This window comes from Macaca mulatta, chromosome 5 (assembly GCF_049350105.2).
Source record: "Macaca mulatta isolate MMU2019108-1 chromosome 5, T2T-MMU8v2.0, whole genome shotgun sequence".
Classification (NCBI taxonomy): domain Eukaryota; kingdom Metazoa; phylum Chordata; class Mammalia; order Primates; family Cercopithecidae; genus Macaca; species Macaca mulatta.
The window spans coordinates 176,597,431-177,584,505 of NC_133410.1; the positions used below are offsets into that span (position 1 = coordinate 176,597,431).

Below are 987,075 nucleotides of genomic sequence, written 5' to 3' on the forward strand. Positions count from 1 at the left end.
TTATTCAATTATAAATTAAAAGCAAACAAAAACTACTCTATTCATGAGACAACATTTAAAAAATAAAAAGACAAGCCACAAACTGAAAGCAAATATTTATAAATCAAAGCTGATAAAAGGTTATTTGTCCAGAATTTATAAAGATCTCTTGCAAATCAATACTAAATATACCAACTTCATTGAAAATGGAGAAAATATTTGAACACTTTGCATAAGAACATGTAAGGATGGCCATTTAACATATAAAAAGATTACATTATTAGTAATAAGAAAATTGCAAAATACAAGCACACAACAATTTAATGGCTAACACTTAAAAGGGTGAAAATGTCAAGTATTAGCCCCAAATCAACTTTATTAGTAGCAATCAAATGATTATCAACATGTAAATGTATAAATAGCATGTGGTATAACTACTTTATCAAGGTTATTTATGAAAATAACAAAGATTAATGGGAAGAGCCCATGGCTTCCAGTTTGAATAAAGATGGAAATCATTACAAGCAACTTTCTTTAAGTTATAAATATAATGTATAAATATATGATAAGGTGATCCCCTAGAAGATATTCAGGCATAAATTACCTCATAATAAATGACTGTGCAGGAAATAGAATGGAAATAAGAATTAAGAGAAAGAGAGAAATGATGCAAAATATTCCACTGTTAAATAAGAACTTATTTTACATATTTAGATGAATTAAGTGGACATTGAATTGCTATGGTATTGAGATCACATTGGATGCTTTGAGAAGAGTGAAAAATAACTGTGACTATTTAAACTTGAATGAAAGTATTTTATATGACATTTGTAAAAAAGTAGAAGAGGTACATAGATTTACAAATTCTTTGGGGAATATTGAGACAAAACAACTTGAAGATCATTGTCTAATTGGAAAAAAAAAATGTTCTCTGTCTAGCCTTCTTCTTATGATTGCTGTGTTAGGCAATTTGCAGTACTTGAAAAAGGCAATGGCAATGTCAACCATATATAAAAATATATAAACATACTAAACAACTTTTGTTAATTATATTTTTTCATCATGTATAACATAAAAATTTCAAATCATTAATTAATGTATGTAAGCAACACAGGCAGAGATTTTTGCCTATCTTGTTTCGTGAAGTATCCCAAATACCTATTGCAGTGTCAGAAACCTTTTAGTTGCTTAATAAATATTTGCTAATAAATTTAATGAATGATTATGTGACTCCAAGAAGGATTAAATGTTTATTTAATATGGCACATTAGACAGTAATTCAAATTTTACTAGATGCTGACACAAGCAACATGGAAGAATAAGAGGATTCTAACTATCCCTCCTCCCATAGACGCACCAAATTAACACCTACACATGGAACAATTCTCTCCAAGAGAATGACAGAATTTAGTTGAAAGACTCCTAAACACTGGATAATTGAGAAAATATACACATTAAAATGGGTAGGAAAGGCAGATGTAAACTACGAAGCCCACCTTGAGCACTGTGCCTTATGATCAGGAAGAAATCCCCAATTCCTAGCTGCATCTAGAGGGGTGAAGAATTTGTACCACGCATATAGCACCCAACTTTTATAATCTCTACCAGACAGCTTGTCTATTAAAATAATTACCTTGCTTGAGGAGCAGCAGGAAAAGGGTATTAGAGGATTTCCTTCAAGCAAAAAGAACAAAGAGAAGTTTTAATCCACACAACTACTCCCAGTATCTGTAGTCCTTAGGATCAATCCAGCTTTCAACTTCTAGAAAGAGTTCGGATACACAGATTTCCAGAAGCTCCCTGTGATCCTGGCCTCTAACAAGCCTTTAGTTGGGAGCCTACATTGCAAATAAAAAATAAGACTCCTCAGCCCCAAATAAGAGAGGCAGCAATTTCTGTGCCTTCGCCCTTACCTTTCTCTAGTGATAAATTCCTGAAATCTTTCATTGGAAGGAGGATGGGTACCTTGCTGTGCTGAACTGGAAGCTCAATGGATACCTAATGAATGAATCCAAGGAGATCCACATCAACACATCGTAATCAGACTGTCAAATGTTATGGACAAAGAGAGGATACTGAAAGGACAAGGGGAAAGCAAATCATTACATATGAGGGAGACTTAATAAGACTATCAATGGATTTTTCAGCAGAAACCTTGGAGGCCAGAGGGGACTGAGATAATATATTCAAAAAGCTAGAAGAAAAACAACTGTGAGCCAAGAATATTATACCTAGCAATTCTATTTTCCAAAAGTGAAAAAGAGATAAAATCTTTCTTAAAAAAAAACAGAAGTTGAGGGACTTTATCACTGCTAGCTCTGCCTTATAAGAAATGCTAAAAGGATTCCTTCAAGATAACGGAAACGGTCACTAAATAGCAATAGGAAAATATATAAAAATAAAAAAAAAACTCACTAGTAAAAGTATACACTGAAAGAAGTAAAACACACTTATACATGAAAGGAAGAAACAAAATTGTATCTGTATGCTGATGACATCATCTTATACATAGAAAATCCTATCAACTCCACTGAATAACTGTTATAACTGATTTTAAAAATTCAGTAAAGGTGCAGGTTACAAAGTCATTACACAACATCAGTGGTGTTTCTATATGCTAACAAGAAACTATCCATAAAACAGACTAAGAAAACATCTTATTTAAAACTGTATCATGAAAAAATAAAATACTTAGGAGTAAATTTAACCAAGCCAGTAAAATATCTGTGCATTAAAAACTGTGAAACATTGATGAAAGACTGAAGACAACACAAATAACTGAAAATATATTTTATATTCATGGGCTGAAGAATTAATGCTGCCTAAGTAGCCCATACCACTTTAGGCAATCTAGGTTCAGATTTCACTCTCCCACTTCAAGAGTGAGATTTTAGGCAACATTCTTGCTGCAGAGCAACTCCATTTCCTCTCTACTAGCTATCTATGCTGTGGATAAAATATGGGCAATAACAGTATCAAGCTCATAGAGTTGTAAGAATTAATTTATACAAGTATATTGACTTGAAACAATGTTTAGAATAGGGGGAAAAAAGCTTTATTATTGATAACATTTATGACTGTACAGATTGTAGATAATCAAATGATATTTAAGTATAAGTAAATAAGTTACAGCCAAACATTTTTAAATTTTCATCAGGGAAATTTTCATAAACACATAAAACAGAATTACATTAGCTAACTAACTACCATCTTTCCCAATAGTTTTCAAGATTTTGCCACACTGGTATCAAAAGGTGTCTCATGACCCTCTTTTGCATGGAATATTATAAACCAAATACTAGATATCATAATTTCCATTGAGGACATGTTTTTAAAAGCTAAATCACAAAATAATGAGTAACAAAATTATATACTAAGAAACTATTATCTGGGAGAAAATTAGGGAATATTATCAAATCTCTTTTCTCTGAATTATTTAATAATCTTAGGGAAAGGATTTTGTTCTCAAATATTTTGACAATTTTTGTTCATATTCACATATTTAGACTATAATAAAAGCTGTAAGAACTGTAACTTACTAATCATAAAAATAATTGTAGTTGAAAACTCTTCTATTGTTTCTAATTAAAAAATAATTGTAGTTGAAAACTCTTCTTTTGTTTCTAATTCTGAATCCTATAGTTTTAACAAGTATATCTATTATTTTATAATTGCTATATGCTGTCTAAATGTACACAGCAAAAATACAAGACCCTGATTCATACACAGACACATACACATACATAGTAGGACTTACTAGATTTTAATGATTTTGAGCCAAGCTGCATGGTTCCATATATGTCTCATAGTACCAGGTATATTGGTAAGCTAATCAGATTATATTATAAATTGAATGCTGAAGAATATATATATATATAGCTGCTCATTTTATATATATATATATTTGTGTTTGTGTGTGTGTCTGTGTGTGTATTACATTAAGACATCCTGTTTCATGGCTTTTATTCACATTTTAACATCAGAATTATTGGGTAGTTCTAGAGCTATGGATGATGATCAATTGACACTTGTCTTGTAGTATTTTGTTCTTTCAATAAAGGATTATTTGCTCCTAATTCTTGTTCAAAGTATTTTAAAATTTTTATAAATGAATACTACATTGTTCAATAAATAGCAAGTAGCAGTAAAATAATATAATACAGATTCATTTTGTTATTTTTGGAATGATATATGAATGTATCTAGATAGTTTCCAAAACTGCATTGAACTTTACAGGTTTTTCTAAAATGTGTTCCCTTAAAATGCAATCGTTAAATATTAAAATTCCATATATATATAATATAGGAAAATTAAGTGCAAAAAATGATGGTGAATATATTTCTCCAAAGACTTTTATTGGTGGATAATGAATTCTTTTCTAAATATATTTAAAATAATTTTTTATTTTGTATATTTTTGGTATAGACAGGGTTTCGCCATGTTGGCCATGCTGATCTCAAATTCCTGACTTCAAGTGATCTGCCCGCCTTAGCCTCCCAAAGTGTTGGGATTATAGGCATGAGTCACCGTGCCCAGCCCCTAAATACATTATTTTTTAAATATAAGAGCAGATAAACAGTAGTTGAAATTTTTTTTTAAATTGTGTGGATACACGTAGAACCTAGCAATTTAAAATAGGAAACTAAGGCTGGAGCACCTGAAAGAGTTTGCATGTTAACAACAATTAAGCAGAAAATAAATCATTAACTTTGTGGGTAATCAACTAAGCTTTCCATAAGTCATCAGCTTTTTCAAAAGATTACATTTCTTTCATTAGTTGGCTACTTTATGTGTCTTAAATCAACATACAACCGGGGATTAGGTTAATGGTTCTATTTATTTTGTGCAATAATTCTGCCTACTCACCTATGACTGATAACTAAGTATAAATACAGTATCTCAAGTCATGCTGTATCCAGATTTGCTTTTACATTTTCTTACCTGAGTCTGAGGTGAACAGTGAACATATTTACATTTGATTTAACAGTGAACCTCAGTTCTTTCTGGCTTCACAGTGAAACAAGTTTATGCAATTGATCAAATATTTTCATCCCTGAAGTTAACGATTATCATCAAAATGTTTTGTGGAGACTATGTGAGTATAATGCTCATTTCTGCAAAGCTTTTCAGTCTTTTGAAAATTGATTTATAAAATTTCATTTGTGTTTTTGATGTTTTTAACAGAAAATATTGTTTTAATTTGTTTTTATTAAATTTTAATTAGTGGGTCTTCAATATAACTATTAAATAGAGTTAGTATTATGAAATCTTAAATCCATGCTAATTTTGAAACAATGTATTATCTCACAGAGGCAAGTTAGTTGTCCCTGCTTTCATATGTAATTTGATTGAAAATTCTAACTGAAGTTATAAGATTTTTTATCTCTATATTTGTTTCTGTCTATAAAAAATTAAAATAATTTTGACTATTAATTTTATTCTAAATCCATGCTTTCTTTAGAAGATAGCTTATTTTTGAATAATTTTCTGTTGAATAGAAGCAATGTATAACAAGATTTAGTCTTTTTTTCCTTTTTTTGGCCTTGTCTGAATCATTTTAGAGCAACTGCTCTAATAGTCATTAACTTTTTAAAAAGCCAACATAAACATTAAGTTGTCTGAATATGCTTTATATGAAAAGGTCTCCATTTCACATGGTTTTGAAAATTATATACAAATGTGAATCTATGCCTTGTGGTCTTAGAAATTATATACAAGTATATGTGTGTAATGATGATTCTTTACAAATCTATATTATAAAAAATTTCAGGAAGCTGAGGCAAGAGAATGGCGTGAACCCGGGAGGCGGAGCTTGCAGTGAGCCGAGATCACGCCACTGCACTCCAGCCTGGTTCACAGGGCAAGACTCCATCTCAAAGAACAAAAACAAAAAAACTTTCTGGGAACTTTTATGCAAAAAAAAATTATAATTTAAACTTTGGTACACAAAACATATTGTTTACTCACACAAAATAATCAATGCAGGAAAACTTTACTTTTATATTGTGTTTCTTCGGATGAATACTGAATTAGGACCTAAATGCGGCTATTTTCCATCGCTGTTAGTTTAACAATCTTAATTTCATCTTAAGATTTCAAGATCTCATTTTGCAGTTGAAAGTTACCATTTTTGTTTTATTAATTGTGAGGTAGTTATATTTCACTATAGAGAAAAAAAGGTATCAAGTAATTAGGCCAGCATGGTAAATGATTAAATTGGCAAATGCCTATTGTTTTCGCTTTCTGTTCATTTGAGTATAATTATTTGGGAGTAGCTACTATTATATTATATGCATTGTGTGGTCTAATGTTACCATTTATATGCCAATTTTTCAGAAGAAACATTTATAGAATATTCAAATTATATTTCTGAGATTATTAAACATTACCATGGTAACAAGATTTTTTTAAATGCAATTATTTGCTATGCTTCTGAAGCAAATAAACAAAACTGAAGATTAAAGATTTGGACTTGAGCATACCTAAGAATCCATTTTAAGTACTTTTGATTAGCCATTTTAGAGATGAATGTTATGTTTTATGTATAATCTCAGCAAGTGTGGATGGTAAAATGGTTTTACATAGTCAATATCAGTATAGTTTAAAGTAATTTTCTATCTTAAGGTATATGACCCCAGTGGTCAGAATTTAGTGTTAAAAAGGCCAATATTTGAGGCCAAGCTTATCTCTTCAGTCTGATGTTCTCAAGAAAGAGACAGGCTCTTATGTTGACAAGTAATTTCTTATTTTATAAAGTGGGTAGTAATTGACTGAGTTGTTTGTTGAAGATACGTCCCTAGATCCTCCTTATTTGGCAGTCCTCATGCAGTCTATATGACATCTGAACCTATACACTTGATATAAAAGGGTTACCATTTTTGAGAGCCACAGAGATAGGAAGTTTATTACTCTCAGTTACAAAGTATAGAAAATTTAAATATACATCCAGCAAGAGATAAGAATCATGGAAAAATGGTTACATTTCTGTAGGAGATAAACATACATAATAGGTTAAAATTACTTTCTATATTTATGGAGTTAGGTGGGCCTCAGTGATTAAGGTAGTTTAAGTGTGCTTGTTACATGAAGAAGGAAATTTATCTTTGGTGCAATAGTGTATTTTACTTATGTGCTTGACTGTGAGACCATCTTTCAAAAGCAAGATTTAATTAAGAGATTATTGCAAGCCTGAGTTTTGGTATATTCGTCAGATATAAATCACATTGCAGGAAGATATTATTATAATATTATAACAGCTCTCTTAGAATGGAGGAAATTGTACTATACAATGTACTTGCCCAAGTCAGGATCTAAACCCAGGTACCTCTACGTCCCCAGAGCTCAAATTCTTTTTATTAATAATAATGTCTCTTTAGAATACACCTGCCTCTTTAGAATAAAATTTTCTTATAAAAATTGTTCACTGATTTTGTCCTGTTTTGTCATCAACTGATCCCCCTTTTTCATACAGTAACATTTTATTTAATATAGATTCATTTCTTAGATGATACCCTTCCTTTTGACCTTTAATGGGATTAGAGTTAACTTTAATCCTATTCCCTTTTCTACCCTTTTGACACCTTTTCCTATTTCTATCATATTTATTGATTGACAGAAAATGTTAATCATAGCAGTATGAAAAGTAAGATACATGTTGATATCATATATCTTACCTAAAATAGCACTATGTATTATACAAACATATAGAAATTATTAAAATAATTTACTGAATGTCGATAAACATCATCCATACCTTGTTTAATTTAATCTTCACAGCAAATTGTCCTATAAGAATACCATTTAATATGCAAAAGTTTGAAGTTCTTTTGGAGGTACTGGATATTCTACCCAAATGTTTTACACATATTATTTTTTTGTTTGCAAACTTCTAGGGCAGTATTATCATTATCATCCCCGTTTTCCAGATGAAAATACTGGGGTTCAGAGACATTAAATACTTTTCCCAGGAGTTAAAAGCCAGGAGGTGACAGATACATAGGATCCTGTGTAACTCCAAAATCATTTCTACCACAACGAGAGAGAGAAACAAAATGCCTAGGTATGATCATTCTTTGTGACCCCAATTAAACGAGAAAAACTTAGCAGCAGTATCTTTACAAAGATGCTTTGACTCATGAGTTTGCCTCAGAATATCTCAAGAGCACCAAAGTCAGGTAACGGCATGTTAGGCAGTGTCTACTATGGGCAATGAGACTTACAGCATTTTAGCCTAACTAGATAAAATAAATGCATTGGTTTTTAGCAGTGGATTACATGTAGTGAAGGAAAACCACTCCATAAACGAGAAACAAATTCAGGGCATATTACCTAGGAGTGATTGCAGACTGAGAAGACATCTCATGGGAGGAGAAGCTGTTGATAAGGCAAGATTATTTTCAAAACTGTCTTTTCCTATAGAAAGTAATTCCCAGGACAAAAACTTCCATCCAAGAAATCTGACTTTGATTGTTTATCTGCAATATGACTTACTGAGCAAATATTATTAAAAGGTTATTCATACTTTAGATTGCTTTTCACCATCACAAGACTACATTGTCTGAACTTTACACACTTTGATTCAACAAAAGTTATGAATCATGCTCTTATGGCTTCAACTTTTACTGAAGCTTCTGTAGAACTAATAAGAATTGGATTGGAAAAACTAAATGTAATTTTTTCCTTGAAGTGGCATGCACGCATGTTGTTAATTTTTTAAAATATACCATTATAACGACCGTAGATTGCTTTTAATCTAGGGGCTGGGCAAACCTGACTATAGCATAGTGGCTAAACATACACCGAAATCTAGCCTTTCTGCATAGGATCTATGTGACCGGGCACAATTTGCTGAATCTTTCTGCATCTCAATTTTTTTTAACCTGTTAAGTGAGTGTGATAATAGCATCTATCTTATAAGGGTCTCTTGAGAATTGTTTGGCAGATAAAGCACCAAGAAGACTATCTGCAGCATAGAAGTATCCCAAAAAGATGAGCTATTATTCACAGTTTTATTTAGCACCAGTGCCAAAGCTTGAATCCAACTGTGTCTAATTCAAAAGCCCTGGCCTTCAGCAGCCCAAATGCACTGCTTCCAGAAGGGAGGTTAAGTTTGTATCCATTACTAATACAAATGCATATATATATGTGTGTGTGTATATATATAACACATACATAAGCATATATGTGTGTGTATGTATACAACGGTCCCAAATTTTATAAAGAAATTTGAGAAACATCAAAAGTTTCACAAAGGGAAATATATTTTCTCTTGTACTCAGCATAATGTTTATTTGTAAGTAGATTGTATCATGCAAAAAAATTTCATAAACCCACTTACTTCAATTTCTACTAACTTCTCTTCTTTATTATGGTAAAACTCCTCAAACATGTATTACACCCATTATATACATTTCCTCTCCTTCAATTCTCTCCGTATCCACTCATCGGGTTTCTTTCTCAAATGCCCTGCCTGAACCGCTCTTATTAAGGTAAACAATGACCTTCATATGGTTAAATCCCATGCCTAATGCTTTCCTCTCATATTTCTAGATATATGGGTGTTATTAGACACAATTGCCTTTGCCAGAAATATTCCAGAGCTAAATTCTTGAAACTCCTCCTTTCTCCTTATAGCCTCTCCTTTGGTCATAACATCCAATATAATGGTGTTAATTACATTCTATATATAGACTCTTTTCTGAATTTATGTCTCAACCCAGAACCTATGCCTGAACTCCAGATTTCTGTAACCAAGTGTCTACTCAGTGAGTAGAAGAAACTCATCCTTTTATTAGTACAGAGAAAGGAAAGTTAAAAAAAAATTAAGCCTTGCTATTATCCTTGGCTCAGGTTCTCTCATACCTTACATTATCATTGCGTGCCAACTTCCGCAGTGGCTTCCTACCTGGTGCCCCTGGTCCCGCCTCCAGGTACTGGGCAGACAGTAAAAAATATGATTGTCATAAACCCTGCCCTCTTGAAACATGTATTCCATTGATGTACAGGATTCATAATCACTCTGAAATTAGACAAAGTAATGGAATAGGAGGTAAAAGTCATCAAAGAGGAGATTTTGAGAAAGCCATCTCAGTTTGCAAGTTCTTAATTTATCATAATAGCTAGAAAAATAAGAAGACTTCAATTTGTAGAATCACTTGCATTTTTCCAAGTGAGAAGTTAGAACACCTCTCTAGATATGATGGTTTCTCTTGAATGGGCTAGTTTTTGAGATCATTATAAAATTATCTGTTATTTTGACATTATACCTATACCATTAACATTAATACATTGTGCCCATTTAAATAAGTATTACTTTAAATCTAAGGCACTTTTGAAATTAAAAAAAAATGGTTAACTATATGTTCATTTTTTTTATTGTTCCTAATTAATCAACTCATTTAACAAACAGTAAAGGAAGCAAGTCATTAGATTATCACAAGTGACAAGCATTAAGAACATACTTCTTTCCTTAACCCTTAAGGTGAAGTCTTCAGAAATTATGTTTGAGCGATATGAATCATAGTGAGTTTAATGAGTCATGTATTTCTGCAATTAGGTGGGGAGGAAAAAGCAGAAAGAAAGGGGCCATTAAAGGTCATTATTTGCCAACTTCTCATTTTTCAATACAGCTTCACACACCAACATCCGACCCTTATCTACCTTAGAGTTCTTCTATTAGTAGAAATTATTTGTAATCAGAAGTAGCTCAGCCTGATCCATCAAAAAGGAAGGAATTGCAATATTTTTTAAAAAGAGATTTCAGAATTTATGCTGTCAATCTCCCAGCATCAGCTTCTTCTAAATAGTCTCCAGCTATTCATAAGACTTTACTCATAGCTTTTGGACATTTGTAATGTAACTCATAGCATTTGTAATCAAAGGCAGAGTAAAACTTTCTTCCTGGGGCCTATTTTTCTTTGCCAGCATCACAGTCTTACAACACACAGTTATGAATATATTCTTCCTCAGTTACACTTTTATTAATGTCCTGTAGACATTCTGGGTAATCATGCTAGAAGGAGCCAGAAAAAAAAAGACTATTACAAGTATCATGTACAAAATATAAAAGTAAATCTACACAAGATAATGTGTTTTATATACTCCTATTATAGATACAGTGGGAATCAACTTCACTCACAGCAACTTTGGATTGACTTTTCATCTTCATTTGGTGGCAATTTGTAATAATAAAGCCACAGAATGTCTTCATGTATTTTATCATTCTATCTCTTAATCGAAACATTTCTGCTATTTTATTTTTAAATAAGCCAGAATGGAAGGCATTGTAGTCATGCTTTTTCAGTTATGTAAAAAGAAAGCACTTTAATCCCAGCAAATATAGCATTCTTAGTACTCTGAATTAGCAATTGTTTTAAAATATGTAAATCATATCGTATTTCGTTGGTGGGTTATTCTTTTGTTGTTGCCATTAGTAGAGTAGTAAACTTCTTGAATTATTTTTCAACCCTTTGGAGATACTGAATATATGTACATATTCTTCTAGGCATTCATTTAGTTGCCAGTCTGAAAATATTGTTTGAAAAGGTAAGTAAGAAAACGGTCAAAGGTGCTGAAAGAGAGAGGCGTTAGTGCCTGGGGACACATGCACCTTCTGTGTACCTTTCCTCACCTGTGGGCCGACTGCTGTGTGTTTAATCAAGAGTGCGACTCACATATAGAAAAGTAAATATTCACAGCGAATACAGTAGTCCCTTCACAGCAGAAAAGGGTTAGATTCATGAACCCCCAGTGAAAGGTAATTACTGGTTTTGAAATAAGACTTTTTCATGTAACAATGGTTACAACTGAACCCAATACAGCTTAACGACCAGAAGAAACTCTTCGAGATCTCACTCCCTTCTGGTTCTTATTTTGTTTCATTCCAGATATTGTGAATACTAGAATGACTGTGGGTGGCTATGCTTGGTTTTCTTTCAAGATATTAAATGACTTCTAATTTGATGACTTAGTGGATTTGGTCTTTTTTTAAATATATGATCCATATGTGGAGTAACCTGAATGCGTCAGAGAAATGTCTTTTATAAAATGTTATTTTAGTCATTTGGCAGAGGGAAATCAGTATCAAATAATACCTCCTCTCAGAATCACGGGATTACATATAACATATAACAAGTGGGTTAGTCCCTTCCAAACATTAGGCTTCCTTCTCTCTCCTACAACATGCAAGTGTTCAGCTTATAATCTAGGTTCATTGCCTTTTTGTTCTTTCTCAACGCTTTTTGCATATTGAGAAAGTTTTCAAATAAAAATTCATGCAATCTAGAATCAGTCATAGAAATTATTAAGATAGGTGCACTAAACTCTGAAAACTAGTCAATGGTGTATTGTAATTAAAGGCATCAGATTAACTTTTCTTACATTTAGTCATGTTTTTAATCTAGATTTTTTAAATCTCTGATTTAGAGACATGTAGACAGGTTGAATTTTACAAAAATACTTAGCTTTGTTGGCAATGTAGCTTATTCATCTGTCATCTGATTTTGAATTACAAGAACATTCTTTCCTTAGACTGGGATATAAAACAGATTCATTATGAAATTGTACTTCCCTGTAAGGCTTTCTGTCACCTCACTATGACAATGTGTGAGGCAGGACATTTCCATATGGTAAGATGATCATCACCCTTCTTTCTATTCACAAACGTGTTGCCTCCTTAAGCCTCTCATATGGGTTCCTTCATCTTTAGCTCTAAGTGCTCTGCTTCTCTCCCTTGTATTGGGTGCTCTTCAAAGTGAAGATAAAAACAACTGGGATCTGTTTCCTGCTACAACTCATTATTATTCTCATATTTGAACGTCCATCTTAATTCTACAGTTGTAATTCTTGTGAAATTATTTTGTCAAACTATACAGTTTGAAGCCAAATTCAAACCAATGTGGTAATTTCTGATTTAAAAGTTTGCCATATTTGGTTTTATGAGACTAGATGTGCACCTAAAAATACTATGTTTAAACTTTTTGTTTTGGGAACATTTTAGATTTACAAAAATGCAAAAATAATTCACAATTTGAATTACCCTTCCCCAAGCTTTCCCTAATGTTTACATTTTATATAACCATATTGAAGTTATCAAAACAGGATATTAACATAAGCACAGTGCAACTAACTAAACCACAGATATTGTTTAGATTATACCAGTTTTTCTGCTAATCAAAAGATTTTGGTTTCCTGTTTGATATGGTTTGGATCTGTGTCCACACCCAAATCTCATGTAGAATTGTAATTCCTGGTATTGAAGGTGGGGCCTGTTGGGAGGTGACTGGACAGTGGGGGCTGTTTCCCATGAATGGTTTAGCACTATTCCCTTAGTGCTGTTCTCATGACAGTGAGTGCTTCAAAGATCTGGTTATTTAAAAGTGTGTAGCACCGGCCGGGCGCGGTGACTCACGCCTGTAATCCCAGCACTTGTGGAGGCCGACTCGGGCGGATCACGAGGTCAGGAGATCGAGACCACGGTGAAACCCCATCTCTACTAAAAATACAAAAAATTAGCCGGGTGTGGTGGCGGGCGCCTGTAGTCCCAGCTACTTGGGAGGCTGAGGCAGGAGAATGGCGTGAACCCGGGAGGCAGAGCAGTGGCCGAAATCGCGCTACTGCACTCCAGCCTGGGAGACAGCCAGACTCCGTCCAAAAAAAAAAAAACAGTGTGTAGCACCTCCCACCTCGCTCTCTCATTTTCCTGCTCTGGCTGTGTGACGTGCTGGCTGCACCTTTGCCTTCCTCCATGACTGTAAGTTTCCTGAGGCCTCCCCAGAAGCTGAGCCCATGCCAGCATCATGCTTCCTGTTCCTGTGGAACTGTGGGCCAGTTAGACCTCTTTTCTTTATAAATAACCCAGCCTCAGATATTTCTTCATAGCAATATGAGAATGAACTAATACACTGCTCCCAGGAGCTAATGGCCATTGGGAACACTTTTAGGCTTAATCTTACTTTTGGCATTTCTTTCTTTTCTCTTTTTTTGGGGGGCAGAGGAGGCGGGGGGTAAGCTTTTCCTTACTTACAGCTACAAGATGCATTCATCTAAACTTGTATTTTTTCCTACTCCAGCCCTGGAATTAACCACTTCTCCAAAAAGCTCTGATTCCTTTCATTGAAGACCGATATTTAAAACCAAGATCTGGATACTAGTTATACTCATTGCTACTGGGGTATCACTGTTTACATGCCCTCTTTAGAGTACAGAGCAAAAAATATGTGTGTATACTAACCCATTTATCTGCACACATCTATATTTACTTTTGTACATGTGTATACATATATGTTTGCATGTATGCATGTCTCCATCTGCCTTCCTACTCATCTATTTCTCTGTCTCTATGTATACATCTATCTACCATCTATCTTCATACTAATACCTCCAATCTAATCAACAACACTGTTCTAACCTTCACCATTATTTGTTACTTCTTTTTCAGACAGTAAAAACTATAAGACTATCAATATCTGAAACATGTTTGCTTATTTGTTTAACCCTACCACACATGTAGTTTAAAACTTGCTAAGCCATTATTCTGTGAGAAACAACTTTACCAAGAAGAGTACATTGTTTGAATTATTCTTATTTTTAGCTTTACAGTTCAGTCAAAACACTATTTTCTAAAGTTACTTAAGGCACATCCCCTCTCTCCACTGAGCTTATTGTGGTTATGAGATTCATTTGTTATATAAATAGATAAATTTGCTACAAACTGCGTTTTCTGTTGGGTTTCCCATACATCTTTGCTGATTTTGTTAAACTTATATTTAACAAAATGTGCTTTTTGTGGTATACAATTTTATGATTTAAGTCACGTATCCAATGCCACATTTCCTTAGAGAAGACTTCCATTATCCAAAAATCCTTCCACACTGCCTGCCTGTAGTCAGCTACCGACCCCAAACTCTAAACTTTGGCAAATATTGCACTGTTTGCCGCTGCTATAGTTTCACCTTCTCCAGAATGTCATACGAACAGAATCATAAACTATTTAAACTTTTAGACATGGCTTCCTCCACTTACTAGAACACATTTAACCCTTATTCATATTGTGTTAATCAATAGTTCTGCCATTTTATTGCTGAGTTGCTGTCTGTTGTATGGACATACCACAGTTTGTTTATTCACAGTTTGAATGGATAAACTGTGAATGGATAAACTGTGGGTTGTTTCAGGTTTTAGTGATTATAAACAAAGCTGCTATAAACATTCAAGTTAAAGTTTTTGAGTGAAGTTATGTTTCCATTTATTTTGGGTAAACACTTAGTAGCGAGATTGCTAGGTCATATGGTAACACTATGTTTAGCTTTAGAAAAAACTGGCAAACTGTTTTCCCAGAGTGGCTATACAATTTTGCATTCTCACCAGCAATATATTACAGTAGAATATCATTGTGGTTTTACTTTGCATTTCTTTATGGGTAATGATATTGATCATATCTTCATGTACTCATTTACTATACCTTCATTGTGAATGTGTTTGTTTAAAATACTTCCCTATTTTTATTCCATTTTCTTTGTTTATTTATATTGTCCTATACATATTCTGGAATAAAAGTTTTATGAAAATGTAACTTACACACATTTCCTTTCATTCTATGGATTGTCTTTTCAGTCCTTTGACAGTGCTTTTCACCAAGCAAAAGTTTTCAGTTTTGACAAAGTCTAATTTATTTTTTCATTATGGATCATATTTTTGTTGTCATTTCTAAAAATTCTTTCACTAACCCAAGTCATGTAGATTTTTTCCTATATTTTTCTTCTAGAAGTTTTATAGACTTACATTTCTACTTAGGTCTATGACAAATTTTGAGTCAATTTTTGTATAAGGCATGAAGTATAGGTCAAGCTTAATTTTGTATATGAATCTCCAATTTTTATAGTACTATTTCTTGGGAACACTATTTTTTCTCTATCAAATTGTTTTCACTACTTTGTTAAAAGCTACTTGTCTGCATTTAAGTGGGTCTAGATTCTTTATTCTGTTCAATCGAGCTATACTTCAAGATTGTTACCTAAGAGCACAGTTGCATTAGTAATGGACTTAATAATAATTCTTAAAATCAATTAGCATTACTCCTACAATCTTGGAGTTTCTTTTCAAATTTGTTTCAGCTATTCTAGGTATTTTGCATTTCCACAAAAAATTGTGAATAAAATTGTCAACATCAACACAAAATTCTGCTAGGATTTCGACTGGGATTTTGTTGAAAATGTAGGCCAATTTAAGGAGAACTGATATCTTAATAATATTAAGTTTTTTACCCATGAAAATGATACATATCTTTATTTGTATAAGTCTTCTTTAATAACTGTCAGGAGTATTCTGTTTCTTCTATTCCAATATGTATACTACTTATTTCCTTTAATTTTCTTTTTTTTTTTTTTTTTAAATTTTTTTTTTTTTTTTGAGACGGAGTCTCGCTCTGTCACCCAGGCTGGAGTGCAGTGGCCGGATCTCAGCTCACTGCAAGCTCCGCCTCCCGGGTTCACGCCATTCTCCTGCCTCAGCCTCCCGAGTAGCTGGGACTACAGGCGCCTGCCACCTCGCCCAGCTAAGTTTTTGTATTTTTAGTAGAGACGGGGTTTCACTGTGTTAGCCAGGATGGTCTCGATCTCCTGACCTCGTGATCCGCCCGTCTCGGCCTCCCAAAGTGCTGGGATTACAGGCTTGAGCCACCTCGCCTGGCCATTTCTTTTAATTTTCTTATTGCATTGCCTAAGATTTTTCAGTATGGTATTGAAAATGAAAAATAACATTCTTGCTTTCTTCCTAATCTGGAGCAGACTGGGGCAGTGGAAAGGGAGGTGAAGCATTCAATATTTCACCTTTAAGTAAATTTTAGATGTAGGGATTTTGTAGGTGTCTTTTACCAAATTAATGAAGTTGCTTTGTCTTTTAAGTTTGCTGAGTTTTTAACATGCATACATGCTATACTTGTCAAGTGCTTTTTCTGCATCATGTTTTGATGACCATATAAGTTTTATTTTTTAAATTGTTAATAAGGTGAACTAAACTGATTGATTTTTGAATGTTATGCCAGTTTTGCATTATTGGGATAAACACAACTAAGTTGTACGACATCCTCCTTTTTACATATTACTGCAATGAATTTTCTTGTATTATGTTGGGCATATTTGCATTTATGTTCATAAGGGTTACTATCCTACAGTTTTCTTTTCTTGTAATGTTGATTTGGTTTTGGTATTAGTATAATCTAGAGTCACAAAATGAGTCAGAAAGTGTTCTACTCTATTTTCTAGAATAAATTTGGTAGAATTGGTATTATTTCTTCCTTAAATGGTTGGCAGAAATATCCAGTAAAACCATGTAGGCTGGAGGTTTCCTTGCCGAAAGGTTTCTAAATACAAATTCAATTTTCTCAATAGATATGAGGCAATTTAAGTTAACTGCTTTTCTTGAATGAGTTTGGGTAATTTTAGTCTGCCAAGAAATTTAAATTGAATATATATGGACATTGAATCATTCATAGCATTCCTTTTGATAGGAATGTCCTCACCAATTTTTATGTTTATAGTTTGTATCTTAGTTTTTCTTTGTAAATTGGCTACAGTTCTATCAATTTTGCTGTTGTTCAAATAATAAGCTTACTTCATTTTATTTCCTTATTTTTCTGTTTTTAATTTTATTGATTTTACTCTTGTCTTTACTACCTCCTACCTCCTGCTTGCATTGCATGTAAATTTCTATTATTTCTCTAATTTCTTATGGTGAAAACTTAAATTTTTGATTTGAAAATTTTACTTTGTTCTAATATATATATTTAATGTTATAAATTTTCCTTTAGGCACTGAAACAAATGAGTATTAAAAGTGGCAGACTTGTGTGATAAATGTAGATGACTGAATTTGTTTCTTCTCTTGTTTGTTTGTTTGTTTTTGTTTTTTGAGGCGGAGTCTCGCTCTGCCGCCCAAGCTGGAGTGCAGTGGCCGGATCTCAGCTCACTACAAGCTCCACCTCCCGGGTTGACGCCATTCTCCTGCCTCGGCCTCCCAAATAGCTAGGAATACAGGCGCCCGCCACGTCGCCCGGCTAGTTTTTTTGTATTTTTTTTAGTGGAGACGGGGTTTCACCGTGTTAGCCAGGATGGTCTCGATCTCCTAACCTCGTGATCCGCCCGTCTTGGCCTCCCAAAGTGCTGGGATTACAGGCTTGAGCCACCGTGCCCGGCCTTCTTCTCTTGTTTTGATCAGCAAAGGTCCATGCAGTCTTGAAAGCTTTTGGGATCTGTAGATTTGGGCACTTTTTTTTTTAACTTTTAAGTTAAGGAGTACATGTGCAGGTTTATTATACAGGTAAATTCATGTCATGGGAGTTCGTGGCACAGATTACTTTGTGACTCAGGTATTAAGCCTATTACCCCTGCGTTATTTTTCCTGACTCCATTCTCTCACCCACCTCCCTCCAGTAGGCCCCAGTTTCTGTTGTTCCCTTCTATGTGTCTGTGTGTTCTCATTATTTAGCTCCCACTTATAAATGACAACATGTAATATTTGTTTTTCCCTTCCTGTGGTAGTTTACTAAGGATAATGGCCTCCAGCTCCATCCATGTTTCTGCGAAGCACACAATCTCATTCTTGTTTATGGCTGTGTAGTATTCCATGTTGTATATGGGCCACATTTTCTTTATCCAGTCTATCATTGATAAGCATTTAGGTTGATTCCATGTCTTTGCTATTGTGAATAGTGCTATAGTGAACATACACATGCATTTGTCTTTATGATAGAATGGTTTATATTCCTTTGGATATATACCCAGTAGTGGGATTGCTGGGTCAAATAATAGTTCTGTTTTCGGCTCCTTCAGGAATCACCACATTGTTTTCCACAATGGTTGAACTAATTTACACTCCCACCAACGGTATATAAGCATTCCTTTTTCTCTAGAAGCTCACCAGCATTTGTTAGTTTTTGACTTATTAGTAGCCATTCCGTCTAGTCTGAGCTGATACCTTATTGTGGTTTTGATTTGCATTTGTCTAATAATCAGCGATGAGCTTTTTTTTCATATGCTTCTTAGCCACATGTATGTCTTCTTTTGAAAAGTATCTGTTCATGTCCTTTGCCCACTTTTTGGAGTGTTTCACACACACTCCAAACATGGAGTTGTTTGCTTTTTCTTTGTAGATTTAAGTTGCTTATGAATGCTGGATGTTAGACCTTTGTCAGCTGCATAGTTTGCAAAAGTTTCTCCCATTCTGCAGGTTGTTTACTATGTTGACAGCTTCTTTTGTTGTAATTTATTGGATCCCATTTGTCAATTTTTGCCTTTGTTGCAATTGTTTTTGGTATCTTTGTCATGAAATCTTTGTCCATTCCTATTACTTGGGTACTTTTTAATGCAAACAATTTTAGGTCAACAATAAGTACAAACAAGTTTGGGTCAATGATATTTTAAAATCATTTGTTATGAATTTTTATAGTATAATGTATGAGAAATGGATAAAATATAGATTGTGGACCTGTAAAAATCTTAAAGTTTTAATTTTACAACTCAGTTAAGCTAGGCATGTCTAATTTTATATCAGTGTGATTCTTGAAAACAATATAGTGTTCCATGGAACTCTTGGAAGAACAACCAAAACCCGTGTGATATTACAGGCAGGTGCTAATTATAAGAAGAAGAAAGAAGAGAAACAGAATGAATGATAATTACTATTACTTGAAATACATATCTCATTAATCTTCATAGTAACTGAAACTTACAAAACATCTACAACTTTTATTTTACAAGGTGTGAAGTAGGGGAGTTAAAGTAATTTACTACTTTGTCCAGCAAGGAACAAAGATCATTTAAAATCAAGTCTGCTTTACTGACTTACTTTAGTGAGATATCTATGTCTGTTATCACAAGAAAAATGAAGGGGAGGTTCTAACATTTTCTGGCAATGCTTTATTTTTTACAATGCCCAGAGAAGGTAAAATTATCAGATGTTTGGATACATGACACATTATTTTTGCTCCAGTTTGTCACTTACTTGATAGATGTATGCTTCTTTTTATGCCCTTCGCTTCCCAATCAGAAAAAAAAAAAGTTAAATCATATAAGATAAAATACATTACATATAAAAGTTCCTGCTATTTTTAGATGTGTTTCCTATGAGATGCCTCAAAGATGGAGGCATTTAAATTAGTGGCAAAAAGTATGGAAAGCCTCATGGAGTTCTTAGGAATACTATCCCCCACGTTGCAGGTTAGTTTAGAGCCTCTTCAAAAGACCAAAATACTGTAAAATTATCACATTAGGATTCCTTTTATATGGATTCCATTGGCAGTAATATAAGCAGACCAATCAAAAAGAGAAAATATGAATTTACTTGATTACAAAACTTAAATAGTTCTTTGGGGATAAAATAGATTTAGACCAAGAATGTCAATAAAAAGGGGCAACAGAATGAAGGAAACAAAGAGCTTCAGTGGAGAATAGGAGCAATTTAAGTGTTTAGAGATTTTTTAGTGAATATCTCTCTGACATTGTTAATTTCACTTTCCAATTATTTAAAGTGATGAGAAATTATTGTATTTATCCTTTACCCAAAATATATTTTTGAACAACACTAAAATGTTTTTTCAGACAGTTTAATTAATTAAACTCAGGATAATTACTGGAGGCAAAAACCATGGCCTTTATTTCATTCTTAAATTGTTCATTTAAACTCAGTAGGACTAGTTTTCCATAGGTCCTATATTAGTAAGTTTAGGCTACTATAACAAAATACCATAGACTGGGTGGCTGAAATAACAGAAATTTATTTATCACAGCTCTGGAGGCTGGAAAGTCCAAGATCAAGGTGTCAGCAAATTCGGTGTCTGTGGAGGGCCCTCTTCCTGGCTTACAGATGGCCACCTTCTTGCTGTGTCTTCACATAGGAGACAGAGACTCAGCTCTTTCTCATAAAGATACTAATCTCATCATAGGGTCCCCATTCTCATGACCTCATTTACATCTAATTATTTCCCAAAGGCCTCATCTCCAAACACCATTATATTGGGGGTTAGAGCTTGAACATATGAATTTTGGGGGATATGAACATCCAGTCCATTTAAGTACCATTACTTTTCTGTTACTCTTAGATAATTAAATGTTCGTAAGTCACCTGCACTCACAAAAATTTATAGAAATTTAAAATGTCTAATTTTGTGTCAAGGTAAAAATTCTTCCCCTTTTTAGACCATATAGGGTTACTTCCTGAAATTGCCATGGCATTTGTAAACTGTGATGGCACTGGTGGGAGTGTCTTTTAGCATGTTAATGTATTATAACTAGAGTATAATGAGCAGTGAGGACGACCAGAGGTCACTCTCATTGCCATCTTAATGTTGGTGGGTTTTAGACGGCTTCTTTACCGCAACCCGTTGTATCAGCAAGGTCTTTATGACCTGTATCTTGTGCTGACCTCCTATCTCATCCTGTGACTTAGAATGCCTGTCTGGGAATGCAGCCCAGTAGGTCTCAGCCTTATTTTACCCAGCCCCTACTCAAGATGGAGTTGCTCTTTTTGAAACACCTCTGACATCTAGTATCATTTAGCTGGTATTATAATCATTTCGCACTGATACACTATGGCCTTCAAAGATGTTTCTTTGGGTCCATTGTAGGTTTTTAGGATATTTCTCATGGCAAACAATCTTCTCTTGCCATCTTCTTATCAATCTGCTCCCTCTTAGAGTTCCTGTCGTTCCTTCTAAAGGAAAATTTGGAGCCAGATCCCTTTAAAATGGCTTATGGCCAACTCCTCCCACTTTGTAGCACTTATGTAATCTGTGGCAAAGTCTCACATCTTTTGTCTCAATAAACTCTGGGAGTGCAACGAATTATTGGAATTCAGACATCCGTGGTGAAGCCACCCTCTCATTTAAAATAGCTACGTAGCCATGCACTCTGAGCTTTAGACATTTCTCAATGTGTACCTACTGTGTTCCCCAAACACGTTACACATTTCAAGTTCTCTGGGTGGTCTCCTTGATGCTGACATCACCACCCTTCATCTCATTCCCCATGGCAGGACAAGGCGGTCTCAGAGAACACTATCACCTCTACCCAAGTAAATCCCCTTTCTAACCTCATCTAGGTTGGTAAGTGGCTATGAATAACAACACTGATTTTTAGAATGTTCTTTGCAAATCTGTTCTAGGGAATCTATTCACTTTGGAATGTGAATGCTCTTGGCAGCTATTATTTTGCCATCAGGTTACAGCCTCAGCAAAAACTGAATTACAAAGGGACCAATTTTAAAATCTTGTTAAGGTGGTACATGAACATTTTGACTGTTTCCCACATTTTTTCTACTATGCACCCATCAAATGAGAATTTCTACCAGCCCTCACTTTCCAGAAAGGAGATCAATATATGTTTGGTGCAGAGCAACCCATAACTGATTTCTGCTCAACATACCGTATTTGTTCAGCAAAAATTTTCATTTTGATATAAAACACAGTATGAATTTTAATGGATTTTAGTCTCCTAGGCATATGTGCTCAAGGTTTTTTTTTTTTTTTTTAATTATCAAAATTCTCTTACTTCTATCTTTGTAGCTATTACATTTCTTAAATGAAGGAAAATGATACCAAATACTCCAAATGCAATTTATATCAGAAAATTGATTTGGACTTAAGTACATGTTAGGAAAATGTTAGGTACATTACCAATAATTAAAAGTATAAAATAAATCACCAAGTTAGTATTATTTTTTAAAATAAAATGATAAAATTTCATTCCCCCTTTAGGCAAGTGACTTTAGCATTTCCTGAATCTGTCATTGAGTGGTTTGGCAAAGAGCTGACAGATGAATTTGAAGATCTTTTTAAAAAATAACTGCAGACTCCTTACCATATAATTTCATGATAATCAATATTTGCTGAATCATCTTTTTCTTACCTACACAAAATCATAACAAAAATATACATTTAATGTCTTTATAAAACTAGGTACTCCTGAGAAATTAAAAAATTATCTTTAAATATATTTTAAAAGCATTTTAGCTATATTCAGCTAAGTTATCTAAGTTATCTCACTCAGTTTATACTCCTTACTATAACGCATCAATAAACTCCATGTTAGGCCGGGCGCGGTGGCTCACGCTTGTAATCCCAGCACTTTGGGAGGCCAAGGCGGACGGATCACGAGGTCAGGAGATGGAGACCACCCTGGCTAACACGGTGAAACCCTGTCTCTACTAAAAATACAAAAAATTGGCCTGATGTGGTGGCGGCGCCTGTAGTCCCAGCTACTCGGGAGGCTGAGGCAGGAGAATGATGTGAACCCGGCAGGCGGAGCTTGCAGTGAGCCGAGGCCACTGCACTCCAGCCTGGGCAACAGAGTAAGAATCCGTCTCAAAAAAATAAAAAATAAAAATAAATAAATAAAAAACAAACTCCATGTTAGAAGTAGAAACTGTTAACCAACTGATAGAAAACCAATCAAGATAAAATGCACTCCTTTTGTCTCCTTTATTCCCTGGTTTAGTTATAGCTAGATGTATAGTTAATGTTTATAAAGAAAACTTCTAGTAACGAAATGCCTTCCACCCATATTAATGAGGCCACAACATTTTTATTTAGTGTTAATTCTCTTTTTTTTTTTTTTTTTGAGATTTGTACATCTTATTTCACTGAATAGAATAGAAATGCTGTGTAGGACATTTATTTAAAATAGTTTAACGTAAAAATTACCTTAAACAAACCGACTCTTATTTCTAACTCTGTAATATATATTATTTGTCTATCAAGGTTAATTTCAAAATTCTAAAACTTTTGTTTCCATTGAAATTCTTTCATATAGAAGTCTACAAGTTCTTCACTATATAGTTAAACAACTCATTTATGGATTGCCCAGCCAGGTTTTATTTAGCTGCAAACTGGCTTTACTTTAAAATCACATACTCTTGCTTAAAAAAGTATTAAGGAAAGGAAAAAAACAACAACAACATAAAACCAACCACAGCCAAGCATTATTATAAAGGTAAAAATCTGCTGCGAGTAGAATTTCATGATACTTTCGAGAATAGTCTATCAGTGTCCAAAAAGGAGGAAAGTAAAAGGTAATCTAAAGGACCATTCTTTTTCTCATTAACATCTCAAGAACATACAGTTCTCTAGATAACAATATCACTGGTCTCTGCTACTGAAAGCCAAATAACTTTTAATCTCCAGGAATCTGTTGCTGTTTGTGAAATAGATGATTGTGCTTTGTGAGTGCTGATTACTAACCTATCTAAAAACATCAAATGAGATTAAAGTTGCTGAAATTTTAGAATCACCATTCATCTAAGGTTTGTAATACCATTTTGTAGAAATTGTTCTAATACTTCAACAGAATTCAGTCCTTCACACATTAAATGTCAGCATAATCTCTGTTTTAAGTGTGAGGTTCAGGAGTGCATACGTTCCTTGAGGATGAGCAAACACTTCGAACCCATGTTAAATTTGCTTTATGTTTAACCCTTCAAAATTACTATGTTTTATCCTTTCTAGATTAATTTATGTGTACTAGGCCTTTTAACCACTTTATGCAACATTAAAAACATAAAATAAGCCTTAATTTTTCAAAATGTGAGAATAATAACCAAAAAGAGTAGAAAAGCATAAAATTAACAGGTAAGATACACTATAAAAGCGCTAGTTTAAATCCGCAACACTTTAGAGAGGACACAATGCTCAAGGCACCTATTCTAGGCTGCCAATTAGTAAGCCACTGGCTTTGTATAAATATTGTCACTTTTTCATATATAATATAGAAATAGGAACACTTACCTTGCTTAATACACTCTTGTTAACATCAAATAAGATAAAGAATATGGAGGTGCTGTTTAAACTGCACAGTAGCTATACACATAGTATAATGCCTCCTTCACTTCTAGAATGTCGTGATTTGCAAAATATACTTATCACTGTTTTATTTGGGGCACAGGTATGTTCACTGAATTTAAACATTATTTCAGTTCTTTTTAAATAATATAGTACTGATGAATAAAAAGCATGTAATGACATCTTATTATTAAACTATTTATAGGGAGAACTGAATAGTATTTTCAGATCTGCTCCATGACATTTATCTTCAAGATAAGCACAATAGACTTCAAGAAATATCCTATTAGTGGTATATTATGAAAAGAAAAGCCAGGCTGGGTGCAGTGGCTCATGCCTGTAATCCTAACACTTTGGGAGGCTGAGGCAGGTGGATCACTTGAGGCCAGCAGTTCAAGACCAGCCTGGCCAACATGGAGAAACCCCATCTCTACTAAGAAAAAACACGAAAATTAGCCAGCCACAGTGGCATGCACTTGTAGTCCCCGTTACTCAGGAGGCTGAGGCAGGAAAATTCCTTAAACCTGGGAGGCAGAGGCTGCAGTGAGCTAAGATTGTACCACTGCATTCCAGAGTCTATGCAACAGAGCAAGACTCTGTCTGGAAAAAAAAAAAAAAAAAAAGGCAACAAAAGAAAAGTCAGATTACAAAAAAAAAAATGTAAATGTGACTTCATTGTTTCATTTAGAAAAAATACCTTATCACTATATGTAAAGATGTGAAAAGCACAAGAAGAGCACTTAGTGGACTATTTTCTCTTTTGACAGCTATTAAAATATTTAACAATAATTTGTAGACAATGAGATCATAAATGACTTTTCTTAAACTTTTTATGTCAGAGGTTTTTTAATTTGCCAAATTTAATACATTAAGTATATATTAATTTTCTAATGACTAAAAAATATTCCCATCTGTATTTCTCCTTCATGTGGAAGACTAGTCTAGCGATCAAGAGCATAGCCTTTGGAATCAGACAGATTGGGGTTTCAGTGTAGGCTCCATACTTTACTAGCCATATGACCTAGCAACAGAAATGAATCTGCCTGCCGACACGGTGGCTCATGCCTGTAATCCCAGCATTTTGCGAAGCCAGGGTGGGCAGATCATTTGAGGTCAGGAGTTTGAGATCAGCCTGACCAACATGGTGAAATTCCATCTCTACTAAAAATCCAAAAAAAAAAAAAAAATAGCCAGGTGTGGTGCTACATGCCGGTAGTCCCAGCGAGTCAGGAGTCTGAAGCAAGAGAATCGCTTTAATTTGGGAGGCGAAGGTTGCAGTGAGCCAAGATCATGCCACTGTAGTCCAGCCTGGGCGACAGAGGGAGACTCCATCGAAAAAAAGAAAGAAATCAGTCTCTCTAAATCTATTTCTTCAACTTTAGTAATAGGACCAATCCCATTTGCTTGTATATTTGATGGCTTAATGCCTGAGAGTGAAATATGCTGTCTTAGTTCATTGTCTGCTGCTATAACACAATATTTAAAACTGTGTAATTTATAAAGAGTAGGAATTTATTTTCTCACAGTTCTGGAGGCTGGAAAGCTCAGGATCAACCCGCTCTCACTTGGTCTGGTGAGAGCCCAGTCTCTGCTTTCATCTCACTTGATCTGGGGAGAGCCCAGTCTCTGCTTTCATCTCCCTTGGTCTGGGGAGAGCCCAGTCTCTGCTTTCATCTCCCTTGGTCTGGGGAGAGCCCAGTCTCTGCTTTCATCTCCCTTGGTCTGGGGAGAGCCCAGTCTCTGCTTTCATCTCCCTTGGTCTGGGGAGAGCCCAGTCTCTGCTTTCATCTCCCTTGGTCTGGTGAGAGCCCAGTCTCTGCTTTCATCTCCCTTGGTCTGGTGAGAGCCCAGTCTCTGCTTTCAACTCCCTTGGTCTGGTGAGAGCCCAGTCTCTGCTTTCATCTCCCTTGGTCTGGTGAGAGCCCAGTCTCTGCTTCCACAATGGTGCCTTGAACGTGTGTCCTCTCTAAAGGAAAAATGCTGTGTTCTCAAGTAACAGAAGGTGGAGGAACTCGTTTTATCAAGCCCTTGTATGAAAGTACATAATCCCATTCATGAGGACAGAGCCGTTATGGCCTCATCACCTCCCAGAGGCTCCATCTTCTGATTCCATCAACTTGGTAATTAGGTTTTATTGTAGATATTGGAAAAGACACCACATTCAAACCATAGCGCAGGGTAATATAAATTATTTAGCACTATTCTTGATATATATTGAAAACTCAGTGTGTTGACTATGACTTTTGAACACTTACTTACTATGAATACTATTATTCGTGATATTGAACTACTTTTCTTCCCTTTACTTTTTTACATTTATTCGACTTTCATTTCAGTTTGAAACCTTTCCCTCTGGATTCTGGGAATGCTGATCAAATGCCTTCTCATATTTAATTTTGCAGAAGAGAATGCTAATGGCAGTTTGGTTATTTCTTTTGTAAATAACCTAAATAGGTCTAAATATTATGTTTCAAATGTTAATCTTGTTTTTTTTTTCATTAACATTCTCCAACATGAGGTAATCTCTTTTAATTTAAGGATGTGATTCTTTCATTACTTAAATTTATGTTTTATTTATTCTTGTTTTTTCTTTCATTGCTCTGCTATCTTCCGGGTGTGTGTGTGTGTGTGTGTGTGTGTGTGTGTGTATATATATATTTTTTTTATAGACAGTCTCACTCTGTCACCCAGGCTGGAGTGCAGTGGTGTGGTCTTGGCTCACTGCCACCTCCGCCTCCCAGGTTCAAGTGATTCTCCTGCCTCAGCCTCCCAAGTAGCTGGGATTATAGGCACCTGCCAGCACACCTGGCTAATTTTTTGTATTTTTAGTAGAGATGGGATTTCACCATGTTGGTCAGGCTGATCTTGAACTCCTGACCTCGTGATCTGCATGAGCCACTGTGCCCGGCCTAAAAATCTTTTGATGGGAATCGAGAGGGCTCGATGAGGATTGGGCAAATTTGTGGCATAAGAGTTTAGGATTGGTGGACATATAAGATACTTGGCTTTCAAAGTAAATGTATTAGTTCCCTGTTGCTACTATAACAAATCAGCACAAACTTAATGGCTTGAAATAACAGATTTATTCACTTACAGTTCTAGAGGTCATAAATTTTGAAATCAATTTCACTGAGCTAAAGTTAAGGTAGCAGCAGAGATGATTCCTTCTGGAGACTCTAGGGAAGAAACAGCGTCCTTGACTTTTCTAGCTTCTAAAGGTCACCTACATTCCTTGGGCTGTGTTTCCTTCCTTCATCTTCAAATCTGGTAACACAGCATCTTGCTTTCATTATCATGCTGCCTTCTTCTATAGTCAAATCTTCCTCTGCCTCCCTCTTATGACAAGACATTTGGAAAGGTATTTATGGCCCACCCAGATAATCCAGGATAATCTCAAGAATCTTAATTAAACACATCTGCAAATTCCCTTTTTCCATACAAGGCAACATTGATAGGGTTCAGGGATTGGAGATAGGATATCTTGAGCCTTGAATAGTAACTAGCCATATGATACTCTCTCTTTTAAGTTTAGTAGTCTTCTATTGAAGTAATTTTCAATGACATCTTCCTAGAAAATTGTTTTTTAAAATAGTAAAAGCATGTTAGTTGAAGATACTCTTAGATCTTAATTGTAAGAGGATGGGTGAGTGAAATCAGTTCCCCTCTATCTCTTTTTTAACTCCAGACATCTACCTACTTAATTGTAATGACTGTATGGCAACTGATTTATCATAAATTTGGTCATGTAGCAAATTTCTTGGCAATTGGCTGTGATAGCACACCAGGAATTATCCAAACGATTGCAGATGTCCATGACTCATAAGGCTGATTTTCATTTAGCGCACCCTCTCATATACAGGTAGAGTGAAGCAATCAATTGTCATAGAATCACAGAATTTTTAATTTTCAATTGAGTTCTGAGTTTTTCTAAAGCAGTCACCATACAATGGGACCATGTTTATGCTACGTGGTTTATAGGTACCTGGATTTAACAGCTTGCACTGAGCTTTGCAATTCAACTGTATCTGTTTCGAAAAGTTTAGAACTATATTAATATGATCTTTGGTTAATAGATTTTTGAAATATTGTTATACACTGCAAACAATTGATTAGTTATAAGCCCAGCCAAAGTGTTAGGCCTTGAACTGTGAGAAATAGAAAGTACTGCACAAAGCATAATTCCTAATTATGGGGGCATAAAATGAGCTTTGTCCCTCAAACAAATTATTTCAATGATTTGAAAGTACTGCAATAAGGTGTACACACACCAAACTAAGTGGTACAAAAATGAGGGAAAGAATTTAAGATTTTTGGCCATAATACTTTGGCATAAAATTTGAAAAAATAATATTACTAAGCCTGTTTTAATATCACTGACTGTACTAGTGCTAATGAACTATCCATCAGTTCATTAAATTTTAGATTGATTAGATAATATATTCATATTTTCTTTACAATCATAACACGGCTAGAAGCTGAAGTAAGCTTTAAGATTTAAATCAGGTTCTCCGAATTTCTATTCCAGTGACTGTCTCCCTAAAGATTTTTTCCTGAGGCTAGAAGAACACAGGAAATAAAGATTAACAATTATCTTACTCATTTGAAGCTCTATGTTTTCATGTTATTTGACTAATTAGTTTAAGGACCATCCAGCAAACACATGCATACTGCTCTTTTTTTTTTTTTTTTTTTTTTTTAGCAATGATTTAAACTTTTAATTTCATGGATCTAAGTGCAGGGTTTGTTACATTGGTAAACTTGTGTCATGAAAGTTTGTTGTACCTAATAGTTATTTTTCCTGATCATCTCCCTCCTCCCAAAATCCACCCTCTGAAAAGATCCAGTGTGTGCTGTTCCCCCTCTATGTGCCCATGTGTTCTTATCATTTAGCTTCCACTTATAAGTGAGAACATCTGATATTTGGTTTTCTGTTCCTGTGTTAATTTGCTAAGGATAATGGCCTCAGGCTCCAACCATGTGCCTGCAGAGGACATGGTCTCGTTTGTTTTTATGGCTGCATAGTATTCCATGGTATACATGTACCACATTTCCTTTTTTTTTTTTTTTTTTTTTTTTTTTTGAGACAGGGTCTTACTTTGTAGCCTAGGCTGGAGTGCAATGATACAATCTCAGCTCACCACAACCTCCACCTCCAGGGCTCAAGCAATCCTCCCATCTCAGCCTCCCAAGTAACTGGGACCACAAGCATATACTACCATGCCCAGCTAATTTTGTATAGAGATAGTGTTTTGCCATGTTGCCTGCTTAGGCTGGTCTGGAACTCCTGGGCTCAAGCAATCTACCCGCCTCAGATTCCCAAAGTGCTGGGATTTCAGACATGAGTCACCACGCCCAGCCTCTGTACCTCATTTTATTTATCCAGTCTATCACTGGTGGGCATTTAGGCTGATTTCCTCTTGATGCTGAATAACCCTATCATGGGGAAAACCCTGATAGCTTCACTCCCCCAAAATACCACCAACTAAAATGTATTCCAACTAACCTCTGTTGAAAGTTCATGACCACAGATGGGTTTACACAGTGGTTGTGCAAATAACTTAAAATCAAATATTAGACATTCTGTTCGTAAAAAATTTCAGCAAGGCAGACAGTGGGAATTTCTTTTTGAGTGTCTTACCGTCTTTCCATCCCTCCCTACAATACACACACAGACACACACACACACGCACACACACACACACACACACTCCCCTCTTTCTTCTTTCTTTTTGAACTGACATAAAAATAAGAGCTCATCCTTTTAGAATTTTGTGTTTACTTGTAGGGTCCTTTGAAAATGGAAATGTTTTTATTCACATAAGTGAAAAAAAAGTCTTAATAGCATATGTTATTTTATTTTACACAAATTACAGCTATAATGGGAAGGGCACTAACCGCGAAGTTAAATTTGGATTTGAATGTTGGCTTCATGAGTCAATACCTGTGTGGCTTTAAACAACTTACTCAGCCTCATAGTCTTCTCGTGTGTGAAATAAGATTAATATTATCAGTCTCACAAGACTGCTGAGGTGATTACCAAGGAAATGCAGGTGTAGATGCCTAGAGCATAGCCTGCTTATATGAATAATGAATTTTTAAAACCACCAGGTAAACAGAAGATGTCACTGTGGTACCTGGATTTTTTTATACTTTATGAACATTTTCTGAGCTCACATTACATGTAAGGCACTGCCCTAGATGCTTTGAAAAGCAAAAAAAGAAAGGTACCTGCCCTCCAGAAGTTTTAAATTTAGAGACAAAGACAAATGCAAAAAAAAAAAAAAAAAAAAAAGGAAGGCCATGTGTAATAGAGATGCAAAGAGAATAATAATAATACTTGGTAAAATCTGTAAAGACTTCACATGATATAGTTTGAGTGTGAGCTAGGTCTCAAATTTTGGGTGGAATATAATCCATATAGATAAAACATGTGCAGAAAAAAAATAATTTGACTTTTGAACCTAAGAAATCACTATTAAACAGTCTATTGACAAGCACGAGTAAAACCCAAAGACTGAGCCTACAGATGTGACCAGCTTGGAGATTTTAGACAAAATCACTATATTCCATTTGTCTTCTTCTGAATCTATGCATCTTTGTGTAAATTATATGTGCAGTATTCCTTTGAGCCAATTTTGTTTTGCATGAGCCAGTAATGGGCCGGTGACCATTTACTTCAAGAATAACAGAAGTATGGTGTTTATTATGGCATCCTCTATAGCCAGAATAACAAAATAAAATAAATAAATAAAAGAATGAGCATCTCCAGGTATCTCCCCACCCCCCAAAATATAACTAGAACTTTCAGTAAGCTACTGAATCAGAGAGGCAAAAAGGCACCATTTTAACTTTTCATATTTTATTTATTATTATGGAAGAAATCCAATTAATATGCAATGTGTTTTAATAACTAAGAAACACATCCAATTATGGAATAAAGGTGGTATTATAAACTGGTGTCATTTTTCATATAGGATGACTACCAACCAGAGCTCAGTAAGGCAAACTTTTTTCCAGAAGTGGGGATGTGTTTGAGCCAAATCCACTCATTTTTTAAATCCATGTTCTTTGTGACCTAACAATGAAGTTTGATTCATCAAAGTCACTAAGTGATGAAATACTATGAAATTTACTAGCAATTATTTCTCCATTTAATTTTATAAATTTCCTCCAGTTTCACTAATATCATCAGCAAATTTTACACACAGAGACACACACACACACACTGTGGTGTTATTAACAGCTTTACTACTCTGTATCTCATTAGTCTTAGCCTTGGCTAATTGTAAACATCAAATCCATCATAAAATAGTAAGTACTCAGCCAGGCACGTGTGGTCCCAGCTACTCAGGAGGCTGAGGTGGGAAGATCACTTGAGCCTGGTTGGTTGAGGATGCAGTGAGCCATGATTGCACCACTGCACTCCAGCCTGGGCAACAGAACAAAATCCTGTCTCAAAAATACTAATAAGAAGAAGTATTCAAATATCTCTGAAAGCAATTCTGAAATACTTATCCCAAAGTGATATTTGAACAATTGGAAAAAGTGTGTGTTCTCCAAAATAATTCCCTTTAAAAATACAACTAAGATTAAATACATAAATATATGCTGTAATTTGTCTAATCTTTGGCAGGAACACATCACATCACTTAATTGTTTCTTATAACACTCTTTGTATTACCAGCTGCATATACCAACTCTTTGTGAATAGGTACTGAATCTCCCATGTAGAGCTCTGCCATTGTACGGTGAGTCCTCACCTAATGTCGTGGATAGGTTCTTGGAATCTGCACCTTTAAGGAAAACAATGTATAACAAAATCAATTTTACCCACAGGCTAATTGATACACGCAACAGTTACGTTCCTACATCTCTCATCACAAAAACATCACCGAAGTTCTAAACAGACCAAAGACTTCCAATATCAAAATTGAAATAAATGTGAGCTATACATACATTGAAGAAAGATTAGTAAAAACAAGATAAGTGTTTACCAACTTATTCCAGTTCAGGATTATGGGTGGCCCCAGAGCCTATCCCAGCAGCTCAGGCACAAGGCGGCAACTGACTTGGCCGGGATGCCTGTCCACCACAGCGTGCATTCAGACAATACTCACTCATTCACTCACTCACTCACTCACTTACTGACACTGGGACCATGGGGACAAGCGGATGAACCTAATGTGCACATCAGTGGAATGTGGGAGAATACAGGGGCACTCGGAGAAAACCCACACAGACATAAAGAAAACATGCAAACTCCACACTGTCACTGCCGGGGATTCTTTTTTCCCCCTCATCAATTTATAACCAAATAATGTGGATCAAAATGACATTACTAGAGGACCTGCTGTGTGAAAGGATTGAGGACTGTTGTAAAACTCTAAAGAAACAAGGGGGGAAACAATGGGCTCTTGGCCTAATTAGCGTGGGATAGCAAAGAACTGAGCTTTCAAAAGATTAGATATACACATAAGCATTTCCTCTTTCAGCTGAAATGAGTATGGTGAATATTGTGTGATGATCAGTGTCCCAGCAGTTCCAGCCATGTCCCAGCCATGGATTTTCTATTTCAGGGAGGAAGCTATTGTCACTCTGCAGGTTCTCACTCACTTTGATTTATGCTGTGCTCTCAGCTCCTGAAAAGTTCTTCAGAACAACCTGAGAAGTGACTGTAATCTGATTGCTCTCTCAGAGCAGTAGGGATTCTACAATGGCACTAGTAGTGTTCTGTCTTCTGTAATGAGCTCTAGTAACGAATGGGGAGTTGGTACCCAAACTATAGAGAACCTGACTGGTATTTTGCTCAAAAAGGGTGTACTCTCCTTAGAAAATATAATCTGTACTCTAGAGGATTTCTCCTTCAGAGACATTTCATGATGGGGAAGCAGACTTTTAGAGATTTGCTTTTAAAAAATGTATGTGTATATATATTTTTTTAACCAAGAAGAAAACAATTCTGCAAATGTTGCTGAAATGTGTAAAAACACCTTCATGGTATATCCTATGTTTTACTTGGAGAAAGAAAGAATATCAAGAAGCAAAAATTATTAATCATGTTTTTCTGCATTTTTGTATTAATTTATAACTAATTCTAAAGTGTCTGGCTAACAGAGAACAATATTTGTGCAAATAATCAAAGATGATAAAAACTAGCTGAAAATATTTCATATCTGTGCTTGTTTTTATATTTACTCATTAACTACATGATTTTTATTTAGTGTCCCTTGATACATACTTTTCTCCCACAATGTGTAAGATTCTATCTCATAAGTCTTGTTCTCTTCTTAGTTCTAAGCATTTACTACTATTTCGATTTGTGATGAGGAAATAAGGCTGGAAATAATATGACATAGTGAAAAAGGAACTAATAGTGTCAGCCCATAAAACTATCTCAGGAAATGAGGTGGAACCTCATAGAGATAACCTCGTTAAGAGGAGTCAGAAAAATGTACATTACACATCCACATAATTGGAAATAGGCCATGATAGCAAACTAGGAATTACCAAAATGATTGCAGATGTCCTTGACTCATAAGGCTGATTTGCATTTAGCACACCTTCTCATATACAGGTGGAGCGAAGCAAGCAATTGTCATAGAATCACAGAATTGTTGATTTTCAATTGAGTTCTGAGTTCTTCCAAAGCAGCCACCATACAATGGGACCATGTTTATGCTACATGATTTATAGGTACCTGGATTTAATAGCTTAGACTGAGCTTTGCAGTTCAGCTGTGTATGTTTCAAAAAGTTTAGAACCATATTAATATGTATCTCTTTGGTTAATATATGAGATATTTTGAAATATTGTTATACACGGCAAACAATTGATTAGTTACAAGCCCAGCCAAAGTGCGAGGCCTTGAACTTTGAGAAATAGAAAGTACTGCACAAAGCATGATTTCTAATTATGGGGCGCATGAAATTTGGTTGCGTCCCCCAAACAAATTATTTCCGTGATAAGATAGCACTGGAAAATAAGTATATACACACCAGATGAACTGGTACAAGAAATTAGGAGAGGATTTTAAGTTTTTTGGCTCAGCACCAGATAAATTCGGATTCAAGCCTCTTCTTTGCCACTCGGTAGCTGTATTGCCACAGTAAGTTCCTTACCTTTGCTGTGTCTCACTTTTTTCATTTACAAAATGGGGAATAATATAGCTGTAATAGCATAGGGTAGCTTTAAGGATGAAATACAATACCGAGAAATAGAGCTTTGCAATACTTAACACTCTGTAAATGGCAGCTATTATAGCAACTCATGAGAGATTATTTATAAGTTTGGTGACCAGAAAACACTAATGGAGACGGGGTTTTACTGGAACATTGAAATATATTATGAACTTCATAAATGTGAAACTCATTGGAAAAAAGTCAAAATAGGAAGCCTCGAACCTAGAAATATTACCAGATGTGAAAACTTGTTAAATAATTTTTATTTAAAGCTGGTTTCCTAGAAATATAAAATTTCCAAGCAATGTCTTTCCACCTGTTGCAATCTAATCAAGCGTCAAATTTTCACCTCAAGTAAAACATCACTCATAAGCACATCTTGGGGGAAAAATACTTGTTGGCAAAATTCATTTAAGAAAATATTAACACTTCAGGAACAAAAAAGCCTGGGTAAATAACTGGTTATAAGACTTAACTTTATTAATATATTTCTAGAAATTTATTGGAATATTGTTGGACAATTGTGGTCATTTTGATAATGGTACAGAATGTACACGTAATAAATTTTGATGACATCATAATGTTAATAAACTACCTAAAATATTAACAAGGAGAAGAGGGAAATTAGGAAGCAATGTGAAAGTATCAATATCCTCATCTTTTACATAATGTTTGTATTTGAATCCATCTAAAATTGAAAAATTGTTTATAAAATATAATGACTTAATGTTTTTATCTCTTCTCTTAACCTGAAAGTGACACTTTAAAATGTCAGTACTAATAGTGCTTATGGTGGATTTGTTACAAATCAGTACATTTTTTCAATATCACTTCATTAGATTTTTTTTCATTTAATCTAAGTAGTATTTATCCCAAATTGCGTTTAGTAAAAGGTATTTCTTGCTTTATATCCAGATCTAGGACACAGCTACTTTGGCCCATAAGGAAAATATCATTTAGCTGTCTGCCTAAGTTTTTGGCACTTCATTCAGTGTATTTCTGTTTCTTTAATATAAAAGTTTTTAAAAAGCCATTTTATCTTTTAAAAATGTTTACTCTCCTAATCATGTTTTCATTTGATGCTTATAATTTTTAATTCTGAGTAGTAATACTGAGGGTTTTTTAAAATTGTTTTTAGTTTTCTTCATTGTTTACATTCTTTGAGTAAACACATGTCTTTTACACACACCAAAAAAAACCACACACACACACATTCTAACAAGACATTAACTGTTTTCTATTTTTCACTTGAAGATTAGTCATTTTTCTTCAAATTCCATGGAATTTTGTTAGGCTTTTGTGATACTATGTATCATCTTCCTTGAATCCATTGTGTATATGCATTTAATTTACAACAGGAAAACTATATTACACATGTTAGCCATTTAACCTTCTTCAAAAAGTAACATGACATTTAGTTATTTGAATCTAGGAAAGTTAAATTCTATAAAATTACAATAAGTGTGGGCTACAATTTTAATCAAAATGCACATAACTTTCAACGTGAATAGTTTAATTCTCTTTTAATAATATCAGTTAATCTCAAAAATTTGATTAAAAGCATTATCAAATAATTAAATGCTTAGAGTTAAAAATTGAGAGTAGTCTGTTCTTATTCAACAAAGATTCAAGTTTCATTGTTTTAGAATATTAAAAATCATGTTTTCATATGTTATAGTATACACTAAAAATATTTATTTCCCATATACCCTCAATTTTTTTTCATTGAACATGTTCTTTTCACAGGGAAACATTCCCTTTAGTATTTCAGCTTTTTTGTTTGTTTTGTTTTTGTTTTTCTGAGAAGGAGTCTTGCTCTGTCTCCCAGGCTGGAGTGCAGTGGTGCAATCTCCACTCACTGCAACCTCCACCTCCCGGGTTCAAGCAGTTCTCTGCCTCAGCCTCCCGAGTAGCTGGGACTACAGGCGCCCACCACCACGCCCTGCTACTTTTGGTATTTTTCGTAGAGATGGGGTTTCACCGTCTTGGCCGGGCATGTCTTGAGCTCCTGACCTTGGATCCACCCACCTGACCTCCCAAAGTGCTGGGATTACCGGCATGAGCCACCGTGCCAGGCCAGTTTTTCAGCGTTTTAATCCTCCATTTTGACCTTCTGTGAATGAGACTCATTCTCTCAAATCCATATCCATTGAAGTCTCTTCAGATCCGTGGTGTTTTGATATTGTTTCTAAACCTCCTAATCTCATTAGAAATATAAGGGTAATAAGAGGATGGAGAGGAAGTTTCTGACTGAGATCAGGTGATCAAAAAATAGTTACCTCTTACTGGATTGTCTAGAAAGTAATTTACCTTGAAATTTGCACATACATTTTAAGCCCAATATAATACTATGTACTATAGAACTAAATTCCACTTGTGTGAATTACAACTACTGAGGCAATCCCTAGAACTGAGGTCAATATATCATATTGTATTAGGCCATTCTTACATTGCTTTAAAGAAATACCTGAGACTGAGTAATTTATAAGGAAAAGAGGTTGTGAGGACAGCATCAAGCCATGAGGGATCTGCCTTTGTGACCCCAACGCCTCCCATTAGGCCCCACCTCCAACACTGGAGACACATTTCAACAGGAGATTTGGAGGGGACACATATTCAAATCATATCACATACTTAGCTTCATTTCAACTTAATTTTGTGAAGGAATTTGTGTAATCAAAATTCTTCCAGTCTATTGAAAACTTTGAAAAGGCGAAATCAGAAATTATTTCAAATCAAATACAGTACTATTAATAAAATTACACTGCACAAAATCTATGGTCTTGAGAGCTTACGGTCTAGAAGAAGCAGGAAACCATGTAGGTTTTTATGGGGTTCTACACATAAGATTGCTCAAATACCCTGAGTATGCAATGTGGAGTCCAAAGCCTTCCCAGATTTCTTCGGACTCCTAGCATCTTATGCTGCCTTGATTCTTTCCCTGTGTGAGCTCTATAGCTGTGCATTGTTGAAGAAACCAGAGCTGAGTAGCAGTTAAAATGGTAAAAAAAAAAAAAAAAAAAAAAAAAAAAAAAAAAGGCTTTATTTAGGAACTATTGCAATAGGGGAAAAGAGACTTCAGTAATTGAATAGAACTGAGCTCAATTCCAAATATATCATGGATAAGTGGGGATTTATATTCAAGGGAGGCAGTCTGGAATGAAAAATTACTGAGATTATGCATCAAAAGTAGAAGGTTGATTCTGGTTTAACATACCTAACAGGAATCTTGCTGAAGGCAGGCCAGAGTGACCAGCCATCACTTGGGGGATGAGGAATTTGATCAGACATTGAGGTTCATCAGATATCACAGTTGGGACATTTTCTTTAAACCGACTTAGCAAGATTCTCATTACAATTGAGTGACGCCAAGACTAACAGAGACCCCCAAGTGTAGATGTCTAGTTGGGAACAGGATTCAAAGGTGCCCAACTAAAGTTTGACTAACTAAAGTTTAAACCGAAGAGAGACTTTGTCAGCATGTTATTTTTTTTTTCACCCAGATGAACCCAAATAACTCATTCTTTTCCCCAACTTCTATTTAAAAAAATCACTTATAACAACCTTTTAACAAATGTTAATGAAAAGTTGTTACTAATAAGGGGAGGTCACAGAGAGGAATTTTGCCTCATTTTCCATTCTTGTTCCTTGTTAGGTATCTTCCCAAATTATTTCCTGAAGATCCAAATTCTTCTTCATTTACTTGCAAGAACAGTTCTATTTCCATATTTGCACAGCCACTCACATTCAGGTTTACTCTCAAGAAAACTGAGGAAGCCTTGCTAATAGGACCGTTATTCTCAGAAAGCCAGTAGAATTAGAAATGGAAAATTTCTGCTGAAGTGCAATTGACGCTCTAGTAGCGCGTGCTACAGTTCCATGCCCAGGATAAAAGAGAGGGCACCAGGATGGGAATGGACAGTTCTACTACAGGCATCATGAATGGCTCCATGTACAAGATGACTCTGGATCCAAAGCTTGAAAGATAACATCTTGTATAGATGTTCGCCATGATAATAAGGTGAAATCAAGAGATGGGAGTTGGGGAGGAAATATTCACACGGATGGAACACAATGAACAATGACACAGAAGTTCCTTTTAGCTGGAGTGTGTGACTGTGAGTCACGGTGTGGGAACAGAGGGGCTCAGGAGAGAGAAAATAAAATATGAAACTATCCAGGGAGTAAAGAATCAGGTCATGAAGAATGTTGTATACTCTGTTAAAATATTTGAAGTGAATCCCATGAGTCATCTATTCTGAGTCACAGGAATATGTTATGGCATATGCATTGAAAATGTTTAACTCTGAAGAACCAAAGTTTGACTTTTTCTATCCTATGTAATTCCTACATTATATGATACTGTCACTCAGTTGGATGGCAATATACTTTCTCGAGTGGGCAAGAATGGAATGTACTTAAAGCTATAGCATACTGGGACATGTTCATAAGCCTAGATGCTCCCAAGGATGTTTCTTTCTTCTGAAAACCATGTATCACGTGGGCCAGAGTACAAAACAAATATTGAGAAGCATTGTTTTGGGCATTAAAGATTTTAAGCATGGAAAGGCAAATAATATTTGATCCTTTTAGAAGGATCATTTTGGTAGACAAATAGAATCTACTTGGCAGCTTATCAGATATAAAAAGAAAGAAATAAAAATGAAAGAAAAATTGGCAAAGGTCTGTATTAAGTAGTAGTAACAGAAATTAAAAGAAGGCAAATTACATGAAAAGTATTGTAAGGCTAGGAATGAGGGAATGGGACTGAAGGGCTCATTAGCTGTGGAAGGGTAAGGAAGAGAAACAATGTGTTCAGTAATCCACCCTTTAGTGTTGGCTGTGTTTAAAGCCATTGAAACCACTTTGGAAGAACTCCTGGGAGACATGAGGCAGAGGGTGATAAATGGCTGAAGACCTTTAGGAGAGTTTAGAGCATTTAGTTCTGTCCAAAGTAAAATCCCAAGGAGCAATGCTCCAAAGCTAAGTCGATGCCATGTTCAGGGTAAATGCCCCATGAAAGGAAATCCTAAGATTCCTGTACAATTTCCTCTTAGGACTCTTAAAGTCTTTAATTAACTAGAGATCTAGTATCAACTGCACTAAAATTAAGCTACTTCAAACACACAGAATTATCCATTGAAACCCACACTCTAGCATGTGTCTTGTTAGTCAAACTGTCACTTTGCCTAGCTGACATTTCAAACTCAAAAAGTCTTGAGGCACTCAGATTGTCAAGGTGCATGTGACTCAAAAGCCACATGAGAAAAAGTATTCAAATGTGGAAAGCCTAGGGATGTTGGAGCTGGAGGGATGTGGTTTTATGAATCCTGGCCACCTAATTGGCTATAAGTGAAATATGATCCATATGTTGATGTACCTATTGATATGAGATAGTAAAAATATTTTTATCAACTTCATGTGCAAAACAAGTGTTTTTTTTTTTCCAGTCTGTACTGAGTCTCAGGAATTAATAAATTTGAAATTTTTCTGTCATTTAATATATTCATGGAGGTGGAAAGATAGTTTCTAGAACCAAATTTTAAACATACAAATTACTCATACTCTTCTGTATAGTAAGTTTATGTGGCTGTTTATTCTGTCTTCTAAAAGGAGCACATTCTTTATTCCTTTTTCAAAACCCAAATTCATATGTAACTAGAAGCAAATATTATATTTTGATTACCTTGTGGTAAAACTTAAATAGAGATGACAGGGATTACAATTTATTTTGCCTTAGACAAGTTATATATACTATTTCTAAATCTGGCCATTTTCAAAGAAATGAAAAAATCTTAATGCATACGGATACACATTATTTCTCACTGTCACATTGAAAAATGTACATTTTTTCAAAATTTCCAATTTACTCTAAGGCCAGAATTAAAAAAAAAAAAATCATGCATATAAAAAGGGCATTGTTTGAAAGGTATAAATTCTGGAAAACTCCTAAAACAGTCTCTGACTGTTCAAGGTAACTTTTCATAGTAAACTGCCATTATTAGGTTAAGTTAAAAATGTGTCTCAAAAAAAATTAGTAGGTTAAATTACAGTTAGTTAACCAAGAAATCTGTATTTATTGAAAACATGCTATTTGCCTCAGTTCAGGTTTACATTATAGCTCAACTGGAATTCTAAATTAGCCACTCTTGCAACTTGTATTGCTTCTTTTTGTTTCATTCTTTGCATTGTTATAAAGTGTTACCACTGGAACTCAAATCAAATTGTATCACTCTTTTACTTAGTAACCTTGTGGCTGCCACCTCCAACTATCTTTTGCAACTCATATACAATCAGCTGTGGAAAGGCTGCAGTCTGACTTCCCAGATCACTTATTCATTCATACATGTGGTTGGGGGAAATTTACACCCTCTCATCTAGGACCAGCTCTTTCCCCCACATCTTCTTCTCCAGGGTAATTCTTATGAGTCTGTCTGATATGTGTATTTCTGTTTTGTTTTCCTGATGCAAAACATTAAACACGATAAGTATAATGATTGAAAGAATCTGCATAATTCACAGAATAAGAATTCCACTAATTTGTACTTCTAAGAATGGAAATATAGACATATCACAATCATCATGTTTTTTGGTCTACTTCAAATAGACAACTTCATATTTACTAATATCAGTGAGGTAGAATCCAAACTGAATTCAATTCTTAGTTTTGAGTTCTTAGTCCTTCAAATTCCTTTTACAAATACTTTGGTATCAGTATATGTATATTCATTTAGCTCGAAATTATGGTCTAGTCCTGTTCTCCTTAGTTAATTAACTTAATTAATAGGAATGTCTGAGTTCATCTCAGGGCCTGGAAGACTCATTTGCTGTGGGAAGGCATAAATTCCCCAATGTGTCTGGGCATACTGACAATAAACAGGGAGAGCTGCCCTTCTTAATAAATTTTGATTGACAGCTGTATTGTGCTGAGTGTGATTGTATGGTGGCTAGTCCTGGCAGGTTCATTCTAAAATAATGCACCATGTGGATCACAAGCCTGCTTTAAATGTTCTACCATTTTATGATTGTCAAGAGAGAGAATTTAAATAGAATGTCTGTCAAGTTTTTATGTTTACAAGTTTTTATGTTTACCTTTGCAGTCATGAGCTTTGGCTAGATAATCTCTGCCTTATCTATATCACCTGGATTTCTATGAAGCTCATAATCCAAATTCAATTATTTTTATTTTTTTCTAATATAATTTTAAGGTCCCTTATATAGAAAAACGCTGTGGTAGCAAGTACCATTTCTAATTCATATGAATGAAATTAATCCCACCAATACAGTACTCTTTTTCAGTTTCTATAAAATAAGCTCCATTCCTTAAAAAAAACTTACTATTAGTCAAGAAGATATATATTATTAATTTGATTCTTATATTTTTTTACAATTGGTTTTGGTATCATGGTCTCTTATTTGAATGATAGATGCCAACGGATAGTAGTAGAGACCAACGGATAAAATGAACTCAACCAAATTTTCTCTCTGCAGTTAACACACAAGTAAGGCATTTGTTTAACAGGCCTTGTGTGTATGTCTTGTAGTAATGTAAACATACAGAATATACTTTCATTTTCGTTTGTCTGGAAAACAATGTTGAATTTTTTTTTTTTTTTTTTTTTGCCTCCTGAGTAGCTGGGATTACAGGCGCCACCACTCCCAGTTAATTTGTTGTATTTTTAGTAGAGACTGGGTTTCATCATGTTGGCCAGGTTGGTCTTGAACTCCTGACCTCAGGTGATCGCCTGCCTCTGCCTCCCAAAGTGCAGGGATTACAGGTGTGAGTCATCGCGCCCAGCCACAATGTTGAAACATTAATGTGAATCATTACAATCACTTTCTCATTGATTTTCCCACCAGGTGCAAGGAACCATCTTCCCAGCTCCCAATTTCAATCCCATAATGGATGCCCAAATGCTAGGAGGAGCACTCCAAGGATTTTGTAAGTCTGATTATTTCTACCATCTTTTATTGTAATTATTTTTTGCTTCACCTTGTTTTAAAACTCTACTGTGGGTATAAAATAGCTAATGTCTTGCAAAATACAGATACAGATTAGACAAAAACTGAGCAAAGAAGTAGAATGAGAAGAAAAATAATATATAAAAGACAATAATGATGAACAAATTTGCGTTTAGAAATTGCTACTCTAATCTTAAAATGTTTGCCTTAAATCCCTAAGTGCCTCATCACTAACTACTAAATGAAATCTCAACTGAAACACCTTAATCTAGGATAGAGCATTCTTTTTAACCTTTGCTTTAGTTTTCTAGCTTGCTTCATTTGCTATTTGCTATTTCCACTTCCAGTCAGATCAGACTTTTTGCTATTCCCCCAAATGACTCTGCTTTTCACATCTCTGTAAATTGGCCCAATCACTTCACCTGGAACGCCATTTTCTTCTCTTGCCTACTTTTCATCTAAATTCTCTTTCTTCAAGAATCTGTTCAGCTAAGCCTTCCTCTTTGAATCCTTCTCTGGGCACTGCAAGCTCAACCAGCTATGCCAGCCCCCAGGCGCCTTGCTTCCTACCTCTCACTCCCCTAATCTCATTTGCACTGTGCTTGTGTTTGTCTCACCTGCTGACTGGACTGTGAACTCCCAGAGCTTGGAGTTTGACATAGAGGTGATTAGTAACGAATGAGACTAGAGTTTAGAAAAAAGAATACAGAGAGAGAAGAAGGGAGGAAAATTTTGGGATTCTCTTACATATATATAAAATATATATATATATAAATAAATATAAAATATTTAAGATATCATATGGAGGTATTAAACTTTCATATAGTTTCCTAGAATAAAACCTGTTTTAAGAAGACTCCTGATGAGCACAAAGATAAACATAGACAACATAAAAGAAATCTTTGCATAAGCATGCAAAACCTTTCCTAAGAAAGCAAGCTCTTAACTTTAAAGACAAGGTCGCCTTTACAGGAGCTTGACTGTGTGTGTGTGTGTGTATGCATGAATGTACATCTGTGTGTTTTATTCACTAGCAGCATCCCACAGGAAAACAATAGAGGACTTAAAATATGCTTGCTAAAGCTGACTTTAGGAGTTTGCAATGCTTTCATGCCTTTTAAAATATCAATCATCACTAGAAAAATAAAAAGACAAGTTAACACAAAGTTATGAATTACCTTTTTATTGAGGAGTGCAATTTTTGCTTTAAAACTATGGATCACACAATCTGTTCACCAAAAAGTTGGTTTGTGTGTTCTGTTTTGTTTGTTTTTTTTTTGCTCCAGTTTCAATGTTCCTGTCATTGCAATTTTAGGGTCAGAATAACAATTCCTTTTGACCATCATAATTTGCTGCTTGTCAGTGTGTTAGTCTGAAGTACATTAAGAGGTTTTGGCTTTTATTGCACGGTGTCCACTGTAGCATGCCAGAGCATGAACACAGCTCAGATTGCTTTAAAGGTCTATCCATCCCCATGACTCTGGCGAAGTGTTATTGAAAAAGACAATTACTAATGTTTTTCTAAGTTACTGTGTTTTATTTAGAAAAATCTGAAAGCAAAAATGTATTCTGAAACAAATGAAAATGAGTAGCTTTGATATAAATTGCTTTAAGTTGTATAAAAATTTACTCGTCATCTACAAAAAGAAACACTTCTTAGTTAACATTCCCTAATAGTGCAGTCTACTTTCCAATTTCTTACCATTTGAAGATACTTTCCAGCTCATGAATTCTTACAACTTTTATTATTTTGTATCTATTAACATGTGTAATTGCTAGGTCAGCCCTGTGAGATCCTGGACAACCGAAATCATTTTTAACCTACATTCCTAAATCTTGACGAAGGAGAACACAAGTCAAAATTAATCTTTTTTGAAACTCTCAGTGCTATTCAGAGTGGACATTCTCAGCTTGTTCCTGATCTTTCTGATCATTAAGTACAATGCTAGCTATAGGAGTTTTGAAAATATTCATTATGAAGTTAAGGAAGTTCCCCTCTATTCTTAGTTTGCTAACACTTCTTATCTTGAATAGGTATTGGATTTTGTCAAGTGAGTTTTCTTCATCCGTTGATATAATCACATGATTTTTCTCCTTTTTCCTGTTGATGCAATGGATGACATTAACTGATTTTTAAACGGTGAACCTGCCTTGCATATCTGGAATAAATCCACTTAATCATGAATTATAATGCTTTGTATGCATTCTTATATTTGATTTTCAAACTTTTTGAGGATTTTTGCATCTATCTATGCTCATGAGAAATGTTGGTCAGTAATTTTCTTTTCTTGTTGTGCCTTTCTCTGATTTTGGTATTAAGATAATGCTGACCTAGTAGAATGAGTTATGAAACATTCTCTATGCATCTAATTTCTGAAAGAGATTGTAGAAAATTGATATTTCTTTCTTAAAAGTTTGGTAGAATTCATAAGTGAAGCCATATGGACCTCGTGCTTTCTATTTTGTGGGTTATAAATTACTGACTTAAGTTTTTGATAGATATGGGCCCATTCAGATTGTCTATGAGTTTGGATAGCTTGTGTCTTTGAAGAAATTGATCCATTTCATCTAGACTATCAAATTTGTGGCCTTAGAGTTGTTAATAATATTTTATTATGATTTTAATGTCCATTGAGATTGGTAGTAACGCTTCCTGTTTCACTTCTGATATTAGTAAGGTTTTTTTTTTCTCTCTGTCTCTCTCTCTCTCTCCTCTCTTGCGTTCTCTCTCTTTCCTTATCCTAGCTAAAGGCCTATAAATTTTATTGATGTTTTCCCCCAAAAAACCAGCTTTTGGTGCCATTGATGTTTTCTCTCAATTTTCCAATTTCAAATTCATTGATTATTTCTGTAATCTTTCTTTTCTTCTGTTTACATTAGGTTTAATTTGCTCCTCTTTTCCCAGTTTCCTAAGATGCAAGCTTAGATTCCTGATTTCAGATTTCTTTTTGTTTCTCTAAATGCAATGTTATACATTTTTCTCTAAGCATTGCTTTTGCTGTATCTCATAAATTTTGAGTCATATTTTTACTTTCAATTTGTTTGAAATTTTTAAAAATTCTCTTGTTACTTCTTCTTTGTCCCACGTGTATTCAGAAGTGTGCTGTTTCATCTATGTGTATTTGGGGATTTTTCCAGCCGTCTTTCTGTTACTGATTTCTAGTTTAATTTTATTGTGGCCTCAGAGCATATTTTGTATGTTTTTTATTATTTTAAATTGTTAAGATGTATTTTGTGGTCCAGAATGTGGTCTATTTTGGTTAATACTCCATGTAACTAGAGAAGAATGTGTATTCTGCTTTTGTGGTAATAAGCGTTCTATAGATGTTAATTAGTAATTGACAAATTACTCTAGAAGTGTTAAATTGCTCAGGTATAACAGTGGATTCTTCTATTTCTCTTTGCAATTCTATTATTTTTTTTCCTCATCTCTTTTGGCATTCTGTTGTTTGACACATACATATTAAAGTTTGTTATATCTTCTTAGAAAACTGACCCTTTTATCATTTTGTAATAACCCTTTTATTCCTGATAATTTTCTTTGCTTTGAAGTATTCTTTGTCTAAAATTAATATAGCTACTCCAACTTTCTTTTGATTGCATTAGCATGTTATATAATTCTTCATTCTTTATTCTTAATCTCTCTGTGTCTTTAGTGTTGATTTCTTGTAGATCACTTAGTGCTATCAAGAAATAGTTTCCCTCACCTCAGTTAAAATGAGTTTTATCCTAAAGACAGGCAGCAACAAATGTTGGCACGAATGCGGAGAAAAGAGTACCCTTGTACGTTGTTGCTGGGAATGTACATTAGTACCACCACTATGTGGAACAGTTTAAAGGTTCCTCAAAAAGAATTAAAAAGTGAGTTATACCATGTGATCCAGAAAATCCACTGCTAGGTATGTACCTAAAAGAAAGGAAATCAGTATGTCAAAGACATATCTGCATTCCTGTGCTTGTTCCAGCACTATTTACAATAGCTCAGACTTGGAAGCAACCTGTGCATCAACAGATAAATGGATAAAGAAAATGTAGTACGAATACTCAACAGAGTACAATTCAACCACAAAAAAGAATGAGATCCTGTCGTTTGCAACAACATAGATGCAAGTGGAGATCATATGTTAAGTGAAATAAGCGAGGCACAGGAAGATAAACATTGCATGTTCTCATTTATGAGATCTAAAATTCAAAACAATTGAACACATGGACATAGAAAGGTAGAAGGATGATTACCAGAGGCTGTGAAGGGTAGTGGAGGGCTGTTGGGGACTTGGGGATGGTTCAGGGGTGCAAAACATAGTTGGAAAGAATGAACAAAACATACTATTTGATAGCACAACAGGGTGACTATAGTCAATAATAACTATGTATTTTAAAATATCTAAAACTGTGTCATTGGATTGTTTGCAACTCAATGGATAAATGCTTAAGGGGATGGATAACCCATTTTTCATGATGTGTTTATTTCATATTGCATGCCTGTATCAAAACATCTTGTGTACTCCATAAATATATATACCTATTATGTAACCACAAAAATTAAAAATTAAGGAATAATTTTAAATTTTAGTAATAATTATTTTCTTGCCTAGGAGACCACTTTTACCTATTTGACCATACAGTCAATTCTCATTATTCACAAATGCTATATTTACAAATTTATCTACTCACTAAAATTGTTTTATAATCCCCAAATCAATATTCACAGATATTTCATGGTCATTTGCAGACAAGTGCAGAGAGGTGAAAAATTTTAGTCACTAGAATGCACATTCTCAGTTGAAATCAAACAAGGTGACCTCTGCCATCTTCTTTCAGCTTTCATGCTGTAAATAAATCCTTTATGCAGTCTATGTAGTGACACAATTTTGCATTTGTATGCTTTGCTTGGTGATTGTGCTGTTTAAAATGGCCCTAAGCATAGTGTTAAAGTACTGCCTACTGTATTCCTATGCACAAAAAGAAGTATTCAAGAAAAAATGTGTGTTACATAAACTAAGTTCAAGAATTAGCTATAGTACTGTTGGCCATGAGTTTAATGTTAATGAATTAATAAAATAGTACATCCATAAAAAAGAATAGAAAATGTATTGATATATGCATGGTGCTGTTTGGAAAATGCTGAAGTAACATCTATTCTACATTATGAAGTATGGAAAAGATGAAAAAATAGCTGAATTTGTGGGTTTGTGAGATGCTAACTGATAACAAAATTAATAATTTTTAAAAATTATCAAAGCGGTCAGCTTTCTTTTGAAAGTAGTGTCGGGTGGCAGGTTAGAAAAAGTCTGTAGATCAGAAGGCTATAGAAGAGCTTTAAAAATATCTCTTAAATGTTCATACAGGAGAAGGATATGTGGAAGGGTAGTTTTCAATGCTAACAAGACGCTTGTTTCATAAGGACGTTTGCAAACAAACATAATGCAAACGACATTTCAGTTGACAAAAGTATTGTAACCATAGGGTTGCAGAAACCTAACCCTGCATTTTCCCTGGGAACAATAGTTCAGTATTTACTAATTCAGTGTTCATGACAAATTTGTAGAATATATATACCACACACAACAAGAGTCAATGTACAAAATAAAATTTGATAAAATTGTGATAATTCATTATGCCCAAATTTTCCATTAAAAATCAGCAAAAGATGAATTATTTAGAAATCCCTGACCTAAAGCAGTAGAAGAAAGAGAAAAACATACAATGATTACAAAGAAGAAATCAAAACTTTGATTATATGAAGAAGAAATTATGTATCTAGAAATTCAAGATTAATAAAAAGTTACTTTAATATTATAAGAGAGTTCAATAAATTTTCGGGATACAAAGTTAACACAAAAATCAGTATCACTTCTTCAATTAAGCAATTATGTGTTAGGAAATAAAACAAAAATAACATAAATGAGAATATCAATAGAAGTGCAAATATAAATAACTTTAGCAAGATAAAACTTCTTGTCATTAGCAAAAAGCTCCACAAATCTTTACTAAGTCATGTAGAAAAGAAATAACCTTAAATAATAAGTTGGCAGAAATATCATGTAAGTGACAGAAAGACAACACTTACAAAATTTATTCCTAAATTTACAGTTATTTTAATTTAAAAATTATAATACAATTATTGAGATTCATATAAAATATCTCTGGAAGAATAAATAAACAAGAATTGCCATGAAAACTTAAAAAGAGAGAAATTCAGAGGGCTAGATTGTGGATAATCTCAACAGAACAAGAACAAAAAACAAGACTATAATAATTTCATAAATGTGATAATAGTAAGAATAAGACATAGAAAGTAATTTTAAAATCTTCTATTTATTATTAAATATATGTCCACTTTAGAATGTCCATCATGCCATTAACAGATTCCTCTACAGCTATTTTTTTTTTTTTTTTTTTTGCCTTTTAGTTCAGAGTCTTAACCAGGCTTGAGGCAGACATCACCTTTCTCTATGCCTTTTCAGTGGAGGCTGCCTTTTCTCTCAGTAGCCATTAATTTCTATCTTTGAAGCCAGTTCTAGGCCTTCCTCCCTCCCTGTTACAGCTTTCACACCATTTGTCTGTGCATAAAATACCCTGAGGCTCCCCCTGCTTTTCAGTGGTACAATCATCTTTGTGAATTCTTAACACTTGTTCTCATTCACTGGATATTTCAGCACCTTATTCATAGCCTTCCTGTGATCCTAAGCCCATCCAGGATGGACTTAATTTCAAAAAAGATGATTTGGTTAACATTCTAGCTTTTCAATTCATTTTTCTCCCCATCTCCATTATATATCTCCCCTTGTCAAAGAAAAATTATACCCGATGGAATTAAACAGCAAGGAAGTTTCTGCAGTAGGGATCAAGACCATTGCAAGAAGGGAGAGAGAGTGAACTCAAATCCTATGAAACAAAGGCAAGAGAGTTTTTAAGCAGTATGGTGAGACAGTAGGAAAGAACTGAAGGATGTTGGGGAGGGAGGGCATTGGTTCATGTGATTAGACTATCTGTGGTTGCTAATTGGCACTTAACAAAGTCAGGTTCCTGTCCTCACACAGACACTGGGAAATAGGAAACACAGTTTCTATCTTCCCAGTGATTACATTTAAAAAGGATGGCTCCCATATTCCTGAGAAAGACAATTTTGGGTTGTCAAACTGCAAGAGGCTGGGAGGAGATTTACGTCTCTTAAGACGCAGAGAAAGAATTTAAAATTGCATGTTTTCTAAAATAAATGCTCTAATAAAAGGGAGGTTAGGAACCTGTAGTTGGGAAGAAACCTGTCTAAATTTTAGTCAAGCTGAGGGAAAGGTAAATGTCATATTGCTGACTCTACTATGACTACAATTACACCTAAATTTATCCAAACTAGTTGTGCACTAAACCGGTCTATTAGCTTGGTGTGTTGGTACATGAGGAAGTGAAGGATACACAGACCAGAAACAGTCTATATTAGGGAGGAGATAGACAGGGTGGCCGGTGTTCCATGAAAAGCATGACAGGTTCACTCTATCCCTCAGAGGCACACAGATGCCTTGTACTTTCATGATTTCCTTCTCCATTATCCTCTCTCCTTAATATATGTTCATTATAAGCCATATCTCTCTATTCAACAAGAAAGATGCAATATTAGTCAATTCTCAGACTACAATAGAGAACTACCTGAGACTGCGTAAATTATAAAGAAAAGACATTTAATTGGTTCATGGCTTTGCAGACCATACAGGAAGTATGGCTGGGGAGACCTCAGGAAACTTACAATCATGGCAGAAGGCAAAGGGGAAGCAGGCATATCCTACGTGGCCTTCCTACAAGGAGGAAGAGAGGAAAGGGGAGGTGTGACATACACTTTTAAACAACCAGATCTCATGAGAACTCACTCACTATCACAAGACCAGCAAGAGGGAAATCTGCCCCTGTGATCCATTCACCCCCCCACCAGACCCCTCCTCCAACCCTGGGGATTATAATCCTGCGTGAGATTTGCAAAGAGACACGAATCCAAACCATATCATTCTGCTCCTGTCCCCCCACAAACCTCACATTCTTCTCACATTGCAAAATATAATTACCCATTTTCAACAGTCTCCTAAGCCTTAACTCATTTCAGCATTAACTCAAAAGTCCACAGTCCAAAGTCTCATCTGAGACAAGGCAAGTCCTTTCTGCCTATGAGCCTGTAAAATCAAAAACAAGTTAGTTACTTCCAATGTACAATTGGGGTACAGGTATTGGCTAAATACTCTCTTTCCAAAGGGAAAAAATCAGCCAAAACAGAGTAACTAAAGGCCCCGTGCAAGCCTGAAACTTAGCAGGGCAGTCATTGAATCTTAAAGTTTCAAAATAATATCCTTTGACTCCATGTCTCATATCCAAGCCACACTGATGCAAAAAGTGGACCAAGGCCTTGGGAAGCTCTGCCCCCATGACTCTGCAGAGCTCAGCTCCCACGGCTACTCTCAGGGGCTGGTGTTGAGTCCCTGTGCTTTTCCAGGTGCATGGTGCAAGATGTCAGTGCATCTACCATTCTAGGGTCTGAAGGATGGCAGCCCTCACCTCACAGCTCCACTAGGCAGTGCCCCAGTGTGGGGGCTCCAACCCCACATTTTCCCTCGACACTACCTTAGTAGAGGTTCCCCATGAAGGCTCTGCTTCTGCAACAGACTTCTGCTTGGACATCCATGTGTTTCCATACATCCTTTGAAATCTAGGCAAAGGCTCCAAAACCTCAGCTCTTGCTGTCCGTGCACCCATAGACTTAACACCACATGGAAGCCTTGGCAGTTTCCAGCTTGCACCCTCTGGAGCAGCAGCCTGGGATGTATCTTGGGTCCTTTTAACCAAGGCTGGAGCTGGAGCAGCTGGGATGCAGAGAGCAGTGTCCCAAAGTTATGCAGGGCAGCCAGGTGGGGACATAAATCCAGATATCAGATGTTGCTCCCATTTAAACACTAATCAGCTTAAAGGTCAAGGAAGCCATTTTTGGTGGAATAAGAGCTAATTGAAGAGACACTATATTTTCTTCAGTCCCCTGTGCTTTTGACTGGAGGTTTCCTTTCAAAATTTTTTTATAGATTTACGGTGTATGAGTGCAGATTTGTTGCATGCATACATTATATACTGGTGGAGTCTGTGCTTTTAGTGTACCCATCACCTGAATACTGAACAACATACCCAACTGGTAATTTTTTAACCCTTGCCCATCTTCCACCCTCTCACTGTTTGGAGTCTCTAATATCTTTTATCCTACTCAATATGTCCATGTGTAGCCTTTGTTTAGCTCCCACCCATCAGTGAGAACATATGGTAATTAACAGTTTCTGAGTTATTTCACTTAGGATAATGGCCTCTGATTCCATCTATGTTGCTGCAAAAGGCAAGATTTCATTCTTTTCTATAGCTGAGTAGTATTCCATGGTATGTATATGCCACATTTTCTTTATCCAATCATCTGTTGATAGATACTTAGGTTGATTACATATCTTGGCTATTATAAATGCTAATGCAATAAACATATAAATGCAAATATCTTTGTATATAATGATTACTTTCCCTTTGAGTATGTACACACAGTAGTGAAATTTCTGAGTCAAATGGTAGTTCTATTTTTAGTTCTTTGAGAAATCTCCATACTGTTTCCCATAAAGATCATACTAATTTACATTTCCAACAGTCTTTCAGCATGCCTTTTTTTGCACATCCTCTCTAACATCTATTGTTTTGCCTTATTTTATTTTATTTATTTATTTATTTATTTTTGAGACAGAGTCTCGCTCTGTCACCCAGGCTGGAGTGCAGGAGTGTAATCTCGGCTCACTACAACCTCCACCTCCCAGGTTCAAGCAATTCTCTTGCCTCAGCCTCCTGACGGGCTGGGACTAAAGGTGTCTGCCACCACGCCCGGATAATTTTTTGTATTTTTAGTAGAGACGGGGTTTCACCATGTTAACCAGGATGGTCTCGATCTCCTGACCTCATGATCCACCCTCCTCAGCCTCCCAAAGTGCTGGGATTACAGGCATGAGCCATCGTGCCCGGACATTAACTTTTTAATAATAGTCATTCTGACTGATGTAAGATGGTATCTCATTGTGGTTTTAACTTGCATTTATCTGCTGATTCATGATGTTGAGCACTTTTTATATGTTTGCTGGCTTCTTGTATGTCTTCTTTTGGAAACAAAAAAGTCTGTTCATATCCTTTGCCCACTTTTTAATGGAGTTATTTGTTTTCTCTTGTTCTTATAGCAGTACCATGCTTGTTTTGATTACCGTAGCCTTGTAGTATAGTGTGAAATCAGGTAATGTGATGACTTTGGCTTTGTTCTCTTTGTGTAAGATTGTGTTGGCTATTAAGGCTCTTTTTTTTTTTTTTTTTTTTTTGAGACGGAGTCTCGCTCTGTCGCCCAGGCTGGAGTGCAGTGGCGTGATCTCGGCTCACTGCAAGCTCCGCTTCCCGGGTTCACGCCATTCTCCTGCCTCAGCCTCCTGAGTAGCTGGGACTACAGGTGCCCTTCATCACGTCCAGCTAATTTTTTGTATTTTTAGTAGAGATGGGGTTTCACTGTTTTAGCCAGGATGGTCTCGATCTCCTGACCTCGTGATCTGCCCGTCTCGGCCTCCCAAAGTGCTGGGATTACAGGCTTGAGCCACCGTGTCCGGCCTCAGGCTCTTTTTTGACTCCACATGAACTTTAGAATTGTTTGTCATAATTCTATGAAAAATGACATGATAAGCTGATAGTGATTGCACTGAACCTGTAAATTGCTTTGGACAGTATAATAATTTTAGTGATATTTATTCTTCCAATTCATGAGCAGGAAATAATTTTCCATTTGTTTGTGCTATCTATGATTTCTTTCAACAGTGTTTTGTAGTTACCCTTATAGAGCTCTTTCACTTCCTTGGTTAAATGTATTCCTAGATATTTTATTTATTTTTGGTAGCTATTATAAATGGAACTGAGTTCTTGATTTGGTTCTCAGCTTGATCGTTGTTGGTGTATAGAAATGCTGCTGATTTTCATATGTTGATTTTGTATCCTGAAACTTTACTGAAGTCATTTATCAAATCTGGGAGTCTTTTGGAGGAGTCTTTAGTTTTCTATAAGATGGTGAGATCATATCATCAGCAAACTGAGATAGTTTGGCTTCCTCTTTTCCAATTTGGGTGTTTTTTATTTTTTTCTCTTGCCTGATTGCTCCAGCTAGGACTCCCAGTACTATGTTGAATAGGAGTGGATAAGGAAATATCCTTGTCTTGTTTCTGTTCTCAGGCGGAAAGTTTTCCCTGTTCAGTATGATGTTGGTTGTGAGTTTGTCATATATGGCTTTTATTATTTTGAGGAATGTTCCTTCAATGCCTAGTTTGTAATAATAGCACTAAACTAGGAGATAGGAAGGATCCAGGCTTCATCAAGCATCATTACATGATTTCCAATTTTAGTTAAAATTGTTCCCTGCTGTAAAATACCATCAGGGATAATGTTTGCACACTGGTTATGATCGTTAGATAATGGATTCTTCCCAACTACAAAGTAGCAACTTTACTAATCTTCAAATATTATTCTTTTCCAGACTGTGACAAAGACATGCTGATCAACATTCTGACTCAGCGCTGCAATGCACAAAGGCTGATGATTGCAGAGGCATACCAGAGCATGTACGGCCGGGTAAGGTCACTTTATCTTGACCTATTTCTAGGGCAATCGCCTGAGAACTAACCACACTTGTGGATAATAGGTATTATTTTTTTTCAATCTCACAGATTGCTGATATCTCAGACATCATCATATGTCAGAAACAGTTCATATTCCTCTAGCACGTTTCGAGGAATAAAATCTATATTATGAAACAAATATACGTGTGAGATATGTTCACAATCACACTGATCAGTGACCACAAGTTCTTTCCCCAAAATCATTCAGTGTCCCCAAATGAAAAGTTTTGATAACCTGACATTGCCAGTGGGTCCAATTGTGCTGGAAATGCGCCTGTGTAGAGCTTTAGGGCAGGCATATAAAATACTAATGATCACCAGGTCAAAATATAACAGCTTTTCCTACAGTTCCTGCAAGTCCTCACCTAACTCTCAACCAAAGTGAATTCTCTACTAGCTTTTCCTTTCACCAGCATGCAGCTATGGAGACCATTAAAAAAGAATGGCAGTTTAACAATAGTTTAAGGCAATAAAACTATCCATAGTGTTTTAAAGTAATCACACTCTAATTTCAAAGCAAGTACCATTAAAGATTCCTTGCTTTTGTTGTGCATTTAAAGCACAAATTCAGAACAAAAGCTCTTCAGGCCAAAAGTGCCTGAAACAACAATTCCTTCTTCAGCTGAGCTTCATCCATGAAACACTCGCCTAAAAATTTCTCTATAGAGTTAGTCCATGTAAATTTACTCTACCTCTAAACCCCAGTCTTTGCACAACTATAATAGATGAAATAAAAGATATCCCTCAGCTTTAGGTTGACTTAATAATCCAAAAGCTACTACCAGTAGTGACCTTAGTTGAATTAAGCCAAAGTAGAAGACCAGTTATACCTTCTTTTTCACATAAACTGTTACCTCAGCCTATGTTCCACTGACACCAGTACTAGCTTTCTTCTGAAAGAGAATATAAAAACTATAAAAGTTGTATCATTGGTAATCTAACATTGTTTTAATATGCATAGTGCTGTAAGAAATGTCTTTTTTTTTTTTTTTTTTTTTTTTTTTTGAGATGGAGTTTCACTCCTGTTGCCCAAGCTGTAGTGCAATGGCATGATCTCGACTCACTGCAACCTCCACCTCCTGGGTTCAAGCGATGCTCCTGCCTCAGCCTCCTGAGTATCTGGGATTACAGGCATGGATCACCACGCCCAGCTAATGTTTTGTATTTTTAGTAGAAATGGGGTTTCACCATTTAGCCAGGCTGGTCTCGAACTCCTGACCTCAGGTGATCTGCCCATCTCGGGTTCCCAAAGTGTTGGGATTACAGGCGTGAGCCACCATGCCCAGACAAGAAATGTCATTTTTAAATAACTTTTCTTTTAACCCAAAGTTTACATACCTTTTTGCTTTTTACATATCAGGTTAAATTTAGCCTGAAAACATTACTTTATCAAGCTCTACAAAACTATGCTAAAGCAGATTAAAATAATTTTAAAATGAAGTACTTACACTCAAGGAATTTAAAATCTACTAAAGAATTTATACTCTAGTGAAGAACTTTTCACTGTACATATAAAGTCTCAGAGTTTGTTAAACCCTCAGTTTTGCTGAATAATTCATACCTCCTGGAAAACCTTGGCTGATACACTAAATTGCACTGCCTGGAAAACTGGAAGTCACGTTTGCCTTTTTGCCTCTGAAATACCCTTGTCATTTGCAGTCAATTAGCAAGTTCTGTAAATTATTTCTCTTCACACATTTCTCTCTTTAAACTCACTTACACAGTCTTGATTTAGATCTTCATCATTTTGTGCCCAGGCTAATGCTGAAACTCCTAAATGGTCCTGTCTACCCCTAGTCCCTTCCCACTCCAGTCTATCCCCAAACTGTGGCCAGAATGACTCAAAATCTAAATTTTCACACATCACTTTGTCACTTTAATCCTTGAATGTTTATCTTGTTTCTCCCTACAAATATCCGTGTTTCCATGCGTTACTCAAAAGTATGGGGAATCCTCAGTCCTTAGTCATCCTGGGAGTAAGATAATGGCCAAGTGACAATTCAAAGACAGCAGAAATCTTTACTTGAAGGGAAAGAGGGAGCAGAGAGTTTATTCAAAGGGACGGGACACTCTGAAAGATGAGGCAGAGCAGGCTGCTGAAAGAGAATGGGCCAGCAGAGTCCTGGGTTGGGTTTTTACAACGTTGGATTTTTCTTCATGTTTCCTGCTCTGTCTCCGCTCTGCCTCAAGTCTCTGCCTTTTTTCTTCATCTAGTTTTTCTCCTTCTGCCATAAGCCCTTGCCTTTTACCTGCCTAGTTTCCACCCCAGGTCGGTGCGCATGCGTGGGCCAGGTGTTGGCTACGAATTCTATCTAATGGCTGCGTTGCTCATTACCGCCACCCCAGGAAGGTCTTACAGCAGTCAAATTTGTACTTGTGCCTGTATATCTCTTAAGAATTTCTTCTTTGCCCTTTTTCTTTCTTTCTGCTCTCAGTTGACTAATTGTCCACCCATTCCAACATTAGAGACGCTATTAATATGTAAATGGTGGGTGGTCCCTTGGACCTGAGACTTCCCAAGCTTTTCCTTTCTCAAAGGCTCCCAACCTGCTCATGTCTAGCCATCTGCCTACACGTATTCCTACACATGGAATAAACCTAATGCCTTCCCAGGGCTCACAAAGCCTTCCTTGCTTTGTTCCTGCTCTCCATCTTCACCCCTCTCCCCTTCCCTAACACAGCGTTCACCAGCAGCCAGATGGAACTGCTCTACTTGTAGTCCTTCAAATTCACCATGGCTGCCCCTCACCTCCAGTCACGTTGTTTTATCTATCTACAATAACCTGATTTCAATACCACATGCTGGACACCTATCATCCTTCCAGGTACTGGACACAAGACCTCACAGCCCCCCACCAGATGAAGTGGAACAGACTTGGGCTGCTAATACATCCTTTTTCAAACTTCCTCACAGTAACTAATGACAACTCTGTGAGTTTGTTTGTATCTGTTTCACTTTACCACAGTCTAAAGCCTTGAAAGCTGGGATGGTTCTTGTTCATCCTAGAGCTTACCACAAATGTCTGTCTAGCATACCAAGATTGCTTAATTAATGTTTATTGAATGACATTGTAAAGGTGCATCTAACTGCAGTTCCTCCGATAAGACACAGGCAGGCTTTGACTGCTCCTGGAAACCTTCGCCGTCTGTCAGGCTCACCCTCTGCTCTGTGTTTCCTGCTTGGTTCCAAGAGGTCTTTGTGCATAATGCCAGTGGGTTGTGCTGGTTCACTTTTACATCTTGCCAAGAACACTGTCATCTCCTGGAAAAGCAGGGATTGTAATATTTGCTGCTCTCCCTCCAGAGCCCGGCCTAGGTCTGGCATAGAAAAGGCATTTCGTTTACAGAATCAGTGCATCTAAGGCATTATGTTCTGCCTATTTACTTTTTTTTTAAAGAAAAGGAAAAACATCCTTTCATTATCCACTCTGTAGTTAAAATGAATCTACGCCAATTGCCTAGATTTCTCTTTTCCCTCACTCCTTGCCCTGGCTGCCACCAGGTTAATGTCCCTGACCATCAGTAAGGTCTTCCTGACATCTACCACTGCTCACATTTAGGACTTCTTCTTCCAGCTGGTCCAGGTATATCTCCTGCTACTTTTCCCTTTCTGTGGTGAGAATGTATACATTAGCCCCTATGTTAAACAATGATATTTTAAATTTTCATTAACAAGAATAATCAAGAGTTGACAGAATCATTTTCTTAGCTGCTGAGTGAAGTACAATTCTCAGCAGGCTCCATAAACACTTCTTACTTGACAGTTTACATTGGTGCAGAGTGGCTGAATTTCATCAGCTTTGCCTCACCTATTGCAGAAATTAATCCCTAGACTCAATTGAAAATCCACTTGGAATTCTACTGTTTGACATATTTATCAAAGTAATTCATGAGGTCACTTCTGATCTTTCCCACCAAAGCAAGCGCTAGTTAAAAACAATGCAGTGACACCAAGGCAACAATGAAATGCCCTTGTGAATGGGAAGAAGAACAAACAGACAATGATTCTTGAAGGAGTTCAAATTCAGCATTGATGCAATTCATTTTCTCATTTTTCATCTAAAACAGGGACTATCCGGTCTAAAATATGCTGGTTTCTGTCATTCATTTAACCCACTTTGTTGGTTAAGCAATTTAGTGCCCGGGCTGACTTGCCCAAAAGTAAAACTTGAACCAAGGTTATCTGACTATTAAATTGTTCCTTCCACAAGTTCTCAGTAATGCCCACTGTTCTCAATGGAGCAAACACTCAGGCTTACAAGGACAGACATCTATACTGCGAATTCCCTCACATCCTTCAAGGTTTTGCTTAAGTGTCAACTACTCAAGAGGGCCTAATCTAAAGTTGTCACTCACTCCAAGCCCTATGCTAGAGCTCCAGGTACCCCTCACCTGACCCACAGGAGGAAGTTCAGGGCAAGCCTATCATGTAACAGTCTTAGCCAGTAAGTTAAGGCAATCCCGAATGTCCTCTAAGGCCAAAATGGTGTGTGTAATTAGGTATTCTCTCTCCAGGTGCCAAGATTGTTGTTCTTTTTTTTTTTTTTTTTCCTTTTCTTTCTTTGAGACAAAGTCTCGCTCTGTCACCCAGGCTGGAGTGCGCTGGCGCGATCTCAGCTCACTGCAACCTCCGCCTCCTGGGTTCAAGCAATTCTCCTGCATCAGCCTCCCCAAGTAGCTGGGATTACAGGAGCGTGCCACCACACCCAGCTAATTTTTTGTATTTTTAGTAGAGATGGGGATTTGCCATGTTGGCCAGGCTGGTCTCGCACTCCTGACCTCAGGTGATCCACCCGCCTTGGCCTCCCAAAGTGCTGGGATTACAGGCATGAGCCACTGTGTCCAGTTGTTGTTCTTACTCTACCACTAGAAAATTGACCTGTTCCATTCCAGTAGGTGTAACTTCAGTTTTTTTCTATCATTTCCAACTTATACCTAGAACCTTAATATGGAATGGTCAGGTACAAGAGGGACAAAGCCATTTGTATACAGCTTCCAGAAAGCTATTATGTCCCACACATAGTGTACCCAAAACAATGATCCTTATTCTTATGATCTGGGGTGATGAGATTCCAGAGAGAATCCAAGTGACTGATCCAGAATTGAGTTTGAATTCCTATGTCCACTTTTGATTAGGCTGCCACCCAGAGAATAGGCCAACCAGGACACCCTGAGGTTGGTATTGTAACTGCCCAATGGTTTCTCCTTGCCCACTGACAAGACAGAGCTGATTTATCAAGACAGGGGAATATAAATAGAGAGAGTTTAATTCACACAGAGACAGCTGTACAGGAGACGGGAGTTCTATTATTACTCAAACCAGTCTCTCCAAAAACTGGGGGATTGGGGTTTTTAAGGATAATTTAGTGGGTAGGGGTCAGAAAGTGTGGAGTCCTGATTGGCTGGTTCAGAAATGAAATCATAGGGAGTCAAAGCTGTCCTCCACTGAGTCAGGTGCTGGGTGGGGGCCACAAGACTAGATGAGCCAGCTTATCAACCTGGGTGTTGACAGCTAATCCACTGAGTACAGGGTCTGCAAAATATCTCAAGCACTCAGCCTAGGTTTTATAATACTGATGTGGTATTGCTTCCCAGCCCTTTGGCTAAGATCAAGTGTATAATACTGATGTTTTCCTGAGGAACAATTTAGGGAGGTTCAGAATGTCACAGCCTCCAGCTGCAAGACTCCTAAACCATAATTTCTCATCTTGTAGCTAATTTGTTAGTCTTGCAAAGGCAGCCTAGGAGGTTTGTTTTAGAAAAGAGCTGTTACTGTCTTTGTTTCAAAGTTAAACTATAACCTAACTTCCTCCCAAAGTTAGTTTGACCTATGACCAGGAATAAACAAGTACAGCTTGGCCGTTAGAAGCAAGATGGAGTCAGGCCAGCTCTCTTTCCCTGTAATTGCCTCAGTTGTAAGTTTTGCAAAGGCAGTTTCAGTATTAAGAGAAAGAAAGAAGCATCATGCTTAGAAAAGGTCAGAGTGAAATCCCAAATTTTAAAAATAGGCTTATATGACCCTCTTCCTCCATCATGGTCGTTTTCCAAGAAACTGAAAGGAGGTTAATATTTTCCAGGAACTATTGAATTCCAGAACCAAACTTCCCTGCTAAGCTAAGTAGGCCAGACGAAGGTCAAGAAGATAGAGTCAGAAGTCTTACTGAGCTGGTCAATTTGCAGCAATACCAGAAGCCTAGGGGTGGTGGAGAGCATCAAATACATTGACTCTTAGTCTATTGTTGAGTGGCTTTTATTTTTCTTTGAGACAGAGTCCTGCTCTGTCACCCACGCTGGAGTGCAGTGGCATGATCTTGGCTCACTGCAACCTCTACCTCCCAGGTTCAAGCAGCCTCCTGTGTAGCTGGGATTACAGATGCATGCCACCACGCCTGCCTAATTTTTTGTATTTTTAGTAGGGATGAGGTTTCACCATGTTGGCCAGGCTGGTCTTGAACTCCTGACCTCAGATGATCCACCCGCCTCGGCTTCCCAAAGTGCTGGGATTGCAGGCATGAGCCGTGCCCAGCCTTGAGTGGCATTTTTAATAAAACTGCATGATGGTCAGACTTCAAGTAATCTAGAAAGCCAAAAACATGGCACAGATTATTTTCATGGGCCACAGTGATGGGCGGAAGTCAGCTGATTGAACTGAAACAGCAATATTGTAACTTGACAAAGTGTTATCATTTCTGAGGACCTGCAGGAGCCTATGAGGTGCTCAAAGTCTGAAGCAATCCATCTGCCAGAACTGCAGGGGCGGTATCCTATGAATTGTGATTTCCTTTGCCAGGAAAAATGCAAGTCAACCTTTGACGAAAGTGACAAGATTGGCAAGTGGTGGTAACCTTGGCATCAGAAACATAGAATGCTTTACCACATGCCCAGTCTGATGATTAATCCAGGTAGCAATTGTGGATCTGAGCAATGCAGGCTGGATCAGCACCTGGATTCCAGTTGGTCTCATCAGAGAATCAGCCCTTACTGTGGACAGCTGCAAGAAGGACACAAAAGTTATCAGCACCTGCAATTTTTCCCCACAGACTACAGAAGGAAACTCCTGTTTAATATGCAGTTTGTGTTTTTCCAAGAGTTAACCCAAAGAAAAGCTAACAGCCCAAGAGTGAATAAAAAGATTGAGTTTATCAAGGGGAACGCTGTTCAGAGCTATGATAGCCTTGATTTCTGCCCATGGGGCAATAGTCATTCATTTTTGGTTCTGCACAGGTGTTTCTGAGTTGAGCAGCCACAGCAGCCCAGTGGACACTATCTGGTTTCAGCTCATCTGAATCGCCAGTGAACCAGGCCATGGCATTTAGGGCAACAGATTGAGGTCCCCATTGAATCAGCAGCTTGCTGATTTCCCCAACAGTTTCCCCCAAAGGAATAGCTACCATTTTTTTTTTTCATGTAAATGCAAGACACTGCAGGGTCCAGGTCTACTGGATTCTTCGATGTACCACTTCTATTTGACAGGTGAGACTGGCTGGTTTCCTTCCACCTTGCCACTCATTGAGTCCCAGTTGACCTACTCCAATATGGGAATGTCAGGCATCAGGGTCACAAGGCCTGCATGGATCAGGCATTCAGTTTCTCTAAAAGTCCAGTAGAGGCCAGTAGCTGCTTTTCAAAAGGGATATACCCAGAATTGTATCAGGAAGGCAACAAGTTTAAAACAGCGAGAGGCATCTTTGAGAGACTGCTCTCCCTTGCCAGAGGCTCCAATCAGCAAACGATCTATCATAGAAACTTGTACCTGAAAGTGATCATCAGGCTTATGGGGCTTCATAGGTAGTAGCACTTCTTACATCTGCTGTTTTCCCATGGAAAGCATGCCCTCCAGTATTTAGGAGCATTCACAGAAGAAACAAATAAACATGAATACCAAGTACCTTCAACAGTGGAAGTTATACTAGTCTAAAAGTCTCCATTCATAAGGTTTTTTGAGTTTCCTTCTCCATTTCAAACCTTGCTCAAACCCATCCTTTGAATTTGGGTGTACTTTCACCGTGGGTGTACTTTCACCGATGATGGGCCCAGGTAGAATGGTGACATGGACACCCGCATCCAACAAATTCACATATCCTTCAGTCCTCCAGCTCCACAAAGGCAAACGTGCATGGCCCTAATCCACAATGGGAACAGGAAGATCTCTGTCCCACCTTCACTCACTTTTTTCCTGAAAGCAGTAGAAGTTGGGGTAGAGGGAAGGAAAAGATCAGGGGACGTGAGGGAGACAGTGGCTCTGCATCAGTCAGCATGGCACGTTGATTTCCTGTACAGTGGCTGTGCACACCTCAATCAAATGAATTTCCAATGGTTTTGGCCTGCACAACATTCTCCATCGGGGGCAACTTCATCATTACTGACCCTATGTGTTTCAGCTTTGTGGGCCCTTGAGTCAGAGGTCAGAACCACAGTTATTTGTGTCACAGTCAAGGGGTTTGAGCCCTTTGACTGACTTGGGTTTGACCCGTATGTGACTTTTTTTTTTTTTTTTTTTTTTTTTTGAGAGGAGTCTTGCTGTATTACCTGGAGTGCAGTGGCACAATCTCAGCTCACCGCAACCTCTGTCTCCTGGGTTCAAGCAATTCTCTGCCTCAACCTCCTGAGTAGCTGGGATTACAGGTGCCCACCACCACATCCAGCTAATTTTTTGTATTTTTAGTAGAGACAGGGTTTCACCATCTTGGCCAGGCTGGTCTTGAACTCCTGACCTTGTGATCCACCTGCTTTGGTCTCCCAAAGTGCTGGGATTACAGGCATGAGCCACTGTGCCTGGCCATAACAATTTTTTTTTAATGAGTCAGTCTTTGAAATGGACTCTATCTTACTTGCTAACCTATGTTCACAATAACATCTCTTATCTCAAGTTTTTTCCTGTAATTGACATAAAAGCTGGGGAAATTTTCTAGGTGCATATAATTTTTGCCCAGTATTTTTATTCCACCTTGTTTTATACTCCCCCAAATTAGTCATTATTATGCCATTGTATAAGTTAGTGTTTCTTTAGTTTTATTTGTGATTGTTTATTTGTATAGTTTTCTTCTAATGCCCAATTCTATGTTTCTGATTTCAATGTGATTTTTTTCAAAAGGACATTCATTAACAGTTCCTTTTTTTCTGGAAATAACAAATGAATGTTAAATTATTTCAGTCTTTTCCTGAGAATATTTTTATTATTTTCTCATTGTTAAATATTAGTTTAGATAGCTATAGAATTCTGGGATCAATTCTAGTTATTTTTCCCCAAATCTTTGCAAATAAAACTTCAGTGTTTTTTTGTTTGTTTGTTTGTTTTTCTGGCCCTTATCGATACTTCTGAGAAAACTCTTCTGACATTGAGAGGTATTATTTTGTTTGTTTTGGTCCTTTTTTCTATAGATTCTCTGTTATTCTCTGGATGCTTTTAAGATAGATTTCTTTATTTTTGGTATTCTGTAGTTTCACTGTGGTAGTCAACAGGCTTGTATATTTTTTGTCTAAATAACTGAGGATTTACATATTCTGGAAGACTGGAAATAATGTTTCTCCAACATTATTCACATTCTCTCCTACTGTAAATCCTATTAGACCAAAGTCTGTCCTTCTAATTCACTCTTTGAAGTCTGCTAACTTTATGTTACCATATAAATACCATATATTTCTTATCTGCATATGTGGAATATTTTTGTCATTTTAAAATGTATTTTCCCAATGTACTGATTCATTTTTAGTTTTTTATTAGCTACTCTTTTTAGTTTTTAATTTCTAGAATTTTATTTGCTTTCTTTAAAAAGTCTGTTAACTTTTTTCATAGTATTCCCTTAGATTGTTATTAATGATCTCAAATTCATGGGGTTTCAATTCTGATTGTTACAGAGTCCACTATATCATCTGGGAGATGGGTCTGGTTTTTTGTTTCTTTAGGGAGAATCTTTTTCTGTTCTGGAGTGTCCGAGAATTTCTAAAGATTGGTTTTGCATTTGCTTCTTCTGTTCCACGAGAACCACCAGTTTAAGATCAGCTTTCATGATGATTTTTCTAAATGGAGGTCTCAGTTCATATGAGTTAAATAAATTCGAGCTTCAAGCCCAAGGAAAGCACAGATCTATTGTTTCATATTATCAGGGAAAATGTTCTCCTACTCAAAGCCCAGGCAATGAGTGGTAAGCATGAGCTTTCTGCCAATCTTTCAATGCTGAATGATATTTTCTTCTAGTTCACTCTGCTCCTGAGGATACAACCCTTTGGGGATAGCAACCTCATATGGGAGGTTTCACATTTAATTCCCTGTGTTGCGTTGCCCAGTAAATGTTCTTTTCTCTTCATAGAGTGCTGTAAATTAGGCATTAAAGCTCAAACCAAATAGTTCTCAAAACCAACCTCTACTTTCCCCAGTCACCTGCAGGATCATCTCCAAGGTCAGCTCACTTGCTTATCTTCTGGTTTTCATTTTTTCCCTGATTTTTACATCAAGCTGTTTCTCTTTCTTCTGAAATCATGTATACTGTTAAAAGTATTTTTGTTACTTTTTATCAGGTATTTGAAAGGGGAGAGTTTTAGCTTTAATATACTATATGTGTCTAGAAGACCAAAGTATTATCATTATTATCAGACCAAAAAAAAAACAACCCAAATTTCATTGAAAATTAAATCATAATGTAAACTGCAAAAATATCTGTAAAATGAAGTTATTCGAAAGAATATTCTCTTACCACTGCAAAGTGACGAAGCAACTTGCACAAACATTTTTATAATACTGTCAATTGAAGAATAACAAGGTTCATGAATTTGGAAAGGGAAGCTTTATTTTTTACGAAAGGTTGTAGCCTGCAGGGTGGCCATTCTGACAGGCTGGAAAGCATGGTCTCCTGCCCAAAACTGGAAACAGACACTTTCATAGCCAGAAATAAGACAGGAATGTATGCGGAACAGGGTGGTTGAATATACATATTCAATGAGTTCTAGGAGTCATGAATATTTATGAACGGAGAAACATGCACATGCGCAGTTAAGCTTCACACCTCTGCACAGGACCCGTGTTCAAAACATGGTGGTGTTAGCATGTTGCAAGGGTGGACTGTTCAGCCCTCTGACACTGAAGGTGTCAGAAAACCCTCACTGCACATCCTCCGTAGACTGGCCAGAACCACTCAGTGGTCGGTGGTATCTAGCCAGGAAAAGAACGCTGGCTGGTTGTTTTGTCTAAATCACAAAAAGGAGAGGCAGTGTAAGAGGGTTGGTTGATATCAGGGGTGGAGTCAGTCTTTCCAAAGGGCTAGTTTCTGGTTAACTCTTAGGAAAGAAAAGGCAGTGAGCTAGAGAGGGGGTATCATAAGGTGTATTCTACCTTCCATCCCATCTTCGCTAGGAACTCAGTTTTCAAGATTGCTCTGGGGCCCCCTTGGCCAGGAAGTTGAGGGACTTAGGATTTCATTTTAATTTTTCAATATAATATAAAATTATGCAAGTATTTACATAGTGACCACTGGGGGAGGGAGATAGAATTAAGACAAATTGTAAATTTCACTTTATACAGCATGCATCATTGATATTTAAACAGCAAATAACATTTTAAATAATCATAGAAAAAGCCATATAAGTGAAAAGCATATGAAACTATTCCCCTGAGCATATTCAGACAAGAAAAATGCTAGTCTTACTTCTATTTCTTGCCCCTGTTTATCCATAATAAAATAAAGGTAAGATGAATAAGAAATAAGAAAATGCCATTTTATTTTTAATTTAAATGGAGTGGTTAGAGTAGCTGCAGCAGGGATAGTCTGCAGTTTCATTGGCAACACAACAGCTCAATTTGCAAAGCAAGTACTCATTAGCTTAATGTAAGGCCAAGCTGTGATTCCAGCAGAGTCTGCTCTAGGGCAAGTCTTCCGAAAACAGGAAAGCAGAGGCAGGCAGGCTGGGGAAAGTCACGCTCCAAAGGTTGCATTTGAAAAGCAGTGTATGTATATAAGTCCAAGTGAGAATGTAACACTCTAATTAGAGAACCTATTTGAAGGCTCCACTCTGAACTTGCAATGTTTAGTTATTTAAACATATTATTCAATATTTATCTTCCCAACTGAAAGTAACACTTTCTTCCAGTGTCCTGATAATAGCCTGCTATTCCCATTACTATAGCACTTACCAAATTTTGTATTGTAATTTAATTGTAATCCTTGTATTTCTCTCCACTGAAGAAAACTGCTTGATGATAAGGACCTTCACTTATTTATGTCCAAATTGCCAAGAATGACTCCAAACAAATAATTGTTGAACCACAAGTAGTCCTCATTCACTCATTCATTTTGTACCTATATTGTAAGTGATTACCATGTCGCAGGCACAGTTCTATGGGCTGGGGAAATAGCCGTGAAGAAAACAGACCAACAGCTCTGCATGGTGGAGCTTACATTCCGCCTGCTCTACCTGGGTGGGAGAGATCTTGCAGAGAAGGCAATAAATGCTTTGGAAAAAAGCAGAAGCCAAGTGAGAAATACAGGAAGTGTTGGGAGATGGGGTATAATTTGAAATAGGATAAACAGGGCAGGCTTCACTAAGAAAGCAGAGGGGGTGGGCCCTGTGAATGGGAAGAACATTAAGGCACAGTGAAGGGCAAAAGCAAAGGCCCTGACTCCAGCAGGTCTGCTGTTCCAGGTTCAAGCAGCCCACTGTGGCCAGAGCAGAGAAATCAGGAGCAAGGAGACTTGTAGGTGATGAAGTCACAGAAGTTACCAAGAAGAGATCATGTATCTTGCTGACCATGTAAGGACTTTGTCATTTACATGGGAATAAAACACTCTGAGTGTTCATTTTCTTCTAAGATCAACTGTATAAAACCATGGTATAGTTCACTTTGGAGTGTGGAGTGAGAGAAAACATTTTGAGCAGAGGAGTAACTAATCTGATTTTTATTTTCCCAGGGTCACACTTTCAGGGGTGTTGACGGAGACTGCAGGGTACAAGGACAGAAGAGAAACTCACTTGGAGGCTATTTTATATATATAATAAATAAGTAAATTTTATATATATATAGCCACCCAGCAATTCTATTTATATAAAATATATTTTATGTAAATCAACTATAACTCATAGGGCTTATTTAATATTTTATATATACTTTTTGAGACAAGGTCTCACAGTCAGTCACCAGGCTAGAGTGCCATGGCACATTCGCAGCTCACTGCAGCCTCACCCTCGAGGGCTCAGGCCATCCTCCCACGTAGCTAGGACTAGAGGTGCATGCCACCACACTCAGCAAGTTTTTGGCATTTTTTGTGGAGACGGGGCTTCTCCATGCTGTCCAGTCTGGTCTTGAACTCCTGGGCTCCAGCAATCCGCCGGCCTCAGCCTCCCAAAACACAGGCACACACCCCTGTGCCCACCCAGAGGCTATTATCTTAACAAAGGAGAGTGATAATGGTGAGCTGGGTAAGGATTGTAACAGTAAAAGCAGTAACAATTCATCAGTTTCTAGATAGATTTGTAAGTTGGAGACAATAGAATCCATGGACAATCAGACATAGCAGGGGTATCTAGGGAGAAAAATACAGTTACAGGTTCTCAGTTTCTGTTTCTGGTTGGGCCAGTAAAGGCCCTTCCCCATTCCTCTTTTCTGCTTATCACTAGAGAGAGAAACTAAAAAGCATGGCTTCAAGCTGCGAAAAGCTAAAGAAAAAAAAAATCCACAATAACAACAAAATAAGATAGGTTGGACAAGCTTGGGATATAGAAAAAGTTGTAAGAAATACAGGAAACTGTGAGGTGAAGAGAGACAGACAAAGATGGGGGACGGGAGAGAGGTAAACAACCTAGTGTTGGCATTGACACTAATTAACCATGTTTTATTTGCAACAAGTTACTTGAGGTTTTGTGGGGTTGGAAAGACATATATTGATGCCTATAATATGCCATAAAATATTTTCAGAATTTTACCTGAATTAAATCTTTTAACATTTTATATCAACCCTGTGAGGCAGATGCTGTGATTATTTTCACTTTGCAGACTGGGAAACAGACACAAACAAGTTAAGGAACATATTTGGAATCTCACAGCTGGTATTTTGCACTGTGAGGATTCAAGCCTAAACATCCTACCTCCAGAACCTGTACATTCTAACATTAGATGATATCTGATATTATTTTCCTAAAATTATATATATATATTTTTTTTACAAAATTAGTTCACTGTAAGTATAGCTATGTACACACACACACACAGACACACACAGACACACACACACACACACACACACACGCACGCGCGCCTGAGATAAAAACAAAGATACAGGCGCCATCTAGTGGCACTAATCTCAGTCTACAGTTCAGTATTACTATAAAAATATAATATGTAAAGGGAAGAAATATGTTGTGATACATGTGTGGGGTGGGAGTAGTGATCAAAGAAATGTGACTAAAGGTTAAATAACAAACTTTTGCAATGTTTGCATCATCTTCAGCTTGAACATTGCCTTTTTTATCCTTTACCAAGTTTTTCTTTATCCACATTCATCCATTATTCTTTCATTTGCTTATACATTCATTTATGTATTATTTATACACTGTACTCTACATATTTTGTGCACTCAGTACTTTGCGAGAGCTAGATGCTGAATTTTGAAGAATTTGTGAGAAAGTCCATGCCCTGATAGACTTTTGGGGGAAATATGCACATATATTTATCATATAATGTGGTCTTCGAAATATAATAAATGCAAAGATAAAGCAGTGGTGACGAAGAAATAATCAACTTCACTTAGGGATAGAAGAAGGTTCACGGAAGAGATGATCATTTTAATGTTTCTACCTTTCTATCAACTGTCAAGTGCCACTATCCTGTAGAGATAAAAGTATATTGAATTGATCCACTTGCATTCAAACCTTCAACGCACTGCCACCAGATTTATTAAAGAATGCCTAAAACATGCCACAGGTACCACCTATTTGCTGTGTTCATCACTTTGGTGGCATGTAATTAGTGGCTTCCTATGGTGCTAGCTATGTCACCGTTGTGTGCCTGATTTTCTTGTCTACATAGTGGAATGAATACAGTTCCTAACTCACAGAGTTCTTGTAATAAATTATTACGGTTATTCTAATATTCAGAATACTGTCTGGCAAATATTAAGTCTTCAGTAAATGCTGGTTGTTATGATAATCATCACACTCTTCTGCCTGGCCTACTCAACTTTCCATTATTGGGGCCTCAGGATATACCCTTTGCACTACAAGGACATCCAAAGTCTCTTTGGAAATATTCGGATTTCAAATCAACCCAACATGTATTGGAAGCTAGCTGTATACTTCACATGCACGTTTTACTCTCCCCAGAACAGTACCTTCTCTGTAGCGAAACATTATTTATTGTTGGTACCTCCTATGCCTTTGCCTGACCAAATCCCACTTCATCGTTCAAGGCTTACCTCACAACTAGGCTTTCCATGAACCTTCATTTTATGAATAATATCTCTCATTTATACATTCATACAATTCTGTAAGTTGCCTTGCCCTTAAGGGTCTCTCTCAAGTTGGCCCTTAGCTTATATAGAGTAGGTGACCACCTTGCTTTTAAGTACGTATTTCTCGTTTTTATCCATCCTGGTGATGTTTAGCTGGAGTAAAGGGAAAAACACCTGGCCTCCAAACAGGAGACTCTATTAATTTTGAATAATTTTTACAAACTCTTCCTCTTGCCTAGGATTCTCATGTCATCTCTATCCCCAGTCCTATTAAAGAATCATTCCCCTAGGGCACCAATATTAATGATGAAGTTCATATTTTTTCTAAGGTACACTAGCATGGAAAAAATGCTAAAACTACTAAATTACCTGATAAATAACTTGAAACCAGTGATCAAGTGGTATGGCATATACATTTGAAAGAAGTGAATAAACTGAAGATTAAAAAAACACATTATAAATACCAAAATAACATTTTAAAATTAAAAATTCAGAATATTGAATACAATTTCTATAAAATAAAATTCATTTATGTTGATGCAGTTTGAACACAGCACAATCAAGGTATAGAGCATTTCTTTCTTTCTTTTTTTTTTTTCTTTGAGACGGTGTCTTTCTCTGTCACCCAGGCTAGAGTGCAGTGGTGCAATCTTGGCTCACTGCAACCTCTGCTGCCTGAGTTCAAGCGATTCTCCTGCCTCAGCCTCCCAAGTAGCTGGGATTACAGGCACCTGCCACCACGCCAGGCTAATTTTTGTATTTGTAGTAGAGACGGGCTTTCAGCATCTTGGCCAGGCTGGTCATGAACTCCTGACCTCATGATCCACCTATCTCAGCCTCCCAAAGTGCTGATATTACAGGCATGAGCAACTGTGCCTGGCCAGTATAGAGCATTTCTAATACCTCCAGACTTTGTGCCTGTTCCTTTGCAGCCCATCTCCTGACATCCTCCTGCTGAAAGAAACCATTGATCTGCTTTCTACTTGTCTTTACAGATGAAATTTTGCTATTTCTAGAATTTAATATAAATATAGTCATGTCATATGTGCTCTTTTGTGTCTAGGTTCATTTTCTCAGAATAATGTTTTTAAGATTCACTTGTGAAGCTATGTGTGTACTTTTATTGCTGAGTATTTTTCTATCCAATATATATACCAATATTTGTTTATTCATTCACCTGTTGATGGACATTCCTTTTCAATTTAGGGTTATTATGAATAAATGTGCTATAAATATTCATGTTCTTTGGGTTTATCAATGTTTGTTTTTGTTGGTTAATACTGAGGAGTGGATTTGATGGATTGTTTTTAAATATATGTTTAAACTCATGAGAAACTACAAAAGAGTTTGCTAAGGTGGTTGCAATATATTACATTCTCATCAGTGATGACAGTTCCAAATGATCCACATCCTTACCAACACCTGGTAATATCAGTCTTTTAACTGTAGCCACTCTAGAGAATATGTGGTGGTATCTCATGATGGTTTTAATTTCCATTAGTCTAATGACTAATGTTTTAAGCATGAAAACATTTAAACATTCCACAGGCTTATTCCCAATTTGTATGTTTTATTTGGTGAAGTTCTAGTTGAAAGGTCTTGTCCATGTTTTCATCAGAATGTCTTATTGGGTTTTAAGAGTTTCTTATATCTTCTGGGCACAAGTGTTTTGTCAAATATGTGAAGTGACAGCTGTGGTTCGCTTTTACTTTCTTAAAAGTTTCTTTCAAAAATTTAAGGTTTTTATTTCAAAGAAGTTAAATTCATCATTGTTTCATATATTGTTTATTCTTTTATGTATCACGTAAGATTTTTTTGTCTACACCAAGTTGCAAAGATTTGTTCCTATACTTTCTTCTAGAAGATTTAGAGTTTTGGCTTTTCTTTTTAAGTATATAGCTCTAGTACAAATTCAAATAGAATATATCAGTAAGAGCAGACATCCTTGCCTTGTTCTCCATCTTACAGGATAAGCATTTAGTTTTTCACTGGTGTCCTCTCCCCTGTAGAAATTTTGTAAATGCCCTTTATCAGTTTGAGAAAGATTCCTTCTTTCTTTGCTAAGAATTTTTTTTATGATTGTGTGCTAAACATTCTCAAACTCTTTTGCTACATTATTTGGTTTAGATATGTGTCCTCTCCAAATCTCATGTTGAAATGTGACCTCCACTGCTGGAGGTGGGCCCCAAGGGGGGGTCATGGGAGCGGATTCCTCATGAAGAACTCTTTCCATCAGTAATGAATTCTCCTTAAAGAGCCTGGCAGCTCCTCCCTCCAGCTCTTGCTCCCCCTTTGCCTTCTGCCATGATTGTAAGCTTCTTGAGGCCTCACCAGAAGCAGATACTGTTGCCCTGCTTCTTGTACAGCTTGCAAAACCATGAGACAATTTTTTTTTTTTTTTGAGACGGGGTCTCGCTCTGTCCCCCAGGCTGAAGTGCAGTGGCCGGATCTCAGCTCACTGCAAACTCCCCCTCCCAGGTTCATGCCATTCTCCTGCCTCAGCCTCCCGAGTAGCTGGGACTATAGGCGCCCGCCACCTCGCCCGGCTAGTTTTTTTTATTTTTTAGTAGAGACGGGGTTTCACCGTGTTAGCCAGGATGGTCTCAATCTCCTGACCTCATGATCCGCCCGTCTCAGCCTCCCAAAGTGCTGGGATTACAGGCTTGAGCCACTACACCTGGCCTACCATGAGACAATTAAACCTCTTTGTAAATTACCCAGCCACAGGTTTTTCTTTATGGCAACACAAAGTGGACTAACACACTACTTCTATTGATATCATCATGTACCTTTTCTCCTTATACTGCTAAAATGGAAATTTACATTGATTAATATTCAAATGCAAACCAATCTTGCATTCCTGGAATAAACCCTACTTGCTCATTACGTGTCATTATTTTTATGTAGTACTAGATGTGCTTTATAAATATTTGAATACATATGTTTGTGTCTAGGTTTATAAGGGATATCAGTCTGCAACTTTCTTATGAAGTTTTTATTTTAATTTTTGTATTATGGCAATGCTGGCCAGATAAAGTAAATTGAGAAATCTATCATCCACTAATTTCTTCAAGATTTTGTGTAGGATTTACTTTTCTCCTTCCATAAGGGCTTGATAGATTACATCAGTGGTTCCACCTGGGTCTAGGGATAGGCGGGAGCATTAGCTACAAATTCAATTTATTTAATTAACATTGGGCAATCTAAATTTTCTTTTTATGCTTCAGCTATTTTGGTAATTTGTATTTGTCATGGAATTTGTCTATTTCAACTAAATTTTAAAATACAGTGGCATAAATTTGTTTATAATATTTTCATTTTAACCTTTAGTGTCTGTAGTATACATACACACAACTCTTACACTTTCAATATTGGTACTTTGTATTTTCTCTCTTCTTATAATGCTTTCATCTACTAAAAAAGAAAATCCACAGTATATGAAAGGTGTTGTTGGATTATGCCAAATAAAACGAAAATTAGGACTATTTTGTTGTTATTTCAATGTGGAATCTTTTACTTGAATTCTAGTATTGAACCACCTCAGAACTGAAGTATTGCATGATTTTAATAAAACTGAATATGCTTTACACACTTTAGTGAGAGATTATTTTAAACATCATTCAGATATCTTGGTAACCCTACAGAAAATGAATTGAGCATATATATATATTTTTTCCCTCAAATGTTATTTTAATTCAGGGATACATGTGCAGGATGTGCAGGTTTATTTCATAGGTAAACATATGCCACGATGGTTTGTTGCACCTGTCAACCTATAACCTAGATATTAAGCCCAGCATCCATTAGCTATTCTTCCTGATGCTCTCCTTCCCACCTTACCCCTGCTCCTGACAGGCCCCAGTGTGTGTTGTTCCCATCCATGTGTCCATGTGTTCTCATCATTCAGCTCCTACTTGTAAGTGAGAACACGCAGTGTTTGGTTTTCTGTTCCTGTGTTACTTTGCAGAGGATACTGGCTTCCAACGATCCATGTCCCTGCAAAGGACATAATCTCATGCCTTTTTAATGGCTGCATAGTATTCCATGGCATATATTTACCACATTTTCTTTATCCAGTGTATGATTGATGGGCATTTAGTCTGATTATACATTTTTGCTATTGTGAATAGTGCTGTAATGAACATATGCATGCGTGTATCTTTATAATATTAATATAATGGTTTTTATTCCTTTGGGCATATACCCAGTAATGGGATTGCTGGGTCAAATAGTATTTCTGCCTCTAGGTCTTTGAGGAATTGCCACACTGTCTTCCACAATGGTTGAACTGATGTACATGCCCAAAAAGAGTTTGAAAGTGTTCCATTTTCTCCACAACCTCACCAACATCTGTTGTTTCTTGACTTTTTAGTAATCACCATTCTGACTGGGGTGGGATATCTCACTGTGGTTTTGATTTGTTTTTCTCTAATAATCAGTGATGTTGAGCTTCTTTCCATGTATTTGTTGGCTGCATGTCTGTCTTCTTTTGAGAAGTGTCTGTTTATGTCTTTTGCCCACTTTTTAATGGGGTTGTTTGTTTCTTGTAAATTTGCTTAAGTTCTTTGCAGACTCACTCTGGTTATTAGACCTTTGTCAGATGGATAGATTACAAAAACTTCCCCCATTCTGTAGGCTGTCTGTTCACTCTGATGATAGTTTCTTTTGCTGTGCAGAAGCTCTTTAGTTTAATTATATTCCGTTTGTCAATTTTTTGCTTTTGTTGCAATTGATTTTGGAGTTTTCATCATGAAATATTTGCCTGTGCCTATGTCCTCAATGGTATTGCCTAGATTTTCTTCTAGGTTTTTTATAGTTTTGGGTTTTACATTTCAGTCTTTAATTCATCCTGAGTTAATTTTTGTATGCAGCATAAGGAAGGTGTCCAGTTTCAGTTTTCTGCATATAGCTAGACAGTTCTCCCAGCACCATTTATTAAATAGAGAATATTTTCCCCATTGCTTATTTTTGTCAGGTTTGTCAAAGATCAGATGGTTGTAGGTGTGTGGTCTTATTTCTAAGTTTTCTCTTCCATTTGTCTGTGTGTCTGTTCTTATACCAATATCATGCTGTTTTGATTACTGTAGCCTTGTATTATAGTTTGAAGTTGGGTAGTGTGATGCCTCCAGCTTTGTTCTTTTTGCTTAGGATTGACTTGGCTATTCAGGCTCTTTTTTTGGTCCCATATGAATTTTAAAATACTTGTTTTTTCTAATTCTGTGAAGAATGTTAATGGGAGTTTAATGGGGATAGCATTGAATCTATAAATTACTTTGAACAGTATGGCCATTTTCATGATATTGATTCTTCCTGTCCATGAACATGGAATGTTCTTCCATGTGTTTGTGTCATCTCTGATTTCTTTGAGCAGTGGTTTGTAGCTCTCCTTGAAAAGATCCTCCAATTCCTTTGTTAGCTGTATTCTGAGGTATTTTATTCCTTTTGTAGCAATTCTGAATTGGAGTTCATTCATGATTTGGCTCTTGGCTTGCCTGTTGTTGGTGTATAGGAAGAGCATATGTATTTTTAAATTCTGCTTTACATTTTTGAAATAAAATGCAAAATATTTTTGTCAGTTTTCATAGCACAAGCATTTAGCATGCATGTATTTCTCTTTAAGTGTTTGACTTTCAATATTTAAAATTATATTGCTTGTTATTTGAAGAAAGTTCTCAGACTACTTAATGAATTTACATAAGCTGTTTGGCAATAGTATAACCAGGGACTTCTGCTAAAAGAGACTATTGCAATGATAAAATAAAGTGCATATTTTCTTTAAGGACTAATGTTTCAGTAATTCCACAAGAAAACTAAAGACCCCAATTAAATGTTTTTAAGTTTAACTTTTACATATTTTCATAATGAGATCAAAAGAGGAGCTGGAGTTTGGGGTTGGAAAAAGAAAATCATTCTATGTTCAAATGACTGCAATGTGCATAAGCTATGTCATGCAGGGGTGAAATTAAATCAATAATTTTCAAGTTCGTCATCTCATGTAATGCATACATATACATGAGAATCAGACTTGTTATTCTGCTATTATTAAATGACATGGAAAAGAAAATATTTAAAAACTTTCTGCCATTATCTCATTTCTCTTGCAAATTTGGTGACATACAATAAAAATATGTACTTTTTCCTCCACAGGACCTGATTGGGGATTTGAAGGAGCAACTTTCAGATCACTTCAAAGATGTGATGGTTGGCCTCATGTACCCACCACCACTGTATGATGCTCATGAGCTCTGGCATGCCATGAAGGTAGTGATCTGATCCAAAAATATACCTGTAGCAAGTACAGGCCAGTATTTCAATTGTGATGCTCCTACATACTTATATGATCAAGGAGAGGGGAGGGAATATCTAAGCAACGATGTAACAATGGAAATGTTGTGGTCAAGGGAAGTGGCCTTGTTAGGAAGCTGGAGCCTCCCAGGCTCAGTGGCTGGGATCAACCTGTTCTTTTGTTGTACAGAGTCACAAACTTACTGAACCAGCCCCAAGGCTGACCTCCAACAAGGAAAAGGGAACAAGCCTCCAGGGCTATTCAGATTGGTCCCTGAGTATGTATTCCTATATTGAGGAGAATGTATTAAAAATGATGTGACTCTTGTTACATTATTTGTAAAAGTTTGATTAAGTCAAAAGAAGATATTGAATCAGGGACAATATATAGATGACATCTTTATATTTTCTTCATATGACCTGAAGCTCATTCTTTATAGAAACAGTTTTTTTTTTTTTTTCTCAAATGTATAAAAATTTTAATTCGGAAGAATTAGAATCAGTGTTTCTTAAAGGAAAGCCATTTCCATGAAATAAGTTGACTGTGGATTTTTTACAGATTTTGTTGGCTAGGGACAGGGAACAAAGAGGGCCTTGGCTTTACTTCTTTCCAAATGCAGATATTAAACACCTGCAGAACTGTTGAAATCATTCCAGTGTGATGCTTGCCAATGACCAGATTACCACAATCTGTGAACAATGTGTGACAGAAAAGAGGCAACAGGAAAAAATTAAAGGACATGGATTTTGGCCATCATATTTACTGATCCAAATAGGCATTGTACAAAAAGTATATGAATTTTAACTAATCGCTTTTAACAAACGTTGCATGTCAATTCCTACCTCTTGCAAAATTACATATCTAAAAATTATTTTAAAAATAAAGTTATATGTTGCTGTTTGATTAAACAAGTGTATCTTATCAATATTTCATAGAATGCTAAGGATTTCTGAGGCTTTCCTAAAAAAGGTGTGTTGTCTTTAGATCACTTTCACAGACCAATATGTGCATATGTCTGCAAGAGACCACAGAAAGCGTCCTTCGAAATATTTACGCAAATTGTACAAAATTCCACATCTAGAGAGGCAGCCACAGGTCCTTAAAATATTCTTGGCAAATTAGAAAACCTGTATGCTAATGTCAGCCTGCTAAAGAATTAATATTGCAGCAGCAAATGGAATATCAAATATCATTTCAACAGCAAATGGAAATGCTCAGTGCCATGAGCATTGCTTGACCATGTCTTCCTCTGCATTGTTTAGAAATGCTCATACTGTTGTATTCTAAATGAAGAAACAGAGTTTCCTTCAGATAATATTAATTCTTCAGGATGAAATAGGTAGTAAATGGCAAAGTTGGAACTAAGATTGTGCCTACCTTCATCCCAAACAACTTCCTTTCCCCTGCCACCTCTCAAAACACTGGAAATGCTGTATCCCTTTCATGTACAAAAGGTGCGCTATTACTCCCAGTAAGAATATCCTTACATTTATCTCTTTTTTTCCTTTCTCTAGGGAGTAGGCACTGATGAGAACTGCCTCATTGAAATACTAGCTTCAAGAACCAATGGAGAACTTTTCCAGATGCGAGAAGCCTACTGCTTGCGTAAGGAAATATACATATGTGAATGTATTTTACACATATATGAACTTTATAACACGTTGAATATTCCAGTTTCTGTATTTTGAAGAATTATCTAAGACATTCTTACATTTAACATAGGATTCACTGAGGACCAATTAACTCATGAGGTAAAATTGATTATTAGTGCACTAAAAATGAAACAGTTCCCTAGACAATCAAGCTAAGCAAATTTTCCAGGAAAATCATTACAAATCTCTATAAGGTGAATGTTTTCATTAAGACAGGAAAGTGCCCCACACTTGAATTCAGGGCGTATTTCATCTCTTACCCAGGAAAGACCCAGCATATAGAAAAAATAAAGTACAATAATGGCTCAGTGAATTCTACAAATACATCTGCTTCGCTTTACATAAATTTCACGTTCCTGTAATCTACCGCAAAAGCAGATTTTTATACGTTTCAAAAGTAGAAAGGGTAACTCTTTTCACTTTCAAAAAGGTATAATGCCTTAAGTTCCATTGCATTATGTACTCTGTGACACTGTGTGTCAAAAAAATGTTGCGGACAGTCATCTCTATTGCATTCAAACAAAAACAAGACTTTTCTGAAGGGAATGAAGTCAGAACTTTCATTAAAATGTTAAAACGAGATGAAGCACTTAGAAAATGTGTTGGGCTGGGCAGCAGTCTATGGAAATAGAATGCATAACACTGTATTTTGAGAATCAGAGAATGTGAAATGACTCTCGATCCTGTTTTTCAATTTTGGAATAAAGATTTTTAAAAAACAGTCCTATGCTTATGTTACCATTAGGTGACAGAATTCTTTGGCAGACAGTTTATTAACAAAGAAATGTCAACAGGTGGACTACATTTCCTGGACTTTGTACTCACAACTGGGAAATAACATTAACTTATTCAAAACACATTGATATATAGTTCCATAATAAATCATACCTTTAATGTGTTTCCTTATGCAGAATACAGCAATAACCTCCAAGAGGACATTTATTCAGAGACCTCGGGACACTTCAGAGATACTCTCATGAACTTGGTCCAGGTATAGCATTCCAAAATTTACACCACTTTGCACTCTCTAAGAAAATAGGTATATGTCATTGCAAAAAGAAAAGAACAGAAAACTCCAGTATATTACAGTTCAACAGTAAATTCTGTGTAGTAACATTTACTGAAGCCATGTTCAAAGTACTCAACTAGAAATTTAAGTTGTTAAAGACAAGTATGGATAATGCATCAGCTCTATTTTCAAAAAATTAAAAATATATTCTAAAGACATTATAAATATACATGTATGTATAACATATGTATAATTAATTATATTTTCTGAGAAAATTAAAAGATTAAAAATATTACAGTTAAAATTAATAATTCTAATTAGAAATAATGTCTTTCTTTTTTTTTTTTTTTGAGATAGTCTCGCTCTGTCGCCCAGGCTGGAGTACAGTGGCATGATCTCAGCTTGCTGCAACCTCCCCCTCCTGAGTTCAAGTGATTCTCCTGCCTCAGCCTCCCACGTAGCTGGGAGTCCAGGCACGTGCCACCACACCCAGATAATTTTTGTAGTTTTAGTAGAGATGGGGTTTTGCCATGTTGGCAAGGCTGGTCTCGAACTCCTGACTTCAGGTGATCTGCCTGCCTTAGCCTCCCAAGGTGCTACGATTACAGGTGTGAGCCACCATGCCCAGCCTTAGAAATAATTTCATTATTAAAACTGCTACATGAGTTTAGGGCACACTAACATTTCTGAGCTCCTACAATGTGCCTAGTACTGTGTGAGGAGATAAACAATTTTCTCATTTAATAATAAAACACTATAAATATTCTCATAAGTACTTCAGAAAAGAATAATCAAAATGTATAAAGTTCTAGCTCTATGATTGTCTAAAGAGCTAATAAGTAGAAATCCAGAATTTGGTTGAATGGTAGAGACTCTGAAAGCCAGCATATGATCTTCAATGCAGCCTATAAAAATTCTATGGTATTATACATTACCAAAAAGAAACATTAAGTTAAAAATAGATTTTATCATTTATGTTTCTGTACTGACTAAATGATATATATTTCCATTTAATGACTATTTCTTGAAAATATTCCACATATTAGCATTGTAATACAAACAATATTTTTAAAGATATAATTATCTCCTGTTTTATACATATTCTCCAATATACCTGCTATCCTATTTAACAAAGGCACTCAGGAATGCAAAGAGAGAGAATCAGTGTTCAGCTCTTAATTTCTAAAAGAGAAACTCGAAGGCCACAGTTGAGGAAAATGTCTTAAAAGCTGGAATTTTTGTTTGGTTTTGCATTTTGTATGCGTGTGTGTGTGTGTGCATGTGTGTGTGTTTGAAATGAAACAAGAGTTTCTAAACCCCCAAACCTTTCCTTTACACATCAAAGGCATAGTAGTTAGCAAAGAATTAGTAGACACCAAAGAATTTCACTAAAACCAAGAAGTCGATAGAATTTCGTACATGGGAACATGAAATTAGAAAAGAATACATGAAAGCCTTTTTAGTGGGAACAAAGCTGGAAGAGTAGGACCGAGGAGAGAGAAAGGTCTATAATCCAGGTGGAGGCAACTAGAGTGAGAATCCTGCCTAAAGCCCTCAGGAACCCAGAGCCCCACACTCTTAGGCGAGGAGTTACAATCACCAGATGAAAATACAAGATAGATCATTGTCTATTCTTTCTCCCTTTTCTCTGAACTACTCCAGTGTCAACTGTCTCCATGAATTCTCGGATTTGTTTTTAATCTAAACTTTTCTGTGGCTACTGTTGATAAACTCTGAGAAGTCCTTCCCTGTCCTTTATCCTGCTTGTCTTTATCTGAAGAGGTGCTTTGGAGAACAGACAGTCCTCAGTCCCTGAATTTTTATGGTCTGACTTATCTACTTCATGGTACCTTTCTACTTTATGATGGTGCAAAACTACTGCAATTTTCACATAATAGTTGATATTCCATAAATTATGTGAGATATGTAACACACTTTATTGTAAAATAGGCTTTATGTTAGATGATTTTGCCCAACTGTAGGCTGTTGCAAGTGTTCTGAGCGCATTTAAGGTAGGCTAGGCTAAGCTATGATGTTCAATAGGTTAGGTGTATTAAATGCATTTTTGACTTGGGATATTTTAATTTACAATGGATTTATCAGGATGTAACCCCATCATAAGTCTAGAAGCCTCTCTATATCCTTGAAGGTTGTACCACTTTCATAGCAGCTCAACTTTGGCAAATTTAGAGTCCTCATAGCATAAGTTATCAATGTTTCTTTAATCTGGGTTTGTAATGTCTTTGAAAATGAGGCTCTCTTAAAAACTTAGAAGAGTTGTGATCTACTTGCTTTTGGTTAGGTCCATTTACCACTTAACCGCATGCAAAGTTCTTTCCTAGATATATTTCTACAGTATGACTTTGCATCCCTGCTCCCTCATTTATGCCTTTTTTATTTTCACAACTCAAAAACATTTCCTTGAAGGATCTCTCAGAAAGTAAAACTGGCCGGGTATTACTAGAGGGCTGAGTCATAAAAGACCCTTACTTTTCAAAACCTCTTCAAGTCTCAGCTTACATTGCTTGGAATCAGTAAGTGGTTTCTCTTTCTAACTCTTCAAGGCACCAAATTTCTAAACTTTTTCTCTTCTCCCTTGTGTGTCTGCTTGCAAACTAGCCAGTTACTTACTGAGCTCATCTCTTTCTTGTAATAGATGACTAAAAGCATAAAGTAAATGCCATTTCTCAAGCTCACAGGAAGACCAGAACAGGTGCTACCAATCAGAGTGCATTTCCCTTCCAAGAAGTGATCCAGAGACTTGGTCTCTTTCCACCGTTACTACTGGCTTTTAAGTTTATCATGTCTGTCTTCAACCCAGGGAAGCAGAAAGAGAATAGAGGTTTCTTCATGGAAGTGTTTATGAGCCTTGTTGCAATGCATACCCATTTCTGCTCAAGTATCATTGGCTAAACCCTCATTCAAGTAGGCCTACTTAATATCAAGGGTAGTGAAGTTATTTGTCTTCAAGGAAGTTGAAATGAGTTTTACAATCTGTAATTAGTGTATTTCTACTTCTTTTTTTTTTTTTGAGACGGAATTTTGCTCTTGTCACCCAGGCTGGAGTGCAATGGTGAGATCTCGGCTCACTGCAACCTCTGCCTCCCAGGTTCAAGTGATTCTCCTACCTCAGCCTCCCGAGTAGCTGGGACTACAGACACGCGCCACCAAGCCCAGCTAATTTTTTTATTTTTAGTAGAGATGCGATTTCACCATGTTGGCCAGGATGGTCTCAGTCTCTTGACCTCTTGATCCTCCCACCTCGGCCTCCCAAAGTGCTAGGATTACAGGCGTGAGCCACCACGCCTTGCCAATCAGTGTATTTCAGAGCTGTGAAAGAGAATTGAACATTGCAACCAAGAAATACAAATGGGTAACAGAAGATGGTAAAGACATATTTGTCAATAAATAGAAAACTTTTGATGATGACTATATTAGGCCCAAATAGAATTTCTAAAAGGGAAGCATATATAAACAAAGGGAAAAAAAACACAAAATGCACTGCATTCCTTCTTAAATATACTTTAAAAAGGAAAATGTCTTTGTATTTGTATCCATGCTTTATGTTTTTGAACATGTCTTTACTGTGCCACCATTTCCAATAATCTTGTTCCTACTTTTAATCTCACTTTTAGAGTGATGTTTATTATATTATCAAAAAGGAAATAAAAATATATAAAGAGCAAAAATATGCAATTTTAATCTGAATACATCAGATTAAAACATTTTATTATATAAAATGTATAGAAATATGTTACATATATATCATATTTCTATATAATTAATCCTACCATTAATAATTCATTTCTAGGAGACAAATAAAAGGCCAAAGATGAGGCTATATTTTAATTTTTTATTCCTTCTGTTTTGTTTTTGCCATTAAGTATGTTTTAAAATATGAAGCTAAACATTTATCGATATAACATAGTTTTTCTTCTGCTAGAGTTTGCATGCGTCTGTCCCCCAAACTTCATGTTGAAATGTGAGCCCCAGTGCTGAAGGTGAGGTCCAGCTAGGAGTGTTTGGGTCATGAGGATGGAGCCCTCATGAAGAGCGTGATGCTGATTCTCATTGTAATGAGCAAGTTCTCACCCTATCAGTTCCCAGGAGAGCTGGTTGTTAATGAGAGCCTGGCATTTTCCTCCTCTTGCTCTTGCTTTCTATCCTCACCACGTGATCTCCGCACATGCCAGCTCCCCTTCACCTTCCATTACGAGTGGAAACAGCCTGAAACCCTCAGCATTAGCAGATGCTGCAGCCACGCTTCTTGTACAGCCTGCAGAGCTGTGACCCAAATAAACTCATTTTCTTTATAAATTGCTCAGCCTCAGAAATTCCTTTCTAGCAACACAAATGGACTAAGACAGAAAATTGTTCCAACAGAGAACAAAAGCAAATTTCAAAAATGCTAGTATGGAATGAAGTTAACAATTCCCCATCAGACCTGTCAAAGAATTTATTCTCCAAAGCCTTCTTCCACTCTATGAGAACTGCTCTCCTCTAAGCCTTTTATACACATTTCTATTATAGTCTTACCATGTGATATTGAATCTGTTTGCATATCCATCTTTCCCATTAGACTGAGTTCTCTATGCATAAAATCTAGCTTTATTCCAATTTGTAACTTATAACTAAGCTCTGCACATGATACATGGTAAGCAATTCATATTTTTTGGAAATAAATGGCAAGAAGGATAAATAGTTGAGAAAATCTGAGTGAATAAAACTCAATGCTGGATAAAGTAAAAGAAGAAGACTTCATATATGCTGTGTCTTTAACAGGATTCTGAAAAATTAGCATCACTTGCAAACATGAGAGGAGGAAGCAAGGGTGGTTCAGGGTAAGTAGACAGGTGCTGCTGGAGAATCTGCTGGCTCAAAGGGCTTTTGTTGAATAGGGCAAGTTTTTCTGATTAGAGAGCTGGTAGAGATGCTAGACAGAAGAGTTCCTGTAACCAGGAAAGAGCCATGGGGAAATTTTTGAGCAGAATGTGAGATGATCAGGAAGTTTTTTAAATTGCACATAATTTACCACTCATTTGTGGTGAGTACGTCACTTGTGACTTAAGAGAACTTGATTTGTTCAAGATAAAAACCAGTTTTCCTTCTTAGCATTTCTTTAATTTCTATAATCCCATTCCTCTTTTTGAGTTTGTATTGATCAAATCAATCAGACATACCCTGATTGGTATGTATATATGTACATATCTGTATATTTATGTACTAATAATGCAGTATATATGTACATTTACTAATAATACTATATATGCACATATATATGTACTATTATATGTGCATATATAGTATTATTAGTACAGTATATTATATTATTACTATATGCTGAAGAATACAAGAAACTATGAGAAAATTCACCAGAAGGAAAGGAACATATATTTAGGCAGGAAAAGGCTATTAAGAAGAATTTTATTTTATTGCTTAGAATCTCTTAATAGTCACATTTTAGCAATGAGTGCTGCTACATTGAATTCTTGGTGTCTTAGCTCCTGTCACAGAATGAACAGAAACAAAGAAACATTCAAGTAAGGAAGCATTCAAGTCAGGAAACAAGTGCAGAAAATTCCCCAATCAATCAGGAAAATAAACCCATACCATAGGCTGATTTCCCACAAAATTGCCAATTTTTAAATGTTTAAAGAGATTCCTAATTTCTATTCTACAAATATGTAAAAAAGATAACTTTATATTTCTGAAGTTAGTGTTATATCATTTCATGCCAAAAAGCTAAAGTTAATAATTGTTTCTACCCTGTCTAGAACTAGTCTGAATACAGAAAATAGTTAAAGAAAATGGTTCTTAATGATAACTTGTTCCTCTAAAATATCAGTGACAGTGTGCAAGTTTAAATTAATACTTATTTTCCCTTTTTTTCTTATTATTTATTTTGCTATTTTCCTCATTTGGAGTGGATTAACATGTTGAAACCCAGGGGATATAATTTCCTTTAATGTGTGCTTATTGTAATTAAAAATGTTTTAATATAATTTAAAACTTTGTAACATGTAAATTATATCTGAAATATAATTTCAATTAAATATTCAATTAAAGAATGAATATATATATATATATATATATATATATATATATATATATATATATATGCCAGTCTGGAATACAAACTTATAATTTAAACTAATAATGCCATTCATTGCTAAGCAATACAAATTCTAATCCTTTTTTATCCTTTGTGTGTGCATGTGTGTGTCTGTGTGTGTGCATACATGTATGCACTCAAGCCATTGTCAATTTTGCATTAGGAATAAAGCAATCTTCCACAAAAAAACTGCTGAGGAAGCTAAGTATTACCTTTCCCACATTGAAGAAAGACTGGTCATTTGGGCTGATCGGAGTCTTTCAAATCGTTCAGTTTCTATTCCCTCCCTCCCATAGGTGTTGATCCCAAGAACATTCCATCATTAACAGGCTGTATGCTGATCTCTATTTAAAAGGCAGCTTCCCAGGAAACCCAACTAGCAATGTCCCCTCTGTGTAGAGATGAGGAGACTTAAGCTTAGAGAGGGTAAGTGGTGTGCCTGACATTATTACAGGTCTACTTAATGAAAGGGCTGACAGAAATTAGTTGGAAAATGTGGCACATTACCAAGTAAACTCATTGACCCTTCAATTAAAAATTTCAATTTTATATCACATTTTAATTAATATCAAGAATTTGCTTTGTTGTGTTTGGTTTTGGTTTGGCTTAGTTTGATTTGGATTTCTGTGGTTTGTCTGCAAAGTTCATAAAACTCCCATGTCACCACCCTCAGTAAATCATCCTATTCTAAGATTTTCATCTGCAGGTTTATCCATGTCAGTGGAGAAAAGATAATTTGGTTTTTCATAGTACAAACTGAAGCTTCTGGTAAAATGTAGGTATAAGCTCATTTTAATTTGTAACAGAAGTTGAAGTCATTTGTAGAAAAATACATTTGCAATAATAATTACTATTTTAAAATAATCTCACTTGACAAGATGCCAATTGAATATTTTCTAACTTTTGCATTTTATAAGATTAATTTTAATTAAAAATTTTTTTCAAAATGTAATTTTACAATAATGTTGCTACAATAATATAAATTAAAGCAACAGTTTCCACTCAGAGATTCTTGGCACAGGTATTACCCCTAACAGAGTGAAGCCAACAGTTCCATTATAAACCATTATAAATCCTAACATCAAACAAGTTTTTATTTTTTTAATATCTACCTACAAATGTATTTCAATTCATTTAAGAAAAATGTGGCCGGGCACGCTGGCTCATGTCTGTAATCATGGCACTTTGGGAGGCCGAGGAGGGCGGATCACAAAGTCAGGAGTTCAAGACCAGCCTAGCCAATATGGTGAAACTCCATTTCTACTAAAAATACAAAACTTAGCTGGGCCTGGTGGTATGCGCCTGTATTCCCAGCTACTCGAGAGGCTGAGGCAGAAGAATTGCTTGAACCCAGGAGGTGGAGGTTGCAGTGAACCGAAATCAGGCCACTGTACTCCAGCCTGGGTGACAGAGCAAGACTCTGTCAAAAAAAAAAAAAAGTAAGCTGTTTAGTAGGAAGAAAATTATTTTCCTAAGGACTTCATTTAATTCCATTAGGACTACATCACAGCCAGATCCTGCTCTGTTCCCTCCCTCCCATAGGTGTTGATCCCAAGAACATTCCATCATTAACAGGCTATATGTTGATGTCTGTCTCAAAGTCAGCTTCCCAAGAAACCCAACTGGCAATATCCCCTCTGCTTAGAGATGAGAAGACTTAAGGTTAGAGAGGTTAAGTGGTGTGCCTGACATTACAGGTCTACTTAATGAAAGGGCTGACATGAAGTCAGGCCTAGATGCACTATACCTATGCTGTTGAATTGTATTGCTCCTACCTCCAACCCCATTTGGTTCCACTCCAATTCTACTTCTATTTGGTAAAATGTCAACGATCAAAACTCAAACCCTCTTAGCATTCTGCACCTCCTTAAAGGTTGAGCTGTTGAGCTATAAACCACCTAAAATAACTGACATCTAAGGATTAGGATCACAGTGTATTTTTATAAAGCAAGCATTCTTGTATTTCAGGGGAAAACACAAGTTCCGAAAATGAAACATGAGGGAAAATAAATCACAAGGGAAAAAATAATCAATGAATGGTGATTTTTTGGATATAATAGTGCAATCAATCAATTTTATTCTCAATTGTAGTTATTTTTTCCCTAAAATTAAACAATATGCTTTATTAATGATAGGGTGTGTACATGAGTATTTGTATATATAATAATATTTGAATAGATATACATATATTTTAAATATTTTATCACTGGTTTTTACCTAATTTGGATTCTGAATGTATAGGATGAACTATTACTTTTTTAAATACAACATCAACTTGAATTTTTAATTTGATTTTCCTATTTATATATTTCATTAAAATTTTCAAAAAACATAGCACTTGTAAATTTCTATGAATTACATGTATGAATAGCTCAGATTTCTATTGCTTCCACACACAACTTTATTTCCTAGATTTATCTTAATAGAAAAAGCTAATCCTGTATACTACAGACAGGACAGAATCACCATTTTATTGCTTGTGTTTTAAGCTTAGAGTTTTAGGCTTTTGGTTCCTAATAGGCATAAAGCTCTTCTCCAAACCATGATTCAGGACCCAAGACTCTTTTCAGTTTGTGGTTCCACCAAAAGTGTTACTTCTTAACTTTGATTTCCAGAATTGGAACATTAAATATATGTATGAGTATTTAACCTTGGAACAACTTTTAAGTATAGTAATATTTTCCTTTCAACATAGAATACCAAAAAGTGTGGGTGAATCAAGACTTACATTTCATAAGAAACCAAGGAAAATTAATAAAATTAATTAACTTTATTACTTTAACATTAATATATACTTATAAAGTTTCACAGTACATTTTCCTTAAAATGTAAAATACACAAAAATACAATAATACATATTTCATACAGATTATTTAACTCATAATAGAAAACAGAGGTAACAAACTATTAAAAAACTTAATATAATCTCCTTTAACAATAGTCTCTTTGAAAATCAGAAGTTCCATGATAATTTATACTGTTACTAAAATGTATGACTTCTCTTAGATTGTTAAATAGTTCAAAGATTTTCTATTGGCTTCTCATTTCTACATTAATGGCTCCTCAGTTTGAAACCACTGACTTAGGATTTCGATCAGTAAATTCAGAACATTGGGAAAGATGTAAAGTGAATAATGGGATCGTAAAAGTCCATCACTTCTCTTCATCATAGTCTGTGGTATACACCATTTTAGAGGGAATCCGTCTAGATATTTTACAAAAAGAAATGGATTTTCTTCCTGAAGGGAGGTGAAATTTGGAGCTGGTGAGTTCCTAGTGGATAACTGTGGGACACAGTGTAATCAAATCTCTCCCATCAGTTTTGTATCTTTGGATGTATCACTTAACCTTTTATGAGATTCAGGTTTTTACTCTGTAAATTAAAGGATATGAGCTCGTCCTTCTTTCAATTCCTTTCCAATACAAATATTCTCTAATTCTTTGGTTGTTATAATCAAGTCCTCTACCTCCCTATGCACCTTCACTTTTAGAATCAAAGGAAAGCTGACCCACGGTTTTCATATTTTTAATGTCACTAAAATTCAGACACACCCAGTTTTTTGAATTAATAGAGACTGGAGTAATTGGAGCATAGGAGCCTTAGGATTTTATGAAATGGCTAGTGTTAAAAATCATTGTCATATTTTCCAGAAGAGAAGATCTTTTACTTTATCTATAAAGTGTTTCCTGACAGGATGATTTCTAATAAGGAAACAACTGAACTGGAACACATTCTTCTTGAAAACTAATGCCAATTATTAAACTGGCTCACAATGCTTCCTGCATGCTTTTATTACACAGATTTATGAAAGATCTAAATATCTGTCAAATAATGAAAAATTAGTCACTTAGACATTAATTAATCAATATGTGCAAATCACACTGGAAATGATAAATGTTTTCAGGAAGAGAGAGAATGGAAACTACCCAATTGGATACTTACTCCTTACCTTGGCTTTCAGGATTCTCCTTTGACAGTTTGTTGAACTCGTACAATGAGGCCTTCTGGGAGTGTTATTGCCGACAGCTTTCAATAATCATCTGTAATCAATTTATCGCCTCCAAATATTTTCACTCACATCTTATTTATTTTAATTTCTTCCCTTCCCATGTTTATCATGCCCTTAAACTAAATTCTGTACTCATTGATGCCATTTTCTGGTATTTACATCAATTAAACATACCACGTGGCCATCTCAGGCCCTTTACATGACAAAGCCAGCTTGACTCTGCCTTTGTCAAAGCCAAATCACAATCTGACTTATTCACATTGTTTAAATCCACCAGTGTGCTTAAAGTGCTCTTGGCAATTAGCTGCATAGGAAAATAAACAGATAAGCACCATTTCAGGTTAAATATCCAAAACAATTATCTTTCCACACAATATTTCAGATATGTAAAGTTGCAGAAAATTCTTAAATATTTCTCACAAACTTTGCAAGGGCGGAGCTTACTTAGCTATAAAGGCTGAAGGTCACTAAGAAAATATCAATAATCCAGAAAATCTTCCCACATCCACTGATGTATCTTTGAAGTCTGCTATCTAAAGTTATTTCTTTACTTTTCCAACTAACATTTCTTGAGTGCCTACCATGTGCCAATCATGATTTTAGATAATTGGGAATGATTGGTGAACAGAAGAGACAAAGATCCCAGCCCTTAAGATGTTTACATTCTAGCAAGAGAATATGGACAATTAAACATAAATTTAATAAATAGGTGCATTATATAAAATATTAGAAGGTTGATGAAAGATATGGCAGAACAGAGTAACAGGGAGACATATTGTAGGGCTGAGCATAATGGGTAGGTTGCCATTTGTTTTTCTTTTTTTTGAGGCAGAGTTTTGCTCTTGTCACCCAGGCTGGAGTGCAATGGCACAATCTCGGCTCACTGCAACCTCCACCTCCTGGGTTCAAGCAATTCTCCTGCCTCAGCCTTCCAAGTAGCTGGGATTACAGGTGCCTGCCACCAGGCCTGGCTAATTTTTGTATTTTTAGTAGAGATGGGGCTTCACCATGTTGGCCAGGCTGGTCTTGAACTCCTGACCTGATGATGTCCACCCACTTCAGCCTCCCAAAGTGTTGGGATTACAGGCATGAGCCGTTGTGCCCCTCCTGCCATATTATATAGGTTGGTCAGTGTAGGCCTCATTGAGAAGATGAGATTTGAGCAAAAATATGGATAAAAGAATGAGTTAACAAATAAATCAATGTGATAGGACGTTCCAAGTAAAGAGTATAGCTAGAGAAAAATGTAAGGTTAGAAAAAGCTAATGGGTAGCAAGAAGGCCAGTTGGTGGCCTCTGAGCAAGCAAAGGAAACCTACTATAATAGTAAGTGAATTCAGAGAAGTAGCACGTGGTAAGATTATGTCAAATCCTGAAGCCATTTGAAGGACTTTGGCTTTTCCTTTGAGTGAAATGGATATGAGGTAAGTCATTGCTGGGTCTTTAGTGAAGGAATGTGGTCTTATACTTTAAAATATTCACAATAGCTGCTATGCTGAGAAAAGACTACAGGGAGACAAAGGTAGAAACAGAAGCCTGTAAGGAGGCTGCTTCAGCAGTAAAGCTACCCGTAATATTAACGTGGACCCATACGAGAGCATTGGCAGTGGTGGTAAGTTCCCAGTTTCTGGATGTATTTTAAATAGCAGCAGGAGACAGATAAATCTTTAGGCAGATAGGGGCGGTGAAACCCAACCTTCACACCAAACACAGTTTAAAGCCGAAAACCCATCTACAAGTCTCAGAAAAATCCACAGACCGGATTGAAAACCACTCTTCCCATGTGAGGTGCTTTCCTCTGGTTGATCCCCACCCTTCACCTATTTTACACATTCCTACCCTTCCCTAATTGGTTTTTGATCCTGTTGTGCCCATCTTTGAGTGGTGCATCTTTTTAGCCTTTTTTACATACTAACAAACCAATCAGCACATATGCCCCCGTTCTGAGCCTATAAAAACCCTGGACTCAGCCAGACCAGGGGACTGTCCGCTTTTGGGTGGTGGGGGGGGGAACTACCTGACTTTGGGTAAGGGGGCTGCCCAGCTTGGGTCTCCTTTTCTGCTGAGAGCTGTTTCTTCACTCAACAAGACTCTTCGCCTTGTTCACCACTGGCTGTCAGTGTAACCTCATTCTCCTTGGATGTGGGGCAAGAACTTGGGACCTGCCAAACAGCGAGTGGGAATAGAGCTGCAGCCCTGTAGCACTGCCTTCCCACTCACCAAGCAAGGCAAGAAGGAGCTGCTTGGCTGCACATGCCCCCTTAAGTCAGGCTGCGGATGGTGGAACTAAAATAGCTCACACCCGCCATTTACCAGGCATCTGTAAGTTTTCAGGCACCACCACGTCCACTTCATCTGGACACTGGAGTCACTTGTGACGTGCCTGGTCCAGCCACAAGCCCCACATGGAGCCTGCACCTGTGCCAGCGATTGAAGCAGCCAGCTGCACCCCATGCTTGCTCACTCACACACCCCCTCACTCTGTGGGCTGAGTGTGCAGTCACAGCGGCCATGGGATCCAGGCCAGGTTGCATATCAAACACAGCCCAATAGGCTGAATGGGCAGGGTACCTCCTGCCACAAGCCCAGGGCGAGCAAGGCCCAGGCAGGAGCATTGCCAGCCACGGAGGCCTCCAACTGGCAAAATGCACAGAAAAAAATGCTGTGTCATTTTGAAGGCAGTGTCTATATTATTTCCTGAGGAATTGGATGTGGGCTATGAAAAGGCCGAAGAAAAGGGAATCAAATGTGACTCTCAGTTTCTTAGTCTGAGCAACAGAAAGGATGAAGTGCAGTGTGGAAGACGGACTGTAGAAAGAGTTTGAGGTGGAGGGAGTCAAGGCATTGGATTTTCAACATGCTAAACCTGATATGTATATTAGAAAATCAAGTGGAGATGCTGACTTCGCAATTGGAATGTACATACCTGAAGTTCAGATGACAGATCTTTGCTAGAGATGTAAATAAATAAATGGGTAAGATAAATGGGTATCATTACAATATAGATGAAATTTAAAGCCACCTGAGTAGACAACATTATCAAGAGAAGAAATGTAAATACAGACAAAAAGATGATCAAAGACTGACTACCTGGACCTTCCAAAAGTAAGAGATTGAAAAGAAGAGAAACCAGTTCACAAGACTGAGGAGTAACCAGTAAAATAAAATAGATTGCAGGATCCTGGAAGCCAAGTGATGAAAGTATAGCAAGAAGAAGAGAGTGGCAATTATACCAAACCCTACTGATAGATTAAATAAGATGAAGACTAAGAATGACCACAAATGTATGTTATTAAATAAATGGCATAAAGTCACAGAAGATATAGCACATTGTTTTCAATTGTTTGTTACTTGGTATAAATTAAAATCATAGAGAATTTGAAAGGGAGCCAGAGCATATTGTGTAAAAATAGTAAGTTATTTAGGCTAAGGGAAGAGTATGAAAACCAGACCTCAGAGTCAGAAATGCCACTGAAATTTAATAAACATTCTTCTCTAACAATCAGACCTTGGGCAATTCACTTAATATCTCTAATTTTTGTCTCCAAAATATGAGGTGGAACTTTTAAGGTACCTGTACCTCAACATTTCCATGATTTGAAAATAACACCCAGAGTCCTACCACTCAATAACATTATTCACTCCTTTAATTTAATACACAGATTTCAAATTAAGAATTGCATATGTGCAGCCTTAGTCTCTTGGTATTTTAAGCAAAGGAAATTGAAGAAGAAATGTGACTGACAAACTCATGCCTATTTCCCATCAGTTGTTTACCTTTAGGGCACATACAACTTTAGAGTTATGATTAAACATTAAATGTTCCAGGGCTACACATTTACTCACAAATGGTAGCTTTCTTATTTCTTTGTGAATAAATTGCACTTTCTCATATGCCTCTAGCTTTTTGTTATCAAGAAAAAAAGCCCTAATATTTAAAGTGGCAAATTTAATCTCTGTAATACTTCGAATAGTGAATGTGGGTGCATGTTCAATCTCATTCCTACTTTTATTGGGTTAAGTATCTGACTCTCAGATTTTGGCCATCCTCCTCCTTTCTCTCTAAGAAGGTAATTGGTAGAGAGGTGTGTGTGTGGTTAATGAAATATCTTGGGAACAGGAAGGTCACTGTGTCCTTAGATCAAGATATTGCCCACATTTTTGCCAGTCTTGACTATGGAATAGCAATTCTTGGCAATGCTGGACAAGAACATATGAGGTGTCAATGACAAGCATATGAGCATTTATCAGTGTTAGCTGCCAAGATAAGCCACTGATTTAATTTATGATCTTTTCTCTGTCTCACTTTGGTCAGAGCCAAACTGACCAGTTTGGTCAGAGTAACCTTTCAGGATGATTTAGCCTCACCTTTACTCTCACGGGAGCTGGAGACTCCCCCAAAGGTCTAGCTGTGTCTCCCACACAGTTCAAGTCAATGTGGTCTATCCTATAGCCCTTGACTGCTGAAACACTGTCCCTGCCATGGTCATAAACTCAATCTGGCAAGCTTCCCCACAGGTTCTCAGCTAGATTGCAAGTTCCTCCACATGTAAGAAATTTGGGATCCCATTCATACTACTTAGGGATTGAGGTTTATTCAAGGAAGTTGTGTTCAAGACCTCCCTGTGCCCAATCTTGCTGTCTCACTGGGTTCACTGCACTGTGGCTGTTTCTAGTGTCCTAAAAGATGATAGAGCTAGGCACAGTGGCTTATGCCTGTCACCCCAACATTTTGAGAGGCTGACACAGAAGAAGCGCTTGAGGCCAGGAGTTCAAGACCAGCCCACCTTGTCAATATGGTGAGATCCCCTTTCTGAGAAAAAAATTAGCCAATCATGGTGGTACATGCCTGTGGTCCAAGCTACCCGGGAGGCTGAGGCAGGAGGATTGCTTGAGTCCAGGAGGTTGAGATTACAGTGAACTATGATCATGCCACTGCATTCTAACCTGTGCAATGCAGCAAGGCCCTGTCTCAAAAAAAAAAAAAAAAAAAAAAAAAAAAAAAAAAATTGGTAGAAGCAGAAACTACTGTACTTTCAGTGTTCTCTTAACATAATTGGAGCGAAGAGAAAGCCTCCCCTCTATATCTGGACCCAAAAGAAACAGTTCATTAGACTGATAACATGTCTCCCTACCTCCTTCTCCCCACTGGCCCTCATATCCCTCATGAATCAATGTTCCCTGCATTGGTTAGTGCCCCTTCCCTCCTGTTTGAAATGATCAACTGGACCATGTCTGTTCTCTAAATGATAATGGAGTGAGAGTTAAACAGATGTACAAAATATTCTAACTGCACAAAGTCTGAATTTCATTACTATTTTGTTGTTGTACAAGTCCTATTGTGCAAGTCAGAGATGGACTTTCTCTGCATTTTTGCTCTAACAATGTTAACACTCATTTCTAACAGCCACTGCCATGGTCAGGCAGTGGATACTCAGTTTGATAAGGGAGAAGATACTGCACAGAGACTTGGAAAACTGAAAAATGCCTCAATGTCTTTCAAACATTACTAGTGCTGCAAAGAAAAAGTAAAATAAAATAATGCACATTTTAAGACAACACCTTATATACTATCTTCTAAAGTATTCAGGAAATCAGGAAATGAATGCTTACTCCAGATAATAATAGAAGTTCCTTAGGAACAATCAGAATAGTTAGTAGTTCAAGGATTTTGGTCCCACTAATCCTATATGAGTTGCTGACTAAGAACATTTACATGGAAAACCTGTGCTTACTTTACAGGGGACCAGAGAGGAAGGATATGCAGACCCTGCTATGGCTGCTCAGGATGCAATGGTAACTAGAGCCAGTTCTCAGACTGATTGCAAAGAACCTTGGTTAAAATGGGCTGGAGTGGTTCTGATGCTACTTCTCTGCTGGCTAATGTTCCAGGTCCTATGGGAAGCCTGTCAGCAGAAGACGGGGGAGCACAAAACCATGCTGCAAATGATCCTGTGCAACAAGAGCTACCAGCAGCTGTGGCTGGGTAATTATGAACTGGGGTTCTTTCCAGCTACTCGGCCTATTATATAACAAAAAGAAGGTGGTTTACTAGAAACAAAAATGATATATTACAAGGAAATGGAGGAAAGTCAGTTACCTCAAAGGTACTTACTTTGAATTTTGTTTATAAGATGTGCCTTATTTAATGACGTTACTAAGGGATAAGTATTTCCTTAATATTTGTTCCAATAACTTTCAAATACTGAGCATTTTAAAAATTATCTCTGTATTTGATGGAGTACTTATTCAAATATATTAGCTATTTCTTACTAGGTATATTATATGTTGTCTTGCAAAAATGTATAGTAAATATAGTTTAACCAGTCAATACTGCATCAAGGTCATTATTATTGATGTCATGATTTCTGCAATATTGATAGAACCTTATTGGTTTTAGAGAGTGCACTCATGTTAGTTTGCCCTTTGTTTATTCCCTAAACTACAATATCTTTCTTTTTCTTTTATTAAAAACAAATTTTGTTTTTTCTATATAAAATACACAAATGGCTGAAAATTTTCAACAGATGGCCTACCCTACCCCAATCCCACATCTGGACTTTACAAGTCAATAAGAGACATTACCTGTCTTAATGATAATCATATAATAATAATGAAAAGGCATCTTCTTGCTTCTAATTTTGAGTAAGAATGGATGAGAACTAAAGTTGCCTGGGATAGTCATATAACTAAGTTCTTGAAATAAGGAATCTTAATTTATCACAATTCTAAATTAGTAAACTCTAGTCTATAACCATAAAGTTGATTTCATCTTTCTCAGAATGTTCTTTATAGATACTTTGACTGCTATTTTAATCATCACGGAGAGGACTTTTACACTTAATTCTCATATTTAAGCTCTAGTAGGAAGTTTGTTGTTGACATAAGCCTATATGTCCTAAATAACTGGTCCATAAATAATGGCTTGCTGTGTGCTTCCTCTCAATTTAAATCAGCAGTGAGTTAGTGGGTCTCACTGGAGGTGGCATTTGTTCCCCAGGAGAAGAGAATAATAACAGGTCTTTGAAGTTCAAGATTTATGATGACTCTACTAAGAGTATCTATATTTGTTTCAATGGTATTTATAATAAACAGAATTGGTAGCAGTAGTACTTTTAATTATTTTATGGAAAATATGGATTTTTAGTATGTGTAACAATCTAATTAATATTTATATTATACATTTATAATATTTTCAAAATCTCCTTTGAATTACATCAATTTGTTGAAGTTTTTCAGGAATTTCAAAATATTTCTGGGCAAGACATGGTAGATGCCATTAATGAATGTTATGATGGATACTTTCAGGAGCTGTTGGTTGCAATTGGTAAGTAATAAATTATTTGAAGTACAGCAGACATTTTATTTCTTAATAAATGCTGAGCGGCTCTGAATGAACTAAAGACACATGAGTAAGCTCTTGATCGAGTCATTTTTTTCCCTTGAATTTTATTATTTAAAAGGATGTAAACTCCATAGTGGAAGAGTACATCAGTTACTAATAAAATGCACTAAACTGGCAACCTGATGACTTTAATGAACTGATACCCCCCCAACAGCTAGTTCAACTTTCATACCAGAAAAACACATCATTCTCAGGTATTTTCTCTTCGGAATTGGCTTCTCACACTGTTCAATCCATTTTATCTTTACTGACTTCCATTCCCTTGCTCAAGAGCAGATAAATACTTAACAGTGTGCTTCTCTTCTCTTTAGGAGGTAAAGGATTTTTTAGTGACCATTACTAACAAATTTTGGTTTAGGAGTAAATCCTACCATAAAAGAGATTTACTAAGTAGTGATTTTCCTCAGGCTATTGTGATAGTGGCACACCTCTTGCTCCTTCCTAAGAAATAATATCCCTCCATAGAGGACAAAACAGGGCTACTTATCCAGAAAAACTGCAATAGAACTACCTGTGCAATAGAACTACCTTTGTCTTGTACTGTGCTGTGAGCTGACAGCACACATTTCAGGGACGACCAAAGGGGGTCATTGTGAAATATCTCCATCGAAGGCACAGTCAAGTAATCACCTAGATACTAGTTGAATAAATGAATATTGTGATTTTCCATCCTTGAATGGCAGAAGCATACATGAGTGTGACAGTTGAGAGATAAAGGAACTTTTGCAGCTTATCCAGTAAAGAAGTCTCAAGCTAGGGTTCCATGAAAACAGTTTGATGAAGCCCCTAAAATAGTATGCAAGAAATGACTATTAATAACTGTGTATTTTTTTCTGAGGATGTCACATTTATTCCAGAAAATTCTCTACAAAATTTAATAACCACATACCACATCAAAATCCTTCACTTTATAAACAATGCCTAAGGAAATTAACTGACTGCCTCAAAGCCGATCAGCTGATTAGCAACCAAGTTATGACTAAAACTCATAATATCCGAATCTCAAGATAGCTTTCTTTCCACTATAGACCCCTGCCACAAAGCAGTGGGCATAAGAGAGGAAGTGGTGGACATTATAAATGGCAGAAAACATTTCAACTGATTTATTCACTCAGTAGACATTTATTGAGCACCTACTGTTCTAGACACTGACTTAGGCACGACAGATAGAACAATGAAACAACAGAAACAGCAAAAGTCACTGCCTTCAAGGAGGTTATAAAGACTATGACTCAAGAGTGATTATGATGTTTCATGTATTAAAAATGAAAGAAAAGATGAGGGTATAATCTCACAACCTAAAATCATTACTTAAACTACTAGGGAAACACTGTTATGATGATTTCATTCTGGCTAGAGATTATAGCCTCTCATACATTACCCATTCATGTATTAATTTGTTAGCCTATTCAAATAAACATTACTGAAAGTTTATGATCATCAGCTGACTTCCAGCAAGGATAACTGTTGACCATTCTCTAGGCTGTTCTAATGCCTTAGCAGTTTTTATTAGATGACTTCTAAAACTGTTCTACACCAGTTGTGGTCCATACAGTTTCTCCTTCAGAGACTTCAGGTCTACTCACAAATCTGTAAGTTACTAAAAATAGTATTCAAATAGATGAACAAATTACATGGGAGCTATATCATATTGAATCCTACAATGATGATAATAATAATCTATAATAGTGGTAATAACCTAGGTTTCTTTGAAGCTCTTTTGATTTAATTTTCAGATAAAGATGATAAAGTTTTCTTCATTAGGCTACATGAAGGAACTAATAAGAGTTCCAACAGATAGAAATAGATCAAGTGAAAATCTGCATGACTCATTATAATGTTGTTGCTTTATATTTTTTTCCTGTGGCTTATAGTGTTACCATTATTGTAAGTGTTGACATTATAATACAATGTAAGAATTGTAACAGGAAAAGTGCTATTGTTTCTCAAATTCTGACGAAAATGTATGTTTTCACTCTCAATGTTTCTTCTCTCTGATTTCTCCTAGTTCTCTGTGTTCGAGACAAACCAGCCTATTTTGCTTATAGATTATATAGTGCAATTCATGTAAGTAAGACTCATATATTTTTAAAATTTCTCCAGAAATTGTGTCTGTTTGTCAAAGGATAAATTTACTTCCATCATTTAAATGTTCATTACCATTTTTGAACTTGTATGTACAAAGAAAATACACCCAAGTGAAAAACAAAATGGTTTAGACACCAAAAATAAGACACATCCAATAAAAATAATGCTCTGCCTTCTGTATCAAATTTAGGGAACCATATTTGGGGTATATATCCCCGTGTACTTTAGAGGTTATTTAACATCTGCAGAAACTGGTAAATTCAAATGTCTTTGTATATTTCCAAAGATCCCCACATCGGACTTATGCAAGTACAAAACATATGGCAGTAAGCAGAAAATGTCAAAATATTACAAACTCTCAGCAAGAAATTGCCACGTTCCTGAAGTTTCAATACACGAAATTATATCAATGGATATTTTTAAACATTGTGTTATTTTCAAAAAGTATTTAAAGTGACAACTAGAAAACCATAAAGTCTAAATCTATTTTTGTAATTAAATGGGAATGTATTTCATACTTCAGTGCGTTATTCAGTCACACATACTTTGGGGCGTTTTTTTTTTTGTTTTTTTTTTTTTGTTTTTTGAGATGGAGTCTGGCTCTGTCTCTCAGGCTGGAGTGCAGTGGCCGGATCTCAGCTCACTGCAAGCTCCGCCTCCCGGGTTCACGCCATTCTCCTGCCTCAGCCTCCCGAGTAGCTGGGACTACAGGCGCCCGCCGCCTCGCCCGGCTAGTTTTTTGGGTTTTTTTTAGTAGAGGTGGGGTTTCACCGTGTTAGCCAGGATAGTCTCGATCTCCTGACCTGGTGATATGCCCGCCTCGGCCTCCCAGAGTGCTGGGACCACAGGCGTGAGCCACCGCGCCTGGCCTGGAGCATTCGTTTTTTAAAAAACACTGAAGTGCATCACATAATGCACAACTTATCCATATATACATGACACATAGTTAGAAAAAGAAAGTCTCGGCGGGGCACGGCGGCTCACGCCTGTAATCCCAGCACTTTGGGAGACCGAGGCGGGTGGATCACGAGGTCAGGAGATGGAGACCATCCTGGCTAACACGGTGAAACCCCGTCTCTACTAAAAATACAAAAAATTAGCCGGGCAGTCGTTGCAAGTGCCTGTAGTCCCAGCTACTCAGGAGGTGGAAGCAGAAGAAAGGCGTGAACCCGGGAGGCGGAGCTTGCAGTGAGCCGAGAGAGAGCCACTGCACTCCAGCCTGGGCCTTAGAGGGAGACTGTGTCTGGAAAAAAAAAAGAGAGAGAAAAAGAAAAAGAAAGAAGCCTCATACAGATGATTATACACATGTCATAGCCTTGAAAACTCAAAGAAAATGATTAAAAATAAATCCAATAGTACAGTAATTTTAATAACCAGTTTTATCCTCAAAGTAAATTTAACAGATATACTTCTTAAAAGTAGCCAGCATGCTGGGAAAATATGTTAATAGTCAGAAATATGTTATTATATATTTTCTGCAATGTATTTCTCATTTATGCAGAGGAAGAACCTGGGTAACCCCAGAACACAAAAGGAAAATCAATGCTCACCGTCTTGCTTCTCTTTTATTCTATTTTCTGGGAGAAACAGTTGATTCGGTTAAACATTTATTTGAAATAGTGTATTGGGAAATGCTATAGGATGATTTCAATCGTTTCTTTCTCAAATAACCAACCACTACAACAACAGTATGAAGCTTCTCTTGTGAATGACTATGGGAAAATAATCACAATTACCTTGATTCCAATTTTGCACAAATTCAAGGCTACTTATTCTAATAATACATGAAAACTGTATTTTTGCTGTGTATGTGTTATAAGGCAAAAGGAAGATATGTGTATTCACAAGTGGTTTGTAGGAACAGAGAAGGATTGTATATTCAAGCAATGTAATTTTTGATACATGAAGACCTCAAATGTCAAATATTTGTTAAAAAGCTGCTTTAATCACTCCTGAACCAAAGCTATATTCTGCGTTCTTCTCCAGTGCACTCTAAAGTGAACGAGCTACATTTTAAATTTGAATACTTGGTTAGATCATTCATTTTAACCACCTCAAATTAGGAAAAGTTTATTAGTAATATACATCCAAAACATTTAGGCTTCAAAACTTAGATTCTGTTTTCTGGCCACTAGATGTCAGGATTACTCTGTTTGGAAAGACAATTTGGAACTGATTTGTGGGGGTGTAGTATTTGGGGGGCTAGCATACAGACGTTGATTTTGTATTTTTCTGCATTTGAATTTAAATCAGCAAATATTTGAAGCACTTAGAATTCTAATTTTTATAATTTCTCAATAATGACCAGAAAAGAAAATTAAAATGTTATTGCTCTCTTACACAAATCAATGTCCATCTGACAGAGCTCAGAACGTCTTCCCCTCCAAGGAAGAATTCTTACCGAGAAGGACCACAGGATCAGATTTGTAGTTTATAATGCAGTGTGAGCGGGACAGTGTGAAGGTTGACAAGACTAAAAAGGGGGAGCAACTATTGCAGAATTAGGGTGAAATGATAAGGGTCAGAATCAAGGTGGTGGCACTGGAATAGAGAGCACAAGGCATTCAGAAAATAGGAGAGAATAATTCAATGTCAGCATGCAGTAAGGGAGAGCGAGAAGCGACAGAAATGACTCAGGATCTGAGCCACTCAGGATCTGAGCCACAGCCGGTGATGCCAGTGTTGGAAGAACTCAGGAAGAAGAGAAAATGACTACGGAAAAGGGGTGTATCCATTTGGGACAGACTGACTTTTAAGAGGCTGTCTTCTCACTTCCCCCACTTTTCTGTATCTTTAGGACTTCGGTTTCCATAATAAAACTGTAATCAGGATTATCATTGCCAGAAGTGAAATAGACCTGCTGACCATAAGGAAACGATACAAAGAGCGATATGGAAAATCCCTATTTCATGATATCAGAGTAAGTCTCCGACACATGATTTATTTGGACCCACATTTCCTCCTTTTTGAAACTGAGATAAAAGCTCTCATTCAAATAACTTCATGGCAGAGTCTAAAAAGGTAACTGTTCAGACGGGGATAACCTACTTTTTTCCTCTACACAGTCTTTAGAACATCAACAGGTGCTAACTTAGAAAACCCTTTACCTCGGCTGGGCGCGGTGGCTCACGTCTGTAATCCTAGCACTTTGGGAGGCCGAGGCGGATGGATCACGAGGTCAGGAGATCGAGACCATCCTGGCTAACACAGTGAAACCCCGTCTCTACTAAAAATACAAAAAAATTAGCCAGGCGTAGTGGCGGGCGCCTGTAGTCCCAGCTACTTGGGAGGCTGAGGCAGGAGAATCGCGTGAACCCGGGAGGCGGAGGTTTCAGTGAGCCGAGATCGCGCCATTGCACTCCAGCCTGGGCGACAGAGTGAGACTGCGTCTCGAAAAAAAAAAAAGAAAAAAAGAAAACCCTTTACCTCAGCGACAGAACTTATTCCTCTTTGATGTGTTTTACCCAGAAGCATTGATGCAGTCATGTAAAATACTAATTCTCTATAACTGTGCTTAAAGAGCTAAATTCTGAAATGTGATCAGGCTCAGGAAAAATATACATTGCAAAAGGCTGCATTACTTGTGAAGAGGTTTCTTAAGTCAGTTCAGCTCTCCTCTCATATTGTCATAGAAGGCAGGGCAGTCAGTCAAATATCATAAACTGCTAATTCGGAGGGACTTAATGTTCCTAGCTCTGTACAACTCTACATATCCTTATCCCTTTAGCCCTTGAAGGGCAAAGGAGCAATGATTCAGTACTGAACAAGCCAGTGTTTTCATTCTGAAACTTTTGAACTTCACACTGCATTTTGATAAAACTTAACAAAGAACTCTTAGAATATATAGGACCATTTACCTAACTGAGAGTCTAGTGGGAAATAAAAATGCTTGGCACCTTGTTCAAAAAAGTTTAAAGAATTTCGAGATGGTAAAAGCAGAGCATTAAACCAAGCCGAGCACAGGGACATGAGAATAGAGCTTAACTTATATTTTGCCCAGAGCTAAGAGCTGTTACCTTGTTCACATTGTTTTCTACTGGAATTTGTAATTGCAAGAAGCAGTGCGTTAGTTTATTGAAAGAGTAATCTAGAAGCAACCTAAAGCCCAAGAGATCACATAACACAGAAGACCGTAGGCCTCTGGAGAGCTGAAATGGTTTCTAAGAGGAAGAGTTGATGGAGCAGCTAAGAGAAATCTTATTCCTTCTTCTTTGATAAAACTCTCCTACAGCTACCTTCAAAACTCTAAACTCTTTTAGTGATGAGAAATGCATGGCACAATTCACTTTCTAAATGAATAAATTAGTTCTTAGGCACTTATTATAATTAATCACAGCCGCCTCAAAGTCTGCTAATATGAAAATGTAATTAATGCAACTTTACTATGTGCATTTAAAGTACTGAATTATCATTACATGACTTTGTGCCAAAGCACCTTAATATGAAAGTTGATACTTAACAAAGAAACATTTTATAATAATATTTATTTATTACTACCATTGATTTTGGAAAATATAGAAATTATAGAAGACCATTATAAGAAAATTAAAATTGCCCTAATTTTCTACAGATAATCATTAATAAATTTTTATGCTGCTTTGGCCTGCAGGTTTGTGTCTCCCCAAAATGTATCTGCTAAAATTCTAACCCCAAAGTGATGATATTAGGAGGTGGGGCCTTTGTGAGGTGATTAGGTCATGAAGGTGGAGCCCATGAATGGGATTAATGTCCTTATAAAATAGGCCGAAGAGATCACCTTTGTCCCTTCTGCCATGTGAGCTTAGAATGAGAAGAAGGCTGTCTGTGAGAGACAGGCACTCAGCAGGCACCACATCTGCTTGGTCTTGGTCTTGCCAGCCTCTAGAGCTGTTAGAAATAAATTCCTATTGTTTATAAGTCACCCAGTTTATGGTACTTTTGTCACAGCTGCCAGAACACACTGAGACAGGTACTTTCAGTCATTTTCTAAAACTATATAAATAATAATATGTTTTGCTATGTAAAAGAGTATTTTTACTGAATCATGGTATTCTACTGTATAAGCTATAAAGTACACAAACTACCTCACATTATTATACATTGCTTCTCAGTTTTTCACTATTATACGTAATATTATGGTGTATATATTTTTAGCACAAAACTTTGTGCTTATTGATGATTGATAGTAACTTTTTAAATATATATTTCTTGAGGTAGAATTATTACTACATTAATAATTATAAACATTTTTAAATCTTTTGAGACATATTCATTTGTTCTCCACATTCTACATTCATTTATAACAATCATAATAATAATATTAGGGCACATCTTCCTAAAGTTGAGGAGAATATTTTATTCTAAGGCAAGTTATTGTTCTTATAAATACCCATTCAGGTTCAACCAACTTTATACAAACCACATACTACTGACTCTAACCAGATCATCATTCTTTAACAACTTTCAGTGGGAATAGTACTTAGGATGTGTTAAATCTTTATATGAGAAAAGTAAATAAATTTAGAAAGGCTAATGGTCCATGGCTCTTTCATAGTGCAGTTCAGAGGAATTATGCTTCCTTTTTAGAACTATTATGACATTGTATTTCAAATATATTTTTTCTTTTCAGAATTTTGCTTCAGGGCATTATGAGAAAGCACTGCTTGCCATCTGTGCTGGTGATGCTGAGGACTACTAAAATGAAGAGGACTTGGAGGATTGTGCACTCCCCTTTCTAGATACTTCCAAATAGAGATTTTCTCATAAATTTGTACCATTCATGGCACTATAACAAAACTATACAATCATATTTTCTCTTCTATCTTTGAAATTATTCTAAGCCAAAGAAAACTATGAATGAAAGTATATGATACTGAATTTGCCTAATATCCTGAATTTGCCTACTATCTAATCAGCAATTAAATAAATTGTGCATGATGGCATAATAGAAAAATTGCATTGGAATAGATTTTATTTAAATGAGAACCATCAACAACCTACAACAAGAGAGTCTGCTCAAGGCTGTCTTTATCATTATTTGAAAGACCAAGGAAAATGTAGCGTGACCATCGTTGTTTGGGGAATTTTTGAGACTCCTATACAATTATGATAAAGCTAGGGTGATCATCTAAAGCAGGCTTTAAAAATAAGTAAAGATGTAAACCAGCAAAATGCAACTGGGCATGGTGGTTCATGCCTATAATCCCAGCACTTTGGGAGGCCAAGGCCAGCAGATCTCTAGGTCATGAGTTCCAGACCAGCCTGACCAACATGGTGAAACCCCGTCTCTACTAAAAATACAAAAATTAGCCAGGCATAGTGGCAGGTGCCTGTAATCCAAGTTACTTAGGAGGCTGAGGCAGGAGAATCCCTTGAACTCAGGAGGCAGAGGTTGTGGTGAGCTGAGATCACGCCACTGCACTCCAGCCTGGGCAACAGAGCAAGACTCTGTCTCAAAAAAAAAAAAAAAAAAAAAAAAAGTATGTGTATATATATATATATATATATATATATATAAACCAGCAAAATGCAGTCAGATATATGCTTGCCTGGATTAGATGTATAAGAGATTTGGGTGTAAAAATAGTGTGTGTGTGCGCGCACGTGTGTGTGTGCACGCACATGTGTGTGTGTTTGGCTTCCAGCTATTTTTTTTTTTGAGGCAGTACTTAACCAACTAGTTGCCCAAGCTATGTGAGAAAAGCCATTTCTCTCTGTTTCTGTCTTTTCCTTTTAACAGCAGCCTCCACGACTTTTGGAAGTTATGATATGCTTTGTGCCATCAGTAGAGCATGGTCTCTTCTGTCTCTCAAGGTTCAGAAAGTTAGGAATGACGAAGGAAAAATACTCACTGAGGTCAGATTTGGGGAATAACCTAAACTGATGCCACAGTCTAGTCAGGACTGAAACCAGAGGCAGGGTGGGTGAGTGTAACCTGGAACCAAAAGGAAGAAAAGTATGATCCTGAAAACACATGCAAGTGTAAAATTTGCTGGTAAAGCAAACACACAAATGAGGAAGAGAAAGGAGTCACATGGTACCACCACCGAAAAACACCAAACCACAAGAATAAACAGAGGAAAAAAAAGAAAGAATGTACAAAACAACCAGTAAACAACTAACACTATGACAAGAACAAACTTCATATATCAGTAATAACCTTGGATATAAACAGATTAAATTCTCCACTGAAAAGATATACACTGGCTGAAAGGATAAAAACCGATCCGACTATATGCTGCCTACAAGAAATGCACTTCACCTATAAAGACACATAAAGACTGAAAATAAAGCTTTGGAAAAGGTATTTCAAGCAAACAGAAACCCAAAGCAAGCAGGAGTAGTTATATTTATATACATAAAATATACTTTATTTCAAAAAGTAAAAAAAAAAAACCTACATAGGTCATTTCATAAAAATAAAGGAAGCAATCCAGTGAAAGGAAATAACATTCTAAATATATATGTACTCAACATTAGAGCACCCAGATTCACAGAGTAAATACTAGCAGATCTAAACAGAGAGATGAACTCCAATACAATAATATTGCAAGAATTCAACATCCCACCCTTAGCATTAGGCAGATCATTGAGAAATAAAATTAACAAAGAAACTAAATCCTATTTACCATAGCTACCAAAAAAAAAAATGCCTGTGAATAAATTTAATGAAGGAAGTGAAAGATTTCTACTAGGAAAACTACGAAACGCTGATGAAAACTTAAAGAGGACAAATGGAAAGATACTATGTGCTCATGGATCAGAAGAATTAATATCATTAAAATGATTATATAATGCAAAGCAATATACAGATTCAATTCAGTCCCTATCAAAACACCAATGTCAGTCTTTACAAAAATAGAAAAAAAAATTAGCCTGACACTTGTATTAATCAAAATGAGCCAGAAAAGCTAAAGTGATCCTGAGAAAAACCAAAGGCAGAGACATCACCATACCTGACTTCCCAACATATTACAAGGCTGTAGTAACCAAAACAACATTGTATTAATGTAAAAATAGACATATAGACCAAAGAAACAGAATAGAAGCTCAAGAAATAAATCTATATATTTACAGTCAATTGATCTTCAACAAAGCCATGAGGAACATACACTGGGGAAAAGACACCGTCTTCAATAAATGGCACATTAAAAAAACAACTGGCTAGCCATATGCAGAAGAATGAGACTAGACCTCTATGTCTATGTACAAAAATCAACTCAAGATGGACTAATGACTTAAATGTGATACCTGAAACTATAAAACTAGTAGAAGAATACATAGGGAAAACTCTTCAGGACATTGGTCCATGCAACGATTTTATGGCTAAAACCTCAAAATCACAAGCAACAAAACCCAAAATAGACAAAAGGGACTATATTAAACTAAAAAGCTTCTGCACAGCAAAAGAAACATTCAATAAGTGAAGAGACAACCACTTGAATAGAAGAAACTGTTTGCAAACTACTCATTCAAAAGGGGGCTAAGATCCAGAATATATAAGGAATTCAAACAACTGAACAGTAAAAACCCAATAGTCCCATTAAAAATTTGGCTAAAACATAAATAGACATTTCTCCAAGGAAGAAATACAAGTGGCCAAGACGTATATGACAAAATGCTCAAGATCACTAATTATCAGGGAAATGCAAGTCAAAACCACAATGAGATATCACCTCATCTCAGTTACAATGGCTTTTATTTAAAAATCACAAAATAACAGATGCTGGTGAGAATGCAGAGAAAAGGGAACTATTAAACACTGTCAGTGAAACGTAAATTATGCAGCCACTATTAAAAGCAGTGTGGAGATTTTGCAATAAACTAAAAATAGTACTACTGTGTCCAGAATTGGTGGGTTCTTGGTCTCGTTGACTTCAAGAATGAAGCCGCAGACACTCGCAGTGAGTGTTACAGTTCTTAAAGATGGTGTTTCCAGAGTTTGTTCCTTCAGATGTTCAGATGTGTCTGGAGTTTCTTCCTTCCCGTGGGTTTTGTGGTCTCACTGACTTCAGGAGTGAAGCTGCAGCTCTTCACGGTGAGTGTTACAGCTCTCAAAGGTAGTGCGTCTGGAGGTGTTCGTTCCTTCTGGTAGGTTCGTGGTCTCGCTGGCCTCAGGAGTGAAGCTGCAGACCGTCGTGGGGAGTGTTACAGTTCATAAAGGTGGCGCATCTGGAGTTGTTTGTTCCTCCCATCTGGAGTTGCTCATCCCTCCCAGTGGGTTTGTGGTCTCACTGGCTTCAGAAGTGAAGCTGCAGACCTTCCCGGTGAGTGTTACAACTCATAAAGGTGGACCCAAAGAGTAAGCAGCAGCAAGATTTATTGCAAAGAGCGAAAGAACAAAGCTTCCACAGCATGGAGGGGGCCCAAGTGGGTTGCTGCTGCTGGCTCAGGTGGCCTGCTTTTATTCCCTTATTTGGCCCCACCCACATCCTGCTGATTGGTCCATACAGTTAATTGGTCCATTTTACACACAGCTGATTGGTCCATTTTACAGAGAGCTGATTGGTCCATTTTGACAGAGTGCTGATTGGTCTGTTTACAAACCTTTAGCTAGACAGAGTGCTGATTGGTGCGTTTACAATCCTTTAGCTAGACACAAAAGTTCTCCAAGTCCCCACCAGATTAGCTAGACACAGAGCACTGATTGGTGCGTTTACAAACCTTTATTTAGACACAGAGTGCTGATTGGTGCATTTACAAACCTTTAGCTAGACACAGAGTGCTGATTGGTGTGTTTACAGTCCTTCAGCTAGACAGAAAAGTTCTCCAAGTCCCAGCCAGCACCTCTCACTGGCACTCACTGTGGGACTTTGTGGCACCTAGCCCAGGCACTCCAGCAGCCCAGAGGGAGCTTGTCCCCTGATCAAGCCCAGCAGGCACTGGCTGGCCACGCAGAGTGCAGGGCTTGCCGAGCCCATCCTCACCTGGAACCCATGCCAGCCCACGAGTGCTGTGGGCCCACACCTCTCTCTTCACACTTCCCCGCGAGCGAAGGGAGCCAGCTCTGGCCTCAGCCAGCCCAGAGAGGCGCCCTCATAGCGCAGCAGCAGGCTGAAGGACTCCTCTGCGGCCTGAGCAGATGCCGAGGCCGGGGAGGTGCCGAGAGCGAGCGAGCGCTGCTAGCACGTTGTCCCTTCTCATTTCTACATGATCCAGAAATCCCACTGAGAGGTGAAGCCAGATGGATTTCTTGGGTCGAGTGGGGACTTGGAGAACTTTTCTTACAAGAGGATTCTAAAACTCACCAATTGGCTGGGTGTGGTGGCTCACACCTGTAATCCCAGCACTTTGGCAGGCTGAGGTGGGCGGATCACAGGGTCAGGAGATTGAGACCATCCTGGCTAACACAGTGAAACCCTCCTCTACTAAAAATACAAAATTTAGCCAGTGGTGGGCAACTGTAGTCCCAGCTACTTGGGAAGCTGAGGCAGGACGAACCTGGGAGGTGGAGCTACCAGTGAGCTGAGATCACACCACTGCACTCCAGCCTGGGCGACAGAGTGAGACTTCATCTCAAAAAAAAAAAAAAAAAAATGCACCAATCAGCACTCTGTGGCCAGGATTGTAAAATGCACCAGTCAGTACTCTGCAGCTAGCAAGAGGTTTGTAAAATGCACCAATCAGTGCTCTGTGAAATACAACAATCAGCACTCTGTAAAATGCACCAATCGGTGCTCTGTAAAATGGACCAATCAGCACCCTGTAAAATGGACCAATCAGCAGGATTCTAAAAGTAACCAATCATGGGGAGGATTGAGAAAAGGGCATTCTGATAGGACAGAAACAGGATATGGGAGGGGAAAAATAAGGGAATAAAAGCTGGCCACCCCAGCCAGTAGCAGCAACCTGCTCAGGTCCCCTTCCATGTTGTGGAAGCTTTATTCTTTTGCTCTTCACAATAAATCTTGCTGCTGCTCACTCGTTGGGTATGTGCCATCTTTAAGAGCTGTAACACTTACTGTGAAGGTCTGCGGCTCCATTCTTGAAGTGAGCGAGACCAAGAACCCACCAGAAGGAACCAACTCTGGACACACCACTACTGAATATTTATCCAAAGGAAAATAAATCGGTACATCAGAGGGATGCCTGCATTCATAGTTATTGTATCACTGTTCACAACAGCAAAGATATGGAATCAACTTAGTGTCTATCAATAGATGACTCGATTAAGAAAATGTGGCATAAACACACAATAGAATACTACTTGGCCATAGAAAAAGAATGAAATCACATCATTTGCAGCAACATGAATGGAACTGGAGGTTACTATACTAAGTGAAATAAGTCAGACACAGAAAGACAAATACCACATCTTCTCATTCATATGTGGGAGTTAAGAAACTTGATCTCATTAACATGGAAAATAAAATGCTAGATACCAGAGAGTGGGAAAGGTGGGTAGGTACGAGGCTGTATAAAGAGATGTTGGTTAATGGGTATTAACACGCAATGAGATGGAAAAAAATAAGTCCTAATGTTTGGTAGCAGACTACGATGACTAAGTAAGAATATTGTGATAAAACTTGAAATGATACCAAAACATAGAAATGATAAATACGCAAGATGACAGATACCCCAAGTACCCTGATGTTGAAACCAACCTAATAGTCCCATATACTGTTCTTTTTGATAAACATAGAAATTGATCCTTCTGGTCTTAAAGCTTGAAGCTTATATTTGTTTTATCTGAGTTCCTTCCTTTGGACAGGATTTTCAGGCCTCTCAGAAAAGTATCAAAGGACTGAAACTCACCAGATCACAGCACCAGTTGTCAGACCTCTCATTCATGATGATGGCTTCCTTGCCCCTCCTTAGTTCCCATTTTCTTATGCATGGTTACATTTCTTCCCTGCTATATAAACCTATAGTTAGTCAGTAGGGAGATGAATTTGAGACTGAGCTCCCATCTCCTTGGCTGCAGTGCCAAATTAAAGCCTTCTTCCTTGGCAGTACTCATCATCTCAGTGATTGGCTTTCTATGCAGTGAACAGTAGGGCCTAGACAAAACCCTTGGTTTTTCAGTAACAATGGGACCATTACATATTCTATCCCTGTAACAAACACTCACATGTACTCCATAAATATATAAAATATTACATATCAAGGAAAGAAAAATAATGGATAACTAGGTAACATGAACAAATTAATTTGTATCACTATGGTAATAATTTTACTATCTATATATATCTTAAAACATTATGTTGTATACCTTACATATATATGTTCAAATTTATTTTCAAAAGTGGAAGATATATTTCAAAAACATTAGAAAATGAGAAGGGATCAAAATGATAAAACATAAAAATCAATGGAAATAAAAGGAAGTGGCAATTGAGAAAATGAGGAACAATAATAGTATAAGACTAAAAATCCATATTGGTAATTACTTTAAATGTAAATGGTTCAAATGCTCCAATCCAAAGGTAGACACTGGCAGAATAGATTTAAAAAATAAACATAATCCAATATATATGGTCTGAAAAGACTCCTTTTAAATCCCAAAGCACAAAGAGGCTGGAAGTAAAATGATGTGAAAAGACATTCTATGCAAACAGCAAATAAAAGAGATTTTGGTTGGCTATACTAATATCAGACAACATAGATTTTCAGTCAGAAACTGTTGTAGATTCTGTGGTGACCTGGCAGTGTTGCCACACAGGCATTTTAGTCGCAGGCGAGAACTGGAGTGCATGGCCTGGAGCTGGGTAGGGGCCTCCACAGCCAGAACTGTGGAAAGCATCTCAGCAGTAGGTGCTGGAATTGTATGCTACCCTGTTGCAATCCTGGGGAATGAGGAGTACTTCTAAAGCTGCAGTTTCTCCTGGACAGTGAGATTTGCAGCCAGGGCAAGTTTAGTAATCTGGAATCAGTCTGCATGTGCCATTTCTTGGTGCCCCAGCCTGCTATCCTGAGATCATGATGCAATGGGGTCCACACCACTCTACTCACAGGCAGAATTTCAGACTCTTGGAGCATCTATTTGATTGGACGAGCAGCCTAAGCTACCCTATCCTTCATAGACATAGATTGTGGTGCAGTCAGGCCCTCTCCACTCCATGCCCAGACAGATGTCCATGCATGCAGGGTACCCATTCACCTGCTTCAGCAGCCTGAGCTGCCCCACCCTTCCTGGGCATAAATTGTGGTCTAGCATGGCTCTCTGCTCCATGTCTAGGCAAAGCTCCAGGTATTCAGAGAATCTGCTTGCCTGATTCAGCAGCCCGAGTTGCCTCATCCCTGCTGTGCAGAGATCTTGATAGAGTGGGGGACTTCTTGCTTCATGCCCAAGCAGATTTCCAGGCACTCAGAGCACCATGCTTACCTGGATCAACATCCTGACTTGTCTAGTCCTTCCTCTACAGATATCCTGGTGCATGGAGGCCCTCTTTGCTTCATACCCAGGCAAATCTCCAGACATTCAGAGTACCCACTCATCTGGGTCAGTAGCCTGAACCACCCCACTGTTCCTGGACATAGATTATGATGCAGTGAGCACCTCCCTACTCTGTCCCCAGGAAGATCTCCAGGAATTCAGAGTACCAATTCACCTGTATTACCATCCCAAGCTGCCCCACCCTTCCTGTACAGACAACCTGGTGCAGGGGAGGTCCTCTCTGCTCCACATCCAGGTAGATCTCCAGGTACCCAGAGCACCTTCTTTCCTCAAATAGGAGTTTAAGCCACCCTCCATCCCCAGGCAGAAAACTTGGAGCCAAGGAGATTTCCCAGCTCCATGCCTAGGCACACCTCTGGGCACCTGGTGGCTACCCACCGGATTCTCTCTTGGCATTGGCCCTGTGCCTGACATTGGGGATAGGTAGGTGAGCCTGCCTAGTCTGTCCCCATCTATTGTAGCCCCTGTCCCCTGCCTCCAGGGCTGAGCAGGGAACTCAAATAAATGTGCATTCCATGAATCAGCCCTTTGCCTGAGGCAAGACAGCCTCTGCCAGAAAATAAGGATCAAGTATATACAAAGCTGTGTTGGCTACAGCTGGCTCTTTTCTATAAACACCATATACTATCTTGTAGGCAGAAATGCATAGCCTAATATAAAACCTGCTGAAGGAAGTAAATAGGGCTGTAGAAGAAAACCCAAAAGACCCTATTCAGCATTCTCTACAGTCACACCCCCTAGGGAGATAGGGAAGAGAAAAGGAAAGAAAAAAAGCGAATAATATTATAGGAAAAGAAATGAAACACAAAAAATCCTACCCACACAAGATAATTACAAATATTGGAAGTGCCAGCATCTCCAGATGAAAAGAACCCAGTGCAAGAATTCTGGCATCATGAAAATCTGATTGTAGTAACACCACCAAAGAATTGCACTAGCCCTCTAGCAATGGTCACTAGACAAAAGGGAAACTAAGAAATGACAAGTCAAGAACTGAAAGCATGGATTGCAAAGAAGCTTAATGAGATCCAAGACAAGGGTAAAAATCAAAACAAAACAAATTCTATAGCAACCCAATAAATATAGGAAAACATTAACATATTTTTAAAAAAATCAATCAGAGCTCCTGGAATTGAAACCTCATTTATGGAATTTCAAAATACAATTGAAAGCGTTAAAGCTTTATTAATAGAATAGAATAGAATAAAAGAAAGAGGTAATATCAGAGCTTGAAGATTGGTTGTTCAGACTAAGTCAAAAAAAATAAGGTAAAATAATTTTTAAAAATGAACAAAGTCTTTGAGACTTTGGGATCCCACGCATATTTAAACCAACCAAACCTATACATTTTGGCATTTCTGAAAGAGAAGGAGAAAAAGTAAACAGCATGAACAACATATTTGAAGGAATAATTCAAACAAATTTCCCCGCTGGGCATGGTAACTCACACCTGTAATCCCAGCACTTTCAGAGGCCAAGGCGGGTGGATCACAAGGTCAGGAGATCGAGACCATCCTGGCTAACATGATGAAACCCTGTCTTTACTAAAAATACACAAAATTAGCCAGGCGTGGTGGTGGGCACCTGTAGTCCCAGCTACTCAGGAGGCTGAGGCAGGAGAATGGCACGAACCCAGGAGGCGGAGCTTGCAGTGAGCAGAGATCACACCACTGCACTCCAGCATGGGCAACAGAGTGAGACTCCGTCTCAAAAACAAAAAAAAAAAAAGAAAGAAAAAAAATTTCCCTAATCTTGCTAGATAGGTAGACATCCAAATACAAGAAACAGAAAGAACACCTGTGGGATACTATACAAAATGAAAATCACTAAGGTATAGTCACCAGACCATCCAAGGTCAACAGTAAAGAAAATATCTTAAAGACAGCTATAGAGAAAGGACAGGTCACTTACAAAAAGAACCACATCAGGCTAACAGCAGACTTCTCAACAGAAACTTACAATCCATGAGAGACCACAGGACTATTTTCACCATTCTTAAAAACAACAAATTACAATCAAAGATTTTATATCCTGCCAAATTAAACTCCATAAATGAAGAAGAAATATTTTCCAGACAAGTAAGAACCAAGGGAATGTGTGATCACTAGACCAGGCTTTGAAGAGATCCTTAGGAGAGTTCTAAACATGGAAACAAAAGAATGATACATCCTACCACAAAAACACACTTAAGTATACAGTGAACACATAAAGCAACCACATAACAGAAACTTACAAAACAACCAATTAACAACTTCATAATAGAATCAAAACCTCACATATCAATATTAACTTTGAATGTAAGTGGTCTAAATGTCTCACTTAAAAGGCACACAGTGGCAAGTTGGATTAAAAACAAGATCCATTTGTCTGCTGTTATAAGAGACCCATTTCATGTGTAATGACACCAGTAAGCTCAAAGTAAAAAGTTGGAGAAACATTCTCCATGCAAAAGGAAAGCAAAAAAGAGCAGAGTTGCTAGTCTTCTATCAGATAAAACAGATTTTAAACCAACAATAGTAAAAAATGACAAAGAAGGCACTATAATGATAAAGGGCTTAAATCAACAAGAAGACTTAGCTATCTTAAATATGTATGCACCCAACATTAAAGCAGCCAGTTTAATAAAACAAATATGAATACTTCCAGACCTACAAAAAGACTTAAACATTTACATGATAATAGTGCAGGACTTCAACACCCCACTGACAGCATTAGAAAGATAATCAAGGCTGAAAATTAACAAAATATTAGGGACTTAAAGTCAGCATTTGACAAATTTGACCTAATAGACATCTACAGAAGACTACACTTATCAACCATAGAACACACATTCTTCTCATCTGCACATGGAACATATTCCAAGATCAACGACATGCTTGGCCATTAAGCAAGTGTTGATAAATTTAAAAAAAAAATTTAAATATCAACCATACTTTCAGTCTAGAGTGACATAAAAATAGAAATAAATAACAAGAAGGTATCTTAAAACACACCATTACATGAACATTAAACAACTTGCTCCTGAATGACTTTGGGATAAACAATGAAATTAAGGCAGAAATCAAAAAATTCTTTGAAATAAATGAAAACAAAGACTCAACATACAAAAATATTTGGGATGCAGTGAAAGCAACATTAAGAGGAAAGCTTATAGCACTGGATATATACTTCAAACAGAAACATCTCAAATAAACAATCTAACATCACACCCAGAGGAACTAGAAAAACAAGAACTACACCAAAGCTAGCCAAAGAAAAGAAATAAATCAGAGCAGAACTGAAAAAAAGTGAGACCCAAAAATCCATATGAAGAATCAGTGAAATCAAAAGTAGGTTATTTGAAAGGATAAACAAGGTTAACAGACCACTAGCTAGATTAACAAGGAATAAAAGAGAAGATCCGAATAAGAACAATCAGAAATGACAAAGGTGACTTTACAACCAATTCCACAGAAATAAAAAAGATAGTTGGAGACTATTATGAACATATCTATGCACAAACTAAGAAACCTAAAGGAAATGGATAAATTCCTGGAAACACACAATCTCCCAAGATTGAATCAGGGAGAAACTAAAACCCTAAACAGACCAATATAAAGTTCCAAAATTGAATCCGTAATAAAAAACCTACCAACCAAAAAATTATTTTTTGGAATAATTTTAGTAGAATTGGTAACAGTGTAACAGCTCTTTATATTTCTGATCAAATTCAACTGTGAAGCCATATGGGTGTGGGTTACTCCTTAAATCACTCTATGAAGCCAGCATCACCCTGACCTTGAAATGACACACTCATTTTTCTCACTATTTCATCTATATGCAGGCACCAAACCATCCTCTATGAGTGGTCTGTGGTTTTCCCTTTCACAGTCCAACGGCTGGCAGTAGTCACAAGATGTGTGGAGTGAGTCCTCAGATGTGTTCTGAGAAGCTCTAGAAAGGCAGGCAGAGCTACACTTATTCCTGGAACTGAATCGGTGGCAGCACCCTCTCTGTACCAGCTGTCACACTGCTTTAGGTTTTGTTTCCTCACAGAGCTTTGTGTTTTGTCACAGCTTTAGAAAACAAAAGAAGAGTACGTAGCTTATCACAGACTCCCATTTTTTAAAGTCAAAGCCCCTAGAAAAGTATGTCTGGAACACTGAAGGCAAAGGTTGAGAGTATATGCACACACACCTGCAGTCTGGCATGTGCCCCAGCTACCAACTACTTCAAGGACATAGCCCAGCCACTCCCTTAGACTCCCAGTCACGTTTCTTTCTCTTGTCGCTTCTCCTTCTCCTGATTCTCCTTCTTCCTCTTCATCTCCTTTTTTTTTCTATTATCCTCCTCTTTTTTCAAATTTGATTTTTAAATGTGATAAAAATCAGAGCAAGGTAGAGAAAATCCTGGTGTGATTTAATTAGTCTTGAGAGTCACTAAAAATTATTCTCCATCAGCTCAAAAGTCTTGATGAATGTACAAATCAACTCTTTGTACTAAAAAACTATCTGCTGAATGGAATGTGATGTCCAGTAAAAACTAAAAAAATAAAAGCATGGTAGAGAGCTTCTGTGCATGGACAGTGCTATGTAAAGAATTAGCACTCATTAAAATGCTCAAGGTTTTAATGAGATGCAAGAAATAGTACTTCATTGTGATAAGACCATCTTCATATTTCTTCACTTCTTAAGTATCAAAAATTAGTAAGGTTAGAGAAAATTTGAATAATGCAATTAGGAAACTTTCTCTGATTGCTAGTACATGCAGTAATTTGAGAATATACAGTCTTCTCACACATATAAGAAACGTTTATGAAAACAACCATGTATTAAGTCACAAAACCACTCTACAAAATTTAAAGAATAAGTGTCTTAGGAACTATGTTCTCTGATGACACAATCAATAATGAAAGATAAATAAGAAAATCAAAATAAAATGCCTTATGTCTGGCAGTTAATAAGACTAGTTCTAAATAACTAAAGAGGCAAAAAATAATTTGTCAAAATACTTAAAATGAAATAACTTTAAAATGTTTATTAAAATGTGTGGAATGCATCCAAAATTATGATTAGAAAAATTTCTATCTTAAATACTTTTATTAAAAAGAAGTTAGAATGAAAACTAGTAAGCTAAGCATCCAACCTAGCTAAGGGAATTAAAAGAAACAAGAAAAAAAGTTAAAGGAAGACTATTTTCTAAGAAAGTAAATTAAGAATATAATTAACATTAAAAATTTATTGACACATAAAAAAGAAAAATGATTGATAAGGCCCAAACTAAATACAACTATGACTATGCCTTACTTAGCAACAGAATTCGTTTAAGAAATGTGTCATCCTTGTGTAAACATCATAGAGTGTACTTACACAAACCTAGTCTACTACATACCTAGACTATATGGTATAGCCTAACCTCCTAGGCTACCAACACGCACAGGATGTTACTGTACTCAATACTGTAGGCAATTGTAACACAAAGCTATTTATGTATTTAAACATATCTAAACATACTAATGGTACACCTGTATAGGGCACTTACTGTGAATGGGGCTTGCAGCACTGGATGTTGCTGTGAGTAAGTTCATGAGTGAGTGGTGAGTGAATATGAAGGTCTAGGTCATTACTGTACATCCCTGTAAACTTTAAGAACACTGTACATTTGGGCTACACTAAATTTATAAACAAATTTTTATTCCTTCATTATTAAATTAACGTGAGTTTACTGTAACTTTTTTACTTTATAAACTTAAGTTTTTTTAATTTGACACTTTTGTAATAACACTTAAAACACACACCCATGTTGTACAGCTGTACAGAAACATTTTCTTTCTTTATATCATTATTCTATCAGCTTTTTTCTATTTTTTTTTTTTTTAGTTTTTAAACTTTTTTATTAAAAACTAAGACACAAACACATACATCAGCCTAGGCCTGCACAGGGTCAGGATCATTAATATCACTATCTTTCTCCTTCATATCTTGTCCCACTGGAAGGTTTTCAGGGGTAATAACACAAATGGAGCTGTCACCTCCTGTGATAACAATGCCTTCTTCTGGAATAGTTCCTGATGAACCTGCCTGAGGCTGTTTTACAGTTAACTTATTTTTTGATGAGTAGAAGGAGTACACTCTAAAGTAATCATAAAAAAGCAGCGCATACTAAACATTAGGCAATAGGAATCTTTCAGTTCCATTATAATCTTACGGGACCACCTTCATATGTGTGGTCCATTGTTGACTATAATGTCATTATGTAGTACATGACTATATTTCAAAATAATAATAGTTCAACAACATGAACTTGGACATGCATAGTGGTAGAAATAAAAAAGAAAGTAAGTGGGAGATCCAATGTAAAAAGTATGTCAATAGGACATGGATACAGATTGCATCCAGAGGTGGAAAATTAATTCAAGGATGACAAATTCATTATGACAATAAGAAACAAAACTTTTGCAAACAACCTTATGCTTTTATTTATTTCATCTATTGTAACATACATGAACATCTCAGAAAGAAGGGAACAACCCATGCCTAATAGTACCATTCTCTGGGAACACTAGTGGCAGTTTATTTATTGAATTCATATTTTACAGTGAAGAAAGAATTATTACACAGTAAAGAACTAAGAATCCACCAACACACACACACACACACAAACGCACACACACACACATACACACACACCCTTTCCAATGTCCCCTGGCAACACTCCCTCATGTCTAGGTCCCTGGCAATACTCCCTCATGTCTAGGTTTTTTCTAGGCTTTAAATCCTTTATTTCACTCCTGTTTACTTTCAGTTGATTCTATTTGTGTGTTTGTCTATATCACACCTTGCTGCAAAAGAGATTTGTTTACACATTGATATGGCTTGGCCGTGTGTTACCACCTGAATCTCATGTTGAATTGAATCTCAATATTGGGGGAGGGGTCTGGTTGTAGGTGATTGGATCATGTGGGCAGATTTCTCCCTGCTGTGCTCGTGATAGTGAGTTCTCATAAGATCTGGTTGTTGAAAGGCATGTGGCACTTCCCCCTTCACTCTCTCTCCTGCTGCCATGAGCAGATGTGCTTGCTTCCTCTTCACCCTTCTGTCATGATTGTAAGTTTCATGAGGGCTCCCAAGCCATGCTTCCTGTACAGATTGCAGAACTGTAAGTCAATTAAACCTCTTTTATTCATAAATTATCCAGTCTCATGTACTTCTTTATAGCAGTGTGAGAACTGACTAATACAGAAAATTGGTACCAAAGAAGTGGAGCATTGCTATAAAGATATCTGAAAATATGGAAGTGACTTTGGAACTGGATAATGGGCAAAGGTGAGAACAGTTTAGAACACTCAGATGAAAAGAGGAAGATGTGGGGAAGTTTGGAATGTCTTAGAGATAATATTGAATGGTTGTGACCAAAATGCTGATAGTGATATAGACAATGAAGTCCAGCCTAAGGTGGTCTCAGATGGAGATAAGAAACTTACTGGGAACTGGAATAAAGGTCTCTCTTGCTATACTTCAGCAAAGAGACTGGGGGCATTGCTCCCCTGCTCTAGGGATTTGTGGAATTTTAAGCTTGAGAGAGATGATTTAGGATATCTGGCAGAAAAAATTCTAAGCAGCAAAGCATTCAAGAAGTGGCCTGGCTGCTTTTAAAAGCCTAGGCTAATTTGCATACACAAAGAAACGGCCTGACACTAGAGAACATATATTTAAAAGGGAAGCAGAGCATAAAAGTTTGGAAAGTTTGCAGACCAACCATATGGTAGAAAAGAGAAAAAAAAAATTTCTAGGGAGGAATTCAAGGTTGCAGAAATTTGCTTATGTTAAGAAGAACCTAATGTTTATAGCCAAGACAATGGGGAAAATGCCTCCAGGGCATTTCAGAGACCTTCATGGCAGCCCCTCTCATCACAGGCCTGAAGGCCTAGGAGGAAAAAATGGGTTCATGGGCCAGGCCCAGGGCCCCACTGTTCTGTCCAGCCTTGGGACATGGCACCCTGCATCCCAGCCACTCCAGGTCCAACAGTGGCTAAAAAGGGCCAAGGTATAGCTCAAGCCATTGCTTCTGAGGGTGAAAGCCCCAAGCTTTGGTGCCTTCCAAGGCTTGAGCTTGCAGGTGCACAAAATCAAGAGTTGAGCTTTGGGAGCCTCTGCCTATTTTTCAGAGTATGTATGGAGACGCCTGCATGTCTAGGCAGAAGTCTGCTGCAGAGGTGGAGCCCTCATGGAGAACCTCTACTACAGTAGTGCAGAGTGGTTGGAGCCCCACAGAGCGTCTTCACTGGGGCACCGCCCAATGGTGCTGTGAAAAAATGGCTACCATCTTCCAGATCCCAGAATGATAGATCTAGCAACAACTTGTACCTTGTGCCTGGAAAAGCTGCAAGCACTCAACACCACACTATAAAAGCAGCTGTGGGGACTGTACCCTGAACGGCCACAGAGGCAGAGCTGTACAAGGACTTGGGAGTTCATCCCTTGCATCAATGTGTCCTGAATGTGAGACATGGCATCAAAGGAGACTATCTTAGAGCTTTAATGACTGCCCTGTTAAATTTCAAACTTGCATGGGCCCCATAGCCCCACTGTTTTGGCCGACTTCTCTCTTTTGGAATGGAAGCATTTACCCAATGCCTGTACCCACACTGTATCTTGAAAGTAACTAACTTGTTTTTGATTACAGGCTCATAGATGGAAGGGACTTGTTTGTCTCAGATGAGACTTTGGACTTGGACTTTTGAGTTAATGGTGGAATGACTTAAGACTTTGTGGGACTATTGGGAAGGCATGATTATGTTTTGAAATGTGAGAAGGACATGAGATTTGGAAGATAACAGGGGCAGAATAATATGGTTTGGCTCTATTTCCCCGCCTAAATCTCATGTCAAATTGTAATTCTCAATGTTAGGAGAGGGACCTGGTGACAGATGATTGGATCATGGGGCAGATTTCCCCCTTTCTGTTCTCATAATAATGAGTTCTTACAAGACCTGATTGTTTAAATGTGTGTAGCACTTCCCTTTTTGCCCTCTCTCTCTGTCCTACCTCCATGTGAAGATGTGCTTGCTCCCCTTCACCCTTCCACTATAATATCTTTTCTGAGGCCTCCCCAGTCATGCTTCCTGTACAGTCTGAGTAAATTTGAATCAATTAAATCTCTTTTTTTCATAAATTACCCAGTCTCTGGTAGTTTTTTATAGCAGTATTAGAACAGACAAGTACTCACATATTGCGTTATATATGCAAAAAATAGAATATAAATTTAAAATCAATAAATAAAATAAAGTAATGGGTAAACAAGGAAAGGAAACTACTTGGAGCCCAGATTGAGATGTATACTTTTGTATTTCACCCTGCAACTTATCCCCAAACTATAAATATAAGTAATGATGGTATTTTAGGAAGTTAATAATATATAATAATCTTTTTATTCTTACATGGTTTGAGTCAATTGGAAAATGACACAGGTGATAGATGAATGGAAATACAAATGTCAGCCTTCTGACACATTCCCAACAGTTTTAATATAATTATCTGACACTTATCCTATTTTGTCAGGGACTCTAATAGGACATAATTATGTCATGTATTTATGTGCAAAAACTGCAATTACTTTGGCACCAACTAATATTTCAGCCTCAGTGTTATTGAACTGCAGACGCAACCTGCATAAAATCAGCCAGGGTTGGGGTATGACTCTTTCTCAGAGAATTAAACATCTATGTAGAGTTGTATCAAGAAAGCCAGGCACTGTAATAAAAGGGTCTACATTTTCTGGTTTCTAGGCTATTGTTCAGCTGCATCAGCTATGATAAAGGCTTATCAACTTCAGAGTCACAAAGACGTGCAGTGCAAGCATTAATCCATTTATTACTGGGAAATTAGATTTCGTTTCAGATTGGTACACCCAAGTAAATAATGAGCTAATATCAAATGCATTGGTAAGACACATATTTTTTCATATTCACTCAACATAGTAGAGACTTCAACTGCTTGTGATACAAAGATAATAAAGTGGGTCTTTATTGCACAGGAAGATATAAACAGGATCACGAAGGGATATTGAGAGGAGGAGGGACTAGCTCTGAGTATATTCTCCGGTTATGGAAGCCTTGCTCACTTATATAAGATTTCTTGCAGTAGCAAAAATTCCTATAAAGATCAGCATTTCAAGTTGAAGAGGTAAAGCTTCCCTTGATCCAGTTACTGATTCATGCAAAAACTGTAGTATCAAACATTCCCCAACATGTTCAGACCTTCCTTTCTTTTGATAAAAATCTCATTAACAAAAACTTCCATTTCTGGGCAAGATGGAGCAAACTCATTTCTTCCAGGTCTTTTTTCCTACAACTCAAAAAAGGTCTTCTTTCTTACAACTCAAAAATCCTCGACACAATACAAAAATAAGAATAGGAAGACTGAAACGTGAGAAGAAGAAAGTGAACTACCTGGTAACCTCAAGTCAAGGAACAACATGGCAATATGTTTCCTGGGTTTTCTTATTGACTCCCACATATCCTGGCCATGGTGCTACAGAAGTTCATGACCTAGAACTGCCAACTGGCACAGATAAAAATAGTCCAAGAAAAGCCTATTTTCCCCCAGCCGAAGGACCTGAAAAAAGAGTGGTCTAATGTAGAAAGCCTTTTTGGCAATATCCATTGCTATGCTTTGAATATGTTGCCCCCAAAACTTAATTGGAAACTTAATCTCCAATGAAACAGTGTTGAGAGGTAAGGCCTAAAGGAAGGTGTTTAGGTCACAATGGCTCCACCCTCATGAATGGATTAATGCTAATTATAAAAGGGCTTGAAGCTTCAAGTTCAGTCTCTTACTCTCTCATGTGCTCTCTCTCTCTCCCCCACATGATGCCTTCTGCCATTTTATGATGCAGCAAGTCGTTCTTCACCATTCTGTGTTCCCTTGATCTTGGACATCTCAACTTCCAGAATCATGAGACAAATAAACTTACATTGTTTATAAATCACCCAATCTGTGGCATTCTGTTACAGCAGCACAAAAATGAACTAAAACATCCATCCTACTCCTTCTAAACCCCAACAGATAAAAATACAGCAACTCTCCTCCACTGCAGTTTCAGCAGAGAAGAATGAGAAGCTAATCCATTGCCCTGTGCCCCTGCCCCACAGAAGCAGACAGTGGCACTCTGGTTCCCTTGCCTGCTGGTGTTGGCAGGGCTGAGCAGGGAGCTATTATTCCATCCCCTGCCTAAAAGAAGCAGGTGTTGTTCAGATTCCCTCACCAGGATAATGTCAGCAGGGTCCAGCCTCTACCCTTACCTGGCAGCAATGAGAATTGATAAAGAACTAAGAAGTCTGGCTAATCACCACTATGTTTTCCCTCTCCTGGTGGCATTAGGGCCATCTGAGTCTCTCCCTGACTTGCCATCAGTGAGAATGAATGAGGTAGTGTAAAGTGGGGCTCATTGGTACTCTCCTTTTACCTCCCTCCCTGACAATTCTCCATGTGTCCCTGAAGTGACCCAGTTCTCCCTTTCTGGCTTGTAGATGTCCTCAAGAATAACTGTGGAATGTGCTGTGAATGCAACATTCTGAGATAAGGGGAAATTGGCTGGAATCATCCAGGCTCCGTTTTAGTCTTCCCCAGAATAGGCTGTCCATTAAAATTCTTTATCCCAGTGACTCCTCTTGCTATGGGGTATAAAACCCAAACCAGGCTGCTTTCTAAAGTCCCTCAGCCGTGGTGCAAGTAAGGCCCCCACAGTTGAGACTTCATCCTCCTTGCCAGCTTTCCTGAGCCTTGGGGCACTAGTTTGCAATGAATGAGAGGCTTCTGTTGTACCTTGCTGCCTATCTGTGAGTAATAAATCTGCCTCGTGTAGTTTGCAGTGCATGAGTGTATTCTTTCTCATCAGACTAAGACAAGTTGGAAAACCAGTGCTCAGTGAACCTGCTTCACAGTGTGTACTGGGGTTGGGATGGTCAGCAGAGGAATGCTGAGCTTCCACTCACAATCAACATCAATGAGGAAGAATGAGGTGGAGCAAAGCAGGACTAATCAGCTTTTCCTCCATACATACTCCTGGTGGGAGCAGGGCCAAGCAGGCTGTTGAGCTTCCATCCCCACCCTGAAACAATAAAGCCATGTGAACCACGCCTCTGTTTTCATTCTCCCAGGTTGTTAGCAAAGCCCAGTAGTGAGTTAAGTATACGCCCCCACTAAAAGGCAACAAGGCAGGGGAATTCACTGTCTCACTTTACACCGGAAATGTTTCAGAGGAAGTATGGGAGAAGCTAAACTTCAACAACACCACTATCTGTATGGAGGTAGTGTAAGCCTACGCTCCGTTTGTCATAGTGATATCAGCAAGACCCAGCAGGAAACTAATACCTGCCTGGCTCTCAAGCTGGTGAGGCTACACCTCACCAAGGAGATGACCTGTTCAAAAAGCATATTAAATATGTTTCAGTGTTTCATAATATCCAAAATGCTCAAGATACAATAAAAATTACTCATTATACCAATAATTAGGATAATCAAAACTTGAGTAAGAAAAGACAATCAACTGATGCCAATACTAAGATCAATCTGATGTTAGGATTATTTGAAAAGAACTTTAAAAGCATCTATCATTATACTGTTTCAGCAAGCAAACGCATATTCTCTGGAAACAAATGGAAACCTGGAAAAATCTGTGAAAAGAAATAGAAGTTATGAAGAAGAACCAAGTGGAAATTATTGAATGGAAAAATATAATACAATAGCAAAATCATTCTTCAAAAATTTTTGCAAGGCTTTAATAGTAGAGGGAAGATTACATAGAATAGAATCAGTAAACCTCAAGATAGGTCAATAAAATTTACCCATCTGAATAACAGGGAGAAAGTAGACTGAAAAAAGAAATTGTTTACAGAGTTTTAGGAACATGCAGGACAAAACCAAAGAGCTAACATATCATTGGAGGCAAAGAAAGATAGGGAAAAAAGGACGGGTCTGAAAGAGTATTCAAAGAATAAATGGCTGAAAAGTCCCAAATTTAACAAAAGACAGACAACTTCAGATTGAAGATGCTAAGTGAACCCCCAGTAAGACTTGAAAGAAAGCGATGCCAAGAAACATCTGAAACTTCTGAAATCTGTCAGAAAAAAAATCTTTAAAGTCAACAGAGAAAAGTAACACATAACTAATGAAGAATTGCCAATTCAAATGACAGTGAGTTTCTCATCTGAAGCCTTAAAGGCCAGAGGAAGTGGAAAAACATTTTTCAAGGACTGAATTTTTTAAAAGAACTTCAATCATAAAAGTTTTACATACAGTGAAAATATTCTTTAGGAATAAAGAGGAAGTGAAAACACTGTCCCATGAAGAAAAAATAAAGAAAATTTATCACCAGCAAACCTATTCTTAATGAATGGGTAAAGGAAGTTCTCTCAACAGAAAGAAAATGAATACAAAAGAAAGCGCAGGACTTCAGAAAGGAAAGAAGAAAACCAGAAGGGAAAAGAAACAGGGCTAAATATAATATTCTTCTCATGAGCTTTTTAAATCATATTTGAGAGTTGAAGCACATTATCTAATGTGGTGCTCAATGTATTTGGAGGAAATATTTAAGGAAATTATATTTTAAATGTGTGGAGGGTAAACAAACCTAAATAAAAATAAGGTGATAAAAACTTTAATACCAGTATACGGTGATAAGTTATATGTGTATTGCTATGGTTTCCACTTGTCCCCCAAATTTCATGTTTTGGAAACTTAGTCCCAGATTCATATGTTGATGATATTTGGAGATGGGGCCTTTGGGAGATAACTAGGACCAGGTAAGATCATCTGAGTGAGATCCCTATGGTAGAACTGATGACTATAAGAAGATAAAAAGATAATTTGAGAGGCTGAGGAGGGTGGATCACTTGAGGTCAGCGGTTTGAGACCAGCCTCGCCAACATGGTGAAACCCCATCTCTACTAAAAATACAAACATTAGCTGGATGTGGTGTCACACACCTGTAATCCCAGCTACTCAGGAGGCTGAGGCACAAGAATTGCTTGAATCTGGAGGCGGAGGCTGCAGTAAACAGATCACACCACTGCACTCCAGCCTCCAGATAAAAGAGACCTAAGCCAACATACTCATGCCCTGTCACTGTATGATGCTCTCTGCCACATTGTAAAGCAGCAAGAAGGCCCTCACTAGATGCCAACACCATGGCCTTGGACTTCTCAGCCTCCAAAACCAGAAGCCAAATAAACTTCTGTTCTTTACAGACTATCCATTCTGTAATATTCTGTTATAGCAACAGAAAACAAAGACATGTACACTGCAACACCTAGAGAAACCACTAAGAATATGACATATAGCGATATACTCAAAAACAATATAAGTAAGTCAAGAAGTATGCCTAAAAACGTTCAGGTAATTCACAGGAATACAAGAAAGGAGAAATAGGAGAATAAAAACAGAAGAAACATGAATATTTATGGCATAACCTAAAACTAGAAACAAGTTAAATGTCCTTCAGCGGGTTGAAAGGTGAACAAACTACGGTACCTCCACACCACAGAATATTATTCATTAATAAAGAGGAAGTAAACTATTGATATAAACAGTGGTTTGGATGGTCTTAAGGAAATTATGCTAAGTGAGAAAAGCGTATCTCAAAAGGTTACATATTGTACGATTTGATTCCATTTATATAGGTTTTTGTTGTTGTTGCTGTTTTGTTTTGTTTTGAGACAAAGTCTTGCTCTGTCACCCAGGCTGGAGTGCAGTGGCATGATCTTGGCTCACTGCAACCTCCACCTCCTGGGTTCAAGCGATTCTCCCACCTCAGCCTCCCGAGTAGCTGGGATTACAGGCATGAGCCACTATGCCTGGCTAATTTATTGTATTTTTGGTACAGATGGAGTTTCACCATGTTTGCCAGGCTGATCTCGAACTGCTGACCTCACGTGATCTGCCCACCTTGGCCTCTCCAAGTGCTGGGATTACAGGCATGGACTACCACGCCTGGCCTCCATTTATATAGGTCTTGAAATAACAAAATTATAGAAATAGGGTGCAGCTAGATGATAAAAGAGATATCACCACCGATCCCACAGAAACACAAACTACCATCAGAGAATACTATAAACACCTCTATGCAAATAAACTAGAAAATATAGAAGAAACTGATAAATCCCTGGACACATACACCCTCCCAAGACTAAATCAGGAAGAAGTAGAATCCCTGAATAGACTAATAGCAAGTTGTGAAATTGAGGCAGTAATTAATAGCCTACCAACCCAAAAAAGAAAACACTTTAGTTTCTAAGTGTCTTGGTGTCCAGGATTCTTGTAGTGCTTATTTTAAGTAATGAAAATGAGATTCGCCCAGAAAAGGTAGAGATCTATAATATGCTACATGAAATGATGGGTGAGTCCCAAAAATCAGAATATTCTTCTATCTCCAGACAAAATAAAAAATAGGTTTTATTCTAAGCCAATGTAATCTATTTATAAATAACAGCATACAAAAGATCCTCTTTCAGTAAGACATCTGGGTGGCAGGAGACAGCAGACTTTTTGCTCTGAGGAAAAAAATTTTATGTTTTAGTTTAGGATCTAAAATGATTCTAGAATTGTGACCTGAGACTAAGGGTAAAGGTGGAAGATTATTATATATAAATTACAATATATATGATGAATAGATTGTGCCAGAGGATTGACAGATACATATATTTAACACAATGAGACCAATGGTAAACAGATCAAACCCACTTTATTTCTTTGTGGTTTTCCAGTCACTTATATACAATTACAATAAAGTAAATCATTCTCTATATTTTTGTTAAATCATCACAAAATGTATGTTTAAAAAGTAGTTTAAGTTTACTAGAAAGTACTATCTCAACAGCTGTATAGCTAACTTATGTAATCATATTTATGCTAATTGAAGAGAATATATTTCACCTTCAGGATATTGTATTCATTTTTTCTAGCCTTAATAAACATTTTATAAATATTGACACTGGGGATAAAAATACTGATAATATTATATTTACTTTGGCTTCGCAGAGTAAAAATTGTTATTCAGTCACATACAACATTCTTGCATTTTCTTAGTCAATCCTCAAACTACCTGAGACGTAACAATTATTACTCAGTTATAAAAAGAAACCAAGATTCACGTATACTAAATAATTTGTGAGTATTCATGATAGAACATGGCAGGTTTGATTGCAACTCTGTTTGATTCCAAAGTGCTTGATCTTTCCACTTTATCATAATGCATTTCTGGCAAGAAGCATGAGAATCAAAAATGTGACATGAAAAACTACTATGGAATTATTTTTAAGTGGTTTGCATAGACTTTGTTTTTAGACTTTGTTTAGCTTTTCCGAAAAAGTTGTACTCAGTTGTTCAAAGGCTAAGACAACGTTGTCGTCTTCATTTTCACATAGCTCACGCAGGGAAACACTGGAAATGGGGGGAAAAATATAGGATCCATTTTACTGAGATTGAATATTATAAGAAAGGCTTTCCTTGGGTAAGCAGAAGTAAATCCCATCAGATGATGAAATTATGTTAGCAAAATATAAGGAATAATGATAAGAAACATATGTCTCCTAAAAAAACTTGTAAAAAAATTTAAGAAAAGATAACAAAACAACCCCCATGCAATTCTTCTCCTTGACTAATAGGCAAGAGAGAACCAAGAGAGTCTGAAAAGCCATCAAATTCCACATAACTCGATCCCTTCTCCCTTCAACAGTGCAACGCAAATTCCTTTTCTTTCCTCCATGTATCTCTTGTGAAGTCATTTGGTTTTGTTTATGCTAGTGTGTCCAGTGTATACTGAAACCCACAGGCAGCTACATCTACGAAGAGGAAAATATTCCTTTCTTTACCTAGATGTGTAAAAAAGATAATGGCCCTCCAAAGATGTCCATATTATATATTCCCCAGAAACCGATGAATAGGTCAGGTTAGATGGCAAAGGGGAACGAATTATGGCTGCAGAGAGAAGTAAAGTTGCTAATCAGCTGACCTTGAGATAGGAAAATAATCCTGGATTATCTGGGCTGGTTCAGTGTAATCTCAAAGGTCCCTGTAAGTGGAAGAGTGAGGCAGGAGAGAGTCAGAATGATGCAGTGTGAGAGTCTACGAACCATTGCTGGCTTTGGAGATGAAAGGGAGCCACAAGCCAAGGAATGCTGGCAGCCTCTAAAAGTTGGAAAAGGCAATAAAAGTAGATTGTCCCTTAAGAGCCTTTACAAAGAAATGCAGCCCTACTGACAACTGGATTGAGCCCAAGAAGATACGTTTTGGACTTCTGTCAGTTTAAGCCACTAGATTCGTGGTGATTTGTTGCAGCAGCATTAAGAAACTAATGTACAGATAACAAAAAAGGAGAGAAGAAATCCAAGAATGAACAGTATAGCTGGGCTGATCAAGGGCTGAAAACTATCATGATCTGACATCTTATCAGCCTTTTATTATTTGCACCTTCCTGTTTCCACTAGAGTTCCAGTTATTTTCTAGTGTTATCACTGACCTACTACAAAAATTGATCCGTTCTGTCTCTACAACACCAGATTTCCTTCTGAGTTACAGACTTATCATTTGACTACTATCATTTCCTCCTGACTGATATCTCCCAGATATAATGTGATGTGTATAAATTCTAGCTCACTATTTTTCATTCTCATCCCCATGTGTCATGCTTATCCTTGTTTCCTATGCATCCTTAACAAAAATAGGAACTTTGGTCATCTTTACCAACTGCATAAAAATTTTTTACTAATTTCTTGAATTTTACCTCATAAATATTTTTCTAATCACTCTTCTGCATCATATTTCAATTCGCTTAATTCAGACCTTCACTCATTTCCACCTGAATGACTGTTATAGCCTTTGCACCTACACATTTCTGCCATATATATAATCTGCATGCTCATGCCCCTTTCATGCTTATGCACTGTCTACACATTGCTCAAAAGACGAAGCCCAAACTTCTTAATGTTAATATAAAGACCTTTCCTGATGTAGATCCAAATTCCATGTAAAGTCTCTTACAACAACCCAGCATCTTCCCCCATCTCTGTCAAATGCCCATATTCTCCATGTCGGCGTAGTGAGCTTGGAGTCTATCCCTGACCCTTCAGGCCCTTTCTCATGTCTGTACTTTGAAAATATTATTTCTTCTTCCTCATAATTTAAGGCTTAGTCAAAAAATTACTTCATTTGAGACTCTTTCTTTGAATGCAAGTAGAGTTATTCATTCCCTTATCTGCCATCATAGCTCTGACCATGTTTGTAAGGTCTATAAGTCAACCTCTTTCACTACACATGTAAGAATTTTTTTAAAGCATATATATCAATTTAATGATCCTTTGGCCAGGTGCAGTGGTTCTTGCCTGTAATCCTTGCACTTTGGAAGGCCAAGGTGGGTGGATTGCCTGAGCTCAGGAATTTTGAGACCAGCCTAGGCAGCATGGTGAAACCCCATTTGTACTAAAAAAAAAAAAAAAAAATTAGCCAGGCATGGTGGTGTATACTTGTAGTCCCAGCTACTTAGGAGGCTGAGGCAGGAGAATTGCTTGAACCTGGGAGGTGAGGTTGCAGTGAGCTAAGATCGCACCACTCCACTCCAGCCTGGGTGACAGAGTGAGACTCTGTCTCCAAAAAAAAAAAAAAAAAATTATGATCCTTTATAGCCCAAATGCTTAGGAAGTGTCTCATACCAATAATGCTTTAATACTTCTTAGATGAATGCACGAATGAGTGATTTCTTTGCTCGGGCTTTTGAGACAGCTTCCAAGTCTGTGGAGTTTCTAGGGCTGCTCTGGAGATTATAACTTGAGTAACTATGAGCCACTCAAGGAATACCCTATTAGAGATATTCCAAGTGGACAAAGCAGTTTCCTTCTGCTCCCAAAAGTTTTACTGTCTGTATAAAAAGTCCAAGCAGGCCTGATTCTGCTCAGATCCAAGATATAAAAAGAGACTTGATTAGCAAGAACCTAATAATGGAGAGATTTATGGCAAATTAAACATATAAAAAGTGATAGGACAAAGCCACACCCATAAAGTATTGAGTTGCATGTAGATTGAAGACTTTAGAAAGATGGACAGTTAGGCTGGGCGTGGTGGCTCATGCCTGTATTCCCAGCACTTTGGGAGGGCAAGGTGGGCAGATCACCTGAGGTCAGGAGTTCCAGACCACCCTGACCAACATGGAGAAACCCCATCTCTACTAAAAATACAATATTATCCAGGTCTGGTGACACATGCCTGTAATCCCAGCCACTTGGGAGATTGAGGCAGAAGAATCGCTTGAACCCAGGAGGCAGAGGTTGCGGTGAGCCGAGACCATGCCATGGCACTCCAGCCTGGGCAACAAGAGTGAAACTCCGTCTCAAAAAAAAGAAAAGAAAAAGAAAGATGGACATTCAACTAAGCAACATTAGATGGTCAATGAAACCTAACAATGGGGTACCCACATAAAGTTTGGTGTTGCTTGGGACCCCACTAGGTTTTGTTAAAGATGAAAATAGGAGGCCAATATGAAAAGTCAGAATCAGATGGAGCCTGCAGAAAACATCGGAGAAAACATGAAATTCAAAGTATGTAAGTGAATATAAACCAGAAACCAGATAGAACCCTAAGGAGCCCTCTGAAATATCATGTCCTTGACACACATTGCTTGTGGCAATTGAGAATACAAGGATCTAGGAGTCAATGAAGCTTTCAAATATTGCTGCCTGTCAGTGCATGATGCCTGGGGCTGAGACTCTAGTCTGGATGAAACTTCATCTCAACTAGACATTGGAATTAATTCTGTTATAGAAATAACACAACAGGAATACCCTGTATATGTATATGGCATTTGACAGAGATAAGGAGACATTCTGCAGAGCCTTTGGGGAGTTGAAATGCATAGCACAGAAGAAGTTTAATGGCACCTTCATGTACCTGGCTTATAGTAAGAGCTCAACATTTTTCAAATTATAAATAATTAAAAAATCTAAAATCAATATTTAAATATATAACACACCTGATAGATTTAATGGTGAGTGCAAAATCCTTCAACAAATAATAAGCATCTCCTTCATTCATCCTAAACAAAACAACATTTTGAAAATTAATAACACAAAACATTAAAGAACATCCTATCTTGTATTTAAATGCTGAATTTATCAGTAACAGGTACTTTTGTCTGTCAAGATCTCTTTCCAAGAATTATTTCTGCCACAGACCCTAGATATTGATTTAATCTATGGCAATGGTGATTATGAATTCAAGAGTTGAAATTTCACAATCATAGATAAGCAATAAAAATAGGAGGCTGGCCATCTCAGGAGATAACCAAAATAGGAAAATAAAGCTCAGGAGGGTAAATTGGAACTAGAGACTCAAAAGGGAAGAAACAGATGTATCAGTTACTAATGTCACAGCTGCTTTATTCACAATGAGTCACTTTTTTTCAAAACAGTGCTCAACATCTTTGAAGAGTGTCAGATATTTTAATACCTTCATTCTATAAGGATTGCTCCAACATTTTATGTAAAACACAAAATTGGTTTCCTGCTTTGGTGTGACCGAATGCCCCTCCCCACATCTATGTGCTCAGGCCCAAGTCAATTTCTTCATCCTAGGTAAATCCAAGAGTGTTTACCCCTGGTTACTATTTTTGAAAATGTTTTTCCTGCCACAGAGCTAAAACAATTGTCATGCACTCAGTCCTATATCTACTCTTCTCAAATATTGGAGAGCATGCCATTATTTTTCAGTTTTAAAATATCTAATAATCAATAAACAGGAGAGTAATAAATAAAAATATATCTATGAGCATATGCAAATATTTATATTGTTAGAGTACAACATTATGTCATGTGAACTGGCCTAAGTGCCAAGATTTTGCTGGAAAACCACAAACAAAAATAATACCAAATTTGTTATTCTTTCCTGCCATTAGTCTCTAAAAATAAAATCTAGTATGCTTAGTATGATTTAACCTATACTTGAAACCGTAGTGAGGATTCTTCCTTAAAATTCATTAAATTAATTCATTAGAGACAGAGATGGGGGTACAGAGAAACATAGACAGAGAGGACATACCTATTATCCTGGACTAATCCTAGCAAGGAACCATGTTTGTAGAAATCCAGTGCATAGGCATTAAGCGGCATTTTCCTTCCTCGGTTATCAAATTTCTGTGACAACAGCACTGGAGCCTGAGAGCGATTTACACCGATTGTGCCTAGAGTAACCTGAGAAAATACGATTTTTCTTAATGTATTATTTATGTATAAAGAAAGTTGATAATTTCTTATGTGGTGCTTTGAGTTACATCCTTTAGTCGCCATTTTTAAAGCCCATTCTTCGCTGTGAAGGAAGAGGATGTTACCCACACACTGTGGTAGCACCATCCTAAGCAAGCCTGGAGAGTGGCTCAGCTCCATCCCATGAGGATTACTGTATCCACAAAATACCGATGACACTTTCAACCATCCATCCACTGGAATATAGAAACACTAGGAAAGAAAACCTAACACCATTTCATTCTACTTACTGGTGAAAGGAATTTACTTGTAAACAGGGTATCAATGAGTAGAGGATTATACATCACAAGAAGAGAATTCAACTGAACAACTCAAACAATCTTTGGAACCCAATTACCTGAATAAAAAGAAGGAGGAAGAAGAAGAACAAAAAGAAGGAGAACAAAAAGAAGGAAAGTAAAAAGAAGAAGGCGAATAGTTTTCCCATGTCTGCTCATTTTTTGAAAACTACTATACAGAATCAATAGAACTCTAGCATACCATTAGTATGAGTGTAAATTGGCACAGCTACTTTTTTTTTTTGGAAGTTACAATTCATACATAATTCATACATAATATCTATGAATAATAAGAGTTGACTCCATGTACTTATGCAGATCAGTGATGCAAATTATAAAGTGCAACAGTATCTAAACAAGACTCTATTATTAAAACTTAATAATTTGCAGGTAACCATTCAAGTGACAGATATCAACTGCCTTCACCCCTGCTAAGACTTGTTTGGCACAGCTATTTTTTAAATGAGTTGGTAGTAGCTTGAGAAGTTTAATATTTGAATATTCTTGTTCCTATATGACTCAGAAAATTATTTTAACCCAGAAAATCAATACCTAAGAGAAACTATTGCACATACACATGAGACATCCATAGCAACACTGTGTGTAATAGCAAAGATGAGAAACAAACACAACTATTCAAAACAGGAGAACAGATTAACGGGCTGTTTGATATTCATGCTATAAAATATTATCAAATAGTAAAAATAAAAGACAGTTTGATGTTACAACAGGGATGAACCTTAAGGCATAGCACTGAATGTAAGTAAAAGCGACTTTCAGGTGACTGCAGTAACTGTTCCTTCACTTTTCACAAAATTCAAAAGCAAATAAATATAAAAAAGGATTTCATAATATGTAGTTTTTAAAAAGGAAAGTGAAAAACACCAAGTTTAGAAGGGTTGATGGCCTGGGAGAAGAGGGGAGACAAGAAAATGAAACATGGGAGGAGTACACCGATCCTTAGTACATGGTGTCCATGCTTTAGAACTTATCTATATGCTATAAAATAATGCTTTAGAACTTATCTATATGCTATAAAAGATACATTTGCATGTATACTTAGCATTATATTAAAATGTAAAATTAATTTTGTTAATTAAAATAAACAATAAAAGCAAAACAAGTTTAAGAGGTTATAACTTACTCTAGTAAAGTACATTTGTATGAAGTGAGTTGGGTAAGGTAAATGTGAGGGAATATGGAAAGAAAATGTGAGTTCAAGAGAAAAAGAACTGCAAATTTATAAATCCTTATAAAAAGATTTCCTGACTTGTTCTTAACTTACTGCCTATGGGTATGAAAACACTTTCTTGTTGGTATTCCATTTTATACAATTAAAAGAATGATGCATTGGTTTTAACACACCAACATTTATTTGAAACTAAAAACTGTATCTTCAGAAAGTATTTAAATTTAGGATAAAAATGTATGTGTTAATTTAAAATGCACAAGATGTATATAGTCTTCAAAATTATTTTAAGTGATACATGACTATGATTTTGGAATAAAATCCAATACATGTACCTATTGGAGTTGAGACACCAATGTCAATCCATAATATCAAATGTAATAAAATATGTTTTCTCAAAGTTTGTATTAAAATAATTAAATGTCACCAAGTGTCAACATTCATATGAATTAGCCAGGATCTTCCAAATGTGTCTAGTTCTTTGCATTCCATTTTAGGCATCAATGATGCAGACTATAAGTAGTATTTACAGCACTTACAGCAGTACTGAGAAAGCCTGAAGATAGTTTTACGTGGTTCTTCCACAGCAAACCTGTGTCCATATTAGTAGAGTCTTCAAAGATGGAAGAATAGTAGTGGTGTTTAGAAACTCTCTGAGCAGGGTCCTCAGGCCAACTCTGAGAAACTGAAATCATATTGACTTCAAGAGCACCAATTCCTGAATATATCTGTTGATACATCCAGATTTTTTTTTTCCTTTTTAATCTGGGAAATTTGAAGTTCTTTCTAAGCTGCCTAGCAATATAAATCCATTCTTTCTTAAACACCTTTTATTAATACACCTCACTCTTCACTTACATGGTTTGGAGTTTCTAGTCGAAGCAAATCATCATCAAAGTTCCCAGACAGACAAACAAATGGTGAAATTGCTACTCTTCCTTCCTTGCAGCTCATCAAATGAGATACGAGTTGAGAGTCTTCACATTCTTTACCTGTGAATTCTGACAATAATACTTAGGGATAGATTAGTGTTTTGAACTCAGGCACGTTGTCAAACCTCAGATACTTTCTCTAGACCATGTTACAAGGGTAGCCATTCAGCTTCATGTAATGAAGACTGAAATGTTTTGTAAGTTAGATCACATAAGGTGAGCAGCACAGCTTGGCACAGAATACATCCAGTGAAAGTTGGCTACTAATGTTAGTATCACTATTATAAAAATGTGTATTATATTTTAGTTGCCTTAATAAGAAATGAAAGACTAAATTTAAATTGTATACTCTTATAGGACAATTATTGTTATTACCTTTGTACTTTTTCTTTCTTTTATTTTTTATTTATTTATTTTTTTGATGGAGTCTCACTCTGTCACCCAGGCTGGAGTGCAGTGTTGCGATCTCGGCTCACTGCAAGCTCCACCTCCCGGGTTCAGGCCATTCTCTTGCCTCAGCCTCCCGAGTAGCTGGGACTACAGGCACCCGCCACCTCACCCGGCTAATTTTTTTGCATTTTAGTAACATTTCATGATGTTAGTTAGGATGGTCTCGATCTCCTGACCTCGTGATCCTCCTACCTCAGCCTCCCAAACCTTTTTACTTTTTCTTACTGAACTCAGACTTGCCTTCAGAATCTTTCCTGAAACCATGCACCACAATTAGTAAGTCTGGAAGTAGTGCATGAGAATAAATATATTTTCCATTGATATTCTTATAAAACCCAGATCAGACATTCAAACTGGTCTAATTCGTAATTGAGGCATAATATTCACAGACTCCAATCTCACCCCACCTGTGACGGTCACCTTTTTGTGTCTATTTTCCCTTAGAAGGCTTCCATCTATTAGCTCATGAAAAAAAGAGCAAATGCTAAAAGTGTTAATCATGTACAAAACATTATTTTAAGATCTTCATATATGTTAATTTAATCATTTAAAACTCATCAAAACTAGGTAGATAATGCTATTCCCTTTCTCATATATCTATTCAGAAAACTAAGGCATGAGTATGGAGTCTCTCGCTCAAGAAATCACAGCTAATAAGTAGCAGAGCCAGAGTTTGGACCCAGGAAATATGCTTAGAATCTGCGTTTATGAACACTAAGCGTATTTCCTCTCAAGACAGTGACAGAATTAGTCCCTAGTTTCTCTTCATCTCATAGATGCCCTTACTCTGTTTTCCAGGCTTGACCCTGAAGCAGCATTTAACAAGATGGTTATAAATGGCCCTACTTAGTTTCAGTCTCTTTTCCCCTTTTAATGTCTAATAAGCACAATTTTTTTCTTTAGAAAGGAAAAGGAATCTCCTCACTTGAGGGCAGAATAACCTTTCTGGGGTTCTACTCTTCTTCCAGAATAAACTATTCTTAGGCAAGATTATTTATTCTTCAAATTGTTCCACAGTGGAGGTAAAACATACTTACTGATTTTTGACAATGGGAGTTGATATTCCTGATTCATATCAGCCAGTTTGGAAACAATTCGTAGGAAAGCGGTAAAGTCCTCCATAATTTTCATGTTATACTCATCTAAAGCATCACTGAAATCCTCAGGGAGCTCATCAAGGAACACCTAGAAGCCGAATAATTTTCAGAGAGATCTATTTACCTTCCTTCAAAACTGAATCGTTGGAAGAAGAAAGGTAAAGAACATTGCAATATAATTCTATAGTTATCTACTAATATTTATGCAATAATGTCAGTTTTATTTTTTCACTGGTGAAGTTCAGGTAACTTCATCTTTTGTTTCTATTTGCAATTATGAAAACAAATACCTTACTCATTACCCTTAAAAATGTATTTTGACATACTGAATCAAAACCACTTTTAAATAGAAGCATGCCCTCAAATAACATTAGACTTTTGAAAATTTCAAAGACTCTAGTGACACATTTGAATAGCAAGCAATGAGACAAAGTACATTTGCATGTCTAGAGTAAATCTCATTTTGTTTTGAGGGTTTTTTAAACCTCACTGGATTCATTTTGCTAATATTTAGTTAATTATTTTTTCACTTATATCCATGAAAGCGAAGTATCTGTAATTTTCCTTTTTATTATGTCCTAGTTAGGTTTTGGTATTAAAGTTAACTTTTGCCCTTAGAAAGAGTAAATATTCCCTCTTTTTGTATTATCCAGAAGAGTGTAGTGGACTGAATGTTTTATATTTTCTCAAACTTTATATGTTACAATTTGAACACTTAATGTGATGGGATTAGGATGCAGAGCCTTTGGAGATGATTAGGTCATGAGGGTGGAGTCTTCATAACTGGAATTAGTGCCCATAAAAAAAGACCCCAGAGAGCCCCCCTTGCCCCTTCCACCATGTGAGAACACAGCATAAAGACAACCATCATTATGATGGTGGGCAGCCCCCACCAGACACCTTGATTTAGAACTTCCTTTTAATTATTAATTTTTTATTTTTGTGGGTACATAGTAGGTGTGTATATGCATGGATTACATGAGATATTTTGATGCAGGCATGTAATGCATAATAATCACATCAGGGTAAATGGGGTATCCATCACCTCAAGCATTTATCCTTTGTGTTAAAAACAATACAATTATATTCTTTTAGTTATTCAGCCATAAACAAGAATGAGATCCTGTCATTTTCAACAACATGACAAAAATTGGAGGTCATTATGTTAAGTGAAATCAGCCAGGCACAAAAAGACACACTTCACATATTCTCACTACTTTGTAGGAACTAAAAGTTAAAACAATTGAACTTATGCAGATAGAGTAGAAGGATGGTTATCAGAGGCTGGGAAGGGTAGCTGGGGGACGGAGAAGCGAATGTTTAATGGGTACCAAAAAAATAGCCAGAAAGACTGATCTCTTCTCAGTCTCCGAAAGGGTGACAAGTAAATTTCTTTTGTTTATTAACCAACCAATCATTGCTACATTACAGCAGTCCAAACAGACTAAAATAAAATTTGTAAAACGTTGGTGTTATTCTTTTTACAATAAAAATCATGCATATTTAAAGTATACAAACTTGTGTTTTAATATACATATATAATGATGTTATCCTTACAAAGTTTGGAAGAATTCACCAGTGAAGCCATCTGAGCCTTGGGCTTTGTTGGTGGGAATGTTTTTTTAAAACAATAGATTAAATTTCTTTACTAGGTATCAGTACCAGATTAGTTATATCTTCCTTACTCAGTTTTGGAAAGTTGTATTTCCTAGGAATATGCCCATTTTACCTAAATAGTCAAATATATTGCTATAAAGTCATTCATAAAATCTTCCTTTGCTCTTTTCAACATCTAAAACAGAGCCTGTAGTACTGTCCCATTTTCTTTTCTGATATTTGTGCTTTTACTCCCTTAATGAGTTTTGCTAGACAATCAATTTTACTATCCTTTACAAAGAACCAACTTAGAGGCTTTGTTGATGTCCTGTTCATACAATTGTTGTTAATTTACTTCATATCTGTTCTTGTTTTATTATTTCTTTCCTTCTACTTACTATAGGTTAGATTTTCTTGTTCATTTTGTTATTTTCTTAAGCTAAAGTTTAAATCATTGATTTTTCAACCTGTATTTTTTTCTAATTTATGATTTTAAGGCTGCAAATTCCCCTCTAAGCACTGAATAAATTCCAGCTTATAAGCATTGTTATGTTTTCTTTATTTTTAATTAATGTAAAATATTTTTAAATTTCCATTATATGTCTTTTTTTTTATCCTTGGTGTGTATTTATAAATTAATTTTTTAACTTTTCACACAATTGAGATATTTCCGATTCTTCTGGTTAGTGTTTACCTAACATGTATTTTTAATCACCTTACTTTCAAGCTTTCTCAGTTTTTATACCTAAAGTGTGATTTGTATAAACAGCATATATAGTCTGATGTCACTTAATGGCAGCGATATATTCTAAGAAATGTGGCATTAGGTGATATTGTCATTGTGCAAACATCACAAAGTGTACTTAAACAAATCTAGATCACATTACCTAGGCTTTATGGTATAGCTTATTGGTCCTAGGCTACAAACCTGTACAGCATGTTACTGAATTGAACACTATAGGCAACTGTAACACAATGGTAAGTATTTTGTGTATCCAAATATATGTGAATGAAGGAAAGGTACAGTAAAAACACAAAATTATATTTATGCGACCACCACGTATGCACTCTGTCATGGATCAAAACGTCATTATGTGACAGATGACTATAGTTCTCCGTATTTTAAGATGTAGCCTGAAAATCTTTGTATTTTACTTAGTGTATTTAGTATTTTTACATTTAATATAACTATTGATATAGCTATTTTCTACCTTGCCATTTGTTTTCTGTCTGAATTTGAACTACTCGTGATATATTTTTTCTCTTCCCTTCTTGTTTTTACCAGTTTTTCCTTTTGTTAACATGTATGTGCACACTATTTTACTAGTCTTTTAGCTGTTACCCCAGAAATGATAAGATATAGCTATAATTTTATGTTTCTTAATACTTCCAAAATTGTAAAACATTTAAGTGTATTAACCTTCTGAACTCTTATATTATAATTTTCATAAATTTCAGTTCTACATATTATTTCAAATTTTATTATATGTTACAATTATTTTTTGACACAATGTGTATTCCCTTATATGTAATCACACATAACCTTTTCTATTGTGATTCATTCCTTCCTGCAGTTTCATGTTTCCAAATTTTTTATTTTTTCTATTTACCTAAAGTATGTATTTCTTTAACTGCAGACCTGATAGCAGTGAATAACCTCAGATTTCATGTCTGAAAACACCCTAATTTTATCTTTATTTTGACGAATATTTCCTGTAAGTGTAGAATTCAGGGATAGGAGTTATTTTTTTAAGCACACACAAAATATTGTTCCATTGTCTGGAGAGAAAAAAAAATGGCAGACAAGAGGCAGAACTAACTTGCAGCTCCCTCTCAGACAGACAGAGCAGCATGTGGAGACTCACACCATGAACTTTTGCTCCAAGAACTGCCACAGGAACACACCAGGAAAGCCAAGAGAATCCACAGACCGCTTGAAAGAAGTAGCTTGCCACTTCAGGCAAGCTGAAAAACTGTGAATGTCCAAAGTGTGAAAGGGGGAACATCCACCCCTTAACATGCATCGTCACTGGGGAAACTGAAGGTCCAGATCATGGGAGAAGGATCTGGAATTGAGATAAATTTAGAGAGCCAAGTGAAATATAGGAAGAGGAAGAGGTGGGATGAGTACTAGGTGCACTTTTGGTCTCCAGAAAAGTCATTTCTGACTTTGTCTCACAGGGGTCCTTGGGGAGGGCTTTGAGTGGAACTGGGGAAAGACCACATGGAGAAGGAAACTTCCAGCTTAACTTTGTAACAATTTCAATGGAACACAAATTTTCCTGGACAGAACTTGGGGCTGGGGGGTAAACAGGAAGTGCAGATACAAGCACAGAGGCTGCAGCAAGTGGGGAGGTGTGAAACCCAAGTGCTCTGCTTGCTTTCTCAGAGGGGAGGCTTGTAGCCTGGGGCAAGTTTTCAGCCCTGCTCACAGATTGCCTGGAAATAAATTCAGTGCTGTTTAGGGGTAGGGGACAGCACTACAAGAACTGCTGAAAAGAGCTCTAAATCTTGAAACAAATCCCTGAAAGACACCAAAATAGAATATCCTTAAAGCATCAATCTCACAAGACCTATAAAATAATAGTGCAATGGAAAAAGAAAAAACAAGGTATTCGGGCAACAACTAGCACAATAAATAGAACAGTACCTCACATCTCAAAACTAAAATTGAATGTAAATGATCTAAATGCTCCACTTAAAAGATTTGGAATAGCAGAATGGATAAGAATTCACCAACCAAGTATCTGCTGTCTTCAAGAGACTCACCAAACACATAAGGACTCACATAAATTTAAGGTAAAGGGGTGGAGAAACATATTCCATGGAAATGGACACCAAAAGCAAGCAGGAATAGCTATTTTTATATCAGATAAAACAAATTTAAAGCAAAAATAGTTTAAAAAGACAGAGGGACACTATATAATGATAAAAGGACTACTCCAACAAGACAATTTCACAATCCTAAATATATATACACCTAATACTGGAGCTCTCAAATTTATTAAAAAATTACTAATATACTTAAGAAATGAGAAAGATAGCAACACAATAATAGTGGGGGACTTCAATACCCCATGACAGCAGTAGACAGGTCATAAAGACAGAAAGTCAACAAATAATGGACTCAAACTATACCCTAGGACAAATGGACTTAACAGATATTTACAGAACATTCTACCCAACAACTGAAAAATATACATTCTATTCATCAGTATATGGAACATTTTTCAAGACAGACAATACGATAGGCAACAAAACAAGCCTCAGTAAGTTTACAAAATTATATCAAGTACTTTCTCAGATCACAGTGGAATAAAATTGGAAATCTACTCCAAAAGAAATCCTCAAAACCATGGAAATACATGGAAATTAAATAACCTGCTCTTGAATGATTATTGGGTCAACAATGAAATCAAGATAGAAATTTTAAAAGTCTTCGAACTTAACAATATTAGTGACACAACTGATTAAAACCTCTGGGACATGGCAAAAGTGGTGCTACGAGGAAACTTCATAGCATTAAATGCCTACATCAAAAAGTCTGAAAGAGCAAAAATGGACAATCTAAGGTCACAACTCAAGGAACTAGAGAAACAAGAACAAACCAAACCCAAACCCAGCAGAAGGAAAAAAATGGCAAAGATCAGAGCAGAACTCAATGAAATTGAGACAAACAAACAACAAACAATACAAAAGATAAATGAAACCAAAAGTTGGTTCTTTGAAAAAATAAACAACATTGATAAATAGACCATCAGTGAGATTAACCAAGAAAAGAAGAGAGATCCAAATAAGTTTCATCCAAAGAAATGAAACAGAAGATATTACAACTAATACCACAGAAATAAAAAAAAAAAAATTATTTGAGGCTGCTATGAACACCTTTACACACAAACTGGAAAACTTAAAGGAGATGGATAAATTCCTGGAAATATACAAATCTCCTAGATTAAACCAAAAAGAAATAGAAACTCTGAACGGACCAATAACAAGCAGTGAGATTGAAATGGTATTTTTTTTTTAATGTCAACAAAAAAAGTCCAAGACCACATGGATTCACAACTGAATTCTATCAGGCATTCAAAGAAGATTTGGTACCAAGTCTACTGACACTATTTCAAAAGATAGAGAAAGATGGAATCCTCCTTAAATCATTCTATGAAGCCAATATCACCTTACTATCAAAACCAGGAAACGACATAACAACAACAACAAAAAAGAAAACTACAGACCAATATCTCTGATGAACATAGATGCAAAAACCCTCAACAAAATACTAGCTAACAGAATCCAATGGCATATCAGAAAGATAATCTACCATGATCAAGTGGGTTTCATATCAGGGATGCAGTGATGGTTTATCATATGCAAGTCAATAAATATAATATACCACATAACAGATTTAAAAACAAAAATCACATGATCATCTAAATAGATGCAGAAAAAGCATTTGACAAAATCCAGCATCCTTTATGATTAAAACCCTCAGCAAAATTGGCATAGAAGGATCATACCTTAAGGTAATAAAAGCCATCTATGACAATCCCACAGTCAACATTATACTTTACAAGGAAAATTGAAAGCATTCCCCCCTGAGAACTGGAATAAGAAAAGGATGCCCATTTTCACCACTCTTATTCAACATAGTACTAGAAGTCCTAACCAGAGCAATCTGACAAAAGAAATAAATAAAGGACATCCAAATCAGTAAAGAGGAAGTCAAACTGTCACTGTTTCCCAATGATATGACTGAATACCAACAAAAGTCTACAGACTCATTTAAAAAGTTCATAGAACTGATAAACGAATTCAGTAAAGTTTCAGGATACAAAATTAATGTACACAAATCAGTAGCTCTGCCATACACCAACAGCAACCAAGCTGAGAATCAAATCAAGAACTCAGCCCCTTTTACAACAGCTGCAAAAAATAAAATAAAATACTTAGAAATACACTTAACCAGGAGGTGAAAGACCTCTACAAGGAAAACTACAACACGCTGCTGAAAGAAATAATAGATATCATAAGCAAATTGAAACACATATTATGCTCATGCATGGGTAGAATCAATACTGTGAAAATGACGATACTGCCAAAAGCAATCTACAAATTCAATACAATTCCCATAAAAACGGCACCATCATTCTTCACAAACTAGAAAAAACAATCCTAAAATTCACATGGAACCCACGAAAAGCTCACACAGCCAAAGCAAAACTAAGCAAAAAGAACAATTCTGGAGGCATCATATTACCTGACTTCAAACTAGACTATACGGTTATAGTCATCAAAACCACAAGGTCCTGGCATAAAAACAGACACATACACCAATGGAACAGAATAAAGAACAGAAATAAAGGCAAATACTTACAGCCAACTGATCTTCGACAAAGCAAATGAAAACATAAAATGGGGAAAGGACACCCTATTCAACAAACGGTGCTGGAATAATTGGCAAGCCACATGTAGCAGAATGAAACTGAATCCTTATCTCTCACCTTATACAAAAACCAATTCAAGATGGATCAAAGACTTAAATCTAAGACCTGAAAGCATAAAATTCTGGAAGACAACATTGGAAAAACCCTTCTAGACATTGGCTTAGACAAAGGTTTCACGACCAAAAACCCAAAAGAAAATGCAACAAAAACAAAGATAAATAGATGGCACTTAATTAAACTAAAAAGCTTCTGCACAGCAAAAGAAATCATCAGCAGAATAAACAGCCCACAGAGTGGGAGAAAATCTTCACAAACGATGCATCCAACAAAGGACTAAATATTCAGAATCCACAGGGAACTCAAACAAATCAGCAACAAAAAAAAACAAACAATCCCTTCAAAAAGCGAGCTAAGGACATGAATAGACAATTCTCAAAAGAAAATATACAAATGGCCAACAAACATAAAAAAGTGGTCAACATTACTAATTACCAGGGAAATGCAAAAAACCACAATGCGATGCCACCTTACTCCTGTAAGGATGGCCATAATCAAAAAATCAAAAATAATAGATGTTAGCGTGGATGTAGTGAAAAGGGAACACTTTTACACTGCTGGTGGAAATGTAAACTAGTACAACCACCAGGGAAAACAGTATGGAGATTCCTTAACAAACTAAAAGTATATCTACCATTTGATCCAGCAATCCCACTACTGGGTACCTACCCAGAGGAAAATAAGTCTTTATACAAAAAAGATACTTGCACATGCATGTTTACAGCAGCACAATTTGCAATTGCGAAAATATGGAACCAGCCTAAATGCCCATCAATCGATGAGTGTATAAAGAAAATGTGGTACATATGTATATCATGGTATACTACTCAGCCATAAATAGAAATGAAATAATAGCATTCACAGAAACCTGGATGGAGTTGGAGACCATAATTCTAAGTGAAATAACTCAGGAATTGAAAACCAAATCTCATATTTTCTCACTCATAAGTGAAAGCTAAGCTATGAGGACACAAAGTCATAAAAATGGTACAACGGACTTTGGAGACTCATAGGAAAAGGTGTGAGGGGTGAGGAATAAAAGACTACACATTGGGTGCAGTGTACACTGCTTGGGTGCACCAAAATCTCAGAAATCACTACTAAAGAACTTATACATGTAACCAAACACCACCTGTTTCTCCAAAACCTACTGAAATTTTAAAAAATACCAAAAAATTCGTATGTGATCATCTGGAAAAGTATTTTTGATCTAAGAATAAAAATGCAATAGCATGTCTAATATAATTCTAGTTATGTAACACCAAGAGTTTATATATGTGTATATCTGATGAATGTATGTATTTGCATGTAAAATATCTGAATCAACAACAAAATATTGTTCCATTGTCCACTAGCTTCTATTATTTTGATTAAAAAGAGATTTATCATTCTCATTTTTGCCTCTTAGAAGGAAATGTGTCACGTCACTTCATTTCTGTCCTAGGAGATTTATAATTTGCTCTTTGTGCTTCTCAGCAGCTTTTCTACATTTATACTCCCTGAAGTTGACTAGTGTTTTAAAACTATGGTGTGCTATCTTTAATCAGCTTTGGAAAATTCCCAGCTATTATCTTTTTGAATACTCTTCGGCCATTTTTCTCCATCTTTTTTTTTTCTGGGACTCCCATTATACACGTATTAAACTTTTTCCATGTGATTCATGTTTCTTATGCTGTCTGATTTGTTAAAATTTTTACCTCTGTGCTATTTGGATGCTTTATATCATGCTGTCAACTTACTGATCATGACTTCTGAAATGCACATTCTGATAGTCAGATACCGTATTTTCAGTTCTAAAATGTCCATTTCATTTTATACATTGTAATTATCTAGTAAAAAATCCATCCTTTCATTAATCGTGTCTCTCCTCCTATTTTCTTGAACATATTAATCACACTTAAAATCCTTATATGTTAATGCTATTGTCTGGATCATTTACGGATCTACAATTATCGACCTCTTTTATTCCTGTTTATTGGTCATATGTTCATGCTTACTGACCTTTTTAGGTTTTGTTTTGGTTTTGGTTTAGCACCAGAAATTGTTTTCAAAGGACTTTACAGGCTTTAGATGTTATCTTTCACCAGGGTGAATGCCCCCATTTTCAAGTTTGGCCAAGAGAGTGAAAGTATGATCACCTCAATTCAAGTACAGACAGTACAGACTGCAGTGGGTATTGTTTTACAGTTTTAGTAAGCCTCATTTATGCTTTGTCTCTCTTTCTAGGTCATGGATTTCTTAAGATTTTGAGAATAAGGATAGTTGGTCTTAGTCTTCTCAAATCTAAAACACTACTAAAGATCCACCTTTTTTCCTGTAGCACTTCCTAACCTGCTGTTTAATTTTCCAGTCCTAGATGGCTTCAAAAATGTCTTGAGGGCGATACAAGCCTACCCATGAAGGCAGACCCAGATCCTTTTCTCTACTGAGTTTTTATTTAATGTCTGGGACTTTAGAAATTATTATCTAATTTTTGGTTTTTTTTGGAGATGGGGTCTCCCTCTGTTTCCCAGGCTGGTCTCAAACTCCTGGGCTCACGCAACCCTCCCACCTCTGCCTCCCAAAGTGCTGGGATTACAGGCTTGAGTCACCATGTTTGGCCTATTTTTTAAAGCTTTTTGGTGTAGCACCCTAACATTTCACGCAGATCTGAATGTTATGCAGTAAAGTTTATTTTTATCATGATCTTTTTTTTCAAAATAGAGATAGTGAATTTTCTACATTAAATATAAATTTATTTAAAGAGAACAATTAAATAATTGTTTCAAAAATGTACAGGTGGTGAAAAGTGTAAAGATGATAGGTCAATGACTAAAATTGTGTTCACTGCTCTAGAGGGCATTCTGTGAGAGCACAGATTTTTAATCCAGCATTGTGCGATTAGAAAATATATACTAATTCTTTTTGTTTGTTCCATAGCAACTTTTCACTAAGGTTATCTAGTATAAACCAGCATATCCCATTTTATTCTAGGGAAGTATAATAGTAATAGTATTTGATGTTGACTTGATGCTAGAGAATCATAACCAAAGAAAATGTTGCATGTTACAAATAAAATTGAAAAAGTGTTTCTCTGTTTTTGATCTCTGTGAGTCAAGTAACGATTTCTTAGATGACTATTCTAATATTTTCTCAGGGAAGACATTATAATTCACAACATGTATGTCCCTTCCATAGTTCTACCTTAAGGTAAAAGCATCCTAAAAGAACAGTATATTCGGTGATATAGCTAGTTGTTTCACTTAAATGTATAATTAGCATATCTTTTCTTTAGTCACCTGATGTTATAATTTGATCCAATCAAATGAAAAACATGAATAAAATGTTGATCCTGTTTTCTTCACAAAGACTTTAACTTTCTGGTAGATTTACAGAGGGAGACATCAATTACAGATTAAATATCACATTGATTACAAAAAGAACAAATTATTCTATAAAACAAATGAATTATCCTTTGAATTAAAATTCTACAGCCACTAAGTCATTTTAGGTAAGATCTATTTAGTGATTTTACATTATTAAATTTTATCAGAATCACACAGTTTACCTTTGATTGATAAAACTCGAAGTGTGTATCTTGGAACTTTGGTGGAAAATATCTTCTTCCAAAGAGATGTGCCAATACTAACATTAGCTTTTCCATAACGTCTTGAGAAAAATGTTTTGAGCCTATACAAAACAAAGTGTCTTCTTGTAAATACGAAAGGGTATAATCCTATTTTTTCATGTTTAAATGGAATGTCATATTACATTTAATTTCATGGAAACTAAAAATCTATGACAAATATAGCAATTGAAGAATTACCATATATCTGCTAATGGTTTTTATCTGTGCCTTCTTTTTCATCCTTGCTACCTATACCCTAATTTAGAGCCTAATCATCCCACACAAATTGCCTTATTTCCTTACCTAGATTTCCTCACTTTAGTCTATCTTCATGATTTTAAGAACACCATACAGATTTAGTGTTTAAATGTAAAAATCAAAGGATTTTAATAAAAAATGTATTAAATAAAATGTATTTAAAAATTTACTCAATATGGATAAAATTGTGGTATTTTTAGGGGAAAATATGATTCTAAATTACACTATTAATATAATGTCAGCTATTTAGGTATACTATACAATAATATTCAAAGAAAATATGATTGGAAGAAAATATTCACAAATATTAATAGTGATTATCTGTGGATAGTGTAACTATGAGTAATTTTTTCTTTTTAACTTAATGCTTTCCTATATCCTTTTCCTATGATGAATATATATTATATTTAATTAGAAGAAAATATTTTCTAAAAATTGTATATTATTTAATATGTTATTAATCCTGGCAGCAAGGAATCACTGAAGTTAATACTTTCGAGGTGTTGACATTGTAAATACATGCCATAAAATATGGCTGACTATCATTTAATATATATTAGTAGGTATTTACTTTATCAACTGAAGAGCTATAAATTATATACATGTTAATTTTATTTTCTTTACTAAAAATATTCCTGAAGTGTTGGTTGTCTACAAATCTGTTGCTATTTTTGGACTCTCTCTCTCTACATATATATATAAAATCTCAAGCTTACCTTTACTGGTTGGCTGACAGAGATCATGGAAAAGGCCATTTACAAGAAAACTGACAAAAACAAGATTAGAAGGTTCATGGTAATGCAAATGTGATACAAGTCCAGCAAACCCCATTGGATTACCTTCTTGATCTAAATAGCCCTAAAGAACAAAAAACAATTTATTAGTTTGACTCAAGTTACCACATAATAAGTAACTTATTAAGTATCAGTTTAAAATAGTATTTAATGCCAATATAAGAAATATTTATAACTATTACTGGGCCCAACTTTTATAATTATACCATTTATAAGTAATGTCAATCATTGGATAGAACCTTCTAAAAGCTACAATTAGTTCAGCATGGTAAGAAATCTAGATAGTAGTAATGCTATTCCCCCTGCCCCAAAAAAAGTGCAGTAATGCATACCTCTTTCACCAAGAACTGCAAAGAAAACAAGAAGTAAAGTTTTAACATGTCCATGACTCTGGGTTGCTTGAAGGACAGCAATGAATGCTTTAGCACTGATAGCACCTTTAAAGAAAAGAGTACTTTTAGACACACAATGTTAAGTGTTACAAAATACATTTGAAAATGATAATAAATGATAGATCAATATCTATTATACCACACAGACATTAGAAATGCATCAGATAAAATTTGATTTCATACTATTTTATAGTGTTACATGGCAACTTCTTTTTTTAACAAAATAGAGCACATAAACTGAATTGTCAGAAATGAAACATATTGCCAAAGAGTCTGATTATGAAAGCCATTTCAGTTCAGGAGCTGATAGCTTTTAAATTGTTCTAGAAGTAAAAAGATATATTATCCCATGTTCTGCAGTATTATTACAAAAAATCATGTAACTAGGTTGATTTCAACCAATGTTATAAAAATATTGCTTGCTCTCCAGCATAAAACTGCATTAAAGTACATATATCTTTCAACTTCCCACTAAAATGTCCATGAAATTCCAAAAAAAAAAGAAATCCCAGTATCGCCAAAATGGAAACTTAGCTGTCTTTAGGCCTGAGGGCTTATAGAACCTAGAAAGAATCTCTACTTACTATAAGGCTAATGGTCTAGGAGGAGGGAGGGAAGGAAAAAAGGAAAAAAGAAAAAAAGGAAGGAGGGAAGGAAGGAAGGAAGGAAGGAAGGAAGGAAGGAAGGAAGGAAGGAAGGAAGGAAGGAAGGAAAGGAAGGAAGGAAGGAAGGAAGGAAAGGAAGGAAGGAAGGAAGGAAGGAAGGAAGGAAGGAAGGAAGGAAGGCAGGCAGGCAGGCAGGCAGAGAGGGAAAGAAGGAGAGAAGGGAAGAGGAAGGGAAGAGAGAGAAAAGGAAGAAGAGAGAAAGGGAGAAAGAGTGGAAGGGTGGAAGAAGGGAGTGCACTTTCCATCTCCTTACTGTGGGATGATACTTTCTGAGGGCACCATATATGGCATATTTGCAACCTCTTCTCTCTCATATGCCACTTTTAGTCAGAGATGGAAAGAGTCAGAAAACAGCATAGTAAGGGATCAGGGTTTCATGGTGGTTCACTATAACCACAGAAGTACAGACCTCATATTAAAGTCATACTAAGATGATAAGAATCCTGATGGCATTGCATACTATAGTTTATTGTGACTAATGTCGTCCAGATAATCAATGTGTAATAAGACTAGCAGAAGTAGAACATGACCTTTCAATTCAGAAAACTACATAGATGAAGATCTGCTAAACACTGATATTTGGGCCAAAAACTATTCATCCAGCTCATATCTGAAAGAGTATTTGATTAGTATGTAGGTGGATAGAGTGAATCCAGAAGAAATTTCATACATCCTATTGCTTGGCAAACCATCAGATTTGGATAGATGTATCCAAAGTGATAAAATAGAAAAACCCACAATAGACCAATTCGTCTTAAGAAAAATTTATCATCTTCTTAAAATTATGGTCATGCTATAAATATTTATTGAATGTCCACATTAGAAAATCAGACAAACAAACATTATTGTCCTTGGAGTGCTTATATTCTAGTGGGAAATATAGATAAAATATATAAAAACATGATAGAGATAGGAAGATAGAAAGACAGATGATAGGTAGATAGATGATTGATAGATGTAGATAGATGGATAGAAAGATAAATGATAGAATGACACATGATAGATAGAAAGTTAGATAGCAGATAGAAGATGGATGATAGATAGATAGATAGATAGATAGATAGATAGATAGATAGATAGATAGATAGATAGATAGATAGATAGATAGAGATAGGTAGGTAGAGGTAGGTAGATGGATAGAAATATAGATGATAAACATAAAGACAGATCAATGTAGATAGATACATAGATAATTTGATACTATATAGGAACTGATGAGAAGTCTATTTAACTGAATAAGGAACACTGCCAATGCAGCAGACAGGGGAAACATTTACAGTTTAGAAGGCATGGTGAGGGTAGGCTTCACTATGTAATGTTACAGTAAAGAATTTAATGTAGTAAGAGAGTGAGGCCATGTATATGTCTCAGGGAAGATCTTAGAAGGAGAAGAAACAGTAAGAGCCATGGTCCTCAGACCGGAATGTGTCTGAGGTGCTCATGAGGCGGGTAGCTGGCCATGTGGGAGAGAAGAAGAAGTGACCTCTGCAAGCTGGTAAGAGATCATATACTATAGGACCTCATAGACTGTGACAAGGACATCTTTTCCTCTAAAGAAAAGATCTGACATATGAAAATTGTTTTCTATATGCAGCAAAAAAAAAAAGTTGTCTTGAAAAATTATTTGTATGCCCTCTCTCACCACTCTTATTGAACATAGTATTGAAAGTTCTGGCCAGGGCAATCAGGCAAGAGAAAGAAATAAACGATATTCAAAGAGGAAGGCAGGAACTCAAATTGTCTTTGTTTGCAGATGACATGATCCTATATCTAGAAAACCCCATCATCTCAACCCAAAAGCTTCTTAAGCTGATAAGCAACTTCAGCAAAATCTCAGCATACAAAATCAATGTGCAAAAATCACAAGCATTTTACTATAAATCAACAACAAACAAGCAGAGAGCCAAATCACAAATGAACTCCCCTTCACAATTGCTACAAACAGAATATAATACCTAGGAATACAGCTAACAAGGGAAGTGAAGGACCTTTTCAAGAACTACAATCCACTTCTCAAGGATATCAGAGAGGACACAAACAAATGAAAAAACATTTCATGCTCATGGATAGAAAGAATCAATATTGTGAAAATGGCCATACTGCCCAGAGTAATTTACAGATTCCATGCTATTCCCATTAAACTACCAGTGACATTCTACACAGAATTAGAAAGAAAACTATTTTAAAATTCATAGTGGAACCAAAAAAGAGCCCATACAGCCAAGACAATCCTAAGCAAAAAGAACAAAGCTGGAGGAATCATGCTACCCAACTTCTATCTTTAATACAAGGCTACAGTAACCAAAACAGCATGGTACTGGTACCAAAACAGACACATAGACCATTGGAACAGAATAGAGAACTCAGAAACAAGACCACACATCTACAACTATCTGATCTTTGGCAAAAACAAGCAATGCGGAAAGGTTTCCTATTTAATAAACGATGATGGAAGACCTGGCTAGCCATATGCAGAAAATTGAACTGGACCCTGTCCTTACACTTTATACAAAAATTAACTCAAGATGGATTAAAGACTTAAAGGTAAACCCCAAAACTATAAAAATTCTAGAAGACAACCTAACTAATACTATTCAGGACACAGGCATGGGCAAATATTTCATGATTGATGTGGTTTGGCTGTGTACCCACCCAAATCTCATCTTGAATTATAACTCCCACAATTCCCACATGTCATGGAAGGAACTCAGTGGGAGGTAATTGAATCATGGGGGCAAATCTTGCCCATGCAGTTCTCATAACAGTGAATAAGTCTCATGAAATCTGATGGTTTTAAAAAGAGGAATTCCCCTACAAAAACTTGCTCTCCCTTTGCCTGCTGCCATCCATTGTAAGACGTGACTTGCTCCTCCTTGCATTCTGACATTTTTATGCGACCTCCTCAGCCATGCGGAACTGTAAGTCCATTAAAACTTTTTTTTTTTTTTTTTTTTTTTTTGCAAATTTCCCACTCTTGAGTATGTCTTTATCAGCAGCATGAAAACAGACTAACATAGTAAATTGGTACCAATAGAGTGGGGCGCTACTGAAAAGATACCTGAAAATGTGAAAGTGACTTTGGAACTGGGTAACAGGCAGAAATTGAAACAATTTGGAGGCCTTAAAAGAAGACAAAAAATGTGGGAACGTTTGGAACTCCCTACAAACTTCTTGAATGGCTTTGAACAAAATGCTGACAATCATATGGACAATGAAATCCAGGCTGAGGTGATCTCAGATGGAGATGAGGAACTTGCTGGGAACTGGAGCAAAGGTGACTTTTGTTATGTTTTAGAAAAAAGACAGGCAGCATTTTGCCTCTGCCTGAGAGATTTATGGAACTTTGAACTTGAGAGAGATGATTTAGGGTATCTTGCAGAAGAAATTTCTAAGCAGCAAGGCATTCAAGAGGTGACATGGGTGCTGTTAAAGGCATTTGGTTTTATAAGGGAAGCAGAACATAAAAGTTCAGAAAATTTGCACCCTGACAATGCAATAGAAATGAAAATCCCATTTTCTGAGGAGAAATTCAAGCCAGCTGCAGAAATTTGCACAGGTAATGGGTAGCCAAACATTAATCACCAAGATAATGGGATGTCTCCAGGGCATGTCAGAGACCTTTGTGGCAGTCCCTTTCATCACAGGCCCAGAGATTTAGGGGAAAAAATGGTTTCCTGGGCCAGGCCCAGGGTTCCTCTGCTGTGTACAGTCTAGGAACCTGGTGCCTTGCATCCCAGCTGCTCCAGCTATGACTAAAAGGGGCTAAGGTATAGCTCAGGGTATTGCTTCAGAGAGCGGAAGCCCCAAGCCTTGGCAGCTTACATATGGTGTTGAGCATGAGAGTGCACAGAAGTCAAGAACTGAGGTATGGGAATCTCTGCCTTGACTTCAGAGGATGTATGGAAATGCCTGGATGTCCAGGCAGAAGTTTGCTGCAGGGATGGGGCCCTCGTGGAGAACCTCTGCTGGGGCAGTGCAAAGGGAAAACATGCGGTTAGAGAACCCACAGAGTCCCTACTGGGGCACCACCTATTGGAGCTGTGACCCCCACCCTCCAGACCCCAGAATGACAGATCCACTGACAGCTTGTGCCATGAGCCGAGAAAAGCCACATTCAATGCCAGTCCATGAAGGCAGCCAGGAGGGGCACTATACCATGCAAAGCCATAGGAGTGAAGCTGTCCAAGGCCATGGGAGCCCACCTCTTGCATCAGTGTGACCTGGATGTGAGACATGGAGTCAAAGGATATCATTTTCGAGCTTTAAGATTTGACTTTCCCATTGGATTTTGGACTTGCTTGGGGCCTGTGGTGCCTTTGATTTGGTCAATTTCTCCCATTTGGAATGGCTGTATGTACCCAGTGCCTGTACCCTTGCTGTATCTAGGAAGTAACTAACTTGCTTTTGATTTTACTGGCTCATAGGTAAAAGGCACTTGCCTTGTCTCAGATGAGACTTTGGACTGTGGAGTTTTTAGTTAATGCTGAAATGAGTTAAGACTCTGGGAGGCTGTTGGAAAGGCATGATTGGTTTTGAAATGTGAGGATATGAGATTTGGGAGAGACCAGGGGTGGATTTGGCTGTGTCCTCACCCAAATCCCATCTTACATTGTAACTCCCACAATTCCCATGTGTCATGACAGGAAACTGGTGAGAGGTAATTAAAACATGGGGGTGGGTCTTTCCCATGCTGTTCTCGTGATAGTGAATAACTATCATGAGATCTGATGCTTTTAAAAAGAGGAGTTCCCTTGCACAAGCTCTCTCTCTCTTTGCCTGCTGCCATCCATTATAAAACATGACTTGCTCCTCCTTGACTTCTGAAATGATTGTGAGGCCTCCCCAACCATGTGGAACTGTAACTCCATTAAACCTCTTTCTTTTGTAAATTGCCCAGTCTTGGGTATGTCTTTATCAGCAGCATGAACATGGAATAATATAATGATGAAAATGCCCAAAGCAATTCCAACAAAAGCAAAAATTGATAAACGGGATCTAATTACACTAAAGAGCTTCTGCACAGCAAAAGAAACAATCATCAGAGAAAACAGCCTACAGAATGGGAGAAAATTATCCATTCAACAAAGGTCTAATATCCAGAGTCTACAAAGAACTGAAACAAATTTATAAGAAAAAAACAAACAACCCCATTAGATAGTGGGCAAAGGACATGAATGGACACTTCTCAAAAAAAGACATACATGCAGCCAACATATGAAAAAAAACTCAACATCACCACTCATTGGAGAAACGCAAATCAAAACCACAATGAGATACCATCTCACACTAATCAGAATGGCAATTATTAAAAAGTCAAGAAACAATAGATGCTGGTGAGGTTGCAGAGAAATGGGAATGCTTTTACACCGTTGCTGGGAGTGTAAATCAGTTCAATTGCACTGTGGAAGACAGTGTGGAGATTCCTCAAAGAACTAGAGGTAGAAATACCATTTGACCCAGCAATTCCATTACTGGGTATATGCCCAAAGGAATATAAATCATTCCATTATAAAGATATATGCACACATATGTTCACTGGAACACTATTCACAATAGCAAAGACATGGAATCACCCCAAATGCCCATCAACAATAGACTGGATAAAGAAACTGGTACATATACACCACAGACTACTACACAGCCATAAAAAGGAATGAGATCATGTACTTTGTTGGGACATGGATGTAGCTGGAAGCCATCATCCTCAGAAAACAAATGCAGAAACAGAAAACCAAACACCACATGTTCTCACTTGTAAGTGGGAGGTGAACTATGAGAACACATGGACCCAGGGAGGGGAACAACACATACCAGAGCCTGTTGGGGCAGGGAGAGGGAGAGCATCAGGAAAAACAGCTAATGCATGCTAGGCTTAACACTTTGGTGATGGGTTGGTAGGTGCAGCAAACCACCATGGCACATGTTTACATAACAAACCTGCACATTCTGCACATGTGACTCAGAACTTAAAATACAATAAAATAAGACAATGGAAAAAAAGGAGAAATTATTTGTCATCCTTAATGGATGCCAAATGATGTGACCTCTTTGAGACAAGGCACTACAGTCTATGGTATAGAGACAATATAAATTGACATTGAAAAATACATGATTATGATATATAAGAGTGATGGATGGAGGAGTAAAGAATTTCAGGGGCCAGGTGCAGTGACTCACACCTGTAATCCCAGTACTTTGGGAGGCTAAGGTGGGTGGATCACAAGGTCAGGAGATCAAGACCATCCCAGCCAACATGGTGAAACCCCATCTCTACTAATATACGAAAAATTAGCTAGGTGTGGTGGTGCACACCTGTAGTCCAAGCTACTCAGGAAGCTGAGGCAAGGGAATTGCTTGAACCCAGGAGGGAGAGGTTGCAGTGAGCTGAGATCGCGCCACTGCACTCCAGCCTGGTGACAGAGCAAGACTTTATCTCAAAAAAAAAAAAAAAGAATTTCAGAAAAACAAAAGTCCAGCAGTAGCAGAATTAAAACCCACATTTGCACTTCAGGCCATCAGTGATATGGAAGATAAGTTTCATGTTTTCTCATAAAGAAAAAAACAGGAATGAAGAACAGAAAAGTGGGTTTCAATTTAAAAATTATAGCTTTTCCTGAAAAAAACCACTGAACAATTAACAGAAGCAAATAACAAAGATACAATTCAAGGATCTCTTCCTCATTTGAAAAATACCTGAGCATTGTATAACAATATGAACATACTTAACACTACTGAACTGTACATTTAAAATGGTTAAAGATGGCAAATTTTATGTGCATTTCACCACAATAAATAAAAACCAGAGCACAAAGATTGAAAGTTCTCATATAATAACTAAAACATCAATTTTTAGAGGATCCATAAATCCAGAAAATCCTAGGAAATAAAACATTTGAAATAGAATAAAGCAAAAGATTCATATAATTGCATATACAGAAAAAAAATATCAAGTTAACTGCAAGAGAACAGAAACTGCCATGGTTCCTCTATGTAAAACATTAAATGCCAGAAGGCAATGGAAACAATCTTAGTTTGATTTGATGAATGAAGACAATAATATTCTATCAATATTATGCCCACTTTTAAGAGTCCCATATGTGAGAAGTTTACACATAGGTCTTCTCAAACATGCAAGGCAAAGAAAATGAACCACACTGATAACCATTTAAAAAAAATAAGAAACCTTATTAGAAGATGCACTCCTCTTTAGAGACAGGTAAAAATGAAGAACTCAAGAATGGGGAAATTTTGGTCTTAAAAATGATGTATGACTGTTCTGTAAGATCAGCCAACTCATCAAAAGAATTCTAGAAGAATCCTAACTTCAGAAAACAGTATCTGATTTACCTGGGCATGCTAATCACTACACAAAAACAGAAAGAACAGGCATCACTAACAATGCCGGATAAAGACGAGAATCAAATTATGTAATCATGAATTTTAAATCCGTCATTGAGAGACTGGCTACAAAATTTTTATCTGGGCAACATACATCAGGAAATGTTTACAACCATATTTTGAAGTTCGGTTACATACAATGTTACCAGTGTTTAAAAATCAAATACACACCCATGCTTAGAAAACTGAAAAAAAAAATGATAATGTGAATGTCTTTGGGAGTGAAACGGGGCACTTTTTTCTTATTTCAACATTCTACATTTCCCAAGTATTCCTAAGTTTGAGTTACTTTTTTATGAAACACTTAAACTTTTTTGTTACAAAATCATAAAAATAAATCTTTCTTTTCTTTCTAAATTGTAGAAAGGAATCTATTAATTGCCTAGAGCTTTTTAAATTCATAGCCAGCACTTAACTACTATAGGACACTGGATTTCACACCTGAAAATAGTAATCCTGAGTGATTTTCAGTGCTCATCAAGCCACAAATTCCATGTGTGATGGTAGAAACAAACCAAACTGTTATTCTCCCTAGCTACCCCCAATTCTATACTATTCAAGACATTGCAAAACATTAAAGGACTAATGAAACTCAAGGGTGATTGCTACAGACTTCTAAAAGAACAGCAGAGGTGACTAGAGCCAGGCCAGTGATGAAGACTGAACTCAGGCAGGGTCCAGCACGGTACCTTTGCCTTGGCATCCTCTGGATCATCTCCCTTGGAAGCCAGCAGCATGAGTCGCAGGACCAGGGTTATGCTGAGAGGGAACTGTCCTCTCAGCTCAGGAACATTGGATTTTATGAGTTTTCCTATTTTGGGGAATGGAATATCAAAGAAATATACATCTCCCATCAGGTCTTGACCTCTTCTTCCAGCACGGCCAGACATCTGAAAAGAGAACAGAATTACAATGTATAACTTCCCTAAATGCTTCTACTGCCATAGTGTAAGAATGAGCCCTTTACTCTGGTTTGGAGTTTGGAAATTGTGCGTATGTCTAACAGTTAAGGAACGGACACTAACATGCAACTACATAGTGCTCAGGAAATTTGCCATGACTGAGATAGATCTAGAAACTGAGACATTTGTCATCATTATGTAAATATTTCAAGCCATTAATTGCAGTAGGCATTTGTATAATATATCCCAAATAAATAATGATCTATTGAAGAAACAAAGAACACCAGCAAAACAGTGATGTCAAAATCACTTACAGCTGAACTCTAATGTACCCATTTTCTCTCCCTGCCCATCTTCCCCATCTCTCATCCCTTTTCTGCCCTCTCTGACGCACAAGTGTGTTGAGTTACAAATCACAAAATAAAATATGTGCACAACCAGAATAAATGCATGAGTGAAATAAAATTCAGAAATGCTGCTTGTGAAAAAGAAAGTTATGAATAAAATCTTTACAGAGGTTACATTAACTCTTACTGATTAAGTGCTTAGACTGTGCTAAGGCACTGGGAATATCTGTGCCCATACTGAAACAACCACAAAGTGGAAGATCCAGAATTCAGACCCTGACATTTCCATTCCCAAGTCCATCATCCCAAATATCAAACACCCTAGCTCCAGAGCCCAAAGTAGAAGATTCCCAAAAATGCATTAGAAAAATTCATTCAGAGTACAGCAGTAGCAATAGAACTAAAAAAGAGGGGTTGGTAACATGCTGGAAATTATATAAGGATGTTATATTGGGTAGGAACAAGGGCTATAAGGAGAACAAAAAGTGTTTAGAGATAAAGGGGGTAAGCACGTTGATAAAAACCTGAATGGGGGTGACATATCTAAATTTGAATCTGCTAGCAGAAATAGTTATCAAATGTTTCTGAGCAGGGAAATCATATGAAGATAAACCATATTACTGCAGGATGTGGTAGAATAAAGAGCATGGAGAATCAGGGAAATTGTACTAATAATACAAGGCTAAGAACGTATGAAGAAAGATGGTGGATACAGAAATTGCAAGGCAAAAATCAAATACTGCTATAGGAAAGTAATGAAGTGGGCTTGGTAATAGATTGAGTGTCAGGAGTAAAGCTGAGGGAAGCATTAAAGATAATTCTAGAGTGCAAAATCTTGTGCACAGCAAATGATTGAGTAAAACTTTATCAAGCACCTTTGATGTCTATTTTCCATGAAAATCACTTATTTACTTCTTGCAAATGCTGTGGGAGAGTAATTATTACCCATATTTTGGAGACAGAAAACGAGAATCGGGCAGTTTAGATATCTCATCCAAGGTCACACATCTGGTTAATCACACAATCCCAAATGCAGGTGCTTTCAACTATACCACAACTAAAACTGAAAGCCAGGCAAGGATGAATGCCCAGTTAGGCTACTGTGAATTGTGGTATGTTTATAAACTAAAGGTTCACTTTTTTTACTATGCTATGGCCATATTTCAGCAATACAATAAGCAAGTTTATGCATTTTGAAATACCTGTCTATAATTCAAGGCATCCAGATAGACTGAGTTTTGAGCAAAAACCACAGATTTACAAGGCATGTTGATACCTAAAGCAAGTGTTCCAGTAGCTGTCACCACCTTGAAACAGAATAAAACAATTACTTCATAAAATAGCATTTTAATAGAATGCAAGTATTTCCTGTCATAAAGTTGCTGAAAAACTCTTTGAGCTTCAATGAAGCCACAATGGGCTATCTCTGTCTCACGTGATTTATCTTCATAGCATTAATGACTACCTCAATAACATTACTTGTTTGTTCACTTGTCTTATACCAGACTCCAAGCAAGATTCATTATTGTATCCGCAGCACCCATAAGAGTACCTGGCAACTGATAGGTGTTCAGTATTTTTTTTTTTTTTTTTTTTTTTTTTTTTGAGACAGAGTTTCACTTTTGTCGCCCAAGCTGGAGTGCGATGGCACGATCTCGGCTCACTGCGACCTCCACCTCCCAGGTTCAGGCGATTCTCCCGCCTCAACCTCCCAAGTAGCTGGGATTACAGGCACCCATCACTATGTTCGGCTAATTTTTGTATTTTTAGTAGAGATCGGGTTTCACCATGTTGGCTAGTTTGGTCTTGAACTCCCGACTTCAGTTGATCCACCCACCTTGGCCTCCCAAAGTGCTGGGATTACAGGCATGAGCCACTACACCTGGCCAGGTAAATATTTTTAAATGAATAACTAGACAGAAAACTTTTTATGATAGGGAAATAATACTTTTACGAATCCACTTCTGGACAATTACCTATTTTGTCTACTAAAATTTGTTGAGATTATGCCTATGGAAATAACACACCTCAGTAATTTTAAAAAGTTGTCTTTTCCCCTCGAATTGTCATAACTGATCAGAAAAGGAGCAGGACAAACTTAAAAGTTTACTTAGATAATACTCTTTGCATATAATGCTGGGTATTTCTAATCATCTTCTCTTTCTTTTTATATTGATAGTCATACATGCTGTGGTTAGTATTAATGTTAGAGTGATCTTCTTTAATTATTCTGTAACTGAAATCTATATATCTGGGAAATGCAACATATCATTTATTACCTGTTGTTCTCAAGTTTTTTTTGATAACAAAAATGTAGAAAATAATAATACATTTAGAAAATAACTAAAATAAATACCTTTTTAAAAAATGTTCTCTAGAGCAAAGCTGTCACTATTTTCATAGTACTTTCGTGGAGTGATCTCATTAACCTATTAGTAATTGAGCAACTACTATTTAACAGGTACTATTTAAACTATTTGATATGCTGATCAAAATAGGTGTGTCTCTCTTCTATCAATTGATAATCATGTAGAAAATATTGTATGTGGTGATTAGCCTTTAAAATAAATACATAATTTGTTATTAGTTAAGAGAAAAGCGTAGCAAAGTTGTTAATGCTACATCTTAGGTTGTTTTTCAGGTAATAGGATTGTTAACTATGATGTCAGATTTTCCTCAACATTTAGTTTAAAAGATGCTACCTAGAGTAGCAGAAACAATCTCAATCTCTTTGTCTTTCTCTCTCTCTCTTTTGTGAATGTCATATATGTCATACAAAATTTAATATGAATAATTTTTAAAATTCAGTCTATTTTTGAATATTACTAAAGATCCAAATTTACAAGCAAACTATATAAAGCTCCTTTGTGAATTTATCCAGAAAATCCCTGTGCATTGTCACAGGACACACTGCACAAAACATAACAAGGGCCCAGTCTGAAAGTTATTTTAGTCTTCCTTTTGTCCATTATCACTGATAGGAGAGAGAACATAGATATACTTTACGGTAGAAATATTTGCCAAAGTATTTGTCTAAGAAATATTTTTATTCTCATGAAAAAGAAATAAACTAGGCCTGGTGGAGTGACTCACACCTATAATCCCAGCACTTTGGGAGGCTGAGGCGGGAGGATCACCTGAGGTCGGGAGTTTGAGACCAGCCTGACTAACATGGAGAAACTCCATCTCTACTAAAAATACAAAATTAGCCGGGCATGGTGGTACATGCCTGTAATCCCAGCTACTCAGGAGGTTCAAAAACAAACAAACAAAAAGAGATAAACTGAGTAGTGCATTTCAATCCCCTCTTCAATTAAATAAGACAGAGGATATGCAGTCTTATCATGACTTTTTTTTTTTTTTTTAAAGACAAAGTCTTGTTCTTGTCCCCCAGGCTGGAGTGTGATGGCATGATCTCGGCTCACTGCAACCTCTGCCTCCCAGGTTCAAGCGACTCTCCTTCCTCAACCTCCTGAGCAGCTGGGATTACAGGCACCTGCCACCACGCCCGGCTAATTTTTGTATTTTTAGTAGAGGCAGGTTTCACCATGTTGGCCAGGCTGGTCTTGAACTTCTGACCTCAGGTGATCTGCCCGCCTTGGCCTCCCAAAGTGCTAGGATTATAGGTATGACCCATTGTGCCCGGCCAACTTATTTGTTTAAAAGACAATTACATGAGAAAAAAAGAAAAATGGTGGTTGTATTCTTCACTTTTCCTGAACCTTCAGCTTGAAACAGTCACAATTTCAATTTTTAGAATAAAGAACATTTACCTACCCTAAGAAATCCTTTCCTAAAGAGGATTTCAACTAATTGTTTTTCTTTGAAACTCATAGCACTGTGATGATATCCAATACCCCTTTCTGCCAAGGCTTTCAATTCTTCACCTTTTCTTTCAAATTTTACTCGACCAAATACCTTCTGCAAAGTCTAAAAGAAGCAAGACATTTAGGGATTATGATTTAATTTTAATTATAATTAAAAATGTCTAAATGAAAATAACATGCATACTATGTAATAATTTGGCTAAATGAGGCAACTATTTGAAATTGACTCTACATGAATACAAAGAACATTTTATGGCAGCAACAGTAACTACAAGAAAAATCTTCCCACTTCTTTGGACAGACTATCTTAAACTGTCTTACTCCACTTCTGGGGCAGAAAATTTTGACAAAGTAGCAGATGAAACACCCAGCAGCGGTGAGTGCATGACTGCTCTTGCCTGAGGGTTATCAGTTGGCTATTGGAGCCTTAGGAGTTTTCCCCAACAGAGAGACTTCTCCAAGAAGGCAGAGTAGGTTCCTTACCCTATGTGGTCCGGGAATGCCTACTTCCCATTGAAACTGAGCACAAATGGCCTTAAAAATACCCAGGTCTTAAAGAAGAAATACAGTTGTGTCCAGAGATAGATGGACAAAGATAAACACCGCTTATCTTTGTGGGACAAAGAGGGACAAAAAAAAAGCTTCCAAAAGCAAAAGGCTGGTTAGTGGTTACTTCAATTATGTATTCACTCATACAACAGAATATCAAGGATTCATTAAAATGATGATCTAAATACATGGTTATAAAAAATAAGACACCATGAAGCTTACAAAAGAAGGGGCACAATAGAATGAATATGTGTGTGTGTATATGTATATGTATATACACACACACAAAATGTATGTAAGTTTGTATGTGTATAGTCACAGGAAAATGAGATAAAAGGTTGGTCTGGAAGGGCAGTGAGTACTTATGAGTGATGACATTGCTTTTATTATTACTAATTTGTACCTTCAAATTTGTTTACCATAAGCATGAGTAATTTGCATTTTAAAAGGTTTCTGCATACCAGTTTTAGATATTCCAATGCCTCTTTGGTGTTTTGGCTATAATGTAAAAAGCCCCTGATTTTGAGAAATTCTGTGAATATTATTTAAAGTGTATTGGACCACATGCACCCAAATTTTCAAATGAAGCATATGAAATTGAAGTCTAGAATTCAGCCTGTGGAAACAATGTAATAGAAAGAAATAATGAAATGGCAGACATTTTCAGAGGTGAACTGTTAACAAGCAAGAAATAATCTACAAATCCTAAGTCTCCTCCACAGGTATCTTCATCTCAGTGTGTGCTACTAGGGAATTTGACCTAGGAGACTCCTCCACAAACCCTGGCTTAGACTATAATGTCCTTTTTTGGATATGCACTGCAAAGCCTTCAAGACTGATATGTAGCTAAAGGAGATTTCTCCTTTGGTAGGGATTGTATTAATTATGTATTATATTATGCATATATCTTATCAAACATTGTCTACAACTAAGAAGCTATGGCTGACAAATGAAATAGTCTGGAGAACGGTAACGTTGTAAGTGCTGACCTCGGAGTCCACTGCTTTTTGATCAGCATATGTGCAGTCCTGTGGGATTTCTAGGTTCTTCTCTAGACACTTCAGCAGATTATCATGTTCAGCCTCATGTATTAGGCTTTGATCCACATTTCTGTTTTTTTTCTGGCTCTTTTCATCTCTGTTCATAAAAATAAAATTTTAATTAATGAAATTGTAAATAATGAAGTAATTAATTGATTTGGCCACCAGAGGATGCCCAAGACTTCCCAAATCAGTCTTCTCACCCAGACTTCCACTGATGTGCATCTTTATTTTTCTTATTTTATTTTATTTTCGAGATAGAGTCTTTCTCTGTCACCCAGGCTGGAGTGTAATGGCGTGATGTTGGCTCACGGCAACCTCCACTTCTTGGGTTCAAGCAATTCTCCTGCCTCAGCCTCCTAAGTAGCTTGGATTACAGGTGTCCACCACTGCACCTGGCTAATTTTTGTATCTTCAGTAGAGACGGGGTTTCACCATGTTGGCCAGGCTGGTCTTGAACTCCTGACCTTGTGGTCCGCCTGCCTCGGCCTCCCAAAAAGTGCTGGGATTACAGGTGTGAGCCACTGTGCCCGGCCTGCTGTGCATCTTTAATAACTCAGTCTTCCTCTAATTTCCTTCCTCTTCAGCCTCTGGATGTTATGATCCACCATGAGAAAACTCTATCACATATTGATATTTTCTGGGATGTTCCCTTTCCTTCTGGCTGTAGTCTTGCCATACCCGGTTCTCCTGAGATAACTCGGTTTCTCCTTGCTAAAGTGATGATCATTTTTTCTTCCTTGGCCTTCATGACCCTAGGCTCGGAGGTAAGGCAGGCGTTCTCCTTGCTCCACATTGCCAATTCTAGTCATTCTCCTTCCCTCCTTGTAGTGGATGCTACAGCTGCTCTGAGTTTGGTTGCTAAGGCTCTCAGCTGCACCATTCCCTGGAGAATTGCTCTAAACTGACAGGGGCCTCTTGGAGATGCCTGGGTGTGACAACCTCTCCTGGGGATGGGAAATAGCCCACACCCAAAGTCTGACTGATACGAAGTATAAAAATCAGCCCTCTTGACTCAAGGTGGGGCAATTCTCTGGTGCCCCAGCATTCCCAGTAGGGTTAGAATCAGGCTATCTTCTAGCAGAAGCCACATTCTTGCTTTTCTTCACCTTCCCTTTCTTGCTTCGTTCATTTTCTTATAGGTCCCTCATGAGCACACACCTTCAATAAATCCCTTCCACAGACATCCTCATCTCAGCGTATGCTACTAGGGAATCTGACCTAGGAGACCCTCCATAAACCCTGGCTTAGTCTATTGTATCATCATACTGTGTTGTCCATCCATCACCCCTCAATGTAACGTGCACCCAAATCAATTACCACTTCTTTGATTTTTAAAATTTTTCTCTTAACTGTGCATGGAAGAAAATTGTAAATATGAGAAGATGTGCTCACTTGTATTTCATCGTTATGTGTTAACTAACGTTACCCTTAACTCAGGGGAGAATGCCTTGACTATAGAAGGGCCTGGCCCTAAAATTTGCAGAGCATGTGGCAAAGCTCCACATATTATTGCCTCACTTTAAGTTTTTAGTCAAAGTAATAAACTGTTAAATGAAATAAATTCTATCCACCTATCTTGACAAATATAGCTCCATAATAACCTGGAATTCAAGGGTGAGAATGAGCTCTGGATGGGCACGTCTCCTTAGCTCCACTGGCCCCTTGCTTCATGGGAATGGATGCAGATGGAAGAGGCCAGAGTGGGACTATCTAAAGGCCCCCTTACCCCCAGTATGGTGATGAATAACACATTAAATCACACTTTATTTTTATAACTTGAATTGTTGGTCACTAATCTAACCTGAAATGTGGCTCCTGGTGCCCTCAGGAAAGGTTGTTGAGGATCAGTTGCTAAGAAGGCTTACACCTCCTATGCTACCCCTGGGTTTTCACCTCCCACACTTCTAAGGAAACAGAAAAATAGGTAGAGGAAATATAAGCAAAAGGTTCAGCAGCAAATTCTAGTTTGCTCTGAAATCTGGAAAACCTAAATCAGAGATGCTCTAAAAGTTGTTTCAACTTGGAGAGAAATATCTTTCATTCATTCAAATATATTCATGGAATAATATTACCTGCCAGGTAATGTGCTAAGCAATGAAGACATAAAAAGAAAAATACATGGTTCCTGTTGTAAAGGAACTTAAAATTTAGGAAAAAGAAATACATACAAACAACAATATATTACAATAATTGATCTACTAGCTATTGAAAGTGTAGAAGAACATAGGAGAGAGGGTAGAAAGTCTAACTGCAGGAATCAGGGAAAGATTTGGAGATGAGACACCAAAAATTATGAGTACAAGCTTTGGGAGCAACCAGGAAGCAGGACACTCAAGGCAAATGGGTCAGTTCATGGAAAGGAAGAGGTAGAAAAGTAAGTCATGTGAGGAGAATCATAAATATTGAGTATTGATAGAGCAGAGTGGGAGGAAGTGAGACTGATAGAGTTAAGGCAAATACCAAAACATTTCGGCATAATGGTCAAGAAGTTCAGACTTCATCAGCTAAGCAAGGGTGAAGGAAGAACATTGAGCATGGGATAATTTAATCAATTCAAATGTGTGCAAGATCGTTTGTTGACTAGATTGGAGAGTGGTGAACCTCAAGGCTCTGAAGTCCAAAAAAAAAAAAAAAAAAAAAGACCTCTGTGATCATCCAGGCAAGATATGAGGAGCTTCTAAGCCAGGAAGTTACTTAAGATGGAGAGGATCATAGAGAGGGGATAAACATTTTGGCCCTAGAGTTGACAGAATTAGACATTGAGAGCAAGGAAGAGAAGTCACATTAGCTAAGTCCTTCCAAGCATGAAATCAGCATTTCCATCCATTCTCAAGTTCTTTTATGATCACTCATAAAACTGTGATGGTATATTAGTGAGACTTCTTTGTCATGACCAAAGACCAACTGTGGAGTCTATATTTAAACCTTCTGAGGACTAAGTGACAGCCAGAGTTCATATATGTGTCAAAGATGTGCTTATTGTGTAGGATGATTACGTCAGGTTATAAAATCTACCTAGGCTGACAGGCTGTGGTTCCACCTCTCCCAAGTCCTAAATGAGACTGATCGATGCAATTAAGGAATGAATGTACAATTATGGTCACTCATCTTTACCCCATTCTCTCACCCAAATGTACTCAATTTAGAAATAAGTCCAAGCAACAACTAGAACTTATTTATAGAACATATTCAATTTATGTTTCCTACTGGGATTTGGGGAGTATTTTAACCCTCTACTTGTCAAATTTTTAGTTAACTACTTACAAGATCTTTTGTTTCTCTATGGATTTTTTAACTTTTCGAAGTTTGTTAGCCATGACATGGGCTTCTTTATCAGCTTTGGGAGGCCTTTTTGTCTCCTGCTTTTTCTTTAGGGACGTGCTCACACTTTTGGCTGCGTCTTCTACAGCTCCTAACTTGAATCTGGAAATAAAAAGAATGTGCGCCTTGAAAATAACATCATAAATACAATCCAAAATCATATTTCCATCTACTGCTATCATCCCCTGTTGGGTTTTTAATACCCACCTTTATAAATGTCATCCAGAATGTGCACATCAGGTGTTCCGAATCAGCCAACTCCTTATTAACCACCTATAGTAAATAGTGTTGCCGGCCCTCCCCTTCTCTCTCCCCCGACCCCAGTCCCCTCACCCACTCCGCCACACAGACATTACCCTGGGACAAAGCAATGAGAACTCGTGGAAATTTTTCCTCTAATAGCAGTCAAATATTCCATAAGCAAGGAACAGAGAACAATGGTTTTTCTCCATTTATCTCCATTTATATACAGAAGACAGATAGCTATCCCCATCACCACCCTTCTCTAAAAATGAGAAAAAAAAGATTAATCAAAAAAAAGTATTCTTTTGGTAGAAGGTGAGAACCTACAATTCTTTCCAAAAGAAAAAACCCTAGCTGTTGCTGGACTTTGCAATGCAGAAATGTCTCTAAGCTCTGGGCTTTATAGTTCTTTAAATGTAAGTACCTAGGAATATAGTGATCCATACTTCCTGGCACCCTGGGGTTTAACCCAGCAACCTGGTCTAGGTTGTACTCAGTAGGCCTTCTCAGATCTGAGCAATTAGCTACAAATTGGTAAAGACATTTATAGACAAATGGCTACAGATCAAATTCTCCTGATACATGAAGAGCAAAATGTTTCTAGAGGAAGTAAAGGCAAACATTTCCTATGTTTATTTCACATGCATTTCCCAGTGTCAGGAAGCTAGGGCTTTTTACAGGAGCACTGAAAAGCCCAGGGAGGTCTTATTTCCCCACTGTTTCTTGGTGGCAAAATGCTGTGGCTGCAAGTAGCCAATAGCTATTGTCACTATACTAACCATAGCTTATAGCTTATTATAGCAAGTCATAGGTCTGGTTTATATAATAAAGCTTTTTAAATCTATGCTGTGAAGCAAAGGGCCTTTCTAAAGTTTTTATAGAGCTAACATCAAAAGGAAATGTGTTTAGCTAGTGAACAGTAAATAAACTGGCACACTGGTGAAGTAAGAATTTTAAAAGTGACAGTCTATGCCACATGACAAGAAATTTCATATAGTAGACAATAAAATAATAATAGCAGTAAACATTTAAGTTACACACAGTTGACCGGGCATGGTGGCTCACGCCTGTAATCTCAGCACTTTGGGAGGCTAAGGCAGGCGGATCACCTGAAGTCAAGGGTTCAAGACCAGCCTGGACAACACGGTGACACAGAATACAAAAATTAGTCGGGCGTGGTGGCACATGCCTGTAATCCCAGCTCGGGAGGCTGAGGCAGGAGAATTGGTTGAACCTGGGAGGTGGAGGTTGCAGTGAGCTGAGATTGCGCCACTGAACTCCACCCCTGGGTGACAGTGAAACTCCATCCCCCTTAAAAAAAAAAAATTGTATACAGTTGTCGGGCATTATTCTCAGTGACTTCAGTATATTAACTCATTTAGTACTCACAACAATCATATGAAGAAGGCACTATTAATATCTCTATTAATATCCTTATTTCCAGATGAAAAAATTGAGACACAAAAAGATTAAGTGGCCTGCCCAAGAACCCACAGCTTATATGTGGCAGAGTCTGGCCTGCAGGCCTCTGTTCTCAAACCCTGTTTTTAACTGACATATGTTGCTTCTCTTTTTACATTAACGGGCCTAGGAATTACCGGGGCCTAGGAATATATTACTTTTTAAAATAGTGTCACTTTCATCATAGTACTTCATTTAAAAAAAAAAAAAACTCTTGGAAATAAAGTTCAAAGACCACTTGGAAATAACGTTGCCTCTTAAATCTCTCGGATAACCTACATATTATGTCAATCAAAACAAAACCAAAGAAAAAATATCTCCAAATATGTTGACTATATTTAGAATTAGAAATGAGAATTATAACCCAAGATACACAGCTATGGCAAGCCATACATGTGCCTGAAGGGACAAAGATAAAAGGAAGCTTGTATTGGCAAAAGGCAAAGTTTACATAAGCTGCTTAGAAACGTAGTTCATTGGTGTTGGAGACGCAAAACCAGAGCTGGCATCAATTTATCGGTGGAGATGCCATTACTGGGTGGTGTTCTTTCAAGGGCATCTTATCTGAATTGCTGTAGCCCTAAAGAAAGAACTGCCTGTGGGATTATTTTAGAAAGTCCTTGAGACAGCTTATCTCAGCCACACAAGCATGAACACCCCGCCTTCATGCTCTCTCAGCTCTAGTCTGTTTGGATCTGACAAAAAGGGATCATCCTGGTATCTGCAACTTTTACAAGAATGAATGCGGCCTAGAGATTAGACCTTATTCAATAACATTTTTGTAGCACTGTGCTAAATGCTTTCATAACTTAGGTTTATTTAATTCTCACCCCAATCCAATGCATCATTATTGTGATCATCTCATTTTGCAAATAAGGAAATTAAGGCTTAAAGTCATTAAGTAGCTGTCCAGAAATAACACAGTTCATGGGGGCAGAGGTGGGATCCAAGTTTGGGCCTGGCCTTGAAGTGTGCGCCCTTAAGCACACACTGCCATTGCCATCAAACACTGAATATGCTCCATGTATTTTTTTTTTAAGAGATCAGACTGCAGAAGGCTTAAGGGTCCATTACTATTTGAAAAGCTCCTAGAGGTAAAACTTGAGCCCAGACAAATCCTCAGATCTCTTGATGATCTGGGGCTACTTAGCACTAAATCAAATTGTGTAAGACCAAGGATGTTCACAGTTTATTCTGTAGAGAATTCAAGAGTCATGTAAACATGTCAAGCTTCAATTCTTCAAGTAGAATTAAACTTTTGATGTTTTGTGAAATATTTTAGTTTTAAAATATTTTAAGTATGTGAAGGATTTTGGAACATGCTACTCCCAAAATATACCACTCTGGCATATTAACTATTTTGAGTTGAAAGCACTAGAAAAAACAGCAGGGTCAAGAAGATCACTCTGATCTTCTTTCTTTTTCTTAAAAGTAGCAGATTAAATGCCCATAAAAAACGTTTTTATACCAGAAGGAGAGTAACACTCCTATCTTCAAAGATGAGAATTTGAAGCCAAGGGACATCTATACTAGCAAACCTTATTAAACTAACTCTTACCTTCCTAGTCACATCTGTGCCCAAGTTACCCTAGCCTACGTCCCTTTACTTTGTCACATTTTTCACAATTTACCACTCTTTGTCCAATTCACTATGTAAGTGTCCAACTCTAACTGCATCTTTGAGTCTTCATCTCCTTATGAAGCCTTCTGCACCATATAAAACATACTACATACATGTGCATGCTTTTCTATTGATTTGTCTTATATCAGTTTAATTCTCAAGCCCAGGTAAAAAAGCCTAAGGTGGTAGAAGTAAAATTTTGCCTCCCCTATATTTGTATGAAGGTATGAAAAATAAACAGCTATTTTTCAGTTTCTGTTTTGTAGTGAGGCTTTCAGAAATATCCCAGAGGTACAGAATTACTTTTGTTTCTAATTACGACCTATAGCCACACTTGAAAGTGAGACAGGTGAGCTTTGTAAATCTTTGGCAGTGCAGAAATGTATTTTCCTTATCCCAACAACAAAGATAAAAGGAGTAATATTATTGCAATCCCCCAAATTTCCAAACACAATCTTTCATTCACCCATCATTGTAATTTCAGAAATATATCATCAATGATTCATTCCTATATGTCTGTTTACATGTGAGCAAGTTTCATTAAACTTTTCCACCTAACCAAGACTCTGGATTTATTTACTTCAGCTTCCATGGCTTAAGTGTAGTTTGAAATTATCCAAAGTAAACAGAGTATTGTGTTCTAGTCCCAAACTATTTTATCAAAGTTAATCCAAGATCTAGTATGTTATCCATTTAATAAATTGTACTTTGATATCCAATGAAATTGCACTATTTTGTTCAATTTTAAGCTATTTTATACTATAATATATAAAATTTAGAAAGATATCAGCATATCTGGATCACAGTTCTCATTACTATAAATTAAATATAATAAAATACACTGTCAATAAGTAGTATATTATGAAGATACTTTAGTTTTATGTGGGATACTTGTGTGCATATACATTCAATTTGTTTTGCAAAGACCCTAGGTATGCATTAAAAATTAACAAGGCTAAATAAAAAATAATAGTTTACAGTAGAAAGAAAACAAACATAGAGTAGCAAACTATATAAAGATGGTCATTCATAATAGCACAAACACAAATATAAGAATTGAACTAGAAAGTTGTATTTTTAAACAAAACATATGCATTCAAATAACTAATGGGCCCCAGAAACAGTAATGAACACTGCACTACAATAGGAAAGTTTGTATAACTCCCCTCACCTTAAAACAGCTGTCCCCAACCTTTTTGGCACCAGGGACTGGTTTCATGGAAAACAACTTGGCGGTGGGTGGCAGTGGGAAAGTGGTACACAGGGACTGGGTGGGGGGGATGGTTTCGGGATGAAATTGCTCCACCTCAGATCACCAGACATTCGTTAGATTCTCATAAGGACCGTGCAGCCTAGATCCCTCAGATGTGCAGTTCACAATAGGGTTGATCTGACCGGAAGTGGAGCTCAGGCAGCAGTGCTCGCTGGCCCACCACTCACCTCCTGCTCTGTGGCCCAGCTCCTAAGAGACCATGGGCTGGGCCAGTGACCGTCTGTGGCCCGGAAGTTGGGGACCCCTGCCTTGAAGGAATGAGTCTAATACAATTACAAGCAAAACCAAATTAAATTAAATAACTTACAAAAAAAATAATGCAGGTAACTTCTCCATTTTCCTTAGTTTTTCAACTAGAAGCGGAAACTTCGTGATCATGTTTTCTGGACTCAAATCTGCTTCAGGACTAAGATTCTGAAGTACCATTCTGGCCTGTAGCAGTGAACACAAAACAATTTTAAGTTCTGCATGAGAAAGAAATTACTACTTTTTGCTAAAATATTTTCTTAGTTGTCTAATATATGTTTTTGGGTTTTTTTTAAATAGTCCTATGAAAGTACATTATAAAACTAGGCAAAGAACCATCAAAGAAACATACAAATCAATACACTAGAGAACAAAAAATTGGCAGTGATATACACACACACACACACATGCAATTTGACCTGCAATTTTTAAGGCGATACAAATCAGGAATAGAAGTTTTCAGCAAATGATGCTGGTTTTACTATGACAGGAGGGCAAGTGTGAATCACTTTCTACATTATGTCAAAAAATCACATCCAAATATATTTTCAAGGTTTGTAAATGACAAAATAGCTAGAAGAAAATGTAACTCAATTATATTATGTTTTTGAATGGGAGTAGACTAAGGTATTACAGAAAAAAAAATCCAATGAGAAAAGTCTAATATATGTCATTCCTCAATCTGCGCCAATAAATCAAATTTCAAAATATGAATACCATCAACTTATTAAAACAAATATCTGTAACTTATATAATTCCAGGAAAAGTTTCAATACCCAAATACTTCCTACAACTTGAAATAATAATAAGAAAAGAACAGTAAACTCCAAGTCAAAAAAGAAAGAGGAGTAAAACATTCTTCTCAGAAACTATTCCTGTGAGTTCAGTCTCTCTACTGTTAAAGTATCAACAATATCATCTCTTTGGATAGAGAACCTTCTGTTCTTATCTGCTATGCCATTTAGAAAAAACCAGTAGCCTCTGGCACATGGTTCAGAAGACATTGAGGATAAGACAAAGACCAGTTTACTTTCTCTTTTTATTCTATCTCAGAATCACTAGACTTCGTGTTCAACTTAAAATTTTAAAATAAAAATTGAGGATTAAAAAAAATCAGAAAATGGTATTAACTGAATGATATAACTCAAGAAAACAATATAAATATAGTTTGGCCAAAAAGTGTATGAAAATTACCTCCTCTATGTTGCCATTTTTAATCCAACTTGTTAATTCTGACTTTAGACTCTCTTCATATTTTCTAGCATCCATCTTTTTAATGACTAATTTATTGTTAAAATGAATGAAGTTTTCTGGGCACAGTTCCTTGAAAACAAATATTACAAAATTGGGTACAATCATGCAAGAAAATCCAAAAGTATTTCTCAATTATATACCTCTTTAACAGCCTTACAAGTTTCTTGAGCATAGAGATGGTTAAACTTTTTATCTCCACATAGCTTCTAATGCATAACATTACTAGGATGGATGAGCTCTTCAGAAGAGAGGATACAAAGCAAAACAAAGTTAAAGATGAAAACAAATGGCAGTTGGGACTTAGAAGGGAAGAAAGTGTAATAAAAAGAAATATGAATCTAAAGAAATATGAATCTAAGATGTAAAAAGATTGAAATATGATAGTGTTTGAGAAGTTGAAAAGATTAAAAAAAAGAAATATTCTCAGGAATTAAAATAAAATACAAGTTAAAACCCATTAAAAAACAAACAGATAATATTAGAAATATGAGAAGAAGCACTTTTATTTTAGGAAGAGTCAACTAATAATTTTAAAAGATTAGATGCAAGTGATTAGAAAGGGTGAGAGTTTGTCAATGTTATCATCCTCTATAATAGGATTAATTACATCAGTATTATTTACCTGGGCCCGGGGCCAACTTTTCCAAATTTGAAACATGGCATCATATAGCTGGATGCTTTCTCGAGGTGAAAGGGTAAGATCAGGAGGGAATCCATACCTTTCAATCTGTTTAAAATAAAATTAAAATTCTTACTCTTTATTTTATTTTATGTCTTATCCTTTGCCTCTCAGTCACTATCATAACCCAAAGACACTGACAGGCAAAAAACTAAAATGTTCAAATGCTGATAGGTGCTAAACGCTAACAAAACACTATCTACACAGGTCACTGAATCACTAAAGCGGGAAAAAAGCCAAAAGCCCACTAAAAATGTTTAATATTACTTCCTAAGACCTTTTCATTGTGCTAATTGAAATGACTTCATAATTGAAATCAGAGCAATGGGAAGCTGAAAGGTTTGTGGACTCACTTTAGACAATACATAACCTCTACCTTACAGCTAACACCAAAATTGATGTAGTTAAGAATGTGATTCTTTACTTTAAGTGTACCAAGCCAGGCTAAAACAGGAAAATCTTATTTGCTTATGTTTCAAGATAAGAACTGGGTCAACTTCAAGATAAAGGCTCTCAAACCACCTTCGAGACTCCAAGAAACTTCTCCCAAAGGTCACTGACAAGTCTGCTCTAAGTCTTCTTAATAATGTATGCCATTCATTTCTTCCACAAATGCTTTTAAGTGGAAATAAAAAATTCCTGTTCTCAAAAAGTTTCACTGTAGTATTTTCTACTGGTTTCAATCACTAGTGCTACAAATCATTTGCATGTAAAAACATATTCTCTGAGATGTTAATAGGAATGTAGTATAGACTGAATGTTTGTCTTCCCCCTAAACTAACACACTGAAACCAAATCCCCAATGTGATGGTATCTGGAGGCAAATCCTTTGGGAGATGATTAGGTCATGAAGGAAGAACCCTCATGAATGGGATTAATGCTGTTATAAAAGAGACCACAGAGATCTCCCCTGTACCTTCTGCCATGTGAGGGCACAGTAAGAAGACAGCTATATGTGAACCAGAAAGCAGGCCCTCACAAGACACCAAATCTCCCAGTGCCTAGAGGACTTCCCAGCCTCCAGAATTCTGAAAAATAAATCTTTGTTTCTAAAGCCTCCCAATTTGTGATATTTTTGTTATAGAAGCCTGATGAATGGGCTAAGACAGTATTCTTCAAAAAAGAAAAAGGAGGGAGAAATGATATGTATTGTATCAAACAGGATTCTTTGGGATTTCTCACTGGAAATGTTAAATCTCAAAGAAGTAAATATAGCATGCAAATTTATCCAAAATAATTTGACAATAGGGCACTTGTTTTCGTAAATAGCTATTAATAGGTTTTAAAATTCAGGTTTCAAATTTCAGGGCTAAAAAAGCCACTCCAAACACAACACAGTTGAAACAAACTGGAGATGACGTTTGGTAGAATGGAAAGTACAGGAGAGTTTGAATCAGAAGATCTGGTTCTAATTGCACCTGTAAATGCTAGTTCCTCATCCATAATATAGGAATGAAAATACAATATTTTTACTTCCACCCTAAAGACTGCAGTGAGAGCAAACAAAATCAACATATGTTCTTCAAACCTTTAAAACTATAGAACATAAAACAATTCCTGGAATCATCATTTAACATCTCAGTTGAAGCACTGAAAGATAGCTAAATGCTAAGGACTATATTATGTCAACATACTAAATAGAACAAAACACCTATTATTTTGTAATGTTGGCATCTTGCGCTCTTGTTAGGTATTACTTGAAAGTGGTTACTTACTCTACCTAACTAAAATAAAAATATACAATAAATCGAAGATTTATTATAATGTTAAAATATAAATCTTCTGTTTTTGGTTGCTAGAATGCTTATGAGTTCTTAAGTCTCTTAGCCTTTTAGAGAGGTCTGAGTTTCCTCATTTCTAAAATGAAGGATAATTCTGCCTGTGACATAGATTTTTTTATGAGAATTATATTAGATAACATATGTAACAGGCCTAGTAAAGTGCCTGGCATATGATTAATGACATAACCATAAATATGATTGATTAATTATCCCTTATAGTTCTTAATGTTTTAAATCAGTTTAACAGTCCTATGCCTAAATACTGGGGATTCAATTCAGTTGTTCTCCACTACATAGTGACTAATGATCCTGCAAAAGTTGAGTGAGTCTAGGCAGAAAATGAAGAGAAATAAAAGGTCATAGATTTGTACCATTCTTTATTTATAAACACAACAGTATTATAGCATGATGCTATTTTTGTAAACCACATTGTCCCTAATGTCATAGGTGAGGGTAGGCATTGATCTATGCTGAGCAGAAAGAGATAGATAGCAGTTCTTTCAAGGACTTTCTGGGGCTGATAGCACTCCAGGAGTCAGCAGCTGTTCCTGTGTGGCATGAAAATTGGGCCAAAGGCCAAAGACACTGTTCTTAGCCAGAAACAAGCCATGTATGGATTGAAGGCGATCCCTCACCATGGTTGGATTCAGACCAGCTCACTCATGCTGCCCTACTCCTGAAATCATTTTTATACTACAACTATAGAGGAAAGGACCCAGGTGGATGGCCCTTCTTATGTTGCCACAGTTTATTATGTTTTTTCTTGCCACTCCATTTTTTCCATATTAATCTGAAATGGACTACACAAGACCAGGAATTATTTACTCAGTTGAAAGGCCTCCTTGGTTTTTATCACTGCTACTTTAGGATATGTCCTATATAAACACATGCTATACACACAGCTGTCAAAATAGACTTACTAATACTTAAGTCTTTATGTTCATCCTGCATTCCTGCCACAAAAGTCTAGACATCTAAAGAAGACTCATACAACAGCTTGACCTTTGCAGAAGTCATCTGGGGTCACAGCACACTGTAGCAGTTCTATTGCTTTCCAGTTAATAGCTACTGAAAATAGACGAAAGGCACTTGGACCAAAATGACAATTTCAGCAAGTACTCCAAACCACTACACATATTGCTGCTTAAAGATAACCTGCCTTGAACCATCCTACACAGAATAATTTTTAAATACTATACTGTTTTTAAAATGCCAGGTAATGATGAAAATGTCAGATAACTCCTGGATATCTTAAGGGAGGAGAGGGGAGGGGAGGGGAGGGGAGGGGAGGGGAGGGGAGGGGAGGGGAGGGAAGGGGAGGGAAGGGAAGGGAAGGGAAGGGAAGGGAAGGGAAGGGAAGGGAGAAAGAAAAAAACATAGAATAAGGTGTCTTTTTTTTTATATGTGGGTTATCATCCATATTCTAGGTTTGGGGTATGAGTTAAGTCACAAGAATATTGTCCATATTTTAGGTTCATTTAGAATTTGGATTGGGCCATTGTGACACAAGAGATAAGCTTCCATAACAAAATTCTATTAGAAAATTACTATCAGCCAGCCAGCTTTTAGAAGCCAACTTGTTGGAGATTGCATCATGACCCCACCATTTACTTAATGAAAGAACACTGAATTAGTTCAGTTCTCTATGCCTCACTTTCCTCATTGTAAAGTGGGACTAGTATTAAGACATCTATCATAAGATTGTTGTCATGGTTAAGAGAGTTTAAAAACGCAGAATTTTTAGAACACGAAGTAAGTGTTCAATTTAGGTTGGCTGTTCTTATTTAACATACATGTAGTACCTTTTATATACATAGCAGTTTGTTAGGAAACAAAGGACATAAAATTTGCCTTCAAAGAGTTATTCTAGTAAGTAAAGACTATATGCATGTAAACGACTTAAGCAGTAAGCTCATCATGACTGGTGTCGTATTAGAAACACAGACAAGGTATTATGAAGAGAAGAAAGATTACATCTAGCTAAGAAAGTTAGAGAAGAATTCGGAAAAGGTTTCACATTAGAAGAATTATGGAAGATGAACAGGATCCGAACAACTGGTAGTTGGCATCTGGGTTGAAATATTCCAAGAGCAATACATAGCATAAGGGCTGCCAGGTAAGATATCCCTAGTGGATGAATGGAAAGGACGTTGGGGCCAGGTCATGGATGACCTCAGTTGTTAAGCTAAGGAGGTATGCATTTAGCTTTTTCCAAAAGAAAGCCAAAAGAGACTTGGAAAGATCAAAATTATCTTTAAAGAAAGTTGAGAGTTATGTTTAATTATATTCGTGTCAAATTATGTTGACTTTTGTGCTCTAAAAATTTTACATATTTTACCTTCTTTAATCATCACAACAATCTTATGATGGATGTCCTATTATGTTTAACATGACAGAATTTGGAATATATTTAAGGTTTTAGAAGGAAGACAAAACTATTGACTAATCATCACTTTGAAAGCCAAAGGAAGTTTAAATGGGCCATTTACGGGAGTAGGATGAGACAGGAAGAGAACTATGCAAGAAAAATTAAGAAATCTTTCCTCACTCACACCCCGGTGTCCCAGCTGAAATCCTCCTAAGACCTCCACCTTAGTGGCTCACCACCAAAAAAGCATGTCGTGATTGCTACGTTAGCAAGAATGTCTTTTATCTGATTTTTCTATGTACTAGGGATTGTCCACATATAATTGTATGGCTGCACTGTGAGAAGAATTAGTGTCAGAGGGGTAGACAGACAGACATGGGTGCTGAGAAGAAGAAAAATTGGCAAAGAAAACATCTGAGAATAAATAAAAATAGCTAAAAATTCAGGTTAAATTTGTAGTGGTTTTTAATCTTTGTGTATTCAGGCATTGTTGAAGAACCAATGAGAATTAGAAAGAATACTCTTGTTATTTTTTAAATTAAGGTTAAAGTATCAGTTTCTATAATTCTGTAATTCTATAATTCTGATAAATATCAGTTAGGCAGCATTTATTTATAATACATACAAGTATTTTATATTACTCAGAACAAATATGGCTAAAATACTACTTACATGATCTGTGGTTAGTGCAGCACATGGGTGAAAATGATCAAAATGGATGTCATCATGTTTTATTGAACATACATGCTTCTCTAGATCATTGTACCTCTCTCCATAGAGCACTAAAAATGAAGAACAAGAATTTCCACATCAATGGAAATGTAATCACTGAAATAAATTTAAAGTAAAAGGCATCAAAATCAAGATGATGGTAGATTTTTAAAAAATAAAGTAAAAGGCAAACTTTACAGAAATATATCAAACATACCAAGTCTAACTTTATACGACTGTTTTACTTGCAGGTAGTCTTTGGGAAAGCCAGCATGATGACCCACATGTCTTTTAGAAGCAGTATTATTTTCAATTATTTTGTCTTCTTGTTTCCAGTACCATTTTACCGATTGTAGCCACCTTAAAAAATAAATGTACATATTATTTAGGCAGAACATGGAACTATTTCCTGTGAAATTAAGTAGTTTAAGACAAGACAGTTTCATGTTCCTTATAAATTATACTTAGGGGAATAGACTCAGAAGCCAGACTACTTGAAATTAAATCCCAACCTTCTTACTAATAGCTGTGTCTCCTGGTTGAATAACTTCATCTTTCTGTACCTAGTTTTCCATATTTTAAAATGGAAATACGGTAGTAATATTGGAATTGTGACTATTTAATAGTAGTAATGGAAGTAAGCATAAATCATAAGGGTTGCTGGGCACTTAAAATAAATTACTACACGTAAAGCACTTAGAACACTACTGGGCACATAGGAGGTATTATAGGATTGTTATCAGTAAATAAGTAAATATTGTAAAGTAAAAAAAAATTACTAGTAGTAGGTAAAAATCAAGCTCAATGACAAGATAAAATGGGGCTTTCAACTAATAAGAATTTGCTATCTTTCTAAATATCTCAACGAAGTGGGAAAATGGACCACAGGCCCCATGGCTGAGTGTGTTATTGTATCATTTTATTTTTTATTTCTTGGTGGAGGACAAAAAAAGAAACAAAAATGCATCTTTTCTGATGCGTCATTTTCAGGATGGGGGAAATTCCCTCTCAATTGCAGGTCTGGGTGGGGGAGTCCGTGACTTTTCTGTACAGAGGGTGCTTTTCCTCGCCAATGGCCAGGAGGTGTAGAGAGATGCAGTTTCTTGAAGATCCAGAAATAAACTATTAAATTCACTAGAAAATTATGCAACTCCTCAGAACCCATTGAGAAATTATGAAATTCAAACATTCAAAATAGACAAACACTCTATCCAAACTGGAACTTAATGCCTACTCGGTGAGATGTTCAGGATTACTTATGGTAGCTGAAAGAGCCAAAAAGGGACATCGGATCATGACGAGGAGATGTTCCCAGATTTCTGCTCCAATTTCTCCACCAAGACAATGAACCTATTAAAGAAAAAACAAAAATCTCAACTGAAAAGTTGATTTAAAAATAGCAAATGGAAGTAAGACATGGAATCTTGAAATTGTCATGCATGCCTTCCCATCACCTTTAAGTGACCATGCCAAATTTAAAGAAATATTAAAAATCCCCACAACCAATTCACCAACAATTCTGCTTTACTTTACTTTCAAAAATTTCTTTCAACTCAATGCATTTATCTTCATGTCTACCGCCAACTCAGCTACTCTCACATCTCAGCAGCACTACCATAATATCCACTTGACTCCTATACTAGCCTCCCTATCTGCCCTTAAATTCTTCACATCACAGCCAAAATAAAAATGTTGGCCAGGGACAGTGGCTCATGCCTGCAATCCCAGCACTTTGAGAGGCCAAGGCGGGCGGATCACGAGGTCAGGAGATCGAGACCATGCTGGCTAACATGTTGAAACCCCATCTCTACTAAAAATACAAAAAAATTAGCCGAGCATGGTGGGGGGTGCCTGTAGTCCCAGCTACTCGGGAGGCTGAGGCAGGAGAATGGCGTGAACCCAGGAGGTGGAACTTGCAGTGAGCTGAGATGGCGCCACTGCACTCCTGCCTGGGCAACAGAGTGAGACTCTGTCTCAAAAAAAAAAAAAAAGTTTAAAAAGATAAACTATATCAAGTCATGTCACTAAATAAATTGCTTTAATATCTTCCCTTTGCATGTGAAATAAAATATAAACTCCTTAATGGCATGTATAATGTCTGGCATCATTTGGCCACCGCTGCCTCTCTGGCTTTATTTCAATCCATTGTCTCCACCTTTACTATGGTCCAGAAAGAATGACCTTTTCTTTGTTCCTTGAACTCACCCTTCCTAGCCAAGAGCTTTCACGTATATTATTCCCTCTGCTTAAATTACTCTTACCCTCTCTTATTCACATGGTAGAGTTCAGCTCAATGCCACTCCATAAAACAGACTTTTCTGACCACCTATTCCAAAGTTGCCTCCTCCCGACACCCTACCATGACTGCAGTCATGGCAGCCTGCTCCCTTCCTTCACAGTTTGTACCAACGTGAGCTGGCATCATCATTTGTGAGCTCACTTGTTTATTTCCTCTTTCTTGATTAAACTGCTGTCAGCTCCAGTGTCTAATAGATAAGGCATTAAGTAAACTGTAACCTTAGACCTGAATATTCTATTCCTAGCCACTGACACAAAGCCTAACACTGAGCAGGCACTCCTTAAATATCTGCTGAGTAAATGAATGGATGAGCAAATCAAACTAGATCCAGAAAAGAGTCTCAATTGTGATCTTCATTTAACAGATTAAAGTATGACACTTGGCAAGCAACTGGAAAAGACTTACTCTCAAAGTCAAATTATCTATCTATTAGAATATGCATAACCACTGCCCATTTGGGCTTGTCCTGGTGAGATAAAATACCACTCCATCAAATATTGACCTTATGCTTTGCCCTAGATAGCACTTTTCCCTGATTCTGCCAGTAGACATTAGCCTTTAAAACCTTTTGGTTTTATCCCTTACACAAAATTCTAAAAACTGAAATAGCCAAAGTCATATCATCATATCACTTCAGAGTTTTGAGATGAGATTTTAATTCAAAGTTCTAGATTGCATAGACAAAGTTGTTGGATTTTTGAAAACAATAATATTCAAGACCTTCATGATGCAATATGAGGTCAACCAAAAATAAATATAATAAATCAGTATCAAATCCAAAGCACAGCCTATTTGGTAGCTCCAAGTTTATAGCAAGGAAAAGGTAAGTTACAGAGATTTGTTAAACTTTTTCCCTTTGAATGTAAAATTCCACAGAGCCAAAGAATATATCTTCCTATCATGTTTTAAATCTCTTTTAATAAATATTCCCCCTTTTCTTTCTTTCTTTTTTTTTTTTTTTTTTTTTTTTGAGATGGAGTTTCACTCTGGTACCCAGGCTGGAGTGTAGTGGCACGATCTCGGCTCACTGCAACCTCTGTCTCCTGGTTCAAGTGATTCTCCTGCCTCAGCCTCCTGAGTAGCTGAGATTATAGGCACCTGACACCACTCCCAGCTAATTTTTGTATTTTTAGTAGAGATGGGGTTTCACCATGTTGGCCAGGCTGGCTTCAAATTCCTGACCTCAGGCAATCCGCCCGCCTCGGCTTCCCACAGTGCTGGGATTACAGGTGTGAGCCATCTGACCAATAAACATTCCTAATAATGCTGCAATATAACTTTGCGAAGTATCTTCCATTTGCCCCAATAAATCGCTATAAATCTACATTGTTTTTTATCCTGCTGCCTCTTCCTAGGGAAGCTGACCTACAGGTACTTTGTCAAAAGGACTCTTATGATTTCTGGTTCCACTGGGTTTGGCCTATGGAGGGCCTTGGCCACAGATCAGAAGAAGTGCGGAGACTGAGACTGAGGTCATTTTTCCATTGGCTCCTTTCCTGCAAAGCTACCTTGAATCAGCTATGTTCCTCACAACATGGTCAACTCAATTGGAATCTCGTTTTGAGTTTCCATAAATGCTTCCATGCCTTGCTCCTTTAAGCCTAGGGGTAAACTACTAGCTCTAGATTACTGCACTAACCCTTATGGATTCCCTCACATGCATACACCTTTGAAAAATACCCTTCTTGAATTATTGTATTTCAAGAGTGCCATTTAATTTTCTGTTGGGATCATGACTGATAAAACTTATGTAACTGACATCATTGTTAGAGCCAAAAATTATTTACTTTAGAGGTCAAAGATTGGATTGAAATCTCTGTCCAGGGGAACTTGTACCAGAATGGTTGAACTCTATTTTCCCTGAAACAGTTGTCAGTGAAAGATTCCACTCCCATACAGAACTCTGTAGGGTGCATCATTTTACCCTATTGAGTCACAACATGAAAAGGGAGCCAAAACACTGTAATTCCCAGGAAAAATCACTCAGAAAAAAAAAAAAAAAAAAAAAAAAAAAAAGGGAGACCTTCTCAATCTGAACTCCATCCAAGGGGATAGATGTCCTGAAACACCAAATATCTTCATTGCTATGCAAATGTGCACTAGGAAATTAAGCAAAGAAAGAACACCAAACCTACCTCATCAAATATAACATATCTGATCTTTTTCACCCAGTTTTGGCGATGAGGAGCAAGCAGCAGAATTTCAAAGCAGGCAGGCACTGTAATAAGTACCTACAAAGAATAATATTGGGTGAAGTAACATTTTGAGCACTTACCATGTGTAGACATAGTTACAAGAATATGTAAGATAGACTTACGAGTCCTGAATGTACCTGCTGATAATTGGCATATAACATTGCTTCTGAGAATTCAGGGTTTCATCAAAACTGTGCCATATTCATTGGAACCATATTAAACTGAAATTTTGGTAGGTCAAAAATGGTAGAAAAGCAGATTTGAAGTTTACATCCTTGTTTATGAGCATTCAGAGTTTAAAAATAGAAACTATTCATTGTCATAAGTTTGATTCTTTAAAACCTGACACTGACATAGAGTTTGGATTGTTTATTAAGAATCAGCTAGTGTGAAAAGAGCAGGAAAGCAGGAATGAGCAGAGGAGGAAGCCTAACTGCAAGGCAGGCCTGATGGAGCCTCTGCCAACCTAGCTTGGAGTTCTGGAGTAAGGACTGCTGTCAGAGTTGTTTCACATCGAGCCACAGCAGCCTACTGTTTGTACTTCTACTTAGCCCAGTTGCAGGGTATAGACTGTGGAGGCAGAACTGGGGGAGCGGAGCTGATAGCTGGCATCTATCTTAACCACATTCCCCACATCAAGTCCTCCTTTGAAAGGCAATCTGGGTAGAACATCTCCATGTCTACCATGCAATCTTCTACAATCATGTGTTCATTCTTATTTAGTCTTAATTGTTGATCTGTGAGTTCGGAGGGGAGAAAACTGTCTATGATTTAGCACCAGGTATACGATGCATAATATATTTTCTAAATCATGAGTATCCTTAATAGATACTTATGAAGAAAAACTAATTGATTTAAAATTGAGATTTGTTAGTTTTCTGTAACATAGCATTTTCAGATCATTCTGAATCCCTTTACGAACCAAGACGATGCAATAAAATATAAATGAAATTAGAAATCCAAAGGTCAGTGTCCTTAGAGAAAGACGAGTTCTAGTTCTCACTCTTTGAAATGTAACAATATTACATTTTCTCTAAAAGTATTTTGTCTTTCATAAATTCAAGGAAATTATTTTCACAAGCCTTGTGAACATGTTGAATTTCTAGTCAAAGAGGCATACAAGTACAGTTATATAATTCGATAACACACTTATTAATTAAAATACCATACCTGACAGTTTAAGGCGTCATGACGATACTCCCTGGTGAAAACACCACAGAGAGCTTCACCACTTGGCAGATTTTTCGTAAAACGATTCTGAACAGTTGCTGCCACTTGATTAACAAGGGCCTGATTGACAAAGAAAAAGATCCATTAGTCACATAACAGAGAGAGGTGAAATATCAGAGGACAACAAGAACTGTCTAAAAGTGTGTCCTGCTTTCAGTGCAGAAAGCTTACTAACCCCTTTCATCAACCCACCACTCTAAACACACTAACATATTCTTTTTGAGATAGTTGACTCAGCATACGAACCTCATTGATAAACCTCAACCTAAAGTAAAATGGGATTTAAAAAGTATTCATCAGAAGGAAAAACAGAAAATGTTGCCCATGCATCAGAAAAAAATTGTGTCTCCTATATTTGGTGACTTTCCCCTGATGTCTAAAGTTTGAATATGTATATGTTATTTTATGTATATGTTTGCGTGTATGTATATATGTATGTGTATATGTATATGTATGTTATTTTAGCTTCAGACACTGGAACTAGAAAATGCAGGTTAAAAATAAAGTGAACTAGATCTGCCATGTGACCATGTTCATTATTTTTAAAGAGTAGGTTCAGGAATGAAAGAGAATATTACAGTCACTTGAGCACTACCTTTGTGGGAGCAACGTACACGACCACCCCATCATCGCTCTCCTTCAGTACTTTCTCCATGCAGTAGTAGGAGGCATAGGTTTTGCCTGAGGATGTTGGGGCAACAATCACTGCAGACTCATTCTTATCCACAACATCAAGGAGCTCTCGCTGCAGGGTGCAGAGTACCATTCGTGTCAAGAAAGTGAACCATATGTTACCAAAACAAAGACAGTATATTAATAGACTTCCAGTACGATTTTCTGAACCTCAAAGGATCTATAGGTACATCTGAAGGTCTCATGCCATTCTCTCAGAAGAGATCATTTTTATGCTTTTGAACATCTGTAAGGTGGGTTTCATGTGTGAAAAATGGAGAGGATGTCAAATAAAATATCTTATTATTGAGAAAACATCTGTAATTATTTGATATTCAGTAAGTGCGGTTGAGAAACTAAGTTCTAAGAAAGAGAAAATATGTATATTACTGATGGTGAAAAAAGTAGCTGAGGAGAAGAAACATCAAATATTCTTAATTTTGCTACTGATCTTCTACTTTCTACATAGAAGAATGCCAGGATGAGAGAGCTCCACCCCTTCAGCCGAAGAATGTTGACTAGCCGAAAAGAATGATGATAAGTCTATGTAATAGGTAGAAGGTGGGAAAACAACTCAAAACCCCAACCAGTCCACTCCTGGTCACACCTCAGAGTGAAATGGGCATCAGAAGAGTTACAATGTGAATGAAATTAATGGAGAGCATTACTGTCTCTTGTCCTGCACTGAAGTAAGGAACTGGTCTTCCTATTCATGAAAAGGTGGCATGCATTTTTTAACCTACCTCACCATCATAAGAAAGATTCTGAAGAGGGCAGTCTATTAGACTGAAGCTATAAAATTGCATTTCTGTAGGTAAACCTGTTCAATTTATCAGCAAGTCTGTATGGTTCGATGCATGTAGAAATGCATCCTTTTCCTCTAAATTTTATATCCATCAATATTAATTTTATATACATTTTTAGAATAGCTACTATGGTGACAGATGCAATGTGAAAATATCTAAACAATTGTCCCTACTATTTAAACTATCCAGATTTCTCTATGCACATTTATATATTTACATATGAAATCCTATTGACACAGGGAAAACCTGGAGGCTGCTCCATGATGATACAGCTGGATGACACTGAGATAACATCAGAGCTAAACATATGAATCCATTAATGTACGTCCAAGGAAATGGTCTATATAATAAAAGAAAGTCTCACTTTCTTTAAATGGGGAAAAAATGTCCACGTTTGACATCTTAAATAACAAGGTATGTTTAAATGACATCAACAAGTTCATACCAAATATAATAAGTAGAGGCACAATAATGAGAAACCTCTGAGATCACATATAATAAAATAAATACAGTAATTTTTGTTTCATTTGCAGTATTACCTGCCATGTGTCGGGAATAAAATCCTGGACCCTGGGATCTGGGTCTTTTCTCTCATCTCGTATCAAATAATGGCCCATGTATTGCAGTTGGAACCGAGCTGGCCCGATGCCAACTGAATATTTATTCCTTTTCTTCGCTTTTACATCATTTTCTGCATCCTGCATTATTTTAAAAGTCCATTTTGAAAATGACATTGAATTAGAATATCATTTAAATAAGTAAAACATTTATTACTGAGCACTTTCTATGTGAAAAGCAATTAAAGCATTTTACCACCTTTTAAATTTAAATTTTTAAAATCATTGTCTTAACTAGAAAAAATTAGTAGGCATCAAGATTTTCAAATATATATCATGACGTTTGTAGCTACAACCTGATATATTTAAAGACAATTGAATAATCATACTACAGTTTTGAGATGTTTTGCTAGAATTAAGTATACGGTTAGTTTTAAGGATCTGCAGAGATTATCTGGCATTTAATGTTTGTCCAGGTAAGCATTTGTACAAATTTTCTAATTATGCATTACTTCAAGATTGGGCAGTTAGATTACTACTAATAATAGTATTTTCAGTAAAAAAAAAAAAAAAAAAGAAAAGAAAAAAGAAATCTAGAAGAGATGACTATATTTGCAAAACACTTGATGTATAACTAGTAATTACCCTGTTGAAATTGAGCTATTCCGATAATATTACCTGAGTTGGATGTAAAGAATTTGCCAACTCATCAAATCCTAAATACTTAAGGCATCTGGCTATGAGTTGCCGATCATCTTCTTTTAAAAGTTCTGAGTATTTTTCCATCAAAGAGTGGATCCTTTTCATCATTTGAACAGCTATACTTAAATCTTTCGTGGTTTTACCTTGGTAAAGAATAAACAACAAAATTGTTATAAAGACCATCAAAAATAATTCATTTGATTATCCAAGATTAATCATCTAGATGGCCTCAGTATCTTACTTGGCATTACTGGAGGTTTTGGAGTAGAAAGGACCAAATAAAGTAAAATTGAAGTTCAACTATCCACACTTCATCATCTCCGTGGATTACTGAGACATAGCCACATCAGTGTTGGGAAAAAATATATAGTTCATAATAGAAATAAGATCAAAGAAGCTCAAGTTTGTAAAAGTTTAGGAAGAATAACAAATATTTTCTCCATCTTTTATTTTCATATTTGCTCTACTATGTTCAAAGAAAAATATCTTTATGACTTGAAATATCTGGTTAAAACCTTGGCAACATTTATTGAGTCCTATAGTTGACCACAGATAAGCATTTGGTATAATCATTGGAGGCCTTCAATTCAATCCACCTCTTCCAACTGTCACATTCTAGATGTTGCTAATCTCTCTCCAATGCTTTACATTCATACATATCCTTTTTGTTCCTCTGCTCTGCTAATTATTTCATACTTATTATGTCAGGATTTCTTCTAATCAATCATCTATATTTCACCTATTTAACAACATTAACTAACACCTACTGAATACAGTAAGAGGCTACAAAGGAAATGTAATACAGTTCATACTGATTGTTATGCACTGTTATTCTAAGTGAGCAGTTCACTTAGAAAAACAATGCATAACACTTGATCATTCCCAATTAAGCAGCAGAAACAATAGGTGTGGGGGGGTCAGGGTGTTGGAGAGAACATGGAGGTCAGGTGTTAAATGGATCAAAGTGTGGAGATGCTCAAAACTGACAGATCAACTAGGTTTGCTCAGAAGAACTGTCAGTTTGGAGGTATTATGGAACAAGATCATTTCCCTTGCTGTGAATTTACACATCTTGATGTGATCCCATTTCACCTGTATCTTCCTCTTTCTGCCTCTTCTTTTCTTTTTTACTACCTGTTATGGAAATTGTAAAGTAGAGCACATGGTATCCACAGCAGCTTTGGAAGAACTCAGTGTGCCAGGGAAGCATGAATACGGCATTACTCACAAAGGAAATGTTTACTCATTGGTCTCAAAGGTGAATGACAGATTCTTCCTGGGTGCCTCATTGTTTTTGTTGGTTCCCTTAACCATGTCCCCAACTTTATAAGTTGTTCTTTTTGTACCTGTCTTTGAAGGTGCTTATGAATGTGCTATATATTTGCCCTTTGGACCCTCTCTGAGATTTCATTGCTCGTTGATAAAATACAAAATTTTCCTTTTATTGGCGGTGTCAGGGATCTTAGCTAAACCGTGGTTCAAAATTATTAAATGAAAAATTCCAGAAATACATAATTCATATGTTTTAAAATTGCACACCATTTTGAGTTGTGTGATGAAATCTTGCACCATCTCACTTCGTCCTGCTCAGGACATGAATCCTTCCTTTGTCCCCCATGGTCACACTGTAGATACCATGTTCCCATTAGTTACTTAGTAGCCACCTTGATGATCAGATTGACTGCACTGATGCCTCAGTGTTGGTGTTCAGTAACCCTTCTTTATTAAAATGGCCCCAAACTGAAAAATAAGTGATGTTGGCAATTCAGATATGCCAAAAAAGAAGCCATAAAGTGCTTTCTTTAGGTGAAAACATGAAAGTTCTTGACTTAATAAGTAAAGAAAAATTCACATGCTGAGGTTGCTAAGATCTACACTCAGAAACAATCTTTTATCTATTAAGTTGTAAAGAAGAAAAAAGAAATCTGTGCTATTTTTTCTGTTCCACCTCAAACAGCAAAAGTTTTGGCCACAGTGTTTGATAAGTGCTTAGTTAAGATAGAAGGTGGAAGGCATAAATAGAAAATATTTTCCAGGTGATGGAAACATGTTGCACCTGAAAGCATTGAATCTGTATGAAGACTTCAGCAAGGCATCCTCCAAAATGAGTGACAATGACCCATTTTCTTCAAATATAGGATGGTTAAACAAATTTGGGAATAGGTTTGGACTGAAAAGTATAAAAAACACTGAAGAGGGCCAGGCGCAGTAGCTCATGCTTGTAATCCCAGCAATTTGAAAAGCCAAGGTGGGTGGATCATGAGGTCAAGAGATCGATGATCCTGGCCAACATGGTGAAATCCCATCTCTAGTAAAAATACAAAAATGAGTTGGGCATGCTGGCGTGTGCATGTAGTTCCAGCTACTCGGGAGGCTGAGGCAGCAGAATCGCTTGAACCCAGGAGGCGGAGGTTGCAGTGAGCCAAGATCACACCACTGCACTCCAGTCTGGTCCCGACAGAGCGAGGCTCCATCTCAAAAACAAAACAAAACAAAACAAAAAACTACTGACTGAAGAGGCTCCATCTGCCAATGAAGAAGCTGCTGCCACATTTCTGGCAGAGTTGAAGAAGTTGGTTAGAAAGAAAGGATACCATCCAAAGCAAGGTTTTAATTGTGATGAAACCAGGCTCTTCTGCAAGAAGATGCCCAATAGAACCTACATTCTTAAAAGTCCAAAGGAGGCACCAAGACATAAAACATGGAAGGATAGATTAACACTGGTACGAGGTGGCAACGCTGCAGTGCATATAATAAAGACAGGCGTAGCATGCAGAATGAAGAGGCCATACACCTCAAAAACAAAAGCAAATATTATCTGCTTGTGTTCTGGCAACATAATCAGAAAGTGTGAATGACAGTCAACATTTTTATGGAATGGTTCTACCAATGCTTCTTCCCAGAAGTGAAAAAATACTTGAAAGAGGAAAGCTTGGAATACTAGACAATGCACCTAGCCATCCCAAATCTGTTTTTGTTGAAAATGAAAATATTGAGATTGTATTTTTACCTCCAAATACAAACTCACTGCTTCAGTGCCTTGACTACGGCATCATTCAGTTTGTCAAAGCCACATACACCTGCCTGGTGTTTGATTACATTCAATCAGCAATTGATGCAGACCCCAATCTGGACATGACAAGGTGCTAGAAATTATTCACTGTTGCTGATGCTATAACACTCTCCAAAGATGCAATGGATTAATTAAACCAAAACACTAGAAATGCCTGCTGGAAGAATGTATGGAGTGAAGTACTGAGTGATTTTCAAGACTTCTTGGGGATCAATGGAGAAGTTAGGAAAATAATTCATGCAGCAAGACTAATTGATAGAGAGAGATTTGCCAACGTGTTTGATAAAGAAGTGAAACAACATATTGAAGTTCATTAGGAAATGTTAACAAATGAGGAAATGGAAGAACTTATTGAGTCATCTAGGGAGGAAGATGAAGAAGAACCTGAAGCAGAACCTGAATTTGCTGAAGTGTTTCAAATTACATAGATATTAAAAGAAAAAATATGGAATACAATTCTCAGATAGAATACAGCATTAAAGTCACCCATAAAATCACAAAAGAATTGCAACCTTCACAGAAACACTTTGATAAGTTAAAGAGTGACAACAGTGGCCAGGCACGATGGCTCATGCCTGTAATCCCAGCACTTTGGGAGGCCGTGGTGGGCGGATCGCAAAGTCCGGAGTTCAAGACCAGCCTGGCCAATATGGTGAAACCTCGTCTCTACTAAAAATACAAAAATTAGCTGGGCATGGTGGCATGCACCTGTAGTCCCAGCTACTTGAAAGGTTGAGGCAGAAGAATTGCTTGAACCCGGGAGGCGGAGGTTGCAGTGAGCCGAGATGGTGCCACTGTACTCCAGCCTGGGTGACAGAGTGAGACTCCACCCCCCCTCCAAAGAAAAAAAAAAATGACAACAGTTACTGCTAATGTTATTCTTCTAAAAGACTTCAGCAAAACTCTTTCAACCATGGAGGACCCCAATCATCAATATCATCTGCTCCTAACATCAGTCATTCACTCCCTCATGGCTTAACGACAGAAGGATCGCCTGAAGCAGACGATCCTCCTTCTGTTGTATCATCAGAAGGTCAACAATAGTGTTCATCATTCACCTCACTTCACCTCATCATGTAGCCATTTTACCATCTCACATTCTCACAAGGAGAAAAGGGGTGAGCATAGTACAATAAGGTATTTTGAGGACGAGAGACCATATTTACATAACTTTTATTATAGTATATTGTTGTAATTATTCTATCCTATTAGTTATTGTTGTTAATCTCTTACTGTACCTAATTTAGAAATTAAAGTTTATCATACATATGTATGCACAGGAAAAAACAGTATACATGGCATTTGGTACTATCCACAGTTTCAGGCAACCATTGTGGGTCTTAGAACATATTAAAGGTAATAATACATAAAATAAGATAGTGCATGTAAGTCTTCTAATGCAAATTTCCGGTTAATAAATGGAAACTATCATTATTACATTTGTATTAATTCTCCAACTCACCGAAATAAGAAAACAGAATCACATACCTTCTTCACTTCGGCAATGTTCTTTCCAGGCTTTCAAGCAAGCAGTTAATCCCACCATTTCAACCCGAAGTTTCACAGAGCTACTTTTACAGGATTTCAAAAAGTCTTCCAGGTTCTTTATTCCAGAGTATAAATTCTCTTTCATTTGCTCTTCAATAGAAAATGACAAAGCATTCCACTTTTGCTCTTCCTTTTGTTCTTCCTTGGCAAATAACCTTTTCTTATTCTCTCTAGTAATTATTTCAGCCTTGGTCTCCTGCCCCAAAGGAAAAAAAAAGCATCTCTTAAAATAAGTAAGAGGTCATGAGTGAGACAATAGTAAGGGTGTATTGATGACTTTGATCATCATCCCATTTTGAGTAGATGTGAAAAACTTCTTTTTTTTCTTTTGGAAATTAAGCCTGTGTTAATTTATAACTTATGACAATTTAATTTACAGAGTATAAAGGCTCTCTGTAGATAATTTTCTAGATTTGTGAGTGATGTGGTTTATAAATAAAAGAGTAAATGCTGCTGGGCATGGTGGCTGACACCTGTAATCCCAGCACTTTGGGAGGCTGACGCTGGCGGATCACCTGAAACCAAGTGTTTCAGACCAGCCTGGCCAACATAGTGAAACCTCTTATCTACTAAAAATACAAAAATTAGCTGGGCATGGTGGCACACTCCTGTAGTTCCAGTTACTTGGGAGGCTGAGGCATGAGAATCCCTTGAACCCGGGAGACAGAGGTAGCTGTGAGCGAATCCCTTGAACCCGGGAGGCAGAGGTAGCTGTGAGCGAATCCCTTGAACCCGGGAGGCAGAGGTAGCTGTGAGCGAATCCCTTGAACCCGGGAGGCAGAGGTAGCTGTGAGCCGAGACTGGGCCACTGCACTCCAGTCTGGGCAATGGCGCAGGACTCTGTCTCAGGAAAAAAAAAAAAAAAAAAAAAAAGAAGAAGAAGAAGAAGAAGAGTTAATGTCACAAAATCAGAGACAAGAGGCCACCTCTCTTTTGATGTCTCCATGCTATGATATCTACTGCTCCCTCTGGAATTGCCTGCCCTCTTCCATTCTTCCCACATCATCTCCCTATTCTCTACTTGTTTAATATATTTCCTCCCTGAAGCTTTCCCTGACTCTCCCAAGTCTAAGTCATGTATTCTTCCTCTGCTCAGACATCTATTGAAGCACTCATTAGCACAAACTGTAGTTGTAATTTCATTTGCCATTCCTCCTCTCTTGATTGAGATCCTGAGACAGGAATGTGCCTTTGTTGTCTGTATGTCTCAAGCACAAAGCATTTAATCCATAATGTTTGAGGAGTGAATAAGGAAAGAGGAAGAAGAGGAGTGGATAAGAGGAACAACACAAATACAACTGATTTTCTCTTCCTCAATAAGTGCTTCCAATTAACTTAAACATAGTATGGGCCCACTTTTACCATGCTTTTACCAACCTGACTCATTAATCTACAAAGACAAATTAGAGAATTGTTGTATTAGCAAGAGGATTCCAACACATCTTCCACTCTGTTAGTCATGAAATTAATCTGTAAATGCCTGCCTATAATGAAGTCAATTTTAGTTGTCATCACTCTCTAAATTAGAAACAAACCCTTCTAATCAATAATATTTGAGCTTTCCCAGTGTTTATCTTCCTAATTTGCTGTGTTGGGCCAATTTAGCATGGTTCTATCTCAATAGTACAAGGGTTACCTTTGACCCTTTGCCATGCAGATTTTTCTATTTTCATACATTGTATTATGTGACAAGAATTTCTGCAAATTTACCATTTCATAACATCTCTCAAAACAACAACAACAAACATAACTGAAAAGCAGTAGCTTTTTGTCACCCATAAATAAAAAAGTAAATGTTCAATTAAATAGTCTCATTGACAATACAATTGGCTACAAAAATGAAAAGGAGGAGAGAAACAATGATCACATAGTTGGGCTCAGAGAGGCTTCTATTTGGCTCTTAAAACAAAAGATGGGACAGCCCAACTGCTTAAACTTTTGAAGCAGTTGAAAAATAGAGCCTTCATAGAACGTCTGAGAACCTTTTAGAGTAATTTGTGATTATTTTTTGATGTTATCTTGAGTAGAAAATACAAGAGCTTTTTTGATAAGTCCTTGAACTGATGAACTATCTGTCTCTTGGAGTTCTGAAATGTCCACTGAAGGCTTGACAAAGAGATGCACATTTTCCTGATCTTGCCAAAATGTTCACAAAAGTAATTATTCAGAAGTGAGAATAAAAATATTTTCTGAGGTCTTTATATGTTTCATTCCCGATAACTTCACCATGTTTATTTCAATTTGTTAAGATAGATGTGTGACAAATATCTTTATTTGTGATTGGTTTTGTTAAGTTGGTACTTTCTCTAATATATTAAAACCTTTCATCTCGAGAGAAACTTTTTGTGAAAATAAATGCCATTACCAAATCCCCAACTTTGAGGCCCACAGAAAGATACTAAAGCCTGACGACTTTTCCATTTGTTTAAGATGGAAACCTTTATGACCTGTCTCTAAAGTCAAATAATCAGAAAATTCTGTTTTAATATAAAAATATCTGTACTTAGACATTAATGTTGCAGGATTATGATAATTTTAGATCATAAACTATTAGTATTATTATTCCAGAAATAGATTGGAACTTTTCTTATTTACTCCTTGTATTCCATTCCACAGTTATGTCTCCTGGGAAAAGAGTAGAAAACGACATCCCAAGAAAGAAAAAGGTAAGGTTGCAGGAGTCCAGCCCACACAGAAAGAGGAAATGGAGAGTTCTAACCTTCCACTCACAAAATGTGGTGGACTGATCAATCATTTAAATACTTTGGAAAAGTGTAAACACTCTTTATAATTTAGAAAAAAGTAGACAAACATTTCATATCTATTTTTACTACCTATATGAAAAAGATTTTCACTGTCATTAACTAATGAACAACTATATTTTTAATGTTAGTTTAAAATTTCTAAACTCAAAACTTTAGTCACTTAATTATTCTTCAAATAGATACATACGTTATGTATAGAATACCATTACAACTTTTTTATGCAGGTTAGGCTTTTTCAGCAAGAGGTAAAAGAATAAGTAATCATATATAAAAATACATGCATATATATATAAATAAAGAAAAAGCATTATATAAAAAGAAACCACCAAAGGGATAACAAATATCAACTTGAGAAAAGAAAAAGAAATTTTTTTTAATTTGATACAAGGTATAGAACTTACGTGTGCCTTTTTGCTCTTGGGCCCACTAAAATCCTTCTTTGACTTAATAGTTTGAGTCACGATGATTTTCGAAGAGACTGTTTCTAATGAATTCCCATAAAACCGCTGGAAAACATGATACTTTTGCACAGATCTAAGAACACGAGGGTCTCTAGATTTTTCTGAAAAAGAAAAGACTTCAAATGTAACTTTATTATAGTTTTTCAATAGCATTCTCATCAATCCTTCATATTATCCCACATCCATTAGTTAAATTAGTGGAAAAGTAATTTAATCTTATTATCTTTCTTAAAGAGAGAATGTAAAATCAAGTTATCTATGGATAATAATTCTTTCTCTTATTCAAAGGGTGGAAGTGACAAAACACACTTTTATGGTCTACCTCCTAAATCAAGTATCAGGGTGCAACAAAAAAAATGACAGATTCCAGGCATTACGTATGTCCTCTGCTCTGTGAATTAGTTTAAGAAGAAGGTAGAGACAGAGGCAAGAAGACAACTATCTAAGATATTCTGGCTTCTTGCATCACTGGATAGAAAAAATCCTTACTCCAGACCATAGCCACAGAGCCAGAGCCCAGAGCATGGCAGCTGAAATGGTAAAATCTCATAACGTAAGAAGTCCCAGTAATCAAGGTATGCCTTACTCTCTTACCTCCATAATACTCACAGAAATGAAATAACTAAGCTAATTTTTCTATGTCTGTAAATATATACATCAAACCAAACCACTCTGAAGCATGTTAATGGTTCATCTAAAGTATCCCCCCAAGATCTTGGTCATTTTTTACATACCCAGGCTAATAAGTACTTCATACGAGCATACTTGATATGCCTACTCCTAGGTTATTCTCAGAGTAAGTTTTGTCAACTCTAAGGGGGCTGGGGGTAAGCATAGGGATACAGAAAGTTGAGATGAAGACAAGATCCTAAATTCAGTCTCTGTTGATCCACTGTTAGCGGTTTCATGGGCCTCCTTTTGTAGTTTCAACCACCCTGAGCATGAAGGCAGATAGAATATTCTGGTGCTTATTACATGCAGCCAATCAGGTGGTATGAAACAGTTAAAATTGCTTGAAATACTATGGTCTCAATATATTTGACTCCAAGGAATACATACATTGCTTAAACTACAAACCATCTTTCCTTAAAACAACTTCCAGCACTTCCTCCTAAAACACATACATATCTACATGCATATGACTGTCAATGAAGAAAAAGAGAATTTTTCATTACCATTTTTCCCAATGCACATCTGAATATCTTGTAGACTATTTTTATTCAAAAAAATTTAATTTGTGTCTCATGATATAATTTTCCACTATAAAACAAAAGGCAGAGAGTAAAGTAGATTTAAATTTATTTCACTAGAGTCACAGAGCTCACCATCAAACTGACACTTGGACCTGTCATAATCATCACTCAGGGGTTTATGAGAATGCCAGTGCACAAGTTCATCAAATTCCTTTTGTTTAACCAGTGAAGTAACAATAGGATCATCACTGCGAGACAAAAAAAAAAAAAAAAAACCATATTTTAAATTGCACACTTCTAAATATAACATAGCACAGATTTTATTTTATAATATTTTTGAAAATCATAGCTCCCCTTCTTCTTTCTGCAATATGATGTGGGTGGTAGAATCCAAAGAGAAGTTTATTAGAGGTTTAATAAATCAAAATCTACTCCATGTCTCTGACAGTCTCATCAATATCAATTAATATGCATTCATTAATTCATTAATTTAAAATATGCAGCTATAGTGACTTATTCTAAGATTAAAAACTATACAGATTTTTACATAGTAATGGCCAAAAGGCATTGAAAATTTTGATTTTAAATTCATTATGTATTACAAACACATACTACTAATGTACTCTAATCATCTGCATTTCAAATAATCCTTGTTGAGTAACTCATGTATTCCATACAAGTATTTATTGAGGCACAGTTTTGGTCTTATACCTCTTTAGAAAAGGCAAATCTTTCAAAATATCTCCAGCAAATTTATCAACCACAAAAGATGACATTGGAATAAAACCCAAATTGGGCACCATTTCATTGGCGCTGTCTGTAAACAAACAAAAAAAAAAATTGAGACAAGGTCAACTGTAAAACTTTCAGACAGGAATATTACATATTATTTTCTAAAACTCACATTAAAAACATTTTACATTAATCTTATTTACATGTATCAAGTTCAGCCCTTCTCATAAAGTTTTTTCCCACAGTAAAACACTTTGGAACACAGTAGAGTGTAAAGAATTAGACAACATTTTGGCATATATGTGGATACGCATGGGGGATGGGTAGGTGAATGGATGCATGGATGGGTGGATGGATGGTTGCATGGATGGGTAAGCAGATGATAGATGGATAAATCAAATAGGCAGGTAGATGGAAAGAAGGAAGGAAGGGAGGGAGGGAGGAAGGAAGGAAGGAAAGGAAGGATGGATGGATGGATGGAAGGAAGGAAGGAAGGAAGGAAGGAAGGAAGGGAGGGAGGGAGGGAGGGAGGGAGGGAGGGAAGGGAAGGGCAAAGAATGAAAGAAAGAAAGAGAAAGAAAGGAGGGAGGTAGGGAGGGAAGGAGGAAGGAGGAAAGATGGAAGGAAGGAAGGAGCGAAGGAGAAAGAAAGAAAGAAAGAAAGAAAGAAAGAAAGAAAGAAAGAAAGAAAGAAAGAAAGAAAGAAAGAAAGAAAGAAAGAAAGAAAGAAAGAAAGAGAGAGAGAGAGAAAGAAAGAAAAAGAAAGAAAGAAAGAAGAAAGAAAGAAAGAAAGAAAGAAAGAAAGAAAGAAAGAAAGAAAGAAAGAAAGAAAGAAAGAAAGAAAGAAAGAAAGAAAGAGAAAGAAAGAAAGAAAGGCAGGCAAGCAGGGAGGGAGGGAAGGAGGGAGGGAGGGAGGAAGGAAGGAAGATTAAGAAAAATACCTATGCCTTTTATTTTCAAATGTGAATTCCTTTTATTATTCCTTATTATAAGACAAAGAGTTTGACGATGGAAGCCTCAGAGATTATATATCTATATACATATACATACACATATATATAGACTTTCATGAAATGAAATAAAAAAGAAGTAGGGAAAATACAGATGGTAATGAAATTATTTGATATGACTACAGTATTCTTTTGGGTCCTCTTTGATTTTATACACACACACACACGAGACAGACAGATAGACAGATAGATATTACATATCATGTATATGATGATAATAGACAAATGAATGACTTTGTATTCTATTGAATGTCTGGTTCATGATTCCAGGTAAACCACCATTGCTCTGCCCGGGATCCTCCTGGTGCTCCCTGTTCCTGTGTTTGTTCGGATCCTTTCTTATTTAAGCCCCTGCAACTTGCTGCTTAAAAGAGGCGGAGAGCCCATGTGGCCTTCCCTAAATTTTTCAGCCCCTAGGATGTTTTGAGCTTAGCTATAATGATATAAAAAGATGTTTGGTGTCTCTTATTCAGCATCTCAAGTGCTTTACACAAAGAGATTTTTCTGTTGAGCTATAACTGCCATATTGCTAGAAACGGAAGTCACATATATTTGGCTGTGTTTTTTAATTGAAACAATATTAATTATAAGCAAAATGTAAATCTTCATAATTATAGTCATAGCATACCACTCCAAGGATATAAGAATAAAGGTAATTTATTTTTATTATTAAAATTAAAGTGCCAGAAAATTATTTATACTTGCAGCATTGAATTAGTGGTATTTCCTAAACATTTTCAGAGGAATAATGTTTTCATTTCAGATTAATTGAGAAATTTATTACCTTTGATTGGTGATGGTTTCTTTTCAAGAAAACGAAATTTTGTTGTTCTCAGAGGAAATGGCTGTCCAACCTCAAAGTCTCTGACCAACTTTGATACGGTATTCCAGAGATATTCATAATCTTTCATAATGGTATCTCCCAAATTCAAATGTAGGCCTACATAACAATTAAAAACACTAAATAGTAGAAGCCATCCACACCCACACAAAGAATCATTAGTCACATTTTGAGTAAATTCATGGAATTCTGAAATACTTTCCACATAGTGAAATTTTTGGTGACTTCCACACTGGACATAAATGAAAATGGTCACTAGTGTTGACTACGAGATACAGATCGTAAAGTTTATCTTGTTTTTCGTTTTAATAACTAAGTATTAACTTCGTAAGTATATTATCTCACAAAATGCATCATGAACATTTAACTTCTCTTTAAAGTAATAAAAATGTTATGCCACACATAACTTTACAACCAACAAAACAGAATAAAAACTTTAATTTTTGAGAGATGAGAAAATTGGTAAAGGATTGTTAAGTTTATATGCAGTTAATTCATTACAATGATTACAACATGAAGGAACCACATCACAGTGGTCAAAGCTTCAATAATGTTCAATCAGTTAGAGTTCTGTCCAAATATGTTTTTGTTTTGTATCGTTTGGTTTTACTATTAGGAAACATCAGAAACCTTACCCTAAGAAAAGATTTTAAGGAAAGAAAAACAAATTGCACATAAAAACATATAAATTAGCCTTATCTTTTAGAAAAAAATTAAATTTCCTAAATATCTCAATAGTAGTGAAATAATTAAACTAATTAAATTTTATGAAGAAATATTATGCACACATTTAAATGAAAAGTTCAACTTTTGAAATTAACTGAAAATGCTGGACACACAAACATATATTTTCTCCTGAAATACTTTCAATGTAATATTAAGTGAAAAACATATTTTAAAATACAGCATTCCCTCTGACTGCAACTAAAATATTACATACATATGTGAACAAAGATGAAAATAATTGCTATGTTATATGTTGGAAGTACAGAAAAATTATTTTGTAGTTTTAAATTCCTTATAAAGTTTATCTGTGGATGGAAGTATAATGATTATAATATACTGAGATGGTACCTTTTACATTTTCATTTTCATAGTAAAAAGCAATATTCTTCAACAAAAGCTCATCACTTAAGTCAGAAAGGTGAATTAAATTCAGATTCCAAAATTCAAAAGTATGTATATTTCTTAAGATGAAATATTCACACCATTTTTTCTGAAAATTGAAAAGAAAACTAAATTATTGGCAATACTCATATTAGCAATAAACTATAGGGTTCATATGCTTTTGAACTGAAAGGCAGTGGGCAGGGTCATTCCAATTCTTGTTAATGTAAGCCCATTCAGGCTGGGTAATGGTGAATGCTTTACACCTTAAGGAATTAAAGCATAAAATAAAATAAAAACTGATCCAAAAATGCATTTTGTATAGTTATTTATCCTGAATCAAGGAAATCTGCATTTGACTCTTAAAATAGTATTTTTCTCACACTGTTACCCACAGATAGAATCCCAAAGCTACAGAAATACTTCTGCTTTGAAATGTGCTTCTGTTCTTTATTTAGATTTTAATATGTTCAGTTTTAACTTTTAGGTCAAAAGAGCATTTTTAAAAAATGTGTTTGAGTGTTCAGGGAACTAGAAGATGCTGAATCCTTCAAACTTTTAAGATTCCCATCCACCTACCTGGTTGGTCTCCATGCTTCAAGATTCAGAGTAAACCTCATGGAATGATCCCTTCTACAATTTGCTTAGTTGCTTTCTCAACAGGCCTCAAAAAATGTCAAAAATTTCTTTTATTGTGAAAAGATTAGAGGCTACATGAAATTACACTTCACGCTACAGAGTGTTACCAAAAATCAGGCATGGAGTATGGGAAAGGCAGGAAGGATGGCTGACTATGGGCTGATCAGCTGTTACTCCATAGGGCAAATATTTGGAAGGTGGACAGAGTGAAGTCAGATCTCAACTTGATCATTCATTAGCTGTGCTCATGGACCACATAGCTGAGTCCAAGTTTTTCCTTTGCAAAATGAGGACATAAGAGGATCATTGTTATGTGTAATTAAAAACTAATGTTTTCTGTTAGCTAAAAGTATAACCTAGACCTTAGTCTCTTAATTATGATCAACAGTGAGCTCCGTTTCATTAAAACCAACGTATTTTCAGTCCTCAACCTATTGCAGTCTTCTATAGCAGCTGATACTGTTAACCACATCCACCTTTTGAACTGCCCAGTTCCTTCGACCTTCAGGAAAACCCATTCTCCTTGATTTTATTCCCATTTATCTAAGTAGTTCCTTCTCGGTGTATTTTGCCAGTGTCTCAACCCATAATTAAGTGTTTAATATTGGAATATTTGAGCTCCCTGTCCTCAGCTCTCTTACCATATCTCTCTTCCAAAATAATTTCATGTCTTAGCAGAGCCTCAATTAACATCCATAGAGTAATGATTCCTAAACTTTATCTCCAGCCCATTCCACCCTTCTAAGTCCAAACCATTATTTCAAATTGTTTACTAGATATCTCCATGTGGACATTTCTTTGGCACTTTAAACTTGATATTTCCAAAAAAGAAACTCACGATCCTTCCCCACCAACATGCCCTTCATACAACGGCAGCATCCCCACAAATGCGAAGCCAGGGGTCTAGGAATTATTTGACTCCTTCCTTTCTCTCATTTCCCACACTCAAACACTAAACTTGTCATTCTTCACCTTAAATAACTTTTAAAATTGCCCACTGCTATTCATCCCTACTTACCTCTTGCTGGTCCCTAATACCATCTACACTTACATGACTGAGGTAATAGCCACCTAATTTCCCCAAATCCCCCGTTTTGCCTCTCCAATGCACTCTCTGCATTGCAAGCCAGGGAAAGTTTTTGCAAATTCAAATGCCACTCATCTATTTGAAATCATCCAGTGGATCCTCATTGTGCTTCTATCAAGTCACATCTCCATTCTCTTAACAGGGCCTACAGAATCCTATGTGACTTGTCTCTTACCTGCCTCTTCAGCTTCATCACTTTCCCATATTTTTCCTACCCCTGCTATGACAGATGTATCTCAGTTCCTCGGTTATGCCATCCTCAGGATAATTACACATGCTGCTTCGTGCCCTAGAATCCAGTTTCATCTTCTCTCCATGCTGCTAACACCTTCTCTTCCTCCAGGACTTGGGATTGGGTCACTTCATTTCCCTTCATTTCTTTCTTTTTTTTTTTTTTTGAGATGGAGTCTCACTCTGTCTCCCAGGCTGGAGTGCAGTGGCGCAATCTCGGATCACTGCAACCTCTGCCTCCCAGGTTCACGCCATTCTCCTACCTCAGTCTCCTGAGTAGCTGGGACTACAGGTGCCCGCCACCATGCCTGTCTAATTTTTTTGTATTTTTTTAGTAGAGATGGGGTTTCACCATGTTAGCCAGGATGGTCTCAATCTCCTGACCTTGTGATCCACCCACCTCAGCCTCCCAAAGTGTTGGGATTACAGGCGTGAGCCACTGTGCCCCACCTCTCTTTCTTTCTTAAGAAGAACCATTGTTTTCAGACTACGTTGGATCTCGTTATTATCAGATTATAAAGCATTCTACGGTTCTGTCCTTATAATTACTTTTAAAATTTAGTATCTGTCTTCTCTGGAAAATGTAGCTGTATGAAGGGGTTGGAGTGGGAAGGGTAAATATGTTTTTATTTTTCTCACTCTATTCCAGCAATTAGCACAATGCACTAAATGTTTGTGGACTGGCTTCCTACTTAATTGGTCATAAAATGCTTTTGTTGAACATTTTCAGTATACGTATCATGATCCTTAAAAAAAGTTCATGCCAATTGTTCCTTTAATCCCATTTCTAGCTCTCAAGCCAAAATCAATAACCCCAAATTAAAGAAAAAGGCTTATATACAAAGAGAATAACAGCATCTATAATATAACCATCAAAGTCTTCTAAATATTCCATAATAGAGAAATGGGTAAGTAAACCATGGTACTAAAAGATAACTAGTAGCCATTAAAAAATGATCCTAATATTGTGAAAGAAAATAGAAAAACATGAAGGAAAAAATATATAGGTATATATAGAGAGCTCCAATATAAGAAACAATAAAACATCAGAAAAATATATGCATTTAAAATAAAAAGAATAAACCAAAATGTTAACAGTTATCCACATTGATTAAAGTGGTGGTCCTCCAGGGAAGTTTTTCTTCTGTTTTTGCTTCTAGTTTCCTAAAGTCTCCAAATTGTCTCTAAATATTCTCTATAACAGTTGAAAGTAATAAACCACTACATTGATTTCTTCAGTTCCTCTTAAACCACCATGATCACCAACCATCAACTATGGTTGATAACACAAAAATCTGATCTTGGCAGAGATTTAACTAAGGAAAAACAGAGAGGCTTTTTCCTTAGGTTAGATCTATATTATGCTATTTGTTAGTTCTCCTAAACATAGATGCTGAAATTGGAAAGTGATTGATGTAGCCCATTAAATTTTCATAGCCCGCAGGGGGCTAACAGTAGTGCCAAAAAAGGGAATTTTGAAAGTTACTGCAGTTTTTATCTACCAAACATTCAAAACACAAAAATAGTAAACTAATAAAGAATCCATTTACCATTTGTAATAAAGGCTTCATGTCCTTAGCCCAATGGGAAGTGACGACTCTAGCACAAGCTCTTTGAGAAAGAGGCAGATGGAGTAGAAAAACCACAGTGAGACAGTGCAGTTTACACAAATCTTCCATCTCCTGCAGGGTTAAGAAGTTACTGTTCACCTGAATAAAATAAAGAAGGTAAGCCGGAGAACAGCAGGATGTGACACTGGATAATAAGCATGTAGGACCACAGAAGCTGGCAGCCACCTTTGCTGTGCAGAAATCATGAATTATTCCTTTTTTTTTTTTTTTTTTTTTTTTTTTGCGACAGAGTTTTGCTTTTTCACCCAGGCTGGAGTGAAGTGGCACAATCTCAGCTCACGGCAACCTCCGACCCCAGGTTCAAGTGATTCTCCTGCCTCAGCCTCCCGAGTAGCTGGGATTATAGGTACCTGCCACCATGCCCAGCTAATTTTTGTATTTTTAGTAGAGGTGGGGTTTCACCATGGCCAGGCTGGTCTCGAACTCCTGACCTCAGGTAACCCACCCACCTCGGCCTCCCAAAGTGCTAGGATCACTGGTGTGAGCCACTGTGCCCAGCTGAATCATTACATTTTTCATTCTACATTTTTTAACTTTCCTTTTCTTTATAACATAAACTCTACTGCATTTATACAGATGTGAGGTAAGTGGAACGGGAAGCTGCCGGCTGAATAGCACTTAAAATAAAACATTTTTCAGGATTTTTAGTTAAGCCGAACTCTACGTGAGCTGATCAAGCAACTAATGAAGTTGTATTTTCACAGGCCTCTACCTTGATGGAGTCACACATTAAATGCTCTATTCCATCCAAGGCATCATATTTTAAATGCAATATTGAAAACGACCAGGGCAAGGACACCAGGATGGTAATATATCTGAAAAATCTGCCCTGCGAGAACACAGGTAAAGAAGTGGACACATCTGACATCATGGGACAAGAACGTCATAGCTATCTTCAAACATTTGCAGAGCTGTCAACAAAACAAGTGTAAGATTTCATCAGGGCACCTCCAGAAGGCCAAATAGAGTCTAATCATTAGAAATTCCAGAGAGGCAGATTTGACTTAGTATCATCTTTGTGAGTGTGATTTAAAATACTATGTCTAGTTATGAAAAAATGTTTCACTAAAAATATATTCAGTCTGATAATTGGAAAAACAATTATAAGGATGCTAAGTAAAAGATATGAGCCCTGAACATTTCTGAAATGTTCAGAAACTTCATTTCTCTTTAATATAAATCTTTAGCCAAGAATCCCACAGTAGGTAGATTGTATACAGAATAGTATGTACACACATGCGTCTGTGTGTGTGTGTGTGTGTGTGTGTATGTGTAAACATGCACGTCCATAAGCACATATACGTAGAGACAACTGTATATTGGGGGAAAGAATCCAGACTGGCCAACAGATTCTGAATGGACCCTACTGACCATAAAGAAGGTTAAAAACTTTAGTATCTCTCCAGCTAGCATGATGCCAAGACGCTACAGTAGGAATGTTCTTTTAAAAGACAGTTTGGGGCCGGGTGCGGTAACTCACGCCTGTAATCCCAGCACTTTGGGAGGTCGAGGCGGGCGGATCACGAGGTCAGGAGATCGAGACCATCCTGGCTAACACGGTGAAACCCCGTCTCTACTAAAAATACAAAAAAATTAGCTGGGCGTGGTGGTGGGCGCCTGTAAGTTCCAGCTACTCGGGAGGCTGAGGCAGGAGAATGGCGTGAACCCGGGAGGCGGAGCTTGCAGTGAGCCGAGATCGAGCCACTGCACTCCAGCCTAGGCGACAGAGCGAGACTCAGTCTCAAAAAAAAAAAAAAAAGCAGTTTGGTATTGTGGAACCTGCACAAGATGGACCTGAGCTCAATCCACACTGCTATTTAGTACCTTTGGTTTGAAAAACGTTACCTGGACTATTTGAACTTCAGTGTTCTCGTAGGTGGAATGGGAGTACTAATGCCTTTCTCTCAATGCTGTTGTGAGGATTAATGGCACAATGCATACAAAAAGCCCCAAACACAGTAGCATATTAGGCCTCCGCCAAGTGCTAATACCCTGTCTTGTTTCGTTTTCTTTTGGATGATTTAGACTAAATATATACTAAGTGAAACATCCACATAGTAAAACATTAAATCATTAATGGCACAGTAAGTGTTTCCTGATAGACACAAGTTTCAGTTTTATTTTTTGAAGTTTATATAAATAAGAGAAAAACATGAAGTACCAAATAGAGGAAATGAAAGATACAAATCAACAAAATTTCAAAAGTGGAGAGAAACAGTATTTCTCAGTAAAGTTATAACAACCACACCTGTTGGATCTCAGTTTCCTGACCAGAGGAGGGCTCTCTGTTTCCTAAAAAGCGATGGTACATTCTCAAGGATAATGAGCATGAGGTAACACAAAAGACACGCCGAATGTCAGATCCTTCTGGCCAGACTTGTGTAAGCATAGATACAGTCTCGTGTGCCTGTCAAAGAAAAAAAACTTGTAACGTGTCATGCTATTTAGAAAAATATTTTTGTTCGTAAGTGATCTTACTAGTGGGTACTACTTGGCTTAATACATGCGTGACAAAATAATCTGTACAGCAAACCCCCATGACCCAAGTTTATCTCCATAAAAATCCTATACAGGTACCCCTGAACTTAAAGTTAAAAAAAAGAAATGATAAAATTGTTCTGAGATGAAAGGAAATCTGTGTACATAGAATAAAAGAGCTCACTGTATAACGAGAGAAACAATGAAATTAGATCCTCATACCATATACAAAAAGCATCTCAAAATGGATTAAAGACTTAAATATAAGACTTGAAAGCGTAAAACTACTAGAAGAAAACATACGAGGAAAGCTCCACAACATCGACCTGGGCAATGATATTTTGGATACGGCCACAAAAGCACAGGCAACAAAAGCAAAAATAGCCAAATGGGATAGTATCAAAGTAAACATCTTCTGCACAACAAATGAAACAGAGGCAGCCCACAGATTTTGCAAACCATACATTTATTTATTTATTTATTTAGAGACGGGGTCTCACTCTATCACCTAGACTGGAGTGTAGTGGCCCGATCTCAGCTCACTGCAATCTCTGCCTCCCAGGCTCAAGCGATTCTCCTGCCTCAGCCTCCCAAGTAGCTAGGATTACAGGCACGTGCCACTACCGCCCAGCTAATGTTTGTATTTTCAGTATAGATGGGGTTTCACCATGTCAGCCCGGCTGATCTCAAACTCCTCATCTCAAATGATCCATCCACCTAGGCCTCCCAAAGTGCTGGGATTACAGGTATGAGCCACTGCACCCAGGCAAACCATACATTTAATGAGGAGTTAAGATCTAAAGTATAGAAACAACTCAAACTCAATAGTAAGAAAACAAATGATCCAATTTAAAAATAGATAAAGGACCTGGACAGACATTACTAAAAACACACAAACAAACAAAAAACCAAATGGCCAATAGGTACATGAAAGATATGCTCAGTGCTACTAATTATTCCAATCATTAGGCAAGTGCAAATTAAAACTACAATGAGATATCACCTCACATCTGTCAGAAGGGCTTTAGTCAAAAAGATGAGAGATAACAAGTGTCAGAGAGGAAGCAGAGAAAAAAGAACTCTAATACATTGCTGGTAGGAATGTAAATCAGTATAGCCATTATGGAAAACGGTATGAAACTTCCTCAAAAAACTAAAATTAGAACTACCATACAACCCAGTAATCCCATGTCTGGGTATGTATCCAAAGGAACTGAAATTAGTATGGTTAAAGCAAACTAAATATGGCTTGAGAAGGACTTCGTACTTCATATTTGAATCCTTGTGGATAAATTGCAACGTAACTTAATAGGTAGACAAGATAGAGAACCCAGTTTACGAGTATGTTCCTGTAACAATCACTGTCTTGGCCGATCCAAGCAGCCATACTTCAACCACTCATACAGTGCTGAGCATTCAAATTGTGTTCAAATAAGGCAAAAGCAGAGTTGTAACCAATCCAGCTGTTCTGTACCTCACTTTCAATTCCTGTATGTCACTTTATATTTTTTGTCTATAAGTTTGTTCTGACCACGAGGCACCCTGGAGTCTCTCTGAATCTGCTGTGATTCTGGGGGCTGCCTGATATGTGAATCGTTCATTGCTCAATTAAACTCCTTTAAATTTAATTCAGCTGAAGTTTTTCTTGTAACAGTATGTTGAAGGGATATCTGCACTCCCATGTTCATTGACACATTGTTCACAAAATCAAGACATGGATTAACCTAAGTGTTTATCAACAGATGAACGGACAGTGAAAACGAAGTATATATACACAATGGAATACTATCGAACATTTAAAATGGGGAGAAATCCTGTCATTTTCAACAACATGAATGAAACAACATGAATTATGCTAGATGAAATAAGCCAAGACAAAGAGCCAAATACCAAATGATCTCACTTACATGTAGAATCTAACAAAGTTGAACTCATAGAGATAGAGAAGAGAAACTCTTCTCTTCAGGGGGTGAGGGGAGAAATGGAGACTTGCTGATCCAAGGGTACAAACTTTCAGATAAAAAAGAGGAATGGGATTTGAGATCTATTATACAGCAGGATGACTACAACCAATAATAATGTCATATATCTCAAAATAAGTGCATAAATTTCAAATGTCTTACAATGAAAAATGATAGGTAAGCAAGGTGATGGATATGTTAATTAGCTCCATGTAATCATGTCATATTGTATACATATATCAAAACAAAACATTGTACTTCATAAATATATAGTTACGATATGTCAATCAAAAAAATTTTTTTTAATTTAAAATTTTTAAAAAGAATGGAGACTATTTGAAAGATAGGAACTACCTAAGGGGACAATTTTCTGAAAGCAGCTTTGGGAAAGAAAAGGAAGCTTTAAAAAAAGGAAGAAGTATCCTTCGGCAACTAAGTGGCGAAAGGGTAAAAGAAGACAAAGAAGAATTTGAGGGCTCTGCAAGTCAGAAGAAAAGCAGATAATCTGAAGATTCAAAACCACTCGCCCACTACCAAAACAAATAAATGAACAAACTAACAAAAACCCCACTAACATGCCTGGACTCTGACAAGCTAGCAGAAAAAGATAACATTAAATTAAATTATATTAAATTAAATTAATTGGATTGGATTAAATTGAAGTATCTTATAACAAACCTCAATATCATTAAAACAAAAGGAAAGTACATAGAGAGTTATTGCAAAAAATAATAGCAGGGAAAAAATTCACACAAATTGTGTGAAAAAATCTCATCATTACCTCTGAAAGTAATAATAAAAACAGCAACCATAAAGCAAAAGAAATATCTAAGTCTACATTCTAAATATGGATATACTCAAACAAGCATGAGATCATACAAAAAATGATTTTTTTTTTTTTTTTTTTTTTTGAGACGGAGTCACACTCTGTTGCCAGGCTGCAGTGCATTGGCGTAATCTGGGCCCACTGGAACCTCCACCTCCTGGGTTCAGCAATCTCAGCTCACTGCAACCTCCACCTCCCAGTTTCAAGCGATTCTCCTGCCTCAGCCTCCTGAGTAGCTGGGACTACAGCTGTGCACCACCATGCCCAGCTAATTCTTGTATTTTTAGTAGAGACGGGGTTTCACCATGTTGACGAGAATGGTCTCGATCTCTTGACCTTGTGATCCACCTGCCTCAGCCTCCCAAAGTGCTGGGATTACAGGCATGAGCCACTGCGCCCAGCCAAAAAATGATCTTTGTTCAGCAACTGATAAACAAAAGCAGAGTTAGAAAGAAAGAAAGAAAGAAAGAAAGAAAGAAAGAAAGAAAGAAAGAAAGAAAGAAAGAAAGAAAGAGAAAGAAAGAGAGAGAGAGAGAGAGAGGAAGGAAGGAAGGAAGGAAGGAAGGAAGGAAGGAAGGAAGGAAGGAAGGCAGGCAGGCAGGCAGGCAGGCAGGCAGGCAGGCAGACAGACAATAAATAATTAATTCAGCAAAATAATCTTAGAAAAATGCAAAGCTATCCAGAAATAAAGAATAAGTTACAAGATGCCCAAAGGAGAATAATCTCAATAAAATTTAATGAAGAAAGGTAGGAAAACAACCAAATGACATAAAATAAAAACCAAAAAAGGTCAGAAAAATAATAGGGGAAATGAAAGACAGAAAAATATTTTTATCATTACACATCTTTTCAACAACAAAACTGGGCCAGGCACGGTGGCTATAATCCCAGCACTCTGGGAAGCTGGAGCCAGGAGCCCGAGACCAGCCTGGGCAACACGACAAAAACTCACTTTTAACAAAAATTAGACAGGTGTGGTGCCGCAGGCCTGTAGTTCCAGCTATTCGGGAGGCTGAGGTGGAAGAATCGCTTGAATCAGGGAGGTTGCTAAGATCACATCACTGCACTTTAGCTTGGGCAACAGAGCAAGACTCTGTCTCAATGAAAAATAATAAATAATAAAATGATAGTAATAATGATAATTTAATAATAAAATTAATATTTTAAAAATAATAATCCAAGAAAACCCACTATACACAATAAATGAGTGCTAGAGGATACTGAGAAAAGCTAAAACCTCAGAAACCACATAGTGAAAGGTAAAATAAGGAAACAGAGAATTGAGATTATTCTTTTTATAAAAATGGTACAGCCCAAAGGTAATTACCATAACGAAACATGTAAAACAGACCAAAGTTTAAAATTGTTTAAATGAAATAACAAAGAATACACATCTCATAATTAAAGAAACTTAACAAACACACTGGAATATAAATGCCTATAACATATTATAGAATCAAGACCAAACGTATCAGTCATATCAGTAAATGTAAGACTTACCTATAAAAGAAAAAAATAATTTCAACTTGGACCGCATTCCATATATAAGACACACAACTAAAACAAAGTGATTCAGAAAGACTAAAAATAAAGGAATGGACATAATTCTACCAGGTAAATGGAAACAAAAAGAGAGCAGAGGTTAGTATCTTTATATTGGGCTAAGTAGAATTCAAACTCAAAAGCATTACATGTGAAAAAGAAAAGCAGTCTTATTCTAAAAGCCATAATCTATAATGAAAAGATATCCCTTATGAAAAATTATCCAACATATAGCATGGCAACCAACTTTGTGAAATAAAAATGACAAAAGATAAACTCTATAGAGAAACTCACCTATAATAACAAATTTTAATACACAAGAGAGACAGTTGGACAAAAAAAAAATAAGGGATAAAAGACTTAAACCACCATAATGAACAGAGTGAACCTTATAAATCAAACTACATTGTGGTGATAGGGAATCTTCATTTGTCTTAAATGTCCCCAGCACATCCATAAAAATTAATTATATGTTAACATCTTCCTAATACAATAAAGGCAGTGGGAAAAACAAGAAATTTTAAAAATTATGAATGTAGCCGGGTGCGGTGGCTCATGCCTGTAATCCCAGCACTTTGGGAGGCCAAGGTGGGCACATCACGAGGTCAAGAGATCGAGACCATCCTGGCCAACTTGGTGAAATCCTGTCTCTACTAAAAATACAAAAATTAGCTGGGCGTGGTGATACGAGCCTGTAGTCCCAGCTACTCGGGAGGCTGAGGCAGGAGAATCACTTGAACCTAGGAGGCGGAGGCTGCAGTGAACCGAGATTGTGCCACTGCACTCTGTCCTGGTGACAGAGCGAGACTGCTTCAAAAAAAAAAGAAAAAAAAAGAAAGAAAAAAAAATCACAAACATGCTTTAATCTGGAACTTAAAAACATTTCTATTCAGTCAAACTTGGGTGAAAGGAAATACAAACTGAAATTACAGAATTTTTTTTTTAATGATAAAAACAATTTACAGCATAATCTATGGTATATATTTAAAGCAGTGATTCAGAGGAAAGTTTATTTCACTAAATATGTTTAACAATAAAAATAAACGAATTTTTAAAATGAGTAAGTTCCCAGCCCCCCAAAAAATCTAAAAAGAAACAGCAACATAAAAACCAAAAAAAGTAAAAGATGAAAGCAAGCACATAATAAACTAAAAAATCAATAGATCTCATTAATAAATCAAAATTCTTGATTTTAAATAACTTAAAAACAGACAAACCACTAGCTAACTTGATCAGAAAAAAAACAAGAGAACTCACAAATACACAAAATAAAAATTAATAGGGAAAGTAATTATTGAAACAGAAGATAAATCACAAAAGCCTACTTCACAAAGTTCAATGCAAATACACTTGAAAACTTAAGTGAAATCGATAATTTTCACAGAAGAATAAATTACTAAATGTGACCCCATTAGAGTTAACAAGCCCAAAGAAGTCAATTGCCATGGAAGAAATACAGGAAATTAATAAACTACCTCACAAAAAAGCACCAGGACCATATAGCTTCACAGATTATTTCTATCAGATCTTCAAAGACTAGATAATCCCAATGATCTATACACTATTTCACAATATTGAAAAAGAAGAGAAGACATTCTAATCTTTTTTAGGAAGAACATATCACACTGACATCTAACCAGATAAAGGCAATTCAAAGAAACAAAATTACAGAAATATCATTCATGCATACTGATGCAAAAATTCTAAACAAAATATTAGTAAACAGAATCCAACACCATATTAAGAAGCAATACATCATTACTAAGTTGGATTTATTCCAGTAATACAGAGAGGCTTCAATACTGGGAAAATCATTAATACCCTATACAATACTAATAAAACTGAGGAGGAAGAATCATACAATTATATCCATACTTTTAATAAACATTCATGCATTTATGATAAAAACACTCTAGAAAATAGAAGCTATGGCTGGGCGCGGTGGCTCACGCACTTTGGGAGGCTGAGGTGGGCAGATCACGAGGTCATTAGTTCAAGACCAGCCTGGCCAACAAGGTGAAACCCCATCTCTACTAAAAATACAAAAACAGGCCAGGCATGGTGGCGGGCACCTGTAGTCCCAGCTATGTGGGCGGCTGAGGCAGGAGAATTGCTTGAACCTGGGAGGTGGATGTTGCAATGAGCTGAGATCACGCCACTGCACTCTAGCCTGGGGGACAAAGCGAGACTCCATCTCAAAAAAACAAAAATATATATATATATATGCTACGATCTATGTGTTTAACACCAGAATATGTGTGTGTGTGTGTGTGTGTGTGTGTGTGTGTGTGTGGTGGTGGTGGTGGTAATGTTTCCTATACCTTTCACATACCTTTCAAAATGAACATAATTAAAAACAACCAGGAAATAGGTGGGAGGGACCCAAGATGAAATACAAACACTAACCAATGAATGTAACTGTATTAAATAAGAAAGGATAACATAACCACACCAAAGGAGGTAGATGAAAAAGTCACTAACCTGAATAACTTCGGAAACAGTGTATTAACATATTCTATGGCTACAGTTAAAAGAGAACTACACATAAACATTATAATATCATTGACTTTTTCTCACAGGGTATGGTTAGCAGTTACAAAATTACTATACAGAGGGAAATAATAGACATGGGGGCTCCAAAAAGGGGTGGGTCAGAGGGGAGTGACGGCTGAAGAGTTACCTGCTGAGTACAACACTGGGTGATGGGTACACTAGAAAACCACACTTCAACATTATGCAAGATATTCATGTAACAAACCTGCACATGTATTCCCTGAATCTATAAAAATCAAAATCAATAAAATAAAATAACTCATGTGTGTATTAGAACTGAACAAATAAGTGAATATATTGTAGATAATGAAAGCTGGATTTCTCCTGACTGAAGAAAGAAATTAAAAATAAAGAAAGAGGAGGGGTAAAATAAACCATTATGGATTTGAATCCTAGTTCCATTTGCTGAAAAGTCCTAGTAGCAATGACACTCCAGTAGCAATTCACCAACAAAGTTTTCAGATCTGAACTTCTAAATGCCTTCTTCCTTGGCAAAGTAGTTAATTTCAGGGGTGGGGCAGGGAAAATACAAGATGAGACCCAACCATCTTGTGATTTCAGAAAGTTAGAAAGTACAGAAAGATGAAAGCTTGTAAAAGAACACAGGCGCCAACCTAAAGGTGCTTCTAATGTTCAAACCTGGAACATGTTGAGCTCCAAAACAATTACAATGTTGGATTCTAACCTGTAATATAAAATAAATATATTTATCCATACTGACATAAACAAATAAATGGCAGCACTAGGACAGCTGTCCCTTACAATGGAATTCCAAGGAAAGAGTGAAATAAAAAATCACCATTTGGCAAAATCATCAATAATCATTGTTGCAGACAAGATCTGCTATGGACATTAAAGTGAATCAACTAAAGTTTGAGAAGAAACAGGGTCTGCATAGTCACAAAGCATGTCCTTAAAGATTTATTAACTACAAAGGGAAGATAGTAACCTCACAGAAGAGAAAACTGTCAGGCACCAACTTAACCAATGCTCAGACATATTCTTAGGATGCACTGAAGACCCAAGATTAATTCAGTGACATTCTAGCCAAAGATGTATAACCTCATTCCAATCAGGAGAAAACATCAAAGAAGTCCAAACTGAAGGACATTCAGAAAATAACTGATTGGTAGTCTTCAAAACCTTCAAGGTCATGAAAGACAAGAAAATACTGAGAAACTATTACAGACTGGAGGACACTCAAAAGTGTGACTGACAACTGAATGGATGTGGTATCCTGGACTGATCCTGAAATAGCAAAAGGATGCCAGTGGAAAAGTCAGTGGAATTGGAATAAGTTCTAAAATTTAGTTAACAGGATTAACACAATGTTAATTTCATGGTTTTCATAAATGTCCCATATTTAAGATGTTAACATTAGGAGAAGCTGGATGAGAAGTATATGAGAACTCTGCACGATTTTTGCAACCTTTCTATAACTAAAAACTTAGTTCAAATACAAAACTTTTTAAAACGTTTTGTTACCTCTTCCATAATATTATTCCATTTTAAACTTCCAAAAAGAGGTGCTAATGCTGAAAGCTTAAATCTTTTCAACTGGTTAAGCAGGGTTACGTAAGCATCTTTAAAGTTCCGTTTATTCTGTAAAATAAAGAAAAATCGGAAAAAATGTTATAAATAAAATAAGTAGTTATTTTTCAACTATAGAAAATTACATATTTTAGATATAATTATGTTACAATATATTTCTAAGGAAAAAATATGCCAATGTAATTGTAAGTTTAAACCCCATTGAACATCACTATTGTGTCTTTGAAAGTTAATTTTTGCCTAGGAATATAGTATATTTTGTTTTTTAACAGCTTCATAAAAGTATAATTAACATAACAAAAAATACATTCATTTTGTTACAATTCAATAGCTGTTAGTAAATTTATCAACTTTGGAACCAATATCACAATCTAATTTTAGAACACTTCCAGCACCCTCCAAAACACCATCATCCCCATTTAATGCCATATATTTTAACAAATTTCAAACATACACATGAATAAAAGACAGTATAACCCCCTTTCAGGTACCTATCACCCAGCAGCAGCCATTTTCAATATACATTGTATTTTTAATCATATTTCAAATAATCCTCAAATTGACTAATAACATAACTTCTTTAAAGTGAATATTCAACAAATTAGAAATGGATTACTTTAACAAAAATTAAATTCTTCATTAAAAAAATTATTCGGCCAGGCGCAGTGGCTCATGCCTGTGATCCCAGCACTTTGGGAGGCCGAGGCGGACGGATCACGAGGTCAGGAGATTGAGACCACCCTGGCTAACACAGTGAAATCCCATCTCTACTAAAAATGTGAAATATTAGCTGGGTGTGGTGGCGGGGGCCTGTAGTCCCAGCTACTCAGGAGGCTGAGGCAGGAGAATGGCGTGAACCCGGAAGACGGAGCTTGCAGTGAGCTGAGATCGCACCACTGCACTCCAGCCTGAGTGACAGAGAGAGACTCTGTCTCAAAAAAAAAAAAAAAAAAAAAAAATTATTCTTAAGGAAAGATTAGACAGGATATGTGTAGGTACTCTTAAAACTCAGATTTAGAAATTGCTCTAACAGAGTAAAATGAGATAATTAATAACAGTACTTCCTCCCAATATAAAAATGAATCCCAGGGCTATTCCTGCTCAGAGTAGGCAACCAGAGTTGAAAATAGTTTAATAATAGTCATGAGCCACATAACAACGCTTCCTTCAGCCATAGACCACTTATATGTCGGTGATCCCATAAGATTATAATGGAGCTGAAAAATTTCTACTGCCTAGTGATGTCATAGCCATCATAACGCCACAGCGCAATGCACTACTCAAGTGTTCATGAAGCTGGTGTAAACACACTTAGTGTGCTGACAGGCATATAAAAGTACAGCATAGGCTGGGTGCGGTGGCTCACGTCTGTAATCCCAGCACTTTGGAAGGCCAAGGCGGGCGGATCATGAGGTCAGGAATTCGAGATCAGCCTGGCCAACATAGTGAAACCTCATCTCTACTAAAAATACAAAAATTGGCCCAGCATGGTGGTGCGTGCCTGTAGTCTCAGCTACTTGGGAGGCTGAGGCAGGAGAATTGCTTGAACTCAGGAGGTAGAGGTTGTGGTGAGCCAAGATCGTGCCACAGCACTCCAGCCTCCGCGACAGAGCAAGGCTCTGTCTCCAAAAAAAAATAACAAAAAAAGTACAGCATATACAATTATATACAGTATATAATACTTGATAATAACAAAAATGACTGCTACTGATTTATGATTTACTGTACTATACTAATTTTTTTATTATTATTTTAGAGTATACTCTTTTCACTTATATTTCAAAAACAGCTGCCAAACAGCCTCAGGAGGCCCTTAAGGAGGTATTCCAGAAGAAGGCATGTTATCATAGAAGATGACAGCTCCATGTGTGCTATGCCCCTGAAGACTTTCCAGCGGGACAAGATCTGGAGGTAGAAGACAGTTGCTGTTGATGATCCTGACCCTGTGGAGGCCTAGGCTAATGTGTGTGTTTGCATCTTTTTTTCTTCTAAGAAAAAAGCTTAAAAAGTAAAAAGTATATATTTTAATAGAAAAAAAGCTGATAGAATAATGATATAAAGAAAGAAAGTCCAGGCACAGTGGTTCACACTTGTAATCTCAGCATATTGGGAGGCTGACGTAGACGAATTGGTTGAGCCCCAGAGCTTCAGACCAGCCTGGGCAACATGGCAAAACCTTGTCTCTACAAAAAATACAAAAATTAGCTAGGCATGGTGGTGTGCACCTGTAATCCTAGCTACTCTCTAGGCTGAGGCAGCAGGATCACTTGAGCCTGAGACGTGGAAGCTGCAGTGAGCTGTGATCACATCACTGCACTCCAGCCTGTGTGACAGAGTAGACTCTGTCTCAAGAAAAATAAAGAAGGAAAATATTTTTGTACAGTTGTATAATGTGTGTGTACAGCTGTCAAAAAATTTTTAAAAATTAAAATTCACAAAATAAAAAATTACAGTAAGCTAATGTTAATGTATTAAATTAAAAAGTATTTTTAAAATAAATTTAATGTAGCCAAAGTGAATACTGTATATATTAATAAAATCCACAGTGGTGTACAGTAATGTCCTAAGCCTACCCATTCACTCACCACTCACTCACTGACTCACCCAGGGCAACTTCTGGTCCTGCAAGTTCCATTCATAGTAAGTACCCTATACAAGTGTATCATGTTTAATCTTTTATACCATTTTTGAATGTACCTTTTCTATGTTTAGATATGCTTAGATACACAAATAATTATCATTGTGTTACAATTACCTAGAGTACTCAATACAGTAACATGCTATACAAGTTTAGCCTAGGAAGAGTAGGCTATATCAGATAACCTAAGGTGTCATAGGCTATACCATCGAGGTTTGTGTCTGTACACTAATGATGTTTACACAACAGTGAAATCATCTAATGATGCATTTCTTGGAATGTATCCATGTGATGCATGACTGTACTAACTAAAGCAATACAAACTATCTTATTTTATGGCAACCATGTGAATGTTTCCAAATACATGAGGCGTATGACACAATTCTCAAACAGTGACAAATGTTAATTGTCTGAAAAATGATTTTGATGAATTAAAGAATGGCCTTCGTATTCACAATTCATCAGTAGTGAAAAATAAGCAGAAACTAGATGTATTTATAACTTTATAAATAAATTTAGTAATTTATAAATAACTATTATTTAATGTACTAATTTTATTAATGTACTGTTACTGTATTATTTTTATAATTTATTATGTAAATAAATTATAATTTCTATTATATATTATTATAGCTATTATTTATTATTTTATATATAAATATAGTAACTTATAAATACATCTGTATGCATATTTACTTCCAAAATTTCAATATAGTAATTGTCAAATATACTAATGTATCAAAATAATAACATCATGGAATTCGAACTCTAAGAACTTTGAAAATTCTATTGATTACTTAAGAAGAAATAAGCTTGTTTCAGTTATTTTCCTTCTTTATTGACCATCTCCATTGTTTTCTTATTAAAGGCTACCATATTAATAGCATTTGTCAATATGTCTCAGCAACAGGGGCATAATTTTGGCCTAATTCCATGCATTTCTGGCCTTCATTACCTTGAGGTCAATATATTATGCGGTGGTTAAGGACATAGGGGCTTGAGTCAGATTGTGTCTTTTCAAATCCATGTTCTACTATTCATTTGGTGTGTTTGGTGAGCAGATTACTTATTCTAGTATCTATTTCATCATCTGTAAAACACAGACAATACTCACACCTACCTTATAAGATTGGTTTTAAGGTTAAATAAAAATTATTCATGAGAAATATCAAGCACAATTTTATAACAATAAGTGTTTGATAAATGACTGTATTTGTATTATTATTATTTACTTAATATTATTAATTGTTATACCTATCTGTTAAACCTCTGATAATTTTCTAGAGGAGGAGGAGAAAAAACTGAGTCAAGTAACTTAGAACATTTTGAAAATTTCTAGAAGAAATTGTCTTTTGGATATGAATTACCTTCTGGAAAAAAATCTGGTGTCTGTACATGCTTGGAAGAAGGTACGCATAAAGGCGAAGAACATCAGATTCTTGCCCCGAGGAAAGTACAACATTGACCTTCCTTGCCCAAGAATGAATGATTAAAAAGTTGAAAAGGTGTGTTTGTAGATCGTTCAGGCCTTCATCTGCAACTATCAGGAAATATGGGTAACTCTCCTCCAAGAAACTTCCCCACTCTTCTGATAAGCATCTCGAAAATGTTGTTCGAACATCAATGGTGGTATTCTTCTGAAGATGAAGAATTAAAGCAGTTCTCAAAGAAAGAAGTTCAGGGAAGTTGAAATAGGCATACTCGGCATCCTGTGGAGGAGGAGGTGAAGTACATTTTATTTCAAAATTATCATTTAATCATTTAGTTGGCTAATACATCATTAAAGGCATGGAAGGAATAAAATCCAACAGTTTTGTTCCGTCTGATGGTCGGGGAATAGACCCTTAAACTCTGACTACCATCTTACAGATATTTACCGAAAAAAATCGCAGCTTGGATTTAAATGCATGTATCTCCCTTAAGCAGGCACTTAATACTCGGAGTTTATCACGCTTACCCTTCCCGCTTTCTAATTCTTTTCCTCTCTAATTTCATTTAGAAAGAAAAAGAATAGAAAGCAAGTGGTAGATATAAATCATCTGTATCAGGAAGCTGAGGTGAACCACTGTGTTCTAGAGGATTGCTCCAGGTTACTGCAACCCTCCTTAAGCAATAGAGATTGTCTTGGCATAACAAAATTAGGGCAGCCAACTAGATTGTAAACATTAGATTGGAAAACTAGCTCTTTATTCAAAACATGGCTGGCGAGCATTCAGCCATGTTCAGAAATGTAACAATTGAGACTGCAAAATGACTGAAAAGACCCATACCAAAGCTCTTTACCTTTAGATATAGGATTAGGAAGGGTGGTAGTGGTTATACATATCTTTATTTGAAATTGTTAAAAACTATATTAATTATATTCATAATAAAAGAGCAAACCAAAAATAGTGTTATTTTGGAAATACCTAGAACAAACCATAATAAAACATTGATTATTATTGTTAGAGACTGGGTCTCACTCTGTCACCCAGGCTGGAGTGCAGTGGTGTGATCATGGCTCACTGCAGTGTCGAACTTCTGGGCTCAAGTAGTCCTCCCACCTCAGCCTCCCAAAGTGCTGGGATTACAGGCATGCACCACTGTGCCTAGCCAACAAAGCATTATTAATGACTGTCCCTAGACTCATATATTTTCCTCTGGGCTCCTATAAATTGCCTGCTGAGTTTTGAAAACAGAAGTTGTTCTCAGAGCAGGAGAACTAGAATCCAGAGTTCAACTGGGCCGCTATTGAGGAGCTTTCTCATCCTCTCTCGTGATCCCGTGTGTCCTTAAAATAAAGTTCTCTTCATTCAAATAAAATGTAATCTCAAATGTGGTTACTTCTGAATGCTGAGATTGTGGGTCATGTTTTCTCTTCTTTTCTTTCAATTTTCCGAACTTCTATAGATATAATTTACTTTGCAATAAGAAAAAATATATAAAATAATTTAGGAAATTTTAGTTTTAATTCTCATATTATAAAAAAGAACTCAACTGTCATGTTACCTCAAAGAAAACTATGGTGAATTGTCCTCCTTTGCTAATAAGATCCACAAGATAGCGTTCAACCAGATAGAAGAAATGGAGGTTCTGCCCAGGCTTAAATGATATTTCACAGATACATGTGATAAGTAATGAATCCCCATCAATCAAAAAAAATTCAGATTCAACAAAATCATTGAATAAACTGGAATATCTAAAATGAAAAACAGTTAAAACAAAAATCACAGACACATTAAATCATGTTCCAAAAAGGCAGCGTTTTTATTAGCTCATTATCATTATCATCAACAGCTAAATTTGCTGAATTGTCTCATGGCAGTGTCTACACTAAGGCTTTTCAAATATATCTACATTCACAACTATCCTTCACAGGAAGAAGGCAGGATTATCCACATCTTAGGCTCAAGATGAGCAAATTATCCAAAGCCATATGGCACAGCCTGATTGGATCATGAATCTAGTACTTGTACCCTGCATATAAACCTAAATTATATATATTTTCTGCTTAATCCAACTCAGCCCCTTACAAGTGGATTCACTGATGGCTATTGACAAATGAAGCAAGAGGAAACTGTTTCCATTCACTGTCATACAGCTCTGAAAGTGCTGTGTTGAACAATCATATATACATATATATAGTAGTGTATATAGTTCTATATACTGTTATATATAATACTCTATACTATATATAGATATATAATACATAGATACACACTGATATAAATACTGATATATATATATACACTGATACATGTATACTACATATTCAATAAATATATTAGAAAAATTTGTGAAAATTGGTTACTATTTGAAAAAACTCTCAGACAAACCATGTAGCCTACAAATACAAAAAAAAATTTAAGTTAGCTATGTCACGAATGCATAAAGCATATGTAGTCTATTTTAGCATTTACTGACATAAAATATACACAGATCTATTGTAAAAGTTAAAAATTATCTAAATTTATGCACACACTTATAGACTATACATGGCACCTGTCAGAGCTGAGAGAAATGTAAATAAATGTTAAGCTGCACTATTAAATCATAACTGCATAAAATTAACTCTAGTATATACTGTACTACTGTAATAACTTTGTAGCCACTTCTTGTTGTATTGTGGTGAGTCAGCAGTTTTTCTTCAGTAAACTTCTCTCCAAACATAGTAAAAAGTGATCTCTCAAAGTTCTTGTGTATTTTTCATCATGTTTATTGCAATATCATAAACCCTAAATAAAACCATGGAACCCATATGAAGTGCCACTAGTGATGCCAGAAGTGTTCCCAAAAAGCAGAGCAAGTTATGACATTACAAGAAAAAGCTGAATTGCCTGATGTGTGTCACAGATTGATGCTTGCAGTTATAGTTGACCACCACTTCCAGATAAATAAACCTAATGTAAGGACCATTGTAAAAAAAATTTTTTAAGAAATTAGTGAAGGCATTGTTGCAGCAGTCATAAAAATCTTGCATTTTTTTGTGAAAGACCTTTTTATCTCACATCGAAAATAGAGCTTTTATGTGGGTGTGGGATTGTCTAAAAAGGCATATTTATAGACTCTAATATGATTCAAGAAAAAGCAAAGTAACTATACAACAAAGCAAAAGGAAGACGAAATATCTAAAGCTGGAAAATCTAATACCAGCACAGTATGGTTTGATAATTTTAGAAAGAAGTTTGGCTTGAAAAATGTCAAGATAACAAGAGAAGCAGCTTTAGCCAACTAAGAGACAGAAGGAAATCACTGAGGAGAAAGGATATTTGCTTGAATAGGTTTTTTTAATGCAAATGAAATTATTCTGGAAAAAAAAAACACCAAAGTCACAAAGAATATTTATTAGTACAAAAGAAAAGCGAGCACCAGGATTAAGGGCAGGAAGGAATAAGCTAACTCTACTGTATTGTGCAAAGGCAGTTGGTTTTATCTTCAGGCCTGTCTTTATCTGTAAAGTTGCCAACTCCTGAGACTTGAAGGGAAAAGATAAACACCAGCTGCCAGTCTTTCAGTTGTACAACAAAAAGTCCTGGACAACGGGACACATTTTCCAAATTAGTTAAATTGATACTTTGTCCCTGAAATCAGGAAGTACCTTGCCAGCAAGGGACTGCTATTCAAAGTTCTTTTGATATTGGACAATGTCCTTGGCCACCTAGAACTCCATGAGTTCAACACCAAAGATGTTGAAGTGTTCTACTCACCCCCAAACAAAATGTCTTTAATTCAGCCTTCAGATCAGAGTGTCATAAGAACCTTCAAGGCTCATTACACACAGTAATCTATGGAAAGAATTGTCAATGCTATGAAAGAGAAGCCTGACAGACAGAATGTTGTGAAAGTCTGGGGGGATGGCACCGTTGAAGATGTCACTATTGTTATGATCCACTCCCACTTAATAAATACATTTTTGCTTCCTTATGATTTTCTTAACTTTCTATACTAAGACCAGAGAAATAAGAGGGCAGGCAGAGCCTTTGAAGGCATGTTTTAGAATTTTTCTCTTCATCCTAGAATCAAATATTAGCCATTGATGAATTTTAAGCAGGTGGCATTTTGATGGGCTTTGCATTTTGAAAAGACTAGTCCAGCTACAAGATAGACAATAGATAGGGTGGGGGCAAACTTCTTGGTAGAGCAGAGAGAAAGCTATTACAGTTAAGTTTTGGAGGAGTAAAAAGTCAAACACAATCCTTTTGCAGTTCATAAATGTGATGATTGGGTTTTCATGTGTATGTGTTGGATGTGCCCTACTCAACCCTTGTTATAAAGTTATCTCATAACCTGTCTGGCATGAATTTAGAAAAAAAATATATAAAAATAAATTAATTAACAATAATTTTTTAGAAGTTAAACATGGATCCTCAACTGCTATAGTTGTTCAGCGCCCTTAACCCCTACATTGGTCAATGGTCAACTATCTATACATCAGTATAAGGCCAAATAGACATACAGGGAACATGACATATGATTTCCCATCTTTATTACTGTAATAATACTCACTCAGCTTTTGGCATTTCATTCAAAATTAACCGGGACATTTGCTGTGAAAATGTTGTAAGAATATTTCTTTCTAAATTTAAAAAAAAAGAGAGAGTAAGAGAATGGGTTATTTTTCAATTGGTCCTTTTTACAGGCACTATCATTTAGTTATTGTTCAAGAAAGTAAAACAGTAATGTGGTTATTTTAATTCCATTAGATCTATGTAGTTTACAGAGTAACATTGTTTTATAATCTATAAATATTTTAAGTGGAAAATTACCCATTCTTGCTGCTGCCTGTGCCTCCAACCTGAACTGGCAAGTATTAAAGTTAGCAAATATCCTTTACTTTGGTACCTCTAAGTGGCAGTTCTTAATGAAAATGGCAGTCCTGCAAAAAAGAAAAGATAATGAGTCTTTATTCAACAAATATGTATTGAATAACTACTAGATGTAAAGCAAAATATTAGACACAAGGGATACAAGAATGAACAAATCAACATTGCTGACAGCTCTCACAGAGCTTAAAGATAATTATTAATCAGATAATCATAGAAACAATGGAACACTGCAAAAAGGACAAAGTCAAGAGGTCAGAGGAAGTTTCCCTAAAGAAATAATGCATGAGCTGAGTTCTAAGAAATAAACAATAATTAATTAGGCAAAAAGAGAGAAAAAGTAGCATTTCTGGAGACGAAATATCAGAATACCATGTGTAAAAGCTCAGGGGCATGACGGGTTGTGGGTGACACTGATTCCAGAAAGAAGTCAGTAGGGCTGGAGTGGAGAATATCCAGGAAAAGACTAGAGAGGACTAGAGAAATAGGAGGGCATGCAGAGCCTTTGAAGTCATGTTATAGAATTTTCTTTTTATCCTAGAATCAAAAATTAGCCATTGATGGATTTTAAGCAGGTGGTATTGTGATTGGCTTTGCATTTTGAAAAGATTAGTCCAGCTACAATATAGAAAATAAATAGGATGGGAGTAAGCTTCTTAGTAGAGCAGAGAGAAAGTTACTGTGCAGGAGACTAATGATGATAATTTGATATAATATAGTTTGATGGTAGCTGAGATAATGAAGCTGGAGAGATGTGGATCTACTTGAAGGACATTTAGGAGATGAGTTTGACATAATTTGGAATTGGATTGGACATGGATGGAGAAGAGAGGAAAGGGGATTGTCAAGGATGACAAAAGATTCTAGCTCAAGTAACAGGATGGATGACTAGGCCATTCACTGGGCTGGGAATTTTAGAACAAGGCTACATGTCAGGAAAAGATTATGGCTGCATTTGTGAACCACCTGAATTTGACTTGCTTTCAAGATTTCCCATAAGCCATGGTATGTAAGCAGTAAAATACACAAGTCTAGAGGACAAATACAAAGTCTGGACTAGATTTGCAGAGGTAAGTAATCTGAGTATTAATGGTAAATGAGGCCATTGGTGTAGATGAGCTTGCTTGGTCAGGGAGAGACAGCACCATGGGAGAAGAGTACTAACAATCCACATTCGAAGATACTAATACTTAATATATCAAGAGAGGAGGAAGAATCTGCAAAGATAATAGAGAAGAAAATACTAAAGAGGTAGATGAAAATGCACTTGAGCATTTTGTCATGGAAACTAAATACTGAGACATTTGCCATTCAATATGTTAGGGCTGTGAAACAGATAGGTAGATACATACGTGATTTATGGATAGATAGTAGATAGATAGATAGTTTGATATAGATAGATATAGATAGATGATAGATACATAGAGATAGATGATAGATAGATATAGATAGATGATACATAGATATATAGAGATAGATGATAGATACATAGATACATAGAGATAGATGACAGATACATAGATACATAGATAGAGATAGATGATAGATAGATATAGATAGATAGATATAGATAGATGATAGATACATAGATACATAGAGATAGATGATAGATAGATAGATAGATACATACATACATACATACATACATACATAGATACATGATAGATAGAGATGATAGAGAGAGAGAGATTCCTATTCCACGGTATTAAGGAACATATAATGGTGATGCACATGCTGATATTAAATATTACAATAACAATGCAAAGAAGTATATGACTGTAATGACAAATAAGTTTAAAGAAAAATGTGAAAATTAATTCAAGATGGATTAGAGACTTAAATGTTAGACCTAATACCATAAAAATCCTAGAGGAAAACCTAGGTAGTACCATTCAGGACATAGTCATGGGCAAAGACTTCATGTCTAAAACACCAAAAGCAACGGCAGCAAAAGCCAAAATTGACAAATGGGATCTCATTAAACTAAAGAGCTTCTGCACAGCAAAAGACACTACCATCAGAGTGAACAGGCAACCTACAGAATGGGAGAAAATTTTTGCAATCTACTCATCTGACAAAGGGCTAATACCCAGAACCTACAAAGAACTCAAACAAATTTACAAGAAAAAAACAAACAACCCCATCAAAAAGTGGGCAAAGGATATGAACAGACATTTCGCAAAAGAAGACATTCATACAGCCAACAGATACATGAAAAAATGCTCATCATCACTGGCCATCAGAGAAATGCAAATCAAAACCACAATGAGATACCATCTCACACCAGTCAGAATGGCAATCATTAAAAAGTCAGGAAACAACAGGTGCTGGAGAGGATGTGGAGAAATAGGAACACTTTTACACTGTTGGTGGGATTGTAAACTAGTTCAACCATTATGGAAAACAGTATGGCGATTCCTCAAGGATCTAGAACTAGATGTACCATATGACCCAGCCATCCCATTACTGGGTATATACCCAAAGGATTATAAATTATGCTGCTATAAAGACACATGCACACGTATGTTTATTGCAGCACTATTCACAATAGCAAAGACTTGGAATCAACCCAAATGTCCATCAGTGACAGATTGGATTAAGAAAATGTGGCACATATACACCATGGAATACTATGCAGCCATAAAAAAGGATGAGTTTGAGTCCTTTGTAGGGACTTGGATGCAGCTGGAATCCATCATTCTTAGCAAACTATCACAAGAACAGAAAACCAAACACCGCATGTTCTCACTCATAGGTGGGAACTGAACAATGAGATCACTTGGACTCAGGAAGGGGAACATCACACACCGGGGCCTATCATGGGGAGGGGGGAGGGGGGAGGGATTGCATTGGGAGTTATACCTGATGTAAATGACGAGTTGATGGGTGCAGCACAGCAACATGGCACAAGTATACATATGTAACAAACCTGCACGTTATGCACATGTACCCTACAACTTAAAGTATAATAATAATAAATAAATTTAAAAAAAAAAAAGAAAAATGGAATTACTATGTGCTGGGATGTTTAGGGACACTTAATGGAGACACGAGCATAAGTATGGTCTCTCGCTCACTCAGCTGCTGTCTTATTTCAGAGATTATAGAGTATCTACACTTTACCAAACATTGTACTTGCTGAAACATATGCAAATATGCATGAAGCATGATTCTCTCCTTGTACAACCTGGGATAGGTTTAAAGACAACTAAGTCACACTTACATCTAATTTGCTGTGTTCTAGCAGAAATGGCACAGGAAGCCATTAGAGGATTGAGAGTTCCTAAATCAGAATGAAGGGATCAGGGTCCTGTGTTGTGAAGTTTCGAGAGCAGGTTGAAAAGATGATGAAGACTTATGAAAGAATGTTGGGGAAAATGAGAGATACAGAGATTTACTTTTCAGGTAGCAAAATCAGCATCAGTTTAATGCATAAAGTTGTGAAACTACAGGACAAGTTTGAGATCCTATGGGTTGTTCTACATGGCACAGGGCAGGGTGGCTCATTGGAGCTGATATTGGAGAGGGAGGTAAGAACCAGACACTGGTCTTGTGCCCAGGTAAGGAGATTAGGTATCTTCATAAAAACTCTCTGTCACCCATTTCATGCAATCCTCAACCTCACTAATTGTGCGTTGGCCATACTATCTTTCTTCAACTCTCCAAATTGTACCAAGCTCAAATGGAAAAAAATGGGTCAGTGAGAATTGAACAGGCAAGAGAGAATTAACCCCAAGTATATTACAGAAAACTTCAGAAAGTATAGCGTCAGATTTTACAAGATGAAATAAGTTAATTTACAGGTTGCCAGATGGTCACGATGCTCCTAGAGTCTCAGGAATTTTTTTATGCCACTCCTAGGACAAAATCAATATCTAACCATTTCGTTTATTAAGTAGTTGAATATAAACAAATTAATAACTGTTTATGTCCTGACAACTTAGAAATTGTTTTAAGAAATAATATACATAGATTAAAAGGAATAATACAGTTTTTATAATGAAATATAACTATGACTGAGATGTGGGTGCCTGTTAAACCCTGTAAAACTTTTCAACAATAACTATGGGGACAAAATAAAACTGCCTTAGTGGGCAATCCCTCCTTAATTTGACAATCAAGGGATTCTATAGCCTGCCTATGGGAAGTCTGAGATCCTACAGGCTGCTCTACATGACATAGGACAGGGTGTGTAAAGCCTAATAGGCTTTCCTCTTACATGCCCTATACTAAAGTAGGCTTACACACCCTAGGCGTTCCTCTTATATACCCTCTAGCTCCCTAATAACTCTGCCCCAACACATGCACGCCCTAACACTTAAACAGAATTCACAGTCATTATCCCCACTTCTCTGTTACTTAAGGGAGAGACATGCCACCTGTAGTAACTGATTATTGAATACTCATACACACACACACACACATACACACACACACACATACACACACACATTAGTACCAATAGACATTTGAGACACAAAAAAAGCAAAAATAAGAAACCAGATGAATAAGCATGATGCAGAGACAGAAAAGACCTTCAAAGTTTTCTAATTACTGCTTTCAAAGAATTAAAAATATTTCTCATAAAATAATAACAGGCTGCTAGAGAGAGAAAGAGAAAGAGAAAGCATGCAAGTGTTCATACACATTTAAAACATAATTTTACAAAGAAGAAAGTCATGTGCAGAACAATAAAATGAGCATGCTGGAATTTTAAGTCAGTGATCTGGAGGGTTAAAGTCCAGGAAATTTTGTAAAGGATAAAAGTAAAAGACAAAGAGATGAAAAAATTCTAAAAATACTAAAATATACAGAAGTAAGTCAGTAAGCTCTTCCTCCCCCTACTAGTAATTCTAGTAAGAGAAAACTAAGATTCCAAAATGAGTGGGGATAAAAATAATCAAAGATATATACTTAAACTAATATAATAATATTAGGCCAGAACTAAAGAACAACATAATGTGTTTAGATTGAAATGTTTCTCCAACTACTGAGTAGAAATAATGACAAAAGAGAAAACTACATCTAGGCACAGGTTTTTAAAATTGCAGAGCTCCAAGAATAAAGAGAAAGACAGAAAAGCTACAAAGAAATGGAAATCAGGCCATATGAGAACTGGTTTAAGGCACAAACACTGTTGGCTGACTACTTGCATTTTAATCTTGGTTCTGAAATATACTACAGTTCTATATGCTTAGACAGGTATTTAGAATCTCTGAGTCTCAATTTACTTATCTATAAGATTGGAACAATAATATTACTCACCTCTGATTGTGTTTTCAAGCTAATTAAATGTATGAACCGATGGATATGAATTGATTAAAATAATACGTGGTACACAGAACTAATTAAAATAAGCAACATTCCTGGATGTTTTGATAAAATAAAGCATTTTCAAATTTCTAAAGGGAAAATAATTTGAACCTAGAATTCTGCATCTAAATAGTGATTCGATTCATGGAGAAGCCAAAAAGATGTAATTAGACTTTTAAGAAGTCATAAATTTCACCAACCATATAACCTTTTTAAATGTTAAGTTCTGAAATACATATGCAGAACATGCAGGTTTGTTACACAGATATACATGTGCCATGGTGGTTAGCTGCACCTATCAACCCGTCATCTACGTTTTAAGCCTGGCATGCATTAGGCATTTGTCCTAATTCTCTCCCTCCCTTTGCCCCCAACCCTCCTACAGGCCCCAGTGTGTGATGTTCCCCTCCCTGTGTCCATGTGTTCTCATTGTTCCACTCCCACTTATGACTGATAACATGTGGTGTTTGGTTTTCTGTTCCTGTATCAGTTTACTGAGAATTATGGCTTCCAGCTTTATCCATGTCCCTGCAAAGGACATGAACTCATTCTTTTTTATGACTGCAGAGTGTTCCATGGGGTATATATGCCACATTTTCTTTATCCAGCCTATCATTAACGGGCATTTGGGTTGGTGCCAAGTCTTTGCTATTGTAAATAGTGCTGTAATCAACATATGTGTGCATGTGTCTTCATAGTAGAATGATTTATAATCCTTTGGGTATATACCCAGTAATGGGATTGCTGGGTCAAATGGTATTTCTGGTTCTAGATCCTTTAGGAATCACTACACTGTCTTCCACAATGCCAACTATATATCTTAAATGATAATTTTATTTAAAGAGATAATACAGAAAATTGGGGAAAACCCATCAAGAATGAAGACAATCAAAAAACAATGAAACTTTGCATGATTTAGAAAAGTTAGGGGAAGCTATAAAGAAAAACAAGAGAACCCATGGTACTTCAGATTTACAAAAGTCTATTTCAAACAGTAATTTTAATAATATGGAACTCCATGTCTTAGCACAGCAATTCCCAGATTGCTTCTACACTGAGTAATGTGTACATACTCATAATTTTGTCACTGCTGTTTACTTCTTTTTTACTGTTGACTCAACATAAAAACAAATCACAAGAATCAAATCTACAAACTGCTGTAAAATATGATAAGCCTTGACAGTAGGAAAATAATAATATAATTAACCAATTTGGCAGTTCACAAAGGGATGAATGAAAGAAAAATAAATATAAATGCTAAATTCTTCATCTTTCACAGCAGGAAGTCCAGCAATAGCATCTGAAGACAATATATGAAAAAAACAATGGTTTATGGAATCAAGAAATTAACCTGCTTTTCTTCTAAGTACTGCACCATTGCAGTACCAAAGAGTAGATACAAGAGCAATTCATTTCTAGAAATAATGCAGCTAATAAACACAGAAGGAATGACAGAATATCACCATTTTACAACTCCTAATGAATTAACAGATCTTAGTATTTTTAAATGATAGCACAACAAAAATAGAGGCAAGTGTCTGCACCGTCACTGAAGTACTGTAGTTCCCCCAGCCAAAACAAAACAAAACTTGGGAGGCCAAGGAGGGCAGATCACCTGAGGTCAAGAGTTCAAGACCAGACTGGCCAACATGGTGAAACCCCATCTCTACTAAAAATACAGAAATTAGCTGGGCGTGGCGACAGGCACCTGTAATCCCAGCTACTTGGGAGGCTGAGGCAGAAGAATCGCTTGAACCTGGGAGGCAGAGGCTGCAGTGAACTGAGATCAAGCCACTGCATTCCAGCCTGGGCAACAGAGCAAGACTCCATATCAAAAAAAAAAAAAAAAAAAAACTGAATCTGATCAAAACGCTAGTAGTAATGATTAATTTACAAGAAGTTTAGAGGCCAACAAAATATGTTAAATGACACCACAGGGATTAGGACACACACACACACACCCAACAGGACACACACATACAAAAACAAACAAGCAATCATAAGACCACACATCTTACAAATGAATAAATTAAAAGGGGATGAAGAAATTGCAAGAACCTTATAAGGCTTATCATCCAATCACAGTAGTGTCTTAACCATATTCTGATTCAAACAATCTTAAGAAGGAAGAAGAAAAGGACGAAGAAAAATGGAAAAGAGAAAAAAGGAGGGAAGAGGAAAGGTGGAAAGGGGAGGTAAAGAGGAAAAAAATGGGGGCAAGGGAAGGGAAAGGAAATCACGTATTCTGTATTGGAACAGAATGGTGGAGTTACTTGATGAAAGGCATCAAGCTCCTGAAACCCTGCCTGGGGAAGAGCTGGTGGGTTAAAAATGGCTTCCAGTACCCAGTATAACCCTCTCCCTTTGAGTGTGGGCAGGACCTGTGAATTTAATGGCATAGTCTCTTTAATGATTCGGTTACATTATGTAAGACTTCATCATAGTAGACTAGGGAGATTCCCCCAAAGAAGGCTTATACCTTCTTAAAGGTGTAAGCTACCTTGTTGTGAGAAGGCCACTGTAGCTAAGATCTCAGGGTGAAATCTAAAGACATGGGAATCCCCAGCCAACAGCCAGCAAGAAAGCAGGTAACCTCAGTCCTTTAGCTGCAAGAAACTGAATTCTTCCAACAACCCAAATGAGCACCCATGGCGTCCCATGAGACCACCGCTCTGACAAACACCTTGATTTCAGCTCGATGAGATGCTGAACAGAGAACTCAGTTTACCCATGCCTGGGCTTCTGATCCATAGCAATTGCAAAATAATAAACTTGTAATGTTTTAAGCCACTATACCTGCCCTTAGACCAGGAATAAATTATTCTGTTACTGGAGTAAGAAATAAATTTCTATTGTCTTAAGCCACTGAAATGTAAGGGTGCACAGAATTTACCTGGAGGATCTTATTAATAAATACAGATTCTGATTCTACAAGTCTGGAGCAGGGATTGAAGGTGGACGCCACTTGCTGCTGTCGATGTACAGGTTTTACTGGCTGTGCTCGGATATGATGTCCCTTAATTTCTCCTCAACCTCCATTACCCAGCTCCCACCTTTGAAGGGGACTCCTTAAATGCCTAAGCACTGCTCGCTCTCTCTGACTTCAGGCCTTTGCAGCGTTCATCAAGATTGTCATTTCCTCCGCCCCTCCCCACGCCCGGCCTCCCAGGGCCAGCAGGGGGCCCGTGCGCCACCGCCCTGCGAGCCCAGGAGACTCCCGGGCTTCCCGCGCCCGGAGCCACCTGTGCCACCTCCCTGTCTGGTCCGTTAAAGAACACCTAGAACTCCCACAAGACAGCTTCGCCCCAGGCTCTTCCCAAGGGACATCCCCGGCTTCTCACCGCGGACTCGGGACCGGTGGTGTCCAAAGACCCGTGAGCTGCGCGCCCCGCGGGGAAGGAGTGAAACAGACACCTAGCGCAGAGCCCAGGTGGAAGCTCCAGGTTACCCCAGACCTGGCCTAGGACTGGGCGCTCTGAGCCACCGCAGCCGCTCTTTTATGCCTGCAGGAGTTTCGGTTTCCTTTCTCCTCTCAGAAGCACTTAGGTTTCAGTTTCCCTTCAGCACGAATTAGGCGAGGCACATTCGTGGAAAGTTTAGCATCCTTCCCTTCAGTCAGAATCTTAAGAAGGGGAGCATAGCAAGACGTTAGTTAAAGGGTATGAAGTTACAATAGCTAGGAAGAACTAGTTCTGGTATTCTATTTTGCAGTAGGGTGTGTATAGTTAACAATAATGCATATTTCAAAATAGCTAGAAGAGAGAATTTTGAATATTCTCATCACAAAGAAATAGTAAAGTTTTGAGGTAATGGATTGGCTAATTATCCTTTGATCATCACACAATGTATACATGTGTTGAAACGTCACATTGTACCCCAGAAATATGTGCAATTATTATGCGTCAATTAAAAATAAAATGAAACTTAAAAAAAAAAAAAAAAAACCTTAGACAAAGGCAATAAAAATGGGCTTTGGAATTTGGGCATAAATATAGAGTAAATTGAGGCAGAAAAATTTGTAACATCTCGACAAGATAAAATCAAGAAGAGTTAGAATTTAGGAATAGATAAAATGTAAAAGACGCTGTGGAATCTGAAACCCCGCAATGAAATGGGAGATCTTGCTGCTTCTACTTGTATGCAAAAAGAAAAAAGAAAGTATGTAACAATACATGAACTTTGAGTTTCTGTTATGAGAAGCTGATGATTTCTGTTCTGCATAAACTGTAATTGGTACTTTCATGGGCCAAGAATCAACATTAAAAAAAAAATAGAAAATGCAGAATGGTCACATTTATTTCTGCCTTAAATTGATGAAATGTTCTCTTAATTTTTGCCTGTTGATACTTGCAACGTGGGTTTCAATACTCATCTCCTCTCCTTTCAGTGTCCTAGAATGCTTGATTTCGTTAATGCTATAAATGTGCAAATATATTGGAAACAGAAGAGGGTGTGGAGGAAAGACAGCAGTGAATTTGGGTAATCACGGTGATAAGAAGCTACAGGCTGCTTTGTCTACAAGGAAAGGAAAGAGCCAAGGTCCAGGCACTGCTTCACAGGGAACACAGAACACAGTCAGTAGTGAATGATACTTTGTCTTGTGAAAAATTAGAGAGTCAAGTTGTTAAAAGAGGGGGATATGGGGAAGGAGGACAATTCTCACATCCATCAGGCAATTACTTGTTTATTCATTTGTTTAGAAATTCATGTGTTTGTTAGTGATGAGATCAAGAAAGAAAATAAAAGACTCTAGAATTTAACACATGATTCATCTTAAATCAACCGATATTCCTGTCTCCTTCACTGTGATCTCTGAAGTACCTGCCTGGGGTAGGCTGAATAATAACCTGCACACCTCCCTTCAAAAGAGGCCAAAATCCTAATTCCTGGAACCTGTGAATACTGTAACTTTCATAGCAAAAGTAATTTTGCAAAATAGATTAAATAAGAATCTTTAGAAGAGGAGATTACCCCTTACCCAGGATTATCCAGGTTTTCCCAAGGTCATCAGAAGGGCCCTTATAAGAGGGAGACGAGTTCGAGAGGGCAATGTGATGATAGAAACAGTCAGTGACAGAAGGTGGGGACGCTACACAGATGGCTTTGAAGACAGTGGAAGGGACGACAGGCCAAGGAGTCAGGTGGTCTCTAGAAACTACCAAAGGCAAGGAAACATTGTTTTTTTCTACAGCCTCCAGAAATCAGCCCTGATAACACCTTGACTTCAGCCCAGAGAGACTGATTTTGAACCTCTGAGCTCAGAACTGTAAGAGAACAAACTTGTGTGGTATTAAGCCACTAAATTTGTGGTAATTTGTTACAGCAGCCATAGAGAACTAATACAGTATTGTGAACTATATTGTAGGAAATGAATAACATATTTGCAAACAGCAGAAATAATGGATTGTGTTATAATAAGAGGTAGAATTAATTCAGAAGGCTACTATGTGCTAAGCAATATGCTAATACCATATCAATGATCACAGCAAGTTCATGAGGTGTGTACTACGATTTCTGTCATTCTGTAGATAAGAAAAATAAAGCTTGGAGGGATAAAACAGCTAGTAAATTATACTAAGATTCAAAACTTCGTCTAACCCAATGGTCTATCTACCATATTCTCTATTACATAATTTCATCGAATGCTTCAAATTCTACAACTGAAAGTGTTTCAACTAGAGGACAAATGATTTTATTTTGCTTAAATTATAAAGTTTTTTAGAATATATGATGTTCCATGGTTGTTTTAACTTTCAGTGACTTTGGATTTATCAGATGAGAGTTCAAGGAAACCTTGACTCATCCTCTTCAATTTTCTACCCCAAGATATGTAAACACACAGAAACTTTAGACTGTTTTTTCTTTTTCACTTCAATAGCTTACTCCCATGACCACACCCTGGACTTTGTTCTGAGGCTTGAGAGTCACATAATTTAATTTTCCTTTTAAATCCCTCCCTTTATGCCCTGTACTTTAACCTCTCAGTACCCCCAAATGTTTGTCCTATCAGGGTGAACTCCATGAGTCAACACTTCAACTCTCCTCTTAATTAACATGTTCAACTGCTTGAATCTACTGACTTTCCTCTACACTTGCCTATAATTTGCTACTCCTGATTAATTCAAGTTTTCTTTTCTTTTTGATACCCGGCCACTAAGGGGAATGACCCAGTCTGGATCTCATCAAATGCATTGTTTAACAACACAGCTGATACTTTTTTTCTGGTCCCCTCAGCCTTCTGCACGTTTCACAATGACTGTTAAAATTCAGCACTTTACCATTCTCAAGTCTTTTAAATGACAGGACATCTCTTTTTTTTTTTCCAAGGAGAATTCTCTTCAACTTTCTGATAACTCCATATTCCAGTCTCACGCAGAGTTTAAGCAGAACACACAGCATGCCATTTACCCACAACATAACTAGCCTTCTAGATCTGGGTTTGGATCTCTCCTCAAGCATCCTAGCCCATCATTCTTCAGTTTGTTGTGAATTTTTGTCATCTAATCTCTTTGTCAACTAAAACATAGTGTTCATTCCACTAATAGGTTCAATGAGAACCTATTCAATTGAATAGATTCAATAGGTTCAAACTTCCATTTTCAAACAATAACAAAAATGATGTCATGCTTGATTTCAACCCTTCTCTTTTCAGCATGGTGCCCTGTAATGGTCTTCACTCATTGGCTAAACTTCTTCACCTCCCTTCAAATTTCTCAGGCCCATTGGCCTAAATCTGATCTGGGACTGTTCTGTCAAAGATATCCAATGAGGATCCACTGACTGACAAATCCAAACAATGCTTGTTTAGTCCATGTTTGATTTACTTGCCTCTCTTCGGCATTAGAAAGATAGTTTGTACCAGTCCCTCTCTTCCAAAGTGCCTCATCTCCCTTGATTTTAGTTACAATCTTCTCCTTCAAGTCAATTTCTTTTTCCACCTTCTCTGTAAGGATTGGTGGAATCATCACATAACTACTGCTCAAGTTGGAAACCTGGGAGCCATTGTTGCATCCTCACCTCCCTCAAATCTCAGTAAATTCCAACTCCTAACACTTATGGAATCTTGAATCTCTCGTCTCTTCCATTTTTCCAAAGGCTAGGGCAAGCTTCATCATTTCTAAGCTGGATTATTGAAACAAGCTCTTCACCTTCTAACTCCAGTCTGTCCCTCCAATTCGTTTTCTACTCTGCTGCATTTTTTTAGCATGTAAAACTGAGTACATCAAGACCCCATTAAAAAACACTTGAATATATGCTCATTGCTTCCAGATTAAACTTTCCTATCAATATTTCCTCTCTTCTTAGAACACTCCATATAGCTTATTCACCTCCTCTTCTCTCCATTGGTGAGGGAATGACTCCTACCCTAGGGTTAAGGTATGGCCAGACTCATGGCACTTGACAAGGGAGACTGACAGCAGTTTATTAGTCACATGTCCTCCCAGCCCAGGAAGGAGGAAACTATGCACCACACAAAGTAACACCGGGATGGAATTCAGGAGCAAAGTAAAAAAGCAGGGACTGTGGGAACGAACCAGGCTCTGCAATTACCAAAGGATGGGAGGAAGTTCCCTGTTTCCCACAGGAGGATGTGATTGTTTGATTGAATAATTTTGCTGGATGACAAAACAGTGAAATCCAAAAGTTAAGTGCAACTGGTAGGGCTGATAGAGAAAGATCTAGGTGGGAAGCCTTTGGAGCTGTGTGCACAGGATATCTGGTAAGAGCCCAGAACTACTGGTTAGGTCTTTGGGACCCCAAGAGCCTCAAAGGAGCCTCAACTTTCACATGAAATTTTTGTGCCTTATGATACAATACTTTTCTATCCACTTAAAATTTGATGATGTCTGAGATTTTCTGAGAGTAGGAGGGCTTTCCTAGGAAGCAAAGCAGGTAATTGACCAGGAGGGAGAGGATCGAATAGTGAGACGGAAACCAAGAACATGAAATTTAGAGGTGCCCCCATTATGACCAATAAAAACAACTGAGGGACTCCTGTGGCACTGGTATAGGGAGTGTGAGTCCCCAGAGGTTGCGAGTTTACATTAATCAATGCAGGCATGTAGCAGTGGTGATACCCAACAGGACATCTATTTGCCACATTGTAACTTTAACAAGAGCTCTTTGAATTGCCTGTTAGGCCTCTTAAATTAAATTGACTGGTACCAACATATAGGCAAGGTAGAAGTTCCACTGAATGCTTTTTCCAAGAGCCCAGTGTTGTATATTCTGAAAAGTGAAATGCACCTTTCTCACATTCATTAATGTCTAGAACTCCAAAGGGGATAAGAAATGTCCTTGTGAGGGCTTGTATTATGGTCTTAGTATGTCTAGAGGTATTTATTACCTTAATTTATATTTTGGGTATCAGTAAGAAAGGAGATTTCCAGAGTTTTTTACCCCAAAGGAAGGAACTCATAGGACATGGCCCTAGAATGGCCCAATAATATGTAACAGCGGACAGATGGGACCAATTCTCAATGAGGGCATCTAATGCTGAGATGACTTTCAAAGTTTAGCCAACTGTGCTGATGCTTGGGTTCCATCCTTTTTCAGGGACACCCTGGTTAAAGGATGGAAAGTTGCCACATTCCATTGAGCTCTAACACATATGGTAGTGGTGATTCCATTCATTAAATCTATGAACTCCCATTTCTGTTCACTGAGTTGATCCAAGAGGCTCGCCAGGTAGTGTGGAAGCCTTCTCCAGCAACATGACATCTGGCAAGAGACTCAGGACAGGGGAAGCCACCTCTTTCTACAAGTGAGCTATGCCAGAGAGCCCAAGTTTGGCTCCATCCTGCATCCAGGAGGCCTTGGTATCGGAGTCAGGCCATGGAGTGTTGCTTCCACGACCAAAGCATAATGGGCAATTGGATAGAAAAGGTCACAGGCTTGGGGACTGTGAGAGCCTCTGTTTTCAAGAGAGTCCAGGATGTGGCCAGTAAAATGCCAACACAATGGTGTACAGTACAGGGCTGAAGAAGGGCAATATTTTGTATCAGAAGTCCACGGACAAGTTATAGCCATCGCAGGTGATTCAGAGAATTCATGAGGCATGAGAAGAGGTTGTTAAAGCCGCCTCTACAGTGAAGAAGTCTCTGAAGGCACCAACAGAGATGCCTGCCCATTTCAGTTTGGACAGATTTTATAGCATTTGTTGGAGGGACCCTTCTTTAAGGTGGGCTGATTTGCAAGTAACAGCATCAGCGAGATTAAGTAAAATTTGTAAATGTGGAATATGTTGCCTCCAGAACTCAAAAGGACTAAAAGATATCAGAGAGGGACAGTTATGTTCCTCTGCTCATCTTGACAGCATCAGAGATGGAGTAGTCCTCAGTTCACCAAATAATTTTCAGGAATTTAACCAAGGTGGCAGGGTCTTACACTTATGCATGAACCAATGATCCATCCCCTTTTCAAAGCTCCTTTATGAGTATTTGCATGTCTTGAATGAGTGTCCCAAATGAACTCTCTGCAGAGGAGGATATCATCAATGTAATATCGTACCTGTGCTTCTGGAGAAGGGTTGAAGCAGTTAAGATCTTGCCTGCAAAGACTGTGTGCAACAGAAGGCTGCTGAGGTATCCATGGGTGGCCTGGTAGAGGTGTATTATGTTCCTTCAGAAGTGAAGCCAAACTGCAGTCAAGCGGCTGGTGAAATACACACTGAACAGAACATGTTAGTAAATTTATTATAGCAGATTTTTTTTAAAAACAAATTTCTGGTTGGATAGAATCAGTAACTTTTTTTTGAGCATTATGTATGAAAGCCTTAAAGGGGCCCACAGCATTAAGTTTATGAGTTCATTCTTTATTAATGAACATTATTAATAAACATTAAGTTAATTCTTTCAAGGTTTCAGACCATGGCAAATTGGGCTGTTACCCACTGTTACCATATTGTCTTAGCTTTGATTTTTCTCTGACTCCAATGTGATTGTTGTTTCAAGAACTTTACCTGACATGTGGCTTTGTAAGAAAATTCAATATTGCTATTTCTCCAGCTACAATAGGTTTTTACAAAGCCCAGATAATTGCATGCTTTCTTAAAATTAGGATGCCAACAATTTTTTTTTTTAACAAAGAGAGTTCATTCTCTATTAATTTTGTTTAAGTTTGAATTGTGTAGCCATAACTTCAATATTAAATTTATAAATCAGAAATAAACCTATGGTATTAATAAATTCATATGTGTATCTATGAAAAAGTGATTATGTCAATAACAACCTATTTACAGAAACAAAGAACATTTCCTTGTTTAAGAATATATTCAAACAAAACCACAGATGCAGGTGTAAAATTAAAATGAGTATACTTCATCTGTGATATATCTACCATAGGCTTTTTCAACACCTGTTGACCAGTCAATGAGAGGAAACATTGGGGTCTAAGGACCCCAGTTCTGTAGAAATTCTTTCCCCAAATAGTTATGAGCAAACTGCTTGGCCAACAGATACACAACAGACCTCAGGATTTTAAGTAGCAGAGCAACTGTCTTCAGTGGTTGGCATTTCTTAAATATTTAAATCCTTCTTTGGTTCAACAGCTGATTTCCTCCTTTGTCATATTCTTTGCTATCTATTTTCCCAGGGAGTGACAGCCACATCTTTCCACATTAGACTTCTTGGATAAGAAGCTTCTCAAATTGTCCCACAGTAGTCCATAGCTGTCCAGCGGTGACCTCTTAGCTTGCAAGTTGAATATCCCCTTTGACAAATAACTCTATGAGGCATGTATAATGTAAACTTTAAGAGAAACAAAACACTGTGCATTTTTAATTATGTCAAATAAGTCTTAAAGCCATTTTTAAATATTCAATTATTTTGGTAGATTTCCCTTTTCCCTTTAGTGGAGAAAAATAAATAAAATAATGTAGAAAATCAAAGTGTTTCATCTAGTCAACATGTTATCCTTTATTTCAACTCAATTTAAAACATTAAAGCCTTCAGCCATAAAAAAGATGCTTACATTTTTAAATAATGCTTTCATAGTGTAAATGCAAATAATTTCTTCTTCTTTCCATTAGCATTCAGTAATGAGTTTTTACTGTGCTATATCACTTTAAATGGTCCCTATGACTACTCCTACCAATAGTGTAAAAGTGTTCCTATTTCTCCACAGCCTCACTAGCATCTGTTGTTTCCTGACCTTTTAATAATTGGCATTCTAACTGATGTGAGATGGTATTGAATTGTGGTTTTGATTTCCATTTCTCTAATGACCAGTGACGATGAGCATTTTTTCGTATGTTTGTTGGTTCCATAAATGTCTTCTTTTGAGAAGTGTCTGTTCATATCCTTTGCCCACTTTTTGATGGGGTTGTTTTTTTTCTTGTAAATTTGAATGTAAATTCCTTCTACATTCTGGATATTTCTTGTAAATCTGAATGTAAATTCCTTCTACATTCTGGATATTAGACCTTTGTCAGATGGGTAGATTGTAAAACTTTTCTCCCATTCTGTAGGTTACCTGTTCACTCTAATGATAGTTTCTTCTGCTGTGCAGAAGCTCATTAGTTTGATTAGATCCCATTTGGCAATGTTGCCATTGCTTTTGGTGTTTTAGTCATGAAGTCTTTCCCATGCCTATGTCCTGAATAGTATTTGCCTAGGTTTTCTTCTAGGGTTTTTATGGTTTTGCGTTTTACATTTAAGTCTTTAATCCATCTTGAGTTAATTTTTGCATAAGGTGTAAGGAAAGGGTCCAGTTTCTGTTTTCTGCATATGGCTAGCCAGTTTTCCCAACACCATTTATTAAAAACAGAATCCTTTCCCCATTGCTTGTTTTTGTCAGATTTGTCAAAGGTCAGATTGTTGTAGATGTGTGGTGTTATTTCTGAGCGTTTGCCAGAAATGCTATATAGAATTCTCTATATATCTGTTTGGTACCAATACCATGCTGTTTTGGTTACTGTAGCCTTGTAGTATAAGGTCAGGATGCGTGATGCCTCCAGTTTTGTTCTTTTTGCTTAGGATTGTCTTGGCTATTTTTTGGTTCCACGTGAAATTTAAAGCGTTTTTTTTCCAATTCTGCAAAAAAACTCAGTGGTAGCTTGATGGGAATACCATTGAATCTATAAATTACTTTGGACAGTATGGCCATTTTCATGACACTGATTCTTCCTATCCATGATCATGGAATTTTTTTCCATTTGTTTGTGTTCTTTCTTATTTCCTTGAGCAGTGGTTTGTAGTTCTCCTTGAAGAGGTCCCTCACGTCCCTTGTAAATTGTATTCCTAGGTATTTTATTCTCTTTGTAGCAATTGTGAATCAAAGTTTACTCATGATTTGGCACTCTGCTCGTCTGTTGTTGTTGTTGGTGTATACAAATGCTTGTGATTTTTGCACATTGATTTTGTATCCTGAGACTTCACTGAAGTTGCTTATCAGCTTAAGGAGTTTTTGGACTGAGATGATGGGGTTTTCTAAATATACAATCATGTCTTCTGCAAACAGAGACAATTTGACTTCTCTCTTCTTATGTGAATACCCTCTATTTCTTTCTCTTGCCTGATTATCCTGGCCAGAACGTCCTATATTATGTTGAATAGAATTGGTGAGGGAGGGCATTCTTGGGATTACGTTTATTGATTTGCATGTGTTGAACCAGCCTTGCATCCCAGGGATGAAGCTGACTTGATACTTGTGTATGTTTTATGAAGTTCTTGGGCTGTGTTTTTCAGTTCCATTAGGTCATTTATGTTCTTCTCTAAACTGCTTATTCTAGTTAGCAGTCTCTGCAACCTTTTATCAAGGTTCTTAGCTTCCTTGCCTTGGGTTAGAACACGCTCCTTTAGTTCAGAGGAGTTTGTTACTACCCACCTTCTGAAGCCTACTTCTGTCAATTCTTCAGTCTCACTGTCATTTTGTGCCCTTGTTGGAGAGGAATTGTGATCATTTGGAGGAGAAGAGGCATTCTGGTTTTTGGAATTATCAGCATTTTTGCTCTAGTTTTTCCTCATCTCTGTGGATTTATGTACCTTTGATCTTTGAGAGTGATGACCTTTGGATGGGGTTTTGTGGGGGAGTTCTTTATGTTGATGTTGATGTTGTTACTGTTTGTTTTTCTTCTAACAGTCAGGCCCCTCTTCTGCAGAGCTGCTGCAGTTTGCTGGAGGTCCACTCCAGACCCCGTTCGCCTGGGTATCACCAGTGGAGGCTGAAGAACAACAAAGATTGCTGCCTACTCCTTCCTGCGGAAGCTTCATCCCAGAGGGGCACTGGCCTGATGACAGCAGGAGCTCTCCTGTTTGAGGTGTCTGTCAACCCCTGTTGGGGGATTTCTCCCAGTCAGGAGTCACGGGGGTGAGGGACCCACTTGAGGATGCAGTCTGTCACTTAGCAGAGCTGGTGTGCTGTACTGGGAGAATCCCTCTTGTCAGAATCAGCTGCTCTCTTCAGACTCAGCAGGCAAGAAAGACTAAATCCCTGAGGCTGTGCCCACAGCCGCCCCTTCCCCCAGGTGCTCTGTTTCAGGGAGATGAGGGTTTTGTCTGTAAGCCCCTGACTGGATCTGTTACCTTTCCTTCAGAGATGCCCTGCCCAGTAAAGAGGAGTCTAGAGAAGCAGTCTGGCCACCATCTCTTTGCCGTGCCCAGCCCAGACCTCCCAGACTCCTTAGCACTGCCAGGGGAAAACTTCCTACTCAAGCCACAGTAATAGCAGACGCCCCTCCCCCTATTAGGTTCGAGCATCCCGGGTGGACTTCAGACTGCTGTGCTGGCAGCGAGAATTTTAAGCTAGTGGATTTTAGCTTGCTGGACTCCGTGGAGGTGAGATCCGCTGAGTGAGACTGCTTGGCTCCCTGGCTTCAGGCTCCTTTCCAGAGGAGTGAACGGCTCTGTCTTGCTGGGGTTCCAGGCGCCACTGGGTTATGGGAAAAAAAAACAAAACAAAAAAAACAAAACAAAAAAAAACCCCTGCAGCTAGCTTGGTGTCTGCACAAACAGCCGCCCCGTTTTGTGCTTGAAACCCAGGGCCCTGGTGGTGTAGGCATACGCGGGAATCTCCTGATCTGCAGATTGAAAAAACCGTGGGGTAATTGTAGTAACCCGGCAGGGGAGCACAGTCCCCCAGGGCCTCTCTTGGCTGGGGGAGGGCCGTCCCCTGGTTTCTTGCACTTCCCGGATGAACAGACGCCCCACCCTGCTTCTGCTCGCCCTCTGTGGGTTGGATCCATTGCCTAACCAGTCCCAATGAGATGAACTGGGTACCTCAGTTGGAAATGCCGAAGTGATCCACCTTCTGCGTTGTTCCACCTGGGAGCTGCAGACCCAAGCTGTTCCTATTTGACCATCTTGGCCCCTCCTCAAGATAACATTTTTAAAAAATGGCTTTTAGATGGGGGTCTCCCTATGTTGCCCAGGCTGCACTGAAACTCCTGCACTCAAAGGATCCTCCTACTTTAGCCTCCCAAGTAGCTGGGTCTCTAGGCACACACCACCAGCCTAGCCTGACAGCATCTAAAACACTAATTTATAATACCGTATTACTTTCCAGGCACTAACATCATCCTTAATGAATCAGTCCAACCTTGTTATAATAACTTAAGAGGCTTAGTCTGGTGTAAATATTTTAAGGAAGAGAACTTCCATATTTCATATTCTTGTATTGCAATATTTCATAACAGGTATGTTTTTCTCCACTCTGTACAGAATGAAGGAAATGTCATGTTGCATTATGTTTTTTGATGAAATCAAATCCAGTTTTCAGACCTTTCAGGAGAATAAGCTTTTTTTTCCTTTTTTTTTTTCTTCTTATGAATTTCTTCCTTCACTGGCCTTATACCGGGATTTATGGACCCAGGAACCCAGGCAAATGTTGGGGAGGCCTCCTCTGGTCCGTAGCCCACTGCAGTTCACCATGAGACTCATTGTTCTAATCCCCATGGCCCATTACAAAGAATAGGCATCCACTACTTTCACTGCAGCTTCCAAGGCCATGATGCTTAATCTCAGTGCCCAGGAGTTCATGCCCAGGCCTACTATTCCTGGACACTGTTCTGTCCTGCATGAGTGTCCTGGCCAATCACAGAACCCACCACCCACCTGCTTTTCCAGGCTCTGAGAACTCAACTATTTCTCGGGCTGAGACCAGAATCTTCCCCTAGAAGCACCAGCCCCGTCTGATGCTTCTAGAATTGTTTCCATCATACGTACAAATCTGTATCATTTTGAGGGTTTTTACACCTATACTTGCAATTTTTTTATTCTTATAATTCAGAAATACAAAGTGTGAATTTCTTTCTGGGATAGAGGAACTCTACCTATAATAAGACTTGGCTAGACTTCCTGAGAGATAGAAAGGAAAACTTGTATTTTTTGATACACCTTAAAAGGAAGGGAAACATTTTTTACTCATTTTAAAATGTCGACAAGAGCAAAAAGAAATGAGTAAGTTTTTATTAAAGGAAATATTAAATGAGAGAACATTTCTTCAGCACTGCATTGAGATGGGGTTGTAAAGTTTGCCTAAGATTTACCAAAGTTATTGCCTAGGTTCAGCTCAGTCTGGAGAAAAAAAAACAACCTGGTAAGACTCTGAGATATGTACTATTCTTTCAATAATAAAACATTGGAGGGAGGTGGGGAGGGTTAATGGGTACAAAAAGATTAGAAAGAATGAATAAGACCTAGTATTTGCTAGCACAACAGGGTGACTATAGTCAATAATAATTTAACTGTACATTGTAAAATAACTAAAAGAGTATAATTGGATTGTCTGTAACACAAAAGATAAATGCTTGAGGGGGTGATACCCAATTTTCCATGATGTGATTAGTACACATTGCATGCCTGTACCAAACTATTTCATGTAGCCCATAAGTATATATACCCACTGCATACCCATAAAAATTAAAAACAACTTTTTAAAATTAAATAAAAACATATGAAAACATTAACATGATGGTGGATTTATATAAGAGAAAAAGCATCTATTTTATTGAAAAAATAATAATATATTGTATATATATTATTCGCCATTTGTCTGATTAATCCTGATATTCCATTCCCTAATGCTCATACCACCACCATTTTAAAATGTTAATATTTTTACATATTGTACCATATCTTGTGTGAAGAAATAAAATTACAGGCATATTTGAAGCTCTTATTTTCCCTTCCTCAATCCAATTCCCTAGACTTCTTCCAGTGATTCATCTGCTGTCTTCTAGGATGTGCATTCTTAGGCCTGAAGGCTTCCAGATTAGTTTTTCTGAAGAAAAGTGGGGATGGGAAAGTAGTGCACCTTAAGGATTCTTTCAGCCTGGTTTGAAGCCCCTACCTCACTACGTATATCCATAGTTTGCCAATTAAAAGTATTTGTAAGGAAGTGCCCTGGTGCCTCCAATTCCTGAGTCTCCCTGGGCTTTAAGACAAATCGTTTGTATGTCATTAGCATCTCTTTCTGAAGGGGTTTCCATTTTGATTCGTTCTGCTCTTTAATTTAGTTACACCACTGCTTCATCTGTTCACCATTTCCAACAATCTTGTTGATTTCTAGCATATTTTACTATCTCTTACTCCAATCTTTGTCCTGTTAGGTTTGTATTATGATATTTGTGAAGTTTTCAAAAGAAAAATCATATGTTAAATCAGCCAAATTCACTTAGAAACTTGTTTAAACAAGAAGCTGGATCAAGTGCGATGATGAAGTATCATATAAATAAAAGACTCAGGACTTCAATTCCAAGTTAACATAACAAAGAATTTTTCATTATAGTTTCACCTTTTAGATATGGTTCTGCTACCAGACATTGGGACAGCCATGATTTTTGTTCTATTTACCTATATTTGCTATTTGGAGGATTAAAATATTAGACTACATTAAACACAGATGCTACAGAATAGATAATACGGGTCTTGTGGGGCATTTTGACAACTAACAAAAAGACTTATCCTTGTTATGAACAAGTGTCTTCCCCTACAGGCTATATTTAATTCTGACATCTTCTGATGTCTTATGATCTAGTACCCATTAACAATATAAAGAAATCTTTGACACTGATCTTATATTTATATAAGTATTCATAATCTCATTTAAAATGCTGTTAATAGATGAAAAAATGGAAGGTTGAGTCATTATCAACTGAATTAAATCAATACAGAGAGATAATTGCTTGGGCTTTTTATTTTAATCCTAGATACAATCTTGGAGCACCCCAATTTAAAGGTATACAGAATAAAAATATGTAAGTTGGGCTCATCCATTCATCCATTTATTTATTCTTCCAACAAACATTTCTTGGATGCTTGATGTGTTAGGAACTGATCTGAGAAATCAATGTCTGACTTCAACCAGGGGTGTCTAATCTTTTAACCTCCCTCGGCCACATTAGAAGAAGAAGAAGAATTGTTTTGGGCCTCACATAAAATATACTAACATTAATGATAGTTGATGAGTTAACAAAAATCAAAAAAATCTCATAATGTTTTAAGAAAGTTTACAAATTTGTGTTGGGCCACATTCAAAGCCACCCTGGGCCATGGGTTGGGCAAACTTGGCTTAAACCCAGCTTCTATATGATTCTTGGCAATCAATTTGATTTTCTTTTTTTTTTTTTGAGACAGAGTCTCGCTCAGTCGCCCAGGCTGGAGTGCAGTGGCGCAATCTCGGCTCACTGCAAGCTCCGCCTCCCGGGTTCATGCCATTCTCCTGCCTCAGCCTCCCAAGAAGCTGGGACTACAGGCGCGCGCCGCCATGCCCAGCTAATTTTTTGTGTTTTTAGTAGAGACGGGGTTTCACCATGTTAGCCAGGATGGTCTCAATCTCCTGACCTCGTGATCCGCCCGCCTCGACCTCCCAAAGTGCTGGGATTACAGGCGTTAGCCACTGCGCCTGGCTCAATTTGATTTTCTTGTCATGAACTATGTCTATAATATTCACCATCATTAATGACCACTTTTATCTAATAATGTGAGTAAAACAGGTAGCTATTTTGTAATAGTTACTGGATTACTATGTTAAGATAATCTACCAGTTGAGTAAAATTTAAATGCACATAGAAGATCATAGGAAGAAGAGCTTTCATTGGAGTTTCACTTTTTCTACTTGGAATCACATACTGTACCTTTAATTGACTAAAAATATGCTGAAATGGCAAGTGGTCATTTTCAGCTACAAGTCCAGATTACAGAGGAACGTGTTTAAATCCTATATTTACAAGATCCATAAATATAGTTCCTTCTATGTTAAGTGGCTTTATTTCTAAGAACCCAGCCCTCAGTCCTGGGGGTGCTTCCCAGCCCGCTGCTGGAATTCCTGATCATGGCAGTCTGCTGAAACATGAGCTCAGTTACCAAATATAGCTGAGTGGAGTAAGAGGACAGATGAGAGTCTGAGGCCACAGTTGCCTCAAAGTGACCACGGACCAGGCAGTCTTTAATGAATAGACAAGACCAACCTCCATTCTCCCAGTAAAGAAATATTCATCTGAAATTCATCACTTTTCTGGAGGCCTCAAACTGACCAAGTGTTGAAAAGGTCTTTAAGGCGTATCTCAAAATGTTAAATAGTACAACATTTCAAGAACTTAAAAAAAAAAAAAGCTAAAATCATAACAATATTTTTTTCTGAAGTTATGACGCTATTTAGAAGGTGCCTTGATTTTGTTTTTATTTGGAGAGGAAAGGCGATAGGAATAGTATAATCTTTCCAAAATAGACAATACGTAAGATTACCTGCAGGCTTTATATCCACCTATGCTCTTGGAGAACTACATTTCTACTATAATCACAAGCATGCTACATTGGTGCTTTCAATCACAAAAGGATTAAATATACTCATGGAGAACTTTTCTCAAGATTGTGCATATGTTTCACAGAAAATGATAAGGCAGCTATAGGAAATTTCACCCATACTTAAGCTAAATACTGATGGCTAAAAACCAATACGTTGTATATTTTAGTAACATTTGAAGTTGTGGATTATACTTTCAGAGGATTTTTAAAAACAATTCACTAGATATAATAAAGTAATTGATACACTAAATAGAAGTTCTTAAAAATTATATTAATACATGAAATGTATATATTTCTCTTTCAAAAACTTAAAACTTACCTAAGAAAACTACTATATATTCTCTGGCTGCTGGTTAAATTAAAACATTGCATTATAACATCACATTGCTTTAAAGTTACATGTGAAATTTTCTTGCATCCAGTATATGAGGCTGATAGAGATTAATTTTAAACTCATATCTTTTTTGACATTTGCTATAATTGCTAATTGCCTATTAGTATGAAGAATACATATAAATGAAGAACACATTCAAATTCTTTCTAAAAGTTTATTTTTAATGGTTTTAAACCATTAAAAATCAAGTAAATCACTGTTGCACAGAAATTAAATCCTTATTACATGATAAATATCCCTTTCCATAATCAAATCTTATATAGATATGATTAAGAGTTTGAGAAATAGTCCAGTGAATTAGAGGAAAGTCTCTACTGTTCAAATGAATTATGTAAAATGATAAAATCATGGATGACTCATTAAATTATTGCAATTATGGACAGGGGCTGAGAGATTTATTGGGCTAATAAGCAAATTTATTATTTACATTCCTAGGAAACAAATTAGAAGACATACTTGCCTGGCACCAAAACCAACTCAAATCCAGTTTCACAAGAAAAAAGATGTCATTCTCCCATATTTAAAAAAAGAATCTTCACTTAATCTCATCAATGACTCCAACTATCACTCCATATGTCTGCTCCCTTTTACATGAAAACTAAAAACTTGTCTGTACTTGCCTTCTTTACTTCTTCACCTCCCAGTCTCTCCTCAAACTACTCCATCAACATTTTTATCCTGACCACTCCCTTGTGAAACTGCACTCTCACGGTAACCAACAACCTCCACATTGCTACATCCCTTCTCATCCTACTCAACATCGACATAGTTGATTACTCCCTCTTCTTGAAACACATTCTACACTTGACTTAAAGAACACCACCTTCTCCTTGTTTTTTTCCTACTTCACTGGCTACTTCTCAATCTTTTTTTCAGCTCCTCAATTGATTTCTGACTTAAAAATGTTGGACTGAACAAAATTTCATCTCTTCTATTTATACTCACTCATGGTGATTTCACCAACTCCTATGGCTTTATATATTATTTCTGTGCTAACTACCCCCATCTATTTATCTCAAGCCCTGGTCTCTGCCGGAGTTCAAGCTATTCCTGGAATGTCTCATATGCTATTCAAACTAGTTTGTTCCAAAACAGAACTTACGAATCCTCCATATCCTCATACCTCCTCTTCTCTGTCTCTCTAAATAGTACCCACCCTATCACAAGGTAAAATTCTCCAGGTCATCCTTGTTTCCTCTCTTAGCCTCCTAACCATTATATGGTTCATCAGTAAGTTCTTCCTTGAATTTTCCAGTTATCTGGAACTTCACTCAGAGTTAACCTAAATACTGATGGTCAAATACTGATCCCTTCTAACTGTATCCAACTGATTCCAAGTTCCATGACTATCATAGTAACATGCTTCTCCTCCCATCTCCTTTTCTCTATGCTCATGTCACTGGAAACATCTTTTATAAATGCAAGTCAGATCATATCCATATCCTAGCTAAACTGTTCCAATGGCTTTCTTTAATATTTAGGTTTACAGCCTACAAGATCCAACATTCCATCACCTTTCAAACCCCTCCAGGCTCATCTTGCACTGTGCAATTTTGTGCCACCTAGCTATGCTGGCCTTCTTTCTATAGCTTGACCACAGTTCATTCTTTTCTCAGGACCACTGACCTACTGTCACTTCCGCCTGGAAATTTCTTTCTCCCAAACAAGTGCATGGCTTGTTTCGTCTCCCACATTCTACATCACTCCCTATTTAGTCATAGACTCTATTACTACATAAAATTATATCATATATGTTTCTTTATTATCTTCCTACTTCATTAGAAGGCAAACTCCTTAAAAGCAATGACTTTTTTCTTTTGCTTATTTATGTCCATATTCTAGATCAGCATCTGATGCATAGCAGGTGTTCAATGAACTAGACACTCAACTGTTGTCAATACTCTCTCTCCGTGAAGTATTTTTCTTCTTTGTGCCAACTCTACTTCTCTGACTCACAGCAGAGAGCTTTACATGTTACTGCTTCATTTGCTAAAGAAATATTCTCTCTGTTGGTATTTTCATGTCCAAAAAATTCCAGAAAAATAATTCATTGAAAGAGAAATTTTAGGCCGGGCGAGGTGGCTCATGCCTGTAATCCCAGCACTTTGGGAGGCCGAGGCGGGCGGATCATGAAGTCAGGAGATCGAGACCATCCTGGCTAACACGGCAAAACCCTGTCTCTACTAAAAATAAAAAAAAAAAAAGGCCGGGCGCGGTGGCTCAAGCCTGTAATCCCAGCACTTTGGGAGGCCGAGACGGGCAGATCATGAGGTCAGGAAATCGAGACCACCCTGGCTAACACGGTGAAACCCCGCCTCTACTAAAAAATACAAAAAAAAAAAAAACAACAACAACTAGCCGGGCAAGGTGACGGGCGCCTGTAGTCCCAGCTACTCGGGAGGCTGAGGCAGGAGAATGGCGTGAACCTGGGAGGCGGAGCTTGCAGTGAGCTGAGATCCAGCCACTGCACTCCAGCCTGGGGGACAGAGCGAGACTCCGTCTCAAAAAAAAAAAAAAAAGAAAGAAAGATAAATTTTATATTATTATAATAAATAGAGCATGAAATGCTGCCAGAGTTCCCTATGAAATCATGGTGCCAGCTTGCTCTTTAAAGTTCCTGCTAAAAAACAAAAACACAAAACAGAACAGCAAAGTGTCTGCTATTAGACCTACCTCAAATGTAATTATGATTGGACACAATTACTGTCAATAATTCCTACTCAAGAAGAGGTCTGAATAAAGAATTTAGAAACAGATCCTCTTTTGAAACAGATACCAGGTTGCATCCCATCTCCTCTCTTATTCTTTCAAAAAGAAGGGATCAAAGATTGGCTCATTCATCTGGGAAAAAAAAAAAAAAAAAAAAAAAAAGACTTTATCTTCCAGTCAAAGACTTGGAAATGTGGTAAAGGGTATAAAACAAGTAAAAAGTGAAAGCTAATTTGGTAATATATTATTTATTATTCCAGTGACAGAAATAAACCACTCTTACATTAAGCATATGGTAAAGGATAAAAGATGGTAAAAATTTCTAGAGTCTCTGAGTCTCTATTTTTCTTAAACTGGTATCACTGTGATTTTTTAAATATACTTTATTTTTCGAGCAGTTTTAGGTTCATGGAAAAATTGGAGGAAGGAATAGAGATTTCTTGTATACCCCATCCTAAAATATGCATAGCCTCTGAGACTATCAAAATCCTTATATGAAAGTGGTACACTTGTTACAACTGATGAACCTATAGTGACAATAATAATCACCAAAGTTTCATAGTCTACATTTGTGTTCACCTGTGATGGTGTACATTCTGTGAGTTTTGGCAAATCTGTAATGACATGAATCCACCATTATAGCATCACACATAGTAGTTTTACCACCGCTAAAAAAAATCCTCCACCCATTCATCCCTCCCTCCCCTCAACCTCTGGTGACCAAAAATCCTTTGACTGTCTTCATAGTTTTGACTTTTCCCAAATCTCATACAAGTGGAATCATACAATATGTAGTCTTTTGAAATTGACCTTTTTCACTTAGTAATAATGTACATTTAAAGGCATTTCATGTGTCTTCAAGACTTGATGGCTCATTTCATTTTAGAGTTGAATAACATACTATTGTCTGGATGTATCATGGTTTATATATCCATTGACCTACTGAAGAACATCTTGGTTATTTTCCAAGTTTTGAAAATTATGAATAAAGCCACTATAAATATCCATGTGCATATTTTTGTGTAGGCATAAGTTTTCAACTCATTTGAGTAAATAACAAGGAGTACAATTTCCGGATTATATAATACTATATTTAGTTTTGCAAAAAACTGCCTGTTTTCCAAAATGTCTGTACCATTCTGTATTTCCACAAGCAAGTAATGAGCATTTCAGTTGTTCCACATCCTTGCTGGCATTTGATAGTGTTTTAGATTTTGGCCATTCTAATAGGCGTGTAGTGGTGTCTCATTGTTCTATCAACTTCCATTTTCCTGATTACATATGATGTTGAGCATGTTTTCATATGCTTATTATCCACATATCTTTTTGGTGAGTTGTCCAAAAAGAGTTGTCTTTATTTATTCAGAGATTTTTTTTTCATTTAAAACATTTTATTTAGCCCATAAAATCCAAACATATTTTGAAGAAAAATTCCCCAGACAAAATGACATAAATAAACCTCTCCTCCATTAAGTATCATATACTTCCTGAGACTTTCCATTCAGCTTCATTTTTAGCTATTTCACCCTTGTAGGGAAGTATTCGGATAACACCATTTCTCAGTCTTACATCATATATGGTCTGAAAGTCATAACTTTGAAATTTAAAGACTGTAAGATTACATTCTTTAATGCCTCTTTATTGAAGTTCTCCATGACATTTTCAAGTAGAGTACTATCCTAGACTTTTGCATTGCTGCTCCCAACCAAATTTTTACATTTTCTTTGCTTGCTTTTTTTACTTTTTTTTTTTAACTTTTAAGTTCAGGGGTGCACGTGCAGGCTTGTTTTGTAGGTAAACTGCGTGTTGTGGGGGTATGGATTATTTGATCACCCAGGTAATAAGCATAGTACCCAATAGGTAGTTTTTCAGTTCTCACCCACCTCCCACCCTCTACCCTCAAGTAGGCCCTGGTGTCTGTTGTTCCCTTTTTTGTATCCATATGTACTCAATGTCTAACTCTCACTTAACAAGTGAGAACATGTGGTATTTAGTTTTTGGTTCCTGTGTTAGTTCACTTAGGATAATGGTCTCTAGCTCCATCCATGTTGCTGCAATGACATAATCTCATTCTTTTTTGTGGTTGCATAGTATTCCATGGTATATCTGTATCAGTTTATCTTTACTCGGTCCACCACTGATGGACATTTAGGTTAATTCCATGTCTTTGTTACCATGAATAGTGCTGTGATAGATACATGTGTGTATATGTCTCAATGGTAGAGTGATTGATATTTCTTTGGGTATATATCCAATAATGGGATTGCTGGGTCAAATGGTAATTCTAAGTTCTTTGAGAAATTGCCATATTGCTTTCTGAAATAGTTGAACTAATTACCAGCCGTGTATAATTGCTCCCTTTTCTACACAACTTTGTCAGCACCTGTTATTTGCTGACTTCTTAATAATAGCCATTCTGACTGATGCAAGATAGTATCTCATAGTAGTTTTGATTTTTGTTTCTCCTATCATAAGTAATGTTAAGCATTCTTTCATATGCTTGTTGGCTGCATGTGTATGTCTTCTTTGGAAAAGTGTGTCTTTTGCCTGCTTTTTAACAGGATGTTGTTTTTTGCTTGTAAATTTGTTTAAGTTCCTTATAGATGCTGAATATGAGACCTTTGTCAGATGCACAGTTTGAAAATATTTTCTCCCCTCTATACGTTGTCTGTTTACTTTGTTGATGGTTTCTTTTGCTATGCAGAAGCTCTTTAGTTTGATTAGGTCCCATTTGTTGATTTTTATTTTTGTTGCAACTGCTTTTGGTGTCTTTTCATGAAATCCTTACCTGATCCTATGTCCAGAATGGTATTTCATATGTTATCTTCCAGATTTTTATAGTTTTACATTTTACATTTAAGTCTTTAATCCTTCTTGAGTTGATATTTGTAGGTGGTATAATGTAGGTGTCCAGGTTCAATCTTTTGCATATGGCTAGTCAGTTACCTTAGCACCATTTATTGAAGGTGGAGTACTTTCCCCATCACTTGTTTTTTCCAGCTTCACTGAACATCAGATGGTTGTAGGTTTGTAGCATTTTTTCTGGGCTCTCTATTCAGCTCCATTGGTCTATGCGTCTGTTTTTGTACCAGTACCACACTGTTTAGTTACTGTAGTCTTGTAGTATAGTTTGAAGTTAATGTGACACTTCTAGATTTGTTCTCATTGCTTAAGATTGAGTTGGCTATTTGAGCTCTTTTTTGGTTCTATATGAATTTTAAAATACTTTTTTTCTAATTCTGTGAAGAATGTCATTGGTTTGATGAAACAGCACTGAACCTACAAATTGCTTTGGGCAGTATGGCCATTTTAACAATATTGATTCTTCCTATCCATGAGCAATGACTGTTTTTCCATTTGTGTGTGTCGTCTCTGATTTCCTTTAGCAGTGTTTTGTAATTCTCGTTGTAGAGGTTTTTCACCTTCCTGGGTAGCTGTATTCCTACAAATTTTATTTTTATTGTGGTAAGTTTTTTGTTTTTTTTGAGATGGAGTTTCACTCCTTTTGCCCAGGCTGGAGTGCAATGGCACAACCTCTGCCTCCCAGGTTCAAGCGATTCTCCTGCCTCAGCCTCCCAAGTAGTTGGGATTACAAGCACCTGCCACCACACCCAGCTAATTTTTTGTATTTTTAGTAGAGACGGGGTTTCACCATGTTGGCCAGGGTAGTCTCAATCTCTTTCCCTTGTGATCCACCCACCTCGGCCTCTCAAAGTGCTGTGATTACAGGCATGAGCCACCGCACCCAGCCTGTGGTAATTATAAATGGGATTGCATTCTGGATTTGGCTCCAGCTTGGATGTTATTGGTATATAGAAATGTTGCTGATTTTGCTACATTGATTCTTGTATCTTGAAACTTTGCTAAAGTTGTTTATCAGAACAAGGAGCTTTTGGGCAGAGACTATGGGGTTTTCTAGTTATGGAATCATATTGTCTTCAAACAGAGATAGTTTGACTTCCTCTCTTCCTGCTTGAATGTCTTTTTTTCCCTTGCCTGATTCCTCTGGCTAGGATGTCCAGTACTGTGTTGAATAGGAGTTGAGAGAGAGCATTTTTATCTTGTTCTGCTCTTCAAAGAGAATGCTTCTAGCTTTTGCCCATTCTGTATGATGTTGGTTATGGCTTTGTCATAGATGAGTCTTATTATTTTGAAGTCTATTCCTTCAATGCATAATCTGTTGAGGGTTTTAACATGAAAGGATATTGAATTTTATTGAAGGCATTGTCTTCATCTATTGAGATAATTATTTGTTTTTAGGTTTTAATTCTGTGTATGTGATAAGTCACATTTATTGATTTGCACATTTTGAACCAACCTTGCATCACAGGGATGAAGCCTACTTGATCATGGTAGATAAGCTTTTTGATGTGCTGCGGAATTTGGTTTGCTAGCATTTTGTTAAGGATTTCTGCATCTATGTTCATCAAGAATATTGGTCTGAAGTTTTCTTTTTGTGTTGTGTCTCTGCTAGGTTTTGGTATCAGAATGATCCTGGCCTCATAAAATGAGTTAAGGAGGAGTCTTTCCTCAATGTTTTGGAACAGTTTCAGTAGAAATGGTACAAGCTACACACACACACACACACACACACACACACACACACACACACACACACACACATAGAAAATAGAATTTGACTGTGAATCTATCTGGTCCTGGGCTCTTCGTGGTTGGTAGGTTTTTTATTAGTGATTCAATTTTGGAACTCATTATTGGTCTGTTCCCATCCTAGACCAGGATATTTCTTCCTAGTGCAATCCTGGGAGGTTTTATGCTCCCAGGATTTTATCCGTTTCTTCTAGGTTTTCCACTTTGTGTGCATGGAGGTGTTTATGGTCACCTCTGTTGAGTGCTTTTAAATATTTCTGCAGGATTAGTGGTAATGCCCCTTTTGTCATTTTTTTCTTTATTGGTCTAGCTAGTGATTTATCAATATTTATTCTCTCAAATAACCAATTATTAGATTAATTGATCTTCTGTGTGGTTTTCCACATCTCAATTTCCTTCAGTTCAGCACTGATTGTGGTTATTTCTTGTCTTCTGCTAGCTTTGGGATTGGTTTGCTCATTTCTCTAGTTCCTCCGTGTGTGATGTTAGGTTGTTAATTTGAAATCTTTCTAACTTTTTGATATGAGCATTCAGTGCTATAAACTTCCCTCGTAACACTGCTTTAGGTATGTCCCAGAGATTCTGGTATGTTGTATCTTTGCAATCTTTGGTTTCAAAGAATTTCTTGATTTCTGCCTTAATTTCATTGTTTACCCAAAAAGTCATTCAGGGGCAGGTTGTTTAAATTCTATGCTTTTATGTGATTTCCTTAGTATTGATTTATATTTTATTGCACTAGGTCTGAGAGTGTGGTTGGTATGACTTTGTTTTTTTCAATTTGCTTAGGACTATTTTATGGCCAATTGTGCAGCAAAATTTAGAGCATATGCCATGTGTAGATGAGAAGAATGCATATTCTGCTGTTCTCGGGTGGAGGGTTCTGCAGACATCTGTTAGGCCCACGTGGTCAAATGTCAAGAGTTGATCCTGAATATCTTTGTTGGTCTTCTGCCTCAATGATCTGTTGAATACTGTCAGTGGGATATTGAAGTCTCCACTATTCTTGTGTAGTCATCTAAGTCTCTTCATAGGTCTGAAAGAATTTGCTTTATAAATCTGGGTGCTCCTGTCTTGGGTGCATCTACATTTAGGATAATTAGTTCTTGTTGAATTAAACCCTTTACCATTATGTAATATTGACATGGTTTGGCTCTGCATTCCTACTCAAATCTCATCTCGAGTTGTAATCCCCACATGTCAAGAGAGAGCCTGGTGGGGGAGGTGATTGGGTCATGTGGACAGGTTCCCCTACATGCTGTTCTCATGAGTTCCCATGAAATAGTGAGTTTGCATAAGATCTGATGGTTTAACAGTGTGTGACAGTTCCTCCTTCACTCTCTCTCTCTCTCCTACCACAATGTAAGATGTGCCTTGCTTCCTCTTTGCCTTCTTCCATGATGGTAAGTTTCCTGAGGCCTCACCAGCCATGCAGAACTGAGTCAATGAAACCTCTTTTCTGGAGGGACGTGGACTCACACCTGTAATCCCAGAACTTTGGGAGGCCGAGGCAGGTGGATCACCTGAGGTCAGGAGTTCAAGACCAGCCTGGCCAACATGATGAAACCCCATCTATACTAAAAATACAAAGATTAGCTGGGCATGGTGGTGGGTGCCTGTAATCCCAGCTACTCGGGAGGCTGAGGCAGGAAAATCTCTTGAACCCAGGAGGCGGAGGTTGCAGTGAGTCAAGATCACGCCATTGCACTCCAGCCTGGGTGACAAGAGTGAAACTCCATCTCAAAACAAAACAAAAACAAAAACAAACAACAAACAACAAACTCTTTTATTTATAAATTACCCAGTCTCACATAGTTCTTTTTAGCAGTGTGGAAATGGACTAATACAAATGTTCTTGTCTTTTTTCTTTTTTTCCCCTGACACAGGGTCTCACTCCATCACCCACACTAGAGTGCAGTGGCAAGACCTCGACTTACTGCGATCTCTGGCTCCTGGGTTCAAGCAATTCTAATGCCTCAGCCTCCCAAATAGCTCGGATTACAGGTGCCTGTGACCACACCTGGCTAATTTTTGTATTTTTAATACAGATGGGGTTCTACCATGTCGTCCAGGCTGGTCTTGATCTCCTGGCCTCAAGTGATCCACCCACCTCGGCCTCCCAAAGTGTTGGGATTACAGGCATGAGCCACCATGTATGGCCTTGTCTTTTTTTATTGTTGCTCATTTAAAGGCTGTTTTGTCTAAAATTAGAATAGCAGTCCCTGCTATTTTTCTGTTTTCCATTTGCATGGTAGGTTTTTCCCCATCTCTTCACTTTGAGCCTACTGGTGTCACTGCATGTGAGATGGGTCTCTTATAGACAGCATACAGATGGGTCTTGCTTCTTTATCCAACTTGCCACTCTGTGCCTTTTAATTGGGGCATTTATCTCATTTGTATTCAAGGTTATTATTGACATGTGCAGATTTTAAACTGCACATGTCTGACTCAGATATTTCAGGTAACTGTTCTGCAGTCTCTGAGATTCTTTCCTCAGCTTGGTCGATTCAGCTGTTAATACTTGCAATTGTATTCTGAAATTCTTGAAGTGAATTTTTCAGCTCTATCAATTCAGTTTTGTTCTTTCTTAATATGGCCTTTTTGTCTTTATCTCTTGTATTGTTTTCTTATATTCCTTAGAGTGCCAGGGTTAGGTTTTGCCTTTCTCTTGAATGTTGATGACCTTCATTACCATTGTGTTGTTAGCTGGTTATCATGCAGACTTGATTGTGTAGTTGCTTTATAGAGTCAATAGTCTACGTACTTAAGTGTGTTTTGTGGTGACCGTAACAGTCTTTCCTTTCCATATTTAAAGCATTCCCTAAAAGACCTCTTGGAAGGCCGGCCTCATGGTAACCAACTTCCTTAGCATTTGCTTGTCTGAAAAGGATCTTATTTCTCCTTCACTTATGAAAGTTAGCACGGCTGGATATGAAATTCTTCAGTGGAATGTATTTTCTTTAAGATTGCTGAATATAGGCCCCCAATATCTTCTGGCTTGTAGAGTTTCTGCTGAAAGGTCTGCTGTTAGTTTAATGGAGTTCCCTTTGTAGCTGACCTTCCCCTTCTCTAGAACTGCCTTTAACAATTTTTTTTCTTGCATTTTGACCTTAGAGAATCTGATGACAGTGTGTGTTGGTGATGGTCATCTTGCATAGTATCATAAAGGTGTTCTCTATATTTGCTGGATTTGAATGTTGGCCTCTCTAAAAATGTTAAGGAAATGTTCATGGATGATACCCTCAAGTATGTTTTCCAAGCTACTTGTTTTCACTTCCTCTCTTTCAGGGACAAGAATGAGCCATAGATTTGGTTTCTTCACATAATCCCATATTTCTTGGAGTTTTTGTTCATTCTTCTTTATTGTTTTTTATTTTTGTCTGACTGAGATATTTCAGATAACTGTTCTGCAATCTCTGAGATTCTTTCCTCAGCTTGGTTGATTCTGTTAATACTTGCAATTGTATTCTGAAATTCTTGGAGTGAGTTTTTCAGCTCTATCAATTCAGTTTGGTCCTTTCTTAATATGTCCCTTTTGTCTTTATCTCCTGTATTTTTTTAATATATTTCTTAGAGTGCTAAGATTGGATTTTGACTTTCTCTTGAATGTTGATGACCTTCATTTCTATCCATATTCTGAATTCTATTTCTGACATTTCAGCCATTTCAGCATAGTTAAGAACCATTGCTGGGAAACTAGTATAGCTGTTTGAAGACAAGAAGATACTCTGTCTTTTTGAGTTGTCAGAGTTCTTGAGATGGATTTTTCTCATCTGTGTGGACTGATGTTCCTAAAGTCTTTGACACTGCTATCCTTTAGATGGGCTATTTTGCTTTCATCTTCTCTGAGGCCCTTGGGGGTTTGATTATGGCATAATGTAGGTTCAATATACTGTTTTTAATTCTGCTCCTGGGTTTTGCAGGATCCCCTTCTGATTACTGTCTCCATGCCCACAATTCTTCTGTAGTGTGTTGTGGTCCACGAGGCTCCCTCAGGCAGAGAGACTCCTATTGGCAGACAGGCTTAATCTGCTGTCCAAATGCTTCCCAGGAGAACATAGGGTTGCACCTGCCCAGAGAGTTCAGGCAGAAGTGGGACCATTGGGCTGGAAGCTCTAGCAGATGTGGGCCATCTGGCTATGAGAAGCTGGGGTAGGTAGAGCTGCCCACCCTGCCTTTGGGCTGTTTCCAGAGCAACAGGAGGTAAAGCCCCTCACTTAATCAGGCTGTGTAGGACTCTGGTCCAGAAGTTGTAGCTGGCATGGCTCACCTGGTCATCAGTGATGGGGATAGGTGGGTTCACCAATCCTGACATCTGGGTGCTTCCTAGAACAAGGGACTATGCTCTAGGGCTGAGTTCACACAAGTGTGACTGCTGGGCCAGAAGCTCTAGCAAGCATTGCCCTTCTGGCTATCAGTGAAAAGGCTGGGTGAGGTAGCCCATCCTGCCGTCTGGGCATTTCCTGGGACAATGGGAGGCTGCAGCTGCCAGCTGAGTTCAAATCAAAGTAGGACCACTGGGCCGGAAGCTAGCACCAGCACCAACTCCCATTTGGCAGGTAGAGTGGAGCAGTCTTACTACTCCCAGGCACTACCACTACAGCCTCCATTGGAGCTACCATGCCAGATTCTGGTCTGCTATGGGGCCCAAGGCTTGTAGATGTTCCCTTTATCTCAAGAGTTGCCCCCACTAAATGTCCAGGTTGTTCTATGCCTCAGCCTAGAAGCAGGGTAGGGGAAATGTGGACAGGGGGAAGCAGGCAGGGAGATTCTCTCATTTTAAGTTTTGCACAGGTACCTGTGGAGAACATGACTCACCCAGGGGTCTCTTACTCACTTACCCTGTCTCATGTCAGAGAGGTCCTTCTGGCTCTATGATAAGCCCAGACAGGCTGGTGCTGGCTTCACAACTCCCTGCTCTGTTCCCCTGCTACCTTGATGGATCCCAATGTGGTTTCTCTAATGATCAGCCTTCAGAGTGAGTTTTCACTAGCTATTTTGTTTCGTTTCCATAAGAGCAGTGCTTCTAGTCTGCTATCTTGGCCCAATCCCCTTCGAGATTTTTATTTTGAAAAGGTAAATCATCGATTTAATTTCACTGGATGTTTCATATAAAGACACTATCTTCAAATACTAATTATATTTGCAAAGCAAAAAAAGAATAAAAACAGTATGTGTAGTCATCATTTAAGCTCTGAATTTCAGAATTTTTAAGTCTCAGAAATGGGAACATTTTTAGTAATATATTAGGTCAAACCTAAATTGACTAAAATTATCTAACCGAATTCTTAGCCTAAGCAAAAGTCTCATGAATCAATTTTGTTTCTTTTTATACTTTCTGTTGCCTTTTTGTAAGAAAACAATTTATAGCAATTCCAGAATTTTATTTAAGAGGGTATTGTTTTAGTTAGGGGTCTCCAGAGAGACAGAAACAATAGAACACATATAGAGAGAGATGAAGAGATTGATTTTAGGAATTGGCTCATGTGGTTATAAAAGTCAAGAAGTTCCGTGATCCGCCACCTGTAAGCTAGAGAAACAGGAAAGCAGGAAGTATAATTCAGTCCCAGTCCAAAGACCTGAGGATTGGTAACGGAGCCTATGGGTTGCCAATGGTGTTAGTCCCACTCTGAGTCCAAAAGCCCCAGAATCAGGAGTGCTGATGTCTAAGGGCAGGAGAAGACGGATGCATCCATTCAAGCAAAGAAAGCAAATTTGCCTTTCCTCTACCTTTTTGTTCTATTCTGTCCCTCAATAAATTGGATAATGCCTGCCCCTCTGTTCTTGCTTGCTGCCTACTTTATCCATGGAAGCCCATAGCAAATTAATTATTTTAAATTAACTATTTTAAATTTCCATTCTGATAATTCCAACATTTCTGCCATGTCTGATTCTGATGCTTGCTCATCTCTTCAAATTGGTTTTTTTGCCTTTTAGTAACTTTTTGCCTAGTAATTTTTTCTTGATAGCCAGATATAATGTACTGAGTAAAAAGAACTGCTGTAAACAATAGGTCTTCAGTAATGTGATGGTAAGTTGTAGGGGGAGTGGTCTATAGTCCTATACAGCCATGCATTGCATAATGACATTTTGGTCAATGACAGACTGCATATATGGCAGTGTTCCCATAAGATTACTAAGATTACAATACCATATATTTATTGTACCTTTTCTATGTTTAGGTGTGTTTAGCTATACAAATATTTACCATTGTGTTACAGTTACCTACAGTGTTGAGTACAGTAAAATGCTATACAGTCTTGTAGCCTAAGAGTAATAGTTTACACCACATGGTTTAGGACTATAATAGGCTATACTATCTAAGTACATGTAAGTACACTCTATAATCACCTAACAAAAATCACCTAACAATGTATTTCTCAGAACATATTCCCATGAAGAAGAGACTTATGACTATAATTATTTCTGACATTTAGTGAGCTTGGGCCTCGAGACTATGAACTTTACAAGTGTTCCTCAACTTTGTTCTACACCCTGCTTTAGGTGGGGTAGGATGTCTAGGGTGGGCTGAAGTTGGGTACTTCCCTTCTAACAGGTGAGTTAGTATCTGATAAAACTCTAGCAGGCTAGGCTCTGAGTAACTAGCTTCTCCTGAGGGCAGACCTTATTAAAAAGAACAGAGTGCTCTGGCACATTTTAATACAGTTTATTTTATTTTCCTCCTTCCAGAAGCATAAGGGAATTTTTCTCCAATGTTTAAGGTAAGATCTTGGTTCATTTCCCAGATATAAAACTCATAGAGAAGCATGGCTCCCAGGTGAATGTATCCCCCTGGAGTTTTCTCTCAGATGTGCCCACACTTAGCAATTTGTTCATTAAAGTTCAGGTTTTCCTGCTCCAGCACTGTTTCCTGTGCAGGTTTTTGCCTCAGTGTGTTGTGATTCTCTGTATCCACCTGTCTTTTGCTCCAATTTGAGGGGCAACAGTTTGCCCCATGACATCACTTCTCTCAGGGATCTAGAAGAATTATCAATTTTTCAGTTTGTTCCTGTTTTCACTAATTAAGATGGAGTGGTTGATTCTAAGCTTCTTACATGAGAAACCAGAAACTATAAGTCACATCCATTTACTTTTAATTTACATGTGTCTTTATATTTAAAAGGTTTCTGGTAGACAACATATAGCTGGTTATTGTGTTTTGATCCATTCTGACAATCTCTGTCTTTTCGTTGTGTTTAAGCCTTTGATATTTAAAGTTATTATCTATAAAGCTGGATTAATATCTACTATGTTTGTTACTATGTGCTTATTTTAAATAAAAAAATTTAGGATCAGCACTAAGAAAACAGTCACAAGTAAGATTTTGGCACATGACTGATATAAACCAATTTTGTGTTAAATTCTAAGGAATAGAGGCTTTCCATTTCTAGACAAAGTGTTTTTCTAAGCCTATGCAATGTAACTGTAAGTAATGCCATACAACAAATGGTGTCTTGTTACATTCTGGATGATACAAAAGGTTATGTCTTTCATCCTGAGAAAGAAATGCTCTGTGTTCAAGGTCTGGGTCTAAAACAGATTTTGTAGTTCGTGACCTAGGGCTGCAGTAAAGATAGACAGCAATGAAGGCAAAATATCTAATGCATATGTGTCTACAAATGGATGGACTAACAGATTTAACATAAGGAACACAATAGTAAATCAATTTAATGCCCTTTATTTTCTGATGAGTGCCAAGTCATTTACTACATAAACTACAACAATACCAAGTTTTCAGTTAATTGTTTTCTTAAAGGATCACAGACCAGATGGCTAAACAACAAACATGTATTTCTCACAATTCTGGAGGCTGGAAAGTTCAAGATCAAGATGTAAGTAGATTCAGTTCTGTTGAGGGCCTGCTTCTTGGTCTGCAGATGGCCACCTTCCCATTGTATCATCCAGTGGTAGTGAGCAGAGATTGGAGAGCAAGCTCTCTTCTGTCTCAGCTAAAGTCACTAATTACATCCAAGGAACTCCACCCTCATGACTTATCATCTCCTAATACCATCACATTGAGGGTTAGAACTTCAGTATAAAAAAATTTGGAGGGGAGGGCACAAACATCCAGTCTACAGCAGTGACTTTCTTGTAATCTCAGAAGTCTTCTTAAATAACCAAATTGTTGTTCAGATGCTCAGAATTGACTTGAGTCCTTTGTGATTTATTAACCATTAATTTAAAATTCAGTTAACTTGGGGATGTACTGAAAACTTGACAATGTGAAACTAATTTTGCTATATATTAACTTTAACTACTAAAAAAAAAAACACTACCGTTAATTAAGTCACCACCCAATCCCAATCACTTTTCATACATTATCTCATTTAATCCTCAAAACAACTAGAGGTATTCATTTTTACTCTGATTTTGCCAAAAATAAAGTTAAAGCTCAGATGTGTGACATAACTTAAGGTCATTCAGTTAGAAAACAGCAGAGCTAATATTTGAGTTCAATTCTGTTTGGCTCCAAGACAAAAAATTTTTCCATTTTGTTGCGTAAGCTCAAATATATCTCTCCTTGCAAAGGGATAAATACCACATAATCAGACTTGAAAGTTTTCCACGGTGTTATTTTAAGTGATTTTGATGCATTTGAGTTTGCATTTCTTCAAGTTTTTCATAAAAGGTTTGACTCAATTGTTTAAATGCCAGGACTACATTGTCATGCTCATTTTCACACAGTTCACTCAAGGAATCACTGCATAAATGATAATAATAATAAAAATAATAATGAGCCCACATTTTGATAACAAGCAATATTATTAAAAGGTTAGCAGAAGTAATTCCCCCCAAAACCTATCAGATGTAAATATGGAGAAAAAGTATGCAGAATATTAACAAAATGCACAGTTATCTTTTTTATAAAATCTTTACAACATACATCATGTATCTTGAGAAAAATAAAGATATATACCTTCACACAGTTCTTTTTCTTTTCTTTTCTTTTTTTTTTTTTTTTTTTTTTTTGAGACAGAGTCTCACTCTGTTGCCCAGGCTGGAGTGCAGTGGTGTGATCTGATCTCAGCTCACTGCAACTTCTGCCTCCTGGGTTCAAGCAATTTCTGCCTCTGCCTCCCGAGTAGCTGGGATTACAGGCACCCGGCTAATTTTTATATTTTTAGTAGCGATGGGGTTTCACCATCTTGGCCAGGCTGGTCTTGAACTCCTGACCTCGTGATCCACCTACCTTGGCCTCCCAAAGTGCTGGGATTTCCGGTGTGGGCCACCATGTCCGGCCACAGTTCCTCTTTATATTACACCTAAACTTGCTCTGTGAGTATTGTAAGACTACAGAATTCCATATTCTTGGACCCTAGAGGTGTTATTCAACTTCTTTTCTTCTCTCTATGCATCTCATGAAAGCCATATGGACTTCCTAATATTGGACCAATTATTTTTAAAAACCCACAGTCACCAATTCAATGAAAAAAAATTCCGTCCCTATCCACATATCTTAGGATAGAAGCTAGGGTGAACGAGAGGAGACACAGAAAAGTGAGTCTCTCAGCTACCTGACAAGCCATTCGAACACCGAAATCAACTGTGATTTGACATTTTGCCATCCTTTTTGTTTTCATGCTCCACCTTATTCACTCTTGAGCAGAGTTTCAGATTTTTACTCGTCCTCAGTGGCTGAATATTAGCAATGATCACATCTTTATCTCTAAGTCTGAAATTCCTCCAGTTTCAGACCTATTGTTCTCTCTGACTGCTCAACATTTCCCCCTGGATGTCTTATAGACAACACATGTGACATTTTAAATTCCAACTCATACTTTTTTATTGTCAGTTCCCAAGTCATCATCATGTATTCCTTACTTTCATTAACATTATAATTAACCAAATTAGAAACCCAATTTGTCATAATATCTCTTTCCCCACTGCAGGAGTTCCTCCTCTTAAATATGTCTCCAATTCTCATCATTCATTTCTGCCACCACTGTCTAATTCAAGCCTTCATTTTCTCTCACCTGGAATATGGGTATAGCCTCCAGCTTTAGCTCCCTGCTTTCATTTTCTCTACCTCTTGAGTTAATCTCTATACTCTGCCAGAATAATATCTCTAAAACATAGATCTATGTCATACTCATCCTTAGAAACTCCCCTGCCTCACCTTTGTCTACCATTTTAAATCCATACTTCATCGCATAACAAATAAGACCCTTCGCATATACAACCAAATTCCTATCAAAGACTCCACACTCACTTCTCAGCATTTTCCCTGATCCCTGTCACAACCTCCACATTCTGTACTTCACCATCATTAGCTGGGGGCCTATCCCTGAATACATCAGGACCTTTAATATTTCTGTACATTTGGATATACTATTCTCCCTGCTTAAAATCTGACTACACTAATTATTCTACTTAATTATCCTAATTAACTAGAATTATATTTAGTATAATTAATCTACTTAATGAATTTTCACTTCTCCTTTAAGACCTGATTGGAAATTACATCTTCTATAATGCTTTTTCTGATTATAGTAGCATTAATCATAAAGTTATTTATGCTATCTTAGTATTTTATGTGTAACTCAATCATAGCACTTACCACATATGACTGTCTACAAGACAGTTTCTCCCATGACATTGAAGTGCCTGGAACAGTGCCTCTAACACAGTAAGACCTTGATACTTTTAAAATTGAAACATGAATGAAGGAATTATTTTTCCTGTTTAAACTCTTGAGATACGTTTAAAATCTCCAAAGTTTCTCAGGCTGCTCAAAGAGGTTGTAGCTCTGATAGCTATAAGCCACTTAGGGCCATCCTAAGACTTTCACTCTTTGTAGAAAGCTTCCCAAAGGGTCAGGCTCAGCTCAGACCAAGGAAAAGCACAAATGTGTCCTCACTAACAAGGAACTCTAAATAAATATTCTCCTTCCAAAACTGAATTTATGTGAAAAACCACATACACTTGATAAAGCAGTAAGGACTAGAGATAAGGAAAATGGAGCTAGACAAAAACTACATGACCAATGGAGCATAGAGAAAGGAGTGCTCACATAGAGTTCATATTTGCTTGGGTCTCTATTGAGCATTGGGCAGATGAACACAGGAAATCAACAGGAGATGTCAGGGTCTGGGAAAGGCACCGAGTATGAGAAAGACTTAAGTGCTTTGAAGTGGATATAAACCAGAGACCTACTGAAGTTATTTATCTGACTCAGTGTGACTGCTCAGCATTGGTAAAACTTGAGTACAGTGAGGCATGGAGATTTATGAAGTCATGAGGAAGTGCCTTCCAGGCTCTGATCTCAATGAAATTCAATTACAAATGGATTTGAGATGAATCTTAATACAAAAAACAGTGTGACAGTGTCCTGACACAAAGGTCTACAGAGCTTTGGACAGCTGAGTTGTAGAGAACCTGGGAGGCTCAATGGTATCTTCAGAGTGCTCCTTCATGAGAATCATAAACTTACACAAAGGAAGAGCTATATGTTTGCTAAACTACCATTAAATAATTGAGAAAATCAAATTCAGCATGAAACATACCTGATGGCCTGAATGTTGAATGCAAAATCTTTCAAACACTTTAAAAGCTGCCCCATACGCATCCTAAAGAGAACAACATTTCTTAATTAAAAAGTATAAAAACATAAACATAAAAGAATTAACTCAAACTTTAATAGTGGTCTGTCCATGGCAGTTAATTTATCTGCCAAATACATTCCCAGTTAAGACTTCATTCTATTGTATTAATCATAATGAAATTGAGAGGCATAGGTAAAAACCACAAAAAAATTATTAAACAGATAATTTGACCATCATCAAAGGGGGAGAGTGAAATATAAAAGTAAAGCTTAGAAGGGTCAATGAGGACTAGAGATTAAAGTGAAAATAAAACAAGTTGATAGACTAATGTTATTTCTACTAATGTTATTTCTACTTACTTCTACTTTCTTAGTTCTATTTCTACTTTCTTAGTTCTTCATAGCTAAGAACTAGACCTAAGAAAAACAGATGTAGCTAAAGATTTGTCAAGGATGGCAGAACATTGAGCAAGATGGAAAACAAGAGTTGCCTGGTGCTCATCTCCCCCACAAAAAGGAACCAAAACAACAAATAAACAATTCTATCTCAACTGGAGTGACTCAGTATGCTGGAGAGCACCAGGGGAGCACCAAAATCCCTGCAGAGCACAGGAGCCCAAGATAGCACCATAGAGGCTATGGAGTGAGGCACCCTGTCTCTGCCACACTGTCTCTCCTACCAAAAATGACTGGGAGTCAGGGTGGCTTCTTTTTAACAGGAAAATGGTATGCTAAAGACTTCCAGGGGTTTCCATAGCCATCACAGATGCCAGAAGTTCTTGCTACAAGACAGTCTCCCAGTCCTCACAGGCCCAGAATCTATTTTGGAGAGTTGCCACAAGTTTAAGTAGCTACGTTGCCCCCGAGTAAGAGCCCACATTGTGTATCCCCTCCTTCATGACCTAAGCAGCTATGGCATGATGATATTTTGAAGGCCAGTAGCCACTCTCTCTCTCCATCCCTAAAGCTGCACTATCATTTCAAATTCAAAGCTATGTGCCAGTCCACAACCCACTGGGGAAAAGGCAGACATGCATAGCAAGAAAGCCACTGAACAGGTGGCCAGGCCACTACATCAGTGCATACTCATGCTGCATACCCAGAAAAACCACCATGCCTTCACCAACCCATGCCAAGCCTGGCACCCGGGCAGAGGTGCCCCCCCCCGGAAAGACTGCTGCATGCCAGCCAGCCCAGCATGCATGTACATGTGCCTGGCCTGACAGCCAGTTCAGCAGAGGCCTCGCCTTCCCAGGGACACTGCCACACAGCCAGCAGGCCCACTACACATGCACTTGGCCCAATATCCAGTCAGCAGCAGCCTGACCTCCCCATAGACACTACCACACAGCTAGCCAGCCCACATATGCCTGCACTCAAGCCAACAGCAGCCCAACGGTGGTCTTACCTCCCCCTGAGAGACACTGCTGCACAGCTGGCTGGCTCACTGCACCCACAGATACCCAGCTCAAGAACCAGCCTGGTGAAAGGCTCACTTCTCTGAAGAGTTCACCATACAGCCTGCTGGCACACTGAACCAAAACATGCCTGCCCCAAATAACCAGCTCAGTGCCCCTCCCCCAGCAAAACTACACCACCAACATCTGTAGCCTATCCTCCTGTAGATATCATACAAAAGAACCAAAAAAATCTTGGAGCTAGTCAATGCATTAAATTTAAAAAAGAATGTGAGCTTTAGCAACAGACTAAATCAAGCTAAAGAAATAATTTCTGAACTTGAAGACTGGTCTTTTGAAATAACCAGTCAAAGAGGGGAAAAGAATGAAAAGGAATTAAGAAACCCTATAGGACTTATGGGATACCATTAAATGAACAAATATTCACCTTATAGGGCACCAGAGGGAGAAGTAGAGAAATACTTTGTTATTATTAACAAAATAATAGCTGAAAACTTCCCATGTCTTGGGAGATATATGCATCTAAGAAGCTCAAAAGTCCCCAGTTAGTTTCAACCCACAAAGATACTCTCTGAGGCACATTATAACCAAACTGTCAAAAGTCAAAGACAAAGAATTCTAAATGCTGCAGAGAAAAGCATCAAGTCACATATAAGGGAATCCTCAGGAGACTATCAGCAGATTTCCCAGCAGAAACCTCACAGGCCGGGAAAGAATGAAATGATATATTCAAAGTACTGAAAGAAAAAGAAGTCAGTCAAGAATACTATATCCAGGAAAGCTATCCTTCAGAAATGAAGGAGACATAAAGATCTTCCCAGACAAGCAAAAGCTGAGGAAATTTATCACCACTAGTCTAGGCTTACAAAAAATTATTAAGGGAATGCTACAACTAAAAATGAAAGAATGATCGTTACTATCACAAAAATATTCGAAAGATTAAAACTCATCAATAGAAGTAAATTCATAATCAAATCTAGAATAACCGCATGCTGTCTGGGTGCTACGGAAATCCTTCAATTCTCTAGTCCGAAAGCTTTAAGTCAAAATGGTCAAAAAACAGTAACAGCTACAATTAATGACTAAGGAATACACAATAGATAAAGATGTAAATTAAGTTAACAAAAACATAAATTATTGTGGGGAAGCAAGAAAATCTAAAATATTTTTACGTGACCAAAGTTAAGTTGTTATCAGCATAAAACAGTCTATTATAACTACAAGACTCTTTATGTTAGCACATGATAACCACAAAGAAAGAATTTAGAGCAGGCACGCAAATGAGATACAAGAAGGAAATAAAACTTAGCACCACAGAAAACCACCAAACCACATACATAAGCAACAACAGAAGAATAAAGGAACAAAGAATCTACAAAACACCCAGAAAACAATGAACAAAATGGCAGATGTAAGTTCTTACCTACTTATAATTACCTTGAAAATAAATAGATTAAAGTCTCCAGTTAAAAGATACAGAGTGAATGGATTTTATTTTAAAGGTAAGGTAGTAAAACCCTGTCTGTACAAAAAAGAAAAATAAAAAATTAGCCAGGTTTGGTGGTGTGCACCTGTAGTCCTAGCTACTCGGGAGGCTGAGCTGGGAGGACTGAATGAACCCAGGAGTTTGAGACTGCAGTGAGCTATGATTGTGCCACTGTACTCCAGCCCCGGTGACAGAGAGAGACCCCATCTCTTAAAAAACTAACTCAACTATATGGTTGTATGCTGACTACTAGAGAATCACCTCACCATTAAAGACAAGCATAGACTGAAAGTGAAGGAAGGGACAAAGATATCCCATGCAAACAGAAATCAAAACTGATCAGGAGTAGCAATACTTATATCAGATAAAATAAACTATAAGACAAAAACTATAAAAAGGACAAATAAAGTCATTATATAATGATAAAGGAATCAATTCAACAAGAGGATAATAGTATTGTTATTCTATATACCAACACATCCACATATATAAAGCAAATATTATTAGATCTAAAAGGAGAGATAAAATGCAGTATAATAATATTAGGGACTTCAACATCCCACTTTCAACAATGAATGGGTCATCCAGGCAAAAAAAAAAAAAAATAACAAGGAATCATCAGAATTAAACTGCACCATAGACCAAACTGACCTAATAGCCTTTTTTTAGAGACAGGGTCTTGCTATGATGCCCAGGCTGGTCTTGAACTCCTGACCTCAAGTGATCATCCCACCTCAACCTCCCAAAGTGCTGGGATTACAGGTGTTGGCCACTGTGCCTGGCTGATTTTTTTTAACAGAATATTCTATCCAACAGCTTCAGAATACACATTTTTCTCAACTGTACATGGAATATTCTCTTGGATAGATCATATGTTTGATCACAAAACAAGTCTGAACAAATTTAAGAAAATAGAGATCATATCAAGTAACTTTTCTGAGCAAAATGGTATAAAACTAGAAATCAGCAACAAGAAAAACTCTGGAAAATTTACAAATACATGGAAATTAAACAATTACTCCTAAAAAAAAAAAACCCAACAGGTCAATAAACAAAGTAAAAACGAAATTTAAAAACTTCTTAAGACAAATGAGAATGGAAACACATTATAACGAAACTTATGGAACACAGAAAAAGCAGTTTTAAAATGGAATTTATAGCAATAAAGGCCTAAATCAAAAAAGAAGAAAGATTTTTACTAAACAATCAAATGATGCACCTCAAGAAACTTAATATACAAGAACAAACTAAACCCAAAACTGGTAAAAGGAGAGAATAAAGCTTAAAGCAGAAGTAAACAAAATAGAGGCTAAAAACGCAATTTGAAAGGTCAACAAAATGAAGATGGTTTTGAAAAGATAAAGAAAATTGGTAAACCATTAGTGAGACTAAGAAAAAAAGAGGGAAGACTAAAATAAATAAAATTAGATATTAAAAAGGAGACATTACAACAGTTCCACAGAAGTACAAAAAATAATAAGATACTATTATGAACAACTACACCCCAAAAAAAATTTGATAACATGGAAGAAATGGCTAAGTTCCTGGACATATACAACCTCCCAAAATTAAATAAAGAAGAAATAGAAAATCTAAACAGAGCAGTAATGAGAGAGGAAATTGAACTAGTAATCATAAGTTTTTTATCAGGAAAAAAAAAAAAAAAAAGCCCAGGACTTCATGGCTTCACTGCTGAATTCTACCAAACATTTAAAGAAGACTAATACCAATCCTGTTCAAACTATTAAGGGAATTTAAGAGGAGGGACTACTTCCAAATTTTTTTTATGAGACCAATATTATTCTGACTCTCAAACCAGACAAGGTTACAACAACAACAACAAAAATTATAGGCCAGTTTCTCTGATAAACACAAATCCAAAAATTCTCAACAAGATACTAGCAAACCAAATTCAAAAGCACAGTAAAAAATGTTATTCAATAAGATCAAGGGGGATTTATCCTGGGAATGCAAGGATAGTGCAAGATATGCAAATCAATAAATGAGATAAATCACATTAACAGAAAAACAAACACCATATGATCATTCAATAGATACAGAAAAAGCATTTGACAAAATTCAAAACATCCCTTCATAATAAAAACTCTTAACAAATTAGGTATAGAAGATTTGTACCTCAACACAATAAAAGTCATATATGACAAATCCATAGCTAACATCATATGATCAGGAACAAGACAAGGATGCCATCTGTCACCATTTTTATTCAACATAGTACCGGTAGTCCTAGCCAGGGCAACCAGACAAGAGAATAAATAAATAAAAGACATCCAAATTGGAAAGGAAAAAGTCAGATTGTCCCTGTTTTCAGACAAGATCTTATATATAGGAAACCCTAAAGACTTAGTGAAAAACTGTTAGAATTGATCAATAAATAATACAAATTTGCAGGATACAAAATTAATATACAAAAATCAGTAGTGTTTCTATGCAATAATAGCAAACAGAAAATAAAAATTTTTAAAACAAATTCATTTACAATAGCTACAAAAAATTAGATAATAAATAAACAAGAAGGTAAAAGATCTCTACACTGAAAACTGTAAAACATTGATGAAAGAAATTAAAGAGGATACTAAGAAATGAAAAGATATTCCACGTTCATGGAATGAAAAAATTAGTATTGTTAAAATGGCCACACTACCCAAAATGATCTATAAATTTAATACAATCTCCATTAAAATACCAATGACATTCTTTACAAAAATAGGAAAAAAATCCTAAAATTTGTAGGAAATCACGAAAAGTCCCAAATACACAAAGCAATCCTCAGCAAAAAGAATGCAGCTAGAGGCATCACACTACCTCACTTCAACACACTATATACTACAAGCTATCATAACCAATAGTATGATTCCATCATAAAAACCACATACTTTGACCAATGAAACAACAGAAAACCCAGAAATAAATCCACACATTTACAGCCAACTGATTTTTTATAAATTAGCTTTTCCCTCATGTGTGCCAAGAACACACATGAGGGAAAAGGGAATATGTGTTTAATACGTTATGCCATTATATGTTAATATATTATATGCTATTATATACGTGTTTAATAGGTTATGCCAATATGTTATATGTTAATGTTAATAACATATTAAATATAATAGCATAATATTGCTATTATATTATAATAGCATAATTATATATTATTTTAATATTTTATTAATTTTATAATTTTATTTATAAATTTATAAATTTATTTATTTTAATAATATATATAATATAATAGCATAATGCTAATATGTCAATATATGATGCTGGGAAAATTAGATACGCACATGCACAAGAATGAGACTAGACTCCTACCTCTCACCATATACAAAAATCTATTCAAAATGGTTAAAGACTTAAATGTAAAACCTGAAACTATAAAACAATTAATATGGTTTGGCTGTCTCTCCACACAAATCTCATCTTGAATCATAACTCCCACAATTACCACATGTCGTGGGAGGAACCCAGTGGGAGGTTACTGACTTATGAGGGCGGGTCTTTCCTGTGCTGTTCTTGTGATAGTGAATGAGTCTCATGAGACCTGATGGTTTTAAAAATGAGAATGTCCCTGCACAAGCTCTCTACTCATCTGCCACCTTCCATGCCTTTCACCTTCCGCCATGATTGTGAGGTCTCCCCAGCCATGTGGAACCCTAAGTCCAATAAAACTTTTTCTTTTGTAAATTGTCCAGTCTTGGGTATGTCTTTATCAGCTATGTGAAAATGAACTAATACAGTGAATTGGTACCAGTAGAGTGGAGCACTGCTGAAAAGATACCTGAAAATGTGGAAATGACTTTGGAACTGGGTAACAGGCAAAGATTGAAACAGTCTGGAAAGCTCAGAAGATGACAGGAAAATGTGGGAAAGTTTGGAACTTCCTACAGACTTGTTGAATGGCTTTGCCCAAAATGCTGACAGCAACATGGACAATAAAGTCCAGTCTAAGGTGGTCTCAGATGGAAATGAGGAACTTGTTGGGAAACGGAGCAAAGGTAACTCTTGTATGTCTTAGCAAAGAGACTGGCAGCATTTTGCCCCTGCCCTAGAGATTTGTGGAACTTGGAACTTGAGAGAGATGACTTAGGGTGTCTGGAGAAAGAAATTTCTAAGCAGCAAAGCATTCAAGAGGTGACTTGGGCATTGTTAAAGACATCCAGTTTTATAAGGGAAGCAGAGCATAAGAGTTTGGAAAATTTGCAGCTTGGCAATTCAATAGAAAAGAAAATCCCATTTTCTGAGGAGAAATTTAAGCCAGCTGCAGAAATTCGCATAAGTAACAAGAAACCTAATGTTAATCCCCAAGACAATGGGGTAAATGTCTCCAGGACATGGCAGAGGCCTTCATGGCAGACCCTCCCATCACAGGCCTGGAAACCTAGGAGGAAAAAGTGGTTTCACGGGCCAGGCCCAGGTCTCTGTGCTGTGTGCAGTGTAGGGACTTTGTTCCCTGTGTCCCAGCTGCTCCAGCCATGGCTGAAAGAGGCTAATGTAGAGCTCGAGCCATGGCTTCAAAGGGTGCAAGCCCCAAGCCTTGTAGCTTCCACATGGTGTTGACCCTGCAGGTACACATAAGTCAAGAATTAAGATTTGGGAATCCCCCCTTAGATTTCAGAAGATGTATGGAAATGCCTGGATGCCCAGGCAGAAGTTTGTTGCAGGGGCGGGGCCCCCATGGAGAACCCATGCTCAGACAGTGCAGAAGAAAAATGTGGGGTCAGAGCCCCCACACAGAGTCCTAAGTGGGGCACTGCCTAGTGGAGCTGTGAGAAGAGGGCCACTATCCTCTGTACCCCAGAATGGTAGATCCACTGAAAGCTTGCACTGTGCACCTGGAAAAGCCACAGACACTCAATGCCAGCCTGTGAAAGCAGCCAGGAGGGAGGCTGTAACCTGCAAAACCAAAGGGGTAGAGCTGCCCAAAACTATGGGAACCCATCTCTTGCATCAGCATGGCCCGGATGCAAGACATAGAGTCAAAGGAGATCATTTTGGAGCTTTAAGACTTGACTGCCCTGCTGGATTTCAAATTGCATGGGGCCTGTAGCCTGTTTGTTTTGGCCAATTTCTCCCTTTGGAATTGCTGTTATTTACCCAATCCTCATACCCCCACTGTATCTAGGAAGTAACTAACTTGCTTTTGATTTTACAGGCTCATAGGTGGAATGGACTTGTCTTGTATCAGATAAGACATTGGACTGTGGACTTTTGAGTTAATGCTGAAATGAGTTAAGACTCTGGGGGACTGCTGGGAAGGCATGACTGGTTTTGAAATGTGAGGGCAAGAGATTTGGGAGGGGTCAGGGGCAGAATGATATAGTTTGGCTGTGTCCCCACCCAAATCTAATCTTGAATTGTAAGTCCCACAATTCCCATGTGTCAAGGGAGGAATCTGGTGGGAGGTGACTGAATTATGGGGGCAGGTCTTTCCTGAGCTATTCTCCTAATAGTCAATGAGTCTCACAAGATCTGATGGTTTTAAAAATGGGAGGTTCCCTGCACGAGCTCTCTTCTCTTGTCTGCCACCATGTAAGACATGCCTTTCACCTTCCATCATGATTGTGAGGTCGTGGAACTCACACGTAGGTCAAATAAACCCCTTTCTTTTAAAATTGCCCAGTCTTGGGTATGTCTTTAACGGCAGTGTGAAAACAAACTAATATAGCCTTAAAAAAAAAAAAAAAGAAAAGAAAAAAAACAGCAGAAAAACTTCATGATACTGGACAGGGCAAGGATTTTTTTTAAATGAGATCTCAAAAATACAAGCAATAAAAGCAAAAGCAGACAAAAGAGATTACATCAAACCAAAAAGTTTTCCACAGTAAAGAAAACAATTAACAGAGTGAAGAGATAACCTATAAGATGGCAGAAAAATATATGCACACTATACATCAGACAAAAGATTCATATGCAGAATACATAAGGAACTTAACAGCAAAAAAAAATCAACTTAAAAATGGGCAAAAACTTTAAGACATTTCTCAACAGAAAGTATACAAAAGGCCAATAGGTATATGAATAAATGTTCACTATCACTAACCATCATAAAATGTCAATCAAAACCACAATCAAACACCACCTCACTCTAGTTAGAATGGCTACTAATAATAAAAAGACAAAAGAAAGCAAATGTTGGTGTGAATGTGAAAGAAAGGGAACCCTTATATGCTGTGGGTAGGATTATAAATGAGGAAATCCATTATGGAAAACAGTGTATAAATTATGCAAAACATTGCAACTAGAATTACGATATGATCAAGCAATCCCACTACTAGTTATATATCCAAAGAAATTAAATCACTATGTCAAACAGATACCTGCACTCCCATCTTTATTGCCACACTATTTACAATAGCTATGATATGGAATCAACTTAAGTGTCCAACAATGGATGAATAAAGAAAATGTAGTACATATACACAATTAGATACTATTCAGCCATAAAAAGGAATGAAATCCTGTCATCTGTGGCAACATGAATCAATCTGGAGGACATTGTGTTAAGTGAAATAAGCCAGAGACAGAAAGAAACATATTGCATGATATTCCTCACATGTGAAATTTAAAAAGAAGAAAAACTAACATAATAGAAGTAGAGGGTAGAATAATGGTTACAAAGATTGGGGAGGTGAAGAGAGAAAAGGTGGGCAGAGGTTGGTCAACATGTACAAAATCACAGTAAGTAGAAAGGAATACGTTCTAGTGTTTTATTGCACAGTAAGGTACATACAGTTAACAGTATTGTATTGTAGATTACAAAGCAGTGAGAAGAGAGGCTTTCGAATGTTCTCACCACAAAAAAAAAAAAAAATAGTAAGTGCATAAGGTGATGGGTACCCTGGCTAACCTGATTTGATCATTATACAACATATATGTTTCAAAATATCAAATTGTACCCTATAAATATGTACAGTTACAATATGTCAATTTAAAAACTTAGAACAGTATTTAAATATTTAAAACTTATTTTGATCAGAATTATCTAAAAATTTATGGGCCAGGCGCGGTGGCTCAAGCCTGTAATCCCAGCACTTTGGGAGGCCGAGACGGGCAGATTACGAGGTCAGGAGATCGAGACCATCCTGGCTAACACGATGAAACTCCGTCTCTACTAAAAAAAGTACAAAAAGCTAGCCGGGCGAGGTGGCGGGCGCCTGTAGTCCCAGCTACTCGGGAGGCTGAGGCAGGAGAATGGTGTAAACCCAGGAGGCGGAGCTTGCAGTGAGCTGAGATCCGGCCACTGCACTCCAGCCTGGGCAACAGAGCGAGACTCCGTCTCAAAAATAAAATAAAATAAAATAATAAAAATTATGTAAAATACAAAGAGAATTCCTGAATCATTGTTTAAAAGCATAACCTTCCCCATTTCTACCTACTTGTTTCCAGGGCTAAATTATTCACTTTCCATGTGAATTCTAAGTATTCATCCTTCTTTACTGCTTTGTAAAATATTTTCCATGTCAAAGAACTAGAACAAGTGTCACTTTCTAACAGACACCTGCTAAGTTAACTATCTCATAATGTAAGTTTCAGATCTTTTCCCTCCATGTTGCATTTGTGGGAAAAAAATAAATATTAATTTATTTCATAAAAATAAATATTTATTTCATTAAAAATATTTCATAAAAATAATATTTGATATACTTCTGGAAATCATCCAACATTCCTTCTTAATAGATAATTAGTGTAATGGTAAATTATACTAATAATATAATTAGTGAATTATACAATGAATAGTGTAATGGTATATTATACTAATAATTTAGTTATAATGTATTACTAAATTATACTAATAATTTAGTGTAATTTATTCTAAAAGAAATTTTAGAATTATACTAATTATACTAATAAACATATAAATTATTCATTTAGTATAATTTATTCTAAATTATACTAAAAATTTTCTTTTAGTATAAAAGAAATTTTAGTATAATTAAAATATCTTTTTGGGCTTCGTAATGTATCCAAATTTTCTGTCTTCAGAATTACATTCACCAGAACCAGTTCAAGTACCAAGATTTTGGTAGTAGCCCCAAAATCCAAAATATTACTGGTGTTTCTAATCACCAGAAATTAATCTTCTACAAAGTGATCTAGTATTTTTTTTTTATGATTAGTCTGTATTTTAAACTCTTAAAAAGAGTATGTATTAAAATTCCTATTTAAAAATATATAAATTTATGTTTATACAATTATATAATGTAAATTATATGCTGTTACATATATAATATGAACATACAATAAAACATAGATATATATGTATGTATATATTTTACAGAAACACACCCATAAACCTACCCATTAGTTTGGTCTAATCTTGTCAAGCAGTTGTGTTGATAGAAATTGAGCACATATGCATTTAGTGGCATTCTCCTTCCTCGGTTATCTAATTTCCATGGCCACAGCTGAGGAGCCTGAGTGCCGCTAACACCGATTGTGCGCAGAATGACCTGAAGAAAGACATTTTCTATTAATTCATTATTGATATGTAAAGAGTAACTGTTTGCAGTTTGAGATTTCTTTTGTATGAATCTGTTTCTTAAAGTATGTTCTGAAGAAGTCGAAGTGACGGAGGCAGGCAGAGGGGGACTCTCATGGGGGTTGAGGGAAATAGGGCCCATTACAGTGAGGGAAAGGGGCGTATTACAGACACTGGCCAGTGCCACACTAAGCATGCCTCCGGAATGGGCAGCCACACTGAGGCAAATAGGAACTCTCACAGCATACTGAAGGCAATTTCAACTGTCCAACTACAATACTGTTAGCAACATTCACTAAGGAAAAATAAATAGAAGCTGATTTTAAGGTGGAATTTTCATCATTATCTTAATTGGTGCACAGAATGACCTTGAAAGGAGTGTCATGTAGCTGGTGTCTCCCTGCGCTCACAAGGAGAATAAAAAGAAAGCACAAACCTTTCGGCTCCGGAGAGAAGAAAAAAGTGGCGGAGGAGGAGGTAGAAGAGGAGAAAATGAAGAGAAGCAAAACAAACAAATAAAAACTAAGTCTCCATGGTTCTGGGCACATTAGACAAATTGATCTGCACAGAATCAGAAGGAATCTGCAAATTCTGCCAGTGCATGGGTAAAATTAAACTGTGGAGCAGGGTGGAATAAAAATACAAGTTCAGGCGAGGCATGGTGGCTCATGCCTGTAATCCTAGCACTCTGGGAAGCTGAGGTGGGTGGATTGCTTGGGCCCAGGAGTTCGAGATCAGACTGGGCAATATGCTGAAACCCATCTCTACTAAAAATATAAAAAATTAGCTGGGCATGATGGCATGTGCCTGTAGTTCCAGGTATGTGGGAGACTGAGGTGGGAGGATCACCTGAGCCCAGGAAGTTGAGGCTGCAGTGAGCCAAGATAGTGCCACTGTACTCCAGCCTGGGCAACAGAGTGAGACCCTGTCACAAATAAAAAGAGGGGAAAGGGAGGGGAGGGGAGGGGAGGGGAAGGGACGGGAGGGGAGGGGAGAGAAGGCAAGGGAAGATATATATGATGATGAAAAAATATAATGTAGAATCTGTAACTTTGAAGAATTTGTTTGATCATCTGTGTTCTTTTCTATTTGTTTACTCTGGGTATCAAATAGCTTTGATAGCTATATTCTTTTGGATGAACTTTTAAATAATTTAACAGTTCTTTTAAAATGCCAATATTTATAATGAACCTGAAATTACATTAGCAGCTATTTAAATTTTGGTTAACAAAATTTTTAGATATCACCTCAAACTGTGCAAGAAGATTCATGATTTTTAAAAATTCCTTTAAATGTTAAATATGCAAAAATACTTGAAGACCACTCTTGACATGATGTATGACTCTCTGACCAGGGATAAAATAAGCCAGTGCACAGTGTCAATCTTTATTATTAAATATAATCAATGTGGAATTTATTTCTCATATTTCAAATTAAATCTAAAATCTTCCAGCACCCTAATATTTTATCCAGAACCTCCCAGAAGTTCTAATGCTTTGTGGCCCCCTTTGTAGACCACTGTCCCCAAAGATCCATGTGGTCTGGAGTAGAGAAGGCACTATGAGGTCTATGATCAATTTTGGAAAAATGTAAGCCACTTTCTTTTCCTCTTCCCACAGCAAACCCATGGCAAACCTCATTAAAAAATGAGAAAAAAGAGGTGGTGTCTGAAATTTTAGACAAAGAAGCAGGGTTTCTCAGACCAACTCCATAGAGCATAAAATCACACTGGCCTCCAGGGTCTCATTCTCTTAGACAATGGTGCTGGCATCAGTGGACATTTTTCAGTGTTTTGGGTTCGAGGTCCTATCAAGGCTTCACAGCAATGTAACCTCACTCTCTCTGTTGAACACGTTTTGTACATAAGGTGAATCCTTCACTTACCTGATTGACAGTCTCTGGTCGAAGCAAATCATTATCTGTATTCCCCGAAAGACAAACAAATGGTGAAACAGCTGCTCTTCCTTTCTTGCAGCTCATCAAGTGAGACACGAGCTGGGAGTCTTCACATTCTTTACCTGTGAATTCTGACCATTTGGGACGAGGTCACGTTAGGTTTTAAAAATCAGCCCAGAAAACCCTGTTAAACTCACTGTAAATCAGGCCACAGTAGGTGACAGTCATCTCATCAGAACGAAAACGGATTGAGATATGGTGCATAAAGTCATTAACACAGCTTGGCACAGAGTAATCATTCAATCCATGTTGACTATTAACTTATTATCATTACTCTTTTTTTATTACCTGATATTTTTGCCTATGAACTCAGATATAACCTCGGAAACCTCCAAGACATAATGTTCAGGCAGCTCCTAACAGTGGATTTGGAGCTGGCATAAGAGATACAACACTGGTTCCATCCAGCGAGTACCATCTCGCTGGACTTTGAAGGCACCAAGCCATGCACTCAGGCCTGGCTCCTTTTTCCCATCATGACACAATCACACACTCCTATCGTCTTTTCTCTGCAGTACTTTCCTTGCTTCCACCATTATTGTCTGCATTTGCTCATGCTGTGTCCTACATCAACAAATCTTGAGTAACTACAATGCTTACCTCCCTGTCTTTTACTCCAACTAAGACTATATTAGGAGACAGGGGAATATGAGAATCATTTTATGGCTCCACTCTTTACTCTTAATCTAGCTTGTTCTTCCCATTTATTCTCCCCTAGAAGTTTCCTGCTATAAAATTGAAATTTGGAAGCTTAGTTACTTTGCAATACCAGTCACTCCTCAACCAAGAACAAATAATTGAAGCAAACAATGATATCTGCAATGTCCACTAGAACTTTCCATAATGATAGAAATATTCTACCTCTACTACATCCAAGTAGAAGCTACTAGCACTGGAAAGTTAAAGTGACTAAAGCTAAAGTGACTAAAGAATTAACTTTTCAATTGTTTTATTTTTAACCAACTTAATTTAAATAGTGACACGTAGCTAGCTGGTGGCTACCATATTGGGTAGAATAGACTTACATGATGCTGACTATGTGCCATGCACTGTTTTAAGAACCTTGTAAACATTAATATACCTAATCCTCTAAAATTCTGTAAGCTAGGTAATACTTTTAGTCATTTCATTTTACAGATTAAAAAATTGAGACACAGAAAGATTAAGTAACTGGCATGAGACCTCATGGTTAATAAGTAGCAGAGCCAGAATTTAGACATTGGCACTCTGCTTCCAGAGTTCACACTTGTAACCACTATGCTACTACCTCTCAGGGGAAAAAAATGCCAGAAATTGTGCCATTTTCTTTTTCACGTCATATTTTCTGACCCAGTTTTCCAACCTGAACAGATAGGCAACCTTCCATCAAAATGGTTCATGAATGACTTTTATTTTTTTCCTCCATTGCCCAATAAATACTTGCTAAAGTTTTTTCTTTACTTGGAAAACAGAGACATTGCCACACCCTACAATGGGCTACATTGTTTTCTGGGGATAAAACACTCGGGTTAGCACAGTTGCTCTGTAATAAGCTCCTTTACCAGCTTTGAAGCATCCAATATCCAGATGTTTTCTTAGCCAAGATTGCTTACTCTTTAAATTGTTCCAGAATGGAACTAAATTTTGCTTACTGATTCTTGACAAAGGGAGTTGATACTCATTTTTCATGTTCACCGACTTGGAAGCGATCAGTAGGAAGGAGGCAAAATCCTTCATTACTGCCAGGTTATACTCATGTAAAGCAGCTTTAAAATCCTCCGGGAGTTCAGCAAGGATCACCTACGGGCGAAATACATTTCAGAGAGATGTCTTTACTTTCATTTAAAAAATTAAACTGGTTGGTGATAGATTGCAGCATAGTTCTGTAGATTGATGTTCATTCATCAAAGCCCTTGATTACTTTATTCACTTGTGAGATTAAGGTAAAATTTCCTTTTGATTTCAACCAACATTTACAAATGGAAATATCTTTCCTAAAAAAAGTTGTTTTGACTCCACTTAGCCAAAACCAATTTAACAGAAACGTGTCCTACACTGATCTTAAACTTAGGTATGGTTCAGAGACTTGAGGGACGTATTTAGAGAGCAAGTAACAAGTCAGTGTAGCAATAGTAGCGGCAGTTCTTTATTGAGTTCAGATTATGTGCCAACACTGTGCTGTGCTGCCCCAAGCACTTGTTGTTTGTTAGCTCAATTAATCCTGAGAACAACCCTATGCAGTAAACATTTTCATCTCCATTCTGTACATGAGGGAGCTAAGCCTCACAGAGGTAAACTTGTTCCAAATTCAACAGGTAGTAGATAGAGAAGTAGCTGGTATTGCAAGCTAACTCAGCTTCCAAATTTCATGTTTAAGAACAAATTCTTTCAGAATTTGGACTAGAAGTTTCTTTAGTGTGGGTTAGAAATAGCTATGATATTAGAAATGTTCTTGGTTTTCTTCTATTACAATTACGGGTTTTATCATTTATTGATATTTTCCTTATTTTATTCATACTCTGTACTTTTCCAATAATTGAGGTATTTTATAAGGGTGAAGATAATACACTATAATCATATAAATCAAAATTTGGTCAAAAGGAAAGAAAAGCAAGAAAGAAAGGCTAAAATGGGGCATAAATTATATTCTACGATTCCTAGGAGCAGGTGTGAATGACACATTTCAGAATGTCTGTGAGATAAACAGCTATTTATTCTCAGCACTAATATCAGATAAGAATTTTCTGGAGGATTCTTACAAAAGGCACACTGTGTGGACATAATAAAGAATGCCCCTACCAACTCCTTACAGTAGATACTATGACAATTTCCACAATCCTACTTCGGACTCAGCTTTATCTGTGGATGGACCAAGACAAAAGAACAAATTGACAGGTGCAGTTCTACACTCTGGTCAAAGTGATATGGTCTCTTTACTGCTATGCCTTCCATACCCTGCCACTGGGCCACCACTGGACATCATTCTAGGGGAACATGTGCTGCTTATCACCTACACCTTGTGTTGTTCGCCACCTTCTCGAATGTGTATGCTATACAGACCCATCAGGGGAGCAAGCTCTTGGAAGGTAGCAACTGTTTCCCAACCATGATTTTTGTTACAGTTTGCACATATTTATTGCTCAATAAATCTTCACTGACTAATATAGAGCAATTATCCCAAATTACGGTACATAATATTACAGGTACATTAGATGATTTAGCATGACACACAGAACATTAAATAATTATAAATCAGTTTTACAAAATGAAAAGCTAGACGGGCACAGTGGCTCATGCCTGTAATCCCACCACTTTGAGAAGCCAAGGTGGGCAGATCACTTAAGGTCAGCAGTTTAAAACCAACCTGGCCAACCTGATGAAACCTCAACTATACTAAAAATACAAAAAAATTAGTCGAGCATGGTGGCAAGCGCCTGTAATCCCAGCCACTTGGGAGGCTGAGGCAGGAGAATGGCTTGAACCTGGGAGCTGGAAGTTATGCAGTGAGCTGAGATTGCACCACTGCACTCTAGCCTGGGCTACAGAGCAAGACTCTGTCTCAATCAATCAATCAATCAATCAATAAAATATCTTCTTTCCAGTCCTCGTCTATTCTTTCTGATAAGCCTAGAAAGTCCAGAGGCAATAGACCACCATTCTTTCTCTAAAAGTTGATAATCTCTTTTTGTAGCAAAGAGAGAGCAGCTTCAGCTGAGAACCATGTTAACTGCATCTATTCTTATGGCTTCCTTAGTTTTGAAACCAAAGGTCCTGGCTTTCTATTTATGGTATTAGTAAATATGAACTTTCCTTTTTAAATACTTTAAAATGTGTATGCATTTAAGAAAAGGATGAACAGTTCCAGTGGTGTGCAATGTGGATATCAGTAACTAAAATTGGGTGCTCAAGTCTGGAGGTATATCCAGAGGCATTGTGAGGTCAGAAAGCCTAGATTGATGCTAATTCCCTTTTTGTTCTCTATTTATTAGGGTTACTGGATAGCAACAAGCTTCTTCTACATTCCCAGGTTCTAATGCACATTTTCTTAGGTTTTGTTTCCTTGTTATTATTTTGTTGTTGTTGTGTCTTTGAAAAGAAATAAGAAATTGGAAACAGTGTTTTAAATAAACTCAGAAAATAATTTTTCTTTCAGTCTCTCAACCCTTAAGTTAGGGGATTCTTTCTTAGGTGACTGCATCAATATTGTCTGAAGAGGACATTAGAGCTCATGATGTAATTCCTTCCCTGCACTCCCATCCCTAGCTGTAAACAATCCCAAGGGAACTATAGGTTCAGCAGTAGGGCTGTCATTCTATTTAAACGACTACTTGTGTATGTAATCTCTGTTGCTACTGAATTACATAATTTGCTCCAATAAAATGAAAACACTTTAGGGATAAGAATTGTTTGTTAGATTAGCAGGGGAAGATGTTTGAACTAAAAATTAAATAGAACTCTAATTATGAGAAGACAACACTATTAAAACAAATGGAGTAGCTTATATAAAATTTAACCCTATCAGTACTGAATGCTTTCCAGTAGCATACATTTAATAACTATCATTCTTACATCATTATAAGTATAACAAAACTTTACCTTTGACTGAGGAAAACTTAAATCAGCATTTTGGAATTTTGCTGGAATATATTTTCTTGCAAATAAATTTGCCAATACTAACACGAGCTTTTCCATCACATCTTGGGAAAACTGTTGTGCACCTATTTAAATAAAGAGCATTATTGTAAATAAGAAAAAAGTTGATTCCATGTATTTTGTGCTTAAATTTGTTTTTATAGTACATTTCCTTTCGTTGAAGGCAAAATTTTCTAGTAAATATATACCTCAGAAATTGAACATATTTGCCACACTATGTACACATTTAATTTTTTGGTTAAGACAGGAGCTTTTACATTCTGTGCCTTGTTTTTCATCCTTGCTATACCAGCCCTAGTTCCCAACCCAGAATGTTTACTAACTAGTTTCCTGACTTGCACTCTCCTTTCTTCAGGCCATCTTGAGAGTGATCAGTCTTTCCAAAGCATGAATATAAGCATGTCCCACACTTACTCAAAAATCTTTGAGGTTATCTCATTGGCTAACTGAAAAATCCAGGTTCCTTGGCCTGCCACTTAGGGTGTTTCAAATCCTGTCAAAACGAAGCTCCCAAACTTACCTACCAACACTTCTAAACACTAGTTCTAGGTTCTGGTCATCTTGACCTACTCTCCATTCCCCATAACACATGAGCACCATACCAAAGGCATTAAGAGGTGGCTAGGTTTAATTAACTGGGCTCTGAAGCATACTAGAATCATATGACCATCAGAAACTTATTCTCTTTCTATGTGTCTCAGTATTCTCTTCTGCAAATATTCTTTATCAGTTAAGTAATACATACGTAGCCCCCAAATACTCTATTAGAATAAATATAAGTTGACTTTTAGTGTCTAATTTTTTGGCATATGTAAATCTGAACATATACTATTTATTTGCTTCAAAAAAAAGAGAAGAAGGAGGAAGAAGAGAAAAACGTATCTGAGGTTTTGGCTTTTCAATAAATATGTTGCCATTTTTGGACTACAGGTATAAAACCCAAGCTTACCTTTCCAGGCTGGCTTACAGAGATTATGGAAAAGGCCTCTCTTGAGAAAATTTACAAAAACAAGATTTGAAGGTTCATGACCATGCAAATATGATGCAAGTCCTGCAAATTTTTTTGGATTACCATTTTTATTTAAATAGTCCTAAAAATAAGGAAAAAAACATTGATTTAACTTACCATGTACTCAAATACCATCAAATACCAGGGTGAGTGATTGCCAAATATTACCTGACTTCATTTATTAATAAATGATAAGTAACATTATCATTGAATGCAGCTTATAGAAAGTTCAGTTGGTTTAGCATAGAGAGAAATGTACATAGTTATAGAGAACAAAAAAGCCAAAGCGTGATCATACCTCTTTGATCAGGAGCTGCAAAGAAAACAAAAAATAAAGTTTCAAAGTCTTCATGGCTCTTGGTCTCTTAAAAGACAGCAATGAATGCTTTAGCACTGACAACACCTATAAAAGAAGAGTACTTTAATTTATCTAGTTTTAAACAGCATTTGTAAATACTGATATGTAATAAATAGTACACATACATACTATATAGATAATGTTACCAGATCTCATGTGAAAGTAAATTTCACTTGATTTCACATTATCTCTTTGACTGTGTCTTCACATGGTGCATGCTTCCTTGAATTAAATACATCACATAAAGCAGAACTGTTATACATAACACAGATTGGCAAAAAATCTGCTAAATCTCTGAACAGTGGTGATTCATAGTGGCCTGAACAAATAAAGTATGAAAGCCAATCTGGCTTACAAGTTTAGCTCTCTTAGGCCTAGAAGGCAAATTGAGTAATTACATTGCTCTAGTCTTGAGTTATCCCATCAAACCTGATGGAACTAGGTAGATTTCAGTCAACAGAATGGAAATATTTGGATCCGTGCCATCACCCAAATTTCATGTCAAATTGTAATCCCCAATGTGGGAGGTGGGGCCTTATGGGAAGTGATTGGATCACGGAGGTGAATTTCCCCTTTGGTGCTGTTCTCGTGATAGTGAGTGAGTTATCATGAGATCTGGTTGTTTAAAAGTGTATAGTAGCTTCCTTCTGTCTGTCTTCCTCCTGCTCCAGCCGTGTAACACACGCCTACTTCCCCTTCACCTTCTGCCATGATTGAAAGTTTCCTGAGGCCTACCCAGAAGCAGAAGCTGCTTATGCTTCCTGTACAGCCTGCAGAACCATGAGCCAATAAAATGTCTTTTCTTTATGAACTAGCCAGTCTCAAGTGTCTCTGTATAGCAGTGTGAGAATGAACTAATACAGAAAGTTGATACTAATTCAGAAAGATATAGGAAAATGTGAAAGCGGTTTTGGAACTGGGTAGTGGACAGAAGTTAGAATTTTGTGGAGGGCTCAGAAGAAGACAGGAAGATGAGGGAAAGTTTGGAACATCCTAAAGACTTGTTAAACTGTTGTGATCAAAATGCTAATAGTAGTATGGACAATGAAGTCCAGGCTAACAAGGTCTCAGATGGAGATGAAGAACTTATTGGGAACTGGAGCAAAGGTCACTTTCGTTAAGCATTAGCAAAGAGGTTAGCTGTACTGTGCTCCTGCTCTAGGGATCTGTAGAAATTTGAACTTGAAAGAGATCATTTGGCTGGGCACAGTGGCTCATGCCTGTAATCCCAGCACTGTGGGAGGCCAAGGCAGGCAGATCACGAGGTCAGGAGATCAAGACCATCTTGGTTAACATGGTGAAACACCGTCTCTACTAAAAATACAAAAAAAAAAAAAAAATAGCCGGGCATGGTGGCGGGCACCTGTAGTCCCAGCTACTCCGGCGGCTGAGCCAGGAGAATGGTGTGAACCTGAGAGACAGAGCTTGCAGTGAGCTGAGAGTACGCCACTGCACACTCCACCCTGGGTGACAGAGCGAGACATTGTCTCAAAAAAAAAAAAAAAAAGAAAGAAAGATGATTTTAGGGTATGTGGCAGAAAGGAATTTCTAAGTAGTAAAGTGTTCAAGATGTAGCCTGGCTGCTTCTATCAACCTGTGCACATATGTGTTAGCAAAGAAATGACTCGAAACTAGAACTTGTATTTGAAAGGGAAGTAGAGTGTAAATCTGAAAAATGTGCAGCCTAGCCATGTGGCAGAAAAGAAAAGCCTACTTTCTGGGCAGGAATTCAAGCAGCCTGCATATGTTTGTATAACTAAAAGGAAGGAAAATGCTGATAGCCAAGAAATTGGAAAAGGCCTCATAGGCATTTCAGAGACCTTTGCAACATTCCCTCCCATCACAGGCTGAAGTGCAGTAGGTCACAGCCCACTGCAACCTCAAATTCCTGGACTCAAGTGATCCTCCTGCCTCAGCCTCCCAAATAGCTGGGACTATAGGTACATGCCACCATACCCAGCCAGTGAAACTTTTTCTAATAAAGAAACCAAAGCAATTAAAATAGAAACCAAATTAAAAATCTAATTTAATATACTTATGACTTCAAAAACAACTTGAATACGATAAATTGAAAAGGTTCTGAATATGATAAACACTATCAATTAAAAAAAACTATAGAAACTTCTCCTAAAAAAGTAACATATAAGAATAAAGAAAAGGATCCATATACATGGGCAGAAAAAGTCAAGTGACCTACAAAAAAAAAAAAAAAAGCAATCAGTAGGGCCACAGATTATATCTCTACAACAGCAGATGCCAAAGAAAATGAAGCATCAGCAATTTTGAAGACTAATGGCTCAAATCCAATAAATTTACGCCTGGTTAAATTGTCCTTACTACAAAAGAAACAAAAATCTCCTTGAATATGCAGGAACCCAGAAAATAGGTCACCCTCATAAACATTATTATATAAAAAACAACAACAAAAACCTTGAAAGTGTACTACTCTCTCTTCCTGGGAGATTAATCCAAATTAAGAGCTCAAGAAAGGGGCCACTTTTACATAGAACTGGGTGTCACTGTCTTCTGTGACTATCAATAGGCACACACCTGACTCACTACAGGGTTCTGGGGAGACTCTTTGTCTTGGCAAATGGAATCTGATGTAACCGGCCATGATAATGAATATATAAGAATATGGAAAACTTGGCAACCTTACAATGACATTTTATTAAATCTAAATTTTAATGTGAATTATATATTACTCAACATGGGGTTATATCCCCCCCAAAATTGTTCTGATTGAAAACCTCAGGCAAATTTACCAAATTCTGGTATCTAATTCAACATAACTGCATCCTCCTGCTTTAAAAAGCAAACACTTACCCACATTTAGGTAGAAAAGACTGGAACAAATATATCAAAATAATAAAGCAGTTTCCTTTGAGTAGTGGAACTATCGCTTCTTGGCCTTTTGGCTAAGATCAAGTGAGTAGTGGAACTAGGTATTGGTGAGTTTTCCTCTTTCAGCTTTTCTATGGTTCCAAATAAACTTTTATAAACAGGTAATTTTATATTTAAAATATAGTTTTTATTTTTAATATAGCAATACTGTTTTCCTCATTCTTATCTGTAATTGAGTGATACATTTTGAGAACAAATTCAATCTTTCATTTCAATTATCATTCTTCTGTTAATTCTTTAATGTAGAAATTTCTTATTGATCTAATTAATTAAGTGGCAAATGCTGACAACATAACAGAATTTAAGGTAGAAGCAAATCTATTTTTCCACAAAAAATATATAGACAGTCAAAAACAAGTTATATTATCAGTTTTCACTTATACTTGATCTCCTTTATGAAGGAAAAAGTAAAAAACAATATATAAAGAGAATGAAAAAGTTAGCAAGTGCTTTTCCCATTCTTCTCTTTAATGAATACTAAAGCAAAACAAAACAAAAAAAAACCCTAAAACTAAAATCATAAGACCTGAGACTATGAATGATAATAGCTAGCATTTATGTGTTTACTACTAATCGAATATGATGCTAAGAAGTCCTTGACTTGCATTAATTAGTTCATTTAATTTAACTACAATCTATAGTGGTTGTTATTGCCATTTTATGGCTGACAGTTCTGAGGTTTAGGAAAATGTAATTGCCTTATTAAAGTTAAATAGTCAGTAAATAATTAAACCAGGGATGTATTTATGAGTCTATAGCCAAATTCAACCACTATACCACATTGCTTTTCACATATTAAAATAACCCTGGTAATTCTTAGTGCCTTAAGGTCTTTGGTGGTAAAACAAAATTAATTATTTTGTTCTGTCCTGAAGAAACATATAATAATGAAGAAAATACAACGCATTAAAAGAGTGATGAAACTGAAGAGATATTGCTACTGTTGACCTAAAAAATACTGAGGCAAAATTAATATAGAGAGTCCATTTGGGCCAAGGTTGAGGACAGCTGTTTGGGACAGACACACTTCCAAGCTGTCCTAAGGAGTATTCTGCTCAGCTTTTGCTACAAGATTTTTTTAAAGGCAAAAGGGGACAAGAAGTGGGCTGATGATACAAAGTTTTTTGACAGGAGTTCTCATAGTTTTACAGAAATAACATTGATTTGTGATTGGCTATACATTGTTGAACTACAGGGAATGAGGTACGGTGTCCAATGTATGGTGTTTTATGGCTACTTCATGTCAGTTAGCCTAGAGCCCACACAGCAAGTGGCCTCAAGAGGTAATTATTTAGCTCAACAGGGGAGTGAGACACGACTGCTGTCACACCCTGTCACATTCCAATGCCTCTCTGGGCCTGATAATTAAAGGGCACTCACATTCCTCAGATAAAAAGTTTCTTGGCTGGGCACGCTGGCTCACACCTGTAATCTCAACATTTTGGGAGGCCAAGGCAGGTGTGATGATTAACGCTGCGTGTCAACTTGATTAGATTGAAGGATTCAAAGCATTGATCCTAGGTGTGTCTTTGAGGGTGTTGCCAAAGGAGATTAACATTTGAGTCAGTGGGCTGGGAAAGGCAGACACACCCTTAATGTGGGTGGTCACCACCTAATCAGCTGACAGCAAGGCCAGAATATAAAGCAGGCAGAAAAACGTGAAAAGGCTAGACTGACTTAGCCTCCCAGCCTACATCTTTCTCCCGTACTGGATACTTTCTGCCCTTGAACATCAGACTCCAAGTTCTTTTGTTTTGGGACTCAGAATGGCTTCCTTGTTCCTCAGTTTGCAGATGGCCTATTATGGGTCCTTGTGATCACGTGAGTTAATACTTAATAAACTCTTCTGTATACATATATCTATCCTATTAGTTCTGTCGTTCTAGAGAACCCTGACTAACACAGTAGGTGGACTGCTTGAGCCCAGGAGTTTGAGACCAGTCTGGGCAACAGTGAGCCCTCACCTCTACAAAAATAAAATAAAATAAAAATTAGCTGGGCATGGTGATGTACACCTGTAGTCCCAGCTACTCGGGATGCTGACATGGGAAGATCGCTTGAGCCTAGGTGATCAAGGCTGCAGTAAACCATGATTGCACTACTGCACTCCAGCCTAGGTGACACAGCGAGACCCTATCTCCAAAAACAAACACAAACAAACAAAAAGAAAGTTTATTTTCTTTCTCAAGACAGACTTCTAAAAGAGCAATAGACCTGACTAGAGCCAGGACAGTAATGAAGACTGAATTCAGGCAGTGTCCAGCACGGTACCTTTGCCTTGGCATCCTCTGGATCATCTCCCTTGGAAGCCAGCAGCATGAGTCGCAGGACCAGGGTTATGCTGAGAGGGAACTGTTCTCTCAGCTCAGGAACACCGGATGCAAGGAGTCTTTTTATTTTGGGCAATGGGATATCAAAGAAATATACATTTCCAAGCAGGTCTTGACCTCTTCTTCCAGCACGGCCAGACATCTGGAAGCAGCAAAGAATCACAATGTAAAACCTCCCCAAATAATTTCCTATGAAGTCCAAAGATCTATGACTTTACACTTATTATCTGGGGTTGTGTTAAATTGTGCATTTAGTCCTGAAACTAATCTATGTTAACATGGCACTTAAAAATTATAGTGTGGCTGGGCCAAAGAGATAATGAGGCATTGTGATATATATTTGGTCTTCGGCCCCAGTTGCTGGCATATGACTCCTAAAATCCTCGGACTCTCTAATATCTTTGTATGTGAATAAGTTGGCTGATGGCTGGCAGTCTCTAGGCAGCTTCAGGATGGCGATTGGTCACCAGAAAGACGAAGGCATGATTAGAGGAATGGGACTTTCAGCCCCTCCTCGCAATTTCCGGGGAAGGGAGAAGGGCTGAAGGTTAAGTTGATCACCAATGGCTAATGGTTTAATTCATCAGGCCTGTATAATGAAGTTTCCATAAAAACCTAAAGGGACTGTCTCAAAGAGCTTCCAGACAGCTGAATATATGGAGGTTCCGGGAGGGTGGTGTGCCTGAGATGGCATGGGAGTTCCATGCCCCTTGACCCATACCTTGCCCTCACAGCTCTTCTTCTGTTTCCTTTATAACATCCTTCATAATGAACTGATAAACAAAAGTGTTTGAGTTCCATGAGCCACTCCAGCAAGTTAACTGCACCCAAAGAGGGGGTCATGGAAACCCCAACTTGAAGCCAGTTGGTCATAAGTTGCAGAGGACCGGACTTGTGACTGGTGTCTGAAGAGGAGGGAGTCTTGGGGACTGAGCCCTCGATGTGTGGAATCTGATGCTATCTTCAGGTCAGTAATGCGGAATTGAATTGAGCTGCAGAACTGACTGCTCACTTGGTGGTGAGCACAAACCCCCACACATCTGGTCACAGAAGTCTTCTGCGTTGATTGTAGTGATTATTAGAAAGTGAGATAATAGAAAAAGCAGTTTGCGTTTTTCCTCATATTCAGAGGCAGCGTCGTTAACAGATATTCCCTATCATGCAGACAACTGTATTAGGGATTGTAAGATGATATGTAAAAGAAACTTACAAATGGAACCTGCTCTCAAGGAGCTTAGAGTCCATAAACCCCCAACTCTTTCTCACCACACACAGACAAAGAGAGGGAGAGAGAGAGGGAGAGAGGGAGGGAGAGAGGGAGGGAGAGAGGGAGGGAGGGACGGAGAGGGAGAGGGAGAGGGAGAGAGAGAGAGGAATAGAACTAGAGAGTGGCTTAAATAGGGAAAGTTTTCAGCCTTGTTTTCAATCAGACCCCTTTTTGCAAATGAAGGATTCAAACTTCTTCAGTTCTGCTTGGTTGAAATAGTTGAGTCCTGACTGGGTGGTTTCAAGCTCCAAACCAGAAGAGTCTGCTGGATGTTTCTTTCAAACAGCTGGAAGTGGGGAATTCCAACCACACTTGGCACCACCAACAGCAACTGTTCCCTATTTAAGCCATTTTCTCTAACTCTTTTAACAAATAGAGTTAAAAGTAATGAAATTTTAAAAGTGTGCCTAAGCCTCTTGAGATACAAATCAAGTAAACTTATTGAAAGAGACAACATTTTGAAAGGCTTTGTGGAAGAGGTATGTCAAGGACCAACTAATTGCAGAAGAAATAACAGCCATTTATTCAGTGCTTAATATGTGCTAGGCCCTTTGTATAAATTAGTTTTAGGCAGTCGTCATAATAATCCAGTGAGGTAGAGAGTATTGTCAATCCCATTTAAAGATAAAGAAGGACTTCTAATGTGATTTTGAAAAAAAAAAAAGAAGAAGAAGAACAAAGATGAGAAAACTGAGCACAGAGAACTTAAGTAACTTAGCCACAATCCAACAACTGAGAAGTAGCAGATTCAACTAATCCCTGATTTTTTTTTTTATCAAAGTCATGTCCCCAAGGACCACATGAGCCTGCCTCTGGGAATCCTAAAAATGAGATTCCTGAAGATTACATGGTAGACAACCCATGCAAAAAAATGACACCAGAGAAGAGAGCAAGAAGACAGAGATTAGAACGATGGTTAGAAACAGTAAGAAGATTAGATTGATCAGGACAAATGTTCATGAGCATAAGAATATACATATTTTAGATAGAGAGCAAAAGGGATTTTGTTGATAAAGGGCTTGAATATTGCCAACATTTCTATATTTGATCCCAGAGTAGAATTAGCCATCAAATGTTCCCTTGCCAGAAAATGACATGGAGAAAAACGATGCTATCTATCATCTGCGGCACAGAATAGAATATGGGCAAATGATAACCCAGAGGACTGTTAAAGTAGGCCCCTGGCCAACAGACAGAATGGATACCTGTGGCTGAGGTGCTCAAAGTCAAAACAGAACTAGGTAGCCACAGCAGGGTGAGGGAGTGGTCATGCACGCTGTGTTCTCAGAAACAGGTAAAGGTGTCAAAGGACCCTTCCTACAATCAAGCCAAACCAGCTGCTATTGGTGGTGCTAAGATAAACTGTGGTTGAAAATCTCCACTCCTAGCTCTTTGAAACATCTGATGGAAACTTCTGGTTCGGAGCTTGGAAACCATTCAGTCAGGGCTCAACTATTCCAACCAATCAGAACGGAAGAAGTTTGAATCCTTCATTTGCAAACAAAGGATGTGACTGAAAATAAGGCTGAGAACTTTCCTTATTTAAGCCAGACCCTCCCTTTGTTCTTTGAAGAGCCCACTTTCACATACAGTAAAGGCTGAGTTTCTCCAATCTCCAGATTGTTTTTTACAGAAAATAAAACTCTGTTTTGCCTCTGCAGATCTCATGTCCTTTTGTTAACACTCTTATAATAGCCCTGGGTAAAGAATGAAGGAAGGAGGATGCTGGCTACAGAAATCGTGAGACAGAAATCTGAGGGCACCACTGCAGAAGTGTAATTGGATGACTTTTGTAATAGATTAAGCATCAAAAACAAAGGAGAGAGAAAAGCATTAAAGATGATTCCGGAGTGAAAAAGTATGCACAGTAAATGAAGAAGGAAATGTTTATTAAGGACCTTCAATGTGTCTCTTTCCTATTTCACTTAATCCTTACAGAGGCTGTGGGGTAGTGATTATCACAGCCATTCTGGAGATAGTGAAGGAAGATCCAGCAGTTCAGATATCTCACCTGAAATCTCACATCTGTTTGGCAATAATCACCTCATGTCGGCAGATTTTCCATGATCATGGTTTCCATTATACCACCACAACTGAAAATGACAGCCTAGTATAGATGGATGCACATTGTACAGAAGAAATCGTCAGTGCCACAAATACCTTCAGCATCTCTTGTCATTCCTATGCTAATTGTTATTTGAGATACAAATTCCTTAATGGAATTTACAAGAGTACATAACAAGAACAGTGAGAGAACAAGCGCAATCACATTTCCCCAAAGCTGGAGTAATCAAACAAGACTTCAAAGAAAACACATGAGGACAGTTCAATCAGATACTTGTAAAGGGGCTATGATTTCAATCAGGAGAAAGAAGGGAAAGTCTCTAAGAGGAAGAAGGAGAGCAAAGGTCCTGATGAATAAGGCATAGCAGAAATGAGAGGTCAGTTACTAAAACAATTTGTGCCAGAAGGTTCTCACTAGGAAAAAACAAGAAATAAATATATATATTTTTAAAAATCACATGGTGATCAGGATGCAAAGGGCCCTATTAATAACAGCTGGCATTCATTGAGCACTTACTATGTGCCGGGCACAGTTCTGAGTGGTGTACATTTTTCAGGTAGTCCTCATAATAACCTTCTGAAATATAATCATTGTCACCATCGTACAGATTGAGAAACTGACACCTGAGAAATTAACTAACGTGTCCGTGGTTGAACAGCTAGTAAAGAGTAAGGTCAGATTTAAGCCTAGGGAATCTAGGACCAGCTCCCCTATGTTAATCCTTATACACACTCCTTCAGAAGCACTGTGAAGATCTAGCACATAGGTATCTGAGGCAAGACTTGAGCCAGGCCACCAGGGGAGGGGCAGGGCAACAGGCTGGTTTGAATGTAGGCAGAATCAAGGTAACGCTGACATGGTGGTGAAGAGGCCCAGGAAAGGATACCAAGAGACTGTGAAAGCAATAAGGGCATTCTGATGACTAGAGAAATCCCAGGCTTATGCCAATAAGGAGACTTCTGGAGACCCTGGGAGGCAGTGAATGTGTTTTTGCTTATGGGAGAGAAGTGACTCATTAGGACCCAGGCAGCAAACTATAGTAGGCAGCTTTCTCAGTGGCTGCTCCCAGTGATTCTAATAATCACAGCTTCCTGCTGCTCACAGCCTTGTGTAATCTGCTCTCCTTGATTGTTGAAGAAAAGTCAGGAAGGTGAAGCTAACAAGTATTCTCTTTATTTTACAGGCAATAAAGTCCTATGAAGATTGAGTAACATGAGGAAGACACCTAGGAGCAGGTCATGACATGTATTTGACTCATAATAAATGCCATTTGAAGGAATGTATAAATGAGTATACTTTAAACGACAGAAAATGGAAAGACCAAAAGGAGAAAACGGCATGTTAGCAGAAAGTCCACATCATTTTTTTTTCAATTAACACAGTAAAGCATATTATTTGCTTTAAAGACCTAATATAAAATACATAGTTCAGGGGTCTGTATTACCCACTGTGCTAGGAAAAATCACACTCCCATGAGACTAGATTCCTCTATCAAAAAAGAGCTAGAAGGAAGGAAGATGCATAGCTTCATGCCTCCTATTCAAATAGATCTAGAGAAAGAACAAGATTTTGATACAGCTGGACAAAGTCACTGAAGTCAGTTCCTGGGAAACCAGCTTTGGAGACTGAATTTTCTATTTATATTTCTAAATAATAACTGTTGAGTGAGAAATGTAAATCCACAGGTAGATTTTCTTTTTTAAAACTTTAAAGTTTAAAACATAGTAAATGCTTACTTCTAGTTGGAAGATGTGTCAAAATACTGAGGTGAAGTCAAAAAAATGACAGCTAAACTAAGGCTGTAGCTATAAGATCATGACTAAACTGAAATGTATGAAATACTTTTGGTACAAAAGTGCAAGCAGTAGAACTAACATTTTCTGGTTCTCATCATACGACACATCCTTCTAGACAAATTGTAAATAACATGGAAATGCATTTCTGATTTAAGTGCATTTCTCTAAACAGGGGCAACCTGACATTTGGGATGATTAGGCGGTTGTTGAGGGGTTTAAGTGCAAGGTGTAATTCCCAGAAAGGCCTGCCACCTGACCCTTGAGAAACAAACAAAATCCATTCACAGAGAAAATATATTTTATTCTGTCCTAGGAGATAATGCTAAGTCATTAGGGCAGGATAACAAAGTAGTTCCACTTTCATTATGGTCCATAGTAAATAAATGATGTTGGATTTCTTCCAAACAAGTGATTTTGGCAAGGAAGAGATAAAAGGAGACCATAATTCTGAAGGAAACAAAAGTCCCTTAAGAGAAACTTTGCTCACTACATGAAAAGGAGAAAGACTGAAAAATTCCAGCTCAGTGACTTTCTGTTTTTCCTAACAGCACATGGGAAAAGGTGAAATGGTCCATAGCTATACTTGAGAAAAGGAAAATATGGCTTTTAAGGGTGAAACAGCAACATCCTAAAATGTCATGAAATGGAGATAAACTTCTTTTCTCGGTAAAATCACAATCTTCACATTCCAGTCTAGGAGAGTTCACATGATCTACATTTGAATAAGAAAAGAGGAAAATTTCAAGAATAACCAAAATGAAGAAATTTATATTTTATAATTTATCTTTCATATTTCGAGACTAGGAAAAAACTATTGTCAGGTTTGTTTTTTTTTTAGCAGTGTGTAGAGAGGAAGTAATTTTTCTCCCCTTTGACTTGCAATATATACCACATATAGGATGTCACATAAGGAAATGAGAAGATGCTCAGGTATAACATCTTTCTCTTTGTGTCTAAATCTCTGTTATACAGCCCTTCTCTTTTATTTTTATTTTTCTCACTCTCAAACTTGTTTTTCTTTATCTCTCTTTCCTCCCTCGCCTTATAAGACAGATATATTTTTATCCTTGATTTTTAAAAAGTTATCTAGAGACCTCCAAGTAACATTTCTCACTCCAGAAACTCCACTAAAATGATAATGAAAACATTTTTTTAAAAAAAAGCATAGACCCCCAAGAAGGTGAATGGTATTAAAGTTTTGGAATTTGGAAAACAGGCAGTCAATGGCTCCCAAATACTCAATACTTAAACTTGAAGTAAGGAAGTCAAAACCTACCTAATTTAAATGACAGGATTCCCAAAAGACCCAGGAATTGATAATACCAAGTGCCATACACAGAGAAAGGCAAATTAAAGGAAACAGATAATGCAAAGAATTTCAGACCATTTTACATACTCCCAGAAAAATAAAATAAAGGAGCACTATAAAGGATCAAGAATCAGAACAGCTGTATATTTCTCAAGAAATATAAAAACTACACTAAAAACTAAACTACATTAAGATTATTAAGCCAATAAACGCTAACTGTGAGAAAATAGTGAAACAGATAAACCACACAACATGAAGCAACAAGATCTCAGGCCACTCAACTCAAAAATGTTATGCCACATAGGAAGTAAAAGGAAGGACACAAGCTGTAGCCTGTTACCAGATGCGAGTGCCACATGGTTCATTATTTCACACTCAGCCTTCAGCAGTGGGAGTTAAAGAGTCAGAGAGTTACCTGTCTATAATTTAAAGCATCCAGATAGACTGAGTCTTGAGCAAACACAACAGATTTGCATGGCATGTGGATCCCTGAGGCAAGTGTTCCAGTAGCTGTCACTACCTAGGAAAAAAAAAAAGAAGAGTTCATACACAATATAGCATCTCTATAAGGAGACAAGGTCTATTTTCCCCTCCAGTCACTGAACAACTCTTAGAGCTTTAATAAACCACATATCATTAAAACTAACATACTAGCCCCACTGTTCTTGCAGCTGCCTGAGTTTTCAAAGAACACTGCTACTTCAGCATCCTAACTGTTGCCATTTGCTCGCCCTAAAATCATTTTCTCCAAATCTCCATTTGCAGGCTTTTTCTGATCTCTATATAAATGTACAAAAAGACTTCCTGCACCACCATTTCTAAAATAACCACGTTTACTTGTCCCTCCAAGACCTTAAGTATCATGAGGACATGGGCATTGATCTCTCTCAGCCACTGCTGTACCCTCAACACCTCGAAGAGTATTGGACACACAGCAGATGCACAATAAACATGTGTCCAATAAATGCATGAATGAATGAAGAACTAGCATACAAATTTTCCTTAAGATGGGGTAATAATGTATATTCTGGACAACCACCTTCTCTCATTCTCATGTTTGTTTATAGAGGTTTTATCCAAACAGATAACTGATCTAATTAATTGAAGCATAATAAAGTGACATTTTCTTTATTTACTTTCTTAATATCCGTTATGTGCCCAATCACCTATTTAGTGCTAGGTGCATATAGCTGCTCTCTCTTCCTGTCAAATACATTAATATTAACCTGTGTCATAATTATTTCAATTATTTAATGATGAAGAGTAAGCAAAAAGACTTTCTAATTGATATTTATAAACCCATCCAAATTCAACCCATTATTTGCTCATCTTTAAAAGTTCATCAATAAAAAGGAAAGGCTCAAATCACTAAACTTTAGAATTTAACCATAATGAGTACCATTAAAAAAAAGATGTGTTCTGGCCAGGTGTGGTGGCTTACACCTGTAATCTCAGCACTTTGGGAGGCCAAGGCAGGTGGATCACATGAGGTGATACCACAGCTATACTACTTCATTATAAATATTATTTTTCAGTGTATAAATAATTTTTAAACACCTCTAATAAATGGGATAGATGGAGAAGCAGAACAGTCCAGCGAGTTGTAATAAAAAGACACTGGTTAAATGAGAAAAACAACTGGTATAATTTTTTACCTTTTACTGGTTATCCAGCATCATATATGCACAACTTTATTTTTTTAACGCAAAGAAATGTACCTACCCTAATAAGCCCTTTTACAAAGAGTATCTCAACAAACTCTTTTTCTTTAAAATACATGCCGCTGTGATGATATCCAATCCCCCTTTGTGCTAAAGCCTTCAGTTCTTTGCCGTTTCTTGTTAATCGCACTCGTTTTAATACCCTATCCAAAGTCTAAAACAAGAGAGAAGTGTAAAACAATTGATCATGTATTTTATTTAATTTCAAGCTCAATCAGAATCACAGGACATTTTCATGAACAAATCACTTACATCTTGCACACAGTGAGGCTTCCCTTCGACCCTGAACCTACATGTTTTATGACTACAGAAACAATCTGCCCATTTTTGTGAACAGACTATCTCAGAGAAGAGGCACTTATAAACCAAAGGCGAAGATGCTATTGGAGCGGGAGATCAAATGCCCAGGACAGATGAGTAACCGATCTGCTGCTGCCTGAGAGAGAGACTAGTTCTCTACTGGAACCTTGAGATTTTCGAGCAAAGAGAGAGAGACTTCTCCAAGAAGGCAGAGCAAGATCTCTACTCTGGACGCTCAGAGAATTCTTACTTCTCACTGTGAACCACTCAGAAGTCATATCCAACCCCTTTAAAATGTCCATACCCTCACAGCCTCACTTCTAAGAATGTATCCTCAGGAGGAAATCCAGCAGTTGGCAAAGATGTCAAAGGTAAAAACGTATTACAAGAACAAGAAAAAATAATAAAAAATAGCCTATGCAGCCTAGAGTAAGACAACTGGTTACATAAACTATAGTCATCCACATAAATATACACTATGAAGCTATTAAAATAATAACGTAGCTCTATTGTCGGCAAGAAATAAATAGGTAACAGAGGAAAGGAGATTACAGACGAATTTGTATATAACATGGCCTATCTTATTAACAAATAAATACACAGAATGTCTATGTGAGTGTGGACATGCTTGTGACTACAGGCAATAGAAAAAAAATATCTGATAGAACAGTGAGTCTCTCTGAGCTGTGACATTATTTTTATTTTCTATTTTCAAGTACTTCTCCAATGGACATAAATTACTTGCATAATAAAAAATGTTTAAATGCCATACTATCCTTGGATATTTCAGTATCTGTTTAATAAAATGTTTTGAATGTTATATAGAAGGTCTCTGAAATTGAAACTTTCAGTTGATATTATTTAAAATATATTGTGTCATATAAACCCAAACATGACCAGTATTAAAATATATCGAATTGAATTCTAGAATCAGGCTATAAACTAATCCAGGATAATAGAGTGAAATAAAATAAGAGGCTGACATTCACACTGAGCAAGGAAGAGTCACCTATAGAACTTCGGCACATTAAATTGGGATAATCATTGCAAAACAGACAAAATAATACACAGAGATAATCATATTTCAAAGGTATTACAAAAGTCATTTCAGTATTCAAAGATATTAAACAATCACTATGATAAAATGTCACAACTGTAAAGTATTATATTAATAATTCTCTGACGTACTGAGCCTTTGTCCCTGGTAATCTCAGTGTGCAGGGCTTTGACATCAGCATACGTGTGGTCCTCAGAGATTTCCAGAATCTTCAGATTCTCCAGGAAATTAATATATTCAGCTCTATACATTAGTTTTCTTTCCAGTTTTTCAGCCCTCTTTGGGTTTTTTTTAATGCTATTATTTAAAAAAAATAAACTTTTAAGTAATGAAAACTCATATTCAGTTACAGCAAGAAGCCTAAGGCCCCACAGATTTCACTTGGTCATCCGACATTGACAGTAGCTCCATCAATCCTGACTTGGTCTCCCCTTCCTCATGTATATTTCCACCATTTCATCTAGCAGTCAGAGCCCATCATCAGCAAAATCCCCTGTATTTTCTTCCTTTTCTCTGCAAAATTTCTCCTCCTTCACGCCGTAACAGATACCCAGTTCTTCTCAGGAAAATTTCTGCTCCTCAATCTCTTGAGCAGTGGCCAGAGCAAAGTGGAAAAGCAAAGGGGGTGGGGGTGCGTGGCACAGTCTAGAATGAGTTGGCACATCCTCTGATCCCACAAACTCTGGTCTAATGAAGAGGGTTCCAGACAGAAAAGGGTATTTTAAATATTCATACTGACAACAGAGACCCTTCCTGACTAGGCCTAAGAGAAAAATTGATTATACCATTAAATACTCTCTATTTTCATGGCCAATGTCGTTCACTACACATCCAACTTGAAATGTAGTTTCTAATCCTGAAAAAAGACTGACTGAAGAGAATCAGTCACCGAGAAGACCTGGAGCTTCAACATCTCTCTCCCAGGTACTTTTCCCTTCTCCTATGTCCAACAAGCAGAAAAAAGATCAAAGCAGTGGTGAAATCAATAGAGAGCTTGCCCTAGTCTTTAGGAAATGTCTGAATGAGAAAGGCAATGAAAGTTGTTTCAATATTGTTACAGACTGAAAGTTTGTGTCCCCCTCAAAAAAAATTCATATGCTGAAATCCTAAACTCCATGTGTGATATCAGAAGGTGGAGTCTTTGGGAGGTGATGAAGTAATGAAGACAAAGTCTTCATCAAAGGGATTGGTGACCTTATAAAATTGCCTCCAGAGAGATCCCTCGCCCCTTCCACCATGTAAGGACACAGAGAACACAGCTCTCTATGAACCAGGAAGCAGCTCTGTCAACACCTTGATCTTGGACTTCCTAACCTCCAGAACTGTGAGAAATAAATTTCTGTTTAGAAGCCACTTAGTCTATGGTAATTTGTTATGGACTAAGACAAATGTTGAGGGAAGGTTTAATTAGTCTTTCAAAAGTGTTTATGAAGCACTATTACTACATGCCAGGCAATATGCTATTATTAGGGGACTCAAAGAAAAATATGCAGTTCTTTTAAGGGAACTCCCAATCTAAAGAAAATAGAGATATGGAAACAACTGCAATGCAGTGTTAAAATTGATCCAAATGCTTTAATGATTCAAAGTGGAATGACAACAAAAGACAAAGGGTAATAGATCTATCTGAGGGAATCATTATAAACTTCAGAGAGAAGACAGATTTAAAACAAAAGATGTGGGGAAATGAGCAGATTTATGAGCCAACAGAAAGGAAGGCCCTCCAGGTAGGTGCAGTGTGTAGTACATAGATTCAGATGGTGGAGAGCAATTTGTGTGAGTGCCTACCCTTTAACAACTCTAACAAGTAATTCGGAAGGAAGAACTTTGTATGTAGGACAATCTAACTAAATGTGCACGTTAGAACTGATGGCAGCAGTGGCCAATCTGGGGCGGCCACTGCCATGACACTGGCTTCAGTGTGGGCGGCGAGGCCAGGGCTGTGTCCTCCATGGAGCCAGCAGGAGCTGGGAATAGGTGGAAGTCCTGCCCACTTCCAAGTTGACAGGGTGGGAGACGCATTCCCCAGGCACAGCTGTAGCCACCCAAGCTGCAGCTGCAGCTGCAGACCCAGGCATCCCTGTGCTCTTGGGGGCCAGGAACAGGCAGGAGCCCTGCCCTTATGGGCATAGCTGCAGCCACCCAACCCATGGCTGCAGACCTGGGCCTCCCTGTGCACTTGGGTGCCAGGAGTGGGCAGAAGCCCCACCCTCCCTGGTGTAGCTGCAGCCACCCAAGCTGCAACTGTGGACCCAGGCATCTCTGCACTCTCGGGGGCCCAGGAAGGCCCCCTTGGCCCTGCAGGTTTGGAAGCGCCTGCTCCCACTACCTGGCCTCTCTCTGCTCCCGGCCCCTACTGCACAGGCTCAGAAGCGTCTGCTCCTGCTGCCAGGCCTCTCCCTGCTCCTGGCACCCACTCCAATCTCAGAGCAAAGTTGAGGGTGAGCCCAGGTGCTGTCGCAACCTAGCCAGGTATGTGCACGCTCAGGACAGTGCTGACATGCCAGCCCCCTGTTGGCTCGGCCCTTTCCAGACATTGAGTGCCAGTGAGCATGGGAGGGAGGCCAAGGCAGGGGCTAAGAGCAGCTCAGCGCTGGTCTGCAGGCAGCTCTCTGGCACAAACAGCCTGGGTGCCATGAACAGCAGCAGGAGGCAGACAAGCTCTGAGCAGAAAGGAGTGGGTCCCTGGTGAAGTCCCACCTTCAAGCTGGGGAAGGCCTGAAACCTGGGGGCTGGGCTGCCAATCCTGTGGACCGATGTGGGAACTTACGGTGCTTTCTCCAGGCCTGCCCATGGCCACCCATGGACCAATTGGCACACACTTCTTCCCCTCTGAATCCCATATAAACCGCAGACTCAGCCAGACTTGAGGACTCAACAGACAACCAGCTGCAGAGAGGAGCTACTCACGCCAGGGTCTCCTCTCTGCTGAGAGCTGAGCAGACAGCAGAATAACCAGCTGTGGAGGGGAGCTACCCACTCCATGGCCTCCTCTCTGCTGAGAGCTGAAGACTCAACAGGACAACCAGCTGCAAAGAGGAGCGACCCACTCCAGGGTCTCCTCTCCACAGAGAGTTGAGCACTTGACGGGATTACCTGGCTGCTGAGAGGAGCAACCCACTCCAGGGTCTCTTCTCCGCTAAGAGCTCAACACTCATTGGGACATCTCACCTGCAGAGAGAAGCTACCCACTGCAGGTGTCCTCTGAGCTGTCCCATCTCCCAATAAAGCTCTTCTTCACCTTGCTCACCCTCCACCTGTCTGTGTACCTCATTCTTTCTGGATGCAGGACAAGAACTTGGGACCCACTGAATGGCAGGACTAAAAGAGCTATAACACAAACAGGGCTGAAACACGCCCCTTGCTTGCCATGTTATGGGTGACAAGTAGGAGAGACGAGCTGTAGCCCTTCAAGGAGCCCAGACCTAGGAGCTCTCCAAGCCAGGGCTGTGATAACTTCTTTGAGGCTCTGCAGTTCTTGGCATCTCTGGGCACCACCATGCTCCTCAGTGCCAGCCGTGGAAGCTGCTTGCAGTATGCCTGGTCCAGCCCCAGCCTCACAGGAAGCTGGTGCCTGTGCCAGTGCCTGGAGCTGCCCACCCCTCTGCAGCTAGCATGCCTGGCTATATGCAGCAAAGGTGCCATTGGCCACAGAGGTTTCTGGCCAGAAAAGCAACACACATTATAGAATCCCAAAACAGAACAATCGGACCAGCACCTGTACGTCAATAACATTGGAAGTGGTGAACCTGGAACAAGAAATTACACATGAGAAAGACTCCAAAGAATCCCAAATAACAAACAGCAAGGACCTGAACCAAGGCAGAGCCAGTAAGTGAGGATGTAGAGAATGGCAAGGAGAGAAGAAATATTTTGACCATAGAACTGTCAGAATTAATCAGACCTTGGGGAGAGAGGAAAAAAAAAATCACAGCAGTGAAGCTCTACCCCACGCATACAACTGGTATGGCAATTCATTCTATAGGCCATTCTTTTATTTTTAAGTTTTATTTTAAGTTCAATGGTACATGTGCAGATTTGTTATACAGGTAAACTTAGGTCATGAGAGTTTGTTGTACAGATTATTTCATAACCCAGGTATTAAGCCTAGTGCTTATTAGGTATTTCTCCTGATCCTCTCTCTCCCTCTTCCTCCTACCCTCCACCCTCTGATAGGCCCTAGTGTGTGTTGTTCCCCTCTATGTGTCCATGTGTTCTCATCATTTACTTCCTACTCATAAGTGAGAACATGCAGTATTTGGTTTTCTGTTCCTGCATTAGTTTGCTAAGAATAATGGCCTCCAGCTCTATCGATGTCCCTGTAAAGGACATAATCTCATTCTTTTTATGGCTGCATAGTATTCCGTGGTGTATGTGTACCACATTTTCCTTATCCAGTCTATCACTGATGGGCATCTAGGTTGATTCCATGTCTTTGCTATTGTGAATGGTGCTGCAATGAACATATGCATGCATGCATCTTTACAACAGAATGATTTATATTCCTTTGGGTAGACACCCAGCAATGGGATTGCTGAGTTGAATAGTATTTATGTCTTTTGGTCTTTGAGGAACCACCACACTATCTTCCACAATGGCTGAACTAATTTACACTCCCACCAATAGTGAATAAGTGTTCTACAGACCAGGAAACCTCCAGGTTGTACCCTGGGGCATGAATACAGGTTATGGTTAAGTAGGCTGAGGGCCTCCTAGGAGGCCCAGTTGATTCTGATTCCTAAATGAAATCTATCTACACGTATAAGAGGGATTCCCTTCCTCCCATCCTCCCACCCAAATTTACTCTATTTGCAAAAACAAGAACCAATAACAATAACAAGAACCCCTTTGTGGCTCAGGTCTCTAAACATTTCTGACAGTGTCTTGTAAATATTTTAAGTCCTCAGGGGCCAATTTGTTCAAGTAAACATTAATACTTACCACCTTTTTTGTGTCTTCTCCATTTTTATAACTTTTTTAAGTACTTCATCTATTCCAAAGACATAACTATGACATTCAGTGTGGGGATGGCTTTTTGTCTCTATCTTCTCCAGAAAACTGCACACACTTCCAGCTCTTTTTTCCACATCACCATTATTAAACCTTAAAACAAATGGAAATAGTGCTTTGAAAAGACTATGTTTCCATCCATATTGGTAAACCAAAAATAAAATTATAAGCCCCCCCAATCATCTGAATAGACTTCATCCTAGGCCAGGGTACTCTAAAATTTCAACTGAAAGACTGGTTTAAGCCACAATGGGAAGTGGGGGTTCGACATACCTCCCTATGCCCTCCAGCATTAACACCAACACAGACCTTAAGTCTGATAAGAAACATTTACAATCTATTCTCTCTGAAGCCTGCTACCTGGAGGCTTTGTGTGCATGGTAAAACTTTTGTCTCCACAACCTTTTATTATAATCCAGACATCCCTTTCTGTTGATAACTATTTCGACCAATTCCCAATCAGAAAATTTTTAAATCTACCTATAACCTGGAAGCCTCCCTCCCCAACTTTGAGTTGTCCTGCCTTTCTGGACCAAACGAATGTATATGTTAAATGTATTTGATTGATGTCTCACATCTCCCTAAAACATATAAAACCAAGCTGCAGCCCTTCGGCACATGTTCTCAGGATCTCCTGAGGGATGTGTCACAGGCCATGGTCACTCATATTTGGCTCAGAATAAATATCTTCAAATATTTTGGGGAGTTTGATAATATCACATGTCCATCTACCACTATCATCTTGACATATAGTTTGCTAGAAAAAAATGTTTTGGCTCAATATATGTAATGTCCAGTAATATTACACTCATTATAGGCTGAGTTCACCATAGAATTTTTTCAAGTATTACTTGTGAGGCCATGGGTTTACTAGCATGTTTAGAAAACAGACTTCGAAAAGAAATCTTATTTAGCTGATCAGCATTCAATGAGTACACTGAAGAAACAAAGGCTAGGAAAGTCAGTCTACTACGCATGGTAAGAAGATTTGGTATGTAAAAAAGCAAAAGTAATAACAGCAAACAATGACCAAGTTCCAAGCACTATTCTATGTGGCTTAAATATATTAACTAATTTAATCTCTACCACCACGTTATGAGGAAGGTAATATTATCTCTGTTTTGCAGATGAAGAAGTAAATGCCAAAGGAAATTTAAAAACGTCGTCAAGGTCACATAGCCTAGTAACTAGTCAGTGTGATTAGAACCCGGGCAATTCAGCTTCAACTTCAGAGGCTTTTTTTTTTTTTGAGACAGGCTCTTTCTCTGTCACCCAGACTGGAGGGCAGTGGCGCAATTGCAGCTCACTGAAGCAGAGGCTATATGTCTAACTGCACTTCCAAATCTGCCTCCCTGTTCACAGTAATACAAGTTAATATGCAACACCCATATATTACCGGTTGCAAACAGTACCCTAAATGACAGCATTAAATGATTCTTCTTACTGCTTTAACACAAACAAACCTAGGACATCTAGAATTAATTTTCTTTTTTTAATCCCTCTGTTAATCTATGACAAGAGTCCAGTGTAAAAAAAAAAAAAAAAAAAAAAAAAAAAGGCTAGTGAATGGGCCTCAATCAGTCATGTTTTCTACTGATAAGTGTTTTATATAAATTACCTTATTTAATCCACATCAAAACCCAATGAATTAGTTATTATCTCTATTTTTCAAATGAGGCTGCAAAAGGCTAAATAGATTTTCAGAAGTCACATAGCCAAAGGAGGGCAGAGCTGGAATTTAAGCTAAGATTTGACCCAAAGTGTGGGCTCTTAACTGTGCCTCTACATGGGCACCAGTCACTAATCATGCATTTTGTCAGCACCATGCGTTTTTCTAGAGTCCAGATTAAGGAAGGGAAGTTGACCCAGCTTGAGTCTAAACCAACTGTCATAGAGTTCTCAATGTTCCAGAGCTACAAACCAGTGGACTCAACCTAGGATTTCTGTAGCATACTTTCAAGACAATTGGAAACTCCATTAAAGATCTCATTCCCAAACATTTAAAATAACTTTTTAAAAATAATTTATTTTAAAAAGTTAAATGCATATAAGTGCATAAATAATGAATCCTGTTTCTATTCAGATTCCTATCCCAAAGTCATACTTTCAGCCATTCCTCAGTGACATATAGGGGTACATTTGTTTCTAACTAAAATTCAGAGCCACACTGGAAAGTAATCTAGATAGACGTTATAACATGTTGGCAGAATACCTCATTTGTTTACTCTGGTCCAAGCACAAAAGAAGAAGAAATTTTCTTGTAATTCCCCACGTTTGTGACTTCAGTCATACTACTCTTTAACTTCTCTCATCATCATCTTTTAGTTACTGACCACCAGCATGGACTTCGGATGCGTAACAATACACATGTGGCTTAGTGCTACCATTTAACATATCTACAACACCTATGTGTTTGTGTATTTGTCTTTGTAAACAATTTCACATAACCATTGGATCAAGGTGCTGGGAATTTATTTTATACAAAACTTTCATAGTCAAAATAATTTAAAATTCTCTGGGCTAAATAAGTTTTTGGTTCTGATTATTAGAGTGGGTCCAGGGTACACAGTGTTACCCATTTAATGTGTCCCACTTCAGTTCTCTTAATCAATGAGAGATGCTAAATACCACTCAAGGTCTTTTTATTATACCACACAATATCAAGGAAAGCCTCTGGGCTTAGTTTTCTTAGCTATAAATTAAAAACCAACCATTCAATAAATTATGAATGCTTTATGTGTTTTACGTCTGTACATAAAAAATGCAATTTAGTTCCTATAGGAGCATTTCTAAAGTTAGTGATAGCTACTTACAAAAAACATTTAGGAAAACCAAAAACATTTTTAAAAATCAAGAGTCAAGGAATTAAGAGGGCAATACGATGAAAAATTTTATAAGGATTGACCTAGAAGACTGATTCATTTCTTTAAAAATAAAATCTATATTATTTTTCTTAAATGCAACAAAATAGTAAAAGTAGGGTTACTTCTAACCACTATATATAAATGAGACTAATTGAAAACAAAACCAAACAAAAAATTCTAACATATAAACAAAGATAAATTAAGTTTCAGTTACTTACAAAAAAAATATTGCAGGCAACTTATCCATTTGTCTTAACTTTTCAACGAGAAGAGGAAACATTTTTACCATATCTTCTGAACTAGACAATGAATCTGGACTAAGGTTCTTCAGTACTCTTTTGACCTAGAGCAGTAAGTTAAAATTATTTTAAAAAAAAGAATTTGCAGAAACAGAAGAAAGAAAGGAATTATTTTGTTGTCTAAAATTAGAAGAATTTTTCATATATAGTTTTGGGTGGGTTTTTAAAATGGTCCTTTTAGAATATATTATCAAGTAGTGGTAAAAGTCAGCAGAGTCACAAACATCTCTATATTAAAGAATAGACAATAAAAGATATAAAGTATATAATTTTTTGTCGGCACTAGAAATAAGTCAGTAGGATAAGGATGTTCCTAAAATGTTGCTGTTTCAACTGTTGCAGGTAGAGTGACAAAGGTTTCTCCAATTATTAGATAACGAAATATGTTAAGAAGTATATATAAAATCAATAATGGAAAAGAACCTCTTAAAAAGAAAAAGTTTTAACTATGTCTACCAATAATTTGTAATAGTATAGAGACATGTTTATAATGCGTAACTGAAAATTCAAGAGATGAATGAGTCACAAAATACAATGATCAATAGAAGTGTAACAAGTTGTTCACCTCAGATATTGTTGAAATTGTGGGTGGTAACTTTTATCCTACTATTCCATGTCTTATAATTTTTTATAAACAGCATCTACTTCTTTTTTAATCAGAAAAAAAATAAATCTTATTTTATATCAGGAAAATTAACATTAAATTCCTTTACATAACATACAATGGAAAATCTGATGAAATAGTTATGTGCTATCATGAATACATTTTCTTGACGAAGTTATTTTTCATTTTAATTATCATTTGAGGGGTGGCAAATAGGGACATCGTTGGTATTCAGTTTTCCCCGATTAACATTTAATGGAACACAGCATTCTGTGCCAAATAGGCTAAATTATTTGTAATACTTCCTAACATCAATATCTCTTTTTTTTTTTTTTTCTTCGAGAATGAGCCTCCCTCTGTTGCACAGACTAGAGTACAGTGGCATGATCTTTGCTCACGGCAGCCTCTGCCTCCCAGACTCAAGTGATTCTCCGACTTCAATCTCCAGAGTAGCTGGGATTACAGGCGTGCGCCACCACACCTGGCTAATTTTTGTATTTTTTTAGAGACAGGATTTCACCACGTTGGCCAGGCTGGTCTCAAGCTCCTGGCCTCAAGTGATCCACTCGCCTCAGCTTCCCCAAGTGCTGGGATTATAGGTGTGAGTCACCACACCTGGCCAACCAATACCATTTTTATCTTTATTTCTTTCACCACCAGAGTGAAAAAGGCAAATTAACATGACAATCAGTCAGCAAACTAGAACCAAAGATCCATCAATGTTATGCTCAAGGATATCTTTGTTTCTCAGTATAGTCACCTATGAGTCTGTCATCTATAAATTTGCCTGAGCCTCTTGCAAGTATATTTATATTCTCTCATTTATCATCACGTACATGAGTTTCAGAGATTGGTTATTTTTAAATAATTTATTTTTATTTGCACAAGACTTACTCAGATTAGCCCCTCTACTAATTCCTGATTTTAACTATCATTCCTCTGGAGCCAGTTGCTCTTCTGTGAAAGCCTTGGCAACATTGGTTCTCCTGTTAGAGTTAAAGGTTCTTTGTTTTTAGCTGTTTGTAGCTGTTACCTGAAGAAACTAAAAGCCTATGGCACATGTTTTAAAGGTCACTGAGCTAAGAAATGAAATCAGTTCCCTCCTCCTTTTTTCTATCTCATAGTCATGGTATAACATGTTTAAATGGAATTACTAAAACAAAAATTGGAATGAAAAGATTACAAAACAGTTATTAGCTAAATTATTATACAACTCCAAACAATTAACAATTAAGCAAAACTTTGTCCAAGAAAGTGTGAAAATTACCTTCTCCACTTTGCCATTTTTAATCCAATTTGTCAATTCTGCCTTTAAGTTTTCTTCATATTTTCTAGCATCCAACTTCTTAATGACTATTTTATTCTTAAAAAGAATGAATTCCTCTGGACACAATTCCTTGGGGGGAAAATTATTACAAAATTAAGCTAAGCTATGCAATCTACAGTAAGAAAGATACAATGATGTATTTAAGTTTACTTGTCTCCTTAACCAAATTGCAAACTCCTTGAGGACAGAGGCTGTTGAAAATCTTTCTACCTCCCAATAATTTCTAACACATAAATCTATGACGATGGGTGAACTCTTATACAGGGCACAGCTGATGAAAAGATGAAAACCAACAGAGAAGAGAATGAAGGAATATAAGTCCAAAAACACAGTTAAAGTTGTATGGTATTCCAAAAGTTAAAAGAAGAAATATTTTCAAGAATTATGGAACATTCCATGTTACGTACAATAATAAAGTCATAAAGAATGTCTGAAAAAAAGAAAAAATTATTGATTATTTCAAAATAGCAGCATCAGCAAATAGAGAGAATACGTGTGCTTACCTCAAGAGTAATTTTGCTATATTCTGGAATAGCATTAACTAAAGTTCATTTTGATGAATATACATTTCTATATTTACCTGAGCCCTGGGCCAAGCTTCCCAGACGTGAACCATCGTGTCATAAAGCTGGATGCTTTCTTGAGGGGTGAGGATAAGATCAGGTGGGAATCCATACTTTTCAATCTGTGAATAAACAAATTAATGGATGGATGAACAAATAAAATTAAAATATTTATATTTCCTTTATTTTATCTTTCATGGCTAAACCCTCAAGTTTTTATCTGTGAATCCAGGGACATTAAAAGGCAATAAACTATAATATTTCACCTCTGCAAGGATCTGTTAATAAAGTCTTAACAAAGTAGCATCCCTAACCTGCTGAAATGGAAAACTCCAAAGTCCACTAATGAGTTTCAGTACTATTTCCTGAGACTATTTGCACTAGATAACAAACTAACACTGCTCTATGAAACACCCCTAGAATGCCAGTGAGGGTACTAGGTGGCTGGAAAATATGAGCTCTTACAGAATAGCCTCAGTTTAGACAAAAAAAAATACGTTTCTTTTTGAAATATCCCTTTGAAACAGACATTAAAATGCATTCAGTGATGAAGATGATTTTATGGCTACCAAGCCATGTAAAAAGAGACAAAGCTTTGCCCCTAGAAATCCAATATAAGAACTGGATCAACTTTTTAAGGACAAAGACCCTCAGACAACCTTCAGATACTCAAAGAAATTTCTACCTGATGGCTGCTCTGGTTACTGATCAGCTTTTGTCTTAAGCCTTTAGAACTCATGCACTACTCTTCCTCTCACAAATACTGTTGACGTTACACACAAAGCACTGTGTAGGGTACAAGAACAAATTCTGTCCTCATAACCTTTGTGTTCTATATTCCTTTGGCTTCAATCACCACTTCCTCTAATCTATTATGTACAAAAGGGATAAAGTAACATCTAAACCATAACACCAAGAAAGAAAATTAAACATGAGAAATCTATGGGAAAGACCCTATTAAACAAGTTAACCAAATATCTTCATGTCAAGGTTTCTGTTATGTTCATGTGCACTGTGAATCTCCAAGAAAAGGATAGGACATCACACTTCTCCCAAACTTATTTGAGGAAGGAATCCTTCCTTTAAAAAATACCTATGACTGGTTCCTAGAAGATTGGAAATACTGGACTAAAGGAGCCACTCCAAACATAAGAGTTCAGAAAGCAAAGAAGGGCTGTTTGGTGGCCTGTGCCGCACATCTGGGTTCTAATCACAGCTCCAATCACTACTCCCTGGGTTCTGACTTTCTTGTCTACAGTATGAGAATGACAATGTCTTCATTGCTTGCCTTCAAGATTGTGGTGAAATTCCAAAGGTTAATAGAGCAAGATTTTCTTTTTATTCTATGTTATGCAACATAAATATAAAGAATCATCATTTAACAATTCTCAGATTGAATTTATGAAGTTAGCTAGTTGGCAGGGACTTCATTTGAACACACTAGTAACTGTATTATCTCAGAAGGTGAGGATTTCAGCATCTCATAAACTGCATCTTGTAGGTGACCACATATTCTGTCTACAAATGAAGCCATTGCTGACTTAAGCAATTAGAGTTTTCTAAGAATTACCAAGTACATACTAATGCTATGCTTCTATGTTGGTCTCTAGAATAACAGTGATTCATTTTCAAAGCATCTCCCTTCCTTTACGGATGCCTTGGTTTCCTGTCTTTAAAATGGGAATAATTATCCTTACACCACAGATTTGTTGTGAGGATTAAATGATATAATGAATATAATATGCTGGTAAAATGCCTTGCTCTTTTTTAGTATTCCATCCATCATAGTGACTGATTATTAACTTTCAAGTATTCTTTTTCATCAGTTTGTCAACTGTATCACTAAAAGGATATATCCAACTCAACTGTTCTCCTCTGCACAACATGTAATTAACTGGCATCTCTTAAGTTGGCCTAGATAACATATAAAATTATACAGAAAGACAATATACAAAAGATCAATATATAGTTATATTGGTTTGTACTTCTTCATTCATAAACAAAAGCATATCATACCACAATGCTCCTTCTGAAAAACAAAATTAAATAAAATGAATAAAAAATAAGTTAACAAGTTACACGGTAAGAATTTATCAGAACTACACAGAGACAGATAGTAGTTCTTTCGAGGACTGCCTGGTGTCAACAGCCTCTTAGGGCACTGAGCAGCTGTTCTTTTATGGCAGCATAATTCGTAGGAAGGCTGTGCAGCTCTTCCTTTAGCCCAGGAACAAGCCATATATGGATTGCAGTGATCCCTCATCACAGCTGGATTAAAGCCAGCTCACTCATCCTGTTCCCATGCCTTCCTTTCCAAAGCTATTTCCATGAGCGTTACAGAGAATAAATCCAAGGTTAGAAGGTTCCTTTACATTCTTCTCTTGTTGCTTCAATGTATTCTGCTTCCCCTCATGTTCGAACAATTTCAATGTAATCTCATGAATACTATACTCATTTGGATAGACCATCTTGCTATTGTTATTGCTATCTTAGGAGCACAAAGAAAGGTCTTATATAAATGCACACCTCACAGATGTAACCAGTTGTCTAAGCGTTTTAAAAAGCATGTCTCTCTAGTTGTCCCCAGGCATACGAAAGTAAAGTATCACAGAGTAAAGAGCTGAGAAGATTCATACAACAGCACAGCTCTAGAGAAGTCATACAGGGTCAGAACACACTGTAATGGTTCTGTTGCTTTCCAATTACTCCATTAATAGCTACTGAGAATAGAGGAAGGCACATGGCCAAAATGATGATCTTACCAAGAACTCCAAGCCACTATACTCACAAATGCTTAAAGGTAACTTACCTTAAATCACTTTAAGCAGAGTAAATCATTAAAACATTATAAAATACTACGCAACTAAAAACTTGCTGAGAATTCAATGCTAAAGATATCAAAATATAATTGGAAGGCTTAAAGAGTGATGTATGCTTATCATATATCTATTCCCTAAGCACAGAGTCAGGGGAATAGGGAGGGATAGGGACAGGAATGCCATTTGGAATGAGTCAGTGCAAAGTCAAGAAAAAACTACATAATAAAATTATGTTTGAAAATTTCTGGGAGACGGAATCACTTTAAGTGAGTTTTATATGCCCTTAATCACCATAGTTCAGAGTCTATGAAGTAATTTCCATTTAATTCCTTACTCATGCATTCAATCCATAAATTATTTAGTATAACACTATGATTAAGAACATTAGGCTTTGGGGTCAGAACTTTTGAGTTTGTACCATAGTCTGACAATTACTAACTGAGTCCTTGGACTAGTTAAACAACCTCCCTACTCTTTTTCCTCATCTGTAAGTTGGGAACAATTATAGTACATTTATTATAAAGATGTTGTGAAGGTTAAAAGAGAAATACGAATAAATATTAACAAGTGCCTGCCACGTAAATTCTCAACACATGTTGACAATCATCATTCCACAAATATTTACTGAGCAACTTTTGTGTATATGACACTATGAGCTAGCTATAAGGTAATCCAGGGGTGAAAAAGTGCAAAATTTTTCATTAACAGTTTTGTAATTTAATAAGAAAAAGAAGACATGAAAGCAAAAAAAAAAATTATAACAGCAGACTAAACATAATTAGTGTCATTTTAAAAGTACAAATAATAAGTTACCTATTATCAGAAAAGAAGATGAATTCCATGTGGAGAGATCATAGAAAGACTTCTGGAAAAAAATCCCACATAAGCAAAGACATGGAAGATGAATAGAATCTGGAAACTTAGAGTTTGGCATCTGGAATGAAGCATTCCAGGTATAGCACACAGCATGAAAGCTTTAGGTAAGCTAGGGTTTGAGTGAAAAGCTGAGGAAAGTCTAAGTTATAGAAGACTTGAATGCCAAGCTACAAAGTCTGTAATTTATTTCCAATGGAGAAACACTGAAGAATTTTGAGTAGAATAAGGAGAGGATCAGAATTATGTTTTAGGAAGATAAATGGAACAGCACAATTTTGGACATAATATAACAAAAAAAGGACCAACTATTGGCTAATGTCTATATCTTCACAAGGCAACTTGAACCTATAGAATTTAATAACAGAGATAAGCTGGAAAAAGAGGAGAGAATAGCAAGAGAAATTAATGTCTTCCCACACTCATAATCCAGGGCCTTAAGTGAGATCTCCAAAAACTTCATGTTATCAGTCCACCATGAAAAAAGTCACGTTCTGATTTTTATGTTAGTAGGAAATGCCTCTTCCCTGTTCAGACCATTTGGTAATGGGCGATTCTGACATGAACAAGGAGTGCCAATACAGTTGTGGTGGCACTGTTAGTCTCACAGAAGTAGAAGACAGAAATAGATATAAAGAAAAGGAATAAACTAACCAAAGAACCCAAATCAGAACTCTCCATTACTTCCTTTCCAGTTATTAAACTCTGGGTGTCCCAAACGACTTTGAGGATCTAAGGAAAGCTAGAAGAATGTATACATACACAATTTGTAAAGGTTTTTCACTTTTCTATGAAGTCCATCCTTAATGTCCGTATACCTAAGGTTAAGATTATCAGTAAAGATGGCCTAACAGAAGCCTCTTGTGAGCATCAGCCCCTGCAGGAACTCCAAATTGAACAACTATGCACACAAAAAGCACTTTTCTAAGAACCAAAAATCAGGTGAGTGATCACAGTATCTGGTTTTGACTCTTTATCACTGAAGAGGCACTGAAGAGGGCAGGAAAGACAGTGTCGACCTGCCAGTGCCACCCATCCCACATCCTCCAGCAGTGGCCGCATGACATGTAGAGAGAATCTAAGATGGCCTAATAGAAGCATGCCGGCTTCAGATATGACCCAGCACCTTCCTAGCTGTGGTGGCTGTGGGGAGAGACTACTTCTGCTTGAAGAAAGGAGAGGGAAGAGTAAATGGGACTTTGTCTTGCAGCTCAGATGCCAGCTCAGGCACAGTGGAGTAGAGAACTGAGCGGGCTCTTGGGGTCCCCAAATGCAGGCCCTGGCTCTTGGATGGCATTTCTGAACCTACCCTGGGCCGGAGAAAAGCCTGTTGGCCTGAAGGGAGAGACCCAGGTCTCGCAGCATTCACCACAAGCTGAATGAAGAGGCCTTGGGCCTTGAGTGAAGATTAGCAGTAGCCAGGAAAAACTCACCATGGGCCAGGGCTGCTTGTGGTCAGAGAGAGAGACTCCTCTACTTGTGGAAAAAGAAGAGAAGAGTCGGTAGAATTTGACTCCAAGCCCTGGGTCCCAAACAACATCTCTGGACCCACCTGAGGTCAGGGGAACCCGCCACCTTGACGAAAAGGACACAAGCCTGGCTGGCTTCACCACCTACTGATTGTGGATCACTCAGGCCTTGAATGAAAATTGGCAGTAGCCAATGATTATTGCAAGCCTAGGGCAACACCTAATGCTGTGCTTGAATCAGTTTTAACCCAGTGCAGTCTCTGCGGTGGACACCATAGGGATGCTATGTTGTTCTCTCTTTCCAGCTCCAGGCAGCTCAACACAGAGAAAAAGATTCCATTTGTTTGGGAGACAGTAAGGGAAGAAAACAAAAGTCTCTGATAATCCAGAGAAATATTCAGGATCTTATCCAAACCACCAAGATGGTTTCTCTATGAGTCTATAAGGGCCACAGCCTCACTGAGCTTGGGGTGCCCCCACCCCCAATGCAGAAAATGGCTGCCGTAACCAAAATCTTAGATCACAACATCCAAGTCCCTCCAAATACCTAGGAAGCCTTCTCAAGCGCAAGTACAAATAAGCCCAGACTGTGAAGACTACAATAAATGCCTAACTACTTAATGTCTAAGCATCAATGAATAGCCACAAGCATCAAGACCATCCAGGAAAATATGACCTCACCAAATGAACTAAATAAGTTACCAGGAACCAATTATGGAAAGACAAAGATATGTGACTTTTCAGGCTGATAATTCAAAATAGCTGTTTTGAGGAAACTCAAAAAACCAGCATTATCCTGATATCAAAACAAGGCAAAGACACATTAAAAAAAGAAAACTACAGGCCAATATCCCTGATGAATATTAATGCAAAAATCCTCAACAAAATACTAGCAAACTGAGTTAAGCAACACATTTAAAAGATACTTCATTATGACCATGTGGGGTTTATCACAGCAATGTAGGGATGGTTCTGCATACACAAATCAATGTGGTATATAATATCAACAGAATAATAGCAGGATCCTATTAGATAAATTTAACAAAGAGATTGAAATAATTAAAAAGAATCAAGCAAAAGCTATGGAGCTGAAAAATGCAATCAACATGCTGAAGAATGCATCAGAGTCTCTTGATAGCAGAATTAATCAAGCAGAAGTGAGCTGAAGGAAGGCTATTTGAAAATATACAGACAGAAGAGAAAAAAGAAAAGAGAATGAAAAATGATAAAACATTCCTATAAGATATAGAAAATAGCCTCAAAAGGGCAAATCTAAGATTTATTGGCCTTAAAGGGGCTTAAAACCCCTAGGGTGAGGAGAAAGTTTATTCAAAGGGATAATAACAGAAACTTCCCAAACCTAGAGAAAGATACCAATACTCATGTACAAGAAGGATATAGAACACCAAAGAGATTTAACCCAAAGAAGACTATCTCAAGATATTTAATAATCACACTCCCAAAGGTCACAAATAAAGAAAGGATCCTAAAAGCAGCAAGAGAAAAGACACAAATAACACAGCGGTGCTCCTATATGTCTGGCAGCAAACTTCTCAGTGGAAACCTCACAGATCTGAAGAGAGTGGCATGACATAAAGGGCTGAAGGAAAAAATCTTTTATCATGGGATAGTATATCCAGTGAAAATATCCTTCAGACATGAAGGAGAAATAAAGACTTCCTCAGACAAAAGCTAAGGGATTTCAGCAACACCTGTCCTACAAGAGGTGCCAAAGGGAGTTCTTCAGTGTGAAAGAAAATGATGTTAATGAGCATTTAGAAATCATCTGAAGGTAAAAAACTTACTAGTAAGTACACAGAAAAACACAGAATATTATAACACTGTAATTCTGGTATGAGTATATCTTCAGTAGAAAGACAAAACAATGAACCTATCACAAATTACAACCACAGCAACTTTTCAAGACAGACAATATAATAAGATATAAATAGAAACAACATAAAGTTTAAAAGCATCTGGGGTGGGAAGTTAAAGTATATAGTTTTCATTCGTTTTTTTGTTTTTTGCAGTTGGTTGGTTGTACACGCAATCAGTGTTAAGTTGTCCTCAGTTGAGAATAATGGGTTATAACACAATATTTGCAAGGTTCATGGTAACTTCCTATCAAGAAACATACAACAGATACACAAAAAATAAAAAGCAAGAAATTAAAACATACCAACAGAGAATATCACCTCCACTAAAAGACAGGAAGAAAAGAAAGAAGAAAGAGACGACCACGAAACAACCGAAAAAAAAATAAATAAAAAACAAAATGGCAGGTAAGTCCTTATTTATCAGTAACAACATTGAATGTAAATAAACTAAACTCTCCAATCAAAAGACATGTAGTGGCTCAATGGATGAAAAAAAGATTCAATGACTTGCTGCCTACAAGAAATACACTTTACCTATAAAGATACACATGGACTGAAAATAAACAGATGGAAAAAAATATTCCATGCAAATGGAAACCAAAACAGAAAAGGCATAGCTATATTTAGACCAAACAGATTTCAAAACAAAAGCTATAAAAAGAGACAAAGAAGCTATTTATATAATGATAAGGGGGTCAATTCATTGGCAAGATATAACAATTATAAATATATATTCACCCAACACTGGACCACCCAGATATATAAGGCAAATTTATCTTAAAAATAGATATTTTAAATAGAGTTAAAGTAAGAGATAGACCCTGATACAATAGTAGCTGGAGACTTTATCACCTCACTTCCAGCATTGGACAGACCATGCAGACAGAAAATCAACAAAGAAACATCAGACTTACTCTGCACTATAGATCAAATGGACCTAATAGATATTTACAGAACATTTCATCCAATGGCTGCAAAATACACATTCTTTTTCTAAGCACCTGGATCATTTTCAAGAATAGACCATATGTTAGGTCACAAAACAAGTCTTAAAACATTCAACAAAAATTGAAGTAATATCAAGCATTTTCTCTGACCATAATGGAATAAAACCAGAAATCAATAACAAGACAAATTTTGGAAACTTTATGAACATGTGGAAATTAAACAATAGCCTCCTAAATAACCAGGTGGTCAACTAAGAAACTGAGAAGGAAATATTAAAATTTCTTAAAACAATAAAAACACAACATACCAAAACTTATGGTATACAGCAAAAGTGGTATTAAAAGGAAAGTTTATAGCTATAAGCAGAAAAACTTCAGTAAACAACCTAACTATGCATCTTACAGAACAAGAAAAGCAAGAACAAACCAAACCCAAAATCAACAGAATAAATTATAAATATCAGAGCAGAAATAAATGAAATTGAAACAGGAAACAATACAAACAATCAATAAAATGAAAAGTTTGTTTTTTAAAAAAGATAAATAAAATAGACAAACCTTTAGCCAGACTTAGAAAAAAAAGAGAGAAGACCCAAATAAATAAAATCAGAGGTGAAAAAGGAGACATTACAACTGATACCACAGAAATTCAAAGGATCATTAGAGGCTACTATAAGCAACTATATGCCAATAAATTGGAAAACCTAGAAGAAACTGATAAATTCCTAGACACAACCTGCCAAAATTGAACCACAAAGAATTCCAAAAGCTGAAGAGACCAATAACAAGAGATTGAAGCCATTATAAAAAGTCTCTCAGCAAAGAAAAGTCTAGAACCCAATGGCTTCACTGCTGAATTCTACCAAAATAGAGGAGTATTCCCTCCTCCTCCATTTTTCAGAATAGTCAGAGTAGTTTTGGAATTAGTTCTTTTAGAGAACTAACTCCTCTCTTCTTTAAAGAGAACTAATACCAATACTACTCAAACTATTAGTTAGTTTATTCTCTTTAAAGAAGAATTAATATCAATACTACTCAAACTATTCTGAAAAAGAGAGGAGGAGGGAATATTTCCAAACTCATTCTTCAATGCCAGTATTACCCTGATACCAAAACCAGGCAAAGACACATCAAAAAAAGAAAATTACAAGCCAATATCCCTAATGAATATTAATGCAAAAATCCTCAACAAAATACTAGCAAATTGAGTTTGACAACATATTAAAATGATATTTCATTATGACCAAGTGGGATTTGTCACAGTGATGCAAAAATGGTTCAACATACACAAATCAATGATATCACTAGAAAGACAAAATGATATGATCATTTCAGTTGATGCTGAAAAGTCATTTGATAAAATTCAACATCACTTTATGATAAAAATTCTCAAAAATTGTATATAGAAGGAACATACCTGAACACAATAAAAGAAATATACAACACACCCACAGCTAGTATCATACTGAATGGGGAAAAACTGAAAGCCTTTCTTCTAAGATCTGGAACATGACAAGGATGTCCACTTTCACCACTGTTATTCAATATAGTACTGGAAGTCCTAGCTAAAGCAGTCAGAAAAGAGAAAAAATGGGCATCCAAATTGGAAAGGAAGAAGTTAAACTATCATTGCTTTGAGATGATATGATTTTATGTTTGGAAAAACCTAAAGACTCCACCAAAATACTGCCATAACTGAGAAACAAATCCAGTAAAGTTTCAGGATGCAAAACCAATATACAAAAATCAGTAGCATTTCCATATGCCAACAGCCAACAATCTGAAAAAGAGATCAAAAAAGTAATCCCATTTACAATAGCTACAAATAAAATAAAATACTAAGGAATTAACCAAAGAAGTAAAAGATCTCTACAAAAGAAAACTATAAAACACTGATGAAAGAAACTGAAGAGGACACACACCAAAAAAGTAGAAAGATATTCCATGTTTATGGATTGGAAGAATCAATATTGTTAAAATGTCCATAGTACCCAAAGCAATCTATAGATTCAATGCAATTCCTATCAAATACCAATGACATTCTTTGCAGAAATACAAAAAGCAATCCTAAAATTTATATGGAACCACCAAAGGCCCAGAATAGCCAAATAATAATAATCCAATTCAAAAATCGGTAAAAGATCTCCATAACATTTCCCAAAAGAAGACATACAATGGCAAACAGGCATATGAAAAGGCCCTCAACATCACTGACCACTAGAGAAATGCAAATCAAAACTACCATGAAACATCATCTCACCTCAGTCAAAATGGCTTTCATCCAAAAGACAAGTAATAACAAATGCTGGCAAGGATACAGAAAAAAGAGAACCCTTGTACACTGTTCGTGGGAATGTAAGTTATAAAATCACTATGGAGAACAGTCTTAGAGCTTCCTCAAAAAACTAAAACTAGAGCTACCTTATGATCCAGCAATACCACTGCTATGTATATACTTAAAAAAAAAGGAAATCAGTATATCAAAGAGGTATCCAGACTCTCATGTTTATTGCAGCACCATTCACAATAGCCAAGATTGGGAAGCAACCTAAGTGCCCATCAACAAATGAATGAATAAAGAAAATGTGGTACTTAAATACAGTGGAATACCATTCAGCCATTAAAAAAAAATAAGATCCTATCATTTGCACCAACATAGATGGAACTGGATGTCATTATGTTAAGTGAAATAAGCCAGGCACGGAAAGAAAAACTTCACATGTTCTCACTTATCTGTGGGAGCTAAAAATTAAAACAATTGAATGCATGGAGACAGAGAGCAGAACGATGGTTACCAGAGGCTAGCAAAGATAGTGGGTTGGGTGGAAGAGGGAATGGTCAATGGGCACAAAAAAATAGATACAATAAATAAGATCTAGTATGCGATAGCACAACAGAGTGATTATAGCCAACAGTAATTTACTGTATATTTTAAAATAACTAAAAGATTAGAATTGGATTGTTTGTAACATAAGAAAAGATAAATGCTTGAGGTAATGGACATGTACCTCATTTAGTCTGATGTGGTTATTATGCATTGCATGTCTGTATCAAAATATCTCATGTGCCCCATACGTGTATACAGCTACTTTAGATGGCCACAAAATTAAAAATAAAAAATGTATTAAATTTTTAAAATAAATGAATAAGATAAAAGAATCAGTAAAAAAAGAAAAAGATTATCCGTACATGCTGCAATTCTATGAAGATTAATCGAGTCCCTTTCCAGTTGTGACATACACTAAAAATTCCACTAACAGGACAAATACGCTTTTATACTTACAGTATCTGTTGTTAGTGCAGCACAGGGATGCAAATGATCAAAATAAACATCATCATGTTTTACTGAACATATATGCTTCTCTAAATCATTGTCTCTCTCTTCACAGAGCACTAGATACGAAGAGCAAGAATATCCAAATTAATGGACATATAATTATTAGAATATGGATAACTTTGTAGTAAAATACAAAAATCCCTATAAAAAGCTTTATAGTAAAATATAAAAATATATAGTAAAACATAAAAAAATAAGCTTACCAAGTCTAACTTCATATGATTGATTTTTATATGAATTGTCTCGGAGAAAGTTGAGGCATTTGTCAGCCTGTTTTTCAGAAATAAATTTCTCTTCCATAATCTTGTCTGCCTGTTTCCAGTACTGTTTTACTGATTGCAGCCACCTTACAGAATAAACATGCATGTAATTTAAATAAAATATAGAAGTATTTATCAAGAACTTGGATATTTTAAACAAAGAAAATTTCATAAGTTTAAAAATGTAGTGCATGTGCTCTCAATTTAAACCACCTGAGTTTGAGTCCCAGCTCCATTACTTCAGAGCTGTGGACTTTGGGCAAATTCCTCAACTTCTCTGTGCCTCCATTTCTCTCAACATGGAAGATAACGAAAGTATCTTTCTAATATGGGTGTTGTAAGGCTTGAATGAGTTAATATACCTGCCACATAGAAAGCACTACGTGTTTGTTACCAGTGATGCTGTTGCTATCATTGTTGCTGTTACTAGGAAAAATCAAGTCTGGTAACAAAACAATACTTGATGTTCATATAATGCTTTGTTGTTCTTATGACTGCCATCTGCAAGGTCAATGACTGTGTCCCAGTTATTTCTATTTTAGCTTTAATTATTGGATAAGGACAAAGAAAGGGGGATACAACTCTCTTACTTCAGATGACATTTATTTGAAAATCTTTAGAAATTTTCCTACACAATTTCAGATCTGGCTATGGGAGACCTTGATTTTCTTTGGAGAAGATGTTTTCCTTCCCTAACTTCCAGGAAACATATCTTCAAAAAAACTTTAGAAAGTCAGACATGGTAATGTGCACCTGTGGTCTCAGCCACTCAGGAGGCTGAGGTGGGTGGATTCCTTCAGCCCCGGAGTTTAAGGCCAGTCTGGGCAACAAAGCGAGACCCCTAACGTTTCAAAGATTGGGTAACAAATTTATTTGAAAGTTATTATAGAAAAAACCTTCAAGACTTTAGACCATATAGACAGTATATAATTCAACCACTGAATATATAACTACCACTCTTTTTACCTATACCTACTCAGTGAGAAGAGTTGGGTTGTTTATGGTAGCTGAAAGAACCAAAAAGGGACATCGAATAATGACAAGGAGGAGCTCCCAAAATTTTGCTCCAACTTCTCTGCCAAGATAATGGACCTAGTAAAGAAAAAAAAAAATCAGTTGAAAAGTTGATGTCAAATGGTAAATAAAAAATAGAAGCATAAAATCATCATGCATATTTTTCCAGTTTCCTATAAATGACCTAACCTCAATAAAGTGAATGGTGATAAATTCAGACAATAGAGATCACTGACACTTAACTCTCTCCAATTTCCATAACTCATCCATTATTAATCCCTACAGATTCCAATTCCAAAAATCTATTTTGAAGCTATGTTTTTCTCTCCATTTTTTGTTGTCATTGAACACACCATCACCTGGCTTTCTACAATAGCCTTCTGATTTTTCTCTTAGCTTCCACTCTTTCTCTATACTTTCTTCACATCATAGCCCTAATGGTATTATTAAACAAAAATCAAATTAGACTACATCCCTAATTAAATCCCTACACTACCCTCCCAATGCATTTACAGCAAACTACAAGCTGCTTAACTGGAAGTGTAACTTCTTGCATGATCTTGCTTCTTCCCACCTTTCCAACCCCATCTCAGGCCACTTTCCCAGCCATGCACTCTGCTCCCAACATACTGGCCTTCTTTTCATTCCTTGAACACATGTGTTCCACCTGAGGGTCTTCACATATACAACCCTGCTACTTAAAATCCTCATCCACCTCTTACCTGACCATTCCTGCTTATCCCTGCAAAGCCCAGCTGAAGGTCATTGCCTCAGAAACACCTTTCCTGAGTACCTGCTCCGAAGTTGTTGTTCTTACTTCCCATTTTGCTATTATCTTGGTGAAAACTGACTGATTTTTTTCTTCAGAGTTTGTATCACAACGTTTACTTATATTTTCATTGGTACATTTACTTATTTAATTGCTCTCTCCTTCACTAAACCACAAGGTCAGTACTGGCATACCAGGGAGAAAGCACAGTGCCTAGCACAGAGTAAATACTCAATTAACATCTATTGAATGAATGAATCAATTCTCTTTGGTTAAATAATGCAAATTAAGACTTAGAGAGGAGGTCCAAGTTTTAGTCTTAATTAAACAGAATACATCGTGACAATTGGGTCTCAGCTGGGAAGACTTACTAACCAAGCCTAGTAATAAATACATAAAGAAGAATGTTCTCATATCCATTCTGACTTTGATCTAGTCAGATAATTGCCCACTTTACCAAATGCTAATCTTATATTTTATATCAGCAGGCAATTTCTCTGAACTTCCTAGAATAAACAATTTTTAAAGCCTTCTTACCATCAAGTTCTGTGCATGTATAAATCAGAAAACCAAAGTTATTCACATTTTGATTTTTGTTTTGAGACACAGTTGCGCTATTGTTGCCCAGGCTGAAGTGTAGTGGTGTGATCTTGGCTCACTGCAACCTCCGTCTCCCAGGTTCAAGTGATTTTCCTACCTCAGCCTCCCAAATAGCTGAGATTACAGGAACACGCCACCATGCTTGGCTAATTTTTGTATTTTTAGTAGAGGCGGGGTTTCACCATGTTGGTCAGGTTGGTCTCGAACTCCTGACCTCAGGTGATCCACCCACCTCGGCCTCCCAAAGTACTGGGTTTACAGGCATGAACCACTGCGCCCAGCCTCATTACCCACGTTTTAACATCATTGTGCTTAGGCATTTTGAGATGAGACTACAATCTAAGGTTCTAGATCATGAAGATCAAGGATTTTGCTTTGTTTTCCCTTTAAACGGGAATGTTCAAAGTCAGCAACACACAATACAGCCTGATGCATAAAAGGAAACAGACTACTTTCAGGACAAAGAAAGCAGAATGGCAGCATGTCTGCCAGCTCCCAACTTCACACAAAAAAGGAGTAGATTTACTACATAGGTTTGTCACCTAGTTTTCCTTTAAGTTGAAAATTCCTTGAAGCAACAAAATACAAAGCTTGAATTCTATTTACAGTTCTTTCCATTCATTTTGATAATAACATAGCTATGTCCTTCCAGATCTACACCATTCGCCACCTTGCTCTCTGGCCAATAAGTCTGATCTTGGGAATTGGCTCACCCAGCCTCCTTAGCTCTCTAGCTTCTACTGGGTTTGGCCAGTGGGAAGTGTAGGCAAGAAATGGGAAGGAGAGAAGACAATGAGCTCAAGGTCTTTGTTCTTTTGCTCTCTCTCCCTAAGAGGTCAACCTTGGCCAGCTGCGATTCTTCACCAAGGTCACTGTTCTTCTCAAAGAGACATATCTATAGAGTCTCTCTTCTGTTAAGGTTCATACTGCTTCCTCCTCCCTCCATCCTTACAGGATCGAAAGGCTTGTACTCTTCTGGACTACTGTACTTACCTTGTGGTTTCCCTTGTACAAACCTTTGTAAACAGCACCTTGGTAAAAACACTTTTCTAAAAATTATACTAATGTGAATATGTGATCTGTTTTCAGTTGGTACCCTGGCTGACGCACAACTTAGATAACTACCGTCACTGAAAAAGCCCCATATTCTTTAAATTACAAATTATAGTGTGTATGCAGACTAGAACATCAACCAGAGAACTAACACCAAACCTACCTCATCAAATATAACATATCTGATCCTTTCCACCCATTTTTGGCGATGAGGAGCAAGCAACAGGATTTCAAAACATTCCGGCACTGTAATAAGTACCTACAAATATGAACGATTAGTGTAGCTAACTTTATGGAGCATTAATTTTATATCAGGCATAGTAAAAGGAACCTACAAAATATGCTGCTGCTGCTGATAGCAGTTTCATTAAGATAACATTGCATCTTTGACATGTTTCATTTAAATCTTTACATTTATGAACATTTGGATTAATAAAAGTGAAAAAATAAAAGCTTCTACTCTGTAATGATGGTTTTACATTTTGTTTAGTCTTAAATGTCTACTTGGTGAATTCAATAAGGGAGACAATCTATCTTAATCTATGATTTACCTATTGACGGGTCCACTGTCAACACACAATCTTTTTGAGACAAGTTTTTATTATGAGGATCCATAAACATCATTCACAAGAACTGGCAATTTTGAATGGAAACAAAAAGTTGGGTAGTCATTCAGTAATGCATTGGATTTGTCAAATCTACTTGAATCCGTTTCTAAGTTATAACGAAATATCATAACTTTCTATTTGAAATTTCAGCTCACAATGTGAGTATCCTTAGAGATGGTGAGCCTAGTTCTTACTTTTTAGAGTAGAACAACCTTAAATTTTCCTTAGAGCAATTTCATTTTCTTTATATTATTATTATTATTATTATAATACTTTAAGTTCTAGGGTGAGCAATTTCATCTTCTTTGTGAATTCAGTGAAATGATTTCTATAAGGGCTTGTGCTTTGCAGATTCCCAGCAAAACAGTTATATAAGTACTGCTCTATAAATTGATAATAAACTCATTAATTAGTATGTCATACCTGACAGTTTAGTACATTGTAACGATAATCTCTTGTGAAAGCACCACATAGAGTTCTGCCGGCAGGCAACGTTTTAGTAAAACGATTCTCAACAGTTGCAGCCACTTGACCAACAAAGGACTGATTGACAAGAAAAAAAAAAAACAAAAACCATTAGTCACTCAGTAGAGAACAGATATATAAAACCTTGAGGACGACAGAATCCACACACATACACATACACATTCACACACACACATTCACACACACACATTCACATACACACACACACTCACACACTTTAATGAAAATGAAACAAAGAAGTAGGGAAAAAATACAGAGTAGTGAAATTATTTGATACCACTGAGTATTCTCTTGGATCGTCCTTGATTTTACACACACACACACATGAGATAGAGATTACATATTGTGTATATGGTGATAATGAGCAAATGAATGACTTTCTATTGAAAATCAATATTTTCTATTTTCATTGACTTTCTATTGAAAGTTCATGATTCCCGGTATACCACCATTGCTCTGCCTGGGATCCTCCTAGTGCTCTCTCTGCCTCTGTTTGTCAGAATCCTTTCTTATTTAAGCTCCTGCAACTTGTTGCCTAAAAGAGGCAAAGAGTCCATGTGGCCTTCTCTTAAATTTTTCAGCCTCTAGGATTCCCCTTCTATTGTTTTGAGCTTAACTATAATTATATAAAAAGATGTTTGGTGTCTCTTATCCAGCATTTCAGATATTTTACACAAAGAGATTTCTCTGTTGACCTATATGGCCATATTGCTGGAAATGGAAGTCATATATGCCTGTCTGTGTTTTTTAACTGAAACAATATTAATTAAAAGCAAAACACAAATCTTCATAATTATAATCATAGCATACCACTCCGAGGGAGGGAGTGAAAAGGAAAAAAGGAAAGGGGGGAGAGAAAGGGAAATAACTTAAAATGTAAATTTAAAAAAAAAGTAATCCTTAAAAATACTATATAGTCATCATTTTTACATTCTTGATAGTGAAATATTTTCTAAAAATAAGTATAATTGCAGTAGCTATAAATGAAAATATTAATGTATTAGACAAAATGAAAATATCAAAAATAGTTTCTTGGCCAGGTGCAGTGGCTCACACCTGTAATCCCAACACTTCAGGAGGCCAAGGTGGGTGGATCACCTGAGGTCAGGAGTTCGAGACTAGCCTGGCAACATGATGAAACCCCATCTCTACTAAAAATTCAAAAATTAGCCAGGCATGGCAGTGGGTGCCTATAATCCCAGCTACTCAAGAGGCTGAGGCGGGAGAATCACTTGAAAATGGGAGGCAGAGGTTTCAGTGAGCCAAGATCGTGCCACTGTACTCCGGCCTGGGTAACAGAGCAAGACTCTGTCTCAAAAAAATAAAATTAAAATAAAATAAAATAAAATAGTGAATTAGATCTAGAATGTGACCATGTGCATTCTTTTTAAAGGAATGTTCAGGAATGAAAGAAAAAATGAAAGTCACTCAAGCACTACCTTTGCAGGCGCAATGTACACGACCACCCCATCATCGCTCTCCCTCAGCACTTTCTCCATGCAGTAGTAGGAAGCATAGGTTTTTCCTGCTGACACTGGGGCAACAATCACTGCTGACTCATTCTTATCCACCACATCCAGGAGTTCCCGCTGCAGGGTACAAAGCGTTCAAGAAAGTGAACAGCATGTTACCAAAACACAGACAGTATCCTTTGTACCTTCTGTCTCCTGCACCCGTATTATGCTACCTTTGGGGGAACTCCCTGAACCCCTGAAGATTACGTCTAGTGAACACTTGAAGGATTCAGGAAAATGCCTGGATTACTCATGCCATTCCCTCAGAAAAGAGATTTTGTTTTACATTTTGGCCTAGAGAGAAGGTTTCATTTCTGCAAAATCAAAAGCGAGACTGAGTAAAACACATTTTCCATTAGAAAACACTTTTTCTAATTTTCATTGAGCAAGTACAGAAAGAAATTTCAAAAATTGAGTGCTAAAAACTAGTAATGCCACATTAGCATGCCTTCACATACAAACAGGTATCAGTGTAACTTCCACTGATGGTGAAAATAAAGAGGCCAAGAAGGGGAAGAAGTGATTGATTTCTCATACTCTGGTTACACTCTCCAGGCACCGGAGAGGAAAGGCATTAAACAAGATTAAGAAGTTTATGCAAAATTTAACATGTAGAGACGCAGTAAGGAAAAGTTCTGAAGTCACACTGATTAGAAAAGTACAATGTTTGTTGTCATTACCTGCCATGTGTTGGGAATAAAATCCTGGATCCTAGGATCCGGATTTTTTCTTTCATCTCGTATCAAGTAATGGCCCATGTATTGCAGTTGAAACCGAGCTGGTCCAATGTCAATGGAGTATTTCTTCTTCTTTTTGTCATCTCCTATCATCTGTTATTATTTTCATATATTATTTGAAATTCAAAATTGAATAAACATTTATTAAATATCCACTGAGCACATTCTATGCACAAGGCATTTTTACTATCTTTTTTGTTGTTGTTGTTGTTGTTTGAGACAGGGTCTCACTCTGTCACCCAGGCTGGAGTGCAGTGGCACAATCATAGCTCACTGTAGCCTTGAACTTCTGGGTGCAAGTGATCCTCCTGCCTCAGCCCCACCACTCCCTATCCCACCCCCTGGCTGAGTAGCTGGGACTATAGGCACATGCCATCAACTGTGATTAATATTGTGTGTGTGTGTGTGTGTGTGTGTGTGTGTGTGTGTGTGTCTGTGTGTTGTATAGACAGGGTGTTGTCATGTTGCCCACGCTGGTCTTGAACTCCTGGGCTCAAGTGATCTGCTCACCTTGACCTTCCAAAGTGCTGAGATTACAGGCATGAACTAACATGCCTGGCCTACTATGCTTTTAAATAGTGTAATATTGCAGTAAGAAGAGTTTTATCACCTAAAATATTATTCTTGGGAAAAGTAAAATAGCAGATATTAACGTTAAAAAAAGTTCATCCTGGAATTGGAACCTGGAACCCTATTGAAGATCATTCTTCAATCTCACTACATTACAGTTTTTAGATTGTGCTAGAATTATGTATAGGATTCATTCCTATTATGGAGGGTTGAAAGTGGCATCTGGACATCATCTAGTATTTAATTTCTGTTTTCAGAAAGCATCTGTACAAATTTTCTAATTTTAATTTACTTCAAAGTTTGTCAGGTAGGTTATTAATAAATAATCTCAAATCTATTATTTTATAAACTATAATCAGAGTAAACATATTCAATTGATAACTCTATATGTGAGATACTTTATTAGACTTATTATTCTTCTGTATTAAAATTGAGTAAAAATTTAAAGTATAAGAAATTCTAGTTCTCTTACCAGAGTTGGATCCAAAGAGTTTGCCAAATCATTAAAGCCTAAATATTTAAGGCATTTAGCTATATATTGATGATGTTCAGCTTCCAAAATTTCTGGGTATCTCTCCAGAAGTGAATGAATCCTTTTCATCATTTGAACAGCTATACTTAAATCTTTTGAAATTTTGCCTTGTTAAAGAAACAATAAAATTGTTACAAAGAACATCAGAAATAACTCCTTGATCACTCATGACAATCATTGAGTTAATCAATTAACCTCATTTGATTAAACCTCACTATTTTACTTGACTTAAAGGGGATTTTAAAGCATTAAAAACTAAAACTCATGATTAAATTAAATTAATACTCCATCTACCCACATTTAATTATCATCTTAAGTAACTTAGACATAGCTGGGTAAGTATAGGCAAAAAAGAAAAGAAACAAACTTTGTGATTTCCAGCAGAAATAAGAACCATTGAAACTGAGCTCTGTACACATTTCCAGAGAAAAATAACACAATAACCCACATATTATTTCTGTGTCATCTTCTCTTGTTTATAGGAAAAAGTCCTATGATTTTAGACGCCTGACCAAAACATGAGCAACATATATCAAGGCCTACTCTTGACCACATACAGTACTTGTATTTATGAAACCATCAGCAGAACCCCTCAATTATTGAGGGCTAAGATACAACCTCACTGCATCCCAATCATTCTATCCAGACTCTCCTAAGCCCTTCTATTACCTCCTGTTCACATATAACCACTTTATCTCTATCCCACTACTAACCATTCCATATAAAGTCAGGGCTCTTTATCTTCTTTCCTCTTTGTCAAGAAATATCTTCTTTCTTGACAAATACTACTGAGTAACTGCTTATGCAGACCACCAATGTATGCTTTAAGGAAGTACAAATGAAATTTAAGACGGAGGTCTTACATCCAGGAACCTTCAGTCTAATTGGAGAACAAGGGATTAGTGTTGAAACAGATCAGTAAAATATCTAAGTGATTTACAATTCAGGGTCCAAATGGAGTGATAGAAGCAGTGTTATGTGAGCAGGAGAAGTTGGGAGGACTCCACAAGAGGGTGGCCTTGAAGGACACACTGAATTTAAGCCAATGAAGACAGGCAGGAGAATATCTGTAGCAGAAACTGATCATTACCTCCTCAACATCCATTCTCACCCAATGCTTTCTTATAAATCCCCATACTAATGGATACTGCAACATGTCCCATTCAAAGTTCACATTTTCTAATCTGTCTGTGGTTTGTTGTGGTTTTGTTACTAAGTTTGGCCATTAAGAAGTAAGCAGAAATTGGTGGAATTTCTGGGATTAAGGCTCCTTACATAGAAGAAATACAGCATGAATGTACAAATTTGCCCTTTTTTCTTCTTTTTACTTTGTTCTGGAATACAGTTATCATGACTGTAGCATCAGTCGCCAACTGCATTCATGACATAACTTTAAGAATACAACTCATGCACTAAAAACGGTATAATACGATGATAGCAGAGCCTAAGTTCCCAGTGACACTGAACTGCCTATCTCTGGACTTCTTTCACATGAAAGAGAAATAAACTATCTTTTTTAAGCCACTGTTAATTCCTATCTCTGTTTATAGCTAATGGCAATTCCTATCTGATATGGCATCATGGATAAGTAAAAACACATATGCTAAAGCTTAGAGATGAAAATGAGCATGGTCTCTGACAGCCCACTGAGGCACTGGCTTTGCTGGGAAGTAGAATAGAGACGTGAGCATGACTACAGAGTCACGTGGCCACACATGAAAAGGGTCTGAGTAGGAGATACTCAAGACAGGGTGATCAACCACAACTTGAAGAGGAATTGTCAGCTTGGTCTAGCATCAAAATCACATATCTCAAGCTGGGCACAGTGGCTCACGCCTGTAATTCTAGCACTTTGGGACACCCTGGCAGATGGATCACCTGAGGTCAGGAGTTCGAGACCAGCCTGGCCAACATGGCAAAACCCTGTCTCTACTAAAAATACAAAAATTAGCCAGGCATGGTGGCAGTTGCCTGTAATCCCAGCTACTCAGGAGGCTGAGGCAGGAGAATCACTTGAAGCTAGAATCCGGGAGGTGGAGGTTGCAGTGAGCTGAGATTGCTGCCCTGCACTCCAGCCTGGGCGACAGTGAGACTCTGTCTCAAAGAAAAGAAAAAAAAAAAAAATCACGTATCTCTTCTCAGTTTTTTTCTGATTCTTTCCCTTAGTTAGCTCTTCCACAATTCAGTCTTCAGGAAAATAAGTAATAAAAGCACACACTGTAAGTCATGTGAGGACGTAATACCTGAAAATAATATGCACACATCATTTCTGCTACATATTTCACCAAAATCATTCTTTACTGCCAGTTGGAGACATTGATACAGGAGGGCACGGGGAGCCACAGAAATTTGAGGGAGCACTTAGAATGGTAGGCAGACAGGGCCTGTTTCAACCCAGTTCCCTCCCTGCTAGCCCACAGTGTGGAAATGGTTGTGCACCGTTACCTAGGACTGCAGGTGCTATTGGGCATCTATTCCCCCATAGCTAGGGCTCTCAAGGAATTCTGGCAACCATCCACTTCCCTGCTCTTGTCAAAAACTAGGAAAGGGCTGAGATTTTATCCTATTTACAAGTTAGCAATTTAGTCTTTCATAGTCTCATGGTTGCTGGCAAAAGACATGAGACTCCTGGGTCAGAGACAAAAGGCTTTATTATCATGGCACAGGAAACAATACAACGTACATCATGTATATGTCGGTTCCCCTTGTGGTCCATGGGGGAGATATAGAGCCCAGGCAGAAACCACACAAAGTAGGTTTATGTCACAGCTAAGGAAATCTTCGCTTAGAAAACCAAAATATTTTATAATGAGTCTCAGGTAAAACCTGCGTCTTTGCCCTGGAAGGAAATGTAATCTTTATTAACTGGACAGTAAACAAACTTGGCCTTTGCCCTAGAGAGAAACACAATTTCTTCCTTCCAAGCCTGTTCACTATACAAACATACTTAAAAAGACAGTCTGGAAGTGAAACTGTCAATGCCTCTACAGGTTAGGCGGGCAGAAACATGGAAAAACCAAAGGAGAATCACCTCTCAACAGCAGCTTCACATCTCCCTGGTGCTGACAGCTTTCCTTCTCTGATAGGCCCTGTTGCTGCTGCTGAGCCTCACCTTGCTTTGCGGATCCCCTTAATTCTCTCCACACTTTTGGAAAGAGTTTTTTCTTTATACTCTCCTCATTTCTTTTTGAATGTGCCATCTTTTCCCTATTGGGACCCTCTGTCTAACCTCTGCAATTCCACTTTCTTGTCTGCAAAATATAATAATAACTATCCTAAAGGGTCACGTTGAGAATAAAATCAGACAATGGATTGTACGAAGTTTTAGCACAACCATGCATTCAGTAAATATGTTAACATCATTAATATTTTCATCACTACTCTTTATCCATAGAGTATGGAGTCCCATACCTTCACCTTGGCAATGTTCTTTCCATGCTTTAAAGCAGGCAATTAATCCTGATATTTCAACTCCACATTTCACTGAATTACTTGCACATGATGTCAAATATTCTTCCAATTTCCTTATTCCAGAATGTAAATTCATCTTCATCTCCTCTTCAATAGAAAACAGCAGATCATCCTTTTGCTGATCTTTGTTCTGGTCTTCTTTGAGAAATGACTTCTTCTTCTTCTTCTTCTTCTTCTTCTTCTTCTTCTTCTTCTTCTTCTTCTTTTTGGTAATTTTGGAGGGTTTGGTATTCTGCTCAATAATAAAAGGAACATATGAAACAAGTGGGAAAATTCCATTATGACATTTCACTAGTAAGATTATGTTTTGTGCATTTACTGAGGACTCTCGCCATCATTCTACTCTTGCACAGGCAAGAATTCTTAATGTCTTTTCTTAAAATTAAAGTCTGTGTGATGCAAACCTACTTAAACTTCAATATAAATGTAAATTGCCTCTTACTGCAGAAGATTTTCTAGATTTCTAAATGGTGTAGATTATTAATAAAGGAGTAAATGGAAGAAAACAAAGAAGAGAAAGAGTAGCCACTGAGCTTGACTGTAGGGGAGCTTCTTGGAGATTTGGAACTTAATTAATTTATTCATTCTCCACCCCACAAAGCATTTTGGGCCTCCCAGATCCCGCTCACTCTTTGGAGACTCATGTTGAAAAACACCAATGGTCTAAGCAGACAATTAGTCAATATGGGGAAAAAAACAGAAATCCCACTGGAAAATGGAGGAATCACACACACTTAGTGGGGTGGTAATTTTTCCCACCCCTCCCCTAACTAGATCAAACATTTAATTCCCATTTTGCTTCTATTTCAGTGTAGAGGCTGCTCCTAGGCCTCATGCTACCAACATAACAGAACTGAACAAGCTCACATCGCTTCCTGGCCCCGCAATTAGCGCTACCAAAGGAGCAGAGGTGCACAGCCTGGGACCCAAGGGCCAGCCTCGGGCACAGGGCTTGGCAAAGGGCTCAGCTGGGTGAGGCCCTTGCACAAGAGCTGTAGAAGGTGGTTGCTTCAGGATGCTGTATTCACTTTGATCCTTATGCTTGAAGTCAAGCCTGGACCTTTGCCTGAGCCAGCCCCACCTGGCCACCCTCAGCCCAGAGGAGGTTCGGACTGTGGGCTGAGGTGGAGCCTCTACAGTTGAAAGTATGTGTTCTGTGGCTAGATGGGCCCTTAAATAGCTCTAGGAGAGAGACCTACCAGCAGTGCTAAGAAACCTACAGCGTAATTAGTGATAACTGTTACCTAGAATGGCTTTGAGGAGATATCCTCTCACTGATATATAAGATTTCCTTGTAGCCTTTGCAACTTCAGCCTGGTTAACGAATTCACAGTCTGGCAAGGAAAAGGAAGACTCTAGATCTCTGATTAAGAATTTTCTGACATTAGTGGGAAAGAGAAATGTTTCATATTTTGGATCTTTTCCTTCTGGAGCTTTTATGTTTCATTCTCCAAAAACATTCCCTTTCCTACTCCAATTAGGGTAAGGCAGCCATAATAAGTGCCATCGGTCATCAATAGTTTGGTTTGTGCTCTTTCACGTATTTAGCATGGTTGACCTCAGGAAGGGGATTTACCAAAGCAAATAAATGCCTTTCCTTAATTCCCATCCATGAGGCCAAGAGAGACGTACTGAAGCCTAATGAAATCCCCTCTGATGAAGAATGATGGCAAAGTAGTACCTCCCCAAGCAGAGCCATAAAATCTACCATTTGTTCAGTTATAAACACTATCATTTGTATTACCTGATACTTTTCCACATTACTTTTTTAATTTTTTTTTTTAATTATAGGGATTCTAAGTTTGTAAACAAGCATGATCTAGTGTAAAGCCAGGAAGAAAAAGAAAATAGTTATGGAGGATTCCTTTCAAGAAGACCTGGTCTTACCTTTAATATAAACAGAAGTCCAAGACAGATTAATGGCATAAATGACTTAAAAACATAGACAGTTTTCAAAAATCAGGCAAAATAATAAAGCTGATGGAAATTTTAGGCCTATTTTTGCCACCTCTATGTAAAAAGATTTTCACTGTAATTAAACTAATACATGAAATTTTTTTTTTTTTTTTTTTTGAGACACAGTCTTGCTCTATCACCCAGGCTGGAGTGCAGTGACATGATCTTGGCTCATTGCAACCTCCGCCTCCTAGGTTCAAGCAATTCTTCTGCCTCAGCCTCCTGAGTAGCTGGGATTACAGGCACCCACCATAATGCCCGGCTATTTTTTGTATTTTTAGAGGAGATGGGGTTTTGCCACATTGGCTGGCCAGGCTGATGTTGAACTCCTGACCTCAGGTGATCTGCCCACCTCAGCCTCCCAAAGTGCTGGAATTACAGGTGTGAGCCACTGGACCCAGATCACAAACATTTCTTTTAACTTAAATTTGACTTTTCTAAATCCAAGCGTGTAATCCTTTAATGCTTTGTTATCAGAAAATCTATCTTTTCTTATTCTAAAAAGGATAGAATACTAGATTTTATGTAATCTTCTTAGAATTTCTAACAGCAAGCAAGTAAAATAACTCATTTGCAAGTGATATGATTTGGGTCTGTGGCTCCCCCAAATCTTATGTAGAATTGTAATCCCCAGCATTGGAAGCAGGGCCTGATGGGAGGTGACTGCATCATGGGGAGGGGGTTTCTGATAAATGGTTTAACACCATCCCACTCGGTGCTGTTCTCATGATAGTGAATGAGTGACTTGTGCAAGATCTGGTTGTTTAAAAGTATGTAGCACCTCCCCAACATTTCCTCCTACTCCAGTCATGTGAAGTGCTGTCTCCTCCTTTGTCTTCTGTCATGATTATAAGTTCCCTGAAAGCTGGGTGCAGTCACCCACACCTGTAATCCCAGCACTTTGGGAGGCTGAGGTGGGTGGATCACCTGAGGTCAGGAGTTCGAGATCAGCCTGGCCAACAGGATGAAAACCTGTGGTTACTAAAAATACCAAGCATTCGCTAGGCATGGTGGTGGGTGCTTGTAATCCCAGCTACTTGGGAGGCTGAGACAGAAGAATTGCCTGAACCCAGGAGGCGGAGGGTGCAGTGAGCTGAGATCGCGCCACTGCACTCCAGCCTGTGCAACAAGCAAAACTCCGTCTCAAAAAAAAAAGAAAAAGAAGTTCCCTGAGGCCCAGAAGCTGATGCCACCATGCTTCCTGTACAGTGTGCAGAACTGTGAGCCACTTAAACCTTTTTTCTTTATAAATTACCCAATCTCAGGTATATCTTTCTAGCAATATGAGAACGGACTAAGAGAGTTAGCAAATGTGAGAAAGAAGAGCATGGAAGACACCTCTAGAGACAAATATGAGCCTAAAGAAAGCAAAACAACATCAAAGAAAAAAATTAGGCAAAATATATGAGATCTACCTGTAACATTTTAGCACTGGCACCACTGGAATCCTCCTTTGGCTGAGTAGTTTGAGTTACAATGACTTTTGTAGAGATTGATTCTAACGATTTCCCATAAAATTGCCGGTAATCCTGATTCTTTTTCAGGAAATCAAGAACTTGAGGATCTCTAGATTGTTCTGAAATAGAAAGACTTAAAATGTAAACACGTATTTTAAAATATTGTTATATATGTGTAGCCACATATTATTTTTTTTTGACTCCAAATAATAATTCAGTATTTGCCAATGAGATCAGACTACCTTATGCTGACAAAACAATTCCTTATATTATTTGAAGAAGAGAGAGGACAAAGCTCTGCTAATGTCCCGCTCCAAGTACATGGACATTGCCCCTGTCATTTGGCAGGAGAAGAGAAGAAGAGGCAGGTTGGGGACAGTATGATAGCACATTCACCTAGAACAATGGTCTACAAACTAGGTCCACATGGTCAAATCTGATCAGTACATTTTTTTGTAATTGGTTACCCTCTAAATGATTATATTAGTACCTACATCATGCTCTCAATTTTTGTCTCTTGGTTTGCAAAGCCTAAAATATTTATTACTTAGACCTTTCAGAAAAAGGTGGTTGACCCCGGACCTAAAACATTCTGTTTGCATTCCTAAAAAGGAAAACCTCTACTTCTGGTCACAGATATTTAGGAGCTTACAGTTCACAGATGCTGATACCAATTATCTTGCACCATGCAAAAATTCAAATGACAGAAAATTCCAGGAAGCAAGGTTAGACTCACTTAAGACCTAGGAACACTCTTTACAAACGTAAAAGATATAATAAACAAGCTGGCGTTTTGTTGTTTTGGATGTTGTTGCTTTTTCTGTGTTTGTGTATGTGATCACAAATCAAACCACTCTGGAAGCACACCATGCAGAATCTTGGAAGACACTTAAATAAACAGACTTCTTCCTATATGCAATTGGCATGCTTACTTGACTTATTTCTACATCCTTCTGAAAAGTTATACTAGTTCTGAAAAGGGTGGAAATAAACATGGGACTGGAGAAAGACACTAAAAGAATGAACCAGGAAGAAAAGATCTATGAATTCCTTTCCTTACGACCTATTTTTAATTGTTTTATGGGCTTTACTTTTTGCAGATTCAACCCCTCCTCATTACTGAGTTTTCATGGGCACAAGTATGCTGGTACTTGGCAGCATGCAATCAACTAGACAATAGTTTGGCAGGAAAAGAGCTAAAATTGTAGGAAGACTATGGCTGTATCAGCATATTTACTTCAAGGTATGGACAGATTCCTAAAACCATCAACTATCTTTCCCACTTAAACAGCATCTGATATTTTCATGACAATACTATGCATATGTATGTCCTTAAAAGATTAATAAATGTCTATTTGAATTAACAGATACATCTGCATGCATACGTACATATGCACACCAGATAATATAGTGGGATTTTTTTCAGACAGCATGCTTCCTACAGTGTCTCTTCAATTGTGTATATATATATAGTGGGCGTGTATACATATGTATATATAGAGTATATATTGTATATAGAGATCTCATTCAAAATATTGTATTATATATAATATATAGATAGATCTCATTCAAAATATAACGTGTTTACAATGTAATGTCTTTTCACTGTTAATAAAAAGAGCAGCAAAGGCAATTCGTATAAGCTCTATTTTATTGTGGTTACAGAGCTCACCATCAATGTGACATTTGATCCTGTCATAGTCGTCACTAAGGAGTCTTTGAGCATGCCAGTGCAAAAGTTCATCAGATGTCTTTTCTTTAAACTGTGAAGGAACAATTGGATCATCACTGTAAAAATAAATAAATAATTTTTTTTTAATTTTTGCACAAACTTCAGGCTATAATATAGAAATCAAAAAATCTCTTTTTCTATTTCTGTGATATAATATGGGTCACAAAATCTCAGAGACATAAAACCCCTGAATTTCTGTCATTCTTGTAACAGTCACATCCATATCAACAACTATGTAGTAAACTTTATAGCTGAAGTAATTTTATTATATGTTCAAAATAACATAGATTTTTATATAATCATATTGCCATACCAGATGTTACAATCACTTAAATGTATTATAGTCACATTATATAGAATTTACCATATCCTGATATGATATATTACACAGACATTTTGATGAGTCATTCATTTCACTAGTATTTTAGAGTTAATGGCACTAAATCAGGTACTTCGTTAACTCTATACCTCTTTAGAATAGGCAAATCCTTCATCATATCTCCAACAAACTCATCAATTACAGAAGATGTCATTGGAATAAAACCCACACTAGGCATCTTTTCCAAGGAGATTTCTGAAAACAAATACAAATTTGAGAGGAAAGGTGTAACTATCCGATATGAATTTTGAACATTATTTTTAAAATTTCAAATGCATAATATTTTACATAAATTTTATTAAAGTTTACCAAGTTAGAGCTTCCAAATGAGATATTCCTCAAAGAAAACATGTTATAACAAGCCAGTATATTAAAAATTAGTATATAGCCATTTATATATGTATGTAGATGGTAACAGATCATTAGATAGACGAATATGTAGGTTTTCCATTTCCAAATACTTATTCTTTTTTATTATTTCACAATATGAATAATGAGTCACAGTATAGTAATAACAGCACTTGAAAAAAGAAGCATCACTCAGAATTCACCTACATAAAAGTCTCCACGAAAATTAAATGACAAAAATAGGAAAAAATTAATAATACGAGTATTTTATGTATCACCAAATATTCTTTAGAGTAATTTTTAAATTTAGCTTTGACTAGAGAATTTTTAAATTTAGCTTTGTTCAAAACTATAGATGAAAAAATACAATCCTTCTCCTTCCTCATTCCTAAATTCTGGGCAATATCCGTCTGCCAATGTATCCACAATTTCCACTTGCATTCCTCTTGCATCTCTCACTTTCCCTTGGGACTATTTCCTTCTTCCTGAATTGTATCATATACAAATATTTTTAATGAGGATATGATGCTAGTTAACTCAGTTCTCGTGCATCTGAAAATATCTATATTATTTCCTCATTCATAAGTTATACTTATGCTGGTTATACTATCCCCCAACAACCATTATTTTGTCTCGTTACTTAAAAGATATTATTTCATTACCATCTTGTGTTCATTGTTATTGTGGAGAAGTCTACTAGCAATTTAACTTTTATGTCTTTGTAGGTAACTGTTTTCTTTCTAATTCTTAAGAGAACTTCGTTTTTGGTATGCTGCGGTTACACTATAATGTGTCTAGTTGGGTGTGTGTGTGTGTGTGTGTGTTGTGAGCATAGCTGCGTGAATGTGTATAGGTGTATGTCCTATATGAGACTCATTTCTGCATCCTAACTCCAGGTATTTGTGTCTTTCATTAAATCAGAAAAAAAATTATTTTCAGTCATTATCTATGGATATTTCTTCCTCTGATGTCTCTATTGTCTGCTTCTGAAACTCCAATTGGACATGTGATTGACCTAAGGTATCCAAAGGCTTAGAGAGATTGGAAGGTCAGAGTGACTTCTCATGTAAGATCTGCTCACTCAATCCATAAGGGTGCAGAGGACACACCTTCCACCACAACTATGAGAAATAAAATTGTAAGGGGAACCCCAGAATTCTGGAATAGCTCCATGGTGACTCTACTGTGTAAGTCAGAAATTGCAGTGGGAAATGCTACCAGCAAACTGGGTTCCCTAAATGCAACAGGGATAATTCAATCCTGGGGTGGCAGGGGCCAAGTGGCAGCACTTAATCACTAAAGATAAGGTAGTTATGGTTACCATAATGGACGGCAAAGTCAAAGCAGTAATCTGAATAGTCTGATTCACAGAAACCTACGGCATTGGCTAGCTGGTCTTAGTGTTCCTAGAAAAAAACAATAGATGGGCATTCCACTAAATTCTAAATTGATCTGTATAAGAGAAAGAGTTCTAAGGAAAGTGAACAAATGCCTAATTTAAATCACCAGTCATGGCTCCTAATCAGTTCTTAAACTTAAGCCCCGTTACAGACCCAGAATCCCTTGATTAGAGAGAAGGCTGAGTCCCTTTGAAGAAGGTCCCTGCTCCACTGCCCAAACTCATACTGTTCATCTTTCTTCAGTCATCCTCAAAGGGACCTACTGCTATTTATCAGAGTGACTGTCCACTGGAGAAGGGGAAATCATCTGACTTCAGGGGATTACTGGATACTGATTCTGAACTGGCACTAATTCCAGGCGACCCAGAATGTCACTGTGCCCCCCACCGCCCACCCCCCAGTCAGTAAGGGCTTGTGGAGCATCAGGTGACTCATGAAGTTTTCTCTCAAGTTCATCTCCCAGTGGGTCCCTGAATCTACTGTGTTGTTATTTCACCAGTTTCAGAATGTATAACTGGGACAGACATACTCAGCAACTCAACAAATCCCCGGGTTGGTTCCTTGACCTATGGAACGAGGGCTTATTGTAGCCACTAGAACTGTCTATACTTAGAAAAATCGTAAGCCAAAAGTAATACTGCATTCCTGGAGGGATTGCAGAGATTAATGCCACCATTAAAGACTTGAATAATACAGGAGTGGTGATTTTCCTCACATCCACATTCAGCGTGACTATTTGGCCTATGCAGAAAGACAGACGGATTCTAGAAACTGCCAATAGGTTCCTGTAAATTTAACCCTATGATGACTCCAACTGCAGCTGCTGTTCCAGGGTTGGTTTCATTGTTTGAGTAAAATAATACAACTCCTGGTACCTGGTACGCAGCTATCGAGCTGGCAAATGCTTTTTTTCTCCATTCCTGTTAATAAAGACCACCAGGAACCCTTTACTTTCAGCTGGGAAGGCCAGAAAAATACACCTTCACTGTCCTACCCTAGCCCTATGTCATAATTTAGCCCCCTGGGAATTTTTCTGGAAGAAAATTTTTTCTTCCACAAAGCATCTCACTGGTCCATCACATAGTTAATATTACGCTGCTCGGATCCACTGAATAAAAAGTAGACACTACTTGACATACCAATAAGACATTTGTATGTCAAAGATGGGAAATAAATTCAGCAAAAATTCAGAGAATTTCCATCTCAGCAAAATTTGTTGATGGTGGAAAATGAATGGAACAAAAATTCAAGGATGTTCCACCTCTGCATAACTTGTAGGAATCCAGTTGTGTGGGGTATATCAAGATATCCTTTCTTAGGAGAAGGGTAGTTGTTGCATCTGGCCCCCTCCTACAATTAAAAAATAAAGTATAATGCCTGGGGGACCTTTGTGAATTTGGAAGGCAACATATTTCTCACTTAGGTGTGCTATTCTGGCTTATTTATCAAGTGACCTGAAAAGCTGCTAGTTCTTATTGGAGCCAAGAATAAGAGAAGGCCCTGCAACACGTCCACGCTGACACAATTGCAGGCTGATTATAGATTGCTTCCCTCATGAAAGGAGTCATTCCCTCTGGAACAGACAGTTACTCTGGATATAGTTACCCTCCCTGCATGCAATGCTTCTGCCAAAAATACCATCCTTGGACTTACAGAACCCTTATCCACAATCTTGGTGTTTCACACGATATGGTTTCTGATCGAGGAGCTCACTTTACAGAAAATGAGGTGTGGAGGTGGGTCTATGTTCATGGAATGCACAGGTCTTACCATATTCTCCATCATCCTGAAGCAGTTGCCTCAGTAGAATAGTCTAACAGCCTTTTAGAGACACAGTTACAGTGTGAGCTAGGTGGAAATACTTTGAAGGCTGGGGCAACGTTCTCCAGAAGGCAGTAACTGCTCTGAATTAGTGTCCAATATATAGTGTTGTTTGTGAATTATAGGCATAATTCACAAATTCAGGATTCCAGAGATAGAAAAGGGATGACTATTACTCCTAAGTGATATGCTAGCAAAATTTCTGCTATCTGTTCTGGCAACTCTATGTTCTGTCTGTTTAGAGATCTTAGTTCCAAAGAGAGGAATGTTTCCACCAGGAGACACAATGATTCTGTTGAACTAGAAGTTAGGACTGCCATCTTGCCATTTTGAATTCCTTGTGCCTCTGAATCAACAGGCAAAGGAAAGGGTTATTGTGCTGGCTGCTATGATTGATCCTGATTCTCAAGGGGACATCGGGCTGCTACTACTCAATGGAGGGGAAAGAGAAAGTATGTCCAGAATACAGGCGATCCCTTAAGGATCCCGTAGTACATCCCTTCGTACTACCATGCCATGTGATTAATGTCCATGGAAAACTACAACAAACCAATGCAAACAGTACTCTATGGGTCCATACCCTTAAGGAACAAAGGATTGGATTGGACTGTGTTCTTTGAAGAGACATGTTCAAGTCCTAATTACCGCTACCTGTGAATGTGACCTTATTTTGAAATAGGGTCTTTGCAGATGAAATCAAGTTAAGATAAGGTTATTCTGGATTAGGGTGAGGCCTAATGTAATAACTGGTATTCTTTTAAGAACAGAGAATCTTGCACACAGACCCAAAGGGAACACACAGAGAGAAGGAGAACACTATGTAAAGGGAGAGGCAGAGATGAAAGCGATGCATCTACAAGCCAAGGAACACCAAGGATTGCCAGCAGCCGCCAGAAGCTGAGAGAGAGGCATGGGATTATAAATTTAAAATAAAATTCAAAGCCCAACCCCCACAAATAACTGAATGGATCCCCTAATGGCCAAGGTTACCCCCAGAGAAACCTTTAAAACTGAGTTCTGAGCCACGATGCAAAGGGAAGTCAGATAGGCCTCACTACACCCCTCTCCCTTTTGCAGTTTAGACACAAAAACTGACTAGCATTAATGTTAAAATAGAGATTGCAAGACTGACAGAACAGACTCTTTGTGGCAATAAGATCATTAACAAGACCTAAGGCCAGGTCCAAGGTGACATCATTCGCCCTACAGGCCACTATGACTCAGTATACCATGACGTGCTCTGAAAACCTGACTCTGGCAGAACATCACATGATGATGAGCAGACTCCTGGTCTTAACTTAAACCTTTCTGCTAACTCCAAGTTTTTTGTTTGTTTGTTTGCTTTGCTTTTTGAGACGGAGTCTCACTCTGTCGCCCAGGCTGGAGTGCAGTGGTGCGATCTCAGCTCACTGCAACCTCTGCCTCCCAGGTTCAAGTGATTCTCCTGCCTCTGCCTCCTAAGTAGCTGGGATTACAGGCACGTGCCACCATGACCAGATAATTTTTTGTATTTTTAGTAGAGACGGGATTTCACTGTTAGACAGATGGTCTTGATCTCCTGATCTTGTGATCTGCCTACCTCGGCCTCCCAAAGTCCTGGGATTACAGGCCTGAGACACAGCGCCTGGCCCCAAGTTTTTAGACAAAGCTTTGTTCCTTTAAACAATTGCAAATGAAATCATCTCCAAATCTACCTATAATCTGTAAGCTCCTGCTTCAAGATATCCTGCCTTTTGGGGTCAGTGTATACCTCCCATGTATTAATTTATGTCTTTGCCTGTAACTCCTGCCTCCCTGAAATGTATAAAACCAAACTGTAACCCAACCACCTCAGGGCCACTTACTCAAGACTTCTTGGGATTGTGCTTTCCCCAGGCCACAGTCACCCATATAGCTCAGAATAAACCTCTTTGAAATATTTTACAAAGTTTAGTTTTTCCATTAACAGTTTAGCTTTTAAATCAGACCCTCCACAAGAAACCAATTTTGTAGACAATTTGATTTCAGACATTAACCTCCAGACCTGTAAGAGAATAAACTTCTGTTGCTGTAAGCCACCAGCTTGTGGTGCTTTGTGACAGCGGCCCTGGAAAAGGAGGACCTCAGGCAAAGAACCATAACCAGCTTAGGTGCTTGCTGGTGCAAAGGGTATAGGGAATAGGTAATGGGAGGAGGAGGCAGTCATAAATACCAGCTATGACCATGTGACCAGTTGCAGAAATGAGGACTGTAATAGTTAGGGGCATTTCTTCCTTATTTTGTCTTGAAAATATATATATTAAGCAGACATTTCTGTTTTCTTCTTTTATCAGTTTACATACAATGTAGTCATAAAAGTATGCTTTGTATCACAGTATTAGGTTACAGGATATCAAAGTAGAAGAGTGAAAATCGCCCAAGAACTTAGCGTTATCTTTTGAAGGAAGAGTTAACATGTTGTTGGTTGTACGCAGGATAGTTGTATCATGTTAAGCACAAGTGTGATTTTGTTAGTGCCTTTATTGGGAGATTAAGTATGGTTTAAGGATATGTATACGGGTGCTCAGATGACAAGAGGTAGACTGAAATGGTCAGTTTTAGGTGTCAACTTCATTAGCCTATAGTTCCCTAGTTATCCAATCAAACACAAATCTGTTTGTTGTTGTAAAGGTATTTGTAGATGGGCTTAAAGACTACAATCAATTTACTTTAAGTAAAGAAGACTATCCTAGATAATCTAGATGAGCCTGATCCAATCATCTCAAAGTCCCTGAATGCAGAATTGAGGTTTCCCTGAAGTAGAATAAATTCCACCTGTGACCTGCAGCTTCAGCTCATGCCCCAAAGTTCCAGCCTCTCCTTCCTTAATACTTGCCCTATAAATTTTGGACTTGCTGAGCCAGTCCCTATAATCAGGTAAGGCAATTCCCTGCAATAAATCTCTTAATATATGTATCCTACTAGTTCTGTTTATCTGGTAGAAAAATAACTGATACACTTCCCAAATGGGTCTTCGACTCAATACAACAATAATCCAAGTTATTATTAAAAATTAACAAGCCAATTATAAAATTTAAATGAAAATGCAAAGGACTCAGAATAAACTAAACAATCTTCAAAAGAACAAAGTTGGAGCACTTACACTACCAAAACCAAAGTTTCTTACAGAACTACCATAATCAACTTTTATATTAGTTCAAGGATAAACAAGGCTCAAGGATAAACCTATGAAAAAGAACAGAGGGCGAAGAAATAACCCCTCTCTCACACCATACAAAAGTAAATTCAAGATCAATCACAGACTTGTGAAATACTCATGACCTATATTTTATAAATGGACAAAAGACAAGCAGGCATTTCACAAGAGGATATTCAAATGGCCAATAACAGATGAAAAGTCCAAGAAAATGCAAATTAAAACCACAATGAGCTACCTCCACGCACCCATCAGAATGGCCAAAATAAAAAAGACTAACAGTAGGCTGGGCATACACCTGTAATCCCAGCAGTTTGGGAGGCAGAGGTGGAAGGTTTGCTTGAGGCCAGGAGTTCAAGGTTACAGTGACCTATGATGGTGCCTCTGTACGCCAGCCTGGGCAACAGAGTGACACTCTGTCTCATTAAAAAAAAAAAAAAAAAAAGATTGACAAGGCTGGGAAGCAATTCTAAAATTCCAAAATGCCCACATGGAAGGTGGGAGTTTAACTTGGAACTATCACTTTAGAAAATATTTGGACAGTAGTTCATAAAGCTGCATTTCTATGTATATACTTGAAGTGAATAAATGCATATATCTACCTAAAGTTATATGTAAGAATATTCATAACAGTTTTACCCTTCAATCACTTCTCATTACTCTTACAATTTCCTAAGTCCTTAACAGAGCCAACAAGTACCCCCTACTCAGTTTCATCAGCTTTTCTCCTCTCTGGTTACATAAACATATCTCAGCCCCTTGGGGAATTCTAAAGTACCATGTCCCCTCTGGAAAACCTTTTGCTCTTCCCTTCCCCCAGCAAACTATTACTCATCCTTCAGACCAGGACTCATTTCACTTCTCTTCACTTCTTCAGAGAGGTCAACCTTTCCAGACTGGGTTGTGTCTCTTAATCTTTAGTTTCCACAGCATTCATTAGTTCCTCCTTCATATCCATCAGCAGCTTTGAAATCATTTTACTGCTTCTTCAACAATTCAATCGCCAATAGTTAGGAAATGCTCCAAATGGACAGAGTGTAATATATTCATACAAAGAGACAGTTCACAGCAATAACTTTTAAGCATAATGGTAAATACAACAGGCAGGAATGTCTCAGACATTATACTGACAGAAAAAAAAAATAGAAAGAATATATACTACACGATTCCATCCCAACAAAGTTCAAAGCAGACAAAACTAAGAAACTGTATTGAAGTCTGTGAAAGAGACGACAGGAGCGGGAGGATGGATTGGGAAGTGGCATGACGAACTTTCTCTTGAGGTGCTAGAAATGGCCTCTCTCTTGATCTGGGTGGTTATCACACAGATGTATATATCTGTGTAAAATTTCACCAGACTTTCGTGCACACTGGTTTACTTTAACCACATTATTATATGTATCTTAAACCTCAATTAAGAGGTAAACAAGAAAGCACAGTGAAGGAAAATTATTCACACTTGGAACAACTGAATTATTACAGCTTCTAAAAGTTGTTCAGGAAAAACACGCTTTTGTTCCACTATAATTTACCCATTTAATACCTTGAATGACTGATTTCTTTTGTCCAAGAAAAGGTCTTCTTGTTGTTCTCAGAGGAAAACACTTTCCAACATCAAATTCTTTAACCAGGTGTGACACAATATTCCACAGGTGTTCATAATCCCTCCTAATGGAATCTCCCAAATTTAAATGTGGTTCTGCATAACAATAAAAAATATTAAAATCTTAAAAGTCATACACATGCAGACACGCACAGAGCATCTTTTTTGAATAAATTCATAGAGCTCTGGGAAGATGATCAGATATGGAAACTTAGAGTGAGTTACACATTTGCATGAAAATTAGTCATGACACTATGACAGTAGTTTTTTAAAGTCATTTTCTCTTTAAATATAATGCAGAGCCAGTTCCTGTGACATGGGCCTGTGGTTCCAGCTACTCAGGAGGCTGAAGCAGGAGGATCACTTGAGCCCAAGAGTTCAAGGCCATCTGGGCAACATACTGAGATACCCTCCCCCTGCTAAAAAAAAAAAAATTAACAATGGAACATCACCGTTTTAATCATAGTCCTTATTAAATAATACTAATGATAAATATATAATTATTTCCTAAAATAATGAAGAACAATATGCTACATATAAGCTTGCAACTTTAAAAACTAATTTAAAAACAAGTTTTTAAAGAGTTTACAGAATATGGAGAAGGTGAGAATTTTGTTAAAACTAGTAAAATTTGCTACATTTTATGCAGTGAGTTTATTCAAATGTTTGTCATCTAAGGGAATTAAATGCCAGAAGCCCAACAAACTCCAACAATGTTCATTCAGGAAAGATATGTTTTGAAATGTTTTATTATTCTCTGACTATGTAAGCCACTCTAGATAACTTACTCTATAAAAATATTCAAAGGAAGGCAAAAATTATGTATGTACCAAAATGCAGTTTTATTTATTTTTAGGAAAAATGCAATACACCCTTAAATGTTCAAAAATAGTGAAAGGATTATATTAATTACAGTAAGTGTTATAAAATATGCATCTACCACGTAAATAAAAATATAACTTAATATTATGTCATATTCTCATTTTCAAATGCTATTAAACTCATTTTCAAATGCTATTAAGTGAAGTAAAAATAAAATACGTAAAAAGTATGTACACACACAAACAAAGGTTTTCAAGAAACAAAAATGTTGCTGTGGTATGTACTGGAAAACTTATAAGGGTTTTATGTAATTTGTTTATGATATTATGTTAATACATATTAAGATACTACCTTGAGTACTTTCAAATTCATAGTAAAAGGCAATATTCTTTAACAATTGTTCATCATGCAAGTCAGAAACATGATTTAAATTCAGATTCCAGCATCCCAAAACGTTTAAGTTGCTTAAAATGAAATGTTCACACCACTTGTTCTGAAAATTAAAAATAAAACATTATTAGCAGGGAGTCATGGAATAATTTCATACTCATGGTTAACCCCCTGTAAGGTAGGTCACAAGGGACATTTCTGGGTGGAATGATAAAGTCATTACAACCACAAAGATTACAGACGGTAGTCTGTAAGTCTCCAGACTAATGGTTTCATGTCTTTACTTTTAAAACTGGGAACTGCACTGCTTATCCTAGTACTCATAATTTACCTTATAGTACGCTGTTCCTTTAATGTGGTACTAAAACTATAGATGACAATACTAACACCTTTGTCATGTAGGTCCTGGAATCCCAGCCAGGCTTGCATAAGTACATTCAGACAGTCGCAAATGATTCCTTTTCTCTCACTTTGGGGTCAACACCTACCCCCACGACACCCCTGGTGAGCAGGAAGAAGTTAGAGCGGTCTTTGCCTTTTTCCATCTTCTTTAGCCAAGACCTTAAGATTAAGATGTTATAAAACCCAAAAGGAGGGATCGAAACCACCATTGCAAAACTATGACTGAGATGGTGAAAGAGATCTGACTTAACGAATTCTACCTTGCTTCTAACCTCCAAGTTGTTCTTGTTCATTCCTGGGTATAGGCTGAACTACAACTATCTTTGGAAGGAACTTAGCTTACAGTTTATAGTTTGAAACAAAGATGATAACAGCCCCTTCTCAAAACAAACCCGCTTCGTTCCTGGGGACTAGACTGCCCTTGGAGGACTAACAAATTAGTCAAAAGATTAGAAATTATGGCTTAGAAGTCATGCAGCTAGAGGCTACAAGATTCTGACCCTTCCCAGTATCCCTCCTGGGGATAAAATCACTATTGTAAAACCTAAACCAGCGCTTGAGATACTTTGCAGACCCTTCACTTGATAGATCAGCTGACATCAGCCAGATCTATAAACTGAGTCATCTGATCTTGTGGCCCCCATCCAGGAACTGACTCAGTGCAACAAGACAGCTTCAACGCCCTATGATTTCATCTCTGACCTGACCAATCAGCACTCTGGGCTCACTGGCTTCCCCCTATCCACCAAGGTGTCCTTAAAACTCTGATCTCCAAATGCTCAGGGGAGACTGAATTGAGTAATGATAAAACTCTGGTCTCCCTAAAAAAAAAAAAAAAAAAAAAAAGATTACAGATGAACTAAGACCAACTTCAAGGAGAGAGTTGCCTCCACTACCTTTATTTTATAACCATCCACTCATTAGTTTTGAATATTCCATAGATTTTGTACCCCATCACTCTACCAAAACAGCTCTTAATAATAACTAGCCTAGGCTAGGTACCATGGCTCATGCCTATAATCCCAACACTTTGTGAGGCTGAGGCAGGAGGATTGTTTGAGCCCAGGCATTCGAGACCAGCCTTGGCAACATGACCAGACCTTGCCTCTACAAAAAATAAAATTAGCCAGGCATGGTGGTGTGTGCCTATAGTCCCATCTATTAGGGAGGCTAAGGTGGGAGGATCACTTGAGCCTGGGGGGTTGAGGCTGCAGTGAGCTATGGTCATGCTACAGCACTCCAGTCTGGGCAACAGAGCAAGACCTTGTCTCAAAACAGTAATAATAACTGGCCTTGACTTTCATGCCATTAAAGTCACTGAATTTTCTGTCAGCATCCTCATATTATCTTCAGAATTTAACACTAATAAACCATTCCCTTCTTTTTGAAATATCTGATCCAAATTTTTATTCCCAGTCCAAAGAATACTGAAACTGCCTTTTAGGTATTTCCTTTGGAAGTCTCATTGCCACCATCTCAAACTCACTATTTCCCAAATTCATTATTTTCCTCCTCAGAATGTTCTTCTTACAGTGGCAGCATTCACACAGTTGGCCTAGCCAGAAACCAGAAAGTCATCTTTGACTCTTCCTTCTCCCTTCTGCCTCATAGCCTATTCCTTAACCCTGTCAGCTTCAAAGCCTTGAAGAACTAAAGAACTCTTGCATTTTCGACTTCTATTTGTTCCTATTGCCACCAACATTTTAGCCATGTTAGCATCATCACCATGTGATCACCGGGGCGGTTTCCTCATGTCTATATTTGGATGTCCACAATGCGCTCTATGCACTTCAGCCAAAGAACCTTTAAACAAAAATGTCAATTTCAGCTTGAAACCCTTCAATCACTTCTCACTACCCTTAGGATTTCCTAAGTCCTTAACAAAGCCAACAAGTACTATATTGAGTTTTCTTCTACCCCCTCAGCTTCATCAGCTTTTCTCCTCTCTGGTCTCACTAAACGTATCTCAGCTCCTTGGGGCATTCGCAAGTGCTACTTCCTCTCTTGAAAACCTTTTGCTCTTCCCTTCCCCCAGCTAACTATTACTCATCCTTCAGAACATGAGTCATTTCACTTCTCTTCACCCTTCAGAGAGGTCAGCCTTTCCAGACTGGGTTGTGTCTCTTAATCATCAGTTTCCAAAGCTTCGTTAGTCCCTCCTTCATATCCATCAGCACCTTTGGAATCATTTTACTGTTTATTCAATAATGCAAACTGAAATTCCATGGAAAAAGAAGAGATAAGAGTTTGTATTTCTCTCAACTCCTTTCTTGGTGCTGATCACAGTGAATATGCACTGAATAAACGTGTGTGGACTGGCTGCCTGACAGATTAGTTTTAAAATGTCTTTGATAACAATTTGACAGTATCTATCAAGATCCTCAAATTCTCCACACCTTTTTGGCTTATCATCTCTTTTCCCATTTCAGAAAATCTATTCAAAGTAGTTCATTACAAATTAAAAGGAAAACTTTAAACACAAAATCCCTCAAGGCCAGTAGCATTTACGATACAAAAGCTTCAAATGATCCTAATGTCCCTTGACAGAGATATGATTAAGTAAACTACAATATGATCACTCAAACATATTTAGTAGCCATAATAATTATGCTAACCAGCCTGAGTGAATGGACACCCCGTTCTCCACGATGTGATTAGTAGGCATCGCATGCCTATAGCAAAATATCTCACACACGCAATGAGGATGTACAACTACTATGTACTCACAAAAATTAAACATTTAAAAAATTATGCTAACCAAAAGTGAAAATACTTTTACAATAAAATAATATGTAGCATATATTGTATGATTGCAACCAAAACAAAAACTATGCCCTAAAATAAAAAATGAAGAAAATTAAACCAAAATATTAACAGTTAACAGTATTAATTTGAGCAGTGGGTTAGGAATACATTTTATCAATTTTGCTTCAATTTTTAACTTTCCTTTAATACGCTTTTATTATAAACAGAAAAAATAAATACATAAACACTTTTCCTGAGTTTCTCTACAAAGAGAACACAGTATCAATCAATTTTCTATGATTGATTATACAAAAACAAGATCTCATCAGAGATACGAGGGAAAAAGAGGAAGGCTCTCATGCTTCTGTAAAACGGATATATTGTGGTTTTCCTCATTACACTACCAAAAATAGAAGTTGTTGAAAATAGGACCTTGACTGATCAGCTAATTAGATCTGGCATTATTCCAATATAACTCTTGTTTTAAAGGTGATCATGGTTTTCACCTCTCACGTTCAGACAAAAAATAAACAAAATATGTTTACCATTTTTAAGAAAGAATCACTGTCCCAAAGCCAAGAGCATGTGACGACTCGAGAACAAGCTCTCTGAGAAAGGGGTAAGTGGAGTTGAAAAGCCACACAGAGGCAACGCAGTCTGCAGAAATCTTCCACCTCCTGCAGGGATAGGCAATTACTGTGCACCTGCGTACAATAAAGAAGATGAGAACAGCCACAATGTCACGCTGTGAAATGGCATTGAAATCGGCACTCCATGAAGATACATATCTTCAAAGTTTTACATCTACATTTGTGAGAAAGTCCCCTTCCGCATATACAAAATCTGGCTGCACTGATACAGAAGTAGGTAAGAGGGAGGGAAAGCTCCAGGCTTAGTAGTTCACATAATGCATTTCCTAGGATTTTCAGTGAAGCTGGACTTTACATGAGCCGGCAGCAAAGGAAGTCCCTGACCCAGAGGTCTGAGCATTGACAGAGTCCCATGTAAAATGCTCTGTCATTTCAGAGAGTGAAGAATAATTTCCACAAACCCATGGCAGGTTCAGGGTGAGAAATCCCGGATGGCAATCTATCTGTAAAACATATTGAATGAGAAATCGGGGAAGGAAATGGTCAAGTTTCACCTCCTGTGGCAGACTTCAGAACTATTTCCGAACATATAAAGGGTTATCACACGGAAGGTTAAAAAAAAACTTAATCTGGGTATCTTCATAGAGCAAAATTAGGGATAACTGAAATTACAAGGAGACTGATTTGGGTTCAATATGTTCATTTGTTTAAACTTAGAACTACTAAAAACATCATGCATGCTCATATGAAAATATTTTTCCAAAAACAATTAGTAAAGTACAGTAAGGAGATTCAAATGAGATTGTGGTCCCTATCCATCTCTAACTCATGTAAGAAAGAAGCAAATTAATCAATATGAACTTTTATGAGAAATCAACTTTTATACCCAGAACCCTATGATCTGTGCTATTCACACTCCCACTCACAGCACATCTTCAGCATAGCATAAAAGTGAATATATTAAGGTAATTATCATTTTTAAGTATGCCCTTAAAATTCTGACAATCATGCTGAAATAATGTAAAGTTTTTAAGTTCTTCATTTTTTACTGTTTATCTTCAAAAATTAAAGTATTCAAGGTCACAATTTTAGAGAAATCTACATAGCTAAGGTCTACTGTATTACATACTAAATTAAAATATTGGAGTGCTCTGTCTCCTACATTAAAAAGGAGGACTATTGCACAATAATTCAGGATCTGGGCTCTGAAAATTGACTCCAGTCAAGACACTGCATGAGTCAGTTCTCCTATATGTAAAAAATCAGGATAGTAACAGTACACTTTCTCATAGGGTTTCTGGAAAAACTAAATGAGATTAGACACGTGAAATATCTAGAATATCACCAATACATAGTAAGCCCTAAGTGTTACCTATTATTAGCTAGACTTCATAACATCCCAGCTCTGTAGGTTGAAAGCAGCTATTAGAACACATTGGACAATCAATATCCTTAGCTAAGTGAATTAATAAATGTGTTCTCAGTCAAGAGAAAATCAAAGATGGGAAATTCAAACTAAGGAAAGAATCAAGAAGGAAGAAGCACAAAATGCTCACGGCTCTCTCCATTCTCTATGGTGCTCCTGAAGAGTTAAGGTTTTTTTTGGTTTTTTTTTTTTTTTTTTTTTTTTGTTAGCAACTAGAAGGGTGTTGTTGTCATTTGTTGGGATGGAGAAGAGTGAGGCAGGAGCAGGTTTGGGGAGTTTGGTTCCAGAAATCCTAAATTTGAGATGTCTATTACAAATCCAAGTGAAAATGTTGAGTTGGTGGTTCAGACTAGAGGTCTGAAATTTCTCTAGTTATTTCAAAGGGACGTTAAAATTGCCTTCCAAGATATGTGTGATCAATAGGGGTAGATATCCTGTCTATTTCTTCTCTCTCCCCAAATATATTTATTTTTGGCATGTGTTACCATGCACAAAGTATATCACGCTGATAGATTTAAGAAATTGACAGTTTTCTCCTGTAGAATACTAACTTCTTGAGCCCTGTACAGTCACATTTTTTGTTTCTTTTTCTTTCTCTTTTTTTTTTCCTATTTCTTTTATTGCTGTTTGTTTTAGGAACAGAGTTTTTCAGCCTGAAACACACCGATATCTAGACTGCATACAAACTTGTGTGAGTGGGTGTGTGTGTGCGTGTGTGTGCACTTATGCAAGCAGGGATGCATATAGTAGAGCGGAAAATCCATGTTCCTCAAGATTCCTAAAGGGCCCTATAAGCTGAAAACAATTATACAAACTCAGGTTCTCTATAGTCTCAGTGATACTAATAAACAACAACAGAACCGTTCTTTTAAATACACAGCTTAACAGAGCAGAATCATTACAAGCTGTGGAGCCAACCATCCTAGTCAAAATCCAGGCTGCCTTTTACCATGTGATTTTAGGTAGGTTAGGGAAGTCGCGGTCTCAAAGTCTTGAATCGACAGGAGGGATCATTGCTCTACTGAAAAGTTGTTGTAAGATTACATGGTGTCAGGTAACACAGAGAGCCTGAAACACAGCATACAGGGGGACCCCTCCTCCAATTTGTTTCTTTTCTTCCTCCTCACTTCCTCTGTTTGTTAGAACTGGGCTAAATAACTACTAAGTGAAACACCAGATAAAACTTACCGTACATTGTATTTTAAGAAAAACACTAAATTATATAACATAATATTTTCTTATCTATACCGATTCTAATTGTTCTCTCTTTTTTGTTATTTAATACATGTAACTTGGTGTGGGAAGGAGCTAAATTCCTAATGAAGAAAATGGCCATCAGAAACCAAGAGTATGTCAACAGTGGAGAACCTGATGCCACCAGTGAAGTTACACCAGTAACATCTGATGAACGACAGTTATACCTTTCTGCCCGGCGGCTGCCTTCTTTTTACTTACTAAGATGCGATGGTACATTCTCAAGGATAGTGAACATGATGTGACACAGAGAACACGCTGGATGTCCGATCCTTCTGGCCATAGGCACTGAAGCAGAAATAGAGTCTGACACGCCTATCAAAAGAGAAATTTCTTCAAATGTCAAATTATTTAGAAATATTATTTTACTCAGAAGTGCTCTTGTAAGAAACATAATGAAAATGACTGTATAGATTTGACTAAACAGATCTTTAAATGTTTAGTTTAAAAATGTATAATTTTAATGATAGAAAATTAAAAAATAATTACAATCAATATGGCAGAGAAATATGAAAACCTAAATATGTAAAGAAATAAATAACTCAGTAAGAAATTAAGATTTAGTAAAACATGAACGACTGATTCACAAAGGAGGAAATAGATTATTAATAAAAATGAAATCATTCCATTTTACTAAAAATCAGATAAATATACGTTAAAACAATAATTAGCTTGTTATAAATATCAATAATATCAAAATTTTAAAAATAATATAATGCAACATTGAAAACTGTGCAGTGAGTCACTTCTCTGACAGATTAAAGATGAAAGTACAGGTAGATATAGAATTTCTGCAAAGCTCTTTGACAACATCCATCAAGATCATTAAATATGTTCATGTCTTATGATCCAGTTTTGAATTTCTGGGAATTTAGCATAGCAGAATAATAATCCAATATGTATACAAAAAATGTATACATCAAAATGTTCATTATAACATTATTTATATCCGCCAAAATTTTGAAGTAATTTAAGTGTCTAGCATTAAGAAAATGTAATGCACTCATTAGATATTACATTTATGAAAACTTCTTAATGACAAAAAAATGTACTAATCTTAATGAAATGTACACTAAAAATATATATACAGTCTGGGAATGGTGGCTCACAGCTATAATCCCAAGAATTTGGGAGGCCAAGGTAGGAGGAGCACTTGAGCCCAGGAGTTCAAGACCAGCCTGGGTAACGAAGTGAGACACCATCTCTATATAAAATAAAAATGAAATATTAGGCAGGCATAGTGGCATATGCCTGTGGGTCCAGCTACTCAGGAGGCTGAGGTGGGAGGATCACTTGAGCCTGGGAGGTCAAGGCTGCAGTGATCCATGATTGTGCCACTGTACTCCAGACTAGGCAACAGAGTGAGGCCTTGTCTGGAAAAATAAGAAAAAACACCAAAAACACATATATAAACTATACACACACACACACACACACACACACACACACAGTATGTCCTCAGCTACATAAAAATATACGTCAAAATGCTAATATCAAGAAGTGGAATTATGGATATTCTTACTACTTTTCTGTTTTTTCCAAACTTTCTCATGCAACTATCTTTTACCATTTGAGAATCAGAAAAAAAAAAACAAGAAAGAGGTGCTTAGTAGTCCATCATGATAAACAGTAGTATAAAGCATAGTTTGAGAAGATCATCAGAAAATTAGATTTAAGGTATAATTAATTTCACATTTTGACTGTTTATATGGCAAATGATATCTTAGAGCCCTCCTCAATTTGAATAATGGAAAATAAACATTACTGTTGCATTAAGTACTATAACTTTCTAGTTTTCCAGAGTCCGTCTTAAAATATGGCTCCTAGAAATGAACATAAAATTACATATGCCATCCGATGAATTCAAAGTACATTGAGAGCATGACATTCTAAGATTCAGATAGTATACATGTACTAAGGAGGTATATGGCACCCTTTAGTCTGGTCTAAGGACTGACCTAATCACAAGTTGGTTCTCATTTATCAAATTCTATCAAACTTTTATTTAAAGAAATGAAAATGTTAATACCTCTTTCATCATATCATTCCATTTCAAATGTTCAAAATGAGGTGCTAATGCTGAAATCCTTCTTTCTTCCAAGTGTTGTATGAGGCTTTTATATGCACTCTGAATCACTGCTTCATTCTGTAAAAGGGAGAAAACCATATAAAATACCTTAAATAAAGTGTTTCTCAGCTGTAAAAAATGAGACACTTGATGTAAATCAAAACCACAATGAGATATTATCTCATGCCAGTCAGAATGGCAATTATTAAAAAGTCAAGAAACAACAGATGCTGGCAAGGTTGCAGAGAAATAGGAATGCTTTTACACTGTTGATGGGGATGAAATTAGTTCAATCATTATGGAAGACAGTGTGGCAATTCCTCAAAGACTCAGAACCAGAAATACCATTTGATCCAGCAATCCTATTACTGGGTATATACCCAGAAGAATATAAATCATTCTATTGTAAAGATACATGGATAAGTATGTTCACTGCAGCACTACTCACAATAGCAAAGACATGAAATCAACGCAAATGCCCATCTATCATAGATTGAATAAAGAAAATGTGGCACATATATCTCATGGAATACTATGCAGCTGTAAAAAGGAACAACATCATGTCTTTTGCAAGGACATGGATGGAGCTCGAAGCCATTATCCTCAGCAAACTAATGCAGGACCAGACAACCAAACACCACATGTTCTCACTTATAAGTGGGAGCTGAACAATGAGAACACATGGACACAGGGAAGGGAACAACACACACTAGGGCGTATTGGGGAAACGGGGGAGGGAGAGCATCAGGATAAGTAACTAATGCATGCAGGGCCTAATAACTAGGTGATGGGTTGACAGGTGCAGCAAACCACCATGGCACACATTTACCTATGTAACAAATCTGCATGTTCTGTACATGTATCCCAGAACTTAAAATAAAGTTAAATTAATTTTGTAATGAGATATTTGAATTCTACATGTGTTATAAGGTATACTAAGCAAAATCACCCTCAAATGTCTTTAGGGCAATTTTTCTTAAGCTCTGATAAACATGCATATTCCCTCTTTGCCAAATTAATTTTTATTTGAGTATAATGAATTGTTTTGGTATCATGGAGCTTTCAAAAATACAGAAAATTAAAGAAGGTAGTATGAACCCCCAATCCTGAACAATTATCAACATATAATACATCTATAATATTTATTGAGACTAATTTAAACAGTCCAAAGGGGGTGAGAAAAATAACTTTCAGAGAAATACTTACAGATAATGAATCAGGAAATAATTTCACAGAAAATAAAATCATCAATTTACAAAGAAAAGAAGGCCAGGCACCGTGACTCATGCCTGTAATCCCAGCACTCTGGGAGGCTGAGGCAGGAATATCACTTGAACCCAGAAGTTTGAAACCAGCCTGGGCAACATAGCGAGACCCCATTTCTGTTAAAAATAAATAAATACATAAATAAGGTTATTCTTAAAGAGAGACCAATCAAAACCCTAGTATTGCATTTTTAAGTCAGAGTCTGGTATTTCTCAGGCAAAATAGAGACTTACTGGTAATAGTACCTCTTCTCAATATGAAAATAAAGTCTAGAGGCTGGGCATGGTGGTTCACGCCTGTAATCTCAGCACTTTAGGAGGCCAAGGCAGGTGGATCACCTGAGGTCACGAGTTCAAGACCAGCCTGGGCAACATGGTGAAACCCCATCTCTACTGAGAATTCAAAAATTAGCCTGGCATGATGGCAGGCACCTGTAATTCCAGCAACTTGGGAGGCCAAGGCAGGCAGGAGAATTGCTTGAACCCAGGAGGCGGAGGTTGCAGTGAGCCAAGATCACGCCACTGCACTCCAGCCTAGGCAATAGAACAAGACTCAATCAAAAAAAAAAAAAAAGAAAAGAAAAGAAAATGAAGTTTAAAGTTAAAAAAAAAAATCCTGGGAAATATTTTAATGACAGAATAAAAGTAAAGCAAATAATAAGCATGACAAACATCTGTATGTCTTAATTACATGAAGGATGTTTCTCAAAACATGATAAATTTTAGTTGGTTTTATTGCCATATTGTACATTTAGAAAGCAATTTCCCAACCAAAACAAAAAACAAAGGTGGAGCTCCAATTTCAAAGGGCAGAGATCTGCTACAAAAAGTAAAAATATGAATTATATTGAAAGATTTTTTTGATAAACTATCAAATGGCCTGCATCATCAGAATTCATTTCAAAATATGAAAACTGAAATAAAACTAGATTCACTCATAAGATTATTAATATATTTTTTGACTCCCAAGTTTCATAACAGAAATACTGCATAAACCTAATGTCAACTATACCAAAATAATGAGTCTATCATAAGTCTCTGAAAATTCTACAGACTTCATGAGTTTATGTTAAGGAAAGAAATTATCTCATTACTTGCTTCTTTGACAGTCTTCTTCATTTCTTTCTCATTAAGAGTCCTTCCTCCATGTTAGCCATCATTTCACTGCCTATATGCAACACATGAACCTCTAAACACATGGATTTCCAGTTAAATGCATTTCTTACTTTCCATGATCTGGGCAGCAGGACACCCTATGGCTGAATATAGAAACTAGAGACATACTCCTTTGTTGAAATCCACTGTCAACCTTTTATTCATAAAGGAAAACCACTTCTTTACTTACAGCACTAACAAAAAAAAAAGTAAGGGTTTTCCACACCAATAATTCTCTAATTCTCTCCAGACACCAACTGGGTGCCATATAATTTAATTCCATTCTGACACTAACTACCCTAAGTTAACGCAGGCTCCACAGGGTAGGGATTCAGTCCAACAAGACTGCCCCCCACTTCAGACATGAATCACAAATGCCAGGCTTCACATGCTGATGATGGACCAGCTACAAATCTGGGGTTCCCTCTTCACGTTTGATAATTTGCTAGCATAGTTCACTGAACTCAGGAAAAGTGGTTTGCTTGCTATTACCAGTTTATGATGAAAGATTCAATTGTGGAACAGCCGGATGGAATGGATGCACAGGGCAAAGTATGAGGAGAGGGGCAGGTGGCCCCAGTAACGCCCTGGGTGCACCACCCTCCCCAACTTCCCAACCTGGGAGTTGAACAAACCTCACTGTTCAAGAGTTTTTATAGAGCTTAATATACAGCTGCTCTCATTCCCCTTCCCAGAGGTTGGTGGTTGGGACTGAAGCTTCCAGCCTCTGATGGCTTGGTCCTTTTGGTGGTCAGCCCAACCCTGAGGCTATTCAGGGGCCCCACCCTAGGTTACCTCATTAGGAAAGAATTCAGATGTGATCAAAAGCAGCTCCTTACAAATAATAAAAGACACTATTATTACTCAAGAAATACCAAAGGTTTTAGGAGCTCTGTGACAGTAACTGGGGACAAAGTGCAAATATATTTTGTATTATATTTGCATATAATAAGTATGTAAATAATATATTTCTTACGTTTGCATATAAATTTATTATACCACAATTAGGTATTTAACATGAGCAAATTACTTCAATACTCCAAACATTATTTTACAGATGAGGTGATAATATCATAATTAGATACGAATAGATAGATATAATAATGCCACAAACCTTATAGGAGTACCCTGAGAATTAAAAGAAATTTAGGAAAAGGAATTGGCATAAGTGCTTAATAAATGTCCGTCATTATCATTGTTACCATTATTAAATTTATTACCTCTTTGGAGACTGCCTATAGTAAGTTCCATTAAAAATACAGAAATATTGAGTTAGCGATTTTGAGAATTAAAACAAGAAATCAGGACAAAAAATGAGAGCTATTAATGTCAATTACCTCCTTCGAAAAAGTTTGGGTTCTGTCTGTGCTTTCCATAGTATGTGCATAAAGTCTGAGAGTATCAGATTCATGCCCTGAAGAAAGCACAACGTTGACTTTCATTCCCCAGGAATGTATGATTAAGAAGTTAAAAAGGTGCGTTTGTAAATCACTCAGGCCTTCCTCTGAAACTATCAGAAAATACGGGTAATGCTGTTCCAAGTATAACTTCCAATCTTGTGATAAGCATCCAGAAAACTCCGTTTGCACATCAACGTTAGTATTGTGTTGAAGGTGGAGAATTAAAGCAGTTCTCAATGGAAGAAGTTCAGGAAAATCAAAATATGCATATTCAGCATCCTGTGGTGACAAAAAGAAAAAAGTACATCATTTTGAAATCTTCCTTTAGTGATTTGTTAATTTTGTTGCTTACAGCACAAAGCCATATAGGACTGAACCCATGTGATCTAATTGTTTTGCTCAAGGGCCTTAAAGTTGACTCATTTCACAAGTGTATGCCACAGGTCAAGATGTGGATTGTACAGATTCATCTCCTTTACTTGAGCAGGCATACACTACTACTTCACTTCTAATTCTTTTACTCTCTATGTTCAAATAGGGATCAAAGTAGCAAGAGGATAGATGTATTCCATCTGGATTGAGAAGCTGATGTGAATCACCATTAGTAGATAAAAATGTAACATTCCAGGTGATGTGTCTCCTCCCTAATTAATGTAAGTCTTTTCTTAGCAAATCAAAATTTCTATTTCTCAAATTTACAAGAAAAAAATAACTCCGCTAAAAAGTGGGCAAAGGACATAAACAGACACTTTTCAAAAGAAGACATACGGTCAGGCACGGTGGCTCATGCCTATAATACCAGCACTTTAGGAGGCTGAGGTGGGTGGATCCTCTGAGGTCAGGAGGACGAGACCAGTCTGGCCAACCTGTTTCTACTAAAAACACAAAAATTAGGCTGGGTGCGGTGGCAGGTGCCTGTAATCCCAGCTACTTGGGAGGCTGAGGCAGGAGAATCACTTGAACCCAGGAGGCGGAGGTTGCAGTGAGGCCAAGATCATGCCACTGTACTCCAGCCTGGGCGACAGAGAGACTATGTCTCAAAACAAAACAAAAACAAAAGAAGACATACATGGAGCCAATAAGCATATAAAAAAAGCTCAGCATCACTGATCATTAGAGAAATGCAAATCAAAACCCCAATGAGATACCATCTCATGCCAGTCAAATTAAAAATTTTTTTTAAATGAGGGTTAAAATAACTCAACATAAAAAAATAACAGATGCTGATAAGGTTGCAGAGAAAAAGGAATGCTTAACACTGTTGGCGAGAGTGTGAAGTAGTTCAACCATTGTGGAAAACTGTGGCAATTCCTGAAAGATCTACCATTCGACCCAGCAATCCCATTACTGGGTATATACCCAAAGAAATATAAATCATTCCATCATAAAGACACATGCACGTGTATGTTTACTGCAGCACTATTCACAATAGCAAAGACATGAAATCAAACTAAGTCATCAATGATAGGCTGGACAAAGAAAATGTGTTACATATACATCATGGAATATTATGCATCCATAAACAAGAATGAGATCATGTCCCAAATGCAGAAACAGAAATCCAAATACTGTATGTTCTCACTTACAAGTGGGAGCTAAATCATAAGAACACAAGGACACATAGAGGAAAACAACAGACACGGGGGCCTGCGCAAGGGTGAGGAGTGGAGGATGGGAGGAGGGAGAGTATCAGGAAAAATAATTAATGGGTACTAGGCTTAATACCTGGGTGAAGAAATAATCTGTACAACAAACCCCCATAAGACAAGCTTACTTATATAACAAACCTGTACATGTACCCCTAAACTTAAAAAGTAAAAAAAAAAGAAAAAAATCTGTTTTTAAATGATATTGACAATCTAGCCTACTAGACTGTCATAATTTAAAAAGAACCCTGACTTTTCTATAGGTATCAATCAAAACACTGCTTTTACTTTTAATGGTGCCAAAACTAACCCCCACCCAAAAAAATCCTATGTATAAAGATTGAACAAATATAGACTAGAATTCTTAGCAGTAAAACAACAATTGCTTCTAGGAGTAGGATGAGGGAATGGGCTCATAATATACTTTTGTATTTGGGTTGAGATTTGTTAAAATTGGAAGCCATTTAATCTGTAATTTTTAAAAACCATAGTATAATACACTGTTGAGGATATTTATATAGATCAATCCAAATAAGGGCAGTGCCCCTATTGAATTTGCCATTCTACTGGAATGTAAATACAATTTCTTCTCAGTTTTGGTCCTAAAGGGCTTCCTAGAATTTAAGCATACAAATTCAGAGAGCAAAGAAAGGTTGTTGAGGGAAGTCTACCTCCTATCTCATGTTCCTAGATGTCCTTAAAATAAGTATCTACTGTTGTGAATACAAATTAATTTTAGCTATCAACTACTATAACTTAATGACATTTCTAGAAGATTATATTTAAGAACTGTAGAATATGTATTATTTCCAAGAACACACAGAACATTCACCAAAACAGGCCATATATTGGACCTCAAAACAAGTCCCAATAGATGTTCAAATAACTGAAATTATACAGAAATATTTTCTCCAACCACAATGGAATTAGAAATCAATGATAACACATCTAGAAAAAAACAAGAATTTATACATTAAAACAATAGTTTTTTAATTTTTAAAATTATCCTTAAGTGATTTTATAATTGTACTTTATTTTTGGTAGAAACAGGATCTCACTTTATTATTCAGGCTGGTCTTGTACTCTTGGCTTCAAATGATCCTCCCTGCTCAGCCTCTCAAAGTGTTGCTATTACACATGTGAGCCACCTCACCCGGACTAATTGCATATATCTATGGAGTACAGGGTGATATTCTGATATATATGTATACAATATGTAATGATCAGAGTAATTAGCATATTGATCACATCAGACACAATTATTTGTGTATGTGCGTGTGTTGGAAACATGCCAAATCTGCTCTTCTATTTGAAAAAATGCAATAAATTACTGTTAATTATATCCACCCTATGGTGCAATAATGTCCCCCAAGATCATCATGTTACCACAAATGACAGAATTTTGTTTTTTATAGCCAAATAGTATTATATAGTGTATATGCACACCACATTTTCTTTATCCATTCATCTGTTGATGAACACTTAGTTTGTTTCCATATGTTGGCTATGTGAATAGTGTTGCAATAAACACAGGAGGGCAGATATCTCTTTAACATACTGATTTCCTATCCTTTGAATATATACCTAGTAGTGCAGTTGTTGGTTCATATAGTAATTCCTTTTTGTGTTTTTTGAGGAACCTCCATACTGTTTTCCATAATTACTGAATTAATTCACATTCATGTCAGCAACATATGAGTTCCCCTTTCTCTACATCCTTACTAGCATTACAATATCTATTCTAATGGGGTGAGATGCTATCTTATTATGGTTTGGATTTGCATTTCTCTGATGATTAATAATGTTGACTATGCTTTCATACACATGTTGGCTACTTGTATGTCTTCTATGGAGAGATGTCTATTCAGCTCACTTGCCCACATTTTAATTGGATTATCTTTTTAAAATTCTTTTGCTATTGAGATGTGTGAGTTCCCTGCCTATCCTGGATATTAATTCCTTGTAGGATAAATACTGACAAATATTTTTCCCATTCTGAAGGTGTCTCTTTACTCTGTTGATTACTTCCTTTCCTGCACAGAAACTTTTTAGTTTGATATAATCCCATTTGTCTACTTTTGCTTTTGTTACCTATGCTTCTGAGGTCGTCGCCATAAGATCTTCACACTAACCAATGTCCTGAAGCATTTCCCCTATGTTTTTTTCTAATAGTTTCATAGTTTTGGGTCCTACATTTAAGTCCTTAATCCATTTTGAATTGATTTTTTAATACAGTGAAGGTGATGGCTCAGTTTCATTTTTCTGCATATGAATATCCAATTTCCTGAGCACCATTTACTGAAGACACTGTCCTTTCCCCAGTGAACGTTCTTGATACATTTTTGTGAAAAATCATTTGGCTATAAATACATGAATTTATTTTGGGGTTCTCTATTCTGTTCCATTGCTCCAACTGTCTATTCTTATGCCAGTACCATGCTGTTTGGGTTACTAGAGCTTTGTGGAATACCTTGAAATCTAGTAGTGAAATACCCCCAACTTTTAAAACAAATAATTTCTAAATAATCCACTGGTCAAACAAAAAAGAATCACAAGAGATGTTAGAAATTATTTCTAATTAAATAGTAAAGAAAAAAACCATTAGATGCAAATTTGTGATATGTAGCTAAAACAGAGCTTACAAGAAAAATTTTATTTATTGTTCATAAATAGAAAATAAAAAACATCTTAAAATTTCAATTTATGAAGCTAGTGGAAAAAAGAGTAAGAAAAATCCAAGAGAAACAAATAAAGACAAGGGTAGAAATCAGTGAAATTAAAAAAAGACAATACAGAAAATTAATAAAGCGAAAAAAGCTAGGTCTTTGAAAACATCAACAAAATTGATAAATCACTAACTAGATCAAGAAAAGAGAAGACACAACTTAGCAATATAAAGGATAAATGAGTGGGCAGAAGAAAATGGAAATTATCACAATAGAGAATCTGTGAGGCTTTGTCACATACAGTAGATGATACTATGGCTTTCATACATTTTTTAAAAAGTTAACTCCTTCTTTTCCCTTAGCAGTATATCAGCTTATAGAATCAGAGATACAACAATGACAAATTAATTTTAATTTGTAAAATTATGTGATGATACTTATCATTCAGAAATAGAGGAATAAAAATCTGTCCCCATTTCACCAGATGTGAATTTCAAGTAGAGCAGTTGCTATTAAGAGTTGGTGTCATGTTTCTGACCAGTCTCCTCCTGTTATTGCATCATTGGTTGTCACTAGCAGCTGGCCAAAAAATAGTCTTATTTTGCTGCATTAGTCAGGATTTCTGCAGTTTATGTTTAAAAACTGGTTTAGAGTATCCAGGTGATGGGTATAAAGTCCATGTATCTCCTTTTGGTAAGTTATAGTTATGATCTGTGTGCTTTGTAGCCTGCTACACAGAAAACAGCAGATAATCAAAGATTTAAGGGACACGGACAGCTGCCAATTCACAAAATGGGAGTGTAACATGAAAGCTTTTTAGAGGGTTTTTGTTTTTGTTCTAACAAAACATGTTAGAACACGTTTTGTTAGAATACGTGTTGCTTTTATACTGTTCTTCTTTTCCTTAAGACAGGAATCAAGCTTATATATAAACTGTCGGTCATTTTAGTTTCCTTCTGTGTCATTCAGTGTAAAACTGCATAATGTGAAAATAAATGAAAAAATAAATATTTAGTGGCCAGGAACAGTGGCTCATGCCTGTAATCGCAGCACTCTGGGAGGCCAAGGTAAGTGAATTGCTTGACCTTGGGAGTTGGAGACTAGCCTGTACAACATAGCAAGACCCTATCTTTATAAAAAATACAAAAATTAGCCAACCATACTGCCACACAGCTGTAGTCCCAGCTACTCAGGAGGCTGAGATGGGAGGATCACTTGAGCCCAGGACACAGAGGTTGCAGTGTGCCAAAATCACGCTACTGCTGTGTTGCAGCCTGGGAGCTAGAGTGAGAACCTGTCTTGAATTTAGAAAAAAAGAAAATTTAGTTTCTGTTCCAAAAAAAAAAAAAAAGAGAGGATGCTAACTAACACTAACATCACTACAAATCTTTAGGCAATAAGAGGAAAATAAGAGAATATTACAGACAACTTTATGCCAAAATATTAGACAACTTAGATAAGATGGGCAAATCCCTTGACATATACAATTAACAAAACTGACACAACATAAAACAGAAAGTCTAAATAGCCCTATATTTATTAAAGAAATTGACTTTTTTATCAAAAATTTTCTTCCAAGGAAAACTCCAGACCCAAACGGTTTCACAGGAAAATTTGATCAAATTTTATCAAATTCATCTGAGGCAACAATACCAATCTCACAAAGACTTTTTCAGAAAATAGAAGAGGAAAATGGGCTTTTCAACACATTCACCAGGTCGGCATGATCCTGATACCAAAACCAGAAAAAGACATTATAAAAAATAAAATTGGCCTGGGAAGGTGGCTCATGCCTGTAATCTCAGTACTTTGGGAGGCTGAGGCAGGCGGATCACCTGAGGTCCAGAGTTGAAGACCACCCTGACCAACATGGGAAAACCCCATCTCTGCTAAAAATACAAAAATCAGCCAGGCATGGTGGCGCATGCCTGTAATCCCAACTACACGGAGGCTGAGATAAAAGAATTGCTTGAACCTGGGAGGCGGAGATTGCAGTGAGCCGACACCATTCCTTTGTACTCTAGCCTGGGCAACAGAGTGAGACTCCATCTCAAATAAATAAATAAATAAACAAACAAACAAATAAATAAATAAATAAAATTACAGATTAATATTTTTCATGACTATATACCAAAAACACTTAAAAGATTAGGAAATCAAACCCAGCAATATATTCAAGAAATGATATCTATCATGACCAACTGAGGTTTTCCCAGGAATAAAAGATTGAATTGAATTAGTATTTAAAAATCACTTAATGTAATCTACCAAATTAATAAAAGAGGAAAGATGTATCAGAGTTTCAATGAATGTAGAAAAAGCATTTTTTAAAATGTAACACCTATTAATTATAGAAACTCTCGGAAAACCTAAAATAAGAATAAATTTCCTCAATTTGATAACGGATATACATAAAATAACTACAGTTAATATGATACCTAGTAGGGAAATAATGGACACTTTCCCTTTAAGATCAAGAACCAGGTAAAGATTCCCACTCACTCTACTTCAGCATTTCTAGAGGTGCCAATCACTATCATAAGGCAAGAAAAAGCAATTAAAAAATAAAATCAGAAAATAAGAAATAAGCATGTATTTATTCACTGGAGACATTGAAAAATCTAAGAAATATACAAATAATCAACTGAAATTAATAAGTTGTTTTAATAAGATTGCAGGATACCAGTTAACAAACAAAATCAATTCTACTTCTATATACAAACAGCAAAAAATAAAAAATTATTTTTAAAAATTCAATTTACAGTAAGATCAAAACATGAAATATCTTGAAATAGATTTAGCAAAAGACATGCAAGACCTCCACACTGAAGACTACAAAACTGATAAAAGAAATTAGAGATCTTAAAAAAAACAGAGATATACATTGTGTTCACTAACTGAAAGACTATATTGATCTACAAATTTAATGAATATCAATTAAAATCCCATTTTTTTAAAAACAGAAATTGGCAAGCTGATTCTAAAATTTGTGTGGAAATGCAGAGAACCTAGAATAGCCAAAGTTAAACAAAGAAGAACAAAGTGGGTTTCAAGATTTACTATAAAATTATACAAATCAGTACATTGTGGTACTGGTAATTTGTTAAATCCTTTGATAGAACATAGTAGAAAGCCCAGAAATGGACCTACACATGCATAATCATTTGATTTTTGATGAAGAAACCAAAGCAATCTACTGATAGAAGAAAAATGTTCTCAACAATGGATGCTGGAACAAATGAACCTCAATTCCCAATTCACATCACAAACACACAAAAATTAATTCAAGAAATATCATAGACCAAAATGCAAAAGCTGAAACTACATACTTCTAGAATTATTAATAAATATAGGAAAATATCTTTGTGACTAAGAGATAGGCAATGATTCTTATCAGGATATAGGCACAATAACCATTAAAGAATAATAAATTAGATTTCATCAAAATTAAAATATCTGGTCATCCAAAGATAGCACCAAGAAAATGAAGTGGCATAAGAAAATGAAGTGGCAGCTGGGCATGGTGGCTCATGCCTGTAATCCCAGCACTTTGGGAGGCCGAGGCGGGTGGATCACGAGGTCCGGAGATGGAGACCATTCTGCTAACACAATGAAACCCCATCTCTACTAAAAATACAAAAAATTAGCTGGGCGTGGCGGTGCACACCTGTAGTCCCAGCTACTTGGGAGGCTGAGGCAGGAGAATGCCATGAACTCGGGAGGCGGAGGTTGCAGTGAGCTGAGATCGCGCCACTGCACTCCAGCCTAGGTGATGGAGCAAGACTCCACCTCAAAAAAAAAAAAAAAAGAAAAGAAAAGAAAGAAGGAAAATGAACTGGCAAGCCACAGACTGGAAAATATATTTGCAATAATATATATGACAAGAAGTTGTATACAGAATATATCAAGAACTATTACAACTCAATATGAAAAAGATAAAGAATCCAATTTAAAATGGTCAAAAAATATGAGCAGGTGCTTCACAAGTCATAGTATACAAACGAACAATAAGCACTTGAAAAAGTAGGCAACATCATTAGTCATTTGATAAATATGATAAATACCAATTAACATAACACCACACATCCAACAGAATGGTTGGACTGACCAAATACAAATGTTTGCAACTACATAGGGCACCAGAACTCTTATTCATTGCTGGAGTTAGTGTGAAGGGGCACAACTACCTTAGGAAAAGCTTTGGCAGTTTTATAAAATATGTATTTCAATCACAGATATATGTACAAGGAAAATGAAAACTTATATCCACACAGACTTGTGTGCGAATGCACATAGGATCTTTATTCATCTAGGCAAGATATTGAAACAGGAAAATGGGGAAACAAAACGTGGCACATTTCTACAATAAAACCTTACTCAAAAGCGATAGAAGGAGCAAAATACCACTGCCCACAACAAAATGGGTGCCTCTCAAAATTATTATGTTGAATGAAAGGTTTATACAAAGAGTTCACACTGTAAAATTCTATTTATTAAAAGTTCTAGAACTTTGGGAGGCCAAGGCAGGTGGATCACCTGAGGTCAGGTGTTCAAGACCAGCCTGACCAATATGATGAAACCCTGTCTCTACTAAAAATACAAAAATTAGCTGAGCATGGTGGCATGCGCCTATAATTCCAGCTACTTGGGAGGCTGAGAGAGTAGAAATGCTTGAACCCAGGAGAAAGAGGTTGCAGTGAGCCAAGATCATGGCATTGCACTCCAGCCAATGCAACAAGAGGGAAACTCCATCTCAAAAACAAAAACAAAAAAAGTTCTACAACAGGCAAAACTAAAGAGGCAATAGAAAGGATTTAAACAGTGGTTGCTTCTAGGGGATGGAGTGAGAATGGACTGGGCAGGGGCATGAGAAGACGTACTGTGGAACAAGAGTTTGGGTTACACATGCATGCATTTGTCAAAACTCAATGGACTGGTAAATACTATGCACTTGGCAAAGCTCATTAAATGGCATTAGGTTGGAGCAAAACTTTTTGTAACACATTTAAGAACTGTGTATTTTATTTCATGTAAATTTTACCATCAAAAAAACGTGCGAATAAGTACCGAACTCTAGTTAATGGAATGTATGATGAAATGTTTCAGAGTTAAATGTAATGTCTATAACTACTTTGAACTGCACCCCCAAAATAAAAGGATTGAAAGGTGAATAAAGGCATGGATAAGCTTACAGATATATGAAGAAGTAAAATAAAATGTAATTGTAGGATTTAGATGGCGGAATATAGATATTTGCTCCACAACCTTTCAACTTAGGTATATTTGAAATTTTTATAACAAAATATCGAAACCTAAAGAATGGGCTTCCTGGTGCTTACCACAGGCTGAATTCTTACACCGACTGTATAGAAAAGGAGGTAGAGTAAACTACCCCATATATCCCTCAGCCCAGGCTCTGTGCCTGACCTATATTATGAACGTGGGAACAGAGTTGAGGAAAAAAAAATTAATAAAATAAAAAGTAAAGAATGGTTATCTCTGAGTAGTGAAATTATGGGTATTTTTTTCTTTTGTTAACCTGTCTTTTTATATTTTCTATGATGGCATGCTTCATTTTAGGTCAAAGACTATTTAGGTTAAGAGATTTCAGTTATAGTCTTCAAAGGACTAAAAAGACATCAATCATCATACATTACCTTGAAGAAAACTACGGCGAATTGTCCTCCATTACTCATAAGATCCACAAGATAGCATTCAACCAGATAGAAAAAGTGGAGATTCTGTCCCCACTTGAATGATTTTACACACAGGCACGTGACAAGCAAGGAATCTCCATCAATCACAAAAAAATTAGATTCCACGAAATCATTTAATATGCTGGAATACCTAAAATAAAAATCAAAGAGATAAAACTCACAGATGTTTCACAGAGACTTTGTTGCTGTTGTTGTTACTATTGCATAAGCTACTATTTGTTGAGTACTTCATGCCAGTCTACGATACCTTTTCAAATATCTCATTTAAGCAACTGTCCTTTATAAGAAGGAGATAGCACAATTACTATTTTATTAAAATAAAATTACGCTTAGAGAGGCAAAGGAATTTATCCAATGCTAAATGGCAGAGCCAGGATTCGAACTTGAGAATATGATTCTACAGGCTGTTATTCTGGATAAGGACATATATAACCCCCAACTCCATAAATCTGATTGCTTTAGGAAACTATCTGTTCAGTGACAGCTTTGACAACTATAGGAAGAAGAGTATGTTCCCATCCTCTCCAAGTTGCCCCAAGACAAATAGGTTGAGTGATCATGTATATGTATACGGGTTAAGAGGGATGTCGATACCCAGAGTATACAATAGTATAGCTCCTTCTTTTTTACTTCACAGTACTTACCCAGCTTTTGGCATTTCATTCAAAATTAACTTTGTCATTTTCCTGAAAAATCCTTCATGATCCTTTAACCCTAAAAAAAAAAAAAAAAGAGACTTTTTGAGCCATCAATATTTTTACACAGCTATATAATTTAGTAATTATTAAGGAAAGGAAATATAGATATCCAATTACTTTGTAACGTTATTGAATCTGAATATCTTACAAGATTGTGGTTTTATAGGCTACAAATATCAAAGATTGAGAATTACCCATCGTTGCTGCTTCTTGGGCTATAGGGTAGAAGAGTAGAGCTGGAATTTATTAAATATGGCTGATATATTTTATTTTGGCACCTCTAAAATGGCTACATTTGATGTGAGTGGTGACTCTGTAATAAAAGAAAAAAAAATAGAACTGCATTTATTCCTAAAACAAAGAAACGAACCCAAAAAATACGGTTACAATTTTCACAGAGCAAGCAGTCTAGTAAACAAACAAATATTGATCAAATAATCATACAAACAATTTCAAATCACAAATGTGACAAAAGGCACAGAGATGAGGGTGGCTTCCCTAAGGAAGTAATGCATGAACTGAGACCTGAAGGAATGAGTACTCCCTTATAGTTAATTTGCCCCCCAAAAAAGGAATAAAAAGTATTCTTGGCAAAGGGAACAGCATGTGCAAAGGCCCTGTGACAGAAGACAGTATGGAAAGTATGAGATTCAGAAAAGAAGTGAGTGCAGTTACAGCAGAGGGTAAGGCTGTGACAGACAAGGTTAGAGAAAAAGGAAGCTAGGGAGTCTTCTAAGGGATTTTAAGGTGTTTCGTCTTCATCTTCAGAGCTAAATTCAGCCATTGATGGGTTTTAAACTGGTTGTAATTTGATTATACTTGCATTTGGAAAACATTATCTTTAGTACAGAGAGCAGACTGAAAGGGGAGATGTATAGAGAAAGCTACTGAAATCGTCCTGTAGAAAGATGATGGTGGTTTGAGGTAATGCAGTGCTATTTAGAGCTGGAGAGATGCAGATTCATCAGGGGGACAGTTTGAAGGTAAATGTGACATAGTTTGGCAATAGATTCCACATGGGAAGGGAGAGTTGGGAGTGTCACGAATGACTCCTCAGATCCTAGCAAGGACAAGAGAATGGATGATGGGGCTTGGACAAAGCATGCTGAAAGGTGGACAGTTTCTGGGCTAGAAATAGAACTGTCAAGTCATTTGATTTCTAAAGATAACTGAGGAAATGAGTATATTTCACAGGTAGAAGAAATCACTGACCGGTGCTTATTAGTGACTCTGGGTCACTCCCAAAATAAGTTTCTGGCCACTCCTGATCACTCCCAAAATGAACTATTGGCACTCAAATCCTTGTCTTGGGAGCTGATTCTGGGAGAACTCACTTCTTCACTTCATACCTACCATAAAGAATAGCAGCAATATACAGTTAGAACTCAACATGGCCACAGGATTGGTAAGTAGAAAAGTAATTATAGCCAAAGAAAGTACTCTCTCTGTGAAACTGAAGGGACAGAAAGCAGAATGCATTTATTCAACAACTATTGAATGAGCAAACACCTGCTGTGTGACAGGCACTGCACTTGGGGGTGGGAGTCTAGTGAAAAGGACAAAAGTAGACTTTGCTGCACTCTAGGAGCTTATCATCTAGTAGAAAAAAAATAAATAAAATTTTAAATATTTAAAAGTTAAGTACTATTTAAAAAATAAAAGAGTTATAACGAATTGGACAGGATTGCTACAGACAGTATCTCCAAGAAAGTGACATTTCAGAGGAGCCCTGAAGGAGTGAATGGAGTAGTCATTCAAAGAGCCCCTCCCATTTAAGAGAGAGACAGGATAGGGAAGCCTAAAACAGCTTTTTTTATTAAGCACTGTGATTTTTAAATTTTATAATATGAATACAAAAGTAAGGATCGTCAGATATAAAATACTGATCGGACAGAAAATAAACACCAAAAATGAAGACAAATAAATAAACAAAATAAAAGAAAATCAAAATATTCTAAAAGACATACTGAGAAAACAGAGATAATTTAGGAGCCAAAAGAGAAATTTAAAAAATTCCAACTAGAATTTTCATACAGAATCAAAGACATTGAATCTATGAAGTAGGAGCTTGCATGCTGCTATTGAAAAGAAAAAATACAGGAACAAGAAAGCACTCTTGAAAATTCAAAGCAAGATTGCAGATATAAAATAAATTAGTTTGCTGAACAATAAAACAGAATCCCAAGTTAAAAGACAGAGTCCAGAAAGACAATGAGATAGAAATCAGAGAAACATTAAGACACATGAAAGATTGATCAAAGCTTATATAATCCATTAAAAGGTAATCCCAGAGGAAATAACTGGGATACCAGAATGAGTGGTAAAAATAATCGAAAACATAATGTGAGAAAATGTAATTTAAGAAGGCTGCCTCAGGGCTGAAGAAAAATATGAATCCCTAGATTAAAAACGTTCTCCAAAAACAAAATACATTTGATGAAAAAAGAGAAAGCCACAGCTAGAGATATCCTGATAAAATTTTAGTGCTCCAAAGATAAAGAGAAAATCTAAAATCGGGCAAAAAGGAAAGACATTTTAGTCACAAAAGAATGAATATGAAAGAGGCATTAAAATGAATAAGAACATGAGCTCTGAAACCAGGATGCCTGGGTTGAATTCCTAACTGTACAACTAACTAGTTGTGTGGCCTGAGGCAAATTGCTTCCATCTCTGTTTCCTGTCTGCGAATTTGGAATATTATTATTATCCTAGGGTTGTCAAGATAAAATGTGTTAATACATAAACTGCTTAAAGAGCACTGGACATAGTGAAAACTGATTAAAGTCAGCTCTTTTAACATTATGGCCAACACTGAATGCTCTGACACATGACCAACATCTTTCATCCTCTTTAATGCTTTGAAAAGTCTACTGTAATCAAGTTTTAATGATATAGGATGCATTTCCTATTTGGATCTGATCACAAAACTTGACTCCAAAATGAATACTGTATATACAGTTATTTTTTGTTGTTGTTTTTCCATTTTTAGACTTAATATATAGACAAATAACAATGAACTTAATTTTTTCAGAGAACCAAAATGTAAATGTTTTGAACATTGTTAATATATTAAAATAGCTAACCAATTTGAGAAGTACAAAGAGGGAAAAACGGTAGGAAAAGAGTAGGAATGCTACGATTATCATTTATTTAAAAAAAAAAAAAGGGAGCCCAGAAATAGCATCCAAAGATAATGTTATATACTAAATGTTTATGTCCCTCCAAAATTCGTATTTTAAAGCCCTAAACCCCAGTGTGATGATAATTGGAGATGGGGGCTTCAGGAAGTAATAAGGATTAGAGGAGGCCATAAGAATAGGGTCCTTATCTGATAGGATTGGAGTCTTCTTAAGAAGAAACATCAGAGAGCTCATACTCTCTCCCTTCTCCCTTCCCCCTGCCACCTCCCTCCCCACCCCCCACCCCCATCTGCTCCCTCCCTCTCTCAGAACACAGCAAGAGGGTAGTCATGTACAAACCAGGAAGACATCCCTCACCAGAACCTGAATCAGCCAGAATCTTCATCTTCTACTTCACAGCCTCCAAAATAGTGAGAAACAAATTTCTGTTGTTTAAGCCACCACTCTATAATATTTTGTCATGGCAGCTTTAGCAAACTAAGAGAGAAGATAAATCAAAAAATAAAGATTTAAGAAATAAAAGTTTTTAAAAAGAACATGCTTTGCAATGAAAAACAAACAAACAAACAAAAAACACTTATCCTCTATTGTCACGTTATACAAAGTGTAACCCTGATTAATAGTATGAGAAGTTTGTCTTTACAGAAGTAACCCAGTTCAAAAAAATTAAAGAAATGAGGAATTTATATTTTCCTCATTTTGAAACATCTAATAAATTAATGGATCTAGATATTGAACATCAATGGATACTAACATCATAAAAATAGAGATAGCAAGACATTTTCTGTCTCTGAATGGAATATGGGGCCATCTATGTGAACTCTTAACAAAAATATAAAAAATTAAAAATAACTGATTATGCCTCTAATTCTAAGAACTAATAGAGAATAGCAAGGAGAGGCAAAGAGTCAGAGATGAAGAGAGAGAGAGAGAAAGACGGAACACTATAGATTAAAAAACAAGACATTTATACACCAATTGTAATGTGAAGACTTTCTTTTGGATTCTGATGGAAGTTAAAAAAATTGAAAAAAAAACATATGTATTGGATCAGAGATATTAACTGTCCACTAAAATTCATGCTCCTCCTTCCACATGTAAGAATTATCACTGAGAAGTAGCTATCTGGCCAATGACTAGATTTTCCCCATTCTTTTGCATCTGGAGATAGCCATGAAATTAGTTCTTACCAATGGAATTTGAGTGGAAGTGATAGCCAGACTTTTGAGAAGTAGGTACACCTTCTCTACTCTTACTTCTCTTTACAAAGTTAGGTGCGAAGAATATGAAGACTCCAGGGAACAGTGGAACCACCATATGGAAGAAACGGGGTCCCTGAATCACTATTGGGCCCACTGGCCAGGAAAATCTGCTTTGAACTCTTAGAAGGACAATATATATAAACTTCTATTGTGCAATGCCACTGAAATTTAGAAGTTGTATTTGCTACAGAAGTTAGCATTCCCTTACTGCTACAGAAATTGGTACAAAAGTGAAATCCTGGCCGGGCGCGGTGGCTCACGCCTGTAATCCCAGCACTTTGGGAGGCTGAGGCGGGTGGATCACGAGGTCAGGAGATCGAGACCGTCCTGGTTAACACAGTGAAAGCCCGTCTCTACTAAAAATACAAAAAATTAGCCGGGCTTGGTGGCAGGCACCTGTAGTCCCAGGAACTCAGGAGGCTCAGGCAGGAGAATGGCCTGAACCCAGGAGGCGGAGCTTGCAGTGAGCCCAGATCCTGCCACTGCACTCCAGCCTGGGTGACAGAGAAAGACTCCGTCTCAAAATAAATAAATAAATAAATAAATAAATAAATAAATAAATAAATAAATGAAATGAAATCCTTCCTATCAATACATAATTGTATAGTGCTATCATTCTTTTAATCTAAAACGCCATGAACTGCAAGATGCACCATCATTTTATGTACCACTAATTTTCTTAATACTAACAAACTATAACATACCACACAGATATAGTTTTCATCCTCATCTTAGATGTAAAAAGAGAAGACGTGGATTATAAAACCATTAACATGGTATGTATTTCCACCCTAATGGACAGATAATAGGCAGTGAGAAACTAGGCTTCTTGGGCTTAAAAGTTGGAAACCCAGGTGATACAAAGCAAAATATCTAGTAAAAATCATCCCCTCCAAAACTAGGAAGCCAACCACATGCCAACAAGCCTGATGCTCACAGAAAAGTGATTGGAAAAGGTTGATGGTCAATGTCTATAGTGTTTTAGTTGCTGTTTTTGAGGAGTTATGACCAAAGAAGAATGGGAAAGAGAAATGTCTTAAGAAAGAACTGGGTGGTATGAAAGCAGAGCTAGAAGGAAGAGAATTGGCTGGACACAGTGGCTCACACCTATAATCCCAGCCCTTTGGGAAGCCCATGTGGAAGGATTGCTTGAGGCAAGGAGTTCGAGACCAACCTGGGCAACAAAAATGAGACCACATTCCTATTTAAAAAAGGAAGGGAAGGGAAGGGTAGGGAGAGGGAAGGGAGAGAGAAAGGAAGGGAGAGAGAAAGGAAGGGAGATGGAAGGGGAGGGAGAGGGAAGGGGATGGAGGGAGGGAGGGAGGGAGGGAGGGAGGGAGGGAAGGAAGGAAGGAAGGAAGGAAGGAAGGAAGGAAGGAAGGAAGGAAGGAAGGAAGGAAGGAAGGAAGGAAGGAAGGGGAAAGGAGGAGAAGAAGGAAGGGAGCCAAGAAATTTGGGTCGCACAGGTGACAGTTTCTGTACTGCAAATAAAAAGTGACAAGACTTAAAAAAAAAAAAAAAACCTTGCTCAACAAAGACTCATAAAGAATTCTCAGTTAAACAGAAGGACTTAGTCTTGCTGCAAATGTTATGTGGAGGTGTTACCTTCCCAGGCCAGACTATCATTTCAAATGAATTTAAGACAGATTCTGCTAATTTGAGAGGGAATTAAGGATGAAAATAGAAACTCTCTGGGTGTAATTAACGCCATAGGAAACTAGAACATCAGAAGCTGGATACATTTCTTAGAGAATTGTATTTCCAAATAAACTGTGAGCTGCCTTAAAAATGGTTACATCAGTAAAATAAGCAGCAGGTTATAAAAAAGGGTTGTATCAGTAAATCAACCAGCAGGTCTCCATACTTACGAAGCAGAAAATGAGCCTGCAGCAGGGAAAACCGCAGAGATTTCCACCCATATCAACATAGCCGTGGATGATAATTAACATGGATATTTTATTAAAAGCCATAAAGCCAATCATGAGAAGAAATTTTAAAAATATATAACTCATATTGGAAGACAAAGTGGGTGGCTTGGGTGTTCCTTTCACAGGGAGTCGTTGGAGTCTGTCTAAAGTTGATAAAACAAAAAACTGATTTGTAAGCATATAAGTTATAAGCAACCAAGAAAGAAATGTATATATTTGGAGTGGTAACGCCTCAGGAGAACTAAAACTGTGAGACTGAGTATGAAGGGGAAAGTAGTAGAGAAGCGCATTTAATTTTTGTTTTATGTCTTTCTCTTCTGCTTCAAATAAAACTGATCAATAATGACCCAGCATACCATGGGGTACCATACAGCAATTATTAAATGAGACTGACAGGTACCAATAAATCATGAACCGAGAAAAGCATACCAGTATGACAGACAAAATATCTTTTAAAGATAGAGATGGACAGATGATGGATGGATGGATGGATGGATGGATGGATGGATGGATGGATGGATGGTTGGATGGTTGGATGGTTGGATGATGGATGGATGGATGGATGGATGGATGGATGGATGGATGGATAGAAAGAGAGATAGGAGCTACAGACAGAAACTCGTTTCTTTGTAGAGTATCAGGAAGGATTCACACTAAAGTACCCCCAAATCTTTGGGATAGAAGGGGAAGGGCCTTGGAAGCATAATCCACTCTCATTTATTTTAGTACCCTCAACTCTCAGCACCTGAGTTCCACTAAACTTCAAACTGCAAATCTTAGGTTGAATGATATGTTACTGCTTTCAGGAGAATACTCGAAATCATGAAGGTCTGTATGTCGTTGATGTTATGGTTTGGACTTCTTACTGTGTCTTTAAAGGACTTGCTTCTGTCTGGTTCTGACCGCTTTTTCTAGCAGTCATTAGGAGCTTCATAATCCTGAAGTCCCCATCACGGACGATGTCAGCTTCTTTATGGAAAACCTTGAGGACTTTATTATAAATTTATCATTGTAACTTTGTAAACAAAAGAGAAGCGGGGAAAGAGAACGAAGTACCTTTGGGGGAAATAACAAAGCCTGACTTCCGCTATTAAGAGCTTAAATCCAAGAGGAAAGAAAGGAAGCGGCTTGCTGCCTGTCAATGTCCAGGTTCGACTGGCTGTACTCATTCTGATGACCCTTACTTTCTCCTCAGTACCCCAGATCCCCAGCCCCCACGGGTGAAGAGCACCCGTTAAAAGCCTGAGCACTCTCCTCTCTCATGGCGGTTGTCCCTCTTCCCTACCCCTCCCCAAGCCCGTTCTACGCCTGCCCGCGAAGCTGCCGCCGGAGCCCAGTGGGCGCCCCAGCTCCCCGCCCCCGGCGCGCACGAAGCCACCGGGCCACCTCCCCGCCCGGTCCATCGGAATGTTGAAGGAAATCTAGAACCCCGCGGGACAGCTCCAGGGTCAGTAGCGACACCCCACGTCACCTGCAATCCTCACCCCGACCACCGAACCTGCTAGGTCCATAGAGCGTCTGAGCTGCACGCCCCGCGGGGAGGAGGTGGAGCAGAGGTGACCGAGCACAGGGCCTGGTGGAAGGGGTTCAGCCCCTGGCGTCGGTCTGGGCGCTCTGAGCCACACAGCAGCCAGCGCCTGAGTTTTTATCGAGGGAGTTAGTTTCGGTTTCTTTTCTCTATCCTGGGGCCTTTTCGATTTCCCCAATTTTCTGAAGGTAGAATATAGGTCTGCATTGGTTTACTCTGATCATCTTAGGGAGGTAATAGCAGAAGCGATGATATGCTATCTGGGACATGCATGTAAGAGCAGAGAAACCTGGGAGTCTAAACAAGGAATTGAGGCTGAGAGTAAATGCAGCACTGTAAGCACTGTGAACGTCTATGGTGTTTTTCTTTTCCGGCAAGGTACCGGACATGCAAAAATCGAGTAAAAAAAGATTAGGGGCTTTGAGTTTCTGTCCTAAGAAGTTAATTTCATGAAAAATTTCCAATATTATAACTGTCCAGTGTGAACATTTGAAAGGCCAATCATATATCACAAAGAATTTAAATTGAGAAGAATGCTCTTTAGTTTTGTCATCAAGCTCATTAATGTTGGAAATTCGAGTTTCAACCCCAGCCCATGGTGGCCCTTAGTGCTCCAGACACTGAATTCCATAATGTTATGCATGTGCAGAATATATTGAGAGTCAAGATGGTGGTGAGGGTGCCCCAGTAACGACATTGGGTAATAAATGGAGAGAATTCGAAACCAGAAGTTCTGTCTTCAAGAAAAGGAAAGGGAGGAAGTGACTTGTTCACAATAGAAAGAGCCCAGAAGGGTAGTTTTTTCTCAGACTCTGGAATATAAAGTGGCTTCGAAAAGGAGGTGAAAACATTGCTCACTTCTGTTGGGATTTTTCTTTTTCTTTTTTTTTTTTTGTTGAAAATAGTTATGATTGTCTTTCTCAATGAGAATGACATTGAGAAAGAACTCGAAATGACTCATGATTAAGTCATGAGTTCATCTCAGATGGATTCTTCTCTAGCATCTGATACTGGACCTTTGTATCATAAGAATGCATTTGCTAACAGCAGAAAATTGGGCTTTGTTGTAACAGCATTTATTGAGCTTTTTATGTGCCAGGCAATAAGCTAAGAGCTTAACATGTGTTATCACATTAAATCTCACAGAAAGCTCATGAGCAACTTTACTGTTGCTATTTTATGGAGAGGTAAATAAGGCTTAGAGAATTCAATTACTTGTCCATGACCCTACAGGTAGTTAATGGTAGCCAAGACTTCAAAATTTAATTCCAAAGATAATATCTGCAATATTCTCTGTATATATTATCTCATTCCAGTTCTTTTAAATACTACAGTGTCATTATTCCGCCCCCAAAGCACATACAATTTAATGGGGATTTCCTCTTTTGATTGTAGAAGTGGGCCCTACATGTTCTTAATGTAATTGACTGTCTGCTGTTGTTTTTCTATCTTAAAGAAATAGATATATCAGGTGGGGATTCCCTAGATATTAACTCCATACATCCCACTTCCTACCCCAAAGTATATGTACAATGCACATAAACAGACTCTACTCCAAATCAATATTCAGTTCTGTTCCACTTTAATAAGATATTACCATGACTCCAGCCTAGATTTTATTCAGAAACTTGAAAATCATAAACTCCATTTCAACTTTTTGGAGCCTTCCCCCTTGCCTCAATCTCTCAGCCTCCTTAGGAGCCTCACTCTTTCACCTCCCCAGGGTCAACTCTGTGAACAGGCACTGAACCTTCCTCTCACCAACATTCTCAATTACTCCATCCACTCACTTTCCTGTGCACCTGCCCTGCAACTTGATCACCTGAATCTAGTAAACCATTTTTTTGCCCTTACCAGGACATTGAAGGAAATTATCTAGTATTTTTCACCTCAAATTTACTGTTTATGACTATAGGTCCCCAATCTTTTTTACAGTGGCCCTTAAAACCCTAGAGCATCTTGCTGTTCTCTTCAAGTCCACTAAGAATATATCTGTTTTAAAGAGACTCCTCTCAACTGTCTGACACGTCCATCTAGTCCAAGAAGCCCATGACATGCTCCATATACAATATAACCACTCACTTTTGAGTTGGTTACCTCCAGCTTCCTCAGGAATCTCACTCCATTCCTATATTGTTAACCTCTATTTACAGCTGTGGTAGATTGAACAATGGTCCCCCAAAGATGTCTATATCCTAATCCTTGGACCTATAAATATGTCATCTTATGTGGCAAAAAGAACTTTGCAGATATTCCTAAGAATCTTGAGATGAGGAAATTACCCTGGATTATCTGGGGACCTGATATAATGAGAAGGGTCCTTATAAGAGGGAAGGACTGTTATCAAAAAGGAACCAGGACAAGGGGAATGTGGGAAATTATCAGGATTTCAAGACTGCAAAGGATGGTAAAAGTAAGAGATTCGCTGTTGGGAAAACATACTCTAGAGAGAAAGTCATGAGTACGGTTGGACAACCTTTTGCTAGTGCCTCAAAAAGAACTCTGTGACATACACAGGGAATCCAAAAGATTTCTGAGAATATCAGCAGAAACACTGCTAGCTTGAACTGAAAGGTACAGAGAGACAATAAAATGAAAGATGGTTATAGGACTCCCAGAATTTCGTAAGCAACGAACAGTCTGATGAAACTATTCAGCCACAAACTTGTGCTATCTTTCATGAAGGATGACTCTGAGGACAGAGCCTAGAGACACAAATGGTTATTCACAGGCCTTAAAACCTATGGAGTTAACCTTGCAGATTTTTGAAATTTCCTGGCTTTTTCTCCTTCCATTTTCTCCCTTTGTGAACAGGAATATCTATCACTCATACCCTATTCCTGTCCCACCATTGTATTCTGGGAGCAAATAACTTGTTTTCTAGTCTTACAGGTTCATTACATGGAGAGAAATTTTGCCTCAGGATGGTTCATACCCAAAGTCTCAACCATACCTGATTTAATCATTTAGGTCTTTTCAGCAGATGAAATTTAGATGGGATTTTTGGACTTAAGTCGATATTGTAATACGCTGGGACTTTGCGGGGACCTTAGAATGGTTCGTTTTGCATACGGAATTGATGAGAATATTTGGGGCAGAGTGTGCACTGACAAATAAATGGCTCCCAAAGCTGTGCATGCCCTAATCCCCAGAACCTGTGCATGTTACCTTACATGGCAAAAGGAACTTTGCATATGTGATTAATTTAAAGATCTTGAGATGGGGGATTATCCTAGATTTTCCAGAGTAGGCCCGATGTAATCTCAAGGGTCTTTATAAGAGAGAAACGGGAGATCAGGGGAGAGAGAAGATGCTGTGCTGCTGGCTTATACACGGAGAAAGGGGCCACAAGCTAAGGAATACATGCGCCCTGTAGAAGCTGGAAAAGGAAACGGACTCCCTGTTAGAGCCCCTAGAAATAATGGAGCCCTTACCAATACCTTGATTTTTAGGCTTCTGACCTCCAGAATTGTAACAAATGTGTGTTTTAAGCCACGAAGTTTGCAGAAACTTGCTATAGCAACAATAGGAACCTAATGCAACTGGCATTTACTATTCATTCCACTAAAATGATAAAGTCACTTTCCTCTCCAAAACAATTAAAAGAATGAGCCCTGCCCTATTTCCTTTTTTTTTTTTTTTTTTTTTTTGAGACGGAGTCTTACTCTGTCGCCTAGGCTGGAGTGCAGTGGCACAATCTCGGTTCACTGCAGCCTCTGCCCACCGGGTTCCAGCAATTCTCCTGCCTCAGCCTCCTGGTTAGCTGAGATTACAAGGGCATGCCACCACACCTGGCTAATTTTTATATTTTTAGTAGAGATGGAGTTTCACTATGTTGGCCAGGCTGGTCTCGAACTCCTGACCTCAGGTGATCTGCCCACCTCAGCCTCCCAAAGTGCTGGGATTACAGGTGTGAGCCACCACACCAGGGCCTCATCTCCTCCTTTTGATCATAGCACTTCATAAGGATATACATTCATCATCTCCATTTCTCCTTCAAAGTCCTAAATATTGGTCTAGTTTACCTCTAGACCAGAATCTGCCCTGAAGCACCTCTGCCAAACATCATTCATGATAACCTATTAATTGCCAAATTCAATGTAGTCCATGATTTATTGACCTATTGGTGATATTCGAGATTTTATACCAGCCTCTCCTTTTTTTTTTTTTTCCCCTTGAATCAGGGTCTTGATCTGTCTCCCAGGCCGGAGTGCAATGGTTTGATCTTGGCTCACCACAGCTGATACATCTGAATTCCATATTCTCTTTTATGTCATTCCTTCCACTCACTAGAATGAGCTTCATGTGTTGTCATCTGGTTTATTGCAAAAGCCTATTCATTTCCTGACTCCAGCCTGCTCTCTCCATTCTGTTTTCCACTCTCCTGCCAGGGTAATTTCTTTAACATGTAAACCTGATCATGTTGCTCCCTGTCTTAAAATCCATTAGCGTTCACTCATTGCTTTCAGATTAAATCTGCCTATTGGTATTTCATCTTTTTTTTTTTTTAGAGCTCCCAAACACTATACCTTAATGGTGACAAGTAAGTGTTTTGATTCAGAGGATCTCTCTAATACAGTTCCATCATGTATTAGCTTCAGCATATTGGGTAAGTTAGCCTCTGTCTTTCATCTCTAAAATGGGAGTTAAAAATAATCCACAGAGTTGTTAAAGGATTAAGTGACTTCAATGTTGTAAAGAGATCAGATACGAAGCAATAAAATGCAGGTATCATTATTTTTATTCTCTTCAGGAAATACTGAGAACCATGAATGCAGCACTAGGTAGCATGTCCTTCCTTGAGTTATGAGACAGATAACAGGGTCTTACTCTGTCTTAAAAAGCCTTAAAGCCTTGTGTTGAGTGGCAACAGGAATGTCAATCCATATGCATTCAAACATCATAATTTCTGGACATTCCCTTCTAGGGATTCACTAAACATGTGTGTATGGAGACCTACGACATCCAGACACTTTTTAAACACTGATACAAAATATTAAAAACTCCTTCCTTCAGAGTTTACATTCTAGTAAAGAATATAAACAATAAGAAGAGAAGTAAAAAGACCATTGTGTTAGATAAAAATGAGCTATAAGAGAAAAATACACAGAGAAGAAGAAATATCAAATCCTGATGGGAAAAGAAGATGAAATTTTAGATAGGATAGACAGGGAAAGTCCCACTAAGAAGGTGACTTAAGATTGGAAGGAAGTTAGGCCATTCTTTTTTCTTGCAGAGACTGAGACTGGCTGAGGGACAGGGAAGTCCCTGAGCTACAGTGAGCCACGTGGGTTCAAGGACCATTAGAGAGGCCTGTGTGGCTGAAGCTGAAGAACCAGGCAAGAGTGGGAGAATGTCACAAAGATAAGGTGAGGAGGCAGATCATGTCTGATCCCAGAGAACAAAAGAGACTGTGACTTTTACTTTGAATGTGATAAGAAGGCATGTCATGGCAAATACATTGAGATTTTATTTTATACTTTTATTAAAAATTTGAACAATTCATGTATACATGTTCCTTTTGTTTTGGATATGTGTTAAAGAAAAAATCAAGAAATTAAATTTAATGCAAAAATAGTATAACCAATTGTATTCCTTACGTGTGTGACAATCTTACACTGGATTGTTTTCTTTTTTGGTTTGTTTTTTCTCTAATACTGATCATTGTTCTAGTGGTTTGACAGTTTTTGAGACAAAATTAAGTCAAGATAATGTAATACGTAGTTGTCCCTAGTTATCCATGGGGAACTAGTTCCAGGACCCTCTTGGATACTAAAATTCGTGGATACTCAAGTCCCTTATGAAATGGCATATTTGCGTATAAACTTTAAATCATCTCTAGATTACTTATAATACTTAACACAATGTAAATACTATGTAAACAGTTATAATGTGTTTAGAGAATGACAAAAAAGTGTACATGTTCAATACAGATTTTTTCTGAATATTTTTGATCCATGGTTAGTTGAATCCACAGATGTGGAAGCCACAGATACAGAGGGCTGACTGTATATTATTTCATAGATTTATCGTCTTATAAATTTTAAATATACTGCTCATTTTCCTATCCATGTGTTTTTTCTTATTGAATTGCAAGGACACATCTTGCCAAGGTTTCCTTTCATTTTTTTAACTTGACTTTTCTTCTTTTTAAATGAAGATTTTGTTTTAGTTTTACAGTTAGGAACTTTTAGAAGTCATCAGATTTATCACATTGTGCCTTTATATTTTCTTCATTTGCCCTTATGGGTAGAAAACTCCTTCACTACCATAGAGCGGGGGGGGGGGGAAAGCATGTATTTTATTACGGCTATTTTTTGGTTTTTTTTTTTCCATTTAACACCTGAATTTATGTTGGCGTATGGTGTGAGGTTTAATGGTCTAAGTGTGTTTAATGAATGCCTCAGAGTTAATTCTTCAGACAGATGGCTGGTAAGCCCTAGCACTCCCATCTGAGGTGACCCTGATGGAGACAGGGACTAGAGCAGGCCAGGGAGCAGGGTATGCACTGCAGCTGATCTCTTGGGTTTTGGAAACTTGATCCTATACCCTTGCTTTCAGGTGTGAACTTGGGTTGCTGGGACAGTAGATCTTAGTCCTTTCTGTGGGGCACCGATTGCATTCCAGCCCTTCTGCCCCGGGAGGGGTCTGCCCTATCACCGACATCCTCACCCCTGCATGATCCAACAGGCTGTTGGCTCTTGACTCACACCGTAAAACTCCACCCCTCTTTACTCAAAACCTCTGCCCAGGCTCACTCCCTTGATCTGAATTAATCTACTCTCATAAAGCTACTTCTTTTTTCTTCAGAGGAATCACTGAAGTCCTCATCCTTCCCCCATGGCTTTCTATTTGAGCAGTGTCCCTCTATCAAGTTTCTGTTCCACTGTCATCCACGGCCCCCCCACTAGCTGCATACCACTTGGGTTTCTCAGAAAAGCTCAAAGGACGAGGCTTCACCCACTGAACTCCATTTATTTCCTTATTACTTGCCACCCACACCTATGATGGTTGCCTGATTTAAAATCTCCCCACCTCCCCCAGTCACCTTTTCATACCAGGCATAAACACCAGTGAGTAACAGCTGTCTACCCAGCCCACTTAAAAGCTCCCAATTCCTCAGAGTAGCCTGAGGCAGAATAGTTTCCCTAGGGTCATCTCAGCTTCTGGATCCCAAGTCTGATCCTCTTTCCTTGCCTTCTCAGTCATTTGCTAAGCTTGTTTATTGGGCAACACTAAGCAACGTTAATGATTATTCCTGTCTTTAACTAGGAGGGGAGAAGCTCTCTCCCCATCTTCACCCACTTCTGTGAAGCTTTCAGGGACTATGGGTCTTGCACTGAGAGCACTTCCCCAGGCTGGGCTGGCCCAGACAGTCAAAGAATAGGTCCAGCCACTTCTCAGCCCAGCTGACATTTGGCGCTTTGTGATCTTGGGTAAGATATCTTCTCTTGGGAGGTCAGACAAGGTCAGTTCTTCCGGCTATGACATTGTGTGAGGCAATGAAGAGGGGAAAGTCCATGAATGGAAGGTGGAACTTGATTGAACCTGTTTTGTGGGTTCAAGAGAGGTTCTCTCACAATTCACTGGAGGTAGGCAAGGTAGGTGAAGACTTCCACGGAAACTCCTGGCTCTGGGGTGCCCACTTCACTGATGATTGAGTGGGCACCCTGTAGGGTACACCTCTGTCAAAGTAATTCAAAGTCCTGCTCATCATTCAGACTGGGCTTGTCAGGAATCAGGTACACTTGGATAACCTAGCCTTGATTCCATTCAATTTCCTTTTATAGCTTAGAAAAATAGAAGTACAGTTGTTCCGCAGTATCCAAGGGAGATTGGTTTCAGGACCCCCTGCAGACACCAAAAGCTATAGATGCTCAAGTTCCTTATTTTAAAAAATGGTGTAGTGTTTTACATAATCTAGGCATATCTTCCCATATACTTTAAATCATCTTTAGATTCCTTATAATACCTAATACAATGTAAATGCTTTATAAAAAGGTGTTATACTATATTATTTGTATTATGTTTCATTGTTGTATTTTTTTTTTATTTTTGATCCACTGTTGGTTGAATCACCAAATGCAGAGTCCATGGAGAGCTAACTGCATTTTTATGCTTATAATACCAACATTGCTTTGACAAGTTCATTCTGTGTTATATTAATTTAGGTTTCATTTGTACAATCATTAGTACAGTATTCAATTTATAACTCATAAATAATAAAGCATATTAACAAATGCATATGCTGTCTCTATGGAAAAGTAATTACCTAAAAATGTTCTAAATAATCTGGTTTGATTTTACCCTGCAGAGAAAGCCTTCTTGATTAAGAAACAATATATTCAATGAAACTACAGTCACAGTTACAGAAGTCAAATGAGCACAGTGGGTCTGTGATATTTCTGCAACAGGCTTTTTCAACACCTGTTGATCAGTCAATCAGAGAAAACCTCAGGGGCTGAAGATAGGCCAAGCTTGGTGGAAATTCCTTCCCAAAATAGCAATAGCTGAGCAAATTGCTAGGCTGACAGAAGTAGAGTATGGACAGTTCTTGGGATTTTGTGCGAGAGAGCAACTGTCTTCGATGGTTGGCATTTTTCAATGTTTAAATTCTTTGGTCCAACAGCTGATTTCCTCCTTTGTCATATTCTTTCCTATTTGCTTCCCCAGGCAGTGACAGCCACGTCCTTCCACATTAGACTTCTTGGGTAAGCAGCTTCTGAAATTGTTCTACAGCTGTTCGTAGCTGTCTGGCAGCGACCACTCCATTTGCAAGGTTGTTGAATATCGCTAAGTATCTCTATGAGGCATATAAAATGCAAAGTTTAAGAGAAACAAAATATTGTTCATTTTGATTTAGATCATTCTAAATAACTAATTATCTTGGTAGATTTGCCTTTTCTTTCTGGTGGAGGAAAAAACAAATCACCCTATACAGTTTATTGATGTCTTCACATGTTGTAAAATGTCAAAGCAACTCAATTTAAAGCATTAAAACTTTCAGCCATGCAAATAGTCTTAACTTTTTTTAAGTTATATTCAGACTTCAAAGACTTATCTTCCTGTTTCCCTTAGCATAATATAATCAGCGTTTTTCCTTTAATATAAACACATCAGAAAAATATTTTACAGTTACTTTAAAATTCCATGAGTTTATTAAGCCATTCCATAACATGAACATTTAGATTGCCTCAATTTTTTTGCTTCCATAAATAATATAGAATTAAATGTGTTTTTATATAAAGTGTTTACTGTAGTTAGGATTGTGTCCTTGGAGCAGACCAGAGATAGAATGGATCAAAGGTTATGACATTTTAAAGGTTGCCAGATGAAGAGGAATGTTCATATAGTATATGCGGAATATCGTTCACTTGTATATGGGTCTGATGTGCAAATCATCACACAAGAGCTTTCCACAGTAGAGGAAATCTGGTTTAAGATTTTTAAAATCAGTAAAGTTTTTTTCATTCTCCAAATAGAAACATACTGCATTCAAAATTTCTTTAATTGATTATTCTCTATTTTATACCCAAAGACTTCAAAAAATTTTACTCTCTAGTGGATTAAACAATTAAGAAAGGTTTTTAAAGATTAAATGGACTTTAGGCTCATGACTGGAATTTTTGTTTTTTGGTTTTTTTAGAAATGGAGTCCTACTATGTTACCCAGGCTGGCCTCGAAGTCCTGGGCTCAAGGGATCCTCCTGCCTCATCCTCCCAAGGGATCCTCCTGCCTCATCCTCCTCCTGCCTCATCCTCCCAAGGGATCCTCCTGCCTCATCCTCCTCCTGCCTCATCCTCCCAAGGGATCCTCCTGCCTCATCCTCCAAAGGGATCCTCCTGCCTCATCCTCCCAAGGTATCCTCCTGCCTCATCCTCCTCCTGCCTCATCCTCCCAAGTAAACATAAAAAAAAATACAACAATGAAACATGTACCACTGAGCCCAGCAATTTTTCTGATGATAAATATAATGCAAACACATGCAAATTTCAAATACAAAAAGAAAAAAATGCAAGTTTCCTTTAATCTTACCTTCCAGATATAATAACTAGCATACGATGTGTTTGTTTCACTTAATGCTATATTTGGGATATCTTATTTCTATATCACTTGTTTTAGTACCTTAGAACACACGTTTCAAAAATCATAATTATTGATAGGGAAAAGTATAAAGAGTAAGAAACAGTAACAGTCAAGATAATCTCTGATGCCATTGTTTTTCTCAGATACCATTTTTAAAATAACAATACAGCAGGTACTTTGGAGTCAACGTACAACCCTATTTGTATCCTAGTCAGAATGCATTTTCTCACTAAAATTAAACTCTCATCTTCCAGGAAAACTTTAAAATGTTTTATTCATATGTCAGGAGAGAGACAAATTATAAAAATAGATATAATTATACATACAAATATGATGATGCTCTAACACACTCCTGTGTATACACTTTTTATCCTAAATCTTGAATATATTTCTATGACTACATATGTATTTATCCATTCCACTATGATTTTTTTTCCAATTCATGTGAGCCAAAAGAACTTCAACTGGCTGAATGAAGAGAAACAGGAATCCAGTTTTTTAATAATGAGGGGGAAGTCAGTGGAACTGAACAAGGCCAAGAAATAAATCAAAATGTATGTAGTTATTTCATATATACTGCCAATTCAAACTAATGTTCTTTCCATACAAGAATAAAATATGTCATTTTATTCATCCATTCCTCCATTCCTTGTCTTGCCATAAGAAATTTGTTAGTGCTCCAGTAGCACTGAAGGGCTACTCCTCTGCCCTTAGAGTTCCTTTTCACACAATTTTCCTGGATATACTGCCATGCTAATTTGTCTAGGTAAACTTTTGTGTCAGTTTTTCTAAGTAAAGCAAAAAATGCTACTTTATTTTTTATTTTCGTTTTTATTTTTTAGAAAGAAGACCTTGTTCTGTCACCCAGAATGAAGTGTGCAGTGGCACAATCATGGCTCACTGTAGCCTTGAACTCCTGGGCTCAAGCAATCCTCCCACCTCAGCCTCCCAAGTGGTTGAGACTATAGGAACACACCACCAAGCCTGGCTAAATTTTTTAGTTTTTCTAGAGACAGGGTCTCACTCTATTGCCCAGGCTGGTCTTGAACTCCTGGCGTCAAGCAATTCTCCTTCCTCAGCCTCCCAAAGTGTTGGGATTACATGTGTGAACTGCTGTACCTGGCAAAAATGCTATTTTAATCGAGATTATATGACATTTGTAGATTATTCTGATAAAGAACTGATTACATTACAAACTCAGTTCTTCCTATATAAAGAACAGAATATAGCATTCCATTTATTTCATTATTTCATTCCTTTCTCTTCTTTAGTATACATTAAAACCTGCATATTAGTTGTTAGTATTCCTTGGTGTTTTATCTCATTACTATATATTGCATCATATATGTATATGTATACACAGTCACACACGCACCTATACCTTAATATATAATGTTAAAGTAGAACCATTCTCTTCACTTCTCACAAACTTTTTTTTTTCATTGGGACTAGATATTGAATTTTGTCTGAAGACTCAGTAACAATATATGGAGCTGACCATATGGCTTTTTTCATTTGAGTTTCTTTTGAGGAATTAAATACTAGAAATTTGGGTGTTAAACCAACTTTTATGATTTGGCTAAAACCCAATTGTCCAAAGTGTATTATTCTTTTAATACACTGTTGGCTTTTATTTATTACTATTTTTTTCAAATTTTATTTTACTATTCAAAACACCAATGTGCAATCATCTCTCCTCATTCAATTTTATATTACTGAATAATGACACAATGATAAAGGGATAATATAAGGATATAATGATGTCATTCTTTGTAAATTCTAAGACTTATTTTATTTGCTTAAATTCAATAAAATCTGCTTTTGAAATTAATTTTACTGACTTGTTCACACTAAATACTTTCTCTACATTTGGAATAGAAAACGAGATTATTTCTAAGGATCATAATATCTAACTGTACCCCAATACTCGTATATAGACATAGATTTTGTTTTCAGACTATTTCAATTCTACTTCTATTACCTATCATCGTAAGATTATGTTTCTCTCTTCATTTTTGTGCATATGCACCAGTTAGCAAACATCCCAAGTAGCAGAAACATTTGACCAAAAGACCACCCACAGGCTCAGGCTACATTTATGCAGCAGATTTAACCACATTTCATAAAATCAAGCTCATGAGGGACAAATGTGGAGTTCACTGCTATGTAGAGATAGATATACGAATTTAATCAGACAAGTCTTTGGGGCCATACCTGATTCTGTGACATGTACGCAAGCCAGATACGAAGTATGAGGAAGAAGTAGAAAGACTGGTCATGGCTTTGAAAGACACTTGTTCCCAGGATCACCAGATGGACCATTAGGACAATTCTGCAAGTGTTTCATGCCTCCAATTTTAGTGTGTTCTTTGATCAGACTTCTCAGTTACCATTTTCTCACATGCTCCGTGATCCTTGTTTCCGGATGGTTGATGCCAGGAATAAAGAGAGGAATAAAAGTGAAAAGGGAGTAAGTAGACTTGTTTCTTGACACTTAGGATTTTCAAACTTCCTGGATCATAAGAGAAAGAAAACATCAAAGGGGAATGAATGAGCAAGTCTGCAGCATTTCTTTGCACACCCCTTTCATCAAGGAAACTTAGAATACCTTTACTTTCTCTATTGGCTGCCTGAGAGTATCTCCTAAAACAAAGTTTGTAAACCAGTTTCCCTGATTGACCTGAACCTGGGGGGCAACACTGATAGATAATCTCAAAACAGAGTGATCTACAGCCTGGAAAATCTGGTGAAGAAGAAAAATCAGTGTATGAGAGAGCTAGAGGAAGAAAGTTTACAGTCAAATAACATGTTTGAATGTGTGATTTTGAAAACAGAGCATGCCCCAATGTGGCTGTAGGACTGATGGGTTAAAGGGAATAGAGGTGTGGTAGCCAACTGCCAAGATGACCACAAATGCATTGTCTTGCCAACTGGTTCTTACGCCTCTGTGCAGTCTCCTCCCCCAGTGGATACTGCCAGTTTGTATAACTAAAGGATACTGCAGAAAAGATGAAATATGACCTGCAAGGCTGGATCATAAAAGACATCATGGGGCCGGGTGCTGTGGCTCACACCTGTAATCCCAACACTTTGGGAGGCCAAGGTGGGTGAATCGCCTGAGGTCAGGAGTTTGAGACCAGCCTGGATGAAACCCCATCTCTACCAAAAATATGAAAACTTAGCCAGGCGTGGGGCGGGCGCCTGTAATCCCAGCTACTTGGAGGCTGAGGCAGGAGAATCGCTTGAACCCAGGAGGCGCAGGTTGCAGTGAGCCGAGATCGTGCCACTGCACTCCAGCCTGGGCAACAAGAGCAAAACTCCACCTCAAAACAAAACAAAAAAAAGACACCCTGGCAGAATCTAGCTGCCAGGAAGTGAGGAAACTCAGGCAGTGACACAGAGAAGTCAACAGGGCTCCAGCCAATAACAGGACTAACTTTCCAGGCATGTGAGTGAGCTGCCTTGGAAGCAGATTTTCCAGCCCCAGCCATGCTTCCACCTGAAAGAAGCTGGGGCAACATCTTCAGTACAATCTCATGATACCCTGATCTGGAATTACCCAGCTAAGACTAATGGATTCTTGACACATAGAAACTGTGAAATAACAAATATGTATTAAGACATTAATTTTTGCAGTAATTTGTTATGAAGCAGTAGATAAGTTATACCTGATTTTGGAGGTGGAGGAGGTCTGTTTGTGTGATCTATAAGAGAAACGGAGATGAAGATTCATAGAGAAAAGCAGGTCCAAAACCAATATGCCAAGGTATAGAATAGAAAAATGGGTGCTGAGTCACCCAGAATAATGGCAGGGTGTGGAGTGAAGAAGAGAACCAACAGCCCAACTAGATCCAAAGTCTTAATTTTAAAAAGTGGGATGGAGGATGGTTGATGCAAATGTAAGTGCTTCAAAAGAGCAGAAATTTCTATAAGAAGAAGTAATCATTTGAAAGCTGAACTGGAGCCCCGTGAAGGAGCCACAGACCACCTTTCCCAATGTTGGTGCACACAGAAATGGGCTCTGGTGGGAAATATGAAAGTGCATAAGAAATGATACTACTGTCCACACACTAATCTCATCCTTAATATCAATTGGACCTTGCTATACTCACTTAAGAGTATTGGTCAACTGTCTCAATTTTTTTTTTTCAATGCCAATTTTCTAAGGAAAAGAACTTCTGTTTCTCAAATTCTTCAAAGATTTTTAAAACAAGCTTGGTTTGCTGCACTGTTTATAATACATACACAAAAAGGTCACATTTCTCTGTCCTTTTGACTAAAATCATACCTGGCTTTGAAGCCTCTCTCAGGACCACAAGCTGTTTTTTCTTTACTTTTTTCTTCTTATGGCTTCATCACTTCGCTGGTGTTGTACCAGGATTTATGAACCAAGCAATTCAAAGAAATGTGGGAGAGGCCTCATCTGGTCAGGAGTTCAACATGATTGCCTCTGGAATTCACCATGAGACTCACAGTTCACCAGAAGGCAGAGGCAAAAATCAGAGTTGCCAATTAAAATTATTTCTAAAGACAGTTCACTGCTTCCAATTTCCAAGCCTTTCTGAGACTCCATGGGGTGAATCACTTGCTTCTTTTCTGCATCTCCTCCTGCAGGCATCGAAGTTTTGTAATTTAGTTACATGCATACTTATATTTATCTCTTTCCAATAGTTTTGTTCACTTCTGATATCTTCTATTGTCTTCCCTCCCAATTTCTGCCCTTTTCAGTTTTTTACAATTATTTTGTGGCTTTAGGAAAAAGCAGATATAAACATATGTGTAATCAAGGCTATGGTTTGAAGGTTTTTGTCCCCTTTAAAATTTATGTTAATTACTAATCCCCTATGCAACAGTGTCGGGAGGTGTAACCTTTAGAAGGTGATTCAGGAGGACTCCTCATGAATGGGATTTGATGCCCTTAGGGCTTGATGGAGGAAGTTTGACCCCCTCTTGCCCTTCCACCTTCTGCCATGTGAGGACACAGTGGCTCAAGGCATCATTGTGGAAGCAGAGATGGGAACTTCACCAGACAATAAACCTGCTGGCACCTTGATCTTAGACTTTCCAGCCTCCAGAACTACGAGAAATAAATTTCTGCTCTTCGTAAATTACCCAGTCTGTGGCATTTTGTTGTAATGGCACAAACTAAGACAATCAACGAGACTTGTATTTCCCTCATAAGCATAAATTTTAAAATCGCTTCTTAATTAATATAATAGATGAAATGACCCACAGGAGTATCCAGTTCTAGAAAGAACCATTTATAAAGGACCAGTTTTGCCTATAAAGAAAATACAAAACAATTTCCTATAAAGAAAATACTTCACAAATTTTCTACCATCAGAAAAAAAAAAATCTTTAGATATTAAACTAAATCAAATGTGATGGTCTTATCCAGACAAAGGAAGACTCAGCACTCCATTTCCAAGTTAACTGGGAGCTTCTGTGTTGCTCTTTTTGCCCCCTTGTATTTGACTCTGCTATCTGACCTTTAAACTGAAAAGCTTTCTATTCTTGCTGTCTGTGTTTGTTATTTGAAAGATCAAAATATTAAACTCTTGCTATCTCTATTTGTCATTTGAAAGATCAAAATATTAAATGATTGTGAAACTTTTTTGCAACTGTAAGAGGGTTGATACTTTTCCTGAATATTATTCATTCAACATTTATTTATTTCTTTGATGAATATTTACTAGATGCTCATGATGTCCTAGGCATTGAGCTAAGAACTCAATGTTGCGACGTGGATAAGACCAGTCCCTGTGTGTTCACACTTATTTAATACTATTATAGACAAGACTTTTAATACATACCATAGTCATATATCAATTTTTAATTAGCAATATGAAGTAAGAGAACAATGGGACTTTCCACTCAATTTGCCAAGTGGCTAAATTTTCAGTTACTGAATTTACTATTTTAGGATAATCTAGCACATGATCAAAATTTAAATGCACAGAGCAGAAGATCACAGTAAGAAGAGCTTCCATTTGGATTATCACTTTTTCTACTTGGAGTCACATACTGTACTTTAAATTGATTAAGAACATGTTAACGGGGCAGGTGGTGATTTCCAGCTACAAGTCCAAAGTATAGAAGAATGTGTTTAAATCCTGTGTTTATCAGATCCATAAATATAGTTCCTTCTATGTTAAGTGGCTTTATTTCTAAGAACCCAGCCCTCAGTCCTGGGGGTGCTTCCCAGCCCGCTGCTGGAATTCCTGATCATGGCAGTCTGCTGAAACATGAGCTCAGTTACCAAATATAGCTGAGTGGAGGAAGAGGACAGATGAGAGTCTGAAGCCACAGTTGCCTCAAAGTGACTACGGACCAGGCAGTCTTTAATGAATAGGCAAGGCCACAACCTCCATTCTCCCAGAAAAGAAGAAATGCTCATCTGAAATTCATCACCTCTCTGGAGTCTTCAAACTGACCAAGCACTGAAAAGGTCTGTAAGGTGTATCTTAATATACTAACTAGTACGGCAACATTTTAAGAACTTAAAAAAAAAAAAAAAAAAAAAAACTATAAAAGGTTTTCTGAAAACATGATATATTTAGAAAATATCTTAATTATTCTTTTGCTTGGAGAGGAAAAGTAATGAGAATGTTATGGTTTTGCCAAAAACACATAATACGTAAGATTTGCCTGCCCACTTTATCTCTGCCTTTGCTGTCAGAGAATTATCCTTTCTGTTATAAGCTTAAGCATGCTAAGTTGGTGCTATCAATTCCAAAAGAATTTAATGTATTTATGGAGCCAGCTTTTGTCAAGATTGTGTACGTGTTACATTTCACAGAAAAGGAAAATGCAGTTTTCTAGATTCTCACCCATATTTAAGCTAAATACATAATGATGGCTTACAGTGATAGACTTTAGATTTTAGTCCATTATAAATTGTTACACTTTCAAAAGATTCTAAAAGTAACTCACTGGACATAATGAGTTGGGATAGTAACAGCAGGTATTTTAAATTATATTCATGCATAAAATTTACATACTTTTAATAAGATAACGCTTACTAAGGGAAACCACAGTGCAGTCTCTGGAGTCCAGTCAAATTTAAACATCACAGTATAATTTTTATCATGTTGCTTTAAGTTGCACATGAAATTGTCTTGAATCCAATAGAGGAGATTGACATAAAATGATTTCAGGCTCATATTACTTATTAACATTTGCTAAAAATACTGATTGCCTTCTAGTATGAATAATGTGGTGACATATAAAGCCCATTTCTTGGCAATATAAAACTATTCAAAATCTATTCAGTCACATATATGCAGAAATTAAATCCTCATTGCATGATAAAGATGCCTTCCAATCTTTTTTTCTCACAGAAAGAACTTGAATACTCACCTCAATTATTCAGATTTTAAAAATCAAAGTCTTTTTGACAAGTTATAGCTAACAGTAGAGAAGGCCAGTGAGGTTTATCTGGCCACTAACTGCCCTGTAAATACATGATTACACATTCCTAGAATACAAATTAGTCCTCCAGCATCCTAGAATCTGGTGTGGGTTAGGGTCTGTATCCCAGGGGTTCTGTGTCAGCTCTTCCTCTGGGTTTCTCTGTGTTATTGCTAGAGCTGAATATTAAAACTGGCCTTATAGCATCTTTCACAATAGAACGAGGATCTGGATTGCACTAGACAAGTACAATCACTTTGACCTCCTTACCTCATTTTTTTAAAATGTAGAGGGCACTCATTATTCACGTTTAAAAATAAATCTGACAAGTTCTTTAAGAGATACCAAGTGAAATCTGCAAGGCCCAGACAAGATCTCCACTTCTTAAACGATATGTGTGTGGAGGCTGTCAAAGGGTACTGCAATGACTGAGCTCCAGTTAGAAATTCAGGCCATCTAGAGTTAAGGACTGTGTCCTGGTGAAATTACAGCAAAGAAAACAAAGATTGAACAAAACATCTTCAACTAAAATTTCTAACTGTTAAATCATATTAGAGAATATAGAAGCAAATTTGGTGAATAGGTTTTGAATTTAAGTGAGAAGAATAAAGCTCTGAATTGGATAATGGTAGTGGAAATGGATAATTCAGATGTAAAATCTAAATATTTGCAATGGACTTAGCATGGTGAATAAAGTTGATAAGATGAAGAGGAAATGCGATAACTTCAAAAACTCTGTAAAGTATCTTATTTGGCTGTTTTGGCATTAAATGAGCTATTAGATTATGTCCTTGAAATTGAGATTAAATACGCTGTTTAAAGAGATATTTAAAACTGTAGGATAAATATATCTTCCTGCAATGATAATTTATTTAATAATTAGAAAGGAAAATAATCCATGTGTATTAATAAATTATAAAATTGCAGTACATTTTCTGCATCAAATATAAAATTTCATAAATTTTTCATGTTTGACTTTTGCCCTAAAGGACCCTTTGTAGCAAAAGGGAAACAGGGAAGAAGGAAGGGAGAAGGGAGGAAGGGAGAAGGGAGGGAGGGAGGGAGGGAGTTGATTTAGTCTAGGGGTTGCCTGTGATTCTGAAGCACGAAAATAAAGTGTTAAAGCCTTTCTAACTTTGTTTTCCATAGTTTAGGTTTTATTAAAAGATATTTCAATATCAAATCTTTGTATCAATAGTTTGCATTACTTTTTTAGTAATTGCTTAAATATGAAAATAAATAAAACTGCTAAACCTAAAATTAAAAATCACTTAAGTTTTTTTCAAAAATTACAAAGTAAGCAACAAAAGATCCCCCTGAATGTCCCACCTTTCAACTCTTACCCCTGCCTAAATCCCCCCCCAGAGGTAGTCAGTGTTGATTGACTGGTGTATGTTATTCCAACCATTTTCATGTATTTATTCCTTTCTATATATACATTTTTAAATGACTGTGGGAATTTAGCTATTCCATCTGGACTCTCTAAAGAATCTGCTGAATGTGGTACATGGTATTAAGTGATCCTTACTGTCTGTCAGCGTTTTTCTAACATCAAACTTTTTCTTTCAAAATTGTAGCAGTTCTTCGTCGACTCTAAAAGTATTTCACGAACAGACTTCAAAAGTTTTCCCCTTATCTAAATTCTTAAAGTAATTTCCTATAATATCCCCAAGAAGAAAAGAAAACTGCAGTTAAATGCAGGCTTCCACCCTGAGTCTGCCACTTTCTGATGGCTCTGGTTGGGACAAATAATTGAACGTTTTTCTGCTGCAGTTGTGGGTAATACAAAACATAAAATAGAAAAATAACATCTACTCCATGGATTGCTCTGAAGATCAAACTGTTCACTTTTGAAAGCAGGTAACTCCCAAGCTGTTATGTAGGAACAACTTGCATTGTTTGTCAGTGAATTCTTTCTACTGGACTCTGCTCTTTCTCATGTATATTCCTTGTCTTCCTCAAGTCCCTCCACGTGGAAGAAACCTGTTTCCATTTCAACAGTCAATAGTGCCTTGATTCATGGGGATCATGCCAGGGGGTGATCCCAGGAGTCTTGTTTGTTTTTTGAGTCAGGGTCTCACTCTGTTGCCCAAGCTGGAATGCAGTGACCTGATCATAGCTCACTGCAGCCTAGAACTCTTGGATTCAAACAATCCTCCCACCTCAGCCTCTGGAGTAGCTGAGGCTACAGGCACACATCACTACACTCAGCTAAGTTTTTGGGGTTTTTTCTGTATTTTTGTAGAGATGAAGTCTCACTATGTTGCCCAGGCTGGTACTGAACTCCTGGGCTCAAGCAATCTTCCTGCCTCAGTCTCCAAAAGTGCTGAGAGTACAGGCCTGAGCCACCATGCCCAGCCCCCTATATATATTTCTTAAATGACAACAGAGAGGATTCTCCCAAATATCATAGAGCTGGCTTTCAGGTAATCTATCCCCAAAAGTCAGCAACTTTAAAGGTAAACGGTAGTCATAATTTTTAAATTTGTCTATCTTTTCTATCATTTGTATATTCATATATGAATGTGAACCATATACATTTATGCCTACAGTACATATTCAGGAACTAAAAAATAAATGTTTTCCCAAATATTAAGATAGTCATGCCAAAATAAGATTCATAAAATTACTTATGTCAAATGTGTAATACACATACCAATGAAAACTTATTTATATGTTCTATATTTTATAGTATAACATGAATCTAACAGAATTCAGATGACACTAACTTAGGGAGAAGTTGCAAACCATAAAATTACAATTAGAAGTAATCTATAAATTAAGTGACATAAAATTCCTTAAGAAAGAATGAAATAGCCAGGCCTCTTGGCTTGTGCCTGTAATCCCAGCAACTCAGGAGCCTGAGGCAGGAGGATGGCTTGAGGCCAAGAGTTGAAGACAAGCCTGGGCAATGAAGGGATACCCTGTCTCTACAAAAAATAAAAGAGAATTAGCAGGACGTGGTGACATGCACCTGTAGTCCCAACTACTTGGGAAGCTAAAGCAAAAGGGTCCTTTGAGCCCACTAGGTCAAGGTTGCAGTGAGCTATGATCACACCACTGCACTATTATAGCCTGGGCAACAGAATGAGACCCTATCTCCAAAATTAAAAAAAAAAAAAAAAACAAGGAGAAGGGGATATGCCCAGGGGGTTAACAAAATAGGTCACCATGGACGTTTACATTTGAAAGCAGTATTTGCTTAGGATAAGCCAAGATGCTTATAAGGATATAAGCTGCCTGTTGACAATTCAAGGTGGATAGCATTCTGTAAGGACTCACAGTATCTGCCAACCCTCCCAAACCTTTGCTTCACTAAATGTTTGCTTAAGAGGAAGAGTCTGGCATTATGCATAAATGTCGAAATTCACCTGGGAGAATTTCCCTTCAGAGCGCCATGAGGTGACACAGCAGTGCCCCCATGGTACACTATGAAGGAACCTAAAGGACCATTGACCTGAGTACGTTCTCCTCTTGTGACTTTCACCACCTTCCCCGCCAAGGGTGTGCCCTCCAAAACAGCAGTGGTCTGTAGATGTGAAATTAACATGCGAATGTGCATTTCATTTTACCTTATATTTTTGCACCCTAACAACTTTCAAAGCTAGTTTGAAGCTGTATGCAATAAAAGCATAGTACAATTGCCCAAAATCAATTAAGAAAATATAGAAGATCAAATCAAGCATAAAAAGCTTTGAACTTGAAATGTTTTCTCAACTTACTACCTTTGTCCTTTCTCTTAGAATCTTTACCTCCTAGGACAGAGAATCTATCTTCTTCCCAGCTATGTCCCTGGCCTATAAAAGAGGTGCCTAGCATATAGCAGGCACTCAATAAATAAATGCTGACTGAATAAAACAATGAGAAAAGTAAGCAAAAAAAATTTTTTTAGCTAAAAACATCTGAATTTCTATGATGGAAAATTTAACCCTGAGCTTGCTAGTATCCATGTGAAAGCGTCATCGAAGTTTACAGAATTCTTTGTCTAATAGAATTGCCAGAAAATAGAATGCTTTTCTAGTTCCAAATTTTTTCATAAGAAACTGTCTTCGAGGGTAATGAGAAACATTAACATCCATGTCTTTATAGATACCTTTTTTTAACACAATGTCTGACCTATGACTGATTTCGTATGAGTGAAATGAGCAGGTAAAGTGTATTTTATATGTAGACACAGTTATGTGTTGTATGTATACACTAACATTTAGCACTGATTACTCTATCAAGTTCTTACCAGAAAATAGAGCCTGGGGCACAAGTAACAGTTGATAAAATTGAGGAAAAACCTAGTTTAAAAGCAGAATAACATTTAGTTGCACTCAGGGGCTCACATCTGTAATCCCAGAACTTTGGGAGGCCAAGGCAGGAGGATCCCTTGAGTCCAGGAGTTTGAGACCGGCATGTGCAAAAAAGGGAGACCTCGTTTCTACAAAAACATATTTTAAAATTTAGCCAAGCCTGATGATGCACACCCGTAGTTCTAGCTACTCAGGAGAATGAGGCAGGAGGATCCCTTGAGCACAGGAATTCAAGGCTACAGTGAGCTATGATCATGCCATTTCAGTCCACGCCAGGAGACAGAATGAGACCCTCACTCCAAAGAGCAGAATAACATTTAGCTGAAGAGAGCATGTCCCAGAGAAATGCCACAGCAGGTTCTGGGAGGCTGAAAGCAAATCAGACATCAGAACATTTCCTGCCTCATGGCTTTGTTCATGTGTCTGTCAAATCCTATCCAAGGCTCAAACCACATTTCAAACACCCGGTATTTCTTAGCTTTTCTCCATCATCTGCCGTAACCTAGACAGTGTACTAAGCATTTGCCATACAAAGATGCCAGTCACAGCTCCTGCTTCCATGGGGCTCACAGTTGAATGAGGAAAGCATTCTCTAAATAAATACGTGTAATTTAATATGATGACTGCTATGAGAAATGCAATGCCAAGTGACGTGCTTGGAAGAAGAGCAAATTATATTGATTGGGGAATCGTTAGAAAGTACCAAAAAGTGGTAAAATTTAAGAAAGTTTTCAAGGATGAACTGGAGCTTGAAAAACAGAAAGAGGCCCAGATGCAGTGGCTCATGCCTGAAATCCCAGCACTTTGGGAGGCTGAGGCGGGCAGATCACAAGGTCAGGAGATTGAGACCATCCTGGCTAACATGGTGAAACCCCGTCTCTACTAAAAATACAAAAAGTAGCCAGGCAAGGTGGCAGGCACCTGTAGTCCCAGTCACTCGGGAGGCTGAGGTAGGAGAATGGCATGAACCTGGGAGGTGGAGCTTGCAGCAAGCCGAGATTGTGCCACCGCACTCCAGCCTGGGCAACAGAGCGAGACTCCGTCTCAAAAAAAGAAAAAAAAAAAAACACAAAGAAAAGAAAAAGAGAAAGGAAGCACATTTTAAGCAAAAGGAGCAGCAAATGCAAAGGTGTGAAGACCAGAAAGAACCTGAAATGTCTGAGGAATGGTGAGTGGGCCAGGGAGGCCTGAGTGCATGTGTGTTAGTGATGATGGAGGGTGAGGCTGGAGAACTTCCATCAGCTCAGACTGTCCACGGGCATGTTTAACCTGCACATCATGCTTTGGAGCTTTTCTCCAGCCAGGGAGCATCATAGGAAAAAAATAAAAACCAAAAGAGGGACGTGACCCAGTTTGTAACTATGATCTCTCTTACCATTTTTATCCCTTACTGCAATTTGTTGAAACTATTTTAATAGCAATTATCACGCTCCTCCTTGTAACTGAGTTATTTTTTACTCTTGTCTAATCCCTCCTCCTGGATTGTAAGATCATTTAAGGAGAATAACTATGCCTGGCTCATATTCGTCCTCCTTGAAGCTTCTCTTGCACAACTAAGCAGTTGCTCCATTGATTTCACATTCAACTTACTATTCCGGGAAAGGGAAGTAGAAGAAAGGAAGCATGACTATAAGATGGGCAAGGCCAAGGAGGAGTCATTTCTTCCATGGTGAAGAACACAGAGCTATGCAACTTCAAGCAAATTAAAGAACAGTTGTGGTTGGCTGGGCACAGTGGTTCATACCTGTAATCCCAGAACTTTGGGAGGCTGAGGCAGGCAGATCACAAGGTCAGGAGTTCAAGACCAGCCTGGCCAATATGGTAAAACCACATCTCTACTAAAAACACAAAAATTAGCTGGGCGTGGTGGCAGGTGCCTGATAATCCCAGCTACTCGGGAGGCAGGAGAATCCCTTGAACCTGGGAGGCGGATGTTGCAGTTAGTTGAGTTCACATCATTGCACTCCAGCCTGAACGACAAAGCGAAAGACTCCATCTCAAAAAAAAAAAAAAAAAAAAAAAGAATAGCTGTGGCTAATGAGTGTTTTAAGGAAAATGACAATTAAGCTAAACTGCTAATACTGCAGGTGATGGATAAGACAAGGATGAGAAAAAGAAGCAGTAGAAGAATTTCTAGGAAATTCAGATTCCTTCCGAGAAAAGGGAGGAGGCAGGGGATGGGACAATTTAAAGATGCCAAAGAATCCTTTATTCCTCAAAATTTCAAAATCTTTCAATGCTACTTACTAGAGTAGAAACACTTTAATGGCTTTGGTGTTTACCTCATTTCCTCTTCACTCATTAACAGCAGTATTAGTGGGTCTTTTTAGTCTATTTCATCTTCTGTGCCTATCACACCAGCATAGAATTACCAAGAGCACTGTTTGACAGAAAACATGAAATCTCAGGCAAATGATGGAGATATTTGTGGTTGTGTTTCATTCCTTTTGATTTTGACCTTTTCATTTTGGAGTGCTGACTGACATGGAAATCTGTGAAGCACAAATTTCCAGTGAACTTGGCCCACTTGGAAACTGCCCTTGTTCATCCTCCTTGAATGAGCATTTTCCCTAGCCCACGTGCATGTTCCCGCAGCAATAACTGGGTTGCAAATTAAGCCTGAACCAGATATGCCATAGAACTATTATTTTCTTTTTCAATGTGCAAGCAGTTTTAAAGCTACACCTAATCCTGACCACTGGATCCTGTCAGATGGCGCCTCTTTAAAACCAAAATATGAGTTAATAAGCAGGTGAGATATTCTGCCTCCAGCAAACACTCCCTTTAAGAATCAAAAGTGTTTTCATCATTCAGAAGTTTGCTTTAAGTTTTCTCACACAATGTGTCTTGTGAAGTTTTAAAATGTATCATATTATGTTTATTTGGAACTAAACTACAATTGAATTAATAGCAGAACTCTGATTTCTGACCCACAGTTTTGTTAGTCTGATACATTGCTTAGGATTCTCAATTATGAAAACTACAATGGTAAGATGGTAAAGTACATAGAACATAAGCTCTGGAGTTATTCCCTGAGCTTAAATCTTGGTTCTCCCACTCAGATTTTCTGCCTCTATTTCCTTCTTTCTAAATCAGAGGCTGCCGTGAGGATTTTAAACGAAATAATCTACATGATGACTCTGGGCACAATGCCCACCTCAGGGTAAGCAGTCCATTATTAGTCATCATCATCAATCATCGTGATTATTAATAGCCTTTATATATGTCATATGAATTCATCAGGCAGCTAGTGTTCTATAGAAGGGGTTGGCAATTTTTTTCTGTAAAAGTGCAGGTAAATATTTTAGGTTTCATGTGCCATACAGTCTCTGTTGCAACTACTCAACTCTGACACTGGTTCAAAAAAACAAAAGACAATCTCTACATTCAAACTCCTACCCATGAATTCCAACCCAGCACATACAGGTCACCTTTTCCTTGACCATATTTTCAATGGCCTTGCTCACTTCCCTCCCATTTTACCTGCATGTCAAACCGGGATCATCTATCTCTGCTGGATGGCTTCACCTGGATGGCTGAGCTCTGGTGGAGTGAATCACACAATCACACAGAGTAATGACACTATAAATACATCACATCTAACTTCAACCAGGCCCTCACCTCTGCCCATAAATCCTTCTTAGGAAACTTCTTTCTCCCTTTTTCTACAACAGCTATTTCAAATCATCTTCTGTCCTCATAAACTTCCAATGCACAGAAGTCTCAGTATGGGAACTCTTTCTTTCTATTACAAATTCTTGCAGAGAATCTCATCTTTCTCTCTCTCTTACCGCCCCCGCCCCACCCCAACACACACACACCCTTTGTTACTTCTCTCCTTTAACAATGAAAGAACTGCCTCCTTCCTACTGGAAGCTGAACACCTCATGCTCCATTTGTCCTATAATAACTCATTTCTTCCTACATCTTTTGAGAGCCAACCTATAAATCATCCCACTTCCTTACATTTATTTTCAGCTTTTCTCTTCTTACTGCCTAATTCGGTTTGTGTAAAACATGTTATAGTGCTCTATCCTAAAAATGTATAACAAACCTCACCGGAGTCTATACTTTTGTTCAGCTACTACCTTCTGTCTCTCCTTCTTTCTATGATCTTTTCAAAACAATCCACCACACCTGGAATATTTTCTTTCTTTCCTTCTTCTTTCCTTTCCTTCCATACAGCAACCTGGCTTATATTTCTGTTGCGTACACCGAAAGTGCTGTTGCGATGGTGCTAAATATTCCCAAGTTGCTAAAATCAAAAGGACACGTACTGCTTCCTGAGATATTTTCTTTCCCAGCTCCCATGACATCTAGCTCTCCTTGCTTCCCTTTGATTCTTTGAAGGATTCTATCTTCTCCTTTTTTCCTCAATAACCTTATGCATTCCCATGTCTTAAAGTGCCACCCATAGGCTAACAATCCCCAATCCGGCTCTGCTCTTCCTTCTCCTGGGCTCTAGATCAGTATCTCGAATCACCTAGACATCAACACCAGAGTTACCAAAGGTCCCTCAACTGCAAAAGGCTCAAATCAAAATCAAGCTTAAAAAAAAAAACTTGTTCCTCCACTTGTAGCATCTAAGTTCATGGTACCGTCATCTGGTTGTTGAGGTGAGAAACCTGTAATCCTGCCTCTGCACTGCCTCTGCCTTTAATCAATTACCAAGTTCTTTCCTTTCTATCATCTATCTTATGGACCCTGGACCCACTGCTCCTCTGAATCACCAGCTCTCACTTCAGAGTCCAAGATGAACACATCTAATCGCTGTCTAGGCCAAGTGCCAAGACTTGTGTCTGGTCTCCAAGGGGATGGGAAAGAAAATACTTGGAAATTTCACATCCCATTACAAGTGAGCTCAGTTTCTCACTGAGTGTCAGAACATGAGGAATTCTCCAAAATGAAGACGTCCAGATGATTGCAACCAAACGTGAAACCATGATAAATGTGCGCACTCCCTGGATTACTGCACGAGCCTTCTCATGGACCGCCCTACTGTCAGTCTTGTCTTCCTCTTCACCTACCTCTGTCCCCCATCCAGGCTGCCATCAGTTATCTCTCAAAAATGTAGGTCTGGTGACATCTCTCACGGACTTAACACTCTTCCTTGCCTACTGACTACCCACAACATAAAATGCAAGCTCTTTGCATGCCTCCAGGCCCTCTCTGCCCTAACTCCTGATTTCTAGCCTTATCTCTGGTTATTTCCCCATTTCCAGATAGATTTCTGTTTAGCTGAAATGCTTAGCGGAGTTATCTGAGTCTGTCATGCGCTCTCTGGGATCCAAGTCTTAGAATACGTTTCTGCCAGTGCCAGCACCCTCTTCACCTCCCCGCTCTTCCTCATCCCTCACACATTATTCTTTCAGCTTTCTCTCTTTCATAAAAGTTTCCTGATCCTGACCTTGCTGTTGCTTCTAGGTGCTATCATAGCACTCTGTTGTTCTATACCACTGCAGGATGACTATAGCTAACAATAACATACTCTATAGTTTCAAATGGCTAGAAGGAAGACGTTGAATGTTCCCAACACAAAGAAATCATAAATGTTAGAGATGAATATGCTAGTTGCCCTGATCTGATCACTATACATGATATGTACTGAAACATCACTAGGTACCCCATAATTATGTATAATTATTATTTGTCAATTTAAAAAATAAAATACAATTTAAAAAAGACATACTCAATTATATAGGGTTACTATTTATTTGTAATTTGTATTAAGTTCCATGAGGGCAAAAAACTTCTCTTTTTCAAGGTCCCTAGCACACTACTGGGCATGTGGTATATAGTCCATAAATACATTTTGAATGAGTAATTCTGGTCCATGTAGTACATCTATCCCAGCTTAGGCTTCACAATTTAGCCATGTCAAGAATCAAAGGTTTTGTTGCAATTATCTCCTTGGATTTTCAGCTTAGCCTACCACAGGTTTGGCTGACACAAAATGTTTTTCAATCTCCTTTAGCACTGATTTCAACACAAAAACTGAATTTCTTTCAGGCCACATAAACAATAAATAAACAAATAACACAGTAGCTTTCTTTCAAAAAAAATAAATTTTACAAGAAATGCAATAAATGAAAATATAGTCTGTTGTGCCTTTGGTACACAAACATACTTTCAGCCCCCGAGTCTCCCCCTCTCCACCTTCATTGTCTCTTCTGGATCCATGTTACCTAACAGCTCATCTCCCCACACCTTGTAAGAGTTGATCCTGATCCTGGCTTCCCCTAAAGTTATCTACCATGTGTGCTGACTGAGGGGTCAATTGTACTTCAGAGCTCATTACTGAGAGAAAAAACCTGGCTGCCTTCGTAGGACAAACTATAAAATGTTTTGAAATATACAAAATGGCACTGGGTGTCCTTGCAATAGAATGCTGGATTGGCTCTGGTGGACCTTCCAGGGTCATCTAATTCCACAGGGGTCTATGCCTTTTATTGTCTTTACAATTTTACAACTCTGTAAGTTGGAAAAATCTAAAAACAATGCAAATTATACTGGTACATAGATATACAAATGATTTTTTTCTAGTAGAAATGCTATAGATTTCCACTCTTATAGATGATTCCAAACATTGTGTTTTATTGCTCTATAGATATTAACCAGTTTCAAATCTATTACCAACTTCATTTCAGCATTCCTGATTGCCTACATGTGTCTCATCTTCAGTGTCTCCTTTGAAATGCTTGTAATATATTACTGATTTTTTCAATTGTTAAATAAAAACTCGAATACATGTTATTTGATTTTTACATGTTGACTATACCTTTGCCTTTTCAAAATCATACTTTAACTGCCTGTTTCTCATGAAGAAAATATATTCAAGTATTAAAAATATACTGAATATAATTGTTCTCCATATATGAGCCATATCTGAGTAACTGGAGACCAGTCAGGATGTTTCTGTCCTGCAGCACAGACAGGACAAAGGAATTAGAGTGATATCTGTGTTGGTAAAGTCAGGGAGAATGACGACATCCTCTGAAGGACTAAGGATTTACTTGAAGAAGAGTGTGAAATATGGTTCAGTAGATAGAGTAGGGCTAGCATATGGGGAATCTAATAATTCAGGCACAAAAAAGTAGCTATCTTTCTAAGAAGACATCTAAGGCAAAAGTACAGTATTCCACTTAAGAAAATGGGGTATGTTAATATTGAGTTTCAGGATCTCTGATTAAATATCCTGTTTAATCAGCAGGTCTATGACTCACTGCATCCAATGAAGCAGCAGGTTCTTGAGATGGATTTCTACAATCCCCTCGACTCTTGCATAATGTTTTTTGAAATTAGAGATTTTCTTAGGAAGATACTTCTACACAAGCAACTCAATTCAGTCCTCTGAAGACACACCATTTCTGGGGAATGTCCCACCAAGTTTACTCCTGACTGACACGAGGTAGAAAGTTGAGGTTCACCACATCCAGGAAGCTTCCATTATTCACTCCTAGACTCAGTCTTGTGGCAGACATCACCGCTGATGTTTTCTAGATCTTCCCTCTCAGTCTTCTATGAACAATATATAGCAAAAGAATGGCACACTTCGAGTAATGAGGAGTCATTGCCTTACAATATTTAGTTCAAAATGTCAGTGGAATTTAAAGCTGTAATAGCTTACAGATAATGGAACACCTTTTATTTAATTTTGCTGATATTCCCATGTAAGTGTTCTACGCCAGGCCTCTAGTTCTCTCTCATGCCCTTTAAGATTAGACTAGGCTCTCATAGCCCCTAGGTTTTTCTCACTTTCCTTTAAAGTCTTATCAAAATTTTATATTATTAATATATTATTTGTTTAATATCTTCTCTGTCTTCTCCACTTTACTACCTCCCATGACTTTTAACTCCTTGAACATGATGACTATGTTGTTAAGTCTGGATCAAGGGTCAACAAACTTCAGCCCCTGAGCCAAATCCATCCCAACCCCTTTTTTTTAATATGCCCTGCAAACTAAGAACGTTTTTCTCATTTAAAAGCTGTTGTTTAAAAATCAAATATCAAAATAATAGTAGTTTTAACACATTAAAATGACATAAAATTCAAATATGAGTATCCATAAGTTTTATTGGCACACAGTCATGCTCATTCATTTCCATATCACCTATGGCTGGTTTCACGCTCATGCAGAGTTGAGTAATTATAACAGAGACTGGACAGCTCACAAAGTCAAGAGTATCTACCATCTGGCGCTTCCCAGAAAAGTTGCCCATCCCTGGCATACAGCACAGCTGTACTTCTAGCACCTGAAATGTAATAATAAGTGATTACTACCATCTATTGGACTGTTGAGTGAATGACTATGAATGAACACAACTGGAGACAATAAAGTTTCAAAGATTTCACTGAAAACTATACATAAATGAAAATTGGAATCCTTAAACTGCATTTTGTGGTTTAGAGTTAGACAATCAGAGTCAGACTTACTAAAAGTATCAACATTCTATTGATCTCATTACATTAATCAAATTAGAGTTTGAGTAAGGTGGGCGGGGGGGCTGGCTGTGAGCCCTATCCTACTAACAGTGCCTACTGCACACGTCATCTTTTTGAATGATTTAATACTGCCTAGTGAGATATTTGATAGCACTCACAGGGCATGTATTAAAATCATAAAATGATGAACACAAGTATACTTGATATGTCTTCCAACTTGTAGAATAAAGAAAACTTATATTCATTCACTTTAATGTTTCTCTCAATTTGTGACTTAGAACTTCTATGATAAAATGGGGAAAAATCATTGCTACTAATGACATTCTATGCTGTCTTTCAGAGCATAAGAAAACAGTTGCCGTTGCCTCTGGTCTTCCTATTGAAAGCAGACACAGAGTGCATGAAGACCGTTCAACTATGTCAGGGACCTCCTCCCATGAGTCCTTCTATGACTCCCTCTCAGACATGCAGGAAGAAAGCAAGAATGCTGACTTCTTCCCAGGCCTTTCTGCTTTCCTCAGCCAGGAAGAGATCAACAAGAGTCTTGACCTGGCCCGCAGAGCCATAGCCGACTCCGAAACAGAAGATTTTGACTCGGAAAAGGAGATCTCGCAGATTTTCAATACTTCCCCTGCAAGCTTCCATGAAAACCCTTCCCGTAAGGAGACCAAATTGGGTGAACACACCTCAGGGAGACCTCAGGATAACAGGTCAACACCTGTCCAGCCTCTGGCAGAAGAACAAACTAAGAGTATCTCTTCACCTGTTTCAAAGAGGAAACCTGCCATGTCGCCCCTGCTCACCAGGCCCAGCTACATCCGGAGCCTCCGAAAGGCTGACAAGCGTGGTGCAAAAGCTCCCAACACAAACGTAAAGCCCAAAACGCCACATCAAGGAAAGGCTGGCCCCCAGAGCCAGCTGTGTGACAAGGCGGCTAATTTAATTGAGGAGCTGACATCCATATTTAGAGAAGCCGCAAAGCCAAGAAACAGAAGCCCAAATGGGGAGTCCTCGTCACCAGACAGTGGGTACCTGTCTCCTAAAACTCAGCCGTCAGCCCTGCTGAGTGCCTCAGCCAGCCAGAGCCCTACGGAAGACCAAGGGGAGATGGAAAGAGAAGTTAAGTCCCCTAGGGCCAGGCATTGCTACCAGGCCAAGCAGGACCTGGCAGTGCCACGCAACCGCAAGTCTCACCCCCAGCCCCACAGTGCCCTCCACTTCCCAGCTGCACCTCGATTCATCCAAAAGCTGAGGAGCCAAGAAGTAGCAGAAGGGAGCCGAGTTTATCTGGAGTGTAGAGTCACTGGAAACCCCACTCCTCGAGTCAGGTATGAATTTTTTTATTATGCACAACAAAAGATTTTGTTGACTTTGGTGTTACTTTAATATGGGAGGAAGAAAGATTTCCTGTGTCATTAGCCCTCTGGAGACTGAGGGAGAGTACTTGCAAGGAGAGCAGCAGCCCAGGATCGCCACTACGAGTGGTGCTAGTTGTCCATGGCTGGAAATATCTGTGGTCATGCCCCCTCTGTGCTATGGAGGGACGGCAAAGGACTTGAGCAGGCAGAGAGGAGTGGAAACAGTTTGTTCTCTAAGACGGTGGAACTAGTATGGACTAGGCACACTTAAGATGTGAAACTGATTTACTGGAAGTACTGTGAAAAGTGTGTGTATATTTGAATATGAGTTGCTAAAGATGGTTGAAAGCATGGCTAAAACTAGCAGCTATCCAGAAGCGAAAGGCACAAGTGTGTAGAGGCCAACCTTCAGATTAGCCCCCAATAACTCACAAAAGGGAACAATAAATACCGAGGCCTACTTGAGGGGGGAGAGTAGGAGGAGCCTGAGGATCAAAAAACTACCTATCAGGTACTAATCTCACTACCTGGGTGACAAAATAATCTGTATGCCACAGCCCTGCAACATGTAATTGACCCATGTAACAAACCTGCACGTGTATCCCCGAACATAAAGCTTAGGGGAAAAAAAAAAAAAGATTCTCATACACAAGAAACAAAAATCAAACAAAAATTACCCCCAAATGGATAATCCAGTCTCAGGCATGGACTAATTCGGCACATATTCAGTAACATAAGCACACACACACCCCTTCAATGTGATGCAAACAAGAAAGGCAGAACTTTCCTAAGAAAGAAAGATAAACCAAGTCAGGAGCTCCCCAGGTCTGCCTGTTATTCCTACACAGGCTCTGGTCACTAGAGCATGGAGACAGCAAGAAATAACAGTGAAGGGAGTATGCACTTAGAGTTAATAAGCATTCACACCACCATGTTCATTAGAATTTCTATACATTCTTCTGACTTCATTGTAGAGATTATACCTTCCCCTGTGCAAAAATGTTAAGGGGAGAGAGACCCTGGAGCCCCCTGCAGGGTTTCCGGTCGTGATTCCATTGCCCAGCTGTGGGACCTTAGTCAAGTTACTCTACCCCTCTGTGACTCAGTTTCTTCGTCTGTGAAATGGGAAGTATAATAATACCTACATCATTCTGTTTTATGATTAAATAAAATAGTACATGGGGGAAAATTAAAGCAGTGGCTTGCAGCTAGTAACTGCTGCATTAGTGTTACTTATTATCTTCATTATTTCTCATTTCTTAATTGTATTTGGCAAAATGAAAATAACATAAGTCAGGATTTTATTACAAAAATAATGAATATTCACTTATCTTGGAAGTTTTGCTTTTATTCATGCAGAATGCTTTACCTAAATTACATAAATATTTAAAAAGTTAACTCAACGGCCGGGCACAGTGGCTCATGCCTGTAATTTCAGCACTTTGGGAGACTGAGGTGGGTGGATCACCTGAGGCCAGGAGTTCGAGACCAGCCTGGCCAACATGGTGAAACCCCCTCTCTACTAAAAATACAAAAAATTAGTTGGGCATGGAGGCGTGTGCCTGTAATTCCAGCTACTCAAGAGGCTGAGGTACGAGAATCACTTGAACCTGGGAGGCAGAGTGGAGACTCTGTCTCGAAAAAAAAAGTTAAAATTATTTGATTTGGAAAAAATGGTAAAGTAGACATCAATGGCTAAAGATTGAATTGAAACACTGGTACTTAATAGCATTTCGCAGATCACAAACTTCCCTGTATCTCTGATCCTATGCTCACTAATACAAGCTTTGCTAGTGTTGGTTTCTTAATCTGATACCATTGTGCACACACATGAAGTAAACATTAGCATTACTGGCTGAAAAGCGGTGTGATTAGAGGTGGGCAATTTTTCCCCCCAATCAATCTGTTCAACTAATTCACCTTGAGTCAGCTTTACAGCAATTTTACTATAATTCTTTAAGAAACTGACAGCAGGGGGCAGTAAAAAACTTTTTAATGTGTTCATTTAATTAAATATGTCATTCTAAATTTTGCATTTATATGTGTTATTTATGTAGATTTATATACATGAAGAATTTGTTTTTTACATTTTACCTTTGACAGAAATGAATGTTTCAGATTCTATTTAGATTTTTTAACCTACCAATCTTGCAAACAAATAATTTTCATTAGACATTCATTCTCATGTCACTCAAAACAGTTCCACAGGTTTTCAAACTACATATGGTTCTACCTACATTTACTTCCAAAACAACCCTTAAAGTACACTACAACCTTTTAAAAAATGACAGAAAGCAGTACATGTAGCATTGAAGGATTAATTCAAGTAAGCAGACCATAATGACTGTATTAAAATTCACTTAACCATTTGGTGATTCTAGGGTTCATCAAATTCACACTTCTGCCTCTTTGGGGGTAGCAGAACTAAAATTTAATTTCATTAGTATCTGCAGTATTATTAACTAGTTTTCTCTTATCCTGAAGTCTATGAATTCAAGTCCAAAGTTGACAAATTACACCTTTCTAGAATAATTAAGTCTCATAAAATGTTCCATTGTTGAAAGTTAGCTGGTCATGTTTGTATCCTGTAGAGTTTTTTGGGGGTTGTTTTTGTTTTTGTTTGAGAGGGAGAGTTTAGATTCACATTGAATTTTCTTAACTTCTGTTGCAAAGATCTTGATCCTCCTTGTCACGGATTTGTAAGTGTACCAGACGCCTAAGAACATAGAGCTCTTTTGACCACATGAGACATACGACAATCATAAGAGACAATCTTTGAAGGAAATTTTCTATCAGGAAGAAAACCTTTATTAAAGATTTCCTGCAATGGGGCATTTTAGAACCTGGCTCAGACTGTGTCAGTCCAGAGGACCTAGGACCTGGAGCTTAGGCAGACCTATTGATTGGCAGGCCATCTCCTGAGGTCATAGAAGCAGTTGACAGACGTGTGGAGAGGCAGGGGATGTCAGGACAATCTAAAGCAAGCCATAAGCAGAAGCCCAAGAGACACTGGTTGGTGAGAGCAGAGACGCTCCTCAGTGTTAGGTAGTTGGCATCTGTACTGGGAGGTGAGTGAGGTATGGTGCCAAGAAGCTTGGCACTTGGCCAATGGAAAGGTCCAGGCTGACTTATGGGGAATGCACCACACGAAAACATGGCAGCAGACAGTAGGATCAAGATACAGGAGCTGGAACACAGGGAGAAACCTTTACCTTGCAAGAGTTTAAGCAAATGAAAGTTAGGACCATAGCTCCAGAAAGACAAAAACAACAGAGCAGAATCTTAGTGACTAAACTGGGTCCAGATTAGGGAAACCAACTGCTAGGTTAACATGCCTGGGCTACTAAGCAGCTGGTTGGAGCTTAAACAATGGAGATTGTTTGCTTTGGAAAGCTGGCATGATGAACCTGACAAATGTGGATAAAGCAGCCCCAGCTCAGGGAAGAAGTAACAGAAACAACAGGGTAAAACTAGGCCAGTCACTTCAAGGCAAGGTATTTGTGCTTCATATACAGCCACTTCGCCCTTTCACACTGTGTGAACACCAGTTATGACTACAAACAGGACTGAAAATATGTTTTCCTCCTTTATTCTTACATATCCAACAAAATCCCAACAAGAGAAAGAGCTGATAGAAAAAAATCGTATGCATAAAAATGGAAGTTATATACCATTGAGGTAGTATTCACATGATACGCAAATTATATTAACAATTTGAATTACTACATTAAATGAAATCAAGTGAGAATTCATTTTTTCTCTGCTTATGCTCAAATGTTCCATATTCTCATACACTCCTTCCAAACAGCATAACGACCCATTCCCTGACATCACTCACCTTACCTGTTGTCTCCACTCTTGACTTTTGTGAGTTGATAAAAAATTTGTGAATAATTTTAGTTCAAAATTACCTCTGGTATTATAAAAAGGAGGCCTTATATTTTTAAAGGTATTTATTTTTAAAGGTATTATTTATTTATTTTAAAAGTATTTATACCTTTAAAAATATTTTATCAACTGTATGTTTTAAACCATTTAAATGTAAGGAGACTGGAATCGAAAACTGTGAAATGATATGCTACTACTAGTAATACAAAAATCATTCATTAGTCATGGAGACTGGAGTATATATAACCCAGCTCTTAGGATTCTTGATCCTGTGCTGCAGTTGTTAATGAGAAGACTTAGCCACTGTCACTGTGGTGTTAGAAGTTATGCATGGCTTACTGACAGCCTCCAGAAATGGAGATAGTGGAATTGCCACCTTTAAAAATCTACGCTTGGAATTCATATTCCAAATATCTTCAAAGAAAATGGTAGCCTGGCAATTTTCCAGTATCTTTCTATATGGAAAAAGAAAACAAAGCCCTTCATGGGTATCCTTCCCTTTTTTTGTATTAAGTTAATAATGGTCAATCAATAGAAAAAAATTTTTCAAGGTGGGGACGGTTAGCGTAGAAACATTCAGTGTTGGGTAGTTGGCAGCTGTACGGGGAGGTGAGTGAAGTGTGGTGCCAAGGAGCTTGGCAATTGGCCATTGGAAAAGTCCACGCTGACGTACAGGGAATGCACCATGGGAAAACATGGCAGCAAGATCAAGACACAGGGACTGGGACATGGGGAGAAACTATGTTATTCTCCATCAAATTACTATAAATAAAGTTATTCTTCAGAAAATAACTACAAATAAAACAAAGCATTCCCATTTTATCTACAAGTAGTCCAAACACATCTTTATATTAAGTTATTAAGGTAAATGTGTACATATGTCAAAAAAAAAAACACTTTTAAACACCCCACTTTTATAGTAAAAGTGGAATCCAGCAATGTGCTTTAATAGTCTAAATACAATTACTCATATCTAATCATAAGATACCTACTAGGTCATCATTGTTAGCCTCGTAAAGTTTTATTTACTATATACAATTAGAAGTAATACAATTATTTCTTTTTATAATCAAAACACAGCATATCCAATGCCTCCAATTAGTTTATATCAGCAAGACTTTGATCATCATCAAAAGCCAAAACAAGATGATTAGCCGTATCAAATCTATGTAACTCTGTCTGTAGAAATTTCCATCTCCTCAAAAACAACAGCAAGTAAAACAAGTCATCAATTTACTTTTCTTACTAAAGGTATCAGTATGTGGTATCTCCCATCTTTTGGCTGGTTTGGTTTTGGAAAATGTAGCAACAGCACCAGTAGCCAATAGTTTATGAATATTCAGTGCTTGTAAAGTGAAGATCCAGATGGCTTAGCCCAGGAGTATTGTTGTTGTTAAAGAATATAGTCAACAATGAATTACCAGATAATATCATCAGATTATCAAAATGAAAAAATCCTGATAATACATGTGTTGTTACTGCAACATGAAATGTAAATAGGTACAACCAGTTTGGAGAACTGTTTTATGATACACAATTAACTTAAGATGTGCATACACTAAACCTTTATAGAATACACAATTGCCTACTTGACATCACTATTTGGATGTCTGATAGTCTTATCAAATTTGTCCAAAACTAAACTTCTAATTCTCCTCTCCTCCAAAAACCTTCTCTTTCCAAATCTTCTCCATGTCAACAAAAGACAACTCTCCTTCCAGCTCTTCAAGAAAAAACCCGTGAAGTCATCCTTGACCCCTCTTTTTCTCACACCCCAAATCCAATTCATCCAGCAAATCCAGTTGGCACCACCTTTAATGTCTCCAAATCTGACCACTTCACCCCACCTCCATAAATGAGGCTATACGTCAAGCCACCACCATCTGTCTCTTTATTATTTGCATTACCTTCCAATCCATCCTTGCTTTCGTTATTGTACATCACAGTCTACCCAGCACTCAGAGTAATTCTTTGTAATGAAATCATGATCAAAGCACTGCCCAAACACCATCCAGGAGCTTCTCACTCAGTCCGAGTAAAATCCATAGTTCTTATACATCCTAATCAGGCCTCATCTCTGACTTCACCTCTTGCCACTCCCCAAGCTTAGTCCACTCCAGCCACAGTGGGGTTCTTGGCTGCACCTCCATCACGCCGCCAGGCTTGTTCTTGTCTGGGGCCTGTGCACTTTCTGCTCCCTCTGTTTGTAAATCTCTTCCCCCAGGTATCTGCAGGATTAAATCCTTTATCCCCTTCATATCTCTTTCACCTTTACAATATGGCCTCCTATAAATACTCTATGTAAAAGAAAGGTCCTGCCTACCCTACTCTCTATTCCACTCTCTTGCTTCTTGTTTTTCTCCATAGATCTCATATGATACACTGCACATTTTGTTCGATTTTTGTAGCTGTCTTTCTTCCTTCACTAGAATATAAAATCCTTGGGTGTAAGGACTTTACCTGTTTTACTCACTCTTGAGTCCTCAGAGCCTAGAACAGTGTCTGGCATGTAACAGGTGCTCAATAAATTTGTGCTCAGAAAACTGTAAAGAACCTAAATATTCATCAAAGAGAAAATGGATAAATTGTGACATAGTCACACAACAAATGAACTAGAGCTGCATGTTATCAGGATATATGAAACTCACAAACATAAAATCAACCAAAGAAAAGAAAGTTGTAAAAACTTACACATAAACTACATGGACAGATGTTTGCATATGAAATTACATTTGCAAAATAGTACTATTTCAGGCTTACGGATGTAGTAGGAGTATAGAGAAATGTGTGGGAATGAGGAACACTAAATTCCAGACAGCAGTAACCTTCAAGATAAAGCATGTGATTTGTGGAGAGTCAACTGTGTTGGCAGTGTTTTATATCTTAAGGTGGGTAGTAGAGACACAGATATAAGCTACATCATTTTAATATTTAATAGTGAAAAATACTGACTTTTATGTTAATCTACTATCCTTATGATGTATCAGTAAGTTCAGCAGCAATGTTTCTAATGAATACTATGATTTATTCCATAAAAACCATCCAGAAAATATCTTTGTGTTAAGCACTGTGAATCAGATAAGTTGGCTTTTAGCCATTTGTCCATATAATTTTGGGGATTATTTTAGTTATATTTTAGAGCTTTTTAAAATGTTGTTTTGTTTTGTTTTGAATTTATGGTGTTTCAGTAGAATATGTATTCAGTCTTGTGCCATGGATCTTTTATGGTATAGTCTATCTACTTTATTTGCTGCAGACAATTAAAAAATCTGTATATGAGCTTCTTGTTTTTAAGGAAAAAGTCTGCATTAGGCACAAACACACACACACACACACACACACACACACACACACACAATATGGACCTGGTTAGGACTAGTAAAAGAGAATTTGAAAATTAACAAGTGCTGCCTGTCACTATCTCACCAACCCAACTGCCTCTCCTCCTATCTACATACCTAGACAATAGGAACAAGCACATTAGGGCAGAATCCATAAGAAAACAAAACCTAATTTTATAGTTGCCTATTTTCTCATTCTTTTATTTCTTAATTCATTTAAAATCTTTCTTTTCTGTGTATTTGCATTGAATTGAAAAAACAAAAGCCTTTATATTTTGCAGAGGACGATAAATATTCCCTAGATCACCAAATTGCTGATGAACTAGAAAGCAAAAGAAATTCAACAAGAGAATGGCACCTTTGGCCGGGTGTGGCGGCTCATGCCTGTAATTTCAGCTTTTTGGGAGGCCGACGCAGGCAGATCACGAGGTCAGGAGATCGAGACCATCCTGACTAACATGGTGAAACCCAGTGTCTACTAAAAATACAAAAAATTTGCCGAGCGTGGTGGCAGGCACCTGTAGTCCCAGTTACTCGGGAGGCTGAGGCAGGAGAATGGCGTGAACCAAAAAGAGAGAGAAAGAGAGAGAGAAAGAGAGAGAGAAAGAAAGAGAGAGAGAGAGCGCTTTATTTTCACGGAAGTGAAAAGATAGCCTTATCTCTGACTCCTCCACACAGACAATTTCTGGGAGTTAATTCATGAAAGGCACGTGACGCATTGTGAGGTTTTATCCTCTTTCCTATCTTTTGCATTCTTTCTCAACCACTGTTTTCATTCAATACCTACCCGCTTGTAATTTTCACTTTGAAAACTAGCTATGCCTCTGCAGTAGTTTACCTGCAAGGCCATCATTAATGAGAATATTGAGTCTATTTCTACAGACCTTGGTGAAATGGAGTAATTCAGTATCCAGCAAGCCCAGGAAATATTGCCCCTGTTGCATAGAATTCTTGTTTAATGACTTGAATATTACAGAGTGGCAGCAACTGCTTTATCACCTCTTCTGGTCAACCCATGACACCATGATGTTATGAAAAGCCCATTCCGGCTGTATAAATGCATAAAGCTGTGACAATGCTGCTCACACTGATATCTTAGTGAACCAAGAAGTAAGGCTGATATGCAAGGCAAAAGTGGACTATCACTATACAGTTAGAAGTTTGAATTGGTTATGACAGTCATCAGTATCTAGTCATGAGTAGCAGTAGCTAAATTAGACAGTAGCATCAGTTTATATCTCAATGGCCAAGTTTCTGGATTTAGCAAGAAAACAATAAACACCAAAATAAATTTAGCTGAAGAATAAAGGTAGAGATTTTTTTTAATGTATTTTGCTTTTAATTTGTGGTGTTTCAATAGAATATTACACGTAGTCAGTCTGGTGCCATAGATCTTTTATGGTATCATCTACCTACTTTACTTGCTGCAGATGGCACAAAAAAAAAAAAAAAAAAACACCACCACCTGTATATAAGAAGCTTCTTCAGCTAATCCCTTTGGAATTAAAAGGGCTTTATGAAACAAGCATCAGAAGAGCTTAGTGGTCGACAGTAGAGGTTCTAGAGCTAGAATGTGACTCCTGGCTCTATCACACATCGGTTAGGTCACTGTGGCAAGTTATTTCAACTTTCTGTGCCTCAGTTTCTTTGTTGGTAAAATGGAAATAATAGAAGTACCTACCTCTAGGGTAATTATGAATGTTAAGTCAATTAACACAGAGAAAGAGCTTGAAACTATTAGCACACCGTAGTATCTTAATAATGTATTATTTTAAAAGTTACTTATTGAAGTGTTTACTTTTATTGTTTATTGTCATTGACTTAGTATAAACTCCCTACACTCTACCTTTTCAAAAAGCTCTGACTCTGTTTCAAAACCTCTCTTTAAAATCTTCAGACTGCCATTCTCTTTTATACTACTAAGTATTCACAATGGCAGAGAGACTATGGAGATGGAACACTTCAACAGCATAAAATAAACAAATGATTTATCAGAAATACAATACATCTTGACAGTTGCTTGTAACTCTTTGTTGAGTCCTAGATTTGTATCTCAGAGTCAGAATCATCACCAAGGCTGCCATGGAGTAGTGGGATACGTTCCCTTGGTCTCCGTATAACATACTATTTTTTTATAAATTTTTATCTCACTTGGCCTTCCGTTCCTTCACTGCTGCAGGGTATGGGATCAAAGCCAAAGCAAAGTGATTCGTTTCCATCTCTACTCTTCCTTCATACAACTAATTATCTCCCCATCCCCTCTAAATCTAGAAGCTATGAAGGTTAGCGTGCTATGGATTACTGTCAGTTTAGAATGCCCTCCAAAAATAAAGTCTCTTTGACTATTGTTTTCTTGCTGCTTTTGAAATTGTTTAGCAATTTCCCTCAGTTTGCTTTGTTAGCACTTGCTAAACATTTGCTAGAGTTAATTGAAAGTGGTTCCCCAACACTTTAGCCACTCCTTATTTTTGTACTTCAATAATTTCAGCAGGAAGAAAAATCTAAAAATAATTTAAGTAACAAATGCAGGCTTTTCCTCAGCTAGATAAATCGACCTTTTATTTTGCATTTTCTTACTAAGTATTATACCATGCTGCAAAGCTCTCAAAAGGAAAAGGATGTGCTTTTTGAAAGTTTAATTTACTAGTATGCAAACCAGTATCAAATAGTTGTTTTGAAAGAATTTGACCCTGAAGTTTCAGATACCTTCACAGTGAAAACTACTCAATGTCTCAAATCTTTTCTGCAGAATCTATTTTAAGTACTTTTCAACATGTTTCTTCATTTGCCTTGGGGCCGTACCTCCTCATGGATCACTGAATCTGCTTAAGCATAATTACAGCAATTCAAGGACTCCATTTAGACACTGCATTCTTTTGACATTTTGGAGTTACTTTATAAAAACAACTGTAGCAAATACAATTTTAAGTATGCAACTTGATATAGCTTACTGTGCTGACCAAGATGCAAAATAGTTCTACCAGTTAGTGTTCGAATGATGTATAACAATAGAAATGGTTCTTTTCTATTTAATTTCAGTTGATTGGAGCCAAGAAATAGTATCCTATTGGATATCTGCTGAAATAGGACTAAACTACTAGTCTCCTGAACACTGATAGAGAAATCCAATCAAAAGCTTTTCCTGGCCAAAAATAATACTAATTGCAAGTGAAAACTAACATTGTTCTCTCAGTTATGAGTTCCAATGGTGAAGTCTAGTTCCATATAACAGCGTATGGTAAATTAGGCCACAGAAACAAGCTTCCAGTCACTGTTTATATGATCCACATGTTGTGGTCCAAAAAATGTAAATAAAAATACCCTAGGGAATAAGGACTTTTTCCTAAGATGACAGCTTTTAGCCTTGGTTGCTGAAAATGGTGAGTATTTCTAGTGACATTGAAAGCAAGTCTAGGGAAATGAATTTCCAAGTAATGGAGGAGAATCTTTGAGGAGGAGGAGAAAGAGGAGGGGAGGGAGGGGAGGGAGGGGAGGGAGGGGAGGAGAGGAGAGGGGAGTCGGGGGAGAGGAGGGAGGAGGGAGACAGGCAAAGAAAACTCTCATCTGAAGATGAATGGTTCTTTTAAAGATCTTCAAAATAATTTTCACCATGATATAGACGTTACAGATCACTGCTTTGACAGAGAATGTTCTAATTGTGTTAGTGCATAGAGAATGCAATAGATACACAGTTGTTGACATCTGGGGAGATGAGACAGAAGATGTTTCAGTTTAACACTTTAACATCTTTGTAATCAGAACTCCTTATAGAAAAGGACATACTTACAACAGATGTCAGATGACTCATTTTGTGGTTGCATTGCTTGTCCACATACAAATTTGGTCAGAATTGTCAGTTTAATTATTTACTTGGTCAGTACTATGTGCTGTTCATTAGTGGTTCATAAAATAATGGTATCTTGTGGTGATTGCATGTTAGATTCAGTGAACTACAAATTTGTTGTCTCCATTTGAAAAATAACATACTAAGATATGAATAGTTTCGCAAAACTCCCCCGTTGTCCAGCTGCTGGTAGGGACGGAATTCACACTGAGACAAACTGGCTCCTGGGTCTGTACTCTTTTGTTTCTAATTTTTACGGCTACATAGTAGGCATATGTATATATGGGGTACATGAGATTTTTTGATACAAGTATGCAGTGTGTAGTAATCACATCATCATAGAAAATGAAGTATCCCTCCCCTTGAGCATTAATGAATCTGTACATTTTAACTGCTATACTCTACTGCCACAGCCCTTCTCAAGATCTGTCTCAATGGAGTTTGGGTGAGTCCTCCTGACCATAAGAAATACCACCATAGATACTGAGCAGTTCTCTAAAAGCAAACCTCGTGAATGGCTTCCTTGCATTGCCCCCAGACAATGTTAAGAAATCTTAAAAAAGAAAAGAGCCATGATTGATTCTTTCATGGTCCTCATGAGAAAACTGTGGTGTATACATTCCCAGCCCACTTGAGGTGTCACATGAAGAAGAGCCGGCATCTTTACTCATAACAACAACCTTCCTTGATGCAACTTGTGAGGGCCTGAGTTACAGTGCCTCCTCTATCAAAGCCATTTTGATGGGTTTCTCTCTTTCTCTTATAAACAGAGCACTGATCCCAAGCAGAATATAACAGATATGATTTGTAATCCGTTATAGTACTATTTAATCCTTATGTTTAGCTGCCAGCATTCTAATTAAGAATGTGTTGGCATATGTTGGCCAGAATCCTGAAACATGGAATTCTTCCATGTGCCAAGTCAGAGGACACAGCATTGCTGCCTAAAATCAAGGAAGAAAGGGCCCCAACCACACTTTAGTTCAAGTGACTTCTGATATACCTTTTCTACAAAAGACTATTGCAAAACACAATTCAGCAAGATTTTTTTATGAAATAAATAATTTTAACTTTGAACATGGAGCTAATAAGAGGGAAGCATGAAGATTGAAGAAATCAAATTAACTTTGGAACGAGAGACTGTTGTCACTGCAGGAAAAGTCAATGAGCACATCAAAATGAGATTCTTCAGCCCACAGTAAAATTCATCAGAGGGCCACATGGTATAGTGAATCTAGGTGTTAGGTGTGCAGACGAAGGATGATGTGCCTCAGTTTGGGGTCAGTTTCACTGACTGAACATCTGTGCTACCCCATTGTACACACTCAGCTCTGCAAATATCTTCACCAATTCATTTTCATCCTAGATACTAGCATTTGGGAGAAATTTTTAATTGGAGGGGATTGGCACATACGTCGTAAGCGCCCCATCTGTTTTACTATTTGTTAATGGAAAATTCCAATGTTATACCTCAAATTAAAGATACTATCACTCTTAGTAATAGTTTAAACAAGATATTCCACAGAAGGACCAGAAGAATCACTCTAGTATGACAGCTATTGTGTTTGGATTGTATTTTCTTTCCTAAATCCTACTAGGCCAATGCAGGTAAAATGATGAATCCATTAACAAGCTGTTTCTATCCTACTACAAATCAATGTAATTTTACTACCACTGTGTAATATACAACAGATAATTATATACCGTATAACATATAATGTATACCATAACATTTATGTTGCCAATTTTAAAATTTTATACTGATCTAGTCCCTTTCACCTGCAAATCTTAAAATCTTAACATTTGTTCATCCAGTGTACTATGTAAAATGGCTTGGAGTTGGAAGCTGTGTCTTCTAACGTGACCTAGGAGCAGCCCCTGAGTATAGAGTTCGGCTTCCAACACACATCTCAAGAACCATGGGTTTTTTTGGAACATGAGGCCAGCTCTTAGCTACCTGCAATTCAGAATGTACTATTTGGTCTCAGCAGTTTCTTGACCCTTCATGGGGTCATCTTCAAGTTCTGAACACATGTGTTTCTTCTCTTTGCCTTTGGATGGTTTTCTGGCTTTCAGATTTTGATCTTTGGATTTTGACAAATCAGAAAAAGATCAAACCCAGCCAAAACCTGTCTTTCATTACAGTTTGTTCTGGTTGAAATGTTAAATTTTCTCACATCCATGGAATTGAAGAAAATTATGATCCAAAATGAAAGAGGAATTGGGTTCATATTCTCTCTCTCACATCCACATTGCAAATCAGTCCTTTTTCACTCCCCATATTTAATGCTATCTGTTGTCCTCTTGCCTCACTTTCTGCCAAGAGGTCTTCGTATCCTCAGGTAGGTCTATAGAAACACAATTTAGTTTTCCTTTCATTATGCAAACACAATGCTACACCTGCACTAATCATCTGTGCTTAAAGCCAATGGATGATGGGGGGCAAGTGTTAGAAATTACCCAAGGCTCTTAGCACCTGAAGTGTTTTCTTACAGCCTCACCTGTATGGATAATTTTGTCAGTCAAATAGAGTAAGTGGATCTTAGTGATCAGAGCAGGAAGCAAGCTTGAAGCCAGGGGTTTAAAAAAAAAAAAAAAAATTAAGAGAAGCAAATGAAGGCTCCAGAAAGGGAATCTGAAAGAGACAAGGTGAAGGATTAGAAGCAGATGGCATGAGGAACAGTTCCAAGAAGCAATGAGAAAAGGCAGAGCTGGTGATAGTTGAGTGCTAGAGACCATTACAACATCCATATCCCAAATGGTTCCAGATCAGATCTCACAGGGAATGAAATTAATATGCAACAGTCTCCTCCTTTGCCAGCTGCTCATGGCCCCCCTGTGTTCTCACAATAACAAACACGTATGCAACAGCAATCCTTCCGAGGTGACAAGAGTCGTGGTCCCAGCACGTTGGGAGGCTGAGGCCGGCAGATCACCTGAGGTCGGGAGTTCAAGACCAGCCTGACCAACATGGAGAAACCCTGTCTCTACTAAAAATACAAAATTAGCCAGGCATGGTGGCACATGCCTGTAATCCCAGCCACTCAGGAGGCTGAGACAGGAGAATCGCTTGAACCCGGGAGGCAGAGACTGCAGTGAGCTGAGATCATGCCATTGCACTCCAGCCTGGGCAACAACAACAACAAAAAAGAGTAATGCTCATGGCATTACTTCCTTATGACTTTGAGTAGGATACAGAAGGAAATAAAGACAGTAACCTCTTTGGGGTTCTATACATCTTCATAAAGGCTTTCTTCATAGATCAGACAAGAAACTTAAATATTCCTTTGGTTTAAGCTGCCACAGAACTATGTTAAGATTATTAAAATACAAGTCTTTAAATATTAGGATCCTAAGTCTGCCCTTACTACTTCTGCTCCATTATCCTCTAGCTCATCATCCTCCATAGATCCTGACAGATCCCCCTTTTCCCACTCTTCTCCACCCCATTGTCTTGCCCTGAGTGGCTGATCTGTGTAGACTAGAACAGACTCCTTCAGGTTTCTGGTTAGGCGAAGTCCTGGAGAGCCCTGGCAGATCAGAAGGAAGAAAGAGAGGAACTCAAGGTACTTAGTGTCCCATCTTCCTCCTGTGGGTTTGCTTTGGTCCTCCAAGTCAAATGAAGGTCTCCACTCAACACAAACTTCCCTGTGTTTAGGAAAGTGCATCCACCCTCTGTTCCTTTAGGGTTACGGGTGGCAGCAATTCCGCTTTGTAGTCCCCAGGTGATCCCTTATCCCTGTGGTTTCCTCATACCCTGAGGACACCTTCAGATCTAATCTTTTCATGAAGGCCTCCTTGTGTTGTTTGTGCCCTCTCTTTCTAGCTGGGACTACAACTGCTACATCCTCCTCCTGATTGCCCATACCTAAAATGGTGATGATCCATAATTATTATGCAGATATGGTGACACAAGCAATTCCTGAAATGTTTTCCTCTGAAATTGCTAAGGATTACTCACAGGCAAGTTACCAGCTTCAAAATTACTTTTCCAGCTCTATATTCCCTATTACTTCTCGCTGTCTTGCTTTTAGACTTTTTAAGCAAACTTCAACTCCAATTCTATAACTTAGTAAAAGAATCACATTGATGTGAAAGTCCAAAAAGACATTAGATGTTGTAAGTGGAATTTTCTCATTCATTCATTCTCTGTCAATGAGAAATGAAATGACTAACACTAATGGAGTGCTACATGTGTCTGGCATTTTTTACAAAGGACTTTATACACTGTCTCTCATCCAGTTCTCTCTCAAGATCTGTAGGGTAGGCTCTGTTATTACATGTTTTAGATGTGAGAAAACTGAGACTCAGAGAGGTAGGCAAACTACCCAAAGACATAACTCGATAGTAATGTGTCTGGGATTATTAACACTAAAAGTTGGCTCTTTGGTGGAATTTGTAACCATGAGTGATTCATACATTTGAAGTGGTGCTTGAATTATTTAATGGTACATAACAAACCACTCCAGAACTTAATGGCTAAACAATTTATTATTTTGTCTCACTTACTAGTCTATTTGAAGACTGGCTACCACAAGGGAACTCAGGCATTTTTTTCACGTCTGTTATCCTGGAATGAGTAAACTCTAATGAGAATAAAGAATACAGAATATCATGGAGTTTGGATGAGGAGTGTGACACAACAGGGTTACAGTTTGAATTAGGAGTCACGCCAAAAGGAAGGTAGAAAGGAATTCAGATCAATGGAAAGGAGGAAGTACCTAATATAAGAACCAGGTGTGCCATTAAGAATTACGCTTTGGGCCAGGCATGGCGGCTCACATCTGTAATCCCAGCACTTTGGGAGGCTGGGGCTGGTGGATCACTGGAGGCCAGGAGTCGGCCAACCAAGTGAAACCTCACCTCTACTAAAAATACAAAAAAATTAGCTGGGCAAGGTGGCACATGCCTGTAATCCCAGCTACTCTGGAGACTAAGGCAAGAGAATTGCTTGAAACCAGGAGGTGGAGGTTGCAGAGAGCTGAGATTGTGCCAATGCACTCCAGCCTGAGCAACAGAGCCAAACTCTGTCTCAAGAAAAAAAAAAAAAATGTGTTTTTCTCTTCAAAATCTGATTCCCTGCCTCCATCATGCAACCTGCAGCATAGTATGAGTGCAAGGGCAGGGAGCCAATTAAGAAGGGCATGGCCTCCCCAGGCTCTCACTGAACTGCATTAGCACATGACGATGGAAAGCCTTCAGCTAGTTTTCCCGCCAAAAAAATGAATCTGGTAAATCATTATGTTTTTTTTTTTTTTTTTTTTTTTTTTTGACGCGGAGTCTTGCTCTGTGCCCCAGGCTGGAGTGCAGTGGCGCGATCTCGGCTCACTGCAAGCTCCGCTCCCCCGGGTTCACGCCATTCTCCTGCCTCAGCCTCCCGAGTAGCTGGGACTACAGGCGCCCACCACATCGCCCGGCTAATTTTCTTGTATTTTTAGTAGAGACGGGGTTTCACCGTGTTAGCCAGGATGGTCTCGATCTCCTGACCTCATGATCCGCCCGTCTCGGCCTCCCAAAGTGCTGGGATTACAGGCTTGAGCCACCGCGCCCGGCCTCATTATGTTTACCTTACATCTGTTTTATTAAAACCTAAGAACAATCATTTAATATAAAAATGTTTTTTGAGACATTTTATTACCAAAAACTATCTAAGATCCAATTCAACCATGGCTTCTGTAGTGGGAGTTCTCAGCAGACAAAAGACAATTACAAAAATCAAATAAAGCTGTTATAATTTTAAATCAAACAATTACAGACAAAATGACTAAGTATTGATATTTTTGTTTTTAAAAAACCAGGCTAAATGAAAATAAATAAAGAAGTAATTGTTGCAACTAAAGCAAAGCATATACCTTCTTCATCTAAAACATTGGCTTACATGTTTATTTTCATTTTAATGAAACCCAGCCCCTGTACAGTGTGTGTAAACGTCAAACTAATTTTATGTTTCTCAACTAGGTTTCCCACGACTCTAAATGGTGCACATTTAACAATATTTTATATTTCATTATTACTATGGCGCTCTGGTTCTCTGTTAGAACAATTACATACTGCAAAGAATTAGAAGAAAGACAATTACATACTGTAAAGAATTAGAAGTGTTTGAGGATTTACTCTCCAGAATAGTGACTGAATATAGTTTGATAGAAATGGAGTAACAATAGCTAACTCTAATTTATCTACTGCAATTGGTAATAAAGGAAGATAGTTAAGGTCTCAAAATCTGGAAGTCTTATATTTTAGCCAACAATCTCAACCTTCTCATTAAACAAAATATTTCTTTGCAGATAAGGCCTCTGTCCTTATTCTCTCATCTTGTTATTGATGTCCATTACATGCATTTGGAATATGTTATGCATGTGATAGACATTTATAAAACACTCCTTGAGGGTAAAGCTCTGTTGGGTATTGGAGGGTACAAAGACTCAATCCATCCCTTCAATAAACCTAGAACTGCAGGAGAGTGATAGACACCTGCAACGGGAAGTTCCTGCCTCTCACAATATTGATATAATTGGCTCCTCCCCTCACCAATTTTATGGTTTGTGAAAGTTCAAAGCATGTCTTCCATATCTTTTCTCACCTATTGGACTCCTGCTGCTGCATGTGCTGCTTCTGTGATGCATCGAGTGGACTCAGGTGTAAAAGTGCACTGTCTCTTTGAGGTCACATTTAACAATTTTTTATTCACATTTATGAGCCGAATAAACTTCACAGAAGATGGTGTGAAAGGAGACAGATGAGGAACTTACATCACAGGAAAGCTCACAATCTGTAAGTGAGCCAAGAAGGCAGATCATCTGGAAAGCTAAATATCATTTTAAGACATTCACATTCTCCGATAACCATCAATGACCACTATTCACCTCTCTCTCCAAACTGCCCTTTCTTCTCAGCTTTCTCTAACCTGGATTACAGTAGAAGCTCTAGATTCTTTTCCCTCTAATAAACAGGGAATGTCCCCCTCCTCTGAAGTCTTGGCACCATCTGATACCCAGATATTCCCAATAGACAATCCAGTCTCTGGAAGAAGTGTTTGTGCAAATTACAGAGCATATTCTAAAAATAATCACACTTTTGTCAAATACCCCTAATTCAAGGCAAGAATAAAAAGGCCTGGAAAATAATAATGTTATGATATTATTAGGGACTGCTTACAGTAGTAAGATTTCTTGATTATGTATGTGTGAATATATATAATTGTGGGACCATGTGGTGATTTTTTCCCCTTTTTCTACTATTTGTTTCAGAATGGTAGTAAGACTGCTTTGGAGTAACAAAAAAAATGCTTAAGTAGACTAGCTATAAATTTTAAGCTGATGATGATCGATCTGAAATGGATGGTTACACCCAGAACATTATGATTATTTTGCCTGAACAAATTACAGAGATGAAAGGCTGCCTTCAAATTTTTGGACAGGATATCCCAGGTAAAGATGGAATTCATCCTAAAGCAGAGGAGTGATGTAATACCAATTCCATTATCACTCAGTGTCCAGCACTCCAGACGAGAGCAAAGTTGAAAACTCGGCAGGTGTGAATGACTAACAGTGGACACTGAGTGATACCATTCACATATCTTCTGTCCCCATGACAGAAGAAGATCGGCCTAAGAAACTCAGGAAGTGAAGCTTATACAGTGAACCAAAAAAGTTAGGCCACGCATGCTTAAGGAATACTCACTGAAAAATCATGAATGCTGATAGAAAAACCCTCCCTCACCTTGATGCTACTACAATGAAGATACAATGTAGGTAAAAACACTGTCTTCATAAGGTATTGGCCACCAGGTCAACAAAAACAGCCGCCCTACAGAGGGCATGTTAAACAGAGAACCACTCTATCTCTGAAGTAAATCCTTTCCTGCTTTGGCAATTGAAGGTTTGGAGTTTTATAGGGGAAGGGGAATCTTCCAAAAGCCCTCTTTTTTTCTTTTTTTCTTTTTTTTTTTTTTTTAAGATTTTTACTTATCTTATTTTCTTTTAACCTTTAAGTTCATGAGTACAAGTGCAGATTTGTTACACAGGTAAACTTGTGTCTTGGGGCTTTGTTGTACAGATTATTTCAGCACCCAGGTATTAAGCCTAGTACCCATTAGTTATTTTTCCTGATCCTCTGCCTCCTCCCATCCTTCACCCTCTGGTAGGCCCCAGTATCTGTTGTTCCCTGCTATGTGTCCATGTGTTTTTATCATTTAGCTCCCACTTATAAGTGAGAATGTGCGGTATTTGGTTTTCTGCTCTTGTGCTAGTTTGCTAAGGATAACGGCCTCCAGCTCCATGCACATCCCTGCAAGGGATATGATCTCGTTCTCCAAAAGCCCTACTCTTATTCCCTACAGGGAAATAAGATCTTCCCTACTTCATAGGAAACATAGCACATTACTTATACCAGTCCTCCTAAGTCTTCATTTGTAAACATAATCGAACTATCAGAATAGCCAGATATTACAGGAAAACAAGAACTTGGTTTCTCTGTCTCTACCAAAATGAACAAATAGGACCAATCCAAGAAGAAGCTGAGGTATCTCAAGAAAAAATTTTAGAAAAGAAGATTTTTAAATCCCAACTAACAATAGAAAAATACAACATCAATAAAAATAACACTATATTGTTTTGGGAAGAAATAGGACATAATAAAATTAGAATAGAATTATGTAAGTAAAAATTTCAGAGGATTGTCTGAAAAATCAGAGGATAACGATAATTATCTTGTAGATGAAAAAATTACATTTCTTAAAATGTAGATCACACAGGAAAAGACATCATAAATAGGGGAAAAGGATAGAGACTTGAGGGAGATTCATGGAGGCCAAGGTGCATTCAGTAGAATTCCATAAGAAGAAATCAGAGATAATGAAAGAAAGGGAAACCATTGAAAGAAATATTAGAAGAAAATTAGCTTTTGCTGAAGAAATACAGGAACCTTCTGATTGATTGAAAGACACATCAATCAAGCATTGGGCAGGATAGATGTTTAAAAAGTAATAAAGCTCTTGATGCAATTTCAAGATGAAGAGACAATTCTAAAAGCTTCTAAAGAGTTAAAATACATTACCCAAAATGAAGAATCAGACTAACACCTGACATTTCACCAGAAGCACTAAAACCCTTGAGGACAATAATGCAAAGCATATTTGTGTGTATATGTTTTAGAAAGACATCTGGAAAAATATACATCAAACCTTTGGGAGTTGAGGGAGAAGACTCGCTTTTTACTTTCTACCTTGCTGTTGTTTTAATTTGTAAGATCATCTTTTATTACTTTTATAACTAAATTCTTTTAAAATCTCTTTCCCTTCTAATTAATTCTATCCATGGACAGAATTAATTAGAAGGCAAAGAGACTAGACGCTGTTACCTCAATTAGAATGTACGGTCGCTGGCAAGAAACCGAGATGGGAAGAACCTACAGTAATGGAAATGAGGGGCCTGAATCAAGGAATGTTTTGAAGATATTTTTCATGACTTGGTAAGTTATTGAAATCAAGAATAAAGGAGAAAAACAATAAAGGTGATTCCTACAAGCCTGAATGACTAGATGACTAGATACACAATTATGCCATTCAGATGAGAAAGACCAAAGGAGGGACAGATTTCTGTCAGATGTTAGGGAGAAGTCCATACAATGTTTACACTACAGACTTGAGTCTGAGGTATAGGAAGAGCATTCATATAAAGGGTCTTGCCTGTGGTCTGAAATGGGGGCTGGAGCTTGGGAGAGATGTTGACTGAGAGATAGCTGGGCTGTGGGGTGAGCAGACAAGAAAGAAAAGGACTCATGATAGATCCATGTGGAGAGCCTACACTAGGGGAAGCTGAGGGAAGAGAAGCCAGTGCCGCAGGAGAAGGAGTGTTCATACGGAAAGGAGGATCTAGAGAGATCAATGTCACAGCTAGAGGAGGACATTTTCTCCAAAAAGGAGAAGGATTTGCCACATTGAAGAAGACAAGAAGGAAGAACTGAAATGCAAGTTTTTGACAACTAACAATGTCATCTCTTCTTCAGGAATTTCAGGTTAATAAATATTTGAATGGCCAAATAATCTTGTATAATATACTATGGTTCATTAAGCTGTTCTCATATGGGCATCTCTTTGTTACCAAGGGGCTTTTAACGTATTAAGCAAGGCAAAGGTAGAAGACCTCTTGCAAGGCTGCACTTTATCTAGATTTCTGGAGAAAACATGGAGTCAAGGAGTCCACCCCTTAGAGATGAGTCTCCAGAATTCCAAGCTGAGGTCAATTCCTGAACCAGGAATACTAAGTTCAAGGAAAAGACGGGCTGAAGTCAGGACACAGAGGTGAGACCAAAGCCCCAGGAGGAAGACCACAGCCAGAGACCAGACAGGGAAGACAAAAACACCGGCAGCAAACACGTTCATCTGAGAGTCAGTCAGAGGACACATTAACAGTGGCACTATGAGGCTAATACCTCCTTGCCCTTCAATCATTTCTTGTCTGCCTTATTAGGGAAATGAATTGTTATCTGGTAATATTTCCCACAGAAGAAAGTGTTAATCATTTATATTCTCAAGATCTATGACCTATAAAATATGCATATGGAGAAGATTGATACTTTTCTAATATGTATTATGATGAAAGAGAACTATTCATTTCAAATGGTATAATAGGGGAAGTGGTTCCTTCATCATTTTTGGCTTTTGTATCTTCCATTGAACACATTTTCTCTTCTGAACTTCTCCAGTACATATTGCTAATAGCCCATGTCTGCTTCTAATCATTTATTAACTCCATACTGTCATCTTTTCAACCACATACATTGTATCTTTCCCTCTGTAGTCATGACAGCCACAGGGGCACCAATTCTGTCTTATTCTCCTTTGAATCCTCTATAGCTACTAGAACAGTGTACATAATAGGTTATCTCATACTTATTGGCTGTCATTTATCACATTACCCAAAGAAAATGACTACTGAGGATTATTCCGAATACAACCTCCATATCTGCATCTGTGGATTCAACCAACCTCAGATTGAAAATATTTGAAAAAATAATAGTGTCTGTACTGAACATTTACAGACCTTTTTTTTGTGATTATTCCTTAATAATACAGTGTAGCAACTATTTACATAGCAGTCATATCATATTAGGTATTTTGAGTAATCTGGAGGTGATTTAAGGTATACTGGAGGATGTGCATAAGGTTTTATGTAAATACTACATCATTTTATATCAGGAACTTGAGCATCTCTGAATTTTGGTATCCAAGGGAGGTCCTGGAACCACTCCCCCACAGATACGGAGGAATGACTATATAATTTCCTTATATAGGTCTTTACACTTCTTAAAGTATTTTAAGGTACATAAGATCTCTTGATTTTCACAAGAATTAAGTGGTTTAAATGGGAGAGAGGGTGGATTACCACTTAATAATTGAGTAAACTGAGCTTCAGATAATTCAATGATTTTCCAAAAGATTCAGTATTCAAACTACAGTCTACATTTCTTAATTCTTAATTGGGTTCACCTTCTACTATCAGAAGCTCTATTAATTTTCTGTAATTGAGATTCAGATAAATGAACCCACATATCCTAGGCCAGTGGTTCTTATGTGGTGGTGGCTGGGGCTAGGGGAAGACTTCAGGGGTGTATGCGTACACCGCTTTCCAAGAAGAGGTTGGAAATGTGCAGAGTTATTATATGGTGGGTATCACAATGGCTGAAAAGTGATTGTGGCATTTAGTAGGATGGGGTGTTTAACACCTTGCAATACTGAAGCTACCATGGTGAGAACTGTTCCATTTGAATACCCATTGCACCCCTATTAAGAAACTCAGCAAGTTTAGGCAAATAAAGGTAGCTATAGCCACCTCTACAAATATCTGACCAATAGTCCTCCTTTATGCTATCTATATCAAAAATCTATAAAAGTTCAGAATTCTTAACCATTATTCTTAAAATGAAATAAGGTAGACATATCAATGGCAGGTTTCCAAAAATTAGTCTTACAGGAGGTAACTCAGCAAAAGCAGGAATTTGGCACACAATCCAGGCTCATATTCTTTGTACATAAAAATACAACTATTACATCATCGCATTAAAAATCACATAAGCAACGTGGTGTGTAATTTACAAGAAGACTTAAAGAACTCTCAGTATCTTGGTGCCGGTTAGAGACTTCACTGAATACATTTTAACTTATACTCCTTTATTTGTTTTGATAAAAAAGAGTCAAACAGAATGGTCTGGAATCTTTTCTTAAGGTTAAAAGCTTTCTGTTCCCCTTGGTTCAGGTGTTCATTTTAATAATCTAATTATGCCAGATCTATGACACCTGCTACTCAGGACTCTCCCAAAAGACCCCTGACTTCTGATGTTCCACTTCTGCCTGTGCTTTAATTCAAAGAGATTCCTGTTGCCCTTCCAGCAAAACAAAACAAAACGAAATGACATGCTACAGAAGGCTTTCTTCTCAGTTTGCAAAAACCCTGTAACAAGATTTTCCCTCTGCCTAGGATAAAGGTCTCTGGGCACCTAAGGCATTAAGCCACAGATCATGGGCCTCCTGCATTATTACTTTCCTGGGATTACCTTTTAAAACATTCTAGCATTTGTATTTGACCGTGTTCACACTGCTATAAAGAACTGTCTGAGATTAGGTAATTTATAAAGGAAAGAGGTTTAATTGACTCACAGTTGGAGAGGTCTCAGGAAAACTAACAATTACGGCCGAAGGCAAAGGGGAAGCAAAACATCTCCTCCGCCAGACAGCGCAAGGCAGGAAGACATGCCAAGCAAACAGGGGAAGAGCCCCTTATAAAACCATCAGATCTCGTGAGAACTCACTCATTATCACGAGACCAGCATGGGGAAACCGCCCCCACGATTCAATTACCTTCACCTGGTCTCTCCTTTGACACGTGGGGATTACGGGGATTATGGGATTACAATTCAAGATGAGATTTAGGTGGAGACACAAAGCCTAACCATATCAGCATTGAAAAGGTTTTCTTTTCTTTTTTTTTTTTTTTTTTTTTTTTTTTTTTGAGACTGAGTCTCGCTCTGTCACCCAGGCTGGAGTGCCGTGGCGCGATCTCGGCTCACTGCAAGCTCCACCTCCCGGTTTCACGCCATTCTCCCGCCTCAGCGTCAGGAGTAGCTGGGACTACAGGCGCCCGCCACCTCGCCCGGCTAGTTTTTTTGTATATTTTTTGGTAGAGACGGGGTTTCACAGTGTTTGCCAGGATGGTCTCGATATCCGACCTTATAATCCGCCGCCTCGGTCTTCCAAAATGCTGGGATTACAGGCCTGAGCCACCGCGCCCGACCGAAAAGGTTTTGTAAGGTTTAGTGCTTTCCAATTATCTTTACTACAGATACACTTCTAAAAGGATATGCCTTTCCAATTTCATTAAGTTGTTTATGTTAATTTCATTAAGTTGAGAACATAGGACTGAGGAAATAATTTGGGCACAAAAACAGCTCTTACCTGTAACCCTTTCAAGTGCAAACTGTGATGACAAATAAATGCTTTACTCACTCAATAACTAATAACACATTTTTGGTTACACAAACATGCCGCTAAAAAAAATCGTATTTTCAATGATTGAAGGAATTATTCTACATAATTTTCACTTAGCAGGTCTAAGAATGTATTGATTTGTTTTCTGCTCTTCTGGTATACTGGAGCAAATTGTTTAGCTGTGATGCTTTACAAAGTGCCATGTATCACTTTGTATCTCCAATTAAATTTCAATTAAGAAATCTTGTAAATATCTTATATCAACCAGCCAAGACCAGAAATTCCTCATATTGAATCATACTTACACTGCTAATGAGACTGTCAAGGTTTGGCTTTATGTTTACCTCAGATAGGCGTCCAAAAACTGTGATGATTGTCCAAACTCTCCGAACATCTTGAGTCTGCACAATTTGGCTGGCAGTCTTGTGGGAAGAAGTTTTTTTCTGCATGAGCCATAGTGTCTGCTTCGAGTACTGGCTCAAAGTCAGACTACAAAGGCAGACAAAAATGAAAGGGAAATTTTTATCTAAGTAGTTCAAAGCTTCAAAATGGATGAAAGGTTCAGGAGAAAGGAAAGTTTATTTTCTTTAAAACCAGTTCAACATAATTTATGCCTATTGCCACATTCACATTTAACCTGTTACTACAGTAATAAATTGAATTCTATCCCCCTTCAGGTGAGAATAACCAGTAAGGAAACTTTCTGTGAGATATTTTATATTCTTGGATCTTTTCCCTGTTTTTTAACACACGAGAGTGGCAATACCAAAACAAGCTGTGTTTTTATTTGAATTGTTCTTATACATACGCATCATAAGTATATACTGAAGTATTTGCTTAAGCAAGTAGGGTATTAAGTAGGATTTAAAAAAGAAGTAGAAGCAAAATGGGAATGATAATTGAAAATGTATAGAATTATAAAATGTGCCTCATGATTCGAAGTATAGATCCAGTGAATTATTCTAAGTAAACAATCCACTTCCTTTTTTCTATCCGGAACCTAATAAAGTGCTTTAAAGCCCTTGCCCTTAAAATGAAAAGGTAAGTATACAAAGAGAATTGAAAGATTTAATCGAATGAGAAATTGCTTAATATAAGTCCTACAGTCATGACATTCCAAGTTCAGAACAATTTGTTTTAAATTTAAATAAAATTAAATAAAATTAAATTTTATTTTAAATAAATTTTTAAAAAAATAATAAATAAAATTCAGTTGATTTTAGCCATAGACCTTGTTTTTCAAATGACCTTATGATTCAGTTATTATACCTGCACTCATTCTGCGACAGTTCATTCCAGAAGAGACACAATCGTACAAAGCTGAACATAAAAAATAAATTTTGGTTTCTTATTGAATTTTAAATTACATTGGGAATGCTTTTGGAATAATTCCAGATCTTAGGGGAAAAAACATCTCCCAATTCTAAAGTCCCAGGTTCCATCTCAACTTTTCACGTTCACAGGCAGAGACTCCAAAAATAAATTACAGGCAAGCTTAAAAGATCAGAAAGCCTTTCCCATTGTGCGAGTGGGTGATTCCACACAATTTGCTTCTGTTACAGTCATTGTGTCTTTCTCTAGGATTCTGTTTCCTAAACACGTATGTTCCAAGTTTTGGATGCTACAACTTTATGTTCATGTGGTTCAGAATTTAGCCCTCCCCCAGCCCCCAAAAAGGCTGATCTTATGGCTGTGAAAAACAGGCATTTCACAGATTTAGATAAATTTATAGTGTGTAATAAAACTAGCTCATAGAATTATACTTTGAAATGTTTAAGAACATTGTGAGTACCTACTACCTGAGGGATTAATTTTAATGGCACGCCTTATTTTGTTTCATCCTCACTACACCTGTGCTATCCCATTTTACAAATAAGGAAAACTGAGACTTAGAGAAATTAAGTAACTTTTCCATAATTTGTCAGCTAGGAAATGATACAATCTGAGTTGAGATCTAAGTTTTCAGACCCCAAGTCAAGGAGTTTCAGCTTTAAAAATTATGATTCCTGCCCGGGCGCGGTGGTTCACGCCTGTAATTCCAGCACTTTGGGAGGCTGAGGCCGGGGGATAACAAGGTCAGGAGTTCGAGACCAGCCTGGCTAACACGGAGAAACCTCATTTCTACTAAAAATACAAAAATTAGCCACGCCTGGTGGTGCGCCCCTGTAATCCCAGCTACTCAGGAGGCTGAGGGAGGAAAATTGCTTGAACCTGGGAGGCGGAGGTTGCAGTGAGATGCGATGGCACCACTGACTCTGTCTCAAAAAATAAAAATAAATAAATAAATAAATAAGGATTCATTGGAAAGCCTAAAGGTTATGCAAAGGCCTCTCACAATTTCTTTTCATAGTTAATTTATGAAAAATGCAACACACAGTCTCATCATCAAAGCTCAAAATTATCTTTTTCATCCCCGTTGGTACCCTGTTGATTCTTCCAAACTAAAACACAGCTACATATAATTCAGATTTATTACACTTTATTTTTTTAATAATTTCAACTTTTAGATTCAGGGGGTACACGTGCAGGTTTGTTACATGGGTATATTGCATGGTGCTGAGGCTTGGGGTACAATTGATTGATCCAGTCACCCGGGTATTCAGCATAGTACCCGAGAGTTAGTTTCTCGCCCCCTGCCCTTCTCCCTCCCTTCCCCGCTTCTAGTAATCCCCAGTGTCTACTGTTGCCATCTTCATGTCCATGTCATACTTTTTTTATAATGTAAACCAACTATAGTGTAGTCCAAGACTTTAAAGGCATCTGAAGCTGAAAAAGAACGTTAATTATGGCACCGTATTATAACCAGGTCATCCCAGTCTGTGCTGCGACATGAGCCCTAGCGATTTTCTCATTAGCAGATGCTCTAGCTGATTTCCATGAAGGCTTTCCATAGTGGCTGACGGTCATAGGCGACTACTATCAGGTTCTGTCTCAACTTTTCACATTCACAGGCAGAGACTCCAAAAATAAATTACAGGCAAGCTTAAAAGATCGGAAAGGCTTTCCCAGCATGCGAGTGGGTGATTCGTTTGATTCGTGTCTGTTACAGTCATTGTGTCTTTCTCTGGGCTTCTTTCTGTTTCTGAAACACAAAACACCCTCTTTCTGTCCTTAGGGATCACGCTAATTATGTTTTTACTCTGAAACGGGTTTTAGGATTGAAGGGTCATGTCGAATGGTGATAATTCTATTTCAGTTAGACAAGAGCCTGAAAAAAAAAATTCTTTTAAATAAGTTTCAGTTTGCGCATTTTTACAAAAAAAAGAGCAAAAGGTATGCATGTATGTTTGTTTTTACATTCTTCTTTATTTTTGTCTTTTTATTTTGCTTTTTAATGAGTCATTAGCATTGGAAGATGAAAAATAATTTTTCTCTAGCCAAGAAATATTGCAGGTATTACACATTCTCCTACATCAAAGCAAAGGCTCTCCAAGCCCCTTTATAAGTGAAAAGAGTTTTTAGCAGGTTGGAAGAAAAAAAAACACTTGCTCCTGGGATGATAAAAAGCCATTTTTCACAGCAAAATTATTAAATTAGCTATAAGGAGCTGGAGTTTTTATTTGGCATTCCTTCTCACCTCACCCCAGTCTTCATCTCTCACTGCATTTTTGTGGAAGGGTTATACATGTACTCTAAATCGCTGACTTATCATGCAGACGGTAGTTGATCTCCAAATTCCCTGTGAGCAGAGATGATTGCAGTCTCCCTACTAATAAGTACACTTCAGTTCTACGAAATTTATACTTAAAACAATGGAAAATGTGGCGCAAACACATTGTAATATTTATGCAGATATGTTGACTCACTGTTACTTAGGTGTCAATGAATTCTTCAGGGCTCAAGACGGGGATAAACATTCAGGGAGGTAACTGCACTCATTCTTTATCCATTTGTGTTATTTGGGGTTTTACTTATTTTTTTTATTTTTACTTTTCTCTCATATGAGAAGTGTTCAGATGACAGCACATCCAACAACAAAATTCAGCCCCCTATCCTATAAAAAATGTCCTCTCTTACACTGTTTTGTTAGTTGTGACATATTTCATTGTAAACTAAAAATAACTGGGAATTGGCTTTGTATTTATTTTACTCTCTCACTCACTCATTTTATTTATTTGTTTGTTAGTTTATTTATTTATTTATCTGGTGAGACAGAGTCTCTGTCGCCCAATCTGGAGGGCAGTGGCACGAGGCCCAGGTTCAAGTGATTCTCCTGCCTCAGCCTCCCGAGTAGCTGGGATTACAGGCGTCCACCACCACGCCTGGCTAATTTTTTTGTATTTTTAGTAGAGACAGGTTTTCACCATGTTGGCCAGGCTAGTCTCGAATTCCTGACCTCAAGTGATCCGGCCACCTCAGCCTCCCGAAGTGCTGGGATTACAAGCATGGGCCACCATGCCCAGCCTCTCTTACTCATTGTATAATAGATATAGTCTTTACAGAAATATAAGCCATTTGATTGCCCAATTATTTGTTGCAAAAAAATAAAAGTGTTGAGAAGTGTCCCTTCCAGTCAACAGATATTTATTGAGCACCTACTCAGTGAAGACACTGTTCAGGATGCCCAGAATACAAGGGCAAACAAAATAGACAAAAGTGTCTGCCTTTTGAAGCTGACATTTGAGTTGCAGGGATGAGGGGAAAGTGGTGGTGGATCTACCCTAACATTTGCGTTACCACTATGTGCTCAAATTCGTATGTACATATGTCCCAAACTGGTCTCATCATCACAGACGCACACATACACACACCTTTAAGGTTATACTGCTGTTATCCACATTTTGCAAGTGAGAAAACTGAGGCACAGCAAGGATAAGTAATGTGTCTGTCACCCAGGTAGTGAATGACATGTCCAAGATTCTAGCCTGAGCAGTTTGTCTCTAGGATCTGTGGTTTCATGGTAACTAAAACTGCTACTCACGGCTAGACATGATGGGTTTTGCCTGTGGTCCCAGCTACTTGGGAGGCTGAGATGGGAGGGTCACTTGACCCTAGGAGTTCGAGGCTGCAGCGAGCTATGATCACACCACTGCACTCTAGCCTGGGCAACAGAGAGAAAAAAGAAAAAATTTTTAAATAAATTTTTAAAAAACTGCTGTACCCTATTAACAATAATTGTGGCAGGTTTTTAGTGGCAAAGAATTCTAAAGTACTTTGTTGAGTGCTCCCACCTGGGAAACTAGTCTTTTACCTAACTTGGCGCTTTATATCAACCACAACCACAATCCAGCAGTTTCCATAAATAGAAAAATTATACCATGACTATTTATGTAAAGCTATATGTAAGGCTCCCTATATATTTATGTAAAGCTCTCCATATATATATATATATGGTTTACGTGTTTCTCCCAGCTAACCTTTCCATATATATATATACATGGAGAGAGAGAGAGAGAGAGAGAGAGAGAGAGAGAGAGCGCAAGTTTAGGCAGATACCAACCTTGGGTGGGAGTCTTTCACATCCTCAAAAAGGTTTGGGCCTGATGGCCTTGTTGCATCACTCCCCTCTGATGTGGCTGGACCCAGAGCAAGGGCCATTTCCAGACAGTCTCCACCAGCCCACTGGATTCTTCTGGCTCCTCAGACTTCTGCCTCTTCCATTTCCATATCACCTAATTACCTGCTGTCTTTTGATATACTAAGATTTTGTGCCACTTCTACTGAGATGGACCTTAAATCCTCGTGAGCTAACACTGTCTCGTCTACTTTACGAAAAAGTATAGCACAGTAATGAAGAGCACAGCCTCTGAGCATGTCGGCTAGCACTACTTCCCAGCTCCACCATTTCTAAGCTGTGTGACACTGAGAAAGTCACTTGCCTTGTCTGAGCCTCATCTTCTTCATTTGTAAAATGGAGATGGTACTATTGTTGAGAGGAATAAATGAGTTAATAGATAGAAAGTAATTAGGATGACACCTGACAACTGGTTGATAGTATGTAAATTATATTTACCTTTTTTTTTTTTGGCATCTTCCCTCTCCACATAATCTCATCTCAACTCCAGGGACTATAGTTAAGTTTAACTGGGCTCACTAGGCAAGAGGTGCTACTAAATGGGCATCTAGTTTAATGTATAAAACACAGTCTCAGAAGTTTTTCTTTATTCTGCCTCCGCCACAGTTGTGAGAGAGAGACATTTCTACCTCCATAATGACGTAGATGATTGAATGCAGATGGCAGGAGGGCAAACAAAAATTAAATGAAGTAGATGAAATGAGCTAAAGCATTAATTGTATTAAATATTTTATATTACACCCTGTCCCAAGAGTCTGAGTCATCATTTGAAGGGTATCTTCCCACACCCAGCCAAGTTGGGAAAAGATACCCCACCTTATAGACACCATTGGCTCCCTCCAGCCGTTCAAAAAGTCTTAAGAAATGCTAAATCTGCAGACTGCATTTCATTCAAAGTCTCACAAAATTTTAGTTCTCAGCAGAGACATTAGTATCTTTCGGGGAAAAAATCCCAAAGGAAGAGATCCTTCTAGTTTTGCTCACTCATTAAAAATGTGTTGAATAATGAATGAATTTGGTATATTTGTATATACATGAAGATGTATTCATGTATATGCATATATAGAGAATATTTGCCAATAAATGTTTTATATATGTTCTCTCTCCATTTTTACTGCCTGAATACTGAAAACAAATTTCTTGACTTACTTCTACAAGGCAAATACCACATAATATGCCATTCCAAATGTCACTGATAAATCATGTATTTATCTGTGTGAATGTGTTCCAACTTTTAAAATTAGAAACTACATGTTGTTTATAATTTCTCTCACTGATATATACTGATTATTAGATGACTTGAAATTGAGTTCTATGTGCACATTTCTGCATATCCTGCAGTGTTAGCAAGATAAGAACATGCCTTATTTGTTCATTTCAACAAATATTTTCAGTACCTATTATATGCCTGGCATTATACTAGGCCCTGTGGATATCAAAATAAATAAATGCAGTCCTGCCTTGAGTAGTGTAGTATTGCAGCATAGTTCATGGTACTGATAATTCTTGAGGTTGATGTGTGTGTTAATTACCTATTTATAGGTGTATCCATTAATGGAAAACTTCCCAGGATCAACTAGGCATGTAAAGACGGGAGAGTGAGCTTGTTATTATAAATAAATTAAGCCAACCATTTACTTAGAATTTTTTATCCTAATTTAAAATACAGATAAGATTATATGACTTCTAAAAATTATCTTGAATTACTAAAATACTTAAGCGAATTGTGAAATCAGAAAGGATAATTTCGTTTTACACTTACTTCTATTATCAGCATTTGTAGAAAATTTTACACTTCTTATTATTTCCTAGTTTATTCAGAAAATTCCAAGGCTGTTCACTGAAAAAGTTCACTGATTTTGCAAGTGATCTCATGAGCCAGCCCACCCTAACAGAAAGGGACTCATTTTTATACCAGGACCATGTTTCCCAGCTAACCTTGTTTCTTGAGAGTTGTCCAAGTCATCCCCAGGGACACAACGGTAAAAGCTACTCCACATTTTGTGGGTCTCTTTGGACACGAACACCATACATGTGCATATATGACCGTCACTCACTTGGGTAGAGGCGAGCATTGTCAGGACAAATGCAAGTCTGATTTCTCAGATTCAGCAACTTCAATCCTTGGAAAGTTAGATTAACTCTCTCAGCCTGTGAGAGGAAATCAAAGTGGTGGCAGAAATAATCCCAGAGCTCAGACTGAAATCATTTCCTCATGAGCTTTTTATTTTCATCCTCTCTGGTTTCCAAAACTCAAATTCCTTACCTAGTATCTCCCTAAAGCCTGAGTCCTTAGTGTAAATGACTATTTCCTTTACTCTCTTTTAATAGAACTCAAGATTGGCCGGGCGCGGTGGCTCACGCCTGTAATCCTAGCACTTTGGGAGGATGAGGCAGGCGGATTACCTGAGGTCGGGAGTTCAAGACCAGCCTAGCCAACATGATGAAACCTCGTCTCTACTAAAAGTGCAAAAAAATTAGCCAGGCGAGGTGGCAGATACCTGTAATCCCAGCTATTTGGGAGGCTGAGGCAGGAGAATCACTTGAACCCAGGAGGCGGAGGTTGCAGTGAGCCAAGATTGCGCCACTGCACTCCAGCTTGGGCAACAAGAGAGAAACTCTGTCTCAAAACAAACAAACAAAAAAACCTCAGTTTCCTTTTCTCTATTGCTTCCTGCAGCTAATCTATAGCAAATTACATACCTTGTTCGATTTTTTACCTATTCACTCTTTTAATCTGAGCTTTCTGTCTATTCTCCTTTTCCCACATCTGTCCTAGATTCATTCCAGGTATGTGACTATTGCACTGCTCTTTCCTATTTCAAACACAATATCATTATGAATATCAATATTTATTTACAATGACAAAAAAACTGAGTTTTGTAATTACATAATGTAAGTTTATCAATATATAATATGCACTTCCTACAGTCAGAAAGAGGAACAGTTCTATCATGTACAATTATGATGGGAAAGGTGGAATGATCCCTTACGCAGCAATTTTAAGTGAGTTCATGATTTTAAATTACTTAAAATAAGTGCTAGGAAGCTCCCATTTTCAAATCCTTTATTTTCCTGGCTTAATAGAGGAATAAAGTGCTATTTAAATGCACAATTCCATTCTAGAAGAATGGATTCTGTTAGGAAAGAAATTTGGGGGTAGCTGTTTCATTTAACCAAGCAGCTTGATAGCTTTTGTATATGCACAGGTTGGCCTGGGACTGAGTTTGAGAGTAAGGAACAGAGAAAAGACGAATTATTGTATGTATTCATCTGAGAAACATATGGAGTTCCTGCAGGAAATCTGAGAGGAAGAGAATAAAGAACAAAAATGAGAGTGAGAGCAGCCAGCAAGATCAGAGTGCTCAGAGCATATCAGAAGCCAGTAAAAAATTCCAACGCTCCCCCTCCACTGGCACCCACCAAAAGAAAGTTTAAGAACAGGGATGCCTACTTTCCAAATTAAAATGTTTATCATTCCTGCTCTTTAAGCTTTCCTTGCCTCCCCCAAATTACCAGTAAAATCTCTTAGCACAGAAAATCTTTGTGTGAGTGAAATTCTGTGGAAATCAGAACAAGAAGCTGAGCTATTGGGGTCCACAAAGCAAAGAACAGGTATAGCTCAGGCAAGACGCTGGAATTTGAACTTGAAGAAGGATCTTAGAGTCAGGAGTTACCAAGATAATTTAAGAAATGAAAATTTCTTTTCTGAAAATTCATAGACATCCTGCAGGTCTTTAAACTTTCCATAGGTGCCGAAATGAAAAAAGATGGCCCAGTATAACCCAGTTTTTGAGGATATCCGCTGATATGTGTACTATAATGAAACATCAGTTTGTCACTGTCCCACTCAAAATGTGAGGGCAAAAACTAAACACAAATTCCAAATGATTTATTTCCAGCATAGAGAAGAAGTTGGGACCTCTCTCATTTCCTGAACCTAATTATACTTCTATGGATACTATAAAGCAGCCTAGGTTTGCATTTTATGTTTCAATCCATCACATGCTTATCTCATAGCCACAGATTTTTTTATTCACATGAACAACTGTCTCCTCTCCCTGTTCCCCAAAGCTGTATTTCATAATTTTTTAAAGTAATCTAAACTTAAGACCTTATATTTTTCCCTGTTGAATTTTACCTTTTGGGTTTTTGTGGCCAGCATTCCAACCTGTTCAAACATTTTAGAGTTCTGATTCTGTTACCCCTTGTGTCAGCTGCAGATTTGATCCATCTGCCTTCACCTGACAAGGGGTTATAAGGAGCTGTGGACAAAGAAAAAGAATACAGATCTGAAGTCCTGGACTGTTGCCCCACATGCCTACTAACTGGGAATGTGGCAAGCACCCGGCCAGTGACTTAACCTTTCCGAAACTAAGTTTCCCTGTATGTAAAGTAGAAAAACCAATTTCTCGCAAACTTGCCTCAGGTTATTATGAAAACCAAGTGTGGAGTGTGTGTGTGTGTGTGTGTGTGTGTGTGGCCAGCGTAACACCGCCAATAACATCACAAGGAACGTGGAGCCCTCTGGGGTAACTGTTAAGATCTCCTTCCAGGCCAGGCATGGTGGCTCATGTCTGTAATCCTAGCACTTTGGGAGGCCAAGGCAGGCGGATTGCCTGAGCTTAGGAGTTTTGAGACCACCCTGGCCAACATGGTGAAACCCTGTCTCTACTAAAATACAAAAAAAAAAAATTAGCGGGCATGGTGGCAGGTCCCTGGAGTCTGAGCTACTCAGGAGGCTGAGGCACAAGAATTGCTTAAACCTGGGAGGCGTGGCCAGGCGCAGTGGCTAACGCCTGTAATCCTAGCACTTTGGGAGGCCGAGGCAGACAGATCACAAGGTCAAGAGATGGAGACCATCCTGGCCAACATGGTGAAACCCCGTCTCTACTAAAAATACAAAAATTAGGTGGGCGTGGTGGCATGCGCCTGTAGTCCCAGCTACCCAGGAGGCTGAGGCAGGAGAATCACTGGAACCAGGGAGGCAGAGCTTGCAGTGAGCCATGATCGCGCCACTGCACTCCAGCCTGGGCAACAGAGCAAGACTCTGTCTCAAACAAAAACAAAAACCCTGGGAGGCAGAGGTGGCAGTGAGTCAAGATTGTGCCACTGCATTCTAGCCCGGGCAACAAAGTGAGACTCTGTCTCAAAAAAAAAAAAAGGTCTCCTTCAGGCTCAGCTCTTGATACACACAATTAATTATCCAGCATGTGCTTCTTGAACACCAACTACACATCAGACCCAAGGTGTTCAACATAAAAACATTAATCCATTAATAAGAAATTCTAAAAGATTGAAGGGGAGAGTTCAGTCGCTAATGAGGTAGTATTTACTGTTAAATTTTATTGCTCTGACTTAAAGATGGAAGAGGCTGTTCCTTGCTTTTTTTCAGATGAAAAAAGGAAAAGAGATCATTTCCTTCTAACTCAGGGAAAAAAAAAAAAAAAAAAAAAACAGGGACTCTCAGCAGATCATATTACTTCTAAATTATCTTTACACTTCTTTGTTTTCTGGTGTATACAAAGAAAAGAAGCAATGATTTGAGATGATTTTGAGGACAAAGTTCTTCCCAATTACTAGTTAAATCTAAAGAGATTCCCCAAGGCTGAATCTCAAAAGAGGCTAACAAAATACTGATATGGGAGAGAGATGAGAGAGTCCGGTTGAAATGGTCTGGGGCGGGGCCTGGGTATTATTATGGAAATCTAATGCAAGTCCTGGGTGAGAACCATTGTAGGAGAGACAAAGTAAGGAGAGTTGAAGTTCAAAGCTCTGTGGAAGAGCATCCTGTGATATAATAAAGGATAATAAGGATATACAAGTCTTATTTTAAAAACTATCTTACATGTTTCCTTTGAAAGGTTGCTTTAAAATTATTACCCCAAATGATTTTATTCTTGAAATTTACTATTTAAATACAAGTTTGAGGAGCGTGGTAAATAATATGAAAGTTGCAGGTTGCATGCAGTGACTCATACTTGTAATCACAATACTTTGGGAGGCCAAGGCAGGAGGATTAGCTTGAGCCCAGGAGGCTGTTGTAGTGAGGTTATAGTGAGCCATGACTGTGCCACTGCAATCCAACCTGGGTGACAGAGCAAGACTCTGTCTCAAAAAAAAAAAAAAGAAAGAAAAAGAAAAAAATTTAAAAAGAAAGTTGCTATTAAAGCTTGAGGAAAATGTAATTATCTCAGAAAAAAACACCATCTGATGATTCAAGCCACCATCTGACAATTTAAGTCACTTACTCTATATATATATTTAAATTTCCATGTGGTCTACTTTTTGAGTGATGAATTTTCTTTTTTTACAAAGATATCACTGAAATAATTAAAACTGCCAATTGATTGCGATGTCACACTTTAAAAAAAAAAATTAGTATTGCAGCATCTAAACCAAAAGCATAAGGGCAGTGAATGGAAAACAGATGTTCATCTCAGTGGGTGTTCAAAATCATTTTTTAAAGTCAGATGTCTCTGTATATGTGTTTGTACAGCCTCAAAACACAGTCTTAACAGTTTATATATTTAAATGCTCACTCGTTTGATATAATGTCAAGTAAACAAGATAGCATTAAAATCAACTACTCAATTATTTTATTTTTCCCATCCTTTATTTCTATGGATCTTTCAAACATCTAGTACTGGTGGATCTTGGCATTTTTAACCCAGTACATTCCCTCTGTCTTATTAATACTTCACCCAATTACCTTTTTAAAAGTATCCTATTTAGAGGGAAGCTAGAGCCTACAATTTGTTTTAATATTCTGGTGAGAGATGAGAAACCAAAGATATCCATCAAAGAGCTATTTAATTTTAGAAAAGGTAACCAGCCATTAGACATTCGTGGACAATAGTTCAAGGAACGACAACCACAGAATTGAGGAAACAAATTTTTAACCCTCAGAAAACCAAGAGATTTTTTAACATCTTTTTCTTTATAGTAGCATTCAGCAAAAGGCAATGAAATTCTGTCCCCAAAATGAAGAAGTTGATGATGATTCTGACAATAATTCATTTATGTAGGATTATATTATTTATACTTTCATACATATTGTCTCATTTATTCTTCCCAACATCCTTGAGTAATCATTTTACAAATAGAGAACATAAATCTGAGTAATTTCTCCATTAGCCATAGTGAATACAACATATTAGGAAATTAATGCCAGGTTCATCTCTCTCAATGCTCAGTGCCATTTCCCCTGTGTCAGCAAATACTTAAGATAACTGTGGGCCAGGGATTGTGGAGGGAATGGAACTAAAGCACACTTAATAAAAAGAAGAGAAGAGCTCCTCAGGGCTAATCCTAAGTTAAAAGGGATGACTTGACTTTGTCTGAGTCAGTGTAAAACCACATTTTTTTTTTTATCAAAACAGAAAATGAAAACAAAGAAAAATGTTAAGTCCTTCAATCATACCATCCAAAGCAGAGAATTACAATATTCAAGTCATGGAGCTCCCCCAAGCCTACAAGTATTTGAGTTATCCTAGTTCTCTGTTCCTCTGGGATAAAATAGAATAAAACCCTGCAAGACTCACAGGGAAACCCAAATGTGGAACCGAAGCAAAACTGGCATTTTTGGCAAAATGACAAAGCACAGTAAGCCTCTATAACTAATCTGGGCTTCAAGCTAGAGATATTTATGAGCTTCTAAAGAGCCACTGGGAGAGTCTCCCCATGCCCAGTGCCCACCTGAACTCCTGTAATTACATTCCTCACTCACTATGGGGGTGCCCTCTTTGGGAACTTTGCTAATCAAGCCGGGCACTCAAAATCAAATTTTTGCTATGCAAGCAAATTAGTCTCACTTTAGGGGGGGGTCAGTATTTAGTTTTGTCTCTTTAGAGGCACATGTTATGAATCCTTCAATTACTAATTTAGTTTTGTTTTTCATTTTGATACTCTGCCCCCAATCCATGTTCTTTCATTGAACTGTAATGTTTTACCAACCTGTCATTATTTCTGGAAAAACAGTTTCTAACTCTCTTGTTACTAGTGCTAATTTGTATACTTTGAATTAACGGAGAATTTGCCAGCACTTACGTAGCTTCTACAAAGTTTGCAGTTGCTTCAAGAATTTTCACATTTTATAAATCCAATGACAAAGTTTAGAGTTATCTATGCACTATAGTGTATACCCTTGTTACATTATAATTTTTATACCCCTGAAAGACTTATTACAAATCACAGAAAGCCAAAATCATTGTATTCTTGCCTGAATTGGGTAGTCTGCTTTTTCAATTTCTCTTAATTTGATGAATAAAAAATAAATCTATTTTTGTGTACATTTTTGAATATGAATTGTATTTTCAAATGTTTTTATTTTCTCTTTTGTGAATTGTTTGCTCAGGTCTTTTGCCTATTATTTAAGCAATTTGAGGAAACTCTAGGGTAAAGTTAGGAAGCTGCTAGCCACATTTTATAACTTGCTTAGGAACTGGCAATGACATTTTATCGAGATTTTATACATAAGGATTCCAGGAGTATACTTCATAACCACAAACTTGGGAGTCACAATTCTTTTATTGTGTAAGTGATACAATTCCTGAGTGCTTGGTACATTAGGTATTAAAGGAAATAAAACAAAATTCCAAAATATAGTAATCATGATGGACTAATTTGTTACCTACTCTTTGAAAAGGAGATATCAATGTATCCACAAACCTGGGGGTACATTTACGAAGACTTTCAACGGGCCTTGACAATAGTTTAGAATAAAAATGATCTGTTTCATTTTCTTTTAACATCTTATAACTTGTTTTTTTAATTAAAAAAAACAAAACAGGCAATGTGAATCATGTATTTAGAGCAACTTGTCCATGGCTAGTGAACTGACTTGGAGGTAGAAAACCAAGGACAAATCTCCACTAAATGAAGTAGAATTAAACACTCGTGTTGGCTTATGATAAGTGCTGGAAACATCTGACTCTGATATTGTAGTAATGATTTGGAAAAGAAAATACACAATGACATTTCCCATTTTCAGATGACACCAAATTTTTCCAAGTCATGAAATACCAAGTCAAATTGGGAAGGGATATAGAGGAAGCTCCCATGAGTCTTTGGTTTTGAAGTACTACTCTAAAGATTTACCCTATAAGGTCAATCTCCAGTGTCATTGGCCCATTTTAAAGATGTGAAAACTGAGTCTCAGAGATGTTAAGTCACCCAAGCTTACTCAGCCAGTAAGTGAGGAGTTTGTATTTGACACTAATCTAAATAAGAGCCTATCCTTTACTGCTCCCAATGTGAGAGAGGAAGGAATCACACCTGTGAAGGGACCCAAAGCCACTGTGAAGTGAGGGGAGGGCAGGAAGCTGGGAAGTTGGAATCATTTGGCTTTTTGAGTAGGTGAGAAACAAGCAGGTAGATTTAAATGTGGAGAAGTACGAGGCAATATTTTTAAGGAAGTCCAGTGCTTCAGGAAAATAAATCCCTGGAACCCATCAGCTTTCTTATACCACTTACTGGCAACACAGGCTCTAAACACTAACCCGCCAGCAACATCCACCCAGTCATTAGCTAAGTTTTCCTGTTTGGAAACACAATGGCAAACACGATCCTACCCAGTACAAAGTCATAACTCCCTAAACAGGAAGACAGCTGTGGAAATCTGAGGTGAAAATTTAAAATTGTTGTATATTTCTATGTATTTAATATGTGGGGTTTTTTGTTTGTTGCTTTTGTTTTGTTTTGTTTTGTTTTGTTTTTGAGACAGAGTCTCACACTGTCGGCCAGGCTGGAGTGCAATGGCATGATCTCAGCTCACTGCAACCTCCACCTCCCGGGCTCAAGCAATTGTCCTGCCTCAGCCTCCTGAGTAGCTGAGACTATAGGCATGTGCCACCATGACCAGCTAATTTTTGTATTTTTGGAAGAGACAGGGTTTCACCATATTGGACAGGCTGGTCTTGAACTCCTGACCTCAGGTAATCCGCCTGCCTTGGCCTCCCAAAGTGCGGGAGCCACCGCACCAAGACAATATGTGTTAAGCATTGTGCTAATACCTCACATGCTGGGCAGAGTTAGTAAAGCCACACAACAACCCTATAACGTAAATCTCTAGTGTCATTGGCCCATTTTAAAGATGTGAAAACTGAGTCTTAGAGCTGTTAGGTAAGTCACCCAAGCTTACTCAGCCAGTACATGAGGAGTTTGGATTTGAAACCAATCTAATTGAAAACCTATTCTTTACTGTCCCCATATGTGAGAGAAGGAACCACAGCCATGAACGGACCCAAAACGACTGTGAGGAGGGCAAGTCAGTCTGGAAAAAGAAAGCCTTATAATGTTGTAATGGCTCTGGGAAAAGTCTGCAAAAGGCAGAGATGGGTAAAGTTAAAGCAAACAGAGTGTAAGTCCAAGATAAGGTAATTAATTTATGAGAATCATTAAGGCAAGCGCTACAATTGAAAATATTTTTAATGTAAATTGTTTAAACTAGTAAGCGACATATTTGCAATCAGTGGATTCAGGAAAATTAAGTTACTGGAGAGAATATTCCTGTGCTTGGGTTGACACTAAAGGAAGGTAACTATGTCTGCCTACAAAAGAATCTGTGGTATTGCTGTCAGAAAAAAAGAAGGCTGGGGTGAATTAGATGGTACGTTTGTGTATAATGATCCTTAATCTGTACTTCAAAAATGTATCAAATGTATCATTAGATATGCAGATATGCTTACCCTTTTGTTGTTGTTGTTGACCTGACTTTGGTTTTTGGGACTGTTTTTCCTTATATCTTAGATTCTGATAAGCACCAAGCTGCTTCCCTACCTGAGTGCCTTTGAATATGTGTTTTTCCTCTTACTGGAATGTTCTTTCTCCTCTCCCTCCTACTACCATTCAATGGAGAGGGCTTCTGGGTAGGGTAGGGCATCATGTTACTTCTATTTGCTAAATCAGGGAATTCTACATTCTGGAAGGAAACTTCTGATATTTATGACATCAGTGATTTTTAAAAACTGTTCATTTACCACATCTTTCCCTGAGTCCAAGGCCCATGGCAGCAGAGACCATGTCTGTCCAGCCCCCACTGAGGCCAGCGCAGTGCCTGGCACACAGTGCACCATCACTGAGTCCTGGTTCAATGCAGGAGATCCTTCGGCTTGCACATGAAGCCTGGTAGCTCTGTTTTATGGGGGTGGGAAACATCTGGTCACCATTGTTTATGAAATATTTGCTACCTGAAAAACCATTATTATTAGATCATTCCTTGTTCCTTGCTTTATTTTTGTGAGTTTTTCTCTCTACATTAAGAACATATTTCCTGAAACTCCTGATTGGCCAGGAAAGCTAACTCACTTTTTACTTTCTCTAATACACTTATTGAGTTTCTCTCTTACTCTTCAGGTCACCAACAATTAGTGGGGAAATCTACCAATGCCGGAGCAAAGACACTATCCCATCTTAAATGGGGAGAAATTTGTAGAACCATAAAACTACAGCAAAAGACTTGAACACCTCTGTGTCAGCCAATCCGTGGTCACCACAGATATTCGTAGTCTCACAGCAATGCATGTTATCTGTACTCTTATAATTTTTAAAACAAAAGCAACCATTATTATTTAACAAGTTGTAATAGTGACATGATAAACATTAAAATATTTGAGCTAAGTACTCTCCTAATTTTTTAAAAGATTTTTATTATGGAGCAATTTGAAAGTCTTTAATGTTCCATATACAAAGAAACTTTTTATATTTTGCTTTTATGTATCTTTCCTTTCATAATCTTGATTTTAGAAGCTACCAGAATTTAATCCTAGAGCTCTCTAAAGTAAACAATCAGCTTTCAGTTTATCTCAACAACTTCACTGATATTTAAAAGAAAAACCTATCATATTTATACTATTTACATTTATACTATCATGTTTATACTATTTATATTTATATTATTCATGTTTATACCAAGATACAAATTAAAAACACTGGAACAAAATACATTAAAACAGAAACAATGTTTGCCTTCATATGTCATAATTTTGAGTGATTTTTTGTTTCTATTTTTTGTATTTTTATTTGTATACAATGAGATTCATATGCAAGGAGAAAAAAACAAACAAAATATTTAGTTTATTTTACAGGAATCTAGTCTTCTAATGAAGTATGAAAGAAAGGAGAAACACGCAGATCTACTATTATTAAAGATTTATACAATTATTAGGGATGTTCCCTGGGGTATTTTCCCCAATTAATTGAACTTGTGAGTAAGTCCTAAGTGCCAGCAATGAGAGCTAAGCAGGTATCTGTTAATGCTGGTTAGGAACGGAGCCTAGAGAACAGAATCACAGAAACCCAAGAAGACTAAAACGGGTCCTGAGGGTTGAGGCCTGAGAAAAATCCATACCAGGTTCCAGCCTTTCCCTAACTAAAAAGGAGGAAGATGGTTGAATCCGCCTGGTGGCGAGAGGGATAATTTACTGCGGGTGGAACCGCTTTATTCAGACCTGCGCACTGTAGCGAGCCCTCTGTGGACCCGCTTGCTGCGAAAACTTGCTGCTCCCCGGGTTCTCTCCAGAGCAGCCTGGAGACTCTGTTCTAATTTTTCTTTTAGATAGCTGAATATGAGTATTAGAATGAAAGATCTGATATTAGCGGATCAATCATCTCTTTCTCCGCTTTCTGTTACACAATTAAACCAGCAGGTGAGGCAGAGGGCCGCAAGAGTAAGTAGACCAGCTGTTCCATTTCAGAATAGACTTGCCAAGCATAACAGATTTAGAAACAAAATGCAGCTTATTCCAAAGCAATTGATTTAATCCCTCATTATCCATCTATGTATTCAGCATCATGGCCTATCTTGACACCTTATTAATAAATTATTCAAAAGCTTACCTCTGGATAGCACAGTTGTTTAGACCCAGGTTTCCAGTCAAAAAGAGGGATCAATTCCAGGCTCAGATGCAAATGAACTGTGTAACCTAAGACACCCTATTTAACCTTCTTAAATCTTCATTTCCTCATTTGTAAAATGTGTATAGAACAACCCTAAAGTTCCAGGACCATGGATTAGAGAGAAAATGTTTAAGACCTCTTAGCACAGTTTCTAACACATAGTCTAGTCCGTGTTCATAAATGCAGTTCATATTAATACCTTTTAAAATAGGGACGAGAAGTTGAAGAAGAAGTGAAGAAAAAGGTAAAGTGTTCTCCCTCTTCCATCCACATATATTTTTCATTTTTAAAAATGGGCTTTCCGGAAGTGAAACTCCCGTAGCAGCAGAAGCAGAGCACAGCAGGATGCTTTCAATGTGTGCAAATCAACCTCTTGGTAGCCTGCCTTTTAAAAGCCCAAGCTATCCATTCCCACACAAGTCTGAGACTCTTACCCTGTGTTATTTTTCAAGTCATTTAAGTCATGCTTGAGAGGAACATCATTGTTACTATCAGTCTTAACATCTTAATTCAAACTGGCCTAACAAAAAAGACTGAGAAAATAGGAAAGTACAGAAATTTGTGCTAGAGAACAAGATGGGAGGAAAAGTGTCACACATTGGGGCTGCCCCGAAGTCTCTTTGCTTCTTAGGTGCAGGGTACTTCATACTATCTCGTGACTAAGGCATGAAGCCTAGAAGAAGTGGCTACTTCTGCCTGTGGTTTGTAGCCCTACTTTATTTCCTAGACAACTTCTTGCACAGATTAAAAGGCAGGAAGCAGAGCAAGTGTTCCCGTAATCAGCCTCCCCCAGGAAATGTCAGTATTCAATGGGCTCTCACCTCACATTTCCACTTGTTTTTGTTTTGTTTTGTTTTGTTTTGTTTTTTTGAGACAGAGTCTCGCTCTGTTGCCTAGTCTAGAGTGCAGTGACAGGATCTTGGCTCACTGCAACCTCCACCTCCCGGCTTCAATCGATTCTCCTGCCTCAGCCTCCTGAGTAGCTGGGATTACAGATGTGTACCACAACGTCGGGGTAATTTTTGCATTTTTAGTAGAGACGGGGTTTCACCATGTTGGCCAGGTTAGTCTCAAACTCCTGACCTCAGGTGATCTGTCCGTCTCGGCTTCCCAAAGTGCTGGGATTACAGGCGTGAGCCACCACTCCCGGCCTCCGCTTGTTTGTTCAATATACGTTTGCCCTATAGAGTTCCATGCATCTGAGAATATTCCAACAAATCTTAGACCTTCTCCAAGCAATGAATCCCTGTTGTACTATGTCTTATATTTTCTCTGTGAGCATTAACTTTGAAACTATAGCCATTAAGTCATATTCATTAGTTCATTACAGGCATAATCAATATGTTGGACTAGGTCAACTCAAGAAGTAAACAAATCATAATCAGTTCCTCTTGTCCCCTGCCCCTTTAAATTTATTCCACTGGGCTGCGGTAATCTTTCTATGTCCCAATGTGGACACGCCATAGACACTATGCACTCTTATGTAAGGTGCCCTACACTTACGTTAAATCTAAAGCACAGTCTCCTTCAGTAATAAGAAGGCCTAATCCCATGTAATTCTCAAACCTCTGAGCTTGTCGTGGTATGAGATTGTCTCCCCTACCCCAGTTAGGACCTAGTTCAGGCTTGAGTCAGCTGTCACCAGGGGGATTCCCTCCTGCTCCTTAATCTCTGCCTGCTCACCCCTGTCTATGCACTTCCTGCCAGGAGAGACATGGGAAAGGGAGGGAAGGTGGGGAAATAGGACAATCCTTGCTTGGTTGGGTACTTCTCTCTCTCTGGTCCTGGTGATGGCTAAAACCAGGTCTTTTTCTCACTGAGTGCTTTGTAGGCTCTACAGAGCCTATGCAGAGCCCCTCGTCTCCTCATTCCCAATGGCCATTTGGGACTCCTTCCTCAGCTCCTGCAAATCAGTTCCTCATCTCCAGCCTTTTTCTGATGAGGTCACCTCTCACCCCTACGGGCTGCTGTGTTGTACCAACAGCAGCTCCATCCTTCATGTCCCATGTTCACTCACCCCTCAGCTCTGGCCCCCAAACTGCAAGTGAAAACCAGCGCTGGCAAATCAGTGCTTCCCTGGCTCCTCCACACACAGGCACTCAGATCTCCTTTCCTGTGAAATTTTCCAGGACAGGATAGATCCCAGTCCACAGTACACTTTACCTTTCTCAGGCAGGAGTCAGGCGCCAGCCCTCTGGGTATCCCACATGCAAGGAACGCATTTCAAAGCTGTAGAGGTGGCCCTTCCTCCATCACCAGGCTTATGATTTGGAGATAACATCCCTCCCTCAGCTCTTTCACAAACAGAAACGTGCCTGGCAGCAGCTCTCTCCAAGTGAGTCTCTTCACCAGCCCTTCCTCCCTCTCCAAACTCTGACCACTTTTTATATCCTTGATATGTTGAAGGGTCCAAGAGTCTTGGAACTGGTTTTTAATTCCTTTCTTTGAAAATCCGTATATATGGTTCCATCTCAGACACACGTGGGTACCCGTTATCCACCACCACACTTGTGCTTCCATTGAAGCAGAGACCAGAGGAGCCCCATCCTGTTACATAAGTGAAAATGGAATTTCTTTGGAATGCCATTTATTGTCATGGTGCCAGGAGTTCATCATAATCAACATTACAAAGGAAATACCAAAGGAAGCAATAATGATCTGCCATTTATTGTAAAACAGGACCTAGGTGTGTCTTTTTCTGTGTTTATAAAATGACAAGGTTCAAATTGTAATGTAACTTTCCACATAGCAATTGCAATCACAGACTGAGAGGTTATTACAGGACTAGGTTGGAATGAATGGATTATCCATATGATTTGATTTATCCTAATATAGTTTCTTTTAGTTCCAGCATGATGCAAGAAATCTCCCCTTTTTAACTCACCCTGAATTACAAATGACTTAACAACAGGAGCAGAAGTATTTTCTCTGGAAAAACATAGTGAAGTGCAAAAGGAACTCTGGATTTTTAGCCATAACAAGATTTTCACACTGTATTTCCCCCTGACGTATCTGTCTTAAGGTTCTTCAGTCACTTCATATTGACTGTTTAGCCTCTGAAAACTCTAATTAGTTTAACAAGTTAGCCAGCCAATGCCACAGCAAGACTATACACAAATGGAGAAGTTCAAGTCAGTTTTGCTGAAAAGAAGAATCATTAAAAGTACAGAGCATAAGATACTGACCCAACCCTTCTGATAAATGATGCAAAAACTATTTGCTTATGAACTGAGTAAACTATGGCGCAACCTTGACACTGAATTTTAATCACTAGAAATGGAATTATATCAAAATTCAAACATAGCTGAAAAAGTTTAAGATAACATGTTTAAATATGCACATTTCAAGTAAAAGAACATTATTATAGTGATAATATCAGAGTCATTTGTAGAGAACTTTTGAGTCTTACAAAGAAAGCAATATATAGGCCGGGCGTGGTGGCTCACACCTGTAATCTCAGCACTTCGAGAGGCCGAGGTGGGTGGATCACTTGAGCCCAGGAGGTCAAGACAGGCCTGGGCAACATGGCGAAACCCTGTCTCTACAAAAAATACAAAAATTAGCCAGATGTGGTAGTGTGCCTAGCTACTACAGGCGCATGCCTGTAGTACCGGCTCCCCAGGGAAGTTGAGGTTGCAGTGAGCCATGATCACACCACTGCAGTCTAGCCTGGGTGACAGAGTGAAACCCTGTCTCAAAAAGAGAGAGAGAGAGAGAGAAAAATAGAGAAAGAGAGAGAGAGAGAGTGCATAAGCAAGCAATATATAAACCAGTGAATTTTACCTGGCGCTTTAAAAAATAATATTTGAGTTCATATGAAATTTAAATAGCATCTTTTACAAATTTCAATGTATATTTTCTAGAAGTAATTCAAGATACCCTCAATATATGGTGTCAGGTAGAGTATAAAGGGATGTAATGATCAATGCAGCAACTTCATGACAGACATGAACTGAAATGGGTTGTACAATGTTATTTCTGAAGACCCATAACTAGATTTGTAGCTTGTTGTGAAATAAAATAGTTCAGGTACCCTAAGTGAAACACATGACCTCTCAAAAAAGAAAACTCTCATTCTGCAAGGTCAGTTCCTTGCTTTTCACAGTGACACCCATCACCTTACTGAATCCTTTAAGAATGAAGTTCTTCTTGTCTAGTAACACTGCAGCTGGAAACGAGGCAGATGCTGGAAAGCACTAGAACTGTGCACAATGTTGACAGTGTAATCTGAAACTACTCAGCAGTTCCTAGTATCAGGTTCACACATAATTTGAACCAGACAGATTTCTTTTGAAACTTTCTCTTAAAAGTTTCATTTAAATTGGAAGACGAAGAGTATGAGTATCAAGAAAGAAATTACTCTTAGTAATCCAAATGAATTAAATGATCCTAAAATGATTTAAGTGATTCATAGCACTTTCCCAAGCAGTCTCTGTCCCCATAGTACCAGTTTCTGTATCAAGCTCTCAGGGGATCAGAGAATAAGCTCATTAACCCATTCAGACATGTATTCAACCAACATTTGAGTTCCTGGTAAGTGCCAGGTACTGTAATAAGCACCAGACCTATTAGTTTTGTGGAAGGCAGGTCTAACCCTGTCTTTAGGAAGCTTTAACCCTTACATCCATATTCACAGAAAGCTGACCTACCAGTTGAATGCCCACTCTGGATATGGGCAAATATTTTATTCTATTTTTTAAGTGCATACATACACACAAATACTCTAGCATAACTAAGCTGTTGGTTATGATTTATTTGCTTTGAAAAGCAGAGTTGCCTGCAATAACAGAGAAAGCACTGTCAGTGGAAAAGTAGGAAAACACATCTGCAGTCAAGAGGGAGGCATTTCAGTGCCTGTTATTATGCCCTGGAGCCAAGAAGATGACAGTGAGACATGAGCAGCCCTATATCAACCCAGTCCTGTTGGGTTCTGTGCTCTGAGGCCTCCCTGGATGCAGCCAAGGATAAGCCAGTGAAGCCCAGATCACCACCAAGACCCCTTCCATTCCCAAAGTTGCCATAGACAGATACACTACCTGATAAGGGCTAATAAGCAGACGACCAATTTTCTTTTTTTCTCTGTCTCTTTTTGAAACAGGGCCTCACTCTGTCGCCAGGCTAGAGTGCAGTGCCACAATCACAGCTCACTGCAGCCTCCACATTCTAGGCTTAAATGATCCTCTTGCCTCAGCCTCCCAAGTAACTGGGACTACAGGCTACTACAGAGAATGGACCATCACGCTCAGCTAATTTTTTAATTTTTTTTTTAGAAATAGAGGTCTTCTATATTGACTGGACTGATCTTGAACTCCTGGTCTAAAGTGATCCACCTGCCTTGGCCTCCCAAAGCTCTGGGATTACAGGTCTGTGCCTCTTGTGCCCGCCCAGCCCCAGATGACCAACTTTCAAAAATCGTTTTCAAGTTAGAAAAAAGATATTCAAAACATATTCATAAGTTTTTTTCTTAACTTATTATTCTTGACCTTCATTCATGCATATAACTCACAGATTATTCAAACTTCTCTTATTATTTTTCTAACCCTTTAAAGGGGATTTCCAAAGCTTACCTTTACTTGAAGTAGAGTGGTTCCCATCCATTGATATTCAGGGGGAGTAGTCCATCTGAAATGAGGCCAGTTTTGAGACTTCAACATATATAAACTTAATTATTTCTGGAGGAATGTCAGTGGTTTAAATAAGAGCTACCATGACTTTTCCCTCCATTAATCAACAGATATTTCCATATAATAATAATATTTAAATTACATGTATTTGCTCAGCACTTTACACTTTACAAGGCACTTTTACAGACATTGCCTAAATATTTATTCTCATAACAGCTGGATTATTATCTACAGGTGACGAACTTAAAACTCAGAGAAGTGGAAAGATTGGCTCAAAGGTCATAAGGATAAAAAAATAAAAAGGAATGCAGACCCAGTACTTCTAATTCTAATTCACTCTATCAAATTACCTTCCAGTATGTGCCATGAGTTATAGGAAGAACATCCTTTCCACGGTCACCGAATATCTGTTCTGTGCCTCTTCTATTTCTGGCACTGTACTAGGTGATGTACATATATTATTTCTAAACTCACCAGTGTTTAAAGTAGCAAACAAAGGCACAGAGGACGTAAGTCTTGCCTGAGATTCCTTCATTTATTCATTCATTCATCCATCATTAAAGAAGTTCGGGAGTAAATCTGTGTTCTAGGCACTGGAGATATCGCTATGAACAAGACAGATTAGGTTTCTGCCTTCAAGTTTATGCGCTGGCAAGAGGAAAAAGATAGCAAATACATAAACAAATAAGTAAGTAATGTAATTTTGAATGGTGTTAAGCACTTGAGAAAGATAAAGATGCAGGCTGGAAAGTAACCAGGACTACAGGATTACTTTAGATGGTGTGGTCAGGGGAGATCTCCCTGAGAAAGTAATAGTTCAGCTGACAGGAAAGTGTTGCTGGAAAAGAAAGCCAATAGAGAAAGGCACTGAAATGGGAATGAGACAGGCATGTTTGAAGAGAAGGAAGGAGGCCAGTGGGGCTGAGCGGGGAGGGTCCAGGAGGTGACCCTGAAAAGAATGGAGCCATGTGGGGACTCTAGGTCGTGGAAAGGAGGTTGGCCCTCATTCTAATTGCAATGGGAAGCCATTAGATGATTCTAAGAGAGAAGAGTGATCTAAGTGTTGTTTTCAGAAGATGCCTGCAGCTCCATCCTTTGTGTAGAGCATGGACTACATAGGAGGGTGTGTGAAAGGCAAGAGACGAGCGAATCCAAAAGGAAAATAGAAGTGGAGATGGTAAAAAGAAGCTGGATTTGCAGTATATTTTTGAAGAGAGAGCTGGAAGAACTTCCTGACAGATTGTGGGGAGTTGCAGAGAGAAGAATAAATAATAATTTGGGGCCTGAGCAAGTGAGTGGATAGTGGATCTGTTAGCTGAAATGGGAAAAACTGGTGGGCAGGCAGGTTTCCACAGGCAGGTGGTTGAGAAAAGAGTTGGTGTCAAGCTTCTGTTTGAGACACGTTAAGTTGGAGACACCTAGGCATCTGACTAGTGATTTCAGAACAGTTGTACATAAGAATCTGGAGCTTGGGGGAAAGGGATTGGAGGTGCTTACATAAGGCAGTTAAAGGCATGTCTTTTCTGCTAGGAAATGAGACTTCGGCAGAGCCTCGAGGTTCTCTATCATTTAAAGACACATAGACCATAATCAGAAACATCATGCCATCAGTCAGATACCTTTCTATTATATCACTCCATCTCCATGATTAAAGCCAAATCTCAGTAAAACTGAGCACATCAAGAAACCCCAAAAATATTATGTATAAAACTATTTGCCAATTTTCCTCTTCGGCCTTTTCTTTTGTTAGTAATTTTAATTTGTCTTTTAAATGAGTGTAGATTTTGAAGTGTGACATTTTACCAAGGTCAAACTATTCATTATCAGTCATATGAGGAAGTGGTAGTGTTCCCTATTTACTATATAATGCATTATAAAAACTTTTGCTTGATGTGATGTGAGTTACAAGCTAAGATTTTCCAAGAACAGGTAGCTCTCCATTATATACATCTCTTTCTCAAGGCACTGATTGTCAGTCTGTGTTCTACTGACGACCAAGAATTGTGAAGCACCTCTAGTTCTGTGGAAGAAAAACATTTTTTAATAAAAAAATTATTCATATAAATTTATGGGGAACAAGTATAATTTTGTTACACGCATGGATTGTATAGTATTGAAGTCAGAGCTTTTAGGGTATCCATCACTCAGATAATATACCTTGTACCCATTAAGTAGTCTGCCTTCATCACCCTTCTCCCACCCTTCCTCCTTCCCAGTCTCTATTGTCTGTCCATGTGGAAGAAAATCTGTCTGGGCTTCATTAGGATGAGGAGATGAGAGTTTTATTCTGAGCCTAGCTGTCCTTTACTATGACATTATCATAGTTCACAGAATTCAAATGTGACTCACAGGGAATTCATTCAACAGTTACTGAGATAACCTGCATTAACATTTCTAACTCTCTTGTTCAAATGTTAATAAAGCCAGTGCTTCTTAGAGGTGAGATGAGGTTAGATAAGGTCATATAGACTCCAACATAACTAGGTCTTAAGCTAGGTGACCTATCTCCCTTCAGCCTACCATGATGTTAGCATTTCATCTCTCACAATGTTTTCTATAAACATATAACTGAATATTACATTCATTTATTTGTCTACTTAGCAAGGATCTGTTCAGTATCTATGACATAACACTGTTAGGCACAGATAGAAATACAAATTAAATATATTGCTCTTCAAGGTCTTACTAGAAAAGATGAAATAATCTAAAATTGTGGATAGACTAAACAAGATGTTTTCTATATATGGTCAGGGAGGGACTATACAATGCCTATTAAAATTCTTGACTGAGACTAATGACAGAAATCCATGGAGGAATTAAACATATGGGGGCTGAACCTATGGAAATAAAATAAGAGTCTATATAATTATATGTACTATTATATATGCACAAAATTAATTTCTCTGGGATCTCAAAGACATTAACGTAATTATTCATTTTAAGTTTAGATATTTATGTTTTTAGAGAAAATCCCTACAGATTAAGTCATAGGTCTCTACATTGATCAAAAGCAGATCTACCCTCATATTTGCTCCCATAAGGGGACCACATATTTTCTTAAATTCAATAGTATATTACCCTTAAGAAAACTTGGCTAGGTGCAGTGGCTCACGCCTGTAATCCCAGCACTTCTGGAGGCCAAGGCAGGCAGGTCTCTTGAGCCTAGGAGACCAGCCTGGGCCACTTGGTGAAACCCCATCTCTAACAAAAAAAAAAAAAAAAAAAAATTTACTGGGCATAGTAGCGCATGCCTGTAGTCCCAGCTACTCAGAAGGCTAAGGCAGCAGATGGATTGAACCCAGGAGGTCGAGGCAGCAGTGATCCTGGGAGGACAGAATGAGAACCTATCTCAAACACACAAAAAAGAAAAGAAACTGTAGTCTTTCACTTTTTTTTCTGACCCATGCCACCAACATAAGCAACTATTCCTGTTCAAACTTACATTCATTAAACAAATATTCATTGGGTGTTTATTACAGGCTAGATGTTGCAGTAACCTCTGGGAATACAAGGGGATATTTAGAGACCATTCCGTGCTCTTGGCACAAGTAGTTACACATGTGATGAGTGCAACACAGAGCTGGGGGAGATGCAATACCTCTGCAGGAGGCTTAGAGATAAGTCAGGAAGGAAGGTGTCCCAGACCAAGAAAACCAAACCTGGAGGTAAGAAAGAACACAGTGCATTCATTCAGCTAAAACCTATCCAGCTTGACTTAAGCAAGAGGAGCTCCAGAGAGAGGCACATGAGGAGACTGGAGAGGTCAGGTGGCCAGTTCTAACGTCATCTGGAGGTCAAAGGAAAGCCAGGAGGTCCTCCAGCAGGAAAACACAGGTGCAGATTTACACTCCGAGAAGACCACTCCTGGAAGCTCAATTCTGCTTCATGGTATTTCTAGTTTATTAATGAATAATATACTTTACATTATCACCATCACCCCACTTCATGAAAAAAGAGAATAGCTCATAAAAAGGAATCTGTATTGAATTGAAAGGTAAAGCTGTCATAATCAAAAAGCTGATTCCTTGTCATATTTTTTAATGCTCCATGAAATTTTATAGCCTTGAGAAAATTTTGTCTTCTAAATCCAGCCAAATAATGCTAGCAGCTGTTGCAGAGTTAGTGTGTTTTTTGTTATATAATGGTGTGGATTTTTTTTCTTCCTTAAAATACCCTTAGAACTTTTGACCTGTCCTGTGACTGAATTCTGGATACTGTTGGTTATAATAGTGCAAAACAGGTCAGAGATAACATAAGATAAAGAATATAGTCTCTTAGCACTTAGCCAATCTCGTTGGCCATCATCTCACAGGAAATATTCTTTGGGAGCGCTAGGGTGTCAGTTATTAGAAAGTAATCTATTTTTAGAAACACCAAACTCAGTTTACCTTCTTTTCTAGATTTAGACCTTGTTTTAGAGAATACAATTCTTTCAGTTTTTCACAGAGAGACATTTATCTATATTAGTCAATTCCACTTATTTATTTATTTATTTTTAATTTTGAGACAGAGTCTCACTGTGTCACCCAGGCTGGAATGCAGTGGCTCGATCACAGCTCACTACAATCTTGATCTCCCAGGCTCAATCAATCCTCCTACCTCAGCCTTCTAAGTAGCTGGAGCTACAGGCGTGTGCCACCAAGCCTGGCTAATTTTTTGTATTTTTGTGGAGATGGGATCTCCCTATGCTGCCCAGGCTGGTCTCAAACTCCTAGTCCTATGAGATCTTCCTATCCCAGCCTCTGAAAATGCTGGGATTACAGGGATAAGCCACCATACTTAGCTATCTCCACATATTTATATCATGGAAATTGTACTGATTCTTGAGTCCATGAAGAGTCCATGAAGATATAAACTTGTTCTGTTTAATAAACATATTGTTGTTAGCATGTTTCTTTCTACAGTGACATGAGGATTACCAATCCCATTATTTTCCTATCCTCTTAGTTTTAACCAGCTATTAAAATAAAGTGCTAAGCAGAAGAAATCTGCATATTAATATAAACATTGGGCTCATTTATTTGTGTGTTTTTCCTGAACACATGATGAAGTGTTTCTGGATAGTGTGGATTGGTCAGGCCCAACAGAGGTCAGCAAATGCAGTGAAGCCAGAGATACACCAGATTGTTCTTTCAAAACTTCCTCAGGAAACATGTTGTCTTAATTGAGGAGGCAACACAGAAAAACAACTGGAACCACCTTCTGCAGCACTTTTTCTAGCTATAAGCATTTATTACCTTACTTGAACAGTGAGTTGTCTCTGTAGCTCTATTTTGTAAGTAGCCAAATTTTAGTAGCATCATGTGGTTCTCACATGTTTGAGTTCAAAAATTATTTTTATAAAAACAAAAATAGACAAGATGTGATTTAACTAAAAAACTTTTGCACAGCAAAATAAGCAGTCAACAGAGTAAACAGACAACTTACAGAATGGGAGAAAATATTAGCAGACTAGGCATCTGACAAAGGACTAATAACTGGAATCTACGAGAAACTCAAACAACTCAACAAGAAATAAACAACTCCATCAAAAAGTGGACAAAGGAATGAACAGACATTTTTCAACAGAAGACATATAAGGGGCCAAAAACATATGAAAAAATGCTCAACATTACTAATCATCAGAGAAATATAAATTGAAACCACAAAACAAATGGAAAGCAAAGTCATGGAATCAACCTAAGTGTCCAATGTCCATCAATGGTTGATTGGATAAAGAAAATGTGGTATGTAAGTGTGTGTGGGTATGTACATATTATATATGTGTGTGTATATATATATTTTATATATACATAAAATATACACACACGTACACCATGGAATACTACTCAGCCATAAAAAAGAATGAAACTGGAGGCCATTATCCTAAGTGAAATGACTCAGAAACACAAAGTCAAATACTGCATGTTCTCGCTTGTAAGTGGGAGCTAAACAATCTGTACACATGGACATAGAGAGTGGAATAATAGACATTGGAGACTCCAAAAGGTGGGAGGATGGGAGGGGGGATGAAAAATTACCTATTGGGTACAATGTACACTATTTGGGTGATGGGTATACTAAAAGCCAAGACTTTACCACTACATAATATGTCCCTATAATAAAACTACATTTGTATTCCCTAAATCTATAAACTTTTTTAAAAAGAAGTAATTTTTAAAAAATCAAACTTTTCTGTTGGATTGTCTATTGAAGTTCTTTTCAATTATCTAAAAATATTTCTCACTTTAATTTTTAAAAATACTCTAGATAAAAGTTGAAATTTCTTATTATTCTAGGGCAGAGTTTAAAGCAACATGGGCCCTTTTGGTTTTATGAGAAGTTTTATGAATATATTAGTTTATTAGTTTTTATTTCTATTAGTAACCAATAAATATATAGCAAAAAAATCATTAGGCTTCATCGACCTCGTGATAAAGAGAAAATTAGAGGAATATAGATAATTTCCATCATAACTGACAATTTTTAGAAATTCCATAGCAGAGCATTGAAAAGCATCCTACTTGATAAGTAATTCATTCCATTTTTCTTATGGTACTGGGTACACTAAAAATTGGTCATTAAAGGCATATTGAATATTCTTGTTTTCATGTACCTGTGTTCATTACATGAAGTTCAATTCAGGATTTGAAGCCTTTCCTTCACACAATCCCACAAAAATGCATACGGTCAGTATAAATTGAAAAAAAAAATAGGATATTTCTCTAAATGCAAAAAAAAAAAATCTGTCTTTAAATTTTTTTAAACCCTACCTCAATTGACATGTGCTTTACATTAGTCCTATATTATTCAAACTTTCATACATATGTGTGCATTATGTATGCTCACACACAGTTTAGTGTGATGGGGTTTGTGTATGTATAAGGTACCTGCAAATCCAAACTACTTCATTTGAAATTTGGGAAATTTTTCCTAAAATAACTTCCACAAATATATGTGTATACGTAGGTATATATGTATATTTTATATGTAAATATTTATATATAATATATATTTTACATATATATTATATATCTATAAAATAGTACCATGGAATGCTTTATATTTTAATTGGTTTTCAGAGATGGGGTGCGTGAGTTATTCTATATTTTAAGGATAGTGCCCTTTTTAGGAAAACATTTAAGTGTGATCTTTTAGATAGATGTGCATTCCTGAAGAAGGAAAGACTAATTTAAAAAAAAAAACAAACAAAGAAGAAAAGAAATTGTCTCCTGATTTACTTTTTGCAACAGCTGTTAAAATTCAGAGACTGACAGAGAAACATCTGTAGCAGCTCTACAGATGTTCACAAAAGAAAAATATCTCCTTTACCTGCCTTGGTGAGCATCTTATCAGCAAGCACATTAACTCAAACAAGAACTACTCTTATCTGCAGAGGCCAGGTTCAGGCTCATTAATGAAGTGAACTGGCAGCCACTCCCCTCTACATAGCAACTGGAGCAAATATTGTTCCAGCCTGCCGAGTGACCAATGAGAACTGAGATAGTGCCGTGGAATATTTTCAATACGAGTAGTGTTAGTGTGAACAACCTCTCTTTGACTCTCATTCGCCTTCTCATTTAATCTCTACCATTTCAAGAGAATGAGCTCATCTACAGACTGTAAATACGTGGGGACTTTTATGAAGGGAAAATATTACAAAGGGCTGAAGTTTGCTTCAAGAACAACTTCGGTAGGCACTTCAGTTTAATTACTAGCAACTTGCATATGTTGTGGTATTTCAAAAGGGCTATAGTGTTAGTACATTCATTATGGAAATTTCTAAATGTCAATGTATGAATCAGTAACAGTGATGATTTTTATTATTCGAAAAAGATCTCTAAGATAACTAAAATTACGCAGGCTGCACGTTTTCTAATCATGTAATGAATGAATCAGGATTCTTGTCTGAGATGCAGGCCAAACGTGCTCTGGAACTGGTTAGTGCCGCATATGGTGAATCTAAGTCAGACTTGACCCCTGCAGGTTTGTAACTGCAACTTTGTATAAATTGACCACACCCTTTATTAACTCTTCTGCTGCCTAGAAAAAATAAAAGTTGTGAAGTGGGACTGATGGCTTTTGACACAGGGGCTTGTGTCTCTTTGCCATTCTAGAGGAAACGTCACAGGATTTTAATTCCTGCCGTGCAATATTGACCACGTTTCCTGTCTCTTCCCTTCTGCTTGTGCTTTTTGCCTTGCCTTATGATGCTGGCAAGTAAGGAAGTATGGAAGCTTTTATCTACCGTGTAAATGTATATCGTTATAATTCAACAGGGAACTGGGCTTCGAATTACAACCTCCGGAGGCAATAACCTTGGTTATTTACCGAGTACAAAGTAAACAACTTACTTTACTGTCAAAAGTTTTACTGCAATATGTTGCAGGGCTTACTACTAGAACAAACATTCAATAATTGTCTGTCTATTTAATGGGCGGAATTTATTTCAAACCAAATAGATACTGTCTTTGTAAATGCTGAAATGTTTGGTTTTTGTTTTTAGCCCAGAAGAAAATTCCCACAAATACAAACCCATTCTGGCCACCTAAGAATTTTGTCCTAGAAGCAGCATGCTTTCTTTCCCTTATGGGTTTTAAAACTTGGCCACATGGTATTTTTTTAGTTGGCAAAGTAATACCTTTTAGACGCGCCTTCAGGATTTTGCTTAATTGAGTACAGCAGGTTAACAAAAGTGCCAATGTTCCTTAAAAACAAAAACCAAAATGCTCTGTGGACTTAAAGCTAATGCTAAATATTAGATTAAATTGCCAATTGCACTTTTCCATGTTTATCTTCTGAGATAGGAATAAAATTAAAATGTGTTACCATAGCAGCATCTGTAACATTTTATGAGACAAAAGATCCTTTTTTCCACACAAAGATCCAAGCCAAAAGCATTATCCATTAAGGAAAGCAATAAGGCTAGAGGGACATATTTTTTATAGTCATATTATGGAAATACTAAAGATCCAATGCCCTGAAGTCAAATTAGGAAACACAGCTGTTCACATTCATTTTTGTCCTGGATTGACACTTTTGGTTAATTCCTGAATATTGATCAGTTCTTATCCTCCAACATCCCTAAAACTGGAAAAGTTTTCTCCTATCCACATTTATTCTCAAATCACATTTTAGGGAATAACAAAGCGGTGAATATAAATCTATGCCTTGTGAAGCATTTATTTAGGCTCTATGCCCGACTTGGTTTTGTAATCTTGATTTTTATTCTCTGGAGCTTATTTCTTTGGCTCTCATCTTTGAAAATAATGGCAGGGTTCTCATCTAAAGAAAAAACATACAGAACTTTTAAAACCTTTCAGGCCATGAATTTTCTTTGCATTTCACCCTAACCATTGTTGCCTTCTTTACCATTCTGTTCTCCTTTCTTCCACTTCTTCCCTCTTTTCCTTCTACTTCATTTATTCTGCACCACATGCTCTAAAACTTACCAGTTCATTCATCTGTTTACTCTATGTGTGATTCTGTGAACTGGAAGTAGAAGATTCTAGCTGGATCCATTTTAAAACTAAGATAACTTTTTTCCCCTAAACGTAAGCACTATGTCCAAGTTATCAATCAAATTTATCTGCTTTGATAGTTGACCCATTACATACCTGAAACTGGAAAAGTTTTCTTCCATTTGCAATTCTTAGGTTAGCTTAATATTTACATAACTTACCTATTCAATTGTAAGTTTTTAAGTATATCTAAGGAAAAATTTTTAATTGCAATCCCTGACTTCATTTAAATTCCAGTTGACTCCAAAAATGTGTTACTTTTCACAGATACAGAATTTTTAAAACTGTAGAAGCCATGCCACTCAGTTCTCTGTATTCTCCTTGTTGTCCGTTGACAATTTTTAGCATTCTTTAGAAATCCGGTTTTATCGGCAGAATGCAAGATTCTTGAAGGTAAATTTCATGCTATGAACATCAACCTTCCACAATTGCTTATTGAGTAGATTACTAAACCAAAGAATCTTAAAGCTTTCTCTGCAGATTTTAAACCTGAAAAGAAGTTAATGTTCTGAATAATTCTATTGCCTTGAGACTACTGTAGATGACTGAGTTACAGCACTTTAGTTTATAAGAATTACCAATGCCAGGCTGGGCATGGTGGTTCACACGTGTAATCCCAGCACTTTGGGAGACTGGGGCGGATGAATCTACTGTAGTATGGTGTGGCTGGTCAGTGGGCTTGGCCCTTATAATACCTGAAACACTAGAAGCTTAAAGCCTGAGGAGGAAGGCCTTGCTTAGTAAGAAATCGACTTTCTGTCCTTCTTGATACAGTACTCAGTGCAGTGGACACAGCTTTCTCTTCTTGACAGTGAAATCTCCCTCTGCGTTTGTCACCTAATCAGTGCCTCATCACCGCCATCAGTTTGTGGTATCCCTGTTCAGCACTCAGTGTGGTCCAGGTACTCTATAAGCATACCACATCCACAAGCTGATTTAATCTTCATAATAATCCCATGATGTAGATATATTTGCCAGATATGGAAACTAAGGCTCAAAAAGAACAGTTATTCAAAATGGTTATGTAGGAAAACTAGGGTACAAACTCAGGTCACTTTCTCTCCAAAGGCCAAGATTCTAACTGCTTTTCCACAGTGGTAGAAAAATATTAAGGGGAACCTCCACTTTTGATTTGCTCTGGGTTAGTAAATGCTTTCAGTAGGTGTGGACGTCTAATAGGCCTCTCGAACTCAACGGGTCCAAACTGAACACTTGATTTGATATCCCCCTTCCCAATCTGTTCCTCAAACAGTCTCTAAATGGCACCACCATCTAGCCACTTGATTAAAGCCAAAGCCTAAGAGTCAAACTCTGTTCCTTCACAGCTTACTTCATCAGCAAGTCCTACAGGCAAAACCTCCAAATCTGAACACGCTTCTTGCCACACGCACTGCTCAGCCCTGGTCTAAGCCATCTTTCCATGGACATCAGCAGCTACCTCCTAAATAGTATTCTGTCTTTTGTGCTCCATATAATGGTCAGAATGCTCTTTTTAAGTTGTAAATCTGATCCAGACATCAGCCTGCTGACAACCCACCAGCACAGGTGGTTGTCAGCAGGCTGATGTCTGGAGCAGATTTTTTAATTATTATTAATTTAGAACAAAATCTGCTGTCCTTAATATAATCTGCAAGTAAGGCCCAGACGGCATGTTCTAGAGTCTGTCCACCTCTCCACCCTCATCCACCACTCTTCTCCCCATCTCACACCTACAGCTCTGTTCCGAGTAAGCTTTCTTTCCATTTCCCAAGATTTCCAAGCACAGGAAGTCTCAGGGCCTGTGCACTTCCGGTTCCTTCTGCCTAGAGTGCTCTTTTTCCTAGATCTTCTCATAGTGACAGGTCGCAGCTCAAAAGTTACCATCTCAGGAAGCCTTGCTCTGAACACTCCCGCCAAAGGATCCCTCCCCTACCCCATTTCTTTCCACCCCACTGCCTTATTTTGTTAATTGTGTAGCATTTACCACTCTCTGCAGTTATTTGTTTATTTAACTGCTTCTGTGTTGAACTCTCTCTCTCCTTTCACTACGTCTTTAGTTCCTTATCAAATGAGTTTGTCTGTCTTTCCCAATTCGATACCCCCAGTGTCCAAAACACCTGACATATAGTTTGAATGAATGAGTGAATGAATGGCTAAGAAGATTGATGGTCATGTAAGGAAACATATCCCAAATACCCTTCTGACTTTTATTGGTGGGGAAAGGGACAATAAATCAGTAACTACAATTCAGAGAGATGATTGCTATGACTGAAAGGTACAAAGAGTTATAAAAGAACATGAGAAGTTGGGAAGGAACCATCTCAGGATGAGAGGGTTAGAAAACGATCCCTGGAGAAAGTCATGCTTCCAGGAGGCCCTGTTTCCTATGGTCTGTTCATTTTGCAGTACAAAAGCATAAAGGTACCCTTCGCAAGCTATATGAAGCTGCTTACCATTATTGGTGTGGAACAGTACCCCTGGTATTGTGTTTCTAAATGCTTGAGACTACTAACATAGTCCTGATCACTATGTTCATTTATCCTTGGAATACAACCTTTTACGTCTGAATCTTTAATTAAAGAGAAAACAACTTCTGGGAAGCAACTCTCTTTTTTGCAAGGTTTATCCTCAGCTTGCCAGGATAGCTGCATTTTTGGATGATCTGTGCCACATCTTGCTTTCCGACTGTTATTGGTATTGTCATGGTGCTTAATTAAGCATACTACTGGCATAAACAGTATAGTCATGGAATGCTGGAGATAATAAAAAGGGCATGTTGAGAAGCATCAAACACTTATTGCATAGTTAAAAACATGACTTTCAGAAAACCTCCCAAAGTCAGAGAATGTTTAGAAACTTATTTTGGATATCCTGAGTCACTTCTTACTTTCAGTGGGTACAATGAATCAGTCGCTGATTATAAATGATTGTGCTTTACAAGATGCTTACACACACACACACACACACACACACACAAAAAACCCAAAGAAACAAAAAATTAAAAAAGAAAGAAAATGCTCACACAGATGTCTCTTCTAACTTTTGCCACTATTTGGCCTCTTGGTTAAACTGTTCCAGTAGCTTCTTACTTGTCTTCTTTTCTTGTTATTCTCATCTTCAAACCACTGTCAGGCCAGTTATAATACAGGATCATTTTTATGCCTCCGTTATGCAAGGCAGCATACTGCAGTGAAATTATTTACTTGCTATGTCTGTCTCCCTAATAGACTGTATGTTCCTTGAGGGAAATAACTGCCATACTATCTTGGAATTTTTAGTATCCAATATTGTCTGACGTGTGGTAGATGCTCAATAACAAGTTGAATGAATGAATCATTCCCAAAGCCTTCGTTTTATTGTCTCTCCCATTTATATGAGTGGAGAAAAGAAATATCAAGTACCCACTCTTTTGCCCTGAATGAGTTGGAAGTTGGCAGCACTTCAAAGTAGAACTTATTAGATACTAGAGAGAACTCATAATATGATGGCTTTGTCACAGAGGCTCTCAAGAGTCAGAAAAATAAAACAAAAGCTAAAGTAACAGATTAAACCTAGAAGAGATTCCTGAGGCTTAGAATGTATTTTCACTCTCTGACTCACTGAAAAATGAGAGATCAACATTCACCAGCATATTATGTCCTGTCTTTTCCCAATTGTTCTATCTGCTATTATTTTAATATCTGGGATTAAAAGCTTACTTAGCCCTTGAGACGCTAGTTAATGCCTCTTAATCACCATGACTGCAAAACAGGTGTCTGCCACCAGCTGAATCTCTTTGCCTTGCGTTAACCTGATTAGTGACAGCAATAGTTCTCTCACTTTAGTATGCATCAGAATCACCTGGAGGGCTTATTAAACTATAGATAACTTGAGCTCCACCCCACTTGGATTAGTCCATTTTCACATGCTGTAAATAAATACCTGAGACTTGGTAATTTATAAAGGAAAGAGGTTTAATTGACTCACAGTTCTGCATGGCTGGGAGGACTCAGGAAACTTACAATCATGGTGGAAGGGGAAGCAGGCACATCTTACATGGCAGCAGGCTAGAGAGTGTATGTAGGAGGATCTGTCAAACACTTATAAAACTATCAGATCTTATGAGAACTCACTATTATGAGAACAGCATGGGGGAAAACGCCCCCAGGATCCAATCATCTCCCTGCCTCAACATGTGGGGATTACAGTTTGAGATGAGATTTGTGTGAGGACACAGAGCCAAACCATATCACCACTCTAACCCCAGATTTCTTATTGGTTAGATCTGACTTGGGGATGAAGAATTGGCATTTCTAACAAGTCTCTAGGAGCTGCTGTTGCTGGTCTAGAAACCACAACTTTCAGAACTCCTGGTCTACAATGCTTCTCTCAGTTTAATACACCTATGAATCACCTGGAAATCTTGTTAAAATGCAAATTCTACTTTAGTAGATCTGAGCTGGGGCTTGAGATTCTGCATTCTAAGAAGCTTCCAAGTTATGCCGCTGCTATTGGCCTGGGGACCGCTGTTGAGAAGTTCTCTCCTCTGACTGCATGTTAGAATCATCCAAAAGCTTAAAATATATTGCTGCCCAGACCCTGCCACAAGATTCTGTTTCAATTAACCTTCAGGGGAGGGGGAGCAGAAATCTGTATTTTTAATGAGGAACTCCAGATGTTTCTATTACAGGTAATCCATAGTCCACACTTGGAGGAAAACTGGTCTAGAAAGGATAAAATCATCTATGGAACTTTCATATAAACATAATTGTCTAAAACATATGTAAGTTATTTATAGAATACATTTTTTAAAGTATCATTGCATTTAATTGTTCCTAGGATGCACTTTTTAATATTTTAATATCTCTAAAATTGGAAGACCTCAATCTGTGGGGCTTACAATTATTTAATATAATTGGCAGAATTTTCTTTCTCTGTGGTACATAAAGTGATTAGTAGTGATAAAAGAAAAACTTCAACCGAATTAAATTTAAAAGAGTTTAATTGAGCAATGAACAATTCATGAATCCGGCAGGCTCAAAGACTCCAGCACAGCCGTAAGGTGGAAGAAGATTTATGAACAGAAAAAGGAAAATGATGTACAGAAAATGGAAGTGAGGTACAGAAACAGCTGGATTGCTAACAGGTTGATGTTTGCCTTATTTGAACACAGTTTGAATGCTTAGCGGTGTATGAGTGGCTGAAGTATGACTACAGGAATTGGCCAAGACTCAGATATTGTTACAGACACATGCACCTAAGTTAGGTTTTTCAATCTTTTCTACCTACTAAGTTAGGTTATGGTTTGCCCACAAGGACTCAAATATGGAAGTACAGAGTCCTTCTCAGGCCATATTTAGTTTGCTTAAACAGTAGATAAAATATGAGTATTCTTATTTCTATTAAATACAGTATATCAATTTTTAAAGATCTGAAAAAAAATGCATGACATTCACAGGATAGTAACATTTTTTAGCGCCGATTTAATTCAGGTTTTTCTTAAATAGGAAGGATTGAAAATATATCAAAAGTGTTTGCAATTTTTCTTCTCTAAGAGATTGTTTGTTATGCTGGGGCAGGAGTTAATAGAGAGACAATTTGGAAACCGAAAGAAAGTCTAAATTGACAATTATGCAAAAGAGACCATCAGTTCCAGGAACTCTTGGAGGACCATGGCCAAAGAAAGAAGGGGAATAAAGGACAAACCCAGCATGTAGCAATGGGTAGCAGAAGAGAAAAAGCAAACAGCTGAACAGCTGCCTGGAAAGTGGAACTTTGATAAGAGAGGACACACGAATGGGGAGGGACATTGTGAATCTCTCATCACTTCCTGGAGAAAATGTTATGAAGACCCATGCTACTTTTCAATGTTCTTTCAATTTAATGTGTGCTTCCTTTGGATGCAGCATATACCTAGGCAAAGTAGCCTAGAATATTCACAAACAATTTGTTAATTTGAAATTTAATAATAAATAACGTTGGTTTGTTCTACATTATCTTCTAGGGTCAGCAATTTCCCTGGACATATACCTTCCATTAAGTTAGGATTTCAAGAAATATATAATTGTGAATCAAATAGCCCTTACAAAAGTATTTCCAAAATTGTTTGATGTGGTTCAGCTGTGTCCCCACCTAAAGCTCATCTTGTAGTTTCCATAATCCTCACGTGTCATAGGAGGGACCCAGTGGGAGGTAATTTAATCATGGGGGTGGTTACCCTCATGCTGTCCTTGTGATATGAGTGAGTTCTTACAAGATCTGATGGTTTTATAAGGGGCTTTTCCCCCTTTTTGCTCGGCACTTCTCCTTGCTGCTGCCACGTGAAGAAGGACGTGTTTGCTTCCCCTTCCGCCATAATTGTAAGTTTCCTGAGGCCTCCCTAGCCATGCTGAACTGTGAGTCAACTAAACCTCTTTCCTTTATAAATTACCCGGTCTTGGGTATGTCTTTATTAGCAGCATGAGAACAGACTAATACAGTGTTTTAAATAATAAGACTGTGGAAAATGTTTTAAATATGAAGAAAAAAACACAGAGGAGTTAGACAATAGATTGATAGAATAAATAGATGATAGATGATTGATAGATCGATATCATAGGTAGATAAATATCTTAGGTAATATGATAGGTCAATGGATAGATAGTCCTAGTGCTTAAAAAAAGAAAAAACACCTATAGTAACGAAAGTTGTTTGTGTTTTTAAACCTATTACTTCCCAAACTCATTTAAGCAGAGAACACTGTTTGAGGCTCACCCATTAACATTTGGTAAACACTATTCTGTAAAATTCCAGTTGGTGTGCTCTGTATGTCTCAATTTCTAGTCTTAACTCCTAGCAGATTTTTATTTTCAAGTAGGGAAGGGGTTTTTACAGGAAAGGAAGAGCATTTGGAGACCAAAGGAAGGGATAAAGGAGAAAGTCTGAAAATAAGCTTCCCCTCTGTAATTTTGCCTAAGGCAGTCCCTGCTTTCAATCCCTAGAAAGTCCTAGTAAATCTCCCACAGTAGGGAGGTCAAGGTAGCTCACCACAATGGCTAATAGCACCACGTAAAGTGCAGCTATTTGAAAGTTGGTTAATCTCCCTAAGCCTCAGTTTGTACCTTCATGTAATTCAGGTAAGAATGATGTCTCCTCCAGAGGGACATTGGGGATATTAAATGGAATGTCATATTGAAGCATGTAGTAGGTAATCAATGACTGTCAGTTGTCGTTATTAACAAATGCATCCAATTGCAAAATTTTAATCTCTAAATGTTTGAGAAATTGATTTGGGAAAACATAGGAATACTCAAACATTGCAGCAATTTTTTTTAGCTATGCAATCCAGTGCACAAATATGTATAAATCAACATATATCTAGTTAGGTAAACAAGCATATAATATCGGGTAAAGATGGAAAAGGTCTAGGTCAATGTTCTTGAAATAAATATTTAAGGGAAAAATAGCAAATTTAAAAATATGAGAATCATGTTTATGCCCCTATTGCGAAGATGACTCTTTGTTAGCTTAACAGGGCATTGTTTTTTATTCCATAAAAATTATTTAAAAATAAGTTCTTACCTGACATTTAAGACATAATTTTTTCTGCAATTTTATTTTATTTTGACAGATAAAAATTGTATATAAAGTATACAATGTGGTGTTTTGATATACATATATGTTGTAAAATGATTACTGCAATCAAGCTAATTAACATATTCCCAACTCAGAGTTACAGCTTGTGTGTGTGTGGTGAGAATACTTCAGGTCTACTGTCTTAGTAAATTTTATATATAGAACAGAGTGTTATTAATTATAATCACCATACTGTCCATTAAACCTCCAAAATTTATTCAGCCTGAAACTTTGTACCCTTTGACCAATAGCTCCCCATTTCCTCCACTGTCCAAACCCTGGCAACCACCATTCTACCTTCTGTTTTATGAGTTTGACTTTTTTGCACTCCACATGTGTCAGATTGTGCCGTGTTTGTCTTTCTGTGCCTGGCTTATTTCGCTTAAGATGATGTCCTCCAGCCTCATCAATGTTGTCACAAATTGCAGGATTTCCTTCTTTTTAAAGGCTGAATAATATTTCATTGTGGCGTGCGTGCGTGCGTGTGTGTGTGTGTGTGTATCACATTTTCTTTAGCCATGCATCTATCAACAGATGGGCAAAGGACATGAACAGACACTTTTCAAAAGAAGACATACATGTGGCCACCAAGAATATGAAAAATATGCTCAATATCACTAACCATGAGAGTAATGCAAATCAAAACCACAATGAGATACCATCTCACACCAGCCATTCTGACATTTATTCTGACATCTCACAACAGCATTCTGACATCTCACAACAGCCATTCTGACTGTTATTTTTTGTAACAGACAAAAAATAACAGGTGCTGGCAAGGTTGAGGAGAAAAGAAAGGGCTTATACACTGCTGGTGGGAGTATAAATTAGTTCAACCATTGTGGGAAGCAGTATGGAAATTCCTCAAAGAACTAAATAGACAACTATCATTTGATCCAGCAATCCCATTACTGGGTATATAGCCAAATGAATATTAATCATTCTATTACAAAGACATATGTATGCATATGTTTACTACAGCACTATTCACAACAGCAAAGACATGGAATCAACCCAAATGCCCATCAGTGGTAGAGTGGATAAAGACAATGTGGCACATATATACCATGGAGTACTATGCAGCCAAAAAAAGTGAGATCATGCCCTCTGCAGGAACATGGATGGTGCTAGAGGCCATTATCCTTAACTAACTAACACAGGAACAGAAAGCCAAATACTGCGTGTTCTCACTTATAATTGGCAGCCAAATAATGAGAACGTGTGGACAGGAGGAGGAAAACAACAGAAACTGGGGCCTACTGGAGGGAAGAAGGTTGGAGGCGGGAGAGGTTCAGGAGAAAACAAAAAACTGTCAGATACTATGATTTGTACACATGTAACAAAATAATCTGTATACCAAACCACTGAGTCACAAATTTACCTATATTACAAACCTGAACATGTACTCCTGCACCTAAAATAAAAGTTACAATATTTAAAAAAATACCCAGATCCTTAGGTTGTTTCCAAATCTTGGCTGTTGTAGATAATGCTACCATGAACGTGGGAGTGCAGATGTCTCTTCAGGATACTGATTTCATTTCCTTTGTGTATATACCTGGAAGCAGGATTGTGCTGGATTTTATGCTAGTTCTATTTTTCTTTTTTCTTTTCTTTTTTTTTTTTTTTTTTTGAGCAACCTTCATACTGTTTCCCATAATGGCTGCACCAGATTCCATTCCCACCAACAGTGTACAAGGGTTTGCTCTTCTCCACACCCTTGCTAACGCTTAATCTTTTGTCTTTTTGATCGTAGCCGTGCTAACAGGTGTGAGGTCATATTTCATTGCTGTTTTGATTTACATTTCTCTGATTAGTGATATCAAGTGCTTTTTCATGTATTCGTTGGCCATTTGTTTTCTTTGAAGAAATGTCTGTTCAAGTCCTTTGCCCATTTTTATACAGAGTTATTTGGGGGTATTGTTACTGAATTTACTCAGTAAACTCAACTGAATTGAGTTTCTTATATATTATGGATATGAACTCCTTACCAGATTTATGGTTTGCTAATATTTTCTCCCATTTCATAGGTTGTCTCTTTACTCTGTTGACTGTTTCCTTTGCTTTGCAGAAGGTTTTAGTTTGATGCAATCCCATTTAACTATTTTTACTTTTGTTGCCTATGTTTTTCAGGTCATATCAAAAAATAATTGCCTAACCAATGTCAAGTTTTTTTATGTTTTCTTCTGGTAGTTTTACAGTTTCATGTCTTACATTTAAACCTTGAATTCACTTTTAGTTGACTTTGTAAGTGGAGTGAGGTTAAGAGACTACTTTCCTTCTTCTGCATATAAATATCCAGTTTTTCTAGTGCCATTTATTGAAGAAACTGTCCTTTCCTCATTATATAATTTGTGCACCCTTGTTGAAGACCAACTGACCATACATGTATAGGTTTATTTCTGGGTTCTCTACTATGTTTCATTGGTCTATATGTTTGCTTTTATGCAAGTATCTTACTGCTCTCATTATTGTTTTATAGTTCTCAGTGTGTCCAGATTTTTCACCTCCTTGATTAAATTTAGATTTAGGTATTTTATTGATTTTATGCTATTGTAAATGGGATTGTTTTCTTAATTTCTTTTTCATATAGTCCATTGTTAGTGTACAGAAACACAACTAACTTTTGTATGTTGATTTTGTATCCTGCTACTTTACTGAATTTGTTTATTAGATTTTTTGTGGAGTCGTTAGGTCTTTCTATATAAAAGATCATATCATCTGTGAACAGAGACTATTTTACTTCTCCCTTTTGTGATTTGAATCCCTTTTATTCCTTTGTCTTGCCTAATTGCTCTGGCTAGGACCTCCTGTACTATGTTGAATTTCTGATCTTAGAGGAAAAGCTTTTAGTTATTCACTGTTTATGATGTTAGCTGTGGGCTTGTCATATATGCCTTTAGTATATTGAGGTACATTTATTTGATACCTAATTTGTCGAGAATTCTTATGAAAGGATGTCAGTTTTTTCAAATGTTCTTTCTGCATCTATGGAGATGATCAGATAATATTTATCCCTCATCCTGTTAATGTGGTATGTCACATTTATTGATTCGCATATGTTAAATTATTCTTGCATCACAGGGATAAATCTCACTTGATCCTGGTGTATGATCCTTTTAATATGCTATGAATTTGGTTTGCTAGTATTTTGTTGTGGGAAAATATAATGTTACATGCATAGTTGCCTGCAACCTAAGCCTAATAAATGAAAGGCTTTGCACTCTTACTTGAACAAATTCCTTGTTTCCAGTACTTTACTATTCATTGAAAGCCAGGAAGTACTGGGACAAAGAAATTACTAGAGTTGATAATAAAAGAGTAAACAGCATACTCATTATTAGCAGTGCACTTTCTCATTTTCTCTCCCTGATAGGACTTTAACTCTCTCTATATATTTCAGCCCTAATGTACTTATCATATAGTCTTTAGGAACAAGAGAAAAGACCAAGTAGAATATGTACAAAACTAAAATAAATACAGAGATATTTCTTTTTGTATTATTAGGAAAAATTAGGAGGATGAGAAACAGTGGAATCTAAGATATTGTTTCTACAATATTTTGCTATGTGTATGGTATGGATGAAAAAAGTGAAATATCCTTTATAATTATCTAAAAGGGATGTGAAAGTGAATAGATGCTGCTGAAACTAAAAAGTTTTATTCCAGATCAGTGCTTCTCAAACACTAATGTGCATACAAATCACCTGAGGAGTTTTCCAAAGCACATTTTGATTCAGTAGGTCTGGGCTGGGGATTGAGATTCCACAATCCCAAAGAGCTCCCAGGTAATACTGATACTGCTGGTCTGCACATCACGCTTGGAATAGAAAGGTTCTAGATTACACAGACTGCCATCTTGGTGCACTAGATTTATTTCCTAGCCCGGGTTCCTCTGGAAATATTTCCAGTACACCAATCAGTTTGATGGAGTTGGATAAAGAGGGAGAGTCAAGATTTACTTCACTTGAAAAGAATATTTATTTTCCATTTAAGGCTAATGGACTAATGGACTAAATATGACACATCTCAGCCCTTGGGATATCTGTGATATTATTCTTTTCCTACCAATGTGCTTTTACTCTATACTTCTGCTCTGCTTGGTGGCCACTGGGACCTCGTCTGCTTACCAAGCCTAGTTCTCATGTCTACTCTCCTTCAATCCCTTTTCTTTCCTCCAACCTTCCAATCCAAACTGAGGTGGTGGTATTCCCATCACCAAGAAAGGCATAGTTTCCATTTTTTCTCCACCAGTTCTAGTATATGCAATTAAATTTTCTGAGCCTAAAATTTCTCATCTCTGAAATAAGGAGCATGAAATTCTGTGCGTGCGTGCATATGAAGCTAATGAAATGGCACATAAAGTGTCTAGAAAGAAAGAATCAAATAAGTATCAGATTCTATCCCTATCCCACTTTTATTTTGTCCCACTCCAATGTGGTTTCACATAATTGGAAATCATTATGTATAGACATCAGGTAAAATCTAGCCCCAGCTTATGTAGTACTCTAAGACCCTCAAGTTTTTTCTTCTTTTTTTTTTTAACCTCGTCTTCAGTTTTAATTTAAAGCAATTAAAATTAATACATTCAGATTTCAACAAAGTGTAACATCCCTTGCTAAACCACTATATTGTTATAGTGTGGGTTAAGAATGCCAATAGGCATGGAACAGATGCCAGATAACCAAGATGGTACTTTTACTGGGTCTGGCATTAAACAAAGAAATGTGTTCATAAATCTTCTTTCTTGGGTCTCAACCAAACATTGTTATTTTGGATTTTGTCATCTTGTCATTTAAATTTCCACTTAGTCCTTCATTAGAGTATGTGTTAACAATCTTAACACATTTCCTTCATGAAAAGTTGGATATATAAAATAAATGTCACTTTTAAGGCATCTAAGGAATTGTTTTCTATCTTAATCACCAAGCATGGCAGAAACATTGCTTACAATGTCTTCTATTTCAATCTGTGGTTTGTTTCTGCCATCAAAAATGAGTAAACTTTAGTTTCACCCAGCTGTGTTTCTGAATATGAACGTTCAAATGTGGACCATGTGTGATGGAAAATCCTGCGATGGCTGAGAATATGGATAAACTTGAGGGGGACTGTTTGATGGAAAGTCATTATATAATGTATATTTTCATTTATTCATTTAACAAACATTTATTCTAGGCCAGAACTAACAACACAATGGTGAGCAAAATATTCCCTCAACAAAGTACCCATGCACACACACACAAAGAAGCTGCACATTTATTTGGAATGTCTAGTAGAGTTTCCCCCTTTCTTAGCTATTTTACACCAGTTCCAATATAGCTGGTTTATATAATAATAAATAGTTATTTATGATAAAAATTTGACAAATTCTAATTGACAAGAAGATAGATATATGTTTGTTTTGGCAACTATTTCTATTTGGTAATAGATTCCAAATGTATTGAATTGTCTCTAAAAGATGTAGGAACACAGGACATACTGTTCATGATGTATAACAAAAACAATAGTTTCAAATTTTTATGGCACTGTAGTTTCTCAAGTGGTTTTATAACCATTATCTTCTTTAATTTTCACAACATCCTTATGAGTAGTGTGTGTGTGACGAGAATATGTGAGTGTGAGTGTGTGTGTGGAAGAGAGACTGTGTGTGTGTGTGTGTGTGTTTGTGTCCGTGTAGGAGAGGAAATGATTAACCCATTTCATAGATGAGGTGTAACTAACAATGTAGCTTCAGTTATACTGGCAGGTCACAGAAAAGAGATTTGCAACCAGCCTTATGCCTTCTCTCTACTGACCCACACCTTTTTATGAAGTAGGGATTGCAGCCACCCCACAGCATTTCAATGCCGTCATGTCTAAGGACGAAGGCACTCTTAGATAGAAGAGAAAAGGGTGGGGGCCTGGGACCCAGTCCCCAGCACAGGCACTGCGTGTGCCCCTGGCCCCAGCAGTTTAATTCTGAGCACTCAGGACAGTATGAGGAGCGGCCTGTCGTTTTCGGAGACACCAGCTGAGGGAGCCTGTGGACACAATACCTGATGAAAAGCTCCCCCAGCCCAGGGTGGAACCAGGCGACCCACGCCTGCTCTTAGGAGCCAAGTTTCCCAAACAATGTCAGAGTTAGCTTGGGGAATCTTCTTAGCACTCTTAAGAGGCCAGATCTGAGATTTCCACACAATGACATATTACTTTAAAGTATTGGATCCAGGGTCCTTTGCATTGGTAGAATGTCAGGAAAATAGCATTAGCTAGACAAACTTCTTTCCCTGAAACCAAATACAGTGGCACTGTTCACTATTATAGGTCTATCTGCATTAAAGTTGCTGTTTAAATGTTACCAATCGGCTCATATTTTGGTAACTTTGTTCGTGTTGGAAAGAAATGTCTTGAGAAACTTTTATTCAGCCAGAGTGTTTGCACACTTTAAGATATCTTTAGTATACTACATCACTTCTCCAGGTCCTCAAGAGACCTGGGGGGAAAAAAAAAGAAAAAAAAAAAAAAAGGCTTTCTATCTAAGCAGTGCCCAACAAGCTACTATTTCTGGCCCCACATAAAAGAAAGCTGAGACCCTTCACCCCTTGATTCCAGTATTCCCAAACTCATGGTAAACCATTAGGAATTGGGTATATCCTAAGTTTATATAGCAACTCCCTTCTTAAGAATACAGAGAACATTTTTTTACACACCTCATTACACCTCACAATTGAGCCTCAACTTGAGATTCCTTTGCCCAGCAAAGTCCAGAATTCACCACTGTCTGGATGCTGGACCCTGTTTGTTTTGCTGTCATTGATCATTAATTTGGGAATTGTGGGAGGGAGAGGAGGAGTGAGTCCTTCTCTTTACTTTAGAACTGGTAAAACTGAGATAGCCAGAGATTTCTAGAACTGCCAAGCTAAAATGTAAGTGGAATCATTGTGCACGTATGGACTAGAACACACTACTGGGTTTGAACGGCAAACCCAGTTTCTGATCATATGGCTGCCCAGTGCTCCTGGTGGCAGAGCTGATTGCTTCCTGGGTTCAAATGGGTTGTACTTTCCAGGGCACTCTGGACATCCATGGAACAAGCCTCATTTAAACATTAGAGGTCTTTCAAACTCTCATACACCAAATCATCGTCAGTTCAGTCTCTCAATTCTCCATTAATTCTTTTGTGGAATTAAAAAATGTTTTCTCCCGAATTTCCTTAAGAACAAAATCAAATGTTCCCTCAGGGTAAGGAGACATAGCTAGGGGTACCGTGCAGTAAGAGGGTGAGTAAAAAGGAAAAGTCTAGTATCCTAGACAGTCTCTTTGCAGAGCTGTGCTTCTGCTCGGAAGACATTTGTAAATGCCTAAAGACATTTTGGTTGCCACAACTGGGAGAGGGGTGTACTAGAGGGTAGAAGCCAGAGAAGCTGCTAAACATCCCACAGTGCCCTGGACACCCCCCAATGACAAAGAATTCTCCAGCCCAAAATGCCAGCAGTGCTGATGTTGAAGAATGCGGGTGTGTAGATATAAACAACAATCTGCTAAGCTTTCAAATGATGGCAGCTAGAAAGGTCTTCAAGAGTCTAGGGATTTGGAAAATTCTGACATCATGATAATCTATCCCCAACGGAGACATTCTTTGAAAACCACATAGGCAATCACTTGACCAAATGCCACCTAAAAAATTGAAATATTTTTCACGTTTTGCTTGGTTTGCTGGAACACACCAATATACTTTCACCCTTGAAGAAAAGGAACTGTTTATGTCATTCAGTAGCAGCCCTGCTTGGCTAAAGCAGCAGACAGCTCACCAGATTTCACTGGAAAGACTGCCCAAGCCAGGCTCTGCCAGGGACTCCAAAGTGCAGGGAGGCTTCAGTGCTAGGGAGAACGGATGTGAAGGCGGTTACGAAGGACGGCCGTGCCAACATCTCCCAACTTTTCTCAAACCTCAGCTTGCCTTGTGCATGGCTAAGGTTATCCCTGGCCAGCCGCTTTTGTCCCTATTCTACCTCTCCCCTGCTGTACCAATTCCCTAACCAGTGCTACTAAGACTAAGGATTTCACCACCTCCTCCCATTTTCCACCACACAGAAATCCACAAAACTGAGTTCAGAGAACTCTCCTGCCATTCTCAATAGCCAAAAAACTGAGTCACCACTTGGCCTAACAGCACTCAGATGATTCATGAAAATGCGGTGGAGCGCTCTTCACGGGGTGCAGGGGAGATTCAAGTGGGAAGGTAAGGCTGCAAGCAGGAGGGGAAGCGGACAGGAGAGGAGACTGCGAGGCGTGTCTCGAGAAGGGAGTCTCCTGGTGCCTTTCTCCAGGGCTAAAGCCCTTGAGGCAGAGACTCGGTTGAGTCATTCTGAAGTCAAATCTGGAGCTAACTGGCACTCTTGAATCTGGGTCAGTCTTGATGGGGTCTAGGAATGTCTGCTGGGTGTCCATTCCTCTCAGCAGTTTGTGAGACAGAGAGCCACTGCTCTGCTTTTCTTCTCCCTTGACCTCATTCCCAGTTTCCTACCAGGATCATTGGGAGTCCTGGGAGTTTGGATTCGTGAAAAATTCCTGGAACCAAACACCCTGAGCTATGAAGCTGGCCCATTATTCTGAGAATTTTCAAATGTTGAAGAAATGTGGGGTTGGGAAAGACAGGAGCACCTTAAAGAAGATTTGCTCACCTAGTCACACCCAGATGCTTGTCCGCAGATTTTTATAGAGAAACAGAAATAGTTTCAGATACTTTTTTTTTTTTTTTTTTTTGAGACAGAGTCTCACTCTGTTACCCAGGCTGGAGTGCAGTAGTGTGCTCACCTCACTTCAACCTCTGCCTCCTGGGTTCCAGCCATTCTCATGCCTCAGCCTCTCAAGTAGCTGGGATTACAGGTGCCCGCCACAACGCCCGGCTAATTTTTGTATTTTTTGTAGAGATGAGGTTTTGCCATGTTGGCCGGGCTGGTCTCGAACTCCTGACCTCAAGTGATCTGCCCGCCTCAGCCTCCCAAAGTGCTGGGATTACAGGCGTGAGCCACCACACCTGGCCGAGTTTCAGATACTTTTTAAGCATACTCTGGGCCGGGTGTGGTGGCTCAAGCCTGTAATCCCAGCACTTTGGGAGGCCAAGACGGGCGGATCACAAGGTCAGGAGATCGAGACCATCCTGGCTAACACAGTGAAACCCCGTCTCTACTAAAAAATACAAAAAAACTAGCCGGGCGAGGTGGCGGGCACCTGTAGTCCCAGCTACCTGGGAGGCTGAGGCAGGAGAATGGCATAAACCCGGGAGGCGGAGCTTGCAGTGAGCTGAGATCCGGCCACTGCACTCCAGCCTGGGCAACAGAGAGAGACTCCGTCTCAAAAAAAAAAAAAAAAAAAAAAGCATACTCTGGTTATCATTCTTCTCAGATTACTTCACTAAATTCAAATGTCCTAAATGTAGAGAGAGCAAAATGGTTTTTTTAAAAAAATAGCCTTGTTCAATCTCTATCAGAAACAGCTTCAAGTAAAATTATTTTCCTCCAGCCAATTTCTTCTTTCAAGTACTCTCCTATATGAAACACTCAATTTGCAACTCTAGGTGAAATTACTGAATCAATTTGTGGAACTTTCATCTGTTCCTTGACAGTGAGTTTTCATGTTTGTGTTAAAATGAACTTAATGCCAGGGGTATCTGTAAAACACTAGATAATAGGACAACAGTTCCTGAAGTCAAACAGGCCATTGTCAAGCACAACTGTACTGGTTCGTCAGAGCTGGCTCCCTTAGCAGGGAAAGTTTGCGTCGCTTCTAAAGTGCTTTACCATACTGTAATTTGTCATTCTTGATTGTAATGTATGGTAAATTATGCTTCTAGAAAGTTATCACTCTGATCCACGTCTGATCTAATGAGAACAGCTGCATCCACTGCAGGCCCAGTGCATGTCGGCTTATTCCCTCAGGGCCAGACAGGTGTGGTCTAAGCTCCCAATTTAGGTAAGAGACCTCCAGGGAAAGTCCAGGTGCTTCAGGAAGCTCCAAGATGAGATCAGAAATTGGCCCCAATCCCTCTGAGTCAGAATTCTGAGTCATCTTTTTTTAAGGTGATTTTTTTGTCTGTTTCCTCCTGCGACTATCAGTGCCTATACTTTAGAGTAAAGTGTTCTATAACTGTGAAATCTTTCCTGGGATAACCCAGTCCACTGTACCCACTCCCACCGACCCCCACCAGTAAAAACCATAGATCTCCTGCTGAGTCCATTTCTTCATATTTGAAAGCTCAGGAAGGGGGAGAACAAGTTGAAATTTCTATTCAGAGCTGACACTCCATATTAAAGATAGGAAAGAAAAGTTTGAGGAGTTGCTAAGGATGAGAGGCATTGTTGATCAATGATCTTGAGATCCAGATATTAGTTGAGCCTCACTCGCAACTGAAAGAATCAAGCCTAATGGACTTTTCTGCCCAGTGCCAGACTGGAAATATTTAAACTCTTGAAGGTCTCTAAGGATTCCCAACTGCTTTCCCTCTCATGATCCTCTTTGCTCCTGTTCTGTATACCTGCATGCTGCCTCCTTTGGCCCCATGTCCACCTAAGTGTAAAACCCAGCTCTTCACCAGTTTTTACAAGGACGTCCATTTGCACCAAATGTCACATGGTGGAAGAATTTACTCAAGCCTCCAGGATTGGCATACTTAAAAGTTCTTTCCCCAAGTTGACTGGAAGTCTTAACCACTCAGGCCGGGCTCAGTGGCTCATGCCTGTAATCTCAGGGCTTTGGGAGGCCATGGCAGGGGGATCACCTGAGGTCAGGAGTTTGAGACCAGCCTGGCCAACACGGTGAAACCCCATCTCCACTAAACCTACAAAGAAAAATTAGCTTGGTGCGGTGGCAGGCGTCTGTAATCGCAGCTATTCGGGAGGCTGAGGGAGGAGAACCACTTGAACCCGGGAAATGGAGGTTGCAGTGAGCCAAGATTGTGCCATTGCACTCCAGCCTGGGCAACAAGAGCACAACTCTGTCTCAAAAAACAGTCTTAATGACTACACAAAAGTCTCAATATCCACTTATCCCCAGTGCATATCTAAGTATTTTTTCCAAAAAATAGCATTATTCCTCAGAAAAATTCTGAGCCAGTTAGAACCACCTTGTTAAAATACCATCAGAAATTCACAAGGAAAATGTTGGTTTTTAGTATAATAATGGCACGACAAGAATTCACTTCTACTTGTATCATCTATTAAATAACGAAATATTTAGTGGCTTTTAAGTAGCAGGGCGTAAGGTTTTGAATTTTGTTTTTCCGGTTGGAGTAAGGAACAAGTCTTTATGATTATCCTAGAGAACCAGGAAGAAAATGAGCAAGGGACTGGCTGGGCTTCTAGGAGATGTCTGTGGCACACAGTAGGATCCTGGTAATAACTGACCTACTCTATAACTAAGCAAACCTGTACTTCAGCATAGGAGAGAACACCATGGAGTCAAGAATGGGATAAAGGAGGTGAAGAAGAGCATGCAGTCTTTACTCAGAAGGAGTCCTAGAAAGTGGTTTTGTTTTGTGTCGTTTTGTTTTGAGAGCGAGTTTCACTCTTGTTGCCCAGGCTGGAGTGCAATGGCACGATCTTGGCTCACTGCAACATCCTCCCCCCAGGTTCAAGCAATTCTCCTCCTCAGCCTCCTGAGTAGCTGGAATTACAGGCCTGTGCCACCACACCCAGCTAATTTTGCACTTTTAGTAGAGACAGAGTTTCGCCAAGTTGGCCAAGCTGGTCTCGAACTCCTGACCTCAGGTGATCCATCTGCTTCAGCCCCCCAAAGTGCTAGGATTACAGGCGTGAGCCACCACGCCTGGCCGAAAGTGTGTATTTTTTATCATATCATTCTCTCAGACCTTCCTGGCTTCTCTCCAAAAGATTTACTGTAACGGTTCCTCCCACTCAATGGTGTTAGAGTGATGTCAGTGATACTGTGAGTCTGCATGCCAAGGTACACAACTTAGGACTCTATAGTCAGGCGATGGGTTCAAATCCCAGTGGACCAGATACCATTTAGCTATAAGTGGGTCCTTGTCCTCCCTAAGCCTGTATTTCCTGTATTTCCCAGTTTACAAAGAGGAGATCATAATACATCCCTATGAAACTGATGTGGGTATTAAAGACCTGAGTGCATAGTATAGCCCACACTTAGTAAAAGGTAGTCACAATGTTACTACTATAGATTCTTTCTCATCACCAGTAAAAACGACCTTTCATGAAAATCTCACCTCCAACCCTGAGTATAATCTCAGAAACTCACTCAATAACAGCAACTCAAATTTTATGTATGACTAACTCTATTTCTGTATAATATTGACGTATCTTTTTAAACTGTACTTTGAGAAATTCCAAAATATGGTATGATTTTTACTGTAAAATTCCTGGCCTGAGATGTCATTATATCTTCTTTCCTAAAAGAATAATTTAATTACATTTCCTTTTATGTTAATGACTGAATTTATTATTAATTTGGCCCCCAGGAAATGTTCAATGTTATCTGTGGAGAATGAAAAGGAAATAAAAGACAAGGCTTTGAAGCAATAAAAATATTATCCTAAGAAGTCACTTGTGTATTTGAGAAATAACTTCCAAAATATGGATAAGTGAAATGCTACTCTTAGGCTACCCTTGGTACTATTATGGATTTATTTATTTATTTATTGAGACGGCGTCTCGCTGTGTCACCCAGGCTGCAGTGCAGTGGCATGATCTCAGCTCACTGCAACCTCCGCCTCCCAGGTTCAAGTGACTCTCCTGCCTCAGCCTCCTGAGGAGCTGGGATTACAGGTGTGTGCCACCTGTAATCGCACCTGTAAGATTTAGTAGCTATGGGGTTTTCATAGATACGGGGTTTCACCATGTTGGTCAGGCCTGTGTCGAACTCCAGACCTCATGATCCGCCAGCCTCAGCCTCCCAAATTGCTGGGATTCCAGGTGTGAGCCACCACACCCAGCCTATTACGGATTTTTATGGGCTTGAAGGGGTCATGAGGAAGAGTCCCAACTATACCATAGAACATGTCTGTGAGATCTCAGTTAACAGGAGAAGAACAACAGTATTGTCATAAAAAGATGAGAAACTTTACTTAGAACCTAAAGTACCTGGGAATGTTTTTACTTTGAGACCTCAAAAACTGGTTAAGTCATGACAAAATGTGCCTCAAAAAAACAATTGTTAGAAGATGAATACAAAATAGAATAAAATGATCTGTTCCTAAAATTCAGGAGCTCCACTGCATGGAGATCACCAAGTTGCAGCAAAAGATCAAGTTAGATCTTATTTGACTTGACCCTCACTCTTCTTCTATTATGGCTATGCCTTACATATCATAGCACTCCTATAGAGTTAGTCATTTGAAGTATTTTTTAAAAACTCATCTTTATCTACAACGTGTATCTTTTCTAACTCAGTCTGCTGGTCTGTCTAGAAGCCAAGGTAGAAAGACTACTGCTATTATACTGTGTGGGGCAACAAGCCCTACAGGACCAAACTTGAAGAGGAATCTAGGTCATTGTCCCGACAGATCTGAGCTTCAAAATTTTGAACGGACCTACTTGTCTAGAACCACCCCACATAGTCACATGAATTAAGGCTTTGCTCCTGAGATTTATAGTTGAATAAAATGCAATGTCATTTGCCTCTTCCTTAAAAAAAAAAAAAAAAAAAAAAAAGTCAACTATGCAAAAATTACTACAAGAGACTTCATAAAGTATAACACACAGTAAAATTACTGGTTCCCCAATAATCTTCTCTATAAATTTTATTTTATAGGCTCTGGTGGATTGTTAAAAATCATGATGATATACTTTTTAATGTTTATGGTTAATTTCATCTCATACTTTCATCAGATTTTCCCTCTCCATTCTTCTAAGCTCTCATCTCTCCTACTAAGCTTTTTTCCAACACAGCTAAAGGTTCTTGGATTCTTTCAAACATCGTGGGCTCCAGCTTCTTTCTGCTGGATCTGTTCTAATTAGAGGAAGAGAGACCTCTCAGCTCTACCTTTTCTAGTCAGCATATATCTGGTCAGCCAAGAAAAGTACTTTGTTTAGTAAAGAGATTACCAGTCACCAGGCAAAAAAAAAAAAAAAAAAAAAAAAAAGGAAGACAGGTCCAATCAAAAGTTCAGCTTTGAAATTCAGACCAAAAGTACATGCTCTGTTCCACATGCAACCTCGGCCTTTCCCAGCCACCTCTCTTGGCAAGTTATCATCTAGCCCAGAAACTGGAGGAAGATGCCAAAAAGCAAGAGGATTCCAGTCAGATTGGTCATCCACAGATAATCAAAATGCAAATATACATCTCCACTCCAACAAACACAGGAAGTCCCCAATTTTAAAAAGTAGTGAATTACAGTGTACTTGACCGCCAGGTGTTTAGAACCAATCTGGAACCCTTAGTGTTACAAAGCAGGCCCACCAAAACTCCCATGTCAGTCCCAACAACTTGGTTGTGTTGGATGCTCTATGTACATCTGTGTTTAAAATGAAAAAATAGAAAAAAATACCATTGCAATTATAATTATTAAAAATTTTTAAAGACATACAGTGATTTTGTGTTATTGTTTTTCCAAAGTGCTGTGCTCTGGAAAGACATTTAGTTAGATGAGTTTACTGGAGGCTTATAGAAAAAGGACCGCCTGGGTAGTTTCACAGCCTTGGATGTTAATGGCCTCTTCGTTTTAGGTGTAGCATTATTCACTCTTAAATTTGTCAGTCACAATTAGGAAAATTCTCGAAATAACAAATAAGAAGTAGAGGTTGTGTATAAAGGAGTTGTTTATTTATTTTTAAATAAATGGACAAACTTTTTAAAAGAGGGAAAAAATAAAAATGAAATAGAGAGGGAAGGTAAGGAGATGGTTAAGGATAGTGTAAGTAGGAGTGAAAAGGACTTTGACTAAGGTGGAATTTGATGATCAGTTATTAGTCAAAGGCTGAATAAAGAAATAGATGTGGGTACAAGCAAGGCATGTGAAAGCTTAGAATAAGTTTTACCTTAGTCCCAAGGTGATACCATCATTCCTGACAGTTTGTTCCTAGACAGAGCAAACAGAATGATATTCATGAAGTAGCCTTAAAAAAAAACAGATGTGTTAAGGGAAGTAGTATCCTACTAACACTTAACAAATCAAATGTTTGTAACACAGAGAATGAATGTCTTTTCAGAACCTTGTGAAGAGCTTAATGAAACCAGTATAGTGAAAGAGCATCATTTGTAGTCAGACCAAAGAGGACTTGAATTCTGGTTCATGTGATATTAGATCAAATGATCTAACCTCTCTAGTGCTGAATTGGGATATATTACAAATGAGCATTCAGTAAGTCATCTCGAAGATATTATATACAGATGGTGTCAACTAGACATTCAATAACTGACGGTTATTAGGCTCCTGAAGTCTGCCAGTAATGCCTTACAGGTTGTGTCAGTGATATCCTTGTAGTGTTTGAACCTGTAACAAATTCAGTAGATATTTTACACCCGTAGGATGTTAAAGACGATAATAGATCAAGAACAGGGTTAACATAACTAATTCTATGTGGAATTGTCAGAGTTGCTATGGAAACTTTGCTAAGGTTATGACTTTCAAAAAAGAGTCTCAATTAACAGAATCTTCTTAGAGAGTAATCTATTTCATGTAAATGAATTATCTGTTTTGTAGCTAAAGGTCAAATGCATTTGAACCAGTCATTTTGGGATTTGTTTTCCCAAAGGAATGATAAATGACTAATCCAAAAGACAATGGATTAGAGAAATTGACTAGATGTCATTAAAGACCCCAAATAAATGTTTGCTGTCTTTGACCTCCATGAGGATAAATTGTGGTGGCGCCTGCGGTTATCTGCTGTCTTTTATTGAATCAGTAACTTGGTTTCTTTAACAATACCTGTTTATGTGCATGCCTAGAACCAATTAAATACTAGGCTATTTTAAGTTTCCCAATGCAGCTATATTTTGGCAAGTGTGGAAGAATAAATTAGACATTTTTCCAAAGCACAGTGATGTACTGAGATCTGTACTATGTAATAAACATGGGATGATGCCTCAGCCTGTGCTATGGTGGGGCCCAGGGGTCTTCTTTCCTGTGCTAGTTCACATCATTTATGATAAATGCTTAAAAGACTTTGAAGTCTTTGTCCAAAACACTTATTATGTATAATTATACAGATGAGCATTTATTAAAGTAAGTATATTGGCGTTTTAGTGCCAAACCCATCCCTTTCTATAGATGTTAGCAGTTTTCACTTAAAGCATGGTTGTAGGAGTAAATGTGTTAACCCATTTATAGTGAAGCAAGACAGGGTGTACAAATTGCTATAACAATGTCCTTGGCTCTTTAAAGTGAATATGGATATGAATTCAGTCATGAGAGTGCAGGATCTAAGAAACCTAAAAATAAAAATCTGGCCTACACTGTATTGTTTTTGTCTACTCAACAGAATACCAGGGTGAGGGTAGAAAAACTACCTATCAGGTACTGTGCTCACTACTTGAGTGCCAAAATTATTTGTGTACACTAAACCCCAGCAACATGCAATTTACTACCCTTGTAACCAACCTGCACATGTAATGTACCCTGTGAACCTGAAATAAAAGTTGAAAAGCAAAACAAAACCAAAAAAAACAGAATAGCCAACTTTCAGTTATCACCAAAGCAACCCATACCATGCTTGTGTTGTTATAAAGGTACTGCTGATACTAATTAGATTTCTTGGTAGCTTACGTATACTATTTATACTCCATTTAAATCATGTTTATAGACTTTCTGTACCTTCTACAAAAATGAAAATGTCTTGAGTACCTATTCTACGGATTTCAAGATGAATGAGACACTCCTACCTGTAAGAAGTCCATTGTCTAATAGAGGAGAAATAGGCAGAATACACATTATATTATAAATATCTTAAGTGCTATAAAGATACTGTAAACCTACTGCTATGGAAACTTCAGTGAGGGTGTAATTATTTATTCCTTGGGAATCCAGAAACATTTTATTGAAGCAGCATTTAAAGTGGGCCTGGAAGGACAGAAGTAGCTTGCCAGGCAGGCGAGCAGGTCCGTTGTCCTGGGGTGACTATTGAAAGAACCAAATGTGTTTCTATGTAGGGAACACTTGTCTTCTGTATGAGGTTGGCATGGTTCACTCATCAAAATGTATAATGAGTTAAGAGCCTGGAGAAATGACTTTTGGACATTTCATCCCAGAGAGAATAAACAGCAGCACTTGCCATGGAGGGCAGCAGCATAGGTAGCTTAGGTTGGTACTTCAGGGTCACCTCTTGATAGTGGAAATACAAGTCTTATAGATTCGATCCTATAGATTTCCTCACCAATTCCAAGTATAGACTAACTTGACCTTGTTTAAAAAAAAATTACAATTTACCATCTCTCTAACTTGGAGAAAGTAAGACAAAATATCTAGGTTTTTATGTTTCTTTAAACTGTGCTTATCTCATTTAACCTTAAAGGTATTTAATTGAGTCAATCCATACTTAAAGCCCAATATATTCAACATAGCACTTTTACTCTTTTCAACATGTTGTCATCAACGGTAAATCTAATACAAATTGAATATTTTTTAATGGGAGAAAAAAATTACACCATAAGCAAACTCAAAGAATCAACAAATAATTGAGAAAAGGATTTGAAGCATGATTGACAGAGAGAGAATTGTGTTACAGTCAGAATTGTCACAGATGAATTTTTTTAAAGACAGCTCTGGCAAAGATAATGAAAGGGATTTCTATGTAAGATAACGCTCAGCTTAACTTATAATTAAATATAAATGAAAACCATAAAAATATACCATATATTATTTATCAGATTGGCAAGTATACAAAATTTTAATACTACCTAGAATTAGCAAGAGTGTGGGGAAACAGGCACTCTCATAAATTCAGGGATGGATCCACATTTGTGCCTGAAACTCATACAGTTTTTGGAGACTTCTTTAAGAAAAAGAATACAATATTAAGCATGCTCTTGAATTTTTATTTAGAATGAGAATGATTCTAATAAATTGTAAATTTTTAAAACACAACAAATACCGCAAACATTGCAAAATCTAGAACAATAACATAATATTTATTGATGTACTTCCTGACATACCTCTCTACTGACTTTTCCCTATAGTTTTGATACATACTTTCTGAGTATCATTTCATACAACAATTTTGTAATACATTATGTAGAGAGAATATAAGTCATTTTTCATCCAGCATGGTTGGCCAAAAAAAATTTTTATTTTTGATATTTAAAAAAGTTTCTGGCCGGGCGCGGTGGCTCAAGCCTGTAATCCCAGCACTTTGGGAGGCCGAGACGGGCGGATCACGAGGTCAGGAGATCGAGACCATCCTGGCTAACACGGTGAAACCCCGTCTCTACTAAAAAATACAAAAAAATAGCCTGGCGAGGTGGCGGGCGTCTGTAGTCCCAGCTACTCGGGAGGCTGAGGCAGGAGAATGGCGTAAACCCGGGAGGCGGAGCTTGCAGTGAGCTGAGATCCGGCCACTGCACTCCAGCCTGGGCTACAGAGTGAGACTCCGTCTCAAAAAAAAAAAAAAAAAAAAAAAAAGGTTCTTCAGTTTCACAACTTATTGGAAATTTATAATTTATAATTTTTAGGATAGCTGATAAATTTGAAAAAAACTCTAAAAAGTTTATTTCACATATGATCTGTGTATTTCAGGGAATTTCAAGTATGGTTACATAGTAACCAATCAATGTTAAGACCATTTCAATTGATGGCACTTCTTTGTAGTTGATATCATTGTCACAGTGGTGTGTTATGAGCTTTATGCTATTGTCCATGCCAGTATTTCTGTCAAATCAATAAGAACTTCATCATTTTCAATGTATTTATATGATTTGCCCTTCTTTATAAACATGATTATCAAATAATCCAAGAGCCTATGTACTACTCCTATAAGAAAAAATTTGTGTCCTTTTAATAAATTACTACTTTTCAAGATGATGAATTTTTTTAACAAGGTACATCTTTTTAAAAAAATATAAATAACATTTATATTATTGAATAGCAATAGGTGATACTCCCTGTATCTGTAACACTTTGGAACCACTGGTTTATTTGTTAAATCCAGTCCATGACAGCCTCCAAACACCAGAAAAAATTTTAGTTCGCTTCATTCTTCGATGCCTCATCAAAATATTCTACAAGATCTGAAACATCCTCCTCCTCCTCATTGTCTTCCGGGTTTGGTGCTTTTCTATTCAAGACTTGCCATGGGAACTGTTTGGCTAACTTCCTGAGCTTGTTAAGCTGTCAGCACCAAGCTGACTTAATATTCCAGGAAGCATTTCTGTGATTGGTTTGGCTTCTGCATGACTGGAAACTGCAAAGGTGTTAGCAGAGAGAGAAGGACTAGAGAGAGGAGCAGAGAGAGGTAATTGCAAAGATGTTGGGGCAGAAAGAGGTTAGACTTTGGGATTGCTGAAATGAAAAACTGTCCCATCTTCACCTCTTTAATACCAGCTACATTATTCACAGCCAGTTTTGTTAGAGAACTCTGAAGCTTTCTGTCATCTGCTGTAACTCTCTAGGTTCCACCTTTGTTTTGCAAGCTGTACCCTCGCCCCCTATCTGGACCAGGGCCTGAAGTTTGGCCTTCTTGATTCACACTGTTGGTAACTCCAAAGCAGGGAGGGTCTTCCAACACCAGCATACAGCAATGGCAAAACCACAATTCACTTCTGTATATCAAAATAATTCCATAGATCCCACCACTTGGTTTCGTATTTCACTGACTTTCAATCTGAATTTTATTTCTTTAATAAATAATTTTAAAGATGACAAAAAAAATCTTCCTATATGTCGACTTCAAGGGTCTGTAATTCCTTATTATATTGAAACTTTCTAAAAGGTCTTTATAAAATTCTGTTAAAATAACATATCCCAACTCAACTTCTCCAAGCCTGATCCACAAAATAGCCAATACCCACTCCAAATCCATGTGGCAAGTAAGGGGTGTAACCATGAAGAATTCAGAGTTAAGAGATGGTAGTCATAACCAATTGTGGTTGAAATGTCTTACTTTTGCTAATTTTACAAAAACATTAGAAATGTCTACACATTTTAACGGCTTGTGCAGGGTCTTGGAGGAAGACCATACAAGTGAGAAGATTTGAGGTTGACAATAAATTGGCTTACTATAAATACTCCTAGTACACCCTTATGGTGAAAGTCAAAATTCTAATCATCTATTTGAAGGACAAGTTGGCAGCATCTACCAAAATTTAGAATTCAACATCCTTGGATCCAACACTTCCACTTCTACTAATTCACTGTTACAGATAGACTGTCACAGACAAACAAAACATTTTGTACAAAAATATTCCATGAAGCATTGTTTGTAACAGACGAATAAATGGAAATGCCATAAGTAGAGGAATAGTGCAAGTAATAATGGATATCTACAATACAATATGCTATGCAGTTATTAAAAAGAGCAAGTTAGCCAGGCATGGTGACACACACCTATAGTCTTAGCTACTCCAGAGGCTGAGGCAGGAGGATCACTTGAGGCCATGAGTTGAAGGTTGTAGTACACTGTGACTGCATCGGTGAATAGCCATTGCACTCCTGCCTGGGCAATATAGCCAGACCCTGTGTCTACAGAAATTTTTTAAATAAAAAGAATAAATCTTTCTATGTATATCACCATGAAATATATCCAAGTTGTATTTCAATTTGAAAAAGTAGTTTAAAACAGTGCATGTGTGTGTATATATGCATGTGTATGATATACACACATGCATGTATACACACATGTATATATACACATGCACTGTTTTAGACTTTCAAATATACACACACATATATGTATACACACACATATATACATATACATGTGTATACACACATATATACATACACACTATATAAACTGTGTGGGTGTATACATATATAAACTGTGTGTATTAATAGTTTGGCCACAATTTAGTTTATATATTATATTTATACAAATTTTTCAACAGTTACATGTTGTACCATTCCTAGTCGCTATTTTGGGGGATTAGGCTAAAAGGACAGAGGACTTCTACTTACAAAAACTTGTGTATTTTTACTCTATTCCTCTCCCCCTTTTAAGCAAAATGTTTTACTTTCATAATTAAAAATTATAGCTGCTGCTCAAATCAATTTCTATCACTTCTCAAGCTGAAATTACCTTCCCTCTTTAAACTCATCTTTTAAAAACAATAAATAAATGAAAATATTTGAGAACCCCTGCTTGCAAATCATATATACCATTTTTAGCTTTTAGTTGAGGTCTTATTTTTTATTCCTCTATTTTAATTGCAATCTGTGACCAGAACTTTAGGAAAAACATGAACCCAGAGTTTCTCAGGATTTCTTAAATAATGCCTTAACATAATTAAATATAATGATGATTGAGTAATCAGAACCATTTCAGTATATTTTGTCCAAAAATCAGAATAGTTTTATATTGGGGGGCAGCATCATGATTAAAGAGAGGATGCAAAGAAAGTCTAGCCTGCAAGCAGTTACCAACAGGACACAAGAGACTAAAAGACTTCTAGTCATCTCAGTAGAGAATGATGGGAGTACTCTAGAATACTTGCCAGAGTGTCTTCCTTAAAAAGAAAAAGGTAACTCCTAAAGACGGCTGTGATATCTATGGTGCAATGTCGACTTTGCCTGGGGAGAGAGGGGAACGTCCAGGCTTGCCAGTGAGCTGTCTTTAACATAATATGACGCAAGGATATTAAGAAATCAAAGATTTATTGCTATTTCCTTGTGTCTCCATGTTTCTTCTTCTGCAAGTTTGGATTTGCCTTAGGCTCTTCTTTTTTAAAAAAATAATCTTAACTAGTTATAACATAGGTCCAAAATTCCTAGCTTTTTGAGAAATTTGTTAATCCAGTAAATATGTATCTATGGGCACAATAGATACACATAGAGGGAAAGAGGCATCTCCCCCATCCCAGGAGACTGAATGCCTTGTTTTAGAGCAGAACAGCTTGTGCACAAATGGCCCCCAGGTGAATAAGATTCATGATTGGTCATTTTGGTCATCTTCGGTCCGGAAGACCTCTAAGGCATTAGCTCAATTTGTATGTCATCAGAAAGCAATGATTCATAAACTTCAATGTGTAGAATGCCATGAATAGCTTGTTAGAAAGAACCACCCTCTACCACTACCACTATCACCACCACACAATCCTGATTCAGGACCACATTGACAAACCTGCCTTGGAACTTTGGGTTTACTCTAGAGAAAATTCACATACACAAAGCCAAATCAAACTCCCATTCCTCTCTTTGAATAGATCCAACCCTCTGCTTCCTGATCTGTATTAAATTAAAAAAAAAATAAAAATACATTGTCTGATAATCTAACATGCCCACGTTAGCTTAAATTATAGAATTTGAATGCAAGGACACAGGAGATATCAAAGAAAGCAAAGTATCAGCAATTTCACAACTTGATTTGGAGAAATGGGAATTCATTCCTTGCTGGAAAAGAATAGTTCAGGGGCTCCAGGGGCCAAGAGTAGCTTTTTGAGATCCAAAAGCACAGAGATCCAAAAGCATGAGCTTATTAATGAGCTCATGACTACTCATATCTACTTTTCTATCTCTTCATTATTTCCTCCTACCTCTTATCTACCTTCCCTCTACTTGGTTTTCCATGGCATAACTTCTGTCTTCTAAGGGCCAACTTCCAGAGCCTCTCTACTTTCTAACCACTCAATCTAAGACAGGAGGGGATAATAGGGCCGGGCAACCACCCTCTAGCATAGAGCACTCTTGTGACTCCTGGTGAGTCTGTAGATATTAATGTTTGAGTCAGACAGTTGGTCTGGCCAGTCAGGGCAAGAGTGCAGGTTCACAAGGTCCAAAGCATGGCAACTAAGCATCGAAAATCCTTCAGGGTGAGATTTTGGAATGGACAGATATCTGTCAAAAGAGGGTTATATACTTGCCAGGCACTTTGGAGGCCACTTATTCACCTAGTCATTCCACCATTTGTTGAATGTCTACTAAGGGTTAAACACTAGAAACAAACACTGGTTAAGACATAGACTCTGAACTCCAGGACCTTAGAGTCCAGGGAGAGTGGTTAACAAGTAAATCAACAAATATCAACCAGTGTGACAACTGGCAAAAGAGAAATGTGTTCAGGTCTAGGGAACCCAGAGAGACAGGGAATACAAAAGACTCTGTATGTGAACTTTGAGCGAAGTTCCATTAATTAGTTGAAGTCAAGAGGGAAGAGAACCCATGGAGAAACATTGCCAAGTATGAAGGTACAATGGGATTTGCCCGTGTTCAGTGGACTTAACTCTAGCTGTGTTGCTCAGAGTATCCTGAGCTTGTCTTTGTTGTACTCATTTCCAGACTCTGTTTTAGCCATTTCGGATGTTATTAGGAAAATTAAAATATAAATTACCTTAAAAGCAAGGGACTATTAGTATCCACAGAACTGCAGAAAAACATGCTCTCTGGAGGACAGCTTTGGGAAGAAACATACCAACTTGAATATATATAGAGAGAGAAAGAGACAAGGTCTCACTCTGTCACTCAGGCTGGAGTGCAGTGGCATGATCATGGCTCACTGCGGCCTCGACCTCCCAGGCTCAAGCAATCCTCCCACCTCAGCCTCCTGAGTAGGTGGGACTACAGGCATGCACCACCATGCCCAGCTAATTTAAAAAAAAAAAAAATGCAGAGACAAGGTCTTGATTTGTTGCCCAGTCTGGTCTTGAACTCCCGAGCTCAAGTGATCCTCCAACCTTGGCCTCCCAAAGTGCTGGGATTATAATGTGTGAGCCATCATACCTGGCCCTGAATGTATTAAAACCACGCAGTGATACCCCAGTCATGGATTAACCACTCTGAATAGAAATCGTTTCTATCAAATACACATTCATCTCTAATTTATGGACTGACAATGGAGAATCTTTTAAAGAGCGTAAGCAACCCAATGCCATCAAAACTTCCAGGTTTATCAACATTTTAATAAACCAGTTAAATATTCTTGACCTAAGTTACAATTAAAAGTGTCTCAGGATTTATTTTTCTGAGAAAACATACAGCAGTGTTTTTCTTCATCTAAAAATCTTTATATTGTAAACTTTATATCACAAAGTACTTTAAGGCTATTGATGTGCTTCTTAGTAGACTTGCAGAAGAGCGATCAAATGTTATACAGATGAAAATGTGTCCAGTTAATTATGAATGTATAATTTTATCAATGACATCTTATTACCACTCATAAATAACTTCATGAAAGACCTATTTTTCAAAATTCAGAAAAGTGCAGCTTGTTCTGTGTTAGGCACAGCTGCTTACATGTGTTCATTATGTTTTCTTTAGGATGTTTCTTGTTATTTTCATAGTAGCCCTCACGTTACAATGCATTTTTGCAAGGTGGTAGGGATAGGTGTTATTCTCTTCATTACAAATGAGGCAAGTAAGGTTCAAAAAAATTAAGCAACATGCCCAATGTTACACAGCTAGTAAAAGTTGAACTTGTGTATTCTTTCCACATTTGCCAAAAGGCTCACAGGATGCAAAAAGGTTCCATAGTAAAAGTGGTTTGGAAAACTTTGGATGAAACAAAAATTAAATAGTTCTTTTTAAAAAATTGCAGGCATCTCAGTGAATGGATATACATAAATGTGCTTCATAAATCTCCAAGTAGAAAGACAGAGTCTGCAGCATTTCCCAAACATACTTGCGTATAAATCCCTTTTATATCCAGAAATATCTCATGGTATTAATCATGAAACATAATCTGGAAAAAACTACTGTACATTATTAGACTTCTTCTCATGTAGTAATTGAAAATAACTCTGAAAACTCTCCCTTAAGAAAGTAATTCATGAGAGCTGTAGTGAGAAACAAGAAAGGAAAGAAAATAAACAAGCCTGACAAATTCTGTAGAAGCTGAGGGGTTAGACAGTAACATCAGTAGTGTCACACAAACCAAGAAGGACAAAGAGACACTTGAGATTCATCACAAGCCAAATTTTCCTCTGGATCAAGGACAGCTATAGGGACCAAGAGTAAATCATAAATCCATTATCTTTATGTTTCTCAGTTCTACTTTAAGCAAGAAATATAGCCAACAAAAGGAAATGTCTCAATTTATCTATGAAACACACAACACCCAGAAAAATCTCGTAAAATCTTATACGTGGAACATGTAACATGGCCAGTTTAACAATCAGCCAAACAATCTGCAAAAATGATACAACAGTGCCTGAATTTGAACATCTCTAGACATAACAAATAGAGCATAGCTACATTACCAGACTAACAACGCTTGATTAAGGCATACAGAGAATTTGGAAGACACAAAGAGCATATGTCTATAGAGCTTAAGTTTGTTATGTTGCAATATGAATATTAATAGTGCATGGGATTTAATAGCAAGAAAGTTACATAAAGTGCATGTCTCTGAGAATTCCTGCTGTCAGTGACTGGAAAGGATCCCACTGGGGAAATGCTTGCTACCTAACAATGCCATCGGTGGTGACTCATCCAAAATTCCGACACGGGCCTAATGAGCTTCTGAGAGAATGCCTGGCAGACTCAGTCCTATTCAGTGTGTTAAATAGAGGGTAAGAAACAAAGTTCTCAACTGATACAGTTTTCTGTAAAGCTCTATTGTTTCTGCAAGTTAAGATATAGTATTACATTGGTCAAAGGATATTTGATCTTCCAGCTACCACTCTGGTTAACTGGAGAAAGGAAAAACACCACAAAGTGAGTTTGCTTTTTTTGTTTGTCAAAGTCTTTGTACTCTGATGCCTTCTTTGGAATATCAAATACAAACTGCCCCTCCAGTTCAGAGCGTGATCAAGGGGCTAATTAACTGAGCTCTAAATGTGATGTTTCTGGTGGTCACTTCAAGTCATTCTAACCAATTAATCAATCTCCCGTTGCTCTGACTTGGATCCTATGTTTTTAGCCTATGGAGCAGTGGTTCTCAAGCCTGGCTGCCCATTAAATTCATTTGGGGTATTAAAAAAAAATACCCATGCCTAGACCCTACCCTGGACCAACTAGATAGAATCTCTAGGGATAGAACTTCTGTATTTGTGAAAAGTTTTCTAGGTGATTCTAAATAAAGTCAAAAGCCTCCAAAAACTGCTGTTAAGTTCATGTCCAGCTACTGAGTATCTAACCTAGTCTCCAATGAGTGGTCTAAAAATTTCAAAGAATTAAGCATGAAAAAAATGCCCCCACCAGTGATTGCCATACAGCTGGCTGTTTGGGACCAGCACATAAGACATTAGAAGACAGGCCCATGTTGAAGCAAGGAAATGTGAGGACTGTGATCGGTGTTGGTCAGCAGGATCCAGGGAATGACTCACAGACTGGGCAAGGGAGCCTGGACTGAACGTGGGCTCTGCAGAGGTATCTGGACACACTGGGCTTGGTGCATCTGGGGACCAGCAGCTGGCATGTTTGTTCTACCCAGTCTCTGTAGCTGCTACCACCCATGCTATCACCTCTACCAGTACCCCCCCCCCCAAAATAAATAGACATAAAATGGTTTTCTCCTCACAAAAATTTTTAAGTAGTGGAAAAGATATTATATATTGAAGGAATTCTTGCCATCAGAAGAATTCACTGTTTGTACTTTGCTGTGCCGACTTGGGCTGTGCCAATGTCAATATAGGTTTTTATACCTTGGGTTTTTTTTTTTTTTTTTTAAGAGTTTGCCTAATTTTTTTAAGGACAAATTTCTAGAAATCTCTTTTTTTCATTAAAGGGCAGCTATATTTTAAATTTCTACAATCATTGCTAAAGTACCTTCTGTAAAGCTTGTATTAACTTATATTCCTATAAGTAGTCCTCTTTCTCTGTGTCCTTGCCTATAAAGTGAATTAGAAGTTGTTTTAATCTTTACTAGTATGGGAGGCAAAAACAGAAACTTACAGTTGTTTTAATTTGTGTTTCTTTGATTATCAGGGAAGTTGAGCATCCTTATGTGTGATTTTTGGACATTTTGTTGTTGTTGTTGTTGTTGTTTGTACTTTCCTCTTTGTGTCTGTAATATATTTTAGTGCCAGTGGTGGCTGCTGCTTTCAGACCCTGACCACCCAGGATGACAGCTCAGCTACGCCCTATTGCCCTGCGTCCGCTGGAGTTGAAGCAGTGCCCTTCACTTACGATCAAGCTTCCTGGCCGGGCGCGGTGGCTCACGCCTCAGCACTTTGGGAGGCCGAGGCGGGTGGATCACAAGGTCAGGAGATCGAGACCATCCTGGCTAACACGGTGAAACCCCGTCTCTACTAAAAAATACAAAAAATTAGCCGGGCGCGGTGGCGGCGCCTGTAGTCCCAGCTACTCGGGAGGCTGAGGCAGGAGAATGGCGGGAACCCGGGAGGCGGAGCTTGCAGTGAGCCGAGATCGCGCCACTGCACTCCAGCCTGGGCGACAGAGCGAGACTCTGTCTCAAACAAAAAAAAAAAAAAAAAAAATCAAGCTTCCTCAGAGTCAGTTTTCTCATATAAACTACGTGTTCTCGAAAAAGACAAGAGCTTGGTGGCTGAACACCCCAGCAGTCCAGTGTTCCTTTTGAATCCTTACCGCCATCCTCTTCAGAGCCTGGTGTGGGAACACCGACGACGCATACACTGAGGGCCGGCAAGACCCACATGGCCCCGAGGCCTTCGTGAAATCAGAGGAGCCACCTTGAGGCACAAGCTGAGATTTTCTCTGGCTTATAACATTCAGTTCCAAACTTTAAGTTGTAACAAGATACAAGATAGGCCAGCCATTTTTCTTTAAGATGAGGGAGAAACGTAAAATCTTATTTTGTATGTGTTTCACTAACCTATGCTAAGAACCTAAAATAGGAAAGGCACCGGGGCTGGGAGATGGGGATAGGAGTTGAGAGGGGAACCTTATATGTAGGTGCTTGCAAGGAAGTTGAGAAAAGGTACAATATGAACAGTACAAGAGAGGAAGTGAAAGGAAGAAGAGGCAGTGCAGATGACAAGTCATATCTGCAGAAAAAAATTTAGGATGATAACGAAAGCAGATTCCCTCCCTCATATTCTTTGGAGCATCTGCCTGTCTCCTCTTTCATTCCCACCACACTTAATGTAGTTTATTAAAAAATAAACAATGGCAGAGGGAACTGGGAAGTACAAAACACGCAGTTGAGAGGTGTACCTGGTTGATTGCTATTCGGACTCACGTAATCTTGTCAAACCTGGCACTCGGTGTGAGCTTTTTTCCTGCAAGAATTGAATAATCAGCTACAGCAGACCCTTGTATTCCAGGCTTTGATAGTTATATATCCATAATACTTATAACAGATAATATTTATTGAGAGCCAGACACTGTTCTGAGTGCTTTACCTGTGTTATTGGCACTTTTGATTATTACAACAAACCTGATCTCCATTTATCAATTGAGGAAAGAGAAAGTTGAAGTAATTTGTTGGAGACCAGCAGAGCTAAGGTAATTCAATAGCCAAGTAGCTGGGAGGCTGTTATTCTGTTCCTCCATAATGCTAATTATTTGTGAGTGTTTTCTGGGGGGCAAAAAAATGGCTGCAAGGAAAACAAAATCCACTTGAGCTAGCATCAGCAAAAATAAAAGAGTATTGTGGTAAGAGAACTGAAGGACAGGGTTCAGAAACCAGGCCTCAGAAACAAATGGTAACAAGGCACTCTATACAGTTAGGATTCTGCCGCCTGCCTCCCTGTCTTTGCTGCCAATCTTACTGTGTTCCTGCAGTCCAAAGGGCTGGAAATATGGCTACCAGCTGCTCACAAGTTTGCATTTTATAGATGCCACCACTTAAAGAGCTGGCTCTTGTTCAGTGGGTCCCGTTTTTACAATTCCAAAGAAGATACCTTGGTTGGTCCACCTGTTTAGTTAAACAATCGCTGTGGCTGTAGAGCAGGGTCCCACTGGGAGCAGCACTGATAACTTATGAATATGTGGTGCAGAAAGAGAGATGCTTGAGCAGACAAATAGTAGCCCATTCCTTGAGTAACTCCACGCTTTATAACTAAAGTGGGCTGCCATTTCTCAGAGGCATGAATCTGAAACCTGCCCATGGCAAGCCCTGCCAATGAGCTCATCCAATGCGCCCCCCCCCGATTTGCATCTCAAGATGGTTTTAGTCTCCTTTTAAATGATATAATTTTCAGGACATATTATAGTGTTGGTCTTCATGAGACTGAGACTTCATGACCTACATCAGTATGACATTACTTCCCAAAGAAACATTAATCCATATCCAAAATTCTTGCAATACATAATGTAAGTGCTTATTGAAGTTTCTTGAAGCAGCTAGAAGAGGAATTACTACATCGTGTAACATGCATCAAAACCTCTTTAGAAAGCCTCATTAGATATTTTTCTTCTTCCTACCCACAAACTGTCTTTTCTCTTAATCCATCTCTGATATCCAGAGCTATTTGTTATTATCACTGTTGTTACTGTTGCTGCTGCTGTTTTGGTTTTTCATTTGCTTGGATTTTTCTATACCCCAACTTCTATGAATCACTCTGGCATTTTTTAGTATCTTTCATTTTTTTTTGTACTACGATTCTGATCAGTGAAACAGGCATGGGAACATAGACGATGAGGAAGGGGGAAAGCTGTAACTATCTTTTTGCCTTACCAAGTTTTGTCTCACTGGAATCATTGCAGTTTTCCACAAAGAAGGGGGACATCCCCCTGAGGCACCCAGAGTTTCTTCCAGTTCATGTTTCAACACCCCCCCCACACACACACACTTCCTTCCTGTATCCTGCTGAGCTGAGTAGAATTCTCTCCAAGGCCTTAAGAGCATTACCTCTCCATAAAATTGGGGGATCTGGACTTGTCCTGAATTTCAGCAGCAGGACTCAAACTTCCTTCATTCAGATACTGTGGCTCGGGTCAAGATACATATTAGCCAGAATTATGTTTACCTGTGAATAATAGGCAGCCCAGTTTACAGTGGCTTATGTCAATAGGGGTTTATTTGTTCCTATAACAAGAAGTGTGACCTTAGAGAGTTGCTGATGTTGGTTTAGCAGTTCCACTCGTCAAGCAGTGATCCCAGGAGACAGGAATGGAGGAGGGGGAGATAAGAAAACAGGAGTGAAAGCTGTTACCAAAAAAAAAAAAAAAAAAGAAGTTCTCCAGGTGGATGACTAGGCCTGTTCCTGCTGTGACTCATCCAGGACACCTGTACATTGTCCTTCAGAATTGTCCAACCAACAGATGAAAGAAAAGGGCATTGATCTCTCAGTCACTGACCCCACATTGGGCAAGGGCTGCTCTGTGGGATGTCACCAGCACTCCGGCTGTGCATGCTTGTTCGCTGAGTGGGGTTCTGGATGCCTTTGTGTGGGGGTATCAGAGAGGCCTAGGGGCAGAACACAACAGGTGCTGAGGGCAGCTTAGTGGATGTGCGCTGTCAAGATGTCCTTGCAGGGAGTTGTGATGGCTGGAGTAAAAGGTGGGCTCCTGTGTGGATGCGATGTGGGACCTAAGACGCATCTCATACAGCTCAGAACCTTCTGAATCTGAGGTTTCTGCATGCTTCCTTAATTCTGGGAAAAATCTCTGTTACTATTTCTTCAAAAATGTCATCCTATGTATTCTCTTCTTTTCTTTTGGGATTGCTTCTATATCAATGCAGATGTTGTCCTCCACAATGCTTAGTTTTCTTTTACAAATCCCCTTTCCTTATATCCCCTCCAGATTCCTTTAGAGCTAGTTCTGCATCCCAATCTTCCTACTTGCTAATTCATTTTTTGTCTGTCCAATCTGTCATTTGATCCATTTATATTTGTTCCAATGCATATATTTTTCTACTTAGAATCTCCAATTGGTTTTTTGTAACTTCCTATTGCTGTTTCATGTCTCACTATCTTCCCTCAACTCTTTGATAATGTTTGATATGCTTATTTTAATCTTCCTGGCCCATCAACTATGTTGCATTTCAGATAGTTTTCCACCAGGAGTCTTTCTATTTATTCTCCTTGGCAGTCTCAGTGTTTTTCCCTCAGAGCTCCTGATTAATTTCCTTGGTTGATTAAGGATCTCTGGAGTGAGGACTAGAAGCCAGGGCCTCCATCTGTCCCCTTCCTAGAGGGCCATTTCAAGGCTGAGATGCTCAGGTGCTACTCTCCGGGCTCAATTACTTCATGTAGGGCATTGCCCCATTCCCCGAACAGGTGACCCTGCCCCTGGGGACTTCATCGAAGGTTGTGTGTGGAGGGATGCTGGGGAAGGCAATGCACGCAGCTGGCCAGACAGCCTGAGCATTTCCTTATCAGTCTCTCATGGAACAGAAGTTTCTGCATCACCAGGTGCTCTTTAACAGCTGTTCAGTGGCAGTCTGGCACAAGACCGAACGGGCAGAGATAACTCATGCTCCCAGCCCCGGCCCTCCTCTAGAGGTCAGCTTCCATTCGGGGCCAGCACTTTTACACAAACATCATGATCCAACCACCTTCTGGCTCTCCAAGCATTTCTCTTAGTTTTTATAGTAACTCTGGCTTCAACATCTTCCCTCTCACCTCCATGCATCTTTAGAATTGGCTTCAGGAGTGGCAGCCAGCAGCCTGGTCAATTCTATTCTGTCAGATTCCCTATCTGTAGAGAGAGGCAGATCATACATTCATGAAGTTCTTTTCTCCATGGGTACAAGGTGGTCTCTCTGCCACAACGAATAAAAGCTGTGTGTGGCTCCACCTTCCCAAATCTTGTGCAGTCACAGGTATATTATCAAATCTGTCTCCCACCTGCTAATATCTAGAGTTTACTCCTGGCTGGAACAGTTGACTAGTGTGATGAATCCTGGAAGCAGATCCTGGAAACTGTCCATGATTATGTCCCAGGAGGCTCCAACTGGACCCTTTGTCACTGGGGACCAGGACCTTGCTGGTCTGGACCTTATATCAGCAAACCGAGTTATTTTCCAGCTCTTGGGTATACTCCAGGAGCCTGCCCCATCCTCCGCCATTTGCTCAGGTTTCCTGACAGCTGCCACAACTGCTCCTTTCTCTTTCTTCCCTCTAATGAGCTCCACCAACAATGAAAATTCAGGCCATCCCACCAGTTCATGGTGAAGTCTAAGCTCCTTTAGAAACTCCTTTCTATAAACCACTCTCTGCTGACCTGAATCGATGGTCTCTGATCCTGTGAGCTGTGTTCCATCACATCCTGCCAGGGGGCCAGCTGCCAGAGCTCCTAAAGCACAAACACAAAGGTGGCACCTTCCTCTCTTCTTCTTGTTAGTGTATGAGAAAACAGCAACACAAACAAAAACGCTTCAACCTACAGATCGTATCAACTCTTCAGTCTGACATTTTTATCTGAAGACTATCAGATTAATCTATAAGCAAAACTGAGGTCCTTGAAGACTTCTTCTGTGACCAAGTAGTAACGATAAATTCTGCAGGCTACATTTCACTCTGGCATTTGTCTGTTTTGCAGTTGTGCCTTTCCGGTACCATTTTCATGCACAACTACCTGGGACCTGGGCTGATCCTCCCCATGGAGTTTTTTTCTTTCTGGTAGTACATGTTCCTCACCAGAAGTTTTAAAGCCTACTTGATTCTCTCTCCTGCTAAAATTGCTCAGAGGATGCAAGCTCCACTAATGAGTCAGATTCATCAGTGTAAAGATGTCCACCAGGCCGGGCGCCATGGCTCATGCCTGTAATCCCAGCATTTTGGGAGGCTGAGGTGGATGGATTACTTGAGCTCAGGAGTTCGAGACCAGCCTGGGCAACATGGCAAAATCCTATCTCTACAAAAAGTACAAAAATTAGCCACGTGTGGTGGTACATGCCTGTAGTCCCAGCTACTTGGGAAGCTGAGGTGGGAGGATCACTTGAGCCCAGAAGGTTGAGACTGCAGTGAGCCGGGATCTTGCCACTGCACTCCAGCCTAGGTGACAGAGTGAGACCCTGCCTCAAAAATAAAAATAAAAATGTACACCACAGACCTCTTCCTAGCTTCCTAAAATGCCTAGTTGTAAGAAATTCAGTGTCCCTGAAATCTAGGTTTACAAAAAAAAAAAAAAAAAAAAAAGCTCATCTTATGATTTCTAAAATCATCTCTTCAACTCCCTTGAAATAGGGAACTGATACATCACATCCCCATGTAGTTCCATCCCCAACCCAGAATTTCTCCCATAGTGATAATTCTGATCCCAGAGACGTCTCCACAGTTTTCTGATTCATGGATGATCACTCCAAGAACCATGAAGGCTTGTGTCAAGTTGAGCCCCAACTCCCTTGCTCCAATCTGTCCAGGAGCTGAACAATGCTGAAAGTTTTCCTTGGCTGCATTCTGGGGCAATTTTATCTAAGGTGCAGCTGTGCATTGTTCTTTAGGTTGAAAATCTGGGACATTTGCCCCCAAACATAAGGTGAATTAAACCAGACTGCCTTGCAACTGCCTCAAAGTCTGTCTCAACACAGTGACCCATCCAAGAGAAACAAAGATGTGTCACCAAAAATATCTATAAAGTTTTTTTTCCTGTTTTCCTAGAAACTCTTCAGGGATAGAGTTGAGGGGCTCATGCTGCGTTTAGAGCTAAACTTCCTGAAAATCTTCTCCCGGGGCCCTGGAGGCAAACAGGGCAGTGCAGAATGCTCCTTAGAAGGGAGTGTGGAGGAAAATGAATGCTTATATTGGAGGATCCATGTTTCTGAAACCCTGGAATTCAGAAAGCTTTCTGGACTATGCCCTCGCTGGACTCGGAACTACTAGGCTTTCATCATCAAGAATCCACCTTTCCAGCATAGGGCTGAAGTTTCTGCTTCCTGAATACCTTTTCCCCTATCAACTGCCTTCGGTAACTAGTGGAGAAAAATGAAAATATTCTGGGAGGTGGCATGACAGAAAAACTGAGTTTCTAATGTCACCCTTTGAAATGTATCATACACATTTAGATATCTCAGATGCCTGTGTCTAGGTGCCTTGTAGGGTGACCAACCATCCTGGTTCGCCTTGGGGGTTTACTGGGATGCAGGACATTCAGTGCTGAAACCCAGAAAGTCCAAGACAAACCCAAATGAATTGTTCACCCCAGTTTCATGCTCAACATTAATAGAGACACCAAAATACCACTAAAATAAACATCTTGACTGAGGTGTATGTATTTCTGACAGCCATACTGCATCAAACAGCCTGCACCATAATTCTTTTCAGAATTCCCCTCACCTACAGACCATCCTCAGCCTCAATCTTCACCTGTCCACATCATCTTCTCCTCATCTTTTGGAAACGTGTCAGCACTCTCTGCAATTAATTGCGTTGCATTTTGTATTCCAGATAACAATGCCAGAAATGGATGCAGATTTTGGTTTTGGCTATAAGGGCTCAGTTGTGAAACATACATATTTATACTTGAGGGGAAAGTAGCGGAGAGAGGAATCCTACCTCCTTTGGCTGGTTTGTGCAATGAGCTCAGGACTACACATTTAGATATGAAGTAATTAGAAATAATGAACCTCTGGGATTACCCCAAGACTTCCAGGAGACATAGAGTGTGCCCCAAGTCTTGCTGGCTGCAAAGACTAGAACTCATTATGGATAAAAATGGGAGAATTCGATTAAACTAATTCATGGGCGTATGTCCAAAGATTATTTTAAAACATGGTAGTGGTGCCACATAAATAATACATAGATCCTACAAAGTCATGCCAACATCGTGAAAAGAAATCTGAGTCGCAGAGCTCCATATCCTGCTGCCCTCCAGACCTAATAGTGTTATTCTTCTGGTTTGTAGCTGGGAATTCATTTAAAGGCTGGAGAATTTGGTTTCGACTGTTCTTTCTCTGCTTAAGTCATGTCATAAGTAATGTCCATCAGATGTAACTTTGTGGATGGCGCCTTCACTTTAGCAGAGAATCTCCAGTCTCAGGAAGAAAATGAAAAGTGTGTTTTCCTCTTGGCTGGATTCCTGCCTCTTGTCTTTTTTCTCTATTATATGAGAACTCTACTGGTCTTAATCATTTTTTCTAAAAAGTCCTGGAATGTATTATTATTTTTAAAAAGACACTGTGGACTCTGTTCCTCATATTTTTAAAATAATAATAGTAATAAAGGAAGGCCTATGTCAGTGACCATGCTGCGCTAGGGAGACCCTTGTGCCCAGAACAACAGCTCCCAGCTCAAGAGAGGGAGAGAGCAGCCACACTGGCTGGCCTGGTCAATGTTTTTTTGCCAAAGATTTCTTTGTATCTGGAAATTGCTCTTATGTGTATCATACATGTTTGAAATTGCTCTCTCCAATTTGAAAAACCATAAAGCAGCAATAAACAAATAGGACTCTGGTAAAAAAAAAAAAATATATATATATATATATTTTATAAGTATCATACCTACTTTTACAAGTGTTTATTAGATGGCATCATGTTGCCTTTGCTTTCGCATAGTGGACTCTCATTGCTCATGTAAACTGCCAGATGGAGTTGGGTCCCTAGACCATCCACTAACTTGGGCATATTTTTCTCTATTAACTATTTTTCAAAAATCATAGGAAAAGAACCTAATGCTGAAAAGGGAGCCAAAAGTACAATGAAATGAAATCAATCCTAATAACAAAGACCTCTCTTCTTTCCAAAAGCATGCGTTCCTCCCCAGTCCTGCACGGTAAACCACATCAGTGTGGGACGGTGCCATTTCAATAAGTTATTTGATTATCCAAGACTAAGTCCATGAATAAAAAGCAACAGCAGCAAGATTGCCAATAGGCTGTGGGTATTTAAAACACAATGGCAGCAAGATTCCTTGAATATGAGGGATAGCTGGAGCCAATAAGCCCCAGTGCATGGATATTAGGAGGTTCATTGATTAGGGTTACATGATTAAAGAAATAGGCTAAGGGAATAAACTGCTGTATACAGGGTTCATATGTCTTGCAATGCATTTTTTGAGTACTTTTGCTCTCATTCCTGGGAAAGATGCTAAGTTAAAAAACAAACTTTATAAAGCATTACATTAAAAAATTCATATAAAAGGCACTAAGAATAGAAATCACATTCATGCTTGAGTTTCACACACTTTCTGTCCCCAACAGCATATAAATAAATATGATTTTTGTAAAAGCTACATTGTGGCATATACCACAAAGGGCTCGGGTATCAGGCAAGGGAAAAACGATTTATCTTCATTACCATCTATCCACACATACTTTTGGTAATCATGAAGACATTTCTCCTTACAGTTTCACAAGGAAAATAACAGAACTTGGGCTCTAAATGTCAGTATCTGGCCCGAGTCCATATAGTGGCAAAAGGAATTCTTAAGTACTGACATTACATTTCAACAGGGCACAAAGAGACAGGATTTACATTCCTTCTTGGATTAGGTTTTGTTTTTATACTCATTCTCTTTAGATAATCAAAAGCATGTGTCCCCACACCTTGCCAGCTCCACCAAGGGATCCTCAGCACCCATCTCAGAGAGGTTTGACATGACATCTGAAAGGCTACATTGCTGCCTCCCCAGCCAAGGGGAGTGCTTGTGATTTCTCCTGCGTTATCTTTGAGATATTACTCACCAAAGCAATGAATGGCAACCATTCCGAATCCCACCAGTGACTCCTTCTGAAAAACATATCAGTAGGAACCTTCAGTTTTAAATAATCTGCCTTGTAGTCACACCGAGGAAGAATACCCCAGTCAATTTATGAGGTCTTTGCCTTTAAGTTATAGATGAAAGGAGTTTGCTGCTAGCTGGGAAAGCTTATTTATGATGTGATTGTTAAGGAAGGAATGATAGTGTTCCCATTTTTTTCTTTTTCCTTTTTTAAGCCATCCTTGGGTTTTGATGATTGCTATGGCATTTTTTGCCTATGTTTTACGTACTTCTTTTGGCCTTGAGTTTAAACTGGGTTGTATTCAAGGAGTCAGCTTTAATTTTGTGACAAAAAATCTGTCATCAGAGCTATCCTGCCTTCATTTTGAATACTCCCCATGCTATCTTCTCTTTAACTCTAACTTGTTTTATTTTGAATCACACACAGAAGGAATTTGAATGGCTGCATGCATCTTTGGAGACGCTTAAACCTTTTCTCATTTTGGGTCTTAAGGATAAGAAGATCTACATTTGAAAAATTTTAAAGAAGGGATCCTATATTCTAAACATATAAAAAAAATTAGAGTAGAGTAGTTCATCAAATTAAAAGACTATTTTGTTGACTTCATCCTCTTTAGTGACAAAGGAGAATTTAGTTGCACTTCTTTCAGTCAGTGAACTCCACTGTGGATACTACAGAAGCAGGCCAGATCATGTATATAATTTCGCTAGGGGAGAAACAGATGGAATTTATTTTCTTACCTGAGTTCACCAGGTTTTCTCATACCTTGGCCTCTCTACTCCTGGTTTCTGATTGGAATCCCATATGGTATTTCTCAAGTGGGAGGCGAATCCCTAACCATTTGCATCAAAATCAATGAAATGAGCAGGTAGGGTGCTTGAGAAAAATGAGGATTCCCAGGCCCCATCCCAAGTCTGCTAAATAGGAATCTCTAACAGTAGCTCCAGGAATCTGAATTTTTAACAAGCTTCCCAGGCAATTCCTAAGACCCTAAAGTTTGGGGAATGACTACCATGATGTCATAAGAGATTCCAGAATGGAGACTGGCAGGATTGCTGTTGCTTACCCCAAGGCCAGCTTTCCCCTCATACCTCAAGTAATAGAGCCCCTAAGTCTTGACCAGGCATGACTCTCTTACTGCTATGTATGTCCGTTTTATGGGTCCAGGCCACCATGGAGATGCGAGCATAAGTGCTGTGAGCAGCTTAAAAGACAGTTAATTGACACATGCACTTGCTTCCTGCTTCTTCTTTCTTGCTGGAATCGGGACATCATGGCTGGCACTCAAGCATCCATTTTAGAAAGGAGGCAACATACTAAAAAGCAAAAGAGAAAGAATTTGACAACCATGAGGTTGCCATAACAGGCCCAAAGAACCCAATTCCGCATTTATTTTGTATGATAGAGAAATAAATGTTTGCCTAGTTTAATTCGTAAGTCTCTCATTTTGGTGTTTTGTTTTGTTTTTAGTTGTGGAATGGAGTAGGGTAGGTGCTATGTGCAGCTAAGGCTAAACTAAATGATATAGACACCAAGAAAAACATTGTCTTCTTTTCCTTCCATAATCCTAGAACCTGCCTGGTCCTGATAAGCTGATTTCTTATAAGCAAGTAGTCCATTGTGGGAGATGAGGTCTGGAGATGGGTTTCCATGCTTGCAGATTCATAGCCTTTGCAGCTCCTGGGTCACCAGAACAAGACTGTGGCCAGTCAAGCGGTAGGAGGATTATCTGCAGCCTTATGCAATCATTAGAATTAAAGAGAGTATAATGAGGGGATGAAGAGTAAAGACTACAGGCAGAGTCAGACTCCCTGGGTCTGAATCCTGGCCTCACTTACTTTTCATGTCCATTTCAGTAAATTGCCCAACTCCTTCGAGCTTCAGTGTCCGATACTATAAAACGAGGAGACTTAGAAAACCAACCATACAAGGCTTACTATGAGACTTAAATGCTATACCTAAAGTCTGACATCTCAATAACAAATGTTCTCAATAAATGACAAATATTATGATGATTATTACTGAAAACTGTAAGAGGAAAGAAAATGAACCATTAGGAAGTGTAGTTACGAAGCTCCCTCCACCAGCTACCCCAGAACCTGATTTTCTTTCACCTTGAGAAATAAATACTGTAAGCAGTTGAGTTTTGGAGAGAGAAAGAGAGATGTTTAAATAGGATTTTAAAGTCCCTGCTATTGCTTTGCAAAGAAATCATCAGTAGAGTTCTGTATTTTTCTTAGGAAAGAAAATAAAGTAACACCAATGAGAACAGAGAAGTGGAATAAGAGGCCGCTACAAAATGAGAGGTAGCTTCCAGTCCTAGCACCTCTGATTAGTTTATTAACTGGATGATCTCAATCAAGTCGCTTATACTCTAAGCCTCAGTTTCCTTTTCTTTAGAAAGGAGCTCATATCTGCCTCAGATGACAACTGAGATAAGTGAATGAAATAACAATGTAGTTATATGTAATAATCATATAATTTGGCATTTACAAAGACTTACAGATTTCTGTGGTTTTATTATATATTCAGACTCCATGCTATGTTCCTGGAGATAGCACAGACTCTCTCATGTAAATCTTCTCTGTGCCAATTCATCTCAACTTTGGGGAGGATCTGGGTAGAGAAGCTTTGGGCACGATCATCTCCAGCTGCTGACTTTCTAGGGTTGTAAGGGCCATACTCTTACAGGTAAACCACCAGAATAATGCATCAAGGCATCTAAAAAATTTTTGTTACACACCCATCTTAGTCTCTATTTAACCCCTTCCATTGTACAAAAAGAAAGGGCTTTGAAAGATCAGTTATAATCAAGTATTAGGAGGAAATGCAGAAATCACTTTCAAGTAAGGTGGCTGTGCATAGCATGGAGGCTGTACTTATTCCATCACAGTCTGAAGCTCTTAGATGACATCAGGGATCAGAAATGCCACCTGTCACCGCTGTCCAGCCACAAAAATGAGTCCTTCCAAGAAAAATACTGACTGCTATCAAATATGTATTTACTTATTCGCAAGCTTCCCTCCTTCTCAGCTCCTCACTGGCATCATCAGTTAGGTCCATATAAATCCCAGTACAGTACATTTTTTCTTCCACATGGATCCTTTCTCTTAGATTCACTTTCAGGCTTCTAGAAGGCAGTGATAATTTCTATCACGCTCAACCCATCAGATCTGGCTGTTTAACATGTGATGTGTAGTTTTAAAGGATGTGGATGCCGAGCCATGATGAGGCCTGATGGCTCCATCTTTTCTGAGTCTCCACGATGGGCCAGGTCTGTATCAGGCACTGAGCTTGGATAGGAACATGCTCACGGAGGCCACCTTTCAGCAGGAGATCCACTTTTTACAAAGACACACACATCTTTGATAAGCAGTAGGAAAGCAGAGCCTCAGGAGGAAGAGTTTCTGAAGTCAGATAACTTGGTGACTTGGAGGATGGATAGGAACTGGTGCAAAGGCCATCTAAGTGTGAAAGGGGTTGACATGGATCAGGAGCTGAATGAAACCCAGTGGGCTGGAATGTGGAAGGGAGCTGGCAGGAGCTGGAGAAGGAAGCAGCAGTCAGGTCATTTGGTTGGCACTTAAGTGACTTTTGCTTTTAATCTAACTGAAATGAGCAGCCACTTAGCTGTTTTAAACAGGGAACTAGCTATCCAACCTGCACATGAAGATGATGTCACTGCTGTTGTGGGGATAGCCAGTTAGGGGGCTCTTTGGTTGCCTGGTCTGGAAAGAATTGTGACTCAGATTGGGCTGATAACTGTAGTTAGAGAAGTTTGGCGATCAATTGTTTCTTATACCATGGTGGGAAATCTTTCAGTAGAACCAACTCAGATCTATGGATCCTTAACAGCTGGAGGAAGACAGTGATGCGGGAGTCTGTATTGATGACGAGTTCCAGGTTATCTTACATGCACAATGTTTGAGGGTTGGACTGACACTTCTGTATCTTCTTATTGCTAGTGAATTCCTTAAAAGGATGAAATTCATCAGTGTGGATCCACCCCAAACCTAGTCTCCTGAAGGTTTTCTGAAACATCAGATTTAACTGTCACTAGAATGGTTATCCCCAATGAAAAATATAGTTCTCCCAGCCAGTGGTCAGTAAAGTCTGCACTTTAAGCTCTTCCAATAGTAGTGTTGAATTTGTGCAAATTGGTCCATGCATTTTCCTGACTCACGATGTAAATGTTTAAGACTAGTGGGCAAACGCACAACCTGCTGACATGGAACAGAGCAAAATCAGCTGACTCCAAGGCATGAACCACCCCAGCCCCATGCTAAAAATGTAATTAATGGGCTTGATTAATGATACTTAATTTTGTGTTTGCTTTAATGGTATTTCAAAAAAAAATTATCGGGCTGGGCACAATGGCTCACTCCTGTAATCCCAGCACTTTGGGAGGCCAAGGCAGGTGGATCACGAGGTCAGGAGTTCAAGACCAGCCTGACCAACATGGTGAAACCCCGTCACTACTAAAAATACAAAAATTACCCAGGCGTGGTGGCATGCACCTGTAATCGCAGCTTCTCAGGAGGCTGAGGCAGGAGAATCGCCTGAACCTGGGAGGCAGAGGTTGCAGTGAGACAAGATTGCACCACTGCACTGTAGCCTGGGTGACAGACTGATACTCCATCTCAAAAAATAATAATAATTATTACTTTTTTTTCCATTGGGCAAAAACCAGGGAACTCAACCAAAAAGATGTCCAAATTATAGTGCTCAGTGAAAAAATACATCACAGGGTAATAAAGTATAATATTATGCCACAGTCAGATTTGCATTTGATAGATAACTTTGGGCACCATGCAGAGGCTGGCTTAAGGAACAAGCCAGGGGACAAACACATGGCACCCTAGTCCGTGTGGCCAGCCTCACACGCCCTGACTTTCTGTCCTTTTGGGAAAAGACAGCAGCATGCTTGTCAAGGGAAGATCCTACACTTTAGATGCAGACCCTGACTAAATTTCTGGCTAAACCATGGGTCTCTACCTCAAAATTAAATGACACAGTATATGCAAAAACTATGAGTAGTAAAAGTAACAAACGTTACTTTCCGCACTTTCAAAAAAATAAAGTAACATTCTAAATTAGTGATTCTCAAAGTAGGCTTTGAAGTTCATTTTCATCAAATAGCTGAGAACACTTGTTTCAAATACAGAGGGCCTGTGCTGGCCCTCTGAATCCAAGTGAGGCCTGGCAATCCACATTTTGACAAGACCCATTTGATCTGATGCACACAACTTGAAAACTGCAATTCCAGACTAGCAGATGCATATTTAATTATTTTCCAATTGTCTCAAATAACTATAAGTTTGCTTTGTGTTATTTTTCTCTTCCCTAGTCATTGATAAGCCTCTGAAAGTTCAGCCTGGGCTTGCACCAGACAACCTAGCTGAGGGAAGACTCAATAAACAATGAATGAACACTTGATTGATCTATGGCATGCAAATTATATTATGTAAAACTTCTCTCATCACTACCAAAACTTTTCCAGATGTACAGTCTATTCACTGTTGCCATTGTCTTACAAATCCTTACCTAGAGTTTATTTCTGGGGAGAGGGTAAAAATCCCTAGCCCGCAAGTGAGGATCTATGGAACTTCTGCTTGGGCCGCTACACAACACAAACCAGGGTGAGAAAAAAGGCGCCCCACTCCTATTTTCAGCTCCTTACTCCTTCCACCACCCCAGTCTTGATAGTCAGTCCTAAAAATTTTTCTCATTTGCTTACTTTAACCTTTGCTGTTTATGGAAATATGCCTTTCTATCTGGAATTTTTAAAGACCATATGCCTGTATTTCTGTATTTCCTTGTTTTGGTATATAAGTCCCTCTCCCAAATGTATATAAATCCCATAGGTGGTGAAAGGAATTTTACTAAATGGACCTTTTGCCATTTGCCAACCTCTCTCTTGGTAGGTGTGACCCAAGGGGTCCATCACTTCGTTAGGTGGCAGATAAGCAAGCTGTGAATTCCAGTGGCCTATGGCCCACCTTTGCTTCTCAGAAGCTTCCTTCTGAATTTATGTAGGGATACGATGCTGTGTAAATCTACCGTAAAAGTCCTTTGCACGCAAAAGACCTGATTCTTCTGGTCTGTGAACACATGCTTCATCTGTTTGAGTTATATGGGCACCCTAGGGTTTTTATTTGCACCAAAAAGTGGAAGCCAAGCTTTCATTGTAAACAGATGGTGCTGCTAACAAGGAAAGTAAAAAATTCTTCCAGTCACTCCTCGCACCAGAGACCTGAAGAAGGTTCTGCTTTAAAAACAAATGAACAAAACTATCAAATACTCCCTCTCCCCTATTCCATAGGCTCTAGGTCAAAACACACACATACACAGCCCCTCACAGGCAGACAAAATCTGGTCTCCATTCCTCACTTTCCCCATCCTCCTCCCCATGCCAAATTCTACATTCCTTCAGTGTAGATACTATAAATATAAAAAGAACAAACTCAATCCCGAATCACAAGGGGGCTTTTCTTTGCATGACCACAACATAAGCACTGGTCTATCATTTTGGGATTTTTATGAAGCCTTGAAGAATGTTCAGAATTCCAGTCTTGCTCAAACAATGTCTCTCACCAGTCGGCATGATTCAGATGTTGAGTTTCAGGACAACCTGGGGATTTCTGGTTAGAGAAAAACATTATCCTTAAGCGTCTCGATGTGAAATATTTCCATGTATTTCCCCCTTTTTTCTTTCAGTCCAGAAGAAATGTGGAAACGCGCATGTTTTCTTTAGCGTGAGGGAATTTGAAGTTGATTGCAATCTCCCTGTCCCTAAGCCCAAAAGAGAAGTAGCACTATTATGCTGTAATCAGGTCCTTTCTTAAATTTCTCCATTAGGTAGCATCTTGTTACATAACCACTTTATGCTTTTAAATCTGAATATCGTTGATAACAATCTCCTGACAGATCATACTTCCGGTGCCTAAGTTAGAAAATGAATGACCCAGACCCCCTGAGATGTTCTTTGAAGCATTCCAGAGGAAGGGGACACTGGAGGTTATCCAGTCACCCGTGCCTTGGGGCAAGACCACACTCAAGCTGTTCCAAAGAAATGAGGATCCTTTTTATTTTTCAAGTTTCCCCAGAGACGCAGATTCCATAGCCTCCCTAAGTAAACCCTCAGTGTTTCAATAGCATTAATGTTGTCATAGGAGAGTTAAGCCCGCTATCGATGGACTTATTACTCTGTCCTTTGAGCCTTAGAAAATATCTACGTCAAGGCCTTTCTATTGTACACCTGAAAGCTAAACTGTCTATCTACTTGTGTAAGAAACCATGAGGAAATATACTTTTTTGGAAACCTTACCTCAGTCTCTACCATCTGTTTAATGGGGATACCTGCTGTGCCAAACTCATAGTACTACTGGAAGGATCCAAAGAGATCACGTGTCAGGCTGCCCGAGGTATTATTTGTATCACCACTAAATCCGAATCTGGAAGTAGTTGTTTAAGCTACTCTATTATAGAAATAATAGGGATTCCTGAAATAATACTTTAATTATAAGCCTGAGTTACAAATACAAACACGTGGTTCACGAAATAATCACTTTAATGGTCACATAAGCAAACCATGTGTTGGCATCTCACAAAGCACCAGGGAAAAAATATTTCCCTGAAGACGCAGGACTTGCTCTGAAGGGCAATGGTAGAAAGCTATCTCTGTGGTTTAGCGATTGCAGATGCAGGGACTGGGTAGGTGAGGATGGAGGCGGCGAACTGCCTAACAGACGGAAGCCCTGTACAAGACAGACACACACAGATCGAAGTGGTTCAGAAAGCCTAAGTGTGAACGAATAAGGAAAGGCATACCAGGGAAAGGGAACTGAAAAAGCAAGGTTGTGATCTTACTCTCAGGTGAAGTGGAATTCAGGCCAGAAATTAATATGGTAAGAAAAGGAGCACTTTGTAATGCTAAATAGTGAAACTCAAAATGAGGCTACAGCAATTATGAATATATATTAAACAACACAGTAGCCACTGGGTAAAGCAGGAATTACAGAAGATGAAAGAAGAAATAAACAGAAATGAAAACTCAGTCCATAATAAATAAGTCAACATATCTTAAGTTCAGAAAAGACATAAATAACATAATAAGATATGTTATTCTGAAACAAACTGTGTCCTGAAAATATCTCCATATTATCTAATATCATGTTTTCAAGTGGCCAGGAAACATATATGAAAATCGACCATAGGTTAGGCCCACAAAGAAAGTCAATAAATTCCAAAAGATATAAACATTACAAATAATATTTTTTGTCACAATGCAATAAAACAAAAAATTGTTATCAAAATCTCAGTTATCAATATCAATACAGAAAATTCTAAATGAATACCGGCAAACAGCATTTACTAGCACATTTAAAACATAATTACCATGACCAAATGGAGCTTGTTGTAGGAATGCAAGAATAATTCATGGCCAAGAAATTTATTATATTCCATTAAATTAATAGCTCTACGGAGAAAAAAAATATGACCATTTCCAAAGATACCAAAAAGAGCATTTGGACAAAAGTCAATAATCACACTTGATCCACCACATCCCCCTCCCAAATAAAAGGTTTCTAAGAACAAATTATTATTTTCTTAGCATAATAAAATAGATCATTCTCAGCCCAAAGCCTACATCATGCCCTGAATCACTGGGCAATGGGTAATCACTGAAGCCATTTCCATTAAAATAAAAAATAAGACAAGAATGCCCACTCTTACTACTGTTATTTAACATTGCACTAGGCCTAATAGATAATGAAATTTGAACAGAAAAAGAAACTGAAAGTATAAACATTGGAGAGCAGATGGTTAATCTTTATTTTTAGATTACATTATATAGTTAGAAATACAAGAAAATTGGGGAATATTTATAAACAATATGAGTAAGATAGAATGGCACACAATGAATACATTGTAATTAGCTGATTATATCCAGCTAGAAGATGTAATGAGAGAAAATACCCCATTTACAATAGTAATAACAAAGATAAAATACCTATGAATAAACTTAATACATGTCCAAGACACATATGAAAAAAACTGTAAAACATTCCCAAAGGACACAGAATAAGATTTGAACAGATAGAAAGATCTACCTTTTTCTTGGCTAGAAAGATTCGATAACATAAAGCAGTCAACTTTCTCTATGTTAATTATTTAAATTTAATTCTGATGATACAAATAGAAATATGAGTTTCTATTATTGTTTACTCTGAAGTTTATATAGAAAAATAATAAGAAAACTGGGAAACTGAGAGAAGAACAATGAGAAATGATATTAAACTTATAATAGAAGTGATTAGATATTAGATATTAAGTAAATATTAAAAGCATTGATAATTAATTGGTGTGGTGGTAGCATCCAAACTAAAAAAATCAACCAAGGAAATAGAAATGTAATGTCCATAGACTCAACTATACACAGGAATTTAATAGATGATGATAATAGCATCTCAAAACAGGGTAAAAGATTATTATCATGAAGTAGTGGTGGTGAGGCAAAGCACAGGCAACAGAAGCAAAAATAGACAAATGGGCCTATATCAAACTTAAAAACTTCTGTATATCAAAGGACACAATCAACAGAGTGAAAGGTCAGCCTATGTTACAGAAGAAAATAATTGCAAATCACATATCCAATAAGGGGTTAATATCCGGGGGGGGGGAAATATATATATATATATATATAGAGAGAGAGAGAGAGAGAGAGAGAAATTTAATTAATTAACATAGAGAAAGTTGACTTATTTATGTTATCAAGTCTTTCTAGCCAAGAAAACGGTAGATCTTTCTATCTGTTCAAATCTTATTTTGTGTCCTTTGGGAATGTTTTACAGTTTTTTTCATATGTGTCTTGGACATATATTAAGTTTATTCATAGGTATTTTATCTTTGTTATTACTATTGTAAATAGGGTATTTTCTGTATATAGAGAGAGAAAGAGAGAGAGAACTCCTACAACTCAACAACAACAACAAAAAACCCTGATTTTTAAATGGGCAAAGGACTTGAATAGACATTCCTCCAAAGACGAAATTTACCTGGCCAACAAGCATATGGAAAGATGCGAAACATCACTAATTACTAGAGAAGAGAAAATCAAAATCACAATGAGATATCACCTAACACCCATTAAGATGGCTACTATGAAGAACACAGAAAGTTAACAAGTGTAGGCAATGGTGTGGAGAAATTGGAACTCATGAGCACTATTGGTGGAAATGTAAAATGGTGCAGCCACTATCAAAATCAGTCTCACTTCTGGGTACATAGCCAAAATAAATGAAAGCAGGATCTCAAAGAGATATTTGCTCATCCACGTTCATAGCAGCATTATTCACAATAGCAAAGAGGTGTGGGCAACCCAAACATCTACTGTCGGACTAACAGATAAAGAAAAAGTGATGGCCAGGCACCGTGGCTCATCCCTGTAATCCAAGCCCTGTAGGAAGCAGAGGCAGGTGGATTGCTTCAGCCCAGGAGATAAGAGACCAGCCTGGGAAACTTGGCAAGACCCCTGCCTCAACTAAAACTACAAAAATTAACCGAGTATGGTGGCACACACCTGTAGTCCCTGCTACTTGGGAGGCTGAGGTGGGAGGATCACTGGAGTCCTGGAGATTGAGGCTGCAGTGAGCCAAAGTTATGGCACTGCATTCCAGCCTGGGTAACAGAGTAAGACCCTGCCTCCAAAAAAAAAAAAAAAAAAAATAGTGTGGTATAGACATACAGTGGAATATTATTCAGCCCTAAAAAGAAGAAAATCCTGCCACATGCCACAGCATGGATGAGCCTTTGAGGATATTACGCCAAGTGAAATAAAGCAGTCACAAAAAGACAAATACTGCATGATTTAATTTATATGAGGTATTTAAAGTAGTCAAATTCATATAAGCATGGAAAACAATAGTGGTTGTCAGGGGCTTGGAGGAGGGAGAAATAGAAAGTTGTTCAATGGTATAGCATTTCCATTTTGCAAGATGAAAAGTTCTGGAGATCTTTTGTACAACAACATGAACACACTTAACACTACAGAACTGTACACTTAAAAAATGATTGAGATGGTACATTTTATGTGTTTTTTAACAACTAACATTTAAAAAATTATTCTTTTTGAAAGTGGTAGTGGGGCAACTGGATCATTAATAATAAAGTAAGATCCATCCCTTAATACCTTATACACTAAACCAGGATAAAATAGAAATGAACTGGCCAGGCATGGTGGCTCATGCCTGTAATCCCAGCACTTTGGAAGGCTGAAGCGGGTGGATCAACTGAGGTCAGGAGTTCGAGACCAGCCTGGCCAACATGGCAAAAACCCATTTCTACTAAAAATGCAAAAGTTAGCCAGGCGTGGTGGCATGCACCTGTAGTTCCAGATACTTGGGAGGCTGAGGCAGGAGAATCACTTGAACCTGGGAGGCAGTGGTTGCAGTGAGCCAAGATTATACAATTGGACTCCAGCCTGGGTAACAGAGTGAGACTCTATCTCCAACATACATATATAGATATATAGATATATATGGACCAAATATCTAAATATCAAAAATAAAATCAAAGAGCACATAGGATAAGATAGGCCTTTCTATGACTCATTTAAAAATTGATAAATTCAATTAAATAAAAATTGGAAATTTTTTTGAACGTCATGAGATACCATGAGCCAAGTCAGAAGACAAATGGCAAAATGAGAAAACAGTCTGAAGCTCCTAACGCAAAGGGATAATCTCCTTAACATACATGGAGTTTCAAGAACTCTGAAGAACAAGACCAAGAACCCAATAAAATATGGGAATAGTATATAAACAATAAGGCCGCAACAGAGGAAATAGAATTGGCTCTTAAATGTATAAAAAACTTGCTCAACCTACTCAAAATCAGAGAAATGCAAGTCAAAACTATCTTGAGACATCACCTTTCACCTATCAGATTGGCAAACACCCAGAAGTTTGATTGCACATTTTGCTGGCAAGGCCGTGGGGAAACAAGTACTATTTAACATTGCTAGTGGAAGTGTAAATTGGTTCAGCCCTTTGAAAGGCAACTTGGCTGTATTTATCAAAATTTGAAATGTAAAATCCAGTAATCCCACTTGTGGGAATTAATACTGTAGATATACTTGCACAAGTGTAAAATGTCATGTGTGGACATTTGTAACATTGTTTAATAGCAAAAGATTGGAAACAAGTCAAATGTCTATCAGTGGGATTCTGATTGAATAAACTGTGATGCATTTATCCAAGGGAATGCTATGCCGCATTAAACATAAGCATGTTTACTCTGCACTGATATGCATGTAAGTCTCATCATGTCTGTCTTCTTTTCAAGACCCTCCAATGACTGTCTGTTGCTCTGAGGGTAAATCCTAAAATACTTAACTCTGGTTTACATGGTCCTACACCATCTGGCTGTCCTGTCTCTCTGACCTCATATGACATTCTACATCTCACTTTCTCTGTTTCAGCCACATTGTCCCCTTTGCTGTTCCTCAAATGTGCTAGGCATGGTGCCTCCTTAAGACCTTTGCACTAGATTCTTCTGCCTGGATCACCGTACTCTCCAAATAATCCCAATGCTCACTTACTCCTTTACCATGATCAAGTCTTTGCCCACACGTTACTGTCTCAAGAAAGCCGCCCCCGGCCGCTCCGTTCTAAATTAAAATTCCCCCGATATCCCCAATGCCCATTCTCTTGCTCAGTGTGTTCAACTGCTCTTATTATGTCCTAACTCAACACAGAATTCTCTTGTTTAGTTTGTTTATTTTCTGCCTAATGTGCCCCCTACCCCAGATATAAATACCAAGGGACAGAAACTTTTATCAGCTTGTCCCCTCCTGTGTCACCAACATACACAATAGTCTGTGGCATGAAGTAGGTCTTCAACAGGTGTTTGTTTCCAAACAAATGAATTAATGAACATACAATGTGGAAAGGACTATAAAGTGTATATATATTTAAGTGAAGAAGTAAGGAGAAGCCCAGTTATTGTTCTGCCTATAGTAATTTTTTTTTTTTTTTTTTTTTGAGAGACGGAGTTTCACTCTTGTCGCCCAGGCTGGAGTGCAATGACGTGATCTCGGCTCACTGCAACCTCTGCCTCTTGGATTCAAGCAATTCTCCTGCCTCAGCCTCCCCAGTAGCTGAGATTACAGGCGCCTGCTGCCATGCCCAACTGATTTTTGTATTTTTAGTAGAGACGGGGTTTCACCATGCTGGCCAGGCTGGTCTCGAACTCCTGACCTCAGGTGATCCGCCTGCCTCAGCCTCCCAAAGTGTTGGGATTACAGATGTGAGCCCCTGCGCCTGGTCCTGCCTATAGTATTTTTAAGAAATAAAGAAAAAGAGTAAGAATGTATTTAGGCCAAAAGAAACCTGGAAGTCTATGGAGAAAACTATTATCAGTGGTTACCTGGAGGGAGATGCATGGACTGGGCATATGGGGAAGAGTGGTAGAAAGGAGACTGTGGTGCATGGACTTTTATATAAATTTATATAAATGTACTACTTATTCAAAACATTAAATTATCAAAAGAAAAAAAACAGCTGATGTCAGCTCCCAAAGATTGTCATTCAGTAGTTCTGAGTAGGGATCAGGGGAATCTGCATTTTCAACAAGCTCCCCCGCCCCCCCATCCCTTCCTGGGTGGGGCAGATCACCATCAAAAATCACCGTCACCACTACCTCTCCTGACCCCAAAACGCCACAAAACGTGTAACATTCGGATAGTTCTCATTTGGAGCACAAGCAAATGGGCAGGCACATCGCAGAAACAAAAGGCAGAATTTTCCGTAACATTTGACACCACTAATAGCTGCCACCCAAAAGATAGCCTCCTTGTGTGGAAGAACAGCAGAAACTTCATCTACCCTTCAGTTTCGTCCCCACAAGCAAGCAGGACCACTAAAAGGAGTGTCCTCTCTGTCTAAGACATTTATATATGTTGGGTGTTTCGACGAAATTTCAGACTTCTAAAACATTCACAGGTTTAGCGAAAGTAGTTGGAGGGGCTGCCTCAGATTTCTGAGCTCATGGTGATCATATATGGAAACCTTCCAAATGTTTCCTTCTACTTTCACCCGGGCATTTTAATTAATAAAATGTCCTTCCTAACTCACAGAGGAAAGATCTTTCTAACACCCCTTGCTGGAGATGAGAAAGGTGGTAAGGACCTGAAATGTGTCTTAGCAAAACTCATCCAACAGGGCCACCCTGCTTCACTGTGATGCCTTTCAGATGAACAGAAGTATTCGGCTCTTGTTATTCAATGACCCTAATAAAATTTTACAACTGAAGTGTAGAGGAAAAAAAATAAATAAAAAGATCTAATGACATACAAGAAGAGACTGAACCTGCCAACCCCAGAATATTTTCAGTCTGAAAAGTAACCTCGTCCTTATTAACTTTACATTGATTCCCAAAGAGGGGAAAATTTAATAAGGAAGAAAAAATTCAGTATTTCATGACTCACCACTTCCTCAGGATAATAAATATGAACTAAAGATATAGACATTGAATGCTTTTAACATTTTATTTTCACTTAAAAAATAATGTTTGCACTCTCTCTATTATCGACCTCTCAAGATGGTTCTATTTCCAGAACACACTTTTTGATATGGTTTCTAATTCAAAAATCTGTCACATCTTTGATATTTCATAGGCTCCATTAAAATTAATAGCTTCATGGGTCCTTTTTGAGTTTCTTCCCTAAATCAAACAGTTTGTGGTCTCTTTCTCAGACTGGCCAATGACAAGCAGTTCTGGGACTGGAGGATGGAAGTAGTGAAATAATCCTTAAAATTGTGTAAAAATTAAGCACTGTCTGCCAGTGGGTTTAGAGTTGGCAACAGATAGGTCTTTATTAAATGGTTGGTTTTGTTTCTCCTATTGTTTCTCCCTAATATCCGTCTGTGTGGTAACTGAGTCACTATGACATAATGCCTCAGAGAAAGACTGCAGGACAACCAGATGTACACATGTTCATCCCTCAATGAGTTGCAACCTTGGGTCTGTTCCCTAGACATTGGTGGAAAGACTTGATTAATGGCAGACTTGTTCAACATAAAAAAGAACAAAGACCAGATTTATTCTTGGCATTCCTTTTCCTAGGGGCTTTATTTGTAATGGGGTAATTAATTTATGACTTTGCAGTAAGGCAGCATCAGAGGAGCAATTTAACTCACAAGAGGTAACGGAGATGGAGAGTACAACTGAAAGATACCTTGCGTGGAAGGCTATAGAAGGAACCCCAAGCTGGACGTTGATTTTCTTTTATCAGTAATACAAATTCATTACTAGCTGCCTCTTGGATTTCCCCCTTGAGAGCTGCAACGTTTCCGAAACGAACAGAGGTCTTTAGGGAATGCCTCAAACCACGGCTGAATGGGGAGTGGCTTTAGAAATCGCGGGTGGAACTTGCCTGTTACCTTCTTGCAATCTCCCCGCCCCTGGGCAACGCAAAAGCCGTCCTAAGTGCGATAAGGGCATGGAGTGAGGGGAGTTATTTCTGGACATTAGCAGCATTCCTCCCTAGGACACACCCTCTCCCCCTCCCCAGCAGCCCGGCTCTCTGACACACTCCGCGCACACGCGCCCCTCGGCGAGACGCGGCGCACTCGCGCGCTGCAGACGGGTGGCCTCTCACCGAGCCTGAGTCGTGGCCGCTGCGCCGCCAGGAGGCTTCCCGGGAGCCGGCGGGGCCCAGGACACGTCTCGAGCGCAGCCGGCCAGGGGCTGGCCTTTCGGCAGCGCGGTTGCCCGTTAATTTTCTCCGTTGCATTCTGCAAACTAGATCGCATTCAGAGCCCAGAAGCTGCAAGCTGGGAATAAGCGAGATCTGAAAGACCCCAAGAGGAGCTTATTTGGGAGTGGGGGCAGACGGTGTTTTGTGCCCAACTGGTAAGTGGCAGCATTAAATCTATGTAAACATGCAGGAAATAAAGCTTTGCAGCGTTTCCAGGCAGTGGCATGCAAGTACTCATGCGAAGAGTACTGTTTGGGGTGTTTAGTTGTAGTGGACTCAGAATACCGTGTTCCATCACGGTTTTCCTAATCCCTTCTTCGGACTCCTCTTTGGGGGTTGGCGGGGGCGGGTCCTGCTCCGCGGGACTTTTCTGTTGTTAGAGTTGGGGTGGGGGAAGGGAGAAAGGCGTGAGGTTGAATAATCTTTCCTACCCCCCTCGCCTTTTTTTTTTTTCATTAAAAAAAATTGATACTTTCAGAGAAGTTTCTCTTTTATGTGTTTAACTTGCCTGCAGCGGTTTGATCCCAATGTGTTTGTATTTTTTCTAATTACTTTGTAATCGGCTCCATCCTCAGTTGAAATAGAAGGAAACTTTCACAAAACAATCAATTTCTGACAGCCTAAGAGCTGCTCAGTTGCTGAATGAGGTCTAGCTGGAAACGCTTTGTTTCTTTCTCACAAGGTTTTGGTGATTTTTCCCATGAGAAATCTGGGCGTTTTCACACCTGTTGCTCTTCAATTGCCTCAAAATTGTTTGCTTGTTTGTTTTCTTGGGTTTCACTTGATTGCAGTTCTTTGTCTAACAAAATTCAATGCTACTTTCCCGGTTCTCCTTCTCTCCCTTTGGACGGGGTCCCTGTTGTTAGCATTCAGTTGGCTGTGGTTCTTAGGGAACAAGTGGCAGGCAGAATACAATAGGGAAGAATGCATTCCTGATGACTCCTCTACCATGGAAAGACTGAAAAACTGACATTCTCCATTAGTTTTTATAGCAAGCATTGCTGACACTTTCATAAATATTCAATTTTGGTGAGTTCCTGAAATTATTTAATCCAGAAGTAACAGCATGACTTGTACAGAGAGAGTTCCTCTAACCTATTTGCATTACAAGCATAGAGACCCTGGCACCTGAACACCCCCAGGATGCTGAAGTCACTTTTTGCTTCACCGGCAGGTAGGCTACTGACAAGGAAAGGGGTGATGGAATGTGAGGAGAGGGGCAGCGGGGGAGGCCCTCTGCGAAGGGGGCTGTCCTCCAAGGACCCGCATGTTTTCAGCTTTCTGATGATTAAGAAAATCATCAGGATATTGGAATGTAATTTAACATCCTAGTAGGTTAAGTTGAATTCCTGTCCAAATGATGAAGAAGACTTTCTATCAGGCCTTTTCACACTTCCAAGTGGAGCTCAATGGAATGCTTGTTTATTTCTGTTGCCGATAAATCCATGGGAAATCTCTGCTGAACCCAGCAATTTTAAAAAAGCAAGTTCCAGCTTATAATTGCCCATATAATGGCAAACAGGTTCTTTTCAGTAACCCAAGACTCTTACATTTCCCCCCACGGTTGTTATAGAGGTTACATGAAGATGTTATGAGCATGCATTTGAGCTTACCCACCCCCAACTGAAATGGAAAGTTATCTTTGGGTGTCTGATGGAAAAGATTGTTGCCAGATACCTTAGGAAGCTATAACGTAACATGTTTCTGAAAAGATCATAGCTAGTAGACATGAATGTCTATAGCTATTACATAATTTTTCATTGTTCCTTTAGGAAAGAGACCTACTTTGATCACTATAGTGTTTACATTTGTTGTTTATTTGTTGTATGGTTTTGCTGAGTCGTATGGTTTTGCTGAGTCTTTTTTCTTTTCTTTTTGCTATTGAAAGTCTCCCTTCATTTAAATGAAATCACAGACTAGAAATAGCAATGATTGCTTGCTAGGGCTAAAATTAGAAACTACAGGAGACTTTTTAGGCACATCCCTCTTGTCTCATGGAAGGTTCTGCAGAGTTTTCTTTAAAACTCCCACTTAAGCAATTATTGTAAGATGATGTTTACTCTCTAAAATAACATTTTTATTTGGACAATTTTTTCCATCAAGCTTTAATCGTACTTTGCCAATGTATGTTGAACTTTGTTTCTCTGAGATGCCTAAAGGCACATCCAATACATTTACCATCACTTCAAAGTCTGTATACTTAGCTCTTTGAGCAGTTTCTTTAAAAAAATAATAATAAATAAACAAAAGCTCCAATGGCACTTGCAGAAGACAAGACTGGGTCCTCTGATGTGATGGCAGATGGCAGTCGCATGAGCTTTGTTTATGCCCAGAACAAGCTCGGTGTCTCTTAAATTAATCATGGATTGAATAATTCATTTCTCACACCTTGGGCTGCACCTAATCTTCAGCTATACATTTAAAGATAGGTTATGGTTGAGGTCGGGTTCACTTGGACGTCCTTTCAAAGCCTATGAAATGATTTTACAGTTGGGTCATTTCTCATTGTAACACATATTATAAAATGTAATGACATAAACTTAGAGCTCTCCTGGCTTTTCCATTTCCAGGACGGGCTTCAGTGACCTTCCCATTTGTTGGTTGGCCCCAAAGATGGTGGGGCTAATGGATACAGTGGTTTTTCTGTAAATGTAATTAAACGTGCCTCTGCCAGCTGCCTGTGGTATTTGTGAATGTTTTTATAAGAAAAGCTGTTCTTCGACTTTATCTGCCCACTGTGGTTTGTGGCATGTTGTGCTATTCTGCAGCCTTGCAGTTTTTTTCCTGAATGATTGGGCTATGATGTCATGTGCTATCTCAGTGCGGAACCTTTTCAAGGCTTTGCTGGGGTCTGTGTGCCTGAGCGAGGGGAGTGGAGGCTCCCTCAGAGCACACTTGGTAGCGACTCCCCGTCTACTCCAGCACATTCCATTGCCTGGAGACCAAAGCCACCAAATGATTTGCGGTCAGAGTGATTTGGGGCTGGTTAGAGATGATTTAAAAGGAAGGTTATGGGCATATGAAGTATAGGGTAAAAAAAATATATTTTACTACTTTATTGAGACCACATGGCTCCAACTTGAACTTTTTTTTTAAACATGGAAATTGTTGGCTGAACTAGCTCTCAGTGTTTTTTCCCTTTTTTTCTTTTTTATTGCTCTGAGCGAAGAGCTGTACTCCCTATTTATTATATGCTTGACCTCCCCATTATTTCTGAAAGTTTGAAAAACTTTTTATGTTTAAAGAAAACAGGAAAACGTAGGATTTATCTGTTGTTCACTTCAAGGGCCAATACCATTGCCAGAGAAGAGACCCAATTCTCTCCAATAACTGAAAGAAGGTTTCTTTCTCATGTCAAGCTTGGGAAGCCATCAGTTATGAAAGAGACAAGGGCCAATCTGTCCCAGGGTACCCCAGGGCCACAGCATATCAGCACTGGCAGTGCATCCATGTCGCTTGTTGACTGGGAGAGATGGTTTTGCTCAACCTCCTAAGGGTTCAGTATACCCTATGATGAATAATGGGGCCAAATAAAGCATGGTCGATCTTTTCTAATGCCAGAATGCTGATGATAGGGCTCAGAGACCAGGGGCTCCTTCTCATTAGTGGTCCATGGGAACACAACACTTGGGTGCAACACTTCATTTGTGAGACTAAGCAGCCATCTCCTGCCTCTCCTATGTGGGCTACCACAAACTGGCACAGTAAACCACCTATTACCACTGAACAGGTTCCCAAATCTCTGTCCAGCATGAACTTAAAGTATCTATTATCACTTCACTCTGTGGCTCAGGTTCATCCTATTTCAATCCTCAAGGCATATGCCATAGTCTAATAGTCCATTACAAGCTATCAAATAGCCAGCTCCAACTTGCAATTTGGTGTTATGACACTAGCTAGAGAAGTGCCATGGAAAGCGTGCTTGTGAGCATGCCCAGTCCCTTGGCAGCCATCAACCCAGGGTCTGAGGGCCATGACTGTGATGTAATGGAAGGCTGCATGAGATCTTCTCACCAACCCTTCATAGTTGCTGGTCTGTGATCCATCTGAGCCAGCCTGGATTCCTACAGTTTGAGTCTGTGTGTGTGTCCAGGGATTTAAAGGAAAACATGTGGAGACCAAATTAGTTTGTACCTGATGAGAAAATCTTATAGAATTGGAAAAATGTCAAGAAGGCAACATTGTATGATGGAAATCAAACTACATTGGAATTGAGGATCCTGGTTTTGCCACTATGTGACCTTGAACCAGCTATTTAATAATGCAGCATTGATAAAACACTATTATGTTGGATCATTTCCTTCCTAAATATGACATGTGATCATCAGAACCACATTTGGAAGCAGGTGGGGCAGGTGGCGTTATTTCCATTCTACAAGTATGGAAACTGGAGCTCTAGAGGTTACTGACTTGCTCAAGGTCACAAAGCATGTGAGTGATAGAGTTTGACCTCAAACCCAGAACTTCTGCCAGACACGGTAGCTCATAGGCATCTGCCTGTGATTGCAATATTTTGAGAGGCCAAGGCAGGAAGATCACTTGAGGCCAGGAGTTCGACACCAGCCTGGGCAACATAGTGAGACCCCATCCCTGCAAAAAATAAAATTAGCCCAGTGTGGTGGTGTGTACCTATAGTCCTAGCTGCCTAGGAGGCAGAGGCGAGAAGATCGCTTGAGCCCAGAAATTCGAGGCTGCAGTAAACTACTGTTGTGCCACTGTGCTCCAGCCTGAGTGACAGAATGAGACTCTGTCCCAGAAGATAAACAAAAAAACCCAGAACTTCTAACTTCAAATCTCATGATCTGTCCACTGTAGCAAGCAGCCCCCACAATTCTCAACCTCTATAGAACTCACTCTCCTCATTTGCAAAAATGAGACATTTGGCCCAGAAAATTAGAGGCCATTCCAGCTTAAAATTCTGTGTCTGATGAATCACCGGCTGGAAGGGACTTTAAGAAATCACTTAGTCATATTCCTTGCTTCTAGAAGGACTCTATCTAAACTATTTTGAAAAGAAAATATCAGCCCTTTTCTTACAGTCCTAGTGCAGAAAAGAGCCCCAGAGAGTGTCCAAGGGCATTTGGGAATGAGAAGGAAACGAGGAGCTACGGGGCCAGTGCTCAGCAGGGTGATCCATCTCTTGGACTCGGAAGCAGTGAGTCTTGCCTCACTGGATGTGAATGTTCAGCCCTGAGATCAATATCTGAAGTAGGAGAGGAGAGTCACAAGCATGCTTTGTTGGTTAGAAAGAATTCTGTAAGAGAGATCAGAAAACTGGTAACTCTGTGAAGAGGAAAAAAAGAGCTAAGTGACTCAGTAATGATCTTAAAGTTTATTAAGGACTCCTAGAGAGTGTGATGACTATAAGTCAGTGGTAATGTTTCTGTTTAAAGATAGAAATGGCAGAATCCTGTTTACTCAGCAGGTGTGACAAGCAGAAAGCTGTGCTGATCTAGACTTACTTTGCTTGTATTGGGGTTCGTGGCAGAATGGGAATGAAAGGGGCTTTGCCCTGAAGACGGTGCCTGGGAGCCCCACTCCAGTCTTCCCTTCTCTCTCAGCTCAGGTCTCAGCAGGCTGGTGTACCAGTTAGCGTCTAGTAACCTTTTTAGAACAAGGGACTACCAGTAGACAACTACCAGCAAGCACATCAAGTTGCAAGTTCAGTCTCACATTGCTCAGCTAACCTGGTTATAATTTTAAAAACTAACCTGTCTCCATGTTCTTCCTATGTCACTCCCATGAAATAGATGTTACTTTTTATTAAAAAAAAGAAAAGCAGTGACTGAGATCAGAAGACAAGTAATTATCAGTAATTATCACAACTCTACAACTTACTGAGCTTGGACAAGGCATTTCCTACTCTGGGTCTCGATTTCTCACTGGTGAAATGGGCTAACAATAGCCATTTCAAAGTTAAATATTTCTGAGGATTAGCCAGGCATGGTGGCTCATGCCTGTAATCCTAGCACTTTGGGAGGCTAAGGCAGGTGGATCACTTGCGGTCAGGAGTTTGAGACTAGACTGGCCAACATGGTGAAAACCCATCTGTACTAAAAATACAAAAATTAGTCAGGCATGGTGGTGAGTACCTGTAATCCCAGCTACCCGGTTGGCTGAGACAGGAGAATCGCTTGAACCTGGGAGGTAGAGGTGGCAGTAAGCCAAGATTATGCCTCTGCACTCCAGCCTAAGTAACAGAGTGAGAATCCATCTTAAAAAAAAAAAAAAAAAAAATTCTGAGGATCAAATGGGGGAACATAGATGAGCATGCTGTGTAACAGTTTGCATCATTATTAATAGGAGTCCAATTTCAGGCTTTTCTATAAACCACAAGGTCACAGATGTTTCTTTTTATTCTGCCTTAATTCCATTCCCAAGCCAAAATCAGAATCACAGCAGTTTATCCTCACTTACTATGTGTCAGGCACATAATCACCTTTAATCCTCACAAAAATATTATGAAGTAGATATATTACCCCTATTTTATTATCTGGAAACTATGTTCTAACAAAGATAAGCATCTTGCCCAAGATCACATGGCTACTAAGTAACAGAGGCAAAACGGAAACCAAGTCTGTCTCACCACAAAGCTGTGCTTTCAGACCTTCAGGGCTCTGAAGAACTGGGGCCCTGTCCTACCTGAGTACAGCCCCAGTCCTCTTGGTTTCAGTTTGCAGTTGATCCGGCAGGCCTTCAAGGGGGTCTCCTCAGCTGTTCTGAGTCTAGAGCAGGTCGTTTGCTTAGTTCCTTAGCTAAAGCTTCATCTTAATCCATAGTTTAGTTCATTCTGGCGGCTATAATGAAGTACCATAAACTGGATACGCTATAAACAACAGAAGTTTATTGCTCACAGTTCTGAAGGCTGAAAAGTCCAAAGTGAAGGTGCCGGTAGATTCAGTGTTTGGTGAGGGCCCACTTTCTGGTTCATAGATGGCGCCTTCTTGCTGTGATCTCACATATTGGAAGAACTAACGAGCTCCCCTGGGCCTGTTTTATAGGGGCACTAATCCCATTCATGAGGCTCTACCCTCATAACCTAATCACCTCCCAGAAGGCCCCACTTCCTAAATACCATATGAATTTGGGGGGGGGGGCATAAACATCCAGACCATAGCAATCAGCTTACCCCGATTCAACTCCACCGTCTCCTCTCCTTTTCCTGTCCTTATTCCTGGGTGGCTTGCTGACCCTTCTCGTTCCTCTCTCACTCCACACATTCCTCTTTGGAAGATCCTACATTCTCTTCTCCACCTTTCTCTCAGAAGCAGATACTTCCCCATAAGGATCTTGTAGCTCTCCCCAGTTTTCCCAGCCCATGACATCAGCCCATCAAGCCTAGATCAAATGCCAGTTTCCCCAGGATGTTTACTGTTTTTCCTTTCACTGGAAATAAATTTTAGCATGTAAAATACAGCCTCTATATTACTTCCGAATATCACAGAATGTGAATTTTCAAAACTGTGAAAACCATGGAAGTCATTGGTCAGTTGCCTTTATTTTTTAGATGAGGAAACTGAGGCCCAGATAAATTAATTTACTGCCCACAATTATAGCTGTAGGCCAGAGCTGGAGCTGATTCCAAATGCAGTCAGTATTATTGCCAAAATAGTTTAAACTGGGCATGTTATTGTATCCGCATCCTCCAGTCTGGTGTGGCCCCTTGGTAAAAGTTTGGAAAGGAGTTTTGCCCTTGCCACAACAGCCTGATTAGACTCTGACTGCGAATCGTAAGAAATGTTTTCTTTTACTTAACTACTTAACATACTTCTTTTCCACTGAACTTAAACCTGTTCACTCCTCAATAGGCTACAAAGAACTATTGGCCACTCATTTTTTTTTTTTTTTTAGATGGAGTCTCGCTCTATTGCCCAGGCTGGAGTGCAGTGGCACGATCTTGGCTCACTGCAAGCTCCAGCTCCCAGGTTCACACCATTCTCCTGCCTCAGCCTCCCAAGGAGCTGAGACTACAGGCGCCCACCACCACGCCCAGCTAATTTTTTGTGTTTTTTAGTAGAGATGGGTTTCACCATGTTAGCCAAGATGGTCTCAATCTCCTGACCTCGTGATCCACCCGCCTGGGCCTCCCAAAGTGCTGGGATTACAGGTGTGAGCCACCGCACCCAGCCTGCCACTCAACTTTAATTCATGGCCGAGAAGAGTTAAGTCTTCCCTTAGCTTGCCTGTCTTTTAGGTTAAATAATACCAGATCTTTTTGCTTTTTCTCACAGTTCTTGTTCTCCAACAGTTTCATCATCTTTATTTCTATCTGTTGAACTATATCCAAGTGCTCCGTGCCTCTCAAACGGTGAAGTCCAGAAGTGGACAAAGAAGCCTCATGAAGGTACGAGAAAGTGACGATGACCTCACAGTTCCTTCAAACTGGGCTTCAGTTGGTGCGGCCAACTTTCACGCTCATGTTTCAGGAGATAGCCGGGCCTCATTGGCTCATGTTCAGTGGATTATCCTCATTTGGCTGGACACTGCTTAGCCTGTGTTTGTGATAATGATCGTTTCCTCCATGCAGCATCCAGAACTGTTCCGATTGAGCTTTTTTCCCTTTGTTCCTGACTACTACTCCAATTCATCAACTCATTTGGGCCTCTCATCCTATTCTTCCACCTCTTAATTCTTAACCCCAGCTACTGTCTCAAGTAGCTTAGCACATTAAAAGTCCCTGGAATTCACCCCTGAGACTTCTGGCCCCTCAAAACACTTCTCCTTCATGGCTCCAGGATTGGATAAAGCCCGTAGTCCATCTTCCAGTACACACAAGGCACTCACACAGGGTTGTAAGTTCTGGATAAAATTAGAGATCACCAGAGAGCCTTCCAAGAGGCATGCAGCTAAGGATCGTTACATGCGTAGATTCAGAGATAACTGACCACACTCAGACCTAACTTGGGTATGATGGTGGGAGTCTCCAAGATTTTCCTTCGGCTCAGAAATGTGATAATTATGAACATTTGCATTTATAAACCACTTATCTCCATTAGTGTAAGCTACACTTACAATGATATTACACTACCCCAGTTTACAGATGAAGAAATTAAGGGTCAGTGAGGTTAAGGTCACACAGCCAAGATTAGAACTCATGTTTCCTGTCTTTAAATTCCTTGAACTTTCCTGTATTTCAGCAGGTTTTCAAAATATTAGAATTCCTAAAAATTCCGTGTGTGACTTGGGTAGGGTGCCTTTGAAAAATAGAGATTCTAGGCCAGGCGCGGTGGCTCACGCCTGTAATCCCAGCACGTTGGGAGGCTGAGGCGGGCAGATCACGAGGTCAGGAGATCGAGACCATCCTAGCTAACACAGTGAAACCCCATCTCTACTAAAAATACAAAATATTAGCCGGGCGTGGCAGCATGTACCTGTAGTCCCAGCTACTCGGGAGGCTGAGGCAGGAGAATGGCGTGAACCCGGGAGGCAGAGCTTGTAGTGAACCGAGATTGCGCCACTGCGCTCCAGCCTGGGTGACTGAGCAAGACTCCATCTCAAAAACAAACAAAAAAATAGAGATTGTAGGGCCCTGGCTCTAAGACATACTGATTGCTTAAGTCTGAGTGGAGCCCTGGGATCTGCGTTTTAATAAGCACAGCAGAGGGTTCTGAGTAAATCTCTGCAGGCCATACTTGAAGAAACCCTCTCCTAAACTATGCTGTCTAGGCCAGGCTCTTTAAATACTACAGATCTACCTTTGCCCCGAGACAAAGCTGGCACATAAAAACCAGCCACAGAAACCTCCTGATCCAGACAGTAGCTCAGAGGGCTCCCTGATGACCCTAGACCCAGGACTGTGGTGCTCAGAGCCTGCCACCAACCCTGGTTCAGTCCTGTTTTTGTCCTCTTCAGTTTTGCTGACTGGTTGAACTCCCCTCTTTTGAGTACTCTGCTTTGACTTCCCACTTGGGTCTTAGATACACTCTCACCCCTGATTATGTCAGCCTCGGCTGTTGCAGATCAGAAAGCCCGTCTCCCTAAGGCCTTTCCAGATGCAGCTGTAAAATGGATCTGAAACCTGACTCATGAGAGAGAATCTGAAGACTTTGTCTGGGGAACTTTCTAATCCCGTGCACCCCAGCTGGGCAACATTTACAAACTGCTCTGAGGAAAAGCTTCACAGCCAGTTTCCCCAGAGAGGCATGGTGGTTCTTGCAGTCCTACTAAACTAAGTTTACAATCTATTGTTCCTGAAAAACCAGATACTCCGGGAGGGCAGATAGATGACTAGGGAATGGGCAGGCACAATGAGTGTTGACTGGGCGTGCACAATACACAGGCGCTGCACTGATTCCTTTTCATGAGTTGTGTCTTCTTCTCCTTTCACCCATAAGGAGCACAGCCAGGATGGTTTCACCTGGTGCCTGCCGTCTACTCTCAGGGCACTTAGGGATTGTGTGTTCCTTAGATTATAAACACAGCCCTGCTACCTACATATCCCTCGGTCTTTCAGGATCACAAAATCTGCAAGTGATCTCTGGCTGGATTCTCTTATGTGTGTTTTATCAAGGAACAAGTGGAGCCCTGATGAAAAAAGTCTTTAGACTCAAAGCAGACTAACAGAATGGTTGAAAATTGAGTTGGGACACAGCCGAACTCCCAGTCTTGGTAGACACATTCCACTCACTGTCTCTTCTCTGTTCCCTTTTCCAAGGGCAGGAATCTTCTTTTTTATTTTTATTTATTTATTTATTTATTTTTGAGACAGAGTTTCACTGTTTCGCTCAGGCTGGAGTGAAGTGGCGCGATCTCAGCTCACTGCAACCTCTGCCTCCTGAGTTCAAGCAATTCTTCTGCCTCAGCCTCCCAAGTAGCTGGGATTATAGGCACCCGCCACCACGCCCAGCTAATTTTTGTATTTTTAATAGAGATAAGTTTTCGCCATGTTGGCCAGGCTGGTCTTGAACTCCTGACCTCAGGTGATCCACCCACCTCGGTCTCCCAAAGTGCTGGGATTACAGATGTGAGCCACCACGCCTGGCAGGCATCTTCTACTCAATAGGCTTGACTCTTCCTGCACTTTTTCAGAAGCAACTCTAACTTGTGATACTAGGACAGCACACAATAACATATGCTGGCAGCAAATCCCAACACAGTGCGAAGAAACTGCTTTTCCTGTACCTTGGTCTCTACTATCTTGTGACAATCTGAAGAGAAATTCCCAAACATAAGTCTCCTGAGTGATTGTCAGGTGTATACTTTGCCTTATTGTTAGCAGATGTGAAAGCTCTTTGAGAAGACAGCAAAGTATTTGGAGCTGGAGGGAAAAGGGTGTTTGGAGCCTTGTTAGAGACCAGCTGTAGAGCCTTAGAATGTTCTCTATATAGGAAGGCTTACATTGTGCTGAAAGAAACAGTTGCCTGTTGGGTTATAACTTGGCGAGTTATGTAATGATACAAATGTTGGACGACTTGTTAAAGGATCTGAGAGTATTATGGCAAAATTCTACACCCTATCCTTAATTAGATCAAGTTAAACTAAAAGGGAAAAGCAGTCTGGTTTGCTAACCACAGTGGAAGTATTGCTTTCGGGTGGAATTCATACCTGGATTGCATTGTCTGACTTGAGGATAATACACAGGAAGCAATTTGGAGTTTTTCTTTCTTTTGGTTTTGATATTTCAGTTACAAGGAACTTGAAGTCTAGGAACTGACTTTGCAATGTTAACAGCCAGCTAGCCAAAATGTCCCTGTTTAAGATCTTGCTGTTTATCATAACACGAAGTGTGCTCTGTGCCGTGTGTGACTTCCAATACACATGTGTTAGTAATTACTACCAATATAAGCATCTACCCAGCCATTAATCAAGGCACCCAACACCTCCTGCCAATGTACTTTGAAACTTTATCTGCTGAAAAAGCAAAATTTCCCTCTGTTAATGAACACTTTTAGGAAAGCAGGCTGGTTAAGAGTGTCTGAAGCATTTGAGTGACAGCTCCAGTGAACTCCCATTTATGATCGCAGGTGACCTAGCAAAAACTGCGAAATATAAGCACAGTTCTACATTTTAGTTTCTCTTAAAGATCATCTGTTTAATAATAGCAGTTGGCCTTTACTGAGCCCTGATCAAAAGTCTCTTAACATTTTTTTTCTCCTTTAATAATCCCAGGACATAAGGTCTGTTAATATCCCTACTTCCTGGTTAGGAAACTGAAGCTCAGAGAGGCTAAGTAGTTTGTGAAAATTCATTCATGGAGGAAATGACAGAGCCAGGGTACTAATGCTGGTGTGCCTGACTCCGGAACTCGTGCTTCTTGGAGTCCATTCTTCTTTCAAAACCACTAGGTGCCTCCAAAGAGAAAAATGGTTTGGTAATGAGTCCCATTTGCTTCCAGTGATGAGGAGGAACTCTTTGGATGTTGAAATCTTTTTTTTTTTTTTTTTTTTTTTAATGGAGTCTCACTCTTGTCATCCAGGCTGGAGGGCAGTGGTGCGATCTTGGCTCTCTGCAACCTCCGCCTCCCGGGTTCAAGTGATTCTCCTGCCTCAGCCTCCCAAGTAGCTGGGATTACAGGCGCCTGCCACCACACCTGGCTAATTTTTGTATTTTTAGTAGAGACGGGATTTCAACATGTTGGCCAGGCTGGTCCTGAACTCCTGACCTCAACTGATCCTCCCGCCTCGACCTCCCAAAGTGCTGGGATTACAGGCGTGAGCCACTGTGCTTGGCCGGATGTTGATATCTTTCAAACATTTGTTGAGGACTGATCTTGTCCCAAGGGGTTAGACAGACCGTATCACTGAATCCACCCAATAAACAAATAAGGTAGCTTGTAGCGTCTATGTTTTACTGTCAAGTAACCACCTGTTCTGTCCCATCATCCAGCGTTGCCCCTGTGGCCCGAAGGGTTGACCAACTTTCTGTTTAAGTGGAGTATGTAAATAGGACCGAAAAGCCATGTGGTAGTTGTAGGAGAGAGGGCACAGCAATGGAAGCCCAAAAGTGTGGTTCTCATCCCAGACACCATCATTCATGATAATTCTCTTTATCTCCTCTGTACCTGTGTTCCTTTTTCGTGCCTATAGTATTTCCTGTAACTAAAAATGGAAGTGTTATCTGAAGTTTCATGAAAATAGCATATGCATCAGAAATAGGGAGATACCGGCCGGGTGCAGTGGCTCACGCCTATAATCCCAGCACTTTGGGAGGCCAAGGCAGGCAGATCACCGGAGGTCAGAAGTTTGAGACCAGCCTGGCTGATATGGTGAAACCCTGTCTCTACTAAAAACACAAAAATTAGCCAGGCATGGTGGTAGGTGCCTATCATCCCAGCTACGTGGGAAGCTGAGACATGAGAATTGCTTGAACCCAGGAGGTGGAGGTTGCAGTGAGCTGAGATTGTGCTATTGCACTCCAGCCTGGGTGACAGTGTGAGACTCAGTCTCAAAAAAAAAAAAAAAAAAAGAAAAGGCAAAAGATACTTTTTCTAATTCTGGATCTTCCACTAAATGTCAGTATTCAAATTATGTAACCTTTCTGACCCTCAGTATCCCAATCTGTAAAATGGAGGCAATAGTACCCAGCTCTAAATGTTGTTGTAAAGATTAGATGAGATAACACCTATGATGTGTGCAGCACAGTACCTGGTATGCATCAGTAGTAGTGCCCTTTACATGTCACTTCTGTCCCTCTTCTCAACTCCCCACCTCACCATCCATATTAGTAAGTAGTGCTTACGATACAGATAAGATGGGGTGTTTGTGAACAGCCTCGTGCCATCCACAGTGTCACGTATCGGGCTGCAATAATATGTAGTGGTTAAACTCTTTGAATCCCTTTAAGTAGACTGATGAAGTTGAAATCTCTGTTCCACCATTTCCTGTGTGACTTTGGGACAGTTATTGAATCTCCCTGGGCCTCAGTTTCTTCTTGCTTTAAAATGGGTCTGACAGTAGTGCTTCTCTCATGTGGTTTCTGAGAGGGCTGAATTCGTTATAAACTACATTCACTTAGAAAATACGTGGCCCAGAGTGAACACTCATTCAATGTTAGCTGCCATTATTATTATTTATTTATTTATCTCTGTGAACTCTTGTAAGCTTATTAAAGGAGCTGTGCAGAGTGAGACCATGAGACAGATTTTCTAGTGCAAACCGGGCCGCTCACAGGGGGCTCGTGGAGTCTGAGTGCTGACCTTGGCCCCATTAGCACGGTTCTCTAACCAGCTCAGGCACGGGGCTGTAATGAGGATTATTGAAGTAACATATGGAAAACTCTTAGAGTTAGCTCTTGGGAGAGGAAAAAGGCACTAAATAAATACAAGGAATTATTAAAAACCAAGAGACGACCTCACAGGGATGCTGAGCCTTGTATGTTATTTGCTATTCTAAGAAGAAACTGGGGCAAGAAGCCAACTTCATCACCAGGTGACAAAGTGGTCTCCTGGCTGCTGTTCAAGGGACGGCAGCATGCAGCATCACCTCAGCAGATCCCGGGCCATCACAGTCTCTTCTGGGCTGTGGGAAGCTCAGCTTTCCCACGAAAAAGAAGGGCCGGGTCCCATGCCAGATGCTATGCCTACTCCCTCCCATATCTCCTGCCCAAATACCCCTCCTTTTTAGGAGAGCTGGGAGGTGGTATTCTAAGTGAGAACCTACCAAGTAGAATATTGATGGCAAATTCCCTCTGGTACTAGTGCAGATGACTTAGGGGCCACCAGCAACCTGCTTCCACAGCAGGACTCCAGTCCCAGACTGGGCCAAGCCGGGGCTTCGTTGCCAAGCCTTAACAAGTATGTGGAGAGCACCCAGCTCTGTAATTCTGGAGATAGCAGTCCATCAGTCACTACTTACAACTTTACCACCCACCCCTGTGACATTCCTCTCTCCAGAACCAATCCTAACGCTAAAATGAAATATACTTAAAGTGGTCTCCAGATACCACTTGTGAAATGGTGTACAGGAGGCATCCAAGAATGAATCAAGATCTGGCCCACAGCCACCACACAGCTTGGGGCCTCTGGTTTCCCCCTGATATCAGTGGCATAAGATTAATTTCTATGGCTCCAAGCAATGATTGCAGAAACATCCTATTTCTCTTTGCTACAAAATAAAGAATATCTTAGCCATGATGTCTTACACTATAAAGTCTTAGAAGATAAGGATAGTGTCTTAGTCTCATCACTCAAGAATATAGTACTCCATGACATGTACCTTTATTTATACTTTTCTGGTAACATAAATATAGTTTTAAAATACTGATGGCCTTTCCAAATAATGGTATAAATATGATATCTCAATCCTCAAAACTACCAACAAATTTAAGGTATCTATAACACATACAACCAATACTTATGCATAAATATTATAAAAACATGGCCTACCTCGCAATGTGCATAGCAAATAATAGTTTGGAAAACAGAAAACATAATTAAAAATTCCACCACTCAAAATTAAAAATAGTTCTCTTTCCTTCTTCAATCAGGTTCAAAGATACTACGTTAACCATCAACTACAAAAGAGACCAAACATTTCAGCAGCCTTTGAAACCTAGAAGAAGTCCTTACAAATGTAAAGATTAGACAGTAGAATATTTTCGCTGGCATTTAAGATTTTTGAAGGGTCTAGTTAGGATCTAGTAAGTTCTTCAGAAAGGTTAGACTGACTATAAAGACAACACTGCAAAATATAGAAGATTCTCTAGCTCACTTACTACAATGGAATGTGTTTTTTGCTAGAGATCAGGATTAATTATTAAAATATTTAAAGAAAAAGATGTTTCTAAGTCTGCTAGGAAGACAAATCATAACAGTAGATCCCAATAATAAGCCTATGTGTAAAACAGTCTCTTAAAAAAGAGGTGGCATGCGGCCGAGCATGGTAGCTCAAGCCTGTAATCCCAGCACTTTGGGAGGCCAAGGCAGGCGATCACCTGAAGTCAGGAGTTCGAGACCAGCCTGGCCAACATGGTGAAATCCCGTCTCTACTAAAAATACAAAAATTAGCTGGGCATGGTAGTGCACATCTGTAATCCCAGCTACTCCAGAGGCTGAGACAGGAGAATAGCTTGAACCCTGGAGGCAGAGGTTGCAGTGAGCAGAGACTGCGCCGTTGCATTCCAGCCTGGGTGACAGAGTGCGACTCTGTCTCAAAAAAAAAACAAAAAAAGAAGGAGCATGCATATTTAAAAGTAGTAAAGTAGTTGCAAAGAAAGTCTTGGCAGTTTTTCAGAGCTCCCTTCATGTAATCACTCTATTACAGTGCGCCCCTCAAGTTGAAAAGTTCCCATTTATTTAACATGTTTTAAAAGAATTAAATATTTTCCTTATTTATCCAATTTGCAAACGTAAAACAAGGCTGCGTCATTTCTCCTTTTTCCGCATCCTTCTTTCGGTCCACTAAGGTAGTTCTGGGGCTGCTGAGAGCTTCTGAAGGTGATTTGATGTGAACTCCCTCCTGACTTCTGATTTGTCTGCTTCTTATAAAGAGCTAGTATGCTCCAGAGAGCACCAGAGGCAGTTCTTACCCAGCAATCCCAGAAGCATTTTCTTCTGCTTTTCTTGCTCACCAGAGCCCTCCTGGGGTTTCAGACAAAGAAGCTGAGCAGTTTGCAGTAGCTACTACAGAGGGGTTCATAATGGAATAGCGGCTTCAGGTTTTTCATCCGTCATTAGAAATAGTTATTTTACAACTTGAGAGAGAAAAAATAGAAATCTATGGCATAATGAAGGGAAAAAAATGGGTCATGTTACTGTAGAGATAGACTCAAATTCTACATTATGTCATAAGTGAAAGCTTTTTTGGCCCATATGGGTATAAATTAATAAGAGAATGCTGTCAGTGAAGCAAGGGTAAGTACTTTGCCTGGAGAGTAAGAGACTGGCCAGTTAGTCCTAATAAATCCAAGGGTTTGGGGAGCCTCTTTTGAGATAGGTGGTGCATTGCTCATTACTAGAGAATCTCTTGGCATGAGTACTTTTGTACCGAGCATCTGCTTTTAAGGTCTCTTCATGAATGTTCTTCTTATGTGCTGATATCTTTATTCTTACACCAGCTTGGTGGAAGGCACTGTTGTTGCATCATAAATTACCTCGCTGTATTCTACAACTACCCCTACCTAATATGTGCCAATCACTCTTACTGTATTTTGTTTTCTTCATAACATTTCCCCGTCTGAAATTATTTTATTCATGTGGTATAGTTTAAGTGCTTATTATCTCTCTCGCCCTGCTCCCATCACCACTGGAGTAAAAGCTGCCTGTGAGGAGACACCATCATCCTCTCCTATCTATTCAAGTTTCCGTTTTGTTTCATAATTAGCTTCCCTCTTCTCCCAGCAAGGTTTTCAAGTTCCAACCCAAAGACTGCTTAAGGAATGGAGCTTAGACGTCTTTTACTTCTTCAAGAGTCACTTCATGGATAAAAAGCATCCTGTTCTTGGGACTTTGACTCAGCAGAGCCAAGAACTTTCCTATAAGCTATTGCTTGGTTGTTAAGGAAACACAACAGAATACCACCCTGACGTGTCACATTCTACATGCGCTCATTTATAATACAGTGTGATATTTTTCACCTCCTATCTGCAGCAAGGTGAGATAATCGCTGGCTGGTGTGAGGTTTTTTTAGCATCTCTTTGCATCAGTAGACCTAGTTTTCAGACGATATACTTAAGTTTATAAAACAATTGCTAACATTTGTTTTCTTTAATCAGATTCAATTTGACTCTTATTAAGACCATGTTTTTAGAAAGCCCCCAATGGCCCACATAATGGTGGGACATTTCATAAACAAAGGCCAATATTATGAACACAGTAATATATAACCCAGGTGTCATGGAAGTGCTCTCAAATAGGAAACGTGGAAGACATTAGTTGCATGCATCCCAAGTCAGAGACTTATTTTCTTAATTTGCTTTCTGTGCTTCCACAATGGTCTTTTTCCTTAGCTTTGGTAAGAAATTATAACAGCCAGCTAACTTTATTGGGTAACATGCATCACACCCCACAGCAGAGCTTAGATATGCATTACCTTGTTTAATCCCTATAACATCCTTATGAGGAAGGTACCAAATGAAATATGGGTTTAAAAGACCTCCATAGTTAAGGAATGAGGAAATAATAATGCAAGTATCTTTTCATACAACATAATTGTCCTAAAAAGTATGTCTTTCTTTGCATCTTTTTAAAATGCAGCATAAATGGGGTATTCTAAATATCATTTTGTTTTTCTTTAGGTTTCTCTTTTGTACATTTTAATAAGTTTAAAATATATAAAGTGGCCAGGCATGGTGGCTCACGCCTGTAATCCCAGAACTTTGGGAGGCTGAGGCAGGCACCTAAGGTCAGGAGTTTGAGACTAGCCTGGCCAACATGGTGAAACCCCATCTCTACTAAAAGTGCAAAAATTAACCGCGCATGGTGGTGGGTGCCTGTAAGTCCAGCTACTCAGGGGGCTGAGGCGGGAGAATTGCTTGAACTTGGGAGGCGGAGGTTGCAGTGAGCTGAGATCACACCATTGCACTCCAGCCTGGGCGACAAGAGCGAGACTCCATCTGAAAGAAAAGAAAAGAAAAAAGGAAAAAGGAAAGAGAAAGATTTATATTTGCTTGCAGTGAAAATAAATGCAGAGTGCTCCAAAATGAAAAGTTAAAGTGCTTCTCTAACTTGTTCCCTCAGCCTTTGCCCCTCCTCCCAAGATAAGTTACAACCCTCCAAAACTATATTGTCCAATAAAACCACAATGGTATAGAATGGAAGTCTACAATATATTGTTGACAGCTGCATCTAACATTCTTTTTAAAGGCTGCATAGTATTTCATTATGCAGGATACCATCATTGCCATTTCCTTTTTGATGGACATTTAGGGCAAGTTTAGTGTTTTCCTTTGTGAAAAGTGCTGAAATGAACATTCTTGTCTTTCCTGTGTCTTTGTGTCCTTTTGTGAGTAAATTAAGCACAACTTCTTAGAAATGAAACTGCTGGGTCAATTGCATATGTATCCTAAATTTTGTCAAATTCTCCTTTTAACAGCTTACACCAAATTATATTCCCGCATTAGTTGTAGCAATCTTCAATATTATGAGTTTTGGCTAGTATTTTAAATTTCTTCATTTTCCTTTTAGATGTTCACATAGCTCCCAACTGGAAAACTGTACCCACCCCCTGCCACCATCTCCACCATGAACCCTGCATGCCCTGTGCATTTCATATTGTATAACAGTATTACCAAGCATAATAGTGCTTTCTGAATATCCCTTTCTTTCCTCCTTTATGTAAAATATGTACAGTCTGATGATATTATTTGCTAAAAACATAAATGTATTTACAGATGGTTTTCTAAAGACTAAGTGACATAATCGAAACTTTAGAAAATCAGATTTTGCTCACAAGGGGTTTGGACAGTGCCTTTTCAGGATCATAATTAAACTTAGCTAATTATAATTCCAAGATTGATGCAAGAAGGCAAAAGGTTCAAGAATGAAGTCAATTTTTCCTGAGGTTAGGAATAAATCTATAAATTCTGGTTATATGAATCGCTAAAGAATTATTGTGCAGGGATCAATAAATCACTTCTAAAGCAGTGTTAGAAGGCTATTCCACCTCCTCAGTATACTAGTTACAATTGCATTATTAGGCTCAAGAGTGTTGGGCAAACTGGTTCTTTTAGCTTTTAACACTGCAGTAAATGGCTTGGCAACAGATTTAACATTTTCTTTGTAACATCCAAGGTTAACTCTTTTTTTTCCTTAAGATCTGGAATGTTCCCAACACAAAGAAATGATAAATGTTTGAGGTGAGGGACATCCCGGTCACTCTAACTGTATCACTACCTGTCGCACACATGCATCAAAATACCACTTACACCCTAGAAGTGTGAACAGTCACCATGTATCAATTAAACAAACAAAAAAGCCCAGCCTGACCTCAGACCAATTAAAACAGAATCTCTGAAGATGGAACTCTGTCTTTTTTTTTTTTTTTTTTTCCCCAGGGTTAGCTCTTTAGTCACTGGCCAGAAAACCTCTAATTCCAGCAGCATTTTAGAGCTATTAAGTATTTTAGTTCCTAGCTACTTAGAAATCATGATGACGTAATGATGCTTTATAAGAAGAAGAGGTAGGGGAGGAAGAAGAATTGCTACTCCTCCTCTTCAGTGATATGAGAGCAAAGAACAAAAATGAGAGGTTATAACCATGAATATCCATATGCTATGTTTACTTGAACAAAAATGTAAATTTTATCTCTTATTGAAAAGAATTGTTTTTGAACAAAAGTGAATAGCTAAAAATAGTGATTCTGTACAACCAACTAAGGGTCTGATTTTCCTTTAGTTTTTTTGTATTTGTTTGTTTGTTTTGTTTTTGTTTTGGCTTCTCAACACTGAGCATACCTGATGGGGCAGAGGCAGATTCAACACTCCACACCCTCTCAGGGGGCTAGGGTCTGAGGGTTACAATGTTGAGGGGCAGATGTCGCTTGTGAAGCCTCACAGACCCCTTGATCGTGGCAGAGAGTTTCTTGAGCAGTGAAAAGCACTTTTCTGTCCCAACAGATAGTCTTATGTGTGCACCAATCCCAAGCAGAAATCATGATTTTCTTTACTCTATAGGTGATAACCATGATATTCTTCCCCAAGAAGAATGTTGAAAAATCAGAAAGGATATAAAAATGGGAGAAAGGGTGGGATATTCAGGAAACTATCAAAATATGTACATGTGAAAATAAATTTCATGAAACTGATTCTTTGGTTAAATAACAACTTTTTAAACATCTCTTCGAAGCTCTCAAATGGGCCTTTGAAAAATTTAATTACACTACATTGGATCTGAATTTGGCATGTGATTTCCCAACACATTTTTATTTTTTTATTTTATTTATTTTTGTATTATACTTTAAGTTCTAGGGTGGTACATGTGCACAATGTGCAGGTTAACGCAAACATTTTAAAGTTAGAGGTTCTACGTCAATGAAATAAGGCTAAACCATGAACCTTGGGAAGAAACACTGGAAACTTTAGTACAAAGGAAGTTACAAATGAATATGATTAAGTTTAGAAAACTTTCCTTTTTTTTTTTTTTTTTTTGAGACGGAGTCTGGCTCTGTCGCCCGGGCTGGAGTGCAGTGGCCGGATCTCAGCTCACTGCAAGCTCCGCCCCCCGGGTTTACGCCATTCTCCTGCCTCAGCCTCCCGAGTAGCTGGGACTACAGGCGTCCGCCACCTCGCCCGGCTAGTTTTTGTGTTTTTTAGTAGAGACGGGGTTTCACTGTGTTAGCCAGGATGGTCTCGATCTCCTGACCTAGTGATCCGCCCATCTCGGCCTCCCAAAGTGCTGGGATTACAGGCTTGAGCCACCGCGCCCGGCTAGAAAACTTTCCTAGGAGAGGAAATGTCAGATACTGATTCAGGTTTTTGTACAAAGAATGAAAGCATTATTTAAAATATATTTTGTGATGCAAACAGGGAAACATCCTAGTATTTTTATGTGTGTGCTGAATCTAAGCTCCATGTCACAGCTAATGTATCCCCAATAAACCATCCTAATTAGAAAGCCCCTGGAAATCTCCAGCATTATCTTAATTAAATTAGGCTAATCTAATAAATGCATCATAATTAAGAGGACTGCGCCATTCTTTAGTATTCAGCACACCAGGCATTAGATGATTTGTTCCACTTCCAGCCATCAGTTGTCATGCTTGCTAAAAGAAAAGAAAAATGATAGCACCAGTCATCGTAGTCCCTCAAGGAATCATCCATCTAGTTCTTGAATTTTCTTTACAACACCTCTGTCAATTATTTCTTCCTCTTCAAAGCATCTAGTGACAGGGAACTCACTAAGTTGTTTTGATCTATTTCATTTCGAACATATGGAATAATTTTAGCCGTAAGAAACCTCAGGGAATTTTTTTAGTTCCTTCAACATAGACCTAACCTAGTACCCAGACAACTATTTTTAAGTCCAATTTCAAACCACCTGGAAAAGCAGTGGATCAATGGAACACTAAAGACTATATGGAGACTACGATCATTCTTGCCCAAAGGCATTGCAAAAAGGCACGTGTGTAAATAGCATTTACATATAGAATGGACCTCTCCACCTTTTTCTTGTGCAGATTAATTTTTAATTTTCCCAACATCTATAAATTGCCAGAATGGTAAAGTAGTGAGGAAACACTTTCTCACAATGTACACAGACTTGAAAGCTGTCAACCTGTCCTCCTTATCACAAACGGTTCTTGGGAAGCCCAAGGAGAGATATGGCTGAGGCAGAGATCACATTATCTAGCTCTTCTGCTATACACATATTGGGCTCTGATAATTAGAACATTCAGCCACAAGACAACCTTTGAGTATGCTGTTCTTTTCCTTCACAGCAAACACATATAGCCATTATCATTATTTGTTTTTTTTTTTTTTTTCGTTTTTGAGACAGAGTCTTGTCTATCACCCAGGCTGGAGTGCAGCTCACTGCAACCTCTGCCTCCTCACGCCATTCTCCTGCCTCAGCCTCCTGAGTAGCTGGGACTACAGGCGCCTGCCACTGTGCCTGGCTAATTTTTTGTATTTTTAGTAGAGACGGGATTTCACCGTGTTAGCCAGGATGGTCGTGATCTCCTGATCTCGTGATCCGCCCACCTTGGCCTCCCAAAGTGCTGAGGTTACAGGCGTGAGATCAGTTATTTATTTATTTTGTTTTAAAGAGACAGAGTCTCACTATGTTGCCCAGGCTGGCTTCAAACTCCTGGGCTCAAGCAATCCTTCAACCTCAGCCTTCTAAGTAGCTGGGACTACACACGGCTCATCAGTGATATTTTTAAATACAAAAATACACATTTTTATTTGCTTATGCAAACAAAGGAACTATTATAATTTCCTGCAACTAGTAAATATCATATGCTAAAGCCTTTTTTTTCTAATTCCACCTCTTCCCCACCACACCATGTAATAGCTTTAGAGTTGTTTTTTTGGTGGGGAGGAGGGAGGGGGTGTTATGTGTATTTTTTTGTCTTTTGCCAAGTTTCTTAAGTGCCTCTGAAGCCAATTTTTAAAAAGTTGTGCATTGTGAGATCACAGTTGCTTTGGGGCATACAGGATATAAGTACAAAATGATGGACTGTAGCCAGGTAGTGAGGGCTCTAATTGTAGTCAGAAAGAACATTTTCATCATGACATGACGAAATCTATATTTTTCAAAGAAAAGGATCTAAATCTGTATCAAGTCATAACATTAGTTTTCCCACTTTTTAAAAAAAATCTAGTCTTATTAATAGAATGAAATGTCAGCCTTAGGCAATTTGCTCTGAAAAACCAATTGAAATGAAACATGGCATTTTATTCGTTATTCAAATGGCCAAATAAAACAAGGTGTAATTAGTCCTGACTTCCTGTTCTTGCTCACACACCTGAGGCCCCTCCCCGCTCTGCTGCAGCTCCGCACACCCAGGCTCTCAGGGGAAGCAGTGGAGGCAGCCTTCTTGGACAACAGCTCGCTTGTCTACACAGTCAAAAGTATGTATTTGATCAAAGTGGTTGGGAGGAAGACAGGTGTTATTTAGAGAATTACCTGTGTGACTAGAACAAGAAAAGGAGGCAGCATTTGCTGAATGTGCACATCTTTCAGAAACTTGATTCAAGGAGTGTGTCAGATGTTAAACCCAGGCGTATATGTATGTGGCTACGTGTGTGTGTGTGTGTGTGTGTGTGTGTGTGTATGTAATAGTGTATTTTCACTTTTTAAAAAAATGAAGACATTCACAATTTTAGCCAGAATAGTTGGTGCAAGGCCCGTAAGTGCCACCTGCTAAGAATATAATTCCTTCTACCTCTAATGTTTCATTTTCAAATTAAAAGAGTTCTCTCCCCAGTGGATACTTCATTTATCATAGCTGTCCTTGGAAAGCTGACCTCTAAATGTGAACTTCTAGAAGGAATACAGAATAAGAACAAGGGAAAAGCCTTTACTAAGGAGGGTGGCTTTGAAAGGAGTTAGCTGGGAAAACCTTAACCTGAGAAAGTAAGTGAACCCATTTCTGTACATACAATTATTGACTGATGGGGCGGTTTACAGTTTAACTTCGTGTGCACTCATGCCCTGTTTGAGGTGCCTGTTTTGTGGTTCCGCAGAGACCACACTAGCCACATTTGAATACCATCAGATTAGACTGGAGCCAGAACTCTGCAAAGGGAGGCTCTTCCTCAGCCTCTGACAGAATCACCACCAAATCTGATGGTCCTCCTTGCCCTGAGCAATTGAACTTGGCTCCCTGGATGGAGCCTCAACCAATGGAAGCCTCATTTGGAGAACAGATGAAAAATAAAGAAGTGAAGGCTTTTGAATTCTAAAGTTTTAGCTTTTTCCAAAAGTAGGGCATTTTCCTCTCATTCTCGATCGCTTCTTCCATTCACTTTTCTCCTCCCATATTCCTAGTCATGATTACATAGATTAAGGCAAGAAACTGGGGGTTTCGCCAATGAACTCGGGGAAATTTTGAGGGACACCTCCTGTCCTTTGACTTTGGGAAAAGCTCCTCCATTGCTAAGGAAAAAGCTGTATTGGATGTAATTGTTAAATGCAAACAAATGACTGCTGGGCTTTCTAGGAGTCCGTACATGAACTGTTTTATGTGGGTTTCTGCAACTCCATAGAATCGAAGACACCAAGTGGAGCTGCAGCCCCTTTCCCTAGTTTGGCTTTAGTCCTTTTGAGTTTCATAATTCTGAGGTGATCATTGTATTTCAGTGGACAGGTTCCAAATGCACAGAAGACTGACAGCATTGTCTGATAAAACATCTCCCTTTTTATCCCGTTTGGAATGTAATCCAAGTTACAACAATAGCTAATAATTACCTGCCGTAATTGCAGCAACGGAATAGCTGAATGTGCACGTCTAGCTGATTTATGTATGCAATTTCTCATTCTCAAGCTCTCTATAATCCATTCTTCCCCCCCGCCCCCACCCTCCAACACTTTGAAGCTTTGAAAGCATTCAATACAAATTTTCACAATATAGGTGACTTTGAAGTGTGACTTGTCAGGTCATGCTGACTTATTTTTGTACTTGCATAGAGAATTGGTGAGGATGAATCTATTTTTTTAGCTAACAAGTGTAACTTGAGAATTTGTGAATGAGTGACAGATGGGTTGGGAACCTTCTTTTCCTTCACATATTGTGAAATGTACTTCTGTCTACTCATGGGAATGAGTCACATTTGCAAAAAGCCATAATATTCACTAGTGCCAAAATGACATTTTTAAGTTGCTCTTGCAATGAGCTATAAGTAAGATGACTCCCCATCCTAGTTTACCTGAAACAGTTATTATTTATTCCTATAATTATCAGTGATTACCTATTTACTTCATTCTCAGAAATGTTCTAGCTTGGACAATATATGTTTACCCTGCATATCCAGATGGTGGAGGAAAACCCAGTATTTTCATGTGCTGTGGCCAAATGGCAGCTTATTTAAAAAATAGAAAAATCTTGGAATGAATAGTCAAGGATATGTGAGAGATTAGAAATCAACATTTCACATTAATTCCTGTGTAAGAAAATTATACGTAAACATAGACTGTTAAAACAGGCATAGCAAATATGTTTCAACTCAGGACCAGCACTAGTTGGCTGGTAGTGGCTGCCCCTAGCATCACTGGAGAAAGACTCTGAAACCAAGTTGGGGATCAGTGGGATATAGAGCTTGCCCTCTTACTGATGTCTGCCATAAGCTCTGGAAAAGCTAGTTGTAAAATGTATACTAGGTATTAAATGTCACCGCCATAGAGCCAGATGAGGTTTTAGTGATAATTCAACCCAGTGTTTTCAAAATGTGTTCCCAGAACACTGATCCTTCAACATGATTCACAGAACACATGTTCCATGGTCCAGTAAGATTGAGAATGATGCCTGCCATATTTCTCTCTCGGGAATTCAGTGTATATTGGCACAGAGCTCTAAAAAGTTCTGTTTAACTTTCTGACAGATGTTTAACTTTGTTTAACCCAGTGCTTGGTAAACCTATGTGGCCACAGAAACCTTTTCAATGTTATCTGCCAACTTGCTACAGAACTAGTTTCTTGGTACACATTTGAGGAAACTCTAGTCTTAGCTCATTCCTTGCATTTCACAAATAAGGAAACTATAGCCCCAAATGAGAGAATGAGTGGACCACAGTCAACCTAGCTGATCTATGGACCAAGCAAAACTGGAACTCAGTGATATAGGAGTTAAGAATAAATTATTTAGGCAGATAGTGAGGGTATAGGAGTCCTCGGTAAGGTTTTCCTTTTAATGAAAAGCAGCCCCAGAATTATACTAAAGATCAGCCTGTAAAATCGAGCTGCAGACACAGACAAGCAAGCGGGAAGCTTGCATGGGTGAATGCCAACAGTTGTGCCAATAGGAACAAGCACCTGGTACTAGGCATGTTCAAAATGGCAGCTCCATCTCCCCTTTTCTTTGCCAGCGACATGTACAGTAAGGAGCAGATTACTCTCCTAGCCAAGTGGGAAGCCCATTTGCATAATAAGATTAGGGTGGGGTAGCCACCCTTCCCGAAACATCACACCTGGTCCAACCAATCTATGGGCCCTATGTAAATCAGACACTGCCATCTCAAACCTGCCTGTAAAATCCAGTGCACTCCCATTTGGGAGACCTTGTCTCTCAAAAGAGAGAGAGCTGTTCTCCTTTATCTTTCTTTTGCTTATTAAGTCTTTGCTTCTAAACTCACTCTTTGTGTGTGTCCATGTCCTTAATCTTTTTGGTGCAAAACAATGACGAACCCCAAGTATTTACCCCAGACAATGAGGCTGCTTCATGAGAACTGCTGACTCCAAGTCCTAGGTCCTTTCCACTGCATCACCAATGAGCAAAATATTAGAAGCAATCTAAGATTTTAATAGCTTCTGGCAGCACAGGTATTTAGTAGATTTCACTAATCTATTTTTATAGCTTTTGGTTTTTTGTTGTTGGTGGTGGGTTTTTATTTGGTTTTGTTTTGTTTTGTTTTGTTGAGGTGAGATCTTGCTTTGTCATTCAGGCTGGAGTGCAGTGACACAATCATAGCTCACTGCTGCCTCGAATTCCTGGGTTCAAGTGATCCTCCCACTTCAACCTCCCGAGTACCTGGGACTCCAGGCACACGCCACCATGCCCAGTTAGTTTGCAAAATTTTTTTGTGGAGACAGGGTCTTGTCGTCTTGCCCAGACTGGTCTCTAACTCTTGGACTGAAGTGATCCTTCCACCTTGGCCTCCTAAAGTGCTGGGATTATAGGCATGAACCACCATGCACAGCCTGTATTTGTTTTTAAAAGATGGTAAATAAATATCTGTATATTCCTAGTGTCAGACACTAAGCTACCTCTCATGGTCCAAAAAAAAGAAAAAAAAAAGGCAAGATAAAATCATTTTCATAGTTTAGTTTTATCTGGGCTGGTCCATCCTTCTATTTTATCCTTTTTCCTTAGGAGATAAAGTGGTTATTTGAGGAAAGAATTGCTAGACATGAATCTGGTTTTGGTTCAAATTCTATTTTATTATTTCCTGGGCTTTGAATTTCAAAAAGCCAATCTATTTATTGGTCTCTTTTGGGCCATAAGGTTAAAGTACATCTGTTGTCCACACAAATTTAGCTATTGGCCTTCGAACTAAGCAGTCATGAAATTATAGCCATAGTAAATTTAGACAACGATTAATTTCACTTTGGTCTGCCTGTAAATCCACATGACAGAATAAACATAGTTTGTCGTGTGGTTAATGTGAACACATGTAAAAAATTAAGAAATCTTTGGTGACAAGACAAAAAAATACTCCATAAAAATTAATTAGTGTTTCATTGTTGATGTATGAAATGCAGTACTTACAGATGGCCCGACTTTGAGCTTAGGCAGCAACAGAACTTATCCCGGGCATCACTTTCAAATTTTGTTTTGGTGGTTCTCCAGTTTGGAAAAGGAACACCTGGAAAATATAACCATTGCTGAAACACTTATCTCTCTGGGGGTTTTTCCTACCCTTTATTTTCATTATTATACCATTACAGAAACTGGTTGCTTCAGTTTTCTTCAAGTATGGACCTCATGAAGCCATGTGGTTGCATGTGCTTTGGGAAGAGGAGGCAGCTGGGGGCTAAATTTGCCATCCTGAAATCATCTGTGACATCCCTTTGAAGATAAATTTTGTCAGGAAGCACAAATCAGTGGAGTTGTGAGGAAGAAGTGGAGAGGCATCTTTCAACATAACCTTGTTTCCCCTTGAGCATAAAGGAATTGATTTAAAGGAGAAAATAAAAACTCAACAGTTTTTAAAGGCTTTTATTTAATAAGCACCTGATTGTTTCCATTAACTGGCTTTTAACATTTACCATTTTGCTTAGCAAAGTTGGAGAACATTAGCCAAGATTCATTGATGAAACTTTATAAGTGTTATAAGTCAGATTTGTTTCATTTCAAAAGCCACATGTTTAAAATACAGTGCACAGAAAATTTTCATGATACATAGTTGTGGTTCAATAAAATAAAGATAGCCAAAAGAAACTGTCACTCATAAAATCTACATTTCCTGCTAAGTGTTAGTATTAAAATAGATACTGCTAGTCAACTTGTAAGCCAAACGATGCCATATGTGATTTTTTTAACATAAGCTATTCATATTCTGTACTAGAAAGTGTGTCTTAGACTTTGCAGTGATTTGTTGGTTGCTTTCATTAGTCATGAATTTATTATCATAAAAATCAACACTCATGACCCTATCTTGGAGAATCGGAGTGTTCTGAGCAGCTCCAGTATACAGTTCTGAGCCCCACTGCCAGTTGCAGGGGTCACAAGAGAAAGATATTGCTAGGCCACATCAGGGAGGTGAATTTTTAAATGTTCTTACACCACCCAGGAATGGAAGTGACTGGTGGTTTTCAAGGACGGCCATTTGGTCTGAAGCAGCTGCAGCCCCTTGATTTTAATTATCCTCCTGACTCTTTGATCCCTAACCAAAAAGGCCCTAGCACTGTGGACAGATGCAGCCACTCTACTCTAACAACTGGACTCAGACCAAGTCAGCAGTTACATTTAACCTCACCTTGAAATGTAGAAAGTGAACAATTACATATTGAACATTTTCATGTAAAACACTTTCTTGAATTTCAATCCAGCCACATCCTGCTACTGCCATAATGTGAATTTTTGGCACTATCTCATTTTTAAGCTGGAATGTTTGGAAAATCCTTATGGGAGGGAGAAATCATTATGCAACAACAACAATACACACACACACACACACACACACACACACGTAGATGTATACATATTTATAAAAAACTATTTCAAATTCCCAGCACAGAATAGTATAAAGAAGTATGCCATCTTACAGAACTATGAATGTTACAATCCTTTTTCCTCCTATGTTCTATAATCCTTTATGAACAAGGAAAATTCAAGAATTGTGAATATTATCTCCTCTCCAACAAATCGACTTCAAACTGAGTATTATATCCAAAGAAGCTTAATCTATAAGTATGAAGCTATAACCAACTTTGAAAGATTTTTGAAGCAATACAAGTTCCTTCCTTCCTTCCTTCCTTCCTTCCTTCCTTCCTTCCTTCCTTCCTTTCTCTTTCTCTCTCTCTCTCTCTCTCTCACTCTTTCTTCTTTCTTTCTCCTCTTTCTCTCTTTCTTTCTTTCTCTCTCTCTCTCTCTCTCTCTTTCTTTCTTTCCCAGGCTGGAGTGCAGTGGTGCGATCTCGACTCACTGCAAGCTCCGCCTCCAGGGTTCACACCATTCTCTTGCCTCAGCCTCCTGAGTAGCTGGGACTACAGGCATGCACCACCATGCCCAGCTAAGTTTTGTATTTTTAGTAGAGATGAGGTTTCACCATCCTGGCCAGGCTGGTCTTGCTTGAACTCCAGACCTTGTGATCTGCCCGCCTCGGTCTCCCAAAGTGCTGGGATTACAGGCGTGAGCCACCGCGCCCCACACAGTACAGGTTTCTATGTGATGGAAAAACTTAAGCTTATTAATTAAAATATATTCATTGTATTTCCTTATGTCTACAATCGGATTTTCTTCCCTGTTAGCCCCTGCTACTAGTCTCATGAACTAAGAAACCTGGCTTAGCTGACATCTATGCTTCCAACCCGTTCCTGCATTGTAGTCTAAGTGAAAAACAAAAAGGCCCTTGATGAATGAATGATTGATGAATGAATGAATGAGCATGACTACATCTTCTAATCCTTTTACATTTTATTTCCAATTAGTACAAGGTTATTTTCATGTTTATGGTCTTGAAATCTGACAGCCAGTCCCAACTGGTTTATTCTTATATTAGCAACTTAATTCTTTTGAAGGGGCATGTACCATGCCCGCTAATTTTGCAAGGTTTGGCTCTCCAGCTTCCCTCAGCTCCTTGTTTGTGTGGTAATTACATAGCTATTTAACAGCTGCACTAGGAATTAAAGAGGAGGAATCAGTAAGCTTTGTTAAAACATGTATCTATCCATAGATACATGTTTTGATGAAAGATGAAAGCCAAAAGCATTAAGGAAAATGAAATTTTGGAGACTCCCTGGTTTTTATTGTTTGTGTTCTTCTTTTTAATTGCTATAGATAAATGAGAGTTGCCTATATCTAAAAATATAATGACAACTACTTCACAAGGTACTTGTGAAAATAAAATAAGGTCATATTTGCATATAATATGCATTCAATAAATATTCTCTTTCCCTTAATTTGAATTTCTATAAGTCCTCAAGAATTATCATTGTTCCCAAATATTGTATTATCTTTTTATCCTAATTATGAGATCATAATTACATATTTTTAATGATTTTATGGCAGAAAATTAAAAATGTGATTGAAGTTGAAATTTTTCAGAAGTTCAGAATGGGAATGTAGATAATAAGATTTTAATTTTTTGATATGCTACCCAGATACTATTCACTAGATACAAGGCTTCCAGGTATTCAAAATGGAATGAATAAATGTCCGAGGGGATCGTCAAGTCAAATTTTACTTGAGTGGATTTTCTCTTAGCCACATTCCACCCACACTCCTCTCTCAGTAAAACCCCTCTACGCTCTTGGCCCATAGCAATTAAACAGGGCTTTCAGGATCTGGAGGAAAACGAGAAGGTATCCCCTAGAAAGAGATCAGACTGAGGATGGCAAATGTGTTTCATTTCAACCTTCCACTTCAGTTGCTTTGTAGCCTTAAACAGCTATGCTGAGGATTCTCAGACATTCCATTTCACTAGCAAAGAACGTTCTGATGAGTGAGTGACGTGTGCCACAGGAAGAAGGGGGATAGTGTCCTTGCCTGTGCCATGCATTTACCAAACCTATACTTCCTCCTATTTTGTATGCTTCACAGTTTAGCTTGCCACCCTAGTATCTCTTTCCCTAAATGACATCAGCAACAAGAATTTAATGTGAGAAAAATTTCAAGAGGTCAAAATTTAACCAACAGATCTCCCATTTAGCTCTTTAGAGAATAGTAAATGTTTTGAGTTATTTGCCAGGAAGCTGGTGGAATTATGATCTTTGAGTAACTGAACTAAACAAACATGACTGTAGCACACCCATCTCGTCCAATGTGTGGTGCCAAAACTTCAAAACTCTAAGATTCTCTTAGACAAGAAGGTGATTTGTCTTTAATCAGCTACATAAAGAGTGGATGAGGCAGATTTTCTTTTCTGATATATGCACTAACTAGATTATTTTGAGTTTAAGTGCATGCTTTTTAAATGCACTGCAGTTTGAGTTGGTGAAAGTCTATAAGCCTCTCTCTCTATATATTTTAAAGCAGAAACTGTAGCCAATGTTAAACTATTTGTTCAGTCCTTTTTTCATCTTTTATCTTCTTTGATAAGCTCAATGGCAGTGTGCCCTGTTTGAAAATGTAGGTTTGACTGCTATTCAGATATGGTGAGGTAAACAGATTAGATGACTGTCATTGGAAAGGTACTAAATAGTTTGTTATTCATAGTTCCCAAGAGGAGGGGGCATGCCGCACCACAGGGGACTGCAGGGGATGCACCAGGGTCAGTCAGAAGGCCAAGGAGCAAGAGGGAAATTTGGACAGGAGCCTTTGCCCAGGAATCCACAGGAAAGGGATAGGTGAGGCAAGGTAAGCAGGGTTAGAACTGCCTGTTTTGAGTAATTTCAGTGGGTTCTCAAGCATAGGGGCTGTTTCTGGTTGTCTGGTATCTGACCCCGGGTTGATGTGGGGAGGGAAGTTGTGGCCCTGAGTATGAGAGCCCAATAGAGGGGGTGCTGAGTGTGTGGGCTCTGGATTGGTTAGTTTGCATATGGAGGGCACGCTCCTAGGACGGTCTTTAACACTTCTAGGAACTGGCTAACCCTGGGAGAGGCAGTCCCTGCAGGGTCAGCCATGTCCCAGATGCAAAATTGAATGCATGCAAAATTATGTTCTTTTTGTATGTTTCTCTCTGTACTCAAAAATAATTAACCTCATTCATTTGACAGTTGATCATTTGTCCCTTTCTGATATCATCTGTATTGTTTCCTCATGCCATTATTTGATATCAAGTGCATTTATGCCAATTTCCCCAACTAGAAACCAACTACTTCTTGATTGTTTAAAAAAAAATGCAATTTTTAAGTTTCAAAATTGATCCATAGAGTATTGCACATAGTTGGTGCTTTAAAGTATTTATTATCAGCCCCACATTACTTTAGAACATGCATCCGATGAAATAGCAAATAGTGAAGAAATCTGTGCTCCAGTAGATTTGTAAAATGCTGCATACATATTATATCTCACTCCTTAATGTTCGCAATTCACATTTCCTTATTTAAGGCCCTGGGAAGTCCTGCAGAAAAGAACTTTGTTTAACATTGTCCCAATCCAGCCATTTACTAAACTTATTTGACCTTGAAACTTTTTCTCACTGGGTACCTGCTAACAACCCAGGAATATGTTGCAGAATGCTTTTCTATCCTGTTTCTTCCATGGAATTTGTACTTTTAAAAAAAGATAAAGACTGATTATAAACTGAGTGATAATGATAAGTTTAAGACTAAAGAAAATAATCAGCAAGTGCAATAAAGTGCTTGAAATACACCTTAATACTGGCAGAGAAGTTAAGACAATGAATGTACTTTCTGCCTCAGTCAAACTCATCTATTTAGTCAAGTGAAATGGTTCATTATGCAATAAAACTCTTCAACAACTGCATATGGCAAAATGATTGGTGCTTGTAAACCACTAGGCTGACCTGTTTTTGCTTTTTAAATATGCATGCTTTTTGTTCTCCAGCACAGTGAATAAAATTGAAACAGCATCTCAGATTGTAACACATAGAAGAAATAATGCAGAGAAAAGAATAAATTTGCCCAGTAAGGTATAAGTAAAATAATTAGCATGAGCCATGCATATTGCTTTCAGGGAAAGCAACGGACAGCCAGGGAAAGTCAGTTGTTGACGTAAGTGCCTGTCAAGTCACCAGTTCTATGTTGTTAAAATGTGGTAAGTTAGGGTGTGACCCAAGGGGAGGAGAAAAAAACCTGCAAATATTTGGATGGCAGGCTCTCCCTAAAAACAAAATGGGCAGCATAGTTTCTGGCCAATATTTAGATGAATGTGTTTGATCTATGATTGGAATCATTTGCTCAATGGAACTAGCAATGGCAGAGCAAAGAGGCTCAACTGTGGCTTTAGGAAAGTCATTTAGCCTTCCAGTTCAGGTTCCTCATCTGTATGAGGAGATAAAATGTCAAGGTTTTTTTGTTAAATGGAAGAGTGTATTTTTAATGATTGTGTTAAAAAGTATTTCACGAAATAATGTAGAAAATTCTTTGATGAAGGGTGCAAGTAAATTAATGGCTTAGCTTACTTGAAATATACTAGGATACAATCATGTTTCTGAGATCACAGGCCCACATTGGACCTTTAAATGTATTGATGGATTTGGCACCTTGTCTTTATCACAACCATGGTACTTAACTTTCCATGTTATACTGAAATTGGCTTTTGATGGGCCTTTCTACCCTATTGGAATGTAAGTTTTTCCATGGTAGAGGCCTGATCTTTTTTTTTTTTTTTTTTTTTTTTTTGAGACAGAGTCTCACTCTGTCGCCCAGGTTAGAGTGCAGTGGCGAGATCTCAGTTCACTGCCAGCTCCACCTCCTGGGTTCACACCATTCTTCTGCCTCAGCCTCCTGAGTAGCTGGGACTACAGGCACCCGCCACCACGCCCAGCTAGTTTTTTGTATTTTTAGTAGAGGCGGGTTTCACCGTGTTAGCCACGATGGTCTCATCTCTTGACCTTGTGATCCGCCCGCCTTGGCCTCCCAAAGTGCTGGGATTACAGGTGTGAGCCACTGCGCCCAGCCCCTGGTCTTATATTAACTTACTCTCTAGGTTCTAGCACAGTGTTTGGCGTATGAATGTATTAAGCATGCCTTTTAATTTTCAGTATCTCTGCTGCTTTGGCATGCAAGGGACCAGAGATACAATATACATTTTTAAAAAATGGTTGCTACGTTAAACAAGTGAGCAACCTGGACGGAGAGCCAAGACTCTGTGAGGCGGGTCATTCTGGTCCAGAACTTATCAGACCAACACTTCTTAAAGTGCACATGATCACCTAGGGGACCTGAACTGATTCAGTAGATTCGGGGTGAGGGTCAAGATACTGCATTTCTAACAAGTTCCCAGGTGACGCTGATGCTGCTGGCTGCAGGACCACACTTTAAGGAGCAAAAAGCAGGAGTGGGGAGCCTTTTTCTATAAAGATCCAGATACTAAATAATTGGGGCTTTGAGGGTCATATAGTATGTTGCAACTACTACTTGACTCTGTCACTATAATGCAAAAGCAGACATAGACAATATGTAAATGAATGAGCATGGTTATGTTCCCCCCACCACCAAAAAAAAAAAAAACCACCTTATTTAAGGACTCTGAAATGTGAACTTTATGTCACAAAATATTCTTCTTCTTTTGATTTTTTTCAAACCTTTAAAAGTATAAAAACCATTCTTAGCTCAAGGGCCATATAAAAACAGGCAGTAGGCTTGCAGGCTGTAAGTTTGCTGAGTTAGAGGATAAGATACTAGTCACTTACGTAGTTGGCAAAGGTTTCCCTATGGAGTACACCTAACCAAAAGAAACGAATCCTTCTCCCTATTGAACCTCTGTTGCATTTTTTTATGCTTCATTTTCCCCCAATAGGTGGTTTATATCTTTTTCATGGAAGGTAGAAACACTCTAATTCACAGTACCGACAGACAAACTCAACTAGTTTAGAGTTTAGCAGGCATTATTTCTTGTTACCTGTAGTAGGTAATGCAGTTCCTCACACATAGAAGAAGCTCCGTTAGTGTATATTCAGTTTATTTTAATCTGTTGAAGAAGACTTTAGCTTGGTCTTAAGGAAGAGTAGTTCCTAGATGGGATTAATGAAGAAGGTAAGGAGATGATTCCAAGGAGAAGAAAATGTGGGCACAGAAAAATAGGCAGGTAATATTTGAGGGCTATGTAAGGAGCAGTAAGTCCATGCAAATATTCGACAGAAACAGGGGATTAGTATAAGAAAACGATAGGGCCAAGTTATATGAAAGCCCACAATGACAGATCTGAAGTTTAGGGAGTGATTTATGTAGGGAAAAACTTCAAGAGCATTAATCTGATGACAGAATATAGAAAGAATTTATAGTCTGCTGGTGATGGAGAGACCAATTAAAACACTAAAGCCGTAGTTAATACTGATGGGTGAGGATCTGGACTAGGGCTTTGGAAAGATAACAGAAAAAAAAAGAGACTGGAGGATGACTCTGGGCTGGAAAGTTCTTCCAGACTTTATGACAACAAAGAAAACCATGCAGTGCCCCAGAATCAAGAAATACTGCCCTGCTCAATTGCCCCCAAAATAATATGGTTTGCATTGCATAGAATGCTCAGTTGGCTGATTATTTTATGTTCTTTAATTCCCCAGGTCTTATCTCTTCTTTGGTGAGAATCACATATTTAATGTTGAGTATGATTTCTGGTGTTGATACTCAGAATATTAGCAAACTCATTTGCTTTATTAACTTTATTTTCAAATTAAATTAGACAAAAACCTATATTATCCTACTCTAAACACAGAAAAAAAAAGTCTTCCATGTCATATTTCACAAAAGGATGTGAAATCCAAGTAATTTTATAGGAAACTAGACTTAGAGAAAATCTCTAAGTGCTCATTAAGAGCTAAATGGACAATATTTTCCCAGAGAATTCAATCCTTTTAGTTGTAAGTGGTAGATTTCTACACATCTCTTTAAAAATAAATCCCATTTGGGTTTCTTTTTAGGGCAGCTTTGGGCTTTGTTTTGTTTTGTTTGTATGTTTGTTTCTTGGTAAAATGTAAAGGCAACCAAATGTTACTGAGAATTTGAGGTGCCGGGGGGAGAGGGGAGAGAGAGTGAGAGAACCTGTGTTCAAACAGTCTGGCAGCCTGAAATTTCCCTCACGAAGGGCCTGATTGTTTGGGATAGGAAAAGTGCTGATCAGCAAGAATGAATTACAGCACAACTGCTATATCTCTCCACATCTTGGAGGCCAAGGCAGTCTGCTAGAAAGTTTTGTAAATATCAGAAATGTGGAAGGCATTAAATCTGTTACTGCTCAGCTGATCAGAAGTCTTAAGGTCAACAAAAATATTGCTGCCTGTGATTTTTTAACATGATGATAAGTTTCCTTTCATATATTAAATATTTTGAGCATAATGTTTATATTACTTTTCTATTTTCCTTTAGATAAGACTAATAGATAAAACTGTAATAAATGGAGGAGGTATTTGTTATAAAGCATTTTATAAGACACTGAATTTCTGTTCCTTTTATTTTATAACTGAAACGGTCTTTCTGAGTTTGACAGCGTCACTTGGGTTGATAAAATGTACAAGATGCTTTACAAAGAAAACCTATGGGAATTGTCTAGTCATTAATTTCACAGTCTAAATTGTAGAGTTTCCATTAGTAACACTGACACTGATTTTTTTTTAATCAAACAAACATAGTTTTGCATAGCAACTAGCCTTCACTTCTGCTTTATTGTTTTAAACATCACCATTTCCTTTCTTTCCCTCCTGTCCTTTGACCTCCATTTGGCCTGCAGATGGTTCTGTGAAGGGAAAGAACTGCACAACACTCCTGATATTCAAATCCACTGTGAGGGTGGGGACCTCCATACCCTGATCATAGCAGAGGCCTTTGAGGACGACACAGGTCGCTACACCTGTCTGGCTACGAATCCCAACGGCTCAGACACAACATCTGCTGAGGTGTTCATTGAAGGTAAGGAGGGGTGCCTTGTAATGGGGGATAAAGGTGTGTCAGTGGTCTAATCACTCCAGTATCTTGGGCGTGCAAATGTGCCTTTCCAATGCAAACAGCACAGTGGTGTTCTAAATCAAACTCCATTTCCCTGAAAACCTTTATAAATTGAACTGTTCCGACATTTAGGCACCCATCAACTATCCCTGATGTCAACATTTGTTCCTTTTAATGTAGAATGTTTCCACTCCATTAACTTGAATTATTTAAAATGTAAGGCATCCAAATTATTTTTGTCTTCCTCTAATAAATGAAGCATAGAAACATAATTGAAATATCATATCAAGCAAAGTTAAGTGATAAATGACTCAGGAAATCATTCATGAGAATTTTAAGTGATTGAATACTTTTAAATGTTCTCATTTTTACTAAATTCTAGAATTTTGCCTCTTTTGTTAAGACCCCATTATTCCTGCTAAATGCACTATAAACTTGCAATCACTAGGTGAGAATATTCAAGAATCAATGTTGTATTAAAGAGGGGTAAGCAGAGAATGAGCTATTTCTGTTGTTCTATTCATCTTTGACAGGATTCAATCTCCAGGGAATTGAAAAACTTGATATCAAAGTATTATATTTTACATTTTTATTGTGTTTTGATCAATACCAATCATTTAGAATAGTTGGAAGTGTTTTAAGCACTGTAGTGTTTATACTGTTCCTAAATCCATAAATTGATGAATGCTCTGTTAACTGGTTGCTTTCAAAATAATAGTTAAAATATAGAAAGAATATTAAAATCCTTGAGGTCCGTACACTTTTTTTTAACTATTTAATAGCACCAATATCTTCATTATGTAGAGGTGAAGAAGGCAAGATGTGAGCCACCATTTATAGCTCCTTCAAGAACTGACCCACAGCAATTAGCTTTAGAAGTAGGGCCGGGTGAGGTGGCTCATGCCTGTAATCCCAGCACTTTGGGAGCCCGAGGCAGGAGGATTGCTTGAGGCCAGGAGTTTGAGACCAGACTGGGCAACATACTGAGACCCTATTTCCAAAAAAAACAAAAACAAAAACACACATACACACACACTTTTTTTAAAGTTAGCCTGGCCTGGTGGCATGTACCTGTACTCCCAGCTACTTAGGAGGCTGAGGAGGTGAGGAGGGAGGATTGCTTGAGTCCATGAGGTTGAGGTTACATTGAGCTATGATGACACCACTGCCCTCCAGCCTGGAAGACAGAGCAAGCCCTCATCTCTTAAAAAGGAGAAAAATTTAAAAATAAAAAGTAACTATTACTGATGACTTAAAGTATGTACCTTTACTTGAGTGAAAGGATCCTCCACATTATCTATGTCAGCAAACATCTTGAAGTGCCTCAAGGGACCTTGTCCTGTTAATAAAAACAAACATTCTATATGTAGTAACAACCGATACTTACATGACACTTACAAAATGCACGCGCGCACGCGCACACACACACACACAATCATTTACACTTTGCCATAGCCTACGAGATATTATTAGCGTTCCCTTTTTATAACTGAGGCCCAGAGAGGTAGAAGAAACTTGTTCAAAGTCACACAAGAATTTGAACCAAGACAGTCTTGCTCCAGGGTCCATATTAACCACTCTATCATACAGATAGGTATTTCAAAGTGCTGCATGAATGAAAAGTGAATGACAAAAAGATGTTTAAAATTTCACTAATGAATTGGCAGTATTATTCAGGGGTGGCAAACTTCTTAAGGCATGTTAGAATACAGTGAAGGGAACTTAAACTTCCATAAAAATCCTGTCTGCTAATGATGATCAGATGTGTCCTCTAACAGGTAGAGCACTTTTAAATGAAATTCTTTATTTGCTTGCAAGATTGCTAGAAATATGGTAAGTTTTGGATTCTGCTGCTTTCATACTACAACTATTAAATGAAATCACATTAGATTTAAGTAAAAGCCTGTCAACTTAATTTAACCAAAATTTATTAAGGCCCTACTAAGTGCTACACAGTGCAGGTATAAATGTGGTTAAGAGACAATCCCTGATATCAAGGAGTTCTCAATCTAACAGCAGATAAACACATTTAAAAAAAAAAAGCCGGGCCCAGTGGCTCACACCTATAATCCCAGCACTTTGGGAGGCCAAGGAAGAGATCAAGACCAGCCTGGCCAACATGGTAAAACCCCGTCTCTACTAAAAATACAAAAATTAGCCGGGCGTGATGACGGGCACCTGTAGTCCAGCTACCCAGGAGGCTGAGGTACGAGAATCACTTAAACCTGGGAGACAGATGCTGCAGTGAGCCGAGATCATGCCTCTGTACTCCAGCCTGGGCAATAGAGTGAGGCTCAGTCTCAAAAACAAGCAAACAAACAAAAAAAGGAATGTAAAATGATAAAGTAATATTATAATAAGTGGTATAAGAGAAATCAAAAGCATTTTCAGAACTTATAAAAGTTAAATGCATGATATATAAGATATATATAAAATCATATATATATATATATGTACTATAAAATGAGATATTTCACTGCCTCTTGAAACCAGCTGCAGAGTCCAACTGGGATAGACTCAAACTCTCACCACACTGATATTTAACTTTAAATGTCGTTCTTCTGTATAAAAGTGTCTGAACTGCCAGTCTTCTTCTGCCAGTCCTTTCAAATCATCTGCATGAGGTACTAAATATAAGAAAAGTATCCCTCTAGTTCTTTTTTTTTTTTTGAGACGGAGTCTCGCTCTGTCGCCCAGGCTGGAGTGCAGTGGCCGGATCTCAGCTCACTGCAAGCTCCGCCTCCCGGGTTTACGCCATTCTCCTGCCTCAGCCTCCCGATCCCTCTAGTTCTATATGCCACGTATGTATCATGTTCGGGACTTCAACAGAGATAGTAGATTTCTTCCAGTGCACAGCTTTCCATGTGACACTGCTGAACTTACCGAGACATCCAACGCCGTTGGGTACCTCTGACTGTAGATAGATCGTAGGTGACTTTAGATAAATTGAAGGGAGGTTAAGGAAGCTGGACATGGCAAGAATGAAGAGTTGTGAAGATTCAGTCTGCTAAGCCTAACATAAAGTGCTTTAGAAAACTGGCTCCTTGGCCTTGTGAAATATGAATAATTTTTTAAAAACAAAAGATTTTAGTGTTTTTATCCCTAAGAACAGTTATATGAAGTGGGAGAGAACCTCAGATAAATTCCTAGCCTCAACTTATGACTCAAAGTAAGAAATTTTTATATTTTACTTATTCTAGCACTAAATTCGATTCACCCATATTCCTACTGAATTGCTTCCTGAAGCATGTTATTACTACATCAGCTGTCGTTGGCAGCCTATCTATCAGAGGGTAGAAAGGTTTCTTGTTGAAATTAAAATCTCAGCAAAGCCTTCTCTGAAAGTTTAACAACCTACTAATTAAAAGCTGTCTAAATTCCACTGTCTCATGCATCAAGTTTTAGAATGATACAAAAGAGATTACAGCTTAAGAACAGTGGCTAGCATTCATTTAGTGTCACCTAGGAGCCAAGTACTGTTCTTCATTTTTACAGCGATTACCTCATTTCATCCTTACAAAAATCACTCCATTTAATTTTTTTTGTTTTTTTAAATTGACAAATAATAATTGTACATGGGGTATGTAGTTCTGCTTTGATATATATTACGTATAGTGATCAGATCAGGGTAATTAACATATCCATCATCTCAACATTTATCATTTCTTTGTGTTGAGACACTCAATATCCTCCTTCTAGCTATTTAAGACCATATAAGGTATTATTGTTTACTATAGTCATCCTGTAGTAGTATGGAACATTAGAACGTATTCCTCTTACACTTTCAGCTGTAATTTTGTATCCTTTAACAGTCTCTTCCTATCCTCTCCTTCTCCTTCCCCTTTCTAGCCCCTATTAGCCCCTGTTCTGCTTTTTTACTTCTATGAGATTAACTTTTTTTTTTTTTGAGATGGAGTCTCGCTCTGTCACTCAGGCTGGAGTGTAGTGGCGCGAACTCGGTTCACTGCAAGCTCTCCCTCCCGGATTCACGCCATTCTCCTGCCTCAGCCTCCCAAGTAGCTGGCACTACAGGCGCCCGCCACCACGCCCGGCTAATTTTTTGTATTTTTAGTAGAGACGAGGTTTCACTGTGGTAGCCAGGATGGTCTCAATCTTCTGACCTCATGATCCGCCTGCCTCAGCCTCCCAGTGTGCTGGGATTACAGGCGTGAGCCACCACACCCGGCCAAGATTAACTTTTTTTAACAGAAAGTTAAACACTGCATGTTCTCACTCATGTGTGAAAACTAAAAATCAGCCTATTTTATAGTTGAAGACACTGAAGTTTTAAGAGGCTAAGTAATGACCAAGATCACACATATACACACGTGCGCGCACACACACACCTGGGAGTCAAGGATTCAAACCTAGGCAGTCTGACTCCTGAATATGCCCTCTACCCTACAGCATAAAATCCAAATAAACTCATTATCACTAGGGCAGCTACAGTTCCTCGCCTTCATCTGGTAACAGGATTTCGGACCTGAGCATGGCATTTTTCAGGGCATACAGTTGAGCACTTTTCAGTCATTCTCAAGAACATAGTGAGTGACTACTGTAAGGGAGGCAGTGGTTCACCCTTGAGACACACAGCAGCGAACAAGCAGGCCTCTGCCCTCACTGCACGAACACTCCGGAAGACGGCCAGAGTAACCCAGTAAACTCATAAGGCATTCCAGCAGCGGCACATGGTGTGAGAGAAATAAAGGTGGCTGATGGGATGCGGTGATCAGGAAGGCCACTCCAAAGAGATGACATGTGGTCTCAGAAAGGAGCCTGAGAAGGAGCCAATAGGGAAGGCTGGGGAAAGAGTGCTCCAGACCAAGGGAACAAATACAGAGGCCCTGGTGAGGACAGCCAGATGTGCCCAAGGGGCAGGAGGAAGTCCGGGGTGACTGGAACATCAGATGGAGGAGGTAGCTCAGGGGCTTGGGCCGCAGCCGGGGTACGCGGGACACAGGGCCGAGGCTAAATCAAATTGAAAATCATGGAGGGTTTAAACTGATTCATATTTTCTAACTGACACTTTGGTTTATAATTGGGGATACCAGTAGAAGCCTATTGCCGGTGCCTCAGGAGGATGCGGCAGAGATGAAGGGAGTAAGTCAGATTCGAATTGGGTTCAGAGGCAGGTCCAAAAGCCCTGCGGTGGTTCCACGTGGAGGCGAGGGGAGGAAAGGAATCAGGGATGACTCTGTGGTTTCAGCTGTACCGTTTGTGAGGACAATGGTGCCAATCTCTGAAATGAGGAAGACGGGAGAGGAACAGGATTAGAGACAGAAGGAATTAAGTGCTGTCTTTTGAGCATGCTGTGTGTGTGTGTGTGTGTGTGTGTGTGTGTGTGTGTGTGTGTGTGTGTGTGTGTTTGGAGATGGAGTCTCGCTCTGTTGCCCAGGCTGGAGCGTAGTGCTGTGATCTCGGCTCACTGCAATCTCCGCCTCCTGGGTTCAAGTGATTCTCTTGCCTCAGCCTCCCGAGTAGCTGGGACTACAGTCACGAGCCACCATGCCTGGCTAATTTTTGTATTTTTAGGAAATATGGGGTTTTGCCATAGTGGCCAGGCTGGTCTCAAACTCCTGACATCGAGTGATCCGCCCACCTCTGCCTCCCAGAGTGCTGGAATTACAGGCATGAGCCAGTGTGTCCAGTCTGAACATGCTGTGTTTGAAATCTCTACTTAGCCACGTGGATGTATCAGGCCGGTAGTTGCAGATATAACCATAGATGTCTAGAGCACAGGATGAGAATGCAGTATTTGGGGAGCATCAGGATATAGATGGCAACTAAAGCTGTAGGACTGGACACACCTCCAGACAGATCAGCTAGGGAGGAAGAGGGGATGGAGACGAGGAAGGGATCTGAGTGTGAGCCTGGGATACTTCTGCCTGTTGAAAGAGGAGTTGCCAGCAAACAAGATAAGAAGGAAAAGCTCCTAGGGTGCGAGAGAAACCAGGCAAATGGTGTAAGGGAAGGCAAGAGAGTTTCCAGAAGAGGGGGCTGCGAGCCGTGTCTGCTGCTTCGGAGAGCTCCAATCAGATGTGGGCCAGGAGGAAACCACTGGGGTCAGCAACAGTGGATGTTGTCAGCGATTTTAGCAAGAGGAGCTTGAGGAATCTGAACAGGGTCAAATATCAAATGGAACTGGCTGAGAAAAGTTTGTGAAATATGGAAAGAAAAGCAGCAAATAACAGATATTTGTTGGAGAAGTTTTGCTTAACCGCCAACAGAGATAGGGGCTGGTATCTGGAATGGAGCATAGGGTCAAAAAAGATGGTTTTTACAGTGTGTGTGTTTTCAGGCAGGAGATACTAGAATATGTTTATAGGCTGAAGAAAATAGTGCAAGAGGGAAAAATAGATTATGCAGGAGGGAGGAGAATAAGATGGGGAAAGGAAATGGAATCTGTACTAGATGGTGAGAGGGTGCCCTCAAGAACTAGCTGGCAGAGGGAGCTTCTCAAGCATTTCCTATATAAATAGGAAAGATCCATGTAAACATGTAAAATAAATACAGACATCTCAATTTTCTACCACTGCCTCCCCCTGTGATTGTAAAATGAATTATACAGACTGTAAAATGAATAGCTTTATGAGCTCCAAAGAGGGCAGGATGGTGGCCCTGAAATGTGGGATGAAGGAAGCTGGATTAAGCTGGACCTTGTGGATAAAGAGGATTGGGGTCAGGAGGAGAGGAGGGCAGGGCAGCATTAAAAAGGTGGGGAAGGGAACCAGCGTGACACAGATTGGCAGGTCCTGTTTGACACAGGTTCTCAGTGCTACAAATAATCAGATAAAATGTGTACCCCTTTGAAGTGACATTGTGAAGTGTGTTGTGATGTGAAATGTGGAATTGTTCCTGGTAACCACATAGGGTAAAGCCTTTGGTGCCAGGACCACTGCCATGCCTCTCTAGGCATAGATTCCATTCACTGGGTTTTGAAAACTTTTGGAGAAAAGCTAAACCAGTTTAAGCACAGCTTTGGCCATTCTTCATGTTATCTATTTGAAAATAACTTTTCATGATATTTTATGATGGCTCTATGCTTTGGTTTCTTCATCTGGAGAAAATTAGATTGTTGTAAAGGTTGAATGAGTTAATCTACTGGGGTGGTACCTAGCACACAGCATAGGCCATTATTATTTATAAATACCGTATTTTTATTTTTAAAAAGCTAAAATGTATGGATAAAAAGAAGATATAAAAGTCATGTCTAGGCCAGGCATGGTGGCTCATGCCTATAATCCCAGCACTTTGGGAGGCTGAGGCAGAAAAATCATTTAGTCCAGGAGTTCAAGACCAGCCAGAGCAATGTAGTGAGACCCCCATCTCTACAAAATTAAAAAAAAAAAAAATTTGCCAGGCATGATGGTGCACACCTGTAGTCCCAGCTACTTGGAAGGCTGAGGTGGGAGGGTCACTTGAGCCCAGCAGGTCAAGGGAGAAGTAGCTGGGATGGCACCACTGCACTCTAGCCTGGGTGATGAAGTGAGACACTGTCTCAAAAAAATAAAAAAGCATATCTAATCCCACTGCCTTATGAAAGTCACTCTTAATATTTTTATCTTTCCAATTTTTTTCCTACATATGAGTACTTAAATTTTGCTGTATCTACTCTTTTGAACTCTGTTATTTTTTTTTCAATTTAAACTACTCTGTCACAGACACCTTTCCATGTCATTAAATATTCTTTAAAAGCATTTTAATTCCTTTGTAGTCGTTCATCATTTATAAAGTTATGTGTCACTGACATTGCTTCAGTTATTCTGATCTGTGAATGATTCTTGCTGTGTTGGTAATTATAGCAACTGATTTAAAAGAGAGGAAAAGAAGCAAATAATAGAAATGAGAGAAAGGATGTATTTATTCCTCAAATCTTGAAAGGCAAAATATGCATAAAAGGATAAACTCCATGACTCAGTTCAGTAAAGTCAGTTAGAGATTTAAAACATATCTATACAATATATAAACATATTATGTTTATTTTATTTTTATATTTTATATATTTTACTTATATATATTAATTATATATATAATATGTATTTTTTAATGGTTGATATCCACCTCTGTGAAGACATCCTTCTTGAAGTTGAAGCTATGTGTTGATTCACATCTAGTTTATTTCTACTCAGAAATATATTTTTTCGAGGAAGATATCAGATAGACAAAAAATAAAAATAATTACAACATAGCGTTTTCATAAGTATGAGGAAATGGACATTTTGATATATTGTAATTTTATACGTATCTCTGGGGAGGTGTAAAAACATGGAAATGATATATCCAATAACATTGGAATGATAAAATTATGGTAAATCCATACACATGAATTTGAAGCAACCATTAGACAATCATGAAGTGCCTATTTACTGACATGTAAAGGCATTTTACAAGAACTAAGTGGGAGAAAAAGCAATAATGGAACAGTATACATAGCATTGTCTGTGTCCACAGAGATAAACTTTGGAAGAACGTATTCCAATGGTTTCTAGGTGGTGGTATTCCAAATGATTTTTTTCCTCTCATTTTTGCTTCCATGTATTTCCTGGGTCTTTTCCCACCAGAAAGTATTACATTGGGTAGCTTTTTTTGTTTGTTTGTTTGTTTTTGAGACAGAGTCTCCCTATGTCGCCCAGGCTGGAGGGCAATGGCTGGATCTCCGCTCACTGCAACCTCCTCCTCCCGGGTTCACGTCATTCTCCTGTCTCAGCCTCCCGAGTAGCTGGGACTACAGGCGCCCGCCACCACACCTGGCTAATTTTTTTGTATTTTTAGTAGAGATGGGGTTTCACCATGTTAGCCAGGATGGTCTCAATCTCCTGACCTTGTGATCTGCCCGCCTCAGCCTCCCAAAGTGCTGGGATTACAGGCGTGAGCCACTGCACCCGGTCAGCTAAGTTTTTAAAATGAAAAGGGAGCACCTTTTAAATTCAAGACAGGAGACTCATTTTTGTGACACTTCCACTGGCCAAAGCCCAGAGCATGATCGTCGGCGTGTGATTCCTTCACTCCGTGTGGGAGGCAGAATAGGAAAAGCTAAGGTTTAGGCAGGTCAATGTTAGGTAAACAGATGATAGTAACTACAAGGACTAGAACATGTAACTCTTTCAGATTGGAGCCTACATCCAAAACTGAAAGTGACGGTTAATAAAGACGGAGGAAGATTTTTTGTTTGTTTGTTTGTTTTCCCCTGACCAGCAGGTGCAAAGCAGATGACTGAAGTGGGCACAGATTGGGAGAGGAGGGAGAACCGCCCTGAGGGGAAGGCAGGGAACTGGCTGGCGCAGAGAGGGAGATTTGATCTGCCTCCGTTTGCAAGAACTGCTCTGACACCTGAGACAAAAAGTGACTTTCAGATTTCACAAGGGTTGGACAGGTGTGCAAAAGTTAGCAAATGTGTGCTTGTTTCAGGGGGCACCAGCCTTTTTGGCCCCTTCTTCCTTTGAAAATCAGCTGGAAAAAAGTAGCAAGAATGGCTTTCTAAAGACAGGTCATCAGAAGGATTTTTTTTTTTTTTTAAATGGTTGAAACATTTTGAATCTGGTGAAAAGTAACTGTTTACTCTCCACAATTTTTGGCTACCTTGAGAGTGTCTGTGATAACTTCCATATGATTTTTGCCACCCCTCCCCTTCTCCTAAATGCTTTTATAATTCCAATAAAATGGTCTCTCTGGTTATCCCCGACCTTCTGATCGCCTTCCCTGGCTTTTCCTCAGGGATTCTCAGCTCCCCGCACCTCCTCACCACAGAGAAAACTTTCTTCTTGCCCGTAACTTGTTTTTGATGGTTTGTTGTTTGCTCCCTTTGTGTCCCTACTCCGCCAGTTAATCCTGAACACTGACTTTTCCCAGTCTCCACTCGCGGTGCCTACACGACCAGGTTCAAACAGGTCAGCCCCAGGGTCCAGGTCCTGCCTGTGTTTCCAGATTTGCCTCCCGTTACTGCCCCCAGCCTGCTGCTCTTCTCTCCTTCACGATCTGCGCCTCGTCCCCAGACAAGCGTTACCACTTCCCAGTTCTATCTCTTCATGCCAGCAGAAGCCTGGAAGGTGTGTGTGGGCAAGGCATGAAGCTAGGCCCTCTGAGGAACCCACATGTGGCCACCTCATGAAGGTCACGTGGTGTGGGGGGAAGGTCACAGACCACGAGGCTCAACCACAGGAGTGCCTGTCACCACTGCTTTCTAGTTGTGTGACCTTCTGCCAATTACTTCACCTCTTGGTTCCTTGGTTTCCTTATCTATAAATTGGACATAACTCGCTTCTTAGTGAGGTTCATTATGATGATGATTAAATGAGGTAAAATGCCCCACAGACGCCAGGCACACAGGACATACTCAAAAATCGGTAGTTCCCTTCCTAACCCAGCGTCCATCCTCAGGGAACTCTGCATTTTCTAGCAGGTATGATATTCTAGGTGACATGAGTGCTGTAAACAAGAACGCTGGGAGTTCAGAGAAAGAGCACAGAACAGTGCCCGGGTGGACCGCGGAAGATAGCGTATCAGGAAAAGACGTATAGGAGCTTCCTAGGGAGTGAAAACTATGACTAAGGGACAGGCATGGAAAACAAGCAGGGAGAGAGAGTCCCCACCTTCTCTGGGTCCTGGGGGAGCCTTCCTTGCCACCATCCTTAAAATTGCAACCCCCTAGGAAGTCCATCACGGCCCATGCCCCTCCCCTGCTTGATGATTTTCCTGCTTCACTCACCAACGTATCATGTACTTATTTCTCTTCTGTGTCCTCACAAGGGCAGGGGTGTGTGTGTGTGTGTGTGTGTGTGTGTGTGTGTGGTGTATGTGGTGGGTGTGGGTATGGTGTGGGGGAGTATGGTGTGCGTGTGTGGTGTGTGTAGTGTGAGTGTGGTTGTGGCGTGTGTGTGTGGTGTGGTGTGTATGTGTGGTGAGGTGTGTGCGTGTGGTGTGTGTATGTGCATGTGTGTGGCAGGGTGTGTGTGGTGTGTGGGTGTGATGTGTGTGGTGTGGGTATGGTGTGTGTGTGGTGTGGGTGTGTGTAGCATAGGTATGGTATGTGGTGAGTGTGGTTATGTGGTGCATGTGTGTGGTGTGGGTGCGTGGGGTTAGTATGGATGTGGTGTGTTTGCAGTGTGTGTGGTGGGGTGTGTGTGTATGGTGGGCGGTGTGTGTGTGTGGTGAGATGAGTATGGATGTGTGTGTGGTGTATGTGTGGTAGGGTGAGTATGGATGTGTGTGGGGGGTGTGTGTGTGGTGTGTGGATGGGTGAGTATGGGTGTAGTGTGTGGGGTGTGTGTGTGGTGGGGTGTATGTGTGTGTGGTGGGGTATGGATGTGTATGGGGGATGTATAGTGTGTGGTGGGGGGTGTGTGTGTGTGGTGGGGTGGGGTGAGTATGGATGTATGTGGGGGGTGTGTGTGTGTGGGGTGGGGTGAGTATAGATGTGTGTGGTGGGGTGAGTATGGATGTATGTGGTGTGTATGTGTGTGGTGGGGTGAGTATGGATGTGTGTGGGGTGTGTGTGTGTTTGGTGTGTGGTGGGGTGAGTATGGGTGTGCTGTGTGGAGTGTGTGTGGTGGGGTGAGTATGGATGTGTGTGGGGTGTATGTGTGTGTGGTGTGTGGTAGGGTGATCATGGGTGTGATGTGTGGAGTGTGTATGTGGTGGGGTGTATGTGTGTGTGGTGGGGTGAGTATGGATGTGTGTGGGGGGTGTGTGGTGGGGTGTGTGTGTGTGGTGGGGTGAGTATGGATGTGTGTGGTGTGTGGTGGGGTGTATGTGTGTGTGGTGGGGTGAGTATGGATGTGTGTGGGGGGTGTGTGGTGTGTGGTGGGGTGTGTATGTGTGATGGGGTGAGTATGGATGTGTGTGGGGGGTGTGGTGTGTGGTGGGGTGTGTGTGTGTGGTGGGGTGAGTATGGATGTGTGTGGTGGGGTGTGTGTGTGTGGTGGGGTGAGTATGGATGTGTGTGGGGGGTGTGGTGTGTGGTGGGGTGTGTGTGTGTGGTGGGGTGAGTATGGATGTGTGTGTGGGGTGTGTGTGGTGGGGTGTGTGTGTGTGGTGGGGTGAGTATGGATGTGTGTGGTGTGTGGTGGGGTGTATGTGTGTGTGGTGGGGTGAGTATGGATGTGTGTGGTGTGTGGTGGGGTGTATGTGTGTGTGGTGGGGTGAGTATGGATGTGTGTGGGGGGTGTGGTGTGTGGTGGGGTGTGTGTGTGTGGTGGGGTGAGTATGGATGTGTGTGGTGGGGTGTGTGTGTGTGGTGGGGTGAGTATGGATGTGTGTGGTGTGTGGTGGGGTGTGTGTGTGTGGTGGGGTGAGTATGGATGTGTGTGGTGTGTGGTGGGGTGTGTGTGTGTGGTGGGGTGAGTATGGATGTGTGTGGTGTGTGGTGGGGTGTGTGTGTGGTGAGGTGAGTATGGATGTGGTATGTGGGGGGTGTGTGTGGTGTGTGGTGGGGTGAGTATGGATGTGGTATGTGGGGGGTGTGTGTGTGGTGGGGTGAGTACAGATGTGTGTGGTGTGTGGTGGGGTGTGTGTGTGTGTGGTGGGGTGAGTATGGATGTGTGTGGTGGGGTGTGTGTGTGTGGTGGGGTGAGTATGGATGTGTGTGGTGTGTGGTGGGGTGTGTGTGTGTGGTGGGGTGAGTATGGATGTGTGTGGTGTGTGGTGGGGTGTGTGTTTGGTGAGGTGAGTATGGATGTGGTATGTGGGGGGTGTGTGTGGTGTGTGGTGGGGTGAGTATGGATGTGGTATGTGGGGTGTGTGTGTGTGGTGGGGTGAGTATGGATGTGTGTGGTGTGTGGTGGGGTGTGTGTGTGGTGAGGTGAGTATGGATGTGGTATGTGGGAGGTGTGTGTATGTGTGTGTAGTGGGGTGAGTATGGATGTGGTGTGTGGGGGGTGTGTAGTAGGGTGAGTATGGCTGTGGTATGTGGGGTGTGTGTGTGTGGTGGGGTATGAATGTGGTGTGTGTTTGAGGGGGTGTGGTGTGTGGTGGGGTGTGTGTGTGTGGTGGGGTGACAATGGATGTGGTGTGTGGGAGTTGTGGTGTGTGGTGGGGTGTGTGTGTGTGGCGGGGTGAGTGTGAATGTGGTGTGTGGGGTGTGTGTGTGTGTGTGTGTGTGTGGAGTGGGGTGAGTATGGATGTGATGTGTGGGGGGGTGTGGTGTGTGGTAGGGTGTGTGTGTGTGGTGGGGTGAGTATGGATGTCGGGTGTGTGTGGTGTGTAGTGGGGTTTGTGTGTGTGTGTGTGTGTGGCGGAGTGAGTATGGATGTGGTGTGTGAGGGGTGTGGTGTGTGGTGGGATATGTGTATGTGTGTGTGTGTGTGGAGTGGGGTGAGTATGGATGTGGTGTGTGGGGGGGTATGGTGTGTGGTGGGATATGTGTATGTGTATGTGTGTGTGTGTGTGGAGTGGGGTGAGTATGGATGTGATGTGTGGGGGGTGTGGTGTGTGGTGGGGTGTGTGTGTGTGTGGTGGGGTGAGTATGGATGTCGAGTGTGTGTGTGTGTGACAGGATGAGTATGGATGTGATGTGTGTGGGGGGGGGTGTGGTGTGTGGTGGTATGTGTGTGTGTGTCTTCACTGCATATCCCCCTTATGGAGTGCACACCATAGGTGTGCAGGTGGACTCAGCTCTCTGAATTAGGGTTACATAACTTGAAAGTCCAAGAAGTTCTGGCAAATAGAGGTAGAAAATGAAGTTGGAAATCATGAGGGTCATTAAATGACAAATTTTGGGTTTTTTATGTTACTGAGTAGAGACTCTAGTCATCTCATTTTTAACAGGGACGGTGTGCTCTAGGAAAATCTATCTGACACAGGGAGGGCAACGATGAATTTGAGAAGAAGGAGATGGGAAGACAAGAATGGTTTATGGTAGTCCAGGCCCCAGGCGAAGAAAGCCTACACTGGATGGTAGACACAGAAATAAGTAGGCAGGGACAGCAAACATTCCAGCAGAGTTACCTAAACATGGCTGTTTTCAATGTCAATAAAAGACTGGCAAACATATCACAGTAGAGTCACTGGAAGGAATACCAGGCAGCTGTACAAGAGAACACAGTGAACGTATGTATTCTAAATCCACTGATAGGCAAAAGTGGCCAAATGCCAAGTGAACATGTCATGTGAATCCATTTGTATTAATATGTACATAAATGTAAATATGTTGATATGCTGTATTAAACTTATCTGGGTCATGTGCGGTGGCTCACACCTGTAATCGCAGCACTTTGGGAGGCCAAGGTGGGCAGATCACTTGAGGTTAGGAGTTCGAGACCAGGCTGGCCAACATGGTGAAACCCCATCCCTACTAAAAAAAAAATACGAAAATTAGCAGGGCATGGTGGCACATACCTGTAATCCCAGCCACTCAGAGGGCAGGAGAATCGCTTGAACCCAGGAGGCAGAGGTTGCAGTGAGCCAAGATTGTGCCACTGCACTCCAGCCTGGGTGACAGAGCAAGATTCTGTCTCAAAAAAAAAAAAAAAAAAAAGACTTATCAGGAATAATACACATCAGACTTAATGTGGTATTTGGGAATGGCATTTAGGAAGGTACCCACTGATCTTTACTATTAGGCTGCACGATTCTGTGCTCTATGGTTATTTTCCTATAAGCATGTATTATTATATAAAAGAATATAAATGACCCAAGTTATATGTATCTTGGAAACATTAAGAATATACTTCGAACCATTGCAATTTTTTAAGTCTGTTGCCTAAAATCTCTTGACATGAAATATGCAAACATCAAAATCTGACTGCAGTTTACCTTTTGACTAAAAATCTAGTAAGTTGACCCTTTATTTAAGAACAGTAATAATGCAAATGAATTTGGGAAGGCATGATCCAAAATCAAAGGCCCTCTTATTCAAGAACAGAACCGCTGTCATATTCAGTTTTACCCAGGAGCCAGAAAGCATCTCTGATTAATGAGTAATAAAGACATTATCAGTCCTTACCCTGCAATCTCTGGAGAAGGTTACAGTTTAAAAGCATGGGTGTTCTTCACACAGACACACACACATCTTTATTTCATAGTTTATAGCCATTTAAAAGTACAGTTGTGATGACCACGGTGATAAAAATGAAACTAATAATAAATATGCCATTAAAAGTATATTGCTTTGAAGAAAGCTATTTATAGTAGTACTTTTTAAAAATGAGTTTCTGAAGAAACAGTACAAATAAAAAATGGTCTGAGCCTGAATCACTCTATTTTATTGTGTGTTTCGGTGAAAAAGACTTTGTATGTTGTTTTATTTAAGGGAAATATAATTCTTTGCAATTATTATAGATAACACTGATATCTTAACTTTACCATTATCTTTAATACTTTCCCAGGTGCCAGTTCAACAGATTCCGACAGTGAAAGTTTAGCTTTCAAATCAAAAGCTGGAGCTATGCCACAGTAAGTGCCTACAATTCCGTCTATTATCTGGAAACAAAGAATGGCAACAGAATGGTTGGGATATGAAACCATGCTTGCTGTGCTTTGAAGAAAAAAATCAACTGATGTTAATCAGAGACCAAATACTGAGGTTGGGACACAATTTTTTTTTTTTTTTTTTTTTTTTTTTGAGACAGGGTCTCACTCTGTCACCCAGGTTGAAGTACAGTGGTGCGACATGGCTCACTGAAGCTTTGACCTCCCAGGCTCAAGTGGACCTCCCACTTTAGCCTCCCAAGTAACTGGGATTATAGGCATACACCACCATACCTGACTAATCTTTTTTTTATTTTTGGTAGAGACAGGGTCTCACTATGTTGTCCAGGCTCATCTGGAACTCTTGGACTCAAGCGATCCTCCTGCCTCAGTCTCCCGAACTGTTGGGAGGGATTATAGGCACAAGCCACCGTGTCCAGCCCCAACACAATTTTTAACTTGTAAATTTGAACTTTGAAGTTTGCATTTCGTCATTGATATGCCAGAATTTTACCGTATGCAATGTTAGTTTCAAAGACAGCCATCTAACTTAGTCTAAATGTGTGGAAAGAGAAGTCACGTTAAGAGAAAATCAGTTAAATCATTACTAAAATGTGAGGACCAGTTTATTTATGCAAGTTGGAAAATATCTAATTAGGCCAGAAGTAGGTTTTCCTTTGGATACAATCTATTTTTATTTAGATCTTGTATCTGAAATTCACAAAACTTAGTTATTCCTACAAAGACATACCAATTATTAATATGTTACTATCTTAATTATTTGGCAAAAATAAAATCTACCAGAAATTTGTATTATGGAAAACTCCATAAATATTGAGTCTGTTCTAATAAATTTCTTTTATCTGCTAGTATGTACATAAAAATTATATCCATTCAGCATCAAATAATCAGTGATGCTAAAAGGACCTTGTAAGATTATTTGACCACCCCTGATTTTTGATAAGGAGCTCAAGTTTAGTGAAGTTACATGGCTTGCTTCAGATTTCACCGCCAGCTACTTGGCAAAGCTAGGCCTAGAAACCAACTCTTCTTAATCTTCTGTGAATACCTCACTAACTTATATGCACTAAGAGAACACAAAAATTCCAAGATACCCGCAACAAAATTAGAAACCAGAACAAAGAACAGCTGCTAGACTTAAAATGGACAACCAAAACTTTGAGTTAAATATAGGACCCTAACCCTAAACATTTCAAATCTCTGCTTATTAATAAAGATTGGATTTTTTTCCAAGTATTTTCTCTTAGGATTTTCAAGTTTAATATGTTAGCATCTTCAGCAGTGTCTCAGTTACATCAAGCTACTTTTCTTTTACTCATGTATTGATTTTGCTAAATGTCTATAAGGTACATTCTATAAGGTACATGCATATACTGACCGCAGCTATTCTAGCTGTTGGTTATGCATTCCCATTGTGGAAGCAATTACAGTTGAAGTGGGTTGAGTATGCAAAAAGAAACCTAGCTTTTCTGTTCAAATGTTTCAAGGAATTATTTCTGCTAAAAAAGCAAAACAAAACAAAACAAAAAATCTGACTAAACACTCACCTTCCTATTTTCCAGAGCTCAAAAGAAAACAACTTCTGTTTCCTTGACAATAGGATCATCATCTCCAAAGACAGGGGTGACCACAGCTGTGATTCAACCATTATCTGTCCCTGTGCAACAGGTAAGTATGCCTTGAGCCAGAGCCCATAAGGGGTCGAACTCATTGGCAAACTTGTGGATTTTAAGAATATGACTTTGATTCTAACTAGTATACTCTCTTGAAATATTTTCTGAGTGGACACAAAATTCAGAGCAAAGAAAATTGTAGGTAGGGTTTCTCCTTTCAGTTCACTAAAAATACCTTTAACCAAAGCCACACCACCAATTAGTCAACATTTGCATTTCCATTGGGAACTTCTTTCTCTAACAGCTAATAACCTGATAAAATGGTATCTGTTTTAGCTGTAACTATTTGATTATTCCCTCACATGTATATGCTCTTTCATTTAGCCAAATTTATTAGCTCATTACAAATTAAAAGACAAGTCTGCATACCAACAAAAAGCTCTCCCACTCCTAAAAGCTAAACAAATGAGAAAAAACAACTCAAATTCCTTGACTTCACCATGCTTTTTGATCTTGCTTTTATTTTATTGTAAGACTGCTATAGCCCTCAAAGAACACTAATATAAACTACTGGAAAGTAATTGTAATGAGTTTACTTTGCAAACACAAACAATATGAACTTTAAAAAAAAAGTTAAAAAAATTACATCTGGATGTCTCTAAATCATGATTTAATGAGTATGTTCAAAGACAGCACTCACAGAAAGGTTTTCTCCCACAGTCTAGAAATGTAAACTCATTCCTAAGTAATGAGTATGTCTTACAAGTATCACCATGTCCTCCTTCAGCCTTTTTTACCTATTGAATGCTCAGGGGTGTTTCAGCCACTATAGAGGCCAATATGTTCTATCGATACGTGGAAAATACAAACAGTAGAGAGAAGACATTTGGGTCCATAAACTTGAATCAACCAGTATCAGTTACTCAGAGATAGCATATATAGTACATATTTCCTTTAAACCCCTTAACCAGAGTGGAATTTATATAAATATTTGATTAAATCAATGGACATTTATTGGTATTTGATGTTTAAATATTGATAAATATTTATTGAGTGCTTAGTACTGTGCTAGGCATTTCATGACAGGAAAAAAATGTCACCCACCCCATTCCGAAATGGGGTGAATGTGACAGAATATATTTACATGTAAGACAGAAGCCTAGGAAATAGATACATACACATCTAGATATGTAAATACCATAGTAATGTAAAGAGTGTATTTTTAAATGGATTAAATTCTGTGAAGACATGGAATGGAAGGTAGTTTACCCCATGTTTATAGTTGGGAGAATGAAGCGCCCAGAGAAACACCTTCACTTTCTTACTGCAGGCAATGTGATGTCAAGTAGTGCTCTGGAACCAGACTGCCTGGGTTTGAATCCCAGTTCTACCACTTCCTAACAGAGGAACCTTAAGCAAATAATGTAACCCTTCAAGCCTAGTGTTTTCATCTGTAAAATGAAGATGATAACACTGTGTATCTCACAAGTTTGTCCTGAAGATCGAGTGAGTTTATCTTCATATGACACTTGGAACAGTCCCTGGCATAGAGGAAATATTAATACTATAATTAATTATACTATAATATAATTATATTTATTTATATTAATTTAGTATAATATAATTATACTAAAATATAATACTATAATTAATACTACAAGAGTGTTCACAAATTCTTGGGACATAAAAAGACAGTGAAAAGTGAAACCTCTTGAATCACAGGCCAGTAAAGTCTTCCAGGGGTAATGAATAAGCTCCATTACCATCCTAGCATCTCTACAGCTCTGCCAAAATTCTTCATGATGTCCCGTGGCATATTTAGACACACGATACCAGATCACCATCATCTTGGGTTAAGAAGCTAACAACAGCTTCCATACGTGAATAAATCCAGATTATTGAAAAATAAGTGATAGTTCACAAAGAAATATTTTCCATTCACTACTCTGAAATCCTTATAATGTTTCTCCAGAGATGAATGTCATTCAATAGGTATTTTAGCACCTTTGTTTTTTGCACATCAATAAAAAAAATTTCTTTTCTCTCCTTTCCCATAATCCCTATATCAAAAAAGAGTACAAGTTAAATAAGGATAGGTAGATGTTTGATAATTTAACCCTCCACTGCCGACGGCCAATGGCTTTTATGCATTGAATCCAAATTGTATTTAAAAATAAAATACAATGTCTACAAGAAGTTTTAAAAAGACCCGTGTGGAAGTCCCACACACAGAAATCCATTTGGTAATAGCATTTAAAAACTCATGGATCCCCAAGGACCCAGGGAAATTTTACCTTGAATATCCTTTTGAACAGAGAAGAGTAACAGATGTGAGATGAGGAAGTGGAACAACGTCTGTACTGTAAGAGTAGACAAGTAAAATGATGTATGGCGATACTTTCATTCACTCGTTTCATTCAAGTGGGGCGATCCCCATAATGAAAGGTTTCTTCAGCCCATCTTTTAGGCGATTTATATATTTAGAATTTGATCCATGTGTCTCTGCTTTTGCAGGTTCACAGTCCAACTTCATATCTCTGCCGACCTGATGGAGCCACCACTGCCTACTTTCCTCCTGTTTTTACAAAGGTCTGACATCTGGAAGTCTCATTCTCTGTGTTTGCTTTGGTCCTTCAATTTCATTTACATGTGGCTTCATGTAGCAATCTTTAAAAATTAAAAAGAACAGATTAGTAGGCTGATTACCATGGTTACCTTTGGGATTAAATAGATATTTGTTGAACAACTGCCATGTGACTATAATCTTGTGATGGGTTCTGAGAGATGTGAGCAGGAACCTGATAGAGCCTAAAATCTAGTGGGAAAGCCAAGACAGGTAGAAAAAAGATTTAAAAAAAAACAAAAACAAAAACACTGCTGTGTAGGAAATTGCTTGGGAAATCTAGCAAGTTTTATAGAAATTCAGAAAAACTGACTAATTTTCCATTTGTTGAGTCCAGAATTTGCATTGCCAGGCTGAATGGCATCCGTTTCATTGGTCAGCCTCTCAAGTCAGAAATGGTTCCATATAGCATTTCTTCTCTTCCTTTTTCCTTCCTTTTTTTTAGAGAAAATTATAAAACTTTATTAAAAGACATTTTAAAAGGCCCAAATAAATGGAGACATGTGCCATGCTTGCAGACCGACAGACTATAAAGTCATGACTCCCTGATTAATCTGTATTTAATGTAAATCTGGCTACAATTCCAACAGCTTCCTGGGTATTTTTGTTTTGTTTTGACTTTAAATTCTGGGATACACGTGCAGAACATGCTGGTCTGTTACATAGGTATACATGTGCCATGGTGGTTTGCTGCGCCTATCAACCCGTCATCTAGGTTTTAAGCCCTGCATGCATTAGGTGTTTGTCCTAATGCTCTCCCTCCCCTTGTCCCCCACCCCCCGACAAGCCCCAGGTGTGTCATGTTCCCCTCCCTGTGTCCATGTGTTCTCATTGTTCAACTCCCACTTATAAGTAAGAACATGCGGTGTTTGGTTTACTGTTCCTGTGTTAGTTTGCTAAGAATGATGGTTTCCGGCTTCATCCATGTCCCTGCAAAGGACATGAACTCATTCTTTTTTATGTCTGCATAGTATCCCATGGTGTATATGAGCCACATTTAAAAATATGGAACGCTTCACGAATTTGCGTGTCATCCTTGTGCAGAGGCCATGCTCAGCTTCTCTGTATCATCCCAATTTTAGTATATATGTGCTGCCAAAGCAAGCACAGGTTCCTGGTTTTTAATTGTTTGTTTGACGTAGAATTTAGCAACCTAATTCGAAAAGTTGTATGGAGGAAAAACAATGGCTAAGAATAGCTAGGATACACCTGAGGAAGGAAAATAAGGTAGTGTTAGGAAGGAGTGGGATTTGTCCTATGAGATAACAAGACGTTTTAAAGGGATAGTAATTAGGGCAGTATGGTCCTGGTATGAGGCTAGAGAAATTGATGTGAAATCAGAGTAGAGGCCACAGAGATACTGAATACTTACAGAAACTTGCAAATCACTGGAGAAAGAATTGATTCTTCAGCAGAGGTGAAAAAGTATCCAGTTGGACTCCTACCTCATACTTTTCACAACAAACAATTCCTAGTAAAGACAAATGTGAAAGCAAATCTATAAAACTTTTGTGAGGCAGAAAAGAAAAGCATTTTTGTAATCTCCATTTAAGGAATGATTTTTTTCCCTTCAGTTGGTTAAATCCAAGCTTTATAAAATATCTTTTCATAAGCAGTTACAGTATTTCCAGTTGGGCACAGGCAACAAATGTTAACAAGTGGTAACGACTTGGAAACTACCCTCCTAGCTAGGCTGCTAGAAAAGAAGTCATGTAAAACCCTGCCTAAAACTATGTCAATCTGATAACCAATGAAGTCTTCCTTTGATGTTAAGAACAGAACATGTTTACAGAGGGGTGGACACTCCACATTTAGGATGTAGTTTAAGAGTTTTGCAGAAGCAGCTTCCCAAGGTCATCACCAGAAAAGGGTGTGTTGCCCGATGTATTGGTAACCAAGATACAGTTGATTTGGGGGTGCCAGGGCCCAACACGCCTCTTGGTTTAAATAAATAAAGTCCATGCTAGTGGCACAAGGGAAGGAAGAAAGGATGCGAAGTTTTACTTTCTTTCACTACTGGGCTTTCCCGCATGGGTCTGGCATGTGTAGATGTTATGGAATTCCTCCTGGGCACCGAGAGGAACTCTCAAATACTAAGTACAAAATCCTGTTTCCTCCCTTGCAGTCCAGCTCCTGCAACATAGTCATTCTATTAGTGGTCTTTCCCCTTTCCCCAAAAGAAAACCATGAAGCATTCTTTGTGCTAACAGCACAACTTTAAAGAGAAGTAAACCAAAACTCTGTTTTTCATATAGGTTGATTTTTAAGAACTCTCAAACTGTCAATTCACTGGAAGCTCAGAGCCACGGGAAGCTCAGAGCCACGGAAGCTCAGAGCTACGGAAGCTCAGAGCCACGGGAAGCTCAGAGCCACTTCTCCAGCCTTCCACTTTGTGTCTGGACCATGGAACATCTCTCTTCTGCAGGGCTGTTCCCTTCCTTGATGCATCTGCTTTTCCCTTTCTCACTTTAGGCAGCTTCTGTCTCTAATTTGCAGGGTCCTTCTAGGCCTGGTCTCTGGTTTTGGAGGGGTAGGTTTAGAAAATAATCCTGCTGATCTCTGTAAATCAAACTAGCCTTTACTTTGTCACTCACAGCACCTTCATTGGGCTTTCTCTTAGGCATGATGATGACAATCAATGGCAGGTGGGCTGGCTTTCACAGTCCAAGGGTTGCCTCCATCTGTTTCTCATGCTACTCTGGAAAAGATTCCTAGGTCCTAGGTCTCACAGCTGGTCGGAGGCAGAGCCAGTGCTCCTGCCTGCAGGCCACCTGGCAGATTGGTGGGTTGTGGACCACAGGACTGTGGATAGTATGGACGTACATGTGACATTTCTCCCCAAACAGACCCCTCCAAGGAAGCACAGTGTCAGGCGGACTTGATGATATGGCAAGAGGGGTCCTTATATGGATCCTGAAACCCCCAGGGCTCCAAGATACTACACAAAGTAGATGATCCAGGTTGCCATGTGCATCCTGTAAAGGTTGGCATTCAGTCTCCTTTGGGACTCCTTGTTATGTTCCCGAAGGTTCTCCTAATGGCTTACTATGTTTAGCCATGGCTTTTGCCAAGATAAAAATGTTAGCTCCAGGAGGATCCAAATGGCAATCCTGGAATAACTGTGGAGCTTTGACTGCTTAAGTTGCTTGACATCTACCCATTTCCTACATCTCTGACTTTCTGACACTGAAAAAAAAAATACCTAATCTTAGGAATAAATCAAAGTCTCTTTCGGTGCCTCAAAGCTGAAGCATGAAAAATATTTCAGGGCCATTTGTAGTCTATCCTGAACAGCTTCCTGAACAAGCCTAGAGACATTTAATAGGTTAACCCATAGAAGCTGGACCCCGTAAGTGACATTTACCCTGTTTTGATCTAATAAATTAGCTATTCTATGGACCCAGTCACAAAGAAAGAAAAATACTATTTAAAATCGGAGATTTTCTCCATTTAAATATAAGAGAGAAGAAAGAATGAAGTCAGAAATAGTTGATCATCTAAACCTTTTCACTTAAAGACATTCTAGTTAACTACCGAAATGTTTATCAAATGTCTTCTCAGACTTCACATTAGACTTTTATAGTTCTTCTGCCAACGTCATAGGCTTTTAGAATTTCCTCAGCGTTTTAGCACACTTACTGCAGGACATTGGTTACAGAATTGGTTTTTCCAGAACATCATTTGTTGTCCCATCAGATAATTTTAGCACACATGCATACAAACAAACAAAAAAACTCACACTTCCTAATGTGAATTTGTTTGCTTTTAGTCTATATATGGGTAAATTATGTTTGAGTTATTTTGAGAGTCCTACACCCCACATTTGATCCAATATTCTTTTTTTGAGATGGAGTCTTGCTCTGTCACCCAGGCTGAAGTGCAGTGGTGTGATCTTGGCTCACTGCAACCTCTGCCTCCTGAGTTCAAGTGATTCTCCTGTCTCAGCCTCCCCCAGTAGCTGGGATTACAGGTGCCTGCCGCCACGCCCAGCTGATTTTTGTATTTTTAGTAGAGACATGGTTTTACCATGTTGGTCAGGCTGGTCTCGAACTCCTGATCTTAGGTGATCCACCCGCCTCGGCCTCCCAAAGAGCTAGAATTACAGGTGTGAGCCACCACGCCTGGCCTAGATCCAATATTCTATAGTCAGAAGTTTAAATAGTAAGAAAGTTTAAAGGGCCCTTATTGCTAGTTAATTCTGGAGAAGAAGGGTAGAGAGAAGATATATGTGAGGGAAATATTAATGTCCTGATATTTAAGAACAAGTATAAAATCTTTACCTCTTTGTATCTATAAAGCCAAATTAATTTCTAATCTGTTGGATTGTAAAGATTTATTGGTCTGGAGTTGGAGTGCGGTGGGGGACAACAAAGGCAGGAGCCAAGAAGGAGGAAATGAAAGTCAATAAGGAAGAAGTGCAGCATGTTTCATTACTTTACTCAGAATCTCAAAATGAGAAAATACAGAAACCCCTTAGCTTAATAAACTCAACATCAGAAACTAGTCGGGCAGAGGTGGTACATGAAAAGGCCGAGGCATGTGAAAACAAATGCATGTCTTTTTTCTCTTCTTGTCTGGTTTTCATAAGAATCTACTTTTATTTAGAGTGTGATTGTTTCAAGAAATTCACATTCCACCCGCTTCCTCTTAAATGTAGATAAAGAAAGTTAACAGTGGTTACCATCAAATTCCATAAATGGAGAGCAGTCAGTGCAAATTCGCAGACAGGCCAGAAAGCTCTGCAGGACTTTGGTAAACTTTACTCATTTTATGACTTGGAGAGGGTGAAAAGCTGATAATCAGTGGGTTCAAAGGTGTTTATCCTTACCTGAGTCAGTACTAATTATTTTATAATGCAAGTTTTGCATTTTGTGTTTGTATCTGTTTTGTCTAGCATTTGGAATTTTTCTTCTGTGTTGTGAAATTGCTTAAAAATGCACCAAAGTCTGATGGGGTACATTTTCCTTGAATTTCAGGAACTTCAAAACACAGCTGTGGCGGAAGGCCAGGTGGTGGTTCTGGAGTGCCGGGTCCGAGGGGCACCCCCTCTGCAGGTCCAGTGGTTTCGGCAAGGGAGTGAAATCCAAGACTCTCCAGATTTCCGAATTCTACAGAAAAGTAAGGAGAAGTGCCCATGTCCCGAAGTCTGACCATTTTATTCTCTCCAGCTTCAAGAAAACCAAGAAGGGCTAAGTCATTGAGATGAATTGATCTCTATTTTCAAAGAGTGGCAAGATTAGATAATCTACAGTGTGTGTGTTGAAATCCAGTAATGGAAACTGTGACCCCCTTGAAACTCTAATGAAAGTGACATATTCTTTCTTCTTAAAAAATGCATGTATACATTTGGACTCAAATTTGCATCAATAATTTTAGGAGGTTCACAAGGCTCCTAGAGCCCATCTATGAACTGCAGTTGGAAAAATGTCCTAGTGTAAGTTGATACAGGAATTTGAGTTTCTATGTTTTATAGAAATATAAACTGATCTATCACTTTATATCTTTTGTATGATGGAGTTTGATTGTAACATTTCTTCAGTCATGTCCTAGATAAGGTAATGGAAAGGAAGAAGTAGGTTTTTTTTATTAATGGAATCCCATTCTAATACTTTGTTCTAATTTATTTTTTTCATGCGGCTAACAGAACCTAGATCTACAGCTGAACCTGGTAAGAATATTTTTAGGGGTTTTTTTGGTGGGAGAGAGAGCGGATAATGTAACTTTTGGGTCTCAATAGTTCTTTGTTTCTATCTTAAAGCCGTAAGCAAAACAATGTTTTTGTGGTTCCCTGGAAATGTGAAACCCCCTTAAAGACAATATCTTCTTTATCATGGAGTCTGTACACTGCATTTTATTTACATCAGTGTCTTTATTAGCAAAACATTAAGTTCCATTCAGACAAGAAGGTCAAGCTCAGTGACTTCAGGCTTTTTAAAATACAGTCTTTTAGGCTCAGAAAGCAAACTAAGCTGATGATGAAAAAACATCCTCCTAAAATTCCAGTAGAGAAGGACAATCTACTGCATGTTTGTACTGATCAGAACCCACTAACAACCCCAGCTTAGAAATGTGTCTCAAATGAGAGCAGCTCAAAGAGGTAAGCAAAATGGACCCCCAGGCATTTCTCATTTATGTGCTCTGAACCATAAACTTTTACTATTCTGCAAGCATAAAGAAAGTCATCTTGCCCCCAGATCACTCTTAATTATCAGGTCGTTTGACCAGATCACAGTGCTATGTGATCCAGCTGTTCCCTGCCTCAGATATATTGCATGTTTATGTTTCCTCGTGGACTGAAACAGTGTTTGTAAAGGAAACAAATTTTTGTCTAGGTACTACATCGTATGTCCTCCGCAAGATTATTTACTTTTGTATTTTTCCCATCAGCAGAGTCACAGTTTCACTTATTTCTGAACAAAGGGTAGAAAAACAAGTCATTTTCCTGTTTCTCCTGTTTGTTCCTCTGCTTCAGTGTCGAGCGGATCTTGCCACATGTGTCTTAGGAGCCATGACCTTGCTCTGACTCTTCTTGGGGGAACTGGAAAGTTCTCTGTGGGCCACTGCAGGTCAGATTACTGCAGTCAGTCCCTGAACCTCTCACGTCTGTGTATTGGATCTTTAAAAGCAGAGTTTGACCCTGTTAGGATCCAAGGCTTGAGGGAGGCTGAGTAGCATCCTTAGGGAACAACTGGAATTGATCTGCCCTCCTGTCATGAATTACAAGCAGGGCAAGTCACCCCACTTAATGTGTCAGTCATCACATCAAACAGTGTAGTCACTTTCCAGACTGTGGAAATATACAACTGCATATTTTGTCTGTGAAATGTCTTAGAATAAAATTGCATAATACTACTTTTCTGATACATGGATTTTCTGAGATTAAATCTGCTGCATAAGCTAATATGGGAATCCTGTAGGGAGTTAGGGCACATCTTGTGTGTTTGCTGTTTTAAACAACTTTAGATAGGTAGATATAAAAGTAGGAACCAAATATCTTTTATCTACAAGAAATAGCTTATTATATGAAACAAACCTATAAAGCAATTTATGTCTTTTAATGCTTTGTGTATAAATAAGACTAAAATTTTGAGCCAAAAATTGTAAAAATGTTACTGCTAGCATGACTTAAGGCAGCCTTTGACATTGCGTTTTGGATTCAGAGTGAACTCCTGCAACTCTCTTTTCATTGTGTTGTTATACGTTGTCATCATGCACATAGGTGATGATGACTTATCAAATGTAGGTTGGAAAATCACAAACTGTCATCTGCAAAGTCAAAGCATTGGTTAGAAACTGAGCAGCTTAGTTTTCAGTATGTGTATATTTGAAAATCGAAAACACTCAGAATATACTGGCTAAGGAAGAATAAATTTGGATGAGGAGGGAGGAAGGAAACATCTCCACTGAGCCCTGCGTCCTCCTCACTTACCCTACACACACTCCTTCTGTTTCACATCTACCCCGCGCCCTGCGTCCTCCTCACTTACCCTACACACACTCCTTCTGTTTCAGTTATGGTTTGCTGCTTTGCTTCTAGAATATAGTTTTGATCGTGAATTATTTAATAAAATTAGTCCTAAACAGCTTCATGGAATCACCTGACCTCTAGAACGTTCTTCAATGCCATTTGCTTTAACGTAGCAAAATCATGCAGAAAAGAGCAAGCTATGGAAGGCTTTCCTTTTAAATCCCTTGTCCTAGCAATGCAGAAAAATTTTTCCTCTGTGTGTTCACTGAATTTTCTTATTTACATACTTAGATCTGAAAGCGTCTAAGAAAACAGACTCCTTCTTTCCAACTACAATAATAGCATTTTCTGAAAAATTTCTCCTGGCAGAGAGATATTTCAAGCAAATCTGTCAATACACCAGAAACAAGTATATAGTCAGGAGCTATTAAAAACTAACACAGTGAGTTTTCCTGACCGATGATTTCTCCACAATTGTTTTTACCATGACACTACGAGACTTTCTTCTTTCCCTTTTCCAGCGTTAAAATGCTCTGCTTCAGGAAATCAGCAGTTGGCATGCAGCACTAAATAAAATCCATGATCATATTTTTTAAACAAAAACGCTTAAGCACATGAATGACTACTTAAGTGACTAATTACATGAGTGGTTATGAGTAAGAACTTCAGAACAAGCAAATGTTACAGCATATTTGTGCTTAAACAATGTTTTGTCATGCCTGTCAAAACTAGGTATGATTCTTTTACTAGTTGCCAAGTGTTTTCCTTACATTGACCTTGAAGTTGCTATGTCAGAGGAAAAAAACAAAAAATAAATATGACTGTTTACCTTCTTTAAATGACCTGATTGACTTATATCTAATGGACCTCTGAGCTATTCAACTGTATGGAAGTGTATAGGAACTGGCTTCCCTAAAAACTGTTTTCTTAGCCATTGTTAAGTGGAAGGAAGAAAAACAGACATGGCTACAATACATCTGAGGCAAGAGATACATTTTATAGGACTAGGTCAGTGATATTTTCCAAATGCTAACACATAAATAACCTTTGAAATTCAGGAAAACATTTAAGCATTCTGTTTTTGTTACTCTCTCTTCCTACCCTCTTCCTTTCCTCTGACAGAGACACTCTTGCTCACTCTCTCTCCCCTCTCTGTCTCTTTCTCTCCCCTCCCCTCCTTCATTCCCTCCCTCTCTTCCTCTTTTTCCATCTCACTCCCTCATTCTTTTTGTTTCTTTTTTTCTCTTCTCTTTACTCTCTTCCTTATTCATGGGCAAGATGTTTTAAAGCTCCAGAAATAAAATTGAAATTCCCTAGTACCTAGATATAGCCCCATTAGGAATTAGATATTTAGATAAAGAAGGAAATAGCAGGTTGTCTCCAAATGCATCTGTGCAACCGAAACAGGTTTTTCTTGTCACTGCTGCGTCGTATCTGTCTGATGTGTTTTACACTCCCCTCTCTGTCTAGACAGAAGTCAGCTTGCATCACAAATCTTTTCAGACTGTTTTGTGAATTAATAGCTAGTTAGCTTACTTAAGGCCAACATCCGTTTGTCATAGTACCTTCTCTGACCTTCTTTGAAATTCTGACTTTGTACTGATAGAATCCTTCAAAGACTAGTCTGGGGGTGGGGGGCACAGAAGACTCATTTGACAGCTGTTAATACTCAGTCTCTTACTCATTCAGCTGTCTGGAAACAGCCACAAACTGTGTTGAGTTACTTCTATAGCACTGTCTAATAGCGTGCAAAATTAAAAAAAAACAAACGCGTCTTACTGGTTGTGGAATTATATGTATAAAAATATATTGCCTCCTGCTTTCAATTTTAAGTTCTGCTGACCAGTGTGACCCACGCTAGATTTTGTGCAGTAGAGTCTAGGCTTGATTCTGCAATTCACAATATAAAGTAAGTTACACTTAGTTAAATGTACTAAGGTGCTGTTGTAGGAGGGCAAAGATAGGGATGTTTCTTGAGATCCCAGTAGATCGTATGCAGTAAAACCTTAATGCATGTTCTAGCTTAGGATGGTGGGTTGAACAAAAGTAGGCCATACGAAACTTACAGTTCACCAAGAGTGTGACAGGTTGCCCTGGGGTGCCACACCACGCTGACAGGGATGCTGTAATATATTTGAAATTTATTTATGCAAACACATTCAAACTTGACATTTGACAGATATGACACGATGACTGGCTTGAACTAGTTCAGAATTTCAACATTAGATCACCCTCCATTCTTTTCTATGACATAATCTCTTTGTGAAACTGAGTTTTTGATGAGTGTGTGATAAAAAGTAAGTACCTCATGAAAATCCATGTGAAACATGAAATGAGGCTGGCTCATCGAATCTGATTCCAAGAGAGGAGGCACAGTGCCCAGCAGATGCACACAGCCATTAGTAAGAAATAGTGGCTATTTAAGAATAAAATCATACTATTTTTCTTTCAATTTGTATGTAGTTTTAAATACTAAATTGTTTAGGCATAAATACTTATTAAGTTCTTTGGAAATAACTGTGTAACAAACGTAACTATTAGTTATGTCTTTTAGCTTAGGGGCACCATTTAAAAAGTATTGAGAAACTTAGAGTCCCATGAACCAAGAAAGTTTGGTTTACTTTCTAGAGGAAGAGTGTCCAATCTTTTGGCTTCCCTGGGCCACACTGGAAGAAGAATTGTCTCGGTTCACACATAAAATACACTGACACTAATGATAGCTTATGAACTTAAAAAGAAATCTCATAATGTTTTAAGAAAGTTTATGAATTTGTGTTGGGCCACATTCAAAGCTGTCCTGGGCCACATGCGGCCCAGAGGCCACGGGTTGGATAAGCCTGCACTAGAGGGAGAGGAGGAAGACTCAAGACACGTTTGAGTACACACCAAAAAGAAAATTGAGTGGGTTTTGGAATTCTAAATGCCAAAATGTGCCTATTTCCAGTCCTCTTCCAGGACTCACATTCCAGCCTGCTGGCCTGTGAACTTTACCTCTCTCAGCAGAGACTGAAGGATTCTTCTCTGGGCAATTTGAACATCCCGAGAGAAAAAATAAATCCAAAGATAATGATTTGGGAGTTTCTGTTATAAAGATGCCACTTAGATTGTGCTATTGGGAAGACCAAAGTGGGTAAGTTCCTCTCTTGTACTCAGAGCTTAATAAACTCCCATCCCTGTCAGACAAGCAGAGATAAAAGGCATCTGGAGAAATCCTCTAGCGTGAATGATACAGAAAAAAAACAAGTGACCTTCCTAAAAGGGAACTTTGAGAAAATGGATTTGCAAAGAGAGGAAAATGTAAAACAAAACAAAACAAACAAAATATCTCTTAAAGGATATAAGGAAATCATTCCACCCAAGAAATAAAAATGAAAAGCTAGAAAAAAAAAAAAAAAAGAGAGGGAGGACACTTGAGAAACAGAGTTCTTGAAATGAAAAGGTTCATAGCCGAAAAGAAACTTGAGCAAATGTCCCACAAAGTACAGCAAAATGACAAAGAAGGGATGTAAGAGAGAAAAGGCAACAAAATTAGAGATGTATAGCCGAATAACTGGGATTCCAGAAGGAGAGAAGAAAGAAGAGGCAAGAGACAGGATTATCAATGAAATAAATTTTTTAAAGTTCCCCCAACTGAAAGTTATCAGTTTCCAGATGGAAAAATCCACTGATCGCACAACATATGGAATAAACCCAAAGCCAAGCGCATCATCATGAAATTCAGAATTTCCGGGACAAGGAGGTCATTTTACAAGTGTCCAGAGAGAAAACATCAGGTTATATACAAACCAGAAAGATGCAAATAGCGTAGGCCTTCTCAGCAGTCACACTAGACACAAAGAGACAATGAAGCAAGAACTTCAAAATTGTGAAGAAAATTACCTACAACTGGGAATTCTGCCCCTAGGCAAAACTTCATGTGGAAATCTAGCAGAGATATTTTCAGACTTGTAAGGTCCCCAGAATTTTCCTCTGGAACGCGACAGTGTGCTCCACCACAGCAAGAGAATTCACCCAGAAAGGGCAAGATGTGGAGGTGGGGCACTGGAAGCAGGAGATCACATGGAAGCAAGAGGCAAAGGGCACCCCCAGGAGGGTGACAGTTGTGCATCAGGAATGAAGGGCAAGTTCAGATTGGAGCCGCGTGTCTCGAGAGACAAATGCAGTGAGGCTTTCGTGTTAGGAGGTTCATTGCCTCTGCCTGTCTTTTATTTGGATGACAGAATGGCAGGGCGGTAAGCCTGACCCAAAAACCTCATCTCTACTTGGGCTGTCCTGCTCTGCCCTCCAGGGACTGTCACCTGGATCAGCTGGGAACACCCATTTTACTGCCACAGAAGCGTTCTGCTTTGACTCGGGCCTGACATCTAGAAGTTGGCCATGTTGAGTTTAATTAACCATCTATGCCTGAGGTTGCAATTTTTTTAATTTTTACAATCAGACCTTGGTGATGACCTTGAGCAGTAAGATACAAATAACTCCCAAATGCTTAGCGTTTCAATAGTGGAACACTAGGCGTAAATGGGTAAAAAGCAGAAAATACCAGCAATCTCATTGCTGGATATATACCCACAAGAAAGGAAGTCAGTATATCGAATAGATAACTGCACTCTCATGTTTGTTGCAGCACTATTCACAATAGTTAAGATCTGGAAGCAAACTAAGTATCCATCAACAGATGCATGGCTAAAGGAAATGTGGTACCTATACTCAATGGAGTACTATTCAGTCATAAGAAGGAATGAGATCCTGTCATTTGCAACAACATGGATGGAACTGGAGCTCATTATTTTAAGTGAAATAAGCCAGACACAGAAAGACAAACATCCCATGTTCTCACTTATTTGTGTGATCTAAAACTCAAAACAGTAGAAGGATGGTTACCAGAGGCTGGGAAGGGTATTGAGGGGCGGTGGGGGTGGGGGGTGCAGATGGTTAATGGGTACAAACATATAGTTAGAAAGAATAAGACCTAGTATTTGATAGCACAACAGGGTGACTGTAGTCAATAAGAAATTAATTGTACATTTAAAAATAACTAAACGAATGTAATTGGATTGTTTAATTGGAGCATAATTGGACTGAATAACTAAAAGGATAAATATTTGAGGCGAAAGATAGCCATTCTCCATGATGTGATTATTTCATACTGCATGCCCGTATCAAAACATGTCATGTACCCAATAAATATACATATTTTCTATGTAACCACAATTTTTTTAATTTAAAAAAAGAAACAAAATACGGAGATGCCATCTCCAGCAATAACTGTATTCCTGCTGAATGCCCACATGAGACTCCACCAGACTGCCCCACTGAGTGAGCCTTGTATTTCCCGGACTCACTCAAGACCTTACCCACTGACTGCCCCATGGGGCTTTCGGAAACTTTCAAGGACACTGAATCTAGCTGATAGTCCAAGATGGTTCTTGGGATCTTTTTCCTAACAGTGACAAGGTTACCTTTTCTTTAGTCAACCAAGATTTGTGCTCACTACTCAATTTTTTTAAACTAAAGAATGCATTTTTTAAGGATATGGTAAACACATAAAGAAAATCAAAGGAATTATCTCAAAGGAGAAGGAAAATAAAATTGGGGAGAGCCTATGAGGTATTTCTAAAGCACTGGAAATGTCTTATTTCATAGACTTGAGCATAGATACACAGGGGTTCATTTCACTGTTATTCCTTAAATGGTACATTTTAAATATCCTTCTTTATATATGATATTAACTACAATTGACATTTTTTAAAAATCCTTTGCAATTTTTTTTTTTCTGAGAGAGTCTTGCTCTGTTGCCCAGGCTGCAGTGCAGTGGCACGATCTTGGCTCAGTGCAACTTCTGTCTTCCAGGTTCAAGCGATTCTCCTGCTTCAGCCTCCCGAGTAGCTGGAATTACAGGTATCTGCCACCACGCCCGGCTAATCTTTGTATTTTTAGTAGAGATGGGGTTCTGCCATGTTGGCCAGTCTAGTCTTGAACTCCTGACCTCAGGTGATCCACCCACCTCAGCCTCCCAAAGTGCTAGGATTACAGGTGTGAGCTACGGTGCCCAGCCTCCTATACAAATATTGATACAAGCATTGCATTTACCCACACCGGATTTCATCTTGTTGATTTTAGCTCAGAGTTCTTTCTTACCAACTGTGTTAGCCAAACCATGTGGTTTGAAAGGTAAAAGCTGGATTTCTTTTTTAGTTACTTGGGACAAAATTAAACATAGTTGCAAAGGAAGCCATTTATGAAAATGTCCCCTTATTACCCAGGGGACCCAGTAATCTTATCCTTGCTGCCTCATCATTTTATGAGTTTCCACAAACAAAATGGTATTTATTTGTATTTAACCAAGTGTTAAGTAGGTCCAGGAACTTGAATACAATTCAGGGTTGCCTTCTGGGAGGTATTGCTGTGACTTTGTAATTTTTAGGTAACTGTAAAGAACAGAATTTGTCACCAGTAAAAACATTTCCTGATTTAGTGATTTATTAAATGCCCTCAAATCAAAACCTTAGGAAATCCAAACATGGGAAAATTAGATTAAAATGCATCATAATTAAGGTTACTAATAACTATAAAATTTTCCACTTATACTGGAGACAGTTTCTTTAGTACAGATAAGTAAGTCTCTAACTCCCTTTATGTGACATAAGCAGTCATTTTCTGATTTCCATTCCTTACTAAAATTTATTTTACAGATGTCTTATACGTCTTTGTTCAAGTAAGATGCTACCAGATGAAAATCCAGTATTATAACCTGGCTCATCTCATTTCCTCATGACTTTCTTCATTTTTATAATGTCAGAACCATACAAGCTATGATGCTGCTTTCTCTCAATAAAATGTGAGCCTCTTGTCACTGTCGGATGAAATTTTCCTTGGGAAGAAAAGCGAGCACCCTTTGGGACGCTGTATTAAAATTTTATCTAGTTAAAAGAATTATCTAGTAAAAATTGCTGTGACATTTCAATGCATGACGATCACTAAGAGAACATCCCAGTGTTTTTTATTTTTCTATTTTTGTTCTTTAAGTCTGTAATTTTTCTAAATGTTCCATGTGTCGTGAACTTTATACAGGCACATACCTTATTTATGCATGGAAGTATTCCTACAAAATCATACTCAATGAATTCCACTCAATCAACTTCGAAACACACAAAGGAAGCCTGTAGGAAAATTGGTCTTACTGAGAATTCTTTTAGAAAATAGTCTTTTTACAAAGGAAGTGTTTTTTTCCTTCATCTAAATTTCATGCATGCATTTATTTAAAAATAATTATAGGAAGCCTACCATGTGTGAGATGCTAAGAATATGGCCATGAACAAAAGTTGTTTCTGCACTCAGAGGTTATATTTCAGGGAACCAGAAACTAACAAACTAATTACACAATAAATTATTTAACAGGTTGAGGTGGCACATAGTCCCAACTACTCAGGAGGCTGAGGCAGGAGGATTGCTTGTGCACAGGAGTTCAAGGCTGCAGTGAACTATGATTATGCCACTTCACTCCAGCCTGGGCAACAGTGAAACCCCAGTTTCTAAGAAAGATTTTAAAAATAAAATAAAACAAAAATGCACCAGCTTTATTTGATTTTGTGATTGTCTTCTACTATCTGCTAAAATCTCCCACTAGAGGCCTGGGCAACAGAGCAAGACCCTACCTTTATGAGTCAATCAACGGATAGATAGATATTATTTAATTACAGTTGTGATGATATTATTTGTGATAGATATTATTTAATTACAGTTGTGATGTCTCCAAAAAAAGTTTACCATCCTAAAATTGCTTTTAGGTGGCAAAACTGATGAAGTCTAATTTAAAAAAAGGATTCTCTGAGAAAGTAATGTTTGTGGGGAAACATAAGACTGCGTAGGAGAGTGCTAAGTACTCTGGGAGGAGTCAGGGCTTAGAAACTTATCAGAGTGTGGCTTCACAAGGAGCTGCCCCGGAGCCCATGTGCCCAGTGCTCAGAAGGTGATGATGTGCGAGGCACAGAAGGAGCCTAAGTATGCAGGGACCTAATTATGCAGGGCTTCAGAGACCACGTTAAAATTTTTTATTTTATCCTCAAAGTCATGGAAGGATGGGAGGATAATAAATTTTCATTCTTATTAAGAGAGCCCTCTGATTTAGAAGGGGCAGCTGTATATTTATCCTCGGGTTTTCTGAAAATGGCATGACTAAAAGAACCACAAAGTCACAGAAGCATCAGAAGGAATTCTTTACAAGTCATCAAGATCATTGCTCTAAAACCACTTTATATTATCCCTACTGAATAAAATTGTATCGCGTTTTTAAATGTAGGTTTCAAGGCACAGAATTATGTCTATGTTTATAGTTGAAGCATCCTCAGGCATTGAACTGGCAAGGACATTTTTCTCAGTGTTCCCAGCACCTCTGTCTTTCCAGGTGTAGATGATTCAAGGTTGAGAGAAGTGCTTTCCAGAGAATGCTAAGCCCTGGGAGGTTAGTCCAGGGACGTAAGGCCTGGTTGTCCAGGCAGGAAGTGCCCAGGTGTTCTGAACGCTGAGAAACCTTCACCACTCTCAGCAGCATCTGCGAAGGGAGAAGGAAAGTGACTGAGCACTGCCTGAAGCCCACTGCTCCAAACCTCGTAAGAAGGGGCTATTAAGCATGTCCACATTATAATGTACTCTCAACTCAGCTTATGTCCTATTCCAAGGTGTCTTATACCTTAGAGGACATATAGCCCTCCCCTTGCGCAGATGAATAATTCTCGTGAATCATTTGGATAATGAGATTAATTATAGTTTTTTCAGCATCGGGAAACTCCATTGCCTGACTTAAATCTTTCATTACCTCACTTTACGTAAGATTTCTTGTGTTCTGAACTAGGAAAAATGCAGAACAACTAGAGAGGCTTTGTGCTCTAGACAAAAAAGAGCATCAGCCAGGTGTGGTGGCTCACGCCTGTAATCCCAGCACTTTGGGAGGCTGAGGTGGGTAGATCACCTGAGGTCCGGAGTTCGTGATCAGCCTAACCAACACGGTGAAACCCTGTCTCTACTAAAAATACAAAAAAATATATATATATATATTAGCTGGGCATGGTGGTGTGCACCTGTAATTCCAGCTACTTGGGAGGCTGAGGCAGGAGAATCACTTGAACCTGGGAGGCGGAGGTTGCAGTGAGCCGAGATAGCACCATTGCACTCCAGCCTGGGCGACGAGTGAAACTCCATCTCAAAAAGAAAGAAAAAAAGAACATGCATGTGGGAGACTGGATGCCGACCTTCAGCATTTTGGCTCTAGCATTAATTAGCCAGGACCCTGAGAGAATCCCTTTGAACACCCAGGATTCATTGATATTGAGCCTGAAGAAATGAGGGATTTCACCTAATCAATCTCTTACAGCACTGATCTTGTATTTCCCCTTCTATGGCTAACCACACTTTTAACTCATTCTGTAACCATATGCATTCAATTTAAAAATTCCCAATCCCTTGTACCTTTCCAGAGACATCTCACTTTCCAAATGATTCATCTGACGTGAAGCTCCAGCTTGAATTATTTCCACACTTTCTATCTTCCTCTTCAAATGGAAAGCCAAGAACTGTGTATAGTACAGTCGAAAAACACAGGATTACTTCATGCTGTCTCTGTTATCTTATTGTGTTCCTTCTATTCAGTGAACTTTTTAATCAAATAATCGCTATATGCTCTGCATGTATCCGCATCTCTCAAACATTTATCTGGAAACCCTTTTCTTAATATGTCAATCACTCAGGACTCGTTGATAATTATTGAGCCAGGAACTGTCCTGTGGGGCAGTATTTTTAAACTGCTGCTCACGGCCCATGAAGGTGGATGGCAACCGCCATGTTATAAAAGTAGAATAAAACTAGTAGCATGCACCTTGTGTAATAACTTTAAATATTCTTTTGTGAAACTTTTATGTCCATTGTGTGTGTGTGTGTATGTATGTATATGTACCTATCCTATACATGTGACTGGGTTAGACATAAAATGTATCTCTCTGTGGATTTCAATCAAAAATGTTTGAAACCTATCTTTTTAGGACACAGTTCTCTATACTTTTCTGAAGATAAAAATAATCTGGAAAGGGCATTAAAAAAAAAAAAGAACCCTTGGCCTCAACCCAGATCCACTAAATTAGAATCTCTAGGGGAGAGGAGGGTTCTGTGTAATCAATATATTTAATCAGTGAGTGCTCCAGGTGATTCTTCCCATCAAACAAGTTTGGAAAATACCACCATGAAAGACTCAAGATTCAAAAAGTTAACAAGAATCTCCACCCGATCTTATAAATAGCCGTGTCTCCCCATCCCAACCAGAATAACTCAATCTTATTGAGGAATTAAGGCATATCTAATACAAATGTTAATAATGTTATAGCTACATCCTTGAGTGTATACCAAAGGCCACATGTAAGATAGAAATAAAATTAGAGTAATGCAGAGTCCTGCCTATTTCAGAGTTGCCAATTCATTTTTCTATCCTTTAGTTTTTCTTCATTGTTTTAAACAAAAATCACTGATTTAAAAATATCAAAATAGTTTAAATATACATTCTGCTTCATAGTTTTGACATGTTTTTATATTTATTTTTGTCACATTTTGAATTGGTAAATATCATAATACATAAATACATAGAAGATACATTATTATATGTTATGGGAAAATAATTCTAAGTATTTATGGGATAAAATGCAAGCTTTTGACATATGTATACTTGTAGAATGATTAAGCTAATTAACATATCCATTACCTCAAACACTTACCATTTCTCTTTAAAATACTCTCTGTTAGCTATCTTAAGATATACAGTACATTATTGTTGGCTGGGTGTGGTGGCTCATGCCTGTAATCCCAGCACTTTGGGAGGCCGTAGCGGGCAGATCACGAGGTCAGGAGTTCGAGACCAACCTGGCCAACATGGTGAAACCCCATCTCTACTAAAGATACAAAAAATTACCTGGGTGTGGTGGCACTCACCTATAATCCCAGCTACTCGGGAGGCTGGGGCAGGAGAATTGCTTGAAACCGGGAGGTGGAGGTTGCAGTGAGCCAAGATCACGCCAGTGTAGTGCTACAACCTGGGTGACAGAGCGAGACTCTATGTCTCAAAAAAAGAAAAAAAGAAAAAAGATATACATTACATTATTATGAACTATAGTCATCATGAACCTATTCCTCCTGACTAATTGAAATTTTGTACCCTTTGACCAATGTCTCCCCTTCTCCTGTCCACCACACACCCCTCTCTGATTAACCATCTTTCTACTTTACATTTCTTTTAGATTCCACACGTAAGTAAAGTCATGCAGTATTTGTCTCTCTGTGCCTGGCTTATTTCACTTAGCATAATGTCCTCTAGCTTAATCTATGTTGTCTCAAATGACAGAATTTCCTGATTTTTTTTTTTTTTTTTGAGACGGAGTCTCACTCTGTAGCCGGGGCTGGAGTGCAGTGGCCGGATCTCAGCTCACTGCAAGCTCCGCCTCCCGAGTTTATGCCATTCTCCTGCCTCAGCCTCCCGAGTAGCTGGGACTACAGGCACCCGCCACCACACCCAGCTAGTTTTTTATATTTTTTAGTAGAGACGGGGTTTCACCGTGTTAGCCAGGATGGTCTCGATCTCCTGACCTCAGGTTCCGCCCATCTCAGCCTCCCAAAGTGCTGGGATTACAGGCTTGAGCCACCACGCCTGGCCAATTTCCTGATTTTTTAAGGCTGAATAGTATCGCATTGTACATATATGCCACATTTTTTAATCCATTCATCCACTGATAAATACTTCCATTGTTTTCATACCTTGGCTATTGTAAATGATGCTTCAACAAACATGGGAATGTAGATATTTCTTCAACATGCAGATTTTAATTCTTTGGCAATATAGCCAGAAGTGGGATTGCTGGATCATACCTCATAACTTTATACCATTGAGTTACGGTGTTTTCCCAGTTCCCACAATGCATCTTGTGAGAGGGGACATTTGCCTGATGGAGATGCTACGGTGAGCAGAGGTGAGCCTGCCTGAGTTTACACCTTCCCTCCCTATGACACCACAGCTGCCTATTTTATGGGATGTGGTCTTAATGTGCTTATTATTTATAGAGATACAGTATTGAAATTATAAAACACAGTATATAACCTGGATTCAGGATTTCAATAGATTAATTTTTCATTTTGCTCTGATCAACACTACAGAAAGCAAAAGTAAATATTCCGGTAATATTGAACCCAACTGGCTTTGTTTTCCACCTGGGTCAACACTGGGAACGCTAGAAAAATTCTGTAACGTGTTATCCGTATAAGTCCACAATCATACTGGGCACAACACGTTGTCCTTTAAAGGTCTAATTTGATCATAAAATTTAAAAACATAACTTGTGTTACTCAGTGGTGAGACATGAAATGAGCTATCAAAGTCAGCGGCCATCACCATGAGTCAGATGAGATCCAATGTTGCCGTATATAATACTACCTGCTGCATTATAACCCGGCATCCACATGACAGTGCCCAAAAAAGTATTCCAGGTGTTTGTGAAAATTACCCAGTGTTTTCCACTACTTCTAGCATAGGAAGTCTTGAGTGGTACCATCATTTCAGGAAAAAAGGGGAAAAAATTGTTTTATTTGAAACAAAACAGCGACGTTATTAAGAACTCAAAGTCTCAGGCCAGGCGCCATTGGCTCACGCCTGTAATCCTAGCACTTTGGGACTCTGAGGCAGGGGGATCACCTGAGGTCGGGAGTTTGAGACCATATGACCAAAATGGAGAAACCCCGTCTCTACTAAAAACACAATATTAGCTGGGTGTGGTGGCACCTGCCTGTAATCCCAGCTACTCAGAAGGCTAAGGCAGGAGAATTGCTTGAACCTGGGAGGCGGAGGTTGCAACGAGTCGAGATTGCGCCATTGCACTCCTGCCTGTTTAACAAGAGTGAAACTCCTCTCAAAAAAAAAAAAAACTCGAAGTCTCTTGTAATTGAAATACAGGCCATTGAGCTCTCTTGAGATTGCTGTACTTTGTGGTGTTTTTCATATATTGATGCCTATGCATATAATGATGCCTATGCATTTATGCTATAACTGGACAACAGAAATATCCAGTTATGTAAGGGATAGATTAGTTCAGGTTATGTGTATATATTTTTAACGTATTATTTTTAATTATAACTTTTGAGATATTTCATATCTATATGTTTTTCATATATAGATATGAAAAATATATATATAACTTGAAATAATCTATCCCTTTATATAACTGGGTATTTCTGTTGTCTCTTTGTAACAAGTTTTAGTGTATAGATACAAGCTGAAATATATTGTCTCTGTTTTAAAATTGAAGCTTCATGAAAATTTTTAATTATTTAAAAGATAGAGAACCATATACCTGTTTGTACCTTTAAAAATTTGTACATTGTATTTGTATTACCTATTCAAAAAAATAAAATTTTTTAAATGGTAGAGAGAAATCTTAAGAATAAAGAAAAAGAAGACAATTCAGGAAACTACATTCGATTTTGTTTTTACAGACTCCGTAGGAGGGGTTGCAAAGCTATCAAGACAAATAGGAGAAAAAGACCAAAAAGATCCTGTCTTTGTGATTATAGGATCATTACAGTAGATCAAATATGTGGTCAATTTCTTAAAACACTGCATAATGAACTAGAATTTTAATTTCTTCAGAAGTCTGAAATAAACTTTTAATTTTTAATCGCCTAAAAATTTTAATTCTATATTATATTTCCTACTTCCACCTTATATTTCAAAACAATTTTGCCAAATAGTTTCTGGCAAACATTTTTGCTTGCAGCTGACTTAACTGCCTTTTTAAGACTGCACAATGTTGAAGGAAAGAGAGAAGGAGGACTTAAAAAACTATCCCATTGTCATGTGGGCATTAAGGGTGTAAACTTTTGGAGTTAGAATAGACCTGATGATTTTCTAATTCAAGTCCAATTCATGTAAAAGATGTGTCTCAACCCCTTAATAAGATTACAGACAACTCAAGAGCAGGAACCATTAATTATATCTGTAGCTATAAAATATTAAGACAGTGTACTCTTAAAAATGCTTAACAAGTAGATAGATGACTGTAAAAGCTTCTAGGAGCTGTTCATGGATGAAGATTCCAGACTTTATCTCAAAAAATTTTCTTGACATCTCACTACCTTTCCTTAACAAGTCTTTCCATTCATGTAACGTACCTTCTTCCCTCTTGCTGCAATTACGAACCATTTGTTCTTATTGTTCTTCAAGAAAGATGTAGAATGTTTGAGCAACTTCTTCCTGATTTTAATGTCTTTGCATTTATGATACCTATCACAGTGTTTTACTTAAATTCACTTTTTTGGTTTTTGGTTTTTTTTTCCTTTTGAGACAGAGTTTCGTTCTTGTTGCCCAGGCTGGAGTGCAGTGGCCCGATCTTGGCTCACTGCAACCTCTGCCTCCTGGGTTCAAGCAATTCTCCTGCCTCAGCCTCTCAAGTAGCTGGGATTACAGGTACCTGCCACCAAGCCTGGCTAATTTTTTATATATATATTTTTAGTAGAAATGGGGTTTCACCATGTTGCCCAGGTTAGTCTTGAACTCCTGACCTCAAGTGATTCGCCTGCCTCGGCCTCCCAAAGTGCTGGGATTACAAGCATGAGCCACGCTCCCGACCTTAAATTAGCATTTAAATGGATGAATACTTAATATAGATTTCATTGCCCTTTACTTTTTTTATTATGGTTAAAGAAGCATATAACATGAAATCTACCTTCTTAAATTTTTAAGTATACACTACAGTATTGTTAACTATATGCTTAATGTTGTGCAGCAGATGTCTAGAACGTTTTCATCTTGCATGACTGAAATTCTATGCCCACTGAACAGCAACTGCCATTCCTCCTTGCCTCCAATGCTTGGCAACCAGCATTCAACTTTCTGCTTCTAAGAGTATGACAAGTTTAGATACCTCTTAAGTGGAATTTTGCAATATTTCTCCTACTGTCATTGCCCTTTACTTTTACCTCAATGAAATTATTTAGGTTCAATGTAGAACATAAAATTAATAATAGAACATGAAGAATAAACTAAGTTTTTCATACCCCATTTAAACATCAAATTGAATAATATGCTGAAAGAATAAGGTGTGTGTTTTTACAATTCTCGCAATTTTAAACCTGTATTAATATATCTTAGAAATGAGTTGACCTTGAGCTACGCTACAATGCTAACCTCTCAAAAGCTTATAGTCACCGTAGTCCTCAGATCTTTCCTAAGCAACAAAACATTTTGACACAGAAGAATCCTTGCATTTTAGCTTTTAACAAAATCTCAAGCAGTCTGTTAACCAGACTACCATCAGCATCATCAGAAATGGGGATAAGTAAAATCTCAAGCAGTCTGTTAACCAGACTACCATCAGCATCATCAGAAATGGGGATAAGTAAAGGCTTTGGTGGGTGCGGCCAGGGGGTTGATAAAACCTAAGAATGGAGTAAGAAATGGAGTGAAACTCAATGATGCCTATAGGCCATATTACCTGGTAATACAAAAAAAATGCATGTTTGACCCAATAACATAACATTAAAAACTATATAGTTTGATAATACCTGGACAAATTTTGAAATGATAGATAACATGAATTTTTTTCTAGAATCAAATACAACGAACTGCATTTGCCTTTGAAGAGTGAGATTATTAAGGGATATTAGGTATATAAAGGGAATTCAATTATCAAGAGAAACATTTACACTTTATACTTTATTGTTTATTTTCTTTTGCACTTATTTTGATTTCTAGGTAAAATATTAAAATATTTAAAGCTCTCTCCAATAGACAATTTTTTTTTTAAACATAGCACTTTTACCTACAGTTAGTACTTTTTTTATTTCAGGGTTTAAAACATAAAATGTTTTGAAACAGATTTGCTAATTTGGTCTGAAACATTTGGTCTGAAACGTTTGATCTGAAACGTTTGCTCTTAGAAGAATGTTAGTGAACGAGATTTAACTTATCAAATTCTATGAGTTAGCTGCTGCAACACAGAGCATCCCAAAATTTAGTTGCTTAAAGCAGCAACCATAATTCTGTGGGTGAACTATTTGGCTTGGCCTCAGCTAGGCAGTTTTTGTGGTCTGTGCCAGGCTGGGCTGACTGCAGCTGGGCTCTCTCAGTGCGGCCGTGGTCAGCTGCCAGGATGACTAGGAATGAGTCAGTTAGTCTAGGATGGTCTCTCTTGGAAGGGCTTATGTCTGCTCCATATGGTCTCTTCCTCCTACAAGCTACCACAGCCTTGTTCACCTAAGGGTCCATCAGGGTTCCAAGAGATGGAGCAGAAGCAGGCCAGGCCTCTCAAGGCTCAGAATTGGCCAACAACATCACTTTCACCACATTCTAGGCTAAAGCAACTCACAGGGCCAGCCCAGGTTCAAGGGATGGGGAAATAGACTCTGCCACTTGATGGAAGGAGTTGCAGAGGCACATTACAAAGAGGCACGTCTACAAAGGAAGGAGTAATTGCAGCCATTATTACTAAAAAAATCTACAATACACGGCCTCATGCTACCCCAAAAATATGTGACTAACCGAGGGAATAACTTTGTGGGAATCCAAAATCGATCACTTTTCTTAACATTCGCCCATATAATTGTCTTTATTTTACTGGTACAATATAAGCAATTATTCAACGAGTAAAACTAATTAATACTCTAGATATAGCTTCCTTTTAATGGTAACAGCTAACACTGGCTATGAAGCATTTGCTATATGCCAGGCAATATCTTAAAGCACAATATGTCATATCACAAAAGTAGGTGGTGGTTAGGGTTTGGAGTCTGGAGCCCAACTCGGTTTGAATCCCTATGTTAGTATTTATTAGCTGTGTGACTTGGGCAAGTGAATTAACCTTATTGTGCTTCGATTTTCTACCTATAAAGTGGGCTAATAATAAACTTACATAACTCATAAGATTGACATGATGATTAGATTTAATCTGTGTTAAGTGCTGGTAACAATACCTAGTGTATGGTAAGGGTTATATAGCTGTCAGTTCTTGTTGTTATTGTCGTCATCATCATCATCATCCCCCTCACAATAACCCTGTGATAGTTAATTTTGTGTGTCGTGTATGACTAATACAAACTTTGTGAGGTAGCTTCTATTATTGTCTCCATTTTATAGAGAAGAACATTGAAGTTCAGGGAGACCGACCAAAGTCACAAAGGCAAGATGCGGCAGGGCCCTCATTCAAGCCCAGGCAGCTGTTTTGAGTCTGGGTTTTTCATGCCCTGCAACACTGCCATGCCATTTAATAGTATGTTCCAGAATAGTTGTCTACAGGTCAAACATATACAGGTCATGTTCTTTTTTCCCCCATGGTCAGCATTTCAGAAGAGCTTTATTTTCCCCACTAATTAGTTTGCAGCTGAGCAGACAGATATAAGAGGTAGCTATATGTACAGAAAGAACTCTGACATGCAATGAACTTAACTCCTACATGCAAAGTACAGAGTTACACACTTGCAGACATCTCATTTTATCTTCACAGGTAACCCATTAGGTATATATTATCCCCATTTTATAGACTAGGACGCCAAGACTGCTCTTGTCCAACATCACAGAGTGGGTCTACCTCCAAAGCTTTTTCTGCTAGGCAGAATTGCTAAATTAAATGTAGAGAGATTCTATCACAAACACTTTTGTAAAGTGAATCCGTAATAATCATTACCTAATTTGTTTGTTGAGGAAAGGCAGAGGGTCTCACTTCTTAAAAAGTGACTTCATGGTTAAACTCTGATGAATGATTCTGTTCTCTTCACTTCCAGAGGAGATTTGCACCCTGGTTATCGCTGAGACTTTCCCTGAAGATGCAGGGATCTTTACATGTTCAGCAAGAAATGATTATGGATCAGCAACCAGCACTGCCCAGCTGGTTGTCACCTCAGGTATGTGAGGAGTAAAAACGACGACTAGGTTCTGTTCCCCAGCACCAGTGTGGTTGGTCACAGCAGAAAGGGACTGTCCCAGCCAGGTGTGGTGGCTCATGCCTCTAATCCCAGCACTTTGGGAGGCCAAGGCAGGCGGATCATTTGAGGTGAAGAGTTCGAGACCAGCCTGGCTAACGTGGTGAAACCCTGTCTCTACTAAAAATACAAAAATTAGCCAGGTATGGTGGTGTGTGCCTGTAATCCCAGCTACTCTGGAGGCTGAGGCCAGAGAACCACTTGAACCCAGAAGGTGGCGGTGGCAGTGAGCCGAGATCGTCCCACTGCACTCCAGCCTGGGTGACAGAGTAAGACTCTGTCTAAAAAAAAAAAAAGAAAGAAAAAAGAAAGGGACTGTCCCAGGAAGAGAGCTCAGCTCAGCCTTCAGGAATGCTGGCCACTCCAGGAGTCACCCTAACAATCTAAGTTTCACGGTGGAACAAAGGCTTTAGGGGAGGGGAGGAGAGGGAGTGAGGTAGAGATGATAAACAAAAAGATAATGATCGTGTAGCAACTGAACACACATGGAGCTTTCTTTAACATCGTGCAGTCTTGGTCTTGGAAACGATGGAGCTGGTTTCCTAACATCCTCCTGCTAATCTAGAATCATATTCACATTGGAAAGCCACCTCTACATCAGAGGTGCAGTCACTTTCTCAGCAGTGCCAACACATGAGATCTGGAGATACTTGTACAAATAAGCCATTGTCCAATCCACTACTGAAACTTTGGAAAAGGTAATACAAGATAAGCCTTCTTGTATAAAATGTAATACAAGATAAACACAGAGAAGCTGTAAAGGCCTTCGAACTCAAATTTCATTGATAGTGTATATCAAGGATAGTATATAACTAATATGAAAAAGAAAGCAACGTATTATTGAAGCCAGTTTTCAAAAATACGTGAATATTTTCTAAACTCAAAAACTTACCACTAGGGAAGGGAATGTGAAAAAGTTTTTTTTCTTTTTCTTTTATTTTTATTTGACTGTTTTCTACAGTTACTAATGAGTGTTAGCTTACTTTAATTGCCTCATCTCTGCCATTCATCTTAAAGATATCTTTAAAATATGTTTTTGACCAAGCCTGGCACATAATGTGCATAGTAGGGAATCAATAAATGGGTCATTCGTTGAATGATACACACTTGGAGATAACAACTGAATTGTACTTGGATTCCTTCAGAAGAGCAAGAACTTGGTGCTAGGTGGCAGTAGAGACACAACCAAAACTTATTTAGGGACCTTAGAGTGGCAATTGTAAATGCTTTTTCATCTTAATTACGAACAGAAATGGGAGAATCATCTTAAATGGGAAATGGTTTCTAGGAAAGACCACTGTAAGTGCTGAAAGAAACCTAAGTGTCAGGATCGGAGTTACAGAGCAAGGAGGACCCCAGCGTTTTGATTTCGAGTTGGCTTCAACACTGTCCCATCAAATGGCCACAGCAGGAGTGCAGTGCTTAAACAATATGGCCAAAACCCTGGGCTCTATGAGTCTGAGTGGCAAAAATTTGTGTGTAATATTTTCTATTTGTTTCTGCGGTATATCTGCTATAAGTCAAACATAATCAACAAATATTTTATTTTTGAACTTTTTGTTTACCTCAATAAGCATTTTTGAGTGCACGCCAGGAGCTCTGCTGGGCTCTGGGCAAGGTGCAGAATCTAAAAAAGACGTGATCTCAAGATGCTTTCAGCCTATTGAGGGCAACAAATAAAAATCTCTTTTGTACTGAGTTATAGTTGGAGCAATCATCTAATATGGAAAAAAAAATATTTTTATGAGATGATGAAATTTTACTTGGACTCTGAGCTTTACTTCCCTAGCTTTAGATGAATAGCCACATAAAACCTTTTCAGCTTGAGCCAATTTGAGTAATGACAGCTAGGATTTTCAGTCAGGCCCATGGACCAAAACGTGAGAGGACAAAGCATTATTAGTTGCTACTGTTTGTGTTGTCATTTTTTATTTATTTATTTATTTTTTTTTTTTTTTGCCAAGTTCTATCTTTAGCTCTTGTTTGAAATTTTTAGGATTCGGTAGCTGGGTTCCCCACACGTGAGCTCAGTCAGGAAATGAAACGGTAGCACTCATTCAAAACAAGCTTGAAAGAACCAGGCCCTCCAGCTGGCAGTGCTTCTGCATCAGATGAGAGCAGCACAATCACCTCTTCTTTAACAACTTCACACAACACATGATTCTCAGAAGACTCTGACAGTGTGAAATCACTTGTTGAACTAGTAGCATCTTCTTATGTTTTTCCTCTTTCCCCTTCCTCAGCCAACACCGAAAACTGTAGTTATGAGTCAATGGGAGAATCCAACAATGATCACTTCCAGCACTTTCCACCTCCCCCTCCAATCTTGGAGACAAGTTCCTTGGAATTGGCTTCAAAGAAACCATCTGAGATGCAGCAGGTGAACCACCCTGAGTTAGGCCTGAGCAGGGCAGCCCTTCAAATGCAATTCAATTCTGCTGAGAGGGAAACGAACGGAGTCCATCCCAGCCATGGAGTAAATGGACTGATTAACGGCAAAGCTAACAGTAATAAATCTCTTCCAACACCAGCTGTCCTGCTTTCACCCACTAAGGAGCCACCACCTCTGCTTGCCAAACCAAAACTGTGAGTATTTCTGCATGGTTTTATAATAATTTCCATACCCCTGTTACATTTCCTTTCTGGTGAGAAAAAACTTTTGCCTGGACTCAACTATGTGGCAAGTTGTCCTTGACTCATGTGACCTTTGCTGCCAAGTGGTATCCTTCAACAATAGAAAAGATACCTAAAAATAAAGAAGGGAAATGAAAAGCTTAGTGAAATCTGCCCTTTGCTGAAAGCTGTGACTTGGTTACAGCTATGAAAAATATCTGTGCCCGGTGTGGGCTTCCAGCATACAGCTAAGGACGTAGCCACTCCCCGGAGGCCATGGAAAAGGGGGATCCACTTTGAGCCCTTTATTAAAAGCATTTCCAAAAGTGGGTGTAAGTACTTTACATTTGTTACTTTAAATATTAAGTATCAGTAAGGAGATCTGATATAGACAAGCAGGGAAAGACTAAAAGCTGAGGCTGGAAATTCAGGGTGCAGATCCTGGCAGGGCAATGAAACCGGAGGTAAGCAGGCTTGTGGGCAAGAAGAGCGCCTTTCACAACACAGGCTACTTGGCTTGGAATTCCATGGAACTGCGTGTTTCCATGAATACCATCTTCACAGTTGATGTCCATTATTTTCTTAGGATGATAAAACTTGCATGAGCTGTTTCCATTGGCAACGCACAGCAGAGAGTTGTAATGAATGGAGCCATTACAATGTCAGAGAGGCAGAAATAAATTAGCTCAAACGGTTCTATCATAGCACAACAGACCCTGAATTACTGCCCTGCCAGAGGTCAGTGGAAATGTAAGAGTCATAGTGAAAGTGTATGTACTCGATGAGGTCACATTCCCATGAGAATGTATTTGCCAGAACTTAGGAAAGCCCCTTCTATTTACCCATATCTGATGTTTTTGATTTGGGGCAGGAAGGGCTTCTTTAGGAGTTACTCTGTATTTCCCTAGCATTGAACAGCCTCCTCTTTTCTCTCTGTGATCAGTTCATTTGTTAGAAATGTTAGAATTTAAAAGATATTTGAATTATTAACACCTTACCTTTGTACATCACTTTATTGTTTACTGAGTGATTTCATGAACAACATTAGACTAATCAAATAACAAAAGCAGCCAAAAGAATACCTTAAGTTAACAAATGGTCAAACAATTTTAGAAAACTAGACTTCTGGACAATCTTGTGTTGCAGATTCAAAAATCTGTCTATTGCTACCCTCTACTTAATGTTGCATTGTGTTCCGGCTCTCTTTTAAGACAGTAGGGCTACTCACTAAGCTTGTACACAATAGCGTGAAAGGTGTTGGTGAACATTGAATACCTATGCGCCGTCTCCATTCAGAGGCTGAACAGGTATAATGAGCTAAAAAATGGTGGCCTTAAAAGAGATTTATGCTCTTGTAGCAGCAACCCATAAAATTAATTGCCACTGCTGACTTCTTTCATCTTTGCATTTTGAATATGTATTTGCAGTGCTTTTAATGAAACAAGGGACCTGCTCTCCAGGGAGAGAAAGGGCAAATGTGTTGAATGACTAGGACTTGACTGTGGTCTTGATTAAGTAAAGTCTATCTACTCTAATGGGTATCATAAATTGCGTGTAAATCACAGGAGGAGCAAACATGAGGAGCTGTTAAGAGGCATCTACAGCCCTTCTTATCTCAGGAGTTTGAACAACTCTGGAGCTTTTAGTTCTGCTTTGCAGCCACGTTAATGGATATGGCAAGGGGGTAGTATCTACAGAATGCAGACAAAACAACTTCGTGTTCATTAAGAGGGTGACAACTTAAGCACAAGTTTAAAGAACATCAGGATTTGCTTATGAGTGAGATTTTTCAATACAAAATAAGATGCAGAAAAAATGGACTTAAATGTGTGAGGCCCAAATAAATGGGTTATTCTCCCTTCATGAGGAAATTTAAGGGAAAAAGTAGAACACCTAAACACAAAGCCCTACAGCTTAGAAACAACACTTGCTTGTACTAGGTTTTCCCACTGTTTTTTTTTTCTTCAAATCTTCATGTGTTTAAACATATTCTTCGGGCATCACTTGATTTTTGTTTTTCTGTGTTGCAGATTTACCTGCCATTTAACTAGGTAGAAAATAATATGTGATGATGCTTTTTAAATATATATTTTTAAGTTTTCTAATGATGTAGAATATGTTATTGGATTTTGTTTTATTACAAAATCAATGGATGCTTGATGTGACAATTCAAACAACACAAAAGCTATTAAAGTTTACACTCTCTGCTTCCCTTCTTCCAGCCTACCCCTCTGAAAGGTGTGGCATGGTGTATTATCAGAGCCTTTTCTTCTTTTTTTTTTATTATACTTTAAGTTCTAGGGTACAAGTGCACAACGCGCAGGTTTGTTACATATGTATACTTGTGTTGTTGTGCTGCACCCATCAACTCGTCATTTACATGAGGTATAACCCCCAATGCCATCCCTCCCCCCCGCGACAATAGACCCCGGTGTGTGATGTTCCCCTTCCCGTGTCCAAGTGATCTCATTGTCCAGTTCCCACCTATGAGTGAGAACATGCGGTGTTTGGTTTTCTGTTCTTGCAATAGTTTGCTGAGAATGATGGTTTCCAGCTGCATCCATGTCATTTTTTTTTTATGGCTGCATAGTATTCCATGGTGTATATGTGCCACATTTTCTTAATCCAGTCTATCAGAGCCTTTTCTAAAAAAGGTTTGTTCAGTGTTCTCAAAGTTGTATTATTGATAGAGAAATGCTGTTGAATGACATCTACAAATAATTTAGAACAGCATCTGAGTTATTGATGATGAATGACTATAGGTAACTGCCAAGTGAAATTCTTACACATTCATTTTTTTCTTTTCATTCATTGTGGGAAAAGGTGATATTTTATTTGCCTCATATGGTCAGCAGTGAAAAACTATGGTTTGCTCAAATCTTATTTTCATCTGTCTATGATTTGAGTTTCTTTCACAAAAGGAAAGGCTTATATGTGGCGGCGTTATGGCACTTTGTGCATCTTCATCATTTGTAAACAAACTAATAGGAAACAATTTGGAGGGTACAAGTAATAGGAACTAGAATATTTACTCTCGCAATGAATCTGAAAATGGTGTCTGATGTGTCAGATGTCTGGAGGAAAAAAAGATCATTTTCAGGGGGGAAAAAAAAAACTCTGAATTTTTTTTTCTCTCTTGAATAGCTCCAATACTGATTGTGGGAAAAGAAAAACAAATTCAAGAATGAAACGAAAACCTAGAAAGGTCATGAGCTCTTTTCTGTAACTAGGCCCAGCCCCCACCCTGTACTGTCCAATAGAAGTCCTCACCAACAGACTCACAGCCATCCCAGACCTCCAGCCGAGTCCGTGGTACCACTCATAAAGTGGAGGTTCCTGGCCCAGTCTGTGGTACCTCTCATGAAGTGGAGGTTCCTGGCTTAGTATCGTGGAGGCATCCACCTCAGCTCCTACATCTGCCTTTGTTTCTAACACTCTGCCTCAAGTATAAGTGGAAGATAATTACATGTAGGCCATTTGGTGAGTCCCAGATGTCCCGCACGCTGGATTTGTGCAACGCCTTACCACCTTCTGTGGGACTGTGAAGTGTGCTTAATCGCTGCACAAGAAAAAATTAATGGCGCTATCTCTGCAACTCAGTGGTTGACACTCATAATCTTTGATCACAGCATGAAAGAAGCAACACAATGCTTAAGTCATAATCTTAACAGGAGGAAAAAAGGGAATGAGCGTAAACCTAACTTATACACTATTCGTTGGTTCCTCGCTGACCTCTCATTACAAATGATGCCTGAAGATTCAAAATTAAGGTAGGGTTCACTGTGAAAAATCTCTGCTTCTCTTTATACCTACCAAAAGATGGACATGCACGGAATCCCTAGAAGTAAACTCTGAAGGGAAACCTGTGAATGGCAAAATGTAGTAGTCCATTTGCCAAGCATATAGAAAGGCATGGTCATGTTTGTCCACTGAGCTCACCTCCTATAGCAGACCAAATAATATATAAATAACAATATGCTACTTTCAAAACCCTTTTGTTACTTCCTTTTTTATCTTCTTCCTTTGTCTTGTGGGAGAAAGTGGGACTCTAAGCCTGTAGACAGCAAAATGAGAACTCCAAAGGGAGGTTACTGAAGGATGATGCGCTGGGCAAGTCCTTATCCCAGGACAGATCAGCAGATAAAATGATGCTTATTTGTTACTCTAGTGCCAAAAATATGTGCATTGCCGTAAAAGTCTGTGTCCTTTTGCCTGGGAGAATAATAATGAAATGATTGTTAAGTGTTTACACGCTAAAGCAACAGCTCCCCTTGCTCTGATTCTTACTACTTGCTCTTACCCCAGTCTCTAAAGAAGAAACAGTATTATGATTTTCTATCTTAAAAGAGTAAAGCGATTTCATGCTGAATCAACCTTTTCAAAATTACTGCATTTTACAACCTTTGCTTTTCTCTTCTTCCTTTTTCTCACTCCCACCCTTAGATACCCTATTGTTCTGCAAATCCTGTCTCCAGAGAAAGATATATCCTATAAACTCATTCACGTTAAGCTGTTAGGAATTGTTAGTGTCACCTCAGTCCAGTTCTAGGCTAACAAAGAGAAGGACAACTTAATAAGCAATAATAAGCACTGCAGAAAATCAGGAAAATATCATTTCATGAGATGATGTGTTTGAGAGATAGAAGAGGAGGAACTAGCAGCCTTTATCATTCTCTTTATTAGTGAGGTTTTCTATATTTGGAAATTCCTGATGGGTTTCCTCCGCAATCCTAGACACAAATTGAAGTACAAGTTGTTCCCTTGCCTGGAATGTTCCACTCCCCAGAATGTTCCGCTTCTAATGGCTGGCTGTTACTTGTCTTTCAAATCTCAGCTTAATGTCACCATTTCCCTGACCACCCGGTATAAAGTAGCTACCCAGCCATGTTCCAATAACTCATCCTCATTAATTACCGCAAAGCACATAATTATTTCTGATAGTTACTTGCTTTTCATTTTTTTTAATTGCTCCTTGCCTCCAATATTGTAATGTAGCTTTCTGAGAATGGGAACCCTGACTGTCTTACTGCATTGCTCTTTCACTAGGACCCTAGAACAAATAGTAGATGCTCATCAATATTTTTTGAATGAAGCAAAAGCAGAACAAAAAAGAGGAAAAGAAGGATCTCCCACCTTTAGAGCAACCCCCATTTGATCTGCCTAACGTTCTTTTTTTTTTTTTTTTTTTTTTTGGAGACGGAGTTTTGCTCTGTCACCTAGGCTGGAGAACAATGGAGCAATGATGCAATCTTAGCTAATTGCAACCTCTGCCTCCTGGGTTCCAGTCATTCTCCTGCCTCAGCCTCCCGAGTAGCTGGGATTACAGGCACCTGCCACCATGCCCGGCTAATTTTTGTGTTTTTAGTAGAGACGGGGTTTCACCATATTGTCCAAGCTGATCTCGGACTCCTGACCTCAGGAGATGCACCCACCTCAGCCTCCCAGTGTGCTGGGATAACAGGTGTGAGCCACCATGCCCAGCTGATTTGCCTTTCACCTAGATATACCATAGGACTTCTATTTTCAAACCCCATCAACTCCAGAGTTTTCCCACATTACAGTACTTTTCCAACTGACATCATTTATCTTGTAAACCGAATGAGTATGAAGAATTAAATAAGAATCTCATGGGACAGAATTACATTAGAAAAGTTTGTCCAAGTTACTTAATTTGGGAACCCTTTCAACTCCTTCTTCATTTCTTCTGTGTTCTCATTTGATTAGCATCTTAATTTAAAACATTATGAAAAATGAGACATTCGGAAGGACTAGGAGGACATTTTCACCCTCTAGTACATACTTGCAATGTCAGTTGGCCACAGTGCAATCAAACTGCTATTTCAAGGTGTGTGTACTTGACATGTTAACACCCCATCAGATGCCAGACTTGTAATGAAGGGCCAAGAGCTTCTGTGCTACTCCCTTCCTGTCCTGTTTATGTTGGACTGCAGCTTCAACTCCAATGTGTGGCTTTGGCAATGGAACTTACAAAGTTGAACATTATCCCGTCCTTCGACCTCTACTAGTTAGGGTTCAAGATCTCACTATATTACTGTTTGACGTTAGAATACAAATGGTTTCCTAGGTTCTATTCTAATGTAAACCTTACCTGGTTGATTGAAAAGCAAAGCAAAATAAAAACAAAAAAGGCAAAGAGAAGGTAAGCAAAAACAAGTTGGGGCAAAGTAACTAACAACAGGTCAAAGAAATGTAATCATTGAATGTACATAAATGTATTTTAAAATCTAGCACTTTTTTTTTCTTAACCAGTATTTCTAATTTTTTACATGTCTGCAATCTGTAGACTTAAATCATCTGTAATTTCTATGGAATTTCATTTATATTCAGTTAGCTAGCCATTACTTTCATTTCTTTTCAATTTAAATTGTTTTTTTTTTTTTGTCTAGGTAATACAATCACACAGTTAAAGTGTAAAGAAATATATGCACTGAAAAGTCTGCCTCTCAGACTCAGTAAACAGTTGTCACTGTCTTGTGTATCCTGCCAGAGATTGTTTACATGCCTCTCAAGCAAATATATATATATATATAAAACGTGTATTTTTTCTTTTATTTTTAGACAAGTGCCTACACACTGCATATGCTGTTCTGCACCTTCTGCCTTTTCTATTTAGCAATAGATTTTAGAGATGTTTCATGTGAATAATTAAAAAGTCTTATTTTTAAGTGATTGTATATATTTATTGTATAATTGATTGATAATTCCTTTCTCTATCGTTGCCAATCTAATTTTTTTTTTTGAGATGGAGTCTCTCTCTGTTGCCCAGGCTGGAGTGCAATGGCGCAATCTCAGTTCTCTGCAAACTCTGCCTCCTGGGTTCAAGTAATTCTCCTGCCTCAGCCTCCTGAGTAGCTGGAATTGCAGGCATGCGCCACCACACCTGGCTAATTTTTGTAATTTTAGTAGAGACAGGGTTTCACCATGTTGGTCAGGCTGGTCTCGAACTCCCAACCTCATGATCCACCCGTCTTCTCCTCCCAAAGTGCTGGGATTATAGGCATGAGCCACTGCTCCTGGCCACCAGTCTAATTTTTAATGATCTAAGTAATTATCAAAAGTATTCTCTTTTTTTGAGAAAGAATCTCGCTCTGTCACCCAGGCTGGAGTGCAATGGCACAATCTCAGCTCACTGCAACCTCCACCTCCCAGGTTCAAGTGATTCTCCTGCTTCAGCCTCCCAAGTAGCTTGGGTTACAGGCACCCACCATCATGCCTGGTTATTTTTTGTATTTTTGTAGAGATGGGGTTTCACCTTGTTGGCCAGGCTGGTCTTGAACTCCTCACCTCAGGTGATCTGCCTGCCTCAGTCTCCCCAGGTCCTAGAATTACAGGTGTGAGCCATCATGCCCAGTCAAAAGTATTCTTTAAAAAAGTTTTTCTTGTATTTTAGGTTCAGGGATACATGTGTACATTTGTTATATATTTGCCTGTCACAGGGGTTTGATATACAGATAATTTTGTCACCCGGGTAATACAATTTTTCTGATCCTCTCCCTCCTCCCACTGTCCACCCTCAAACAGGCCTCAGTGTCTGTTGTTCCCCTCCCAGTTTCCATATGTTCTTGTTGTTAAGCTCCCACTTCTGAGTAAGAATATGTGGTATTTGTTTTTCTGTTCCTGTGTTAGTTTGCTTAGGATCATGGCCTCCAGCTTTATCCATGTTGCTGGAAAAGACATGATCTTGTTCGTTTATGTGGCTGCATAGTATTCCATTGTGTATATGTACCACATTTTCTTTATCCAGTCTACCATTGATGGGCATTAGGTTGATTCCATGTCTGTGCTATTCTGAATAGCAGAACATCATTCATCTCCTCACTGTTAGTTAAACATCTGCAAAATGTTGGGTAATGTAGAGTGCTGAAAACACAAAGATGAAAGAGACAAGAGCAGTACCTTTGAATAGTCTATAGTGATCTCTACAATGATTTTGGCAAGAACGTGAACATGCACACACATATACACAAAATTCTACACATCTTTCAGCATCATACAAATTTTGTAGAAGAATGGCCAATCCCTAAATTAGATTCAGTGCATTCCAGATGCCTTCTCTTCCCACTTTAATGTTTGGAAGATACATCATTCAGTTTTTGATTCTGAAGATTTAATATGCACCAGCTTCCGTTTCTGGTTAAGTGGTTTTCATTGTCCGCAAAGGCTAGTCAAATAACAAAGCAATTTCGTAATGGCAAAAGTATAAAGTATGGACCAGAGGGGTCTTCAAAATATTAGGGAAGATAGAGCAGAAAGTTGTTGTTTTCAGTTTGTTGTTATAAAATTATACACACACGCTGAGTCACCAAACACACTGGGTGTTTTTGGTGATAAAGAACGTAGGAGTAGTCACGGGTCCTAATTCTGCAGTACGTGGCTATGTGGGTATGGACTCTTCATAAATACAATGTGATGATGACTTTGCATTTGCATTTCTCTTCCTCCTTTCTCTCACTCCCAGCCTTAGATACCCCCGCCTGTTCCATAAATCTTGTCTTAAGAGAAAGTCATATCCTATAAACTCATTCATACTAAGGTATTTGCATTAGCAGTGTTGGTCTTGGATCACTTTGCAAACAACCCCTCCCTGAAAATGAAAAGTCCAATCAAGGAGCTTCCTGAAGTATAAAATTATTTTAACTAAGGAATAACATTTTGGTGCATTCATCCTCATGATTTTTTTAATGTAAATACTGGCTCTGACACAGTGCCACATTCTTAGATATTAGGCTAATTGTGCTTTGCTGTGCTAGTCTCTTGGTGAATGTAATGTTTAATTATATTTCCAGAAGAAAGCTGAGCTCTACTTTTATGATTAGGAGTCTTATTTGATGTCTGAAATATAATTGGAAATACTTGCAGATACCCTATCCGTGTTTGAAGTGGTACTCAATCATCCGTAAGAAATATCATATGTCCATTTCAAATATTAGGTGTTTTACATGAAGGAATACATGATGATAACAATACTGCTTCAACATATTTTCATTTTACCTAAGTGTGTATGAGAGCTATTTTAGTAATTACAAAGTAAGGTGTAGTCATCCCTACTGAGTAGAGACCTTTTATTTTAAAAGGGGGGTGGCTAAGCTCAGAGATAAGATGAAGCCACATATGCTCATAGATAAAACTATAAATTTTATGGAAAATATGAACAATATAGTGTTAAGTGAAAACAGACAAAATGATATATGTAACTTAATGTCAATTTTATGAAAAAATAAAAAATAATACACTTTAACCAACTAAAATGTATATTATATATTAGAAGGAAATACACCAAAATGTAACCAGTGGTTCTTTGAGTGCTGGAAATTTGGGCAGATTGTATCTTCTCATTAACCATTCCTGATTTTCCAACTTTTCAACGATAATGCTTGCTTTTATAATTACAAAGTATTATTTTAAAATAAATAGGTACTTTTGATCCTTTCTCTTCCATCCTCCTTCCTCCATTAAACTTCAGTTCATCTGACTCTTCATCATGGATGCTTCATGTTAAATAATAGTTGCTTGCTAAGTAAGCTTAATTTTGAGCACATTTGGAAATGGAATGCTCTGGCACTGAATGTTCTCACCTGCCCTGCTGGAGCTCCTTCTAGAAACCAGTGACCTTCAGGATTTTTAGAACTCTTCCTAGGAATCCTTCCCCAGAAAAATGTCCTATATTCCAAAATAACTTTAGTCCTCCACAAACACTGTTTTCCAACAACACCTGCCCCCACCAAACAAAACTCTTATCCCTTTAATTGTACATCTGGGGTGTTGAAATGAATATTATATGAATAAGCTTTTTAAGTATATATGTATGTATGTATTTTCAAGACAGGGTCTCACTCTGCCACCCAGGATGGGGTGCAGTGGTCTGATCACAGCTCATTGCAACCTTGACTTCCCTGGGCTCAGGTGATCCTGCCTCAGCCTCCCAAGTAGCTGGCACTCCAAGTGCACAACGCCACACCCAGCTAATATTTTTGTTTTTTGTAGAGATGGAGTTTTGCCATTGTTGCCTAGCCTGGTGTCCAGCAATCTGCCTGCCTTGGCCCCTCAAAGTGTTGGGATTACAGATGTGAGCCACCACAGCTGGCCAATTTTAAAGCTAAAAGTAAACCAAATACTTTAAAGACCAATATTTACAGTATAATCCATACAAGGCAGGATGTATGAAAGTAGGATGAAAACACAGAAAGTAGGATGAAAACTCTACCCTCAGAGAAAATGGTGAAGGAGAAAAGATGCAATGAAAGCAAGACAAAGATTTCAATTCAAATAACAAGAATGTCAGGAAAGTATGAGATGAAGGCATCTGCTGAAAGAGGAAAGACAGTTGTGGTAACTGTGGGTAATATTATGAAGCATGAAAAAGGAGAGGAGAACTCTGAGAGAGAAAGAATGCCGAGAAAGGAATGTGTGTATTTCCTAGCAATCAAGAGAACCCATTTGAATTTCGAGAGTGTAAACCCACGTTCAATCAGTGAGCATGGTTTCATGACTTTATTTCAGCAATAATGAGCACTGTGAAGAAACAGGACATATGTCATTGGCAGTACTGGCACAGTGGGGATGCTGGGGTATTTAATTAGATGATCTTTGAGAAACATTACTGAGATTATCAGCCAAGCCATGTGTAGGTTCAGAAAAGGAAACAGATTCAACCAGATTACGGCTTGAGGGGAAAACAGAAAGGAGTCAAGAAAATGGAAGTTACACCAAGAATGAAAATGGGGAGTGTCAGACGAGAAAATATGGAGAGGGAGCAGTGGTTGTGACCAAAGAGAGGATTCTGAAAGTTTAAAAATCTTAAACTCTTTCCAAGTGATAAAACAATGTAAGATGCATCTTTTTGAGTGGATGGTTTAAGTGGAAGTTAAGGTCACGGGAGCAGAGGAAGTGGTCAGGGAACTATGAAGCCAGGATGTTAGAAGAAACATTAACATGGATGGTGGCCAACAATGAAGGCAGAAAACCAAATGCTAAATAGTAAAGTCATTGAGAAAAGTGAGGAAATGGCCAAGGTTGTTGGTGAAAGCAGGCAAGAGAGAATGACTGTAGGGGGAGTGCACCAACTTCAAAAGAGGAGCAGATATTTCGTAGTGATGGCAAAACTCTTCTGAGAGTTGCCTTGGGAAACAAGGACCCTGCAGAACCCTCCTTGCTCAGAAGGATACTGAGGAGGCTGGAGACATCATCCAGGAAAGCCAGATTTCATTTAAGACAAAGCATTTCCAAGGAAAAGGTTTGAGGAAGCAGAGAGTTTGATGAGAAACAGCCAAGGAATCCCATAGCCAATAGAAGAGATCTAGAATAGGGAATTCAAGGGACAATTGGAGAAGGAAGAGGAGGAGGAAGAAAGCTACAGTGCAGAGTTTTGCACTACAAACCTCTGGATGCTAGGGCAGATGAAGAAATTCTGTGTCGGCATTCCCTCTGTGTTGTGCTGGAGCACACTACTCTATACCATCTATGCTGGGGAGAAAAAGCATCGTCCTGAGGATCACTTGCTGCTATTTCATGAAGAGTGACTATGGTCACTTGTAGTTGGAAGCAAATAGAGCCATTTCCAGTCTAATTCTTACTTATTTTTTAACCTCCTGTTTATTTACATGGTAGCACCTTGATCCATTTTGTGGTTACTAACCTCTAAGTATGACCTTGAGTTGGGCTTTTTTTTTTTGGAGTCTCCCTCTCTTGCCAGGCTGGAGTGCAGTGGCGTGATCTCGGCTCACTGCAAGCTCCGCCTCCCAGGTTCAAGCAGTTTTCCTGCCTCAGCCTCCCAAGGAGCTGGGCCTATAGGCGCCCGCCACCGTGCTCAGATAATTTTTTGTATTTTTAGTAGAGACGGGATTTCACCACGTTGACCAGGATGGTCTTAATCTCTTGACCTCGTGTTGAGTTGGGTTTTTATTGAACAAGCCTATTTCCTAATTTGTGTATTTAAAATGATCATTCTCAACTAATGACTCTCTAATTCATATTTGCTTAATTTCATTTTATGTTTTCAACTTTTACTACTAGAGAATTTATTTTTGTCTACTACAGGCTGAAATACATTAGGTTGCCAATTTTTTGCCGTTGATTTATTTTTTCTGCAAATGTGTGAGTTTTTAATTACTACTAATGCATCACCTAATAGTGAGAACATTAGTTACAGGGAGGTTTATTTTAATTGGTTTCTATTATAAGTGTAAAACCAGACAGTTCATTTTCCCAACAAAGCTGAGAGTGACTGTTTCCTCACCTGACTAAAGTGATGATTACACAAGCCTTGTGGATGACAGTGGAGTCAATGTGGTTTTTAAAAAACCTTTTCCATATATGACAAGGAATTAGATAGTATGTCATTGATTTTAAGAATGATGAACATATTCTGATTCAGTCAAATGTAGATTTTTCATTTTTCTAAAATAAGTTGGCTGGATAAATCATATGTCAATTTGAACACACATCTTTGCTTCATTATTCAAAGAGAAACCATAATTACGATCAGAACCTCAGATTTTGCTATAGGAGCATACTAGGTCCATGCCTTCCAACCTCCAAATGTGAAGGTTTCCTGGTAGGATGATATTGGCTCCTCTTGCCCAAGGCTGTCGTGAGGACGCACACTCACTGCAAGGGTTTTTTATGGTGCTGAGAGGAAAGACCTTCATAAATATGTACATTTACTTAATTTCTGTATCTGCATTCCCACTGTGTTTTCCTAGAGCTCACTAATCTACACCATCTCAACTCTGAAGCCCTGGGAATGTCTGCTCTATGCTCTGCTCCATTTCACAATGTTCTTTAGGTCTATTTTATTATTTAAATGTAATGATGTGTGTATCCACAATAGGTAGCATTTGAGGGACTCCAGCTGTGAGCCTCTGGATGTGAAGCTAGCAAAACAATTGAATGACTAACAGTTGAATGCCTATCCAAATATTTTCACCTCGCTTTATATATCAGCAACGGAAAAGAGTAGGTGTAGCCATCGACTATTCTTTTTGCTCAGAGAAGTTTATAAATAGGTCAAAAATGGGTAATTATATGCCTGAGCTACAATTTCAAAACCTGCTTTCCTAGTAATTGCCATTAAATGAGAAAGTTGTAAAAGATTTCTGGAAAAACCACAAATATTTTTGTTTCCTTGTTTCTCTCTGTTAAAATAGTTCATATACCATCTGGTTTCAGGGATGTATCATTATGCTCAATGTTTGAAACAAAAAAACAAAAACCCTAAAAGCCATAAAAGGTGACTTGAGTACAATGCAGTGAAAAAGAGCAATCTATCTTGTTCTCTTTAATTTCTAAAATAGAGTTTGTAGCTTAGTCTTCCAAACAGCGCTAGTTATAGGGGCAAATTCTTGCTCCAGGTGACTGTTTTTATGTGCCTTCCCTTCCCTCCTAGCCGCTGCTTTCTTCAAAGGGCATCCTCTAACTCAAATGTGAAATGTTCATGTGCAGTTTTATTCTATCACAAAACAGTTTTACACAGATAGGATGACTCGTGATGAAGCATTCTGGAACCACAGCAAGAGTTTCACTTCATGTTTGTTGTAATTATTCTATCTTTGAAAAGCAGAAATATGTATGGTTATTGTCATAATTAAGACTTCCTGATACTGAACAGCTGCCTTACCAGAGAGAAATGTTAGGAATTTTTTATTTTTACTAAAAATTGTCAGAAGTTTCTAAAAGGAATTAGATGAGTCCTGAAAGTCCTATAACCTGAAAAGTTGATTTACGCTGAGGACCCCATTTTCGTCAAGGTATCAACTAGAGAGAAACTTGCATTTGTCTTATTTTATATTATAATGCATCTTGCTTTTCTTTTTCATGAAGTGTTCACTTTCTTTTTATTACTCCAGGTACCCAGGATCATCCATGCCCTCTTTAAGGTGTGGTACACCTTGTGTTCAGTAGACATTTTTAATTTTTTTTCTTCTCTAAGACAAGGTCTCACTCTGTTGCCCATGCCTGGCTAATTTTTTTCTTTTTTGTAGAGACAGGGTCTTGCTTTGTTGCCCAGGCTGGTTTCAACCTCCTGGCTTCAAGCGATCCTCTAGCCTCAGCCTTCCAAAGTGTTGAGATTATAGACATGAGCCACCACACTCAGCCTAGGGTTCAGTAGACACTTTGAGAGGTCAAATAGAGTTCATCCTTCAGGCAGATGAGATGCTGTCCCTTAAAAAAAAAATCAACCTTTATTTTAGATATAGGGGATACATGTGCAGGTTTGTTACATGGGTTTAGTGAATGTAGTACCCAACAGGTAGTTTTTCAACTCACAGCCTCCTCCCTTTCTTCCCCCTCTAGTAGTCTGCAGTGTCTGTCATTTCCATGTTTATGTCCATGTGTGCTCAGTGTTTAGCTCTCACTTGTGAGAACATGCAGTATTTGGTTTTCCATCCCTGCATTAATTTGCTTAGGATGATGGCCTCCAGCTCCATCCATATTGCTGCAAAGTACATGATTTCATTCTTTCATATGGCTGCACAGTATTACATGATGTATACGTACCACATTGTCTTTATCCTGTTGACCACTGATGGGCACCTAGGTTGACTCTATGTCTTTTCTACGATGAATAGTGCTACAGTGAACATACGAGTGCATGTGTCTTCTTGGTATAATGATCTATTTTCCTTTGGGTATATACCCAGTAGTGGGATTGCTGGGTTGAATGGTAGCTCTATTTTAAGTTCTTTGAGAAATCTCCAAACTGCTTTTCACAGGGTCTGAACTAATTTACATTCCCACCAACAGAATATAAGCGTTCCCTTTTTTCCATAGCCTGGCCAGCATCTGTTGTTTTTTGACTTTTTAACAGTAGCTGATGTGAGATGGTATCTCATCATGGTTTTGATTTGCATTTCTCTGATGATTAGTGATGAGCATTTTTTCATATGTTTGTTGGCTGTTTATATGTTTTCCTTGGAAAAGTGTCTGTTCATGTCCTTTGCTCACTTTTTTAATGGGATTGCTTTTTATTTGTTGATTTAAGTCCCTTATAGGTTCTGGACATGAGACCTTTGTTTGGTACATAGTTTACTAATATTTTCTCCCATTCTGTAGGTTGTCTGTTTACACTTTTGATAGTTTCTTTTGCTGTACAGAAGTTCTTTCGTTTAATTATATCCCACTTGTCAATTTTTGATTTTGTTGCAATTGCTTTTGGAGACTTCACCAAAAATTATTTGCCACAGCTGATGTCAAGAAAGTTATTTCCTAGGGTTTCTTCTAGGGCCGCTATAGTTTGACGTGCTATATTTAAATCTTTAATCTATTTTGAGCCAATTTTTGTATATGGTTAAAGGTAAGGGTCTAGTTTTATTATTTTTCATATGGCTAGCCAGCTATCCCAGCACCATTTATTGAATAGCGAGTGCTTTCCCCATTGCTTGTTTTTATCAGCCTTGTCAAAGATCAGATGGTTGTGTGTGGCTTTATTTCTGAGCTTTCTATTTTGTTCCATTGGTTTATGTGTTTGTTTTTGTACCAGTACCATGCTGTTTTGGTTACTATAGCCTAATAGTATAGCTTGAAGTCAAGTAATGTGATACCTCTAACTTTGTTCTTTTTGTTTAGGATTGCTTTGGCTATTTGGGTTCTTTTTTGGTTCCATATGAATTTTAGAATAGTTTTTCCTAATTCTGTGAAGAATGACATTGGTAGTTTGACAGGAATAGCATTGAATCTATAAATTGCTTTGGGCAGTATGGGTATTTTAACAATATTGATCTTTTCAACGATTAGCATGGATGTTTTTTAATTTATTTGTGTCGTCTCTGATTTCTTTCAGCAGTGTTTTGTAGTTCTTGTAGATATCTTTCACCTCCTTGGTTAGCTGTATCCTAGGTATTTTATTTTCTTTGTGGATATTGTAAATTGGATTGTGTTCTTGATTTGACTTTCAGTGTGGACGTTACTGGTGTATAGAAATGCTACTGATTTTTGTACATTGATTTTGTATCCTGAAACCTTCCTAAAATTGTTTATCAATTCTAGTAGCCTTTTGGTGTAGTCTTTAGGAATTTTCTAGATGCTGAATCATATCATCAGTGAAAAGAGATAGTTTGAATTCCTTTTTTCCCATTGGATGCCTTTTATTTCTTTTTTTAAAAAATTTTATTTTCCCATAAGTTACTGGGGTACAGGTGGTATCTGATTACATTAGTTAGCTCTTTAGTGGTAATTTGTGAGATCTTGGTGTACCCATCACCCAAGCAGTATACACTACACCATATTTATAGTCTTTTATCCCTCGCCCTCCTCCCACTCTTCCCCCCAAGTCCCCAAAGTCCATTGTATCATTCTTATGCCTTTGTGGATGCCTTTTATTTCTTTCTCTTGCCTGATTGCTCTGACTAGGACATCTGTGTCTTGCCTTTCTAAGATGAAGTTCTGTTTTAACTCCTGGTGATAGCAGTAAGTGATCTAAATAAATTATAATTGTGTTCCAATTAAAATGGAAAGTGAAATGGATAAAAAGAAGGTACATGTTTTACATTTTGTCCAATTTCTTGGTCTTTTTAGTCGGAACAAAGAAGGAGGATACCAGCTGAGTTTGGTTCTAGGGTTCTGCCGGGTGCTACATCATGGGCAACTACTGTGCTTTTGCTTTGGATCTCAACCTCAAACTCCTGGGCTCAAGAGATCCTCCCACCTCAGCCTCCTGAGTAGCTGGGACTATAGGTGTTCACCACCATAGCCGGCTAAAGTTTTTGTTTGTTTGTTTTTTGTAGAGACAGGGTCTTGCTATGTTGCCCAGGCTGGTCTTGAACTCCTGGGATCAAGCAATCCTCCTGCCTTGGCATCCCAAGGCACTAGGATCACAGGTGTAAGCCACTGTGCCTGGCCTGGGCATCTTCTTAAACATTGATTTTCTCATGACATTGTCCTGCTCCAAAAGTAGTGCCACTTAAAGGCAGGAAAACTCCCTCCCGGAATTCCCCATCATTCATTCCACCCTTGACTACCGCTCCCTGGGTTCAATGGACAGCTGTTCTCCTAGGACTTCCCTTCAACATCCTTCTGGTGCACTTTCACCCTCTTCTTCTCCTGGCTCCCTTGGTTCCTAAATGCCATATATTTCACTTTTTATTTTACCATCTCATTTATCAGGAACACATTATTCAGTAGCTTCCAAAGAAAGCGTACAGACCACATTAAGCTTCTAGACCCTGCTTGTCTGAAAAGTGTTTTTATTCTAGCCTCACACTAAATTGACTGTTTGGCTAGGTTTAAGAGCATGGGTTTTTCCTAAGAATGTTGAAGGAATTGCTTCAAATTCTACTTCCTAGAGTTATTGTAGCAAAATTCAGTGCCAGTCTGGTTTCTGATCCTGTATATGACTGATTTTATTTCATTCTGAAACTATCTCTTCACCTCTAGTGCTTTGAAATGTTGTGATGATATGTAATATTTTTCAGAAATTATAGAAAATAGTGGGCCCTTCCAATCTGAAAATACTCATGTGTATACATTCTGAAATTTTTCTTATTTTTTAATTTCTTCTCCATTTTCCCTGTTCTCTCTTTACGAAACTTGTATGATTATGATAATAAAACTGCTCATTGATGTTCTCACTTTTTTTCTTGCCTATTTTTATTGTACTTTCTTTAGACCTCTTCACCTTTGTCTTCCAGACCTTCTGCTGAATCTGTTGTTTCTGCTATTGTATTTTTAATTGCCAAGAGTTCTTTCTGATTCTCTACATTCTTTCATGGCATTCTGTTCTCTCATGGATGCAGTAGTGTCCTTTGCCTCATATTAACTATCAGACTTTGGAGGAGGGAATCCTATTGTTATTGTTGTTTTGTTTTTTCCCCTGTTTCCTGCATTGTCTCTGTTTCTGAAAATTCCTTTTTTTTTTTTTTCTGGACTAAATTTCATGTTCGAGGCTTTCCATAAACATGGAAAGCATGATCTTTGGCACCAGCAAGTTGATTGGAAACTCTGTGCTTACCTGGAATGTGTCAATGGGCAGGCTTTATCCTAGGATTGGGCAAGGCCTCCAAGTGCCAGTATCTTCAGGTCTTGGGTTAATCAGTTTCTCCAGAAGGAAAGACATTCAGCCACCTTCCTTGGGATGGTTGGGGTGGTTGTGGAGGCGGGTAACATGCTTGGCAGACAGCATTTGGAGGCTGAGTAAGGGAAGGGGGTTGGCTTTCATCATTTAGTAGACATATACATTAATCTAATTCCTTACCCCCTTTTTTCACCTTCTTCTCTTAGCTGTTCATTCTGCTGTGCCAGATGTTTCCGAGTTGGAAACCCTTTTGACTCCCCATCTCCATAAAGTGAGTGTTCTGTATTCTAGAGTAGTAGAGGAGGAATGGTTGACTACCTACAAGAAATGGGGGAAGGGAGCTGCCTTCCTACCAACTTTCAGCCAGTCTACTTGTATTCAGTTCCATTCCTCTTTCCCACGTTCAGAGGAATCTAGTGATCAAGGTTTCTGCTGCTCACATTAACATCCTTTGTGTTTGATTCACTCTCTGTAGGCACTTGGGTTTCTGTTTTCCTCTCCTGCTAAGTCGGCGACAACTCATCCTTTTACTTTTAATTCCAGTGAACTTACAGTTTCACAATCTGTCGCTCTCAGTTTTATCAGGATGAAGCAAGGAACAAAAATAAACACATCCATTCAATCTGCCATCTTTAAGTAGATGTCAATTTATGAGACTTCACAGCTGGTTTTTGAAGATGATTCTTTCCAGCTAAAGAAAGCAGTAAAGGACAGACAGAATCTCCTCTATTCCCAAGCTGGATGACCTTAGATAAGCTACTCAGTGCCCCGTTTCAGTTTCCTCTTCATTAAGAGGGAATTGTGACAGTACCTACTAGACAGGAGTGTGGCCACATGAAATAATGTGCTAGTACAGGACATGCCAAAGGGCAAATAGTCCAGTTGATATTGTCTGTCTTTGTTTTTGTTATTATTAAGAGAATATTCACAATGAATCCTTTGTTATTTGACGCACATATAGAAAGTTTCAGAAATAAGCAATTTGCAAAACTTGCAAAAAACCACAAATGAATTCTTCCTGTGCTATGCTGAGTTTTCTTCCTCCACCTTCAAGAAGTGGCAAGGAAAAAAAAGATAGAAAAATTACTGACCAATTAGAAGTTTTTGTTTCAATTCAGACCACCCTAGAGTTCCTGGAAATTGCATATATGAACTCTAGTAAGCTGAATATCAAAAATGAGGGGGAAGTACCTGATACCAGGCTACAGATTGTGGGCTACAAAAGATTGATAAACAAGTGGTTCTTTTGTGCAAATTTAGATATGAAATCATGCAGAAATCACTCGACAGACCACTAGACAGAGGATTTTGTGAGACATGTTACACATGGATGGTGAAAGGCTGAAAATTAATACTTAACTTGTCATGCTTTCTGCTTTGAAATGCTGGAGCCCTCCAGGAATTTTGTTTTAACAACCAACGGAGATATCATTAGGGAGATACTTCTGAATTTGCTGCATCTCATTCTGTGACAAAGTGCTGCACAAAGTAAAATGTACCTAGCACTTTCATCCGAGTTTGTAGCATCAGACAAATCCCTATTCCACAATATCATGTGTACAAAGAGTTTCCGAAGAACTCGTGGCATAATTCTTGTCAGTTCTCTTGAAATTCTCATTTCCCCTTTTCCTCTCCTACTGGCAGGTGATTGATTGACTTAGAGTGAGTGCTGAGTAGTAAATAACTTAAAAAACAAATCTAGAGATGATCTAGAGAAGGCTCGAATCATTATTTATAGAAGAAATGTAATATATATTATCTGGGATAGGCCTAGAATAACCTGAATTTACAATGAAGGAGCCCAGTAGCCTTTTCTAGAAAGCCACTTGCTCTTCCACTCTTGTTTGCTCTTAGGCAAGAGAATATCGCTAGAAGCTCAGAAAATTCAGGATTGATTGGAAATGTTTAAAAAGTGAAAATAAACACAAATTTCCATAAGGCCAGGAACATAACCAGAAAACTCAGAAAAACATAGGGGCTTAAGGATGGTTTCAAAGGTAAAAATGACCTCAAAGTGAATTTCTTCCTTTTCTAATCTTGATGTAATTTGGTTCTTAATCAAGCTGAGACTGCCCAAAGACCAAAGTGTTAAACTGATTTAAAATATGATTCATCAGAACATTAAAATACTTATGATACAGATTTTTATACAACCTGATGGTCTATTCCTCACAACTCATTATTTGCTCCATTTAAACTATTTCACAAAGAAAGTCTTAACCAGAACATGATCGTGTAACTAGGAGCTCCACAGTCAGTAGTAGGATAGGTCAGAAAACTCACAGGGATGTTCCTTGTGCTCACAAAGAGAAATTTGATATTGTGTGATAATACACATAAGCTAGAAACTTATGGTTAAAAGAAATGGTTAGGACTCATGTAAGCATAAATTCTTGGTATCTTTTTTTAATTGATGTATCATAGTTGTCATATTTGGGGAGTACATGTGATATTTGAATACATATATATAATGTGTAATTATTAAGTCAGGGTAATTGAGATATCTGTCACCTCCAACATTTATCTTTATGTTGGGAACATTAAAACTCTCCTCTTCTAGCTATTTTGAATAATTTATTGTTAACTATAATTTCCTTACTGTTCTATCAAATCCTAGAACTTTGTACTTTTGTACCCATTAACTAACTTCTTAATTTAACCTTTAAATAAAAAATATTTTCATTCCTAGCCCGGAAATTCTACAAATTTACTGCTTAGGGATGACTCCTGTATATCTTCTCTTCCTTTTACGCAGACAAGTTCTACATCTTAGCTGACTTTTATTAGCTATTTGACTAATCCCATTTTTTAAAAGTGTTTGAGATGGGTTGAAAAATATGACCAATGTGATGAGTACAACTTGATGATAATTGTAAAATATTAGTGTGCTTTAGGTGTTAGCAATTAAGAAAATGTGAAATGTTTTATTTCTTTTCTTTCCTTCCCTTTTTTTTGGGGGGGGCAGGGGTGGGTGGGTAGAGACAGGTTTTACTTTGCTGCCCAGGCTGGTTTTGAACTTCTGGCTTCAAGCGATCCTCCCATCTTAGCGTCCTGAGGGGCTGGGATTACAGAAATGTTTTAAGTAGTAATATTATTGTTAAAATCTCAAATCTTGAGTATCTGAGATATCGGTTTGATACTCAGAAAATCATGAGCTCCGGAATCATTTTCAAATGCATATATAGGATTTGAATTTGCATCTTAATTAGTAACATCAGTGGTAACTATGGAAACTCATTTGTTTCCCAAAACAATTTTACTATTTTAAGGTTAAATATGAAATAACGGTGTAAGTCCTGCGTTTGATTTTTTTTTTTTTTTTTAAGTCTAAGAAGTTATCTGTGTTCAGTAGGTGGAGAAGCCAACTGTACATCCTGCTGACACAAAGCTAATCAGTGGCTTGACAGCTCTGGTCAAACATCCACATAGAATGTCTTGGCCATAATCTATGTGTCTCCTGTATTGTTTTTGTTTTAAAAGATTTGAGAGCAGGGGATGTGGTGGAAGAATGGTGCAGCTTGAAATTGTACGTAGTTGCCAATTTTCTTTTTTCTAGTTTGAACATATTTCTGCTTTGAGCTTCTTTCAGCTCAAGTGAGCCATTTTCACCTATTATTTCATCTGTCTTCCTCTGTCTTCAATCTTCATTAGCCTTTACTATGGATAAGCTGCTGTAAACATTTTTTTAAATCACCTCAAGGAGTACAATATTCTATTTTAAAATGACCTTTCCAGGAAACTAACTAATAGCTTTAGAAAATTAACACTTTATTTAAGCACTAAAACTGAAAAGGAGAGAAGGAAGAGGAGGATCCAGGCATGGTGGTGCACACCTATAGTCCCAGCTACTTGAGATGCTGAGGCAGGAACATCACTTGAGCCCAGGAGTTCAAGGTTGCAGTGAGCTATGATGGCACCACTGCACTCCAGCATGGGCAACAGAGCAAGACCCCATCTCTTAAGAAAAAGAAAGAGGAGGGAGGGAGTGGTGCTAGTAGTAGTAGTGTAATAAGGATGGCAATGTTCTGAAATGTCTACTTTTCTATATAATGACTGAAACTTTTCTTGGAGGCTCAGAGTCATTCTCATGAATATCAAAGATTGAGCCTGTTATTCACTGAAGAGCTCTTGCAATATAATATGTGATTCTGTTTGCACCCTAAACAATGTCTTACTGCTACACAATCAGCACGGCCACTGAGTTCAAAAGTTCTGTGCTCTCCCCATTGGCAGACAGGCATCCACACCACAGACTAGACTGCCTGTCCCCTGCCCTCACTGCTCTCGCCCCACTGGCCTCTTCCTCAGGGTCCTGGCCCTCACTTCATCAGTTCCATTCAGTATATCCCCAAAACAGCATTTCCACCCAGCCTGCCAAGGAGAAGGAAAGAGAGTCTTTAGAATACATCCTTCACTTTCCTGTGAGAACAGCTTTAAGAAAAGAAAACGTCACTCCTACTCATGTTAACCACCTATTGCCATATAATAGAATACGTTCTTATGCTCTCTGAGCCTGTCTCTCTTCTTCATCTCACTGTTTCATGAGGATTATGTTGCAACCTGAGGCAGGGCACCAGAAAGAGATGAGAGGGATGGCAAAACCCCATTCATACTTTAAAACTCCTTTTCTCTAATTTTTAAAGCTTTTTCTCTGCTTCCATTAGGCCCTGTTGTTTCTGGGCGCTTCTAGTATACACAGTCAACAATCATCTTGGTGAAAACTCCCTCAGGGACTTTTTTTCTTTTTTCTTGTTCTTTCTCTTTTCTTCCTGCCTGGGGGCAGTAAGTTTCAGCTTTGGGTCTTAGTCTTTGATGGTTGCTGGAAGTGTGTCTTCTGTAGAAGTGGGGATTAATTGTAATTAATTGTTTTGACTCTGACTTTCTCTTCCCTTGTTCCTCTTCCTCCCACATTTGCAAATTACTTTTATTGCCACTCTGTGAAAAGCAGAATTACTCCTATTAATAGCTGGGCACTTGACTGACATTCCACAGGTTAACCCAAGCTTTGCCAAAAGGAAACAGCATAGAAAGACCCAGAAACTCTCCAATTATGTGTTATCAGTGGAGTGAGCTCTGCCACTGGAGCTCATTCAGTGGCTCAATGAGCGGCAGAGCTCGGGCAGCAGTGGAAAGTCTGCCTGTGACCACATCTTTAATTTGAGTCTATTCGTTGCCACAATATTGCTTTTGTTTTTCCTTTCTCAAAAATGGCCTCATTTTGTGAAAACCAAGTGTTTGCACGAATAATAATTACTACACTTTTATTTTGGCATATATACGTACTTAGAAAGCATCACACATGCACGTGTGCACATGCACAGACATGCAGTATGTATGTATTGGTAGCTTAGGCTTGGGTCAGTAGCTCAGAAACATCAGAATGCATTTGAAGGCTTTCAGCCTTTCCTTCATGATTATAAGATAGCTGTAGCTGCTCAAATACCAAGTGCTGTCACCATCTCCAGAGTAGGAAGGACGGGAAAGAAGGAATACATTTTGTGAGGCTCTGCTTATTTTATTCCGATGTCCTTTCTGGGAGACTTGTTAAGTCCCATTGACCACAACGGTGTCTCAGGTCAATTTTTAATTGCAAGAAAGGCTGGGAAATGATAATCCGGCAAAGGCAAATGGAATCCTCATGGAGACCAGGCATAACTCATTCCTGGACTTGGAGAAGGCCCTAGATGCAAAGGATCCCCATCCACCATCTGAAAATCAGGATTCTACCTGGGTGGAGATGGCTGTGAGGGAGCGGAACAGCATCTCCCACAACATGTTTTAAAACATTCACAAAATTGACCCTCAAGTTTGTGCTTCCAATTGCTCGTGACCTCAGTGTCAAAAATGTGCTGACAACTGTGATGAAGAGACAAGGAGAGAAAAGCAGACCCTCAGGAGAAACAGTGGGAGGGGGAGGGGAATGGTTATTTACATGAAGTTTTAAACATTAAAAGATAGGAAACAAGAAGCTTAATGTGATTGTCTACAGCAGTGTAAAGAAGATTTGTATGTGTGTGTTCTTCTCAAAAGGCAGATTTAGGTACCTTTTGGAGCACAACTGGAATATGCAAATTGCTGACCACAATTGCTATAATGTATTACATTCTGTGCATGCTAAAAAGAATACCAGGGTTTGTTCTCTTCTCTTTTAAACACCCAGATTTAATCTGACCTGCAAAACAAATAGGACTAAAACACTGGGCACGTTTATCAAGCCTTCAAAAGAATGGAATAGACACTAATGAACAAAATACTCACATCCCTTGAGATAACTCAAAGATTCTTGCTATAACACATTTGGGGTCTCTCTCTCTCTCTCTCTCTATATATATATATATATATACACACACACACATATATATATATATGTCAAATGATATGCAAGTAACAATATTTTTGAGTGCCAGATGGAGAAGACATCTGTAGAGTGAGAAACTAAAGAAAACACACTTCCAAGATTAAGGCACATTAGAAGAAAATTGTTGGCTATGTTAGTAATGAGGAGTTTGGAAAGGGTTTTCTCTATGTACAACATGCTCACTTATTGGGTGACACAAATGACAGATGCCAGTTTGTTGTTGTTGTTGTTTTTTGAAAACAGTTTTCTTTACTAACAAGGGGCTTTGCAGTCAAACCAAAGCACACCACTTTGCTTTCTTTCCTCATCTTTTCTGCATTCCTCAGTGACATTCTGGTTGTTTCCACGAAGGTGTGGCAATTTGGTCAATCTCCCAATGTATGCTTAGCTTTACGAAGAACCTATCTTTGTTCCTGGTGTCTGTGGTGACTGTCTGTTAGTGATGAATAGATCAACGTCAAGTAAGAAAGAGAAGATATAATTTGGCCCATACCTCTAACCCTTCCAAAGGGCATAGCTTAGTCGTTTAGTAGTTTCGCTTCAGACACCGAGGACAGGGTGATTACTGAGATACTGTGGCAGTGGTTTCGGGCTGAGCAAAACACGCATAGCATGCTGACCAGAGACAGCAGCAGCTGTGAGGCTCATCTGTTTCCCAACACATTTTCTAAACTATGAAATCCCCATGGAGGAGGATTGTCCATGAATTCCAAGCATGGAAGGAATCTGACCATTCTTTTTCATTTTAAAACCACATTACCTTTGTCCTAGCCTTCAACTTTCAAGGCCATTTCACTTTGCATTTTTCATTGATTTGTGGCCAGAAACTGACGTGGAAAAGGATAACTTAAAACCTGTTATGGCCGGGCGCGGTGGCTCAAACCTGTAATTCCAGCACTTTGGGAGGCCGAGATAGGCGGATCACGAGGTCAGGAGATCGAGACCATCGCGGCTAACACGGTGAAACCCCGTCTCTACTAAAAAATACAAAAAAATAGCCGGGCGAGGTGGCGGGCGCCTGTAGTCCCAGCTACTCGGGAGGCTGAGGCAGGAGAATGTTGTAAACCCGGGAGGCGGAGCTTGCAGTGAGCTGAGATCCGGCCACTGCACTCCAGCCTGGGCGACAGAGCGAGACTCCGTCTCAAAAAAAATAAAAATAAAAAAATAAAAAAAACCTGTTATTAGTCAGGGTTTGGAATCAATTATGCTTCAAGAGTCATTTTCTATAACTAAGATTTCATTTTCAGAAGACATACACTTAGAACAATGGCTTGATCATGGATTGGGTGGGGATAGAGGACAAGAATGAAAGAGGACTGAGATGGCTGAAGGAGCCTCTATGGAAGACACAGAACACACACGAGACTTGTATGTAGCAAGTGTTAAGAAGAGTCCACAATATTCGATACATTTTATTTTGTTGTTTTAATATGTGTTCTATGTACTTTTCATTTTTATTTTTATTTTTATTTGTTTATTTTTGAGATATAGTCTTATCCTGTCTTCCAGGCTGGAGCGCAGTGGTGAGATCTTGACTCACTGCAACTTCCGCCTCCAGGGTTCAAGCAATTTTCCTGCCTCTGCCTCCCAAGTAGCTGGGATTATAGGTGTGCACCACCATGCCCGACCAATTTTTGTATTTTTAGTAGAGACGAGGGTTTCACCATGTTGGTCAGGCTGGTCTCGAACTCCTGACCTCAGGTGATCCACCCACCTCGGCCTCCCAACGTGCTGGGATTACAGGCATGAGCCACCATGCCCGACCAGTGTTCTCTCTACTTTTCTTTTCCTACTGCCACCACCCTGTTGTAGGCCTGGACATCTGACTTCCAAGTGCTTCACAACATCTAAACTGATCTTTCTCCCTTCAGTATCTCCCCATGTTAATCCTTCTTAAACTCTTATTCACACCCAGCCCAACTAACAGCAAATCAATTCCTCCAGTTTTCATTATCTTACTCTTTTTTTATATTAATACCTAGCATATCAAAAATCACTGACAGCAACATTAATGAGTACTGTATAATACGTCTTTAAAAATAGTTTAAATTATAAAGCTTTCTTAGAAATAAAAGGAGAAGACTTTCAAGCATAGAGTCCAGGCAGGTATCTATCATTCTGCTTTCTACTTTTATGGAATCAACATTTTTAGTTCCCATGTATGAGTGGAACGTGCAATATTTGTTTTTCTTTGTCTGGATTATTTCACTTTACACAATGATCTCCTATTCCATTCATGCTGCTGCAGATTACAACCTTTCATTATTTTTTAATTGCCAAATTGTATTCCATTGTGTATACATACCACATTTCTTTATCCATTGGTCCGTTGATGAACATTTAGGTTAATTCCATATCTTGACTACTGTGAATAGTGCTGCAACAAACATGGAAGCACAAGTATCTCTTTGATATACTGATTCATTTTCCTTTGGATCAATACCCAGTGGTAGGATTGCTGGATGGTATGGTAGTTCGATTTTTAGTTTTCGAGAAATCTCCATACTGTTTTTCATAGTGGCTATACTAATTTACATTCCCACCAACAATATATTAATTTCCCTTTTCTTAGAGGCTGGGAAGGGTTTTTGGAGGAAGATAAAGAGAGCTTGGTCAATAGGTTAAAACATACAGTTAGAAAAAATAAGTTCTAATGTTCATTGGCAGAGTAGGGTGACCGTAGTTAACAGTACGGTGTTGTATATTTCAAAATAGCTAGTAGACAGGATTTGAAATGTTCCCAACGCAGGAATAATGAACACTTGAGCTGATGGATACCCTAAATACCCTGACTTGATCCTTACACATTCTATGCATGTAACAAAATATCGTATCCCCCATTAATATGTATAAATACTCGCATCAACTTTTTAAAAGTGCAGACAGGAAAAAAGCCCATTTTGATGATAATATAGAAGTTGCAGGCCAGGCGCAGTGACTCACGCCTGTAATCCCAGCACTTTGGGAGGCAGAGGCGGGGGGATCACGAGGTCAGGAGATAGAGACCATCCTGGCTAACACAGTGAAACCCCGTCTCTACTAAAAATACCCGGGAGGCTGAGGAGGAGAATGGCGTGAACCCGGGAGACAGAGCTTGCAGTGAGCTGAGATCTGGCCACTGCACTCCAGCCTGGGCAACAGAGCGAGACTCCATCTCAAAAAAAAAAAAAAAAACAGAAGGTGCAGCCCTCTCCATCACACACGTCATAAAGGCAGCACCAGAAGCAAGCCATTGCCCAAGATAAGGGTACCCACTTACTGTGTGAATTTTTGTTTAAGATTTACTTTATTGCTGCTCTAATTAGAATTCTTGTCCTTTTGTTTCTCACTTGTATTTATGTCGTCTCTTCTCCGATTTGAAAGATATCAGTGTTTCAGCTTAAAACAGCCTCTGATTTGAAAGTTGCATGGGATGCTCATATAAACAACAGGCAGCATGATAATTCATTGCTTCCTCTTAATTCCCATGTCAGTTGAAACTGGAAAAAAACATGACACATGCCATTTTTAATAGGTAGTTGAGCTTCCTGTATAAAAAAAAAAAAAAAGTCTTGTAAATTTTGTAATGCTACTTGGGACATATGTCAATAATCATCACATGGTTTCAAGCACTGGGAAACATCTTAAAAGATGTTTTAAAGGATGAGTAACAAAAGAAGAAAATTAGTCACAAGTTTCTCTATAATTCCTATTTGGTCACTCTGCATTTTCCTTCTGAATGCACTTTTTGGGAAAGTAAACTTACTTCTTCTCTTCAGTGTAATCTGAAATTTTGATACTTTAAAGAGACCTTTGCAGTTTTGAATTTCTAATATAATATTTCCCAATGTATGAAAAACTACATTAAAAATCTAACTGTGGATGCCTGTACTTGGATTGACAAAGAGTTTCATCTCCCATAATTTCCTCGTGCTGTGATTTTTTCTGAGTTGTAATTGACAGATATTAAATTTCTTAGTCAATCTTGCAGGTGCTTTCAGAATAATTAAGCCTGAGACTAGCAGAAAGGACCATTAAAAATTAGAATCAGAGTTGGTGGTATGGAAAGTTCCTTTGAAAGATGGAAAACATTAATTTAAAAGAGTTCAAGAGTTTAAGCCAAAAGAGCCATTCAGGTTATGGCCCAAAAACTCTGTAAGACTCCCACAACTGTACTTGTCTTTGAATAGATTTTCTACTGCCAGTTATATGAAATGGATATAAATCCTCCCATTCCAACAACTCAGGAACTTACTTAAGTGCAGGGTACTATAGCAACTGCAAACAAGTCTAAGAAAACAGGCTGAATGTCATTAAAGTCCTTTGAAAATGTTCTGTGACATCTGTTTTCCATTTTGCTATGCTGTTTAATTAAGTTCAGTGTTGCAGAATCGCAGAAATCTTATTTGCTCAAAATAGTATCTTGAAGGAAGAGACCTTTATTTAATAGAAAAGACTTTGATTAACTTCATCTCAAGTTTTAAATTTTTCCCATTGGCTTCGTGATCTATCCCTATGTATGGCTTATTTCCATAAAAGTGGATCAAACTCTGGGTGGCGGATCACTCTTATCCAGTTGGTACTGCTGTCATGTTTCAAGGACACCAAAAATGGAAGAAATTACAGAGAATAGTGACAATTCAGAAACTATTCTTATTTGTCTTCATCGCTGTAATATGAGGTGACTGGCTCCTGAGCTAGTGAGGAAGTCCAAGTTCTAGAAAAGATTCCTTCCTGGGGTGGGTGGGTGTGTGTGTGTGTGTGTTTGTGTGTGTGTGATCTTTTTGATAAGAATAGTTGTGAAGGCTGGGCATGGTGCTCACACCTATAATCCCAGCACTTTGGGAGGCAGAGGCAGGAGGATTGCCTGAGGCCAAGGAGTTTGAGACCAGCCTGAGCAGCATAGCAAGACCTCAAGACCATGGCTCTTAAAAAAAAAAAAAAAAAAAAAAGCCGGCATGGTGGCTGATGTCCCAGCTGTCGTCCCAGCTACTCGGGACACTGAGGTGCAGGATCACTTGAGTCCAGGAATTCAAGGCTGCAGTGAGCTATGATCATGCCACTGCACTCCAGTCTAGACAACAGAGTACAATCCTATCTCAAAAACAAAAAACAAACAAAAAAGAGTGGTTGGAGAGAGAGAGAGAGAAGAAAATAAATAGAGCAATTCGTCCTGCAAAGACCTAGAACATGAGTGCCTCTTCTGATGAGGCTCAGTGGTCCTGCAAAGCTCTGTTGGACAAACCTTGAGGAGTAGTCAGCAACATTTTGGAGGGGTGGGAGTCTTCATTGACGGCTGACTTTATTTTTTGATTTGTCAGAGTACACAAAAGCCCAGTGCCCTGTGACCAGGACAAAAGGGGAAGTGGCTGCATTTTGACATGTCCTGGCTTCGCTAGAGAAAGCCTACTGGCTTCTGACTTTCCAGCGCTGGCAGATCTACCACCTGTGCTCTTGCTGCCCAGCATCTAGGGAGCTTCGCTATTCCAAGTGTTTATGAGGAAGCCATATGGATGGTGCTCAACTGCATTTTTCTACTCAGAGGGATTTATGGGTTTTAACGTAGAGGTCATGGCTTCTCTGCATCACTGGCAAGTGTTGTCCATCTCTCCATCCTTCTTGAGTTCCATACCCAGCGCATCTTGAACAAATCCGTCTTTTTTGTCTGACCTAGGCTGCGTCCGCTCTCTCAGCTCCTGCTTTTGCTTGTACCTCAGAGGGGAGGTGTTCTCAGCTCTCTGACCTCTGGGTTAATACAGAGGCCAAATTTATCCCAGGGAAGGAATAAGTACATTGGAAATAAGTCACTGAGAGGAGAAGACTGTATGTTTTAAAGCCGGGTTCGTTTAAAGTGTTATGATAGTATTAAGATGTTCTTTTGGCCGGGTGCGGTGGCTCAAGCCTGTAATCCCAGCACTTTGGGAGGCCGAGACGGGCGGATCACGAGGTCAGGAGATTGAGACCATCCTGGCTAACACAGTGAAACCCTGTCTCTACTAAAAATACAAAAAACTAGCCGGGCGTGGTGGCGGGTGCCTGTAGTCCCAGCTACTTGGAGGCTGAGGCAGGAGAATGGCGTGAACCCGGGAGGCGGAGCTTGCAGTGAGCTGAGATCCGGTCACTGGACTCCAGCCTGGGCAGCAGAGCGAGACTCCGTCTCAAAAAAAAAAAAAAAAAAAAAAAAAAAGATGTTCTTTCATTTTCATAGAAGTAATTCATTTGGCTAGAAGGTCAAATGCCTGGTGGTTTGAGGACCTGAACAGTTTCCGCTCCATGAACATACCTGACTCGGGAGTTCTTTTGCTCCAGATACTAATTTAGTAGAACAGTGTTTCACAACTCTGGTAAAAGAAAATCAATAATCAGAATTTTTTAGTAGTTTTCAGATCTAGTTGGTTGCACAGGTCCGCTGAAATGATGGGTCTATTTGCATTTAGTGGCAATCATATTCCCTATGTTAACCATACATATGCTAATCATAAGCTCTGGTTGAAAGTTATATATTTTCTGTTTAGCACTAAATGAGGAAAGAATTTTAGTAATTTTTTGAATGTAGTTGGATTTCCTTTAGACTACAAAGAATGCCTTGGCGATCTCACTCCCTCCTTTTGATTTTCGATGATTCAGGTCATCTGGACTCCTGGCCTTCCTCCTGCTATTCTCTTCTGTAATCTCCATTTGCCCTACCAACTCCTACTGTCTTTTAGTTTAAATGCCATTCTCCGCCTTCCAGGAGTTATAGACTAGAATGGATTCCCTTCTGTGTCCTCCCCGGCAATAGAGCTTTCCCCCGTGATAACTCCCATGCAATTACTCTCTCAGGGTTCTCTGACACCAGAGATTGTGTGATGTCTTGTTCTTTACCTTGCCCCAGCCCCTGCCCTAGTGCTTGGCACATAATCTACACTCAATAAATGTTTGTTTAATGGGTGGATTGAATTCATTGTCACACTAAGTGACATCCATTTGGATGTTTGATTACACCACGAGGCTATCATATTCTGAAGGAACATGATATCTGTGAAGATATCAATCATGGTTTAATCCCCAGCAATTAGCACAGTGTCTAAGACAGAAACTTAATATGGTTCAACTACTTTCGAGATTTTTTTTAATGGGGACACTACAGATTTTGATAAAAGACATTAATGATGATGTTTCCTGTCCTATCACTAGGCAGTTCTATGAAAAGGCACTCCTTTTTTCAAAATTCCACTCAACTTATAATGTAAGATTTGATGGGTTTGTTCAGTTCCTACTAAGTGAGCAGTACCATGATTTTAGGTCTGTAAGTGGCTTAAAGTTAAGCTTAGATTTTTGGCTGGTGATGCTCCCCCTGGTCTCTGTTATAGATGAACAGTTTAAATGAGGTTGCTGACTGGGTCTTTTAACTTGATGTCTTTGTTTATTTTCTGCTTGTTTTGTTTGGTCAGGTCTGGCACAGAGCCTAAAAATAAGAGCTTGCTTGCAGTTTGACTTTCACTGTGATTCAGTTTTGCAATCTTTTAAAAACATCCTTCAGAAGACTGCCATATATCTATCTGTGGACATCTCCCAGATTTTCCAAAACAAGCACAAGATAAATAAGGGGAATTTGGAAATTTCCAGATTTTTAACAGATGGGAATTTGCTTCCACTGTCTGAGAAATCTTTGCCATAGATAGAGGGGAATCCCAGAAAAAAAAAATCTAAGTCTGAAAGCTTCACAGAGTTCTCTGCTTTGCCTTCCCTGAAAAAGGGGTGTGGGGAGAGCAAACAGATGCCAGAAGCCAGTAAAGTCCTGTCCTCATGAAAGCTCTCAGCCCAGAGGACAACACCCTGGGACAGTCACTTCAGTCATAGGATATTTCCCTCTCCAAATAACCGAGGAGAGAGCCTAACCTCTGGGGTGAGCATGGTGTATAAAGTGTGAGAATCCTGCGTGTCCAGGAAGAGAGTGCTGCTAACAGATGACTCCCTGGGGGACTCCCTTTGTTCTCTGCTTCTGTTTGTGTTGAGTCAGCTTGCTTAGGAATATAGATCAGTGAGACTAACGTATCTCTGTTGGGCCAGTTCTTTCTTCTCTGTACCATGGTCAGTCTACAGGGTGCCTGCACACCCTCCGCAGCCTTGAGGTCACAGACTTACTCTCTGTGTCTCCAGGCTATAGAGCAGAACAAAACAGAGCCAAGACAAGGTGTCAGGAAAAACAGAACTCCAGTCTCATGGTCTTCCAACAGGGCATCAAAGGGTTTCTAAAATTTAAAGCCAAAGGGAACCTCAGAGGTCACCTGGTCCAACCCTTCTGTTATTTTAGGAGGGCAAGAGGCGTTAAGTGATTCAGAAGATGTGGTCTAGTGGTGGCAAAGAGGACAATTCAGACAGTCCCCAACTTACAATGATTCAACTAATGATGTTTCAACTTTATGATGGAGTGAAAGTGATACGTATTTAGTAGAAACTGTATTTCAAGTATAACCATTCTGTTTTTCACTTTCAGTACAGGATTTAATAAATTACATGAGATATTCAACACTTTATTATAAAGTATGCTTTGTGTTAGATGAGTTTGTCCAACTGTAGGCTAATGTAAGTGTTCTGAGCACATTAAAGGTAGACTGAGCTTTGATGTTCGGTTGGTTAGGTATATCAGATGCATTCTCAATTTATGATATTTTCAACTTACAATGAGTTTATTGGGCCATAACCCCACTCTAAGTCAAGGAGCATCTGTATAGGCTTTGGGGTTAAGCATCAGCTGGAATCTTGACTCTACCTCTTTAGTTCAGCTATGACCTTGGATAAGTCACTTAGCTAACTCTTTAAGCTTTAGCTTTATTGATAAAACAAAAGTAATAATAGTACCATAGGACTGTTAAGATGATTACATTAGAGAAAATTCATGTAAGGCACATAGCCTAACGCATGGCACTCAATAAGTACCTAAAAATAAATAGCAACTATTCATCTTCATCATTATCATGATCATCAAAGCCAGAGTCTGGGACCCAAGCCTCCTAGCTCAGCATTCCTCTTATAACAGCCCTTTGAATCACCTTCATATGTTGTTAATACTTCACTGGGTACCCCAATCCAAATTAGCTTAAGTACAGACTGTGGTGACATCATTAGTTAGAGACTGTGAGATACTGGGGGGAAAATAATGATTCATTCTCTTAAAAAGGGGATGTAACATGTTATGTTTTTCCTTCTTTAACTGGAATGGTTAGGGATGTAACACTTTGAAAGAGAATATTGTGCATCACGGTAATATAGGTAATTTAAATTGATTTTGTATTTTGTTTATGTATGGTTGCAATCCTATGAGAGTTCAATGGTATTTTCTTTTTACAACACATGCTAGTGTGTTAGGAAGTATGTGTTAAGAGTTCTCTCCTATTTATTATTCTCATTACTTTCCCATTCCAGTATAGACACCATAAACACCTAAAATTAAGTATATTCTGCTTAAAGAACTCCAAGTGACCATTTTGGTGTGAAAACTGCCTGCACTATTTTGGATCTAAATGATCCAAACTAATGGGTGAGCTTTGGGTGCTTGAGGACTTTATGCAGGAGAAAAGAGGAGGGCTGGATAAAACTTTTCCAACTTTAAAATAAAAATTATTTTCTGTATGTGCATTAAATGTATCTGCTATATGTACTCAAGAATGTTGAGTCTGATCCCTCAAATTTATTCATTAAGTTTTGCTACATCATCACTACACAAAAGTCGTGAAATCATGGGTCCAAAATAAAATCAGATTTGAGCTCCACTTTATTTTGGCCTATACAATGTCCCTGTTCTTACCACTTTTTCTCTTCTTTCACCAGCTTGAATCAGAATCTCTAGTTCAACATCATTTCCTTTTTTCCCTCCCCCACTTAAACATAAAATATAGATATGTGAATTCTGAAAAGCCTGCCTGGATAATCGGCTTACCCTCATTCAACTATTCTCCTCCTCAAGAGGAGGGATTTGAAACCTTGAAACCTGAGGCAGAAAACCCATGTGACACAGAACATGAGTCCTTATATGTAAGGACTGTCTTATTCATCCCTGTGTCTCTGGAGCTAGGACAGTCCTTAGCGCATAGTACATTTGAACAAATGTTGGAGTGAATAACAAGCCCTTTCTCCATTCTGGTCAACTTAGGAGTATTGTACCGATTTTCTTCCCAGGGCAGAAAAAAATTATGAACCATGGTTCTTATGAAAGTCATTATTTTTAATTGCCCAGACATTCACTCACAGAACTAGAAACATAAACAAACTGATACATCAAGGGACCAAGAGGTATAAATGATAATAACCTAGAAATATTTAAGTTGTAAAGATCCTGCTTAGAAGAGGGAAGTCATCAAAAGGGGTTGAGATAGTAGTTGAATGACTGAGAAGACATTAATGAAAATGACATAGGAATATGATCTAAGTAAACGTACTTGACATTTTTCCAAGTGAAATAACTGCATGATCAGATAATCATACATAAGTTGGAGATGTATCCAGAGAAATTTATACCTGAAAGGCAACCATAAAGTACCAGAGCTAAAATAGTTCATCTCATGGAGACATCAGAGCTAAGATCTGAAATGATACCTGTTTCTGATTACGTTGGATTCTATTTACTACACATTTTTTAGTGTATAGATAGAAAAGGGTACACAATAGGTACCTAAAGCAGATAGCTGTAATTACTACTATTTATCTTTTGTGCTCTGAGATTTCTCATACTGTATTGGTGCTACATTCTAATCAGCTTCATAAATGGGTAAATCACTTGCTACCACAGAGAAATGTGGGAGAAGACAGCATGTCTAGGACACTACCCTGAGGCTGAGGCAGTAGACAAGGAAGTCCAAGCTGCAGGCTAAGAGTCAGTTTTCACTCCTGTGGGAAAAGCATGCCCAGCTCTCAGCAAAAGCATAGAAATCCAGAGAGAACAGTAAAGGCAAACAGGATATGTAGCCTAGTTCCAATTGAAGGTATTATTCCTAACAGTGAAAAATGTCAATATAACTATTTCCAGAGTTAAAACTTCAGACACATACTATGACAATGAGACAGTATATTTGAAATTACAGATGTCCAAGGAAATTCAGGCTATATGGTTACCATATGTAGAGAAGACAGGGAAATTTCATTGTGTGTAGAGAAAGAGACCCAAGACTTCATTCCCTAAAGCCATGGGATATGGAGTTAGGGGGACCTGCCAGTCGCCTTGTCAGTTCACTTCATTTTACAAAGAAAATTCCTAATCTCAAGGAAGCCAAGTAACTTTCCCAACCTAAACTTGAGCTTCGCATTAAGAGAGTTTTAGACACAGATTACTAACATCTTGTGGTTGAAATACTGTAAATAGCTTCAAGAATTCCAACATTTTGAGCAATTATAACTCCTAGAATGAGAATAATTACTTTTACCATAGATATTTTGCCCGTTTTATAGTTGTATTCCAAAGTCTTTACTCCCAAGTCAAACTCAAATATCAGGAAAAGTCAGATCCTTTTTCTTATCAATTCCCACTTCACATTCCCCATTGTGTTCAGCTTTCTGAATTTATTTGTAATAATTTGTTCAGAAGAGAGAAAGATGGATAATGGATGGAGGAACAGGAGAAAATGTTAGCATCATATTGACACAAAGGTTTCAGTATTCTAAATAATCAAATATTTGAAAAATATATCTTGTAATCCTTTTGCCCTAGAGATGTAAATTGACACAAATATGTTTATAAAACAAATTGGTAGAGATCAATGGGTCTCAAAATGTGGTCCTCCAAACCAGCAGCATTAGCATCAGCTAGGAATTTGTGGGAAATGCAGATGTTCAGTCTCACCCCAAATCAGTTGAACCAGAAACTCTGGGGTGGGACCTGGCAATCAGTATGTGTTTAAACAAGCCCACCACGTGGATTCTAACCACTGGTATGGACAAATCATCCAGATAAGCATAACTAGATTATTAGATGACAGGTCTATGTAATATAGGGGTGAATATATCAAATCCTTTGGTAGAAAAAAAGCTTGGTCAACTTCTGTGGTGTATTCATTTCCTGTTCTGTATAACAAATTACCATGAATTTAGTGGCTTAAAACACCCCACATTTAATAAGCTTCATAAGTTCCTGTGGATCAGGAGTCCAAGCACAGGTTAGCTGGGTCCTCTGCTTTGGGTCTCACAAGGCTGCAATCAAGGTGTCACTCAGGCTGTATTCTCATCTGGAGGCTCAACTGGGGAAGAATGGTCTTCCAAGCTCCTTTAGGTTATTAGTAGAGTGCATTTCCTTGTGGTTATATGACTGGGCCTTTGTTTCTTACTGGCCATTTAATGGAGGCTGCCCTCAGTTCCTAGAGGCCACTCCAGTTCTCTGCCATGTGGCCCTCTCCAGAGGCAGTTCACAGTGTAGCAATTTGCTGCTTCTTCAAGGCTTTCAAGGCCAGCAGGAGTTTCTCTCTAGTCTGCTAAGATGGTGTCATATATGTCATATAATCATGGGAGTGACCTTCCATCACCTTTACCCCGCGACAGAGTTTGGATGTATGTCCCCGCCAAATCTCATGTTGAAATGTAATACCCAGTGTTGGAGGTGGGGCCTTTTAGAGATGCTTGGGGCAGGAGGGCAGATCCCTCATGGCTTAGTGAGTAAGTTCTCATTAAAAGTGTGTGGCACTTCCCTGCCACTCTCTCATTCTTGCTCCTGCTCTCACCATGTGACCTGCCTGCTCCTGCTTCACCTTCCACCATGAGTAAAAGCTTCCTGAGGTCTCCTCAGAAGCTGAGCAGATGCTGGTGCCATGCCTGTACATGCTGCAGAAACATGAGACGAATAAACCTGTTTTCTTTATAAATTACCCAGTCTCAGGTAGTCCTTTATAGAAACACAAGAATGGCCTAATACACTACATAATGTAACTAATTGAGTGAGTGCCTCCCCATCACCTTTTTTTTTAAAAAAAAAAATAATAATAATTGGTCAAGAGCGGTGGCTCATGCCTGTAATCCCAACACTTTGGGAGGCCGAGGCAGGTGGATCACCTAAGGCCAGAAGTTCAAGACTAGCCTGGCCAATATGGCAAAATCCCATTCCTTCTAAAAATACAAAAATTAGCTGGGCATTGTGAGCACCTGTAATCCCAGATACTCAGGAGACTACGGCAGGAGGGTCACTTGAACCTGAGAGGCAGAGGTTGCAGTGAGCTGAGATCACACCATTGCACTCTAGCCTGGGCAACAAGACTGAAACTCTGTCTCAGTAATAGTAATAATGATAATTTCTACCTTTATTTTAGGTTCAGGAGGTGCGTGTGCAGATTTGTTACATGGGGGTATTGTGTGATGCTGAGGTTTGGGTTACAAATGATTCTGTCACCCAGGTAGTAACCATAGTACCCCAATAGGTAGTTTTTCAGCCCTTGCCCCCTCCCTCCCTCCTTCCCCTCTCCTATCTCATAGACCCCAGTGTCTGTTGTTGCCACCTTTATGTCCATGTGTACCCAGTGCTTGGTTTCCACTTTTTTTTTTTTTTCAAGATGAAGTCTCGCTCTGTCACCCAGGCTGGAGTGCAGTGGCATCATCTCTGCTCACTGCAATCTCTACCTTCCAGGTCCAAGCAATTCTCCCTGCCTCAGCCTTCTGAGTAACTGGGATTACAGGCACCTGCTACCACACCCAGCTAATTTTTGTATTTTTATAGAGACAGGGTTTCACCATGTTGGCCAGTCTGGTCTCGAACTCCTTACCTCAGGTGATTCACCCACCTCACCTTCCCAAAGTGCTGGGATTACAGGCCAGAGCCACCGCGCCTGGCGAGTTTCCACTTATAAGTGAGAACATATGGCACTTGGTTTTCTATGCCTGTATTAATTTGCTTAGGATAATGGCCTCCAGCCATATCCATGTTGTTGCAAAGGATAAAATGTTGTTCTTTTTTATGGCTGCATAGTATCTCATGATGTGTATGTACCACATTTTCCTGTCACCTTTATATTCTGTTGGTTAAAAACAAGTCACAGGTTCTGTCTACACTGAAGGCCAGGGGATTATACAAAGGTTTGACTTGTGGTTTAGGGTATGTTCACCATGTTGCAGAAATTACATATATATATTTTTTTAACAAAATTGACCACTATTTAGTGTGCTTTTTCTTCATATATGAAGCACTTTTGAAAAAAAGTCACTGACTACAGTATTAGTTAGCAAGTTGAAGTCAAAGACAGATTTTTCTTCCAATTGCAAGAAAAATTCAGTGAGTTTGGAAGAAAAAAGTTATCCTGCTCAGCTGGGTTTGACAGAAACACTATTTCTATGGCCTGCCGTCCCCATCCCCTAGTAATGCCTTAAGGCCCTTCTCAAATATCTTCTCTGGAAAGACTTTCCTAATACTTCTAACTGGGAGCGTTCTCCATTTTAGTGCCCACGTGTTATTACATTACTTCCGGTTTACTTTACCATTATTTGGATAGATGATTTGTCTCTCTGTCTGTACAGTAACTGAAGGTAACAGAAACTCAGCAAATAGATGTTACATTCATGAGATCACATATTTTATGTGTGTGTGTATGTATATGTGTATACATATATATATATATTTTTTTTTAATTTTATTTTTGAGATGGAGTTTCGCTATTGCTGCCCAGGCTGGAGTGTAATGGCACAATCTTGGCTCACCACAACCTCCACCTCCCAGGTTCAAGCGATTCTCCTGCCTCAGCCTCCTGAGTAGCTGGGATTATAGGCATGCGCCACCACGCCTGGCTAATTTTGTATTTTTAGTAGAGACAGGCTTTCTCCATGTTGGTCAGGCTGGTCTCAAACTCCTGACCTCAGGTGATCCGCCTGCCTCAGCCTGCCAAAGTGCTGGGATTACAGGTGTGAGCCACCGCACCCAGTCCACATATTATATTTTTGAAGCCTCTCAGGCAGTATAATATATGCTAACATAAGATTTGATGAATTATAAAAGCAGTTGATTTTAGGTATTGAGGCATACTAAAATCTATCCAGTGTAGATTATCACACTGGGAGAGCAATAGCTTGTCATAGCAGCTTTGCAATCAGATATCCCTGAGATCCATTCCTGACATCTCCAATTAATGGCTGTGTGACCCAGAGCAAGAAACTTAATGTCGCTAAATCTCACTCTCCTTAATAGAGTCATTACTTAATAAATACCAAGCTGTTCTTAATATCAACTTGGAAGCATGAACATATCTTAACACAGTTCACACCAGGGCAGGGACTCCAAAGTTTAACCTCATCTCCAGGAGGTTAGCATGCACATGTATCATGTTCGTTCAGTAGGACAGTAACCTGCTAGCAAATGTAGACTAAATAAACACTGGATCATTCCTACAGTTATTTATAAATAGTCTCCATCTTTGATTGTGATTTTAGTGGTTAGAATGCTAGAAAAAGAGTGGGTGGAGGGACAGGACATAAGGAATTCCGTTTTAATCAGTAGCGTGAGAAGGCTGGTCATTTTCACAAAACCAAGGGAGATGAAGTAAGATTGTCCTAAACACTGTTCTGAGGATTACACAGAACATGAAAGGCTGCTTCAAGTGAGTCAGAGCTGGGATGTTATGACAGATCCGGGCTCTGTCGAACACTCAGTCCCCCTTGCCAAATGTAGGAATTCACAAGATCAGGCTCAAACTTAAAAGTCAATTTCTTGTAGGCTGGGCACTCACGGCTGTAATCCCAGCACTTTGGGAGACCGAGGCAGGTGGATTGCTTGAGCACAGGAATTCAAGACCAGCCTGAGCAACATGGCACAACTCTGTTTCTACAAAAAAAATCCAAAAATTAGCTGGGCTTGGTGGCATGTACCTGTAGTCCCAGCTACTCAGGAGGCTGAGGTGGGAGGATCACTTGAGCCCAGGAGGCTGAGGTTGCAGTGAGCAGAGATCACGCCACTGCAGTCCAGCCTGAGGGAGACCCCACCTTAAAAAAAAAAAAAAAAAAAAAAAAAGTCTATTTCTCAACTACCATGCTAGAGTTATTTTCATTCCTTGCAGTCATCAAATCAGTTCCCATAACTTTCTTGATAAAAGGCAGATGTTGCCTTTCCATAGAATAGAGATAGTTATCTTGGTCAAGGTGTTTATGCAAGGGTGCGGGTACTAAGATCATTCTAGATTTGTGCCTTTTTAAAAAGTCTGTTGTACAGTTCTGTGTTCTGAGATTAGGTGGCATTGTGATTTCTTTTTAAATTTCTTACTCTGTTTCTTCAGAGAATATTTACACACTTCTGAATGGTTCCTGATAACTATTCCATTCATATGATAGCATTGGCGTCTATATACTTTGAAAAGATGGTAGTAATTTTTCTTTTTTGCCATTTATATCTCCTGGTGACCTCCATAACCTGAAGCTACTTTTTAGTGACCACAAAACTTGTTTAAATTCCCAATGTATATTGATTATTTTTTCCAGTATCTAAAATCTGTTAAAACTTATAGTATAAATAATTAGAAAATAACTTTGAGGAGAAATGTAGAGAGTGAAAAGAGTAAGAGAGAAGAGAAAGAAGAGGAGGAGAAGAAAGAGGAAGCAGCCTAGACTTGTGACTGAAGCTTTTACATGGGGTGAAAAAACGCTAAACTATATTAAGAGTACATTTATGAGACTATGGCAAAGCGAACAAGCAAGAGAAAGGATTTTGACAAATCTCAGTTGACATTATGAAAACTCTCATTGCTTATCCTTGGAGGAAATATAGCAACCACCCGACTACTCAAAAGCAGCTAATGCTAGAGAAGACTCTCCCCTCTTAATATCAATAAACTAATCCCCACCTTACATGCCATTTAAGTACAAGGAGAAAGTAGGGAGGTATGTAGGCTTGTAGTTCTTTTAACATTTGAGAACCCATTTTGGCCCCAAGTTCAGATACTTCAACATTTCTGTCACTAACCTTCTTCCCTCCCTCCTTCTCCTGCTTCCTGACCCCCAAAACCCTCTCCTTTGTCTTTCTCTCTCTCTCCCCACCCCTACCCTCTCCTCCTCTTCCCTTGCTTCTGAGTTGGGAGGGATTTGAGAAGAATGAACCCATACCAACTCCGCCCTAGCCAGCATTCAAGATGGCCCCAGGAACCTTGTCTCCTGGTATTCGTGCTTTTTCTGTAGTCTCCTCCCATATGGACTCAGAGTTAGTCTTTCTGTGTAACTCACAGGGTATAGTGGGGGTGACAGTGTGTCACTTCCAAGGCTGGGTTAAGAAAAATGGACAGTGGCTTCCTACTTGTGCCCTCTCTGTCAGCTTCCATTTTGGGAGGATGCTCGCTCATCCTGTGTAGAGGTCCACGTGGATAGGGACTGGGGCCTCCCAATGATGACCAGCACCAACTTGCCAGCCGTGTGACCAAACTACCTTGACAATGGATCCTTCAGCCACAGTCAAGCCTTTAGCTGACTGTGGCCTTGGTCAACATCTTGACTGCAAACTCATGAGAGAGACAGGGCCAGTCCCCCCGCTAGACCACTGCCAAATTCTCGCCTCAGAGAAACCATAAGAGACAGTTAATGCATATTGTTGTTCTAAGCCAATAAATTTTGAGGTAATATGTTATGCAACAAGTACATTCTATACAATAGGTATGCAATAGTATACAATAATACAAATACTTTAAAAGAAAAGTCAGAAATCTAAGGATAAAAAATTCAGAACTTTTTAAATAAGAATATTATCTCCCTTGAGTATTTAGAGCCTCTAGTAATTGTCCTTGTATAATTTGAAGAAGGATGCAAACTTTCCTTCTTTGCTATTTAGAGAAAATGTGTAACAAAACCTATAAGAAATCACTGCCAATCTATACTTCAGAAGCCGCATCTCCTGCTAACATTTTTGGCAAAATATCAGTGCTCTCACATTGTGTGTGTTTAAAGTTTTAGTCATCCTTACTTAGTTAAGATGATTCTATATGAATATACCTTTTAGTTAACTTCATTTTGGCACATGGTTTATTTCATGCCTAGGGTAATGATTGATGTTCATTCAAATGAGCTGATGTGCATGCAAGTTCCTCAGTGCTATACACTAAAATTGCTATTGGCGTCTTCCAGAACAAAACTGAGATAGGATCATAATTGTGGATTTCCAAATATTACTTTTCAAATACTATTACATTATGCTGACTATTATTTTCCATTCTGGTGCTTCCTAAGCTCATTACATGGTGATGATTTGTATATGGGAACAATCCGAAGAAAAACAGTTGTGCGATTTTAGATAAAATCAGGATTCAACCAAGATATGAAATATCTCAAAGTAAAATGTGCTATTCCCATCTCACTGACTTGCTCCCATCTTTCTGTTCAGTGTTTGCCTCCAAGTCCTTAAACATTCATTCAATACACACTATACAGATGTTCAAAGAATGCCTAGTGTACATTGCTTAGTGCTCAACTGTGCTAAGCATTATTCCACACACAGGAATAGAACAAGGAATACGACAAACAAAGGTTCTGCCCTCATGAAGTTGACGTTTTAGTCTGGGAGGCAGTTAATAGGAAAACAAGTACAAAAAAATATAATGTGGGATATTGTTAAGTACTAAAAAGAAAAGAGCAGGGTAGAGGGATAGACAAGGGCCACAAAGTTGAGGAATCTAATTTAGATGGAGGATCGTGGGAGTAAAATATAGGCAGGGACTTGAATTATATAAAAGAGCAAACCATACAGAGATTTGGGGGAGAACATTTCTAACAGGGAAAGATCACGTTTTTAAGTCCTTAGTGAACAGAAGCTTGACATGTGGGAGCTTAAGAGTAAGAGATGAGAGAGGCTGTCAGAGTGCATAGGAAGTGATGGCAAAGGGGGATACAGTAGAAGGTGAGATTGGAGAAATAAACAGGAAACTTGCAAGCCAGGGTGAGGACTTTGATGTCTATTCAATGTATGATGAGAAGCCACAAGAAAATTCCAAGCAAGGAAGTTATATGATCTAATTTAATCTTTTAAATAGCACACTGGCAGCTGCATGAAGAATAGTCTGGAGGTAGCGAGAAAGCCAGCAACACCCCTTGATGTGTTATTATAGTTCAGTCCAGAAACCATGGTGGCTTGTGGGGTGGAAGTAGTTAGTGGAGGCAATAAGAAGTGATGGGAGCTGCATCTGCTGCAGAATGAAGGCTATTCTCAGTGATCAGACTGTCCACGTTCCAGAAAATGTCAACACCACTCTGAAGGGACACAGTTATTGTGAAAGGCCCCAAAGGAGCCCTGCAGAGGGACTTCAGTCACGTCAGTATAGAACTCGGGCTCCTTGGAAAGAAAAAGCAGAGGCTCCGGATTGACAAATGCTGAGAAGACAGGAATTGGCTGCCGTGCATGCTCTCTGTAGTCATGCACAGAAGATGATCAAGGGCATTACACTGGGCATCTGTGACAAGATGAGGTCTCTGCACTCACTTCCCCATCAATGTCATTATGCAGGAGAATGGCTGTATTGTAGAAGTCAGAACTTTCTTGAGCAAAAAATATATCTGCAGGGTTCGGGTGAGCCCAGGTATTGCTTGTTCAGTATCCCAAGCCCAGAAAGATGAGTTCATCCTTAAAGGAAATGACATTGAACTAGTTTCAAATTCAGCTGCTTTGACTCAGCAAGCCACAACAGCTAAAAACCAGGATATCAGAACATTTTTGGATGGTATCTATGTCTCTGAAAAAGGGACAGACTGATGAGTAAGATCTAAGAGTTGTACAGCTACAGAAACAAGATGTCGGATAATTCCTAAGACCTATTTATGATATTTTAATAATAAAAGACAGCTATTGAAAAATAAAGAAGTGATGGGGATTCAAGACATGAACAATGGGATTTTCTGATGGCTAGCACTCAGGATGTAAGGGAAAGAAAAGGATTGAGGGTAACTATTGAGTTTTGGTCTAAGAACTGCGTGAAAGGTGGTATTATTTATGGATGTGGTGACGGTCAAGGAGGAGCAATTTGGGAGGTGGGAGAGAACCAAGAGATCTGTGGCCAGGTTAAGTTTGAGGTGTGTTTATAGATTTCCATATAGGAGTATCAAGTAGGCAGCTCAAAATACAAATCACAAAGATGTTGGACTCAAGATATAAACTTGAGAGTCACCACAGGAGAAATAGTGTTTAAGGCCATGAGACTATTTGCTGTCTCTTAAGGGAGTGAATGTAAATAGAAGTTCTAAGAATTGGCCTTGAAGCACTCTAGCATTAGAGGCTGAAGGTGAAAAGGGGTACCCCGTAAGATGGAAAGCCCAGAAGAGTTTCCAGATGAGGACGATGTTTCAGGAAGAAAAGAAATGAGTGATTCATTCTATCAATGCTGCAGAGTGTCCAAAACAAATGAGGACTGAGAATAATCTTTTGAATTGGACAAGACGAGGTCCTGGTTGACATGCCAGGAAGGGGCGGAGACAGCAACCTGAGTGAAGTGTGTTGAAAGAAGGAAAGGTAGGAAAGTAGACACCATAAAATACAAACAGATCTTTCAAGGAATTAGCTGTGAGGACAAACAGAAAACTGATACAGTACCTAGCTGGAGAAGTTTATTTCCTCAGGTTTCTTATCTACAAGGTGAAAAATTTTAGATAACTTCTAAATCCCAATGTATTACGTTGCCAAGTCGAAAAAGCATCCTAGGGTGAATGCCTGAAAGGCTAAATTGTCAAAAAGAATCATTACTCAGGTTACTGCTGCCCTAAATATGATGGTGTCATTACTGACTAGGGAGGTTGCTAGTATCATTTATATTGGATGCCCATGTAATGATTTGAGGTAATAATGGAAATGTTAAGAAATAATTTGAATCTTCTATTATGAGAACAACTTCCATTTATTAATTTACTTATAGCCATTTCTGTGATTCAAATGAGCATCATGATTATTTTCTGACAGAAAGAAGTAAATCTCAGGACAGTTCCATGTCCATCTGTAATTAGACCTCATGGCCAAAGGGCCACAACGGTGAGATATGTGACACATCACCTCTGGGCTGCTGTAGCTGTTGGCAGCAGTGATGACTAAGTAAAAATGACAATGGCAGTAGTAACAGATATCCATCATACCACTTTAGAATTTACAAAGCCTTTTCATAAAAATTAACATATTTAGGCCGGGTGTGGTGGCTTACGCCTGTAGTCCCAGCACTTTGGGAGGCCGAGGCAGAAGATTACCTGCGATCAGGAGTTTGAGACCAGCCTGACCAACATGGCAAAACCCATCTCTACTAAAAATACAAAAATTAGCTGGGCATGGTGGCACATGCCTGTGATCCCAGCTACTTGGGAGGCTGAGGCAGGAGAGTCACTTGAACCTGGGAGCTGGAGGTTGCAGCAAGCTGAGGTCACACGACTGCACTCCATCCCAGGCGACAGAGCGAGACTCCATCTCAAAATAATAACAACATATTTAATCCTAGGGACCATTTAAAATGCTCTTTCATTTATATTAAATTAGTTCTCCAATTCTGACAGTTTGAGCATAGTTGGCTCAGCTATCCTGATGGCTCCTTCCTGCTATTTTTTTTTTTTTAATGTTTACAACTCATCTTTTCAAGCTCAAGAGCTGTTGCTTTGAAGAGGATTTGAATAAGCATCTCAAACTGTTGGCTCAGCTATTGATCCAACTCAAATTTCCAAAGCTGCTACCAGAATGCTTTTCCCGTACAGATCCAAACTGAATGTGAAATGCTGCCTGTCCTCTTTCTCCTGTCTTCCTTTCAGTGACTCCACTTTCTCTACAGCGGCCCTCCCCATCAGGCAGTCTTTCTAAAGAACCCACTGCTTTGGTGTGCGTGTTCCACACGTTGCATTCAGAAGGCACATCCAGGCATCTCAGGCGTGTAGGTTCTTCAGCATGAATCATGCAAACTTGGTGAACCATAAACTTCTCTCTGTGGATATGAGTTTGTTGGTATTTTAGTCTGCTTGGAAACAGTCTGAGAAACATTAAACCCAGCTTTTTTGAGGTTAGTCCAAATTATTTTTTTAGACTAGAGAAAAAAAAATATTATGTCTCCTAAGGAAACTTGTAACCACGAACAGTAAATTTTAAATGTTTTAAAATTTTTTTCCCTCCCACATCCCCCGCTTGCACATAGTTGAAATCCCTAGTTTCTCTCACCAAAAAATACTACATGCTAGACTCACACATCAATGGGCTGGGCCTGTGCAAATGGATTTCTTAAATTAAAAGTATAAAAACAAGGCCAGGCACGGTGGCTCATGCCTGTAATCACAGCACTTTGGGAGACCAAGACGGATGGATCACCTGAGGTCAGGAGTTTTGAGACCAGCCTGGCCAACATGGTGAAACCCTGTATCTACTAAAAATACAAAAAAAAATTAGCGAGGCGTGGTAGCGGGCCTACATGCCTGTAATCCAGCTACTCAGGAGGCTGAGGCAGGAGAATCGCTTGATCCTGGGAGGCAGAGGTTGCAGTGAGCCGAGATCGTGCCACTGCACTCCAGCCTGGGTGACAAGAGTGAGACTCCATCTCAAAAAAAAAAAAAGTATAGAAACAATATATGCTTCATTATACTGACCCCACCAATCTTATCCTTTCTCCGCTTCTCCAGTTCAATCATCCCCCAAGTATTCGTGTATAGTAGGATTCTAAGATGCACAGTACCATTCACATGCAGAAAAGCACCTTTATTTATAATATATGAACTCAACTTGCTCTACTTGGCAGAACAGTACCTAGACCTCACTCACCTATTCAAGGAAACTGAGTCACTTCTTGTTTCAAACCACACTTCTTCCAGGTTAACTCAATCTCTGTAGCATTTACCATACTCAGCCTCAAAGGACCCCACCCATCCATCCTTTCTTTGTTCGAACCTTTAGGGAGAGAGGAACCTGTGAGAAGAAAACCACAGGGAAATAAGACTTTGAGTTTTGAGAAGAATAAGAGAGCATTATAAAGGGATAAAACCTAAAAACATGGCTCATTAGGAAAGAGTGACGAAAATTCTAATCCTGTGCAGGTCCGGGATCATGAGGGAAGCAAAAAGAATGCCACTGACACTAGGATAGAATATTTCCTGCTGGGCACGGTGGCTCACGCCTGTGATCCCAGCACTTTGGGAGGTGGAGGCAGTGGATTGCTTAAGCCCAGGAGTTCAAGACCAGCCTGGCCAACATGGTGAAACCCCATCTTTACTAAAAATACAAAAATTAGCCAGGTGTGGTAGTGCACGCCTGTAATCCCAGCTACTGGGGAGGCTGAAGCATGAGAATCGCTGGAACCCAGAGGGCAGAGGTTGCAGTGAGCTGAGATGACACCACTGCACTCCAGCCTGAGTGACAGAGACTGTCTAAAAAAAAAGAAAAAGAAAAAAAAGAAAAAAGAGAAAAAGAAAGCTACGTGCTGTCACAACTGCAAGGCATGAGGCCTCTCTCCCTGCCTGGTGTTTCCACGCGGCACTTCCCCCTGTGTTTGACGGGTCAGCCTCTGTCCTCATTGCAAATCTCCTCTGCCTTCCAGCCTCAGTCTGCACAGACTCTGCCCTCCTCATCTTGGCTGCAGGGTTGTCAGGTTCTTTGGCCTTCTCATCTCACAGCCACAGGAGCGTTTGGGAACTTGTGATTCTCCCTCGTTCCTGGCTCTGGCAATGGGTGCGGGCGGGGGGCGGGGCTAAACACAGCCAGCCCCTTAGTTACTCTGGCAATGGGTGTGGGGGTCCTAAACACAGCCAGCCCTTGGTTACCCTACTGCAACTACCTCCTTTTGGCTCTGGGCTTGCTGACCTACTTCCAAATACCAAATTGCAGCATGGGGGTTTTCTGATTTTCATTTTGCCCTCAAATCTATGAGGCTTCTATAATCTCCTTCATCTCTTCTCTTTCTCGTGAGTTACAGGGGAGTAGGGGGTACTGGGTGCCTCAGAAGGAACCCAAGGAGCAATTTCACCATAGTCTCATCCCTCCAAATTTCTCCTAAAAAATATTCCCCCAGTCCAGGAGTTTTACTACTTCCCTCTGTGGAGAGAAACCCGATACCTAACATCCATCTCACCCAGGAGCATGCTGGAAAATTCTTTGGCTTCAATGTCCAAAGATAGATTCTGGATATTGAATGTCCAGCTATGGGAAACCAAGAAAAGACTTTTCTGTTTTCTCCTTCGGGTGCCTGGCTCTTGAAATTGAAACCTAGACGCTTATGCCTATTGTTTTTCTTACAACTTTCAAAATGTATTTTGATGTCAAAATGGAACAATGGTTGTTTGCTATCCATCGAGTTCTGCCCTTCTCAAGAAGTATGGATGGCTCAACCTCAGCAGATGGAAAGCTACAGGGAAATAGGAATTACCATCTCAAGGAAAAGAAATGCGCCGCATTAGAAATGTCCGATGCATTTTTTGTTTTCAGTCATTCTTGCAACCCAAGGACTGAGTTGTAAGTCAAAGTGTTTATCAGTGTTAAGTTTGAACGAAAGACGAAAAATCTCTGTTGTTCTTTCCTTCTTAGTAGTTCATAAACTACTTACATGAATATCTACTTATATATTAGAACACGGCTGTGGAGGAAGAAATATTTTTAGTGTCTCATACGGAAAAGTTTTAAGACACACATTTCCATGGAGTATATTTTTCCCACAGTGTTTTCCAAAGCCTCTGTCTTTGGCTCAGCATTTCTCCAACTGGAAGTTTCACCAATGAGTCCCCTGTGTCCCTGCGGTCCGCCGTAGGGCTACTCCAGAGTCTCTGGCTTATTTGCATGTGAAACTCGGAGATTCTCTCTCTCCAGTTAAAGTCATATCCACAGGATTTACATGAAATATAATATTATATATGGCACCTTTCTTTGTAAGGTAGCCAGAAAGTGGCTTTGAGAATTTTTTTTCTGAGACTGGGGTCTCTCTCTGTCGCCCAGGCTGGAGGGCAGTGGTGCAGTCTCAGCTCCCTACAACCTCCGCCTCCTGGACTCAAGCTATTCTCCTGCCGCAGCCTCCTGAGTAGCTGGGACTACATGCACACACCACCATGCCCAGCTCTTTTTGTTGTTGTTTGTTTTTTTGTTTTTTGTTTTGGTAGAGATGGGGTTTCACCATCTTTCCCAGGCTGGTCTCAAACTCCTGGGCTCAAGTGATCCACTGCCTCTGCCTCCCAAAGTGCTGGGATTACTGGCGTGAGCCACCGCACTTGGCAGGAAATATTCTGTCCTAGTGTCAATGGCATTCGTTTTGCATCCCTCATAATCCTGGACGTGCACAGGATTAGAATTTTAGTCATTCTTTCCTAATGAACCATGTTTAGGTTTTATCACTTTGGAATACTCTCTTATTCTTCTCCAAACTCAGTCTTATTTCCCTATGGTTTTCATTTATAAGGGAAGAAAAGAAAGGACGACAGGTCTGTTTTTAGGGATCTGTTAAAAATTCATTTCGTAATAGTCATAAACATTGTGAAATAACTTGGGACTCATCCATACAAATTCTGATTATTTTAAATTGCTTCATGTGATAATTGCAAACATTTATTGAGCATTTACACATTACTGAACTTAAAACACATAAAAATGCCATTCTCGGCTGGGTGCAGTGGCTCACACGTGTAATCCCAGCACTTTGGGAGCCAATGCGGGCAAATGGCTTGAGTCCAGGAGTTCAAGACCAGCCTGGCCATCATGATGGAACCCCGTCTCTACTAAAAATACAAAAATGAGTCGAGTATGGTGGCATGCTCCTGTCATCCCAGCTACTGGGGAGGCTGAGGTAGGAGGATTGCCTGAGCTTGGGAGGTTGAGGTTGCAGTGAACCAAGATTGTGCCAGTGCACTCCAGCCTGGGCAACTGGAATGAGACCCTATCTCAAAAACAAACAAACAAACAAACAAAGCCATTCTCTGGCAATCATTAAAAAGTCAGGAAACAACAGAGGAGAGGATGTGGAGAAATAGGAATGCTTTTACACTGTTGGTGGGAGTGTAAATTAGTTTGACCATTGTGGAAGACAGTGTGGTGATTCCTCAAGGATCTAGTACCAGAAATACCATTTGTCCCAGTAATCCTATTACTGGGTATCTACTGAAAGGATTATAAATCATTTTACTATAAAGACACATGCACACGTATGTTTACTGCAGCACTGTTCACAATAGCAAAGACTTGGAACCAACCCAAATGCCCATCAATGATAGATTGGATAAACAAAATGTGGCACATATACACCATGGAATACTATGCAGCCATAAGAAAGGATGAATTCATGTCCTTTGCAGGGACATAGATGAAGCTGGAAACCATTATTCTCAGCAAACTAACACAGGAACAGAAAACCAAACATGGCATGTTCTCACTCATAAGTGGGAGTTGAACAATGAGAACACATGGACACGGGGAGGGGAACATCACACACCAGGGCCCATCAGGGTAGGGGGCAAAGGGAGGGATAGCATTAGGAGAAATACCTAATGTAGATGACGTGTTGGTGCAGCAAACCACCATGTCACGTGTATACCTATGTAACAAACCTGCACATTCTGCACATGTATCCCAGAACTTAAAGTATAACTTTAAAAATGCCATTCTTTATAGAATTTGATATATTTTTATCTCAGAGCTTGAAATCAGTTACAATACTGTTTTAATATATGTAATTATTTCAGTGTATTTCCATGAAATGTAGACCCAATCTTCAAATAGCATAGAGTACCTACTATGTGCCAGGTACTCTAATTAGAATCTTCCATTTAATTGTCATTTAATTCTCACCTGCTAAGCAGGTGGCATTGTCTCCTTTCCACCTGTGAGGAAACAGAGGTTCACAGCCATTCCACAGCACATGGAGTAAGAGGTTGAGTAAGATTTGAAGACACATGGCACTTTTAGGCCACACAATGTCCAAGGTATTTAAATGAAGTAGATGACTGGTTTTTTGTAAGCCACACACTGACAGAAAAGACACTAGGAGATGAGCAAAAGGTGTTTCCCTGGGGATGCTGCCCTGGTACCACAGCAGCAGGAGGTGGGACAAGCTGACTTCTACTCTGAGTGAGTTAAGAAGCTCAGGGCTGCTCTGGGATAGAGACAGCATGAACACCTGTGTGTGGAGCCATTGTACCCTGGCCATGGTTTTTGTTTTAGATCAGCATCAGGTACAAAAATCCAGAACTGAAAAGAAATGAATGAAATGAATGCAACTCCCTTTCCATCAGGTCAGGAGTGACCAGGCCTCCCACACACCTTTGTCTGTTTCCTCCCCAAGTGAGCCTCAGAGCCTCCGAAGCCCTCTCCCACATGTTCCTGTATTAAATCATGTTCTTCTAGGTCAAGTAACAAGGGTCCGTTATTCATGCCTCTATTTATTCATATGTTTATTCATTTTATTCACCTGTAAATATTTACTGCAGTCATATTAACCAGCATCCTTGTGGATATCAGAGTGCCACGGATATGAATATGGGAGGAAAAAGAAACCACTTTAAAGAAAGAAATTCCTTTAGAGAGTATACTTACTATATGTCTTCTTATAGATACGGGACTTTGTAAATGGTGAGTGCTCAGTACATATTTATAGATGAATAAAATGAATAAACATATGCATGAATAGAGGAGTGAATAATGGACCCTTGTTACTTGACCTAAGATAACATAATTTAATACAGGACCAATTTCTATCCTTTTCCTATAAGTAATATATTTCTATATTACATATGATATTTTGACATAAAATATATTTAAAATATATTTTATAAAATAAATCACCTCTAGGCTGGAAAACTCACTCTATGTTGGCCCTAGGAACATTTTAAAACATTTTTTTAGAAACAGGATCTTGCTATGTTGTCTAGGCTGCAGCACAATAGCTATTGACAGGTGTAGTTATAGCACACTATAGCCTCAAATTCCTGGGCTCAAGAGTTTCTCTCACCTCAGCCTCCAGAGTAGCTCCAACTACAGATGTGTGCCAGTGTGCCCAACTTTTAGAGATATTTTTTTTTCTGGCTCAGAAAAATCCCTCTCAGTATGTTTATTCCAAACGCTTTCTAACCGGTCTCTATGTGTTAGGCAAAAAGACTTCCAGCTTCTCAGATTCATCTTTTTGAGATTCATCTCAAAGACTTGCTTAGCGATGACCATACCACCTCTAAGCAAGTTTTCTTTTCTCTCTAACCTGCTCCTTGGGTTCCCACACCTCTCTTGGAGCCAAGTGTCAATAAACAACACCTTCGTCATCTCTTTCCATTGCTTCCTCCTGGTCACAGCATGCTGAGTTAGCTTCACTTAAAGTCTCTCTTTTGCATCAGATAACTTTTTCTTGTTTGCATCAAGGGTTTATACACTGCCCAATATGCCATTTCCAAAATAAACTGGAAAGAACATCATTTCTTTGTAGTAGGTAGCCTCCCCTCTAGGTCTTCTGTTACAATGTGTTGGTTTTCAGGCTTAGTCAGAAAAATTTAGTCTGAATCTAATCTCTAGTCCTTAGCTTTAACCTGGGCGAGTTATTGCCATCATCTGAAAAAATGAAGATAAAAAGAATGATGAACAAATGAGATCATGTATGTAAAACGTACAGCATAATATTTGAAAATAGAGAAGGTTTGGTAAATGGAAGTGATGATGCTGAGGGAGGGGGAAGGAAAAACAGAGTAGGAGAAGAAGAGGAGACAATTGCTAAATAATGAGTAGCCATCTTGAGAGACACAGAGAATGGCCCAGAGGACTTGAGAGATTAGGAACGGCTGCATTTTGTAGGGAAAGGGAACACAAGGGTAGGAATCTTCTGGAAATTCCATCCAAAGAGGACTCAAGGTAATGCAAGTCAGAATGGGTACTTGGGAGCATGAGATGACCTCAGAGCCAAGGTGATATTACATCCCACTATCACCCACTTTGCAATGTGGTCTTAATTTAGCCACATGTTCATGGACAAGAAGTTCAGAGCCAGCTCACACTGCAGAACTGGGTTCCGGTTTTATAAGCTAAATTACTGTTTGCCACAGATTGTAATCTCTTTCCCAAAGAACAGACATACCAGGAGCCAGAAAGTAACTTTTAATTAATGAATTTGTCATCTGCAGCTCAGTGGTAATGAGGGAAATCCTGTGCCGTACATTCTTTTAAGTGTAGATTCAGGATCTGGATATGAACTAGTGAGGTCAGCAATTCAGCCCTTTACCTCTGATTGTGGGCCAAATAAATGGCTGAATTACTCATGGGGGTGTGGATTTTAAGTGTGGTGGGTAGGGGTTGGGAGGAAGAGAAGAGGGTGTGTCTTTCTTGGCATAGGCCAAAATGAATGAAAATGCTTTGAGTGTTATTATAATCTATTCTGTGACCATGTCCAGGTGGCTTTCTGCCATGGCTCTGGGCACACCCGTATGGGCTTAGTCCCTTTCTGTAGGGATTTCACAGTTTCTGGTTGGCAGAGTGAGGACCAAAGCAGGAAGATTTTCTTCCCCACCCAACACACCCCTGACTCCTGCCAAATGTGAGGTGTGGGAGTGATAATATCAATGCAATAATACCAATAGTAACCACAATAAGTTCTTAAGAAACTGGAAAAGTGTACTAAGAAGTTTTTTCCACCTTTTTTGTACGCCAATCATTGCTCCTAAGTTCCTAGGCTTCTCGGCAGCTCTGCCTATGGAGTAGCCATTCTTTTACTCCTTTAGTTTCGTAATAGACTTGCTTTCACTTAAAAAATAAGTTCCTAGACTTCTTTTTAGTGAATACTAGAGTTCTACCTGAAAGAACCCAAATTTTCAGGTCACTTCCCAAAACTCAAATGGTAGTGTCATGGACTTGAAAGCAGTCTTAGGGACTGTCCATTCCAACATTCTGCCCATCACAGACATTCCCTGGGATCTCCCAAGGCAGGCGGTCATCCAGCCTGCGAATGGACACATGCAGAGATGGAGAGCCCGCTTCCTGAGAAGGCCAAGCCATGATGGGCATCTGTAGTGGCTGCAAGACAGCGTAATGAGGGAGAAATAATGTAGGATTGGGAGGCATGGGAATTGGTTCAGTGCTTGTTCTTCCACTGACCAGCTGAACGACCTTGGGGAGAAGTCACTGTGCCTTAGAATGAGTCACTTATCAACTATGAAGCTGTTGGATATGATCTCAGTCATTCTAGCAACAACATGGTCACTTAAAGTTGTTTTTCTACGTCTAGCCAAAACTGGCCTCTCTCTAACTGCCAGCTATTGGTGTTAGTTCTAATTTTGAGAACTGTAGAGGATGGGTCTTATCTCATTGGTATGGCAGCTCATCAAGTATTTGAAGATGGCTGCAATGACCCTGTAAGCTATCTCTTCTTTAGTATAAACATCTCAAGATACTGTAAATCTTGCTTTTATGACTTGGCTTTCAGAATTCTTCCTCCTCCTAACAGTCCTCTTCCAGACAGACTCAACTCTTTAAATTATGGTCCCTAGAACTGGATGCAACATTTCACAACCGGCCAAATAAGAGCCCAGGAAGTACCGGGACTGTAACAACCCAACCCTCCACCACTACCTCTGCCCTTCATCTAGACCCTGTGCTGCTTTTCCCTTAAGTTTGCCTTTGCATTAGTTATTTCAGCCTCCATCATCATCTCGTGCCACAGACTGTGCTTGTGGTTGGGTACAGCCACCAGGCCCTTACACATGACCTGCTCTCCAGCCAGTTCTCCCTGTTCTGAACATACACATTGAATGATTTCTCCCTGTTCACTGTACAATTAATATATATGCATAGTATTGTACAAAGCTGAACAATAGCTGCCCAAATTGCAGTATCCACAGAAAACATTGTTAACTTAGGCTAATACCAATACATTATTTTTAATAAAAATGTCAGCATTCATGGTTTTCCTTACATACTGAGGTTTATTTACTCCCTGTGTCTGATTTTTTTTTTTTTTTTTTTTTTTTTTTTTTTTTGAGATAGAGTTTCGCTCTTGTTGCCTAGGCTGGCGTGCAGTGGCATGATCTCGGCTCACCACAACCTCCACCTCCTGAGTTCAAGAGATTCTCCTGCCTCAGCCTCCCAGGTAGCTGGGATTACAGGGCTGTACCGCCACGCCTGGCTAATTGTGTATTTTTAGTAGAGACGGAGTTTCTCTATGTTGGTTAGGCTAGTCTCAAATTCCCGACCTCAGGTGATCCTCCCACCTTGGCCTCCCAAAGTGCTGGGATTACAGGCATGAGCCACTGCGCCCGGCCTCTGGTCTTATATCATTCCTCTTACCCTCATTGGAAGACCTCAGTCCAAGCCTGGCTTTTACCCCTACACCAGCCCATCTTTCCAGGCTTGTCTCCACCATTGCCCACCTGTTACCCATACCCACCATGGCTCAGACTTCCATACTCCCTGTAAGCTCCTAGAATCTTCCCTCATCTCCCCCATTTGACCTTTTGGAAAACCTCCTGTTCATCCTTCAAGACGAAGTTCAAATGTTACCTTCTCCATGAAGTTTACCCGACTTCCTCTCCTATCCCCATTCCATTGGAATCCCCGATTCTCTTATCTGTATTTCGGTTGATGTTTGATACTGCTCTTTTATAACACATGAGATTGTAATTAATTGGATATGTCCTACCCTGGGAGCCACAATATCAGTGAGCAAACTTTAGTTTGTCCAAACTGTAGCATATAAAAGCCGTGTCAAAAAAGGAAAAGCTACAACATCTGGTCTACCTGTCAGTGCTCTTCTTTGAATGTTCACATTAATTACCCTGAACCTGGAACACTTTAAGACATGGATGCTCAGACAGTGGAATAAAGGTCAAGATGAAGGATAGAGGGAAGAAACAAAGATATGTTCTATTTAATAGGTTCAGGGCAATTAGTTTCAGAAAAGTTTCTTACATTTATATACTATGTGCATGACTATATGCATATGATCTATTTATTAAAATTGTTTTCATTCAGCATGTGTCACATAGACTCAATTTATTTTTGGAGAGCATAGACTAATATAAAAATAGATAAATCTGGCCATGGCAGCGAATTTGAATGGTATGTTTTTTCTTTCGGTTTTTTGAGTCGGAGTCTTACTCTGTCACCAGGCTGGAGTGCAGTGCTGCCATCTCAGCTCACTGCAACCTCCACCTCCTGGGTTCAAGCAATTCCCATGCCACAGCCTCCCAAGTAGCTGGAACTACAGGCACGCACCACCACACCCGGCTAATTTTTCGTATTTTAGTAGAGATGGGGTTTCACCATGTTAGCCAGGATGGTCTCAATCTCCTGACCTCGTGATCCACCCGCATCAACCTTCCAAAGTGCTGGGATTACAGGCATGAGCCACTGCCCGGCCTGTGTGTGTTTCATTTGAGTGTGTATCGGTGACTTTTCCAGTGAAGAACATCCATTGTATCCCAGTCAAATATGAAAAATGAGCTGTTCTCCTGGCTTCTATAAATCAGATTTCCACTCACACAATCCTGGAAGAGTGTATCTGTGCACATGCCTGCCCTGAAACTATCTGTTAGAACTATCCTTATGGTGACATGGAAAAATTTGCCTCATCTGTATAAGGTCTCGTCTTTGGACAGAGGAGAAAGAATTGGGAATTTCAGGCTTGAATCTTTCAAAGTGCAAAGCTTGAAAGGTTGAGATTGAGCACAAAGTCTGGGAACTCTGTGTCTCTGCCTCGGTCTGCGAGAGACAGGGCTGGGCTGGTCTCAAAGCTGCTGCCTAGAACTCAACTGTGGGCTGGCGTTACCCTTTTGAACTCCCCCTGCCTGCTACAATTCTTCTCTGCTCTATCATGGGTCCCAGGACAGTTTCTGCTCCAGACTGTCTGAGGAGCTTAGGGAACTCTGAAAGGAAACCTTTTAAGTCTGCTTTTCTTGAGAATGCTAAACCTGCAAAACTTGGCCAGGCATCATATTGGGTCTCCCTCTGTGGTGACTCAGAAATCTCAAGGAGAGCAGGAAAATCTAGAGGAACACTCATAATGTTGAAAGGGCCAGAGGGCAGGAGGAATGAAATTTGTATTTCCATTGAGTGGGTGATATTTTTCATTTCAAAGCCCGATGTAAAATCTTGCTGGTTTTTAGTTATCTACAGATTGAGAATATAAACACTGCTATTAAAATATTTCATCTCTCCCAAATGAGGCCATGCACAAATTTCCTTCTATGTACAGAGCCTTCAGCAACATCCATACCAAGCACAGGCAGACATCCAAATCTACTCTTTTTACTTGAAGGGAAACGGTGCTATCTCTGCAGGAGACAGAGGCTCGGAGAAAGGAAGAGAGGGGTCTTGGAAGGTCAAGGCTGAGTTGAGGGAGAGGGCAAAATTAATAGGTCAGGAAAGGCAAACCGATTCTAATGATTTCTTTCTATCACTAGCAACATCTACTCTGGAAATGGTTGTCTAAGGTTATGCCCTTTCTAGTAATATTCAGACTTGGGTTACTCAAGCTTAGTTAAAAGAATTTGCTAGCATTTAAATGTTGGATTGCTGGCGAGAATGGAAAAGCCCGTCTCCCTTCAGGCAAGGTCCTGCCCTGTGCTTTTTTGTGTACCCCTCTGCCCGGAGAATAACCAGGCTATTTGAAGTTCACACAATCAATAACCACGGAGCCGCACCCGTGGGTAGCTCTCCAGTGCTGCCTGCTCGTTAACAGGTCCTTACGGAGATGGGTCTGATACATAAGTGCCGGCGATCTTCAGGACAAACCCAATACAAGGAGAGAACCTAAGCTTGGTGTTTAACCTTCCCAGGAGAAGGAAGTATCTCTGGTTTTCATAGAGCACTGAAATCTTTTTTGTACTTCTGTCTTTTTCCATTGAAGGTGGGATTGTTCTACCCTCTCCAAAGTCAGCCCTGAACCAGGGGGTTTTCCATGACTTTCTGTGACCATCAGCATTCAACTGATGCCTGTTTCCTGTACACTTCAGAGAGAACCAGAGCTTCACGAGTCAATTAACACATTCCTAAGAATCAAAACTTAGTTTCTGGGCTGGGAGCCATGGCTCACACCTGTAATCCCAGCACTTTGGGAGGCCAAGACAGGCGGATCACTTGAGGCCAGGAGTTCGAGACCAGCCTGGCCAACATGGCAAAACCCCATCTCTACTAAAAATACAAAAATTTAGCTGGGCGTAGGCATGGGCACTTGTAGTCCCAACTAGTTGGGAGGCTGAGGCAGGTGAATCACTTGAAGCCGTGAGACAAAGGTTGCAGTGGCCAAGATCACACTACTGCATTCCAGCCTGGGCAACAGAGCAAGACTCCATCTCAACAACAACAGCAACAAAGAAAACAAAAAAAGAAAACCCCTTAGTTTCTGAAACCCGTAATGCAAATACATATTCCTCCAAAGGTCTCAATGTTCTTATCTCAAAATACACATTTTATTGCTTTTGAAATACATGATTCTCATATCCCTTTGGCATGAATTTGTACGAATCCTTAGATTTAAGTATGTAAAATATAATAAAAACAAAAGTGCGTGAATACCCCCACTGCAGAGTTATGCAAGCCTAATATTCAAAGCATGACATATTAAATATTATACTTTAAAGACAGAATTAGAACATGAACACATGTATAATGTCTTTGCCTCAACTTCAAAAATGCACAGTTGTAGAGAGCCTGGAAGAGACATTCAGGAACGGGCCCCAACAAGCCTTGCTGTGGTGTGGTCCTGCTTATCCGATTGTTGCTCAATAATGTGCCTTCCCGGAGGCATAGAAGGCACGCACCCATACATTCACACCCACAAAAATGTCACCTCATTCCCCAAAGATTGCCAGGCTGGGCATTGACCTTCACTTAAGCAGAGCATCAGTGTGGTGTGGGCCAGCTGCTGGAAGTGGAATTGTTTCTAAATCTGGGTACCCACACTGTAGAAGGCTTGTCTACACTGGTCTCAGCCATCATCCCCCCAGACACACCCAGTTCTTTACCACCTGATTCCCTCAGGGCCGCTCTCCTTCCCGCCGCCAGCACCCCTTGTTTGTAGCTTTGGGGATCCTGGATGTTTGAAAGATTCGTTTGTCCACAATTCAGGTGTAAGTCCCCCTTCCCTGGATGCTAGGGAGGGCGGCAGCAGCATGTCGTGGTCACTCAATTTGCTAATCAAGAGAGAACCCCTGAAGGAGTATTTAGGAAACATGGGGGGTACTATATATTTTTGTAAATAGAAACTTGTTTCCTGTTAATAATTAAACCATTTTTCTGATAGCAGAAACATCAGCACAGGCATACTTTATCCATTTATGGTTGGTTAACACACAGAACCTCTTCTACTGAGTAGGGTTAATAATACTTAGTATGTGCCTAGCATTCAGCACTCGCAACAGCCTTGTGAAATAGGACTATTTTTATTCCCATTTTACAGATAAGGAAACAGAGACCAGAGGTGCAATAACTTTCTTAAAACGACTAGAATGAGCAAGTGACAGCTAGGACTCGAACACAGGCTGTTGGCCTTCAGAATCTAGGCTCCTAACACCAGACACCAAAGTCAAGTCAGTGCCAAAGTTATTCCATACAAATGATACTTGTTTTCTCGCCTTTTCAATGTTCATATTATCTCTGCTCTTATTTTCATCTTAATTGTACACCTCCCCTTACATGTATTTGCAAGTATCTCACTTTGCAAAATGGAACTGATACTTACTAAACCTCCTCAAAAAAAGCACGAACAGCCCCAGAGTGATGATGCCCAAAACTTAAATGACCACAGCAACCAGTGCCGTGCCAATGAGTTTTGGAGCTGAGTTTTGGTCTTGTCCATAGAACCTTTTAAGTTGAGAGCTTATAAATAGAGGGTTTCTATATTCTGTGAATGATAGAGGTACATAGTTCCAATTGTATTCTGTATTACGTGTTTGTGCCCTCATTGCATAAATGTGCCTGATGCCCTAGTGGAGGCCAGCTTCTTGAAAGCAAGAACCACGCATCCCATTCGTCTCTGTATTTCCAGGGCTCAGCACTAGTGGGTGCTCAATAAATATACTGAATGAATGAATAAAAGTATTACTGCAAAGATCAATAAGTCTCATGCCAAAAAAGAAAGGAAGAAAAAAGGAGGGAAGAAAGGAGGAGTGAGCGAGGAACAAAAAGAGAAAGAGGGAAGGAGGGTGAGCCTCTTCAGAAAGACGGCCGCTCATGCATGCTCTCTTGGGCATGGAGTAGGTCACTGGCTGGATGTTTAATGGGTTTACATTATTCCTTAACAGTCATTGGTTCCAAATGAGGCATCTCTGATGGCTCCGTGCTGGCTTGTCTTGCCGCCTATGACATTCTCCCAACAGTTTAGAGTAGGAGAGGATTTTAGAATATAATAGTAACAAGTAAAATTAGCATTGTTTGGACTCCAGGTACCAGTTTGAAATTACATTGTTTAGAATATAACAATAACAGTGAAATTAAATCGTGGTCTTAAAGTGAATAACGGTAAAGCCATGTGTGATCTGAAAACCCCAGCCTGCCCTTATCTATCAAAATCCTGGTGTCTGAAGAAGTCCAAAATGAAAACACACTCTGAACAGATTTCTAGCAGAAGCTTCCACCAGGTTTTCATCACGGCAAGCCCTAGAAATAGTCTGGACTACAAGCCGGTCTTTTTAAAACCATGCTCCTGTATTTAATCACTAAGATATAAAGTTTATAAGTTTAGAAATTCAGGGATAAAAGTAACCCACTGGCCGGGCGCGGTGGCTCAAGCCTGTAATCCCAGCACTTTGGGAGGCCGAGACGGGCGGATCACGAGTTCAGGAGATCGAGACCATCCTGGCTAACACGGTGAAACCCCGTCTCTACTAAAATACAAAAAAAAAAAAATTAGCCGGGCGAGGTGGCGGGCGCCTGTACTCCCAGCTACTCGGGAGGCTGAGGCAGGAGAATGGCGTGAACCCGGGAGGCGGGGCTTGCAGTGAGCTGAGATCCGGCCATTGCACTCCAGCCTGGGCAACAGAGCTAGACTCCGTCTCAAAAAAAAAAAAAAAAAGTAACCCACTGAGTGTCAGGCCTGATTTCTAAGTGCTGTTCAGGTGTGATCTCACAACGCTCTCAGCATTTCCCATACTGTCACCACTTCACAGATGAGAAAAGTGAGGCAGACAACAGGCAAGTGACTGGTCTAAGTGGTAGAATAAAAATATTACCCCAGCCCCAGAGCCTCTGCACTCAGCCATCACCGTGTACTGCCCCGTGGTGAATTTCATCTGGGGTATGACAAGACCTGCTGATTTTTTGTCCCTTGCCTTTTCTTATTAATGTCTGTTCCTTTGCAACAATGGCATCTGCTGAGCCCCACCCTGCCTCCCCACCCACCTCCCCGCCTGTTCTCTCTCTCAAATCTGAAAGGTCACGGGTACACACCCAACTTCAGATAGCATTTAGTTAGCTTCCCCTCCAACACTGAGGAAATGTTCATTAAATGCTCCAGCCATTTAACAAGTCTATTTAACTTCATTTTCAATTTAACCATGTATTATTTCAGTTTCCTTTTCCTCCGTATTGTATAGCCCTGGGAATAAGAGTTGGAAATGTGCCTATCATAAGCTGAGTCACATTTTAAGTGTCCCCTCCTCTCCAGCCACTGTTTTCTTTCTTTTCTTTTTTTTTTTTTTTTTTGCAGTAAAAAAATATATATATTCTGTGTAAAATAAAACAGATTCAGAAAACTGCATAAAACAATTCATTATATAAATTGTATATATAATGAATGAAAGAAATAGAACTTTCTACTTGTACTTGCCCCAGAAGCCATGTGACCCATCCCAGTCACAGTCCCTGCCACCTTCAAAGTCAGCATTATATTAACTTATAATACTTACATCCTTGTGGATTTTTTTCATTGCAGATAATTTTTAACATTTTTGAGGTATAATTGCTATATATAAGAAAGAGCGCATATTTAATGTATGCAATGTAATAAGTTTTGACATACGTATAATGCCCTTGGAAGCATTACTACAATCAAGATAGCAAATACTGGCTGGGTGCAGTGGCTCATGCCTGTAATCCCAGCACTTTGGGAGGCCGAGGTGGGCAGATCACTGGAGGTCAGGAGTTGGAGACCAGCCTGGCCAACATGGTAAAACCCTGTCGCTACCCAAAATACAAAAATTAGCCAAGTGTGGTGGTGCACACCTGTACTCTTAGTTACTTGGGGCACTAAGGCATGAGAATCACTTGAACCCAGGAGGTGGAGGTTGCAGAGAGCCAAGATCATGCCACTGCACTGCAGCCTGGGCAACAGAGCAAGACTCCATCTCAAAATTAAAAAAAAAAAAAAAAGATGGCAAATACGTCCATCATCCTCAAAAATTTCTTCCTACCCCATTATAATCCCTTCCTCCTGCCACCTGCTCCCTCCTGGTAATCACTGATCTGCTTTCTGTCACTATATATTTGTCTTCATTTTCTAAGTTTTTATATAAACGGAATCTTTCCATATATACTCTTTTTGTTTGATTTCTTCCACTCAGCAGAATTACTTTAAAATTCATCCTTGTCATGTTACATGTATAATAGCTCATTCCTTTTTATTGCTAAAAAGTATTTTGTGTACATAAATATGATCTCTATGCTTATATATATCACAATTTATCCATTCAGTTGTTGATACTTACATCATTTTCAATTTTTTACTATTATAAAGCTGTTTGTGACTATTACAAGTGGATGGGCTTTTTTTCAAAATGATTATATCATTTTACCTTCCCACCATCATTGTATGAGAGTTCTAGTTTGTACACATCCTAGCCTGCACATGGTATCATCAGTTTTTCTTAATTTTAGCCACTTTAACAGGTGTATAGTAGAATTTCATCTTGGTTTTAATTCGCACTTCCCTAATGACAGATGACTTGAGCATCTTTTCATGTGTTTATTTGCCATCTTCATATCTACCTTGGTGAAGTGTGCTTAAATCTATTGCCCATTATTTAATTGGATTGCTTGTTTTCTTATTATTGAGTTTCTTGTTATAGTATTTATATATTCTAGATACAAATTATTTATCAGACACGTGCTTTGCAAATATTTTCTCCTAGTCTGTGGATTTTTTTTTAATTTCCCTCAGTGATGGAGCAGTTTTTAATTTTAATGGAGTCAAATTTATCAACTTCTATGTATCATGCTTTGATATCTTATCAAAGAAATTCTTGCCTAATCCAAGCTCACAAAGATTTTCTACTATGTTTTCTTCCAGGCACACATATTCTAGTTTATGTTATGTGTTTAGACTTGTGATCTATTTTCAGTTAATTTTTATATGGTATGAGGTATGAATTGAAGCTCTTTTTTTATTTGTTTGCATATGCATTTGATTGTTCCAGCACCATTTTCTGAAAAGACTGTCTTCTTCCTCCACAAGATTGCCTTTGTAACTTTGTCAAAATTGGTTGTCCGTATATGTGCGAGTCTATTTCTGGACTCTATTCTGTTCAATTAGTCTGTTTGTCTTTATGCCAGCACTATACTGTTTTGAGTACTGTAGCTTTACCGTACATCCTAAAATCAGATAATGTTAGCCTCTCACCTTTCTTCTATCTAAATAGAAAGTTGCTTTGGCTACTCTTGGTCCTTTGCATTTCTGTATAGATTTTTGAATCAGCCTGTCAATTTTTACCAAAAAGCTTGCTAGGATTTGAATCAAGGTTATGTTGAATCTATAGATCAATTTGAGGAAAGCTGACATCTCAAAAACATTGCATCTCCTGTCTCATGAACAAAGTATGTCTCTCCATTTACTAGGTCTTCTTGAATTTCTCTCAGCTATGAGTTTTCAGTGTAACAGGTCTTGCACATCTTTTGTTAGATTTATTCCTATTTTATGTTCTTATGCTCTTGTGAGTTCTTAAATTTCATTTCTGATTATTTATTCCTAGTATGTAGAAATACAATTGATTTCTCTATTATTGATTCTATAATCTGCAACCTTGCCAAACTTATTCTAGTAGCATTTTTATAGATTCCATTCAATTTCTACATAATAGTATTGTTTCAAATAAAGATAGCTTTACTTCCTCCTTTCCAAACTAGATGCCTGCTATTTATTTTTCTTGCCATATTGCAATGGCCAGAGCATTCAGTAAAATGTTGAATCAAGTGGTGAGAGCAGATCCTTGCCTTGTTCCTTATATTAGGGAGAGAGCATGCAGCGTTTTACTTTTAAGTATGATGTTAGCTATGGTTCTTCATAGATGCCTCTGATTAGATTAAGGCAGTTTCCTTCTATTCCTAGTTCACTTAGAATTTTTTATAAGGATGTTGGATTTTGTTAAATGTTTTTCTGCCTCTATTGAAATGATCATACAGTTTTCTAAAATTGTATCTGCTGATTTTCAAATGTTAAACCACCTCTACAGTCTTGAGATAAGCCCCATTTCATCATGATGTAATTTCCTTTATTGTATTTGCTTTACTAAAATCATTGTTAGTTTTTTTATGTTTTAAATATTCCCAGTATACTTGATAATCTGGGATCCCAATCTGGCTTGTTAGATTGTCTCTCTGCACTAAACTCTAGCTACGGTAGCTACAGTTTACTTAATTAACGACCAAGTAACATCGTTTTCTTCCATTTTAAATTTTGTATGACTTTGGCTGAGGGTCATTGAAAATCAAGGATGGGAATACACACACACACACAGGCACACACATACACACACACACACACACACACTCTCTCTCTCTCTCTCTCTCTCTCCACAATCTTACATGGTGAGGTCCTGACTGAAGTTTATTAGGAAAACAGTAGGAGAGACAGTCCACAAGACTTTTCAACCTTCCCGAGTAGAGTAGAGCTAACATGAGACTAAGCCTACTCAGTGAGTCTCAGTGAAAACTGGGAAAGAGGGATACGGAGGAGAAGCAGTAAGCACTGCTGCAGTGTGGCTTGGAAGAATGCTGTAAATACTCCTTTATCCCATCATTGCTCCATTGTCCAGTCTTGACACAGGACTTCCTGCTGCCTTAGACTGAAATAGAATCACTGCCCCAAGATAAATGCGATGGGGGAGACAGGGTTTCGGAAGTGATTATCAGACACCTGCATGATAAGAGAAACTGGAAAGCAAAAACAAGGAGACAAGAAGGAAACAAGCCCAGTGTGTTCCCATGGGTTTTACACATAGACTCAGAATATCAGTAGCAGCAGGGACTGTGGCACCCCAGGCCACAATACCCAACTAACAGATAAGAACACCAAGGCTAGACTAGAGAGACTGTTCACCTGAGAGCATACTGTTTTGTTTTGTTTTGTTTTTCCCTCTTCTTGATATATCCAGAAAATACTTCCTCCTCCCAGCCCAGTTTAGCAATAACTTACTTCCTTGGAGAACAATGCCTCAACCCACAGTCAGGCCTTAGGTTGGCACAGACAGTGGCACTTTACATGCGTGGGACTCTCACCACCCGCTTCATTCAACTCTGCCTGAGGAGCACTCACTTCTTGGGTCCTATCACCGGTCCTGCACTATAATCCAAGGAGCCAGCTGCCTCTGCCGACAGTGTAAGTAATCTCAGGCTATTTTATAATCAGTCCTGAAGAACCCAGAGGGGGGCACCAGGCTCACCTCAACCTCAGATTATTTTTTGGATCCACTTTTCCCCGTCTTGGATGAACTTTGTGAACTTTGTGTTTGTGGGAGAGCACAGTGAAGGACGAACAAGGAAAAGGAAAAAAGGGGTAGGAGAACCAAAGGCAGGACAGCTTTTCCTTCCTCTTTTCTTTCCTGAATTTTTTTTTCTAGAGAAGTCTTCAAATATTCCAGCCTCAACTTTTTAAAAAGAAAAGGCAGAATGTTTTTAGCAGGAACTTTTTGTTTCTAGCTTACTGGGAGACAGTGGGAGGATGGACACTTTTGAGCAGATATGCATCACCCAATCATCTCCAGAACATCTGAATCGCTAAGGAATTGGTCCAAATTGTTAATAATACTTCTGGTTTAAGACAGATAGATGAAACACCTTGTATAATCACTATATTCAATGTGTTTGACTCATGTATGGGACTTAGAATATAGATTTTAATAAAGTAGAGGCTTAAGCTTGCGTCTGCTTGTGTGTCGTACTATGGCGTATAACTATGATTTCCTTGCTGAATCCCTTTAGGGCAGAGATGGCTTTGGTCGTGATCAGATCTCTGGTGTCTAGCACATAGTAGATACTTAGTAAATATTTACATAACAAGCCTTTACACGGCACTGATTATGTACCAAGCACCGTGCTAAATACCTCAAAAATATAAGCTCATTTATTCCTCACTCACTGTTAGGAAACTGTCATTACTATCTCTGTTTTACAAAGAAAACTAAATCCAGAGAGACTGAGCACCTTGTCCAAGGTCACACAACTAGTAAAGGGAGGAGCCAGCATTTGAACCCAAGCAGACTTGCTCTTTTTGTTTGTTTGTTTAATTTTTTGTACAGGCAGGGTCTCACTGTGTCACCCAGGCTGGTCTCAAACTCCTGGCCTCAAGTAGTCCTCTTGCCATAGCCTCCCAATGCTGTAGGATTATAGGCATGAGCCACTGTACTCAGCCAAAGAGGTCCTGCTCTAAACACTTGCTAAGAATACATTGACATTGAATTTTTCAGTCATTAATGTTATGATGCTTATGAAATTGTGATATGATTCTGCCTGAAAAATGGGGATTATATGATGATTTCATTGATCTAAGACAGTTAACTAGACATCAGAATATATCTTCACTTCCTAAGTTATCCACTGGTTATTGATTCTATATTGGTTGATCCATAAGTAGGCATACATTTATTAGTGTACTCCTTACCCAACATTACTAATTACATTTTTACTTTAAAAAGCATCAGTGCTTCTTCTCTTACTACATGGAAATTAAAGATTCCTTTCGCAATTTTGTTTCTTACTCTTTCCACATTCTGTAATGTATTAAAAACATTAAATTACTCCTTTGTTCTTCAGGAACTGTTCATTTGAAACTCTCCAACGTAAGGTTGCTGGGGAAAAACATTCCTATGTTTTATTTTGATAATGAAATATTGTGTAGTTTTAAAGTTTAGACATATAAATTAATGTGAATATCATATATACACACACACATGCACACCCTTGCATCTAGTTTATAAATTCTAAGATAGTCATGAACATTTATTTTTAGATTTTGTGACTTATTTGGCTTTTAATGCACCACACAGTAAAATTGTTTATACTCTGTCATAGTTTTCTATTTTCTACCCACTTAGGGGAGACTACAATTATATAAAAGTTGCTACAACATTTTTAATTAATTACTTGACTCCAAATAATTCCCTTTAACATTCTAAATGTAATCATTTGACTCTGAGTAGATTCATTCCTCATTTAATATCTTTGTCACTTTCCCTTCAAATTCCTTCTACTGTTCTTTACTTTGGGCTAACTTTTGCTGTGCCTCTTTTTCTTCATTTCTAATCTACTATACATTCTTTTTTTTTCTTTTTTTTTCTTTTTGAGACAAGGTCTCACTCCATTGCAGTGCAGTGGAGTGATCTCAGCTCACTCCAACCTCCACCACCGGGGTTCAAGTGATTCTCCTGCCTCAGCCTCCTGAGTAGCTGGGATTACAGGTGTGCACCACCACGACTGGCTAATTTTGGTATTTTTGGTAGAGACGGGATTTCACCATGTTGGCCAGGCTGGTCTCGAACTCCTGACCTCAAGTTATTCACCCACCTTGGCCTCCCAAAGTGCTGGGATTGCAGGCTTGAGCCACCCACCGTACCTGGTCTCACTACATTACATTCTTAATATGGTTTTGTTAGTGCTCTCTGTGCCAAAATCCTATTTTCCCCTCTTTTCCCTTAGGCAGGGCATGCACAGAGCAGATCTATTTCTTACCAACCCTTTTTCCATGGCACACGCAGCTGCCCCTTGGCAATCCCTGACTGATGTAGCATTGCTCTCTGAAGATTTTAATCCAGCTTTCTTAGTCTCACCTAGCTTTATGGAAAATGAGAGGCTAAATATTTTCCTGTTTCTTATTAAGATTTGCATTGCTCATAGTATAGGTGTCCTGTGTAATTGCTCTAACATTTTCTCTTCACACAAGATTATCCAATATTCTCTCTTATCCTGCCTAATCCTTTTCCTTTTCTGTAGCCAGTTGCTATGAAAGGGGTGGCCATGGCAGACACTGTTGCAGTCTAATGTCAAAGATTATATATTTAATGTGAATGTGCCCGCATGTGTAGTTTTGGGTTTTTTGTTGTTGTTGTTTGTTTTTGGAGACAGAGTCTCACTCTGTCTCCCAGGCTGCAGTGCAGTGGCATAATCTCGGCTCACTGCAGCCTCCGCCTCCCAGGTTCAAGCGATTCTCCTGCCTCAGCCTCCCGAGTAGCTGGGACTGCAGGCGCCTGCCATCACACCTTGCTAAATTTTGTAATTTTAGTAGAGACGGGGTTTCGCTATGTTGGCCAGGCTGGTCTTGAACTCTTGACCATAAGTAATCTGCCCACCTCGGCCTCCCAAAGTGCTGGAATTACAGGTGTGTGTAGTTTTCAAAAGAGCCATAGAGAGGAGTTGACATTTGAAAACATTCAAAATGAACATTTTTTAAAATGCCAACAGAATACTTCCCTGGAAAAAGGAGCCACAGATACTTGTGGCTTTCTTTCAATTTTCGCGATGACAAAGCTGTTGGATTTGACTTTTGAGTAGTAAGTCAGTTTGTCCTCGGGGCCTTTAATAACACCAGTATGGAATCAAAATTAGGAAAATGACTGGACTTTGGCTGTGTATACACCAGGTTCGTGACTGTTGAACAGGACGATATTTGAGCAGATTTACTGAGGTTTTGGGAGTATCTTCCTTCCCTGCATTTTGGCCAGTTTCAAGTCAAAAGTGAGCATAACCTAGTTAATTGCAAAGGAAAAGGGCAAACCCGGAGCCAGCAGCTGGAGAACCACGCTGTGCAAGGGCACATACAGCACGGTTGCTCAGCATGGCTGGCGTGGTGGAGGGGATAACTATGACATGGTGTATGGCCAGGGGCAGAGGCCGGGAAGCCTGTCGCAGCACAGCATGTTTCAGTGACATGATGACAGGAAGCCTCTGAGCAAATGCTGTTTGGAGATTTGAGGGAGGTGAGCAGGCTGTCGGCATTGAGGAAAACTGTCAGCAGACCACAGTGATGCAGGCGCTGGGCTGTAAGTCAGAACTCCTGAGGATTATTAAGATCATACCATTTTAGGAGGGCTGGTTACAAGGTAGGATACCAGGAGAGGAATACAGAAATGAGGGATAAGACAGACAATTCGGAACACAGCTCACAGAAGCCAGGAACAAGACGGGACCAAACAAGTTCAAGTACAAGCTAAAAGTCATGCCATCATTATATTGAAAAGATGTGATGAAAAAGTCATGTACCCACTGACTGATTTCGCCTTATTGCTTGGGCATGGTGAGAAGGCCCTCTCTTCCTATCATTGTTTTGATAAAAGAAAAAAAACTACCGTGACGCCCATCAGAGCTAAATGCTGTCTCTACCTGCCTTCCCCATCCAGGTTCATGCCTGGTTTGCTTAGGGATTATCTGATGTTACTAGCCATGTCTCTTCTTGCCTCCACTGGCATGGAAAATCTGGGTAACCACAAGCAAACTTGACCAGCCTGCTACCAGTGCCTGAAACTGAATATTATAGTACAACCGTGTGACACATTCAAAGATGCTGACTGCTGTGGAACACTGAGGCGCAACAGAACTTCACGGAAAGAAACGTTTCAGCGCACCCTCCGTTAGCCAACTCTTTTTGAGTGTGCTTGCAACTGTGCTGTCAGCGCAGAGCAAATTGTGTATTTACTCTAATTTTGATCCCAAACCCTAGGTAGATGCTTAATTTTTAAAATAGGCAGACAGTATCAAGAAAATTAGTAGAGAAAAGTAAGTTTAAGCTAAAAATAAAAACAATGAACAGAAGTGTTTCCTATTCAGATGCTGTTTACTTTTTGTCTAAACCAGACACGAGCACATTTTTCTAAAAAAAAAAAAAAAAAAAAAAAGCCAAATAAATATTTTAGGCTTAGAAGACCATACGGATTCTATAATAGGTATTTTACATAGTCCTTGTTGTGTGAAGCAGCAATAGACAATGCATATGAGAATGGGCATGGCTTTGTGCCAATAAAGCTTGATTTACAGGCTGGGCATGGTGGCTCATACCTGTAATCCTAGCACTTGAGAGGCCAAGGCAGGTGGATTGCTTGAGGTCAGGAGTTCGAGACCAGCGTAACCAACATGGTGAAACCCTGTTTTTACTAAAAAAAAAATTTTAAATTACAAAAAGTAGCTTGGCATGGTGATGTACGCCTGTAATCCTAGCGCTTTGGGAGGCTGAGGCATGATAATCATTTGAACCTGGAAGGCGGAGGTTGCAGTGAGCTGAGACTGCACCACTGCACTCCAGCCTGGGTGACAGAGTGAGACTGTGCCTTAAAATATAAAACAACAAAGAACTCTATTTACAAAAGCAAGCAGTGGGCCAGATTTGGACCATGAACCATAGTTTGCCAACCCCTAGTCTAAAGAAAACAGCATTTCTACTCACAAATTATATATATATGTGTGTGTGTGTGTGTGTGTATACACACACAAGATGTATACACACACACACACATATATATATAGTACTGTTTCTGTTGAACAGATAAAACCATATATTCATGGTAGCTGCAAAAAGAAAAAGATACCTTTAAGTGACTTCCTCCTTTTTCATGGATAACGGCAATATTTATTGTTAAATATTTATTGCTGAGTACCAATTATGCTCTCTTTACTCAGTACTAAAGGAAGATTTTAAAACTCCTGGCAGCCTCTGATCTCCAGGAGCTCATAGTATAAGAAAGCTAAGCAATAATATTGCAAAGCAGTAGAATAAGCATAATGCAGAGAGACCCATGTGCACTGGGACAGTTTGATCGTCAGGAGGAGGTGTGGATCTAGATGGGCCCTGAGGGCCAGCTCATATTTCTAAAGAGGGGAGAGACAGGAGAGCATCTGGGGGAGAGGTGATGAGTCCAGGAGGATCATGAACAAAGATTATACAATCAGAGAAAATGAATAGTTAAAAGAAAGCAGGTAACTAGGCTAGCCAGGGCAAGATGATCATACTGGCTGTGCCTCTTCACCTTCATCCATGAGATACGGAGAGTAATAGTAGCTTCCTCATAGAGCTGTCATGAGAATTTAGAAAGTTAATATTTGTAAAATTCCTAGAGTAGTTCCTGACACATCATATATATTATATAGGTATTTGTCAGACAAATAAATGCTGGAGGTAGAGGTGGGGATTGGTTAATAAGGTATGGTAAGATGGAGTCGGGTTGAGGACAAGAATAATTTTCCAAAAACACTTTGATCATGTAACTGTATAGTGAGGGACTGCAATGTCCACTACCTTCAGGACAATTGCCAAACTCCCAACCATGCTTTCATAATTGTCCCCTGATCCCAAACAAGTGATCAGTAAGTGAGGAATGTAAAAGTAACTCTTGAGGCCAGGCGCTGTGGTTCACATCTATAATCCTAGCACTTTGGGAGGCCAAGGCAGGAGGATAACTTGAGGCCAGGAGTTCGAGACCAGCCTGGCCAACAACAATGAGATCCCATCTCTACAAAATATTAAAAGAAAAATTTGGTCTGAGAGCTAGGAGCAAGAGCTTAGGGAAAGGAGGAATAAAAGAAAGTAGTTGGCTACCAACAGACATCTGAATTCTTAAGCAATGAAGAGAAAAAAATGTAAAAGTGGTCCCAGCCACTTGGGAGGATGAGGCAAGAGGATTGCTTGAGCCCAGGAATTCAAGGCTACAGTAAGCTATGATTGTGCCACTGCACTCCAGCCTGGGAAACAGAGCAAGACCCTGTTCTCTTAAAAAAAAAGAAAAGAAAAGAAAAAGAAAAGACAAAAGAAAGGTAACTCCGGTTCCAGCACACAGTGCCACTGCAGGAGTGAGGAAGCCACGTGGGAGAATTGTTTCGTGGGAAAAAGCTGAGGAATGCTTTTGCACATGTTGTATTGGAGGTACTGGTGCCCAAGGGGAGACAGCCTGCAGGCAGGGGGAGGCTTGAGTTGGGGCTAGAGATGGACACTTGGGAACCATGAGCACAGAAGAGACCACAAACGTGTTGAGACAAGGGACGTGGGCGGGAGAAAGAGCAGGGCCATTGAATCTTGAACATTGCTCACACATTCATTGATTTGGAAGAGACAAACTGCTGCTGTCAACCCAAGTCCGGAAAAGAGGATACAGAGATTCTCTACCTCCTCTGATTTGGGAATGCAAGTCAGGCGTGAGTTTCATAGCCAGAAGAGGGTGAAGTTGTTCAGTGCACAGTAAGTCCATGAGAACAGATTTTCCCATCTTGAGCAGACCCTGCAGAGCCACAAACAATGCCGCCTTATGGGCTCTGGTCAGTCTGGTCACGGGATACCTGTGAGGATTTCTTTCCTGTCGGAGCAGTGGCTTCCTTGAGATTTGGCAGAGAGGCTGGTCTGAGGAATGCTTCTGGCTGTGGGTGCATTCCAGCCCAGGGGGATGTCCCAGACATTTTCCTTTTAATGAAGCCCCAGCTTTTTTCTCCCTCTTGCATTTTTTTTTTTTTTTTTTTTTTTTTTTTTTGTAATGAAAGGATTGTTACAAGGGAAATATAATGGGGCCCTGGCTGTGTTTCATTAACTTTTAATTTAAGCTGTTAGTATGGAATTAGTTAGCAGACTTGTGAATCAATTAGCTAGGCAGTGGCATTCCATTTTAACAAGGGGAGCACTGTGCAATCTCAGATGCTAGCTATGTGTGTGAATGTGGAGTTTAAAAGGAGCTAATCACAGTCCTTGCTCCTGCCTCCTCTACTGGTTCCAAGTGGACTCTGCTAGAACACGCCATGCACCATCCAACCCTTATCTTCTCTACAAATACAAGTTTGGATTACTGAATAAATCCAGTGGAAATTCATTTTTCATGCTGATGAACTCCAAGACTTTCAGAGTAAACCAAAACAATGCACTCAGAACTCTAGTGAAACATTTGAACATTTACCCTTTGATCCAGAGTTTCCCCATATTCTGGGAAGCAGTAAGTCCTGGGCAATTCTGTAGTCTTCTAAAAGTTCTTATATAAGCTTAATTGTCCTTCCTCATTTCCAAACCCCCCCTCTGGTTTGGGAAGATCTGACAGCTGCTGTCTGGGTTTGGCGTACTTACTCCATTACTGGTCAAGAGGAGACCCAGTTAACAATTTCAGCCACAAATTTAAAGTCCAGTCATCTCAAAGGAAGACAGTGATGTAACAGGCATCACTGTTAAACCCTACTGGCTTTAAAATAAAGGGAGAAGGGACAGAGTCAGTTCTAATAAATTGTAGAGATATATAGAGCATTTTAAAACCAACTTGAGAAAGTTGTTGAATTAGCATCAGAAAGCCACAGAAAAATGCATAGAGGGAGAGAGATAGACTTGTGATTCACATTAATATTTTGGGCAATGGAATACTGTGTGGCCAATAAAAATGATTCAAATAGTATAGTAGAAGTATACTATTGTCGGCCGGGCGCAGTGGCTCACGCCTGTAATCCCAAAACTTTGCGAGGCCAAGGAAGGCGGGTCACAAGGTCAAGAGATCGAGACCAGCCTGGCCAACATGGTGAAACCCCGTCTCTACTAAAAATACAAAAATTAGATGGGTGTGGTAGTGCATGCCTGTAGTCCCAGGTACTCGGGAGGCCGAGGCAGGAGAATCACTTAAACCCGGGAGGTAGAAGTTGCAGTGAGCCGAGATCACACCACTGCATTCCAGCCTGGCAACAGAGCGAGACTCTGTCTCAAAGAAAAAAAAAAGTATACTATTTTCATAGAAGTATACTTATTGATAATAGAAATATGTTTACCTGTCAGGTGTGGTAGCTTATACCTGTAATCCTAGCACTTTGAGAGGCCTAGGCCAGAAGATCACTTGAGCCCAGAAGTTTGAGACCAGCCTGGACAACATAGGAAAAACCCGTCTCTACAAAATAACTTTTTAAAAAAATTATCCAGGCATGGTGGTACACACCTGTGGCTGGGAGGCTGAGGCAGGAGGATAGTTTGAGTCCAGGAGGTCAAGGCTGCAGTGAACCATGATTGAGCCACTGCATTCTAGCTTGGGCAATAGAGCGAGACCCTGTCTCAAAAAATACATATATGTTTATGAATATTGGAACATTTAGAAAGCAGTAAATATACTATGAAGTACAATTCAATTTTAGTTTCAGAATATTTCAGAATATTACATGCACACACATATATTGTCGGCAACAAAGAAAAAACTTGACTGGATAAGCAAAATTATAACACTGTTATTAATTAAAATTGTTATACAAAATTTGAGAACCATTTGGGGGTTACAAGAACATGAAAAGCTGTGGCTTGCAACCTTCGTAGGGTCCCAAAGCAAGATGGATGCATCCCAATGGGAGTTGAACACTTGACAATCTTTTATCAAGGTCTATATATCAGACTTGTTATCCATCCATCTAGCTAGCTAGCTAACTTACCTTCTATCCCTCTGTCCAGCTATTATGTATATTCACGAAACTCATTTTCGAAAGATGGGAGATAATGGTCCCAAATTTCAAAGAAATGTTTACACTTTGCCAGAAAGGTTTTCTTTTCCCCAGTCAGGGAGTGAAAAATGTCTGCTAATTCATTCATGAACTTATTTACCTATTTTTTCCACAAATATTTATTAAGAACCTGCCCATCAGCCAGGTAATCAGGAATCCTAAGATTAAACTATTAGAGTTTTTTTCATTGTTCAAGTTTTCTGTTTTCAGTCATATTATGTGGGTGCTTCCTGAGCACCAGAGATCAAGGGAGACTGCTTGCAATCCTGATTGATAATAAGTGCAGTTTATCTGGAAGTACTATTGAAGTTTTCTTACAATTGAACATTTTTTCTAGAAGGGTGATGGTACTGCATTGGTAAGACTGTCTAAACCTGAGCTGTCAGCACAGTAGCCACTAATCACATGTGGCTATTGGAATTTAAGTAAAAATTCAGTTTCTCTATAATTCCAGCCACACTTCAGTTGCTGAATATCCAGATGTGGCCAGTGGCTGTCATATTGAACAGTAGAGACACAGGACATTTATATCATCACAGAAAGTTCTCTTGGGCAACACTGGTCTAAACCTAATTGCTGAGAACACTTGGGTATAAAAAGGCACTTTTCACATTTTTTCTCTTCATTGCTTAAGAATTCAGATGTTTGTTGATAATCAACTACTTTCTTTTATTCCTCCTTTCCCTAAGCTCTTGCTCCTAGCTCTCGAAGCAATAAGCTTTTCAGAATTTCAGTATTTGTCAGCACCGGCTCCAGAGAGCAGGCATCAAAGGGCCAACATTACACACTTATGTGTATTTATATAAATTTGGTTAAATATTAATTTGAAATGGTCGTAAATGAGATTTCAGGTTTGCAGCAGCAGGAAAAAGGTCTGTATAACTTCACTCTAAACATGGTCATTAGTGTTAAGTTGTTAAACTGTAACTAAACTGGCATCTTTGTTAGGTAGTCACATTTCACTGGGTTTTGCTGTGTAGCATGTGATTCCAAAAATCTCAGTGATTTTTAACAAGAAATATTGCTCCCTCCCATAGATAGAAGGTGAAATGATCCCATTCCTAATTTTCATTTGAGTAGCAACCTAAGGACTAAATCACAATCCAAGAATTTTCCAAAGTTCCTTACAATTACTTTGAACTGGACCTTCCTTAGAAAAATGTCTAGAAAAGGAAAATACATAATGACTGGTTATTATTCTACTTTCTTTGTGTTTAGAGGCAGCACTAATTTTCAAGTAGAAATTTTTTTTTTTTTAATGTGAAGCCAATCTGGAAAAGCTGCATGCTGTATAATTCTAACCATATGGCATTCTGGAAAAGGCAAAACTATAGAGTTGGTAAAAGGATCAGTGGTTGCCAGGAGTTAAGGGGAGCTGAGGATGAACAGGGAGAGCACAGAGGATCTTTAGGGGGGTGAAATCATTCTGTGTGGTACTGTGATGGGGGATCCCTGTCACGATGCATTTGTCAATATCCATACAATGCACAACACCAAGAGTGAACCCTGGTGTAAACTGTGGACCTTGGGTGATATAATCAGGTGTCTTGAGGTTCATCAGTTGTAACCAGCGCCCCACTCTGGTGAGAGATGTTGGTAGTGGGGGATGCTGGGCATGGGTAGGGATGGGGAATACATGGGAAGTCTCTGTACCTTTAGCTCATATTGCTGTGAACCTAAAACTGTTCTTAAAAATACAGTCTATTTTAAAATTAATGACAATAAATGAATGAGTAAAGCATGATTAATACATATACTACCACCGAGATCAAAAGAATAGACTGTTGCCCCCCCAACTTCACATACTTCTTCCTTTTTGCAACTCTCCCCACCTTGAGAGGTAAGCCAAAATCCTGACTTTTGTGATAAAATTTATTTTCTTTATAATTGTGTGATCTATGTATGCATTTCTAAAACAATATAGTTTTCCTGGTTTGGAACTTTATATAAGAGGAATCATGACATACATACACTTTCGTATCTTGATTCTTGTGTTAAAATTTTGGTTTTGACACTCGTTCATGTTTTTTAGTGTTGGTGAGCATTTCTGTAAATCTTGACTCCAACTAGAACATTATACCATCTTTAAGAGGAGAGCTCAAATCAATGCATGCTACTGTGCAATGGGAAGATTTGGGGCAGGAGGAAAAATATGAAGAAAATATTAACCAGTGTATTTGATTTGTTTTAAAATACATTTAATACTTCTGTAATTTTTGCAAGTGTATAATTTTCCTAGGTTCTAATGCAGTATAGAAAAGATATTTAGGACCGGGCGTGATGGCTCACGCCTGTAATCCCAGCACTTTGGGAGGCCGCGGCAGGCGGATCACAAGGTCAAGAGATTGAGACCATCCTGGCCAACATGGTGAAACCCCATCTCTACTAAAAATACAAAAATTAGCCGGGCATGGTGGCATGTGCCTGTAGTCCCAGCTACTCGGGAGGCTGAGGAAGGAGAATCACTTGAACCAGGAGACAGAGGTTGCAGTGAGCCGAGATTATGCCACTGCACTCCAGCCTGGTGACAGAGCAAGACTCTGTCTCAAAAAAAAAAGACATTTAGTAGGAAGTAGTGCTGATAACTTGAACACAGACACTTTTGTGTTTTCAATTCAGGTTTAAAGTATTCATATATCGTAATTTAACTCACTAGCAGAGTGTACTTACCCTGCAGGCACACAATTTGCTCTCTCTTTAAGGAAAAAGTATAATCTAATCTGGTAGGAGATTTTTCTCTTTATTTTTAACTTAACACTGTGAAAAAAATAAAACACTGTCCTTGAGAAGGCATAATTTTTGAAATGCAATTTAAATGGTATCTTCATTTTAAATTGTGTAAAAACAAGACTTTCGCCTAAGTGTAAGACCAGAATTTTGCAAAATTCTGGACCTGCCTCTCTGGCCTGCCTCTCTCCAGTTCTGCGTAGGGCAGCAGGAGGCCTGGCAATGTGAATGTCTCTAAATCCTACTGCTGCTCTAAACTGAGATTTTGTGGTTTCTTTTTGTTTGTTTGTTTGAGTCAGAGTCTTGCTCTGTCGCCCAGGCTGGAATGCAGTGGCGCAATCTTGGCTCACTGCAACCACCACCTTCCGGGTTCAAGCCATTCTCTTGCTTCAGCCTCCCCAGTACCTGGGACTATAGGCATGTGCCACCATGCCTGGCTAATTTTTGTACCTTTAGTAGAGATGGGATTTCACCATATTGCCCAGGCTGGTTTCAAACTCCTGACCTCATGATCTGCCCACCTCAGTCTCTCAAAGTGCTGAGATTACAGGCCTGAGCCACCATGCCTGGCATCTTTTTTTTTTTTATGTAAGAATTTAAACCATCTGGAATTTATATTGTCATCTAACATGGGGTACAGATTGAAATTTATTTCTCCCTGCCATTCATTGACCAATCTGTGCTTTCTCACTGATTTGAAATGGCACCTTTATCATTCTCGAAATTATTCATGCTTATGGCTCTTTCTGATTTTCTGTTCTATGCTGTTGTCCTCTATGTCTTCACTTTAGCCAGTGTCATGCTGTTTTAATTATTGTACCTTTAAAATCTGTCAGCATCTGCTAGCAGAGATATTAGCATGCATACACACACACACTGAGTATTCCTCTCTTTTATTACTGTTTATTATCAGGTAAACTTTTGCATATATATGTTAATTTCAGAAAAGTATTCCACTGTGATTTTGAGATATTGATTTAAAATTAAAATTTGATTTTGTGGAGATTTGACATCTTTAGATCACTGACTCTTACCATCCATGAAAATGACTCTCTCTCCATTAATTCTAACGCCTTCAATAAAGTTTTGCCATAGTCTTCATATAGACCTTGTATATTCTTATTCCATATCCCTGTGTTATAACAGACATCAGACCTATCATTTGACACCAACATCTGGCATCCAAGACCACAGGAATGATCCCCAAAGCAGTCTACACCCCCTCCCCACTAAGGCCCAGGAGGAAGTGTGTTTGCAGCCCTGACCTAAATCCACTTCTCCGTTTCTCTCCTCTGCACAGTGACCTCTGCCTGGCCAAAGCCCCATGGAATGCCCTAATCATATGTCCCTCTGCAGAGCAGTCCTTTCTTCAAAATGATCCCTCTTTTATTCCACCACCACCATAAGTCAATCTCCAGTTTCCTCTCTGGGACCCTGTATTAGTCCATTTTCACACTGCTATAAAGAACTACCCAGGACTGGTTAATTTATAAAGGAAAGAGGTTTAATTGACTCAGTTCTGTATGGCTGGGAAGGCCTCAGGAAATTTACAATCATGGTGGAAGGCAAATGGGAAGCAAGTACCTTCTTCACAAGGCAACAGGAGGGAGAAAAAAACACAGGAGGAACTACCACACACTTACAAAGCCATCAGATCTGCTGAGAACTCACTATCACGAGACCAGCATGGGGGAAACGGGCCCCATGATTCAATTCCCTCCACCTGGTCTCTCCCTTCACATGTAAGGATTATGGGGATTACAATTCAAGACGCGATTTTGGGTGGGGACACAGTCGAACCATATCACATCCCGATAGATTTTAAGCTAGGTGTTGATTATCTGATTGAAATAATTCTGAAGATTGTTTTAAGCTCCTAGACGACAAACTGTGAACAAAGCTGCCTTCTGGAGAACAGGATCAGGAGGTTGGGGGAAGGATACTTTACATATTTGCTTACTGTTTTGTGTCACTTTATGTCTCCAAGTAAGTACTTCTTTTATAACATAAAATCTTCTAAAAACAAACAAACAAAAATTGCTTTCCCCCTCCCAAGATAAGTTCTGTTTTAAAGGAGGAACTATTCAAACGAATACTTGGTACTGAACAGTCATTCCTATCTTTTGGGACCAAGGAACTCTTCACCAATTTGATGAAAATGGTAGACACTTTCCTCTGAAGAATGCACATATGTACACAGCTACAGTTTTGTGTAGGATTTCAGAAAATAAAAGGCTGCTGCCCTCAGCAGAGATTCGTATCTCTGTATAATTGGTGTCTGGTGAGGTACGTGTCACTGGATCAAGATTCCTTTGGGGGCTTCTGGTGTCCCCAGCTTCCTTGTCACACCTCATGTTGCATCACAGAGCAGAGGCTGACTCCCAAAAGTTACTCAGCCCCTTTTTAGAATAAAAATAGCCTCAGAACAGGGTTGCTTTAAAAAAAAAAAAATAGGAGAGTAATTTTACATGATACCTAGTGAGTTGAGGAAAGCAGAACTAACCTAGGGAATATTGCCAAGTAAAAGAAGTTTGTCTTTACTCCGCAGCCTCCCCCGCCCCCACTCTGAGTCTCTCTATGACTCTTCTACTTCCTCTTGCCTACCCAAAATCTTGTCATCTTTAAGGTGCACCTGAGTCCTCTCCACTCCAAGAAGCTTTCCTTCGTTCCTCAACTCAAGCTTCCCACTCGCCAAACTTTCCCACAAAAGTAACCCAAACAGAAGAGAGAGGAGAGCTTGTATAGCCCAGGAGCTCTAGGGACAAAGTTCAAAGTACTCTACACAATCAAGGAATTCCACTCCAAAACACATCTGTGTGGGAGGATGCTGGGTGTGTCAACCCAGCAGATAAATTCTATTTAACCTTATTCCTTTTTTTTTTCTTTTTCTTTTTTCTTTTTTTTTTTTTTTTTTTTGGTCACTGGGTCACTCTGTTACCCAGGCTAGAGTGAGTCACCATTCGGTCACCCAGGCCAGGTGCAATCTTGGCTCAGGGCAACCTCTGCCTCCCGGGTTCAAGCGATTCTTCTACCTCAGCCTCCCGAATAGCTGGGATTACAGGCGCAGGCCACCACCCCTGGCTAATTTTTGTATTTTTAGTAGAGACAGGGTCTCACCATGTTGGCCAAGCTGGTCTCAAACTCCTGATCTCAAATAATCCACCCGCCTCGGCCTCCCAAAGTGCTGGGATTACAGGAGTGGGGCATATTTTTAAATGTACATAATACATGCATGTAATTTATAAGTAAATATACCTACATATTATATCTGTGTGTGTATATGTACATATATGTGTGTGTGTATATATATACACACATATACATATCACAAATAAAAATATAGAATGGAGACCAGTGCTTTAACTGAATACTAGTTAAATTACTTAACTCTGCCTTCCTGCTCCCTCCCACCTCACCCCAAATCAGGTTGCCTCAGAAAGAAGGGCAGAGAGTATTTAAGTGAGACCACCTGAGTTTGAATCCTGGCTCTGCCACTCACTAGCATGAAACTTTGGCTAGAGATGACTTAACGCTTCTTTGAGCATAGGTTTCCCCATCTGTAAAGAGTGGGAGGCAAAGTGGGATTGCTGGAAGGATGAAATGGGTAAAGTGCTCAGTCCACAATGGACATGTCCAGCGCTATGAAGACCTGCACAGGAGGAGCAGAGCTAATCTTCCCCTCCCGCAGTGGTTAACTCCTGCCCTGTGGTTCTGCTCTTTCTCTGCACTGGGTGAAATCCCAAGAGATCTCATAGCTTTCTAGCAGCTTTCAGATAGAAGTCTTCCCATCAGAAACAGATCATTCTCAGCATAGTAATTAAAATCTTGTCTGGTTCAATCATCTAAATTTGGGTGTAGGCCTAGGTGAAACGTCTCCCCACCCTCACACTATTACAGGAAGGCCGCGTTCTGCCCGGGGCATCCGCTGGGGAGGCACGGGGTTGGCCTCCTCTCTGGCTCTCCCCAACTTTCTAGGGGCTGTTTCTCCTCTAGGTCCACTGGCACTGCTCCTCCTGTCCTCAGCCTCGGGGCTTCTCTGCTGGTTCTCCAGGCCCGCTCCTCCAGCTGCCCTCTCAGTTAGGTTCCACCCCCACCCCCGCCGCTGCAAGATGGTCCGGTGGATGGAGTTCCTGTGATAATGATCGGGTAGGCTCCTTGCCAGGCCCACCTGGCCTGAGGCAAAACTCCTGCATGTCTATGGCCTGTCCTCCGGCATGAGAGTGTCACCCTTTCCCACCTGCCTGAAATTCCGAGGGACTTACGTCCTCTAAGGGGTCCCCTTGAGGCCCCTCCTACTTCAATGTGAGAGGAAAGCAATCCTCTCCTCCCCCAGGGTGGGAGACAAAACATACAAGCACGCGTGTGCACACATACGCATACACACACGCGCATGCACACGTGCACACACACGCACACACGCACGCATGTACACATATGCATGCACATACACGTGCACACATGCACACACAGACATGCATACGGCCTGCATGCACACACGCACATGCACACGCGCACATACATGCACATATGCACACATACACGCACGAGCACACACACACGCATGCACACACATGCACGCACACACACACACAGACACACCCTCTGGCTTCCTCAACCCCTCTTTCATGAGCTAGAGGGGTAATCAGTGGCCAGGCTGGCAGAACTGGTTTCTTGCTGTGTGGACATAACATGTCCGTCTTTTAGCCTCTCAGTATGGTGGCTTGGCCCTTTCCTTCAGGGGGTGGAGTGTTCAGCATCTGTCATATTGCTCACAGCCTGTGGGGAATCAGCCAAAAGTGAGGCTGAAAGAAGTGCCAGGTAATATCTTTAACCCTGTGCTTAGTAAATAGTAAATGCGCAATGAATATTAGCGATCATTAGTAGCAGTAGTAGTAATAGTAGTGTGTTTTCTCATGGTCTTACTCTGGGCTGCTGAAACCAACCACTATAGACTGGGTGGCTTATAAGTAATAGAAATGTATTTCTCCTAGTTCTGGAGGCTGGGAAGTCCTAGATCTAAGCACCAGCAGCTTCAGTGTTTGGTGAGGGTTGGCTTCCTGCTTCATAGAAGGCTGGCTTCTCTCTGTGTGCTCATGTGGTGGAAGGGACCGGGAGCTCTGGGGCTGAGAGCGCTGATCTCATCCATGAGAGCTCCACCCTGGTGACCCAATCACTTCCCAAAGGTCCCACCTCCTAAAACCACGCCAGCGATTAGGATTTCAACATAAGAATTAGAGGGACACACAAACATTCGGTCTTTAGCAAGGTCTCAAAATGCCTGCGCTATATATAGCTTTACCACCATTTGAAAGTACAGTTCCTGGCAGTGATTTTGGTAACCCACTGTTGTAAAATCAATTTAAAGGTTCTTGAGTGGCAATTTGAAAATGAAATCGAAGCGTAGAAAAAAGAATAGAACAATCAAGAATGCGTAATAGGTGTTGTTTTGTAAAATTTGTGATTTAAGATAAATAAGTACATATATGTTGCGATTTTAAATGTATGTGTTATATTGGTTGCTGTCGACAAAATTTGAAGACTGTAGCATCTGAGGTTTTCCAGTTGTCCACCACAATGATTAACATGTGAGGATCTTCCTGAAAAAAGTTCAATGATTAACATGTGAAAGTCTTCCTGAAAAAAGTTCCTGTGTGGATGAGCTCTAAGGAACGAATATAGAACTTTCTATTCCCCACAGGTCTCTGCAGTGAATACAGTTAATTGGGAGCTAGTCATGAACTGCTTTATGGTTTTCCCTAATTGTCTCTTTTTTTCTCTCTTTTTTTGAGACAGGGCCTTGCTTTATCACCCAGGCTGGGGTGCAGGGATGTGATTATAGCTCACTGCCACCTCACATTGCTGTGCTCAGGAGAATCCTCCCACCTCAGACTCCCCAGTAGCTGGGACCACAGGCAAGCGCCACCACACCTGGCTATTTTTTGTACTTTTTAAAAAATTTTTAATGTTTGTGGGTACATAGTAGGTGTATATAATTATAGGGTATGTGAGATGTCTTGATACAGGCATGCAATGCAAAATAAGCACACTGTGGAGAATGGGGTACCCGTCCCCTCGATCATTTATCCTTTGTGTTACAAACAATCCAATTACACGCTTTTAGTTATTTTTAAATGTACAATTAAGTTCCTATTGACTATAGTCACCCTTTTGTGCAGTCAAATACTGGGTCTTATTCATTCTTCTATTTTTTGTACCCATCAACCATCCTCACCTCCCACCTAGCCCCCCACTGTCCTTCCCAACTCTAACTAATTTTTTTAGTATTTGTGGAGACGGGGTCTGCTATCTTGCCCAGACTGGCCTAATTGTTTTTTGAGAATAACTGTTGTATCCCCCAAACATAAGGAGGAGAGAAGACGTTTTACATTTCTGATGATGCTTTTTCACAGCCCAGTGCAAAGGTGCACGCCAGTCACTGCTGGCGGATGTCTGACATTCAGTTTGGCTGTTTCGCTTGTCCTGTGTTAGCTAACTCATCTTGCTGTCTCATCATGCATGATTTGCACGATTGGCAGTTATTAAGGTACACCAGGCTAGAAGGGAGTCCATCTGGCTCTCCACTGGGCCCTGTACTGGCCCAGAATCTGAACTATAGCCTATGCTTAATAAATATTTGTGGAATGAGTAAGAGGTTCCATCTATGAGATGAAAACCACTGGTGGCTGATAAGTATTCAAATGGCATATCTTCTGTAAATGTTACAGAACGTCAAAGCCATTAGGTGCTTGAAGAGAAGTTTAAAAATATTCATATGCAGGAAATGAGATCATAGAATTTCTCATAAAAATGCAGTTTGATCAGATTGAGGGGGTGGATACCCACTTACCTTTTGATAGTAATAGTAGATTTGTTATAGAAAACACATTTTACTTTCCTTGTCTCCTAATTCAAGGTCATGTGAAGCTGAGCTAGAAGGAGCAAAGACAGTTCTGCCTGAACTGCCTCTAGTGAACACAGTTACCCTGGACTTTATTATGAATACCTGGCCTGTTCTACAAAAGTAATGAAGATTGCTTTAAGGAAGAAATTTTGCTTGTTTTATTTCCCAAGAAACTTGCCGAGCGCGGTGGCTCACGCCTGTAATCCCAGCACTTTGGGAGGCCGAGGCGGGCGGATGATGAGGTCAGGAGATCGAGACCATCCTGGCTAACATGGTGAAACCCCGTCTCTACTAAAAATACAAAAAAAATTAGCCGGGCGAGGTGGTGGACGCCTGTAGTCTCAGCTGCTCGGGAGGCTGAGGCAGGAGGATGGCGTGAACCCGGGAGGCGGAGCTTGCAGTGAGCCGAGATCGCGCCACTGCACTCCAGCCTGGGTGACAGAGCAAGACTCCATCTCAAAAAAAAAAAAAAGAAACTCACCAAATTGAGTTGTCTCTACTTTCCTTTCAAAACTATAACTAAGTACAGTAGTAATGTCAGTTCACTTATGATTTTGACCTGCACCAATCTTTGAATATTTGAACATTTTTATCTCCTGAAAAATTACTTGGCTTGAGGGAGACACAGTTGGATGAGCAAAGAAAAAAGAAATAATCAAATGACTTTCCGATACTTTCGAATGGTCATAGGCTTGCTTTGAAGTCCCTCTGTCTATATCACCCCATCCTGTTTTTGACTTCTAATCTTCTTTTCCAAATACTATGTAGCAATATTTTGTGACTCATCCAAAAGTTGAGTATATTTAGAACACCATGACAATCTAACAGTATAAACAGAAGTACTCATCTGTCTTCATCATCATCCCACACAGGGAGTTAATTCCTAATAAAGGAGTTTATCAGATCACCCTCAATTACATCACTTTGGGATAATTTCATTCCCAAGGAAATTTTAGGCATTTTTGCCTTGGAAAAGAGCAGGTGCCTTACGAAAAAGAAACTAGATTTGTGAGAACTGCACTTATGTTTCAAATTTATATTCTCAGCTTTACTCTGAAGAGATGGCTTGGAAGAAGTGACGGTAACACAGAATTGCCAGTTTGCTTGGCAAGGTCAAACTATTCCATATGTTACCTTGCAAGATAAAAAAAAGTTAATTTACAAAATATCAGAGACCAAATGAGCAGTTGAACACACAACTGATTTAGCTCAGATTTTTGTTTGTTGTTATACTGATTGCCATATTAGCTCCCTCTTCTACCACCTCAACCCCACCCCCACCACCATACAGCTGCTCGCTTGCTCATTACAAAGCATATTTCCCCCCGTATATTAATGTCATATTCAGTAAATCAGGAAATTTTGCAACTTCCGTTCTGATTCTAATCTGGCAATTTTTCTTGAGTTCAGTGTCATCAAATCAGAACCAGACACTTTTGTTAAGCGTGTCGCATTCAAAATTGCACACAAACACACCCAACCTTATTTTTATGAAAAGTCTGCCCGGTCACCCGCTTTGTCCCTACCCTAATAGAGCCAAGGCTCAGGGTTTGCAATGTAAGGAAATGTGGAGTACATTCCAGAATGCTTTCTATGATTAGTAGATGTTTGATACTACACCACACTTATCTGTGCCTCCCCAGTCGGGGAGCCTTTTTCTTATCTAAAAGGCCTTGCCATATCAAAGGTAAGGCTACTTTTTGGTAAATTCCTCTAAATAAGAATGCCACTAGAAGAAATTTAAATTATATGTAAAGGAATAAAAGTTGAAAAATAAAGGATTTTTTTGTTTTGAAAAGTTGATTTCAAACTTAAAAATTTGCAAGTATTTTCTGAGTTATGGAAATAGAGTAAAATTTATCTTTCTTATAAAGTTTTAACATTAGAAAAAAAGGCTTCTTATGACTAAAACAAAGGCATTTGGTAAAATTTTATTACCGCTTCTACTATAATATCTATTTCTCTTTAGATAAAGAAACAGATTTGCAGTAACATTGGAAAGTAAGTTACTCTAACCTACCTATGTAGAAATAATCACTGTTAATTTTAATGCATAAATGTAAATTTTTAAAAAGTGGAACCATTCTATAAACTGATTTTTATGCTGCTAAAACAAACATTAAGTATCTGCTGAAATGTTTTAAATTTTTTCAAAATATATGTATTTTCTGACTTATTTGCTATAATACTTAACTCATTGCTGCCCATGCAAACTTGAACAGTCTCATTTGTTAAAGCATGAGAGAATTCATAGTTAATTCTTTGTACAGCTAAATTGTTCAGCAGGAAATGTAGAAAGAAGTGTTAAAAGAAAAACTTCAGCCAAATTTAATTTCATTTAAAAGAGTTTAATTGAACAATGAATGAATCATGAATCGGGCAGCCCAGAGAATCACAGCAGAATCAGAGAGACTCCAGGGGTGCCTTGGGGTCAGAACAAATTTATAGACAAAAAAAAAGTAAAGTGACGTACAGGAAACAGAAGTGAAGTACAGATACAGCTGGATTGGTTACAGGTCAGTGTTTGCCTTATTTGAACACAGTTTGAACACTCAGCAGTGTGTGAGTGGTTGAAGTACGACTGCTGGGATTGGCCAAGACTCAACCACTGTTACAGACACCAACTTTTAGGCTGTCAATCTTGTTTATCTATTAAGTTAGATTGCAGTTCATCCACAAGGACTCAAATATAGAAGTACAGAGTCCTAGGCCGGGCGCGGTGGCTCAAGCCTGTAATCCCAGTACTTTGGGAGGCCGAGGCGGGTGGATCACGAAGTCAGGAGATCGAGACCATCCTGGCTAACATGGTGAAACCCCGTCTCTACTAAAAATACAAAAAATTAGCCGGGCGAGGTGGCGGCGCCTGTAGTCCCAGCTACTCGGAGGCTGAGGCAGGAGAATGGCGTAAACCCGGGAGGCGGAGCTTGCAGTGAGCCGAGATCGCGCCACTGCACTCCAGCCTGGGCGACAGAGCGAGACTCCGTCTCAAAAAAAAAAAAAAGAAGTACAGAGTCCTTCTCAGGCCATATTTAGTTTGCTTTAACAGAAGTAAAAGAGAAAACCCTTGTTCTTTGCTTTGTACAGGGTAGTCCGTTGATTGGAAAGGTAACCAAAGTCTCTCAACATCCAAACATTTCTAACACAAATTCTTTAGGTCATACTGTTCCCACTCACCTTGAACTTATAGGCAAATCCCTTATCACTTGTGCTACCTTTTATTCAGATAATGAATTTGGGAATAGTGTTTGGAATTCAAGTCCCATAGCTTAGAAAATATTGAGTACCTGGCAATTCAGTATAGTTGTGGATTGCAGTAATTCCTGTGCTTGTTAACTAACCAAGATTTTTGGGTGTGTGCAAAAAGTCACGTAAAATAATTGAAAATCAGCACTTCTGTTGGATAGATGGGTTCCTGAAAAAGCATATGTAAATAAATTTTGGTATATCTGATGCTACTTTCCTGTTAAGCCACTATGGAAATTATCTTAAACATTATATTCTTTTCCCTGAGGCAGAAAATGTAAACAATACATTCCCACAGGTAGCAACTATAACTGTTTCCTATGTATCTTTTCAAAAATGGTTCATGCATTTACGAGCATTTGTGTACTGTGTGTATTCATGCACTTACATAGGGTACTCTAGGGGATGATTTTTACATGAGGGCCTATCACACATATTCTTACTTCTTAATGGAACTAAAAGGTAGATACTCTGATGTCCCTAAAAAAGGTACATGAAGATCTATTTGCCTGTTATCAGAGGCAGGCTTCGTATCTAAAGTAAAGGAGAAAAATATAGAACATTTGCTTTAAAAGTTCCTCTTTTTATAAATAATACTTGCTAACTTTTATGCTTCTGTTTTAAAAGGAATTTCTTCCTTGTGCTATATTCACAAGTTGATTCCAGGTAGATTAAACAAGGCATAAAAAGATAATAAAGGAAAAGTCTGATAAGTAGTTCAAATAAAAAAAAGTCTGATCACTAAAAGGCACCCTAAAGTGTATTAAAAGACAAGTCATAGAGTGGAAAATATTTGCAACTTGTGTAGACAACACTGGACCAGAATATATGGGTTACAAATGGAATAAATAAAGAAGAACTCGTACAAATCAATTTTTAAAGGCTACCAGGCAATAAAAAATAAGTAAGTGAAAAGTAGAACAGCCACTTCACCAAAGAGAGAATTCAAATTGCCAATAAACATGAAAGGATATTCAGTCTCATTAAGTAATAAGAAAAATATGAATTAAAACAACAGAGATACCATTACACACCCATTTAATTAGCAAAAATTTAAGCCTGATAATACCAAGTTCTGACAAGGATATGAAGTAACAGGATATTTCATATACTGCCAGTGGGAGTATAAATTGGTAAAAGCACATTGGAAAGGAGTTTGGCATCATTTGATAAACCCAACGTTATGCAAACTCTATGACCTAGCAATTTCACTCCTGAGTACATTTCTCTAAGAAATGCTTACATATGTGCGCCCAGAGACACGTAACCCAAATGTACATAGCAGCCCTGCTCATCATAACCCCAAGCTGGAAGTATTCCAGAAGTCCATCAACAGTAGAACAAATAAGGAAAATGTGGTAGAGTAATTCAATTAAGTATTATTCAACAATTAAAATAAATGGACTATAGCTAGACGAAACAACATGATAAATCTTACACGCATAATATAGAACAAAAGCATACAGACAAAAAATATGTACAGTCAGATTCCACTGATATAAAGCTGACAAAGGAGGGAGAAACCAAGTACCTTGCTCAGAGATGCCTAACTGAATAGTCAAGTTAGAAAGACAATCAAGGAAATGATAACTCTGCAAGTCAGGATTGCGGTTACTCTGGGAAACCCAGGAGTATGAGGGGGAAGGCGCACACAGGAATCTTCGGTTCTTTTTTTTTTTTTTTTTTTTTTTTTTTTTTACCTGAGCAGTGGTTACAATCTGGGTGTTTGCTCTATAACTCTTTGTTAAAGTGTAAAATTTGTTTGTTTGTCTGTTTGTGACGGAGTCTCGCTTTGTTGCCCAGGCTGGAGTACAGTGGTGCGATCTTGGCTCACTGCAACTTCTGCCTCCCAGGTTCAAGCGATTTTCCTGTCTCAGCCTCCTGAGTAGCTGGGATTACAGGTGCGTGCCACCACACCCAGCTAATTTTTTTGTATTTTTAGTAGAGACAAGGTTTTACCACGTTAGCCAGGATGGTCTCAATCTCCTGACCTCATGATCCACTCGCCTCGGCCTCCCAAAGTGCTGGGATTACAGGCATGAGCCACCGCGCCTGGCCTGTAAATATTTTTTTAAAAGACATGCAGATAGAAATTATCTTAGATAATTGCTTACAAGACAAAGAGAACGACCTGCGCCCAAGTCCCCCAGATAAAGTAACATATCCCGAAGAATCCACACCCAAGGAAAGTAATTAAAGGGGTTAAGACGTCTCTCCTTTTGTGATTAACACCCCGTGGTGCTTGCAGAGGCACCGCTGGGTGTCAGGGAACCCACCTGCTGCTCACCTCATCACCCCATAAATAACACCAGCTCTAGGACATGGTCCCTGTGAACAAATGAAGAATCTCTCCTTCAGCCAGTGGGTGAGAGTGACGTAGGTAACAACTAGATAATGCTTGGCTCTGCCTTTTTCTTACTGATTTTTAGGAGTTCTAATTGCAAGATAGACTGAGAACAGTAGTCTAGCCATGTTCCATGAAGAGGAAGAGAACGTGGAATTAGGTTAGTGGCTAGCAGCCTCAGCCACAGTAACTTTATTTTGTTTGTGCACTCACCATTTAAGAAGTTTGTGAGAGCCTACAAAATTGAGGAGTTACTTCTCAAGAATGTTGCATTGAGAAAAATGGCTGCCTCTTTTATCTGTGTAGTCAATATCATGGCCTAAATTCTAGATTCTTCTCACCTAGCCAGAGTTTAGTGATCAAGCACCACAAACCAAGAGGTATTCCATAACAATAGGATTGCTCAAACCAATCTACCTGACCTATGAAACTGTTTTCTGGCTCACTCAGAGGTACAAACTTTATACCCACTGAAAATTGTCTCCGGATTGGATAAGGAAAATGTGGTACTTATACACCATGGAATACTATGCAGCCATAAAAAAGAATAAAATCATGTCCTTTACAGCAACATGGATGGAGCTGGAGGTCATAATCCTAAGTGAATTAACATAAGAACAGAAAATCAAATGTATGTTCTCACTTTCAAGTGGAAGCTAAACATTGAGCACACATGGACATAAACATGGGAAAAATAGACACTGCAGACTACCACTAGAGGTGGTGTGGGGAGGACATGGGTTGAAAAAATATTCTTCAAATGTAACTACTGCTTGATAAAAAGGAACTATGCTAAATGACCACTTTTTCCAGCTGAAGGCAGAGCATCTACATTACATTTTTACTCAGTTAAGAGCAAACAATAATAGGTGAATAGCAACCTGATTCTGTATGTTAAAAATGATAAGTGATTGAATCTCAAGTGTATTAGTCCATTCTCACACTGCTATAAAGAACTACCTGAGACTGGGTAATTTATGAAGAAGAGAGGTTTCATTGACTCACAGTTCCGCAGACTGTACAGGAAGCATGGCGGCATGGCTGGGAGGCCTCGGGAAACTTACAATCATGGCGGAAGGGTGAAGGGGAAGCAAGCAGGTCTTACTGTGGTGGAGTTGGAGAGAGAGAGAGAGCAAAGGGGGAAGTGCCACATACTCTTAAACAACCAGATCTTGTGAGAAGTCACTCACTATCACAAGAACAGCAAGGGGGATATGTACCTGCATAAGTACTCCCTGACTCTAAAATAAAAGTTGAAAAAAATTTTAAAAAGAAAATTGTCGGGAGGCTGAGGTGAGAGGATTGTTTGAGCCCAGGAGTTCGAGACCAGCCTGGGCAACATAGAAAGACCCTGTCTCTACAAATAATCAAAAAAATTAGCTGGGCTTTATGGCGCATGCCTTCAGTCTCAGCTACTCAGGAGGCTGAAGTGGGAAGATGGCTTGAGCCTGGGATTTCAAGGCTGCAGTGAGCTGTGATGGCGCACTGCACTCCAGCCTGGGTGACAGAGTGAGACCATGTCTAAAAAAAAAAAGAAAAAAAAAAAGAAAGGAAAAAGGAAAATTGTCCCAGGAGTTAAAAAAATTTTTGTTTTGGCTCTCTCCTGCGCAGTAACCATGAGGGTTTCAAGGATAGTGTTAAGGCCCCGTGTTGTTCGCGCTCTGTTGTCTTTGGCATGGGAGAGGACTTCAGTGCAAAACGGTGTACGAAGTGTGTTGTCAGCGGAAGCTAATTTACACCCTGTGCTGGACTGAGGGTTGCTTGTTTGGAATTGTTTTTCCTGTGGCTAAAGGATTCCTGGGAATGCTGTTCAGGCATGTCTCCGCTGGTGGTATGCTGTCATCCTCTTCTTTTCTATTTACAGTGTAGAGCTGTTACAGTTGTGAACAGGCCTGGCTTTTTACATTGTTACTCACTGGTGTGGGAACAATGTATGTTAATGACATAAGTACTGCCCTTGAGAATACTGCCCAAAAACAGCCCCAGGTTGAAAATGTATCCTCACAGATTTAATTTTTCCTATAAAAGAAAGAGATGTTCCTTCTGTGTAGAGTGAACTAGAAATATATATTAACCCTGAAACTAACATGCAGCACTTCACAGCTCATTAGTGAGGCCCCTGGGATATGGCTCCATATATTTGCCCACAAGTTGGTATAAGCCAGAAACCAGCTGCTTTTTCACCTACATGGTGAGAGCCAGAGGCCAATCAAAGAACTACAAATAGACGCTTCTCAGGAGAATCTTCAGATTTTCAAGCCCATTATTGTTCAATACATGGTAGTTTAAAAAACTTCAACAGTTGTACTTAAAGTCCCTTCTCATCCTATGTCTCTGCCTCTGCTGGTGCGTGATGTTTCTGGCTCATGGTGATGAGAAATTCGGATGCAAAGGTAAACAAATAGGCCCCCATCAGCCCATCAGGGCAGCAGCCCTGGGCAGTGACAGTTACAGTTGCAAAGAGCTGTTTTCAGAGGTGTGTACCCACACTTGACCTACTATTAAGTAAGCATGGAAAGTAGTATTTCTGTTGGCTTTAATTAAGTAAATGTTATAGTTTGATCCATAACATCAAATCTTTGTCAATGTCCTAAAAGGAATTGTTCTTTTCACCACAAGAGTTATGTATTCAGAGTAAGCATGGGTAGATATATATTTTCTCTGTGAAGGAAAATAACTAGGAGGTGCTTATTTTATTTCAAGAGTTCCCAAAGTGAGGCCAGGCGCAGTGGCTCACACCTGTAATCCCTACAGTTTGGGAGGCCAAGACAGGCGGATCACAAGGTCAGGAGTTTGAGACCAGCCTGGCCAACATGGTGAAACCCCATCTTTACTAAAAGTACAAAAATTAGCTGGGCTTGGTGGCAGGCACCTATAATTCCAACTACTCAGGAGGCTGAGGCAGGAGAATCGTTTGAACCCGGGAGACAGAGGTTTCAGTGAGCCGAGATTGCGCCATTGCACTCCAGCCTGGTGGCAGGGCAAAACTCTAAAGAAAAAAAAAAAAAGAGTTCCCGAAGTGAGAACATTACTCGAAAATTGGAGGTGGGAGGCTAAACTACTGTGTATTTAGAGAGTTAGTGTTGAATAGGTCAATAAGCATTTCCTAAGACTCTAGACTGAATTTCTAATAGGGTTTCTTAGTAACTATTCTCTTAAAGAATGTGAGATTTGAGGTAAGCTTTGCTTTAAGGGAGGGAGAGACATGAACCCTAATACTGGTTAGAAGGACATATGAGAAGAGAGAAAGTTAAACTATTTAAGGAATTTTTTTCTCTCATTTTAGGCCCAAAGCAGTCTTTCCTTTTCTCGGTCCAATCTGATGCTTAAACTTGCCTGAATTTCCTCTGAGGTTATGTTCAAACTGATTTTCACTGTTCTAAGCACGCAGGGCTCTTGCACAACTTCGTGCCTCGGTGTGTGTGTTTCCACCAGTTGGAATGCCCTTTCTCCCACCCACCCCTAAACTCCTACATGCTCATCCTTGCAGAGACCTCCTTTGTGAACTAAGAAGCCCCCGACTCCCCCGTTAGAGAGGTAATTGCTTTGGTCTTACCTGTTTTACCTCCTGGTAAGTTACAGCAGTTAGCACCTTGCAATTAGAGGTCATAGATTTCACTGCTTCTCTAGAATGTGAGATTCTTAAAGGCAGGGATTTTTAATCTCATTTATTAGATTTGTATCCCATGTACTTGACCTGGTATCTAGCACAGCTTAGTAGATATCAATTAATGTTCATTGTGTAGTCCTTTGATGATGTGGTTGGGCTCTATGTCCCTACCCAAATCTCGTATCAAATTGTAATCCTGGTGGGAGGTAATTGAATCATGGGGGTGGACGTTCCCCTTGCTGTTCTCATGATAGTGAGTGAATTCACAAGATCTGGTTATTTTATTATTTATTTGAGACGGAATTTCACTCTGTCGCCCAGGCTGAAGTGCAATGGCGCCATCTCAGCTCACTGCAACCTCCGCCTCCTGGGTTCAAGTGATTCTCTTGCCTCATCAGCCTCTAAAGTAGCTGGGATTACAAGCATGCGCCACCACGCCCGGCTAATTTTGCATTTTTGGTAGAGACAGGTTTTCACCACGTTGGTCAGGCTGGTCTCGAACTCCTGACTTCAGATGATCTGCCCACCTCAGCCTCCCAAAGTGCTAGGATTACAGGCGTGAGCCACCGAACCTGGCCAAGATCTGGTTGTTTAAAAGTGCGTGGCACTTCCCCCTTCGCTCGCTCTCTCCAACTCCACCAAGGTAAGACCTGCTTGCTTCCCCCTCACCCTTCCGCCATGATTGTAAGTTTCCCGAGGCCTCCCAGCCATGCTGCCATGCTTCCTGTACGGCCTGCGGGACTGTGAGTCAATGAAACCTCTCTTCTTCGTAAATTACCCAGTCTCAGGTAGTTCTTTATAGCAGTGTGAGAATGGACTAATACATTTGAGATTCAATCACCTATCATTTTTAACATACAGAATCCAGCTGCTATTCACTTATTGTTTGCTCTTAACTGAGTAAAAATGTAATGTAGATGCTCTGCCTTCAGCTGGGAGAAGTGGGCGTTTAGCATAGATCCGTTTTATCAAGCAGTAGTTACATTTGAAGAATATTTTTTGAAAGTAAAACATTTGTTCTTATTTTCCTGGAGCTTACAACCTATTTGGGCTGACAAGATGTATAGATACGTGTGTGTGTGTGTATATATATACACATATATGTGTATAAACATGTATGTGCACACACATTTACACGCATACATATATGCAGTTTCACTTGCATATTGAGTGCTAAACACGTGCCCGGAGCTGTGCTGGGTGCTGGCAGCCAAGATACGGACTCCACCGTGCCTAACCCCAACACTTCAATACCCAGGGTGATAAGATCCAGAAACAAAATAAGTAAGATAACTTCTTGGTAAGAAGAATGAAGAGGGAAAGATTCGAGGTGGGTAAAGAAAGCAACCTAAATAAAGGTTAGAAGGTATAAATGGGCATGGAATTTGCAGGCAGTGGTAAGGAGATTCACAAGACTAAAGGCTTTAGGGAGAAATTTGGGGGCCAATAAAAAGCTATGAATACACACACACACACACACACACACACACACACACACAAAGTGAATGATACTCAGTTTAACCTAATTCAACAAGCGCTTCCTGATTCCTGACTCTATAGAAAGTACTGTTCCACATATTGAGACTCATTCAGAGATTTTTTCCTTTCTTTCTTTCTGTTTTATTTTTTTGAGATGGAGTTTCACTCTTGTTGCCCAGGCTGGAGTGCAATGGCGCAATCTGAGCTCACTGCAACCTCCACCTCCCGGGTTCATGCGATTCTACTGCCTCAGCCTGCTGAGTAGCTGGGATTACAGGCAAGCGCCACCATGCCTGGCTAATTTTGTATTTTTAATAGAGACAGGGTTTCTCCATGTTGGTCAGGTTGGTTTCGAACCCTTGACCTCAGGTAATCTGCCTACCTCGGCCTCCCAAAGTGCTGTGATTACAAGCGTGAGCCACCGAGGCTGCCCTTGTTTTTTTCTTTGAGACGGAGTTTCGCTCTTGTTGCCCAGGCTGGAGTACAATGGTGCAATCTCGGCTCACTGCAACTTCTGCCTGCCTGTTTCAAGTGATTCTCCTGCCTCAGCCTCCACAGTAGCTGGGATTACAGGTATGCGCCACCATGCCCAGCTAATTTTTGTATTTTTAGTAGAGACAGGGTTTCACCATGTTGGTCAAGCTGGTCTCGAACCCCTGACCTCAGGTGATCCACCAGCATTTGGCCTCCCAAAGTGCTGGGATTACAGGTGTGAGTCACTATGCCTGGCCCAGAGATTTTGTTTTAAGAGAAGATTTAGTGTCAAGTGCTAGGAGTTCAGTGGGAAAAACAAAGCATATCTCATATCTGTAATATAAGTACTACATATCCCAGTAAGCCCATGAAAATATAAGAGGAAAATATAATAATATATATGAGAATATAAGGGAAAATATATTAATATATATAAGAATATAAGTGCCTCACACCTGTAATCCCACCAACTTGGGAGGCCGAGGTGGGCAGATCACAAGATCAGGAGACTGAGACCATCCTGGCTAACATGGTGAAACCCTGTCTCTACTAAAAATACAAAAAATTAGCCAGGCGTGGTGGCATACACCTGCAGTCCCAGTTACTCAATAGGCTGAGGCAGAAGAATTGCTTGAATCCAGGAGGCAGAGGTTGCAGTGAGCTGAGATTGCACCAGTGCACTCCAGCCTGGGCAACAGAGCAAGACTCCGTCTCAAAAAAGTGAAACAACACAAAAAAACATATTTGTGTTGAAAATTGAGTAGATACATAAAAGTAAGCACATCCAGAGAAGCTTTTATGTAAAGCATTGTATTAATCCATTTCCATGCTGCTGATAAAGAAATACCTGAGACTGGGCAATTTACAAAAGAAAGAGATTTATTTTATTTTATTTATTTTATTTATTTATTTATTTATTTTGAGGTGGAGTCTTGCTCTGTTTCCCAGGCTGGAGTGCAGTGGCACTATCTCGGCTCACTGCAACCACCACCTCCCGGGTTCACGCCATTCTCCTGCCTCAGCCTCCTAAGTAGCTGGGACTACCGGTGCCCGCCACCACACCCGGCTAATTTTTTTGTATTTTTAGTAGAGACGGGGTTTCTACTAAAACCAGGATGTTAGCCAGGATGGTCTCGATCTCCAGACCTCGTGATCCACCCGCCTTATTGAACTTTCAGTTCCACATGGCTGGGAGGCCTCACAATCATGGCAGAAGGTAAAAGGCACATCTCACATGGCTGTGCTATGAGAGACAATGAGAGCCAATCTAAAGGAGTTTCCCCTTGTCAAACCATCGGATCTCATGAGACTTACTCACCACCACAAGAACAGTATGGAGGAAACCGCCCCCATGATTCCATTATCTCCCGCCGGATCCCTCCCACAACACGTGGAAATTATGGGAGTACAATTCAAGATGAGATTTGGGTGGGGACACAGCCAAACCATATCAAGTGTATAAGCAGGCCAGGGATTTTAAGCATTTGCAGTGGGGTGGACTACCATCTTTGGAACCAGGAGATGAAAAATGTCCTCTTATTTATTTAAACGCAGTGTCGTTTTTATATACCCTACATCTAATACATCCAATATTGGAAGGGTTTGTGGGTGAGTTTCTTTTGCTGCTGTTTCTGATTCACTTTACAGGGAAAGGTCTATGATTAGCCTCTTCACCTCAGGCCAGTCTTGGGTTTTGTCTTCTGTCTCTTGTTTTCATGAGGCCATGAAAACTGAAGCTCATTCTCTAGCTTCTGAGAAATTCCCTCAGGGTAAAACAGCTTTAAGTGCTCTGCTTCCCACTCTGTGTTCCCACTTTTATTTTCCCTTATAAATCCTTCTTCTCCTTTATTTTTATTTTTTATTTATTTTTATTTTTATTTTTTTTGAAAGACAGGGTCTCACGCTGTTGCCCAGGCTGGAGGGCAGTGGTTGGAAAGATATTTCTGGAACTCAGAAGAGAGGTTAAGACTACAGACATATTTTAGTTATCCATCTGGAGAGAAATGTAAGGCCATAAGCAAGAAGAAATGCTCCAGGGAAAGTCTTAGACTGAGAAGAGAGGAGGGCTAAAGGCAGACTCTGGAAAATATCTACGTTTAAGAACCAGATGTGGGGCTGGGCATTGTGGCTCATGCCTGTAATCCCAACACTTTGGGAGGCCAAGGTGGGTGGATCACTTGAGGTCAGAAGTTCAAGACCAGCCTGGTCAACATGGTGAAACCTCATCTCTACTAAAAATACAAAAATTATCCAGACGTGGTAGCGGGTGCCTGTAATCCCAGCTACTGGGCATGAGAACTGCTTGAACCCAGGAGGTGGAAGTTGCAGTGAGCCGAGATTGTGCCATTGCACCCCAGCCTGGGTGACAGAGAGAGACTCTGTCTCAAAAAAAAAAAAAAAAAAAAAAATCAGATGTGGGGCAAAAAGGAGTCAGTGAATACAGCTAAGAAGGAGTAATCAGGGAAGGATTAATAGAAGGAGGGTGGAGAGAACAGTGTGGGGACAAGCAGTGGAGGTCGGCCTCTGAGGAAGACAGGGTTCATTCTAAAGATTAACATTCTGAAGATCTTAAGGGGGAGCACTAGGAAGAGGTGTTAGATTTGGTGTCTCGGCGGCTGCTGAGGACTTTTTCAGGCATTTTCTTACCATTTCAGAGGAAGAAGCAAGATTTTAGGAGGTTGAGAGAAGGACAGGGTAAGAGAGAAGAAGAGGAAAAGAGCAAGAATGGGAAATGAGAGAAGAATGGGAAAAGAGCATATATAGACCATGTTTTAAAAACATTTGGTGATGAACAGAAAGAGAAAGAATGATCCTTGATCACCAAGCCAGGTCACTGAAAGATTTTCTTAGCATAAGAGAAATTTGTAAGGAGCCCGTTGAAAAGAGGAGATATAAGGATTGAAAATTCAAGATAGGCCGAGTGCGGTGGCTCATGCCTATAATCCCAGCACTTTGGGAGGCCGAGGCTGGTGGATCACCTGAGGTCAGGAGTTTGAGACCAGTCTGGCCAGCATGGCAAAAAACCCCGTCTCCACTAAAAATATGACAATTTAGCCAGGCATGGTAGCAGGCAGCTGTAATCCCAGCTACTCAGGAGACTGAGGCAGGAGAAGGTGGTAGTGGTTGCAGTGAGCTGAGATCGCACCATTGCACTCCAGCCTGGGCAACAGTAGCAAAACTCTGTCTCAAAAAAAAAGAAAAAGAAAATTCAAGATAGCCAAAGTATGATAGTTAGATGTGGACCCTGGAGGAGTCTGGAAGGAGTGGGACCATGACCACAGGTTGGGGCTTGGGTAGTATTTCGAGGGAATGGAAACACTTCCCCTCCAAAGTCAGAGGTTAAGGACAAAAAAATGGAGTGCTCACAGGTCAGATGACAGAGATCTCCTAGATAGAACAGATGTTGAAAGACACGAGATTTGGTGGCTTAAGGAGAATAGGAGAGAGCAGCAGCATTTATTACAGTGAATCTTCTAAGGAATCAACTTTGCACCCAAAAAGCTAATAAGATGTGGACAACCAAAAGAGATAGAATTGCCTGGATTCACGGTTCACCCAGCATGTAAAGTGACATCCCAAACATATTCTTCAGGATGCACTCTCAGAGCATCTTGGTGTTTTTCCAGTACTGCCATCATACCTGTGTTCCCTTTCCTTTTGTTGTCTACTAGCACCTGGCTGTTTTGGAGTGGAATTGTGTGTGTGTCTGCTTGGAAGGAAAGATTAATATCTTGATTCTCTTTTGTCATGGGTAGATAACGAAGTATATTTTTAATCAGTAGGTATTCAAAAAATGTTTACTGATGGCCAGGCGTGATGGCACACACCTGTAATCCTAGCACTTTGGGAGGCCAAGCTGGGAAGATCTCTTGAGTCCAGGAATTTGAGACCAACCTAGAAAATATAGTGAGACCTCGTCTACAAAAATTGTTTAAAAAATTAGCCGGGCAAACTATCGCAAGGACAGAAAACCAAACACAGCATGTTCTCACTCGTAGGTGGGAGCTGAACAATGAGAACACTTGGACACAGGGCGGGGAACATCACACACCGGGGCCTGTCGTGGGGTGGGGGGAGGGGGGAGGAATAGCATTAGGAGAAATACCTAATGTAAATGACGAGTTAATGGGTGCAGCCCACCAACATGGCACATGTATACATATGTAACAAACCTGCATGTTGTGCACATGTACCCTAGAACTTAAAGTATAAAAAAAAAAAAAAATTAGCCGGGCATAGTGGCATGTGTCTGTAGTCCCAGCTACTCAGGAGACTGAGGCAGGAGGATCACTTGAGCTCAGGAAGTAGAGGTTGCAGTGAGCCATAATCACAGTCACACCACTGCATAACAGCCTGAGTGACAGAGCAAGACCCTGTCGCTCTCTCTCTCTCTCCCCCCCCACCCCCCGACACACACACAGAGTTTACTGAATTGAGAGAAACAGGAAATGTTGGATATTATGGTGGCTTCTTTTCAGCATTGAATATTAGGGGTGTCAAATGGAAGTATAAAACCAAATCCAAATATTGGGTGAAGGTGGCAGTCCTACCCTTGCCTGTTTCCTGAAGATCTGTTGAATGAGATAAGATAGGTGGTTGCTGTGGAGCTGCTTTGGGACTTTTGTTTGACAATAATAGAAAAGGCCAAAAGTGTGAAGCAGGACATCAGTGAAAAAACGTGTTTCCATAAAAGAAGAGAACATGCGGTGAGAGCGGTCATGATGACTGATGAGAAACATATTAATAAATGGCTTTATAAAACCCTCCTGATTCTCTTAGATTGTCGAGACAAAGACTAGACTTTGGTGTCAGGGAAACGAACCACAAATTGTGGCCTGGAGCCAATTAAGAGCCAAGCAAGGATTGTTCCCAACCCCCTTGTCCAAGCTTGGCCTCCTTAGAAATACGTCAGTGCAGTCGATTAGTAAGGCATATCTAAGAATCCCTGCTTTCTGTTTATCGCTTCCTGAAGGTGGTTAGCTTGAGTTGATTGTTTGGGGCACTGTGTACACAGAAACGTCTCCCTTGGGCCTCTTATGGGTAATTACAGAATCTGTCAAATGGGGCTGATCTGCGTGGAGAGACAAGTTGCGCAGCACCTGTGGAACAGGGAGTTTGGCAGAAAGTTTAGCAAAGAAGCCTCCAGGATGGCAATCTGAGTCATGGCCAGATGTCAGGGGAGAATGCGTCTCCAGCACATTGCTGGGATGATTTAAGTTACACACTCTCTCCTGCTTGCTGGTTTGCAAAGATTTTCCATCTCAGGAGATATTTCTGCAGCTCTTCCTAAGAGTGAAGACATTCTGAGCCTGTTACATGCACAATCAGGCCTCCTTGATGAGTACTGAGATTCAGTCAGCCTTCAATTATCCTCATTCATGTGAAGTTTTATAATGAAGAGTGTATGTGTGTCTCTTTGCATTTGAAACAAAGGTGGGGAAGTCGATGGCAACTATTTTCCTTCTTTCCCCATCAAAACCTGGAGTATAAATGTAGGCATGGAAATTAGAGTGAAGCCTAAAATTTGTACTGGTCCCCAGCCCCCATGTAGATTCATCAGTGTGATCCCAGGCTCTTTGAAAGAATGCTGGGCCTGGAGCTGAGGGACCTCCCCAGAGGCAAATCCATGGTTGGAATGCTGCTGCAGAAGGGCTCGGTGTCCCTGTGGCTCTTTAAGACTGTAATTTTTCTTTCTTTTGAAAAATGTAATTTGGGAAGGGGGAAATGAATTTGAATCTATTTTCTACCACATGTTTAAAGACCGAGGTGCTGTATTTTTTCCTCAAATAATTATAACTCCCAGTAAAAATTCAAGCCTATAGAAGGTAAGGAGGAGATTATATGATGAAAGTATTATTGATTTTAGTGGAATCATGGAATTTAACATGTCTTCTTTACTTCCAAGTTAGTGCTCTTCACTCTACATCATGCCCAACACTTTCTTAGGTAAACAAGGGCTATAAAAGGAGGGCTTTTAATGTGTCTCTTCCCCTGCTTGGAGCAGGGCAGTTACAGAACAACAACAACAACAAAAATAGCATTATCTGATTGATTGGTTGATTGGTTGGTTGATTTTAGAGACAAGGTCTTGCTCTGTCACCCAGGCTGGAGTGCAGTGGTGTGATCATGACTCACTGCAGCCTCAAACTCCTGGACTCAAGCAATCCCCCCACCTCAGCCTCCTCAGTAGCTAGGACTGCAGGCACATGCCACCACACCCAGCTAATTTTTAAAAAATGTTTTAGAGTTGGGAGTCTCACTATGTTGCCCAGACTGGTTTTAAACTCCTGGCCTCAAGTGACCCTCCTGCCTCAGCCTCCAGAGTAGCTGGGATTACAGATGTGAACTGCTGTATGATTACGTCTCACATAATTGGATATATTTTAAATGGTAAACTTGATCTGGATAATATTTGGACTTCCCCCAAAAAACAAATCATTCATTAAGCTTTTGAAAGGCAATTATAACCAAATCATGTGTGCATAAGAAACCTTCTCCCCACATCTCTGAGCCCCTTTTCATTATGGAACCTCACAGCATCCCTCAGGATATTCCTGAGCCCAGGGTGAGATGAGAGTGGGAGAAATTTCAGTGATGGGGAATAGAAAGAATCAAGTTAAAGTAAACTCTGAATTCCATAGAGAAAGTGTGGGATGAAGCAACAACAACAAAAAAATGTATTTCGACGCTGTCAATAATACATTTTGCAAGCATTTTTGAGATGTTCCAAACCAGTCTCAGAAAGTTTGAGACTGATCCCAAGAAAACAGAAAGGTTGGGTCTAAGCCTAAAATTTTGGCTGAATTTGGAAATTATCAGTGTGAAGACTACATACCAAAAATATAAGAACCAACTCTTCTAAGACTTTGTGAGTTTAGATTTGGGGAAATTATTTGAAATCATTTCAATCTACCAATTCCTGATTTATTTTCAGTAATTATTGAAATTCTGAATCCCTCAATTTATGTATCAAATACGTCTACCAGCAATGCAGGGAAATGACGGTGGAAATGCATTAACTAATAGACTATATGGGCTGTCTTAAGCAACTGTATAATTTCTGTTAGGATGAAACCGAACCATGTTGGGAATTCTGATTTAAAATGAGGACTGCACTTTATAGATGTGGAAAGTAAGATTCATGGGATGAAATTACTTCCTCAAAAGTGACATAACTGCGTTGCAGCAAAAATGGCAGGAGAGTGCAGGTCTCTAAGCCCAGTCTTGGACTAGGTTCTTGATTCCAACAGTTCTCCAGTGATGCTTCCCAAGACACTGGGCTGAAAGTGAACAGTGATTGTCTTTCCCGAATCTCTATGATTTTCTCAATTTAAAAATTTTCTCCTAAAAAACAATAGCTATTTTAATCTTTTTTTTTTTTTTTTTTCCAAGACGGAATCTTGCTCTGTCACCCAGGCTGTAGTGCAGTGGCGTGACCTTGGCTCACTGCAACCTCTGCCTTCCGGGTTCAAGCAATTCTCCTGCCTCAGCCTCCCGAGTAGCTGGGATTACAGTTGTGTACCACCATACCTGGCAATTTTTGTATTTTTAGTAGAGATGGGGTTTCACCACGTTGGCCAGGCTGGTTTCGAATTCCTGACCTCAAATGATCTACCTGCCTTGGCCTCCTAAAGTGCTGGGATTACAGGCATGAGCCATCGCCCCCCGGCAAACATTTTAATCTTTTAGTGACCTCTGCCATTTTTTATTTTCAAGAACAAGATGAATGAGCAGATGTAAACATTTTTAAATTAACTTGGAAGGGCTCTGACAGATTTCATTTCTCATGGACATATACTTGTGGCTGTTTCAATATTGCAGGCATACACTAGCATCATTTTCTTTTAGCAGAATTGCTTTGTGCTCCTGAAATAGAATGAAGTGTAATAGTGTGCAAACATTCACAACTTCCATGTGCTCTAAAACCTAAACAAGTTTGAACCCACGAGCCACTTTGTAAGGCACATCCAGGCTCGTTGAGATTCTAACTGGTGGAAATAGTTGAAAGTATATTTGTCATTTACACCTTGCCTATATCCAAGAAGGATTTGAGTCTTCCTCCAACAAGAATGCCGCCAAGCCAGTCTAAAACTGTCCTACATAAAATAGGGAAATACACTTCGGGAATTTCATAAGCTAAACACTATTTCCACATTGGTCACCATGGTGAACACAAATAAGCAAAATCGACTGAATGGTAACAAGGCAGGGAGAGAACGTGCTTCCTATAGGATTTGATCTGCTGCTTATTCTGATCAAAGTAGTAACTGTAAAGGTTGGTTGGAGTGGCTGGCCCAATGCCTGACCAGTAACAGGGCTGCAGGAATTAACACAGTGGACGAGGGAAGGTACAGACCATTTTCGGTGGCTAAATGAGAAATAATGCGAAGCGATAGGATATCCTGTATGTTTATATTACTTGCCTCTGAAAACGAGCTCCAATTCTTTTTCAGAACAAGTGTTGGGAACAAACTGTGGATATTTAATCACTTCAGGTTACTTTCTTCTGGGAAAATAGCTCACTCTTAATTTTTCAGTTGAGTTAGACAAGGGCTAATTGCAAAAGGATTAAAACCTTGAAAACTGCTTTGTTCAGCTTATTGTTTCAGGTTTCCCTTTGGAGTGTGGATGATGTGTTTATTGGACATAATGAATACCACCATCTGCTTTGTTCCAGGAACCAAAAGGCTATGTGCTTGCCCAAGGAATGTCTCAGTTGTTTATATGTAAGGAAACACTGCTCTGTGTTATTGGATGGGACCATTACAGCTCTTTCTTAAATAGGGAATGCAGAGAGCTGTGCTTTCCTCACTCACGTCTGAGCAGAGAAACCAGAAAATAGCCTTCAGCACTCCAAATGCCTGCTTGTTTTCAACTCTGAGAGGGCAAAGGGAACAACATTTATTGAAAATGTGTGTTCTTCACTTAGGAACCCAGAGCTTTACTTTGTGTTATTGGCACATCTACTTAGGCCTATGTTATATGTGTGTGTGTGTGTGTGTGTTTGTGTGTGTGTGTGTGTGTGTATACTTTAAGTATTAGATTGGAGTGCTTGGCATGAATCATAGATTAGAGAATACTGAAAACTAACCAGATAGCGAACTATGGCTCTATCAGCCAAATCTAACTGCCAAAACACTGAGGAATAAAGTAACCACTAATTAAGCAGCCTGGAGTTTTGTTTTTGGGTTTTTTGGTGGTGGTGGTTGTTTTTTAATACATACCCTGCCATTGGATGAGGGCAATTGTGTGAAATGCATGCTTTGCGGTGACTTCGAGTGATGCAACATAGCAGTCTTTTTAAACAGCTGAAAGCTCTCTGGTCCCTTATGATTTCCAAAAGGTACTCCTTAAATGGGCATAACTGATGGGGGATTGGCTAGTGAGCTATAGAGAAGGCTGAGTCAGAGTGACCTGTTGGAGCCAACCCAACCCCGTGTGTGTGAGTGTGTGTGTGTGTGTGTGTGTGTGTGTGTGTGTCTGTAGAAAAGGGGGAGCGGTGGGCAAGGGGCGGGGGTGAAGGGAGGCTGCAAGCTTAGCAGAATGTTTGAACAAGACAAAGAGCAGTTCCAGCAACCAAATAAGGAAGTCAGTGCTGAAGTATTTCAGAATAGCAGTGTGTCAGGGACTCAAGGCAATTGCGGAGAGTAAAAATAGGCAAAGGAAAAAGGGCAAAGGATTTTTGTTTTACTTGTTGCACAAAATAAACAGGGAAAGAAGTATCTCTGGTCTTTCAGCTGGAGTGAGAAACACAGATCGTATCTATCCCTTTCTGTTGGCTTTTTATAGACGTGTCTGGAGAGATGTTTAGAAACTCTTTTAGTGGCAACGGCAATAATAAGCATGCTTTTGTTAAAGATAGAAAAATGAAAGCACCATCACATTACCTTTATGTGTAATTCATGAAACTTTTAGCCCAAGATGATGGAAGTTTCCAAGAACCAACAGAAATATCTGGAAACCCACTTTCAGACATGTCCTGAACACTGAATTATAATTGTATCCTGTGAGAAAAATCTTACCTCTTAACAAATCAGTTAAATGTCCATTAGATACAGTGTCTAACTTATGTTGATAGTTACCGAAAAAGATGTCAAAAGAGGCAAATTATGCAAAAAAGCTGTCAAAACCTGTTTTAATCTTCTGAATACCATCTTTCCAACTCTCCAGGGTGGTAAATAATATGTCACTGATCCTATGGATTAACACTGCTTTTATTTTGATACTTTTTTGTAGTGTGGGTGGAAGAGAACAGAGATTTGGAAGGAGAATTTCAGATACTCCTAAACATAATTTGAAACAACCTTTTTTTGTCCTACAACACCAACATTGAGAAATTATTTCTATTAATCAAGAAATCAATTCACTTATGTCTAAAACTAGGAATGAATAGAAGGCATTCATCCTGGGTAAGACTTTTGAAAACCCTCAATAAATCTAAATTGTTGGCAGCTCTAGGATTGGCAAGTGAACAAATCTATCCTTCTGCTCTCATGCAAAATACGAAATTGGACAGCCGACACTTGAATCAGAAACTACTAGAACCTGCCCAGAAGAGTTTAGGTAGAGAGCTAAACTGGAGTGTGAAACAGGGAACACACAAAGATTGACCACGGCATGTAGATGATCTTACAATGTAGTGCATTCTGGCTCCAAAAATAACCTGCCCCCTACTTAAATTGAAATATAAACTCTATTGAATAAGCTACCTTTGTCATGTTTCAAGAAAATGTCAGGTTTATGACAAAATGTTTATTATCACTAACAAAGAAAAAATTAAAATGAGACCCAGCATTATGCCCACAAACAGTCGTTTTAATGACCAAGCTCCATCCTACCAATGCTTCACTAGTTGACTTTTTTTTTTAAAGCAATTTAGCAATAGATGTCAAGAGCAGGTGAAAAAAGGCTGAGTGTGCTGGCTCATGCCTGTAATCCCAGCACTTTGGGAGGCTGAGGCATGAGGATCACTTGAGCCCAGGAGTTGGAGACCAGACTGGGCAATAAAATGGGACTCCATCTCTACCAAAAAATATTTCAAAGAAGTCGGACATGGTGGTGCACACCTGTAGTCTTATCTACTTGAGAGGATGGCTTGGGCCCAGGAGGTCAAGACTGTGTGAGCCATGATTGTACCATGTACTCCAGCCTGGACAACAGAGCAAGACCTTGTCTCGAATGAATGAATGAATGAATGGATGAATGAATGAATGAATAAATAGTGGTAAAAAGAGTATTTGACTTCAAAATCATACTTCTCAGTATTTCTCTGAAGAAGTAACTCAAAATGGGAAAAGAAATGTAGAAGCCTGAAGATGTTTAGTACAGCATATGTTTTATAATTTCAAAACAAAAAATTTAGAATACACAGAATATTCTCTTATCTCAACAATGGAATATTATGCAGCAATTAACACTTATGATGATTAAGCCTATGAAGGCAAAAATATTTATGCTAAACGATAGTGACAAAAAATTACCTTGTAAAATTGCATACTATCTGTATAGCTATGCTTTGAGGACTAGAAAAGAACATGGCGAAATAGTGCTAGTGTGTTATGCATAGAGGTAGATTTTTTGTCATCTTTATTTTGTGTGTTTTAATAATAAATGCCTTTCAAAAAAAAAAGATGATGATGAACAAGCTTACAGGCAAGAGGCAGGATTCCAGAGTCAGAAAGAACTGAGGCTTCAGAATTTACCTATCCAGCAAATATAATCACAAAGTTTTGTGTAGATAGTGATGTTGTAATAGACTTTGCCATTTATAGAACTGCTTTACCTACTGACTTGATATGTCAATTATTTAAAAATAGCAAAGCTAATAAAAATAGCAAAATGTCAGTTATTTAAAAATATCAAGTGTAATTCTTTTGAGAGAAAAACAATCACACACACAAATGTAACTGCAGAGGTTCCGAGATCATTTGTGTGTGTGTGTGTATGATTCCTCCAGTGTAGCTGTGAATAATACGAGGTAACCAAAGACAGGCAGAGTCAGTCCAGGATTAAACGCCGTCATCAGCAGCGCCCCAATTTAAAGAGAAGATTCAGAACACCTGCACAAGGATCTCCTTCTAAAGCCCCGAATGGCAACTGGGAGCCAACCATGACATTGAGATCACATAATAAACTGTTCTCACAAAGAGCAGTTCATTTAATCTTTCGATGCTTTTGTTTTGGTGACTTCTCTACTGCTGGGAGTAATTATGAAGGACTCCAAGTGATTAGAAAGCATTTTGCATAAATCAGCTTGTTTGAATTATTCGATTTCCAGGGGAAATTAATTGCGACTTAGAACAATGCAGAAATTATTTACACACCCCGGTTTCAAAAAGCAGAGGAGAAGCAAAAAAGTAAATATATCTTTATAGAACTTCCTGTGATGGCTTATAATAACTATTGAGTAATCATAGAATGTTAAACGTAATCTCATCCAACCCTCTATAGTGGAGATTTGAAAATGGAGACACAAGACTCGAAGTGAATTGTGCGGTGTCTCACAAGGAGTTAATGCCAGAGCCAACTCCTTTGTTGAAAATAGTAGTTAAATTCTTAATGGCAGTTCTCTGGAGCTCTACTTACTGCCCTTGCCTTCTTCTTGCCCCCCTCCTGTGGTGAACTTAAACAGTACTTCCGGTCTTACTTTGAAAGACTTAAGAGTTTGAAAGAACTCTAGACAACTTATAGTCTTGTCTTAGGCAAGGCGATTCTTTAACAGTCTACTTCATCTAGTTACTTATTTTGAATATTAACTCCTTAGTAGAAGAAGTCATGTTTCTCAGTAATAACTAAACTTATTGGCAGCAATGCAACGTGCACTGTGCCAAATGCTTTCCAACGTCTCGTTGAATCCTTGCAGCAATTCATGAGGTGTGCAGTGCTGTTATTCTCATTTTACCAGAGGAGGAAACTGAGGCACAGAGAGGTTAAATAACTTCCCCAAAGTCTTACACCTAGCAATGGAATATTATGCAGCAATTAAAACTGGTAACAAGCCTACGAAGGCAAAAATGTTTATGATAAATGATATAATAATAGTTACCTTGTGAAATTGCAAACTATTTGTATAGCTGTGCTTTGAGGACTAGAAAAGAACACGGAGAAACAGTACCAGTTATGCATGTGGATACGTATGCATCACGGTGGGTTTGTTGAGATTTAGACAAAGTGTCAACCTTGGGATTTACACCCAAAGCATGAGCTCTTAAGCATGAACTTGCATGATTTCAGTAGGTATTCAGTGAAAGTTTTTGAAAATACACTTAAAGTATCCCAAGTAGATGACAATTCTGTTGACTATGACCAAAGGTACGAGGAAGAACTTCTACTTTAATTGAGTAAACAAAATGATGGACTTCCAGAAGTCAGGTATCCAGGTGATAATTTGTCTATTTGAATATGAGAATGATAATTACACAGATAACTCCAAAAATTACCTGCATCAGTGAAAATTTGGAGGACAGACATATATAAATTTTGAAATATTGTATGTCATACCAGTGAAGGAATCTAAGGATACTATTATTTATGAAGTGAGGATCTCAACAAGAGTTGTTGAGTAATGAATGTCTCTATTTCTTTGGGTTATGATTCCTATCACATCAGTAGGGAAAAAGATTTAGCAAGTCACATGCTCTGCTTGTCCACAACATCCAAGGTCTAAATGTCGCAGACATAAAGGTATGCCCAGAACAGTCTACTCTATAATTCACAGAGAGAGTATTTAGTTGAATCTCCACATAAAGGAGTGATTTGAAGGAATTATCTTTACTAATCCATCCTCCTCCCCAAAGTAGTGGCAAATAGACTGAATTATTTCACCTGAAGTTAAATTTGCATGTTTGAAAGTATGTTTATGAACCATATAGTGCTAAGCATGACGTTAGAAATGGAAGTCCTAAGTCCTCTACAAAACATTATCTGATGAGTTGATTATGTATTTGTTCTCTACGTATTTCATCTTACCTTAAAACTATGGGATACTAAGGGTTTTCTTTTTTCTTCATCATTTATCCCCTTTGGTAAAATATCGTGTGTGTGTGTGTGTGTGTGTGTGTGTATGTAGATATGGGTGTGTGTATATATATATGTATATACAAATATATACGTGTTTTATGTATTATTACACATACAGATATATACAAAGAGAGAAAAATTTGAAGAATGAGATGAATATATATATAAAGAGAAGTTTTAGGCCAGGTGTGGTGGCTCACAGCTGTAATCCTAGCACTTTGGGAGGACGAGGCTGGTGGATCACCTGAGGTCAGGAATTCAAGACTAGCCTGGCCAAAATGGTGAAACCCTGTCTCTACTGGAAAAAAAAATACAAAAATTAGCCGGGCGTGGTGGCGCGTGCCTATAATCCCAGCTACTCAGGAGGCTGAGGCAGGAGAATCACTTGAACTCAAGAGGCGGAGGTTGCAGTGAGCCAACATCACGCCATTGCACTCCAGCCTGGGTAACAGAGCAAAACGCTGTCTCAAAAAAAAAAGAAAGAAGTTTTAGTATTTTTTTTAATCATCTCTCAATAGACTGTTGTTGAAGCCCACTGCTCTGTGTAATACCCCAACACCCATTAGAAGAGCTGCTGAAAGTTCTATGCCAGGCCATGGTGGGCTGGCCTGAGGCCTGATCCCAGAACCCTCCAGCTGAAAGAAATTTTAGAGTTCAGCCATCCAGCCCCTCCGCAGAATACATGGGGAAACTAAGAGTATGAGAATTCTGTCTCAAGACCTCATTTCCAAGAGGACTCAGGACCTGATGAGGTTTTTGTTATATGTAAAGTCTGAATAGCTGTGTGATAATAATGAGCCTCGCTTAGGAATTGTATTGCATACTGGAGCTTTTGTTTGGTTTCAGATTTTTTTCTTTCTTGGTGGGGGGAGGGCGGGGGAGGGGAGGCAGGTAGCAAAATACTCTCTTTTCACCACAAATAAGTTGAAATTGAAAAGGAAATCTTTAGGTACTTAAATGAAAAGTAGGACGTTTTGCCAATGAGGCCAAATGATGCTGATCAATGGGAAGCTCTGGGAGAGGTGGCTGTGTAAAAGAGAGAGTGGGTGACCCAGGGAAGGGTCCGGAGCTGAATGAGAAGTTGGAATCACATATTCCTATGTCGCAGCCTTCAACCTGATGCTAACTCGTTCTTCAGACACGGAGTCCAACTTCCAAGTGCTGCAGGGACTTTTGTTAAGCCTTTTAAGGATATCCAAATGAATTAACTATTGTGCTTCACCTACACTCTAGTAATTCACTTTCAGTGGGCAGTTTTATTTTCCCAGATGTGCAGATTGTTCACCAGAGAGTTGTGAGTAATTAACTCATAAAAGAAATGTCCAGATGAATGAACAACTGCAAAGCACCTGTTGTCAACAGCTGATTTCTGTCTCTGTGCTTTGATTATGAAGAGCTTGAGAATACTGGAGGTTGTTTTCTTCTAAAAACTTGTGACACCTGCTGATTTAGGTTCACATAGAATACAATGGTGAATAGAGAATAGGTGGTAGAGCTTGTCTTTATAGCTAATGAAAGTGTCAAAGTTTCAGATGAATGTCACGTACCCAAGGATAGGGCTGCATTATGACTTTCACGGGCCTCAGGGCACTTTTGCCTTTGTGGGTCCGTTTCTCCGTTAAAAAAAAATGGAATCATATTTTATAGTAGTATTGGTATAATGATGAATGTAATCCAGGCTGGATTCATTATTATATGGTCATCATTATTATATTTATTTATGTTCGCTTTTTCCTTCTGGGTTTATTAAAAAATTTTTTCATGGGTTGCCCAAAGTGTCAGCCCTGCCCACTGAACCTAATGAATAAATTGACCCTGCCTAAGATTATGGACAAAGAGATTCATGGAAGCATAGCTGGCCCCATCGATTTTTACCATCACTATAACAGAGAATACAGATAGGCCCCTTTCTTCTGTTTTTCCTGATGTTGTCTCTGAGTAATGGGCAGCTCAAGAATCAGAAATCCGTTTCTTGGCAAGGTCATTCATGCCTGGAATCCCAGCACTTTAAGAGGCCAAGGCAGGCGGATGGATCACTTGAGTCAGGAGTTTGAGACCAGACTGGGCAACATGGTGAGACCCTGTCTCTAGAAAAAATACAAAAAAAATTAGGCAGGTGGTGGTGCACGCTTGCAGTCCCAGCCACTCGGGAGGCTGAGGTGGGAGGATGGCTTGATCCCAGAAGATGGAGACTGCAGTAAGCTGAGATCATACCACTGTACTCCATCCTGGGCAACTGAGCAGGACCCTGTCTCAAAAAAAAGAAAAGAAAAGAAAAGAAAAGAAATCCCTTTCTCCTTATATAACACTACTTGGCCTAGAAAAGCCAGTGTTTCTGTCCACTGTGCTCTGCCAGGGCTGCTTATGTAGAGCCCTTTGTTCATAATAGGACAGCAAAGCAGGTGACTGAATCAAAAATTAATTCCTCCGTGATGCTAAAAGACTGTGTGTCTGTGTTCTCCAAAATGGAGTCAGTTTGTGCAGAGAATTTTTGTCAGACCAGTTTATTCATTGCTACACAAAGTTTTCTTAAGTGTCATGCAGTGGGCAAGCAAGGGAACAATGACACCAAAGTTATGTCAAGCTTATACTTGTACCACCCACAAATGAAGATGGAATAATAATGTTGCCACCTATAAGCTAATGAACAAAATGCAACAATGGGCTCAAACATGCATATACCCATTGCCAATAAATTTATCTCTAATGAGACTTTTGCTAAAATTGAGGTCATGATTTGCAGAAGGCCTGGCTTTTAAAGAGGCAAGACTGAATTTAGTCTTTATTTATGGTTCCCGTATTTTCTTTTTACTTGCATTGAAAGCTTTACTTCCAAAATCTTACCTTGTCAACTTTGTCCAGAAATACATTTTTTTATTTTTTTTTACCAATCCTATTAACTGAATACTTTTTAAATGATATTCTAAACTCCTATTTCTCTCAGCGCAGTCTTCTCTCTTTGAACTCTTTTCATGAGCCATATCTTATTAAAATCCATTACATATTGTAAAAGAAATAGCTATTTGAAAATATTCATGGGCCAACAGTTCCTTTGAACATAGCAGATTGAACCAAAGTTTAATTTGAAACGTCTTTCTATAAATCCTATAAATTGACCAAATTTTCTCAAAATCATTGAACTTTTTCTAAAGTTACTAAAAACAGACAAACATACTAATACAAGAATAATGATCTTAATTCTTTGGAGCAATGGAATTGTTTTTTACATTTACATCTATGGAAATCTTAGGTAAAAAAAAAAATCTTGATTTTTTTTTCTTGAAATCTAGTACTTCACTGTATCAGCAGTGACCTAGTGTAACTCATTCAAGGGGCCCATAACAGGCAGTATCAATATTATTGTCAATTGTTTTAACTGTCAATTATATAAACTATATACCAGATAAATTCTTTTTTGTTGTTTTTTTGTTTTTTTTTTTTTGTTTTGGTTTTTGTTTTTTTGTTTGTTTGAGACAAGGTGTCACTCTGTCACCCAGGCTGGAGTGCAGTGGCACGATCTTGGCTCACTGCAACCTCCACCTCCCAGGCTCAAGCAATCCTCCCACCTCAGCCTCCCAAGTAGCTGGGACTACAGACACACACCACCACACCTGGCTTCTATTTTTTGTAGAGATGGAGTTTTGCCATATTGCCCAGGCTGGTCTCCAACTCCTGGGCTCAAGTGATCCTCCCACCTTGGCCTCCCAAAGTGCTGGGATTATAGGCGTGAGCCACTGTGCCTGACCAAATTCATTTCTTTAATTGCCAGTGTTATCAAATATTTTCTCCTATGGAGCTTATGGTCTATATTCAGATAATTTTCTAATTTTAAATACATTTATTACATTTTTATATTTAAAGAAAGTTTAATTGGAATATTTGACTTCTCCTTATTCTCTCTCTTCTCTCTCTCTTCTCATTCCATTTCCATATTGGAGTCTAGGTTTGTACATTTTATTTTGTTAAAGATATATACTGCAAAATAATCTCAATGATTCTTTTAGTAGTTGGATGTCTTTGCTAGAAAACCTTTAACTTCATCACTGAAGCAAATCATTATGTATTTTCCTAATGAGAAAAATAAAGTACTTCAGATAACATAATCCCGTTTATTTGACCCAGAGGGTTTGTGTATTGATCCAAAGGAATGGATATTCAAGTTTAAGACATGAAGGGCTGGGTAGAAGGAAGGTTTCAGAGATGACAGGTTTATCAATGTTAGGGAAATAGACCCGATTCCCTCCTTCTTGTGAACATAGTCCACTATATATAGCCTGTCGGAGTCCATGGTTTCCTTTGAATTTACTTCGTTCTTCTGAAAACGACACTGCAACACCCTAAGCAGCTCCCTTGCTGAAAGAGTTTTACTTCCTGTATTTCTGGGAGCAACAATGGAATCATGGCTGATGTGGGTGTTTTCTAAGCACCCTGGAAATCTACATGAAATGCGACACAAGATTCTTTGTTATGGTGTCACCGGAGGTAATATTAATAGTATTAAAAGAACAAGCTGAGGACTTTATGCATGATCTCACCCATGACTTCATGAATCGCCACTGGGATTAATGTAAAATGTGTAATCCTCGCCTAAATATGCCATCTTTGTCTATTATCCATCACTATATTTATAAGACACAACTTAAGGTTTTTCCTATGTAGGGTAAGTTCAACTATTTAGTTCACTGATTATAGTATTTCACCACTTATTCAGGAAAATCACATAAACAGGCAAATTCTCACTATGCCTCTTTAGTAATCCACATGGAATCTGTGGATGATTCCTTCAGAGCCAGCATAACTCATTTGATTTGGAAAAGGGTGCTCAATAGTGAGTCAGATTCTTCTGTGGATCAAGCGGGACATGTTTAGAAGCTGCCTTAACTATTTCAGATCAAGCAGACCTGACTCTGCACAATTAAACTTGGCAATAATAAGTTGCTCCGTTGGTAAAATGGAGATCTTAGGGACGGTGAACAGACAGTGAAAGGACTTCTCATAAATATGTATTTTTTACTCCAAATATTTATGTTCCTTGGAGCTTGGACTCTGGAGTTAAGGATTTGCATCTCTACTCCTCCCCTTACCAGCTCTGTGCCCTTGGGTAAGTTACCTAACCTCTCTGTGCTCACTGTCCCTGGAATGATAGTTATAGTGATACTTCCTCATGGTTTCTATAGTCAGATAAACATGAGAATGCATGTGATATGATTGGCATAATGCCAGCCCAAAGTAAAGTTCAGATTATTATTTTTTTTCTCTGTCTTTTTTACTATCTGTAACTAAATACTGTGTTTTGCAAAAACAAAAACAAAATTAAAAGGCAAAAACAAATAAAACCCAGCTCCCCACCTGCTACATACCAAACAGTATGTTAGGCGCTGCCCTGGCAGCATCGTGCTGTCTTTTCAACAGCAGTCCAGTGGCGTAAATACCTGAACCTCCACTCCCAAAACAAAACCTTTGTGAGTTCAAGGGAGACAGTGGAACTGACCCCACTCTGGCCAGCTCCAAAGGCCATGCTCTTTTCAGGACATGCCTTCACTAGATGACCTCTTCAGCCCCTCCCAACTCTGATTTTGAGTCCTCTGGAGTTGTCTCGGATGTTCAAGGCTTACCTCACTCTCACAAGCTCAGCCTGTGTTTTGTTTATCGTAGCGTGACCTTTCTTTACATTCCAACTGCAGATGCGGTCGTCACGCTCCCTGCGACATAGCATTTGGTGTCCACTGGGTTCTAGTTGTGTCTATATGTACAAGCAGTCCCATTTCTTTCTTCCTGATCCACTCTCCCTGCTCTTAATAAAAAGTTATGAACAAACCAAAGAACCATAAAGTTATCTTTACCAATAGGATAGATGAATTTGTTTTTATGTTCAAAGTATGAGTTGTCCTTGGAGGGGTGCCCTTTCCCTCCTCCCCTAATAGTCTGTCTTCATGATCAGATAATGCACGAGCCTGATCCTCTTTAGAAGACCCACATTTTGGTTTTTAAAAGTTTCTCACTTTTCTTAATTACTAGTTGTTGATATGGAGACAAATGTTGCACTTAATTACAGAGTCCAAATTCAGAATAGTCCAAGATTGTTAAAAGTTGCTTATTCTTAAAAATGAATGGACTAAAAGCTGATCTTAAGCATTCCACTCTCAGAAACGTTTTCCCAAATGTAACATTACTATGAATCAATATCAGGTAAAAGCTATAATTAATCTGTTATTTTCTTAGTCTTGTTCTTGTTTGATAAATGTACTTGGGAACCCTTGCAAAGGTAGCAACTACAATAGAAGAAATATGCCATTCAGGCAAGATTCTGTGACTCTAAAAAATATAGTAAGGGCTAAATCAAGTTTTTAAAAATAACATCAAAGGCCAGGCACGGTGGCTCATGCCTGTAATCCTAGTACTTTGGGAGGTCAAAGAGGCAGATCACAAGGTCAGGAGTTCGAGCCCAGTCTGGCCAACATAGTGAAACCCTGTCTCTACTTAAAATACAAAAAATTAACTGAGTGTGATGGTGCACGCTTGTAATCCCAGCTACTCAGGAGGCTGAGGCAGGAGAATTGCGTGAACCCAGGAGGTGGAGGTTGCAGTGAGCTGAGTTCACGCCATTGCACTCCAGCCTGGGTGACACTGCAAGATTCCATCTCAAAACAACAACAGCAACAAACATCAAAACACCAGAAGTGAATGGAACAAGATCCTGATGCTGAACTGATTATCAGAACATCTGTTAATAGATACCATTGATCACTGAGGAAACACATAGCAAAAGCCTCCTTGTAGAAAATGTGCCAAGCCAGAAGCCAGGAATCTTCTAGGAAAATGTCAAGTTTTCATTAAAATATTAAGTAAAATGCCTGAAGATATATTAATATTCCTTTGCTGCTACATGGAAATAAAATAAATGAAAATATAGATTTTGGGCTTTAATTCTTAAGTTAGAAAAGCATGATTGAACAATGTCGATTTGTGGTAGCAGTAAAAAGACATTCACTTGGTTTGCTAATCATATCTACTTTATAAAATATTATATACTACCTATGCTGAGCATTTTGAGCTAGATGGTGTGTAACACCTGTTAGTAGTTAGACAGATCAATCAGTCGATTGATAAATAGATAGATCTGTGATTTGGTTTTGCTGCCAAGATCTTCTTTCTTTAGTGAATACTATTGGTTTTAATGTCTTTCGTTTTAGTGTTTTAGTTTTTAACCACCTATGTTTCACTATTTTCCTTGTGAGGAAAATATAAAAAGGAATGATTTGAAGGGTTACTTTCACCCTTTCCACTTTTCTCGCCAAATACTTGGCTAATTGAGCACAATGTTTCATCTGAAAGTAAATTTGTATGTTTGAAGCCATAAGCTCTGAGCCAAAGCCTGCTGAAGGTACAGCCAGAGATGCATGCCCGGAAGCAGAGCCTCTGGCAGATACAGCCAGCAAAGCCGAAGGGAGTGCCCTGAGGGTCGCCTCTGATGAAATAAAAGCTCATTGTGTGTTTGTTCTCTGCCCCTTTCATCTTATCTCAAATCCATAGAATGCGAAGTTTTAGTTAGGGAAGAATGAAATAAAAGTAATATAAGGAGAAGACTTGATCAGAATCTTCAGTGTTCAGAGGAGGATGGAATATTCTTTTTCAAACTTGGCAGAAATTCTCATCAGTGCTTCTACTGATACTAGTTCTAGCAATTCTGGGGCTTGTTCAAAGTGACGGCCAAGATGTATCCACACCTCCCACAGTTCATGTGTAAAAACTTCAAAGTTGCAAACATGAGAATATTCAGTGTTTTGCATCAGTCTTCCTGGATTTCAGCACTGAAAAGTGAAAACTGGTCCACGTGCATGCGTCTTTCTGGGCACCTGTAGTTGGAATAAGGCAGACATAGAGATGACAGATCTAATGAATCATCCTTCTTTTGCTGCCTCTTCAGAGTAAAAGAAGTGGGTATGTTTTCTCACAATCAACTCTCCGAGTCTCTTCTACCCCATAGTCCCTTCCATGGCAGGAAAACACTAGAGGCAGTAATAACAGACATCTATTTTATTCTTTCTGAGCTTATGTTGTGAGTGGACTCCTAAATCATAAAATCACAAAATTTAAGAAGCGCAACTTAAAAATCCATCAGGCTAATCCCATTATTGTGGAAATAAGGAAGCTTCAGAGTCCCACAGTTAATGGCACAGATCACACGTCCTAACTCTCGTCTGGTGGCACTCTTTACTCAGTGTCACATCACAGCCCCCAAGAAAACCCTGCTGCAGGCCGGGTGATGTCATTGCTGCACCCCTAAGGGCCATTTGACATGGGAGTAAACAAGCTGAGAATTCAAAAGAAGGTGAAGCTAAACAGGGAACTACTATTAGAACTATTAGAATAGACAAAGTCATTTTCACTCTTTAAAGCTTTTGTCCCAGGACAATGAATTGTTGGTCTATCACCCTCTCAAAAATGGAAGAGATAATAATGCTTTGTATTATCCCCAGAAAGATGACTATGGTCAGTATATTGTGAGGTTAAAAAAAAAAATAGGTTATAGGCCAGGCACGGTGGGTCACACCTATAATCCCAGCACTTTGGGAGGCCAAGGCAGGTGGATCACTTGAGGTCAGGAGTTCAAGACCAGCTTGGCCAACATGGTGAAACCCCGTCTCTACGAAAAATACAAAAATTAGCTGGGTGTGGTGGCGGGCACCTGTAGTCCACCTACTTGGGAGGCGAGGCAGGAGAATCGCTTGAACCCAGGAGGCAGAGGTTGCAGTGAACCGAGATCACGCCACTGCACTCCAGCCTGGGTGACAGAGTGAGAATTTGTCTCAAAAAAAAAAAAAAAATTATATACTGGGTGCGCTGGTCACATCTGGGAGGCCGAGGCAGGAGGATCACTTGAGATCAGGAGTTTGAGACCAGCCTGGGCAACATAGCAAGACCTTGTCTTGAAGAGAAAAAAATGTTTTAAATTAGCTAGGTATGATGGCACGTGCCTGTAGCCCTAGTTACTCAGGAGGCTGAGGTGGGAGGATCACTTGAGCCTGGGAGGTCAAAACTGCAGTGAGCCATGATTGCACCACTGCACTTCAGCCTGGGCAACAGAGTGAGATCCTGTCTCAAAAAAAAAAAAAAAAAAGTTACAAAATTGTATGGAAACAGTGATCTAAGCTATTTTAAGGGTGTGTTTAAATACACATACAAAAGCCTGGAGGACTATACGTTAGGCAGCTAACAATGTATCTCTGGGAGTAAAATCACAGGGACATTCAATTTTGATTTATTGCTTAAAGAGCAATATTTGGTTTATTAATATTTTACAAACATCATTATTCATTTAAAAGTCAATAAAGATATTTCTGAGAGAGGAATAGACTACCTGGCTGAAGACAGTGAACCTAGCAATGCTGGCGTTAGATATCAGTAATGAAGGCAGCATACAGTTACAGTACTAACCCCTTTAAACAAGTGGTCTACTGGCTATTCAAAACTAGTTGGCATTTATTGGCCGTTACCGAGTGACCACGTTACTGAAACAGCCTGGCACAACAGTAAGTTCAGTAAATGGTGGATATTACCATTCGTTCACTGATTCATGCATTCATTTTGTTGACAGCTTGTTGTGTGTGAAACATTTGGTCCCAGTGGCCAAGGAGCACACGCTGGAAGCAGAAAGAGGACGGAAATTGTTGTGACATGGTGTGCCAAACCAGCTACCAGAGGATTATACACAGAGCCCGCGTGTCCTTAGCTGATCTGGTGAAAGAAAAGTTGGTGGTCTGGATTTAAGGCTAAGCCCACAATCTGTCACAAATTTTGCATAGAATATTAATTCTGGGACGAATGAGACCAGTTCCTCTTTGAAAACAGTTCTACAGAAATTCCTGTGTAGATGAGTGTTAAAACAAGTGACTCAGGACCTCCAGTAGGTTATGACCTGAGAGGACCACAGGATAGGATAGGGACTGGGTTCCTCAGATGTTGCTAGATCAAAGTGCTTTATTCCTCTCACCCTAAGGACTCCTGAATTTAGTTATTACACGGAACACAGCAAACTAATTAATGGAAATCTAAAAATTATCCCTTCTCTTCCTTAGAGATGAAATATACTGCATGATGATTTGTGCTTTTCGATTTAATGTCACACACTCATTTTTGCACTGTACGTGAATATCCGTCCTCAGAGCTGGGACTCTCCCTCCCCACAGCCCCAGCCCAGCTCCAGCCCAGCCCCAGCCCTGCGGTTCCATTCCCTCAGGGCAGCTTCCATTCTACCGTGAGTTTCTATTGCTTTCCCCTAAAACGCTGCCCTGGAGTCGGGTTTATTGGACACTCTAGTCTGTAAAGGAAAAAACACAAACACCGGAGGAGAATCATCCTAACTTGCCGACAACATATCTATGGGCCTAAAAAAGTTACATTCTTTCCCGTTATTAGCACTTCTCGATCGTTCCAGGAAAACCCAATTTGTGACCTGGCTGCCCCAGGAAGGGGCCTGCGACCAGAAAGATGCAAAGGGCGGGACAAGGTTACGAGTGGGTGCGGGGAAGCCTCCCTAACCTGGGGGCCGCGTCCGAGAGCTGCGAGCCACGCCTCCTCTCTCCCGGCGGCGCCGCCGGACTCTTATTTTGAAGGGCGGCGGTGAAGCCTCGGAGCCTCCTGAGTCACCCGGCGGGCGAGGTATAAAGCCCGGTACCTGCCCCGCGCCCGGCCCGCGGAGCCCGCTGCAGCTCCCGCTCGCTCCGGACGCGGAATCGGGCAGCAGCGGGAGGCGGCCGGGAGAGCCGAGGTAGGCGCGGGGAGTCGGCCCTGAGGCTGGTGGAGGAAATGTGTGAATTAAAGGGAGGGCAGCGTGCAGGGTGGGCGGCGAGTCGGGGGTGGAGGGCTCGGAACAGGGTGGGGGCGGGTAGGACAAGAGACTCGTCAGCGCACTTTCCACCCGGCCGGTCCCTTCCCGAGCCCTCTCCCTCCCCCGGCCGGCGGGAGCACCGAACCCTGAAAGCGGAGCTCCAGATAGGAATGTTTGCATCATCTTGGCAGGGTCGGGGCGGGAGAAGATGCTCTGCTGCCACAGACGATCCCTCTCCCTCTCCTAACTTTTCTCTGAACACCTCGCACCCACCACCCCCGCCCCTCTCTTCATCTTGGCCACGCTCACCGAGGGGTCAGACCTAGGGTGGGAGGGCAGAGAAAGCGGGGCTGGCAGAGACGGGGGTGAGGGCCGGGAGGGGCGATGACATCATTCCCTGGCAGCTGGCGGGGAGGGGGTGGGGACGGAGGGGTCCCCCCGACCTGACCCGAGCCCTCCCCTTCTCAAGTCCATCCTCCTTTCTTTGGGATGGTTCGCCCCACCTGGGCGCCATTCAAAGAAAGTTTGCGCGTAACTCGGGGATCCTTTCCCCGGCCGGGTGCTGTGCCCGGCCCGCAGTCGGTGTTTCTTCCGGGCCTGGGGGCTGCGTGGAGCCCGCGGCTCAGTCCCCGCAGTCCCAGGCCGTGGCCGCTGCTTTGTTCACGCCGGGCGCGGGCCGAACTCGAACCTCAGCTGCAGCGCTGGCAGCGCGCACCGGCCACTCGTGGGTTCCAGGCCACGGCCGAGCCAAAAAGGGAAGGTCCCCTGAGCAGCCAGGCTGGCCCTCCCCGGGCCTGGGTACGCTCCCAAAGCTGGAGCGCAGGGCTCTGGGCCGGCCCCGCCCCGGGGCTGGGGGCTTCCCGCGCGTTTGTCTCGTTTTAACTTTTGGGGGCAGCTCTGTCCCGAATGGTGAGTGGTCCAGACTCCAGAAAGGAGTTTGCTCGCTTGAGCCCGGATTGAGGCTTGGGACCTTTGCTCTCTTGCTGGGGACGGAAGGGGGCGCGCTGGGCAGGAGAGGGGGCGTCTCAGTCGGGTCTCCCTGGGCTCGGGCATCTTCCCACCCTGCGGAGCCGGGTCTTGCGCTGCACGCCCCGAACAGGCCCGGGCACACCGAGCCCCGTTACTGGTCTTCAGGCGAAATTCCAGGACGGGTGTGCATTCATCAACCTGGGAGTCTCTAGGAGCCCGAGATGATTGAATCTACATTTTGATGTGTAATCACAGAGAAACTAGCCCGAGAAAAGGACAGAGGGACGGACCCAAGTTTCAGAGGCATGGAATAATATGATCCTGGTTCATAAGCCTTGAAAAGCTCCCCTCCTCCAGGTTAAGGAATGGTGTCACCAGCCTTGGCTGTGAGGATAGTTTCTTGATTTGTGTTATGCAGGCTCCTGTCAGGAATGTCTGCTTAACTCCCACTACCTAAGGAAAAGATAGCCAGAGAACTGGCCAGGGATCTGGGTTTGGATTGCTTCTAGAGCTCACAATACAAAGATAGCATCTTTCTTGCTTTTTTTTTTCTTTACATCCCCCCCGAAACCATTTTTTCCCCCTTAGGACTTGGCAGACTTTGATTTAGATAAGAGGTTTGAGTTAATTTGATTTTCCCCGTGTCTGTTTAGATCAATGGATATAGGAGATAGTTTGCAGCTAATGTATCCCTATGCCTTAGTGTGAATGTAAGATTTATAACTTGAGAGAGGCAGTTAATAGCACATTCTTGAACCATAAACATATGAGATAGACAAGAGCAAGATAATAAACGGTTTTTCCCCTAATCCCTAAGCTTTACTTATTTTTATTTATTTATTTTTTTTTTTACTGATTCTTGTACTTTGTTTTTAGATAAAGGAGTGGGGTTGGTTTCCCAGTGACCGCATCCATTAAGAAACTGGGCATGTACAGCAAGTAGCAAAATATGCCAACATCCAAACCATCTCTGGCTATGTGAAAACTTGGTGCCCTGTGTGAGGAGCATGGGGGATGGTTGGAAATAATGTAGCTTTATTTTTATTGTGATTGTTGGAATTCATGAATCATAAAATTCTGATAGCTGGGATGGCATGGTAGCTCACCTGCTTTAAATAATGTAGTAACTACAGGCCCAGCCTGTCCCAGGTGAGGACCATTGACTTAGTAAACAATAAACAGATGTCCTACTCATAGCAGCCTTGGTATTGCTTCAGTAGACCCTTATGAGCTCTAGATAGTTTTCAGTTGACTTTTAATACTTTTAAAGGTAACAATAGGCTGGGCGTGGCAGCTCATACCTGTAATCCCGGCACTTTGGGAGGCTGAGGTGGGCGGATCACGAGGTCAGGAGTTCGAGACCAGCCTGACCAGCGTGGGGAAACCTCGTCTCCACTAAAAATACAAAAATTAGCCAGGCATGTGTGCCAGGATTATAGGTGTGTGCCTATAATCCCAGCTACTCAGGAGGCTGAGGCAGGAGAATCACTTGAACCCAGCAGGTGGAGGTTGCAGTGAACTAAGATTACACCACTGCACTCCAGCCTGGGTGTCAGAGCGAGACTCCATCTCAAAACAAACAAAAACATCTCTACTAAAAATACAAAAAAATTAGCCGAGCGAGGTGGCGGGCGCCTGTAGTCCCAGCTACTCGGGAGGCTGAGGCAGGAGAATGGCGTAAACCCGGGAGGCGGAGCTTGCAGTGAGCCGAGATAGCGCCACTGCACTCCAGCCTGGGCGACAGAGCAAGACTCCGTCTCAAAAAAACAAAAACAAAAACAAAAACAAACAAAAATTAAATGTCACCACCTTGCATTGTACTTGATCTTCAGAATTTTACTCTATTGTCTTAAGCCTTTAAAACTTTGCTCATGAGCTATATTATTTAGACTACCTTTGAGGGTAGTTGCATTTTTCCAAAATATTATTTTCCCTAGGTTACAGTAAACTTTTGACTCTGTTAAATTTGAAGCAACTAATTATTCCTGAAACATATAAAGCATTTCCTGGCAATGTTCATGGAGTCCATACTGCTCAAGGTGCTAAAGTCATTATTTCAAGGGGAAATTATTAGCGTGTTCCAACAGTTCTTAATTGTCCAAACAATTGTTGATTTCCCCCCTTTCCAGATTTCTTTCACAATAATTGGGAACTATAAAAAGATGTATTCGACATTTTCTTTTGTGTATATTTTCCACTTAAACAATTTTGTATCAAAACGTATGGTACTTTTTCAGCACTTATTTCAGGAGATCCAGAGAAACACTGAGTAATCACAATTCACTATGCTTCAAAAATTGCCTCCCTTTCAGTATCTTGCCAAATAATCTTCTTCAAGTAAATGGGGAAAGTACACACTAACCATATACTTTTTAAAAATAATACATTAAAAGAGCACTAAAGTGTTCTTTGAAAGTGCTCCTGGTACTATATACATATTGACTCATTCCAGCAATGTTCTTTTAAGATACAATACAAGAATTGGAACTCGACCAGATTTGAGAGAAAGATGTAGAGAAGGTGAAGATTTGTTCCAGGGCCATACAGAGAGGAAACTGAGACACTCATTTCTTCTTAGTTCTGTCTTCCAGGTTTTAGCCCTAGATCTCTGAGATTGCACTAATTTGAGGGATTTTTTTTTTTTTTTAAAGAAAACAGGGAAGGTCTGTTATCAAATTTTAAGAGAGGATAAAGAATTAGAGATGGTAGATGAGAAATGTTTCATCCAAAGAGTCTTTTGTTTGTTTTGTTGTTTTTTTGAGACATAGTCTCGCTCTGTCACCCAGGCTGGAGTGCAGTGGTGTGATCTGGGTTCACTGCAGCCTCTGCCTCCCAAGTTCAAGCGATTCTCGTGCCTCAGCCTGCCAAGTAGCTGGGATTACAGGCATGGGCCACTGTGCCTGGCTTGAAGACTTTTAATGAATAGAAAACAGTGGCCCATTCTTATAGAAAAGACATGGAGATAAAATGAAATAAGGAGAGCCTGAGGTGTCAGGGAAGGAGAAAGAGCATTTTGAAACTGGTGGCAGATACAGTTCTCTGCCCAACTCCATGGGCTACTTAGGGCATAGATTTCTTCCTGCACAGTTAATCTTAGCTGCCTTACTGGTTATGTGCTTTAGGGTTGGCCGTAATTGGTAACATAAGCCATTCCAGTTAGGTGAGCCTCTCTTCCTTGTGTATTTTGGATAATGACTCCGAGGAAACAAGCTGGAAATGTGGGATGGTTAGCTAATGTCAGTGCCGAGTCTCCGTGCTCAATGCGCGTTAGCCCAACTGCCAAAGCTCCGCCGCTATGGTAAGTCAAGATGGTGATTTTCAGTTTGGCAGAGACTGTTGGAAGGCGTAATGGCTTATTTGATGGAAAAGATTTCCTGCGGTGGGAGAAGCTGCCATTTGCAGACAAGGTGTGTCAGCCAGAAGAAATGAGCAATAACCGTTTTCTGGTTTCTACTGGCAAAAGCTTTGTATTTTTTTTTTATATAGAAGTGTTAAAAATAGATTCATAAGAAAAATTCATAAGATTCATACGAAACCAAGTAAAGGGTACAGACACTGAAATTTCACCAGTGAAGGGGAGAGAAGAGAGCCAACCTTTGTTGAATAGTCATTACTAACCAGGTGCTTCCGTTCTCACAAAATGGTGTGAGGTAGGCCCGCCACATTAGAGAACCGGGATCAGGCAAACAAATGAAGTACTGCTGGAGCGCCGCGCAGGAGACTCTTAAGCTTGGTGTTACCATCGATGACATTCGGATGCCTTTGCGAGGCTGTCAAACCTACTGTGAAGTAGGCGGCCCTCAGCTTTCAGATGGGTTGTGTTCTGATTGTGAGTTTATAAAAACTCACTGCTGGGAACCCTGAACATGCTTTTTCACTGAAACTGTGTCACATTTAGTGGTTGGTTTCCCAGGCCAGCCCAGAAATCATAGCTGAAGTATTCTGTCTTATTAATAGTACCATAGAACCAAGCCACTATATATAACATGGTTTTTGTGGGAAAATGCACTCAGAGCTCCAACTTGAGTTTTTTAAGGTTTTTAGTTCCAGTTACAATGGCAAAAGGGACTCCACCTTCTCTCTTTTTCCATTTAAGCCCTGGAGGGAAAATAAAGGTACACAGAGATACATTTCCTTTGATACTTCCTTATGCTAACAGAGACCCCACCCTGGACTGCAGAGTGATGGGGAGGGGGGATCCTGGCAGTAGCTGGCTTTGTGGCAACAGAGAGGAAAGAGAGGAGGAGGGAGAGGGCACAGGTAGCAGAAGAAGTGAGGTCTAGATGTCATCACCTATGGGACCAATTCTGGATGGCTTATCAATATGAGCTACAGGCTGACTGACATCATTTCCTTACTAAACATCATTTTTACTGAGAACCTAGTAACCTAGACCTAGACATTAATGTTACTTAGTTGTATGTTCAGTATTTTTTAAGTGAAGGTTAGATTTTAAATAGTCTTCAGTAATAGAAGGAAAGCACATATGTAGACATCTTATTTTTCTTTTTCATGCCAGTCTATTGAATGCCCAAAGCAGCACCTATCAGTAACTGAATAGACTCAAGGTAAACCTGGATGCTAATGAATATAAAATTCAAATTAATCATAGAATAGATACTGTTTGTTGAGTACTTCAAACCAGAAAATGTGCTAAAATGTTGAACACATTTTATGTCATTCATTCCTCACCACAATCCCACGTAGTGAGTACTGTCAGCACTCCCATCTTAGAAATGATGAAAGTGAGATTTTAAGAGAATAATTTGTCAAGATCACACAGATCAGAAATGGCAAGTCTGGGACCTCATTAATTCAACAAATATTTTTGGAGCAAGTCCTGTGGCCCAGCCTCTGTGTTAGACTCTGGGAGTAAAGCAGTGAATGAAATGGACAAATAATGCCGAAATCTTTGCCCTCGTGGAGCTTATATGCCAGTGGAAAGAGACAAACCATAAGCAAAACAAACTAAACAGCTAGTGCCTCAGATGGAGTTATGTGCTATGCGGAAAAATAGATGTAGGGAGCATGAGGAATGCCAGGTTGGGTCGCGATTCAGGGAAATAGAGAATACGGGCTGAAGGGTGGCTGTGAGTCAACAAAATCATCAGTCCAGGAGTACATGCGCTATTGTTTCTCGCAGCAACCCATTTTATGTTTAACACTAAATGTTGAGTACATGTCACCCTCATCAGTCACTGCTTCTACTGCAGCAAGTGACTGGGGAGGTATCCAAGAATGACTGGTGAAGGGCTTGACCTTTTCTATCCCATGGTCAGGAGAGATAAGGACAGTTGCTGGAGGGATGTCCTAGAGCGGCTGGGGTTTGGTGCACAAGCAGAGGGCTTGACCTTAGCCAAGAGCGCAGAGCTGATTCTCCTGTATCACTGGAAAACAGGCGGAATCTGGGGGTATAGATGAGGGCTGGGTAGAAGGAGCAATGGAAGCTCGTGGAAGTTCTGTTTCTTCAGTTTTCTCAGTGGAATGGGGAGCCAGGGTCGGGGAGGGAGTGCGGGGCGGGGGGTGCAGTTTGAGGAGAGACATGTGAAACAGTCACCTGGCAGAAAGGGAGCCTGAAGTTAGCTGGTGAAGTGTACACTCAGGATCTGCCCATGGTCAAATTCTGACTCTTAACGTCCTTCCACAGTATATTGTAGATCAGAATTCTCTAGTTCACTTCTTGAGGAGAGAGATTATCTTCTAACTCCTTTTTTTGCTGTGTCATTTACTTGGAGCAGAGTCCTGCACTTACTACGTGTATGTTTAATGCTTGTTGAGTGACTGCGATAGGAAAACTACACACTTGTCCAGAAATTTCATTTAAACTTTTCGTCCTGATTGTCACATTGTTCTCTCCCTTCTCTGAAATGCTCTGATGTTCACAGTTCCCAAAACAGCAATTACTGTTAATTACTTCACTGAGTTAATCTCATTCCCATAACGGATTAAGTTTTAGACTAAGAAAGATTTATTTACTTTTTTATTTATTTTTGAGAGAGGGACTCACTGCCTTCACCCAGGCTGGAGTGCAGTGGCATGATCATGGCTCGCTGCAGCCCTGACATCCTGGGCTCAAGCGATCCTCCCACCTCAGCCTCCCAAATAGCTGGGGCTACATGCATGTGCCACCATGCCCGGCTAATTTTTTGTATTTTTAATAGAGATGAGGTCTTGCCATGTTGCTCAGGCTGATCTTCAACTTTTGAGCTCAAGTGATCTGCCCTCCTCAGCCTCCCAAAGTGCTGGCATTATAGGTGTGAGCCACTGCGACTGGCTAAAAAAAAAAAATTTTTTTTTTTTTTTTTTTTTTGAGACGGAGTCTTGCTCTGTCACCCGGGCTGGAGTGCAGTGGCGTGACCTTGGCTCACTGCAAGCTCCACCTCCCGGGTTCACGCCATTCTCCTGCCTCAGCCTCCCGAGTAGCTGGGACTATAGGCGCCCGCCACCACGCCTGGCTAATTTTTTGTATTTTTAGCAGAGATGGGGGTTTCGCCATGTTAGCCAGGATGGTCTCCATCTCCTGGCCTCGTGATCTGCCCACCTTGGCCTCCCAAAGTGCTGGGATTACAGGCGTGAGCCACCGTGCCTGGCCTAAAAATTCTTAATTGTATATTCTTTTGTAATATTGAATGGGGACCACCTAAGTCAAGCCTCATTCCCATCATATGGTGCCCCCATTAGGGGCGGTGAAGAAGCCTCCTATATCTGTTTCATGACTCCTTCTTGGCTGGTACACTGTTGTGGGCGCTCGGTAGGTAGTCAGTGCGAAATGGGAAAACCACTTGTGGTTAGAATACCATGGGAAATAAATATTGGTGATCTCAGCTGAGTGAGTGGCTAAGGAACTGATGAAGCAGGTGGATTCCAAGACTAGTTAGGAGAGGGAATTGACTGCACGTGGTGTTGGTGGAATGGGAGGGGTAAGGGAAGGGCATACATCAGAGGTTACTCCCAGGGCTCTACCAGACCCTGGGTAGATAGAGCCGCCGTTTACAGAGGTAAGGAGAGTTTAGTTTTGGACATTCCAAGTGGAGATGTCCAGGACACAATTATATACCTAGGCTGCCATTCTGGGAGGAGAACTGAGTGGGAGACCATGATTTGGGAATTATCACCACAGATGGTAATTAAAGCCTTGGGAGAGGATGACTTTGCCCGCAAAGAGAGCATAAAGTGAGAAAAGTGGGCTCTCGGTGTTTCAAGGTTGATTAAAGACCCTGTCATTTGACTAGGCTCTGCTATTTGCAAAATCTGCCCAGGGACAGAATATTGAAGTAAATAAAGCATATTCCAGTAAAACCACAAATAGATTTATTCAAAACTTGAGTTAGAAAAACTTGTGGTTTTTCTTGGTAAAGCCTCATTTTCCATTTATCTTCATAACTATAAATGGATGTATTTGTGTGGAAGATGTAGATTTTTTAAAAAATCTATTTTTAGCTCTATTAAGAGACAAAATGAATCCAAATGTATTCCATACTTCTCTCACATTGCACCATTTTGTTATGTAACAGAGAACGTTTGAGTACATACTGTCCACACCAGCAACTATAAATCTGTCCTGGCAAGTGACTGTAAGATACCCAGGAACAAGCGATAAGGAGCTCGCCTCTCCAGGGAGAAGCTTTTATTTGCAAGAGAGAGTGATACACAAGAACTTGCAAATATCTTTGAAGGGCAGAAGAAATCAGCTAGGGCTAAGAAGGCAGCTGTCCAAGTTCATGATTCCTTGGCCCTTCTTTCTACACAACCACCACGAGTTGTCAGTTTGCAAACGTGGAAAAGTATACCATTGTCATATGAGTTCATCTCCCGCTTTTCCAGAGCTACTCAGCAGCGTCTTGGATGCTTAGTGAAACGACCAGAGGTGTGAAGCTGCCAGACCTTTACCCAGATCAACTTCTTTGACTCAGGGTACAAATGAACAACATAGTCTGACAACTCACCTAAAAAACTTATTTGGAATGATTTTATGTTGAGAGACCTTTTAAAGCCTAAATTTAGATTCATGAAAACATATCAAGGTCGAGATATGTGAAAGGCAGTGCTGTATGGGAGGGTCAAGTTCCATTCATTTAAAAATACCAGGACATTTGCTGCTGTTCAGTAGGGGAGTTGGGTAGGGTAGATATCCTCACCTCCTCACCTCCACTAGACAGATTTTTTTTTTTTTTTTTTTTTTTGAGACCAAGTTTCGCTCTGTCACCCAGGCTGGAGTGCAATGGCATAATCTTGGCTCACTGCAACCTCTGCCTCCCAGGTTCAAGCAATTCTTCTGCCTCAGACTCTTGAGTAGCTGGGATTACAGGTGTGTGTCACCACGCCTGGCTAATTTTTGTATTTTTAGTAGAGATGGGGTTTCACCACGTTGGTCAGGCTGGTCTCGAACTCCTGACCTCATGATCCTCCCGCCTCCGCCTCCCAAAGTGCTGAGATTACAGGTGTGAGCCACCGTGCCCCACTATACAAATTTTTAAGAATTAACATGTAAAAAGGTTGGGACTTTCCCAAGGTGAGTTGTTGGACCTGGATCTCCTGAGGCCAACTGTGTTTTTCGTTTCAGCACAGCAAGCATCCTTTGAGATGCGGAGTGATGTTACCACTTGAAAATGTGCAGCAAGGGCAACTGCAGAATTTTCCAAAAGCTTAAGCACAGATGGCAAATCTGGCAAAGTCAAATTGAGAACACTGACTGCATGTTCAGGAGGAAAGTTTTTAAGGGTAAATGCTTAAAATCCTGAAGACCCGTTTATTTGGGAAAGCAATTCCAATGGAAAAGTGCGGTTGGGTTACTGAGGGAACCACACAGTGGCAGTTTCTACAACTTGGCCAGCTGCCCTGGGCTGGCAGTTGAGAAAATGCAGCGGTGGTGTTGAGTAGACACTTCAGCCACAGAGTGACAGTCGCTGTGTTCTAGGCACCATCTGTCTGCTCCTTCTGTGGCTCTGTAATGTCTGAGCTCCTGGGTAAGCTCCATGTAGCCTCTACAACTCTGCTTGGAGCTCAGTTTTCCTATGTGTTTATTTTTATTTTTGTCTACTTATTAAGTTAAATGCAAATCTGAAAATGAAAGAATAGTCACCTTGGACTCCTGAATGTTTGCCCAATGTCATTTGGCTCCCGTTGTTTCCTGTCACCATCGCAGTCTACTGAAATCTCTAGGATATATTTCAGAATTACTCTGATGGTGAAAAATTTCCTATCCTATGTAGTCCAACAATTGTTGGTTTATTATGTGAAAAGTAAAGCAAGCATGTAGCATTTACAGAGCAATCCACCTCCACTGTTAATACTGTCATTTGAAGAGTTAGCAGGGAATGTGATAGAGACTGAATATCTTGCCACAAAGCTTGGCTGTGCAGTTGCTCTGCTCTGAATCCCGGGTCTGACTTCCCTCTTTATATGTGGCTTTTGGACTTTCTTCTCACCTTGAGGTAATCTGCTCCTCCTTTCATTCACCGTGCTTTTAGGTTTGGTTTCAGATACAGCCTCCCTTTTGCTACACTCTTCAAAGTTAAAAAAAGAAAAACGACTTCACATTTACTGGTGATGGGCATTCAATTGAAATTACAAACTGGGAAAACGTGACATTCCAGCTCACGGCAGTCTGATTAAAGGTGAAACTCTTATGAAACCACAGGATCTGACTGAACATATGGGTCATCTTCTGGCAAACTTAACAGACACCTGGTGTTTTCCGTGGCCATCCAGAAATCTGCATCCTGGTGTAGATATCATGAGTTAATGATGGACTCAAGTGTAGAAATGTGTCTGGGACTTGCAGGCCTCTTGCTTTGTGATTCTTTTATTTTCTGAACTGGCTGAGAAAATGGCTGTCACTCTAAGTCTATCTTCTGATGGGCTGGTAACTCTCATTCAGGCCATTCACAGCCAGCGGCCTTTCCCCAGACAACCTACATTGCCTTGAGTCTTCTCTTAAAAAGACTAGAGAAGTGCTACTTTCTTCTCAGCCTTGCTGTCCCTGCCATGTAAGGAGGTACTTAAAAGGCATTCCCATCCAATTCTCTCTCTCTCTCTGCTCCATCTTCTCTCCATGCTCTCTTGGAGTATTTGGTTAAAATATTTAAGTTGATGACTTTATGGAATATGATTCCCTGGTTTTGGAGAAATAAAAAGATGAATCTCAGACATCAGTAAGTGCCACATTCTAGTTCAAATTATAAGCCTGTGCATAATCAGTAAAACTACATTAGAAATAAAAGCTTCTCAAAAATCCCAAGTACTCATTACCCAAAAAATGATGATAGACGGGGGTCCCACAAATGTGTAGCTGTGTATATGTCATGGTATACGAAAGCCAGGGAAATACATAGTGCCACCTAACCTAACCAGCTTTTAAGCATAATTACTGTGGTTTTGTCGGAAAGGAATTCTAAATGCAGGAAGGTTTGCCATTATTGGGCCACAGAACATAAAAGACTTCCCTGCAAACTTCTTGGAAATGTTTATGCTAATTTATATTTCAGGAGATAATACCCACTGGATATACTCTAATTTGGGAAACATGGGATGATTAATGAATTGGTACAACCTCTAGACCAGGGAAACAGAAGAAAGTTTGGCTTGCAAAATCACAGGTTCCACCTGGTCAGCAGCTTATGTTCTTCGTTTAGCTCAAGTTAGGAAAGTTTACCTAGTTAAAAAAGAGCATTTAAAATTTACATTTGACATTTAATGATTTCAGAGAGTTCTTGGGCATCAGGATAAACAAATTCAGTGTAGCACATATGTAGTATAAGTCATAGTTGCAGCCCATTATCCCAGTTAATAACGATGCTACAATCAAAGTTTTCCCATTGTGGTTTTGATTTGCATAGTAGTAAATGCTCTTGCTATTTTCATAGGCAAGGAGAGCCCACGCATGCACTAGAGGCTTTCCATATTAGGCTTTTTGGAGATACAGGCATGGTGGTGATCGCATGGGGTGTTTGAGGAAATGGAGACTACTTGAATGCAAAGGCTTCTGTGGGGCAAGCAGAGTAAAGAATCCAGTCAAATGATGTCAGCCAAGGGTGGCAAGCCCATGCCCGAAAACCTGGCAGCAGCTCACCCATACCAAGCCACCTGAGACATTTCCTGGGATGGAAACAATGTTACGGAAATTGAACTTCCCTGCCAAATTTACCACACCTCGCCAAAGCATGGGCAACTCTTATTCATGGGTGCCTCAAGAGTAATTACAGCTTTATAGCACATCTAGTAAGAACTTTAGCGAAAGTGAAAAGGAGTCGGTAACCTTGAATTTAGCAAACTGGAGGAGGAAGATGTGGACGTCCTTCCCTCACGCATTAACAAGGATGCTGTTAGGCTGTCTGTCTACTGTGAATCCCTGCTTAGGAGGAAAGTCATCTATCTGGTTGTGCAACTCTCAAAGAGCTTTGACAGTTTGTTTTTTGTTTGTTTTTATTTGGGTGCAATTTTTCTAGAAAACTATAACCTGTAAAAAATTAAAAACCATGATCGAGTGTGCCTAGAAGTAAAGACTACACTTGACTGGCCTTTTTCTACCCAAGTCCAAGCGAACTGCCTTACCCATTTAGTCGATACATATTCAGTGATGCTGGTTATTTACAAAGCGTTTTATCTACATTCTGTATTAATTCTCAACAGTCCTGTGAGATCACTGTTTATCCTTGTTAATACACATCTATGCACACAGAGAAGTGGGGAATCCCACAAGCCTTGAGAATTTCAAGAATTTGTGGATTTCAGAATGGTTGAGCAGCTCAGAGCTTTTCTAACACTGAACTTTTCTCTCTCCAAGTCCCAGTCGCTCCTCAAAAACTGCCATCAGCGCAAGACCCTATGATTTCTGTGGTATTCTAATTTTATCTGAGATTTATTAGAATATATGAGGTGAAAAAAAGTTGTGCAACAGGAAATTGGACTATGGCATCCCACAGTGTATCTTCCCCGCCAACTTCCTAATAAAGGATGAACTCCAAATATTAAAAAGTTATTAAGACATGCTTGAAAGTCTTTCCAAATGCTTTAAAAAGCTAGCAGACACATCCAGTATCATTTATTCAGCAGACATGTCCTGAGTTAGTTCTGTGCTCAGCATTCTGCCGAGTAAGTAGGACACTGACCAGGCCATCACGGGTTAGGCTTGGAAGGGAGGGGCCCGGATGCAGAATGAATTGATTAGTTCTGTGGGTGAAACAGATTCAGTGTCCTCGGAGGAGGGACTGACCAGCTCTGCCTGGGGGAGTAAGGAGAAGTTTCAGGAGAGAACCAAGACCTGAGAGTGGAGAGTTTGATAGAAGGCTGAAGCTGGGTAGAGAAGCTGGAGGGGGAGGGGTGTGTGTCTGGAGGATGGCAGGTGACTGGTGTGGCTGGAGAGGCACCGGAGTGAGGAGGTGAGGGAGGCTCTACCAGCTGTGGAAGGCCTTGCTTGCCACACCCAAAGTGCCATGGAAAACATGAAAATGTGCTTTCTATCAAGGGATACAGTCATACATTGATCGAAGTATTTCCTACCTGTCCTTGGAGAAATCTAGATCATTGGAGAAATCATTCTAGATCCTTTAAAGAATTTTAGGACCCTTACTAACACCTTTCTTCTTTTCCAATAGCATCTTCTGTCTTAGATAATAGTCGGCCCTCTGGATCCCTGGGTTCCACATTCATGGATTTAACCAACCACAGATCAAAAATATTTGGAAAAACAAAAACAATAATACAACAATAGAAATAATATGAGTAAAAAAGCAGTATAGCATGACAGCTATTTATATAGCCTTTACATTGTATTAGGTATTATAAGTAATCTAGAGATGATTTAAAGTATACAGGAGGATGTATGTAGGTTATGTGCAAATGGTAGGACATTTTTTTAAAATCAGGGACTTGAGCATCTGTGGATTTTGGTATCCAAAGGGTTCCTGGAACCAGTCCCCCTCAAATACTGAGGGACCACTGTACTCACGTGACAGGTTGTTAGAGTTTATGAGACTCCTAAATCATAAAACATTTTGTAAAAAAGAAGATTTATTCATACAAAGAACTCAGCTAGTCAAGACTAAGAAAGTACTGGTAGGAAGTAAAGCCACGGTTTTAAATAATAAGGTAACAAATGCTTCCCAAGGGCTTGAAAGTCGTTTGTCTTAAGCAGCACTTTTGCCAATTGTTATACCCCTGATTTATTTGACAAGCCCCCTTTTTAGTTGTTAGTGAAAATCTCAGAGGTATCACAGATTTCAAATTAATGTGGTCTCAATCAGTGAGGCTTCCTCTTGCAATAATCTGAGATAGTAAGTAGCTGTTCTAGGATACCTCTTTTTCCTACTCTTCTGTCCCTTACTGAATGTCATTTCATTACCAAGTCCTCTTCTCTAATAGGCATTCAACCATGCGTTTATAAGTATTAAGTTGTCCATTTGCTCAACCCTACACCCACTGCACTCTTTACTATTTTCATTCTTATGTAAAAGATCTAGAACAGAAAGTAGATTGGAAGTGTTATACAGATCCACTACATACGGTCAAGGAGAAGTCTCAAGTTTTCTCATGTTTCCTTTTATAACTTGGATAACTGAGAGTTAAATATGTCCGTTTGATATGGGTAGTTTAAGCAGCTATAGGTACTTGGTGATTAATGTTAATCTAACACCTTAAATAACATATAAGGAATCAATTTCAACACTAATAAACATCTGGTCAACAAAGAGTTCCCTTTATAAGATGAGCAAGGCATGGAATTATTTGCAGTTGCCCTAAATGAATTTTAAACACCCGTTATGCGAGGGAGTGTAGGTATGGTCTGTAAGAGGAACTCCAGGAAGCCCACGTGGGATTTTGCAGTTTCCTCTTTACAGGTGACCTGTTAAAGAGCCTGCATGTCATGGTAGTGAGATGTAACAGAAAAGCTATATTAATTCAGGTGACTGATTACCATTCAAATACATGTAAATCACAGTCTACCCAGAGGAAGATAGGAGTCCTCTAACTACAGGCTTATTCCAAAGAATTAAAGGGCTTTCTGAAAAGCCGAGGCTCTCAAAGTGTGGGTATGGTGCCCACACCGGTGGTGTCAGCATCACCATCACTGGGTACATGTCCATGGCATCCAGCAGGTACCAGGACATCCATTTCTTACCCACTACTAGAAATAAGCAATTCATTTATGGTTAGCAATATTACCCTGCATGAAAAAATGTTAATTTGACAATGTTAAGACCAAAGCAAAACAGAGAGTTTTGATACTTGCTAAAAAAGAAAAGGCTTGAAATTAGTGGACTGGTTGAAAGGGGACTGGAGTTCAGAGCTGCTCCCATCTTCCATTCCAGCTTTTAAGGCTTCTTAATTGAATTGGAAGCTCAGGTGAATAAAGAAAAAGATCATCTACTCTTTCCTCTGTTTCCAGATAAAGTCCTAAGAACTGTTTTGAGGGCAATTTATACCCATTAAAATGTCAAATTCATATATCCTTTGACCCAATAATCTCATTTCTAGACATGTTTCCCACAGAAAACTTGAAACAAGTATACAGTACAAGTTAGTTGTACAGGAAGCTTTATTGCTACACTATTTGCACTAATGAGTACTTGAAGAGAGCATGTCTATCATTAATAAAGAATGGTTTGTACTTTGGAATATACTATGAGGCATTCAAAAGCATGAAATAAATCTTCATGTACCAACATGGAAGGATACCCATGGGATGTCGTTGAAAGATAAAAGATCACTGAGGGAGAATGTGCTTATGCTTGATCCAACTTTTGTGAACAAAAACCCAAACATGTAAACATGTGGGTGTTATAAGTATTTATATTTGTATAGTAAAGGTTCTGGAAAGATAGCACCAAAATATTATTGGTGTTTTGCCCTGTGGAGTGGAATTGTATGAGGATTGGTGGTTATGGGGGAAATTCTTTACATTTACTTTATTATTGTACTACTTTCACTTTATTTTTTAATTAATATTTTATCTTTAGTTTTTGTGGGTACATAGTAGGTGTGTATGGGTACATGACCTATTTGGATATGGACATGCAATGCGTTATAATCACATCAGGGTAAATGGGGTGTCCATCACCTCAAGCACTTATCCTTTGTATTACAAATAATCCAGTTATACTCTTTTATACTTTCTGATACTTTAATTTCTCACAATGAATATTCCTTTTGTGAAAAAAGGAAGAAACTAAGTCCCAGGCATATGAAGAGAGAACTAATTAGCTGTAGAACTAATTCTGACACTCTATTTCCCAATCAGTGTTATTCAGAATTATTTTTCACTTCCCTGTAATAGTTACTCAATTTTAGAGCCAGAATTTAGCCTAATCTACTCATTGATAACTCTAAGAAAACTAAACCCAGGGCGGCTAAGTTCCTGGAGAGTGGCCCTTAGGTGGTGACTGAGGACTGAGTAAGCCGCCTCCGGCAACCCTACCCCTACCCCTGCCCCGCACCCCACCCCCCAACCCCCCACCCCCGCCCCGTCCCATCCCCCCTCTGCCCGTCCCACCCCACCCCACCCCACCCCACCCCACCCCTGGGCAAAGTGAAAGTGAACCAAACTGAGAGGAACTCCACTGTCCCTTCTGCTTACTCAGCAGATGGGAGCCAACCACTTTGTTTTGTCTTGGGGCCTGTCCTTGATGGCTTCTAAGACTAAAAATCAAAGCTGTAAATTTGTGTAATTTAGAGACTGAAGGTACTAATCGTTGCTGTCAGTGACTGGAAACCAGGCCTATTGAGCAAGAGCCATTGTTCAGTGCCTGTCAGCCCAGAGAGTGTGCGGGATACACTGGACATCTTAGACACAGATCTAGTTGGTGGTGGTCTGTGGTTTTTCTCCTAAAAGAAGGCTTCTCACACCACCCCTGATGAGAAAACAATTCGAGGAAAATGTAGGCACACTCAGTACATGAAGGGAGACACTATTAAAAGCAAAAGGAGAATAATTGTCAAACTTAGAACTATGCTAATTTGAATTCTGAGCTCTAAAACTGGTAGAATTCAAACCCTAAATGTAGAATGTACTAGTATTCTATGCCTTAAACAGTTGAAAGGAAAGGCTTACATTGGCAAAATGTGTTTCACACCGAATAATGATCCTAAATCAGTCTTTTGCAACATAATAAGATGCAGCTTTTTAAGTATACTTTATTTCTAGACTTTACCAATCTCAAAGGCTACTCGGAGCTCTTATTTCAGAAATAATTTCAAGATGTTCATTCTCTACAGTTTTGTAGTATGATTAACTTTGAAGTCCACTGCAGAGACAAATGAACTTTCCCTAAAATGCAACACAAGAGCGCTAATTACAGTCAGTAAAGATGAGAGGGGGCTATTTTGCAGCTCTTCCTGCAGGCTGTGAGAATTTTTTTCGTTAAAGCAGGATATACTGATTCAGTCCTTACCATGAGAGCCACTCCCATCGGAACATAAATTAGTCTTAGTGTATTTCAAGTTCTCACACATGTTCACATTCCAACTGGGTACAACAGTTGACTTTTGTCTTTAACTTTCCTTGGCAAACTGATAGCATCAGAGGAAGAGATAAGCTGCCCCTTAGGGAGTTGATTGTAAAGGGTTCCAGACGTCTGCACGCCCCTGGTGCAAGCACCAGCTTTCTTTTAAAGACTCAGGGTTATGTTATGTGTTGGGATGTTTTGTTGTTTGCTTTTTGAAGAAGCCAGATCCGATTTTTGTCATTGTATAAACTCCAGTAGGAGAAGAGGGATATGTTTTTAAGGTGATCTCTAGAATGCTCTGGCTGACTTCGCTGCCGAAGAAAAAGGAGAAAGGAAGACACAGTGTATATTTTGGCACTTCAACTTCTGTAGTAACAATGCATTCATTCACAAATCTGGAGAGAACTGAATGTCTGCTTTTTAAAGTCTGAATTGAATTATCGACTAGATTTTGAGACCCTGAGAAGATTTTCAATCCAAACCATACTTAATATTCACGTTTTATCGTTTTCACATCGATGGAAAGTGAAAGGAAATTTAAATTCTTGATAGCCAGGTTTGACATTAGACTTTCACATTTATAACCTCACTTAAACTTTACAAGAAATCTCATTACAGGTATTATTATCCCCATTTTTAAAGCAAAAAACACCCGTGGAGAGAAAAACTAACTGGCACTATTGAGATTCATACCACATGTGTCTGGCTGCATCAGGGGGCTCATAAAGAATTCAGAGCCAGCCCCCAGCTTCTCTTCCCCATTCCCTCTTCTCACCCCCAAGCTACCTCCATTAAAACAGATGCCAGGCTATATTTATTCTGTTTTATTATGTATACTTACAAATGCATTTGCTAATCTTTGGTGTCATAAAATACAATGAATAAACTCCTATCCAGTTTTTCAGGTGTTTCCTTAATTTTTAAAGCAATAAACTCCTTTAATCCTCCCTTGTACTCAATACTAAGAAATGAAAGATCTGACTTTAAGCAGGGAAAGTTTTGTCTTAACATATAGCCAGGAAACTTCATTGGCCTAGGTCCTGAAATGTAAGTCATCTGCCAGACCAAGTGTGGGCTTAGCTCGCGAGGCCTCAGCCCTGCCGCTCCTGTGTGAAAGGCCTTTCTCCTGCAACCTGGCTCCTGGAACGAGTGAATGCTCTCCCTTCAGTCCCTACTCTCCACCAAGGATTTAAAAGATAAGAGGGAAACATTCCCCTGACTCTAAAATGGTTTGTTTTTCATACGGTATGTCCAGGCCTACACTACTAAAATCCCTCATAGAAGTCCTCTAAAAGATAACGATTATTCACATTGCAAACCTGTTTGAAAAGCCTGGAAAAATGCAGTATACTGTCGGGAAAATCAGTCTCCTTTTCTCACTCATATAATTTCTAAGTCTGTCGTTTCTTTTCTTTTTTTTTTTTTTTTTTGAGACGGAGTTTCGCTCTTGTTGCCCAGGCTGGAGTGCAATGGTGCAATCTTGGTTCACCACAACCTCCGCCTCCCAGGTTCAAGCGATTCTCCTGCCTCAGCCTCCTGAGTAGCTGGGATTACAGGCATGCACCACCACACCTGGCTAATTTTTGTATTTTCAGTAGAGACAAGGTTTCTCCATGTTGGTAAGGCTGGTTTGAGCTCCTGACCTCAGGTGGTCCGCCCGCCTCAGGCTCCCAAAATGCTAGGATTACAGGCGTGAGCCACCTCGCCCGGCCTAGATCTTTCCTTTCTAATATGCTGTCCTAGTTTTAGCTAGGTAGTAAGTAGATGAGTATTATACAAAATAAGCACTTTTTACTGCTGCTTAGCATATGTCCGTGAACACTAGCTCAGTACCTGGCATTCCATGGACAGGCAAGAAAAGCTTGCTGAATGAATTAATCTGGCCCAAGTGTGACTGAGAGGCCAGAGGAGGTCAGTGGGTGCCGTCTCCCAGGCCAGCAGCACATGCACAGCCTCCTACAGTCTCCCTCCTTGTCTTTGTCTCAGTTACATCCTCTTCCCTTCTTCCCGTGTGTCTCTAACCTGCCAATTGCACCAACACTTACTCTCTGCCGCAGAGCCTGTGGACCCACGGTCTGGCTTGCTTTTAATTTCTCCATCTCCAGAGTATGTCTCTCCTCCATACCCCCATAAATTAAAAGTGACTTAAATATATAAAATGGAAGAGAGAGGCAGGATACAACTGTTCGATAACTTAATAGTACAACTGACCAGTCTCTTGTAGATTTTTTGCATTCATTCCAAACCTGTTTTTTGTTTCGTTTTGTTTTTGAGATGGAGTCTGGCTCTTTCACCCAGGCTAGAGTGCAATGGCGCGATCTAGGCTCACTGCAACTTCCGCCTCCTGGGTTCAAGCGATTCTTGTGCTTCAGCCTCCCTAGTAGCTGGGATTACAGGCGAGCACCACCTCGCCCAGCTAATTTTTGTATTTTCAGTAGAGACGGGATTTCACCAAACTGGCCAGGCTGGTCTCGAACTCCTGACCTCAAGTGATCCACCTTCCTTGGCCTCCCAAAGTGCTAGGATTACAGGCATGAGCCACCGTGCTTGGCTGATACCTGTTTCTATTAAAAGACTTATACCTTGGAACTTTAATAAGTAATTTATTAAAGAACCATTAATATTAGACATTAAAATAATTATGACTCTCTTAGCCCTATTTGATAAGCATATAGGTGACATTACACTAAATACTGTCCCTGTCTACCAAAATAATCTAATGTTGAAGCAGTCCACCGCATTTCAGGTCTCCTGGAAATGTGCTGAGATCTCCTGGAAAATGGAGGCAACAACTTGCTGTTAAGGGCAGAAAAAAAAAAAGGAGGCTAAGACGCAAGGTTCTCTGAAGCTTCTGCCAGCTCTCTCACCAGAACCTAACTCTTGATACCAGTGGAGTGAATCTGGAAGTCTCCTGCCTTTCTGAGTGAGCTGGAGACACAGACACTACCTGGACAGGCTGGAGAAATGAGGGACTTAAAGCGTAGCACACCCCTTGCCCCATGCCACCTGACTAGAAATGCCTGCCAAAGGTATATGGACATGCAAGGCTGCACAGATGTAAAGCTCAATATATTAAACTAGATAGCAAAGAAATATACACCAAACCCAGCAATACAAAGCACCCTGCTTTCGTGCAGTTAAACTTCTTCTGTTTTAGGCCACATGGTACTTGCTGGCTTCATGTGGCTTCATGAAGGCAAGTGCTGTGTCTGTTTGATCACTACTAAATTTCTGGCACCCAACATGTAGTAAAAGCTCAATCAGTATTTGTTAAATTCACTGAGAGGGCTGGGCAAGAAGGTAGAATGAAAAGAAAAGAAAATACAAAAAACACAAGCCTGGGCAACATAGACTGTCTCTTCAAAACTTAGCCAGGTGCGGTAACACACCTGTAGTGCCAGCTACTCAGAAGGCTGAGGCAGGAGGATTGCTTGAGCCCAGGAAGTCAAGGCTGCAGTGAGCCGTGACTATGCCATTGCACACTCCAGCCTGGGCAACAGAGTGAGACCCTGTCTCAAAAAGAAAGAACCATCCCCAAAGTTAGTAGTGCTCACAAGAGTGTAGTTGCTCTTTAAGTTTGACTTTTTGGTTATTTTGCAAGAGGTATTATTTGCCTTAAGCTGTGGTAATTAGATTTATTCTGCTTTTGTGGGCTTTTAGATGAGTTAATCGGCTACAATTTCTCTTAATTCCCTCTAATGCTTTCGAGGTGTGGATATCAAGAAACCTATATGATGTGTTTAGAATATTTTATGTTTGACAGATATCAGTGAGTAGCAGACTTTGCACTGGAATTGCCCTTTTCCGTGCCTCAGTTGTTTTTGGTAATATTAACTGTTTATTTACTGTTAAACTTTACCAAAAAATGTCAAGTTTACTTTTTAGGACTAATAAATTAGTTTTCATAATTTTAGCCATTTGGGAAAAACAGAAGAAACCACATTGCAATGTAAAGGGAGAAAAGTCATTATTGACAGGAAATCGATAGGAAAATTATTGATAGGAAAATGAGAAGTGAGATAGCAACATCTGAGAGGACTTTATATATGAGCATCTCACATAGTTACTTTTTCTTTTAGCCAGCATAATTACTAGCTTTTCCCATGTGTGTACAGAAATTTTTTTCCTTAGAAATTTTGGCCTTAAAAGTCAAATACAGGTTAGTTTACAGATGACCAATGGTCCCTCTAGAGGAAGTCCACAGAAGCTCTCAGATGCTCTCTAGACCAGCCTTTACTCACTCCTCTCTCAGCACCCTGCCTGCCAGCTTGCATTTTACCAAAGCTAGAAAAGACCCTCAAGGGCCTGGGTGCCTGGAATTACTAGAGACCAGATAAAAGACATGTAGGGAATGCTGGTGTGGCAGATGCTGTGAAAAAATGTGCCACAACGTTTGAGGGCAGGAAACTGAAAGACCTCGTGTGGTTTGGAGGCCTGAGGAAAGAGCCTCAGGAAGTGATGTTTGACCTGACATGTGAAGGCTAAATGGGAGACAGAGACAGGTGTGCAGTCAGGAGGAATCGCACGTTGAAGGGAAGGGCTGAGACTCTGAGAATGGGGGTGGGAGGGAGAAAAGAAGAGGCTACAGGGGGCAACCAGGCCTGGCGGGCCAGGTGAAGGAATTTGGAGTTGATCCCAAGAGCAAGCGAAAGCCACTGGGGACAGGGAAGTCAAGAGTCACAGGATTCCATGTGCGTTTTGAAACTGGCTGGCTGCATGGAAGGGAACAGTGTGTGGGAGAAGTGCAGGAGAGGGAAAGGCAGGACTCGTGGTGGTTGAGATGAGGCCGATGGGGACAGGCAGGCCTGACTCCTACGGTTCTGACTTGTGAAACAGGATTATCAGGGATGGTGCCACCGACTAAAGAAGAGAGGATTCCAGTAACAACTAAGCACTGTTCTCTTTTAATCTCGGCAACAGCCCTACTCTGTGGGTTCTATTATTACCCCATTACATAGATGAGAAAACAGAGGTGCCAAAAGATTAAATGGTCTGGAATCACCAGTAAGTGTTCAGTAAATGTTCGCTGCTGCTGCCTCTGTTTACTCATGGAGTCGTTCATTCATTCATGGACTGTACGCTGTATCTAAGACAATACATTGTTGAACAGAATAGATGTGAACTCTGCTCTTGAGCAAGACTGGTAGTAACTGCAATAAACAAGCAATTATCTTGCTTGGACAAGTTGGTCAGGGATGGTAGGACGGTCTAGGTTTCTTAGACTGGAATGTTAGAATTCTAACTCTTGCGTAAATCTTGGATGGATATACAGAGGAAAAATACGCATTATTGACAAAGCCAAAAAAATGTTTCCCAGATGTTCTCTGAGGTTCCACAGGCATCCCCAATGAGTTAGGTCAGAAGTAGGCCTTGTGCCGATTTTATAGGTGGGAGGCTGAAGATGCAAGAAGAGAACAGCAATGCAGCCGTGCCAAGGTCTCAAAGGGCAAGGATTCCTGGTGCCGCTGCTCCTGCTGTCCAGCAGGTTCAGCTGCCTTTGGGCCCACAAAGGTAGGAAATGGTAGGAAATGGCCCACATCTGACTGCCTCTGTACAGGTCAAATCACAGCTCCCTGTTCTTACTATATATAGTAACGACCTTACATAAGAGTGCTATTAAAAAGGACGACAGAGAGGAAAAGAGAATGCCAGCTGAATTTTTTCCACTAAAGCTCATTTTTAACAGATGTGTTTTCTCTGTTTCCACAATGACAGTGTACCAGGAGACTGTTCCCCAGCTCAGAAGGGAAGCAACCTAGGTACTTATAGAACTGTAATTGGGTCCGTCTGTGCTGAGCACAACAATAAAATTACTTGTACTTCCCTTTTATTTAATGTTACTCTCCTCATCAGTTCCCATTTTCCTGATATTTGTGGGAAGGAGGCCATGAAGAAGGATGAAAACACTGTAAAAATAATTTAAACTTGACAATATATTTGGGATAATGCTGAAAAGGAGTGTTCCTTTTTTTTTTTTTGGAGACGGAGTCTCACTCTGTTGCCAGGCTGGAGTACAGTGGCGAGATCTCGGCTCACTGCAACCTTCACCTCTGGGGTTCAAGCAATTCTCCTGCCTCAGCCTCCCATGTAGCTAAGATTACAGGCGCATGCCATCACGCCCAGCTAATTTTTATATTTTTAGTAGAGACAAGGTTTCACCATGTTGGCCAGGATGGTCTCGATCTCTTGACCTCATGATCCACCCACCTCAGCCTCCCAAAGTGCTGGGATTACAGGTGTGAGCCACCTCACCCGGCCTGAAAAGGAATGTTCTAAGTTCAGCAAAATGAGTGATTAACATGTAAGTGGTCGGTCTATCTTAAATGCTTTAAATTATAATTCATGATTTTTTAATTAAGGCTTTCTTATTCCATCTGATCTCTTATACACTCTAGTACCCAGTGATACACAAATTTTGTTAATTTTGGTAACTCAGTCTGTCTGTGCAGTGTGTGACCTTGACATTATGTAATGTGAATGGGATGGCTACACGTTCCCTTTTCCCCAGGACGATCAATCTGCCAGTCGTCTAGAGTTCTATGTAGTTCAGCCTGTGTCCCTGATTAAAGGGCCCACATTTGGACAATGAATTATTTACACGACCATCCTGAATACTAATAGCTCACATTTACTGAAGACATGCTCGAACATTGCTCAAAACACTTTATATGTACTAACACATTTCATCTTCACAGTCTAGGAGGTAAGTGCTATGATGGACCCCCATTTTGTTTATTTTAGATTGACTGGGCACACGTGCAGGTTTGTTACAAGGGTATATTCATGATGCTAAGGTTTGGGTTTCCATTGATCCTCTCACCCAGGTGGAGCACACAGTACCCAAGAGGAAGTTTTTCAGCCCCTCCCCTCCTCCTTCCCTCCCGGCTTTTGGAGTACCCAGTGTCTGTTGTTGCCATCTTCATGTTCGTGTGTACAGTGTTTAGCTCCCACTTATCTGGAGGTATTTGGTTTTCTGTTCCTGGTTTAATTTGCTTAGGATAATGGCCTCCAGCTGCATCCATGTTGCTACAAAGGACATGATTTTGCTCTTTGTTATAGCTGTATAGTATTCTGTGGTGTGTATGTACCACATTTTCTTTATCCAGTCCACCATTGATAGCATCCAGGCTGGTTCCACATCTTTGCTGTTGTGAACAGTGCTATGATGAGAGAGCGTACATGTACCATGTGGGGCTTTTTGATAGAATGATTTATTTTCCTTTAGGTATATACCCAGTACTGGGATTGCTGAGTCTAATGGTAGTTCTATTTTTAGTTCTTTGAGAAATTTCCAAGCTGCTTTCCATAGTGGCCTAATTTACATTCCCACAGTGTATAAGCACTCCCTTTTCTCCACATCCTGGCCAGCAGCTGTTGTTTTCTGACGTTGTAATAATAACCATTCTGTCTGGTGTGAGATGGCATCTCATCGTGGTTTTGGCTTGCATTTCTCTGATGATTAGTGATGCTGAGCATTTTTTCATGTTTGTCAGCTGCTTTTATGTCTTCCTTTGAGAAATATATGACCCCCATTTTAAAGATGAAGAAACAGGTTCAGAAAAATTAAGTGATCAAAGAAACTCAGCCAGTAAATAATAGAGTCTAAAATTTAAACACAGGCAGTGTAACTCCAGAGCCTACATGCCTAAGAAGTACAGCATTACCTTTCATTCCTAAACCAGTTAAGAAGTACATGAATAAAACTCCTAGAGGATGGAAGGGTCCTTTGGAACTGGGAAGTTCTTGGAGTCCTTGAATAGAAACGCTTTCCCAATTTGCCAGGGCAGGGCCCCTTTATGGGAAACAGTGAGAACCATCCAGCAGTCCAATTAACCGAGCACAAAGCACAAGGCATATTTGTTTTTCTTTCTTTTGAAAACATAAATGTTAGAAACGTTCAGAAATAAAAGAGATTTAGAAGTATAAACTTGTAACTGTTGGAACCATCCTCATATTTTCTAGACCAGTCTTCCTTCTCTCGACAACCCCTTCTCTCATGGCCATTCCTCGCCCTCCATGTTTTCATGAACAGTGCGATTGACTACTCTGATTTTGTTAGCTAGCCAAAGTGTCGCATGAGAACTCGGTGAGCGGGCTGGTATGTACAGCCTGTCAGAGGCAGCACTCGGTAAGAAGGCTTCATTGTTTGCATTAGCACATTATGCTAATGCTCCATTGCATCTCAGGATTGTTTATTTATAAATTATTTGTTTTAGGATATGGTATTAGCTTCGTCAACACCATTGTGGACTTCACATTTAGAACTGTTTTTTCCAACTCTTTTTTACTTATTTTTCATGAGAATAGTCCTTACGTCAAGATGAAAGAAAGGTGAAACACCAGGTAGAATTAGCAAACTGATAAACAGCCCTGTTTAAAGCCATGGAAAGGTAATGTTTAAAGAAGATGTTTGTTTTAATTGATTTTTACTTTACATGTACACGTTAACTTCATAAATCTTACCTTTCATACCAAGAAGCCTAGATCAACTAGCATGTTAATATGCTGAGGGCTGAGAGCAAAAATAGATAACCTAAAGTTGTCTAACAAATTAGACATCACTTAAGAGGAAACTCAAGTGTGTTTCAGGGAGCAGCGGCAGGTCTGCCTTAGATTTTTAACCACTGCATCCTCCTGTTAATTAAGATCAATCAGATACAAAAATCTTTGGTCAGAACCAGTATTACAAAAGAACCTAAGAATTTCTGCTTTCTCGTCTTTCTGTTTACCATAACACAGGCATATATCCAAAAATATATAGAAAGCAAAAATTTGGAGAGAATTACATGCGCTTTCCTAAATGCACCTTAATGCTTTCCCTGGTGTTACTATTACTACTGTTGGAAACATCACTGTTCAAACGAGCCTGTACGTCACCACACATTGCTCCCCACACAGCAACACTTCTGATGACGGCAGCCCCCTGCCTTGTTACTCACTGAGAAATAGAAACTCTGATTATTTAGAGCAAAATTTCAGATTTGAAGAAGTTTTCCTAATAAGGAAGAATGATGTAATGTTCATGGAGGGGGTCCAGGTTCCCTTCTTTGTTTTATTTATATTAGCTGAATTCCAGGGGAAAATGCGCTATGAAGCATGAGGGCTGCTAACTATATTTAGCCACACAAAATTAGTACATCAGGGGGCATTTTTTCTTTAAGTTATACACTCATAAATGCGCTGGAAGATATTTTTCCAGGCATCCTGTTTTTATGAAGTTTGATCAAGCATAAATACTTTTATTAAGATGCTACCTTTTATTTCGCGTGTGAAGAAAGTATCCATTGTAATCTTTTTACTTTGGCACGTTTCTCTGAGATACTGGTTTCTGGGTCAAAAGATAACTAATAATCATACCTTGGTTCAGAAGATTGTATTAACTTTCCAGAGTGCTCATGCCTGTCATCCCAGAACTTTGGGAGGCCAACTCAGGAGAATCACTTGAGCTCAGGAATTGGAGACCAGCTTGGGCAACACAGGGAGACCCCATCTCTACAAAAGTTAAAAAAAAAAAAAATAGCTGGGCACAGTGGCACATACCTGTGGTTCCAGCTACTTGAGAGGCTGAGGTGGAAGGATCACTTTGGGCCTGGGTGGTCGAGGCGCGGTGAGCCGTGATTGCGCCGCTGCACTCCAATCAGGGCAACACAATGAGACCCAGTCTCAAAAAAAAAAAAAATCCAGAGCAGGCTTTTAGAAGGAAGCAATAGTAGTTTCTTAGAAGAAAGATAATGTGTGTTTAAGAGTCATGTTCTGCCCATTGTCTGGCACTATTCAATCTAGATTCACTTCCATCCCCCTCACCTTACTCTAAATATAAAAACAGTCTGTGCGTCTTAAGACGGTAGACTATCATTTTTGTACTTTTGCATTACGACTTTTATTTAAACATATTTATAAACTGGAGAAAAATCAAATTTGTAGCATTTAAACGTAAAACCTCAGCATTATAATTGGTCATTCCCTCCTCTCGTCAACGTGTTACATTTTTGCTTTGCTCTGTTGCGTGACTCAGGGCTTACGCTGCGTTTCACGTGAGAGAAAAGTCAAATTCATCTCCACCCCACAGCCTGCTATCTTCTGCCTTTTACCCTAAGTCTTCGGAGCGGACAGCTTCCTCCCCATGACTGATAGTTATCCATGCTCACGGCTGCTGGCAGGACTGACTCCTATACAACTGTGGCCTTGTAGTTGATCTGAATAGGATGAGCCTCTCTATGGAAACGGAGTCTTCTCTCACTGCCTGAAGGAGAAGGCTCTGCTGGAGATGGAGGGCTCTCATCTGCATATGGGTAGCACCGATGGTGCCCCAGACATGCTGAGCATGTGTGAATGTCTTAGAAGAGTGGAAAGGTTTGAGAAATGCAATCTTAGAATCATTTCTAATATTACTTGATGGGAGGTCAGCAAATACGTTAGCAAACTTGTAAAAAAATTGGAGGACAACTTTTTGCCACTATCATGGACAAATCTATCACTGCTGCCCCAAATATTGGTCCCTCAGAGACCACGTTCTTATATTCTGAGGCTCTGCAGTTGATTCCTGTTCAGTAGAGCATCTGGCGAACCTCTAGTAGCACAGACAGACAGTAACCCTTGTGAGAAGTGAGGGAAGTTTTAGAACTAGGCCTCAAGGAGCGCTGTACAGTAGAAATAGAATGTGAACCACCATAAATGCAGACCATGTATGCAGTTTCAGTTTTCTAGTAGTCACATTAAAAGGGAAAAAGAAATTAATTTTAATAGTACATGTTATTTAACCCAATATATTCAAAATATTATTTTAACATGTAAATAATATAAAAATTAGTCAAGATCATTTTCCAATCTCTTTTTAAACTATATTTTTTAAATCTGCTGTGTATTTGACACTTACAATACATCTCAATTCTGACTAACCACTGTTCAAGCACTTAATAGCTACATGTAGCTAACAGTTACCATAGTGGGACAGTGCAGGTCTGGAGGATGTGAAATTAGGTAAACACACAACCTTTACACCCGAACCAGTGCTGCAGAATTGATGGTAATTAATCTAAATGCTCATCTCTTATCTTTTCATGTCTGAAAACTGCTGCTGAATGTACAAACCAGATAACAGTAATAAGGGCCAATCCCAGTGGTAGAAGTGGAGTTGATTTGGTGGAGAAGGATCTGTTGATTCCAGATCTTCAACCACAGCCATGTGCAGCTGGACAGAAGCCCCCTCTGATTCCCAGGGCTGGAGTCGGGGCAGAGGCAGAAAGTCTAAAAACAAATACATCAATGTAATCATTTCAATAATAAATGCTGTGAAGTAAATAAAACAAGATAATAGAGATGGGAGTACTCTTCTTGCTCACTCCAATAGTTGAGTGAATCATCTGGGAAGTGAGTTGTGCTGTGGAGTGTGAACGGTGATTTTAATTCAGTCTGAGAGCCAGGCACAGTGGCAATAGCCTGTAATCCTGCACGCTGGGAGGCCAAGGTGAGCAGATCACTTGAGGTCAGGAGTTTGAGACCAGCCTGGCCAACATGGTGAAACCCCGTCTCTACTAAAATATAAAAATTATCTGTGCCTGGTGGCGCACGTCTGTAATCCCAGTTATTTGGGAGGCTGAGGCACAAGAATCGCTTGAACCCAGGAGGCGGAGGTTCTAGTAAGCTGAGATCGTGCCACTGCACTCCAGTCTGGGTGACAGGGTCTCAAAAAACAAAAAATCCAGCCTGAGGCAAATACTTCCCTCTAGTCCTCAACGTGACTAAAGAGATCCTCATTTTTCTTTAAGAGAGAATTTCATTATTTAAAAACACAATACCCAAAGAAATTGAAGAAGCTGGTTTCTATGTACTTCAAATAATATTTTGGTGTGAGGCCCCAGATGACAACATCTTTCTCCCAGGATACCACAGCTGACATAGCTAAAATATGAAGTATGGCCGAAATAATACACAGTGAGCTGATAACTTAGGAAATATTTTTGTTTGTTTTTACTAAGGCAAACAAATTAAAGATTTTAATGTTTTATTTCCATATTTGCTTAAGTAAACTTCAAAACTAATTCCTTCCAAAGAATTTTGCCTCAGCTACATGGATGACCAGTGAATGCTGTTGGGAGTGTAGGACTACACTGAATAATCAAATAAATCTATTGAATATGGAAGTTTTGTGTTTAAAAAAAACTCAGTAAAAAAGCACTAGAACCACCGTACAGTATGTATCTATATGCTTATTATGTATGGGGTAGCTTAGGAGGGAACTCAAGAAATGGTAATAGTATTTGGTTGATGCCGGAGAGGGAAACTGGACTGGGAAGAAAAAGTAAGAGATGAAGATGTACTTTTCAGTGTTCTCTTTGTTTCTTTTGCATTTTGAAGAGCAGAGGTTTTTAATTTTGATGAAGCCCCAATGCATCAATTTTTTTTTCCCTTATGGATCACCATTTTGTTGTCTTATCTAAGAAATCTTTACCTAACTTATGGTCACAAAGATTTTCTCCTGTGATTCCTTCTTGAAATTTTACAGTTTTAGATTCACATTTATGTTGAAGATTTTTTTGTTTTTTTTATTTTTATTTTTTTAGAGCTGGGGTCTCACTCTGTCCCCCAAGCTGGAGTGTAGTGGCCGTAAGATCATGACCTCCTGAGTCCACTTGATCCTCCCATCTCAGCCTCCCAAGTAGCTGGGACTACAGGCATGCATCACCATGCCCGGCTAATTTTTTAGTTTTCTGTAGAGACTGGGTCTCACTTTGTTGCCAATGCTGGTCTCAACCTTCTGGGCTCAAGCGATCCTCCCCTTTCAGGCTCCCAAAGTGCTGGGATTACAGGCCTGAGCCACCATCCCTGGCCTGTCGGAGACTGATACTAGTTAACTTTTGTATAAGGTATCAGCTGTGAGCTGAGGCTGGAAATCCAATAGGGTTTGGAGGGGTTTTTTGTTTTTATTTAATCATGTGTATTCTTTTAAAAATAGGATTTCATTTCAAAAGAGATTAAAAAGAAATATTGTATAGAAATGTCTGCAGTTATAATAAGGAGTTCAACTTTAAAAAGAAAAGGTTGTTTTGTTTTGCTTTGTTTTGAGACAGGATCTTGTTTTGCCACCCAGTCTGGAGTGTGGTGGTGTGATGGTGGCTGCCTGCAGCCTTGTTCTCCTGGGCTCAAGCAAGTAGCTGGGACTACAGACTCACACCATCACACCTGGCTAATTTTTTTTAAAATTTTTAGCGTAGACGAGGTTTCACTGTGTTGCCCAGGCTGGTCTCAAGATCTGGGCTCAAGTGATCCTCCCGCCTCAACCTCCCAAAGTGCTGAGATTACAGGCATGCAACACTGTGCCCAGCCAAGAAAAAAGTTTTATTATGACTACTGTGCTGATTTTCAGGAACAGTCATTGTGCTTTAATTCTCTAAGCCAAAAATGTCAAATTCTGTTGGGCAAAAAGACCGTGTTGTTGATTGCACTCTCTCATGTGGTCCCTTGCCTTCAGCCATTTTCGTAATCAAAACTTGATGGCAGTATTTTGTTATAAGGTAAGAAACTAACAATGGTAAAAGCCATTTGCCAGGGTAAATCTGAACTAATTATTTAGATCAGCTGAAATAAAAAGGGTTACAAAGACGGGATGTGGATACTAAAACTTCATTGGTAATGAAAAGATATGGATAAATTTGCATCTGCCAGATCTGCTTAGGGAGAGCATATACATGAAGTGGAGGAAGTCATCCCATATCCCTTACGTAAGGACTGAGATCCTGCTGCCAGAGACACATGTTGCAATATCAATAGAAGGTCGTCACATTGCCTTCCATGAGGGAGTGGGTCTGTTTAATGCTATCATTTTGTGACATTGAGAACGTGTGAGGCCACCCACACCTTCTCTGCCCTTCACCAGAGCTGGGGCCAGCCTCTTCCGATAAATGCTAAATAATGACTATTGCTTTGAAGGTGCAATTAGCAAGGGAGCCCACGTGTCTAGGGTTCTTTTACGCCATGAAAGTGCATGAATAGTGTACATTTGACAGGGGATGATCCTCTCTCCCTACTCAAGTTTGGAACCATTTGACAGATAAACTGAGGAGTCAGAAAGAGATCCAAGCACCAGATTTGTACTGGGGAGAACTCAGAGGAGAAAGAGGATGTACTGCTGGGCCTCATGAGCTGTCTTATTCTTCACCGTGAGCTAAGCATACTAACACCCAGTCACAGGCAGAACAGCTCCACGCAGATCCCACCCTCCAAAAAACAGGAAGAAAAAGCCCTCTGATTGCAAGCAAGATCCAAAGAGAGAAGAGCAAGGGAGGGGCTGATCTGAGCATGCCCAGATCCATCCCCCACCCATATTCGCCACAAAGGGAGGAGACAGGCAAAGAGGGCCCCCTTCCTGGAGATCCCTCCATGAGGAAGCAGTGAAGGATGCAGGGCCCACTCCATCAGTGCCCAGTGTTCCACCGATCCTGCATAGTAATTTTGAAAGATGATAGCATGATGCTCCTGAAAGGAAAAAAAAAAGTTTCCTCTATTAGGTCATTAACATGTATCATGAATGACTTTAATGTCTTCTGGTTCATTTTGACATTTTTGTAAATTCTATAGATGTTTTATTTACTCCCATGATATATTTTAAAGATCAACAAATGTCCACAGCAAAGAAAAAAATCACTGGTAAATTCGTAACTTTTCTATTTCTATACTTTTAACTGTTACATTAATCCTGTCTTATTCAAAAGGTATTCACCACAAAAATACTTACTAATCTTGGTTTCCTGTATGAACTCCTTGTGCTTCTGAGATTAGAGATATGCTGTTCTTTACTGGTGGCCACAATCAAGAGATAAGATCATGCCTAAAAGGACAAGTTGGGAACAGAAGTGTAATTAAGTATACTCTGTATTTGTTTTACTTAGGATTATAGTCCTTTAACAATTTCATCATATTTAAGCTTGAAAATATGCATGATTGCTGATACCACTATAGTCATAGACACGTATATATGCACACATACACATGAGTGATGAGACTGTGTTACTCAGACATAGAACCGCTGGACAGTCAGCTACACATTACTTCTAGGCAATGGTTCATCTTCTCTCTTCAGGGAAAAAGTATCCCTTGTTGGAACCTGACAGATTTTGAACATATCTTTTCTGTGTTCTTTGTAATGTTTATCTGTATTCTTGTTAGAAATGACTTTCTGGTTCAGTTATTTAAAAGATTAAGCCTTTTAGTGAAAGGAGATCTCACCTTGGTCTCATCACTTGAGAGGCTAAGAGTGAAGAAACCCAGTTACTACTCCGGGCTCTGCTGCTGGCCTCCTGTGTGGCACTGCACCAAACGTACTTATTACTCAGCTGGATGAGATGATCCCGGTTCCTTCCATCCACACGATCCATGCTTTCCCGTGTATCTCGGCACACAGATACTATACATACTTCAGTGGCTTTTTCCATTGTTTTAAATCTTAAAAAGAAAAGGTACATTCTGGTGTATATACAACTTCCCTAAATGAAGGGCCATCTATTGTATAAGTCTTACAGAATAATCATGAAATCCAGATGTGGTGTGCAACAAACTTCATTATTTACATGTTTTGGAAAAGATTAATAAAGTACAGCAAAATAAGCTCAATACTACAGCTGTACATGCTATTCTATAAAGTATTCTTTTGAAAAGCATTTCAAGATTTTACAGCATTTTTATTGTATTGGAAACAGTCACAGATACCATATTATAGAAAACTCTGTTTGATAGAACGCCAGATGAATAACTGTGGACTATACACAGTCATATATAACCACATTGGAAACTTCATATAACTATGATAAATTTCTCTCATTTTTTCCTTAGGAGTAATTACATTAGATAATTGAGCTGTTTCATCTAAGAAATTATTTTTGTGGTTTTAGTAATTTCTCAGGGAGGGAACCTCATTTATTACAGTTCTCCCCAAGACACACTGGATAGACTTCATCTGCTGCTGGAAGGACTGGTTCTGCCTCCTGAGGGGAAATGGCTAGGCAGCACTGTCTTCACTGCATCTCATCCTTTGGCCTCTAAGGAATGTCAAGGTCAGCTGGTCAAAAGCTAAGAAGGGCCAAAGCCATTTAAAATTTACTGTTCTTTTCCACAGTCACAAGTCTCTTAATTCATGCTGCTAAGCTGCATCTCTTGAGCTTGCCAAAATGCATTTTTGAGCTTTTTCAAGAACTTTCTCCTTCTTCAGATGAGAGGTTGGGAAGGGAGTCTGGTGATCAGTCAAGCCCTGCATTCATACCACAAACCCCTTGGCTTGTATATCTCAGCCATTAGCATTTAAACTAGCAATGGTAGACTTGTAAGAGGAAGTAAATTACTCTGAGAATCCAGATCCAAATGTGCATTCCTCACATTGATTGCAAGACCAAAATATGTAGAAAACGTTATTGGCTACATTGTTATTATTTATTCAGAAATGTTTAGTTCTTCAGTTATAGGCCTATCTTAATAGAAATTTGAAAAGTAATCTTTATAGTGTTCACCATGTGATATAATGTTTCTAAATTGCATCATATTTAGTGATACAGTATCTCAAGAGATGGAACAGCATAACAGATGAGTAATATTAGTGATATTCAGATGTACAATCTTGAAAGACTAAAGAGTGAATTTTATAGCATGGGCACATTTTAAAAATATTTAAAGGGGACTATTTAAAAATAATCCAACTATACTGCAAAGATATGAAGAAAGTCAGACCGAGAATGATTTAGTCAAGGCCACACAGATAATTGGTGGCACAGTCACTTCTACCAGGGAAAGCACAAAGTAGCCCAATGGCAGGAGATGCTAAAAGGGGCTGTCAGTGATTTAAAAACAAAGCTATTTAGGCCATGTGTGGTGGCTCATGCCTGTAATACCAGCAGTTGGGGAGGCCAAGGTGAGAGGACTGCTTCAGCCCAGGAGTTTGAGACCAGCCTGGGCAACACAGTGAGACCCTGTCTGTACTTAAAAAAAAAAAAAAAATCCCACTGGGTGTGGTGGCACACACCCAGCAGTTTGAGGCTGCAGTGAGCCAAGATGACACACTTCACTCCAGCCTGGGTGACAGAGCAAGACCCTGTGTTATTCATAAACAAACACATAAATAAATACCAAGCTATTTTTAAGAATTCAAATCCAATTATTTTCGAAATAATTCTTCTTGTATTTATTTTTTTCTACCACAAACATTGTGTTCAAGAAGGAGAGTGAAGGACAAAACCATAAGTATGTAGGAACTTCCATACCATGAAATTCCACGGTAGTATTTATTGCCCTTATGTGATATATGTCTCTTGATTTTTCTCAGAAATTCAAATTAATATTATACTTGGAAAATATGAAGTAAGAACCTGTATTAATTGGTTTCATCTTCCTGTTCACATTTTGGAAGTACAATATTTAGCTGTAAATACATGATGTTTGGCTAGTACAGACCAACAACTCATTAGTTTCTCAATATAATGAGTGCTAGTTGATGGTACTTATGCTGAAATAAGAAATTCTGGAAGCAAATTTAATTTCTTAGTTTCAAAATCAACTCCTTCAGGTTGCTTTGTACATTGTTATAGTTTTTCCAATAAATATTTTTAAGCATAGCATATAAGATATAACTACCTAAAGTTATATGTATGGAATGTGTTCAGAACATAGCCTGGCTGTCTCTATAGCTGTTTCGGGTGCCATTGCAATATCTATATCTCAGTAACCAAGAAACAGAGGATAGGAGGGGCAGACTTAGAGCCATAGTCTTGAGTGGAGCCCAAATCAGAAAGGTCCGCTGTATCTGAGGAAGTCACACTGCATGTGGTAAATACGAGATAAGTCCTGGTGCTTTGGTTACAGATGTGGTAACATCATGGTCATGAGCCAGAGCTCCTCAGTTTAAATCCCATCTCCACTTCTTTCCAGCTGCATAATCTTGGACAACTTACTATATATCTTTGTGCCTCACTTTTCTCATCTGTAAAATGGAGATAATAAAAGTGGCCTCTCTCCTAGAGTTTTTATAAAGATTAAATGAGTTTAGATGGATAAAGTGCTTTGAATGGTGTTTGGTACATAGTACGTGCTCTATAACAGTTAGCTCTCATCACTAGATAGTGGTGACACTGTTGGGGCTGGCAGTAGTAGTAGGAATAGTCATGCTTGATGAAATTCTTTGGAAAAGACCTCCCCTGGTGGCTTTAAACACAGGAAATGGATGAATGGATACCCTTCTCAGGCCTCCAGGATATTTTGTAACTGTCTAAGACCTTCTTTAAGTTACAAACTTCTGGAGTTTTATGTTTTAAGAGTCTTTTTGAGCACTATATTTTTTTATATGCACGTAGTCAACAGTCAAACAGTATAGAAGAGAGAAAATGCAAAAATAAAACATGTCCTCCCTCCACCTCATTCTAGTCTTACTTTCCAGAGGTAAACACTTTAAACTATTTGTTTTTAGCCCTTCTGGTGGTTTCTTTCACAAGTTTATGAACAATATATGAATTCATCCATTTATTGATTCATCAACTTCTGATAGTGCTATTAGATTAATTTTTGTATTGTTCTTACCAGCAAGATGTTCTTGTTGGGCCTTTGGTACCAACCAGCTAATAACAGCAATTTCTTGATCTCCCTGTGTTTCCATTGGCATATCGTAAAATAAGGAAATGGGACTTACTGGTTTCCAAGGCCACTTTCTAAAAAGTGTTAAGAGACCATTTGAACTAGTTTAAGTGGAAAGAAAAAAAAAGAAGAAAAAGAAAAATTCTGAGATAAAACTGGTCTGAGGGTTATCTGGATCCAGCTGCTAAAATAGTATTCCAATTTTAACTGCCTCTCTCCCTTTTTCTTTTATATAAGGAATTGGCTGTTTTTTATGTACTAGCTTCCTTTTTGTAGACCCTTCCGTGATGGCCAGGAACTCTAGGTGATTCTATTCTTTTAGACACATTTCCCTTCCATCTTCAGTATGAAAAGTCCCAGGGAAAGGCTCTGATTGGCCTGACCTGGATTATATACTTATCCTTGGATAATTTGCTGAAGCCATATAACAGTTGACTAGTCCTGGATCACATGCTCACCCTGCAACCAAGGGCGAGAAGATTGTGGCCCACAAGGAATAGGGTAGAAGCAGATCTGTAAAGGGAGGGAGGAGTGCGGTTACCAGATGAAAGAAGAATGGTAGAGAATAAAAACAGATGTCTGCCACACTTGGAGTTTCAGGAAATTGACTTTAAGAAGAAACTCATTCAATTCTCCACCTACTAGTGAGTCATTACTTGCTTGTGTGAATGCTTACTGCCATGCATTCAACCAGTGGCCTCATTCTCCTTCCAGAAATAAAGCATGACCTCCACCTACACGTTCTTTAACTTAGTATCAGCCATAAGCAATTCCTGGCAGCACTTCACAACACTTGAAAAATGAATACAGACATCAGTGTGATGTTCCAAGCAGACATCAGTGCTTTAGATTCCAGCCCCAACACAGGCATTCAATGCGGCCTTGTTAGAAACACTCTGTCCGGTCCTTTATGACTTGCTACACTACACAATGGACACACAAGGGAGCTGTTTCCTCTCTCTGTATAGGGACCAACTTTGTTATCTCAGGATACAGTCTATGTTTTGAAAAAGTGGCTGTAGAACAGTGCAGGATGGGAAGAATGGGTCCTATCAAAGAACTGCCTAGAGATGACTAAAGTTCTCACCAAGTACTGAAAATATCCCCGAGGCACTTCTCTTCAAGGTAAACATAAACTTATTGCACTTTTGACTGATGATAACCAAATAAAATGGAAAATGGGCACTGGTACAGGCTGCCACTGCCTGGAACATGATGGAGTGCCTCACAGATGCCAAATTAGGAGCTGCATTACCAGGTTCACAAACCCTCTCACTCGGGTTTGGGAGTTTCACATTTTGGATACTAACAAGCCAGAAATATGTAAGTACTGTTACTATAAGAGCTCTGATACATATATATCTCCTTTATTAGAAGATGCATTTCCCTTTTCTGTATTCCACACAAAAGGATGCCTGGCAATCTTTTGACAGGTAGTAAGTGACATCTATGTGCAAAATACTGTAATAAGAAGATAGAACACATCTGGCTCTGGGCGATCTGGGCTGGTGTGTGAGATGATAATGCCACTGCCAAGCTGACAGTACCATGCCGGCCTTGTGGGCTGGAGTAGTATGGAGGAGGGAGTAAGAACTGCTAGATGTTACTAGGGAGGGCTTCAAGAAGAAATGGGCATTGAAATGGGCACAAAAGGATGAAGACAGTGGATGGAGAGAAATTGGTGGGGGTGGCCTTCCAAAAGAGGGCAGTGTATGAGAAGAGGCCAACAGTAAGGAAAACTCAAAGTCAGTCTGGGAAACAATAAGAGTAACAAACTTAGAAGAATGAAAAGGTAGAGATAGAGCAGCATTAGTTGGAGATAAGATTGTTAGGACTGTTTGAGGCCAAATTATGGGTATCTTAAATATCAGATATTATTTTAGGGAGACAAGTTAGGTCAGGATGAGAGCAGCTCTGTCTAGACATAAGTTTGAAGTGAAGTAGCACATTTATATTACACGGAAGTGGATAATGGAATTCAGGACTGAGGGCTGGGTTAAAGAGATCAGGGAGCGAGAGTGATGCAGTTGACTAACTCCTTGTGCAAAAGGAACATAAAGTTTAGATCTTGGTAGGATACCCATATTTAGAGTGATGGAGAAGAACTAGTGAAGGAAGTAAGGCACAGTCCCAGAAGTAGAACAAGGAGAGTTATGTTAGTGATGTCAAGGGAGAAGAGTGCTTCAAGAAAGGTGGAGTGGGTGAGCCCATTGTCAGAGCTGCAGAGATATCAAGAATGAGGGCAGAGAAAAGCCACGGGACTGCTGAGCATAGCACAACCCTATCTTCATATTTGAATGAAATGTCAAGTGAATTTTTGGAAGATTTACAAAATCAGGCCAAAACATCCAAAGAGCTGTGGCAGAAAGAGGGGAAAGGGTTACTAACAGAACATTGGCCACTTACCACTGAAACAGTTTGCATGTTTCCTTTAAGGGAAAGCATTATAGCAGGACCACATCCAACTCTAGCCCCATAGAAGCTATTTTGAGACACATAAAACCTAAAAGCTATTTTTGTCTTGATCTGGGTAGAATTTATCTATAGGTATATCTGTCTTAAGAAAAAAAAAATACAATTAGTGTTAGCCAGTTAGTTGACAGAATATTCACAGATTATTCACAGAATAAAGTATTCCTTTTGTAAGAAGATTTACCATGGAATTGTTTTTATCTGCCTCTCAAATGCCTTTAAAATCTTCTTCTGTTTTCCAAAAACTGATATATACATTTTTCAAAAACAGTTGAAATAGGTGTGAAAACAGCATATGCATAAGGTTAATATATATATATATATATACACACACACAAATAAGCACCATACTTGGACTTGTTTAGTTGTCCAAGTTTACCAGTTTCTTTGAAATTAGGTTCTTTATAATGTTTAAATCTTACAGGGCTAAAGAGGACAGGTCATAAAATCTAAAAGTTTATTAGGACCTTAAAGTTGAAAAACTACCCCAGAAAGGATGAATGAAGTATCCAAAGTCATAAACAGAATGTGGCAGACCTGGAGCCGCACGATTGGAACATTTCTCTACTGGGCTGACTCCATGTTTTTACTTGTAAATAACCTGCATGATAGTGGCTTTATTTCTAGAGTACTCCCTTAGGAAAATGCAACTGTGTTGCTGAATGCCATACAGCTTGATGGAACAGGGAGTTTTACATTGCATAGAAATCTAGGGATTTAACTTCAATTCAACAGATATTTATTGAGTGGCTTCCCTGAGAGTAAAGAGGAAGATACTGAAAATGGAGGGCTCAGCAAAGTGGAGGATTGCTATTTTTTGTAAAGACATTTGGGGAGCAGATGATGGTTATTTGTTTGGAAAGAGATGACACTCTGCCCTTAGCAGTAATCAACTCTTACAAATGTCGACTGCATACCACTGTTTTGGATGTATTCTACCCAGCAAGCATAAGCTATGATGGGACTGACACAAGGGATGTCACCAGCCACTGTATGATGAATTAAAATGAAAAGCTGGGGAAACATTAACCATATGAAACCTTAAAATATGCCAAATTCGTCATTTCATTGGAAGACAGAAAGTAAAATATCTGTCCTTTCTTCCCTAATTCTTCAAAATCTCAGAGAAATTTTATACTTAAGACTTTAAAGTTCCTCAAAATCTGTCTCACAGGGAGCTTTTCTTTGGAGTTTCAATTAGAAATGAGATCACTGATTTTGCTTCAAGCATTGAAAAAAAAAAAAAGGTTGAAAAACAGATTTTCTTCAAAAATGTACTTTGTCTATGATAAGAATTAAAACCAAACATTTTCTATTAGGAACAGTCGGTATTAATTCCTTTTAATGTCCACTAAATTAGCATAGTTTTTATAAGAATCAACTAATATCTTCCTGCTGTTTTCACTGGCCTTTGTATCAGTAGAAATGAAAATCATTTTGGGCATTTAACTGTGATGCAGAGTTAACTGTTTTAGAAGCCGACCTCGGATTCCTCCCCAAAAAACAGGCTGGGGCTGAAGCGCCAGTGTTCTGTGTTAGTCAGATTCATCAGGCACATCACAACTGCAGGCACTGGTAAAGTCTGTCCCTTATCATATGCAATTTATGTCAGGCTACAAATCCTGCTCTTCTGATGGGGTTATAAATGCTTTGGACCACATCCTGCAGCCCTCCCAGAGCCAAAGTGACCATTTATCCCACAGAGCTGGATCTCCACAGACCTCCTAGATGAGATCTCAACATCTGGCAGCCAGCGGCAGGAGTCAACTTCTGAGAAACAGTTCACATTGCTACTGACCCTTGAAGAACACCATCTCCCCACCTCTCATTCCTATTCCTTATGTTACATGAGAGACTCAGCCATCCTTTGATATTCCAGAGAAGTTCCCAGGAGGATTAGGAATTGGTCATCAATTTCAATTGCTCCTTCTCTCTCTCTCTTTCTCGGTACATGGAATGACTTCAAATAGAGATCAACTTTATGCATTAAGACATACAAAGCTACTGTTTTTCTGTGGCAGAGCCAAATATGGCTCTTATTCTAAGTACAAAGGAAAAGTCTCTCTAAAAGAGACTCAAGTCGTGTGCTGATTTCACTCAGGTCACTTCTCCCTTGAACCCTCCTCCATAATTGTGTTCCGTTCTGGCTTTGTTTGGAAAGTCACACAATTTACAAAAGGTTCAGAATGCACTGAAGGTCAACAAATAGGGCTTTGTAAAGAAACCTGTGTCCTTTTGCAATACATTTTAAACTTATACATATTCCCAAGCAGTAATCAATTTTAACTTAATTCTTGCATTTTTTTGTTTATGGTACTTTCTAGAAAATCCAGATTTTTATCCCTGCCTTCTCCCCTAACCTTAGGGGAATGTATTTTAATTATTTTTGTACTTACAACCTCCTATAAGTCTAGTGCAATACATTCTCATTTGTCTTTTATTAATCCTTACTGTGTAAATGATTATTCTTAAGATTGTGATTTATATACCTTTTCCCAAGGGGCAATCATAAGTTAGTGCTAAACAAATCAAGTTGTTAGATATTGACCTTCATGCAGTGGACCTAGCTTCTGTGATATGAAGATATCAATTGAGCTATGAGTAATAGAATTTTAAAAGACGATTGAAGCATTACTATAATAAAGTTATAGATGGAACTGAACCGGTACTACCTGAGTGGGAAGCCTTTGTAGGAGTTTTATTTTCTATTTTATACATTCCCAGAATTGATACATTGAAGTCTCATGCATATGATACTGAGCTAATCTTAGCCAGATGGGAATATATTGTGGGAACACCTCCCAGCTTACCCCTGATTCACTTACCTACCTTCATTTGAAAATTCTTAAGATTTCCCAGTCCAATATGGGACCCTCCTAGTATAGGAATGTCCTATGGAATATGCCTGATGAACCCAATGGGGTACAGAAATTGCAGTAAGAAATTTATATCGTTGTCATTGACAGTGATAAGTCCACCATGTTTAGTGTTTGGCCAGGTGCTGTGAAGATGCCAAAAGTTACCCTCCTTACCTTTAAAGTGCTTATAAATATCAGGACCAGAGGAGCTTATGGTTCAGAGGGTACAGTCTTGTAGCTCTTCATACAATGGCTTCTATCGCACAGTCAAATATGAAAGAAAGCATATAAACTAACAGCATATTTATTCATAGATCACAAATGTTTTTCAGCTTTGTGATCTCAAGAGTTTTTCTAGATGATTATGAATACCCCTTCTTTATTATTACGAGCAGGGGATAAATCACTTGCAATCGAGATATTGCTCCAGAGAGACATACCAGGAATTTGCAATTTACATAAAAGTTGTTTTGCGGAAGTTTACTTTCACATCATTTATTTTAAACTTGGGTTGCAGTTTCCCAGAGAAAAAGTGATATGTAGTAATAACAGCCAACATTTTAACAAACCTTTTTTGTTTACTGGGCACTCTATAGAGAATGATGTATCACCAGGCCTTCTGAGCCAGCCAGCCCTTCACATCCAGGTTCTGCCCTTGGACACATTACTTGACCTCACTAACTGATGGTGAATGTTTTAAACGGGGATAACAATCCCTGCCTCCTAGGGTTGGTGTGCGTCTCCAGTGCTAGGCACATGGTAAGTGCCCTACGGCTTCGTGATGAGGAGAAGGGGGAGGAGCAGTGCTAAAACCAGCCATCTTAGCTGGTCTCAAGACAGCCCCATCTCCAGTTCCCCATCAGCCCACCTGCCACTGCTGTTCCTTTGCTAGTCACTTGCAATGGAAATAGGTGAAGAGAAACCCCCTGCAATAATTAAACATTGTTCCTGTTTTAAAAGGTCTGGTTTGTAAAGTAACCAGGATTGATATGATTCTCTTCTGCTGAGAAAGATAATTTATTGAGCTCATACTCCGAACCAGGCACTGTGCTCATCATTTAATTCTCACAATGACCCCACAAGCTAGTAGCTGGCTAGTATTTCCAAAAAGTTCAGTTTCATTTTTTTTTTTCAGAGAAAAGACAGCAGAAAAAAAAAAATGGACAAACTAAAGAAGTAATGAATTTCCTATGACAAATAACTTCTAAGTAATTTCCAAAAGCTATAGGCAACCTTGCGTTTCTGGTACCTTTCATTCTTTCGGCCTTTTTTTATCTCTGTGAAAATCAACTTTTCTAAAAATAGCTTAATGAGGAAGAAGAAAATGGTAAAATTGTGCATTTCATCACATCACATTCCAGACAGGAAATTCATTTAACTCAGGTATTTAAAAGATTATCATTTGCACAGAAATAAAGTCAGACACTTTAAAATTCAAAAGATGTGTTTGTGCTCCTTTTCCCCACCCCCTCCATTCCCTGCATATTATATTCTTCATGCCTCACTGAACCACTGAAAAATGGGGAAGTCAAAACTCTAGCAAAGTTCTTCACTGCAGTATATACTAGCAGCCAAATCACTAGAATGCCCATTCATTTCTTGTGAAATGCTACATTAATAATTTCTTAAACTGTCACTTCATACTAAAGATAGCACTTCCACAGCTTTAAGCCCACTTGGGTTAGCAAACATGGTGGTTCTTTTTAATGCCCGAATGAATAGGTTGACCCATAGAGAAGTTTAGAACCAATATAGTCATGGTCTGGGCTTTCCTGCCCTGGTTTCTTTGAAGACTGGCTCTCAAGAGGCACTCCCTAATCCTGGGGTCAGGGAATCCTCACATCAGGTACAGGGCATGATATGATGTCTGTAGCTACTTCAGCAGAGCCACCCCACACAGCAATTTGCTGACGTCAGGCCAAGCCTAAAATACTTAAAACACAGCTGTGGCTTTGGCCATTGTGAGCCCAGGTGGGGACAGAGTAGGGGAACAGTGCCTTTGAGGAGAGCCACACAGATGGCTTCCAATCCAGATGCAGAGGTCAGCTGAAGGGTGTGGAAGAGTGTTGATGGTAAACATCCTGGGACGGGGATGCATGCTGCCCTAGTGAGGAAATGTAAAAGAGGCAGCGAAGGCAGGGAGATGAAGCATTTGGGGACTCAGAATGGAGAGTGCTGGATAATGGATTTTAGAGCTAGTGGGTGGTTTTTATGAGTTCTATTCCTGGGCCAGTTCTAAATGCATGAATGCAAGAGCAGATGTGCTTGGACAGTCTACCCAAACCACATAGACATCTGGAACTTCAGGGCAGTGGTGAATCCCTGCAGTGACATGGCTACTTTTAAAACACTCAAGTTCAATAGGATCCCACAAAGTTCTTTGTTGTTCAAATATTTGATGCTCTGTACCTATTAAGAACATAGAACCATCTCCTCATTACACCTTTCAGTTCCCAAGAAAATGTGTCTGTCTTGTCGTGGATTTAATTGTAATCACTTTACTGGATAATTATAGAAGGGAACAGAAGACACAGAACAGAGTTTAGAACTTGCTGATGTTCCCACAGCTCATGATACTTGAGAAAAGACCTAGACATTTTTTCACTTTTTATTGGCCGCTTCAATTCTTTGTGTTGCTGAGTCTCTGAAGGCTTGATTTTTGCCTATGGATAAGAAAGTTTTGGGGTCTGATTTTTAGTTTTAAAAGGTTTATTGTCTATTCATAGATACTTGTTTTATCTGCTTGTTATAGTGCCACCTGAAGTTGAAGTTTCTTGTGACAGCTATTGGTCCCTATGTTTACCTCATGTGAATAAAGGGAAACATCCTGGATGTACAGCAAAGTTGTGGAGTAAAAGAGTGAGACATTAGATCATTGCTAGCTGCTTACTCTTATTTCAGAAATAAAAATTTGAACTCTCTCTTATCAATGGTAAATATTTGGGGAATTAAGTATACATTATTATAAAATATTTTCCTATTGTTTATTGAACACCTACCTGTTATAGATGTTACTTGTTTACATGTGTTTGAAATAGCATGCAATATCAGTGTATATTAAGGTTTGTGTAAGAAATTGGCAATTCATTTTACTACTAAAATTTTGCATAAAGACTTTCTTGGGGACAAATGTAGAGATTAAAGTAATTTTCTTTAAATCCACCTGTGGTATTTATTGAATGCAGAGTTGACAGCACTGAAGTAGGCAAATTGGACTCACCTAAATCTGCCAAATATAACTTCAACTTTTTTTTCTTTTTTTTTGCTTTTAACTTTCTCATTTTGATAGAATTCTTTTACCAAAAATTGACTATGAATGAGAGGACTGAGAACTGATGTCGAAATGTTTTTCTCTTAATATTTCTTGATCCGTTAAAAACAAAATATGGCTCCTGGAAGTCAGACAAAATTTCCATCAGGATTTGTAAACTGGTTGGGATCACCTTATGTGAAACTTAAATGAGACAGTGAAATGGGCGAGCATAATTCACTGACTTAGCGCTTGGTCCAGAATGAACTGCTGGCACCACACACTTCGGGCTGCTATGTGTGCCCATTCCCTGGGTGTTCTCTGCAGCTGGCCTAAGTGCCAGGCGATGCCCACAAGCTGAGCTCACTCCTGGAATGCACGTTCCTTGCCGTTCCGTCTCTGAAGGTGTCACTTCTCTCTCTCCCCACAGGGACCCTCTGAAGATCCAGCAACTCCAGAACCAAATCCGACTGGAGCAGGAGGCCGGCGCCCGGCAGCCTCCGCCAGCCCCGCGCAGCGCGCTGCCCTCGCCGCCCTTCCCGCCGCCGCCCGCCTTCCCCGAGCTCGCGGCCTGCACGCCGCCCGCGTCCCCGGAGCCCATGAGCGCGCTGGCCTCCCGCTCCGCCCCCGCCATGCAGTCCTCCGGCTCCTTCAACTACGCGCGCCCCAAGCAGTTCATCGCCGCGCAGAACCTCGGGCCCGCGTCGGGCCACGGCACGCCGGCCTCCAGCCCCAGCTCGTCCAGCCTCCCGTCGCCCATGTCCCCGACGCCAAGGCAGTTCGGCCGCGCGCCCATGCCGCCCTTCGCGCAGCCCTTCGGCGCCGAGCCCGAGGCCCCGTGGGGCTCCTCCTCACCGTCTCCCCCGCCGCCGCCGCCCCCGGTCTTCAGCCCCACGGCTGCCTTCCCGGTGCCCGACGTGTTCCCACTGCCGCCGCCACCACCGCCGCTCCCGAGCCCGGGGCAGGCGTCCCACTGCTCTCCCGCCACCCGCTTCGGCCACAGCCAGACGCCCGCGGCCTTCCTCAGCGCCCTGCTGCCCTCGCAGCCGCCGCCGGCGGCCGTCAACGCCCTGGGGCTGCCCAAGGGTGTCACCCCCGCGTGAGTAACAGCCGCAGGCCTCCGCTCCCTGCCTCTCCGCCTCGGGTCGCCCTGGGGCTCCCACATCCCCATACACGCGCGCCCATCAGCCTGCAACCCAGAGCACCTCAGTAACATTTCACACATTTCCCTCCATGCGATGTAAAAATTCTTAACGGCAATTTGACTCAGTGATTCTTGCGTGGCCACTTGACATGATCAAAATCAGAACTTTTTCGTCTGAACTAATATGAGATTCTCATGAGGAACTATTCAAACTCTATGCCGTGCTCTCAATAATTATGACGGGGGGAGGGGCTTAGCTACCGTTTATCGAGCACTGTGCTAAGCAACTCACGTATACTATTTCAGTCCATACTACATTCCTAAGAGGTAGCATCGCCCCAGTTAAACTACCGAGGAGTCTAGGAGTTGAATAAATTGCCCTGGGTCACATAGCCACTAAACCGAGACAGGAATCCATGCTCTCACCACCAAACTATGTGTTTTATTATAATATTTCATGCCAGCATTACAATGGGTGCAAAGGAGTTTGGTTATTAAGTATACACTTAGTGTTTTTGAAAAACCTAAATTAACAGATTTAAGAAATAAGCCTTTGTGTGAATCTAGTGATTGACTGGAATGTAGATAAATGAGGGTGTATGCAACCTAGTGGAGAAATGATGATGCAGTTTTGTCCCTGGCCTGTGATCTTGAGATCCATCACATGCCGCCTCTGTCTGTTTCTGCTTGCAGGTGATCTAATATGTCTCTCCTTACCTCACAGTGATGATGTGGCAGCCCTATGAGGTCTTTAAAATGGGAAATCTTTGAGGATAAATAATGACCACAGAAGTACAGTAAACTCCTCAAAAGAAATACAGTACAGGTGTTTGGTATGTTTGGTTGAAGAGTAAAATGAGTAAAAGCTAGCACTTACTCAGTTTACTGAAGACTTCAAAAATGAGTGAGTGCTCGCAAAGGTTAAGCCAGCACCCATATCTCAACTCTTCCTGCTGAAATCCTGCTTCAGAGTTTGCCAGAAGCATACTATTGTTCAGAGAGAAAAAGAAGGAAACTCTACTAAAGAGTAAACAGGAGAAGATCTTAGAATTCAAGTTATTTTCATTCATCTATAAAAGTGTTCCATTGCTAGGATATACTTTTGCCACCTTAAAGGCCAGCATTTCTATGTCGGGCCTCGACGAGGTGTACCAGGCAGCTTCAGTTAGCACTGCTGCTTTTGTTGGGCACTTCCTAAATGTTGATTACATGAATTTGAAATCTGCCTTCTTCTCAAATCCTTATTGGACGAAACACAGTCAAATGATTATGTAAAGAAACAAGTCCAATAAAGGAGCCAAATATAGTAATGATGTGATAATGGACTTCTGTTAAAAGTTGTCAGTCAACTTGTCTGAGGAGAACCTTTGTCTTTCTCCTCTGCTTTTTCTCTTTGAGCTTTAATTTAGCTGTTAGAAAAGGAAGTGTATTATCTTGGTACAAAGAAGCTATTAGAGAGACCCAAAGAGCTAGAGTTTGTTGCATGACACCTTTTCCTCCTCTCTCATTAAAAGGATACCAAGTCTTGCTTCCCAGGAAGAGGAGTACTGTAAATAATCTGTTCTAATATTTCTCATAAAGAATTTGATCAAAGATTACTTTGGCAAAGGTGGTAATGATTGTGCCATTTATCATTTTTAGTAGAAACAGCAGTTTGTGCTGATCAGTGACTTTGAAACCTTAAGCAGTTTTAAGGGCTTACTTCAAGTAACAGGAGCACTTGCTTCTTGTCACCATCTTTCAAAGTGACTCATTTTATGGAGTCAAAATAGCTTATAATTGTTACCACAAGAGTCCAGTCGTTCCTGCCATTTTAAAAAAATTAATGGAGAAGTCATGCTGATTTTGTGGCCATGGAAAACTGTACCCAAAGATAGGTAAGTGCTGTGACATCGAAGTGGAAATACCAGACTACAGATTTTTAGCTCCGTGCCAGCCCAGTAAGCCATTATTATGTGGTTACCGTTTTGTCCTCAAGGAATTTTCCTGTTGCTAAATCACACACACTTGAAGAATTCATTATTTTGGTTTGATACATATGTCTTTTGAAACATGTTTTTCCTCTGGCATACTATGGGATCTGTCATTTGCATTCTGAATTAAAAACAAAAATGTTACTATTTTTGTTTATCATAATAATCCAAATAATTTGCTAAAGACTGAGTGTCCCTATCAGGGCTACCATGGCTTTGGCATCCTGGAACTTGCAGGAACTGCCAAGTTATTAAGATGTATATATTCAGTTTCATTTATAAGTGTTATTTCTTTAGCTGGATGGTTTTGCCATATATATCAAGTACCAACAAGTAGATTGATTACATATAATGCAATGAAGTAGAAATTCATTAGGTTTTTTTTAACCTGCCTTGTTTTACCAAAATGTTAAATATAAATTTCCAATATCTTAGTTTTCTTTCTTTTTTTTTTTTTTTTTTTTTTTTTTTTTTTGAGACAGTCTTGTTCTGTTGTCCAGACTGGAATGCAGTGGTGCGACTACAGCTCACTGCAGCCTCCGCCTCTGGGTTCCAACAATTCATGCCTCAGCCACCTAAATAGCTGGGATTATAGGTGTGAGCCACCACGCCCAGCTAGTTTTTGTATTTTCAGTAGAGATGAGGTTTCACCATGATGGCCAGGCTGGTCTCAAACTCCTGACCTCAGGTGATCTGCCCACATCGGCCTCTCAAAGTGCTGGGATTACAGGCATGAGCCACCGTGCCTGTAAAAACCCCCTTAGTTTTCTTAATCATCACTTGCATACTTGCTGTTTTATTCTGTTTGTTTCGCATTGTTCTTATTTAAACTGTAGACAGGAAGGTTAGTAAGTACTAAGTTTCTAAACAGTCAGTGGAGATAAGGTTCTGTTTCTCATATGTTTGTGTAGCAGAGGTCAAAGCAGGGAACAAAGGTCATGGATGTCAGTGATAAACCACAAAGTCGAGGCAAAGGACAGTAAATTTGGGGAAGATGCAGCATAAAGGAAGAAAGGCGTTTGAGGAACTGTATGTATAGAAGTTCCCCAGACCGCAGTCAACCAACTGCATGCTGCTGTTGTGAGCTGGAGAGAGGTTGACTGCGGTCTAGGGAACTTCTATACAGACAGTTCCTCAAATGCCTTTCTTCCTTTATGCTGCATCTTCCCCAAATTTACTGGGGTCACTGGCAAAGAAAATATTGCCCTGCTCAAAGCTGTCGACAGATACAAATACTAAGTTGATAAACCCTTTTAGATGGAGGTAGTAAGGAGAGCATGCCTTAGAGAGAAATCTGTTTGTACTTTTATAAAATTAATGTATTCTACTCCCCTCACTATTGCTGGTAAGTTGGTGTTACAGCCTCCATTGCTGTAACCATGTTTCTCCACATAGTAAATCAGCCCTAAGAGATGGAAGAAACCCAGCAGATTTGGCAGTGCCGACAGGCATAGTGTGGCAGTACTGCCTCTGCTGGTCTCTGAGCAGCTGTACAAAGTCTGAAGGGTGAATCAGATCAGACCCATCTCTGGAACCAGACTGGCACTGTTTCTTTTGCCATCTTCACATTCTTGGAATCTGTGCTCTTAAGGGAGTGCCACATAGCCACAGAGCCACAATGTTGTATGTTCTTAACTGCCTCTTTTATATAAGCAGGGCTTTGGTTTGAAATGTTGCCCCATCTTTGTCACAAGAGCATGTGTCAATAAGAGCTTTTATATAGATGTACTAATGAGAGCTTTTATTATATAGGCCCACAGCTCCTTATGGACATTATCTCATTGTCCCTCTCTTTCTCCCTGATAGGAAGCAGGTAGGTGGGGACACTGTCATCATTGTTACTCAAGAGGTGACGGGATTTCCCAGGGTTCTGGAAAAAATGCCTGAGCAAGGAGAGAATAGCATGACTTAGGTTCATCTCAAATAACTCTAACATTTCTTGATTAAAGAAAACTGTTGTAGAAGCAGCAAATCAGAATCCCCTGAGTCAAGGAAAACTTTGTTAACAAATTTAGTTGTACTTTAAGATTCATGACACAGGGCATTTTAAACAGTTTTCAAGTCAAGACCGTGGTTAGATAGTAACCAGTGAAAAAGAATCCAACAGATACAAGCTGCAATGTACTTTGCAGACATCTCACTATACCTATCTTTCTCCTATTTTGGGGGAAACAGATAGCAGGGGGCTTTTCATTCTCTGACCTGAAGGGGTTGGAGGTGTTATTATGGGCTCATTAGGGTCCAGTATCTTATCAAGTTGTATCCAATCCTGGGCAAGTATTTACCAACAAATTAGTAGGTGAGGCCTCCAGGATCCGCTGCTACTGGGTTATTCTGTTGAAATGTCTCTGCCCCTGGGGTAGCTCAAAATCAGACCTGTACGGCTGTGTACCAAGTTGTACAGAATGAATGAACAGAAGTAGCCTGAGGCCAGTGGATCACAAGGTCAGGAGATGGAGATTATCCTGGCCAACATGGTGAAACCCTGTCTCTACTAAAATACAAACAATTAGCCGGACATGGTGGTGGGCACCTGTAGTCCCAGCTACTCGGGAGGGCTGAGGCAGGAGAATTGCTTGAACCTGGGGGCCGGAGATTGCAATGAGCTGAGATTGCGCCACTGCACTCCAGCCTGGTGACAGAGCAAAACTCTGTCTCAAAAAAAAAAACCCATGTGCCTTTGTCATTTTCTTTTTTAAAGAACCCAAAATACAATGTGAGGAGAATTTGATATTAGAATAAAGTTATCTATTTTCCTTTAAATATGAGCTTAAGGTACCTATTTTTTGTACTTTAGCAGCCTTTGCTTTACCATAAAATTCAGTAAAAGGAAAATAGAATTGACATACAAAAACTCAGTTTGTATATCTTGGGCTCTTTTATATATTAATTAATGCATTATATTCTTGAATATAAGTGATATTTAAATGCCAACATGTTAATGAATTTGCTCCCTCTGAAATGTTGTGGAATTTAGTTACCATCAGATTTCACTGAATGTGAGAAGAGTAGAATAACAGGACTTGTAATAGTTAAATTCTCTGGTTGATTCTGGTACCCTATCTCTTACATCAATATTGTGCTCTGGAAATTTGAGTTTCTGAAATCTACTCCCGGAATTGACCTACAATAGCATATCAAGGGAAGGATGCTTTCAAGACTATTCAGTAGCCAAAAAAAGAGACCACTTGGGATTTGGTGGTGATTGAATCTGGAAGACTTTACCTTCCAGATGCTTGTGTATATGTTTGAGATGTTTTTATCATAACCACACGAATATTATTTTTAAATGACAAATGACTTACTGTTAAAGCCAGAGTAAACAGATCAGTAATGTTTTTTGTACAGTTGGGCTGAGTGTGTATACAATGAAGTATTTAGTCTGGGAGGCCTGTTACGAATTGCTTTATTGGTTAAGGTTTGCCTCTGAGTATGGATTTTTGTGAAGAGTTCTGGTTTTGGTAACTACTAACTTTGAATACTACTTTATTTTATTTTTTTAATTGCACAAACCATCAAAAAAAGGAGATTATCTCTTTGTCACCACTCTTTTTATTTCCTAATGAGTTGCTACTCTTCATTTATCAAAGGAAGGTGCCACTTCAGGGAGCAGAACTACAGCCATCTTATAAACTCTAACATAGCATTAGTTTTATAGGAAAACAAACTCAGTTGCCAAATTTTTGCCTCAAAACTTATAATTGCTTTTCTTTCCTCATGCCTCCCCTTTCAAAATACGTCACTTTTATTTCTAACTCTCACCTTGCATGCTACCCCTAAACCCTGTCCTCAGTGTTTAACATAATTTCGTAAAGTGCTTCTGAATTACATTAGTCCAGTGAGATGCTCCGAAAAAGAGAAGAGGTTCCGTATTAGAATAAGTGTGAGAAAACTGTATTCTATACCTCTTTCCTCATTCACAGTGCCCATCTGTTGGCCCTGCCAGGCTGGTTCCGGTCACAGGACCTCTGCACTGCCATGCTCTTCCTGTAGGTCTCACGTAGCCAGCCACTTCCTATGGTTTAGGCCACCACTGTAGAGTCAACCTCAGAATTCTGATGGACCACACTGTCTGATACAGTCATCTACTCATACTTCTGCCGTTTCATTGCGTTTACCACCTCCTGATATGTCTTGCCTTCCATTTTTTTTTCTCTTATCTCTTTCTGCCATATCCACCATAAAAATGCAGTTTTTCTAACTACCGTGACCTAGTTCAACATTATATTTCTAGCACCTAGAACAGAGTTGAACACTGAGAAGGCAATCGGTAAGGGTTATTTGCACATTTATGGAAATTCTGGTCAAGAATTTTTGGCATCTTTTTAAACTCCTTCCCCTCTTCCATTCTGTTTCTCTCAGCCAATCTCATCTCTTTGACTCACTTCCATGCTGAATATTTTCTGATCCACTGATATTTCAGATCCACTCTTACTACACCAGGCGCTGTTCTAAGTGTTTAGTACACATTGGCTCATGTAGTTTACCCAGTGATCCTATGAGATACAAGCTGTTAATACCCACATTTTACAAAGGAGGAAACTGAAACATATGGTCATCAGGTCACTAGCCCAAACGACACAGCTTTTAAGTGGTTAAAACAAAACAAAACAAAAAAGCAGGTTCTCACATCTGTTTCTTTATTCCTGCTGTCTCTGAATTTCTTCTTCTTCTCCATTCTACTTGTCTACATCCTTATCATCTTTCAAGGGCTTAGAACTTGCCTCTTTCATGGAGCTTTCTGCAGTCATTCTAGCCGGCACTGTTTTCTGTTTCTTTTTTATTCCAGTTGCATCTAGAATTGGTTCCACATGGTTTGTTCCTTAACTTATTCCCCAACTTGGTTATCAGCCTCTGTGATCAAGGACCATCCTTTAGGATTTGGGAGGTCTTTGCTATCTCACTTAAATAATGTTGAGTGCTCACTTTGGCAGTGTGAATACTAAAATTGGAATGATACAGAGGAGATTAGCATGGCCTCTGTGCAAGGATGACACACAAAGTCATGAAGTACTCTGTATTTTTAAACCATATAGCCTCTATGAAACTCCCATTTTGTAATTAAAAATGTTCAAATATTAATCATTGTAAATAAGTGCCCACTGGAATCTTTTCTTATTCCCCCTCAAGTTTCAATTTCAAGTACTGACTGCTAAGATTGGCGTATCTCCAGCCACGTACATTTGCAGAAAGTCAGATTTGCAATGCAGTATGTCATGGAGCTCATGCTTGTTGAAGAGAATCTTTGATAGGCTGGACACATTCATTTTAGTAGGAGGCAGAGGTGGCCTAACAGCAAACTCTAGGTTCAGAATCTAATTTTCATAGCCTTCAAGGATGAATGCAATATAAACCGTGTAGCAGATTGTGATGATCATTCCAACTATGGAGGCAAGTATTTGTACATGCTATCTACAAGGCACCAAATAATGTAAATAATGCATGTGTCATCATTGCTATAAATTGTCCTCTTTCAGGACCTAACTATTTGGGTAAAGAACCTACAGTTCCCATCACCACTTATGTATGTATGTACAAACATATAAATTAGTCCAAATTCTAATTTTCTCTCATTTTTCTTTGTGGAAAAACAGATAAGAAAGATCAGTAAAGGAAGATATAAGTAATTAATGTTACAGTTATTCAATATACTAACTTGAATTAAATGTACTAAGAAGCAAAAACTATTAGTGTTCAGACTATCATGATGAAGCTTTTGGGTTTTTTAAATATATTTTCGTTTTTATGCATAAAATCTTCATACATAGAATTCCATGATGTCATCAGGCATTAACAATCACTTACCTTAGAAACCAACTCTTTTTTTCTAGGCTTAACAGGGCTTGTATTGATGTATTGGCCTAGCACTGTGCTCTGCTAGATGCTCTATAAATATTTGTCTAATCACTATTGGACATTTAAAAATATCTTTCAGCTGGGAACAGTGGCTCATGCCTGTAATTCCAGCTCTTTGAAAGGCCAAAGCAGGAAGATCACTTGAGCCCAGGAGTTTGAGACCAGCCTGGGCAACATAGGGAGAACCTGTCCCTACAAGAAATGGAAATTTAGCCAGGCATAGTGGTATGCACTTCTGGTCCCAGCCACTTGGAGGATGAGGCAGAAGGATTGCTTGAGCCTCCTAGGATGTGAAGGCTGCAGGGAGCTGTGATCACACCACTGCATTCTAGCCTGGGTGACAGAGTGAAACCCAGTCTACAAAAAGAAAAAAACAAATTTCAGTTGATTGATTTTTATTTCTGTATTAATTGTTTAGAACCAAGAAAATATGAGTACCTTAAATTCTGTAAGTAAAGAGGAAAATTTCTTTAACATTGTGGGAAATTAGGAATTAAGTAACTGCCCTTAACACTGGAAATCTTGATATGTTGAGGGAATTGACTTGTTAAAAGATAGAGGCCAGGTGTGGTAGCTCAGGCCTGTAATCCCAGCACTTTGGGAGGCCGAGGTGGGTGGATCACAAGGTCAGGAGTTCGAGACCAGGCTGAACAACATGATGAAACCCCGTCTCTACTAAAAGTACAAAAATTAGCCAGGTGTGGTGGCACGTGCCTGTAATCCTAGCTACTCAGGAGGCTGAGGCAGGAGAACTGCTTGAACCCAGGAGGCAGAGGTTGCAGTGAGCCGAGATGGTGCCACTGTACTCCAGCCTAGGCAACAGAGTGAAAAAAAAAAAAAGAAAAGAAAAGAATAATCAGGGTGTTTACTTGAGCCAAAGACTAATTGTAATTGTACCCTTTGAAAGGATAAATTACCCTTGTGACAGGGACACAAACCAAGGTGACAACTCTATGAAATGTTCCAGAGCAGTTGTTCTAAGTCCCTTTAAGAGTCAAATATACTGAGAAATGCTTCCCAAGGAACAGGACTTATTCTACAGTGAACAGATAGATATTTTCTGGTCCAAGGGAACTTGTGGCTGACTTTTAAAAACCAGTTCTCTGCTCCTCTGTTGAGATGACCTGTTCTGACCTTAATGGTCCCCCTATCCCCTGTTTCTTCCTCATTTGTGCTGAGAACACAGCTCTCAGTGTAGTCTACCTGCAAAAACACAGTGGTGCCTTCTGTCATCGAAGGCTGCTCGTCAGCACATAGTTGTGCAATGGTTTACCTCGCACAGGCTTCCAGTAATAATGGGAACGTGTGTGTTCCCAGTCCTTGCTGATGTAACAGAGACCTCGCTGTCTTCAGTTTACCTTTAAGATGACTTCAGAACCTAGCTCTTCTAGTTCTCAGATGTAAGGCTGTAGTCAAATGCAGAGAACTTTACATCTAAAATTGTATAATTTGTACTTGTCCTGAGGCTGACTTTTTACATATGGTCTGATTTCACATGGCTCTGGCACAAGTCTTCTTGACTGAGGAGGGGAGGGGAGAGAGAAATCAGAAGTAGAGATAGACAGTACATCCATTCACTCATTTCAGAAATATTATTTGAGTGTCTGTTAACAGCACTGTGATTAACAAAGGAGCCATGGTAAGGGAGAGACAATATGAAAAAGCAATAGCAGAGTGATAGATGCTATCAAGAAAACAACTAATGGGACAGGCTTAGTCAGGGACATCCTTTCCAAGGAGTCATTAGGCTGAAGACTGATGATAACAACCCCAGGTAAAGCAGTAGGAGGAGGGTCCAGGCTTAGGAAAACTAGCAAGCTATGTATGTGTTTGTTAAAGGATTGCATGGTACTAGAAATCGAAGTTATAAATAATTCCTGTGGTTCTTACTGTCTCAGGGTCTCCCTAAATATCAAAATCAGTTCGTAAAGTCTAGTGTTATCTTATTTGAACTTCAGGGCAAATGACTAAAAGGGACAAACCTAGAATAGCAGGTTTTAATCAGTTAGCATATTTTCCACTGTAGGTATCAGAAAACTCAACTACAAGGAGATTCGATCTACAGGGTTTACTGACTTATGAAACAAGTCTGGGGTAGGGCAGTTCCGTGGTAGGTTAAGACAGTGCCCCCAAAGCATTATCAAGGCCCAGGTACTCTCCGTCTTTTCAGTCTATCATCATTGGCACATTTGGGTTCTCCTCTTACAGTTATAGAGTGAACACTGCCGCTTTTGACATTGCATTTCTGACACAGTGATATCCAGTGAAAGAAGAGGGGCATTTCTTCCTTCTGTTTCTTTTCAGAGATGAGTGAATTTTAACTAGAGCACCGCCACCCTCTCACTCCCCGCCACTCCCCCATTCTCATTGGCCCAGGCTATATCGCATGCCTTTGGCCAAGCTAATCACTCTCCAGGGGATTGAGATCATTTAAATTGGTGTACATTAATTACCCCCTGAGTTTGGGGAGGGGGATCACGTTTCTATAAGCACATTGAACGGTGAACACCCAGCAAAATCAGGAAAAATTCAGCAAGGAAACAAAGGGGAGTGGCCAAGAGGAAAGAACGGCTGTTGGGAAGACCAGGAGCACAGGCCTCAGGAGTGCATGGCATCATGACTTAGGAGGGACGGGGGCAGAGTCTTTACAGGATCCTCAGAGATTCTGCTGCATACTTAGTGGCTGTTTTGTTCCCAGCACTGGTGGGTGAAATGGTGAACCCACTGTTTAGGTACGTTCCTTAGCCTTACTTGTGCTTTCCACTGTATCAGTGAAGTGACATGAGGCACACAGTGCCTTGACACTTTGGCAGTAAAGTTTTTTTGTTTGTTTGTTTTATTTTTTTTAATATTTATTTTTTTTTAGACAGAGTCTTGCTCTGTCGCCCAGGCTGGAGTGCAGCGGTGCGACCTTGGCTCACTGCAACCTCTGCCTCCAGTGTTCAAGCAATTCTCATACCCCAGCCTCCCAAGTAGCTGGGACTACAGGCACCCACCACCACATCCAGCTAATTTTTGTATTTTTAGTAGAGAGAGGGTTTCACCGTGTTGGCCAAGCTGGTCTCAAACTCCTGGCCTCAGAGGATTCACCCACCTTGGTCTCCCAAAGTGCTGGGAATACAGGCATGAGCCACCACACCCGGCCTGCAGTAAAATTTTTAAACTTAGAAATATCTTATCATGAAGTATGTAATATAAATAAGGAACTATATACAATTTATATGTATACTTTAATAAAATGAAACTCTTACCCATTTCTAGTACCTTTGAAGCCCCCATGTGACCCTCCCCAATTGCATCCACTACTCTCCCTGAGAGGTAACTGCTACCCTGAATTTCTGAGTCAATCATTCTCTTCTCTTCATGGTTTTACCATGTATGTATGCTCCCCCTCCATTTCTTTCTAAAACTTTTGCATATATCACCTAGAGAACTTGTTAAAACACAGATTGCTGGGCCCCAGCTCTGAATTTGTGATTCAGTAGGTCTGGAGTGATGCCAAAAATCTGCATTTCTAACGACTTCAGGTCATGCTAATGCTGCTGGTCCAGGGACCACACTTTGAGAACCACTGCTGTAGCAGGGGACTGGTTTGCTTTTGCCTGTTTATAAATACAAGTATATCATATATATTCTTCTGTCACTTGCTTTTTTTCCACTGGAACTTTGTTTTTGAAGTTCAGCTTTGTTGATATGGGTAGCGATAGGTCAATTCATTTCCCCATTGCTTAGTATTCTGTTTCCCATTAATTTTTGTCCACTGCCCTGTGAGAGAAAAGGAAGAAAAATAGGAAGCAACTTGCTTAAGGCACCAACAGAAGTGATTCTGTACCCCCCAGGCATCCAGCACCAACGACCCTTGGTTCACACAGCTCAGGTCATTGTTGCTGCCTTTGGAAGGAAAGAGGCAGTGAGATATCACCTGTCCTAAGAGCCCTGGGCTCGCCAGAAGTTCAGGAGGCTTTGGGACACCAGGCACAGCAGGACCCGCAGACCTCCCAGAGCCCTCTTATATAAAATAGACCTCAAATAACATTGGCCTATCCTAATCAAATCAGATATAAGGGGATGGAAGGGAAGGTAACAAACTTAATATTGATTTCAAATGGGCTAGGCACTATTGTTGAATAATGATTACAAAGCACTAGAAGACTGAATAAAAGTATGATAGAAATACGTTCACTTTCAACCTCTCAACATTCATATGTGGTATATATTTTCCTGTCAACATTCATATGTGGTATATATTTTTTTAAAACTCGCCCAAGGTCACAAACTTAATACAAGATAGAGTCAGATTTTAAACCTAGGTCTACTTACAAATCATATCATTCTTTCATTTTATGCTGCCGCCTTGCTGAGACTAAAATGTAGGCCTTCGCCATCCTTGGCATCTGCCTACCCACTAAGGCATACTCCCCTAATGTATATGAACCTTCTCTGAAGCCTGGATCTAATTAGTGTTACCTGAACCAGCTTTCATGGTTCTTTCCATAATAGTTGCAATAGATGTAGCATAAAAAAGAGTGGGAGGACATGCTGACACCTTGCACTGTCTTTGTTGGACTTGAATGTTTGACTTGGATTTATATGCCTGGCGACTAACTATATTGCCTTGTGTTTTTGTCCTGCAGAGGATTTCCAAAGAAGGCCAGTAGAACTGCTAGAATAGCCTCTGATGAGGAAATTCAAGGCACAAAGGATGCTGTTATTCAAGATCTGGAACGAAAACTTCGCTTCAAGGAGGACCTCCTGAACAACGGCCAGCCGGTACTGATAGATTTGGGACCCGGACTTGGAATATTAGCTACCCACATACCTTTCTTTCTTTTTCTAAGACTTAGGCTCTTGATATTTGTCCACAACATTATTATTATTATTATTATTATTATTATTTTTGAGACAGGGTCACACTTCATCACCCATGCTGGAGTGCAATGGTGTTATCACAGCTCACTGCATCCTTGACCTCCCAGGCTCAAACAATCCTAAGACCCCAACCTCCTGGGTAGCTGGAACCACAGGCACATGCCACCATGTCTGGCTAATTTTTTGTTTTTGTGGAGACAGAGTCTCCCTGTGTTGCCTAGGCTGGTTTCAAACTCCAGAGCTCAGGCTATCTGCCCGCCTCGGCCTCCCAAAGTGCTGGAATTACAGGCGTGAGGCATTGCACACAGCCACATTATTTTATTACCCTTGAATCTCAACATTTCTCTTAATATTAGCATTTGAATCCAGAGACAAAAGAGAAAATGAAAGGCCTTCCTTCTATTCAGTCTTCACTGCTTTCTCCTATGCATAAAACCTTTCTAAGAATGAAGAGAGTAAGTGGGAAAGAAAGGAAGAAGGAAGGGCAGATATCTGGTTGGGAGTGGAACAAATGAGCAATGCCAATGGTATTTAAAAAAAAAAAAAAAAGAAGAACACAGGGATTCCATTCTGGCTGATAGGGTTGGGGAGGGATGGAGAAGGTGTGCTTTGGAATGGTTTATATAGTATCAAAAAGAAAATTTGTTTTCTATGGTATATACTGCTTACATACACACAAAAAAAATCTAGAGAAACCATTGGGGAAGTTCTGTTCTTTTCTCTTGGACTACTACTAGACATTGATTCAGCATCTGAAAGAGTAAAGGCTGTTCCAAAATCTTATTCTGGTTTGCTAGAGCAAGACAACTAAACTGTAGGAAAAAATAATTATTTTACAGCTGCAGAACTGTACCTAAATAGATTTGGTAAAATATATAGATAAGATGTTTTCTCCACTGGATTTAAGTCTTTCCTCATCAGTTTTTTGGTTTTCTTTTTCCATCTCTTTTATTGATGCTATTCTTTTAAAATACTCTTTTTTTAAAAAAATACTATTTCCAGAATATTTTAAGGGGATGGGAAAAGCAAATCTAGGAAATAAGACATACCAGGTAAAGGAGAAGAACCTTCTGTAGCTTTATTAAGGAATTATCACTGGAAAAATTTGCCTGGCTCTTAAGTACAAAAAAAAGGATCTTTTTGTATAAAATCTCCCTTTCACACACCTTTTTCAGAGTAGAAAGCTCTCTCTAATTATGTTTTCTGAGAATTTTATTTATCAAACATTGATAAGTAAAACTGTGAGAACAGACCACACTTGAATAGAAAGGTGGAGAGCAGAGGAGGGGTGCTGAGTGCTGATTTTAGTTATTAGGGTATCTTAATCTGATTAAGAAAGATTAAAATTTGAATGAAGTTTTGTGTTAGTTACTCATTTCCCTGAGTATAGAAGATTTTCACAAAAGGAAAATATTTTCTCCCTGAAATAAGTGATTGCATGTGTAAATGTACATACTCTGGAAGTTTTCCCTGGCTCTGTCAACTAAAGCCTTTAAAAGATTAAAATAAATACATATGGGAACTTTTTCAAGCCAGGTAAGGCATCACTCCAGTTTTTTTGTTTTTTTGTTTTTTTGGGCTATTTATGTCAGTGTTCCTTATGGACTAAGATTCTCTTGGTTAAGGTAAGACTTCCATAAGCTATTGGTCAACCCACATTATATATATTGTATGTATATTTATATTCATCTGTTTAGCAGTGAATAACATTCACAGTAAGTTCCACAGGTATCCACATTTGAGAGCTTAAAATGACAAGTAAGGTTTCCCTTTTTAGAAAATGGGATTCTCAACCAACTTTTTCCTATTATTATATATTATTCTCTTTCTTATTTTTGGTGTCTGTGGACAAGGGCTTTTATAGCCAGATGGCATAGTGACTTAGAAACAAAACTGTGAGGTATATTTGGCTTCTAGTGGTAGCAGGTGCATTCTAGTGAAGGAATAGATATGAAATTGGTACTTCTGCTTATGAGGGACAGAGTGGAAATCACTTCAGGCCTGCCTTTGATGTGTTACAATTCTCCATGAAAATATTAAGAAAGCTTTTTAAGAGATCAGGTATTTAAGACTCTCTTTGAAAACTGAATTCACTGATTTTTTTAATAGGTGTAAGAAAATTAATTTAATAACATAATGGACTCAGATGCTTCATGCAGCACTCAGACTCCTACCTCTGCCTCTCTCTTCTTGTCCTCTGCCCTTTCTTTATTAAGTGAAATAATTTGAACTGCAGGACTATCTGTCATTTGGCATTTGACTTGTTTCACTTCCCGGTTTCAGCTGGGATTGAGACCAGCAATTACTGGAAATTATAAATTTACCCAACATATTTTCCTGATTAGAGAGCTTCCAATCAAATTTGCATTTATATTTAGAAGTTTGGAAGTTTATCTGGAATAATTTCTGTACATTTTTTAGATTCTGCCTTACCAATTATTCTCTTATTTCTAATCAAATACTTGCTTATAAAATGCCCCTGATGAGGCAGATGGTGTCTGAAAGTTCCTTCCAGACCTGTAAGACTAAGGCACTTTAGAATGAGTATTCAAGAGCAGGTATCACCCCAGTAGTCACACAAAAATGCTGGCATTTCTTATGTATAAGAATGGCATAGGTAAAATGGTTTGGGCCAATTCCAAAGTGCTAGCTGTGAGATGCAAGAACACTACCACTTTCTTTGCCTGATGGGCAAGCAGTCTGCCTCTGAGTCAAGTCAACCGAGCCCGTTAGCTTTGGCAAGTGTCTTGCATAATCCTGTTGCTAATTCAGCCATGCACCTCATTCTCTGTGGATTATAATAATTGCCTCCAATCCCCTACATTACACAGCAGCCTGGGAAATGCTCTTAGAGGTGAGAACCCCATCATTGCCAGCTCATCCAAATCTTCCTTTAGCTAACGTTTAATGAGCACATACTGTTAAATGACTGATAGAATCATTTCCATTAGTGATACCCGTTCTTTTCTTTTTAGTCAGTTTATTCTCCTTTGAGTATCATTCTCTTTTTTCTCTCAGTCAGTATTAGAGATGACTTGGCTGTTCTGAAGCTGATGGACGGCTATAAAAATAACATTTCTTTTAAATGGTATTTTGCTGTTTTAATATCTTTTTTTCTATGTTTTTCATTAAGGACATGACAAATCTTTTCTCTGTGTTTCTGCCTTACCGCTTATTGCTCACTTTAAATTTGTGCTGTACCAATTGGTGGCTCTCTGGATTAGGCCATTAGTACTAGAAAGGGAGGTAAAAAGGTAGAACAGCTGAAGCAAGAAAAAGAAAATATGCAGGTATCTGAAGCTGGAGAGAGAACAGTTACAGAAAATCATTAAAATGTGTTGTTTTTTACTCTTTTTCATAGGGCAATACATATTTATGGTTTTGCTAATTTTGTATTTTTTGGGACTTACTTTGTTTAGAGGTTAACATACGAAGAAAGAATGGCTCGCCGACTACTAGGTGCTGACAGTGCAACTGTCTTTAATATTCAGGAGCCAGAAGAGGAAACAGCTAATCAGGTACACCATGTTGCTCTGGACTTCCTAGGGTAACATTTATTATGTCCCCTTTTTCCATCTTCCTTATGGATACTGTTTTTGGGATTCATTCTGTGGAAAGTAGAGGGCAAGTCACAGAAAAGCAGTATTAATATCACTCAACCTCACAGCTAATTTTTATTGAGCACATACTATGTTAAGTGACTGACAGAATTCCTTCCATCAGTGATGCCTGTTCTTTTTATCTTCTTCTTGATTATTCTCCTTTCCAGTACCTTTCCATTTTCCTATCCTATGTTTTTTGCAAAATAATTTTGTGTGGAGAAACACATTTTCACTGACATTGTTTGAAATAACTAGTGAATACTTCCCATTAGAGTTGGCCCTTGAACAACACGGGAGTTAGGGGGACCAACCCCATGCACTGTTAAAAACCCACATATGGCCAGATGCAGTGGCTCATGCCTGTAATTGAAGCACTTTGGGAGACTGAGGCAGGCGGATCACAAGGTCAGGAGATGGAGACCATCCTGGCCAACATGGTGAAACCCCGTCTCTACTAAAAATACAAAACTTAGCCGGGTGTGGTGGCGCATGCGTGTAGTCCCAGCTACTCGGGAGGCTGAGGCAGGAGAATTGCTTAAACCCGGGAGGTGGAGATTTCAGTGAGCTGAGATTGTGCCACTGCACTCCAACCTGGTGGTACAGTGAGACTTCATCTCCAAAAACAAAAAAAAACACATACAACTTTTGACTCTTCAAAAACTTAACTAATAGCCTACTGTTGACTGGAAGCCTTACTGATAACAAAGAGTTTATTAACACATATTCTGTATGTTATATGTATTATAGACTGTACTTTTAAGTAAGCTAGAAAAAAGAAATGTTATGAAGAACATCTTAAGGAATAGAAGTTACATTTACAATTCATTAATGGAAGGTGGGTCATCATAAAGGTCTTCATCCTCATCATCTTAAATTAGAGTAGTCTGAAGAGGAGGAAGAAGACGAGGGGTTGGTCTTGCTTGTCTCAGGGGTTGCAGAAGAGGAAGAAAATCCATATATAAGTGGACCCATGCAGTTCAAACCTGTGTTGTTCAAAGGTCAACTGTTTAGCCTTAATATCTAGTCAAAATAAAACAGAAAATATTATCTGTTTATCTTCTTTCACATATATACAGATTCTCTTTAACTTAGTATGGGGTTATGTCCTGATAAACCCATTGTAAGTTGGAAATACTGTAAGTTGAAAGTGCATTTAAGGCCGGGCGCAGTGGCTCACGCCTGTAATCCCAGCACTTTGGGAGGCCAAGGCGGGTGGATTACCTGAGGTCAGGAGATCGAGACCAGCCTGACCAACATGGTGAAACCCTGTCTCTACTAAAAATACAAAAATTAGCCAGGTGTGGTGGTGTGCGCCTGTAGTCCCAGCTACGCGGAAGGCTGAGACACAGGAATCGCTTGAACCCGGGAGGCAGAGGTTGCAGTGAGCCAAGATCGTGCCACTGCACTCCAGCCAGGTGACAGAGCGAGACTCCATCTCAAAAAAAAAAAAAAAAAGTGTATTTAATACACCTAACCTACTGAACATCATAGGTTAGCCTAGTCTATTTTAAATGTGCTCACAACACTTACATTAGCTTACAGTTGGGCAAAATCATCTAACACAAAGCCTATTTAAAATAAAGTATTGAATATCTCATGTGATTTATGGAGTACTGTACCGAAAGTGAAAAGCAGAATGGTTGTGTGAGTACTCACAGTACCGTTACTACCAAATGCTTATTGCTAGCACAAAAGTTTCACTTAAGGAAAATTGGAAATCTTGCTGCATTCTTATTATTTCTATTATTAGTCTTCACATGTTTTTTTCTACCATTACAGGACATTGGTTCTCCTCATGCTTCTGTAGGGAGTCCTCTGGATGGTCAAAAGGTTAAGCTTTTCACCTTTCTTCTTCTTCCAGTCTTTCACTGTGTCTATTTTCTTCTGTTCTTCCTGTTTTACGTGTGTTTCTATCTTTTCTGTCATATATTAATTATAAATGCTATGACCAGTGTCTATTTCATTTAATATCAGATATGCAAAATTACTGCAACATGAGTTTTCTTGTCATGTATTTACCAGCTTGAATTTATTTATTTATTTTTATTTATTTATTTATTTATTTATTTATTTTTGAGATGGAGTTTTGCTCTTGTTGCCCAGGCTGAAGTGCAATGGTGTGATCTCGGCTCACTGCAACCTGTGCCTCCTGGGTTCAAGCGATTCTCCTGCCTTGGCCTCCCCAGTAGCTGGGATTACAGGTGCACACCAATATGCCTGGCTAATTTTGTATTTTTAGCAGAGATGGGGTTTCACCATGTTGGTCAGGCTGGTCTCGAACTTCTGACCTCATGTGATCCAACTGCCTTGGCTTCCCAAAGTGCTGGGATTACAGGCATGAGCCACAGTGCCTGGCCTCCGACTTGAATTTAGTTCTGTCATTAGTGGATACTCTGAACATTAAAGCAAGAAAAGTTTTTCATTTGTTATACCTTTCTATGAGGAAAAAATGTGCTAATTCTTCAAGTGATTAATTTGATAGCAATTAGATGAAGCAAAACAACTTGTGGTATAATTCTTGCAGTTTTATTCATACTGTTGTACTTCTTCCCTCAAACCAACAAACTGTTTTTTAAACACTGAGTAACTTCTTTAAGAGGAAACATCGTTAAAGTCATCTTTCATTTAATATTAAATAGGGAATATTTTACGTAGACTGCCTTGTCTTCATTGCACTTTTTCTTTTTTGTTTTGGAGACAGGGTCTCACTCTTTTGCCCAGGCTTGAGTGCAGTGGCACAATCACGGCCCACTGCAACCTCAACTTCCCAGGCTCAAGCGGTCCTCCCACCTCAGTCTCCCAAGTTGCTGGGACAACAGGCATGTACCACCATGCCCAGCTATTTTTTTTTTTTAATTTTTTGTAGAGATGGGGTCTCACTTTGTTGCCCAAGCTGGTCTCAAACTCCTGGCCTGAAGCAATCCTCCCACCTTGGCCTTCCAAAGTTTTGGGAATTACAGGCATGAGCCACTGTACCTGGCCTTTATTGCACTTTATAGGCAAGGAAATTGTAGGATCCACCTTCATCACCATAGGAATGTTGATGGACTGTTTGCTTTTGTGTTTTAGGCAAATTTTGACTAGACTGTCCTATTTTTTCTTCTAAAGATGGTGGGTTCCTAGCAGCTGCAGAGCTGAGGAGGAGGCCCTTGCAAGGCAGGGATTGTTATAGGTGAAAAAAACAAAACAAAACAAAACATGGTACCATTTTTGCTAAAATTGTATTAATATGGCAGCTGTTTGCCACATGTACTGTTAGCCTTCTGGAGAGATGCACCACCCTGCATCAGCTTTTACCCTACAGAAGGAAATCAGCGTTCCATTATATTTTATTGTTATCAACAGTTTAGGAATACATAGCTTTGCTTTTGCCTTTTTCTTTCCTTCCCCTTCTTTGCCCTTGCCTGAGAGAAAAGAAGGAAAAAAAATTGATCTTTCTTCCCCCGCTCTTTTTGGATGATAGGACTTGAAGACAATCTGCAATACCATATAAACTCACTTCCAGATGTTTTTTGTTTCATATGCAATTGAATTGGGCTCAGACTGTGTTTTTAAGCTCTATGGTAAAAATACCACTGTCTTCTAGGTCCTTATTGGGGGGCAGGGATAGACTTGACACTTTGTCAGAAGGGATTGAGTCTGCTAACTTAAACTTTCCTTGATACAGGAATACAAAGTCTCCAGCTGTGAACAGAGACTCATCAGTGAAATAGAGTATAGGCTAGAAAGGTCTCCTGTGGATGAATCAGGTGATGAAGTTCAGTATGGAGATGTGTCTGTGGAAAATGGAATGGCACCATTCTTTGAGATGAAGCTGAAACATTACAAGATCTTTGAGGGAATGCCAGTAACTTTCACATGTAGAGTGGCTGGAAATCCAAAGCCAAAGGTGAGCTGGGAACATGGCTTTTTAAGAGTCATTCTCTGAGGAAAGGTTTAGCTTCCAAAATATAGCATGCTGGTAGGAGACAAGAGATACAAATGATCTTTCTCAATACCCACGATATAAAGGGTTTTAAATATTCTGAAGTTCTGGGCCATCTTCAGGAGGCATTAGAAACCAAAAAAGGTGGTAGGGGAGTGGAGTTTGGGTTTGAAGAATAGAGTACAGAATAACTAACAGGGAGCTCTTCACACACCTATATCATTTATTCCTCATTGTTACTACCAAATCGCAAATAACTAAACTGAGTTCTGTGAGGTGAGTTTCCAAGGTTAGAGAGCTGGTGAGTGGCCAAGCCTGCATATGAACCCAGTGCTTGTACCATACAGAGAAGTAATGCTCACCACTGGTTGTAATAACTTACAGTCTTTAATCAAAACACCAAGGCTGCTTCTATTAATATTTACAGAGGGAGGTGGGGTGAGGAATATTGTTTAGAACGGATAATGACAAATTCTGATACCATGCAGGACTAGGATGACCTGGATGGGAGCCCTCCATGCAAACATATGGAAATGCTGGATAAGGAGCTGCCCTCTCTTTAAAGGAAGGCCTTAGAATCCCTGTTTACTAGCCCAGCAAGGCGATAAACAAGAGTACACTTTTCCCTAGAACTTGAGTGAAAAGAATAAAGAAGGCAAAAAGTTAAAACCTCTAAACTACACTATCATATGATAGGGAGCCAAAAGCTGAGAAATGTGAAATTTAGTGCTGGATGATTAAAATTCTTAGAAGCAAGCAAAACATTGCCCTATATAAAGGTAATAATATGTGAAGAAATAACCATGAGGAGAGTTGTGTTAGGCCATTTTTGCATAAAGGGATTCCTGAGACTGGGTAATTCATAAAGGAAATAGGTTTTATTGGCCAAGCATGGTGCCTCACACCTGTAATCCCAGCATTTTGTGAGGCTGAGATGGGTGGTCAGGAGTTTGAGACCAGCCTGGCCAACATGGTGAAACCCCATCTCTACTGAAAATACAAAAATTAGCTGGGCATGGCGGTGGGCGCCTATAATCTCAGCTACTCAGCAGTGACCGAGATCATGCCATTGCACTCCAGCTCGGGGCGACGACAATGAGACTCCGTCTCAAAAAAAAAAAAAAAAGGTTTTATTGGCTCACAGTTCTGCATGGTATACAGGTATAGTACTGGAATCTGCTCCTGGTGAGGCCTTAGGAAGCTTACAATCATGGCAAAGGCGAAGGTGGAAAAGGTGAATCACACAGCAAGAGTAGGAGCAAGAGAGAGAAGTGGTGGAGGTCCCAGACTTTTAAACAACCAGATCTCATGTGAACTAACTGAGCAAGAACTTACTTATCACCAAGGGGATGGTGCTAAACTATTCATGAGGGATCCACCCCCATGATCCAGTCACCTCCTGCCAGGCCCCACCTCCAACATTGGGAATCCCATTTCAGCATGAGATTTGGAGGGGACAGACATCCAAACCATAGTAAGAGTCAATAGTACAAGAAACAGAAAAACAGAAGGCCAAGTATTGCACGATATTGAACAATCTTAAGTAGCCTCTAAAATAACTTTAAAATGATTGAAACAATTTTAAAAAGAATGGAAACTATAATGAAAGAACAAGAATACAAATTTATAAAATAAGCATAGAGCAATGTACTCATTGAAATAAAAGGCTAATAGTGGCATAAAATAAGGAAAAGTGATTTAAAAAAATACATACCTGACACTTTTAGGTGTTAATTTCCAATAGCTCCATGCATTGTTTTATTTTTCCACTATGGCAGGTTTTACCATCATATTCTTTTCTTAAAACTGACATGCAACGCCAAAGTCAAAGATCAAAGAAAAAAGCCTTGAATTTTCAAACCCTATATACTTTCTAATAAAATGGGATTTTTAAAATAAACTCCATTGTTGTAGAAAACTTTTTACAATATTCTTGGCATAATTTACGTTAACAGCTGTGTATTCACAACATGTTATCAAAGGCATGTATTAAATTTGTAGCTTATGAATGAAATTCAACAAGGAATTATATCTTGAACTTCCAAGATATTCACAAAAAGATTCTACATTATTTTCAAAACTTACACAAGACTTAAGATCACTGATCAAGTTCTAAGATTATTCATTCTTATGGAATACTACATTAACTTGAAAGATGGGCTTTTGTTTTTAATATAACTGTATTTTCTTCCTAATATAAATTTAAATGTTTCACAGCTAACTTCATTGTTTAAACTTTTTATTGTTAAATGTTACTCTTTCATCCCTCCTTCCTGTCCCTCAACCTTCATCCTCCTTCCCATTCTTTTCTTCCCTCTCTCATTTATTAAAGGTCTACTTTGGCATATGCCATATAAATTACATTAGGATTGTTAAAGTATGGAATATTCATGTTTAAAGAAATACATGTTTTTTAGGCTTATGTTTTAAAAATATTTTATTCCTCCCTTGACATGCTTGTTCTAGTCGAGCCATAAGAAGATTGAAAATAATTTCTAATTTACCCTATTCTCATTCTTGTGCCCTCCCGAATTTCTCCCTGCATTAGTAGGCTTGGTAGAATTTTGGAAATATTTCTTAGATCTTATTTGAAAGTTATATGCCCAGTATAATGGAGGTGAAAAAATATGATTAAAGAAATAACTCAAGAACTGGCATTGTGGCAAGAATGCAAAAGGAAGAAATTGTATACTTATTACAGCTTCTTTTTTCCATCAGAAATAGTCAACCATAGCCAGGCGCGATGGCTCATGCCTGGAATCCCAGCCCTTTGGGAGGCTGAGGCAGGCAGATCTCTTGAGGTCAGGAGTTTGAGAACAGCCTGGCCAACATTGTGAAACCCCATCTCTACTAAAAATACAAACCATTAGCTGAGCATGGTGGCATACACCTGTAATCCCAGCTACTCAGGAGGCTGAGGCAAGAGAATCACTTGAACCCAGGAAGTGGAAATTGCAGTGAGCCAAGATCACGCCACTGCACTCTTTAGCCTGGGTGACAGAGCTAGACTCGTCTTAAAGGAAAAAAAAAGGAAAAAGAAAACATCAACTACTAAAAAGTAAAATAATTATGAAGTATGATACTTTACATAATTTAAGTTTTAGAACTGAAAGTTATTAGTCTAGTTGATGATTACTTTTTAGATTCTAGAGTTTAATACATAATATAGTTTCTGTAAATTTGGAGCTATCTGAAAAATGTGAGTTTGAAAAGTTAGAGCAGTCATATCCTGATAATTCATGCATTTATTTAGTGCTATATATTTCTAGTCTTTTCCTTTCTTAGGATGGAGGTTTCAAAAAGATTTTTCAGATTCAAATACTTTGACAGACAGTTGAATTTGAATGCCAGTTTATGTTACCAATTTACATACTGATTTACATTAAGGAAGAAGTTTGTTTTAACAACTAAAGGGTCTAAAGTATATTTCTTTTGTTAGGAATCAGTTAGGAATACTTTTGGCTGCAAGGAACAAAAAATGACAACAAAGAACTTGCTGTGGCTTAAAAAAGGAAAGGTTTATTTGCTTATCTAATAAGTCTGGAGGTGGGGTGATGTAGCTATTAATTCAGCATCTCAGTCATGTTAGGGCTGTTGGCACTGTGATTCATTATGATGAGCCTATCTTTCAACTGTGTTGTTCCACTAAATCAAAAATAATAATGAACTTAGCCAGGCATGGTGGCTCACACCTGTAATCCCAGCCACTCTGGAGGCTGAGGCATGAGAATTGTTTGAACCTGGGAAGCGGAGGTTACAGTGAGCCAGGATTGCACCACTGCACTTTGCACTCCAGCCTGGGGCGCCCTGTCTCCAAAACAAAACAAAACCTCAGAACTCAGACATCCATGGACAATTGGTTTTGTTTAAAAGTGAGGGAAGGAAGGAGGACCTTTGGACTACTTTAAAATATTGTATTTAGTCAAAATTTACTTTTATTTTTCACATTTTTTTCTTTTGAGACAGGGCCTCAGTAACCTAGGCTGGAGTGCAGTGGCATGATCACGGCTTACTGCAGCCTTAACCTCCTGGGCTCAGGCAATCCTCCTGACTCAGCCTCCCAAATAACTAAGACTATAGGCATGCACCACCACACCTATATTATTTTTTTTTTAATTTTTTGTAGAGACAGGGTCTTACTATGTTGCCCAGGTTGGTCTTGAATTCCTGGGTTTGAGCAATGCTCCTCAGCCTCCCAAAGTGCTGGGATTATAGGTAGGCATGAGCCACTGTACCTGGCCCACATTTAATTTTTTAACCGAAGTTATATATCTGAAAATTATTATACTTTTCAATACTACTATGTTTTCTTTAACATAATGGGGATAGGTGACATTTAACCTTTGTTCATATGCTTACTGGCCCAGAAATGAAGCAATAGTGTTCCACCCATCACCAACCCTTAGTTATTACCTCCCTCCCTACCAACCTCTTTTATTTGTCAAACACAATTCAGTGAAATGGTTAGAGTTTGGGGTCTGCTTTTGTTCTCCAAAACAACCTTTTTACTTTTATTTTATAAACAATACATTTTAATTGCTGGTACATTTGAAAAAAGAAAGAAGCAAAAAGAAAAACGGCCTGTAATGCCACTTCATAGAAATAATCATTGCCAAAATTCAGTATATCCCTTCATATAAATAATATATGAATGTAAGTGCCACATTTTTAAAAACAAAAGGAAGGTATATAATTTTAAAACTCCAATAGAATTTAAATGTTTACCTGCTTTTTTTCACTGAAAAATCAGTTTCTTATTCAGGTATTTGGTTTAACGTTTTAACATGAAAACTCAGATCAGCTCTGCAAACCACACTGTTACTGCTTTCAGTTCTCCAAATAGAGTAGGAATACACAAACTCTTAATCTTTAATCTTTGTTTCTATTCCCAGATCTACTGGTTTAAAGATGGGAAACAGATCTCTCCAAAGAGTGATCACTACACCATTCAAAGAGATCTCGATGGGACCTGCTCCCTCCATACCACAGCCTCCACCCTAGATGACGATGGGAATTATACAATTATGGCTGCAAACCCTCAGGTAAAGAAGGGTATAGTTCTGGGCTCAGTTCTGTGTCTAGTGCTTACAGGCATTTGACTGGACAAAGGAACTATTTAAAAGGTGAAGTTAAGAAGTTTCTTTGATTTATGAAACTATTTTTCCAAATTCTGCATCCATCTTGGTTTCAGAGGATAGAAGAATTCTTTGTTTCATGAATATTTATTTATTCCATCAGATGTTGTTCTATAGGAATGATTATGGTGCAGATGTTCATTCCTTCCACAAATATTAAGGGTCTAATATGTACACACTTTCTATGTGGGTGATGGGATTGCGTGGTAGACTGGAGAAAGTCCTATGGTTTAAAAAAAAAAAAAAGCAATTAACAAATACATAAATAATATAAATTTACATGAAGTTATATTACTTTACATAAATAATATAAAATTACATGAAGAAAATAAAGGAGAAAAAGAGAGTGAGTGGCATACATAGGCTGTATAAGAAAAACTCAACAAAGTAAAATATTTTCAAAGAAACATCAGTGGGATTTAATGTGCAAATGTAGACAAATGATAATTTTGTTAGCATTCAGGCTTATCAGTTTTCATCAAAATGTTTTCTCTTGTATTTGCCTTTAACTTAGGGTCAAAAAATCAGTTGCCTTCTTAGAATTTAATAGGAGGCTGCAGGTATCGTGTTGCCAGTTCAAGCCTGCAAATTCTTTTTTATTATGTTATACATTTTAGTCACTATGCTGGATATAGGGGATACAAAAATGAGTAAGAAGTTATTTTGTACCTTAAGAGCTCAATGTATGACAGGTAGTTTTACTAAGTCTGTAAAAGTCATATAAATAATACACTTTTAAAAAGGAAAAAAAAGGCATGGTAAAACAAACAGTTTTCTCTAGAAGTCATCTTTTTAGACTCTCTGATCTATTTATATCATTCCATATTATTTCTTTTGAAGAAAATATTTAGCATTAGAAACTATGTAAATAATTTTAATGATGCTACAAACTTTTAATTAAAGTTTCTGGCCCGGGTGCAGTGGCTCACACCTGTAATCCCAGCACTTTGGGAGGCTGAGACAGGTGGATTGCTTCAGCCCAGGAGTTTGAGACCAGCCTGGCCAACATAGTAAAACCCTGTCTCTACTAAAAATACAAAAATTAGCCAGGTGTGGTGGTATGCATCTGTAATCCAAGCTACTCAGGAGGTTGAGGCACGAGAATCACTTGAACCTGGGATGCAGAGGTTTCAGTGAGCTGAGATCATGCCACTGCACTCCAGCCTGGGTGACAGAGTGAGACTGTTTCAAATAAATAAAGTTTGTTCAAAGTTTATTATATTCTGATATTCCATGGTCATATAAATATATTTTTCTGCAGTAATATTAAGATCAGAATGAAAACAAATTATCCAGCTAATCAGGTTGTGATAGAGCACAGCAAACTCTTCACTGTTAATGAAAAGCTTCTATATTAATGCACATTCTTGAAGTTCTAAACTTTTTAATCAATGAACACATGACCATCACCCTGAAAAAGTTTAAATCACTATTATGAAGTTGCATTTTAATGTTTGTGTTTATATTTGATATATATGAAGAAACAAAAGTGGAACTTGCTTTTTTTTAATTTTTTTTGAGACGGACTCTTGCTCTGTTGCCCAGGCTGGAGTGCAGTGGTGTGATCTCGGCTCACTGCAATCTCCACCTCCTGGGTTCAAGCAATTCTTCTGCCTCAGCAGCACCACACCCAGCTAATTTTTTATATTTTTAGTAGAGACGGGATTTCACCTCAGGTGATCAACCTGCCTTGGCCTCTTTTTTCCTTAATATATTTTCAGTGCATTTCCTTGACATTAACAAATTCTAGCTTTTGGTTTAGTTTTTTGCCTGTTGAAGAAAATGGTGGAAAACTGACAAAATCCAAAATTTTTCTTCGTGTTGGGTCGTTTATTCCTCTTTTGCCGTAGAAAGGCTGGGATATATTATGGGATGGAATTATCTGTAGTCCTTAAGTATTTCCAACACTGGGACCCTGCTATTAATTTCAAGGCATTTTTCTTAGCATGTTATAAACTGTTATTGGAATAAGTCGTTTTATAGAACAAAAGAATATAAATGTAAAACTGCAATTGTGAGTCTGCTTAGTGTCTTCCTCAAATTATAGTAATGCATTTTTACATGTGGAAAAGTTCTCAGTGGGGAAGGACTGACTAAGTGGCCAATGGCAGTGTGCAGAGTTTAAGACAGCAGGCCAGCCTCGGGAGTCAGTAGTCTCCAATCATTTAAACTCTCTTGACAAATTATTATGAAGTCACTAGATGAAGGTGAGCTGCTGAAGATCTCCCTTGGATCATTCCATATTACATACATATAACATCACATTGTACCCCACAAATATATACAACTATAATTTGTCAATTAGAATAAAAAATAAATTTTTATTTATTTACATAGAGACAAGGTCTTCTTCCTCAGTCACCCAGGCTGGAGTACAGTGGCATGATCATGGCTCACTGCAACTTAGAAGTCTTGGGCTCAAGCAGTCCTCCCACTTCAGCCTCCCAAAGCACTGCCATTAGCCAAAAATAAACTTTTAGAAAATAAATGTGATCTTACCCAAAGCCCAATATATAATGCCAAAAAAAAAAAGAAAACCTTGTAAACATAGGGAAAAAAGGAAAGGAAGGAAATAAAACAGAAATGGTACTACATACGCCAAGATTGTAGGGCAACACTGATGATACCAAAAAACCTAGGATGAGGCCGATAGGCCGTGCAGTACAGGGGTTACGAGCATGAACTTTGGCATCAGGTGGATCTGAGCTGGAATTCTAGCTCTTCCACTCACTACCTGTGTGACCTTAGCAAGTCACTTAACTTCTCTGCCTGTTTCCTCCTTCGTAAAATGAGAATAATAGTAATACAGATTTAAATAGTACATGTAAAAAGCATTCAGTTTACCTGGCACATATAGTTTCAGTAAATGCTATAGTTTCAGTAAATGCTACTTATTGTCATTATTTTCATTCAGAGACAGTAACTACCCCATCTTAAAGCAACAGGCCTACAACAGAAGCCTGTGGAACCAGATCAGTAAAGGATCAGTTCCGTGTCTAGGTACTCCGTTCCCACAGTACTGTCAGAAAGTAAGCAAGTCAATTTGGGATGGAATTTCTACCCAGTATGTTGTTGGTGTGTGGTCTTCTGACCTCCTGGCTTTTCCATTTTATCACCCCCATGGGAAAGAACTTAGGCAGCAGATGTGGCTGTGCCACAACTGCCACAGCTGTGGGCTTGGGTGGAGGAGCTGTGAGCTAGAGGACGGCCACACCCATAGCACAGCTGACATCAGCCACACATGAAGCTGGGAAGCTGCTCTCTGCTCTCAGCACCCTCAGGCAGGGCCAAGAGAAGCCCCAAAAGAGAGTGATCACTGCCCTCATTCCAGGCCCCAGTAATTCACTGCTTTACAAATCCCAGGCTGAGCCCCATGGTTAACCCTCTCTGGTTCTTTGCTCTACCCTTTGGAGAGAAGACAAAGCAATGAGAAGTGGACTAGACCAGCCCTCCTAACAGAATATCCTATCCAACCTGTGATTTCAGCCAAAGGTAAAATAACTACTCTGGGTCTATCAAAAGGAGCAAAAAAGCAAAGATTCAAAGAACCCGCGCATCACAGTAACCAGACCAGTTCCTAACACTACCTATTAAGTATTCCAACTGACTCCAAAGATCAGTTGACACTCCCAACATCTTAATTAAGGGGAAGGGCTAAGAATCTTCTTTACCTAAATAACCCAAGACAGGCAAAAGGAAGGGAAACTCATGAAGTGAGTCTGAGTCTAGGCCTCAGTGTGTAGATGTGTATGTCCCATTGAAATTGTTGTGAGAGAATTTCGATATTTATGGCACTTCGCAGTAGTAGTATTTGTTCCAAGTTTCTGAGCATGTTGCCTGGTTGATTTTAATTCCAAGAGTAAAACCCCTCTTTTCTGTCTTGGGGTCTTTAGTAACTGGTATGTCCAAATATGGCAGATTGAAGTTCTGTGAGTCATCACTTAAAAATTGAAGTGAACTTTACTACCCATTAGAAAAACAAAGTGGCATTTAAACCATAACCAATGACAGACCATTTTTCTACCTAACTCTTGGTTAAAGTTACCATTTGTTGCTATAGGGATGCCATTCTGGAAATGTTTAACACTGTTAGAATCTCAACTTTACAACATCTATTACCATATATTAAAACATTTTGTTCTTGTAATTTATGAATTAAGACATGAGTTGAAATAGTCATGTCATAAAAGGTGGTAAAAAAAATTCAAAATCGCTAAATCTTTCAAGATATAGTAATCCCAAAAGCATATAGTTGACAGAAAACTGAAGTTGACTCCTTACTTCCTTAATGCCCTTTAGTTACCTTAAATTTTGAAATGTTAAAGCTATTTGGGTTTAGAAAAAAAAAGTATTTAAGTTTGAAAGGGAGAATACATGTATGTTTTCTAGTATACTGTAGCCCAGATGATGTGAAATGACCAAGGAAAAGAGGAAGAGTAGAGTGGAAAAATTAGTTCAGTAATGAAACACAGACGGTAGAGCTCTCCTGAGCAGTGGAAAATAATTACAGCAAGCAGCCAAGAGAAGAGTGAGAACCAAGGAGGGAGGAAAATATTCAAGTTCAGCAGAATATTTATAGAATATGATATTTTTCCACCTGGGTTAATATTTTGGGAATAAGAAAAACGTTAGATATTGTTGACTGCATCCAAATTCTACTTGGGATAGAACACACAAACATATACTGGGCTGTATGTCACACTTGAATGTGTGTAGCTCAAGCAATTCAGAAGAGACCAACGCAATCACATAGTTTAGCAAAATAATGAGTGATTGTGCAGTTACACCAAACAGAATGCCAAAATGAGGATCACAAATACAGTTTATTTTAGACTCTAATCCTATCTTTAAGAACAACTACATCTAAACACGAATGTTTTACTTTGTTTTGTTGTGTTGCTAAGTTACTTTGTATCGCACTTGGATTTTGGAATGGGTATTCTGCAGTTTGATGTTTCCTCAAACTGCATTATGTATACAAGTGGCAAGCTTTTATGAAGACCTGTGTGCCACAAGTTAAATTTCATAAACTATGAAATATAAATGTTATTTCCATATTATATAAATAATTGGCCTTGCACAAGGTATGAAATAATGTTTACAATCTGGATGTTTAATACAGAATCACTTTAAAAATTCAAACTTATTTGTAATGTAAGTTTTAAACTCTGTGGATTTGTTTGGAATAGAAAAGTAACACACAACTGAATTAAATATAAAATGTTAGTTTGTTGCTTGTGTTTTGTTTTAGCATTATAAGGTTTCCTGGCTCATTTCAAGCTTCACTTTAAACATTCCCTTCCATTATTCTTACGTTAATAGTAAAGCAGATAGAAATGAGAAAATTAATAAAAGCAAATGCAACAGCATTAATGTGCATCAGAGCCTACTATGATTACCAGGGTTATAGGCATATTATTATTATTAAAATCACTTATTGCTAATTCTGTATGATCTTTGTCAAAAACAGTATGTTCAGACTTAAAAACCTGAACTTTCTATTATGCACATTGAAGACATCTTTTTAAAAAAGCTTCACTGAACCCTGGTTTTTTTTTCTTGCCCAAACAAAAACGACAAAATTATACAACTTCATAGTTTGGATGCTCTCTAAATGCTCCTGGTTACGTATTGGTTAGTAATATATTTAGCCAATAACACTATATAAATCAAACTAATAATTCTGCCTCCCGAAGACCACACCTTCTTCCCCTTTTCTGTTCAGAAGTGAAGGCTGGTATCAGAATAGAAAGATTACAAATGGTAACTATTCCTTTTTCTTAAACTTGGGAAGTTAAGGAAATATTCTGTGGCAATATTTGTATATATGGTTTTAAGCAGTAGCAGCGAAAACCTTGAAAACAGTGTAGAAATGTGTGACCTTTCCAGGGTAGTATGCCAACCTGTTTTGTTTGTTTGTTTGTTTTTGGGGAGGGGAGGAAGAGGTAGGCTAAGCATATCAAGGATCTGTTTAGAGTTGAATAGGGCATATTTCCTCCTCCACATCAAATGCAGCCACCACACTAACAAGCACATTTCAGTATGATTGTGCTTAGCACCTTTCAAGCACCAGCAGAAGTTAAAAAGGTTAATCTGCTTCCCATATAGTCTGCCTGCTATGCCAAAGGTATTTTGTTTTTCCTTTGGAGTAAATTACATTCTAATACCAAGAAAAATAAAATCCCATTACATAAACAATTCTAAAGGATGCCTCAAAACTGGTTATTATAATTATATCCATAGTGAGTGCTACAATAATTTAACATTTTGAGCACTGGCTTCATGTAAAACACAATGCTGCCAGGTGCTTTACAAGTATTAATGCCTTTAATCTTCATAACCCATTAGGTATTAACTATACAGTCCTGTTTTACAGAGAAGGAAACTTAGAAAGATTAAGTTACCTACCTAAAGTCACTCGCCTGTAAGGGACAGCAGAACTGGTTTACAAACTTAGACTGATTCCAGAGCCACTGAGTGCCATACGAAGGTATTTGAGGCCCATCCCAGGATTAAGAGTACTAAGTGGCAGGGGAGATACTGGTTAAATATGAAGGAGTTTTAAAAGGAGGTAAGCATATACCTCACATAAAGTATATCCACATGGAAATTCTTACCAGGGTCCACCAAGCTGCTGGGGCTCCTAAAAACCATCTTGATGCATGTCCATGCATAATGTCTCAGACCCATGGTAACACAGTACCAGCTATGAGGAATTTAATAATGATAATTTATGATGTCACATATCATTTGATATTTATAAAAGCATTTAGGTTACATCATTTAACCCTTAAAACATCCTTGTGAGAGATATATGTAGCATCCCTATTTGTACAGAAGAAGAAACAAAGGCTTGAACAAATTCAGTGATTTGCTCAAAGTTTTATGAAAAGTCAAAACTCAAATCCAGATTAGTGGGATGGGTTTGTTTGACTGTTTGTAACAACCCATACCTCTTTGTCCAAATTCAAGGTTAAGTCTGAATTTAACTTACATTATATCTTTTTCTAACTGCATAAATAATTAGCTCATTTTAACTTACTGTGGATCTTCTGGGCTTCATGTCACAAGGAAGGATATATCCAAATCATCATGGAAGCCGCAAAGTACATAATAAGCCATATCCCGTATCAGTACAATTGAAGCTATTTGTGTAAAACAATACACATACTTCCTTGTCCTCAACCTCCAAAAAGAATCATTAATTTTATGTGTCCATTTGTTATCTTGTATGATGCATCAGTTGGGTAGTTCATGATGGGGGTCTTCTAAGCAAGTTATATCTAGATTTTCTATAGTAAGTACAGATCTGGAGAAGTTGGATGAAATTAATTTTTAGATTTCAAGCTAGTTTAGGGAATCCTAAATGTTTGCCAAGAGTTTAGCATGAGAGAATCTGTATCAAGTGGCCTGTGCTTCAGATACAGTTAATCTGAGTTAGAAATAATTCTCCTTCATAATGTTAGACTTCATATCTCCTTGGAAATTTTCAGGAAACACAGTGTTTTAACTGTGACCTCAATAGCAAACACCGTGAGTGCCAGAGGGAGTCACATATGTAGTGGTATAAAACTAGTCATGTTTGTTTCTTTGTGATGACCTCTTTTTGGTAATTCCTCATTCTTCTCCTGTCTGTATTACATTCCTATGTCTTTGCCTTTTCTGGGTGGTGGTAGCCCTAAAGAAGTCCAGGTTTTAGGAGATCTGCAGAGACCTCCCCCCTAGTTAGAGTCCTGCCCTTCACTGAATCCTACTATGAGTTTTTTTCTCTGCATTCCCTCCACGAGTGCCCTCACCCTGACCCTCACTCCAGTCTACTCACAGTTGGAAAGCAGTTCTTCAAAACACACAGAACACTGCAGCTTCTGTTACCTGTCTCTATAGGCAGCTTGCAATGAAACTGAGAGCCAATGGAAGAATTTTATTCTGAGTGTAAGTGCATGAGGGCTTCTCATCAACTGAGCTAGAATTCACTAAGTCTAATCATTGATGGTATATCTGCTTCTTGTTTTTCCTCTCTTGCTGTTACCTTTGGCAGTCATCAAAATTTAGAAGCATATCTTCTCATTCTTCTGAGAGAGTGAAGGAGAAAAATCATCTCTTTTGCTACTGTGCTGGTAACAGTGAAAAAAAAAAATTAAGAGAAGGAGCTGAAACAAAAACCAAAGTAACAACATGTGGCTTATCCATGTCATCTGGGTGCCCTGAGTATCACTTGTCTATTCACATATGACAGCATTTATCAATCTCTTTTTTTGCTTTTATTATTTTTAATTGACATAATGATTATACATATTTATGAGGTACAGTGTGATATTTCAAAGCATGTACAAAATGTGTAATGCTCAAATCATGGTAGCATATCTGTCACCTCATTTATCATTTATGTTGGAAGCACTCAAAATCCACTCTTCCAGCTATATGAAAATACACAATAAATTGTTGTTATCCTACAGTGCTGTGAAACACTAAAACTGATTCCTCCTATGTAGCTGTAATTTTGTATCCATTAACCAACTTCTGGCTATCTCCCCGACCCCACCACCCCATCAAAATTTCAATTGACAAATTTAAGAGATAAAATACAGGGTTTTTTTATTATTACATAGGCCCTTATCATATGACCCACATATTTTAGGTATTTAACTGCTTCCGGTTTTTAAATCTCAAATATTTTCATTTCATGAGAATATGGCTTCATTTACTCATGAAGCTCTCCTTATCATCCCATGCATACTTCTTACATAACACTCATTTTATCATTATCATGCTCATTTTAATATATGGTTTGAGAAAGGGATGCCAGTAACTTTTTTTTTTTGAGACGGAGTCTCGCTCTGTCACCCAGGCTGGAGTGCAGTGGCACCATCTCAGCTCACTGCAACCTCCGCCTCCCGGGTTCAATCAATTCTTCTGCCTCAGCCTCCCAAGTAGCTGGGATTACAGGTGTGTACCACCACGCCCAGCTAATTTTTGTATTTATTTAGTAGAGACGGGGTTTCACTATATTGGCCAGGCTGATCTCGAACTCCTGACCTCATGATCCACCCGCCTCAAAGTGCTGGAATAACAGGCATGAGCCACCGCGCCCGGCTAGCCACTAACATTTAATTTGTATATTACTATATAGTATATATTAGTATATTACTATAATTAGTATATTACTAAAAAAAATTGAAATCATCTAGGTTTGATTTCAGAATTGGCTACAGCTGGTAGATGACCATGAAAATGAAATCTTCACAAGAGACTGATGTCCTGCTATATTTTACAATTCAGCGTCGTGTGTTATGGAGACCTTTGCTGGTTACAATTAATCAAAGGTTGTCATTTTAAATGCCATCCTAGATAAAACAGTAAAGCTTACTTAAGATTTCCAAAAAAGACCTTATCACCTTCAAGTTCTTCAGGTAAAAATAGTTTTACTGAGGCACTGAACTCACAGGGAAAGTGTTTTTCTGAAAAGGGTTAGAGCGATTACTAACATGGCACACTGATTTGTTATGAAATAATGTCTTATAGGGAATAGGATAGTAGGCATGATAGTGCTTAGTGGTTAATAGTTTTAAATAACAAATCATTTATTTCCTGATATTTCTATAGGGCCGCATCAGTTGTACTGGACGGCTAATGGTACAGGCTGTCAACCAAAGAGGTCGAAGTCCCCGGTCTCCCTCAGGCCATCCTCATGTCAGAAGGTATTTAACATGTTCCTTCCCATAAGTGTCGCTATTATTTTATTTATTACTATAAATTTAGTACTATTAGAATCATATAACCACAAAAGTAAACATAATTGGAAGACAGAATATGAATACAAACCTGAAGTGTGTGGCTCCTTGATTATTCTCCTTTGCAATGCAGAAAGGGAATAGGAACAAACATTTGCTGATGTGTGCTAAGCCCATTCAGAGATACTATTAGTTTGTTAAATAGACATATTCTATAGACAAATAAATCAAGAATCAGCACTTTTAAATGGCATATGAAAATACTACTAAATGGTACACAAATGTTGGAAACCAAACTTCTCTAACCAACAGCTGTGTGAGTTGACCATTAAAAGCTATTGCCACTAGGTTTCTTAAAATCAGCTCATTTATTAATGTTCATTTTTCAGTCACTTAGTTCAAAACATAAGACCATTAGACTACAAATCTTGTAGGTAAGATTTGTCACATTTTAAATACTCAGGTATCTGCTAGCAATAGAGATGCTTTCCATTCCTGGTAGTTCTGAGTCTATGCAAGGACACTGATAGAACAATGGTAGGCAGGGATAGAGAAAGGATATTACTTCTTAGTAACAAATTTGCACTTAAAGAAAAAAATACAGTAAGTCAACCATACTGTCAACTTGGCCTGTTTAGATATTTTATAGACAGAATATTCTCAAATAGTCCTGACTCTAAATTACAGGCCATAGGTGCGAACGCCTTTAGTGAAGAGAATACATAGTTAGCTCAGAGAGTAGGCAGGAAAACTGAGTAAGCATCAAACAAGTAGTGTGTCTACACCTCCTTGGTGTGACTGGATCCACAAAGACTTTTGTTCAACATTTGGTAGACAGTTCTGGCACCAGAGCATGTGCAGATTAACTTCATCATGGCAATGCCTGTTCACAGGATGCTAGCCTGTATCTTTGAGTATAAACACCGCATATACAGTATTCAGTCCATTGTCCTGCGGTATTCTCTTTGCTTTTCTTGTTGTCCACAACACATTTAAGCCTTTCCATATATCAGTGGGTCCTGGAAAGCTTTTTCTCATGAATTAGATCTATACTTGGAGAAGGGTAAACTATATTAAAAAGCTAATAATTATTAGCCTAGTATACTTCTTTCATTTGTTCCACTCTTGTTTTTCCTAGTGAAGTGTTTTTAAACTTTTCTTATAGTGACTACAGACAGAATTTGTATTCAACATCTTTTAAGTCTTCCCTGCAATTACTTTCAACTGTATTCCTCTTAAAGGTTTCTCTGGCAACCTTTAAAAGTGACAGAGATGCACAGAATCTGGGAGATTTGTACAATCTCATTTTTTAAAGCAAAAAATAATGCCTCTAGGCATATGGATAACTAATGCAAAAGAAAACTTGCCTAAAAATGTAATTTGTTTTCCTGCTTAATATAAAAAGGAATTTTAATTAAAAATATATTGAATTTTATAGGATCATCAGAACTTTTAATTTCCTACAAATTTGAAAATCACAGTGGAAAGTTCTAGTAACTTCTGTTGAAAAAGATTTGGTAATAAATGAGCAATAATGCTACTTTTCATAAAGGTTTAAAAACATTTAGGAAAAATGTTAATATATAATACCCCATTTTTTTTCATTTCCCCTTTTATGATTTATAGTACCCTGCAATTGGCAGATAATTAAATTTATAGTAAACTTCCAAATTAAGATTTTGCTTTTCTGATTTTTTAATGTATAAATCTTAGATATAGGGATCAGATAAGGAAATCATATTATTAACCCATGTATTTTAAGAAAACAGATGACTAAAAGTCTATAAATAACTACTATCTGTATTTCTGTATGTCATCTTTCTTGTTTCAAGGCCTCGTTCTAGATCAAGGGACAGTGGAGACGAAAATGAACCAATTCAGGAGCGATTCTTCAGACCTCACTTCTTGCAGGCTCCTGGAGATCTGACTGTTCAAGAAGGAAAACTCTGCAGAATGGACTGCAAAGTAAGATTTTGTTATTGCTTGCATATCCTGTTGCCTCACTTCTCTCTCACTTGCCATTTCTCTATAGTTCCTTTTGGGGAAATTACATAAAGTATAAAATGAGGGCTGGGCACAGTGGCTCACACCTTTAATCCCAGCACTTTAGAGGCCAAAGCCGGGTAGATCGCTTGATCCCAGAAGTTCAAGACCAGCCTGGGTAATATGCAGAAACCCATCTCTACCAAAAATACAAAAGTTAGCCAGGCGTGGTGGCATGTGCCTATAGTCCCATCTACTTGGGAGGCTGAGTTGGAAGGACTGCTTGAGCCTGGGAGCTGAAGGCTGCAGTGAGCTGTGATCGAACCACTGAATTCCAGCCTGGCTGACAGAGCAAGACCCTGTCTCAAAAAATAAAATGATTCTAGCTTAAGGGGGGGAAAGTGAAATATGCTTTCCCCTGGATATTTATATATTGTTTACTATGATTCTTTACTTTTAAATCTAAATTAAATATGTTCTTTACTCAGAACCCTACATGACATACTCTAGAAAGTCATCAGGAGTTTTATTTATCCCTTTAAATGTTGAAATAATAAATATGATAAATCTACCATGTCTTCATTCTTTTTTCATACAAATTTTGTATCCATATATCTACTCTGACTTTTATTCTTCCCATTTTCTAATTCTTCTTTTTTTTTTTTTTTTTGAGATGGAGTTTTGCTCTGTCACCCAGGCTGGACTGCAGTGGTGTAATCTTGGCTCACTGCAACCTCCACCTCCCGGGTCTCCTGCCTCAGCCTCCTGAGTAGCTGGGATTACAGGCATGCGCCACCATGCCCAGCTAATTTTTGTATTTTTAGTAGAGACAGGGTTTCACCATGTTGGTCAGGCTGGTCTCAAACTCCTGACTTCATGATCCGCCCACCTCAGCCTCCCTCCCAAAGTGCTGGGATTACAGGTGTGAGCCACTGTGCCCAGCCCCCATTTTCTAATTCTAAGAGAAGTGAGGGTGACATCTTTCTTTCATCTGTTTTACAGCAGAGCTTTTTGTTTTTTTGAGACAGAGTCTCCCTCTGTCGCTCAGGCTAGAGTGCAGTGGCGTGATCTCGGCTCACTGCAACCTCCACATCCCGGGTTCAAGTGTGATTCTCCTGCCTCAGCCTCCTGAGTAGCTAGAATTACAGGTGCGTGCCACCACAACCGGCTGATTTTTGGTATCTTTAGTACAGACGGGGTTTCACCATGTCGGCCAGGCTGGTCTCAAACTCCTGACCTCGTGATCCACCCGCCTCGGCCTTCCAAAGTGCTGGGATTGCAGGCATGAGCCACTGCACGCGGCCTACAGCAAGGCTTTTTAACCCACGGTCCTTTGGTAGGCAGGCTTCATTAGGTGTTTGAACTCTGAAATTACCTACAAAATTATGTGTGTAAGATAATTTTCATCCATTTCTCAAAGGAGTCTAGGGAAAAAATGTTTAAGAAACACTGCTCTAAAATTTTTTGTTTGATTTCTTTTTTGCCCCACTATTTACTGATCTTAAATTTAGTTTAACTCTTAAATATGGATAAGGTTTTAAAAAGTTATTTGGGCTCCCTCTGCTGGTTTCTGTGGGATATCAGAACACAAATATAAGCTGCTTAGAGGATTTGGGCATTGTTTCTTCAGAAAGTAAATCTGGGATTGTAGAAATGTATAAAAAGAATAAATATAACAAAAATATTTTATTTCTCAGGATCATTTTTTACAGTATAAATACACAAATTGGGTTTCAGTCTATATATATATATGAGTGTGTATTTACTTCATTTTTGGTCTATAATTAAGAATTATACAGTAGAGCTACCATATGATCCAGTTAATTCTACTAGTGCTTATATATCCAAGGAAAATGAAATCAGAGGCCGTGTGTCATGGTGTACACCTGTAATCCCAGCACTTTGGGAAGCTGAGGCAGGTGAATAACTTGAGGTCAAGAGTTTGAGGCCAGCCTGAACAACATGGTGAAACCCCATCTCTACTAAAAATACAAAAAGTAGCTAGGTGTGGTGACACGCATCTGCAGTCCCAGCTACTCAGGAGGCTGAGGCAGGGGAATCACTTGAACCTGGGAGGCAGAGGTTGCACTGGGCTGAGATCGTGTCACTGCACTCCAACTTGGGCAACAGAACAAGACTCCCTGTCTCAAAAAAAAAAAAAAAGGATATTAGTAGCAATATCTACATTCCCATGTTCATTGCAGCACTATTCATAATAGCCAGGCTATGGGATCAACCTAAGTGTCAACAGATGAATGAATAAAGAAAATATGAGATATATATACATACATAGACACATGGTGGAAAATTATAATCCTGTCATTGTGACAACATGGATGAACCTGGAGGACATAATGTTAAGGGAAATAGGCCAGGCACAGAAAGACAAATACTATAGGATCTCACTTACATGTGTAATCTAAAAAAGTTGAACTCATAGCAGAGAATAGAATGGTGATTACTAGGGGCTGGACAGGGAGAGGGAGAGTTGGGAAAATGTTAGCCAAAGCATATAAAATTTCAGTTTTAGACAGGAATAAGTTCAAGAGATCCGTCGTACAACATGGTGGCTATAGTTAATAACAACGTACTGTATACTTGAAAATTGCTAAGAGTAGGTTTTGAGTGTTCTTACCACAAAAAAACATGTGAAGTCATACATATGTTAATAAGCTCAATTTAGCTATTTCACAGCACATACATATTTCAAAGTATGTGCATAATTATATATAATTTTTATCAATTAAAAAATACTTTTAAAAATTCATACAGACCACTTGTAAAATGATGTTTTGTGTTAACCAGGAGAATTTTATTTTAAATAGATCATTAGATTATACCAAGGAATTATTAATTTTATGTATAAAATGGAATTGTGATTATATAAGAAAAGTCTTGTTTTTAGAAATGCATACTGAGCTATATGGGGGTAATAGTATATGAAATCTGAGATTTATTTTAAAATATAAAAAAAAAAGAGTGACTAAATGATGGGTATATAGGCATTCACCATACTGTTATTTCTATTTTTAATCAGATTTAAGAAAGAAATAATAGTACTGTCTTTCACGGGACTGGCACATAACTGTCCTTAAAACTCCTGCCATTAAAAGAATATTGGAAACAAAAAGTAAACTGCTTATTTATTTCACTATGATGATCTGACCTGGATAAAGAAAATGTGAAAAATCGGCCGGGCACAGTGGCTCACGCCTGTAATCCTAACACTTCGGGAGGCCGAGGCAGGTGGATCACCTGAGGTCAGGAGTCCGAGACCAGCCTGGCCAACATGGTGAAACCCCATCTCTACCAAAATACAAAAAAATCAGCCAGGCATAGTGGCAGGTGCCTGTAATCCCAGCTACTCAGGAGGCTTGAACCCGGGAGGCGGAGGTTGCAGTGAGCTGAGATTGTGCCCCTGCACTCCAGCCTGGGCGACGGAGCGAGACTCTATTTTTTAAAAAAAAGTGAAAAATCTTGCCACATGTACAGATCAGGAAGAAAAAAAAAAATCAGTGTATTTAAAGCTTTGAAAGGGGAAAAAGTCCTGAAGATAAGCCAAACACCAAACGCTAAAGCAGCGGTTTGCTTTTCCTCCAAAAAGCTCCCTCCCCTTTTAGCCCCTGAGGAACATTCCTAGACACTGATTATCCTTGACTGGTACTCAATTTTCGGGAAAATAAGTAATTCCACTCCTATAGCAACAAGCATGCTCTTCTCTCCCCACTATGTCCATGTGCCCTAAGAGTAGAGATCTAGTTACATTGTGACCTGCCGGTGGGGACCTTCAGCTCCTGAGATCATGCTGTCTTTACTTAGCCAGGAGAATGGGTTAGAAAAAAGGTAGAAGGGGCATTCTCTTTGCCTCAGCATGAATAACTATCCACTGGGTAGGTTCACTGTGAATCACATGGTTTGACAGTACCCGTGCTTTGGGCATCTCTCCTACTAAACATACTGTGGCTTCAGTCAGTAGATGGCTTATCTAGGATCTAACCTGGTAAAGTAGGAACAAGCAGTGCCGCTTCGTTTCTAGATGTGGGAATAAGGAGCCTGATCAAAGGTGTCCACTCCCTCTTCCTCCCCACCACTTCTGATGACCTCCAAACAGGTCAAGCACTGTATATGGAGAGCTGGGGACAGCAAGTGGATAGATGGGAGAACACAGAGCCTAAGCATCTCAGAAGCCAAGCTGCCTAACTACTGCTGTTTGTTTCCAAAACCTCTTCATCCTTTTAACCAGTCACTTAAGTTTACTTTAAATGCCGTAGCCCTTTGCCACATGTTTGGTGGGAGGCATCCTGCAGGTAATATCAGTGAGTATCACGTAGCAGGAATGGAATTTGTGAGTCCTCTGGCTGATTCTGGCAAAGCTGGTTCTTCAGAAGAACTGTTTTGCAGTCTAAGTGACATATTTTTGTATATAACTTCCTACTAGTAAAGCTGGGGGTAGGGGGTAAAAAGGCCTTCCTTAACAGTGCATTTCTTCCATTCAAAATCAAGGGCAAAACTAAAAAGCTGGCAGATGGCAACCATCCTGACCCTTTGCAGCACAACATGTTATTAGCAATTAAATGTGCTTTTATCTGATCTCTGGTCAACACAGCTGTCAAGGCCTCAAGATTTTATGATGTTTCCATTGTGATGGTAATTTGTTGAGATGGCTTTCTGGATAATTTCGTATTGCTCTTGTTACTCAGTTTCAAGGATTATAAAATAATAATAGCAGCCCTACGTGCTGACGAATGCATTCTCCATAACTACGGCTACTCCTTGATGAGAAGGTTTACAGTACTGTGTATAAATGCCAGCTGAGTATTTGTTATTGTTGAACATCTTTTTTCAAAAAAGCCCAGAGCCTGGTGCTGACATCATCTCATTAATCTCTATAGCCCTGGGCAAGGTAAGACAATGACCATAATTTTTTAAATCCCATCTCAGTCATCTCTAGGTTGCTCTGTAAGAATTGTTTAGATGTAAGCTGGTGAGTGCTCAGGAAGCCACTGAAAAGTTTTAAGCAGAAGAGTAACATGAGCTGATAGTAAAAGCCATCTCTTGGCTGGGTGCAGTGGCTCATGCCTGTAATCCTAGCACTTTGGGAGGCTGAGGCAGGCGGATCACCTGAGTTCAGGAGTTCAAGACTAGCCTGGCCAACATGGTGAAACCCTGTCTCCACTAAAAATACAAAAAATTAGCCTGGCGTAGTGGCAGGCACCTATAATCCCAGCTACTCAGGAGGCTGAGACAGGAGAATCGCTTGAACCCGAGAGGTGGAGGCTGCAGTGAGCTGAGATTGTGCCACTGCACTCCAGCCTGGGCAACAAGAGTGAAACTCTGTCAAAAAAAAAAAAAAAAAGCCATCTCTTGTGCTACTGAAGGAGGAATTTATGCTGATCTGTTCGCTATCAGTGATTTCACTCTGTTTTAATACAAAAATTTACATGTATTTCTTTTATGATTTAGGTCAGTGGGTTACCAACCCCAGATCTAAGCTGGCAACTGGATGGCAAGCCCATACGCCCTGACAGTGCTCACAAGATGCTGGTGCGTGAGAATGGGGTGCACTCTCTGATCATAGAGCCAGTCACGTCACGTGATGCCGGCATCTACACATGTATAGCCACCAACCGAGCAGGACAGAACTCATTCAGCCTGGAGCTTGTGGTTGCTGGTAGGCTCATCTGTGAATCCTTGCTCTCTGACAGAATGAACATCAGACTTACAAATGTAAACTAATTCTACATTACTAACCAATATGGAAAATACATCAAAGTATTGAAAAAGTAGATTGTATCATCAAAATAGCCAATGAGGACATGGTTATAAGGCCTAGCAAAACAGAAACAGAAATCTTTCATTTCTCCCACTAACCTGGCAAAGAGAGAAAAAGATTTCATTAGCTCTTTTGGGTCATTCGACCTCCTGTGTGTGCAGTGGCCCTCAGTGTTACACAGAGAAATAGTAACAGCAGTATGGAATCCAAGAACCAAATAATTTGCTTACATATATATACACACACATATATATGTATATATATACACACATACACCCCTAGTTTTTAAAACAACATTGTCATCTACCCTCAAAGTCATTGTCAAACTACACTCACATTTGCTTTTTCACTGATTATTCTGTAAAAGTGTTGTTACATGAAGTCTTATGCTTTGAGAAGCCTAAAAGGAAAACACATTTATGGAAAGGTTTTTATACCATCCTTAAGAGTTAGGTGTAAGTAAAGATTCTGATTACCTGATCTCTTTTAAGAAAGAACATAACAAAACATTTATTTCTTATACCTCTTTATGCAAAGTGCTTCATGTACGTTATGTATCAGTTGGCCCTCACATCAGCCTTATGAGATAATCACAGCAAATCTTCTCTGACTTTTACCAGGGTCCCACTTAGTAAGCTGATGATTGGATTTAACACAATCTGTTGATTCCTAGTGCTCTTCTAAACAACATAACTAAGTCACTGAGCTCTTTCAAGAAATAAAGCAGCAATGAGAATAAAACCCAGGAGGTCTTGATAAAACTCTTGGATTATGATTCTGATAATGGCACCAAGATGTTTTCACATAAAAATGTGGTAAATATGTGGGCTGTGGTGCTACAGGTTAGCCATGCTTTCAAGTTTTGTACAAAGTACTCTATATTCTTACATGCTACGATTGATTTCATTCCTCTAACCTCAAACTAAAATTTCATTTTTCTGCTGTTAAATATGCCTTTTGATCATATTTGTCCTTTAGGACACAGACTCAGGGTCCAAAAGACACATAGATATCTCAGTATGCATCAGTTAGCACTCCTGTCAGAAGATGGTGATGTACCATCACAGAAGTCAGAAGATGGTACATGGGGGTCAGATCTGATCCAGTCAGATCTGACCAGATGGTACTTGGGGTCAGATCTGATCCAGTCCCGGCTCTTGTCTATTTTACTAGTTGTGTGACACTTGGCAAATAGATATCTCTGTGACTTAGTTTCTCCATATATAAAATGGGAATATAATGCCTCACCGTGTTTTCCTAAGGATTAAATCATAAAAATGTGTATGAAGCTCTACATAACTAGTACCCTGCATAGCAATGCTCTAAAGTGGTAGATGTTATTCTTACTGATGAGTTGCTACGACAATAAGACTTATACATTTTATGTTCTTTGCAAAACTGGAGCCCCAGAAAGAATACAAAGTGAGCTTCTGTTCCTACTTCTCCCAGAATAGCCTAGGATGGACAACCATGTAAAATTCAATAAAAATCCAACCTTCTAACTAACTTATGGTGTTGGAAAGTCTTAAGCATTTGAAAAATTCAGGTAGAATTTTCATCCTCTTTGAGTTCTTTCCTAGCTGCTTTGCTATGATATGTCTGCCATTCCAGGTGAGGGAGTAGTGGTGGAAAAGGAATGCATTCTCAGATTCATTGTTGGCAGTTCAAAAGAAAATAAGTAAACCTTATTCATCCTCTGAAGTAGTTTCCACCACTACTACAGTTGATGCAAGAAAACAATTTCCCATTGGATGGTAATATTCAGAGTGTTATTAACAATAAGTCCCTGATTTTTTCAGAATAAGTACTAAAGTTGTCCTTTTTTTTAATGGGTTCCTTCCTTCAAGGTTATAATAAAGCTTTTTTATAGCCTCCTTCAAAGAATACAAATTGGAATTTGTAATTTATAGGATATACATTCCTAGTTTACAGGTAACTATTTAAAGCTGCCAAATTTAGATAAAGATGCCTCCCCTTTAAATTGCCCCCTTTAAATTCTATGGCATGTCTCACTTAAGAGTTACAAATATTCAGAATCTTCATGGCAAAGATCACAAATGGCAGTGAGGGAATCTAAGTGGTCAAATTCCTGGAACTACTTGTCCTCAGCACCACTAGGTGGCAGTAGTTGGTTGAGGCTGTGAATGACCGGTAACATAATTAGTAGTGAAGCCATCACAGATGCTAGCAATGACTTAGGAGTCTCCCACAGCACGTCAGACAGGCATTCTGTGGAGCAGATGGTCAGTGGACAGTGTGAGCCTATCAGACTTGAATTAATTGAGGAAATAAATGAGCAGAATGAAGTATACAAACCTTTGCTTGGTCAAAGAATAATTTGGAGAGGGGACTAGCATCTTACCACCTGGAGTAAAAAATGGTATCATAAAAGATCTATTCAAGCAATATTCCAAAAGGCTTCTGAATTCTTTCTAGTGCTCCTTTTGTATATCATTGATAGAGAATTCATCTCATGTTTTCTTAGCTAAAGAAGCACACAAACCCCCTGTGTTTATTGAGAAGCTCCAAAACACAGGAGTTGCTGATGGGTACCCCGTACGGCTGGAATGTCGTGTATTGGGAGTGCCACCACCTCAGATATTTTGGAAGAAAGAAAATGAATCACTCACTCACAGCACTGACCGAGTGAGGTAAGAATGCACAATGAGAACCTGATCCATAACTGTTCAGTCCTACTTATGTATCAAAAGATACATTTTATATAGCATGGAAATCTGTGTAAAAGCCATGCTGTCGATGAAATCAAAGACAACAACCATGCTTTACCCAATGTAGGATTAAGCTTTTAGAAGGAAGCTATAATGGTATTTGATCTAATGGTGATTTCTTAAAAGTGTTTATCTTTGTGTCTAAAAGAAAAGATGAATTCATTTGCTTTAGTGGTAAAAGACTATTCAGTGGTTTTTGTAAAGGCAGATCTTCAACTAGGAATTAAGTACACAGAGGTATTCAACTCTTGACGTCTGTTCTTTCTCCCATTAACTTTAATGGGGCTAGTAGTCTCTACAGAATAAGTATGACCCTATTATCAGCTACTTGCACAATTCTGTTTCTAATGATCTAATTAAAAATGATGCTTCATGTCCAAAGCCATTTTTTTAAAATTTAGAACCCTAATGACTTTATCCTTTTCTCCAGCATGCACCAGGACAACCATGGCTACATCTGCCTGCTCATTCAGGGAGCCACAAAAGAAGATGCTGGGTGGTATACTGTGTCAGCCAAGAATGAAGCAGGGATTGTGTCCTGTACTGCCAGGCTGGACGTTTACAGTGAGTGCCACTTCATCTCATTTCATTGCATTTACTCATTAAATTATGAAAAATTAGACATCTAGACAGCAAATCACATTACTCTTTATAATCTTATAAACAACTATTGTGTTTTGTCAAAAATTCATATTGCTCTCTCTCTTTCTATTTATAGTTTCTCGACATTAATAGCGAACCACACCAGGAAAACAAATACCCAAGTATCATTCAGGAACTTTGAATTATTAGCAAAATATGCATGTTGATTTCTCTTACGTTGGCTAGTTAGTTGTGGCTTCATTACTCAAGCATCCTTAGGAGTTAACAGTAGGCAAAGGCATAACCATGTTTTTCACATGTTCTTGTTACTGTGTTCTGCAAATGACTGCCTTTTAACACTTCTTCCTATATTCTATTGCAGTGTCCTAATGCACTCTAAACGTGTGTTCCATTGATCCTGGAATGTGTACTTTTGTGGCTTAGTGCTTTTCTCATTAATATATCTTAAGCAGCCAGCAGTAGACTTGTGTTTGTATATGTATATTTGTGTATATGCATCCTAAATTTTAAATTTTTCCTATTGAATTTACAGTCTAGTACAATAAACATTATGTGATCCATTGACATAAAAAAAAAAAAAAAAAACTAGGCCGGGCGCGGTGGCTCAAGCCTGTAATCCCAGCACTTTGGGAGGCCGAGACAGGCGGATCACGAGGTCAGGAGATCGAGACCATCCTGGCTAACACGGTGAAACCCCGTCTCTACTAAAAAATACAAAAATCTAGCCGGGCGAGGTGGCGGGCGCCTGTAGTCCCAGCTGCTCGGGAGGCTGAGGCAGGAGAATGGCATAAACCCGGGAGGCGGAGCTTGCAGTGAGCTGAGATCCGGCCACTGCAGTCCAGCCTGGGCAACAGAGCAAGACTCCGTCTCAAAAAAAAAAAAAAAAAAAAAAAAAAAAAACTAGAAAAAATTAAGAATTTATTTCAGATTTTGCCTCTTCTTGAAATAACTTTGGTGAGGGTCATCAAAAAATGTGTGGCCTCAACCTTCCCTACTGTACAATTCCTTTCAGTTGATTGATTAGTGTTAAAGCATCCACATCCAGCAGAATTCCTAAGTGCTATAATTATTGAAGAAAAAATATTTTTTAAAAGGGGGGGGGATAAGAATTAGGAAGCTTATCAGCTATTCCAAAGGATTCCCTGTGCTGCAGTGTTTACTTAAAAAAAAAAAAAGATAAACTACTCTTGACCTTTGTAATCTAGCTGCTTTATTCCCACTACCCTGTATAGACAGTAAATCTGCAACATTTGAATAAAATGCAACAGTGTTCCTAAATTTTCCATGTTTCTACCATGGATGTGTTCAGTTTTCACAGAGTATGTGCCTGGCATATATCTAGACATTCTGTATTTTTTTGAAATATCTAAAGGCTCTCCAAGTATATCTTAATTAAAAATCTTTATTTACTCTTTTTCTTTGTAGCCCAGTGGCATCAGCAGTCACAGAGCACCAAGCCAAAAAAAGTGCGGCCCTCAGCCAGTCGCTATGCAGCACTTTCGGACCAGGGACTAGACATCAAAGCAGCGTTCCAACCTGAAGCCAACCCATCTCACCTGACACTGAATACTGCCTTGGTAGAAAGTGAGGACCTGTAATCCAGCATTCTTGTTAAAGCTGAAACACTGAAACAGCCATTGCCTTGACCAACATATTCCTTTGTCACATTATGTAAAAGGCAGAAACATACCTTTGACTATAAGAAATAAAAAAAAAAAACACCAAAATAATATTTTTCTTACTTGATATACCAAACTTAGAGTTCAAGTAGATAATGCTAATATAAACATACACATTGCACAGAAAATTCACATTTACTGTCAATTTAAAACTTTGGAATTGCTTTGGTTAAAGTGATCTAAAATGCCAAAATACTAAAGGAAATCAATTATTCACAGGTAACTACAATTTGTATTATCTACAAGTGCCTTTAAACACAAGATATAGGTGCTGTGTAGCCTGATAGTGTGAAATGTTTAATGAGGCAGTTGTACCACAAACAATACTACAATGATTCTGAAGCACAGTGTATTCAGACAGATAAGTGAACCAAGTGCAATATGTAAGGATGAAAAAAGAAGAAATGACAAAGAAATCCAAGTAAATGCCTTGTCTTTGCAAATGTTTTTATATTAAATCATAAGGAAGGAACTACTTGCCTTAAATTTTATTAATATCAAAAGAGTTTTCTAACAAGGTTAATACCTTAGTTCTTAACTTTTTTTTTTCTTTATGTGTTGTGTTTTCATGCTACCTTGGTAGGAAACTTACTTATTTACAAACCATATTAAAAGGCTAATTTAAATATAAATAATATAAAGTGCTCTGAATAAAGCAGAAATATATTACAGTTCATTCCACAAAAAGCATCCAAACGACCCAAATGACCAAGACATACATAGTATTTGGAGGAATCAGAGGTTTGGAAGGAGTAGGAAGGAGAATGAAGGAAAATGCAACCAGCACAATTATAGTGTGTTCATTTAGATAAAATTAAAGGCGCAGGAGAGGTAGCAAAGGCCAGGCTTTTCTTTGGTTTTCTTCAAACATAAGTGAAAAAAGCACTGCCATTCACAAGTCAAGGAACCTAGGGCCAGCTGGAAGTGTGGAGCACATATGCTGTGGAGATTGCAGTGTGTCTGAAGTTTGTGTAGTAGTGGAAGATTTTAGGTATGTAGAGCAAGTTGAAAATGGATTGAGACTGCATGGTGGCATAAATGAGAAATTGCCTGTAGGATCTAGTCTACTTGAAGGAAGTGGAGACATAAGGAGAGACAAAAACAGGTTTGTGCCATAAAGTATTTTTTCGAAGGCAACAAGATGTGGTGAATGAAAATTATTAGTTCACTTCCGTGCTGCCATGAAACTGCCTTAAGAAGGTGCTGGATTCCAAGGTTTATAAAGGTATCTCGGTAAAGACTGCTTTTTGAATGCATATGATTTTGCATCAGCTAGACTGAGTTGATTCTGACCAGACTTGATGGTTTTAAGTCGGAACCAATAAATTTTAAAAGGAGAAAAAATAAGTTGACCTAGTAGTATAAAATATGAAGCTTTAATGGTACTTTGCTATGAAAAGAAAACACTGTATTCCTTACGCAAAACACATGTATCTTTCATTATTTATAATAAGTGGCCTCTCTTAGCTCAGTTACTCAATTCATACGTAGTATTTTTTAAAGTAATTTTATATCTGTGTACCACCACATGTATTTCATATTACTGTTTCACATGTACAGCTTTCTACTTCTTTGTAAGAACACCAACCAACCAAGGTTTAAGTGAGTAATAGGCTTGAGCACCGGGTGGCAGATGTTCTATGCAGTGTGGTTCAAGTTTCTTCAACCACACTTCAATGCATTGCTAATATGGAATTTAAGATACCATACACAGTCTCTCATGGACCTATCTCTATTGTAGAATTATGACTTATGTCTTACTTGCCAAATTGTTCTGAATGTGACTTTTTTTGCTGATTTGCTGGGTTTGGGATTAACTAGCATTATTTTGCCACCTTTATATTGTATTTATAAAAAAAAAAAAAAAGTACTATCATACTACTTTGGATTGTTGTGCTGGTGTAATGTGGATTTAACATCAATAAATATTTGACAAATAATAGTTGCAGTTTTGTGAAGCAAAATATTCAGTTTTAGTTTTCTATTGCTGCCATAACAATTAGCATAAACTTTGATGTTTGAGGCTTCAGCATCACTCATTTATTACTCACAGTTCTGTAAATCAAGTTCAGGCAGGATGTAGCTGGGTTCTCTGTTCAGGATCTTATAAAGCTAAAGTCATTGTATCAGCTGGACTGTATTCTCATCTGGAGCTCAAGATCCTCTTCGAAATTCAAGTGGTTGTGATAGCTCTGTGCAAATGTAGAAGAAACGTCTCATTTAGTCGCTCAGCCAGGAGCTGTTCTCAGCTCCTAAAGGCCATCTGTATTCCTTGCCATGTAGCCCACTCCATCTTCAGGTTAGTAGTGAGAATCTCCTTCATCTCAGATCCCTCCCACACTTTCTCTTGCGTCAAAGGCCCAGTCCCTTTTAAATTATGTCAGGCCCATCCAGATCATCTCCCTTTCTTAAAGTCACCTGACTTGGGGAACCTTAATTACATCTGCAAATTCCTTCAAAGCAGCAGCTAGATTGCCATTTGATTGGATAACTGAGAGAAGGTTTGTACACACCAGATGGGGATATTGGGGACCATCTTAGAATTCTGCCTGCCACAGCAGTGTACTGTAGGTATGCATGTAAATACATATGAGTGCCATGACATACAAGGATACATAAAATACAGCAAGATGATATAAATTAAAAGTGAGGTGAAAAAGGAAGAAAATAAGTATAAATGGAACAAGGAATGAGATTACACACACACCCATATTCATATATACATATAGCATTAATATCTACATAGTTACAAAAGATGGAAAATATATTTGGGCCTAGGCTTTCCTACTACGGGAAAGAGAAAGCTGGTCACTTATGTAATTCACAGCCTCCATAAGGTAAAAATATTTTATCTTTTACATAAGCAATATAATGGAGCTTTGAGGATACATTTGAATACATTTGAATTAGACTAAATTGTGTATTTCACATTGTCTTCTGTACCCCATGACTTGCTATGTAGTTTACAAGATTCATTATATATTTTAATGCTGAATTTGTCCTTGATTTTCCCTTTTATGAACGTGTAACATGTAACATGACAATCCCCTTGGATTATAGCTAGAATCTACTGTATCATCCTACTGTAAATTTAGTTGGACTCCTTTAAATTACAGAAATACAACTTCTATATTATGGTGGTAAGGAACTTGAGTATTGGAGTTGGCCAGCCAGGATTTGAATCCTAGCTATTTTGATCATGTGTGACCCATAAGCAGTTGCTTTACCTCCCCAAGCCTCCGTTTCCTTATTTGGAAAATGGAGATTAAAACAGCACCCCTCTCTCTGTGCTGCTGTGAAGATTATATGGGATGATAATTTTGACATGGTACCTGGCACACAGTAAGAGCTCAATAAATTTCAGCTATTATTTTCGTTTAGTTGAAAACTAAAATTTCAATTACAAAATGTGCACACATCCAACAAAATTACACAGATGGTTAAAATTTGTGAACTTGGATGGGAAAAAAATTACCCCCTAGCTGAAATTTAGAATTTCCCTCAATTATGAATGTAGGCAACAAAACACAACAATATAAAATACCTGGGACTGTCCTGGTAGCAATTATATTACAAATATTGAAATATCTTAAAATCCATCTAAATTCAGCATTACTTCAAAATTATGGCAGTTGTTAGAGTTACCAATAGACGTTGTAATTTATAGGCATTTGTATTATAAATTTGTTTTTAATACTTTGATCATTACTTAAAAATAATTTTTTTCCTGTGTGTTTTATGCCTCATGAACATTATTTTGAGAAGGGATCCAGATGATTTACTAGAGGGTCAAAAAGGCATATGGCACAAAAAAAATTAAGAACCAGGCCCCACAGAAACTTAAATATGTAGAAAAGGATAAAAAATTTGAGGAAAGCCTAATTTGCCATTACTAGAAGAAGGAACAAAACTGATTAATTCATACAATGAAATATTACTATTCAGAGTTAAAGGTGAAGAAATGGATTTATTTCTATTAGCATGGATAAATATGAAAAACAGCATTTGACAAGGAAGGGAAGTTACATAAGAGTGATGTCAGCAAGATGGCTGACTAGAGGTTCCTGGCATTCATCCCCCCAAGAAAGGACCAAGAAATGAACAAACAGTTAACATTCAACTGAAGTGTCAATGGAAGAGCACTGGAGTGCAGTGGGGGAGTGGAGAGGTACCATCGGTCACTGAAAGTCCAGAAGGCAGCATGGAGACACCTTGTCTCTGCTGCCCCATGCCCCTGCACCTCCCAACCCTGACTGGCCTGGAGTCAAGAGAAGAAACTTTCCTTTGCTGGGAAAACGTAAGCAGAGCCCCATCAGCCCCCATTACCACTGCAAACACCTACAATCCTTAGTACAGGAGAATTCCACAAGCCCTGAACTGACTTTAGAGAGCCCCTGTGGATTTGCACAGCTGCATTCCTCTGGATTAGGAACATGAGATATGTACTCTCCATCCCTCAGGTGCCTGCTATGGGGCCCAGTAGCAAATACACCTCTCCAGCCCCATGGCTCTGTCATTCCACCAAGCCCACATGGGTGGCTGCAATGCCACAACGCTGGAGGCTCAGAACCTGGGCCCGGGACTGGCTGTGACTCTGGTCCTGCATAGCAGGAAAACCAACCATCACTGCCTGCACTTCCAGGCAGAGAAACAGTCTGGCAAATTCTCCCAAAGCATACATAACTACCCTTGAGCTGGACAAACTGGGCCCCTGGTAGAACAACTACCAGCCTACCTCCTAACCCTGAGAAACAGCCCAATGCCCCCTACCTCCATGGACATGCCCCCAGGCCTACCCAGTGGACCTGTGCCCAGGCTAGGGCATGAGAAACAGTCCAGTAGGCCCAATCCCAGCATACATGTCCCTAGACGTTCCCAGCAGCCCTGTGCCCATGCCCAGGGCCTGAGAAACAGCTTGGGAGACTCACTTCCAGTGGACATACCCCTAAGCCAACTGAGCAGTCACATGACCATGCCCAGGGCCTAAGAAAGAGCCCCATTGGCTCAGCCGCTATGGACATACCCCCTGGCTGGCTGAGAGGCACACCACTGTCCCAAGTCCAAGAAACAGCCTACTTGGCCCACCTCTGGCAGACACACTCCCAGGCCAAATGAGCATGCCTGTATCCAGGGCCTGAGAAACATCCCTGTGGCCCCAATCCCAGCAAGCAAGACCCCAAGTTGGTTGACACTGTGCACACACATGCCTCCAATTTGAGAAACAGTCCAGTGAGCCCACCCCAGCAAAGGTGCACCACCACTGCTACAAATCCTCACAGTCTAGACCACTGGGCACTTACAAACATCAGCAGAGTGGATTACAGCTGAAGAATCTGCACAGACACTACAGTACTGCATCCAACTAGAACCAAAGCCAACACACCCCACCTAACTGACACTCTAAGATCCACCAATACAAATAAGTCTTTCCCTACAAAACCTTTCATCAAATTGGAAGAGGTGACTGTTCTACCAGATGCGTAGAAGTCAACATCAAGGAACATATCAAACATGAAAAAACAAGAAACCATGATACCTCCAAAAGAACACAATAATGCTCCAGTAACACACCCGAATCATAAGGAAATACATGAAATGCCATAAAAAGAATCGAAAATAATAATCTTAATGAATCTCAGTGAGGTAAAGAGAATATAGCTAAACAGTTCAATGAAATCAGGAAAATAATTCATGATTTGAATGAGAAATTCAACAAAGAGCATTAAAAAAAACCGAACAGAAATCTTAGAGTTGAGGAATTCAATAAATAAAATTAAAAATGCAATCAAGAGCTTCAACAACAGATTAGACAAAGCAGGGGAAAGAATTTCTGAACTTGGAGGTAGGCCTTTTGAAATAACTCATGCAGACAAAAAAAAAAGGAATAAAGAAAGCCTACAGAATGTATGGGACACTATTAAGTGGCCAAATATTTACGTTTTGGAACTCCAGATGGAGAAGAGAAGGAAAAAGGTATAAAACAGATTTAATGAAATCATAGCAAAAACTTCCCAAGTTTTGGGAAAGAGATGAACATCTAGATCTAAGAAGCTTAAAGTCCCCAAAGAGATTCAACCTAAACAGGTCATCGCTGAGGCATATTATAGTCAAATTATCAAAAGTCAAATACAAAGAAAGAATTCTAACAACAGCAAGAGAAAAATGTCAAGTCACGTATAAAGGAATACCCATTAGGCCAACAGCAGATATCTTAGCAGAATCCTTACAGGCCAGGAAAAAAAGAAAAAATATATTCAACGTACTAAAAGAAAAATATTGTCAGTAAAGCATATTGTTTTAATATTCTTTATTAAATATAAGCAAAGCTATTCCTCAGAAATGAAGGAAAATAAAGTCTTTTTCAGATAAGCAAAAACTAAGGGAAGACTAGATTAGCCTTACAAGAAACACTCAAGAGAGTTTTAGATTTGTTTTCATCACCACCATGATGAAAAGAAATGAAATCATAAAATTCACTGGTAGAGGTGATACACAAAGAGAAAGAGAAAGAAATCAAACCTTATCACTACAGAAAACCACTAAGCCACAAAATAAACAATAAGGAGGATTAAAGAGAAAGGAATGTACAACCTGAAAACCATCAATAAAACAACAGGAGTAAATTCTCACCTAGCAATAAATAACCTTGAATGTAAACAAATTAAATTCCCCAATTAAAAGACATTGAATGAATAAAAAAACCATGCAACTATATGCTGCCAAATAAAAACTCACCTCACCTGTAAAAGACACATAAAGACTCAAAGTGAAGGATGGAAAAAAATAATCAATGCAAACAGAAACAAAAAGTGAGCAGGAGTAGCTATTCTTATATCAGATAATACAGGCTATTTAAGTAAAAAGTGATAGAGACAAAGAAGGGCATTATATAATAATAAAGGTATCAATTCAGCAAGAAGACATAACAATGGTAAATATATATGCCCAACACTGAAGCACCCAGATACATAAAGCAAATATTATTAGATCTAAAAGGAGAGATAGACCTCAGTAAAATAATAGTTGGGAACTTTAACGCTCCACTTTCAGCACTGGACAGATGATCTAGACAGAAAATCAAGAAACATTGGCTTAAACTGTACTACAGACTAAATGGACCTAACAGACACCTACAGAACATTTCACCCAACAGCAACAGAATACACATTCTTTTCATCAGCATATGGAACATTCTACAGGACTGACCATATATTAGGTCACAAAACAAGCTCAAAAACTTTTTAAACACTGAAATCATATCAAGTGTCTTATCTGACCACAATGGAATAAAACTGGAAATCAATTAACAAGAAGAATATTCAAAACTGTACAAATACATGGAAATTAAACAACATGCTCCTGACTGACCAATGGGTGATGGAAGAAATTAAGAAGGAAATTTTAAAATTCCTTGAAACAAATGAAAACAGAAACACAACATACCAAACTCTACGGGATACAGCAAAAGCACAATTAAGAGAAGTTTACAGCAATAAACGCCTATATCAAAAAAGTAAAAAGATTTCTAATAACTGAATGATTCATCTTAAGAATCTAGGAAAAAATTGGGCGTAGTGGTGCACACCTATAGCCCCAGCTACTTGGAAGGCTCAGGCTGGATTGCTTTGAGGCCAGGAATTTGAGACTACAGCACACTCCAATTTAGCCTGTGAAAAGCCACTGCACCCCAGCCTGGGCAACATGGCAAGACCCAGTCTCCAAAACAAGTTTTAAAATAAACTAGAAAAGTAAAAAAAAAACAAAAACAAAAACAAAAGCAAGCCAAACCCAAAATTAGCAGAAGGAAATAGATAATACAGATTAGAGTAGAATTAAACAAAACTGAGATTTAAAAAATAAAAAACATGAACAAAAAGTTGGTTTTTTGAAAAGATAAACAAAATCAACTAGCCAATAGTTAGACTAAGAATACAGAGAGAAGACCCAAATAAACAAAATCAAAAACAAAAAAGGAGCTGTCACAACTGATAGTACAGAAACACACAGGATCATTAGGATCTATCATAAACAACCATATGTCAATAAATCTAAAAACGTAGAGGAAAGGGATAAATTCCTGGACACACACAAGCTACCAAGACTGAACCAAAAAGAAACAGCCTAAACAGATCAATAAAAAGCAATGGTAACAAATCAGTAATAAAAAGCCTCCCAACAAGGAAAAAAACAGGACTGGATGACTTCTCAGCTAAATTCTACCAAATATTTAAAAAAAAAAAAAAAAAAAAAAAAAACCTACCAATTCGTCTTAAACTATTCCAAAAAATTGAAGAGAATTCTTCCAAACTTATTTTACAAGACCAGCACAATTTTGACACCAAAACCAGATAAGGACATAACAAAAAAACAAAACTACAGACCCTAATGAAACAAAACTACATATCCCTAATGAACATACATGCAAAAATCCTCAACATAATATTAGTAAATTCAATCTAACGTCACATCAAAAAGATCATACACTGAAGATGGCCAAATAGAAACAGCTCCGTTCTGCAACTCCCAGCAAGATCAATGCAGAAGGCAGGTGATTCCTGCATTTCCAACCGAGGTACCCAGCTCATCTCATTGGGACTGGTTAGACAGTGGGTGCAGCCCATGGAGGGTGTGCAGAAGTAGGGTGGGGCATCGCCTCACCTGGGAAGCATAAGGGGTGGAGGAACTCCCTCCCCTAGCCAAGGGAAGCCGTGAAGGACTGTGCCATGAGGGACGGTGCATTGCACCCCAGATACTACTCTTTTCCCATGGTTTTCACACCCATAGACCAGAAGCCTGTGCCACCAGGGCCCTGGGTTTCAAGCACAAAACTGGGCAGCCGTTTGGCCAGACACTGAGCTAGTGGCAGGAGTTTCTATTCATATCCCAGTGACTCCTGGAACGCCAGCAAGACAGAATCGTTCACTCCCTGGAAAGGGGGCTGAAGCTAGGGAGCCAAGTGGTCTAGCTCAGTGGATCTCACAGCAAGCAAGTTAAGATCCACTGGTTTGAAATTCTCGTTGCCACCACAGCAGTCTGAAGTCGACCTGGGACACCCCAGCGTGGCGGGGGGAGGGGTGTCTGCCATTACTGAGGCTTGAGTAGGCAGTTATCTCCCCACAGCATAAAAAAAGCCGCCAGGAAATTTGAAATGGGTGGAGTCTACCACAGCTTGGCAGAGCCACTGTAGCCAGACTGCCTCTCTAGATCCCTCCTCTCTGGACAGGGAATCTCTGAAAGAAAGGCAGCAGCCCCAGTCAGAGGCTTATAGATAAAACTCCCATCTCCCTGAGACAGAGCACCTGGGGGAAGGGGCAGCTATGGGCGCAGCTTCAGCAGACTTAAACGTTCCTGCCTGCCAGCTCTGAAGAGAGCAGCAGATCTCGCAGCACAGCGATCAAGCTCTGCTAAGGGACAGACTGCCTCCTCAAGAGGGTCCCTGGCCAAGCGCGGTGGCTCAAGCCTGTAATCCCAGCACTTTGGGAGGCCGAGACGGGCGGATCACGAGGTCAGGAGATCGAGACCATCCCGGCTAACACGGTGAAACCCCGTCTCTACTAAAAAATACAAAAAACTAGCCGGGCGAGGTGGCGGGCACCTGTAGTCCCAGCTACTCGGGAGGCTGAGGCAGGAGAATGGTCTAAACCCGGGAGGCGGAGCTTGCAGTGAGCTGAGATCCGGCCACTGCACCCTAGCCTGGGCGACAGAGCAAGACTCTGTCTCAAAAAAAAAAAAAAAAAAAAAAAGGGTCCCTGACCCCTATGCCTCCTGAGTGGGAGACACCTCCCAGCAAAGGTCGACAGATACTTCATACAGGACAGCTCCGCTGGCATTTGGTGGGTAATCCTCTGGGATGAGGCTTCTAGAGGAAGGAACAGGCAGCAATCTTTACTGTTCTGCAGCCTCCGCTGATGATACCCAGGTAAACAGGGTCTGGAATGGACCTCCAGCAAACTCCAGCAGACCTGCAGCAGAAGGCCCTGACTGTTAGAAGGAAAACTAACAGAAGGGAATAGTTTCAACATCAACAAAAAGGATGTCCACACCAAAACCCCATTCAAAGGTCACCAACATCAAAGACCAAAGGTAGATAAACCCACGAAGATGTGGAGTAACCAGTGCAAAAAGGCTGAAAATTGCAAAAATGAGAATGCCTCTTCTCCTCCAAAGGATCACAACTCCTCACCAGCAAGGGAACAAAACTGGAGGGAGAATGAGTTTGATGAATTGACAGAAGTAGGCTTCACAAGGTGGGTAATAACAAACTCCTCCAAGCTGAAGGAGCATGTTCTAACCCAATGCAAGGAAGTTAAGAACCTTAAAAAAAGTTAGATGAATTGGTAACTAGAATAACCAGTTCAGAGAAGAACATAAGTGACCTGATGGAGCTGAAAAACACAGCAGAAGAACTTCATGAAGCATACACAAGTATCAACAGCCAAAATCGATCAAGTGGAAGAAAGGATATCTGAGATTGAAGATCAACTTAAGGAAATAAAGCATGAAGACAAGATTAGAGAAAAAAGAACGAAAAGGAACGAATAAAGCCTCCAAGAATTATGGGACTATGTGAAAAGACCAAACCTATGTTTGAGTGGTGTACCTGAAAGTGACGGGGGGAATGGAACCAAGCTGGAAAACACTCTTCAGGATATTATCCAGGAGAACTTCTCCAACCTAGCAAGACAGGCCAACATTCAAATTCAGGAAATACAGAGAACAAAAACAAAGATACTCCTCGAGAAGAGCAACCCCGAGATACGTAATCATCAGATTCACCAAGGTTGAAACGAAGGAAAAAATGTTACGGGCAGCCAGAGAGAAAGATCATCCTTTGGAGGATCACAAAAGGTCAGGTTACCCACAAGGCGAAGCCCATCAGACTAACAGCAGATCTCTCTGCAGAAACCCTAGAAGCCAGAAGAGAGTGGGGGCCAATATTCAACATTCTTAAAGAGAAGAATTTTCAACCCAGAATTTCATATCCAGCCAAACTAAGCTTCAAAAGCAAAGGAGAAATTAAATCCTTTACAGACAAGCAAATGCTGAGAGATTTTGTCACCACCAGGCCTGCCTTGCAAGAGCTCCTGAAGGAAGTACTAAACATGGAAAGGAACAATCGGTCCCAGCAACTGCAAAAACATGCCAAATTGTAAAGATCATCAACACTATGAAGAAACTGCATCAACTAACGGACAAAATAACCAGTTAGCATCATAACGACAGGGTCAAATTCATACATTACAATATTAACCTTAAACGTAAATGGGCTAAATGCCCCAATTAAAAGACATAGACTGGCAAATTGGATAAAGAATCAAGACCCATAGGTGTCCTATATTCAGGAGACCCATCTCACGTGCAAAGACACACATAGACTCAAAATAAAGGGATGGAGGAATATTTACCAAGCAAATAAAAAAGCAAAAAAAAAAAAAAAAAAAAAAAAAGCCTGTAGTTGCAATGCTAGTTTCTGATAAAACAGACTTTAAACCAACAAAGATCAAAAGAGACAAAGAAGGGCATTACATAATGGTAAAAGGATCAATGCAACAAGAAGAGCTAACTATCCTAAATATATATGCACCCGCCGGGCGCGGTGGCTCAAGCCTGTAATCTCAGCACTTTGGGAGGCTGAGGCGGGCGGATCACGAGGTCAGGAGATCGAGACCATCCTGGCTGACACGGTGAAACCCCGTCTCTACTAAAAAATACAAAAAACTAGCCGGGCGAGGTGGCGAGCACCTGTAGTCCCAGCTACTCGGGAGGCTGAGGCAGGAGAATTGCGTGAACCCGGGAGGCGGAGCCTGCAGTGAGCTGAGATCCGGCCACTGCACTCCAGCCTGGGCGGCAGAGCGAGACTCCGTCTCAAAAAAAAAAAAAAAAAAAAAAAAAAAAAATATATATATATATATATATATATGCACCCAATACAGGAACATCCAGATTCATAAAGCAAGTTCTTAGAGACCTACAAAGAGACTTAGACTCCCACACAATAATAGTGGGAGACTTTAACACCACACTGTCAGTACTAGACAGATCAACGAGACAGAAAATTAACAAGGATATTCAGGACTTGAATTCATCTCCACACCAAGCAGACCTAATAGACATCTACAGAACTCTCCACCCCAAATCAACAGAATATACATTCTTCTTAGCACCACATCACAGTTATTCGAAAATTTACCACATAATTGGAAGTAAAACACTCCTAAGCAAATGCAAAAGAATGGAAATCATAACAGTCTCTCAGACCACAGTGCAATCAAATCAGAACTGAGGATTAAGAAACTCATTCAAAACCACACAACTACATAGAAAATGAACAACCTGCTACTGAATGACTACTGGGCAAATAACAAAATTAAGGCAGAAATAAATAAGTTATTTGAAACCAATGAGAACAAAGACACAACACAACATACCAGAATATCTGGCACAGGGCTAAAGCAGTGTTTAGAGGGAAATTTATAGCACTAAATGCCCACAAGAGAAAGCAGGGAAGATCTAAACTCAACACTCTTTTTAAAGTGTTCTTTAAAAGAACTAGAGAAGCAAGAGCAAACAAATTCAAAAGCTAGCAGAAGACAAGAAATAACTAAGATCAGAGCAGAACTGAAGGAGATAGAGACATGAAAAATCCTTCAAAAAAATCAATGAATTCATGACAAGATCAACAAAAATAGACCACTAGCCAGGCTACTAGAGAAGAAAAGAGAGAAGAATCAAATAAACGCAATAAAAAATGACAAAGGAGATATCACCACCGATCCCACAGAAATACAAACTACTGTCAGAGAATCCTGTAAAAACCTCTATGCAAATAAACTAGTAAATCTAGAAGAAATGGATAAATTCCTCGACACATACACCCTCCCAAGACTAAACCAGGAAGAATAGACCAATAACAAGTTCTAAAATTGAGGCAGTAATTAATAGCCTACCAACCAAAAAAAGTCCAGGACTAGATGGATTCACAGCCGAATTCTACCAGAGGTACAAAGAGGAGCTGGTACCATTCCTTCTGAAACTATTCCAAATAATAGAAAAAAAAAGAGAATCCTCCCTAACTCATTTTATGAGGCCAGCATCATCCTGCTACCAAAACCTGATAGACAAAACAAAAAAAAAAAAAGAAAGAAAGAAAATTTCAGGCCAATATCCCTGACGAACATCGATGCAAAAATCCTCAGTAAAATACTGGCAAACTGAATCCAGCAGCACATCAAAAAGCTTATCTACCACGATCAAGTCGGCTTCATCCCTGGGATGCAAGGCTGGTTCAACATACACAAATCAATAAATGTAATCCATCACATAAACAGAATCAGTGACAAAAACCACATGAATCTCTCAATAGATGCAAAAAAGGCCTTCGGCAAAATTCAACACCCCTTCATGCAAAACACTCTCAATAAACTAGGTAGTGATAGAATGTATCTCAAAATAATAAGAGCTATTCATGACAAACCCACAGCCAATATCATACTGAATGGGCAAAAGCTGGAAGCATTCCCTTTGAAAACCGGCACAAGAAAGGGATGCCCTCTCTCACCACTCCAATTCAACACAGTATTGGAAGTTCTGGACAGGGCAATCAGGCAAGAGAAAGAAATAAATGGTATTCAAATAGGAAGAGAGGAAGTCAAATTGTCTCTGTTTGCAGATGACATGATTGTATATTTAGAAAACCCCATCATCTCAGCCCAAAATCTTCTTAAGCTGTAAGCAACTTCAGCAAAGTCTCAGGATACAAAATCAATGTGCAAAAATCACAAGCATTACTATACACCAATAATAGAGAGCCAAGACATGAGTGAAAGTGAACTCCCATTTGCAATTGCTGCAAAGAGAATAAAATACCTAGGAATCCAACTTACAAGGGATGTGAAGGACCTCTTCAAGGAGAACTACAAATCACTGCTCAAGGAAATAAGAGAGGATACAAACAAGTGGAAGAACATTCCATGCTCATGGATAGGAAGAATCAATATCATGAAAATGGCCACATTGCCCAAACTAATTTATAGATTCAATACTATTCCCATCAAGCTACCATTGACTTTCTTCACAAATTAGAAAAAAAACTACTTTAAATTTCATATGGGACCAAAAAAGAGCCCACATAGACAAGACAATCCTAAGCAAAAAGAATAAAGCTGGAGGCATCACACTACCTGACTTCAAACTATACTATAATGCTATAGTAATAAAAACAGTCTGGTACCAGTACCAAAACAGATATATAGACCAATGGAACAGAATGGAGGTCTCAGAAATAACACCACATATCTACAACCATCTGATCTTTCACAAACCTGACTAAAACAAACAATGGGGAAAAGATTCCCTATTTAATAAATGGTGCTGGGAAAACTGGCTAGCCATATGCAGAAAACTGAAACTGGACCCCTTCCTTACACCTTATACAAAAATTAACTTAAGATGAATTAAAGACTGAAACGTAAGACCTAAAACCATAAAAACCCTAGAAGAAAACCTAGGCAATACATTCCGGACATAGGCATGGGCAAAGACTTCATGACTAAAATACCAAAAGCAATGGCAACAAAAGCCAAAATTGATAAATGGGCTCTAATTAAACTAAAGAGCTTCTGCACAGCAAAATAAACTATCATCAGAGTGAACAGGCAACCTACAGAATGGGAGAAAATCTTTGCAATCTACCCATCTGACAAAGGGCTAATATCCAGAATCTACAAAGAACTTAAACAAATTGACAAGAAAAAAAAAAACAACCCCATCAAAAGTGGGTGAAGGATATGAACAGATACTTCTCAAAAGAAGATATTTATGCAGCCAACAAACATATATTTAAAAAGCTCATCATCATTGGTCATTAAAGAAATACAAATCAAAACCACAATGAGATCTCATCTCATGCCAGTTAAAATGGTGATCATTAAAAGTCAGGAAACAACAGATGCTGGAGAAGATGTGGAGAAATAGGAACGCTTTTACACTGTTGGTGGGAGTGTAAATTAGTTCAACCATTGTGGAAGACAGTGTGGCGATTCCTCAAGGATCTAGAACCAGAAATACCATTTGACCCAGCAATCCCATTACTGGGCATATACCCAAAGGATTATAAATCATTCCACTATAAAGACACATGCACACGTATGTATATAGCAGCACTGTTCACAATAGCAAAGACTTGGAACCAACCCTAATGACCATCAATGATAGCTGGAAACCATCATTCTCAGCAAACTATCACAAGGACAGCAAACCAAATATGGCATGTTCTCACTCACAGGTGAGAGTTGAACAATGAGGACACAGGGCGGGGAACATTACACATCAGGGCCTGTCAGGGGGTGGGAACTGGGGAAGGGATAGCATTAGGAGAAATACCTAATGTAAATGACGGGTTGATGGGTGCAGCAAACCACCATGGCACGTGTATACCTATGTAACAAACCTGCACGTTCTGTACATGTTTCCCAGAATTTAAAGTATAACTTAAAAAAAATTTTTTTAAAAGATCATACACCATGATCAAGTAGGATATATCCCAAGGATACAAAGATGGTCCAATATATGCAAATCAGTAAACATGATACATCACATCGACAAAATAAAGGGAAAAAACCATATGATCCTCTCAACAGATGCAGAAAAGGCATTTGGTAAAATTCAACATCCCTCTACACAAACATCAACTAAAAATCCATCAAATTCAACATCAAAATCCTAACTGAAAAATAAAAAAAGATATATACCCAGTAATGGGACTGCTGGGTCAAATAGAATTTCTGGTTCCAGATCCTTGAGGAATCACCACGCTGTCTTGCACAATGGTTGAACTAATTTACACTCCCACCAACAGTATAAAAGCATTCCTATTTCTCCACAGCCTCCCCAGCATCTGTTGTTCCCTGACCTTTTAATAATGCCATTCCAAATGGCATGAGATAGTATCTCATTGGGGTTTTGATTTGCATTTCTCTAATGACCAGTGACGATGAGCTTTTTTATATATGTTCCTTGGCCACATAAATGTCTTCTTTTGAGAAGTGTCTGTTCATATTCTTCAAAGGATTATAAATCATTCTACTATAAAGACACATTCACATGTATGTTTACTGCAGCACTATTTACAATAGCAGAGACTTGGGAACTAACCCAAATGCCCATAAATGATAGACTGGATAAAGAAAATGTGGCACATATATATCATAGAATACTATGCAGCCATAAAAAAGAATAAGTTCCTGTCCTTTGCAGGAACATGGATGAAGCTGGAAGTCATCATTCTCAGCAAACAAACACAGGAACAGAAAACCAAATACCACATGCTCTCACTCACAAGTGGGAGTTGAACAATAAGAACACATGGACACAGAGAAGGGAACATCACACACTGGGGCCTGTTGGGAGGTGGGGAGCAAGGGGAGGGAGAGCATTAGAACAAATACCTAATGCATGCGGGGCTTAAAACCTAGATAACGGGTTGTTAGGTGCAGCAAACCACCATGGCACATGTATACCTATGTAACAAACCTGCACATTCTGCACATGTATCCCAGAACTTAAAGTACAATTTAAAAAAAAAGGAAAAAAAAAGAAATTTTAAAATTCCACATTGAAATCTTAATTGAAAAAGAAAAAAATAATGGATCAAAGACCTAAATGTAGGACTCAAAATTACAAAATGACTAGAAAAAAACATTGAGAAGGTGCTTCAGGACACTGGTCTAGAAAAAGATTTTATGAATAAGACCTCAAAAGCACAGGAAACTAAAGTAAAAATAAATATTATTATATCAAACCAAAAGCTTGTGCACGGCAAAGGAAATAATCAACAGAGTGAATAGACAACCCACACAATGGGAGAAAATATCTGCAAACTCTTCATCTGACAGGGTATTAATATCCAGAATATGCAAAGAATTCAAACATTTCAACAGCAAAAAAATTTTTACTAAAAAATAGGCAAGTGATCTGAACAGATATTTCACAAAAGAAGACATAGAAATGGCCAACAAATATATGAAAAAATTCTCAACATCACTAATCAAGGATATAAAAATCAAAACCATAATGAAATATCTTTTCATCCTAGTTAGAATGCCTATTAACAAAAAGAAAAAATAATAAGTTCTGGCAAGAATGTAGAGAAACAGGAACTCATACGCTGTTGGTGGGAATGTAGACTAGCACAGCCTCTATGGAGTACAGTATGGAGATTCCTCAAAAAACTACAAAGAGAACTACCATATATTTAGGCAATCCTACTAGTAGCATTTATCCAAAAGAAAGGAAATCAATGTATCAGAGATATCGGCACCCTACTGACAATTGTGCCACCTATAGGCCTGAAGGTCAAACTGCACAACCCAATACAAAGTCCACTGACAAAGGGTACATACAGCACTGGAGAATGAGACAGGCCTCCTGAGACCTCTGCAATCCCAGCCCTGTAGAAGGTAGTGAGCCAACTCATATGCCTAATATATCACTACTACAACTGGCATTTGAGAAAGCCACCGCACAAAGGCTATCAATAACCAAGGAACTCACACAGGGTCCTTTCCACTGAAAGCACCCAGAAGCAAAGCCAAATGACCATACCCAACATACATTATAGTCATGCTTGAGAAAGCTAACTCAGCCATTAGTAAGTTGAGCAGAGCTCTAAAAGGTCCTCCATAACTTTTTACATCACACCCATCAAAATATGCCACGAGTGAACAACTTCAAGCCAAAGTATCAGAGATAAGTTGAATATGTGAATGGGGAACTAAACAACCACTACACGCTGGGCGCGGTGGCTCATGCCTGTAATTCCAACACTTTGGAAGGCTGAGATGGGTGGATCACCTGAGGTCAGGAGTTCGAGACCAGCTTGGCCAACATGGTGAAACCCCATCTCTATTAAAAATACAAAAATTAGCCGGGCATAGTGGCACGACCTGTAGTCCCAGCTACTCAGGAAGATGAGGTGGGAGGATCGCTTGAACCTGAGAGGTGGGGGCTGCAGTGAGCCAAGAGTGCACTACTGCACTCCAGCCTGGCTGAAAGAGGGAAATTCTGTCTCAAAACAAAATAAAACAAAACAAAACAAAAACAAAAAACAAAAAGCCTCTGATAATGCAACACCATTTTACAAGAATCTAATACAAAGTACTGAACAGGGAGACTCAAAGATTTCAAACAATCAAAGGGTAATAAATGCTTTTTAGCACTTTTTAAATTTGTAAAATGTTGACATTTCCCTTTTGAAAAAGTGTCTTCATTATTTCAGCAAGCACTAAAATACTTCTATTTTTATGAGTTCACTCATAAAGTTTTGAGTTTTTACCTGAGTGTAATGGCTCACACCTGTAATCCCAGCACTCTGGGGGGCCAAAGTGGGAGGATGGCTTAAGGCCAGGAGTCTGAGACCAGCCTAGACAATGCAGTGAGACCCCCATCTCTACAAAAAAAGAAAAAAAAAAACATTAGCCAGGCATGGGTGTGGTGGTACTGCTGTAGTCCCAGCTATTCAGGAGGCTATGGCAGAAGGATTGCTTGAGCCCAGGAGTTTGAAGTTACAGTGAGCCATGATCACATCACTACACTCCCTCCTGGGAGACAAAGTAAGACCCTACTTCTAAAAAGAAAAGAAGAAAAGAAAAAAAAAAGAGAGAGAGAGAAAAAAAAAGAAAAAAGTTATGAGTTTACTCTCAATCTTAGTCTCGCAACCTTATTTTTCTCATGAGATCTTAAGTTCCTCAACCACAAGGGATAGTTTAATAATGAATTTAGAAAATATATACATTTTCATAAACTGTATTTCTTCAAAAGAAAAGAACATGGAAGAATTTAATAGGAAAAAAAGTGTCAGAGATAATTCTTTTTGTGTTTATAAAGAATTGGACAAGATGATGTTTAATGCCAACATGCCTCTAAAGTGCAATGGAATTTATATGTATTCATTTATATTCCTATGTAGTCTAGTTCTCAATTGTTTGCTTACTGACCCTCATAAACACAGCCTGTCAAGCAAATAAAACCAGAAATATCAATCACAAACTTGTGCTGCTCAGAGCATGTGACATTTCAGGACTTCATTTGTAGCATGTGACATTTTGTTTTATTCATATTCTCTTCTGTATGTTAAAACTTTACCTAATTAAAGAGTTTGCCTACTTCACTAGAAATAACTGTGTTAGACAATAACCATGCTTTCAGGAAATTCCTTCTTTTGGGAAGTTTTAAGGTTAGCTCTGGTATAAAGCAGTCCTCCAAGTGTGACCTCCAGTCTATCAGGAACTTACTAGAAATGCAAATTCCTGAACGCTACCCCAAACCCACTGAATCAGGAACTCTGAGAGTGGAGCCCAGCACTCTGAATTTCAACAAGCTCTCCAGATGACTCTAATACACACCAAAGCTTAAGAACCACTGTCTTAGGAGGATCAGGTATCTTAATTCCCTCCCTGCTTAATTGATACTAAGGTCCGAATTTATCCGTTGTATTCTCAAGAACCTCAAAGAATCTCTATAAAGTTAGTACTAAATAATCTTCCTTCAGGAAAGACAGTGGTATTTGCACATGGTTCTTTACAGTTACTTGGTGAGAACAACAGACCAAGACAGTCTGTTCTCTACTAATGAGACTATCTTCAGGGTGCCTTAGGAACTTCATTTTTCTTGATCTGCTGAATTAGTGGTTACTGCTTCAGCAGAGGCAGCCTCACTTGATTTGTTCAGGTTCCCAAGAATGCTGGATAATATCACCAGAATCCTTCGCAATGTGAGAATGAGGATTATCTGATGGGAAAGGCAAAGCCTCTCTAAGGACATGCATTTATCCCATGAAAATAGTATACTACCACAAAATACAAATAAGTGCTAGAGAAACAACCATTTAAATGGCACTGCTGGGATTTCCAGTTAAAGGTAGTACCTTGAGCCCTACTATGTCCCCAAACAACAACACAACCTTAGACAGTTATGTGTTTATTTTTTAAAGGCATAAATCCAAAAGAACAAGAAAGAAGAGACAAATGCTAGAAAGCAGATGGGAGTTAGGCACTAACTTACAAGCAGACCCACAAAGCTGAATTTTGGCGAGAAATAGGAAAAAGTGAGAAACAACCAAACTTCCATGACAGAATTCCTAAAAGATGATAAAATTAGTTGATTTTGGTACTTCTGCAGTTGACAGGAGGGCAGTGCTAAAAATAGCAATTAGACTTCTCTCATCCTCTCCTATACCTTGCATGGGAGATGGAACCTTAAAATATAAGCTTCATTAGCTGAGAGATACCAGGAATAGTTTCTTATAGACTACCATGCTGACAACTGAAGAATAAAATCAAACTTTACAGCTTTCTTCCCTCTTTGGGTTCCAGAATGCTGCTAGTTAGAAGACTGATGGTCAGGAATGTTGACAGTCAGCTTTCCAGACAGGAGAGTCTTCTCTGGAGAATCTGACCAGCTCGAGAGAAAAACAGCTATAACAATGGTTCTCAAAGTGTGGTCCAGGAACTCCTAAGATTCCCTCCTCTCAGAGCGTAAGCAAGGTCAAATCTATTTGCAAAATAATTCTACAATGTCATTTGCCTGTTTTACTCTAATTCTCTCAAAAGTGCAGAGTGGAGTTTTCAAATGCTGCACCATGTGTGATACTGTAAGATATTGAAAGCAGAAACAGATGTGGATCCAACTGTCTTTTATTAAGCTGACATTAAAATGATTCACAAAAATGTAAAGTAATGTCACTCTTCCAATATTTTACTTTAAAAAATAGTCATTTTTCATTAAAAAATACATTATCTATGTTAGCATATAATGGGTTTACTCTTGTATTTTTGATGAATAAATATTTTTAAATTCAGTTTTAATTTCTATTATAGTAAATACTGACAAATGTAATCCACATAAACAAAAGTTCTCTGTGGTCCTTAGTCATTTTTTAAGCACGTAAAAGGGTCCTGCGACCAAAACATTTGAGAACTGATGAGCTAAAGAAACTGATATTGGGGGTTCCACCAGTTAAAAAGTCTGTCCACACACACCATCCCACAGCGAAGACCACTACCAGCAATCCCAACTATGCACATGGAGCTTTCAATCTGCTTTTAAAAATTACTTTAAAACACAGATACAGAAAGCCACATAAAACAAATATATACCTTAGCGATTTATTATAAGGCTAACAATCTTGAAATTATCATCCAGGTCAAGAAGTAAAACTTTGCCAGACACCTCAGAAGTCCCTCTACATGCCCCACAGATCTATAATTTAGTCATGCCCCTGTCATGTTTTTTTTTTTAATTGGGATAAGATATACAACATAATATTTCACATTTTAATCACTTTGAATGTACAGTTTGGTTTACCTATTTTAAAATTTAGTAAGTTTCTAAACTCTCTTTTAGTCTGAAAATTCCTTCTCATCACTTTCTTTTTCTTACAATTTATCTATCGATGAAAGCAGACTGCTTAGGCCAGTAGAGTGTTCTGCACCCTGGATTTTGCTGATTACTCACGGTGCAATTCCGTATGTTCCTCTGTCCTCGGTGTTTCTTTTCTTTTCTTTTTCCCCATAGGTTACTGGGGTACAGGTGGTGGTTGATTACATAAGTTCTTTAGTGGTGATTTGTGAGATTTTGGTGCAGCCATCACCCGAGCAGTATACACTGCACCCTATTTGTGATCTTTTATTCCTCACCCCCTCCCATCCTTCCCCCCAAGTCCCCTAAGTCCATTGTGGCATTCTTATGCCCTTGCGTCCTCATAGCTTAGCTCCCACATATCAGTAAGAACATATGATGTTTAGTTTTCCATTCCTGAGTTACTTCATTTAGAATAACAGTCTCATCCAGGTCGCTGTGAATGCTGTTAATTCATTCCTTTTTATAGCTAAGCAGTATTCCACCATACATATACATCACAGTTTCTTCATCCACTCATTGATTGACAGGCATTTGGGTTGGTTCCATGATTTTGCAATTGTGAATTATGCTGCTATAAATGTTCACGTAAGTATCTTTTTCAAATAATGACCTTTTTTCCTCTGGGTAGATACTCAGTAGTGGGATTGCCGGATCAGATGGTAATTCTACTTTTGTTCTTTAAGAAATCTCCACACTGTTTTCCATAGTGGTTGTACTAGTTTACATTCCCACCAGCAGTGTAGAAGTGTTCCCTGATCACCGCAGCCATGCTAACACCTACTGTTTTTTGATTTTTTGATTATGGCCATTCTTGCAGGAGTAAGGTGGTATCACATTGTGGTTTTGATTTGCATTTCCCTGATCATTAGTGATGTTGAGCATTTTTTCATATGTTTGTTGGCCATTTGTATATCTTCTTTTGAAAACTGTCTATTCATGTCCTTAGCCCACTTTTTGATGGGATTGTTTGTTTTTATCTTAATGATTTGAGTTCATTGTAGATTCTGGATATTAGTCATTTGGCAGATGTATACATTGTGAAGATTTTCTCCCACTCTGTGGGTTGTCTGTTTACTCCGCTGATTGTTCCTTTTGCCACGCAAAAGCTCTTTAGTTTAAGTCCCAGCTATTTATCTTTGTTTTTACTGCATTTGCTTTTGGGTTCTTGGTCATGAAATCCTTACCTAAGCCAATGTCTAGAAGAGTTTTTCCAATGTTATCTTCTAGAATTTTTATAGTTTCAGGTCTTATATTTAAGTCCTTAATCCATCTTGAGTTGCTTTGTGCATAAGGTGAGAGATGAGGATCCAGTTTCACTCTCCTACATGTGGCTAGCCAATTATCCCAGCACCATTTGTTGAAAAGGGTATCCCTTCCCCCACTTTATTTTTGTGTGCTTTGTCGAAGATCAGTTGGCTGTTAAGTATTTGGGTTTATTTCTGGGTTCTCTATTCTGTTCCATTGGTCTATGTGCCTGTTTTTATACCAGTACCATGCTGTTTTGGTGACCATGGCCTTATGGTATAGTTTGAAATCAGGTAGTGTGATGCCTCCAGATTTGCTCTTTTCACTTAGTCTTGCTTGGGCTATATGAGCAATTTTTTGGTTTCATAAGAATTTTAGAATTGTTTTTGCTAATTCTGTGAAGAATGATGGTGGTATTTTGATGGGGATTGCATTATATTTGTGGATTGCTTTTGGCAGTATGGTTGGTCATTTTCACAATATTGATTCTACCCTTCCATGAGTATGGGATGTGTTTCCATTTGTTTGTGTCATCTATGATTTCTTTCAGCAGTGTTTTGTACTTTTCCTTGTAAAGGTCTTTAGCCTCCTTGGTTAGGTATATTCCAGAGTACTTAAATTTTTTGGCAGTTATTGTAAAAGGGGTTGAGTTCTTGATTTGATTCTCTGCTTGGTCGCTGTTGGTGTATAGAAGAGCAACTGATTTGTGTATGTTAATCTTGTATCCAGAAACTTAGTTGAATTCTTTTATCAGTTCTAGGAGCCTTCTGGAGGAGTCTTTAGGGTTTTTGAAGTAAACAATCGTATCTTCAGCAAAGTGACAGTTTGACTACTTCTTTACCGATTTGGATACCCTTTATTTCTTTCTCTTGTCTGATTGCTCTGGCTAGGATTTCCTGTATTATGTTGAAGAGGAGTGATGAGAGTGGGCATCCTTGTCTTGTTCCAGTTCTCAGAGGGAATGCTTTCAAATTTTCCCCATTCAGTATTATGTTGGCTGTGGGTTTGTCATAGATGGCTTTCATTACATTGAGGTATTGTCCCTTGTATGCTGATTTTGCTGAGAGTTTTAATCATAAACGATGCTGGATTTTGTCGAATGCTTTTCCCACATCAATTGAGATAATCATTTGATGTTTGTTTTTAATTCTGTTTATGTGGTGTATCACATTTATTGACTTGCATATATTAAACCATCCCTGTATACCTGGTATGAGACCCACTTGATCATGGTAGATTGTCTTTTTGATACGTTGTTGGATTCGGTTAGCTAGTATTTTGCTAAGGATTTTAGCATCTATGTTCATCAGGGATATCGGTCTGTAGTTTTCTTTTTTGGTTATGTTCTCTTCTGGTTTCAGTATTAGGGTGATGCTGGCTTCATAGAATGAATTAGGGAGAGTTCCCTCTTTCTCTACCTTGTGGAATAGTGTCAAAAGGATTGGTACCAATTCTTCTTTGAATGTCCGGTAGAATTCTGCTGTCAATCTGTCTGGTCCTGGACGTTTTTTGTTGATAATTTTTAAATTACATTTTAATCTCACTGCTTGTTATTGGTCTGTTCAGGGTATCTAATTCTTCCTGATTTAAGCGAGGAGGTTTGTATTTTTCTAGGAGTTTATCCATCTCTTCTAGGTTTTCTAGTTTATGTGGGTAAAGGTGTTCATAGTAGCCTTGAATGATCTTTTGTTTTTCTGTGCTGTCAGTTGTAATATCTCCTGTTTCGTTTCTTATTGAGGTTATTTGGATTTTCTCTCTTCTTTTCTTGGTTAATCTTCCTAATGGTCTATCAATTTTATTTATCTTTTCAAAGAACCAGCTTTTTGTTTCATTTATTTTTTGTATTTTTTGTTGTTGTTGTTTCAATTTTATTTAGTTCTGCTCTGATCTTGGTTATTTCCTTTCTTCTGCTGGCTTTGGGTTTGGTTTGTTCTTGTTTCTCTAGTTCCTTGAGGTGTGACCTTAGAACGTCTGCTATGCTCTGTTAGGCATTTAGGGCTATGAACTTTCCTCTTAGCACCACCTTTGCTGTATCCCAGAGGTTTTGATAGGTTGTGTTATTACTGTCATTCAGTTTGAAGAATTTTTAAATTTCCATCTTGATTTCATTTTTGACTCAAAAGCAGGTTATTTAATTTCCACGGTTTTGTAGGTTTCCCTTTAGGAGTTGATTTACAATTTTATTCCACTGTGGTCTGAGAGAGCGCTTGATATAATTTCAATTTTCTTGAATTTATTAAGGCTCGTTTTGTGGCCTATCATATGGTCTATCTTGGAAAAAATTCCACACGCTGCTGAATGGAAAGTGTCTCCAATTATTGGAAGAAATGTTCTGTATATATCTATTAAGCCCATTTGTTCCAAGGTATAGTTTAAATCCATTGTTTCTTTGTTGACTTTCTGTCTTGATGAACTGTCTAGTAATGTCAGTGGAGTACTGACGTCTCCCACTATTACTCTGTTGCTTTGTATCTCATTTCTTAGTTAGTAATTGTTTTATAAATTTGGGAGCTCCAGTGTTAGACGCATATATGTTTAGGACTGTGATGTTTTCCTGTAGGACAAGGCCTTTTATCACTATATAATGTCCCTCTTGGTCTTTTTTAACTGCAGTTGCTTTAAAGTTCATTTTGTCTGACATAAGAATAGCTACCCCTGCTCGCTTTTGGTGCCTATTTCCATGAAATGCCTTTTTCCACACCTTTATTTTATGTGAGTCCTTATGTGTTAGGTGAGTGTCTTGAAGACAGCAGATAGTTGGTTGGTGAGTTCTTATCCATTCTGCAGTTCTGTATCTTTTTTTTTTTTTTTGAGATGGAGTTTTGCTCTGTCGCCAAGCTGGAGTGCAGTGGCGCAATCTTGGCTCACTGCAACCTCCACCTCCCAGGTTCAAGCAAATCTCCTGCCTCAGCCTCCTGAGTAGCTGGGATTACAGGCACCCGCCACCATGCCCAGCTATACTTTTAGTAGAGACAAGGTTTCACCAAGTTGGCCAGGATGGTCTCAATCTCTTGACCTCATGATCCACCTTCCTCAGTCTCCCAAACGTTGGGATTACAAGCGTGAGCCACTGCGCCCAGCCAGTTCTGTATCTTTTAAGTGGATCATTTAGGCTATTTATATTCAATGTTAGTACTGAGATGTGACGTACCATTCCATTCATCATGCTATTTGTTGCCTGTGTACCTTGGTTTTTTATTTTTGCTTTTTAAATTATATTTTTGTTTTATAGGTCCTGTGAGATTTATGCTTTTAAAGAGGTTCTGTTTTGATGTGTTTCCAGGATTTGTTTCAAGATTTAGAACTCCTTTTAGCAGTTCTTGTAGTGGTGGCTTTGTAGTAGCAAATTCTCTCAGCATTTGTTTCTCTGAAAAAGACTATCTTTCCCACATATATGATGCTTAGTTTCTCTGGATACAAAATTCTTGGCTGATAATTGTTTCGTTTGAGGAGGCTGAAGATAGGGCCCCAATCCCTTCTAACTTATAGGGTTTCTGCTAAGAAATCTGCTATTAGTCTGATAGGTTTTCCTTTAAAGTTTACCTAGTGCTTTTGTCTCACAGCTCTTAAGATTCTTTCCTTCATCTTAACTTTAGATAACCTGACAACAATGTGCCTAGGTGATGATCTTTTCGTGATGAATTTCCCAGGTGTTCTTTGTGCTTCTTGTATTTGGATGTCCAGGTCTCTAGCAAGACTGGGGAAGTTTTCCTCAATTATTTCCCCAAATGTTTTCCAAATTTTTAGATTTCTCTTACTCCTCAGGAACACCAATATTCTTAGGTTTGGTGGTTTAACATAATCACAGACTTCTTGAAGACTTCATTCATATTTTCTTATTCTTTTTTCTTTGTCTTTGTTGGATTGGGTTAATTCATAGACCTTGACTTTGGACTCTGAATTTCTTTCTTCTACTTGTTCAATTCTATTGATTAGACTTTCCAGAGCATTTTGCATTTCTATAAGTGTGTCCAATATTTCCTGAAGTTTTGATTTTTTCTTTATGCTTATCTATTATCTTAAACATTTCTCCCTTCACTTCTTGTATCGTTTTTTGGATTTCCTTGCATTGGGCTTCGCCTTTCTCTGGTGCCTCCCTGATTAGCTTAATAACTAACCTCCTGAATGCTTTCTCAGGTAAATCAGAAATTCCTTCTTGGTTTGGATCCATTGCTGGTGACCTAGTGTGATTTTGGGGGGGGTGTTAAAAAGCCCTGTTTTGTCATATTAACAGAGCTGGTTTTCTAGTTCCTTCCCATTTGGGTAGGCTCTGTCAGAGGGAAGGTCTAGGGCTGAAGGCTGTTGTTCAGATTATTTTGTCCCACGGGGTGTTCCCTTGATGTAGTACTCTCCCCTTTTTCCTATGGATGTGGCTTCCTAAGAGCTGAGCTGCAGTGATTGTTATCTCTCTTCCGGGTCTAGCCACCTAGCAAGTCTACCAGGCTTCAGGCTGGTGGGGGTTGTCTGCACAGAGTCCTGTGATATGAACTGTCTATGGGTATCTCAGCCATGGATACCAGCACCTGTTCCAGTAGAGGTGGCAGGGGGGTGAAATGGATTCTGCGAGGATTCTTAGTTTTGGTGGTCTATTGTTCTATTTTTGTGCTGGTTGGCCTCCTGCCAGGAGGTGGCACTTTCCAGAGGGCATCAGCTGTGGTAGTATGGAGAGGAACTGGCAGTGGGCAGGGCCCTAGAAGTCCCAAGAGTACACACCCTTTGTCTTCAGCTACTAGGGAGGGTAGAGAAGGACCAGCAGGTGGGGGAAGGGCTAGGCATGTCTAAGCTCAGACTCTCCTTGGGTGGGTCTTGCTGCAGCTGCTGTGGGGGATGTGGGTGAGGTTCCCAGGCCAATGGAGTTGTGTACCTGGATTATGGCTGCCTCTGCTGAATCCTGCAGATTGTCAGGGAAGTGAGGGAAAGCCAGCAGTCACAGGCCTCACCTAGCTCCCATACCAGTCGAAAGGCTGGTCTTACTCCCACGTGCCCCCACAAAAGCACCGAATCTGTTTCTGTTTCCAAACAGTGGGCAAGCAGGGTTGTGTCCTCAGTATTTCTATTTCCTACAAATTGACAGCTGGATCCAGAGGTAAACAGTAGATTTAGAGGCTTAATAAAATCTGGGTTCACTCTGATCAACATTTTTTTTTTTTGGAGACAGGGTCTCATTCCGTTGCCTGTGCAGTGGCACAATCACAATCACAGCTCACTGCGGCCTCTCAATGTCCCCAGACCAAGCAATCCTCCTATATCAGCCTCCCAAGTAGCTGTGACCACAGCGTGCACCATCTGCCAAGCCAATTTATTTATTTATTTATTTATTTATTTATTTATTTATTTATTTTTTGTAGAGACAGGATCTTCCTGTGTCGCCCAGGTTGGTCTCGAACTCCTGGGCTCAAGTGATGCTCCTGCCTCAGCCTCCCAAAGTGCTGGGATTATAGGCGTGAGCCACCATGCCCAGCCCAATCTGCTTGTTAACACTCCACTGTTAAGCATAAGAAGATAGCCAAGGATTGCCAAACATTTTAAGACAGTATCTAACATGATAGGGATCTAAATGATACAGAAGCTTGGAAAGTTAGAGCACATAGAGAAGAAAACTTCTATTATTAATTTGTCCAAGCTCAAAGAAATAACAGAAGACACTGCATCCAGGAAACAAGCACAGGATGCTATAAATAAGAAATATTTAGAAAAGGAACTCTCAGAAAGTAAAAAAATAAGTAGCTAAAATTAAAGACTCAAATATAGTTTGAAGATAAAACTGGGGAAATCTCCCAGAAAGTAGTACCAAAAAGAGAGAAAGAGAGATTTATGGAATCCACCAACAGGTGAGAAAAGACCTAAATCAAAGCCTACCACAATAAAATGTTATAACAATGAAAGTAAAGAAAATGTCCTGAGCACTTTCAGAGGCAAAAAAAAAAACACACACACACACACACAAATAAAATACATTTTATTTAAAACTTCTTAAGCACAACACTGAAAGACTTAAGACAATGAAACAATTCTTTCAAAATTCTGAGGAAAATGTTTCCAGTCTAGTATCCTGTCTTAGTCCATTTCCTGCTATTATAACAGAATAACACAAACTGGGTAATTTATAAAGAAAAGAGATTTATTTGCTTCATGGTTCTGAAGGCTGAGACATGGTACCAGCATCTGCTTAGCCATCTGGTGAGGGCCTTCTTTTTGCATCATCCCATAGCAGAAAGCAGAAAGGCAAGCAAACTCCACCGTCAAAACCTAATCAGCTCTTAAAAGTACCACCTCTAATACTACCACAATGGCAATTAAATTTCAACATGAGTTTTGGAGGCATATTCTACACTCAGTCAATTCAGCTATGGGAAATTAAAACATCTGCAAATACTAAAGGTCTCAAATATTTTGTCTCCCAAACACATTTTCTCAGAAAGTTACTTGAAGATTTACTCCACCAAATGAAGTAATAAACCAAGAAAAGGAAGACATGAGATCCATGGAAGAGAGGATCCAATGTATTAGAGAGGCAAAGAAAACCCACAAGATGACACTGCCTCTGAACAATAGCTATGTAGCAGAAAACAATCAGTCAAGATTGGAACAGATCAGAAGTCTCCAGGAAATATTTATTCAAGATATGAAAATGATAAATTACTCAATGTTTTTGAATATACGAACAGGATATTTATATAACTGAGAATGGTTTGGAATTAATGAATTAGTGTTGAGAATGCAGATAACTAATTAAATGAACAAGAAATAGAATTATCAATTCCAGGAAAAACAAAATACTGTGCAGGCAAGGAAAAGTAACTATCAAATCCTACATAGTTTAGCTGTGAATTATATTTATGTAATTGTCATAATGTAGTTAATGATTATGATATAACTATATTGGAGGATGGCAGGATGGGAAGTATGCTTGCATATACCAATGTAAGGTGCTGGTCAAAGAGAGGTAAATCCTCCTCTTCCTTAGTAAGAAGTCAATAGATGAGGCCTAATTCTGAAAAATCAAGAAATATGGTAATTAGAAATAAGGGGGCTAATACCAAATGAATCAAAGATTAAAGTGATTCTCTTTGAGAAATAGGAAATGACTCTCCAAATAATGTATAACTGATAAACAGAAAAACTAAACTTAAACAAACACTAAACTATTAGGTTGGTGCGAAAGTAACAGTGGTTTTTGCGATTAAAAGTAATAGTATTGGTGCAGCTATGGATAGTAGACACTCTTTCAAAGACAGCTGAACATATTTTATGCTACTATAGTTTTCTCTTTAATTGCTTTCAGGTTGTAGCTTAGGTGACATTTCTCACTCACAAGAATGATAAACTATATTCCCAGTTGTGGAAAACTGGAAAGCAAAGCAGGATTACTATGCAAGGTAGCACTCCAAAGTATCCTGTAGGAATATATCCCCATCCCTAGCTCCAGCCTGCCTCAACTATGGATCAAAGATTAAGGGCTGGGAAAACCAGCTTTAGAACTGACATCAGGTGCCTATGTCAAAAGATTGGTCAGGACAGACCATGGAATATGGGCCTAGAGCACAGAAGCTGCCAGTTATGGAGTAGCAATGGCCACAAGGGATTAATCTGAGCTCAATACAACTTGACCACAGAGAAAGGTGAGATTGGGTCAGACCCTAGTACCATGGGAAAATTACACGGTTGCTTGGCAGCTCCTTAATAACCTATGGGCACAAATATTTACTTCCTTTTTATTATTATCATTATTATTATTATTATACTTTAAGTTCTAGGGTACATGTGCATAACGTGCAGGTTTGTTACATATGTATACATGTGCCATGTTGGTGTGCTGCACCCATCAACTCGTCATTTACATCAGGTATAACTCCCAATGGAATCCCTCCGCGCCCCCCCCCCCCCACAATAGGCACTGGTGTGTGATGTTCCCCTTCCCAAGTCCAAGTGATCTCGTTGTTCAGTTCCCACCTATGAGTGAGAGCACGCGGTGTTCAGTTTTCTGTTCTTGCGATAGTTTGCTGAGAATGACGGTTTCCAGCTGCATCCATGTCCCTACAAAGGACACAAACTCATCCTTTGTTATGGCTGCATAGTATTCCATGGTGTATATGTGCCACATTTTCTTAATCCAGTCTGTCACTGACGGACATTTGGGTTGATTCCAAGTCTTTGCTATTGTGAATACTGCCACAATGAACATACGTGTGCATGTGTCTTTATACCAGCATGATTTATAATCCTTTGGGTATATACCCAGTAATGGGATGGCTGGGTCATATAGTACTTCTAGTTAGATCCTTGAGAAATCGCCATACTGTTTTCCATAATGGTTGAACTAGTTTACAATCCCACCAACAGTGTAAAAGTGTTCCTATTTCTCCACATCCTCTCCAGCACCTGTTGTTTCCTGACTTTTTTATGATTGCCATGCTAACTGGTGTGAGATGGTATCTCATTGTGGTTTTGATTTGCATTTCTCTGATGGCCAGTGATGACGAGCATTTTTCCATGTGTCTGTTTGCTGTATGCATGTCTTCTTTTGAGAAATGTCTGTTCATATCCTTTGCCCACTTTTTGATGGGGTTGTTTTTTTCTTGTAAATTTGTTTGAGCTCTTTGTAGGTTCTGGATATTAGCCCTTTGTCAGATGAGTAGATTGCAAAAATTTTCTCCCATTCTGTAGGTTGCCTGTTCACTCTGATGGTAGTTTCTTTTGCTGTGCAGAAGCTCTTTAGTTTAATTAGATCACATTTGTCAATTTTGGCTTTTGTTGCCATTGCTTTTGGTGTTTTAGACATGAAGTCCTTGCCCATGCCTATGTCCTGAATGGTATTACCTAGGTTTTCTTCTAGGATTTTTATGGTATAGGTCTAACATTTAAGTCTCTAATCCATCTTGAATTAATTTTTGTATAAGGAGTAAGGAAAGGATCCAGTTTCAGCCTTCTACATGTGGCTAGCCAATTTTCCCAGCACCGTTTCTTAAATAGGGAATCCTTTCCCCATTTCTTGTTTTTCTCAGGTTTGTCAAAGATCAGATGGCTGTAGATGTGTGGTATTATTTCTGAGGACTCTGTTCTGTTCCATTGGTCTATATCTCTGTTTTGGTACCAGCACCATGCTGTTTTGGTTACTGTAGCCTTGTAGTATAGCTGGAAGTCAGGTAGTGTGATGCCTCCAGCTTTGTTCTTTTGACTTAGGATTGTCTTGGCAATGCGGGCTCTTTTTTGGTTCCATATGAACTTTAAAGCAGGTTTTTCCAATTCTGTGAAGAAACTCATTGGTAGCTTGATGGGGATGGAATTGAATCTACAAATTACCTTGGGCAGTATGGCCATTTTCACAATATTGATTCTTCCTATCCATGAACATGGTATGTTCTTCCATTTGTTTGGGTCCTCTTTTATTTCACTGAGCAGTGGTTTGTAGTTCTCCTTGAAGAGGTCCTTTACATCCCTTGTAAGTTGAATTCCTAGGTATTTTATTCTCTTTGAAGCAATTGTGAATGGAAGTTCATTCATGATTTGGCTCTCTGTTTGTCTGTTATTGGTGTATAAGAATGCTTGTGATTTTTGCACATTAATTTTGCATCCTGAGACTTTGCTGAAGTTGCTTATCAGCTTAAGGAGATTTGGGGCTGAGATGATGGGGTTTTCTAAATATATAATCATGTCATCTGCAAACAGGGACAATTTGACTTCTTCTTTTCCTAACTGAATACCTTTTATTTCTTTCTCTTGCCTGATGGCCCTAGCCAGAACTTCCAACACTATATTGAATAGGAGTGGCGAGAGAGGGCATCCTTGTCTTGTGCCAGTTTTCAAAGGGAATGCTTCCAGGTTTTGCCCATTCAGTATGATATTGGCTGTGGGTTTGTCATAAATAACTCTTATTATTTTGAGATACATTCCATCAATACCAAATTTATTGAGCGTTTTTAGCATGAAGGGCTGTTGCATTTTGTCAAAGGCCTTTTCTGCATCTATTGAGATAATTATGTGGTTTTTGTCTTTGGTTCTGTTTATATGCTGGATTACATTTATTGATTTGCATATGTTGAACCAGCCTTGCATCCCAGGGATGAAGCCCACTTGATCATGGTGGATAAGGTTTTTGATGTGCTGCTGGATTCGGTTTGCCAGTATTTGAGGATTTTTGCATCGATGTTCATCAGGGATATTGGTCTAAAATTCTCTTTTTTTGTTGTGTCTCTGCCAGGCTTTGGTATCAGGATGATGTTGGCCTCATAAAATGAGTTAGGGAGGATTCCCTCTTTTTCTATTGATTGGAATAGTTTCAGAAGGAATGGTACCAGCTCCTCCTTGTACCTCTGGTAGAATTCAGCTGTGAATCCATCTGGTCCTGTACTTTTTTTGGTTGGTAGGCTATTAATTATTGCCTCAATTTCAGAGCCTGCTATTGGTCTATTCAGGGATTCAACTTCTTCTTGGTTTAGTCTTGGGAGAGTGTAAGTGTCCAGGAAATTATCCATTTCTTCTAGGTTTTCTAGTTTATTTGCGTAGAGGTGTTTATAGTATTCTCTGATGGTAGTTTGTATTTCTGTGGGGTCGGTGGTGATATCCCCTTTATCATTTTTTATTGCATCTATTTGATTCTTCTCTCTTTTCTTCTTTGTCTTGCTAGCAGTCTATCAATTTTGTTGATCTTTTCAAAAAACCAACTCCTGGATTCATTGATTTTTTGGAGGGTTTTTTGTGTCTCTATCTTCTTCAGTTCAGCTCTGATCTTAGTTATTTCTTGCCTTCTGCTAGCTTTTGAATGTGTTTGCTCTTGCTTCTCTAGTTCTTTTAATTGTGATGTTAGAGTGTCAATTCTAGATCTTTCCAGCTTTCTCTTGTGGGCATTTAGTCCTATAAATTTCCCTCTACACACTGCTTTAAATGTGTCCCAGAGATTCTGGTATGTTGTATCTTTGTTCTCACTGGTTTCAAAGAACATCTTTATTTCTGCCTTCATTTTGTTATGTACCCAGTAGTCATTCAGGAGCAAGTTGTTCAGTTTCCATGTAGTTGAGCAGTTTTGATTGAGTTTCTTAGTCCTGAGTTCTAGTTTGATTGCACTGTGGTCTGAGAGACAGTTTGTTATCATTTCTGTTCTTGTACATTTGCTAAGGAGTGCTTTACTTCCAATTATGTGGTCAATTTTGGAATAAGTACAATGTGGTGCTGAGAAGAATGTATATTCTGTTGATTTGGGGTGGAGAGTTCTGTAGATGTCTATTAGGTCCGCTTGGTGCAGAGATGAGTTCAATTCCCAGATATCCTTGTTAACTTTCTGTCTCGTTGATCTGTCTAATGTTGACAGTGGGGTTTTGAAGTCTCCCATTATTATTGTATGGGAGTCTAAGTCTCTTTGTAAGTCTCTAAGAACTTGCTTTATGAATCTGGGTGCTCCTGTATTGGGTGCATATATATTTAGGATAGTTAGCTCTTCCTGTTGAATTGATCCCTTTATCATTATGTAATGGCCTTCTTTGTCTCTTTTGATCTTTGATGGTTTAAAGTCTGTTTTATCAGAGACTAGTATTGCAACCCCTGCTTTTTTTTGTTCTCCATTTGCTTGGTAGATCTTCCTCCATCCCTTTATTTTGAGCCTATGTGTGTCTCTGCATGTGAGATGGGTCTCCTGAATACAGCAAACTGATGGGTCTTGACTCTTTATCCAGTTTGCCAGTCTGTGTCTTTTAATTGGAGCATTTAGTCCATTTACATTTAAGGTTAATATTGTTATGTGTGAACTTGATCCTGCCATTATGATATTAACTGGTTATTTTGCTCGTTAGTTGATGCAGTTTCTTCCTAGCCTCGATGGTCTTTACATTTTGACATGTTTTTGCAATGGCTGGTACCGGTTGTTCCTTTCCATGTTTAGTGCTTCCTTCAGGGTCTCTTGTAAGGCAGGCCTGGTGGTGACAAAGTCTCTAAGCATTTGCTTATCTGTAAAGGATTTTATTTCTCCTTCACTTATGAAACTTAGTTTGGCTGGATATGAAATTCTGGGTTGAAAATTCTTTTCTTTAAGAATGTTGAATATTGGCCCCCACTCTCTTCTGGCTTGGAGAGTTTCTGCCGAGAGATCCACTGTTAGTCTGATGGGTTCCCTTTGTGGGTAACCCAACCTTTCTCTCTGGCTGCCCTTAACAGTTTTTCCTTAATTTCAACTTTGGTGAATCTGACAATTATGTGTCTTGGAGTTGCTCTTCTCGAGGAGTATCTTTGTGGCGTTCTCTGTATTTCCTGAATTTGAATGTTGGCCTGCCTTACTAGGTTGGGGAAGTTCTCCTGGATGATATCGTGAAGAGTGTTTTCCAACTTGGCTCCATTTTCACCCTCACTTTCAGGCACCCCAATCAGATGTAGATTTGGTCTTTTCACATAATCCCATACTTCTTGAAGGCTTTGTTCATTTCTTTTTCCTCTTTTTTCTTTAGACTTCTCTTCTCGCTTCATTTCATTCATTTGCTCCTCAATCGCTGATACTCTTTCTTTCAGTTGATCGAGTCGGTTACTGAAGCTTGTGCGTTTGTCACGTATTTCTCGTGTCATGGTTTTTATCTCTGTCAGTTCGTTTATGACCTTCTCTGCATTGATTATTCTAGTTATCCATTCTTCCATTCTTTTTCCAAGATTTCCAGTTTCTTTGCGCTGGGTACGTAATTCCTCCTTTAGCTCTGAGAAGTTTGATGGACTGAAGCCTTCTTCTCTCAGCTCATCAAAGTCATTCTCCGTCCAGCTTTGATCCATTGCTGGCGATGAGCTGCGTTCCTTTGGAGGAGGAGATGTGCTCTTATTTTTTGAATTTCCAGCTTTTCTGCCCTGCTTTTTCCCCATCTTTGTGGTTTTATCTGCCTCTGGTCTTTGATGATGGTGACGTACTGATGGGGTTTTGGTGTGGGTGTCCTTCCTGTTTGTTAGTTTTCCTTCTAACAGTCAGGACCCTCAGCTGTAGGTCTGTTGGAGATTGCTTGAGGTCCACTCCAGACCCTGTTTGCCTGGGTATCAGCAGCAGAGGCTGCAGAAGATAGAATACTGCTGAACAGTGACTGTCCCTGTCTGATTCTTGCTTTGGAAGCTTCGTCTCAGGGGTGTACCCTGCAGTGTGAGGTGTGGGGTGTTGGTCTGCCCCTAGTGGGGGATGTCTCCCAGTTAGGCTACTCAGACCCACTTGAGCAGGCCATCTGTCCGTTCTCAGATCTCAGCCTCCGTGTTGGAAGATCCACTGCTCTCTTCAAAGCTGTCAGACAAGGCCGTTTGCGTCTGCAGAGGTTTCTGCTGCTTTTTTGTTTGTTTGTTTAGCTGTGCCCTGTCCCCAGAGGTGGAGTCTACAGAGACAGGCAGGCCTCCTTGAGCTGCTGTGGGCTCCACCCAGTTCGAGCTTCCCAGCGGCTTTGTTTACCTACTTAAGCCTCAGCAATGGCAGGCGTCCCTCCCCCAGCCTCGCTGCTGCCTTGCCGTTAGATCACTGCTGTGCCAGCAATGAGGGAGGCTCTGTGGGCGTGGGACCCTCCTGGCCAGGTGTGGGATATAATCTCCTGGTGTGCCCTTTGCTAAGACCCTTGGTAAAGCGCAGTATTGGGGTGGGAGTTACCCGATTTTCCAGGTGTTGTGTGTCTCAGTTCCCCTGGCCAGGAAAAGGGATTCCCTTCCCCCTTGCAATTCCCAGGTGAGGCGATGCCTCGCCCTGCTTCAGCTCTCACTGGTAGGGCTGCAGCAGCTGACCAGCACCGATTGTCCGGCACTTCCTAGTGAGATGAACCGGGTACCTCAGTTGAAAATGCAGAAATCACCCGTCTTCTGTGTCGCTCATGCTGGGAGCTGGATACTGGAGCTGTTCCTATTCAGCCATCTTGCTCTGCCCCCACAAATATTTACTTCTAATTGACCCCTTAACTAAGGGGATTAAAGTCTCTGATGTATATAAAATACAATCTGCACAGCAGCACTGCTTTTAGAAAAAGTATTCACTCTCTGAGATATGTTCAGCAATATAGATCAGAGTTAACATTTTGTGAACAAATCAGAAATCATACTGCTCAGAACTCATATGTTTCAGATCAAAATGAATAGATAAATTTGAAAATAGGACTTGAAAAACAAGGCTCAGAATGTATATCAGCAAAGTGGAAAAGACTGGAATATAAAACATAATGCTTCCAGCACTGGGAGGACACCAGATACAATGCACCAGCATTCCTTATCAAGAATAAGGAAATAGGCTGGGTGCGGTGGCTCACACCTGTAATCCTAGCACTTTGGGAGGCCAAGGCAGGAGCCCAGAAGTTCAAGACCAGCCTGGGCAACATGGCAGAACTCTGTCTCTACAAAAAAACCACAAAAATTAGTTGGGCATGGTGGCGTGTGCCTATAGTCCCCAGCTATGTAGGAGGCTGAGGGAAGAAGATTGCTCGAGCCCAGGAGGTGGAGGTTGTAGTGAGCTGAGATTGCACCACTGCATTCCGACCTGGGCGACACAGCCAGACCCTGTCTCAAAAAAAAAAAAAAAAAAAAGGAATGGAAATAATATTTACTAAGTACCTGCTACATGCCAGGTTTATACCAGTACCTTAACGCTATTTCATTTAATCCTTACAATAAGTGGATTGTAAGGTGAAGAACAGGCTTAGAGAAAGGATACAATTTGCCAAAACCATGATTAGTTACAGAACTGTAACTTGAAACCAGAACTATCTGGCTCCAAAGGCCTTATCTTTCCATTAACCTCCCTGCAAAATATGTGAAACCCTATACTGAGATGTTTCACATCTATGAAAGGGCACTAAGAATTAGTGACTTAATCACCTTATAGTAGATGAGTAGTATAAGACATCACTCAAACTTCCAGTAAAAATATACATGAACAAGATTCCTATCTTCCCCCTGGCCAAAGCAGTAGGTATTAATTTCAAATATGCCCACGGATACTTAAATAATATGTGAGTTAGCTAAAATGATTTAAAGACGAGGCATAGATTTCCATCACTCCCAGGAAGAAGAAATTGTCTCTTGAGAACATATTCTGAACACCACATCGCCACCATTCACTTGAAGCCTTTATCACTCAAAAGCTTTCAGGGGAGGAAACCAACGTTAAACATCCTTATTCAGACTAAACTAAAAATGGTGTACTTACTCTTAAAGAGGCTTCTAATTAAAAGAGTAAAAAATCACTTTGACAAACGTCACACTAGATGACATGACTAGTCACTACAAGACTATTTAAACATTGTGCCCTTTAGTGTAGGTAGGGGGAAATTTGTTCTCCAAATGCTGTGTGCCCCACACACATTTGTGTGTTTCCTCAACCAAAATTCAGAAACCTTCTCCCATCACCACTACCCTCCCTTTCTTTTTACCAACTTAACTGAGATGTAACTCATTCATTTAAAGTGTATCTGAATTTTGAAAACATATACACCCACGAAGCTGCTACCAGAATCAAGACACAAACTACTTCCATCACCTATAAAAGTTTTCTCATGCACCTTGAAGTCCACCCCCCCCTTCACTCCCAGGCCTACACAACTATTGTTCTGCTTTCTGCCATGATAGGTTAATTTGCATCTTCTAGAATTTTATATGACTGGAATCATGTAATATATATTCTGATATGGTTCAGCTGTGTTCCCACCCAAATGTCATCTTGAACTATAGTTCCCATAATCCCCGCATGTTGTGGGAGGGACCCAGTGGGAGGTAATTAAATCATGGGGGGTAGTTACCTCCATGCTATTCCTGTGATAGTGAGTTCTCACGAGATCTGATGGTTTTATAAGCGGTTTTCCCCACCTACACTCTGCACTTCTTACTGCCACCATGTGAAGAAGGACATGTTTGCTTCCCCTCTGCCATGCTTCCCCTCTGTAAGTATCCTGAGGCCTCCCCAGTCCTCCGGAACTATGAGTAATTAAACCTCTTTCCTTTATAAATTACCCATGAGGTCAGTAGTTCAAGACCAGCCTCGCCAACATGGTGAAACCCTGTCTCTACTAAAAATATAAAAACTAGCCGGTGTGGTGGTGGGCACCTGTAATCCCAGCTACTCGGAGGCTGAGACAGGAGAATTGCTTGAACCCCAGGAGGTGGAGGCTGCAGTGAGCTGAGATCATGCCACTGCACTCCAGCCTGGGTGACAGAGCAAGACTTCATCTCAGGAAAAAAAAAAAAAATTACCCACTGTCAGGTATGTCCTTATAGTAGCAGGAGAACAGACAAATACATACTCTTTTTGAATCTGGCTTCTTTCACTCAGCATAATTATTTTGTAATTTATCTATGTGTATAATAGTTATTTTGTATTCCTAAGTAATATTTTATTGTATGGATAGATTACATTTTGTTTATTCATTCCCTTATTAATGAATATGTGGATTGCTTACAATTTTGGCTATTACGAATAAAACTGCTATGAACAATAATATACAAATCTTTGTGTGAACACGTATTTTTATTTATATTGGGAAAATATCTAGGAGTAGAATGGCTGAATTTTATGTTAAGTGTATGTTCAACTTTTTAAGACAATGCCAGTTTTGCAGAGTTTGTAACATTTTACATTCCCACCGGCAACAAAGTTCTAGTTACTCCATATCCCCAATTGGTATTGTCAGCCTTTTTCATTTCAGCCATTCTAATGGGTATCTGGTGGTATCTCATTGTGGTTTTACTTTGCATTTCCCTGGTGACTAAAGCTACTGCGCATCTTTTCACATACCTACAATTACTCAGATATCTTTTGTGAAAGGTCTATTCAAATCCTTTGGCCATGTTTTATTTTGTTGCCTTATTATTCGTTTTAAGAGTCTGTTATATATTCTGGTTAAAAGTCCTTTTTCATGTATATATGTATATATATAGTTTCACCTAGTCTGTGACTTTCTTTTTCATTTCCATTTCTTAATGGTATCTTCCAAAGAGCAAAATTTATCGATTTTGATAAAACCCAATTTACCATTTTTTTCTGTATGTTTTATGTTTTTTGTGTCTTATCTCAAAGAATTACACTGCCTACCCCAAAGTCACTTTTTTCCTATATTTTCTTCCAGAAGTTCTATAGTTTTAGTTTTTAGATTTATGTCTTATCCATTTCAAATTAATTGTTTTGTATAGTGTGAAGTAGGGATTAAGGTCAATTTTTTTCACATGGCTATCCAGTTGTTCCAACCCCATTTGCTCAAAGTCTTTCCTTTTCTTCTTTGAAATTACCTTGGCACCTTTGTCAAAAATCAATTGACCATACTTGTGTGGATCCACTTCTGGGTTCTCTCTTTAGCTCCACTGATCTATATATATATATATCTATCCTTTCACCAGTACCACACTGTCTTGATTACTGTCACATCATAATTCGTCTTAAAATCAAGTGATATAATTTCTCCAATTTTGTTCACCTTTTATAAAATTACTTTGGCTAATCTATGTGGTTTAGAGTCCCATGAATTTTTAAATCAGCTTATCGATTTTTTTTTTTTTTTTTTTGAGACAGAGTCTCACTCTGTTGCCCAAGTTGGAATGCAGTGGCGTGACCTCGGCTCACTGCAATCTCCACCTCCAGGGTTCAAGCAATTCTCCTGCCTCAGCCTCCTGAGTAGCTGGAATTACAAGCACGCACCACCACTCCTGGTTAATTTTTGTATTTTTAGTAGAGATGGGGTTTTACCTTGTTGGTCAGGCTGGTCTCAAACTCCTGACCTCGTTATCCGCCCACCTCGGCCTCCCAAAATTCTGGGATTTACAGGCATGAGCCACCACGCCCGGCCTCAATTTCTGTTTAAAAAAAAAAAAAAAAAAAAAAAACCTTCTGAAATTTGTATTTGAATTGTACTGAATTTATATACAGATCAAATTAGAGAAAACTAACATATTAACAATATTGAGTCTTTCAACCCAAGAACATGGTAAATTTGTCTATTTATTTAGATCTTTAATTTCTCTCCATCAATATTACCTAATTTTCAACATACAGGTTTTATACTTCTGTTAAACGCATTCCTAAATGTTACGGCTTTTGATGCTACTGTAAATGGAATTTCTTCCCATTTTCCTATTGTTTGCTGCCATTCCAGAAGCAAACTCTCTGTCTTTGGTACAATTTATCTGGTAAAAGAGGGTAATTTCTACATGGAATTATTATTTCATAAACACATTATAGCCACATATCTCAAAGTTAACCACTTTTGTTTTTGCTTTTAATGCAGTAAACATTTCTCCAGTGTCTATTATTTCAAAGTACCAAAACAAGGGAGGAGAAACACGGACCCATATAACAAATACTATATGAGCCCACAATCTAGTGGAAAATATGGGTAAATCATTTTAATATATGCAGCATGTGCTATAACTAGAGAATGTATGAAATATGCAGGAAGTCTTGAAGGATCCAGAGAAGCTCACTAGAGGCATTCAGATAGGAGAAACAAGTTTTTCCACTATTGTATACTATCAGTTGTACTGAAAAGATACACAGATCAATTAACAATATTGAGTTTTCCAACCCAAGAACACAGTAAATGCTGTATAGATGCTATTTACTATTTCCTTTTTAAAAACACCTTTATTAGAATAAGTACTACATGAAACTACTCTTGAATATAGTGTAAGCAATCATATTAATATTTACTTTCTTAAATCCATGTACTTTCTAAAAACAAGATTGCCACAAGAAAGAAATATGTTTACTGAGATTTAAAAGTCTTTATGTTAGAAGAGAGAGTACCTCTTACCAAAATGAGCATGTTTCCTGTTGCTAGATTATGCTGGTAGGGATGTGGTGGCATCTATTTCAACTTAGATAATAACACAACTCTATAAGCACAAGCTCTCTCCAGTCAAAATTATTAGTCATGAACACCAAAATCTGAATGAGCTCTATCCAATCTCAAACTGCTTTCTGAGCAATTCTACAAGAGACTTTGATGGGGACAGGCAACTTTAGAGCCTAGAAAGTCAAGTCTGATTGTATATTACAAGACGGTGGTTATGAGTACTAGGTAACAGTATAAAAGCAGCACTGACCAACTGAAAGGCAAGAGATGACACTGACGCTTTTATTGTCCTATTGACATTTTTTTCTATGATTAGCACTAACTCTGAGACATAAATCATATGAATACCTTGTTCAGTTGCAGATTCAGATTTAAACAAGGAGCTAAGTGCCAAGTTTTCATCCCTATGCCAAGTGTTTAAAAAGTAAGTTGGAAACTGTAAATCTTACATCTTTTCTACATATATATATATATATAAATTTATTGTCTTGTATGTAAAGAGTTGTCTCAATATTTATAGAATATTATATTATGAACAAAAAAGAATTTCTAGACAGTTTAGAGATGCTTTATCCAAAAGAATCTAAAACATCCATGGTTTCTGGCTGTCTACTGTGAATCCCCTAAAAGTGTAAAATTCAATATGTGTACTTTTCTAGGTGGAAAGTCCACAGTTTCCAGTTTCTCCATGAGATCCTTGAACTAAAATAGCTTTAAAAACACTATATTAAAAAAAGAAAAGAAGGCCAGGTGCGGTGGCTCATGCCTGTAATCCCAGCACTTTGGGAGGCCAAGGCAGGTGGGTAACCTGAAGTCGGGAGTTCGAGACCAGCCAGGCCAACATGGTGAAACTCCGTCTCTACTAAAAATACAAAAATTAGCTGGGCGTGGCGACAGGCGCCTGTAATCCCAGCTACTCATGAAGCTGAGGCAGGAGAATTGCTTGAACCCGGGAGGCGGAGGTTACAGTGAGCCATGATTGTGCCATTGCACTCCAGCCTGGGCAACAGAGTGAAACTCTGTCAAAGAAAGAAATGAAGGGAGAGGAGAGGGGAGGGGAACGGAGGGGAGGGGAGATGGAAAGGAACGAAGGAAAGGAAAGGAGAGGAGAGGAGAGGAGAGGAGAGGAGAGGAGAGGAGAGGAGAGGAGACGAGGCAGGCAAAAAAAAAAAAAACACTATATTCAAGAGTTAAATGTTTTTAAAGAGAAAAAAAGATGTAAACAATTAAAAATTAGGTAATCTCTGAAAGAGTATAGCAATGAAAGAAAACACAAAGGAAAACCATTTTACTATGTATTTCAAATAAAATCCTAAAATTAAAAGACAAGTCAAAAACTGAGATTTATTTATTTATTTATTTATTTTTTTTTTTTTTTTTTTTTTTTTTTGCTACTCTCTCTCCTTCTTGAAAGGGAAATACTTTATGGAAAATACACAACCATATATTACATTCACAGCAAAGTGTTTTTATAACTCAAGACAGGTCAAGATGTTAAAAAGTAGGAATTCTGATTTACTGCTGATACAATTTTCCAAGTCTAGACCATGTCAATGGATATCAGGATGGAAGGAGTTAGAAGAACTCAAGGTTGCTTGGAAATTATGCTTAATAAGATATGATTAATGAGTAAATGTGTGGGATGGGAAGAGAAGAAAGACTTGAGGATAATACTCAGGTCTCTGGCTTGATCCACTAAATAACTGAGAGTGAATATTAAGATTAAGAATATAGAAGAACTGCTGGTTGGTAGAGAAAGATGATGAGTTCCATTTTGTACATATTGGATTTGAGGAATCTGTAGGATATTCAAGAAAACTACAGTTAAATATATGAATCCAAACTATAAAAACAAGCTAAAGTGAAGATATACTTGGACATTATACGCATTTTTATAAAAACTATCTAGATTGCTAATGGAAATGTGTTGAATAAGAAGACAGCCCAGGACAGAACTTTGAGAAATCAACAGTTAAAAGACTAGCAGAGTAAAGGATCACATAAAGGAAATCAATAAAGAAAATAAGAAAGAGAAAGAAAATAAGGAATGAGATGTCACAGAACCTAAGGGGCAAAAAACTTTCAGAATTCTTAAAAACAGAGAAGGGCAACTAACCTGTATTAAATGTTTACTAGATACAAAGTATTTCAAACACTTACTTTAATAAGTATAGTCCTCATTTTGAGCATTAGGAAGCTATCATTCCAGTAGTTTAAATAATTGTCCAAGTAAAACTATAAGTGCTAAAACAGAATTTTAATTCCAGTATTTCAAAATCCATGTTCGTTCCACTAAAACTAAAGGAAAGGACTGAGGAAGCACTCAGAAAGATGTGGATGGTCAAGCCCTCACTTAAATTATGCTTGGTTTCAGCACAACTGACTGCGAAAAGCCAGTTTTATCCTGAGGTTATCCTAGCACCTCAGCTAGGAAAAATTAAAATGCTAATAATTTTTAAAATCCAGATACTTCATAAATTACTCTAGTCAGATGTTCTTTAAAAAGGTGGGTAACTGTTGAAAGCAGAGTTACTTACTCATTCAGAGAAGATAACAGAACACAGATGTCTTATGCCACAGACAATGGATTGACAATTAGAGCACCTGAGTTCCCAAGAACATTAGCAAATTCAGAAACTCCTGTATAAACTTTTTTTTTTTTTTTTGGAGATGGAGTCTCACTCTTGTCGCCCAGCCTGGAGTACAAAGGTATGATCTCAGCTCACTGCAACCTCCGCCTACTGGGTTCAAGCAATTCTCCTACCTCAGCCTCCCAAATAGCTGGGATTACAGGTGCCCACCACCACGCCCGGCTATTTTTGTATTTTTAGTAGAGACAGGGTCTCACCATGTTGGCCAGGCTAGTCTCAAACTCCTTACCTCTGGTGATCTGCCCGCCTTAGCCTCCCAAAGTGGTGGGAGGCCTAAGTCACCGCGCCTGATCTCCTGTATAAACTATTAATAGCTACTGTACCATCAGCCACAGAATAGGTTGCAGAGGGATGCTCCAAGACCAAAGAAACAAAAAGCGCCGATGGGAGTATAATTACTGTGTCTCCATGCACAGTAAAGATTAGCTGGTTTTTTTTTTTTTTTTTTTTAACGTCATGCCCAAGAACAGTTGGGGAACATCCAAACCCAATCACAGTGAATGGCAGTACTCCCAGGATGGAATGACTAAAATGCAATTGGCAGGAAATACAGTTCATCAGTAGTATAGTAACCTATCAAGCTTAATGCATAAATGGGATCCAGCACATGGGAAAGTTTGCTCTGACCAGCATGATCAAGCAAGTAGGTATATTTCTGTGGAAATGGCATCTGAGTCATCACAAACAGTACTCTGACAATTAATATCATTCAACTACATTCCCCTTGCTTGTGTTCCATGATTAGACAACTGTCTGGTTAAAATTTAGGCTGGTGTAGAAAACAAAGATCTGAGTATGCATATGTTCTCTCAAACTCTCTTTCCTTTAACCTCAGCTTTCTTGAGGCCATTAAGTTTTGTCAAAATCAACTGATTTTCTTATGCATAATGCCAGACACACAGCAAGGCAAGGAAAATAAAAAATAAAGATGACCTTCAATTGAAGCACACAATCCAATGGAAACAAGTAAAGCCTAAAAACAACATATTTTTCTCCCCACAAGCCAATGTACCGTCTCTCTTTTGGTAAGCAGTGGTAAAAATGTCACAGAATAGCATGCAATACTCTTCATATCAAAGAAACCTAGCCACTGTTAACAACCACACAGAGGTCACTATCAAGAGAATGGGTATCAGCTGTAACTCCCCAAACTGAAGTATAAACATTAATATAAGAAATAACTCTAATCGAGGAGAGGACAAGGAAAACTTCTTGGATGACATGGTATTTGAGAGTAGCCTTGAAAAGTAAGATTTCAATAAGCAAGAAGAACTCTGTCAGGAAAGAAGCGTCTCCAAGGCTGAGGAAACATTGATTTAGTAAGTCAACAAATATTTATTGTGCACATATGTGTAGATCACTGTGTTCAGCACTTTGAGTTACCATGAACCAGACTCTAAGGCTTATATTTCATCGGTCAGCATTCAGTCACATGGCCACACTTAGCTTTAAGGCAGTTTGGGACATGTTTTTTGTTTTTGTTTTTGGTATCCATGTATGAAACTAAAAATTTGCAGATTGCATGATCATATATTTAGAAAACCCCATCATCTCAGCCCCAAATCTCCTTAAGCTGACTTCAGCAACTTCAGCAAAGTCTCAGAATACAACATCAATGTGCAAAAATCACAAGCATTCCTATATACCAATAATAGACAAACAGAGAGCCAAATCATGAGTGAACTCCCATTCACAATTATTACAAAGGGAATAAAATACCTAGGAATACAACTTACAAGGGCTTGAAGGACCTCTTCAAGGAGAACTACAAATCACTGCTCAACAAAATAAAAGAGGACACAAACAAATGGAAGAACATTCCATGCTCATGGATAGGAAGAATCAATATTGTGAAAATGGCCATACTGCCCAAGGTAATTTATAGATTTAATGCTATTCCCATCAAGCTACCACTGACTTTATTCACAGAATTAGAAAAAAACTAAACTTCATATGGAACCAAAAAAGAGCTTGCATAGCCAAGACAATCCTAAGCCAAAAGAACAAAGCTGGAGGCATCACACTACCTGACTTCAAACTATACTACAAGACTACAGTAACCAAAACAGCATGGTACTGGTACCAAAAGATATATAGACCAATGGAACAGAACAGAGTCCTCAGAAATAACACCACACATCTACAACCATCTGATCTTTGACAAACCTGACAAAAACAAGCAATGGGGAAAGGATTCCCTATTTAATAAATGGTGCTGGGAAAACTGGCTAGCCACATGTAGAAGGCTGAAACTGGATCCTTTCCTTACACTGTATACAAAAATTAACTCAAGATGGATAAAAGACTTAAATGTAAAACCTAACACCATAAAAACCCTAGAAGAAAATCTAGGCAATACCATTCAGGACATAGGCATGGGCAAAGACTTCATGACCAGAACACCAAAGCAATGGCAACAAAAGCCAAAATAGACAAATGGGATGTAATTAAAGAGCTTCTGCACAGCAAAATAAACTATCATCAGAGTGAACAGGCAACCTACAGAATGGGAGAAAATCTTTGCGCTCTACCCATCAGACAAAGGGCTAATATCCAGAATCTTGTAACTTAAACAAATTTACAAGAAAAAAACAACCACATCAGAAAGTAGGCAAAGGATATGAACAGACACTTCCCAAAAGAAAACATTTATGCAGCCAACAGACATATGAAAAAATGTTCATTATCGCTGGTCATCAGAGAAATGCAAATCAAAACCACAATGAGATACCATCTCACGCCAGTTAGAATGGCGATCATTAAAAAGTCAGGAAACATGGTTCATGCCTGTAATCCTAGCACTTTGGGAGGCCGAGGCGGGCGGATCACAAGGTCAGGAGACAGAAACCATCCTGGCTAACACGGTGAAACTGTCTCTACTAAAGATACAAAATATATATATATGCATATATATATACCAATATATAGACAGAGAGCCATCTGTCACCACGCCCAGCATATATATATATATATATATATATATATATATATATATATATATATATATATGATCTTTGACAAACCTGACAAAAACAAGCAATGGGGAAAGGATTCCCTACTTAATAAACGGTGCTGGGAAAACTGGCTAGCCACATGTAAAAAGCTGAAACTGGATCCTTTCCTTACACTGTATACAAAAATTAATTTCCTTACACTGTACACACACATATATATATGCCGGGCGTAGTGACAGATGCCTGTAGTCCCAGCTACTCGGGAGGCTGAGGCTGGAGAATGGCGTGAACCCGGGAGGCGGAGCTTGCAGTGAGCCGAGATCGCACCACTGCGCTCCATCCTGGGCAACAGAGCGAGACTCTGTCTCAAAAAAAAAAAAAGGAAACAACAGATGCTAGAGAGGATGTAGAAAAATAAGAACTCTTTTACACTGTTGATGGGAGTGTCAATTACTTCAACCATTGTTGAAGACAATGTGGCGACTCCTCAAGGATCTAGAACCAGAAATTCCATTTGACCCAGCGATCCCATTACTGGGTATATACCCAGAGGATTATAAATCGTGCTACTATAGGGCTGGGTGCAGTGGCTCACGCCTGTAATCCCAGCACTTTGGGAGGCCAAGGCGGGCGGATCACGAGGTCAGGAGATTGAGACCATCCCAGCTAACACAGTGAAACCCCGTCTCTACTAAAAATACAAAAACTTAGCCGGGTGTGGTGATGGGCACCTGTAGTCCCAGCTACTCAGGAGGCTGAGGCAGGACAATGGCGTGAACCTAGGAGGTGGAGCTTTCAGTGAGCCGAGATCACGCCACTGCACTCCAGCCTGGGCGATGGAACCAAACTCCGTCTGAAAAAAAAAAAAATCATGCGACTATAAAGACACAAGCACATATATGTTTACTGCAGCACTACTCACAGTAGCAAAGACTTGGAGCCAACCCAAATGTCCATCAATGATAGAGTGGATTAAGAAAATGTGGCACATATACACCATGGAATACTATGCAGTCATAAAAAGGATGAGGATGAGTTCATGTCCTTTGCAGGGACATGGATGAAGCTGGAAACCATCATTCTAAGCAAACTACCACAAGGACAACAAACCAAACATGGCATGTTCTCACTCATAGGTGGGAGCTGCACAATGAGAACACATGGACACAGGGCGGGGAACATTACACATCAGGGCCTGTTGCGGGGTGGGGGCTGGGGAAGGGATAGCATTAGGAGAAATACCTAATGTAAATGACAAGTTGATGGGTGCAGCAAACCAACACGGCACATGTATACCCTATGTAACAAACCTTTATGTGCCCTAGAACTTAAAGTATAATTTTTAAAAAATAGGAGTTCTATTATTATGAAGGAAAGGGATCTTGGAAAACAACCAGCAGTCTCTGCTACTTAGGAAATAGGTCACTGAAAACAAAAATAAGCCAAAAGAAATTTGTAGGATGGTGGTGAAGGAAAGTCCCACTTTAAAAATTGTGCAGCACACAAAAAACCACTCAGTCCATGCTAGAGCAGGCGGATGGACAGTGGGCGAGAGGGGGTACTAAAAAGTACATCTCAAATAAACAAAAACTGATAGACCATAGTATTGACAGAAATTCTAGAGTTCTGTTGAGTTTGAAGACAGAATAATAATAGACACATTTCAAACTACACCAATATAAAACAAAGCAATTATTAATCCCAGAAAATCTCCAAAAATGAGTATGGGAGGAAACATGATTATAGGACACTCCATGCCTCAACTGTTGTGTTAGCTCATCTCCAAAGATGGCCCTCAACACTACCTGATCTTTATACTGTCTTCTTCTAACCACCTCACTCTCTCACTTTCCATAATGACAAATTCAAACATCCTCTACTCTCCTCAAACACCAGCGCCTTTCCTTTGCCACACCAAAAGCCAGCAAGTAATTTCTCAGAGAAAATAAAAGTCACCATTTGAGGCTGGTAATCGTGAATTCAGCATAAAACCAATCTGCCCTTTTTTATGACTTTCTAATATAGCTCTTATATTTTCTACAGGAAAAAAAAATCAAAAGTTTACCATGTAAATTTATGATTTTACCAAACAAGTGCGATAAAAATGCAAGGGAGAAAAGGATTGTAGGGCATTGCCAAAGTGTGTTACTGACTAACATGATGTCATCAGTAGAGTGGATCATGATGTTTCACTGAACATCTAGGCAATCAAGGTCCCTTTGGACTATACTGTGACAGAGGGCAGAAGAGTTGACACAGTCCTAGAGCAGGACCATAAATGTGTACTTTTGTCAATTCCAAGTGAATGTGAACTCCTTCTGATTCTCTTTCCTGACAGGCAGGAACTGAAAGAAGGCATTCGCCATGTCAACAGCTGCTTATGAAGTACCATAGGCTGTGTTCATCTCATTTAGTTAAGATACCATTTCTGGTACAGCAGCTGTGGCCAGGAAATTGCTTGATTAAATGTACTGTAATAGTTCGCCATCACCTAGCACATTCCATCAGTCCTTTGCAAGGACAGTCTGATTAAGTAGGAATATGATAGGAATCACCACACTTCAACCATTAAGTCACTGAGACTGACATTAATCTCTGCCATTCTACCAAGATATAGTATTATTTTTGATTTACTATCTTGCACAGAAAGAGAAGGTTCAGTGGTTTCTATTTGTATTTTCCTACCATGATAATTCTCTCTCCATAAGTCAAAGAACCAGTGTGATGGTTCTGCCTGTTACTAAATATGTCCATGCTGATTATGCATTCAGGAAGTTGGAAAATGACCACAGAGTATGTCTAGGGACACAGTACACCCAACAGTAAACAGACTTGGGCCAGCACTCCATTCATTACCCCATCTCCATATGCTCCCATTAACATGGGAGCCACTATGGTGTTTTGGGTACCCGGGTAACAACGTTAGCTTGACTGTATTCCCAATAATCTTTGAAATATCTGGTTAGATTCCTTTCTCCAGTGTACTGTTACTTGGACAAGTGAGCACAGATTCCTTTGAGAAAGCCTGGACAGCTGCTCTGTGTACATTTGCTGTATTATTGCAGGGTTCTTCATCAAGGAGACCCTTTAACTGATTAGGTCTGGATCAGAGAACCTGTCCAAGTCTGGGAACTGAGCGAAAGACCATAACTTTTCATTGTGGTAAACAGAATGATCCCCCTAGAGATGCCTATTCCTTAATCCTTGGATCCTGTGAATGTTACATGACATGGCTCATGGGATTTTGCAAATATAACCAAGGTTATACACCTTAAAATATAGATTATCCTAGATAATCTGACTAGACCCAATATAATCACATGAACCCTTAAAAGCAAAGAAAGTTTTTCTAGTTGGAATCAGAAAACAGCAGCAGAAGGAGGGAGTTTGACAGATTCAAAGCATGAGTGGGACTCAACCTGCCACTGCTGGCGGACTGAGCCTCCATGTTGCCCATGGAAACATGAGAAGGAATGTAGGCAGCCTCTAGAAGCAAAGACTGGCCACCAGTTGACAGCAACAACAAAAAAAATGGACCTCTCATATTTAAGAGATCCTGCTGATCTACATACTCTCCAACTTTGCAACTGAAATTGTAGTCCACAGACCAGTGGAATCAGCATCACTTGGAAATCTGTTAGAAATACAGCATCTCAGGCCCCACTCCAAATCCTCTAAATCAAATGATGCATTTAAAAAAAGATCCACAAGCCTGTAATCCCAGCACTTTGGGAGGCCGAGACGGGCGGATCACGAGGTCAGGAGATCGAGACCATCCTGGCTAACACGGTGAAACCCCGTCTCTACTACAAAATACAAAAAAAAAACTAGCCGGGCGAGGTGGCGGGCGCCTGTAGTCCCAGCTACTCGGGAGGCTGAGGCAGGAGAATGGCATAAACCTGGGAGACAGAGCTTGCAGTGAGCTGAGATCCGGCCACTGTACTCCAGCCTGGGTGACAGAGCGAGACTCCGTCTCAAAAAAATAAATAAATAAAAATAAAATAAAAAATAAAAAAAGATCCATAGATAATTCCTGCTGAAGCTGGAGAAGCCCTGCCCTGTATCAATTGATATTATCAGACTTATTAATTTTTGCCATTCAAATGTCAACTGAAATCTCACGTGGTCTTGATTTGCATATCTAGTGTGAACACAGGTTCAACATATGTTGGCTATGTGTTTCCTCTTCTGTGAAATGCCTGTTTTTTATCTTTTGCCCATTTTCCTATCAGGTTATTCTTAATGATTTATTGTGCATTATATATTCTTGATACTGTTAGTTATCTATATTGCATAACACATTTAGCTGTTTGTAATCGGTCTTTGCCATCTTTAAGGGATTTTTTTGATAAATATGACTTAATTTTAATATAGTCAATTTGACCACACTTTTCTTTTTTATGTTTAAGAACTCCTGCCACACCCCAGAATCAGAAAAATATTCACTTTCATATGTTCTACTAAACATATGAAAGTTTGATATTTAAGTCCTTTTTTCCATCTGGAATTTATCTTTGTGTATCATGTGAAGAACCAATTTCAATTTCTTCCGTACTTGATTTGTGCTTTACGTCCTCATCAATTCACAAAAGAAAACTTTTTTGAGTAAGCTATTTTTTTTTTCAAATTATTATTTCAAGTTTTTAAGGAACAGGTGTTATCTGGTTACATAGATAAGTTCTTTAGGTGTGATTTGAGATTTTGATGTACCCATCACCTAAGCAGTGTACACTGCACCCAGTGTGTAGTCTTTTGTCCCTCATCCCCCTCCCACTCTTCCCTGCAAGTCCCCAGAGTCCATTATGTCATTCTTAATGCCTTTGCATCCTCATAGCTTAGCCCCCACTCATAAGTGAGAACATACGATGTTCGGTTTTCCATTCCCGAGTTACTTCACTTAGAATAACTGTCTCTAACTTTATCCAAGTTGCTGTGAATATTTCATTCCTTTATATGGCTGAGTAGTATTCCATTTTATATATATATATCTCTCTCACATTTTCTTTCTCTACTCATTGGTTGATGGGCATTTAGGTTGGTTCCATATTTTTGCAATTATGAATTGTGCTGCTATAAACATGCATGTGCATGTATCTTTTTCATATAATGACTTATTTTCCTCTGCATAGATACTCAGTAGTGGGACTGCTGGACCAAATGGTAGTTCTACTTTTAGTTCTTTAAAGAATCTCCATACTGTTTTCCATAGTGGTTGTACTAGTTTACATTCCCACAAGAAGTGTGAAACTGTTGCCTTTTTACCATGTCTACACCAACATCTATTATTTTTTTATTTTTTAATTATGGCCATTCTTGTAGGAATAAGGTGGTATCACACTGTGGTTTTGATTTACATTTCCCTGATTAGTGATGTTGAGCATTTTTTCATATGTTTATTGGCCATTTGTATATCCTTTCTATTTTTTATCTTTCTTGAGACAGGGTCTCACTCTGTCACCCAGGCTGGAGTGCAGTGGTGCAATCTTGGCTCACTGCAACCTCTGCCTCCCGGGTTCAAGCAATCCTCCCACCTCAGCCTCCTGAGTAGCTGGGATTACAGGCACACACCACCACACGCAGTAATTTTTTTTTTTTTTTTTTTGTATTTTTAGTAGAGATGTGGTTTCACCATGTTGGCCAGGCTGGTCTTGAACTCCTGACCTCAAGCAATCCACCTGCCTTGGCCTCCCAAAGTGCTGGGATTAGAGGCACGGGCCACTGCACCTGGCCCATTTGTATATCTTCTTGTGAGAATTGTCTACTCATCCTCAGCCCACTTTATGATAGGATTTGTTTCTTCTTGCTGATTTGAGTTCTTTGTAGATTCTAAATATTAGTCCTTTGTCAGATGGATAGTTTCTGAATATTTTCTCCCACTTTGTCAGTTGTTTATGCTGCTGATTATTTCTTTTGCTGTGCAGAAGCTTTTTAGTTTAATTAAGTCCCATCTATTTATCTTTGTTTTTGTTGCATTTGTTTTTCGGTTCTTGGTCATGAACTCTTTAGGCCAAGGTCTACACGAGTTTTTTTGATGTTATCTTCTAGAACTTTTATGGTTTTGGGTCTTAGATTTAAGTCTTTGATTCATCTTGAATTGATTTTTGTATAAGGTGAGATATGAGAACCCAGTTTCATTCTTCCACATGTGGCTTGCCAATTATCTCAGCACTATTTGTTGAATAGGGTGTGCTTTCCCCCACTTTATGGTTTCATTTGCTTTGTCAAAGATCAGTTGGCAGTAAGTAACTGGCTTTATTTCTGGGTTCTCTATTCTGTTCCATTGGTCTACCTGCCTATATTTATACCAGTACCATGCTATTTTGGTAAGTATAGCCTGTAGTATAGTTTGAAGTCGGGTAATGTGATGCCTTCAGATTTGTTCTTTTTGCTTAATCTTGTTTTGACTATGCAGGCTCTTTTTCGGTTCCATATGAATTTTACGATTGTTTTTTCTTGTTCTGTGAAGAATGGTGATGATATTATGGTGGGAATTACACTGAACTTACAGATTGCTTTTGGCAGCATGGTCATTTTCACAATATTGATTCTACTCAGCCATGAGTATGGGATGTGTTTCCATTCGTTTGTGTCATCTGTGATTTCTTTCAGCAGTGTTTTGTAGTTTTCCTTGTAGAGATCTTTTACCTCCTTGGTTAGGTATATTCCTAAATATTTTATTTTCTTTGAAGCTGTTGTAAAAGGGATTGAGTTCTTAATTTGATTCTCAGCTTGATCGCTGTTGGTGTATAGCAGTGATATTTATTTGTATACACTGATTTTGTATCCTGAAACTTTACTGAGTTCATTATCAGATCTAGAAGCTTTCTGAATGAGTCTTTAGGGTTTTCTAGGTATATGATCATATCATCAGCAAACAGTGACAGTTTGACTTCCTCTTTACCAATTTGGATGCCTTTTCTTTCTCTTGTCTGATTGCTCTGGCTAGGACTTCTAGTAGTGTTGAATAGAAGTAGTGAAAGTGGGCATCCTTGTCTTGTTCCAGTTCTTAGAGGAAATACTTTAAACGTTTCCCCGTTCCGTATAATGTTGGCTGTGGGTTTGTCATAGATGGCTTTTATTACCTTAAGCTATGTTCCTTCTTTACCGATTTTGCTGAGGGTTTTACTCATAAAAAGCTGTTGAATTTTGTCAAATGCTTGTTCTGCAACCATTGGGATAATCATTATTTTTGCTTTTACTTCTGTTTATGTGGTGTATTTCATCTATTGGCTTGTGTATGTTAAACCAACCCTGCATCCCCATCATGAAATATACTTGATCATGGTTCATTATCTTTAATATGTTGTTGAATTCAGTTAGCTACTATTTTGTTGTGGAGTTTTGCATCTATGTTCATCGGGGATATTGGTATGTAGATTGTTGTTGTTGTTGTTGTTGTTGTTATGTTCCTTCCTGGTTTTAGTACTGGCTTCATAGAATGACTTAGGGAGGATTCTCTCTTTATCTTTTGGAATAGTTTCAGCAGGACTGGTACCAATTCTTTTCGTTTTGTTTCTTTATTCTTTTTCTTATTCTTTTGAGATAGAGTTTTGCTCTTGTAGCCCAGGATGGAAAGCAATGGTGTGAACTTAGCTCATTGCAACCTCCACCTCCTGGATTCAAGCAATTCTCCTGCCTCAGCCTCCCGAGTAGCTGGGATTACAGGCACCTGCCACCACACCCAGCTAATTTTTGTATGTTTAGTAGAGATGGGGTTTCACCATGTTGGCCAGGTTGGTCTCAAACTCCTGACCTCAGGTGATCCATCTGTCTTGGCCTCCCAAAGTGCTGGGATTACAGGCATGAGCCACCACACCCAGCCCCAATTCTTCTTTGAATGTCTGACCAAATTCAGTTCTGAATCCATCTCATCCTAGCCTTTCATTGTTGGCAATTTTTTAATTACTCTTTTAATCTTGCTACTTGTTATTGGTCTGCTCCGAATTTCTATTTCTTCCTGGTTTAATCTAGGAGGGTTGTATATTTCCAGGAATGTGTCCATCTCCTCTAGGTTTTCTAGTTTGTGCCCATAAAGGTATTCATAGTAGTCTTGAATCATCTTTATCCATTCTGATTATTCCGTATCTTTTAAGTGGACCATTTACACCATCTATAGTCAACGTTAGTAATGAGATGTGAGGTACTATTCTATTCATCATGCTAGTTGTTGCCTGAATACCTTGGGGTTTTTTTTCATTGTGTTATTGTTTTATAGATCCTGTGAGATTTATGCTTTAAGGAGGTTCTATTTTTGTGTATTTCAAGATTTTGTTTCAATATTTAGGACTCCTTGTAATGCTAGCTTGGTAGTGTCGAATTCTCTCAGCATTTCTTTGTCTGAAACAGACTTTATCTCTCCTTCATTTATGAAGCTTAGTTTCACTAGATACAAAATTCTTGGCTGATAATTATTTTGTTTAAGGAGGCTAAAGATAGGACCCCAATTGCTTCTTGCTTGCAGGGTTTCTGCTGAGAAAACTGCTGGAAATCTGATACGTTTTCCTTTATAGATTACCCGATGCTTTTGCTTCATAGCTCTTAAGATTCTTTCCTTCATCTTGACTTTCGATAACCTGATGACCATGTGCCTAGGTGATGACCTTTTTGCGATGAATTTCCCAGGTGTTCTTTGAGCTTCTTGTATTTAGATGTCTAGATCTCTGGCAAGACGAGGGAAGTTTTCCTTGATTGTTCCCTCAAGTAAGTTTTCCAAACTTTTAGATTTCTCTTACTCCTCAGAACACCAACTATTCTTAGATTTGGTCGTTTAAATAATTCCCAAATTTTTGGAGGCTTTGTTCATTTTTTTATTCTCTTTTGTCTTTGTTGGATTGGGTTAATTCAAAAGCCTTGTCTTTGAGCTCTTATGTTTTCTTCTACTTGTGCAATTCTATTGCTGAAACTTTCCAGTGTATTTTGCATTTTGCTAAGTGTCTGTTTCATTTCTGGATTATGATTGTCTTTTCTTTATGACATCTATTTCTCTGGAGACTGTTTCATCCATATCCTGAATTTTTTTTTTTCTTTAAGTTGGTTTTCACCTTTCTCTGGTGTCTCCTTGAGTAGCTTAAATAATCAACCTTTTGAATTCTTTTCCTGGCAATTCAGAGATTTATTTTTGGTTTGCATCCATTACTGGAGAGCTAATGTGATCTCCTGGAGATGTTATTATAGAATCTTGTTTTATCATATTACCAGAGTTATGGTCCCTTCTCATTTGCGTAGATTGTTTCAGTGGAAAGATCTGGGACTCAACAGCTGCTGTTCAGGTTCTGTTCCATGGGTGATCCCTTGATGTGGTTCTCTCCCCCTTCCTCTAGGAATGGGGCTTCCTTAGAGCCAGACTGCAGTGATTGTTACTGGCCTTCTGGGTCTAGCCACCCTTCAGGGCTACCAGGCTCCAGGCTGGTACTGGGGAATATCTACAAAGAGTACTATGATGTGATCCATCTTCAGGTCTCCCAGCCATGGATACCAGCACCTGCTCCATTGGAGGTGACGGGAGTGAAGTGGACTCTGTGGGAGTCCTTGGTTGTAATTTAGTGCACTGGTTTTCTTGAATGCTGGCTATGTTCGCAGTGAAGTTGTCACATGGACAGACTCAGGACCTCTAGTTACCTAGGGTGTGGCAGGTGGTAGAATTACCTGTTGTTTTCTCCTTCTCTGGAGCAGAGTTGTTCTGAGTTGCTGTAGTGGCTTGAGTTCATTGGCCTCTAGCCAAGAGGTGATGCTTTCAACACCGTGCCAGCTGCAGTAGTAGGAGGAGATATAATCTTGCCCTACTTTGGCCAGGATGAGTACTCAGGTTTCTCGGGTAATGGGCAGGGCCACAGAGCTCCCTAGAGATTACATCTTTTGATTTTGGCTACCACAGTGGGGAGAGAAAAACCATCAGGTGGGGGCAGGGTTAGGTGGGTCTGAGCTCAGACTCTCCTTGGGCAGGGCCTGCTGTGGCCACTATGTAGTGGGGGAATGGTGGCTCCCAGGCCAATTAAGTTATGTTCCCAGGGGAATTATGGCTGCCTCTGCTGCATCATATAGGTTGCCAGGGAAGTGGGGGAAAGCTGACAGTGACAGGCCTCACCCAACTCCCCCACAGTCAGCAAGACCAGTCTCACTCCCACCATGCCTCCCTAACTGCACTAGGATTACACCCAGGCAGCCAGCAAGCAGGACTGAGATCTTGCCGCATGCTACAAGTCTGCCTGCTGAGAAAGCAAGCAGGGTTCTCAGGCCTTGCCTCCCCACCTGCCCACACGTTCAGCTGCAGCTTCTGTGCTCATATATGCACTTCCCATTTGCCCCTCACCCCAGATTCTACCCAGGGAAGTTCATGCTCAGTCAAAATTATTACAAAGTTCAGCTAGGAGCTTCCTTCACCCTGCAGCCCTCCCCAGTTCTGTTGGCTGCCTTCCCTTCCCCAAGGACCTCTGTGAGATAAGGCCAGGAATAGCTTCCCTGGGCTCGAGCTGAGGACTGGGAGTGCCTACGGGGCTCTTCCTGCTACTGCTTCTACTTTTATATTTCACTTGGCTCCTAAATCCATTTTGTCACACGCATCCATGCAAAGAGGGTCCACCAAACAGGCTTTGTGTGAGCAACAAGGCTGTTTATTTCACCTGAGTGCAGGCGGGCTGAGTCTGAAAAAGGAATCAGCAAAGGGTGGTGGGATTATCATTAGTTCTTACAGGTTTGGGACAGGCGGTGGAGTTAGAAGTAATTTTTTTGTGGGCGGGGGTGGATCTTACAAAGTACATTCTCAAGGGTGGGGAGAATATTACAAAGTACCTTCTTAAGGGCAGAGGGGAAATCTGGGCAAGAAATATATCATCTGTGTAGAAACCTTTGCAATTTCAGGCTCTGGAGACCTCCCCTGACCCCCTTCCCCTGCGGCCTCCAGGCTGACACAGAAAGCGTGTGGAATGTGCCACTCAGGCACAAATGGAGTGCCAAGGGTCTGGGAACCCTGAGCACTCCTGCACCAGCAGCTGTAGCTCTGCCAACAAAGGAGGCCAGGTTCCCACACATATCCCCAGGAGAGAGGCTGCATCCACAGTACTGAGAAGCAGACGAACTGCAAGCATTGCCCCAACTACACCTCCCTAGGCAAAGCCCACTGGCCTGGGATCCCAGTGCAGCCACCCGACCCCTGCCTGAGCTCTCAAGCTGGTAGCAGCTCTGCAATTCCCTGAAACAGAGCTCCCAGAAGTAAAAGGCAGGCCTGCCACTTTTGCTGCTGCACAGCCCCTACCCCAACTGCTATCAGAATCAGAAAGGAGCAAAGAGGTTAAGGACCATCTTGAGCCTCCAGCACACCATAGTTGCCTTGCGGAAAAATTGGCCAGACTATTTTCCACTCAGGTTCCTCCTCCTGTTACTCCTCCTTGGGCAGGGCCTTCCGACTTGCCCCCAACAAGCCCCTCTCCCTGCCCCCCACACCCCAAGCACAGCCACCCCACACCCACTGAGCTCTCAGCTGGTAGCAGCTCTGCACTTCCCTAGGATGGAACTCCCAGTGGAAGGAGGCAGGTCTACCATTTTTTGCCACTACTGCAGCCCCTGCCCCTACTGCCCTCCGGCTAAGAATGGAAGGAAGAGCTTAAGGACTATCACAGGCCCCCAGCACAGCACAGCTCCCTTATAGAAAAGCAACCAGACTGTTTTCCACACAGGTCCCTGTCCATGTTACTCCTCACTACACAGGGCCTCCTGGACTGGGCCCCCAGCACAGCCACCCAGCCCCTGCCTGATCAGTCAGTGGCAGCTCTGTGTTTGCCTGGTGAGGACATACCAGAGACACTCCTCTGCCATTGCAGCTTCAGCGGTACTGCCCTAGCTGCCCTTGGGCTGAAGAAGGAAAAAAGAGCCTGGTTGCTTCACTGGTACCTCTAGCACATCACAGCCACCACAGGGAGAGGACCCAGTCTCTCTTCCCTGTGAGCCCCCACCACCTACTCTTCACCTGGTAGGGCCTCTGGCTTTGGCCCCCAAAGCAGCTGCCCCACCCCCAGCTGAATATTCCCATTCGCAGTGGCTCTGCATTTCCCAGGGACAGAGCTCCCACAGGCAACTGACAGCCCCTCTGCCACTGCCACTGCAGTGGTACTGCCCTTGCCACCTACCCTCAGGCTGGGGAAGAAACAAAGATCCTGAGTGCCTTACTCCCACCTCCAGCATGCAGCAGCCGCCCTATGAAGAGGCCAGTCTGCCTTCCCTGTGAGCCCCCAATTCCCCTGCTCATCATCAGGCAGGGACCCCCTAGCTTGGGCCCGCAACACACTGGGATGATTATTCTGATTGACAACGGCTATGTATATCCCTGTGGTGCAACCGAAAGAGACAATGAAAAGCTCCCTACCACTGACACTGCCAAGGTCCCCCCACTCTGCTGCCCTCAAGACGGAGAGAGAACAAAAAGTCTGGCTTGCCCCAGGGCTGCAGTGCCAAGCCTGGGAATGACAAGCTGAGGTCTGCAGCACCCAAGTGGGAGAGGAGCCCACACCCTCCTCTCCCACTTGAGAGGGGGTTCACTTGGAGCACTGAGAAGGCACATGACTGCAAATGGAAGGAGACGCAAAAAAAGGAGACGCAGGGCTGAGCAAGAACCTACCTACTGGCCAGTATGCTTAAACACATCACAGCCCTAACTTCAACACCAAAAATACTTTGCTAATCTACCCGCCTATGAAAACACAGACAACAATTCAGCCACAAATAGGTCAGCTGTGGTGGCTCACGGCTGTAATCCCAGCACTTTGGGAGATAGAGGTGGGCAGATCACTCGAGGTCAGGAATTCAAGACCAGCCTGGCCACCATGGTGAAACCCTGTCTCTACCAAAAATGCAAAAATTAGCCAGGTGTGGTGGCACATGTCTGTAATCCCAGCTATTCAGGAGGCTGAGGCAGAAGAATCACTTGAACCTGGGAGGCAGAGGTTGTGGTGAGCTGAGATCATGCCACCGCACTCCAGCCTAAGCAACAGAGCAAGACTCTGTCTCAAAAAAAAAAAAGGAAGAGAAAAAGAAAAAAGAATTCAACCACAAATAAAGACCCTGCACAGACCTGGACCTCTGAAAACATCCAGAAATGAAGGCAACTGACTATAGTCAAGTTACACCACAGTTAAAGGAACATTAGCACCCACACAGATGAGAAACAGCCAGTGCAATAACTCTGGCAACTCTAAAAGCCAGAGTCTCCTTATTTACAAATGACCACACTAGCTCCCCAGCATTGATTCTTAACCAGAAGGCAACAGCTGAAATGACAGACACATAATTCAGAATCTAGATGGCAAATTAAGATTATCAAGATTTAGGAGACAGCTGAAACCCATTCCAAGGAATCTAAGGAATCCAGTAGAACAATTCAAAAGATAAAAATATGAAAATAGCTCTTTTAAGAAAGAACTAGGCCAGTTGTGGTGGCTCACACCTGTAATCCCAGCACTTTGGGAGGCCGAGGTGGGTGGACTGCTTGAGGTCAGGAGTTCAAGACCAGCCTGGCCAACATGGTAAAACCCGGTGTGTACTAAAAATACAAAAATTAGCCAGGCTTAGTGGTGCATGCCTATAATCCCAGATACTTGGGAGGTTGAGGCAGAAGAATTGCTTGAACCCAAGAGGCAGAGGTAGCAGTGAGCCAAGATCACGCCACTGCACTCCTAGGCAACAGAGTGAATGAGACTCAGTCTCAAAAAAAATAAAATAAAAAAAATAACCAAACTGAGCTGATGGAGCTGAAAACCTCCCTATAAGAATTTCATAACAATCAGAAGTATTAATAGCAGAACAGATCAAGCTGAGGAAAGAATCTCAGACCTCAAAGAACAGTTTTTCAAATTAACTCAGTCAGATAATAAAAAGAATTTTTAAAAATGAACAAAACCTCCAAGAAATATGGAATTATGTAAAGATGCCAAATCTGTGACTCATTAGCATCCCTGAAAGAGAGGGGCAGGTCACACACAAAGGAAACTCCATCAGGCTAACAACAAACCTTTCAGCAGAAACACCACAAGCCGGAAGAGATTTGGGGCTTATATTCAGCATCCTTAAAGAAAAGAAATTCCAACCAAGAATTTCATATGCAGCCAAACTAAGCTTCGTAAGCGAAGGAAAAATAAAATCCTTTTCAGACAAGCAAATGCTAAGGGCATTTGTTACTACCAGGTCTGCCTTACAAGAGGTCCATAAGAGAGTACTAAATTTGAAAATTAAAGACCATTACTGACCACCACAAAACGCACTCAAGTACACAGACTATTAACACTATAAAACACATATACTAATACAATCAAGTCTACATAACAATCAGCTAAAAACATGATGACAGGATAAAACCCACATATATCAATATTAATCTTGAATGTAAACAGGTTAAATGCCCCTCTTAAAAGGCATAGCATGGCAAATTAGATAAAGAAGCAAGACCCAAGACTGTATGCTGTCTTTAAGAGACCACCTCACATGGAAGGACACTCACATGCTCAAAGTTAAGGGATGGAAGATCTATCAAGCAAATGGAAAACAAAAAGGGGCAAGGGTTGCTATTCTTATTTTAGATAAAACCAACTTTAAACCAACAATGATCAAAAAGAAAAAGAAAGGCATCACATAATGATAAAAAGGTTCAATTCAACAAGACTTAACTATCCTAAATATATATATACACACACTCAACACTGGAGCACCCAGATTCATAAAACAAGTTCACAGAGACTTACAAAGAGATGTAGATAATCACAAACTAATAGTAGGAGACTTCAACATCCCACCGGAAGTACCAGACAGATCACTGAGGCAGAATACTAACAAAGATATTCAGGATCTAAACTTGATACTTGACCAAATGAACCTGACATCTACAGAACACTCCATTCAAAAACAACAGAATATACATTCTTCTCATCTGCACAAGGAACATACTCTAAAACTGACTACACACTCGTTCATAAAGCAATTCTCAACAAATTCAAAAAACCAAAATCATACCAACCACACTCTCATACCACAGCACAGTAAAAACAGGAATTAATACCGACAAGATCTTTCAAAACGTACAATTAAATGGACATTAAACAATTTGCTCCTGAATGACTTTTGGGTAAACAATGAAATTAAGGCAGAATTCAAGAAATTATTTGAAACTAATTAAAACAAAGATGCAACATATGAAAATCTCTGGGACACAGCTAAAGCAATGTCAAAAGCAAAGTTTACAGTACTAAATGCCCACATCAAAAAGTTAGAAAGACCTCAAATTAACAACCTAACATCACACCTAGGGAACTTGAAAAACAAGAACAAATCAACTCCAAAGCTAGCAGAAGAAAAGAACCAAAATCAGAGATAAACTGAATGAAATAGATGAGAAAAGCCACTCAAAAGATTAACAAAACCAAAAGTTGGTTCTTTGAAAGAATAAATAAGATTGATAGACTGCTAGCTAGACTAATTTTTTTTAAAAAGGGAAAAGATTCAAAGAAACACAATCAGAAATGACAGACGGGACATTACCACCAACCCCAAAGAAATTTTTTTTAATCCTCAGAGACTATTACAAACACCTCTATGCACATAAACTGGAAAACCTAGAATAAATGGATAAATTCTTAAACATACTATCTTCCAAGATTGAACCAGGATGAAACTGACACCCTGAACAGACAAATAACAAACAGTGAGTAAATCAGTAATAAAAATCTTACCAGCTAGAAAAAGCCCTGGACAAGAAAGATTCACAGCTGAATTCTACCAGATGTAAAAATATCTGGTACCAATTCTACTGAAACTGTTCCAAAAAGTCAAGAAGGGACTCCTTCCTTACACATTCTATGAGGCCAACATCCTTCTCATACCAAAACCTGGCAAAGACATAATGAAAAAAAGAAAACTTTAGGCCAGTGTCTCTGATGAACATAGATGCAAAAATCCTCAACAAAATACTGGCAAACCAAATCCAGCAGCACATAAAGAAGCTAATCCACCATGATCAAGTAGGCTTTATTCCTGGGATGCAAGGTTAATTCAACATACACAAATCAATAAATGTGATTATCACATGAAAAGAACTAAAAACAAAAACCACATAATCTTCACAAGAGACAGAGAAAAGGCTTTAGGTAAAATTCAACATCTCTTCATCTTAAAAACCCTCAACAAACTAGGCATTGAAGGTACATACCTCAAAATAATAAGCCATCTAAATAAACCCATAACCAATATCATACTGAACAGGTAAAAGCTGGAAGCATTCCCTTTGAGAACCGCAACAAGACAAGGATGCCCACTCTCACCACTCCTATTCAACATAATATTAGAAGTCCTAGCCAGAGCAATCAGGCAAGAGAAAGAAATAAAGTGCATTCAAATAGGAAGAGGGGAAGTAAAACGATCTCTCTTCACAGATGATGTAATGCTATACTAGAAAACCCTATCGTCTATGCCCAAAGGCTCCTAGGTCTGAAAAACATCTTCTGGAAAGTTTCAGGATACAAAATCAATGTACAAAAGTCAGTAGTAGTTCTCTATACAAATAACATCCAAGCTCAGAGTCAAAAAAAGAATGCAATTCCATTCACAACAGCCACAAAAATAAAACACTTAGCAAAACAACTAACCAGAGAGGTAAAACAACTCTACAATGAGAATTATAACACACTGCTGAAAGAAATCAGAAGCAACACAAACAAATGAAAAAAAAAAAAACTCCATGCTCATGGATAGGAAGAATCAATACTGTTAAAATGGCCATACTGCCCAAAGCAATTTACAGATTCAATGCTATTCCTATCAAACTACCAATGACATTTTTAACATAATTACAAAAATCATTCTAAAATTCATTTGGAACCAAAAAAGAGCCCAAAGAGTCATAGCAACAGCAATCCTAAGCAAAAAGAACAAAGCTGGGGGCATCACACCACTCAACTTCAAAATATACTAAAAGGCTACAGTAACTAAAACAGCATTGTACTGGCACAAAAACAGACACACAGACCAATGGAACAGGTTAGAGAACCCAAAAATAAAGCCGCACACTTAAAACTATCAAATCTTCAACAAAGTCAACAAAAAAAAGGCAATGGGGAAAAGACTTCCTATTCAATAAATGGTGCTGGGATTACTGGCTAGACGTATGCAGAAAATTGAAACAGAACCCCTGCCTTTCACCATATACAAAAATCAACTCAGGATGCATTAAAGACTTAAATGTAAAACCTAAAGCTACAAAAACCCTAGAAGAAAACCTAAGAAATACCATCCTGGACATGGGCCCAGGTAAAAACTTGATGACGATTCTAAAAGCAAATGCAATAAAAACAAAAACTGACAAGTGGAACATAATTAAAGAGTTTCTGCATAGCAAAAGAAACTATCAACAGAGCAAACAATCTACAAAATGGGAGAATATATTTGCAAACTATGCATCCAACAAAGGTCTAACAAGCAGGATCTATCAGGAACTCAAATCAACAAGCAAAAAACAACATTAAAAAATGGTCAAGGACATGAACACACATTTCTCAAAAGAAGACATAAGTGCAGCCAACAAGCATATGAAAAAATGCTCAATATCACTAAACATTAGGGAAATACAAATCAAAATCACCATGAGATACCATCTCACACCACTCAGATTGGCTATTATTTAAAAAGCCAAAAAACAACAGATGCTGGTGGTTGTGGAAAAAAGAGAACATCTATACACTGCTGGTGGAATATAAATTAGTTCAGCCACTGTGGAAAACAGTCTGGAGATTTCTCAAAGAACTTAAAATGGAACTGCCATTTGACTCAGCAATCCCATTACTGCATATATTCCCAAAGGAATATAAATCATTCTACCATGAACACTCATGCCCTCTTTGCAGCACTGTTCACAACAGCAAAGACATGGAACCAACCTAGATCCCCATCAATAGTGGACTGGATAAAGAAAATGTGGCACATATGCACCATGGAATACCACACAGCTACAAAAAAAAATTAGACCATGAGATCATGACGTTTGCAGCAACATGGAGCTGGAGGCCATTATCCTAAGTATCCTAATACCACACGTGAAAACGTGGCATTTGGTTTTCTGTTCCTGCATTAATTCATTTAGAGTAAGTTGGAGCTAAACACTGAGTATACACGGACACAAAAAAGGGAACAATACACACTGGGGCCTACCTGAAAGTGGAGGGTGGGAGGAGGGAGAAGATTGAAAAACTACCTATCAGGTATTATGCTGATGACCTGGGTGACAAAACTATCTGTACACCAAACCCCTGTGACATGTAATTTACCCATATAACAAACCTACACATGTACCCCTTAAATCTAAAATAAAAGTTGGAAAGGAAAAAACGAAAATATCCAAAAACAATATTTTTTGGGGGAAAAAAAACAATAAAAACAAAAATAATGCAAATAAAAAACAATATAACAGCTATTTTCATTGCATTAGATATTGCAAGTAATCTAGAGATGATGTAAAGTATACGGGAGGATGTGCATAAGCTATATGCAAATACTACATTTTATGTAAGGGACTTGAGCATCCACAGATTTTGGTATCCTCAGAGGATCCTGGAACCAGTCCCCAAAGATACTGAGAGCCAACTGTAGTCTAACTTTAGTTCAACAATCCTTGCCTCAGAGAAGTCATTCCTGACCTTTTAGAATAGGTCAAATTCCCCTAATTACTTAACAGCAACAAGAGCTTCTCATTTTTGTAATGCCTATTTTGGTTGCAATTTTACATGTATGTGATTGAGTCTGCTTGACCCCACCATACTGTATTACTCTGTGAGCTCCAGAAACTTAAGAGTTCATTTTTTTGTTGTTTTTTTTCTCACCATTCTACCTCCTATGACAAGGAGTGTTACATATGTAGTATGCATAAATATTTAGTGAATGAATAAACAATCTGAATCCTTAAGAACTTTTCCTGGCCAGGCCATAGTGGCTCATGCCTGTAATCCAGCACTTTCGGAGGCCAAGGCAGGAGGACCACTTGAGTCCAGGAGTTCAAGACCAGCCTAGGCAACACAGTGAGACCTTGTCTCTACAAAAGTAAAATTAAAAAATTAGCCAGGCATGGTTTACTAAATGCTTTAATGCTTGCTTTCACTTTATAACTGAATTTGCAAAGTGAATCAACTATTTTCTCTTAGGCAGTATGCTTTCAGTTTGAGTAATTGTTAATACCAGCAATTTAATTAGAAACCTTTGGCCTAATAATCCAAATGGATTCCTAAATCCATGGCTTACTAAATATTTTACTAAATATTTTTTTCTCACCATTCTACCTCCTCTGACAAGGAGTGTTACATATGTAGTATGAATAAATAAATATTTTGTGAATGAATGAACAATCCGAATCCTTAAGAACTTTTCCTGGCCAGGCCATGGTGGCTTATGCCTGTAATCCAGCACTTACTAAAATATTTAGTAAGCATTCAATACCTGTTGTCTCAGCTACTTGGGAGGCGAAGGCAGGAAGATCATTGGAGCCCAGGAGCTGGAGACGGCAGTGAGCTGTGATCATGCCACTGTACTCCAGCTGGGGCAACACAGCAAAACCCTATCTCAAAATAAATCAATTTAATTAAATAAATTAAAAAGTGTCTTAAATGTATCTCCACATTTCCCTCACCCTATCACTTATTAAAATTTCCAGGGAGGGGGCTTCTGACGTATGTTTAAAATTTATTTTTAAAAATATTCTCCAGGTAATACTGATACCATCTCCATTTGGATTATTAGGCCAAAGGTTTCTAATTAAATTGCTGGTATTAACAATTACTCAAACTGAAAGCATACTGTCTAAGAGAAAATAGTTGATTCACTTTGCAAATTCAGTTATAAAGTGAAAGGAAGCATTAAAGTCGCATAAAAAGCCAGAGGAATGTGACCAAGAAATATTCCAAGATATGAACTGAGAGTCAGAACAGATTTGTCTCAATGATTTCCCCAACCATGGCACAATGTAATGACTAATGAATATTTTACTGCATATATCCAATATATTCAGAGATAAGTAGGCAAGGTGTGGGTATCAAAACAAATACAAAATATTTAGTAAGCACTTAATATCTGTTGAATTGCTTAATTAGTTAAATGAAGGAAAACAGTATGGTCTCTTCCCTCAAAAGTTTTACAATGTCATTGAAAGACAAATTTTTAAACTCTTATAGTTGCAGACAAAGATAAAATTAACATTAGAAAGTTTAAAATCATTAAATACTTTATTTAAGAATAGTATGTTTATCAAGTTAGGACAGTGGTATCATTTCTCAATTTACACATTCCTTTTGAAAATCTTAGAAAAAAATATTTCACCAATGTAAGGCACAACTCTTGAATATGCAGCGTAGTCTTCTCTTTATTCTGAATAACAGAAGCATGTAAATTAAATTATCCTCTTTGCACAACTATTCCCCCAAAACTAATTTATAACATATAATTATCTCCCTAAAAAGCAGTTACAAACCATAAATTGAATATGAATAAAATATGAAAAAGGGCACAAATTTTAAAGCCCTCCATGCAAAAAAAAAATTAATACATTGGCTTTACCTATAAACCTTATTTTGTTAATGCTAAGCACAGAACCCTTATGGGCTTATAAGAGTCTGCAAACAGCTACAGATGAGTCTTCTTGTTAAGAATTCATTCAATGCTTCTCAGAATAGCAAATTTTAAAAAATGAATTCACTGAGGTTTTCTCAAACCTCTGAAAATAAGGCAACAGTTCACAACTGATTTCAGAAATAGAATGTAAGTATTAAATTAAAAATTCTACTAGGTCAGTGCGAGTAGATGGATTCACCTGAAGTGGAGCAGTGAAGGTTTATTTTACCTCTTTCAAGATCTCTCCGTATATTCCACCAGTTTGAGATAGGCTGGGGGAGGAGGTGGAATAGCTTAAAAGGTTTTATTTCTTATTTTAAAGTATAAAAACATACACTTAAAGGCTAAACCTATCTATAATCTACATCTTCATGTCAGCAAAAGATACTGCTTTCTACCCAAATCACCAATTGAATCAGCCTTGCTCGTTATTTCAGAGCATAAGGTGTCCAGAGAAGAAACTCAAGACTGAATGGACTGCCATAATGGGGAAGTACAGGTAGACAAAGGCCAGCAGGTGAGACAGCATTAGAGAAACTATCTACTATGTCTGAATAAGCTCTCCTACCTTACAAGCATCAGCTACTACATTTGAAACCATCCTGAGTGCTGCATTTCCTATATGTGCCCAGACTTGGCAATGCCCGATAAATTCTGTATGTTACCATGTCCTGCATTTAATAGATAATTTGTTTAATGATACTCACACTTAATTGACTTTCTCATATCCTGAGTAGATTAATCTTAGAAAACTATTTCAAAGATAAATTTAAAATAATTAAAATAATTAAGGAACCCAGAATCTTGATTTAGAACACTGCTTTGACTTTTGTTATTACTTTGCATTTATTAGTATATCCTATTCATAATCTTGCACTTTCAATATAAAATTAAATATTTACACAATTACACAAAATAATTGCCAACTCCAAATCAACATGAATGGAGTGACACTGAAAATATCATACTATTCCCCATAAAAGAGTTCAGTGCAAAATAATCATTACCTGGTATTTTACATTCGGTTTGTGTCTTTATCTCTACTCCCAGGCAAATATTCTCACTTAAGACCCAGTGCTTTAACTGCTTCTTGTAAAGACACTGAATTTATTGTTATTGCAAATTTATTTATTACTTATGGTTATTCATAAAGAATTTATTACTTTCTAGAATTTTGGGATAAGAATCATAATCACTAATGCAAAATACTCTTAATTTTTTAAATGTTATATTTCTGTTTTTAAATATTAATAGTGCACTATTCTAAGTTCTTCATGAATAAAAAACACGTCCCAAGTTCATGAGATCTATGCAGCTCACTACTGTACCAGGTATTAAAACCTTAAGATAAGGGCTAATCCTCATCACTTATGAGAATTTCTCAAGAATGGGTCAAATGCGCCACATTTAAATTTGCAGATTATTTTGTCTAGCTGCTCAATCAACAGAAATACCACTCAAAGAAATCAATTCTAAATTAATGTCTTTAATGAACACTATGTTTTGCAACTTGTATAAAAACTGATCACCCAAGCACAGATAAAAGGAATATATTTATCGTTAGTGGGCCTGCTAAAGTATTGACAATCAGTGTCCTCTAAATACTCTTATTTTGGCAATAGCCCATAAGCTTAACTTTTAGAAAATTTAGCTTGATACAAGAAAATAATTCATCATAATTAGACAATATAATTTTTCTACTTTTGAGGCAAAATATATAAATCAATACTTGTCTACATGACTTGCAAAATGTCTATATACTAAGATTGCTACAGTCTATAAGGTAACCGAAGTTAAGTGATACATACCCTTTAGAAAATACAATTTGTCTGGGGGGATGGTTGCACATATATTTAAATATGTTAAAACCACTGACTTGTATATTTTAAATGTGTAATTTATATGGTATGTGAATTGTATCTCATGAAGGCTTTTTAAACAAAACAACACTGCTGTAACTTAGACCAAAAAAAAAAAAAACTTGTCACACATTGTTCTTTTCAGACATATTTTTATAAAGACAGAAATTAACATTTGTAGCATCAGCAAGTTTGATTAGCAAATGTTACCCATGTAGGCATAATTGTCTAATCTGTAGCCAAAGTGTGCCCCTGATGCTAACCACCCCTATAACTGAATAATCTATAAATTACAAAATGAGTTGTAATCCCCCATCCACTACCAGAACATGCCCTGTAACATATGGTGATTCTAAAAGAAACACAACCGCATGTGCCACCTCAATAGTTTCTCCAAATCTTCCAAGAGGAATTTTTTTCTTTAAATGTTCTTCTTTCAAGTCTTTTGTCATATCTGTGTGTACGAATCCTAAAAGAGAAATGTTTGTTTAGTTGAAAAGGGTACACACTAAGACATCTGCTGAATTTCAAAAAAACATAATGAATTTGTTTCTGAAAATTTTAATTTGAAATTATTTTTAAAAAAAATTTTTTTTTTTTGAGACAGGGTCTTGCTGTCACCCAGGCTAGAACACGGTGGTGCAAAGATGACTCATTGTAGCCTGGACCTCTGGGGCACAAGTGATCCTTTTTTTTTTTTTTTTTTTTTATTATTATACTTTGAGTTCTAGGGTACATGTGCGTAATGTGCAGGTTTGTTACATATGTATACTTGTGCCATGTTGGTGTGCTGCAGCCATCAACTCGTCAGCACCCATCAACTCGTCATTTACATCAGGTGTAACTCCCAATGCAATCCCTCCCCCCTCCCACAAGTGATCCTCTTGCCTCAGCCTCCCAAGTAACTGGGACTATAGGCGTGCACCACCACACTCGGCTAGTTTTTGTACTTTTTGTAGAGATGGGGTTTCGTCATGTGGCCCAGGCTGGTCTCAAACTCCTGGACTCAAGGGATCAGCCCACCTCAGCCTCCCAAAGTGCTGGAATTACAGGCATGAGCCACCATACCCACCCTATAATTTGAGATTATTAGTAATCCTTGTTTATAAAATAGTTTTGTTGGCTGGGTGCGGTGACTCACGCCTGTTATCCCAGCACTTTGGGAGGCCAAGGCGGGCGGATCACCTGAGGGGAGGAGTTCGAGACCAGCCTGCCCAACATGGTGAAACCCCGTCTCTACTAAAAATACAAAACACTAGCTGGGTGTGGTGGCAGGCGCCTGTAATCCCAGCTACTCAGAAGTCTGAGGCAGGAGAACTGCTTGAACCTGGGAGGCGGGCAGAGGTTGGAGTGAGTCTAGATTGCGTCACTGCACTCCAGGCCTGGGCGACGAGCGAAACTCCATCTCAAAAAAAGCAAAACAAAACAAAATAGTTTTGTTAGTAATCAAGACACCAAGCCTATATTTTTATACAATTTAACTCAATGAATATTTACTGGACACTAAAATATCTGATCCCCAAGTATCTGGCCCACCTAGCAAAATGTAAGTAGGTAGATACAAACATGAATGAAACAAAATTCCACTCTTTGGGGAACCTATGATTTGTGGAGGAAATGGTCACTTGCACACCCGATTATGATGTAAGAAGTCTGGTGAATATCCTGATAGAAGTATACATAAAATACCACAGAATAGATTAATTTTCACTAAGGCAGGGATAGAAGAGAGTGGAAAGTAGTGTCAAGGGAAGGAAGGCATCACAAAAGTGGACACATGAATTGATTTGGTAGCTGATGATTAGAAAGGCCGGCATTTCCCACATCCGTATTTTAAAATCTTATGATCATATCCAATTCTGATACAAGTAAACACAGAAAATTCAAAATTTAATATAGTACTGGTGTATTCAGTAAAGCCTGACGAGAATATGTTCTAAAGAATGTATTAAGTTCAACAGTATAAAGAACTAACTACATATTATATAACCAACTAATCCTAAATAATTGCAAATATATACCAGGGAGAACTGTAGACTTATGAAGAAAATCTGTAAGATTAATACAGGACATACAAATACACATTATTAATAAAATGCTTAACTTAAAATCAGTATCCTGTATATTACTCAATCATTTGGGTTATTAAAAAGAAAGCAATATTTATCCTCATGAAAAGAATAGTTAGAAAAAAATTTTTTTAAGGTCAGGAAAAATAGATGGACTAAAAGCTCAACATGACTTGTGAAGTAAACATTTAATGTGCAATCTCAAAAATATAGTTTCCAAATTGCCCTATGTTAAAACTAAATCATTTATAGCTCAAACTATAAACCTAAATATATTACCTTTTAAAGTACCATAATAAATGTGAAGTAAACAATGAATTAAGAATTAACATTAGGCCATTGGTTTATTACGCAATACTATGTAATTACTTAACTTTCCTTTCTTTAGGTTTGCAGTTATAAATATCTATGCATATTCTTAAAAGTCTTGTGAAAAATATTCATAGATTTGTCTATCATGAAGCTTATGAATGACACTTTCATTAGGGAAAAACTGAAACAAGCTAAATGTCTTTCAATAAGAAACTGGTTAAATAAGTTATGATACATCCATACAATAAAATAATGCAGGTATTACAAATAATGCTATATGTTCTCATTTGTAACTGGGAGCTAAAGAATGTGTATACATGGATGTGATGACAATGGAGATTCAGAAGGGTGAGAGGGTGGGACGGAGGTGAATAAGAAATTACCTAATGGGTACAATGTGTGTTATTCAGGTGATAGACACCCTAAAAGCCCTGACTTCCCACTATGAAATCTATGCATGTAACAAAACTGCATCTGCACCTGCATTCATTTGTATTTATACAAATAAATGAATAAAATAAGATAAAAATAAAAAATTAAAATTATGCTATAGGATATTTAAATCTAAAAATAACATTTGTGTATAAAATGTAGGTTACAAATGAACTGTTATACCACTATTAAAAACACAACAAAAAACTTATACTAATGACTAAAAAAAGTATTATACCAAAATATTAACAGTGATTATCATTAGATACTAGAATTACAGGTAATGATTTTTATTTTCTTTATATTTTTCTGCTTTTTGCAAACTGTCTACAACAGATATATATATTACTTCTGTATTCAGATAAAAAGTTGTTGAAAAAATACACACAGTACTACCTTCAGATAGTCTGTAATGAAGGCCTGGAATAACAAAACTAATTTTGTATTATGTGTGTTTCACTGTGAAATTACATTGTGAAATACAGTCTTCTCTGCCATAAAATCTTACCACATTTATTTTAAAAGTCAGCAATATTTCCTTCATATCCTCTCATCTTTAAGAAGAATGAGAAGGCCAGAAGGAATGCAAGAATAAAAGAAGGAGCAGCTAACACAGATATTGATACTAGCCTCTGTAGAATTTCCAATGAACTGTAAATGAAACTTAATTTACAGTGAAGAGTCACAATAATCAACAGGCAATCCAATCATCTTAATATCTTGGGGGTTCTTGCTATCCAAAGTTTTCTGTCTTTAGATACACGTATCTTCCTTTTTATTTTATTTTATTTATTTATTTATTTTTTTTTTTTTTTTTTTTTTTGAGACGGAGTCTCGCTCTGTCGCCCAGGCTGGAGTGCAGTGGCGCGATCTCGGCTCACTGCAAGCTCCGCCTCCCGGGTTCCCGCCATTCTCCTGCCTCAGCCTCCCGAGTAGCTGGGACTACAGGCGCCGCCACCACGCCCAGCTAATTTTTTTGTATTTTTTAGTGGAGACGGGGTTTCATTGTGTTAGCCAGGATGGTCTCGATCTCCTGACCTCGTGATCCGCCCGTCTCGGCCTCCCAAAGTGCTGGGATTACAGGCTTGAGCCACCGCGCCCGGCCTATTTTATTTTATTTTTTTTTTGACAAGAGTCTCACTCTGTCACCAGGCTAGAGTGCAGTGGTGCGATCTCGGCTCACCGCAACCTCCGCCTCCTGGGTTCAAGCAATTCTCCTGCCTCAGCCTCCCCAGTAGCTGGGACTACAGGCATATGCCACCACGCCCGGCTAATTTTTGTATTTTTAGTAGAGACGGGGTTTTCACCAGGTTGGCCAGGATGGTCCTGAACTCCTGACCTCAAGTGATCCACCCACCTCAGCCTCCCAAAGTGCTAGGATTACAGGCGTGAGCCACTGTGCCCAGCCGACAAAAGTATTTTCAAAAGTGCCTCAGAGAGTATCCTAGGAAGCAAACCTCATCTCATACTTGTAATAAAAGCAGAATGAATAAAAATTGTCAAAAACATGTAAAAGTTCATGTTATCTTCTCAAAGATAGACACAATTATCCTTTTAAGTTCTTTTCGAACTCTAGCAAAATTAGCATAGAATACTTCCCAGTAACTCTCACAAACTCTCAGCATAAAAATCGATGCATTTTAACCTAAAAAACAAAAACAGAAAAACACGATAAACTACAGTAGAAATGGTTTGCAAGAAAGACCTTGTGACTTTGCAAATCCCAGGCTCAACTTCTGACTCTGCTGGCCTGGCCTTTTTTCTCAAAGGCAGTATTTTGTGGTTTAAAAAACCACTGGATTAGGATACATTAAACTAGGTTCTGTTCCCTGCTCTGCTAATACTATTAAAGCTATAACCTGAGAAAAATCATGTGCCAAGACCAGCTCAGTCATGGAGACCCCAACCCAGCAGCACTAGAAGAATTAAAGACACACATACAGAAATATAGAGTGTGGAGTGGGAAATCAGGCTTCTTACAGCCTTCAAAGCTGAGAGCCTCGAACAGAGATTTACCCACATATTTACTGACAGCAAGCCAGTGATAAGCATTGTTCCTATAGATTATAGATTAACTAAAAGTATCCCTTATGGGAAACAAAGGGATGGGCCGAAATGAAGGGATAGGCCGAAATAAAGGGATGGGTCTGGCTAGTTATCTGAAGCAGGAGCATGTCCTTAAGGTGCAAATCGCTCATGCTATTGTTTGTGGTTCAGGAACACCTTTAAGAAGTTTTCCACCCTGGGTGGGCCAGATGTTCCTTGCCCTCATTCCAGTAAACCCACAACCTTCAGCATGGGCGTCATGGCCATCACGAACTTGTCACGGGGCTGCAGAGATTTTGTTTATGGTCAGTTTTGGGGCCAGTTTATGGCCAGATTTGGGGGCCTGTTCCCAACAGTCACGTACTATCTGCAACTGAATGACTGTTTCTGTATCATAAAATGAATGAAATAGATGGAAAATGACAGATCTCTGAGGTTTCTGTTTTTTTCTTTTTTGCTTTTTTTTTTTTTTTTTTTTTTTTAGACAGTCTGGCTCTGTCACCCAAGCTGGAGTGCAGTGGCACAACTGCGGCTCACTGCAACCTCTGCCTCCCAGGTTCAAGCAATTCTCCTGCCTCAGCCACCCCAGTAGCTGGGACTACAGGCGCCTATCACCATGCCCAGCTGGTTTTTGGTTTTTTTGTTTGTTTTGTTTTGTTTTTTTTTTTGAGACGGAGTTTGGCTCCTGTCACACAGGCTAGAGTGCAATGGCATGATCTCGGCTCACTGAAACCTCCACCTCCCAAGTTCATGCCTCAGCCTCCTGAGTAGTTAGGATTCCATGCATTCGTCACCACACCAGGCTAATTTTGTATTTTTAGTAGAGGCAGGGTTTCACAAGGTTGGTTGCGCTGGTCTCAAACTCCTGGCCTTAAGTGATCAGCCTGCCTTGGCCTCCCAAAGTACTGGGATTACAGGCGTAAGCCACCATGCAGCCTGGCCTGAGGTTTCTGTTAGCCCCTGCAACCCTACGATTCAAAGATTAAAAGTATGCCTCATTAAGTACTCTTCATGACAACTTTACTTGAAATTTAGGAAAGTAAGTTCCCCTAGAAGGGCCCTCAGTTCTCACATTGGTAGGTACATACAGGTTAGACTACTTCCAATTCAAGAAGCACTAATGCTAACCTGGGTTTTCATCCATGCTGTGTTGAAAGGAACTGATTGGCCCTTCAGGGTGGATGCTAGTTCTGATATGTTTGTCCTTTTGGAGACAAAAAGTAAGGCCACAAAAGTTGTGAGTGACCATTTGAACATGTTTTTTCACCTCGGGAAAAAAGCAGATCTAGAATAAGGCATGAGATACTGGAAGGTCTCCAAGCCTTAGACAGGCAAGGAGACCTAAGTAATGAGACACTTTCAGGGACAATCCCAGAGAGATGGAAAGATAACCTCTACCACACAGACACAGGCTGGCTCCCTTCTTTCTGCTTGTATTACTTTCTAGTCTATGCTCTCTCTCTGCTTGGCCCCAAAGGACTCTCCCCCATATCATCCTTTCACTTCATTTGTAAAACTCTGGAAATTTTGCTCTACTCCCCTTTTTGCTAGGTATACATTTACAATGCCTTTCACACTAGGCTATAAAAATTACAAACTACCAGTAGGTGCCACTGTCCAACAAATAATGCTACTGCATCTCCTGGAGAGTTAGGGGTTTCCAATTTGGAGGACAGACATGTGATCCCCCAAAAACAACCAAGTAAGCTAGATATGGAACAGATAAAGGCTGACATCTTGAAGCTTTTAATAAGGTCCTGTTAAACATTACAGCCTGGATTCATCTCTGCTATGATCTATGTCTATGTTAGGTCGGATCTGTACAATCTGATGATTACAAGAAGTCCAGAACAGGAATGATGTTCAGCCACCCACCTCGAAGGAAGAGTCTCCCTCTACTGCTCAAGCTTAGAAGACAAGGGTGTGATTTATTTAGGGAAAGCTTGCCACAACCTCTCCCAAGACCTATGAATGGATACTTGGGATAACAAATATCAGCGGACAGCTGCTAGCCATCACTGAACTCTGCACTAAAAGTAAAGTGGATGAAAGAGGCCAAGCTGAAAGGAAGGGATGAATTCACCAATGCTGGTTTTTCCTCTGTGATTATGTTATTTTCTGTGGAGGACAAGCACATGTCCAAAGAGCCTCTCTTCATTTTCTGTAGCTTTTTAAAACACGTATAAACTTTACGTTTTTGAGGAATTTTAGGTTTACAGTAAATTGAACACAACGTTCAGAGAGATCCCATGCACCCCCTTTTCACCCCTCCTTCCCATTTCCACCTATTACTAACATCTTACCTTAGTGTGGCACATTTTTTACAACTGATAAACCAATATTGATACATTGTTAAGTAAAGCCCATGGTTTATATTAGGGTTCACTCTTTATTTTATGTATTTATTTATTCATTTATTTAATACCATTTTGTCTTCACAAGCTAAGAGGTCACTCTTTAGACTGTACAGTTCTACAGGTCTGGACAAATGCATAATATCATGTGTCCACCATTATAGTAGCATACAGAATAGTTTTACTGCCCTAATAATCTGTCTGTAGCTTTTTAAAACTCATGTATCTGTCCCCACTTTATCAGAAATTAAAATTTATCAGAAATTAAATTAAAAATGTAAAGCTAGTCTCTAATGATAAATTACTCTGGGCTGTACGGAACTTCCATGTCATTTTATATTAAAGGTTATGAACCACATGATCTTCATTTATAAATATATTCACAACCCAGGGCATGACATATAAATAGTCTCTTGGATTCCATATCATGTATCACAGACTTGAAGAGAGAAATTAATAGTCCTTAAACAACTCACACACCCTTCTTTCTGCTTGTATTACTTTCTGGTCTGTGCTCTCTTCTTGGCCCCAAAGGACTCTTCCCCCATATCATTCTTTCACTTCATTTATAAAATTCTGGAAATTTTGCTCTACTCCCCTTTTTGCCAGGTATATATTTACAATGCCTTTCAAACTAGGCTATAAAATTTACAAACTACCAGTAGATGCCACTGTCCAACAAATGATGCTACTGCATCACCTGGACAGTCAGAGGTTTCCAATTGGCTACAAAGTTATCACTTCTTAAATCAATGAAAAGATAATTGAAACGACAAGCACTAAACCAATTTAGAGCAAAGATACTTCTAGTTTAGTTCCATATATGTGATTAAAAACCCAGTACAATTTTTACAGGAACTCTTTAGGAACAGGGATACTCTTGCTCATAAAAGTAAATGCATGGCTCCTGCCCAGTGAGAATTTATATTTGATAAACTCTAAAGATATAGGCTAGGCATGGTGGCTTATGCCTGTATTCCCAGCTACTACTGAGGCAGGAGGATAGCTTGAGCCCAGAAGGTCGAGGCTGCAGTGAGCCAAGACTGCACCACTATACTCCAACCTAGGCAACAGAGTGAAACCCCATCTCAAAAAAAATTTTTTACAATTTTTTTAAAAAGATTGTTTCCTTTATGTATTTCTGACTAGCTATATAGTATAAATAGAAACACTTCATTTCCATATTCCTAGGTCATTATTTTAGTTTTCAACATTTTTATATACAGCAGAGCCTTTATATTTAAAAAGGCATCAGGATTTTAGCTTATCACTAGTACTAACAATTGTGAGATGGGGCACTATTTGATGTATCTACCAGCTCAGATGTCCACTCTTTGATTAAAGTTTCCAGGACTCAAAAAAAACAAAAACAACCCCAGACACTTTTCTAAGGGAGAAGAAATAAGGCTCTTACCAAAAAACTAAACCAAGATTTTAACCAGAACAAATTTCTATGTCTTAATATTATGTTTGTAGAAGGAAGCAGAGTGAGAAATCAACTTCATTCCAAACAGCACATAAGAACACTTAGAATATCTGCTCTGAGTAGCTGCCAAACTCATACAAATCTTTGTCACCAAGATTTTCTCCAAGCAGTAAACATAAAAGCTCTTCAACTTAAAAAATAAATAAATAAAAGTGCTGAAACACTTAAAGTATCCTCTAGAAATAAACACAATACTATTTGTCAAAATTTAAAATGCATATACCTCTGAGGTCTTGGCAATTCCAGTCCCAAGATTACACTCATATACTTGCAAATGTGCAAAATAAACTATATACAAGTATTGTCACTGCAGTTGTAACAGAAAAAGTTCAGAAAATAAATGCCCGTCAAAAGACAACAGGTTAGTTAGGCATACCCTTAAAACAAACATTATTTTCTGTTTTCATTCAGCCATTAAAAGTGACACAACAGTCACAAAACACCAATTATTACATGATTCCATTTATATGAAATGTCCGGAATACGCAAATCTGTAGAGACAGAAAGTAGTTTAGCGGTTACCAAAACCTGGGGAGATAGGAAAGAAATAGGGAATGAATGCTAATGGGTTTAGGATTTCTTTAAAAATGATGAAAATATTCTAAAATTTACTGTGGTAAAGATTGAACAATTCTGTGACTTACTAAAACCACTGAATTGTACAATTTAAATGGGTGAATTGTATGGTATGTGAATTGTATTTCCACAAAGCTGTTATTTTAGAAAGTGAAGCAGCTCTATATGGAAAAACATAGAAACATCACCAAGGTATATTGTTCTATGAAAAAAGGAAGATACAGAACACTGTGAACTGCATGATACAATTTGTGTTGTCTTACACTCACGCCTAGCCTGCTTTATTGGCTTATATGAAATACAAAAGAACCTATGTAGTTAACAGCAATTACTTTTAAGTAACTGAATGTCCAGAGGAGAAAAGATTCTTCATGCCTTTTTGTACTTTTGAATTTTGTACAATATTATCTATTCAAAACACATATTGTTTTAAAGTAATATAGCCATTATAGGTTCCACTTATCAAATATTGTTTCTAATATTCAATATTTTCCAATCAGTAAGATTTACCATGAACAGTTTATTTCATATTTAAAGTAATACCAAAGATTAGCAGCTATTGATCTTTAAAAACAGTCAACAATATTAGGCAATGAATGGCAGCCTAATTTATTATTTTCCTTGTTCCTTGCTTTTCCTGTTATAATTTGCTTTTAAACTGTTTTCCTGCTAATTGGAAACTCTATTTGAAGGTGACCAGGAAAACTGACATTGTTAACTCTGATGTTTGTTAGCTCTGTTAGAAGATCTGTTGAAGAATCTGGTTGAAATTACTATCTAAAATAAGGTTGGTAAATAATCCATAGAACTGATGTAATTCTACTATTTCAAGTTGCACTTTGCTTCTGACCAATAATGCATATTCATACCATCAAATCTGCTAAATATACATAAAGGCCACCCTATTAAATGGCAACATGTTCAGCTACAGGTCGTTATCTGTAGTATAAATTGCACTGGAAATCCATAATATATAAATATATATTATGCTCTATAAGGGTTCTATGCTCAACGAAAAAGGGGAGTGATAAATAAAACCACCACTTTCAAAAAAAAATAAAATAAAAGACTGCACTGGAAAGTAAAATCTTTAAGAAAGAAAGACTACAACCACACTTCCATAACAATCTTAAAACTTCCCCTTAGTATGCAAACTGGATTCCCACTATTTAGTCTACTGCCTTGACAACTATTTACTCTTAACTAGACAAAATTAAGCATTCTTTCTTTCTTCAACATTTCCATAGCACCATATATGTACCTCTATTTTATATTTATCATAAGACATTGCAATTATTTGTTTACATGTCAGTCTTTTTCACTATACTTAGCTCCTTGTGCAGAAATACCTATTCATTCCTGTATTTGGGGAGCTAGCACAGCCCCTGCACGTAGGAGACATGCCAGAAAGTTTGCTGCATGAGCTACTGTTAGCTAAGAACACTTGCATTTCCTGTAAACTATTCAGCTTTTAAATTATCATGAACTAAAATTAACCCTTCATTACCCACAATATTCCAATCCTGAAAAGAGAGGGAAGCAAATACATGTAGTTCCAAACCACAAATAACTTATTCCACAGATGTTTCATCTAGGCTAACACTAAAAATCAATCAGCTTGCATAAAGCACACACAAAGAGAAAACAGCACTAAGATAACAAAAATGCTGCTTTTGGGTTGCTTTTTCTTTTTCTTTCTCTCCCTACTCCCAGAAAATAGATGTATCTGAACCACAGTCACTTATCAAATATTCATAGATTTAGAATGTCTGAATGTAGCTAGTCGCTGGGCCAAAAAAAAAAAAAAAAAGAATTGAAATAAAGACACACTATAGACCAAAACGGTTACCAGGATATTTTGATAAATCCCTGATACCTGCTGGCTCAACCTCAGTGCCAAAGAAAACACCAACTGTAAGGTCCAAGCTGGAGCCGTTAGTGACTGGAAAGGGAAAGGTGGCAAACGTCTACTTCAGCCCTCTCTTTCTTACAAACGACCAGCAAACCGAAATAAACTGCCTTTTCTTATATAGGTGATTAATTCTTAAGTACCTACAGTAGGCTAGGACAAAGATTCCATGGCTAACTGGCAGAGGTAGATAAAAACACTTGTGTTACTTAAATACCAAGTAAATACCTAATCAAAATTTCTAGCACACCAGCTAATTAGTGATAATGTATTTTTGAGTTTTAGCACCATTTTATTACCCTTTTCATTAATCCAGGCAATTGTATCAACTAGTAACCTGGCAAAAGGCAAATAATGGAAAAGTAAAAATTAGGAAAATGGGAGGTTCCAGATAGTTTAGACAGACCATAGTAGTAAAAGAACAAAACTATCTAAAGTTTGTGTAATGATATAAAGGAAATCTAAAAAGAAATTTTTTATTTTTATAGAGACAGGATCTCGACAGGGTCTCGCTCTGTCACCTAGGCTGGAGTACAATGGCATGATCATAGCTCCAACTCCTGGGCTCCAGCAATCCTCCTGCTTTAGCCTCCCAAGTAGCTGGGACTATAGGTATGCACCACTATGCCCGGCTAATTTTTTTTTCTTTCGGTACGGACAGCATCTTGCTATGTTGCTCAGGCTGATCTGGAACTCCTGGCCTCACGATACTCCTGCCTCAGCCTCCTGCATGAGCTACCACACCTGGTAGGACATTAATTTTAAGCTTCCATTAGGTGGAAATCAAAAGACAAAGCTTTTAGTAACAGTTTTTCCATAAACTAGATGTATAACCTTAGGCAAGTCACTCTGAATCCCAGGTACAGTTTTCTAATCTACAAAAATGACTGGAAAAAATGATCTCTAAGACCCTCTCCACCTTAAGTTATTCCATTAGTGCCAAATTTAAAAATAAAGACTCCTATGTTTTGGATGTTTGTTCCCTCCAAATCTCATGTTGAAATGTGATTCCCAGTGTCAGAGGTGGGCCTAGTGGGAGGTGTTTGGGTCATGGAGGCGGATTCTTCATGAATAGCTTGGTGCCCTCCACATGGTAACAAATGAGTTCTCACTGTTCACGCCAGAGCTGGTTGTTTAGAGCCTGCCACCTCCTCTCTCTTGCTCTTGCTACCCCCATATGACTTGCCTGCTACCTCTTTACCTTCTGCTATGATTGAAAAAAAGCTTCCTTGGCCTCACCAGAAGCTGAGCAGATGCTGGTGTCATGCTTGTACAGCCTGCAGACCCGAGAGCCAAATAAGCCTCTTTTCTTTATGAATTACCTCAGATAGTCCTTTATATAAATGCAAACAGGCTAACAGATAGACTTTATATAGAATATGAGGTACAAGAAATTTTTTTGAGTCTCCCAGTTCATTATTTCATTCTTTTCACAATCATTTTACAAACTATTCTACCCAGATGTCAATTACTAATGTTCCAAATAAAGGTTTCCCGATAAAACAATAATCATAATCAAGTTATTTTAATAAAGTTTTCACTAACCTGGTGCAACTACATTCACTCTAATTTTCTTTCTTGCTACCTCTTTAGCAAGAGCACGTGAAAATCCAACTAATCCTCCTTTACTGGCACTGTAAACGGACTGGCCAGAATTGCCTTTTAAGCCAACAATGCTTCCTAGGACAAAAAAAAAAAAAAAAAAAAAAAAAAAAAAAGCGTATTAAATTCAATTAATGGGGTTACTTGAAAATTCAGATAATTTATAGTAAACAAAAAGGTAAAACCCACCTCACCTTGTCCTTTGTTAAAATCAGAAATTCTAACCACTGTCATCAGTCATTTACGAAAGATATAAGAGTCCAAGTCTGCTCCAGATACATACAGAAAATAGCATTTGAAAGCAGCTGATATAAAACTGCCAATGCAGGTGCTTGCAAATTGATCCATTATGTGAAGGGGACACACTCTAATTTCTGAGCATGTCAGATATGATGAAAACTCTGTATGAAAATTCTCTGGTATTTATAAAGGCTTCCAGCAGGTAGAGGTTAATGCCAAAAAAACAATTAGTCAGACAAAAGCTAACAAATTTTATGATTCTACAACACAGACATAAGGCAGAAAGCTCTCATTTTCTCTTTAAAAACTAGTTCATTTGAAGACAAATCTCACTAAAATTGAATTACGTGCATAACTCATTTTATTGTTCTGCTTTATTGTGCTTTGCAGATATTGTGGGGTTTTTTGTTTTTTTGTTTTTTTAACAAATTGAAGGCTTGTAGCAACCCTGCCATCAAGCAATCCTATTAGCACTTTTCCAACAGCATGGCTCACTGTGAGCACTGCTCACTCTGTGTCTCTTTGTCGCATTTTGATAATTTTCACACCATCTTAAACCTTTTCGTTATTATGATGTCTGTTATAATGATCTGTGGTCAGTGATTCTTGATGTTCACTGCTGTTGGGGTGCCACAAACAAAATATTACTGCTCACTGACAATGCACCTGCTCACCAAAGAGCTCCGATGGAGAGATGTGCAAGGAGATTAATGCTGTTTTTGTGCCTGTTAACACAATATCCTTTCTTCAGCTCATGGATCAAGGGATAATTGTGACTTTCAAGTCTTATTTAAGAAACACTTTATAAGTCTATAGCAGTCATAAATAGTAAGTCCTCTTAGGAATCTGGGCAAAGTAAATTGACAGCCTTCTGGAAAGGATTCACTGTTCTATATATCATTCAGAACATTTGTGATTCATGGCAGGACGTCAAAATATCAACATTAACAGGAGTTTGAAAGAAGTTATTTCAACCCTCATGGACGACTTTGTGGGGTTCAAGACTTCAATGGAGCAGAATTACAAGTGGAGCCTGAAGATGTGACCGAATTGCTGCAATCTCATGATAAAACAAATGGGTGAGGAGTGGCTTCCTATGTATGGATAAACAAAGTTGTTTCTCAAGATGGAATCTACTCCTTATGAAGATGTGAATAGTGTTGAAATGACAAAGGATTTAGAATATCCTACAAACTTAGTTGATAAAGCAATAGCAGGGATTGAGAGGAGTGGCTCCACTTGGATAAAATCCAGTTGGATTTTTTACTTGGATAAAAAATTTTGTCTTAAGAAATTGCCACAGCCACCATTATCAGTCAGCAGCCATCAACATCAAGGCGGGACCCTATGCCAGCAAAAAGATTATGACTTGCAAGAAGCTCAGATGATCATTAGCACTTTTTAGCAATTAAGTATTTTTTAGCAACAAAGTATTTACGTTGTTTTTTAGATACAATGCTACTGCATACTTAATAGATCATAATATAACTTTTACATGCACTGAGAAACTAAACTATTGGGTAACACAAAATTTGCCACATTGATTGACTCTTCATTTCATGAAAGATTTCTCTGCAGCATGTGATGCTGTTTGACAGCATTTTATCCAAGTAGAACTTTAAAAATTGGAGCCACTCCTCTCAATCCCTGCTATTGCTTTATCAACTAAGTTTATAGGATATTCTAAATCCTTTGTCATTTCAACACTATTGATATCTTCACAAGGAGTAGATTCCATCTTGAGAAACAACTTTGTTTATCCATACATAAGAAGCAACTCCTCACCCATCTGTTTTATCATGAGATTGCAGCAATTCAATTTGTGTGACTTACATTCTTGAAATATTCGCTTTATTCTGGTGGAGTAGAACCAAAGCTACAGTAGCTGCAAGACATGCTTGTACTGTCGATCTAAATTGGCAAAGCTTCAATTATAAACATTTTGTAAAAGTGCAATTTCATTACATTCAGTGATGTATTGTAAATTGTACTGCCTACTGAAGATTCTTGAGTGACCACATCTAATGAATATGTAATAATTTTTAAATCAAGTATCAACTATATGCAAATAACTTCTTGCAAAACAGAAGTGGGGAAGTAATTTTCTGCACCACTGACCTGTACTTATGATATAAAAATTAATCAAGGACCTCACAAAATTTTTTAAAAGTAATTTTAAAAAAAGAAAACATTCCAAACATCTATTAGAATCAACAAGTTCAGTATTAGAATATTTATCTACATTATACATTGTCGGCCAATTAATAATAAAGGAAGAGAACTATGAGGTACACAGACAGAAAAGACATCAGACTGAAGAAATGCATATGGACAGAGAAAGAAGTGTTTATCAGAAAGAAGAATACAGAGAGACACAAAAAAAGAAAAATACATGTACAAAAAAAATACCAAACAGGGCTGGTCCGATGGTAGCAGGTTATCAGAACTTATTAACAATAGTGTCACTAAAGTTGGTGGCTAAATATGAGTGGCTTTTAAAAGAAAAAAAAGAAATACCAAACAGAAGCTTTAGCAGCTTTGATTTGTGCCACGCACTACTGTTCATCAGGTCAAAAAGTGATAATTTCTGAAATATCAATGAAGTGTCTAGCAGTTTAAAGTAGTCCTTTCTGTAGTAAGATTCTCAATTTACTTTTTATTATCTATTATTTTACTTTTAGCTCAATTCTAAAAGTTTTGCATGCATAAGGAGGACTGATGGGTTTTTTTAAATATACCTAAAAACAAAAAAGAATATTTTAGAGTTAAATAAATATACCTCAGGTTATCAGGTGACAGATACAGGCCTGTCTGCCTACTTATAAATATCCCAAGTCCTTATCTGGCTGTGTTAAAAGGCAAAGGTTGACTCATTGACTAATCTCTTATATAAGAAAACGGATCCCTTAAAAAGGGTAAATGTCCAAAATGCTCTCATGTCCCCTTAGTTTATTAGCATAGTATTCTTTCCTTCTCTCGTTTTCAAAACAGAAAAACCCTAAATTCTGGCTTGAAAAACCATTTCCTACATTTAAAAGAACAGGGTCATTTACTTTTATGGAGCAGCATCCCCCTTTTGTGGCCTTTTAAGGTTTTACCATTTGAAAATAAAAACAAATTATATCCTAGTATTTCCAAATTATCAAACTGAAATAAAATTTCAAGTCATTTTGCATTTTAAGTTCTACAGGCATATACTCCACAGTTTATCTGCCCTGTGGGTTAGATGAATTGAAAACTAAGGGTTACTTACATCCATTCTTAAAAACAGAGAAATTTTATCTTCCTTTAAACCTCTATGCAAGATTTAATAGTAACCCATGCAACTGCTGTAGACAATATTACTTAGCCCCTACTGTCTACTTTAATTCCTTGTCCATGTTTTAAAAATTAGGTTCCTGGCTAGGCACGTGGCTCACGCCTATAATCCCAGCACTTCAGGAGGATCACTTGAGCCCAGGAGTTAAAGACCAGCCTGGGCCACATAGTGTGACCTTGTCTCTATTTAAAAAAAAAAAAAAAGTTTCACATAAAAATCAGGATGTGGCCGGGCGCGGTGGCTCAAGCCTGTAATCCCAGCACTTTGGGAGGCCGAGACGGGCGGATCACGAGGTCAGGAGATCGAGACCATCCTGGCTGACACGGTGAAACCCCGTCTCTACTAAAAAAATACAAAAAACTAGCCGAGCGAGGTGGCGGGCGCCTGTAATCCCAGCTACTCGGGAGGCTGAGGCAGGAGAATGGCGTGAACCTGGGAGGCGGAGCTTGCAGTGAGCTGAGATCCGGCCACTGCACTCCAGCCTGGGCGGCAGAGCGAGACTCCGTCTCAAAAAAAAAAAAAAAAAAAAAATCAGGATGGTCCAATTTCTCTGGAAAAATCAAAATTGCTGGCAAAACTGGAACCACATTCTTGCACAGCAACAATCTACTGAATCTAAGTAGTGGTCTCCACCATACCATATGGGCTCTGGACAATGAAGCTGGATATCATTTATCACATGGCTGGTACTGTCATTTTTCTAGTACTCAGTGGTGTCACTCATTTAACACCGGCCTGATTCCTATAGGGATGTGAATGTGTGACTCTTATTTTACTCATTAATCAATTAATTAAATCCTTTTTTCCATAGATAATATAAATTTCATTCATGTTTCACAATAAATTACAAATTAGTGGATCAAATATTTTTATGGTAAGGTATTATGGGATAATTATAAATTCACAAAGGTGAAGACTCACCTACATTAACAATAGACCCTCCCTGTTGTTGAATCATAGCCCTCATGGCAGCTTTACAGGTCAGCATGGAACCCAAGAGGTTAGTATGAAGCTGAGATACCATATCTTCAGTTTTTGTTCTTACTAAAAGACTATCCCTACGAAAAGAAACAGCATATAACAGTATATAGTAAGATAAAAACAAACAAAAGAGGTTAAGACTAATATAACATTTTTACTGAAAGTAGAGTGCAAGAAGTGCTTCCTATCTGAGCTAGAATAACTAGAATACCTAGAGTCCCATTTTGAACTTGGCTTGAGAAACATTAAAATAACAATTGATAAACCAGAAAGGATCCACTTGGAAGACAGGTTCTTACCCCGTCTCAGCTTGAGTGGAAATATTCTTAACCCCTAAAAGGAGTACCATGTAGCCAAAATAGTTTGAATGACCTGAGCAACTGTCATACTAAGCCTTGTTTAGCAAGAAAATTAATGTTATTCTAAATATTCTCTCATAAATTCATCTTTTAAAAAATAATGTCCACTCCATGATTCTATTAGTGTTAAGTTCACAAACTGGCAAAACGTATATATGGTGACAAAACTCAGAAAATAGTTACCAACAAGAAAGTATTGAGAAGACACTGCCTTCTGGAGCACTGGAAACATTCTACACCTCAATATGTGTGATGACTACAATGTTAAAATCGATTAAGCTGGGCCAGGCGCGGTGGCTCATGCCTGTAATCCCAGCACTTTGGGAGGCCGAGGCAGGCGGATCACGAGGTCAGGAGATCGAGACCATCCTGGCTAACACGGTGAAACCCCGTCTCTACCAAAAATACAGAAAAATTAGCCGGGCGTGATGGCAGGTGCCTGTAATCCCAGCTACTCTGGAGGCTGAGGCAGGAGAATGGCGTGAACCCGGCAGGCGGAGCTTGCAGTAAGCCGAGATCGCGCCATTGCACTCCAGTGTGGGGGGACAGAGCAAGACTCCGCCTCAAAAAATAAAAATTAAAAAAAATAAAATAAAATTTAAAAATTGATTAAGCTGGACATTTGTTATATGTTGTATCTCAATATAAAAGAAAAGAATTATGGATTGACAAGTTTTAAAATAGCTTTTACTCCCAGTTAGAAATAAAATAAACATATTAACTTATACTAATCAAAGACATATTAGGAATAAAAGTTTTAAATATATATCAGAAATTTATTTAAATCTGTGACCAACCTGTTAATACCAGCTGCATTTACCAAGAAATTTACTCGACCTAAATGTTTCTCCATCTCTTCAAATGTATTTTGAACATCATGTTCTTTAGCAACATCACAGCTAAATGCCAAATGATCTCCTACACAACAAAGTCAAAGAAGAATTAATTATAAGTTATAACTCAAATTTTAAATGTACTCAATACACATTCGTTAAACATTTACCTAAGATGGCAGGCCTGTGCTAATCTAGAACCTAGAGATTAAAAAAGTAATGTCATGAGGCCTGGCTTTCACAGAGGTGGTCTAATCAAACTGGGATGGGGGAACAAAGAGGAAATAAAGTACTACTACAGAAAGTTAATTTTTAAATTTTCTTTTTAATCAACCAAGAGGGGAGGGCTTTTTCAAGTTATAAAGGCTCTGTAAGATTCATCTAATAGTATTTATAGCTTTAACACTGAACTCACGCTACCCAATTCGACAGTCTTCTCGGTTTTATATTCTTTTTTGAAATTTATGTCTAATTCTGTCAGGTTTTTGTTGAATTAGTTTCTTTGGCCCTGAACAGGAACTCTGAGGTTTCTTCTTTTTAAGTGCTACAGATGCACTATGGCACATATATTATAACGACTATTATTCAAACCTGACCATCAGGAGAGACAACACAAGAAGCTGTAAAAATGCTAAAACTATAAACCACGGGGGGAAAAAACACTTTTCACTAAAAGCAAATGTTACTTACCACTTTAAAAAAAATGGTTAAATGCCAAAAAACACTTCAAAGGAAAATAAAGCATCATTCCCTATGTAATAATCTACCATTTTAATACTCTAAAATGTAGAATTGTTTTTAAAAGCTACAACAATTGCTTATTTCCTGTCTGACCTTGACAAATATGCTTACACCAACATTACAACATCAAGCCTTTGGAAACAGTAAGTGACCTGGGGAATTATACTTTCTAGATGAAAACCAGTCTCTCATGGAACACGATTCAAAGGAATGCAGGGCCCAAAAGCATCCTGTGTCTTACTCTTGGTTTTCACCTGAAGACTTGTGGTGTCCAAAACCACCTTTGAAAGCTCAACCAATGGCATCAATCCAGTCCAGCAAACACTGATGGCTTGGGGTGACTCGGTAAGGGTCACCACTCTTCCCCTCCTTTGTTAGAATGGCAAGGAATATGAGCTTCAAGAAGCATTCACTGGCATTCTCCCTGAGTTATAACTTACAGGATTTTTTTTCTTTTAGAGAGCCCAATACTCTCACAACCAGCACTGAACAGGTGATACCAAACCGATCAATAATGTTAACTTAAAAAAGAACAGCCACACCTGGCGCCTATAGTCCCAGGTCCTTGGGAGGCTGAGGTGAGAAGATCTCCAGAGCCCAGTAAATCAGGAGTTGGAGTCTAGCCCAGGCAACATAATGAGAAGGAAGCCCTCTCAAAAAAAAAAAAAAAAAAAAAAAAAAAGGCCGGGGCGTGGTGGCTCACACCTGTAATCCCAACACTTTGGGAGGCCGAGATGGGCGGATCACGAGGTGAGGAGATCTAGACCATCCTGGCTAACACGGTGAAACCCCCATCTCTACTTAAAAAAAAAAAAAAAAAAAAAATTAGCCGGGCGCGGTTGTGGGCGCCTGCAGTCCCAGCTACTCCGGAGGCTGAGGCTCCAGAATGGCGTAAACCCGGGAGGCGGAGCTTGCAGTGAGCCGAGACAGCGCCACTGCAATCCAACCTGGGTGACAGAGCGAGACTCCGTCTCAAAAAAAAAAAAAAAAAAAACCACAAACCACACACACACAAAAACAGTAAGAGCCACAAGACGCACCCCTAGGCCTCTATTCTCCCCATGCCTCCCTGATAGTAAATGAAGTACAATTTTGTCCAGTCTAGTAATTAAACAAATAGCATCTTCCGATCTTTCTAACGTCCTTTCTCCCTAAATTCAAGAAAGAGTTAAATTCACAAAATGACTAATCCACTATTAATAACCCGGAAATAAAAAATCCTGAAGTTTAAATGCAATAAAAAAGAATTTGGCAGAACAAAGTTCAACTGTCCATTTGCAAAACTCACCAAAACAATTTAGTAACATTAAAGCAAACCAGGTATATCTCAAAACTGGCTGGTACTCAAAAGGGTTTCTTCATCAAACACTGCTTTGTGCATTCGCGCAGGGCCAAAACACCGCCCTTGGGCAAAACTGAAGGGAGCCCTTTAATACCTGCACTCCTACCTTTCCTGCCTGAACTCCTTTCGGCCCAGCCCTGTCTCCGGGGGCCGAGAACTCGCCCTTTTCCCTACATTAAAAGTAAACGGTTACGTGGCTCTCTCCCACAACAGCGACGTTCCTCAGGGTTAGCACTAGCCGCAGGGCGGAGGGTGCTTATTAGTGGGGCCTCATAAGACTACCAGGTGTCAAAGAAAACCCCAAGTGCTCAGCCCTCGGCGGCAGGCTGCGCTGCCGGCGTTCTGCGAGGCTCAGGGAGATCGGGGTTTTCTGCACGAGACGCATTCTAAAGCGCCTGCAAGCGGTTGCATCGAGAAACCTCAGAGCCCTGTAAGACCATACCGCTCGTTTCACAAAGATTTTAAGCGCCTGGACCGCGGCCATACAACTGGACAACTCCAGTTTGGTACCTACCGCCGAGGTCACCGGCGGCGGCTTTGGCCCCTTCCAGGTTTCTGGCAATGATCGCCAGGCGGTAGCCTTTCCGGGCCATTAACTGGGCCACAGCCCTGCCAATGCCTCGGGAGCCTCCAAAAATAGCACACACTTTGTCCATCTCGGAGTCACAAACTCGGCGGAAAGAGGGAGGAGAGTGGGAGTCCCCTTCCAAGTTCCGTCAAGCTTTTGAACAACCGCGGTTCCAAAGGAAAAACAAAAGGCAACCCGCAGAAAAAAAAACCCCGCTCGGCACCGACACCTCCTGCGGCCCGACTCTGGTAATGCAAGAGGCGTAAAAAGGGGAGAAGAGCTCGGCGACCCCGCGTCGACGTCATCACGCACGGACTCTTCCGTGCCGCGCCTAACAAGTACGCCAGCGAGAGCTCCCCCCGGCGGAAAAATGGCCTGGAGGGGGCCTAGATGCATGCTGGGCTCTGTAGTCTTCACGCAGGAGAGCAACTGGCGCAGGCGCGTTGCTCGGTGGGAAATGTACTTGTGGCACTGAGGGGGATCCTCTGTCTACCCTGGGTCGTGTTAGTCGGGATTCGAGCCCCGGTGACCAATCACCCCGGTTTGTTCGGAACTGACAGGGTTGTCAAGACGCTGGGCTTTCCCTGGCAAACCGAGACGACTTCATCACGTAGTTAGAACCCAGAGCAAGCATTAGTGGGCTTGAGCCGGTCGGGGCTCCGGTATTTGCCCTTCGCCCAGGTTTTGTTTTGCCTACAGACTTGATGTCCTACCTGTTGAAGAAGTCCCCAAGTATCGCACCCACACCAAAACCTACCCTATCTGTTCCTCCCCCAGGATGCTGCAGAAATGGACCTCTACCCGCCCAGATGTTACCATTCATCGCGAAGGGTGTCGTGAAGATGAATGCCCTGTCGAACATCATCCAGCAGGAGGTCAAGGAATTTTAACTGAATGATTGAATAGTTTTGCAAGATCTATGAAACAAGCTTCGGCTGCTGTAGAGAAACAAAAATGGGTTCCTGCAATTCTAAAGATGTGCTGGGTGCTCTGACAGTGAATAAGCTAAAAAATTCAATGTTTGTTACAAACATAGTGTAAAAAGAAAGCATTTCTTGATACAATATTATTTTACTAGATGATTCAGAAAAGTATGAACCATGATCCCTACCACTAAAAAAAACTACACCCCAGAACTACAGGACTAATGCACATGAAACACTAGGAGGTATCCAAAATCATACTTAGTAAAATGTAAAATTATATTAACACAAGAGCTCCGAGAAAACGGAGATCAGTGAAGAATGAAGGCATGCATGGAAAAGCTGGATTTGAGGGCTGGGTGAGGTTTGAAAAAAGGAAAATAAGAGCAAAAAGTCTATAAAAAAGCAAGTTGAGCATTATTTTAAATTTGTTATTCCTATTCCATTTAGAGCCAATAAAAGTTTTGAAATGGTTTGCAAAAATGCATGAGTATTTGATTTTAAAAGGCAAAGAGGACCACTGCCCCTTCTCCCGCAAGGCCAGAATAATAAATTAAGTCAGTGGAAAAAATACGAATAAAGTCATGCTGTAAGAATCTATTTAGTATTAAAGAAGAGATTCATAAACTTAGAGTTTCCTGCCAGCAAAAGCAACAAAGAAAATATAATTACGAGTGGTAATTTGTGTAAGAAATAAGCCTCCTGGTTATGCAGCAGAGAAGACTGAGCAAAACTCCCTCCTCATAGGTCCTCCTAAATGGCACACTAAGCATTGTAGTAGACAGTGTGCTTCATGAAAAGAAAAAGAGATTGTAAGGCTGTTTTTATAGCATCTATTAGACTTTATTAAAAGCAAATACAATAGGAAGTTAAATAATATAAGCAAATAGTCACACATAAAAAAATGTGTCTTTGAAACAATATATGTTTGAAACAATGAGGAAACAGGTCTGAGGAAATTTGGGATGGTGCTATATTATAGTCAGTTTTAAAGTCAGGTGCCAAGCATTAAACAGGCCTTTAACTACAGAAGTAACAAGATAAGAGCTGCATTTAAGAACTATTAGCAGGCCAGGCATGGTGGCTTATGCTTGTAATCCCAACACTGTGGGAGGCTAAGACAGGAGGATTGCTTGAGCAGAAGTTCAAAACCAACCTGGGAATCATGGTAAGACCCCCTCCTACCCCCATCTCTGCAGAAAATTCCAAAAAAATTAACTGGACATGGTGGCCTACGTGTGGTCCCAGCTACTTGGGAGGCTGAGTTGGGAGGATCACGTAAGTCCAGGAGGTTGAGGCTGCAGTGAGCCGTGATTGTACCACTGCACTCCAGCCTGCGTGACAGAGCAGGATCCTGTCTCAAAATAAAATTTTTCTAAAAAAAAAAAAAAAAACAAACATTAGTTTCCCAGTGATGTAAAAATGGGTCAGATCAAATTTGTCTATTCACTTTCCTACTATACACTATGCAATCTTGGAAAGAAAAAACTGTTTTACATAAATTACCAATATAAGGGTCAGCCTAAATGCCAATTGTATTTCTGCACCTTAGGTCAAACCAGAGAGGTTCATCTTTTGAACAGTTCTCTCCATTTTCTAGGAAAATGATTGTTGTTTTCTACACATTGTTATTTTAGCAAAAAAAAAAAAAAAAAAAAAAAAACATGGTTTTTAGATCTATGCCATCTATCACAAAGATCACTAACACACGATATGAGGTGACATTCAGAATTGTGAAAAACCTTCCAACTTTTCTCACTATATATATACAGTGAATGGATAAGTTGGGCTTTTTCTTCAACACATACCTCAGGTTAAATCCCAAGGTAATTATTTATTTTTTTCCCTCTTAATACAATATCGCCACTATCCTGGGTGAGAATACATCTATCACAGCACATCACCCATTAGCTGAGAAGCTTACAGCAGGGGAAGTTTCTCTGTAAGCCCCTGATAGTGAAGTGAAGATCCGTAAATTAAACCGGGTCTCCCTACCCAGCAGGACATTGAAGAAAGCCATTAGAACAACCCACCTTTAGTCTTTCCTTCTAACTAAACATGCCACTTTTATGGTAATATTTTAACCATATTTTATACTTTAACTTAAACCCACATAAGATATATTTTCTCTTGTCTCCAACAAAGGAGAAAATTCCTTATGTATAAGGACTGTTACACAAATTTTTAAATATGCATACTTTGTATTATTTCTCTGATTACAAAAGGAATACCATTTAATTGCTAAAAGTTAGAAAACATAAACTTTTTAAAGTAAATAAAAACTCATTGAAAGCATTGTACACTGTAAGCGCGTGAATTGCATGGTATGCAAATTATATCCCAATGGAACTGTTATTGAAAAAAATTTAATTTAAAGCCTACTGTCCTGTTATATGAAATCTGAATCTGCAACTAATTATAAGGGGGTTGTACCTTTCATGAATTTTTTTTTCATACGTCAAGATTTACAATGCCTAAGATTCCAAATACGCAGGAAAATTTATTTATAAGAAATTTATGAATTAGGACTGAATATTCATTGAGAATCCTCTTTACAAATGCACCACACTAAGCACATCCAGCTTATCAGATCCATAATTGAAGTGTAAGCCTTCCTGCCAGCAAGCAGTCTCCCAGGATTCTTCAGGCAGTGATGATAATCTGCATGACCCAAATTGCATGTGGCCAGCGTAGCTTCTCATACAGACCATGCTCTTCTTTCAAGAAGAAAGATTAGAAAGCTGCATTAGTGTGGCTGCACAGATATAACTTTTGTGATTAAAAAGCGTGTTGATTTCCTCATTGGCCTTCTTGTATCCAATCTGCTGGGTAATCTAAATTGTAAGGAATGTACTTTTTATCACTTTCAAAAGCTTATTTTATTTTGAGTGGAAAAAAAAATGTGACCCTTGAGCTTGTTATTTTGTTGAATTGACGTTTATGCCTCTGAGGCTGCCCACCGAGACCTAAACCTAGTACTCAGTTGCCTAAGGCAGAAGTATGGAATTTATTCCTTCCCTCTCTCACACATCCCACATCCAATCAGTCACAAAGTCCTACTGATTCTCCTCCCTAAATACCATTCCCACTTCTACACATCCATGCTTTTCCAAACACTGTCTTCTCAACCTCGAATGCTCCCACGACTTCCCCTGGTAACATAAGATTTGTCATTCAAAACGTGGCTCAAACATCTCTTGCAGTGGAAGCCTCTCCTGACCCAAAGGAGGAAATGCTGATGTCCTTCTTTATCCGTCCTCTTACCTTGTACGTGTCTTCAAGTCTGTATTTCATGGACTTACTGTGACCTCAGAATCCACATAATTTTAGGAAGACAGTGAATAGATTCTCAAGGATCTGTGAACCTACCAAGCTGAATACAAAATCTCATGTGCTTTTTAGATGAGTAGCTTCTTGCAAGAGTCCACTTCCTTCACTGGGTTCTCAAGGGGAACTTTCACCTAAAATGGTTAAGTGCCAGGTGTAGTGGCTCACACCTGTAATCCTAGCATTTTCGGAGATGGAGGCGGCAGGATCACTTGAGCCCAGGTATTTGAGACCAGCCTGGGCAACATGGTGAGACCTCATCTTTAAAAAAAACAAAAAAACAAAAAAAACCCATAAAACATAAAATAAAATGGTTAAAAACTTTCTGTACTAAATTGCCAACTCTTTGAATCCAGAAATGATCACATTGGTTTTTGTTTCGCTGTTGTAGCACAGTTCCTAGGGCTTGTGAATGCTAAATAAATGAGTTAACAAATGAATCAATGAGTGAATGAAATAACTCATTTAAAAGGAATTTATTACTATAAGGAAGAACCAGAGTCAATACAGCTGTGATTAAGATAGACCTGGCTCCTGTTTTCATTGGGAAAATAATCTGGCAAGGAAGACAGACATTAAACAATTAATCACGCAATTACTATTTAATTCCAATGGTGGGAAGACCTATAAAGGAGAAGTACAGGCTGCTAGAAGGGATCATAACTAGGGGCTTTGATCCAATATGGGGGCCTGGGGTCAGAGAAGGCTTCTTCTTTCAGGACATAATGTTCTAAAAATAAATGAATAATAACAAAGAAAGATTGCAAAGAATGATAACTACAGCTACTCTCCATTCATTATGTTACAAAGTCAACTAGGTGATAACATAATTTATACATGAAGAATAAAAATCCGAATTAAAAATTCACTTTAATGATGAAAGAGATTGTTAGTCAAAGTAGAGTTAGTATTACGCCTAGATGAGATCACTTAGGTTGGACATTTCACCAGGAAGTACCATGGGAGAGCATAATGCCTGAACTTTTATGAAACTCTTTTTTTTTCCCAGCCCAAAATTTTCTAATGGTGTAAAGCCAGCTCTGGATACTTAAAATCAGGCCCCAAATGCAGCATGCATGCCAAGTCACATAGAAGAGGAAAACTCAGTGTTCCTGAAATTAGTTCTAACACTGGCCTCAATCCTCTGACCCCAGCCTCCTACTATTCCATTTCCATCTCTTTGTTTCAGGGCCTTCCCAGCTCTACCCTCTGGTTGCATAGTCTCATGTGGCTCTCAACTCATCTACTGCATTTACCAGACTTAAATGAGCCTTCCCCATCCAGGCCCTGCAGCCTCCTCAGACTCCTAGATCTGTATCAGAGGCCCTGGCCTGGCAGCCTCCACTGCACTTGGGCTCTGCAAGACGTTCTCACTCTTCCAGGGTCACCTGGGAAAGCCAGAATCGATACTGTGTGGTTTAACATTTGAAACTGACTTGCATGTAATGGCTTCTGCATTTCCAGATGGCACCTGTGTGATTGTAGGAAACTCATTTTAAGGATCACTGCTTTTTGTTTCTCATCTACAAGCTACAGAGACCCATCTCTCAGTTTGGATTTTGATTAAATAGTTAGGCAGAGTAGAATACTTGGGCCATACACAAAACTTAATTAAAATAGGCCTCCACTTGGGATTAATATGTGTTATTGACTGAATCGTGCCCCTCCTCCCTCCCCCGCTTCCCCGCCATATTCATATGTTCAAGTCCTAACCTCCAATGTGGCTGTATTTGGAGATAGTGCCCTTAGGGAGATAATTAAGATTAAATGAGGTTCTAACAGGAGGGCCCTAATCCAATAGGACACCAGAGAGCTTATGCTGGAAATCTCTCTCTCTCTCTCTCTCTCTCTCTCTCTCTTTCTCTCTCTCTCTCTCTCTCTCTCTGTTGCCTCCCTGCACAAGGCCATGTGAGGACACAGTGAGAAGGCATCTATCTGCAAGCCAGGAAGAGAAGCCTCACCAGAAACCAACACAATTGCACCTTGATCTCAGACTTTCAGGCTCCAGAACTGTGAAAGAATTAATTTCTGGTGTTGAAACCACCCAGTCTGTGGTATTTTGTTATGGCAGTCCCAGCAGACCAATAGAATGTGACTGTTCACTGTCTTCTCTACTACAAGCAAGCTGCAACGTGCTGCTAGGTAATACCACGCAGCCACTGCTGCTTGTGTGAGTTGAGTTGGGGAGAGGATGTTACTATGAGACCTATTCCAGAGCAGAAATAGGAAAACTGTGAATTTCATCCTCTTCACTTGTCCATGGCCCACAGCATCCAGACCCCTCGAGGTCCTCTCCTATCTTCTCGCCAAAGCTTACTTTCAGGGAGGACTTGGAAATCCATTCCCTCTGTGTGGTAAATAATGTAACAGCATAAAGTGTTATGTCACCTAGGGACATGTAAATTGAGCAGAGAGTCAAGTGTTAAGCTAAAGGGATGACAATCTAACAGTGAAATATCATCTAGCATCTTCCTGTCCAACAGTATGAATCTACTGTGAGCTCAGGAACATCCCCAGTATCAGACGTAAAGCTCTGGGGATAAGAGGGCAAAGAAGGCAATTACCTGAATTGTGGAGCTCACATGTGTTGAGAGAAACACAAATAAGCAGATTACGATACAGTGTGATAAAGGCTGTAAATGTGAATGAAGTGAGATAGGAACATAGAGCTTCAGGCTCAGGCCAGATAGGCGGGCCGGGGGGGGCAAGTGTGTGTATAGACATCTATATACATATACATATATACACACATGTATATTTTATTATACATATATATTACAGGTGTGTGTGCATTATTATGTGTATGCATATACATATATGTGTTTGTGAGAGTGTGTTGGTGGGTGGGTGGGTGTGTAAAAGTAAGCCCTTACTGGCCAGGCACGGTGGCTCATGCCTGTAATCCCAGCACTTTGGGAGGCCAAGGCGGATGGATCACTTGAGGTCCAGAGTTCGAGACCAGCCTGACCAACATGGAGAAACTCCGTCTCTGCTAAAAATACAAAATTAGCCATGAGGTGGCATATGCCTGTAATCCCAACTACTGCCCCAGTCTCCTGACTGGGGCAGGAGAATCGCTTGAGCCCAGGAGGCCGAGATTATGGTGAGCCAAGATTGCACCATTGCACTCCAGCCTGGGCAGCAAGAGTGAAACTCCATCTCAAAAAAACAAAAACAAAAACAAAACAAAAACAAAAAACAAAAGTAAGCCCTTACCAAGATAACAGCAAATGCTCATTGGGTAACTTAAATGCTATGTGCCAAGCACACTGTCTATATGTGTTTAATTCTCACAACAAACTATGATGTAGAAAAATATTGCTACCCTTCTGTTTGCAAACAAGGAAGCCAAAGCACAGAGATGTTAGATTGTCCAAGATCACACAACCAGTAAGTGGCAGAACTTCTAGAATTCCTACTCAAGCAGTCTCGCTACAGAGCCTTCTCCCCAACCACTACATTGTATTGTCTCTCCCTCATCTTCCCAGGAACGCTGAAAATGTACCATATATACATAAATCCAAATCTGGAAACTGACTTTAGATAGTTGTAATTGTAGTTTAGATTTTTTTTGGCTGCAAGAAAGAGAAGTCCTCTAAAGCAATTCAAATATGTGTTTATGATGCAGAATATGACATCAACAAAAAGCAAGCTGGGACCACGTGGAACTGGAGATGGACCTCATTGGGAGCCTCGGGGACCACAGCAGCACATCCCTCTGCCCCCTTAATGCTCTCTGAAGCCATAAGAGCCCCCTTCTCTGCTGTCCTCTGTTTTAAATTTCTCCTTCTTCCTGCAGACCCACGTTATTTACTAATCACACAGTTGAAAATGGCTGAGCCCCATAGGACTTTTCAGTTCAAGGGACTAAACTCTGACTCCCTTTGTTCAAGACAGAGAATTGGATTGGTCGTTAATGAGGGGATGGATTAACGCCTGTGGAGAGCAGTTGGCTGGGGAGGCAGGTTGCTGTGTGAGTGAGTGGGGTGCTCAAAGGCGGAAGGTGCACCCACAGCCAAGCACCGTTGCCACAGGGGCTCAGAGTGGGCAGCCTTATTAAAGGAGGCTTGGCTGGGCATGTGCTCCACAGCAGATCAGATACAGCATACAAGCAGCATTCCCCTAGGGGATCTTTGCTCAAAATAAACTCTGTTTTACATGCAACATGTACACCATTTAGTCTCCTTAACAGACTACTGCCGTTTTCTCTTTTTCAAATATTAATAGCTGAACTCAATGTCCCATGAAATCTGTAAATGTTTTGTTCCAAATAACCAGTAGTGAGTCCCAGAACCAGCAAGCAACATATAATAATATGAAGAGAAATGGAAAAGGAGGTGATAATGTATGAGGAGAGAGATATGAATTTTTAAGAAGTGAAACAGACACCAATCCTATAAGGAATATGAATCAGTCCCCTCTGGCAAGTAGCACTTATAATTTTCTTAAGTTGCTGAGTTGAGGCGTACATATCTATGGGTCCCTATATAATCTATGAATGGGAAAAAATGGGCCAGAATTCATCTTATTTTAAAAAATGACATATTAATTTATTTGGCTAATTTACTAGGCTAACCATTAAACCACAATAATTTAAAATAAACAAGTATAAAGTAGATGATCCTTAACCAAAACTATAGAAAGTATCCTTTTTCCCTTCTACTAAATAGAGATGGAATAAATAAGTTGAAAAGAATTGGCTTAGAAGATGACAGAGGCCAGGCACCATGGCTCACGCCTGTAATCCCAACACTTTGGGAGGCCAAGGTGGGAAGATCACTTGAGCCCAGGAGTTCGAGACCAGCCTAGGCAGCACAGAGAGACCCTGTGTCTACAAAATTAAAATTGAAAAATTATCTGTGTGTAGTGGTGCATGCCTGTGGTCCTAGCTCCTTGGGAGGCAAAGGTGGGAAGATTGCTTGAGCCCAAGAGGTCTAGGCTGCAGTCAGCTGTGACCATGCCATAGCACTCTAGCCTGGGTGACAGACAGAAACCCCCGTCTCTAAAAAAAAAAAAAAAAGTGACAGATGACATCATTCACAACATAGAATCTAACGGTTTCAGGTAAAATTTCATAAACATATATAAAACTGGCAATATAGCATCATATATAACCCTGGATTTAGTCTACTGAATTTGAATTCTGGCTCTACCACAAGCTGTGTAATCTTGGGCAATTTATTAAACTCTCTGGGTTAAGATTTCTTTATGCAAAAAAAAAGGGAAAATAATATTGGCATGAGGTTATTGACAGCCTCATAAGATAGGTTGATCCTATATAAAATGTTTAGCACAATGTCATCGCCTTACAATTATTAATAATTAGTAGCAACTCCTTTCAATGGGAAATAGGAATTCTGGACTTATGCATCAGACAGCCATAGTTCAGCCATCACTATTGACAGACTTGCCTTTATTATTATTCTGATTTCTCAGGTCAGAAAACATCTTCTTCTGTTTTTGTTCTTCTTCTGATATTTCTTACTTCTTGTATCTCACACAAAATATGTCAGTCACAATTCTGGGTCTAGTATGGTGGCTCATGCCTATAATCCCAGCACTTTGGGAGGCCGAGGAGGTGGGTGGGTCACTTGAGGTCAGGAGTTTGAGACCATGCTGGCCAACATGGTGAAATCTTGTCTCTACAAAAAAACACAAAAATTAGTTGGGTGTGGGGCACGCGCCTGTAATCCCAGCTACTCGGGAGGCTGAGGCAGGAGAAACTCTTAAACCTGGGAGGTGGAGGTTGCAGTAAGCTGAGATCGCACCACTGCACTCCAACCTGGGTGACAGAGCAAGACTCCATCACAAAAATAATAATAAAAATAAAAATTAATTAATTAATTCTAGCTTCTAGCTTCCATTTCTTTCAAATCAATGTATTAAAAAAATATATCTGAGCCCTGAGGGTTCAACCTGGACAAGTTTCTTTATTTGCAAAAGATTATCCTCAAATATGTTTCTAAAGTTCCAGTCCTTAGAACAACATAATAAAGTATATTTCCCTGTTAGCATCTATTATATCCTCAATTTCCTTTTCAGCACAAGTCTGGACCTATGTGGAATTCTGGGAGACGTTTCGAAGCTACTGATGAAGTGGTGAATCCAACAGAAATAGATACACATGCAAAGCAGTTGTATTGGACATGAATGACCATAGGGGTGTCTCATCCTCATCGTATCTATGAAGAAGAGATGTTAACACACACCAGCCTCACAGTAACAGCATAGATGACACATGAAAGACATGAAATTTTTTTTTCCTCTTTTTATTTTTTATTTTTGTCCTATTTATTTATTTGAGATAGGATCTTACTCTGTCACCCAGGCTGGAGTGCAATGGCTCAATCTTGGCTCACTGTAGCCTTGACCTTCCAGGCTCACACAATCCTCTCATCTCAGCCTCTGAAGTAGCTGGGACCCCAGGCGCATGCCACCATGCCTGGCTAATTTTTTGTATTTTTTTGTAGAGATAGGATCTCACTATATTGTCCAGACACATCTCAAATTCCTGGACGCAAGTGATCTGCACGCCTTGGCCTCCCAAAGAGCTGGGATTACAGGTGTGAGTCACCGCATCTGGCCTATTTTTGTGTTTAACAAATACCTTTATTTTTGCTTTTAGGTTGGATAAAATGTCTAATGTCTAATATTAATATATTCACCTTTATACCAATACAGTTGTGAAATATAATTTTCTTTCTTCTCTTTTTAAATAAGTCCAACTTTTATTTTAAATTTTGGAGGCACATGTGTAGGTTTGTTACGTGGGTATATTGCATCATCCACCAGGTAGCGAGCATAGTAACCAATAGTTTTTCAACCTTCATCCCACTTTTCCCTCCCAACCCCACAAGTAGTCCCCAGTGTCTATTGTCTCCATCTTTAACGACATGGAAATTTTTGTGGAGCACCACAAAATATCAGTATAGTTAATTTCATCACATGATCTAAGAATAACCTTAGTAGCAGAAAATGTATACTTCATATTGTAGATATTTTGTACTTAAAAAAAAATCACAACACAGGTCCATATCAATGAGGAGAAGACTAACTCTGAAACTATGTGATGGCCAGGCACAGTGGCTCACACCTGTAATCCCAGCACTTTGAGAGGCCAAGACTGGTGGATCACCTGAGGTTAGATGTTCGAGACCAGCCTGGCCAACATGCTGAAATCCCGTCTCTACTAAAAATACAAAAAAAATTAGCCAGGCATGGTGGCACACACCTGTAATACCAACTACTTGGGAGGCTGAGGCAGGAGAATCGCTGGAACCCAGGAGACGGAGGTTGCAGTGAGCCAAGATCACACCACTACACTCCAGCCTGGGTGACAGAGTGAGACTCTATCTCAAATAAATAAATAAATAAATAATAAAACTATGTGATCAGCTGTGTTCAAGTTTTTAAATTAATATTTAATTAGCACATCTTTGTTAATCTGGGGGATTCGTTTTTCTGAAGACCTGAGCCCACAGATGCACAGTGAGAAGGTGTTGCACTCCCTTCACCATGGTAGAGCCAAGGAAGACGGCAGTGAACTGCAGTTATTCCCCTCGTGCTGCCAATAGTGGGCAAGAGGGGTGCTGAACAAGTAATTATAGTTATGAAAAATGTGAAGAAAAGAAAGCGCAGGTGGAGGGGCCGTAGAAATGAATAACGGGCAATTAGCCTAGCCTGGGCAATCAGGAGAAACTCCCTAGGAAGTTCCACTTGAGTTGAGTCTTGGTGAATGAGAAAGGGTTAATCAGACGAAGAAAGCTGTGGGGCAGGGGCTGTGAAATGTGGAGAAGAGAGGTCTAGGCACCTGGCTATATGATGACCAAGATGGCAACCATTCCAGAAACTGAACCTCAGTAACATGCCTGAAGCTTGAGAAACAAGGGAATAGAAAACTACAAGACGAAGAAAGAGATTAAGCATAGGTCAGATTATGCTAAACCTCAGAGGACACATTGCAGATTTTGGTGTTTATCTTAAAGAAAATAGGAAGCCATAGAAGGGTGTTTTTGTTTTTGTTGTTTTGGTTTTTGTTGTTGTTGTTGTTAGATAGAGTCTCACTCTGTCACCCAGGCTGGAGTCCGGTGGCTAGAGAATTCCATTCCCACTTTCCTGATGATCTAGTGAGGAAGCCAGTGACTTAACCCAATCCTCCAGCCTTTGTAAAATCAGGTAACCTAGTCCAGAGAAATAAGCATCTGTCTCCTAAAAATATACATCTTAAGAAGAACCAAGAGTGGTTGAAGATGAGCCCAGTCATCCATGGAGACATTGTGCCCAGAAAGCTGTCAGGACTTCCTGTTGCTAAGATGCCCAGAGTCCCCCAGTCCTGAAACTGGGTTGTTTACCTCTTCCTTGATTCTATGAGGCCCCCAGTATTACTCTAATAAATGGCCTTTTTTCATTTAAGTTTGGCAGGGTGGGTTTCTATTGCTTGTGTCCCAAGAACTCTGACACTGCCAGACAGTGTGCTAGGTGATATAAATGATAATTTATTTAATTTAATCTTTGAAAGGAAGGTATCATAATCCCCATTGTACACACAGTGAAAATGAAGCTAGTTGAGGTTACAGTAACTTGCTCACAGATACACAGCTAGTAAGTGGTGAAGTGTGACAAGGGGCTTGAGTCTTTGCCTGGATGCCAAAGGCTCTGCGTGTTCTTCTTCGTCACAAATGAGCAAGGATATTAAAAAGTTTTCCTTCATTGCCACATAAACTTAATATTTCAGACACATTTTGCATTAAATGATCTTACCAGGTAGATCATTTGTTGTATCTGCTGATACAACAGAAATTTTCTTAGAAAAGCACAAAATGAAAGCAGAGAGAGATTATTAATAACAAGTTAAAGTTCTGTACATTGTTTTAATACACATATGTGCATTTAGTTCCCTACCTAAAATATGTCAAAGTCACACAACATTCTGATCTTTTATTCTCTACTCTTTTTTCTTATTTCTTTTTCTTTTTTTGAGATGGAGTCTTGCTCTGTCGCCAGAGTGGAGTGCAGTGGCACAATCTCAGCTCACTGCAACCTCTGCCTCCCGGGTTCAAGTAATTCTCCTGTCTCAGCCTCCCGAGTAGCTGGGACTACAGGCATGTACCACCACACCCAGCTAATTTTTGTAAAGAGACGGTGTTTCGCCATGTTGGCCAGGGTGGTCTCGAGCTCTTGACTTCGTGATCCGCCCACCTCAGTCTCCCAAAATGCTGGGATTACGGGTGTAAGCCACCGTGCCTGGCCTTTCTACTCTTTTGTGTTCCAAATTCTTTTGTATTCCATCATAATAATAACAGTGTAATTGCATGCAGTCTTACAATGGTTTTTAAGTCTACTTGTGACTCCAAGAGCACAGTTATAGCCATGAGATTAAACAAAGGGAAAACACAACAATCAGTAAAGATGCATCATACATGTAAGGAATTGTACTAAATGTCGTGGGATAAACAAAATAAAAGAAATAAACATTTTCTCCAAGACACTGTCTCATTGGAAAGGCAAATAATAAAGATATGAAAAACAATAGGTGGAAATGGAATGAAAATGCAAAGGTAGCACGTGACTCCCTGTGAAATGATGTTTTAAAAGAGATAATTACAAAGTCCTATGAACCCAAAAGGAAAGTGCTCAGATCCAGACGAATAGGAAATGAAGAACAGTATGCTTGTTTCTGTCCCCAAGAAAAATGTATGATGTCTAAATAACAACCTAAAATAATGAAAGATTCCTGTGATGCATTGCTGACACACACTACATCTTCATCTCAGGGGAGAATTTCCAGAAGTTGATTTTCCAGATTTATAGAAGACAACTCCTGAGTGGACACTGTAGCAACCGTGTCATTTTTCTACTTTTTCCTGCTGAACCAGTGACAAGTTAGATCACTAATCCTGAGCTTATTAAGAAATGTCACCATCGCATGTTGGAAACCTCTCCGGAGGGTTTGGTACTGTTCTCTCAGGTTGATTACTTAAGATTTATGTCCTGATGTGACAAACTGCATTTTCAATCTGTCACCAAAGCAGATTATCAGAACCAGAAATGACAAGATTTAACACACAGGTTTTCATGCCTGAAACAGCAAAAACTACAATGCATTTCACTACATTAAAAGTGAACATGATATACTAATGAATGGTTTTTCCTCTGTCACTGAATAATTATAGATTCATTCTTACTAAAAACAAATTATGTTTATTTCCCTTAAGAAGACTGTGATTAATTATACACAATTACACTTGGCTTTAATTGAACAGATTTTCTTCTTTACTCTGGATTAGTGGGATATTGTCTATTATTAAATAGCTTCAGAAAACCCAAAGAAGGAAACCTTCCTCTTCAGAACTAAAGCTGGGTTAGTAGTGGTGGTCGTGGAACTATGGATAGGGGTTAACAAAGTTTCATTTTCTTGTTAAAATGACCTATGGCAAACAGAGCTAACAGTGTCTTACAGTTCTAATTCTAATTTATTGAAGCATATTGATATGCCTAAATCTTGTAAATTTTATTGGAAAAGCACAAAATGAAAGCTGAGAGAGATTAACACGTGGTGGGCTAAGGCTTTGTAAAGACAGATTCCTAAGGCAGGATTTCTCAACTTCAGCAATACTGAGATTTTATGCTGAGTAATTTTTGTTGTTGTTGGGGATTGTCTCGTGTACCACAGAATATTTACAGCATCTACCCACTAGATGCCAGTAACACACATCCTCCTAGTTGTGACACACAATGATATCTCCAGACATTGCCAAATGTCTCCTGGAAGGGGATGGGGGCGGAGTGGGGTGGAGGGGAGCAAAATCGCCCCTGGTTGAGAACCACCACCCAAAATTGTAGCATTCCTGTCTGGCCCCAAATCTAGAGGTCATTGTACCTGATTCTGCTAGATGCTCCCCAAAGTGTATAATTCTGTTGTGATAACAGAATATCCAGAATAAAGACCATGCTTCCCAGCCTCACCTCCCATGCAGCTAAGTAGGGCCGTGCTTCTAAGGTCAGGTTAACAGGATTTAAGCAAAAATTGTGTGGGGAACTTCCTGGTCATGCCCATAAAAGGAAAGAAATATTTCCTCCTATTCTACTTTCCACCTTCTTGCTGGCTAGGTATAAACATGATGGTGAGAGCCAGAGCAGCCATACTGGACACAGGGTTTGGAGCTGTGTGTTGAGTATGGCAGAGTAACAACAGCATGGGTGGCTGGATGTTTGACATGGTAGAGGTCCCATAGCATCTCTGAGATCTGAGAGAGAATAAACTTCTCTCTTGCTTAGATCTCTGTTCTATCAGCCTCTCTGTTATAGCAACTGCCATTTTCATGGTAACTAATGCACATCCCAACTACTGTTGCATGCACTAAGTCAAAAAGGCAGCAATGATAAAAGGAGGGATCACTTTTTGTCCTTCTGGGTAAGACCAAGTATAAAACAGGAGGAGCTTCCTTTGTCCCACTAGAATCTAAAGAAGCTCTAACTGGGTCTACATCCTTGATTGGAAAATTGTCATTTTTCATTGTAACATGAACAAACACCAGGGAAAGAAACTGTGAGCAGTGAGGGAGGAAGGAGTTAGTGATTCAGTCAGACCAACTGAATTCACACGGGCAATCCAATAGGAAGACAGTGTGCACAGGTGGTCTTTTCTTAGTTTACATTGAGATTCACGTCTGGACAGGTGAGGTTGGCTAAGTCCCCTACACAGCTGTTTATTTGCATGAGCTGGTTTGCCGTGGAAAGAACATGCTAGGCCGGGCATGGTGGCTCATGCCTGTAATCCCAGCACTTTGTGGGGCCAAGGTGGGCAGATTGCTTGAGCCCAGGAGTTCAAGACCAGCCAGGCCAACATAGGGAGATCCTGTCTCTACAAAAATTAGGTGGGTGTGGTTGCGCCTGTAGTCCTAACTACCTAAGAGTCTGAGGTGGGAGGATCACTTGAGCCCAGGAGGTCAAGGCTGCGGTGAGCCAAGATTGGATCACTGCACTCCAGCCTGGGTGACAGAGCAAGACTATCTCAAAAAACGAATGAAAGAAAGAGAGAGAGAAAGAGAGAGAAGGAAGGAAGGAAGGAAGGAAGGAAGGAAGGAAGGAAGGAAGGAAGGAAGGAAGGAAGGAAGGAAGGAAGGAAGGAAGGAAGGGAGGGAGGGAGGGAGGGAGGGAGGGAGGGAGGAAAGAGAGGAAGGAAGGAAGGAAGGAAGGAAGGAAGGAAGGAAGGAAGGAAGGAAGGAAGGAAGGAAGGAAGGAAAGGAAAGGAAAGGAAAGGAAAGGAAAGGAAAGGAAAAAGGGCATGTTAGGTTTTACTTTTGTGGGAATGTAAGAATGAGAAATACATTATCAGTGGAAAGGATGGCCTTATGTCTGGTCACCTGTCCAACTCCATGGACAATGTATGAACCAATGAAGAGTGAAGGTTCCTAAGCTCAAGTGAGGAAATGGGTTCAGAAAGGTAGTCATGAAATGCATGGCACACAGTGTGACAAAGGGTGCCCAAAGCAGGGGGGATATCTCTCTCCCCACTTTGGCAAGGAATGCAGCCCCAACTGCATGAAGTTTCTAGTTCCTCCATGATGACAACCAGAGGACCAGAGCAGAAGCTTAGGGGAGGGGAGGGCCCTGCAGACAACACTGTACCTCACAACGACCTGCAGAGAACAATGGTGTTGAGCAGTGGGACTGGACTTTGCTTATAAGCACAAGTGAGATACCCCATAGGAACACCCAGAAATACTTTAGGATGGAGGACATTACAACAGGATGTGGCCATGCATCATCGGGGGAAGCCTTAAGCCGGCAAAATTTGCCCATTAATGTTGACGGTCCCCTGTGGCAGATAATAGTGAATTCCTGACCCAATCAGCATTCCAAGGCCCTTCTCCCTACCATGTTGTTCCAGCCATGAGGGGATGTGAGGCAGTGTTCTGGGCAATGTGACCAAAACAGAACACTAGTGGTGTTTCTGGAAAAAAAAAAAAAAAAATTTTTTTTCTGTGATACAAACACTGCCTTTTCTCCTTCTGTCTTCTTCCTGGAGGAATGTGGACGTGATTCCTGAAGCAGCAGCAGCAGTAGCCATCTTTAAGCCTCCGTAGCCACTGATTTCTGCACTTCTTGTTCTGTGAGGAAAACAGCCCCATGTGCTTAAATGGCTGTATAGAGTTTTCTATCACTTGCATTGCTAACTGATACATGGCTACAGGCTGATAAGAGCGGGGGAAATTTATATTACAACAAATGTTGCTGTGTCATCTCTCCTGAAAAAGCTGTCTGAGGCTCATATGCAAGACAAATATCTCCTTTCACATACTTTGCCTAGTCTATATGTGGCCTTTGTCATCTCACAATGTTTTCATGTTCACTTACTCATCTAAAAAAGTTGGTTACTGGCAAGGATGCGGGAAAACTGGACCCCTCCTATACTGCTGGTGGAAGTATAAAATGTACATCTACTCTGGAAAATTTCTTGACAGTTTTTCATAAAACTAAATCTGCATTTGCCACATAACCTAGCAATCATATCCTCTTGGGCATTTATCCCAGAGAAATTGAAAACTTATGTTCATGCACACAGAGAATAAATCTGTACATGAATGCTGATAGTAGCTTTATTTGTAATAGCAAAAAAACTGTGAACAATCCCAATGTCTTTCAAAGGGCGAATGGTTAAGCAAACTCTGGCATATCCATACAGTGGAATACTATTCAGCCATGCAAAGGAATGAACTATGGATACATGTGACAAACTGGATGGGTCTTAAGGACATTATGCTGGGTGAAAAAGTCAATCGCAAAAGGTTACATACTATATGATTCCATTTATAGAACATCCTAGAAATGACAAAAGTGTAGAGATGGAGAACAGATTAGTGGTTGCCAGGGATTATGAACAGGGGAGGGAGGGAGGATGCAAAGGGGTAGAATGAGGGAGTTCCTTTGTGCTGACGGAACAATTCTGTATCCTAATTGTTGTGTTAGCTACAACAGTAATGGTGTACCGATCTATAACTGGGGTCAAATTGCATAGAACTATAAATAAACACACACACACACACGTGCATGTAAAAACTGGTGAACACAGAGTAAGGTCTACACTCTAGTTACTAGTGTTATTCCATGCCAGGTTATTGGTTTTAATATGGTACTATGGTTATATAAGATGTCACCACTAGGGGAAGATGGGCGACAAGTACATGGAACTCTATGTGTAAGCGTTGCAGCTTTCTGTGAGCCCATACATATTTCAAAATAAAGGGTTTTTAAAAAAAAAGTCAGCCTTAATAATCAGAAAAAAAGGAATAACTGACGACCCAGAGTATCTTTTCTGAATAAAATCTATAATCATTTTCCTTCAAATTTCTCATATGATTTTAAGCTTGATAGATATTTTGCCTCATTAAAATTAACGTGACATGGCCAGGTGTGGTGGCTCATGCCTGTAATCCCAGCACTTTGGGAGGTAGAGGTTGGAGGCGGATCACGGGGTCAGGAGTTCAAGACCAGCCTGGCCAATATAGTAAAACCCTGTCTCTACTAACAATACAAAAATCAGCCGGGTGTAGTGGAACGCACCTTAAGCCCCAGCTACTCAGGAGGCTGAGGCAGGAGAGTCGCTTGAACCCAGGAGGCAGAGGTTGCAGTGAGCCAAGATGGCGCAACTGCACTCCAGCCTGGGTGACAGAGCGAGACCCCATCTAAAAAAAAAACACCAAAACCAAAACAAACAAACAAAAAAATTAATATGACATAACCATAGAAAGAAAGAAAAAAAGTTTGGTTTGGGGTAAGAAAGTAGAGAACAATATCCTTTGGTCTTAGAAATGAATGGTAATGAAAAAACAAACATAGTTTCACAAATTTCTACTTAGAAAAGAGAACTTTTTAAAAGCCTTCTTCTTCTTCTTCTTCTTCTTCTTCTTCTTCTTCTTCTTCTTCTTCTTCTTCTTCTTCTTCTTCTTTTTTTAAATTTGGTGAGGCAGCACGGCGAGTGTTGTTTTTTAGCTGGGCATGGTGGTGTGAGCCTGTGGTCCAGGCAACTGGGGAGGCTGAGGTGGGAGGATTGCTTAAGACAAGGAGATGGAGGCTACAGTGAGCCATGATTGTGCCACTGCATTCCAGCCTGGGTGACAGAGCAAGACTCTGTCTCAAAAAAAAAGAGTCTTGATCAAGTATAAGCAATGGGTCAAAAAATACGGTAACTATAAATACAGTGCAGATGTGAATTTTTAAGTCAGTAACATTGTTTGAAGACATGTTGATCCAGTTACCTTTTACGGTCCAAAGAAAGACTCTCTGTCACCCACCACACAATTAGTCATTTTTTCCACCTCTCTTGAGAAAAAAAGGTGAAATTAACAAATTGTGACTATTAAGCAAGTTATACCTATGCCACATGCAATTTTCCCAGAAAGACAAATTGTACAGGAAATGCTTGCAAAGTTCTTACACAAACTCTCTTGGAAGAGAATAAAAGAGCAGCTGTGCGTTGAGCCCCGCTGGTTGTCTGAAATGAGGTGGTGAGCCACCATTGAGTGTATCAGTTACCTTTGAATATTACTACCGTTCTCATTTTCATCTAGAGGGTAATAAAAGGTGTCAGAAAGTTTTTGCTTTTTGAAGCAGTCATCTGCTTATTTCTAGAAGTAACTGTAGATTAGTGACTAAATCCCCAAATCAAATAAAAAAAGGAGTCCAGATTGCTAGAACTTTTGAAAGAATTACTGCAGCATAAGCAGCTGTGGGTGTTATATAAATGTGTAGCATTATCTTGGGTAGCATTCACAGGGCCCAGCAGAAAAACTGGTTTTGGTCATCTTTGTCCTGAAGCTTCAGACCCATTACTTATTTAAAAAAAAAAAAAAAAAAAAAAAAAAAGATGTAAGCTACACAGGGAAGGCAGACATCCTGATTTTGACAAAGCCCAAATATGTTCATGAACAACTCTCACGTTTTAAAATTTTATCTGTGACCTCTGGTAATTCGCAAACATGCAGAGACATGGAAAACATTCTGGAAGCACTAACTGGATTACACAAATTGAAAACTTGCATATATCTTCCCTCCGAACATGACCTACCAATATCAGACCCACATTAAAACCATGGCAAATAGTGGCCACTAAATGAATTCCTGAGTAAATGAGATTTCACCAAAACTTCTAGTTTATACTTTCAGTTTAAAATATATCTGGGGGTTATTATATCATTAAATTCAAATTTCAATGGTAATTTTCAGAAAATGTGAAATGCCAGAAGATACATCACAATTATTCGGAGTTATTTATAAGGATTAAACCTCTGGGGGGAAAGGAGAGAGCTATTTAGGGGGTTTGTTTATTTATCTGCAGTAGAATTGAATTTTTTAAAAAAGCAAAAAGCTGAATGATGACATCAATCTAAGGGCCTAAGGTATCCAGCTGTTGGGAAAGACTGGGTCGGGGAAGATTGTAATTGTGACCATAATTCATATTGTACACATTGGTCAATTTCTTTAACAGTGGCTGCAGAAAATGTCAAAGCTCAATTTTTTTTTTCTCCTCCAACTCTTTGATATTTTGCTGTGTGACTCACGTCCTGTAGTAACTTCTGGCTGACTTGAAAGCCTTTCTAGGACATCAATTCTCAGGGCTCAATTTTCTCTATCAGATTGTTGCAAATAAATCTCATTTCATATCTCAGCTCATAAGAGCAGTGAAAATGCTTTACTGTGTCTCTGCTTTATATTGCTGTGTTTAACGCTACAGCTGAGGACTTGATTGTCCCTCTAAGAGACACCTAAGATGGGAATGTGACTTCCCTTCCCCCATCCCTCGGCTCCCAGTGACAACTGAGCATGAAGCTAGTAAATCATCGTCATAATTGTCTAGACCTATCCAGTCAACTGGCTTAATGAGACGGGAAGTAGGTTGCTGAGAAAGAGGAATGACATTTTAACAAGACGACTCGAATCAAACTATAATTTATCCTTCACAACACCTTTAATTTTTCTGGAAAGTTATCAGAAGCAAAATCGCCATTTTGAAGATGCCAAACGCGGCTTAACCCTTTTCAATCACTTCATTAAATCAACAGAAGTAGATAAAGCATTCTTAAAATATTTGCAAATATATGCTAGCAAAATTCCATCTAACTACCTCATTATCTGGTAGTTTCGTAGCATTTGAGTTTTAAAATATTGTCTTTGAAAAGACAGAAGTTCAAAACTGCGTTTTTCTGCAAGACAATTCCGTACTTGCATTTCCGCCTTCTGCTAAGAAATTGGCTGGACCTGAGCTTTGTGTTCACTGCCTCCAAACCTTGGTAAATATTTGCAAACCCCTGGCAGTCCAGCAGCCCCAAGTCCGCTGGGGGATGTGTTCCGATTCAGAAACAAAGTGAAATGTTTCTCAGGGGATCACCCTTGTAGCAGTTTCTGCAGGCACCCCTGGGGGTGGGCCACCACTCGCACCCTGGAGGGGCATCCTGGAAAGCACCCGGGAATGTGAGAGCTTGGCAGCGGCTGGGCTTGCTCCTTCCTTGATTCATGGCAGCTTTGTATTGTCCAGTTTCTGACCTCCATGTAGATTAGGACTGAGTAGAAAAAAATTGAAATCACAAATCCTTCTCTTAGTTCTCCCTTGATTTTTTGTTTGAAAGCTCTGCCTTGCTGGCCAGGTGCGGTGGCTCATGCCTGTAATCCCAGCACTTTAGGAGGCTGAGGCGGGCAGATCACAAGGTTAGGAGTTCAAGACCAGCCTGGCCAATATGGTGAAACACCATCTCTACTAAAACTGCAAAAATTAGCTGGGCGTGGTGGTGCGCACCTGTAGTCCCAGCTACTCCGGAGACTGAGGCAGAAGACTCGCTTGAACCCGAGAGGCAGAGGTTGCAGTGAGCCGAGATCACACCACTGCACTCCAGCCTGGGTGACAGAGAGAGACTCCATCTAGAAAAAAAAAAAAAAAAAAAAGAAAGGCTTTGCCTGTGCTTTGTTTTTACTTGAACCCTTTAGAGCCGAGGCCTGAGATCACAGCAGGGCTGGGGCCCACCTGTTTCCTTATACTTCCTCACCTTGTCTTTTCTTCCTTTCCTTCATCCTAACTTATTTTCATCCCTTTTTCCGTTTCCTCTTCCTTCTTTATTCCCTCTCTCTCCTCTTTCCTTTCTTCCTCCTTCTTTCTTTTCTTACCCTCTTCCTTTGTTCCTCCCTTTCTTCTTCCCTTTCCTCCTTCCTTTCTTTCCTTCTTCCCTTTCTCCCTTCTTCCTTCTCTTTCTTCCTTCCTCCCTTTCTCTTTCCTTCCTCCTTCTCGTTCTTCTTCCTTCTCTTCTTTTCTCCCTTCCTTCCCCTCTTCCTTCTTCCTTTTCCCTTCCTTCCTTCTTTCTTTTCCCTTCCTTCCTTCTTCCCTCTGTTCCTTCTTCTTTGGGTATCTCAGCTTCACAGAGACCCTCCCTCTTGCTCTCTGAAATACCTGCTGGCCCTTGAGTTAAATGTAAGTTCTAAAACTTACATTTTCAGGTACTTCCCTGAATCTTGTACTTGCACTTCTCTGATCAGGTACTTCCCTTGAATCTTGTCAGTCAGGATTTTGCTGCTCTTTAAAGCCTACATTTCTGCCACGCTGTTGAGGAGATTTAAAGGGTGCTCTGTGCTGGCATGAAAATGTGCATCCTCCCTGCAGCCTTTGCTTTAAGCAAGAGGCAAGCACTGAGTTGGGGTAGCCCTCAGTTGGTATCCTGAAAGGGAGTGGTCTAGGAATGTGTGTTCCATGCACCTGCTACCTACACTGGCAATAGGTTTATTTGCCCATGATTTTGACTTAAAAAAGAAAATTTCAAACACAGAAGTAAGTAGACTAAACAGTAACTGTATTAGGCTTGTCCTCACTGATTTCCTCTTCACAACCACTCTATAGGCACTACTATTATGCTCAATTTACACCTGTGGAAACAGAGGCACAGATAGGCTAAACACACCCCCAGTGATGCACAGCTGGTCTGTGTCAGGGCCAGGATTTGAAAGCCAGGTGGCCTGGCTCTGGAGCTCTGCCTAGAACCACTATTCTACAACGCTTCTGTCAGTAAAAGGAAACACAGGACATGTTTGGAGGGTTTTCATACACATATAGGATGACACTGTTCATATTATTCTGACATTTAAAAATCATATCTCGGCCAGGCGCAGTGGCTCACACCTGTAATCCCAGCACTTTGGGAGGCCAAGGAGGACGGATCACAAGGTCAGGAGATCAAGACCATCCTGGCTAACACGGTGACACCCCGTCTCTACTAAAAAAATACAAAAAATTAGCCGGGCGTGGTGGCGGGCGCCTGTAGTCCCAGCTACTCGGGAGGCTGAGGCAGGAGAACAGCGTGAACCTGGGAGGTGGAGCTTGCAGTGAGCTGAGATCGCGCCACTGCACTCCAGCCTGGGTGACACAGCAAGATTCCGTCTCCAAAAAAAAAAAAAGAAAAATCATTTCTCAGCCAGGTGTGGTAGCCCACACCTATAGTCCTAGCACTTTGGGAAACTCCTGGCTTGAGGCCAGGAGTTCCAGACCAGCCTGGACAACATAGTGAGACCCTAACTGCACAAAAAATTTATAAATTAGCTGGGCATGGTGACACACACCTGTAATACCAGCTACTCTGGGAGGCTGAGGTGGGAGGATCACTTCAGCCTGAAAGGTTGAGGCTGCAGTAAGCTATCATTGCACCACTGCACTCCAACCTGGGCAACAAAGGAAGACCCTGTCTCAAATATTCAAAAATCATTTCTCAAGAGTGATGACGAGTGACTGCTTAATGTGTATGAGGCTCCCTTTTGGAGTGATAACAACGTCTTGGAACTAAACAGAGGTAATGGTTGTATTGTAGAACCTTACTCTTTAGTTCAGCTATATCCCAGGTTCTTGTCACACGACCAGGAAAATTTAGCCACGCGGACACATTGAAGAGTGAGTAGAGCAGGACTTTACTGGGCAAAAAGTAAAAAAAGGAAAAAAAAAAACTCAGCAAAGTGAGATGGAGTCCTGCAACACGCCCTCCACACTGAACCCCAAGCCACCACACAGGAACTGGAGAGAGCAGGCTCCTCCCCTGGGTAGGGCGCGAATGCCCCATGGCTCCACCCACTTCCCCCAGTGCGCAGGTCGAGCTCCCGTCCACTGTGGGCATGCCCAGACAAGCCCCGGGCGGTTCCCTCATCTGCGCGAAAGCATCCGATGTAAACGCTTGTGGGGCGGGTTGGAGAGTCTCTGGGGACGCCTTCTTATCTGCCTAGGCATTTGGCTGACTCAGTTGCACACTATGAATGTAGTAAGTGTCACTGAATTGTACACTTAAAAATGATTTGTGGTTAATTTTATGTTCTGTAAATTTTGCCCCAATTAAAAAAAATTATCAGTATACTGGAGATCTTTCCATATAATTGTATAATAATCAATTTGATTTCCCTATTTATGGACATCAGGTTGTCTCCAAGTTTTTCCTTTTACAAGTTATGCTTCAAAACAACCCCCTTGCATTTACATATTTGTACACATATTTGAGTGTTTCTATAAGGCAGACTCCTTGAAGTGAAATTACTGAGTTGGAGGTTGTTCCTAGTTTAAGTTTTGATAGATACTACCGTAGTTCCCTCAAAATAAAAAAGTGCCAATGTGTACACTTAAATAAGAATCACCACTGAAGATAGATTTTTTTTTTTTTTTTTTGAGACGGAGTTTTGCTCTTGTTGTCCAAGCTGGAGTGCAGTGGCTCACTGTAACCTCTGCCTCCCAGGTTCAAGCGATTCTCCTACCTCAGCCTCCCAAGTAGCTGGGATTACAGGCGCCCGCCACCATGCCCAGCTAATTTTGGTATTTTTAGTAGAAACGGGGTTTCACCATGTTGGCCAGGCTGGTCTCGAACTCCTGACCTCAGGTGATGCTCCCACCTTGGCCTCCCAAACTGCTGGAATTACAGGCATGAACCACCATGCCCGGCCTGAATATAGATTTTTATATTGCAAAGTGGTTCTCTCTTCTGCTGTGTGTTGATCTCGGCAACCACATAATAAAATTCAGCAAACACTCTCAAAGCCTCACTTTGTTTTACTCTGAAACTCCGACATCAGGTGGGGCCCACCATGGTTCCTGTGCCCCTAGCATAGACATAGTTTTAGAGGCCGTCTGCTCCAGATCCTACATCCACACATTGTATCTCTGTTCCACTCCCGGGGCCCAATTTCACTGGTTTAAAAAAAAAATCGATTTCCACCCAACATGTTGTCAGTTTGATTATTACGAAGAGTTGAAGAGCCACAGAGAGGAGTCACATCCTGCATAGACCCAGTCATTTCACACAGGTCCCTCCGGAAGCCTTTTTCTATCTCTTTCTTCCCCTTCTTCCCAAGTTCCATCCTCTATAGGCAGCCTCACCTCACTCTGGCCTCTGAGAGCTGGGCCTTGGCCTAGCCAAACCCTGGAGGCTTAGCCCCTACCCAGGGAGACTTGGAGAGGCAATTTCCCCAAAGATGGTTCTCTCCATAGGAGGAATTTTCACAGCAACAGCTAAAAATACACACTATCCCAAACCTCATTTCAGAATGTGTTGTATCCTTCACCCTGAAGCAAGAATGTGCTGCCTCCCCTTTGTGGGAAAAGTACTCACCCTCCGTCTCGGACTTATCTTTCCCATACCTGCCTTCTACGTGAGATCTCTCTTTCTCTGGCTCCTGACGCTCAAGATCCTTAATTAACTCTCTGTCAGATTGTCCTTCGTCTGTTTGATAACACCTGTCCTGGCGTAAATACCTCTACTCTTTTTCAGCAGGTAAAATGAGAAAATCACTCTCCTTTGCACAAAGGCATTTGTGCACTCCATGCTTTCTGTCCATGCCTAATAACTCTACCCTGATCACCACAGAGATCACATTTCACTTTTCTCAGGTATCTGAAAGATAGAGGCCCAGTCACCTCCCCCAGTGTTCATGCTGTCCTAAGTACGGGGACAGAAAAAAATACTGTCTGCTCTCCATTACCCACTTTAGGAAATATGGCATCTTAGTTCTTATCTTTTCTCAGTAGGAGAAGGGAATTTTTTTTTTTTTTTCTATCACAGAAAACACCCCAGGAAGTACATCTGTGGCGGAATCTTGCAAAAGTAATGCCTTCCAAGAATCCAATTATTCGGGTTCTCTATGATTCAAAATCTTCAACTCTCAAGGGTTTGGGTTTACCCTGCAGGGGCAGGCAGCCAAAAAATGAGCAGCTAGAAGGAGTGAACAGTTTCCTAAGGGACAGCAGACACCTGTTACATTCGAATCCCCAGAAGCCAAAGGCTGTCCTCTAATTTTCTGAGAGCTAATTGTTCCAAGGCCCAAAGGGACCCTCTGCATAATCAATTTCTGCAGAGACTTCATTCCCTGGTAAGAATAGCCCTTTCCTTTAATTTTTTTTTTTTTTCTGATGAGCTTAACCCATTTAATTCCATCTAATTCTTTAATGAAGTTCTGTTTTCCATATGGATTCTCACATTTTTAAGTATATTATCCACTTCTTTTCTATAATCATTGGCAAGAATGTCTAGCTTGCACAACTTGAGCTGTGCCTACCCAATGTCAAAAACAAAGCAAATGAAAAACCAAAGATCCAAAACAAGACCAGTTCATTGATTTGATCATCAGCTGGACAATTAGTTAAGCTGATTGCTTTACTGAATTAGCTAGTGATTTGGTCAATGTGATTAGTTGATTCACTTAACACGGTCAAATCATATAGATAGTCAAATTCCAGAAACCCTTTCAAATAATTTTTGTTCTCTTCCTTTAAAAGAAAGCAGAAATAAGGCACCTCTGAATTTTTTTGAGGGGGAGGGTGGGGGGCTCTGTCAACTCCTGAGGAAAGTCATGTGGCTAAGAATTGTACAAAGAAGCAGTGCAAAGGCACTTGCCATCCACGAACAAGAAACCCATCTAAGAAGTACTGATACTGCAGTAAAGAATCTCTGGAAATATAAATATTCAGGCTCCTCAGGAATTTTTAGTTGATCTTATTGGAAATTTTGCAGTTGCAGACTCCTATCTATGAATTTCAAACGGATTCCCTCTTTTATTTTTTAAAAACTGGCAAAGAGTAACAAGTTTATTTTTCAGTATGGTCTCAGAGGGCCTTCTTGGTGGTCTGCAGCTTGACCCCTGATGAAATATTAATTATAAACTGCCATCCTGGGCAGCAGTAGGTCTCAGCTGGGGGTCCTGTATTCACTAGTAAGTGGATATTTTTTCAAGTTCTAAAAGATTTCATTCCAAGGGTACCCTGGTCTGACAGAACTATAAAGTAGATGATTTTTCATCAACCTCGCTACTCCAGCCCTAGTCACTGGCTATATCTCAGGCCCTCTGGCTACTAGGCTGCAGCCTTCAAGGAGGGGCAGGTACTCCCGGGTTCAGGGGCTGCAGTGAAGTGCCCTCACCTCTTCCTATCTTTCTATCCTTACTATTTCCTGACCCCAACACCAAGGGATACTCAAACGTGTCTGTGTGTGTGCGCGCGCGCACACATGCACACGCAGGCGCACACACACGCCTCATTTTAAAATTATTTTAAGAAGTTGGCAGCTTATAAAAGTAAAAGCTCACCTTCTCTATAGACTTTTGTTAATTTCTCCCCTTTTTGGTGAGTTTTCAAATACAATGATCAGAACAGCTGAGTAGGGGAGAGACATAAAAAACATGTTGGATATGATGATATATGAGTCTGTAAATAGCCTGGCTAAACACAGAAAACACTCATCTGTCTACACCTCAGTTTCCCCTTTCAAAAAATAAGGGCAACTGTGTTTGCCTGTGGTTTGAAAAGGATGAGCAGGATCCTGTTTTCAAAGTCTCTTTAAACTTCTCTGTACAATGGTGCCAGCAAAGAGCAAAGTATCGTTTTCCTTCAGGCAGAATAATTAAAACAAAATCTCGTGAGTCCCATCTTCATGCAAGTCTTTCTAATTGATCATGCGGTGATTTTTAAGAACAGAGCAGCTCTGTGTCTTTATTTATAATCGTTTTTTATTGTTACAGTGGGGCATTCATACCCATACCTTTAGGCTCTGGGGGACTGTTCACATTCATTAGGGAAAGGAAATAGTCTTTCTTTCAAATAAGCAATGTGATTGCTTCAGGAATGGGTCTGTAATTACTGGAGCGCTGGGATAAGTTGTTGTTAACAAGATAAAGAAACCAAGCTTTCTCCAAATCCGAAGGGGTTCGGCCCCTTCTTCCAGACACTGTAATTAAAAGGGGTGGCAGTGGTTCCCTGTGACCTGTGACAGGACTGGCCTCAGGTTGCAAACACCAGGTTGGAGGTGAATCTTTCAGTCTTGTCCTTTATGGTGTCCGGCAGCCCAAGTACAGCAGCCATTAAGATCTCGAGAGTGGTCACGTAGAAAGAGTCCACAGTGAACTCCCCAGTCACATATGCAGTGGGGAGGTTGGGGTCTTCGGGTTGTGACTTATATCAATATTCTTTTAAAAACATTTATTTTTTGAGACGGAGTTTTGCTCTGTCGCCCAGGCTGGAGTGCAATGGCACGATCTCGGCTCACTGCAACCTCCACCTCCCGGGTTCAAGAGATTCTCCTGCCTCGGCCTCCTGAGTAGCTGAGATTACAGGTGCCCGCCACCACACCCAGCTAATTTTTGTATTTTTAGTAGAGATGGGGTTTCTCCATGTTGGTCAGGCTGATCTCAAACTTCTGACCTCAGGTGATCCACCCTCCTCGGCCTCCCAAAGTGCTGGGATTACAGGTATGAGCCACCGCGGCCGGCCTATATTCAAAATAGTACAAGAGCAGTGGCCGGGCACGGTGGCTCACACCTGTAATCAAAATAGTATAAGAGGTGGCTCACACCTGCAATCCTAGCACTTTGGGAGGCCCAGGAGGGCAGATCACTTGAGCACGCCTGCTGAGGCAGGAGAACTGGTTGAACCCGGGAGGTGGAGGTTGCAGTGAGCCGAGATCTCGCCATTGAACTCCAGCCTGAGCGACAGAGTCAATCTCAAAAAAAAAAAAAAAAAAAAAAACAAAACAGTAACTGCAGGAGCCTGATGAGCTTTTAGAATCTTAGTTTTTGTAGCCAGAGGCTACATCAGATTCTAATTGGGTGGGCAAATTCAGGAGGATTTAATACTTTAAATTTGACAGCAACCAATTTGTGTCCTATTATCTATGGGTAATATAGTTTTCTGGCTTTCATTTTATCAATGCTTTCAATCATGTGTTCTTACAATCGGTTTACTCTATAAACATTTATTTCCTGTTCTATTCCAGGCAAAGTGCTCGGCTCTGGGGCAAAGGGCCCTTGCCCTCAAGGAATTTGCCTCCTGATCTGCCCTGCACCCACTGCTTCCGGTGGTGCTATTTGCGTAGTTAGCGTTTTTTATTTTTTTTCTTGTTTTAAAAATATAGCTTATTTATTTATTTTTGGAGACAGAGTTTCACTCTGTTGCCCGGGCTGGAGTGCAGTGGTGCGATCATAGCTCACTGCAACCTTGAGTTCCTGGGCTTGAGAGATTCTCCTGCCTCAGGCTCCCAACCAGCTAGGACAAAAGTTGCATGCGACCACACCTGGCTAATTTTTTATTTTTATAGAGATGAGGTCTCGCCATATTGCCCAGGCTGGTCTCCAACTTCTGACTTCAAGTGGTCCTCCTGCCTCAGCCTCCCAAAATGTTGGGATTATAGGTGTGAGTCACTGTGCCCAGCCTAGCCTTTTACTTTCCTTATTTCTTGCATTGCTTGTTATATTTAAAGTCTTTTACCATTTTGGGGGGATACTTTTTGCTCACCCTAATAGCTAAACACAAGAAGGGACATTACACACCTTTTGCTAACCATTTGAAACTGGAAACATCACCTTTTTCATCAAATAAAATGCAGTTTGGTGGCATTGTACATAGAACCAAGACCGGGAAAGCAAGTCTATTTGGTTATACTTGATAGAGTTAGTTTTAGTAAAGGACAGTGCAAACAATTTCTGAGGACATTTCAGCCACGGATATCTGAGGCCAACTTTTCATTTGGTGCAGATCTGCTGGAGTATAAGGATTTGAAATTGTTTTTCAAAGAGCAGATTCCTCTGTCAGTACCTCAGGGAAACTCTTTTCTAATAGAAAAATGTCGATTCTGGAATAGAAAGGGGAGCTTTCCTTGCTCTGCAGGACGGGATGCAACTGCCCCTCGTGTTTACAGATGATAGTATTGGCATCATTCTAGAAGAGGATTCTCTTAAATTGTTTCCACTTCAGTGACAGCGGATTAATACTTATCTATGTATTCCTTCCTGCCCCTCATGACCAATGGCTGGGAAGACTGTGGACAAGATCTAAAGTCATATTAGTTAAGACTCTTGGGTGGCAAGTGACAGAAACCAGCTGGACTCCACTTAGGCACAAAGGGGAAATTCGGTATAAGTATACAAAAGTGTGTTGAGGAACCAAACGCAGGAGTGCAGCCAGACCTTAGGAAGGGCAAAGTTGAGAATGAAAAAGCATACGCATTCCCAAGATGCGCTCTTGGTTCATCTCTCCTCCACTTTTTTTGCACATCTACCTCATTCTCTGACACCAGAGTCCTGCTTTCTCTGCTTGTTTATCCACAAGGCTGAATATGGCTGAACTACCCCAGCAAGTTTAGAGGTGATTGTTCTGACATTCACAGACTCTGTGTCTGTCTCTCCATTTTTACTTCTGGGAGAAGGAATCTGATTGGTCCTGCTTGAATCAAGTGTTCAGCTGTTGTCCAATCACCTGAGGCCAGGTAGGTGAGTCACTCACATGGGCAGAGTCCCTAGAAGCCCACTTCTGTGGATGGGGTGCATCTCAGAAAGGTAGAATGGTTTGAGAGCTAGTATGTTGAATTTTGGTAAAGATATCCCAAGAAGTGTCTCCAGGGTGGCCACCAAATTCTTGAAATACAGGTAAAAGCATAATGAATGGTTTATAAATCGTACATAATAAAAATAGTATTATCTGTGTTTCCAGACTTGCTGGCCACCTCATACTACAAGGAATACAGTTTACAGCCCTAAAACAGAAGTATTCTACAGAGAATGAATCTGTGATGTTGTCATTAGCCTGGATGTCCATTTATCTGAGCTAATCGGTCATAAATGCCCATGTGGCTCATGTAAATAAGATTTGTACATAATAAAGAGATAATTACCTCAGCTTTCTAGTTGCAACCAAATATCCTCTAGTTACAGAGAATACTTAGCAGGCTAATTAGTAGCATTCATTACCCTGCCCTTAGTTCCCCAAGAATGATTCATGTGAGATCCTAAGTAACCCAAATCCTAGTGCTCTGATTTGGAACAAAAGGAACTGAGAGCTAGAGGGATGGCCCCAGAAGGGGACTCTACAGCTTGTTGCCATACAGCCAGAGAGGGGCATTAATTAACAACACCTGCTTGGAATAATGCACAGGACATGCCTGGCTTCAGCTTTAAACTCTTAGTGTCTGCATCCTTGTGCTCCTTCTATTTATCCTCCAAATACCATACACGTAGGCTCAGGGGACAACCGGATGGTACACTCAAATGATGACAAAACCACTGAGATTCACAGAAATTAATAATTTGCCTTTCTAGTCAATGTGGAAATCTGTCAGCACTCTATTGGCAATTTCCATCAGCTCTCTTTCAAGCTTTGTCTCAATTTATCCCAGATCTCAGAGCTCCTCACCACCTCCATTGCCAATGTGTAATCAAGCCGTAATCATCTCTTCTTGATTACTGCCGCAGCCTTCTAACCGGTCTCCTTGCTTCAACTCTTGCCCCTCTGCACTCCATTCTCCACAGTGTGATCTTTTAAAAGTGCAAATCATATCCTGTCACTACCTTTAACACTGCACTTACAAAAATAACATCCAGATTCTTTACTATGGCCTACAAGGACCTAAGGGATATGGGTCCTGCATGCTCCCCTTCTCTCACTTAATACCATCTCCCCCACCCCACCCTTTGTCCCCACTTTATTTATTTATTTATTTTTTTCTGTTCTGGACTCTACCAACCTTATTCTGGCTACAGGCCCTTTGCACTGGCTATTCCCTTAGTCTGAAGCACTTCTACCCCAGAACTTCCCATGGCTGGCTCCCTTCATCACCCAGGTCTCATCTCTGATGTTTTTTTTTTAGAGATGTCTTCCCTGACATTTTAACTAAAGGCAAAACTATCTGTTCCCCATCTCCCCCATATATTCCACACTAATTTCTTCACAACATTACGATCTGAAATTATTATATTGACATACCTGTCTGCATTTTTATCATGTTCCCTCCCCCAGCAGGAGGTAAGCTTCATTAGGACAAGGATCTTAGGTGACTAGTCTTGTTCACTATTGTGTCCTTAGCACCTAGCACATAGCAAGTGCCCAATGAATGGATATTAACTCTACTAATAAAGGAGCAGAGAGGCCAGGCACGGTGGCTCATGCCTATAATCCCAGCACTTTGGGAGGCCGAGGAGGGCGGATCACCTGAGTCTGGGAGTTCGAGACCAGCCTGACCAACATGGAGAAACTCCGTCTCTACTAAAAATACAAAATTAGCCAGGCGTGGTGGCACATGCCTGTAATCCCAGCTACTCAGGAGGCTGAGGCAGGAGAACCGCTTGAACCCGGGAGGCAGAGGTTGCAGTGAGCCAAAATTGCACCATTGCACTCCAGCCTGGGCAACAAGAGTAAAACTCGGTCTCAAAAAAATAAAAAATAAAAAAGGCCGGGTGCGGTGGCTCAAGCCTGTAATCCCAGCACTTTGGGAGGCCGAGATGGGCGGATCACAAGGTCAGGAGATCAAGACCATCCTGGCTAACATGGTGAAACCCCGTCTCTACTAAAAAATACAAAAAACTAGCCGGGCGAGGTGGCGGGCGCCTGTAGTCCAAGCCTCAGTCGGGAGGCTGAGGCAGGAGAATGGCGTGAACCCGGGAGGCGGAGCTTGCAGTGAGATGAGATCTGGCCACTGCACTCCAGCCTGGGTGACAGAGCGAGACTCCGTCTCAAAAAAAAAAAAAAGGTAAAGGAAAAAAAATCTAGCCAAGATTTTTAATTATAGAAATCTGTTAATGTAAAATTTATAGTATCAGCTTTATGTTTTCTATCAGATGCTATGCAGAGGCCAAAAGTGGTGGTTCATGCTTATAATCCCAATTCTTGGGGAGGTTGAGCTGGAGGACTGGTTGAGCCCAGGAGCTCGAGATCAGCCTGGGCAACATAGCAAGGCCCCATCTCTACAAAAAACTATACATTAGCTGGGCATGGTAGGGCCCTGCCTTTAGTCTCAGCTACTCAGGATGCTGAGGTAGGAGGACCACTTCAGCCCAGGAGTTTGAGGCTGCGCTGAGCCACGATTGTGCCACTGTGATCCATCCTGGGTGACAGAGCAAGACCCTGTCTCAAAAAAAAAAAAAAAAAAGCTGCCCATTAGGTCCAAGTTGTACTTGAAGTTGTTAGTTTATGAAATTGAGGCTTGCCATGAAAGTAGTTATACTAAACAAGTATCTTGTATTACCTTGATAAGATTATTACACTTTTTTCTGCTTATTAATGTTGCAACATTTATGTTAGGAATGCTTTGGTTATAAATAGCAACATATCTGACTATAATTTACATTGGTAGAGCTGTTCTGGCCCCTTATACTATGTAACAAAACACTCACATATTTGTGGCTTAAAACAATATTCATTTTGCTTCCAAATCTGCAATTTGGGCAGGGTTCAGCAGGGGCAGCTCATCTGCGCTCCACTTGGCTTCAGCTGGGAATGGGCTGCAATCATCTGAAGGCTGTTCACCTGCTTACTTGGTGCCTGAGTAGATTCAAATGTCTGGGGGCTAGAACAGCTGGGACCCCTTGGGCATTTATCCCTTTGAGTTTCCTCCATGTGATTGCTCTAGCATGTTGCTATCTTCCGTTTGTTAGAAGGAACAAGCTCAAGCTGATCCATAATTAAGGGAAAAAGAATTAGACTTTTCCTTTTGATGGGAAGAGAGTCAAATAACTTGTGAATCTATTTTTCTTGCATAAGAAAAAGTACAAAGAGCAATATCCCAAGGCTATGGCAATGGCTCAACAATGTTATTAAGAACCCAGACAGTACTGGGCACGGTGGCTCACGCCTGTAATTCCAACACTTTGGGAGGCCAAGGTAGGAGGATTACTTGAGGTCAGGAGTTCGAGACCAGCCTGGGCAACATAGGGAGACCTCTGTCTCTACTAAACTCTTTTTTTTTTAATTAGTGTGGTAGTGCATGTCTGTATTCCCAGCCACTTGGGAGGCTGAGGTGGGAGGATCACTTGAGCCAAGGAGGTTGGGGCTGCAGTGAGCTATAATCACATCACTATATTTTAGCCTGGATGACAGAGCAAGATCCTGTCCCTAAAAAAACCAAATCAAACAAAAAACAGCCCAGTCTCATGCAGTGGCTCACACTTGTAACCCTAGCAGTTTTGAGAGGCTGAGGCCTGAGGCTAGGAGTTTGAGACCAGCCTGGGCAACACAGTGAGACCACTGCCTCAAAACAAAACAAAACAAAACAAAAACCCAAGCACTTTTGACCCTTTTCAGCATCTTTAGGGTCTTGGCTTATCATGTTATGTTCATATAATGGAATGGCTTCTGCGTCTCCAGTCATCACACCTGTATTTTAGGCAGAATGTCATTTATTCTCCACCCGTGCCCCTATATAACCATGCAGCTGAATTCCTCTTAGATTAAATTGCCCCAAATTGCATTGCATGTCTCTGTCATGAGCTCAGTAGAGCTGGAAGAGAGCTGAGCTGTCAGGTGTTAGAGTAGCCACTTGAAGCTACAACAAGCCCAAATGGAAGTAATAGCGAAGACTTTAATCCCTCACTGCAGTAGTATAAGCAAGAGGCTAACACTGGAGGCAGCGCTGAGCTCCCCTGCTTCATTTTCCCCTTAGAATGATGCACCCATACAGTTGAGGGTCAGGGGGATCAGCAGAGCTATGGGGGTCGTCTCACTGTTGAGGGAACCCCAAACCAAAGGCTCCCTGAAGGGTTGTAGACCAGGGGCTGGGGACTTGGGTAGTGAGAGGGGAAAAAGCTGAGAGTATAAAAGTACTGAGTCAGAGTGAAGAAAAGTATCTTTCCTTAAGGGTCCCTAAGCCCTCTGAACGGAGCACCTGGACTAGGAATGCAGATCCACAAAAGGGCAGGAGCAGCCAGAGGAGCCTGACCCCTTGCCGGAGACCCTTGGAGGTGGCACTGGCTGTGCAGCCTTCCCGTGAGGCCTGACGGGTAATGCCTTTGGAATAGCACTCGGTCAGGCCTGAAAAAAATCACACATGATTTGGTTTCTTTGTTGTTGTTTTGTTTTTGTTCTTGTTTTTTTGAGATGGAGTCTCGTTCTGTCACCCAGGCTGGAGTGCAGTGGCACGATCTTGGCTCACTGCAACCTCCGCCTCCTGGGTTCAAGTGATTCTTCTGCCTCAGCCTCCCGAGTAGCTGGGACTACAGGCACCCGTACCACGCCCAGCTGATTTTTGTATTTTTAGTAGAGATTGGGTTTCACCATATTGGCCAGGCTGGTCTCAAACTCCTGACCTCAGGTGATCCACCTGCCTCAGCCTCCCAAAGTGCTGGGATTACGGGCGTGAGCCACCGTGCCCAGCCGTACTTGGGTTTTTAAGCAGGAACCTGACTCCTCGGGTTCCACCTAGCCACGGGCAATTGGGGAAGTTGAAAATTTCTCTCTTTAGCCTCGACAACAGAGAAAGACAAGGGCAGAGGTGACCAGCAATGCCTGCTGAGTGAACAGATGGACATTATCTGCCAGGCAGCATAAATACCCAGAAAGAATGCTCAATTTCAATGTTTGATGATTCAACTATACATTTTAAAACATATTGTATGTTATATATGTAGCAGACATCAAATAAGAGAAAATGTGAGTTTGAGCAGAGAAATGTCAGGGAAAAAAATTGGGGAGGGAGGAAATGAGAGGAATGGGTGGGGACAAAGACGGATCCTCTGAAGTCCACAAGGGCAGGAGGTGAGTCGAACACCTGGGACTTTAGTTTCGCAAACCCAAGTTAGATTGGTTTTGGTTTCATGTGACTTGCATGGTGCGACAGGCCCTCCTGTGTCCTGTTCCTTCTGCATCTGCCACCCACTGTGCCTTGCCTCACAGCATCGCAAAATTGGTGTAGTTTCTTTCTGGCAGTAGCAGGATAACTCTTTTGTCAGCATTAAAAATTTATAATCCAGGCCTGGTGCAGTGGCTCATGCCTGTAATCTCAGCACTTTGGGAGACCGAGGTGGGCGGATCACCTGAGGTCAGGAGTTTGAGACCAGCCTAGCCAACATGGTAGAACCCCATCTCTACTAAAAATACAAAAACTAACTGGGCGTGGTGGCATGTGCCTGTAATCCTAGCTACTCGGGAGGCTGAGGCAGGAGAATCACTTGAACCCGGGAGGTGGAGGTTGCAGTGAGCCGAGATTGTGCCATCGTACTCCAGCCTGGGTGACAGAGTGAGGCCCTGTCTCAAGAAAAACTAAAAAAGATTTATAATCCAAAATGAGTCCTGCAGTTTTCCAGGCTCCTCTTCAAGCAGAAAGTTCTGCAAATGAACACCCCTAGCCCCACATGTTTATTTACCATCTTCTCTGTTAGGCTTTAGCAGCTGTAGGATTGTGCTCATATAAAAAAGAAAATAAAGAAAAAACGTCTTCCTCCTAAATTCATTTCTTTAACGTTTAATTTTTTTCCTGCCAAAGTCAGAGATGAATTAGCAATTACTTGGGAGCTAATTAAAATTCATAGTAAGCTATTCTCTGACCCTTGGGTCAGAAACAAATTTCCTATAAACCTTAGGAGGGTATCTCTCCTGGGTTTTTTGAGGGTGAGAAAAATTCATATCCTGCGCTCCAGTTCTCATTCCTCATACAGAGCGGTGGCCAGCATGTTCCCGAGACATTGTTTGTGCAACCCAGAGACAGCTCTTAATTCCCTGCTCAGTTATTTCTCTGTGATTTGGAGAGAAGATGTGGCTACAGCTGCCAGTGACTCTCAGCTCCAATTCTATGCAAGTTGTGGATCAAGAAGACGCAACTGAAGAGAGGGAAAGATTCTCTGTTTTCCACAGTTCTGAGATGTGATGGTTCTACAGAGCTGAGAAGAGAGCTGAGTAGAAAGCTAGCATTACCAGGTGTTTCACAGGTGTCAAAAACATGCTCAAGTTGAAGGGTGTCTTCTTTTCCATGAGGCAATGATAGAACTGTATGGTGTAGGATCTGTGAGTGACTCTATACAAATAGAACAGTCTATGTCACAATGTTTAGAACTTCCCACCCCAGCAGAATTAGAAAACTCTCAGATGCCTGGTAGTTGACAAATCCTTTTTGTTGGTGAGAAAAAACAACCTTTGACTTGGAGTCATTAAAAGGATTGGATCCATGCGAAGAAAGACAGTCTCTTTCTGTTTATATTTATATAAGAGCAAACGCTTTCCAGCATGGAACATCTGAAGATCATATGCCATCTCTGATACTGTGCTGTCAAAGGGACAGGGAAAAAAAAAAGATTTATATAAAAAGAAATGCAAATATAACTAGCTAGTTAGCCAAGAGGGCAAAAGGAGGGAAGGCTTACATTAACCTGATCTTCACAGTCGCTAAAAACCTGACAAGGGAAATATGAATTTTAACTAGCTGCCAAGCAATTGGTTATTCATGCATGACATGAAAAGCAGGGGAAACTTTAATTTTCTCCTTGTCAGTTTTAAACAGAGAGGCTGTCAATTCAGCAAGTGCTGCTACCAACCATATTACAGAAGGGCACCATCCTACCGACATCCAGTCTCAATATGACATCAGGCCCAAGACTGCAGCACCATTACCCTTTCATCACACTGCAAACAGCCCTGCCCCTGTTATGTGCTCGCTCCTTCCTTCCTTCCTTCCTTCCTTCCTTCCTTCCTTCCTTCCTGCCTGCCTGCCTTCCTTCCTTCCTTCCCTTCTTCCTTCCTTCCTTCCTTCCCTCCCTCCCTCCTTCCCTCCTTCCCTCCTTCCTTCCTTCCTTCCCTCCCTCCCTCCCTCCCTCCCTCCTTCCTTCCTTCCTTCCTTCCTTCCTTCCCTCCTTCCTTTCTTTCTTTCTCTCTCTCTCTCTCTTTCTTTCTTTTTCTTTCTTTCTTTTTTTCTTTTTTTTGAGATGGAGTCTCACTCTGTCACCAGGCTGGAGTGCAGTGGTACAATCTCAGCTCACTGCAACCTCCGCCTCCCGGGTTCAAGTGATTCTCCCATCTCAGCCTCCCAAATAGCTGGGATTACAGGTACTCGCCATCATGCCCGGCTAATTTTTGTATTTTAGTAGAGACGGGGTTTCACCATGTTGGCCAGGCTGGTCTTGAACTCCTGACCTCAGGTGATCCGCCTGCCTCGGGCTCCCAAAGTGCTGGGATTACAGGTGTGAGCCACCGCACCCGGCCTATGAGCTGTTTCTTTTACTGGATGGCACTATGTTCCCTGAGCTCTGCTATCACCCTGCATTTCCAGTAAGGAAACAAGCAGCTGCTATGAACCCCTCTTCCTGGGTCATTGTCTGGCACCATCAATGGGATTCTTTGGTCACATGTGATTTTTCCAGTCACTGGTCTGGTGTTAATTTAGTGAGAGTCAATGTAACAACAACAACAAAAATTAAGCACTTTGTTAATACTAGGTTCTAGGGCTCTGTGTCAAGTACCAGGTTTTCAAATATGATTTTAAAAAGTGCTGTCATGCCCTTTTTAAAAGTGGTGGCTCACACCTGTAATCCCAGCACTCTGGGCAGCTGAGGTGGGAAGATTGCTTGAGCCCAGGAGTTCAAGACTAGCCTGGACAACATAGCGAGACCCTGTCTCTTAAAATAAAAATAAAATAAAATAAAATAAAATAGAGTACTATCATATGCTATGGGTGGGCTGTAAAAAAAATAAATAAATAAAGTGCCGTCAAACCATTGGCAATCTGGTAATTGTTATAGACATCCCCAGAAAACCTTTGGGTGTTCAGTAAGTGTGATACATATTAATTCACTCAACAAATATTTATTGCTATAAATTGCTATAATTTTCCTGCTATGAAGAATAAGAAATATGCTAAGGAGATAAGGAGATGCCTTGGGGAAGGTCCAGAACTGCTGCAGAAAGACTGGCCAGGAAGGACCTCCCTGGGAAGGTATTTGAACAAAGCTCTGCATAATGAGGAGCCAGGCGAGAAAAGATAAGGCAGGAAAGAGTTTCAGGTCAACTCCAAGGCCAGGACCAGCTTCCAGAGAAGTCAGAGATACAACCAGGGGCCAGACTCCAGGGCTGCGTAGATGCTGGTAAGGAGATGGAATTTTATTCCAATTGCAACAGGAAGCCGGTGGAGGGTTGATAAAATGCTTTGGCTGCTGTGCAGAGCAAGAGTGGAAAGCAAGGATTTCAGTTTAAAGGCTTTGCAGCCACCCAGGCAAGCCGGGATATTGTTCACTACAAAAATGAACACTCTGTCCTATCAGGTTCATACTGACAATCTGATTGAGCCTTACATGAATTAAATGGCTAGTGTGTGTTTGGCTAGATGATTTTCAGTCTAAATTAGATCATTATGTCCTTAGAATATCAAGGTCCCACTGACCTATTGTTGAGAACTCTTGAAGCATCTGCTCTGATCTAGCTACTCTGAATGTACCCCTTTGGAAACAACGTCAGGTATTTGAGAAATATCTGACTAGGGCCAGAATCGGAGGCCTATGAAACGGAAGAATTCACTGGTAAAGAAATAGTACTTAGTTCACATCCTTGTTCATAGCTGTATCCCCAGCCCTCAGCATAGAGGCTGACACACAAATATTTGTTGAAGGCGTTAATATATGAGCCTAGTAAGAGTTCAAGAAATGCTACAGTAAAATTTTAGTAGCTCAGCACCCCAACCAGCTGAGCTAAGTAGCGTTGGACACTAGCCGTGGTGTTTGAAGACTGTTTTTTCAGAAGGATGGGAATGGACCCATATCTCCTCCAAGCTTGGCATGCCCACATCCAAGCTTTATTGCTGCTGAAAGCCTCCTGCACTGCCTGACCATGGACAGTCCCATCTCTAGCTAGCCTCCAGCCTCCACCCATGAAACCCTCATCCTCCAGAGAGACTCTGACCAGCTGCTGGCTCACACCCAGTGGCCCCTCTGCGGGCGCCTGGCCCCTCACTCGGCTTCCCAGCTGCCTCTTCCTCTGCCCCCCTTCCTACCCTGCACCAAAACAGGGGCGCCTTTTGTGGGAGCAATCAAGCCCTAAATCACTATTTATATTTCTTGGAGTAAACTTAACGCTGAGAAAGGGTTCTGGAATGACTGCCCTGGGGACTGAAGCCCATCTGGAAACATGAATAATGTGAAATGTATCCCTCCATGGAGCCCCCACAAGACCAATTACATTATCATCCTTTCTGAGAATTTCTGCCAATTTTTTATGGGGTCACCAGAAAGTTACATCTTAAGTGAAAACTGCACAGATTTATATAGGGGGTAGTTAACTGGTGGAGTGAAGTATGTGGAAGTAAACTGCAGGAAACTGTGATACTCCACAGATGGAAATGTGTGTCGATTTGGCTCTTCACTTCAGGAAGTGGAATGGATCCATTCCGCCGTTTACTGAATGACTACTGTGTGCCACGCACTCTTCTAGGCACTGGGAAGAAAGCAATAAACGACATTAATGTTGCCCTCATGGAGCTGACATTTTAATATGCTTGGAAGATGGGTTATGAAAGGCTCACTGTAAAATGGCGCCCAAAGTCAACATATAACTTTTAGTCCTGTCTGTGGTACAGTATCACCGAACAATGTGAAGAAACTGAGTTTCTTGCTTCATCATAGCTGAGAGTGAGATAGGTGTGCTGCCCTTTCTCAAGAATGTGGGGTGGAATCATATTCATTGTTTGAAAACCCAGAATAATAAGAGATTTGGCATTTATGTGTTCACGCATACTTCTCTCCTCAAGCTGCAAAGTTCAACCAAGAGGTATTTGGCAGAAGGCCTTTTGCTAAAGCAATCACCTGACAATGTGAGTGGGGATGTGAGCCAGCCAGGTTCTACCTCCACCGAAGAGGTTTGATTAGGTGATGAGCACACATTATTCACAAAATTGCAGAGCGGCTGTAATTCACCACATCATGACTGGAAACGATCTGCCTCCGAGGAGCAATGTCAATGAAGGGCCATCTTCCCTAGTGTCAGTAGTTCTTAAACTTTAGTTTCCAAGGAAGCACTGCATGTGTCTGTAAAAGAAAGATCCCCGCTTCTCCCCTAACAATTCAGAATGAGAAGGTCTGGGAAATGGTCCAGGAATTCATATTTTACCACTATCCCTGCTTATTGGGCTGCAGGTGGCTCTACACTCAGAGAACCCCCACACTGTGTTCACCATAAGACAGAGGATTCAGACCTCCAATTCCCCTCACCCAGACGCAAGAGCATCTTGGCTAAAACCTCTTTTTTGGAAGGGAAGGAGAAAGGGAAGCCGGTTGGAACAGTTTCCTTTACTGATTATAGCTTACTCCTTTCTCTCGTGCATTCAGCACATGGAGTTTGGCAACTACAATGCACAAGGTACAGCCTACCCGCTAGAGCGAGGATGTTCCAGTAATGAACTGATGCTTCGCAGCCCCTGCCCCCTGGAGCGGAAGCAGATTGTTATGGATGAGGGAATGGAATTAACGGCGCCTGAGCCGGCCGGCACTGCACCGTGCGAAGTGCCCTCTCAAACACCCTCTCATTTAATCTTCCCAAGTTCTGCTCCTCATTTCCTTCAAGTCTTTACTGAACCATCTCCTTTGCAGTGAAACTTTGTGGGATCACCCTAAAGCAAACTCAATGCATCAAAAGCTGGACTCCTAATAGTTCCCCCAACCTTTTCCTCCCAGAGTCTTCCCCGCCTCAGTAAAGAGCTATTTCATTCTCCCAGTTGCTCAAGCCAAAAATGGAATCAATTTAGTTCTTCTGCACCCCGTATCTGATCACCACAAGTCCTGTTAGCCCTGCCTTTAAAATATATCCAGAACCCTGCCAGCTCCCCGTCCTCTGTTGCCATCACGCTTGTCCACACCCACCTTACCCCTTGTCTGGGTGATTGCGGTGGTCTCCCAGCTGCCCTGCCAGCGTCTGCCCTGGTCCGCCTTCTTGACTATTCTTGACACAGCACCAGCATGATCTTGTTAAAATACAAATCAGATCGGGCCGCTCCTCTACTCCAAACTAGGTTTCCTTGTCTCTCCAAGTAAAAGCCAAAGTCCTTACAATAACCCACAGGGCCCTGACCTGCCTCGCCCTCCCCTATCTGCCTCTTTCTGCTCTCGCCTCACTCGCTCCTCCCGCCCACACCACGCAGTCCCACTGTGGCATCTTTGCACTTGCTGTTCCCGGAATTCTCTTCCTCCATTTGTTCACATGGCTGGCCTAGATCCTGCCATACCTTTTCATAACTACTGCTTTCTCAGTCGGGTTAGCTGGCCTCCCTGTTGAATGTTGGAACTCATCTATTTTTCCTATCCATCTTTCTATTTTACATTAACATCTCCATATTTTTCTTTTTCTTAATTTTTATTCATTTTATTTTATTTTTTGAGACGGAGTTTCACCCTTGTCGCCCAGGATGGAGTGCAGTGGTGCATTCTTGGCTCACCGCAACCTCTGCCTCCCAGGTTCAAGCGATTCTCCTGCCTCAGCTTCCTGAGTAGCTGGAACTACAGGTGTGTGCCACCATGCCCAGCTAATTTTTGTATGTTTAGTACAGTTGGGGTCTCACCATGTTGGCCAGGCTGGTCTCAAACTCCTGACCTCAAGATCCACCCACCTCAGCCTCCCAAAGTTCTGGGATTACAGGTGTGAGCCACTGCACCAGGTTTTTTTTTTTTTTTGAGATGGAGTCTTGCTCTGTTGCCCAGGCCGGAGTGCAATGACACAATCTCAGCCCATTGCAATCTCTGCCTGCTGGGTTCAAGTGATTCTCCTGCCTCAGCCTCCTGAGTAGCTGGGATTGCAGGCATTGTGCCACCACACCTGACTAATTTTTGTATTTTTAGTAGAGATGGGGGTTTCACCATGTTGGCCAGGCTGGTCTCAAACTCCTGACCTCAGGTGATCCGCCTGCCTCAGCCTCCCAAAGTGCTGGGATTACAGGCATGAGCCACTGCTCCTGGCTACATCTCCATATTTTTCTATTTTTATTTTGCTTCTTGTCTCTCCTTCCCGTCAGAATGTAAGCTCCATAAAGGCAAAGATTATTGTCCGTTGTTACCTGCTATATGCCCAGGGCCTAGAACAGGGCGTGGCATGTAGCAGACCTTCAATACTATTTGTTGGAATAAATGAATGAGTTAAATAATAAACAAATGAATAAAGTTTCAATTCTCCCCTACTCTCTATCTCCCTTCTCTGATGTATTTTTCCCATAGAATCCATCGCCCTCCAATATACTCCATAATGTACATATTTATCTTATTTACTGTCACCTTTTCCTTACTAGAATGTAAACACCATAAGAGCCAGGATTTCTATCCTAAAGTGTATCCTTATCACCGAGAAGAGTATGTGGTTCTTGTGCTTAATATTTATTGAATGAATACACTCTGTAATATAAGAGTACTTCGGCTGGGCACAGTGGCTCATGCCTGTAATCCCAGCACTTTGGGAGGCTAAGGTAGGAAGATCGCTTGAGCCCAGAGGTTCGAGACCAGCCTGGGCAACATAGTGAGACCCTGTCCCTACAAAAAAAAATTGTCTTTTAATTAGCTTGGTATAGTGGCGCACGCCTGTAGTCCTAGCTACTCAGGAGGCTAAGGCAGAAGGATAGCTTGGGCCCAGGAAGTCGAGGCTGCAGTGAGCTGTGATCGTGCCACTGCACTCCAGCCCGAGCAACTGAGGGAGACCCTGTTAAAAAAAAAAAAAAAAAAAGAGTATTTTTACAGATTAAGAGATTGACTCGTAATAAGAATTAGCAAATTTTGCATGGTCATGTACACAACTATCATGTAGTAGAGGCAGGGTTAGGATTTGGCTCTGGATGACTTTAAGTCTGTGTTCTCACAGTACCACTGGTCTGGTCAAGAAGGCATTTGAGGCTGGTCGCAGTGGCTCAAGCCTGTAATCCCAACACTTTGAGAGGCCCAGGCAGCCGGGTCACCTAAGGTCAGGAGTTCAAGACCAGCCTGGCCAACATGGTGAAACCCTGTCTGTGCTAAAAATTACAAAAATTAGCCGGGCATGATGATGGGCACCTGTAATCCCAGCTACTCAGGAGACTGAGGCAGGAGAATCGCTTGAACCCAGGAAGCGGAGGTTGTAGTGAGCCGAGATGGTGCCACTGCACTCCAGCCTGGGTGACAAAGCGAGACTCCATCTCAAAAAAAAAAAAAAAAAGGCATTTGAGGTGGGCATTAAAGGACGGATAGGGGCTGAGCAGGATGATTCTCTCTGCTGTAGAGTTCTTTTCTGCCCCTTCTCCCTCTCCTTCACCTCGCTAGCCATCATGAAGAACGGATAATAACTTGCGTGTGCCTTCCTCTGAAAAGCCTGCTCTGAATCCCCGTGCCTGGCTCTGGGGTCCTTGTCTGTCTGTCTTTTTTTTTTTTTTTTTTTGAGACAGAGTCTCATTCTGCTCATTCTGCCACCTAGGCTGGAGTGCAGTGGCACAATCTCAGCTCACTGCAATCTCCACCTCCTGGGTTCAAGAGATTCTCCCACCTCAACCTCCCGAGTAGCTATGACTACAGGCGCCCACCACCACACCCAGCTAATTTTTTTGTTTGTTCGTAGAGACAGGGTTTCACCATGTTGGCCAGGCCAGTCTTGAACTCCTGACCTCAAGTGATCTGCCCACCTCGGCCTTGTCTTTCCTTGTCACAGTTCTTCCTGCACAGCCTGGCATGCCAACTGCCTATTCATCTTTTGTTTTCTCCACTAGGTTGTAAGGAGTATATAGAGGCCGGGGTTGTTTCTGTCTTGTTCACTGTTGTATTACAAGCCCACCAGATGATCTGGTTCATATTAAGCACCATGAAGATTGGTTCATGTCATGAAGGAGGAGAAGGAAGACTTAGGCCAAAGAAATAATCGAACAGGAATCAGAGAATTAGCGAGCCAGTAGTGCCACGTGCCTAGGGCAGAGGTTTCAGTGGGATCCTAATAAGGGATGTGTCTAGGAAGCTAGGCATATAAAGATCGTGAAAATCACTGAAGGTTCTGGATATTTTTAAAAGCTGTTATTTGGTAAGCCACCTGGAAATCACTGAATTCTGTTGAGCAGGATGGCACACAGTGCTTCTTTCAGCAGATTCATCTGATACTGATAATGCATTGAAAGGAGAAAGGGGAGAGGCAGAATCTGCTGCAGGAGCCGAACCACACAGGCGGAAAATACCCCACTTGAAAGGTGGCAGTGGGAGTGGAACGGAATACACAGATGCAAGAAATGCTTTGAGAAAAGATTCAACAGGATTTAGTGAATAATTGGATGTGGAAGACGAAGGAGACAAGGAAATTGAGGCCGGCTCTGAGCCTGTGAATCAGGGTGGCTGGAAGAATAGTGGTGCCTTTAATGAAAAAAGGGGGACATTGGAAAGAGAATATAATTGGATGGAAAGAAAACAAGTTTGACTGCAGGCGTTTCAAGCTTGAAACATTCACAGAACATTCTAGTGGACATGAGTTGCATTGGAAATTCAGGACTAGAATTCAGGAGAGATGCCTTAAATAGTCCAGCCTCCCCTACAGTAGGTGAATTAATGCTTAGCTTTCCGTGGGTTTGGCTGATGTGGACATTGAAAAATTGTAAACATTGTTTAAAGAGTTGCTTGAGTTTCCAGAAATATTGAGTAATCCTTATTTCATGGGGCAAAATTCTGATAGGCTTAGGTGTATTTCACACCTGTTACCTTTGGAGACCCACTGCCCTTTTATTATTTTTATTTTGATTTTTTAGAGCAGGCTCTTGTCTGTTGGCCAGGCTGGAGTGCAATGGCGTGAGCATAGCTCACTGCGGCCTCGATTTCCCAGGGTGGAGAGATCTTCCCACCTCAGCCTCCCCAAGTAGCTGGAACAAGATAACAGCTGTGAGCCACCGCACCTGATCCCAATGATCTTTTCATTTGGCTGGGTGGATATTAACCTTGTGGACATTTAGCAAACTGGTGGAGAAAAATACACAATGTAAATTTGAGGAAAATTTGTTCAAGTATTAGGACAAACATTTTGTTGGCAATCTTTCTGTTTGGGGCAGATCTCTGGGGCTTGAGTGCTGTCCATAAATCCACAAAGTTTCCATGATCTGAAGACTGAAAGGAAGTTGTTGTGTAGAGTCAGCAACTTACTGGAAATAAACTTATTTAGGTTTTCCCTCTACTAAAAATAGATATGCAAGTTTTTAATTCTATCTGCAATTTTTAAAAAATCTGATATAGGCTGGGCGTGGTGGCTTATGCCTGTAATCCCATTACTTTGGGAGCTGGAGGCAGGGGGATCACTTGAGCCCAGGAGTTCAAGACCAGCCTGGGCAACATAGTAAGACCCTGTCTCTGCAGAAAGAAAACATTTTTTAATCAGTCAAGTGTGGTAGCGTGCTCCTGTAGTCCCAGCTACGCAGGAGGCTGAGATGGGAGGATCGCTTGTACGTGGAAGGTCAAGGCCACAGTGAGCCAAGATCGTGCCACTGCACTCCAGCCTGGGTGACAGAGCAAGACCTTGTCCTAAAAAAATTAAAAATAGGCTGGGTGAGGTGGCTCATGCCTGTAATCCCAGCACTGTGGAAGGCTGAGGCGGGCAGATCACAAGGTCAAGAGATCGAGACCAACCTGGCCAACATGGTGAAACCCTGTCTCCACTAAAAATACAAAAGTTAGCTGGGCATGGTGGTACATGCCTCTAGTCCCAGCTACTTGGGAGGCTGAGGCAGGAGAATCGCTTGAACCCGGGAGGTGGAGGTTGCGGTGAGCTGAGATCACGCCACTGCACTCCAGCCTGGCAACAGAGCGACAGTCCGTCTCAAAAATAAACAAACAATAAATAAAGAAATAATATCTGATCTAGATGGGACAAAACGTTAATATCTGTCCAATCTGGGTGGTGGATACTTAGATATCTGTTATATTATTTTCAAAAATTATTTTCTGTATATTCTTCTGTACAGCAGTTTGTACTTTTAAAAAAACCTTTCAAAAAAGATGTGCAAAACAGAGCAGAAGACTGAGATTCTGAGGCTCAGGCAAGTCTGGGAAGATGACCTGTGGAAGCAATAGAGCGACCCCACTTTCCAAAGTTCCTGTCCCTCTCCAGGGACAAAAGGCCATGGTGGTGACCTGGCCATTAGAGGTCATGGGATAGAGAGGGAGATAGCCATTCTTTTTCAGGCTGTGGTCCCACAATGTCTATCATAGTTCTCTTGAGGTCAGCCGCCAGTTTGGGAAGTCACAGCTTTGCCACCGATGGTTAGAAGTCAACATGCTCCCATGTCGAGAATTACTTGTAACCCAAGCACAGTGACAGAGGAGCCTCCTTTATGTCACCCCCACATCATGTCCCCGAGCTTAGGCTTGGTTCCAAGGACAAGGTTCCTATGTTACTTTATATCATAGTGCTTTTCAGAGCAAAGGCATGCTGGAAAATTCAGCATTTCCCAAAGCTGAGAAACTTTTTTTTTTTTTTTTTTTTTTTTTGAGACAGAGTTTTGCTCTTGTTGCCCCGGCTGGAGTGCAATGGTACGATCTCAGCTCACCACAACCTCCGCCTCTCAGGTTCAAGCGATTCTCCTGCCTCAGTCTTCTGAGTAGCTGGGATTACAGGCATGTGCCACCATGCCTGGCTGATTTTGTATTTTTAGTAGAGACGTGGTTTCTCCATGTTGGTTAGGCTGGTCTCGAACTCCCATCCTCAGGTGATCTGCCCACCTCGGCCTCCCAAAGTGCTGGAATTACAGGTGTAAGCCACTGCACCCAGCCTCCTCTTTTTTGTTTGTTTTGTTTTGTTTGACACGGTCTCACTCTGTTGCCCAGACTGGAGTGCAGTGGTGCAATCTTGGCTCACTGCAACCTCCGCCTCCTGGGTTCAAGCATTCTCCTGTCTCAGCCTCCTGAGTAGCTGGGACCACAGGCACATGCCACCACACCCGGCTAATTTTTGTATTTTTAGTAGGGACAGGGTTTCACCATGTTGACCAGGCTGGTCTTGAACTCCTGACCTCAAGTGGTCTGCTGCCTCGGCCTCCCAAAGCACTGGGATTACAGGCGTGAACCACCGCTTCTGGCGCACCTCTCTTTTTATTTCTTCTTTCATTCAGGCCCACACTGGAAACACCACTGTCTGTTAAACACCGGCCATACCAGCGACATGGTAGGTGTGGGGGGGTGACAGCAATCTTCCAGTAAATCGGCTTTTCAGTTTAAACATACTAGTCAGCCTACCTGAGAGAAATGTGTGCCCAGGAACAACCTGGGAGCCTTAGCCTTCTGTAGGGAGAAGCACTCTCGATGGGAGGAAATTTGGGAGCGAATATTTCTTTCAAGCCAGAACCTAAGTGGAAATCCTCTTGGGTAAAGTATCTCAGTAGGCTGAAGCACGCCTGCCTCTGACTGTCAAGCCTTTGGAAACAGTCAGCATCTTGCTTCCAGTTCATCCCCTCTGCGTCGGAGGAGCCCTTCCCACAGTTCCATGCAAGGCTCCTTCGGGCTTCCCACCCAGCTGATGGGTGGGGAGAAATGAAATCCATTTCTCCTGGGGCTTGATGTCTCTTCTCTGATCTGGGGAGCCTCCAGATTGCTGCCTTTTCTGTCAGATCACACGACAAGCCTGTGCTGTTCCCGCCAGCGCTGCCGATCAATCCCCTCTTCCAGCCAACGTGCCCCTCTGCGCGGCAGTTGCCCGCTTTTCCCCACTGCACGATTAGGAACAGTTTCAGTGTTCTCAGCTTTTCCTTCCTGTGCCTGTCATTTCCCCCACAAACACAAGCTGCTTTGCAGTCCTAGTCACATGCATGGCACCGTTCCTGAGACGGGTCGTACGTATGGTGCTGATCAAATTTGCTGCACCAAGTTGCCAGGACTTTCTGGAACAAATAACATTCACATTGAGCTCTTGGAGCACCCCCGAAAGCAGACCTCCTAAAGTCTGCTTCATTTCCATCAGAGCTTTTGAGTCCCAGATTTCATTCTGGGGGATGAGTGATCAGAGATTTTTAAAGCCATACTGACTCTTGCCCTCATTTTTAGCTTCCTGAGATCACGGGACTCAGAGTGCCTCCTGGGGTCTTGGGCTCCAAAGAACATCACTGAGTTGTCTAATTAAGGAACGCTGGAGAATTCCCAACACATCTCCACCCTTCCAGTAACTCATATCTACCCCTCTCCCCGTGTATGTTTCTTCACAGACAACTCAGAACACACGGGTTCTTCTATTCTCTATGGCCCAGTCTGTGTCCAGCATGGCAGGCAAAAAGGCCTAGAATCTCATGTTGTTGTGACTGAAGCCTGTTGCTGGCACAAAATCAGCCATACAGATCTATGTTGATCGTTAAGACAAACAGAAATATCTTCTTGTGATGTTGTTGCTTGTTTCTTGGGGGGACAGAAACAGCGCAAGTCAGGCCTGGCTATTTGTGTAGCAGAAGAGGAAATGGGTTCCCTCTGAACCATTTTTTTTTTAAACTTGCTGTCCAGGCGCAGGGCCTCACGCCTGTAATCTCAGCACTTTGGGAGGCCAAGACAGGCAGATCACCTGAGGTCAGGAGTTCAGCCTGGCCAACATGGCGAAACCCTGTCTCTACTAAAAATACAAAAATTAGCTGGCGTGGTGCCACACACCTGTAATCCCAGCTATTCCGGAGGCTGAGGCACTAGGATTGCTTGAACCCAGGAGGCAGAGGTTGCAGTGAGCCAAGACCATGCCTGTCTCAAAAAAAAAAAAAAAAATCAAAAATTAAAAAGATTACATTGTGAATGTTTAATTTCTGTGGGTATATATTTATGTGGTGCATGAGATACTTTGATACAAGCAAGCAATGCATAATAATCACCTCATGGAAAGCGAGGCATCTGTCCCCTTAAGCATTTATCCTTTATGTTATAAACAATCCAGTTATACTCTTTTCATTATTTTTAAATGTGCAATTAAATTATTATTGACTATAGTTACCCTGCTGTGCTATCAAATATTAGGTCTTATTCATTCTTTCTATATATATATATTTTTTGTACCCATTAACCATCCCCACTTCTCCCCCACCTGTCTTCCCTCTGAAAAAATTTATACAGTCTGCCTGGGTTAGCGGGGAATGAATGTACCTCCCACAGCGCTCATTGAGGACAATTTGAGAGATGTGTTCTCTGCGATAAACCAAAGCGTTTGAAATCTTGGGCTTGCAGCTTGAAAAATACGTAATATCCTCATGTATGTTCATTACTTAGTATTGGATGAGGTTTCCAAAGCCATATGTACAAATTCTAGAGTTAAAAACAAAAGCTGTCACAGTGGAGAATAACGTCATTCAACTTGGCCATGCAATTTGCCTCTTGTCCCAATAATATATGTTTTGGTAAAATAACATTTGAGGGACAAAAAGAGGATGCCAGACCTAAATTAATTTTAGAACAAAGTAATATATGCCAGGCGTGGTGGCTCATGCCTGTAATCCTAGCACTTTGGGATGCCAAGGCGGGCGGATCACCTGAGGTCAGGAGTTCAAGACCAGCCTGGCCAACATGGCGAAACTCCATCTCTACTAAAAATACAAAAATTAGCCATGCATTGTGGCAAGTGCCTGTAATCCCAGCTACTTGGGAGGTTGAGGCAGGAGAATTGCTTGAACCCAGGAGGTGGAGGTTGCAGTGAACCGAGATCGCGCCACTGCACTGCAGCCTGGCTGACAAGAGACCCTGTCTCAAAACACACACACACACATACAAACACACACATACACACACACACACAAACACACACATACACACAAACACACACACACACACACACACAAACACACACATACACACATACACACACACACAAACACACACATACACACACACACATACAAACACACACATACACACACACAAACACACACACATACACACATACAAACACACACACAAACACACATACACATACAAACACACACACATACACACACACACACAAACACACACACAAACACACATACACACACATACAAACACACACACACACACACACAAACACACACATACACACACACATACACACATACACACACACACATACACAAACACACATACAAACACACACACAAACACATACACAGAAGTAATATAAAGAAGCAACCACAGGTGAAGTACCCAAAGATTATTATTTACAGATGTCTCATATTTTCCAAAGCCCCCATCTTGGCGGCTGTGTTTTGCAGACCCTGTGTAGCATGTTAAAAACTGCTGGTTAACTCTTAGACTGTCACAGGACTTGTAAACTACATGATTTGTTTAGTATCAAATAAAAACCAGAGCCTTTCTAATTTAAACCAACACTCCCAGATTTTCCCCTTTCCCCAGGTTTTATCTCACGTATGTGGGGCACAGAAAGCTGCAGCCTTTCCAACATAACCCTCCGCCCACACCAGCTCATATTAAGTAAATGTGTGGGATCAACAACGGAGCACTGCTCACATTTTTTCAGGTCCCTCCCGTGCTTGGGTCCTCAGGATCCAAGCCTCTCTCCCTGAGCTTCCAGCTCTAAAATTATATGACTCTAGTTACTTTGGCAGCTATTCAGAGGAAAGAGAAAATAGGGAGGAAGGAGGAAAAAAAGATCATTACTGAAGCATCGTCCCTAAAATTCTGATTGCATGGGGTAGGAAGGGTGTTTATAAAATAGTCCTGATCACAGCAGATAGACATGGCAGTGATCAGAGAAGTGTCCTTGAATAGCCCCTGATGTTCACGCCTCCATACTGACTTTTGTTATCATAATGGCCTTGGCAGTTAAACTGAGATGCGTTCTTAAGCAAGAGGCCCCAGGGCTGTGTGGCTTTATCTTTTTCCCCTCTGAATCGCAGGGAGAAAGGGCAGTTTCACAATCAGTTCTGTGTATTTCTTATTTTGTTCCTTAGTGGTTCCTAAGGTGGTCATAAAGAGAATGACTCTGTTACATAAGACAGTCATTGTTGAACCAGGATCTCCCAGGACCTGCGTCCTCCCCTAGTAGCAACCGTGAAACACATTAACTTTTCCAGGCAGAGTAAAATATGCCCAAATGGGTAACAACTGTGATTCCACAGCTAAATGCTGCTTTTGTGGCATCTAAATCAATGTGCTCCCCCACCAAACTCCAGCATAGGAGGGTGGAAGTGTCACTGCATTTTATTTTATTTTGCTTTATTATTTTAATTTTTTTGAGACAGGGTCTCACTCTGTCACCCAGGCTGGAGTGCAGTGGCATGATCATGGCTCACTGCAGCCTCAACCTCCTTGGCTCAAAGGATCATCCCACCTCAGCCTCCCAAATAGCTGGGACTGCAGGCTAATTTTTAAATTTTTTGTGGAGATGGGGCCCCACAATATGGCTCAGATTGGTCTCAAACTTCTTGGCTCAAGCAATCCTCCTGCCTTGGCCTCCCTAAGTGCTGAGATTACAGGCGTGAGTCACTGCACTCAGCTGACACTGCATTTTAGACATTATCTAAGTGTAATCTTTGTTCACAGATGCATCAGAAAACACTGAGTTTGATCAGCCATCTGAATTAGAAACAGTAATAACAAAAACAGGACGCTAACAAAAATCACAACTCTAGCATTCAAAACGTTGAGAGAGGAGAGACATTGTTTAATTCTCTCTTGAAACTCATCATGATGAGGCGGTACCAAGAGGGCGATGTAACTGTGGGTACCGGGCCCTGCAGAAAATCCCCCCGGCTCTCTCTGAGCTGCCATGCAGGGCTTTATTTATCCCACCCGCATCTCTCCTTCAAGTGACACAGTCAGCAAGTCACTGGACTGCAGACTGTGGCACTGTGGTCTTTTGTGCTGGTCTTCTCAGCAAGAACCTGATTTCTGGCTTTGCTCAGCATCCTCCCACCCCATCAGCTATGTCTGCGCAGTGAAGCTAATGGGGTTGAAGCTTCAGAATCCCTCATTTGCACGGGCTCCTTCCAAGGCCTTACAAGGACCCTTAGCTGTGTGTGTGTGTGTGTGTGTGTGTGTGTTTATTTATTTATTTATTTATTTATTTATTTTTTTTGAGACGGAGTCTCGCCTGTCGCCCGGGCTGGAGTGCGGTGGCCGGATCTCAGCTCACTGCAAGCTCCGCCTCCCGGGTTTACGCCATTCTCCTGCCTCAGCCTCCCGAGTAGCTGGGACTACAGGCGCCAGCCACCTTGCCCGGCTAGCTTTTTGTATTTTTTTTTTTTTTTTAGTAGAGACGGGGTTTCACCGTGTTAGCCAGGATGGTCTCGAACTCCTGACCTCGTGATCCGCCCGTCTCCGCCTCCCAAAGTGCTGGGATTACAGGCTTGAGCCACCGCGCCCGGCGTGTGTGTGTGTTTATATATAAAATTTCTAAAAGTAAGAAATTGTAACTTTAGGGGATCAAGACCATTTGCATTGCTCTGACACCCCTTGTGTCATGGGTCCTAGAAGTGGCTGTGAGCATTTTGGGGAACCGGCTAACGGCAAGTTGAGTTAGGGATACATTTAGTTGGACTTGGTAAAACACAGTCATCTGATTTGCAGATGTGTCTGTGCAGAGTTGAAGTTATTGCTACTCATCCTGATGTAGGAATAGCTTCCAGGAAAACATTCCCCTCCCCCGGCCGTGCCAACTCGCTGGGCATCAGGACATGAAGGTGCAGGCCAAAATTTGCATAACGATATAAATGCGTGCTGTGGCTTCTGGCACCACAAGTATGTGTCTCATGAACATAAAACACAGTTTGGAGCCAGAAACCAGTCTGGGGGAATATTCTTTCCAATTTTATAACTTGTATGTATATCAAGAGAACTTGATAGAGGTTATGCCAAATTTAACAACAACCTTAGATAGAATTTTAAATGACAGGCCGGGTGCAGTGGCTCACACTGTAATCCCAACACTTTGGGAGGCCGAGGTGGGCGATCACCTGAGGTCAGGAGTTCGAGACCAGCTTGGCCAACATGGTGAAACCCCCATCTCTACTAAAAATACAAAAATTAGCCAGGTGTCGTGGCACACATCTATTATCCCAGCTTCTTGGGAGGCTAACATAGGGGAACCACTGGAACCTAAGAGGTGGAGGTTGCAGTGAGCCGAGATCATGCCACCGCACTCCAGCCTGGGCAACAGAGTGAGACTTGGTCTCAAAAAAAAAAAAGAAAAGAAAAGAAAATTTTAAATGACATTACCAAACAAAAATTTCAAACTATATATAAGTACATTCCAATCAACCATGCCAGAGGAAAAACTGAATGATTCTATTCTCTTTAGAGAAAATGAAATTATAAAATTGTTTTTTCTCAAAAGGTCAGGTAAGAATACACAGCCAAAAAAATATAAGGAGTGAGGGAGTACGGTAGAAGTTTAACAAGTGGGCGAGGCACAGTGGCTCACGCCTATAATCCCAGCACTCTGGGAGGCCAAGGCGGGCGGATCAACTGAGGTCAGGAGTTCGAGACCAGACTGGCCAACGTGGCAAAACCCTGTCTCTACTAAAAAAATCCAAAACTTAGCTGGGCATGGTGGCACGTGCCTGTAGTCCCAGCTACTCAGGAGGCTGAGGTTGGAGAATTGCTTGAACCTGGGAGGCAGAGGTAGCAGTGAGACGAGATCGCGCCACTGCACTCCAGTCTGGGTGACAGAGCAAGACTCTGTCTCAAAAAAAAAAAAAAAAAAAAAAAAGTATAGCAACTGGTTAATTAATAAAATATGATGTATTTTTTGGAGTTTTGTGATTTTGTGTGGTTTGTTAGCTTTTGATAATGTGATTTGCTGTAAATTCTTTACTCATTGTGTGATAACTAATTTTATCTACATAACTCTGTATTCTTCTACTTAGAAAGGGTACCCAGACTCTGTGAGCTTCAGGCCTTCCAAAACCCGGATCCACCTCTGCCCCTGCAGCATGTGGTAAACTGTTGAAAACAGTATACACGAAATGTCTGTGATTCAAATGCTGCTCCCTCTGCCTCATTAAACATCATTTCCACTGGGCCAGGTGCGGTGGCTCACGGTAATACCAGCACTTTGGGAGGCCAAGGCGGGTGGATCACGTGAGGTCACGAGTTTGAGATCAGCCTGGCCAAAATGGCAAAACCCCATCTCTACTAAAAATACAAAAATTAGCCAGGCATGATGGTGCACACTGGTAATCCCAGCTACTCGGGAGGCTGAGGAGAATAACTTGAACCTGCGAGGCAGAGGTTGCAATGAACTGAGATCGCCCCACTGCACTCCAGCCTGGGTAACAAGAGCGAAACTTCATCTCAAAAAAAAAAAAAAAAAAAATTAGTTCTGCCAGATGAGGTGGCTCATGCCTGTAATCCCAGCACTTTAGGAGGCCGAGGTGGGCGGATCCTTTGAGGCTTGGGGTTCAAGACCAGCCTGGGCAACATGGCAAAACCCTGTCTCTACTGAAAATACAAAAAATTAGCTGGGTATGGTGGTGCATACCTGTAGTCCCAGCTACTAAAGAGGCTGAGGTGGGAGGATCGCCAGGGCCCAAGAGGTCAAGGCTGCAGTAAGCTATGATCACACCTCTGCACTCCTCCTGCCTAGGCAACAGAGCAAGATCCCTTCCCCCTGCCCTTCAAAAAAAATCTATCAGTTCTTATAGGTGAAAACAGGAATACAGATGGTTTGGGGCTCCACTAGATTTCAGTGAGGACAGTGTGACCTACGTGAGATTTTCTTTGTGGATGATTTAAAAACAGAAACATGAACAACATTGGTGAGAGACTTTGACCTATAACGAGGGCATCTGCTTTTCCTTACTCAAGCTACACCACGATTGGGACAAAGTAGATTGATGTCATCTTGAATTTTTTTTTTTTTTTGGTCACCCAGGCTGGAGTGCAATGGCATGGTCTCGGCTCACTGCAACCTCTGCCTCCCGAGTTCAAGTGATTCTCCTGCCTCAGCCTCATGAGTAGCTGGGACTACAGGTGTGCGCCACCATACCTGGCTAATTTTTGTATTTTTAGTAGAGAGGGGGTTCAACTACGTCGGTCAGGCTGGTCTTGAACTCCTGACCTCAGGATCCGCCTGCTTCAGCCTCCCAAAGTGCTGGGAATACAGACGTGAGCCATCACACCCGGCCTGTCATCTTGACTTTTATTCACATATTTTGATCTTCATTTACTTGGAGTGAAGGCATATGAGTTATCAAAAATTAAAAATAATATTTTAAAATTTTAAACTGAGGTTCTTTTTCTTCAGAGTTATTTACTCTGCCCCCATTGGCTCAGTGGCATTCATTACTTAAGGAGAAAGTGAAAACAGTGAGAACAAAGCAGATGGATAATTCACAACATCCGAAGCCACAGTCGCTTGAAAGAGCTAGTCACGTGAGAGAGAGGTAGTTTTGTTCTGAATTTCAAAATGGCTTAGTTTTAACCCATTTATGGCTGAGGTGGCAATTTTTTAATTTGAAAAATCAGACCTTAGCAATGCCTTGAGCAGTAGGATATAAATAACTCCCACATGCTTAGCGTTCCAATAATGGAACTCTAGGCATAAATGAGCAAGATGATGTAAAAGCTTGGAGGACAGAGCATAGCATTTATAGGTGTTAGGGTAAAGCAAGTTTGTCCAATCTGCAGCCAGGATGGCTTTGAATGCAGCCCAACACAAATTCATAAACTTTCTTAAAACATTATGAGACTTTTTGATTTTTTTAAAAAGCTAATTAGCTATCATTTAGTGTTAGAATATTTTATATGTGGCCCAAGATGATTCTTCTTGCAATGTGGCCCAGGAAAGCCAAGGTATTGGACGCCCTGCTCTAAGGATGCAGGTCATGGCACAAGGCCATTTCTCCACCACAAAAGAAAGTAATACAAATTGCTTTCCTGTCCGGGTATGGTGGCACACATCTGTATTCGCAGCTACTCAGGAGGCTGAGGCAGGAGGATTGCTTGAGCCCAGGAGATCGAGGCCAGCCTGAGCATAGCAAGACCCTATTCCTTAAACAAAAAAATTTTTTGGCCAGGCACGGTGGCTCACACCTGTAATCCCAGCACTTTGGGAGGCAGAGGTGGGCAGATCACGAGGTCAGGAGATCATCCTGCCTAACACAGTGAAACCCCGTCTCTACTAAAAATACAAAAAATTAGCCAGGCGTGGTGGCGGGCACCTGTAGTCCCAGCGACTCAGGAGGCTGAGGCAGGAGAATGGCGTGAACCTGGGAGGTGGAGGTTGCAGTGAGCCAAGTTTGCACCACTGCACTCCAACCTGGGCAACAGAATGAGACTCTGTCTCAAAAAAAAAAATTTTTTTTTAAGATAAGCATTAAAAACACAGCTTTCCTGGGACTGCAAAAGGTTATCGGCGGGGGGTGGGGGGTGGGGGGTGGGGGGCAATAAAAGCTTTCCTGGCTCAGCACCCAGGGAACTGGGGAGCAGATATGGGGGAGGAGAGGAGTTGTAAGAGACACAGATAGAGGTGTGCTTCTTCCCGAGGGGGCGGTGGCTCTGCCTCCTTAGCTGACATTTCACTGGCAGGGGACAGAGCGTACAGGGGTAAGGGCAGAAGGGACTTGGCCCTCGTTTGCTCTAAAACCCTTGCCTCTAGCACCACAAGAACATGAGAGGGGAGAGACGCAGAGTGGAAAGGCGGGAAGGGCAGACCTGGACTGAAAATGGGCCTCCAAGAACCGCCCCACCTGAGTCTCCCCCACTTCCTTCCTGTGTGGGGAAATCAGGGGAAGAGCCCATAGCACCTGGTGAGGGCGAGGAAGGTGGCAGAGAATGAAGCCTTGGCCAGAGCAGCACCGCCACTGCAGTGATGGGGCCTGGCCGGCAGGGAGCAGCCACCTCTCCTCTTGCTGCCTTAGAGCGGTTGACCAACTGGGTCAATGGTGAAGGCAACAGTGACCAAGACTGACACCTACCACCAAGGCAACAAGATGTCTCCAAGGTCAAGGTGGGCCAGAGAATAGGAAGCATGGGACAGACCTGGAGCTCATCCAGAGGGGGAGATGAGGGAGCGTGGCCCTGATGGAATTAAAATCCTGGATTGACTGAGGAATTATCCTTAAAAAGCTTTGAAACCAGAAGGGTGTCAATGATCCTAAAGTGCCAAGATTAAGAGTTGTCCACTACTTCGTAAGTAAATTGATTACAGTTATAGAGAAATAATGTTTCATTTTTGCACCTCTGAGATGTCACTGTAAACTTGAAACCCACTACACATTAGAAATCCCTGCCCTCAGGTTGGGTGCAGTGACTCACGCCTGTAATCCCAGCACTTTGGGAGGCCGAGGCAGGTGGATCACAAGGTCAAGAGATCAAGACCATCCTGGCCAACATGGTGAAACCCCATCTCTATTAAAAATACAAAAATTAGCTGGGCATGGTGGTGGGCGCGTGTAGTCCCAGCTACTCAGAAGGCTAAGGCAGGAAAAACTTGAACCCAGGAGGTGGAGGTTGCAGTGAGCCAAGATCGTGCCACTGCACTCCAGCCTGGGTGACGAAGTGAGACTCCGTCTCAAAAAAAAAAAAAAAGAAATCCCTACCTTCCTTTTATGTTCCCAAAATGTTCCCACCACAGAGGCAGCCTTGTACACTGACAGTTTGCCTACATTTGGTGGGGTGTGATTGCAAGACCAGGACTAGACAGCGATCAGCACTACTTTGAGCTTCCAGAAATCTAATCTGGGGAAGCGTTCAGGCAAGAGATACATCGATCTCATAGAGGACACAAAGACATGAACATTGATAGCCCTGTTGTCATCTTAAAAATCATACTTAGGCCATGTGTGGTGGCTCACACCTGTAATCCCAACACTTTGGGAGGCTGAGGCAGGTGGATCACCTGAGGTCAGGAGTTTGAGACTAGCCTGGCCAACGTGATGAAACCCTCTCTCTACCAAAAATACAAAAATTAGGCAAGCGTGGTGGCAGGTGCCTGTAGTCCCAGCTACTCAGGAGGCTGAGGCAGGAGAATCACTTGAATCCAGGAGGTGGAGGTTGCAGTGAGCTGAGATCATGCCACTGCACTCCAGCCTGGGAGAGAGAGCGATACTCCATCTCAAAAGGAAAATCATAATTACTTTCATGATGTATACTGTAAGGCAATATGATAAGTAGTAGGGTATCTGTTCTTTCCCTGATTTCTCTCCCCGCCGACTCTGACTGGTATCTTGGAAGCAGAAAATTCTAATGCAACATTTGCTACGAGTGTTCTCTTTAAATGTCATCCACAATGATTAGGAACACCTCACAGACACCAGCCCTGTTTAGCTGGCTACAGCGGACCAGGTGTTCAACCAGTTTGACTACTCCGCCTCCCTTTGTTAGGCCTCTGAATTATGTATCTCCTGGTATGCAGGTGAGAGACTCAGACTGTGGCTCTCCACGTGCCCTGGAGCTAAACGTCCCTGTTTGCTTTCTCTGGAATAATTTCACTTGTTCCCCTCTCCCCTGTCTACAGGGAAGCTGCGGTTCCAGCTATCCATGACTATAATGATTCACGAGGAATTGAAATAAAAACATTACAAACCCTGTAGGTAAAATGAGGACATTCTTTAAGTTCTATTATAAATTGAGTGTAGCCCAAGAATTCAATAGAGAATGAATAAGAGATTACCGGTTGTCTGGTTAGAGCTTAGTGGTTGCCCCCAGGGAATAGCTTGTTGGCTTGTGTGGGCAGCCAGCAGCCTCGGCTCTGTTTGGAGTCCTTCCTTCAGAGAGGAATTGACTTCCTAGCAATTTATTTCCCCGTGATTGTGGCCCACGCTCACAGAGGCCAAACCAAACAGGCCCAGGAAGATTCTGGCTGTGGCCAGTGGAGAGCCCGGCCTGGCAGCACCCCTCCTCCCAGGCTTTGCAGCTGCCTGTGTGCATCCCAAGCAATCTTTGTCAGCATCCTCATGGCCACAAAACTTCCTTTTTTAAAAAAAAACTAAAAATGTAGTTTAAATCTTCACATGCACATTAGAGCCACATTATATTACCTTTAAAAATGTTTTTAAATTTAAAAAAATTTATGTAGTATAAAATTAAGTTGATCTTAAAGCTGCCTCCTTTATAGTTTACGTTCTGCCTAAAGCTCTGCTCGTGCATAGTGAACTGTCACCTGACTGAGTGCGTAGACGGCTGCCTACCCTTGTGTCAATCACCGAGTTCCGGGCAAAGACAGGCAGTTCTTCAAACCATGAACAAATAAAGCAATCATCAAGCCGTAACCAACCTGGCTCTTTCTGTGCTTCACTTCTGCTTCCCGTACATCCCTTTCCTTTTTCGGTCCATAAATCTTCCTCCACCATGTGCCTAAGCTGGAGCTTCTGGTCCAGGGGCTGCCCTGTTCACAAATCGTTTTTTGCTCAATTAAACTCTGTTAAATTAAATGTCTCTATGGTTTTTAACATTAGAGACAGGGTCTCACTCTGTCACCCAGGCAGTGGTGCAGTCACGGTTCACTGCAGCCTCTATCTTCTGGGCTCAAAAGATCCTCCCATCTCACCTCCCGAGTAGCTGAGACCATTGGCAGATGCCACCACACCTGGCCTCTCTCTCCTTTGTAATGCTTTATGTTTTCATTTAAAAAAAAGACCCTTAAGGCTGAAAGTTCATTTCAACTAAACATAGCTTGAGGCCCCTTGACAGCACCCCTGGCTGCTGGCCATCCAGTCTCGAATCTGAACGTCTTCAGTGACAGGGAGGTAACTTGCTCCCTCCCAACACAGACTCATCCATTTTGGGGTTGCTCCAATGGAAACCCTTTCTTAAATTGAAGATTCCCTGTAATTTACATCGATTGTACCTAATTTCATGCCTTGATACCCCGTGGAATAAATTGCACCCATCTTCCATGTGAAAGCTCTGTAGCTAATCAGGGCCACTATCTCATCGCTTCCCCCGTGGCCCTTCTTCACCGCCAAGCTCCTGTGGTGGTATCATTCTTCCTCTACCCAGGGGCTGAGAGTGTTTACCACCCTGCTGCTCCCCTCTGAACAGCCTCCAACTTGTCGAGCCCTTTGAAAACTGCGGTGCACACAGCTTGGCACAGGGCTCAGCTGTGGTCTCTCCGGTGCAGAATGAGGCAGAAGAATTTGTTGTAAATACCGCACATCTATTAATGCAGCCGAGGATTTAATGAGCTTTCTTGGCAACCACATTAAATTATGGCTTTTTTTCTTACCAGCAACTACATATTTGAGTGGCTGGATTTTATAGATCAAGACCAGAGCCTTCCATTTACCATTATGGACTTTATCTTGTAATATGCGCTGATTCATTCAGACTTTTAGAGATCTTCTGGCGTTCTGATTTTGCCCTTGAATGTATTAGTATTCCACTCATGCTCTGTGTCACCTGCAAATACAAAAGTTTATTTTTGGTCTTTAGCCAGGCCACTGATTAAAAAAAACACACACAACAACAACAACAAACCTTCATGTGGCACGAAAATGCAGAGTCCTGTGGTATTCCAATAAAAACAGTCCTCTGGATGAAAAAGAATCAATTAATTAGCAAGCTTTGGCTATGATCCTTCAACCCGTTAAAAACCAACCAATTACCCTATCCCTCAACCCCTGTGAGGACAACATTAGCCTATCCCTCAACTCCTGTGAGGACAATTAGCCTATCCCTCAACCCCTGTGAGGACAACATTAGCCACTCTTTACGGCAGCTTATCATCTGACCCCCCTTTCTGTGTGGGAGAATTACCTACTTTGTGAGTCTGCCAGAAGGCAGAGACCACCTCCTCCTATGAGAAGTGAAACATGTCAGCACCTAGCTTTCCCAGCTCCCTCCATAGCTAAGGTGTGGGCATGTGATCTGGGCTCCACCAAACAGAGGCATCGGGCTGAACTTTGACTCAGGAGTTGGAGAGGCAAAAACGTTGGGACTCTAAGGACTCTGTTCTGGCAGAGGATGGGGACCGCTTTATACCCTTTTCAGGACACCAGGGTTAGTGTTAGGGTGTCAGCAGGGCAAACCATGGTGTTCGTGCCGATGTGGACAAGCTGTCGTGCCCTCCAAAGACCAGGGCTGTGATTGTGGATGCGGCTGTGCATCCAAAAATCCATAAATCACATATCAGATTTAGGATATCCGAGCCTGATTGTCTGGCCCTTCTGAAGAGCTGGTAAACTTCCCTATATCCTTGAATAAAATCCCTTTTCTGTTCAGACTCACTAGAATTTGTTTCTGTTCTTTGTGATCTAAAAACTGCGAGTGACACTCTGCCTCTCTACCTTATCCCCAGGGTCCCCAAGCAACTATGTCAGTTTCCTTTCTGACATGTAGCGGGACCATATCGATCTTGTATCTCTAAGTTTGCCAGTGGAGTAATCCTATCAAAAGGAGATGGATTCAGGCTAACACAATTTGCTTTTAGTGACATGGGGCTGACTCTTTATAATCACTGCCTCCTGGTTTCTAAGAGCTTGGAAACCACCTTCTAGCATTCTCTTCAAGACCCCCACCGAGAATCAATCTCAAGCTTACTGGTCTACAGGTCATAGAATCCACCTTCTTTTTTTTTTTTTTTGAAAATTAGAATTACATTTTCCCATCTCGCTGGCTCTGTTGTTTTTCATGATTCCTAGATATCATCCAAAAGATTTCTCAATCACCTCCACAGTCTTTCCATGTTCTTTACTATGAAAATATTCTCATACAATCTCCTTATAGGTTTGATTTGTTCTTTTGACTTGAAAAATGTTCTTTTTTGAGAAGACAGAAGCAAAGCAAGAGTTAAGGAATTCCATTTTCTGTGTTCTGTTTGAATACTGCATCATCCAGCTGACACTGAAGACACTCCTCAGAACCTGTCCTAGCCCTGTAGACGAAGGCGAGGCATAGCCCATCTCTCTGCGGTTTCAAATATCTAAACCCAAACCCCATGCCCTCCAGTCTAAATACATTGTCTTAGTCCATTTGGGTTGCTATAACAAAATACCTCGGACTGGGTAATTTATAAAAAGCAGAATGTGGCCGGCCGCGGTGGATCACCCCTATAATCCCAGCACTTTGGGAGCCTGAGGCAGACAGATCTCTTGAGATCAGGAGTTCAGACCAGCCTGGCCAACATGACGAAACCCCATCTCTACTAAAACTACAAAAATTAGCTGGGGGTGGTGGCGGGCGCCTGTAATCCCAGCTACTCTGGAGGCTGAAGCAGGAGAATAGTTTGAACCTGGGAGGTGGAGTTTGCAATCCCAGCTAATCTGGAGGCTGAAGCTGGAGAATAGTTTGAACCTGGGAGGTGGAGTTTGCAATCCCAGCTAATCTGGAGGCTGAAGCTGGAGAATAGTTTGAACCTGGGAGGTGGAGTTTGCAATCCCAGCTAATCTGGAGGCTGAAGCAGGATAATAGTTTGAACCTGGGAGGTGGAGTTTGCAATCCCAGCTAGTCTGGAGGCTGAAGCAGGAGAATAGTTTGAACCTGGGAGGTGGAGTTTGCAGTGAGCCGAGATTGCACGACTGCACTCCAGCCTGGATGACAGAGCAAGACTCCATCTCAAAGAAAAAAAAAAAGTGCAGAATTTTATTGCTCACAGTTCTGAAGGCCGAGAATTTCAACATCAAGGTGCCACCAGATTCGGTGCCTGGTGAGGGCCCTCTGCTTCATACAGGGCAGCTTCTTGCTGCATTCTTACATGGCTGAAGGAGAAAAGGGACCAGCAAACTCCCTCAGGCCTCTTTTATGACGGGATTATTCCCATTCACGAGGGTTCTGCCCTCAAGATCCAACGGCCCCACCTCTTAAAGGCAAAACACTGGGATTTGATTTCAACGTATGAGGGAGTCTCTGAGCCTACTCTGGCTCAGAAGGCTACCTGTAAAAAAGAAAACAAGAAAAGAAAAAGAAAAAAAAGAAGATTTCAACATGTGAATTTTGGAGGGATGCAAACATTCAGACCATAGTGCTGTCCTTGAATATAGTATGTACCTTGTGAATGAATGTTAGTGGCATAAAGCTAACAAAAGGCTATGACTTATCCCAGGCATACCTGCTTGGCTTTTGAACCTCATTTCTATCATTGTACACATACAGCCTACCATAAAAAATATTAATAATCACATAAAAGGTGGTTTATATTACCCAGGTCTTATTTCGTATCATTAAACATCACTATTAGTCTCATTTAATATAGCTAACTTATATTTGGCCAAAAAAAGCATTGCAGGCCAGATGTGGTGGCTCACACCTGTTATCCTAGAACTTTGGGAGGTCAAAACAGGAGGATTGCTTGAGTCCCAGGAGTTCGAGACCAACCTGACCAACATGGAGAAACTCCATCTCTACTAAAAATACAAAATTAGCCAGGCGTGGTGTATACAGGTGGCACATGCCTGTAATCCCAGCTACTTGGGAGGTTGAGGCAGGAGAATCGCTTGAACCTGGAGGCGGAGGTTGCAGTGAGCCGAGATCGCGCCATTGCACTCCAGCCTGGGCAACAAGAGCGAAACTCCGTCTCAAAACAAACAAAAAAGCATTGCAGTATTATTCCAAACCTATGCATTTTGATATAAATATTCCAAAGTGTGTGTGTGTGTGTGTGTGTGTATTTTAAAACCTATACAATTCCTGATAGGTAAGGGATAATGTTATTCACATAACTGAAACTTAGATTGAGGCCAAGATCAGAGAGAAAGAAGGACCAGCCAGGTCATGATCCATTGCTTTGGAGGGAAGAATCCTGCCTTCAAGAAGGGAGGCACCGCCAGAGGGAGCCTGCCAACCTCTCTGGTTGGGGTGAGGTGGGGTAAGGCTGAGAGGAGGCCATGGGCAGTTGGAACCATCCCAGCTTGCCCCACTGATGCCCTTTAGCTTACCGGATGCCGGATCCCATGCCGGGGAGACCTTGCCGACGCGCTCGGGCTTACCCCGAGCATAGACGGCCTGCTGAATGAGTCGGGTCCCTCTCAACCCGGGCTTCCAGGAGGGCAGCTGCACAGGTAGAGAAAGGCCAGCACCCTGGATAATGTCAGATGGGCTTGAGGCATGTGTGTGGTGGGTGCCTTTTAAAGTAGCACCCTATCAGAAACGAACATTGTGTCGTCCTTCTTGGTAAGAGTGGAAGAGGGGACCCTCCCTCGGGAGAGTAGGAGTAGGTCAAGAATCCACATTGTCTGGAGAAAAGGGGCAAACTCACAAGACACTTTGGGCTTTCAGGTTTAAGAAGACATCTGCTCAGTTCCCAGGAGAGTAGATCCCTGGAAAGCGGGTGTGTGGGATGGTCTTGGCCCACAGGGTGGCGAGAATCAGAGAGGGAGACCATCCCGAGCCAGGCTCCCAGCGGCGCTGCTGCATCCCGCAGGTTCAGGCGATATCATTCCCTCAGAAGCCAGAAGGAACGGTGTTCTCTGTGGTGGTATAGACTTGGGTTCCATTTCCTGGGGTGGGTTGTGCCCCTGGGGTGAATGTACTTATGATGAAAGAGTTGATCCTTAAGAGACAGAACACTCTGAGTTTGGGCCTAGTAGGGAGTGAGGTCCCAGAAGCCAAGGCTGGTTGTAGAACTGCCTGTTTTCAGAACTGCTGCGAAAGGGCTCGGTTCTAGCCTAAATGCTACAGCAGGCAAAGAAGATATAAACTTCAGAGGCGGGCCGGCATGGTGGCTCACGCCTGTAATCCCAGCATTTTGGGAGGCTGAGGCGGGAGGATCTCTTGAGCTCAGGAGTTTGAGACCAGCCTGGGTAACATAGTGGGACCCTGTCTCTATAAAACAAACAAATAAAAAACCACCACCAACCACAACAACAAAATCCAGAGGCAGATGCAACCCCTACCTAGCCCCTTCTACTGAGATGACCCAAACTCTCCCAACTCCTTATCCACTTGTGCCCACCATGACTCACTGCCGCCTACACCCATGAGCTGACAAGGAATCGAAGGAGTTTGATTCAAAGTTCCTGGACCAATGTAGCTGACGTCTTCCTTGACTGAGAGGAAGGCAATGTGAAAGGTCTTCACCTAAATGTCCCTCGCCAGGAAGAGATGGCAGCACAAACGCTGAGATCAACTTCTGTAGGGCACACTGCCTCTCCTGAATGCCCTTGGCCACTAGGTGAGTTCTGGGCTTTGTCCATCTAGGCTCAGGACATGACCTGATAACACCAGGGTCTATGCCTCAACTCCTCTCCACCCTCATTATACGTAGACATGGGACCAAGCCCATCTGGACCCAACCAAACAATGGGGAAACTCATGGACAAGTGAGAAGGAGGGCGCTGGGGCATTCAGCGAGACTGACATCTAAATTTTCTGCACTTACAGGGAGGAGGTTCTTGAACACTTGCTCCCGAGGGGTAAAATGAATCAAATTATTCCTACAAGAAAACGTTAGGTCCAAAGAATATGGCTGCCTTTGGTCTTAACAACTTTCCACCTGCACTTATCGTTATGTGTAAGGTGTGACTCACGCCTGTAATCCCAGCACTTTGGGAGGCCGAGACAGGCGGATCACGAGGTCAGGAGATCGAAATCATCCTGGCTAACATGGTGAAACCCCGTCTCTACTAAAAATACACAAAATTAGCCAGTCATGGTGGTGGGTGCCTGTAGTCCCAGCTACTCTGAAGGCTGAGGCAGGAGAATGGCGGGAACCCGGGAGGCGGAGCTTGCAATGAGCTG

General features: G+C 39.1%; 5 protein-coding genes, 3 long non-coding RNA genes, 4 other non-coding genes and 2 pseudogenes across 57 annotated transcripts; 7 read left to right on the forward strand and 7 right to left on the reverse strand.

Annotated features, from left to right (window-relative positions):
• Positions 1–4,892: 4,892 nt before the first annotated feature.
• Positions 4,893–104,576, forward strand: ANXA10 (annexin A10). Of its 2 annotated transcripts, none has more exons than XM_028848871.2 (12): positions 4,893–5,074; positions 42,843–42,924; positions 54,505–54,599; positions 76,231–76,344; positions 77,884–77,974; positions 78,933–79,012; positions 94,894–94,947; positions 95,044–95,137; positions 96,383–96,478; positions 98,565–98,623; positions 101,442–101,564; positions 104,253–104,576. In XM_028848871.2, exons 1-12 carry the CDS (start codon positions 5,057–5,059, stop codon positions 104,319–104,321), a joined length of 975 nt encoding a protein of 324 aa, XP_028704704.1. In that variant the 5' UTR covers positions 4,893–5,056; the 3' UTR covers positions 104,322–104,576. The 2 variants fall into 2 exon arrangements, with proteins under 2 accessions (XP_028704704.1, XP_014994959.1); XM_015139473.3 differs by lacking the exon at positions 4,893–5,074 and adding an exon at positions 34,659–34,909.
• LOC144340869 (uncharacterized) lies at positions 73,631–82,360 on the reverse strand. The gene is made up of 3 exons (XR_013417367.1): positions 82,159–82,360; positions 78,910–79,048; positions 73,631–75,575 (listed from the first exon to the last, which is right to left on the reverse strand). It is a non-coding gene; the product is annotated as an uncharacterized LOC144340869 (long non-coding RNA).
• A 23,146-nt stretch (positions 104,577–127,722) lies between the features above and the next one.
• On the reverse strand, positions 127,723–232,589 carry DDX60 (DExD/H-box helicase 60). The gene is made up of 38 exons (XM_015139475.3): positions 232,372–232,589; positions 223,661–223,770; positions 223,401–223,470; positions 220,404–220,593; positions 218,783–219,124; positions 214,712–214,828; positions 206,115–206,273; positions 203,786–203,944; positions 200,246–200,387; positions 199,115–199,270; positions 197,301–197,406; positions 196,722–196,837; positions 195,337–195,497; positions 192,111–192,366; positions 187,526–187,692; positions 186,830–186,988; positions 185,408–185,557; positions 184,753–184,872; positions 183,523–183,618; positions 180,323–180,438; positions 179,306–179,448; positions 179,050–179,159; positions 174,172–174,276; positions 173,490–173,618; positions 172,357–172,481; positions 167,395–167,553; positions 164,077–164,224; positions 162,489–162,641; positions 159,914–160,018; positions 158,152–158,352; positions 149,340–149,444; positions 148,930–149,071; positions 147,896–148,017; positions 137,192–137,339; positions 135,631–135,773; positions 133,082–133,233; positions 132,018–132,080; positions 127,723–128,437 (listed from the first exon to the last, which is right to left on the reverse strand). The coding sequence occupies exons 2-38, from the start codon at positions 223,662–223,664 to the stop codon at positions 128,338–128,340; spliced, it is 5,139 nt and encodes a 1,712-aa protein (XP_014994961.2). The 5' UTR covers positions 223,665–223,770; positions 232,372–232,589; the 3' UTR covers positions 127,723–128,337.
• LOC114678607 (small nucleolar RNA U13) lies at positions 223,088–223,191 on the forward strand. Its single transcript, XR_003730040.1, has one exon. It is a non-coding gene; the product is annotated as a small nucleolar RNA U13 (small nucleolar RNA).
• A 30,557-nt stretch (positions 232,590–263,146) lies between the features above and the next one.
• DDX60L (DExD/H-box 60 like) lies at positions 263,147–380,803 on the reverse strand. 14 transcript variants are annotated; one of them, XM_078002408.1, is made up of 40 exons: positions 380,681–380,803; positions 376,350–376,469; positions 374,065–374,201; positions 373,047–373,165; positions 372,799–372,868; positions 372,095–372,284; positions 362,063–362,404; positions 358,267–358,383; positions 356,439–356,552; positions 353,513–353,671; positions 349,782–349,923; positions 348,549–348,704; positions 340,351–340,456; positions 339,823–339,938; positions 338,109–338,269; positions 334,678–334,969; positions 331,207–331,373; positions 330,108–330,257; positions 329,353–329,502; positions 327,851–327,970; positions 326,983–327,078; positions 324,360–324,475; positions 323,327–323,469; positions 323,070–323,179; positions 311,819–311,923; positions 311,179–311,307; positions 309,227–309,351; positions 306,076–306,237; positions 301,266–301,431; positions 299,775–299,931; positions 298,472–298,572; positions 291,561–291,761; positions 286,326–286,430; positions 285,968–286,109; positions 284,962–285,083; positions 281,928–282,165; positions 280,315–280,457; positions 278,250–278,401; positions 266,989–267,051; positions 263,147–264,185 (listed from the first exon to the last, which is right to left on the reverse strand). In XM_078002408.1, the coding sequence occupies exons 4-40, from the start codon at positions 373,048–373,050 to the stop codon at positions 264,056–264,058; spliced, it is 5,262 nt and encodes a 1,753-aa protein (XP_077858534.1). In that variant the 5' UTR covers positions 373,051–373,165; positions 374,065–374,201; positions 376,350–376,469; positions 380,681–380,803; the 3' UTR covers positions 263,147–264,055. The 14 variants fall into 14 exon arrangements, 13 of the variants coding, with proteins under 13 accessions (XP_077858534.1, XP_077858536.1, XP_077858541.1 ...); XM_078002410.1 differs by having other exon boundaries at positions 380,654–380,803; XM_078002415.1 differs by lacking the exons at positions 374,065–374,201; positions 376,350–376,469 and having other exon boundaries at positions 334,678–334,888; positions 334,919–334,969.
• Positions 371,760–371,889, forward strand: LOC114678577 (small nucleolar RNA SNORA51). The gene has a single exon (XR_003730012.2). It is a non-coding gene; the product is annotated as a small nucleolar RNA SNORA51 (small nucleolar RNA).
• Positions 380,804–385,945: 5,142 nt separating the features above from the next.
• Positions 385,946–390,494, forward strand: LOC144340870 (uncharacterized). The gene is made up of 3 exons (XR_013417369.1): positions 385,946–386,079; positions 389,384–389,421; positions 390,357–390,494. It is a non-coding gene; the product is annotated as an uncharacterized LOC144340870 (long non-coding RNA).
• Positions 390,495–396,730: 6,236 nt separating this feature from the next.
• PALLD (palladin, cytoskeletal associated protein) lies at positions 396,731–831,312 on the forward strand. 18 transcript variants are annotated; one of them, XM_015139485.3, is made up of 23 exons: positions 396,731–397,244; positions 411,288–412,275; positions 567,338–567,516; positions 582,873–582,939; positions 584,538–584,643; positions 587,103–587,177; positions 592,188–592,329; positions 592,856–592,879; positions 612,479–612,598; positions 614,920–615,262; positions 780,801–781,469; positions 793,978–794,113; positions 797,632–797,730; positions 799,594–799,644; positions 801,482–801,703; positions 806,632–806,781; positions 816,478–816,572; positions 818,438–818,570; positions 824,052–824,259; positions 826,847–827,012; positions 827,521–827,654; positions 827,809–827,854; positions 829,119–831,312. In XM_015139485.3, the coding sequence occupies exons 2-22, from the start codon at positions 411,365–411,367 to the stop codon at positions 827,820–827,822; spliced, it is 4,044 nt and encodes a 1,347-aa protein (XP_014994971.3). In that variant the 5' UTR covers positions 396,731–397,244; positions 411,288–411,364; the 3' UTR covers positions 827,823–827,854; positions 829,119–831,312. The 18 variants fall into 18 exon arrangements, with proteins under 18 accessions (XP_014994971.3, XP_014994970.3, XP_028704708.2 ...); XM_015139484.3 differs by lacking the exon at positions 827,809–827,854; XM_028848875.2 differs by lacking the exon at positions 799,594–799,644.
• Positions 496,255–509,502, reverse strand: LOC100430327 (transcription factor BTF3 homolog 4-like; annotated as a pseudogene).
• LOC114678482 (U6 spliceosomal RNA) lies at positions 588,211–588,319 on the reverse strand. The gene has a single exon (XR_003729928.1). It is a non-coding gene; the product is annotated as a U6 spliceosomal RNA (small nuclear RNA).
• On the forward strand, positions 658,620–659,443 carry LOC144340871 (large ribosomal subunit protein uL6 pseudogene; annotated as a pseudogene).
• Positions 765,707–920,319, reverse strand: CBR4 (carbonyl reductase 4). 7 transcript variants are annotated; one of them, XR_013417112.1, is made up of 8 exons: positions 920,003–920,319; positions 917,370–917,490; positions 916,154–916,290; positions 911,617–911,751; positions 831,424–831,564; positions 768,407–768,622; positions 767,916–768,008; positions 765,707–767,656 (listed from the first exon to the last, which is right to left on the reverse strand). XR_013417112.1 is itself a non-coding variant. In XM_078001445.1 (6 exons), the coding sequence occupies exons 1-6, from the start codon at positions 920,142–920,144 to the stop codon at positions 899,178–899,180; spliced, it is 792 nt and encodes a 263-aa protein (XP_077857571.1). In that variant the 5' UTR covers positions 920,145–920,319; the 3' UTR covers positions 896,625–899,177.
• On the forward strand, positions 788,410–788,512 carry LOC114678484 (U6 spliceosomal RNA). Its single transcript, XR_003729930.1, has one exon. It is a non-coding gene; the product is annotated as a U6 spliceosomal RNA (small nuclear RNA).
• An 8,694-nt stretch (positions 920,320–929,013) lies between the features above and the next one.
• LOC144340872 (uncharacterized) lies at positions 929,014–984,114 on the reverse strand. Of its 9 annotated transcripts, none has more exons than XR_013417375.1 (6): positions 983,994–984,114; positions 981,880–981,933; positions 981,629–981,801; positions 980,678–980,788; positions 962,403–969,380; positions 929,014–929,948 (listed from the first exon to the last, which is right to left on the reverse strand). It is a non-coding gene; the product is annotated as an uncharacterized LOC144340872 (long non-coding RNA). The 9 variants fall into 9 exon arrangements; XR_013417373.1 differs by lacking the exon at positions 929,014–929,948 and adding an exon at positions 940,793–942,222; XR_013417378.1 differs by lacking the exon at positions 929,014–929,948 and adding an exon at positions 956,143–957,824 and having other exon boundaries at positions 981,689–981,801.
• Between the last annotated feature and the right edge of the window lie 2,961 nt (positions 984,115–987,075).

Bases quoted from the DNA above. Each gene is read 5' to 3' on its own strand.
- DDX60L (XM_078002405.1), bottom strand. The intron at 349,924-353,512 runs GTAAACATATTT...TTTAATTTTCAG, and splicing joins GTGATTCTTTCTTAAAAATG to AACAAGTGGTGTGAACATTT. The intron at 291,762-298,471 runs GTAACTCTCTGA...TGCTGCTTCCAG, and splicing joins ATGCTTTAAATTATAGACAG to ATGTCTGGCCGTGCTGGAAG.
- CBR4 (XM_078001445.1), bottom strand. From the start codon at position 920,144: ATGGACAAAGTGTGTGCTATTTTTGGAGGCTCCCGAGGCATTGGCAGG. The intron at 917,491-920,002 runs GTAGGTACCAAA...TTTGTTGTGTAG, and splicing joins CGCCGCCGGTGACCTCGGCG to GAGATCATTTGGCATTTAGC. The intron at 916,291-917,369 runs GTTGGTCACAGA...TTCTTTTCGTAG, and splicing joins AATGCAGCTGGTATTAACAG to GGATAGTCTTTTAGTAAGAA.
- ANXA10 (XM_028848871.2), top strand. The intron at 79,013-94,893 runs GTATAGCATTCC...CTTACTTTACAG, and splicing joins CTCTCATGAACTTGGTCCAG to GGGACCAGAGAGGAAGGATA. The intron at 101,565-104,252 runs GTAAGTCTCCGA...TTTTCTTTTCAG, and splicing joins CCCTATTTCATGATATCAGA to AATTTTGCTTCAGGGCATTA.
- PALLD (XM_015139484.3), top strand. From the start codon at position 411,365: ATGTCAGGGACCTCCTCCCATGAGTCCTTCTATGACTCCCTCTCAGAC. The intron at 801,704-806,631 runs GTGAGCTGGGAA...TTCTATTCCCAG, and splicing joins CTGGAAATCCAAAGCCAAAG to ATCTACTGGTTTAAAGATGG. The intron at 818,571-824,051 runs GTAAGATTTTGT...TTTATGATTTAG, and splicing joins TCTGCAGAATGGACTGCAAA to GTCAGTGGGTTACCAACCCC.
- DDX60 (XM_015139475.3), bottom strand. The intron at 196,838-197,300 runs GTATAAGACCAA...TTTGTCTCGCAG, and splicing joins GATTTGCCTTTTCTAAAGAG to TGATGATCCTATTGTTACTT. The intron at 195,498-196,721 runs GTGAGCTCTGTG...TTTCTTTTTCAG, and splicing joins GTCCAAGTGTCAGTTTGATG to AAAAATCTAGAGACCCTCGT.